Below are 1,025,314 nucleotides of genomic sequence, written 5' to 3' on the forward strand. Positions count from 1 at the left end.
TTATACATAATTATGCGAAGGATTTCAGGCAACGTCAAAATAAATCCAATTACATACGTTAATGCTAACTGCACTCGTTATGAGAGTGTGCACATGTTTATAGGGCCATAGATCACGATATAGACATTAAATGTAATTTAATCATAAGCAATCACACTCTATGCGCCACATACCACGGGGATAAATTTTTATATAATATGTAATTTGTGATTACATTCGTTTGCTTATAGTGTGCGTAACAGTAAACAAAATTTGATCATTATATTCAGTAAAAATCGAAGTAAAAGTTGAAATTATATGAAGTTACTCAGTGCAATGGCATTAGGTAATGAAAGATTCTTTTACGATTTCAATTGTTTCGAGTTTTATCTTTTGCCCAAAATTAACTTCTTCTCGCGGTCCACGCGTTAATTGCGTATTAATAACGAGAATAATTACTTTATTAATATATTTAAAACATAAGACAATGCGCACCGCTATAAATGCAGCGGTTTATAATATGACGAAGTTCTAGGTTGCAATTTATGCGATGTGCAAGGTGAATCGACGCATTTACCGAGAACAGGCTGGGAAAGAGCCGCGCTCTCAGGAATTAATGCGCTTCTCGATGTGATATATAATCGATGAAGCCAACCGGTAACGCGCACTCGACCTTTCATTGGGTACGATGAAAGAGATGCGAACTCGAATGCTCTAATTCCACGTGAATATCACGATTTCTGGTAACTGTTACTGAATACACAATTCTGTCATTCTCTATATTCAAGAAATTTGATACCAAGATATTTTTTAATAATAGTTATTAACTGTTATATGTGTAAGAATTCAAAACTTAATTCAAGATATTTTATTCAATTCTATAAAAATTATTCGTTCTCAATAATAATGTTATATACATTGTCATTATTACACAAAACTTTGATATTCAAACCTGCTCTTCGAGCTAGAACTATCCCTCGAGAACTATTCTACAAGTGATAATCAACTTTGATACGAATCTAAAATGCACGAATATATTTTCAAAGATCGTGTAAGAAGATGCATTGATAGCAAGTTGAAGAAAGTACTTTGAACGCGTTGCCAAATGAATAGAGACGCAAACACGTGCATCTAAAGAAATCGGAAATTCGACCTTTAAATATGATCTTTTCTGCTTAAATTACTTGTACGCGTCTGTAAATGTTTCACAAAGTGTTGCGCCTTCGTACAACTTTATCCGCTGCATCACGTTCTAAAATTCGTACCTACGACGAGTGATCGAAGGAGGTACCCCGGTTACCCCACTGCGATTGAGCGTGATCAATGCTAATGGTGAGACTGACATTTGCAGTCATTGTCTGTAGCGCAATACGGATGCAATGCACCGCGATGTTTATGGGGGCATGCAACCTACTCGCTGCTTTATGTGAAACCATGGGAAGTGTAAAACACTTGTGTTTTGCCAAAGTTCAATTTGTTTAAAAGAGGAAAGAAATTGATTATAATTAATTGTAAAAGTAATTGCAAAAGTCTCGCAACTGTATCTAAAGAGTATTCAAGAATATATCTGAGCTATATCTTCTGCAAAGCAAAAGTCTCCAAGAAAATCAATATCTCGTTAACTCATTAATTTATGTTTTGTTAATGTAATCCATATTCACGTAAAGCAAATATATGTATAAATATATGTATAAGAAATCTTCTCTGAGAGCGAGGCAACCTTGACCGTAAAAATGGAACAACCTCATATAATGCTTTGTAAAAAGATATTCTTCTGAGAAACGCGTGCAATAATCGCACACCCCCGAGAGTGAAAGGACCGCGCCTCTTCGTATCCGGCATTCTGCCATCTCCACTAATTATTCCTTGACGATCGTTACGAAAGACACGTTTTTCTATGACACAACTTATGACGCTTCGCAACAATATCATAATCCCGTTTGTATTTTCTTCCTCCTTTATACATCATATAAAATTATTTTTATATGATGTACAAAGGACGCGATCAGTACGGGTAAAACTGGAATTTTATGATTTATTTCCTGATTTATTCCTGAAAGCAATCTCTTAAACATGATCATTCATGTTCTTTTTCCTCATATTTGTTTTCATAAATATAAATTTTGCTTGGAAAAACCTCCATTATTTGCAATAGGACAATGTTATTTCTCATTTCTTTATGATATTTTGTCTTTTTGCTAATATTGTTGAGTAATATCCATTAATATCCATAAATTTAGAAAATTTTGCTTGGCTATATTCGAAAAGGTTGTCTCGAAAAGGTAAATATGACAAATGTTTAAAATGATGATATGTAAAGCAAGAGAGAACATTGCAAAGTATCACAATTTCTATTTTCGAGAATGCAGCGTCATAAATTTACTATTCCATCCAATTTCTGCATGCAAGTAACGTCGGTACCTATTTTGCGAATAATCCAATTTACAGATTTGTTAAAAATAGTTAAATCATGAAATAGAGATATGAGTAACTAAAAAAGTTATATTGTCAAAAATTATATTTGCGTTCGCGTTTAATTTTAATTCCTATTTGCCGCAACGATAAACTAGAAATTTCGGTGTACAGAGTTTTGTAAAAAATAAAAACTGACACCATTTAAATTTTACATTTTATTTTTGAATTTTACATCGAATGCACGGTTTGGAAAACCAAAGTGTTTCTATTCGAGAATAGTAGAAAATATGACGGGTTTGCGTGTGTGAGGCGAGATCGGGAATTGATGCTATTTTTGTCTCGTGGAAAAAAAGTGGAAAAAGATTGGAATATAAAAAAAAGAGTCATCTTACCGCATTCAAATTTCATGTTCTCTGCCACATCACCAGTCAGTGTTCCACTCGCTGAGGTTCTGCTCGATTCCACGGCTTAACACGCGCACTTACATCTTTCTATTTTATTTGTAGCTCGCTGAAGAAAAACGTAAAAGCGGTCGTATGTACTCAACGTAAAATCCGGGAAAAATTTACAAGTCTTTCGTAGACGTAAGAATTTGTGCGACAAATCTGATAAAATATCGCCATTTTACTTTCTAATAAGCATATAATATAATAGAATAATTGATGCAATTTATAATACATAAAAAATGGAAATTATTTTACATACATATGTATAGATAATTCGTTCACGATCCACGTTTCCAAATTATTAAGTTTATTTTGCAATTTCACAAGAAGATCGCTCTCTATGCTTGCACGAGAATTATCTTGGCTTCTAATGGGGAAAGCCAGCATTGCTCGACCACTTTGAGATTAATTCGGCTTAATTAGCATCGTTAGCGCTCGTTCATATCAAAGCTAATACCTAAACGGCATATCTCGATTAATCTTGAAATAACGAAGCTTATACAGAGATACATTCAGATATTAATTTATCCTTTAACTACGAATTTTATCCTGAACGTTCCGCGTAAAACGATAATAAGAGGAATATAGTAATAATGTGTAATTATAAATTTGCAGGTTTATCAATTTCATACATATATTTCATTCACGATGTTTCTCCGAATAATTGAGCATAATCAATTTAAATCAACTGACAATACTGCGATTGATCAACACGTTATATGTAACTAAGGCAAATTCTTTTTTGTGGTTCTACTACCTGTTAAGCGCATGATTTAAATACCATAGTGAAACTTTGAAATACGTTGTATCGGCTATTAACGCGGACATTAGCAAAACAAATTTCTTTATTAAAGCAGACTAACGCAACAGGCGGTCCATTTGCAATCTAATGTTTTATTAAAAGAAGGTTTTTGATCCTTCTAGTGTTTTCACTTTACAGAGTTAAGTTAACTTAATAGTAAATATATGACTAATAACTTTAATGTTCTTTATATAAATACATCGCGTCTTTAATGGCACAAATTTACATTTCATTAATATAATAAAGTGTAATTATTATTTTATATTTAACTCTTTTTCGTGGGATAAAAACAAAATTTGACAAGTTTTCAAACAAACTTGGTAATTCAACATTTCAAAAGATAAAACATAATTTAAATAGATACTAAATTTACAGTTTTACAGTTCTACAGTTTCAATTTTCTGTTCTTTATAATGAAGTTTTATAAATAAATGTTTTAATTATATGAAAATGAAGAAAATAAGAGAACCTTTGATTTAATTATAAAGAATAGAAAATTCGTAATTACAAAGTTTTAATATTTACAATATTTAAATAAATTATTTAAAAAGTGACTAACCTTCTTGAAATAATTCGTAAATTGAGAAAAAATATTATACATTTGTTTTATTTTATCTTTCCTACTTATTATTATTATTGTTTTGCTAAATTTTATGGTGTCGAAAAAAGAACACTATGGCAAAGGTAACAAATTGGTATTGCATATGTAACGCCGTTTTTAACAATTTATACCAGTATTCTCGTTAAATGTGCTGTTTATCATATCGGCTTCAATATTTTACTGAATATTAAATTTTAAATTTATTAATTATGTGCGCAAGTATATGGACAACTAAAACATTTAACCTCGTAAACTTATTATCGGCTGTAATATGTGTTCGCCAATGTCTCAATAAAAACGATCGGCATTAATTATAGATTTTCAATACAGGTAGTTATAAAATCTATACCCGCTAGAACGTTACGCCGCAGTAATCTGAAAAAAAATCAAATTTATTAATACGTAATTGAGTACTAACCATGATTATAATAATCAGTAACTATGATTGACATTACTTGAAATCATTACTCGCATCTTATTAAACATATATATATTTCTATTTGCATTAAGTATATATAAAAGCTTAAAACTTACAATTGCAAAACTCATGTGTGTGGTGATCTTTTACGAAAATTACGGTTGATATGAGACATACGAAAATATAGTACTAAAACAGAACAAAAAATGAATTGATAAGAGAAGAACTATCGTCGATAAATATATTGCCTTTTTCTTTTTTTTTTTCATATTTTTCATATATTATCATATTTCATATTTTTCATATATTATCTGTTAGCATTAAGTAAGACAATTTATTATTTTTTTGTTAGTCTGCATTATTCTTTCTCTCCTTGTCTAGCTTATTCATCGTCTTTTGCATTAATTCACATAATCGGCTTGTATGCTGGAATTCAATAATTCATATATGTTAGACAGATAATAGATCAATTAATTGGCTTGTACTGCTCGATAATCCACATATTATTATGTTAGCAGATAGATATTAGCTTTCATAGATCCAAGATAATGTATATAAATGTCTAAATATAAATACTATTGATACACGATACATTTTAAAAATAATCGTATACCTCAATACAATTAACAATTTCTACTGGATATTTCATACATGTTCTTCTACGTATGATGAGCATTCTTATTGCCATAATAATAATTATTCCTAAATGTTGACTATAAATGGAGTAATTAAATTATAACCGAATGATACTGAAAAGTCAATAAGAATTTGACGACTGAAAGCTAAAAGGACGAAGTAAAATGTACAGGGAAATTGACGATACGATCTATTAGGTACAGTGAAAGATACACGAATAGACAAGAATGAGTTTTAAATACTGATGCTTTATTTTATATAAAGTATTGTATAAATGTATAAACGCTATAAATATGTGGTATCTATCTATGGTGGTGGTGGGGTGCTAGTCGTGATCGCAAAGAAAGGGTATGACGAGGGCGGGCGGGGTCGAGGGCCGGCGACGGCGAGCCATCTATTTACATTCATTCACTCATGAGAAAGGCTGACCTACCATAATCTACCGGTCTCTCCTTTTCACTAACATATAACACGATTATATAATATATGTGTGTATATATACGAGTACACATATAGAAATATAGTGTATGTGTATGTGTGCGCGCGTGTGGCAATGTGTTCATATATACATATATATATGTATATATATATGCGCGGAAGTAATAGGTAATAATATGTATACATATATATAAGAAGAACATATGTGCGCATGGACGCGAGTAATAATAATATGTATGCTTGGGGTGCGGCGGTAAGTATAACAACATGCCGGGAACGCGAGCGACCCGTGGAAAAAGAGAGAAATAGATATGTGCGTGAAGAGCGGCGGCCTTACGGATGGTGGAAGACGTAAGAAAAAGAAGGTTTCCAGCCGGAGCAACGGTAGATGTTCAGAAAACAGAACAAATCCGGTTGATCCGACGACGAAGTGCCAAAGCTCGCCCACTCGCTAGGCTCATGACGGTGCAGCGTGATACGCGTGTGCGCACGGGGTGGCTTTGCGGCACACGGTCGCAACTCGGAAATGCGCGTCGCGTTTAAGTAGTGTTTGATAGTGTCCGAAAGACGACGTTCGCCAATTCGCGGGTGAAAGCTCGTCGAGGTACGGCGAGGTGTTCGTACGCCAAGACCGGTAAAACCGCGGCCCGCCGCCGAGCTTCCTTTATCGTTGGTCTCTCGATGAACGGTAATTGACTAAATTTTACCCGGTTGTATAGCGGGTCGAGAACGAGGAGCAAACGACGCGAGGCCGCGGATCACGTATGGCCGAAATCTCGGTGCCGTCCTCTCACGATCTTATCCGTCTGTCCTCCGGATCGCGCGCTTCATCGGCTCGCGGTGTACGTATGCACGACCGATTCGACCGTTCCGTGTGTGTTCCGAGTGTCTGACTGATCATATCACTAAAGCCGAGGGCTGCACCGGCTATGTTCCGAGACTGGACGAAGCTTTGGGAAGAAGACGTTGAGCGCGTTTGAGGATCGTTCGAGACCGGTAAGTGACTGTGGTGGGTTTGCCGCCGTCGCCGAGCCGAGATCGCTGGGGTCTTAAAACGTCTACCACTTGATGGGCGCGGGGATGACGGCTCCGTGAGCGCCGAGTCCGGCGTGGATGGCGCCAGATGGTCCGTTGATCACAGCAACTCCGGCATCACCACCACCAAGGGCACCATATCCACCACCGATTCCAGCACCACCTCCGATGACAGCAATGGCACCAGCACCACCAGCGCCAAGGCCGAGTCCAGCACCGCCAAGGCCGAGTCCAGCACCGCCAAGGCCGATTCCACCTTTTGAAGGAAATATCGTTGATAGAAGACTCAAATATTTGGTGGATGTAAAAAGGTAAATGAGGAAAGAATTGGACATTAGAAAATTTCTACTGTCTTTAACATGTAATTACTTTTATGTAATTTGTTTATCTGATTGAAAATGTGTATTACCGAGACCAGCACCAGGCGCGGCGTTAGCAGCAACACCAGAGCTTCCATCATCACCGTTGATGCCACCAGATCCGGCGTAGAAGGCAACACCTCCGTAGCTGGGTCCAACGAGGTTAGCGGTAGCCTGGGATGGTCCTACGAGGGTGGCGGTTCCCTGGGACGGTCCAACGAGGGTGGATGGGCCGGCAGCGGGTCCTACAAGACTGGCGGGGCCAGTACGGGGTCCACCAATGGACTTGGCTCCCTCCTGGGGTCCTACGAGATCAGATGGTCCGGTCTGGGGTCCAACGTTGGCCTTGGGTCCCTCAGCGGGTCCGATGTCAGACCTGCCACCATAGACTCCTGCGCGAGAAGAGCGAGCGATTGTTCAACATCGAGCGTATATCCTGCGTCGTTGTCCTAAGTAGTAATTTAGATTTTGGTACGTAGATACGCACCACCAGAGACGATCTGCTGAACTCCAGCAGCACCAGCCGCCGCCGCCGCACCAGCAGCATAGCTGGCACCAAGACCACCAGATCCCAAGCTGGAGGCACCACCCTGGAGGGAGGCAGCGGTTCCAGCACCAGCGGCGAGTCCACCAGTCAGACCGGCACCACCACGCAGGCCGTGTCCGGTGATGGCCAGACCGGCACCACCATAGCCACCATATCCGCCACCATATCCGCCACCATGGGCGATTCCAGCGCGGGCCGTCGCGACGGCTAAGCAGGCGAACACAATCTGGAAGAGACGCGGGGCGTCATTCGACTAACGAGTCAGCGAATCACGAAGATACGCGACGATACTCCGGTATTCGACCGAGACCGTTGAAAACTTTAAACGATAAGTATTGCGTAAGCTCGAGTTTCGATTTACGGAAACGGCTTGCGTGCGCGTCGTTGGGGGTATCATTGTTACGGATCTAGATTTCCATTGGCTTGGCGCCGATTACCGAGTCTGACTACCGCTAGATACGCGCAATATAATCGCGGCTTTCACTTTCGATTTCCGCGAACGTTGGTTCACGATCGCGAACTCTAAACCGAACGGAAACGGTTTCGCGCGCGCAAGAGAAGGTTTCCAGATCGCCGAGATGATTCGCGCATTTGCGCCGATTTATTGCGAGGGCGGCGGCGATTACGCGAACGAAAACGCAATGAGAAAGCGCCCGAGTGCATCGACGGGAAAATCGACGATATTAGATACCCGTAACTATATACGCGCCGTAACGTTTCGTAATCAACTTGATAGCGCCACGATTTCCCCCCTCCCCCTCCCCTTCGCGTCGGTTACTCTGGTCACCATTCCTGATGACCGTATTAGGAAAACTCTTCTAGGCCCGTTAATAGGCCGCTGCACGCGCAACGCGTCTTGTCGGACCGTAAGAAAAAGTAGTCGCGATTGCATAAAATCCGCGCGAAAACGACTCAACGCGAGATATCGCACGAAATTCGTAATTAATCGGTAACCGGTCATATCCGTTACGCGAATTCGCGTATCTAAGGTCGAGATTCGAATTAGCGGATTCGATTTTTTAAAATAATTAATCGAGAAACCTGTAATTAATTGGTTCTCAGAATTCTAAAAAATTTTTTAAGATATGTGAGATCAGAGAGACAAATCTTGGCGAGTTACGTCACGTATCTCAGATACCAGATACGTTTAAAGTCGTAACGCTCGCGGCTCGTAATACGGGAAGCGCGGCCTTTAGAAAGGAAGTGTTTCGCGCGACCGTAGAACCCGTCGGGTTGATTAGATATATCGGCGGTGTATATACGTAACCGATATTTCGCGATCGCGTGCGAGCGGTATTGGACGGGCGCGTGTGTCACGCCCGGTTTGAGACCGTTGCAAACTTAAATGGCACCGCGGCCTGGAATTATGCATATCTAACGACTAACGCGAAACTTTCACATCCCGTTTACGCGAAATGAACGACTATCTCGCGGCCGCGCGCGCGCTCGTGTGACGTGGCCGACCGAGCGTTCCCGCGACCTCGCGATCGGAAAAGGATCGATCGTGCCGATTTCAAAATCGCCTGCGCGATCGCGCGCGCCGAGTATATTTCCATCGGCCCTGAGGAAATTGCAAAGGCATTCCGAGATCTGACGCAACGATCGTTATCGACGATATTACTGATAATAATATTATTGATAAATAGCTAATTAGCGTTACGATTATTATGAAAATGGAAATTAACGCGCGTTACATTTGCAGGGCGGAACGAGGCGGAAACGTAATTCCGGCGATTATCCCGATTCAATGGACGCTGCGTACGTAAATCGACAGGGAAAATCAAGAGAGATGCAACCGTAGAGGACGGCAAGAGTGACAGCGAAGTATGTGCAATCAGTCGCAAGATTCGTGAATGAAGATGCGCCTATGCGGAATAGAAACCGGTCGCGGGTTAGTCCGCTTATTCAATGACGATGATGATACTGCTTACAACCGGTTTTCGCCGAGAGCGGTCGGCGCGCGATGCGGTAAGATTTCTTTGGTTTATGAATGAAAGTCGTCGGTTCGTCTGTTTGTGCGTCTGTCTGTCTGCGGAGAGAAAAACGACGAGAATATCCCAACCGTGACATTGAATTATCGTCGGTTATATCGCGGATGCAGTAAGAAACGCGAAGAAACGTAACGGTACAATGGTGACGTTAATAGACGTGCATTATTGACGCGAACAAAAGCTCTCGAGCTTGCGAGACAGTGTTTACTTTCCGTTTGCAGATACATCGCCATCTAAATACAATCTTGTATTAATCTAGTTTCTTGTTTGGTTTCAATTAAGAAGAACCCCAGAACGAAACATTATAGAGATAAGCGCGCTCTCGGAGATAAACTTTCGCAGCGACTACAAGAAAGGCAGAATTTTATGAGTAATTCCGTTAAGGATTCCAAGTAATTGAAGAATCGTTCAAAGTTTTGAGATGGACACTGTTTATTCACGGTAACAAAGACAAGTATCCGATCAAGAAACTACGATGATTTCGAAGAAACACGTAATTTTGAAGTAAATGAATAGCCAGAGCGACAAAGTTTGCGAGCAAAGATTGGATAAAAGTAGCGGAATTAAAATAAAATCTGAACGAAGGGCGCGAAACGGCAAAAAGTACCGAGAGGTACCGAGAGACTACGAGTTAGACACCTCGCGAACACCTCACCAACCCCCGTTGCGGAATACTCACAAAGGCCTTCATGTTTGGTGTGTGTATTGGGCTGGTAGTCCGGTGAATGACTGACTTGGGCCGGGCCGGCGGGCCTTATATACGCCTAACTCTACTCTGGACACGCTCCACAATCACCATCCTTTCGAAAGCAAGCAAGGCGCTCCACCACCCTCCCTCCAGAAAAACTATAATCCACGTACACCGCGTACCAAGCGGCCGTAGCCCGTAAGTCCGCGACGGCGGCGGCGGCGGCGGCGGCGGCGGTAGTCCCACCACCCGGTTCGGGGGCGAAGGGGGTCCCTCCTTTACGGCGGCGATGGATAGAAGTTGCCCGTTGTGGGTTGTATTCGTGGCTGTGTCCACGTCTAATGGTCGCAGCCTCCTATTCCTCCTGCCCCACCCGCGGCGGCGTTGGCCTACACGCTCGGGCTTCTACGCGACGGGCCACACCAAGTGCAACCGAGCACCACCCGGGTTACCTGGTCACCTACGGATACAACTCTCTTTCTCGCAGGCGTGGTGCACGGCATGCACGAGCGTTGCCACAGCTCGCATGCTAGCTAACGCTAACGGCGGAGTCCTTTCCGGTTACGATAGACGGCGCAGGTGCAGTGTCGATAGCAGCAGCATGGTAGCACGGAGTGTGATCATCATTTTAGTTAATTGGGCAAATGCTCGTCAGTGATAAATCGTTGTTCGATTGCGGGATGGACTCACGTAGGCTTTCAGATGATGGCGGCATACGTTCTCCGTCAACAAAGTTTCGGGGTGTTTCATAAGCTGTAGTGTTGAAGAAAAGAATCTCGATAAAAATTGAAGACTAGAGTAAATAACTTTAACTAACTTATCGTAATATATAAATATAATGAAACAATATGACAGAAAAATATTATTGAAGATGTTTAAAAAGATCGAAAACCACAATAAGTCCAAGTATCTTTCTTTTTGACAACTTTTGATCCAAGCAATTTTTTTTTAAGCAAAATGATGGTTAAGTATATATTACACATATTATATTTGTTAAGAGAACGAAGTAACTGATAAAAATTACGATAGCATCGTACGATTAATGGAATTTCAAGTTAAGCTATTATTATTTTGTTGCAACTTTTAATGCTGATGAAATCTGAAGAGGAGATTTGACGGAGAGTCACGACTGTTGAAAATGACGTCCTGACCTCGAGGTCACGACACGGATCCTCGGTTAATTGATGGTGTCGCATAATGCGCTTATTTCAACAGTGCTCACTTTAAGATAAGTCGATTTTGATTTTCTTATTCATTCATTTGAATGCAGAAGATTTTTTGCGAGAGAGAGAGGAAAAAGTAGAAACTGGCAATGTCCGAATAAATGAAAGTTATTATTATTCATGAAAACTACTATCTGCACAATGCCCGAGTAGAAATCACGGTAACTCCGAAGTTTACATTCGGACACGAGCGGCTGTCACACGAAAAGTTCGTCCCGCCTGAAAAAAAGGAGGGAAGGAGATTCAAGAATGGTGAAGCACGATCCTGATTACGGCCCGTTCGTTACGTTAGAAAACGAGGCATTCGCAAAAGGAATTTCACGTTTGGCGCAAATGCTAAATCGTTCCAAAGAGTTAGAATTACGGGTCGTTGAATGGCCGTAAGAAAAAAAAAAAAAAGAAACAGAAAGACCTGAATTCTTTTCTAGATAGATTGCCTGCCGCTGCCGACGCCGCCGCAGCCGTCCGCTCGTTACTTATTACCTCAACCTACTAATTCCAATTGCCACAGTGTATTATGCTGGACATAAAATCGCAAAACCCAAGAGACAGGCTTAAAGAGATGTCCGTTGTCGTTGAGCGATTTGAATTATAATCATATAGTTGGTCTAGAGTGATACTCGACAATCCACATGTTCGATCATTTTTAAATTACATTATCTATTACCTCAAGAAGTCTATAAGTGCCATTTAATGGCTATTACAGTCGATCTTATCTTTATTTAGCATTGGCGGCACACATAAAAGTATCATTCAAGGTATTATTTCTAGTAATCTACATAATCGGTTATATATTTTATAAAAATGTGGAAACGTGCAATTTAAAATGTTAAATAGGCAAGAGATGGGATAAAAATGTATGTACGCATTATGAGCACGCAAAAAATTGTTTACGTTTAAACGTAATCGAGTAGTCCGCCCGCGCGTATGTATATTAGATATCTTTATGGATTATTAGTGCATGCTCAACGCATATTTCCTGTATACTTTCTTTTTTTAGCATACGCTTTTCATAAATCGGTATGTACGTAACAGCAGCGATGAACAATTGCTAATCTCAACCTTAGAGGTGCTGAAGTGCAGCGCGCCGAAACGTAACGCGGCTAATTGAATCCGATTAATTATTTTTCGTTTTCGAGCGTGATGCCCCGCTTATTATACGAGCCGCGATTTCTGCGGCGCGCGAAGTGAAAGCCATTATATTATTTGGCGCCCGCGAAAAATGTCGATCTATCGCGAAAGTCGCCCGCGCGACGTAATCTTTTCTCGTTCGGCAGTTCTGACCGGTTTCGAATATATAAACCTAATCCGATATATGTGTACGGCAGTTGCGCGTTCGGTTCTTGTCGGTCTCACCCTCGAACGAGCCGACAAACATTTCGCGCGCGCATTAATTGTCTTATTAGCCGATTAATCGAGCACTTATCTAATCAGTGGCGAGACCTACAAATATCTCGCGCTGTGACCCGACGTACTTCATTCGTAGCGATCGAAAGAACGGATCCGTAATTATATCGCGCAGCTATCCGCGATGTAATTCGCGATATAATCCGCGGATCTGACTCGTAATTTCACTGAGGATCAATTATCCATCCGTTGTCTCGTTTTGAATGCGATATTCCTACAGCTTGATTCCTGGCAATCACGCCTCACGTTCGCGACTTTTACACGTTTTTGCTATCGGAGTCCAGAATCCAGTTCCGCGACCGTTCTGAATTATTGAACGATTTTCAGGGATCGATAGAGTATCGATTGGCTCGCGTGGTCAATATTCAGGAATACGCTTCTGTGATAAAGCGACTTTCTCGGCGACGTGCAGATCCGATATACCCGTGAATCGAATCGAAATGGAGGCGCCGAGATTTACTCCGTTTGAACGGGGACGAGCGATATAGGATTACCTCGATATTAAAATTATTTTATCGACGAAGTTTATTTATTCAAATAGTTTGAGACTTTTATAACATGCACATTCGAGATGAGTTAAAAAAAGTCAGAGTTTATTTGGCCGTTATGAGTTCTTGCAGATTTCTGAATTGTGACTGTTATTACATAATAATTATAATAATAATTCCCGAGTCATATTAAAACTTATGCATGTAACATTTTAATATCAAACTATTTATTTAAAAAATTTATTGGACGCGTCCATCAAACGTAACACTTTTCGTGTAACAATGGACTTTAAAATCAATGTATAGCATTTAATTTTTATATCTTTCTTTAATTTATCACTTGTCATTTTTTTTCTAATTTCTCTTCATTCTCTTTGTATCATCATTTTATTCTTCATTTCAACTCGACAGCATAAATGCGGGCTTGTGGACTATAAGTGGAGAATCCTAACTTAATTTGCTTTCTATTAATACCTCTTTTATCTGAATAATTCTACAAAGCTAAATATTCACGGTAGATTTCGTAATTACGCACACAGAAGCGCTCGTTTTCATCTATATTATATATTTATTTATTCAAATCAGGAATTGCAATATCACGAGCGGGGCGCATTTGCTGTGTGCGGGGTTTATGTATTCTATCTACACATCCCAACCCCGGCAGCTCAATTTTCGCGAAGAATACCCCCTCGCCTAAGGTGACGACCTGACGACTCGCGCGCACATCGCTCCTCGCACACGGCGTTGAGGCCTCCTGCAACATTGCATTTGCAAAGCGACGGCGACGCCGCGCCGCCGCGACTTCGCCGCACTATAACGATGCCGACGCCCAACGCCGACGCTGTCGCGGCGATGCGCGCCGTGCTTTTGCTCCAATTTTTACATAACACGAGGATGTGAAATTGGAGAAATTTTATTCATGAAACTGTGCGCGTGGCGCGCACGATACGAGATCCGAACGAGGAAACTTCCTCCTATGTAATCTGACGTGATGATGGCAGCGCTCGAGCGCGTTGTCTGGTAAACAGGACGGCTCATCGACAAACGCGCAAAAACAATTGCACGTACACATGTATATTCGCTTGGTTAGCGCATTAGGATTAGAAAATCGTTATAGCACCCTACCTGCATCTTGCGCAGAGTTCATGTAATGTTACGACCGCGTATCACGCGACTGCCAGTCGAATAAACTTGACTTTTATGCTCCTGTACACTTGGATGCGTTCTAAGAAATAAATAGAAGGTAAATTTCGTTCTTACACGTGTTATGTATTCGAATAAACAGTTTTTGCAGCAAATTGTATGAGTTTAGTAGAATTTATAGCTGCAGAGTTCGTGACAGTAATGCGTCAATTGCTTTCAGGCTGAATTGGCTAAGTGGATTTAACACACGAGTCTGGTCGCACTGATTGATTCATTAATTGATTCGAATTACTAACGTGCCGAGGATCAAGATTAACCTAATTTCGCCCTTAGATTTAAATCCGCGCGCTGAATTTCTATCCCCGATGTACGCAACATTAGAGTGATCCATTTGCTCGCCGTTATTACGCGTATTAACGAAACAGCGCTGCATACACGCGGTTACGCGTTCAGTACCGAGTGTGCCAGTAACGATCTAATTTGCAAAACGCTTTCGCAACGAGCTATGAAATAAGAAAAGAGCAGCGGTAAAACGGTGCATATTTAATTACGCTATTTATACTGCGTCATCCAGGTCAAGTGAGCCTGCACCGATTAAATGCATAAATAAGCTATTACGATTATATGATAATATATGATTATGGCTATGAGATTTATTAAGCAAACGTTATTGACATATTCGTTTTTTTAAATGTCTCGCATAATTAGAAGAGCAGATACTTGCTGCCGATAATGCTTATTTGACAAAATTTACAGTACAAATGCACGGTTTTAAAGTGCCGTATTATACTACAATTTGTTAAAAATTGGTTGGTTCCTAAAATTCTTGATCATCCAAAATAGATTATCTTCCTCTGTCAGTACTTCACTCGCTCGGATCCACATATCATTTTGTGTTGGCATAACGCGCAAGCGAATTTGCGAGGTACGAGTAATTGCAGTTTATGTCAATTCCTATAATATAACGCGTAATGAAACGGTTAACCGCGGTACTCCAACGCGCGACGCCCCTTTAACGTACTAACTTTAATTGATTCAAGACTAAGTTGGAAATTTCGATCGCTTTAATTTTGACGTGTTCACCCTCGTTCGTATTTCGCCCTTTGATAACCTCCTACCCCGCCTAAACCGAGTCTACGCATTAGAAAGTTAAAATCGGAATTAAAGTTATCGGATGGCAAACATCGCGTTAAGCAATCGCATGCTTCTTTCACGGTAAGTGAAATCCACCAACCAGTGATGTGTTTCCATTCTGAAAATTTAACCGCAATTCGAAGAGCGCGGTTGTGCCTCTTGCGGTTTTTGCCGCGTCCGAAAGTTGCTCTGGATACGACATTTTTCGTTATATTTTATCCGAGCCCAGCGCGTGCTTTTCGTTTAAAAGTAGCGACTTAAAATATAAGTGCAAATTAAATTTCATCCCAACCGACAACGATCGTTCGCGCGCTTTGACGTTAAGAGGTACTCCTATAAGCCGCGCTTAAGTTTTAAGTACGGGCATTACAGTACGGCTCTACTGAGCGCGGCATTGTTACACCTTCAGTCACGTATCGTAGGTATCATCAACGTCGCTACATCTTCGTGCAGGTATAAACTTCCAACGAAGTTGGCGTGCGGATGCACTCGATGCTGAAAATTAAGCGCGTTCCGCTGTGAACCTCTAATCGATTTACCGCCTGCGGTATAGACCACAATTCTCAAATGCGTTAAATAATTATACAATTTTAGTACATAATTATAATATACACAGTTATATAGGTTATTTCTGTTAAATTATTGTAAGTCAGGCGCTAATATTATTATATCAATAAAGATGACCATACTGTAGTATTTATTATCCACAAATGCGCATTTTTTAGAGTCAGCTTTATTAAAAAAAAAAATGAAGTAACTAGAAAATATTTTAATTGAAGAAATATTAGAGAATTCCGTTGAAAATGAATGGAAAGAAAAATGGTGGTCTCAAAAGGTACGGCGGATCGGCGCGAGCGACGCGACGCAAGCCTCCTTGCACTTTGCTACACACCGCCGACCAGGCTAGGAAAGTAGTCTTACGCAATAGGGGGGAGGAGGGGCGGAGCGGGATAGTGTTGGGCTATCGCCGTGTTTCTGCACAGAACTGCCCATCATTTCCGTGTTCTGCCAGCCGTTCTCGGTCGCGAGCGCATTGATTCGAATGCGCCGGGCTCGTACGCGAATATCCGTCGCATTGGATACACAGTGCATTCTGATCGTTGTGCATTTTTACGGACGATCGGAATGTGATCCATTATAGAGATCGACGCTCTATCGATTTAACGTTTTCCTTTGACACGAGAATGACGACACGTTCGAAGATATCGTCCGGATCGGATTAATTGCTCGCGTTCGGAATCTCGTTTACGTCGAGCAATAGTGGCGTGTGCAATCGTGAAATCGCGTTCTTATAAATAAGCGGATCAATTAAAAGAGATCTTAATTAAGATCTTTACGAGAAGAGTGCGCAAGGATGATTTGATACTATAAAAGAAACGTATAGTGATATAGTAAACAGCCGCAGTGATTTTAATTTCCACAGCTGTACTAAATAAAAACTCAAAAATATATTATGAATATGTGTCTTATTTTATGCAATGTAAATATTCTCGTAATATTAATTAAAATAAAGAAAGACGACAAAGAACCGTGACATGAAAACGTTATCAGACGTTATCAAAAAAGTTTATCAGACTTATTTCAAACTTAAGGAATTTTTTATCAATAACATTTACAGATTTACATTTAATACTCTTTACTGAATAATAAAGATGAGAAACATTATTTCGCGTACTTATCCGATTACTATTACTTACTATATCTGGACAAAGTCAGCCGTTAATTGGAATTAAGAACGCGCATGCTGCCAGAGAAATTAAAGGAGATTCCACTATCGCTCTTATAAAAGATAAAGATATATTAATTTCATAACGCTGTACGCAGTGGCACTAGGTTAAACCAAATGAAAATCCACATACGTTTCCTCTTTCCTTTATTTCATTGTGCGGCACACAAAATTGGGACGTAAATTCGGGAGACCTTTCCAGAGAAGCTGGAAACAAAAAGTTTACCGGTTATCATTTTTTTCGCTCGTTTTTTCTATCGTTTTCACGATAGAGCCGCGCGAGAGCTTAGTTGACCGATCAGAGCGTCGATCGAGAGTTCGTCGTTCGTGCAAAACCTGTGTAGTCGACGAAAGTGGTTTCGCGTTGCACGCGCTGGACAAATTCGCCGGAGAGAAAGAGAGAGCCATTTGAAGCGCCGATAATTTAATTTTTTAACGAATAGTATCGGGTGCGCTTTCCAATTGGAACAGACGAGACGACGAAACGATCCGAGGCCCGATAACATTTAGCACTTCCCATGTCGAATCGCGCTTACAATTCTCCCGACGATATAACGACGAGTCTGTCAACGTGTCAACTACATTTTTCTAGTCACTTGGGGAATAAATTGACGTATGAGCGCGAATGTTGCGACAGTCTGCGTACTCATTTTGCAAAGGGATGTAAAAAAAAAGAAACTAGCGTAGAAAGTGTAGTTGAAAAGAACGGACCTCAGCAGCGGCATGCAACACAGCCGGTGACCAGGCTATAATTTCCGTGTTCTACTAGCCGCACGGTCACGCATATTCACGCATATAGTTACATTAGACGCCGGTTTCGTCGTGGGACTCCCTGCTTCGTTCTCTTCTAGATTAAACGTTTCTCCCGAAGCAGCAACCACCGACAATTTGTACCTGACCCAACAGTCGTTATTCTCCCGGCCCAGTTGTGTTGTCCGACATCTTTAACATTATAAGATTAATGCTGCAGTTTATCTTTTTATACGATCTGTAAGTTTAGCTTTCTTGCAGTGGCGTAGATATATATATCCTGTTGCAAGAAGACAAAGATATTTATGTTCCTGAAGACACTGTCGATGGATCCTTGATTGGGATAATTGAGACACATTTTCACAAGATTGAGAAATATTAAATTGTACATATTATTGTGTATTACAAGTAATACACAATGTATGTATTATTTGCTCGCATCTCGTAATTTAATTCAATGTCATTTAAATCAACAATATTATACGACATAAAGCTCATCATTTTATATAATAGATTATAAAAATATCGACAAGTATTTGCAACGTTCTTACATTTCAGGTTTCTACTAGAATCAAGATTAAATTTACTGTTCAATATTTCGTTAGCACCAGCCCCTAAAGATTCCTATATACAAAATTCCCACGAAGGAGCTCCCCAATTAAGTTAGGAAAATTCCATTCGAATATAAATGGATATCTAAAAGTCTAATCGAATTGATCCTTTTTCGGAGATTCTCGACTTCCATACGGAGTCTTCGCAGCTATTCATTAACTGAATTCGTATATTTATTCGAACTAAAAACAATAAGGACGCAACAATCTTTCCAATCCATTTGTGTTTGATCGCACGAGGCACTTTCCAAAGATTAATTCATTACTAGTCAGAGGATTTAGTAGATGCATGTATAAATACTATTTCGTGACAATAGTTAACAATCGTGCCGATTATTTCTACGCAATACTTATTTGTTTCGCTCGAGCAAAGCAATGATGTAATTTTAATAAAGAAACACTGTATGACTAACAGAAAGGAATATTCAAGTAAAATATATTAGTGTTGTAACGCGTTTAAAAATAAGTTTTTTAGACCTATATATATTTTTATCTTGATAATAAATTTTTTTTAGAAACTTATAAAGTTTATCAGTAAATATTATATGTTTACTACATACTAATATTATATAAAACAGCCTTATTATTTTGTAATCTGGTCTCGGTTGTTTTCACAGATAATAAATCCACAAAGATTATATAAAGACGTAAATATCGTTATATATGTTTATGACATAATGGCATATTTTAATGATCACGCATAGAACTATGAAAGTATGTAAGAATACGTTGCAGCTGTACAGACTTCAAGACAGAAGGAAAAATATTCTATATAATACTAAGATAATATATTCGCATAAGAAATAATTATCCATTGCGTTTAATTAAACTGTTGTCCTCCTGTAATTTTTTTCTTAAATTAATTTCATTATTAATAGCTTAGGTGATCGATAGCGTGTATCTTTTTAAAAACTTTATATATGCATTTGCATTATCGATCTTTTGGCGTAGATCCTATAGGAAAAAATAAAGAGAGACTCGTTAATGCATTTTTATCTATACGACTGTCGCGAATTGGCGAACATCACGCGATCGTAAAGCGCAACGTGATTCAGTAGCTAATTACCAATTCATAGTCACGCTGCAGGAATGAACGTTGTAGCAACGTTCTCGGCGAGAAAGAGGTTTTCGGAGCGCATGCTTTCATTACTTAACTGTATTAGGAAATCCGCGTTTTGGCTCTCTCGTGGCTCGCTCGCTGTCAGCGCCGGATTAATTTGCGAGGAAATAGGAAATCGCGGCGGGTATAACGCGCAATTTTAACGCGGCGAATATCGGGCGCGCGAGTAAAATTGACAGATGATTGCTCTGTTCCGGTTATATCACTTGGGCGAACCAGTACGTGAAACGACGCGTTAATAAGTCTTTTCTTGATAATCGCATATATTTAAGGAAAGCTATGCTAAGAATGAGTTCTCCGCGATTATGATCTCCGCACAGTTTACATAAGCAGTGACAGAAATTGATAGCTGCTATATATTACGTAATTGTTAATCCGCAAGTATGATAATCGGCCGGTGATCGGTAAGTCACTGCGGCTATAATCAACGACTGGAAAATGATCTGTTACGCGATTTTTCGCTTGAAACATCCTGATTTGATCCTCCGTGTCCATACTGGCCTCCATTTACAGCGGACACGTTACGCGCGAAGGAAATACAATCGGGACGAGACCTGCAATCTCTATTCGCGGCGATACGCACACTCCGACATTCTCATCTCTAATCGTACTTAATGCTAACAGGGGATCGGGACCAGATGGATGCGTTTAGCACTTAATGCGCGGTATTGCGGCTGTTGTATCGAGTGCTAATAGGAGCAAAGGTTTATCGAGCGTGCGCTCAACAGAATATTATCCAAACTCTTCATTACTGATTCTTACTTCGCACTCTGACGCAATTACAAGCGCGGCACGTTTGTTCATCGAGGCGATACATATCCCTTATGTATCTAGCATTCATATCTCAATCTCTTCGAGCGATAAAAAAAAAGGATATATCTTATATATAGATATGTGATGACTTGTCAATGGCGTGACATTTATAGATGTGTAATTGCATTATGCGTCCCGAGGTTAGGCGGGTAAATAGCGTCCGTGATAGACTTTCTCGTGGATAAAGCACGTTATTCTGGTTTCCATCTGAGCGGCTAAAGCTCAGGAAAAAGAAGAACGAAGCGAACAGTTCGGAACGTCATCTCCTTCTACTCATTAAACGCTCGTGCGAAATAAATTCTCGAGCATTCAAGTACAGGCACGTGTAACGACCACGGTATGCCCGGAATGCCGGTTGTCTTCGTTAATTTTCCATTTATGACTATATAGCGGCTAAAAGTACGCTCCACAATATAGATATGGCGTTAAATAATGACCATCGCCGTGCGCTCCTCGTTAATATCTTTCACTTTCTCAAAAATTTCTTCATTAATGGCGCTACTATGTAGCACGCGCATACAGCGTTTGTTCTGTGTAATAAATTACGCGAATCACGCAAATTTTACAACGTAATACAGATTATCCTGAGCGTTACAATCACTCCTGATTACGATTGATTTCAAGCTTTTCACATCTACATTGAACGCTTTTGTCGCTTGCTATTTTCCATATAAGAAGGACTAGAAAGAGAACATTATTGAAACGTCGTACTTTCAATTCTGAAATTCTCCAGACCGCACAATTCAAGTGCAACCCGCATGTACGATTTTTCTCGCCTTGCTCGCTGTCCCGTTCCCGATTTTTATTTTTACAAATCAGTTAACAAATCGGCGTCGGGACTGTTCCGTGCACGCGCGCGCGCGCGCGCGCGCACGCTCGGATACGCTACAATTCTCTCACATGCCTGCTCGCATATTAATGACTCCGGCGGCGGGGCGACTTGGTTCGCGAGCAGGCGAGCGTAAACGTTGAATAATAACTGCATTCCGCACGCTGCACCGGCCGGCCGGTTGGTCGTCGTCGTCTACGTGCTAGTAGGCGCACGCTGCGTGTATATGCACGCATGACAGCAGCACGTAGCGTTGCATATATATACCGACACAGTATATATATTGCCGATGCAGGATAGCTGAGGAGGGTCTATTGGTTGCGCGCGCGGACCGCAACGACGATGGATTCGCGTTTTGCTCCTCATCATTTCCGGTCTGCACGCGGCGAGAACTGTCGATTATAGGGATCGTGTGTTAGAGTACACGAGAAATATCCCAGGATACTTCTTACTCACAAACTGCCCTCACGAGAATCAATTTGTCGCTGATTCTCGTCAATTGCGGAAATATTTCAAGTTGAGAAAGAGTCGCGAAAAAAAAATCTTTCAAATTAATTCTCCACATTTGACAAGCTAAGGCTATCATAGAAAAGCCGTAATCTTTTCTTGGAAATAGAAAATTCGATCGTTGGAATCCATTTTAACGATTGTCCTCGTGTATCAATAACGCGGCGATATTTTTCTAAGAGATAAACTCAACCCGTCCAATTTTTGTAATTGATGTGTCACAATATGAGGATATACTCTTTCTAAAAGTTCGATGTCAATAGTCTTCCAACTGCTCTTTAGTCCCACGTACACGTCATAAGAGCCGCTTTTTATAGAGCTACTTTCTCTTAACGAGAAGGGCACGGTACGTCGCCGATATCGGAGTGCAGGGTTAACGGCGACGTCCGAGTCTCATCCCTCGGACGTCTTCAGACATTTTTATCCGCTTCATGTCGAAGATAAGACTCGTATGGTGCGCGAAGTGGAAGCCGTTTGCCGAGGCGACACGGTGAAATACAGTGGAAACCGATAAATTTCGAGAGCACGCGGTGCACTTGCCGGCGAACACACACGCTCTCTTACATCGACCGCGCAATATCGAAATCATTTTGCAGCACGAATAAACCAACGTATTTCTTCTTAACGTATTTACGTCCAAGAATATCCAAGAGATCAAAATAGTCAAATTCCATAGCGATCAGTTTCTAAATCGCAGACTTTCTCATTAAAAGATAGAAAAATTTAAGATTAAACAGACGAGTTTTTGATGTAAATTAACGTGTGTAAAAAATTCGATTTTTAAAGAGAAAAGATAAAAAAAGGTGAATGTAGAGAGAGAATACTTTTACAGAGAAAATTTCCACAAACGCGACATTGCACAATGTTGAAAAAAAGAGGATTTTTACGAATATCCACGTATACATACGCATAGACAGGGAGCCGCGGGTACACCGCGGTGTACCGAGAATCGCGGGCTCCGCTGTCCACTCCACTCTCGCCTACCCGTTTACGATCGCACGAGATTCCACGTTCATATCTGATTTTCTCCGTAACGCCGCGTAAGGAAACGACCGCGGCCGGTAGTCAACTAATTTCGCAGTTTTACGGGTTAGGACGGCCGTTACTGCGTCATTAAAATCGCCTTTCCTGTGTAGCACAGCATCCGGCGCTAAGCAATGTATATTTCGGCTGACAGTAACATTACGTCAGTTATCCGCATCGCAATTTCACTGACTCACGTTCGCGTTCGCGTTCGTCGGCCTTCCCACGCGCTATATATATAAGAGATATTTGTAGTCATAATAAAAAGGACAACAAACCAGGGCAGGACTTTCTTGAAATTAACAGATCAATCGTGCAATCCTGCCCGACAAAGAAAGCTTTTTACGAGGATTTTAATTTACCACACAAATAGCAAGAAAAGTATGAAGCTGTATATGCCTGGACACTACTAAATAAATAAGATTCACTTAGAACCGGCAAACGTGGTAATGGGACAGTGCTGCTTTTGTACGTGTCAATATTAAAATAAATCCGCTTAGAAAAGAAACGCATGTAACGTTGAATGGAGTCGAGGACAGGATAAATAATTGCTTCATCCGCGAGAGAAGCCGAGAGAAACAAAAGAGGCAGGGATCCAGCAGGTAGACAGTGCAGAAGCACGCGAAACCTGAATTCCTCGCGTCGTTTAATAGCTATTCTAACTAGAGTCCTAACATCCGGACGATTACGAGCTATAAAATCCCAGACAAAAACGTCCTGCTGCATTGCGCTCTAAGCGCAAGTGGGAGATACGTTGAGGAACGTTTTGCTCGCTTCTACTGACGTAACCGCGCGACGCTTTAAAGTGCGCGCAAAACTTTCCCGGCATGCAGAAACTTTTGACTCGGTGCGTTCGAGTCGTTCCCAATTTGCTGGAACTACGAGAGCAGTTTGTCGTACAATATCATCGTTTTATGAAACTGCGCGGAACTTCCAAAATAGGAAATTACATAAAGGGAGCACCTTTTTATTCGTCATACCCCTTCGTACTTTTAATTTAGCATCATTTATGATATGCGATACGACAAAACGGTCAGGATTTATTTATAAATGACAGCGTAATAAGCGACCCGTAAATCCTAAAAAAAAAGAGCGGATTTCATAATTGCAAATAAACGTGAGCTTTTTTGCCTCTTAAAATCGCGCGAAGTATTCATATGGCACGCAAAATCATTCACTCGTAGCCGCCCGTAGCGTATTTCTCTTTTATTTCTCTTTCTCTTCGTAATAATACTTTCCAGCGTAATGCACGTTAGCCGATAATGCATGTATTTGTTCGCAAGAGTCGGCAGTTGCCGCCCTGCCAACGACGGCATCTTTCATTCTCCGCTCGCGCGTTGACAAAATCCCAGCGTTACTTCCCAGGGTGGGACGATCTTTTACGCCTTAACGATCCATAAAGACTGTCGGAAATTGTCCATTCCATCGTTTCGCCGCTGTATCCATCGCCGGGGGAGAAAAAAAGAGGAAAAAAGACGACACGCGGCGTCTCACGAACGGAGACTTTTTATCTCGTGGAGATGCAATCAGAATTTATCTCGTCGCCGCGAGTCGTTAAGACGGACGTCGTTTCGCAATATCGAACGAAGATACACCCGTCCACGGCTCAGATTTCCCGTGGATTTTCGCCCGCGAGCGTAAACGCGGCCGATTTCCCTTTCGACTGCAATCGCGCTGCAATCGCGCCGTTGCCGTTGCAGGCAGACAAAAGCGGCAAGTAACGAACGGTATATGTTCGATCGACCAATATCTCTTGTACCTTTGTCGCGATCGATAACGTCCGCAATTAGGCCGGATATTTATTATATGGCGGTTCGGATCTCGGTCGACGTAAAAAGCTTTTTACTCGTGCTATCTCAGAAATGAGACTCGTTACTTTTTTAATCAGCGAATCGAACTAGGAAATTCGGACTTGTCCAAAAATGCTGACTCTTCAAGTTTCTTTAGGAAATTAGTCCTTTAAAAATTTTTTGAAACAAACGAAAAATTCATTTAAAAAAGTCTGTTATCTTTTAAATTTGTTTGGTGTAGTATAAATTTATAGAAAGTCCATTTTACAAGGATAATTTATTAAGATTTTCACATATTATTACTTCCTCACGCTATGATTGAGATTATAAATTGATAGTATTGAAGAGAGAATAACTTCTGAGCTCTCCCGGAGAATTAGCTCTACGTTTTGGCCATATTACGATGGCTTCAAAAACATGTTATTTTTACTGAGTTCAGAGAGAATCTTTTAGCTTTTTTTCGATAAGATTATGTTACTTTTTCGGATTAACTTTATTTCGGATTAGCTTTGAAATTAGTGTACAGCTTTTCACCATTTTAATAGTCCGGAGATCGTTGTATATGCATGATGAGCTTAAAGAGGATTTCTCTTGAATGAATTTCCGGGATTTTGGACTTTATTCGTGGAAATTATGAAATATCACTCTACATTGTTTGCGATAAAAACTACAATAACAGCAAATATCACTCGAATAATATGTTTGTTAAGAAGATACAGCTAAGAAGATATAAATTGTTTTTGTTCTTATAATAAAACGTCGCAGCACCGTTTTGTATATATTTTTAAAAAATATTTAAAGAACAATGACCCTTATTTCAAATGAGCGACGCGTGATATATGAAATAATTTGATAAATCGTACAAGTATTATATTTTCATCGATTTCATCCATTGTACATTGATTTGTAACTTTATTCAGTCAGATGTATAGAAGTGAAAAAACTCACGTTTCAAAATTCTACAAAGTGATACTGAATAAAATTAAACTTTACGCTTTCACTTATCACTACTTTTACAAGAATTCATGCCTTCTAAAATATGCGATAATTTTATAACAACGTGACGTGATAAAATTATGTAGTCGAATTTGTTAGATAATCTCGTGAGATAAAAAAAATTAGAGATTACAAGCTAGGAGACATCCGGCGTATTTGATGAAGGATCCAACCCTGGCCTTGATACGCAACGCGTGATAGGAGCGTGCGTGCAGCAATCGAAACTAGGATTTTCGTCAGCCGTTTTCCTTTTCACGACGAAGTTGCAGCGCGGCTCTCGCTTACATTGCGACCGGGCAACGAGGCACCAGACCGATCGCGACCAATCCCCTCGATAATTCGATCGGCGGAATAGGCCGCCGGCCTGCCGCTTGGCTCGCTCGTTCGCTCGCTCACCGCGTACTTTTTGCCCGATCCGAAGGCATTGTGAGCCGCCGCTTGCGCAATGATAGCGCGCTTACCGCCTCGCTCCCGATAAGTTCATGCTCTAGAATCTAGGCTGAAGGCGTTACCACGTTTATAACTTGGTGATGCCTTCGGGAGTAGCGCGAGAATCGCCCTATTTACACACGACCGGAAGCTGCGGCTGGATGACTCGTTGTCAGTAATAGGTACTGTAAATATCACGACGCTACGTTTAGACTATGCAACATGAACAAACATAGCGAGAAATACCTACGAAAGCGTTTGCTTGCCATGAACCGTGGCACTGTGGCATATAACGTGCACGAGACCATGCATGAAAAGTACGTAAGACGTTGATACGAAATTTAACCCAAATCAGTCTGTTTACCGAGTTGTTATCAGATACTCTTAGAGAGAAAAGAGAGATATATAGGAGATTTTCCGTCTCCTCGGCTTTCCTCGATATGAATTTTAGATAAACAGACATTTTATACTACCGGAAAAAGCGTTGCGTCTATATGAAATGTGATGTAGATACAGTCACACTAAAAGAGCACAGAAATAAGTTATCTAAAAATAAAAAGAATTTTTAGATATCTGTTTAAAAGAGGTAGACACATTTTAAAGATTTTATGGTATCTATGCTTTTGAAACGTTTTTAAGCTTTTAAACATTTATTATACTCTATAGAAAAATCTCATCCTAAAATATTATCTACTTTTCTATTTCCAAAATCACAGATTTTTAAATACTCTCATTTCACTCTGATGCTCAGTTTTATTCTGGAGTATTTGTATTATTCATTTTCTGATACTCTCTAAGTCTTATTTTTGTAGCGCGGCTTTTCTTGATTTCTTGGAAATCCTCAAAAGCCGCAATTATTTGACTACAAATTAAACACTGTAGGTGTAGTACTTCGAGAAATGTAGAGTTAAATCCTTACTTACTTTGCACATGAATTATTTCGTTATTTATAGGCGGCGAAAGGCAGAGACAGTAGATATAGGAAAATACTATGCTAATAGAGTTGTTGATTATTCTGTTATCGATATACGATTAATAACTTATCAGAAATACAGCAGCTGCTCTTTGATTCCATTAGCTTCAATAATTCCCACAGAACTCTTTGAGTTAATTTTGAAACATGAACAGAGCAATCTGATAAAGTGTTGAATTATCAGACTTCTCTACAAAATGTAATATTACGAACGATATCTCGTTTAAAAACTGAATCTATGACGAAAATAAGTATCGATTTTATGATATATGAAATAATCAATTAATGCAATCAATTAGATTATCATTTTTTCCATTAATAATCAAATCAAAGTAATATAAAGTTCAATAAAATTGCTGAGTTTTTACAGCGATGCAATAGTACCGATACCAATTAAACTGTCGTTAATTAATGCGCACGATCGACTTTCGAACAAATGTTTCGCAAAATTATACTTTGACCGAGGAAGTTGTTAGCGTTGGAGTTCGGGAGCAATTTCACGGTTTCACCGGAACATATAATTTGCTCAATGCGGTGCATAATATGCGTTGTTGAAAGTTATCTTCTGGAAATAATGGTTACAAATTAAAAGAATTAGGAAGAAAGCAAACAAATGTTCACGATACTTTCATAATCAAGACAGAAATTTCTCAAATCAAAATAAATGCTTCTCAAGTACGATATTTTGTGTAATTCTATTATGTAAGAGTATCTCTATTTTTACAAAACGTTACAACTGTGGCATAAAAATATTTATTAATCATAGGTGTAAAAATACATGGGCTCTTTAGTACTCGGACGTCGTATTATATTTAAGATCAGATTGATAGTCGAAAGTCGCGCGGTTGCGAAACGTTACGTTTAAAAATCGAAAGTCTTATTAGGCATCGCACGTTTCCCGAAAGGCAAAAGCTTCATGCATGCATGCGCATTCTTTTTGCGCCACGAGACTGCGCTTTAAAAGTTCGCTTTCTCCAACGCGAGAAAACGATGATATATCGCTGATCGCGCGCGCGATTCTTCGAGGCACATCTAAAGGCAAAATCAAGCAGCCCAGATATCGCGAGTGCGCATCTTGACGTCGGGTTAATTGCCGCGTATTTTCGCCTTCTCCCTTGTTCGCGCACACGTGGATGCAGCCGGCTGACGTGTGTTCGTTCGTACGTGCGTACCGTGCGTGCGTGCGGTTAGGTGTGAAGAAGAATCCGTGGAACGCGCGCGCGTTACGGTATAAGAGTCATCGGTGAACGTGAAAACTGCGCTCGTAAATCCTTCCTGTATATGTATAAGGCGTAGCTCTTCGAGTGCAACCTCCGACACGAACCCATCCTATTTCGCGGATTAATTATACGCGCATATTTTTGTTATACCAATTCCTTGTTCTCCGCGCGGGATATTATGTAACATCGCGAGTTTTCGTTTTTGTTTTATACATCGTGGCTTTTGTAAGCAGTCAATGCACACAATAGATACTTTTAATCACGTAGAAAATTAATCCGGAATATTTTTAAGGAAATAATAATACGTGTTTGCCAGCCTCGTTCATCATAACAGCGTGTTAAAAAATCTGATAAAAAAATGCGCGTTAAATAATATAAACCACGAGTAATTATACTCGAAAGTTCAATAATTTGTCAGAAACCAAACTAATTTTGTACAAAGAGATGGGATTCGAATGTACGTCTTATCTCGCGACAGAGAAGATATCTAACGTGTTCTTCGAATGACTCTCGGAATTAACACCGGCGGTTTCCTACGAGATTACATCGAGGTGGCGACGATCCGTCTATTTCCTCCCTGGTGTGATCTAGTTGTTGGCATCGCTTCTACCTAATGAAAATGATCCTTGCCTAGTGTATGTATAACAACTACATTCCTCGCTAGTATTTCACTTCCGAAGACACTATACAGGAAAATATATACATAGATAGAGTTAAATAATGTACAGAATATCAATCGCAGTTTTAATTCTCAATGACTATAATTTAATTTATTTATCGTGAAAGATTAAAAATAGTTTGAGCAATCAAGATTTACATATTTAAAACTTGGATAGATCCGAAGTGCGAGTATTAATAAACTGTCGCAACAGATTGCTATCGATGAAAATAAACTATCATGATAAGTTTCATAAAAATGATGAACCGCAATAAAGGGAGAAAAAATCCAGACGCAAGTTCTTATGATCGAATCACGGCGCCACACCGAGTAACGTGATATCTATATGTGCAAAAAGTTTTACAAGTACGATCGAGATAATATATTGATTGGAAGAGGTCAAGAAAATTTTAAATTGTTTTCTGTAAAATAAGCTCGAGCGGTGCTTAATTCTTTTCCTTGTGATATCTCTCATATTAGGAATCTATTTTTTTTTAATTTTTATTGTGATTTAAGAAGTAAAACACTGATACACGAATCTTTTGTATTTTTATTTTTCATATATTATGTATTATTTTTAATCTTATAGCCTAAAAATATTTTTAGCATTACGAATAACAAAAGATAGAATTATATTTAAAGATACAGAAAGCGTTTTGAAGCATGAAAGTTAGCCTTTTACAATCATTGTGAAATCGAAAAAAACTTGTGCATAATTTAGTAATAATCATGTAGAAACAGCTCATTAAATTTAATCGTTAAAGATTTAATATTGAAAGCGTCAAGATTCTAGTCCGTATTTCTGATCAAATCGAATAACAGTCAATGATCCACGAATGTGTGCGTGTGTATGTGAGAAATAGCAAAACTTTATCTTTCAACGTTCCTTATAAAATGCTCGGTACGTGTAACGAGCGAGGTAAATTCGCTCGGCGGCGCATTGCACAAGTCGTGTTCCTATAAGTGGAAAACGGTGGCTGTGTTCCGTCCGTTCGGAATTCAAGATGATAACGTTAAGTGTCCTAATTACGTCCCACGCGGCTGTTACCCCGCCCGTCGTATTTTTTTTTCCTTTCCCAGCTGCTCTCTGGCGCAGAGGAGAGATCCGGTGAGATCTCTCCGGAGGGGATTCCTCCGAAACTGCAATTACGGAAGAAGTTGGCGACGATCATCCGTACCCCGACGTTTAATTAGAATTTTATTAACACGAGAAGAAGCAGGCGTTTATGTGTTCATTTCCCACAAGAGTTTCACGTTTCCGGATAGCTTTAGGCGTTGGGAGAGATTCGAGAGATTGTGCAGAAAAAGAATATGCAATTTTCTTGCAACTTGCAACGAATGGAATTTAAGCGTGCGATGCCCATAATTTTTTATGGTGTACGCAGTTTTAAACTAGATATCGAAAGTTCTGAGAATTTTATTTAATTGATCTTAATGAGGGTGTGGAGAATTTTCGCGACTATAAACCCAGTCTTGCGCGCTTATAACAAAGGTATCGGGAAATTCTCGGTGAGAATTACCACGAGCCTCAACGGCGTCATATCTTACGTTAGTGGGAATTGATATATGTTACGGGTCTATGGGTCCCACATGGCAGCTTTATATGATGCATAAAATGTGCTTACACAACCGTCGCGGACAGGGATGCGACTCTCTCGTAACTACTAAGCTTTCTCGCCTTCCCATCCGGAAATTGTTACGAGGCAATTAAATAAAATAAAGAACACCTAATCTAATTAAAATATTATCTCGTGAATAAGCAAAGGCAATGGTTGTGGTTATTCAAATTATTAGAAAATGATTACAGTCAAATTGCTTTAATCATTTAATTAACCTACATATAGCGCACTGCTATTTTGTTGTAACAAACGTTTAAATAAATAATTAATTGAACTCTGCGTTTTAAAATTCTATTTAAAAAGATAAAAATGTTTATATTATTAATCATTCATGCACATAGTCGATGAGGAATCAGATACGCGATTTATAATTCTGTATCTTTTTCTTCAATTTATAAGTATCGAGATATAACATGAAAGCAACTGAAAAGCAACAGCAAGTTGGTTATTATTTTGAAGAATTTTCTAGTATTTTTACAGAATTAAATTTTACTTATAATTTCAATCGTCTTACTCTTTCTTGATTTACAAGTATCTACTAACGCCGCCCTCTGCTGCGCCAATTTTCGCCGATTGACAATCTAGAGACTCGCGAGTAGCTTTCGCCCAGCGACAGCAATTATACAGCATTCGCTATTAATATATCGAAGGTCGATGGCTGTAATTTACATGTGTCATACACGGGCTTTCTACTTTCCATAGACTCGCGAGAATCGGCCCGTCCTTAGGAGGCTGATTGCGGGTGAATTTTTTTCTTTCTCGGTAGGTCGCTGCTGAAATCGCACGCATCTAGACACCGCACCAGGCTGACGTGTATCTCTATGTGCGGTGCACACGTACGTACGCGGGCTAGTTACTCGTTCGCTTTTGCGTTACGCAAGAACCACGCCTAAGTCCGGAGCTGGTCTCAACTGTCTTGCTTGCTACCGTGGCGGCAGCTGAACCGAGAGGTCGAACACGGCGTTCGAGAGAATTCGAGTTTTTAAAGAAAAACGCAAATGTCACGAGTACTCGCGAGTAAACGGTAGAAGGTAAATTGCACCGCAAAAATTCACCAATTGTGCGAGAAGTTTTTGTTTCTTCCTTTCTCACTTTTTCTCTTTCTCTCTCTTTCTCTCTCTTTCTCTCTCTAATTCCTTTAAATTACGGCGTAAGAATAATGGAGAAAGAATGGAAGGCTTGATTGTAATTGTTCGTGTCGAAGGCCACGAAAAAATTCCGATATGCCATAAGAAGCTTCGTTACGCGGCTTTCTTAGCTCTGAGCGTTTTTCGCAGCTTGATCTGTAACGAGACACGAACGGCGTTTTCACTGCGTTCACTCTTCAAGGAGATCACTTACCTTGACCATTACTACGATATTAATCATGAAATTGTTTTTTATTACATTTTTTAAATATATTCTCTCGTCAGATAACGATATGTCGAAGTATATATTTAAATGTAATAAAAATTTGATGCTAAAAATCAAATTTGCTTTATAAAAATTGTGCAAAATTTCTAATATTTTAGCGTTAATAACAAAATTAATTTCAAAAATATTGGAAAGCCAGAGAAAAATGTAATTAAATATAATAATGTTTTCAAAAGAAATAAGAAACAATTTAATAATTTTTATAAAATTGAAGTTTCTAAATAAAAAAAATATATTTATTAAACTTTCATCAATTCAATGTATATTTTATGAATAATATCAGCAAAATGGATCGTATATTTTAGTAGACTTTCTTATAATTTTAGAAACTTCCATTAAATCACAAGACGAGGAAATTAAATTCGATTACCGAGAGAACCTCTAATGAAGATCTATCAATGCAACTCAATTACTCATTGGTAATTGAGTTTGGTATTAGCCGTTCAGAATATATAAAAAAAAAAGAATTATCGTGCACTATTGCTAACGGTGCGAGAATTGGCTTTGCAAAACGTTCTCTGTCAAGACCGTTTTGAATTTTGCAGCGGACGAAATTCAATCGTGCTCACTATGCGCGAATCCGAGCTCGTATCACCGCAAATGTACACGTAAAAGGATTTCGCAGCGTTACGTGGCGGAACGTTTTGCGATTCGTATTTTGGAAACTCATTCAATTCTGACCGCTTAATTTTAGTATCTCTTTATTGTGAATATTTTTGAAAAAGCGGAAGTACGCGAACACACATTTTGTACAATACACACATAATATTTTAGCGATAAAGTATATGAGCACTAAGATACGGTTACGGAAATATTTGCAAATTAATGCTATTTTTCTCTGGAAATATTTACGCTTGAATTTAATTTACGTGATATTATCTAATCACAGCGGGGATAAATGAAACAAACTTAATTTGTCAATTGTTCATCAGCGATCGGCAAACACGTGTTATGAAATAATGAAATAACATACTTGATCGGTGATTCAACTATGATGTTCTCGGACAGAACATGTATTTCTCAAGCTGAACCTGTATAGACTTATTTCGTTTCAAGAACTAGTATAGAACATGCTCTCAAAGTTTTGCCACACCTCAGAAACTCTATCTATGTAACAGAAATATATATATGTGTACATTATTATGTAGAATATAATCACAACTTATAATTGCACCTCTATGAGGTTAGCACGTTCTCAGATTTTCGATGTAACCGATACTCGATTTTGACTTTTTCCCAAGAAGTTCTAGAGTTTCTATATTTAAAGAACAAAACTTTGATAATTAAATGAAAAAGATACAGATTCCAAAATCAATTTTATATTTCCTCTCATGTGGTATCTCTTTCTTATTATTTTACGTTTAAATAATTAATATCAAAATTAATGAATTATTTTACATCGAAATTAAATAACTATATATGTTTATACACAACAATATTAATTATGACAGAAATTGGTTTCCCAGAAACATTTTGATAGAGAAATAAAAATTGGACACAAATGGCCAAACAATCATGCGGCGTACAGAAAGTCGATGCCTCAGTGCAGTTACGTAGTTGCATGCACGCATGGTTTGTTACGAGAAAATCCTTCTAGTTACTTCACTTACAGTAACACCACGCGCAGCGGCGGAAGTCGTGCCGCGGAATTCGTGTGGTCGGTCGCACAACGCCGATCGAGGTCGGATGCATTTATACGAAAATAAAAGATACACACATGCGTACGTGAGATTTCACTAGTGTCCAGCCGGCTTGGTTTCCTGGCTTTCCCCGCGAAACATTCGCTCTCACGCAAAATCGGATGAGATTCTCAATCCGCTTTGTATTTCGAAAAGCTCTAATATCAATATAATAAATTGTTTTAACATTTCATATATATGTCTAAAATATGTGCTAAATCTTTTGGGATTCCTATATTTTAGGATCGCTTGAAATCTACGTGTGTTGTGTCTCGTTTCGAATATTTTACGTTTACGATATCGAAACTGTATTGTACGATGTCCAAACACAATATCGCAGTTACATGAATGTGAATAACTTTTAATCCTTATTTTAAATCGACCGCAATTTGTAGCTTTAAAATTGTGTACAAATTATTATATATAGAGATTGCTTTTATATATAATAAAACAATCTTGAAATCGCTGGGCAGAATCGGGCGAACTGCAAATAAAACATTTGCATTTATGCGGCGCACTCATAACGCGTATTACATAAAGGTTTCAGCGTGTGTCGACCACAAGTGAAATCGGACTGAATGCTAAAGCGGAAATTAAAGTTCAATAACTTCATTATATTAGCGAATGCGCGCGATTGCCAACGATCGAATTCCTCAACGCCACATGTGCAAATTGCAAGTAAACAGTAATTTCGCGTGTTATTTCAGTATTAATCAAAATATGCATTTTCGATTTCATTTTATTTTTTTTTTTTCAGAACAAAAGAACGAGTGACGCTTCTCGTCTTTTATCCGCATAAAACGCGTTTTATGTAAAACTCACGTTGCCATGTAAAACAAGCCGCGCTCGAGCGATAATCCGGTAAACAAAATTTTCAATGAACACAGTTTATCCCCATCACGTTTCCTATCGGGCCGATAATCTCCTTCGTCATACCCGCTATCTACTACCATGCAAATACATTCGCAATAAGCTTATCGGAGTCGTATTCGATTAACACTCCGGGCCCGTGTAGACTGATGTCGGATTTCGATGGAAATTCAGATTTATAGAAAATCGCATTTTTCTCGGGGGGATAAACATGGAGAACCATGTATTTCCGACTCGACGCTGCAACGGCGGCGGTTTCGGTGACGGAACGATGGCACGCTGCATGCCGTCGATCCTTTCATAGATTCAACAACCAGACTTCTCTCATCGCGGTATTTCATGATATTGTGATTGCGCCAACTCCGTCACGCGTCAAATGCAGACAACTTAATCGCGAGTTGCTCGTATTTTTTTCGTGGCTTTTCATATTCGCGGGAAAGTTAATCTGATTACAGCGCGCGGAATGATTTTCACAGTCCGGTCGTCACATTATTAGTTCAATCAGGTATGCTGTAAACATCAGGCATTTAATTACGCACACGTGGAGCGACTGCTTTCAATAAAAGCGTTCACGCGACCCGCGTGCTTTTAAGCGGTGTTTATCGAAGCTGAATTTGTCGACTTATTACAATTGATTAACTCATATTCATTCATATCGGTATGTCCAGAAAGAGAAAAAGAGAGAGTTATTAATTAAGTAAGTAAATAAAAAATTGTTACTTATAGATAAGAATTTCACATAAAGTTTTCTGCATATTAATGATATTATACATATTTTAAATTTAATTGCAAAATGTAAAAAATGTATTTAAAATATAGAAAAAAGTGCTCTATAATTCACAGAAAATAAAGATTTATGAATAAGTTTTTACAGAGTAGAGAAAATAATAATTTGTAAAAAGTATATAATAATTTGAAAAGAGCAATAAAAGCTAATTTTATTGCTCGTTAATAAAATATTAATTGACTTATATTAATGGTCAATTTGGTTAATATTTGTACGTACAATTATATACCAAAAAAAAATTACTATTTTATAAATGTATTGCCAAAATTGCACTAAATACTGTCTTTGTAAGTTTTAATATCGTTTACAAAGCATTTTTGCTTGCAAACGTACGGTCAAGCTTTTATGGTACCTAGATAACAAAACGATACCTATCGATAGCTTTACTATCCATTGCTGTTGCAGGAACGCTGCGTTCTGAAAAATTGAAAAACGCGGATCGGCATCGAAGACTGTATACGAAGAGAGCTATAGCTCTCAAAAATGCATTGGCAAATATGCGTTGAAAATTGAACTCTGAAATTCGCGATCCTTTGAATTCGAGAAATTTCCATTCTGCTGCAATTTCACATCACTTACTTACTGCGGCACGCAAGTATTGCAGAAAATATCAAGCACTTTATTGCATGGTTGTTGATTTTTCAATCGACTCTCGACAAACTCGTTTTTTACATATTCAAAAAAAAAAAAACGCGTTATCAGAGTTATTTACACTTTACATACCAGTGCAGTGTTTTAATATCATATCTCTTGATCGCTTTTCACGCTAACTATGTAATTGTATACATATGTAATTCTATCGTTTAGTAAGAGAATTGGTTTCGCATACTTTAGGATACAGTCATCGTCAGAATTGTCGAGATACTTTTAGTTTTTCGTCAATAACGCGACGTAAATAATGTCTACAAATTTATTCTTCTATGCACTAAAAATGATGATAGTAATAATTGTTAAGAATTGCGCTCAGTTAAGTTAATATTTGCAACCAAATTGACACTTTTGGCTGGAAAAGACTGCATCCGCATTCGTCTTTCCCCCTTTCTTGCATCATCATTATCGTGACAAGGCAGTCATTACCACTTTAATCGCCTGCAAAGGGTCCACGCCTTTTTCATCCGTCTCTTGTACCTTGGCTGGCCAGAGAAAAAAGACCCTTTCGGCTTTGCGGGTCGGCGGAAGAAACGTGTAACAAAAACACCGGATGAGTCTCGAGGGAGAGAGAGAAAGAGATAGAAACTGAAAGAGACAGAGAGAGAGAGAGAGAGCGAAGAGAGAGAGAGAGAGAGAGAGAGAGAGAGAGAGAGAGAGAGGGGGGGGAGGGAGGAGAGAGAGAGAGAGAGAGAGAGAGAGAGAGAGAGAGAGAGAGAGAGAGAGAGAGAGAGAGAGAGAGAGAGAGAGAGAGAGGAGAGAGAGAGAGAGAGAGAGAGAGAGAGAGAGAGAGAGAGAGAGAGAGAGAGAGAGAGAGAGAGAGAGAGAGAGAGAGAGAGAGAGAGAGAGAGAGAGAGAGAGAGAGAGAGAGAGAGGAGAGAGAGAGAGAGAGAGAGAGAGAGAGAGAGAGAGAGAGAGAGAAAGGAGGGAAGCCACAAGGCGTGAAAGAAAGAAAGGCGCGAGCTAGAGTCGCGCCGGCAGCCTTGCCATTGAATTAGAATTTCCGAGTCGTTAATTTCCGCCGGCTCCGTAGAGAGGAAAGGAAGAAAGGAATACGAAGCCTCAGGATTCTTCGAGGGAGAAAGATGGGTGAATAAAGGGACAGGATACGGGCGTCAAGTAGCAAACGGACGAAAGGGGATGGTAGGACGCCGCGGGTGGATTTTCAGAAGAAAGGGGCAGAAACACATGGAATGACGAGGAAGGAGGGTACAAGCTCTTCCGCAAGAAGCGGAGAGAGCTTTCCTCTTTTTTTCCTCCCTATCGTTTTCCGCGGCGACGCTGGGATAATTTCTTCTCCGGGCTACTTCATCCACGCTCGATTAACTCCTCTTCGAAAGAGTCCGGTCGCGGGACCTTGCGCAGTCAACGGTGCATGCGATCCGCGGTTGCATAATGCGATAGTTCCAGACGCGTGCAACAGTAGCGACTGCTGGGGATTGCGATTTTAATGCGCCGTCAGATTTTTCCTTCCTAAAGCCGTGTATTTCCTACTGTCTGGACAGACGGTTACTGAACCGTTGCGTTGCTTGTATTGGTCGACGTGGAAATGGCGATAGAGTTTAGAGAATATAGAGTTTAGAAAAGATGATTACGATATAAAGTAAAATAGAAATTTAAGACATCCAGCAGCTGACGCAAGAAACTGAATGATTTTCTTATCTTATTTTAAAAAAATATATAATAATTCTGAGTACGTATGCGTTTCTATATAATTCTTGCTTGTATTATCGGAATGCACATAAAACATCAGCTTGCGAGACCACGTCTGATCGACGAATGATAAATAATAATTAAAACCTGCGAGGCTCGGCAGTAACGGAACCGAAGAGACACATAATCCGCGGTAATGCCGTGCGCGCGCTGTTTCGCGAGAAATGGCGATTAATTTTTTTCTCACTCCCGCGTGCCGATGTGCCGCCATTTATGACAAATAACTTGATTAATAAAAATAACGTCAACCATACGCGCTTCACGCCCGAACGTCTGCTGTTCGTTCGGAATACTTCTCAGTTACCTACGGGGATATGGACATCGATCGACAATGGTTTACATAAGGCTATGGTTATTTTCCGGTGAGAAAAGAAGAGCGCGAACATCTCCTTGTTGAACTTTGGCGTGTTATAACATAATATACGTTCGAGAAATCGATTGCGTAACGAAAACCTTCGCGTACGCGCTTATTGTAAAATCGTATAATAAAAGAGAAGAATAACGCGTATATTTTGCGGGTTTCTAACGTTATTGTGCGATGCAGTGCAATTACAAAATGCAATTACAAAAACTGTGCCACAATGCCATCCAAATAGTCGATGGCTATAAAAGAATAAACTTCATTACGGTAAAAGGTATAATATGAAATGTTTATCGTGTTTCTAACGCACGAAATGAAACGTGTTCAGTCGAGAGAATTCTTGAATGTACATTTCAAAGTTTTTATCATAATGCAATTAAAACATTTAATCTTCTGCGTCACGCCTATTACATTTATGTTTCGAATTTGACGTATGTAGCGGCAATATATAGAAATAAGGTGCGTAGACCTAACCACTATACATTTAAATTTTTGATATTTTTCGGGACAGAGTAATTCAATTGGCACGTAGTACGCCCTTGAAAAAGGGAACGGTAATTGCTCTCTTGTGATGCCAAAGGTGACGTGCCTAGCGGAGTTAAGAGGCTAAAATTGCAGAGTGCGCGCCCACAGACGAGCGGGAGAACGTCAATTTAGCAAAGTAATTAAATAAAGTAATCAAAAGGATTAAATTAAGCAGTTTGAGGCACTAAATGAAACAACAAGAACCATAGAAAGCACTGTATTCCACGAGTGAGCGACGTTTTTGGTTACGCAGTATTTAATCTGAATCCAGTGGAGAAACGGGTAAATTCAATAACGTAATTTTTTTCCATATATTGTACGAACGCGAGTTCACTGTCGGTGAAAAACATGCGTTGGAATTTTTGCAGAATTCGCAGAAAGATAAGCAAGTATATGAACAAACACGTATTCGCGTGTTTTAAATCCGCGCGACGTATGTTATTTGACAAACATTTATAATTTACCAAACACATGTAAAAAAGCAGAAAACAGTTTTCTTTTTTACTCGCACACTTCCGCGTTACGCGTTAAAATTATCGAACATTTAAAAAAGATTGTCGAGAAGCTGAGACACTTTTTGGTTTCGTAAAATCAGCTATATACGTTATCTCATCCTTTTGTTCGTATTCGCCAAAGTGTTTCTTAGTAATAGTGAAAGCGTTTACTCTACACACTAGTCGTCCGGCGGGATATTGATTGAAAGGAAGTCAGATGTGACGTTATGAATTTCACTCTGTCTTGCGCGTGTACCTCGGCCGTTATTTCCGTCATTTCGATACGTATACGGTTTCAATTAGCCGGCCGTCGATGGACAGTTCGAGAGGGAAGATAATAAAAAGACGAGCGAGAGGGTGCGGATAGCAAGTTTCATTGACTTTTATGTGCTATGAGCGCGATGGCGAAACACGGAGAAACGCGATTGGCGCACCACGCAGGTGGGAATTCGTTGCGTAAGCACCACGGTGCATTACGTTATCAGCCTGGCGTGTTATTATGTTATTATTTTTCACGGAGCTGCGGGGAAAGCTGCCAATGGAGTAAATTTAATTATGTGCCTTAACGAGATGTATCGGGATCTCGCCGACGTCGGCGACGTCGCCAGAAGAAAAACAAAAAGGTACGAAATAAACGAACCGCGTTTTCTCGACGATCTTTATCGCTCGCGGCTGTATTGATTGGTAACACGTACCATCAGCAATATTCTTGCTTCATAAATGTAACGTTTGTGGATGATATCCTAAGAAAACATTTAAAACTTCTGGATTTCTGCATTACGACTTACCTCACCGAAATTATTGAACAAAATATTGTGTACACATCACTATTTTCCAATTACTTTGTCATAATTATCAGTCGAATGTGCATTATTTCTTATTGAGTTTACACTATTATCGCTATTAATTGAAAATTTTTAGATCTTATTTTAAATAATTGAAAATCTTTATATTTAATTTCAAATTCTTTTATCATAATATTATATTTTATATTTTATTTTATGTATCGCTTTTATTCATGTAACGTTAGAAATTCTTTGAACAATCTTGCGTTATCTCTGAAAAAAATGTGAGAACTTAACGCTATTCGTATCGGAAGAAGAGAAGTAAAGAGTGAACGAGTACGCGCATTCGGTTTGCTTCGAAATGTCTTTTTTACAGCTCGTTATGCTGCCAGTAAACTACGCGTGTTTACTGCCGCAAAGACCGAAGAATGAGAACATTTCCGAAAGGATTCTTCAACACTTCACGAGGCTTATTATTACCGACAATCGTCATTTCGTCTAAATCTTTTTCCAAGTGTGCGGTACTCCACATACACACAGCTGCTGGAAAATTCAACGTATTTTATTTCTTTTACATTAGAGGCATTAATAACAAAATGTATCTTTTTTTAAATACGCACAATGGCGATTTTCATTAAAATCCTGACGTAGTCTCCTTCGCTATGCAATAAATTAAATTAAATTAAATTGAATTTTAATCTATTTAATTGTTCTAATTCACTAAAAGAATCTGTAATGCACGAATTATACCATTTTAATTATGAAACAGGCTTGCATTATTTCTTCATTTTGCACTCGCCATTTATTATATGAATGTTCAACGTTAGGTAATTGTAGACCATTAATACGCAATAAAAATGCGTTGCACAGCCGTATTCATCTTTTATATGTAACCCAAAACTACTATATTCCCAGTCAGCGACATTCTTTGGCTCGCGAACATTCAGAGTATTCGAATATCCGCGGAAAATTCCGCGAATGCTTGGAGAATTTTCATAGTTGGCGGCTTCGCGCCACATTGGCGCCCGCGCCGCTTCGTTTCCGCATCTCTGAGATCATCGAACCTGACTGCTCGCCGACACGCTTGTTTCATTGATGTAAAAATGTTCAAGAGCACGAGTCCTTTTCACCGAATTGCGCGGCCCGACGACACCGGCAAGAAAAACGACATCGCGCTTTTCTTACTCTTCGGTGAGTGAAAGGTGATATTAAGCGGGACCGCGCATAACTCACTTCGGCGCTTATACAACTTTCGTGACGTGGCAAAATGAAATTTGGATGTTGCACGCGAGCACAATTTCATATTACACCGATTGTTCTTGTGCGACGCTATTATTTCTGCGAATGCGTCCGGATGATTACTGACAAATTGCTAAGAGAAGAATGTTATTTTATCATTATTGTGTGTATCGTTTTTAGATACTTAAAAACTTGAAACAGTCTAGCATGTTTTTAATATAAAATTTGATGCTTTTATCATGCAATTTATCATCAATATCGGATTTTGAATATACGTTAAATGTGTTAAACAATATTCAGTTAACTCAATCATTCCGACATTTCGTTATTAATTCGAATACTAAATTTAATTATTCATTTATGTTCTTATGTGCTTCATAATCAGATTTTTTCCTCTGTTGGACAAAGATTAAACAGACAAGTAGCTGAATATAAACTCTGGAACATTAGCGGGCAGCGCTTTTACAATGGGACTCGCTGCTAATGCGTATTAAAGTTAAGGACAAAGTTATGAAAAGGCAGAATAATGACCGAGATTTATGAAGAAGAAAAGTAGTTGAAATGTTCCAACGAAATACATGAATTTTCCTAATGTTTCGTCGAGAAGATTAGTGCTCGATTAATGAGTAAGTCGTAAAATAAACGATCGTGCAGCTCATCGGAAATTTACGGGCGGTTCCACCCATTAAGATCATATCTCGATCTCTGTGAATTGTTAGAAATTAATAATCGGTTTAAATACGTTGCATTCAAGTTTGAAGATGTGTCATAAAGTTCTGCTGAAGATTCGAGATTATTAAACTTTGCGTTCGGATTTTCGCGTGTGCAGCATTAATTTGAAGCCACTTTAACAGTCGAGAATCCTGAATCGCTCCCCTGAAGTTCAGTCAATTACGCGCTTCATTAATTTCCGGTGGCGCACATCCCCCTTGTCAATCGATGGAAATTGTTCCCGCGCAGGAATCACGCAAATTTCATGATATATTGCAGATCCGACATGAAAAGCGATTAATTCGTACACGCCACGTTACGCTTTCTATCGTCAGGTGGATGATAAATAAATTAATTGCCGGTAGTTATTACGCGTCAAGCGTGCAGTTGTCATAGACTTATGAGTATGCTTACACATTTCGTAATTTTGTTTCTTAACATGCAGCATTTATTTTATATTAACTCGACCTGAAGCAATTGCGACGTATTTGCAATTAATTTAACTTACTAATGTATGCGCATGTGTGCGTGCGCGTATGTGTATGTGTGTATATGTGCGCGCATAATATACGCATAGTTAAGTGCGGGGCCGTGGAATGCTATGCATTTTGCAATTATCGTGCATTAGCTGTGTGTATCGAGTACACCGATTTGAAAGGCCGATAAGGGCATATGGAATATAATTGTAAGTTCGAGAATAAGCGTGCGACGGAATAAAAGCTAATGTTGCGCCAACGTGATTTCACGCGTAATGTGCGCGGGCACAAGCAAATTCCAAAGAAATCTACAATAAGGCCGTTCGACAATTGGTTTTCAATCTTCGATGTCGAAGAATCTTTCGTAAATCTGTCAGAGAGAGGGAGAGGAAGAGAGAGAAGTAAATGTCGCAATAGAAGTCTTGAAATTTCATTGGAAAATTTTATCTCTTTAATAAAAAATATAAGAATAATTTAATTTATTTAAAATATATTATACGCAAAACACAGAAATTTTCTTAATTAGAAACGCGCAATTAAAAAATTTATTTATTTAAAATTCAGTGATTTAATAATAATTGTCGCGATATGTAATTTAATATAATCAAAATATGTTACTAATTATTTCACTAAATAAATTCGTAAAGCGGTAGCAATGTTTTTAATATTTAAGTTTTTAAAATAATATATTGTTGAGTGAAACAAATTAACATTTATCAATTTGTTATTATCATATTTATATTTGATATTAATAATATTTTATTAATATCAAAGATATAAGTATGAATTTGTTTTAATTACTGCAATATTATTTTAAATTACATTACGCAAAAAGACTTGCGTAATTAATCAAATCTAAATTTTCTGTCTGTAATTTCCTAATGAGAATTAACATTTATTTTTCTTTATGTCTTTTTGTCTTTATATAAATCTGCTACTGAAATATTGTATAATTCTTTTTCTAGTATGAGGTAAACCCTTTAATAAATCTCTCTTCACACACATCTTCTTTAATATATTAAAACTATTCACACAGCCTGAATGCTTTTATACAAAATTTATTTAAATGTTTATTAATCCATGGGATTTTATATATAGCGATAAAGTGGAAAATATACATTAACATCGCTTTCAGAATATGCTTCCTTTTCAAAGCAAGGTCATGAGCAGCGCGTTCCCTCTTTATGACATCTCTAATTTCGAAATCTGTCTCACGAAGTTTCGTATTGTTTAACTAAATTCCAGGCGCGCTCCGCTGAGGCACGCACGTACAAATCCGAGTATTTCGTTCCTGTGAATTACAATTTTACTTTGTACAATTTCATCGTCACGCCCAATTCCATTATTTACTTCGATATTTGCATATTTCTTAGTCACATCTCCGTGAAGGAGAGACGCGTCGTCGATCGACTTGACATAGTTTATACGATCACCGCGTTCGGCACGAAGGTAGACGAGATATTTTTTTAACGCCTTCGACAATTGCTAATAAAAATAACTTCGCGTGATGACGTAATGCGTACAAGAAACAATATATAAGCTTAAATAATTCAATAATTTTTTCGTAATTAAAATTACAATATTGGCGAAAATGAAATAAATTTGTTTTCTTGTTACTGGCGTTATCGTTCAGTGCCAACTTTTAAGGGAAAAGAACATCAAGGTTTCTGAACCAAATGAAGCCGCGGCGAAGTTAGAGATCATAAAATATTCAAAGAACTCGCAAGAGGAAACGGATATCGCGTCAAAGCGAACTCCGAATGCCGTGTAAAGCTCTCTCTCGCAGAGCTGAAGGAGCTAAAGACGTTTGGACCATGTTAGCAAAGTACTCGAGATAGATCGTATTGGTGATCCGTGAAATTTTCGTGCCCATTTACGGTAGTGCACGGCTTGCAACAGTGTAAACGGTGAGTTTCAACGTCAGTTTGCTTACAGTAACAACACTAAGACGTTCGTCAAGCGAAACCGTCCTTGCTCCTTCGGCAAACTGTGGCCATCATGCTTGATTCATGGACTCGGCGGTTCCGACGGATCTGCCCCTTTAGCTTTACTTAGTTGGCGAATTGTGAGAGAAGATAGTCACTGAAAAATTAAAGATATGAGATGTCTAAGACGACTAACTTCCCTAACTAAGTAAGTAAGTGATCACTCCATCCATGTTGCATGTGAGTTTCTTCGATTTCAAATCACTTAATAAATAAACGAGATTTGTAAATAACTTACAATAGTACTTTTACTGTATGTGTTTTACTCTCTTTCGGATCTTATTAATATACAATTAAGACGGAGAATATAATCGGAGATGGAAATTCTTCACCTCCATGTATAGATGGAGAATTTTATATTTAATTTCTTGAAAAAACCGATAAAAATATTAAAAATATCATGTTATAATAATTTCTATCTAATATATTTATGCAGAAGTTTGAGCATCTTCAATAAAGAGATAGTTTTAGATTTAGATAATAAAGATGAGTTGATTTCTGATCGTAAAGTGACCCGGGAATTTATATGCCCATAAAACGTACGATGCAAGTTGGAGTGATTATGGAAATTCTATTATGGAAAGGATAAAATAAAATTAAAAAATTTATAGAGAGAAGAGAGAAAGGAAGATCGTAAATAACAAAGAACTGTAAGTTTTAATTAAATGTAAGTTTAATTATTTGTATATGTCGTTAAGTTGGAATTATTAGACAAGATGCGGTGACTACATATGCTTTTGCGAATTTGACAAAACTGGAGCTTCAAAGAAAACCAATATATGTACGCTCTGTTTTATTAAAATGAGGGATAAAGATGTTTGGAAAGATAAAATATTTACGTTAAATTTCCCGCAGATAACGTATCAAAATGTTGATCGAAATTGCAACGTGCATTTTTATGATAAGGAATTTTGTTTGGCGATAGGCGTGGAGAGAATGCGCGAAGAAGATACATAAAGTTTTATGGTATTTCAATATCCAAGCGCATTATATCGCCATATATTACCATACAATCTTTGTGCGAGATATTTCTCTTCTATGCGTGTTGGAATCGAATAAAATGTCAGGTATTCTATATCATACATTTGTCTGCAATATAGTGCAATATGAGATTAATTTTGCAGTCGTATAACCTATCACATATCCAATAAGAGATTAAATTTAGAAATAATACGAAAAAAAACCAATAAAAAATTGTATTGTAAAAAATTAAGACAAGTAATTTTTATACTACCAATATTCTACATATATGTGCATGAGAAATCACAGCCATCGTATTGATTGAATTATAGTCGTTAACTATCGTATTGAGTAATTAAATATATAAAAATCTATGAACAAATGTAGATTCGAAGCCTTTTTCGATACATGCTATGCCTAATTGAATTAAATTTACCACGCAAAAATATGGCGATAAAAAATATATCTAGCTTCAATTTTTTTAATTTCTTTCCTCGTCTGTACCAAATTTCTGGAAAAGTCATTTTAGTGTTTTCGACGTCCAAATTAGTCATACAGCTAATCGCAGCAAATAAAACTACGAGATAATTGCGTTATTATAATATAATAGTATGATCGTCGCATGTTATATTGCGACGCGACACCGTAACGGCGGTGGTGACATAACAACAGTCGCACAGGTCAATTCTGACGCGTTGAGATTGCCCTCCTAGGCTGCAACGCGAGTCTATCGTGCGAACCGAAGGTTTCTAAGCCTTCCGTTCCCAGCTTTCGGTATTCGGAGCAGGCGAGATTCGAGTAAAAAGAGGAAGAAAGGATAAACCGCGCGAGTGACGGCATTCCCTGAATATGCAACGAAATAGTATATTGTCAGTCCAATATCCAATATATTTCCAGCTATAAGGTCCGACTCGAATTATCGCTTTCATTTTCTCCGTTATTTTTCACTCCCTTTTTAAGCCCCTTCGCAATTTTGACACGAAAACTAGTGAAGGCTTAGAGAATAAAGATAATATCCTAACACAACATTTAAATAGTAATTTATTTATTAAGAGATATTAAGTGGGATATAAGAAATGAAATAACTTTATGTCTATCTATCTCTCTGTTTTGGAAATTAGATACTGAATTAGAGTACCTACAATATTTTTGTCGCGTATATTACGTCGAGTTGATTCCGCAGGCAACAAAGAATTAATTCGAAACAAAAAAAACAGGATGTATAGATAGATTGTGTATGTGTGTTGTATATATGAGATTTTTTAATTATTAAAAAAATATTTATCGTAATAATTGGATTTCAAAATATATTTATTTTAAAATACTGATACAATAAGAGATCGATATTCATTCCGCGCAACTAAAATTACAAAATTAGTGAAATAAACCAAATAAATGTAAAATGAAAAAATTTCAATTCATATAGTTTTATCATCGATTTGATTGAAATTTTATTTATGCAAGATTGTTAATCAGTGTACGTTTTAACCTTTTAGATTAAAATTGTAACGATAGCAATACATCTATGTGTAGATTTTTAGTAAAGTCGACGTGTAAAGTCGATGAGGCTGACGTGCGGAAGAAGAAAGAAAAAGAAACGAATGAAAGAACATAAGAGAGGAACGTTCGTAAATCGCGACAATGCGAGAGAACTTGTAAGGTGATAAGAAATCTCAGTTGCCTTAAATAACAATTCCGTGATACGAACAAGAGGAAATAAGGAAGAAAACCGAGAGGATGAAGAAAAAAGAAAGAAGAAAACCAAGACGTAGGGTACGTCCAATACAAAGGATTCACGAATTCCTGAGACAAGAAAATCACAAAGGAAGGCCCGTCTAAATTGTTAAAATCCGATAGGCAATCTAGAAAGTAATCTGGAGTACTGAGCGAGTGAATTTCCTTAAAAAGAGTTCCTTATCATGTCTCTTTATGGCCGGCTGCATTTTTGGAAAGGAGACGGCGTCGCGTTTAAAATATCTTCGTCTTTATTCTCTTATCAGTCAAAGATTAAAACTTGTTTGATGAGGCAGTAGCGCGTGAAATCGTTTCTCGTAGTAATTTGTCATTTGATGTACGTAATAATGTGCCATTGTCACGGTTTTATCGCGAATTCGAGCAGAAGAAACACAAAAACATAAATCAAGCTTCCGCTTTTCACAAGAAAAATTTGTTAGAAAATTTTAATTTCGCACAACATTGTTAAGAGAATGCATTATTTAAACTTCTTTCTTTCAATGTAAGTCGCATTATTCAACTTTATATACATATCAATTTGACGAAAATTTAAACAGTCTTACTTGAAGAAGACAAGTGACAAATGAAAGGATGCGATTGCACTTTTCAAGATAAATTGAAATTTATATTCACGGAAAAAAAAGATTAGCTACTGTAGCAAATCTAGTTGTAAAATATGGATAACTAACATTTTTTGCAGCGAGAACAAAAGATTCTGCTACTATTGCTAAAATATAATTCTCGCTGGAAAAAAGTAGTTGCAACTAAATGTTAGTTATCAATATTTTACGACTAGATTAGCTAATTCTTTTTCCATGTTTAAAGAAAATTATTTTAGTTTTATTATGTAGACTATATATCTCTTCATTAATATGCAACATAATAATAGTTTTAAGTTTTAATGCACGCTTGATCCTTAGTCTCGTAGTCAAATTAGAAATTAGAAATTATAAGTCTAAATCGACAACTTTTATCTTACAAAATTGCTTATGTGAACTTAACACATGTTCTGCCACACATGTAATTTTTGATGTTCTATAATCATAAAATGGAATTATAATCACGCGGTGCAATATTATAATTGTGTTTTATCACAAATAGAGCATGGAATTCTACGATTTCTGCAAATATTCAGTTGCCCCCCAAAAACTGCATAATTTCTCTGCCGCGCATAATTATGGAGCATTTCTTGAGCAGTTCAAAGGGGCAGAGAATTCTTTGAATTATTTTCCGAATTCTATCGCTCGTTAGTCCACGCTTGTTCGCACTGCTCATGCATGCTTTAAGGTAAGTTTCACTCTACAACAAGTGCGACGTAACGAGTCAGCACCATGTGTGCGAGAATCAGCAATAAGCAACAGCTGGTCCATGTCGTATCTTCTGTCCGAATAATTCGCGCGTTACAAGCTCCCTCTTTCGCGCGTATTCTCCTCTTCCTTCTATCTTCGCTCAACACTTTTCATATCGCTAAACTAGGCCACTTAAATCCCTTTTCCAGTAATATACGTTTTAGCACGTTATAGGGGATAAAAGCACAACGTCGGGGGAATTGTAAAGAGAAATCTATGTAAATTATTCCTAAAGATAATTGTAGCGATCAACCGGTGCAACCAGTATTGTACGAAATAACTGCCAGCTGGTTAAAAATAATTTGTCAAATTACGATAATATTCGTTTATCGCACGTTAACGACACGCCAAATGCGCGACTGATCTGTGCTGCAAATTTCTATGCCGAATGGTAATCACGTGGCGTGTGCATGCGATCGTTACGTGCATCGCCGCACGTAAATGCACATGTGTGTGCCGTTCGCGTGTGTACACGCGTCCACCTCGTGCGTGCGCGTGTGTTGCGCTAAGTTCTCGTAATAAAACCGGACCTCGCGTCTACGCCTTTTCCCGTTCTGCAGTCTGCTCTCGTTTCGATCTTCGCAGGAAGCATTGCCGTGCCGCCGCGAATTGGATCAGTTCCACCAATGGAAACCGCGATGGACCGATCGAATTTCTAAATGGCCTAGAAATATAAGTCGCAAACGGTTGCTGGTTACCTAGAGCGAGCTTGATTGCGCAGCGCGGTGGAATTCGGGTTTGCAACTCGATGACACGTTGATTAAAAAATCTTTGAAAATTAGCAACAGCTACACGGATAAAAATGTTGATAAATTCAGATTTTTATTTTCGTTGTGTTTCGGTGCACAAAAAAGATCTCGACAAATCGCAATTCTCAATCGATTCTGTTCACAAGAGAATTTAATTATACTCACTTAATTATAGATATTACTGCAGGTATTACGAGTTCGGAATATCTGCAATAATACGAATAGTAGGTATAAGCGAGTTACAATTATAGATGTTATTATAGATATTATGAGAGAGTGCAGCATATATTCGTTACATAAATCATCATCTTTTTATTTCATATATCGATGAGAAGAACAGAGATCGTGACCGTTCGGTGGGGAGAAATGGCGTACGTCAATAGTTGGAACAAATCGGCATATGTTGAACTAGTGGAGGTATCCCGGTGCAGCTGCATTAGTGTGAGTGTCATTACTCTCGTCATGCTTCACAGGAACACTTTCACTGCCTTTTAGCTTAAAGTCCGTCTAACGCGATCGACTGCTTCACATACGTTGCAGGAAAATCCACGCAAGCGATGTACGGGATCGATATATCATCTTTTCGCAATTTCCAAACTGCATTTTAGATCTTGAAATAATATCTCAAAAAAAAAAATTATCTATAAGTTCTATTTATAAGTAATAGTAACGATATCAAGATGTAATTTTCGCATTGTGGAAGTTTAAAAATTAATTTAGTTGTAATTGATTCGCATATCTCTCACATAATCCATTTTGTTTAAAATATTTTTCCGAGAGTTGTGTGTTTTAAAATATAAAAATATATTTAAATAAATATAAACGTAATTTTAATATTATCAGAGAATGACAACCCAAGAAGAAATTTATTGGCCTGAATGCAGATATGAAAAGAAGATGAAAGTTACTGGCAAAGACGAGAAAAATTACACGGCAGTAATTTGAATTAAAATATGCCCTGCCCGCGGCTACGTTAGATCACAGTATAGTGACAGGAAACATGGCAAAGAGTTTAATGAACGATCTCGTAATCATGAACGTGCGTAGTAAATATTGTCAGACATGTCACACTGTTTTAAAATCCATGTTTGTTAATTAATCATAACGGAAGTTCATATTCTTCACATCAACGGTTTAATTAAACAATCTTATTATCTGAAAAATAACATTCCACATTCGTAATCAAAGGCGAAAGAAATGTGCCACTTAATAAAACGTAGCCACAGATAGTATAAAATGAGTAGTAATTTTTGTTGCTCAAAGGATATTCTATTTTTAATAATTATTTCTAAAAATTGATAAACAAAATCCTTCATGCAATTTATTGTTATAATTTTATACTAAGATATTATGACATTAAATAAAACTTGCTGTCGTTAGAATTATGTTGTTTCTTTTTTACAAAATAAGTACATATCCATAAAACATAATATAAAAAAATAATAAGTAAGATAGAAACTAGATTTTACACGTCTGGTGAGAGTTGTAATTTTAATATAGATGAAGATCAATTCAGACTTTATGGATTTTTAAAACTAACGTAGATGGTGTATCAAGAGAAAAACAAAAAAGTTACAAAAGATTTTCATCAAGATAACGTAGAATCAATTTTATGAGACGTTAAAACTCGGAATTACGAGTTTGAAACTAGCGAGTTTAAAATACTTTGGCACAGCTTTCAGTTACGAGTATTAATAAACTACAGAAAACCTATATTGGAAGTTCATTTCGAGTTGCTTCCGATTAGACAAGAAAATTGAGAATTCGTAAAGTGTTTCTTTCAATAATTTCGCCATAACCGCGACCACTATCAATTAGCAAATTAATGAAAGACAATAAAGAGGTTGCAAGAAAGCTTGTTGAAGTAACGAAAGGGCAATCGATTCACCTGCAAAGTACCAGTTTCCCCATCAAGACAATGGACTATCAAAGTGAAAATAGCATCGTTTTGCATCGATTTACCTACACAATAATTATTCCTAAATTGTATTCCGATTCTCTCGCAATATAGCATAACGCTAACGCAACACAATCGAATTATAATTTTTTTAATATTTGGTTTTGTCATTATTGCATTGATAATAATATTCGTGTACCGCCAGATTACTAAAAGCCAAATTTTGCGCTAAATATGTAATAAAAATATTGCCGATTTATACTTTGGATATTAATTGTAAATTAATTACATCAAAAAGACATTATTTAGAATGTATAAAAGTAGTGTTAGAGTGTTATTCAAAGTGCAAGAAATAGACTATGAAATTTAATGAGTCCAATGTACCGTAAAACATGTTGTAATAGTATCTCCTTTTTGTCAAGCGAAATGATATCGTTCAGAAATCAGTGTTTGGATAATACTTCATAAGGCGATACAATTTCCCGATACTAAAAATACATATACATTGCATAAAATTTGGCTCAAGTTCTAGAAAGTTGAACGCGTTAATTAATGTACTATTTCTTGCTCCGCTCGTACTTTTCATCGCGTCTCGGCCTTGCGTCTCTCGAAAATGGAACGAAACGTCTCGCCCGACTTGGTAACTGGACAAAATCCAACTCGCCTTTCGCCCGCGAAATTCAAGACCGGAGTGTTGCAGTTCGCGGTATATCGATTTCCACCTACGACGCTTTTCTATCGTGCGATTCCGGTTTGTTGCGGGTCATATATAACCTTGCAGTGAAGGCGTAGTCGCCCGACACGCCCGAGCAATTCCCACAGCATTGGAGAACTGAAGCGAATGGTCACCATTATGGTGCTCACCGGTGACATGTTACCGGTGTTTAAACAGTAAGCTCTATTTTTTGGACAATTCTGATCTGCCAGACGTGCCAGAGACTTACAGATTTTTTATATCATTAACTAAATTTGCAGATAAATAACAATATACATAGAAATCATACAACAAATATATAATATAATTAACGTCCGAAATATTGTAAATTGTTCTCTTCAACAGTCCTTAATATATTTTATTAATATATCTTATATATTTGATATTTTAAGCTCTTTGAAGATGAATTAGTAAGTAAAAAAGTGACCAAATTAAAAGTAAAAACTAAAGAACGGAAGACGTTAATTAGATGTGTTTGTTACATGCAAAATTACCAACATTTAGTAAAATCCGCAAAGCAGGTAGATAATGCTAAATTTGTATCTCCTTTAATTAAACTGGTACCCGACAAAATGGGTTAGAAGGTACAGAGAGCGAATAAGCTGGTAGCTTTTCTGATGAGCGGCAGTTTCGGACGGAACGGAGAAATAACAACAGCTACTACGATGGCATTAGCATGCAAAGCTCTTTAGAAAGAAACCTCTTTTTTTTATCAGCTTGTATTTGTAGACTTAAAAATTTGTAGACTTTACGAGGTTGAGATCAGTGTTATAATAAACTTGGCATTTGACTTAGACTCGCAAATTGACTCAGCTGTTCGATTACATTAATTTTTTCATTGTGCAATGGTAAGTATTAAAAAATTACGAGAAAATGATGATAACCGATTAAACATTTAATTAGACCATCATTAACTTTAAATTGGTTATTAATTTATAGGTTTCTAAATTTAAAGTAGCGCCAAGCAATTTGGAAGGTTGTATATTTACGTATACGTTTAGCAAAGCGAATATAAGATTTTGTTGTTTAATAGTATCATCTCTCGCCAAGTTTTCATTTGCGAGGAAACTTCTAGATGAAAGTAAAATCACCGGTGTGTGTTAAACTTTAATTACGAACGTTCATATTCCGGAATACTCCAGAGGAGTTGTATCCTCGAGCGGGTTTCGGCGTGTCAACCAATACGCTACCGACTACCTGGGGCTTCGGAAGAAGGATAAACTACGGAGCTGCATAAGCGCTGCTTAATTAATTTTGAACCGGCGTCTTAAGGATGGATCTGCTTTGCCTCGAAGATGCCGGCTCACGCTTAGCCCGTCCTTAAAAGAAAGCCTAGAGTGAATGATAGTCATCGTTAGTCACCTCGCGCTCCAATGCGTTTCCCCGAATTTATCTCCGGTCCGACCGTGCTGGATTTATTTTTGGCATGATAAGTGAACCTTTCTATCGTCAGGAAGCAGAGAAGGAAGATGAAGAGGAGCAGAGATACGCTGTAGAGCGTAGAGAATGAGGGAAAAGGGCCCTTCAGAAGAGAAAGAGGGAAAGAGTGAGGGACTATAGCCGTGATAGAGACGGTCATTGTGCTATATGAACTGGCTTTTTAACTTGTTCTCCATCTCTAATGTCTATTTTTTTTATCACTCTCGCTTTACCGAGCGCTGCCATCTTAATTAATGGTTTTGCTAATGGCAGGGTAAGATGCATGCTTTAAATATATCTATCATAAAACTTTGTTTTGCGCTGACTGATGAATCTTTGTCTATATCTGTAGAGAACTACGAAAGAGTTGAGTAGACTCGACCAGAAAACGTTACGTGGTGTAGAATATACGTACATAAATGGATTCTTTTCAGCTCCGTTTAATTAAATTCTTCTCAATACACGAATGAGTATAATATACATGAATAACATCCTGTACTTTCACTTCGCAGTTCCGCAATTCTCATACGGTTTTTTCGCAGTACTTTCTTCTATCTATCTTTTCTGTCATTTAAAATAAAATAATTATATATCCGGACATGCGACAGAAAAAAAGAAAAAAAACCGTAAAATAATACGATTAAAAAGAATAGATCTGGGGTGAATTCTCAATGCTCTGTTGGCGTTTTTTTTTTTAAGATGCACCAGTTAAAGATTCAAGTGTAGATTGTTCGTGAAGTTCTTATTGTTAGTGCGATCACGTCGCCAACGACCGATAGTGGTTGTTTTTCATTTCCGATTCGTAAGAGCTTGCAAACTTGTAATTATATTAACAAACACTCGTGGCCAAGTCGTGCTTTAGACATTTTCACTTTGATATCTAAACGAAACGACTTTGCAAAGAGTAATTGTACTGTGCAACAAAATTTTCTTTATTACTCAAGAGGAGACTTTTATTAAATTGTTTGCATCGTATATCAGATTTAACACTGCGCCGTCAACTTCTATTACCCTGAAGTTTGCATGTCAGAAACTTTCCGCCCCGTACTAAATGTTTATTGGCAATATGAAAATTGAATTTTATCACTTGTTGAGATTAATAGAAAATTTGTCGTATGGCATTTTGAAGTGAATGTTATTAAGATTGTATTATTACGCATGGCAATTAATGTGCAATTTTCATGTGTTTCCGAATAATTATTCGGAACATGTAATTGTTGGAAAAGACAAAAAAAATATATTTTTTGCCTCGTGCACGTGCACTCTCTTACTATGCACACTATATAGATGTAAAGTGTATGATAAAATTATATTTTACATCAAAATGAATATTCTGAAAGAATTTTATATATCTCTCTATAAAATTGTTTACAACTTATAAGGGACACAAAACTTTGTGCAACAATTCCATGAAAATTGCAAGAAATTTGTCGAAGTTAGTAGTAAAATATTAAACTGCCACATTATTGAAAAGTACAAAGGTTGTAACACAATGAATCTCGTGGATTAAAAGTAAATAAATTTAGCCGCATAGTTATGATGCGCGTATAGCTGAAAGACGATCGTGAAACTATGACAAAGCCAGTGGAGGAAGAGTCAAGGATGAAAGTCGTTGTCGTTGGCTGGCTCGTTGGGTACCAAACGATCTGGCGAGGATCCAAGGCCCCGGCAATCGATATATACGCGCTAGCTTATGAACAATAGACTCGAATATCGCCGCAAATAAACGGGGCCACACAATTTCGACTCAGCGACTCAAGCGAACTTAATATATATATGTATATATATATATATATATATATATATAACTCTCTTCCAGAGTGTTAGAGAACAAACATTTTGTAAGAAAGGATGCTTCCACAATAAGAATATTTTGTTTGCGCTTTGAACTTTCAAAAGAGAATGCCTCTTTTCAATATGCATTTTTAAAGTTTTAAATAACGAAAAGTGAGGAATATTACATGATAATGAAACAAAATAGATAGACAATTGAAATCATCATTTAAGTAAATTGAAATTTGTAATAAAAGTTTACTTAATATCTTTATATTACTAACTCTTCATTTAAAAAATTCACTTTAAAGTTTTACTAACAATTTAGGTCAAATCTCGCGTAGACTAATAAAAAAGTAATTATTCATGCATGCGTAGTACGGCCGTGCATTGAGTTACGAGAGAGACGATTTAATTTTGAGTTGGCTAAATTTCTAGCATAGCGACGCGTCCAACCATTATTAATCAAATTTTGCAAAAATAATTGTGTCGATTGTGTCGAATTATTTTCTCGAAAAAAATACATCTCTGAATACACAGCATGGTATTAGCATACTATAATCCTAAAATTTAAAATATTTGAAACGTTTGCATAAAATAGTTTCTATTATAATTTAATACTGCTACTTTATTCACAACATGATAAAATGTATTTAATAATACAAAAGATAATTAATACCTTCGCAATTAAAGCGATCTTTTTGTTTCATTATTTCTTGACTTATAAAATAAATAAGTTTTAAAAGTCTCATATAAAAAACGAAGTAGCTTTATTAATTCAGATAATTTATACAATACGGAAATGAATCACGTTTGATCACAGTCGCGTTTGATCATAATCGCGATCGCACAATCGGTTTCACTGCGTCAGCTAGATATGAGAAAGACAAAGCGTGTAATTAATTCCGCCCGTAGAAAGAAATCGAGGTGCAGCCGAGCGAGGCACTGGAGTCGAGAATACCAAAATTCCCGCGAAATACGATCGTTTGGGCGCAAAAGCCTGTTACAAAGCTCTCGGGCGTTGTAATCCGAACAGCTTGATTGAGGAAAAAATCAAGAGGAAAGGGACACAATGCTATACGGGATTACTGACCGATATTTGTCGCCCGCGACGGCAGGTTTCTATCACGCAAGAGGAACACCTTGAAAAAGTATGAAACAGAATGACGGCCGGGAAAAAAGAGCGTTTGCCGGGTCGCTTGATTTATCTATTGTGCGCGCATACAGACGTGACCGTATAGCTTTTCTGAAAAGAAAAAAGTAATTTCTGCGTGCTGCTCTATCCGCATGTGATGCACTCGCTGCACCAGTGAACAACTTACTTTAACCCTTTTGCGTTGAAATTCAACCCGCGGCTATTGCAGTACATTCGAATGAATTGCGGACATGTGGTGCACTTTGAAAATTGTTTTATGCAATTGCAGCAAAGGCATGATTTGTACAGAAAATATTCCGTACATATCGCTCAGTGTTCTAGTAAAAAAAATATTCAAGTTAAAATTCAGAAAAATCTAGATCATTTTAGAGTTGTGGAACATTCGTTTTGCTCAGATTAGCAATTGATAAAAAGTAATTTATTCAATTTTTACAAAAACTTAAAATATAAATTTAACGTCAAGCATCGATTAAAAAAAACTGTTCTCCAAATATTTCAAAAATTTTATCAGTACCCCTGTGTAATTTGTGCCTCCCGAAATTGCAATGTTGTTTGTGTTTAATTACTGTTATCAAATAAAAATTACAAATACATACTCAAATACGAAATTCGTAGAATTCACGCACAAAAGAGAACATATTTGTGATGCTCGCTGTTTGCTATTGTCCAAACCATTATCATATACGTCTTTACATTCACACGTATAACATCACGTACCGAGTTACAATTTAAAATAAAAAGAAAATTATTCGCTCGCGTATGGTAAATAGAAGAGATGGAATAATGTACGTTCGTTAATATTTCATTAGTTTATTGAAGAGAAAATTGTTACGCAAACACTTATTGAAATGCGTGACTAAATTTTACGTATTGCTCGATAAATATACGATGCTTTATTGTTCATCATATAAATTTTTAACAATAAAAATTAATCTACAGCTACGTCGTAGTCTTAACAAAATTTATTATATTATTTGCGTCATCATTATATAAATGTACTGCCACGGTCATCAGTAATAGGTAAGAAGTTCGCTTTTTATATTCCACGGTCATCACGCATATAGTAATAAGAAGTCTACTTTTTATATGTTGCTGTCACGGACAGTTTATTATCCCATTAAGAAAAGATATCACGAGGGCTGAGTTACATGCTTTCGCGAAAATTTTGTCAGCAGTTTTCTTGGTGTTCAGCCAGAGTGTCGCTATACGTTACTAAAAGAGACACCATGGAACAGCGAGATGCCGCGACACGATAGCGTTTGATGATAATTGAACGGACGATTTTTCTACTGAAGAATTATATGCTGAATGTGTATAGTACAATAACAAAGAAATATTAGATGGCACGACCGCTGTGACAGACATCTTAATTTAATCGTCTTGCCCGATAACACGTAGAAAATATATTGAAGAGATAGTCAGCAAGAATTCTCAACGGCGGAGAAACTCATTAAAAGTTTTTTTTTTTGTTCACTTCCGCGTTGATCGATAGATGAGCAAATGAAATAAACTGCTCATTAGCTTTTAGCGAACCGTGACATTTCGATTCAATTTAATTCGCGCGGAAAACAGAGTCCTTTTTTCTCGCGTTTTACCTTCTCTTCAGAGAGCTTAGTTAAATCGTGGTATTCAACGAGAAAGTACGGATCGATAAATCGAAAATTATAAAAGCGAATAAAATTTGTAATTGTCATGATGAAGCAAACATTTGTAACAATAATTATTGATAAACCTGTTAGTTATTATTTTGCGAGTGCTTTCTGCATCATTGAACTTATGTATATAAGTAACGAGGTAGTCGTTTAGCAAGCAATAATGAAAAATTACTTGGCAACGTACAAAAGAAATTAACTGCAATAAAAAAGATAAAGAAGATTCTTGTTAGTGGTAGTGACTTCTTGAAAAGCCATTGCTATTATAAAGATTTGAGACATAATATATCATCACTCTGTAATATAATTCTCATTACTAAAGTTGGAAGCACTATATGTATATCATAACAAGAGCCGTACTTCAAGCACAGCTTAAAATTTAAAATTTTACATTTTTCACATTTACATTGAATGCCATTCAAAAATGTTAGCTTTTGTACTTTTGCAGTGAAAGATAATCTAGAATGGAAATGTTAATAAGCTAAAATGTTAATAGAAAATGACTATTTGACAATGTTTAAAAAAGATAATCTATTAAATTAAAAAAAATTTATGAATTTTTATTACTGTTTTCATTTTGTTCTAAAAAGACTTAAAAATACTTAAAGATATACATATATTTACACTGACAAGAAACCCCACGGAACTATCCCCTTCCGATTTCGATGAGCTTTTAATATGTTGTATTCTAGACTAGATCAAAATAAGGAACACATGCACGTATTTTTTATACGTACCCAATGGTATGTTTCGAAGGTAAAACACACCTTTGAAAAAGCAGGTTTTTTTCGCACATATAAAAAAATACATGTTCCATTTTTATCTAGAATTAGCACCATGTTAAAAGTTCATCAAAATCAGAGGGGGTCACTTCCGTTTCTTACTTAAAATCAAAATTTATTATTGCCCTATTAAACAAGATTAAAATTTTTCTTTCCATACAAAATTATAAACATTATACTCCGTGTTAGTATCGTAGCAAATGTATAACTAGTGATTACAACGAATGTGTAAAATAAATAAATCTAACGAATATGTAATTACTATAAGTATGTAACGAATATATAACGACAATAGTTTTTAGTGGTTTAATAAGAATTATAAAAAAAATTATATTTGTGCGAATGAATCTTTGCTCGATGAAGTGACATTTAAAGATTTATAATCCTAGAGAGAAATAAATGGACACAATAAATGGGAATATTCGTTTCAAAAATCTGACAGTTTAAGAATGAATATTACGTCCGAATAACTGATGATGGCGAGAGACGTTTAGGAGGGCATCAAATCGTTGATGAATGCAAACTTTATCTCAATCCTCTTTGCATAGGAAGTGGTCAGGGTCGTTGTTCACTAATGCGGATAAGACGACTTCGCTTCACTTTGTAGTCTTCTATCTGTGCTCTTCCAGAAAGCGTAGAATCAACTTTAGATACTCCATTCTCCTTCCTTTTAAGCGCTCTCTCTCTTCCGGCATTTCTTTCCGTTCTTTCCGCCCTTTCCCCGGAACCGCAGCACGGAAAACTCTTCAAGCCCATTTTCCTAGTCGATATGCGTTGCTTCGCTTATCCAACTTATTTCTCCTTCTTAAACCTCTGTATCCCTCTTTCGCTATTTTCCGCTAAGTTTCATAGTTTTGGTTAACACTACTTCATATACTCACGTTATCTTTCCCCGACACACAGTGCGAAGGATGTAAATATTTAAAATTTTCATAGCTCTCACTTGTGATATAATTAGGAATTTATTTCGCGAGTGAGTGAGAGAGAGAGAGAGAGAGAGAGAGAGAGAGAGAGAGAGAGAGAGAGAGAGAGAGAGAGAGAGAGAGAGAGAGAGAGAGGCAGAGAGGGAGAATATTAACGATCCTTGTGCGCCTAGTAAGGTGATTCCTCGCGCGCGGAACCTCGCTCTCCCGCGTAAATCCCGCGAGATGAAGCTTTAATTCCTTCCCGCAAAACGTACGACGCGAACATTGTCAAATATACGAGCTTAATTTGGGAGCGTGGTCAGAGGGAGACGAGCACAGTAATCCAGGTGGGAAGCAATTTCGGTTCTTCATCAGACTGCCTTATGTACTTAAAACGAAAAGAGGATGTCCCGGGTACTATTCTCGCCCTGTTCTCCACCTACTTTCCACTATCTTTTCCGTCCGAAGGTGCTTCGCGCAGAAAAGCTCCGTAGGCAAGGCAATTTTTAAACCGTGTCACCGAAGCCTACGTAATAGCACGAGATTGGATTGGTCAAGTTGTGCGATCGTTCTGCGAGAGACTGCAAGAAGTGAATCTTGCGCTTCGGGCCAAAGTATGGTCAGTGTTGAGGAAACTCGGTAATCCAGATAAGATGCAACTCTGTTTCTTGCAGTGAGCCTTCGAGGAGACGACATCGTGAGACGCTCTTTCGATTCAATATCGCTCGTCGTGTATCGCAACTTCGTGTGTGTGTCTTAAGATTTTTACTTCAGAAAATAGATAATATTACACGTACATAAAATATACGAAATTAGAATTTTAGATCTTTCCTTAACGAAAAGCTATCCTTCCAGATTCCGAAGTATTAACAATTACAAATTACAAGCGAATGAAGATAGACTTTTCCTAATCTAAACTTGGGTAGTAACGGAGTCTCTTTCGAAACTTGACGTACACATTCATCGCAATGTAGAAATTCATCCGGATTTCCGATTTCGCACTCTCTAATGATCGCACGCTCGCGTCGTGAAACGACGGGATGGTCAGGGTCGCGCAAGTCCGTTAACCCAGATAGGCGGATGCAGGCTCGTTTTTTTGTGAAGTTGCGTCTTCGGCACATCGCGCAGGATGTCGAATGAGGATTCCGTGTGTTTCGTGCGCATCACCCTTTTCTCTTGCACGTCTCACATCTTTCTTTCTCCTTTCCGATGCTATTTTCTCTCTCAGGCCGCTATTATCTCTCTCGCTCTCCCTCCCCCCCTCTCTCTCTCTCTCTCTGTCACTCTACTAAGCACCCCTTTCGAGCTACCCCTCGAAGGCCACCCACTACCCCGCACTGCCTGTCCGCGCATTCGTCCGGGGGTGGCGGTAAGTTCTCGCGCAGCCAGTGCCCGCGCGTCTCTCGCGATCGTCGGACCGCGCGTACGTAAAACGGGGAGGTTCTCGTCGCCGTCGTCGTCGTCGTCGGATGTTTGCGTGCGGACCCCGGAAGCCGGTCGAGAAAAATCGCTTGATCTAATGCACCGAAAATAGGTTCGACGTTCTACCGCGAGTGGATACGGAGAGCTCGAGGGAATCACGACGCGTCGCGGGATGTTTTCCATCATTCGATCAGATCAGTCGGCTCTCGCAATCTCGAAATTCTTTGGGGAGTTAGACGGTGATCGGTGAACTTGAAGAGAGTTCGTTGCACTGAATGAGTAACATATATTTAGTGTTTCTAGCGGGGGAAGGTTTTAGCTTCGAAGAAGTTAAGAGTGTTCTGATTATGCGAATCGAAAAGGCAAGTTTCACGACTTCTTAAACGAAGAAATCAATCGATCGATTGTGAACTTAAGCATAGCAGAAGCGCATTCTTGAATCACTACCTCCTTTAAGCACTGACGCGGATAACGATGAAGTGACCAAGATAATGCGATTTTTATAGACGCGATAACAAAGAACATATGGGGGGCTTTAAAATCGGGAAGAACGATAAAGTTCGATCGTGTGAGGATGCAGAGGAGATCGCGATGACTCTATAAGAAAATTGTAAGGGTGGTAGAGCATATCAAGGATTAAAGGAGACGCATCGAAATGTTAAAAGCGTCGCGATTGTTCTGAACCGGGTCGAGTGAACGAAAAAAGAGTTTCGTCTTTTCTGAGGATCGTTGATATAGTCATGTTGTGTGGAACGAGTCTCGTGAGATGCATCGATATCTTCTACATCCCATAGACGAATGTAAGTGTTGTCTTGTATGAGTTATCAGTTATCAGTTATTGTTATTGAGTAATCGAATTGTCAAAAAAATTGAATGCTTGAAAAATATATATACACGGGCCGTTTTGATAGAAAATACAAATACCTTGTCAATAAGTTCAATGATTTTAAATAAAACGTGACATAAAAAATTTAGTTAAAATTAACAGGTCTCTCTCTGTCGTGTCTAATTCTATTTTTAAAAAGAAATAAACAATGAGTTCAAACAATTAATTTTAATGTTAATTTTTCTATTCGCCAGTTTAATTTCAAATATGTAGTTATTAATATGTAAATGTCAGTAATAAGTATTACATTTTATAAAATGTGTACTTTAGTATAGAATATTTAACTAACTAAGTGACAAAACTAATTATATGGGATTAACTATCTATTACTTTCTGACACAGAAATGGTCGTATCATGCTACGATATGGCATTTTTTACTTCTAAGCAGCTTTAGAATTTTTCGATAAAATATTTTCTCTTGAAATACCATACATACATATATGCACACAATGCAAAACTGGTGGTGCGATAAAAGAGACGAGCGCGATGAATAGTGTTAATACCGCATCAAAAAGGCCAATCTCCTTGCTGTCCGTCTCTCTGCATATCCTTGCTAACGAGTATCCAAGTATTTCAAAATAGCCCGGCAAAAACACGATTCGTAATATCTGCTTTCATAAATAGTTTCGAGTGTCATAGAAGTTTTGAGACTATATTCTCATGACATAGAGGATTTGCACGATTCGCAGAAGATTACAGTATTTCACAAGCGATCGTTAAACACGGCATATTGAATAGTCGATATATTATCTTTAAGGAAGTTTGCACTGTGATAATGTAGTTTATGATCTATTGCATTAATAGACAAATTTTTCACGTAATCACTATGGATCAAATACAGTTTATTAATTTATTAAATCTTTAATTAGTATAATTTATAACTTAAAAGACTTTATTTTAATATCCTTTTCATTACTTTTTGAATAAATTTGGCTAATATCAAAACGTAGAAAAATTCATTCAGATTTATAGAAATTAATTTCATTATCCGCTTAATTTTGCTCACCACATAAGATATCTGTAGCGGTGGAGAAAATATAATATATTATAGCAAATATATTGTAAAGAAATTATTAGTAAAGAAGTACATATACACTACATATTAAGAAACACTGACATTTTTGAATGAGTTTTGAACTAAATGTATCAAATTCCTGTTGACGTTTACAAACTGTTTGCTTGATATTGAAATCGTTGTTAATTCACATGGTTTAGAATAATCAACACAGTCATTAATCACAGTCATTATCATAATGTATCAGTAACACGATTAGGTATATTAACATCGGTTATTATACAATTCGACTTGAAACGCTATGATATCCGTAAATTCCACGTCCGAGCGTCACGTCCACATCCACGCCATTTCCGACCGAGCGATAATTAATGAATGTGTGATAACCCAAACATCTTCTATTACTATCCTCTTTCTCACTTTCACTTTCCTCTCACTCTATACTCTATATACAGTATGTTGTCAGTATACAAAGTTTGATTAATTCGTTAGACATTTTTTCATTAAGCATATTCGCTATTTTTTCTCTTATCTTAATTATCAATTTTTTTTTAAATGTATACACGTACATTATTTAATACGTTTATTTATTTAAATCTTTCGGGAAGTATTTGGATAAAAAAGTTAAATCATTTTTTATTTGATATATAGCGTATAATTTTGAGTATACAAAATTACTTCATAACTCTCTTTAGTTTTAATAGAGATTTGTAAAGAAATTTTCTAAGTACCTAAATACTATATCAACAAATTTTCAATTTTAATATTTAAAACTCATGCTAATAATTATATTGCAAACTAAAATAAAGCTGATAATTATATTAGAATGGGTAAGCTGATAATTATATTAGAGTGGATAATTATATTACAATCAAATTTCATATATTCACATCCATAGTTTAATTTATGAAGAATTTTGTACTTCAATTATTTATGAGTCCAAAAATGTTATTGTTAATTTTGTTAATGATATTGTTAAAGAATATAGAACACTCTTAATTAGTACGGATACTCGGTACGTGCATTAGGCTTCATCGCTAATTAATTCATTCATGACTACTTTTCGTTTCATACTACACCGGTAATATAATATAAGACCATATATTTGATTTTTTTAATTTAGTAATAATAGTTTTTGTAACGAAATTTTTACATCATTACTGTTAATTTATGTTTTTATCCTCTGCTATTAAATAAATTTTATCTTACGCAGCAATCAATATTTCATCTTTCTCTCGTTATTTATGCCCCTTATTGTAATTCATCCGCGAATGATTCATTATTAATGAGACTATTGGAATTATTGCGATTATTACAAACTGCTTTGTCTCAATCCACTAAAGAAAAAATACGTTGCGTCTTTATTAAAGTGATGTACAAATGCAAATGTAGTTACGCGTACTTTTGACATCGCGTTTCTAATTTTTATTTAAAAAATAGATACGCTGAGTGCAGTCTCTTTTTGCCGCTCGCCATACCTCCCGTTCGCAAAGAGAAGCTCCCCGAAGAGCGTCGTTGGGCTTCCACGTGAGTAAAGTGGGTTTCGCGAGTGTGGAAATCTGGCACGTTGCATTGTATAATACAATAACGACTTCTTTCTTCCCTTAAGCATCTTTCGCGTTTCCTCCGACTCCGAGTCATGCACCCCGTGTGCACGGTTAACGCTTCGTTTTGAAATAATCGAGACAAACAAGAGATGTGCTCGTCAAGTGTTTCCTTCCTTCCACCTCGCAATTTGACATTTCTGAAGCATACGTTTCCCGAAAGCGGCGCTACGTGTCAGACATTCATAATTTTCCAGTCTGCACTTGCTTCTTAACAGCATCATGTAGTTTCGATGTTTTCTATCTGTCTTTACTGCAATTTTGTAATTTCTTCATGATCTAAGAGTAAAATGTATGCATTTAGTTAAAGATGATATTATCATTTTGATTTTTATAAAGAACTAACTTAAAATAAATATGAATATTCTATTCCTATCTTACAAATATTGACTATTGATTGTTAAATATATCTCAATTTGTGCTTTTCTAATTTGTCATTTTTATTAATTTACTGGAAAATTTATATAAATATATCTACAAATAAGCTATTTGAGAAAGCTTCGTTTTTCGAGGAGAAAGCTGAAAATTGCTATGCCCGGAAAATTTGCCCAGAGTTAAAAGATGAAAGTTGCGAATTGAAATGTCATAAATAGGCTTAAATATCAATCAATATGCCATATGCTTTAACTAAACGATTAATTTCTTCGGCTCGTTCTCGTAGATCTATCTATCTATCTGTCTACATGTCGCAAACGTGTCTCACGCGACGTGGAATTATCGATTAACCATTTACCGTTTCTTTGTTAGATTACCGTTAAATCTCGCTCAACCGTGGCGCGTCAACTTTCTTCCTGAATCTCCTCGAGAATATGGAAGTTATGAAATTCTTGCTGACACCCACCGTCGCGTTATTAATCGCGCAACCGCCCACCGAATATTCATTCCTGGCGCAATGTATCGTTGACGCGACGAGCTTACACGCTTCCTTCGATTATAAGAGAGCTCCGATAATTTTTAGAAATTTACAGCCGCGCCGTTCGAAGCGAGAGAAAATGAAAGCCCGAGAAGGCCCGGAAGTTAAGATCCGTTCTCTTTTCACGGGAAATAACGTCTTGACTAACCGTTAAATCCTGATTGGTGATTCGTTACTTCGACAATACGCGTCGATTTTACCTTCCCTATACCACTTGCTTCGCAACTTCTTCAGATTGTGGTTGTGGTTGTGGTATCGCGCGGCATCAATCTGCTACGTCCCATCTATTCCTTCTCTTTACTCGCATTTCGTAATAAAACTTGTTTATTTAAGCCCTCGCATTGGAACTGCTTCTTATATATCAGAGATACCTAATAACAACGATTTGGATTTCACAATTAATTTATTATCAAATAATAATGTGTATTAAAACATTTTTTAGTATAATAAAATAGAGCAATTATCTAAAACTATGATAAATATTACACAGGCCCACAAAAAAAGAAAAGTTGTCTGAACAGAATACTCCACTAGGCTATCTTTATGTATTTTGACGCGCTGAACACGAATCCGTCGTCAGATTAATCCCAGCACGCATGAGTTTCGAGTAAATCGCGAAAAATGACTAAAAATCGTGACAAAGCCGATTAAGGGACATCAGCAATGAAGGAAAAAATTTATTTCCATCAAGATATGAAAGAAATTGAAAGAAGATACCAGGGCAGATGGGATGTTAACATGATGGCGGACTACTGTTGGTTGCTGAAAAGAGTAACTGAACGCGACAGTAGTTTGAAAAGAGTCAGAAACCCACTGCACAGGTCGTTCGAGAATAAAAGAGTACGTTACTGTTACAAACATAAACTATAGTAAACAGAACAATAGATTAAAGTATACATTTCTTCATTCGAGATAACGGAATTATTTCAACTGATCAGACTGGGGCTTGAATCATCTCCTGCGTTTTTTCAAAATACTCAAATTGGAGGGGGTCAGGCAGCTCAACCAATGCCAGATTCGTCTTCAGCGCGTCAAAATACGTGAGGATAAGGCTTGATCCGGTCCAAATAAATTTTTTCCTTCATTGCTGATGTCCCTTAATCGGCTTTTTCACGATTTTTAGTCATTTTTCGTGATTTACTCGAAACCCATGCGTGCTGGGATTAATCTGACGACGGATTCGTGTTCAGCGCGTCAAAATACATAAAGATAGCCTAGTGGAGTATTCTGTTCAGACAACTTTTCTTTTTTTGTAGGCCTGTGTTATTAATAACTTAATAGTTTATTTAATTATTTTTTAAATATTTAAGTTTTAAGTATTTAACTAACCAAAGTGACAAAGTTATTGACATCTCACAATCAGTCATATTGCAAAATTAGTATATCCTTACTTGTACTTTTTAGTTTCGGTTGAAAGACAGTATATCGTTAAGCATTATACAGAGATGGTTTTCAATACAGAACATGCAAACTTTATGCTAACAAATCGGATTAGTTTTAACAAGCGAAAGCTTAAAACTTAATCAACTTATTCTCTATGATGCTCTTTATCCTTTTAACGGAAATTAAAGTTGCAATACCGAGTAATTAGAAACGCGCCGCTCTATTCAAATTGAGATACACATGTAAAATCGTAGAAATGACTCTGAAGCAAAAAGAAGAAAAGATATAGCTTCTGTTCAGAATTATAGTTAGCGGTCTTTTACGATCTAGGGAGACATGGTCGTTGCTACTACGTTAATCCCTCCCGATCGTAAAAGCTATAAAGAGCAGATGTAATACCGTTTTTATCGGCGATAAAACGCACTGTAAATGTTCTACACCTTTGCAAAAAAGCCCCTGCGTTCTTTTTTTCTCTAACATACATTTAATTCCTTAAACTGTCTTCACAAATTATTAATTAATAATATTAATAAATAAGCGTCCGTCAGCAAAAAAATCATATTTACATTTATTTATATAACCGAAATTTTATAGTTAAAAATTTTGCTTTTTAAAATCGTACAACATCTCATGTTTTTTATATTTCGTTGAAACCATTTTACCATGCATATTTTATTGTAAAAAAATGTGCATAATCTTATTTATATTTCGTTGCGCATTTGATAAATTCTTAACAAGATGACGGTTTCATTAAGGGTAAAAGTTTGCCCCGAATTACTAGGACTAAGCGAGAGAAAGGAGGGCGAACGCCGTACGTAGTCGCCGCGCCGCGTCGCGCGCCGGGGCAAAAGACGGTAGAATGAAAAAAGACCGTTTGAAACGCAATGGACACACCTACGTAATCAAGCGGCGCGCTTAGGACCGCGCCGTTCGGCAAACAAACACGCAGCGAAAGGCAAAGTTACCCCCAGCTAAATTGGGTTAGTTGAAATCCGTTTACGCTAACTCTAATAGCGAAAGCGTGAGCCGCATGCATCGACACCGAACTTCCGTTGAGAGCTGGTCGTCCGCGAAAGGGGTGATTCGCCGAGTAATGCGCGCGAGGTCTTTCTCCCGGTTCCAGCTTTTTGATCGTCAAATATTGATGCCGAAGGCTTGCCAGTTCGCTTTTCGCTTCCATTTACTGTGCACGTCGTACATTAACAGTGTAAATTATTGCACAACACGGGAAGAATCTGGGACAGATCGGTGTTATGATGTAAAGAAGTTTTTAATCGACGATTCAAATGATATTAGATACGCTTGATTACGCTTCTTCATTTGTGCACATCTGTGTAATTTAAACCGCATAATCGAAACCTTGCATTTTGCGTCATTTGACATTTGCATGTTATAGCACGTGTAATGGCATGTTGTATCCTCTAGCGATAGATAATGTTGTAATTGAATTCATATCTGTGATTAATAACCACGAGACTAGCTTATGCTAGTGATAATCAATGAAATGTATTGAATCACGACAAAATTGATTATCGCGTGGGTAATAAATAATTCTACCTGCATTAAAATGCATTTAGCAATGTGGACAATGTTAGTAAATTGTTAATAAAATATTTAATTAGTTAATGCATGCAATAGTTGCAATACAGATTAACACAGATTAATTAGTTAATGCATGTAGTACAGATCACACCACAGATCAAGAAATTGCAAGTTGCGCGCGTCGATATATATCACACCAATAATTCTTGTTAGATACGCTCTGACACCAAGAGAAAAAAAAAACAATAAATACGTGAAATAAAATTTTCGAGCTCGCAAACTCGCAAACTTTACCGTTAGCCATTTCACGGAGGAAATTATAACGTTATTGTGTCTCTCGACGCTATTCTGCGGTATTTCTCGTAGTTTGCTCCACGGAATGTCGTTGAGATTGAGGGAGTTTGCTCGCCGGGGAAAGCGCTTGATTCAACTACATTTTTCTCGTAACGCAGTTTTAAGTACGAACTCTATCTGTCGCGTTAGCGCGATCGAAGTTACGGGGACGGGACTGTCGCGCAACACAATGCGGCACGTCGAGATAGAGTCGGGCGTGGGAGACATTATCGTGGCAAGACCAAAAACTCCAGAAATCGTTTCGGAAATAAAGAGAGCGACTCTCTCTCTTTCTCTTTTTCCCTTAGTATCTCCGGCACCAACGTAATGGTGGTCGTATCTACCAGAGAGGTCGAACTCCCTTTTTTCCATCTCTTCCTCCGGAAAATGCACCTCCGGGAGTGGAGACGCGGGCCCATGTGATTTCACTCCAGAGACCATAGCGCCCCTTTTCTCGCCCCATCTTCGAGGTCTAGCGCAAATAAAACTAAACCGTACCCTCGTTCCAACATTGTTGATACGCACACCACGGCGAGTGTGTTAAAAAGTACGGAGCAGTGCCTCCCTTCTTGGCCAAGCTTCTTCAAACTGCAATCTTTCTTAGAAGGTTGTTATCGCATGCAATATATACGTAACATTATTTTCAATATTTTTTTTCTTTTTTAATCAATTACTGTTTAAAATAAAATATTTTTTACATATTTAAAAAGTTTAAACTAAATTAGCAAATTACCTTTTAAGTTTAAAATTATTATACGTTAAAAACAGAATGAGTTTAAAATTACCTTCTAAATATTCTTTAGGTATTATACATATGTGAATTTGTTTTCTTTCAAAACGCAGAAAAGTAAAGAAGACTAGGAATAACAGATATTTAAATTCTTATTTGACTAATAAACTCCAGGCCAATCCTCACATTTCTAACGGTACGAGCTTACTTTTCATTTTAAATAAAAATCATAAATCGTAATCTACCGGTTGTTACTTTCAACAAATGATCCCGTACAAAACCGTGTGCTAGCCATTTAAGCAATTAATTTACCAGCGAAAAAGCATAGCCTCCAGCAGATTGCATTTTGCTGGTCCGTTCGGAACCTGATTTTATGAGGTCAGTTATTTTACGCCTGCATTGTTTCCCCAATAGATGTCCATTTGATCAAACAGCTATACCGATGAACAAATATGAGTAATGTTACGATGATGTGCAGGCATATATATAACGGCGAAATATTGCAAGAACTGTATTTATCTATATGCATTATATTTGACAAAATATAATGGCAAAACAAAATTTGACAAAACAAACAAGTACTTTATCATTATATGTATATTCGAAAATTTGTGGTAATATATTTTAAATGTTTCGTTACAAATTAATTTCATTTATTAAATTTGACATTACTATTACTTTTTTTTAACTTTTCTGTTTAATGCTTTCCGCTTTAATGTCGCATTGCAAGTATCTTCTTTTTATTTTTCAGGTCGAGCACGCACGGAAGATGACGGTCATTTAAGAATTCCCTCCGATGTGCGACGAGTCTCTGAAGATGTGCAGTTTGGTGTTAAAGTGTCGGTGAAATCGGAGCAACTTCGTGTACCTATGATTTCCTTCCCTTTCCTCCGTCGTACTTTGTCTTACGGAAAATCCGCACGAACGATGTCATAATCGTCCAAGTGCGAATTATATACCTTCACGTTGGACACGATGGCACTGTTGTTCGTCATAATCGTCATTTCGATCAGCACTGCCATGTCGCTGCCGCCGGTCATTAGAATCGGTGAGTAAATATCGATCCAATTTGTTAGCTTTCAGTTTACTTATGCACCAGGCACTATTACTACGATTAGCTCCGTCCATTTAATATGCCTTCTATATGCATAATAGGATACCTCAATTATTTAATGACCAATTAATTATTTGTTACGTACTAATAGCTGCTGTATTTTTCACAATATATATATCTGCAGCTTATACCAAACATTTTATATGAAATATTATAATTAAAAATGGGTTATTACTTCTTTTAATACGATAAGCGTTTTAAATGAAATTTGTATCTGTGAATCCATTATCTCTTTATTACATGTCAAATTTATAATTGAGAATCTGTTATCTCTGTATCTTTTTTTCCTTTTTGCACTGGAGATTTCAAATTCTGAAAATATTTTTTCGAACCAAATTATGTAATGCGCGATGCTCTCGTTTCAATCGAAATTTTCTTACAACTTGTGATTTTACACGCACGATAATCATAAAGCGTTCGTGCACAAATACTGCGACATGTAGTATGCTTAGTTTGTTTGTAAATTGTCAATTTCGATCCGTATATAGAACTTTTTGTCATACGCGTGCAAAAAAATGTTTACGATGATCAATTAGATAATGCGATTTACTTTGTACTCAATTTACGAATTTGACACAAATTCAAATAACATATAAGCAAATTGCGAAACGTTCTCTGCAAGGAAGAAAAGCAAATGTTAACGTAGAGCGAAATGAATTACGCTCTCGAATATTTGGAGAAGTTATACTTTTATCAGAAACTCACGAAGATATTATTTTCTCCAATTACACTACATGCGTTTTAAACGTACCCCGTCGAGCCATTTACAAGAATTAGCTGTTAAGTTTTATTTCGCGATTTCACATTTGAAGCAGTTTGGAGAACAATAATAATCCCGCATTCTCTTATGCATTACGTTCAACGAAGTTGCCAAGAATGGCAGCCACAAGTCGGTCCCAGGCCCCGATTCTCCGTTGCATAGAGGATCGTCTTTAGCTTTTTCCGCTACGCAGACCGTGGAACTTGCCGGAAACTTTCCGTCGGTTGATTACGCTTCGCTGCGGCAGGTAGACGCGCGCGCGGTCGGTTTGGAATTACAGAGTACGCCTCTAAGTACGGCGCGGAGATCGAATCTTCACTCGCGCGCCGGTATTTTCGTCGGTATAGTTCCATTATTATTCCGGTGGTGTTCGAGTGGGTGTAGAGCAGACGTGCCCATGCATAGGATGCCGAGCTTTGACTTGGGCTGTGCGTATCTCGCGACCCGTTCGGATACGCACGCACGCACGTATACACGCACGTGTCCGCGACGCGCCGCGCCGAGAGCAGAGCGCGGAACTCGAGGCCGTTTGCTCGCCGGTTAAGTCTGGCGGCAGGAAAGTTTTCCGTCGATCTAATTGGTTGAATTTCTCTATGGGGCGACCGCCTCGGGGGAAACTTGTCCGCAATTTCCTATGATGTTGGTGAGAATGAAGAGAGGGCGATAAGGCGAGCGAACTTGTCAGGATGGAGCGTGCGCGTCCGCGTACATAAGACGAATGGAGGACCGAAAGAAAGTAAGGCATCCCCAGAGGACGAGGACCCTCTGGCATCTCAAAGCGCGGTGACTCTCCGAAACCACGAAGAAGGGGGATATTGCGTATTCATGTCCGCTACTATAATCTTCCTCGTGTTCCGGATTCGTAATTGAATTATCAGTTATTTACACAGTGCGTTCAAAAATATGTAATATAAATGGGAATAGGAATGGCTATGATTAAATAAACGGTTATAAAAGAAATTAATTCATTTCTTTTTAAACATAAAGTTTTTCAACCAAAAAGTTTTCGAACCATAACAGTATATGGAGTACAATAATTCCTATGGAGACGAAAGTCGGCAACAAATTTTTTAAATAACACAAAAATATATACGGATTGTTATACAAAGCGAAAAAATCGCCATATTGCTGCGTTGTTCGGTAGTACAGAAATTGTTTTCAAAATAATTAAATTTTTCCATACCGACATTTTTTCCACATTTTTTTCGCGCGCGGTAACATCTAAAATTTCAACACACGAGGCCAAAGTTAATTGAAACAAGATGGAAGAGTTTCGGATTCTTCTCAAGATGCAAATTAAGAGATTTCTAGGACATACAGATAACTGAATAAAGTGGGATAATTTGCAACTTTCGTTGTATTCATTTTATAACGACTATGATGCAAATTAATAAATGATATTGAACTCCGTTTAATGTGATTAATTAAACATATTAATTAAAAATATTGTTCTGTAGAATCTAATCAGATATCTTAAGAATTATTAAAGTAAAATTAAATTTAAAAAAATATTGATTGTTAAACCTCAGATATAGATATAGATATAAATAACAATTTTATTTGTTTATTACTCGTTGCAGTTTTCATAAATTTGATACCTTTTCACGATTTGTTAATAAAATTGAATTAATATTGAAAGTGGAAAGTATTGGAAATAATTTGTAAATAAAATAGAACTAAAATAGAACTAAAATAGAACTAAAATACTTCTAATAAGATTTAAATATTTGTCAAAATCAAACAATTTTGTTTTATACAAAATCTATTAAATTTATTTTTATATTTATTATTTTAATAATTATTACAATTATTATCCATTAAATTTATCTACAATTTATACAATTATTAAATCATATTAAAACTTGGACATAGATACGGATAAAAATATTGCGATATATCAAGTTATCAAGTACATTTTTTAAATTTAAATTTGTATTTTACCCGTATTTGCGCATGCAATTTACGATAACTATCTCAATATTGTGGAACAACCGCAAGTCATCAATAAATCCGTTCGGAAAACGAGCATTTGCGCGAGCCAAAGGAAAAACCGACTATTACCTAGCGAAAATGAAGCTTGCTGAAAATTATTTCGCAATCAATACATACTACGTACGAGTTTTCTTTTTTTAATCAACGAGTATAAACAAAACATAAGCTTCAATTTTCGCTATTATGATCCTTCTTCTATCTATCTATCAAACCATCAAACGCATATGTAGATTTCTCGTTCTTATTCTTCTTATAAAATTAGATTGCATCGAGCATATCACTTTTCCTCTAGTATTGTTCGCATTATCGGTCACAAAAAGTGTATATATGGATGTAAATATGCAATTTGTACATAGATGAGTATTCGCAGTGTATTGAGCTTGAGTCCGTGGTTTCGCTAAGCCCAAATGACTGTGCGGCTCAGCCATCCCCTACGGGATACGCGCGAGTTTCTGTGGCGTTTGTATTACATACATCCTTCTCGTGCATCGTATTCGATCAAAATGCAAGTCACCTAATGTCGCGCTAAGAACCGGCCGTCAATGGCAGACGCGATCATAAATTTTATCACATATACGTCTGCATCTCGCGCGCGTATGATCTTCGACCCGGTCTGCAATCGTTACGCTGCATTTACGCGCTCGGCTCTTTGGGATCAGAACGAAAGAATATCCCGCCATCAGGTTATATGCAGTAAATAAAGGTATGAAGACGCATACACAGTAAGCTCACCCCATCCCACGATACGCTGACCGCTGGCCAGTATCGCAACGTCCGTACTTCCGCAAAGAGTTTCAATGATCGCAATTTTATGGACGGGGTGTGTGCGAAGCGAGCGGATTAACGTAATTCTCGGTGGCATCAGGATGGTGAGAGGAAAAGGTTATGAGAGCGAATACTCGATAACGATCAAGATATTTTCAGCAAACATCGCTAAGAAACGATGAGACCGTAAATGCCAGTCGCTTTCGTATTTCGAGAGGCAGTAACAGCGTGACATGTGATTTGCGTATGCAACGGTAACTCAACCGCTGTGAGAGATTTGCACTTTTCGAGAAGTGCTTTACTTGCGAATATAATAAATTTCGTAACACACAATGAATAATTCAGAATTCCGATAATTTACAATTTATTGTTTTCGGTAAGTAAAACAACCTTCCTATTTTAGTGTTTGCGTATTAATTTATGAAAATTAAACAACAAATTTTTCAAGCTCTGCGATACCGACACCGGTGGAGAGCATAATATCTTCGCGCTAAACGTAAACGATTTACGGTACGAAAAGCGCCTTGAGATTCCAAGTACTTTTTTTAAAATAAGAATTCTACAAAATAATGCGCGGTGGAAACGTGAGGTTGCAATTCCACTCTTTCCTCCATTGTTATCCGAGGCGTATATACAAAAGCGTGCATTTCCCGAATAGCAAGTCCATGAATCCGCGACGAAAGTTCCGCAACTATGCCGCGCGTCTCGCTGACGATAAATCGCTGTTACGCTAGTATATGAGAATATATAATCGATGTAGCTATTTGGCGGTGACATGTGATACTTCGGAAGTATTACCATCTTTGCTCTCTCGACACGCTCAAAAAATTTTAAATCAGAAAGAACTATGCAGAGAGCGGCGCGCGCTTGTAAGTTCACGGCGAAAAACTTCCGCTTGCAGATGCGAGTATAAGCGAGCTTAATAAACTTCGCGAAATCTCTAGCAGGGCGAGCGGAAGTAAATCGCCATCGCGTTGACAGCATTAAAGATTTATAACTTACCCGCGCGTGCAGGGAAGAATCATAATGTACTTGGAAGTTTGCAGTCAAATATGCTTGCTCACCATCGCTCGCAAAGCGTACATTCTGATAAATTTTCGATTACGATATTGTGGGAGCAGTTTCACAATTCCGCAGCACAGTCAGTAAAATTGGAAGAATATTTTATTGCGAAACACATTTCATAATTAAATTGATCCGAGCTAGCTTTATCACGAAAATAAAAACTTTAGACGTTAATACTGATTTACTGCTTTCCCAGATATATTCAAGTATAATGTGTGCTTATTATCGTGTATCACTGAAAATTTAAAAATTGGAGTGGAAGTCTGTCACTGAGAATTTATTCAGAGATTGCATGTCACGTCGATATTGAAATGTTGAAGAGATAATAGCGGACGTGGCAGATACAATTTTTTTCATCAAATTGCACAAAGTCCTGTCAATTTCTTTTAAACGAAATAGATCTATCGCAACGTACGTTGTTATAATATTAATTATATATTAATACTACATAATAATACTGATTGAGTATATTAATTAACACAACACAAGAAATGAGAATGCGAAAAAAGCCGCACGAAACAATACGTAATTTCTATCACGCACATTAAAGGAGACTGGCGATGCGTGGCAATGAAATCATCAGGTCTCGGCGAGCAGGTCGATAAGGCATCCTTATCTGCAGCCAGCACCGGTTTTTCCATTAAAGCCTGGCGAAAATTACTTGAAGCGACTCTACTAGATCCTATCGTTTGGCTAAGTAGTTTTCATAAAGAACTGGAATTCTTGCTCCCTCGTCCTGCGCGTTCCGGCACTTTTTCCCTTGATTTCTCCGTTCCCGATCCTCGAACGAACGCTCGCCAATAAACGAACTCGAGAATCGATGGGGAGGCAACCGGTGAATTTTCTCGTTTGAACTTCAACGGACGTAACTGTTTCCGGCTAGGGCTCAATTCGCGAACGGCCACGCTCGATTTCGCACTTATGAAGCGGAAGAACAATCGGCCAGAAAACTGTGAGACTAATTAGGATATCTGAAGGATCATTAGGATTATCTAACCGTCAAGTTTTCGCCAAGTGATAATACTTACGTTTTTTTCGACTATCATTTGTATCAAGGAATTTCTTATTTAATTAAGTAAGTTCGTGAATTTTTCAATATGCAATTTAAATTGCACATGAGTCATGGATGATCATATACCTCTTGTTATATTTTAATAGATAATAAAAATCCTTTTAAAAAAATGTGTAACTATGAATTGTGAAGAGAATAAAGGAAGATAATTAGCCGCGTAAATCAGAAGATGTTATTAATTATATATAAGTGTAAACTGGAATAATCGAGAGACGTAATTTATGGCGCTAATGCGCGCGTACCATGCAACGAGATACGTTTCGAGTTAATCCGCGTTATAAAGTGACGATAAGATCGCGCTATAATATCGTTCGCTCGCTGTGAAATCCGCTGCGTGCGCATTTCCAGAGCTGAAAATCTGCAATAATGCCTTTGCTCGGCCACGTACAGTTCGGAGAGGAATCAAATGAAATACATATGGGCGAAAATTTGACTAATTTCCTTCAATTTCCTTCTATTTTTATTTACTTTCAAAACTGAATAGATTGGCAAAAATATTGATAGATAATGTCGTTACACAGATAACGTAAAAACTCCATTATTATCTTTCAACAATTGCTATTTATAATTTTATTATAATGAATAACCAAAAGCTAAATGGATTAAATCTATCATTTCCATTAATTTCTGATTCTGACTAAATTCATGGCTTACATGCAATATTTTGTAAATTCTGTTTTTTTTCTGTATGTCGTGTAACGAGTTTTCTAACCGTATCCTATTTTCTCAGCGACCATCACATTCAATTTCCCTGGAGTACAATAACGGTTCGTGCTGCGACTATGCCTCGGCATAAAAACGTGCTATCAATAATTTCATCGCATTTAATTCTCTTCTCACTTACGCATCACCTTTGTGCCGTGGCAGCAAGCTAATTCGCATAAGGGCCCCTAAAAAGATAAATAATTAACGCGATCGCTTCAATAAAGCGATGAAAAAAGGTGAAAAGCGTCAAAGAAATCTCGTGTTTTATTGAGATAATGAGGTAACTCGACAGATAATCGAATATGCTTTATATTAATGAGATAAAAGTCACTTCATTTTTAAGCTTTATTTCGCACTTTAGATATTATGCATATATAATAACTAAGGCACCTATGCACTTTATGCATTTATCTGTTACTTTGATGTGTTAATATGCAATATACATGCGTAACGAGTCAAGTATGATGGAGAAATAACGATCCCATATACTGCGTATTTTAAGGCAAATATTTCTTCGATTTCGTCCACGGAAATATCGTAACTCTTTGAAGTCCATTTTCGCGTAATTCTTTGAAGACTAGTAAATAGTGGACTAACCAATTTCCTAACAGATTTTTCAGGGTGGCAGTTTTGATTCGTTCTCGTTTTTCATCATTTCTCTATCAAACGAAAAATTTTTAATTTCCAAAGACGCATTTTGCTTGTGTAATAAAACTCAAAAATATATAAAATATGTAAGCAAAATTAAATTCTATGTAATATATACATAATTTTCAAAAATACTAACCTGCCAAAAATTTATAAAAATAAGTAAAAAATAATTATAATCAAGAGACATAGTAGTGTCTCGCGCCAAGTGTACATACGCGAGAAGCAAGGCACGGACGCTATACTCAGGCCGCTCAACTAGTTAAGTGCAGACAAGATTTATCGTTCAGTTATAACGGCTGAACCGATAGGTTTCTAGATGGACTAAATTGATTTGTTGGATTAATATTATATAACAAAATTGTCTTTACTTTTGCTCTATGAGTTTTCTATGTTGAGATATTCCAAAGCTCAAGTTGCCAAATTTTACGATTACGATTAAGAAACGTCGTCCAAATTTCCATCTAAAATTTTTTCTGTTAGAAAATGCCACGAGAAGGTTTAGCCTGTCAACGCAGCAGCGTTGTTGCACAAAGCTCGGCCACCTGACATTCGTCATGCTTGCGAATTTGGTTACGTTTTACTACGTATAGGTGCATGAAAGCTCTAATACACAATGTATACACAAATACTTAAAAAAATTGGAGTACTATTGCAACAGCTACTGCTAGTGTATACTAAGTGTGTTATTATCTTACTATACATTATGTAAAAGTAATGTACAGTATTTAAATGCATTCGATATCTAAATTACTAGAAAATTATATGTATTATAAAATTATATCATCGCAATAGCCATCATTTTCGCAAAACTCGAACAATGTTCGTCTTAAGTGTACACTTTTCTGTGTGCGCACGTGTCTAAAGAGAAGTATATAATTTATGTAAAAAATTCAAGGTCTGTTTATTTTTTAAGAAATAGGTATCTTATTGAGCAAGCCAAAATAAATATTAGAATTTTTTTTATTGAAACATTATAAAGTTATTAAAAATTGTATAATTAAATTTTAAACGTATCATTAAATTTTAATAAATTCTCTTAGCTTCTTTATCAATTTTTATTTATTTCCAGAAATTTCTATTTAATGTATTTTAAGAAAATATTTTTAAGTTTTTATTTTAATATTTCTATTTCGTAATATAATAATGGCAAATCCGGATTTTCATGATACATCGTGATCTCGCTTTTGTATGACGAATTTCCATCACGCATTGTCGGCGATCTTTGACGGGGTTAAAAACTGTATCGTTACCTTTTCATTACCTTAATTGCGCGCGCGAATATGCAACACTGACAAGAGAACACTACGCGCTGCTCTTCATCAATTTTGATGAAACTTGCAGAAGTTGCAGGAGATATTATGTAGTGAATATCTGTAAAGCCGTTTTTCTGAATGGGCCCTAGGAGCCGAGTTATAAACAGTCATAGATGGATCTTTCCACTGCGTATCCATATATTATGTCTTCTTATCTTCTACCCTCGCGATTAAAATAAAACTTTAGGAAATTATTTGAGCATGTCTCAGGATCATTTAAAGCTAGTCAGATTTGCTGCAAAATTGCCAGGAACACCAGAATTCGGGATCATTGTTGGTAGCTTGGTGAGATCTTTCGTCTAAACTAATAATTACATTTGCATGTATTTCTATGGGTAATGTTTTTTAATGTTTCCACAAAATTGTCCCTGTTTGCAGCAACTAGCAACGGTTAAATGCAGTTTTGCTACTTTTCTACTTATTCATTATCTATATAAATTAATTTATTCCTAGTTTTACCTTATTACTGATTAGATAATAATTATAAATAACAAATTAATTTTTTCAAACAATTTATACACAGTTTATGTGCGATGTTTCAAGCAAACAATGCTTGAAACAATAGCATTTCTCATAGTTTGGACGTGAAATTGTTACATAAATTATACACTTATCCCCTATCACTCCTGCAAGTTTCATCATTATAATCGGCGGAAAGCAGCACGTAGTGTCCCCTTGTTAGTGTAAACTTTCTAATGTCATTATTTTTGTAGTAGAAACTACAAATAAAGTTCAGTTAATACGGAGCACGTACACTTTGGTGCTTATTTTTACTTTTTTTTTAAGTAAGTTTTTTACGATTATGTATTACTTGAAAAAATGCTACGCCATCACGAAATTCGATATTGAAACTTTTTCTGCTCTTGCTAGATAAAATATATGAACAAATTTCTACTTCTTTAAGAACAATTGAGAAACATAAATATTGAACTGTTTGTCTCGAAAAAATAAAAGTTCGTTATCGGAACTTTTATTAAATATTTTCGCGAATTTCTTTTGCTTTCAAAATTTCTGGCTTGTATCACCGCTTTGTCAAATCCCTGCAAAATAGTTCGAGTATCGATTTTACCGTTCGGTCCGAATGTTTGCTCCAAATGTGCTTGCAACAATAAGGTTTTCTACTCGTAACTCGGGACTGGTGAAACGAGATAACTTACTACACAGTAAGATCGACGGCGATTCATGCACATGCATTCGAGATGTCAGTGTATATACACGCATAGCGCTCTCCTGCACAACCATGACTACAATTTCTTGCAACGAGCAGTAATACAGGTTGCAATATAAATTTGAGGCACGATCGTAAGACGCCCGCGGAATGTCTGCTGGCCTACGTTCTACGGTGCTTATGTAAAACATCGCATCGTATAAGCGCAAGCTCACATGCGCGTTTTATTTATGTATTTATCATTGTCGCGAGATGAGCTGCGATAAAGACTAGTACGACGCAGAGAACGATAAACGAATACATCAAGAGAACCGAGAATTTTCACGGTCGTTTGCCGGTTATCTACCGTTTCTTAGTACGGTGCACTTTATGATCATTTACTGTATGCCACTTTAAACTTTTGCGATGCAACTAGTTTTTGCAGCTTTTAGAATAATTATTTGCTAACAGGATTTCATATATGTATACTACAAGATTCTCTATAAATAGACAATTCAGAAATTTTTTGCAATGAAATTATAATTCGTCAATTAAAAAAAAAATCCAGAGATTTAAAGATTAAAGAATTTAGAAATTCACAAAGATTAGAAGAAACAAAATTTATAATTATAAATGTTCAAAAATTCAAAGAATTAAAGAGAGAAAAAAGTAGTTGCTATTTTTAATATATCAAAAAAATTGTAATTTTTAAAGGAACTTGGGAACTACATTTGTATATTTCATACTTTCATTGTCTTCTATTTTCTTCATCGTAAATGGAAAATTCATTGACAACATTGTAAGTATTTTTTATTAATATAATAATAAAAAGTATTCTTATATAAATTATTGAGCGAAAAGAGACGTCGTACAAAATCTTATGGAAATTGAAATCAAAGTAAATAAAATTTCAATATATTATATTTCTTTTCATACTGATGAAAAATATTAACAGGCACAATTTGTGAAAATAAACAGTTTTCAAGTTACAATCATTCAAAATCTGAAAATTGGAAGTTTAAACTTACGTTTCAATTTCTGAATTTAAAAAAATAATTGCTCTACATTATTGTTATATGTTATTAAATTACTTACAAGTTTTTAATACTTTTATATAATACCTTCTAATTTGATAGAAATAAAATATACGAAAAAATCTCATTTTAACACTATTTTTGCAAAAAGACATAATATTATGAAAATAATTAATATATATGTACATATATATATATATATATATATATATATATATATATAATACATTCATATATGTATATATGACTCTATATTTTTTTTCTCCATTGTGTTTGTTTATATGCGAATTTTCATACTACTCAAGACGCGTTTCACTAATGGCGCATTAGATTTCTTTTAAGTAGATTGAAAGCTATAAACCGTCAGTTTTAGGACACTACACATATACATATTTATAAGGAGTCCTTTCCACACATATTAAAAGATGTAAAATGTTACTGTTTTACTACAATTCCGCAAAATTTCTGATAATGGACATTTGTTAGAGAAGTAGAAATTTTATTGAATTGATTTGGCGCTATGCCAGGCGAAAAATTAGTTTCGCAGAATATATAATCAGTCTATTCGAGTGCATGGTCATAAAAAGCTGACAAATTTTTAGGAAGGTACAGATTTCATGACCTAAAAATTTGCCTATAACCAATCTTTCTGAACGTTAAAACGAAGCTATTGAAATGAGTTTTTGAACTACATTGCAATCAAATTTCTGCGAATTTCCTCCACGATCTAGAATCTAGATATTTCGTAATAATACAATGCTTCTTGTTTCATATAAAAATCTACTAATTACTATTATATATAGCAGCATCAAACAAAATTTTTTCGTATATATATTCTATTTTTGTCAAATTGACATTAGAAAATATTATTTAAAAGTACTAAAAATTTATGAACCGTTTGCCACATAACAATAAAAATCATAGAGTTTAATAGTCATTTCTTTAAAAATTTAGAAACTAAAAAGTAAGTACAAATTCACAATGCAAGTGTTGCTATTAGATGACTGACAAATCGTACGATGCAGGCAATCGATTAGCTACAATAAGAAGTTCGATCGGTACTATACACAGCTATTAAATATCCAAATGGTACATTTGTTGATTGCGACCAAATCACTCGCACTCAAAGAGAATGTAAAACGAGAGATGCACTGATATCCGGATTTATTCTAGAAATATGAACATAATGGACATTATTCTGATGGACATCTTTTTTAACCCAATAGCAAAGATCGCTAACTAGAGAAGATGAAGAGAGAAGAGATCGATAGATCTTTGTATAATATGCTTATAAATAATACAATAGCTTATAATGCCATGTATTATAACGTACAATACATGGCACAATGTTAAAACAAGAATAAGAAGCGTATAAAAATATGTAATGCAATGCACATCTTAAGTAATATTTATAGCCGCAGAAGATATAAAATTTTTTTTGAATGCATGCATGACTAAATATTTCGACAGAGCAACATGATGCATAATTCAGTTTTCGACCCAGAAACCCGGTAATAATCAAACACACGATAGTTTTCATGCAAATGTCGTATCTTCTTGCAACGTTGTTATTTGCCGACGTCGTTCTTTTATCGAATCTCGTAGCGATTTGTATTTTGCTTTTTCTCGATAATATACAGATGTGTATATGAAAGTATATACGCTGCGAGTATGTAGGTAAACGCGGAAAAGGTGAAAGAATCGATACGACGGTGCAAAATGCTGAGTTGCAATATTGGAATGTCTGGCGAATAAGTATCGGCGTACCGAGCCTTGATCCATATCCAGCACGCGCTTGATTGCATCGCGCTGCAACGCTGTCGTCTGTAACGAGTGATATTCGCGTGGAGCTGATACTCAGAGCCACAGTTGTGTATATAAACTGCGCGAGCGAGTATTTTGCGACGACAAAAACTGACTTGTTTTCCAGCAACAAATATTTCGACCATTTTGGGCACAGAACACATATTTAGCAATTATTCGAATATATTTTTCTCTCAATTTAGACAGACAGAGAAGAGAGGATTATTTTATGTCATCTGACAAACAGTTATTTTTAAACATGTGTTTTATTTATAACAATTGAATGATCGTTTCTACTCTGTATAGTATTTAATTTTTAATATGTTTTCTCTGATTCCAAATACGATTGCGCGAAAGTATCTCGATTGTCCTTGCTAAGAGTTTAAAGCCGAACCTGTTGATCTTATAAAAGTTGAGATCTCATTGAGAGTTTTCTATTCGCGATGCAAGGAAAACATCTTTCATTTCGAATGGCAGTAATATTCAAACGCCAAGGATGTCTTTTGAAATGCGTATTACATAGCGCTTTGTTAATTATAATAAAGACAAGTTGTATGCAATAAGGAGATTACAGAATTGCAAAATAGATTGCGCGAGATACGTATTTAATTAAAATATTAATTAGATATAATAAATTGCGTGCATTTTAAAATCGAAGTAATAGAAGAGGATTGAAGATAACGCAAACAATTAATCAATGTCCATAGATTAATAATTTAATTAAACAGTGTCAATATATTATAATTTTTAATTTTATGAATTGAAGGTAGATATCCTTTATTACAATTTATTATTTTGGTGTAAAAGATAAATATATACTTTATTATGATAAATATATGAGAGGAAAAAGAGAAATCTTTCATATTATATGATTATCGCGGATTATGAACGTATAAGATTGAAATTTGACACAAACGCAAACAATTGATTATACACGCATTATACATAATGGGCATAATGGCTGTCGAGAATCTAAATTTCCGAAATTATCAAACAAAACAGAAAATTTTAAAATGATAAAACGTACGTTAGCGCATATAACACAAAAGCCTTAGCAACACACAAAATCATCTGTAACTTTGCTATTTTTTGATAATCATTTCAACAACCAAGAGTGAAATAAAAAAGTGGAACAGTAAACACATATTTTATGTGAACGCGTAGATTACACGTAAGATATTTCAGCGAAATGTTGCAACGTTTTCGTCAAATATCTCGACTTTCTCTTCGCGTAGGAAGAAAGCTTTTTCATCGATAACGACCTGCATTTGTTTTGTGTATTTCGTGCGATATTCAAAAATGTCTCCTTGCTGCAACATGTGTACTGCATAACATTGTATCTTGCGCCAATGCAGATACTTCGACTTCTACTTCGTAGCATTAAGGGTCACAGCGTCTAGGCCAAAATCTACGATGGCGCCAAGAGTTTCATCGCCAGCCATCGAGACGTTTGTCGTGATTTAAGCTCCTTTTGCTTATCGCGATAACGATGGCAATATTCAAGCAAATGGCTCGCGCTGATAAAATATGCGCAACAAAGTGCAAATTTTTCCGCTTAAAATTTAAAACACGATGAAAGCACCATTTTTACTTTAAAAAGTTACAATTTTTAATTTTAAAGTTTAAGTAGTGATTTTCATTCACACCATCTATCTCGTAATATGTTAATGTTAACGTTCTTATAAAATAAACTATTTTTACTTTAATTAAAAAATTAATTTTGTTAAAAGTTATCATTGTTTGGATAAATATTTTGTTGTTGTTTATTGTTTTGTCTTTCCAATGGTTGTATGTGTCGTTTCGCCGAGTTCTATCCGAGATAGAGACCATAAATCTTATATGTCAAAAATTTTTCCGCGACTTCTGTCTCGCGACAAATCCGATAAAACTGACTTTTACGCGGAAAAAAAACTCGCGATATGCTATAGGGCACGGATGCGTGTGCGTGATATACACGCATTCGTTGTCCATTTGTGTGGAGCGTGTGGAGAATCTATTTGACACATGTCTGTATACACGCAGTGAGCTTGATCAAACTGTGAAAGCTATTAGAACTTGAGAAATGGTGAAAATGACAGCGAGATAAAATATCGGCGAGAAAAAGAAGGATAATGCTATGAATCCAGCCTAACTTGATAACCAGATGCGGGCGGACGTAATCCTCCTCCTCGGGGTATCTTCTAGATTTGCAAATCCCTGCGCGAAATGCGCTCACGGATTTGCTACAATTGTACAAATCTTCATTGGCGTAATGTGAATAAAGGATCATTGAATCTGTCTCTCCGAATAAATAAGTCAATTGTCACGACAGATAAATAAATTTTACATTTTTCGCGTGATAAAGTCGTTTTTTTTCTATAAAATGTCCAGAAAATGTTATTTTACACTCGCTTTAAATGCTAAAAATTATTGCGTTATTTATAATGACTTTTGTAAAACTACGAAATTAAAGTATTATTATACTTTGCGCATATGCGATATTTTCTTCTACAAACAACATAAATTTTTTTATACGATATCTTTCTTGTATAAACAATATAAAAATAACGTTACTCATTTACGACGAAAAAACTGCGTCGTAAAAAAGTACCCGAGAATGCCAACTACTTTTCAAAACTATCCATTTTCTTTACCGCGGGTCTCTGGCTACGTGCCTGACCTAAGTGTCTTCAGCGTTACAAAGAAGAACAAACTCGCGTTTATAACATGTAGCAAGACGTGAAACCGTCGCACTCAACATGGCTGCAAATTTATTTCTTACTTCCATTTATTAAATTTTAAAATTTAAATATGTTGTTAAATTAATTCATCTTTTGCTAAAATTACATAAAATATTGCTCACTATTAGCTTTTACACAAATTTCTCTTATTTGTCACAAATATATATAAATTCTAAATCAATATCTTAATACAAATCATATAACAAAATTATTATTGCAGTCTGTATTTTTATTTTGATTTAGAGCTTTATTGAATCACTCATTCTGATTTTTATTTTGTCTAATAATATGTTTACGTAGCATTTCATATTGCAACGTGAGATGAGACTCAAAATATAATTAATGTTAAATACACCAAATATACAGAACTTTGACGAACTAATTTGCCAAAGAGGTCAGTTATTCGTGTAAAGCCCAAGTCATACAGTTCCGCGTTGTCCCTGAATTTCTAGTAATTATAACAGACTGTCGCATGCATCAAACTATAGTGCTCGACCGAAGAGGAAGTGCTCCAGATGACCAAGTTTCGCCCATTTTCCGAGTGGATCGTTTGTGCCTGGAAAGTGCTTTACCACCGCAAGGGACAAATGCGAATATCGATAGATTGAGCGTATGAATAAACCATATTACATCTCAAACGAACAACAACTGGATTATATTCCAAAGTAATGACTATTGTGATTCATCTAAAAGCGATGGAGGGACGAAAATTGCAGCTTCAAGACGAATAGACTATCGGAAATCGCGCACACGGACGCATCAAATTTGCCGAAAAATTGCGATGAAGTATTACCGACGAACGACGGCGAACCAATCTCATTTTTCCGCTAACTCCGTAAAAGTCGACGGTGCTTCTATAAATATCAACCTCACCATGTTCGGTTTCGGAGATATCGTTTGTCTCAACTCCCACACGCACGAGTATGAAAATATTGCGCCGCCTATTTCCCTTCTTGCTTTCCCATGAGAATTTATGTGAGAGTCAATATCCGGTGGCTGTGTAGTCAGATGCACAGAAATATTAGTACACACAACACTACTACCCTCTACTATATTACGTAAATACCGACGAGAGAATAAGGACACGTGCATCCTGAATCTGGAGGCTGAAATTTCATCAGAGTGGGCAGGGTTAGCAGGCTGATATTGTCGGGCGGGGTGTGGAAGAAGTAGTCATTTCGGCGATGAGATCAGCCTGTCGAACCCTGCGCCATATTTTATATGTCCGGATCGTCTGAGTGCAACGACAGACATTTCTTTACTTCGTTTAACAAGTTTATTAACCAACGACCAGCGACTGCCGAGAAACGCGCTTCGGGATGTTTACTATCGTGTAACAAAGAATGATAGGTGGAACAGCCCGCGGCTCTTACCGAAAAGAGTTTTACCCGAGTGAAATATATTTCTGCATTCTCATTCGTCGCATGATACATACTTGTACGTTTTTAATTGTATTTGGATATTAATTAAATGCATTCGATGTAAAAAATATATTTAAGAGAATGCTTCTTTTGTAATCTTTTCACAATAAATATCAATTTTATACATACTTATATAAATATTCAAATGGCTTATATTTATATTATATTTATATCATATTACTAAAATAGAAGTTCGTATATTTCTACGTTACAAATAATTTTCTCTACTCGGAATTCATTTTAAAATAAATAATCGATAACAGCAGAAGGACAAGGATAATATTATATTTCAATATTTTCTGTATCCTAGGCGTATTTTTTACCTTTGTAAGGTTTTTTCATGAGACATTATATTTCAATTTTTACTTTTATTATGCTTTCTTGTTATAGCTCCTCCTTCATTAGCCCAGTTACCGTGCAATTTAATAAAAATCTCGTACGCTTCTACAGAACGTGAATGCGAGCCTGAGAGCCTTTTAGACACTGGCGGAACGGCTATTAAGTTACATATTGCACAGCGTTTTTTTTCCAAGCTGATTGGCCGTATTATCGGAATATTATCCTGCTCGTGGATTTTTCCAGTCTTAAGAGATAAGAGACACAATCGAAGAAGCTGTTCGCTTTCGAGATTATTCACGGTGAACACCTGTTCCCCACATTGTCTTCCGTCTTCCGTATAATCCATAATTAGACGCTCGGCGCGACTATCACTTTGATCCACAGTTCAGAAAGTTAAATTACGCTTTACGTTTACGAAGGAACGTTTTAATTTTGACTTGGCGACTGAGTTTGCGATCTCCCCCCCCCCTCTCTCTCTCTCTCTCTTTCTAACATTCTATCGGATACTCGCATTTAAATTTCCGGCGACGTGCTGCATCGAAGATTTTCTTCCGTCGTGCTGTCATTATAGAATTCTTCAATAAATCTGCGATGTTCATTCCAAACTCTTTCATATTAAAATGAACGCGCGTTTTACCGCAGCCACATAAGAAATACTTTTACATTTTTACATGTTTAGTGACGATGGAAATAAGAGTGCAATGAGCAGTCGTCAGATTATAAAAATATATTACTGCAGAAAAGTTGAGATATATACATTGTGTATTTATAAATTTATTAAATAAATCCATATTGCGTTATATAATACTTAGTATGTCTATGTTAAAATAATTCTTCTAAAATGTATCTTCTTCTTATAATTCTGCGATCGCTTCTTGTCGATTTTTTTTAACGAAAAAAAGAAATAAAGCACTTTTTATTGATGGAGCGCGCAGAGTTTCTACCTACGTTCCAAGCGATTAACCTTGTTTTCTCTCAGATGCTTACACATCTGAGTTAGCGTTTCATGTTTCTCGGTGATTTTCTTCCGCACCTGCAAAATCGGCTAAACAGAGGGAAACTCTAGTAGTGATGCGCAGCAAATTCGTGTTATCTCAGCGCTATGTGTCTTGAGACTCAGCTTTGTTGCTTGAGCGATATCATTTATCTATGTGCCGAATCATATATATCAACACTCCACTGAATTAAAGGCTGATCTACGCTTATAATTTTGTAATTATGTATATTGTATTTAACAAACAAACAAAATTTACGTATTATCGGTTTTTCATACGTAATAAAAAGTTGTAAATTAGTTGTTATTGCAGTTTATTATTCTATATTATATTATTATATATGTATGTGTTTAACTAATAAGAAAATAGATAATAAATTTATTAATTAAATATATAATAAATTTATTAATTTCTTTCTATTTAATCATTGAAAAGATATGTATTTTATCAGACATCATTCAGGGGAAATATGTGAAGTAATGCCTTTTACGTATATAAAAATTACTGATAATTAATTTCTCCCTCATGAGTTAATATTACCGTACTGATATTCGCTATTGCATCTATTTGTTTCACGAGTCGTAGTTTTTTTCTGGAGTCCCTATCGGTAGCTCATCGGAGTTGCTTCCGATACTTTTTAATTACACACGCCGTCGCCAGTTAAGCTCCCAAAATTGATGTAGCGGTAGCTTTAGATGCAAACTAAAAGACCGGGGCAATAATGAAAGTGCGGAACTGCGACAATCGATTTATGCGTCTCGTATTTCCATCGCTATAATTAATTAGCTATGGCCGATTGGTAGTTTTCCAAGTGAGACTAAGGGACCGGCGTTAATTTATTACCTCGCGCTTTGAATTCGCGTATTCGTTGATGAGCTTCAAGATAATCTAATTAATCATTATTAAGGCGAACGGATGTACAATAAGCTTTTTATGGGATGAAAAGCATAAAAGCAAGGTTGCCAGGAAGTGACTCGATAAGTCGCAGCACATAGGTGTATTAAAATAATTTTGCGCACAATTTGCTTTTACGTTTTGATAAATAATTTCATATGACGTATTGCGGTTTTAAGTTAATGTAACGGTTTTAGATACGGTTGGACAAATACTAACGATACTGATAAAAGGATCGCGGAAACGTATCTCATATATACCGTAGGAACCAAATCGATAAATTTTGAATGTTCGTTACAACGTTATTCACAATGTTATCTACAAACCGGATGTGGAAAATTGGAAACTCGATTTTGATACGCAGTATTAATAAAGATACTCGATAGTATCGGCTGTGCTTGCAAATGCAGAGGTGTGTACAGATAGAACCGAATTAAATTTGTCCACGGTAACGCGCCGATCGATAAACATACATATTTATATTAAGTGAGATTGTTTAATAAAATGTACGTGCGCCTAGCAATCAATATGCTGCCATGGCGGAATCGTGATGCAGGATAAACTCCAATTTACGAACACGTATTGAAACATAAAATATACATTAAATGTTTTGACGTGAATCTTTTCTTATATTTCAGCATCGCGCCATTTCAACTATAATAATAATCATTAATCATAATTATTAATTAGCGGCATGTTCCATATGATTAATAAACCGTGAATATTATATTTCAAAATTTGTAACAAATAACTTTGTTCAATTAAACGCGTGACGTTCCACCAAATGGAAAACTCATTGATCCATAAGCAAATGACAACCTATGATCTATGTGTCGAAATATTTAGTTCTCTAAACCCGACAAAATAAAACAGAAAAAATAACATCTCTTAAAACAATTATTATATTGTAATAAAGAGGAATATTACATTTAGGAATAAGAATAGCATCTGATAATTTAATTTGCAAACCTTTGCTGTAAAATTGAATTTGTAAGGAATGTAGAGCTTTTGTTTGTTGTAAATAAAATAGATAGAACATATATTAATATCACATTTAATAAAATATTTTTCATAGAGAATTTTCTGTAATTTCATGAAATATCTCACTCGGTACTTTGTAATGAAAGGCAACAATAGTAAAAAGCGGCACAAAAATATGCAATTAAAAGCTAGCGCAAACATCAAAGAAATATTTTACTGAATAACTCACTCTTTTATACATTATTTAAATCAAATTAGATCCAATCTCAATTTATATAGAAATGACGTATAAAAATAACGTTTTAGTATAATGTGAAGAAATTTTGGTGGCTTAATAAGAATTTATAAATACTAATCTATAATGGTGCTTTCAATTGCAGATTAAAGATAACACGCAATTACTTTTCCTTAATTATGCTTTCAATCAAAGATTATGCGTGACTGCTGTGTTGATTATCCATTCAGTCAGAGATTGGAATAATCATTATTTCCCAATATTATAAATGTTATTTTACGTCACTATATGCTTATGCCGCAACATGAACGTTTCCCTTTTTCTTGGTTGCGACGAACGACGTCGGATGTGACGTTCGTACGGACGATTCAATCAGAGAAGTTTTATTCTCACAAATCGCCTTCGAGGCACAGAGTCCCTCCACGTTCGATTGGCAACCGAATTCTCGTGGGTACCGACAATTTCTCCACACGTTTTTCGACCATCGCCCAGATTCGTTCCTCTTCCGTTCCCCTTTTCCGTAATACGGTTCTTCTGGCCCCGGTATCGCCACGCTGCTGCTGGTCTGGCGGCGTTGCGACGCCGTCTCTCGTAAAACCTTGAACTTCTTCATCGTCATTCGACGACAATGAGAATATCGCTCCGGCTGGAAACGCGTACATGAAAAATTCCGCTCGATTTATCGCGTCGTTGCGAAAGACAATAACATGCATATATAAACGGCTATTTCTTCCATATTTTCAAAGTTTGAAAAATTATCAAGCGAATATATATGAATCGTGAACATTGAGAGAAAGAATACTACATTATTCTCTGGATGAGGAATTCTTTAATAAATTGAGATTGTTGATATGACCTGAATAACAGATTTTTATTAACTAAAAATAAATTTCTTTTTATCATAATTGTTAAAAAGAATTCCAAAGTTAAATTTACCAATAATAAAGCCGAAAACAAAAGATCTTTGACGTTCAATAAATTAAAAAAAATATTGCTTTTACATATTAATAAATATTCGACTGTCAAGAATAATTAAAGAAACTGAAATTAATTTTAATGGCACATTTTGGAGAGTTATATATTGGCATCTGTATCGAATTTGCAAATTGATGTTTCTCTATTGTTCGCAACGTACAAATAACGACTGAATAATTCTAGCGGAATACTAGCGAAGAGACATGAGGCAGACAACGAGCCATGTCATTGAATATTTCGAAGCGCGTGCATTGCGTAAAATGAATATATGCGTGCAGTTGTACGAAAAATAAACATCAAATGTTCCACATACGTTGCAGCCTTTTATCGTCCATATCGAATTTTATAAAAGTGCAATTTACTAAAGTATTTCCATGTATATACGCCAGCCAATTCACCGCGCAGCACGTCAATTCACAAATCGAATTAATATTGCAGAAAGGTTTAAATTTTGAAAAATCACAAAGCTTTGTCGTATATTTCGGACGGTAAATAAGATGCAAAGAAAAAGGCTTATGCAAATTAAGAACAAAAATATTATTCAAGAAAATTACTTGTAATTCTTACAAATTATGCACGCGGAAAATGATTTGTATTTCATATTTCATATTTGTAGTTCGCGCGCGTGAACAACATCATTTGTACAAGATACAATTTTTTAAACAAAATTTTAATTTTGGTTTTTCTTTAAAAAAATTTCAAGTTTTTCTTTATCTTTTTATTTTCTGTCTTCTTGTATAATAATATATACCGATTGAATTATTATAAATGTTATAACTAGATTGTATAGTCGTATCTACAATAAAAATCACAATATGTCTTTCTACATCACGAGTTGCGGTATGCTTCTAACGGGCTTGTTACAAGCAAACTTTTCAATTCGACGTAATGTGCATGATATTGACAGTGTGCGATGAGCTGTCATGTTATATTTTCATTTCTCGTTAGTATCGTTGGCTTGTCAACGTAATATAAAATTGACGTCTGAGTGACACGTCGTTACGTTGCCTGTTACCCTCGACTTAAGTCTGTCGACTTACAGAAAAGCTTTACTTTCAAACGTTTTACTATCGTACGAGCAAAAGAAACTAAAGCATGTATATTCTTTAAAAATAAAAAAATAAAGTGTGTATGAGTGTCTTACACAGAATTAATTTTACATTCGTATCACACTCGGTTCACAAAGTACAATTGAATTGAAATCAACAGGTTTTTTTTCTTAATAAACATTAATTTCTGTAACAGAGTAGTAATAAAGAAATGTAACTTTCGAATACTTTAAAAGAATGGAGATTATCCGGAAATCCATCTTTCTTCTTTTCTAGACTTGAGACTGCAACTCTGAACGAGTAATCTCACAAACATAAATATGTTTAGAAAGAAAACGTAACTTTTACGTGCAACAGTACCGATAAAAGTCATACTTCCGTATTTCTTCCGAATTATTCATTTTGCCTTCATGCTCGCAGTTTTTATTTCAATTTTTCGTCCAAATTACTTCTTATGTAGTTTTTAAAAGGTATAGATACACTTATGGAATGTATACATAGTCGCCGAAAATTTTCGTCCATTACCCAAAATTTGGTAAGAAAGTAATGTATACTCTAATGTTTTAAGAAGGACAATTATTTTCGCTAATAAAAACGATGTAGATATCGAGCCTCGTTCTTTCATTAGCTTTTGCACTCTAATTAGCGATTACGTAATCAAATGGTACTAATTAAAATTGCAGTTAAACACACAGTTAAACGTTAAAATAATAATGTAATACAGTTTTAAAAAATAATTTTTTATATATAAATTAATTAACACAGATAGCTTTATACATATAAGTAAAACAGAAATTTTCCCAAAACAAACGTTAAGCATTTTGGCACGGACAAAACGTACAAATATAAAGTTTAATTATTAAAAGATAATTATGAAATTAAATCCTGTATTTAAGTAGATACTTTGATAGTTTTAGTTGGAATCGACCATCTAGTGGAAAATAAAGTGCTTGAAGGAGGAAAAAATAAACTGAAAGCAACCTGAAGTAATCTCAAACCCAATAAAAGGTCCTGAGTTGGCAGTAACACCTTTCAGGAAGTAAAGTAAAAAGAAGGATCATGTTTTCCACACCAAACACATTTTACTGCTTCGTCAACTTTTATTTTGTCACAATAGAGAAAGCTTCGTGTTGCCATCATATCAAAAACAATTATCTCGAGTTATACTTCCATTGTCCACGGGATATCGTTCTATTACTGTAGTTCTCTATCATAATTCCAGATGCATGAAATAATGAGAACAATTTTATTTCAATAAACAATATTTTACAAAATAATATCTGGAGTCGATTATTGCAAGTATATTGATATCTAGAATAAATAAATTTATTAAAAATAAATTATTCTCGACAAATGTATTTGCTTCGCCTAGTACGCAGTACAGAATAAAAAGTTCTTCGATTGTCTTCAAGAAATTATAATTGTAGATAAAATTCGTTTGCATTTACGACATTATTTCTGTTGCGCGACGATAAATATTCACTCCTATTATACACTCTACACTGCATACATTCTCTCCGTTTTACCTACGTACATACATACATATATTCCTCGGCTTTAACGCACTCCTATATTCGAATGATAATTTTTTTACGCGCTCTGGTTACCGGTAAAACGATTCTGCTAGAAATTGCAGCAATAAGAAGAGAACAATAATTTCCTTTATCCCGTTAAAAAAACTCGATCTGATTCTTTTTTTTATTTTATTTTCAACCCGCAACGCCGCGAAAAGTTTCGTACTTAAAAACCGAGATCGGCCGCGAGATCTCCGAGTGCGCGATCAGTCTTCGTGGGAACGAAAGGAGTGCATTCTTCTTTGCCGGCTTAAGGATAAAAGAATCTCAACTCCCGACTACGTAATCGTCAGCAGAGATAGCGAGATTCGTGGACCGTGAATTTAGGAGTCCACCTTCCTTCCTACACACTGTGCTCGTTATAAATCCACAAAACGCGACCGAGTGCTTTCATTGGTTATTCTACCTGTTTTTTTCTACTCGCAATGCTTTTTCCAGTGTTTACATATGGGTGTAGTTCAGCAGAAAACTGCTTTTGATGTTGTATTGTATATATAATATTTTAAAATTTTTATTTCAAAAAATCATGAAAATTATATTAAAGTTAGATATTTTTGTGCATTAGTATGATCATGTACCCCTTTGTAACTTCAATACTTTAATTGATAAATTATAAAATATGTTTTAATTTTACATCGATAAAGTCGATATCGTAATTCAAAATACATATAAAATATGCTAAGATTTCAACCTAAGCAGGAGAAAGAATTTTCTTTAATTACATGTAATTATTAGCGATAGTAAAGCTAGATCGAATATAGCTAGTACCCCGAAATAATTTAGTCCATCGAATCTCGTTTGATTACAGATAGCAGTAGCCAAAGTCCATTTAGATAAAACTAGAGTTATATTAAATTCAAATTTTTTTTTAATTAAAAGATATAAATAAAAAATAAGCTTCAGCTTTCGCTGTTCCGTTTTATCTAAAAGGCTTATATATAGTTCCTGTTCTTATTGTCATTCTTCTTAATATTCTTAAATTAGATTGTATTTTGCTTTTATTTCTCCTCAAAAATTCATTGCATTATCAAAATGTGTAATATCTATAGACGTATATGATGCGTAATGCGTGTATATGATGTAAATGTCCACAGTGTATTGAGCTCGAGTCCGTGAGTTTGCTAAACCCAAATGACCGTGCGGATCAATCATTTCTGCGGGAATTAAATTTACGCTCTCGCCATTAACTCTTCTACGCATTCTATCAATCAAAGGTCATATTTCAAAGAAAAGATTAATGAGTCAATAGCTACAGCAACCCGAATGAGATTATGCGATGTTATTGATAGGGAAAGCAAACATGTGTCGTTTGCATTTCTGTTGTATTTTGATTCACATAACATAGGTTTGCATCAGCCACAAGCGATAAACAAAAAGAGCAAACAGCGAATAAATGCTTCAAATTATCGTTCGTGTGGCATAAACTGTTACGAAAATAATTCTATGACAGTTTAATACAATAATTGAGTTGATCAAATTGAATATAATAGTGGAAAATATTAATGAATAATTAGTTATTAATTAATATTAATTAATAATTAATCAACAAGGGCGTTTTATTATAAATAATATATAACGTTTGTCTGTATATTTTATCATAGAATTATTGTGTTTCTCCTTAATTTCTCCTTAAAGTAAAAAAACCGGTAGAATAAATGCACCTGCAGGATAACTGGATAAGGATCCAATGAGTACATTTGTTAAATGAGAAAAGAATAGAGTTATCCACTATGTAAAGTTCCACTTTCAGAATACTGTAATAGAAAGACAAAATCTCTCATACAAATAGGAGCCTTTGGGAAGTGACTACATTCTGAGTGGATTTATAATGGCCCAATAACAGAGGAAGCGGATACTCAAAAAGACTTCAGGAAGTTTGTCCTCGTCGAATGTTTGTTCTTCAACAAAGAGACTACGGTTTTCACACTAAACATCCGCTGAAAGTGAATTTTGATGTTGTTTAAAATGTCCAAGACATTTTGAAACAATGTCTTAATTGACACTCGGTGGATGCGATATATTATGTAAACAGGTAAAAACGCGAACAACAAAATATATACTTGTAGAAATTTTATCCTTATATTTCTAATATCCATTTATGGATAAAATATAAAATATCAATTAAAAATTATGATTATCGATTAAAATGGATTGAAAATTGATTCCTTTTATTCCTCAGAACCACATCATAAATTAAAGATGCGAAGATGGAAAAATATAGTAAAAAAAATTATCGACAATGAGTCATGTGATATTGTGTTTATTCGATATTACGGTTATTTCGTAACATTTTGCACGTTTTCATCGAAAGCAAAAACATTCAAACATTTATCATCGTCAGAGATAGGTTTCATAATTTATACTTTATCTCCGTTATCCGACGTATGCTCTTTCCGGACAGCGCGAACCCTCGTTGATTCATAAATTGTTTTATCGCACCCATGGGCGGCAAACGTGGAGCGGCAAGTACTATGTGTGCACATAAATAAATACATGATACAGAGGAATTACAGAAAAAGGAGAGCCGTCTCTCATTTTAACGTATCGACAAGTATCTGGTAGAAATGCACGATGTTAAATATTTTGTTACTGCTTATACGTAAAATCGTATTTTTTGTCTCCAAGATCCGATTAACCGTTAAGTGCGCAGCTTTGCATATATGCGAGCGACTTTTCGAGATGTTCCGGGTATTCTTCTTTATGAAGTTCAAACTAAAAACGTGGATAATCTACGAAGAGCCTTCTCTAATCCTTCTTCACTATCTATAAAGAGTTTAAATGAGTAAAAAAAAACTTTTTAAATATTTCTATACACTGTTAAATTCGTAGTGTCAAATTATACTCAATTCGAGTCATTTTTAACCATTTCTATAGGTCGCCACTGCTCCTACTCAATATGTCGTTAATTTAACTAAACCAATGGAGTTAAAATAATAGTTTTGTGTTAACATAATAAATTTCGATACACATGGTAGTTAAAAGTAACAAAATAATGTTTAACTCAATGTACTGGTTTCATTCTTTAATAATAAACAATGTAAAATTCCTTAAGCAATCTTTATTTATTTAAAAAATACGCAAAATGCTATAAAAAATTACGCATTTAAGGGTTAAGCTTGTGTATGACAACTATATCTAAACAAGCAACGTACGAAAACAGCTTTACAAAATGAAATACCAACAGTTTTACCGTATTTTCAGTTCGGAGTTGATTGTTCGCCGTCAATCGAGTAAGTATTACAAATGCATCGCATCGCAAATGGCGTAATAGAGTAAACGCCGACAGCATTAATCGCTACTCTGACATTTTTAATAATTATAAGGATTTATAATCTACACATCGGAAACGTTAACTAGAATAAAATAATATAACATAAGTATTTTAAGGAAAAATGTACATACATTACGCAACGTGACGCGAGATAAATGACATTGCGTAAATTGCGAAAAGAGGATAGAAATGTGGAAACAAATTGAGTTAACTTAAGTCGTGAATATCCGTCGTACGAAGTTTCATAACAATGAGAGTTTTATGAAACGGAAGAAGAATATCCGAAAAATTTTTCCATGTAACCGTAAAAAAAGACTTTTCTTTTCGGTGCAGTTGGCTCTCGAGTTGGCTTTCTCGTCGCGAGACTTTATTGGCGGCGGCGAAATTCAGAAACGGAAGATATCGCTCGCGTAGATCCATGCATTGACTTAAGGATTTATATAGATCGGTGAATGCGGCGACGCGGATAAAATGTAAAATGCACAAGCTGTGTCTGAGAGAAAATGGAACGCAACCGGAGGTAGAGAAATTGGAAACCTAAATAAACACTGGAGGAAATCATAAATCATTTCTCGGGACATTATAAAACCCTAGCGTCGCGCTAGAAGTGCGAGGGAAAAATTTTCACCTATCTATCTCAATCACGTGAGTTCTACAAAGTTGTCGCGAAATTGTAACTCCGTCGCGACTTGACTGAACAATATAATCGAGTACTTCGTCGTCTAATGATAAAAATGCCTGAAAAACGCATGACGAAATATCTTCATTATAATTTTCTAACATAATATTTCTCTCCTAGTCTCCTCTACATTGTACTTTAATGTAGTTTGCAAACAGTATAATATACATATATTAATAATATACGTATATAAATAGCTGGAAACGGGTGTAATCTTCAATATTTTGAAATACGTGATTGCAATAATCATTCAACAAATTAAACTAACATATTACATTATATAATTACATTATTTAATTAATGTTATGGGCACGTATAGATTATCCGCAAAAAACTTACATGTTTAAGAAAATCAGATGTTACTATAATTTATCATATTCACTTGGTGCAAACCTCTTAATATCATTATTTTTGTAGTAGAAAATACAAATGGAATACAGTTAATACGGAGCGCGTACTGACCCCACGCGGAAACGCATAAGTATAGTGTCTTTTTTCGCACTGCTTCTCGTGAGACACTACCATGTCTCTTGGTACATATCTTTCATTGAATTTCGAAATCAACATCCATCGTCCCCCAAATTCAGTAAATTACCAATGTAGGATATAACACGCGTGCAATAATGCGTTCTAAAATTTCATGAAATTAATGGAATTGATTGCAGTTGACCATTTAATACATTTTAATATGTAATTACGGAACATGTAATTATGGAACTTTCATGAGAAATAATTATATCTTTTGTTTACAGAATATACAGGTAATTGATAATTTGATTTTATTGTCCCTTTGTATTTATCAAAATTCAGAAGCACAACTGCAAATTATCCAGCACGTGCACCTACATAGATATAGTGAGCCAACATGTTGATAGATCTTTCGTAAACCCGGTGGATTCGTTCCAAGAGTAAATGCAGAAGTAAAATTATAGTGCTGTCTTCTGCACAAACTTGTTCGGGTCACGCTTGCACATCGTGTTCTTCGCGAGCAACACAATCGAGGCAAATGACACATACGAATTGTCCGAGATTCAAGACCGCTAAAGTTTTCGCAGCCCTCGAGTGAACTCTTCGTCGTCAGCATAGAGCGTAACGTTACGCCGGACCATCAGCATTTCACGGAGGTGCTGAATAATCGACTGAGATCACAAAGAAATATTCTCTCTCTTTTTCATGCACAGCGGGAAGAAAGAAAGCCCGAAATTTTGTATTCGGTACAGAAAGAGAGAGAAAGAGAGGGGGGAGGGAGAAAGAGAGAGATAAAGTATCTCTGTTCTTGGATGACGACGGAAATGAAAGAGCTGTAAAGAGACCATAAAAAGAGGCACAGCCGCGCAAAAAGTGACTGTGACGATGTATAGTCGCTCTCGCAACCCTCACGTCTTTTCCCTCCTCGTCGTTAGAGCGGAAGTTATTTACCCGGCTTGGCGCGGGTTTCGCTCCCGGTAAAGCTACAAGCCAGCTCCGATTAATTAGCAGCAAAAGTTTAATCGTTTCTCCCGATAGGAACGGATTTGGCTGTACACGCTGTACTGTCGGTCGATCGACTCGCCGCCGAGGGTCTTGCTTTAAATTTCCATGTGGGGTACACAATCGAGCGAATGAGTCGGATGAACGATAGAAATCGTTTCTTTTTCGTTTCAAATTTTTTTTTACCTGCACACAGGGTATTCCGAAGGAATGTAATTACGAACTTTCGTGCGTTAATGCGGATGGTTGCCGGCGCAGATGGTGCGCGCTCGTCCTTACAATGAGTCATTCCATTATGTTCCGTTAATTGAACATAAATATTTTATGAAACTAAAGGTTGGTGTGATCGAGACATGAAATAAATTTGAAGTAAAAGTGAGCAGCTATTACGGCTCGGAAATTCATATTTAATAAAACATCGGTCTGTGCAAATCGTCTGCTTCTATTGTTATAAATATTATAAATCGGAATTATTCTCTTTTCTAATTGAGTCTATTCAACGTATAATATAAATCACTTTTAGCCGTATGTAAAAATAATCGAGGGAGAGAAAAACCTCTAAAAATAGATAACAAATAAAATTGTGCCGTGAAATTGCTCGTTCACTCGTAAATTAACTCCTCTTTATCATCTTTTATTTTGGCAGAGAAAATAGAGTAAGAAGAAATCGTATCAAACGGCTTACAAATTCAGATTTCGATAAAAAGAAGAAGGAAAGGAAGGAATAGAAAGGAATGTAAAGATGAAGATAATGATTAGCTATTAGTTTAATGGTTAGCTAAATGAATCATTTATAAGTCATTAAATCGCGATAAAGATCTGAGAAAATTGTCGCCGTCGTCGTCCAAATAGCTATAGACCGACAGTGAACAAGTTTTTACAGAATCGATATCACGTATAGGAATAGACGTCATCGCAGAATGAATATCCTCTAGGAACATTTCGTCGATTTGATTCTTTATTAATCTTGACACCCGATGAAGATCGTACAAAGAACTAGTACTTGTCAATAATTCCAGATATTGTTCTCAAATTCTCAATCCGTTACAAGATTTATAAATTGATATTCGTTACTCGGTTATGGTACAGAAACTATTATTACCTCAATCTTAATAAAAAAAAATAACCTATTAATCAAAGAAACTGTTATTAAAATTGAAGTTGCATACTCTGCGTACATCCGTGATAGCGTAGTGCTTCCGCAAATTACCGGAATCAAAGCATAGCACAGATCGATCCTAATGATGTTTATGACCTTAAAAATGACGAGATCGGAGACAAGTGGTTACACTTTCACTTTCCTTATTATGTGCACGGCTGTTTATTGATGTACCTCAAAAAGTAGCTATTATAGAAGGACTATGCAGAGTATATCGTTCTATAAAAATTACTTTGTTATTATAAAATAACAAAAGCATAATTGCGAAAGTTAATAATAAAAATAAATCCATCCATGTGTGTACACAAGCTATAGATATGTATAAATGTCAAAAGCTTTGTTTGTATCGCATTCTCGCTTTATTTTCTATCTTGCTGCCTGTGTTGTGTCTCGCGTTATATTTCTTTCGCTCAAAACAGAAGCACTAGTATCAGCGATTTAATAATACGCGTATGTATGGAGCGAAAACGATGCGATGTAACTTACTGGGCAAGATATCCGTTTCCGCTGCGTTTCGCACCGTCTCTAGTGGCGTGAAAAGTTTAGAATTACACATCGCGCAAGTTTCGCAACGCATGAAAGGCTCTCTGTTGCTTACGAGCCGGTTCTCGTGCTTGCGCAGGAAGTCTAAATCCGGTTATGACTCGAGGGAACTAACTAAAGTAGATAATAACAAGTTATTTTGGTCAACTATAAAATTTATGCTTACTCGTTATATATGGCGAATGAGAAAAATCGAGAAATTGTCGCTGCAACTTACTTTGAGCAGGCGTAAACCTTTTGCAAGTTATAATTATAGAGACACACTTCTCCCGAAAACTTACATTCTCTTTTAACATATACAGAATGTCCTATTTTAAACGATTACTCTCCTAAAATTTCCATTCTTTTTAATTTTAGAAGAAAATGTTTCGGACAAAAGTTATACGGTCTGCAGGAGGGCAAATAATGATAAAATCTATTTTTCAAAATAACGTAGAAATCACCTTCAATTTTTTAAATAGAATACCCTATTTTTGATAACAGAATTTTGTAGCTGACGTTGTGACATTTCCAAAGACATATAACAGTTAACATTTTTGTTGAGAACTTGCGGAGATATGATATCGCCATTATTTGTCCCCTTCTAAACTATACAACTTTTTGTCTGAAACATTTTTTTCTAAAATTGAAGGAAATAAAAATTTTGAAGGGTGATCGTTTAAATTGGAACACTGTATAGTACGGATGTTATCATTTACGTCTTGGTACTTTAAGATTCTTGCTACTTTAAGATATTCAAACATCATATGCAAGTTGTTATCGAAAGTTAATTACTTTAATATATAAATTTATTTTTACGATATATGCTAGAATATTTCCAAGATTACGACATGTCCTTCTTTCATATATTCTTTCGCAATATATTCAAACTTGCAAGCTCACATATACATATACAGGCTGATATTCAGTGAATCGTGCATGCTCGACGAACGATAATGAATAACCATCGTTCAAAACGCGGATAATTAATGTAAATCGAGAGACAGTCGAAGGCTGGCCAGTAAATTCCGAGGAGGAAACTTCGAGGACAGATAACACAAATCGGATCACGGAAATCCTCGTCTTGCGGACAGTGATTTTGAATTAACGTCCCGCTTCTGCAGGAAATTATTGCCGATCGATGACCGGAACGATTCCGCGCCGCGGCAATTCGTCTAAACCCCATGAGATAATCGGGATACATCGAGAGAGAGAGAGAGAGAGAGAGAGAGAGAGAGAGAGAGAGAAATACTGCAATACTCATTATGCATTTGATATTAAATACAGCTAATTGATTTCAGGTTTTATTTATCTAATATTAAAATCACTTTCACGATAAATATAAAATAAAAATGAAAAATATTAGAGTTATATGTATAATAAACATAATAAGAATGTTATAAATAACTTCTACGAGTGTAGTTAATTTTATTTTTTGCGTGTTTTTGCATAAAAAGTTTAATTTTTTTAATTCTCTATTTAAAAAGAGAGAGAGAGTGTGTGTGTGTTTTGATTTATACTTTTATCCTAAAATACCGTAAATTTAAATTTGAATAGACGTTTCCCCATGGAATTCTTAAAAAATTCGTTAAATAATAATTAGATCCGCGTTTTCAAAAGGAATAACATTTCAAGATTAATCATGTTCTTTTTTCAAGAAGTTCTATCTGGTTTATTTTACACTTTTCAGAAAATTTTTCTACTTTGGTGTTACCGAAAGTAACGGACATCGGACAGATAGGTATTTTTCACAAAGTACGAGTCAGCAGTGAGAGGAAAGTGAGACAGAAAATCGAAGGCGGTCGAGCCGGTCTGAGAGAATTAATATTCCATGCGCGGCCAGGGTTCTTCGATACGCAGTATGAACCGTATGAACCACTGCTCTCCGATTGCATTCGCCCTTCCTAAATCAATCTCGATTAATCCCAATGGTGATACCGTCAGGTCATTGGACCGGTCCCAAAGATGGCCGCAATGTTAATCCCTATCGCTTGCCTCGCTCTTCTCCGGCTTCCTGCTGCTCCCGGTGCAGCGGTGCCCTCGCGTTCATCTCGTTACCGGTGGTTCCGCGGCAGGAAATTTCCTCGAGCTGGAACACAAGTCTCAGAACCGATATTTCATTTGCATAGCTCGTACAGACTGATATTAGCCCATTACGAGATTCAGGTTCACGGTTGCGCTAATCCTCCAATAGTCCGGCGAAGTTTGTCGGCCGTGTTAAGTAGTCGCGATGAAGCTTGGCCCGGCGGAAACGCGACTTCGCATGTGTAAACGCTTATTATTTCGGAAACTTCGCCGCAAGTGGCTCATTACTCAAAGCTTATTGTATTCCTCAGAGAATATCCCAATAACATACGGATTAGTCCTTTTACTTCCAGTGTTTCTGCTCATAGATATACCTCTCCTTAATTAATAATTAATGATTATCTGCGTTACAAAGTTAAACGCAATAGTTGTCGAATCCTATTTATCTATATATTATTTATATCTTATTTTAAAGATTCAAATATTTATCGACAAAAATGTTTTAATGTCTTATATTTGAAAAAATATCGTGTTAACTAATTATAAGGAGTTAGTATTATAAAAATTATTATTATTATTATTAAATTATATTTGTAATTTTATTTCGCCAAGTAATAGTACAGTAAAAACAGAGAGTATAGGTAATAGTTAATTTTACTGATAATACACGATACATAATGTAAAAAAGTTATCTTTAATATTAACGTTGCATTACGGCATTTTCGATCAATTTTATATATAAAAATATGTACTTAAAGGAAAGTCAGTATATAAAATCTGCTGCGTAATGTCTATAGAAAGCAAGTTGGAATTAATTATCGTTCACAGGATAATATACAAGCAGCGTAAAAGCGTATTGTCGTAAGAGAGGATCTGTGTCGCGATTCATATCGTAATTAAAACGAGGAACCCTTTCCAACTTCATGCAACGTCCATGACAGATATTAATTTACGACGGTACTTTGCGCATAAAAACAGTGCCGTAAGACAGTGATATCACAATGCCACTGGTTATCGTCAAAGCTGGTTATCGGATTTTCCGTAAAACGTATGAAGAGATATATGCTCCGCAGCTTCGTAAACAATTCGTTTGCCGAAATAAAAAATGTTCTGTGATTTAACCCAAGGTTTTATCGGACCTCTTGTCGCGAACACTTAGCTTACGGGGATTTATATATACTAAACCCGTGATGTAATTACGCGAAGTGTATGCTCAAAGAATTATTGTATTTTCCACCGGTATAGAATCCTCGTGTTCGATGTAAAGGTAGGTCAGCAGCGAATGTACATCGACTGATTTAGATTGGCCTGCGAGTTAGAACACGGGTAATGGTACTCTCGAGGTTCTTGTTTCTCCCTGCTTCGGTTACCTTTATCTGCCCGTTAATTAATCGACCAGGGTATGCTTTGCGAAATGATTAGTTGATTAGTCGGAGCAAACTGCATTCATAACTCGTTAAACTGTTGTCCCGAGTAACATGCCGCGATGTTCCTTCAATTTCTTATTAGCTACAACGTACAGATTCTCGTAACTGTCGCGTTATTCGGACAATTTTGGGAAGGGTTATCGTACGTTGCAATCAAGTTACTCAATAAATGGTTTTGGCTTTCTAATTTATCTTTACGTATGTCAAGAAAGTTTAAAAAAATGCAAAAAAATAGAGCTTGTATAAATATTAATTATTTATATAACAATTAATTATTAATAAAATTTTGTTTATAAATAGTTAAATAAGTAAAGTTTATTTAGAATATTTAATACGGAAAGGAAGAAGAGGGGAAGGAAAAAGAGAGAGAGAGAGAGAGAGAGAGAGAGAGAGAGAGAGAGAGAGAGAGAGAGAGAGAGGGAGAGAGAGAATTTAGAAATGTTATACTTAAAAGAGAAATTATTAGAGAAAAGGCATTGTGCATTTTTGCAGTAAAATATTCTGCACTGGATGTTGTAAACGGTTTAGTACTGAAAACCAATGGCCTTAGAAAAACAGAGATGAATACATCGGTTTATCTTTAACTACATTTTCTTTCGGAGAAGAATGCTGCTTGTTTAGCATCTTTTCACGACAGAAGACTCGGATAATATGTCATTTTTCTTTTACCGGTCCTTCATCTTACAGGCATATTTCGATGCATTACACGTCGAAAGCGCTCTGCAAGAAAGCGCGAAAGTGTTGATTGCTGGAGCAAAGTGGTCCATGTAATCGTCGTACTCCCCGAGGGCGGTAACTCAGGGATTGACCGAGGAAGAGCAACGCGCGGCGCGGCGGTAAGCTTCATTCGGAACTTCGAAATTGTCTCCAATCTCTCCCAATTGTCTCCTCTTTCGGTTCGCAAGCAGCGCCATAGTCTTCACGGACCTGGTCCGACAAATCCTACAATTTCCCGGGTGGTTGACGTGACTTTTTGACTCTGCTAGTTCCCCCTCTCTCACCACCATCTCGAGTTCTCGACGTTCTTCACGCTCGCCCGCTTGGACCTCGCGCTCTCGAATGCGCGACACGTTTCGGGATCCGAGCTTGCTCAGGAAGTGAGTTTCGTAACATCGATGACTTCTGTTATCTTCTCGCTCAATTGCGGAGAGCCGAATGCGCTTATCAAATCTTGCCCTTTGTTTATGTGCACATCTACGCGACAGGCAAATAACATGGGACGATACACAAGGAATGAACGCAGGACCGAAGAAGGAGAAGCAGGAGATGGAGGAGACGAAAACTGTGTCAGCGTCGCGTAAATCACGATTCTCGTTAGCGCGGTTTGAGCCGCTCGCCGCTCTCTGGAAGATTTAGTATCCGCGGCGCCATAATCTCCGGTAATGCATCCTCACGGACGAAGCTACCGCTGCCGCTTCTTGGTATACAATGCCAGAGTGTACCCAAGATTCAAGTTATCGCAATGCTGATTACTTATATACTCTAAAACAGTCCGCGGGAACGCGGACACGGGCGCAAGCGCAAACGCGAGACACGACGAGATATATAAATGGTTTAATAGCAGCGGTAATAGGAAAATTAATCCTATTCACGTCCGTGGAGTGGGCACAGCGGCGAACTCCTACGGTATAAGTGAAGCTAACGATCGGGAGGTAAATTTCAAAATTATCTGAACGTACCGGAGGATTACGAACTAACAGAATAACAGATTACGATAATCTGTTTTGATGCAAATGTCGGACTATTAAAAGTTATAACGTTCTCGTTTGTTATATGCATCCACAGTGCATATTGCAGCGAAGAAAGTTTTAGGAGATCCTACTTTGGTCCGTATTTTGTTGAGACGCCGCTCGTATTTCATGCGAAGGGCCCGAGGACTCGTATTCTTGGTCACCGATGCAACACCACAATTGTTCGCCACAATATAGCGAATACAAGTATATGCCGAGCTTGCATCCGACAGGACTCGGTCGCATTTATTATTTAAGTCGACCGAGGATACATCCTGCCCCGACGGCGACGGCGATGATGAAAAGCCGCATAAACTGGCATAAAATCAATACCATAAATCAAAAAATCGTGCAAAGTTTTCGCGATATTTAACATAAAATGTGTTTCGTTTCGTATAGTTCAAATTATACGAGTATAATATAATAACGAATCTTGCTTGATATAATTTAAAGTAATATACATTTAATATCAAATTCATGTTAAATACTTGGCTAAATTTGCGAAAAACTCCTCTAATCAGAAGACAACTATCGACATCCATCTCGAAACTTTCCATTACACCGCAGCCGTTTTCGGCGCGTCGAGACTCGACACTCGCGTAAACATATCGTCGCGGAAAGATTCGATTTTCCGAGTGCGGAGTTGGACGACCTCCCGCGAGCGCGTATTACGAGAAAGTAACTTTGCGACCGAAGTTGCCGGTTGTGCAACGCGCGAAACCAAGTTTCCGCGAAGCTGCGGACTATCCGCATAGTTTTGACGGATTTATGGCGTGCGTAATTTGATCAATTAGTACCCGCCTAAGTGAAATGTGTGGGATAAACCTGATATTTTCCTGACACCGATGTTCCAAGAGCACGGCGTCGGGCGTTTATCTCGCTAAAAGTTGTAATTCCGTGGGAGTGTTTGCTAAAATAGGTTTATCGCGAATTTATGTATATTTCGATTCATAGCTCGATAAATATATGATGTCAATAGGGACAAATTATAAGAATAACCGCAACTGAAAATAATACAAAAATTAATTAATGTTTTTGATATAATTAATGCTATTAATGTAGGAAATATGTGATATACGTGTAAGTAATGTAACACACTCTTTTCAGAATTAAAATTAATACGTATTTTCAATGGATTAAACCAGTTACGTATGTGCAATATTGCATGTTCATGAATATTAATTGCAGTCGAATTTCCGTAAATCATTGTCACGGACGACTAATGAGCGCCTTAGATTACTCTATTGCGCAGCGGTAGTCGTAAGAAACAGAGCTTTAGGAACACAACAGCTCGAATAATACATTGTCTTTACCGCGAATACCAAGTAAGAACACTTAACGAGAAGAATAATGAACGCATGGCATTTCTATTTGCCCCGAAACGCGTTTAGAAAGCGACCGTGATGAACGAAAAAGAGGAATGCAATTTTTCCGACATAACGAGCAGCTCCGAAAAAACGTATGCTTGTAGAAGCACACCTCGGCAGGTGTGACAAAAACTCTCGAAACGGAACTAGTGCCCGCATTGGCTGCCGCAATACATCACGGCAATAATTATAGGACAGCAAGAACAGGAACGACCGGACACCTATGGTCACCTACGATAATTTTAACCTGTGGTGGAGTTAGAAATTATAGCGTTAACGTTGTACATTCTGAATAAAGTTGAATTTTTCTAGTTGAGAGAGAACCTACAGACGTATCGAAATATCTGTAAATGTAGGAATATGTAAATTAGGGTCATATATATTTTCTGTGCCCTGTATTATACACTCATCCCTTCCCTCACATATACACTGTTAAAGATCGCAATGCATTACGTAACGATAATGTTCCACAAGCTTATTTTAAAAATTTTCAGAAAGAGAGAGAATGTCAATTTTTGCATATGCCGGATCACACATTATTCCTATTTTACATTTGTCTACATCAATGTTCTGTATCGCAATGCTACAACACATGCATAATATGTAATATAATTGACATACATTTATGTATATCAATTTGCGAGAGTGCTTATCTATTTGTGAATTAAACATGATCATACAGATCTACAGATCTTGATTCAAATGTAATTCGATTGAAAGACCTTTTATCCTCATTAGAAATGCATCACTTACTAGCGACACATGTACGGAAACACCGTGTTGAAGCGAGGTGTAAATCGTGATTTGAGACGCAACGTAGCTTTAATTAGGTCTCTGACTCTCTGCGGAATCACACATGGCTTCTACAGTTAGCCTAATGTACCGTGAATACTGCCGATCCGTTTGGTAAATCGATGAACGCTCCACTTGAGCCTTGATAAACAGCACGCGAACTACCCAAAGCTATTCACTTACTCCCAAAGGGTCATTGTAGTAGCCGGTCCAATTTAAGCCGCTTCGTTACACGCTGTGCAGTACGACTAGATTTCGAGGTGAGTTTTCAACAATTATAATTAAATTATATCTATATTGACTCATCCTTTTTCAGAATTAAAATAATCAGATAATAATGAAATAAAATATTTACGCATAATTGAGCAATTTCGCATATCAATACTTAATTTCTAAAAATTAACTGCATACAGAAATTATGCTTCAAGTATTCTTTGAAAAAAAAAATATTATTTTCTGAAACTCCTTAAGTACTCAATGAAACTTTCAATTTATCTCTATAATTCCATAAACTTTCCGTATAGATCGAGATCCTATCACAGACACAATATCTAATACATTGTTCATGTAGACCGCGAATAAGATGATAAATCAGCATTCGATACATCAAAGCTTTTCTCCATTCGTGCACAAATTTCATTAGCATCGCTAAAACCAATAAAGAGAATTTCGTAGAATATTGGAAGATATTGCAAAGAGGTATGCTAAGATTGCTTATGAAATCTCAAGGACTCTATGCCCTCCAGACTGAATATCAAACGACGCTTTATTTCCTGCAGGCACGATCCTTCGAATTCAAAGAATTTACGCTTTCGATCTTCTTCAGCATAAATTTGCATAAGACAGGAAAACCACTTGCATTTTGACTTTTTAATTACAATCCTTTTAATTACGTAGACATTAGATATTAAGTGTCGAATAGATTACACGAGAATATAAAAGATTAATTATATAATAGAAAAAAAGAATTTATTGTATATTTCTCGTCTATTCATTATTAACATGCAAATACATAAGTATATTTGTCTCGCATTATTACTTACAATAATGTAATGATTACATGTAAAATCTGAGACTAAATATATTATAGCTAATTTTTATCTCTCTTTAAATCAGAGTCTTGCTCATAATTTAAAACAAAAAAGGATTGTAATAAATAAAATTATAATTTTTGAAATGCTCGGAATTCTCATTCACATCATCTATCCCCTAATTATATCTTCGTAATACCGATTTTTGAAAACTTAAATATTTGCAATGTAATATAAAAATCTTGGACTTAAAATTATAGAATTATTCTTGGCATTTCAGTTGGTAACACCTTTCTCAGCTGATTATATTGTCTCGATACTTAAACGAGAATTTAGTTTAGTTTAGTTCAAGTTAGTTCACCGGTCAAAGCAACTAAAGAAGAATGTTTTAGGTCAAGCTGACACGAATTCCTTTTGTCATAAGGACCGAAAGTTCTCTTTTCTCGTAGAGTGACTTACTTTGACGCGGTACAAAAGAATGCGCCCTCATCTCGAGAGAGCTGTTATCTTGCGATGAAATATTTAGCAAGATAGAACGAGCGACCATGGTTTTACAGACATTCCATCGAGTTGTCGGTACAATTGATTCGATTAATTGTGCTTTGATGTAATGTTCTGTACCATCGTTTAAAGCCGCGTCCTATTTCACGCATGAAACTTTAAAGGATCGTTCCGTTTCGCGTTGATGAGCCGACAAACGCGATCATGTTCCCCAGTTATCTACATTTAGCTCACATATGTTAGCTATCTCGTGACATAGAGCAGTATATGTAACGTTAGAAATGTGGACAATATATTCTTATACGAGTTTTCTATGTCTCCTGCATAATAAAGAGCGGCGAAACACAGTTTCGTTTCTAAACAAAATCAAGATAAAAAAGACAAATCAAGATGATTATTATGTTTAATCTTAATATATTGCTGTCGTTTCATCTCATATCACGCACAAGCGGATAAAATGAATGACATTGAAGCGCTAACGCGACGTATGTAACGGAATAGTAAGAAAACAGAGAGCTACCGAACGTTAAGTAATTGAATGTAATCGAAAGGGTATCTCGGCTATTGTTCCCACTCACACACATTACCGCTCCGAATACGATTTCCGAAAATCAATTCAATCCCTTCCGCCGCCGCGCCCGGCGGCCATCGTGAAGCGAAGTAGATAAAGAAAAAGGGGGTCAGACTAGCGTGCTCCCTCTTCGCGCTCAACGAATTTTAAGGAGGCGGCGGCAAGATTCCCTATCCCTCGGCCTTTTCCCCGCCGGCGGCGGCGTTCATTCAGCGTTCGTACTCGCCGAGTAGTGTAAACCAATTCCCAACTCCTTATACATCTCCGTCTCGGAGATCGCGCCGAGGAGACAGCCCGACACGAATCCGTCCGACTGATTAAATCTCGTCGATTCTAAATCGGGAGGACCCGACTCTCTCGCCGTTTCCCCCGTTCCACCCGCTCGATGAAATAAGAGATCGTCGAAGGGGGATTTGTGAATTCAGGACGCGCGGAACCAACGCGAAATGTAACCCGCGCGCGACGCGAGGTAGCGGTGTCACGTTCCGGCTGAACTTCGTTAAATGAAACGAAAGCTGTCGCGGGAGCGACAGAATGTTGCAGCGAGCGAATGTTATTTTTCCGATTGCCCGCGGCTGCTGCAGGTGTGTTACAGAAACCGGTCGTCCGAGTATCGGGCTAATCAAAATCCGTCAAAGTGAAGTTGAAACTGCCAGTATTGGAAATAGATTTGATCAATGGGGATCGATGAAGAAATATCCTGTGGACGGCGCAGTGGCATATATTCTTGATTGTAAGAAATAAAAGAATTTGTATCATAATTTTTAAAATCTTTATTATAGCTTTTCCGTTTACGTTTAAAAGCTAAAATTGAGAAATGTGAGAATTTTTTGTAAAAGTTGTTCTAATGTTATACGTGTTTTAAATTAATAAAAAATGTTATCCTATTTATAGTCAAAAAGTGTCAGTAATTTAAGAATTATCTCGTTTTCACTGTTTAACTCAAATTGCAACATATAACAAATTGCAATATAACGAAACTAGACAATTCTCGTGATTAGGCGTGCCTGGAACACAATAATTCTCTAGATTACTCTACTAGGTAATATGTGTACTCGACCTCGTGTCCATCGTGTAACTGGAACCATCGTGTAATACACGCCATCAACTTCAAATCCTATCCATCAACGTCGCTATCAGAAATCCATTCTCTATGGCTGACTTGATTCATCGGCCTTTTTCAGGGGTGACATCATCCTATGTGAACCGTTAAAGAGTTCTAAATGCTTATCGCTTGTTGGGTCGCATCCTACAAGCAACAGCGTAGCAAGACGAGACACAGCAGTTCTCTGAGATGTTTTTGTCAAATCTTCAAACGCGAGTATTTTGTTATGGTGCTACCCAGCGAGAAATGACCCATCGAATCGACGTCTAATTGACATCGATCGACGTCAATTAGACGTCAATTCGATGGATCACTTCTCGCTGGGTATCTTACATAATCATAAAAACGATTTGAACAATCTACGATATTATGCCACGTCAAAGTGATCAAGCGTTATTCTCTAAAATGTATTATTTTCTATTACTGAATTATATTATTGTCCCGTCAAAAGATTCAAACAAAATTAGAACAAATTAAAAGAATAAATTTTAATAAAAATACTCAATTGTTATGTAATAATAATTCAAATAATAAGTCGATAAAGTAAATTAGAAGAAGACAGAGAAAAATTTCACCACAATCGCGGGCTATTCGAAGCCGTAATAATGTCAAACAACTGGAAACTACGCCACTGCACGCAAAACTGGCAATAAGTCGTACCAGGTTTGGCAGTTGTAAGGGAGAGTTAAGCGGCCCATAAAAGATCGCGAAGTATAGATCCGCCGCCGTCATGGATCGTCGGAGTAATGGGCCATTTTTTTTTCCTACAAACGATCGAGCTGCCCTTTACCCATTCGGCGCGGGCCGACAATTCCGCTTTATCGACGTTATCCCGACGAGCAGCGATCTCGCGGCTCACGACCCGTACGATCCATATATCGTGCACGATAAAACCACGAGACAAGTGTAGGTCATGCAAACCTGCCAAACGGCTGGCGCCGAATTTACACCGGAATCAACTGTGTTCAATTAATCGGACAGTTACTTCCAAACCGGACGATTTATTGCGTTCCTTACACTTTCGGTGCTCGCGCTCGTCGATGGCGAACAGCGAGAAATATGAATTCGCACTAGTTCGCAATTTCGTCATAGTGACATACCATAAATTAAAAACAGTCTGTATGCCAAAAAATAGAGGCAGATGAAATGATACGACATAATTAGGAGTTTCAGTAAATATGATATAAAAAAGGATCGCGCCGGAAGAAAATATAAAAAATACCATCGCATTCATTTCTGCAATAAAGAGACTTTAAAAATCCATTATTCAATTAGAATATAAAGCACTCGATTCCTTTATATAAAAGCTGTCTTATGCTGTAATAATGCTTATTTTAAAGTTGATATAGTGATTATTGTCCAGAAAATATAGTATGGAAATTCTTTGTTATATTAATTAAACCAATTTATTTTAAAATTTATATAATTTACGTGTTTTTCACGTTTCAGTTCTGCTTCATATGTTTAAACGAACATTGTACAAAGGTTGATTATAAAGTATATTTAAAAAAAAGGTGTATGTACATATCGAGAAATGTAAAAGCTTTTTAATAACGTAACATTTTCAGATTCTTTGATATAATTAATAAACATTATTGTGAAGTTGCTGTAATAACTTTTTTAAGCACTTGTGTGTGTGTACACCTTCTTGGAGCTTTTATATATATATATATATATATATATATATATATATACAAATATGTAAAAAAGTTGGGGTATTATTGCAACAGCATATTCTTGAGACCAAATCAAGTCAAAAAGTTCTTTATCACTTTTCCCAAACAAACAATTATCGAGATATCGTAAGCTAAATATTGAAAAAGTTACCAAGTTTTCCTTGAATATCTTAAAAAATATTAGGCAAATAAAAAAATGTTTCAGACAAAAGTTGTTCAAATTAATTAGTAGAAAAAGACGATACAATAAAAATAGTGGTTTCCATTTAAAAAAATTAAATTAACCTTAACCTAACTTTGGCAACGCCACTCATGGTCAAACTAATCCTGCTATTAAATGCGTCTTTTTAAACCTTACAACTTTCGTCTGAACCAATTTTTTCTAAAATCCGTTGTTTTCGAGATATTTTACCGACCTGATACTTTTTCCTCACCTTGAATGAGGGCAACAGAGAGGCTGATGAAGTAAATTAAACTGTAGGATACATTCTATCATCCTGCAATGTATTGCTATCTGTTACATGGAAAGCATGGATTATCTACCATGCAATATATTAATTCAACAATGATTTCACATGCCATATTCATTTTAACATATCAAACGCAGAATTAAAGTTAGGAAAAGCTTTACATTTCAATTATGTTATTTCCACGTAAAATTTTAATGCTAAAATAAATATAATTCAGCCATTTTTAATCGCGTCGAGTTTTTATAATTATTATAAATATGATTTTTCTCCTTGTATAATTGTATGAAGAAAATGGAAAATATGCGTTATTAATTTATTAGTTCAGATAGTTGAAATATATCATATATATATATATATATAAAGAAACAGGTTTACAACATGAGCTTATCTGGCAAGTCGTTCTTACATCATTCTTACAGCCCGTTTGCATAGCGTACCGTGGAGAGGATTTTAAGAAAACCTCCGGAGCCATCGTGTCGCACTGGTGAAACCGCAGTCGGGGTACAAGCCATCGCGCGAATTTATTGCCGTTCGCAGAAATATATGCGAATTGACTTTTGCGTCTACGCGATCGCAGCCATGAGTCATGTCTAACTGATGATCGGTCTGCTCCTAAGCACGGGATACGCGCTATTTAGTTGGTACAGGGCCAGTTTCGGTAAAATGTAAAAATAAAGGAAGCGAAGAACGGAATGCGAGATCACGAGGCGAAGGAATGTGCACAGTCATCGATAGACAAATGGCTGAAATTGTTTCAGCCTGCTGAAAGAAGCACGACATTCCTCTCTCTCTCTCTCTCTCTCTCTCTCTCTCTCTCTCTCTCTCTCTCTCTCTCTCTCTCTCTCTCTCTCTCTCTCTCTCTCTCTCTCATGGGCAATTGGCTCATATTCTCTCTCTTTCTGTTTTTAATGATTTTATTGATCTTTTAGACATTCCATTCCATACAAATGGGCCTTGTGGTTCGCTCTCTCAGAGTGAGATTAATTGTTCCTGCGGTGATCGTTTCTGTTGCGAGCAGAATTAATTGTTTGACCACTGCGGTCATTCGAGTTTCCATATATCTCAATAGTCGAGTACCTTAACATCCCGTCTAGATGTGCGCGATTAATTCGATAACGGTATAATTTGCGGGATCGCTGTCAATATATCGCTATGAATATTATATAATCAAGAATATTATACAATATTACGTCTTGACAATTAATCCGACCAAAACCAATGGTCGAATTGTCACGACACTGATAGCCAATCGTTGTCGATTATAAAATAAAGTCTTTCTCATTAATCAATTATTGGCGGAACAAACATATACTTTACTGTTATACAATATTTTTCTTACTCTCTTATTTTGTTTTCCGTATCACTCGCAGCGCCAAAAAAAATGAGTTTATTTGCAAATGCTTGAGATAAAGAAATTGATGTACAGAAACGATTTTCACGAAATAAACTGGCGGATTGAGAGAAGTACATTGGAGAACTATTCAAAAGAAACTATTATGTGAAACACTGTGACAGCGTTTACATCAGTCTACTTTTCTCGCATCTTGCTCTCATGTCTCTTGAGATATTTCGAGAGCTATTTCTAGCAACAATGCGCTTTGCCGAAATATTTTCGGATAAATGTTCCAACCCGAAATGTGAGAGTATACAATTTATCATTCTCTTTTTTAATTTTTCTAAATAATACTTTGAAAAACGTTAAAGAATCTCCCATCAATTATTTCGACCAAGTAGATATGTAAAATATTAGATACTGCATATAGTGTTTTATCGAGCATAAAAGATATTAATCAAATGCAATGTTCTTTTACATTTTTACAATTCAAAATAACTGCATTGCTTCGATAATGTTAACATTAATTTTGAAATATTTTACATATTTATTTCTTATCGAAATGACGGTTAATTAGTACACTCGGCTGAGATTATAATATTCCACGCTTACTTTAATTAATTCGTATCACCGTACGCTTTTCTCAGATCGATCTTTCGAGGCGTATGCAATCCAAATCGTGAATTAGCAGTTCCTTTGAGATGCCAAACGGACATATCGTTAATCGAGAATTTTCGCGGTATCATGAGAACTGGGGATCGTCGCAGATCTCACGTTTCTGCTAATCGTGACATCTCACGTACACGTAAATAGATTCACGACGTACTCCAAGGTACTCGATCAAGAGGCAGTAGCCTGGATAATTATATACAGATAAGTATAGACGGTTAGAGGCGGTGTGCGTTTCGCAAACACAGCCAACGCCACCGCGATTGCATTGATCAGCGTCACCAATGGGCTATGCACCGTTAGATAGGTGTGCACGGATCGTTGCATATGAATACCGAATATATTCGAGCCCGTGCCGTCGTCCGTGTTGCCGTTACTCGATATTAAGTAACCGTCTATTCGAGATCGCATGATACTTTCACGAATAAAATGATTATCGCGCGCGGCTCTCTTCTTCGCTACGCGAAATTTTGCGAAGAGGTGTCTATTAAAAAATTGCTGTTTTTTAAAAAATATTGTATACATACAGAAATTATACATGTAAAATTTTCTAAGAGACTTTTGGCGATGCCACGTTAGAAAATTGCGTTAAGTGTCGCCCGCAATGTCAACGGAGGCTCGCAAATTGTATCGATTTAACAACCCGTTAACAAAATATGTCAGAAGTTATCAAGTTACATTAAAGTTAAATGAGGTACAAAAGGTTAACGACATCGGTGTCGCTTGTCAAGTGCTATGTTAGCGTTTAAAGTGTTACACGACACTCTTTATACTATATATGCAACGTCAGCTACGGCTCGTGTCCAGCACAATGTGAGCAAGTGTGTTTCGTTTCGCGATCTGCAATAAAGTTCTTTTATGCCGTACGCAATGAAGACGCATGTCAAGTCTTAAATTTCTTGATATCTTCAAGATAAATTATAATTTTAAAACGATTTGTGTGTGTGTGTATTTTTATTTAGTTGAAACAGAATATTAATCACGTAAGGTGGAAAAGAAAGAATACGATTTTAGATTTTTTAATCTCTAGACTATATTTCTGAGTATACTTAGAAATAACGGTCTTTGTTCCAGTAAATATACTGGAACTAATGAAATATTTGAACTTCTGCGAAAATTTATTTAAAGCTGGAGTGATGTGCAAGCAATGTCGATGCAGTGGAGTCTGATACGTTTTATTCAAGCGAGGATCAATAATTTACATACGAGTGAGCGAAATAATTATTGCAACATGTATTACGTCATGTATTGTTATTCTAATCGTGCGGTTATAGCCGTATAATGTTTCAATTTGCGTGTTGTGGATAGGTTTGGATGACATTATTTTATCTTGCCATACGCTTTATAGTCAATTTATCGGCATTAGTTGTCAGTGCGAACCAACACGTGGTCAAACACATGTAGAATTAAATTACTCGCTGTGTACAGCGCCCATGTTTATTTCATTATTGAGCTCTCGGGACATTCGCGTGGCCGGCGGTAGGGCATCCGTAGACATGAAGAAAATGCAGATCACGTGCTTAATTGGCCGGACGTCCAAAACGGCAAACTACCAGAGCGGCTTAGCGTATTCGAACTCGAAATTAACTCCTCGCTGTAACAACGCCATTCCGTTAATTAAATTGTATCGATAGGTCCATCGTGCACAAACTTTCGCGAGTCATATCTCATCGTATTTCGATAGAAGTCACGATTGACGGAGCACGATAACGAAACATTTTCCGGAATTCAAGGGAAGACTCTTATTCCCGTGCGAAATGAGGGACATTTGCTTAGTTAATAAACGTCTGCTTTAGAGATAAAAAATGAGACCATTATAGAAATTTTTCATCATATATACATCGCGCGTAAGATCGTTACTTCGCTGTGTGTAAATGTGCAGAACCCTCATTATGCACACTTCTCCAGCAGTTACGTGAAAGAAGTCTTTTTACGAATAGATATCCGAATATCATTCGCGGGAGACACTGCTAAATAGTCCGGTATGAATAAGGCAAAAATTATTATGGCACGAAAGTATAAAATTGAGATTTTTAGAATGTCTTACAAAAGAAGTAGACATTACATTTTAAAGATACAGCGTATATTTCTTGTACACAATTTAGAAGCTAAAAATATATTAATTATACACAATTGATGTATGTAAGTGCATCTTCCTGAACATTTTGCAATAATTAGATGTAGTCCTACTACGATATTCATGACATTGTGTACAAGCCAAAGATATTGATCTACGGATTATTGTGTCCAACGAGGAATTAATCAATGTCTAACAGACTAGCAAATAACGCATATTCGAGAACATTATTACAGTGATATAATATGTGCATAAATATAAAGAATATAAAGAATGGCACCCAGAAATAAAAATATATGAGTGCTCAATATATCTTGTCTCTCTTTTTTATACCGCAAATTATAACACACTGTTATCTAAGCCCGACACAAGTAAATTATAAAAAATAATGTATATACATAAGATAAGTTAACAATTAATTCTTTTTTATATTTATATATTTTTTTGTTAACTATAAAAGTTAATAAAGTAAAATCTATATAATAAACGGTGTATTTTTTGTATTTTAAGAACATAAATTATGATATCTCCTTTATTCGAGTAAAATCAACATGTAATAAAAGCTCAAATTGTATTTGATCGCGTAACAGCTCAGAATTAGTACACTTTTTCTAGATTAAAGATTATTTTCGCGTGTTTTATTTGATTCTATTTCCGTGCATAAATTGCATAGCAGATAATGTAAAATTACACACAATTCTTCAAGGAATTTAAACTTTGCGTTTGCAAGTTGAATAATGTTTGCAAGTGAAATGCAAATAGCTTATTATAACCGAGAGGAAGCTGAGAGAAAAATAGACTATATTTGCAGTTTTTCCGAGTATTCAATTAACATCTAGAAATTAACATCTTCGTATTAGCAATTGATTTGCGGCATTTGCTAAAGCTCAGGAATCTCACCGACAAATATTGGAGCAACCACACAATCATCAAGTAATCAAATATGTACCTTTGAAATGGATAGGATTACTCATAAATACATATTCGTATAACAATATATAGTGTGAAACATTAAAAATAAAATGTATAAAAATTACTCTAATAACATAATAAAATGTTAACTGATTAAAATTTTATCACATGAACATGATACTGTAGCTATCATTAATTACTTTATACAACTATCTATCTGATTTTTTTTTAAATTAAATAACAAAATAGAAAATGACTTTAATTTTCACTATCTTATTTTATCTATATCTAATATGTATATAAATCTTATTCTTATTCTTATGTTTTATATTCTTAAATTAGGTTGTAATTTATTTTCATTTCTCCTCAACAATTTATTGTACATTGTCCATAAAAATGTTTACATATAAGCTCGGGTTTGCTAATCCCAATTGATTACGCGGATTAATTTTTCCTGCGGTGATAAACGTGAATCAACAGATGTAGAACAGAAATAAACTCTATCCATAAAGGATCAAATTTTTCATTTTCAAATAATAATAACCTAATTTTTTACTATGTAATGTAGATCATACTATTCTGCTTTTTTTATTAATTTTCATATCGCTAAAAATTCTTAGAGATTAAAAGAATTCAATATTATTCTACATATTATTATAATATATGCAGCAAGTCAAACTAATTAAAATTAAATTTTATATTTTATAAATTTTCTTTTTATTACTGAATGTAAAAAAATACTATATATTCGATACGCGTGTACCATTCGTAATAGCATATTCATTATGCGTTTATGTGCAATTAGTTATTACCTGATGCAGAATTAGTTGACGTTAAGTAAAAAAAAAAGCAATAACATATTCATTATCGACTTATCTTCTTCCTGTTTAATATGTTTTATACCAATAATTAAAATATTCCCAGCGTTTAAACATAATTGCTACGCGTACGAGCACCGATGTATTATAAACGTTCCTCCGGGTGCCTTCGAAGCTTCCGGCGGCGTGCTCTTGTAACACCCTGATTGCACCCAGTTTCCGGGAGAGATTCAGCGGCAGCTTCGAAAATCCCCCAAGGAAATCCCGGACGTATCACGGCGGTGGACACCTACTACCTAAGCTCTAAAAGGGATGGGATGATCGAGTTTCTCGGTGGAGGCGCGGTAAAAAGGCCTGTGAAACTGACGCAGTCCTATAAGACAACGGTTGCCGCGTTCTCGCGGCACATATATTACGCACGCTTACGCAGCTTTCCGGTGCGATCAAACTGCGGAAATGACCGCGGGTTTCGTCGAACTCGCCCGCAAGTAACGTCTTTCCCACTCGTCGTGTGCATTATTCAGCGCGGATCATGACTGATACTACCTACGTGGCATTCTCAGCCGCGATTTCGCTTTCGACTCACGGCTTACGGCGCGAGACACCCGTGCTTGATATCCAAGCGGTCAGCATTGACGGGATGTTACGGCAACTTCCGGCGCGTGCTATCGCGAACACAAACTCGCTAATTCCACTTCTCATATTTTCTTTCATCTCTTCGGTAACGCGATGGATGGTGACCATCTAATGACGACTGATACGAGATTGTAGCGAAAATGCAAAATTATCTGTGTAGCATTAGAACGTCTAGAACTGTGTAACTTTTTTATATTGTATCGAACATAGAATATTCTCTGCATAATAACACAGCGTGGTTAGAGGAAACATTCGCTCAGGCAATTACGCAAATTACGACTTCTATCGTTGTTTTTAGTCAAACAGCTAAACAGAGAGTTCGCAAAATAAAGCAATATGTGCTTATTATATTTCAAATGTACACATATGCAATATTGTGCAGCAGTAACTTATCATAGTATGACGGTAAATACGTAATCAGTAAGATTATAATTAATAATTACAACTTGTTTCAATTACTAACGTAAATTATAAATATTTCCATGAAAATACATCGTGTGATATCGGAAATATTATCAGTAAATGCATTCGTAATGCGAGCATATCATATTTATGATAAAATAAATAATAAATGCAATTTTTTAATATCTAAAATTGGTGCAGTAAAGGAACAATTTGTGCATGGGGAGCGAATGTTTTCCTTATTTAAATATGCGTTCATGAAATTTTATTTTAAATTTTCTCGACAATATCGCCATAATTTACATAAACGTCGTTTAACGTCACGAACAAAGAAGCATACAACGAAAACACGGGACATTGGGCCACGAAACGAGCTAGCTCGAAACCGCGGTGAAGCAAAATTGCATTAAAGCCTTCTCGAACCACGGAACGAGTACGACATCTCTGAAATAAGCTTTCAGGCATCGGCGGTGAAAGTACGACGCGATAATATAATTTCTCGTCGGGAGATTATCCGTCGTATGGAAAAGATCGTTTGTGTGTGTGTGCGTGTGTGTGTGCATACTGTGCATACGTATGTGTGAATGCGTATTTGGTTTACCGCTCAGGCCCTTTTGTTTGCATTTCGTATCTTTACAAAATAAAACCAATTCGTACAGTTACGTGAACCGTAATGGTAAATTCAATTGCGTTTACGCTTTTTGTGATTTACTAATAAATTGAGCAAGCATAGTCAAACGAAACAAACAAGTATATCTATGAAAATCGATAGAAACGATTTTTTTACAAGACTAGAATACTGTATACAAAGCGCGCGCTTCGTGCGCGCCATTTATTCTCGAGCATTATATATTTTTAATAACATGTATCAAATTTAATCTTCACATTTATTTAACATGACGCATTAAAATATCCAAAATCAATTACAATAACTTTTTTTTATTTGTCAAAACATGATTCCCGCGCCGACAGTTACAGCTCTTGCGTTACTCTCGCGTTACTAGCACGAAGCGAGCCAAGTGAGAGAATCAATCAACATCGCGGAAAAGGGCACAACAAATTCGATTCGATTTAATAGATACGACTTTTTCAAAAATGGATAATAATTAATAGATAAAAGGTTCACGCGTAATTTGTTTCGTTATACAATGAAAGTTTAGTTTAATAAAAGAATAATTATGTCCACCTATACATTTCATTATAATGAACTATACATATTTACAAATATTTGTATAAATTTGCTGGCACCCAATTAAACGTACTTGAAAAAATTAGATCGCAACAAAAGACGTTCATAAAAAAGTTAAACCTGATTGATTATTATAGACAGAAAGAACAAAATACTAGCGGCTGGGAATCGTTATCGTTGATAATAAACAAGATAGCCGTCCGACACAGTTGTCGTAAAAAAAGACAGGCAAATGGACAGTCTGGAATCAGTTTAGAGATATAGTTAAGACAGCGGCGCATAATCAATGTGGTCTGACTAGCACCGGCTGAGCTCTATTCTCCTATATCCATTTACGCGTCCAAGGGAGCTTGAATCCTAGCAACGTGATCCGACAAGGGTGCGTCCTCGAGAACGCAAATTGGCAAAGGGGCCGTTTGGGCGACCAGACCCTTCCACTCAGCGTCTTCGTAACTGCATCCGGAATTCGAATGCACTTCGAGCCTGTCCACTCTGCCGCCCACAACTGCAACTGACAGGTGCTCCTGTTGCAGGGAGCCCCTTGCCGTTTCTATCGGCTTAAATTCCTAAGACGCATACCAGGATCCCAGGATAGTTCGTATGTTACCTACATACGAAACCGACCGGACTTAGAGAGGGTACTCTTGAGAGTGCGGTCTCGTAATGCGAGTTACTCCAAGTAACTCCGCGCATCTTGTACGGCTTTGCGTACGAATGGACCGTGGTACATCTGCATGTGAGTACAAAGTCAGGTCGGTACGTAACCATTTAAAGATATCCCGACATTCGGAAAGCCTGGTTTTAGAGATTTTGAAGAAATCTTTATACAAAGTGCTCTATATTTTAACGAAAGAAGAACGGAAAACGCGAAGAACAAATTCTGTAATATAATTTGTAGATAGTATTTATAAAAAATATATATCTGTGATACATTATTATAGAATAAAATAAAAAGAAAACTTTTTACAATTTTCTTCTACAAAAAAGATTATAAATAAGCCACTCGAGAAAATAAATTTTGTAAAATAAAAAAAACGTTTTTTAATCGTTTCCGAATCCTCTACACATAATTTTATGTATTTTCAATTAGAGAAATCAAATTGCACAACTAGATAAAAGAGCAGAAAATAGCTTAAAGTTCATTTTTGGTCCAAGTTTTATAGTATAGAGATATTTTTAAATAAAGGATAACCAGACTAGAGAATGCCAGCGTTCGCTCGGTAACTGCCGGAGACAGGTGCTTGAATGTTTGCCGTGGAAAAACAGAAATATTTATTGTCGCTGACTATAGCTATTTCGAAACCACGACACTAAAGTTTGCACAAAATAAAATCGAATAAAAATATCGTGTCCAACAAATGCTGATTGCAAACAGCATTGACCAAATCTATCTTTCAACAATATTTCGTAAAATTGAAATATACATTATCGAAATACGTTGTGAAAACTTTTAAAAACTTTTATTTAAATTGTTTCTCTTGCATTTATGACAATAAAATCTTTGTGTGTTTGGCATAAAGTAAATTGTAAATAGAAACGAGCAGGTGGTAACACAATATAGCGCCCGCACATTCGCGTAAATGAACTGAAACATTTGATGAACTACTTGCTCACTTGTGCAAGTGTTCTTCCGTAACGCGTGTTCAGACTTCGATCGTTTGTTTCCGTCTCATGCATTATTCTACGTGCACGCGCTATTCGCCTGGTGAGGCGAATCTCTGGACACGATAACGACCTATCCTGTTTTTTTCCTCTTTCCGTTAGTCCTCGTTTTTAGCGGCGTGAATTTACATCGTTGCCAGAAAAAAAGCATATATGCAGAAAAGCTAATTAGTGTTATCGCGACGCACGAATTATTTATGGTACCTTTTATTTGCCAATTCAGATTAATTTAACTGCATATGATTAATACCGTAATTAAATATGATATATAATTCTGACGTTATTAATAAACATATTGGTTATATCAATTCCCCAATTTTCGACAAGGTCTCACGAGCGAGAAAGATACATCGCTGACAACTGTAACAGGATATTCGGTGTATCGTACAAGCGGTGCAATATTTCGTTGGGCAAAAATAACGAGTCACGTTTCATCGGACGGAAATTCGAGTCGTACCGCTGAAAAAACTTCGATTCTGCCGTGGAGCGCTTTATGTAGGTGGACGTCGACTTAACTAATCGCGCCGATGAAAGGCTTCCCTGGCTTCACTCGTGTCTGACCCTATCGGTAGTTCCCACTGCGCTAGGAGCTGCATGCAATTTCCGCGCGCGAGTATGTTATATTTATCAACGTTCGACTGCGATTTATCCAAGTCACCGGAGAGTGCTGTTAAATAAGAAATTATATGTGTATAATTAACACTTTTCTGTAAGGATTCTCGACATTTTGTTCGTACGGGTGAGTTTTCGTCGCGCGCGGCAAACATCGCAATTTCTTGTGCAATTATATGGATGGGAAGCTGCGATTCATGCGAATCTAATTCAGCATGAAATAGTGCAATACTCCACATGCATGTCAATATGTCGATTAGCATAAAGATGATTCGATTCGCTTTAATAATGACGATCGCACAGACATCACAGCATCAGGTTTTGGTTTTGACGCGACGAAAAATATACGTCCAGCAATAAAATATAATCATGCAGACACTATAGACATCATTTAATAAATATAATTATGCACACACAAAAGACATCATTCTTTATAACTTGGAAAAATAGAACATAGATTACGGTTAAAATCATTGAATGCCAATTCGATTATCGAGAACATAGGATTCGTACGCATTTTATTTCCGCAGACTTTATTATTTCATGCTGTGAATTTTTCATGCGAATTGTACGGCTTCCATCAAATGGATTGAATCGCATATCAACGCGTTTTTAGTCTGACATTGAAAATGTATAACGTAATCGAGTGACAAAACTGCAGGCGCACGTTGAATCGAACAAGCTATATTTTATTTAATGACCTCACGCGCTAATTATGTCACGTATTATTACAAAATTTAATTTCTGTTAGTGAATAATAATGAATTATGCTGGATTTATATGCTTTAGAATGAATGCCAAATGATGTTACAGGGATAAATAATGTTCTGATAAATGTTCTGATCTATTTATACCTAAATGACATAAACATACAAATATGTATATGTGATATGAATATAATATTCAGCATCAAGATTTTTTGGTGATCGTTGGTCGAGAAATCGGTCTCATTGTCAGGAGCCCAGAGCTCTCAAGAATAAAGATCACACGATCCCGTATACGACTCACGTAATACACATTGGCCAAAACATTAGGAAATCCTTCTGGAACGACCATGTCTTCTAGCACCTACGCGTTCAATCGCGCAAGCGAGTTGCGCGAGTCATACATGTCATCGCCGTCATCATCGTCGCCTTTGTAATTCTAAATTTCCGAAATGGAGACGCGGCGTACGCGTCAGCCAGACCGTAGCGAATCGTCGCACGTGCATGAGGTCGGCTCGTGGCGGAGAGAAAGAGAGGAAAGGAAAGAAATATCGCGCGAACACGGCGCTCCATTTTCACGATTATACTAAGCCCGGGGATCCCGGAGTCGCCCGTATTTCTCGTGTCCCTTAAAGCCGTGCGAGAACGGGGGTGAGAATAGGGCGAGCGTACGAAACGGGAACGATCCTTACATTCTCGTTTCGCTGGCGATTCGCCTGACGTGCGCTCCCGAGGCTACGCGAGTACTCGACTACCAAAGTGCGATGTTCCAACTTACTTTGTTTGAGAGTATTCCGGTCGTCACGTTGGGCAAGGAAGATTCGACGGATTCCTATTCCCTCTTCCTATGACGCTTGCACGTCGTTCATTTCCAATCGATACACCGATGTCGAAGTCGTGTAAAATGTCTGATAGTCGTAACTTAGTATCGACTTGGTTAATATTATTATATCTATATATAAACAAGCGGAAAATAAGTTTCTTATATCTTTATAGTTATGAAATTTTCTTGATTTATTTTTCTTCTTTTTTTTATTCGAAAATATGTTATAATAAAAATTAGATTCTAAATATATTTTATTCTAAATCCATTTTAAGCCATTCATATTTAACTCTGCTTAAAAATATTTTATTAATATTTAAATAGTCAATGTTTAAAAAATCCTGGATATTTTTAGCTGCTCTCTTTTATTACATAAATTTTATACTATGAACAAATCACGGATTTTTTTTTATTTAGATAGTTTTACTATGTTTTGCCACATACATCCATTTTGTGAGAGAAATTTTTCTCTATTTCCATTTTCACAGTAATAAAAAATATTTTCAATTGTTGCCAAATATCCGAGGAAAAGAAAGATATAATTTGACCGTTACAAAATAATGTTACACAATTTAACATTTTAAAGTACATAAAAAGTACCGTAAGTAAACGTACAATTCGCGAAATAATTGAAGTTTCTAAGATACTTTTTTTGCCAATAGAATGTATGTGCATCCGTTTCTTAAGGCAGTAATATATACAGCAATTTCACTTGGTTATCTCTAAAATGTACGCGAAATATTTGTACGCATCACTCATTCAGTTTTTGAATATACTTCGGCAAAAGAATTTTGAAAATACTTCACAGTAATCAATTTTTAAACTATTTTACAAAACTTAAATTTGCTTGCAAAGCTGCGTGTAGTTTTATGTTTTATTACTATTCGATGTAAAAGTACACGTTATGTTATTTCTAACAATTATTTTTTTAAAGTAATTATACAAATAGCAATGATAAGTGCATCAGTTCTAATAGTTTTCTTTGCCATATGTATATAACTAATTTGCTATGCGCATATTATATTCAACATCAGGTATAATATGTATAAAACTCATTCGTATACTTCTACAAGCAGATATTACCTAATGTATAAAAACAGTTTCTGACGATAGTCTGTTTGATCAAAAGCGAGAATTCCCATCACGAAACGAAATTTTGCCATGCAATGAAACTCATAATACGGCAGCGCGCAGGATTGTGTGTGGAAAATCGAACCGAACAACTTTAACAGAGAGATGCTACTTATTACGCGACTCGCTACATCATTATACAAATTGGCACGTGCCGTAATGACGCATAATTGCCTGAGTTCACATCAATAACGCTTATGTTATACCGAATGCTATTGAATTGTTCTCACTATTATCAGACACTGCGCAATTAATACTATACTTTGAGCGGCATAAATTATCATAAAATGATCGACTCTCTTGTTTTGCGTCAGCGAAAATATTACAATATACATCGCCCTGTTATACACACTTTTTCCCTTTTTATACGAATATTATTTTATATTTTTCAGATTTTTGTTAAGTAAAATAAATTCTTTATTTTCTTTTTTATTTATAATTTCTCTGTTTTTTTAATTTTCACGATTTAATTCTACAAAGTTATTTATTAACATATTAATAAGATTCATATTAATAAACAACATATTAATAAGAACCATGATTTATTTAACAAATCGTTCCTATCTTTTTCTCTTCATTTCTTATTCTTATTAAACATTCCAGATCTTCTCAATGTTGTTGACTGAGTTTGCTCATTAGTCCGAAAATGAAAGGTAACTTTGGGCGGGACCTTTTCCAAGCTCCGTAGCAATCAGTAAATTAGTAACCTCTTGTTTTCTCTATTTTATCTGTCCTTAATGACAAGTTGCAGATAGAAATGAAGTGAAAGCATTCAAAGGAACAGAAAATTGTAAGAAGTCATCTAAGAGAGAGTACGGGTCGAATCAAATGCACAAGATTACTTTTCTTCAAATAAGTTTCACAAAACGTAGAGAAATTTTGATTACATTTATCTATAAAAGTCATATTCGGGAGTAATTAAATTACGCATAGAAATAGTAAAGTGCTAATTATATATGTAGCAATTATATATCATTTTCCTCGTACATTTATTTTATAGTTCTACTTTTCTGCCAAACTGATTTCATACGATGAAAGAAGATTATCTTGATAGCTCAAAAATGTGCATACATGCTTTATAAAATAGACAAAACTGTTTCGAGGTAAAATGAACAGATGAGAATTTTCTGTTACACAATTCTTCGAAATAAATTTCGTCATTTACAAAAATAATGCTATTTCATTTTTCATATTTTGTCGCATATGGACATGCATTTGCAACATTGTTAAAAGTGCCTTATACATATTTTGCATTTCAAAATTCGCATTGTAATTTTTTTTGTGGGATCTTAGACTAGTACTGTAAAATTCGACGTTTTTATACAAAACTAGATAGAGAAAAAAGCCATGAAATATGTAATGTAAATAAACGTAAAAATATTCTTTTTTTTCCAAAATTTTACTCGTCTATGTTACAGTATTATTATTATCTTAGTAGATAAAACAAGTGGTGGTTGTTCAGTTGAATCACCGTTTTCTTAAATTTTGCGGGAATCTTAGTTTCTTTATATATAAATTTTTACGTTCTTTAAAACTTTAAATTTATCAAGTTTTTCTCTGTATTCTCGTTCTATATGATCCCTAGGAGTCTTAAATTCATGAGCTTTTGCAACATTTTACGAAATTCGGAAGTTTTCGAATTCGCGAGTTCTTGCTGGTTGAACTTTTGCAATAATCCTACGCCAAAAGTGGAAGGCGCGTTGAAAATACGTGCCCCTTCACCACGTGCCATGTGTCAGATATGAGAGGCACGCGCGTGGAGGCGCGAAAGGGATTCCTCAAACGCAAAGGATCCGAACCGTGGCAAGAGAAGGTAAACGGAAATTTGAGTTTCTTGGCGTTACGGATGCGGAAGGAAGGAAGGATCGAGGAAATCCGACGGGGTATGCAGGTATGAATTCCAAAAGAGCGCGGGGGGCGGGACGATGAAAGCCGATAAAATGGTATTTTATATATAGTATACAGTTTTGTGGCTCCGCTTTAGTCTTATTCCGTATTTGCATCGCGCCTCTGTGCGTATCGTATCCACGGATGTGCGCTCTTTGTCTCGCCTATCATTGTCTGATAACGTCTGACCCGCCAGTCGATCCGTATCATTGTGCGTGAATAGCAAAAGGTTTCTGACAAAAATGATTCTTTCGCCGCGAGCAAAGGAAAACGCGCGTTGTCTAATGTCAGATACATATGTGCAATATAATACCATAAGCTATCGCCATTGATGTTTTATGTACGTTATGTATTGCTCGCATTATATATATTGAAGGCAAGAAATTTATGTCATCTTATTGAAAAAAAATAAGGGGAATTCACCCGGAAGTTCTGACAGCGGTATCCCATTTGTCTTATAAATAGCCTCAACAAACTTCAAGATACCAAAAAAAGTATTCGCTAACACTTCTTGAGAAAATAGCTTATAACACTTTACGTCGACCATCCTGTATTTTATAGCTCGGAGTTATTCTCTCCGCCCTTCTAACTTTCGATAAAAGTATAATATTAAAATAAAAAGGAAATGGCTTGTCTTATCATACAGAAAGCAATTGATGATAACCTGGCAATATTAAAAAAGAGTAAGTAATAACACTGTAGCTGTATGTTAAAGAATTTCCTGAGTATTAATTCCCGATTATCGATGAATATAATACCTTTTTTATTTCTTTTTTATCGACTCTTTTATAACGTTACGCTGCGCGAAAAAGAAAAGGGTGAGTTCATCGACCTCATCGATTAACGGATATTTATAAAATGTCGTAGAGGAAATGTATAAAAATACGAAATTTTTATAATTTTTATATGATAGAGTAATAAACTGTATAGAGTATACAAATAGAATATACCACCGCACAAATTTAGCACCGAAAGATTAAATATTTTATCGAAATTAGAACATTATTTAAAAAATACTTATTTCTAGTAAAATAAAGAGATGATTATTCAAGTAGAGAAATGATCAAGAGATAAATCAAATTCAAATAAAAAGATCATCATTTCTCCGCTGACTTTCGACCAGAGAATTTACGTCTACGGAGAACGACGGCGAATTTTATTGACTCGGAAATTCCTCAGAATATTCTCGGTCGTAACATCGGTGGAAACACGAGAGAGAGCAAGTCGTGATTATGCACGAGATTATAATGATATTATGTTTCTTACAACGAGCAAAGGCAGCCGTCTTTTCGCGACAGACAGGCAGAAGAGAAAACGGAAAGGCATACGCTCGCTAGCTCTTGAAAGTCTTTAGCATACGTACGGGTGAGAATATCAACGCGACGGTGAGCCGAAACAACCAGTGCTCTTGTAATGGTGCATTTAGGTAGAAACGAGCGGTACAAACGTAGAGGCGAGGGACAGAATGTAACTAAAAGCGAATGATAGCACAAAGCTAGTGTACTTGGCGAGATAATGCGCCTGTGCAAATACCACTTTGCGGTCTGGAGATACGATACGAAATGGGCGAAGAATGACCATTATTATTATCGAGCCTCGTAATTGGACCGCCCTCGCTCTAAAATCACCGCGCGCCCGGTGCCAAAGCCTGCGCATGTACACGTTACAGCCTTTGTTCTTGATCGCAAGCACGGCGGTCAAATCGAACCCGATACGATGGAAAGTAGTCAATGCTCAAATTCATTCGTACGTACAATACGAGATTAACAATCGAGTAAACAATCGAGTTTGCACAGGTGATGAATTTGTTTTACACAACCGAGCATTCCGAGAGACTCCGAGTCCCGCGAGGTACTCATTGTCAGATCGCGTTAGTTGACGCGTTGTTTCTCGAATGAAATCGCGCGGCATAAGATAGGAACATACGATAAACGCGCGCGGGATAGAATGTGCGCATCGTGATAAAGATAAATATGACGTTGTAAAAGTTGCAACGGCATGTGATACATGTACTATTATCCGCGAAGCATCCTCGCGGAACCAAATTCACAATTTCGCGTATAAATCTCAACGGATGCGCCGCGCTGACCGCCCTTTCCGACGTAACCGCTGCGCCAATATTGCGGTGCTGGCACTTTCAGTGCATAGTACATGCTGGATTCGCATCCCCGTACGTGAAGCTGATACGTACGACTGCTTTAAGCGGCGCATACATCATCGGCGGTTCTTATTCGACACAAATGTCGGACGGAATGCTCGTAAGCTTCCAAATGGACATTTTTATCGGTCATCGCCCAGACGCGAATGCCAATGGAATGAATAAACGATAAACGCATCGTAGATCCTGGGATCTGTAATCTTTCAGATAAATATAAAATGGCTATTTTAGCCATTTATAACGCGATATATAGTGAATCAAAAAAGTATTTGCACGCCCAGTTTTCTTATAATAACTTTATTCGAAGGAATAATACATAGGTACAAATTGTGTCCATAAGTAATTTATTACATATGTAATAAGTTATGGATACAATTCGTAATTATGTGTTATTCATTCGAATAAAGTTATTATAAGAAACCTGGGTGTGCAAATACATTTTGATTGATTTGTAAAAAGTTTTTCTTACAATAAAAGTAACATCCCTTAGTGTGAAAATAAGTGTGAATATTGAATTGATTACGATGTAATTTTCGTTAACGAGCATACTCAGTGTCGAAATGCTACAATGTATGTCAAGAGGAAAGCATGTAATTTCGAACTAATTGAAAACCTGAAATAATTTCAAAAAGAGAAGTACCTCTAGCGCGACACTGAAGTTTTAATTGCAATCCTATGAAAACCGTTCCCCGCTATTTTAGCCGTAAGCGCAAGAGATTAACGAGATCCGTGAAGTGTAATATAACTTGGCTGGTGCGGTAACAACCAACGTAACGTCAACGACGTGACTCTGTGGACAAACAAATAATTATATCTCTATGAAGAGACGCGCTGTATTCTATTTCAAGAACACTTCGCTTCCGGCGCGCGCGAGTTAGACGCGCGTAAAAACACGGAAGGTAAGAGAAGGAGGGAACGTAATCAAGGAACAAGAAAGTTTCGCGGACGGAATCTCGCCTGCGGATCGTCGGAGGAGTCGAAGAAGCTGAGGAGAAAAGGCAGTCGAATTAAAGACAATGATAAGTTACGGTCGCAATTATTGAAGTTGCCTCTCTGAAGAGCTTCGCGTCGCACGTCTAGAACAAAGAGGACAGATAGTTCCCGGGGACTTTTTTTACTTCGATTCTGAGTAAGGCGCCATTGAAAACTTAAGGAAACGTATTAATTCGTCAGCGTCCGTAAGAGCGAGGACGCGGACCCGTCCCGCAAACTCGCGGGACGTTAATTGCAGCCGAAAATGGGGTTCTTATATTCACTAAGCGAATGCTAATCGCGCGGGCTAACCGCGTTACCTTCTTGTCGCGTAACGACTGAAGGATGGGATCTTATCGTCGCTTTGCACGTGTCGCTAATAAAGATCCCAGTTAATTCCAGATTAAATTTTTCCTAGACTCAGCCGCGTCGCGCACCTTCTTGTGAGCGAAACGTGGTCGGGCTTATCTCGCGTGATTTGATCGCGCACTCTGCGATTAACTAAATTAATCTTCCAAATTACGATGCATAATTACCAGTATTTTTAAGAAAAACTATTTTCAATGAACAAATATCTTTGATATACAGCATTAATCAAAATTATTAGGCACCCTATTAAAATAAAGTTCTTTCAAAATAACATTTATTTTAAAAAAACATATAAACGCGTCCATAATAATAAATACTATAGTAAATAACTTTTAAACAACAGAAGTCTTTCCTGGTATTAGATTCATACAGCATAATGATTTTGGCCAAGGTGGTATCTGATATTTATCTTGTATCTGATAAGTTACCTTGACGTATGTGCGCTTTTTTGTTCTTTTTCCTCGGGCTTAGAGTAAAAATCGCTTCCACTCAGCCAAAAGCCCGGAGATCGCGAGTTGACTAAGCCAACGAGACGTTATCATGCGGAAGCGTTAGTAAACCATCATAAATGTGAATAATTAACCTCGTAGGCGGTTTTGCCGCGGTACGATAATCCCGTGCAACGGGCGGGAATCGCGATTGCGCCGAGAAAACGGGGCTAACAAGTTTAACGCGGAGGAGAACTTCTTATCGCTATGCCGTTGCACTTCGTTCTGCCTTCTCCGGGGTTAGTTCCGCGCGCGATCATCTTGAGCTACTTAGTCGCTCATTAGTCATGCGAGACCTGACAATTTTCCGGCGCGCCTTGGAGTAATCGCACCGCGTTAATTAGCGCGTTTCCCGTGATTATCGCCACGTTGTCACAATTGAGTTTCGCTGCAATCGTTAGCTATTCGATGCCATTTAATGCTTTCTTCATTGAGATGTTTTTCAACTCTATGATAAAATTGCAAATTTCTACCTCGTATATAGTATATAATTGATTAAGAGGTTCATGTTTCGAATAACGTAACAATATAGAGAGTATATTTTGAAATTTATTCCCGAAATACACACAATACTGCACGCAGCTCTTGAACAAGTAATTCAATCTTAGATAACATGCATTGGCTAAATCAGGTTTAAATTACATTAACCGAGAGCAGATACTGATTTAGACGCTCGCATAGTATGTAATATGACGACGTAAGTTGTTAATTTATCGAACAATAACCCATCGATCCGCTGATAAATCCGCGTACGAGGACGGTTGGCCGATACGAAACGACATGGGTATCTGCCCGCGTTTATACCGGACGCGCATTATCGGTTCCGGTTGTGTCCCGTATTTCCCCTGGGCGCTACGTCGTGACTGCGATAATTCAGGTCCCGTTATACAAAGGTTTCTCCCAGAGAATTATTTCCATGGATACACCGCGGTCAATTTTCTATGCTCAAGGTATTGTTTCGTTAAATAGTATTAGTTATTTAACCGGGCCGTCCGTTTTTGTGCCGCACTAAATAATCCAGAACAAATTAATGCGATCTCGTTTAAAGCGGGAAATTGTAGATCTCGCGCGGTTATCTGATACTTTGCACTTAAAATATTTAAAATTATTGATTTCTTGAACTTTGTTCTATAAAATAAAAGATTCTCCGTTTTGAAGAACTTCCGATACAAAATATAAAAAATTGAGTATTTTTCCGGTTATGATTTAACTTCTTTATTTGAGACTATTTATTTACTTCATTTGTTGTTTAGGAAAGGATTTATTTACTAGAAAGAAGAATTGAGAGTTAAAGATTAAACTTACTTTCATAATACTGTAGCAGTCAAGTTAACGTCCTATTTGATCAGTAGCTTTTTCTATCAAGAATGGACATCAACGGTAAATCTTCGCGTTTCAGGACAAAGTCAATTGTGATCATATGTTCGAGCCGAAAGCATACGGCTGCCTGAACTTGGGGGAGGAAGTCTTCGCAGAGCTTCATCTCCGGCAACTGAACGTTGATAAATGCATCTTGAATTCGCTTCGAGCAGTGACGGATAATAGAAAATGTTTCATATACTTTTTAACTTGCAACGTTACGAATTAGTAATTGGGCAATCTCTTCGTGCTACATTTATTCTAAAGTAAAAAGGATTTTTCGATTAAATATTTAAAAACAAAAAATATATAAGTAAAATTCAGTTTTAAATTAAAAACATTTAAACAATCAGTCAATTAAACATGTTTTATATGACTTTTTGATAAAAATTTTTTTATTTCGCGAAATTTTATTACAACTTTCGTATTGATTTATTGACTGATATTTCACTGTTTCGCCACTCTTGCATAATTTAATGTTGATTTAAATTATTCGGAGCAAACATTTTATATATCAGCTTAATGAAGAAGCACGGTTTTCGTTAAAGCAATTTTATACCAGAAGCGATACTAGTACACCGAAAGATAATTAGGAAAATAAATAGAACTGACGAAGAGAAAACATTTTCTGACGATAAAAATAATTGCTTAAATCTTAAAAAAAAAGAGATAGTTATTTACAAATTTATAAGCACAGCAGTGTTTTTATAATTTCTATACATTAGCTTTAACAAAGAAATAAATATACAATACGAGACTTTGATAAAGAAGAACGTAATGTACTTTGAAGATAAAAGGATTGCTGAATTCTTTTAGCTGTTAATTAAGAGTTAAAAGATTATTTTTTATTTGTGCTCATACTTCAATAAAAGTTACTTTTTTGTAAAGAGATAAATCTGTAGACATTATTCGTTACATACGCTTCCGCGATTTCCCGCTGTCTCATGGAAAGTTACGAATGAAGAAAGGTTTGAGTTGAAGAGCTTTCGTGCTTATGCGCATAATACTCCAGAGTGGCATGAATAGCTTTAGTAAGCGGAGAAAACGGCAAAGTTGATAAATAACGTTTAAAATACGCGTACGTTTTATTACATTTCTTGTACAATTAATCGCATTACAGGAGAATTCAGATGTACCCTATATCTCACTACTTCTACAATTGCAAAGATGTCATAAGACTATTTTATACTTAGCAGAGAGCTTGAAAATATCTGCGAAATAACTAATGATAATACCACCATTCATCTCTTGTGTAACATAAAAGTAATAACTAAATCGAAATATCGCTTGTTTTTTATATATAAATACTAAGATATTTACATTTAATAATTTCATTAATATTGACATTAAACTATAAATAATTTTTATCACTCGAAATATCATTATATTCTTTCGTTTAATTTGTCTGAGCTTTCCATAAAGTTCGCGCACAATTTTCTGTGTATAAAATCCGTCAAAATAAATCAATAACATGCAAGTAATCAGATATACATTTATTGTTACCGCGAAATCAACATTGTCTGTTTTAATAGCCAGCTTTACGCGTTCCACCCACGAACGGAATGCACGCTAAGAGAAATGTTGAGCAAACAAATTTAATCAAGTGCTCGACTGCGTTACCGAGAGGCGCCATATCACCCTCACCAGCCAGAACTGACTCCGACCCGCCACCGGAAATGGGTGGAGAGACGAAGTCACCCCTCTGAATGCTAGCACTCTACCGATTTGCCTGATCGACGTGGGTGTAGACAGCTATCCGAAGTTTACTAAGTTCGCCGCACCGGATCAATGAGCAGCGATAACGAAAGATAATAGCTACACCATAGACGAAACTGCGGATGGGTGAGTCTGCATCATCAACTTCCAGAGAAGTCTCACCGGAAGAACGAAAATCTTAGCAACAATAATAATTGAGTGAAAAGGGAAATGAATTGGCGAGTGTGAGAAGATGTTTCCAACTTCTCCAAATTGAAAATTTAACTAACTTATTTATGATAATAATTAAGATAAATGATATATATAAAAGCCGTTTAAGAGAACATTAGAAATCACAACTTTCTATTGAGTAATAAATTATCCATTGCTTCTTCATTAAATTTTTTTAACTTATCTACGTACGTATGTACCTATAAGTTGAATTTCCAAAATAATCACTCATAAGTATGATACAATCAAAATTATAGTCCAACATTAGCATATATCTAAAAAATCAAAAATTCTATTATAAAAAAAATGCGCACATAAAGAGTAATACAACAATAAGTCAATGTAATACGTACTACACATTAAGGTTACCGAAGGAAAAAATGTTACGCCTACCCAAACAATTACAAAAGTGCCCCGTAAATTTAATACAGACACCATTACAATTATTTCCATTAGATGAAATAACATTAGCAAAATGGATTGCGTGTCGTAACGCTCATTGTATATGTATATTACGGAGTTGCTAATAGTCATGGACATTATACAGTAGAAAATTACGGCATGTTAATTATAACTCAATGTCTATAGAAATTTCCGGAATGTTCGTGACAACTTAATTACATAAGCATCAAGAGCTGCCAAAGTTTATCGAATACCTTACTATATCTATAACAACTTATTGTATTAGTTTTTTCTATTTGGTTATACTCGCATCAACTGTGAATAAAATAGATTTGGCAAGTTATAGTGTATCTTCTAATATCTGGCTTTATTTCGTTTACATTTGATTAAACAGAAAAATAAAAATGTTTTCGTGATCTAACCTTTGAACGGAGATCCGCCCTACTTAATAAAAAAAAGATTTATAAAAGAGAAAATAGATATTACCTGTTTGTTTAATCTGATACAAACATGCATATGTATGTTTGTCACAAATTTCAATAATTACGGATAAAAAATATCTTCCTTAATTATTAAAATTGTTTATTTTGTTTATAGAGTTAATACGTAATTAATAATGTACGTTAAACGTTCCATTAAAAGTATCGTTTATTATTACATGATTTTATCCGTCCTCCATTATTTTACAATTGTAAATTGTAATAATTGTAATATTAATAAACTAACAAGGGAACATTTGGAACTGTCCCTCACCAACTTTAATGGGCTTTGGATATATTGCACAGTAGCGAAAAATAACAGACACGTACTTTTTTTATACGCCTTCGAAGCATGTATAGAGATTAAAACAACCCCTCGAAAGAAATTCTGTGTATTTAAATTACGAGTGAATATTCTGAAACCGTGAAGGTATATAAAAAAATGTTTTAGACAAAAAGTTTACGGTATTAAGTGATCTCTGTAATCGTGTATTTAGATTTTTTTTATGTCATATATTTTTGCAAAAATAATGTTAAAGGACCGGGTGGGAGTATGTTAAAAAATATAACATTTAAAAAAATCTAAATACTGCACGATTATAGAGATCACTTATTACCGTAACCTTTTTTTATAATGCAATTAACCGAGTTATTCGTAATTATTATCGTTTTGTAGCTATTATATGATTAAACATGTAAAGTTTAATACCCATTATAATTTTTAAGACTTGATATTTATAAGACCTCATATTTATTCTGAGCTTTAACAAAACTGCGAGAAATGATTGCGTTATCGCCATATTCAAAGAGGGGGATAACTGACCCAACGATTTGACTACATCAAAGTCCCTCCGTCAAGTGATACGCCGGTTAATATCCGACTCAAAGAAGAACCATTTGCAAAACAGAGAGTGACTTTAACGTGTTTTACTTATATCGGTGAAATCGATCTACGAAGGGAAATTAAGCGACCCGTTGAACGTCAGAGACTCCGCTGCAGAAAGAAACGAATTCTGAATCTTCCAAACTGTTCCCGATAGCAATGATTTCAGCAGCGAGTCAACGACAGTTATCTTTTCTCAACTTTTTGCAAATAAATAATACATATATGTATTATGAAACTCCCTAATATTTTCGCGGTAATTATCGATATTTAATCATTATCCTTTAATGTACAATGGTAAAGCCCAATAAAATATTATGATTTGTGCATGTGTATTTTATATTACAAAATAGTTTAAATTACCTAAACTAATCTCAATGTCCAATAATGGTGGGGTGTCTAGTGTTTGAAAATGGTTTCTTAAGAGAAACAAAAATAAATAAATAAAATATACTTGTTCGTAACATTTCTTGTCAAATTAATTGTAAGTTAAATTTGTTTATTTTATTATTAAAATTTCTCTGTAAATAGTCGCTATATCTATATCTACTCTATTATCTTTTTATTATTAAGATAACATAAATCTCAAAATTAATATGAAAGAACATTTATAGAGAGGAAGAGAATATTCTCTCTCTTAGAATTTAATATTTAACTATCTTCATAATTCAACTTTAGAAATTGTATGGTGTTTGCCATTAACTTATTGCCAAAATCATATAGCTTCCGGGAATTGTCGAGAAAATCCAGGTTTACTCGTAATTCCAGTCAATGCAACAGGAATTCCCAGCTTTCAACAAGACACGAAAGTATGGCATCGCAGATAGGTTCTAAAGAAAACTACGAGAATAACTCTTCACGATAAAGATCATTGTTATTTCCCGGTATATGAACCACGCATTTGTTATAGTAGCGTCCATCTGATGCGAGGGGCAGCGATAAGATCTCTTTATTGAGACAGCGATTGCGTATAAAAACGTGAAAAGAACATAGTGGTATTTCGCAATGGCATTTAACAAATATTTATTACACAAAATATAATATAAAAAATATAATATCGTTTGTCAAGTGTTACATACAATGAAAGTCATAAATACGTTCAATTGAAAACGAAATAAAATAGTCCACTTTATGAATTCTGACATCTACAACTGGCAATCCCAAACATATCGAATTTCACAATAGATTCGTCAAATATTTTCATGGCTCAACAAATATGATTCTGTAATATATTTCGCGAGTGAGAAACCAATATCTGATCGTTGGTTTCGTATTCTTCACATTGTTATTTAATAAATCTTTTATTATATGTTAAAAGTTTGCGATATTTTTTCAAACATAAAATTTTGAATTAAGAATTGTATTAATAACGCTTTTCAGAATTAAAAATTAAAGCTATTTGAAGAATTCTAAGAAAAAATATTTATTAAACATATTGTATGTAGCAAATCTCGGCTTTCACAACATACGCGTTCTGCCGATTTCGTGCAAGATAAATTTAGATAAAAAAAATAAGTATCAATATTCGATTAATATCAATATCAAAAATGACATTTAATATATTCAAATATTTTAAATCTTGTTGCAAGAAACTTATAAAGTCAATTTATTTTTTTAAATAAAAAAGAAGTAATTATAAACATTGATAGCATTCATCCTACAGTTAGTATATTATATAATCTTAATGTAATATAATTAATATTACATTATTTTAACATGTTACATAAGATAAGATATATTATCTAGATTCAAGATAAGATATATTATATAATCCTTTTTACTATCTTTTCCGTTTTGAAAAGATAGTAGAAAGTTATGATCACCCACCCGAAATAACAGTTGCCCTACTTATCCAGAATATGATAGCATGTCTACCTAAATGATGATAACATCATCTATCTAGATGATGATAGTACGTCTATATATATCTATCCAAATTATAATGCCTATTTACTCACTTTACCTCGTTTCATTGATTATAATACAGATACGTTGTTTTGGCGATTACGTATACGTAATTTATAAGGAGTGCTACACTGAGAAAAAAATATTTAGATAAAAAAAGATATTTATTTAGATTGTTGCCAATAGCTCATTTACTTAATATAATACACATATTTATTTAGAATTAGATATTTTTACTTAATTTAAATAAAAATATTTAATTCTGAATAAATATGTGTATTATATTAAGTAAATAAGCTCTTGGCAACAATCTAAATAAATATTTTTTCGGATCTAAATATTTTTTTCTTTTTTCAGTGTAAGATTAGTTGATCCAGCAGGATTCATAATGACGCTCTCGCGATCATCCGAGGTATAAAGAACTTACGCAAATTAGGATATTAATTTGAGAATGATAGGTATTTAAATCGATGGCATTATATATATATAATATATATATCTTTAATTGCGTGCAATATTAATTCCGCTGTATGAAGATTCTTTAGGCCAGATCGAACCTACCTTTCGTTGATCCTGGCCACACATACTGACTGTTTTTCAGCCGAAGAGTGATATGAAAAGAAAAAACTTTTTCTATTGCCCCTTATCATTGCCGACTTATCATTGCCAGCTTATCATTGTCAATAGAAGAGCGTAAGCTCTATTGTTACTCACGCGCGTCGATATCATATCGCGATGCTTTATAACAAAAAGTAATTAATCAAATGAGAATACTAATTCAAAAAAATTGCTTTAATTTTCCAAAAATATTACGTTTACGAATTATACTTTAATGCAGAGAGAATATTAAAAAATTATGCGTTTCTTTGGGACACGAGTGATTTTCATTCAAATCATTTAAATGTTATACTTATGATAAAAAGAAAGAACAATATCAAGATGTATTTCGCGAATATCAAAAATTAAACTTTTCGAATATAAACGGATATATGTATAAACATTTAAAAAATAATGAAAATTGTAAAATGCGAATTAAAAAATTAAAAACTCATCTTTAACATCGTCACTATATCGACATTCAAATATGACTTCGTATAACGCTTGTAATCCATCGTTAATCAACGACGGTATCTCAGACGAGAAATGCGCCATGAATAATGTGAGATCCAAAAGGAAAAATAAATTTCTTTCACAATTAATATCGCTGTCGTTTTTTTTTCGTACAATATATATATTCACAAATTTAAATATTAATAAATATATCTCGTTTGTTCATATAGTCTTAAAAGTATTTTGATGTAATATATTAAAAATATATATTATTTTGAATTAAAATATTTTTTCGATTGATACAAAACTGATTTATCCTAAGATAATTTCTTAGATTATCTAAAAGATTCTTCTGTTCCGCGTCAAAATATTTATAAGATCTCACATCATGTATAATTTGGCGCTTTATCTAAACCCAATTTACCAATTAATATATATGGATAGGTAACAAACAAATTAAATTAAAATTGGCGCTTTGAATATCTTTTACAAAAATATAGCTTTATAAATATGCTATATATAAATATAGCTTTATAAAAATAAATATTAATAATTATCATTAAAACGTGTTTTTGATCAAATAAAGTAAATGCAATACGTATTGCATGAGTAAAATATTTTTGTTTTATATTTGCGTATATGTATATATTATACTTATATATATTATATATATCTATAATATATTGAAGGAATTTCTATGGACATACATATATTGCATTCGTACGCCAATTTATATAATATTTAATCTTGGAATAAAATATTTGGAAAAAAAGGAAAAAAAAACAGCAGTGTTAGCTATATTTCCACAACTTTTTCTCCATCTAAGATAATTATCTGTTATAATACATCTTTTTGTTTTTTACCTTCATTATTCCTGAGAAATAAGTGTTATTAATAAAACTTTATTGATTAAAATTGATCAAAACTTTTATATTTGAAAACTATCAATGTCTTATTTGGTATACTATTATTTTATCTTTTTCTATTTATTAATATTAATTTAAGCAATATTAGTCCTAGGAAAAAATTAAAAAATTTAATAATCTATCAAACATTATTAATTTAATATAAAATTTCTAATTGTAAAATAAGACACCAGAATAATGTACAATATAATAAGTAATACGCCGATATAGCTCGACGCGAATCAATAAATTCTACTTTGTAAACTCTATATATGTATGAGTACTTGCGAGTATATCCTCAAGCAAAGTACACAATAAATTGGCAAATAAAGAAAAATAATTCCAAGAGTAAATATTTATCTCAAATTAATTAACCCATCCATTTTAAGGCAATGGATCTATGAGATGTAATATTGATTTGTACTCATTATACTTTAATTTGAAATTTTACAGGTATTCAGATTTATGTATTTGATGTATATGTAAAGTGTCATAGATCCATGACCTCAATAAAAAAAATTATTTGTCACTCACCGACCGATGCGCAACGGGCGGAGTGATTCAGCCACGTAGCTACGATGATGCTATAACACAAATATAAGATTCAAATTAAAACAGCGTTCAAAATTATTCATATTTAATAAAATAATTCTTGCGCGCGTCAAGCTATTCATTCATCTTTCAATTAGATAATTACTAGTATAATTATATTACGTTATTTTTTATATTACATTATAGATTTTTCGAAAAAAATCTTTGCAAAAACAAATTTTTATAAAACTTTAAACTCTTTTTTTTTTTACAATAAAAAAACAATAAAAAAAACAATTTTAGGCAGGTAAGAAATTGTACTCACCCCAAGGTTGCTCCGCTGAAGCCCGATGCCTCTCCCAGACCTCCTCCTCCTCTCAGGCTAACCTCTCGGGTTAGGTCCGGGTTGCCAGCTCCCTCGATGCCCGACACAAATCCACCGACACCACACGTAAACCCGGATAACTATGATCGCGCGATATTTAATACACTCCCGAAAACGTAATGCCCGATTTTGTCCGTGGAAAAATCGCCCGCGATAACCGCGTTATCTCGACGCGTTCAGAGCCGGACAGCTGACTCGATTTGCCCGATTAAAGACTTAGCCCCGCGTGGTCGATATGAAGTGTTCGACAGAGAGAAGAGAGATCCTCGAAAAGTAGAAAGCGAGCTCTCTACAATGAGGATTATCTCCCCTCGCCACCGACACGTCTGATAGTTGCAACCCCTCCACGCACAGTTAGGTCAAATTATCTGGGCAGACTGCGATCCAGGCCGTCCCCGTTCAAGGAACACGCACGAGACAGCCGTCACGTCTGAGAACGTGGAAATTGACGAGTTATATGCTATTTGTTAAAATCGCGAGACGGTATTCCGGATAATCCGACGACTTCGAACGGCGTTCTCGAAAATGCGACGACTTCGAGCGGCACTCCCGTAAATGCGACGATTTTGATTGTTTTACCCGAAAATTCGACGACAGAACGGCACTCCCGAAAATACAACGGTTTTAATTGGCGTACCCGAAAATGCGACGACTTCGAACGGCACTTTCGTAAATGCGACGCGACGAACCATTTATACAATCGGCGACGATTGGGCTTCCGCGTTCTTCGGTAAGTACGAAATAGCCTGTAAAAGATAAGATACATTTTTCTAGCAATTATCGCCAAATAATCATCACATAAAATTAAATCATGTATTATTAAACATGCAAAAGCAGTTTTTTCCTTCTCTCTAAATCTGAATCAGTGAAAAGTCATTAGAATGACATACTTTAGACTGATATCAGTGAATAGTCACTGCGCCACTCCAGTAACTTTTCACTGATTCAGATTTAGAGAGTTCAGGAGTAAGGTATATATTTATCACATCCGCCTTTAGGTTGGTACACTAAGTTAAGACAGATAGGAATAAAAGTAGTAGAAATACGCGGGTATTGCATGTGCTATAGGGTAACTCCGGTATTTACGCCACGCAAGGATTTACGTTGCAGAAGTCAGAAAAAATAGAACGAATGAAGGTATTTGCTCGCAATCACTCTGTTATGTGCCTTTATTTCTGTATCTCAAAATTAAAGTTGTTTTTATAAATTTTAAGTGATTTATGTATATCTAAAATAAGTAATTTATTCTAGCGCTTAATAAAATTCTGTTACATGTAAAGGTTCAATAATGATCTAAGTGAACAATGATGTATCAATTTTAATTAACTCTATTTCACAGCTCCCTCTATTTTATGCAGCCTTGTATGCACATACAATAAATCGACGGATAATAATTATTTCAGAATTAAAAATTACTACTCTGTTCTGGTCTATCCACATTTCAAAAGGCAACAAAGAACCCCGCACAACTCTTATGGAAATTTGATTTCAGTGAATTCGGCTGAAACTTCGGAAATAAATAGTTTATCTAATGCTGATCAAAAGTCACAATGGGCAAGGTTCACAATAATGAACCGTTTAGGCGCTATCAGCGTTCAAAAGTAAAATAAAGTGTTATTTCAGTACTATTGTAGGACAGTCGATTACAATGTATTATTCGATATACAATGTAAAATATTAAATATTGTCCTTGCACTTGTATTTTTTGGAAGAAAACGCATTTTAATTTTCGCTCCAAGAACGCTTCAAACTTCAACTACATAGATTATTATCACACATTAAATTTAATATTTATTTTAAAAAAAAATCTGTCTTTTGTATATACGTATAGTAAAACATAAAATGTATATTTATGTAGTTATGATTTTATGCTAAATTTTCGCGAGAACAAGAAAATTAGATAACTACTAGGTTCAACTTTAATTACTCGTAAGAATCTTTCTTGTGTTCTTAATAAAAAGAACGGAATTTAATAATCGTTAGAAATGTGACGACTTCTTTTCTTTTCTGATTTATTAAAATCGAACAATTTTGATTGCTCAATCTGAAAATAATAGGCATTAATATTTAAATTAATAGACAAAATGATATTTAAATCAGCAACAACTTTTAAATGCAATGTAAGAAATATTTGAATTTAGGAATCACATTAATGGAATAATTATTATCTCTAAAAATACCATGAAACAATAATTAATCAATAATTCTCGTTTTCTTTTGTTTCAATATCGGAAAGAATAAATAATGCAAATATCTATTTAATAAAGCTATCATCTAGATACTTTTACGATATTATTAATCGAGAAAGTTGATCAGTCAATCGAGAGCTGATTGTTAATTGCTCATTGAGAATAATCACGTCTGACGTTATTTAATACTTGTCGCGATAGTGTATCGCGTAGTAATGAGACAAAATATGGAGCTTGTCACTACCTGTTGGCTCGAGACTCGTCGTGCGAATGACAGCGCAATGGCCTCGGGTCAACAAAGCGTGTTGTATGTCACAAAAATAATCGCCACAGCCAACGAATACGTTGCCGACCCGAAAGTATACAATAAGTACACGTAGAATATTTTTATCTTTCTAGTTAATTTCAACGGTCTATCACAGAAATAAAATATTTATATGAATATTATACGCTTTCAATATAATGCATATAATATATGATTTTATTTACTTCTAATTTTTTTTCTTTTTCCTCTTCCTTTTCCTTCTACTTTGAGATTAGGTTACCAAGTCCGACACACTCACTTAATACAAAAGGATGAAAATAAGGTACATTATGTTAATCGAACACAATATTCCCGAAATCAAATGTAGTTAAAACACGATAAATAAATTGCTTATTGTAATTATCGTGAGATATAATCGGGTTCCGAAAGATAATACGATAATATACGGAATTGGTTGACCTGCTACTTGCTTGTTCAAGTGTCGGTGTGTGAATGGTAATAGTGCGGCGATTTCTGAAATATTTAACGGATAATAAAATAGTTTCGAATGTTCCATTCCTCGTAGAGAAACAACGAATTTTTATTTCCATACGATATTACTCCGACTTTTATACTTTAAACGAAGAAATCACACAAAGTATCTTTCGACAAACCACCATCACTTCGATACGCTTACGAATCATTTATCGTGAGATCAATTATTCGCGAGGGATGATTGCGAGATAATAAAACAAAGCGCTTAATTGTTCATAGTGTTTAAAATTCACTATGCCACAGTTGATAACGATCGGCAAAAAATGAATCCAAAATGAATGACAGACTTTTCATGCAATAAAAACTATATTACTGTTAGTATGAATTTTATATGCTGTATATTCTCGCGATATATACACGTTTTTATATCAGCTTTTACATTGACATAAATATCTTATTATATTTCTATTATAAGCTACCTGATTTTTTTTTCAATAAATCAAGAGAATTACATATTTTATTAAGTATTTTAATATAATTGATATGTAATTAACTCTGGAATAATTTATATAAAAAAATTTTTCCATTTGATGATGAAATATTTAATCTCATGTCATTTTGCATTTTAAATAATAAAGTTATCATTAAATATGAATGAAGAGGCGATGAAAGATTAAAATAAAATTAATGTAAAGCATATAATTCTTATTAAATATATTAATTAAACGTATGTATTATGTGTGATTGTAAAATATGTTGTATTTTTCTTTATCTACACTTATATATTAAAAATTTTAAAGTAATCATACAAGAAGTATTGTAATCTTAATTGTTTTTTGCATTATTTTATATAATATTCATTTCTGGAAAAATATTTAGATATTCGAATTTTTTCGTTGCACATTTGTAAAAACACGATTAATTACGATTGCACGGCACTTCCGATAATAGTCGCATGCGATTTTGCAATGAAAGCAAAAAGTTGCGAACTATAATTCGCCACGAATTATGATTCTATTTACGCCCAAGGGATGAACCTCAAACGAACAGAAGATTAATGAATGACCGATGTACTTTATAATTGCGATCGATATCGAAATATATACTTTGAAAAATAAACATCACCTGGATACACTTATAAATAATTAGATGTAAAAGTTGATTAATCGCGAGGTGCTGCTAGTAACGTAATTGTTCATAGAGAATGTAGAGGTAATGCGAAGTACATGGAGCGGTTTGCGCTGCTGTCTGCTCGTTTTAGTGCTGCCGTACATATAATAGCGTGGCGACTTACAATTAGCGTAGACACCGCGTGTTGTAAGCCGCATAAACAGAGACGCCAAGATCACATGCCCTACAACCGAGTTATCATTTTCACGAAATATTTAACGGTCTATAAAATAAATGCCAAATATTCTTCTCTTTCCTTTTCAAAGAAATTTTGATAAATTAACTATCATCAAATGTTTCTTGGACTCGTTTCGTATATTACTTTATGCCTTTAATCTGAAATTAGTAGGTAAATTACACTTGATTTACAATTAAAACAAAATAAAAAATATAATTCAAATGCAAATATTGTTAGAGAAATAAATGTCGTCTTTAATTATCATATAATAGTAAATAGAATAACAATTTATTATTACTTTATCGCTCGAATTCCTGCTTACATAAGTAAATCGCGCGAAAGATTAATGCCTATGCTTTAACCATTAATCAAACAATTTAGGCCCAGTTCCACAAACGTTGGTTAACTTTTAACCTCACGTTAACTCACTCTTCGACTCTTTTTAACGTCCCCCTTAGAAAGAGACGAAGAGTGAGATAACCCGAGGTTAAAAGTTAACCGACGTTTGCGAAACTGGGCCTTAATATGCTTTGATAAATGCCTATTGCTTGAAACCATTTAATCGCGGGTGTTATTAAATAACGAATCGTTGATAATTGTAGAGAATAATCGCAATCGTGTTTCTAAATATTACTTTATAGTGTAAATTTATTGTGAATAAATTTGGTTTTTTAAGTTCTGAACTTCAATGTTCAGAGCATAAAGAACTAATTTCAAATAAATGCGTTATTAAAGAATATTGAATCAAACAACTATAAATTGTTGACTTATTAAAATCATGAAGTATGACGATTTTATGCACTGCAAAAGAAAAGTAAGCATATAACATTTTCAATGGAAATGTGTACATTTCCATTAAGAGAAAACTATATGTAAATTATATCCTTTTTGTATATACACTTGTATATCATAGCTATGTTCTTGCTTTTTATAAATCAAATCTACACGAGCAGCAATTGATACAAGATACGAAAGAAAAATGTCTTACTATAGGAAGAGACAAAACAATCTCCAAGAGAGCCATTCATGTTGATCGTACCTAACGGTAAAATCGTCGTCACCAAAATATGAAGGCTATTCGTGTATTCCGTGATCCCCGAGAGAATAATGCAGCTCTGTTGAGTCGAGTATGCACGATTGTTGTAATGCAGTTGAAGAGATGAGAGTCAGATATGACCAGGTTAACGTCCGCTGCATAACTATGCGCTAAGTACTATATAAACTTCTGCCAAATGTTACTAAAATATTATTAGCAATTGCGTAATTTAATACTTTATATAAAACAAAGATAAATTTATTAGATGATATAACTATTACGTATAATAGCATAATAATTATTATTATTATCTCTAAAAAATTTTACAGATTAATAAATTATAAGTATTATTAATGCAAGATTTAAGAATAAATATAAGAATTAATAAAAATTAGAATAATCAATTAAAATCGAAATATGTCACAGCAAGAATATATCCAAAGAATTCTTCTGACGTAATATTAAATGGATTGACGTTCTCTCTCTCTACATAATTCTATGAGTTATCTATAATCGATATCTAGACAGAGTAAATCTAAAAAAATTAAAAATATTCAAACTGAACACTTGCGTGAAATATCAATAGTACCTCCTAACAATGGTACCATTTAAAAACAATTAATTGGCTGCACATAATCGCTAATTTCCTTTCAAATGAGTAACGGAGATTTGATTTGACGCCGACAGAGTTTCATTTCTTAGACTTATTGTTAGATTATTCCATAAAGGTGACGAAGATAAATTTGCGTATCTATAAGTTATGATTGGATGCATATTTTTCATATTATCGATTTGTATTTTAAAAACTATATATAATATTACATTTTGCAAAACAATATTGTATACACTTTATTCTAAAGTTTGATGAAGTAAAAGAGATAGTTAGAAGGAATCTAATTTAACAAAAGGTAAACGCTTTTAATCGAGACAATTATTTTAAAATTACATCATTGCGTAATAATGTAAACTTCTAATAAATTTATTCAGCAAACTAATAATTAAACTTTAAAATGGATTATCAACTTTACATAACTTTAAGTGAGTAACACGCACATTGATTAAAGAGTTATTGACTTTACGCAAATTATTATAAACAACAGATATTATTTTTTAATAGATTCAAGACACGAATATAAATCCAAAATATCTTTAACTCAATATATTTAAAGATTTGGTTTTTTTCATAAAAAAAATACTTTGTCCCTTTCTGTAAAAGAAGAAATGATCTCTCGTGCAAAAACTCAAAAGTTGCAGTCAGTGGCCACGTGCTGCGAGATAGAACCAGAAAATTGCAGTTATTGGTAACAATGAGTGCTTTTAGAGATTAAAGGTTGGATTACTTCGAAATGGATTAGTTGTAATAAAGTTGATGTAAAAAATAGTATCATTTTGAAAAGCGTTTCTTTCGATGAATTCATGAAAAAAATAAAAAGGAGAATTTTAAAAGTAAAATCAATTATTGGGATCATGAAAACGGTGGCGATATAAAGAATGGTGAATCAATGTTCCGTGCATTTTTTAATTAAGCGATTTCCGAGTGGTAAAGTGCCTTCACTTAAGCTATTTTTAAAAGAGTGAAAATTTTAATTCCTAGAATTGTCTGTGAAATACGATACAAATTAGAAAGCAGCCAATTATGGCTCTACGTTGTTTTTTGTATTTTTTTACAAAAATGTTAGTTATCAGCGTAGGGGAATATTAAAAAGCATGGTACATATTTGTAAATTAGCAAAAGTAAAAAAAGCGTTTGATTATTCTATTCGCCGCCGAGCATGCAGATTGCTGTGATTTTCATCCCTATTTAAAAAAAAAATGAAAAACGAGCTTGACTTTTCTGACAAACTGCCCACCAGATATGCAATTAAAAATATTTTTTAATTGATTTTTTAATTGACTGACTCGCATTGTTAGCCAAAATGTATTTTCAAAATATATATTTTATGTTTATCTTATATATTTAAAAATATACCATATTTAAACTTTAAACAAATATAAGAAATGGCTTTAAAAAATTACCCCCTTCGATTTTGATAAAATCTTACAAGTATATAGTACTCATTAAATGTAATCGAAACTCACGGTGTTGAGTTGCAGAAATGTTTAGTTTCCGAGAAGAAAAATTTTTATCTATTTAGCCTAATTTAGGTTTTCCAAGATTTTGACATAAAAAAATAAAGTAGGGCTGTTTAGAGGACCCACCCCTTTAATGACTTTGACCTGAAGCGAGGTCCACCCTACTCCTTGCCTACAGGGCGAAACAAGATCTATCATTGTATCGTTCCACATTGGTTTACAACTTTTCACGCTAAGCGAGGTTCACCCCCACCCCTGTTGCAGAAGGAGGGGCGGTAGCTCCTCTTCCGCCTACATGTGTACTGTCTACACATAGCGAGGTACAGCCCCACATCACCCAAAGATTATAAAAAACGTTATTTTTGTTGAATAATTACATTTTTTTCTCGAAAACTAAGCATTTCCACAACTCAACATTGTGAATTTCGACTACATTTAGTGGGTACTATATACCTATAAAATTTCATCAAAATCGAAGGGAGGTAGTCTTCTAAAGTCTTACCTAAGAAACTTAAACAAGATATTTAATTTTGGATCAATTAAAAGTATTGCTAATTATCTAAGCTTTAATTTTCTTATTTCATACGATTTTTGTTGATTGTATCACAATCTTCAGTGTTGATTATTTTTGACGCAAAGTCCACGTTTTAGCTTACGAGAACGTTTCCGCCGAAGTACTTCCTGATACCGCGAGCGTGGTTTTGGCCGCGGTAATTATTCGAATTTAATTAAAACTCGCGTTCGAAGTGAACTGCGCCGTGGTGAAGTCATTAATTAAATTTAGGAGAGAATCGCGCGGTGCCTTACGATTGTATATGTATGTAGATATGTACGACAGATATGAAAGAGATCGTTATTGCAAGTTCACGAACTCGGTTATAACTTTCAATGAATTCAGTTTCTTTTAACGGCGCGAAAATTTTCTTTTCGGATACGTCTGCGTTACTAGTTCTTCCCTGCTTCTGGTACGGACGCATTTCCCACGGGAATTCCGCTCCCCCAATTCGAGTATATAACGTAATTCTGGAATAAAATTTCATATTTTCTTATCGCTGGCAAAATGACAAATAATTAATAATGTTCCGAGATTTGGTATTTGCAATCAAAAGTCGTGAGATAAAATATCCTTTTATAAGAGAATAACTAAATTGCGAGTAGAATCGCTTTGACTCAATTATGATTCTTTTTGAATATTTTTCTTGATATATAATATTAATTATAGAAAAATAATAAAATGTATAGTTAATTAATCACAAAAGTCTTACTTGCTTTTTATCAGAAATATCCATTTCAAATAAGTTTTATTCAATTTCTGTTTTCAATAAACACAAACAGTTCACGTATATATATTATATATCTTATATTTATATCTTTAAAATAAATGATTAGTTTACTAAAGACTCTCAATACTAGAATTTCAATTTCAATTTTAGTTTCAAATTCAATTGCCTAACTGACAAAGAGAAGTGAAATCCCAATGTTCATGCCTGGTTCGAATATTTTGTAGACTATAATATATAAGAATACCAGCAAAATTTTTGTGGTATGTTCTTCTAAAAATTATCTTTGTACATTCAATTCTGAAATACTCGCCTTATGTTCGTCGGAGCTTGAGATTATTTAATTTATCTATCACTACGTCGCTGAAGATGGTTCAACGTAGATCCGAAACATTCGATTAATAATTTGCATTAAATTATTAATTAAATGTTACATAACTCACGCATAACTAACCGCGTTTGACTCTCGGAGCCTACTTTTTCTTGTTATTCGTTAATTTGTATCTTTCTTCTTAAAAAGATTTGTTTCAATATTATATCTACCGTTATTAAGGCATTTTTTAAAGTAATATTAGCATTTAGGTACTTAACATCAATAATTCATGGCTACTGTAACACTTATAGTTTCGGATATAAGATAAAAATTTTAGCGTTTAAAGAAGATATTTATTTGAATTGTTGCAGGAGCGATCTTCACCGAGGATCAGAAGGATAGCCCGTCGGAGTTGGCATTTAAATATGCCATTTACAAAATCAACAAGGATAAGACTCTATTGGCGAATACAACACTGGTTTACGATATCCAATATGTGCCTAAAGATGATTCGTTTCGCACATCTAAAAAAGGTACGAAAATAGTCAACATATAACCCCGTATTAAAAGTATAAACGAATAGTATCCTGATATGATTAAATATTATTTGATTAGATAATCATCTGTTACTTGTTCCTCGAAAGTCATGTCTGTATCTCGGCAACTCAAGTATAATCTCCATATGAGAACATCACGATGCATCGCGATCAATATATATAGTGATAAGACACGAATCCGTTATCTAACAGAAAATGAGTACTCTCGAACGCTAATGTCTCAAGTAAATTCAATAAATGAGAAAATCCAATATTATATATATATATATATATATATATATTAATAATATACGCTTCAATACACCGTAATATCATTGTCGCTAATAAGGATTAAAAATTAATGTAAAACAATAAAAATAAAATCGTAGTCATTAAAGAGCAAGACAGTGACAATTAGGTATGAGTGACAGAAGTTAATTTGTTATAATGTTAAATTATTGTTCATAAGAGGTACTTACACGATACATGACAGCGGTAATTTATAAGGCGGTGACAATGACGGATAACGTGACCAACTTGCAATTAATAATTGTAGCGTTATTAATTTTAACTTAACAGATTTACAATATTACAGTTTTCTTATGCTTATTTTTTAATCAGATCGTTTTATCTCTTTGTAAATAAAATAATATAATGAAAAACACACTATAAATATAACAATATAACAATTTTATTATTGCAATTGCAATAAAAAAATTCGTCAATATTTTTTTGATAAGAAATATTTAAAAACTATATTTAGTGAAATATCAATTGCATTCAGAAGTATCGATATGTTGCATAATTTCATCGATTCGATCAAATATGTACATAATAAAGATTAATATTCAGATTTATGTTCAGACGTCACATTAAAATAATACATCTTAAGTAATCCAACTTGAAAATTTCCTGTCCAATTTTATTACTGGATATTCTTTTCGTCCACAATTTTTAGTTACTGAAGGAAACTAATCGTCAAAGGAAAGTATGACTGATCCGAGATGTCATGTACATATAAAACCCAATGATTGATATTCTGGCATGGATTCGAATGCGTCATATCCGCTCCAAAAAAAAATCTATGCTCCTTTTTAAATGATTGCTTTGCGTTGCTTATTCATCAAACTTGTACATTTAAAGGTAAATCGTTCAAAATAAAAAATCAGACTGACACTTAAAAATTAAAAACACACTACCACGAGATAAAAATTGCAAATACGAATAGACATCGAGGAATTAGATTTCGATTGATGCATGATGTTAGAAATATATACAGTAATTCTAATGAATTGCCACGTGAAAAATTTATTCTCTTTGTTACTTTATAAAATTTGCATGTGCTTTTAATTAACTTTGCGAGTGTTTATAACCAATATAATTATTCTATAATGTATAGAATGCAGAGCAACTTATTCGTTGACTTTCAAATGACATATTTACAAAAATACTTCAATTAATGTAGAATATGACCTGAATTCATGTTTCATATGTAGCACTAAGTGAGAGAGTACGAATGTATTTAGACCAAAATGTATTTAGTTCATGCAATTTACATGATGTAAAACATAAATCAACTTTGCCAGTGCGTGTCAGCTGGCGATTGTGAATAGTGACGTGATACCAGGTAAAACCAGCTAATTAATTAATTTAATCCCCATTTTAATATAATCAAAAGACTGGCGGTTAGAGCGTGACGTGAATCTCCTGTCAGTGGAGCGCTTTTGACACGCGAGCTTAAAAGTTGGCAGGAAGCCTAGCGAAAGCAATTCAGTTAGCGGCTGGCTATAGCGTGAATTACAGCGCGAGAACGTCGCACGCGACATGATGTAGCTTTAGATTTATGTAAAATAACACGAAACCGGATCGACTCCGAGAGCCGAAACCATAACAATGTCTCTCGCGCGATCGCGAGCGCGGCGGATAAATCTTAGCGCAACGAGCTCAACCAGTTATGAATTCGCCACGGAGCAATGTCTCTTCGAAATGTGTTTTCTTACAAAATTCTACACCGCGTATAGTAGAGATACCACTTGTTTGGTTTACCTCCAGCGATTCTCCAAGTTATGCTTCGTAAACTTACTATAAAGAAGCCGGTTTTCCGTTGTCCGAAAGAAATAAATACGATCGCGATTTAATAAGAGTTAGATGTTCCAGTACGATTGACGAGGATACATATTACAATCGGCGTTCAGTGAGGCAAAATTTCCTTTATGTAAAGAAGATTCTGTGTAAGCTGGAAAACCATGCAGAGAACCGCTCTTATATAACACACGAATTGTGCGAATATGGTATAACGATTAAACCCAAGCATTAAATCATATAACTATATCCAGGGAGAACATAAAATTTTCTTCTTGAAGCGCAGTAAAGATTCTTAACTCACTAAATGAGCGAGATAAAAAAGGTCACGACGAACCCGTGTTTATGCCGCGAATTCTAAGTTTACTATGAATCTCGAGAGCCCTTTCAGTCTCTTTTTTACAGAATAGAACAATGAATGGCTTTAACAAAGAATATCCAAGATAAACACGAAAATATATCTAATGAATAAAGATGTATAAATAGAATTTTCATAAAACTCTGCTAAGAAAATAATTCACGCGTCGTCTATGAATAGTCAAATATACATCGGAATAATATATAAATAAGAGGTTTTTAATTTATATTAGCTGCTCTTTTTGTCAAAGCACCGAGGAATCATATGGCCGTTTACACTCTCTTAGGCTTTCCCAAGGGGAAAGTATTGGGTCATAAACATGCCTATAGAATCCCATTATGCGTAATGAGAATCCATATATTTTTTCCTTCCAGGCACGCTTAAAATGATATCCATACTTGGAAAGATCACTCCGCTTCCCTTCCGGCCGTTCTCACCGCTGCGTTTCCTCTCTCGCGGACGGGGTTGAATCCGTGTCAAACGGCGCAACTCTTCCAACTTTTCTTTTATAAACTGGCTCACCCCGTGATAAATCTCCCGTGTATGCCGCCCAGGATAGATGCCCCCGTATACATTTTCTCATTTCTCGAATCTCCGCGCAAGTTTAATGTTGCGTACGCGCGAATTCGGTTGACTCGCGCCTAATATACCGTGATGCGCTTCGCCTAAAAGTAATCACGGCTGATGCTCGCGCCGTTTGCGTTATCTTCACCTAATGTGTCCACGGCCTGAATTTCTTCATGCGAAAATTTACAAATGCGGATTGAAACTCCACTCTGCCTTACCGCGAGATCGAATCTCTTACCGAGGCAGAATTGGATATTTATGCATCATGAGGTCCGAATGGAAGAATTAAAACGCCATTTTTCCTCGATATATTTGACGGCTAAAAAATATGTGTTTTCTTAGAGAAACGAACAATTCTGCTTTTTTTCAACCCTGCTCTTTTCATCCTGCGGAATATTAAAATCATAAAATAGAAAGTTCTTCTCGTGTAGTTGGTCTTATTGAACAAAGAGAGAGAGAGAGAGAGAGAGAGAGAGAGAGAGAGAGAGAGAGAGCTTTCATTAATAGAGAAGTTGCATTTTAGAGAGCCAACGCGAGTTTCTTCTGTTATTCTTTAGAAAATTGTTACGTAAGATTCTTTATTTTCCGCACTGTTATGTCGGGGCTCTCCGGGACGAGGAACGAGGAACAAAGCCTCGATGGGAAATTGGATTCGCGGTGAAACACTCAACTTGAGAAAATCCTCTATGAATTTCTGAGGGCATCTAATACGGATTACAAAGTATTGTAACATCTTACTATCAGAAGAATGAATCATATGCGGGTCGATTGTTAAGGCAATTACAGAAGAGCACAATATTGCTATTGTATCCCTCGAAACAACAAAGAGAATAAACTGTATTTTCTTTCTTTTTACAGCACGCAATCTAAAATACAATGCTTTCAACACAATTAAATAAGTATTTTCTATACAAACACATTATATATACAATAAATTTTATTATTACTTTTATTTCAAAGTATTTCTTATTTTAAATTAAAATAGATTTTATTCACTTTGTTTTTCAGGAAAGGTTTAATTGGAGAATCAATTATCAAATATTCAATGTTGAAAAAGTGCAGAAAAGTGTAAAAAGGCAGCATCTAATAAAATTCAATTTACTTTCATGTATAATTTTAAGTCGTTAAAAACATAAAGTTGACGCGTCATTAAAAACAATTAATAACAAGAAGTTTTCAAGTAAAAGTTTATGTAGCTTTCTCTGCTACATTGAGACGAGCTTTCCTCTCTCTAACATCACGGCACAAATTTCGTTCCATATTTTCGTATTATAAGGAAGAAAGTAAGTTGATCGACGACAAAAAGTATACAATTCTTTATTAATTTCTCGCTGTGTCAAAAAAAGTATTGTCAACTCTCAAACTCCCACAAAAATGAGACTTCACACAAATTCCCTTTCAAGTTTACGTCGTAGGTGTAATTTCACTCGGATCACCGCGAAAGTAGAAAACAAAGGGAGATAGAAATCGGAAGAGACTTAAACCAGGGAAATTGATTGGATAACTTTAAGGAGCAGCGACCCGGACTACCGAGGCGGAACACTTTAATGGGAGGTTCCGTTTACGAGAGCTACGGCCAGAAATGGCGTGCAGCTAACCAAATGACGAAGCGATTATTTCGCTGGATTTTATTTTTCAGTGCCTACGGAGAAACTCCGTTCGCACATTGCGCTCGTAATTCTAATAGACAACCTCGTCCCACCTGCCTGCCTCTCTCTCTTTCTCTCTTTCATTCCCCTAACGACTTCGCGATGGCTTTTTAAAGAGATTTACAGCTCGTCATTGTCAACCGACTTAATCCACTGATAACTTCAACTGTCATATCTCTATGTGAGAAAGTTTCGCGAGCATGCGAGTGCAGTTGCTTACGTAACTTTTAACGACGCAACTAACGAGATAGAACGTTTACCGGATCATCCTTCAACAGGGTTACAACGTTGATCGCAGGAAGTTTATCGCATTTACGTGGCGTTTGCATTAATTAGGTTTTTGTATTTCAAAAAGTCAAAAATGCGTTGAGAATTTCTAAAATCGGATTAAACTTTCTGCTAGCAAAAAAGAGCACGTCAAGGATTTAGTTTATGTAATAAAATTAAAAAATACAATTTTCTCCGTTCTATTAGTTATATACGTAAAAAAGAACCTAGCGTCAAAATATAACCAAATCTCTTTTTCAAATTTAGAAACATTTATATTCTTCATTCCAAGTAATTAATAAAATACGAAAATCTACCCTGTGTTCCATTAACTTCAAATGAGACTATTCGTTCAAAATGATTATTGATTTGATAAAACGTCTGTAGCAATTAAGGAAGAGCGCATATCTTTAAACCCACATATACCAGTATCATCATTTTAATTGCGATAATTCGCGAAATTGTGAGAGTCGATTCTATTGAGTTCATGAGGAAGCTCCGGCGCGATTCTTTGTGCGAAAACTGCCGCACTCATTACTACAAAACGGATAAGTGTCAGTTCATTAAACGAAACTGCGATATCGTAACGAGATGACAATTCTTATTTACTCTCATTCGACTTAATTAACGACGGAGTAGCTCGATGAGAAATTTCAGTGACAACAATAAAATGTGTATTCCATGAAATGGCACGTTTATATATTTACGCCTTTTTACAAATTAACCGGGCAATTTAATCAGATAAGTATGATCGATACAAAATATCATGTAAACTTGTAAACGAGAGTTTTAAAGCAAAATAACGGCAACCTAAAGTCAAACAAGCGTACGGCAAGTAATATTCTTTACTGAATAACCGCCTCAAACAAGCCCTGCATCAAAAGTAGACTAATAAGAAGCAAACAAGTAGATTGCAAAAATAAATTATATAAGACTATTATATCAATGTATTTCTGAACGATAATGCTATGGCAGATTTTTCCTACATAAGAGAACGATTGAGAATATTTAATCAAAATCGTTGGTATTCTATCTCAAAGTATTTCATTACAATTATTGGATCTATTCCTTTGAGCAAAGGTAACCGCGAATCTGTTTTATCTGGGAAATACGGTGATTGCTGCACAAGAATTATTTTACTCCATTGTTATTTTCTAGAACTTATCTTCTCCTTAATCAAGTTATTCTGACAGGTAACTAGATATTTTTAACAATAAATTACAATTACAAAACAGATTACAAGATATTGTGAGGTACTGTAATCATCAAGAATATCATCGAATAAATAATATAATAGACAAAAAGTTAATTTGGCGAGAACAAACATTAATACGATGCAACATGCGTGAAATTTAGTGCAGCAGCGGACCATAATTTTCATAATGGAAAAACAAAGAAACGCTTGTGAATAATTCAAAATATAGCGATAAAACTCAGCCGGTGAGAATCCTTAGAAATAATAGTAGTACCACCAAAATCGAACTTATCCATCCTTCGATCCAACTCTCCCTTACAAGCGTGCCAGGAATAATTTGCGATGTGGAGAAAAATAAAGCCGTACTCCGGAGGGCTTTTCCTTCAAGGATAATGGATAAGAAAACTGAGCCGTTAAAGGAATGTATCAATTCCCCGTCTGTTCAGAAAAATACGTATATCAAAAAGTCGTAAATTGTATATATACGTATTGCATTTATCTCCGATAAAGTTATCCAATAATACCGCATGTTAATCATTATATATTTCAAACATGTTATTCGATCTCGCTCCTGCATTCAGCTTTTATATACTAACTCCATTAATTCATTTTTCCGTTATGATATTGATATTTTAATTTTAAAATAAATAGACGCACGACATGTAAGTAATATAATGAGTTGTTATCGACTTTATTTATTAACACGTTGATTACGGGCATTGATTACCTGCCACATATTTTTTCCTCTCTTTACCTATGTATTGTATTTTTCTGTCTGTTTAAACTTCATTTAAAACTGTTTATTTATAGATTAGTAAGCTTAATAATTGTATTCATACGAAAGTAGAAAATCAATAGAACATGCAATCAATAAATGGGACAGGAAAAAGATTGTCATTTGGACAGTTATATTGTATTTAAATTTGTAAGAAAATTGAAACTTACTAAAAAAAATTATTCTAAATTGTCATAATTTTTATTTTTGTTATACTTTATAGTCTCTTATATGTATATTTAAACAAATAATTATGATTTTATTGCTTTTAGTAAATTGAATAAAAGAAATATCTCAAAGGCCTTTATTACCAAATTCTTTTAAAATATTCTAGATCTGTTATGAAACAGCAATATATTATGCAAGATTATGGGAGAACAGTAGCGAGAATCAAAAGAGTCTGTCATCAATTTACTGCAGCTTTCGCTGATACAGGTCTTCCAAGTGCGCTTCATCTAGAAATATGAAATTGATATGTCAGAGCCAGTCTCCGTTCTCCAATCTCCATTTTAGCACGCCCTCATGCCCCCATTGACATTTTCCTCGCTCATCTTATGGTACCATTGTCGTATTTATTTTTAATGTGCTATTGAGATACTTCTGCATCCATTGGCGAATTTTAAAATGTATAAATTTATAAGAAATATGTGCGTTTAATATTTGATAAGAAAATCGAAATGGCCTTTTGTATAAGTTTTAAACTCTGAATAAAACTTCACACATGCAACTAAACCTTTATAAGCCAAATTTATAAATATAAAATAATTTAATATAAAAAGTATTTATATGTTAATTATATTTGTAATACTAAATTACTCGTTTAATTTTTATTGCAGCCTGCAAGCAATTATCCAGATCGGTACAAGGCATCTTCGGACCGTCTGACCCACTTTTAGGAGCTCATATACAAAGCATATGTGAAGCATTGGACGTTCCTCATCTCGAAGCGCGGGTCGATTTCGAGCCCACTTTCAAAGAATTCAGCATTAACTTATACCCCGCACAAGATCATCTTAACAAAGCGTTCAAGGATCTTATTTCCTTTCTAAACTGGACTAGAGTGGCTATTATCTACGAAGAAGATTATGGTAAGTGGAGAACAATAACGTACGTTGGAAAAATTGTCCGTGTAATCCTTCGAATCCGCATAAACTCACATATATGTTCGACATTTTAGCAAGAATATTTTTGCAAGAGTATATTTTCGCATTAATATCTACAATTTTCAATTTTATTTTCAATGTAATGTTAAATTTGCGTTTATCGCGCAATTAACTTTGGATAATTCGGATGTTGCGGGATTATACCATTACATATTTCTCCGAGGACAGTAAAAATGGTTCTATTATAAAATGCAGTATATGCGATGAGCACAATGCTAACGCGACATCCAAGCTGAAAGATTTCTCGACCACACAGAACTCATTTTACCGCGACCAGTGGACGTCGCATATAACAGCAACAATGTGGAAACTACTGCGTGGATATATGCGGAAGAGGTGATCTCGTTAGCACCGTCGACGCGTTCATTACGCAGACGTATTCTATATTATTTTATTTTATTTTTGGTTTCTCCGCGCACAGCGTCGGTGATGCGTCTCTATGCAAATAGAACGTCGGAATCAGACACCGGAAGTGGAGTCCCGCCGCCGTCCAAAATGTCGGCCTGTCACTCGCACGCGGAAGTAACGCCGCGCGTTTACATACGACGACGTAAACTCGCGACGACCGTTCACGGGATTGCTCTCTGACGCTCTCCCGCCACTTTTTGCCGCCAACTTAATCCCCCTGGTCGCGGCCCCCCTGGTCATGGTGCCTCTTGGCGCCTATTTCCATTCCGCGACGGGCTGGCACCATCCGCGCGGCGACTCATCGAAATTCCGACGCGGCGTTGACGTATAATATCTACGCCAAAGTCATCCGCCATTTCCATTCTTTCCGAATCGCATTAGTATATTTTAACTATCGCCGTCCATACAGAGAAAATATAATATGAGTTTGCCCGCATCTCTTGCATCTATCTCACGAAAGGACGTATTTACATTTATTTACTTTGGTAGGAAAGAGTCGCGGTAATAAATTGTCGTAGTAATAAAATAATTATTTAAAATGTCAGGATTTGTATTATCAGAATCTGGAAATCAGAAATTAAATTTCTTACCATTTACACGGGCAATTTATTGGTTTATCCAAAGAGCCACTCTATTTGTTTTATTGCTATTGTTCAAGTAAATAAAACTTTCAAATTTTGTGCCGTCATCCAGAGAAACCGTGAGAAACAATGTAAAAAATGCCTGCACTATTTTGTATCTCATTTTTAATTTCTATTAAGGCTAAGGATTAATAAAATGAGTATCTACAATATACATTTGGGAAACGAGTCCTCTTCCTCATGGTTCTTGTGAGGGAAAAAGTGGGAAGTCTCCAACCTTATCTTCCCTAAATTGCCGCTCTTGATTGGACGGTGTAACGTGGCGTATAACAGGAGCACGAAGTAGAACGTTGCCGTTAGCGATAAAACGAGAGAAAACGGAAAGAGTACGCTTTTTTGCGCAAGCCCCCTCAATGTCTATAGCCCGCCATAAATCCACGACGGGGGGATCAGACAAGGCGTTTCAAAATTCCCCGTCGTAAAAGCGACGCGGCGCGTCGAAAGCGTCTTGACTTATAGCTCGCTTGTAGAAATGTAACATCTCCGCGGCCCGGTATCGCCTAAATATTCATCAGTCGAGAAAATCCGCGTCTCACGAGTTCGTTAAAACTTCAACATGCATGGATAGTCGCTCACTTAAACGCCATTAAATGTTAAGCAGCGTCGACGTCAATTGGGAATGACGCAATTTGCAGTTTAAGTGCATGCAGTGATTTGTAAATTTTCGAACGCTAATTATAAATGTAGTTTAATCAGTTTAATTAGCGAGCCTCGAATAAAATGAGGATCGCTGCGAGATTTTGCATACACCTCTTGAGCACTTCGCAAATTTGGCAAGCCCTCTGTTTCGCTCGTTGTCATTTAGTTATTCATAGCCGGAGAAACGCCTAGTTTCGCAGTTCGTTAAAACTTTACCGAGTGTGAAGTTTCGTTTTTCGGCGTGAAATAATAATGAATAGTTAACGTGGCGGTGCCAACGTGCGTGATTTCGAGACACAAATACACGCAATATTACGATATGTGGAACTATTAAAGTCACTTTTAATTTCGAATAATTAATTATCACTTCGGTCGAGCAAGCAACGGCCACAGCTGCACGCGTACTCATTTAGACTTGCACCCACTATTTCTTAATAAAAGTTTAACGTTTGTTGAATTAAATTGTTGAATTTAATATTAATTTAATTTAAAAAATATTAATATTAATATTAATTTAAAAAACTTAAATGTTTGCGATAATTTTTCAAAACTTTTCGAGAAGATTATACATTTTACGAATTTGTTAAATTGCTCATTAAAAGTTTCTATTCATTTTTTGAGCAATTTACAATAATTTATAGGTTTGAATCTTGTAATAATGGCAGCACATGTAATAAAATTATATTTTTTTACGGTAATATTTTAAAGATTTGCAAAAACAAGTATTCTGTATTATCTGCATTGTGTGTGTGTAGCGTTGTGTCTATAACTTCAACGAGGTTAAGAGATCTCGCACATAAACATTATCGTCAAAATGATAGGATGAGGGAACAAAAGTAGTATACATTTTTCCTGAATTCTTTCCCGCTTTTTCTCTCTGTATCGTGCGATGCCGTCATAAATTCCCAGATATAACACTGTGTGTAGCTACTGCTATCTACTAAGTTAATTTTGTAACCTAGACTACCCTGCACTATTTTCCTACTTTCCCTTTCACACCTCTCTTGGTCGGGCATGATGCTTGTGGCGCTTTTATACACTCTAGAAGAATCTCTCTCGACCTCCCCTTATAATCCTTTTATTATTTGAGATATTCCCGCTCTTTCGCTCTAAATTGTTTGCATAAATTTAATTCAATAAACTTAATTTAAGTACACGTAAATAATAATTTGTCGTTCAATTTTATTTGAAGAACTTTATAAAACTTGTTTTACTTTCAATCGCTCATAATAAGCAAGTTAATAATGTCAGAAAATTGTGAGAGGTTCTGGTTCAGCACCGGAGAACTCAACGCCAACACTTAATCAAAGAAACTGTCATTGAAATTAAGTTCTTGAGTCTAAGAGCATCTTGTATACAAGCGGAGAAGAAGTATGCAAGCGGCCGTAATTACTCGATTTGTTCCGAAAGTGAAGTTTACCATTTTTCATTTTTTACATTTCGCGCAAAGTGCCAGCTCTCCTACAGGCTATGCTCGTTAACGCGCCAGAAAATTTATCTTCTTCCGCTTCCCTTTCGTCGCTTCCCTTTAGCTGTTTATCGATCCCCTTCTTGCCGTCGCTCTATTCGTCACGATCATTACGGGGGAGTAATTAGCGAGCTCAAAGTTGGCCGCACCTATCTGAGTGTCCAAGAAGTCTCTTTCAGAAATACGGAAAAGTGAGATTGCACCGAGAATCTTACGACTTTATCAGATTTGTATCCCTGAATAAAGTCAGAAGAAGATTCGCCGCTGGGAAATTGAAAGCGTCTAATGTGCCGAATATATTAAGTCCCAGTGACAATAATATTTCTCGTTCGTTTTACGTCCATTTTTTGTATAAAACTATAAGTTATTATAATCAATCGTAGTACTTTACAAATTAAATTATTTAAACATTATATCCCTAATTTATTTTATTTCTTTTTTCTATAATTCGAACGAGAAGAAAAAGATAGGAATCAATCAAATTGCGATTAAAGTTAACCGATGTCGGTGAATTTGACGTGCGGGAATGAATACAACGGACGTAACCGCATACGTATGTAATGAATTCTGTGCACGCGACAGAAATCTCGACTTCTCGAGTCGGCAGTGCGATTTAAGAAGTAATCGAAGAACAATTGGATGGGAGCAAATTGTGAAAGTCGTGATGTCTTCTTAACCACATCCCCGCAAATCCCGTTAGTACTGTAAAAGTAGTTATGAAAAGTTCGCTACTACGCTTTTCATAGTTTAGTCACAAATCTCCCTATAAATCAAATTGACAACTCTCTCTCTTCCCACATCGTTCTTTCGCTATAGCCGACAAACGATGAGCCTGTTTTACTTGTCATACAAGCTTGTCATACAAGAAACCATTTGTTACTCTTACGCGTCTGAACCCATATGTATAAAAATAAGCTATATCATTTCCATAAGAACGTAGATGTTGGTCAGATTACAATATACGAGTGGAAGATTGTAGAGGGTTCCTCCATTCCAGGAAATCGGTTATTTTATTTATCACGCTTCGCGGAGAATATTTTCTCGAATATTTATATACCATTGTTTCGCATTACTCCATTCATTTCTCGTTAACAGTACATGAAAAATTTGAGAATAACAACCCATTACTTCTATCATTGTTAAAATGATTAATGGACAAAAAAATAATATTGATTTACGAATAAATAAAATGTTTCGTTATTCTAACTCATAAAAAAGTTTCTTCACGCTCATTTAATAAATGATATAAAAGCGACGCGAGATATAATAAGTTTATAATTTATATAAGTATTTGGGACAACCGATGGCAAGGTTAATTAACTCGAAATACCTTGTTGACACGACTTAACATTGGATGCTTTGTAAAGGAATCCATCCATCCATATCTAAAAAAGGCATGTAAAGTCGATACTCGAATCTATCGAAAATTATTATTGTTTTTCCGCGATGACGATTGGTTCTCTCGCTGCGCTTACTTTACGAGCAGCTTTCATCGTACATTTTGACAGTTGTGTGTATCAAGAAGTTAATAGTATATAATAGTAATAATATAATGTTAAAGCTAAATAGCGCGCGCGAAACGCGCGTCTGTGATGTCTTAGTAGATTTAAAAAAAACAAGCATGCAGTGATGAAGCTCGGTATCGCGCCGACGGCCAATTTGCCGCGAAAAAATATCTCTGTTCTGTTTCACAGGGCTGTTCAAACTGCAGGATCTCGTGAAATCCCCGCCATCCGTGAGAACTGAAATGTACATTCGTCAGGCAGGTCCTACATCCTACAGGCAGGTCCTGCGGGAGGTCAGACATAAAGAGATCTTCAAGCTTATTGTCGACACAGACCCGGCGCACATGCAGCAATTCTTTCGAGCGGTGAGTCCTAAACGATTCAGTATTTGATATCGTTTCACGAAGCGCATGTAAACATTGATATCTATTGTACAATTCCCACGATTACGCGTAACTAAAAATCGTAATTAGCTATTCTATCTATTTCAAAGATTTTTAAGTTATACTAGTCAATTCTCTCAATTAGTTCTGTCGATATTCAGTTACGCAAAGATAACTTTCACTTAAGGGGCACTAACCAAAATGTTAATTAGGATTACGATAACAAAATAATTTGATTACTATAACCATGGGCCCCAAAGTGGGTTAAAACCGTCTTTATTTTTCCCAGAGTACGACTCCCTTTTTTCCGTGTTGTATTTATAAATAGGTGTTCAGGTTTTGTAAGAAAAAAAGAAAGTAAAAAGGACTATAAAACAAATATGTACTTATAAAACAAGTTGAGACTGTAATAACAGTAACTTAGTAATAGCAGAAACTTTACATTTGTTAGTTGAAATTTGACAAGAATGAGAAATGATAAAATGAACAATAACTCCTATAAATTTTAATGATTCACATTTGCATGGTTTGTTGCTTTTTTACAATACTTCGTACTTTATTGGAAAAATATGTGATATCTATCTGAATAAAGCAACATTTGTTAGATTTATAAAGAAATATGATGGGATATATACATGCTGTTCGTATTCGAAATGTAGTTTTAACATGATCAAGAAGACGATTAATATAAGTATAAACCTAAAGTGGGTTATAACCGTTTTTATTTTTCCCAGAGTAAAATATGGACAACTAACATTTTTTTGCTGCGAGAGGTTTTGCTACTATTGCTAAAAATATAGCTCTCGCAGCAAAAAAATGTTAGTTGTCCATATTTTACGACTAGATTTGCTACGGTAGCTAATTTTTTTTCCGTGAAAAAGTATCAGAAAATAAAATAAATAGAACCATTTAAAATAAATAGAACCAATGTGTGCTAACAAAATGTTTTTTCGGATTTGTTTTACAAAAGGAAAAATATTAAAATTTCATCGGTAAGAAACTTTTCATTTTATTTTTCAAATTATTAACTTATTTGAAAAACCGGAGAAGAAATCCGTGCAGGAAACTGCCGATCGATGCGCCGGACATGAATAATGCAGTTTAAATGCACACATGGATTATGAATAATCTCTTTCTCTCTCGCGGGACATATTATCTTAACACCTACCCAAAAGAGCGTTAAGATAAACTATCTTATTCTCTTAGATATCCTTAGAATTATTAGAATTACATTGTGATTGCAAAATGATGCGCGTAGGAAAAGCAGCTCATGGTGGTCGTATAGACCAGTCGTATAGCTCGGAAAACATGTTATTTTCTGGAAGTAAAACGAAAAAAAGAGAGCAAGCAAATATCTGTACACGCACGGGGCGCATCGCAGCTCGTAAATAACTTTCTAGAGTCATGCAAAGGGACTCAGTGCTTGGAGATTAAAAGGACTTTTGCAATTAGGATTAATGGCGACTGCGCGTTTCAGTTTTTCCTTCTGAAGCAACAGCTTCTTGTTGCCTTCTAGCTCTCGATTCGGGAAATAGAAATGCTGAAAGAAGGGTAACAATGTCCAAGAAAATGTTCTTAAAGTGTATCTTAAAGCGCTTATCTTAATGCGCGCAGTTCGCCAAGCAAAGCAGATTTAAATTTTTTAAGTCTCTCACGCCTGAATTATTCGTTGGATTATCTAATAATAAATACAGCGACTTTCGGAAACTTGTTGAGCAATATTTAAATTATGTAAGAAATACCTCGCAATCACGACAATAATAATAATTAGCGATATCAAATATAAAATATCTAAAATCCCTAATGGACCACTAAAATATTTAATAAATTGTTTTAAATGCTTTGCAAGTAATAAATAAATAATGCACCAATTCGTTGCTAAGGCAAAAGTTTTATCACATTTTAAAATAATTTTAATAATTTACATATTTAATGTCTCTTTATATTGATATATTATATTGCATAACTTATTTATTATTTATGTGTATTATATTCAATATCGCGACAACTTTTTGAATTGTATAAAATAAACCATCATGTTTGTGGGTATTCACGATGACGACTTCGCAATATTTAACCACCTATTTGGGCGAACAGACGACGCAAATCAGCAAATCGTGAAATAAAATTGCACGAATTGTCTGTGGTAACGAAACAAACGGTGAAAATAACTCATGAAAATCACATGCTATTTTTGCGTTCGCTTGGAATAATAAAAGCAGTCGAGATGTTTTTCACAATTCCCGACACTTTTGGAAATGTTGTTGCGTACGCGGCCGGCAAATAGAAAAATTTGCATAATCGGGCGGGTGATCAACGTGCCGGAAATACACGCTTCGATTGTTCATCATTGAACACGCGTTATCGACTCGTTTCTCAGTTATGCAGATAATGTGGCTAAAAACGGTGAAATTTATTCGTTATGACTTAGGACATATCGATATCGTGAGAAAAATCGCGACTGTATAATTTATGTACATGAAGAGTACGGGATGATAACGCATAAATTATTCAGTGTTTAATTTACGGAATTAAATTGTGCAACATAAATACGAAATAAAATTACGACCACGTCCGGTTGGTTCTGCATAATATATGTAATGTAATTATATGCAATTCTCGTATAAGTATACTGTTGACGTACATAAATGTAAAAGGTACAAAATGTTACAACTTGCTGCGATAAATTAACCAGTCAATAATTAGCAAAGTATGTAAAGTATGAGAATAATTTTATATGTGTGTGATAAAAAATTACTGTAATAAACGAAGAGGCAATTGTTATCACAATGCCACAGTGCACTGTTAAATATTAAAAAATGAAATTTAAACCAATACCTCGAGTTAAATAATATTTTGTTATTTTTAACTACCATGTGCGTCGAAATTTATTATTTTAACACAAAACTGTATTATTTTAACTTCATTGATTTAGTTAAATCAACGACATATTGAGTACTGCAGCAGTGCTGAATTATAGGAATAGTTAAAAATGACTCAAATTGACCTATAACTTGACACTACAAAAATTTAACAATGTAGATAAATATATAAAACAAAAACTAAAACAATTGTACATTAGAAGTAGTCAGGTTCGGCGTGAAAAACTCGTTCGCGATTTAAAGATTAAGACTGTAAATACATTGGAAGCGAAAGAGATTAGATTTCGTTCGTTTCCCACCTTGTCAGCGGCACTCCGGGGAAGCAATCTTGCTTCAGGATGCGGTCGAAGCAAGTCCGTTATTTGCATGTTGCATCCCTTGAGAATTTCCAAGGATAACCCTCGACCGGTCGAGTAATCAAAAAACGTCCATGCTTTCATCCAACGGTTCTCGTATATCCTTTTAACCTCCCACGCCCGCTTCTCCTTTCCACGAGGAGGTTTTTCCAAGATCCGCGCAAGACCTCTTTTATCTGACTCACTTCCATCTCAGCTCGATCGATCTATACATGTGGCCGTGGCCTTACAGCGGAGAATGAAAAACGACGAATTATATCCGACTACAAAGGGTGCAATACCGCCAATACCAATATCCGTGGTAGTGAAATAACGATAGATGATATAATATTTGTCTTGCAAATGTTCATACTGCAATATATACGTAGGATAACGTGGAACGTACATAAAGCGTGTGTGCGAGTCTCTATAGGCGAGAGCCATCGTAAAACCATATTGTCAAAATATTGGTACATTGAATCAATATTCGGAGTAAAATATGGCAATAAAAAACTTACTTTAATAACATCGTCATCATATACATATATTAATTGTACGATTAAGCATAATTGATGTCAATTGAGAAACCCTTCAAATATAATTTTCTTTTTAATTTGTTACAGATATTGCAACTACAAATGAATGACCACAGATACCACTACATGTTCACAACCTTTGTAAGTACATCTAATTATTTAGCTTTAATCAAAGGCGAAAGGAATATATGTTTAGGAGAAAGAAAGAGAGATATGTTTAAGCTGTGCATATTAAAGCTCAATTCAGATTAAGCTTGTGTGTGCAATGTTCTTAGCTAATAAGTTAAATGTTTTAATAATAATAAAAAGAGCTCTCTTAAAATTATTCTATTTTTGTTCCGCAATATTATCATTTTCTCAATAAAATCCTAATTGTAATGGCAAAATACGGGATATATAAAAATGTTAGGAATGTTATTGGATTGCTACTTTTCCTTGATATAATCTCTTTATCAATATTCTCATATTAATATAATTGTGATCAGAATTACATTTCGGTTCGATATTCAATTCAATCTATGTTTCAATATTAAATTAATGTACTGCAATAGGTATAATTAATGAGCCTCGCACACATATCGAATGTAATGGAAGATTCGTTTAATTAAGCATATTACCATGATGAGAATCGTTAACAGCCCGTCGATCATAAGTGGATCATAATAACAAGTGTGGATGGAGGATTTATTTCATTCAACATTCATCGGGCATGCAATATCGCGTAATATCGTTTAAGAAATAAGAAGAAATGCCTCTTTCAGACGCGTATGGGAATGCTTGTAGACGAGACTCCTCTATTTGCAGTGTACCATTCATCATCTTCATAACTGGCATACCTCGCGCTCCTGCCGACCCCGCTTCTCTTTGTACACTGCGTGCAGCTTATTATGTGTATTACCTCATACTGGTCTTGGAGTACAGACGGTGATAGGAATTAGACCTCCACGGGTGAGCGAGGCGAAGAGCGTATCGGATATTCCCCTAAACGTAGTTACCGAAAGTTCGCTCGTGTCGCCACGCGTTTCTCTCTCTCTCTCTCCCTCTCTCTCTCTCACTTCTCATCCCGTACACTCTTCTTTGACATATCGTCATCCTCCCCGCCTTTTGAGCCGCACAACCCCAAATTCCAATCCGTCGTCCCATTCGACGGAAATTTCTATCTTAAATGGAGCTAACGGCGCGTACTCCGTGGCTAACGTAGCTGAAGTTATGACGTGCAAACGCAAGCTACAGACCGTGTGCTGAGAGACAGAGAGCTATACGTTCTTGCTAGATACATTTGCCCTCGCGCATATATACGCATGCTTTCCGTACATGCAGATATGCACGCGCGTGACATGTCCTCTGCAAATGTCTTTCTCGAATTTTGCGGCTCGTAACGACAGACCTCTGTACGTGGAACCGAATCGCTGTTTGATACCGGATTTTTTTTTCTACAAATATGTCCAGATTACTCGATAACAGTAACGCATCGGATTGTGCCATCTTATTGTCATCTTGAGATGATTTCTACAATATTCATTTAACAGACTTCTATTAATCCATTATCCAAAGTTGCAGGAAAGAGATAATTTGTAATACAAATATTACATGCATTCGGATGCACACAGAATTTTGCCGTTGATACAAACTGTTACATTCCAACATTTAGATAGTTTATTGTTCGAGATCAACATATATTATCGACAAGTTAATTATGGTACGGAAACTCGTATCATGAACGCGTTTATCGTTGATCAAATATCGATTGTACTATATTCCATTAGACAATAGCACAGGATCTATACATATGTGTTTGTGGAAAGATATATGTACATACGTATGTATCTACCTATGGAACAATATGGCACCCAGGAGCAGTAGAGTTATTTGCAGAGTTCATCTTGCGATCGGTTATTGATTAGCGATTGCTTTATACTATCGGAAACCTAAGTAGTCTATAATGGGAGTGATATATCTTTTATATAATGTTGATATCACATAGAATTAATTACTCTCAGAAAGTTATTCAATAAAAATTCGTGGTCAGCTTAAAGAAAATAATAGTCTATAAAAATACGATAGCAGTTCATAAACGAGTTAATCGGATCTATTATAATTACGGGATATTCAGCAAATATCCGGAATCGCACGCGATTCTCTCATAAAAAAAATTTTATGCACTCCTGGGATGCGAATCTCCCATTAGACTCGTGCAAGCTCGCGGAGTAGGTACATTCGCGTATTCCTAAATAAATCATTTTCAGAGGATATTACGTAACTTTCTTCCGGCGGTAAACGATCGAGGCGATATCGCGTTTCGAGAAGGTAAATCGGATACGCAGTAGAGCGACGGAGGGACGTTAAGGGAAAGAGCAGTAAGTGGTAACGAAAAGGGCAAAAGAAGATATACCGCTTAAGAACGGAAACGAAGCTTTATCTACCACGATCGACTTTGTTATGCAGCTGCGCAGTTGTCGGTGAATGACCCTGTGGAGAAGTCGCGTTATTTAACGATCTGCGCCGCGAACGATGCATCACCGTATAATTATAAATCATATTCCCTCGGGAGCTTCCCAAGCAAGACTGGTCGAGATTGGTTACGCTATAACGATTGCAATTACGACGATGACGGAAATCGCTGGGACCGTCTCATTTTTCTTCAATTTAATCGGCTTACCTCATAACTACGCCGCGAGCGGGAAAAAACTTACCCCAGTTACATTTTTTTAAATACTGTCCGAGGTGATCAAATTCCTTATCATTTGAAGATGAATAAATCGATAGTCCTATCTATTTGCAGAAGCTAAGTCGAGTTAAATTAAACAGGAAATTTCTTTTCTACAATATATTCAAAATGTGTTACTAATAACTGACATAGTTTTCATTACTTGAGATTGAAATTTGACAATAATCTTAATATTTAGTATATAATTAATCTTGTATCGAGTTTTGTTATATGTTAAGAACTTATTTAAAAAATATGTCAAATGTTTTGGTACATTTGTTTTTACAGGATATAGAAACATTTGATCTAGAAGATTTCAAATATAATAGCGTGAACATGACGGCCTTTCGCTTAGTGGATCTCGAAGAGCCCAAGGTTGCTGAAGTACTCAAGCAGATGGAACGTTTCCAACCAGCGATTGGACATGCTATTTTGAACAAAACGGGAGTTATTCAGGTTGGTGAAAATTTCAAATTCAATTCACTAAAGAATTAAATGCTTTTCTCTCATTCCAATGTTACAGTATACGTTATAAAGATTTTCATAAACTTTGAAAGTTCACTCTGAGTTGTGTGATTTATTTTGGACATCAGGTGACATCTTCCAAGCCTAATTACGTTTCAATTACAATTATCAAACATGTATGCGCAGTAGAAATTAGAGTAGTTCGTGTAAAAGAGCCATAATGCGGCATTCCCGTAAATTTCCTAATATTTTAGAAAATATACATTAAACATTTAAGTCAACTTATGATTTTGATAAATAAATTGTCTTCTTCAAAAATCTTATTATGCAATATTTTACTATGCAAATTGTGTCCATACTTTGATTTATTTTTCAATGAAAAAAAATTAAGGTCGATCAAAAAATTTGCTACTAAAGTTCTGATTATATAAAATAAAGTATATTTTAGATGATTTGTAATTTACGATAGAATTCAGGATAGAATTGTATATAAATTTATGTGCCATATAAAAATATTAAAAAATTCAGACTATACATATATATATGTATATATATAAATAAAATACTATCTACAAATCTGATATAAATTATGCATCGTCTAAAGCAGACTTAAGATTCAATGCCTTCTACAGAATATTAAGAATGTATAATATTTCTAAAATATAATATTTCTAAAGTATAAACAATAATAATTAATTACATGTAATTAAGAAATGGTGTCTAAATCACAGTACACGTTAGCTTCGAACAAATATAGACTAAAAGCAGAAGAGATTAAAAAGTTGAATGGACCAAACTGGTCAGCAGAGTCTGTCCAGTTCGAGCTTTATCAGCCCTTCAGTAATTAAGTGAGTTTCGCCCACGGCCAGTGCCGCAATGTCATTAATTTGGATCAATTGAGTGCACTAAGCATGGTTTTCTCTCAAAGACTTCGAAGATGGTCACCATCTGCTGAAATAGCTAAGTTTACTTTCCAGAATTTACTCCTCAGAATTCTCTCCTCAAAATATTAATGTGAGAAAATCGATATATTTAAATTCGTTTCCCTTCGTTAGTTTTTTCTCACTAATGCTACCTTTAAATCTTATCAAATTTTTAACTCAATAGAATATTTGATAACAAAGAAGAAGTACAATTTCAACAATTGTTAAATTGAAGATGTATCGACTTATAATTTTAAATTTCAAGAAGCAAATTTTCGTGTAATTGATTTTAAGTAAGATCAATGTTTCATAATAAGAATACATTTAATATTCTATCTTAAAGAACGAACTTTGACTTTTTGTAAAATGAAACAGAAACTCTTGGCTGCTAACAAGTATGAATAATAATCTTTCGGTCGATCATTAAGCGGCGAACAGGATTGAAAACGAGTCTCGTTAAAATTTAATCGTAACTTAGCTCGATCGATATTTGCATCAGTAATAGCAAAAATGTTGTCCATGTAACAGTTTTCCTAAAATTGAAGCTAAAACTTTTCGTGTGTTACGCAAAGCACGAACTCTCGTCAAAAAGAAACGTATGTTTCAGGCAGAACCAGCTTTGGTGTACGATAGCGTGCAAGTTTTCGCGCACGGTTTGGCAGCTCTGGACCGTAGTCACGATTTAAGACCAGCAAATCTGTCCTGCGAGAAAGAGGAACCGTGGGACGATGGTTTATCACTCTACAACTATATTAATGCCGTACGTACGTTTTGTGAATTTTCAAGCAAGTCGTTGGGCGAAATAATGGGACTACTAATGCTAGTGACGCGAGTTTCCATATGCAATTATTTCAGAATAATATCTTACTTTCTCTTCTTTAGAGAAGCATAAAAAACTGCAATAAAATAATTTAAAATATTACTGCAGATACAAAATATCTATTTGTATTTTTTTTAAATAATGGAAATTTGTGTTGTACTCCGCTTAACAAAATTGAAATATATTTCCTTTATAATATTGGTTGTAGTTAATACCATCAGTTTATAGAAAAATTGAGAGCAACATATTTTGTAATGTTATAAGAAGAATATAATTTAGCCTAATATTATCTGAAAATTTTATCATAAAAGAAAACATAGATTTTATAAAATCAAATTACCAATATTTATGATGTATCTATATCAAACGACGATGACATTTTTTAAATGTTGATTATATGTAGATTCTAATATTAGTAACTTGCGAATTAAACAAAGAGCAAATTAAACTCGATCATAATATGCAGTTGTATACAAATGTATGTATGCATCCGTATATGTAGTTTTTATATTTTATATATTTTATATTTTTGAAGCTAAATACTGAATAATCCCGAATAATTCCTCGCTATTTAATTTCCATCCGAAATATAAATAACAAATGTTTAATAAGACTTCGTCTTCTTTTATCAAAATGATTTATATAAATTCAAATTTTATATTATCAAAGAGAAAACGTATTTTTTTCAAAATTTTTACGTTAAGTCAATATAATATACAAATGTATTTCATGGCTAGAATAATTAAACGAAAACATACGTTACAGATCTAGAAGGCAGTTGTTTTACGCAAGAGAAATATTTACCCTTCTCAAAATGTAGAGAATAGTGAAATAAATCATTTAATAACTATTTTTATTAGCAACAAAGATATTAAATATAAATAAAAACAATAATTATATCTCAAAAGTAAAAAATTATTATATAATTAAACTTATTAATTATTAAATTGTGTTAACATTTAACAATTTAATTCATTGACTTTTTGTTAAATTTTATTGTTTCACAAATATATAATTAACAGTGTTAAAAGAACGAGTCTATAAGGTATATTGACATCTTTGTAATTCTTTCTTTAAAATATCTTTGTTAAGTATCTTTTCTGTCACAGATTGATTGACTAAACGTGACTTAACGCTCTAGAGTAATTTAAGTTCTACTTATATCTAGTGTTCATATATATATAAAGAACTTGCTGTTACTTATATCTCGTTTCCTCCTGCGGCCTCTTTAAGCTTCTAAAATTCGACGACGATTTTTTTGTTTGCAAATGATGAAAATTTATCATAATTCTTAAAAAATAAGATACAGAACAAAACCGAATATTTATGTACATAAATAAAAAAATAATCTCTTTCTCGTAAATTAGGGATAAAAAATTATCTCGACCATGAAAGGATTAAAACTGTAGGAAATAACTACCATCTTGACGATCGAGAGCCGCTCTTCGTTGTCTCGCAGAGATTGGTAGTCATCCGGCGATAAGCCGCAAACGTATAGAAAGCAGCGGAAGGAAAGCAACGTTGACACATGAATAATTGAACAACGTATTTAGCAAATAGCTACATCCCGGAAACCTCACCTCGGGGCTTTCTCATCCTTTAGCCACCACGGTCGCGCTTTCCATGCACGACGACCATCCCAAATGCACGACCGCGTCATACGAGAGACACGTACGTAAACTCGCGCGTACGTGCCACCCATGACTTAGATCTCGCATGTAGAGGACCAAGTTTTATTACTCGAGTGCAACCGACACAGGACTTCCCTATTAGATGTTAGATGCGACAATGACGAATTAAGCGGAGCTTAAACTTTCAGATCCAAATATTTTTTTATTAGCCGAGGAATCCTTGAGTTTTTCCGAATTTATTATCCGTAGATAATAAATATAAACATTATAATCCGCAGATGAACAGTCTGGGCAGAGAAATCTCTTTCATATCTGCAGAGATTTATTTGAAATTCGGAAATTGGGATATTGCAAGATACAGATCTTTTAAATCCTACCAAGGATCCTTGAACTTTTACGTTGGCGTGTTTGTTGAGGGAAAGCGGAAGTCGCGTTTTAATCCTAATGCGGGGAGCGGTTTAAGGTTACTCTTAGTTCTGCTAAAAGTAAATAAAGATTATTTGCCCAGTTAAACTAAAGCTGAATTAAAACGTTGATTTTGTTGTTATACGAAAAAGTTGTTATACCAAAGTCATACAAGTGTAAACATAATTTTTCCAATGTTGACGTGTAATGCGATTATTTTTTTTTCATATGGACTGAAATAAATTTTATATTTGTAACGTGAAAACTTTTCTGATTAAAAATATGTATAATATTATATATACATTCTCGACTATATGTGGCAACTCCAAAGAAAAAACCTCATATAAATATCTCATTAAAAAATTTTCTGACAAACAAAGGGTATAATTAATAATGCTGATATCTATCATGTTGGGAAATTGTTTCCAAAGAGACCAATACCTCTTGCACAGCTATTTGCTTATGCAATAATGCGTTTCACGTAAACAGCATTAACTCGAGTGCAGAGTATACACATCATATACCGTGACATTTTGATGAGAAGACGCAGTAAACTCCGGAAACATTTTCATTAGTATTACAATATTACCGAATATTAAATTTCATTAAGGAAAATAATTAAATTAACAGTTGTAAATAATTAAACTAATCACAATAATTTTAAATATTCTTTCACAAGGATTTTCAAATTTTCTTTTTTAATCTGGCATCTTTCGCAGTGTCTTAAAAACAATACTTTAAATTCGATATGTTAAACTCACAGTGTTGAGCTAAAAAAAAGTTTACGACATTGGAATGAAAACCATAACGTCGCACATCGTTTCGTATATATAGGAATTTATAAGTTTACATAATGATGGCTTCTTGCAAATTATTCCTGCAACGTTTTCTTCTCAGCGGTATTATAGAATTTTTCTTTTTCTACGACGGTAAAGGAAATTGGAAACTCGTAGGAAAGTTCAGATCCCCGGAATAATCGAAAACGTGCAAAAATGAAAGAAGGCGATGTCGATGAGTCGTGACAATTTTTCAAAATTTTCTCACAGCACGCTCATGGGTTTTTAGTCGTATATCATCGACAATTGTCGGAGAAGAAAATGTGATATATGGCGATACGTAAGCTGTTTCTTAAGCACCGTTTCGCCCTGCAAGACAATCTTTTTATTATCCGAATGCACCGGGTCTCGCTTAAATCGTACAACGTTATCAAGCAATAAAGAAATGTTCGTAGTTCTAAATAGAAGAAAAAGGAAAGGAAGAGAGAGGAAGAGAGAGAGAAAAAGAAAGAAAAAGAACTTCACCGTAGAAATTATGAAAGTTTCCGATAACTCTGCTTGCTCTATTCCTTTCACGTAGCATCCACTCGTTCGTAAATATCAACGCTCTCTCGTCTCATGGTTGTGGTACTTTTCGAAACGTCACTGCACCGTTATCGACGTTCCTTTCATGTTAAATCCGAAATAAATAGCGTGTCGCGAAGAGATAGCATACCGCGCGCGAGTATACTATCGCGGGTTGCGCTCCGCGTATGCATTTAAATCCTACGCGACAGGAAACTGGCAGCTTCCGACGTGACCATATCCTATTAACGGAATAATCGTGTCCGCCGTTTCTGCCGTTCTGTGAATAACTGTGTAAATAAATGAGCAATCCGCTAAATGATCAATGCTCACGTATTTCTAGGTAATGTTAGGCAGATAATGGTTAACTTAACATTTTAAGCCAGTATTACCATCATAGCATTTAAATTAAACAGGAAACCGCTTGGTAGTTCTATTACAAAAAAAATTAACTTGTCAATCTAAATTCTTCATCACTAAGCAATCTTCTTTCATGCAATAAACATTTTCGTTATATGACATAATTATAATACAATGTCATTTCTCATCATAAAATGTGCTAATGTATATATGATATTAATTGCTTTATAATTTTTACAAATTTTACACATATTTGTAGTTTATGCTTAGAAACCTCTACAAATCTGATACCGCTTAAGCAACCTGAGCTGGGCACTGAAAACTTGTTGCAAAAGCGACAAGATTAATGCACCCCGGAAAGTATAGGCGGTTTTTGCGGCTTAGTCTATCCAGGTACACTTCAGCACTCTAAAGTGTGGAAACATGTGTGTGAGGCACAAAAAGAACTCGGGCAAAGTAAATGCACGCGAATAAGAAACAACCAATTGATCCACAGTGTATAAAATAATAATTAACCAACCGTTATACAGTGACCATGGTAAAAATAAAAAGCCATCTCATCTATAAAACTGATTCGCTTTATAAAAATAAAAAAAATATGTTACAGATTTTTTATAACTAAAATTAAAAATTTATTTTTTAATTAAATGTTTTAAATTGAAAAGAAATCAATTTTTTATTTAATTCTGTATTTATTTCTAAAACATTATGTATTTAAGAGTAACAAAATAAAAAAGCAAGTTAAGATAATATAGTATTTTAATTTAAAAAAACGGCAATATTATTCTAATAATATGAGAGAAAGAGTTAATATGATTTCTTTTATATAGCTTCGATAAGTTTTTGAAGTCTTCTTGGTACATTTTCAATTAAATTTTGCAAATGTTGTCAACTCTATTACCCAAAATCGCCCACACATTTTCGATCGGGCTCAAATCTGGAGACTGCGGAGACCACTCGAGCTGTTTGATTCGACAGAAACGGAAAAAAGTTCGACTTTTCTTTGCTGTATGTTTTGGGTCGTTATCTTGAGGGAAAATAAAATTATCTTGTAGTCCGAGTTTCAACAAAGAACCCTCCAAATTTTCATTAATTATGTCAATATAGACATCTGCCGTCATAATCACATCAATTTTAACAAGATTTCCTATTCCTGCCCATGAGAAACATCCCCAGACAATATTTCCTCCATCTTGGTTTTTTGAGTATGATGATTTTGAAGCTTTTCTCCGTGTTTTCTTCAGACTCCAATCCACTTTTCTTTTGTCCAAATAACTTGAATTTGCTCTCATCTGTCCATAGATTTTTTCCCAGAAATTCAACAAAGTTTGACATATTCGTTCTTCCAAGCAAATTGCAAACGTTTTTTTCTTATTGGTATAGCGCTGATAAAAGATCGCGTGCAAACCGTGCGTCACGAACAATAAGTCTGCGACGTATAGTGCGGTCAGAAACATTAAGATAAATGTATTCCTGAATTTCTCTGACAGTAATCTTTGGGTTTTTCTTAACTTCTTAGACTATTTTTATATCCTTCCGCTTGGATATTGCTCGTTTTCGGTCACTTCCGATTCTATCTGCTATCGATCCAGTTGACTCGAACTTCCTTCTGATTTGTTCTATCGCTCACCTTCCTCTACTTACTTTGTAGTTTTTGTAAAACTTTAAAATAAATAATTATATATGCTTCTTGTTAAATAAAAACAACATTGTTTTAATATTTTTATTTTGTTTATAAAGCAAAATTAATGCTTTTTAAAAAAGTAATATATATATATATATATATAAAGCAAAACAGGATAACTCAGGAAGTGGCTTTCTATTTTGGCCGATCACGTAAAACATGTAAAATGTATTTACTAAAATATGTAATACAAAACTTTAAGTGGATAAAATGTATTTATTGAATATCGACAAGGTAAATATCGCTTTCAATACAATAAAATCATATTTCAACAAACAAAAAGTTTCGTTTATTTTTTGCCCTAAAATGTTATATTTAAAGAATTTTTTTTTTATTAATGTATTGCGTAATATCATCCCTCTTAAAACCAAAACTATGAATATGCTTATACCAGAACTATGAATGTGCTTTTATGACTAAAGAAGGAGGGAATAACCAAAAATTATTTTATATTATAGTTAAATTTAAGTCAGAAGTAAAAACTAATACCTGTAAGATTTAAAAAATTTTAATCTCCAAAAATTATCTGAAATTGTGCATTTATCAAATCGCACAGTTAATTGGCATATCTAAGAGAGACAATATGACATTATGGCGTGACTTTTATTCCGCTTATTCAGCTTTAATTGAAATTATCAACTTATGTATGTTATGAAATAATCCTTAAATTTTATTTAATAGCTGTCAAAAGCTCACAATTATAATTCGGTTTTGTGTATATATGTTTTGATTTAATTTCTATTAAAATTTATTTAATTTCCCGATTTAAAATGTGTATGAAAATGCTTAATCAATTATTGCAAATTATGTAAAATCTACTGTCTGGGCTATTTATTCTAGAGACATAATAATTTATTAAAATTCAACATTCTGACGATAAAATAAAATTATAATCAACAGTCGAGTTCGCTAGACGTTTACCTCAACGTAACAGCGATAATAATGATGCCTTATTTCTAATATGCCTTCGACATCAGTTAGATAAGCAGACGTGCAAACAACGCAACATTCTGTTACTGAACGCTAGCAAATGGATTTATGTTCGCTGCCGACGGGAATACAATTCACCATCATCGTGTACACAATGCGAGTAGGAGGGAAATGCTAGCTAGGAGTTTCCGTACATAAATACTATATGACATGAAAATACAGTGACCTTGGCGAAGTATAAGACAGATACCTATAGCGATAAAGAATTCTGATTTTCAAAATATTATATGTTTATAATCCTTTACGAAAAATTTCTCACATTCTCATCCGGTATAAGGTATTTAATTTTTTGGAAAAAGTTGCAAAAAGTTGCAAAAAACGTTTGTAGATTTAAGTTTGTATAACAGTATAAATTGTTAAATATATAAAATTAAAGAATTGATAATTAAGATTAAGAAAGTGATATTATGAAATGAAAAAAATACTGTTCCAACCAACGATTCTAATAGTCTCACAAAGGATTAATACGTTAAGATTAGAAAATTAGAAAATATACCAAGATTTTGTATAAATACATATACAAAATTTATACTCTTAAATAAAAAAAATTTAATTTAATAAATTTAATTTAATTAAATAAAAATTCTAAATATATATTCTTAAATATACGTAATATACACTCTTTACATATTATACTACTTCGGATTAAACTTAATTTTCTCCAAATTCGACTTCTGTAGATAAAGTTTCATATTTTTTTACTAAATTATTAAACAATATTGTATTAAACAATATTTGATAAAAACAAGACAAAAATAAAAATAATATATTTAACGATGAGCAATCCGGATATTCGACATCCGGATATTCGAATCCTTCATAAATGATTGTATCACATTTTTTTAAATCTTTTTTTAAGCTACATTCGTACATCGCGACATGCTTCCGCAAAATATCCTGAGCTGCGTATTCTGTTGTGTAAAATGCGCGCGTATGTAATGGTGTTACACGCGTGATGCACCGACGCATGCATAGTGCAATTAACGTGCGTATTCGTCGAGCGAGAGCACGTCGAGTACCGCGAAAATACATGCGGCACCGCGTGCACCGCCGTGCCGGTTACTTCCGGCGCGCTTACCATTTGTTTCGCGTGCATCGGCGTATTTTTGATTTTGCAAGCCGGCTCGTCGATGTTGCTGCTGACGAGATATCGTGGCAGAGATTTATCAATTCGCGTGCGATCCGCAGTACCGCTGTTGACAGCCCGAAAAAAATCCTGGTCATGGAATCACTGCTAAAATTCTCACGCCGACTGCCAGGTTGATGGAAGACGATTTCTCTTTTTCGAAATAATTTAACAATGCGAAAGGTTGTAAAATTGGAGTTAACTGCGCAAAGCGCAGACGAGCGAAAACCATCATACTTCTGTGCGTCGGCCTTTGCCAAATCGTGTTAACAAGTGCATCAATTAATCCATAAATTCATAAAACTTTGTAATCCGATTTAAATGCACTTTTCGTTACGGCTGAGATAATTCAAATAACGTAATAATTTTCTCACAGCTAAAGTGGTTTTTTTGAATTGTTAATAATATATTTTAAAAACATAGAAATATTTATTAAAATTTTTAAATAACAATCTTTAATCTGTAAGAGTTGGCTCATTATACATTCAATAATAGAGTATATTTTCAATAGTCTTTTATATATGTGTATGAGGTTTTTTTTTCAGAAAAATATAAAAACCTGTATGCAACAATAATTGAATTATTTTCCTATAGATTGGACTTTACTCCTATTGTGTGCAGTGAACTGAGCAATATACAAACGATAAATATTCGCATAAAAATCCGACCAAATTGAGTTGAATTTTCTCAATGTAGATGAGATATCGATTATTTTATCTTTTTTGCGTAATAAACTCACTCCGCACAGCTATCACCTCCGATTAAATTCAGATTACAAGTGGAATAAAACACGAGATACATCTAAAAAGTGATATGACCACGCATATATCAGCCCGGCCATAGTATTCAAAACATGTTTACAACGAGCAATGATATTTTGTTGAATAAAACCGTGAGCCATTGAGAACGTATGCTGTTAATAATCCGATCAACAGAATAATACAAATATTTAAATAAAAATTCAGAATCTTTAGACTTATCTTATTCTGGTAGGATCAGTGGTCGAGTTTGAAAAGAAGCATTTTGGATAAATATTCCATCAACCCCGCAAACGGACACACACTAAAAAAGAAGAGATGTAAATCAAATAAACTACGCGCAAACCGCCGGTAGACCGCAAACGGTAATTAATGCGAAAAATTTCGCCGGCTGTATGCATCCGGAAATGTAGGCCGTCAGCAATGAATCGTGTGTACGTGTGTGCGTGTCCGTGAGCTACTGGACACGAAGGAAAAATAAATTTAACGAGAATCAGACGCGCACATGATTTAACGACCGGTAAATCCGGCTGTGTCTGTTATTAAACAGTTATGAGTATAATGTTGCGTATAAAAATTTTATTATTTTTCGATCTTCGCGTTTTATCTACCGTCAGCTTGGGTGGCAATATCCAGTCTCGAAATATTAGATACAACTTGGAGATATTGTTATCTCTTCATGAGAGACCGCACTATTTACATAAAAACGCAATTTTTCTGACATTCCACCTATATTTAAATAGTAGAGATATAAAGCTTCGGAGAATTATACGGCTGGACTGCATACATTTTCATGAAAACAAAAAGTTTAACCGTGCTACACTCTTGCTGTACGAAAGCTTAAATTTTACTCATACAATATCAATAATCAAAAATATCAACAATAAAATACGTAAAGTGAGAGACATGTCTTCATTTATTTATTACTTATCGCGAAATTCTAATGGACAAATCTAATCGATTCGGATTTACACTTATACGAGTGTTTCTTGTTGCAGGCAGGCTTACACGGACTAACCGGACATATTGAGTTCAATGAAGGGAAGAGAAATAATTTCAAGCTGGACCTCTTAAAACTGAAAAAAGAGGAGCTCGTTAAAGTCGGCGAATGGAAATCTGGGTCTGGCATTAACATCACGGACTTAGACGCCTTTTACGAGACCACGACGACAAACATTACGCTCGTGGTAATGACGAGAGAGGTAATGATACCTTATATCTAATTTAGTCACGTTTGCGACCCTCGTAGCGTTAGAATTAATCATTAAGCAAGATACTGCACGAGTATGGATCACATACGGTGATATGAAAGCTGCGCTAAATGGAGTATGTTTATTATATGCCGCGAAGTGTCAACATTTAAGCTAGATAACAACTTCAACGTGTATTTATAAGTGTATTTATAAGCGATCTGTAAATTGTGAAAGTTTGTTAAATTATTTGATATATATATACATATTTTTTTATATAAAGTTGATCCCAAAGTAATCGCATATGATAAATAAGATATTAGAGGAATTTTGTTTGGTAACTTGATTAATTCTATCTTCACGATGTGTTAAAAATACAAAAAATTTGTAATTTGATTTAATGTTACTTTATTGTTATTTTCGCAAAAATAAAAAAATTCAGGGGCGATTTGCAGGATTTTCAAGCAAAGAAAACAGTAAAATCACGAATTGTCGTATCAAGGAAAAATCTTAGTTGGTCGAGAGAACGTTTTATCGGCGTTATTGTGTATTCTCAGAAAAATGAAAAATTCATGGTGGCGTCGGGAAAAGGAAATGTTTGAGGGACAAGCGATCAAAGTGCTATATATTCGTATTGAATGGCCGCTTCTTTCCCACCCTCTTCCTTTCATATGGCCATCTCATGTGGAAATAAGAACTTTTAAGGGTTTGCTTCTGCCCTACCCCTGTCACGATGAGAAAAATTCTACGATCTATCAGTGGGATCCAATCTTCCGCAGGAAAGACCCTACGTCATGGTAAAAGAAGACAAGAATTTGACTGGTAACGCGAGATTCGAGGGCTTCTGCATCGATTTGCTCAAGTGGATCGCCGGCCAAGTCGGTTTCCAATACGCAATCAAATTGGTGCCCGATCACATGTACGGCGTGTACGATCCCGACACGAAAGAGTGGAATGGAATCGTTCGCGAACTCATGGACAAGGTAAGACAGAATGTGCAAATCCTATTTCCCTTCCTTGCGATAACTTGCGATATGATTCAATATCATAACATAAGGAATAATATAAACGTATAACATGGCGATAACTGAGACATAAGTAATATGATATTAATATGCAGTGAGTTAATTAAAATTTACACACAAAAGTGTTGCGTTGTCAAATCGGAAAAAAATTTGAATATGGTGAGATGAAAATTAATCAGGGTGTACACGAGTAACTAAATGTCTGCGTTTATATACATATAAATATGAATAAAATAGCTTATTGTAATTCTTCATAAATTTTTTTAATCACTAGAAACAACGAATAATATAGCTGGTAAACTACATTTTCCAAATTGTTATAGAATATTCTGAATGGCAAAAATCGCGATAGTTGTGTTAGTGAAAATATAAAAATAATGGCGAATATTAATATTGTTTCCGTTACCGAAATTAATGTAGACCGCAATGTGTTAATAGTGTTGTTGAAATTACGGAAGCATGTTATATTAGGAGAAATATCGAGGTAGGAGAATAGGTACACGCGCGCGCGACCCAAGAGGCCGATTTTATATGCAAAGCAAAGTAAATTTTCACGAGCGTGTCGCAATAAATCCATCCCGCTAGGAATTTCATTACGCCTGTAGTCAGATACAAGAATTACCTAGATTAAGCATCTTTCTCATGACCGAACGACGATATTTGATATTTCGATTCATAGATCAGCTCGCAGATGTTGCTCCCTATCATTTGAATTGTAAAATTGTGCAGTTATTAAAATCAAAGTTTGATATATGCGCCTCCGAGCGTCTTCTGAATTTAATCTATGCCGCCGATCCATTATTGTCTGCATGATCGAGTAGGCGCGCACGCAATGTTCGCATATATATAATTTCTACAACAAATTAAAATTTAATTAATCGTTGCAATAACACAATTATTAAATTGGAACACGCGATGTGTGTGATCAAATTAACAATGCATCAATATTTCAATAGTTCAAGATAACAGAAATGTGTTACATCTATAATCAAATTTCATTCGATGTTTAGTCCCATTGGGACAATAAAGTAACGCCAGTGATGCAAGTTTGCAACTAAATTATCAGTATAAAGCTCACAAATATTTTTACTTATAAAATATTAACTTTACATTATTATTTAATAATGTCTGCGTGGAGAAAATTTACTATTATAATTTGCTATAATTTGTTGTAATTATAGAAATAAAATTAATAACCATAATTTCATTACTCTTATTTTCCTTTTTTAAACAAAAAATCTATTAACAATTGAAATAAAGAAGATTTAGAATAAATAATCCCGATGCTTTTTCAATATCAACACTTTCTTCGAATTTTGATTATAATTCTGACCTTTTTGCATTTGTATATCAATATATCCAGAGGAAAGTAAGTGTTCTCTTTTCGTTACCGAGGAGAAATAATTCTCTATTCGCACTGTTTCTTTGCGATTTAAGTAGCCAGTAGCAGGGAGAGAATACATGCTGATACACATACAAATCTTCAACGAAAAAATGGAGAACATTACCAGTAAACATAATGCGTCGGAAAGCGGAAATGTCTAAAAAGAGAGTCTTTATTAGATTTAAAGTTTTATCATCGGAACGAGATAAAAACGCAAGAGCGCGATATACAAAGAAATGGACGTACGCGAAAAAACGCATATTATTCGTGAAAAAATCGCGCGTACAAGCTATATGCAAAAGTATTATTAGCGTAAAAATAAATCGTCCGGATTTGGTTTTGTAGTTCTAAAAATATTGATTTTTTGACAATAGTACGATTCAAGCTTTGATACATAGACACACAATGTAATATTATACTAAAAAAAGAATCCATTAACAGCCAGATAAAAATTTAATATTTGCAATAACATTTTATTCGTGAACAAGATATGAATGGATGTAGTTAATAATACAAATATTCAGCCGTTTTCCGAAGCATATTACTGTTCGTGTGCAAGATTATTCGATACATATGTGCGATTGTTGCGAATATACGATTCGTTGAATATATTTTGTCATATATACATACATATAATACGCGCTTCTCTGTCCGAGATAATGCTTTGCTTTCATTCGACAAATAATTCAAGCATTTGTTGCTAATAATGTCAGTACATAACATTTACGGAATTGCTTTCGGACATTCTTATGACCAACTTTATTGGTTGTAATATAGACGTGATATCACTTAGCCTTTTTTTAACCATATCTATATATTTTGCTATTGCAAATTCCATTATGTAATTCTATTATGTAAAATATTGTAAAACATTGCACACAACAAGGAAAGAGCGACAGAGAAAGAAAGGAGAATAATTTAATATATAACTTTAGCTTTCTCGAAAAAAATATTTGTCGTGGAAAAATCACAATTGCTTGCTATTATTAAAAATTCGCGCAACTCGCGTTAATTTGAAACACAAGATGCAAAGAGACGAAATAAAACGTGCACCTCACAAAATTCGCAACTCTTCTTCCTAGCGTACTCTGAATAGCGAAGATCAGCGGTTTATAAAACATGCAAAGCAATCTACCTCTTGTGAAAAGGGATGACGCCTTAACCTGGAAACCTACGAAACCGTAGGTGGATATTTTAAAACGGAAGATGACACGAATGATGTTTCATAGTTCGCGGTGCTCGCACATAACTCACGCTCATAAAAAATTCATTCACTATTTCACAAGATAAATATGCAACGATGGTTTATCAGTAATTTAATGCTCTCATTCACAATGCACTTATGTATTAAAAAATACATTTGCTCGGTATAAAAGTTCGGTGATATGCCTTGATTATTTTTATCTGTCCAAGAGAAAGAAAGCATTCTACGAACAATTTAAATATCTTTCTTAATAAAAGCTTTTTGTGCGATATTAATTCCTACTGTTTCCCGCATTATAAGCATCTTTGTTTTTATATGGCTTCAACTTCAACTTTATCAAGGAAATTAAATTTCTTTAATTCTCTTGGATACTGTAATTCTTTCAGAGAGCGGATCTAGCGGTTGCCTCCATGACAATTAATTATGCCAGGGAAAGCGTAATAGACTTCACCAAGCCGTTTATGAATCTCGGAATTGGAATCTTGTTTAAGGTGAGTTAACACTGTGCATCAGCCGTAATTTTCTTTTTAATTACATATGCATGCGACACGATGATTACCATCTATTACCTTTTCATCAAAGTATACGTGTCTATGCCTCTAATGTTTAACTCTTGATTATATTTCAGTTTATGCATTGCATTAACATAAATTAACAAAAGTGATTTTCATACGAGCATGTCATTATAACCTACTGAATAACGAGGAACGTAAATAGATGCTTTAATTATTCTACGGTAATATACCATCAATACGCAAGATGCATTTGTATAATTCAACGTGATTTTAATTCGTTTATTTAAATGCGAGAAAGAAATTAATTCGTCAAATAATCTGCACCGCGCGAATTCTCTTTCTTCAACGAATACTCGCGAAGAGAGCCTTTGAATGCCCAGGATCACCGTGAAGGTTGACTCGTGTCGGCCCGCAGCGTCGTGCCGCTCTGTGCCGCGTCGCGTCGCGTCGCACCACGAAACGGGATCCGTTTTAATTAAAATCGTAGCGTGACGTAATTTAGGTGCCGTCCAGTCAGCCGACACGGCTTTTCTCCTTCATGAATCCGCTGGCGGTCGAGATCTGGCTCTACGTGCTCGCCGCCTACATGCTCGTGAGCTTCACCCTTTTCGTGATGGCGCGCTTCAGCCCGTACGAGTGGAACAATCCGCATCCGTGTCTGGCCGAGAGCGACGTGGTCGAAAACCAGTTTACCGTCAGCAACAGTTTCTGGTTCATCACCGGCACCTTCCTCAGGCAGGGCAGCGGGCTCAACCCTAAGGTACACTCAACGAGGTGCTCCACCATTGGACTACTTCTACCGTTTTCCTTCGCGTACTCATCGACTACACCGTTCACCGTCGGGACATCTCTCATCCGACATGCTCGCCAGTTTCTCTCACGTTTGCCACTCCCGAGCGTTATACGGAACTCCGTTCACGAGGCAGCGCGCACATAAATCCATCATCTCGCCGGAGTGCAAACAGTAGATGTCTGTTTGCAGGGTGCACGTCAATTCGTTTATATCTGTTTATGTTACGAATCATATATTTGCAATATTACAGGAATGCTCGCTAAAGCTGCGGGCAAAACGATCGAGCAAAATCTTGAAGCAATATTGTTACGATAATATTGTAAAATCTTTTATAAAGGATGTCGCGCTCTCTCTCCACTTCGCTTTCGGAACTAAAGAAGATCAGAACGCGTTAATCTTCTTCCTAAACAGATTAAAGACGTTTAAATTTTTTAAGTAGATTATTTAGAATCGGCTATTGTTTGTTTTCTTTATCGTGGTAGTGAATTGTTCGTCTTAAAATCCAATCTCAATTACCTTCCACGGCGTTAGCGATCTCTCGTTAAAAAATAAAGCAGCACGTACGGCGATTGCACTCAGAGTGCACCGCTATTGTGTTCCGCTCGACGCGCCAGAGAATAATACGTTCCCGTAATTCCGTCGAAATAAAGAATCGTCTTTCGAGCCATTTGAGAGACTGGATATTGTGCAAGAAAACGGCGCGAGAGTTGTAAGCGGCTCGCAACTTTGAATTATTTTTCAGCAAGGAACTATACATGACAATTGGACGTGAACGGGCACGTCATTGCATTTCACGAAATTACATCGTAATCTCGTCTTCGATATCGAATCAAGGTCGATCAAGTCAATTCTCGAAGATTAGTAATGATAAACGTCAATGCTTCAGGTGACCAAACGCACGCCACCGCGGCTCTTCTCGTTCATGACTCCCCTCGCCGTGGAGATCTGGTTGTCCTTGCTAGGCGCTTACGTGGTGGTTTCCTTAACGATATGGATAGTGGCAAGATTCTCACCCTACGAGTGGGTAGAGCCACCCCCCTGCCCAAGCTGCAAATGCCCTTTGCAGGTAGGCTCACGTCGAGTGGTGCGAAAAAAAATCAATCGATCGATTATATTTAAATTACAAAGCACAGAGGATTTTTTAAAATATTATCTGTACTTTAACTATAATTTAACTAGCTAAAATAACTAGCTAAAATACTTCTAAAATACATCCTTCAGTAATTGATTTAAAAAATCCATAATACTTCGTAATTTTTGTAACCGAACCTTATTCTTGCGACTTTGTAAGATATAAATATTAGACGAATAAAGAACGATTAATTAATATATGTGCAACAATGTATCTTTTAATTCTTAACATTCTTCTTCGCCAAGAGAGTAGATACACTTTATGCAAAGGAAAAATTTTGTTTTCTAAAAAAGGTGCTATTTACGTAAAAATTCAAAGTTATTTCGCATCTTTATTTTCAGTCTTTTATAACATGACCAACGTCTGCATACAATAGTATAGAACAATATATAAAAAGTATGTAATGTACAGAAAGCTGTAAGTTAAGTACAACTAGTGTAATTATTTTTAAAACTGCACCACTCGACGGGGGGGTCATCGCATTGTCATCAGGGCAGTCACATGAGCGCCTTGGATCCGGACAGCGACGACATTCCTCTACTGACAACAGTCAACGAGTTCAGCCTGGCCAACAGTTTTTGGTTTACGGTCGGCACACTAATGCAACAGGGCAGCGACCTCAACCCTAAGGTAAACGTGCCACCACAGAGAGTCAAACGCGTCCCAAGAAACAACATTCCTTTTTTTATCAATAAACATGTATGTAATTACCTTCCTCGGCAGTAGCCTACTTGTCGGACTTCCAGAAATTCGTATCGGGAAACGATTAACTTTTGCGGCACTAATTAAAGAGAACCACGTGATTTAAACACGAATAAGTTTTAAACGTTCTTCTGAAATTTTTTACGCCACCAAAACACTCGTTTAAGTAGGACTGGAGAGTGATAAATTATTTCACCACGATTCCCTCAGATCTCAATCAAAACATAAAGTAAAATAGGTCATTTCTGTACCGTAATCCTATTACATGTATGGAAATGTTGACCCAGAAACTTTTACGACACTTCACAGAAATTTTCTTTTTATGAAAATTTATAAAGATATGACATATTAAGAAGCTGTATTTGCTATAAATGTTTAACGGAGAAATGGATATAAAGTTTGTCAAGAGAGAGAGAGTGTATAGTTTATATAATAAAACTGCATAGTTTTTTGTATAATATTTAATATAAATCATATAATCATATTCTTTTTTTCTCTTTCTTGGATTAATTTCTGACAGCATTACCAGTCAAAGAAAAACCACTAGATTTAGTTACGAAATAATTACGACGCAGCAAATATATCCTTCTTTCGCGTTATCGGTCTGTTCCTTTTTTTACTTCTACATTTACGTCTAGAGAAAGCAGTTTTCTTTCCACGCTTGGAAATTACTCGCTATATTCAGTCACGTACTAACATGCCTCGAAAAGTAAGAGAAAACTATTAGATTTGGGAATATCTTGCGGAAAATAAAAAAAATATAAAAATCGATAAAACCAAGAGCAATTTGTCTTGGGATCTCTCAAGTAATCCAATTTAAACACGTATTTTCCACTTTCTTACAAGTGTATATAAATCTTTCTACGTTATGAAATTATCATTGATTCCAAATATATCTCTTTAATTTAGAAAATCATGTAAACAAAAGAATTGAAAATTGATCTATATTTTATAAAATATATGTGTGGGAAAGAGAATGTGTACATCTTGCTTTTAAAAAATTCTTGCTGTTGTTGAAATAAGTTTTTTAGACAAATTTAACGCAAATTTATGTCTGTTCCATAAACACACTATTATATTTTTACTAGTCGCATATAAAATGCCGCAAATCTCATTTAAACGTACCATTTTTAAGTGGTTTTACTTGTATGAATCGTGAAATTCAACGCGTATTTCAAGAAGAAAAGCAAATAAATGTCAAACGCACAAAGGCACTATATGAGTATATGCCATAACAGTGATGTTAAATAAATAGCATCGAATAAAACTAAAAGAAACTTTGAATACAAGAAATGCAAAATGCATACAATAATTGTAATTTTGCGCGATATTATTTATAAGCATAATAAGGAAACATATGCAACATAACTATAGCAAAGAAAAAATGATTATATTCCGTGCAATAATAAATACACGGATTACAGTTATTCCTGATATACAAGGTGCACCATTTACAGATTGTAACAGTACAATCGCTTATTCTGGATATTAATTATAGAGTAACTTATGCTGAATATTAATTATAAAGTAACTCTGAGATCATTTATATAAAACTTTTCTATTCAACGACGAAATAATTAATGCCTGCCATATTATCTCAAATGATATAAAGTCAAATTATCAATAAATATGAATAGATAGATTATAAGAATGTCGATAAAATTAACGCTTTACAAGAATTAAAGAATAAATAGCAATTAACTAATCATTAGCGCGTTTTTGTTTTATGACAAATATTTCTTGTCATTCTTTTATTTATGTTAATAATACATGCCTTTATTTAAAAAATTTTTTATAATATTTGTATAATATTTAATCTTGGATGATTTGAGAAAGAAATAGATAAGAAAATAAAGAAACAAGATTAATTAATCCATCAATTTTTCTTTATTGTTCATGAGAGATAAATATAAGAGAGAAAGAAAATGTAAATAAAAGAGTCATATTTTTAAAATATTGATACTTTGTATGTAGTATTATTATAACTTGTTTCTTTTTTAATATTTATCTAATCAACAATAAAAAATGACAAATAAATATACGTAGAAGTACAACTATGAGCCTAAACATATAAAATGCTACAATACCTTTAGCTAACTTTTATCATTTGTAACTCAAAAGCTATTATAATCTTGACAATTTTATCTTCTTGTCTCTTATTAATATCCAGAATACACATTATTCAAGTATCATAAAATGGAATATCTCTCACAAAGAAAATATAGTATTTTTCGTCTTTATAATTCTGCTTTGAAAAATTATTATTCTTTCGACATTTAATTTTTATTTATATGGATGCTGTGTATAATACGATGGGAATAAGATAAAAAATGTCAGCAATACAGAATAGTGCGCAATTGGCTTTCAGTTGTCGTATAATACGTGCAGTATTGTATAGAGTTCCGTCAATCGCGAGAAAAGTATCCGCGAGATATGAACTGGGACGGCACTGGCATTGCTATCATGGACAATGGAAGCATTCGGAGTGAAAGGAGCTGCGTCATTATTCGCGTTATACCTTTCTTTTTCGTGCTGTACTTACAAAGATTAAAAAAAGAAATGGAGCTTGCACACGTAAAGCTTTTCTCTTGAAATTTTATTTAATTTCATCTACGACCCAACGACCTTTAGTTGCATTATACGAATGTTTGAAAATTTGCTAAGCAATATAACTTATCAAGTTCTATAATAATCAAAAACTAATTTTTGTGTAAGATACATTGTTAATTCTAAAGATAATAACAAGTCGATAAACACAAACCATAATCATATGAATCATTAAATGAGTATCAATTCTAATCAAGCTTTATTTTCTTGTCACTGAGAATGAAACTTAAAGGACAAGCACACTAATTTACAGAATTATTATATAATCCATAACAACGAATATCAAGAAGTTAATCAGAAAACGAATATCAGCCCTGCATGCACATATAAGTCAAACACTTTTTAATTTCTTGTATCTATGTTATAGTAATTTTTTATTAGTTTTATAATTATACCTAAAATGTCGAATATCTCATTTTTATTACAATATTGTTAAATTAGTTTTTCATTTTATGACTACATATGCCATTGTTTTATATTACACAATATTATTTTGTATAATAGTTTATATATTTGCAATTAAGGCGTATAATATATGTGTATATTGACACGATATATACATTGAAATAATTTTCCTCCGTATTTTTAATACCAAGGTACATAACACTTTGTAAAAATAATCGATCAAATCCGTTGAGATTTCGGTTCCTCGAGCTAATGTCACAATGGATTAAGAAGCAATAATTTTTGTATGCAAGAAGCGTGATATAAAAGTAGCTTCTAGTAAATTCTCAATAAGTTCAACGTTCAATTCTTCACTTTTACGCGACTGACTTCTGCGGAAATTCTTCCTGCAGCATTCAACGGTGTTTTCCAAGTTTCTTGCTCCATATTTCACGTCACATAAAAGCAAGAAAGTGTTACTAAAAAACAGAACTAGTATAGAAAGAACATTTTGGATCTGTTGAAATTCTTTCTCTCTATTATTATATAAAGTATAATAAAACATTTAGAACAATAAGTTGCAAGAAAAATTCCTATTTGCTTGCAAATAGATTACGACTCATATTTTACTGATTATCTTGAAGGCATATAGATATCTATATATACTATATTATACAATGTGTTAATCATTGCAGTTGTTTTTTATGGTACTAGTTTCGTAAAAAAATAGATATTGCATTGAGATATTTATCTGCGCTAAATGCTAATTGCTGCTTTTAAAAATTTCCTGGAAATACAGCAGCATCTTACGTGATCATCTGTTGTAGAGCATGGAATTTCGCGTGGTTTCACGGTGAGATTCGAGCTGGTATTGTTTCCCTGACAATGCTAACAGCAGTATAGAAAGGAGGTTTTGTTTACACTAAGCGACGATGCCCGTGAAAACAATTACATGTCCTCAACGTATCTCGCCTGAGAATGTTCACCGTGATATCTCACGAATTTCCGCGTCCTCGCCGCGTCATCCGTTTCTATTACACTGACAAAAGTAATTACTAGAGTACAAGCTTATACACATTGTATATTGTATTTAATATACCTGTTGCGATATTACCCGACGTAAACTACTGAAAATTTAGATAAATAACTTGAAATGCACATTGAGATGTATTATTTAACCAAACAAACAATTAGTTTCCTGAATTATGTATTCCTGTATAAAAGTACCAAATATTTAAAATGACGTACATTACATAAATATATAAGAAAAATAGCTAAATGTGCGGCTTAATGACATTAACTTTGACATGAATAATAACTTCATTAGCAGGACATTATTTTGCAGCATATATACGTTCGTTTATCATTTCGTTATATCATCGCGACATAAAGTCAACTCATCTAAACTCACAAATCATGACATATGCACCATTATTTAATATGTACCAAACACGAAGTTTTTCGCTCACTTGCCACGACGTATAAATTTTAAGATATACTCCTGTTTTAAACAAAAAGCAAATAAAATAATGTCATTTTAAAGATGCGGAAATATATGTATAAAGCTAGATTTTCAGACCGAGCAAACGAGCACGGATAAGTACGAATGAACTTGCTTCGACGAGTGCAAACGGCATCGTGAGTATTGAATTATTCATGTTTGTTCGCGCTCGTTTGCTTCATCTGTAGATCCGGCTTAAAATAATGCTAAATAAGTGCGACTTAGATCTACTCTTGATAGATTTCCCGTTTCAATTTCCTACTGTATAATATAGTAACATTGTATAGTATTGTACAATATACTATACGCTTATTAGCAAATATTTAAATAAAGCTTAAGTCGTTATATGTATATAGTACGCTTATACACACATAAACTTTGTGAATATATTCATTCAACAAATATCACTAAATAAGAGAAAATCATAACTTTAAATGTGAAACAGCTAGGAGAGTAAAATCTCATGTGGAAACGTAAATATCTATGATACATCATGTGATGCCAATTGACTCTGGTGGCACGTATGTACATGCGGGGTTGTCGTTGCGACTGTCTCGAGTGTCGGCAAATTATGCTTCATATCAGCCAGATGCGCCGGATACCGGAGAATCGCGGTTGAGCATTCAGAGCGAGAGAGAATGTAATATTGCAAATAATAATATGTTTTACGCTTTAAATGTCTTCGCGTATGGGCATAGATATATGCGCGTAGACATGTGCGCGTAATATTATGCGCGCACGAGAAAATTTCTTCCATTGATATAGATAATAAGCGACTCGCTCGAATACATCGTTCCTAAAAGAGCTATTCCACACAAACACTTGCAAAAAAACAGACATTATATTCAACGTATAATTTAAACACATCCCGAATACGCGGGTTATACCGTGCAAACTTTTTCGCAGAATATTACCGCGCGGTAGAATTAAAACCGTTCTCTCAATTTCCGAGCGGCAGGCGCCGCGTAATACGGGAATGAGAGAATCATTCATGGGTGTTCTACATTCGACGATCGTTTCCGTGATCGTCGGCCTCGCCATTAATGGATCGAAATATCCCAGCAGCGAATTCTAAATGAGATCTCGTATTGCATTCTTCGACTGCTGCGAGGAATTTTTCGTCGGAATTGCACTTTAAATCGACCTTGTCACCCCGATATGTTCTGATGCGTTTTCGATCGATCTTCAATTCTCCTTACGGTCCTTCGTAACAGAGGCGAAAAGTATCTGCCCCGTAGTGCAAATATATCAAGTGATTTATACACTTTATACATTTGAGAGAGCCTACTAAAATTTTAAACGGATATTTCTTTCATGCATCTACAACAATTTGATTTCGGTATTATTAATACTTGATTGACACTTGAGCTAAACAATCTCCGTTGCCTGGAGAGCACAAGAAAATACATTATATCGATATCACCTGATTGTTCGAAAACGCATGAAATTGTATATTAATACTGTTACAGAAAATTTATTTCCCACGTCCCTACAGAAAGTTAAAGAGACTATTAAAATTAATCAATACTTTAATTTGGAAATAAATTCACACACGCATATATATTCGTGAGAATTTATGATTATATCTTTAAACTTCTCAATCGCGAATAACGAATTAACGTTTTAATGTAGAAAGGAATAATAAATATGGGCTAAATTAATAACATTTGCAAAGCAGAATTTAATTTGTTATTAATTGATTTCCGGATAATTCGATATCGTCGAATTAGAATGCCCATAAAGTTGTTAAATAAAAAATTTATTAAGATTATTCGAAATGAATACGGATTAAATCCTCGTTATCAGGCAACTAGTACGAGAATAGTAGGCGGCATTTGGTGGTTCTTCACGCTAATCATCATCTCCTCTTATACTGCAAACCTGGCCGCTTTCCTAACGGTGGAGAGAATGATAACGCCGATCGAGAATGTCGCTGATCTCGCGGAACAAACCGAGATATCTTACGGCACTTTGGAGGGAGGAAGTACGAAGACGTTCTTCAGAGTGAGTGCAAAAAGATCATAAAGAATAAATTGTTTTTACATTTTCTGTATAACAAATTTTAAATTATGAGCAATATACGCGGTTATTACATTTAATTACATATTAAAAGTTTTCTTCCAATGTGCTTTCTATCATATATATCACAGTTTTCATTTTACTTATTTATAATATACTGCATATAAATTATGCATTAAAAAGATGCATGATTTATATAAATAAAAATCTCAAAATATAATTTCTTGTTAGAATAATGATAAATCTCATAATGGACGATATGACACTGACTTTTTAAATTAGCAAAAATTTAATAAAATTTTATATAAAACGCAAATTATCAAATTACATTCACGCTGAAATAAAAAAATGTGTATATTCTAGTAAATCTGCTGACGTCATATGTACTAATAATAAATTTGATATATTTTTCGATTGATTTTTGGAAATATTGCATATTAAGCTATAATGTTTTATATGTTTCTTAAAAACATTATATTATAATTAAACGAAAATACTACTTTTGTAAATTTTATTCCATCTGTGCCATTTTTCGTTCAGGAAAATGAACGAATTAACAAAATAATGAGCAAAAAGTTTCTAAATTTAATACTGACAATGTCAAAACTCGACCATTTGCACAATAAAAATATCTGATTCGCAAGTAAGAAGATTGACTCTTTCAATACAATATTAACTTTTTCATTTTTCAATACATTTTCAAAATTAATTTTTATTTAAAACTTTTTTATCATAAACCGTGGAATATAAAAGACAAAATTAAATACAAGCCGTTACAGAATTATATAACTTACACTAAATAATTTAATCAGGACTCAAAAATTGGGATCTATCAGAAAATGTGGAGATTTATGGAATCGAAGAGTCCATCTGTGTTTGTTCAATCCTATGAAGAAGGAGTGAAAAGAGTTTTGGAAGGCGACTATGCATTTTTAATGGAGTCGACCATGCTCGATTACGCAGTTCAACGAGATTGCAATCTGACACAAATAGGGGGCTTGTTAGACAGCAAAGGATATGGAATTGCTACTCCGAAAGGTAAATGAGAATAAAAATAGCAATGAATAGAAGTTCGACTTAAAAAGTAATTACCAACGTATTTAATATTAAGAGCTAAGAAGTTTCTGAAATAGGTGGTGTCCAATTAAATTTCTAAAGAAAAATCGGTTTTATTAGCCGACGCACACCCTTACAGAAAAATACTGTAAGTGATTATTTGGCTAGTGATTAATTACTTATTGTGAGTATTAAAAGCATTAAAAACAGAGCTTTTAATACTCAAAATAAGTAATTAATCACTGGCCAAATAATCACTTACAGTATTAAATTTCTGTAAGGGGCATAGTCCAAAAGGGCGATGTCTTTGTTCATCAAGTAGTTTGTACAGTTAAATAATTGTATCAAAAAGATTACAATATATTTCAGTCTCGGAGAGGGAAAAAAACTTGAATAATTTTACAAAATTAAGCCGTGTATTTAAAATACGTATATTATTTAATAATATGTTGAACATATTCGACGTAAAATGCAAGGTTATGCCCGAGATTATGCTGCAAAAGCAGAAATTGCGAAACCCTTGGCCAGCCTAACGAATGCTTTTTATATGCAGGTTCGCCCTGGAGGGATAAAATATCTCTAGTTATTCTGGAGCTGCAGGAAAAAGGTGTAATACAGATCCTCTATGATAAATGGTGGAAGAACATGGGCGATGTATGCAACAGAGACGACAAGAATAAGGAGAGCAAAGCTAACGCCCTCGGAGTTGAAAATATTGGTATGTTTATCCATTCATATTTTTTTATCAATAGAAATTAGAGACAAAAACAATAAAAGAAAGAATAAGAAAATTTTTCCATTTCTTAAATCACATATAAAAATGTTTGTATCGTATTATATATGTTAAAGCGAGATGCTTATTTTTATTAATGGATTGCATAACACAATATATCAAAAGATTTCAGACTGATTAATTTTTCTTAAATTGAATACCGAAAATAATTGCATTGAACTTTCACGATGTTTAAATAACTGCTTAATACAAATTAAATATGTAAATTATATATAGATATTAAGGTGTACTTATATTTTCATTAATGGATAGCGTAACACAATATATCAAAGGATTTCGGACTGATTAATTTTCATTAAATTGAATGCCGAAGTGATTGCTTTGAATGGCCCTTTCACGATGTTTGAATAGCTGCTTAATTTATTAAGTTATCAAGTTTATCCAGGTTACCGATACGCGTCCATGAGTACATTCAATAGCATATTAGCAAATCGAGTTTGTGAAACTATATTTCAATCATAGCACAACAAATCTGGATAGTAATGCAGCCTATAAGTTGTATTTGCATACTATAAATGCACAGTTGCGGATATCTTATTGGCGACACATGTACGCAGCCAAAGGGATATGTTTAATAGTCAAAACTTCTGCGTGTTCCGCGTGTCAGTTTTAAGTTTCAGTCATTTCAACTATAAAGTATTCTGTTCTCTTTACGAATCTCACATGCAGCATGGCTAAAAAAAAGGCATAGAGAGACATCCAGTTATATAGCAGCATAAATCAGTATGCAAAAAAAAAAGATTAAATGCAAAGATATGAAAACTAAGTTATTTTACAGAAAAAATGATAAGAAATAAAGTATTTTACAGACAAGCTGAAGAGAAATAAATTAACGTAATTAATAAATTACATAAGTTACATTTTGCATTAAAAATGTTCACATAAAATATCGGAAAAAAACAATTATTTATCTAATCATCTTTGAACAATATCTGCAGTAAATTTATCAGATGTCAAAATAAATAAATATCGATAATATCTCTGTCTGGAAAGATTGCGCACAAATATTACAGTCGTCTTAATCAGCGCCAGGAAAGTTAATTTGTTACTGTACGAGAGGACAGCTAGATTTGGTCGAAGTGGACAAAGTCTGAATCGAAGAAAGAGGAGAAGGCTTTCAAGCGTGACGGAATCTCGCGTAAAGTTCGCGGACAAATTTTTCTTAGGACCCTTCGGAAACCGCTTCCGGATTTTTATGGAAGTCACAACAAGTTCCTTCTTTCTCTCCCCGCTTTGATTCACCTTTTCCTTTTTTTCCCTTCACTCGCGAAAACTCTCGGGCTATCTACCTACTTTGCCTCCCTTTCCTCGTCGCCGTTTCTCCGCCGCCTTGTAACTTGGATAAGTACCCATTTTGCCGACGGTGTAAATGTACTCGACAAGACAGAAAGAAGAACGAATTGTCTTAACGACGAGACGCAAAAATCTCGCGAAATTACAGTTGAATTGCTAATTTCCATTCATTTGATGTCTCTTGATTATTTGCCATGAAAAAAAAGTGATCGTTGAAGACTGACCTTTATCGTGCTATTTTATAAGAATAAGCAGACCACCATCTTCGAGAAAAGAAAGCTCTTTCAGCAGTGTTAAAGTAATTGAGACAGAAATGTGAAATATGAGATTGGCTTTTTCATTTTGTTGGAAGCTTTAAAAATGTCGTAAAAGAAATATTTTCATGAAGTATAGCTTGTTTGAGTAGCCTTACGATTATTTTACATTAATATTACATTTATGGTAAATATAATAAATGTCTAATATCCTTTTTAATAAAAATTAATAATTAAATATAATTAAAAGTAAACAATAATATTTATTGATAATTACACAATCTTTGGTATATTAGACAAATAATTTAATAAAAATTACTTCAATTATTAATAGATATTAATTATAATGATAAATAAAAATAAAGAAAGACAGAAACCAAAAACTATATACATGAAAATAATAGAACTACCACTAAGTTTAATTAACGTTAGTTGCTTCAACTTCAATTTATATTTTTCCTTTTTTGAACTAAAATTTAAAAAAATAACAAAAGAGAAGCAAAAAAACAAGTTAAAACTGCAGATTCTTTGTGATGGCTTTAAAGCATGATGAAAATAAACGAAAGATCAAGTAAAATACAATCAAAATTAGTCGATTTTAAACTATATAAAGAAAATTGTGCAATATTTAATAACATAATAATCTTGATATATCTAACACTACATTATATCTTTATACATTGTATTCATTGATCAAAGCAGAATTGATAAACGTATTCTACTTGTGTTAAGATAATAATGTCAGAAATTTACTCGAATCCACTTAGCGCGACCTTGCATTCTCTTCGCTCATTTGTCTTGGAACATCGCTAACTCCGCGAGTTTCCGAATTAGCGAGGGAATCTCTTCGAGAACGATGAGCTCCGGATAATTCCCGGTTCGTGCCCAAGTGTTTTGGCAAGAGTACGTCTTACGGAAAACTTAAGCATATATCCTGCTGTAACTTGGTGAACAGAACTTCTCACCGCGAAACTTGGATCGGCCTGTAGGCGTACAATGTCGCACGACCTCTCTCCGGACCCGGCTTTTGATATCGTTTCGCGAAATAGGCGCGAAGTCCCAGTGATATCTAGGCGCCCGTGCGAGAAACTTTCGTCCTTCCGGTGAGACATCCGGACTGTCATCATAAATCACGGCGGTGTAGTTATGCAAATCTACTTTGCATCCTCGAGATCCCAGTTCAGTTGTCTTGCCGTCAACGATAAGTGGACACTTTTTAGCCTGTTCAAAAGCGTCTCCATCCTACATACTTTGTTCCCCATTCTTTCTCTCGTCTTGAAATATATAGCTAAAAGTTTCACGAGTAAAAAATATTTGCCAGCTTAAGTGAATGTATTTTATAAAGTTCTCTCTGCCTTTTATTACTACGTTTAATTTTTATTTCATATAAATTACTATTATTGGGTCTTACGTGCGTATAATTAATTGAAAATAATCTAAATATAATTGTTTAAAAATAATATATCTTATACATTTAAATATATAAAAGAATGAGTTAGTGAAAATTTGGACAACAGCTGCGGAAAGTGATTAACTTCTAATGGCTTAGCTTCTCATCAATTTATACGAGAAAAATTGAGAAGTTCGCGAAAGGCGAATTCGCTGACTGCATAGAAACGGACTTTGCACCGTATTTTCGACCAATAAAGTGGAAACTCATCTCACGTACAGAGAAATATTGGCGAGGAAGTTGAAGTGTTTACCAAAGTGTTTGCCCAAATTTTATATAGCTAACCCAACATTCTATATCTCGCTATAATCATTAAATTTATTAGCTCCGAAATAAAATACAGCATAAATATTAAACATTTTTTTAACCCTTCATAAATTTTATCTCAATTATTATTCCAACTAATGATTACACAAAATATAGAATGTATTCCACACTTGAAGAAGTAAGGAAAGTGGAAGGCGCGTAGCAACTTATAAGCAACTAGCATATATCAATTCATGACTCGTGTCAGAAAGTTCCGGTTTTACAAATAATCTTGCGAAATCTTTGTGGAAACAGCCGTTAATTTCGAATGCAACGCTCTCTTGAACTTCCGCATACTTCCCATCCTTTCGCTTCTATCGGGGGTAAGCTAAACTTCGTATTGAACGTAAATATCCCTCCCGAGTTCACTGTTTTCGCACGACTCTCGCATCGCAATAAATACAAGCACCTCACCATTTATCAGTATATACGTTTCCACGCACGCCCTACTCACGATCGTTACCCACGAATACTCCATCGCGAAGTTTTCCCATGAAACAGACCAAAAAGTATAACGCGATCGATCTGAGAGTGCACGCTTCGCTTAGATATTGCGCGCACGATTTTCCGCGGCCGCCGCTGCGAGCCTTTTTTCTTTTACCGTACTTCTTTTCTACTTCTTTTTACTCCTCAACAAACTAGCGCCACAAAGGGTGGGCAGAGGGGGAGGGAGAGAGTGGAGGAATCACGAAGAGAGTTCGAGATGGGGTACAAACACGCCCCGTCGTACTTCGTGGCTGTCAACGACGTCTCGCTCGCAGTGAAATTAGAGAAGGACGAGCGATTCCGCCGACATTAAAATAATGCGCTTTTGGTTTTGTCATTTCAGGCGGTGTCTTCGTCGTACTGCTCTGCGGCTTGGCACTAGCGATTCTGGTAGCGATCCTCGAGTTTTGCTGGAACTCCAAGAAGAACACTCAATCGGACAGGGTAAGCTAAACGAGACGCCGACAGAACGGTATAGGATTTTATGTGAACGTGCTGCATGAGTTGTACTTTCTCTTGGAATAGGCGAGGTCGTTTGAATCTTGGTTCAAAATTCTGTCATTTTCTCGGATGACTATTTCCATGTTATGATTTCCTATATCCTTGACGCATTTATTGATATTACTCATACTGCATTGAGCGATAATAGGCAGAATGCATATCAAATTAATGAATAAAATTCAATTCTATTTCGTGGAATCAAAGAAGCACAATAATATAATGAAGTACAAAGAATCTGTGTCATGGCTGCAAAATTAATTTCGAATCTCCCTATCCTCTCGCGTATTTAATCAAGTGTCTGCCTTCTCATTTTCGGCGATGTTTGACCTTAACGTGTATTTGATTTATGTAAATGCATATAGACTGGATGTTAATGTGATAAGGCATATCCGCGGCAAGCCATGTTTGTTCGAAAGAACGAATGTCTTGATGAGCAAACGGCCTCATGCGTGACGGAGAAATCAGCCTTGCATGAGTTCGGGTCTCGTATGATCGTTTTGTGTATTATCTCTTGGTGTATGTTGTACCTGTCGTATCGGCGTCCACTGCATCGTCGACGATTACTTCTTGGATGGTGAACACGCACGTGCACCTCCTGCGCATCGACCATCATTTAACCGTTCGACAGTCTCTCTGCGCCGAGATGGCCTCGGAATTGCGATTCGCCGTCCGTTGCGGTTCCCGGCAGAGGCCCGCTGCGAAATCGCGCAATTCCGCGGCCTCCGGGCTGTGTGGCCGTTGCAGCCCGCGCTCCTCCAGGAGAAGAACGCGCCTCTGCTCCTCCGAACACGAGGAGACGACCTACATACCGAGCATCGAGATCCCGCGATTAAATGGTGTAAGTCTTGTCCCACATGACGGGCACGCGACCAAGTTTCGCAATCGGCGTCTTCGAGGATACTAGTCTTATTGCAAGCTGCGGTATTTCCCTATCTTCAATTCAATTTCAAGATAGTAACGACGACTTAAACAACTCGTACTGCGCGCGACGCAATTACGAATTCTGCTCAGACACTTGCAACGGACTTGAAAAAATTGTCATTGGCGTACATATTCGCGGAAAAAAAGTGGCGAAACAATCAGGAGAGATAGAAACGCGGCAACAGATTTACGGGAGTTTTCCGAGGAGAGCCGATTGTTGGTCGCGCGGAGCAGTACTCATGCCACGGTAATTCAATTTCACCGAACAGAGCCAATTACGCGAATCCTGGATTATTCTCGTCTTTGCGTTAGCGAGAAAGTATTCTTGAAAGCCAATATGCATGTGCTATCAGTCAAAGATCCGCGATTGATATTACCATGCTGAGAGTACAGCTTCCAGGAAGCCTCCAAATAATTTTTATATTATAGAAACGCAAAATCAGGGATATAATGGGTATTCGAGAAAGATTCCGCACATCATTTGACAAGGGAGTATTATGAACGCCAAGTTACCTCCCACGCGGATTTCGCACGGATTTATTGTATACACCTACGTCTATCTGTAAAGTGTTGTACAATGTGTACGTTTTTGGATAGCCGTTGTATTGATTTTAGATTGCGAGGCTCCTTAACGACGCGAGTGCACATTATAAAACGTGTATTCTATTACACGTTATAAGATATTTTCCGTTTTCGCACGATTTATGTTTCGCAGTTAACAAACTGCCTGCAATGCAGGATGATGTCATACACGCTTACAATTGCCAGTATTGTATGTTAGACATAATTGCATGCACAAACTTGTAACAACAACAGTGTGCGCTTTATTGCGCATTATACCTTCGAGCGCAATTTAGTAAAACTTCTATGGAGAATGGTTTAGTTTCATGATGCAAGTATTACGCGATAAGTAAAATCTAAATATCTAACATATTTATCTTTTTGTTAAAAGCCAGTCGTATTTTAAAAACTTCAGAGGAACGCATATATATTACATTTTTATAGAAAGTGATCTTTTGATGTAAATCTATCAGGAATATTTCATATCAAACAAGAATATACTCTACTAAATGTTAGATTCGTTTTCACGGAGAATATCTCATTCACTTTACGATTAATTACAATCGTACCGTCATAGAATTAAAGACTCAATTAAATTTCATTAACCAATCCGTTCAAAATTGAATATAATAACTATTATCTCTAATTCTAGCCACGTCCTCTTAAAAATATGTGATATATCTTACGAAATGCCACCTGCCAAATACTGCTACGATAATATAAAGTGATAGACTGCAGAATCGACCCCAAAACCATTCAAACTCTTCAATCATTGTCAGCACTCATTCTTCTCGAGATAAAGGGAATGATTACTTTAAAAAGTTATTTGGCACGCGGTGCACAATTTCACAAACACAAACGATAATCTGTGGTGTTCGGGAATTCAAATGTATTGTATCGTAACACGTAATGTGGTTCGACTATCTGTCAGCAATTACCTCATGTTAATGTACCATTTGTCGATGATACACGCTATAAATAACGACATCCGTATCATTGAGAAAATGCAATTGTATTTCAGCGAACACATCGCGTATTCTGAATTCCAATAAACCACACTGTGTGTGCGACCGCATTATTCTGTCTCCATCAGACTCGAGTGCTCTCTGTTCATTATCTGTCACGTTATCAAATCATAATTTTCGCGCTGATTCATAAGTGCAGCGTTAGATAGTGGTTTATTCAGACAACATCAAACGTACCTAACATTTTACATATTGTATAATAATATCCCGCACATAAATGCGATGACAAAGATAATAAATTGATATCGAATAAAATATCAAATGATGACAAATAACACTAAAATACACGCATTTGATATATTCATTTTAATCGTTTTATTAGAAGTATTCAATGTTAAATTGTATTAGTGCATATTAGTAAGTAATTATCTTTCGTAGCCTTTTTAATTATTTATATGAGATCGATCTGTCTAGACCACCAGATTATTCGCAAAGAAATTCGTTTTATTAACCGCAAGCTTCGCCTTCATAGCAGTCTTTTAACCAGCGATATATCTACGCGTACTTCGCACGTCCTTCTATTCTAAAAACGTGATCCGAAAGCCATATCGGTGTATTACTATATCCCGGAATTCCCGTAAAAAAGATCGTTTCGCGAAGCACGTGTCGGTCGTTTCAAACAGACAACTCTAAAGACATAGTTATCAACACTGGCGGAAGCCGAATGACGATCTTCCTGCCTATATACCTTTAAAAACTTTTAACAACTTCGTACAACTTTTAATAACTCGTCTGTACACTCGTGTCATCGCAGAACTCAGTTCTCCGCTAGTCGGCCCGATATAGCTAACACTCGCGTTTACTTATCTCTCAGCAGGAGGGTGGTGCGTTGTCGATGACGGAGATGAAGAAATCATTGAGCTTCGATCAGGTGTCCCATGGCGGGAACACCTAGCACAGGCCTCGTCCTCATCTTCGTCCTCAACAGCAGCAGCAGCAGCAGCAACAGCAACAATCGCAACAACAGCAACTGCCACCGTGCAAAGTCACCCCCACGCACACGCGTCACACGCACTGCCACTCACATTCACACCTTCACAGCCACCATTCGCACAAACACCAGGCACCTCCAACGAGGCAGAGACGGGGCTCTTCGGGCATCATCTTGGGTCAAGGTACGACTATCTATCGGCCACAAATATCGATTGTCCCATCCTATTATATTCGCTAAGTCAAGTGGCACGTTGATCGTTATGGTTAAGTTCGAATAAATTAGTTTGCAATCGTTGCATCGTTACAGCAAAATTAAAAGAATGTTAACAGATTTTATTTGTCCAAAAATATAAAATATGGAAAGAAATAATGTCACTTTGTTTTAAAATATCAAATTATTGTTACAATTTCCGTCATTTTTCGTGTTATGTTCTAAATGTCTTCCCTTATGTTTGCTACTCTATTTATTCCTTCAATAATAATTAATAGATATTAATTATAAATGTGCTCTCTAAAAGACATATGTATAGTAACTACCTATATACGTATATAGCATATATTAAATCCAAGATATACTTTAAGAATCTTTGATGCTTATGATTTAATTAAACAAGCGAGAAAGTATTTCTATAAATCCAAGCTATAATTTAATATTGTAATTATCTATATGTATTAAAATTAATTATATAAAAAACTAGAATTAATTGTGTGTGTAAAAGGTATTGTGTAAAAGGTATTGATATAAAATCAAAGGTATTTATGCTTTTTATATTTAATATCATGCCTCATGCCACTAAATTATCAACTATTGTACTATATTAGGAGGTGACCACCCTGAGAATATTCTCTGGAGATTCGACTGCGACCTGGCGGGTGAACCGGATGTAGTAATTTCCCCGCCGCCCCCGCCGCCACCGCCACCTTCGGCGACGGTCTCGAGGACCACGACCCTTTGACCAATACTCGAAGAAGTGCCGACAGGTGTACCTGTCCAAAAGGAACTGCCCACGCAGGCCTCGGTGGTCATCAACGTGATAGATCAGAAAGAGACGTGCTTATAGCACATATAGTCGCCGGGGCGGGTTGGTAAACCGCAACGAGGGCCATCCCGCGCCGACGACGATGTCAAATCATCGATCGAAAGCGTGCAAACGAGAATCTGAGACTGAGATCAATTGGAATGCCGTGACCGGAATTAGTGTTTTTTTTTTCGCGAGATACATTTTCTAAGATGACGTATTCTCGTATTGTTTCAACGAGACTGTGGTAAATGGGCATGTGATATAACTGGCTCGATACTCGGAGATTAAGCGAAATCGAGATTACACTCTGGCACGTATGATGCCGCGTGTATCCGTGAAGATATCGATGGAACCGACATTGATGCAAGGATGTGTGTTCTAATCGCGATAATGGATGGAAACTATGTAGTTGCTCACGTGCAACTGTTTGCACAGGCAGCATCAACGAACGAGTGAATCGCGGGAATTACCAGATTTGCCGGTCTATGAAGACAACGGAATGCTACTCGTAAACAACGCGTATCTCTCTGTCTGACCAACGAATCGAGGCCGGATCGGTATCAAATTGAAAAGTGCCAGTGCGTGAATGTCACGGATCAATCGGAATAATGGGAATCGTATGGAAAATGAAATGCCATGCGTAATACATTGTTGACCAGGAATTGCTGGTGTTTCGAACTCCCCGGGGCAACGGTAAAATCGAGTGGAAAGCCGGACATTTGTTCGAAGTATCCAATCGGACCAGAAACCGTCCGCGACACCACAACGGAATGCAGGCCGATATTATAGATGAATTTCAAGTAAAACATATCGAAGCGGATTTATAAAATCAATGAAGCTTGTTTAAATCGACTGGTTTTCACATTTAGAATTATATCCCACCCGTACCGCGATTCGTAGGCTAAAAACTATTCGCGGGAACCAATAATAAATCATGAAACATCAGATTATCCATTGCAAAATGTCTAAATAAATATTCACGATTATCTCTTAACCTATTGGCAGTAACATATAATTAATAACGAAGATCAAAATACGATCATAATTGTGATTTTGCGCAATTCTACGTATGTGTGAATGCGTGCGTCAATCGCAAGATCGTCGATATAGTCGCACGTTAATGCAATGCCAATGTCTATTGGAATGCAATTTCCAGTGACAATAATTTCGGACCGCAATTTTGCTGCAACCATAACATTTCACGAGACAAATATTTCACCTTTCGTAATCTCGATCAAAAATGCAAACCAGACAGAACCAATAGACAAGTAAATGATCGTAGGCTACGAATGGTTAAATAAAACTCGCATGCATATGTAACTCGCGACAGCACGATAAACACAGGGCAATAAAACATGGACGGTTGTATCGTATGACTCGGACCAAATTCAAATTAATAACCACTGCCAGATTTAGCCTAAACAAATGTCATGCGTCCAATAATTTTGAGCAAAAAAATGTGCAGGTACAAAACTTGAATTACAAAAAGTAAATGCAAGTACTACTTATTGTTACGACAAATTTGCAGCATCAATAATTAGAATGTTATTTTTAAACCTATCATGAAATATAATTAGTGAGAAATATAAGATTCAAAATTAATAAAAAATTTATTATGTATTGTTGCTTATGTCAAGAATTTGTTTCAATCATTTAATTAGAAGAATAAGAAACTTTAAAGTTCGAGTTACATATAACAAAATCACAATAAATATATTTAAATTTTTAATAATAAATAATAATATATGAGGTCTGGTCTCTCAAAAAGATTTCGAACTTTATAATTTTGTCTTTATAATGTTTGAGGGTTTGGCCACTAATAACTTGTCACTTCAATCTTGTCTTTTTTGAAATATATTCCTTCTCAGTTAATACACTACTCGTAATACCGTTTCCATTTCTGCATGGAAGCAGTCCTGGTATGCGTTTTTATTCGGGATCGCATTGTAAGTCCGTCTGCGAATTTTCTTCGATGTCTTCAAGTGTTGAACCCTTTCAACGTAGATTTTGTTTTGAAAAAAAAGTTCTCGAAAGCCAGGTCCAGAAAATATCAGAAAAAGACCTGAACTGTAGAAAGACAATTCATGGTTTCTTTACCGCGACGCGTGCTCGCGCAGGCATTACTGCTGATTCGTCACTTCTGTATCAAAACAAAGATGATTCCTCAATCTCCCCTCGCAAACTTTTTTCTTTTTTCAAAACTGAAGATTCGACACAATTGAAGACATCAAGAAAAATTCGCAGACGGACTTACGTGCAATCCCGAAAAACGCGTACCAGGACTGCTTCCAGAAGTTGAAGCGGCGTTGGGAGTGGTGTGTCAACCGTGAAAAAACATATTTCAAAGGAGACAAGACTGAATAAGTTGTAAGTAAATCTCCAAAAAATTATAAAGATAAAGTTCGGAATCTTTTGAACAGACCTCATTATATATGTTTGGTACTTATATAATATAGAAAATTTCTTTCACTACATTGAGAGTAGTAAATAAATAAGTTAATGTAAAATTAATCTTTTTTTAATAGAAGTATTGGCAGTTCTACAAAATTTGCATTTGCATTTGCATTTGCATTTGTACAAATCAGTCAGAAATGGAGTCGTAAGATACTTCGAATGATAGGTAAGGAAATACGATCACTGGCATCTAATCCTCCCCTACTGTATTATAAAAATAATACCCTAATTGTTGAGAAGTGATTTATAAATTTTTTGTATAAATGTACGTGTAATTTATAAATACACTTAATGTATATGTATAAATCTGTATATGTATGTATGTGTCGACGTGTGTACATATATACGTACATATTACGCGCTCGTGCGCTAAACGAGAAAATCTATGAAGCGTGCAAATGCGCCAAAAGACCTAGTCGTATTTTGACACAATTGAATAGTTTATTATCATACTGACGCGTGTACAGCGAATGTTTTTCACGAGAAGAAAAAGTAAAGTAGGTAACTCGATTAACTGTTTGACAATTTTTAGCTATACATTACGACGTTCCGTATTGTGAACATTATTACGTGCGTGTATCACTGTTTGTTGAAAAGATTACGTGGTTCAGCGAATTTATTGATATGTTATTAGCCGTTAAAAAAGAGAGAGTGAGAGCGATTCTACAAGTGTGTGTGTGTACGCGAATATTTAACGATAAACGTTGCGTTACAAAGAAAATAAAAAAAGAAAGAAAAATAAAAGTGAACAATCTATACTGCCACTTACAACAAACAATTTGCGATACACATTTTCCATTCAATACGTTTGTACGGCCACAATATGTATCTGCGTTACACGTAGCATACAGTTAAAAAGTGGAAGTTAAATTTATCTGAATCATTGAGATCGTTAATAACATTCGTCACGGAATTTATTAACGATCGCGGCGGCTCTATTATATGTATATTTGTGCGAATAATGTATAAATTTTCAGTGGAGCAAATCTATATCATAAGTGTATATTGCAACAAAGATCACGACATACTCTATTTCCATTTTTGCATAAGAAATATTTCTATACTCTCACTTTCATGAAAATTTTCTGAAATATCTAAAAGCAGTTGAATATTATTATAATATATTTACGGTTATAACTTTTTTCAACCAAAACTTTCGATCAAGCTTCATTTTTTTTGTTGCGTAAAACCGAAAAGAAACGTATGAGCAAGCCATAGAAACAGCTGACAATGATTTATCGACGAGTTAGTAATCAAAATCTATAGTCATAAAAGGGATGTTTAAAAATGTTTATCAACAGCGAGAACGCAACTGGATACTTTCTCTACATCGAAATAAAAGATTTGAACAAGATTGTACAGTTTTTAATAATACAGGAAATAAACTTTCTCGACGCTCGTAAAAATTCCAGTCTGTATATAAAATTATGGATATAAAACATGTTTCTATTACCTCAACGCTATTATTGTAGTAAAGTAAAATTTCCACCTGGTTATATAACGTTAAAGAGACAAACTCTTTTCTTAATGAAAAATTATTATTACAAAATTAATCATAAAAAAATGTAAAATTAAAAGCGTCATTAAAGAAAAATAAATTTGGACACATAAAATCTTGTAATTTTTAATATTATTTATGAAAGCATAATATCTCTGAGCAAAAAATCTTTTTATGATAAAATTAGAGGATTAAAAACTGAAAAATTACGAAATTAATATGTTCTATACTTTTTATTTCTCATTTTCTTAATGTATTTCACAATCGTTTATATTTTATTTCTTTTTAATCGTTTATACGTAATCCACTTTCTCAAATTCTTTTATCTACGCAGTCCAATTCATTTCGTTATCGCGATGTTACAGTTTTTGTCTTCTATACTCTTCTTTTCAATTCTCTCTAAAATTCTTTTATAAATGGCAGGTGAAGCTATCAATCTCTCGGAAGAATATTCCAAACATTTATGGCAAGTGCATATACATAACTCTACAGTTGCATTTCTTCTTCACAAATGATTCTATCAGTACCTATAATATTTCGTAGATCGATAAATCAATATAATGTTTTGTTAATCATAAGCAACGCCTAAAATATTTCAGAATATGCCTTTGATTGATTATCACAACTATCGCTATAATGCTTATGCTAATCAGAGATTGTACATTCGCAATTCTCGACAAATCTACTGGCAAGATATTGCGATAACGCATCCAATAACTCTCAACGATTCGCAGTAGAGAAAGCGCCTATATTCAACGGATTTCGAGGAAATTGTTACATCGCAAATCCATAATCGTATATAATCCGATATCCGTAGAACAAAGCAGATAAAGCAATCGGTGAAATATGCATGACTGGACAACTGCGCAACTCCCAGATTCTCTAATTGAGTCAAAGATTCAGTCTATCAAACAGAAAAATGCAATTCGAGCAGAAATAACGAACAGAACAAGCTCTAATATTAAATTCAAAAAGGCTTATACGTTAACAGTTATATGTTCCTAAGGTTTCTGATTTCAATTTCAATTGTCTGAGTTCCGTTTTATAAGATAAATATTAAATGAATTCTTAACAAAAAATTCAATCATTACCGAATCTATTGAATAAAAAATTAGTAATTATCATTAACATCCATCGTTTACTACTATCGTTGGTGACTGTAAATATTTTGGTTATTTAAAAATGCTATTTATAATTATAATTAATTATAATTAATTGTACATATCTTGCGATAGTTGCAATTATTCAGAATTTATAAAACCACATTAATCTGTTATTATCTTTGCAATTGTTTTTAAAGGCAGTAACAGATATCGTTAATGCAACACAGAGAGAAGAGAATACTATTATAAATACCAAATCTGATAAATTTTGTATCTTTAATTCTGCGTCTCTATCGCATTCATTTCGTACTATTAAAACAGCATTAAATTGTTGGAAAAAGACTAAATCATCATCGAAGTGAGCACGTTGCAGCTACGCCATATCGAAAATTACATTTGTTTAGCCGTGTCGCTTCAAAGGGAGTACGTTAAAATCCAGGTCATTCCCCGACATTTGAGACCAGGAGAAAAATGAGGGGATGATATATGGAATACAATCATCTCTAGGCATCTCAAAGCTTTGATAGCTTTCAGGAGCAGCTAACCATTAACACGAACAGAGAATTTTATAATCGACTTCTTGAAATATTTCTCACGGCAAATGTACTCCATGGAGACATAACTAGCAAATAAAAATACATTTTTTTTTTAATATTCAGTATATTAATACTCTTATTGTGTTTATCCATTTCCTAATTTTCCTAGTAATTTAATTTTCTTCAAATTTTTATTACTGTAACACAACAATGATGTTCGACGGATGTCTAAATTATATCTTTATATGTATTTTCGATGTCCATTGAAGTTACGTGCGAAATTTTAGATAAATTTATCGAGCGACGCGAGCGAGATTCGTAAACGAGAGAAAAATTTTCAATATTATTTAACGAGACCCTGGAACAAACGATCCTTTTGCTTCGTCGTCTTTCTCTCTTTCTTTTCTTTTTTATTTTTTTATCTCTCGAGGCGCTAAAACCAATGGAGAGATCCATTAATGCCTCAATGCTTTAAAGCAGATGTCGTCCTTGCTTTGTCTCGACACAATTACTTCCCTTTTTGCCGTTTAATCGGTTCGTTAACAAATCGCACGTTACAAGCGACAAAACGGGATTTATTGTCGGCCATTCATTAGCAATACTTAACAAATTGAGACAAGACAAGGTAAATTATTAGCAAAATAGAAATATAAAAGTAACACTGTTCATCTGGCTTAAGATATTACGAAGAATTATTAACAATTTCTCATCCGCGCTATAAACTATTTCTCACGTATAATTTAATTATATACTTCCAAAGTTTTCCGTTGCTAAAATTTGCACAAAAATTGTATTCCTATTAAAACTAAAATAATTGTCCAAATTTTTTAACCCATCACGTCCAACGGATTGTCTACTTACAGGAACTTGGATTTTTATCATTCACGCCGCGTTCAACTTCTTTTGATATATTACAATTTGTGCAAATTTCAGCATAATTTAAAAACTTTGGCAATTAGGATGGATTACTTAAAAAAATAATGCCCCACATATAACATAACTTTACTTGTTACCGCTAAAAGAAGTGTTTCGAAATATAAGCATATTCATTACTGTATGCATGCGTGTTACCATTGATTGTACACACATACAAAGGCAAGATTCCTCTATTAATTTCATTTTACGATAATGCGGGCGCTCGATAAAGTTCATTGTGTTTCTTTATTTTCAATAATTATGCCTCTAAGTGCAATCCGGATCGCTTGGTACTCATGAAATTTACGAGCGGAATACGCTAGAAATTTCCCGGGGGAGTGTCATCCCGTTTGGATATCGATTGACAAACAGGACCTCTTATTAACTGCCCCACTACGATATCTGATCGAAAAGCATCCGCTGACAGATCCGTCGGCGGAAGCCCATAGATAAATCTACGCGAGTCCTATCCCGTTGATTGATAGAGCTCGGAGCTATCACGACGTGGTTTGCGTTGATGATGATAGGAAATTCCATAATTTTCCTGACGCTACATACGCATATCATGTTACTTAATCAATTGCATATCACATGTATGTTATCAATATGCATAAATCTGGACGCACATAGTAATGAATCTGAATATTAGTAAATGAATATTAGTAATGAATATTATAGTAAAAACAAGACAATTCTTTTTATGTATTAACAGAAACCCTTGGTAGAAACATATTATGTTTTCGTTTATTATTTTTAATAACTTTTTATTAAACTTGCGATCGTTATTAATTTGGCGAAGAAGCAACGAAATAAGAAGAAATATCGATAGAAATACTATCGCTTCCGGAGCTATAAAATATTGCTTTCTACAGGTTTACATTTATGTTCAATTCTTACATTTCAAAATAACATAATCATATAAATAATAATGTTATCGCAATCACATATTATTATACTGTTTATAAAATCATCTAAATTATTTCTAAAACAATATTTTACTTTTATTTTACATTTAATAAATATAATAAAATATTTAATGAATAAATTTAAAATTAATTTAATCAAACCAGTAAAGACATACTTGGCAATAATTTATAAAATAGTGTAACAGGATAAAATTTTTAATAACATTAGTAATGAGAAAAGAAAGAGATTTATTTAAGAAAATGTAATATTAATTGCACTTTAATCTTTACATATTAGAACTTCATTTGCTGATACATAACTATTAACAGAATCATAAATCAATCCACTCTGTAATTACAAACCTAAATCACGGAGCAATGGCCTAGGGTTAATTGCAATTAAGATACTATTCTCTGCTCCCAACATTTTGTATAGGTATGCAAATTCATTCAACCAGGAAAACATTGGTATCGAAATATGTACCATACTAAGATAAAATCTATTTCATCGCCCGATATTTATCAACATTTTTTTAAGATATTATCTGTCATTTATCAATTTATCTTATTAAAATAACAGCAATTAGTAGACTAGAAGTTATTAATCAACAAAATCTACATTAAGCTAGTACACTTAAAAATAAACATCAAAATAATCAGCTATTATTGATAACAGTTATATTTGTACTTATCCGTTGCTTTCTAGACTGCATTCCAATATTCACTGCCAGTACTGAAAATTTATAGTGTACGTGACGTAAACTATAGATTTTCAGTACTTGCAGTGAATATCGAAACGCAGCCTTTACTGTTCAGCATTTACCTCTGTATTATCCACCTAAAAAAGACATTAAAAATGTAAAAAAAAACGCCAAGTATATTTTAGACAAAATAATTTTATAAATAATGAAAATATTTATTTAAAAAACACAAAAAAATAAATATAATGGCATGAAAAAGAAGTGAAATCAAAGTATTATTCCAAGTATATTTATTAGAGTAAGTAATATTTCGCAAAATATATATTTTGTGCGTGAAATTGAATTTAAAGGAATATAAGTACAATATTTTATAAACTATCTCTCAAAATTGCTGTAGACTTAATATAGGATGCATAAGACATTTAAAATGTATGAAATACAACGACATAATGAAAAAGATATTATGTTCCCGTATATTATTGTTTCTATGCATATATATTCGTATTAATTTGACGAAATATAATATTTAGTTTAGAAAATAAAGTTCGAAAGAATGCAATATAAATTACACACGATTATTTTATTTGTAAATTTAAATATGAAAGATTACATATTTTTATGGTTTCCATACGAAAATTACGTTACGTACGTTACGTATTTGTCTCTTTTCACAATATGTATAAATACAAAATCTACTTTTACGAGTTGATAAGTTTAATCATTTACAAGATGGAGAACGCAATCTCTATTGATTCCGCTTTCTTTTAAGGATGTATTTACACGTAGCAATCTCTTCGGCGAATACCTTTAAGTAACGATATCAATTGTAAATTTGAAAACGGAAGATAAAAGATTAAATAACTTTTGCAAATTATTTTTGTAATTATTATTAATTTTTGTAAATTAAGAATATCAAGCTAAACAGTCAGATATTTCCTCACCCGCTCAACACCACTTTATACCCTCTATGCCCAGATGTTTGCATAGCTTTATCAAGTAACTCGTATAATTTTGCCACTGATTCATCGGCCAAGACATGCACTAGATATATAGTACTACCGGTTAACGATCTAACTTTTAATCGAAGCTCATTCGATTTTCCAATAGCTTCATTAACCTGGCGCAATAATGGAGGCTGAAATAGTAAAATTTGGTTTTTTAAATACAAATTTTGAACGTATCTGACTTTTACATATCTTCTATTCAGTTTTCTGACTGTTAACTTGATATGTTTCTCACCGTACTCTTTCTTGCACAAGTAGCCGATCTCGAACCTCGAGGATGTTTCATCGCGAAATACTCAGAGGTGAGATTGGTAATCTTAAGCTCATTAATATTATTTATTTCCGCTGTGCTTAATGTTTTAGACCGTAATACTGATTGACTGATACCCAATCGCTCTCCCGACGAACTGGCAGATTTCGAACGTAATCGGAGGCGATTTTCAACAATCTGTGACCTACTAGGAAAATTTAACTTGAGTACATAAATAAATGTTGATTATTTTATTTATGGAAAAAAACCTTGATGATGATCTATCAGAAACGCTATGGTGTCTCGTTCTACTATTACTTGCAGATCTCAAGGTATCTCTTGATTTAGATGATTGCTCACTCATATCATACTCCATATTTTTTGTGGCTAATTCTCTCTTTTTCGGGGCAAAAATATATATAATATATATAATATTAATATATAATATTTATAATATTTCGATATTCAGACATTTTAGCAGATAACTAAAGATTTACTTTTTCTCGCCGACTGCTTCGTGCCAATTCGGCATTAATATGTGACTGAAGGTGGGAACTGGAGCAGATATTATTGTGTGAAGCTAAAATCTGCGATCTCAGGGAAAATAGATCGACAGAAGGCGATTCCGAGATTTTGGGATCCAATAAACTAATAGAGAGTATAAAAATGCGTTATAAATTTTTTAGCAATTTACGTAATAATAATCAGCTTATAATTTCTTTATAATTATAAGATAAATTTGCTTATTTTTAGTATTTCAGGATGTATATTGCGGTATAGAAAAATCAGGTATTTGGATATTTATTTGTTTAGAAGTAGTGATATTACCGGTCTGGAAGTGATAAAAGCGGAATGTTCTCGGAAGTGTTATCTTTCGCCGAAGGGATTGCACGAGTAGATCTTTGGTAAACGTTATTCGATCTCCGTAAATTTGTCGATAACAAGTTATCCACTGGAGATTGCTTTCCCAACCGATATCCTTGACCAGGAAAGCAAGCGGAATCATCTACATGCAATTCTGTTCTACGATCTTCGATCTACGAATGCAAGTACAAATTATAATTATGAAGAAGAATGGGCTAAATTTTATTAGTCCCGTATTGATCAAAGAATCCAGGGAAAAAGCGCGAATATATCTCATATGTATGTATATTCCAAAATTCTGTTTCACTATTCTACATTTACCATAAAGGGCACTCCATCAGGATATTCTTGTTGCAATTCAGATGGAAAATATCCATCCAGAATATCGCGGATAAACGAGATTGCAGATGGATCATCGTAAGATCGCAATGGTCCTCCATTGACCCACATACCGTTTTTATAAAATTTCAACGTCATGCAGGGAGGCGTCTTTAATTAAAATGTATAAAGAAAATGCTGATTGACAATATGTGTAAGTGTAATCACTAAATAATTAATAAACATACTAACTCTAACTAATCAATAATAAATATTCTTCTCCGACATTTACGAAATATATTTAAAAATGTATCACGTGCGTAATTTTGTAAGCGTAAATCTCGTAAATATTTAAATAATATAGAAGTACGCCGTACAAAACTAGAGCATTACTTTGAATGTCGCTCCTCCTCCTTTCTCATTATGATGAATGTGAACTTCACCCTTTCCCGCAGCTAGGTTCAACTGATCGATATTCGCAACTAACTGCTCATAGCAGGCGTTGATATAATTACTACAATGGAATTATAACTAATTGTTAGATCGGTTACTTCTACTTCTAGCCAGTAGCAAATTGTTTATTCTAATTACTTGCTACCATCTACGTTTGTCGTATTTTTGGGGTCACCCACCCATATTAACCCGTAATCAGCTAAGAATTTCTGCAATATCAAAATGACACAATTGCTAATTACTAATTATGTTTTAAATATACAGAACGGACATATTTAAAACATAAATTTAAACCTCCATCTCGCTGATCTTGTGTTCTAGCGTTAGACATCGTTGATAGAAATATTCGGAATTACTAGCTTGATTTCGTTGCTCTTTCTTTCGTAGCAACTCCTGACTCTTGTACTTAGTTTCCCATTCTTTAATCTACCAAAGTAACGTGATATATCATCCGGAAAAGAGGAGAGAAATTGTATCGAAAGACAGTTCATAAGAGTACGAAAAAATATAAGAACAGAATACGCAAAGAAATGAATTCGATGATATTTTATAACTAAATTTAATAAACACACAATACAAATACGGAAAGACCAGCTCTCTACTAAGCTGACTATGAATATTATGAAATAATACTACATTCTTAGATTATTGTAAATAAAGCGTACAGAGAACCTTCCGCTTTAAGCGTCCAATTTCCTGATCTTTAGTTCGCAAGCCTTCCTCAGCTTTCGTCAAAACGGATTGCATCTTTCGCATTTGTGACTCAGCTTGATGCAATTGTTTCGTCAACATACCAATAAGCTCACTTTCTAAAAATCAATACATTTCGCGATAGGGGATATACAACACCAAATAAAATTACAAGTGAAATGAATTACAAGTGCTCAATGCTTAATGTAAAACTCTCTTTAAAAACGCTAATAAATTTTGTTACGTATTTAAATTTAAATAGTAATTAACTTCTTTCCAACCCGTGCGTCTTGTATTATTATAAAATAGAAAGATTGTAAAATACAAAACCTTCTTCGATTACATCATTTACAGCAACGGAATTTCTAGTCATCTTGGATACATTGTTCCACAATTTTCTCGCGGAAAGATTCGCATTGGAAACCTAATACCCGAATGAATTAATATAATTTGACATAACATAATTTGACAACTTATATCCATAATATATATATATATATATCGCACAACTACCGTTTTATTAACTCGAGTTGAAGATTTGCCATAACTAAGCATGATTTTGCTATCTTTCGATAGATCTGTCTTCAGATCTCCCGTTGAGGTATCCGATATACATGTTGACGAAGGCAATGTCTTTAATCTAGAGAGCGAGATATTATTTCCTAATTATTATTTCTCAAAAAGCAATACGTGGAATAATTACTAAGAAAATGCATATTTTTCATCTTTACAATCATAACATCCTAATATAACCTACTTGCAATTGCTGTCGTGTGACAAGATTAAGGCATTTTTTGAAAGTCTTTTTCTCGACTGAACTGAAGAATTTCCTTGATTCATGTTATGTATAATGGCATTAATTAACGAATTTGACAACATTTACATGAATTTTCTTACGTCGCCAAAAAGTAGTTATTCGCCCGAAGTTGTGTTTACAATATGCGACGTAAGAAAAGTCGATTCAAGTAGATTCGATAAATTTGTTCGTGTTGCTTGAAATCCCCCAAAATCTTTGCACTTAGAGATATTAAAATACGTAATATAAGAAAAGTGGCGATGATTTTTACACAGCATAACAGCAGAAAGAATTTTTAATTCATATCTTTTCTTTTTAAGTTTAATGTCAGTATCTACTTTTGGTACCTACTGATTGAATCTCAGAAATTATATGATTTATACTTTCATTTAATTTATATATTTTAATGTTTAATTTCTCTTTCTATACCGATGTTTCTCTATTCGCGAATCAACTTAAGCACTGGTTAGAATATTATTCAATTTTAATAACAAATTTTTGCTATGTTTTATTATTACGATTTATTATAAATAGATTTTAAGAGCTCACACAAACTAATTAAATAAAAGATCTTAATATTACATCTTGAAATATGTAGTAAAAATAAATATAGGATATTCCAATATTGAAGACTATGATCAAAAAATTACAATATATAAAATAAATATTAGATTTTCTTAGTTTACTTACTTCCTTAATATAGTATCTCATAAAATACATTTTAGCAAAAATTAGACACAAATTGCTGCAGTTATTCATTTTTAACAAACTAATTTAATAGTGACGCATAAGGGCGTGATACATTACAGTCTCGTAGGTGAGTCATCGGGATTATATCTAGTTTGTTCACGCGCATTATGCTGCGTGCAGTAGTTGCTCTTGCAGAATTTTTACATTTTTAAAATTCTCGAAACATCTGTAAAACGATTCTCTAACAAATAGTGCCTAGTATTATGTCCCTAACATAATATCAGATTTTTGCTTCCTCATAGAGGAAGCTTTGTGATGGTAAATGTTATAGCAAAGGAGTGGCTGCGTCTATCATTTTATGTCAGTTTATTTAAGACTACTCGAAAATATGTCGAAGGTCAAACGAACGTCGAGTTTTTTATCTTTGCCAGCGTTATCGAACTAATTTCGACGTTTAAGCTAATTTCGACGTCGTTTCAACATTGTTTCGATCAGTCCGTGCATTGATGTTAACTCATAAGCATTGTTTCGTTACTGAAACCAGACTATAACAAGATTGATCGTCTGCAATAGTAAGTGAATTTTACATCTTCATGAAAAAACTTATACGAATTGCAGCTAATTTTGTAATCTCATTTTATTTAAAAGGCAGCAGTTAGTCACGTAATTTACCTTATGTTCAACTTTTTCTAACAACTACACCGCCGACCAGCTATTTTATTTTGCTATCTTGTACATAAAGATAAAAAGGGAAGTGTTTCCCTTATCAATAGCTGTGATAGAACTTATTCTTATCTAACAGATACCGTCTTTCTCAAATACTGACTCCATTTCAAAAAATCAAATCAATCATTACTTTTGATATTAGGACACTATTTGACTATGACTATAGCTGCGGTCCACTTGACGCTACAAATGCTTTGGAGCGTTCTTCTTCTCCTTCTTTCTTCATTGAAAGAAAAGAGAAGAGGAATGCTTCGAAGCATTTGTAGCGTCAAGTGGACCGCAGCCTATATCTTAGAAGAACTCTGTTACTCGATTGAGCCTGATTAAGCTGAGTCTCTTACGAGTTCTTGTCTGTAATGCAAAGCAAATGCAACTTCGACTCAATATACTACTATATTTTAACTTTGCTTGCCTATGTATTGTTGCAAAACAAAGTTGGTCAAAAGAATACTTTTTCTATCTTATCAACACTTTAAAACATTAAGGGCTATTTCGACCAAACTCCGATTAACTTAATCGTTGATTAGTCCATTGGAAATGACCAATCGTATTTGCTCATTAAGCAGATTGACAAATGCGATTGGTCATTTCCAGTGGACTAATTAACGATTAAATTAATCGGAGCTTGGTCGAAGTGACCCTAAGTACATTGCGTTTTGCACGTAACAGTTATCGCACATTCGCGTCGGCGCATTGAGCCTCCATCGATCGCTTGGACATTGCTTGCTCATGAGTCACGTGATCACGACGGTAGTATCGTCATCAAAGGAGCCGACGCAAGCCGACGTAATGGTTGCGTCGGCACTGTCGGCAGCGGTTGTGCACTTGTGCTGTGCATTTGGTGCGGCGTTCCACCGGTTTCCGCATTTCGGTTCGGTTCGCTTCATTCGCCTCTCCTCAGTCTCCTCGCCTCGCCTGGCCCTGCCAGTCCTGCCACGCCTGCCTTTGCCGCTTTGCCGCTTCCACTCTCACGAGTCTCACGGCTTATCGTGAAGCAACGCGCTTCTCTCGTCGACGTGAGTGAACACACGCCAATATTGTCGCGTGTGCCGCCGCGTGGATAAAAATGCCGCGCAAGAGAGCATCCACGTTACACGAGACGTCCGCTGGACGCAGAAACGCCACTACTAAAGTGAGTTCCGATCGGTTGCCCTTTGATTTGCACGATCTTTGTGACTCGCTGCTCTCGAAAGCAGACACGACGGACCACGTGTTTCTTAAAAGTTGAGGGAGTCGGCGTGTTTAACCTCAAATCAGCAATGGCCTTAATCTACAATGAAGTACTTTGTCGGGCGGTAGCTCTCAAACCTACATCAATCTAATTTCATGACTTTTCGCGATTTACCGTTCCTACCTAAGCACATTTGTTGTATTATCCAACGTCGTGTAATGATGACAACAGTTTTTTCTTCAGCGATGCATGGAAATAAGTTTTTATAATAGCATTTCCTATTTCTGTGTCTACCGTATGTGTAAAAACTGATGGAATTGTCTATTTTTTTTACTTTGGGTGGGACAAATTGAAACAAGGAGTTGAAGATGACTTAATGTATGAAATTAATGTGTAAAAAGAATTGCAATTTCTTCAATAATTGATTATCATAAATAACATGATTTACAAGAGTTACTCTTTCCACCTTGCTTTAAAATATTCATCATCGAAGAAGCCAATTGCAGTTTGAATCACCGTTGGAGATCGACTATCAGAGTCGTCATAAGTCAACTACATCAAGCGAATGGTAATCACAGTAAGACATCAATTGGGAGAGATTTTCTAGAAATCTAGGCACTAACTTGGCACAATTTAATGTGTAATATAGCATTCTATTTTTCTTATTAAGGACTGCAATTTCAATATTAACAAATAGCGAGACAAATAGACATATGAAATTGATACCACTATGCACTATCATAATTTACACGAATAGCAACAGTTGTATATATTATATAATAAAATTCTCAATGATAAAAAAGTCAACTTTCAAAAGCTACACATTACTAAACATATAAAGGAAACCATCCATGTCTCTTAGCCGCAGCTAATCAAAATCAAATAGAGACTTCTTAAGGTTTCCTTGTCAATAAAACAATTCTCACAGTAATTGACACGTTCTTTTAATCATGTTACGTAATCAGAAAATTGTAGAGCTAGAGAAAAGTCGTTTTGCCTTGTGTATGTATGTGTGTGTATGTGTGTGTGTGATACCTGTTGGACATAATTATAGCCATTTACTAAGTTTACGCGAGCGTTACTTCTGTAGTAACTTACGATAATTCCTTCGCGTAGACTGAATTTTCCTTCGCGTAAACGGGATTTTGTAGTAACTTACGATAATTTACTACAGTAAGTTACTACAGAAGTAACGCTTGCGTAAACGTAATAATTGTAAGATGTATTAAACCGCAAATTCACAAATTCACTGTCCATTTCAGCTACTATTCACAAACAAAATTCTTTTTTTTTTCTCAAAAAATATATTAAATTCATTGTTTATTATTTTCTTTGGCACATTATTGTCGTTTTCCTATCAACGTTTTTTTTTACCTTGTGCATACAAAGTAATACGTTTATCTAACAAATTGATAATAGATCACATTTTGTTAATATAGAAAACACGTTTTGTTTCTTACAATTAGAAGCGAAATTATATTTAACGAATACGTTACGTTGTTATGACGCACGTCACTTTTGTGTTTGCTTGGAATACAACTCTATTGGTCGAATTGCATGACCTGCCCCGCCTCGATTGAGTAATAAGGTTAACTATGAGATAATTAATCCCAATATTGTGGCGACGAAATTTAATTCTTCATTAAGACAATTGATAAGTTGAAGAAAATGTCAGCTCTTCATTATGAAGTCTTCGGCTCGATCGATTTGAACTATTACGCAAAATTATGTCATTATACATATTTTACTGACTCATATCATTATCGGAAGAATAATCCGTACGCTAAGAGACCATTGAAACTTGTAAGGTCAAATAAAAAATAAGCATTAAACGTTATCATTTGCTTCGTTATAATACAACACGAACTATCGATCAAAGAACGGTCTCTATTTCACTGCAGAATATACTCAGAATGTTCCAACAGTAAAATAATTTATGATAAGTATGTATGATAATGTACTTTGTATCGACAACTTTATACACCTACTACGTACTGGAAATACAATGGCAAATTCTTATGACTCACGTGAAAGAACTTGGTAATAAAAAAAAAATGTTTTTTCCTTGAACTGAGAGAGAGAGAAAGAGAGAGAAAGAATATCATTTTTGCCAATACATTTATTTCCGAATCAGTTTTAGTACTTTATCTATGATCATCATCTTATCAGGATCATGCACGAGTTAGATCTATTGTTAATGATACATTCAATTAATTTTATTATTGATGTAACGCATTTTTAAATTCTCGTATTCATTTAGCGTTCTTGTAAAATTCTTATATAAAATTATCATTTCAAAGTTATTCTCTTAAATGTGCACCAATTATTTCTCAATTATATCTCACTCCATCACGATAGAAATATGATAATCCTCAGTTACGTAATCAGCAATTACGTAATAATTACCTTTTTATCGTATATACTTATTTATCACATTATATCGAAATTATCGGAAAAATAATCAAGTGCAATTAATGCTTCCATAACAAGATATAGCTATAATAATTTTTTATTACAAAAACGAATATCGTTTCTTCATAACTATTTTTTTGGCTTTAGTTAATTACGCAGATATTGTTTTTATTTCCATTTTTTCAGCCTAACAATAAGTATAATTCACTCCTCATGTTTTTCCTTATATAAGGAACGTATTTGATAAGTCATTCATTTTAAACTTTGAATTTAGTACATGACCGTCAATAACCAACTGCTAAAAAACTTCATATTCGCATGACGTACTACCTGAGAGGAATAATACAATATTCCACATGATCGTCTCGCACTATACCAAGAACACGATCGAAAACCGGCGCAATGGTGGGGTCAATGAAGATAGTCAACGCCTCGTGGTCCGGTTGCCTTTCAGTGTCGACACTTCGTTCCGCCTACAATCATGTTGATCGTATCGCGATTTCTTCCATTCGCGCCACACGTTTCGAGTCGCGTCTGTTAAATTTCGTAAAGTTGTAATCGCGTCTATCTGCCCATTTCTAAACTTATCTTTGACGTAAGTGATATCTCGAGCGGACTCGAGAGCAATGTTGACGCGACAATTTTATATTTATCACAAACGCACTTAAAATTTGTTATAATTCGCTGTTATCAGTGTGACGCATCGGGGTTATTCTGCATTCAACATGACTTTCGGAAAACGAGTAAACGCTAATGTTGCGGATTTTTTTATTCGCCATTTGCTAACAAATCACATTCATCGAACTAAATTACCATCACTACCGTTTCAACATCGAAATCGCCTTCTTGACATGACTCTTTGATATTGAAGATAATGACGTATTGAATGGACTTTGAAAATCAAATTAATCATATCGATTGACTGGCTTACTATTGAAATTTTTTTCTTTTCGGCAAAAGACAGAAGATATAATAATAATTACAATATATATTTCTGAACATCGTATTGATAATATAAATCCTTCATTCAAAAGCTTAAGTGTGTTATATCAATTTTTAAATTTTATAAAACGTCTCACCATTTATATCTCGAGATCGTTCCATTTCTTAAGAAAAAAATGAAGATAGCGTTAATATAATATTTGCAAGAGGTTCTGTTGAATTTAACAAACGTAGAGTGGTATTCATAGTCGGATTTTATATTTAAAACCGTCTTAAGTACAATCTTAAGATGTTATGTGAACCAATCACAGAATCATCTTAAGACATTATTTGTACAATGAATTATAGTTAGTAGTATAATCATATATATAGATTTATAGCATCTTAAGACATCTTTTTTAGCACAGATTTTTTAGCATCAAGACATTATTTAAGACGGTCTTGAAATAAGAACGGACTATGAATACGGACCGTGGACAGTTTCCAACGATGCTTTTTTTTCAAATCAGAAAAATATAATGAATAGTTAGACATAATATTTTCAATTTTAGGCATATTCACATCATCATGTGTGGCTCTGAATGTAATATAGTGTTATTTATTTAGTGAATTATCTGATATTTTACCTTGAAACACTAGATGCAAATAAAGTGAAAGATAACCGTAACTGTACCTTAAGATCTAGTTTGAAATTTTTCTATTAATACGATTACACATTCAATCTGATCTTTAGAGAATTTACATAAAGTTATATAACGAAACATAGAATGAATTTTATCTGCATACATCGTAAAATTATTCTATATAGCTATGAATTTTTGCAATTGTTTTAATAATCACCCGCACGAATTTTTGTTGACAATAAATTTATGCTTATATACTTAATTCCTTTTTATCACTTTTATTTTTTGTTGCTTAAATAACATACTTGATATGATAAATTAAAAGAAAAATATTCTGTGTGCGTAAGTGTGTTGCAATATTTTTCTTTATTGCGTATTCTATAAAATTAATCTTGACATTATAATCATTTTACATTGTCTCGAAATAAAATAATTAATCTTGTATTTTGTGTTAATAAAAATTAAATTTATATATAGTTTTAATTTTAATGCACATTTCGTACGCTATCCATTTTTAAAGATTATTTTTTTATGTTTTACGTTTATAATTCGATAATATTATTTTTATTATTACGTAAAATTATTTTTGCATGATCATCATTTACCTTCAATGTCAAGCTTTGTCTTTAATCAATTCCGCATTTTTTGTGCATAAATGACAGTCTCGACAATTTTTTTGCGGAAGTATCATTGGTTTTGTACGATTATTCGTTTAACTTTAATTATTTCTTTATGTAAATCGCGAGAAAGAATAACTAAACATTGTATTTAAATATCGCAGATATTAGAATTGAAATCTACGATTATACTACTATAATTCCTTGTACAAAATTGAAAAATATATCGAATCATGATATTTTAAGTGGTTTTTTTATATTTAATCTAACTCGCTCATCGAAAATAATAGCACCTTTCTTTAGCCATTTTGAAGAATACGAAACTTATTTTGCAGAGAAAAAATGTGATAATTTATTATGTGACATATAAGAAAGAGACATATATAGTTGGAATTGTATTATATTGTAATTTAAAAAATAATTTAAATAAATGGTACAAAATTCTTCATATGTATATCTATTATTCTACAAAATACAAAAGATTCATTTACATAACAAGTATGCATGAAAAATATTTAAACAATAGGAGTTATACTATTGCTATATATATATTTTGTTAGTAAAATACAAAACCACAATTTGTAACTCGTTTATTAATTGAAAGAGAGATAAAGACTCATCATAAAAAAACTCTGTATATAAAAAATAATTATTTTCTATAATGAAATTGATCTTTTCCGTATTCTTAATGAAATAGCAGGATATTTATAAATAAATTCTTGCGGAGGCTTCCACACAAAGAACTTCAAGAATGTCGATATGAGTTTCGCGTTGGAATTTCATTCTGTTCTCATAAATCATGACCTTGATGCAATAGTTCGAGTACCTTACAAGTTAATTGACGCCATTTCATACTTGACAAAGTGAAAGTAACTGATAAAATTAAAACGACACGTCGCGTAAGAGTTAAAAAACTCACTTTTATAAAGTAATGATTATTAAATTAGATTATTTTTCTCTATTTCGCAGACTCCAAGGTGATCTTTGTGTTTTCACCGTGTACAACAGATTCGTTTTTGTACTCTGTTCGAATATCGAAAGCTCCACGCAAGAAATGGAAGAATCTCAAAGGTAAAGAACCCGTTTTAAATAAATATTCTTATTTTTGTTTATATACTCCCGGAAATTGCGTTATCGGCGTTTCCATTACGTAATATATTTTTTATTTTTATCATTTTAAATAAGTGATACCATTATGTATTTTAGGAAACTTGTAATTATTTTATTGCATTTTTAATTATCACCTTTTTTCATCTCACTTGCAGATATTAAAGTCTGAGTATAATTAAAGTCTAAAAATAATAATTAAAAATTCTATTTATTGTCACTAACTGTTTCCTCTTACTGCAACATTGCATATCATGCAGTAATTTTACCTTATTCTCCTTACAGATATGAGGAATCTAATATGTATAAGGAACAGCCACCTTGCAGCTTACGAAAATTGGGAGGTAATCGTTTTTGTAGCATAACTTAAAAGTTTTTACTTAAAAAAAAACAAAGAAGAAAAGAGTCAAAGTCACGGTAATCGCCAATAACCATTGCGCTTTCTAATGCAAGTCGATACGATCAATATTGCGCGATACTTAATAATCACTAATCAGATTGAATTGATTTTCTTATTGCAGACATGGTTCCAGCACGTGTCGTGCTGTATATGCTTTCATTTTCCGGATTTCTCGTGTCTTTCATGATGAGAACAGACATTAATATCGCCATGGTGGCCATGGCGAAGCTGCCGTTAACGTCGAACAATGAAACCGCCGCGGTAACGTCTCACTGTTACACAATATCGAATGCGTCACACGTGGAGAACACCACTGTAACCAGGCCGGAGGTACGCTTGGATATTACGATATTGCATAACGCATAATTTCTTTTTTATTCATGTATCATTCATTTCATACGAGTTTCAAAATAGTAAAGTTATTTTCTCGACGAAAAGAATCTTTTGACTTGCGTCAGAAAAAAATTATGTTTTCTCTTTTCACAAAGTCTTCTTTTACCAAGTTGCATTAAAATGCGTGCGTATGCAGAATATTTGTTAGTCACAATATCGGAATATATTTCATTGTAGTGACTAGCAGGATCAACAATTTATTTGAATACGAATGCAGTATAGATATTTTGACATTGTATAACATAAATATAATGCAAATGTATTCCACGTATCGTCAAGAGCAAAGAGTTTCTTTAAGGAATACTTAAAAAGTGTACATAAAAAGTTTAATAAATAAGAAAGTAAAGTTCTGAGAAGAAATTCAACAGAAAATTAGATATATTGTAGAAGCTAATAATATTATGAATTTCATCATCTATTCTATAAAATATTTCAAGCAAGTAAGATTAACTTTTAACGAGACTCTAAAAATTTTTATATATAATAATAAAAAAATAATCAGCAAATAACGGATATTTTTTTAGTAAACTAAAAATAACGCTCATTTATTCTTTCACAAAAACTGTAGATCCTTTTTTACTATTTCTTTTATGGCTATAATATTTTTAAGAAAACAATTAATAAGTGACAGTAAAAAGATTGAAAAAATTGAACCTATTAATACCTAAATAAATTTAACTATTTTTAACTTCAGGGAAAAGCTAATCTGCTCAATTCGAGCAAATTATAGAAGAATTTTTATGTATACGCTGCACTACAATATCGTGTCATTTTTTTGGACAGGACGCTGGCGAATTCGAGTGGAGCCCAGCTATTCAATCGGCCATTCTCAGTTCTTTCTATTGGTGTTATATACTTTCGCAAATGCTCGGCGGTGTTCTTACTCAGTACTTCGGCACTAAAACCATATTCGGCGGATCTCAAGCCGTCACTGCCGTTTGCAGTCTGCTTATGCCAACTGCCGCGGAGATTCATTATGGGGCCATGATAGCATTGCGTAGTATACAGGGTATTGCAAGTGTAAGTTATTAATCATCGGATAAAATGGCAAACTTTACTGTCATATTCAAACAAAATAAATATCTAAAGAATATCGTAAAGACAACTAAAAGACATTTTAAATCTTTAGGATAAAACAATCTTTTAAATATCGTTTAAATTTTTCTATTCTTTGGGATAGCAAAAACAGATTTTTGTGGCTAATCTTGATTTTTTCTTTTTTTGAAAACAGGGACTCACGTGGCCCGCGATGTATGCCGTAATCGGGCACTGGATTCCACCGGTGGAACGCTCACGCTTTATGTCTTCCTTCCAAGGTACGTTATAAGATGCCGGCCGCTAACAGAGATTTTCGTGTGTTACAGTGAAACTTCGTTACGTTCGATTAGGCGAAAACTATGCGCGTACGCTCATATTACAGTCGCAAGTATAACGCCGTAAAGTGAAAGTCGCATATTCTTTTCGATTGTGTTCACGTGAATACTAATGCACGCTTCTTTCAGAGTGGAATATGGAAGTTCGAATGAGAAACTACACATTATTCTTTCAGTCAAAATTCCGGATCAAGAAAATGATCTCTTGCTAAAATGAAAATAATTCTGTATAAATGTTGCGCATCGATCTGTGCAAAAATCGATCACTTGTTAATGATCCCGAATAGTTCATCTCCACGAGGTTGCATTCGCCGGACCGAGGGGTATACTCAACAGCAACCGCTCAACAGCATGAGAAAGGCCGAGTATACTTCCAGCTGGTAGAATCAGCCGGGCTCGTCGAACATGTATATTGTTTACACTTATCTTTCTTATATGTACAAATTCTATCTTTTGACCACATCCATTTGTCCGCAGTATGAATTAATAATAAATCTAATCATCTTTCTCACTCAAACTTTTCCAGAGTCGGACCACAAGATTCGTTTTATCTATTCGTTTTATTTACGATATTGCGCGTTTTTCTGTTTACTTATTGATCCAAATTATTAAATCGAAGTTATTAGACTTTCTTTCTGCTAGCACAAAATGTGTCTTCGAATGCTGTTTATATCCTTAAATCCGCTTTAAACGATCTATAATTCATTTCAGATTTCAGATAGAATTTTATGTTAATTTAATTAGATATATATTTTATATACACATATGTGTTCCTCAAATGTTTTTCGTATTTCGCACGATATATGAAATTATAAATGAAATTTTATCTTAAATTCTGACATAAACTATAGGTAGTCTAAAGTAGTGTATACTGACTCCCTATTAAATGAAGTTGGCCTTCGTAAAGATAATACTTCATGATACTAGAAATATCAACTACAAACGACTTTTATGTGGGTGCGTTTTATGTATATGTAACATAACAACAAAAGCAATGCTAATGTGAGAGAAAAGATCTATACTTTTTTCCTAACTTATACGCGTACACATAACTCAATTTCTTCATTACAATGCATTTTTTGTGATATCGATCTCTGCGTACGAAGAGTGACACTTATTTTGCAGGTAGAACGAGTTTAAACCTTTATTATTTACAGACATAGAAGTTTCATTGTCCCACTATTAACAGCTTCATCATGCCTCATCATCGTCCTTGCGTACTAAGTCTTTACTTGAATCGCTTTACAGGGTGAGATACGTACACCTCGACTGAAGAGCGATCATCACCACGCATGAGTCGTAACAAATCAAGACCAAGGCCATTCGACAAGCATCATGTTTCAGCTTGTTCCGGATCGTAGGGTGAGCTATTCCTAACATCTAGATTGTCTATATTCAGGGTTCAGCATCGGCATCGGATTGACCTATCCGTTGTGTGCGTTCATCATCGTCCATTTCGGATGGAGGGCTGTATTCTACACGACTGGTACTGTCGGTCTCGTCTGGTGTATCTTTTGGTATTTTTGCGCTTTCGACACTCCTGCCTCGCATCCCCGAATATCTAAGCCAGAACTCCGTTACATTCAGGAATGTGTTAGAAACCAAGTTATCGGAGCGAACGAGGTAAAGTGATTTGTATCTACTATGTATCTACTCTGATTTATTAAACAATAAATCTTTTTTAAGAAGAAACACACTAACATAACTGTATTTTTTTTTTTAAGGATTTGCCCGTTCCTTGGAAATCTATACTCACGTCTTGCCCGGCATGGGCTATCGGTATTACAACCTTCGGAAGAATATGGGTACATTATGTCTTTATCATTCCCGGCCCGATGTATATGAAGACAGTGTTAGGATTCAGTATACAAGCAGTATGTATTCAAGGAAAAATCTTATTGGAATTCTTTTCAATGTAACGATTAACAGAATAATCAAATTTTTAATTTGTTTAGAATGGTATCCTGTCAGGTGCACCATTTATCTGTAGCTACTTAAGCTCCGTTGTATTCTGTTACGTTGCGGATCTTCTAGTCACGCGGCAAATCATGACTTTAATCACTGTGCGCAAAATATTTACGGCACTTTGTAAGTCCAGTGGCAGTTTCCTTCAACTTATCTAATACTCGGAAAATGAATCTATTTTTTTCCTTATAGCTCAAGTGGTTCCCGGAATACTCGTGATTTTAATTGGATACTTAGGATGTGATATTATCTTAGTTTTAATCGTATGGTTCATAGCTGTTACTCTCATAACAGCCGGCTATGCAGGCGCAATGGCTAACATCGTTGACATCGCACCCAATTTCGCTGGTCAGTGCGCCCATTAATTTGTGAATATACTTATTTCTTAAGAATATCAATATTTAAAAATCAATATATTATTTTCAGGGCCAGTGCTAGCGTTCGCGCAGACGATTCACATGACCGCTAGTTTCCTATCTCCTATAGCAGCTGGTCTGCTCACACAAGAAAGTGTAAGCCTTATATTTTCTCCTTTTATTTTCCCCTATTATTAAATTAAAAAGCTAAAATAACATAATGTTCCCAACAGCAATCTCTCGATTCGTGGAGAAATGTATTTGCGGTTACTGCAGGTGTATCTTGCAGTACGTATATCGCCTATCAAATATTTGGTACGGCGGACATACAAGCATGGAACTATCCCAATCAAAAGTATCCTCAATCTGTTCAAGAAGACTCTCGCCCGTTAAATGATTCGTCGCGGAAATAGAGCAAGTTTGTTCCGAGCCGAAAAAATCCGTCAGAACAAACGTAATGTACCTTTATTTCGGTTTCTTATTTTTCTGCTATCGTCATTCCTTATGTTAAAACTTAGGTCTTTTAACGCGCAAAACGCAGTCGAATATATGTACGAATATATGAAAAATACCTATTTTCAATACCGTTCTATTATTGTAAATAGATCTGATTGTTGATATGGGAGAAATTATATAGTTATCAAGGTAATATGTATCATAGTGAAGAAGGATATTTTTATGAAATGATTGCCTCAGGTACATGATAGAATGTTTAAATTAGTTTTTGATATAGATCGTACGCAATATACAGATACTATATACACGAATTGTGCACAAATGTTTGAAGAAATAATTAATATTAAGTAGCGTGCGTTTGTAAGATGTCACACAATCCTAATTAGAAAACGCGCTGTTTTCTCGATATAACACTAATATTTCCAAATATTAAACGCGGACGACACGCAATTGTTTTTGCGTAATATTATTGTTCGAACTTAAATTATAAACCCCTTTCTTAATTTGTTATTAGCAATCTCAAGAGAGTAACATTTTTAATCACTCGAATGAAATAAATTCAATGTGAAATCTCACGAATTCCTGCATTCTAAAGACAAGTAATGTACTATATTCTTCAATTTTGCTTGTTACATACTTAAATTCTTTATTCTGAAGTTATTGTATAGTAATTTATTTGTAAGATAACTTACGATTTCTTAACACTTTGAGTGCCAAGTTTCGACATTGAACTTAATAAATCTAATATAATATTTTAATATTTATTGCTCTCTTTAATGTCTTAGTAAAATTTATATTTCATTAATGTCTTAAATATTTAGTAAAATTATTCTTAATCGAGTAAATAAGACCGTCACTCACAAATGGATGACGGGGTCTTTGCGGAAATTTACGCATCACCCAGATGACATGGCACTTAAAGTATTAAGAATGATTCATAAGATGTGGATTTCGTAATAATATGGAATAGTTACTTGTTTTTCTTTAATTATGTACGTACGCTTCAGAACAATGACAATTTTATATACATAAGAGTTTAAACATATATACAAGCATATGTATACATATATGTATGCTGGTATATAATTAAAACATCCGAGAATAATAGAGTACTTATTAAGTTTAGAGAGATACTTAAAATATACATCTACTAAACATAGCAACTTTATTTACACAGTTCTCGAAATAGAATATAATTTTAATCATCATGCATTAGAGAGAATTAAGTAAAATCATAGAATTTTGGAGTACTTTTATTGGTTCCTACTTTTTAAAATCAGTGCCTTATGGTACATATAGATTTTCAAGTTCATAAAATTCTAATAGAGCTCTCTTGATCTCTACGTCTAGTAGAGATTTTACAAATTAGTATAGATTTATACGTAACACATGTCAAAATTTCACGATTATAAATTAATATAAACTTGCCACTATATCGTGCTGAATGCGAGAGAATATTTATTGCAGCTGCATTTCGATATTCACTGCCAGTACTAAAAATCTATAGTTTACGTCACATACACTATAGATTTTCAGTACTGCAGTGAATATCGAAACGCAGCCTATGTAGTGTCATATAAATCGAATTATGATAATAAATTTTCAAGAGCCTATAATTCCGTATTTAGAGATTAAATATTAATAAATATATTTATTTTGTAAACGTCTTAAGAAATTGTTATGTTGCCAGACATTTTATTCCTTTATAAATTTTTATATTTATGAATATAATATTGCAATGATTCCGTCAGTAACCTAAGTTACATGCATATGCACATGTTTCTAATAAGTAATGCGAGAATGTCATTAATATTTAAATAATTTTTATTGAAATCAATTCGATTTGTTTTTCTAATTTTATCTCGTTATTCGTAAATAAAATATTTTATATGTCAGTAACACTTATACATATGTACTCGTATATTAGTACACAAGTACTTTTGTTAACACATAAGACTTATGCATTAATATGGTTGTGTCTTTATGTAATATCTCGACGCATACATGTTACGATATCTTTATCGTATGTAAAGTACATGTACTGAAATTGAACTTTACACATAGAAGAAAATGCACCTACTTTTATTAACGTTTGAGACGTGTAATGGAATAATTTTAAAAACTTATTTTTTACGTTATTTTACACTTGTTTCTTTTAACACAAAGATTGTCAAATAAATATGTATTATTTCAGAAAAACTATAGTATGATGTACGATAAATAAATAATCTTACAATTAGTATAGAATATAAAGAGAATTTATTCTTTTACTTTCTTTAATACGTTTAGTTCATTTCTTATTTCAGATGTCATATATACTCATCTAAAAATGTAATATCTTCTTATATAAAATATATTTTAAAAACCATGTTTATAGAAGCATTTTCAACTAGTGTGTAATAAAATAACGTCAATAATAATAGATATATTAATATATTATTATTGGCATTATATACATATATTAATTTTTTGTTCCTATTAATTTATCATTATTATTAGTATGTAGAATTCATAAAATTTTACCATTTTTCTATAAAGCCAAGGACCAGGAGCGTCAAGAAATATAATAAAGTAGCAATAGTATACTACTGTACATATTTTGTATAATGTATACTAGAAATATAGTACTGTATGCGATAAAATATGTTAAATATCGAGAGAATATGACAGACACTAAATAATGCAGATACGTGATTTAATTCAAAATATATGAACATATAGTTTTATTAATCGCAGCATTTTTATTACGTTCTTAGAACCATATCCGTCTCTTTCCTCTTTATTTTTCCCGTCTCTTCCTTTTATTTTTAAAATTTATGTATATGTACATTCAATTCTCTAAATTTACATAGATATAAATTCCTCTTAAATGATTCATGATATTCAATATTCCATGTAGCCTGAATTATCAATGAAATAATACGAAGATTATTTTATTAGGAAATGATTATAAATTCTATGTAAGTGATAAATGAGAGAAAAAATATCTGCTAATCGTGAATGGCAAATACAACAGATTCTTATTCAAGAGTGAGTTATATAATTATTTTAACTATTTCTTTAACTACTGTAAGCTTTTTTGTATTAAATACTACATCAAAATCAATTGAACGTTTCTTATGTCGTGTGAATTCCAGAATTTATCATTATTACTAGCTGATTAAAGCTAGAATCAATTCTAAATACTATTTATAGCTAACATATCAATTCGTGACGTGACATTTTTTGCATAAAAAACAGACGAACTAATAACAACATGACAAAAGATTTAGTTATTCCACAAATGAGCTCATAAACAAAAAAAAAGATTTGATAAGTTAATTTTTATTTGCATTCACAAGATTATTCTATAAATTTTAAACGACTAATATATCTTCTAATTATTTAATTTTTTCGTAGAAGATAGAAGTTTACGCGAGTAAGTAAATGATATTTCGAGCTCTATTTAATGATCTCATAATTGTGCATTTTCGTACGCACCCCATAAATCAACGAATAATCTCACATATTCCAAAGATAAATATTTTTCAATCCTAATCCTCTCAGTAGCCTATACATTTTGAAGCAATGGATAAAGTGCATATTTATTTATTTTCATATTTACTAATATTTATTTGCAACATCCTGATTCATCTATTTCTCCTGGTCCATCACTTTATATATCGAAATAATCGAAATAAAAACAACTTGACTCACCGATACGATGCGCAGCAGCGGAGATGTAACTGCGTTGTAACACTACGCCGATCTGTAAAATACAAATTTGTCCAAATTATTACAACGCCCAAAATAATATGATATTCTACAAGAATAACTTTTGCGCGAATTTAACGAAATAATTATAAACTTAGATTTAAGAGTAAAATAATGATTCGAATTATAAATTACCTCGTGGTTGCTCCGCCGTCGCCTGATGCCTCCCCCGGGCCTGCTCCTCCTCTCAGATCCTCTCGTTTCACGTCCATGATACTCACTATCACACACTCACGAACTCGAGCATTAATTAAAACAATACGATAATCGCACGGCGAGGTACTTCCGAATTGCCGATCACACACGACGCGACGCGTACTTCGGTGTATCACGACGGATAAATGACGCGAAAAATGTAGGATCGTACGAAGCTATCATCAGCTCGCGGCGTCTCTCAAATTAACGATTAACGGAATTACCGGAGTAGTGTCGGAGCTGTGTAGAATTTCAGCCTCCGAGTTCGCGCGGCACGAACGTCAAATTCATGCGTTATCGTAACGAGAAAATATCAAAATGTCGGATTGACCGCGGCTATAGTTAAACTACGTCGCGACACGTCGCGTCGCCCCTTTCGAAGCTCGCGAAGCCCGATCTATCCCGTTATTCCCGTTGCGTTCGCAACGTTTCGTGAACGGCCGACAAATTCAAAAGGGAAGGCAAGGCACCTGACATCGCGCATTGACGCGCGCGACACTACGCGAGTCAATTTCTTGCCCAGCTTATCTTTTCTCTTTCTCTCTCCAACGTGAAAAGAAAAAGAGGAAAGATGAACCGCGCGAGAAGTTTCAGCTAAAAGGAACAGGCCTAATTTAACGGACACGATCGCTCGATCGCGAATAAATAATCGAAATTCGTAATTCTACGTGCGTAACGCGAGACATATTCGAGTCTGCGTAACCTGGATCTCGCGAAGAGATGGTTATTGTTAATGCCCATAAATGTCGACGCGAAATGGCGATTCAACGTTCCCATAACTTTCGATTGACGAACCAAATCGCGCGAAACGCGTGCTGATCATTCGCCGTGGATGTCGATTCGACTTGAGAATTGCATATTTGTAGCGAACGATCGGAAATTGTTTGGTATTTCGAGGGATAATATACAATATATACATACGGAGCGACACGCGCACCGTTACCTGTCCGCTCGAGCCTCGCCGCGCAAGTGACGCCGGTACTTGGTAGAGTTGGTAGCGCCGCACCCCCACTTCTCACCCCACCGCGCCGCCGCGGCACGCCGTGCTCGGTGCGCGGCGAGAAAACAAACACCAAGGCCGCGCGCCAACGATTTATTTTCAAATCTTTACTCCGCATATACGAAATTAACTCACACCGAATATTCGATTCCTTTGTATCATTTTTCCCTTTTTACTTAATTTCAATGAACGGATTACATACTCGCGTATCTCGTATCGCAATTTTCGCGCTTCAATCTTTGTGAAACTTAGTTTCATCTAACAATTAAATTAATTCTTTGCTCAACGTGTACTTTTGCTACATCACGATGAAAAAATGACGCGAAAAATGTAGGATCGTATGAAGCTGTTTATCTCGCGGCGTCTCGCAAATTAGCGGAATTAATATGGGGAATATCGTGTCGAGTGTGCAGGATTCCAGCCTCCGAGTTACCGCGGCACGAACGTGAAATTCATGCTATGTGACGGGGAAATATCAAAGTGTCGGAATTCAAATTTATTCAAATTTATTTGTAAAATTTATTCAAATTTATTTGTAAAATATTAATTCCGATAAAACATTTTATGACGCGATGTAATTTTAAGACAGATATTTATTTAAATAGGAAAAGAAATACATTCTTTGGTAAGAACGGAAAGGAAAGAAAAGCGATTTAAGGATTATTATACTACTAAATTTACAGTGAATTTGGCATCAAGAAGATTTGAAAAATATATCAAGCGTACGCGCTCTTTATTTGAAATATTAATTCCAATAAAATAAGGCAACATTGTGCAACGCAATGTAATTTTAAGATTATAGATATTTAAAAAAGGGAAGAAATGCACTTTTTAGGAAAAAACAGAGAGGGAAAAAAAGCAATTTTAGGATTATTATACTACTAAATTTATAGTGAATTTGGCATTGAGAAGATTTAAAAAAAGTATATCAAAACGTATGTGCTTTTCTTAAGACAGTATTATAATTATCGCTCTTTATTTGAAATATTAATTCCAATAAAATAAAGCAATATTGTACGTACAACGTAATGTAATTTTAAGATTATAGATATTTAAAAAGGGAAAAGATATATATAGTTTTCGGTAGGAACAGAAAAAAAAGAAAAAATTTTAGGATCACTATATTATTATATTTATTTAACACTGAGAAGTAAACGGCGCATCAACGTACGTGGCTTTTCTTAAGAAAGTATTATAACTGTCGTTTAAATTTATCAGTATTAATCCAGTCATAGACGTCATAAGGTACTTTTTTTCAATTACAATTTAATCAAGGCTTCTCGAGAATAAACACGTAACGGTTGTTTATTACACACATACACCATTGTGTTGAGTGCTTATTAACGTCAGAACAGAAGGTATGTGCTGTCAGACGATTTTGCTGTTGATATTAGATTAGATATCCGTAGAGTAAGATATCCACCGTAATTCAAATATCTGAAATATAACTTTGGCTATGAAAGTTGACCGATGCGTGTAACAAGAAATATGGATACGTACGAGGAAATAGAGCTTATCATCTCAGTATCGCATTTGAAGCGCCCCCAGGTCATGTCTGCGATTGTGTGCGAATTCAACCAGGGCATAGTATTGACACTTGAACCTCGTACTCTGCGCATGCTGCGCGTTTAACGTGTGTTTAATTTGCCGTCCCTCTCGGAAGATTTGGCCCAGATAGCATTTGCGATATCGAATCCGCAAAAGCACTGACGTGAACGTACGAGATTCGTTGTATTTATCAAGATATCTTTGCTGACAACGTATGAGATATAAGGGGCAAGTAACTTCTGAGCAGAGATAGTGTTGCGCCAGATAGGCCCGATATAAGTGCGTGAAGAAAATCGAAGTGCGATCGTATAGAAATAATTATCACAATGAGGTAAGAGAAATATTTATTAAAACATTCGGAAATGAGACAGAGATTTAATTTTAAAAACTAACCCATGATAGACTTTATTCGTTTAAGATCGGTATTTAATCGAATCTTATATTATATTTAAGACCGTCTTGAGTACAATCTTAAGATGTTATAAATCAATCATAAGAGAGCCGTATCTTACGACATATAAATTTAGGACGAAATATTTAATTTTACTCATTTATGAGCAATAATTAGAAATAAGAAAAATTAACACTTTCTAATCTCTTACGTTTCAAAATCTCTTCTAGAAATTAGAAATAAAAAGATTAAATTCGATCTGTTTAGATTGTGGATATTATTGACTGCGCTTCTATTAGTTGCAATACTTGTTGCGGAAACTTCTGCAAAAAAATCGAGCAAAGATGTGGAATCAGGAGATGGTGGTGGAAAAGAAAAGAAGGCCGATGTAGAATACCGTACAAAGTAAGTAATGAAATTGATGAACAGAATATAATATGCTTAAAAAAATATTCATTCAAATTGTCGTCATATAACATAGCACTTTTATTTAATTTAATCTCTCTAACAAATTTAACTATCACTCTTAGATACAGTTTACAAATGCACGGATTTGGATCTAAATAAATGGATAAAAAAGTCACTATTTTTAAAACAGCTATATACTTTATTAATCAATGTATATTATTTATTTTAAATTTGCAATTTTTAAATGTTGACTTCTATATTAATTAAAGTACTCTTTAGGGACAAACAGTCAAAGAAAAAAGACAAATACGTAAAAGAGCAGAAAAAAAGAAAAAGTAGCTCATCAGAACAGAACGCCGAAGATCCTTCCGAAAACTATTCAGAAGTGAAAAAGTCAGAACAGAAATCGAAGAACAAGCGGAATAAACGTGAAAATGCTGAAGTGATAAATGAAGAAGGGAATATAAATACTGAAAAAAAATCGAAATACTCGAAAGATAAGATAAAGACGGAAAGTAAGAAAGATAAAAATGCCAAAAAACAATCGAAAGAATCAGAAGAACCTGTTGAAGGTTCTCAAAATTCCGAGACTCGCCAAAAATCGAAGAAAGGCTTGAAGGAAGAGAAAAATAAAAAGAAATCGAAAAATATTGACGAAGTAGAAAATGTAGAGAAAAATGCAAACGCTGATGTTAAAAGTAATAAGAAGAGGACAAAGCGCTCCAAATCGGAAAATTCTGAAAACGTTAAGGTTGATAAAAATGAAAAGAAAACTAAATACGACAAGAAAAAAAAGAAGGAAGAGGTATCCAAAAACACAAAGTCTAAAGAAATCGAGGAAGAAGTAATCGAAGCCGATGTAACAGATTCCGAGCAAGAAGAAACTGTGGACAAGACAAAGAACGAGAAACCTCAAGAAGCTTCAAAGAAAAGTAAGAAAAATAAGAAGAAGCGTGAAGTGCAAGAAGAAGAGCAAGCCGAGGAAGAGCAACAAAAAACAAATACTATCAAAGACGAAGAAGACGTAAATGAAATTGAAACAAGTGAGATCGAATCTGAAGAAAATTGCTCAGCTCAAGTAAATGATGAAGAGTGTTCTGCATCAGAGTAATAACGCGTTTCAATGTATTGATAATAAAAGAGTGAAAAACGATTAGAGATATATTTACGTTAATACATAATTACGAAGGTTTTATGATAATGCTATATTAGGCAAATTTATTTATTTCATCTATCTATAGTAAATTATACACATAAATTGTAGGATGTCTGGCTCTAAATTTTGTATTTAAAAACGTTACTTTTTGCAGTCTTGATGTCTCCTTTACCAGTTTTCCATTATGTCGATGGGATGCACTGAAAACATTATTTCATAATTATACCTTTCACCTCGCACCTGTGCGCAATTTGTGGTTCATAAAAGAATTTAAACATCCCATTATGCAAAGACGAATGCTTACCAGTCGATTGTGCCATAAATGCAATAACCCATCCTGTTCCAATATTGTTTACTGTCGAAGTATATTTAACAAGAACTCGATCGGTATCAGCCTCGAGTCTTGCTGGATCATCCTATGTAAAAATATCCTTAATTAAATACCTTTAATTATATGTTATATAATTTTATATCTACATTATGGAAAATATATTCAATTATATAATTTATAGAAATAAGATTTTTAAAAATATTTGAAATATATAATTTGAAGCAAAATTGAAAATAGTTTTACAGAATAAATTTTTGCCAAGAAAATTCTGTAGATAATCAGTTCTCCCAGTTGTAGAATCTATCGATGGTTTTCGAGAATATGTCATTTTACTAAACAACTTACTCCGCCGCAATAAGTGCTGTGTAAGAGTTCTCCGCTGGGTACAACGTCATAAATTTTGAGATTATTGCTGCTGCAGGTCTTCTTTGTGCCGATGTCGAAGACGAGAAACTGGAGAATGATCTTAAAACCTCGCGGTACGCTTACGTCCCAAGTGCACACAGTATTATTGCGATATATATTGGGATACAATGGCGAGGTGAATCTGCCTCCGTAATTGAATATACGTCCGCCGCAACCTCGACCTGCACAATTTTGATTTTGAGATATTTTACAAAACGACGGTGGTCGATCTGCGCGTACAGTTGTGATATAACTCGCGTGGTGCAGTTTGAAGCGATGCCGCGAGATCGCAATCGGATTTTCGCGTACGGTCCCCCGCGAAAATAAACCGCAGCATTTCACGTGGCGCGTATCTCGAGGCGTAAATCATCGTGTCCGCGCGTTAATAATTTCTCCGCATCTGGTGGCGTGCATTAATCGAATGCAACGAGGGGGGGGGGAGAGGGGATTTGTGCATGCTGCTACGAACGCGTCGTACCTGCATCCGTGGTCGTGTAAATGATGTCATAACTTTGATAAGAGCTGGCGATCTCGGTCCAGGAGTGCAAAGTGAGTTTGTTGCCGCTACTGAAAATCGGGCTTGGCATCATCGTGCTGCACAGTGTCGCTATAAGCGGTCCACTTGAATCACCCTCATGTACCTGCGAGACGCATAAATCTATTTAGCAATTTAGACTTACGACGCGTTTTACGTTACTCGAATTTTCGAAAGTAAATTGAACCAATTTCTGTGTTCTCTCAAACGCAATTTTTCTTTAGCAAATGTAAGGCAGATCACATACTTGTAGAGCGTTGCGCGTGCACTGCTCTGCATCGTAAATGCTGAAATGATTGAAGTACAAAGAAATGGTGTGGTTTGCCGGAACGGTGATCGTGATCCAGCAACTTGTAAATCCGTTATGGAAAATTCGTCCCTGCTCGCTCGTGTAATTTCGATCGCAACTCGCTGTGCTGTATTCGAGCTTAAAGCCTCTGTGATCATTGGACAACGATCTAAATGTCACTTTGACTTCGTTGTTGTAACTGTGAAAGAATATTTAATTTGGAATAATCCTACTTTTAAAAATATGTAATATTGTAACGATCTGATTAAGTCAAGTTCAAATACCTATAATATTCGTGTGGTAATGCGCTGCCGCAATATCTGTACGAGCCAAGAGGTAAACGGCTACCCTAAAAGATAAAATAAAATATCTCATATAAATATAAATATTAGATATCAGTAATAAAACGTATTGATTCTGCAGAAATCTTACCATTTCGACGCTAATCGGATGGTTTTTCAAACCACTGTAAATGAAGTTTGTTCCGAAGCCTTCATTTATGTATTTCTGGTTATTAGAAAGAAGATAATAGTTTAATTTTTTAATTATATGTAGAAAAAATTTATTCTTAATCATTGAGAATATAATTATATATATATACGTATATATTCTTTTTAAGAACAATATATTATTAATAAGGCATAGGATAAGTACATTTGAATGTTCATTATCTATCAAGTACTTACGTTTTGTTCAGAAATTTCTAAATATTCGTATTCACACTTGTTAGAGTCCATCAAATCAAAATCTATAAATCGTATTCGCAGTCTATCACTATATTCACCGGTAAATTTCAAGGTCCAGCGACATAATGTTCCAGCTAAATGCGTATTTGGATAATTCGGCGAAGTAAGTACATGATTTGTCTCGTTTACTACTCGAGTACCTAAGCCGCACAATGCTACAACAAAATCACATAAGAAAAATCACCCGTTTGTATAAAAAGAGGAACGCTAATGATGTAAAATGTCAATAAATATTCAAGAAATGTAAGAATTTTTATCTCTGTAATGTTTTAAAATCATTGAAAGTATTTAACAAAGACTCTAATAAAGAAAGAATGAATTTGTAGATATTAAAATAAAATTTTTCATAAAAGAAGAATTATGTATTCAGGTATATTTTGTTTTATATAATATAATAGCGATGTTATTGTACTGTGATGAAGTAAATATAAAATTTCTTACCATCATTAGTCTCCAAAGTGCCTGTTGCACCAGCACCTTGAGAAGTGCCGTCAGTATAAAATCTAATCCACAATTTGTTTGAGGTGGATACCAGAGGAGATGGCACTGAACTCCCACAAAATTGACCAATAAGTTCGGCATAAGGTCCACCACCATCTCGAACCTAGGAATAATGAAACGCATAATATAACATTAACATAAACATATTAATTTTATTAAACTGATGCTTATTTTTCGCATCTTCTTCTTTCTTGCAACCTTATATGCGTATTAGTGTACGATACAATCTTGTTATCAGCATTTCTAAAAATACTTATCAAACATTGGCGCAAACTTACCTCAAGATAATCACCGCTACATTTATCACGTCGAGTAATATTATTAATTGAGTTTTTGATATCTATGCTATTGATTGTAAACATTATAGTTTTGGTCGGCGATGTAACCACAGTCCAGTGGCATTCTTCAAATGGTTCATAAGTTGCCGCCTGTTGAGTTCTGAATGATTTAGATTGACTCGAAGTTAAATTGATTAATCCTCCGCAACCACTAGCTGGACTTGTCGTGAATAACACCTAAAATGACTTATTTTTATTATTTTATTATGATTTTTTAATTTGATTAAAAATATATCAGCAAAGTGAGAAACAGAAGAGACAATAGATAATTATTATACGAAAAAGTACCGTATTCATTACTATTAAATGACAGGTGTGAATTTCATATCAATTAATGTCATGAAATAGTATTTGTTAGTACAACAGACTTTGTACCTTGGCTGTAAAACCTTCGTAGTGCCTCGAGCTGTCGGCATTAAAGTTAACGACCATAGAATTGGACTCTGATTTAAATGTTGGTAAATTACCAGTCAAGTTTCCGCAAAACAGAGCATGTCGTTTATCCTCTTGAACGAACTCACCCTCGTAAACGGCGACGTTGTCGAAATAACAACTACAAATTGATAATAAAAAAGGTTAATAATATTTCTAATAAAAATCCGCTTGATATATATGGATTTATCAAGAGCTCACTTGGTGGAGTACTCTAGAATGAATTTCTCGAAGCGCACAAGTATACTCTTTCCTTGCGGCGCTTTAATGATCCAAGTGCAATTCATACGTCCAAAGTATTCCTCTCCATGCATCAAAGGCTTAAGTTCGCTGGGTCGTGTGATTATACCACCGCATCCTATTACAATGGTTTTATTATATTCTCTTCATTTTTTCTGTAATTGTCTTACTGCTTTTCTCAAAGTATCAAATGTTATATTTTTAACAAAACTATTTACATAATGTCTCTAACAATTATATATTATTGTTTATAAAATAATTTCTGTAATTGTCACCAATATGCAAGAAATTTGCAAGGGACTTACTATTGAGGAAATATTTAAACTGGAAGCCACCTCCCTTCACATATTTATCTGTCATGAAGATAATTCCTATCCGTGATAAGGATCTCAAAAGTGGTGGCTTGTTGTTGCCGCAATAACTTTCCACATCCTCTGTAAAGTACATACTTTCCGATATGACAGTGACGTTGTCAAAACGACAATCTCCTCCGCGACCTGTTAAAATTATTTCTTTTAACTTCGTAATTTTTATTGTTTCTTTATATACTTTAGTTTAGAGTTTAGAGATAATAAGATTTATCTATGTTGCAAACATTATCGTAGTTTCATAAAAAATCTGGCATTAGGCATTACGCTTGTATATAATGTACTGAAAATGTTCGCTTTCACGGGATCTGAAGAGGTAGCAGTGATTGTTGACATTGACGTTGACACTTACCGCGCTCGAGCTGGAAGTCAGTGAACTCGACGACAATATCGTCGTCTGGCGCGACGATAGTATAGTTACAGAAAATGCTGTTTGGATAGAGGTTTGGATACGACGGCGATTGGATGACGTTAACTTTCTCGGTCGCCTGAAATACACCTCCGCAATTCTCGCCCCAGACAGCATGGAAACCGTCCGCTTGTACTGCCTCGTTCGAATGGAAAATCACCTTCATGCGGTTCGTTGTCGAATTAAAAGGCGTAGGCGTATTCCTGCCGCAAACTTTTCCGAGACTCTTCCATTCGCCATTGTCATAATTTCCTTGTTCTCTGACCCAATCAAATACCTGTACAATGCGTTTTTTATTACCATTTGTTTAATTTATAATGTTCTTTCCGTTTCTTTATGCAACATGTCGTTTCGAGAATGTTATTTATTGTAACAGCAAATACAATAAATCGCAAAACAGCTGAGAAAATTAGAGCAATGTTAATAAATGTTAAATGTTTGTCGTATAATAATAATCAGACCTGCACATAATCTTTCTCGCAATTAGGACTGGTTTCCAGGCTAAACCGATCGACGAAGATTAAACCTATGTGATAGCCATTGTCACCTATTATTTCCCAAGTACACTCGCCGTTATTTGGATACTGTTTGGGATATCTGAAATTGCGGAAATATTATTAAATATTATTTCTTAAAAACTGCCAGAATCTCTGTTATCACAATCTCTGTTATCTTAAGAAAATAGCAATTACGCCGGAGATGCGATTTCGCGGCTGCGACCGTGTAAGGATCCACCGCAGCCTGCGGTGGCAATTACTACATCAAATTCGAAACTGCCGGAACCCTCAGACGCAAAATATTCTACCCATAGCTGATTCGATATACTGTTAATATTATATTTTTCAAGTTGACTTGTGGCATGGATGCAGTGCTTTGCGATCTGCGGTGCCGTTGGTCCGCCATTCCTGATTGTAAATATATGTAGATTAAATCAATTACATGATATATGTAGATTAAATCAAAGATTATTTGATAGATAATATGAAATAGCTTACCTGATAATGAGATAATTCCTGTCACAGTTACTTTCAAGTTCAAGTTTGGTAAAAGTGAGCTTGATCGTTTCTTCTTCAGGATAATCTACATGCCAAACACAGTTTATCGGATAGGAAATGTTTGTAGGTGATCTGATGGTGTGTCTTGGACCTCGTAATATACCACCACAAGCTTGCCATTGATATTGTAAAGTGAAATCCATACGTCTTCCATAAGTACCGTTCATTATCTTAAAGTTAAAACATTAAAATTGTTTTATTTCACACTTAATACTAGATGCAAATAATGTTAATTTACGTTTACGTAAAAATTCTTGAAACTATTATATGTATAAACGACAAGATGAGTATTAAAGATATATTACCGTTAATTCGTTGAGTAATTTCGGGCTTCTCAAATATTTCGGTTCTGTTATATTTCCACATAACATTCCAATATCTACGCAATATTTTACATTAATATCTTTACTCGTGATAAAATATTATTTGATTTTTATGCATTGCTTTTAATAGTTGCTATTAATAAGCGAGAATAAAAAATTACATTAGTGTTTATTATTTTACCCTGAACTTCAATATATTGAGGATAGATGCAATTTCTTCTAATGATACTGGCTCGCCACTCAGGTCCGCCCAAAAGACCAGTGACTTTCATTGTCATTGTCAAGCGGCTGTCCCCGACGGGAGAGATCATATTTTCGGGTGGTAGCAATTTCCAGTGGCAAGCATATGAAGATTGATTAAAAGGCGGAATTGTAGGACCTGTTATATTGCCTTGAACTTCTCTCAGAGTTCCACCACAAGCTATTATGAATCGACAGAAATTAGTAGATGGTTAAAGTTTCTTTTACGTTTTGCGTATGTTTAGTCATATACATTGAATATAATATAAAAATTTTTTTTTAATGTACTATTATAAAATACACGATGGATTCATTATTATCAATAGCAGTTTTCGAAACTTACGAGCCGGAGCCTCAGCCGTGTATCGAAGTTTGAAACCCCGATGTCCGGCAGAGGACCAATAGCCAATAATCATAGTATTACTGGAACTTCTTATCTCCTCCATTATACTAGCGCCTTGTCCTAAGACTTTGATTTTCGATTTAAAGCGGAAATCGTTATAGAACTGCAAAGAAGAACAATTTTAGCGTGTGTCCTTTCGCCAAAATAATATTTTTTATATCTCATTGAAGTTATATTACTCACCGAAAGTGCATACCCCACGTGAGTAGGTCCAGGCTCACTAACAACGTCTATATCCAAAATATTCACCACAACTTGATAACCCACCGGTAACTTGATTCGCCAATCGCAATATCTACGATATTTTAATATTTAGATGAAGATTACGCAAATAGCGCTCCAATTTTAAATGTATAAAAGATGTATGCACATTCACTTAAATAATTAGTCATATTTATAATTTTGTTATTCATCAAAAAGTTATTCATCACAATTAATAACTTTATATTAAATATATTATTATTATTTTTTTTTATTTAACACACACACAACATTCAACAAATAAAATATTCGACTAATTGCTTAAAAGATAAGAGTTTTGTTTTCTAACAAAAATGTACCTTGCTCTTGTCCGTGGATTAGGATATCCGGGTGATTTAATTATTCCATTCAGTGCGGTTAATGAACCACCGCACGCTACAAGCAAATAATATATGATGATGAATATTTGTATAAAATTTGAAATTGTACAAATAACATATAAAATAAAATTTATAATGTGCAATAAGACATATATTTAAATACGGTTTGTTTTACTAACTTTCTTGGCTAGCGGTGAAGTTTAGACTGAAGCCTCTGTAACTTAAATTATCTCTGTTGTCACTCTCGAAGTTCACATACGCTTTGTTTGTCGATGTCTCGATTACATCCGGTTTTTGAAGACCGCAATAAGTACCAATTATTGAAACTATTGAAAAATGTTTTTATTCATTATAAATTACGTTATGATAATAAAAAAGCTTAAATCAGAATTTATATAATGAGCCGTTACAGTGATTACTTACTAGTGTCATTTTCTATAAGTTTTTCTCCAATGTTAACGTGATCGGTTGAAAGGCATCGTCGAAAGCCAGGAAGATGTATGTCACGAAATTGTAATTTTAAGGTATGATCTGTCGGCGCTACTATTAACCACGAGCAGTTTTGGTTTTGAGGATATGAATGCGGATAATTCGGAGATTCAACGACGCCTGTGGTAGTGCGCAAAATTCCGCCACAAACCTCTATAAAAACATTATACAGTTATATAATTTTATCACTTTTTCTATTTTTAATATAACATATAGTAAACATCTTTATGTTGTTTAATTTAAAAGAGAATTATTTGTAACTGTTTTGATATTATAATAAAATACAATTAAACTTATAAAATACATTTATTTAATGCTTACCTCCTGAAGCAATTACAGCTTTGAAACCATTCTTAGGTTCTGGTATATCCGTATAGAAATGGATATATACCATGTTGCCAATAGTACTCATACTACTGGGTGCTACGTCTTTACAGAATTTGCCCATGAGTTGCGAGCTATCGGTTCCACCATCCCTTATTTCAACGTATTCTCTGTCGCAACTAAAAAGATATTGTTACGGTAGAAACATTATCTTCAGTAAATCAAAGTATTTAAAATATTTTCTAAAAATTTGCTTTATTTTTCTGCAATAATCATATCTCACTTCTCGGAATAACTCAAATCAAATCTATCCAAGAAATGGATAGTGAGCTTTTCACCAGCTGGAGCAGTAGCTTTCCAAATACATTCGGCATAAGTTGGAGGGATGTTTGGATAGTTGGGCGATGTTATCTCCCATTTCTTCTGCTTGCTTGTCAAGACAAATTCGCCACCACAATTCATACTTGTTTCTCTAAAATATGGAAAGATATGAGATTAATCGAAAATTGAAATAAACATTTCGGTAAAATAATGTTTTATTAACGTGAAAAGTATTATGCAAAGATCACCTGTAAGTGAGCTTAAAGCGAAAATGATTTCCGCTGCCAGTAGCTTTAACATAAAAACGATTTCCGGTGGTTTCTAGTTCCGCTGGTATTACTTCACCACAATACTTTCCGTTGCCTAACAGAGGCGAGAGCATTCCGTCTCCATTTTTTAACTAAAAGTTATATGTATGTAAATTATTTTCTTAAATATTAAATTCTTTTTCTCTCTTTCTTTCTCTTAGATTTTTCTTGTTTATAATTATATTAATTCTAAAGTCTAATAATATAATGTATTATACTAACCACCAAGTAATTGTCGCCGCATGTATGATCGGGCATTTCTTGTATCGACATATCGGTAATCTCAACTTTGATAGTTTTGCCGGGTCTCACTGTTACAGTCCACTCACATGTGAAATGCCATGTGCGAATCGCTTTCACATAAGAAGAGTTATCATATTCAATTACGCCGTTGGGATCAGTTAATTGACCTCCGCACTCTATGGATCAAAGTTAAATTCCCATTATTGAGTTTACGGATATTTTTATCAAAATTTGATTTTATTAATAAAAATAAAAATAAGGCATCTGCAACCTCGATATACGTATGCGTTGAAGCCGGTTTTATTAACGGACATATCCGTGTCGAATTTCACCGTCATCACATTGGTCCCGCTGACTAAGGACATACTGGCGTTTGCCAGGCATAATTTACTTTCCAGATGAGCATCGGCTGTCGATGTCAATGCGTATCCCGAATAAACGGAAACTGAATCCGCTACGCAATTATTAGTTTCTTCCAAATCCATGGTCATTATTCTCAATACTAAATGTGTTCCAGGTGGCGATGTGAAAACCCAATTGCAATGCAAATTGGTAGCATAGCCGGTCGGCCAACCAGGAGAACTGAAGGAATACGTGTTGTTGCGGTCACCCATTAAAGCTATTTCTTTGTTGCACTCTGACACTACAGACAAATAAAATAAATTGAAATTACTATAAGCACATATACATACATTTTATGTTGACTTGACTTACTTATGTGTTCACTATATTTGATATATGTTATCACACATTTATGTTATAGAGAAACATTGTTTAATTCGAAATAAGATATATTGGCATGGCGTCAAAATTAGCTCTTGTATTGACATAAAGTTAATCATTAAAAAATGCTTTATTTAAATGTACTTATTTGTAGTAACAACGAAATATTAAGTATATATAATAGAAATTTACATATGATTTCCTTGTTTTTCTGTTCAGTGTTTTTTGGTATTTGAAGCCATGTGAGATCAAACCAATTTCCCTGCCTGACAAAATCCGTTGACATCATGATGTAAATCACATTGCTGGATGACTCTACTGGATCTGGCAAAGAATAGCCGCATACTTCTAGTAGAGTTGCTGCTTCGTTATCATATCCATCATATATCTAATTAAAAATGGATAAAATTGCTTAATAGTTAAAATAATACACGAACGTTTTGACTTCGTTGATTGATTGCAAAGATATTAGGCATTAATATTAAATAATATTAATTACATATATGTTAAGTAAAATATATTTATGTTATTGAGTATAATATTATATTTATTTCTTTTAAAATGTGCTTGCTATTTACATCTCCAATAAAGATACTTACTTTGATATTAGAGAAACAATATTCGGCGATGTTTTCTATCTGCAAATCTGTGAATGTGATGCGTATGAGCGAATTCATTTCAACAGTAATGCGCCATGAGAACGAACCACTTCGCCTATACGGTAATGGATACAACGGCGAGGTAATGCGTCCTGTAAACCCATCGAGTTCGTTCCCTCCGAGGATATTATATTCAGCCTTAAAACCCTTGGCAGTACCGGAACCATCGCTCTTAAACTTGATCCACAGTTTGTTGGAGGACGCAATTTCCGCGGTATCTTTGCCGCAAGAAACACTAATGAGCTTTCCGATTCCGTTATCCTCCCGTATCTCAAGATAGTCCAGATCGCAGTTATCACTCGACTCGATATCGAACTCAGAGAATACGAGAGTAATCTTGTTACCGGGAGAAGTATTTAGTATCCAAACGCATTCTGCGTTCAGGGGATAACTATTCGGATAACTAGGCGAGGTGATTATTCCTTGTTCGGATGTATAATTTCCACCGCAAGCTGAAGAATATAGATAAAATTAAGAACTTCCTTTAATTATCTTCTACGATTAGGCATTTTTCATATAAATATATTGAAATTTAATGCACCTGTATTCAGTACGGAGTACGTAGCAACGAAGTGACCTATGAATTCGTAGTGTATGGCTAGATGCAGCGTGAGCGAACTTCCGGTACTCGTAATCGGCGGTGGCGCAACATTGTTGCACCATTTTCCTAAAAGTGGTCCATCTATGCTTTCACCCTCGAATACCTGGAGGGAGAGCCAAAAACAAGGACTTAACTCAGTAGACTCCCATCGGTTCGTAACATCAATTGGATCAATCTCCATATGCGTGAAAGTAATAGTTATATGGTCGGCTGGAATAAAGAATAGAAGGGTAAAGCGATTGTTGAAAATTTAAAAACAAATATGCAAATATGTGAGACAAAGTTGGATTACCTGGATCTTCAGCTATTAATATCCATGTACAATTAGTGTCCCCATGTGTGTCGGAATTGCCAACCGGGGGTGTAAGAAAACCGTGGTCCTTAACAATTATACGAGCACCGCAGGCTCTACTGTATTGAGCTTTGAAACCTTTGGCTGAAATTATACTATCGCTCTGCATAACTACTAGCATTTGATTACTACTCGAAAGATAGATCGGTGGTAATTGATTGCTGCAATGTATTCCCAATAACGGGTCATCTTTCGTTGGGCCATCAAAGATCTACGAAAATACAAAACAAGATTGTTAATATTTGTTATTAGAACTAATTTAAAAAATACCCAGAATTATATTTTTATGAATGGTTTGTTTAAAAAATTATAGCATACCTCAACGAAATCATCACTGCAATTCCCGCTGTTCTCAACATCAAAGTCCAAGAACGTAAGATTCACGAGGTGATTGCTGTCGACTTCTAGCAGCCATTCGCAATTCTGAAGGTGCGGATAATTCTGTGGATAATTAGCCGAGTGAATGATGCCCGAGATTGCTGTAAATTTACCACCGCATCCAATAGGAACGCTCCTATAGCTAGCATTAAATCCTCGACTAGGGTACGATGAGTCCGAGTGAAATTTGACGAACATTTTGTTTCCGGGACTAGTGTATGTCACTGGCTTCTCCGTGTAGCAAAGCACGGTCAATTTTGACGCATCGTCGACGTGGTCGCCCTCATAAATTTCGACTTTGTCGAAAATACAACCTTTGCGCTTCTCAGTGTTTACCTGAAAGACAACAGTTTCCATTTTTACATCACAATAGCGCAAGTTCCCGTTAGCATCGCTTTCATATTAACTTCCGTATAATTTTTGCGTATACTTTTTTAGATATACTCACGTCGTAAAATGTAAGCTCGACACTGTGCGTATAATCCACTTCGATCAGCCATTCGCAATCAACATTCATCGGATAAGCTGACGGATATCCAGGCGACGTGAAATTATCATACGGTTTAGTCAAATGCCCGCCACAACCATGCACCATCCATTCGAGCCGGAAACCATTGAAGGCAATAAAGGAGTCCGTAACAAACTTTATAAACACTTGATGTTGCATTGAATTAATTTTCTTTGGGAGATCGATACTCCCACAGAGTCGAGTCAGGTTGTTGTTGGGAATATCACCGTCGCCTTCCATGATTTGGAGATAATCATATGTGCACTGCTCTGTTGTTCCTAACTTTGACCCTAACCACATTGGCCCTTGACCTTCGAGGTCAAAGTGTGAGAAAGTCAGATTAATCGTGTTACCAATTGGTGCTTCGATGATCCAACTGCAGTTTGTTGAGTGCTCATATTTGTTAGGGAAATTCGGTGATTCTATCACGCCGTAGTAGCCATGTAATTTGTTTAATTCAGTTAAATAACACTCTGCATCATAAAAATATAAATTTTATAGTAAAATAATTTCACAATAAGTAATTAAATAAAAAATTAAAAAATAAACACTTATTCTCATAAAATATGACCGAAAAAATTTTTAATTTAAAAGAAAGAATATATATTAATAATTAATAAGGAAGAAATTTGAAAATATTCAAAACCAAAAAGATCTCTACTGACTCACATATAACGCATTTTTTAAAATAATTTTAATTTATAATTTTCTAAGATAATATTAATAAATTATAATTAAATAGTATTTTGAGTTAATAACACGTATACTTACGCGTTTCGTATTTCAAATGGAAACCGCGGCCGGAATTACTGAAGTCGCTGCGGAACCGAACGGTCATTTGATTGGATTTGGATTGAATAATCTTCGGATACGAGATACCGCAATAACGTCTTCCATTTGTGCGATGACTAATGCCTTCATATATTTCGATAAAGTCATATCGACATTTCTCATGTTGTTCAAGATCGAGATCCACTATTACAAGTTGCACTAAACTACCCGCCGCCACAGCGATCTTCCAATAGCAATCCGCGTTCGCTGAATAAGGTTCAGGATAATTTGGAGATATAATATCCCCAGTAACTGCGGTCAGTGTACTACCACATCCTGTAAAGTTAAATATACATATAAATATAGGTGAGAGTTGAAAGAAAAGGTAATAAAACAGAATCAGGATTTTCTGTATGTTTTTACCTTCCGTGGCGCTATCCCATTGTATTTCGAAACCTGGCCATGATCTCGAAAAATCCGAAACGAATCTAATATACATTTGATTGGCTTGACTCGGTATTTCAGTGGGTATGTTTTTGCCACAGAATTTGCCAATTAACGGCGAGGACTCGTATCCACCATTCCTGAAATATGAGAAATATAAAATAGCAAATTGAAAAAGTAATAAGATAAAATTCAAGTCCATTACCTAATTTCTAAGTAATCGAATACGCAAGATGCATGTCTTTCCAATTCAAAGTGATTAACCGTAAGAATTATTCTATGTCTGTTTTGTGCTTCGATAATCCAAACGCATTCCTTCTTGTTTGGATAATGATCAGGATAATTTGGCGATCTAATAATGCCATTTTCTTTCGAATAATGACCGCCGCAGACCTTCGACATATCCATGAAAATATATGTAGCAACGAATCCATCGCTTGTAACACTCGAGTCAGTGTGGAAGAGTATGGTTAGTGTACTATCCTGTGTCGTTAAGTCAGGTGGTTTATTTGTACCGCAATACCTAAAAAGTATAGTCATAATATATTTAAAAAAGAGCTGTTAAATAAAGAAAAGTTAAGTTGAAATAATTGCAGTACGAATTACAACAATAATATAATTAATGTCTTTTTGATAACTTGAATGTATTATCTTCTTATTTAAACCGTTCAAACTAAAAGAGATTAGTAACGTCATCATACGTGGCTATTATGTTTTTGTCGGACAAGGTATAGTTTTCGTAAATGTTGACGTAATCGTGGACACAATGAACATGATATTCCAAATTAAATGACATCCAAGTGAGTTGTATTACATATCCTGGCGGTGCTTGAATAGTCCAGATACATTCCTCGTTATCGACATAAAATCCGTTTTCAAGAGGAGGCTGAATTACCCCGGTTGGTTGCTTCAGCAATCCACCACATCCTTAATAAGAATAATAATATCAATGCTTTGTTATTCTCAAAGCTCTATTTTTACGCAAAAATTTAATTACTTTGTACGCAGACTAAATCTGTCGCATTCAAAACTATAATATCAAACCTTATATTTATATAATAAAGCGCAGCAAATTACTTACTACGATCGATCGTTGTGTAGTTTGCTTTGAAACCTCGACCATCGATGCTGTTATCGGTGGTAAACTTTATGTACATAAAATTATGCGTGGAATAGTAAGGAGTATCTGGCATGTTTTCTTCGTCGCCGCATAATTTGGCGAGATTCGTCGCATTTTCATTATCACCGTCGAAAATCTCGACGTAATCGTAGTAACAGTTCTGGTCTCTGCCTTCAATGTCCATATCTTCCATAGTTAATATGATTCCTTTGCCGGACGGTTGTATAATCTCATAAATACACGTTCTCGAATGATGATAAGGGTTCGGATAGAAGGGCGACTTGATAATTCCGGTATCCTCATGGAATTCGCCGCCGCATAAAGTTTCATACGACAATGTGAAACCTTCCGATTCGTAAGACCAATCGGATTTAAAAAGTACAACTAATTTGTTCGAATTTGACTTGATCGCTGGCGGCATATCCGAACCGCAGTATCTACCGAGTAATTGAGAATTCGTGTCAGGTCCATCATAAATCTGAAGAAGTACAAAGATTAAAATTTCCTTTCTTTCTATGAAACGTTAGAAGGATAAAAACAAAAAGATCACCTCGACAAAGTCAAACTGACAATTGGAGGAAGTTTCGATATTAAATTTCAGCCATGACGCTCGAATTCGTTCGCCTACTGGCAATTGTATCTTCCATTCACATTCCATATTTGGCAGATACGCCGTCGAGTGACCTGGTGAACTGATTAGTCCAGTGGCACTGGTATAAATTCCACCACAACCAGGTAAACCTAAATATTGTGAATTATTTAAACCATCCAAAATTATCCAAAATTATAAAATTATAAAATTATTTCTTCTAAATAAATATATAAATAATGTAACTACACTTAAATTGTATAGATTAGCTGTCTTAATAATACCTTCAATCGTCGAGTAATGGATTTGGAAGCCAGCATCTTGCTTAGAACTATCAGAATGAAAATGAACAGTTGCTTCAGAACTCGGTGTAATCAAAGGTGGTGGACGAGTGTGATTGCAAAAAAGTCCTAAACGTTTTTCTTCTATACCAGTAATCTACAATATAATGTCGAGTCAAAATTGATAACAAGTACTAAACAATAGGTGATTATTTCATGATTTAGAAAATTTAATAACTTTAATAACTTTAATAAATTTAATAAATTTAATATATTTTCTATAACAATGTATCTTTAAATTTTGTAACAAAAAAAATATATATAATATATAAATCCTTTATATAGCATTATAATTGACCCATGAAGTACTTACCTCCACATAGTCGTTTTGGCAATTTTGCTCGAGCATCAGCTGACCAAAATGGAATTGAATCCTTTTCGAGGCAGCGACAGTGATTCTCCAGAAACAATCTCTGTCTGGAGGATATTTTCCAGGCGAACCTGGAGACATGATGGTACCGAAATTATTTTCTAAAACACCTCCACAAACAGGATCGATGCTATTCCAATGAAAGGTAAATCCATCATGAGATATGCTGTTGTCCGAATGGAACCACAAGTAGAGAGTGTTATGGGATGAGATGATTGTCCCGTTTCCGTTAGGCAATTCATGACCACAGAATCGGTTAATCAATTGAGCGCCAGTGTTTTCACCATCATGGATCTAAAAGTATATATGTGCGTTATGAAGTATAATTTTTCTCATTTCTATTGTTTATATTAAAATTCTTTATATTCTAAGATTTAAGAATATAGAAATTTAAATAGCATTAAAAACTTCTACAAAGTCTTTAACATAAATCAAAGAGCATATAAGTTCTTAAAGCAAGAGATTAAGAGTCCAAGCATTCAATGCAGACAAATTTTAAAATAACTTACAGTTCTACTGCGAACATATAGTAACTTTAATAACAAAAAAAAACCAACGGTAAATATTTTTTTTTAATTTCCTGTTTTAATATGCAATATTAATCGCACCTGTAGAAAATCAAACTTGCAATCTGTAGAGTGCTCGATATTAAAAGCCGTAAAGGTAACGTTCAGAACTTTAGAGGAGTCCGTTTTTAACACCCAGGCGCAACTCAATCCATGCTGGTAAGTACTACCGCCTATGGGAAACTGAACTGTTCCCGTGGGATTCCGTAACATACCGCCGCACGCTTGCCGTGGCGTTTCGCACCTGTTTCCTGTGAAGCTAGTCGTACACTGACATGTTGTCCGTCCGCTTAAGACAATGCAAATACCGTTATTTCGGCAAGGATTTGGCGAGCACGGATCGGTCGGTATGTTGCATGTAGTTCCTAACAATTAATAAAAAGCATGTAGACGCAGTTATATAAATATATTAGACGCGTAATTCTTACTACCTTTAATTCTTAATAAATAAGTTAAGAATTCCATGGGAGTGTCACACAATCATTTTTTGTATAAATTTAAACTTCAGTTTTAACTTTATAATTTATATTATTGTGCATTCGTCAAGCACGAATTAATACCACATGTTATTATTCGTCACGCGTGAGAAGCAGAGCGTTATGATTTACACGAGTTGATTCATGTGAATCTATTTCCCCCTACCTCTCACTTTCATCCCTAACACATACCTGAGTATCCCGGGTTACATGTGCAAGTGAAGCCATTTGCACCGTTTGGCACGCATGTGCCATGAACGCAGGGGTTGCTAGAACACGCTGTATTAAGTGATACATCAGATAATTGGCAGCCGTTTGGTCCCATTCCATTACCGACGTAATCCGGTGGGCAACGGCACAGCACGTAAGAACTTGTAAGCGATGGATTCTCGGTACAGGTAGCTAATGGATGGCATCCGCCGTTGTTGATGGCGCAACCACCAACAAAAATGCAACTCACGCCATCGCCGCGGTACCCTGGGGGACAAGCTCCACACGTTCTAGAACCCTTAAAGAAGTCATTGCAATGAGATAAGTTACGGTTGCAGTGAATTGTAACAATTGTTGATCTATTCGGTTATTTCATCTATTCTATATTTATCTTAAAAATAGGCGTACTTTTTATGACGTAAATATAACAGACATCTTTTTAAAACCGTTTTGACGTTTTTTCAGACACAGTCGTAATTTTACTTCATGTCATTATGTAGTATATTTACCATTGTGTTCATGCATTGTACATAAGGGGAAGTACTGCAGCCGCCGTTGTTAATAAGACACTCGTCAATGTCGGTGCAATAATAACCATTTCCGCTATAGCCGTGCGGACAAGCACCGCAAGTAAATGAGCCGCGAGTATTGAGACATGGTACCGGTGGATTTACGGAGCAGGGTGGATGGGCCGCTGCACATTCATCTACATCCTTGGTGCAAGCTGGGCTTGTGCCATCGCTTTCCCATCCCTAAGAACGATAAAAGAAAAATCAGCGTTTCTGCAAGCAGCCAGTTTGTACTGTAAGTTGATTTAGCTTGATATAGCTTGATATAGTTTAGCCTTTATATAGTTTAAGATAAAAAAATTAAATAAATCAAAGAGCGTACTTGATCACAAATGCACGTATATCCAAGTGCAGAACCGCTTTTGGCGACGCATACACCGTGCTCGCCGCAAAGCGCTTCGGAATTCTCTGTATTGCAAATCGATGTTTTCTGCGTACAATGAAGACCAAACCATCCCGGCAAGCAGTCGCATCTAATATTTGAACCAATATTATTGTATACAGACATATTCCGCACAGTATATCCGAGAAATCACATAAAGGCCACTTATTGCGAAACTCAGTAAAATTATTGAAAATAATAGAATTTTAGAATATAATTTAAAGTTATTCCAATTATTTCTTTGAAAAATCTTTTATAGCTTCCTAAATTGAATTTTAAAATTGTGTGTTTTTTTTTCATTTTTCTTAAAAAGAAGGCTTTTAATTTCTGGGTCGACTGCAAATTCGTTAAAGGATCCGTAATCAAACGAAATGCCTGGTTTTGTTATTTGATATAATAGGAATTGTTAATATACCGGTAAGATCCAGGAGAATTACGACAAGTTGCTCCGTTTTGACATCCAAGATCCGTACCAAGAAATCTAGCGCACTCGTTAACGTCCGTCATACAATTCGGGCCCTAAAATTATCGTAATTATTTCCACGAAATACCACTCCTTTCAAATTACATCCGCATACCTCCCAATTTGATGGACAATGACATTGATAGGCACCATAGAGATCCTCACAAGTACCTCCATTTTGACAAGGGTTACTCTGACATTCGTTCTCTCGGAGTAGTGCTTGCATAGCTCTCACTGAGTCCTCTAATGCCTTAAGCTTAAAAATACATTTACATATTTTTAATTTCACCATACAGGCCATTATTCGTATAAGTATGCCATTCATTATATAGATTCGCGTATTATACATACTCGGGCGCTGATACGACGAATGGTGCTTCTGGTTATACCCGCTATTGGATTAAAAGTCTGAAAATATATTATTTAATGAATAAAGCTTCATACATTTAACTTCATATTTAATTAATTTTTTTCATTCTGACGCAACACGAGTCATATAACTTTCATCGCTGGTTAAAATGCTAAATTATAAACTGCGGTAAGAGATAAATTAATATTGAATGATTTAATATTGTAAAAATTATTAAAGCTATATATTTGCATTACTATTATACAATCTCTTTCTTATTTCCTTCTATATGAAATAATTGTTACGCTTTTTTTTATTGGCGTACTGGTATAATTTGATACGGGGATATAGAAAGATATGTCATCGCAAGCTGTGTTGATTCAATATTGCGCATTCTTACCGGTATACGTGATCTGTTTCCTGCGCGAATCGTACTGTTCATGTCGATACTTCTCTCAAGCAGGGAGACTCTTCTCTGTAAGCCTGTAGCGCCTGTCACTATAGTCGTTAGTTGGTAAAGAGAGTTCTCCATCTCGGCTAAATATCCCATCCGCCACCTGTCGATGACCCGCGTCGCATTTTGCGCCTAAAAAATATCGAGATCTAAGCGTTTGACTAATTGTGTCTAAATTATGCTGGACGTATAGATATTTATTCATTACCGCCGACGCTACGTGAAGCAGATTGATGTCATTAACGTTTATGTAACCGCCCCCCATTAGCTTCAGCGTAATGTTTCTGTCCTTCGCACTAGAGATTATGAGATGTCCATCTCGAGACTCCAAAACTGGTCTGAATTTTATACAAATTATTTATATATGAGTCTATCTACACAATTGTGGAAAATTTATGGAACGTTAAGAAAATTTAATATTAAATACTTTTATTCGATTATACTATTTTGAGTCATAATTTTTATGAATCATGCGTTTCTGTTAACTAATTATTCTCAAGACACTATCGATCATCGAGATATCATGCAAATGTATGACAGTTTTTTTCAATTTTGCTTGATATTAACTAACATTATATAAATGTAAATATGATATTGGACGCGGACAATGTTCATCATATTTTTATTAAGAAACATACCTCTCGTCCATCCATGCCGCGCATAAACCGAGGTATAATAACAGGAACCACATCGATGCAAAAGCCATGCCAACAACAACTTGAAATTCAGTAAACCAAATATTATTCTGTTATACCTTGTCGGATTCGCGCGGAACTTTCATCGAAAAGACAGGTCGTGACAGACTGATCCGTGAGATCGGCATTGCGGGCGTCTGCATCTCTGGATGGGCGTATTTGAGAGATTTATCGAAATCCACCCAGTATCGGTTTACAGCCGTTATAAATTACATATACCGAAAAGAGAGATACAATATAAAAAGTAAATTTGTGGCATTCAATGAACATTTATGATATATAAAATTATTTATTGCTTACCAAGTAACAGTATGTATTTGTCTAAATTTATTAGGATTTATTCTTTTTTATTAAATTTTTAGCATGCGTATTTTAATCACTCAAGTTGTTCATAATCATTCATATATTGTTTCAAAGATTGTAATATCTCAAAAGATGTTGATTAGACAATTTTACTAAATATTCCTGATGTATTAATAAAGTTTCCATTTGGTTTTATATTACAGCTGAAATAGAAACTTATTGCTTAAATACATTTATACAACCTATTGCTTTAATTAATACAATTAACATCATTAATTTAATAATATGCATGTCTCCATATTAAATATTATTATCTGAATAATATACTAATAAAATAATTTTTTATTTCACGATATTTATAATTAATTTATCTTTTAAGAGATTCAATAATATTTAAGAGATTATTAATAGTGCGCCGTTTATTTAGACTTTATAGAATAAAATTAAAATTTTTATTTAAATTTTCTCTTTCTTTTATTCTTGTTTTTCTACTATATCAGAAAATTATTCTAGCATACTTGCTTAACAAATAACAAATACGCATAAATTTATAAACTAATCTAATATACATATATGTCTCGAATAAAAACTTCTACAGTTAATTTTTATCTTTTTTGAAATTTAGATATTGACTTTAAACTTTTTTAATTATCCAATTACGTACGTTTTAACGTTATATATTAACAATTATTCTTTTGTTTAAAAGCATGGTTGTTTTCGTCTGAAGAGATATCAAAAGGGTGTATTCCGAACCGAGTTAACTCGGCTTATTTTTGTCTTTGAATGTTGACATTGTTGACAGCCACGTGTTCCGAACCTGTCATAACCTGCGAACATCGGCAGCTTGCAGCTGACAAGCAAAATTGTCTTTTGTTAAGAAATGTGCGTAACTTAATTATTGCGGTCTTTGATTTCTAAGTGTAGAATGTTCGACGTTTCTTCTATTTCACTTTTACAAACACTATATAATGATATAACACAGTATTTACAGGTTTTATGACGAGTTCGGAACACTTCTCGGTTTAGTTTTCAGTTAAATAACTGCCAATATCCAGAAACAAAAATAAGCCGAGCTAACTCGGTTCGAAATACACCCAGAAAGAAACACATTCGGGTCTTGGAACAAGATCGGAAATTAATTTCTATGTTTCTTCCAATTCACTCGACCATCATGTACTCCAAAATCTGGCGCCCTTTTAGTACGTGGGCGTAATCGAGTTCGGCGCGCCACTAACAGATGGCGACGGCCGAGCGAGAACCCGCCGTCGACGTCGAGGGCGTCGAGTATTATATTCGCGGCGTTTGGTCGGCCGCGGCAGTATGGCTTCGGCTGCCGGTACGTGTGCATTAGTGGTGTTCCCGTGGCCTCGCACCGCGTTCTCGTTCGCGGGTGTGCGTGCTCCGTTTCCTGAAAGAGAGGAGGACGAGTCTCGCGGTCTGCGGCCAGAAGACGCGCCATCGGGCATCGGCCGGGCGGCGGGGAAGCGTGGGACGCGAAATAAGTGCGAGCCGGGGGAGCAGTCATGCGGCGGAATGTCAAGATCGCCTTGCTCCTGTCATGCGCGTGGATGTTCGGCTTTGTTTACTATTACCACACGTCCAGGGACACCAAGGTAAGATATCGCTCGCTGTCAGCTGATCGCGGCTACGTGAAATTTCGGCTCGGCGATGACGATCGAACGATATGTCGTCAGTCGTCGGAGTAACCGACAACCGTCCGTCTCTGAAGCGGTGCACGAACGCCGCGCCGCGCCGCGCTTGCCGCTTCAGAGTGCGATCAGATCGCTTGCGTTTTGCGCGTCCAAGTGTCTGCTGCTTTACATTTTTATCTCCTAAAACGCACGTATAACAGAGAACAGCAGTTTTCTGTAAGAACGTCGCAATCAGAACGCGAAATTTTTTCATGTAGCGCGATATACTAAAACGCTGCTTCCCAATTACCTACGTCACGAGTCACGTGACGTAATATCCGAATTTGAATTTTTTTAACGACGCGGAGAGAGATCGGAGCTTTCCAGCAAGCGACGCAAGTCGACACAAACGTCGTTCTATCTTTCTTTGTTGGCAATGAGGAACGAAGACAAAACGACACTTGTGTCGACTTGGGTCGCTTGCTGGAAAGCTCCCATTATCTGTCCTTCGAATATGTGTTCCATTTAAAATTTTCCTTATACAATTTTTCAACTATACATGTATATTTTATAGACTCTTTTCGGCATATCTGAAATCTGTGTAATATTCTAATCGAATCTGGTAAAGAGACGAAAAAATATATGCTCATTTGCGAGATAAAACGTTAATTATGCATACGTCGTGATGTTAAAACATACGTATGTTGTATATTTTCGCTAAATTTCTCTTGCGGCTTGCATGTAATTTCTAAAAGCATTCTGTATTTACGCTTCTGGGATTTTCATCCCCCAGATTTTTAGCATGTGTTTAAACGTATCATGCGCTGAGCGAGCACGGTTACATAAACTTGTTACAGTTTTTGCATCGTACCTTCGTAAACAGAAATGATTTTTGCAACACTTATTCAGCTTTATCGTTTTACTTTTAACATGAAACAGTGTATATTTGAAAAGAAAAGTGAATAATTTATTATTGCGATATCTCTTTCAAAATAACAGACTGCACTCAACATTAATTATGCATTATTATATACATTACGCTTTCGCGTACTATTAACTGAATGAGTTTCTTTTTTTAAAAGAATATTCTCCCAACGCTCCTACATGTGTTCTTATTTACATGAAAATAAGCTTCGTTGTACTTTAAATCCCAAGCGACATATGTCGGCCGCATGCTCGCATTACGGTAGGTATCAGCTTCCACGCGGAACGCGTGGAATAATATCACGGAGTCTGTAGCGTAGGGAGAAAAAAATCGATTGTTTTCATCCCTCGATGTTCATCCCTTCGAATGCTTTTTATTTGTCGATACATTACATCGCGACCCATGAATCAATTTGAATTTTCTACCCTCTTTGACTTTTAGCTCCATTTTTGTAGTCATTATTATATTATTGATACTTTTTTCAATCTTGCATTGTTAAGTATATTGGATAAGAGCCTCCGCACACAAGCTCTCGCATGGTAACGTAACGTAGATCAACGTACAAAAAACGTATAACGCCGTAACGGCCGTAACCAATACGTTTCTTGTGCGTTGACTCACGTTAAGTTACGCTACGTGACCATACGAGAGTCTTGTGCGGTGGCTCTAAGGTATTTAGAATGAAGCTTTATCTTGAGATACTTACCTACAGACAGTAGTCCGATAGTCACATCTTGATGAAAGATTAACCGAGAATTTGTTCAGTTGATTGTGAAATGCAATATGATAATATACTCCCGTGAAATCTGACGCCGATTAAAGTACTATATGACTGTTTTGGAATACTTTGAGATTATAATGCGCGATGAGATAGTTTTTTTTATAGATTTTACATTATTAAATACTTTCTTTCGAGTGATATAAAGTTGAATTATCAATAAATAAGAATGAAGTTATTACGAAACACGCACACTGTATCTGAGTCTCAATCGCGATTGCAAACGAGATATAACAAGAGATAAGTATATAAGATATAAGCAAGATCGCAAAATCTATTTAATAAGCTATATTAGTTTCAAAACGGGTTTTAACTGAATTGTTCGGCAAAATTGACACGATCGTAATTACGGGTCTTAGAGAGATTGTGTGACATTATTATATTTATAAATAAAATAATATTTTAGATAATGCATTATACAGAAAACTGAAATTATTTAAAGTTGTTATAAATGACAATTTATTAGAAATAAATTAATACTTTATACAAACACTTATTAATTATCTAGCTATTATTAATGAAAAAGTTACAATCATTATTTTAAAGATCACGATTAATAGTTTAAGTATAATCTTTATGCTTTTTTCTTGATTTTTTCATAAACTGAACTAGATATATATATACAGTTATAATATGCAAACTGAATAAGGAATAAGCAAATTTGAGCAAAAAGATTGTATCAAAGCGGAAGATTTAATAACTACCTATCTAGAGTCATTTTATTTAATATAATGCGCAGCCGATTCTGGTATGCGATGTGATCAAGTGATGCATTCACATGTTACATCGAATCCGAGAAGCGAACGAACTTCGAGGTAATTGTAATGTTAAACATAATAAATGTTTAATGTAATGTGAATAATGATGGAGTGCGGCGGCCTCTGCCACGGTATCCGTTTCGTTTGGCTAACTCTCGCGTGATCGCGTGTGAGCAGTTGTACACGTTGTGCTACTGGTAAAAACGTGGACACTTCATCGGACAAACTCGGACTATCGCGAATTTTCAACCGCGATCTATCGCTCGTTAAATTTCAGCAGAAAGAGCAATATGTATTTTATATGAATTATAGGCTGATTAAATATCTGATTAAAATTCTACGCTAATTCTATGTAGTATCGTTCGTAACGAGGTAATTTTCTTTAAATCGTTATTATAATGTGGGTTAATAAATGGTATACCATTTATTATAATAGCGCGAAATATACTTTTCGTATCGCAACGTTAACACGCATATACACATAAATGTCTCTGCTTTACGCGATATCAGATATATATGTTAGATATGTATTTCGATTAGAGAATAAATCGTTGTTGCACAGATACAAAATTCGAGTCGCAATTTGTCAACTGGAACCATCGCGCGAATAATTAATATTGTGTCGCTCATATAATGAAATTTATACGCGCTAATTTACAAGCCGTTCTCCCGTCCACAACTCGAAATGGTGCGAGAGCGACTTAGATTAGATTAGAATAGATTAGAGCTACAATTAAGTATGCGAAGTTATGCCTCAATTTGCACCAGCGAGTTACGTAATTATGAGAAGTTGCTCTAAATTACTTAATCCATAAGAGAACACGTTGTCTCTCCAGACTTGCGTCCTTCTAAATTTCACGAACATGTATACGAAGCGATTACATTATTGACTTTATAAGCTCTTCTAGAATTCTAGAGGAGCTTATAAAGCCAATGTAATCGCTTCGTACATCTCGCATAATATCGCCCGTAAAATCGGGAAAAGACTAAAAAGTCTTGTCGTAAATAACTGTCAGAATGATAATAAGACGTATGCAAACATCTGTTACACGAATAGTTGAGAATCTCTATTTATTAATTTTATTAAGAGGATTATTTTGGGTGCCAAAATACGCTGAGTAAAATTTGGCAAGCGTTATCAGAGGTTCGGCTACTTCTGGACTGTGGTATTCTACTTGTACATCGGCCAAGACCGCGGTCGATCACCCCGAGAATCGAGATCCCTTTCGCAGTCGCGATGCCTGTTCGTGACAAAATCATATTAACATGCACAACCATTTATCCTGTGACTGGGACACGGTTCAGCGATTGACGTACACGTTCGTCATTGACTGAATGGACTTGAACGCCTACATGTGCGGCCTTCGATATGTCCCGCTGTGCTCGACTCCCGCAAGCACTAAATAAACCATAAAATCTCACGAGCGCTTATTTATCGTCATTGTCTCGGGCGTCACGTGCGGTCTAGCAGCCAGCTTTCCTAGATAGCGAACTTTCGGATACCTATCTTTCGGATACCTAAGAAAAGTTAACTTGACAAACCCCCTCCGGCGTATCTCCGAAATTATAAAGTTTAGAAACGCAAAAGGCAAATGCGACAATAAATTTATCTTTTTATATTTTTAAAATATAAAATTACTTGACCATAGAATTTAATCGACTACGCGAAAAATGAAGTAATTACAAGAGCGCGCGCGGTTGTTTCATTCATGACACGTGAAGACAGCCATACCGCATACAAGCATGCACGCAGTGCGGCAGCTGGCATAATGTCCAAGCTACTCGTGATGTGATACGCGTCGAGGTAAATGCATTTAATCGTAAACATCAAGCCATTCTGTTTCGTGAATGTTGCGACTTGCAACATAGGTATTTTCAGTTTATATGAAATAAATGTGTGATAGGTGAATAAATCCGAGACCGAGCTACATACAATTATTCACCTTTTTATTCATTCGCTTTCAATATGTATAATAAAAGTGAATCGATTTTGAAAAGAAATAATATTACGTGTTTACTTTTCGTCAAACAAACAATGTAAGGTTATTCGGGTTTCTGGTTGGTCACACAGATTTTAGCATAGCTATATCCATTTATCTTAGATGCGGAAAGCAGTAAGAAGGATAAAATGCGAATAACGCAGATAATATGAACGAATGGTGCAGAGCTGTTTTCCTAGGGCTGTTTGTTGTTAAAAGGCCACGCGGAAGATCGATCGAGGCATTGTAAGTTTTATTCGGATTTTCTGTTTTTCCTGAGAATTGCTCCGTTTCCTTCTATCTCGGAGCGTCTCGTTGAACAATACTATCACTCATTAAACAATATTATTGTTCACTGAATAATACTATTCCAGAATTGCCAGTTAGTTTAATTGTTCCTTTTTGATGAAATGATTTTTCTCTATTGTTCTTCTCCGCGGCTTCAGCACAATTGCGACTGTTACGAAAAACGCATTTCTTACATGATAACTTTTAGATAGGAAAAAATTTATAATTCGTTAAATTTTGAGAATTCCTATTTGCTAATATGAATTGAATTTGTTCTAATTTTTGCAATTTTATTTATATTTAATTGCTTTTTTTTAGAATAATTTATTTAATTGCAAATTTACGATAAAAAGTGTATATTGTATATGTACACACCTACACACATAAATATCATAATGTTACAAATATTCTAGATTGAAAATTATACTATACTCTTTATTTACAAATTTTATCGCGCAATGTTGGGAAATTTTTTATATTATCGTATTTCTTGATGGCTATCTCAAGTAAAAGAATGAAACTATATATTGCATTTTGGTAACTGGAGGTTATTCAGAAGGATGATCTTTATAATATATATATGTAAAAGACAAGATTATTGGAGATACCTTTCCTAAAACCAGGAGTTTTATATCTGCATTTTTATTAATTAATAATGTCAATTTAGATAGAAAATAAGCAAATGAGATTGTTTACCTCTTCTAACATACAATTAAATAATTATAGCAGCAATTAACGTTTAAATTAAATCGAAAAGCAAATTCGATCATGTATTCAAGCGGCAAACCTCGATGTTTGGTGAACTTGTTGACCTTTCCGCTAAGCGTTATCATTGGAGTCGTGTATCAATACGATATTACGTGGCATACATTTACGCATTGACCGTAGTCTGCAATCTAACGGACGCGTTTAGGCAAGTGCAACGTACGTGATGCCGCACCAGTGCGGCATCAGTGAAATCGTGATTTACTTCGCATGGCATTACACGATCGCGTACAGCATGTTAAGAAGTTTGGGAGACATTCGCCAACGAGCGGCCGATGTTACTATCAGTTTCACTTTACAACATGGCTTTACGTCACCGCGAGCATTTACATTTTCTGAATAACGGAGACCGCTTGTGCTTGTCCGCAAAACGTGATGCTTTCGACTCTGATATCCGTTAACCGCTGCTAATCACCCTGCAATGAAACGAATCGGGCATTCAATCCGTAGCGAAAGCGATCTTTCCGAGTACCGTTATTTTACAGGACGTACCGACATATCATCAGCTTTCATTTACAGGTTTGCCGATCTTTTTTTAAAATAAGCGATATTGTTGAAATCAAATTAAAACAGCTAAATATACTATCGCGTAAATAACAAGACTTCCCATTCGCCGAATACCAGCGCGATACCGCGGAATCGTCGAAATATCGCTTAAAGGGACTATTATAGAACGCTATAAATTTTGCCACCGCCATTTACCACGAAAATCGGGGGAATCTGTGTCTCCGCGCGCTTATCGCACAGGGTAGGGAAATTTGTTAGGCGAAATCGCTTCACGGCTGTCACCTCCTCTTGGCCGGGAACCGATTTTTCAGCCGAAATTTTAAAATCGAATGTCTTTTAGGAAGGACGTATTCAAGACTGTTTTCGGTGACTGGACCTGACTCGTCTCGTAATCCACGCCGACGCGACGTGGCGCTTAAACGCGAACGCGCTAATGGGGCGGACTAATCGCGTTAACCTGCAGGAAACGATTCGGTCGTTAAGCACGGCAGCCGCAATCGAAGCCGAGTGCTGCTTTCGTAGCGGAGTTGATTAAATCATCGTTGTTTCTAGTGTCACGCGTAGCTGCTCGTATGGCGAACGTTGCACTCAAGTGAGAGTGTCATTCCGAAACGTCCGTTTTACACATTGTCGCGAAACTGTGCTCTATTCCGCGAACGCAGCTGTGTTTCGGGCCAAATTACGACTCGATGCTTGTTGATTGTCTGATACAGAACGAGTTGGACCGGTCGTGCATCCTACGTACTTTTCCGACGCATAGCTCTTCAGGCATATCGATTTTCTATCAACTTTTTTATTTTATTCTAACGTTTATGAATAAATTGTTTATGAATTTTAGTTATACTACATTTTATATATCGCAATATATTTAAAAAAATATAGTTAAACTATTTAAGAAAAATGCATCTATTTCAATTTAACGCATATTTCAAGTTTCAATTTTGTTCTCGCTCGAAATGAAATTGACGCACTAAAGAAAGAGCTTCTAGCAGGTTGCAGGTTGGTTCTATAGTTGATATCGCTTTATATCTAAGGCGTGGCATAAAGGAGCGATCGAATCATCGACGCTTCGATGAAACGCATTGCGCTACTTGAACGAAATGGTGCATTTTCGAACAAGTTCGTCACGAAGGTCATAACGATGGTCCTTTTTTCTCTCCTCGATTATGTTGCACACACATGTAAATAGGTCCTTTTATTTTACTTCGCGAAAAGAATAAAAGTATAATGAAACATTCATCGTTTCTTCAGCTATATAATTTCTGAGCTATATAATTTCAGTATTATTGGTCGCGCGTCTCTGAAAATTTCTATCGAAAAGAAGACACTATATTATAAAAAGACCGTTACATTCGCTTTTATTAAGAAAACATGGTACATAAATGAGAGATACTCACGCTGACAAACAAATTGCATAACTAATGACATTACTGTCGCTTTTCTTCGTAGCTTGTAAGTCGAGAAGATATACTCGCACACGTTCTCACGCTTTGTTCGCGTTGCATGCTACATCCGCCATATTACATTACCGTCTCGACAAGAGACATTAATTATCACGACGAGTAAATGTAGAGCATACGAGTAATTTGATTCATATAATCATGCATCAACGTTACGTTTTGGCGAATTATATCTGATCTATCTAATATCTAACCTGAAATGTGCAGAAGGATGAAAAGGTTAAATTAAAATTAGTCTCATCAGTTTACAATTACATTATATTCTTATCTCCGTTAAAATGTTTGCTGAAATGAAAAGAATATTGTTATAGAATTTTTAGATTCGAAATTTTATTACACGAATGTTTGAATTCTATTGTTTCTTTAAATATAGTAAGTTAAGCTTCTTTATTGTATTATGTTGCATGATAGATTCATATTATCCAGCTATGAAATATATATGGAAGCACGTTGCATGTCAGATTAAACAGTAATTGACAAATTTTACCGCAGCTAATCAGGCGAGCTCATTTATCGGTTTTATCGGCGTTTTGTATAGATTTCAGTTAATTGGTATTTATTCATGCTATTTATTCGAGACATCGAGTAATAGTCTGGTTTTTTAGCCATATTATTTATTATGCAACAAATTGATATTCAATAATTGGCTTCCAATATAGCCAATATTGGAAATGAGCAGATTATACTTGTGTTTTGCTCCACTTATTTAATATCGAGAACAAGTAGATTGTTTCATCTTTTTATTAATAGGTTCATATAATTTAATCGATAATAATTTTTCATATATAAGTAAATAATTTTATTAAAATGTTGAAAATTATTGCGCAACATTTTTAGTCAGCACATTTATAATTAAATTCTTCAAATTGTTGAATTAATTTTTAGCCATTTAGAAATTGATTAATTTCTATCGAGATGCATTTAAATCCAAATAAGATTTTTAAATATTCTCGTAGAAAATATGTTAAATTGATTTAATAGTAATAGTAATTTGTATAAATAAAAATGACATTTTTAATCATTAATCGTAGAAACAGCAAAAAATTAGGAGAAGAATCACATGAGAAATATTGATGAAGGAAGTTGTGTTACGCATTGTACTATTCATCATAATAAATAGCAATGCGTACCGCATTCTGGTTAAACATATAACCAGAGCGATTATCAACAAAGCACACGCGGCGAACTGTACGTCATTTTCACGTATATACGTACAGATATCGGAGTTTGCAATGAGCAAAACACATTGGCGAAATGAAATGATAGTCTTATATTATACAGACGCGATTGAATATAATACGGGTATTGACATCACTCGGTGATTTCCAATACTCGACACATTATAAACGTTATCCAGGGGACAATGAAGTTTAAGATGAATATATTTTCACCAAAAAATCTGATTTTAATCTTTTGATCAGAAATATTTGAATAGTTTCTGAATTTCCTGCGAGTGTATACAGATTATGCATGATTCTTTGTAATAAATTAAAACTCTCTTAAAAGAGTAAGAAAGGAGAACGCAGCTGCTCGTGTGATATTCGGTAATGAACATTTAGGCCATGAACTCGTTCGACCGGCTACGTAAAATCGTACGGTCGATAATAATTGTAAATCCTCGCTCCGTGGGGCACAACAACGGTCGCCTCGGTCGCGTGCGTGTGGTTGTCCGTAAAATAGGGGTGATTTGCTCTTGAGGACCGGTTTGAAGTGAGTGCCATTCCGGTGACCCGATTCTCGCGCGAGCGGTGGTCGACACCGTCGCTGGTATGTGTGCACGTGTGTCTTACGACACGCACGTGCATCCGCGCCATTCGCATACCGTCACGATATCGGGCATGCCAGATATTCCGGTGGAATGATATCTATGGTTGGTTGTCAAAAGTGACAAAAAAATGATAATAATAAAACGAGCCGTGGCGGATGAAATCGTGAAATCCCGGGATTTTCTGGGAATTTTTTAAACCTTATCCGTATATAACGTTCTGTTCCAATCCAAAAGAGGAAAAGAGAGGCTTTTCCGGAATTACTCCGTTAAAAATGCGGACGACAGATTTCATATTGTTTTAATGAAAAGCGGAAAATGTATCTTTCATTATTATTTATCTAATTTCTTAATTTCTTAATTAGAGATTATAACGATATTCGCGATTATCATATACAATCACATTTTCGTCACATTTATAGTGAACAAGTACAGCGTCATATGATTAATAGCTCGAGTATATTACTCGAACATCACTTCGATTCTAAATCTACTGTCATTTATATGATTATATTTAGCCAATGACCAAACGATAGCACCTGGTCGGTTTAAATTTGCTTCCATGTTTAGTAGCTGTTCGATTGAACTGTCACGCCCGCGTCAACGATAGATAACAAGATTGCCGTTAATATAACCAGTGTTCGATGATACTTTAATGACCGAGTTATTTGATAGAGTTATCAATATGGCGTATTATTATAGAGGTTGATCTATTGATTTGATCATTACTTCAGTCATTTGTGTATACTGTATATATATATATATCGTTCATAAATTATCATAGATAAAATTATCTATAGAATTAGAAAGTACTAGAGATATAAAAAGATTAAGATTATCGATTTTTGCACATATTTAAATGATATAAACATGAATTATATGGAATACTGCGCATCACAATATTTTAGTAATGCGTATATATTTTATCATTTAATTTGAAAATAAATGATCGAAATTGATATCAATGATATCGCGTAAAGTTTATTCTCGAATATCGTTTAATAATTGCGCTGTAATATGTATCGATCTGTCATTTGCTATTGATTTTTACAGCCTAAAGGACTCATTACTCGATTAATTTCACATGAGTAAGTATTACATATATATTATTGCAATTAGCTGATATTGAGTTAATTGCTAATGACAAAGTTTAACTGTTATACATGTAAATTAATTCCTCTTTTAATGAAAATTTGAATGATTTATTAATCGCTTTATCCCGAAAGAATGATTAAATCTGATATATCATAACTAAATTGAAAGAACAAAGTTTATCTTTGCTTTGTTCAGAAAATAGAAATTACATTATTATTATTATTTGTTAATGTTCCACGCGGTTTTATACATTTGAGATAAGAATAAGAACGGCACGAATTAAAAACTATTGATTTGGATCGGACATTTACCAGCGATAATTTGCTTAATGATATTTAGGTTCGCAATGCAGACGCACTTCAAGCTTTCTTGCGTTTTGATTTTTCGACCGAAATGTCTATCATTTTCAAATTGAGAGCATGGAGGAATACGCGAATCGCCGGATACAAGTGGTGAAAGATTATGCGATATTATACAGGAGACGCGACTGTTTATTAAAATTTATTGGTTTTTGAAAAGCAAGATACAGATTATTTGGTATAAAATTATCTTATGATACGTTAAATATTTCGCGGACTTACGGACTAGGCTGTATACAATGTTTTCTTTTCTGCAAATTATCGCGCAGCGTTGTGTGAACACAAGGTCGCCGCGTATCATTACGCACAGTGAGATTGAGCAGACAAGAAGTGGCGCGTGTCTTTCCATGTATTTTCGCATTATCATACGAGACGTGATCGCGACTATTTCCAATGAACAATTAATTTATTAACTCGCATAATTAATTGACTTCTACGACTGACGTTCCATAAACGTGTCGAGCGATGGTTATTTATCGAAAGTTATTTCGCCCGATTTAATCAGTTAAAGTAGGAATTCCCATTGAGCGATAATGGATGGGAATTGTACATTAACGTCTCATGATATTCATGGACAATAATTTTAATGATGCTTGAATCGGAATATTTCGCATCGTACTTTGACTTCCGCGCCGGTTTGAGAGAATATAATTTGCCCAACATTTTCAGATGGAAAGTGGGATGATACGTGAATCGTCGGAAGTGGCGCGTGAAATTGACCACTCGATTTTCGAATTTTCTCCGCCGTCCGAGATACGTTCGTTAATTTGCAAGGTGTCGTATCATACAGATTGTAGTTTTCCACGATCGTACTTTTTTAATGTTATTCTTCGCGTCGTAATAAAGAGTGCATTGCAATTAATGTCGGAAGTACACAAAATATCAAAAAATTGTTTGAGATCTATTCTTTATATTTTTATAACTTTATATCATAATATATTTAAAAAATTATAAAAGAAAGAAATATAAAAATGCTATGAATAGTTAAAATATCTTATAGATCCAATATCTTAAAATGGATTAGCTAGAATAGATTAATAAATATTAATTTATAAAAATACATATAAAATCAATTGTGACACTTCTGAAAATTATTTTATACGTATTAGGGTTTTTAATTCTATCTTTACAGAATATATTAATGAAATATAGAGTATACATGCCGCCATTAAAAGGTTGAATAATCTTTTAAAAGAGAATTATAAAATAGCTGTCGCATATCTCTGTTTCCCTTTTTACAGTAATTGCAGCCTAGATTGCCGCAGTCGCGCAATCGCACGCGATTAGCATTTCATCCTTGAATTTCGAATCGAGTCTCTGCTTTTCCGGTCGGCTTGCCATCCTCTCAGTAGGTTCCTAGGTTCCCTTGCCGTCCATCTCGTTCTCTGTACATCTCGCGCGCACAGGCAATCTCCTTCCTCTCTCATCGCGTTAACGTACCATCGCCTGAGGTTAATCCCAGACGTTCTCGCGCACCGGTTCTCTGCCTGTGACCCGCGCAAATATTTAGTTAATGTCTATAACCGGCATGCGGGATTCTCCTACGGCCTTTGCACCGGTCCGGTCTGTCGGTCGGTCGGCGGTAACAAGGCGGTCCTCGAAGCGCCGCAAATCTGCATATGCATGCACCAGTCCGTACGAGCGCATCGTTCCCTCTCTCGCATCAAGCTGCTATAGTTCCAGCAGGTTTCCACGCCGTTCTATAAAGCGATGCAGAATGCGTATATACGTGAATTCGTCCATCCGCCCGCGTGATCCTTTTTCCACGGCGGCAGCGCTCCATCGCGAAAACACACGACCTGCAGGGTAAGTAACCGGAAATTGTACGATTTTATGCAAAATCGTGAACGTTGGAGAGTCGAGATATCCACATACAGAGCTTTAGTGGCGGAAGAAAACCTCGTTTATAAGAACTTACGAAATATAATTATATTAATTTATGAAATATTTTAATATTCTATAAATGATATATAATTATATGTATATGTGAAAATATTTAATATTTAATTGCATAACATCAATTAACATAACTTTGTTATTCTTTTGCAAATTACATTATTTTTCCAATCTGTATATATTTTATATTAATTCTTTTGAAAACACCACAGTATACTGCGTCCAGTTATAAATAATGGGCGGAATTGTTGTAACTATTAAAATAAATAACGAAATAGAGGTTTTTTTTTATTATACAAAACTATTACTATTTTTAAATATTGGATTACAATTTCGGATTTTCAACGCGGAGCTATATCACTTGCTAGGAGCAGAAGTGTTATTTTTACAGGAAAATGATTCGATTTCACACATTATTAATATCAATGTATATTATTATAATTGTACATATTGAAATTTTGGCGAAACATAATGCAAACGCTTAATAATACTACTCAGTCATATTATCGCGCACTTTTACCTTTTTTCTATTTATTATTCTAAATTACGAAATATAGTAGCGCTTTACTACGTTATGTTCGTGCTTATTGAGGAGGATAATAATAGGAACCGTGGCAGATTTAGTTTCCAAAAAATACATCTTACATGTGCAATGAAATATGAAAATTCCTGGCTGCCATAATCTGTATGCTCACTGAGATGCATTCGAGTTGAAATTGCATGCATATGCCTGCTTGTCAGGAATCGGTATCGTTGCAGAACTGAGTTCTGGGATCCTGGAACGTACGTATAATGTACGCGACACGGGGGTTAGGCGGAGGATTGCCCGGGGGTTCATTAAAGCGACCGATTCGATACCCTACGCGCAGCACAGGCTCGGTCCATAAATCCGGCTTTGTCAGCAACTAGAAATCGTTAATTTCCGAAATGTCACTCTGCACTTCATCCGTTTCAACGCCATCATCCTTCCCTATCGCGTTAGACTATAAAATAGGCTATATATCGCGATAAACCTCCAGAACGAAACTCTCATATTAAGTGCCGTACTAAATTATCTTCCGACACCTTTATTATTATAACAATAATGTCTGTAAGGACATATAATACTCTTTCGGAGTATTAGTTCGTGGACAAGTTACTTCTTTCCATAAAAAAGAAGCATTATTATACTTACGCTATAAATATTTTCTGAGTATATACTTAAAGTATAATTTTTTTCGAAGAATTGTTTGTTCAGTGTTGCACGTTTTTTAAATAACTAATTAGACTGATAGATAACGATTGTTTTATGTTTTTTAATTTTCCGAAATTATTTTAAAAATCAAAGTCGCAATTATTTGAGAGTTATCTTTGGTCCATCATTCAGCATGTCTGTAAATAATATTACTGAAATGAGGAAGGAAGAGGCCTCTATACACCCTTCAACTCTTCTTTTTCTCTAACAAGTAAGGGCGTTATAAAAGACGAGCAAAGCAAAAGAAAGCGTTGCGGAGTTTATTTGCTTTTCTCATCGAGTAGCTAACGAATGTTGGCGAACTTTATGACAGAAATTTTCCTCTCGGAAACGCAAACAATTTTATACAACACTTTTCACTTAGCATTCATTTTATGCTTGAATAATTTTTCGATAAATTTGGTTATATAACTGTCAGTTCTGTATTTCTAGAAAATTAATTTACTTTTATTTTTTGATGTTTATGTTAGGATATCTAAAAAGTTTAATCCATCGAGATCAGACAACCTTAATAAATAATATGTAAATAATATTTTATGCTTTGTAGAATTCGTGCCAATTTATTATTTTTATATGTTTCATTATTTGTTATAAATGTCATTGATGCACAGAGAAAATGGGATTAAAAAGATTTATAATCTTTTTTTATTGTATTTTTAGAAAACATTTAGACGTCCAAAATATTCCAAAAATATCTAAAAAGTCAGAGAGAATAGTCTAATATTCGTAATTGCATATAAAATGTCTGCAAGTATGTAATTAAAAGTGGTTATCATGATATTCGAATGGTAAAAATCATTATTATAGAATAATAGAAATTGAAATTAAAATTATTTAAAAAATGTTATATTATACTAAGTTTTGTACTATATTTAAAGATGTTTCTAAAAAATGAATGAATTTGGCATCAGTAAAATTATCAGTAAAAGAAGAATTATTTTTTATCGATGTTTGCTAACGTTCGTCTGATTTGTTTTTTTAATATTTAGCGGGAAATTATATATGTTATAAATTTATTTCGGATAAGTCTGTATCAAGTGCGAAAGCGTGAAGTAACGGTTGATTTTCTGGCAGGAGACATTTTCGGGGATAAACGTGCCGAGGACTTTATTAGGTCGCTCGACAAAGGGGTTGAAGCCGCTTTAGTATTCTTCGCGGGGCTAAGAGAAATCTGGACTAATTAAAGCAAAACGTGCGCGCCGACGAACGGTTTAATTGTACTTTTCTTCTTTCTGCCAGCTGCCGCATAACTGCCTGCCAACGCGAAGTCGGTCCCATATTAGCACAGATTCTTTGAGGAATACATATGAGTCGACAGTACTTCGATAATTTTGCTTTTTAACACGAGATGTTCTGACAAGTGCTGTGTCGTGAAGTTTCACAAAAAGCGTCATTTATCTTTCTCTATTTGATGAATTACAGCTAATCTGGTATTTTCTGTGAAAGTCGCTTGAACTTACTTTCCATTCAATAAAAACAAGTTTTGATTTGTCGTGTAATTGGCGAAAGAATTTGTCGCAGCATAAAATAATTATGTTTTATTATGCAACATAAAGTGAATTAATATTTGAGCATTTCTTATAATTTTAAATAAAGAAATTAAACTCGGTATAATATAGTAAAACATTACTTGTTTTTATACAAGTAGAATCACGCCATATTGTTTTAATTTGAATTGCAAAAAAGTTAATTAAGTTTTGCTTACATAATGATGTTCACTTATGATTGCACGAGTACGGATTGTGTTTTGAAATTTAAGTTTCTAGAAAGAAAATGCTACTCATGCAGCGCAAAAGTTGTCTCTGAATTAATTCTTTCTTTTTAAATATTTTTGTGACTCTCAAGAAGTTTTGAGCCTTCGTTAAGTAACTCATTTGCTTTGCGAACTGTTTCTTTGCTACTCCTCAGAATTCTCGCATCGAGTTCTCGCTCAGGCAAATATATTTTTTCTCAATTCTTTCGCTGCGCGGTACTCACTCAGCTCTCCTTCGCATAACTAAACTATTTTACTCGGTGCAAACGCCCTTCCTTCCGGCGTCTCTCCATTTATAACATAGCACGTGTTCTTAAAAGAGATTTTTATCTCGCGATCGAGTAATATGCTATGGTTAAAAATCAGTCCGTTACAAAAAGAAATTATAAGAACGACAAGAGGATAATCTTATTAATATTTACTTCAAGACGCGTGGATGTTTAAAATTAGAACTATTTTCCATCTATTAATGAAATTTTTCTATCTTCTATTTTTTATCCGCATTTCGTTTGCTTCATTTTTCTGTTTCGGTACGTAAAATAATTGTATACAACGTTTTTGCAGATATTATTATATAGCCGCTGTTCAGTTAAGCGGCTTATTATCTGTTGTGAAAAAAAATGTTATTTGCAAAGAACGAGACTTTTTCATTCGCGCAAATACCGATGGTTTTAGGATATATATTAATATTATTTCAAGCATAAACGTAAAGCCGATTTGTTGTGATTGCTACCAAAATGAAATTTTCAAGGGATTATGACTGATACGAGGAGGAGAAAATACTGTTCTAAACTTTCATCGGCTTTTGCCATATACATCCTTTTATCGTCAAAGTATCTTTTCCCACATTATTACGATGATCGGCTTAACACTGGCCACATCGTCCTGCGATGTAAAGACCCGTAATTAAATGGGAAACGTAAGAAAAAGTTCGGCACAGCGGAGCAATGAGCACCGGTGCGAATTAAATTATAAGCCAAGTTGAAAGTACAGTCATATATTAATATTTTCTTGGAGGAGAATAAAGTTAAGAGTTTAATATCTTCTTCTCATTCATCCGGCTTTAATAAAACGAATAATACAAAATATAATACGAAATATAATCAGCCGTCTTTATATAACTTGCATAGAATTTATTCTAATTAATATGCGCGATCATAAAATATACACTTTCAACATTTACAAAGTTTAATATAATAATGCGTAATTTATGCAATTTTTATACTAATCTCCCCTAATTACGGACAGAAAAATTACTATGATTTTTATTACATAACTCCGACGTATCTTCTCTTGTGTTATCATCTCATTCTAACGTGTATATATTTTATAATTATAAATTTGTAAATATTATTTTCGTGCAAGCAGAATTTGATGCGTATATCGCAGCTTCAAATGTATACCTATACTCAAACGTGGTTAAGTTCCGGGCTAGCTTCGAACGATCCCTGATCATTCGACGGTGAACAATTACACGGGCATTTGGTACAGCACGTTGCGCGCCCACGCGACAATAGCTTCCTAATGCTCTTAATACCTGCCATAATTCTCGGCATGATATTCGTGGGTGTACATTTCGTAGCGTAGCATTGTGGCAACGTTTTAGCGTAATTGGTCCGGCCACACGGATGAGATTTGCCCCACGGTGTTTTCTCGCTTTCCCGTGGGATTCACCGCTCGGCGATTATATTATAGTGTTAAAGCGTCAGTGCATACGCGTAAACATGCCGCGTAATGAGCCGGTTGCATTCGCAGACACGAACAGCATGGCTACCCGCATCATCTGCTTTTCCTCTTTTTCCGTACGATTCATATCGCGAAAGCGAGTTTGTCGCGTGATTTACGCACCAAATTGCAGTTGGTCACAATTTATATTTTATTGTCCCAAATATACCACGAAAAATGAAAAGAAAATATACAAACGGTAAATACAGTATATTTGATGCGCGACAGTAGAATAAATGTAAAGATAAGACTTATAAAAAGATATTTCTTTTATAATAATTTATTCTTAATTAATTACTAATTAAGTATTATTACAGTTCGATGAAAGTAAATAAAAGTTTTGGTGATTACGTTGGTTGGAGGAGAATTAACTTTGCAATCATAATAATAGAGATCATAAAATATGGAAATAGAAATATTTTATTAATTTTTATTTTATACGCAATCTCAGTTTTTATGGGATTATTCGCGCGATGTTTCACGGATTTGTTATTTTTAAGGGTATTACATGCTCGGATTTTTATGGCTTGCACGTATATATGCTTTTTGAAAGGAAGAAACCTCTCCTGTTTTCAACCCGTCAGTTTTCCATCGCGAAAAATATGTTTCACTCTTGTCATACGAATATCTAGTATACTTCTGCCATCAGATATAGCTGTAACGTGGAACCCGGATATGCAAAAGAAATTTCACTATGTTGTCCATTTGAATTTTTCATTTATTTAATGCTTTTATCGTGATTGCATATTAAAAGAATATGACAGTTGCGTCATATAGAATGTCCTAAAAAAATTTGACACTTGTAAATTGAATATTTGCAAGTACATATTTTTTAATAGATTAATGTTCATGAAATTGATTCACGATAAAAAAGAGGAAGTTATCGAGTTATAGTTTTAATAAAGAAAACAGTGACATATTAAGAAATAGAAAAGATGGAATATATTGTTATGTTTATATAATAATAACGCTAATTTATTAAATGTTTCTACATACCTATACGGTATTTTTCCTCTATTTAAAATCACTTGCATACCGCATTCTAACGAGTGCATTCTGAAACCACTGTATGACATATACAATGTGCGTGTTTTTTCTTTTTTAACCACACGAATGCGTAATAGCTTTCGCTGTTATCCCAACTCTACCATTCGGCACTCGTGCGAATTAACGCGATATTCCACGAAAAAAATATCTCGCCTGGTAAAATATTTGGCCGACATCTACGCAACCGCAACTGTACTTCTCTTGCGCATGTTTGCCGTGAGTTTTCTATCGTTGCGGATATATGGTTTCAGAGTACAAAGCAGGAGAGATAGTAGCGAGATCAAGACAGAAAATGTTGCACGGTAAAATGAGAAAGATAGCGCCAGATAAAACTCGAAAAGAGTTGAGAAAGGAGATTCCGCGCAATGTGTCTGTTCTGTATATTAGTATACGTTTATGCATGTGCAGCTACGCTCTGGAAACGTACCGTATTACTGCAGTGCGCAGTATTTATTCGTTTTAATTTTATTTCATCTCTCTCTCTCGCGTGCGTTAATCACGATTAAATCCCCTCTCCCTCTCTCATTCTCCCTGTCTCTGGCGGTGGTCGGGAAAAAATAATTCCAAATTTTATCAGCCGTTTCCGAGTAATCGTGAATCGAGGGACTTCCCCTCGTTAAAGAAAAGCTCGAGGAGCTTGGAGTGTTTCCGATCTAAAGAGGGGTCTCGAGATAGAATACTCCGTAGACGGCGCGACTCTGTGCCTCGCTCTGTGCGGTAGATTCTCGTTTATTATTTTTAACGCACAGCTTTTCACGGTGCTTGCACGGTGAAATAAAAAAAAAACGTCAAAAACCTAGTGATGTTGAGGATGGTAGTTTTGATATATGGCTCGCTTGTGTCTGAAAAGTGGTGAAGTGCAAGTTCAAAAGAGGCACAATATTTTTCGGCTAAATGGAAGTACAAGATATTTTAAAGTACATTTGAGAATCTTGGAACAATTTTTTAAACAAACTGACTCTTTTCTGTCTTACGAAAGACAGAAAAAGCAAGTTACAAACGTCTATGAAAAATTTGAAATGTGCATGCTTTTGCAAGATTACAGATTGCAGTTATAGCGATGTAATAAGAAATATATGAAAAATGTATTATTAGAGATATGTATATATAGAAAGACAATTACGGTATTATAAGATGAGTATTATTTGAAACGCACATCTGAATTTTTCGAATCGGAATCCGATTATTATTGCCATCCACTAGAAGAATTTTGAAAATTTCGCGACGGAACCTTCGCGCGTGTTCCGCGCGAATTTATGCACGATGCACGCCCCGTGCGCCCCGTAGTTTCCTTGCCGGGAAATTCCTTTCGGACAATAAACCGTAGATCATGACAAATAGCCGAGACGCGGTGGGCGGTACCGGGTAGCATCAAGCGGGTTAATTTTTAACTCCCCCTCGTAACCAAGAGATTTATCGCACCAGCCTTTGTTAAGCCAACGCTCTATATACATATATATATGTATATACGTGTGTGTCACTCTGTATGCGGCCACGCTTTATATATGCATTCGCGAATGTGCATCAGTGCAACGCGTGCGCGCGCGCTTTTGTAAAAAGAGAGAAAAAAAAGCTTTAGCCCGGACCAGGGCTTATGCGCAACGATATCCTCGAAAATTGGTTGATCGATGTTTTTGCCATCGTAGAATAATATCTCTCTCCGCTATATTGTCGTGGCTCAATTTCCCCTCTCGATCGTCTATTTTTTCCGCATCGGACACGGCGCGGCGCGGCGCGGCGGCGGCGGCGGCCGGCGGCGGCGGCGGTGTTCCTCTTGAGGTATTTCGGACGACAGTCCCAAACAAAATACAAAAGTTTGAATTAGCCACCGAATGCCTGTTAGCGGTCTGATTAAAATTCAACGTGATCGTTGCTAGTGCTTTTGCAAATGCATTTTCCCGTTCTACTTTAGCTACGGATCGTATTTTCCTTTAGAGGGTACATATTGACGCGGTTTGGGTCCATTTATCAGAGGAAGCTGGAGACATTCAAGATTCATAGAGGAGGATTAAAAAATAAAGCCGAAAGTATATATCATCACTGATACTCTCCCGTAGTTTGCTTAATTAAAGCGCAACAATGCCCCAAAGCCGAAAGTGCGGGACTTTTTCTTCTCTCCTGTCGGATTAATTTTATTTGCTTTGCAATTTGCTCCGTTTCACGAGTTAATGGTATCTGATTACGATATCTTTAAATATACGTTTATTGAATATCAACAGACTACTCGGATATTGCAGAAATATTATATTAATGTATTAGATGACATATCATACTTGAATAAATACGGTTACCTCGCTTACGAGAGAATTGAATCTGCGAATATTAAATCCATAAATCGTTATACATTATTTGGAAAGAGAGATAGAGTTAATGAAAAAGAATTATGCAATAATAAACGTAGTATTTTATTTATTGCATCTATATCTCTAATGAACAATTAAACTATCTTTTCAACGCATAATCTTATTTTGTCTTCAATGTCTCTTCTATTCAATATTTATAAAGATGATTATAGGCTATCTATACGCATAACATAGATTTAAAAAAATATTATAATTATCGCTCACCTATTTTTCATATCGCTACTCAGCCGTGGGCAATTATCTTTAATTAGCAGCATAGATCGAGAAGTAACGCGTCTTTATATAGCCGCGAACGCGAGCCGCACGCATTTATACCGGTCATTTATCAACACCCCTACCAACACTCTCCTCGCCGATTTTCGGTCGTTGACAGGCTACGCTCAAAATAGTATGCACCCTTCGTGCTGGAACAATTGCGCGGGGAGCTGTCGTTGTAAAAAAGACCGAACAATGGCCGCTTTACAAGCGTCATCCACGTCCTATAAATCATAGCGAGCGGCGGGACATCTTTTTATCCAAAGTCGTGCTAGAAACATTAGGTCACTGTTCTCTTGTAAATATGCAGAAAAATTGTGTCAAATCTGACACTTTCTTTGTTAAAATTAAGAAAATCAAACGCTCGTTACAAATCAAGTAATCAAGTTGAATATGTATAATTAGTACAATTTATTTATCCTTTACATGAAACAAATTTAGTGTATCTATGATAATTCTCTATTTCTGATTTAATTTCTACTTAAATTTCTGAATCGATTTGTCTTTGTAATGAAATCTTTCAATCGTAATGTAACAATAAGTTTCATGTATTATATGTTCGATTATTACAAGGATTTGGTTTTCATTGATAATTATTATTATCCAATTATGATAGTCTGCAGATATTTATCATGGTCGCAATTATTATCATTTTAATGCAGTTCTCTATTTGTGAGGTTCAACTCTTGCATTGAAAACTAATTACAATGAATCTTCTATCTCGCATTCGTATACGGTTCGCGGCTCGTTGTGTATAAATAACAACGAGGGCTCCTTCCTGTGCACTCTCGGGAGTAATTTCCCCTAATTAGAACAAAATTACTAATTACGTTCCGCGCAACATGCAATTAATTTTCGGTGGGATATCTGCGAGGAGAGGGAGATATATGTACAACTTCCCATTTCTTCTTCCCGAGTTAACGTTAGCGGCGCCGGAAAGGGAGGCGGAATCTCGCTACGAGCAAGATGTATGAGCTCCGAGTGCAAGCAGCCAATCTCTGTCAGATCTTGCTCTTTCTCTTTACCTACCATCACGTTTTTTTTCAAGCGATTTCTCCGGAAACTGGTGTGTCAGAAAGTACGCCGAGACGTATATTTTCGTAGAGGTCGTGGTTGCTCTCTTAATTATGCGCATCACTGCGTTTATTTAAGTTTTGGCTTTTATCGTAATCGTAACAAACATTTTACCCATCCGTCTTTTCTCCCACATTGAATTCTTGCTGTAATAAATATTATTTATTAATTACATTTAATAAACAATACTTGTCCATCATCCGAGAAGAATCGGTATGTTAACTTCTGGAATCGTTTTCATAAAGATGTGATTTAGTATAATTATTTAATTAATAACTGCTGATTTATGCAAGTTGATAACAATTAGAATAAAATAGCAATTCATTATTTTAACTCATTATTTTAATATAATTTTAATATGTTGTGTTTATCAATGAAAAAATTAATAACAAGGTACATTTGTAATTGGATATAAGATATAAAGCCTTTAATAACCTTTCCATTTTTGCTAATCGGGATGAAAATTTTGCTAATTAGAGGACAATCTGTTTACAAATTTTCCTTTGCGCTGTTTCAGTTGGTCTATATCTTACATTACTCCCATTGCAAGATCTCTTTTCTTATTCTTTATTCTACACTACTTGCCGGTATTCAGCGGCACTTTATTTACCGTGAAATTCGTCACAACGAAGCATAAGAGAGTCGCATAGTTTTACATTTTACGCGACGACGATTTGCTTTCTTACTGTCATTTTTGTGGCGTCCCAAGATCCTTCTCTCTTCCTAAGGTATAAAGAGGAGTTGCAATTTATCTTCCCTAACTTTTATAAATTTAACCGTAATATTATTTTAGCCGTTTAAAGAAGAAAATATTATAACTTGAAACTTATATTATGATATTTATAAATCTACATAAAAATATATATTAATAATTATATCGCATTTTGTTTAAGTGTACTTTCATAAAAAGATGCTGAGATTATAAAAATAAACTTTCATGTCTGGGTAGATATTTAGGACGTTAGTTTGTACCTTATATATTTATTTTTGGACGCTGGCAGAATTGCATTTTTTATTTGTTTATTTGTCCATTCTTTCTATAAACTTTTACGATTCCGTGCTGTAAAACTTGCACACGTAATCGTCTTACGATAGCAAAAATAGAATAGTTGAAACTAATTCCACGTAATCTTCTTTTAAAATAGAAGGAATAAAAATATGTATATAATATTAAAAAATGTTTATATATAGTCGTCACTTGATTTCGCGAAAGCCAGCCATTGAAATTCTTTATAAATAAATCCTTCTAGGGAAAACCAAGATTAATTATACGCAACTAGACAAAATGCGTTAATTATGCCGCTTTATTGGCCGCAGATTATTCAGGAAGGGCATGTCTCTCACGATTTCTAATTTTATATGAGTTTTGTGCGCTTTTATAAATCGCGTGGGTTTTGCCATGATCTAAAGAAGAAGCCTCGCATTTCACGCGACAACGATTTACTTTCCTTCGTAGCGCTTCGTGCGAGAATGATTCCACGAGCGTACGCTGCGGATAACGACGCGGATCATGTTATTTGCGGTTTCTACTCTTTCCCTAATGCATTTACGGTACTTTCTTCAATTTGGTACGCATATGGATTGATTGATGCAAAATTACTCAACTTTAAAGCTTCAGTCATCTCACTGTTATTGCTCGATTACTGATCGAAATGACAACCAACCTAGCGAGTTTCTATAGATGTCTTGGTTCTGTAAATTAAAAATTGTAAACTTGATTTAGTCATTGGATGCTAAGGCAGATATATTTTATGATGCTAAATAGAACGTAAATTATGCATAATATTAAAACTCTTCTCGTAAATTTATTGATTTATTTCAAATTTCAATATGCCGATTACACAGTTTCGTCATTAGAGATACAACTTCCGCAACAGCGACCTTAATATCCATTTATTATAACTGTAAACTCCTATTGGAATTTCTCTCTAACGTCATGAGTGGAGTCTTTAGAAAAAATTTGATTCTATTGATTTTCAAACTTTGACGTACACTTTATAACATCGGGCAGCCAAAACTATAGACGTCCTCTCGTGTTTTTTGTTTGATCAAGATCGTTTTGTGGATATAACCGTAGAGACCGTACAGCTAATGAAAATGTAAAAAAAAGAATACCGTTTTAATCAGTCTATTTCAGCATGGGGCTTTTTTCCGTGTTTTGGTCCGCTTTCTCTCTCTCTCTCTCTCTCTCTCTCTCTGTCTTTCCTGTATGGCTTGATAGCTCTAAATATTCTATCCGCGTGCTTTCGCGATTGTGATTGCGTAACTGCGACATTGCGGCGCGATAGCGATGCGGAGGCGTGAAACAGGCTTAAGACTCAAGTCGGCGCGACGGGGCATCACTTTCGTTCTCGGTTCCGGTTCAGGGTCGCGGACGACCCACTTCAGGGTCACGACAGTGCGCCCCGAGAAGCCCCCGGGTTCCGCACGCGCGTGTCACACACATATGCGCGCACAAGCATATGTGGTCGCGTACGTGAAACGAGAGATCTGGTCAGAAACGATGATATAGCAGTCACTTGAAATATTCGATTGGGAGCAATCGAGACGGAATGGGAACGAACGGTAACATTAAACTCATCGATGCTCTATCTGGGTGTTCTAAATAAGGATTGATAGAAAGTAAAGATTATTCGCTTGATTGTATTAACTTCTTCGCGAAAAAATAGCAAGCGATCAAATGATATTCACCATGGAATTCCATTAACGCCGCTATAATATTAAGAGAAATGAATGCGCAGGAAAGTCTTCGACCTTCTTTCTCTTTTCTTATAATGTCGGAAGTGAAGTATATGTACAAATCATATATTTACATCACGACAAACCGGATTTTATTTATTATAATGAGAGATTTCTCTAAAGAGATAAGTATAAAATAAAATTTTTCAGTACGTCGATGTAAATCTTTTGAAGTTGTATATGTATGTACGATAAAAAAAGTTATACAAAGCTTACAAGATTGGACCTTTTCATGCACTTGCTTATTCAAGACGTGGAGCTTAAATCCATCCTTGATGTTTCTTTTTGATCTGCGATAGATACGAGCGTACCTTTTGCTTGAATCTTTCTAAGAGGAAAGAGCTGACACTATTTCGATCTCTAACGCGATACGATGGTCTGATGCAACATCTGTGCTACCTTTATTTAGAATTTTCTACAGTTGCTACGTGTGCTCGCGTTTGTTGCGACAGATTCTTGAAATTCAAGAAATTGAAGACAGCTCGTTCCACTTGCCTAGTGAACCTGTAAGATTGCGCGGAATAAAAAGGAGTAAAAGGACGTCCGAGGAAATCTTTTGAATGCGCACATACAAAAGCGTAAGCATCGAGCTTCGATGGCTTTTCCGATTGAATAGTTTTTTACATAAAAAGTACGCTATTAGTAAGATTGTGCTAACGATTGTGTGAATAATTGTACGATATCGCTGTTCAATTATACGGAATCAATACATCAATGCAAGTACAAAAATTTTTGAAATAAACAGTCTTATTTGTAATCATGCTAATCAAATATACGTTTTGATGAATACGTATAAAAAATATTTCGAAAGCATTATTTTCAAAACGGGATGTAAACCGTGACACAATCGCGCTAAATTGCGACATAATCTGGATAAATTCGGCGTTATTCTATATTTTTTATTGTTTTATTTTATTATTTTGACATGCCGATGAATGTAATCACGATTGATTTGTAAAGCATTTATTATGTTACGCATGTGACAAACTATTACAATGAAAATCAGATGAAGATATATTAAACATAAAAAGAATTGCATTGATAAATTGTACGATAACTTTACTGAATCACTGCGCGCTTTATAAAAAAATATAATTAAAGCTAACAAACGTGTAATAATAAAGCAACAATAGAATATATCTTATAATCAAACTGGTAGAAATATGTGAATAGCGAATTATAATCACCTCGAGGTCAGTCTCGTTAATGAGTTCCGCATACATGTACTTCTTTCTCCGATGAGTAGCGAACAAACTGAAGTTAGTTTTATCGCGGTGTCTCTCGTTATAATATTATTAATCCATAGTTTGTCGTGCGACTTTAATGTTGTTGGGGAAAATGAAGACATCATGATGTGTATGGTTGTTTTAAGATACTGTCGCCAACTTTTAATGCGGCGAGATCAGTTTAGATATGATTTATTTTATTAACAAATTACTTTTTGTTATAATAAAATTATCATATTATAAAGTTATGAAGTGGATTTAAATTTATATGTACATTCATAATGTTATTGCAGATGTGACGCTCGCTAAAGAATAGATAAGAGAAATAAAGAGGAGAAGGGCGCAGAATTTCTTAGAATAATTTAATTTTTCGGAATAAATTTTTATTCTCAAGCACTTGCCACGTCACGTTACATTAAATATGGAAAGTAAAAGGAATTCTCTCGCAAGCTTGGCAATCCCACCTTCACGAATAAGTCGCCAAGTAATAGAATTTAAATTGAAAGCGAACGGCAGCCGCGCATTAAAAGGGAAAGATCGTTTTAATGAAGATGACGGGATTTCAACGCGAGACATTTCACGAAATCGCGCGAAACCTTCCGTATTTTTGCGAGAATTGCCTTGCAGATAAAGCGGAGAAGAAAAGAGCGATGGAAGTTAACCGCTTTTACGTGTAAGAGCTGTAATACGAAGGACGGTAAGCCGACCGTGTTCGTTTCTGATGGACATCATGAAGGGACGATATCTCACTCTCTTTTAAGCGTCGCCGGGATGCATTTCTTTCGCTCAAGATATATAGTTGAGATTACGCAGCTTCAAAATCTCATTTGTGAATTACTTTTTCTGTGCAATTAGATAATATCTTTCTTGTTTAACGAAAGAATAATCGTTTACGAAATAATAAATAAGTAACAATATATTAATTCCTATATTAGAACATATATACTTTATTAAAATGTATTATATACATGCTAAATAATGAGTAATTAAAGATTATTATTAAACAACCTGAGTAATTATATTGTTTGGATAGCAGAATAAATTTTTATTAATTTAATATGTTTATTCTTTTTCATATTTATAATATTTTATCGCGTTTACAAACATTTCGTGATGATTAGAGCCGTAATCCAGTTCGCAGATTTTATTTGCAACAATGCGACCTGTATCGTTCTAATAAGAGTTTTATCCGGGATCATATCTCCGCTTTTTCTGTCCCCACGAAGTCGCGCCGAACATCCGTAATTCACGGTGACTGTGGACGCGGGAGCTTTAATCGCGGTGCCGTGAGTCATTAATTACTCGATCGCGACATGCGATACAATCGATCTCGCGGCTTGTTTCATCGATCGATGGTCCCGGTCACCACCCATCTCCGTTAATTGATTTCGCTCGACGTGTCGCGCGAGCGCGAACGCGAGTGGTCGCCGCGATAATTATCGTGCGCTCGAGTTGCGGTGTCACGACCGTGAGAACCATGATGGAAAAAAGGCCAGAACGATTTTTGCCCCGTCGCGTTTTACTGCGTGATAAATTTCGATCGTAACGCCGTAGGGCAGCCAGGGTGTTGCTATCGATGTTGATAGTCATGGAGTACTAATCCTGTCAATATGTATATAGCTTTCATTTTATTAGTAAGTAATATTAACCCCACAGAAAACTTTTATTTGCTGATTTCAATACATCTGTTAATTGCAGAGTGAAAGACTATAGCTTTGATGTAAGTATTGTACGGCGTTTGAATATAGGTAACGAAATAATGCTCCCATTATGAATTGTCTGACTACATTTCAGCATTTTTCAATACACACAGTTTTAGTAAAAAAAATTTTACAATTTGTCATATCGTAACGACGAACAACGTTTTTAAAAATTAAAAATAGATTCACGAGTCGGATTTAACGTTTTTTCACAATCAGCTGATTCTTACAGTCTACTAAATAAAATTAATACAGTAACCATTGCGACTTCGTACATTCCCTTTCATTTTCCTCTCCACAGTATTCAACTTGCCGCGTATATTTCTGTCTGCGTATTTTGACTGTCGCTTCAATTACATAGTACGATCACGTTTCTTCGTATGAGATACGCGGATCGCTTCCATTTATCTCGCTGTTTGTTATTCTATGTCAAAGAGAAACATAGAAAAGTTTGTTCTATCGCTAACATTGAAGACACAGGACGAAGCGAACATATCACATTTAATTGTATAAAAACATTCTTAACTATATTGTGATTCTTCACTGTATATTACAATTACGTATATTATCAATATATCAATTTACTTAATAATATCTAGAATTTATATAGCATATGTACATCTTATATCTTTGATTTTATCTACATTAATTTTTTATATTAAACAATTTGAAAGTTTGTAAAGATTTATGACCTGTTTTAATTACGGCTGTCAAATTTGCTCCCTATGAATTAGCACGTTATCACTCGAAGCCCCTCAGATACGATATATCTTTTTTACCTTTCAAATATTAGAAATGCTGTCGCACTAATCGCGTTATAGGTAATCGACTGAGCTTTTGTTTGGGATGATAGAAATCTTATATTTAAAAAATTTTATCGGCAATAAAAGTTTTCCAACAAGCAATTATTGCTTTTATACATGTACAATTTAAACATTTTGGCCTGAATTTTTTTGAAATTATATCGTAAAGGAAACCGTTATTTGTTTCTTATGTTCGTGGCTAGACAAACACCGCTTGTTCTCCAAACGAGTTTCCGCATCTGGAAGCGCCGTTTTAACTCCGGGCAAGCTGACACAATTCCTCATGGTGCTCGCCATTGGCTGATCGCTGATGCTGAAATAAAGAGAAATGCCGGAAGCATCCGGCGACCATTTATTGTTACCTACGGTGTTGTATCTCTGCTATATGCTCTTGCATCAGTATGCCGCGCCACAACCGACCGATTTTTTATTACGCGTTACATATGTAATAAAAAATGATTGCATTTAATTTGAGAAGTGTAGGGTAAGTGTATCTAGTTAACGAGCTACTAATATTAATATTAATTTTATAACAAAAATTTGTGTTGCATAGAAATATTATTTTTATCGTACTTTAAAAGCGTCAATTAACAGTTTGAATTCTTGAATACTGTCAATTTAACGCGAGAGACGTGAGAGATCTGAAATTTCTTGCTTAAAAGAAGGACATTGCGACTGATGAAATCAAGTAGTTTCGAGATACACCGCCGTACATTCCCGAGAGCATCCCCTTCTTCAATGTCCCTCGTTTAGGACACAGCCGCTGCTACCGGGCGTCGAATGCATAGTGATAGCCTTATTTCGCCATGGCTATCCCATTTTTCGCCGTTCATTACCTCTCGTAACCCCACAACTTGCGCAAAAGCAAAAATAAAAGGAGAGCAGCTAGCAGAATTTCTGAAACTGTACGGTAGAAGCGCACGGGCATCGAGCGACGCCATATGGCGAAGGAAACGTTTGCGTTCTAATACGCGATTTTATGAAAATACATTCGCTTCAAGTGCTTCGGTGGGAACCGACTACAGTATTTACGTATGTAAGACATGTCTTTACTGTGTACCATCATTCTGTATCATTGGACACTGACACTGCAAGTAACATGTTACGTTCGATATTGATGCTCTTATTAATGCGGAGAGGCGTGTCTTAAACATTTTAGTACACCAAAGCAGTAGCTTCCATTAAATACACATGATACATATTTGATATTTGAGCGTCGGTATTTGAGAACTGTTTGTTGCATCAACTCTCGGGCATAAATATTTCGTGAAATTAATGTCCATGGTAGGTTTTTCATATAATATTAAAGAGAAAGAAAATCTAATTAATATAGATTGTTTCTCGCAAAAGATACGTATTTTCTTTGAATAAAAAGTACATATCAGAACAACCAACTGCACTTATTCCCATTTCAGAAAATAAATGCTCGCATTACTTTTCTTTTTTTTAAATTCCACGTAAAAGTAACGTAATGTGTATCAATAGTAGGAAACGAAATTGAAAATATAAAACCGTACGGATATTTGTGCGCGCCAAACGCAGTCGATATCTCAAACAAACACTTGGTGGGTGGCGCATAGTCGATATTTCAAATCTCCTGCTGCCGCTTTCTCAAGAACCGAAGATAACTTTTTCTCCCTTAACACAGTTTTCGCTCCGATGCGCATGCAGTGCAGCGGCGCACGCGTATGACGCACAATGAACCCTTTGTACGGCTCGCTTGGGCGTGCTGAAATTTCATTTTGACTTTTTTGCTTCTGTATTCTTGGCATCGGGGCTCGGTGAAGCGAAGTCACGGGAGCATGGGCGCGTAAAATATGACAAAGCGCGAGCGAGCGCGAGCTGCTCCTTCATTCATGGCCGACGAAGCAAGAGGAGTCGTGCCGCCGTTGCACGGGAAAATCAAATCGAATCGATTTCATTGACGAGACGCAATACTTCGCGTAGTAGTACCTACACGATATGAACACGGGATAGGAACGTTTTCTTCTTACCTCCACGGATGGAGCCTCGGATTATATCCTTACGCTCGTTTTTCTCAGTCCTTTTTTCTCTTGCCTTCGACAACGTAGATGAGTAATGGTTTCTCGATCGATAACCAAGAATAAGACGTACTTCTCTTGTAAGATAACAGCCGGGAGCCCCGTCTCAAGTACAGAGATCTGAACGTAATTCCAACTCTTAAGTGACTTTGTGCTATAACATGACGCTAAGACGACCTCGTTGAAAACTATCCGGCATCTCTGCGCGTTATTGGATGGAAGTAACGACTTTTTAACTCAGACACGTACGTTGTATATGATATCTACAGTTTACTTGTATTCCACAATTATTGTTACACGTTGAAATTGCAGTAAAGTGATATTGATTCACAAATATTTGCTCTCTTATTATCGATCTTTTCAAAGTCGATTAACACAAATACTTTTAAAATGTCTCCTTTTTAACGAAATGGCTGAAGCAACAAAATTGGAAACAAAGCAAGAAATTAATAGTGAAAAGGCACGAAATTTCTGTATATATTTCATTCGACTGTACCAATTTACTTACAATTAGACGCAAATGTCTTCGCAATATTCGTGACATTCGTGTATACATGATATTATATGCGTTCGTTGTGTATGAATAACAATATAGACATTTAATTATTTTAGTTTATCATAGCAATTATAAAATAACTACGTAGTTACATACGACTATCAGTAATTTGCCAATGGTTAACCACAAAACATCGCGCAGTATTCTCGACTCTGATTTTGCTCCCCTATTACTGCGCCGTTGTGTCGGGAAAGGGGCTTTTAAACTTTGTAAATGGATATGAGCTAACGTGCAAACGACGTGCGTATGCAGTCGGTTTACAACCGGTTGATTTTCCAATCCGTTTTATTTGATTCGCGCGATTTGCCGCAATGCATTGACAGATACGTATTTTTGATGTTTGCGCCGCGTTTTAAAATAACTTGAATTTTTCCTAGCATTCTATATTTATTTAAAAAATAAAACTATATAATTAACGTAATGAAATAATATTTTAGAGAAAAGTAGAATAAAACAGAAGCACAGAAGTATGGTTAAAAGATAGATTAATTATTATAGATTAATAAAATAAAATTCTTTTTGATAATTTATTGCAACGACATAGAAAGATTGACAATTTTTATCATATAATCTCTGATGAAGAGATTCCCGCATTGATCGAATATTTATGACAAATTTTATAGTATAGTGGTCATATACATGGAAACTCGAGTTTTGTCGCAGAAAAAACATTTCCGATAAAATCGTTTCCAGAAATATCGAGCTAGGGAACGGCGATGGCCTCTTCAATTCTCTTCTCAATTTCCCTCCACTATTGTTTGTGGTTTCCGCGTTATTTCCGTTACGCGTATGACTACGTAGTCGTCATCGTCGTTCGTTTCCGATGAAATAAAATCGTCCATCGTGCGACATCGAAGTCCCGTGGCTTTCGATGTTCGATGAGCCATTTCGCCGACAAAATAACCCAGTCAATTCACGGAAGACAGTGAAAAATCTTCCTGGACTCTAGGAAGAGTCATCAGGGATCGGAAGGCGTCCAAGATGCTCTTCGTGGTTTCGTTATGCGGCAGCGGGGTCTGAGGGTCGGAGGCGGTCGAATCTCTTTCGCGTGGCGTGGCTTATTGAATGCGATATTGGATTTTTGCTGGCATTACGACCCTCCAGCTGATACCCGACCGCGGAACGACGAGGGAAATTTAAAACTCGTCATGCCTTGACTACCTTACACTCGCTCCCCCTTTTATTCCGAATGGACCTAGAGTAGAAGGACCTTTTCGCTTGGTTCGCCTCTACTTTGGAATGCCGATTTAAATGAAGATCCTGCAGAAAACAATTCTCTCTCGATCTGTTTACATTGTTGATATTTTTGTAATACAAGAAAAATAATTGATTGCGGCATATATAAATCTCAAATTAGCTTCCATCATATTTAATTCAATCTCTGTCAAACAAGCAAATCATATTAATGCAATTACTTGTTCAAATTACCACGCAGGATTTATGTGTAAGTGACTTACCATATTACGTTAATTTATATATGATTATACGTTTGATATCTATCGTCGTACACGTGATAGACATGGAACATTGTCCAGCTGATTGCCGATGACGAGAGATCGAACGCACAATTGAGCGACAGCATCGGTAGATTACCGAGCCAGACGAGGGATCGACAAAAGCGAACGACGGTAAGAATGAAAGAGTGATGAGAAGCGTAAAGTCATGCAACGTGCGCGCGAGAGTGAAGCTCGTTCTACTGGGTGAAGGCAAAGAAAAAACACGAAAAATATCTGTTCGCTAACGGAGCATTCAACTATCAGTTAAAAATCAATGCCAAGTGCAGGGACCAACTGAATCGCGATGAAATTTGTGAAATGCAATTTTGCTTGTAGGCTTGTGTGAATATTTTTCTCCAATGTGGTCGGACACTGGTACGTGTCCGGCCACTGGGACGTTTACCTTACAATCTGAAATTTATGATAATGTAGGTATTATATATTCATTATGCATTAGACAATATTAATTGTATTATTGCATGACATGATGATAATTATCATGAATAATTCTCTCTCTCTCTCTCTCTCTCTCTCTCTCTCTTCCCCTTCTATCCAACGTAGACGGCAAGTTCGTTACGCCATCAGAAACCGCGAAATCCACGACTTGAAGTTATCTCTCGGGTTTCCTTGGTTCGCTAAGGAGATGGTGGGAGGCATAAGTTTTCCCGGTGATTTTTCATAAGGATTTCATCTCAACGGAACGGAGCAGCGCGGCGCGGAATTCTTCTGGGAGGGACGAATCGACGGGGTACGGGCGAGCGATGAGCACCGTCAAGGGGTGGAAATTGCGAGGTCGAAGTAGGAACACCGCCGCAATATTGTTCCTGGATCACGTTTTCCACTCGGTACGTGGGGGCGATTGATCATGTCGAGCATTGACGCCGGATCGGTATTACGTGAGCGCCTCATCTTTCTTCGCTCTCCTTATCTGTCTGTCTCGCTATCTTTGCGCTTTACGTCAACGAGAAGTTTGTGTCGGCCCTGTCAACGACGCGACCGTTTGTAACTGCAATCTCGAAAATAGAGGGAGGGACGATGGCAACTCCGAAATATGATGTGTATGTAACTTTTTACCATCGCTCAAAATCCAATAGTAATATTTTCCATGTAAATTTCGCGTACTGTACAAATTTATGCAAATTTTTATCAGAGAGATGGAACTAGATAAAAGTAGAAATAAACAGCAACATATATGGTACAGAGGATTTACAGCTTGCTGCTTGTGTTTTTCCAATTTTTCTATGCGTGCGATTTTTTTTTACAGCGTTTCGATATCATACGTTATAACAATATGGATCGATATTACGAGGTGTCGGTTCGATCAAGGCCGAACTATTTAGTATCGCTGCACATAAAGCGCTGCACGTTATGACAGTCATTTCGTTATCCACGTCTTGTGAAACTTTTTATGTCCTTTTTATGAGAGACATATTTTTATTACGCTTTATTGTACAAGCGGTTCGTCGCGCGACACGGAGAACTCTAACTGATAGAAATTCAGGACACGCAAACCACCTCTGATTTCAGCGCTTGTTAAAGTTTCGAAGATAACCTTCTGTCTTTATTATTACACTACCGCGCGAGGACGACTCATTTCCATGTTCCCGCGGACGTGAAAAATTTATCGTACTCGTTCGTCAGGCCGTTGGCAGGGAAAAACCGATACCGGTATTCGCTTGCGCGGGACGTTCGGGGCTGACTTCAAGTTTTAACGAGATCAGTGGTAAACGCCGCGTGACGGCGATCGGATCAGACAACAGGAAGGGAATACATCGAGCAGAATTAAGCATTCTCTTGTACGATCTCTTTTTCTTTTTATTTTGTAATTAATGAATCAGGAGAATAAAAATGAAGCAAGCGCGACAAGTATAAAGCAACTCGGCAAAAGCACTCGTACTATTTTACTTTACACATAATTTATTATCGGACAAATCTATCTGGCAATAGTTTACCAGCATTTAAAATTACAGCATTTTTTATTGGACTTATAATATGTGACTATTTTTTATTATAAATACATGTATTAAAATCTTAATCTTATGCCTTTTTTCTTTTAAATAAAAAAATAAGAAAAAAAGCAAAAATTTGTATGAAATAAAAATAATAAAATTTTGTATTTGATTTGTATTTCTGAAATTATCAATTTGATAAATAAAACGCAGAGGCATAATTTTACGTTTTATTACATTAACTTTTTATTATGTTGTATTCACGATGTTGTTATTACCCAATGCCGAAACCGAGCATGTAATATCGGTATTTCAAACTGGAGGGGGGACAATTCGCTGTGTAAACTAATTTGACGCATTCAACTGCTTACCTTAACTGAGTTGCCAACTCGCGGTTTCCCATTTCCCGCACGCGAGTTTGAGTCTTCGAAGCTGCAAATATTAGCAGGTGTTTCCGATTGTAAACGAATTAATGATCATTACAGCATCAGCATAATGCCAGGCTAGTTATAAAAGATGCAATTGACTAATTTGTCGTCGCGGCCGTTACCTTCTCGTTGAACGTTGATTGTGACAGGCGTAATAGTTTCTCTTGCGTTAGAGCTTTGTGTATGTGTGTACATACTACTGACATATTAATGATGCTTTCGAATATAACGTCAGTTACGAGTACCTAACTCGCGGGTATAGAACATGATCATTATTGCATGCTAAACCAGCGCGAATTGTTGTTCACACATTAATCAAATCTCTTTAAAGCAACATTTTATCGTAAAATAAAGCAAAAATAATTTGTAGAGTAATAAATCAGAAGTTTATTGCTTACATACTTAATTCAATGGTAAAATTTGTTTGTAAGATATATTATTTTAACGAAATTGTAAAAGTATTTTATTAAATTAAAGTTCAATATTTTTTTACTTCCAAAATTGTTTTTAAGCCGAATATTATCGCAAGGTAGTAATTTTCTATAAGATACTTTTCGATAAGATTATGATGTCGCGTGACTGCTACGTTATGTTTCTCTCTTTCTCTCTTAATTCTTCTCTCTTAACTGCACGTGAAATATCTGTCCATAAAGTAGTAACATGATAGCGTGACGAGCGAAGATGTTGACAGCGCGTGATCGTTAGAACAATTAACAAATACACTTGCATTACAAGTGGATGTAGATAACGCAATTGTCGAAGATTATACTATTAAATATGCGGTTTTAAAATTATGCCCCATATAATGTCTTTACTATTAATAACGAGCGAAGATGTTGTCAGTAATACGTGTGACCGTAAGAACAATTAACAAATACAGTTGCATTAAAATTACTCTCTAATGTCTTTGCTATTAATAACGAATTTGTTACTCTATTTCTTAAAATTAAGACAAGTATTATATATTTGGCAATAATAGAAAAACTCTTTTAGTGAGCTTCTAAGAGAAATTATAATTATAAAATTAACATTAACGCAACGTCATCAATTAAGTTACTAGCAATTGTAATGGGCAAAAGGAGCAAACTATAGCAGTGGTAAGGTTAGTAGTGGTAAGGAACGAGGGCAGCTTTACACTCTGTAGGATGAAAGACGTGTGTTCGGCTTTAAGCGCACTTTACAAGCTCGACTCTGTTAATCAGTTAAGTACACAACCTGGCTCGTGTTCTTCGTTAGAGGTCTGTGAAACGTGTTTACTTGCGCACGAGCTGAATCGCGCATGAAACAAACGAGTAAATAGTATTGAATGAGAATACTCATTAACAACATATAAAAGTTTCATTTGAAATATGTTAATTGGCAAATTCTCACTAATGAGAAAAAAATGCAGCAAAATACAAACTGTGCAGCAATTAAATATATTTCAAAGAATAATTAAAATAATTAGTTTAAAAAGTTTAAGAAATGTACAAATGTATAATAGTATATAACAATTTTAAAATAAATATCACATTATAAAGTTACAATATGTAGTTGCAGTAAGATCTAAAATTTAATTTAAATTTTTCTAATTATATTTGAACTTTATTATCAAACCGTAAATCTCGTGAATAAACGAAAGCTTTCAAAGTTCTTTTTACAAAATTTATTCAAAATTTAAACAATCTGTCATCAACAGGCAAACGGTATTTTTACTTGCGTTTGACCGTCGTCACATTTATCAAGAATTTATTTTTAAAGTATTTGACAGTAGGTTTGGGAGTTCTTGAGTATATTCACTCACGCTGGCAAATGCAGAAAAATGCTTTTTTAATTCGACAACGAATTTATCTTTGGCTGAATAGATATGAACTTTAATGAATCTCTAGACTTTTGAAATTTGATCTTGTTTCTTATATCACGATCGTAATTTTGCCGTTATCTACTGTCCATGCGCTACGCGCTTGATATGTCGAGCGATATATTTGCATGCATCTGCGCGTCTGTTCCATCTCTTCGCCATCGGGGAAGAACGCGCGAACTGCTGAATATATTTAGACACGACGCAGTCATACGAAACGCGACGAGTGCTTCCAATAGCCTCGTTTGTCACTCTCGTTATATAGCTTCGGGAGAGCGAGAAATGGACTGCTGGAACGCATACGATAGAGACGCGTCATTTACTAGTGCGCTTGAATGCTTCTGAGACTTGACATATCTCGCGCGAGAAATATGAAGATATTAACTATTACGACATATATAGAAGTATCGTGATTTTCTTTGGTTCTATTGGTACTGCATAAATTGGAGTAACAAGTTAATGCAGTTAGAAAAGATTTTATTAAGTTTATATGAATAGTTGATAAGATATTAAGAGAATATGTATAGTTAAAATATTAGAAATTTGGTTTATATATCGATTTCTTTTTATATTTATGACAAACGAACGATGATTTATCGTTTCTATAAGTATAAAATTATATCTGTAAACGGGTCTATTTGTATATCATTTAACGTGCTTAAACTACGCGCGGAATCTAAAGAGCTAAAACCACAGATTTACAGATTTAATGACCAGTAAACTCGTCGAGAATTGAAAAGCAAGCAAATAAACATTATTAAATGTAATTAGTAGTACTTGTAAGTTCCCGTCTCTTACGCTTGAAGTGTTATTCGGTTAGTTGGCGTAAGCTGAACAAAGGAAAGTTTTCTGAGGGAACTTTCAATAACAGCAGTAAAACCGAGACTTTCGATGAACTTACTTATAATTTAAGACTGGTATTTGGTAGATCTGGATTTGTATGCTGCACAGATCGGAAAGGCGGTTGCATTTACCTGTAAACCTTTTTCCTTCGTATTTCTAACATCACCACTTGAAAGTTTATCGATTTCAACCCAATTTCAAATACCAGATCAAGATTGCATTGATAACTAACGACTGCTATAGAGCAGGTCGCGTGACGCAGACTCGCATAACAATGGTCAAACTTCCGTGAACTAATTATCGGGTTCACCACTGCTTATCACACTACCGGTAGCTACGCTGGCACAGGTCCGACGTGGTTTCTTAGCGATCCGTCATGCCTGACGTTTCACCAGTCCGTGTAATTATTTGCTTTGCCTCGCGGGCTCAAGTCGGGCACGCGCCCGTGCCCGCGCCCGCGCTCAGGTGAGCTCCAAACTTGCACGTACCTTGGACGTAACGTGAAGACCTTTGAAGGCATCTTCGTGTTATTCGGGCACTTGGCGAAACTGCGCATGCAAATTATCAGAGTGTATCCTTCGCCGTGGGCGTTTATTTCCGTTATAAACGGAAGTCCCTCCAGTCTCGGGAAGCGTAGGACAATTGTCGCGTTCTTCTCTTGGCAACGAGCACTAGAGCATTCCCTTTATTTTAACCGAAACTGCCCGAATGTGAATTCTCGCAAGGCACATAAAGTCTTCCGAACGTGGTTTAATTTACGTTCCCTTATTAGGATCAGAATGCAATCGGGAACTGTGCTCGCAGCCACGGCATTGACTGCATCGAGATTCCGATCACGCGCGCGTTTCTTGGCTTATGAAATAGGTTCCGCGATCTCGTTAACTTCTTTCAACGCTAGGCTGTTAACGTTTGCTTGCTCGCAGAGATTTACACATTCATATTTCACGCGTCAATTAAATTTAGCTATCGCTCGAATCTGTTCGACTGCATACTCAATTGTTGGATGTTAATCTAAAATACCTAAGTTTATTTGTTAAGTTAATTTTTACGCAAATATACTTGGGAAATAACCTGTTGTTAATCACATTTAAAAAACTTACATATCGGTTTGTAACAGTCCCCCTCTTTACGTTTTTTTAGTTTATCTATTTGCTTCGACCTTTACTCGAAGCGTGTTCGCAGGATTGTACATTTAATCGCGCTTAATGCGATTCTAAAGAGGGTGATTAAATGAGATCGTTGTAGTTCGAAATTGTCGAGATCTCGGGGGTAGTGGATTTTCTCTCTTGGAAAACCGATAACTTGGTTGAAATCAATAGGTTTTAGACTCGTGGACTTTCGACAACATGTTTCTAATGGAGTTCACTCCTCGAATGCGAAAAACCAACTGCGCGTGTAAACTTTTAATTAAAGATTTGCAGAAATATATTTAGAGTTTTACACACTGTCGTGCAAGAAACTGATTTATTTCTTGAAAATCATCTTAGGAAATGTCTCGTAACTTTATTTAATGCGCATCGTTTGTGCATCGAAACTTATCTTTTTTATTTTTAAAGCACACTCTACGGTGTATGAGATTTTTCCAGTATATCTGAGTATACTACCAAATATATACCGAGAGCTTCCGAAGTTGTCCGGGGAAGAACTCATTTCAAATTCAAATATTCCGTGACACTTCGAATGTTTGAACTATCTACGTGCAAGGTGTACAGCAAAAAGCAAACAGCGCCTCGATAAACACAATTTTTCATCGTCTATGACAGAACCACTGTCTGAAGCAAGACACTTTCTTATAGACCGATATTATCTTTTCTCTTAAACGAGTTTTGAACGAGATATAGGTTATCAGTTAAATAAATTAGTCTATTAAATGCAATATTTATTAAGGAAAAAATCTATATCACATTATTCAAGACAATCTACATGATTAATTCTATAATACATATCATCTAATCACTTTAATGGCATAGGAACGACGAGCAGGAAAAGAGCCTCAAAGGCTCATCAGTAGCATAAAGAGTAAATCGCGTCATCTCACAGAATCGCTAATGGATATTTCAGAGAGCGAGAGAGAGAGGGGGGGGGAAAGGAGTGTTGGAAAGAAGGGATTAATAAAGACCGTACGAACAGTCGAATGCACCGGAGACGCGTTAACGGAATCTCGCGGAAATTACAGATCCTTTTTAAAGTTCGACGTCTGCGGAGGCGGGCGCGATAAAAATCTTTATTTCGCGCGTTTTGTACTGCCGCAGCACTTAAATCGTAGGACGCCCCGGTTAAGGGCTTTTCTCCCCTCCTGTTTCTTTTCTTCTCCCCGTTCCTTTTTTTTCTCGTCGCCCGCTCTTCATGCTCAGCTGCGTTCTCCTCATAATACCATAACGAGGTGGTGCGGGACGACCGACCGGGTGGACGGCAGACAGCGAACTCACCCCCCGAAGAGATCTTCGAAGTTTTCCGCCGCCCCGTTCTTTTAAAGGCCTTAACGAGAGACTCGAACCGAGCCCCTCGCGCCTTCTGGTAATGAGAAACCTCGAACCTTATTATTCCAGAGTGCAAATTATCCACGATCGCGATAATTAAATCTTGCGAGCGGGGATTAAATCTCTTCGGTAATCACCTGCGCGAAATAAAGAAACCTAAATCGATTGCCCGATGACGTGGCTCTGATGATTTCGTCCGATTCTCGTTATAGTTGCTCCTCTTCTAATTATACCAATCCACATAGATGAATTCGATTCAATTGATATAACAGTGTTTTTACAAATAGTGCTATATAAAAACTAATATTCTTATTTATTTAAGGACAGAATAGTGTAAAATTTATTTATTATAAATTAGTGTGATTACAATACACGTGTAGAAAACTGATATTAATTATAATTTATATGCAATTTGCGAAGGGATTCTAAATCAATTTTTTCCCAATGATATTTTGACGTTTGTTTTTTTGTGCTTTTATCCAATCTCTAATTGTATCCGGGTTTTTACTTGCCGGGGATGCAATTGCGATCGGTGCTTAATTCCCCGCCGAAGTTGCACGGTTGAGCGGGAGCACTTAACCGTATAGCTATAACGAATCTGTTTGTTTGCTGGCCACTTGCGTGTACGTGCACGCTGCCTATGTTTGTAACCTACATAACACAGTGTACATGTTCGTCACATACACGCGTGCATCTAAATCGCATTAAGGCTTATGTATCCGCCGATTCGAACAATCGGGGTTGCAGCTAATTGCACCTATCATCCCCAACATAATTGAACATGAGTAAAGAGACGAAGGGATATTCCAAAATGCTTCTGTACGTACGGAGTCCCGGAAGATTCGCCACGAATTATCGACGTGTGTTATATATGCGTGCACACGTGCGCACGTGTACGTCGGTTGTTCGTAGATGTCCGAATTCCGCGCAAGAAACAGCAAACTCCAAATGCAGTAATCCTGAAGGGATTTAACGATCGCGAGTGGAAATTCATTTTACGCTCCGGATACGAGCGATTGATTCGTGATAAACTACCACCGGCCGCAGCCACCCGCTCCCGCGAGATGTACAAGACATGTTCAGTTGCGAAGCGAGTGTGCACTGCGCTCCAGAATAAAATTGCGGCGCCCTCGATGAGGAATAAAAATCGCACGTTGAACGCGCCTGTGCTGGATTTAATCCTTTGTGCATAGTTTCCTTTTTCTCCTCGATCCTCCGTGCCGAGTATTTTAATATCGTGTTTTCTCTGCGGAGTTTTTAGTCTTCCTCTGCAGAATTTAGTAGGTTTTGCAGAGCAAGCACGGCTGCACAAAGCAATGCATGAAGTACTTATTCTTTTAGAATCATAATACCGCGAGTAATATTAAAGAATCATTTCTTTAATATTGGCGAAAAATATATACGCTCTCACTCAATTACATTATAAAAAGTTATAATACTGTGCGTGTGCGGATTACAAAGAGATATTTATTGAAAAGTATTTTTATAACGAATTTCTTTGAAACATTTGAAAGATTGCTGTCATTATTATGCAACAGCATTGTATCAAATTTAAAATATAAGGCAAATAAGAGGCAAAACGCCGATGTTTAAGCGAGAGATACAAAAATTTGTTCTCGAAAATGCTACCTCGATCACAAAGGTACAATAGGATTTTATCAAGGAGATTATATTCTCTCGGGGTGGATTGCAGGATCGTGAACTTTTCCGCGAGTAGAATCAGATTCGATCTAAATTCCATTCGCAGATGTATGTTGCTTAAACAGATCGAGTTACGAAGTACTACCTACCGTTATATACACATCTACATATTGGCGCCTCCGAAATCCAGGGATCTCGTCCTTCCGCTCGGTGCCGGTTGCGTATTCTGAATTCTCGCGGTAGGATAATTCCCGCGTTTATTCAAGGAGTAGTCGAATAGAAAACATCGCGCAGAAACTTCTAGCGAAAAATATCATACCACAGTAAATGGATAAGCAAAGTTTCGAACAGCAGTTTTGTGTATAACTAGACAAATGAGGAGCAAAGGATTCGAATTAATTAGTTACATGATCGTGATTGATTTACTTATTGTATTATTGTCACAATAATTGAACAGTTTTGACAGATATTTGATTTTGTGACTTTTTCAAATTAAAACGCTCACAATTCGCTTCGCTATGTGTCGCAGATTTTTCAAAAATTTACGGTAACCGCGATTTGCATTATCGTGACTAATTTAAGCGCGCACTATACATACATCGAGTGTAATGCTATAAAACAACTGTTCAGTACAACAGGGCACTCATGAATTATTCATGAAGTTACGAAAAAACCTAATTGCCGCAAGATCGTTAACGATTGTTATGCTGTAACGTAGAAAAACATAATTGCAACTACACAATCTCGCAGTAATTCTGTCAGAAAATATTGCATTAGTGACAATATCACTCAAGTAGACTGTTGAAACAGAATATTTATTTAAATGTGTATTAATACAAAATTATTAATATATATAAATATGATAATAATATTTTACAAATTAAAAATGAAAGAATGATTTTACAACTGTAATAAGAAAGTAACGTAAAAAATATATTTCTTTTTGTTTAAAAGTTAAGAACGCAAATGAAACTTTATATTTATTTCTTTAGAAGACATCGTGTTTAAGTACTGTAATTGATCAACCATTAGTTTCGCTCATAGCTAAAAGTTTCTCGCTCATCCTGGCGACTAGCTTAAGCTTCGGACAAGCCGGCGCTCGGAACGTGTAATACCATGATTTCTCTCGGCTTATGTTAAGAACCCCGTTCATCCCCGACACAACTCCCAAACGCCACATTGATCCTATCGCAGCAATACTGGACTCGTATCGGCGCAAAGTGCTAGCGCGCCGATATCAAATTTTGAAAGCCGATGGTAATTTAGACGCGCGTTATTAGAAACGAATGTGCTGTTGTATCACACAGGTTCTGCGCACCACGTAACCGATCCACCGGAGGCTCACGGTAAGCTGCAATATTGAGTGAGTTATACCCGGTAATGGGTCTTTATTATCCTGGCTCCGGTACTAGCTGGAGAACTGACATGTACTGTAGGAGGCAATTCTGTTATAGGAGAGAAATCCTAGGATCATAGTTACAATTTCAAGAAGTAGTATAGATCACGGATATTTTATTAGGAACATTGGGGCAAACATCGCAAAAAATTCTATAATACGAAAAAGCAGAACTTTTAACGAAGCTTTATTAAATATAACTGCATATGTAATCTGATTTAACATTAAAGGTACATTTATGTAACAGTACTATAGATACATTAAAATATAAAATATAATACATATATTACATATGTATATATGAAAAAGATAGATATTATATATTATAGATATATGTATATATGTTAAAATAATTCTTGCTATTATTATATTTAAAATGCCTAAGAGACTCTTTCCCTTCACTTTACCAATAATGCCGATAATCGATCTACGTTTTAAATGGATTATCTTATGCATCAGGCATTATAAGCGTTGATTAATTATGCATGATGGTGTGTCGTAATGAAGCTTTGTAAAGAGAAGTGCATCGTTATATTGCGGTTACGTGCAGAATGTCTGTATGGTATTCGACGAGTAATATCCGATCGAGGCTGAGTAGCCGTTCGATTTTCTGTTCTTCCCGTAGTTTATGGTAGCTACGAGATGCATTTCGCACTAGCTTACGTTGGGTGTTCTGACCGAACCGATGGAAGGAATTGAAATACGATTAGATCGAACTGCAAATGGACGGGATATATCACTGATACCGTATTGTATCGTTACAGCGTTAGATTGTGATCCGCGATGGAAGAGAACTTTTTACAAATGAAGGTAAACGTGATACAAGTTTCTAGATTTTCAAAATTATGAAACGTAGTATTATCTATTTTCAGACAATTATTATTATTTAATTTAAAATTAGAATTTGGATTGATTACATTGTATTGATATGCAAATTCGTGTATTAATAAAACAGAGAAAATTAATGAAATAATAATTTATATTTTATGGCAATATTTTTAGTATGATAAAGCGGAATATTAAATTTGTTCATAATTAGAAAAATTGTTTACACGTGATCATGCAATACGGTATCAATGAATAATGTTCTAGTAGATAAAATATCGCACATTTTATTGAATATTTGAAAATGCTTTTAGCGATAATTTATCATAATATATTTAATAACGTTCAAATAATCACATATTTATATTTATATATTTAATAACATCCAAATACTCACAAATACATTATGCGCAAGGAAAAATGCAAACAAATATTGCACAATTATCTATATAATGCCGATAATATGTTGCAAAATTATCAGATCAGACTTACAAATAACTGATTGAAAAACGTTTTGTCATATCCAACGATCTAGTTTTTTGCGAAAAGATAGACTTTACGTGATGTTTGTATTACAGTTATTGTGTGAGATCTGTCTTCGTTTCCACCGTTATTACTGAGGTAACCATTGAGTCCGGCCAGTATTCCTCTATAAGAAACATGAATGTCAGATATCAAATACAGTTGTTCCGTGCGGTACAATAATCATAACTATTATTTTGGCTCACGCTATGACCATTATTGTCCCACGATGTATACAATATAAATATAGACTATTTATTTAATTGCTTCGTTTAGTGAAAAGAGATGAGAAAAGTGGAAGGAAATCAAAAGTAACAAGTAAAATGATGAGCTTTGAAAGTGTAACGCAATTAACAGTGCGTTAATTACATCAAGCCGTTATATCAATCTTTAATTATTAATAATAAGATACATAATTATACATCAGACGTTTCGGTTCTGCGTTAAGCTACCTTCAGCAATGCGATAATAGTTAAAGTCAAAATCTCATGTTTCCAGGTCAATAGGTATATATACTTCCAGATTGAGTGGTCTAAATGCAGTGTAATTTTCCATGGGAAAATCCAAGTTTAACTAATGATCATAGTTTGTAATATAATCAAAACAGAAATGGCAGTTAGAACTTGGTCGACCGAAAGAGAAGTTACTCACCCAACTAGTTTAGAGAACATGAGAGAATAAACATTGAAGCCGTGGTAAAAAATATTGAAAAGTATACAATAATTAAACCGACGTCGATACAATTGAGAACAATGATACGATCAAAGGACAGTCCTGATATTAAAATGACAATTAACTCGTCCGGCTCTGATAAACGGTGATTGTGAAAAATATTAAAAAAAGATTTTATATTTCTTATTTAATATATTAAGCATTTGATTCTCTGTATTTTGGAAAAAAAAAATAAATTATTACAGAGAATACGTGATTAATTAAATGCTGTTAAAACAGCTTATAATAATTTATTATATTCTCATGTTATTTTAGTTGCAGCTTGCGAAAGATTCAGTATAATGTTCTCGATCGATAGAATAAACAAATTACAGAACATAAATATCCCAGACGAATTTGTAACATTTTAAAATACGGTATCGCATTCATCGAACCGTTATCGCGACAGAGAATTTATTGTGCCATTCATAACATTAACAAATCCCGTGGGATATTCTTCCGGGATCACAACGATAAACGTTCGTTTATCCCGACAACTTTGGTATATTTAACGTTAAATGCGCGATGTAAATTACGATAGCCGTAGTATACGTTATCTTCTCTCTTTTCTTCGTCAAGTCGTGTACTCTGCTTTCAACATATTTCAGGTTTACTTACAGATAACAAAGCACTTACGCTTAACGTTATATATAGCTTATATGCATAATAAGATAACTTCGTTGTTTCACGCGTACGCAGTGAAATATCCCGTTATTAAATAGAAGTTCTAGGAATCGAAACTGTATATGCTTCTATTCTCTTTAAATAGAGCATAGCGAGAGGCGGTTTATTGATAAATCGGTAGCGATAAACTCGGTCGAATGATTTGCGTAAATTTGCAAATCGTTATATGAATAACGATTTCGAAGGGAATTGCACACGCGGTAAATTATTTTATGAAATTATATCTCTATGATAGATTTGTGCATGAGATCATTATAACCGCATGTTAAATTTGTAAAAAAATTATTATCAGTGTGAAAAATTCTCAAACGTTGAATTTTCTTATTCTTATGTCATATAAAACTATATTACATTATGTGCAATAAGATTAATTACAAATTACGTTTTCTCTTAATCAAGAACGTTACTGGATATTTCTTTGCTTCTGGTAGAATTCTGCAGGATGTGTAGATTAGAGTTGTTAATTTGGCATGTTGTTTGGTCATTCTCGTCTGTCTGCCACAGTATTATAGTAATACCGCGCTTTCGTGCCGCGGTCAAGATCGCGGTTAACGCCGCGGAACTCATTTCCGAGCCACTCGAGTGTGGACAGGTTGTCCGAATTGTACATGTACTATGTATGTACTTCTCGGTTACCAACGCGAGTTTCGCATATGGATCTGTATGGAGTACGGAGCTGAAGTAACTTCGATATTTCCATGGTTCTTGTAGTTGACATGTACTTCCGACGCTGTCATTTAATCTTTTCGATCCGAGGGGAAAAATGTTAAAATAAGAGCGAAAACGTGGAAACTAAATTGCTGCTTGATAAAATTGGCCTTTGTTTCAAGACGATAATGTGAAAAGTACTATGATAATACAATCATTGATTTTTTTTCGCTCTGCTGCCGATTATTCTTTCTTCTTTTACGATATCGTTGATTTATATTATTTATTATTATTTTTATTACATATTACTTATATGGCGCTCAATTCATTGTCCGCTAACAAAACGTTATTTCCCATCGGATAGTAATTATATTGAGTTAACTGTATGAGAATTAGCTGTACGGGATTATCATGAATTACATCCTGGAATTAACTACGGTTAATAAGCAGCGAGACGCATTCAAAAGGCACTCGACATTCGCAAGCATGAATGCATCCGTTAACTAGATGCCTGTAGGTAAGAACACGTGTTACATACAAGTTCCTGGTTACCAGACCGGGATAAGTTCCGATGTCAGTTTGCAGTCGAAGTTGCTGAGAGATTTCAGTCTTCTGCACTTGACATACACTTCTAACATCAGAGCTGGAACGTAATTAATAAGGTCTTATACTGCATTCCACAAAACGATTTATCCTTCCTGTGCGAGAATTCTTTCTCCAAATAATTTATATTTGTCGTGAATAATTTTAATTATATTTTTCTTATAATAAAATAATAAATTATTAGCATATTTTTTATATTAAAATGGTCTTTTAAGTCAAATATTTTGATCACAGAGTTTTTTTGTATTTACTTGTCAATATCGTTTTTTATATTAAAATTTTTATGTAAAATTTCCACAGAATTGGTATATAAAAGCTATTGCGAATGTGATGCTTTAAATATTTTCAATTACGGTCAAAAGTATTAAAAATCAATCGCACGTCAAAGCGATTTTGATACCCAGCTCATTCACAAAGTAACTTATTTTAGTTGCTATTGCCTATCAGTCACTATGTCATTTGTTCATCTGACAATGAGTCAGGTTTCATTGCTGGGGGACAAGTGCATTTGTTGGCAAAACTGCGCGCAGACGACGCATGACGAATTTCGATCTCTACTTTGTATGCCAGTCTCGTCTCGTTTACAAGTACAGCCTTTGAAATGTTCCGCTTGTCGTTGTGTCGAATTGAAAATTAAAAAAGTTGATTACTTCAGTATCCCGTTCCTTCGCAATTTGCTGTTTGCTTCATTCTACGGACTGTCGCAAAACGTATCATGTAATTAAATTATTACGTAATTAAACTGTTTTGGTGGAAGACATGCATGCTCGAGATTATGGCAAAATGATTGTTCGATCATCTAATTGTCTAATCGAGCTATTTAGACATTGGCAACATGCTTCGAATGGCGCGAAGCGCACTACACGCATGCGGTAATTAACGTTAGAATTTCATGCGAAGTGTTTAGCTGGCGTGCGTGCCCGATATTACATATGCGTCACAAACTAACGAACAAAACCCTTTCAGCCACGAACCTAGCGAAACACTAACAAGATTTCCCGCGAAACGGTCGTTGAGCATATATTGCCATTAATGGTCACCGCTTTGACATGACGAAATATAATTTCAAACTGTTGTCATTTAATCGATCCGCGAGATCGCAATTGTCCACCGTGGCCCGTTTTTCATTATCGTCGAAGCTAATATTTTACATAACGCAATGGGACAAGCGTATTATTATATCATATGCTACCTGAGCGTTGCGTTGTGAATTATTAATTGAGCAACGCAATGCTTTTGATCATAACGTTAACGAAGCGCTGTGAGCTCCCGTAGCAAAATGACCCTCGAGTTTGTCGTAATTACTACGGGTCGCTTTGGCAGCGTGGAACGCACTTTAATTATTACAGAAGCCTTGCATGCCAAAGTACCACATCTCTTTGGCTACAGCTGATATTTTCGCATATCTATAGAAATATTCTCTACGGATATGCGAAATTTCTCTATTAAATCTGTCATCGGAATTATCCTCTTACGCGGATTACTACACTGGGAAAAAAAATTTGTTAATCCCAAAAAATATTTAGTCCGATACGTTCAACTAAATATTTTAGTTAGTTAACTAAACATTAGTTGAATTAATTAATTTTTGATTAAAAAAACTAAATAAATTGTTGAAACAATTAATGTTTAGTTAACTAACTAAAATGTTTAGTTGAACGTATCGGATTAAATATTTTTTGGGATTAACAATTTGTTTCTCAGTGTAATTATCATTAATATTGTCATTTATTAATCCTTCGTTATGCTCACCCGGCGCCGATCAAATTTCGTCAACTCGATATTATTATATAATACATAATGTGAAATTTCAAATATCTCGAGAGAGAATTACTACTTTTTCGTCTGCGGATTATTCGACTAATTCGATTTTTCTTTGCTAGGAATTGCATCGGTCGCCGTTTTCCTTTATATCTTGCAATACTGTAATTGAAAGCTAATCGTCGCAACGTTCGCAGGTGTAACTTGACGCTACGTTGCCCGGTTTAATCGTTGAGATTTAGCTCTCGTCTGGAGATTTCGATAGGAGATCACGTAGCCTGCAGTTGCACAGTTTCTGCGGCGGGTTAGTATCGTGCCTCTCCGGTTTATCGTGACTCTGCGGAAGATCCGCAATTGTTTCGGAAGTACAACACTGGCTGCGGCTAGAACAAGCGGAGACTGTCGGTGCCAGGTCTCTATTCCCCGGAAGGCTTTGCAGAGTTTCGACTTCCGGCAGCAATCACCGGATGTTACGCGAATCGTCAACGAACTTTCTGCCTCGACGGGTGATGTTTGCTAATTGCAAACATTCACGCCTGTTTGCATCTTGGCCCGCCATTTATCGCAGTATTTTCACGAGCGATGTTACGGCGAACGCATGTTACAGCACATCTCGTACGCTGTGTACTGATTTAATGTAGAAATTAGCACAAAAACATCCCCTGTTAAGTTCGCTTTGTTTGTTATATGGAAACATTTAAAAAGTAGCGTTATGCAGGAACTGTATTTTAGAACCACTCAAAAGCTATATCTTTGCCCAAATAGTATAAATAATCTTTCCTTGCATTTTGCGGAAAAAGAACGTTTTATCTAGTCGGCTGGAATTCCATATTTTTCGGAATGCTCATAAGACACTTTCACTTCTTTATTCTCTCTGAGTATTTGATTTCTCTAAAATTCCGCCCGCCCAATTCCTCGAGGTAAAGGAGAGGTTAAAATTTCCCCGAATTACTTTGCATACTTAGAGAGATAGCGGCATGTCGGAGGTTATCATCTTTATGCATAAGATACGCCAGGGTCGATTTAATACTCATGTGAAGCGCGCGGAAAGTTTCGCGTAAGAATTAATATTCATATCTAATACATTACGTAAGTTCTAGTGCAAGAGGCACGTAGATGTAGTTCGTGTCGCGCAACAATATGATTTTGGGCATAGTCGAATTTTTAAAGCATCACATTAAACGTGGACAATTAAAAGCTATGTACAGATATGCAAATGGAGAATGCAAAAATAATAAAGTCATAACGATTTATAATATCTTTATGAAGAGAGCTACCGGAAATACACGCAGGCTGCAGTCGGCGAAATGTTATAAAAGTGGATTCACCGTGGCGGGGCCCGAAGTTATACATCACTATGTAAATTGGGTTCAACCGGTTCCACTTGTACCGATAGAGGACCATTATTTCTCGTTATAGAAGTTAAAATTTGTTAGACCTCGCACGAACCTGAGAACAGACCAGAATGAATGACTTGCAATCGCCAACCGCGAGAGTCCACGGAAAGTTTCCGTCGTAAAAGGAGCTCGACACGAAAAGTTTCCTCGCTTCTTCGTCTCCGCGTCGTTCGTTTCGCCGTACCGAGCCTGTCGAACGAGGAGCCGATAATGATGTTTAAAGCTCGCTGAATGGGTCATCCTAACGAGCGGTTTCTGTTTCCTTTTGGGAGGATTCTGCGGAAATCTTTAAACTCATCTACGTTCTCCATCACGCTCGAAACTTAAAAGAAACTCAAAATATCGCGAAAGGTCGATCCTCTCGGCGCATGAAGGTCTATTTTCTTTTACGAGAACCTGATGAAGAAAAAACTTTGTAGAAGGTACACGCTAGAGGAAGTTTATCCAGAAGTGCTTTGAGCGTTTTAGAGCTATTTATGGATTAAATATTATGAAAGTGTTTCCCTATTGAATTTATTATAAAGAAAAAATCTTGGTAGCAAGACTTAATTAATTTTTTGAAACTTTGTTAATAAAGTAACTTGTATCTTTTGCTCGATCTTTTGTCTATTTATAAACATTATTAATATAATTTAATAATATAGAAATAATTATCATAATATTTTTTCTTAATTTGCCTTCTGTCAATTTTCTGAAACCTACTGGTATTTAAAGAAATGTATTATATATTGGTTCGGAAAATTAATGGATATTATCTAATAGGCATTTATATGATAATTATATGTGTTCCATTTTCTTTAATATTACGATTAATTAGTAGTATATTATTTAATAATAAAATTTTGTACAGTAATTTATTACTATTTGTATAGCATATGAATCTGTTTTACGATTGAAACTGTTCTCTCGTTCCGTTCGATCTGCAACGAGTTGTGCAACGGCGAAAGACATTTTGCCGGATATATCGCGCATTTACAATGGTTTTATCGTTGTAACCGACAACGCACTTTGCTTCGCTACGCAGAGTGACGCCAATACAGCTTCGCTCGGGTGCAACGACAAAATTTATTATCGCTGTCGGCAGCAATGGAGCAGCGAGTAACGACGATCGTTGAGATGTGTTTTATTGTCGACGTCAGTAGCGACGTCGTCGACCTCCCCAAAGAAACTGGGACCACGAATAAAAGAAGGAGCTTCGGATTGTGATGGAGGGCAGCAAAGTGTTCTCAGTAAATCGCGCGACTGTTCTTTCACGCCGTCTTCGAAATTTGTAATTCAATAGAGCCTCTCTGCCGTTTGCGCGAATAACAGTGCCTTTTTCCCCATACGTACGCGCCGAAACAGGAAATTCACAGACTTGATTTTGGCAAAGAACCGAAGGAAGGGATGCCGATTTCGCATAAAAATTATTACCCTCGATATAGACGCGTGCCATCGGTCTGACGCATGTTTCGCCATGGTTTCAACACGCGAGCGGTAAAAAGAAACTTTATTTTTAAGGAATAACGTGAAATAGAGAAGCGTTTCTGTTATAAATAAGTCACTATTTGCATAATTTGGCAATATACGAGTTGAATGCCGGAGAGAGGATTCAGGATACGCGGAGTCAATTCATAGCAGCCATAAAGGAACATTCATACGAATCGCATATACAGTTTCTGTTTCTTTGACTGTGCGCATCGTACCAGTCCATAAAAGCATTTCTGTCATCTTGAAACACCTTGAATTTTGTTCAGTGAATTAATGAGCTAATCTGACATTTCAATCATGTCTTCGTCATCAACTTTCTATCGAGTAACTTTAAGTAATATAGCATACATTTCGCCTTCCGCATCTTAATTAAAAGAATTGTATCGTTTATCAGTGTGCTATTTTAACAGCAAACGGTGCTATTTAAATAAATATAATATTGTTATACATAATATATAATGCGCTTCAATTGTAAATCAATTCTGGATTGTATTCCGCAAGGTTAATTGATTTACAAATTAATCTCAATTTTATTTTGTAACCAAATATTTTAGTAATTAGCACTGAATATATGAGAGAATATAATAATATATGTTCAATATTCAGTTAGGTAAATTTAAAGTGAATATAATTACAAAAATAAAAAATGTATATGCTACCAACAATTTCCAATTTAATATTGCTATATGATATTATTTTATAAGAAATAAAATATATTATTATTATGCAACAAAATTTGTTTATCCACTTGAGTAATGACTTTTATGATTTAATTTATAACTTTTATTATTATATAAAGACAAATTTTTGTCAAAAATATCAAGAACATTTTATTAAAGATAGCAACATTTTAAAAAGAAAAATTGCAATCAAAAATTTGAGTTCTAGTCTTAAGTCTATCCTAAAAGAATTTGTTACAAAGACATAGTGTAATATAGAAATCTAATGTTTTTTTCATAAGCCTGTTTTACATGATATAGAGTAGAAGTTAGTTCAGCTTTACGGCTCAATATCATATTCTTTTGAGCTCAGAAGATGTTTATTCAATTTGATTCCTTTTTTTTTCGTGAGCGTGATTTTTAAAATTCAGATTCTCAGTTAATATTCAATTTCTTTTGGCGAAGATACATTTTATTGGATTCGAATGATGAATGTGATCGATAGAAGCAATAAACACATGCGTATATATCGCTTTTCAATTTTACGCGTTGTCGCGTGCTGATGATTTATTTTTATTATTTGAAATGTACAGTGTGACGCACGTAAAACCGATTCCAAACAGTTTTTTCTAACTGTAGGTATTTTGCAACTGTATTTTGCGTTTAGGGTCGATTTTATGTGCGCCACCCTGTAGTTACTTCTGTGTTATACACGCTCAATTACATGCAAATATACGCAAAATTTTGCTGTAAAACTATAAAAGTATATTGATACCTATAGTTGTACTATATTGCTTACGCAAGATATTTGCGTGAGCCTTTCCTTACGTATTAGATAAAAAAGCTTAATTACTTAATTACTTAAGCCAAGTTACGATATAATTTTGTACTAGCATTTATAAAATAATATACATTATTATATAAATTATATTTGATCTACATAGATTGCAAGCGAAGAGATATAACCCAAAAGTCTACAAATAAATATGGATTATTGCTGTTAGATACGAACGTTAGATATTGTATATACGTGCACATAAAAGTGTATCTGCGATTCGCTTGATACGTTTTTCAATACGCGTCTGCAAGCGTGACGAGAGATGCGCGGATCGGAAATAAAATATTAATAATCAGTTTTACGAGCTGCCGACAGCCAGCGCGATAGTTATCGCCCTTCCCTATCACGTCGAGCTTTATTTTTTTCACGTCCGCGGCGTCGAATAAACGACAATATGACGCATCGATGTCGAGAGTAATTCATTTTTCGGACACGCTCGGTTACAGCATGCCGCGACAGCATGAATTCAATGGGAATTTCGAGCGTGTGTCTCGAACGAGTCGAAATTAATCAGTGGTAAATTTGGACCGCTAACCGCGCTCGCCAACCACGATATAGCAATCTTTCATTCAAATTCGCCAATCTCTGTCTAATATACGCGGTGATATAATAAAAATAAAAAAGATAGGATTTTATATTTATTGCAATAGGATTTATATTATATGCAATTATTATACTTTTAAATGTTAATAACAGTTTTAATGATAACATCTTAATTTACTTAATTTACTTTTACTATCTTTACGACACGGTTGTTAATTGTGTCAAGGATCATTTTTAAATAACACGTATTACGTATAGCCATTATACTTTTTCCCGCCTTGTTATTTCTCTCTAAATTATACGCTCTGTATCCAGTAATTTGAGACTCTGTAAAAAATCGTTTTTATTACTTTTCCCAAGCAAGAATTTTTATTACTAGCATTTATGATGATGTAACTTTCGTTATATTCTAGAACATATTTATAACGACATCTTTACTTGTCATAAATCGCTTTGTAAATTCCAACTTTCGAAAAACATTCTTCGGCGGCTTAAAGGTGATATCTTCGTTTTATGTAAATATTCATATCACGCGATGAATCCTCTGATTTAACAAATATTTGCCATAATTTGAGATAATATATTGCTTGATTAGAGAGCGAATTAATTGTGTAAGATTATATTGATCTTTCTCTTTTTCATAATTTAATATTAATATTTAAAAAATAAATTACACACACATACACACACACACACACACATATATTTATATAAAATAAATTAAAATAAAACATATTTTGCGGTGAAGAAATGAAGAACAAGCTAAGCTGGATAGTTTAAACGAACAATTAACTGATAGGAAAAATAGGAAAAAACATCACATTTTAAGATTTACACATTGTCTTCTAGTACACGGCAGTTGATGAATAATTAAACGCGAATTGCTAAATACTGCACGAGACTTTAGATTGATAAATCACTTACTACGTGTCTTCTGGCCAGTTGCCTCGACTTTCTCTCATCCACATTCGTTTGCGGACACGTCTCACGCAATACGATTCCTTTATGTGATCGTTATACGGCACGTGGGAAAACCGGAAGCATGGAAAGTGCAGCATGTAGCGCGTGTAAAGTATCTAGCAGCTTAATGAACTAATTAAGAAAATGAGGCGCTCATATACGATGGTAAAAGGATTTTAAAATCCGTTCGGACGCCTAGTTATGATAAATTATTTTCAAGCTAAATGATAAATTAGGTCTGTACAGAGACCTCGCAATTTTGATGAATTTGTAGGTAAATCATTTTCCACGAAAATATCATTAAAGGATAATATTGTGTTGCAGATTTTTCGTTTGCAACGCAAACCTAGGCTTGCAACTAATATTTATTCGATAAATGTACGGAAAGTATAAATCGCTGAAAGATCGTATTTGCCGTTCACTGAAAATTCAGATTGAATCCGCGTATCCTGTTCGTATGTTACGTATGCACGCGCACACACAGTCGCCCTTGCCTCGGAAGATGATCTCGCGTGTGGCATCTGTACGCCATTTCGATCAACTCGCGTTGAGTCGCGTCTCGCAGTTCCGCATTTCCTTTTTAGTTCGCCGTGTCATTCTCGTTTCCGCATCTTTCCTGCACGGGGCATCGCGCCTTTGAAAAGAAATTGGAATTCCCTATGAATTCGATATCAGAGTTTGCGCAAGATGTCGCGTAAAACTACACATCTGACGGTGGATTCCAGAATAATCTCGGGGACGCTCTCGAGATGCCCCGAAACTTTCCAAGAACCCAGAATCGTGACACGAGAGCGTGCGGAGGAACTGGATTTCACGCGATAACAGCTGGCGTCGCGAAATGCGCATGTGCGTACGTGCTAATGCGTCTAAATATCGTTATACCGTAATTCTGCTTTATTATTAATGCGATCGATAACGAAAGCATGCGCATCAATTTGTTATTGAAATATTACAAGTTACGCAATTTCAGGTATTTGAGGCGCGTAGATTTTGTTTTGCAAAAATGCAAGCGCCATTTTCCGCAAACGCTAAATTATCACGTTTACGCAGACCGTTTGTAAAATGTGTATTGCGATGACATGTTGGATCGCTGGGAATGCGCTACATTTTATTGCAACATGATACAAATTGTCGAAATTACAGATGGATATGTTATTCAAGAATTAATCTCAAAATCCTCGATCATAGCTGATTTCAGAATAGGAACAAAATATTAACTGTAAAGAGAAATGTCACTGCTTTTCTTAATGGATCATTTATGACATTATCAGACGGAAAAATCCACGGAATTATTTTCTCAAATTAATCGGTTCGTTAAAAAAACAAACGCGATTTCATGATCGCGATACATCTCGCTGCGGAGCTGCTTAGATACGGCATGTCGCGTACGTGCTTAGTACGTGTTGAATTGTACATTCGACATACGCGTCGCGCGAGACGGTTACGCGCGTGGTTCGTATTTCGTACGATCGTTACCGAAGCTTGGCCGTGATTTATCATCGCGTCTCGCCGATTCGCCCTCGGATCGATCTGCGAAAATTCCGTTCCGGGAATCCGGGAACGCAAACACGACGACGTGTCGTCGGAAACGTGACCCTCGGTATCGGTCCGCCGACGCCGAAAACGTCTAAACTTTCGGTCCCATGATGTCTTTTCGATCGTGACTCCGATGTAAACGTATTTCAGATAAGATTTCGAGCGATAAGCCGATTGGAATACAGAAAAGGAGCGCGCTGTCACGGTCGATTTGCCGAAATTTATAGACGATGTTTTCGCGATTGCGACGATTCTAACGGGGAATATAATTTCCGCGAATGCCCCACGTCTCTCGGAAACGGGATTCCGTCTTAAGAAGTCTAGTCGTAGAATTTGTACGTTTTTCCCGACAAAAAGAAACGAGTGCACATTCGTTGAGGATTTCCCTACAAACGATCAGGAATATTTTACGTAGGCGAAAGACAGAAGCTCGCAGAAAACGCCAGCGGTTGCTTTAAAAAATTCGTGGTCTGCTCGTGAGTGCCCGTCGTGAAACTGGAATTGGCATTAATAATTTCAAAAGCGCCACAAAACGAGACCGCATGGCTTCTCCGTTCCTGTTCTCTCTTTCCTCTCCACTTGTGTCTCGTGCGTGAAGTGGGATATTTAAACTTGCAGTATTGTCGGGACATTGTACGAGTGCCGTGACGTGTGCGCTCGTTGTCGAATGTCAGGGACGATAGTGCGCGAGAAGAAAGCGTGGGAGGATCCCGGGAGATTAAGCATGTACCGGAAGACAGACTTTAGACGAGTACTTTAGATGAAGATAAATTAATTTCCACGTTGTGTATCTTTGTTAGAGCTCCAGCTGAATGTCTTTGTACTTTTTTTCTCTGATAAATTTTCTAGATTTTAGACGTTCTCGTAGTTCTATATTCATATATTTAATTGGTTTTAATTGGTCTCTTTAGAATTCAATTATCTCTAAATATTTTTACAAATAACATATATGCGAAAAAAATATGGAGGACTGTGTTCCATAAATCTCTTGTTTTTTTTAAATATTATTTGGTTCAGAGAAAAATTTAGTTTTTAATTTAAAAAAAAGAGAGACATATTAAAAAATGAAAATTGACGGTCAACAAAAGAACGGAAAATAGGAGATATTGAAAGTTAAAAAAAACTGTATGACCAGTGACGGCTGCCAACAGTTAATCGAATAATTGATGCATGGCGAGTTTGTACAGTGATATATAACACGAAACTTTCCGTAACTAAATCACAGTTTCGTGTCCGGTCAGTGTTAACGTTTCATCGATCTTGTGACTTCGGTGCTATAGAACGGATGGCTACGGACGTACCCGATCATCGCACTCATAAAAGCGTGAAATCCTTTCAGGTAATGTCATTCTGCGGTTGCCGAAGTCACTGTGCGATGATGGCAGCTCTACCAGAGCATAAAAGTTTCCAAACGTTGAACTCGGCCATTCGTTTGGAGGCGAGCAAATGGATCGATGCGACTCTTTGTATCGAATGATGCGCCATTTCGATCGTTTTCCCGTCGCTTTTGATCATATAGCAATTACGATAGTGACATTTTCGAGGATTTCTGAGAAACTTTTGTTAGATACGGGGAATAGCACATAAATAACTTTTTAAAGAATTTTCAATTTTTATTGATTTTATTACTTAATTTAAGAAATTTAATGTGAGGAATTATTTTAGACAGAGATTTATCGCTAAATGCAATATATGATTTCGATATGTAACTATTAAAACTATATAGTTAACAGAATGTAAAAAGTGCACCAAACATCAAGTTCTCGTTGTTAAATACACCGAATGCCCTCTTGAAGTAGCTGATATTTTATTCAAAATAGTTTGTTGAAGTATCGGAGCAAAGTTTTCGCAATGCATTGATTCGTCGCATATCGACTTTTTCTCGTAATCAGCATCCCGATAAAACCGTGCGCCCGCACGAAAACGATCCTCCTAAGGCATTCTCGTTCGTAGAACCGCAGTTAGCATTTATCGCGGCGCTATTGCCACGAGAACGGTGCGAGTTAACGATAACGACGTGTTCCTCGTCAAAGAACGAGAACGACGCGTAGAATACCTCAGCGGGAATCTCGCTTTTCTCGACGATGACGGCGGTAACCCCGGGAAAAGAGGGACGTCAAGAAACGACGTCCTATCGCCGTTCGGCGGTCCGTCGAAGATGGTTACCCCTTATCGGCAACGCGCGGCCTCTTAATAGTCTCGAGGAAATTTTATCTTCTAACGTGACGATTTTAATACACTCACCGATAGCACGTCAATATCTACTGCCTATCCTAGTTAAGTTGATGGAAGGTTTTCAAGATTTTATGGCTGGCTAATGAGATTTAATGTGTTAAAATGGCTTTTTTTTTGCAATATTAGAAATTTTTTGTCAGACCTTTTTTACAAAAAAATTTCAAATATTGCAAAAAAACCATTTCTAACGTAAATCTTAATCAACCTTGTCTGTCACCAAAATAATAAGAAAAAAATTTGTTTGGTAAACTTGGTATGTGCCATTGTAGATTATGTAAGATATTATGTTCTATTTTGTCGATCGAAGCTTGCTATATATACAAAGATAGATCGTTCCCAATCAGTTATCTTTGGCTAAATTGTGCGAGAAATGTTAGTACGACAGACTTGTTATGTTATATTAATGATCGTTGGCCATGCCACGACAGAATCTGTCAATCAGACGAATTCTGTCAAAGCGTTTCTTCGGAGGTGCAGAGTGTCACGAGGAGAATCCGATTTACAATCACTGCTTCGAGTAGCTTCGAAGTTCCTGCAGGACCAAGGCGTTCGGGACAGTCAGAATGAGAATCCAATAATAGATCCTCGACACGAGTGAAGTTCGAGTGTCTGGAATCTTGTCGATGGTACATGAAGTTCCGCAGAATCTCTCGTCGATGGCCGAGAAAGGGAGAAGGTCCTCGACCCTTCTCAGTGTTTCGTCAGCGCAAAGAGATAGTTCTTTTGTGACTGATCAAGAATTTACAGCCCCCTCATCTTCGAACAATTGAAAAGTTAAAATGTTTTCAAACCAACAGCGTCTTTACGATTTCTCAAACTGACCGTTTATTCGATCAGTACATGACTGAAAAATGTCGTAACAAAAATTGAATATAAAGGAAAACGCGATAAGTTTCTATCGAATTTTTAATAAATATTTCACGAAATTTTGCGAACGTCATAATAGCAAATCTCTGTTGATTTATATTTTATCTGATCAAAATTCTAAAACTGTTTAAATTTTAAACTCTGCTTGTAATATAATTGTTTTCTGCCGAGACAGATATTTCACGAAACTAATAGATAAACAATTTATCTCTGCTCGGGAGTGTTTCGATAGCAATCTGTCACATTGTTCCAGAACATTATCCAGCGAATTCCTTCGAGAGTTAGCCAAATTTGATGGGAGAAGTTTCACCATTATCCCTCGTTTTAGCCATTGCGAGAATATCTCGTACGCGATAGAGTCTATCGCATTCGATTCCCCGTCGAATCTAGATAATCGCCGCGTAAGAATAAAATGTCTCAATAATTTGTTATTGTCTCATTGTTACAACGTACAATAGCTTTATCGAGAAATCGATGACGTCAACACTTTCATTTCGGCAATAAGAATGTCTCGTTTAAGCAATCACTAAACTATAAATAAAATATAATTTTACGTCATCTTCCCGTGACAGTTATATTCACGATGATCGAGATTATTTCGAATAACTCGTTACGCAAGTGATTGCATAATATCTATTACGCTTATTGATGTGTTTGGCGAGCAAAATTATATGTAATCTTATACCATCGTTTATTTTTTATAAGGATTAAGTGAGCAATATCATTTTATTTCAATTTTATCTTACTTTTATAAAAAAAAATTATTATATTTTATGATGCTAAAATGACATTTATGTTTAATTCGCGAATAAATTTTCGAAAACTTTATTCTTATTTTTTTCGTAAGTGCTGAAAGATAATATAATGATATTAACTTTCTAAAAAAAAACGTAATAAAATATTTTTCAGAAATCCTACTAAAATTAATAATCTGTTATTAATTTAGAAACAATTGTGAATTGTCTATATGGCAATCTATTAACTTCCGTGCAGTTGTACAAATGATTTTCATATAGTTTTAACACGCGACGATTTTCATGGATGTGTGAGGAATTTATATGAGCGCTCTGTAAAAGCAATAAAAAATTCTGTACATGGCGATGAAACAAGTTAATGGTGAAATTGCACACGTTCGAAAAAAGCCGTGCGCAATTATCGTATAAAAATTCCATTGACGGAGAGGCAATTTTCACGCGAAAATCAGTAAGGCTATATATACGCGGGATCTTAACGGCTTTGGTACATTGCTACGTTTATTAAAATTATTTCAAGCTCCTGCTGTGCCCAATTAATTTAGAAGAACGTAAGATGAAGTTATGAAGGTATAAATTATCTCTTAATAATGCACGTACAATATAATACATGCATGAACGTGAGATGTGATATTTAAATTAGAAATAAATAGCGTTAGTAATGATTATAATCATTATTATGAGCGATCTAGAAAGTCTAATGATAATGCGCTTACTTTTCCTTCGTACCAAAAGACAGCTCTGATTGTTGCACACATGCATTCTCACGTGAAAATGCGCAATGTTGTCGTTTCGATGCGCAATGTGCACGCGTATAAACGCGCGCACGATCACAAAGGATCGGCCCGCCGTTTCGTCGATGCTGATTGTTATTGCTTGTGCTCGTTTTATACTCGTAGACGCTGCCTGAAGAAACCTGATTGGTACTACCTACCGTATTCATTCGTGCCGCGAATCTTTGGCGAGCGATCAAGGAAAATCACGTCGGGGTAACGAGATTCAACGCGCCGCTTTCTCGATCGGAACCGGGTTTCCCTCGTATCTCCATCACGCTCGTATCTCCACCGCGCCGGTGAGGATGGCTGCCAACCGGTCTGATTGAAAATATACGCGGGAGCAAGTGCAAGTCGTGATCTCACCGCGCGGCCCGGTTACCTACCGAATTTCATCTATAATCCGAATGGCCGGAACGGCGCACGTCTATTCTCCGAGTTTCAAATTTGTTCGAGCGGAAAAAGCAATTCGATCGCGCGGACCGCAGAGATTATCTTATAATTTTTAAAGGACCGATATTATCTCGGATATTATACTTAGCGAAAGAGCTTATCGTACGCATTGCCCGAGGCGTTTATTGCGACAATATGCATTCATTATGAGATAACATCCCGTGATGCAATTCGCGGAGATACTTCGCGAACAGCGCAGGTGTATCCGCATCGCCGGCTTACGTCGTTCGCTCTAACGATAGCGGAGAGGATACGATGCCTGGCAACTGCAGGAGTACGTATCTTGCCGGTTCTTCTTATCTCCGGTTTCGAGAGTTCCCAGCCCCAGCCGTCTCGTCATAACTGCGGTAGTTATTGGACCGGAAACGGTCGCGCTCTCGTCCAATTACGGCGCCTGGCAATCTTCCGGCCAATGCCGTTAAAACCGGGGAGGGGGAGGGGGATTCCCCGCGGTACATAAGGCATTTACACCGCCGCCGCTATATTCCCGGTTTCTCCGCAAAAACGGCGGTCATCCTCGGAACTCGCCGGCCGGATGTCCGGCTCATAGGACGCTCGCCATCGCGCTTCACGGCATTTGCTCGATCCGACCAACGTCAAGTTTATCGATATGGGAAGCACACGCGATGCTCTCTTTACGGAAGGATCTGCCGACTGAGAAACGCGGAATTCGCTCGGTCGAGGAAAAAAATCGACACACAGCGAAAACAATATCTACAATTCGCTGTTTATTCTTAATAATTTTTCTACAATATTTCGATTTCTCAGCGCGATTTCACCACTCAGCGATTCCACTGCATAACGGGTATTGTTGGCGGCGCTCCGCGCACGAAATTACGTACGTGTATGATGGATGGATACAGGCAATTACGGTGAACGGTATCATCAAATGCGGCGCTTATGGACGAAAGCAAATGTTATGCACGCGAAAATTAGTAAGTAGCGCATTGCCCAACGGTAATCATCCAAATCGTAGTAATTTCGTACGGGTCAAAAAATGCATTCATAGTCCACAGTTATTTAAATACAAATTGAAGAAACACGATGTTTAAGGCTGCACGTTTCGATATTTATTGCCTAAATGTTATACATTAAATATTATACGCAAAGTTATAAATGATTTCTCTATGTTCCACATGCTTTAAATTAAATTGAAGAATCTATCGCAAGCAAAAGTTAGACAGTCTATATATTCGCTTTATTCGAAGAGAGATATAAGATTTGATAAAGTACGTGCAAAACAGTACACGTCTGAGTTGACTGCTCTAATACTGAGTGATTCTAATTGGCTCATCCATTCGCAAGAGATCGGGGCAAAGAATAGTTTCCGCTTAATCGGTATTCCATTTCCGCGATTTCAGATACTTATCCCCCGGTGAGCGATATCCGTTTTCTTTTATCCGTCTTAAGGTTGAGGATGAGTTTATTCTTAATCCTCCATCTGACAAATGCCGGGAAATTGTTTCCACGTGAACGAAAAAGGGGTCTGAACGTGATGTCCCTAAAAATCCATATTTCTTCTAAATTCTTTCTAAAATGTCCGTGGCTTGGCAAAAATCGCGAAATTACTATAAACAAAAGGATAATTGGAAAATCGGAGTCAGTTGAAGGGTACAGGGGAAAAACGATCAATATCCGGAGTAATTTCGAGAAAAATGCAATTTTAAATTTCAAGACATCAGATATCTTAGAAAGCTATTGAAAAAATTAGTACAAAATTTAGTGAATATCGGAACGTAACCTTAATGTTTACTTAATGTTTACATTGTATGTTGGATTCTGATGGTTCTTCCTCACAAGCGCGTGGATTATGATCGTTTTTCCCTCAGCACGGTACATCTTTCAGCCTTATTTCCAATAAAACGTAACTTTTTTTTATCAAATCAGATGTAGAAATTATAAAAATTCTTTGAAAATGCCATAAGATAGCATGATTAGACCAATCAGATCAATTTCGACAAAAAGTGGACTTTGATCATTTTTCCCCTGTACCCTTCAATTATTTTTCGAAATAGAATGTGATCTCTAAGCGGCTGATGAGAAAAGTTTGCTCCAATTTCTGTAATTACATCGAAATTGCTGGGCTGTAAATATTCTGGGCGGACGAGCACAATTAGCAATTTTTTGCGATAATGAAAGTTTACTAGATTAAGTCTATATTCGCGTAACAATGATTTAAAATTCGGCCATGGCCTTGTTACATTTTTTCTGTCTCCTTTCTGCAGATTCTATTGCTTTAACACTGAATAATGTTTTATTGTAATATGAAAACTTGTTTAGCTATAAAAGACATTGAATAATGTTTGACTCTACTTTTGACAATTTTTAAATATTATTCAAATATTTTAACAACTTTTGGATTATAATTAACTAAGAAACTTTATTACTACATTAAATTTTAAATATCCAAAGATCTTTTTTAATTGAATTTTTGAGGATAAGATAGTAAATTGAAGAATTCTGGAAAATCATAAATTACAGGAAAAAATGATATCAAATCTAATTTTGGATAAAAACTGTTTCTGAATTTAATTTTCAATTTTAACATTTTAAGCTGGTGGCTATGGCACAATCTGTTTTATGTCGTAAATTATTACACGGATTATATCTATTGCTGCATGACCACGTCTATCATAATTCGCACCTCCTGTGTTTGATCGTTGATTTCGTTTTCTCTTGTCCTATTCGTTCGCCCTTATAAGCACTCTGTCGCAGAGCCCGAGCTTGATATCGGCCAGAGAAGAAGTAACCGTGGTCCGCATTGCCCGTAAGTTACACGAAAGTAATCTAACTTTCGATAGGTATACCTAAGGGGAACTTTACACATTGGCCATTCCACGTAGCCGGCTACTCTTTAGAGTTTACTTCACGCGGATCGTACACCGCACACCTTGCGGTGTGTATCGATTTCTCTTTCACCGCGGAGCATCAGCAAACATGCTCGAAAGTGGGTGATCGCGTACGTATGCGACCTTAATAGTGCGCGTGATCTGCAGCGATGTGCAACTTTCTATCAAAAATTGCTCGGCACGGGCTCGTTGTCTTCTTCACGATATGCTAGGCGCGATAATAACGCGATAATAACGTGCGATGTTATGACCGATCACGTTTCATTAAGCGATGTGCGTTAATCGCCAGCTGCCAGAGTAATGCGTCTTTTTCTCCTCTTAATTGCGGAAATTGGAAAGTTCTTATGGTGTCTCATGCGTGACGAGCCGTTGGCCCGTGTTCTGTTTTAATACCGCGAGCATTACGCTTATGACTCTATAAAGTACACGATTATGACATTATTAAGGTAAGTCGGAGGAAGATGCCATAGAGTTAAGAAATATTATAGAAATATGAGCATATCAATAGTCACAACCACTTTGACATTTTTGCAAGATGATACTTAAGCTTTCACATAGCAGTGCTGAAAATAGCCACCATAAAAGTTATCGTTAAAATATTGAAATGTGATTATATGTTTATCCTTGCAAAACTAGCATCTTGTCCCAATGCCTGGGTAAGATGTCACCTGTAATGGGGAAAGATGCAAGTATTGTGAGAAACATAGCTGCACTCAATAAATAGAATGTACTATGTATACAAAAACATTGATTTGTTTTTAACAATAAACTATTAAACTAATAACAATTGGTGAACACAATTTTAGAAAAATTAATGTTTTTGTTTCAGATATTGAATATTGTAACAATAATATTTTAAAAAACTCAAATCTAATATAGGAATACAAAAATCATACGTCAGTAAAATAAAATAGTCGTGTAAATAAAATAGCCAAACTAATGGTGTTTTTCCTGAAGCGGCATCTTACATCACTGATGAAGAGAAGATGTCATCTCTGACAGTTCACACATCGATGTCATAGAAGAAATAGCTATTTGAGTCATGAGACAGCCATTTCACGTGGTTTCAAAGTATTAAATAAATTTACTTTCGATGAAAATATATTATGAAAGATCTTAACAAAGAGAAGAGTACGCAATATCTTAAGAAGCTTACTCATCACTTGGTTCGAACAGATCTTCTTAGATTCTTCTCCTTGTATGAACAATCTCACGTTGACGACTAGAAAACATTATCATCTATCGGATAATGAACGAAATATTAACAAAGTGGCATCTTCAACCTATTGGTTTCTTCCTTCGACTTACCTTATAATATTTTACTTGAGTTGTGACGGTTGTTCACGGATGAATACGCGAAATATTATTCATAGAAATAGAAGCGATAATATTATTTGACATGCAATATAATCAAAATATATTTATTATATAATAATTATATTAAGCGTATATGAGTATATCGCTTCTATTAGATAAGATGATATACTTATTAAGCTTGTCAGGTTTAAGGAACAGATTGCAGTTACGCGATGCAAGCTCTGAGATACCGTGCGTTAGACGGGAATAAATCCATAATGTAATCTCGTGAATCACGAGAGCGATACATGCGGATCTCATGCGGCATTGCGGTTTCGAGTGTACGCAATCAGAGCAATTTCCCTCCCGAAGAGGCTTAGGAGAGGCACCGCGACTGAACTGGATCACGTCGATTGTCGAATCGACCCAGTCGAATCCACCGCGGATGTCGGGCGGACGGTTGATGAGTACCGGAAGTTTCGCTCGCTCAGAATCGCAGTAAAACAACTTCCATCGTGACACCTCAAAGCCTCGCCTGTCGTCAAAGGAACACTCGTTCCCTATGGAGGATCGGGACGGGCAGTATGGCTTCTAAGTAGAGTGCTTTGTGCTCCTTGGATTTACGCGCGCTCCCGGAGGCTTTTGCTCTCACTTCCTCCTCTCCCTCTCTCTTTCTCTTTCTCTCTTTCGGCTCTGAACTCTACCACCAGTTACATATAGTTATCTCGTTAAAAGGTAAAGTTAAATTATGGCCGGTGGACCGTGTTCACTGTCGAAGCGTAACCCTTGAGATTTTGAGTCCTACGGAAAATAATGGCCCGCTGGGAAGACAGCGTTCCGTCAATCATTTTTTTACAGGACGTATAGTTGTAATCCGTGAAGGTTTAAAACAAACATGAACGAACCGAATATTCGTTTCAAAAGGTCTGGATCTCTTTTTTTAAATAAGATTTTGAAGATTCTGATTATATAAATATATACATATACATATAATGAAATATGCATTATATATAACGATTACATATGACACATAAGATATTGAATATTAAGTGACATCTTAAGTTTTAACGAAGTTTAAATAGCAGAGGATTACATTTTAGTTTTTATATGATTTTTAAGTGGAAAATTATTCAAGAATAAAAATTTAAGAAGGCCACATTCAAGGCCGAAACATATGTATTATTGTTTATTTTAATGTAATATAATATTTTAGCAAGAACACCCGGCTCATTCGCCAGCCCTTCTATCGAATATTGTTTTATACAAAGCGAACAGTTAATTATTGTTTAATAAAAATTTAAATTATATATAACAATTATTAAAATGTTTTTGACATTTAATATAACGATCGTTATTTTTACCAAACTCGAGTTGATAATACTTTTTCAAACAAGACTCGATAAAATTTTCAATAATAAATATTTCCTATTTTCGCATAGTTTATATTCCGAATAAAAGCACGATTAATTTCAATACTCGTCAAGTATTTGAATTTACATGGAGCACACACTTGCGCAACAGTGGTGCAAAATATCGCTTGAAAGCGGGGCAAAAAAGCTTGTTTGTGGAACGCCTATTTCATATTATCATCGGTGCGACAAGCCGATATACTGCCGTCGGGGAATTCGCGCGACCCAAAATACAGTGCCACTGCGAAAATTGCTTCGTCGCATGGTAATTGCAATCGCGTACTCATAGCTTGAATATTTATACTTGTCGCGGCGCTCGATCGCGTGTATTTGCCTCCGTAAAACACGAGCTCTCTTAGAATCCTCTTACAATGTTACGTCGCGCTGCGGGGTAGCTACTGACGACGGTTTCACTCATGGGGAGCGGATCTACCAGCAGAAACTAATTTCGCGGAACCGCTTGAAGTATTCATTAAAACGGCTTGTGCGACATTCCCGGCGTATACATGAGCGCAGAAAGGAGAGAAATATAACCGATTCATGAAAGACTACATCCGGTTCTATATACCGATCTCTTTGTCAGAGGGACACGGAAGGCGAGTCGCAAAAGGAACTCTTAAGGCACATATATACACATACAGTGCGTTTTTTTTGCAAACAATTTTATACGAACAAATCTCTGTGATTTGTCCATGTTAAAAGTATTAACTGCAGCATATATAGGTTTACTTGGATAGACTTACAGTACACTCGAGGAAAAAAAAACACGGTAACTATTCTTAGACGCCCTGTCGTGCACCCTCTTTTAAATAGAGCACACACATGAACCTTTGTGCTATTATGAAACGAGCTATGTAGAATCTGCTACATAGCGAATAATTAACGGACGTCCCGTGGAGAATACATTAGCATGCATCAGTCCAAAATAAACGTCATATATACGCTGGTGCGAAGCACCACCGTGTAACCACCGGTCTTTATCTCGATCTCACTGTTGATTGTTTTTCCGACACTTCTTTATAGTGCAATATCGATGAATAAAGGCCGACATGCAACGAGCAAATAAGACTCACAAATAAGATATAACCGTTTCTCATTTTTTTTTACTTTTTTACTCGTTTATTCTTCTGCCAATAGCTTGTGTATTTATTTCTCGCTCGTTACGATTTCTTATTATTCTTCGAATTTTTTATTCCACAAATATCTCTTGTTGGTATGTTAATATGTCAATTTATCGTTCACTTCGTTATACGTGGCCGATGGCAATAAGTTACGACGTTGTTGGAACTACACAACGAGCGAATACCTTTTTATTCTGATTATTTCACGAGTATTCTCGTACAATTTACAAAGCTTGCCCCCGGGAGAGCGACTCTGCGAGCAGAATGGTTAAATCTTTTTTCTTCGCTAGCCGAGTTTAAATTTTTTCCGTAGCCTGAAAAATTTCCCAGTGGAGATGCGAGTATTATTTACACGACTTTTTTGACGACGCAAATTATTAACAGCGTGATACTCGACGAAGTAAGTGTATTATAAATGTCGACAATGGGGTGACCAGTCATCTTACAATTAATAGATTAATTATCTTTTTGTTTTTACATGTTAATGAATCTCGAGTTTTGTTATGTAAAGCAAACGCGTCCTGAAGAAAGTTCATGATAATGTGAAACAACGAAGGAACATAATCCCGAAAGCGTTAGGCCGAAGGGGCTCGCCGGCAAAGTTCGCCGGAGATATTTGTACCGGAACTTTGTGAAGACTTTTCGTCTCGGTCGAGGAAGGTGAAAGAAGAATGAGCGCCCTTCGAAGGACGAAAGGGTCATGGGTGCGAGGGACGGGAGTTTCGAAGCCACCCGTGGCATCTCTTTCGGAGGGCGCACTCAATTTTCCGAGGCTTAACCGCTCTACGGCGGTGATGGTGGGTGTAGTGGTGCCTCTCTCTCTCTTTACTTCCGTCTGCACGCGTGAGACGCAAAGTCGCAAAGGCGCGCATTTCTTCCCTCGCGTCGTATATACGCGACGTCAATGGAGCCAAAGTTGCCGTTTCTAAAAGAATTCGAGTTTCTTCTGGATGGATTGCCGCGCCGTCTGTCTCTGTCGAAATTTATGTTTCGGAAATAATATCGTTCAGTTTTTCGGAGATCAAACGTTTTATTTCCGCCATATTCTATTGCGACGAGCGTAGCGAGACAAAATTTGATGATAGACTCTTTCACTGTACGAAGGCTTGCGAGTTCCAAACTTCTCGGCGGAATGCGTCGCAGTATTGCATAGTCAGTGTACTGGAAGCATCCCTTTTATTTTGTCACAAAGGTATATTTCTGACTAAAATTAAATTCTACGTGCGCTTTCGTTTATATATAGATATGGAAAGAACATCAAATGTGTTTAATAAAATTTTCATAAATCATTTTTAAGTATTCAAGGAATTATTTTTTCGAACATTCTAACTACAATCATTCACTAGCATTTTAGATGTTTTAGAACATGCTTCTATTTATTCCTATAGGTTACAACTTTCTACAGCTTTCTTTCTCATAAAAAATGATTAAATATGGATAGGTTGAAATACATTTGCTTATATTGCTATTAAATATCTGCAATATGCTTCACGTACATCGCTCCGTGAAGAGAACATGTTCGTTTTACGTTCTAAGTTTGTTTCACCCATCGGCTTGATCGATTAAATGACACCCCGGGGAAAACGGAATTGGATATGGTGGTGAAACTTCCTCCGTACAATTTCTCTTTCGTGAAAAGTTTCGGTTCCCCGATCGGGCCTCTGCATCAGTCTCTGCTACAGCGATATTACTAAATGTTCAGCAAATTTCGGCGCGTTAAGCCCGGGACCTAAAATGCTAAATTAAGCAGGAGTTCAGCCTTGTATAATCTTATTAAAGTTCCAAATTCCAAAAGTAGACGAAATTAGTTTGATCCGCCGGCGACCCTTAGTCTCAACCTTCTTAATTCAGTTCGAAGACAGGAATCCCATTTACCTTGTAACGGGATACGTCAGTCTCAGCTTTGAGGTCTATGTCCGTCAACTTGTCTTACTATGTTTCGCGCACGAAGATCCTATCATAAAGGAATTCACCAAAGGTGACATAAGTTTGTAGTCTCACTCCCCGCGGTGCCAAGTAAAGTGATTGTAAATTCGTGTGACTTTCAACATTGTAATTAGGAGAGAAATCTTATTTTTGCGGTTATTATTAATTTCATCATTTATTAAACTCTCTGAAATTTAATTCACGAAGATTCCTTTATTAAAAAAAATTTCTAATATGAAAATTTACGCTTCAATAATGTTTCTAGAGAAAATCAACTTTGGGTTTGACAAGAAACAGTGTTATATGACCGCTAATTATGGGACGCTCCTAAACTAGCGTCTAGAAATTGGCTCACACCTGAAGCGAAGTTTATAGGTAATGTAAGAACGCGTGCGCGGAATCGACGAGTGCGAACGAAAGCGAGTCTTGGGACTTGGAGCGGACTTGGTGCTAGCCGCGCACCATCCACGAGAAGGGTGGATTAGGTTGGTTTAACGAGGGATCCAAAAAGGGAGGAGACGTCTCAATCGCAGACGCATCAAGAGGGATTCACGTAGCACGTTGCTCCTGAAGGCCCGTTCACACGGAACCGACGATTAATCGCGAATGCCGATCAACCCTCCGTGTCAAGGGAACCGAATTCCCCCGCTCGATCCGACAAAGACTCATCTTATCGAATCTCTTATTTTTTCCGCTTGTCACCATTTGATTTGCCGGACCATACGTGCGGCTCGACGATAACTACGTATTATGACATTTAATTATTTCTCTAGATAGAAAAGCGATTGGACAAGCAATTTTGTTTCCGATATGAATGATTTTTTCATAATTCTGAGAAGAAAAGGTGTTTGAAATGGAAGCAAAAACATTATAGGATTAATATTTAAAATAATAATTATAACATGCAACAATTATAATAACTATTTTCTTGTATTTTTGCAGGTGAGTCGATGGCCTATATATAGCAGCTATAGTTTTACTTTCACCGATGTGATTCCGAAAAAAAAACCCGTAACTTGATATTGGTAAGTTATTTTTCGCTTCGCATTACATTTGAAAATTTCCTATAGGAGTGCGAATCCGCACAATAATCACATTCATCCTCTCAGTTGGTTCAATTTGCACATTGATTCAATTTCCCTGTCCAATGCGAACCCTGCGGACCCCGATAACAATCCGATTTACGGTATCCGCAAAGAAGCCGCCCGGGATTGCAAACAAACAAGCCCCATTCTACGGATGGCATGTCGATTTTCTAGCGTAATTACGTGGCACGCGGGAGCGCGGTGGTCCCGTGTCTTGTCACTGCAATATCGTGGACATATTCGTCGCCAAAGTTGGGAAATGCGCCAATTTTTTTGCTGCCAGCCTTGTTACGTGATGAAATTACGCGAGCGTTTCACGGTCTTTGTGTTACACGGGCCGGGCCCCCGCGCGACTTCTGCTCTGGCATAGAAAATATGTCATTTCTGTCGCGGACAGACATTAAATTACTGCGGAATTTTGTTTTCACCCTAACTCGCACGCTCTTTTAATCCGCGCTTTTTAATATGGAGAATAACTCCGCGAACAAATTGAAAAATAATTAACTTCGCGAGGCACATTGTCGCTGAGATAAGCCGCCACGTAGAAAGAAAATAAAAATAAAAAAAAATTTCATTTAAAAATGCGTTTGACTTTTTTCACGCGCTTTACCCTTTTATACAGATATTAAAAAGCGAAATCCTATGCAGCGCACGGTTGAAAACGCTAACTTGTCGTCGGTTAACAAAAAAGAATGGACGTATGCATAAACTCGTTCTCAAAGCGTTTGTATAAATCTCTTTGCAATTATGTATTCTAGATAGATAAAATACCGTACCATATTTATACACGATTGTTGCAATTAAGACCATTAATGTTTATTACCAGACATACATATAAAAAGATATGAGGAAGCAAAAATTGAAGAAAAGAAGAAAAAAATTATTTATTTTCAAAGTTTTACTGATATAGCTTCTTTTATATAGATATTAAAGTGAAAGAACACACTCTCGCAAATTTCATACTGAGAAATACTGATTTTTGCTACAGCGTAGCGAAGTAAGGTGACAATAGATTGCAGCCATATAGAGAAAATGCATGACATTGTGACTTGCGAACGCACTACTTTTTCAATTTCCCGCAGATTTTTCATCTACGCTGGGCTCTTATTCCGGGCGAACCGAGTATTCTGTTCGATATTATAACCCGTAGAAGATTGTGGGATAGAAAATATTTACCTTTAACGATTGAATAATTATGTAAGTTAAGCAAGACACCTCGTATAAATACGTAGCATATTCGAAAGTCCGCGGTTGCGTCTTCACACCACACATAAATCTAACGTTTCACGTCACCGTCTCGCAGATTGCGATCGCAGCATTTCGCTTTCGCGTTCATCGTCGCTGCGTGACCTGGGAATATTATTTCGGAGAAACTATCTGAGTGTGAGATACGAACATAAATTAGCTCGCGATGTTGATCTTTCGTTACCGATCGGAGAGTGATTAGCGCGCACAATCGATAGAATTCTATGTGTGTTAACAAAATGAGGGAAGCTATACATATCAGTAGATTAAGTCTCGCGTGATACACATTTGAAGGATCAGTTGAATCAATTCCGCAAATAAAGCAGAGAAAGTATGGCCAATCGTGGTTCGCGAACAAACTCTCGTCGAGTTCATGAACCAATAATTCTGCGAAAATCCCACGCTGCTTTCGCTTCGCGGAACTTACACTCGCGTTCTTAAGTAAAGAAACTGAACGGGCTTGGAAAAAGCAGTGGAGAAACATAAAAAGGGAACGAATGGAATGAGGAAAAGCAAATGAAAAAGAGAGTAAGGAAAAGAATTTAATGGAAAAGATGGAGCAAGATGCGAGTACCGAATTACCGCTCCAAAGATTTCTTTAGGAAATCGGCATGCATAGTTAATCAATTTTATTATCTTTAGGATTTAATGCGATTATCGAATTACAGCATGCATATACTATTTAGCGCGATGAGCAAACGCTTTTAATCCTTAGATGGTCCCAATAGATTTTAATACAAAGAAAGAGGATATCGAAGCAAGTGTGGGCGTGGATTTTTAATCTCGCAGCCATAATTTCCAACGACGAAATACATTCGCGTTATCATTATTCGCTTGACATATTTGATTATAATGTTTGGATGAAATTGCAAGGATTTCAAGAAAGATATCTACACGCGTTACTATACGGTATTAATTGCGATCCCCGATCTTGTCTAGCCGGGCCGAGCGTGATTTATGATGATGAATCGTAACGAAACTCGACAACAGTTACAACGCGGAGCGGGCGCAGCGTTGAATAGCGCTGAGATTCGCCAAATTTCACCGGATATATCCGAGATTAACGAGCTCGAGAGTATCTCGCGAGAAATCGCGGAAGCACGACGTATCGTTCCTCGAAAGTAATTTGGCGTCGCGGCTCGATCCCGAAGATTACATTAAAGTGCTCGCAATGCGTTGATTCAGGACGGAAGAGAAAGAGCTCCCTTATGTAATACGCGTGAAGAAAGAATATAGTTCGAGGTCTCATTGTTCTTTCGAAGTGAAAACGACACCGATCTTAAGCGCGTCTGACGTCTTTGTCGCGAGATAAAACGTTACAAGCGTCACATATGTAATTGGCATACAGTAGCTTTCGTAAGACTCGCGTCAAACCGCAAGAATGCATTTTGCGAATGAATTTGAGGGTATGACTTTTTCTCGACGGAAATAGAATTGGATAATATTGCAGTATTCAGCACTAAGTATCTTGGTAATTAAGCTCCAAATTAATATTTCATTAACATAAAATTTGTTTGCAATTAGCTGAGGAATAATTAGAGTTGGGTATACGCGTACTGAATTTATCTTGGAAGTCGCTTTCCTTTCGGAGATAAAATTTTCAAGAAAGATATTTTAATATTTGCAAATATTTGAATTATTTTTATAAGAAAAGCTAAATTTGCACACAGATTATAGCTCGTTTTAAGATAATTCTATGACTTATAAATAAATGGACAACGTTCCTTGAGATAATGTAGCAATCACCTTAATCGTATTCAATTCGCTTGGAAGATCGAATTAATTCGGCTGACTCGATTAATTAGGGCGGTACAGTTGATTTGGCTAGTCCAATACTCCAAACTGCATTAATGGAATTGGAGAAGCGTATGTAGGATGTCCATATACTAGTCAAGGCTGTCCCTTGTTTGATCGATCTCTCGGTAGTATTTGAGACAGATTCAAGTGTTTACTTGTTAAGATGATGACGTGTGTACAAATATTGACTTAATTATTCCTGTCAGTTTTCTTATCAAAAACGTATTTACAATCGTAATGCCTCATGCTTCTGTGTGTCAGAAAACCATTGCAATATTTTTGGAAAATAGACAAACAAAAAATAGATTGTTATTATAATTTTTATATAATCGTACAAATAACTCGTGCTGTGTTCAAAAATAAGGAAGAAGAATTAAACTCTATTTTTCCAGCTCTATATTTCATATATTTCATCTGATATCAATGTCCTATAAGCGAACAATACATTTTCGCGTTTTAACAACCACTTAATATACCATAAACCAATCACAGAATAATTTAGTCAATAGTAAATCGTATACCTATCGTAATTACCTTACTATCTATAACTAACATCGCTGATTAAACGTGCGCTATAAACTCGTTGCAGTCTCGCGCGGAGATTATCCCGCTTTACATTGCTCCCCGAGGACCACGTAACTTCGGCTGTCCTGTTTTATTCGGCAGACTAACAACACGTTAGTGCATATTGTGAAAGGAACATGCTCGCGCACGTGCTCGAAGTAATGTTATCAATTATCGCGGCAGACTTCATCTTTATACATATATCTTTCGCCTTCTCTGATTTACATTACTTCCTAAAAGTATATCTCGCCTTAAGCATAAATTCCGCTAATTATCAAGGAATAATGGATCCGCCTGCTAAGATATCCGATAAATTTTACAACGTATAATCTGCAAGGGAGAATTAAAATTTACTTATTAGAGAAATTAGAAAATGTGTCGCGTATCCTGAAAGCAATTATCTCGTTTCGCTAATTCTTCGATTTTTATCTCAATTATACTTCAGTTTATAAAGTATGATAAATCATTTAGGTATAGCATGGTAATATAAATAACAAATTCAGAAACTATACTGAACGTTAATTGTATTCTAGCTGAAAATATTCTGTGGTTACATATATAGCGTATATTTCTTATTATGTTCATGTTGGTCACCGGGAGGAAAAAATAGAGGAAGAATTTTATTTCTTTCCCATTGAAACTATTAGCAGGGCCGCGACTACGTGCAGTAATTACCATTACCAGTGCAATTATCACGTTTCCAATGTGGTACTTGCACTGCGTTGTAACGGGGTGTTACAAATGAACTGCGATAATTAGAAAGTGTAGCCACGGAGACTATATAGGCATTAGCATAAGCATATAATCCTAAGAAGTACAGATCTCATGGAAACGTTAGATGTTGCAATAAATGGAAGGGAAAAACGAGAAAAATGGCTGAACAGATAGAAACGTGTTATGAAAATATATATGATGCGGCCGTAGCTGCGCATATTGATACGAAATTACAGTGAACACGGAAAATTTAATTGCAAAGCGTTTGTTATTCCTGCCTCATAATTATTAACGAACGTTAATTGCGCAATTGAATTAAAACAAACGTGTAAACGGTTGGCTTAAAATAAAGATAATGTTCATACGTCCTTCATTTTCGCAATTGCTGATATAATTATGCAACTTTTATTGCGCGTTGCGGTGAATCTAATTAATACAGATATAGGCCATTGCGTTGCATGCGTGAAGTTTATTTTTAGCAGCTTGTGCGATGTGTATTATGCTAACAGATAAAAGTGAATCACTAGGCATAATTTAGAAACTTAATTAAGGTCGTTAAAATTTGTAGATAGCATTGTTTTATCTACAATCTTGATCGCGTTTCAACTATGATTTACATTGCATTTAAATGAACCGCATTTAAATGGACCGATTAAAAAGGCCGTCGCGTGCTCATTAAATTTTTTTAATAACGATTACAAGTTTATTTCGATCGATACATCGTCGGTGTGAACCGAAGAAGTAATGCGCAGGAAATTGTAGGAAATTGCCGTTTCCCACGCCACGTTTCCTTCGCAATCATAATTATAATTCCATTTTGTGCTTAAAAGTATCTTCGCGTTCGTGCTCGCGACAGGCACTGTCTCGCATTAGAGTCGGTTTAATCAAGCTTTAACAATAATGACGGCAATATCCGTACGAGTTTTCCCTCAATCCATTATTGCCTTTTTATTTCGTCCACGATTTCTGGACGAAGGCAATTAAATTCAGATTACTGGGAGATAAGAAGGGAAGGAAGCACGCGGAAGGGGGAAAAAAGTAAAGACCACAAGGCATGATTCGTCTAAGTTGTATCCCCCGTTTTCTTACGGCGATAATTGGAGGTCGACCTTTATCCGGCTGAAACTTACCTTCGTGATTCCTCCTCCGTGATTCCTCGAGTCTCTAACGAGGAAAACGGTCATGCATCACCGAAGATGGACCTGATAGGTCATTAATTTTCCCGTTGCTCGAAGCCACATTCATGCTTTGATACGATTATACTTCTGTACGTTACGTCCGTTACGAGTACGTTCATGAACCATTCTCAAACAGCTCCGACATGACAAATGGAAATGTAATTAATTGCCGTTTCTTCTATCGCCTGAGATTTTTTCATCGTGCAAGAAACTCCTGTCTTCTTCTTTCGCGTGGCGTGGTATTTAATAGATGAGGAATAGGAAAGACGAGGAAAAGAAGAAATATGTGTACTTTAATGGAAGGTTAATGAAAATTGGCATGTACAGAATGTTCTTATGTTTTCATTATGCATTTTCTTATGTTTTCATTATGCATTCTTTGAGGAATACGAAGATGTGATTTCTGCATTAATAAATAGGACGAGAATAAGATATATGGAGGGAGAACAAGTAAGGGAACGAAATGGAACATCTCTCGTTTGTCAGCGATGCTCATCGAAATCGATCTGCCTAAAGCAAACTTTTTAATTCGTGGAATGCTCTATATATTCCTGCTCCGTTTGTTTTCCCGCGAGAATCTCGTGCAGTTGTATCAAGAGAGAGAAATGCTCATTTACGGGAGAGAAAACAAACGCGAGAAGAGAAAGAGAAAGTAAGAGTAAGAAACCGCTGTCTATTCTCCCAGGTCGCATCCCGACAGTAATAATTAGAGCTCGACCATTCGTTCAGCTTAGGCGGAAGCCGTGTAAACCGTGTAATAGAAATAATCTGGTATTAACGTGGGGGAGCGAAATTCAAGGTGGTTAATGTTTAGAACGCTCTAAATAACTGTTTTAGCCATCGCTCTTTCGTGTTTGCTCTTCCCGCGAGTGAATACGGACACTTGTTTCGTTAACTGCTAATTGAGGACAAGCGTTTGTTAGGTGGAATTTTCTAACGGAATCAGCTTTTGATTCGAAACACGGCTGCACAAACGCGAGCTATTAGATATGTATATGTACCCCTAAAAACCATCAGAAACGTTTTATTTATATTTCATTTATATGAACATTTCAATGATTGACTTGAATAACTTCCAATCTTCAACGAGATACGATTTTGACGTACCAAAACCGGGTACGAGTTGACGCGAGTCAGTAAAAGACGCTCGGTACACTCCGGAACGACACCGGAAGAGTCAAATGAACGGAATTTGCTGATCGATCGGCGGCCGCAGGCGAAGCGGTGGTTCTGGCAACCAAGGCAGACCGGCCAATGCGGCAACCGCACTGCAGCGATTCGTCGGGTCGTCGTTAAAACCTTTGAAAAGGCACGCGCGCATACGTACATTATCGCTTATCGTAATTACATGCGGTCGCATTTGCGAGGGCCTCGTGTACGCAAGAATGTAAACGCGGAAATAATGGTACGACGCGGTAGGCAGCGCGAACGTTACCTACCTACCGTACTACACGGATGTTCGTGCAGTGCAACACACGCTTTTAGCATTCCGATTATTCGTGGCGGGGGGTAATCGCGCTTTTCGCTTCCGCCCGACATAAAAATTTGCATGTTGCACACCCCGGGACGCTCGCGTACCGTGCGCCTCTCCGCGAACACCGGCTTATCGCCGGTATAATTGCGCTACCACGCGCAGCGCATTCGCGACAGGGGCTGTTTAACGTCAACGGCAATATCAGAGAGTGATTTACAAAACATTTTTATTACTTCTTATTGCCAAGTAAAATACGTACGTACATTTCATTGCCCTAGAACTTTACGAAGCAATTCGCGGCGCGAACTTTACGAAGCGATTCGCGTGCGTACAATATATATGCGAAAATAGTAGTGAATTCTCAGATTTCCTTCTGTCTAAACTTTCCAAGATTTTTATTGGCAGCCGATTTTGCTCATTTTATGGTCTTCCATATAACGCCGACCGACTTTGTCCATTCGTATAATCAGAAACGCATATATTACGCATTGCACGTATATAGGTGCACGCACGTCTTTCTCCGAGCTCGTTGGCGCACAGTCGCCAATCTGAATAATTTACATATAATCGTCGAAATATGCCTAGATGCGGCTTTATAGATTACTTATCTGCGAGATATCTGCCAGACTTGAATAATTCCGTCATACCTTGATTATGCGCCGTTTTGTGCAAATACCCGTATACTTTGATTAATCGTCGCGCACATTGTTCGAGGCCTGAATACTCCAACGACCAGCAATTTCCCTTCGTCCCTGACCATCGCTAAGTCTGAGATTGGCCGTAATAAATAGCACACAACATGCAATAACCGTATTCAGGCGCTCGCTAATGCGATTTTAAATTATTCGGTAAAACTTACGTATGCAGTACTTTAACGAAAATGCATAAGTGCGGCGGTAGCAACTTGGATTGCACGGGCAATTTAAATCGATTACGCTTGGTCGAGCGCCTGGTTAACAATTTCTAGGTCGCAAATCTAGAAATATGCATATATGTTGTAGCGTCATATGCTATAAACATAAAGAAATTAATTAACTTTATTATTAACAATGACGGTGCAAGATTCATGAAAAGTTCGTACGTTTAATGATAAACTTTTGTCGTATTTTATTAAATATATCATAATGTATAACACATAAATATAACATGTAAAATGTAAAGACCCTTTCAACCAATATTAATATATGAAGAGGGAGATTTCTAAATGTATCTTGCATCTCATTTCACGATAGAACATGTAATAGCTTTGCAAATGCTTATATAGGGGGATCCCTCCAGGATCTCATCATGCAATCACACATACATAAGCGCACGCGCACGCACGCACGCACGCACACACGCATGCATGGGCCCGAACGGGTGTACGCGTGTAACTCCAGCTTTTACCCCCGGGCCACATATTTATGCGCATTACTCATGCAGCTTCGTGCATATCAGCACCGACGGGGGCGTGCGCCGCGCACTTTAAGCGCAAGATATTTTCTCGGCTTTTGATTAATGGTCTCGCGAGCACAGGCAGCCTGTACGCGCGGACCATTAGCGACCCTGAAACGTTGTAAAAACCTCCCTTAAACGCCGCATCAGTGCACCCTCTCTCTCTCTCTCTCTCGCCGATGAGATGCGCGCGTGCGGTATGCACGCGCGCTGCAACAGGCCATAATAATTATGCGGGGGCCGGGAGATACGTTGACGCCCTTCGGAAATACCGACGGGGACGCCGCGCCGTCGCGCGACCGGAGGGATTTACGATTGCAATTAGTCCGTCGAGTTAATTACTTAAGCTACCGTAATTAATAATTGTTAAGCTCAAAAGTATTTATGAAGCGGATGGCGCGATGGCCCGACTGGTGTCTGGATACGAAAGTTTTGGGACGATAATCGGCGGAGGTGTCATGAATAAATATATTCGTGGCACAGATGAGAAAACGGCGAGCGTGTCATTTAGAATGTAATGTGATCATTAAAAATGGAATTTTTATACGATCGTAATAATATTACGTAAAATACGAATGTTATTTTTCCTCATGCAGATTAATTAAGGAATGAGATTCTATATTTATTTTTATTACCCTATCTTTATCCTAAATCTGTTTTATGGTTGTCGATATTTTTAGTTATCTTTTTCTTTCTTCCCCCCCCCCCAAAAAAAACACTGTCTTTCAAATACATATAATGACCAAAATGCAAGTGCATTATAATATAAATTGATTTAAAATGAAATATTGCAGTGAAAGACAAATAAATGGATCATATCTACATCATTCAGCTTATTATGATCAGTTACAATACAAATCATTCCTAAATAAATAATCGTGAGAAAGTTTCAATAGAGATGCGATTATCCACTCAACCAACTTGAAATCGCGATGACAATCTAAGCATTCGACCGACAAGTGCGACGTACCGTTGCAATTATTATGTTACATCCATAATAACGATAGAGCCGTTAGCGATTATGCAACAGCATTTCCATCTCCGTGCCACCGCGCTATTGGATTCCGTCGCGTACAATACGGTGCGAGAGTAGTCAAGAACCCCGCCTATTAGGTGCACCGGGCGTGCAAGATCGCGCGCGTCAAGGACGACGAGTTCCAAACAAGGCCACGCGTGTTCCGTAATCTTACCGATTATTACCGCTCAACTGGGATACCTCGCATCCCACCGAAGCCCCGTATCCCACCGGACACCCACTAAATTCCTCGCGATTGAGAACAGAATGAGAGAGAGAGAGAGATAATGCGAGATTTATCTTTCCTCATCCGTAGTCCTTATAAAGCGATGCGGAATTCAATACTCCCGGCGTGATCTCCGCGACATTTGCCCAACTGCTCTGTGACAATGCCCGATAAAATCTGCTCGAAAACTATTATGTGGAATTAAGGACGCGTGCCACTTAACTCGCGTTGCTTGAAATCATTTCTCGAGAGAGCTGGAGAGCATTATAGAGATTTATTCCTTGACGGAGAAGTAGTTTCCTGGTTACACTAATTTACTTTCTACATGACTGTCTTGATTAAAATTGGACGATGTTCAAGCGAAAATGTCTTCAATGTTTTGAATCGGCAGGAAAATTTTAAAAGTACAGAAGGCAGACAGGTGGATACATAATTTTTTCCATTATTACAGAAAAATCTGTTTGTCGAATCTCTCCCGGATGAAGTATCGATTACAGTGAATGATAGACGGAGATTATTATTAATTCCAATCTCGTTTCCTTCATCGGTTTCGCATCACGTGCCGTACGGCTGCCGCGGAAATAGGTAGAAGCTCGTAAAGTATACGAGCGCCTCGCCGCCTCAGCTGTCCGATACAAATTGTAGCCAGACATAAGGAGAAAGCGGGATAGGAAGGAGATCCCCATCTTTTTTTGGCTACCGTGCAATCGGTTACAGTCGTAAGCTCGTGAAATTGGCGGTACTCTCGTAATTCAATAACCATACCTCTCATCGATTTCGCGTCATGCGGGATATTCCCTCTCGCGAAGGTAGGGGGATAGTGAAACGAGCGGGATATTCTTATAAATTTAACCCGCCCGGGGTAATCCGCAAGAAAGCACAGAAATTTTTCTTCAATCTGCGCAGATACGAAGAAACGAGCTGAGATGTTTGAAGTAGCGTTTTTTTACACGGACAGTTACGGAGAGTAAGTGTTGTGCCGGATAGGATGTCGTGATACTTCGGTATACTTTGTCACAAATGTTGGAAGTATTATAAAGTAAGTAAAGTTTCGCGACTTCCTCGCGATCTTATCATTTCTTATGAGATTAGATTGAACTGAGTCCTGACGCCAAGCTGTTTTAATTCATATTAATCAAGCTGGCTTTCAATTAACGGCAGAAACTCTCTCTCCCTCTCTCTCTCTCTCTCTCTCTCTCTCTCTCTCTCTCTCTCTCTCTCTCTCTCGCGTAGATTTAATTAAATTTCAATCGCGCGTGTGTCACACGCGTGACGTGAAGTATGCAGGTCACGCAGCTGCCACACGCGGAATCTGCGACCACGGTTATACGCGGAAATTGCGCGATTTCGTCGGCCGCGCTGAATCTCGTAATCGTTCACTGTATTCGCGCAACGCGCGCCAAACAGACAGATATTCTGTAATTCCATTTATATTCTATAATGGGTGCGTGCGCCAGTTACGATGATGATGTGCACTCTAATTGGAAATATCCGCCATTAACGGTCCGCAATCTGCACAATTAGATGGATTAGTATTCGATACTGTGCGATTTCATTGATTCCAGTATTATGATCCGGATTTCCGATGTCATCATGCGGGACTTCAACAGGAATTTGGGAAAAAGATTCCGAATTATACGCAATTATATAAGATATTTTTTCTTTTTGTTGAGAATAAAATATTTACAAAATAATAATAAATAAATAAAAATGCAATAAATGACAGAAATTTGATGTAAAAAATACGCGAAAAAGAGGAAGGTTAACGTTGATGAAATCTATAAAAGTAGCTCACTCACATGATTTATTTATAAAAGATAAACGTCCGCTGACACAAGATTATTAATATTATTTATCGCGGCAGCTTCTTCTTCAACTCCGTCACTTTTTTCCCCAAACGTTATCTTGTCGCGTATGCTTTTCGCCTCTTCTCTTTCCCCGGTTAGTGGCGAGAGAGCGAGCAAACCTGAATAAGTAGCGCCATCGATTGTCTGCCGTACAATAGCTCCTTCTATCTAGAAGGGTGCATCGTTGAATCTGAATATCCACCATGAGACCAGCTACGTTCTATCCACCATTTAGCAGCCGCTACGGTCGGGAGAATATTTATTTCTTCCTCGGTCTCTTCTCTCTCTTTTTTTCTTCCGATCTCTCCTCGGGAACGCGCAGGCTGATTCAACGAATGATTGCGCCGATCCTTTTTCCCTGCGTCAATGTAACTGGACCGCTTGCTATTCTGCTATGTCTCCCGCGATATACGATATATCGATCCGTTGTGCCGCACGAGATTGCGCGCTCGAGCGAGAATTAGCGAAAGCGTAAACTTCCGGTGAATTAATTGTCTGAAATCTTTGGAGAGGAATTTAAAAATAAAATGGCTCGTAATGCATCTGCCTTAGAAATCGATCTCTCAGAATTCCTTGTATAAAGATATTATAAACATTTATTCAAACATGACATTAGATTATTATTAAAGTACATAAGAAAGCGAAGACGCGCGAATAAATGATATAACAATTTTTGAATGATAAAGCTGATTTCTTCAATAATTGCACACGCGGATGGGGTATAGCAATTAAACGACTCCGGGGTATAGCAATCACGATGATCTACTCTCCTCGCGTCCGCAACATTCCTCGCGATTTCGCCGGCACGCCGCAACTCTGTCTTCGCGGCGAAAGAGCCCGAAGAGTTACGCGACAATAAATATCTTGATGGAAGTTCATCGTGTCGTCTCTACGCTGATCCAAGTCGGCGCGCAATTTTCCGATGCAATTTATAGCGCGCTCCGCACTCTTCGGACACTGGCCTCGTAGTCTCGTTTAAAAATCAATTTTGCAGCACCATCTGCATCGCGCGGGGGTGAGGAGAGAGACGGGGAAGAGGGACTCGCGTCCCTCCCTTTTCCGAGATTATTAAAGAAATACTTCGCTCTCCGCGCTTTCGCTATCCGTTTAATCGACGCGCGCACGGGACGAGTTTCTGCTCATCCTTTTTTCGCCCTTTTCCGTCGTTTCCCGTTCCCTTTTTCCTTCTCTTTCCTTTTTTTCTCATCGGACGGGACGATGCGACCGGCTTATGCGCGATTATATTACGGAATGGACTGCTCACTGCGGCACTAGCATAATTTAACACTCGATATCCTCCTCACGGCGACATTACGTTTTCAGTATGGCTCTAGGATGGGAAAAACGAGAGCTCCCTCGCCGTTGACGGGCCGCAAACGATTGTTTGCTACGTATTTAGCGGTTTAATCTCGTCGTGCCGAGGAATTCAGAGCGTCGCGGTATTGTACGAACGTGCCCTGCACTTGCGAAATTGTTTAAAGTAATTGATTACGAAATATGAGGACGCGGGTAAGAGATGAAGCAATCGATAACAACGGGTAAGAGATAAACAATCTTCTTGCGACAAAAATTATAGTTTCGAAATAGAATAATACTTTTCTAATGCTAAAATGTATTTTTGTATATCATAAAATAGCTAGTTTATCTAAAAATAATGATTATAAGTGACTTGTGAGAAAATATGGACAGAGAGACAATTATGAAATATTTATTCCCATGTATATTACATAGAATTAAAGATAATGATGAGCAGAGCACATTTAGATACATCAGAAGTAATCACACGTCTATTTCTATATATTATATATATACGAGAATTTTCGTCACTAAAAATACGAGGACGATTCGACTGCTTCGAATCGATTTGACCTTAGATAAAAAGGTAATACGGCCAATGGCTGTTTCGTTCACGGCTGTTAAAGCATAATCGTCCCCTAGTGAAAACAAATTTCGAAGTCCCATGATTTCAGCTCGGATCTCCTTTCACTGGGGACGTTCAAGTAGAATGTGATCAAGCTCCCGGCAAGCCGCACGTTTGCCGCGAAAGGACGATCCTTTCACTGTCGGACTTCTCACGATGCGTGGCGAAGCTGCACCCGATTACACGTTACACAATATAATACGGTATATTATTTGTTGTACCTATCTCACACGACGTTTCCGCCAGAAAACCTGTCTTTTACGCTCTCGCACATATTCTGACACCTGTGGATAACAGAGGCGGATGAAAATTAATACTGTCGATGAGATGATATTTTCTTGTAATTTCAGTTTATAACATGAGGTTTTAGTAAAATGGTTTGCGCAAAAGGTTGCGCATTATAACACGAATCCGTTGAGAAACGACGCGTTGAATTACACATCCCATTGATTCCAACTCGCGTCATCAAATTTCATTCCACCTTTCGACGAATGCCGGGAAAACCTTCTAACGCTGCAGGGAAACGTTCATAAAGCGCGTTTCTCTGTTGATACGTTGCTTTTAGCAGATTACGCGGCGACGATGGGTAAGCGTGACTACGCTTTTAGAACTCGACACTGATTTCTCACTAGTTCTGTGATACATCGTCCTGTGTGAGATTAAATCAAGTCGTAGCGGCAAGATGTTCTCCTCGTTCAGGCATGAATCGTGGCGTCATCTAAATTTATAGTTTCACACATACACGCACAGATAGAGAAAGAGAACGAGAACATTTTGGAAAATTTTGGAAACTAAACTTACATCATTTTCAATCGACTGTAGATTTATGTATATGTATAATAAACAGTATGTGATTCAATTTAAATATGTATCAATTTGAATAAGATTATTATTGATGCTTCTTTTATTTAGAAATTCTTATATTAATTTAATATACTTGTAATATAAATAAGTGACAGCAGTTCTGACACGTGCATGACAAGTTTAAATTACAATTTGGAAAAACGCAAATATAGCAAACTAAACGTACGAAACTCTAAAATATACCAAACTGAATTATTTAATAAGCTATGTTTTACTATGTATCTTTATGGTATATTCTCTTTTTCTCTCTTTCTTTGCTAGCTTTTAATTTGCTGGCTTCTAATAATGATGAAGTGTCAACTATAATGGAATCTTCCTCTCGCAAAACTAAATGATTCGTTTAAATATATGGAAAAGTTAAAAATATTTGAACGTGTGTAAAATCCAATATGCAATTTATATGTAATTATTAATTAGAACAAGATTTTTTCAAAACTTAAATTTACATGAAGCATAATGAGTGTTAATTAATTTACTTTAAATACTTTATTGCGTTTACGTGCATGTAGGTAACTTCTCTCCGCTACATGCACGATGCACGTAAAGGGAAACGATCCGTGAAAGGTGGACACTTGATTCAGTCCGCTCTCCATCCAGTAAGGTTATTCAACGAGTTAAAAGTTGCTCAATCGACATTTTTAATTGAGCCTCTCGACTTGCACGGTCCCCCGGATGCCACTAAGTTTATTACACTAAGTGTTGCGGTTTGCTGCTATCCGCAAGTGAAATATTTCATTGAAGTGCACACACTTTATAGCGTATACCCTCAATAACAGGAGAAATGTGAAAATGGAATCAGTGAGTGTATTCTCATTAAAATGATTTGATTTAACATTTGCTTGAAACTAAATGGAAATTAAGATTATTTTTATCTTATTATTATATTAATATATAGTTTATTATTTTATACGAAATAGTATCAACATTAATTTTCTGAAAAAATGAACAAGCAAGTATTTTGTATCCAGTATTTAAATGTAGGACGATATTTTATTAATTACGTGCCCTATCTGAACATAATCTTTACTCGGCATCCATTGTATTATGCGCAATTTTCAAGTAGATATTTTAAGCATAATTGCTGTTTTTCATGCTTGTACGAAATTATATGACATCTGCTACATCTTCTTGTTCTCAAGAAGTCGGGACTAATGGGAGCTGCTGCTGGTAACGATCGTATAAACGCCGGCGGTATAAAGTTAATAGCCGCGTGCGATATCGCGCGCCTTAAGTTCCCGTTTGATTGGTCCACTTCTTAAGATCGCGATGCAGTCGAGATACGCGCTCGTCGAGAAGCATCCAGGGCAACGGAACGCATTTCGCTCTGCTATTATTTTCTTTTTTACCGACTTCTGCCGTTACGTTGCAATTTAAATGGCACGGAAGCGAAATTGCTCTACTCACAAGGGAAACATAAGAAGCTATTAACAGCGTTAGTGGACTATACGCGATAATTATAAAACGCAATTTGTAATTTTTGTAACTTTCTGCAATATTTCAGTCATATCGATGTATAATACTTCAAATCTACTTTGCAATTCCAAATAGTCTCAATGATTCCCGGATTAGCTCTAAAAAAGTTTATTACGAGTGGTTCTCCTCTTCGTTCTTTCTAATGTTAAAAATCGCAAATAAAGTAAACTGACTATCTTTTCCTCTCCGCTTTTGCCCCGTCTTTGTCACCGGTATAATAGAATGTCGCTGAAAACCGTGAAAAGAAGACGCAGTTTTATGACGTGCTGTATTGCGGCGATGTGGTTGAATGAAATTTTCATGCGGCATAAAGAGCGCAAGAGGGGTCCTCTATTATGTGAAGGCTCTTCTTTTTATCTGCTCCGTCGTGTTTTTCTCACGAGCTACCAAATGCATATATCTCGAGTTTTGCTCGGAACACACCGAGCTTATGGGGTGTATTATTCCCTGGATTCTCAATGCAGCGCGCGGATCCTCTGTATTTTGATACTTTCATCTTGTCGCCGAACATTCATAGATTCTCCTCGCGCGCACGTCTGTTTTGCGCGCATATATTTAGCGAACGTACGACTCTCCGTATATACTGCGCGCGAGTAATACCGAGGATGAAGTTGAAACTGGAGGCCAGCTGTAGCAGCGAGGACATCGTCAAGACAAGTAAGCGTCATAAAAACGTTTAGTAATTCGATGCACCGCAATAAGGCACTATCGTAACGGCATGTTACCGATTTAACAAGCGTATCGAGATGGCTAAAATTAGATGTTCTACATTTCGCTATAATATGTCACATATACTTGAGAATAAAACTTGTCGGGCACAAATTTATTTTATCATGATATAATTGTGACTTTATTAGATAATAGATACGTTATAACTGACGTAGATTTTTGACAGAAACGAGAAAACCAATATCGTGTTCCTACTTGATGCTTAATGAAGATCGAAGGCAAAAATTAATCGATATTTTATTATTAGTGTATTATTACAGAAACAGAAATTCTAATCCAATCACATATTGTTGATTTACCTATGTTGTCTTAAATTCCATTAGTGTTCGTAAATTATTTATCTTTATCTATTTAAAATCCAGAGAAAACTGAGATTATAAAATACTATACAGATCATGCCATGCTGACTGAATGTGCCATGTGATTTTTTAAAAGAAAATTTGAGAAACGAAATCGCGCACTGTGACAATGCCGCCCTGTCTATCCGCGCGACTCGCAGTAGAAACAAACGACATCGGTACTGCAGGCGCGGCGCGGACCTGGCGATGGAATCGAACATACGGCGTAACATGCATTTACGCCATCGCCGTCGACAAATCAGTTGAAAAATCGTCACGAAAGTCACGGTGAGACACGCGCACATACATATGCAGGCAATATCTCGCACATGTTTTCCATATAAAAATATCTCTCAATCCCGAAGAGCATGATGGCACTTGCGAATCGAAAACCCAACCACGTTCTCATTCGAGTTCTCTCAGCAATTCGCACAGAATTTTCCTCATGCATTAGAAAATAATTGCCGCGGACAATTATACAATTCCATTTTTTTTATCTTTCTACGATGGTCTGCTGCTATTCACAATCTCTCTTTACTATTTATAAATCTGTACTGTATTTATAAAGCTTAGAGGTGAAGGATCGTATGTCCATTTTTGTACATTCAGAGAAAACAGGGTTTAAACTTTTAAATAGGGAAATGATATATTTTATTTAAGTAGATATAAAATAAAAGTAGTAACTTGATTTATTAAGTTTTTAATAAAGTAATTTAACTGACATATTTAATAGTGCAACTGCCAATAACATGCTGTACCTGATTTAAAAATTATGCACTGTAAAAATTTTCAATACGACTTTTTCTAAATTGCATCTTAGGAACTAGTAATAATAGACATAAGACCTAACGATAAGACGTTTTATCATCATACAATTTAAGCTTCTGTTATATTGAAAAATGTATTAACTCCAGTTTGACAAAAACTGGAGATACGGTTCTTTACCTCTAAGATACAGAAATATATATCGCTTTTCCTTTATCGATGCTAGATTCCTTTCTCCTGATGACAGAGACATTAATATTAAGAATACTGTTGTAAAGTTCTTGACATTTCACGTTAAACTCATGTTCTCGTGAATGCATAATAATAATATAATCTCCCAAAACAGGTATTATATATATATATATATATATATATATATATATATATATATATGTCGAATGTAAGAAATTTCGCTACAACTTTATTGTGATCGATTTTTTCTTACATAATTTTAAATTACTGTTTCTTTTAATTATGCAATTGCTCTCTGTGTTTTTACCATTTACGTGTTACTATATCAAATGGAATTAATTTTAATTAGAATTTTAAATTGTGCGAATGCTAATTGCTTCACGTTTCGGATGCGCGCTAAATTAGGTCAGTAAATCATGCCGACCAGCTAATATATTCTGATCCGTCCTCAGAAGACGAAATACCGACTTGGTGGCAGGATTTATGGGCAGATACCCGTTGGATAAGATCGACGTGTCGTTGATTTATTACAGAGGAATCGAGAGGCGACAGCCTTTCGTCAAAGCATATTGTGAAAGGGACGATCCGAAAAATATTACGTTATCTTAAAACCGGGAACTGGTCCATTCCGTGGTTGCGCAAGCTTGCTCTTCTGTCAGATGAGGTTAAACGCGAGTGAAAGGATGCTACAGGCCACTCAGGGCCGCAGCTGTCCTTCTCCTGAGTTTATCATCGAATTCATTTAAGCCACCACTTTCGCAACGACGCAACTGTTTGTCTGTCCCTCAACAACATGAATCTGTAGAATGGTGGTCTTAAATTTTTTTCTTGATATTACAGTGACATGTATGACAGCCGTATTATAAGTAATATTACTTAATTTACTTTTGAGAGTTACATACTGCCATTAATTAATTTGTCAAATTAATTTGTTAAAGAAAAAGTACACTTTTAAAATGCTCTTTATACATATGTATATTGTACATACACATGTGCAGGTTTTTGTAGAGATTAAAAATTATATAGCTTATGTTAATTTATGTTAATGCAAAAAACCATTACGCGTATTCACGTACGCACAACATCATGGATAATAGTTCGTGTATTTACGCGAAAGTCGTTATCAATTTTTGAATAACATTGCACTACATGATAGAAAAGTATCTGCAGAATTGCAAATTGTATATATGTACACGGAAATATGCATCCGGAAATTGCGGTTTGTTTAAAGTGTGATTGCCCAATTGAGCTTAGCCCGAGCTTGGAAAACGTCCCGTTCCTTCTTGGAAGCTGCGAAAGCTCCTATTCACGTTCGATTTCGCGCGCGGACTTATACAGAATATAAATTACGATGACTATCTCGACTGTGCGAGGTACATAAATCAGTCTCGACGCAACCAGTCGTCGACTCATTTAGAATTTCGCTAACGAATCTCGCTGCAGCTGGGAGCCGCTGCGACTACCGATGCTGCTAAATAACTGCTCTAAGAAATTTAATATTAAAAATAAGGAGTTTCCCTAAAGAAGAAACGCGCAATAAAATTTTCCCTGAGATAAATTAATTCTGTATAACTTTGCCGAAGAATATGTAATCGAGGAGAATTGCGCGACTTCTCCCCCTTCAATGTTCTGAAATATTTAATTAAAACTTTAATTTAACTTCAAAAGTGGCACGTGAGGGCTATGACTCTCTTAAGGTAGCCAAATGCCTCGTCATCTAATTAGTGACGCGCATGAATGGATTAACGAGATTCCCACTGTCCCTATCTACTATCTAGCGAAACCACTGCCAAGGGAACGGGCTTGGAAAATTTAGCGGGGAAAGAAGACCCTGTTGAGCTTGACTCTAGTCTGGCACTGTAAGGAGACATGAGAGGTGTAGCATAAGTATACATTTTCTTGTTCTAGTCATTTTAATGCGGTTGCTTCTGATTTGCGATACGTTTCCTTAATGGCAACGGAGATACGTGAACGAATAAGCAGTCAGGCTGTGCGCGCAAGCACCACACACGGCACGTGACACAATTTACGTTCACGAGAGTGTCATTTCACATACTTCCGTAGAAAGCAACATTTTATCATGCTCGCAATGTAGCTTCGTATAATAGAAATAGAGGTATACCACGAGTTATTTCTCCCAGATGTGTGGACTGTGTGGAGTATTCTTTGAAGAAAGTTAAATTCCCGTTACATCTCAAGATGGATATTGGATAACAACGACGATTAAAGTTCGAGGTAATCTAGATTCAAGCTGTGATAGTGAGAAACATTTTATATATTGCACGTATAATGCTACGTCATTTAATCCTGCATAATCCTAAATAATTATTAACCTTTTTAAATCCGGTCACGATTACGATTAATTACACAAAACGAGACAAGAAAGATACGTTGCTTTCTTTACGATTTATCTTTTCTAAATGATTAATTATATGAAGTTTCATTAGGCACAGTTCCGTGAGACACATATAGATCGGAAGTAGCCCAAGTATGTGCCATGTCCTGACGAAAGTAACAAAAAGTCTATTACGTTGCACGTTGTTTCGAAGTAACTTCCATTCACTTGATTTTCGACGACTGAAAACGCTAATGGCATATAACGAACGTATAACTGCTGCAAGTACTAAACTATTCGTCGAGGTGTGAGACTTGTCACCCCGGCAAACGCTCCAAACTATCCGAACAATGTTTCGAACCGATTCAGCTCCAACCTACTGTGAGAGTGTGATACGCCGTGCGTTTCGTGGTTGTCCAAATATATCGTACACACCGGAATGAGGAACGGTAAATACGGGATTGCTCATCAGCTATCGACAAACGGATGCTGCCGAAGTATGCATAATTATTATTTGCTAGCGTGATCGTTTGACATTATTAAATCATTGCCGGCTAATTGCACAATGAACATTTTTAAACTTATACCCGTTGAAAAATTACTAGCCTTATTTAAAACAAGTGTATTAATGAAAGGGGATTTTATTAACTCGCCAAGTTATATTATTGTTTTCCATTAATTTATTATGGACATAATTGGCAATAATATTGTAACAAAGCAAGATAATAGTATTCTATCTTATACATATATGTCATATATGTCTTATCTCGAATTTTATCATCTTATGTTTAGCTAGAATTCGGGAAAATTAACACCAATCCGCGTCACGTTGAAACTATGCATGACTCGTCTTTTGTTACGCTTGTAAAAGCGCTTTCAACTATTCCGACAATGTCGTATTCGTATTCGTGTTACATAGCAGTGTTTCACTTGAAACTTGATTGTACGGTTATAGTTGACTTTTCATGTGTCGCAAAACATATTGATGCGATGCCATCCAACGTTTAATAAATAAAACTAACAATAAAACCCTATTATTACATATATGAAAAATATATTGCGTCCGCATAAAACGGTCTTAAAATTTATTATTTCATATATTATTCGTATTTATTATTTCATTATTCATATCATTATTTGATATTATATCACAGTTAGTATACACTGAGAGAAATGTTGAAGAAAGTTTTGTTGAAACAACCAAAATTTTGTTACTGTAACAAAATTTTGGTTAATTTTGGTTGTTTCAACAAAACATTTTTGTTACTGTAACAAAATTTGGTAGTTTCAACAAAACATTTCTCTCAGTGTACTGAATGCTTATCCTTCTTTACGTTATTAAAGGTCTCTCTTTCATCATAATTTCTTCTATTATAATAACTTTTTATGAGTAGCGTTAGGAATTAAATAATATTCCAACGGAGGTGCCCGATCATTACGATCCATAATGATTGTCTGCAAGTCGTTAAGGGAAACGATGATCGATACGACGACATTGTCTCGACTCGTTGCTGATACGGCAAGTTTAGGGACAACCATCTCGCTTTCTCTCATGTGTTTTGGATCCCCACCAACTTCGGCCTCTGCCAATTAGGTGGAATGCAATTAACGAAGTTACCATCTGATCCCTCCCTCATCCTTCTACCCCAATACGTACTCAACCACGCGACGTAACTAATTGCAATTAACTCATTCGCCTTTTCACCGCGTTCGTCCGGTCACCGCGGTGATTAGATACAACCGATACATAAGGCTGTACTCGGTATAAGTGACGCAATCGATAGACGTATGAATCTTGCAATGCAAAGATCCGTCCTACACGTCATTTGTTTCAAAGGAATTAGTATCATCTTTCTAGGCTTGCATATTCAATGCAATTCGAAATAACGTCGATATGACGTCGTATTATAAGAATACGAAGATTTTTATTGGCTCTATCCATTCATTATGCATTCATTACGAGCTACAACAAAGGGATACTTTAGATGAATAGATCGTGAATGAAAGCATCGATGAATATTCGTTATTGAGGAGGTGTGGACAATGGCCGAACGAGGCCATTGTAGGCGGAGAAAAATCGCGGCTGCCGCCACGTTATTAATGCCGGGAAAAGCTGCTCGCGGATTAGTCCAACTTCATAAATTGCGGCCACGGTACAAACTGGCAGGGTTACAATGTCGATTGTTCCGGGTCACGTTTTTCGGCAGCCGAACGCGCCACGTTTTTCCATCCGGACTCGAAATAAAAACTCTAATTCGCGAAAGCTGATTTGTGCGCGTTAGTCATCAAAAACAGTTCAAAGTCAGCGGGAACTTCATCCCCGCGATTCGTTTCTTGCACCTTTTACAAAAGATATCTCGGCAATGTAATCAGAACGGCGTCACATTACCGGATTCCTGTGTACGCTCTTCTTGCGAGACTCCTCAATAAGACTCCTCCGTCTTAGCAAGCACCTCTTAAAATTTGATACTCGCTCGCGTAAACCCGCTTTTGTATCATGTCGTTTTCCTCAATCGGCGCCTCGCACAATGCTAAGCGTATAAAGATTTCACGCATGACTATGATTTTGTAGTCACTGAGCGAGAAAAGTGCTTGAAGTGTTTATTTGCACTATTATATAAAGATGTTGTTCTTTATTTGTGTGTTCCTTAATGTAAAATCTTTTTACGAAATTGCAATCAATACGTCTGCTCACTTAAAAGATGAACAGACAATATAATAATAAGTATATATTTTTAATAGTAATTATCATAAAACTATCTTGCGAAAACATTATTAATTTGCACAGCGAATATGCAGGTTGAATAAAGTTCGCTTTTCATAAGTCAAAACGGTTCGGATGCGCTCATCTTCAGAAGTCTACAGAAGAACAATGCTAAAAGACAAATATTACCAAGCAACGCTGTATCATTATTAAAAAACAGGAATTTCTATTACATTCACGTCTAGCTGTTACGATCTATTGCATTAGAATTTACGTCATTGGAATTTTATAACTTAACCGTGGACGAAGAATGTGTATTTTTGATGCATTTAAAATTTATTATTATGCTGACATAACGATTGATTGGTTGAATCGCCGCGACGAACGATCCATCGTTAAGAGAGCACGCCGAGAGTAAATTTTTAATTAAAAAGCCCCGTTCTATCTCTCTGTCATCGTGCGCATCGCGCAACCCACGTGGGAGGGAAGAGCTGCGATCAGTGGCGGTTCTAGCATAGCGAAAACAGCGAGTCACGGATGTAATTTGATTAAAGTTGGATCCGGCAGTTATCCGAGCGTCGAATGCGACCGCTCGCAACCGCGCCTAGGATCCGTCGGGCGTTCAATTAACAGAATTCCTGCCGAGCTCCACGGGCTGACACGTTCCCTGCGTCCCTATCTCCCTCCCTCGCTCCCTCATCCCGTCGATGACATTCCTAAATCCGGAAAATTCCTCGAAAACGCCACCGAATGCGAATTAATATTATGGCCAATATCACAATCGTGCAGTGGGAGAATAGGAAAGAAGAGAGATACAAGGAATGTTTAAAACAATTTTAATTTAAAGGAACTTTGGATTATGCAACTACTACATCTGTGGACGACAGAATGCGAAACGAAATTGTCGCGGAACGACACAGCTACTGTAATCAGATAATTAGATACAACAAAACGCTAAATTTATTTCGGAATATGTAGCACACTGCAAGGGTGGTTAAATGCATCCGATTCGTTGAGTCGCCCCACATACCACGCGAGAATATAATCTCGTCATTTAATATTTGTCGTGAAATTAACCGCCGCGCTTAACCGCGATGCAATATTTAGCTTACAATTTGTTCCAATTTTGTAATCCATTTCGCGAAGGTTGAATATCGTTTTGTTGAAATATTAAACGACAACGGAATGCAACACACATTTCACGTGCACACATTTCATTCTATTATTATTTAAGAAATACAAAACGTTTTCAAATTGCGGAAAGAAAAATATTTTTTTTATTTTTTTATTCCTTTCAGAGGAATGTGACGTTTGCTTTTGCCTACATTTTTATTTATTCTGGCACACAATTTGTGCAGTAACGTTACTTTTCTGATTGCAATACCAGCGTAATGTAAGAGACTAAATCTAAATGTTCCTCTGAGCGCGCATTCTGTTTATGTAAATCTAAACGTAATTAATTATACTTTGAATTTTTTTACCGGACGCTTGCAATGCATGATTATATACTATACAAAATAAAAAGTGTGCAGCTTGTGTATACAACAAGTTTCATTTAGTAACACACGAACCTTTTTCGAGAACTATATTTGGCTTTGCTCAAAGGAATTTACGTCTATCTGAAATTTGCTTCATTAATTTGTATAAGATTCGTAAAGATTATTTATACAACGAAAAAGCATATTTTATCCGGACTTTTACTTTATCCCACTGATTATCTTTCATAATTTTATAATTGAAATTATAATAATTTTTAAGCGTGTTATTTTAAACGTTTATATCATACCCGTTTATCATTCTTTTAATATTTTTCCCTCTTCTATGTTCCTTCCTCTTCAAATAATCCGCTTTACGCCACTAATCTAACAGCAAAATAAATCGATAGCGAGGGATTGCTCTAAATCCAGATGCGTTTTCTGTGTCTACTGTGCTTCCAACCCTTTTCGAAAATTCGCCCACGCTATAGATTTTGTGGCAAGAGTGGAGTGCATTAATATTAATAGTAAAATATTTTCACAACAGGTCTGGGGCATTTTTGATAAATGTACGTACCTAGAAAACTGGTCTCACTTTATCTTTTGCCTTGGACATTGATGGATTGTCGCGGTTCACCGATGCATCTCCAAAATGTTCCACGATGTTCGTCAGGTACATCGCAATCGTATGTTATCGATACGTGCTCGTTTTGAGCGAAAACTTGAATTAGTGTAGAAGTCCATATTTGATGATAAATTAGCTAAATGCTTATTAGATATAAGCTATCTTTGATATATCTGGGGAATAAAATAAAAGCGAAGACGTGTAAAGTTAACGTCTGTCTAATATGTCTGTAGTATTAATTTATTGGCATTTAATATTAAAAATTAAATGTCGAAATAAAATTTACACTGTCTTGAGTTTGTTTGCATTTAGTTAAAAATGTATTTATATTTTATATGTGTGATTATATTATAAAACTTCTTCGTAAAAGTAAGTAGCAGATCTGACACGCCAGCATTTATCTGTGTTCAGTTTTTAAATAAAACATAATCCTGATAAAAAATTTATTTAAGCTTACACATACGAAAAACTTTTTTAATTTTATCAGAAATTAAAAAAAATAGCGTAAATTCTGTTTGAGGAGTCAATCGGCGATTATCATTATATTAATAAAAAAATTAAATACTAAAGAAAAACACATTTTTTAAATTTACATTTAAATTATAAAATTCTTATAATGTAAATATTGTTGCAATATTTTTCAAGAGTTTTGCAATAAAAAGCTAACTTTTCGGTAGCAAGATGTAATTTGTGTTCATATTTTGAGGTGGACAATTGAAGAGAGCCACTTCGACAATTTCAGATAAGTCTCGGGACGAAGGTAACAACCGATAGACTGGTTTATTGTTTCGGATTTCATGAAGTTTGCACTTCGGTCAGCTTTGAAAGAGTCGCCACGCGGGCGTTAATAAAGGCGAGTGTCGGCTAGTGTTTTAACAAAGTTACTCTTCCTGTGAAACATTCCCGCGGGCCACCCTCGCACGCTGTGGCTTTTGCATCGTCGTCCTTCGTCTCTTGCCCACCCGGCCTTTATCCCGTTAACATAGCCCGCTCTTTTTGCCTTTCGTCCTCTTTCGTGCATTTCGCTGGCGTGCACTGCCCCGAACACACAATGGGTCGCATTCACGCCGCTCCGTTGCCGTTAAACCACCATCGCTGATTCCGGTCCGGGCAAAAAGGCACGTCGGCGCATTACTTTTCGGCAATCGCCGAAATTACTCACCGTGAAAATATGGACAATGGGAATTTAATCAGCCGATTGTGCTTGGTTAGCGCTCTACGCGTATAATCTTAATTTAAAGCTATTAAGACTCGCTTTAGACAATGTACCACCGTCGCATAATCAACTTTTAATATTCCGGTTTTTTAAACAAGTTTGTATTTATTTGAAAATGTAGTAGTATCTATTCTCATAATATATTTGCGAAATAAGAGTAATACACAAGTTTTAAAACTTGTGAGAAGTAATAATACCCGCCCGTCAAGGATTAATAATCCCAGACTCGTGACGATTTATCATTTTAGTTCGATGTTGTTGGAGTCACAGAATATATTTTCCAGCGATCATTAATATTCCGTTCTGCCTATTGCACTTGTAGAGAGCAAATGCGATTCAGTGAGTCATTTGTAGAAACTTTCGTTGAGTACCTCGTCGATATTATACGATCATTAATCTTATTTAAATATAGACGCAAGAGTAAACACAAATGTAAGTCAGATGATTGGTATGCACAAATTTATATAGAGAAAGAAAATTGATTTTAACTGCCTTTAAATACAATAATTTGACTTTCACAAAATTGATTTTATCATAGCGTGCTCAGAATTACCCTACCCTACATGGCGATAATGTAGGCTCTAGCAGTATATTACATCGACGGTGTGGCAACAGTCGGTTTTGACGAATGGTTGCGTCTCGTACCATTCGCGGTCACATCATCTTTGACAAATTGTAACGTCTTTCACCGCCTGCGGTCGTGGTCAGTTTTGACAGGTAGTAACGTCTCGGGTCAACCTGCGGTTACTGGCCAATTTTTACAGCTGTCCAACGTAGTCTGCGGTAGCAGTCGGTTTTAGTAGTCCACTCTCCCTCACTCTATGCGGTCACAGTTTGTTTTAATAGGTTTTCGTTACTCGTTCAACTACAAGTTCAACTTTGACAAATAGTAGTGTTAATGGTTAAGTTGCTCACGACCCGTGGTTGTGATGCGGATTGATTCTCACCGGCTTTACATCGAAAGCAGCTTTTTTTTTAAACATTTCTTCTGTTGTAGTCGGATTTACCTACTAAGTAGGTATATTTGAAGAAAATCGAGTAAATATATACTGTATTTAACAAAATTATGTGTTCCTTTTTACACTTTTTGTCTATTTTTAAATCAGTATTATGCTATAAGAGTGTTATTTGATTGACGTATATTAATGTTAATCATAGTCTGTCTGTATTCGGATCTGGCAGGTGAGAATCCCAGCGTACCGATTATGTTCATCGTCAATGTTGACGGATAGCGCTTCGATGATCCCCAATTTTCGGAGGTGAAGGTTTGCCTTATTGACAATCATCGCTATCAATTTCGGAGATAGGAAAACGTGTGTCATCAATGCAATATATAACTGTACCCATCGTTCTAGATGGACATTATCATCGATTCGGAATTACATACGATTATTCCAATTTCAGTCGCCAATTGAACGTATTCTATCCGCTTTGGCGCGATATTAGCGAGTTTCTATGCTTCGTAAATTTTCACTTTTTGCAAGCATTCTTTGTGTGCGAATTATTTTAAAACTCGATTCCACGATCCCTTGTTTGGGAAATCTTTCTAGTCGAGCTCAATTCTTTGTAACGTTATCAAATCAGAAGCAGTACGCGCTCGTTAACAATGCAGATAGGCAAAAAGGCAAGACTAATTAGGCTGCAATCGCTTTGATATTGCTTGATATTGCCACGATGAAGCAACGTTACCGCATTACCATGACGTTGCAGTAAGTACGTTCTATGAGATTTCCGCTTATTAGTACAGATTTCGATGTGCACATTATTGAATTGTGCTCGTTAAGTTCTGAATTGTGAAATTAGTAGGATTACACAGACTCAGTCTTTTGAAACTAACTTTCTACCGCACATAAGATTATTTTATAAGAAAAATTAGTTTGTTATTGACGAAAAATACAAAAACTTGGTACTTACAATTAGATAAAAGAAGTATTTTATTTGTCACATATTATATGTATTATTTATTTTAATATTATTATTTTCTGCATTTTGTTTGACACATTTTTTAAAAATGTTATTTGTGCACATTTATATATTTTGCATACGTAATAATACTTTTACTGTCATTTCCAAGGAATTTCATTCACGGTGTTAAAGCCGGATCAGTAAGCGATTTCACCTTCGTTGGCTTTTGCTCCGCAAATCTTTAAAGTGTCGAGTGCAAATTTCCGTACGTTGGACTACGCACATCACATGTTTGCCGGAGCCACTTGACGATGTCAATAGCACATAAGCAGATAAGTCGTTTACACTGCAAACACCCGGGTCCGTCGCGTAGCGACGTGTACCGTGCTGGGTGTCGTGTAGATACGGTGTGACAGTTTGACGAAGCAGCCCGGATCATTTTGAGTGATTGAGCGCAAAGAGACATGGAATCTCTCTTATCCCGACGTGTGTATGCGTGCATACGAGCGTCTGCTGTATGATAATGCGACGATGCATGGTGATTGCATAAGTGGTACCGAAGCATGCAACGTCCCAGCGGAGTAAGAACCGACATGCGAGAGGATATCCATATGATTATCGACAGTTGTCTGACTAAATAATAATCAGCTACGAGTGCTACGTAGCGCCTTGATGATGATGAACAATAGTGTACATTTACAATAAAGTAGAAACTATTGGATCTTTTTTAGAAGAAAGAGAGAGAAAAGATATGTGCCTGTGTATTTCTATATTTATGTGTGTGTGTGTGTGTGTCGCGCACTTTGTTTGAACATTTAATAAATTTACGTTAAAACAATTACGCTTGTAAATTAGAGTGCCTGTTTACAATCGTGTTATTATCAAAACGACTAGCTCGTTCGGTGGAAGGCCTCTCCGAGCCGCAACAACGTGTCGGGTATGGGCTAAAAATCCCAATCTTCCGGCTTTTCAAAACACGAGAGTAAAAAAAAAACAAAAGTAAAATAGGGGAGATGAACTGAAATCGGTTTTCTGGGCCAATGTGTCCATTGAAATTCCGTGATGTCTGCACCAAAGTCGGTCGATTGTCCCCTACATTCGCTAACTCATCCCAACACAACCCCTCTATCTCGACCGCACGTTCGTGCCTCATCCCAAGAGGGAGAACATGCGTATTCACAGAAAAACTTTCACCCCCGCCGCCGTTTTTTCCTACCCTTCCGCGCTTCGACTGGCACTGCGTGCATCCCGTGGATTATCCGGATATTGCAGCTTTTGCTATAGGACGATTCTGACGAATAAAGGGCACGTTATCACGTCCGGCACCCCAATCTCTTCTCTTCCACAGAATTTTTTGGTTTCTGTTGCTCGTTTGATTCTGCCCCTGCGTTGAAAAGCCTCCTCGCTTGTGTCTAACAGGCCTTTTAATGCCAAAATCCATAATTGTTTCATATTCGAAAAATTACAAACTATTACATGCATTAGATAGATATACACGTTACACTGAAGAAAATAGCTTATTAAAAATTTTAAATTGACACTAATTTTGTTTGAAAATAAAAGTTTATAATTTCTTTGTAATTGGATGAAAAATTATAAAATAATAAAATATAATATTTCAAGAGAGAAGTGCATATTGAAAGAATCGAGTAATTAAATTGATAATTTAATCTCATTATTTTAAGAGATAAATAAATAAAATAGGTTTATTTTTCGCAATGATTTCTTTACGAATAATCTTTATTGCCAGTCAGTGTCGAATATTATCTTCCTTGTAAAATAGGTTTAATCAAATCGAGTCAGGAAAAATATGATATTTATAATATATTAATGTTTACGTATTAAAATTGATAATTGCAATAATACGTATCTAAAAAATACATATATAATTGAATTACATTAATAATAAATAAAGAAAATAAATTATAATAAAAAATTTTACATAGAAAAGAAGCTCTAAATTTTCGCACACAAGCAATTTATTCATACTCTTTTTTTTATAATTCCTAGTCAAATTTTCGAAAATAGTGATATTCAGAATCTGCAAGCAGAAAATAATGGATTACTCTGCGCGTTGTATCGGACCGTTAACCAGTCAAGTTTTCCTGAAACTCCAGCGATTCCTGTTTTCACCACCTCCGCTAAATGACAAAGCTGTTCGCATCCCCGATCCGATTCTACTGGCGATCGTTAGCGCGCCATTTGCCGCACCCGTTTGGAAAAAGGTGTCCATTGACCGTGAAAAATTTCGACTCGTTTGCTACTGCTACCTCTATTCTGGGCAACGGGGTGCCCCACGGGAATCGTGCTATTCGGCAATGCGCATCGATCTATAACGCGAACGCGGGGATAAATCGATCACAAGGGAGAGCACGCTGGGTACAACCCTCACTTCACGTTATTAAATTATATCCCGATCCATTTAGATCAAATTTAGCGATCTAGAATATATTCCGCGAATCTTATACACTGTTGCTTGATGAATTTCGCTCTGCTTTTCCAACCATGAATATTATACCAAATATTTAGACTGCGTCAATATGTACTACCTATACTGGATTAATACTTATTACTTACAAGTACCGGGGCACTGGTTTCATCAAGATATATTTACATTTGCACAGTTTTATAGATATTAATTAAACTTGAAATTTGCTTAAACAAGTACTTAAACAAGCGACCATATCTGGCACAAGAACATCGCGGCGTTCAAGGAAGTGAGACATATTACAGCTCTGGCACGTAATAAAATTTTCCTCGAGATCCACCGCCCGTCTCGTTAATCCTCGGGACGACCCCTTCGCCTTCCGCATGATTCGTGGCTGAAATTTAAAAAGACGAACGTCCCGAAATTTTTCGAATTCTCCAAACCGGAGAGACTTACGATAATCACGTTCCTCCGATATTGCAAATATTTTATAAGAAAATTAATTACGCACACAAATTGAATGCCTGGAACAAAAATTCTTGCTTACAATAAGAAATTACCGGCGTTATTTCTTGTAAATATCGATATTGGACGCGATATAATATTCTATGAAATAAGATTCTCTAATTAATTCCCCTACGGCGAAAGATTTCTTAAGTATATACAAAATTGTGTAATTTGTAGAAATTTATTATTTTAATTTAAAAAAAATCCCTTGTTCTCTTTTAATTATAAATTTAGTTTGCCGCAATAAAAAGAAACTCGCAATACGTAACAATATTTTTATAGTGTTGCTCACACGTCGGATAAAAATTCCGCGCATAAAGTTTGCCCTTAAAGGACCAATAATCGTGTATGCGGCTGCGTGTACGTATATGTGAATGTGCATATTGTGCATGCTACTGCATTTCTGCAATTGTAGTACCGCGCACCGTATGGCGTTGTTTTTATAGCACGACTACCATGCATGATTAAACTCCACCGCAAGTATGCACCTGTGTGCCTGAAATTTTACCGTCGAAACACGTATTCCTCTAATCACGTATTACGCTTCCGCGGCATTAATTATACGTTCAAACTGTGCACAAAATTATGCGGTCATAGATCGCGTATACGTTAATCATTAATCGCGTATCAAAAATCGATTATTAATACCCACGCGCAAATAGGCGATAATCTGTGTGGTTGGCGATATGAGCATATACAGCGCATCACGAATTACCTAAACCGTAAAAAGGGGGATTATACCATATCACATGGTGTTGATTATTTTGACATTACAAATAAACGATATACATTGGATGAACGATCGAATACGATTCAAGAATTTTTTTCCTGTTACTATACATGGAAAGATAAATATATTCTGGTTTTGGTATATCTACATTGCAACTTGCATTTCAACTTGGCGCAATAAGGATATTACAATAAAAACGAGAAGGCCGCGGTATTGCCCCTTTCGAAACCACCCGAAGTGCGCAATTCTCTTTTTAGAATTCATCCGTTCATTCCTTTTTGTGTCCGCTATACTTTCTACACTCTTGCAAAACTTTGTGCAGTTCCGCCGCAGCTGTGGAAAAAGTTACTGTGCTTTACCCCTACAGGGGATAAATTTTTCGCGGGATCTTTTGCGTGAATGGCAGCCGACTTATCGCCGTGAAATTTGTGACGTAAAAACGTATGCGTATGTAAGCGTATTATTACAGATCCCCGACAAGGGAGTTACGCCGCGCCGCCCTAACGGTGCGCGTGTCATTTGCCGACAATAAACGCCCCACGAAGTATACCCCTGACTCCGTGCGACGGCGGAGATTAAAGAGGTAGCTTTATATCCGCGTTGCAACGAGCTCATGGAGGGATGCACCAGCCGCAAGAAGCGTAGACGCCCGGCCCCCCGCTTTTTCCATGCACTTTGAGTCTGTAAGCCGCGCGCATTCCAACAATTATCCGCAAGAGTAGGATGGGAGCCGAGGGAGCAAATTAACTCACGCTAAATCTCGCAATCCCCTAAAAAATTTTTTTACGCTAGCCTTGTGATCCTGATTCGCGTTACTGAATACGAATGGCGCTAATAAAATACTCATCATGCATTCGAGCTATAATAAATTTATCTTATTAATACATTTTCCAAGGTTTGTTGATATAAACCATTTTTCCTTGACATTATGTAATATTTAAAATAATTCGATAGAGAATTATTTGTTAGTTTTATGTACGTTTCGACATCAACGAAGTGGAAATTTTGAATTTTATCTACACGAACACTTAAATGCAATTTAAGATAGAAAGAATTAAAGTGTCCTATTAAAACAAAATCCTTACCGTTGGCAAAGATTACGTAACATCTAGAAAGATATCTTTTCTGAAGTTTTAATTCCAAGGGAGATGCTCGCTGCTGTCTCCGTTGATTGCGCTGCAGATAAACCGAATCCTTGCAGTAAAATAAAAAGTAATAGTAGACGACGTCCCTATATCTCAACTTTTCCTTCCTTTTGTTCGGTTTTAATAACAATATATTATCTTTATAAATTTTTATTTTCTGAATTGTTATTTATAAAATTAAATGCTTGTAAAATTATATATATATATTTTTATTTTTATTTTTATATAATGTTATATAGGACTTTTATGATAGATTACAGTAGAAGACAATTGAAAATTTTTAAAAATATCTTATGAGAAATAAATTGAGATTTTTATTAAAATTTAAATCTTAAAAACTTTAATTAAAATAGAATATTAACATTCTCGAGTAAAGTTATTTTTTTAATTTTGTAAGAAAAAGATATTAATATTTAGAAAAAATTGTATCAATCGTAAGACTCACAGCCAAGAAATTTTTCGTCATTTTACCTACCACTCTGATGCAAGAAAAACTTCGCGACGAAGTTTCTTTTAGCATGCTTACTAAGTGGAAGTTCTCTCTTGCCCAAGTTTGCCACCCGCAAGGCACTCTAAGCTCAGTTTGACTTCACTCGAGCAGCTGGCAATTTAAGATCAAACAGTGTCGGCCATCTATAGACAACATATGTTTTCTTATCTTAGTAGAGATGGTAAAAAAATTTAGATGGTTAAAAATTAATTTTTATGATAAATATATACTTTAACAAATTTAAAGTTGATTAATGTATTATTAAAAGGATATAAAATTTGACTCTAGCGTTTAGATGGTAGTAAAATTTTATCTGCTTTGCCATTCACACATACATAAAGTTGTTTCCTCTTTATCTATGAAATTTTTTATAGCATCATAACACTAATTTGATTATCTAAAGCCAGCACTTAAATAAAAACTGCGAATTTTTAACTTTCGACAAAGCATTGTTCTATGAAATTAATCTCGTTTATTTTAACTTTGTCTCAAGTCGTCACAACCATGCGTTTCGAATCTCAAAGAAGGCGAATAACAATGTAGAAAAAATGAATAGGAAAAAAATGGGCATTTTGAGATCGGATGAATAGAATCTTGCAGACTGTTGAATGCTAAAATCGAGAGGAGCTTACAAATGTCACGATATTTTCTTTGTGGCGTTTATATGGTCTGTGCGCTTGAAAACCACGTTGAAGTTGGAAATACTCATCAAACTATTTTCTGACTGAAAGTGGTTACTCGGGGCACTATAGGTGCATTTGGTTAGAGATCTTTCTATTTTCTTTATTCATTGAAAATGCGTGGGTTCTCGGCGACAAGCAAATACGTTATCGAAGTCTAGGAGGCACGATCAAAGGTCTCTCGAATGTTCGCCGCTCGTAAAATGGGAAGACGTTTCTCACGACTGACGTCGTATTTCTTTTCGAAACGGCCGTTTCCACGGGAACTGAACTATTACGTGAGAATAGCACGGAATCTTCTGTGGGAACGATTAAATTAACTTGAGCGAAGAAAATGAGCGAGAAGTGACGGCGACGCCTGCATTATATATAGTGATCTAGAAACATTGAAAAAGCATATCCTCGGAATTTTGGAGCGTAATGATTTTTATATGAAACAATACAATTGTGAACGCTGTTTGTACTCTGACAATGAAACAATCACACCGCGAATATTTTGTTATTTAAAAAGATAATTTTGCACAAAGCACGCGAGCTATTATGCATAACAGCAACTCTAGAACATTATTTCTCATTTATCAACATCTAATTTTATCAACAAAATTTCCTCATATGTGAAATTGTTTTAACTGACACACATTTAACAATATTCAGATGAAAATTTATTCAGAGAATGTCACCGGACTTTCCGCTAGGTCCACCACATGTTTAACATTATTTTTGCTGTCTGCAACAACAGCTTTAATTTACGTAATTAACACGCAAAAGTTACACTTTTGAATCCAGCTCGACGTAAATTACATAGATTTATATATAGAGAGAGGTCCGTTATATATAGAGAGAGGTTATATTTATTATATTACGTAAAGAGTGACTCGCGCTTGATTTCTATACGTTTTTCAGATCAGAACATCGATCTCGCAAATGGTGCACTACCGTTGCATCGAAGCAGTTTACGCGACCGATAGCGGAAACGTCGGGCGGACATCGTGACGATGATACACATCACGAAAGAGAAAACGCTTACGAACCTGTTCACTCCGTGAAGAAATCGTAGAAAGATGATCGCGCGCGCTTCGGTACTTTCTTGGCATATATCTCTCTCTCGCGAGGTGGATATGGATTTAAAAAGACCGGGGAGTGCATTTAACTCCGCACACCATCCGGTTACGTTCAAAGCCTTTATGTAGCTCGCCGTCCTCTCTCTCCCTCTCTTTTCTGCTAATTTTCTTTCTCTTCAAGCTGCTCAAAGGCAGATTAACTTGACATCGATGATTCGTAAAAATCTCACCGTTAAGACTTCAAAGCTACCCTCATCTGTCATTTTCAAACTAACACTCGCTCGCGAATACAGAAAGGACGTAAAGATTTCCTATTGATTGCGCTAGGCGGATATTATTTTTGCCATTTTTTTTTCTTATCCCCCGTGACAAGCTTTGCACTTTGATGTGGATTACCTGAGAAGGGCACAACGAGATTTCAGATTTTTTAATTAAAATCCAAGAGGGTGAAATTATAATATCTTAAATATCGTGAATATAATGATTAAGCAATTATTAATTGAAATTCACGGATGCGTAAGTATTTATGTGTAATGTATTTTAATGAATTTGTTGATATTAATTATTTACATATGTTATATATCTATGCTAATTAATTACATATTAATTTAAATATATTTTCAGTACCTATTTTATATAGAAATTCTTGTTGATATTAAAAGAATGTGCTAATTAGATTTTATATAATCGATTACATTCAGTTAACCATAAATAGAAAATATTTTATCGTAGAGTACCTGTAATATTTATTTTATTACCCATTTTATAGAGTCATAACATTATTATAGGAAATATCTTATCGCAAAATATGGAAGCAATATACGTGCCTTTTTAATATTCTTGAAGCAATTATTTTGCAGTAGCGGATTTTATAAGGAATCAAGCGACGAGCATTCGAGGGTTTATTAAACTCCAGAGGGGTTTACGTATATACCGCGCGGTGCCTTAAGTTCGAGCAGTCTTGTCCTACCATATCATCTTCTTGTTTATCTCTCCACTTTAACTTAATTTCTGTTTATTAACTTATAAATATTTTATATTGTTTCAGTTAATAGAGAATTTGTGACATCGCTATGGGATTGAAATTGAATCTGAAAAGACTGAATTGGTTGAAAAGCCATTATATGTAAATTATATACTTTACTATTAACTATTCATTCCATTTATGTCTATATATTTTGTTGCGTTGTAATTAATTCTGTACTCTCTAAATCTGAATCAGTGAATAGTCACTGATATCAGTGACTATTCACTGATTCAGCAGTACTATTCACTGATTCAGATTTAGAGAGTAAAGAGCAATTATTTTTTTAAATATAGATAGACAGCAATATTGGTAATAATAATATATTCGATTAATAAATAAATAAATGATGAAGTGAGAAATTGAAATCAGATGTTATTGTCACCAAAAACGCTTTATAAAAATTCTATAATACGCGTGCAATTCGAAAATGTATTTTGCCTATGATTGATAGGTAATAAAACATGTAGCAAATGGCGTAAGCTGCGAGTTGTACGAACTTGATTTCACGACAACTTTTACAGCGCAGTCACTTCACATGTCGAGCAAAATTGTTAAATCGAACATGGCACGTGACTGTTAGACATATGCTTTTTCAACAGTAACAACGGACATTTCTTCTACACACTTGGTATAGAAGCATATATACTATTGGTATACCTCAGCAAGAAAATTTTACACACAAAAATTTTATAAAATGTTTAACAATGATTGAAACATTGCGAGTAACTTATTGAACAATGTATCATATTAAACGTTTGCATTATTAAAAATAGCAATAAACATTTTACACCCTGCGTTTTTTAAATTTAACGAAGCACGTATTGAGATTACAATGTGCTTCTTTTCGCAAAAATATATTTTAGATCAATTTCCACTAACAAAAACTATCTCTTCTGTTTCAGGTAAGACACGTCATCGCGGAGACTCATAATTAGCCATCGCGATCGTCGCCGATCTTAAGTAGGTAATTAAAAGATTTCAATATATAACGGTGAGACGAACAAAGGCGAATTCCGTTTCTCTCATCGGTTCGCAGATAAGACGCCCTCGAAAACTTTCGATCTGTAATTGCCACCCCTAATGTAATCAGCCATTCTACGTTCAATCGGCCATTAAAGCCTATCTCGTGACGATGGATGAAGGGACCTCGTCCTTCGGGTTTCGAGAAATCGCGTCGAGAGACGCGACGTCATCGAAATTTCATAACTCTCCCGTGCATCTTCTGTCTACCTCCTCCTCGCTTCCCTCGTTTCTTAGTCTCGCGATTCGAAGTTAATTAAGCCCGAGAATGGCAAAAAGAAGATCGTATGATAGAACTCTCGTCGGCAGTCGGGGCGATAATCTAAGACGAGTCCCTTGTTTCATTCTCCGAAGTCCAAACTACGCCAAGAATAATTAATAATGCCATCGCCTCTTCCTTCTCAAGTTCGTCTTTGACCGTACGGAATTTCATCTCTCTTCCCATCTTTTCTCCATCCCACGGGGTCAACTTTTTCCACGTTGTTCAGCGTTCTGAAAAATTCTCTAAATTTTTTTTTATTTCCGTGAATATAGCACGGCACGCGACTTCGATTCCAAGTACATAATTGATTAAACAGCGTCCGATGATAGAGATGAAACGAAAATGAGAGGAAAAAGAAGATTGACAAACATTTTGAAGCAAATAATATTAAAATAAAGACGTTAAAAATTAATATAATTTTACAAAAATAATTCATAGTGGAGCTATCGTGTATAGAAAGTTAAAAAAATTATTACAAATGTGAACAAGTAGATATAAAAGCGTACGTTGAAATATAATAGAAATGTTTGGAAATAAACATGTTATTGACGTACGGAATTATTATAGACGAGGAGAGAAAAAGTTAGAGAAAACGCGAAAAACTTTCTGAAGGGCGAAATGTTGCTGCCGGCGTGGAGGCAAATATTGGGACGTGATTTACGGATACAAATATTGGCGCTCGTTAGAGCTTGGGAAACGGATTGTCGAATTCGTAGAAAACGGGAGTTTCGAAGGAGCGAGTGTTTTCTATTTTCTTTCTCTACCATCCCTCTCGCTTTTGCCACCTCCCCGCCCTCCGATCGCGTTCCGCGCGGTTTCCGACCGTAAGTCAAACTCGCGTTTTATTCGTCGTACGGAACTGATCTACATGTTTGCGCGTCGCGCAGAAAGTCTTTTTACGGGTTTTCTCTGGGAAAAAAAGTAATGTACGACGCGAAAAAGCACAGATGGTGATCGAATTCACATCGGTGCTACAGCACGCTTTCGCGTATAGTAATATCCACAGAAAGAGGTTTATATTAAAGGAATAGGAGTTACTAACAATGAGAATTATGTATGTTATTTGTTTTTGTACGAATTGTTGAAAGAATACACCGAAGCAGAGCATGAGGAGATAAAATGAGTTATTTAAAATAATTTTACGAGCGCGTCAGGGTCGAAATAAATAAAATGTTGCGAAAATTTTTATATTTCGCAAAATTCACATATCGCGAACGAAACGAACATTGGTGAACGTTAATAAGAATAAAATACTACAAAAACATCACATTTTGCGGAGTATTCAAATCAATTTACGATGGGATTATGTAATTTCCACGCGTTTCCATATAGTGCGCCGCAATGCATTTCCGTAGCGAGAACGCACGTATTTCGCTTGCAAAACCGCGCGCATCTAAATCACGGTAAGCCTTGTTTATGTAGCTGCAAATTATGTCATTACTTAACGGAGGCGCCGCGGCCGGTATCCGCGCGGCGGCCCACCGCCGCGCGTCGGCGATATTAATGATTAATTGAACACTTTCTGCCAGGCTACGTTAACAACCGGAGGCCTCATAAGTCTCGTTTTCAAAAACAACTTTTACTTATCTTTGCGCTACGCGCGTAATTTCTCGCGAGATTTTCCCCCGGCGAATAATGCCGCCGGGAATATTCCTTAAATATTGCAGCGATTTTTTTTAATACTTCGCAACTTACGATCCTCCTCCCATTCCCGTCTCGCGCATGAAAATAATAACTGAAATATCGCATCTACTTGGTACGAAGAGTTCAGGTTTTTACTATTTATTCATCTAATTCTTTAATTACGCATGTAGCAAAATGAGAAACAAGATTTAAAACCTAGTAATGTGAGCTGAGGGAAATTTGATGAAGCATTTATAAAATATGATACAAATTATTGCACGTGACAATATTTCTTAGCTAGATATTCATTGAAATTCATAAAACATCTCTGTTCGTAAAATATTGCTGATATTCGAAATTCTGCTTGATTATTTAATTAAAAAGCCCCCCACTAAATATTCAATAAATTTTCCGTATCGATAATGAATAATTGTGGATGCTGCGAAATGTACAGTTCATCGGATTTAGCGAAAAACGATTTAATTCGTTGATTAAATGAAATATTATATAATAATATCAATTTTTTTTTAAATCGATTTCACAGTTTTCTGTTAAAATAAAAATTCGGTAAGTCTGTTCTGTATTGTCACGCGCGAGTGCATACGCTTCGCAATTACAGTGTCGTGTATTATACGCTTCGCTAGACGAGGTTTCTAGACAGACTGCAAGACATAATGGAACTTCCTGACATTTGGACGGCGCGGCGCGGCGCGGCGTGCCCATCCTTTGTTCCAGACGTAAGAGAATGTCATCCCTTATTGCGACCACCCTTCGGCATTGGTCGACTCTCAGGGGGTAAAGGCCAGAGGACGGCGAGCAACGGTCCGTTCGATTGAACGACCACCTCTCGACCCCTGCCAACACATCGGCCAACACACTGGAATGCGAGAATTTATTCCAGAACATTCCGTGGGGCGGTAGCTGGACGTTTTCTATCCTCTGAATCCACCGCGCCACCCCCATCGACAATCGGAATATTTCCTTCCTTTTGCTCCTCGACATACGCGATTTTGCCTTTAAACTTCTCTCTTCGCTGGGAGTCAAAATCACTTTTGTGTCGTAGGCGTACCAAGGAATCCCCTCGCGGATATGTGTATAAAACGCCGCTTTGTGTGGCAGCTAGGCTGAATTTTTCACGCTGGAGCGATGCAACGCTAACCATGTGCAGAACACTTGCGACCTTTTCTTAATAAAGACTACTTAGCCGTAGATTTAGGCGTGATCTTTTTGAAACAAAGATTATATAATATATTTCATATATTTACCATCTCCAATTAATTAGAAAAAAATTATACAATATAAAATTTATACATTCTTAAAAATAATAAGATTATGAATAAAAAACGAAAGATCTCTGAAAATAATTTTAATCAATTTTTATTTCTTCATTTGATTACTTGGTAAAGGATATTAAATCCCACGAAATATGTAAATATCCCGATAATAATTTCGATAATATATTAAAATCCGTGATGATTCAATTTTCACACGTAACTAAACTGCTTCTAAAATCATCGAATTCAAAACACGGAGATTATACGTGATATTCGATGCGAAGCACGTAGTCGTCAGGGCATTTGTCGTTTACAATTTCGTCTTGTACCGTAGATTGATCCGTCGTAAATTAAACAGAGCTTTTACCAGCCATGAATAATTTACAACGGCGTTTAAACGACTGATTTTCAACCGCATTGTCTGACGAACGAACTATAAATATCGCTCGCTCACCCGTAAAGTTTTACCACTGGCATTCGACGTTTGGAACATTGCGCTGCACGACGCGAATGTACCCTTTGCCGGAGGAAAAACATCGATGTAAAGAAAAGTTAGAACGTCCCTAACACCTGACCCTGCACCTTCGTTGTTTGCGGTTCGTAGACATTTGTCAGTTGATCGCGCACCCTCCGCAGCCACCTCTCGTCGTTTTCACCCCGGCACCGTCGCCGCGCGCCATTTTCTACACCATGACATGAAACGGGGATCAATGGATCAGTAAAACGGCTTAAGGACCGATAGTTTTTTTACCTTTTTAGATTTTATTGCTTCAAAGTATCTGTTTGTATAAAAATACGAGAAGAAAATATATAGTTAAAAAACTCAGTCAGCAAACATATGTGCTTTTAATAAATATTTTGAAACAATAAATGTTTTATAAAGAAGAAATACGCGCAACGGATATAATTTTTGGGATATATCTTCCAGATTGTAACAGTATTATTAAAATAATTGTGTGTTAAAGTTAAATAATTGCATACTAGCATACTAAATGTTAACTCTATGAGAAAATATGCAAAGTGACGAACAACTGTCAACCAGCATTTTGAGTTTTAGATTTTACTTCTCCACACGACGTGTCGACTTTGCACGAAAACGTGTATACGACGAAAACGAGAAATAAACCTTGATGGACGCGCATGCAGCTTGAAAGCGTCACGTTTACCGGCTTTTAAAGCATTGCTCTTTATTTCATCCCTTATTCCCCTGCGTTTTTCCTCTACGAATGTTCCGTAGTAAATTGTTACTGTCAGGCACAGGATCGTTAAAGAAAAGGGTTACAGAACATAATCGTGTAATTTTCATTACATGCGAGTTGAATTCTGTAAAAAATATGAGGTATATTCTGTAAAAAATGATGGTATGTAATATTGACGAGCTTTTGTTGTTATTCCCCTCGGAGCGAAGCGAAATTAAACGTTATTCGAACGTTAAACGTAAATAATAGTTTGTTAAATTACTTAAATAATAATGCTTGCTAAATTAAGTTGGCAACAATCAGCAACCACTATGTGCCACACGCATAGGCAATAATATATAAGTAATTCTTCATTTAATTAATTATACGTTATGTAATCATTTTCGTAAAAATACTTGAAAATTTTATAATTTTTTATTCATAATTATATCTGCTTTATGTGTTATCGTTACTTTAAAATATTTATCGTGCAATAATCAAAATCAAATTAGATCAGTTATGAGTGTTGAAAGCGGTACGCGATACAGTTAAATTGCAGCAATTGTATCTCCGATGCCTTTACATTCGGAATGTAACGTCATAACGTTGAGACTCTATCGGAACCACGAAATCGCATAATCGCGCACCGGCAGTATGCGCGTAACTATGAGCAACGCAGTTTGCCTTGAAACAATTCAGACTAAGCAACATACTCGTTTCCGATAAACTGCGACTAGTACACAACTCTATAGTATCTTGCATAGTTTGCAAATCACGGAGATTTGTTCGTTAATCGTTTGTCGAACAGATTTTATTATTCTATTTCAGTTCTAAATATATTTTGTGATAAAATTCTATTTAAATTCAAAGTTTATCTAAAAATTAGTTTACTTTAATTATCAATATTTTTATTATTGTTGAACGAAAAGATAAAGAAGATAGGATTTTGTAAAATTTGAATTATTTTAACACTAAGCTGATTCAAATTTATAGCTCGTGCATATGGTGGTTTTTATACACTGTTAAAAGCAAAAAATAGCAAATAATTAGCCAATTAATTCCATATAAAATTTTTTGTGTTTTGATAATTTGGCTTAGATAGCTTAATATACCTAGATGTTATGAGTTTTGCCACAAGTTTTCAGATAATCCGGTAACAATGAACTTTTCAGATAAGTGGTATCTAAAAATAGCCCTTATGTACCTTGTCCTGTCTGCGAGACATTAAATGCCTCACGTTCCATTGAATACCGATAATCCGATGGGGGTAGGGTAAATTTGAACGGTAATGTCAGGCAGGGATCCGTTTGTTATAGGATTTAGACTGAGGCTTACCGCAAACGGAATTCGCGGGCGATTATCAAATGCGAAATGCGCCTATCAATTGACGCGCTGTGCGTCGCTGATAATCTTCCTATTTCGGCTTTGAGCGGTGATACTAATGTGCACCGTAATTGCTTCTAATTCAGCTGAAATGAGTCGCTGTCATCGCAAATTGTGCATACTGTAATGATATCCTGGGAAATTAATGCGCGACTATGCTGCTTCATCAAAATTATTTTCAATACAGATAAAAATCTGATGCACTGCATTAGAGATTTCATTTTAATGATATTTAAATATTATAGAAATAATGATGTTGAAATTTTCAAAGAGAACGCAAAACATCGATAAGTTTCAAATATTTTATTGGTCCTTCTGGTATATACAGAGAATGGGGCGTAATTACGAAAAGTTGTGGTTAATTAGGAAACTTCGATGTTTCGTGAGTTGCTACATGCATATATGCGAATACGTGCTTTATGCTAACATGTGAACGGAAAATAAACTCATTAAACTCGACTCATTCAACAATGCGTGTATGCCTTTAATATATTCAACTTTATTTTATGTTAACTCTTCGTAGAATATGTTAATTTGTAGAATATCCCCGCACATAACTTTAATAAAATTATTAGAGAAGTCAACAAAAAATTAATATTTAAAATGAATTTAGTTATAGAATTTATTAAATTAAATTAATATATATTTTTTCAAATTAAATATAGGATATTTTTTTGTTTCGATTTTGAAATTAACGTTAAACTTCTCGCGGGTGTAAGTGTGGGTGCACTCTTGAGCGATGCCATAGGTGTGTCAGTAACTACTGAAGCTAAACTTCAGTAGTACACGTCGAGTAATACGCCCACGTCGCACGCGAGAGCCTTATCGTTGCCATTCTAATGTACGGTGCCAAATGGTCGGCCATTAACTATCCGATGATAATGAGTCGGTTAAAATACGAGCACGTAGTACCGTGAGCCGCAAGGCGTGAGAAGTAATCGAACTGTCGTCACCAAAATATATCGTTGTTCTGTATTCGTTCACCGTTCACTTATTCCTCTCGCTACTCGGCAGATTGTCTTTTCCTCGGAGTTCCTTGGATTTTCTTACCGTACGTTTATTCTCAATAGCATTCGTGCACTTACAAGCCAAGAGCCATTTCGCATCGGCAGAGACATTTCGAATGTCGTCACTATCTCGGAACATATTAAGTGTTACTTCGTAATAGAAGACACGACATAATTTTATCTTCTCGCTCGAGAGTAAATACGAATTTTTCCAACCTTTGGTTGATTGTTTCACTAACACAGTTTTTACAGAATTTTTCCTTATTTTGTCTGAATATTACAACATGAATCGATAGTTCGTTCTTCCGTCGTATATACATATCGTGCATATTTCGACAGATATGAAAATCGGAGGCGTGAGCCGGAGGGGAACTTCTTGCTTGAAGAGGACGAGGCAAGAAATTGAAAATCGACGAATATAAGAGCATCGAAGTCGAGTACAACGTAGATTTACCGCTCGCGAGTTTCCGTTCGGTATACCCGGTACCACATTTACAATCGCTCCTATAGCGTGCCACCGTCTGTGGAGCCGCTAGGTCGAGTTTCAATTATTTTCCACGTCACAATACGTCACGCGTCGCCTGCTGTATTAAGAAAATACCAGGGCGTGCGGGCCATGAATCGAATCGGATCTTCGTTTCTTTCTTCTACATTTGTAGCGCTGGCGAGCGTGCAGAGGCCGCCCGCGCGTATACACGACTACTGAAACGCACGTGTGCCCCATGCACAGGCAGCTCTCGCGGCACCGAATTTATCTTTCCCGAGGAAATTAGAAAAGGCATCCTCCCGCGTGTCGGCTCCCGCGACCTTCTGTCCTCCTCTTTAACTGCCAACCCCCCCGTAATTCCCCGCGACTTTCCAGGAAAACGATATATCAGGAGCGCGGAATGGGAAACGGGGCGGAAATATATCCGGGAAAAGAAAGGCGGGCTTTAATATGGTATAGGCGAGTTAATAACCTTAGATCGAGCGAAAGGAGTACGTACGGGTAACGGGAATAAGCGTCCATCGTGCGCGCGAAGAGAAGAATCTCGTTGAAATATATCGCCCTGTCGTTGCGAGCAGGCCGCTCGAGGATCTCGCGGCTGGCTGTTTGTTTTGTGGCCGCTCGAGTGGGCGATCCGAATCACTGCTCGGAAATGGACGCGTTGCGGCGAAAATTATTTTTATGGAGCAATATTGGGGATCGTCGGGAGGAAAATGAAGTAATTCGCTGCAGATAAAGTACTTGCGCGGGACATAAAGTCAAGTCTAAAGAGTCTAAAATGATGCATTGCAATTAAAATGATAACTTAATAACTCTGCAGGTTCTTGTAGGAAGCATATTAAATTTCGCATTGCAATAAGAAAAGAAAATGAGAGTGCAAAATTCAGCGTGACGAGAGAGTTGAGTTTCATCGGGATTGAGAAAATCTGCAAACTTAATAAATGTTATTGTCCTCATTCGTAGCCGTGTTACGTCTACCTGGATCATAAACTGGATTTAAGGGAATTATAAAGAACTTTTCTCTTAGGCGCGCGCGCGCGTTTTCTCTCGCGCGTAGGCTTACCCAAGGGATCGAGAGAGGGAATAATCCGAGACCGTGATCTACGCGAAATAATATCGCGTCTGGTACACGATGGTGGAAAAAGAGAAGCAGAAAAAAAGTACATTTTAGTGTAATTTACGCGGTTCAATAACGCGGTTCAATAACGCGAAGTCAATGACATAAATGTAAATTTATAGAACAGCCATCTCGAAAGGTCGAAAATTGAGAAATGTTGCAGGTTACTTGACGCATATTGTTAAAAAGAATTGTCTAATTAAACATTTAATGATGAATAACAAATGAATAACGAGAAATGTTTAACGCTCGACAATTAGACACGCTAATTGATGAAAGCTCAGTGACAAAGCAAATGATACATCCAAAATATGTGACTGCCATAAACGTTTTGCTTTTGGATAAATCCAGATGCTTCACGACTGACGATATATATTCTCGTATGCAAATACGATGTCACAAACGCGACACTCAAGCTGCAAATATCCTCGACATACACCAATGTGCACGTCGGTACTTGCAACGATGCCTGAGAAGATATCTCTTGTTGCAGACGTTTGAAACTATATTGACTTTGACTTTTCGTTGCTTTACTGCATGTAATTTGATTACGAAAATGTTAACTTAATAAAAGATAATGTTTCTACTCGTAATTTCCGAATTATATTAATATGCATTTTATCTAATAAAATAAACTTTAGCATTAGAATAAAAAATTGGTAATTATTAATTTTTATATAATTTTCCTATTTCGACGAGTTATATTACCATACATATAAAACGATCGGATTACAAGTGCAATATATGTAATAGAAATATTAGAAACTATCTTTGATAGTTTATTTTTTTATTAACAGAAGCAGAATATTATTTTTAATACTTTAAATTTTCACAATACTTTAAATTTTTGCGACGTTGCAAACGCGCGAAGCATGCAAAGGATATCCGTTTCAAGTCGCGTTTAATTTCGCTGGGGAGATGTTACAAATGTCTTCTACGGATGTGCATCAAGTCTCAGAGAGTCAACTTCCTTTCGACTTCCTGTCACGCTTTGTACCTTCGTTACCGACAAAGCCTGGCTTTCAGGCCACTGACAGGGTGACTTGAGGTGTTACGAGGATCAAAGTGTGTTATAAATGAGAAGACTTAAGAGATCGTCAATTTGTAACGCTTCTTTGTGAGATGCAATCTATATCTGCATCCATATATACAACTTCTGAAAGCTTGTCGTAAATAATTCTCATTATCCTTCTCATACTTCAGAGAATTTGCTTTTATATCTTTTTCAAATCCATCGAAAACAATTTATTTTTCTTAGAAAAAATTAAACTATCTTGGATTTTTCTTTTCAAAAAATGAGCTATTTGTAAAATTACTTGTATGTAGATAATTAAAAACTGATAAATCTTTTTTTCTGATATTTTCTGCATATTAATTAACACAAAAATTGTAATGATTAAAAAATTATTATGATAGACATCTCGCACATGCACATTTGATAAAATATATTTGGTAACGAATCCTGAATGACGAAATTGTACTCCATATCAATGAATACGTGTCAATGCTATCTGCACCAGGCTTTTGTAATGTGCGGCTGTGCATGATGTGCGTTTGCATGCAAGCGATGTCTCGACATGCATTCGAAAAGAGTGCGACACATTGTAAATCGCGGTGGAGAACGAATTGCAAACGTTATTGTGCATTTACCAGAGACCGATCGCCCGTAGAATTTATCGCTCTCTTTCATAAAATGTTAAATGTTATTGATCTCTTCGTCAATACGATATGCAATGTTAATCACATTGAAGCCCTTACAATATTATTTTTATTGTATCGAATTCTTCAATCAATCTATATTCGGTTTTTCTTTAATAAAAATTCGTTTGGGTATTTTAATCTCTGATTTTCAAGATTAAATTTTGAGATTTTTTGTCAACGTTATTGGAAATTAACAGTATTGTATCGACATCCGGCTGTCAACATTTTGTCTATTTACTTCGTACACTAACACGTATAAATATTCGAGCAGTTTTAAAAATCACAAAAATGTGTTTTTTAAATGACTATTTGATTTTTCTACTAATTGTACTATCAAGCTCATAGTCGTAAATCGTTCAATTAATCAAAAGGAGTATAATGATAAGAACTAAGGTACTAAAACTCATTACTCTATAATAGTACTGAATATACAATTTTACATTTTACATCATCTTCGTATTATTTGCGAGAATAAAAAATGTACCAACTCGTCATAGCATTGTAAAATAAAGCGCTCAAACATAACAATCTCATTACGATATAGTTTATCGTATACTAGCCGGAAAGATAAAATATAGTCGAATTATCTTACGGATGTTTTATCGATCAATAACTCCATTCCTCAGTGTTGCTTTTATCGCGAATATATTGAACCATCGCTCAGACCGCACGATGACGTCGAAACGCTTAATTAATCTACTAATTCATGAATATTTCTGCTTTAGCCAGGCAATCGCCGATTTGTTCGTTTTCGAGAGAGCGAACGTCCCGATGATCGGATCATATTTCATCTGTTCTACCCTCTTCCGCAAAATTAATTTTGCCTGATTATTTAAAAAATCGAAGCACATTAAAATGAACAAAAGATTATTGAGTATGCATATATTTTTAATTGTCTCTGCAATTTTAATTCATTTAACATTAAATTAAATTTTTTTACAATGCGTACGATTTTTTAGTCCAATAAGATATAAATTATACATGAATGTCGTTGACGATATAATTATCTTTGCATATGTATAATTACATTTAAATATACCAGAAATTACAATAGCATTAACGTACTCTTAAGATTTACATAAATATACATATTACTCCTTCAGATTTAAATAATGATTAAGAGTATGATGAAATTTTTCCAATTAAACAGAAACTTAATGTGTAAAGCCCCAGACACAATGCGAGGCGATAGCGATAGCGATAGCGACAAAATTTTCAACCTATCGGAAGTGCCAGTGTATCAGTGCTATGCCTTTGTCGGCAATTTTGTGTCTGGGGCTTAAGAAAACTATTTTAAATATCTATATCATATTACTTTATGCTTATCATCCGAGTCAGATAAAGGGAAGAATATGTAAGTAAAATGTTCCTTGAAAGTTCGATAATAGATACGAATGACATAGCAGAGGCATGCATTCCCTATAATTCTCTATCAGTTTCTCTGCCACTTCTCATAGCTCTCTCATCTTAGTTGGCTGCTTCTGAGCATTCATTCATCATCAAGTGCCACTCAGTTCGTGCGTTTAAAACCGGAACCATACTATGGTTTATTCAATACAATCCTCGAAGTTAAATCGATGTACTCTGAAACTGATATCGAGTGCTTACGTTTAGCCGGACGTGCGGTCTGGACTTATTCGAAGCAATTTTTATCGCGGTATATGCTTCAAATAAATCGAACGAACTTTGAAATACGTAACCGACATTTTTATATAACTTTTTATATTTGAATATTTTTTTAAAAGACATGGAATGAATTAATATGGATTGTTAATAAAATAGCTAATAGCTAAAGAACTTTCGGATGTTAATCTCGTGCTCACAAGCTGGATAAATACACGGAAATAATTTCAAGTTGCCCGCATTACAAATGCGGAGATGACTTTAGCGAATTTAGCCATGCATTATAGTTAATTGAGCATCCGGCTATGGAAAGCGTATTTAGCGCGTCTTGTAACGCGACGGGATCGATAGAATAGGGAAGAGAACGGCCGTTAATTCTCGTTAAGCAGTAATGACGGTGCCTGCTCGCGAAACGGGAGAGAAGTACGAGAAATGGTAGACATTCGGGGAGCAATTCGGCGGCGAGGCGTGGGATTCGCGCTTCTCGGGAATGCCGAAGCTCTTGGCAACTTTCGTCTTCGACGCGCTACCCTCCCCCCCGCCGAACTCGCGAAAAACTAGTTGCAAAGTTCTGCACTTCCGCGCGCGCGCCCGCGCATCTTCGGTCGAGGGGCTTGTTGGCGTGTGCAACTTCCGAATTCTTTTACGTGGATGTTTAGAATTTATCGATGACGCGATAAAGTACTGCTGTTAAGAAGTTTAACGTCCCGCTGACTCTACGCGAGGTAATCGAAATGCCTCCACCTAAGCAGAATTGCGCGGGATATTTTATGGGGAGGATTACGAATTGAAGAAACAGACATTTAACCAGCTGCGTGAACGCTCTATAGCTGATTTTGTCCCCCCGGCCAAGTCCTACATTATAAATTTAAAGTTACGTGCAATACGGGAAATGTATCTTTAGCTCTTATTCGAAAGGACTTGATCCGGCAAATTTAAGTAATATTATATACATTATACAATATTAAAAATTATGAAAATGCAGGTAGATAATAAAAGTTTATACGTTTCAATTTAAGTAAATGTATTGTCTGACCGTGTATCTATTCAATTTTTATTCTATGCATGCCCCCCTTGTCTTGATAGTGACAAGATTTCTTTATTTATCAATTTATCCCGACCCGGTCCCGTCTATGTTCTTCGAATCAGAAAAATGCCTTTCTGTTACTTTCGCAAACGTGACAGCTGATCTTCTCATTGTGTCACATCAATCCTGTTGATAAAAACCTGAACTGATTTTCGAAGCTGCACGTCGCAGCGAATTCTTCTGTCGTTCGAGACACGCCGAAGAATTCGTAGCGACGACGATAATTCAATAAGGCACGTCTCGTAAATTTCTGTCATGAGATTCCTCCTTTGTAGCGTTAGTCGGCTTCCGCTTCAATTTATGTCGGATCGACATGACAGATTTAAAGTTTACCGCCGCGAGAAGAGGCGATATTGTAATTATGATTGTTTGGAATTTTGTCAGAATATAAAAATTTATTATTTGTTGATTAATATGTATTACGTACCAAACTATTAAAATTAATGATAAATAAAATTTGACAATTTTTATGTAACATGAATTCTATTTCCGGCATTATAAGCTTTAACTTTGGCTTAACGATATAGAGAGAATTTCATAATTGCACGATGTTGTATGTGTGTTGTGTGATTACTGTTTACGCGGATTTATTAAAATCGTCGGCCAAGCCGATTATTAGCGCCTTATCACCCGTTCGTGTCCTCAATTCTGCTCGATTAGCGATTCGGACAACGTGAGTGGATATGGTATGCACACATACATACGCACTCTTTGACTGAAACTCATACACACTCAGGCCAAGTGTCGACAACTCCGAATCTGATCGAAAGTTACGAATCTCGAGGTTCGTCTCTGTTCTTAACTACCTCGAAGGTAGTTAAGGCAGCTCACATTTCCAGTCTGCTTCCTACTCATCTCGCATCCTCGCTAGATCTCAACTAACCGATTGCAACTTCCAAAAGTGCACTAAAACGAAAGAGTGAGAGAGAGAGGACCACTCATATTTGTTTCTCTTGCTATTGCATAATTAGGGATTCCTTCAATTATTTAAGAAAAAAGAAAAAATGTATCACTTCGACTAGTATTTTCGAATTAACGCGACCGCATTCATAGTTTGCGGTGAATACAATATTAAATATTTCCAATAAATCAGCGGTTATTAAAATTATTTATTTTGGAATTAATTAATTTTTTAAATTAATTACAATTAAAATAACTGAAAATGTTATTGAATATTGTGAGAACGGAAATCTTGTGTATATATATATAATAATTTGAGATAAAAGAGATTCTCACGGGAATATTGATATTATATATTTATTTCTTTATTTATTTATTAATTTATAAATAAAAATATTTCTTTGATACATTACTTAAATATATACATCAGCAAACCACGCGAAAAATGTAAATTTGATAATTTCGTTTTGACTGAACAATTTAAAAAATTCTGCTATTATAGATATATGTCTTAAATACACGCCTTCATTAATAATATCAGATTTTATCAGTCCACAATTGGTGGAACGTTTGACGTATACTTTTCTCTCAGAGCACTCCAGATTTATCAATGCGTCTTTGTCTCACGTAGTGTCACCCCGTGCAATCTTGCGGAAAGCGTTTTATTCGCGAAAAATCCGCTGAACAATCCACCATGCTTATCTTACGGACACGGGACATCGGATAACCGACGTCGTGGAATAGTCTCGGACTTCCGCATTACGGTATCTCGGGACCTCGGGATATCGCGCTCTCGCATTGCTCACGATCTCGTGAGGTGTCGACAAGACCGGCCGCCGTAACATGAGGTATCACCTTGCGAATGACAGGGTACCCGCGCATCAAGGTAATGGCAGATTGCGAATGTATACGCGCCCGTATGTACGATCAATTCAACGATACACAGTCGGCTACACCTGGGATCTACCGACCGATTGCCTCTGTACCTCATGCTACGTACAGAGTGTCTCAATAGGAGGAGATCGAAGCCTTCTGAAGGACGGCGGCATCGGTTACTGCTGAGTGGTACAAAGGCTTCTCTATTAATTGTCTCCAGTGTTCTCCAATTCCAGACAGTGCAGTATTTGACGATTTTCACATGCGTGCATAAGACTTTGAGAGATTATATTACAAGTAACGTACGTATTTTTTCTTTTAAAGTTTTAAATTTCAAATTATTAATTTTAAGTGAGTTCTTCAAGTATCCCACGCTTGTCATTTCAATGCAGCTCGCTTGCGACACGTAAGTCTTGTAAGTGAGAGCTCTTTAAACGATACTCGATACTGTCACCTTATAGAGCGAAATAAAGATCGATCTTTCCTTACTCTCCGAACACTCTGTATATGTCGGTCAACTCCTTGCAATTGCAGCGCGCCGGATGCGCCGAAGCGATCGGTTGCCCAGTCCGGCGGGCTTATGTACATATAGGCGTGCGGCTTGCCAATCGGCAGATACCGGTATGCCTGTCTCAATTCCAAGTTTCGAGCAATCGGCGACCCGCTCGCTCTGTGCGCGCGGCCGTATACAAGGACGTTCGACGTTCTGTCTATTGATCACGATCGCGCAAGTCAATCCTAAGGCCAAACGTGAACCTCCGCTTGTGGATGTTCGTTTGAAAGCTGCAACTGGGAGATATCGTAACGCGCCGAGACTCGGATTGAAAGCCAATCAAGGCGAGTCTCAAAGGACCCCTGATACTCGGCGAATCGAGTCGATGCTGCTCGTCGATCCCGGTCGAATTACGAAACGCTTGACGTGTGTCTTCTTTACGATCTCGTCGTTGATCTCCTGTTAAAAGATCATTAGTATGGAATCTGCGGGCTGTCACAAATTGCATGTTATTTCTTAACAATAGTTCTCTTTCTCTCTTATACAAGTGTTATACGGTACAGCTTTTGTTAACTACTGGAAAGGTAGTCTTCTTTCATTATCGTCACGTGCCTTGAGTAAATACACATGGTTTTCCTTTCAGCGTATTCGTGAAGTACAGTCATTTCGTTGCAGTGGAACCATCGGAGTGTTTAGCCAGCGACGATTACTTTAATTAAGTTCATTTTCTGCAGGGAAAATCGTTTACGCCACGTTAAAACAGAGAGGAAACAAGCGATGATGTTTAATGAAATGAAAGAACGCGAAACTCATTAGCGAATATGTTTGATTATCCACGGAACATTTTTTTCTTCGCATTATTATTGCACAATGAAAGTAATTTCAAACTTTATACTCCGATAATTTACTTAACATTTATTTTACAGAAATATAAGAGATAACGATATAATAAAATAACTGTATGGTAAAGAATAATTATAATTATTTACGTTTGATGCTTTTTGCGACAGTTAAAATCATTCGAATTCTGACCGATTTCAATCTTGCGAGTCAGTTACTTGACGTTCGGAGAATTAAGTCGTCATTGGGCCGACTGAAATTAATGTCCATGCAAACTTTCGAAATGCGAGTACAATTTTCGCCCGTGACGCCTCTCGAAGCTCTTGCTCGTACTTTCGGCGGGAATACGAGTCTTTTGGGAATTAGCGCGAGCGATTCAATTTCACCGGAATTAATCGTCTTACACCCCCGCGCCTCCACGTGATCCTTGGTTAGTCCGGAAAGCGCACGTACGTACATCTACGTATGTGCAGGGCTTAAAGCTGACCTGCGCCAACAACAATCGGACACCACCGCGTTTGCCCGGGGGCGTAATGTCAGTTTAAATAAGTAAGTGTCCGTTTAACGTTGACAAATACTTCGGCGCACCTTGCCGCAACGCGGACACTTAATCGTTATCGGAAATTAATTAATCGGACCCGATCTAGCGCGCGACAGATGCGTTACGTATAAACTGACCCGGTTGCCCGGAACGCCCGATCCGGGATTATGTACACAGCACGTGTATAAATCAGATAATCTCCGTTGGCGGACGATATCAGTCTTCGTGGAAGTCTTTCCAAAAGATGGATTCAACTTAGCATGAATGATATTTAATAACGTAGTTCAAAATACTATTAATATAAGTCAATTTGATCCAAGATATTCTTTATCTGACGATCCTTTCCTACCTCTGAGTTCTTTTTTAGTGCCAAAAATTTCTTTCTCATATTTCTCACGGTAACATTATCAAATAAAATACAGTCTGAACCATAAAACGCCTGCTTGACACAGTTGAAGGATCGGATTCCCTTTAAAAATTCCCTCACGCTACGACGATCCTCAAGATACGACGCGACCGAGTCTTTGGTAACATCACCACGACTTTACGTAATATCCACGACGCATAATTTCCGTTATGAATTGATCGGAAATTGATCTTTAGGGAAATGGCGAGTCAATCGATGCGGTCCTTATGGTGAATCCAGGGTGTCATTTCGCGTCTAGACCGATCGAGCAATCTCGGCCAACCCAGAATGCTAATATCTCACGAAATCGCCTTGTTCCATACCATTATCGCCCTAATGACGGGCATTCCAGTGCATGAGCGATCGAATCATTCAGTGGCTACCGTACTGCTTTCCGTCACGCAGCTAACATTAGGGTTTTCCTTCGCTTTTTTATCATTTCGCCGAATCGCCTAATGTTTCGAACTAATTCTAAATCGTTAGAAATAAAATATTAACTTTTAATGAAAGAGAATCAATTACTTTTGCTGATTATTTCTTTTTAGTTCAATTTTTCTTCTTAACCGTCTTTTTACGAAGAGATGGAACTCTAGCGAATGCCACAAGCAAATAGAATAATATATTTTCTTTTCCAATTATAAGAGAGATTATTATTAATATATACGTTATATAACATTGCTACTAGCATGAAAATAACTTTTCTGACAGTGAAGATTTTTTTCACCGTGGTGCCCTATATTTTTACAACTTTTCATACAAATTACGTCGTACGATAACGCGACAACTGTGACAAGTTAAAATTAGATCAACGGTTCTACGGGCTTATAACGGCGTATCCTGTCATTAATTACTTGCCCGGCATTTCATACCGAAGTTGTTTATCGCGAAGGAAAAATCGTGCTGGTGGTCATAGCGGACGGTGGATAGTGTGGATATACGTCCCGCAGAATTTATGAACGTTTTACGCCGTCGTAAAACTGAGGGGGATGAAATTGTAAATTGGAAAAAAAAAGCGTTATGGTTGCTGGCACGCCAGCGGCGATACCTACATCCGATTCCCAAGCGTTGTGAGAATCATTTTTTCGCGGAATGTGCGCGGCGACTTTGCGCGTGTATTCCGTAAAAAAATTTTTCACGGAAAAAAATTGTTTCCGTCTTAAATTAAAAACGCGCCCATTATCCATTCCATCCGCGATATCGGCTCGACCTCATTCTAGATCTCGATTAAAAGCAACGAGGCTCTCTCATAATATTGGCAAGCAGTGCAAAAAGCGTTTCTACCGCAAAAATCATATTCCCGTATTAATTAATTACGTTATTTTATCGATTATATTTATTAATTGTTTTTATCGAATTTTTTTTACCGAGACGTAACGTTTTCTTCTCGGTTTCGCTCACAATCTAAAACAAAACAAAGCTTTTTTATATTTTTAATGTAAATTTTTTTATTTTTGTAATTTTCATGAAGGTAATTAGCCAAAATGCGCTGGATTATTTCTCATGTCATTTTTTTCCAAGCGAGTAAAAAACTGATTAAGGTGTAACTAGTAAACGTCTTTGTACTGTTAATTTTTAAAATACATTATATGTATAATAAACATTTTAATATTTTTGCTTCCGGTTCTGAATAATGCAGATCCGATTAAAGAATAGAAACCGCTTTAAAAATACTTTAGAAGGCTTACCGTTAATCTCCCTGTCGCGCATCAATAAATTGCATTGTTCCTCGTTCAGGAATCCTATTCACTTCCGCCAGAGACGCCGTCGTGGAAATCTTCTGTTGGTTCACGAATTCCGAATCGAGCCGATGCGACGTGGCCTTTACGAATCCCACGGCGACGTAGCTATTACTTCCGGCAATCCCACCGTTCGATTAATTCAATCTCGAGCTGGAATTAAAGGAACTCGACGTCGGGATGTAAAAATACTTCTGTGCCGAGTGGAAAATGAGGGAAAATCTCCTTAACCTCGCGCAAACTCACTTAAGGGATAAATTTAATCCCACCACCTATAGCAAATTGGTAAGGAGGTACATACATTGAGAAAAAGGAAATAAAAAATGAGAAATAAAGAGTTCTCACATTTTTTACATATAAACACACAATTTTATACCGAACACGTAACGCCGCAAATTTTTCGCGGAAGTAACAAATCAATGAATCAATATTTACAACTTCCCGCGCGTATATAATCTTTTTATATTTTATTACATTTTTATTATATTTCATTTTTTTTTTATTAAACATGCTACTATTTTAAACTGACAAAAAAATATGATGTGATTGAAAATGGCCCTCCAATATTTTATATAAATTTATATGATAAATTCTATTTGTATATTACTATAGTATAATATATCGATGATGATCCTTCATTAACATCATGAATGAAAACAAACTTGGAATAGACTTGTAAATACACTGCACTCCGTTATTCTCGCTGTGAATCTGCTGTCTATTCAAATAGGGTCGAGAGGGCTGTCCCTCTTCCTCAGCTGAACTCAAAGTCGTCGAGAGATATTATGTAAGCGAGACGCGCGACGAAACGTCTTTTCCGTCTGCAACCTCCTGCAACCTCTTCCGTTTCTTTCCCTCCCACTTTATTCCTCCCGTGGGTACTCTTAATCTTCGCCTCGTCGCATTTTCCTGCAACCATCGCTTCCGCCCATCCTTCTCATGCTTCCCAGGACGTGTGACTCGCGCGTGACTTTACGCGAGAATGCGCGAGATTCGTCGAAGTTCGCCTTATTCATGCAGATCGCGGTGGCTGTAAAAAAAAAAAGTTTGCAAACCTGCATACGTCGCAACCATGCGTAAATTGCAAGACCGACAGATATGGTTAAACGAGGGAAATTTCAGTGCCCCATTTCTGCCTTTGCAGCAGCAAAATGTTCCGAGAAATTTGTACGCGTCGCAACTTTAGGGTAAAATGGTGTATGAAATATATTTTTTGCCGAGTGTTACTGAAGAAATTCATCGATTCTAGCAATGTTATATTTTAAAATGTTTACTTTATTAATATTTATTATGCTTGCTATGTCATTTACATCAATCGGACATATTGTTAATCTGTAAAATAAAAAGATAATTCCTTAAATAAAATTTACATTTCGTGGTTTATGTTATTTTCAAAACAATTATTTAGTGCGCAAGAATCAAAAGAATTCAAAATATAAAATCTACGAAGATGCAATGTGTTAGAGAAATGGAGTAATATCAATAGTTCCAAACTTATATTCATTATATACATCATAGACTTGGTACAGCAACGTCGGCCGTCCTATAGAAAGTAATTTTCTCTATAACCATAATGTTTTTATAAAATCGTTTAAATTTTCTTTTTTTATCTCTTTTTCTTCCTTGAATTGGCAGACTATGGATTGTTATAACGATTACCGACGCATAACACGTTCGCCGTTATCGCGGTCATCGAGTATAACGTATGTCGATCGTTTGACGACTCTCTTCCATTCGTTGATAAATTACACCGTTATCGGTCCATGCGTGAACACGCGAGAAATAACGTGTCACGTCCGCCCAGCATAACAATCAATTTCCATCTGAATGCATCACTTTCACGCCATACGTAATCTGCGTCCAAATGTACTTAACAATTTTTTCAACTCGCGTGCGTTTAATTGAAAACGTTTATTAAGGTACCAATCTAATAGGTAGTTGGAAAAACTGTCGTCAATTCCGGCAGTTCAAGCAGATTTAAATTGTCTGTTTAATTAGAGCAATATTTCTTACAATTCCTCTATTCCTGGAAATAAAATAAATCATTGTTTAAATTTAGAAGAATTGAGCTATAAGAAACACAATTGTTATTCTAATAATTAGTGATTTTAGTTATTATTATTATTAAGATGCAAACATTTTTATATAGCTCGTGTTTATACATATATATAACCTTCTATTTATTTAATTAAACATATAAAAATCTACATATAATATGTAGATATTATCTAGATATTTATTTGTATGTATACCAAATATCGACGCTTGTCGCATAATAAGTTTGTACCCTATTTCTGTTCAATGTGTATACTTCTTACGACGAAAGCACGATTCTATCAGTAAAGTCACGATTCCGATGATAAGCGACGGCAGCCAGAGAAGAGGAACTCTCCTTCTCTTTCTTTTTCGTGGCTAAAAAATCAATAAGTATGTTCTGACAACCGTGACTGGGTCTCATCTTCGATCTCCTCGACTACATAGATATACGCTCATACTTCACGGCGACACGGCGCGCCGGGTTAAAAAGCGCGATTGGGCCGCCGCGCGATGCAAAAGTGCATTCCGCAGGAAAGAAACTGCTAAGAGTAACAGTAAATTTACATTAGAGAGGACTGCTGAAGACACGAGAAAGCTCTTCTGGTTTCAAGCTCCTCGCGCCTCTACGTCTGGTATCGACTATTGCCGTTTCTGGTTATAAGCTACCGATGCGTATTGTATTTCACATTTTCTACCAATTTTTCTAATACAATGCGTCGCTTCTTGTATCGATTTATGCGTAATAATTTTTACAATTATCGTACTTGAAAAAGGAGACTGACTTTGCAGTGAAGATCAGAAACAATAATAATATCTTTATTATACATTTAATAACAAATAAGCCTTAACTTGATCTATAAATAATTATTATCGAATTTAATATGCTTCATCTATAATGTAGTGACATTATTCATTATGTAAGATGATATGAGAATGACATTGATGCAAACATAGAATGTACGTTATGTCATCACATCTCGCGATAAGCGTGTCATAAAATTGTTATCTTGAAGCTAATTGGAGATAACGTAATTTATCATGACATAAGATCGTAAATATATCCTTCACGGCCGATGAGTAACTTGTTACATCGAGCATTCATGGATAATGAGATAGTCGTCGCGCCGCGAAATATTCCGGGCGCACTTCGCAAAACTGCACGGTAACAAAGATAAATGGAATTCCGCCGGAGATAAAGATGAAGAATCCGGGTTGACGGTTGCGCACGGTTTGAAACGGGGGTTGGCACGTGTAGCTCGTACGACGTGGCATTAATGTCTCCTATATCAGCGTGATGCATGTGGTTCTGTAGACGTGGGGCTTAGCATACAGGTCACGCTAGACGCAACGGCAACCACGTGGATTACACGAGTGGTACACTCTACCTGGAGCCACATATCTGGTATTACGAATAGAATCTATGCTGTGCGTGCGTGTTTCGCGAAATTTCAACTTTATGTAATCAGGTACGATATCGCATTTTAAGATCGTTAAATAAAAGACCAAGGAATACTTCTTGTATCTACATAACGACTGACTCTTGTCACAGTTTAATACGGTTAATAAGAATTAATTACAGCAAAATTTACTATAAAAATTGTATGAGACTATTTGTATTTTTAATTAAAAAGTGGCTTTGCGGCATACATTTATATCTACGAATCTCGAAAACAAAAAAGAATCTTATAAATAATACATCGCGGTGTATTTCAATTCTGATATTTTCTTTTATCATCAGCATTTTAAACGAGCTAACTCGAAACATCGGGAAATGTATTAAGAAAATCTTAATTATAAATATAACTTTATTAAAACGCGATGTTTGAGGCTCGAGCTTTTTATCTCCCATCATCGTTCACGGAAAAAATCCATTTTACCGTGGCAAGTGAAAAAATTGCCGAACTTTTGTGATGAGTTATCTCTCGCTGACCTGGTTTTGTCTGAAAAAAAATTCACCGTTTCTCAAGGGTTCCAGACCGCGAGTTAACAAACGTGATTCCACGATACCATTATGTGCAATTTTATGCGGTGTGGAAGAAAGGTGGATGGAGGGAGGAGGGAAGAGCGAGATTGCGAGAGGTCGAAAAATAGAGGGAAGCGACGAGGCAAGCTGTATCCTCGGCTTCTCTCCATCGCGGCGCATCGCGCAGGTACGGCGGTTCACATCCGAGCGAACAGGAAGATCGATAAGAAACGTCGTTTCCTTAAGTGTCGAGGTCGCTTCAGCCTTCTGGCGGTGGCCGATCGAGGCCGAGGGTGGAAATGACAGTCATTCCATTGGGTTCTTACTATTGTTCCCGTATCTATTGGGACTGGTTTACTCACCCTTTCGCTGCCAGTCGGTGTCGAGTATATCGGGGACACTAATGCCGTGCGGTACTCTCGCGCTGGATTCTTCGTCTTTGTCTCGCGTACAATGGGTTTTGTTTCGGGAGAATTTTCGCCCACAATCAGTTTACTTTGCACATAGCTGTCAACAGACGATAATGCATCTCCCGAATTTTTTTAGAATTTTAAAGGAGAGAAGTTAAATTAAAATAATGATTATTGGCATCACCGTTGTTATTATAAAATTTTCTGTAAGATGTCTATAAACTAGATTTGTAGCCTTTTTGAGATTTTTATAATTAAACTTCATTCCTCAATCGGTGTACTATGAAAAATCTTCCAAGTGAAAGAAAATTATATTTTTCGTCGATCACACAATCGTACACATAAAATTCTACTTATTTCTTCTAAAAAATTATAATTTTGTTACGTAGGCGCTGTCATAAAATCAACAGTGATATTATAGTTAACAATTTCTTCGTTCAATATCGTGCACGAAAAGAATAAGAGAAAGAGAGAAAAAGAAAAAGGGAGGATTTCTTTTATTTCACATAATACGGGAGATAATCGAAGTCCCTCCGCGAGCAAATAGTCTTCTGTACATGACATCGAATTTCACTGTCGGCGGTACATCCCGCAGGATGTCGGCTTTCCTTTCGTAGAAAGGATCGAAGAGGCAGCTGCTATTGTTGCCAGTTAATTAAGGGAATTGATGAAAGATTAAGCAATTCCTCCCGTCTTACCGAAGCTCCTTGCGTCTTACTTCCCCATCCCATTTTCGTGCTCCGTCCTCTCTCTTCATTCGTCGGGTACGATCGAGGACGTATTGTGTACCAGAATTGAGGCACTCTGTGTAGACTTACGCATCCTTCGAAGATGGAGAAAACTCGTGCGATTAGATTGTACACATGGGAAAATTTCTTCTCTCGCGGGGAATAAGAACTTTAATGCTTTATTGGTTTTTCTAGTAAACTTAATAATTTCGATATAATTTTCCAAATACACGAAGAATACTACATTTAAGGACAGAAGTAATTTCATTAAATACAGTAATAATAAAGCGAGCAAATAACTAAATTTATTTCAACGTCGCTGCAACATCAATTTTTCATTTTAACAAGTGATCAAGTTATATAAATTATTTGGTGAATAGATCTACGCTTGGCTGTACGTTTTATAAATAAACGTTTATTATTAGTTTGCTTACGGTCGATGGTCCTCAATTTTGAATTTTAACAGAGAATTCGATTACGGAATCCGTACAATATTCAGTTGGATGTATCGAAAATAAACGCGCATGGGAGAAGTGGGTGGACTGGTAATTATAAATAAATTTCTGTTACACGCGGCAATACGCGGCAAATAAATTTAATATTAACGAAGGATTATGTTACATACGCCATTGGACGATCTGTATGGTTTAAATGTCGTAACTTTTGTAATTCAGTATTTCACGATTTTCGCGATTTTATTGTTTAATCTACATTCATTCCTTCGTGCGAAACGGCACATTCACGCTGTTATGATTAGTTATTAGCAGAAAGGTAATATTTATTATTGGTATTATTTATGAATATACAGTCGTACAGTATAATAACTTACACTCGACGAAGTCCATGTATCAAAACTGAAGCATTGAGGATTATCTTAATCAAAGTGACGTGTGTAGCGTTTGTTAATGCAAAACTGTGTTAACACTGCACGATTATAATAATCTACCAAGAAATTCTGTACTTCAATTAATATCGATGCGGAATTGAATAAATGAAATAAATGTACATATAAATTGTGAAAAAAGAAAGACGAAGTACACACAAAAAGTCGAAAAGAATATATTTAATATATCTGTCTGCTTTCTTCAACGCGCGAATATTTTCTTTGCGGCAAAATATAGAAATGTGACGCAGGAATGAAGTAAATGTATGTATCTTAGATTTAGCATAAGTTAGACCCACGTTACGATGCTAAGTGGATTGCTGCGGAAACATTAAATTACCTGAAAGCCCGCGGTCCAGTCTGCAATCGTCCGAAACCGCCACAGGTGACATGGGACGAGCCGACCATTAACCGCAAGAGCCCAGTGTATACAGGATGGTCGTTCCATGAAGGACTGAAGCGAGCCATCGACTAACTGGATTTACCGGACCGAATTTCCTGCGAAATTAACCCTTTGTAACCATAACACGCATTAATACGCCCTTCTTAATTGTATGACGCGCGTGACGTTGACTGACTTCACTGAAAACCGAACGCACGTGTATTCGGCTCGCATTAAAAAACTAGCTGCTCGCGAAACGCATATTTGCATATCGTTATCTTGAGTTAAGTCTCACATTTCCGTATTTACGTTACCGCGCGGTAAAAATTGGCCGAGAGGAATATCAGTATTCAGTACATCTACTCTCTTTCGGCCAAATTTTTTGTCTGTCTTACCCGTTAGAATACTCCCCAGCCATATTAAACTTCAGTCTTACTTTAGCCACAGCTTTATCCAGCTGCCATGTACTTTGATTAAGACTGACAGATGTGAGAATGAATTATTTTGTCTCACCGCTCAATCTTCTTGCCGATTTCTTCGTTTACCCCGCAAACTTGACGAATCGTCGTCGCTCGAGACGAACCAGAAACAGACCTTTTTTTTCTCTGTGATCCTAACAATATTTAATCCTCAGATCGGATCGGCCAACGCCGCAAATTTAATACCGACGTCGCGTCGTGTCCAAATGTCATCCCTCCTACTTTGTCTGGTTTCGGGCAAATCCGTTTCCGCCGCCACGGACAGTTTCTATATGCAAATCTACTCATAACTCAACGAAAACATATCGGACGGGTCCGGTGTTCTCTGTGCCGTGTGTATTCCCGCGTTTCCCTTGCTGTCCTCCTTCTATCCTCCTGTCTCTCCTGTCCTACTCTTCGCACTCCGTCGATTCGAAATGCTTGCCGACGAGCGCTCCTCTCCGGAGATGGAAATCGCAGAAAACTCCACGCCCTCCCCCCCCCCCTCCGACAAAATTACGACAGGGTGTGTATTGAGAAAGAAACAGTCGCTGTCGAACTCCTACAGTCCATATTTTCACATGGACGACACGTAGACAGAATCTTCTTCTTTTTCCAGCCGTGTACTATTTGTTATCAGCTTTATCTTCCCTGCACGAAAATAGGTGAACGTGTTCAATCCATTGAGTAGTATAAAACGTTTTTTCTTATTTTAAAATTGTAATTATGTCGTAAGAGTTACGACTTTTACTTTTTTAATTAGAAACAATAGTTTATGTAATTATTGAACAACATAAATAGATTTAAATTTAATAGGTTTATTTATTTATAATAATATATATTAAGTTGTTTTCTATCCTTTAGTTTTAGCGTTCTATCTTGCGTAACATGTTACGTCCATAAAGATTTACATAAAAGAGAGATGGCATCCCCCCCCGGTTAAGATATTTTCTGAAATATTTTAATAATGAAGTACATCAAACAAGCGAATCGGACAAGCTGCTTGCGAATAACATACTCTTTTCTTATAAATAAAGTGACCATGAAAATGCATCTCAGAATATCTCTTGGCTTTCTCGTCTTAATCTTCAATAGATCGTAAAGAGACTGTATCTTGAGGTACTTTGACTTTTTGATATAAATATAAATAGCATGAAAAGCGGAGAGTATATAATATGTAATTACTTAACGCAAGATTAATAGAGATGGAAAAGATGCAATGTGGCACGTTGCAATTAAAGATGCAAGATGTATCTCGTCTGCGATTATAATGTACATCATTCACTTGCATATTATAATTATATTTTCTTCACTAGCATTAATTTGTCCCTTGTATCTATTTCTATTTATGTAAAAGTATCACTTTTTTTAACAAAACTATAATAAATATGTAAAAATTATGTCAAGACATATACGTTTCATTTAAATCTTCTTAAAGGTATGTCTTCATATACGCAAAATGGTATAACATATCTCTCATATATTTTGTGCGCAGTTCGTACTATTATATCGCAACTGAAACGATATATAATTATCGAAATGATATAATTATCTTCGTCGAAAAAGGATTTGAATTGGAATATAACATATCTAAATTGCAATTAATCAAACAGTCACAAATAAATAATAATTCTCTGTGACTTCGCGCTTTGCCTTCGTGGCTTATGCCTTCGTTATCATTCGCGATGTGATAAAGCTCTTTTCATCAATTTATGTGCTCATATCAAAACGGCCTAATAATAATATGTCAGTAACTGGCTTACATTACAGCGTACACATGCTCCACGGCAATAACCGCATTAATAATGCCACCCTCGTTGATAATAATCGTGAAATCACGTACCTTGGCAATATCGCGTCGATCGATTTCGGTTATTCGACGAGATAATACAGAACAATAACGGGGAATGACATATTCGCTATTTTCTCGCTCATCGTAAAACCGCATTAGCAGAGATTCTTTTCTTCGAATGTCGATAAAATTTTTGTGCCTACTTTATATTTAGATAAAAGAGACGGTTCGTAATTAGCAAGGTCAATGTATCGATAACGTTATCATATTTTATTTTCAGATAATGAGAGTAACGTGTATAAAATCTGAAGTGCTTGATTAGCTGAGAAATAAGATTAAGAAAAACCTCTGCATAGTTTATATTGAAAGCCTCAACGCGTAAATTGATCGATAACGACAAATTAATAAAAACGCGCGAAACTTAGCGTCATATTCTATCATTAACATTAATCTGACCTCGGGGTAATATAACTTTGGCGAACTGCATCTAAGTACGTCACGCGATCGAGAAAGTGTCGTGACAATGACAAATTAACGCGCGATGCGAATCACGGCATTCTTTGGCGAATGCATATTTAAAAGAAGTTAAAGCGCGCGCGTGCAAATCGACGTAAGTCGATCAACAACGGTCGCTACGAAGTTCCACGGCAATTACGCGCGTAAATGGCATTATCGGATGCTAACTGGCTAAAGTTTTAACTTGATTTCTTTAACGTAGGGGCGAGGAAGAAAGGCGTCTTCCTGTTGCTCCTCAAGCTGCTTCTTAAACTCTTCTTAATCTCCGGAGAGTTCCCCTCCGAATAAAATGAGAATGCTAAATGTACACTGCACGCAGTACATTTCCCGACGAGAGAGGAAGAAAGAATGAAGAAAACCGTTAAACTATATGCGACTCCGCGATGGCAAATAGCGCTGTCACATCGGTAAATGGCATAAATCAAGTTTAATCATTATTCGAAACCGCATGTCCGCAGCGGCCCGCGAATCCGCCTTCGATTCATCGACATGCCCTGTTTCCCGCTACTTCTTTTTATTACTCGTTTCTCTATATCATTTTTCATACTTCCACCGCAAGTTCGTTGCAACAAACGTGTGATCTCTGCGCGCGGCTATTGTCCGAATGCTATGTATGCATCAGAAGGCGCTTCCGGCTTCGCGTATCATTGCATTGGCGCATATAAAATGAATTTTATGGGAGTCACGTTCATCGTCTTTGTCCCGCAAAAAGAAATAGTATCTCCGCAGCGCTAACAGTTGTATTCGTAAAATTAACAAAAGAAAAACCTCTGAAAACATGTAGAAGAATAAAAAAACATTCTCGATGAGAGACTACAGTACATTTTTTTCTAAATTTGCGATACTGGTCGATTTAATTTACAATTAATATTTAACGGAGCACTATAATAAAATGTAAATAAAGTATAAGAGATGTGTGCAGAACACACACAATGCATACGTAATTGCAGCAATGTTAATATTTTCATTTCCCGAGAAACTCTGGAGGTGTTAGTTTTAACGATTTTGCTGTCAGTTAATTAAACAGTCTACGAATTCAGCAAATTAGCGAGTTAAAATTACTGCAAATTACTAAACGTAACTAATTTAAATATATATATATATATATACACACATATATATATATATATACATATATACACATTAAAATGTAATTACGTTATGGGAATTTATACGATTATACGCATCTTTTACGTTATACTAAAAAGGACACTTTACGCTGCGGTTTCTTCGATCACTGGATGAGAACTTCGAAACTGACATTAAACTCTGAGCCTTCTTAATGCGATGTCTTTGCAGTAATATTACATTACATCATATGCACAGTTAAACCTGCAGTACGACGTTATTAGATTGCCTTCACCGGAATTCGATGCGAGAAACCGGAAACCGATATTACTGGCAGTGCTAATAGTGCCAATACGTCGCTGGAATGAATTTGTCAATTGCGATGTGACGCGGTATAATTACGTAATTGTAATGGTATAAATGTAAGACGGGGTCACATGTTAATTTGAATTTAACGGTTGCAATCGCACGATTAGATAGATATATATTATGAAATCCTTTTTCTATACTTTTATAAATTCGCCTGTGCGCGATTGCGTAACGAAAGCTGAAGAAGGCGTGAGTTAAAATATTGATTCACGCCACTTTTGCGTTCAACCCATACGGTTGCCGATCGTACGAGGGCATTTCATGCGAGTTTTATGCGACAACGCGGATGTTCGGCGTCACGTGGAATACCGCCGCTGTGAAACCGCCGAAACCGGATGCAACAGCCTGCCGCAGACTGACCATCCGAGTGAGCTTCCGGTTGTAATTCGATCCGTGACCCGTGAATTAATATTTCATCACGTTGCATATATAGCCTCTCTACGTAAATCGCCGCACTATACGTTCCCTGCGCTCTTCCCCTTTCCCCCAGCGGCGGCGCCTTCCTCATCGGCTGTCGCGCCCAACATTTTATATACTTCTTCGCTTTATTCGCTTTTTTTTGTTGGACGTTTTCGCGCGTGAGATCGACGTCGTAAGGTTAACGATCCGTGCTCGCGGAAAATACCGCCATTCGGATTGTAGTCGGGGGGCACTTCCGACGGAGAAGAATCGCAGTGAAATTAACGGTTGCTCTCCCCGCTTCAGCGTACAATGCAATGCATTAATGGTTCTGGTGCAAAACGCACTTATCACGCTTACTCTCTATAGGTCTCAGGGCGTTTACCGTTTCTCCGGCTGCTGCGTCCATTCTGCCGCTCGACAATTGATCCGACAACCTCTGTTGTTTTGTTTGATCACGCAATTCGGTCTTTCAAACACTGCACAATGACGAGAAATGTTCAATGTGTCATTAAAATTGACAATAGAGTGTTTAAAAATTAATTAACATAGGCATATTCGAAAAAAACTCAGGTTGTTGAATAATACGAGCAAAGGTTTATCATCCATTCGAATATTCTACAAGCGTCCACTGTTAAGCCACGAGTGTCCGACTGAAAATAGTCCATGTACCGTGACAGCGTTGTCGATCGCTTACGTTTTACATTTCCTCCTGAAACGAGGGCGATTTTAAGTTCGTCCACGTAACCCCGCAACTTTTGTACGTGCCGGGGTCATGCCCATGAAAATGTCCGCTCTTATTTCCGAAATGTCGCGAGAAATCTCCGGTACCGCGGAGCGCGAGTCCTCGGAAACCTGATGAGCGAAGTTCGATGACCTATATATCGATGGTACAATACATCTACCGGCAAAGGCACAATGCAGCCGCGATACGAAGACCCTCCGTGACTCCGCAGCGACTCGAAATCAATACGGCGTATATCGATGATGTGTCAGTACGCAGACCAAACCGCGTCTTGCCTTACAATTGACTCCTGCGCCGAAGCCAAGTGGTCCAAGCGAGGAGTTGAGGCCGCGTTACAAAGGGCTGAGACTATCCCACCGATCTCGGAATTGCTCGGACGGCAGGATGTTCAACGTGAACAGATACAGCGTAACTGCATTATGTTGCGAGACATAGTTTGCGATATTTCGTTATTCGAACAATCTAATATGAAAGCTCTCATACAGTTTCCCAAATTAATAAAAAATCATTTAGAGAACGACAATAAACGTTCATCGACTCGATGGACAGCTGATCTGGTCAGCTGATGCGACAACTCCGAGTCTATTAAGAGATTATTGAAAGTTCTGAAACATTTGTTAAGCCGCTAACTTTTAATGGTTTATACACCTACAGTAATTTGAAAAGTGACAAGTTTTAATTGAAAATAATCTTTTTGTTAGCAGAACGAAAACAGAGCCTTACGGCTGAAAGAGCCCGCGTCCCTGGGGCTTTCCGCCAGCGGAAATTCCGGCGGGTACATGGATCCAGACGGCACGGCCATTGTAATGTCATCCGAGCTTCTGCCAGCGCCGACTCCGGATCCGAGAGTGACGTGGAATTACTTTGACGAACAGGGGTGAGTCTGGACAGACATCTTCCTTCGCCATTATAGCTTTGCAATATGCATCTCGAACATCATTCACTCGCGAGCGTATTTTCCGCGGTGTCGGTCCGCGAACACTCTTAGACACTCTAGAAAGCATTCGCGGATGTAATATCGATTCGGCGAGACTTCCGACTTCAGTTGGCACATCGACATTAATTATTTCGCGGGTTCGGCGCGAATTATCTTCGAGACTCCTTTTGCAACGATCCATTAACTTTCCGCCGATTAGAAACTGCGTGTCGCGCATTGCCGGGATATATCCGCGCGTTATTACTTGCTGTATTACGTTTGGAATGTTTCATTCTCCACGCCATTCGTCAGTACTGCTATCCGCAACGATTACAGCCGACGTGCCGTTATAATCGTTATGATAGACGTCGCGTTTTACGGCGCGACCGTTTCGACACACGTGATAAACACACGCAAACCCGAATTCCGAGTTTGACGCGGAGATTTCAAAAAGAAATAACGAGAAATTCAGTGGCAATAATTTTCTTTGTGCAACAGGTACGTTTCAAGAGGTGGTCTACGTGCAGGCGAGGACCCATACGCGAGGAATAAATTCAATCAGGAAGCTTCCGACGGTCTTCCGAGCAATCGTGACATCCCCGATACTCGTAGTGCCATGTAAGTAACTTATTACGTAACGTTTGGCGATGTATTGTGTTGTTTCTTTCCCCCCAATTAAACGCTATTAAAATATATCTTGCAAATGCATCTTTAGACACTATATTAAATTATTCTTAGATACATATTAAATTATTAAACATTTTAATATGTTACATTAAACACAATTAGACACATGATTAAATGTATGTACATAGATGATTACATATATAGCATATATACATGTATCATTTGACACATTTTGCATGCATGTAACATATATGTATGAATGACTTATTTTTAATATGCACAAAAATACCGTATAAAGTGAGCTTAATAATACTAGATAAAATAATAAAAGATGATCGTATTGTCGCTCGTCTCTCACAACCCACCGCAATATTCATTCGCTTCGCATCGTCCATTGACAAAAACGTCGAAGGCGCATCGAAGACGATTGCTCAGAGTTACAAAATTGTCTCGTGGAATAAATTCTCCGCGTCCGTAAAAGGCGACGGAACAAGTTTCCCCCGTTTTAAATAATGCATCGGCCCGTACAGTCGGTGAATACGATTTCCCGTCAGACAGTCTCCCGGCAAGACAAGCACTTCGGGATGAGCGAGAAGACGGCGAGAAGGAATAAGAGGACGCAGAAATTGGCCTGTCGGTCGATCAACCCGTTTATACACTACTATTGGCAGCTACGTGATTCTCTCGGCGGATATTATTCCTCGCAAATGATCGGCAAGATCGCGGCGCACCATTGGGAATCCATGCGGTATCATGACAAGCTGCCATACATTCAGACCGCCAAACAGCAGTTACTCCGCCGAAGAGGAGCGGCAAGATCTCGCAAATACTGACTAGTAATATATTTCTTCCCGTACAAGTACAATAAGATAGTCGTACATAGTCATTTGCAGAGAAGAACTTTCATCCAATTATCTTGAAAATTGCGATAACGAAAGGAAACAAATTATACGCAATTTCTCGTAGCGGATATTATATAAAAAAATATCTATTTTATATTACAAATTTTATTTTTTAAACGTACTGAAGAAAGAATATGTTTTTTACCGTTTTTTTTGTTTGTAGGGTACATAATATCAATAAAATAAAAGGAATCCATTTTCGCGTACGCAGCTGCGGATATCTCCGGTAGTTTCTTGCGAAGGGAATCCAGCATCAATCTGACATCCATTTCATCTATCAGATATCATAGTTTCATTTAAAAAAAGATAACAATGCGCAAATATATCGCGAAATATTGAACATACGAAAATTCGAAATTCCAAATTTTATCGTTGCATTGTAAATGTAATATATGTAAGTGTATACAAATACATAAAAGCGATAATAGCCAAGAATAGCCAAGAAATCTTTCGAACAGGCTCGAGTGTAAAACTAATTGGCAGTTCCTTTGCGATAGGATCGCAAAGTATATACTTGGTGCAATTCTTCCGATCCGTCTAGGCAATCTATCTTCTTTGTACGCTGTCTGACACAAGGCACACACATATACACGCGCGTGCATATAGGCGTCTTTTTATATCATGAAAAATTCAAAGGCGGCATGAAGTTCCAATACATTCAGACCGTAAAGGAGTTTGAGTTTGCTCCCAAGAAAAGCGATAAAGCCGTGATCATAAATTCCTACCGATACACATAGATCGTCGGTGCCGTTGTTACATGCCAAACGTGTCAGCCGCCCAAAACGCGTCCATACATGAAGTCTCGCGTGAAACTAGGCGTACATTTCCCATGTTTACGATCATTGTATAATGTTTGCAATGAATATAAATTATAGCCGTCGCGATATCTGCTGTTATACCTTGTCGCTGGAAATCATGCGAGGATCAACTGTTTGTCATAAAGATTAATCGGTTATCTCTAATGTACGTGCTATGTAGGCGTATAATTATCATGATGTTATTGGCAATAAATCGCGTTTCCATGTATACATTAATTTTCCCATTGCATGCGCTTTATTAAAATGTCATTAGTTAAGTGCAGTGGATATTTATGGCATGTGATTCACATATTTTTACATACAGGGTATTCCAGGTCAGGTCAATAAAACTTTATCTTATAGGAAATTTGAATTTGGAACAGAAAAAAGTTCCTATAAACAAGGTTCGGAAGCACTTCTTTAAAAAATTTACTTTTACTAAAACCTTTACTTGAAAAAAGGAATAATACAAAGATTACATTAATGAGACCGTTTAGAAGGAGAACAATTTTATTAAAAGTAAAAGAAAAATAATTTTCAACTAATTTATCAAATATATTCAAAACGATGTCCCTATTCATTAATACATTTTTAGCATCTACGCAATATTGACTCCACTGCATTGTCCTATAACTTTTTAACGAAGCGTTCCCGGACCTATATGTTTATAAAAACTTTTTTGTTCCAAATTCAATTTTCTGTAAGACCCTGAAATTTCATTGACCTGACCTGGAACACTCTGTATGTCGTATAAAAAATGTATAGTACTTATCTTATAAAATGCAAAACAAATATCGAAATACGTACACAATTTATTGAGATCTAGCACTGCTTTCTTATTTATAATCAATGATTTATAATCAATGATATAGTTTAATTATATTGACTACAAAGATTGTAGAACATAGAAAAGCTCTTTTTTATTGCAAATATTATATCGCTGATGTTCTTCGTTCATAAAGTTAGTTTTGTGTGTGTGGGTGTGTGTATTATTCTGAAAAACATGTTGAAAAATGTCTCTGCAAATAGATAGAGAAATATTGCGGATCTGTACATATCACGCTACGAGGTAAATCCCGTTTCAGGAAAATCGACGCAGGAACGTGCTTTGCAGCGCATTCTCTGTGCGAGATGAATTTTTGCGCCTCCTTGCTCGCGCAGACAGACGTGACCTCGCGAAAATGCCAGGAAGTCAAAGCCGGGCGAAGTTACGCGGTTTAGATGAAAAAGAGATGGTACTTTTTGCCTAAGACGAAGGTCATAGAAGGGTTCCGGACTCGATCCTAACGGTTAACCCGCAAGGAAGAAGCGGCGGGACGACGGGAATTGGAGAACTCAATAGAATTGAGTTTGCCAAGTTTTTTATAGGCGGTTCTCGTGCTTAATGGTATTGCGTGCTCTTGTTACCCTACGCCAATATACCGCTAATAAAAACGTAGGGCTGACCTGAGGTGCTCTCGTCGCTTTCATCGAGCGTATACGGAAGTACATTTTAGCTCGAAATTTCATCCCTGCACGGCTGACAATTACATAACGAAATTTGTCAGCAATCGTGTGGGATCAAGGAGAAGATTGACCGAGAAAGATAACTTTGGTTTTATCGTGAAAATACTTTTGTTAAAAATGAACTTTAGATTGATAGAATTTGCAATTGTTTGCGTACAATATAATCATATATCCAGAATAATTGCAATTTAGTATAATTATTTTGATGTCACGGAATGTTACACGGATGGACATCTCTTGACCAGAGAAACCGTACTATAATCCAATTCCACAACTAATTAATTCATTATCAATGCAACTGATATTGAATATATCACAGTACACTTTGCAACATGTAATATTCTGCTGTTACTAAACACGCGATTAACATTCTAATTCTCATTATATTAATTGTTAAAATATTTTAGACGTTAATCCCAATTTTGTGTTCATAGCTTATTTTTTATCTTTGTATATTATTGTCTTTAAATAACATGAAAATATTTGTTCTTATACCTATGATAAAGATTTCCTAAAAGAATGATATTTGCGATTTTGTAATGTGTGCTTTCTTTAGAAAAAAATTATTCTTATGCATGTTGGTTAGTTAATACGATATTGCAAAGTACTTAGATGTTTTTATTGTAGGCTTTGATATCAAACGATCAATAGCGTGTTTATATCAAAAGATCACGTGCTCGGCGAACTTAAAATGCGTTCGCGCTCTTTCTCAAACTATCTCGAAAGACATCCCGAAGAAGCTCTTTGTCTTTGTCGCCAAATCTAATTTTCTGCGTTTCTCCCGTCCGCGACCATGCGACTACGTCGTATTTCTTGCGAACGAACATAGTCAACGGTTCTACGAAGCCCCCCCAAACGCGAAGTCCTTTCAATGAATATGACTTAGTATCGATATATACGCTTATACCTCCCGGACTATGGACGATATTGCGCAAGATGCCATTAATTTCGCTTCAAAGCGAAAGGGGATTCGTATCAGTTTACGTCCGTTTGATTAATTCTGTATAACGCGCTGTCGGAACGGATTCGGATCCGCGTGAGTTATCGGATACGATCCGTGACGTAAACTTCGTTTTCTCCCTGGCGCACGCCGCACCGGTGCGCGCTGGGCAAGTAATCGCCCTGATTCCTGACGGAGCAACGCGGAGATTCTGTTAGTTGCGTTTCGTGCATGACCTCATGAATCACGAGAGAATCACCGAGAGAGAAGTCTCAGGTCTATATGAACGGTGACTGATGGGATTATACGGAATATCCGTCATGGATTTTATAAGTATTAGCTGCCTAGGATTGAAAGTAATCTGCGCCATGCAAAAAGAAACTTTACAAAATTTAGTAGCAAGAATAATATTTGCACTATGTGCATGCATGAATTATTTTTTGTTTTTTTAATTACGTGACGCAGGACAAAGGTGTGTACTTATCCGCTCAGATTCGTCGCTTTAGGCAGCAATCGAGAAATCCGATAGCCGATACCGGCAACAGTAAATGTTACATGATCTCCGTCGAATGAGATTACAACGTGATCGATTGTACTACATCGATTGTCGAGAAGCCGGCTTTGTCGGACTTGGTCGCTTTCCGCAAAAAAAGCCGTTCATTAAAACATTTAAAATTCTTGTCAGAAATGTATGTTTGACCGCGGAGAGATCCATTCGATCACGGCGCCTATTGCTACGTGATGCGCAATATTTGACTCCCCGACAATCCTTCAAACATTGAACTACCGCGCGCGCGTACGGATCAAACTTACAAAGTCACCATAGTGTTCCGCAAACACGATATTCGTTATCGATTGCCTTCCTCTTGTAATTTCCATTATATTTACCGAGGCTAGAAGATCTACGTTATTTGCATGTCGCATGCATCACGAAACTCGATATGCATTAAACATATCAATGCGAATATCGGGATCTCGGGAGAGGTTTACGCGTGATGTATATGTTTGTAAATCCACCATTGGGATCGAACTTAAAGGGTTTCTGAGGAGAAAATCTTGTAGGAATTGTCAATAAAATTTACGCGTCGAAAATCATTGTACGCGAGCACAAAGCGGCGTTAGCTGCTGTAAATCAAAATCAACAATTGGGGTTCATACGCAAAACTAAAATAGTACCTTGCACCAAAGACAGTTGCGAGTGTTATTTTTCGAAAAATAACACAATCATATTTTATAAGATTTTGGGATTTTTATTTCGACATGGGCTGCCGTCGTGCGAAGAATTATGGCCACGCCGAAAATACCAACCTCCATAGAACAAAATGTCAGGAGAAAAATTATAGGAGAAAAATAAACGTTACGGAGTTGCGTTACGGATGTGTTTCGGGGGGGGGGGGGTGAAGGAGGAGGAGGACGAGGGGGCGATGGAACTATCTATTTGCCTGTATCTTCTGGCTGACGTAACAAGATTTCGCTACTTGCACGCGGTCTGACCGTACTCGCAGCTACTACTTCCTAGCACAATAAACACGCGCGATCTATTTGACGTAGTAAAGAATCGAGCTATCGACAGTTTTAAAAGTTGTTGTCAAAAAATCAGTCTGCTATATAAAACAAAATCTAAAATCCTATATGTTTACTCTTTTGTATATTTATTATTTAAAAAAAAACTGATTTATATATAACTGAATTATAATCAATATGCTTTTATGCATATTTTGTTGAAGATAAACTTCAATAATAATTTTGCATTATACATATTGATATTAAGAATTTTATTTTGGACAATGATATTATAATCTCTCCGTATATCACAATAATTTCATAAAGCATTTACATAATTAACTCTACAAATGACCTGATTTATATATTAACTGTAATTTGTAAATAAATTCATTAATTTGTAAAATACGACAAGGTACATATTAATAAAAAAAGTAAGCCTATTTGAAATAATTATATAATAATGATATATCACATTTTGTTTATGAAAAATCAAATGTAAGCAGAAATCGATAGATATTTTCAATTATGTGTATCTATTATATCATTTATATTTGCATTTTACACAAATTACCCGATTAACTTAAATGGATTAAATGAAAAAAGCGTGTATTAAAGATATATGTACCTTAATATAACATACTAAATTAATTTTAATAGAAATTATATTTCCAACAGTTTACATGAATGGTAAATCCTTATTTGTTTTGCTCAGATTTGATAAATTATAAAGTGTGTTGCGTACACACAATGCAAGATAGATCGTGCGCGATATATAGCCCTGCAGAATCTAGCAGTGCGTCTTGTCGTCGTTTCGCCCCTATTCTTATGAAGTAATAATTCGGTCAGTCCCAGGATACCTCGGTACGCGGCCATGAATTATAACGAGGGGTAGCTTTGTACTCTATTATGAGATCTTCTAGGGCCAGATATGCGCTGTCGTTTGATGTATGGCCGACCTGCTGGTCCTCCGGTCCTCATTTTGCGCACCGGCTGTTTTATGTCTCCTGCATTATCGATCCGCATTGCCCGTCTCGGGGCCGTTGCAGGCATAGAAATATTTAATTTCTCTGTTTGCAATATTCCCAGACGCATTGCAGTGCGACGTGTGCATTATGTATAACAATTTCAGCGCTTCTTTTTCAAGAGACTCTATTCTATTGGCACGACAAAGTGGAGAAAAGTAGAGACACTTATTCGTCAAGCGTTACGCCTTTACACGATTAAAATTAATTCGGCTATAAATAAGACGGTTTATTTTATAGCGGCGCATTTGGAATTCCGAAAAAACTGCCGATGATGGAATCAAAAATTCTTTCGCAGAGAGAGGACCAGAGAGAGGCGAGTTGGTTACGCTACTGCGCGCGGATAAAGTCCATATACTCCAAGTTATTCAAGTAAATCCAGCGGTGTCTCCGGGAGCTTTACCCGAAAGAGGCGAGCGGGATCGAGTCACCGTGCCGCTGATATCGCCGATGGCACGACAAAGGACGTCATCTTGCCCAATCCATTCGAATTGCACAATAGCTGGCTATGCACGAGCGAACTATGCGATGAATCTGAACCTTCCGGCATATTCGGATCAATGAACTTGTTTTAACGACTCTGCAATTCAGATCATCACTTTGCTGACCTTTAATTTTATATAGGCTTGGACCCGTTAATATTTATGAAACTCGATCCGCCGGGAAATCAATTTCGATTGTTTCTTACCAAGAAAGATACGTGGACCGTTTGAAGAGTCGCTATCACTCTTTATACATTTTGTTCTCGTCCCTGAATGACGTAACACAGCAATGTAACACAATGACAAAAGATTTGACGTACGTTTGTCGATGAGACCGGTAGAGTCGACTTTAATATCTCCGTGACGCTCGCGCACTTTGCTAAAAGTATCCGGACAAATTGCGACTGGAGTGCGCCCATTTCTCGAAACGAAATTTCCCAGAGTCTCTCCAGACGCTGTGAGAGCTTCGCCTGGCGGAGAAAGTCGAATCACGTCAGCAGGCTATGAAGATTCTCAGAGCCGCGACAAAAGATGTCATCTTGTCCGATGCACTTGGCTGACACAATGAAGTTTCGTCCCTATCTAACCGTACGAACCGTTACCGCCTGCGTCAGCACTTCTTGCATAAGCGCATCGTCTGGCAAATGGACGACACAGAGAGTGCGGCAGGAGCGGTGCGAGAGACTCCCGTTCATCCCGAAATGAGTTCGAGCGTTCGTCGCCCCGCGAGAGAGTGTGTGCGAAAACACAACGTGCCCGCAGGAGCGGTCGGCGAAACGGATCCCCTCGTTCACCCTCCGTTCCTCGCCGATAAGACGGCGGCGTCGGCGTCGCGAGGAAACCGATTTCTCAGTTGAAAAACTCCCGCCGCCGCGCCGCTCCGTTCCGAGCTCGCGGGAAAGTGCTCGTTCCGCGATATCGACGCCGATAGAAACAATTTCGCCGGCGATTCCGACTTCTCGAGCAAACGCTCGAATGCGCCGGGATTCGCGGGCGTTGCGATTGCGGCCGTTTCATAAACTCCGACGTTATTTCCGAGCGCGTTTCCCCCGCGCTTAAAGTCGTCATATGACCCTTATCGTGTGTGCAAGATCGGTAAAAAAAACAGATAAGATCTTGCATCATTTTTTCTGTCGTTATTATATTTTAATATCTATCATATATCTATCATAGAAAAAAAGACTTTAGCGACATCTAGTTTTATACAAATAATAACTTTATGTATAATTTTGTATAAAAGATAAAACTATACATATCTGTATTACCTTATAGAAATGAAGAATATATTTACTTCATTTTGACAAAAACTGGAGATATGATTCTTTATCTCTAAGGTACAGATATATGTATGAGAATAAATAACTGTACATATGTATGTGATTAAAAATATAAAATGCCTATATAAATCGTAAATCTGCATAAAAATTTAAAGAATCTAATATGAATATCAAAATCAGAAATGCGAAAACGTGTATAAATTTTAGAAAAATATTTCCATAACACCTTTTTGATTCACAAGGTTTCGATTCTTTGTTTTACACAAATTCTTCTTTTACCAGAATATTAACGTAAAACAAAACGGTTTCATCGAAGCAAATCCACGCGCATACAGACATCTACGTGAAAGTGTTGCAAGTCGCTACCTTCTCCAAGTCCAACAGTTCGCGCGCTTTACGTCCAGAAGTCCATTGTAGGGAATATCGTCTTAAGGCGCCATTTTCAGATAAGGCGGGGTCCGGGATAAACGGATTTTTCAACTGAAAAATTCTATAACCACTTTGGTGTGCGGTGACGGTATTGGCGTGGCACGGAAACTCTCCAGCGCGCTGATTCGCCTTCACAATATAGAGCACGACGCACAACTTCCGCAACGACTGCTACAACTGTCCGATACAGTGACTGTCACGCTCAGACAGTAAATTCGATAGAGCTCTTTTTATCGGACGACCCGTCGTGGCACCCCCTTTAATCGGATGCCATTTATACTAATTTTATACAGTCGACGAAATATGTCAAAACGTTGTTTATTTCATTCCTCGCTCCTCGCCCTTTTACACGCAACATGAATTCTACAGAGCGTTGACTACGTCTCTCCGTACTTTTCTTCTCAAATAACTTGTGATTAAAAACTAGGAAACTTTGATAAAATGTTTTATTTCAACAATACATAATCATACGTTAAAATAATTTCTACCATATTGTAGCATATTTATCAATGTTTTGGCATATTTCAATAATTATATATTATAACAACAAGTTGATATTATAAGATGCTATAAATAATTTATGAGAGTGCCTAATAAATTGCAAAAAAAATTACTTTAACTCGATCTTGTTTCTGATTAATCGCACAAATCGAAAACACTGGAAAAGGCTTTAATAAAAATAATCCAGAGAAAAACTAAATTTCCAAGGGTTCGAACAATGGATCCACCAGCGTCCTCGTAAACTTTATTACCGGTAAAGACAGACCCCCCCCCCTCTCAGTACACTCAGAGAATAACCCTCTTTACGTCGCCCGTGTTAGCGGTTCTTTTTTATCGTTGCACCTGCTGACGCCCTTTACGTCCCTTCAGCGCACAAAAGAGTGCGCACTCTAACCATCTTATCTTAATACACTTTAAAAGTATCTTAAAAATGAGTATTTCCGCGATTCAATTTGGCCGCGGCAATAAACAGCCGACTCTCTCATTCTCTCCGAGTGAATCTTTTTACGAGCTCGCTGAAAATTATTTTGCGTACAATCAGGAACAAGCAGGTCGTTTTTGTTAGTGTACCGTCGCGGTAATACCGTGCCGCGATTATACGTCGTTGATTTTCATCACGATAAGTTTTCAGCGGACGCGTTAATAAAAATTATTTAAAATTCCTCCCGCGGAATCGAGCGCTTCAGCGCGATGGAATCGAGTGATAACAACTATCGGAGATCGGCGCCAATTTCGTTTCTACCGCGCTGAAAATTCGACGGAAGATATTAAAAATGCTTTCGTGGAAACTATCGAATAACCTGGATTCATTATTGAATTTCCACACATTTTTTTCCGTCTGCGCGAGAATCACTGTGATTTTTTCGAGCGATCATACGATTCCAACGTTACATTAATGCTGTTATCAAATGATATTTTTTGAATATTCGAGCTTCTAGATTTTCATTCAATTATCGTTTTTTCATGCTATGGTTTCTGGAGAAAAAATATTTTAACGCAATAAAAATTCTCATTTTCATCATTGTAAGCTTATATGTATGACCATTATACGTGTAGATTAATTGGACTATTTTTTTAAGCCAAAAATTGGCTTTAAAAATTAGAATTAACAAATTGATAAAGTTTTATTTATTTATTATTATTAAGCTTTTTCTACTTTATTCATTAGTAATTCTTATCTTACAAAATTCTTTATATATTTATGTAAAATAATTAATACTGCTTAAAGTAACAAAATTAATACGATTGATTGGTAAAAATTTGTTTTCCAATCCTTTACGCAGAGGTAAATCAAAAGCCAGATGCAATCTAGTTTATTTTTCAATTGAGAAGCATTGCTTTCAACAAGCGTGGGCTATCTTTTAATTCTCTTCGCCGTATTCTCCGACGTCGCAACAGTTAGTTCTGTCGTCATGCGAATCGGTCTCCAGGACTGGATGGAAATATCCCAAGGGATATCTATATCCTTTGCTTCCTGGCAATTTCCTGTATAAACGCTGGTAGCTACTTTTACAATAACCATGATCATACGGCTACGCGGAAGCTTTCTTATAATCGCTTGGGACTCGAGTCGGATTCCATTTTGTAACTTCACCGAGTTTAAGACATGCGCGTATCTATTCCATTGACCTCCGATGAATAATATCAGCTAGTACAATTCTGCAAATTCTCGTTTCCACGCGTACCTTTGCACAGTTCGTGATCCTCTAATGTATGTGACTTTTAATTAAATAACAGAACCAGAGTATTTATAGTTATCGTATCAAAGGTTTAATTGTATCATTAAAGCAGTTGAGGTTGCAATTAAATATTAATAAAGAATATAATTATTGCAATTAAGTATTAATAGAAAATGAGAATAGAAAAGAAGAATGGTGTAAATTAAACGTAAAAAAAATAATCCCTGAATATTTAATAATTTATACGGAATGAGTTAAATTGTTAAATCAATAAAGAAGAAATATTTAGTTAAATCAATATTATCTATTTGAAATTGCACATCTCCTTTCCGTTTAAACCGATGGTTTTCTTGACAAATTAATGCTCCATATCTTGGAAAATGTAAGTAACTTCTACGTAGATCTTTTGGGTACATCTTATCTGCGAAGTGAATTCAAGCGCAGATTCTTTGAAGAAAGGATGTCAGAAAGAATGAAAGAAATATTTCTTCTTTTCATATGAGCTTGGAAAGATGTAACCATCTTTTTCAGAGTCCGGAATACCTTCAAAATCTCATTTCATAATGTCTACGATTCTATGTGTAGCGTGATATTTTATATGAATAATGCGCAGCGATATCCTAGCATTCCTCTTTACGTCATATATCTTTGCGTTACACATAATATGGAAATTTCTACCTCCGAGGCATGTACATGTACGTATATATCCAGATACGTGATCTTTACTAAATCTTCTTATTCCGACGTTTCATTCAACGACACCTTACGAATAATGTTTATCGTGACATCTACTTCAGTATTTATTCAACACTTATCCTATCTTACGTGATGTTTAACTGTATATATAACAATGAAATATGTTTCTCATAACTTCATTTAACAAACGATATTTTCGACGTAGATTAATTTAATTGTGTTTTAACAATTAAATCAATATTTATTTAATAATATTAATAACATTGATTTAATTGTTTTTCAAAATATATACATTTTCCCTTTAAGCTAAATAGATATTTAATTAAATGTAATATCGAGTAACATATTTCATGTATTTTCCTTCTATAATTAATGATAAATGCAAATATTAAAGTAGTCAAAACGCAACTCGATTTTCCACGTTTAATGTCTCGCCCCAATGGAAAGCTTCCCGACACCCATTTCTTGCCACCACCTGCCATTGGGGTAAACCGGAAAACTCTGCCGTGGCACAGAGGAACCAGTCATTACGAGGGCCTCGCTGTTAACGTTGGGAACTGCGGGTAATTAGGAAGCCGCTCGTAAATAGCACGCTCCGGCGGCATGCCGGTCGGAAACTTACGAGTTAGAATGAGGCGAGGCACACCCGCCCGCGCTGAGAAAAGAAAGGAGGAAGAAAAGGAATTAGTGGTCCGCTTAACTCCGGAAATCTGTTATATTGATCTCGCGTTTCCTCGCCGGCGCGGCGCGGAAGTGGATAGAGCCTTCCTTCGGTTTCCGTCAAGAGGATCTCGTCGACGTGGCACCCACTTCAGTTCTCGAGACTGAAGCCGGATAAAGGAAAAGCTGGCGAGTTTTCCGCATATCCATCATTTTCTACCAGTTCTTGCCGTTATCCGCTTGGAGAGAATGTACACGGTGCAGTAGCTGAATTGTTACAAAATTGTATAAAATTTATTTTATTGAAACAATTCGACTTTCTCTCCACGAAATTTTGTATCTGCGAACAAATTACGTTTATTCTTCGTCGTTTCTCATTGTCTGGATTCCTCATGCGTCGTACGGTGACGTAAGAGCGCAGCTCTACTATCTCTATGACGCCGGTACAGATTTATCGCGGAATCTCGTAGGAAATTTCTCGACAGAAACAACAGCCTTATGCGCTCTCATCATGAGATATCCAATCAGACGCGTGTAACGTCGCGCTTCTCGTCTAGTTTCAACATTACGGCTCGCTTACTTAGTTTACACGCGCGAAAATAAATGTGCGCGCTACCGTACGCGCGAGTACGTCGGTTTGCACCTGGAAAACTAATCTCCGGTTACTGCTGCGGGATAATTGTGTTTGCCTTCCATTTAAGTTGTTTGCACATTTGTTTGCATCCTATAGCTCCTCTTTCAGACTAACTCGTCTTCAGATTCAGTTTGCCATCAGGCCGCCATTCTCCAGCGTACACCTTCCTTCTTCCTTCCTCCCTTCCTTTGCCATTTCTCCCTTGCTTTTCGCGACGTCGTATCTCGTACGATAGTCGGATGCTCTTAATTGTCTAATTAAATTGTATTTCTGTTGAGGTACATCAATTATTATTAATATTAAAGGCCCGAGATTATTTTAAGGAATATTACATATATTCTTTAAATTATTTTTACGTTATCAGTAACAGTGCATCAAAATGGTTACTTAAAGAGATAAAGAGGGTGTATCGTACACTTTACTAGTTTAAAGTAACAAATACCATCAGTTTTTTTTTTAATGTTTTACGCGAGTAATTTCAATACTAATGTCCTTGAAGGAATGTGCACGACGCGGAAACTATCGAGACGAGACTTTGATAGAAGGAAAATCGAATAAGAAAAGGACGAAGAAGAAAAGAAAAAATTAAATGAGATCGGAGTAAAGAAACGATAGATTCGCCTGTAAATTCCAAGGGAGTTTATAGCGATAGTTCTTTCTTGCGTCTGGAAATTTGAAAGAACAAAATTAAGCGTGCAAGTAGATATATTAACGGTAAACCTTATTTATTATAACAACATTTCTTTTAAAATAATATACATTAATATTATGCATATTATATGCATATTATATTATATTATATATTATATTGTATTATATTATATTATATTATATATATTTAATTATATATTAACATATTGTGTTAATATATTTTTCTATGTATATTTACATAGAACAAATCGACGTTTAAACGAGATGCATAGTTGTGTATGCATGCACGAGCATGCGGTATATGTAACAATGTATACGACGGGTTTGCAATACGAGTAACAATTATTCTAGTTGTACAGGCGTGAACCTTAACGAGCGCGTACGGCAATTAATGGCGCACACCATGCCGCAATCATGATCGATCGCTGCCACGATTCTGGACCGCGCGCGATCGATGTCCGCGCGTTTTCCCGCAAGGATGCGTTTTCCCACCGATCGTGATGTACCGGATACGGAACAGCGATAGATCGAGTCCTCTCGGGGAAAGTGCGCGATCGAACTTCTTAAGGCGCACAGGTGAAAGAAGCTCACTTGCGCGCCTCGACCATCGCTCGTGTTTCTCTCCCGTTTAGCTACCGTCTACGGGACACGAAGGAATGTCTCGACCCCGAGATCCCACGCGGGCCATTAAGGTGAAGTTTCACGATTTGATCTATGAGGGGCAGGTAATCTAAAATAGCGTGAGGACGGACTCGTTCGTCTTACTGATGCAAATAACGCGATCTTTCCCCGCCGTCGATTCGATGAAGCGGCTGTTTTGCGTGATAGGAATAGATTAGAATAAATTTTAGCTTCTGCACGGCTCGTGGCTGCTGTGAAATGTATAATATACATATATGTAGAATGTCTCAAAACGTTCTATTTTGGCAGCATTTAGATCCGACTTTTGATTAATTCAAGGCGACGTCTTTAAGCAAAAATATCAAGTAGAACTCGTTGTGAAATTAATGTCTATTAATTTTAGAGAAATGACATATATAAAACAGTAATTTCGAAAATACATATTAAAAATATTATACTTAGATACATTATGTTGGAACTTCCCAATTTAAGATAATTAAAAATCGATTCACGCATTCAGATTGACAGAAAGAAAAGAGATAGCGCTCAATTATACGCATGAAATAACTATCGCTACCTCTTAATACCATATCTATATATCTATGTACCGCAGCATTAACATTTACGGGAAATAACAGTTAATAATCACACCTATTACAGGATGGTTGTGGTACTTTCAGTACTCATGCATTAAACACTGTGATGAATCAAATCGATCCACCGAAAGAGCTCAGCGGACCACGTATTTAATGATTGAAATCCGTGGAATCACAGTAACATTCGTGACGGATATTTGCCGATACGCTTCTATGAACAACTTGATTCTATTTTGGATTTGTACAATCCCAAAGCATTATTCGATTCTATATTTCAATTATCATTCCAAGCACAGACGCTAAACCATTAAAACCTCGAATAAAGGAATTGACATTTCTTTAAAAATTCACTAATAAATCTTTGGCTTTTTAGACGAAGACGTTATTTAAAGAAACTTAAGGTAAAGGAATAAAAAGATCTTAGAAATGTTTACCAAATTCTTTAAAAGACATTATATAAAACGGCCTTTCGCCTACTCTCTCGCTGATGCTTGCAAGCAGAAGTTTTCCGATTTGTGTCATTACGTTTACAACTCGAAAAATTACGGCGCGGTCTTCGGGGTGAATCGGTAATTTACAACGAAATCACGGTCAGTGGAAGAACTTTAAATCGCACTTTCGCCACGATAATTATCGGACTCATAACGGCGCGGTCTTCTTTATTCAGGAGCCATCGATTGCGGGTGGGGCAGAAAAAGACCTCGACTTAAATTCGGCCGGTCAATTAGCGCTAATTAATCGTTTCTGCACGAGAGGACTTCCTAGGGTGCGGCGCTCTAATTTTTTTTTCCCCCTCCTCCGCCCACAAAATAGCCGTCTCCCGCCATCCCGGCCATCCTTTCTGAGTCCAAGCTGGATTGCTCGATGCTACAGTTCGGTTTCTGCTGAATAATACATAAACCGCTTTTAAAATCAAAAAGTTGCTCGTCGTTTTTCCGGCCCTTTTTTTCAGCAGCTATGCTCGCGCCGGTAGGGCCGGTCGTGTGAATACTTAAACGCGCGCAGCTGCCACTTCGTGTTATAACGACCGTTTTTTTCAAGCCTCGTCACCCTTTCCCTTCCGCATTTTCCACTTTTTTTTATCTCCGAAAGATAGAGAGAGAGCGAGAGAGGGAGAGAAGGATAGTCAGATGACACCAACCTTCCTTTCCATGTATACCGGCATTCTTCCATAACACGAGAGCACACGACACTAGAGTGAAAGCGATGAAAAACGATTATGCGGTCCAATTAATGCCCCTTTTCGTAATTATACAAGAGATTACTTTCTCGCCGATAATTCACGGTGGCCTTCATTTTTTTTTTGCGCGCGATATTAACCATTAACCCGCCGCTTTCGCAACTTGCAGATTCGATTTTACTGTTGTTTGTTTCTGCAGCTTGCGGAATTTTGATATCAGTTACACCAGATTTTTTAAAAATCGAATATCGATAAGCAAAAAATAAGAGATATATTCGATGATATCGAGTTTATTCGATATAAAAATCTGATTTGAGATGAAATCAGTAATCTTTTTTTAAAATAAAGTTAATTGAAAAGCGATAGTTTTTCTGACTTGAGAAATTTAATGCATTTGTTGTTTTAAAGAAGTTTTTTTTGTGTTTTTTAGTATATCTGTTTAAATCGTTAATATTAAAGCGCATTGTTTAATATCTGAATACATCACTGCACGCGCCCGAGTCATAATGTATTGAATACACCGCATATACACACACGTTACAAGTATATAAACTCTGCTCCCTCCGATGCAATTTACTTTTTCCTCGTTCTCCACCCTCTTCGCCATGCAACGACTTTAATTTTCTCGGGAGAGCCTGTCGCGCTATATCGCCGTCGTAAAAAACTTGCACGGAAGAAAAAAGGTTGCGCGGCTCAATTATTCCGTCGTCTTCCCGCACGGTAATCCTTAAGATCCGGTCGAGTCGCTTGCACGGAGGACGGACGATTTCTGGTTGCACGGGACGAGGTACTTTGTTTCGCATTAAGAACCGCTAAACGCGCTTTTTGCCGGCCGCTTTGAATAAATTTCGTGGCCCGCAGCTCGAAATGCCGATTCAACAACCGCGCCGGAACGCCGGAACGCCGGAAGCCGCGGGCGCGATTGCGCCGCGCCTTTATGACGACGAAGTTATAATTGAGAAAAGTTTTTGGCTTGCACAAGATGAATATAATTTAAGCGTAGTCGTAGCCGCCTTGCGGATTATCGACCGAAAATTTATACACGGGTCGCGATAAACCACTCTTCATTGTCGTCCATCGTGAGCATGGAGAATTATGATTCGTTATACACGTTGCTTGAACATATAGAGATATTCTAATTCATATAATACATATATTGCTCACTTTAGCCTTAATTAAATAGATCTTATAGAAATACACTGTATAAACGAAGTAGGTACCTGTATAATATTGCACAAGTATAAGTATTTTTATTGTCACAAGTATAAAAATTGCTGTTAAGTTTATTAACTTCGGCGATGTTTATTATTCCATTTTTCTATTAAGATTTAATTATTGTTTTAAACAAAATTTATCACGCATGAAAATTACTGATCAATACGCAATGAAAATTTGCTTTTGTAAAACTTAAATTATTATTTAATCTTGATGCACGTCCGACACGCAAGATCTTTTTGGTTGTTTAGTCACAATCAAGAAACACGATTTGTATACGTCAAGCCGGTTGCTAAATGCTAAGTCCGACATTTTCTTGGCGCAATTAGATAACGGCGTACCGTTTCTCTCTCGTCACTCCCGCACTCTTTAATTACAGAGGAAGATACCGAACTCGATGCACGATGCACGGTAAATCGCCCATAATTATTACACATCAAATTCAGGATCTTCCTCTCGCGCGCAATTAACCGAGAACACGCGCCGTTCTCCATTCCCACGATGGAAGCAAGATCGATGTGAATCTTTGCGGAAACCAATGCAAAAATAAAATAGTGATATCAAAATTACCTGATGTAAATTCTACAAAAATTATAACAAAATCGTTAATAGCGCTTAAGATCACAGTACAATTCTGCTTGTTTCCATGCATATAAAGATTCTGAAGATAAAATTGAAAATTGAGTATATCGTATCTAGATAAATTTTTTCCTAACAAGTTTAGACAGTTTAAGGAAACTTCGTTATTTAAAAATTTTGTTCGTTATACTATACGTTCTTCAACAGACGGGCCTATGCGCACCGATGCACTTCCCGCTGAACCGAGGGAAAGTTTCTCACGTGTGCACGTTATCTATGTACCGCGTGTCCTCTTAACGCGCCGATCTCTCGGCTGGCGATTCTCATTTATCTCGATCTCGCTTCGCGTCCTCAACGTGACTCAATCTTCCCTCACGTAAGGACCTCCACGTGAGATCCGGTAAGAGAGTCGTATCTCTTATTCCGCCGACTGCGCTCCGTCGTCCACCCCCGATCACGACTCTATCTCGTCGATTTCGAGGATCTTTTTGCTTCATCCTCTCGTTTTAGTGGGAATACGTGGCGTAAACTTCCGCCGGGCGAGACGAACTGCACGCGTTCCTCGTAAAATGCTTTCCCGTCTAGAAAGCGCTAGATATTTCGTTACGATATGTAGGAAACGTGTGGAGTAAATTTGACTGATGGCTCCGTAATCTCCGAGGTTATAATTCCACTGCAAATTTTACGGCGAGGGTAACTACGCGGGCATCAATCAATACGAGATGAACCTTTTTTCGTCGATTCTCAAATCGGTCCAACGAGAAGACGTCAAATATCACGTGATACATCATCATATATCACACTTACTCGCCGTTGGAGTATTAGAGTACCTATGCGAAGATTATCAACTCATTGCTAATGACACATATTACGTTTGAAGGGATCATTATATTCATTCATCATTATATATAATTATATGCCATGATGAGAGATTTATTCCATTTTGCGTCGCAATATCAGCATCAACGTGAAACTTTCATCGATGATTTTTGATTCTAAAACAGTAATGTGATCTGATGGATCACATGCACATCTAGTTGGGTACTGAAAGCGATCAATCGATTTAACGTGATTTTCTAGGGCAAAAGGGTGAAAGTATAAATAGATTCGCACATATACGCAATACGTTGCGTATACATTATGGAACAAATAAATGGGTTGATTTAAATGATGAGAAGCAATGGATAAGAAGTTGTTGGAAAAGAAATTCAGCGAAACGCATTACCATTCTCTACACAGAGCAGCTCGGTGATGTCTTCTTTCTCTTGGATGCGACGAGCATCGTCGCAACGATGCAATAAAAGTCACACTACGTATCCCCCGCAGTTCGTTCGTATAATTAATGTAATGTTCGCGGCGGTTCTTTATGTTTAAATCCAGACGATATCGCAGCGGCGGCGGCCGGGCGAACGAGGTGAAATACGTAAGGAGACAAGAATGAGGCGGCGAAATGGGAAAAACGAGCGCGGCCGGAAGGGCGCAATTGTAGCAGCTTCGCGGAAATTACGAGCTTAAAGGAGGACACCCGGGGAGATGAAACAACACCTCTCTCTCAAAACTTATACGAAATTAGATTTTCAATTTCTCCGCCTGGCCAGCGCAACGACCGCTCGTTGTTCTCTCCTTCTATCCTTTCTCTCTTTCTCTTTCATCCGCGCTACCCCGAAATTGCGGAGAAAATAGAAATGCCACTGCGACGAGCCATAAGCGGATGCAATCCTTTCGCTAGATTACAGGCGGGAAAGGGAAAGGAGTAGGGTGTGACGAGAGAAGAAAAAAGGCGCTCTGCACAACCGGCTTTATTTACATTTTCCTATGGGTCGGCGCCGCGCTATCTCGACGCCGCGAGCGTGAATTGAAAATTGAAATCGCGAAACTAAGTACTTAATCGCGGGAAAAAATAACTACTTGCCAACACTTCATCGTTGGCGACCTTGCAGATTTGCCACGTTATAAGAAATACGATACTTAAATATCAAAATTAAATAGCAGCCGCATGGATATTACTGAATCTCCACCGATTCGAATTTACTCGAGATACGTGCAAATAATGCTTCCAAAGATTAGACTTTATATTTTACAATCTTATAAAATTTTGTCTTATAAAATTTTATTTCTCTGTCGCGTGCGTTTCTACATTAGTGTACTGATTCGCTTATATTTGGAGAGAGCTATAAAGACTATAACTTTGATGACGAGAGTGTTAAAAGGCGTTAAAACCGTGCGAGAGTAATTTGACAATTGTGCCGTGTACCGATGCTGGCCAATAAATCCGGCTTAACGAGATTAAAGGACGGACAAATTCGGTAGCGCCGGCACCATCAAACGTGTATTCGAGCAAAAACGAAGTTTTCGAGTTTTGCACGGTTACGCGCCGGACGAGCATTGTCGACGTGCGGACACACCCGGTTACAGCCGATGACGGATAGGCAATATACGATGCGATGAGATGCACAGACCAGCGTACCAACTTGAAATCGCTTTTTCTTATTTGCATAATTTACCGCGTCGCGCTACTCTACCCGGAGAACGGAGTATCGGCATCATTTACATAAATGGTCTCTTGAAACTCGCATTTCTCTTTATTCATGGATTTCATATATATATATATTTACATTCAGAGAAAGAAGAAAGAATTCAGCAGATAATTTTTATTAGAAATTAGTTTTTAGCCATTTCCAATAGGGGCGCGAACGATGCAAGAGATTAAATTATTTCTCTCGTGCGGTTATAACAATACGAAATTCCCGCTAGGAGAAATCCGAACAATCCATATTGACGTGAAATTATCCCTATCGCATTGTCACGAACGTATGATGCAATTTTCCAACATATTCCGAATTGGTTGCATTTTGCAATATCACGAAGACCGCGCCGACTGCAGCTTTCATCAAATGATGAAATTTCCAAATAAAGCATATATAATGCCAAAAAGTGCGAAATTCATAAATTCTACATTTAAAAAAAACAGTAAATTTATCAAATAAATTTTGATAAATATATATTGTATTTTATTTCAATATAAAAATATACTGATCTTGATAATACCGTATTACAAATAATATCAATTATTAGAATTCTGGTTACGATTGCATAAAATACGACTATATTCTCATCGAAGCTTTCTATTTTGATACCATATTTATATATATTATATAAGCTCACTTTATGTGGAGCTTATATAATAATAATAAACCAATTAACTGATCATGAACAAAACATTAATTCCAAACAGATATTGTTTATTATAACAATATGTTCACGGGTGCACACTTAAATCACCCTAATGAAAAGCGGAAAACAAATAACAGTATATCATATATCATATATCTTTACTTCTTTTGCCGAGTGGATAACAATTTCACCCAAAGCAATTATCGAACATACTAATTGAATCTTTCAACGAGGTGTAAAGAACGATTTTATTCCATTTGGTTGCTAGTCGTTATTGTTTATCAGTCGATTATTGTTATATTTTGTTTAAATATTTGATCTGTAAAATTAACGTAAAATAATTCAGAAGCTTGCCATGTTATTGCTGTATCCAATGTAAAATAAAAATTTAACACGAAATTCACAGGGAATTAACTTTTGTTCATATAAATAACACTTGCGAGGAAACAATCAAAATCCCTTATTCTTGTTAAACAAAAGTTTCTGACCTGCCGCGGCAGCAACTCAATTCTGCCAAGTCAAATGTTGACCCGCTCCTATACAGCCATAACTAATGATCGTTCTCGATCTCTGCGAAGTACCGTTTTCGATCACAATGTGAGCCAACAACTCGAACTCGGCTGCTGAGAAGGCGGAATTCAATTCTTGAACTAATTAATCTTTAGATTAATAATTTCAGAGATAGACAAACATGTGGAATTATATAGCAATTTTTAGACAGTAGAGAGCTTAACATAGCATGATTCACCCGAACAGTTGGAATAAACGACAATATCGTCTAAATTTAGAATTGATAAAATTTGATTTACTGAAAATTATTCGCAAAAATCTCACAGCGTAGAGTAGTTCAAATTCCGCTGTAAATGTACGACCGTAGCTTAAAAATAAGCTTGTAAATATAAATTTGCAGCAAATTCGCGACACACAAATATCGTAATATATGAAATGTATCGTATAGTTACAAAAATCAGAGCACATTATAACATTATAATAGGAGACCCGAAATTACTCGTAGTATTAATACACCCATCTCGATGCATAGCTGAAGTCAAACAAATTTATGTCGACTGCAGCTGGCATTTTTATTACCTATTCCAGCGCCGCAAATGGGAGTATAAGTCACGTGTTACGCTGTATATCCGATATATAATCTGAATCTATTGTGGGATTGAACGAAGTATGATTGTACCAGGCATTCTAATGCTAGTCATCTGTAACAAATACGTCACGATTATGCTAATCGGAAAGCAGATAAGCCGATTATTTATATCAATCTTCTTAGGTATATAAAAATAGATTTTTAATTTCGTATTCACGATCTCACTTTCGCGGATTTTTAATTTCGTATTCACGATCTCACTTTCACGGATCGTATTTTAATTGGCAGCTTTCGGCAGCAATCTGACAAAGTGGCGTTAAATCAAGCAGTTTATACGACTCCGTCGAATTGCGCGGGTCAGTTGACTGTGTCCTCGATGTCATATTGACTTTGACAAAGTGGTCCCACGGCATTCCTGACAAGGTTGTTCACCAAAGACCAGTCAAATCATATTTCTGACGCTTAAAAATTCATGTCGTTCCTCGAAAATCTTGATCTCTCAGCCGACCGTTTTGCATTTTCTTTGTTCCATATGTTCATCAGTAGTACAAACATTTCAAACTAATATCCAAAAAATAGTCGAAAACAAGTAAAAATTGGCGGTAAGACTTTCTACACATCTAAACTACGTTTGACGTCACAAACCACTTATACTCGTGTATTTTTATACGCGATGTATAGCTAGAGAAAAGATTTAGCTAAGTGCCAAGATTAGCGTTAAATTAAACGACTGTGTCGTCGCTGCTAGAAAGTTTAACGATCTCGCAATCGGGTTACGCGCGTGAACGCGCGAAAAGGGACATATCAATTTAATAAATCTCGTCGTAAGCTTTTGACGCGAGACGGAGAAATCCGCGTTAAATCGCGGCGACGGAGGGGGCAAACAAACATGCGGAAACGATGAGCGACAACGAGGGGGTGAGCGAGAGGAAGCCTATTTCGCTCGTATCCAAGGCCACGTCATGAATGCGAAAACCAAGGAGGAGGACGTGTAACTTATAGCTGCATTACTTTCGCCACACCAGAATCCCATAGAGACACCCCTTCTTCTCTCGCGCGCGCGCGCTCTCTCTCTCTCTTCTTTCTTCTCGTTCGTATAGGCGCCCCCGACCTTCTTTCTTTAAGCATATATTTCCGGCACAGTGACGCCGGCGCGCGCTATTCTTTTGTTTATCGCGCTGTATGTACGTAACAACGAGAAACCGGAGCCTTCGGCCAATTTCCCCGCGCGTTTCCATAGCTTTACGCTCGGTGCTGCAGCGGAAAATATTCGTCACGAATAATGCTGTGAAAATTCTGGAAAAATAGCTCGCTATTTACTTGCTTTGAACGATAATTTTGACCATACTTCAAATAAATATCGTCGCAAAACATCTGCATATGCATGGTAAAATACCATTCATGAACAATAATGACCCTGCATTTAATTACACGATGATGGATCTATGAAAAGCTCCGCGAGTCGTGAAAAAAAAAACAGAGAAATTGCATATCAATGATTCCGGGAACGGAAACAATCGATCATGAGATGAATTTGAAATTACATGTATGCATTCAGCATACAATTAACGTCAATCCATGAGAAAAGATGATATACGTCGTGGGTCTTTGTCTCTCTTCCCTCTTTCTTATTACGGGCTATTCCAGAAATTTAAAGCCGCGAAAGCTTTCCCGGTTATTCCAGCAGTATTATACCGAAAAAATGTTAATAGGGTAGTTTCACGTTGCCATTTCTCCCAAGGGCATTCTCGGGCTGCGGAAGGCTGTTTGCAGCGCGGCGCTGTCACGCGAAAATAGAAGATCCAGGTATTTTCTAGCGGGATAAAGAATAATAAAGCGAAACCGGATATTTTCTACGGTGATCTCGAACTGTCGCTGAGAGGGATCGTCCGGGCGGAATTTTGTCGCTGGATGGAAATAATGTATGCAAGTATTTCAGATTCGGATCCTGAAAATACAGCTCGCTGCATTAGCGTATGAATATCAGCCTGCAATAACTCCATTATGCTCTTAATATCGTATCATTGCGTTCGCAAAATATTACGTATTTATTGTAGCCAAATCGTGTACTGGATTTCAAATGAATAGGTGAAAAGTATGATATTGATTAACTCTCCATTGAGCGCGTAGGATGTATTTTACATCCCTCTCACAACAGCTTGTAAAAAATGAGTGCTCTGAACTCGTTTTAATACAGAACCGATTATTGAAGATACGCGTGCAACGATCAACAATATTAAACAGAAAGCAAAAAATGTTAATTGGTTTAACATTTATAGCATAAATAATGTGAGGTGTAATTTACACGCACTCTTTTACGTTTCAAATTTTCACGCGTTTACTGAAGGGTTACCCCACATCCACATCTATTAACATTATATATACGTCTACTTACTAATTAATAAATAATGGCGATGTAATACATTCTGCAGCTATCTTGACTTGTGAACGAGAACATGAAAGTTACACAGAATAAAGGAGTTCGGGACGGTAAATGTGTATATAAGCGTGTGGATATACAAAGACGTATGTGGATACAGCGGGTGCGCTTGGGAATGGAAGACGGAAGCCTCTAACTTGGCGCCTGGGAGTTTGCCGGGAGGGTTCAGTAATTTGCATAACATCGCGAGTATATAGAGGATAATCTGCGATAACTTCTCCTATCCTGCTTATCGCTAAGTAATAATATAATAAAATAGTTACGTGTCCTTCTACACGTTACGTCGCAAGAAAACGACTCCTCGACCACGCGAAATGGTAGCTATTCGCCTTTTTGCGACACAAAATCCTGTATAAAAGTGTAGAAATAATTAACATTATACATACATTATCCTAAAATACCATTATTGTTGAAATATTCCGCCGAAATATTCGCGAATATACGCGAAGTTTCGAAAAATGTGAACGGGGTACCGTTGCGAAGATATACATGATCAAATCTTCGTACCATGTGAACCAGGTACCCTTTCCGAACTAATAACAAATTCAACAAAAGGAATACGACCGAGGCTCTCTGCGTATACATATTCGCTTATTTGTTTCTGCGAGATATTTACGCAGGAACAAGTCATACGACACTGTGTGTCAGGCTTAGTCGGCTAGCGCTCTCCTTGCGCGACAAGCGTATCCCTAATTCGATTTAGTAGCCGTCGGATGGAGCACTTACCGACCACGCAAGTTCCTGGACGTTGCTCGTACCGGGGGGCATTTACGGGGGTCCGCGGAAATCGATATTTGTGTGTGTTACTCATGTGGATTAAGGGTCGTCCAAGCCGTTCTACGTGCACACGAGCTGATCCGTGACTAAGAGAAAAGTTTGCCCCGACTGCTCTCTCTCTCGCACACTCGTTCGTTCACGTGAACCACCAAGTTTCGGTCGTGCAACGAACTGCAGGAAGCCGCGAAATCGCGCTAGGTAGTCGCGTACTCGCCGTAAGAACGAGCCGGAAGCTCGAATGCCGTAAGGACAGTTTGCTTCCGATAGCATCGGCCGCTGACAATTGCGGAAATGCGGAAGTGTTCAAACGTGCTGGAGTCAAGAAAACTTCGCCGCGAGATTGGCGAATTTATGTTCCCCAAGTAAGTAAACCTTCTAATATCCGATGAGATCACCGCGATTTCCGCGATAAGAGGGAGAGTTTCATTCGACCCTTCTACACGGAGAGAATTTTCTCTTAAAATTTACCCTGAAATCATGGTAGTTGTGGGACAACATGTACCACCAAGAATTTTATGCGAGCTATTCTGATTAATATCCACCATAATAAAAAATATTAATATCTATTACATTCAAATGTGAAATATGTTTGATTAATTTTACTAAAATATATCTAGGAAATTTTAATAATTTTTCAAAATTTACCAATCTGCTTGGTAATTTTTACCACGTTGTTTGTAAAATGTCTTTTGTATATTTTAAAAATTCCTTGGTTGCCAAGTTGTCCCAAGTTTGTAGTGAATTTAAGGGTAAAATATAACAAAAAATTATCTCCGCGTAGAAGTTATCAAGAAAACGTTTCGTAACCCAATGTCTTTCTCCCCTGCTAAAAACGCAAAGAGGTGCACACGCACATACACTCCCTCGCAGCCTCTCGCGTTTTTGGAGAACACTTAAAACGTTACCGCGAAAACGGCGTCGTAAATCGCGCGGTCGCACGAAAAGTTGGCGACCGCGCACTCGGACCGGCCGTAATTCCCGGCGCTCTCGGCCGGCAATTTATAATCCATCGAGAGCCATCGTCCGGAGCGGTGGAATACGGAGCTAGGCGCACAGAGCCCGTAGTTCCCGGCTCTTCTTTTATCTGCGTCGTGCGTTCTCGCCGCGGATATCCGTGAATAACAATGGACCACCGTCGCACACTCTTTCGAGCCCGGCCCGGTTATTTTGCCACTCGCGCGGAGAACGCGCGCTTTAACAACGGGGGCGGAGATAAATGTGTGCTCTGGCCGTGCGCGCGTGTCGCGGCTAGTTGGACGGGTGAATGATGGAAAGCCACGTTTTCCGATTCCCGAGATATGTTGTCCCGCGTGACTTGACGCCCGATAGCACAATGCTACACTATGTCAATCTTTTCAGTATAGAATTGTTATCCGTTAATTTGTTTGCGTTGATGGACATATTATTTTGCATGTCGATATTAATGAAGATCTGCTAATTATCCATTAAGAGTGTTAAACGTCAAAATTTCAACTCAGATCTTTTTTGTGTCTTTTTTCCCCCTTTTTTTTGTTCTTTAAAACTTTTACGGTACACGATTGTTACAAATGGAAGAAAAAGTTTTCGTAAATAACTATACTTAATGCAAACTGCGTGGAATAAGCAAAATGATTATCCTTCGCGTACTGCTCGAACACTGTAAGTGAAAAGGGTTCGAAAGGAGCTATTTTAATTGGAGATATATAATTGATGGGCCATCAATAACTCGATTCGTGACTCGGTTGCCCGTAATAGGCTACTATGCTCGCCGAGAGAGCTCATACGTCGTAATTAGAAAGAAGTAAGGACAGCATAGGACAGCAAGAGAGCAAGACAAAGAGAGACACGTGGAAGGAGATGGATAGCGCGAAAGGCAAGAGCGAAACTCTAAGGTTTCTAATGCACCGATCATCACCGCCTGGGGACCGACCTTAATCCATCGATTTGTCCGCTTGCTAATGTTGCGCCGCCTCTACCGCTTTCCTCCGTGTCCCGAAGGAGAAAATGCGATTTCCCCCCAAGCTTGCTAGAGAAAGGATGCACTTACCGGGAGAAAGAGAGCATTTGCGTATTGCTCAACGACGCTCCGGATGCTCAGCAGGTCGGCCCGTTATTCTTGACTCGACCAGTTTTGACGCGATCACACGCTCATTTCTCCGTGAGCCAGATGCTGATATACCTACACCACCGGAAGCGATAAAAAGCGATGAAAAGTGTAACGACAGATGTATAATTTGCCACTAGGTGTAACCTTAATAATTTGGTTAATCGACTACATCTTGATCGATAAGCGTCTTACTCTTTCAAGTGTAAAGCATGATTAGTCACTTTTTTTTATTAAGAGCGGAAAGCTTATTTTTGCGAGATGAATTATTCTTTCGAGGCGATAAAAACCTGAAATAAAAATAACATCTATCATTCTCCTGGATTTCAACTGGATCTTTTTATGATTTATTCGAAGATAAATTACTTCCGGCAATAAAAAACTTGGTCGTCCACTTATACTGCTAAATTGACTGATTTATAATCCACTCTCCTCAAAGGTAATGATTTATTTCTTATTACGTCCCATGATGTACAATTCTACAGACTTCTCTCTGCTGGTGTATAAAAGTATTTAATTTATCTTCTCGAAATAGAGCATGTTGTTTGACGTTAATCACACGCCGGCAATACGTTGCGTGATTTCTCTAATTGGGATAATCTTCTCACTCGAAGAGCTAGGCTTCTTCATACCGCACAAAACCGCAAGTAATTTGAAGATCAGAGCTGAAACATGAAAAAAAATTGCACAATTACTCACGAAATACGCTGCCCATACTCTCCCACTCCTCGTGTAATATACGCGGTACATTCCGCCCGCGCCGGTCGGAAAGTTAGATCGTGTTGATCCTTCGAGGATCGTCCGCCGGAACTCCCGTTACCTTAAGTAGCTAGTTCCACGACGACCAGAACGAGGGAAGTTTCGAGTTCCTTCGTGAAACCGCGGTAGTAGCTGGTCTAGAGGATCTAGAGGAGAGTAGTGACTCCGGAACCTAGTTGTGTCTCGCATCCACCTGCACCTTCCTCTTCTTCTCGCGGAGCCTTCCCGGGGAGCACCTACCCCGGGCAGGACTTGAATAATGATACCAGCGCGTTCGGATGGACAGGTTTAAGGACGGCTCGTATCGCTTTACCAGCCAATTCGGCGAACCGAGAGCAATGCGATGCTCCTCCGCAGCTTCATTAAGCGATTTCTCGGATCTGTCTCGTTCAATTCCGTCGTTAATTAATCATTTCCTGTGCAAATGCGAATGTGGAATACCCGATTTGATGATGTAATCGCTTATGCGAAAAAGGGCATCTTATTCTGCATTTGCTATTTAGTATTTTATACATGAAATTTGTTTAGTTACATAAAATTACCATTTTGTTATTTTATTATAATATTTTATTTTGTCGAAAACTTATTTTATTGACAATGTTATGAAAAATGCTTCGCAGTCACATTTTAAAAATTTCTTTTAGTAAAAAATTAAAATCTAATTATGTGAAAAAGAGTATGTAGATCAGAGTGTTGAACCCTATTGCATTTATATTTACGTTCGCCAGATCAATTTGGCTGCATCCGTGGAGCCGTGAGAAAGATCGATGTTCCGATGAATTCTTAATGAAAACTGAGTGGATTGGGTTTTTACGGTCATGTTATCGCAACCAGGGAAGACAGGAGTTACAAGCGATCGTAAATCACACATACTATAATCACGCAACAAATAAGATTACAATTTAATTTAACTGATTGATTACTTACTAATATTTTTACCCTTTTTTGTCGCCACATTATAAATCTAGATATTTTAATACTCTCTCTCTCTCTCTCTCTCTCTCTCTCTCTCTCTATATATATATATATATATATATATATATATATATATATATATAAAGGGAAAGAGATATAGAGAAACATTGGGTTTATACAAGAGAATGGAGGGAAAAAGATTTTTGCAAACAATTCAGGGCTTCTTTAAAGTCCTGAGCTGCCACAGGTCTAAATGTCTCGAATATCGCAGACAGATTAATGTGCTACTAAACTCACCGTGCCGATATATTCGCATATATGCATACGTTTGCGTTCGACGAGGTTTTATAGTGTCTCTAAATTTTCCTCGATAAAATCGGTGAAATTTATGACCCTCCGTCAGCTAAAATGTGCGCTCTAATCCTGCATTAGAGTGACTACGCACACAAGAGAAATGAAGGGTAAACTTGCCGCAAAATAAAAAGCTTAAATAACGATCGTGTATATAATTTGTTGAAGAACGGATTAACCGACGTGTATTGTAGACAAGTAATAAACAATAAAATAATAAAAATTCACAATAAGTGTCGAAGAGAATCTATATATGTTATACAAAATGTCGCGATATATAAATACGGTTTTGAAATACGATAACAACTTTCTGTATTAAGAGGCTTTTGTGAAATCCACTTTTTGACACAACAATTTGTATCGCAAAAATTGGAAAAACCATGTTACGGGAAATTTGATTACTTAAAAAACAATGACGAGTACAATCTGTTGCTACAAAATGTGCGGTTATACAGCGTGCGCAAACGTGACTCGTTGGTTTCGACGTGAATGGTTGGGCACGCGTTAATATATAAAGCAGAGTTACATAATGTTATTACGCGTCCGCTGGGATAATTATGATTCGTTGTACTCATATGTAAAGTTAATTGGCAACGAGACAATTCCGCATTTTTACGGTACAAAGCCGTTCTTTTAAATTGCGTAGTCATTTACGGATATCGAGGTGCATGCCCAAACCTTCGTATACGAAGGTTGTTATAATTACCAACGGAAATCGATTATTGTGGCACCTGACCGGCGAGGCATACACATTTACGCAGTGTGATTAAACATTCAATTACCACCAAAATGATTGCGCTTATACTCGTTTTGCGCGCGCGTTTCCAAGTCTCGACTCGTATAATCTGATACATGAATTTAAACGACTGGTCGGTTGCTGCAAATTAATCCCTTCCGCTCGTATTATTCCGATCGCGTTAACGACACTACTGTGAATTGACACGTATCGACGCTATCACGCTCAATTAAATGATATACGCTCGTTGCCGAATTCTGATTAAATACACAAATTCAATATTATATTGTTTTATTTTGCGTCACCGATTTATCTTTATGTCAGCTCGAATATGTCTCGTAAAATTGCAATATCGTTTCGCAAACAGCAAATTGAAAATTTCTGCTATTGTTTATCCAAAGCTAGATCACGCATTTGCTAGATTATTTTATAATTATCGCATTTTTTATCATTATCTCTAAGTCTGTACATCCGATTCGAAACGCGAAAGTTAAGCCGTGTTACATGTCCTCTGTAAAGTTTTTTAAAACAAAAAGAAAAAAAGACCATATTTTCTAAAAAATGTATAAAAGCGTTTAAAACATTTTTTTGTGTACGTCACACATGTTGGCGTCGAGTGTTTTTCCAACTCATAAAAGTTATATACAAATAAAATATGCATGTAAAAAAAAGAATACATGTCTCTTATTTTACTATCCAATGTTTCCAAAATTCGTCTGTTTTCACGTAAGTGCGTCTGCGTTTTAAAAAACAGGCCGCTGTACCGGGCCATTCATAGCGAACGAAAGAGAAAATCGATACTAACACTCGCGTGACCGGACCGCCAATGGGTTCGATAGCTCCGTAACTTCGTTAAAATAATATTTGCGTACCGGCGCAATCCGTGTCGTACAATACAGGAGTGGTCTCCCGTGACAGAGAACGACGACGAGCAGCTCGTTAGCTTCGGGCGTTTCGCACCCGCGGGAGTTACCGCCGCGCATTTCGAGCCCCGTCACCCGCAAATGGAAAAGCAATCAGCGTTGTCTTCAATACGTCAAAAGAATCGAGACATATGGAGCCCGGAAACCGTGGGGACCTATATTTGACGCTTTTAGAAATCATTGTCGCGCACTCGCGCGCACGAGGCAAAACAAACCGAGAAAACGCTAAAGACGTTAAAGAAATATCATTAATGGATTATTCCCTCTTCGACATGTTTCTTTTGCTTTCGTTTCATTTCTTCCTCTCTCAATATGACTCGCACTTCTTCGGGAACTCATTGTACAAAGTGTAATCAGAAAAAGGAGTACGTGTGTGTGTGTTTTCTTGCGAGTGCTGTATAAAATGTTTGTCATTTTACGCTGCCCGTAAGACGTGTGTAATCCATTAGGAGCGGCGTTAAAACTGTAGCCAACAACAATGTATCGTACGTCTGAAACTTTGTGCGGCGTACCACCACCACCGCCGCTACCTTCTCCTCTTTCTCCTGCATCTCCTCGTTTTTCGTGACACCAAACAGATCTGTAAACCAGGGCACGATGCACTCTGATTTCATAGGATGCAATCCCGGTGTCGGGAACGCGCGGGCAACGCACTCTCTCGCAGCTAGCACGGGAATGCTTTTTGCATTTTCCGAAATTAACGCCCGGCGCGCGGACAAAATACGATTCGAGAGCGCGCAATGTCCAGGAGTAACATGATTTTTGGCGCTAACGCGATTTGCGCATTCGCCAAGCCGCTCAGTGCAATGCGACACAAAATCACGCGTGATTAACGTGTCGTCCCTTTTGTCTAACGTATTAAAAAAAAGTCTGTAAATGTGACGCGTCAAATTTGCGATGGAATCAGCGGAGTTTGTAACGGACGATGAGAAAGGATGATGAAAAATTCCCTAGACTTGCGACGCTCATGTAAGATTGCAGCATTTCATATTCCATTATTTTTCATCTATGATTCGCGCGTATTTGCCTCAATCGCTGTAATCAGTCAGCATAACGTTTTCTATTTCGCCTGATATAATTTATCGTCCCAATAATAAATGCCGAATAACGTGCAATTCGATTGTGTTCGTACCAGACGGAAGTCATGAAATTTAATTTAACGATTTTGTTTAGAAATATTACAATTTCAGACGCTTGATTATACCAGCTGTGTTTTCATTGGTCTCCATAATTTATTCTGAGAGTAACTATTTTGATGTTACATTACAAGTAATAGTATTATACTTATACCGAGGGCTTTAAATACAATAATATGTATTATTTCCCAATATTTCGATATTTTTCTCTATATCTATAAGGATTAATATGCAACTGTTTCTCGAGAGAAAAGGATTACGATAAAAATAACTTACACTCAAAATAATCACTTGAATCGAATCGGAAGCAAAAACCCAATTGTCGTGTTTCCAGTGTTAATTTTCTTGCTCCGGAATATCCGTTCTCGCTCGGCTTCGGTGATGGATTAAAAATTTAATATCCTGTTTCGCAAGTTCGCGCGAGCCCACGAGGCGAGCAACGTACGGAGGCTTCTCGGGGGAAAAAGGTTATTTTCACAGAGCACCGAAATGTTACATCCTAATTCCGTTTTATGTCCTTTATGCACTTTTTTCATCCTCGAACGTCTCTTCTTTACGCCCTCGCCCAACAGGCATCCGTATAAGCACTCTAATAGATTCTCGAGTATAAAGATAAATCGTAGTGTAGTTATATTTTACAATTTTCGTAGTAAAAATTTATTAGATACGTATCTTGTTGTTGTAGAGCTAGTTTAGAATAAAGAATAACACAAATTTCTGTACTTATACTCAATAGATTCTAGTTTCCAACGAAAATAATCTCAACACGCTTTATTAAATAAGGTTAAATATGAAACATTTTGAAAAGTGATCATAAATTTATCTGGAAAATCCGATAATATTGGATACTCTAGTTTGATCATTTAATTTAGAGGATAATGAGGATATCGATTTATTTTAATTGCAACACTCTGTATACTGCTTTCACAGATGTATTTTATCCTCTTCCTTTCTCTCTCTCTCTCTCTCTTTCTCTCTATCTATCTCTCTTATCTCTGTATCTATCTCTCTATATCTGTCTCTATCTTGTAGGACACATTCTCTGGCAATGGTCAATCCGCGCAAGCATGTACATACATATGTGCTCGTGAAACATCGTATATGCGATCGAGCGTTCAATGGAATCGCACAGACTGGCCGCGCGTTATCCACTTTAGCGGATAGCGGCGCGGAGCGGATCCTAAATTGAAGTTTCGAATTAAACCGTCCGGATGATCCGTCTCATCTGCCGGAGTCGCTTTAAGGCTCGCGCGCGCAATTTTGTTGCCCTGCAAACATGTCGCCGCCGTGGAGACTAGCCGACTTTAATGTGAAATTATGGTCCCCCGGAATTAATTTGTCGATTCGGGTACCGCCTCGGGGAGCGAGGCGACGCGACGAAGCGGAGGTGTCGAAAAGAGGATAAACATGGTGATGAATATCTAAATTACTCATTACTGAACTTGTCCGTTACTCGAGTCGCTTGATTAAACATGAATAAAAGTATAACGATGAATCTCAAACCGGCTTGTAGTTCGGTAAAGTGATAACTGACAACAGACGGCGTGTTGCAATAATTAATTGTTAAACATGGTTACAATTAAATTACAGTGAAAATGATCTATATTGCGCTAATTAAGTTTGTTAAAACAATTCATATCTGAAAAAACATAGTCTTAATCTCATCCTATATTTGCGCACGTGAGAAATACGTGAAGATCATGTATTTTTACTCGCAATACGCAGAGTGTCACGTTGTTTAATCTCGAAAACCCCGTATCCGACTCGCTTCGGGGATGAATAAATCGCAGTCACATGTTCACCGGTCATCTTCCTATCCAGCGGCGATGTCTCGCACACGAGGCGGTATAGCTTCCGACACGGCGCGGCGCGGCGGCGGCGGCGACGGTGCGAAATTTTCGCGATCTCGTTTGACGCGCGACGGCGCGAAAAAGTGCATTCGCGCACCTATGCGCCGAGGTAACTGCATTCAACGCACGTCCCGCGAGTTTATCTCGGCAAAGAGGGGCTGACATATTGGGATCGTTCTGGTCGTCTGGCCGCGTTTATGTACCCTCTCTGCGTGCCAGCTCAGTGCCTCAAATGGGATCGTCCTTTTAGTTCTTTCTCTATCCTCTTTTTTTTTCTTCTGCTTAAGCGCAACTTCTGGCGGTTAGGCTACTTCTTAAATCCACGAATATTATCATTTCAATCTTTTTCATCTATCTTTATTGTTATATGATCACAACAGGAAAAGTAGCAATAAATTAAAGCAAATATAAAATTTCAGTATTTTTCAGGCATTGTATAGTATTTTCATACCTGCTTGAAATTACGATTAATAAAATGAAAATATATTTAAAAAATACTTTATATGTGTATTAGCCAATTATTTTAATATCGGGCATAAAAATAGTTTTTAAAGTAAATTTTATTAATTTGGCCTAAGTATTGTGCTTCCTAAATGAAAGAGATTTTTGTTGGCGAATGCAGTTAACGATCATCTGGTTGATTTAAGGGTTAAAATTGATCATCTAGGATTGTGTGCGTGAAACTATTGAATGCATGTGTAAACAGTGATAAGCAACCAATATTTACTGATAACTCATTGCATCGATCGAATGGCCAATATTGAAACTAATGCGACGTGTTATCTGTCGTTTTCCATATTGAATGACAATTTTTGTAGAACAAATCGATGAGCACGTTAGCACGCAAAAATATCGGTTTACTGAAGCAGTTTGAAACGAAATTGCTGAATCCAATATTGCATTGAAAAAATTATGTCTTGCAATAACGGGAATGCTAGTTTGGCCATTTGTTCGATTACAATATATTGTTAATCCAACGACCAAATTGCAGATTTTTATAAATTTTAATCTGGCAAACCTGTTTTTATTTTTACACGCGATCCATAATTGTCTGTGTTTATTATTATCTGTACTTAATAAATTTTTATTGCAAGATTAAAGAATAGCATTACATTAAGCTAACACAATACAGATACCGTTAGATATAGAGTCTTATTATCCATTCATTAATCTTAATTTACATCTAAACCATATCCATACGTTTATCTACGATATCTAGGCAACTATTATAATTATGCTGTTTTCTCGTTATACAGGTGTAGGATGAAACAATGGAGACAGGATTTGCCACCGACTTCCGTTATAATTACTTTCCACAATGAGGCACGGTCTACGCTACTCAGAACTGTCGTCAGGTAAATTAGAAATAGTTTGACTTTACATAACATGCAAAACAATTATGTTTAATATTTAAATCTATCATTTTTCGAGCTTTTTTTTAAGCATTTTATAAATAAATAGATTTATATATATAATATTATATATATAGAAAACTATTATATAAAGAATATATATATATATATAAATAATTTTGTATATATATTTTGTATATAAATAGACAAAGAGATTGTACATTTATTTCTTTTGTCTCAAATTATAAAAGTATAAAATAAAAAAAGAAATATGTACAAAAAAAAGGATTAGTAAATTCCGCAAAAGTATGTATTAAATATGCAGGTATTCGTGCGATCAAATTCTCAAACGCAAAGTAATTGCCAATGGGCAAATTCTCACGCGATCGTAGATAGTATATGTGCACCACGACGATCTTCAATTCTCGATGCATCAACGGGTTGCGAGAAGCGCGAGAGGATTCTCAATTCCAGCCGGAAGTGGGCGATAGCGATGGAAAGCATGCAATGGAATTTTCTAATCGTCGTTCCATCGTTTTATTCCTCGAACTTATTATGCGCTCGTACACACGGACGTGACGAACCGAAGAATTCGAGAATCGAGAAATATCTTCAATATATAAAAGATAATCAGATATGTGAAGAAAAATTAAATTGTTTTATTTTCTGAAATGAAGAATATAAAGAAATATCAAAATCTTTATTCTGATTGATAATGTAAAACGCTATCGGCGTAATAATGACTCAATTAATTTGATTTGAGTAATAGATTTTTGATCTGACAAAATTGTATGATTAAACGAACTTACCTGTATAAGTGAAGTTCTATCATAATTGTATGAAGCGCCTCTTCCGAAGAGATCAAATTGTAGATAGTAGAGGGTACTACAATTGATCTCTTCGGAAGAGGCGCGAAATACAATTGTATGATTAAACGAACTTACCTGTAAGTGAAGTTCTATCATAATTGTATGAAGCGCCTCTTCCGAAGAGATCAATTGTAGTACACTCTACTATCTACAATTTGATCTCGAGGAAGAGGCGCGAAATACAATTACACTATAAGACTTAATTTCAACTTGCATTTATAACGCATATTTTTTTTAAACGTCTCGCATTTTTTTACGTAATAATGAATAAGCGAAGTGCAAAAAGGAATAGCAAATTGTTCTAGAGGTCTATGGCTTTACTAGTTTTTACTCAGCTATGTGTGGATCTTCCAACTTTATCGCTTCTTTAATTTTGGCAATTAAAATGTTTCTTTTTTTTCATGCTATTAACTGATTCTGTCCATTTTACCGGTATCATTTATCGTCTATCCGGAGACATAAATCATTACATTTTCTCATAAAGCGTCCTCGTATTAATTAAAGCATTTTTTACTACGCGACGTCATGCCGAGGAAAGGAAAGTACGAGCCACATTACTCGCCGGAGGTAGCCTCCGTGCAAAAGTTGCTCGAAGTTCTCTCGTCGAACCGGAAGAAGGAAGCAGGCAAGAGTCGGAAAATTTATTTAACTCCGTAACATGGCGGCGCGGCGTCAGGAAAATATATCGGGCCGTATCACGTCGGGTCGATGAAATTAAAAGGAAGTCTTAATTACCACGACGAGACCGCACTTCACCACCATCTTGATGTGGAGCGTGAAATTCTTCGCGATTTTAAATCTCGTTTTTTTTCCCAAAAGTTAAGATGATATCTTAACAGTTAACGATATCTTAACCAACGGAGAAGAAATTTATAAAACAAAATATTTTATCGATACGATTATTGATAAAATAGTTGACATTCAGGATTAATTTAAGAAATGACCGTAAAGGTGAACTTTTTCCATCAATATGAGATAGTTTTAATTAGTGGAGAGAACCCTAATTATTTGCTATAATCCTTTTAAACTAAACTCACGAGAATAATGGAACGGGGCAATACGAGAACGTTCAAACAAGGGACAAGTGGTGCACAAAGTCCTTGAAACTTTGATAAAAGATTCAATAGGACAATCCCCGAAGCTTCTGTTCTTCTCTTAATCTCAGTTTATTCGACATTAATCGACTGGAAAAGTTTATATAGAAATGAATGATAGGATTCAGGCGTATTGAGCTTTTAAATTGAATAGAGAGAAAGAAAAGAAGTATTACATTAAAAAATGATCTTACGTCAATAGTAATATTTAAAATATTACCCTAATTAATAGTAAGATGCATGTAATAAATAATTAATGAAGTAGAAATAAAAAAATAAAAAATTAATACAGTATAATTCTATCTACGTATAATTGTTACCCTTTATTTAATTTATTATGTATAAAATTTCTGAAGTTATAAAATAATAAAAAAATATAGTAAATAGTAAAAGAATAGCAGTGTTATTAAATATGTGAGAAGATTAATATTTAACTTTAAATTAAAAGTTTTTGCTTTGCTTTTAGTGTTCTGAACAGAAGTCCCGAACATCTAATCAAGGAAATTATTTTGGTGGACGATTTTAGCGACCATCGTAAGTAGTTTCATGTACTGGTTTATGTATTAGTTCGAATTTTCGAAAAACGTAATATTACTTTCCTTCCAAGAAATTTAAAATTCTGGTTTTTAGTCAATTTATAATGCATAAAAAATATAATATAAAATAATCTGTAATAAAATCTGATATATCTATATTATAGAATTAGGAATGATGAATTACTCGCGGGGATCAAGCCGCTACGAGGAGAATACTGCATATAATATTTAATGGAATTTAGTGTAATTAAAATGCTAATTATATGTATATTCAATTACGGAAAATTGTGTTTAATGTTACATTTAATACTATTAAAAAGTGGATGACCCACGGCTAGTTCGTCATTTATGACGTTATTTACCGCTCAGAATGGCATTAAATTATAATCTTGAAATTTGAACTTATACGCTCAATCTGCAGTTTATATTTTCTTAACAAAAATTATTAGGGTGCCTTGATTGAATGAATATATAATATTGAAGATATAATAAATTACAAATACAATTTTCAAAGCAGTAAATGTAATGTCTCACAATGGAGTATTTAAAATAAAATAAGTTTAATCGACGTAAAATTAAAAATGTTGTGTGGCAAGGAAGATTGATTTGTTTGCAGCCGAGGACGGCGAGGAGTTATCGCGAATCCACAAAGTTCGTGTGATCAGAAACGAGAAGAGAGAGGGCCTAATGAGATCGCGTGTCCGCGGCGCGGATGCAGCTACCGCGGGTGTGCTAACGTTTTTAGATTCGCACTGCGAGTGCAACGCCGACTGGATCGAACCACTCTTGGAAAGGGTAGCCGAGGATCCGACGAGAGTGGTGTGTCCTGTGATCGATGTAATCAGTATGGATACTTTTCAATACATCGGTGAGTGTCAGTGACAAAAATCGATAATCTTTAAAATTGCACGTCTTTAATAAAAATCTATATTCTATCTTTTAGATGAATTTCTAGGCAAACCTTTATAACTAAAATAGTAAGATGTTTTGTAGAATAGCTACATTTTTACTTTTATGACTTAGATTACACTTGAAAAGGGAACAAAATGGTCGAAACGTTGTGAAGATTACGATTTAATAAATGTGGCCAGTTGGGTCGAACTAAACAATCATTTTTATTGGTTATTACTGACGAAGGGCAGGATTATTTCGGTCTATTATTCTATGTTGTAAATAATTTCAAATATATAAGCGACTCAAGACAATATTATCTCGTTTCTAGGAGCTTCCGCCGATCTCCGAGGTGGTTTCGATTGGAGTTTGGTCTTTAAATGGGAATATCTCAGCCAGGCGGAACGACAAGCGAGACAAAAGGATCCGACACAAGCTATTAGGACCCCTATGATTGCTGGCGGACTGTTTGTCATCAACAAAGCGTATTTCGAGAAACTCGGCAAATACGATACTCAGATGGATGTTTGGGGCGGCGAAAATCTCGGTAAATATTTACAGTTTTATGTACAAAGTACAAAATATTCAGAAAGTTCAAAGAGATAAACGCATATTCTTATAATTAAATTCTTTCGACCGCGTTTTTCTTCTACGGAATATGCAAAAATATTTTATTAGAATATTTTTACTGAGGCACTGTTTATATTGATATTTATTTTCTAGAGATAACGTTCGGAGCTATTTTATTTTAACGAATATGTAAATACGTTACGAAAGATATTGCACATGGTCGATGTACTTCGCTGCAAAAACTTTGTTGCGAGGCACGCGCAAACTCACGATGAGTATTTTGCAGCAGAGTAAACTTTTTATTGGATCAATATAGTCGAAAGTTATAATTTCTCAACAAGTTTTAATGAGCGCTTCCCATTAAATTTTATTAAAAAGCATCATACTGGCGTAAATATTAGCTCATTCATCACTATATCTGACGGCTCGGCTGCGTAAATAAATGCTTGAAAGCAACTCTCGAAAATTCGCAGAGAATTGCGATCGCTTACAATTTCTTTTCATTGCGCGTAATAAAAATTTTTTATTTTGTTTTTTTTTATCATAAAACAATCAATCAAAAGATGAATTTATTAATATTATTAATTGAACTTTAATTTAAACAAGGTTCGTGCTTAAATATGTTTAATTAAAAGCGTAATGCAAAATTAATGTCGCAGAACTCGTGACTTAAAGTTGTGAGAAAAGTGCCGTGTCTGTCATTACACTTTTCAAATACGAAGGAAACGAACTCTTTGACAGAAACTACCATCTCGTGTGCAGTTCGTAAGAACTTTGTGGAAAACACGGCAAGGCAAACCAATATATGTCGGAAGTGTGAAGTTAGAAATAACTGCGCCCCCTTTTCCCCCCCATTTCGGACAGAAGAGAAATTGTGGAGTTTCTTTGAAAAAGTCCTAACGCTATTTCAGTTTAGCATAACTTTGATGAAAGATTTGCATTAGAAGTAGTATTTTTCCAATAGCTAACAAAACTTTGCAAATAAAATGTATATATATATAAATCCCGTTCTCTTATATATAAATGATTGACAGAGATTCTTTCAACGTCCTTTTTAATTTGCAACATAAAATATCCCAAGAAAATAAAGAGTAATATGACACAATATGATAGAGAAGGAAGTCCATGCATCTCCTCTTTCTATAGCCCCCCTTGGCACCTTTTGCCTCACGTTTAACATTAGCACTTACCGCGTGCACTTGTAACTTTCTTTCAGAAATATCGTTTCGCGTGTGGCAATGCGGTGGCAGCTTGGAGATTATCCCGTGCTCACGTGTGGGCCATGTATTTCGCAAACGTCATCCTTACTCGTTCCCCGGAGGCAGCGGAAACGTGTTTGCTCGAAACACGAGGCGCGCCGCCGAAGTATGGATGGACGACTACAAACAGTTCTACTACAATGCCGTGCCGTTAGCACGAAACATCCCTTATGGAAAGTAAGCCTGGATGCGCGCTGACATCTCAATTAAACTTTAAGCAATACCCTGATTTCGCTATATTTCATCCTATTGTCTTAACACCGCATTAAAGTTTGTGATATATCGAACACTCTCAGGAATATCTATTACAAATTATTTTCTTTATATCAAGTTGCGGCTTCAGTGTATATTTTGATATTGTTAGGCATATAAATAGACAATTAGAGCGTTTGACAGGATTTGGAGGATACCCTGATAGCAAAACATGAGTGTGCAAAATCATGCAAACGTTGCTAAAAACAATTTTGCATATTGTTGCCACAAACATTGCGTAAACATGAATCTTAAATCGTCTAAGATTCATACTTATGGTGCTTTTACAGCAAAGATATGTAAATTGTTTCTATCAATAATATGTAAACTGTACACCAAAATGGAATCTCCGAGCGTAAACTGTTGCTGGAAAAATGTAACGAATATTGAATAAACCCCGTTGCTTGAAACAAATTCAATACTATTGCTGAGCATTTGCGAACGCAGCTTTACATGTTATTTGCGTAAATGCTCGTCTGACGAGTTTACTGATATATTTCGTAAATATGACAGACGTTTTGCTGTCTACAATTAAATCTCAGTTATATTAATTCTGCGAATAATTATCCGTTTCAGCATCCAAGATAGAATGGAGCTAAAACGGAGGTTGCATTGCAAGCCTTTCAGTTGGTATTTGAAGAACGTATACCCCGAATTAGTCATACCCACGAGCGAGGGTGGTCCAGGAGGATCTCTGAAGCAGGGCACCGCCTGCTTGGACAGCATGGGCCATCTTCTCGACGGAAACGTCGGTCTCTATCCTTGTCACGACACTGGTGGTAACCAGGTAAACGTTCTTAACCCTTAAAGTGTATACGTTTTTTCGGTACCTTCTAAGTATATACGTGGGTCTGTCACATTCAACGCTGTTTATCCCTACCTTAAAGTATTTTAAAAAATCTAAAAAAAAATTCATGAAACACCTGTCTACATTGTAGTTGACGATTTTATAGTCATTTTTGATAAACATCGTTTGTTCTTTGATAAACATCTTCTAACAGGCTTCCAAGTTTTATAGTTACGAACAGATATCACTTTATCTCGGACGCCGTAGACCCACGTATACACGTTAAGGGTTAAAGCAGAGTGAATGAGGAATTGCGTAATTGTCTCGGAATTTTACAAGACCACATACGTTTTGCAGGAATGGGGCCTCACGAAGGACGGCCTGATCAAGCATCACGATCTCTGCCTGACCCTGCCAGTATACGCCAAAGGTACTACGCTGCTGATGCAGATCTGCGACGGCAGCGAGAATCAGAAGTGGCGGCACTTGGAGGGTGGCCTGATACGGCACACCAGAATCCCCGTGTGCGTGGACTCGCGATATCACGCGCAGCGCGGCATCACGGCGGAGAAGTGCGACTCGAGTGCGGAGACGCAGAGGTGGCATCTCTACAACCACAATCACTAGCTGATATGGTTGCGGTGAACACGCCATTCACCCGCGGACTCTCTCTTATCGCTACGCGTCGCGACGTGATCATCGTATAACGAGGCCGATCGCGTCAGAGGTGCGTTACTTAATTAGGGACTGGCTGTCTACGACGCGCAACCGGATCGATCGATTCGAGCGTGGACCGACGTTATCTTCGTGACCGTGGCTCTTCACGATATCGATGAAGAACCTCATTTTGTACCACGCTGACTTGCGAGTTCGCGAGTTCCCGACGTAGCCTGTCTTATAAAGGATCGGATGATGATATATCTGGTTAAAAGAAATCTAATGAATTCCCTCTAATGATATTACGAAAAGTGGTACACGCATCTCACACTAAAACGGAATAATATCGCAAAAGAAAGTGAAAAATGTTTTAAGACTGCTTAGCGTTTGTGACTCTGAATCAAACAAACTTCAGTTTCTATATCCATGAGAATTCCATTACTTCCGATCGTTTTCTTAGGCACTAGATCATCCTACTTTTACAATGACAAAAGATTAACCTGATGGGTTGACATCTCGCAATCGATGTGATAAGTGTAAAATTATTTATAATAAAATAATATATAAAAATTATAGAAGCGTGTGTATGAGCCAGTGATGCAAGTGGAAGTTGTGTACTGATTTGGTACTGCGATCCGATTATGCACGCTGATTATATTTCAAAATACCGAATCCACAAATAGCGATACTTCATACAACTGATGATGCAATTGATTCAAACAAGTAAAAATCATATTGTTGAAAGCCATTCTTAACACTTAACATTTAATACTTAATTACTAGTTTTAGCTTCAAAGAAATCCATAGGGCACGAAAATCTCTAGTTTTCGAGGTTTATGATGTTATTAAAAAATTGAGGTTGTGTATTAACAAAGAAATAATTGCGATGAAATATCCATGTACTTTATAATTACCAGACTTATTTCTGCGAGAGATGTATTATTTAAAGAAGGATTTAAAGAAATTTTATAAAATATGTTGCGTGCGAGCGACTAACTCTTCAATTCACAATGTTATCTCAAAATTATACATACAAGATATAAGCATAAACACTTATACAGAATTTTTTTTTGAAACTTTCGTTAATAAAATTTATATAAAATTCAATTTATATGAATTTAAACTGACATTGGAAATTGAAGAGTCAGATTGAAACCAAATCTATGCGGTAATAATGCTTTTAATGGAACATAACTAATCAAACTTAATCATTGCTAACAGATCGATAAAGAAATAATACAAAGTTGAATTATTATTTTTTTCTTTTTTTTTGCAATTAAAAAGTTGACAAAACGAAGAAATAGATTAGAAGTCCGGGAATTAAAAATATAATTATGGCAGTTAATCGGTTTTACGGCGTAACCTTAGCTGACGATATGTTTATTTACGTATGTTTCTAGTAAATCCATAAAAAAATATTTAATGAAGGCGATATCGAGTTATTTTTTAGAACGGGTACGTGCTTGAGTGTCCAATTGCGACGGGCAACTCATCTTTTTTTATGTATTTATTTACGTGCGATTTTTTTAAATAAATACGCCAAAGCTTTTACACTTGGCACTATTTGTTTAAAGTAATCGATAGTTTTATCACAAATACCATTTTGAGATTACGCTTTTATGCAAACAACTGCGGAGAAGCTTTTCGCTGTTTATTCGAGATAAGAACGTACGCAGAATCTTTTATAATTATATTATGTTATCACAATGTACATCAAGTAATTTAAATATTCAATTTTCAATGAAGTATGTATAATTTCCACATCATTTTATGAAATTTGAAAGACGCTCTGCACTTTGTATACTGAAATATAGACGCAAGAAGCTTATCAGCGACTGAAATCGCTATTTTTACCGGGCCCAAAATCATGCTAGATTCGTACAATGCGTATTCTTTTTATCTGGTCTTATTGTTAGTGTATGCGGCGCATCCAGATCCGCGGACATCTTTCTCTCCAATCAAAGAACAAATCGCGAAGAACAATATGCGTTCCCTTCAAAAGCACGCGCTACGATTTGCAGAAAAGAAATTTATTTTTGTAACTAATTGTATACTTACTTGGTTGTGCGAATAAACGAAAAGCGCAGGGTGTATGAGCATACTTAACATATTGTAGCTTGGTAATAACATTCCAAAAAATTTGCATTTCTACTTTTCGAAAACAAGTATTACTTCTCAAGTCCTTCAATTTCTTTTTATCTTTTCCCGTTAGAACGTTGTAACGCTTATTTTAATAATGGCCATTAAGAAGTTCGATTTCCGTAAAAACTAAATTATATGAAAATAAGAATTCTCAAGAGCGTCAAACCGAATCGAAAATAAAACGGCAGCGCCGTGTGGATTCATTACTCGCCTACAACGTGTTAAGTGAAAATCAAGATAGCTAACGCAGCTAAATATAGCAATACATATTAGCAGACGCGATCTTTTGTACACTTATACTTTCCGATGATAATGTCTTACTGCCGTCTCTTCGCGCTGGGACTATAAATACCGCGAAGTGAGATGAATAATATACATATAATATAATATCGTAAAAACTTTTGTATGATACACACGGGCATCCATATTACATCCACGCCAGCTGCTGTAGTAATTATCCGTTAAGAAAAATTCTTTTGATATCGATATTGTATACGTAGAACGATAACAATTTAATGTAGATATAATATATACGCGACCGATGAAATTGGCCGTGCCCTAATTAAACGAATGCGATATTACGAATAATCTCGAATTGCTTCTGAAAATCAAAATATCAAGAAAATGTCAGAGTTTTATTATCGTCGCGAAAAGAGCGTTGTTTTTAGAGCGTTTTCCTTTAATCAGAGCACCGGCTGCCACAGCGATATATACGTAGATGGTAAATATGTACACGGGGTATCCCTACGCGTATCATTATCGCGCTTCCTTTCGGCTGCAGATTCTTTGAAGGATTCCGACTGAGTCAACTTTCCTTTAGCGCGAGAGATTGAAAAGGAGGTATAATTACGGAGTTAGTTAACATTGGAATTAAAGGATTTCGCCGCACCAAGGCTCAGCGGCGCACGTAGGAACTTTGTTTCCGGATAATTTTAAGGGCGAACTTCGCCCGGCGGAGAAATAATTTCAAGCTTAATTAACGGAATACTTAACTTTTAATATTAAATATCTTGACGATTAAATCTGATAATTAGGGGAGATTAAAGTTCTTTCGGCATTAACTGATAAACAAAATTGCGCTTCCAAACTCGTGACTGTTGATACAGCATCGTTTTTTTTTTGTTAAGAAACAAATTTAATTTAGGTTGGTTGACGAAACTTTAAATGAAATAACGGGATATCAAACTTGTACATCTACACGAAAATGCAGCCGCGCAGGGTCCCTTAATACCGAACTTATGTTTCACACGATCGCTGTTGTAAATAATTATGTATATTTCATTGATTATATCCTTCCCGTCCTAATTCTTCCGAATAGCTTCTTTCGCTATCAGCGTGAATACTTATATATCGCTTCCATGCATTTCCCGTTCAAAAAAAAAGGGGATTGCCACACACAATCGTACTACGTATCTGTAAATAAATATATATTCACGGCATATATACATAATATACATAATAATATAACTTAACGAACGTCGCGTACTTCCAAGATCAATAAAAAATGTAAGATACTAAAGCGACTCTCGACTTTTTAATCTTAAGTATATATAGCGGGTAACCAATCAATGTTAATATTCGTGTGTCCAGTAATATGAAAATTTATACTCGAGAAGCGAAATTGTGGTGCAGATAGGATAAGAGCGCGCTGTACATTGAACGAACATTTACATCCTTGTCATATATAAATACGATGCGTTAATGCGAATATTTTGTCTGACAAGAGCAATTTTGGATAACGAGAAATAATCCCCAGCGTCAGTTCGGCATCCGCTACTTTCAAATTACAATAATTTTGCCGTAAGATTTGAAATGGCGTTTGCGCCGAATCGCGCAAGGTGCATATTGAAGATGTTATATACTTGGAATAAAATATCCTGATAAAAAATAAGCAGAACTGAAAGTAGAAACTTAAAGAGAGATGAAGACACGGTCAATTTTTTAAACATTCTTTTAAAATCCTCCCTTTCATGTATTTCAAAATATCCGAAATATTCTGTGAAATATTTAGTATGGAAAAAATATTGAAAAATGCGTATTCTAGGTATATTTGTCTTCAAAATGTTAATCTGAAATTTCCTCTGCTCTATATTTTGCAAATGTAAAATAATTATATATATATATATGTTAAGAATGCGATAACAGTAATTATATAAAAATGAGTTTTTTTAATAAAAATAACGGGATATATCCGTCAATTTATATTTGTGTAACAAAACCTAACTTTTTACATCTCTTTACACATTATTGATTTAAAAATGTCCCGTATACATTATTCCGTTTTACGCTTTTTCAACCCTTGTTGAACTTTCCTTTTTATTACAGCAATGTCCACGTCAGTCTTCGTAGTCTCACTTTCAACAGGTTTCTCCTCGGGTGGTACGAATGCCTGCGCCCTACGCTCCTGCCTCTTCTTGGTTGCCTCCTCGTGTCTCGCTTCCTGTTCCCTCTTTCTCTTTGCCCTCTTTTGCTCCTCCTTCAGGAAGTATTCACCAGATGCCATTTCCTTGTCGAGCTTGCTCTCTTGCTGAGGTGGCGGGAACGGGGTGTACGGTTTCTTCTCCTTCTTCTTCTTCGGTTCTTTGCGCTTACTTATGTTCTTGCTGCTATACTTGGGAAGATACCGTTCCCAGTTCTCGTTCTTTAAATTTGGATTCTTGGCGAGTTCTCGTTTAAGCATCAAAGTCTTGAGGCTGTAAACTGGATGAATATTTTTCATGGTATCCTCTACCAGTTTTCTCACCTGTTGCACACCTCTGTAAGGTCCCAGCGCCGACACAGTTTGGCCCTGAACTACGACGTAACAGTTAGTGAGCAGCTCGATGGATTTCAAATTACACCCGTTTGGTCCAATGAGCCTCTGCCTCCGCTTGACAAACTTATCCTTGTTCCTGACAAAAGAGGATATCTTTATGACGTCCGCGGTAATGTCATCCTGGAGAACTCTCACCGCTTGCTCAAAGGGAACCGAACGAGCCATGAGCTTGATCATGTCGCGTGCTTTGATGATGATGTACGGGTCCCAAGTCTTTCTGGTAGTCTTCACCGTCATGCTTCCCTCCATGAGATCCATCTCGGCCTTGACGTGATGCTCGGCCAGCGCTTTCTGAACTAGCGGCCAATGTTCCTTCAAATAATGCTCGCGATACTTCGGGAACATAGTAGCAAACGAGCTCTCCTCGAGCAGGCGATGTGGATTATCTTCTTCTTTAAATTCTGGTATCTTCAATGACCACGCATTGTCGACCGGCCCGGTTTTCTGTGCCTTCGCGCTTTTCTTCGAGCCACCCATTCTCATGCGATTCAGAATGATGAGCCAATGTATAATAAACGTGTACGCGTTCGGCCTCGTAGCTCGTAGGTGAATATAGGTTATGTTGGAGGAATTTCAAACTTCCGGAAGGAGAATGATATTCAGCGCCAACGCTGATCTGAACCTGTATTCCGTTCCTACCTACCGACAACTGTCGGTTCGATAAGTGTCGTTGCGCAGCCTAGGTTTTTCATATCGTACCACATTCGTACCGACAGTACCGACACCGACGATTGTCGGTAAGCGGAACAGAATACGGCCCCTGATGCCCGTTCTAGACTGGGGGATGATCCTACTCGCGGCTCATCCTAGTGAGTAGTGTAAGGCCCAGTTTCACAGTGGCCAGTTAGCTTAACTAGTAGTTAATTCTCACTCTCCGTCTCTTTCTAACCTTTGAGGTTAGAAAGAGACAGAGAGTGAGAGTTAACTACTAGTTAAGCTAACTGGCCACTGTGAAACTGGGCCTTAGACGGATAAAAATCATTGATATAGTTCATGATTTTCACCCGTCTACACTACTCACTAGGATGAGCCGCGAGTAGGATCATCCTCCGACCTCCAGTCTAGAACGAACATGGGAGAGGCCATCCCGGTCTTTTTCGTGGGACCGTCGAAAGCCCCTGTACGCTACCGCCAGTATATCCATTGATCCATTTTCGAAATTGGTACTACGTAGCCACGTTCATTTTCCGACACTGCCGATAAAACATCATTTTGGTGCGCGTCCGTGCTACACCTGCAAATGTGTAGTGTTACATGTATAACACCAATACGTAATACCAAAATTTCGAAAATGGATGTATTCTCGGTAGTGTACAGGGGCTTTCGATCGGTCCCACGAAAAAGACCGGGATGACTTCTCATCAGGCTTCTCTCTACTGGAAGTGACGACAAATCACTACATATATATATCAACAAATGATAAAGTACCATCTATTGCCAAAGTAGATTTAACTTACTATCGATCAGTCAATGAAATGTTTTATTAACTTCTGTTCATCATTATATCATCAGTTGTCATGTTGACGACAATAATAATTAATACTGTGGTGGAAAAATGTCTCAGAATTGTTCATATTATTAATTAGAATTTCTATAAAAATTTTTAGACTTTTTTAGAATGCTCAGAATTTTTTCAGATTTTTAAATAAATTTATAACGAATTGAAACGTCTTTTTAGAAAAACTCAGACAAAATAATAATACTATTTCAGATTCTTCCAACATGACTTTATAGAAATCTGAATAAGTATAAGAAAATCTGTGCAACTTAATTGTCGGAAATTTTCATACATATACTGAAAATGTTCCGAAAATTCTCATTCAATTATTTTTGAAAGTATCCGAGAAACTTTATTTTTTTTAGAATTTTTTATAAGTCTCAATTCTTACAAAATTTCTGGAAAAAATATAAGAAATTTTTTCACTAAGGTAAATGATGGTATTTTTATCCACTTTTGTCGTTAAAACATAACTTATTTCATAAAAATCTTTATTTTAGAATACTCTTCATGTTTTGGATTAAGAGTGGCGCACGAAATATGGCCCCAAACAATTTTCGTAACTGTATTTTACGTTTAGGGTCGGTTTTACGTACGCCACTCTGTATTTCATAAAACAGCTTACTTTTATTTCGTCCACGCAACGTTATTACTTACCCTTAAACCAAATAACATATTTTCTTTAAGTGATTTTTGCTATAATTCATGAAACTAAAAAATCAAGTCAATAAAATATAATATGGGATTAAAAATATAGCCAATCTTTTCCACGCATTCAAGTCACATATAGAAGATATCGGAACAGCTAGGATTATCTATGACCCAGTTTATTATACAATTACAATATCCTTTACTAATCATACTGTGATAAATAATAATTGTAATAATCGTAGTATATCTAGATAACACGAACTATTTATGATTGATATGATTTTATTTATACACCATTCAACATTCTCACTTATTCACTTTCTCCCTCTCGTACGCTCTATCTTTCTCTCTTTCTCTTTCAATCCCACAAAAATCGCCCTGTCATCAAAAGATGCGAGGCGACAGCTGCAGACACACGCATTAGCAGGAAATTTGTCTAATTATTACAGTCCGCCGACGGAAAAAATTCGCGAATCGCGACACCGTCGTTCATGATCGCTCGATAATTCTTAGTACAAAATAGTTAAACGATTTATCGTTCTCGTTTGAACGGGGGTTTCCGATCGTCGCGACGTTTTAAGAACTGTCATACCGTGCTCTTCGCGTATTACCCTTACACGATTATGTTATGCGCCTCGTGATAACGTATTACACATCGAACGTTAATAAAACCTATGGTAATCCTATAATTTTCCACGAAGACGTCAAGAAATTGGGCACTCTAAATTAAAACGCAAGATGCCAAAAATTGAGACAATCCATGATTTTCTACTATCCAATTTAACAAACAAAATTTTTGATTAATCTTCGATCAAAGTGCAAACAATTTCGTATAATAAGTTAAATACCCCAGGTAACAAGCTGATGTTACTTGTCATCTTTTTGATGTTACTTTTTGTCAAAATAACAATAAATAACGTTAGCTTGTTTTCTGGGACTTTACACACAATATAGTTGATTGTATAATTATTAAAGAAAGATTAAATGTACTTTTTTTAAAATGTTTCTTAAGATTAATGTTTTAGTTCAAATTTTCGAAATTTGGCATTCAGTAGGGTCATAATTTAAAGTGTCCAATCGCGCGTCTTGCGTCGAAAGTATAAATTCTTCTACAAGTAGTCGACTAATTGGTATACCCAGAGCTTTGTAGCTTCGTTTTCTCCTAATTACTGAACATCTAGAATCACCTTAAGCCAATTATGACGCAGATGGAAATAAAAAGCAAGAGATCTCGTATCATTTTTGGTCTAAACTTAATGTGTGTACTTTATAAAAAATTACTCTGTATAGAGTTAATTTAGTTAGTTAGTTTAGTTATTATGTTGTTTGGATAATTCACAAACTAACGAAATAAATTCTACCCATTTACATATTTATAATTCTATGATTGTTGACATTGTCGAAAATGTTTGAATATTAATTTAGAATCAAGAATTTGCTTCATCACATGTCCTGTATTTTTAATCCTGCTTCTTATCCCGTCTGATCATAGATTGGCTCTAACGCACGTATATATGGTGAATCGAGTATTATTTATTCACTACTAGATTGTATATACAGTTATAATATATACACACACAGATGAAAATGACAGGACGGTAGGAGAAAAATACATTTCTCTAACGCGACATCACAATTGTAACAATAAAAAAAGGAACAATTCTCAAAACTGAGATATATAAATTTTCCATCGAACGTGTAATCCATAATATCTCCCAATATAATTTTCTTTCTACAAGAATACGAACTAAAATTGTAACTTGAAAGGAATGGGGGAGTGAGGAACTACAGAAAATCAAACAAAAAGAAAATGCCGCTGTAACTGAAAGCTCTCTAGCACTTTTATTCTCAAATAATAAAAGTTAAAATATAATGAAATAATAATAACTAATAATAATTATTGATGGATGTAACTAATACAATAAAATGTCTATCCATTTTGCGCATTATGCCTATCAAACGCATTACAACATATCGAACGAGTAATCAGCCGACGATGATGCCGTAGCGAGGAGAGGAGTGGGGGATCGTATTCTCTATGTCATTATCGTATTAATTGTCTATAAACTGTTGACGAAAACAAAAATCGATAACCTTCTCCCCGCCTTTATGATTCTCTTTTTGCTTAACTGTCTCCTCTCTCCAATTTCTTTCTGAGCTATCGTATTCTCTACCTCCCTGTCCTCTTTTCACTCATCGTCGTCCGCGCACCTGCCAACGGATGTGCGGCCTTAGGAACTCTTTTTTTTATTCGCGTTTCTCCTTTTATCTTAGTATAATTCGCCCCTCTGTCCGTGCACGTGTTTTTGTCGACAATGTGTTTTCGCTACAGCTTGGTCCACGACTCTGGGAGTTCAGGTTTAAGGATAGAAATGAGATGAAGTATGAAATGAGACGAAAGGAGGGCTGTCGGATGTTGCTCGTGCGTGATCTAACAGTTCGACTCAACTCAACGTTGTTAAGGAATTTTCTAACGCGTTTGTGTATTAACCTTCCGTGATCGAGCTTGTTGAAATAACAATTTAGAAGGAAACTATGTATTTTAAAGTTTGCCTTATCAAAATACCGTTGTTACGTTTCGAATTATTTTGTAGCGCAACGTAACAGTACGGTGGCACCGTGCAAAATGATGGAATCATGTGATGACAGCATACACGCGCTTCCCTCGTGTAATTACATACAGTTATAAAAAAGTAAAACACTGTCAGATACAAAGTCGCATGGTAATTTACACGACAAGCGACATTAACAACAGTAGCATGTGTATTGTGACTACATAGTGATCGCAATAATATGATAATAATGATGACATGGTGATAATGATGATGATAATAGTACACGTCGCTAAGTTCTTAATTATCCGCGATCTCCTATTAGATCCTACTATATACAACGTCCGTTTATACATTTATGTATATGTATATATGCATATGTATACGCAGATGCACGTAAAGATTTTGTATATACTATGATGCACAGTCGATAACTTACATGATATTACAATAAGATCACCGTATATATATATATTTATATGTATACATTTTTACGCAAGTTCTTCACGTGAATAATGGAATCTATACACACGCATGAGTTTTAGGAATAAGTAATGTGGTTGGTATATCACGTTTCCTGGCCTATAATCTAAAATCATAGCCCTTAATTAATCACCGAAAGTGTTCGCGGGAAACGGATCGATCGTAGCGAGCGCAAATCGAGAGTCACAGCGGAGTGCGAAAAGTACTACCTAATATACCGAAAGGGAGTATGTACAACAAAAAATATATATATATATATTAAAATATATTAAAGCACTCGCATTAAAAAATATGTGACGTATCCTGCTGTGTACTTCCACGAAAAAAATACAACATAAAATGTCGGAAACGTCCGAATCTCCACTGCGTCCATCTCGATGTACGAGAGTGCACGCACGCTTATATATAAACTCGCCACTTAGTGTATGTGATCATATATACATTACGTATTACCTAGGTACCGCGTTATCTACAGTATTACTAGCTACCGCTAATTAACCGCTCATGACTGTCGAAAATCTTTTCATCAAGGATGCAAGTACTCAACATTGCTACACGCGCGGAAGATCGGTACCGCACGCGAACATATCTTGCGTCGCATCCTCGGTAATATTCGGTGGCCTTAAATCGTATAATATATACAGCCCTGTGACACAGATATGTACGATACGATGACAGACACGCCTACGTATATATATTTATATATGTACAATTGTATTGTCGGATCTCGCTATTTTATCATTGAGACGCCACAACTCAGTTTGTCACGGGGAAGCAAAGGCGCCATCGAATAAATAAAAAATTATTAACAATAAGAAAAGAAAAAAACGAGTAATTTTTCTACATGATTTATTGCGCTCTGAATCGTTTAGACATCTATGTGAATGGATAGCTTTTAATGAAGTTACAGTAATCGATAACTCGTTCGTTGATAATAATTTTCGGTATCGATAATCAAATTGATTAATGAACCCGTTAAATTAATAAGTCATAAGCATTTTCTCGCGATGACTAATTTCCGTAAATTAATGCGAGCAAATATAGCAAAAAAAAGAACAGCCGATAATTGAAAGTCATCAATTTATCACCTTTTGAAACGTAATTGAAATATATCAGAAATAATCCTGTAAATATTATATAAAATTATACATTCGGTATTTATGAGAAAGAATGTTCATATAAATATGTTTATATAAATATTCATATAAATGTGTAAAACACAATTTGACATATTTTTATAAACACCAATCACGTTGCAATTAAGAATCGTCAAACTTTTCCTATTATTGGCAACGTATGATCTATAAGCATTAAAGTCAGTCCGTTCTGTTTGCGGATAAATGTAATTTTTGTTCATCATTGAATGGTTTCCAAATGAGAAAGAAAACCGATATATTTCAACATGTTTCATCTTATACGCTCTTTGAAGCATATAACATTACATAGCATTAAAACTAGTCCGTTTAAAAAAATTGTCCTAATATTAATAATAATCTCTCACAATTGCCTCATATACAGATAAAAGAATCTTATAACGAATTTGTGCGCAGTTGGATATATTAATTTGCACTATTACAAATTAAAAAGTACGTTATATATTATTTCGATGCGTAAGCGTAATAAACATAAACGCATTCAATTAATGAAATGTGCAGCATACGACATACTAAAAAATATGTAACAACTTATGCTGAACATTTAACCGTTTATGTATATACTATGCTTACGTCTTTAATTAATTTTTATACAACAGTCTTTAATATGCACTAGTGCACGCTAATGCATTCAACCGAATTAGTTATTAGTTCTCCGTATACTTAAAAGTGCACATTAATATTCATGCTATAATACGCAGCGTGTCTTCGTATACCCTTTAAATGTTTATAACAACTGCGGATGATTTAATGATCAACATGGATTTAGATTTGTCCAATTCATAATATATCATTTCATTTACACTCTCTCGTTCAATCACTTCTCAATTAGTTATCTATAAAATTGATTAGTCGCACTGTCTTCTTTTGGATTCTCTTTGTGATCTCTTCGTGAATTCTTTATTTCTTACACGCTACTATCGAATTCCATTTGATAGCATCATCAATGATGCTGGCTGCTAGATGCAAGAAGTTAACTTGTCTATTCTTGATTTTCTTTTCACAGTCGAAATATTAAAATATAAACTGGAAATTAAAGGGGAAATCAAGAATGGATAAATTAACTCAATGCTGATAAATGAAGAATACGAAAGTTCGTTTGTAGATCATCGAGATCCAATGTACTCCGAATGTTACCTTGGTTAATAGCGTCAAAAAAATCAAATCATCGGCTAATGATAGAATTCCGGTAGATTGCACAAGCGTCGTGCTTGTTGCTGATGATGGTGCTGCTGTTGTTGGTGCGATTGCTGATGATGCTGATGATAGAGAGTGTCCCCTTGATGGGTCACTTGCTGGTGTCACTCGTGGGACTTGTTGTTCAGTGGATGATAATTGCCTGACGAAGTTACTAAAGCGAGAGGTATGGACGCTGGATGAGGATGCGAGTGGCCCGCATTGGAGGAATGCGTCGTGAGCGCTAGAGGACTACCAGAAATGGAATTGGCGAGGGAAGCGAACACCGAAGGTGCAGGCGACGCCATGGTTGGACTGCCCATCGCAGCCGTTGGTGGATTGATCCTTTTTTCTTTTTGCCTCCTGAAACACAATTATATGTTGCTTAAAGAGAACAAAAATTTTGATACAAAATCCTCAATCTATCGTTATGATAAATAAAAAAAAGGGGAAAAAATATAATTTTTTCCCATAATTATATATATATCTTAACGTTTTAATATCTACCTGTTACAAAACCACACACGAACCACTTCTTTCTCCATCGCAAGGCTATCTGCCAGTAGGGTTATCTCCTCGGACGTGGGCTTTGGGTTTTGAATAAAAGCTTTTTCGAGGGCCACTCTCACGCTGGTCTCTATCGACGTTCTCTTCTTCCGCCGCCTGCCAATCGCTTCCGGTGTCGTAAGTGGATTCGACAGAGAGTTAGGATTGTTCAATGAATTATCAGCATCCTCGAGCCACTTTTGTAACAGTGGTTTCAGTTTGCACATGTTTTTGAAGGAAAGATTCAGTGCCTCGAACCTGGAATGCAGAATCATCGATTTTGTTTAACTTAAAGCCAGTAGCTGTTATTTGATTAAATTAGAAATAATGTAAATAAACTTTTTTTTGTCTTATCTCATTTTTATTATAGAAAAAAATTCGAGCAATGTATAAGCTTAAAAGTCCATAAAAGAAAATAAATAAAAAATTCAGAATAATATCAAGACGTCTTTTAAACATTTTTACAACGGTTGCGCTACCTGAGAATTATACTTACTTTATCACAATTCAAACAAAGAATATATTTACCTGGAAATCGTAGTTTGGGAAAAATCGTTGCCATAAAGTTTGCCCATAGCGAGTCCGACGTCGCCTTGAGTAAAACCAAGCTTGATCCGTCTTTGTTTGAACGTTTTGGCGAATTGTTCTAGCTCTTCGAGGTCCGTTGTTTCCTCCGGTGAAGGTTCTAATCTTGTCGGTTTTACTGCTGGTGGTGTGCTAGGTGGTGGTGATGATCTCTGCGCCAAACTTCGCCCAACTAAATTGCCGCTACTCTGAAGAGCCTGCTGTTTCTGTAGTAACTGCGCTGCCGCTTGGACCTAATAATTTTTAGTTTTTTTTTTAAATAAATTACAAATTGTTCGAAAACACACACACAGGATTAAGATAATTATATAAAATAATCACAATCGACCGCAGTAATAAAGATTCTTAAACATGCAAATTAAAGTTGTATCGAGACGTTTAGACATGTCTTGGATATAATATACTTTTATCACTTTGAAAGGAATTTTATCTGAAATTATTACAAAACAATTTTCATGCTTCCATTCGGAAATAAATTTCGCAATCGCTAATATCTGGATACAACTCTGTCCTAAATCGTACCTGCATGGACTGTGAGCGCGGATGACTCGGTCTTGTCGGGTAGCCACCGCTCTGCAACAGCCCCTGCAAGACGTTGACGACCATTGGTGAAAATCAACATAATGGTCATCTGCGCTTTATCTCTATTTGTAATAGAAATTCGTTTTTTGCGGTGTTTTTAAAACGCGTTTTCAAAACGAAACTCAGCTTTATAATTGATTTATCATTCCTCTACGATCTTACATGTAAAATCTTTAGAAACGAGCATTATATGATTCAAAAATACAATTTATGTACATTCACTTATATGTAATTTTGCACCCGTCAATCTCGAAGATAAATGTCTCGGTATTTTTAGGGAACGCGCGGCACGTGTCGAGCTCGTGCGCGTACAGGTACGAAAAATGTAATTCCAAGGGTTGAATCTGTCCGATCGATTATTTTCATCTATTCCTTAGCCACGATGCTCGATTATGAGGATGAAGGGTTCGCGTCACGGGCACGGTGTTCCCGGTCGGGAAAGGGTTCGGGGTTGGTCGCGTGTCGCCGGCATACGAGCAGCTAGTTTATGCGCTTTGTGGCCGCGAAGACACCCTACGGAAACGCCTCGAGTTGAGCCACGTGCGGGATCAACCGCGACAGGTTAACGTCTACAATTTAGAGACACTCTGTTTAACTTCAAGCAGAACTAATCTGGCATTTAAGAAACAGAACAACGATTTAAAAATATTTACAGAAATGCTTGATAACACAAACATTTTCCTGTATGAAAAAGTAGTAAGAAAGAAATAATTGATGAACAAATCAGTGCGTACATTAATTTGTAACATTTATGAAACTTAGTCAACAAATATAAACGTATAAAAGTATTTTGTGACTTGTATGTGTGTATCTATAGTGTAAATTTCATTTTTCCGATTGCACAATTTACTCGAAAGATTCCTTTAAAAATAGTGGTATTATTCCATATTAAAATTTTTCACTCTGTATTAAAATATTTCACAATTTTCATAGTGATTAAAATCAAGACGTAAAGGATTCACGAAGGGTGATCTCTGAATGAAGAAATTAAACCTCTGTTGCGGCAGATAAGCCACACAAAAGTCCTCACGTGGCGCACACGCGTAACCGCCCGCGAAGGGGTTGAAAGGGTCAGGTTGTACTCGGCAAAGCGATTTCCCGAGTGAAGAAGGTCGTGTGCCTGTCTTAATGCTCCGCGCGAAAAAAAAAAAGAAAGAAGAACAGATGAGGACGATCCTCCCTTAGAAGAAGAAGGAGCGCGTTGAAAAGAGGAAACATCCTGGCCACGTGTGAGGTAACAAAAGGCACCCCGGGGCAAGGTGCCGAAGGGCCCTATAAGCCCACCTTGTGGCATCGCGCGGTACCTTCCGATAGAGAGACGGGGAATATCTAGGGCCCTATAACGCGCAAATACACGCGTGTACGTGTGCATGCACAATAAATATATAATACACACGGCGGAGCACGGCTGCCCATTAAGCGTGCTAAAGCTCGAAGTCGTTTTGTTGATTTTTCCCGGAGACTATAGTTGCACGCGCACGTCGTGACGGATTCTATAGACGCAGTTTTTTTTTTTATTCGTAAATGCAAAGCCCGGTCCATTCAGATCGCTCGCGAGAAGGGCCGAAGGAGGGGGAGAGGGAGCGCATCCAGGAAGCGGGATCGTTTTTCAACGTATCCCCGGATATCGTGGATCGATTCCTCCACCTTCTGCCGATCCGAGAGAGATCCGACGAACAAATAGTGAGAAAATCGTGGAACGCTTCTTTCATCGGAGGAATGCGTGCTGCGAGAGACGACTGATAAATATGTCGCTTCTTTTTTCGGCGATCGTCAAGCGCGGGTTTTAAACCATGCTCGAAACGTGATATTTATCGAGGAAAATCAGGAAATCTCTTTGTACGCCTCTCCTTTTTCCGGGGATGTCTTCAATTATTATCCGTTTTATACGCGTTTTCTGTATTGCTATATTATTATGATTTAGTGATAACTTTTTTCATTTTTACGCAACCGAATTAACAACCAAGATTTTTTTAGCTACTATTTTTGCGATAAATTACATTGCATCTCACTTTTTCCCGTCATCGACGCGAAACAATATAAGAATGCACAATAAGACTAAAATAAACAGGCAACTTTCATCGGAGAATATTTTGTCGAGATCATTTCGATGACTACTTCTTTGAAAAGACTTTAATGCGACGTAATGGAGCGCGAAATTCAGCCGTGATGCGGTTGCAAGTTGGCGCTGTTCGCGCGCATTTTACGCGAAGAATAAGACGTTCGCTCTCGCCTGATCTGCGCCCTGATCAGATAGTACGGCCGAACATTGCGCGCTTCGATCGGCTTCGATCCCTCCGACGGAATCGCAACGGCACGGAATGCAATTTGTGATTTAAATAGATAAGTAATTCGGCAGATAGTTATCGACGGAACATGGAGCTCGTAAATATTATTTTTAATGGACCCCGATCTTAGCTCACAGTGAAACATTGTTGATTACCCGTGCACCCACCTGATTTTGTAGGAAGAACGGCGGGATCTGTCCCGCCGCCGGATTGGCCTGAAACATGGCGAATTGCTGTAGCTGCTGCTGTAGTGATTGCAGTTGATGTTGCTGCAGCGTCGAGGCGATCGCTTGGATATCCTGGGTCCCTAATGCACCGTGCATCAGCAATTGCTGGCTGAGCAACTGAGCGGTCGCCAGCGCGGCCTGCGAATTGCTATTGTTTTGTTGGCCGGACGTGTGTTGCTGCTGGTGGCTGCCCGTGAGCTGGCTGCTGATTCCGGAACTCGGCGAGGACGCGCTGCCGCTGGTGCCGCTGCTGCTGTTGCGTTGCGAGACATCCGTGACCTGAAGTAACGTTGAATTTACATTACATTTGATTTTTATTAACAAATCAAGCTTAAATTTAGTTAAAAATTGTGATAAATATATAATCGGCAGTATATATTTCAAGATTTATATTTATCTGCTCGAGAAGATGTCTTCTAATTATAATAGTCAATATCACGAGCCGTCACTACGGTCAGTAAAAGCGCTATAAAAACTTTTAGCGTTTCCTACGACTGAATAGTTTATCGTTTGATACTATCAAGTGACAATCTTTGATTCCCTCGAAATGCGGGCTACGACATTTCACGCTGTAACGTGGGACCGGGAACACGAAGAATCAGCCGGGCCGCGCGCGAGGCGGGCCACCCTCCCTAATATTACAGAGTAAATTCGCCCGTCGAACAAAGCCGTGTTTACACTCGGCCAGGTCAGGATATTGGTCACTACGGTCCATCCTGCGCTTTTGTGTTTTATAAAACCTACTCTCCCTACCGTCGTCCCTTCTTGTCGTCCATCTCGCTAGTGGCTTCCTTTATTTATTTGTCAAATATTGATCGCGAGCGCTTTTTACGCCCGTCAAGAGCGTCCTGTAGTACGAAAAAAATCGAAGACACGGTCGCGCCGCGTTCCTGAACGATTCCTCTCGAAAGAAAGCACGCTGGGATATTACGCTCGCAAATGGGATTGGTAACGTTGTTGATACATTTAAGCAACGCACACAGGCAACAGATGACAATGGATGACATGACAAAGCACGCTTTCGTCAAAATAAGTAGAGAAAATACCATTGAAGTTAAGTTATTGAAGAAAATCGTCTTTTGTAAACGTTATTGACGAGTTAAGTACGAAGACACATTTAATTATTAATAACAACGCAAACAAAAACAAGATTGATTAATTAAAAAAGATTCCCATAAAAACATTATATATAGGTACTGTTTCCAAGCACGATTAAAAATAAATAAAAAATTATTTAATTATTTATTTGATTTTTATGTATTTAACACAATATTTTTATTTATAAGAAAAATATTTAGTACAATCCTTTTATTTCTATATACAGATTATTTTATTTAAAAAAATATTATACCTGATAAACTTTGTATTTATAACGTTTTTATGTCAAATTAAATAACGAGCTGAAGAAGCAACACGTTGTTTCTATATTTTTCAATGGCGATAATAATAATCTATTGTTAAGACTGTAAAAATGTTTGCCTTTCGTTATTAATTTCGAGAACATTCTATTATATCGTCGATGTTAATAGAATCGTTGACACACGAAGACCAAGAAGAGCAACTAATTTCGCGCGTATTATACAACAAGCATCTGTAGCTTCGTGCACGCAAGATGCCGTGCAAATTATTTGAATTATACTCGTATATTTTGCTCGCGGCACTAATTGTAAAAGCCGCGCCTCTTTTCAGCACTCTCCATGCGCCTCCCGATAATTATTAACGCGTAGTGATACGCGACAAAGATTCGATCAATATCTATTTGTCTTCTAATCGCAAATTACAAATTTATAAAGTATTGAATAGTGTATATTATTTTACATAATTTATAAAATTAAATAAAATTACACAGGTATAAGAGAAATTCTCATAAGATTGTTAATAAAATGATTCAACTTCAATATCAATCAGAAAGAAGAATTATAATCGCGAATGTAGATGAAAGGAATAAGTCAAAACAGATACGAGATCAAAATTTATTTACCAGATTAAGAGCTTCCCTGTCCGAGTCCATGGAGTCATTATCAAGATGTGGCTCGGTGACATCTTGGATGTCACTTGCAATACTCCTGTCATCTCCGCTAAGTTCAGGACCATCAACGTCGCCGTGCAAATCTGCATCTGCAACAAAAAAAAACCTCGATTTAAATGTCTGTTCGATCTAAATTTTTTACGCTTGATAAATCTTTGAAGTCAAATCTATGACATCTTTGCGTTTATTACAAACTCAAGACGCAACGTAACATTGAAAGTTGTAAAACTCTCAGAGATATAAGCTTAAAATACATATTTTTAGACTTCGTATCAAACTTATTATCAAGTTTATCAGAAAAGAATCTCGCAGTTGCCGTACAATCGTTGTTATTCTGCGCTCTATACTTCTGATGATGATGGTATCGCGTGGGGGTGCTGGTCGGCGTGCTGGTGGCATGAAGACGCATGTCCGCGAAGATCATCCTGGATTCTTCCAGGAAGACCATCATAGCTTCGTCTGTTCCGTCCGTCGTCCCTACATTGGGACGCTTCTCGAGGGCCAGCACGGTGATCGATTTCTCACGCGAATGTAAAAAGGATCGCGCTCGGCGATCCCACGTCGATCTATCGATCGGCGCGATCCCATCGCGCTTCGCAAGACATGAGACGGAAAAACCTGTGCACTCCGAGAAAAAACGCGACGTTTCACCTTTCTGCGCGCGATATCAACTAGCGATCAAATGCGAAAATGCTAAACCGTTTAAGTTTAATTATCTCTCATTAACACCTCATGAATATTTATGCGAATAATTATCTCAATTAATCCCGCGAGTCCGAAGGCCTATCAAAACAGCGGTTCCGAAGAAGCGAGCTTGCCGGAGATAGTCCCGAGTCCTGCAGCGCCGGTCTTAGTCGACGAACTGATACAGAGCGAGTGTCAGAATGACGCAACGAAACTGTGCCCCTAAGGGCGCACGAACCTTCCCCACCACTACATGGCCCCGCTGGGCCCGAGGATTGGTCGGGCGCATCGGTTACGTCAGGCCGATTGGTCGAGGAGAACCCTTTTGCCCTTTCGGCGTGCCCTCTCTCTCCCTATACTACCCGATAGCAGCAACCCTTCGCGCGAGCATCCATCATCGTATCTTATGACTACTCTCTCCCTCGCCACCCCTTTACCGAGAGCCTCCTTCGTCTCGCTCGCGCCGGGGTCGTTGGATAATGGCACGGAACCGATTCGCTGATTCGGAGAACACGGACTTGCGCGCTGCGATTGGCTCGCGCGATTTTTAATAATTATTTCGATACGCCGATACACTATTTTGAAAGGGGATTTATAGCACTCAACGTATGTCGCACTCGGGGCCGCTGTCGCAGCAATAAGACTGCATGTACGTTATCGGGATCAACGAACCTTAAGATTTCGTCTTTCATACACACTTTTTGCACATAAATTGATCGCAACAAAATTGTGCAAGTTAAATACATTTGATGTAAATATATTTTAAATAAATTATGTGTAAACATATTGGAAAGGAAATCTTTATACACATTGTCGAATTATTACAAAAAAGTTAGAAATTTTTTATAGACATTTTTCAATTTATATAATGTCTAACAGGTTACGTAAACGCGTAGTTTGTCATTTATAGTATTTATATATATATTATATAAATAATGTATACGTTATTTTGTATCAAACATGAACATAAAAATTATATTTACGCTTGTACAATTTGTAAAATGTGCAATTATATTTATATTGATAAACTTGATTAATTTTATTTATCAATTATACTACGGATCTTAACATCTTCACCGTCGTTCTAACAATATTATCTACACGCTTCTTTGTAGACCTCTTAACTATCCTTCGCGCGCGTTTACGAGGTAAACGTAAAAACACGTAAACTAAAGCGAGCAATCAACCGCGACTAAAGACAAGGGAAAGAAGCTATTCTCTCGCATTCTTGTGGGAAAAGTCGAAAACCGCGGAAAGGTAATGTCGAGGGGGGAACGAGGGTCAGCGACGCCAAAAAGTAGAAGTCGCTTAGCCATTTGGAGCCGCTCCTCTCCGTGATGCTTTCCCATCGACTCCCGATTCCGGGATAAAAGCTGAGAAGAGAAACCGAAAATGGAGATAAACGCTCGCGAGAGCGTTTGTAAAAACGCTGTTCTGCCGCGGGCGCAGGTGGGGGAACGGAGATTCTCCGTCGAGGTGCTACCGGGGGCCCGGCCGGGAACGATCGTTATAGGAAGAAGAGCGAAGGAATTCAAAATCCTGTGAATATCCTGCGAGAGCGCGGCATCGCTTTTCGGGGGCCCACGACCCGATTTTCGCTCCTTCCATCTGCGTTACCTGACGGGAGGATTCCCCTGAAATCGTAAAAAAAAAGGGAGAAAAAAAGACGCAACAGGTCAGGTAGAATACCTCCAGGAAACTGGCGCGCACGCACGGCATTGGTGCGGATTCCCTATAAAATTTCGCTCCGCTCGGCACGCTCTACGCCCCACCCGGGTTTGTTATATCTCGGGGCCCTCTTCTTTCCTTCGTTCGCGCGATCCATTACTCCCCGCGCTCCTCATCCGTCCTTTCCGAACGCGCAAGATGTTGCGGCAGGTACATACGGCGATTCACACACGGCTTTCCTTTTTCATCCACAAATTTGCATCGTCCCTCCCTTTTTTCGTCGAAAATTACGCTTTTTTTCCGTGAGAATCTACGGGCCCCTCCGCGACTCTTCGCAAACGGGAAAAACGGCGCGCTGGGAGTGAGGGAGGGGGGGGGGGATAAAAGAAGGGGTCCAAGATTTTTGGGGCAATTTCTGCCGGTTTTGATTTTACCCTTGCTCTCCTTTGTACGTTACGGTGAACGACGCGTTAAAGATGTGACGGTCCGTATTATACACCAGGTGCGACGTCTTTGATAACAGAAGGAGAACGAGTGATTCGGCGGATGAAAACTACCGCCGATTGGTTTTATTTTTTTGTAACGGACACACGCGTGCGCAAAATCGCACACAAACGCACACGTACTCGGAGACAGAAGAAGACGAAAGGGGAGGTAAATGTGACAGGAAGCGACGGTTTTTTCCGGTTTTTTTCCAGCTAGTACACGAGTAACTGACGCCTCGCTCTCGGCGAATCACAGGCGATAGTTTAAAAAAAAAAGTCAACGGATAGTCGCGGATAGATTTTGTTAAGGGTGTAGAGACACGTCGCTCGTATCCACGAAAGAGAAAGAGGAAAAGCGAGACGTGGATGTGAACGCTAACGGATTTTTAACGTACTTTCGTAAAGTTGCGCCATCGGTTGCGCTAGAAAGAGATAGATCTTCAGGTACCAAAGATTATTCTGTATAAAAGGATTTTGAAAAACTATTGTACTTTCAAAAGGGAATTATATGAATGTCGAAAACAATGCTATTCTCACAATCAGTAAGAATTCGATCCTTCTCTATCTTTCCTGCAAATATCTTTCACGTCATTCCTCCCGCGACTAAGAGAAATAAAGTATAACGACTTCGCTATTAGTTCCAAACTACCAGTAAATTCACACCTGCGACCCTACAATCGGATAAAAGGAGCGGCCATTCTCGGAGCGTCGATCCACCCGCCGATCTAGAGCCGGCGCGGGCGCGTCGATTCGATATCGAGAGCCGTACGATAGAGAAAGAATGTGTCGCTCATCTGGAAGATCGTTATCTCCCGATGGATCCTCGACGTCTCTTTGTGCCGCATCTGCATACACACCGGCGCACGCACACTCGCCCGCTCATCGCGCGGCGATCCATTGTGCCGTCGACGCGGTCACAATGCAGTCGCCCATGCAATTTCGAGCCATTCAAGTCCGTTTAGCGCTTTGCACGAGTGACACGGTAACCGTCTATCCATCACCCACGCACACTCGCACGTACGCGAGTCGAAAAACACCGTCGTCGAGAGAGTCGCACGAACGCAAGCGAGCGATGATACACACACGGTCGAGCGGGCGTCGGTGGGGAGGTGCAGCTGTGGGATGCAGCCCTCGTGTTATATACGTTCCGCTCCTACGAGAGGTCGAGGATGCTAGGCCACGGGCGGCGCGGCGGCGACCTTCGCCTTCGTCCCTCAAGAGAGCGACTACTCCTCGGCGTGACCTACGGCGAAAACTACGTGGCCGACGACCCGAGCACGCGGCGAGCACCTCCAGGAGTGCTCGCCGCGTGCGAGTCACGTCCGTCAGGTGATAAAACGGCGCACAATAGCGCACCTGAAGGCTACCGAGGATTATGCGGTTTTTGGCAAGACTTACTGGCTGTCGAGGCTGACGAAAAGAGGGGCAAAGAAATTTAATCGTGGCGATCTCCTGCTTATCGAATCAGAAAGTCAAACCGAGAAATCAGAGTAGGGAATCTATTGGGATTGATTTATTATTAATTTAAATGTGACATTCGTACATGATTTTAGAAATGATAATTTATATAATATTTTGAAAATGTAAATAGTATGCAAGAATGAAAAATTTCTTAATTTTTAATCGGAGATTTAATTTTAAAAATGCAAACATCATTTATTCGCTAAATTAAACGTTGCGAATACACTCTAATGAAGATAATTTCTTCGAGAACAAGTCTTTCACACTGTTACGTGTGTTAACACAAACATTTCCTAGCTAATCTGAATTATAATTCAAGAAACACACAATACGAAGTAGCACAATGTAAGCAGTATTCTCTGATATCCATACAAACCCAACGTCTGAATTATATACCACCTCTCATGAATATTACATCCATCAGAACAAAAGTTTCCCAGAACTAATTCGTCAAAATCAAAGTCTGAATGAATGCGTAAAGTCGCTTAAATAATATTCGGTAAAATCAAAACCTTCATAAAATTCTAAATCCAAATAACTTTTAACATTGCTAATGTAATTATAATAGTAACATTTATTATTAATAATTGATTAAAAAAATCTTACTACTATAGCTTTCGCTGACACGTCTGAATCAAAACTTCACCTTTAGATTAATTTAATGAGATCAATTTTTCTTCCGAATTGTACGCACAGTGAATTCTTAATGCATATTTAATCAATCAACTCGCGAGACAGAATCGTTTATCACAAATCAGATATTAGAGTATAATAGGCAACATGGGTCGATTCCATCATCATGTTCCGATTTCACCGAACAGTAGCGTATACATTCCCATCTAAATTGGCGGACTTGGCCGATGAATAGCGACAGACGCTTTCTCCGCTCGCGAGCGAGGAATCGCTATGAAAAAGTTCCATTTTCTGGATGAATTCTGGCCACAGTACCGTGCAACCAGAATCCCTTCTCCTAAGCGGGCAGTCTCTCTTCCTCCGTTCAGCTTCCCTCCCAGACGTTCTCTTCGTCCCTTCTCTTCTCCTATTCCTTCACTCACGTTCTCTTCCGCTCGTTCTCCGAATTCAAGGTGTTTTTGTTCGCCGGGGCGAGAATAGCCACCGACGACGAGGGCGTGCTGCTCTTTCCACGCGATCTACATAAAATATCGATTCCTCGAGGCGCGTCCCGGGGAAAAATATCGGCGAGTCACGCGGGCCCGATGATGAATCCCTCCTACTGAAACCGGCCCTTCTCGCTTTAACGTACACGGAACGCGTCACAAAAGAGAAATCGTTATTTTCACGGCTCGGTCCGATTTCGCGGTTGCGTCCCGCATTCTCTCCCCGTTTAATCCCCCCTCGCTCTCTCTTATACCTTAGCGATCCACCCGCGAATTCGCGATCACCTCGCCTTCGTCGGCGATTTACTCGATTCCCTACCCCTTTGCTTCTTACTATTGTTTCTTCTTGCTCCTTGGTGGTCTTATAATCGATCAACTTTCTCACAACTTTTCGCGACTCTTTCGAGACTACTGATGCAATGAAATCGATTGATTTCTATTTTTTTCTAATTGTAAACGATTATCTTTATCAAATATTGTAAAAAAGAATATTCTTTCGTAGAAGTTTCTTGACCCTAAAAATCATCAACTTTTTCACAGCGTTGGGATTCATTGTTTTCACGAATCTAGGAACTCTCGCTAGGAACAATCGTATAACTGATTGTTTTAATGTTCGTGACGGCGAGTGATTATGCTTCTATTTCTCAAGAATTAATTTACGGCATATCGGAGTCACGATTCGTAGAATGCATTGCCGCCAGGGTCGAGCTAACGTGAACTTTTACGTCGAGTTTGTCGCACCATTGCACGTCATTTCTCTTCGACCGATGAAAAAAAGCCGAATTTACTTCCCGACTGGCAAATAAAATAAAATCGGTTAAAAATAGATCAGTGCCCAATATATTAATGAGCATATAAGCAAAATTTCAAATTTAATTAATACTAAATATTCTTATTATGACTTAGAGCGCTTTCTATATGCTTTAATATAATTTAAAATCCACCAACATTTTGATATTATTTAATATCGTACTAACTTTTTCTCGTCCGAATATGGGGCAAATGTCGCAATTAATTGCACATTTTTTCATTCAACGGGACGACGACGACAAGTAGACGTTTCTCATCGTTATAGAGTCCCTTTTCCCCCGATTTACTCGCGTCTCAGCAAGACGCGCACCCCTCTAAGATGGCAGATCGCATTAGAGCCGGGTTCCTCTCCTCCCAGCCGTTCTTCTTTCTCGGTCGTGTAGCAACGCGACCGAATGTCTAAGCAGCATCTGCCTTCCGCGTCGTTTCTTCGTCGCCATTCTTACGTAAGGCGACGACAATGCAGCCCGGCCCGGGTTACGGGGGAGGAATTCCCCGGGTATTATTCCCGAGGTATATGCACCGCCTGTCAACCGACTTACGATTTTATTAGGGCCTTACGTCATTCGATTATGCTTGGCCGGGCCTTGGTTTTCATTCAGAACGGGACCCCGAGACGTACCGCGAGGTAACGTCCGACAAAACAGATCGGATCCCGATCGGTCTTCGCATCGCTACCTCGAGCATTTTAACACTGCGAGACTTTACGACTGTTTCATGTAAAAATATGGCTAAAGGGGACGTAATATGATTTGGGGGTTCTTTATAAAGAACGGAACAGTGCCAAGTATATGACAAACCAATACCCTCCTGATTATATGAAATATTCTAAATCTCATAAATTGTCAAAAAGTAAGAGATGGTCGTAAAAGAGACTACGCAGTATCTTGCCCGAAAAATATTTTCTCGGACAAGTTTCATGTGTAAAAATCATGTAAGGATCTGCCGGGATTCCAAGCGGGAAGCTACACGAGTCGCATAAGTATTGTCCGGATGTTGACGCCGAAAATCGCGGCAGTTACCGCGACGAGAGTGTAGACGACGAGAGAAGCGTATCAAAGGGGAGGGCACCATAGGGGGATAGATACCAGAGCCAATAGAATAACAGTGTTTCGTCTGGCGTGTTTTGAACCGGCATTGCCCGGCGGCCCGGCAAGGGTGACGAGAGAAGGGGTGGACTGGTTTCCGAGCGCGGCGTGTGTGGGGTGAGTCTAAAACCGTTAGGTTGGTCGCGTGCTACCGGAGGCACGTGGCCATCCTCCTCTCTCCCTCCCCCTTTTCTCTCCCGTGTCTTTTTTACGCACGCGCACATATGCGTCCTGAACAAGGCGCGACAAGATGTACGGGTACCAGACAACTTGCATACTCGAGAGGATTCTTAAACGCGGGATAATCTTAAATATCATGCGATTATATTTCTTACGTGCGTATTGAAATTCTATTCTTATATTCTTATGTGTATATTTCTTCTTTCTTTGATTCTCGTCATAACTTTCATTTCATTTAGCGCTGAACGATTATATAGAACTTTCATTAAAAATAAAGCCAACAATTTTAAAACTGATTTTATCATTCCATCATGATAGAATAAGTAAGGCTGATCATAGCAGATCCATTTTTTATAATCAACCATACGATCTATGTGAGAAAATCGCCAACATCACGCGCGCGACGAATCTCTGAATGGGTATTACGGATTCCGTCCGGCGAATGGAACCTAATTTATTCCGTCTGTTTTTCGGTGAGCCACGGTGAGCGTGGGCCCGGAGCTATTGATCGACGAAATTCGATGATCATTGTTGCCCAGAGCTTGTATCGGCGAAACCCCAAATTAAGGGCCAGGTATAAGCAGCGAGAGAGAAGCTCGGACGCATGGCGCCATTAACCGCGGTTGCAGCGCGATGAAAACGAAATAGCCGATCGCGCGGCAGATGCGGGGATCGGTAAACAGTCGACCGGATAACAGTTAGGCCGCCGCCGTCATCGCTCGTCATCATCAACGCGGCCATACCGTTAGACGGAGGCAATGTGCGGACCCTTCGGCACGTGCTACCCGATCAAACGCAGCCGTTCCTTCGATGCAGATAGATAGAGTGTTTTGGGCATTGATTTAAATTTTAAATATTGAAAATTTTAAGAGTTTAAATAATTTAAGAATTTTAACCCTGAGCTTGCAGACAAAGACACTTGTACTTAAGAAAAAATAGATAATAAAAATAAGAATCAATGTTATATTTCAAAAACTTAAAAGAATTCGATAAAGTTTAACGAATAAAATTGCACCACAATTTTGATGGCAAGTAAAAACGAATGATTAGCAATCTCATAGAAATAGCGGTGCGACGTGGGCAAGAAATCGTTTTGCCTTCATTGTGCTCGCCGTAAATTTCCGATAAGGAAATGAAACTATGCATATAAAAGAGAGTTACCGGGGAGGGAAAGTTCCGCGACGATACCACGACACCATTTCGCACTGGCACCCTTTGCCGCTCGACTGGCAGTGATGTATGGTGCGGTAGACCTGCATGCTGACCACTCCCAGTCTCTTACGAGCAACTTTCCCGCGTATTGGGCGAAATTTGATTTCTAGATCTCGTTTCTGAAGGCAAAGAGCCGGACAATAGAATTTTAAATCGCTGAAGATTGGGGTGACATATTACTAAGCGCGCCGGAAATTGCAATTTTCTTTCCAGAATATGATTACAGTGTTTTATGCTACTTCACTTTCAATCTAATATTAATATAATTTTATTTCAGTTTAAGCGTTACACGATGATCGTGAAATCCTCGTCAATCGTTAGAACAGCTAGAACCTTCGCCAGTTTCTCGAGAGGAAAAAAGAGCGAGAAGGCAACGTCGAGATTATTTGAATATCCCATACTTAAGATTCGTCGTGCGTAGTCTGGGGCAGTGATTGTCGACTCGGCAGTCCGGTCACGTGGCCGGCACGTCATACACGTCAAACCAACCCCCTGTGGAAACCGCCCTATTGCGCCTAAGGCCGCCCCGCGGCCGATCGGCACAAGCGGGGAGGCCTGCGAGGCACTTTACATTCTATTTTCACGCTGTACTGACCCCGATGTATGCGACTTCCTTAACATATTCGCCAGATATTGCCTTTTGGCACGTGCTACCTACCGAATCGATATTCATCTTCCGTGAGAATGAAAATTTATCGACGTTCTTAAAGTGGCGGCGATCGCCAACGCTCCCCAGACAGTAAATTTACGTCATATTGGACGCATTATATTTTCACATCAAATTATGTACACGAAAAAATTACCTCAGCGACGTTAAGAAACAACTTTGTCTAATGTTTGATATGTAGGTATATATATGTATATATTTATAGATAGATATATGTATATATAATAATTATACATGTATGTGTGTTTACAGCGTTAACACCTGTGAATTCATCAAAATTAAGTATACAAATTTCACACAACCCCTGCCTAAATATAAACTGCGGTAAGCGAGTGACGGACGACGAGCAACTTTCAACGCGCGATCACTTACCACCTGACGTGCTATATAAGCGGAATAGCTGGCTATTTTATGCGTGTCACTGCCCCCGCGGTGTTTTCACGGGACGGCGAGCACCCCCGGATTTTTCCAGGGGTTCTCCGCTAAAGGCAGGCGGCCGTCCAGTCACAAGGGGAGACCATCTAACCGAGTTAAATAACGCTACATTAACGCCCCGTGCGATACAAGGTTTGTCCGAGTGTGAAATACCCCATGGCTTATCAAGCTCCCGCAGAAGTTTCTCTTTAATAATCTCATGCCGATCGTTGCTCGCGTCGACGTGATTGCGCACACTCTGCGTCTTTTCTAAAAACAATGTCGCTGAACGGAAAATAGTGTCGTTTTTCAGAATCACTCCCCAGTTGATCGAACTTGCAACTCTTCGTGAGATGAAAGCGGACATGAATTTTTGATAGACACAAATAGTGTTGATAATAATACACAAGGATTCAATCTCTTTTAACCCTTAAGAATAATTGCAGATCGCGAGAGCGATAGTACTACTTGTGGAGAACGTTTTATCATCATTGAATTAAGATTACATTTCTTGAAAAATCTATTTCAATCTGTTACACTCTGTTACTGAAGAATACCAAGTGTATCACGTGTAATTAGGCCCGTTGTTAAAACAGTTCCGCTCCGAAACGTTAGGAATAAAAATTAGAACGGAAAAAATTGCATCCTTCGTGAGATTAATACATCGCAAATCTATTAATGTTAACCTACATTCAGGTTTCCATTACATTCATACAAGAAGCGAGTAAATCCGCTTCTTGAGATAAATTGGCATATTAGAGGTACGTCGATATAGTTATAAAGACAATAAAGTTTCCTTAACTGAGAGAATATGTATACGTCTTTTCCCACGCGGACCCTCCTTCCCATCCTGAATATTTATAACAACCTCTCTTTTTACTGATTTTCTTTTTACTCATCGCTTCTTTGTTAGCGAAACTTGCTTGGCCGAGCGATTAAATTAATTATGAGTTTTGGCACTGCCTCTACGACGATCAGAATTAGGCGGCCGTAATGAGTTTAATTATTCCGGCGTCTCGCCACTTCGACGACGACGACGACGACGACGACAGCAAACTCCGACTGCTCTGGAGATGATCGTTTCGGTAAGGATATAACGGTGACGTTTACCTGCGCGCATCGTCTTCTGTTCTTTTGTTCCACAATTACCGGTGTCTAGACGCGACCACTGCTCCTCTACGAAAATGACAATTACACGGCAATAGAATCGTCTCATTGACCGTTTCTCTCGGTTAAACGGCCAACGTTGCAATCGTTGGACCGCCATAGCGTTTTTGCCGTAGCCTCATTTTTCCGTAATGCGCGTGTGACAAAGTTAAGGGATTCGTTTCCGATTCTACAGAGGTTATTTCCTTGTAAATTAATCTTATCGCGTCAATTTCAGCTAGATCGATTAATTATACGAACGTCAAAGTCTTGCGACATTGTAAATATTATGTTAATTTAGATTTTTATTTCTGACCATGAATTATAATAATTATTTTAAATATCAAATTTATACTCTTTTTACTATTATAATTGTAAATATATTTAAAACGCGAACAGGACGATTGCGGATTAATAATAGCGCAAAGATCGTTGAAGATAGATTCAAAAATCGCTCGATAATATCCGGGGAGAAAATCGCACCCATCTTTTAACGGTTACACGGCAATACCTGTGTCGACGTTAACGCACTCGCGTTATATTCTTATACCGAGATGACGATCGTGAGGTTCTGCTTAGAGAGCACACACAGAGGTGCGCCTTTTTCTCCCTTTTCCGGAGCCCCTCTGTACTTTACCACCCCCTTTCCTCCACGCACCGGCGAGGAGAGAACTTCTCTCTCTCTCTTTCTCTCTCTTTCCTCCCCGATTGTTACCGACTCTGTTCTCGCCCTTCGCCCTCCGTACCAACCTTTCACCGGGCACGACTCTGGCTTAATGGCTGACAGGGCTATCGGGTTTCTGCAGAAGCGTAAAAGATCTTCGAGGAAAGGCGCGGAAAGAGCGATAGGCGCTGCCTTCGTCACTCTTTCTTTCTCTCTTTCTCTTCTGCTCCCTTGTACGCACTCTTTCCTGTTTGCTGGTGCATACACCCTTACCGCGAGTAAACGAGACCTTACGAGCGACGAATCGTACATACCGTAAGTTGTAGACACTGGGTTCCCGTGTGTCAGCTGACTCATACAATTCCATGCTTAAGATAAACGCGCACGTCTCGTATTTCTCGCGCAATTTAATCCGCCCATCGTTGCGTTATCCTCGGGGGAGAAGGGAGAGGCTGGCCTTCCTTACAATATCACTCCCGATATCATTCCTCCATTGATAGAAACTACTCTAAGATCCCATGTGAATAGATTACAGAAATATCCGGGAGTACGAAATAATTTATGTGGTAATTGGTGATCCACTTTTTCCATATGACTTTAGGTATTCTACTTTCAAGTATAATCTAATATTATCTGGTATAAATGACATTACACTTACTGCAGAAGATTAAAGATTAGACAATTTATATTTTCATTCAAATAAGTGACGTAGATGAGGTTTAATACAATCTGAAGAAACATACACATTTAGGTACACGTAGCGTGTTCTGTACAAGCACGCTGACATATATCGCATTACAAGAAAAAGGAAGACAAGTAAAAAAAGGGATCCCAGAAAGATCTTGCTACTCATCAGCCTGTTGCAGGCCCACCCCCGCGAATGTACGGTGTATATAAAAAACTACGAGGGTTGCACCCCTCGACAACGAGTGTATACGTATCGACAATCTGTACAATCGCGTGCTGGTAGATAACGTGGCGCTAATTGATTATAATAAGTGGCGAGGAAGGAAAGGCGGAAGCAAAGGCTGGGGTTGAGAACCGTAGATTGTATCGAGGGGTTGAAACCACGTTTAAATGGTCATCCAGTAGTTAAATTGTTACTTCCGGTATTGTGCGGGGAGTCTCAATTCCATCGTATCTGTCTCTGTGACCTATTATTATTTCGTAAATTTAATGAAAATAATCTTTGCGAAAGGTGGAGAAACGGTGGAGATTGTTTAATGAATATTTTAATATTACAAAATTGTAACACCTAATACTTTGTATCTTGGATATGTAAACAAATAGATATTACGTTCAGATATAAGATAAATTTGTTCTTCTATTTCCAGAGCTTATAAATTCTTTAATTTCAAAAGATAGTGACACGCGATAATAATCATACTTATATTTTACAACAAAATTTGTGTTTTTTAAGGAAAAATTTTATTCTAACATCTGAAAGTAATTTAGAGAGGCAAGTAGAAAGGCTAGAAAGGCAAACGGGAGACACCGGGCGCTGACAGCGGGGGCGTTCGATAATTTATCGTCTTCATTTGCCCGCGTCCATATTTATTGCATCGTTATGAACAATACGGCGCCTATTAAACGGAATACGCCTGATCTCACCGCACCGGACGTACAATCGAATTAATGCCCGGGCGGCTCGCGCGATCATGTCCAATAATAAGCTTAATAAATATTGATTGTTTAATTAATGTATAATCGACCGCGTGGGATACAGCCCGCGCGCGCTATCGGCAGTCAATTTGTCCGCCCACTGGCGCAGCACGAATTTATTAACGGTTTATTTTCTGCTGTCACGTGCGGCTTTCGACTGTCTTAATTGTCCCTGCCGCTACAATAGACACATCTTTTTAAAGCGTACAAAATTCCTATGTTATACTTTCATCTAGGTCCGGTTTGGGTCTTTTTAAGTTTTAGCTTTTATTTTAAGAGTAATAACTCCACAAGTTATGGCAGTAGAAAGAATTAGCTTGCCGTTTAAAATAGCGCATGGCCATTTTTTAACCATAGTATGCACTTTCACTTGTAAGTTGTAAATTACGTTCCTTTTAGAAATAACATTTCCAAAAAAAAACTACAAATCCTTTCTAGCTATAAAGAAATTCAGAATTTCACTGTAAGAAACAAAAAGAATGTATCTTTTTTATTTTTCTATAGTAGAGAAATATATTGTGGGAAAAAAAACACGACGACGGCTTCTGTTAAAAAATGCGGCATTTTTTTTCGTAAAGATTGATGGTTTGCGAACAATTCTCAGTTTAACAGGTAGTTACATTTGTAGGACGTGTCACAATAAAGTACGGCTAACAATATCGTTTCAAGAGAAAGTGAAGCAATATACCTGCTTAAAAAAGTGCAAGAACCGACCTCACACATTGTACACCGTACGAAATCAAACGTGCGTCGAGCGGACACTATCGACGATCCCGCGAGGAGAGAGATTAATCGTTAATGCAATAATTATACGTAATTATCGTAATTACGTTCACGAAGCAATTGCGCAACTTCACGAGAGGGGAGCAGTGCCGCGCTAGAAAAACAGCAAAAAACGCACCGTCCTCTGTGGGAACGGCCATCCCATTAATGGAATCACCAATTGCACAGTTATTGGTTAAATTGCTAATTGCTAGCCTCTTTCTTTGGTTCCCTTTCTAGCGCCGCGTGTAACGACAATTGCGCCGACACCCACCCGTCGATCAACGCCATTTTCATAAATAACGTCTCGTCTCGTCTCGTACAATTTCTCACGGCTTCTTCTTCGCGGCGCTCCTTTAATTTTCGGAGCGTGGGCGAGCGAATTAATTCCTTCGCGATCGAATCGAGTCCGGTCGTTCGTTCTCTAGGAGGGAACAAGAACGGAGGACGGAAGTCGTCCTCGAGTCGTGAGAAATGCGCATCGACTGGGGAAGAAAATATCTCGCCGAGCCCGTTCGCTTCGCGAAAGGGGAATCGCGAATCCGTTGCTTAGTTCCACGTCCGCGGGTGCGCTCATCTTCGGCCCACGATCCCTCATTCTTAGAAAGGATCGCTGTACTTGTTTTCACTTCCACTTACGCGATTAGACTTCTCACGACGTATACACGTATCTCAACTGGCGCCTCGCACGAATGTGCCGCGTAGTTTTACGGAAGATACTTAAAAGATATTTTTGTGTAAGAGATATTGTTATGTATACCTTTCTGGATTTTGTTAAACAACGTATTAAAATTAATTGACATTGTGATTCATAACTCTAAGTATTAAATATAAACTTTGGAATAAAAAAATATCTAATGAAATTCGCGAAATGAATTCAAATCACAGTAAAATCACTATTTGGCTATTGCGTGCATGTTTGTGAACGTATGTCGACGAACAATGTGAGCAAGTAGAAGGAAGTCAACACCGCATTCCAGCATTCCAGCAGAATTAGCATACTCCGCTTGCGAGACATTCACCGGTGGATACCGACGATAAAAATCTGAAAATCCTCGAGAAATCCCATCGCGAAATTTGAATTTGCACTCCGTCTAGCTGCGATCGTGACGCATGAATCCCGAAAAGCTCGAAAGGAAGGGCTTCTCTATATTCAAAGGACCATCTCGTTTTACCCCTCCGATTCGAATAACAAAGTGAACTAGTTCGATCGAGATATATTTTAAAGATCGGCACAGCTTCTCAGCGTCAAGCACGATTTTCTTTAAACAGAGAAGTGTGAATTCTTATTTATAATTATCATTCCAATTCATCAAACATAGTCTCATTTTTTTATTAACAACAACTGGAAATATAGTCGCAAGCTTAAGAATGAAATTTTTCATAAGATAATTTTATTTAAGAAAAATAGAGAATACAATAAAAATATAAATTAATAAAATTAATGAAAATTATCACTTTTTCATCAATTAATTCGTAATTGTTAACCTTGTAAAATATTAATGAGTTTTTAAAAGTAAAACTTACATAAAAAGAAAAGAGAAAAATAAAAAAATGTTTTGAACAGCAAAAATCAGATTTTCGCAAGTTGATGCGTGACCGACGTGACGATGGAACATTCTTAGCCACAACGTGTGAAGAATAGGACTTCCTTTGGAGAAGCGGGAAAAGTGTTTTGACATTCAAAAGCGATTTTCCACGATCGTTTCGGCCCAAACGATTTGAATAACAAAGTCACCAAGAAGACGTACTATCGTCCGTGCTCGCATGAGTGGGCATTCTTCAAGCAAGTTTATCGCAAGAATCGTTTGCATGCCAAACGAAATCGATCCCTGTTCAGTCCTTCAGGATTTCCATCGACCTTCGGCGCGTGCTTTGATTCAAGACGCATAAAGGCAATTCTTCGAAACCGTTAAAGCTATATAGAGACGTTTCGATCGTTCTGAGTTACTCACAGGATATGAAAAAAATAATTGTAATGTTGGATTATTTGCAAAAAAAAACAATCATTTTAATATTTAACGCGTATTAGTGATTATTATTTATGTATATATATTAATTTTCATACAATTTATGATACAATCGAAAAAGAAACATTATAGCTTAAAAAAATATTTAGAAAATATAAAATCAAATCTTTTGACCCTTCTTTTATTATTAAACGACATCATTAGATGTTCATAAATAATAAACCGAATAAAATAAGTTTTGTGACGATTTGCTCTTTAAGCGTCATTAGCGATTTCTTTGATTTGTAGTTAATGGCAACTGACATCATTTCGTTATAAAAATAAAAAAACTCATACTAGCACATTAGAAAGTATGATGAGTAACGTGACCGCTCGAAAGATCTTGGAGAAGTCCGCGTTAAAAGAATCCCTGGTCTGGCCATATCGGTCGAACAGGTGTGCGGGTACGAAGCGGGAATAAACGATTAGAATCTCGATTAGCATCCGCGGATCATATTAATCGCGGCTGCATTACCAAGCGGTTGCATCCGCTCGAGTGTACGATTTCGTAATCGAACACGTATCAGCTTCGAGCACTACGTCTCGAATCGCTTGACAGCTTAATAAAGATAATTGCGTCTCTCGACTACATAGTAAAAGCATAATACATGAATAATCTAACATCGACAATCGAGCATGCACACAGTAAGCGACAAACAATTTTTTAGATGAATATTGATGTATCTTTCATTTCTGTTAAGGAATAAAGAATTTTTAATAGCGTAAGACTTTCCTGTAATTAAAATATTATCATACAATTTATAATTTATAATTACAGTCAGAATCAAATTATCTCGGGCTAGATTTGAAGAATCATACTAAATCGTACTAAAATCGCGTCCTGAATCCGTGTGACTTATTTTACATTCTTCCGCGACATCTCTCCGAAATTTGACTGACGTACGATTGTTCTCTTTTTCATGAGAACCATTGATTAATTATCGAAGAAGTCGAATGTCGAATACGCGAAATGACACGAATAATATGCTGCGGAGTGCACCGCGACGTTTCGTCGGCAGTTATATCGTTCTTGACATGATGATTCCGCAGGGAGGCGCAAAAAGGAAGACAAGGAGGAGCCGATGTGGTGGCCGCGGGGCGAACGCTCGCGAAATGCTCGGAAGACGCGGAGGAAGAGGAGAAAAATGGAGCGGGTGGCGGCGGCGGTGGTGATGGTGGCGCTAGGCGATCGGAAGTGTGTCAAATTACAGAGGTCCGCGATATTAATGACTCCTAATGACATGCCCCCCTCCTAACGGCAGCGATCGGTGCCTACCGACCGACACAAGGAGATCACGGTTTCTCCCCACTAAGGCCGTTCCGTCCGAGGGCCCGCTCGCGAACCACCAAGGTTGGGGCCTCCGCGCTGCGTCCGGCCGGTGGACGTCGAGCCGGTGGACCCGATTCACGGAATCGGCATTAAAAATGCAATTACTAATTGACGAAGGCTAATAGCAATAAGACAAACAACGGGCTAAATGCTATAAAGTAAAACACAGGTCGGCGAAGGCATCCTTCACCCCCATCCCGTTCGCTCTCACCGACCCGGGTCCTATCGGATCTCTCGTCGTCGTCCCCTCGCTTCTATTTACCGATCGTTTCTTTTTTTCTTTCTTCGTCCGACTTGTCCGCTCCTTGTGATACTTCTACGAGAAGCACCGTTCGCGAAGGGGCGCGAGGGGTCCTCCGTTTACGACCGGTTTGGCATTTCCGAGAGGCCGGTCCTAACCGCGGATTTTTTGTCAGCTAGCTCTACACTTTTGTTAGTTTCTGTCCATTCGCCCGTTTTATTTCACCTCGTGAGAATCGCAGTTTAGTGTTCCATCGACGAGTACGAGCTTTGCCTCGAACCATGTTTATTTCTCTAATGACAGTCGCGCACTTCGTTTCTCTCGTAGTTAAATAACACATTACTGATCGGAGACATATCAGCTCTTTTGTTGCTCGAACATTGACTGGTGACAAGTTCACTCATGTGTAAAAAACGTACAGTTTAAATTGTCGTGCGAAGTTATTAAAGTTTAAAATTTAAAGTTTTTATTGTAGAGGATTTGTAAGTAATTGTATTTATCCTTCACTTTTTATCATGGTTTATTTATTTCTAACCTTTTGTATATTATAAACAAAATTTTGTATTTTAATATCGGATCTGAATATGAGAAATAACTGGCCACAGACGTTAATTTCCGCATCAAACACCCAGTCAGCAATGTATTAATTAGTCTTAATGTACAGTATTAATTAGTCATAATGTACAATACCATATACAATATTGATGTTAAAAACAATACTAGGAATAAAATTTTTATCAACGTCATTTTTAAATATGATAGTAGATTGATATTGTTATAGCAATTAGCAGTAAAGAAGAATTGCATGGCCACCATGTATTGATAATAACAAGGAGACTCGGAGGATTACGTTATTACGCACAGCAAATGAGTTTCTTAGTTTTGCAGATGCAGCCGTTTGGCGGCATTCGTTACGTTCTGTCATCTCCCTCATTATCGCGCTTTCTGCGAACAACGATACACGCTATATGTCAGATCTCGTGACGCGTGGCACCCTTCGAGCATGCCCCGTCGTTCTCGAAACGCACGTTCATGGAACTAACAATTCTCCTTATTAGGTTTATTATACAAAAGTTTGTTTTGCCAAACACGCAAGAATCTAAACGACCGGTCATTTTTGCGAATTACAACAGTGCATTTGTCGCATTAATTGCAATCCTTTTATGCTCACATGAAATATGAGCTTTGCGATAAAATATATAATTTAATTTTTTTTTAAATTCGCTATAAATAATAAGTAGTCATGCATAAATTTTCGGTGCTGGAAGATACAAACAATTAAATTGCAGAATATATAATATGCCCTATTGGTTCCCTCTAATTTCTATTTGCTGACAATAGTCACACAGCTCTAACCGAAACTTTCACACGACATAATAATATAACGTTAGAAACTTGCACGCGCTCGATACCTTTCCTTTTGTTATATTTAGTGGGTGTTGCGTGAGACAAAAGTTACCATTTGCAATTTTAGCATTTCAAATTCTTCTAAATCGTTCCGCTTCGTAAGTACCGTAAAAGAATCCTGAAAAGGACTGAATTTTTCTGAAAATCGTCAATGATTCAGTCGGACAAACGAGGGTTTTTAGACATGTTTTACTGATCCTTTCAATGATCATGACGAAAAATCTCGCAGTGAATGCACACGGATAATTCCCCAAAGTTAAAAGTTACGCACCACGAAAGAATTCCTCGAGGCAATAAGTAATATGATAAACTGTTGCACAACCGGGTAGGCGGTGCTTGCCACACGTAATCCAATGAGAGAAGTTCTTTTTCGAAAACAAATTTTCCTCATTGGACCATCGGCTACGTTCCGACATCCGACTCCGACGTACGACTTATTGTAGAGCCAGCCTAATTGGTTTTATGACATATTTTACGTGGAAAAAAATTAGCCGACGTCTCCGGACCGTCTGAAGGACTGCAGAAGCAGAAACTCGAGATGCGCCAATAATATGCGCCTCATGATAAGATCCGTTTCGCCTTTTTGTTTGAAGATACGACTCTTTTATATTCAATTTTTGTACATATAAATGTTATTAACATTACAATCGAATAATATTTCTGTGTAACTTCAAGAGCCTATTTCTACGTATGTATATATCTAAAAGTTTTGGGTTTTATTGTACAAATTAAAATTATATGAACAAATCTAAATCAAGATCTCATAAAATTAAAATTCGATTAAGATTGACAGCTCAAATGACATTGTTGCGCATGATAGTATTTCAGATAAAAAAAAAACTGGTGGTGCGGGTTCATTATCATAACGCGGCATTTTTTTTTCGCTCGCATTATTCCGTCGCTGTATTATTTCTGCACGAAATTTATGTCCGTCGAAGATTAAGCGGCGTCGTTCGTTAATCGTATCAAGAAGATACGACAGCAAGCGATGAAACTCTGCAAACTCACCTTGTATGGATTCCGGCGAGGCTGGCTCCTTATCGATTCGGCCAAGCGCGTCGCTACCTGAAACAAAAAGCGCAATCGGGCCCTCGTTAGTGACGCCATACTATAAGCCGATCGGGAAAATCATTCGTTTCCCATAAGAGATACCGAACATGCGCGATACCAAGTACTTCTTGCGTCGATCAAGAGAATCGCGGCAAACATTATAGTTTTATCTTAATTACATTAAGGTTATTTATATTCTATACTCCTTTGCGAATAACGGTGCACATCAGTGAAGAAATAACAATGACGAAGACGTTGATTTATACCTTTGCAAGCTATCTTCATTTATTTTATTACAATTATAACGTATAAGACATATAAAAGAATATAGCGAGAAATATAAATAAGACGATACAACAATCGAATCATCGATACAGCCACTGAAGATAATTAGATAATATATATTTTAGCAAAATAATATATTTTTCTTCGTTTATGTTATCATTTTAATAAAATTAATAAGATTAAATTTCAAATCGAGTCAGTGCCTAAATTACGTAAACGTGAAATTTATTTTTGCTAACTGCTAAACATTGTCTCTCAATGTTCCTCAATGGTCCGACGGTCGTTATGTCACGCACAGTTCTGCTCGACGGAAACCCACATCTGTCCTGATTAAAACCGGGGGCTCAAGAGTTGGACGGTTGAGATAGCATCGGAGTACGTCGCATTTATCAATCAGGCTGCGGGCCGAATTATGCTAAAACGCGAACGATCATCGTGACGCATGGCGGGGAGTCGTGCTCCCGTACGCCAATCGCAATTTCCCGAAAATAGGGCGGCGCGCCGTTATCCCGCCGCAAATGCGATCGATCGATATTCAAATAATCTATTTGACGGACCCTTCTCCGTGGAGAGGATGAGAAAGGGAAGATGGTGGTAATTCGGCGCGAGGATGACCACCGTACGTCACACGGCGAAAGGGACGAGTTCGTGGGGGTCCGGCAGACCCCAGGGGCGACCACCTACTACCCCCTGGGGGGTCGCAACTCACCCCTGAAACGACTGTATTCAGATAATCCCACCTTTCCTTTTCTCCGTCTTATTTGCCCGAAACGACGACATTTCAATACATGCTCTCGCCGAATAACCCGCCACAAATATGGGCGGATATACGCGTCCACTATGTGGGAAATACTAGCGGGAGTAACGACTACACGGATAGCGCGTAGATATTACGTAAAAGTAATAGGGATGGGAAGGATTTCGCAGTCTGGACTTTCGCATTTGGATCGTCGTACATATTGGAAGCTCAGTGACACGTATAATAAATCTAGTATTAATCGATATGATATGTATTTAGTTTTTCCTTCATCCTTCACGATGCACGCATAATGACAATTAGAAAGTATTTCCTTCGCTTCATTTTAAATTATGTTTATACATATATTCCATCTATGCTCGATCGGCGAGCTACGTATTATTTAAGATATCCAGGTCGATACAAAGCTAAACAATGCGAATTCCTTAACGAGACCGTTTTCATTATCGAGCGAAGGACTAGTCTTAGAAACTAGAACGCGTTTACATTAAATATAAAGAGTGGCCTTATAAGCCGGAGCTCGAGCGTCTTCTTCTCTCGTGCACACGTGTAATAATGCTCGGGGCAATATTTCTTATAGTTTTGTAGAAAAAAAAAGAATCGTGAGGGAAGATGCGATGCATAATTCATCAGTAGCGGGATCGATCGACTGTTTGACCGATATTGAAGAACATCAAAAACAAGATTCTCTTTCTTGAGCGCATTTAATCCTATAGTCCTATATCAATCGTAATTGTACACATTAATTTCCATCGTAAACTTGGTTAGCGTATAAAAATGTAGAAAGATGTAAATTTTTCAAACAGATTTTAATATTTATCAAGTTTTTCCGCGTTCGGGGTAACTTCTTTTATACAGAAGCCTTGCAAAATTCTCGTTTAATGGCAGACATCAGCGGGCGCGACGATTTATCAAAATGAAATACCGGCTGTCGAAAGGACACCCACCCATTCCTTTAAATAGGAATGAACGCGGATAAATACGATGCACCTTCGTCGTTCGACGACTCTCCGGAGGGCCGTAAAGAAGTTACGGTTTTGCACATGCACTTTTTTGCCCCGTTGCACATATCACGCGAACGACTATGACCCTACTGCCGCTTTCTCTTTTCTTCCCTGTCTCGCCTACGAAGCCGTGAGATGAAAATTACGCGCAGTGTTTATGTATTAATCAGCGACAATTTTCCACTATGATTGTCAGTCTCAAGCAAAATCTTCAAGGAATATTGAGAATTCAATGGTAGCTGATAAATTCTTGCTTCAATGTAACACTCTTTCTCACACTACTTTTTCGGCACCAGAAATATGCAAAAATATGTATAATGAAGAGCGCGAAGCACTATTCTAATATTCTAGTTAATACTAATACCTAATTCTAGTTAATACTAATACCTAACACTAATATGTCATCTTTCGCATAATTATTAAGTTTTTAGTCACTTTGTATTGCATCCGTACATGTCCTCAGAAAATTCACTCCAGGATGCGAATAAAATACTTCTGTCTCTCTTCCTATCAGATTCTTCAGAGCAGTCAATTCCGTTCCACGCAACCAGCGTCGCCAGCCGAGATTTTCGCGGCTGGACATCACTTCTGAAGTACGTTACGACGTAGTCGGCCCTCACTTTTTCACTTATTAATTCGACACGTCCGCGCCAGCCGGAATCGCGTGTTTGCGGCTACCGTCCCGGCTATACTCCCTGCACCTCCCGGTATTCATAAAGGGCAGCCTTATATATACCTTGCCGTATGAAGCGCGTCGCTTTTCGTGAGCGCACGCCCATCAGCGCAGCCCCATTTATCGCTACGTATATATACACGTGACACCTGTGCCGATAACTTGAATACCGCGGACAGGTGCCCACTCGTCAGGCGCTCGACGTACGACCGCGAAGACGGAAGCGTGTCGAGACCGCTATTATCTCGCGATTACGATCTCGTTTCGCCAAAGGCCGGTTATCGATTGGATGGCTCGACCTCTTCCTTTTCCTTTAGCGCGATCAGTTAGACCGCGCGTGGATGTTAATGTATAATGAGCGATGATTCATGAAGTACAAGGATAAGCGCCAAGTTCCCCTATTAATAAAAATCTAAGCATACCTATTAAATTGAGATTTGGAAAAGTTGTATGTACCTCGATTGAAAATAATTTCGAAACCTTCAAATTATTTCGATTCGACTTCATAGAAGTTGAATAATCCGTCGATATAAAATTCCGAAGTATCTCTTCGGTTAATCGATTAATTCATAAAACTCGATCAATCCTGCGCGTTCTCGTAGGTATATTCTCGTGCCGTAGACGGAAACGAGATTTTAATATTTAAGCTCGATAGCACGATACAATAAGTATAATAAGCATAGAAGCGACCGCCAGCAGGCAGTTGCAAGAGACGGTTGCAATATTAATGCTGACATTTCGGTGCTTTGCGGTAGTTTAACCGCACTCCGGCCCCTCGCTTTAATGGATGCGGCTTTCCGACAGGGACGCTGTGCACGACTACGCCAATCTCATCACGTATGGCCATATATTGTAACCGATATATCGATCTTTAAAATAAAACCAACCAGAATATAAATCTATTTCAATTAAGCAACTGTGTATGTTTGATTAATAAATTATTTACTCATATTTCACAGTTCTTAGTATAATTTTATCAAAGTATTTAATACGTCAGCGTTCCATGCAATGCTTATCTAAAGTAATCGAAATTTTTTCGAACATTTCACAACCAAACATGGCATTTGTACATAATCTGTACGTAATATCCAAACCATATGAAGTAAGACTCGTATTAACTTATGAGTTATTCCTTATGTATATATCACACAGTAAACATTCATACCAAAATAGTAATGCATCTCAATCGAAATTTTCTATAATGATTCATAATATAATGTAGTTTGTTATGATCTGTAACACTAGCAGATTTTGATGTCGATAATGAGGGGGGTTTCGGCCAAATTAATTGGTTTGATATGTTTCTTTGTATCATGCTTAGCTTTTACTTCAGGATCAATGACAAGGACGATACTTCTAATCCCATTTTTACTTAAAAAAATTTTTTTGTATTTTTTCTTAGATTTTTTTAGACAAATCCAGGAAAACTAATTTTTTTTATTTGGAAGGGAGGTGTTTTAACACCAAAACATATCCTTTTAGGATCCACCAGTGATCTGTAATGTCCATATGAAACGAGAACAATTTATATCACCGTGAAATGAAAGTCATGTGTGTCTGTCTCGCAGCGTGTCGTGCATTCGAGTACGTAATATCATTAAAAATTCATCGAACGAAATGTATCTCTAAGTTCTACATTTAATCGGTTCGAATTCATCCGGTTAAATTCGATCGTGTAATACTCTTCAGTGTATTCTCGTGCCGCGTTGTTACATCGTGAAAAGCGCAGAAAAAGCGGCGAAGGATCGCAAGCAATTACCTTCGTGGCGAACAGAGTGCGACGTTGTTAGTGACTCGATTTTTTTTTCGCGACGCCCTTACGACGATCCGCCTGTGTTGCGATACTTGATTTTTCCATTTTTTTTTCCCTCCTCGGTTCGCTGGCACTGGCCCGCCTTCACTCCGCCACGCGAACCATCATGAATACGAGATGCGGCACCTGGATACATCTAGTTTTCGCGTGGCGGCGATCCAGCCCTCTCATCAATTTTTGAGAACCCGCGCTCGGACGATATGTATGCACCGCCACCCCGACGCCGATAACCGATATGGAAACCACGTTCCGGTCGACCGACCAAACACCACGATGCCCGTATTACCCGGCCACCACGGAAAATCATACGCCGTCCTGCAGCGCGCGTGAATAGTGATGAGAAATCGCGGCGAAACACTCGCACCAGAAGCTGATTGGGCGACCATATGGTCCCCCGCTTCTGATCTCAGAATCTTCAGTTCAGCATCGTTATTGGAGAAGAAGGTCGGACAACGAGTATTCTTAACACGGAAGTACGCATTGGTACGGAAATGCACTCTGATTGGAAAATATCGATTTTTTTAAAGATCGAATTTCGCGGAGACTGAAGTATTTGCAATGTTCGGAAGGAAGGAGAAAGATCTCTCTGAAATGCCTATCGCTCGAAAAGGCTTTGCGCAGCAGTTCGCAAAAACGAAATTACATAACTATCAACTTCCATAATACCCGACACACACATATATACACACACATTGAAAAGACCACGAGAACAGGTTTTACGCGCGTTCCGGAAAAATCCGCGGGTTAGGTGGGACTTTAAATTCGAAACTTTCCGGGCGGAAGAGAAAAGAAACCGGCTGAGAAACGTCGCGGAAAAAGGGGTAAGAGACAGAGAGAGAGAGAAAGAAAGAGGGGGGAGGGCAAAGAGGAAGGAAGTTCGTGTACGCGAGCCGAGACTTTTTCCAATTACAAACGGCGCCATTCGTGAGCTGGTCGGCGGCGATTATTTTTGAAACAAGAATATTCCTCTCCGCCCCGGGACATAATGAGGAAGCGAGAGGCACAGTCGGAGGGCGCGATAATGGCGGCCGTTATGAAGAAATCAACCCACCCCGGCACACAGCCACCCCCGTCGCACCCCGCCGACGTGCCACGCTGGTAACCCACTTGATCTTCCGTTTCCATGGCGACCGCCTTGTCCAACGAACCCCCGCCGACTGAGACCGGCGCGGCGGGGGTGGCGATGGTGGTGGTTGCGAACCTTCTCTCTTATTATGAGAGTTGCTCCACCCGGGCGGAAGGGTTGGAACATCGCTCTTCCTCTCTCTCTCTTTCCCTTTTACGTCTCCCTCGGCGACTGGACGCTTTCAGAACGCACATTTAATGATATCTCGGTAAGTCGAAAGCAGGAGGCTGTTAAAAACGAACATAGTTATGCGAGACATTTAAGTACTAATGTCTTATAAACGCGGTCGTAATACCTTAGAAGAATTTTCAAATACAAAAAGTTGTAATACGAAGAGTATAGTTCAAAATTCAAAGAGAATCAAAGAGTATTATCACAGAGATTCTTTTCTGATAATATATAAGAATTTTCTAAATTTTCGCTATTGTATACAGTAAATGTGCATATTGATATAAAATCCACTTTGATATTTGACGCAAAAATAAAAATTTTTCTTTCCTAATTAAATTAAATGTATACTAAATGTAAGAGCATTGTAAGTAACTACGGTGCTTACACATATGTTTACTGGACGCATTACCTCATGTACAATATAATAACTCAATATAATGTAATAATCATGTGAGTAAGCAATAAATAAATATCGTTAACACACCGGCAAATTACGATACAACCGGACCGTAAGAAAACGTGAACGCATTGGTCAATCACGCTTCCGCGAAGCGGACAACAGCACTTTCTTCTCCCCCTTTTTTCTTATTCCTCATCTGCTGTAACGCAGTCGAGCATTACCCACGAGCGTTTTGTGCATAACAACGATAATCTTCTGGCATAAAGTAACCGATTATTCTTTTTCCGGGAATTTGCGTCAATGATCCGTGAGGTCCGTCGTCTAATATTCGTGCGTTCTTGAATACCATGAAACACCAAGCGCACAATGCGGGCATTGCGTGCCGAGTGCACTTCTCCATTTCTTAGGACTAAATTAACGCAATATCTGTAATTATATAATCAAATTACGTAATTAAGCGTATTATTATTAATTATGTAATCATACGACACGATATTACGTAATATACGCTGCCATTATGTAATATATACATGCTATTACGTAATATAAATTTGTGCTTAAGATATAGCCACAGCAGATGTATGTCCGATCAATCATCGATCTATACCATAATCGTTCTTGAATTTAATCCCGCGGAGGAACTGATCGATTCCGAAATAATTGCCGTTCATCGGATTGTTAGTAACATGAAAAAGAGGGGGAGAGGTGGGGTTGGCAGGGGGCCAATAGGGCGGTATAGTCGCGCCCTCGACAGATGATGGACGGTGGTGCGTAACAGCTACGGGGTGTCGCGAGTAAACGAGACGCGAGAGGAAAAAGAGGAGGATGATTTCGCGCGGGAGAGAAATGATTTGAAATTGATGAGTCTATCGCGACTTAGAAGGGTTGGGGTGTCGCGTGCCGCACCTCGAATGCATAAAGGATTCCCGACCCCTTTTTGTTGCGCTTCATCCCCCGAGCCATTTCTCCAAGCGTGTCGTCTTCACGATCTCATGTCCCGACGTCATGCACTCACGAATCGGAAAAAATAGTACCGATCAATAACAGACCAAATAATATAGATAATTAAATTTCTGGCTTAATTCGGAATTTAAAGATTAATATCCCGCTGACCAATGCTGTTAAATTAAGCATTTCATAGGTTTCAGTCACTTCACATTGGCGCTGATAAGATTTTTCACGGAAAATTCTGGCGGCAATCGATTCGTACGGCGTACTACTTCACATGTATTACCGTCTTCTCGTTCGAATTACCGTGATAGTGCACAGACATGTCCACGCCGCGCCCGTTTCTTTGCACGTACGCTGGAGAACGAGGAGCCATTAACAGGGACGCATATACCAACATGTCGCTCGTGGGGGTGGTTTTCCATGGACTCGAGGGGGGAAAGCACGGACTGTATCCGCGCCAAAAGAAGGGGGAAGAAAAGTGCTTCACGCGGCGAAGTAATGGAGCCGACTTATTCCTCACAGAAACTCCTTGGCTGGGAGCAATCGAGGTGTTCAACGGCGAGGACGGCGAGGTATTCGAGGTATCGAGGACGGTGGTGAGAATCGTTCGAACGAAGGATCGATACCGAAGTTGATTCATTTAGAAATAGAAAATTTTGCTTTAATCGACGTTGTCGACTTCGCATACCTGCATGTCGTTTGAATATTTTTCATAATATTATTTTCAAAGATTCCAATATTACAGTTGCCAGACGTCTATAATTCTGATTATAGTACATTAATGGGTATATTTGAATAATTGGAAGAACGAGTATATTTGTCTTTAATGATGTGATAAAAACGCTAAGTCTCCTGAGATTATATACTACGTGGCTAATCCTCATCATGCAGACTCAAGGAAATTCGCCGCGTCGCGGTATTCTGATAGCAGCTGTAAATCGCTGTGAATTGTGACAGATTGTGATTAACGAGCTTTAAATTAGATCTCGTGGCATACGATGGTACGCTAATATTGCCCGATGCCGCATGCATTAAGATGTTGTGTCTCTATTCTGCCTTTTTCAGGAAGCGTGTTCACATTTATCTCATTCAAAAATTTTACTTTCTAATTAGATCAAAATGACAACACGAACACTTGTACTCAAGTCAAGTAACATTAGCACGATCGATATACTTTGCGATTCTGGAAATTAACAGCGTTTGTTAAATTGTGCAGTTAAATGCAAAGAGTTGATACGACATTGTGATGAATTCTGAAACGAATCAAAGCGCGAGACAAACGAAGCGATAAAACGACATTTCCGTCATCTCCGTCATCTTTATCATCGTCGTTGCCGCGTGCCGACGTCATCATTAAAATTATTATCGCCATCAAGTATTCCGCATTTCATCGGGATCCGCTGTACGGCGGTACTATGCATATCGCGGGCTCATCAAACCGATCCGTTCGGCTGATCGATTTTAATTAATAGCCGCTCGTACCGATTAAGCAGGGCTGTCTGCGCGAATGAAATATTCATCAAATGCAAAGGCGTGCGGGGCGCGCGTGTATGAACCATTAAAAAATAATAGCAACAGAAATTCGCCTTAATTGGCGCAATAGCCGAGCCGCGCCGGCACGGCGCGCGGCGCGAGGGATAACCCCCGTATAGTCCTGACAATTAAGCGCGACATGCGGGAGAGATCCTGTGTGCGTATACAAGCCTCTCTCGCGCACGCCGCTGCTCATAATTACGCGGTAATTAGAGAGGTTTGTCGGCAATTAACATCTTGAATATCGTCGCGTCGCCGCGCGGTATCGGCCAGTATCGCCGTTCTCCTTTGATCCGTCAGATACCAGCTCTGGCGCCGGTTCTCGAGGATAAAGAATTTTAACCCTTTGTCTCCTTTTGTGTATGAAAGTTTATTTGCACTTATTTTAACAACACAGTAAAAAATAATAAATTTTGAAAATAAAATAACTGATTCAGCTTTCGTTGATCGTCCTTAGTTGATTGTCATTATATAGAATTCAGTACTTATGTAAATACATTGAATGTCGTTGCGAGTAATTTTTGTTTATTATTCTCTACTCTGACTTGTATTAGAATAAGTGGATTATAGGTAATTTATTTTACTCTAATTTTAAAATGGTTTACACTCACAAAAAAGAAAAGTGATAAATTTCGCATAATTTTCAATCCAATTATGTATAAATGTGACAAATAGATAATTAGATATCTCGCACGAGAGATAGAGAGCCTTTCGTACGTCATTGATTTTCAAAACTAGTGCCCATAACTCGCTCGAGCACTTCTATCTCTCACATGAGGCACGTAAGTAGGCACCGAGATATCTCGAAGTTTCCGATCCAGAAGAGCCTTGTGTCTCGGCCGTTAATTGTTCCATCGACCGGAAGTCCACGCGCGCGGAAGCTCGCCATCCCGCCTCGTCTCGCGCGCAGGCAACAAAAGAAATCGAATATCCCGCCGTCGTTTCTCTCACCCGTCTTTCCTCCCCTCTACCCACGTTTCATCTATTCCTCGCCGCCACCATCCCCCATTCCCGGACTGGGATATAATTTCCCGGGGCAAGAAGTTTCTAATGACAGAAAATCTAATATATATCGCTTCGAGCCGGAGGTTCCGCCGGCGCTCTGCGAGGCAGCTTTTCTTGTAATTAAGTTATAACTAAGGGCGAACGTGGGCGTAGCACGATGGAGATGGTTTCTTCGGGGAGGGGGGGGGGGGTCGGGAACGCGGAGCAGGGTAGGTTGGGATAGCAGCGGAGAAGTGTTCGCTCTCCTCGCAAGAGTGGAAAACAATAAGAGAGCCTGCGCTCTCTAATCCGCACCATACATTATAGCCGCCGAGAGTGTTCCTGGCACCGGCCGGTAGTTGGTACATATAAGGTCTTAGCAACTTCGAAAAAACGGAATTCCGTGACGCGCATATTAAAAAATTATAATTCAGGAAAAGCCGCGCGTGACTTTTTACCGCAACGAATCGTGGTAAAAGTAACCTTAGACGTAGCACAATTTGCAACACCGGCGTGAAGCGAGAGACGGGTGCGTTCCGTAGAAAAGAAGACGAAGAAATGGTGGTCATCGTTAAATTTGCGACCATTGTGTACCCGCGACAGACGTATCCCGCACATCTAACGTGTGTTGATATCGCGCTTTTCCCAGGCTACAGTTAACGATCACCGAGGTGGTCGCACACACGACGCGGTGTGGTACCCGTGATATACATGTAACGAGGTGCACGTACGTGCGACATGCCTGTCGTTTGCCACGGCGCGGGCGCGGCGATGGGAAACGGGAGGGAGGATCAGTCATTAGGTAATGGGGACTGATTTTTCCGCCGGGACTTTTATTTAGACATCGTGTGCGGCAATTTTCTTGCCGCGTTCGCGCCGATTAGACGGTTCATTCGCCGCCACCCATGAACGGCGATTCAACTGAGATAACTTGTTAAACTGCTGTCCGTCAAGATCAGCGGCGATTACGACAATGCCGTTTTGTTACGTATTAAGTATTTATTTGCAAATTATGTACGTATTATAAGTTGAGACTTACGATAAGAGTACTTAATATTGAAAGATGACTGTTAGAGCTGCATGTTAACAAAATTTCTAACGCATTTTGTAGGTGTTTTAAATTATATAGATTATTTGTATACAGTAAGAAAATATTATTGTAAAATTCTCTAACATGTTTGCATGTAGTATTCTTCTAAAAAATTATTATCGCATTAATTTTCGCCGTGCGATAACAGCTCTCGATAATGTCGACGAAATATCGCCGAGGAGGAGGGGCTAGCGCTAGGGTTTTGCGAGAGTGAAAGAATAAGAAGAGGGATAGAGCCGCGAATGGAATTGGCCGATAATTATCGTAGCGTGCAAATATCGATAATAACCCGATGTGAAAGAGGAAAACGGGTGGAGAGCGAAGGTAAGACGGTGGGCCGGGCATCGCGCCTGGAAAGGAACAACTCAATTGCGCGAAATCGAGTTAGGTACCAGCGCGCCGGCGGGGATGTAATTAATTAATTCGAGAACGCCATTTTGCTACTGACGGCCGAACGGAGAAATATTAGTTTCAGGGTGCGGGGCACCGGGGTAGAAGAGAAGGCAGGAAATTAAGCGGCTTCAGTTCCCTCTTAATCTGTAACCTGCTTCGCAGAGAGAAAACTGTCCATTCGCTATTCCGTTCTTTTCGCAGCGATATTAATTAATATTAAATTCTGTGCATATTCCCCAATCTGCAAAACTACGTCAACGTAGTATTAAACTGCCTATATGTATGGCAACAAGTTGTTAACAAAACTTGTTTACCATCTTAGATACAGTGCGTCAAGTTTATTCGCGATGTACCACTAGCTTTATAACTAATTACCTATCCAAGGCATACAGAGAATATAGTCTTTCGTTAACGAGGAGTTCAACTCATAACGCTTAATTAAGGTGCTGTACAAAGTAAGAACGAGAGAAGCGCGAAAGGAGAGGATGGGGGCAATCGGGGCCCCTGATCGTGACTGGCCCAGGAGCAAGAACGCGGTCAGATCCCTTGATAACAATCTGATAAACCGCTCTACCAAGATCGCGAAGAGGCTACATGCACCGTACTTAAAGGAAAAGAGACGAACTTCGCATGTTGTTACGAATATATTCCGTGGCCAAATTAACTTCAACCTTATTAAAATTACTTTTACATAATCAAGATTTTTTTAGATAAATTTAAAAATATAAAATGCCATATAAATGCATGACGTTACGTATGCAAAGTTTAAATAAAATTTATTAATATACTAGAAGAATTTAAAATATAAGTTACGTGAAAGGTAAAAAAACAATAAGCCGAAATAAATAGAAAAGAATATCTCAACCAAATAATTTTCCTTAATTATACTATCCATATATTTATAATTTTTTATTCAATGAAGAACAGAACGTAGACGCAAATCTGCACGCTTGCTCTGCATAGAATTTCCTAGATTTTCTCAAACTACAAGACGCGCAATCCGATTTCCGCTTTATAATCTTCTTTCGTGTGAGAATCGATAGACGCATGAAATATCCACCGATAATGCAAAGCGTGACTGACATTCGGCTTATCGCGGTATAATCCTATCAAACTATACTTCCAAACCCACCCTGGAATCACCACAAGTGCTCCCCGTCTCTTCATTAACGTTTCATTAAAATTTATGAATTTTACGTTCGCATCCGGAGACAATTCATTTATTTCAAATCCTAGCGGGGTCGAATGCCAATTCAATTCACTGATAAAAGATTAAGTCTTTGTTTATTCTTCATCTTTCGCGCCAAGCTTAAAATTAAATCATCTACGTACCTAGGTACATAATACAGGACGACGAGATGAGGAATATTCGCAAAAAGAACTATCGCATGGGACAATCATCGATTGTCGAGAGGCGAGAGTGACGAGAATTCGAGTAATTCAAGTGCATCCAAAGCGAATAGGGTGACCGGAGTTTTGACGAAAACGTAGAGGGGACCGTACGTTTAAAATAGCGTGGTCATACCCCCACGAGCTAAAAGCAACCCCAATCGCCACACGCCGCTCTAATCACAGAAAGAGGGTTGGTTTTACATTTTAAATCCCGCCGGCGTAACTATTGACCATGACGCGATGGTCATACTGCAGAATTAATTATTTATTATCTCAGTTTAAAGTATCATATTAACATACCTGTCACGTATAGTTTTGAGCTGGATTGCATGCATGTCAATACTATCAAAAAGAACATTATTGCAAACATATTAGAATGTATACTACGTATATCAAGTGACAACATTTTATAGAGTCGTGGAACCAATGAGGACGCGACTTGCATAATATATGCTGGGGAGACTGATGTTGCAATGGTAAGATGGAAAAGCAAAGAGATGGCTGGGCGAATAGTTAGGCGGCCAGATGAACGCCATAAATGTGGGCATCGGGGTTGAATCGTAGAAATTTTTTATAGATACATTAGAATTTCGTGTGAAAAGGCATGGTGGCAATTTAAAACGACGCATGCGGGAGACAATTTTTGTCGTTAAAATTCGTCGAAACCGGCAAGACAGTTTGAATTATGCTGGTAGGATTGCTCAAGATGAGCAACGTCAAATAAATTGATGAATAAAAAACCAATAAAATTTTATACAAAGTTCAAATTTCAAAGATAATTATATAAAATATGTTATAAAATAAAAAGTTTACATAAATTTATATAAACTCGAGATAATTTAGATATGCAAAATGCTGGATTTAAATTAAAATTTTAATTAAATTATATTTTGATTAAACATAAAAACGTATACATAAATTACGTATCCCATAAAGTAATCAGAATCATTTTTCTACACAATTTCATTTAAATGTTTGTATTACTAAAATATATTCGTACTTATATTCATACTTATCCTCTGGAAGATTTTCCAGCTCTTTCCTTTGCTGCGCATATTCTTCCAGAATCCAAAAATGTAAAACCACAGGAAATACCATCAGAAAGCCTTTGAAGTTTCCCTTTTTAGAATTAGCAACAACACTTTATTGCCCGTCACTTATTCGTCAACAGCACTTTCTTTGCCCGTCCCCTCCCCCGCGTACAACTAATACCGAGAATTATTCAGTTTAACTAACTTGTAGAAATATAAGATCGCTCAATTAACGCCTCTATTTGATTTTCACGTTAAAAAAACTAAAAATACAATATTGCGGATAATTTTAACACCTTGTTCAACACATCAAGTTTAAATTGTTTCCACGAAAAAATCACGAAGAATTGTTTCAAGATTTGTTAATTCTACATATTATCTTAGAATCGTCGTGTACCTCAGTTAATTCTTGTTATAAGAGCAGGAGCAGATAACTGTTTACTTCGTTTTATTTTATTTTTATTTTTTTTAAATAAGGATGCTCCAAGTTAACTTGCCGGACGCAACGTTACTACTGGTGAGCCAAGGCTGTCCATTCGCAATGGTCAGCACTGCCTCTCTTCCCCCATCTGGAGTCCTCTCAGGAAGTACACCCCCGCAAACCCTCAATAGTACGAAAGAGAGAGAGAGAGAGAGAAAGAGAGAGAGAGAGAGAGAGAGAGCTGGAAAAAGAGAGAGAAAGAGAGATATAGATCCCCTACGTGCTTCCCGAACACCCGCCTTCCTATCGCACGGCCAAGGGTACATACATTATCCACCCCTGATCCCCGATCTCGCTCAACCAACGTTTCGATAGGTACCGCACTGAATTATAGAAACGTCTCTCCTATCTTTCGTCTTTGACGGTGCGTATCGACAGACGCGAGCTTTTAATTTCGCCAACTAGTAATTTACTAAGTTATTTCGGAAATACTTCTCTGAGCCCAGAACTATAGATGAATAATTTACACGCGTATTTCTCAATCGTACTAATTTTTTAATTATTTATTACACTTAATATTTTACATACAAATCATAATTAGTTTTATTTTCCCTCTTTCTTCTCTTCTTCTCTCTCTCTCTCTCTCTCTCTCTCTCTCTCTCTCTCTCTCTCTCTCTCTCTCTTTCTTTCTTTCTCTCTAATTTTCACTTATTAATTCATAATATTATATCAAATTTTGCAAAATTTTATATAATTTTTTGTGTTCTGCTAAAAACAATGTTAAAGAAACGTTTCTAAATTTATATATAATGTCTATTTAACAACATGAAATACTTTGTACACACGTGTCATTTCCTGTGTAGTTGTTAGAAAGCTTTTAACTTAAAAAAATAAAAAAAGGGTTATAAACGTGTTTCTTCTTCGACTACCTTTTGGCTTGATTGATTCAGGATTATAAAAGAAAAAAGAAAAAGATCATTGAAATACCTGTTGTTTAGGAAACATTGTAATTTTAAGTTATTATGCCATAAATTTTAATAAAGAGAGACTTTGTTTTAAAAACAAAAACTAAGTCTTCAAAAAACATTACATCTTGTTTTCACAACAAAAGGCAAAGGAATATTATAAATTATTTGTATTGCATTTATACAAATCTTTCAAATTCGATGTTAATTGACGGAAGAACATGTTTGAGACAATTGCTTCAGGGACAATAAAACATTCAAAAAATGCTTTTAAAAATATCCTTAAAAATATATTTTCTTAAAAATGTCCTTCCTTATTCTTATTCTTAAAAATACATTCTTTTTAAATATTACACAGATGGTTGTCTGATGTTTTAGGGCACGAAATTTTACTACCTCAATATTAAGTATGCTGCATAACTATATAACAAATTTACATCGCCACAATTGGCTCTTTTAAACACGAGACATCTAAAATATATTATCTCCAACTGCACCCATGCTGGTAATAATGATTGTAAATGTCAATTGAGTAATTGCTATGGAAATGGCCTTATCGTGGGTTACGATATAAATAAAACGTCTGCTTGCCCAAAAAGAACGATGAGTCGGCGCTCAATTACTTTTACACCCAGATCGATCCGCAGATTATCTAATTCGGTTAATTAATCAATTGCCTTAATTATTGCCGGTCGGACTCGATAACGAATACCTAGAGGCGCCTTCATCATTCTAAATGCGCCGTCTGAATGTAATCGAGTTATCGTTTTAATGGTTCCTTCTTTGGCTCCGACACCAATTGTTATTAATTTGTTATTATTTTAGTTATATTTGTTATTAGTTTTCCTAAAATATTATACAAACGGAAGATTTTCCAGGTTACATCGAATGATTTAAACATTAAAGAATTATGTAAAGTATGTAAATTTAAATATAAAATATTTAGTTAGAGTTTATAATATAATTAATGATCGTTTATCTGATCTTAAAGGGCTAAGACAATTAGTTAAATATATAAATACTAATACATTTATATTATAAAATTTGCTAAGTACGTTTTTTACTGTAACATTAATTGTTGTGACATATCAATTATTTTCCATTATTGTGTATCCGAGTTTTCTGAAATGAATTTTGGAACATGTGACAGTACATCATTGAGCAGTAACGAGAAAAGTAAGTCCAGCGAAAGAATGTATACATACATTCTGAAGAGGATGGGAGAAAGAGAAAGAGATGCAGAACGAGGGAGAATTGTATAAACAGGGAAACAGACGCAGCCAGCTGGGGTCCGTTACAATCTGTCCCAAACATGGTCCATTGGTGAATGATGGATCGTCTTTGTTGACGCGCAAAACTTGCAGATCCATGTTCAGTGCGGAAAAATTTAAGCATGTTAACGACGAGACGAAATTTCTTCATTGTGAATGACCATCACGCCGATATTTCGTGAGACATAAGTGATGTATTCGATTTTCCCTAAGGGAAAATAAAAATATATGAAAAAACGATCGAGGCGCTGCTGCCTCTCCCGGAATGATTGCGCATAGTGGCGCGTGAAAATAATTGATCCAAGAAAATGTATCTGCGTGCACACAAGTAAAAGATATCGCTCCGATACACGGTATATTATACGTTACGATGAGTATAATAATTAAACGCCCATCCCTCATTATTCATACGCTTGAGTGCGTGTAATGGCAGACTCGTGCATCAAGCCGAGAATGTATTCGTGCTATTCGTTTTAACGCATGTGCGGTAAATCTGCAAAAGAGTACACGAAAACAGTAATTACTCGGATGAGAAAGCTTATCACGTTTCTGGCGCGCAATGTGTATCAGTAGATATCGCGACGTGCGTTTCTATGTTTTATTCTCTATATCTATATCGTCTGATCAACATGTGACTAATGGATCTCGCATTAAGCACATTTTTTTTCAAGACATAAAGCATGCTCGCCAATAGTTATTAAATTATACGGTCGCAAAATTATGTGGTCGAGATTAAACTCGTATAAATATAATTAATTATAGATAATTATATACGCCTTCTCAAAGATTTGTTAAAAAAACATTTATGGGTCTATATTCACTTTCACAGAAACGTAATTGGTACATCATCTTTGAAATAACTTTAATTAATAACAATATCCATAATCGTCGCAAATCGCATGTATTAATTATACGTACGATTAATATTAAATTAATAATAAAAAAAACAATGATCTAGAAATATTACATCGAAATAATGCACGATTTTAACATCGAAAATCCGTCTGCCGCACGTTCTGATGTCGAGAGAAGCTCGGGAAAAGGCACTCACACGAAAACTGTCTCGTCTATTGAAAAGCGGGACGACCTCACCCACGCTTTTCCGAGGGGGTAGGGTCAGAGGTCGCTGAGCGCCCCTATTTTGCAACCACCCCTTCTCGCCGACAGCAGTGCATTTGACCAGAGCATTGTCGGGAGAAATGGGCCATTGTCGGATTGAATCATCGTAGCACAGGGTGGAATATTCAGGGATGGCCAATGGTCAGTGGCCATTATTGTTACCTACGCGTGTAGGGCCGCGATAGCTTCTCACCGTCGCCAGCCGTGATAGACGGTGGGTCCGGCCGGGAAAATGGACACACTCGAAAATGTGGAGCGCGCGGACACTTTGTCCTTTCATTCGATTTGACCCGTGCCAGATCGGTCCATGCGTCCCCGCCTTCCCCCCATCGCGCGGTGAATTATTGGCTTTAATTGTGCGCACGATAATGGGCAGGCTGGACAAATTTCCGGGCGGGAAACATTCGGGGATATTACGAACGAGCGGGGGGAATCCGACGTGACGCCGCCACGCGCCGTCCAGTCGCATCCGCCAATTAAAACCGATTGAATGTTTTCAGGAAAACGCCACATTCGAATGCTGGGAAAACCTATTTAAGAACGGAAATGTGACATATGTGCCTCGGTGATTTACAAAGAACTTTCGGCGATATAAATTGATTGTCGCAGTAAAATATATAAGCACGTTGACAATATCTCTAAATTATTATAAAAAATGCAATCTTCTTTATTTCTCCCTTTAAAGATGTTTACGTATTGAAAAATTTACAACATTCTTACAGCAACAACGCGTAATCCTAGCCACGCGCAATGTTGTTGGTATACGAGCATGTCTTCTAAGAGAGGAACCGCGCGCGTATTGTCCAGCGACAAAGCGAGAGATCGGGGGTCAAGCTAGATCGGTCTAGGGTGCAGTGGACTGCGTCATTGTACGTTGTATAATGATATTGCTCGTATGTTGCGTATGTCGTGACTGTCAAGGGTCAGCTAGGTCAAAGATCGCCTTTTCGATGATTCGTTTGGGGCAGTTTATACGCCTCATTATGATAAACTTAAAATAGAATTGCAGAAGGTAAAGAAAAGGATCGCAATGTGTACAAGTATAGCTGTATTTACTCGTAATGTCTTCGATCAGATTAATGTTTTGCATTAAATTGCGGAAAGTACATTTAAATATTAAAAATTCTATTTTTATGCTCTTAAATATCAGTAACAAAATCACAATATTATCCATCAATATTATTATCGTTAAAAATAAATTATCACTTTAAATTATATTTAATTACTTGATGGAGCTACCTGAAGAAAAGTCAAAAGCAATTCTCGTTTCCCATGGAATTACTATAACCGGATAGCCTGTTGTCAGTCTCCTTACCGTGAAACAGAATATCTCTTCCGACATGCTAATGCTAGACCGCTGCAAATCTGGAAAGGTTCTTAAGAGTCTTCTCAAATTCAGTCCCACGTTTCAGTCCACGATACGTGCCTCGACATTCCTGAACTTTTGAAGGTTTTACATCGATCACCCTATTGATAGAAAACGCATTTACATATCTATGCACTTTATGTTTCGTCGAAAAACGCGGCAAATACTTTTGTCGGTATCTTTATGTTTTTATTATACCACCGGCATGTTTCAAGAAAATTCCTGCAATATTGTATTCCTTGAAAGAGTTAACGATCAAAAGAATTTGAATAAAGAATGCAGAAATAAGTTCGATACCAAAGAGCTTGCAAACTTGTGTAAGATTTTTTTAAACAGAAGTAGTATGCATGTATTAAACATTTATAAAAGTTCAGATATATGTATTGTATAAATCTATTGTACTATTAGACATGTTCTCTATTAGTGCATACTTAATTTATATAATTTAAAGTATAACGTTTAAAAAATGTATTCATTTCTTTCTATACTTTTTTTTAGATCTTTAGATCTTGCGTGTACAAAAGTAATTCTTTCAACTGTGATTGTAATTGTTTGTCTTTACCTGTATGTAGACAAATCAGTTGAATATCTCTACTCAGAAAAAGATAATAAAGGAAAAATCTTTAAATTACTTTTTAAATTTGGTGTGAAATTATATACAGGAAACACTGAAGGTTCCTTACTGTGCTGTACAATGTTTCCTATAAATACAAACTTTTTTAGCATCACCGAGAAACTTTTGAAGAGAGTCAGGTATCTTCGAGTCATCATCGAAGATGAAATCGACGAAAATGCAACACGCGTTTCCGATTAATACCAAAACGAGTTTCACGTCGGCAGAAGCCGATAGGTCGAGCGCATAAACCGCATTCCATATGCCCAGGTCGACTTCGCGTTCACCGAAGGCGACTTCGGGTCCGCGACCCAGGAAGTAGGTAGTAATTTCGAAACGTAGGGCACGACGAAATTAGCAGGCAAAGAGCCGAGAGATGATTTTCCAAAATAACACGTCCCTTGTACAATGGGGAGGCAATTTCCCGGGGACCAGCTGCCGCCACCTATCTGATTTATCATCTCGCGTACCCGACGAAGGGCTCTCTTCCACCTCGACCGCCCCGCAGAAACACCCTGTGGCCGCCGTGCGTTTCTTTCCTTAAAGAAACTGGTCGAGAGACTTCTCGCTGGTAATTATCGTGCGCCAGGTCATCGTGGAGCCTCTTCTGACACTCGCCGCGCGCGAAACAAAAAGCAGGAAAAATACGATTTTCGTGGGCAGATTAAAGTATCAGTTAATTGAATCTCTTTGGTGAAGAGAAATTCGCCTACTCGGGTTTGCAAAAATCCAAGAGAGCTTCTACTCGCTTTTATTACATTTCGGCATTCTTCCTTCCCTTCTTGCACTCAAAAATCAAACATGGATAAGAATAATAACTAATTTTTAAGTTTAAGATTTTATTATTTTTAATTTAGAAAAAATGTCAATTTGATCAGGACTGGATTTTGGTAGCCTAATAATATCTATTATTCGCGTACAATTCTTCGCCTTAGCAAACCACGCGTCGTTACTTACGGTCTTAAAACGCAGTCTCAATTAAAGCTAGCACAGTACAATGACATAATTAAATTAATAGTCAATTTAATTACATTAACACAATCTTAAGAAAAATGGAAAATTTTACTTATTATTATTGTTTTATTATTTTTTAATTTTATTTCAAAAAATATCCTCAATGCTAATTGTTCATAATTGAGAATAACTTCAATAATATCTATATTGTAAGTAAAAATCCTCATTTTGGACAATTTTTCAAAATTAAAAAAAGTTTTATTCTCTTTGCATTGTACCAAACAATTGCGCGCAATTACGAATGACGATAAACTTCGTATCTGTACTGCGAAACGCGGAATTGGCTGGCTGTTAGTTCGCTGGAATTCGTTGGGGAAGGCAGATGGGGGTGGAGTAGGGTGGGGTGGGGTTTGTTCAATCGGTTATTGATTGGAAATGTAAGCCAGCGAGCGTGCAGGGCGGAACGCGAGTGAAGGAGAGGAGACGATGTTGAGACGAGGCAGGGAGAATAGGACATCAACACTGGTACGGACCGACAGATGGCCGCTGGTCAGCACGACCGCGTGGAGAAACTCGCCAATTGGGAAAACTGCTTTCCGTTTGAGCCACACCGAGACTGGCAACCTTATACTCAGGCCGTGTCCGCTGATTGCAGTCTTAACTTAACACCTGTCTAGGCTACCGATCACGTTCTATCACTCTTTATATCGCGAGTTATTCCTATGCGCAGTTCTGTGCTGCTTCAGAATTACGATTTAGATAAGTGTTAACGTCAAAAACTTTCGCGATATCGTAAGAAGCAAGATTTCGATGTTATTGTACAGAAGGAAACTTCAAATTTATGCAGCGTGCTCCGGAAGGTGTGAAAAAAACCTCTTTGATAAAAAAATATTTAATATATTCTTCCAAAAGAATTAATCTTAAATGAATCGCATCATTAAGAGGTCTACAACATTATTCAATTAATTCTTGTTTCACCTAAAGTTATTACGTGCACTCGAGAATAAAGTATCATCGCCAGATTATACACATTTTCATTGTAACGCACGATGATTTTCTCGAGGCGAGCGACAAGCAAGCCAGGCGAGAAAGTCCGATAGGAAGACGAAGGTAGCGATCTTCCTGCTAATCGCTATCAGAGGCGAAACGCGGAATCGAGGGTGAACATAGATGCGGGAGGGCGCGGTTCAAAGATCGTACGGCTGGATGCTTAACGCCGTTGTAGGCGTGATATTGGTGCCGATGATCGTTTATCTAAGTTGCGTCCCGCGCGAGATTACGTCGCTCGACACGCGCGCAACCGCGTATGTCCTATCGGCGCAAATGCGCGCAAGGTGCTACGACGACCTTCCTGGACTCCAACTCCGGTCACCTCCTCCGCCTCATTCTCCAAGCCCCGGTCACCATTACGGGCATCACCACCACCACCACCACCACCAGACACGACGACAAGCACCGTCCGGCTCCCTCGCATCCCTCGGGCAATCTTTTCAATTTAAAGTCAAGTATTATGGCTTAAATTGCATTATGGTTTCCTTCCCCAGGAGGTAGGGCCCGAGAGGAGCAACGAAGGGCGGCTCCTTGTAAGCAAGACTCAATCACGCCGCTTAACCTCTGACCCCGAACCCACGAGACGCGCATACACGGATACGCACGTGTGTGCGCGCGCGCTGCGCGTGCTCGTGCTCATGCTCGTGCTCGCGTCGCGACGTGCACGTTGCACGCATGCACACGCACGCAGCCGAAGGGCATCTATCTCCTCACGTGCCGCGGCGAAGAAACCGATCGTCACGTTCCCTCCGAAATTAGTCTCGAAAACGGAAATCAGTCGAGATACACCCGGGACGTGTGAACACTCAGCCGTTCTTTCAGCGAGAAGTCTCAGTTTAAGTCGCCTTAACGACTTCACCTAAGGACGCAGGATCTCAAGCACCTCGCTGTCAGTGTAACGACTGTAACGACATCATTACGCTCGGCCCCCCTACACGTCGCCGATGCGTCGCGATGCGACATCCACGGTTCATGCGACCCTTCGGTCCATATACGGAAACGAGATCTGTGTACACTCGTTTCTCCGCGAAGGGGAAGATTTGCGAACGCGAGTAATTTAAGATGACTGTATCAACAGCTACTTCTCCAAGAAGAGTATTTAACCTAACGAGTAGTTGCCGCTCGACAGAAATAGGAGCCCGTCCAGTCTCTGAATAGATACCTCGCTCGATACAATATCGCGAATTACTCTCGTATCCCTTAGACGCGCGCCCGCGGAGGGGAAGCGCGTCTCGCTATGCACACACTCGATCTAAAAGCAATCACGCATCTACGGCTCCGCAACTCATGTTCGAGAGATCGAGACGCCGGATTAAGACCTACACCTGCGTATGTACGTGGCGGAGTTGCGCGCGAGTTGCACGGCCGGGGCCCCGACTCCACACGCGTACTTTTCACACGAATGAATGAAACGACCCAGGCCCAACCCTGACCTTGAACTCGCTCGCCGAGGAAAAAAGGCGCGATTCCTCCCGTACCGCCTCCCGACTGTAATAACGCGTTCCGCGCTGTCCATAAGGCATGTAACAGATACCTCGGCGAGGTGGTACGCGCTCTCTTGCTTTTCCTTTTTCCCGTATTACGTTATCGGTTACTCCTCGCGGACTCGCGGTTCTCTCTCTCTCTCTCTCTCTTTCCTTCTTTCTCTCGCGCGAACGCGCGTTAGTGCGTGCATTTATCACGCGCGAGCAACCGCAGCGCGATAAGTATCGATAATTTTCATAGATCACCGATGCGCGCGGCGCTATGCGCCTCGTAAGAAAGAGCGCACGGGTAATTCCGTAATATTAATCTCGGAAACTGCTGACGCCGCTAACACGCTCGATACTATTTTATCCATAACAATTTTTCAGCCCTTGAATCAATTTATCTGTTCAACAGGCAGTTTTTCTAATTAAATGTATATTTCTTGCAATTCTTCGAAGTACTTGGAAGAGAATCAAATAATACGACCCATTAAAAGTCTGATTATGGCGAAACTTTTTGACAGATATACGATAAGTAACAAAACGTTGACGAAAATAAATAATCAGGAATGTAGTTAAGAAAGATTCATGCCGTTCGACAAAGTTAACCATGATCTACCTCGCTTTCATAATTCACTTGTAACGAACTATTCTAGAGTAATAAGCATGCTCTTAGAAATTACACGCTGGGCTTCTCGCCTGCCGCGCGAAAGTTAATAGGAACGCGCTCGAGCATCGTGATAATAATCCACGGCAAAAATACGATATCGTGATAAAGAAACCCAAAAGAATGTTCTTTTAATTAAAAGTCCATCTTTTTGAGAACCAAATGAAGATGAAGTGGCACGACACAGTGATTTGAATAAAAGTAATCGTGAGCAAAAATTTTCGTCTTTACGGTCGCGATAGCTCAACGCAGCGATTTCCACTCGATTACAACAAATATGTAAAAAAAAGTCTCTCGAAACAGACCCGACACAACGCGATCCCTTTATAATAAAAGCAATCGCTTCGCGCGAAGCTTCCATTATATACTCGTCCCGTAACGAACCATTCCAAAATAACACAGCTCTCGGAAAGAGAGAGCAAATTGCGGGGCGCATTTCCTCGCAACTTGGGCGCAGCGCGATGCGCGGCCGATTTCCTCAAAAATCGGCGCAATGAATCCCGATAATGTTCGACGCGTATCTATGTGTACGTAAGGCAGCGCCGAGATCGCGACTACGGAAAATAGTTGCGCGCCGGCTCGTTTTCTTACGGCCGCGCAGCGCTCCTTTAAGTAATATATTTCTCAGGGATAATTGCAGGCAGCGATTTCGTGCAGCTCGTTCAGATCCGGCAGATACCGGCGGACTGTACAGCGGAACGTGTATTGCACGTGCAGGTAGTGGCGGAGCCGGGCGGAGAGAGGAACAACGCGAGAGAGGAAGAAAGGGAGACGGCAATGAGGCGAGAGGGAAGGATGCGCCCGCCACGTATGTCGGTAGGTTACACACGTAGGTAGGCACTTACCTATCCACGTAGGTAGACACACTTATGTTTAAGGGAGGCTGCGCGCACCGAGGGAGAGACGCGAGGAACGAGGTAGTGTAAGAGTGCGCGATAAGAGGAGAAGGCGAGAGGGAGCGAGAGCGAGCACTGATAGAGCGTAACTGACTTCTTGGCCGGTGCATATTACCGGGCTGTTAGAGGGCGGAGCCGGCTGATGAGTTAGCAACGTATTGACTTTATAATAATCACGTTAGCTGGTCCACCGTGATCCCTTGGTATTACGCGATGCTTCGCGCGAATTCACATACCGGGTGATGCCGAGCATTTTCGTGTACGCCTTCGAACGCGGCGCGCGGCGGCGTGCGAGAATTGGTGTAAGAAAAATCGGAACACAATTCGGGATTTCATTAGTTCGCGTCTATTTCTCTCTCAATAAAGAGATTCAATTTTTGCTATATACTTGAATGTAAAGAAGAACTTCGACACATTATGTTAGCATTCATTTTTAAAAAAGATTCTGAAAAAGATTTTATGTGAAATCTACATATCTCTGCATTCATTCCAAATGTTGAACCTGTGCGCCGCATATTATGCGTTCTTCTTTCAAAGAATAATGTTACCTTCGTAATATCCCGAAAGTCATAAAGTCTGTTAATTTTCACCGTATATCCCGTGTGCCTGCCACATCAAAATCGCTCGCATTCCAATCTCGACCATAGGATGCGGCTACGCGGTCTTGTACCACTATACAGTGTAACAGTTCCGCGCTAATCGCAAATTATTTTTTCGTATGAGGTATTCATCCGCGGCGGTATTTATCGCGGCGCACAGATCTCTCCGATCTCTCGCTCGGTGAGATGCAAACCGACACGGACGACCGCGTATACGCGAGAGAGAGATGACGTCGGTTGACATTTGGCCGAGCGGGTTGGCTGACTGCGCGAAAAAGCTGTTACACGCTTGAGTGTATAAGATGCGTGGCCTAGAACACGGCGTAGAGCCGCTTACCTGGCCTCTCCCCCTTAATTAGCGGTTTGGTTTATCTTAATCGTTCCCTCGGCTCCTCTCTCGGAGGAGCGAACCTCTTGGAAGATGAGGAAGTATATGAGAGCGAGGCGCGCAAATCGTTACGTATTCACGTGCAGCAGGCGAGAGATAACGACGGTCTCTCTTTCTTTCTCTTTCGGCTAAAATAAGAGATCGAGGGAGATCGAGAGAGAGATCGAGGAAGAAGATCGCGAGAAGATACTGCTCGTCTGCGGCTCACTCCGCGTACCGTTTGCATTTGCGCGCTCGCTGGCTCGCGCTCGCGCGCGTTATTAATATTTCCCTGATCCTGGTGTCAATGACATTGATGGATGACGCGAACATTATCTCTCCGCTCCGTAGAAAATAACCGTGGCTCGTTTATTATCAAACGAGAAGAATTATCGACTGTCGAAGGAAACTAACCGTACCGAATATCCCGGGTACGTGCCTCTAATTAGAGGTGTTCGGTTAGGTGTGTTTCCTTCTAGACGATAGTGGGTTCTGAGTTTTGTAACACGGGGATACACGGCTACTTACATTGACGTTGGCGTTTTCACACGGAAAGCAAGATCGCATTTTCTCGTAATGATTTCCTAATGGGCTTTTCGTAATCACAATGGACAGTAATTACAAAATGACTGTTGGTTAAGTACATATAGTTAGTCTCAGAACTAGATATGGAGATCTACGTAATAGACCCTCGTTCCCATATTTCCCCATTGCAACTTTCACGCAATTGATCAAATACAATTTCTGGTAATATCGAACATGCAACAAGCTATTTAGCTACGTCAGAGGAAAATGATGTGATGATATATGAAGCTTTGAATTCGCTATTAGCTCTATTATTTATTCAATTGTGATTAAATTGAATAATTAACTATAAATAACAGATTTGGTAGCGAAATTTTTATATTAAAGAGATTGCGATACGCGACCTGTAAAACGCAACACGTGTCGCGCACAAAATCACAATTCCGGCTTTATCACTGTTGCTTTCTAGGATACGCTAGATTAGATCTAATCCAGCAGCTACCATCGGAAGAAATTTACCGTGTCTCGACAGTGGTAGTTTCCTGCAACAAGTCGACGATGCAGCTTTGCTGCTTGCGCGCGCACGCGCGCGTGTGTGTAATCGGCGAGATCCTCTTAATTCTCGTTTTCACGCATCGCCCTTCCTAGATTTAGATCGCGCATGGATAGTAACTAACTTGCAAATCGCTTCTGTACCGTCCCGGTACAACGTGAATAACGCGATGCGGTAACGGGCGGTTAGCAATCCTGACCTCCAATCTCACCTCAATTTGCCTACACGCCGCCATTTGCGTCAGCGAAGGACGGAGAGAACCGGCTTATCTAAAATTATAATCTGAAAAAGTGCACGACCGTTTATTTGTGCGCTTGTGTGTGTAATAATATGTATACACATGTGCGTGTGCGTTGCACGCGAGAGGTCGAGTGCGCGCGCGTAGTCGATTAATTATGGCAAATCGCGTATTATTATAAATTCGCAGCTAATTGGTACTTTTTTTAGCCACGCGAAGCATCCTTTTAATATAGTATATCTTCGATGTTTGACCCGCCGCTCATTACGTATCTTCGGAACGCGAAATTTATTCGTTGCGTTTCGGATCTTTCACACAAGAGCTATAATAAAGACTTCTAATAATTTGTAATAATAACTGAGTGAATAACTTTTCAAATATTTTGCACGCTAGTCTTACTTTTATGCTTGGGTACACCATTATGATTTAATAAATCTCTTTAGAGGTTGATGAGCCGCAACAATGTACATCGCAATGAATTTCGAAGAGCAAGAACACCTGAACGCGATGACAAATGAGTACTTCCGGTGCGAGGGCACTCAGCCACGAATGGATTTTGATCGGAGCGGTTGACTTTAACGTGAGTTAATTAACTCTTCAATTATTGCCGTCGGACCGTCGCGACGGAACGGTAAATCGTCCGTAAATAATGTGTTTACAGTCCGATGCTAATTTGTGGTACACCTGCTTTTCGGCAAATGCGAGGAAAGCGCAAATGTTCCCTACTTTGTAATCGTTGTAAGTCCTTCGCGCTGCTTAAACAGCATATTCGTTCGTTCTCAATAAATCATTAAACGTGCGCGCTTATCGTGGATGAGTAATTTCTCCAAATCGATTGCGTGAACAATAAGGTGTTTCATCGAAATAAAGTACATTAAAGAGGTACCTATATCTAAGAATTTGATAACACTTCTACACACTAAGTACATAAAGATTGTATGCTGTATTTAATTATAAATGGATATTTTAAGTCACACACACATAAGAAACTGAAAATTAAATTATAGAATTGACGTTTGCCAGTTTGGAAAAGTACGGTTGCTTTGTCACTGAAATTAGTCAGTGCGATCTCGATTAATATAAATCTAATCTTTTAATTGCATGTCTTTCTACGCGCGTCTCTCTCTCTTACGGTTGATCGAAAATGGTAAAAGTCACAATGTAAATCTACCTCGCATCGCTAAAAAGATCTCATGAATAAGAGAAAGAAGTTAAGCGGTATTAACGTGACATTTTATCTTATTGTTAAATGTACCGAGTGAAAGGGAAAAGTGATCAATGTCAATCCGGAGTAACTTCGAGAAAGACGCAATTTTAAGTTTCAAGACATTAAATATTTTAGCAAGCTATTAAAAAAAGTACTGACTATAAATATATGGATAGTGAATGGATAGTGTTTACGGAATGCATAGTGTTTACTCAGTGGTTTACAATGTATGCTAGAGTCTGATGATTATAACTCACAAGCACGTAGACTAGTCGTTTTTTCCCCCTACGGGTACATCTTTTAGCCTTATTTCCATTGTAATGAATTGTAACTGTGTAACTTGACAAAACAGTTAAAAATTATGAAAATTCGTTGGAAATTCCATAAGATAGCATGATCGTCAGATCAATTTCAACAAAAAGTGGATCTTGATCGTTTTTTCCCTGAAAAAAGTACTGACTATAAATATCGGAATGCATAGTGTTTACTTAGTCTACGTGCTTGTGAGTTATAATCATCAGATTCTGTCATACAATGTATAATCGTTTTTTCCCCCTACGGTACATCTTTTAGCCTTATTTCCAATGAATTGTAACCGTGTTACTTGACAAAACAGGTAAGAATTATGAAAATTCTTTGGAAATTCCATAAGATAGTATGATCGTCAGATCAATTTCAACAAAAAGTAGACCTTGATCGTTTTTCCCCTGTACCCTTCAAGTAGTAAGAAAATCGAAAACTTAACACGATGTGGCCAGTGTTAATTTTATAGAATAAAATTATTACTTCCATATATGCAGAAGAAAATATAACATTTTTAAATCTACTTTAAACAAAATATAAAGATAGCTAATTTTAAATAAGATAAAAGTATCTTTTGAGAAAATAATCGATTAAAAATGACATAACGCTTGGGAAATTTTTCAAAATGAGTTAGTAAAGTTCAAAACAACTGCGCAAATGCAAAGGTATCGATTGGGCGTAATAAAACGGCGCTCGGGCTGTCTCGTTGAACGTATTTACAGAGTTTATGCTGCATTTTACAATCGGTCGGCGTATTTATTCGCCGAGTGAGAAGGAACGATGCTCATACGACGCTATAGTACGCCCTGATCGATTTAACGCCAAATGTCGCCGTGTTTTACACGCGGCAATAATGGTTGAAATCTATGTAGCCAATATTTCAAGCCACCCTTTCTCGCCTGCGCGTCCCTAACCCCCCCATAACCCCCACATAGATGGCATTCGTATACCAACGACATGTAGCCTTGGTTATTGGTCCGCATATGGATATCGCTCGATATTTTATATTCTACAGAGAAATAAAAGTATAAATGCAATCATAGTCGACGCCTGACGTAAGAAATTTCAAGTATACTGGCGTGTCTCAACAATTCAAAATAAACATTGTGCCGTTTTTTTGTTAAACATTTATAAAAAGAACAGAGTAAAGAATTGTCTACCTCAGAAGAAATAAGAACATGATTCAACATCGGTAGTCAATACTTCAGCACAGTTTTATAAAATATTCTATAATTAATTATCTTATTTTTTTATTTTGAGTGTTTTGCGCTTTAAGTATTCCGAGGTGTGAAATAATTCGATAGAGTTAGTTCGAATAAACAGAATTTACATATTTTGGAGAAAAGAGGACGAACCGAAACACAGAGAAAGAGTGATAGTCCCGAGGGAGGAATACGATTCCCGAATGCCGACAAGAGAGAATCCTTTTGCAAACGACAAGTGTAACTTACGCAAGAATAGAGTGCGTCACGCAATGTGACGACTTCAAAGATTACTTTTTAACAGGTACTTGCTAGTTTTTCTTCACTCCCTTTTATCCAGCCGATTTCTTTTCGATATTCGCATGTATCCCTATATGATGCTACATTTAATTCAATTTCATAATTTTATATGTAATTGCAAATTTTTTAACGATTGTGTTAAATATCAAGATAGATTATAATTTCTCATAATTTTTAAATTTCCAACGCGTTAAAAATATCTGTAACAAATCTCCAAATTTCATTAAATTTTTCTTGAAGTTAATTAAAGAGAATAAAGTGTCTTAATCAAAGAATAATTACTGGCAACGTATTGTCAATTCAATGCAAAAGAATAATTTATGTTCATCTATATATCAACTGTTCTCTGATATACTGTATTAAATTTACTTAAGGATACCCGTTTTCGGGCGAAAGGACACGTCGTTGTAACACATGTGTCTTTACGAGAGTGTGTTCACGAGGCCGTAATATTTTAGGGAGCCCTCTCGGCCCTCGTTCTTTAAAAACTAGCCAGTGCATATGTCGACGTAGGCGACATAATGTTATCAAGCTGTCCAGAAAGAGCCGCCGCCGCGCCGATCGCCGCCACGTAAGGACGAAGACCTCGGGGGACCACGTCCTCGCTCTCGCCCACTTCGTCCTTATTGATATACCGAATAAACACACTTGGCAGCTAGGCCAGGACGGCTTTGCGAGGCAAATAGCTTCGGAAGAACCCTGCGTTCGGAGGGGGAAATATCTTTCTTTCCTTAAAGTCGACACCATGCTCGACGCTGATAACAGCGGTTGTGATAAATGTTACAGCGTTTCATTATACAGAAAAGGAAAAAGATAAATTGCCTTTTTTATAAACTATTTTCGTAGAAAATTGCAACCAAATTCCTATTGCTGACTTTTATCTCGTAAATAAATAACGTACGCAATCACATTTTATGATTTGTACTAGATTAGAGTTTAATTAGGCGTTGGTATATAGTATCTATTTGTAACAAAATTGCCTTTAGTTTAATTTCTAGTCGAGAAATTGTTCCTTTCTTAAAATAAATTATAATGAGACTGCTTCATTAAGTTTGTGGCAAAACTAGGTTTTACGATCATCTAATGTCTAAAGAAATTTTATATGAAAAATTATATTAAAAAAGTTGTACACAAATTTAAAATTACGGTGAAATAATCTTTTAGTTCTCTACTTCTAAATACATTTTAGAATAATAAAGAGAAGAAATGCTAATATCCTTCCACATTATAAAACGCACTTTATAAAGTCGGACACGCTGCCGAAACATCATTTACCTTGTAAAATGGAATCTTATTCAGTCTCCGGTTTCACCCCTGTGGCTTTTAAGTTTAAGCTTCGACCCTTATCGACCGCACCGTGGACTTTGCGCACCTCGTCGAGTGCAGCGGTTATCCAGTAAATAAAGATGAATAGTTTCCCCGTCATCGCTCTCTCGCACACACACAATCGCGAGCGTATGTGCGCGCGCAGCAACGAGACGGTTTTAAATTCCGCGAGTCAAAGCGATGTTTGACATGGAAATGTTGAGCAATGCATTAAACATGCCGCGCCGAGTGCTTCCCTCTCTCTCTCCCGCAAGATTGTAACTCCTCCCCCTCCCCCGTTTCTGCTAGAAAGACGAAAAGTGCTCTCATCGACCGTCTGGGGCCTGATCGTATAACCGATGAACTTAGGGCCCTACGATCACCCTCGCGTTGTTCGAGCTATATTTATTTAGGTAAATGAAAAGAACCACCATGGTTTCGCCAGTTCTCGGCCTTTATATTCATAAATGCTCGCGAAACAGTCTTTATACTCTGAATCTATGGACGATACGAAGAAAACGATGATTGCAATATTAAGTGCTCCCATTTACATTAAGAACGATAAAAATGTGCTTTTCGACCACGTTCTTTTCTGATCTTCTGTACTTTTCTTATAAATACTTGAAAAGTCTTTATAGCATGTACAAACAATTTCTTTAAAATATACAAACGCTTATTACTACTATATTATTTTCCATATTTCATTGTCACAAGAAAAAAATAATTATAATGTTGCTTTTTATCCTTCAAATGCAAACGGAATACAAATTCTGATAATTGAAATATCAACCAAAAAAATCAATAATATAGTGATACAGATGTCACTTCGAGCTATTTAATGTGCATATAAATAGTAACAATCTCTCAGAATTTTGTAAGTTATCACATAAAGATATACAGTGTTTAAATAGAACAGATTTAAGTTTATACAATATTTTATATTATAAAGTTGTTATGTCAGTGTGTAATTCTATGGTGCTGTATACAGCTCCAGATTGTTCGCAACTTTGTTGCTCGATGTAATATGTAAAGTTGTAAATCGCTCTCGGTATCATTATCGTCGGCGAATTGCGAGGAGCAGAGCACGACAAGCGTCGCGAATCTCCAAGTCGTGATTGGCGAAGCAGTTGTCGTGGGGCACCTGCGAGAGGCAATTTTACTGGACCTTCCCATAAAAGGAACTCCCCCCATTGTCCGGCAAAATGACATCAAGCTTATTGCATTATTTAAAGAGCCTCGCTTTAGGACTACTTTAAGCCACCGACCCACGATTGTCGGAGCACCGTCACTGGACGGAGCACAAACTAGGTTTCTCACGGACGGATCGTGAGGGTTACGTTTTACAAATTCAACTTTTTTTTTTCGAGACTTAAATTAATATGACGTTACGTATAAGGTGAAATAAAGGCAGAAAATATTGCGATGCTGCATGATCCTCTTAATTGAAAACGTTTTAGTTTTAGTATAACTTGCATTGCCCTCGCAGAACGATGTATTTTTCCATATTACGTAGAAATTCGTTTCACTCACCGGGTGAGATGCCAAGCTTCGCGTGCATGCTACTGGGGCTTCTGTGATCGGGGGTGGTAACAGGGGCAGCTACGGGTGGCGACAGGTGGGGATGTGTCAGTGGCCCACCGCTTGTCGTCGTCGTGGTAGTCGTTGTGGCACAGGGATTTAAGGGTGATGTCCTCTTGAAAGACTGGTCCGTTCGCCACGAGACATCATTGTCGCCTATCCAGATTTTAGCTGCACAAGTAAAACCAGGTAAAGTTAGATACAAAAATACAACAGTAGCCAAAAAGACACAAAATTTAAAATAATAATTATTATCTTTCCCTAAAAATATGCTATAAATATATATAAAATAAAACATATTGAGTATTTTCTTAATTCTTCTTGAAAAGAAGATTCTACTAAAGTGAATACTACACATATATTATCTTTCATAAACAAGAGAAAAGTATGCACCATCTCCCTCGGAGCAGACGCTACGGCAATATCAGATGGAAGATCAAATTGCAAAAGAGGTTCTCGAGATAAATTCTATGCCCCGCATGTGTATTAATATAACGCACACCGGCGCGACTATGCGTGTGCAGAAAATGGCTTCTCTCCCCCGGATAGAACCCGTCGTAATTAGCGACCCTCCGAATCCCCTATTCCTGCCAGTTTTCCCGGTTTTCCCCCGTTTCCCTTAATTTCTGGGAACAATGCCCGGCTCTGGATGTTGTTCCAGGCTGCAGTGTCTAATTACACGAGGGCATACCGAGCTCTTCCTCTTCTTCCCAAATTTGTAAGGGCGATATATAGGGTGCATCGAAGTGTTTATAGACGTGACACACGAATATCTGCCAGAGCTATCAAAAAGCAAAATTTAATGAGACTGTACATTAAGACATTTTTGCTTATCGATAAACTACATTTCATTTAACAACAACTAGCGCTTATATTTAGCAACTATCGAATATGAAAACGTACTAAAAACATTAATATGTAAATAATCAATGAAGTATCGTTAAAATTTCTTCAAGAAATTTATTAGATTTCCTTTTCGGACATAATCTATATCGACATCGTCCGTAAATAAATTTATTATTATGTCTCACGAGTGTTATGTCGCGTGCGAGGTCCCGAATATCCATGTCATGTCTTTTCGAGCACCCCGTAGCTGGCGCAGATCTCGGATTTATGGAACACGCGAATACCGTATCGCCCCCGCATGCGTGCGACGTGACTCAGACTCGGTATTATTTGCTTGACGAATGATTTAGCCCGAAATACTTAGCTCGCTTTTCCCCATCACTTCTCCCCTACTCTCTTCTGCCTTTTCTCACACCCCCCTCACCCCTAGCGGAATACTAACCTTCCTTCGTTTTATCTACCTCCTAACGATAACCAGAGAAACGCGTTGCTCCAAAGACAGAAATACAGTAACTAGAAGACGGTAGGAGAATAGGGAGTGACGGGTGGGTTCAGCAGGATGCAGGAGAGCGGCGAAGATAGAACGAGGGTGGTAACTGAAGCCTGTGGTTTCGCGAAAGAAAGAAAGGACGTTCTTCCTATCGAGAGGAAAAAGAGAAGCGGGAAAAGCGGTGGGGCTGAAGAAAGTGTAGCCGGCGCTAACTAAGGGCGTCGGCTAATCAATATCATCAGAGAATGGCCGCTGACCTCCATCTACCCCGCTAGAACGACCATTGTACGGTATTCCGCTTTTCCAACGAGCTTCATGCGCGAATACGAAATATTTTCGAGAAATAGTAAATTTCGAAAATATTTCATCCACAATGTAGCAACTTCGCGATATTACGATGTTATTGTAATTATTATTAATATAAAAAAACATTAAAATATTATTATTAATATGAAAGCATTATTATTTCAAAATCTTCTTCGATAATAATTGTAGCATTTTATAGCTAAGTTCAATCAACGTTCTGTGTCAAGATAATATTAAATTCTAATTAAATGGTTTATTAGTGATTCGCGTTGGAACTTTCAAAGAGATATTAAAAGTTGCCTCAGTGCCATTTCCACAAGGATGGCTTGCCCGAGGATACAATTCAAACGTGAACCGTAGTACAGAGCCTTCCTTTAATCTCGTGGTGTTTGCATGGGCCCCTGATCTTATTCAACCCCATGGAGACAATCGAAATCAATACACCCTAAAGAACTAGTGAGCTCGACATAAAATTGCGCGCGAGTTTGTGGAAAATTCAATTATGCAAGTCTACAAAAATTGTATCGAATAAAAGAATGGTCGATTATCTTATTGACCGGATTTTTCAATCGACATCGTCAATCTTTCCGCAAATTGAAGAAAAGAAGGGAAGTGCATTTGGATAATTTCTTGACAAAGAATAATTTGGAAATGAAAGAGAGACACGTCCAATCTCTCTCACCCGATTGTCGATTCTACGATGGCTCGTTCATCGGCCTCATCTACGCGTCCCCAGCACCCTTCCTTTCTTTCTCGCCCAATGAGGGTCGCGGCTAAGTCCGAACAGAAATCAGTCCGCATAAACAGGACCATCCATTCCGCGATTCGCCCCTTCCACCCTTCGTAAGCCTTGCAGAGAACCTTCCCCCTCTTCGTTCTTTGCATCTCTCCCTCGTCCATTCGTCCAACCCGGCGCGAACTCCATTCACGGGTTTATCACTGTCCAGATAACAACGATTTACCTACAGGCGAACTTCTACGGTTGGGTTTCGGGAGGGTAGGAGAGTGCGTCTGGTGGGGTTGCCGGGAGAAGAGGGACGAGGTGAGCCCCATGGCAGAACCGTCGAAGAAGGCGAGACGGGCAGCCACCTTGCATTCGGGAGTATTTCACTTTAACGGCCCTCCGGGGGATTGGCTGACCCCGACTGGAGACCCTTCACCGTTTCGGCATAATGGACCTCTACATTACTTATTCGTCCTAGCCAATGTCCTGCTAGCGGTTCCGTTCCCGACTGCGGCGCGGACGAAGCTGTTCGTTTTCCACGTCCTATCATTCCCGCGTGCGATTAATCGTCGCGAGAACAAGGCTATCGAGAATTGGGGACGCCGCAATAAAGAAAGTTATTCACATTAGATAGAAGATTAAACATAAATGCACGAATTAATTAAGCTCTAAATTTTACATTACATCAATAGCATAAATTAAAGGCCATAAAATATTCAAATTTATTCTTCCTAAAAAAAAATTGTATTTAGTTGTTTAAAATCTGTTTACCAATCATTACCCAATATATTTCTATTCTTTGTTTCCTTTTCTAACAAAAGACGATGGAGCCACCTCTGCTGATTCCAGCTTCCGGGTACCGGGGCAGTAGCACGGAAGAACAACACGCCCCAAGCAAACTGCTTTCCTCCCGCGGTACTCGAAAGAATTGAAAATTCCTGCTCGTCCAAGGGTTGAGGAGGTCGACGATGGAGAGGGCGGTGGCAAGGGGGACGAAGAAGCGGGGCGAGGAAGCGAACGCGGATAAAGCGTTCGATATAAGATTAATGCTAGAGGCCGCCGACCGGTCCCGCGCACGTCGAGGACCGTTCAGCCATACACGAAGGCAATGGTGATTCCTCTTTGAAGGTAGAACCGTGGGCAGTGGCCAAATTGAATCCTGCTTAGGACAGAAGAAGCGTCGAGAGAAACGGGAGGACGAGCGAGAGCCGGCCCCGGAGCCCTTTCTCCAATAAATAAATCGCCGGCCGTCCGTGAGTCTCCGATTTTCAGCTCGAACGTACGGATTAAAATCGACCGGCCGATTTGTAGCGACGAATGCCGAAAGTAATTGCACGATTATCTTATTTCTGTATTCCTTTGGTTCCGTCTATTTTGATAGATAGAAAGTAATAACATAGTAAAAAAGTGAATATTCACATCGATTATTTTTCTTATCGAAATTTTATATTATACGAACACATCTTCTTATATTAGAAAATAGTACAAAATAAAATATTAATTCTTGCGTTAAAGATACGATAACCTCATTTGTGTGCTAATCACATATTTTAATCACGCGTAATCTATATCACACTTTCGCATACACATATAGTACACATATAACTTCAAAGATATGGATTTAATGAAATATTTGTTCTACTTTATGCGCATCGTGGATTATATTGTAGAGAATAACATAAACATATTTATTTTGTCATCTCATATTCGGTCTATAACTGTTAAATATAAAAATTAATTAAAGATGATATCATTAAATAATTAAAGAAGATCAAACAAACACTAATTCACTCAAGTATGCTATGATAAGGTAATGTAAGAAAAAGGCAAAGGTCTAAAATGCTTCCCGATATTTATTGTCAAACAAAGCAGATGTGAACGACCTTTAATCAGTCACTATGATTATCAAAAGAAACTCCATAATGGTGGGTGGGATAGGATATCACCCATCAAAATGATCTTTCTCGATCGTCGCAGGTTAATGATCACCATCGCTGTTTCTTTCGTAATACTAATATGTATTATCTGTCGACACAACTGAATGAACAAATACACATCATGTGAATAAAGAGATAACATTATTTTCTTAAATGGCTATAGAATACAATAATGATAATACTTAATTGAACACTTGTATATTCAATACTAATAAAATATTTTATAAACTTTTTTTAAACTATTTAATTTTTTTCTCATTAATTTTTTCTACTTTTGTCTATGATAGTGTGGAAAATTTATCTAAAGCTAGCTAAAATGTCTTATCTATATATCAACAACTTGCTTATCGTATTCTTCAAATATATATACTATTACGCGTCTTCCTACGAATCATGAAAAATATAAGTGCTGGAAAAATATGGAATGTTATACATTATCAAATCATTATTATCATATATTATCATTGAGTCATGCATTCTTAAAGAATCATGTGTAAAATTTCTCACTTTAATCCTAAATCATAGTTGATAAAATTAGAATCGGAGTGAAGTCCATCCTAAGCTAATATCATTTATAATGACACGTTATAGTATATATTTGAGTATGTAGTATATACGCAACTACAACTTCTATAAATTCTTAAAGTTTCCGATAATTATCGTGGCAAAAAATACACGGTATAAAAAGATATTAATATCCCTCGGTATTCTTCAAAGCGCAATTATTTTTCTATCCTTTCCTTCACTACTAAGAAAACTATTCTTTTAATTCCTTGTTTTCTCAGACTTGGTGAAAATTCGTTGCTCATGAGGGAAAAAGACAAAGGAGCAACGTCGAGAGTTTCCCTGTTTCTTGCTGGTTGCCCTTGTCGGAACGACGATCGATAAAGCCGACCCCCTACCCCCCGTGCACTCTGGGTACCTTAACACTCGCATAAGAGTGTCCCAGAATTCGCACCCATGCTTAACACGCCAAGAGATTTATTTTGACTGATTTAACATTAACATTCCTTCTTAATAAAAACGTAGATATAATTGCTATCTTTCTTCAATTTTTAAAAAATAATTTAATATTAAAATTCCCGATGAATAAACAGATATTAAATTATAATTCTGCTTGTAAGTAAAATTCAATCAAAATTAATCGAGAAAAACAAGGTTTCATAATTCATATTTATTCCTCTCAGCGTACCGCCATTACGTTACGCGACCTAGCTGGCCTCGCCTCGTCCAATAAAAAACGTGAATAATAAAGAAGCCGCTGAAGCGGAAGGGGCTAAAGAAACGCGGCAAGGGTTGTAAGCGCAAGCGCGAAACCGCCCCGCGAACGAGGGATGTCGGATACCACCCTACGGCATAACTCCTTTCCACCGACACCCAGCCAATCTGCATGTAACTCGCGAGACGGGCCGCCATTTTGAGTGAAGTTTATAATCGAAGGGGTGGAACCGCGCAATTCTATACTTTGATATCTGGCAAATAAAGATGAAGGTATAGAAATTGGTGTGATGAGAGATGAGAGAAAACAAAGTAGACGTTATTAATTGCAACAAGAAGCTAATTATTGATTTAACTCGAAACTGTATTGTTACATAGAAAAGCAGGATTTTTTGCTATTCGACTTTCCGTAGAGCTCTATGAGCACAGCTGAATGTAGTAACTCGTAGATCGAAAACGATGCTGCGTGTCAAATATCTCCCTGCGCATCACGCCGCGCCGCCGATACCGTTCAAATAGGCTTACGAAAATGAAGTTTTTAAAAACGTGCTTCTACATCCCCTCAGCTAAATAAAAAACGTAGGAGTTTTTCTGTATGAATATTAGTAACGCAGCAGTTTTATTAAATATTTAATAATTAAAGAGATTTACGCAAATACATAAATATTTAAGAAACACCTATTTTCAAAAAGATTGAAAAATTCTCGTTCTGTTAAAAGTCATTTTACATGTTAAACTAAAGTTTAAATAAACAAACTGGACTGTATATCACAAGAAATGTCTCATAATAAGAAAAAGAATTCAACAAAAGGAATTTACCGATAAATAAAATATCAACGCAAACGCAGACTTGATCGGAGCAGACCCACTGTCAATGACGCGACCACTCGAAGGGGTGAAAACCTCGAAGCTCCGAGATATAGGTGGAGCTTTAACGAGGGATAGGGGCGGACGGTGGTCGGGGTAGCGATTTTAAAATCACAATGGCAGACACACGTCGTCAGCGTCTATCCATTCGTTCATCCCCACCCCTTCGGCCACCGGCTGGCATCGCTCCTGCCGTTGCATCTGCGTTTGCTGCGAACTCGAATCTTTGCCTGTGCAGGAGACACGAGCCCCCGGAGGCCCTCGAGCGCGTGCGTGAGTGCGTGAGAGCCCCACGCGCGCGCAAGCACACACACCTACGAACACACACGGATGGTGTGTACATGCGCGGCACGAACACAGCACGCGTTTCCAAAGAATCCGCAGGAACACAACCCCTGCCGATGGCACCTTTCGTAGAGTGCACGCGCGGTGAGGAGGGGCGATCGACCACCCCTTCCTCAAACATTTTAAACTTTTTCCGACCCCCCTCTGCACACGGCTGCGCTTTAACGACGCTTAGTGAGTTTGCAACGAAAAGGGCTACGACGCGGCGACCCGCTATGTTACTCTACCGTTACGATACTTTTTTCTTTTTTTTTTTCTAATGGGCTATGTCGGATGGCGCGGCAGAGCAGCTACCCCTCGTTGCGGGTGATTCCTAGGAGTATCGGGAAATGATTTGTGTTAGAGACTGTGTCTGTTTGACTTTCGATCGTTAGATAGCTCCGCGTCCCTTTTCGTAACCATTCTGAGAATTACAATTCAACGTCACACAAACGCGTATAGTCGTATTCATATCGTATCTGTATATTTATAACGTTACATGTCACTCATATTTCGAGACATTGCAAGTCTGCATCATAGAACTGCAAGAAATGTATTATAATATAAGATACATATTTAGTTTTCCAAACAAAACAGGAAACGCACCGCGTTTCTGGAAAGTCAAGAACATTTAACATTCATTAGTCTAATTGGTAAGTATGTATCCGGCAGCGCACACAACAGTGAAGATCAAAACAACTATTAACGAGTAATGAGAATTGCAATCATTACCGTCGAGTAATTAGCTATGATAATTTGATAGATATTTGGAATTTCAATCTTGATAATCGTGATGGAACTTCCTGCTGAGAAATTGGAACTTATTAACAGCGGGGATGACAGAAATATAATACATCGTAGATAGTTAACGGTCAGTTAGTGCAGTCATTACGTTACAAGGCAACATTATATTTTACTCCTGAAACGTTCTTCCTCATAATCGTTTCGATTGCTCTGCATAATATACGTACAACGTGCTACACATAAGAAATTTCAAGGTCTTTTATATTGATACCAGTTTTAAATTCTCTTCTGATTACTTTTCAAAATAATGCCTCGTTTTTCGAATTCGCGTATTTTCAAGCCACTTTTCTACGTTCCCGAGAAACGCAACGTCCTGAGCTAAGAATAAGCTAATTATCAAAGCAAATGTTATTCAAGGGCGTTGGAATTTTCACGCTTTTCCCTTCGGCGTAGCGTGTTCGTGGAAAATCACTATCGCTCAGCCCTCGCCACTCTAATTGGCAGTGGCGCGGCGCGGCGGCGCGCGGCATCGCGGCGCGCCTACTGCTTGCATACGGTGCACCGCGAAATGACCGTTTAATGAGTAACGCGAGTCCTGGTGATTAACTATGGTAATACCGCGGATATTCTGTTTCGGTCGAGACGCGCCGCGTGAGTTCTCCCGGGCGCCGGAGTTTCATTTACATCGCCACAGTCCGTATATAGATGCGTGAGCGTGCGCGCGCGCGCCCTCGAGATCAAATCGTGTTTGCGGGCAGGCGGGCGGCGCGGGCCCGCGCGTATTCGCGATGCATTTATTATGCATTCGCCGTGAATAATGCGAGTGCACGTGGGAACCGTCGATAGCGCGCTCGGAGATAGCCCCGTTCTGGGTGGGGACTTTATTAAATTCCTGCCGGCTCCGTTCGGCCAATCGCCGGCAATCATCTCGGGGCTCTCGGCTTCTCCCTTTTTCGTTCGGTGGCTAATTAATCTCTCGCCGCCGGTGCCTGTGTATCGTTCCGCGTGCGCTTTTCCTTTAGCCGGGCGGTACGGCGGCTCGCGATTGTACGGCATATTAATCAGTGGCACCAATGCATCCGCGCGCGCTTTCGATGGAATCGATGGCTCTCGATACCGCGAAAGGAAGATCGCACGAAGAACGCGCGAATGCAACGATAAATGCGATAAACATCCCCCATGTGCCGACACGGTGTCAAGGGCAAGTGAGCGCGTCTCGCTAATAATCGGGGATGATTTGTAAGTCAAATGCGCGATATTTTATGATACTTCCATGCGTCGGCTACGATCGGCCGCAAACATCACGCAAGATACATACGATTCGGCTACTGTGATACACGCAACGCGATAAGATGCACCGGCAATTTGTTAGCTATACGGTACGATATATATAATTCATAATATACGGTTTAAAAATTACGACGGCAAGAAAGGAAACACATAAGAGTCTGTTCCTTTCACTCTACAAGATCGTAAGTAAAATTTACGTTTCTAATATAAGTTGATTTGTCGTAGAGAATCGCGATATTTCCAGATAAATCTCCATAATATTTTTTAATCCCTTCGCCTGTTAACATTCCCTTCGGTACCTTCCGATCCGCTCGATCTCCGGCCGCGAGAGCAGCTGCGTCGCATGAGCCAGACGCCACGGGTCGCAGGTAAAGGAGATGACGGCGAAGAAGCAAGAGCGTACGGACTGACGGACGAGCATGAAGGGAAACCGAAGGACGAGAAGAAGAAGAAGAAAAGGAGGAGAGGGAACAAGAAGATGAAAAAAAGCCAACGCGGAGATCCTTAAAGCAAACTGCCCGCCTCGAAGAAGCTCGGCTTGGCGGCCGGGAGGGGTGAATTCGTCGCTCGATAACCCGATTGGTTGGCCGTGCCGCCAATGCAACTGCTCTCTCTCCACGAATGCATTCGCTGCACCGCGTCTACTACCGCGTCTCTCAAGCGCACCTATATGCGTGCGTACGTGCGTGCGTGCGCGTAAAAGCGCAAGAGAGAGCCGCGACTCGAGGCGCGTGATGCATCCCCGCGCAACGGCGGCGTGCATGCGTAATGCCTCGCGTGAAGGCGCGCGTCGATATGTAAGAGCATGCGTACACGCACATATAGAGACGTGCGTGCCGTGCTCGTGCACGAGGGCACCGCGGGATCGCGGCAAAAACTGGTAGCCGAGCGGGCGACCAGTCGCCCGCATTGCCATTGCAGGGCCGTTCTCTTCTCTCCCGATACGAGACGACTTCTCTCGATCGTCCTGTTGCACTTTTGCAACGGGGAGGGGGGGGGTGGGACCACGAGAAAGGGGGGAAGAGGGGGTGACGAGCGGCGACCCGACGTCGATCGAGGGAGGACGGACTTTTCTCACGGCGCGCGGCCGACAGAAAGAAGGAGGCGAAGAAACGACCGGATGGAAGAGGACGTTTCTGAGATGTCGAGCGAGTCCTCCTCCTAGTGATCCTGAAGACGGTACGAACACCGAACTAGAGGTCTCTCGTTTCTCGTACATTTCCGCAGCGTTAAGCCTTTTGGTTTCGCGATGGCAGATAAGATCGTCCTAGTGTACATGTATATGTATATTAGTTTATTGTTCCTGAAACGGATTATAATACTATATAACAATATATTTTTTTCTCTCAAAACTTTTAACTCTTTAATCAGTCTTTAAAGCAAGGCAGTATGGAAAGTCGGTATCCAACGAAACCTTTTGTGTGTGCCGACTACGAGTTGACTATTAGAGATTGAATTTAATAATAATGCATAGTATTCCGTGTAGAATTGATTAACCGCGAGATTCCCATTGCAGCGTGTAAATGATAAAACAGTGCGTAAGAAAAATAAGTATTTCCTGGCAAATTATTCGCTTTTCATGAAGCACTTTCTCCCTGTGCGTGAGACGCTAGAACGTTCTATTTATTTGCATGAGCGAAGCCGCGGAACATCCAATCTTTTTCCTTCAGAATTTCTCGTTCTCAAGATATATGTTTTATATACGTTTGAATTACTTATCGTCTAGAAATTCATTCCAGGTATTTGTCCTAATTCTGAATTCGATTTTAATGTATATACATACGATTAAAATATGTTGATTTCACAACGTTAATTATTGCATTCCAAAGTGGTTATTTCTTCCATATCTTCTAGACGTCCCTGTCTGTCGTCCAATTCGAGAGGTAATTGGCGTGACGTCGGCGTTATATCACGAAAGGATAAGAGATTTCTGAATCGCGCTTGTTATTTATTCATTTACGCACGCGAGATTTCGAATATGATAATTGAGCCACGCTCCAGACATTCGAACGCTTTACACATCAGCCAAGCACAAATATACATGAGACCTAGCACATACAAAAAATATTGAAATAGGAGAGATACATTATCACATATTATCATGCATGATTTCTCACGATTAGTCGTGTCATCATCACGTTGGTCGAAAGTTCGATGATGATTAAGGTATAGGTATAGGTACTCTTTGCAATGTATATACGCATCGTATATCGGTTTTACAATGAGTCATGATATGACGGCTTTCTGGTAAGATAAGGTACGATTTTACATGTTTAACAGTCAATAAGATTAACTCGGAAAAATCAACATACGCTGCACGAATAATCTCACACATATCGATAACTTTGAGGAAGAGAGAGAAATAGGGACACGAAGAAATCTCAATAAGAGATCTTACACCTTTCAGGATACTCTAATTTTTCTCAGTTGTATATAATTAGAAAATTATTATTACCTTAAGGTTAAGATAGCACTTTCTATTTGACTTGATATCTATAATCGAGCAAAAAATATATAATAAATTCTAATATTTCGCACATTTAAAATGCAACGACTTTCGATAATTCTACGTGATATTGATAATGATAAGCCTATACGAAGCCCAAGTAGATAAGCACATTATCATCCTATTTACCGTCAGTTCACACATAATCTTGTCTAGTCGACTCTTCGAGTGTAAAATATTGATCTCCGAAAACCTATTTTCGAAAATTTTATGTATTATTGATAATCTGTTAATCTCAATTTCAATATCATTCATCATTTTATCTTTATCTGCCGACCACTGTCATTAATCGAGTATACTTCTCGAGTTTCAATCAAATTGTTAGACGACGAAAACTGAATCACTGATATCAATCGATATCGAACAATTGTCTCAGTGCTTCCAAATTTTTCCCTACCCAAGTTTAGATAAATATCATTTTGCACAGTATCGTCTTTCTTTTGTATTACTGGTTGATATATCTAAGCGAAGGGTGAGTTAGGCCTTGTCCCACTGTGGCCGCACTGTAATCGCTAAATAAAACTTTTACTTTATTTAGCGATTACAGTGTGGCCACAGTGGGACAAGAAACAAAAATACATCTCAAGGGTATTTGGAATACGATCGCCCTAATCTTGCGTTATTGCGAATAATAGCTTTTATTCGATTAAAATCTCTCTCTCTCTCTCTCTCTCTCTCTCTCTCTCTCTCTCTCTCTCTCTCTCTCTCTCTCTCTCTCGTGTGATTTATAGTATTAATTTCAAATCGATTCGATAAAGAAGAAGAAATTGGATACTTCAATAATATTCGAGGAATTGTTACAAGGTACTATTCCTTCTGGCAAAATTTTAAAGACACTTTGCTTCTATCGAAACGATATCTAAGAGCTAGAAGAAGGAAGGAAACGCTAATACCAATTTATGAATAATTCAGAAGCTAAATAAAATTTTAGAAAGATGAGTCGGGTATGAGAATTTTCGTTACGCTAGAAATCCGCTATCTCGTAACATCGCAACGTTTTAAAAGGCGCGCAACCCCCTTTTTCATCGCTCGAACCCCCTGCCAAGCCAAACGCGCAAAAACTGTGTGAAAAAGCGTTATTTCGGGATGAAATCCGACTCTGCGCGGCTGTTTTTTTCTTCCCGCAAGCAGCAACCCCTATTTGAAAAAAGTAAAGAGAAGCTACGGGGCCGTCGCGAAAGTATAGCGGGGTGCAGGTAAATTTTCTCGTGATTTTGGAAGATCACCACTCGGTGATCGCACACACACATACGCACACATGGCACGAAGGGGCAAATTGAGAAGTGGGGATGATGCATATCCTGCATATTCACTGGATTTGTGTAAATCGCAGGGTACCGTGGAGAGAAAAAAAACCGGGAGAAGAAGCTATTCACCCTAAAAAAGTTCGAAAGGGGGAGGCTAAGGAGGGTCCGCAACGGGTAAAACCGCCTGTTTTTTGAACGCAAATCCGACGATCCTTTAGAATTCCCGATTTCTGGGTCATGGGAAGGTACCGCGATGAATGCATCGCGTTGCCCCGATCTTGGAAACTGATTTTTTTTCATCTTATACATCTTTGTCCCCTCTCTTTACCCCGTCGCTATTTTCAGAATCTTCTTCATCGTTGCGCGATCTGACCCTACCTATGCTCATTCGATCGATTAATGCGCGGCTCGTATCTCGAAAAGGGTTTCTTTCTCACAATCAGAAAATAAAAATGTCTAGAAGCGTCAGTGAATTCGTGACGATTGCAGGATATCGAATCTCTCTAAGAACGTTTGCGTAGTAACAAAACATTGCCTAAAGTATCCATAGTATAAAGATTTTTAATTTTGTCCTATATATTGCTTCATAAAGAAATTAAGCATTTTTATAATCATTACCAGCGAATTTTCCTTTTAGTGCATCACAAATTTCTCGTAATAAAAAATCTAAGTGCTATTTACATTGTGAGAAAGAGAAATCAAGCCAAGTACAGGTAGGAGAATTGTGGCTTTGAAATGTTTGATAAATCTCCGATCTTATAGAAAAAGGATTTAAAACAAATAGACGGAAACATTGTCTGAAGATTTCGTACGGTTGAATTGCAGAACAGCATTACGGTAAACAATTTTGCGAACCACTGACGTATGGATTCGCCGACTGTATAAACTACATATTCATATGTTCATTCGCGTGCAATCGCGGGCACGATAGCGATCGGCACATTGTGCGCGACGAGGAACTACGTATTGTGAATTCAAAATTGTCCCTGGCGCGGCGCTATATTATATACCTGTATTATAATTAGACATTTGGTGCAGTGTCAGTTAATTACGCCGTGAGATTATTACCATGATTACCATGACAGCAAATACGGAAACAACGCGAGCAAGCAAGATCGAGCCTAGGATAAGCCCACGGTAATTACCTCAAAGACACAATGCGGAGAGAAATTTGCAATTATTTTATAGAACCCCATAATTGCCACCCTCGATAATAATTGGCTGCCATCCGTGAAAATTTAGACAAGTCGAAAGACTTAAGTCTCGCGAATTCTATTTCAGGAGAGTTGACGTGTCAATCTCCAATAGCGATGCATGCAACGTATTGTCCTCTTGATTGTCCTCCATATAAATATATAATATATAATGATGTTACTAGATTAGAGAGGAGAAACAATTAGGCGTATATCGAGCACGAACGTTACGAGTATGAAAGGGATAGGAAGCCTAATCATGATCGCGCTTCCGGAGCGGGCGATCATACCGTCCGAAATCACGGAACATATCATAACGAATTTAAATATCGACCCCTCGATCGCTCTATCAAACCATGCCGACGTATAGGAATCTTTCCATGGATGGAGAAATTCGAGCCTTCCATAGGTTCCCGGTGCATTGAGAGTGCAACCTAGCGACCGCTCCCTCCCGATGTACATATTGAATCGTCATAAAGCATTCGCGTGCATCAGACCGGGCTCATTGTCCTGTCATTCACTCGTCATCCCCCGCCTTTTCTGTCCGCGGCTATGTATATGTGTGCATATATGTGCATATGCACGAGCGGCTCTTGGCTTGCCTCACAAAAAAAAATAAACCACCCCTAATTCACGTTTTCCTCCCCTGGTATATACGGTGCGCCGCGTCTAAGCCAGGATCGAGAACTCGAAGACGCCCCCCTCCTCTACCTCTCCACGTTCTTCTTTATACGAAACTGTTGCGTTTAAGACTCGTCGGGATTAAAGACGCGGGATTTGAGATCGAGGATCCCGTCGAGGATTTGTTCCGCGGGTCGCTTTCGATGCAACGCGATGCGTCATGTGCAACGGCTTGAACGAGTGTTCTGAGATTGGTTACAAACACACGCGAATTGCAAAGTTAGTTTTAACATAACAATCCATTTTTAGAGAATAGTCATAAAAAATATCAATTATATTTACAAATTATCGAAAATTATCAAATTCTTTTGATCAAACCCTTCGTAAATATTGAGAGATCTTTGTTAAAAGCATGCAAAGAAAAAAATATCAATGAATTTTATGAAAAGAATAGTACCAGCTCGGATAAAATGTTCTAAAGTTTTAATTAATCAAACTGGGACAGAATTGTAAATGAGGTAATATTAAAAGGAAGAGATAATGGGAATATTTTTATGATAAACGATGATAAACTCGGTCCCTTACCATGCCTAAAAAATCGACACAATCGACATAGCACGTGCTAGTGATCGGCAAACGTAAATGTGACTTTTCAAAATTCAGTTAGGGTGAATTCACGACGAACAATGGATGCGCTCCATGCAGCTGTTCCATCATTACCAGCCTCGTCACCATAACTCTTGCAAACTAGAAAAACTGTACACTATTATATATAGAGTAGTTTTCCCTGTAAAAGTATACATGCCACTTCTCGAAACATTTTTATAAAAACTAAACTGAACAATTAAGTTCATCCCTACTCGATTACTTCCAAAATTCGGCTTTTCTCGCTCCTTCCCAAAACGAGGAAACACCGAGCGATGTCGGTGAAATCAATTTCCAGCCAATTTACGGAGTCTTTGAGTGCAGGGTGGTGGCGCCTTAAAAGTGCGTAAATAAATAGATTCGGACGTGGGCGTAGCCCATGGATGAGGGCCGAGGGTAAGGCCCGTAGAAACGAGACAATAAGCCCGGAGGGTCGTCGTCGAGAACTCAAAGAGTGCCCATGCTGCGACACTCGTCCGATAATCTAATAAAGGGGTTGTCTCCACTTTTCGCACCCTCTCCCGACGTGCATTTCTTTTAGCTTCATTCTCCTTTCTTTTGGCATTTTCATTGCAGATGATTTGAAGGTAAATATTACCCTAAAAGATCTTGATGGCCAGCTGCAAATGGGCAATTTCTCGACCGCTCGTGTATTTTCGAAAAACTAAGGTTCATTCTTAGCAATAAAATGAAGATAAGAAGCGAGAGATTTTTTATCGATTTCTTACAAAACGTATAACCGTTTTTCTTTTTAAATCAAGACTAGTAATCAAATTCTAATTAATGTAAAAGGATTTTTAATCAAAATAAATTAAATATTGAAGATTAAAAAATTATTAAGGATAATTAAAAAAATGTTTCAATTGCAAAGATAATTATATTGATTAGATATATATTAGATATATCGTCTTAGAAGTTTCCCTTTATTAGAACATTTCTTCTTAATATGGACGTATTTTTTTCTAGAAAGAGAGACATTTCTTTCTGGCATCTGATTTTAATAGTCATTGACATCATTTCGAACATGTTACACGGGACTGACCTCGTCCGTTGCAGGAGTTGTCAGAAAACTGTAGAACCTTCTTTCTCGCTAGACTGCCACCAACCCCCTCGAGTGCGCCCACGACGTGTAATTGAATTGGGTTCTGGCTTATTTCAAGCAAATACACGGCGCGCCTTCTTTTCCTTCCTCTTGGATACAATCTTGGATACGCGCGGAAATTTTGTGCGACAAGATTGAGAGCAAAATATATTTATTAAAGAGAAATCTGATGACGATTAAAATCGTATGCGCGAACGTAAAGATATCGAAGTGTACTTAAACATGATTTTAAACATGATTATTTCTTAATTCGTATTTTTTAATCTAATGACAAAGGATTATGATATACATAAGCGTAGGCTTGAACATGTAATACTAAAGTGTGCTGAGATATTTGTTTCATATAAAAGCACTTTCTATACTTCGTAAATTTCATTGCTCTCATCGATATTATTTAGGATAGTAACAGATTGTATCGTTACATCAGAATTAGCGTAACTTACGGTAACAGCAGTTGCCGCCATGCGAAACGAATTTTCGCAAGATGGAAACAGACGCGACGTGTACGTGCGTACGAGATACAGCAGGAGGAAGGGAAGGCAAGAGGTCTTTCAGGAACGAGAGCTATTTGCGAGACTCAATGGAAGAGGGTCCTCGAAAGGGGGGCGGTAGGGCGGTTGGCCGCCCTCCCGCTATATCGACCGCCGGCTTCGCTCGGCCATTCCGCATTTTAAAGGGAAAATTTCCGTTTATTCGGGCCGGCTTCTCTCCCACGGAATTATTCGGAGGAGCTCGCCTCGCGGATAGCAGCTCAGATGGAAAATAACGTGACCTTTTGCTCGTGGCAGGTCTCCCGGGAGCCCGGCAGCAGAGCGTTCCTGTCCTTCGTTTCCTTCGCCTCTTTCATTTCCGCTGGAAATTTCGGCATGCCCTGGAAGCCGAGCGCACACAGCGGAATCGGATCGTCGGAATTCGCCGATCCTGAATTTGAGCGCGCGAAATACACGCCATATATGTGTCCATGTTATTCGACAGGATGTCCTACGTCTTTCGAATCTTTTTGCCCACACCTCAAGGATGCTTCCTACGAACATTAACTTGAAAATATGGAAGTTGCACTTACATGAAAAACGAATATTCAAAATTTGATATCAGATTTTGAAGAACAGAAATAAAAATGGACGTTCTCAGATTTTATATCTAGAATAATATGCAATATTGAGCGTTATATCGTTATATCGCGAATTAAAATATAACACGACGAATATCGCAGAAACGACACATGATCGAACGAGAGAAATAGCAAAAGGTAGGGGACTAAACAAACGAGACCTCTTCATCAGACAGCGAATTCCGAAATTGTTTGCTCGCGCTGAACTTTGTGTGCAGCGAGCGAGAGAGAAGAAAGATTGCGAGCTGATGCGAGAGCGAGCAAGGAAGAAAAAACGGTAAAGAAGAAAAAAGGAAAGACGATCAGAGAAAGCGACTACCAACAGTCCCGTACGTGATGTCCTTTCCGGCCTCGTCCTGCATCCTTTTCTTCCTTCCTTCGTTGATCCCACCTCGAGAGTGTCGGCTATTTATTTTAGTTATTTTATCACACGCCCGAGAAACAGGAATACCTTGCAAACTTCCGTCTATCTTTCCTGCCTTCGATTTAGCATTAGGTTTCGATAGAGTTAAAAAAAATTAATATATTTTCTACATTTATTGTATGATGTGAAGTAATAAATAATACGAAACAAAAACTAAACTCATACAAAATTAGATCAGGTATATTTAGCAAGTGGTCATAATTTCCGACTGCTAATTGACTAATATTGTTATAAACTGGAATATGAGAAAGTTAGTTATTACCCAAGATTCGGAAATCTGCTTATCACATGCTAATCTCGCCTCGTGTTTTGTAACGCGTCATAATGAAATCAATGGATATTATGCAAAGTACACTCATTATCAGGAAGTGTAACGCGTGTCGGCATCGGATAGACTTTTGATTAATTAATTATGCAAATCCGCTAATTAATTGAGAGAGCTTAGCGTGAAATATTACGTTTTGTGCATTTGCGAAACTTCCCCGACTTCCATCGGGGATTTCCCTCGTAAGTTTCTATATAATAACCGGTGCCCGTTCTAATTAGCATGCGGCATAAAAGTCGCCGTCGTAACGTAACAGTCGTTACGCAATGATTTTGTGCACCTCGCTCGCGCAAACGTCACGTAAAATCCACGAAGGTGTTAATTATCCACAGGCGATGTCTAACCGATGTGGCTTATAAGTCTGCTTTTTGCACAAGGAATTGCAGTATATCGCACAAGTCGTGAAACTTTGAACCCTTTCTCTTATACCCGCGGAGATGTTACTTATAATTAGCGTGAATACATTATGAATTTACATGCTGCTGGGTTTATGGTACAACACTAGTAAGATAATAATTACTACACGAGATGCTGAATAACGAACTTTGGGACATTGTGTAACAAGAATAATGAAGTTACTCATTTAGTAGTGGATTTAGAAATCGGTTATTGCGGCTTGATATTCTGTTGCAATTACACCTTGTAATACTCTATTTTAATTACGCTGCAGTTAGCAATAAACTGCGCAGTGTAATATCGGAAATACACATTACGTAATCAATATATTAATTTCTCAAATCGCTTGTTGTATATCGCGCAAATTAAGTTTCATAATTAAACGTCGTAACACGAAAAGGAAAGCTTAAATAAGAATTACCGAGACTACAGTATTGATCATTGACCTGCACGAATTAATATATAATTATAATACATGATCATCATTAAGATGATGACTCATCGTCAAGCTACTTGTTTCAAAAATGACATTTACCGTACGTACTAACGTGATGTAGCGATAAACGGAGAAACATAAACTACCACCTCGATCGAATATATATCGAGAAGTGATCGGTGATCACAGGAGTGACTATGACCACCCACGTAACACGATTTATCCCGCCGCACAAAAGGCAGATCCTCGAAGCCGTCACTCGTGTAACTATGCGAATATGAAAAACTGGGAAGACAATATAATAACCAGTTATCAATATGGTCGAACTTGTTCGCACTTTGCGGCAGTTCATCGTAAGCACTGCGAGCGCAGGACCGCATCTCCGGATATGCAGATGTATATGATTAAACCGCACGATCACGTGTTCAGATCGCGAGAATATCAAAGGAAGCCGGCAATTAATTAACGACCCCCAATGTTCTCTCTCGCTTGTCCACGTAATCTTCGTGAATATGAATATGATTTTAAAATTCATCAATTTAACAAAGTTCTACTAAACCTTTTATGTACGATACAAATGTATATGTGACCGATCGCAAACACAGACGATAGCGATATTCTCACGAGCGCGCGAACTTCTTTTCAGGCCTCGCCGATGTCCGCGGGAATGAATCGCGTGGAGCAAATCGCCGGGAGATCGACTCGCATTCGGATGGGGGAGGGGGAGGAGGCGAACGATAAAGGCTGATCGAGGACTCCCGCGAAGGTGGACGGATTATGCGATCGCGGGTGAAGACACGAAGAAGGATCCGTATGGGTGCTTCCCGTCCTGCTTTATGGCCGGCCAATCGCGGCCTCATATCTCCGACACCCGAGACCATCCATCAACCTCCGGGAGCGAACAACCTACGTTCCCGACCTCGTCTGTCCTCCTACGAGTGTCATAACCTTCGCGAGCGTCACGACCTTACGTCGATACCTCCGCAAGGGTACCTGCGCTCGTACGTTATACGCGCTCGAAATAGCCTCGTGGCGGCGGCCAACGGCGGCGGCGGCGGCCCCCTTCATCGATTCCCTGCCGATCTCATGATTTGTCGGAAATACGATTTGATCTCGAGGTCGTTGCCACCTCCGGAATTGTATGGCTACTTCGGTTATTATTTTTATCGGGGTCCGTGACGCTTTCGTGACACGTTCGAAGCAGCGCGTTTGGAATAGTCATCATACTAAATAACTTTTATGTCATTATATATGTTTTTTATACATATTGTCCACGATAGCGAACGAAACTTATTTGATTCTTCGCTCAAGAACAGCTATGCGAATACTAAATGAAAAGATTTAGATAATAATATATATTATATATAGTTAAATCAGATTTTCTAACTGTTGAAGCGTGTTTCGGTTCACGGCTAAATCGTTGTCAGTTAGTATTTTAAGGCTTTGATGTATTAGATAATTATATGTGGTCAATAATTATAAGATATCGATACTGTAGCTGCTGCGTGTAATAACATATGCAATGTGAGTGAGTTTTATTGTTTTCCGGTGTGCTGCGCGATAAACCGCGCGCGGGGTTCGACGACTCTTCGGACTTTGCATGCCAACTCCCATACCCGCCGTGTTTATTTGCCAAGGTAAGTTGATGATGCTGCTTTATTACCTGTTTATTCGTTTCCGCGAAACGAGTCAGCACCTTCTTAATTGGACTACGTCATGGTCGCGATAATGTCTTCGAACGCCGGTCACGCGACCTCATTTTCGTCAAATAAATCGCTCTCGCTTTTTAACAATGCACTTAAATCGCTGCCCTAACAGAGAATACGAGGCTTTTACGTAACGTTTTACGTTTATGTTGCACGCACCATTGCAAAGCGCCGAATACTCTCTCGGTATCGTAAAAGTCACCGCTACCTTAAATCCGTTTCCTTGCGGAAACAGAGATAATTGATCTCTGTGCCTCACACAAACGTCAAACACATTAATAATATTTAACAATCTACATTTAATATACGTGTAAAAATTTTTGTTATTTATTTATATATTATTGTATTATAAATATACTTTATCTTTTCCACACAGATTGATATTGCAAAAAATAATTCTTTCAAGGAATAATTATAGAACAAGAAAATAACTATTTACTTATTAATGTACATGTATAGGTATATAAGGTGTTTTTATATACAATCCGAGAAGCATACCCAAGCAATTTGTTGGGCTTGGCGATGGTTGCACTTGTAACCTGAAAAATTGCATTATTGCGGGGCAATAACAACCATTACCTGGATCTGATTCTTAATGCGCTTACTCTCATGCTTAACGAGACGCACGTTAATGACCTTTTATGCGCGGCATTATCAAAGATGGCGCGTAATGAGCAATTGGCCGGACTTTACCCTTAATCACGGTCGAAAAACGTGAACGAAGACTCGGAGTTCAAAGAAATCTATAGTTTTTGCGATAGTAATACAAATCTAAATTCACTGATTTATATATCAATTCTAGGTTTAAAAAAGTATAAATGCTAATAATAAATAGATAAAATATGAACATCAAAATACTTAGTGAAAATTCTGTCTGGACATAAACTGAACAAAAAATTGTAAGATTATTGAATGATTATTCTTGAGCTAAAAATGTAAATTTATTGCGTATAGAGATTTTTGCATAGATTTCGCAAAATTTTACGAATGTAAATGTTCTTGGAATGGTATTATTAAGCCAAGAATATCGCAGAGTAGAGCAAAAATCTCAATGTTCGAAGCGGATGCTTGATCGCGAAAGAGATTACACTGCCGTTGTTTCTTCCCTTCTGTCTCTCCTACACGCAGGAGGACGTCTCAATAATACAGGTACCGAAGCGCGAGTAGTACTCCAAGTGGTGCCAAGAGCCCACTTGTAATATATGGCCCTTAAATCATCAGGTAAGAGTGGATGTAGTGGCTTCACCGTCTAACCACTGCGTAGTAACCGCCCCGCAAACATATCAATCAGTATAGTATACGCTTCTAAAGAATACCGTGGCCGCCCTCGTTAATACAATATTCTTCATTTCAATGTTTGCGTAATCGCTTCCGAGTTTACGCCATCATTTTTTAAATTATAGATAAGACAAGAAAAACTGAAGCTATGAAATTTTCGCTCTTAATATGCTTGCTAGAGTAATAAGTAATATACAAAGCGTGCATATTAATATTACAATATTCCTTTTCTTGTGTTAAGACTAGCCTCACGCGTAACGTCTGCGTGACATATATATAACGATTCGGGCGAGAGAAAACATATATCGAACGAAAAACGAGAAAGAAAGTAATTGAAGAGGCAATCGCGGAAGACTCCGCGCGATTCAGTACAGCGATCGACTCGTTATAAGAAACGTTGGAGTTAAAAGGCATTTCGCTCGGCAGAGACACGAAGAAGCTGCCTTACGCGGTATCAGTTCTACGCTCGAATCCTTGTTAGGCCACTCGCGGAGTGGCGAAAAGTGCATGATGCGGTCCGAGAGCAAGCGACGAAGAAACGGTCGGCGAGCGAAGCGAGACGCACGCAACGCTGCGTCGGCGGTGGCGGTTCTGCAGCGTTGCAGCGTGGATTAAGTACGATACCGCGGTGCACTACGCCGATATCGCGTGCGTCCGGTTAATTTCCCGCGATTCACGTGCGGCGGGAAATAGAGGGAGGAAGACGTAAAAATCGCTCGCGATGTTCTTTAACATTTTTTCTTTTCGTTTCGCGAAGAAGTGTTAAACAATGTCGATGATACTGCCGAACGCAATTATGAGACGTCGGGAAATGGACGATTTCCTTCGCGAGACATGATTACGTGAATTAACATGAGACGTGAATTAAGGATAGTTTGCAGAAAGTCTTTGGTGTATATTTCCGAACATTCTTTTCGCTCGCTGTGATCACGAATAACACCGGTAAACAGTTAACAGGTAATCTAATTTACAAAATCGGTATGCAAGTAACCGCTCTCTCTCTCTCTCTCTTTTTCTCCGAAAGAGATACATGGAAATGTACGATCGTACAGAGCGCTCCTGGATAATTTCCACGGTTCAATTACCAACGAAATCGAAATTGCCAGCGAGAGCGTGCGTGTATCTTACGCTGTATGGCGCAGTAATGATTTCATATCCGCGGTCGAAAGCCGTTGCCGTTCCTGCAGATTATCACGGTAATCAGGCGGTACTGACAGGCGCTTGAGTGGTAGTAGCATTGACCGCATGGCGGAGAGATGAAGTCGTATCGCGAGGAGTGGTAACAATGAGCGCAATGATAATGCGTCCCGCGCCGTCGTGAATGGATGAAGAAGACAAGATAGAGAGGAAGAGATGTGGAAGGGAGAGAGGGGAGGGATGAAGATGCGCCGAGGATACGCCGAGGATGCCCCAGGAGATCATTAGTCCACCTGGCCACGGCCCCGGGTAACACTTAACTGCTTGACAAGCGTTGCGAGCCGTTATCGGTTTGCCTCTAATTATGCACACGTGACCACACATAATAAGTACCTATTCACCCTTCGTTCTCGTCCGACTTCCTTCGCGCCTCATTGTTGGGACGGACGTTTAGCGAAACTAGTCCAGGGACGTTACTAACGAAAGAATAGTATATTCAAACAGAAATAGAATGGAATGGAAAGTTTTTCAAAAAAACTTTCAAGAATATTCCTAAGGCTATCACACAACAACATATACCTAAAGACTTGCATATTTAGCAAGATTAAAGAAATTAGGCGTTGCACGGAAAAACGAGAAAGCGTAATGCGACCCACAAACGGTTTGGAGACTACGATTAAAACATCTACCATTGTCATCCTTTGAGAATCGTATGGCAATCCGGAATGCCGATCGATCCTTAGCTACGGAGGGAATGCGCGGCACTGCGTTTGATTTATACCGAGCGCGGGCTTCGTATGCATGCGTGCGTATACATGGAGAAGCAAAAAAAAACCCCGCTAGGAAAGAAGATATGAGAAGACAGAAGTATGGCAGCGCAAATCTTAAATATGTCAAGATAGAACGCGAGGGATCCGAATGAGTCCTAACAAGAAACATGACAAAAAGACAGAGAGACGGTTTCTAAAGCGTGTTTTCAATCTCAGAAATGATGTAGCTAATAATAATAATGTCAATAAAATTCTAATAATACGGAAAGTTTTTGTAATATTTCATGAACAGTTTTAGAATAAAAACTATAATAAAAATTTTGAGGATTTAAGATTTAAGCAGACTTTAAACGTGCTTGATAAAACGTGAACAGACTTTATCAACACTACCAGCTTGGAAAAGTAATGTATAAGCTATAACGTTAATACGTCATTTCATTATTTTTAATAAACTATTACTTATATGTATAATGATATATAAATTTTCACGCATATGTAATAAAGTATAATGATAATGCGTAGAAGAAAAGGGTAATGATCAACTTTGCGTGGGTGGAGAACAAGAAACTGCGCGGAGGAAGAAGGATGAAGGGAACCTCGCGAAACTGGATCCATGTAGCGTGTGGCGTGCACCAGGACGCCTCGGAATCGGCTTAATCGTGATTAATATCACGAGCTCATACTGCATGTCGGTAATTATCTACACGTGTTTTACCGAGTCAAACCGATCGTGCGCCCGGCCTCCACGTGTGGGAACACGATTCGGATTCATCCTCGCCCGCTACTATCCTCGCCTCTCCATTCTCTCCTTCCATCCTTTACTTCTGCAGATCGCTAATCGCCTCATCACACCGTTCGCCGTTTCGAATTTTCGTTTTTTGTTTTCTGACATCAACCGGCCGAAACGTATACATTTATAATAAACGAGAAAATGTTTCAATTCCTCTTACGCATCTATAATAAAAAGGGTACTGCTATTTCTTCCGAGTATTACGTGGGTGCTAGAAATCAGTACGGGCTTAATCGTGACCCGATACAATGGGAATGCACCCATTGTAGTCACAAATGTACAAACATACACAATCTAATATATGTATCTTATTCAGAATTGCAAAGTACACTTTACACATACAATCTGTGTTAAGACTTCAGAGACACTATTATAGTTTTACACCGACATTTTAAGAGCAATAAAATATCCATATTTTATTTTCAATATTAAATAATTTTGGAATTAGTTATTGATGTTCTGCGGTAAGTGTGTATCTTATTATATCCGTGCTGTTTCTCTCTAACTGTAGGCATTCTATTGTGGCTCTAACCGCGCTTTTACGTATCCAGGTCTTCGCTGATACAGCTGCTATAGAGTTATCGCGCTATCGGTAGTATAGAGCAAAGAAAAGATAGGGATTGTTCACGGAGGAGAAAGGTCGGGACAAACGATTCAGCAAAAATGAGTCAATGGTGGGAGGTAAGAACCCGGGCAACTATAGCGGAAAGCGTGTATTATCATATAGCAGCGTGACTCCGAGCGGCCGCACGGCTCATCTGAATAAATATCGTATTATAATTAAAGGAATCGTTCGATCCATAAATCAATGAAGTCGGTTTATATATCAGGCCTCACCTATATAATGTGTACCGGTGCAGGGCCCAGCGGGCCCTGCACTCGCCGTGGGGGGTCCCCCTATGCTAATGGCGTCCTCTCACGAAGACTAGAGGGAGGGAAAGAAAGAAAGAGAAAGAGACGGATAAAGACGCGCTATATCCGCGGTACGTTCGTTCGGCCCTGACCCGAACCTTCATGAAATACAACCCCCTTCGCCCCCTTTCTCTTACCGGCACACCGAGCCTCTGATCTTCGCCGACCGCAACTGCTTATCAATTTGTTACCGTGCGCTGTTTGTTAAATCAAATCAAGGGCTCGCACGCCGAGTCAATAAATAATCCTGCTTAATATGTGCAACTCGAAATCTGCAACTCTCGGTATCGTGTTAGCCTTCAGTATATAACCCAGGCCACAAACCTCGGTAATAGAGAATCAGATCGTAGTAATAAATAAATGTAGAAAAGCGTAAATTAAATTTCTAATATTATAGGTTTCTAATATTTTCTCTAATTGTTAAGCGGACGTGAATACAAATTTTATAAAAAAGGAATATTCATACGTAATACTTTAACAGTTTTGACGGCTTAACGATTGTCCGTCTGATAACCCTCTCTAGTTTGGATCCTTGCTCGATACCCTCCGGTAACATTATCCTTTCGGAACACGCCGTGCGTTCCGCTTCTTCGGAGAAAAAAAAACGATACGTGTCCCCTTTGTCCCCTTTACGTTTATTATGACGACTCCGGACAGAGCGTGGACGTACGGTAGTTTATTTGGGCGGTGATGGGGCCCCGGTTTTGCGGGCTCGAACGAATTAACGACGCGGCCGCGATTAACAAAGGGCGATACAAATTAGATTAAATCGCCGTAGGGGGCGGCATCGCGGTAGAGAAAGGCGAATGATGATACTGCTTGATAAATAGACGAACGTCATGCGATGCCTAAACGGAGACTTCGTTCGGCTCCGAAATGGAATGCCAACGCCGACAGGATGCGCCGGCTATCTCCCCCCGACAGAAGAATATTTTCCCTACCAACGAAGGCGAGCATAATTAACATTATTAACGTCGAAGATGCGTACGTTATAATTTACGCATTTTCCCTATATCTAATTAATAAAGGACAATCGTTGCGAAGGAAAAAAATATCCCGTATATCATTTGTCGGCGCTTTTCCCGCGTCCTTTAATTAGAGGACTAAACAATTTTCTATTCGGCAGAACGTCGGGAAATAAATCAATGAACGAAGTTTCGTGTCGGGATGCAGAAGTTCCCTCGAGAAACGAACGAACGTTTGGTCTACCTACCTACCGGTGGCTGCTGCAACCACCCACCTTCTTGCGTCCACATAAATTTCAGACACGCCATTCGGCACTATCATTATGTTTCCTCCGCTGACGAGAAGCGTCGCCGTAATTTTAACAAGTTCGTAGAAGTCTCGCAATTAAGGAAACGCGAGCATCACTTGCTTTCCGGCGCCAGAGCACGGTTTCCTTGTGTGAAGGCCATCTTTTATTTATATATTGCTGTGACTATCCGCGCACGAAACAGAAACCACAAATTATTCTCATAAAAGAAGAGCGGATGATCAGATATAATTGACATAGATGCATTATAACAATGTGCAATTCTCAGGATTTGATGTGCTGTCTTTAAGTGATACGTTACAATTAGATCTGCAATTAAAAATACTTATTTCTTGCGGAATAATTGTTAAAACTATGTCAAAGAAGATTGTTTGCAAATTTCTCTTCTGCACATGTACAGTAACTAACATAAACGCAATGATATTATTTTCTTTAGAATTTGAATGTTTGATGTCTGTTAAATGTAAGCAGAAATATACTTAGGTACTATAATTAAAACGTAATTTTTTATATTTTTTACGTGAAGAAAAGACACAGTGATTGATTGAAAAGATATTTTCATCATTACGTAAAAGAAGGCATCTCTCGATCTTTCTTACCCGAAATCTGACTTGCGTCGCGACGCAAGGTGCTTCTTTGTAGAGAAGAAAGAGTGAGGAATCAGGGTGCTGGGAGAGAGCGGAGCGAAGAAAGGAAGAAGCGGCGATCGAGCGAGGAGGCGAGGTGGGCAACAGGACGAAGAAGATGAGTACGAGTAAGGATCCGACGGAACACACCCCTCGAAACGTTCGGTCGGGCCGGTCAGGCGGCCGCGGCCAATATTTAATTACAGATAATTACCGGTTATAATGCGCGGCAGATCGGCGGCCTGCCGTTTAATTGATCGGCTTTACGGCCTGATTTGTGTATCTACCTTCGCGTTCGTGCGATCCGCCGTTAAAGCCGGGGCCCGATTTTTAATCCTGCCGGGTTCTGGTCCTGCATGCGTTTCGGCGTGGCGCACACGCCTGCCGAAGAGAATCGCATCCGATCATTATTTAAAACTGCATTACGCAATCCACCCACCTCGTTGCCGCGTAGCTTTATTGCGCGGTGCCTGGAGTACCGGTATTCGAATTAAGCGGAGAGTTAAGTTAAAAGGAATCGTCCGAGTGAACGCTACGAAGAAAAAACTGAAGCCCATACGCGCGCGCTCTGGCACCGTGAGAAACCGCCAACATGCGGAAAAGTTCGTTATACGTGGCGTGTTGTTCCGCATATAAGTGCGAGAGTAACCTACCGTTTCGTCATAGAGAATAAATCGAGTCTTCTCGGTAATATGAAATCGATAACATGAAATTACGTAACATAATTATCAAATCGCAATTTAATATAATAGCATATGACAATTAATTATAATTGTAAAATCGCCAGATTATTTTATAATTATAAAAGTGTAGATATAAAAAGACATGTATCATCTTGTAATTTTTACTATCCTTTCTATATGTTAAAATAAATACTTAAGATATGTTAAAAAAAAATTACAAGTTTGCGTTTTCCTTTTCGTTATAGGTATAAACTAGTGTTCTAAAATATAATTGTTACATAAATACAATCTATAAATAGATTGGTACAAAGAACAATGTCGCCTCGAGTATATTGAGAATCTCTGCCTCAATAAATAGCCGGCAGGTCGGTAAATGTTCCGCACCTCCGCGCGGAGGTGGAGCGATATCCTTTTGCGGAAGAAGAGAATGCCGGCAAGGAGGAAGACGAGGTGGTCCCGCGCACGGAAAGAGATGCCGCGGTATCTCGTCTCAATCCTCTATCGCGTTATTATCGCATTATATTGAGACGTGGGCCTCGAAATGTGTCGGGAGCCCTCCCTCTCCCCGCCACAATCGCTATTCCGCTCGGACACGCGGAACACGCGTAAAAATCTCGCCGGTAATGCACGGAAAGTTCGGGCACGGTCGGCACCCTTTGCCGAGATCGGAGCATGCAGATCCGACACGAAATATCATTAATAGTCGTTTGCCGGATGACCGAACCCGGTAATCGACCGTTCTGCGGTTCGGGATCGGATCGCCCGAAAACCGCAACACGCCGGCGATGCCGCGGCATCGTCGACTCCGATGCCGCGCCGACCAAGCACTTTAAAGTCCCGTTCGCGTCGTAATTTATGTTCATAAACTCCACCTCACTAAGTGCGAATAGTATAGCGCGGCGAGCATCACTCACACTGAGTATTGCTCGTCACGTTGGCGAAGCAACGCCTCCTCGAACTAATTTTTCAGCAGATCCACGCCGGGAATTAAATATATAGAATACATCCGGATATATCTTACGCATATTATGAAAGAAATCAATTAATTAGAACTTGTGAGTGAACTACTTGCGTTTAGTCGCAAGAAGACGCGTCGTTTGCTGTATCGTACGATTGTGGCACAAACACCGTAGTCGAGGAAAGAGCGAAGAAGACATCGAGCAGAAGAAACGTGCGAGAGGGATGCAAAGGGCGATAAGAAGCGGCGAGGAAGGAGGTCGCGTAGACGCTCGGCGGGGGAATCAGTTAAGGGCCCATTCTCGGCTCGGCTCGGCGCGGCGGTGGTGCGACGAACTTTTTGTCGTGGATTTAATAAGGCGTCGGGTGTGACGATCATGTAAAAAGAAGGAGATGCGAGCGGAGGGATGCGAGAGAGCGCGAACGAAGGACGGAGCGGAAAGGAGTAGATAGACGCGGAGAGGGACGAAAGAAGGGAAAGCGCATCCACGAGTGCGGGCCGAGTGCGGGCCTTACGAGTGTTCTCACGTGAGAGGGGAGGGTCCCGCCGCGCCGCCACCGAGCCGCGTTCGCTTTTTTACGGCACTTCCAGCAAGTCGTAAATACGGTCATCCGGCGCAATAACGCGGCAAAACACAGCAGGCGCGAACGCCGCAAGACTTTCCGATGCAAGTCCACTGGGTGCTTGCATTGAAGGGCCTGTAACGACCTTTGCGTCGCGGTCGGGGCGGCAGCAGCTCGTGTGAGCTCCCTTTTCGATTCCCTCCGTTTTTCGCGCCTCGACTCGGCACTCGGGTCCACCTGGCCCCACAAAGAGAGAGACTCAGACCGGAAGCTAATCCTACGCACAATGTCCACTGCGTTGCGACTCGGTGCGTGAAGTTGCCTTCCAGTCTCGGTGTCATTGTTCGCTTGATTGCTTCTGGGCAGCTCTACGACGGGCAAGCTTATGAAACTTTGCCTTTTATCGGGCCGCGATTAGACTCGCCGCGCATAAGAGCTATAGGCAGGAGTAATTCTCTTGTTACTCGCTTTCGACACACCTGCACTGTTCCCAAAAAACTGTAAAGTCGTATTAAAAAAGATTTCAGATGCAAATTTGCGAAACTCTTGAAATATAAAACGTATGATATAATAAAACATAAGACGAGATCGAAAATGTATGTTTCGAATATATCCCTGCAGGAGAGAAGTTTCTACATATGCTCGTGACTACGCAAATAACATAATGCATAAGTCGGAGCGTGTGTGTGAGTTCATATACAATCGACGTAGTTTCGAAGTACTCGACGCGCGAAGTCCCGTCGACACGGCGAACAATTTCAGCCGGCGCGCTAATAGAAGTCGAATTACGATAATAAAGTGTCCTAGCGAGGCAAAGTGGCGTCCATTAGTTACGTTGGGGGATCTTCGTGAAGAAACGAACCTGCTCCAGATCCACTGGGAATCAGAACGCTGCCGTCTTTGCAGCGTCATCGCTCGCGTCTCGCCACGATACAAAGAGACAACGCCGCCGCCGCAGCCGCTACGAGGGGCGACGACGACCCGAAAAAGTGGCTATGCTAAATAATAGTGCTTCCGTCGGGCCGTCGCGTCGTCCGCTCGCCACATAGTTCATTCATGAATCTGAATGCGGTATGTCTTCAGAGCGGGCGAGACGCCGCGCCGCGGTGCGGCCACATCGAACGCGATCGAATGAAGAATAATGGATCTGGATGAAGAATTCTTCAACATAGTCACGCACTAGATCGATTTGGGGCAAAAAAAGAAATTAAATTTATCCGGTAATCATTACTTTCTGACGCACCATCTTATTGGTGTGAGCGAGATTGTTAATAATAAACCGGAAAAAAATGACGAAGGCGATAAATTTAATAATCTGCGTTAAAAAAACGATTATTTAAATTAAATATTAGCGCTTTAGAGAGAGAGAGAGAGAGAAAGAGAGAGAGAGAGGTACATCGCGAGATTCAGTTGAAGCTCCAATTTTCTCGCACACTCAAGAAAGATATGTACGTAATGTCGTGCAATCCTGAATCGATCGAACGAACTAAAATTTTATCCTCACTCCCGAGCAGTCAATTTTGCGCGATAAAGCTTCTTCTATCGAACTGCACGCTAGTTCACGGATAAAACGGTGGTGCCGTTCTATCAACAATATTCGAAGGAAGAAAAGCGTCTTTCCTCTGTTCGTCTAGCTGTCCAGTCGCACTTTCTTTATCCTTTTCTCCCCCTCTTTTTCTGGCGAGAAGCGGGAAAATACCAAACATGGATACGTATATCTATGTTCTGTTAGGTCTGTTTCCAGGAAGTGCAGCAATCTAGGAATTTGCGTAGGACACGGGCAATTACTACGGTGGGAACTAATGCGGCAGTCGAATCAACTTTTTCTTGTCCTTTCTGCCTTTTTTTCAGAAGGGACGTGAGTAGCGTCTGGATTCTTTAATGGGGCCGGACGATTGCCTGAATGGCGCCACCGTTTTCGCGGCAAAGTGACGGCAGACCCAACATCGTCTGCAGGTGTCGGGATGCTGCCCACGAACTACGTCACAACGCGTTTTCTGACGTGAGGTGACGAAGGTGAATGGACATCGCTCGCCCTGGAGATGGGTCCAGATAACACGGACGACGCCGTTTCTCATATTCGCTCGTTAACAGATTCCGGAAACTCACGCATTCCTCCGCCGCTATCTGAGAGATACTGAATAACGCGCTACGTGCCTGATTGCGGTCGCGTATGCAAATTTGCACGCACAGATAAGGGGGGATAATTACGAGGAAATTATGAGCGAGGCCGTCTCGAAGCGTGTTACCGTGCAGTCTCCAACTTTACTCGGATCTCCGCGAATGTAAAACGCGATTCTGTAAGCAAAATTTTATTTCCTAACTCATATTCAGAATAAAATATACGTTCATTAACGTATAAAGTCATCTTCACCAGTTTCGCCAGTCATTGAGATCAGTAATTTGCGATGAATCTCGTCAATCCCTAAACGGGGCAGAGTCTTGACCGCACGTTACCTCCCCGGTCCGTTGAGCCTTCTTGACCATTTTAGAGAAGGCAAAAGGATGCGTGTGAGGAGTCTCTAAGGCGAGTGACATCAATATTTTCTTGCACACCCATCGAACGAGTTTGAGATAGGTCGGTGGCTGATGCGTTCGCGAGGGAAAGAAAGAATACTCGTAACGGGATAAACGAGCGATCGAGCATCATCGTAGTACCGTCACATTCCGATACGTAACGGCGAAAAGATCAGTACATCGCGTATTGGACAACCTGAGGGAACGAGTACTGTGAATAGGCAACGACGGTTGGTTATATAAAATTTCTCAGAAATGCGCTCGAGGATCGTGCGTACAGTTTTTGAGAAGATCGGAGCGGAGACGAGAGAGAGCGGCTCTACCAGTATTCTACGAGTGGAATTACTGTGTTCGCGGAAGAAATTTCTTTGATCGCGCTTGCGAGAACCGTAACAGATGCCCCTGCGCGGAGGGCCCGCTCGCTTCTCGCGCGCGCTCTTTGCAAATTAGATCAGGCTCGGATTGCAAGGCACTTCCATTCGATACCAGTTTTTAGATGCGTCGAAACATCGTGTGTGCCGTAGCATTAATCCTTACGCGGACACGTTCCTTCCAAGGATAATAGTGGGATCCACAGGTTGAGAATCCGCACGGAGCACCGAGTCCCCTGTTTGGATTCCAATTATTCAGCGGCGTGTCCCGAAACTCTCAATTCTTCGTGAATCCTGACCCCGGACCTTTCTCCTTCCTTCCCTTCTGTCCCGTTTGACCCGCGCTCTCTTCACCGGACTCTGCATAGATAATGAACCACGAAAAAGGAAGGCAACCGCACGGCTCGCTGTCGTCGCAGACGAATCAAAAAACTTCACCTTCTACCTCCACCGACGTTCACCAACGCCATTTCCTGTTCGTGGAGAGTACCTGCCCATAATCATTATTATTCGCAGCCAAATAGCTGGTGTCTCTCTTTCTCTCTCGCGCCATTGATTAATCTTCTTATCTCGGGAATATCGAGGCGCTCAATATCGCGGCTGCTCTGTTAAAAGTGTTGTATTTGTAAAACTATTTCGTGATAATAAATTTTTATGTTTATAACATGAAGATAAAATCAAGATAAATGATCGTATTATATAAGTGAAGCTATTAGGTGATTATCTAATATTCTATATGGTGCGATTGGCTAATCACTTATCTCTGTCATAAATTCTACGATTTCTAAAAGTTCTACAAGTAACAACCGGACGGCATCTTATACAGGCTCTATGTTTCTCCCGGAAATAATGGAATTAAATTTAGTATTATATAAAGAAACGATTGCAATTTACATTGTATTATTATTGTTAAGAAGAAATTAATATAAATATTTCAGTTTGTCATTTATGCAAGGTAAAACTAAGTAAAATAATTCAGTCCATAAGATACACGTAGATAAAACTTCCTCTAATTTCGAAGAGGAACGATAGAAGGTAAGGCGATGAAGATGAAAGCAATGTACACCGAATGTAAAGTACCGACGGGATCGCAATTCGTAAAACTGAGCTGCTGTTCCGTCACCTTCGCAGGTAGTTGGTAGACGAAAGCGTCGAGAGGAAAGGACTTGGATACCGCCGAGAGGAAAAGAGACGAGAGAATAGAGAGAAGGAAGAAGAGAGAAAGGCATACTCCGTCAGGTAGGAAGAACAGAGTAAAGAGACGTGGAAGTGGCAGGGCGAAGAAGAGGAGAGTAAAGGCCCCGGGCGAGGTCACCCACCGCCCCCGCCCCCCTCACCCCCCCATACACCCTGATTATCCGCCGCCGGGGGCGGGACGCTCTGTAATGAGCATCGAAGAGGTGCTCAACCTCTGACTGTTTCGTAAATTTTCTTTGACTAACGTCAAAGCAACTTAAAAATCTTTCGGCGATATCTTTCTCTTATCTTTCGGACGCGAAAAATCTAAGTTTCATCTTACATTCTTTTTGTTTAATAAATGTCAAAGTCTACACATATACATATGCGAATAAATGAAAACCAATGTAGATAAATGTATCTTTTAAAATTGTAAAAAATAAATAAGATATTTAAATTATAAAGTATTAAAAATATATTTATAATTTTGCTAGTGTCTCATAAATAAATTACGAGATAATTAATGGAACTCATTGTAAATAATATACGCTTTAATTTAAAATATTGATTTTAAATGACTAATTTTCTTTTATGTAATATAATCTCTTAACGAAAGATCTGTTATTATCGCACATGTATCATAAACATGTAAATAAACAGCTCGATTTAATCGAAGACAGGTTGATCGCAAAATAGAACACTCGCGGGCGAAGATTAGGGTAAAGCAGGAAGCAACGGAAGGTGACGGGATGGTAAACGTTTGAATGGCGAAGCACGACGTCGTCGGCTGTCTGCGAAGACACTCGGATGATCGAGCGATGTTATTTTAAGTTTTCCGTGGGGGCCCTCGGCTTCTCTCCCGTCTTGCCCTAATCGGCTGTCAGCCACCCCCGTAGCGTGGGGTCGGCAGACTACCCCCGCAACGTTTAATACATATGTGCGCGTAACACACGCGCGCAATTTCACCGATCGGGAGAGCAGTCGCCTGACACGACCCCCCACGGACAAGATTCGCCCTTTTTTTTCTCTCCTACATCGAGATTCGCGCCCAAGGATTCATGCCCCTCGAGGGGTCAGATTCAAAACGCTTTACACTCTCATAACCGGAACCTGTTGATTCGGCAACCCCCGAAAATCTCAACCACCTCGACTACCCGCTGAAACAAGAATTCTTCGGCGTCCGCTCGTCTAGAAATACTCTAGCTAGTATGAATAATTTTTAATTTTTAATAAAGATAAGATCCTTCCTATTTAAAAAAGAAGTTAGAATGAGAGAGAGAGAGAGAGAGAGAGAGAGAGAGAGAGAGAGAGAGAGAGAGAGAGAAAGTAGTATATAATAAATATAATATAGACAAGAGAAGAAGTCGTTTTGTTATCATGGGATATTTTGTACCTAAGATATGAACAACCCAATAGACCCTCAGGACATTCCGCCACCATCAGCGACGCAACACCTAGTCAACTACTGCGACTCTGTATTCTCAAACGTACGATAGACCGTGAAGATGGAGTCGCTTCAGGAAAGTTAGAATGCCCTCGCAAGGCTGCGCGGTTCGTTTGATGGCCTTCTCTTCCTCCGTCCTGGACCATCCACGTGTTTCCACTGGATGACCGTTTACACCATCAGGTTTGGTGGCACATATTATATACCGGAGGAAGAAAACAGAAGAAGAGAAGGCCGAGGGACGAAGACGAACGAAGCCAAAGGCAGAGACAGAGCGGGAAAGAGAGCAGGAGAACGAGAAAGAGAAAGAAAAAGAGAGAGAGAGAGAGAGATAGACCGTTGCTTTCTTGGGCTCCGGCGTGCTTATTGCGTGATATTAGCCACGGTGGCTGCCGCCACTGCTGGGATAATCATAATCTCGAAAGGGGGACAAAACACAGGCCCCGAATCGCATAACGCTGAATTTTACGACTTCTGGCATAGAGGAGACGCGACCGGATGCACAACGCGGCTTTTTATGCTCTCCTAACAGCCCCCGACTTGATATCACGCCCAGAGATAGACGGCTTTTCGAAACATCTCTCCGACCGTCGTTGGATTCGCTTGTCGGATTCATCGTCATTGAACTTGAATACGAAAGTGTCGACGGAGGAAGGTACTAAGAGAAGGAAGAACGAAGCCAATCTTGCAAAGTCGAAAATTAAGCTTGTGAAAAAAATACAAAAATCATAAAGAATTGAATTTTTAATCCGATATCGAATGACGTTATAAAAACTAGCTTATTTCTTATATTTTGTATGTAAATGTATGAGAAATTGGTCAAAATTATTTTACCAATTAGAAATTATTCTCACTATTTTTATGAAAATACGGACGTTACTTATTATAATTGAGAACAGTTGAGCCGCTTTTTGCCAGGTCTAGTGTGTCTGCAATATAAAACTAGTCGACCGCCGACACTTTCCGCTTGAGGTAATTATTCCGAGAATTCGATCTAATTTACGTGTTTGCATAGGCGCACGATCGAGCCGGTGCGCGCTGTAAAAAAGGCATAAAGAGAAAGAAAGAAAGAAAGAGAGAGAGAGAGAACGGGCACCCAGCGGCGTTACATCGTGTTTCGCAATGCCGTATGAAATCAACGGCGAATGAGGCACTGAATGGAAGCGAATTGCGCGAGTAGAAACGGCGAGTCAAGTCAACGCGTTTCGAAGCGCACAGACTGCGTAATAGGGAGGATATTTTTTTCACGGAAGATACTGAATAGAAGGTTCCGCGACGATTTTTACAGTGGCGTAAGTACGGTCTTGTAATCTCTGGGAAATTGAGATCGTGAGTCACTCACCGTAAGGTCGCTCCGCAACGGGTTCGCACGAATCTGCAACAGAAAAGCATTCGCATTCGATTAGCCATAGCTCCGCGACCGTAAGTGGGGCGATTAATTATTCGTATTTGGTTCGTACTAGCTGGCCTTTTGGACCACTGAAGGGCACCCGCTGCCCGCTGCGATCGAGATAGAACATCGCATAATATGTATTTCCATAGAGAGAGTCTCGCGATTATTAATTACATTTGATAAATGATAACGTAAGACAAGATAAGATCGAACAGATATAAAAAAAACTTCTTAAAATAAAATTCTAGAATTATTCAGACAGTGTCAGAGAAAAAATATTCATAATAACGTTACCTTATCTTACGGTAGTAATATTCATGATAAATGTAAACTCGATGATCTATTACACGCTGTGATATACGCGGAACTATCATCGTGATTTCCAATTGTCATATATAATTTCGAATAATTATCATTTACTGCCGGCAGAGTAATAACTCTATTCCTATCTCATTTCGAAAGGATTGTCCAGCCAACAAGGTTGAATGCATGCATATATCGGGAGTCCCGAGAGTGAATTCACATCGAAGGAAACAATATGTATTAAATTACACGCGTCACGTCGCATAGAGGAAGCCTCCGCGGATAATTTTGCAGTTGATTTTTAATTCTCATCCGCTCAATGACACAAGAAGTTAGCGCTACGCACATCGACAAGCTCGTTCATCCATGACGATTGCAATGCGATCGTGATTCATACTCGATATAATCGACGCAATCTCGGCGCAATCGCGACGGCGGATCTATTCAAGCGAGCCGGCTGCCTTTTTTCCTTCCCGCTCGTAATTTGCATACGTACATAGAAAATTCCCACCGATAATTTATCCAATCCGCGAGTCTCACCATGATCGCCGGTAAGCCGATCACCGTAAGTGATTTCTAAGCGGCCACGAGAGTCGCTTGTAATTCGCGCTGTAATGGGGAACTTACGTAACGACGATCCTCACGCACGTTGCCCGCTAATGCGCCAAGCCGGCTAATAGCGTCGTCGCGCGTCTTGGGCCCCGGGATCGGACCGGGCCCGGAGGCACGCGTCGCGCGTACAGCCAGTGCAGTGCGTAAAAGCGAGGAAGTTTTAAATGGTACCTCGGCGCGGTGGCCGGCCGGGCACCTGCTAAAGCCGAGGGATCGGCTCGGCGGGAGCCGGTAAATGTCTCACTCAAGGCGCTCGTACGCGGCTCTAATGGAAGCCGCTAGGTAGGTCATCGGCTGTCATAAACGCACGCCCGTCCAAGTTTCCTCGACGGCGCGGAGCGTGTTAATAGCCTCATTAGATATCACGTTGCAGTGGCGTACATACCGCGATCGATCGAGGATCACTAAAATCCCTCCCACTTGCGAGAACCCGCGGTTTCCATAATTATTCTGTAAACTCAACGGAGATCTAAATAACTCCTTTCCTCTAATTCCACTGTATAAACAATCTGTCTAGTTATCGTTATGAACAGATGATGTTTATCAGATGTGCTAATTGAATTGTCATTAAATATATTCGATTATAATCGTTAACATCGTAACTGCTAATTTCCGGCCGAAGCATCGGGTAAATGAATGATGCGTGAAATAATACGACGTATTTGCGTAATTATGTCATAACCGTTCTTCTAACGTCGTTCTTCATATAGGATATACCAGCATTATCTTTTTTCTCTCAATTATGACATCGACTTCTACAGTCATTAGCCTCGGCATTAGCGCCAATGGGACACGGTCTTCCCAGGCTGTCAACCATTCAAGCATTGACCGTATCAAATGTTGTTTAAGTTTGTTAATTAACTCCGCGACTCTCTACAAGCAAATTTAGTAACGTGCGACCATACTATCATTATTTTACGAAAATACGATTTCTTTCTACACACAATTTCGCATGTTATAAATATGGAAATTTTTATATTGTTAAATTCATTTTACAATTATATAAAAATTTTATTTGAAACAGTTTTCTCGTAATTTTCCAAGATATACTTTAATTAAAAGCAAAATTGCACTTGATTAAGTTAACAGGGGAATTAAAAAACATTTGCGACCTAGTAGACGAGGAACTTGGAAGTCGCCGTATTTTCACTAATAGACTAATAATAATTCTTGATAGTTATGACAATATTACATTTATCTGCGCACGCTTATTTGCTAAAATAAAATACACTCAATTTTTATTACATTTATTTGCATCGATCATGCGCGTTTGTCATCCACAGATAAGCGGCCAACAAAAATTCCAACCAACAAAACATATCTTGCGACAATCTTCCAAGAATCTCGTCGTCAATATTAGAGTCAGCTAAGCAATGCCACGGCATTGAACGCGCGCGCGCGCGCGCGCGCGCGCGTTCATTAGTACCGTGTACATATACGCATGCATTCAACAATGTACACATCTCCGACACCCGGTCGCGATCGAACGCGCAGATTACATTCGACGGGACGAAACGTTCTGCATCTGGAATTCCGTAGAACCTGTCAAGACCAGGCAACGTTGACAGTCGCAGAGGAAAAAAGAGAGAAAGAGAGGAGACACCCGCACCCGTCCGTTTTATCTGTCGTTAATCGGCGATCACGGCGTCGTATTCTAATATTTTCCGTGAAGCGTCGCGCGCCATCACGAATTCTGATTGAGCAGCAAACCGGGGTCGGGGCCGGGGCCGTGGCCGGTGCGCGTGTATCGGGCCCCAAAGGTGCCAACGGGGTCGGGAGCGATGGTCGATAAATATTAAACGACTTTCCACCTGTCGCGTCGTCATCGTCGCGGCGAAGGGGCAGGGGCAGCACTTCCGAGAGGGAGATGACTGAATGTTAATTAGCGAGGCGTGACAAGTGTTAAGTAATCCATCCATCTACCTATACGTCGGGAGGGAGGAGCCTGCCTAACGTTCAGCAATTAACGCGACACTTGGGGCTTGGCCACGCACCATCGGCGAAACGCAGCTCGTTCTTGCGAGCGGGCGCGCGCAATTAACCGGCAATTTAACAGCTAACCTCGAGCAGGTGGGAGGTAAATTGGATGCTAAAACGAACTCGTTGCGCTTTATGAAAATATGATTCAAATCAGAAATATTTTTCCAGTTTAACATCTTATAGAGTATTATCTATGACATTTATATGTATATATAAAAGCACAGTATCACAACATGATACAATCAAACGCGATAACTCGAAAATTAATTAGATTGTTCTGCGTTAGATTATTCTGACATATGTGTAAAACAATTTGGACATTTTGATAAATTAATAAGAAAATAGCAATGGGAGAAGGGTAAATAATTACGCAACAAACATACGTGAAAAAGAATTTGCTTACCAATGCATTCCAGCGATTGATCATTAATCGTTTCCTTCCATTTATCCGAAATTATTTAAAGACACGATAAAGACACACTGCTGACACAATGTTTTCAACAGCACTACTGCAGACACTAAACTTAACTGCCTGACGATGAGTTTTATTGATGGTATGTATATTATGTATGTATATATCGATATAAACATTGACCGACGTACACAATGACTTCTGTGTATCATAAGTTTCCGTCCAATGTTTTCATTTAATCAATATTATTCTCGTATAAGTAGGAATATTAATTCTGCCTACGTGTTAGTATTCACAAAGAAATTTCATGACATGTAACTTACTGATCCTTTTGCTTTTTCATAAGATAAAGAATGGATTATACTATTAATTGTGTAAAGATACGTTTATTAAATACTATAGAAAAATTTGATATTATTAAGTACATATAGTAATCATGTCTGTGAATATCAGACAAGCAATGAATTTTGAATCATTTTTATAAAAACATATAAGTTTCTGTGAAAATTTTGCATTCAAATCGTAAGAAACTTTTGATGATACAGAGAAATCGACAAATATAAATCGACGGTGTATTTATCATCAACTGAACTAATTAATAATAATGTCAATAATCTCAATGTAATCTCTGAGGTACTCATTTTCGCGCCTAAAGATAATATAATTCTTGTGAGCTAATTTAAGAAAAAATATTAGGTACGAATAAAGTTTTACGAACGGTATGACTAAATTTGCGCGCGTTGTATTAGTGCGAAGTATACATTCGCATATAAATGTCATAACGAGGACTGTCGGCTTCATATCTCGCGTCCGTAATGAAACCGGTCGCCGTAACGCGTCGACTTGTATTAATTAGAATGCCGGATTCGATGCCCGCCGCAGATAAACGAGCGGTGCAATGTTACAATGTTACCAAACAATGCCGCCGTTGGCCCGGTATCTCGACGTCGCGGTACAGCGACGCCGAGATATCTGCATTAAAGGAACATTTACATCTCGGAGAGAACCGGGTCGGAGGACCGGGTCCGCATCCGCGACCGGTCAAATCGCCGAATCATAGTCGAAGCCGATCCTCGCTTGTCGATTAGATGTATCAGTGTAATTAACAACAAACAATGGCCGCGAGAGAGACGCACGGGCTCGATATCGTGTATTAATCGATTACCCTCTCCGGTCAGGCCCGGGAGATATGCGCCGGGCCCGGCTGTTAATCATCACCGCGGGTGCGTTTGTACCACCGACGTCCGTCCTTTTTTTCCGTTCTCATCGTGAGAGAGAAAGACCAATAGGCCTGAGCGTACGTACGTAGCCCTGAGGACTCTTCCGTTAACTACCTCCGTAACACGTCATTCGCCTCCTCCCGCCCGCGCACGAAATAGCAGAAACGACGTAACAATCTCGTTTGCCCGACGCGAATTCCGCTTCTCATGGCGACGTATCGTGAGACCATCTATCGATTAACCGATTACTTGCACTATTCTATGAGTGGCGAGTTAAAACAAGACATGTCTCATACCTCGAAAACACGCGGGTCCACTGTACTACATGTATGAACACGCGTATGGTATTCAAAAGTGCTTTAATACTTATTTGATTTGTCTTGCTAAGTATCAGTATCTTTATGTTATTCATTGTATTCATATATTTTTTCCATTTTTAATATTAATAATAGAAAATCATTTATATCTCCATATGCACATAAAAAATTCGAAATATGCTTTACGCATAATAGAATTTAATTTACATTATATTATAGTAAATTATAAAAATTGTAACAAATAAATGTAATAATATAATTTAATAAAGATATTGTTCTTTTCATATTCTACATTATAATGAATTCATATATGCTCGTCACTAAACTAGGTCGTGAGAGACGTGAGAAGCTTAAATTCGGTACCGTTAAAGGAACAGAGAAATATCTATGTCCAATATTCGATACTTCTCGTGCGAAATATCGATCATTGCACACTTGCGTGTGCCTTGAAGATGTTCACGCGTACGATAGAGATAGACTATAGATAGAGAGTACCGAGAGGATTATTTCGCGGTGCCCCTCAGCAGTGCGCTAGAGATCGGAATCATTAGCGATTATCGATGACCATCAATGTGGAACAGTTTGCGAGCTATCATCAATTAGAGTTAAATAATAGTCCGCGGTGTCCATCCGTTAGCTCATTCGCCGCCAACTCTACTTCCGGGAGCATCGACTACTCTTTTCCGTGACTTATTGCTGTTACTTCGAGGCCAGCCTCCATTCTCTCACTCGATAATGGGAAAGTCTCGTTTCGGCGATCTTGTGTATGTATTTTCTTACAGTTAACAAATCTGTCGCGCAACTATTAACCTTTGGAAGACGTATCTTTCGGAGGACTATGGCCGGGTTATTGTTAATCCGTAGTACTCTATTGGACAATCAAGAGATCGCTCCGGATATAAAATATAGTGTATAAAATAGCAGTAAAAAAGCATCAGTTTTCGAGTTGTAGATTTTTTACCCTTTCGATGTAAAAGAAATGTACAAGTAATCTTCGAAAATTAACAAATATCCATTGAGTCTCGAGTGACCCAGCTATCGCCAACTAAGAAGCACTGCGGATAATTTGCGAATAATGCGGGTATTAAATTAGACGAAAACGCTTCAGAAAAATTGCAAATTTCGCATTAAAGGAAAATATGTGTTTTAGGTATATTAAATTCAGAAAATTTATAGGTCTAACTTTATACGTATAATAGATGTTAATTTACATATTGTACATATATATATATATAAATAATATTAATTAAAACAAAGAGATATTAACTTGGAGAAATCTGTTAACTATCGTTTCACGTATGACGGTAGCAGTGTACACGCAACACGTGTTCTTCTGTATCTCACCGTAGCGAATAGAGAATGTCCAACGCGCGGCGATCTTCACGATTCCGTTCACGGTATGCTTTACAGCACGAATCGACAAGACCACTTGATCGGTCACGTACGATTCTACGATTAACCAAACGAGAGACTTCGATCAGTTTGCCGAGCAATTGAACGCAAAAGCAACGCACTTTGCAATTTATATATAGTTTACAAGACATTAATTAGCAAAAAATATAATATTATAGCAGGTAGATTAAATATCCTACGTTTTTACATTTTTATATTACTCTACATTAAATTGTTTCTATTAAATATAATCACACAGATTGCTTCAATATTCTTAAATTATATATGCCAAGCGCTTGTTCATTTATGAATCGATTAACTTTGAAATTAATGCTCAATACTAAGCTAATTGCGGATAAAGCAAAATGTTCGGCCGGAAGACGAAATCATTGCTTTTCGTGCATTTATAGGTACACGAAACACGACATTCGCAACGAGTACGAGGCACTTCCGCTGCGGCTCTAAAGACAGAAGAGTGCCAACTATCAGACCCGCCCCCGGCTAACAATCCGTCACTGTACCCTTCTCCGTCTATCGGTGACTCCGGACGTCACGGAAGCTCAACGTGAGCGAGCGAGTGAATCACTATGCCGACGGAAGGAGCACGTGGGATAGAAGATGAGATTTAACGTATGCGTGCGTATGAGAGAAAGAGATGCGAGACTGCTGAGAAAGGTAATCAACGAGCGCGAGAGAGGAAGACGAGAGGAAAGAAGAGAGAAGGAGGATACGAGAGAAGGGAGGGGGAGAGAGAAAAGGAGAGAAAGAAGGAATCGAAAGGAAGACGAAGAAAGGACGGGACGAGCCGGCGAGGAGTGGAGATGAGGTCTCGGTAGTAAAGTCAACGGTTGCCGCCCCGACAAAAAACTCAAATTGATCAAAATGAGAGTTACGTGGGCAAAAAAGTAAGCGACCACGGTGGTAGGCACGCATTTCGTGCCGGGAGAGAGTTTAGGTAGCGAGGGCTTCGAGAGAGCGCCGAGAGAGAAGTTGGACAATGGGGCCCGCCCGCTTCGGTCGCGAACAAAAGCTTCAACGACGGCCGATCATGAGATACGACGAGATCCGCGAAACGGCGACTTCCTCTCGGCGGAGGGGGACACGCCGCGCGGAAGTAGTAATCATTATCGCGCCGGTTTATGCGCGCAATGGTAAACTTTACGACCGCGCTCGCCGCGACTCATAAACTGCCGCCGAACCGCCGAGCTGGGTCTTGCGCGCGCGCGCGCGGCATTCTTATCCCCGTCGAATCGGGCCCCCTTTTACGTGGGGGGCCCGTTTGCAGCGTCTCTGAACCTCTTACCGTCGTTTTTACTAATACACTGTCATCCTTGCTGAGATTGGAACGGCTTTCTCCGACATCATGCTGTCAAAGTTGCATGCCGATAGCGAAATCGTCGACCCGAAGTCAATCGTGAGTATAAGATGAAGGGGAACAACATTATACACGTGTTAACTAGCCTAATCGAATCACGGATATGAAAAAATGAATATCGCTCCGAAAGAACATATATTAACTCACGTTTCATGATGACAGGCGATATTGTAAATGTAAACTTCGATATAATCATCGCAATAATTAAATCCATCAAATAATATAGATCTATTATTACAATTTTATTATTCTAATTTCTTAATATATTGCTCTACATTATTATTTCTATATTATGTTATTTTATAAGTTTGTTAAAATTCACTTTACGATAAATTCAAGCATTTTCATCTATGGTGTAGGTAAAAGTTAATGAATGGACATTAACACACCAAAGTGACGCAAATTGCTTCACCCGAACCTCGCGCGTTTAGAACACGTCGTGGTCACTTGGGTGTTCACATCGGCAAAAAGTCGTGTTCTTAGGATTAATTTCCTCTCTGTTGCGCGAGAAGCCGCGGTAACTCTCGCAGCGCAATGGAAACGAACGCGAGCGAAAAAAGGATGTACGCGGTTTTCCTGCATCGCGTAAATCGGCGAGCGGTCCTAACCGCGCCTTAACGGGCGAGGGTTTATGATACTTCGCGGAAGTCGACGATCGATAAATCGATATTAAGATCCAGCAAAATCTCGTTGTTGACGATAGTTACAAGGTGGGTCGAGAAACGAGAGAAAAAAGAAAGAGAAATCAATCGAGAAGCGGCCGAGAGTCCGTTTGGCTATTACGACACCGGTTAGATTGGTCGGCGGAATCAATAATACAATGCGATTTTTAGAACTACGAAAAAAGAAATGCCTTTCTGCATTTCAGACTTGTACAATAGACATTTTTATAGAGGGATTTGCTATATAGTGCGACTGTAAAATTTAAGATGCCATGCTGAACGACGAAAGTAATAATTTTATTATCGATTAATGTCCCGTCGCGTGACCAACATTGATTTCCAATTAAGCTAATTAAGTTCAAATTAATTATACGATCATTTTCCATCCAATGACGCTTAAGTCATTTGTCCACTTTAATTCAATAATAAAACGGTGCACATAACGTCAAGTGCAATAATGTTACAGTACATTTAAAAGTTATAGTTCGTATTTAAACACAAAAATATTATCAGGCATATAATACCGCTCGCTAGATATAGAATTAATCAAAAAGTATCACTTTAATTTCTGCACAAAGTACAATAATATGAGAGTAGATTTATAAATAACAAAACATGTGAAGAATTAATGTAAGAATTACGAAAGCATCGCAAGCATCCTTCCGTTATTTTCCATTGTTCTGTGTGTTATTTCTTTTCGTGGAAATTTTGCATAATTGCCATTTCCCACTTCGGAGTACTCGGCTACCCTTTACTATTCTCACAATGTAGTTATGAATCACCCACATCGACAGAACAACTCATACCATCGAATGAACGGATGCCACACAATATATACTGTCATGAAACCTCCACGGAAGATTAAACGTGACTTACCCCTTCGAAAGGATTAAAGCCAAGACAAAAATATCATTAATCACATTACAAACGGTGTTGTTAATCGGATAGTTCAATCTCGCAAAAGATAAATAAGAAAATATTTATTTGTGGCATTGTTTCATCGATTTCCTATTCTTATTTAACGAAAGGAACTTTTGTTCAAATCGCAAAAGCGGTAAATTCTGAACGTGGCACAATTCGACCCTTGCCCTCATTGAGCTAACGACTACGAACTCGCACCCGGAGCGATTAAAAAGAAAAAAAGAAAGAGGGCGTCGGAATGAAATCACCGGCGTGATGAAGTCGTACGGACGATTAAGAAGTCACCGGAGAGACACGTGCAAGTGGACCTTAAAATATGGCTGCTTACGAAGCTGCAAGGGTTAATTACCTCTGTCTTTCTCTGTACGCGCCTGGTACAATAATATATTAACGCGTTTAGGCACGGCCAGTTAATCCCGCAAGGAACTGCTCAACGCGCCGTTAAGCACGCTTGACTCGTTAAGTCGCCTAATATGTACCACCACATGCGTGAGATATCCTTAAATGTGATCATCGCCCAAAGGAACGTCGTTTCGTGCGCTCGTCCCATTGTAATTACTAAGTCTGTTCTCTTCAAATATAATTAACATTCGATTTTCCGTGACAATTACATACCGCTGATCGTGATTGGAATGTTACTCGATCTCATCGCGTGTAAGCTTCATATTAGTGTATAAATCTCAGATACATTTAGCGCTCGTTCGTAAATACGTGTAAGCGGGAACGTGTGATTAGGCAGCTCTCGTATCGTGAGTGTGAAAAAGTATAAGCACTTGTTAACGGCTCGCGTTTTACTTATCCGCGATTAAAGTTATAATGTGACCGATTTTAGAACGCCGATCCGTATCATTTACGAGTAGATCGCTTATACATAAATGGTTGGCTCGAGATATCGTAGCAAAATGAGATAATTGTAGGAGATAATGCCACGCTTAAAGTAATGATTTAAACACATGACGTAATGCGAAAACGAGAAATTATTTTCAAGTTATTTTTAAAACCTTTACACGTTTTCCTTTCTATCATTTCCTTTTAATAAAACGTAATTTTATAAGAAAGATAATACAAAAAATAATACATTTAGGTCCTTCCTTTCCAGTCCATATTTTAAATAATTTTTATATGTAAAAATATTGTATGCATAGTAAATAAAGAAATCTATCCTTAGTCACGCGTAGTCGTTCTTATCACACATGAGATCGTTCCGGAAGCACAACTCAATTCGCCTTTTCGTTGGTATTTGCATGTACAGAAATAATTCCCATGATTCGCCGGAAACATATCAGATAAGGGACTCGTAGTTTTATCCTGGTCACATTAGCGGACTAATTAAAGCGCCGTAAACAATGGCCGACTCGGGAGGGCTTGCTCTTTCGTCTCGTCAGAAAATCCAGAACATGCACGAGTAGGTTTACATGCAAATATATGCATATATCGGGTGTTTTAGAATCAGAGAATATTTTCTATTAAATAAACAGGAAAAAAGAATGATTGTTTTTATATGCCAACACATTAATAATACATTGATTAGAAGATTAGAGATAAAGTAATTATAAGTAATTAAAGATATTAATGAAATCTTATCTATCAGTCCAGTCTTGGTGTTTCTCTCTCTTTTTCTCAAGTATATTTTATTCTACGATATTTTTAATTCGCAACTTATCACAATTTAAGTTACAATTGAAAGAAATGACGACGTTTATTCTTACAATTAATCTCGAGATCTAGACAAAGAATCTGTATCCGTATTGAGTATAGTAATTGATTTTATATATTACAAATATCACGTCTACTAACTACTGTATGTGTGTGTGTGTGTGTGTGTGCGTGTGTGTGTGTGTGTGGGATATTTTATATATTATAATATACAGATACTTGTAAACTTGGAATATATATTTACGTTAATTTAATACAGACAACGCGAACAGCCAGTCAATGAGCATCTAGAATCTAGATCATTAAAGAAGTTATATTTATACCTGGATTTACGTGATAATACAGTACCACCATTACACTAACATTATCCACGTACATGTACGACTGCCTTCGCAGAGATTGAAAGCTTAGTTAAAGATACGAAAAAATTGGGTCGTCATGCGTGACGCAGTCATATATCCCCAATTAATAAACGAATGTTTTGTCCGCTAATAAATTTGCATTCTCATCGTAATAACGGCTGACAAAGGTGTCGACATGCATGCGCTGCTATTATCACTAACCGATGACGATGGATAATATAAACGCATCCTTAGAGCGTTCGTTATATAGAATATAATGCATATTACATATAAATTATTGTACATTGTATATGGTAATTATTATATGTATATAGAAATATTTTGAAATATATTTTAGTCAAATACATACGTATTTATCCAATTCCGACTGTTTAAAATTTTCTTTAAAATATATTAAACTGTTGAAAACTTAATAGGAACAAAGATTTTAAGATTAATAGATTAAAAGATTAATAGTTAACCATCACCGCTTTCTGTTTACAACATCATGTAAAAAGAAAGTGACAGAGGTTTTTAAAGATACAAATTGCGTATGGCTCAAGAACGCGAGGGCTTGGATCGTGACTGCGATCGAGTGCATTGATCCATACACACAACGCGGTTAATTGATTACGTGATTATTTGTTAGATGAGCTAATTGTGCTTATACTGCAATTACCCTGACAAGAGGCCAGGAATGCTTGCATTATTATGATCGGTAAATCGTTAGGTCGTAAGATATTTACTAATAGCGATTGCCTCGTTTCAAACTGGAGCGCCATGCAGAATAGTATGATTAATTAATAGCGACGCGTCCAACTGAATGGCGAATTTGAGTCTCTATCTAGATAACGCTGACAAGGGTGTAAGATCGTTCTCGTGGCCGCGATCGTGCTCGCGACTCGCGTTCCATCAATCTTCGTATAGCGGCTGCGCGAGTTAACGCGACGATATCTCTGCTCGCAACTTTGCTGCAAATTTGTACGCATTGCATGACGACAGGCGATTTATTAACTACAACGAAAACAGTTTAAAAACCTTGAGCGCAGCGCCCATAAAAATTCATGACGACCCTTTCCGGAAGACCAAAATTAGCAATAAATTGAAATTAAGAATGATGAATCTGATGTATTTCAAGTGGCACGATAATAATTAAATATGCTCGTATATTGAAAAAAAAACTAATTATTATTAGAAGATATGTAAAAATTTTCTCTCGCGCGCTCCTCTATTTCTTAGATTATCAGATACGTCAGATTAGAGGAAGATAGCTTTTTACATCGCAATTTTTCAACACCTGCTTCTACAAGAACTTCGTGCATAATCATTAGATGTATTTTAATATAATTAAACACGGCGTATTTAATTGCAGTTGAAGCCGCGTTCGAGAGAACGGCAGAAATGCCATAACAACTTGTAAGGGAGACGTACGATCTGAATATCTAAGCGTTTGCATATTGTAGTCAGTGCGTACAAATGGAATAATGGGGAAAAAAGTAGGCGTGAAATCTCTTCTCTTTTCCCTTATTCCTTCTATAGAACTGAGAATTAATGATAAAATTATTGCAGGTGCGTCGAGAAAGAAATCGGTGTTAGAGCTGAAGCAAGTCTAATATATAAGTCACGCTATTATTAACAAAAAATCTAAAATCTTCCAAACTTAGTAATAGGAGATAAACAAAAAGGAGATAGAACAAAAATATTACGTAACTATTTTTTTCTTTTCAGAAATATTTATGACATTTAATTTTAAAAGTCTCAAAAATCGTAATTAACGGATATTTAATAAATTATCCACACTAATTCTAAAAGAGACATTATGCCTAACAAAGATTATTATGCTTAATAGCATTGTGAAGTGTAGTCAAGTTGTTAGTCAACGTGGCCAACAGGTCAGTGATTCTGATTATTCATTATTTGGGGAACGGTCGACGCAACTGCGCGCGACGGATTAGCATACGTTGCATAAACTACGAAATAACATGACATGCACGCACGCATGGATGCACGCACGCACGCACGCACGCACGCATCGCACGCAACGGCACGAGAGGTGAGACAAGCATAATTCATGCGACAAGGACAGGACGAAGTGTGCAGTTTTTCTCTATGGCGAGACATTAACATTGTTTTATCGAAGCCGCACATCGTCGGCACATCCGGATTCAAATTACGCCTGCCTTGCTTATGCTTATGTTTATTTATCTAGTTATTAAAATTACATTAAGCGTCTCCTAACTAATTATGTCTCGCTCGTGGAACGACATCGTCGAGACGTAGGTCCGGAAGAGGTTTATTAGGCTCAACGTGGAGAGAAAAAAAAACGAGACGGGACAAAGAAAGCAGATCCGAAGGAATCACGAAACGATCCCGAGGACAGATTAGTTTCTTCGCGCGGGGCAATGATCTCTTCCTCATGTCGTCATACGCTACGGCGTATAGCATTGATAATTGAATACATTAATCACGTTTATTTGGGATCGGTTCAGAACGCCAATGTTATCTTATCAAAAATTTCGCGATTAATTATCGCGACCGACGTTGACGCATCGATTATAATCGAAGAAATACGTAACTTTTCGCATAATTTCCAGAATGAATTATTAGCCGCGAATGCAGTGGCAGAACGCGGCAAATTATCGCGACGTCCGAAGAAGTGCATCGTCATGCGACACATGAAATCGTAGTGCTTTCCCGAGATCTGGCGGCAACGAACGAAGGCGTCCATGGTTCTCATTTACCATCATCATTACCATTATACAAGCTCCATGACGGTGTTACGTGGTTTAATTTGAATACATGAGGCAGGAAGCGGCGAGTAGCCGCGAGGACGTGTGTCGGCATTAGGCACGCATGTTCCTGTGTACACTGTCATTATCTTTACTTAAAACGACCCCTGGTCTCTGACTATGTTACCATCACCCTGTTGCTGACTCATATAACAGTGCAAAATTTGAAGCGACCTCCCGCGCGTCTTCTTTCAGTATAATTCACGGAAAAAAAGAATTAGCTACTATAATAGTTACAAAATAGGGACAGCTAACATTTTTTGCAGCGAGAGCAGAAGGTTTTGCTACTATTGCTAAATTACAGCTCTCGCTGCAAAAAATATAGCTCTCGCTGCAAAAAAAAAAGTTAGGTGTCCCTAAATTTGCTACAGTAGCTCATCTTTTTTTTATAGATATCATTGCTTTCCCAATGGAATCTTACTTTGAGTAAATAATACGGCAATCGTCAAAATTACAGTAATTATTCTAAGAAATCAAATATACTCATCATTTTGTTTTCAAATTTTACATTTTTTATATTTTACATTTTATGTATGTCTTCTATGATTAATATTAATATTTTAGTTTTACATTGTTAGACTTATATTAACATAAGTTACTTTGCTAAATCATTTAATGATAAAAAAAACAACAATAAAATTATAAAGAAATCGTAATAAAATATCTCGATAATAACAGTATAAAAGTCAGTAATGTAAATTATTCAGTAAAATGCAAATTATTCGCTAAACATGCATTTATAATAAAGTCACACACATGTGCGTGCAATAGATTGCAACGTCACAGATACAGTTATACTGTTGCATAAAAAATTCCTTTAATCCCGTTTAAATCGCAATTCGATGCGTTATGCGATAAATATGCACCGATAAATTGTCCGTTCATCTTGTTGCGCGTGAAATCTCACTTTGATTATTCAAATTATATACTAATCGCGCAAAAGCATCTCACGAGACAATGACGCAATTAAAATGCCGTCGATGCGTGCCGGATTCTTAGGCACCAATTAATTTACGCACGCGTTTTTATACAATGTTGTTAGCGAATTATGCAGATTTTGCTCGACGTGCAAAGAAAAGTCGGAAGATTTCCACGCAAAGAAGCGCGTTAAATTGAAAGGGTTCGCGGATACATAAGCGAGAATGAAAATTTTTATTCTTATTATTATTCGAACCTCGGATTGTAACTTATACTTGTCGAATAACATAACTGTAAGTAAATGTCATGTGAAATCTTTAATTGACTTCGACATGCTTTTCGCGTCTGATTCAGCCGATCCAATCGACGATATTATGATCGTCTGTGCCGAAACCTACTGAATAGAAAAGGGACAATTTGCATACGAACATATGGCATGCGAACCGTATGAAATTCTGAACGGCATGCAGGTCAAAATTGCAGCAGGATGCGGGAACCGCAATGACTGGCAAAGCAGTTTAAGCAAGCAGATGAATGTCAGGCTTAAACGGGCTTACCGGCATGATATTCCCGTATTTTTCAAAAGCGTGTTTGATCGATCCCTTTATGAACCTCAATTGTATAATATTCGGAAGAAACGGTCTTCGTGTGTAATCGCAATATTTCGAGAGGTAAATTATCCTGCTCGACTCAATCACAATGAGTTTAGGATAGACAGGTATTGTGAGTCATTTTCAATATAATAAGCAAATAAAAAGATGTAGCATAAAAAGGAATATCGCGTTTATCTCTCTCCTTCCCTCTTTCTCTTTCCCAATAATTTTATCTTTATTCCCGTAGACAGCTCTTGTAACTTTCACTGTCTTAACTTTATATAGTTAAGAAGTTCTAGAATACGTATAGACTGCATTCTCATGATTACAATGTAAGTTTCGCAAGTGAGAGAATCGATTAACCTCGGATTTTCGTAAGTCGCGAAGAATCCGTAATGACGTGGACTAAGTATACTTTCACAATCCTATCGGAATCCGGCAATCGACGTTCCGTCTCGCGTGTCGTCCTTACATTCCTTGCCGATGATCCAGAACGATCTGACTTCCCATGGGGTAAATCACTGCAGAAGCTGGCGCAATCTGCGTGCGTATTATTCTGATTCACGCATCTCTCAGCTACTGCACATCGTACGATACGCGCGACGTCGCGGTCGTGGAAATCACACGAGTCATATAATCGATAATCGTGAGAGAGAGAGAGACCATTTTTCCGTTCGATCCGGTGCATGTTGAGGTGAGCAACGTCGTTATTTCATTACTTTTGCCAGGATCGTCGCGACGAAGGACGCGCGCCGTCCCCTTTTGCGGACTCTCCTCTTACCGCGATTCTAAGTACGGCTCTCGCCGCTTCTCGTTAACATTTCTAACATTTCAAGACGGACATTTTGTCGCGCGTCTTCAGCCCGAGACGGCCGATTTTGTCGGAGAAATGAATTCACTCGAGAGAGAAGACGAGTCAACGAGATCGCGGCATTATGCAGCTTGTCCTTTTAGCTTGTATACGTGCCGCCGCTTCAACCTAGACTGCCAATCGTGTGCGACGGCGAATTAGCATACGTAACCGCCAAATACGGCATACGGCTCGGCAACGGTACGCCGACAAATGCAATGAATATGGTGATTTCCATCATTTATCCGGCTAGCTAGGTGCAAACGCATCTTGCCGCGATCCTTGGAGCGAGACGCAACGCGCGTATGCGTCACGATCTCGCGACGTTGAGAAATGTTATTGAAATTGATTCGTAAAGCAGAACTTATTCCCAGAATTCGGATAAAAAGCGATCTCGATAACGGCCTTTATCTAAATCTTATCGGCTTTTTTACTTTAGTTTTAATGAAGCCATTAACTAATCGGTCTAAAAATACGTATACAAAATATGATTACAAAATATTCATTTTGTGGATTACGATCTATTATTATAGGATTATTAAAAGCTTAATTTTACTATTTAGCTAGTACCTATAAACTTCAAGTTGCATTATAAAGAAATTATTTCGTAATTTTATTTCGTAATCAAATCTATATCAATTGCTAAATTAACATTTTCGTTCCCGGAAAAAAATCTTGAATTTGATCTAATAAGCAACATATGTTTTAGGCAGTCTATAACTAGGCAGTTTATAACTATGCGATAAACATCGCGCCTCCACAGTCTTCAGGTACAAACAGGCAATCTGCGAATACGAGTACGTGTGAACACGAAGTTTACATCCCACAGAGCGTGCGTGGTGTCTCTACGTGTCGGCACAGCCTGCTCGGCGCATTATCTCGCTATGCAGCGTACGTGCCATGATAGGTTTCATTATGAGAAGTACGTTTCCTTTTCCGAGAGACCCAAGGCGGCAAGGTCGTCCGTGCACCTCGACTTGAGCTCTCGACTTGAGCGGCCGTATCCGTCCGGTACATCCGTCATCGACGCGAGAGATCGTATCGATCGCCCCGCGGAACGTAGTAACGATGCGAGTCATAATTTGCATGTCGCGTCCAGCAATGCTACATTGTAACGAAGAGTTATGGCGCGGCATCGGTAAAACGCGAGACATGGATTAGTAGCGATTACGATCGCATCGAGTTGCGAGCGAGACGTATCGATCGACGCCACATTCGCATGTCTTTCATGATGCAACATTGTTATTTTTTAAGCAGCGTGAATATGCACGAGAAAATGTCGAGTTATTACAACTTTTTAATCTTTGGATTGGACCTTTCTTAATTCATTAAAATGCTATTTATGTATTGTATATTTTTTGATAATCTATTAATCTTCAATATATCATATCTTGAAAGTTACGATTTTATTTACTATAATATCACTTTGAATTAAAAATAAAGTTTATTTAAAAAATTTAGCTTTTTCTCCGATATCTTTGTTAAAGAAAGAGTTCATAAATGAAAGAAGAGTATCAAGGTTTAAAACATCTTACATAGAAAATACCTTACTATTCATAGGGCTAAAATAAGAATGGGAAAGTCAGGCGCGTGTCACGTCGCGATAGTGATTTGTCGTCGCGTGTACATGAACACCCGGCTGTCTCGCACACGTGCACGTGTCGCACCGCACGCGTGTCGCGCCAGGTCCGAAATGCATCTTCAGCAAGGGTTAGAAAGGCCTACAGGGTTTCTCGTATCCTAGAAAAGGAGCGTTAAACAAGAACGAGAGAGAAAAGGAGAAAACAGACACGAAGCGAAGAAAGAAAGAGGGAAGAGCAGAGCCACGTGACCCTTGCACGGTCCTCCACGACGAATCGTCCCGACCCAACCTGACCTATCCAAGGTGAGATTTATCCATCGGCTTTACCTGCCATGGGCTCTATAGGTATCTTCCTTACTACCTCTGCCTATCTACCACACAGGAATCCCCGCACCGCTATTTCCCATTCCCGCGAACTGACCTCCCTATGTCCATCCACCCACTCGTACGGGTCACGTATCTCAAGCTTTTTCGTGCGACCAGTCCGTGTCTCTCAAGGTAACAGGTAAGATTTTCTTAGCAACGAACGCGCGGTGCGTCCAAGGCAACGTTGTTAAAAATACAATAATTAAATCATCGCGATTTTAGTAAACTTTTTTTTTACTTTAAATTTAAATGATAATTTATTCAGATAGTTTATTACCGAGTTTGTTCACGCAAAATTTAATTTTAATTGAATTTTAAATGACCTTCTTCTTTCTCTTTTAAGATTCTTTTTCTCACTTTTTGCAGAAAAAAAAAACAAAAAAGAATCAATTAAACTAAAGTTCAAGTTAACGGATGTTGATGAAATTGGCTGTCGAATCCGTCACATTTATCGTAAGATACAAACGCAAGTAGCGTGAAGTCCGCATGTTAAAAACCGGCATTACTTTTCGAGTGGTCCGCTCAAGTGACGGGTTCTTCAGCGAGTCACGTGTCGACGATCGTCCTCGGAAGGCGCGCCGTGTACGTCCCAACGTAATAATCGGGATTCGGTGTGCTAGCCTGAAGCGTTTCGGGCAGGTTACAGCCAGGGCCTTAATTCGAGGGTCGTATAAGGTATAATCGGAAACCCGACGGACAATGCAAATAAGGAGGCATTATGCCATGCTGCCGGTGACGCAACGCAAGCGGTTCGGCCGCTTCCGGCTTCTTCTAGGAATAGCGGATTTTTCATTAAAATCGTATCATCACACATATTCGACCATGGCGGTCATGTGCACGCACATCGATGATTATTTCAGACAATCTTCACGAAAGAATGAGTATAAAACTCTGAAGAGTAATGACTACTTGTAATGAAGTTAATAAAATTAGCATTCTATTTTCAGAATTTCAATATAACTGAAAAAGCTCAGATTCTTCCATAAAGAATTCTAGAAATTCTAAAAATTGCAGTTGAGACAATTTTAACAAACTATGCAATAGAGGCATAGAATGGCTGCCATACTTGCACATTCTTTTCTTTGCAATTATTTAGAATCGATTACTGTAGCATATAACCTGCGCGTAGCAGAAAATGCAATTATAAATTAATTAAGTTCATCGCGTATAAATTCTCAAGAATATCTATTGCAACAAAAATCCTTTTGTTACATGCCTCAACGTACGTTTGAAGATTTTTTGGTATGATCAGTCATATCCGTCCTTACTTCACGTTTCCTAGAATCCCGGTTTACGATTAAACAGTACGATAAATGATAAAGCCGTGTAACTATTTACATATTCAAAGTAGTAGATAATTATGTCCATATAGCGTCACAAGATCTTATAATTACGTGTACAAAAAAACCTCACATAAGATATAATTAGCATAATTTCCCTAGAAATGCACAAAAATAATCACCAGTCTATTTATATTTAAAAAGTTATCTACTTGCGTTAATATACTTTACTAATATTAATTTGTTCCCTCGAGAAATCATAGTACTAATCATAGGAAAAATAAGAGGCTCAATTTTAAGTGTCTCTGTTAAGTACTAATTTTTTTTTATTATACACGCAGCTTTTTCCTTGACTGCGTTATCCGTTGAACAAATCCCATTTGATAACGCGTCTTTATGTATTCATAGTCATTGTACGTATTAGCCGTGCGAGGTACCGCGCGCTTCCGGCCGCCTCTTTAACGCGTCGGCTTTTTATCTTCGAGCCAAGCCTTCGTTTCTCGAGTGACGCGAGCGAGAGATCGCCGATCGATAAAGGCCGTTTCACTCGTACGGCCGTGGAGACTCGGGCAGTAAGATAAATATATTATTCGGTCGCGATTAATCTGGCGCGAGTCAATAAATGCGATTTTATCCGTCATTGACTGCCGACGTCGAGCGGATCTCGACGAAACGCTGGCCGATACAGCGCATTGCCGATGCATCGGTCGTATCGATATACATTTTTTATCGATGCGCGCCCCGATTTTATATGGCTAATCATAAGTTAATGACGCGCGCGGGCACCGGCATAAAACAGAATGAGGATAACGCGCGCACTCAATCGCGTGTTTTCTCATCGGACGCTGCGACTTAATGTATAATAGAATAATTAATTAGTATCTCGTTAGTCGATTGATTAATAATCCCGACCGCAACTGTCGCAGGCATACACTGAGAAAAAAATGTTCTGGATTTTAGTAAATATTAGTTTGCATACAACTGTGACTCCATTTATTAAAATAAAGAAAATTTTCCTTTTTATTAGTATATTTTTTTCTCAGTGAATACACATATACTAATAAAAAGGAAAATTTTCTTTATTTTAGTAAATGGAGTCACAGTTGTATGCAAACTAATATTTACTAAAATCCAGAACATTTTTTTCTTAGTGTATGCTCCAACGCGAATGATCAAATATCGTTTGTCGGTGTTTATATATGTATATCAGTATAACGATCAGCTGTTGCTACTCAGAATGCTGTAACGAATGAACATGATTGAAAAGTAAATTTAAAATTTTGCAGATTACTATTTTTTATAAACTTACTATTATTTAAATTTTTATAACCCTTGCAAGGCATTGTTTCGATAGATAAGTAAATCCAGGTATAAACAGAAGCTAAGAAACTTTCAAGCACCTCGAGAGGAAAATGCCTACCTAACTAACGATATCCTTCGGGGGTTTGAGTTTCGTTTTAGACGAGAATGGACTTCGCAGAATTTCCGTCGACACATTTAAAGCTCGAAGATCACTGATCACGAAGCGAGGAGCGCGAAAGGGATCGGCGTGTACCTCATGAGTACTCTCGGAAATCCGAAGGCCGTCTAATTTTCCGCACGCGAGTGATCCGACGGCACTCGAGTGCACCCGGACGAGTCACAGAAAACGCTAATGAAGGAAAAAACACAGCGGCTCTTAGGGATAGTTAGCGGAAACGATCATGATGAAAAAGATGAATCCAATAAGGATTCTAATCGGTAATCGCGAATTGTTATTAGTGTTTGCCGCTCTACATCAAAGAAATTCGTAGTAGCTTTAGTTAAATTAAGCGCAGATAAACGGAAATGGATGGTTAATCGTTAAAATGTGTCTGAAAGCATTTTAAAATGTTTAATAATAAAAAATATAATTGTTTTGAATATATTGATATGGTATTAAAAGCAAATTTGTTAATTCTGTTAAGAAAACGTGCGACAAGGTAACCGAAAATTATTTCAATCAGTATGTTTTAAAATTTGCATCTCATTGTTAGATATTTTAATTACACAAACCTAATATAAAATAATTTAATTATCTTTTCTTTAAAAATATATGTTTAAATAAATATGGCTTTCTTTCAAATACTTTTTATATTGTAAACATTTGATATATTTACGTGAGAAATCGTGTTACCTAGCCCTTACCGATCAATGGGCGGTAAAAAGGCGTGACAATCGAAATCAATGTAGAGGTGTTCGAGAAAATTATTATCATCGTGCGTATGCGTTCTGAAAGCATGATTTTCGCCGCGCCACAACTCATCGACGTGTGATAAAGATTACGTAGGTATAGAATCTAATTACGCCGATAAACATTGTTGCGCCGATACACCTGCTCGTAAATAACATAGAATCAAACGCGTATCAGGTTACATCGTAATACATCCGGGCTAGCAGGGGGAACAGGTCCTTGGGCCCTATGAAACGTGTACCTGGAACTGCCCATACTCGACGCGCACTTTCATCGAGATGCGGAATCATCATCGTTGATTATGAATACCATCAAATGGAAATAGATATAATCAAAACAATTTATAATTCTTAGAAACATTAGACATTAATTTTTCGAATAATCCCCTCTACCCCCGAATATGAATTCTTAAGTATCATCGAAGCAGAGTTATCCCAATTAATCAATTCTCTAATATTTCTTATACTGATAATTACAATCGTTATTTTATGGTGTAATAATAATTCTCAATACAAAATGAATATTTTGTCAACCGATTGGTGAAGATAAAAATATATTGATCAACTTATGCACACGACTTACTAAGCAAGATTTTTGCGTCACGATTTCAGCGTACGCCGAAAATAACCATGCAATCACACGACTACGTGGAATATTTATTCAAACAAGTATTAGAGCTAAGACGTTATCGACTGATACGATAACGGTCATTTTTCCTTTCCGTTCGTACGCAGCACCGCGTATTTACCATTGCATTTCTTTTTTTTAATATTAGTGCAACTATGTAGAGGAAGGACTTATCATGCGGATAACCTCGATATCAGGTGCTTGAATACGAGGAATACATAGACGTAATTGCCATAGATTAACAACACCGGGCCGACTAAAGCGTGATACGCATTTTTATCAATAGTATCAATTGGTTTGTAATTTTTCTGCCTATCCCTTCGATCTAGTGCTTATCGCAGCTAATCAACGTACATTAACAACATCTTCAACGTTATTAATTTTCTATTTATCGCGTCGCATATCGCAGTTAATAGAGACGGCCTGTGTAAAAATTATGATCTCTTAGCAGATCTAACACCGATCCACCTTAATCAATATTTTTTTTCTCTGTTATCGTGATTATCTTGTTCTAATAACGCAATTTCTAATGAATTTTACTGACAAGTGACCTTACTATAATGATAATACCGATATAAGAATGTAAGCAGTAATAATATAAATTGATGGTCCAGAACGTGTGTTTCTTGTCGACCCTTCTAGCTTCTTTGGCGAAAATTGAAGTCAATTTTTAGCAAAACCACTTTTATGGAACACAACGTTCTACTATTAACCGGTAACTATTCATTACATATATTATCACGCGATATCGGCGCGACTTAAGATTTTATCTATGTGTGTTGCGCGATTGTCGACGTACGAAAGAGATACGTTACAAACGACACGTGCAGCAGCCGTGAATCGCACGTTTATCAGGAACCGGTAATTCTGAATTGAAAGCAGAAACGTGCGGCGCGTGTGCCGCGGCTATTAATAAGCCCGCGTGCAACTTTGCACCTAATTAATAACGTCCAAAGACGGTGCGCAGACGGAGCATATATCATAAGCGAATAATTGACGCGAACAGCGTTGATTGAAATTACACGATCGATGTCTCGGCATGGAAATTACCATCAAAGCGATTGATGGTGACTCAGTTATCTGTTAATGCGCGTGATATCGATTCTTAAACTCGGTCTTAACATAGATAGCACTCGAACTAATTTTACAAATGCGCGAATGCGCGTTGACAAGATAGCGGATCGTTAACGAGTACCGATTAGTCATCGTCCCCGCCACGATGACGTTGAAAACGTCGTAACATCTTCATAGTAATCTGAACAATAACCTGGATATCTGATACGTTAATACACAAGATTATTGCATTATTTTCAAAAGTAATAATTAATATCAAATGGTCATGTGTCACTTTCATTGTGGAAAATAGTATCATAAACAACAGTTTACCCTCGTGCTAAATACAAGTGCATCGCGAGTCTCTCTCTCTCTCTCTCTCTCTCTCTCTCTCTCTCTCTCTCTCTCTCTCTCTCTCTCTCTCTCTCTCTCTCTCTCTCTCTCTCTCTCTCTCTCTCTCTCTCTCTGCATCGCGAGTCTCTCTCACTCTCTTCCTTTTAAAATAAATGTATCCTCTAAACGTAAATTTAGCCCCCTCTCCCTCCCCCCAGGTTCAATTGGCACGCGTTCCGCGCACAGAATAGCAAGAACGAGATGCATTAATGCAAAATCCGGTCATTTCAGATAAATCGTTTCTCGCGATTGGGGGGACCACATGACCCGATACAATACCACGCTGCACAATGCTTCCATGGCAACAATGAAGCGCGGGGGCGTCGAGAATGCAACGGCAGACTGCGCTGGCAGCTGACAAACATAACGTTTTCCACAAAATGCTTGATTCCCGTTGTTTACAGTGATATATAAACGTATTAATCTACATTTAATCAGATAATTTTAATTGTTTAACGCACGTCTGCGATTCAGTATCGATAATGACAAATTGTTTAACTGTCGCGCAATATTCTCTGTTAATTGAGCGAAGTAAGAAATTGCGATAAAGATAAATACTTGCTTTTATTCGCCTTCATATCATGTCGATTGCATTTAATAATGAAATAACTACTTGAGAGAAAGAGAGAGAGAGAGAGAGAGAGAGAGAGAGAGAGAGAGAGAGAGAGAGAGAGAGAGAGAGAGAGAGAGAGAGAGAGAAATGATAATAAATAAAACTTAATCTACGTTTACTTAACGGAATTAAAAATATTGCATCAGCTATTTAGCTTCGATTTATACAACGATTACGTTATGTTACAAAATTTTCAAAAATAATTAATTGAAAGAATTAATCATGTAAATATAATATAATTTTAACATTAATAAACACATTTCAAAAGAGAGAGAATTAACGGAGTAATTTCTTTCTTCCCTCCTTTCGCGCGCGCGTATTAAGCTTCATAATTACAAATTAAGGAATCATGATGACTCTGAATATATCCCAAACTCTAACGAAACGTGTGTAATTTGATTGACGCTCACCCGAGGCACCCCGAAGAGGTCCCGTAGGACTGCCGCCGGTAGAGACACCCTCGTCTTCGCTGCTGCTGGAACTAGCTTCACTGGGGCTATAGCTTCGCCTGCTGACGTCTCCTCTGATGATCTTTTGGCCGCTCGTTCCGTTGTTGTTATCATGCATCCTACCCTGAAGTCTCTCGTGCATAGTCCTCACGCGCGAATGCAGCTTCTGCTGCTGCAGGGAACCGACAGAGAAGTCGAGCGGCTGATCGATTTCCGATTGCACTTGCGGCTGATGCTTCTGCACCTGGCCACATACCGATCCGGCCACCAGACTTTGCGGTTGAGAAACCTGTGCGATCGACGGTACTTGTTGTTGCTGCTGCTGCTGCTGTTGCTGTTCCTGCTGAATACTACTGGGCGGACTCCACCACTGATGACCGCCTTGAATCGATCTCCAGGCTTCTATGGTGTTGTTATTTGTGGGACTCGTCTGTTTCTGTTTCTGTGTCGACTGCTGGGACTGTTGCTGTTGTTGCTGCTGGGCCATGGCAACTTCGACCAAGTTGTTGTTCTCCAGCAGACGCATACTGGGAGTCTGCGTCATCGATATTGGTAGAACGAAGGAAGAGAGTCCCACCGACGGTGGGCTGGGTTCCTGACGTTGCCTGTGCGTAGTATGATGATGGTGCTGATGCTGCTGCTGCTGCTGTGGTTGTCGATGATGTTGTTGCTGCTGCTGTTGCTGCTGGTGTTGCGGAGAACTTACAGGCACTACCACCGCATGCGGCAACTGCCGGACGGTTCGCGTGGCCTCCGCGACCCACCGGCGCACCGCCTCGCTGTCGAGACCCGCCAGCCCTGCGGACTTTGACTTCGACTGGCCTCCGGGCGATGATAAACCCTTGTCGGGTATCAAGCGGGGCAGCGCAAGGACCCCGGTGCCCGCCACCGCGACCCTGGGTCCCGAAACGCCCCCGTAGGCAGTCAACGCTGCGAGATCCAACGTGGTCACCTGCTGGTTTCTGCTCTCAACGAAGGATCGCGCCGTTCCACGCAGTGGGAGATCGTTTGCTGCTAACTTAACGGCTTGCGTCGACTATCATCGCTCGCAGAATGCTTTGAGGATGAAATACCGCCTAGAAGTGTTATACTTGGATTTGATTCAATCAATTTATCAAAAAATATCCACAGCTGTTTCTAATGGTCTTAGCACCTTGCGACATTCACTGCGTACTAGTTAACATGATTTCCCTCGCTTCCATATGAGATCCAATCAATGTCTTCGAGTTCTTGAAAACACAGTACTTTTAAGAATGCACTACACTCATTCAGGAGTCTCACAGTCACGTACACGTTCTTGCGGTAGCGATGTACTCCAGTTTAAGATGTAACTATCCAATGCACGATTTGTCCACCGCGTAAAATACCTGAGCTTTGACCGTCGTTGTTATTTGCAGAAACAATCTTTAGCTTCATCACAAACGTATCTTTATAATAAGTCTCTTGGTCGCACTGCTTCTGTCAGATGACTGTCAAAACATTAGTCGTGAAGCACGTGAAGTGCCGGCACTGCTATCACTGACTCAAACAGTCAATCATCATGACTAAAGTTTGATCCGAATTGTCTTTACCAACGACATGCACCTACTCCAAATACTCGGATCAACAAAAAGTCTTTGCGGCAGTATGTTTTACAAGTGTCATTGATGTGCCAGAGATAAGAGCACTCGCTCTGATGAACTCATCAACAAACACTATCTCGTCAACATCGTCAATGGTCACGATTTCGACTAGCTCAGCCAGGTCACTACACCAATTTACCACTTTTCGCCGTCGTATCTTATTTGTTAGATAAACACGTCATCCTAAATAACACGTGCGATGATTAGCGCCGATCTGTCACGAGGCAGCATGTCAAATCGGCCGATGATGACGTTAAAGAGCGCCAATAACAGTAGCTACCTGCGACCTGTCAACGGGATGAGTCAGGTCAACCTGTCGACGCGTCCTTCTCGTTCGGCGTGATCAAAGACACACTTGGACGAGAGTTTACGCGACGCGCTACGACGGCGGTAGCTACGGCTGCGGCTGCGGCTACGGCGGCGGCGGCGGCGGCTGGTGGTACAGCGGTCAGATGCTGTCGCGTGCATGTGTGCAGCTACACTAAAGGACTCACGTACGTTCGCTTGGCCGCCTACCGGCCACGGCGAACGCGGCCGCAGAGCGGAGTAACCCAAGGTGGGGGAGTTGTTAGTCGCTCCGAGAAGGAAGAGGAAAAATCGTTGGAGCAACAAAGAAAGAGCACCGGCGGCCTCGATCAAACAGGAGCGGGACAAGGAGAGCCGTGTGGAACGAAAAGCGTGGCCGTCCAACACAGTCTGCATGATTGCCGAGGTGGGGGCAGTGAACGCGTCGGTGGGGACGCCGCCTCCAATCGCAAGAAAACGCGGATTGCACGCGGCTCCGCCCGGCGAGCCAGAGGCGAGTTCTCCGGCCGCGGAACTCGCGCGAGCGCGAGCGCGCCTTTTTCATCTCGCGTGCATCGGGCTGCTGTCCGCAAAGCCGAAGAGGGAGAAAGAGAAAGAAACGAGAGAAAGGGAGAAAGAGAATGAGAGAGAGAAAGAGAAAAAGAGAGGGCAAGCAAACGAATTTGCATACGCATACGCTCACAACCAATCGCCGTGCTACCTGCCCTACCCGGTGGAGATGATGACGATTAGACCTTGATACTTAAAGACCCGTTCCGTGACCAATGCTTAAGAATTAAACTCGACTTGATTCCGGAGCTGGCCAATCCGGTCGCGAGTTGCACCGGACCGGTTCGATTCGCATGCTTCTTCGCGGTTTTCTCTAATGGGAACCAGACGAGGCTGAGGGTAACCAAATGCGCTGGACGTGAAAATGCACCGTATGCGGTGTATCCATTTTAATATCTTGGAAATATCACGTGGACACACACGACGTACAACCGCAGATACTGTAAGATAGTGTGGTCAGCGCGCACGTAACGAAGAGTCGGAGATGGAATTAGTTAGAGGCAGAATTCGCAAGAAGCCTCTCACGCTAGACCACCCACGCAAGTCCTTTCGACTACTGTGATTATTCGTCGGAAGTCAAGTGTTTCACAAAATATTTTGCATATATCAATTTACATATCGTAAAATAATCTCTCCTAAAATAATAATTAGTTTAATACTTCAGACTCTAAAAATCGATAAATGTTAAATTATTTCGCAAAGAGTTCTGTATATCTACATATTATTTTTAAAATTCAAAATAAGAAGTATCAATTACCTAATTATACTTAATATTTAGGAATACATTAAGAATGTGCATCAACTATGAGTTTGTGATAAACACATTGAGATTTCTTCTCCAGAGATCTTTCGGATTGATATACCTGGTGATTGAGAGCTTGTGGTATTACGGTTCGATTGACACCGATGAGATATGGCAGCAGGTGGGTATAGTTACAAGTTAAGATTACTCGAGAGGGCGATGTGCCAAACAATGTGATTATTGTGCTAGCCTACGGGATGTTCCTGCCAACACTGACATACAAGACCCGGCAAATAAATGCATACAAACTTTATGTTGTTATCTGAAGCCGGTATTACCTGGCAATTTTTTTAGATGTTTAAAAATAAATGAAGCTATAACAGACGAATGATACAATCTACTCTTTGAAATGATATAATTATATAATCTGTAATACATATATGTTTATCGTTACACATTTCAAAACAGACGTTTGTATATAAATGTTTGATATTTTACATATTTGTCACACATTTTTCCGTTAAGTCAATACAACATTACAAAAGCAATAATGAAAATGCATAGCGGAAATATTGACGAGAATGGTCAAACGAATAAACTTTTCTATCGGCCGCCATGTCTCGACCCGGGCGATACCTTTCACCTATCATATTTCCATACAAATCCATCCAGCCTCACCACTCCCAAGATTTGAATTCAGCATGCGCAGTGCCAGTGCAAAAAATAAGGCGCTTTAAACTGGCCCTTTTATTGGTCGCGAGAACCATAGCACTCTCCCTACCCACGCCTATCCCCTTCACGTTGCACACACATAGGCGTCATTGCCTTTCTTCTTTTTCTTATCGCGCTATCATATTTCCATACAGCCGACGTCCACCACCACCGCTATCGCCACTACTACCATCTCGTCTACCACTACCATTGTCGCTTCACTTCCACCCCTACCGCCACTCGATACCTAGCTCGCCCAGATTTGAATCCGGCATGCGCAGTTCCGTGCAAAAAGGGCGCTTTAAAGAGGTTCTTATTGGCCATGGGAACGCTATCCCCCCACTCCTTATCGCATGTACCACGTACCTCACATCACAAACGCAGCCTTCCTCTTATCGTGCCATCCTCCCCCTTGCTCCCCCAAAGTTTCGTCTTCCTCGTGCTTTTTCTCTCCCGCCGACTCTCTCGTTCCTTCGTCCTGGTCCCCACCAACGCCTCGTCCTTCGCCTCGCATGCCAGATACATAGGAAGGGGCAACCCCTACCTCGATTCCGCCACCCTCGCGTTTATGGTGCAACGAGGATAGTGATGATAAGCGAACAAGGACGACGATAGCGAGGGAAACGAAAGAGAAGGAAGCGGAGAGGAGAGAGCGAGCCGGTATTGATTTTAATGACGCCCCTACCGACACGAAGTCACGAGAGAGGCGCGAATAATATGTACGCGCTCTGATTCTAATAGCCAGTTATTATAAATGCGCGCAAACGAAATTCCTCAGTAAAGATTTACGGATATCTAGTTTAAAATGTTCTGTTATTACATATATAATTGGTAACGCTTGGCGAAGCATTGAAAATCGTCTATGTGCTCACGATACTCTCCTCTTTCCATTGATGTTAACCAAAGAAAATTGCGAAAGCTACTTCAAGAAGGAAGAGAAGAATTATTTTCGAAATATGTCTGTAATGTCGCAACAATGTCGTGCCGACGATATATCTATTCCTACGATATCGCTTGTCGATTGTCTTCTTCTATTGTTAATATGAATTATTAAAGTGGTATACCGTTCGTTCCGGAACGGAAGGATCGTTCCCTGGGTGGAGTTCCGTCTGGCGATGAAGGGTGAAAACACTTACAGTGTAAAATCAAGAGGATCAAGTGGCATTACGAAGGGTCGCATTCAAATGCCATAAGCGGGCCCCTAATCTGAATAAGGCGGCGAGAACCCTTTCCCTTTGCTACGAACCCTCTTTTTTATTCATCATGTGTAAGTATTTGCATGGCCCAGCTACCGGCAGCAGGTGCCAAGTTCCCCCTTTTTTATATTCAATACGAAAGTGAGTCTATATGGAAATAGATAGGTACCTGTCCGGTCATGTGCACTTTACAACGGGAAAGGGTTGATTCTTGCCACCGATTCATCGCCGACACAGGTGGATGATCCATCTAAACGCTAAGTTACAGGTGATTTTTAGAATAAAATCGCCAGTTTTATATGATTTCATGCGAATTGTTAAATTTTTATTTGAAAATTAATTCATCTTTATAACATATCTCTCTCTCCTCTTTAAAATGTATATACAATAAATATATATATATACATATTAAAAAGCGTATAAATTTATATACTTTGTAATTATTATATGCTATTATTATATATTAGATTTTAAATAATCTAGAAAATTATTTTCTATTTCTATTTCATTAATTTAATATTAATACGGACTAATAAAATAAAATTACATCTATCGCGTTTGTAGCTTTTATAATGTAATCTGGCAGGTACGTGCAAAAAGAAATACAATTTACTTGGATTGCAATATATAACCGAAATAACTTGAACTGTAATTATCATATTCTAAATCCATGTATATGCAGATACACACATGCATATACATTTTACATCTTGTACTATAAAATTGAATATTCTTTTAATAAATATTTCTCAATTTTTTTTAATTATTGATTTTAGAAATTATATTATTAATTTTAACATATCGCAACTCGACAGTTTCGAAGCATTCGTAGTTCGAGAGTTATCTACTATATGTATATTTCGTAAAGAATATCAAAATCGCTATTATGACATCTGTAATCTAAAAACGTTTTTCGTTATTTGGAGTGTAAATACGCGAAACGATGCGAAACAATTCAACAAAGCGAATGACACAGCATCTACCGGTTGAAATGCACCTCTCCGTTTATGCCGTTATAGCAGTTTCGACTCTTAAAAATCTCAAAAAAGAAAACAACCGACATTCGAGACTTATCTGAAGCTCGCCGCGTGAGACCCTTCTATAACTCCCTACGAGTTTCCTTAGACTCTCCTCGGCAAGGGTCCACCCTCCAATAGCAATAAAGACGAGCCATTACAACCAAAATTAGAGGGTTTGATCCCAGTCGAGTGTTCGCACACCAAAAAACGGAAAAATTCCTTTTTATCCACGAACATTTTAACCACTCCTTAGTGCGCACAGTGAGAGCCCCTTTCAAAGGGGCCAGGTGAGCCAAACAAATTTTTTTACCGAATTCACGATAGACGCGTAATAAACTGGGTTAGTTGTATCTCGGGTCAAGCCTTTTGCGATGCACGAGTTTGTCCCGACATTACTAAATCTATAGCGTCTAATACGTGAAAAGGAAAAACACTTCTCGGCATTACTATACATAGGATCGTGCTGCGTCGCAGCTTCGTTTTGTCGTCTCGAATTCAATGAATCCTCTCCATACGCGGACGAACTAATTTTATTTCTGTGTGTGCGCACAATGGTACTTTTTAAATTCTTCACGTACTCATGAAAACTCGTGACGAACTCAGGCGCGATTGTTCCTGGCACTTCTCGCGCGGAGAAGTTTTTGAGAGCCGGGCAGAACTTTACTGGCGTGCTATTTTCTCCGAATCAGAGGTTATTTTTTGTCTTTCTTCCTTCCTATCTCATTGGTGGATTCAAAGGTAAAAAGTCATAATTTAAAACAAAAGTTAATTACAATATACTAACAGAAAATAAAAACGTTCGAATGATGACTGGCAATGTTATCTCACGCTATTTATTTATTGTACAAATTTGGCACGCCGCTCTTTAGATTTGCGAAGAATTTCTCAGATTTTTGTGACCTAAAAGGACGATAAGTAAAATGGGTCGATTTTGGACTAAAAAGTGTAACGTAAGTTATACGTGTACTCTTATGTTTTTTGGGTCGCTGAATACGATGATAGCATTTTTATACATCTAAACCTGTGGAAAAGTGATCAAAATTCGCTTTAAAAGGGTCAAAATAAATCACTTTTAACAGTAATTTAGTTAGTAAGGATTTTGTTTCAATTTTTTAATTACTTGTATTATAATGTAGTTTTATTACTTTTTTTATTAAACAGTAAGGATATACTTCAGAAATGCTAAATTTAACATAGCAAAATCGATACGATGTAAAAATAAAAAAAAACAGTTAATTTCTTATTTAAAGAATCTTAAAAGTCTCATCAGATGAGCACTTGCATACATTGTGCAGTTTTAAGAATGTTGGACTAGCTTTCACCCATTTTTTTAAGGTAGTCTTTCGTCTGGAACTTTATTGTACTACTTTTCGTATTATACTATACTCTATAATGTTTCGTAAATCATTCGTTGTCATCAGAATCTGAAGAGAACATAAACTATATCATTTAGATTCACCAGGAACAAATATCGAATTACTATTAAAAGTGATTTATTTCAACCTTTTTAAGGCAAATTTTTCTCAAGTTTCCTAAAAATTTTGACCACTTTGGTTTAGACGGATAAAAATGCTACCGTATTCAATAACCATTCAACAACCGTATTCAAAAACCGAGAGTATATGTATAACTTACGTTACACTTTTTAAGCAAAAATTGGCCTTTTTTAACCATTGTCCTTTGGAGAAATTGCTAGGTTACGCTTTCTCTTTTCTAATTATCTTACAATGGGTTTACAATTCATATCGTATTCCGAGAAGGATACTGTCACAATTTAAAAAATTTCTATTTTGAGTTAAACCCATAAAAAGTAGCCCTAAATTGTTACCTAAGTGTTATAATAGTTTCACAAGTCCATATGCGAAAACCGCTGCACGGGGAAGAAGTGTCGTTATTCTTTTAAACCGGTTTCATTGCAGTTTCCTGGATAAATAGTGTCAGAAATGAATTGACAAGTGAATCACAACAGACCTATTCAAAAAACAGTATAAGTTTTATTATAACAAAAATGTCGTAATTGTAATTGCGTTAGTTATCTCACAATTCAAAAAATTGAATTAAATTTGTTTTTCCTCTCTCCTAAAAATTGTGAATTTTTTACTTGTGACAGTATTCTTCTCGGAATATTATTCTCGGACTATTATTTTTAGTCATGGTAGCTAATAAATTTAGAAGAACGTAACTTTATGAATAAAGAACAACCTTGGTTTTTCTACATGAAAAAGCTTTGAAACCTAAAAGGTAATATAATTCTCGCAACAATAAATAGATAATGAGAATTTGTATTTTGTGTTGTGTATTATAGTATTGAACATAAAATAAACAAAAAATAAAACAAAAATTCATCAAGGTTTAATAATATAGTTACATTTAATAATTTTAATTGCTTCCACATTTAATTTAATTCTATAATTAAAGATTATTATTATTAAGTTTTACAGATTTAGTATAGACACTCTTTGTATTAATTATATTTATTCCCAACCATAAAAATAAGTGTGTAATTGGCAGTTTCAACAATGCTCTGTATCACGGGTTTTTTTAATTATCATAAGAAAAGACTCATTCGTCTCTCCAGAAAGCCAGGGTGAGGGTGAGAAAATCAGGAATTTCGAGCATGATTTTGGAGAGTCACCGCGGAGAGAACGTTCGATCGCATTTTCCCTACTCGTGGAAAACTTTGTGGGCGTTATTTCGGAAAGCGATTAATCTGTACGGCGCCACGAGCGTGAAATCAAGAACCCCGCGGCCGGGATGTATCAGGTACGGATTTTCAACCCGCGGGGTAAATAATGAGATTTCAATTTCGAAATGCTAGTATACGTATAGGGAGATCAAAGGGAACCGACCCGTAGCCGCCCCGTCGTCTCTCGCAATTTTAAGGCCCCTTTCGGACACCTTCGACTTCTATTTTCCGGATGGTCCACCTCCCGTTCCACCAAAACACGGTCAGCCACCCTTCCACACGCTTGAAAATATCCCGAAACACTCTGCCCTTAACATACAGCACGGTTTACACGAAGGGACGATAAACGCGGTCGTTCCGTCAATTGCGGGGGTGGAGGTGCTTTCTTTATTTACTCTTAGTCGAACTCTTGATCTTCTTTTGATCTCGAGTAATGTTTCCGACTTGAATACAAGAGCGATTTGCAACAATTATTGGTATCACGACGGATGAATAGGATGAACAGGATGACTTAAAACCAAGAGAAACTTTTAAGCGTTTTGATAATTCCTAATTTTAAATACAATATAAAATATGAATTATGAATTATTACAGGTCCAGTATATTGTCAAAATCAGCTCAATACAAACTCTACACTGTTAAATTCATAGTGTCAAATTTAATATAATGCTCCTACTCAATATGTCGTTAATTTAACTAAATCCATGGAGTATTAAAATAATACTGTTTTGTGTTAAAATAATAAATTATACATACTCAAAGACTCTAGAATAAAATATGGACGAAAGTAGCAAATTGTTGAAAGAAGCGATTCAAATGTTTATTCGCTTTCCTAGCCACCTCAACACGAATTGCACGGTCCATCGTTCGCCACCGAACTGGTCCAGAGCAGCGGATTTATCCTCGGCTTTGCGGAAGTTTCGCATTAAAGGAAACGGAACTCTCAATTCTCGGCGCAGCCGGTCATGCACTCGCGCGATGCCGTGCGCGCGTGACGACGACACGAAGACTACGGAGAAGGAACGTGGAGCGCGCGGTAATTTTCCCGGCATTATTACGCATGTGCGAGAGAGCGCGATTACAAAATAAGCGGGTTCTTTTGTAGTAATTAGCGGATCAAGGCCGGCCTCGGAACGAATTCGGGAGAGTGACGTTATGGCTGCACCTCCGGGATAGCGCGCGCGTGCGGTGCGGTATTATACATCACACAAAGTGGACCGACCGGGGCAGTGGCGTAGTCGCCACCGTCGATGGCGGCACGAAAGCTCGGACACGCTCGTTTACCGTGCCGCGCGAACGTAAGACCCGCAACAATAAGAGGATCCCGCCCTTAGAGCTGCAACACCAACTACGAGCGTGGCACGCGATGATCTACTTACCATTTTATGATTACTGAAATTATCTCACTCTCGAGATATATGCTTCTCGCAGCGCGCACGACGGACGGCACGACCAACTGTAAGTCGACTTGTAAATTTATAATTAAATTTCTTAAATCAACGTGGTATCGAATGATTCCGTTTGGACTATAAATTCTGCATAAATCTTATATATGATTAATTGTTAGAACAAGACTGTGATATAGAAAAAAGAAAATTTTATTTGATATAATTTTTCTACCAGCTCGTAAGAAAAGAAATAGTAATTAAACTATCCTTGTCGTATCTTACGCTTAAAATGTAATAATTCGAAAGAACTTTTTAGCGAAATAGATTGTTGAGTTTTGTGTTATGCAGTTTTAGAATTTAGATAAACAGCGATGTGTAATGACTCCAGATATGATTCTCTCAGATATGTCTCGGCATATCCAGTGAAAAACAAGTTTTATCCCGAGGACTGCATAATGAGCAGAGGGACGCATTCCTGGTATAATGTTCCGCGGACGCGAGCGCATAGTGACCTCTCGATCTTGCCCGGTCTCGCGATTTGCCAATTGTCCAACGTTCGTTCCCTCTTACCCTTCAATCCTCCCGCAGTCCCCCTTTTGCGCATGCGGCCCTTTTATCTGTCGGAATATTCACTGGATTAAGGTAATTGTACGCGAGCCCGCGCGGCTGCGTGGGTGCACGCGCGTTTTACGCTTGGCACGCGTGTAAAGGCGTGAGAGCGATCGAACACGACACGCGGAACGCCGTTCTGACATAATCTCTCAATTTTGTCCCGAATTAACGGAGAGCGCGAATATAATGTCCTTATTAACTGGTATCTATAATAATGCGTTATATTACAATATAAAACGAGATCCATAACCAATTGAAAGATTGTAGCATAAATGCGCGACTATATTATCCGAATAAAAAAAATTATTCTGTCCGGAGCGATCCAGTTGTACAAACTATATATAACATAAGATATATACCGATCGTGAAATTAATATTTATAAATTATGCAGAAGAATTATATGTATATTTTCAGAAGAGTCGCTGTTAGAGTCGAGCATTTTAATAAGATATCAGCTGAAAAATATTTCAGTGCAACTTAGGATATATAGATATATCAATCATGAAATTAATATTTATACATTTATGCAGAATTATATATGCAAAAGAAGTATATTTACAGAAGAGTCGTTAGTAAGACATTTTAATAAGATATCAGCTGAAAAAAATTAAAATTCCAATAAAATTTAAAATATAACTTAGTGTAGTGTTAAAAAATTATGGTTGGCTAAGCAAACATAACATTTGCATAAAAAATAATGTAAACATTTTGGAATACGTTGCAGAAATAAATCAGAAACGATGTAGCGGATGAACGGAATACCGGTATTTAGCGATGGGATATATTATTTCGTTGGTGGTAACAGCCAAAGCGGTAGCAACAGCGACGACCTAAGGGGTCGAGGTCTGAGCCGGCGGTGTTGAGTTTCACAGCGATATCAAGCGTAATATAGCACGCGCCTCAATTCAATCCAGCTGCCAGCCACTGTCACAGTTAACGAGTTGCACTTTAATGGCCGGAAGGATTAATTTCAACGTCAAAGCGCGTTCCGCGATCGTTATCGAAAATCAGGTGCCAACGGAGAATATCGAATGTATATATATCTCAAGAATTCCAGGATTCTGTAGATCGTTGAAACTTATATAAATACAAAATAAATTTTTTTTCTCGCACCAGCAAGATTATAAGCGTGGATAAAGTATCTATTCAAGGCTTAAAGGAAGTTACGGAAAAATTAAATTTTAAATGGTCAGGAATAAAATAAAAATATCAAATATGATAACAACAGAAGCATTGTATAGAAATTATCATAATTCTATTGATAACGTTACAAAACACATAAAATTTGTAAAACGCGTTGGCAGCCGATGTATTTTTGTATGGTAACAATTAAAGGCAAGCGTGTACAACGGATGCGCGCTTCACGATCGACTACAAAGTGATGTTAATTAAACGACGGGGCGTTATTGAAGCAACCCCTCACCGGGCGCTCTCTTGCCGTTCTTGCCGGTCATGGTAACGAGGTTCGTGGAAAAAAATGGTAAGTGGCGTCGGAGGAATGGCACACGGTCGCGTGCGTGTATGACTTGTTCGTAGGAAGGGAAGAGAGGAAAGACTTCGTTGTATTACACGAGTTGTGCGATAATACTGGCCAGTGACGGATTCATTAAACTAAGCGGACTAGACGATCATTTGGTGCCCCGATCGCTAAATATAATCCATAATTCATCCTATTTATTTAAAACTCTTCATTTCATAAGAGTTTATAATTATTGTTAGATGTTAATTACAGCGACCTGTATATATTAATCCATCTAACGATTACGAAAATACTCGTATGCATCATTTCGTTTGGGGTCCCTAGTGTCCTACATCCATCACTGATACGCATAGTATGCGGCCGACGAAGGAATCATACGCGAAGTGTTACGCAGTTGCGTGGCACGAGAGTATACGCACCGCAGCGTGCGGTGAACATCAAAGAGGCGTCGTCTAGTTGAGCCACTTAAAGTCCTCGAGTTTCCACATTAGCGAGGCAAAAGCACGGTCGGAGGAGGAGAACCGAGCCGCATATCTTCGCAGAGGAACGAAGTTCAACGCGCAAGAGGCTCTCTCTCCTTCTCTCTCTCTCTCTCTCTTTCTTGCTCTTTCCCTCTCGGTATGATAATATAACGCGATCGATGTTCACCGAGCACCGTAAAGCGACCGATTTCTTATTTTAATTTCATTTTACGAGCCCGCCATGGACGAGAATCGCGTAAATGAAATAATCGTTTTCTGGTATGAGTCATTTTGCAGTTGGGGGCTTTATTGCAACGAGTTATCCATAAATTATAACGTATCGTAAAGGATATGGCACGGCTTAAGATATGGCAATAAACGTGATACACACGGCAGAGTTAAATTTAATTATCTCTTAAATACATGACCCTTTTAATGTTGTTTTAAGTTCAAAAAAGCGGGATTTTTTTTCCTAGCTCGCATGCTGCATAAAAAAAATATTAAAAAATATACAATGAATTGGTGATTCAATATTTTAGGAACAAGACAACAATCAGTAATCACATTCTGCGATTTAGGAGTGGAAAGAAAATATTACTGAATCCTTAAAAACAATTATAAATGTAAGACAAAATAATAGATTAGATAACTATATATCGATTTTTTTATCTTTGAGTAAGAGGATTACTAGTCACAAATCGTTTCGTGAAATGAGAGTCGGTACAAAACGAAACAAGCATATAAATGGTCCTTAAGGTTCGCGTGCTGTACTAGTATTAAGCGGGAGATATAAAGCGTGCTTGTCGAGATATGACCGATTCCCGGCGATCGCTAACGTTCTGAGTAAAATAATAATCAGATTTTTTTAAGCTCGCCACGAATGGCGCCAGCGAAGTTATATTAACGGTCGTCTGTTCGAAATAATCCGAGCACAAGTCATCGTGTTACCATCGTGTTAATTATTTTACACATTATGCCTCAAAACGTAGTAAGTAAGAAATGTGAGAAATGTGTGTATGTATCAATTTAAAATGAGATTAATTTACACATAAGTTTAAAAAATTATTAAATAAGTCTTACATACGTACAAATCTCAGGAATAACAATTGTTATATAATAAGAAAATTATATAATAAAAAATTATCAAATGTGCAATAAGTTATGTTCTATTAATGAATTATGCAACGCATTTTTAGCACAACAAATGTATCTTATTAATAAATCAGTAGGGATTAAATATGCCGTGACAATTGTGGTCGTTTCACACTCGCCTATGTCATCGTGCAAAAATCGTGGAACGCAAACGGAAGCTCACATCTATCGTCCCATCCATTTGTCACGGGTTCTCAGACCGGTCGTAATTTTATGCAAATATTGATTTTCCCGATAAAAGCTAAAAAAAGAACTAATGGGCTCTTTATTCGACGCATCTACATATCAAGCACAAAGCATAGCTGGTTGCCGGTCATTTTCTATAGGTTTTTTTTTGCTTTTCCTTCGTCCCCTAAACGCACTCCCTTTCTTTTACTATCTCTCTCACTCGCACGTCCGTTTCCCTGTTTTTTCTTTCCAACTTTACGAGCTGACAGTTGGCCGAGCACATTTGGCCTGTAATTTCCAAAATGTCGAATAAGATAATGCACCGGGCGCGCATTCGAGTCCCCCGATCTCACGAAATCAAAGTTGCGTAGGGCTGCACGCCTATTTCGCTCCACTTTTCTTATCGTCTTTTTTCCCTTATCACGATAACGCTACGCAGTAGTGATCCTGTTCTTTCATCCATTCGTTCCTCATCGATTTCGCTTGATTAAAACGTAAGGACGTGACAAATGTAATTACTCGGTGCCTTATCGAGACCATCCCGCCTCGGTTTTTCAACTTACAACGGAAACGCATCAGCTGACGGATACTTCATAGGGAAGTTCGGAATGTGATCTTTCTCTCTGGTACTTCTTGCGGGGACTACAAAATCGAGGAATAATTGCACAGAGAAAAACATTGTAATAACCAGTTTTTGTCCCTTAGCATGCGATGCTAGTTTTATCGAAGAGAAAATCAAAGGGATGATGAGCCACGCATGAAAAACACGTTTCGTTTATCCCACCATATTTAGATAAATCATGATGCAGTTGCATTTGTAACTATCAGTGAAATAATTTCGAATAAATTAAATTAGACTGTATTTCATATTATTTAATTAAAATTATATTTAAATATTTACTTCTTTACAAATATATAATGACTCCTACTTTACAAATATATAATGACCATTCAAAATAAATTTATATACGTATAAGTTTCCGTCGTACCAGTAATAGCAGCATACTTGAACGGTAAATGCGCATGCATATCATGAGTATAATGCACAGGCACGATCACATTCCTGCACTCCTATGAATGTCAAATGAGGGTACGCACCGCTGGCTTGCGCCCAGTGGTGTATCTAGGTAGCGAAGCGTGCGATACCCGGACTCTTCGACTATCTGAATACAATGCACCGCCCAGGTGTAATGCATTCCTTAATAGCATTGCGACTCCGCGACCTCTGTTCAACGAACCTCCCTCAACGCCGAATGGTATGCGCGCGAACGCGCGTACCGACAACGCCAGGCTAAATGTTGTTTTATTGGATGATTAGCTGAGGAGATGCGTGGGCGTGCGGCAATGTGAGACGCACGCTTCGCGTAAGACGCGCATAAGCTGCGCGTAATAGGAGAATAGTGTGAAGGATCGTCGATTGATGCGAGAATTACTCTCTCCGGCGCGTTCAAATTTTTTAAAGATTTTACCGCTCGAATCTATAACATTTTAATTACAGCTTGGATGAAGGGAAAATACCGTGCTTTTGAAACATTCGCTAATAATTGGAGTAATAAATGCGACTGATATAATTTAAATCTTCCGCAATTTTAATAACAAATGCAATCAATTAATTATATGCGATATGCAATTTAATTAATTATACCTTCCCCCTATGAAGCCAGTTATTTAAATTATTTTGGAAAAGTCGCATTGAGCCCTAGCTTTTGAGATAACTTTATGACCCTTGTCCCGTAGCATGATTAATATCCAAATTAAAAAAAAATAGCTAACCGCCCGTAGCATTTGCTGACTCCGACGATGATGCTAACGGTGGAGGTAAACTGTCGGCTGTGTCTAGAGGGGTTGTTGGCAAGGAGGGTGGCAAACTTTCGGCCATAAAGAGTCTCCTGTCAATTCATCTTTCCTATATATATTTCACGTCAAAATATTGCAATAAATCATCGTTGCAGCTACGAATAAGGAAAGAGAGACGACGGGAAAGAAGAGTTAGAAAACCGAGGGAGAGAGAGAGAAAGACAGAACGAACGGAAGTCTCGATCCACGTTAAGTTAAGAGACTGATGATTGCACGAGTGTCGACGTCTTTCATAAGGAGCAATATTAATCTTCGCGTTATTAACAAGATGAGAAATGACGGGATGTTTATGCAGGCAGATCTGTTGAGATATTTATGCCGCTCTGAAAAGAGTCGTCTCAAAAAAATGGAGATAAGTGAACGCTGTCTATTAGCCTAACGTCCTTTTTACTTACCGCTTTCCACTTTTCCCTGAATCACTGCGTTATGTTTCTATCAAGACGAAGAGGGATCATTTACTTCTATCGTTTTATTTTCTACATTATATTTCTAGACAATTTAAAACTTATCGCACTTTGACGTTAAAAGTAAAGATGATATTAAACAATATTTAACGTATTTAAGAAATATCCTATGAATTTTTGTGCACGATTTTTCCGTTAAAATCTCGATTTAACGGTTTTCATTCCTTTTGTGTAATCGGTATTGTCGCGAGAGCATTCGTTCGATTTCCACGAGACGTATAATTATCTCAGCAGCGAACCTCAGTCCCCTATATTTCGTGAATGATTACTGGAGTTTACTCGCGAGAATTGTGCTACGCGTAAAAGGCAAATATATATATATTGACCAAACAGAGCACGAGAAGAGCGAAGATGAGATGAACGTGAAGCTAGCGAAATAGCCACTTAACGGTCGGATCAGTGGTTAAAATTGATGTGTAATTAGCCCCTTCAATCGGTATCTAGCACAATCGATTTTCGCAAGAATGAAAAACTGAACAGAAGACAGAAAAAAAAGGAAATTTGTTGTATTCAGAGAAGAACTGTCATAGTTTTTAGAGAGAAAAAAAAGAATATATATGCAATAGCAATAAAATAAAATAAACAAAATTAGAAAATATATAATCAAATAAAATAAATTCACAGAAAAGAAATAAATGTAATTGGGCAGGAATGGGAGAAATCTCCATATATTTAACGACGTGAGGGCAAAGTACTAAATTTCGAACTTAAAACGGCAGAGGAGTACTTGCAGCATTGGAGAGAATCGGCATTGAGATGGGAGAATGGGAGGAAAAGACGCGGGAGAGGAGCAGGAGGACGAGGAGCAGGGGGCTATTAGCTGGCAGATTAGCAGTTAAAATTGAAATTTGCACGGACAGTTCGATGCGCGGCGGCGGCCGAGTCTGAAGAGGCCGAAGAGGGTGAGCCTGAAAGTGTTCGGGCCCGAAGATTGGAGAACCAAATCTGCCACGCATCGAGTTCGACGAGCAGTCGCTCCTCGTCTTCTCCGTTCGTCCTCGGAGTTCTTTCTCCCTCCCCCGTTTATCCTGCATCTTATCCTCGCTTTGTCTTGCCTTCTCTGTCCGTCTCTCTTTCTCTCCTTTTCTTACTCTATTTTTGCAGGCAGGTATAAAATGAGCTACAGTTACGAGGTCCATATAGCTCGCAGGGGAGAGACCAGAAGCGTATTTACGAAACCGAGCTTCGTGTGTTTGTCATATTATCCCTACTTGTTAATCACGCGTCATTTCGATATACATTTATAAGTAAAACAAAATAAAATAGTCTGTACTCTTCTTGTATTATTATTATTATTATGAAGACAAAAGTGCAACGCATCCTGCTAGTTTGTGTATTCATGAAAATAAATTATTATTATTTCGAACAAAATAGTATATTTCTTTATTCTTATTTTCTAAAAAATATCGTGGTCAGGAGGCTAAGAGAATTGCCGCGATCGTAAAAACGAACATAGCGCGTCTCTTCGCGTTTAATAACGACGAGAGCGAACGACCGTTTATCTTCGGCTAACACCACGAATTTGCAAGTTATGCACCGACGGGATTTTATTAGCCTGGCGGCACGCCGTCGCACTTTTCTCTCTACGGACCGTGACTAAAAGGGACTAACGCGATACTCGGTAGTCGATCGTGCAACGAGTTAGCCATCGTTCTTTATTACCCGCGATGCACCGGCTGTAATTGCGAGCGGAGCACCTCGAAAATCCATCCGGCGGATGCGCGTACGCGCTCGCTCGCGCACCCGGCCTTATGGTATCTCTGCCATCGGAGCGGCCGCGCTTTTTTGTTCGCGAGCGTGACGAAAGAAGCTAACGCGGATCGGGTATCGGTATTTGGAAGCCGATCGGGACCGGTGTGAAACGACTTCGCCACCGTTTCTCATTCCGGAATTAATTGCAGAGATACCTTGGAAATAATCCGATCTTACCAGAGATCGCCCGCGAAAATAGATTCTCTCGTCGTGAAAATGAACGCGCGGCACGAGAGAGATTAAAATGTAACCCTTTAAGTGTCATCTCTTCAGCTCGCGTACGTTCGAGAAGCCTATCCTATGCATACGCGAAGAACATCTTAAGCTCGCGTCTCACAGTAATGAATTAATACAGCTGAATTAATACAGCGGCGCGGTGGTGGCAGTGGCGGCGGTGACAATAAAGATAGGAAAAATTTTCGTGAAAAGCCGCCGACATGATTTATAATGATATGTCGGTATTGTTCTTCAAACACGTCGCTGCGCTTTTCGCGTTATTCATAGGCGGCATGAGACTCGTTTACGGCTTTATACGGGTAGCCGCGCGGGATTCAAGCGCCTTTGCATTACCATAATATGAACCATTACGATGAACCAGCTGGCCGGACGATGCGTTTCGCACGATGAGAGCGAGAGAACGACGGAGAGAGGGACATGTCGAGAAGAGGCGGAAAGGAAGGAGAGAGAGAGAGCGAAAGGGTGTTGCTACGATATTTTTTTCAACGGGTAATTAGGTGCGCTGCATAAGAAATGGTATTTTAATGAATCGTAAAGCCACCGGTTTTGTGACATTACCGCGCCGCGCCGCCAGTAATCTTTGCTACCTGTAGATTATACGGCCATTAAAAGTGCATCGAATGGCGGTTATAAATTTGACAATCAAAGCGCGCGCTTCTGAAATTCGCCGATGAAATCGTCGCGATCTCCTTCTTTGGACATTGATATTATTTTATACTTTATAAATACGGAACTGGTATAATCTACGATTTAATGAAGCTTTGTAGTTTCATTTTGCAGCATTCTACAATTTAATTAATTTGTTTCTTATCTCCAAACAGAGACACTTATTCTTTTATATTCGACATTTGGAGAAATAAAAATAAAGATTGTTAAATGAAAGATTTAACATTTCCAAAATTCTGGTGTCTTATTTTAAATATCAGCCACTTTCGTTCTCTCTCTCTCTCTCTCTCTCTCTCTCTCTCTCTCTCTCTCTCTCTCTCTCTCTCTCTCTCTCTCTCTCTCTCTCTCTCTCTCTCTCTCTCTCTCTCTCTCTCTCTCTCTCTCTCTCTCTCTCTCTCTCTCCCCCTCTCTCTCTCTCTCTCTCCCCCTCTCTCTCCCTCTCGATAACTTTGCACGTACTCCATACTCTATCTCATCCTCTCCGAGTCGGTACTACAAAGAGAAACGATCACGCGATTGACACTCGAGCGAATTTGTCGTAACACACGCGTTTCACGCGATTGGAGCGTCGTTAACTCTCCGGTCTTCGGTCTTCTCTCATCATTGTCCGATTGCGTCACGGTCGCGCACGTGCCCGGAGCAGTTCTTGGGGGCCCGGCGCGGCGGAGAGTCTATGGGAAATAAAAATGGTAACCCAACGCGATGTCGCCACGTTGAAGGCTGCTTTCATCCGACTCATTCGTCCGGATTACGAAGACCTGCGAAACGCATCCGCCATTCGTGCTATGCGGTATGCGCTATGCGTGACTATCAGTGACTATGCGGAGACACGTATGATGTATGGCTCGCGACAATCGTACGCATACATACGCGCCCCGCATTAACCAGTGTAATCGACATAAACTCTTACTGCGAAGTCTAGTTTACGATGTTAATTATATTTTCTCTATCGATAGTAACGAAGCATTTAATCCAAAGAACTATCATATATAAATCGCTACCATGGATAATAACTTGAATTTTTTACTGCGAGCCGCTACTTTGTATTCGCAAGATGAATGGACTTTAGCGGTGGATTGTTAAGCGATTCCCGGGAAGAACGGCAATGTTTTCGATCATGCCGCGGCGAGTGGAAACAGCGAGTGGAACGAATGCAGCCTCGAACTCTCCTCAAACCTATGGCGGATCGACTGAAGAAGCGGGTGTGTCGAAACGCGTTTACAGGGAATTCTACCACCAACGAAGATATTATTCGAATTAAGATAAAAGATAATTTAAGACTCACCGAAACGATGCGCAACAGCGGAACTGTAGAATATTACGTCCATCTGTAAAATATAAATATATACAAATTATTGCATGTATATAAAATAATTGATACTTAAAAAACTATTACATTTTCTATCCTAAACTGACTATTACGTGCTACAATCTGTGCTATATATGTCTCTTTCATGTAAATATTTAATAAAAGAATTACACGGTTTTCAAAAAGTACCCTTAAGTATAACTTTTTGGAAAATTAAATGAGTAAAAATTTAATTTCTCTAACGCTCTAAATAATTTAAGCAATTATACATTTCAAGCATTCTTAAATTATATACATACCCATCAATATTAAATGTTATAAATATTTTATTGAATATTTTTTCGCAATATAACGTAAAGATCGTAAAGTGTCTAGTAACCTAACCCAACCAACGATATTTTATGTAAATTATATTAATATAAAATTGGAATGCAATGAAATTGTTTCCGGAATAGACAATTAATCCCGTTAATCATAATTAAACTATAAATTACTTACGCTTTAATTGCTCCGCCGTTGCCCGATGCCTCCCGGGGCCTCGTCCTCCTCTCAGGTTTCTTGACGGCACACAACACAACGCGACGCGAGACGCAACAGTCGCAACACCCGCGGTAATACGGTTAATTACATCGCGCGCGTACTACTAATCATCGAAATACGATAGCCGCGCGGCACTTTGTACGGCACTCCCGACGTTAATCGCACGCGACGCGCATTTCGTCACATTGCACGAAACCGCGATCCGCTCGGCACTCGCGATGACTCACGACTCACGACTTGCGTTGGGGTATAATGGACGAATCTCGAACGTGGGGAATCTCGCCGCTCGAACGTGATTCCGATATTGCGGCAACTTCACGCGCTACGGCGAGGCTCGATTGATTAGGAATTAGGCCGTATCCGGAAATATTCTAGATCTACCGACCGCTCGCACGACCCATTTCGGTCGAATATGTCTCGCCGATTGCGGATTCTTGCAAATATCCGATTTACACATGCCGAATTTACGTTACGCGATTGAAAATATCGAGATACGGTGTTAATTGTAACTGTATTGAATATTTATACGCGTCGCCGAACGCTACTCGACTCGGAGGCGAGGCGATCCGTCCTGTACACACGATGCGCGACGCATCGTCACCAACCGAAAAATTTGAAAAGATCTTCGCAATTTTACTTGACTGATACAACGACGCGTCAACGAATCAATTGAATAGCTCATTAAAACGCGACGGACCGTTCGAAAAGACACAAAAACGCATCGATATTCGTCATTGTACGCGTAATGTTTCAAATGTGAAAATCCCGAAAATACTCGCGTTATTATCGATAAACGATTCGTCTGAGCTTTGCAAAAGTAATTACGGCTTCTAAATATCACGATAAAACGCATATTTCTGTACGCATATTCCCATCTCTTATCGCCTCGGGGTAATATTGTAAACGGATAAATCACGCGCGGTATTAATTTCAATAATTAAAAGCAGGAGGTAATTAAGCAGAGAGAGATATATACGCTAATTGTAATAATCGTAGAGAACGATCACGTTCAACGTTTCGTGATACCTGCTGCGATCGATTCTTTCTCCAATACTTAACGCGATACACGATACGATACACGTTCGCTGGATTCTCTATCTCCGTCTATCTGTTCGAGCGTCGCCGGTCCGCGGTCGCCGTGCGAATGATTATTGCGCGGGCGGGGTGGTGCGGGTGCGCGGGCAGTGACGTCACAGCTCGCGAGCGTCGCGCCCGGCGCGCGGCGGCTCGTCAACAACACGAGTGGTGGGGATAAAGTTGGGGGAAAGCTCGGACAGCTCGGCTCGGTGGGCTGACTAGGCGCTGCGCGGTGACTTTTTGTAAACACTCGTCGTAGGTCGTAGTTATATTTACGCAAAGAAAAAGCGTCGCGGGCTGTAAGAAATATGTAAAAGGCGTAGGTTTCTTTCGTACGATCGTCGGTCTCGATATTCGGCACGAAACGTTATCGTGTTTGTTAATAAACGTACAATAGAATCTGCTTCTTGCTTTTTAAATTAATTTATATGTATATATATATCGAGTCTCACTGCGCGATCGATAGTTAATTGATTACTATATTTTATGAAATACAAATAGTTATTTGAATGTACCGATGTCTGCTTTGTAATAAAATTAGTTATAGAAAACTTAACGACGAAATTACATATTTTGCCGAGTATTTTGCAAATGTTATTAGGTATACGTAATATTTGAAAAGTCATTGTTATTTCGTAATTTATGTACCTAATTGAAAAGCTTTTAAAAATTTTGTTTAGACCTCTTAGAATTAGTGTAAAGAGAATTTTTATTAAATGGAAAAAGGATCTTTGCTGCGGATAGATTGTCTCAATAATTCTATTATTTTAACCAGTGCTTTGTCATTATTTTAAAGCTCAAATCAGGCAAGAGAGAAATACATGTTATAACGCATGAGAGGATATTGCATTTACACCATTTTCTTCTCATTTATCGGTTTTCTTATATTTACTATTTCCATTATTATAATTATAAATTGAGTTTATTTGTTGAAAAGAAGATAACGTTCACAAACAGAGGAGAAAACGGTATATACATTTTCGAATTTGCATCGCTCGATGAGTGATCACTGTTGCAATAGCGTAAGGATACATAAAACATGCTCGCGCATCGATCAACATTTCCGAGAGAGCCGCTTTACTTCCCCCGGGTGAAATTCAATTGGAAATTGCAAATGAATCTGATCTCCGTTCGCTTCACGGCGGAGCATTAGTCACCCTCTTCCGTTCCTCCGTTTCTTCAGGAAGGAATAGCGTTACGGTGACTCTGACTATCCGCGTGCGCACGGCCGAACGTTCGCGGCCCAGGTGCGTACGAGGTCGGCGAGCGAGTGCACAGCGGCCGATCGTTTATGTACGGTGGCTTCTTTCCCGACGATAAAATTGCGGCAAGTGTCCGCTCTCGCGGCCTGTGTGGGCCGCGGCCGTATATTCATCGCGGCACACACGCCGACGTCGCCGACTGCCATTAAGCGCGCAGCCCGATACGCATTTATATGATGCGTCTGCATACACGCCGACGCAGGCACAATGCTGTCTAAGCGCATCTAAGCGATATATAAATTTGAGAAAAAGTTTACCTCCGGATATACGACAAATATGTTTAAATAACGTTATTTCATTTTGGCGGATACGGTACATGAATCACGAATATACGCGTGGACGCTACTACTTTGACGTAAAAACGCGAACGCGCGGCATGGCATTGTGCTGGTTCTTTGCCGATGATGAAATTGGGCGTGCGGAACTCTCGTGCAAAGGCAAAGAGACGCGATTTAACTCGACGTTCGAGGAAGCCACGATGATGGCCCTCGTTCCACATTCGGCGAACGTACCAACCCCAAATTACCCTATTCTGTCAGCAGCAGAGTCTGCCTACACTCTCTGATTCCGTAAGGCGTTTCCCTGTTGAGCGTCGTTTTGAAACGCGTGTGCGACAACTGGAAACGTGTTTTTCAATTTTGTAAGATTTTAGTGCGACGTGATGGATATAGTTCATTATATGACAATTCTTTTATAAAAGCAGCATATATACTGACAGAATTAGACATATTTTATATAGATAGTATCATTTATAGAAAATGCAGGAATTATTTATCCTATTTATTAATTGAGATCAGTGTTTAAGGAGATCTTTTAAACTCGGTTTCTCTTCGTTCCACTTTTACAAATTCCATTTATCTCGTATTCCTTTTATGTCTTTTATTAAAACGTGAGTGTTGAGTTCTTTTAATTTTGTCGAATTTAAGAATTAAAGGATAAGCTTGTGAAACGCGAGATGGCGATGATAATAGCCGATATCAGGGCGGAATCGTGGCGCGCGAGAAAAGTAGGCGACCGTTTGTAGCGTAAAGAGGAGCAGCGATAGGCTTGTAATTTCCCAGCGATTACCCGCGGCGTATGTGTCAGGTAACGACGCGGCCAGGTGAATACACTCCGCGCGTTATACCTTATACGCGCGTGCTTACCTGTCTCTCGTAGGAAGCTGCCAACTGATTTCGCCGGGCGATATATATGCATAGATTCACGACATCCGTACATATACGTACACGCATACGCGTATATACGCGTGCGAGCAAAGCGAGAATTTCTCAGAATGCTCGCTCGCATGCAAACGCACTCCGTCCCCTTCCTCTTGCGCTTTATACCGCGCTTAATCAGAAGAACTGACCTCACTACAGGAGCAGGGCGGGCGATATGGCGCGCATACAGAGTGTTTCGATGCGACGATTGTATTATGACACTTAGAAAGTCCAACTATCTCCTCCTTAATTTGCTATTTCCATTATCCATGTCGAACGTAAAATGACGCTCCCAATTTTAATTCAGAGAAAGGAAGAACCGTTTCGAGTAATTTTGAAAGCATAGATAATTAATAGTTGCAAAAATAAGCAATTGGCTGATTTTTTTGTAACATTATTGTAAGACAATAAGATATTTGTTTGTTAAAAAATTACTTGGAAATCGCGGGGTTTATACTTCCAGCGATAAGAAGCCACGACTCCTACCTGAACCTGAACCTCATTACTGTTTATACTACGAAGGATGTAAAATTCGCGCTTAATTATTTAAATAAATGTACGCCGGACGAGGGACGAAATGGTAACACGCAATTCCGAGCGAGTAACTCTTTGTGTACTCACCATACCGCGCAGCTTATTAACATCGCTCATGATCCTACCGATAGCAGGAATGTTTTCTTGGAAACCACTTCCCTCCTTTCGAATTTTCTCAATTATAACGCACGTACGTACGTATCCGTGCAGACGTGAAGTGAAGAAATTACTCGGGAGACTAGAAATTATTCTTATTAGGAGAAGCAGCATCGGGATATACTCGCTAAGTTCGCGGGTTCGCACGAATTACTGAAAATCAGACGCGAACTTTGATCGTGGCGTTCTTCGACACGAGCGATACTCTTTCGATCCCGAAAATCGAACGTTTACATCTTGAATTGTCAGATATTAATGTCCCATTACGTTTCGCGTTCACGTGAAAGTTTTCAGGAAACAACGGAATTCCACTTCATGTTCGCGACTTCATGTCAGACGCATCTTGACGCGTTAATGTTTTGATTGTTCTAGATGCCGGTCGGGGTGCATGTACCGCAGCACGCGAATACGTGCCCTGCACTCGCCGCATACGCCGATAAATGTCTCCCGGGGGCCGATCAATATGCGTAATAAGCCACGGGGCCGATACACAAATGCCACCCAGTATGCCTGCGATGCAAATAAAAGCTGAAAGCCGTTTCCTAATGCGTCCACGTGGCATTCTAAGCACGGACATATCGGACCGTGGCAATCGGTAGTGGTATTTATCCTAAGCAGGAACGAAGCTGGCGTACGACGCAACACATTGCGCATTAGGTTAATCGTGTCGTAATCGTGTTAATCCGATTGAAACTCTTGCACATTTATCAATCTTAGGGTCTCATGTTACATATGTCTTTTGTTACAAGTTTTAATGTAATTTTTTCCCAGAATGTTAACTGATAGGAGGGGCTATTTGAGTCAGTTAAAGATAAAATTGGATAAAAAATTGTCAAGAAAAACTAAAAAGCCAAAAAGTCTCAAAAAATCAAAAGGCTTCATAATTAAAGAAGCTTTCCCTATCTTGAAAATTGAAAGGTTCCTCCTTGTCTTGAAAATGTTTTATCTGATTTTTTTTCTTTAACTGACTCAAATAGCCCTTCCTTACCCTAATTAATTTTGGTTGCAGCTATGTATAATTTAAAATTTCGTTAAATTCTTCTCGTGCATAAAAGTCTAACAAGAATATAAAAGATATTTATTTAATAACTTAATATTCAATTCATCAATAAATAAAAAAAATATTAAATAACAATGAGGAAGAGAGTAGTTTCTGAGAAAAAATTAAATAGTAACGCTCACAAAAAAATCGTACAGTGATGCATGCACGTCGAAACTCTTTCAATTACAATTTAAATTATTGAAATATCTTAACTTTACAAATCAAGATATTAGTAGGAAAATATGAATTAATGTTCGACTTCCTTGAAGCATTAGATGTGAGTGTTACACGAAGAAAAGGCTCGTATCATTTAACGGAGCATTAAATTCATGAGATTGAGATGTTGATTTATACGCGAACGTATAAATCAACGTACAAGCGGAATCGGAAATAAACCATATAGGTATACACAATCATGCTAATTATAACAATTATAGCAATTACTTATTTTTTTCACACCGTCATTATCTGCATGAAAATCAGCCGGCATCCTTCCATGCGGAAACGCAATGTGAGTACATGAAACAACTAATGCAATTATTTGTTGTTAGATGAAATAGGTTGTGTGTCAGAGGAGATGCATATACTGAAAGAGAGTGCATGAGGTCGCTCTTAAAACACGCGTATCTTCATTCTAAAGCTGTAACTGTAATTAATCAACCAATCCGAGCGAAATTGTCTTCCTCATTTATTCCAAGAATAGAGAAAGAAAAGAGGGAGAAATTCTAAAATTGCTATAACAATTCAAAGTTACTACTCTCCGTTTTCAACTTTCTTCAACGTTTCTAGTTTTTAAATATAAAAAATAAAAATAGTAAGAGGGGAATACAAAATCAAAACAAGACGACGAGAGTGCAAATACGTGACATTACTAGCTTGTGATTTGCATTATGTCTTTACTCGCAACAATTATTAACGTGAAAATTACGTAGCACGGAAGAATTCTCCATGATTAGAAAATTCGTAAAGTTCGATTGAGTTACGATCATGCACATCAAAATGCGCATACATGCACCGTGTGTATAAAAAATATTAATTAATTAAGTCAATTGAATTATATTTATCTAAATTATTCTATCTAATTATTTAATTTTAGAAAATGCAATTGATTATATTTCAAACCCTGCACGTCATCTAAAGAAACGCCGAGTTTTCACACGTCAATAGCACACATAAATAAAGACCAATTTATTTATTTATTCCGGCTCACGTCTATGAATAGATTCACTGCGAAACGAGAGAAGAAACGACCTCGGTCGCGCGAAGCACTCTCGTTTTCTTCCTTTTTTTTCCGGGGCTTTCCCTGCTTGGGAAGATCTCACCGATTCTATTTTTTTCTTCTTATTCTAGACATATTTTATTTGATTTATATCTAATATATGCAGTTTTAACTCGTCATGCACATGCCATTAACAATATGGTCTGTTTAGTGGAATGTGCAACAATTACCGCAATTAAATATATGTGTTGAAATATATTCACGTGTAACATGATAATTAGTGGAATTCTCTTCTACGGAAAATAATAAGATAATGGCTGGCTGCTTTTCGATGTCGTTAACGCGTAACATGTCCGTTATTTAGAGCCTTGTTACGGTTAACGCTTTATTTTTTTTGCAACCTTAACTATTTCCTGAAGCAAAATGCAATCGTAGAATCGTAGAAATGAGATTTCTTTTCATCCACTCGAGGAAACTGTTACTTTCGCCACTTCCTGTCAATGTCCAAAAATATACTGCCGATTATCTTGGCGAGAGGTCGATCGCACCGGTCGTGCACGAATGCGTGAACGATCGCCTGGCCATCGATCGCGCCCAGCAGGTGATGATCGCCACGGCTTTCAACGAATTACGCCTTGAATGCATAATAATATATTCGCGCCCGGCACGCAGCGAGAGAGTTCATTTCCATTCAGGCATCGCGACGACATTTAAACGGATTTGCATGCACAACGTTCGGTTTCGACGATGACTGAAATAAACGCGCCTCATTCCTTCCCGTCGACGAACGAGTCGATAGCAACGTTCTCTGTCACTTCATCATACATTCGTAGCTAACGAATAATTTGTGACGAAATATTTTGTTACTATTTTTACAGATATTTTTATACATTTTTATACATTTTTATACATTTTTTTTCTAAAAAGAGAATTAATTGAAGTAAAATTTATGAACTTGTGGATGATACTGTTACGTCAATTATTTCTAATTGTGCAATTAGATTATAGTTCATGATAGTTCACGCGACTTTTTTACTGCACCGTTTAACTGCGTAAGACGAATGGCACAAACGTGTGATCTTTCTTATTCAGTCGCACCATGTGCGACGTGATAACGTCGTGAACTTTCACTGCCAATTTCATTGTCTGACAATATTTCCTATGGTGTTCCGCCTCGCAAAGTAAATAGGCGAAAGGTAGTAGGGAAACGGGCGCGCGCGCGCTTCACTGTCTTGCCTACAATTTGCATAACTATGCAAATGACGTGGCGGCAATTAGGCTACAAGGTTCGCCGGGCCTACTTTTTCTTTGTCCAAGGCCTTCCTCGAAATATCCTATGAAATATCGTGCAGAAAACGCAGCATTAAATCACCTCAGGTGATAAGTATTTTACAACGATACTTACATCACTGCGTATAAAATTACTTAGTAAATATACGAATTAAACAAAATTTTATGAAATTATAAGATAACACGACTTTACAGTATAATCCCTTATTGTAATTATCAAAAAGTGTAAACTACTGCATTTATATATTTCGCGTAATTTGTATCTCTGAATAGAAATACGAAGAGGCTAAAAAGACGTAGGTGTTAGGAACAGCCAAAGACGTTACGATACTATTGAAAGTCTTCACGAATAAAAAGAAATGCAATTTAAAATAAAAGTAAATACAATATTCTCTTACGCAATTATAATATATATACCTTTCTATCCTGATTTGAGCTTTAAAATAATAACAGCACTAGTTAATATTACGAAATTAATGAAACAATTGAGTCGCGACAAAGATCGTTTTCATTTAATTGAAATATATTCTTACACTAAATAAACGTTACAACAAAAATTATGATTTAAAATTCTAAGAAATTTGAACAAAATATTCAAAAGTAAATTATATTTTAATTATATAAATTACACAATTTTTAATTACATAAATTATATAATTTACTACTGACATAATTTACAGATTTCTTGTAATTTGAAATTTGTGTAATTTTTAATTACATAAATTACGAAATAACAATAAGGTTTTTTAAATATACTTTGGGAATCGCGTTGTCGTCGAGGGATGATGATGATCAATGGAAGGAAAGATATCCGCAGTCCGGATTTAAAATAGCTACTGATCGCACAGCGAGACTCAATATATATAATTAATTTGAAAAGCAAGAAGCAGATTCTATTTTACCAGGACGTTTATTAACAGTTGCGGTAATGTATCGCGCCGAATATATATCGAAATACAAACAGAATCCTATGAGAGAAATATTATACGTTTTACATTACATACGTATTTCTTTCGGCGCGTGACGCTTTTTCTTTGTAAAAACAACTACGGCGTACCGCGCGCTATGTTCGCAGAAGGTCACGCGCTATCATTCGCACGGCGAGATTCAGCTGGGCAGCAACGCGAGCGCGAGCTGCACTCCGTACTCCGTGTGTCGCTGGTCGCAGGTCGCATTAACCTTCGAGTCGCGATCGTAACAGGTACGAGACGCCGATTACTGCAATTAGCGTTTATGTGTATCTGTTCAATTGATTGTCTCCCGTGACGGCTATTTACCGAAAAAGGTACGCTGCGCGATTTATCCGTTTACAACAAAACTCAATTAGCTGTAGGGAATAAGAGTATAAAAGTTACTGTTTTATCGTGATATTTATAAGCCATAATTTCTTCTAATAAAGCTTAATCTAGTCGTTCATTAATAACGCGGCTATTTTACGGAATTTTTGCGTTTAAAGTATATTACACGTGCAATTATACATATGAATATCGATTATGTATTTTCGAACGGTCAATCTGTTGCGTTTTAATAAGCTATCGCGGTATCAAAGTGAAGTTGCATCGTTGCATCTCTCCAAGTTTCTCGGTTGGAACGTTGGAAGTAAAACGGTGCGCGGATCAACTCGAGTAGTGTTCGCGACAGGTATAAAAAGATTGAATACAATTATAATTCTTGTTGCATCTTGATATTTTCAATTCACGAAGCGTAAATCCAGCGTAAATACGTCGGTTATTTGCAAGAATCCATAATTGGCGAGAGATATTCGATCGAGATTGATCGTGCGAGCAAGCGGTAAACCTAACCTAACCATATTTCCAGATACGGAATCAATCGAGCCGGAGGCCGAAGCCGCACTCCGCAGCGAGTGAAGTTGGAATTCTTTCGGCCGTTCGAAATTCGTCATTGTACTAAATTACGAATCAACGCGAGTGTTATGTCGAGTAAGTAGATCGTTGCTTTGTGCGACTTGACCATATATTTCCGTCATAATATGACAAAATGAGCATCGCGTGCGATCAACGTCAGGAATGCCGTACGAAATGCCACTCGATTATCGTATTTCAATGATTAGTGCACGCGCGAAATAAATGATATAATTAACCGTATTACCGCAGGTGTTTTGTGTGTGTGTACCTGATACCTGATCAAGGAACCTGGGAGGAGGAGGAGGCCTAGGGAGGCGTCGGGCAACGGCGGAGCAACCAAGGTGTAAGTAATTATTTATCATTTATTTGTTGCTAGAGCGATATTAATCGTTTATCCCGGAGACAATTTTATAGTGCACTTTTACATTAATGCGTAATAAAATATTGTTGGTCATTTTCCTAGTTTTACGTTACTTTGCGAAAATAAAATATTTGTATAGTATTTATGGATCTATAAATAATTTTGTGATGCTTAACACGTTCGTAATTATTTAGAATTAAATCGTACATGTACAAATTAAATTGTTATTTATCTAATTTTTTTAAAATTATACCTAATTATAAGTTGGGAATTTTATTATACACGTTGCTCTAATTTGAATGTATTTGCATTTTACAGATCAACGTAGTGTCATGCAACTCCGCTGCTGCGCATCGTGTCGGTGAGTCTTAAATTATCTTTTATTTTAATTTAAATTATATATCTCCATTGGTGGTCTTCTTTGTAATGCGTTTCGATGCATCCGCTTCTTCAGCCAATTCGCCATAGATTTGTGGAGATTGCATTCGTTCCAATCTCTATTTCCATTCTCCGCTGCATGATCAAAACATTACCATTCTGTTTCCAAGAATTGCTAAATAATCCACCGCGAAAGTCATCTTCCAAATATAAAGTAATTTGTGATAAAGATTTTATTGATTTTATTAGTCGCATTTTAAATGATTTTTTTTTTTGACCAATTTGAAATAAAACTTCATTATTATACTTTATTATTATTTGAAATAAATACTTCATTATTCAAGATAAAAAATGTAATTAATAACAAGTTTTTACAATAAGTATTCGCCGCGTCTATTATATCAATTAATGCGATGCTTACTATTGCTGTAAGCCATATATTTTATATATCTTTATATAATCACACGTGGCATGAATGGTGGATGTATTTATGATTCTTGTCATATTCGGATAACTGAATCGGATAAAGGTAAGATCTTCATTGCAATGTGACGCCTTTTTTATTTCCTATTCCATCGAATCTCTAAAGTCTTGTGTCCACGAGGATAGAAATTACTCCGAGATCTCGGACGCAGAAAGAATTAATCAATTACATTGGTCAATTGGCCGAATTGTTTAAATGTGATTGGTCAGTTCTTTCTCCGTCCAAGATCTCGGAGCGATTTCTAGCATCGTGGACACAAGGCTTAAAATTCGAATGCAATCGCGTTGTATAATCGAATAACGAGAAAAGACTGGCGAATTAACAACACTTCAATGACATAAAATATTATGAATATGTTATGATAAATTTGCTCTAATGTCGCGCGACTGTTTTTCTTTGTATTGCCGATCCGGAGAGGTTGAAATAAAGTAGAGTGTAGACGTATAAAACTGTTGAGAAGGAAAAAGATAGAAAGAAGGTAGAGAAAGGCTAATATATTCTCCTAACACCCATAAACTTCCTAGATGAGAGCGCCCTTTCGCGGCGCCGAATCTCTATTATTAAATGCATATCAATCAGCTGTGTGAGAGGAGCGGGGAATAGAGGAGTCGACGCTTTGATGCGCTTTTAAATGCGCCCTGCTTGATTTATCGACCGCTTCCTCCGATTTCGAGCACTCGACCTTGGACATCGAAGTCGTTCCATTAATTCGCGGATAATGAAGATCAAACACTTTCGAAATAATGGGCGATGATGCGCGAGTTTGATCGAGTTCTCGAGTGGTGAATCGATGCTTTCGTGAGTTTTCGAAACGGTACTTTCATGTTCATATGTACGTTGCTTCGTAACGTAATAAATTATTATCGATTACGTTATTCGTGGGAAAATTAAATTGTTGCTGAATAATATTTTCAATTATTCAATTGGTTCCTTGTCATCGCAATGAACAATCTTGCACGTTGATCTTGTCACGAAAGTTGGCTGCGTCGTAATCGACGGTCGTCGTTTGCATGAGCAATGCGGTGATTAAGCGCAACCGTTTATTACGTTTTTCTCGGTGCTCACGTCATCGTTCGCTTACGGTATACTTCTTTTAAAGATGATTTTGGTGCCAGGATGTGCCGCTCATTAACAATTTATGAATACACGGATCTCTTACGCGTTTTCGCGATACGCTGATTTTCCATTGCGTATAATAACGAATAGCAAGTGCAATACATGATACGCGAATGCATACGGTGTAAAATAGACCACGCGAATCGATTTTCCGATTTCCCTTCCATATTACCTACATCTTCAACTGGATTCATACGGTGCTTACGGTGGAAAATTCAACACGGTACGAATACGTTATCGTGGAGATAATTATAGTCGGCATAGGTAGGATCGTGCGAACCGCGATTTAAAAATGCGCATAACTCGTCAAGTGTTACTAAGTATTGATGCAACAAACGCAACAGTTGCCGCGTTAAATGCCGCGAAGCGCAAATGTAACAATGTTATTAAGTTATAATGTATCAGATACAAACGATAAGTGGCGCATGTAGTATAGTTATTATTAACGTAAAATAACGTTACTGTGATAAAAGTTTTATCAGATAACGAATACTCGCATCAGCTATCACATATTACGAGGTGAATAAATAAAAGAAGGAGCAAATAAATAGAAAAATGCAAGAAGCAATAAATATCGTACATATTATCTCATATATTATCATTTTATGGTAGCGTTCTCTGGCAAGCTTACAAATAAAGCTTGAATTCCTTTTTCTTTCGAAATTATTGAAAGGCATATTTTGTCAAAGCTATTTAATATTTATTTTCATACAACAAACAACAACATTACAAAGTTTAGAAGAAACCTAATTAATTTTTCTTACAATATGCGATATATTTTAGTATCTTCTCCGAAAACTAAATTATTATAACTCCTTATTGGCGATATTAATAACTAAGCTCTCCGTAAACAGCCGGAAAAATGTTAACCCTAGCATTTTTGTAGACCGAAGAACCAGTAAAATACCGGAACACGCCGCTAGTGTTCCAGCAAGGACACAGAAAGGCGCGTCGTGTGGCAGGGATTCTTATCAGATTCGATCCAGCTTCCTGATAGTTAATTAACGAGTTCATTATGCACCCTTGCCCTCCGTGGGCCGAGACCCGCGTCTTTTCAGGACACCGTGCAAGCCCGTGGGGCCCGAAGTGAGGCATTACGGAGATCCTCGGTAGATAGCGACGGCCCGGTGGGTGGCGCTATTTTATTGCATCACGATTCCCGGCGGGACCGCGGCGACGACGGTGCATCGGGCCCGGCGCGTTGCACTTTCAGAACTTTCAGAAGCGCTCATGAATCTCGGGCAGGATGGGCGGGAGGGAGGGATTCTTAACCGAGCACATCGTTCATCACGAGCGACCTGAATATTATTCATGATGCACGATTTAACATTGTCGGTACCCCGCGACTCGGATAAACCGTTATCGTATCTGTGCTATGAACTTTGCTGATAACATCTTAGATGGGAAATACGGTTGGCACAAATGATTGAAGGACGCATAGAGAACATTTATTACTTTGCTTTCGAAAAATGTTCGACATTTTATTGCAAAAACATAAATTTCTTATATTTATTTAAAATATACGAGAGATAAATTAAACATCAAAAATTAGTACATGATAGGCGAAGCAGAAACTATAACAAGAACGGGTCTGTCGTTACTTTATATGCAGTCCGTCGATTGCCGTAAAGTCTGCCCGTGTTAAGATTTATTTCATACCCTACGGAGAAGCGTGTAACGGCACAATTAGCGCCCTATTTGCGCATACCTTAGCTAGCAACAATCACTTAACGCTAAGGACGCGCTAAAATGCACCCAGCTCAAATCTTTTAAGATCCCACAAACGCTTCGCTTGTTCCTTCTTCGGTCCGCGTCCGGCAGCCTCTGATCTTTCGGCCCTATTTAATTTCCTGGAAAACACCACGGCGGTTTCTGGGGGTAGCGGCATCAATCACCCTACCTGACATGGAAGCTGTAATTTGGCTAACCCAGTTCGAAGCCCTTCCTTCGCCCATTTTACCAACAGCCTTCGCACCCCACGCCTTTAAAACGGTGCGTTTGGCCGAATTATTACACGAAATCGGTTATAATCGGTTGCTCGAAAGTCTGCATAATTAACGGTAATCTATAATTGAGATAAGATATAAAGACAAAGATATCCAAGTGTTATATTATTCTTGGAAGATTGTAATCAAAGAGAGACCAAATCGGTAATAAATTTTAATTTAACGAAAACTTTTTATTAAAAAGAAGCTCAAATAACATATATAATATACCTCAAGTAGGCCAAGATTACTATTTGTCGAAGTAATTTAGAAAATGCTTGATCGCGCGCGAGTCATAAATATTGAAGCAACTTAAAGGAGGTCCAGCGTATACAAAAGCGATACCGAAAACTTTCGACGAGCAAGTCGGCGCAAATTTGTTGAGAGATTTCCAGTCGAGGAAGCGGCATAACCAAGACCGAGTGATTATAGGGGTGGCGCTAGAGATCTTCGGATGATTTACATCCCGGCGAGACTCGAGTCGGCCTAGACTAGTTCTAAATCTCTCAGCCTAAATATCTACGGCTGGGCGAGCGGCTAGACGCGAGCCGTCCCTCCTGGCAACATTCAAATATTTTCCGCCATTCATAAATTCGTCAGTATACGCACGCTAAATTACCCACTGGCCGAAAGAACTGCGTCTTCTCACGAATCCCTCCCAGGCTTCGCTCACCGAGACGAACGAGATTCTAAAAATGACCTTGGATCGCGGCATTACATGGGTGGTCTTGTAATATGGTAAATTACGTAAAAATTATGTATATAAGACCCAGACATTGTTACAAATCGTTTCTATAAATACGTAATATTACATTGCATATTTATGTATTATTCGCATTAAGATAGCGTGGAATATACTCTTATTTTAAACTTTCGAGATATTATATCTCAATATAATTTATGTAAAATTATATTGAAGCTGGTTTCTTGTGTTCTCCGAGTTTTCGTGCATAACGATTAGGATTTTTGAACGTATATAACTGCATTTTTAACTTAGACGACGGAGATATTTTATTGGGGATACGACAGAAATATTCCATGAATGACGCGAAATCGCACGTTGATCCCCCAGAAAAACGATAACGCCATGACTTACGTGGCTCGTAAAAGCTGCTGGTGGTTCCAGGAACACCTGGACGAGGTCAGGGATGTTTTTTAAGTCTCGTGCGAAGTGTAACTGCGCACAATGAAAACCGTTCCAGTCACGTAAACATCGTCCAGAACGACGCGGAATACAATGCCTCGGGTGCTAACGAGATTCAGGTGAAATTCGACCGCTAGAAAACAGCCGAGTATCGTGAAAATGATACCTGATTCACGATCGCGATTACATGTAAAGCTTTATTTAAATGAAGTGATTATTTCATCAATTTCACATAAAAGACGACCTGTCGAATATATAATACTTATGATTCATAATCTTTAATTTTACAACGCTGCAGGCTATAAGATAAATGTTTTACATAACTTTCTTTTACAACTTACATTTTACTTAGTTTTTTTATTTTTAATCTACATTTCAAACATAAATATTCAAGTGTTTCAAACGTCGCGTGTCTTTTTACTCTCTTCGAATGGAGTTGTTGATAATAATTAAAGAAATTGATGCATTTTATGATTTCGTGAGAATCTGCGATTCGGTTTCCAGCGAAGTTCTGCAACTCGCTCTATACGGGACGAGCCATTGTTTACGAAGTAAAGCGCGCGAGATGATCTCGGCTGCAATGATGACCGATCTTATTGCGTTCCCGTCCAGAGGAACCTGATACCGTGAATCTAGCATCCGTGCGAGCGCTAGCTATTATCGATCCGCGAGAGCTAGATAAAATCGCGCTCTCCGTGCCGAGATAACGTATCATCGATAATTTGGGGCATGATAGCAATTACATAATAAATATAAGTTATATGCATGGTCATGTAAGAAATCGACGGTCTAGAGATTAAAATTAATTTCATGATATGTTATTTATATTTTTGTTAAAATTGATTTTTTTTTTACTAAATCAAGAGACACGGTAGTGTCTCGCGCCAAGTATACGCGGAGCGAGACGACCGTGACTCTTTTAATTATTAACAAGAATATTTCCATTTTTGTGAATATGCCCCTCGCGCGATCTTCTAATTCGTTATATAATTTCTATCAAGCAATTTGTATAAATGCTACTCATATTCTCGTGGCGTGTATCAAAGCGTAACTCACACGATTAAAGAAATTTCAAGTACTGGAACAAAAGCGCAATGAATCCGTGGTCGGTCAGATTGCGCAATCTGCATTTAATAAAACTGGTGGTACTCACGCCATGTTAACAAGAAGATAGTAGGCAATTTGAAATTTACTGTATAGGCATACAAATTCTCCATTATTATCTTACTTGCTTAGATGAGGTTAATTCGCGAAGCTGAGAACAGGAGGAATAGGCGCAAATCATACACGTTTTCAGTTTGAAACATGCAATTCACACCTTGTCGCATTCTTACATGGAACTCATTTTATCGCGTAATAAACGTAGAACTTGCTTAGTCCGGCTATACATTCGTATTTAACGTACAGTATCATTTAGTATATGTGGTGTAGAATTAAAAAATAAAGATAATGGATCTTGATCCCAGAAATGAGATGGTAATAAAAAACCTCGGATAAAAGTAATATGCTATACCGCATAAAAAAAGAAAGGAGAAAAGAATGGATGGTTAGTAAGGTGAGACGTGTTTCGATTTGTTCGATCGCGCGTCATTCTATATCGTCATTAGCATAACGGAGAGAATGGATATCCACGGATACGAACGCGGCGAATCCCATCGATAGGATCGCGCGATCGCTCCTCCCGATCGTACTTAATGCTACACGAGAGAGCGAAAGAGAGAGAGTCCGGTTTTTCGTGGTGGCGCGCGGTCATCGTCCACCCGGTTGTGCTCACATCTCGTTGTAATACTCGGCCGCGCGTCGGCCCGACCGCGGAGTAATGCAATAATAGGCGTATACTAATGATACGGGGGGGCCACGCGGGGCGGCCTGGCGAAGAGGATTCAGTCACGTAGTTGCATTAAACTTAATATAAATAATAGCGGTTTGTGGAGCGTCCGAGTAAGCCCCGCGCGCGCGGACGGGGTATATACCCACCTATCTCCATCTGCCCATCCGCCGCCACTCTTTCGCCGGGACCATAATACACCGGGGCCTCTACGTCCCTGGACTCGCCTCCACTTAATAAGCAGGATCGTCTTGAATCACCACGGCAGCCGGGGCTCACCTCGCATCTCTCGGGGTCGTTACCGTTGCCGGTTGCCTCGCCTCGGTGAAATGCTCTCTCGGATCGAATTATTGGTTCTCGACGTACGAATATGTAATTCGCTAAATTCGCGGCGAGTCGCTATCGCGATGATGCCGACTGTACGATTGTAGAGACAAATTATGCATTTTTATTTGTTAGAAACAAAAATTACGCTCTTGCCGGAGCGGCAATACGTTGATATTTAAGTGAGGTAGGCGAAAAAGTGGAACTCTTCTAATGCAGTCTACTTGGAATTCACGTTTCTTTTGCGGCTCTTTAGAAATGTAGGCTCTAGTATTTGAAGTTGCTTATAAATATGTCTCACAGTCCCATTAAGAAGAAGAGCAAGAGCAGTCTATCATTGAGACTTGAAATATTACATCGCGAACGAATTACAATTCGATCTAAACATACTGGCACTGATAATAATGCAGAAACGACTCGTAACTCTCATGCAATAAATAAATCGAGGCTATCTCGATCCATCGATCGTGATCCCGTACTATAAATCCCGAGAGTCGGAAGAGGCACACGTTTTCAGAGTTGAAGAAATAATAAGCAATGACTATCATTGTTTCCCCTTAGCCGTTAACGTTATTAAATTATCATATTTGCAATTCAATGTACCACTGCTGCTTGCCGTGGTTGCATGTTCTTACTTTGTATTTGCTAGTTATAAAATTCCAACCAGCATTATTAAATTCCGTCTGTACCGCGGGTAATAGCATCTCGCAATGACGTGACTAGGAAACATAGAAGTCCATCAATTTTATACTTTTTACTTCTAAAGTACTACATCTTGTTACCAGTATTGCTAAAGAGTACTTTGAAAAGGGTTTAATTTGCTGTATTATTTAACATTACTTTTTATATAGCATGTTTTATACGAGAATGATGCATGAAAAAAGAGTTACGATTGGAATAATTTTCTTATTAATTCTCTATACAGTAAAAATACGAAGATCATTGCCTGAATCTAATATTTATAGATTTTATTAACCGTATTAACGTATGTTATAATAATGAAATATTTACATTTGCGTACTTTGAGAACAAATAATAAATGCTGCGGTCTTATCTTCTCGGTTGGCGTTAATTGCAATAGAGGGGAGTTCTCCTACAAGGGTAAAGAGAAAAGGTAAGCGAGGCTATGGATAGATGAGAAGAACAGCCCATCAAAGGGCAGCAACGACGAACGTATCGACGATCGTCGACTGGTGATCGTCAGCGGAAATTGGTCGTTCCGTTATTCGGCGAATTAGATGTACTTGGACTACGTTCATTTCTCTTCAGTATACGTGGCGTTTGTAGTTGCGAATCTGCAAGCACGTGCAACTTCGCATTTTAATTCGGTTTTTTTAAACTGATCGAGATTGACGGATCTGCAATTATTATACTATTGGAAATTACTTTCAAGTCTCTTTTAAATTTAAATTGGAAAAATATGACATTTGTTCAACGCATCAAGCTTCTCGATACTGATTGCGATTATGTAGAAGTGCGCTAAAAATTTTGATTTTTTAAATTTATATATAATTTTTATTCTCGTTGAACTTCTTCCTTATAGCGACAATACGTTTATGGAAGGTAAAATTGAATTCCGCGAAATTAATCCCGTTGCGCTAATCCGTGGCAATCAATTTGATGGTAGGTCGCGGCGCGCGGCGTAAGAATGCATAGTCTTGATGCCGTGTTCTAAGAATCGCATTGCCCCGCTTGTCGTAGTTGCCAATGCACGTCTTGGCTTAATAACCAGTTCTCCCCCACGCGTCTTTGAGGCCACTGGACTACCTCGGGGCGCTCTTTCTGCCGCCGAGGGGCCGCCGACTTTTATCGTTCCCTTGACGGCTGTCTTAAAAAATACAGGCCGAGAGAATGATTTGTATACGTCGCAAGAGCGTAGCGACTCGTGTCTATAAGTATAGACCGAGGTCGAGGAATGATTTGTACAGGATAGCTCCGCAGGCTGTGTTTCGCGGCCCAACAATTTCCCGAATATCTACGAGGATACGTATGTAGGATCTCTAGGATACCGGGATTAACGGGGGTATCGTCGGCCCATTTCTAGGGGCGACCCAGGCGCTGTCGGCTGGCTCGTCATAATTGCCGGACGCCGCGTTTAAGATAACACGATAATTATGACGAGATAACGACGTAGAAGTTAAACCTAATCGGGCCGGTTTACTCCTAGAAATTTGTTTGGGGAAACCATTTTTCACGGCTTGGACAGTAATAATAGCGGCGATCCCAATGGCGATCCGTGATTATATCGCCCCTGCACGGTTGCCCCCCCCCCCCCTCAGTGGCGGTATGTTAATTCATCCTGTGGAATCAATCCGCGCAGCTCTCGCTCCAATCGAATAATAACCCGTGACTTTTGTGAGAAAAATGGCGCTTTTATGTACACTTATTCCAATTATCATTTCCTTTGCTATTTCAAGTACAATTCGCGCCTTCTAAATTAAGTAAGAAAAAATGAAATGATAAACGGCTGATAGGTCCCAACTGCGCGTGTATCTGCACGTGCGCTTAGATCACGATAAAAAAATAAGTGAAACAAAAGGCGAACGATATGGCCGATGACAGCGAACGCGCTACATTCTGTCCCGTAGATAAGGATCGCATATATAAAACGTCGCTACTCGCCTCGCGTCCCTCGAGCCTCTCTCGTCGGTTCCTCTCACGAACGGTTAGATATCGACAATTTAAAGGCCGATCGTAAACTACTAGCCGTGATTTTTATCACAATGGTACAGGACGCTCGCCCGTATCCTCCTTTTCTTTACGCTCTACTGTTATAATTTTTTTTATGTCAAAATTATATCAATTGCAATGTTATGATATTTTTTAGCTGCGTTTCTTTCGGGAGGGGGGAGGAGAGAGAGAGAGAGAGAGAGAGAGAGAGAGAGAGAGAGAGAGAGAGAGAGAGAGAGAGAGAGAGAGAGAGAGAGAGAGAGCACGGTACATTAATTTTAATATAATGTTAAACAAAAATTATATATTAATTAAGCTAATAAGGTGGAAAACGTCATATCGGCTTTCCGTTTTTAATTTTAATTATTCGAAATTGCGTTTTACAAATGTAATTTTAAATCCTATTTCTCACATTACCACGGGGAATGAAAATTCATGTGTAATCACATGTCTGTTACTCGAGCAAACAAGAGATTTATGGGTTGAAACGGCGCGTATCGTTTCAACTGATAAGTTAAAGTAATAAGGTGGTGTGTGTGTGCGTGCAAAGCTATGCGTATGTTACGAACATCTGATACAGTTCACGATCACGTGCGATAAGGATTAATAGTTCTACAAGGCACGGTGTGCCCAAGTGAATACTTGTAACTAATGCGCCTATGATTAACGTGAGACGCGGTAAACTATTGCTGCGCGATGCTCGTTCCGCCGATTATTATCGTTTTTAATTGCAACGCAATGCGCGCGACTAATATTCTCACACTATAACGCGGCTCCTCGCGACGTTACGAATCGCGCGGCTGTATCTCCTCGCCGTCATTTTTTCCTTTATTCTTCTTCGCCTATATCGATAATTAAGTTACACATACCCCATCTCTTCGCGGCGGTTACTCGCTTCTTACTCTCGATTTTTCTCTCGCTCTTCGGGCGATAAGCTCACGTAGACAGTCGAAGTTAATGAATCGGAAGGAATAACGGCAATCAACGAAATATAAATGAGGAATGGCGGACCGATCTTTGGCTTGCATGTCACGCACGCAATGTGCCACGCCGAATCACGACGAGGGGTGAATAGATAGGCGAGAAACAGAGAAATAATTAAGAAAATCGCGGAGGAAAAATTAGGCGCGTTTACTGCTCTCTGCTATCTATTTCCTGTTTCTGTTTTTTTGAATAGTAAAAGAGAAGCGAGAAAATTTCTGTCTTTATATTATTTAATTATATTTTATCAGAAAATACGAATCATTAACTGCGATAGATGGGTCGACATTATACAATAACCTATTTATATCACACAAGAGGATAAATTGCATCTACACTTTATTTAAAACCGACTATAAAGTGTTTTGCCATTAAGTGCATTGTTGGATATAAGAGATTATTCGCACTCCTAATTATGTAACGTCAGGACGAGGGATGTTTCTAAGATGGTGCGAAGGGGAACAAGCTGTTCTTAGCCAGGCGAATGGTGCCGATTAATAAAAGCGGAAAAACTCGGTGTAGAACTACGAAGGATTTTCCAGTCACGTTCACTTTGGCCGGAGTTAATTTACGAAATAAATAATATCTTCTTCTCGCGCCGTTCGTCGTGGGGCGGAGGGTAGCGAAGGAACGGAGTCGGGAACGGGTAGAAGACGAAGGAGAGAATAGGGGGAGGGGTCGTGGAGAACGTCGGAGGAGATATGGCGAAGGTCGAGGGACCAGGGGAGAGACTCATAAAGCTGCCTACGTGTCGAGCGTAATGAGAACCGGTGATTTTTCTTTCCGCGCTCGCGAATGTAAAAGAAAAATGAAGGCGCGCTCTTTCTTCTCCGGGGGGGTTGTCGGTGTATGGGTGCCACCGCCGTGGTTGCCGCAGGTGGCGTCGCCACCACCGTGCCAGAATCTTCCTGATATCACGCGCCGGATCAGCGATCCTCCGGAAATCAACGCGATCTTGTACATAAAGCAAAATTGGATCACGAGTAATAGCTGGTATGGAATCATCAACAATGTGAAAAGTCGTTTATTTAGAAAATGCGAATTTTCATGTTTCTTCATATACGCCTTTGATGCGTGTATTTCCCACACATTTTACTATATGAGACTGTATAGTTGAATCTTATGCAAAGTAATGGGAAAATAGTTTAAACAAATCTTCTACTAAGAAATTGTTAACTCATATTATTCCTGTAGGTCAACTTTGACAAGATTAATCGTATTGTATTACTGCTCTACATCAGTCAGTGTCGTAAACTGGATTAATTAAGGAAAGATTTTAAAAAATGTTATGCGGAAAGGACGTATCGTGTATCGTATACCGCGTTGAACGAATCCCGAGAAGGCTTTATACTCGCGGCCTTTCCGGCTACCTAATACCCGGGGCATATACACGGGCATCATTTTTATAGCGGCAATTTCATTTGAGCCTCGACTCATGCAGTGGTTTCTGATGAGCGAACTAAAGCAACCCTCTTCCTCCGCCGCCGACCCTTCCTCTCGCTTCCTCCCCGGGCCGCCCTTCCTTTTTCCTCCCACCCTCGCCGAGACGCCATCTTTTCATTAAAACGGTTCATCTGTGAGCCATGCCGAGGCGCTGCCCTTCTCCTCTGGATCTTCCGATGGTGAAGAGGAGGTGATGAAGAGAGGAGGAGGAAAAGAGAGGAGAAGGCAGAAGAAACAGCGGAAGAAGAGAAAGCCAGTCCAAGGTAAAGACCGGATAGGGAGGGGAAGGTGGTTTCGCTAAGTTTTCCTTCGTTTCATATCTCAACTCGCTCTCCTTCTTCATCGGTCCTCTCCTCTTCCTCCTCCTCCTCTCTCTCGCTTTCTCTCTTTCTCTCTCTTATCGCTGGACTAGACCGGCTAGGCGTGCTCTGATTAATGCCCCCGCTAATAACGTCTTCTCCCCGGGGAAAACCAACCCCTGTCTTCGACCGGGCTGAGCAGACTTATGCGGAATTAAAAACACATCTCGCAAGCTATGGCGAGTTATTGCGGCGGGCATTGTCTCCGATCTTCCGCGTCGGTGAACTGTTTTTCGAAGGTGCCCATCGTCAACCCTCCGAGTCACGGTCGTCGTGAGATAAAAGGCATGTTGGTCGTTTAGAAGATTCATGGCTGCAATTTATGATTTTATTCAAGGACAACCGAGAATACAAATGTATCGAAATAATGTTGCGTTATATAAGTATATTAAAACATTGATAACTATCAATATATTAAAGCATTGATAACTTCTTTTTCTAAGTGTGCATTAAATTATTTTTTTTAATAGCATGTAAAACTTTTTCTAGTGTTCAGCTTACAATTTTGTCTGATCTATTAATTTTAATCATAATTTTAAGATTTGTAATCTTTATTTGAGGACGGAGCGTTTAATATATAAAAATGAAGTATTTGCGAATAATGTCAGTTTACGTTACGTTAGAAATTAAGCGACAGTATTGAATTTATTACCGTGCAGGTAAGAATTTTTCCGCGTCTGTTGAAAATCATTGCGACCATAATCGCAGCGCTTTTCACGCAGTGACGCGTCAAACGAAATCACTGTGTAAAAGCGCGGCAATTTGTAAATCTCGTTTTTCACCAGAGAGACCAATCTCTCGCGCCGAGGACGAGTACAGTTTCACCTTCGCGTTTTGTTCGTCTCGCGGCATCGCGTAGCCGTACAATGCCGGTTTCTCTTCCTATAGTGCAATTGCTACTCTTTTTCGTCTATCTTTTTTTTTTTTTTGGTCAAAGAATCCGCCTCTTTCTGCGAGAACACGTGGAATTCCCTGCGAAGCGCGGGCGCAAAGAGGCGTGCGCCGCGGGAGAGAACTGTCAGACTGTCGTCACCTCAGCGTCGGTCTGTCGTTGATTAATGACGGTAATATTCCGCCGTATACGGTGACCCAACCGCGGCCGGCACGAGACTTACACCGTCTGTTGTATATAAACGGTATTGCCGTTGTATCGCGACGTCGCGCAGCTTTCCTACCCGCTTTTACAGTATCAACCACAGCCGCCGACAAGAAACGCACCACCGCACCGCACCGTTGTAGAATTAGCGCTGATCTTCGGTTTCCGCGAAATTCCTCGCCGGGCGGGTCTATACAAACTGTAATCGTTATTTTAAGAGTAATTTGCGTCGATTTCACAAATTTCACAAATCTCTTGATTGCGGAATCGCAAGTTAAATCATTATGTTCATCTCTTTAATTCGAATAGTATTTATTGCGATGTCAAAAATTCAAAATTTTAATATTATTCAATATTTTAACCGAAGCTGCAGGAAAAATCTTCAATTATAATCTTGCATAATCTTGCTCTTTTGGTGTAACACTTGTATCACATTGATTATTTATTGGATAATTATTCTATCTAATATTCAGTATGAACGGAGATTTTAATTTCTGCTCCTGATGTACAATACTTTGTCTTCATGATCCTTTCCAAGGAACGACACTTTTACTGTACGCAAGAGCACCCCGACCCAATCAAGCCGAAGAGCGGATGAGAGAGTAAACTCGAGTAAAACCGTTGGTGGAATCTCGCGCCAATAAGCGCAATCATGTCACCTTGCTAGAACGAAGCGAAGGAAGGACGAAAAGGTTTCGCGGATTGCTCGACCGGCTGGTGGAAGGTGGTTCTCGGGTGTGTTCCCACGTCGTTAACTAACCTGGTCGTCCCACCTCCGCCTCTAAAGGATCTTTAGCAGCGAAGTCGACAAAGATGTTTTTGCATCGCGCTTAAGACCGTAGACGGCCGCGATTTTCTTGCAGCAGCTAAATGCGCAGGAGGTATCCGTTTCACACCGAAGAGTTGCGTGAATTTGAGCTTGTTTATTTCTTCAGCTCTTTCGTGATTTACATATTGATAATTTTATTCGATTTATATTAGTCGAAATTTATTAATTAACATTATATATTTTGGAAGCATGTATATTTATTGAAAAGTAACTTCTCCAAGAAGCTGTTTCTTATAGATTTTCACTTTGTTGCGAAACAAGGTACATATATTTATGTACAAATGTTATTATCAAGACATAATTTTAGTAAAGTAATGGCAAAAATATTATAATCTTTATGTGAAAAAGTATTTAGGACTTGTAAAAATTATATCTCATAAACAACTATATGTACTTAACAAATAGCGTGGTATATCAAAGAAGTAAGAAGGGCGTAAGGTGAAGGATCTCGTTCACGAGGAAGATAATGATTTCGAGAGAGCGTGTTCAGGCAGGCGTGACAGCTCGTTAACCATGATATTCGATTGGATCCCGATCTATTAGGTATCGGCATCAGTATCATACCCAGCACTTAGACATATATTCCCTATCTTTCTCTTTCTTTTTCACCGTTTCTCCCTTGAGAGGATAAGTGTAGTGGAACATCTGGATAATTTCGTATCTTTATCACAAAATAATGATAATAAGCTAGCTGAGAAACGAGCAGACTCGAGCGGAGAATTAAAGAAAAATAAAAGAAAGGGGGGGGGGAGAAAATCAACTCCTACAAGGAGATAAATAGTAACAAATATCGTTTAGAACTATTGAACAATTCTTATTAAATACACTTATAAAATTTGCGTTGATATTTAAAATTGCATTTTTTGATGATTCTAAAGTCGACTAAAAACAATTTACTTATAAAATATTAGATAGATGCAGATATTCGTGTTTATTTCCATCACGATATTTACAAAAATGTCTTGGAATAATATTCTTGTCATAATATTTCTTCAAGATATCTCGTTGAATACATTTCTCTGTGCTTAATAAGAAATTATAAGTATATTCGATAAAAGATTCTTGATAATAGTTAAGGATGATTCGTAAAATACGATCGACGAGAACGCATAATTGGAAGTCAATTAGCAATCATCGGTGTGGACAGGATAATTTCGTTACCGTTACCAATCGTCCGTAAATTCGATTTCGCATTAAAGCTCGTTACGCGATCGATTCGATTAGATTAATGGATAATTCACTGCTTAACGATCCAAGGGAAAGATGAGGAAGAAAGCGCAATATAGTTCGAATTCCATCAAATTGCAATCGGTACAACAGTCCGTCGTACTTGTATTATCCTTACCTCGCGCTAAACCGTTTAATACGGATGTTTGCGGGCGAGTAGTCAACAATATTGTCGGAAACATCATTATTGTCTATGTGATTCATCCTATCCAAGTAAATCATCGACCGCCGCGCCGATTCGATTAGCTCGGCGCAATTCGCTGATATCTTTGATAGATAAGAATTTGGAGTACAGAATATAATTTTAGCATGCCCAATAAATACTAATAGTTCTCGATACAATTTTTCTTTCTCATTTTTTAAATTTATAAATTTAAAAATCATCGCGTGAAACAAAATTGATATGACGGTCCTCGTAATTCTACCGCGCGTATTTCTATTGCGCGGTTTCAAACGTGAAAAGTCGATATTTACTACATGCACTCGGCAATATCATGTATAATTATTTTCACCCAGTATAACGGCTCGCTCACAAAGAGAATACCCATCTTGTAAGCCGCGAAGGAATCTTGAAGCAACGACGTCGACCTACCAGTTAACTCCATGGAATATTATATATGTAGACGGCCGGGGAGAGGTAGACTGACGCGATCTCTATTAACCCCGCGTCTCAGGCTATTTCGTTCGCGGCTCGTCCGCGGGGTTCCCTCGGCTGATAGGGTTCAATCCTAGCGTGTGGCTACCGGTCGCGCTACCGCCGAGGGACTCGACCGTCCGCGACAGCGGCGTCATTACGCGCACGTGTAATCCATTCGATCCTCGTTACTGCGACGTCTCCCGCTACGTTAACACCTGCGAGGATCAAGCGTTCTCGCCCGACGAGAAGCTGGTGGTCGAAAGGCTCGATGATTGCGAATAAATTCGCAATCGAATTCGACGCGTAGATGAGTTACGCCCGTCAAGCCTTCCGAGGAGAAAGGGCCCCGCTCGTGTGAGAAACGATAGTCGGCTCTCTTTGCTCCTTTGTCTTCTCGGACGTGGAATTTGTCGCTGAAATATCTCGACTATCGCAAGAAAAGCATATCGACTTGTATTCAGGAATTTATCTGGATAAATCTGGATTACTGGACAAATCTTTGCAATTCAAAAATACGTTATAGACATTTATTTATTGTAGAATGTAGATAATATAATATATTGAAAATTAATGTAGATGCGACGCGCTTTTTTTGTATTGTTCATACAGTTATTGAGCTGTCAATTAATAAGCTGAATTATGCCAAATGGCAATCAATACGCAAAAAAGAACTGCTATGATTCGACTCGGGGAAATCTATTATATATCATAACAAACTCGTTATCATAACAAACTCTTTTGTCAGCAGCTTCGTAGGCTTCCAACGAGATTATGACTTCCGAGGCAGGCGAGGCGTAATTCGGTATATAAAACAAGGAGCCCTAACATTGAGCTTTGCCCGCGGGAATGGGCTGTCAGTGCGGGCGCACTGGTGCACAGGTAGATAGATATAAATGCATGCATGCGCATATGCACACGCACAAATACACGTAGCCAACGCTTGACCGTAGCGAGAATTCTTTATCAGCTTCAGAGTATACAGAATTTTCATGACATGTTTCGACAACACATCGCAATATTAAACATTGTACAAAAAGAGTAAACTCAAATCAAATTTTAATTGAACTTTTAATTTAATACGATCAAACGTGTTAAATGACGTAATTTAACATTTAACACATAAAGAAACATGTAAAAAGAGCTTCAGTCTAATGTGTTATTTTTAGACGTTTATGCATGCGTATGGATTTTGCAGTGCAATATTTAATATTGACGTACCAACGGCGGCTGTGCTTAACAGAAGGAAAAGTACGCCTATGTAGGAAATATCAGCGCGTGATAAAACCGTGCAGCATGAATCGAGTCTCAGTGCATATTTGCGTGTTGCATTATCGGGCGCTCATCCGCCACGGCGCGCATATAAATAACACCTTGCGCGATATGCAGTCTCGCCGAGCCGAAGGAATAACGTGCATTACAATTGTAATACTATTGGTTCTCGTCCTGATGCCCGATAAGCAGTGGCAGCGGGCTTTGTAATCTCGTCAAGGATTATTAACCCTTAAACAGATACTCGCGGGTCGTACAGCCGCAGGAATGTAATGCCTATTAAAAAGTAATATCTATTAATCGAGCGCGCCGTATCATTTGCCCGTGCACAACTGCGTATCTCTTAGGTATATACGAGCTTCATTGTACAGGATAAGATAACTTTTTGCTAGATGTGAGTTTAATATAACTATGCGATTTTGCCAGTGCCAATTTGCTAATCGTTAGCGAAATATTAATGTCGTTGCTTTAGTCATAAACACGTTTCATCGACATTTAAAAGCTTGCGAATCACCAGGCAAATCGCTAGGCGCGCGCTTCTCTCGTTTTCCGTATAAACAGTACGCCACTTCTCGCAGAAGCAGGCAGAAGTCGTGCGAGATCGGAGAGAACGATAAATCGCTCTTACCAATAAAGTTCGTTACCTCAGGGAACACGCACGCCCCGTGTAACGAAGGAGAAACGTCAAATTAAGTGAATTACGCGCATAATTACGATGCGTGCGTTTATCGCTCATCGACAAACATTCGTAATATGGGGTTCCACAGGTACGGGACCAGTAACTTCGCGGTGGGACTCGCACGAACTCGCGGCATTTGCTCGCGTTACGGAATAGGCGAACAGAAAGATGCAGACTAATGCGGCTACGTGTGAAATTCCGCGGCACCGACTCGGCCCAATTCAATTCGCGTCCGAATCAAGCTTTAAAATTCCATTTGTAATCAAAACATCTTTGCGCTTCCACTTTCGACATTATAAAGTACATTATTTTGCTAATTATACTCTATTTAATTTTTTTTGTTTTACAACAGGATTCAACAATATCGGTGCACTAATTACAGATACACAATGAAAATTCTTGATGCAATATAAAATTAGTCTAGAACATTGAGAAGAAAATAAGAAAATTTTTAATCGTTGTTTGATTTTTATGTAAAGCAAGTTACGAGATTTGGTTTAAAACATGCTTTAAAAACTATGATAATGTTTTGATATGAAATGATAATCTTGTTTGACTGATATACTATTAAATTCATAGTGTCAAATTATACTCAATTTGAGTTATTTATAATCATTCCTATAGGTTGCCAGTGCTCCTACTTAATATATCTTTAATTTAACTAAAACAATGTTAATTTAACATTTTAACCAAACCAATGGAGTTAAAATAATAAATTTTGACACAAATGGTAGTTAAAAATAACAAAATATTATTTAACTTAATGTATTGGTTTAAATTCAATCCTTTAATATTTAACAGTGCAGAGCGTTGTATTATCTAGTAACAGGTGTTGCGTATAATCCCATTGGTCCCATTTTCACTTATAAATCCGCATATATTCTGATTTTCATCGCGCACGCCTGGTCGAATATTTACGGTGTATGCAAAGTATTTCGTGTTTGCCATAACAAGCATCTCATTGACCCATCGCACACGCGATACTGCTATTGTGTGTACCTGGCGTAGCGTAGAATCAGTTTATTCGCTGGGTGGTATTGGAATCCGAGGTAGTTACGACTCTCCTAGCATGAATATCTATTGGCCGATATCGAGACCGCGCCCTATTTCGCGGCGGAAAGTTTACTCTAGATAGGAGGCTTATGTTGGTTCGCATTATATACTCTGCTTTAATGCAACATCCAAGGCATTACATATAATTTTCTTTTAAAACAGCATTTTTTCTAAGAAAAATAAAAATTTCCCGCTTTATGAGTATACATCAAGATGCAGTTTTCCATATATTCATGATAAAATATTGAAAATGATTTTAATTCAAGATTTCAATATATATCATTTTTTCTCGATCGTTTCAAAGCTTGCTCTGAACCTGTGCCATACCGCGAGGATGCAAGTGCGCGTACCAGGTGCGGTCGTGCGATCGCATCAGCGTGTCCGTAGTCGCGGGTGCGAGGATCTCGATTCTGAGTTCCGATAGGATCTCTCCGGCCCCGGCCAATTACACCCGCTAGCTCGCAGAGAGATCTAGCTGGCCGGTCGGCCGGTCGATCGGTCGGGCCGGTCGGCTCGCTCGAGTTAACGTTGAACCTTTCCTGCATACGTTTCGCTATCGCCACGATATTCTTCTCACCACTCCTCGTTTCGAGGATCTTATCTACGCGTCACGTTACGTTGGCCTCTTACCGTGTGCGTCGTGCGTGTGCCGGAGCCGGACGACCGTTTATTCTCGCCGTGAAACGGCAAGCACCTCGTTGATTGTAATGGCGATTTTAGATCCGCTCGAGCATGTTCCTGGCATCGACTTTCCTATCGCAGCTGCCTAATTCACGCAACTTTGCTACAAAAATTGCAGACTCTGACTTTTAACTTTATTGAGCGAATTACTCATAAGCTATCGTTGTAATTAACGACGAATCTTCATAAAATGCTATAATTGCTTCTTCGTGATAATAATTTTCCTTCTTCAAAAAAAAAATTCTAGAAAATCTGCTTTGATGTAAAAGCAGATAACTTTAGTTAAAGACACCGACAAATAATTAATTTTTATTTATATTCCGAGCTTGCATATGCGTGCTCCGTTTTCAATTAGTCTGCCCGTTCACGGCTTTGCGAACGAATTAACGATACGAGACCTCTCCCTCATCTATGCGCAATAACAAAATTGTTTTCCTATGCAGCGAACTGATTCGCAAGCATCCACGTTCACAACTGTGACGTACTGTTCCGAGTGCGTTATAAATATTTATAATGCATCGTTACATAACAATTTTTCTTATTGATATAAAATAACTTTGCATATACGCACACGCTTATCGTACGTCCGTGTTTTGCATTTACTTTGCGTGTTTTCTTTTGCACCGACAATATTGCGGCGAGGAGAGATATGAAGATACAATTTGTATGCATCACTTAATGTATATTCGGTCGATTAAGATGCTCTCGCATAGCTTATATTTTACGTTATTAAAGCGAGCGGCGCTAGTACGGTTCGCGTGTGCCACGAAACTTGCGTTTCCTTCTGATGCTGATGATCTCACGGGATTGTGTACTTCCTTCCTTCGACAATATTTTTGCGGGATCTCGCTTCCTTCTCAGTAGATGAAAAGCGCGCATTTGTATAAAAAAAAATTTATAACGTTAGATGATTGAACGATATATGTAGAGCAAAATATCAGAATCTTATATATTTTTCGCGAAGATGCCTCATTCTTTCTTTAGTATATGATACATGAATAGAATCTAATATTATTAATATTTTTATAGCATATTTTAAGTATAAAAGATTATATATAATACATACCTATAATTATTACGTTTAAAACTGCTATGTATACAGTCTATAATTAATATAATATGATTCAAAGATAATTCTCGACGAATTAAACAGTTCTAGAGAGAAGTGGTTCAACGCTAATTATACACGATATAACATATGATGCATAAGCTTATAGAATAGACTCGCGTGCGCCACGAAAACTGTATAACATCCTGCTTATGCTAATGATCGCCCGGAACGCGTTTCCTTCATTCCCTCGGTGTTAACCTTTCCGTTCTGGGCCTCACCTCGGCTATATGCAGGCCCGTAGGTTGCGGCAACATATGCGGAGCATCGTCGGGTTAGCGTGCGCACTCGCAATGTATCATGAAAAGGGGGAGGTTGGACGCGCGGTCGGGATATCCGTGTGGCGTCTGGTTCGGTATAGGGCCCGGCACGACTTCCTATCGGATCCAGAATCGACTCGCGTAATTGGCCGCCTAAGAACGTACGAAATTGCACCATGCAAATGCGCACGTCCGCCAAACGGCGAGAGGAAAATAAAACACCGTGATATCGGTGGGGCTCGTGCATGGGACCCCGAGAACAACACACCGGTTACCGTATCAGCGAGCGAGGGAAAGAGGAAGACGCTCTGCTTCAAGGAGCTGTGAAATCGGTAAGAATTTATCGCACGACGGGCGCACCGTAGCGCGGAAATCGAAACGATAAGCGATTGAGAATGTTTAAATTTGATCACGCATGCTTGCTGTTCGTTCCATGAATTAAATTACAGTATAAAATCAATTTTATCACATATTTAGCGCTAAGTATGAACAAATTTATGAAGATAAAAGTTTTTAAATTTTCTCTAATATTTTAAATATTACTGGATTATTACATGCTAAAGTTAGATATATATATTATTTTAAAAAATAATAATGAATGCTTAATTAGTTTAAAGGGCGACACAAGGAATGTGAGACTTATATTATTTTTGCACATAACTGAGCTGTTTAATAGCTTAGTTTGTTTTACGAAAATAAGTGGGTTAACCGATTGTTACGTAACATTGTACGTTTCCGTCGTGCGTCGGGCATCCTCGCATAATCGCATCAGTCGCATTTCTCACAAACTAACGACCAGCTGCGCTAGGTGCGTAGCTCAGCATGAAGTCGTCATTTTTACGATCGCGAAATTTAACGAAGCTGAGCGTAGTACACGGCTCATTAGCGGCTCGTAACTGAAGCGACGACGCGACGGTCGCGGTGAAGAAAATAGGTGACGTTAATGCGCCGTGACAGAATAATTCGCGGTCTAAACGTCAGGCGGGGCCTCATTAAAAATCTCCGGAGAGAGCCGGGAGCTTGTGAACCGCGGTCCATCCCGATGTGTTCGCGCACACAGAGACACACACGCACTCGAGACGTACACGTTGACACCGCGAAGGACCGCTCCGCTCACGAGAGTTTCTCTTAATTGGTCGCTTTTTGTCTTGCTCGGCTACAAATTGTTCGCGTTGTAGGTATGCGGTTCACCCCATCGCGTCGTCGTTGTCTCTCGGGGTACAGCGGCTGAACGTGGAACGAGGAACGCCCATGATGAACGAGGGGAAATCGCGATCGGGCCCGCCAAGCCAGCTCGTATTTTTCCTCTCGCCCGTCGAAGTCGGCTAACTGTTGTTTCCGGGAAAAATTCTAAAAGCTTGCTGTAACTGGTACCGCGCTACTACGCGAGTGGTGACGACGCGAAAACGTGCGCGTATCGCGCGGAAACTCCGATCGAAGCTTTCTAGAGTCACTTTGATGGATCGTAAGAGATCGAATGTGCCGCGGGATAAATGCGGAGTACATCATGCGATCATAGTTATTTTAGCGCTAAAAGCAGTTAGCTGTTTGATTTGCGACTTGTGTCTATATGAGATGTAATCTAAGTAGCTATATATAGTATCTATCTTTGCGCTATTTCTGTTACACGGAAATGGACGATATCGAGAACAGATGGATTTCACGCCTACTCAAATTTGCGACGGTTATTAATAATAAATCTGTAAGATTCTGAGAAAGAACCCGAAAAACCGCAGCACATGACCGCAATCGCGAATTTGCCGTGGCTCCGGAATCGCATTATCGGTCCGTTCCTTGTTTGCCTTCTGATTCGCTCGCTGAGGTGACGATCTGTTTGAGAGAGAGAGAGAGAGAGAGAGAAAGAGAAAGAGACCTGAGAATCGTCCGAAAACCGACGGTTCGTGCGACAATTTCGCTGTCGTCGATCGCGCGGGGCCGCATTATTCGGCGCGCTTTTTCCGCGGTTGCGATTTACTAAAGCAAGATCGAATTCCGCGAATGGATTGGACTGCATTCCGTTCGCACTTGGGTTCCTGAGCTCGTTGCTTCTTCTGCGGAAGACACTGCCTGTATTCGCGGAGAGAACCTTTTCTTCCGCTCGCTCGGTCGCGCATGTACAACTAGGCGCTGTATTATGGATTCATGGAATCAGTCAATCTAAAGTTACAATTTGAATTGTTCCATAACTTTACAAGAAAAATATTGATGCTTTCGTGCAAAATTTGACAGAAATGTATAATAAAAAAGAACCATGCACGGTTTAATGACATACACAATTCTATTGCATTGAGATATTAAATTGATACAATTATGATCGTAATATTTTGTAGATAAAATATTCTTTTATTTAATATTTATTAAGTCTAAATTAAATTTAAAAAATTCAATACCAAATGAATTAATTATAATGTCGCAGAATTAACAAAATTAATATGTTGAAGAACGAAACCTTTCGATATTCGCAGACAACAAATGTATTTTGAATTACCCCTAACTACCATTAAAGGCAAAGTCTTAAAAAAGAAAAATAAAGTATGGGAACATTACATAGCGCGCATAAATATGTGAATGCAATTCAAGAAGGCAACGAAGCACTCAAAGACATCCACCGGCAAAGCAGCAGCTGCGTTCCCGCCAACTCGCCCCCAGTGGTTCGCATAATTGGCTCTACAGAGAGAGGAAAAACGCCTAAAGATTTATTTTTCCGTAATTCTGTTTTCTAAAATATCTAATTTTTACTCGAGATAAGATATTCACCGATCCTTAATTATTTCAATATGAGTGATCGTAAAAAGATTATTCTTCTTAACTTTCTTCAATCAGTTTTTATTATTACTTGATTAATAATATAAATCATAGAAGAGTTACTTGTTTTTAAGTAACGCGAGAGAGTTCTAAATCTACGCTACACAAATACACGAAAAAAATTTCTAATTATTTATTAACGCAATGCTGTTTAATCACAAATGAATAGTGTAGATTATTGTTAAAATTCGCATAGTGGACGATCTTAAATTTATCATCTGTCATTCGATTGCATTTTTCGCGGCGGAAAAAGGCGATTCGTCTCAGCAAATTCAAATGGCGAAGGCGGCAGTGAGCGTCACTGCCGAAGGACAGTTTCTTGCGCATTGGGCGCGCCCGTAAAAACAATCGTATCAACTCAACTCACTCATGGCTGGCCGGTCAGTCCAGGTTGATGCTGGCCGGCCGAGGCGAGGGAGCGCGGTCGCAACGAGCCTCTTGCATCCGCGAGACGCGACGAGGTGCAGCGGCGGTTATAAGCCCGCTCACGGTCGTCGACGGCTTCGTCGTCGTCGTCGTCGTCGTTTAGTCGTCGGATTCGTCGCTATGCTCGGTATTTTCCATTGGCGCTCCTGGATTCAGTCGCAGCAGAAATAGCCGTATCGGGACGCAACGCGTACGTTTTGCGATCCTCGCGGCCGTTACCTTTCCGCTCTATCAAGTCGGCGCACTGTCAAAGGCCTCCCCTTTCTCTCGCAGCTAAAACGTAGCTGATTTTCACCCGCCGCTGGCTGATTCCGCTCGTTGTCAACGATTCGTCGCGCGGGGACGATTAAGTGGTGCATGACGGAGGTCATTTGCGATTTGCCGCTCGTAACTGCAATCTGGACATCGTGACAGAGAAAATAGGAGCGATAAAGGGAATTATTAATGACAAAATCTTTGACGTTTAATAATTTTAAATTGCGATACAACTAAAGGAACTTTTACTAGCTTAAGAGAGTTAATAAGATTAAGTTTTCAGAATAGGTGCTGATCTCACAATATCTTATTCTGAACTTTTGAATTTTACTGAATTATTTATATTATTTGTAAGTATACAATTATTTTTATACCAAATTACGAAATCATCAGTTTCACCGTTTTAGAAATGATGTAGTTTGATGTCGATACGTATCGAGCAACTCGCTCAATCTTTGCAATTTTTCTTTACGATCGAATCCTCGACTTCTCGAACGGCATCAAGAGTATGAATACATATCAGGTGCACCTTGTTGCGCGGCGTTGCATGCTCGTACGTGAGCACGCACGGGCTGTGTTTTTGCCCCTCGAGAATGTCGGGGCGGCGGTGCGTTTGAATCGTCCTGTGGGTATCTCGATGGCAGCCCGTCCTCGCGATTGTTATCGACCGCCATCGACCTGAAACAGGCTGATTTCGTATGAGACGCGGCGCAACCAGTTGATCACCGCGGAATTTGTAGCTCAATTATAGTGGCCGCCATTGCGTCGCGGTCGGCTCGTCATGCCGAAGCCGCGACGGGACTCTTCTGCTTTGACGGATCGATGAAGACTGAAACGACAAAAAATTGCATAATTTTTGCTAATAAATTATTTTAAACTCGTAGTTATTTCATAGAAAATGTATAACGAATCATACTTCGCAATAAGGCGAGATACTTGCTGGAAACTTCAGAGGTCTGAAATTTATTTCTTAAAATAGGTAACGATTCAGTTTAATGTCATCCTATTTCACCCCGTGAATACCTAATATAATCGTCTTACCCGACATTACCGGCGATATTCGCGTACAGGCGAGGCGATGCGCTACCGAATTGTCGGTCATCCGAAATGCCCGCGGATTCTGCCAGGGTGGCGACTTGATTTATCCTTGCGGGGAATGCAGATACTTCATAAATTATATACATTGGACGTCGGACGTCGGACGTGCATGCGTTTCAAGCCGACGAGACGTCAGCAGGCACGCCAGGCACGAGGGCAACCGAATGCCACCCCCTCTTCGTTCGCTTTTGTCCCCTTTCTCTCTCTCTCTCTCTTTCTTTACTCGAGTATCTTGTTCGCTGGATGACAACGCTAGACATTCGAGTTGATATGCCAGTCCCCGAACGACAAGAATGACGTGCTGCAAAAATGACGCGTGTGTTCGAAAACTAAATTGGCTACGATGCTACTACGCGGTATTGTTAGATATTTAGACGTGGACATTTTGATACCATCTTCAATTTTAAATTGTTTATTTTTTTAGTCTTTTTTCCTTTCTTTCTTTATTTATATGATAGAAGACAATTAATTGCACAAGATGCATTTAAATATGGTATATCGCCGTTCTAGTCCAGCAAGAAATGCGGCGAGTATACGCGCGACGTACAGTCGCCATCTTTAATAATCCGCGGACGCGCGCGCCATACTGTTGGGTTCTTCCTCTTTTTATCATAAACAAGAGGCGACCACGAGGTTAAACGGGTTGTCAGGTGTCCCCTCTGTCCGCCGACATTGGCTGCTGCATAATTTTACGATCCGCTACCAAGGATCTCGCCCATCGTATCAGTCGCGCAGATATTGTGTCCGTATGCGATTGTGCATGCACATGTGCATATATACATTTTTCTATTCTTCAATCAATAATAACACACATGAACTCAATTTATGCCATGCTTGGAATTTTTATCGATTATTTGCAAATAATGCGTTGATTCAATCTATTTAATATTGTTTTGAGATTATACTTATAGATCTTTAAATAACAAATTTACAAATATCTGAAAAAGTTTGCTGTTAGTTTAATGTGCGTACGAATTCTCGGGTTATATAGCAAAATTTAAGAACGACACCGATCGTGCCGGCTCAGCCAAGTGTTGCGGTAGGAAGAGGCGCGTCTGATAGCCGGGCCATACGTCATCCTTGACGCAGAAGACTGCCGCGTCGTGATCCCCGTCGTCCTTCTTGCGCGAAGAAATCGGTCCTTCTTGCCCGCTATTCTCCCCGGACACGTCCTTTAACTTGTACGAGCGACACCGACGCGACGCTTCGATCGCTACTTAAACAGCGTTCGTCTTCTCATCGATATGTATGGACCGACACGCCGCTGGAATTTTAGTTGGTCTCTCACCTACCGATGGATCCCGTACACGACGGGCAAATAAATAGATCGATGTCGTGACGCGGAGCGGAAAAAGGGGAGAGACGCGCTCGCGCCAGGAGCACTTTGAATTTGTATGGTGTTCGATCTTGGGATCCTTTGTACCATCCGCGCATGGCCGGCAAGAAACCTTTTCCTTAGATTCTGCGAATATATCGGAAGGACGCGAATATCTTTCACTCGTGGAAATTTCCAATGAAAGAGATCACTGACAAAATAATGTATGCTTTAGTATTTCCGTAATATATTTGAATATAAAATAGTAATTGCTATAAAATTATAATGAACGATGCTTTATGGCTAATTTCTGGAGGAATAGAATACATTGTGAAGCAGGCTGTTAGATTAAACTCTTTTCTTCTTTATCAAAATGTTTCGTTAGGCTCAAAGCTTTTGCGATTGACCGCGATCGTGTTTTATTGCATCCTTTGGTCCTTCAGAAGCGAACATATTGCGTCAAATCCGACAGCAGTTACGCCATACCCGTGTTAACAAGACGGGAATGCATCTAACGAGCTACGCGCATCCTCCTGATTAGCGCGAGAATGTTCACATCGATGCGTCATCTTGTGAAGATTTAATATATTTGCAAAAGAGGGAGAAAGACGGGGAAGAAAACGACAAGTTGCTCTTTTTAACTATATGCCTCGTGCTTTATGATGGACTCAATAATTATCGCGCGCGATTAATTAGAAAAAAATCCGATTCTTTAATACAAATTACCAAATACGACGCTGCAAACCGCATCGTTCGAAACGGACTGATAGTGCGTGATAACGTAAAGGGCACCATAAGGCATCGCGACTTCATAATCGCGGATCGAACGATCTATCATTGTCAGGGGCGCTCCCGGGATGCATCCGCAAAAAGTTACGCTGTATCTCACTGTGTAAACGACTTGCCGACATGTATTATCGAGCCAGACAAAACAATTATAAATTATTTAATATGTCTCGTAGGCCGCGGAGAGGAGGCGACTGGGCTCGTGGATCTTCCTAATTGTAAAGCAAGGAACCCAGAGCCGAGCTCTTTTTTCGCTCAGCAGTTCCCCACCATCGCGTCAGGGGCTTGCCTGTGTTTCTTCTTCTATGCAATTCTATTCTCTTTTATCTTACATTCGTTATAGTCTTTCCTACTCTTTTTTATTACGTTTTTAGTTTTAATTTTAATAAATTACGATGTCCAAGAGAAGGAGTCATTGGCCCCTTTAAAATAATCTCGATCATGCGATATACTTGTATATTTAACTTCAACCGGATGTAAGATACTTATAGAGCAGAAAAGAATTGTAATAAAAATAAATATATGATTGAATTAATAGTATAAAATATTATAAAACTATTACAAGAAAGAATTAATGTAAGGATTATAATGTTATATAAAAATGATTTTCTGTTCAACTGTCAACATCCGTCAAAGCAACCAAATTACAAGAATAGTGGCGCCGGAGATGACTAGACTGAAACTTAGGGAATAAAGTGATTTACGATCTACTTAGACTCTCTTTTTGCTAGATTGCTAATAAAAAGTGTTTAAAAGTCACGCAATCACTTGAGTTGGTTAAGGCAATTGAGCTGAGTTAAGTAATCATCGAGGAGCCATACCAACATAGGAGTAATTAGCTGTCGATCGTTTCGACAAACGCTATTGCAAGTAGCTCCTCCAACTGTAATTGATAAATTAACATGATTTTAGCGGCATCCTATATCTTCATTGTCAATTTATGCGCCCGTTGAATTATTCTAATAGAGATATAACTCACGAATTTCATTTTATGATCATTTTCTCTCTCTCTCTCTCTCGTTCTTAATTTTATTAAAAATAGTAATAGTTTACATACAATATACAAAAAGTATTAATATTTTTTAAAATAGAAAGGACTTTAAATAGTTGTTACTTGGCTCTAGTAATATACCTTAATATTTCTCGGTTGCTCAGGTGCTATTTCTTAAAATAGCATTTGCGCGAGACGCGGCAAAATGCATTAATCCAAATTGCGTCGATCTGAAGAGGAAGAACTCCGGTGCGCGATATTTCGGGCGATTCGAGTCCATTTCGCTTGCTCAGATTGCGCTACGTAGTTGCACGCACGTAAGTCCGTGCACTTGTCCCGTGGAATGTAGAAGCTGCGACAGCGACGAGATCCAGAACCGTGGGAAACAAAAAGTAGCTTGAGAACCCGTACGAGCCACGATAGGTCGTTGTATATACAGGGCTATTCCGACTCTAAGGAGGTGTCGTTCTACCCCTACCTCGTGCCCGCCTCGACGGACTGGCCAGTTTATCATCGATTTCGTATTTATCCCGGTATCCCGCCTTCTTCTCTCGGTCGGCTCGTTTCGATGACATGTTATCTGCCGTCTCGCAGCGACGGTCACGAACACATCGCAATCTGAACATCTATCCGATGCACAACATATAAACGTTGACTTGATATCATATTGCATTTATCATCAGTTATCAATGTGTTTAAAACGTTCAGAAATTTTTTTTACATATAAGGAATATTTTAGAACGGAAAAATTATATACAACAAGCTTTTATAAAAATTCAAGAGCTTATTAATATATAAATTAATGATAATTACACGTGTAAGACATATTTATAATTTTCTTATTTATACATATGCACCATTAATATAAAAATACGCAAATGTTTATTCAACGTATTGAATAGATTTCTGCAAATATTCAATACGTCGAACAAAATCTGCGACAATTAAGACGCCATAGTCTTAATGCAAAGTATATAGTGATAATTGGTCGTTGTATGAAATGTATCGCGCGCGATCGGATCCAATCTATCGCTACTTGTGCGCCGCGAACGCGTTGGACCAAGACGCTGAACAAGATAAGCGGGAGAAGGGGCGAAGTAGTGGGAGAGAAAGATAGCGTGCTAGCAGCGGTAGGGAGATGCAGCGAGATGTTTCTGGACCAATGGAGAGGCTGCACCACCGTAACCGTATGCAAACTGCCGCCTCCACCTCGGATGTTCATTGAGTATGCAAAGTCTTTACTGCGTGCTCCGCCCATCGAGACGAGTAGTAGGACAGATTTCTACGTGCACTTGAACGCGTGTTAGTACACATACATATATACTCGTCCATGTAACTCGTCTTGCACACGTTCGATTACGAATATACTGTGTAGTCAACTTGGAAAAGTTGCTGAATGATCACTCGCGGAAGTTCTTTCAGGCACAAGCAAAGCTTTCCTCGAATTTCAATTTAATTTTTTGTATCGAAATTATACAAATTATGCGTAATACATTTAACAATAATTCAGATAACATTTGCTTAATATTGTTTTAATATACTTGAATGTTGCGAGAACAAAGCGTAGACAGTGTTAAACTAGTTTGTTACTAAGAAAAATCACTAATTAGATATTGCTTATTAAATTCTATATATAATTTAAATTGCAGCAATCTATAGACTAAATAAATTAAATGCTTCCTCTGCGAAAGAGAGAAAAAATTGTAAGAAGCATTCGTATACATAGAAACTATTATAATATACATACTTCATATATTTTATTTCTTCTTTTACAAATATTATACATTATTTCCTTTTGCAGCAATTTTTCAAACTGATATAAACAGAAGTACAGCGCATGTTATCTTGAAATTGTATTAGCCTTAGGGGGAGGGGGAGGGGAAGGATTAAGAACGCCGGATCCAATCGACAATGCCCAAGGTATGCGCGATCGATACTTGTTCATACTACATATATACCCGTCGCTACCACCCAGATTGCGCGTGTCGAGTCGGAGCGCGCATTTAGGGAAACTTAATGACAAAAAGCGGCATAACGATTTCAAATCGTACCGATTCGTGCGCACATTCGCCTGATCCCGTATGTATATATACAGCAGGTAGGCGCGGTGGTCATGTAAGGGTCTCGTAAAGGTAAGGACGGGTTGAAAATCCATTATTAACCCGCGGTGATCCGCTATAAGCCCAGAAGCGACGTTGTCCTTCGATCTTCGTGATGACGATTCGTCACGTCGCGTCGGATAGAAGTCGTCAGCTCGCAGCGGGAACGCCAATCCGCGATGTGTTTCATCGCTGGCGATCCACCAGTGGTGGTTGGTTGTAAAAACAATAGTTCTGTCTTAAAACCAGAGCGACAATCGCCGGCTACAAAATGGTGTTATATATCGTCGAAGTAATAATTGCTTTAACTACCATGTTAGTCTGCGTGCCACCGAATGGTGGATGCGCGAATGCCCGCTCCACTTTTAACCCACCCCCGTCGTGGCCGAGCTACGGCACGCTTATACGACATGTTGAGGATCGTAAAGTCCGGGGATGCTGGGAATTTTTTTTTCTCCGGGACGTAGGATTGCGCTATCGACGTGTGCAGGGCAGTCGTAAAGAAACCACGGCCTTGCGTAAACTAACGTTAATGGACGGAGCAAATTTCCCTCGCACACCAACGCGGTTGATAATAACGTTACAGCGACTTTTAGCTTCAAGCTTAGCTATTAGTGCGGCGTACAGTTTTATATCGTACGTAGTAGAGTATTACGTATTTTCAGTTTTCAAGCTGCTGTTAAAATTATTTAATATTAATGACACAAATTTTAAATATTACAGAAAAAGCACTTGTCTATAATTATCAGCAAATAATGGGCAAAATGATAAAAAACGCATATTTAGTAAATTGTAACTCAATTTTTTATCAATTTTTTTATTTTTATAGATCTTTTCCCTTTTTATATTTAAATTCTAAATATCCATTCCCGCAAACAAATGTAGATAAATAAATTGATAGCATAAAGAAGACGAGACGATCAATTTTGTAGAAAATTTTAGAATTAGATGGAAGGTACTTGCGTGAGGAAAGCAATGATATTTTTGAGCGCGAAAACCGAGGGTTTATAATAGTCGGTCGCCGTTATCGATGTTATATGGGCTTTGGGGGGAGGGTGGTCAGCCAGCTGTCTCGCAGATATTAACCACCCTCCGGATCTGCCCTTTTCTCTTTGCTTTTCCGTGCACACACATATCTGTGTGTATCGAGGAACGTGAGAGTGTACGCATTAAGTATTTGGAATTGTATATATGTGCAAAGATACGAGCGTTGCTTATGATCGAATAGAATTAGCAATTTACAGTTGACACGCTGTAGTTATAGAACACAAATTTAACACATAGTGTTATTAATATATTTAATTTAGCAATATAAATTAGAAAAAGTACATAGATTGGAATTAATAGACGAGACATCAAGTTAAATATATATATATATATTATATAAAATAGCTGAAAAATTATCAGAGAATCAAATCTTCATAGATTATATTTATTCTAGATCAATGTTACAGTAAGATATTTTTATTTAGTGCTACGCGTATCCAAGGAACGACATTCATTCGAAGTCGCTTTTCTATAGAGTAAGACTCGCTTTCGAAGTCGCTTTTCTATAAAGTTTGAACGACTCCTCGCAGGCAAAGGCTGGCATTATGCCCGCTAGTTAGAAGCTCGGAAGAGATCGGTGTCGTGATTCCGCCGATCGAGTAGATTAATGGTCATCGCTGTCACTTAAGCGCTGAAAATCAAGATTTATTTCGGCTACGAGAAATCTAATTGTTTAAACCAACTGCGCGATATAAACCGCGACGATCTATAACGATATATGAATACGCTTAAATCTACGATATTTTCACTTATAATTTTCCGTAAGTAATTTTCTTAAATAAACTTTAAGAATCTATATACTTCATTTGAACATTAAAGTTATAGCATTAAAGATATAATTTTAAATTTACAGCTGTTTATTATAAGTTTTCTATTCACGTAATACAAAGCAACGCGTATCTGACGATGCAAACGCTCACGGCGGTTAACGAGCAAGAAACGAAAGAAAATCTTATGATGCAACGTAAGGAGATTCTCTCGAAAAGGCATCGAAAGCATTTTCACTTCCTGATGTTTCTTCGTGCGATAGTCGATACGCGACGTGCCGTTTCCGATACAGGTGCGAACCGTCGACGCTTGTTGCATTGATGACCATTGATGATGCGCCACCGTATACGCACAGGTAAATGCATAATACCGGCAACTGTAGCTCGTGACATGCGTGCATGCATTCGTGCGTGCGCGGAGATGAACGGATAGACCGCCGGCGGACGATAAACCGAGACAGTAGCATTTCTACGACGACGACCGCCCGCGCGTGGCGGCGTCCTTTGATCCTCGCCGCCCGCCGTCCTGAAGACATACCCGCGGACGTGATCCTTAGTAGACGGAGAAGCACGAACACAGTTCCGGAATTTGCAAGACACTTCGTAATGTGAATTAATCGATATTTATTGTATCCGATCCGTTTATTACATTGAGTTTTCAATCCAGTAAACATTAGTTGAAACACATGAGATTTAACTAATTCTGTCTTTTTCTAGAAAAATTAAAAGATGCAATAAAGAATGACTGAAAAAAGAAAGATAATTTTTCATAATATAATTTAAGAGAAAATGACTTTACAATAAATAATATAGAGATTGCGATAAACATGTTGCATAACTGGCGAATTTATCGTATACACTTATTTTGAGTTTGAAGACTAACGAGGTAGTTTTAGTTTTTTTTTTTTTTTTTAAGATAATAATCATTGCGAGTTATAAGTAATATTGATGTTATCATAAATTATTAGGAACTTTTTGGAAAAAATGCTACATGAAAAAAGTTATATTTCAATATTTAAAGAGAAATCATAAGTCATCTCTTGCATTACACTTTGTGCGGAACATAAATAAGTACACTCGAATTTATTGGTCGTGCCACGCGTGCGTAACCACGTAAATAACTCTATTACATACAACAATGTCAGCTCGATAACTTCAATCCGATAAGATCGCGATATCTCATCCGGATGTTTATTTCAAAGGCGGAATTACGAGTCTGGAGCAACGCCAGGCGCCGTAAATTTCTCGAAGCGAGAAAAATGGCGTAAATTCCCTGCTCTCTCCACCCACCGCCTTCGTCCGTTTAACGTTTAGTTGACAAGCTGTCTGCCAAAAACTACAATAACGAAAGATACGTATGTCAATTTAGATGCGCAAATATATATCTATGAAATGAGATAAATTAGTAGAGCATTTCTATGTTCTTCTTGGTATAGAAAATACCTTATTTTGTATAAACTTATTTCGCAGTTGTATGTAGATGGTATTCTATTTAAAAAAAAATTCAAGCTTAAGTATGTACAAGAGCAAACTTATTTCTAATATTTGGCGAACGAGTACACTCTTAAGCATAATAAAAGAAACGCGGGGAATGATATTAGAACGTTATTGTACGTGTCAGCGCAAATTATATTTTATTGTTGCACTAATAGCCATGAAAAGCGAGTAAAATCCACTTTTTTGCCGTTAATCTCGCGATATCCGTTTTACGAAGCTATAACTAAGGCATAGCTCCGCATGGTTGACTTGCCTTTATACACGCCTCAGTGACTTTTCCTTTATCCTACAAAATGCGGAAGTCACTGGAATTCCTCTCCAGCGGCTAACAACGATTCTCCTCTGTCGTAAAGAGTAACAATTACAGGCGGGCGAGTGAAAAGTGACAAAGTCGCAAAAAGACCTCGCTCGCACCGTGTCGTGTCGATGCTTTCTCGTGCTGCAATATCGACTAAATCTTCAATAATGTGGGGTGTCTTCCGATTTTATGATATATATTGGAGATTTTCTTCTAAAAGAATTTCTCATTAACCTTTAGACCGCCGGAAAGCCTAAATATAGGCTCTACGTGTGATCGGAACTTTGTATATGTTATATATAAGATATAAGCACAACAATTTGAGGATTAAAGCTCATCAAATGCCGGCGGTCTAAAGGTTAAAATTATTAATTGGACCACAGATTTTCGCTTTTCATAATTGTTATTCAAAATTTATTTACATTTACAAATACGCTCTTTCTTATGTAGATTTTAAATGAAATAAATTTTTTCTTCTATCGAAAAGATTTATGTAAAAGAAACGGTTGTAATCAAATCACAATCTTTTCTCCTGGTAAAGGAGCATATAAGCGTACCTTGCAAGGCAACGTTGGAGAACGGCAAGGGATACGAGCGGCGGTCGAGGGGTTGTTCTCGAGGTGGGGTGTTGTACACCTCCGCGATCCATATTTTACAATATGGCCGGGGGGTGGCAGACAGGTTAGGGGTGGCCTATAGGCGGCACGCTGATGTACGCAGGTCTGCCAACGATTGGTCGATAGCAACGCGACGATTCTCTCCGAGAGAGCTTTTCGTCCCGTTTTCCCTTCCGTGACCCGCTCGTCTCACATACGGGCGCAATTTACGCGCGTTGCATGCGTGTGCGTGTGTATGTGCGCGAACGTATGCAGATCCTCGGCGAGCAACCCCACCAAACCCACCACCGTCGGTGGTTCATCCCTCTAGGAGAAACCCTTCTCCCTGTCGCAGCCTATCGTCCTTCGTCTTTGCTTACGCGGATCTTCGAGGGTGGATCTCTTTACATCACCTTCTGCACGTTTCAAAAAAATGGCGGATTGCTTTAAGACTTAGGAATGGGTGGGATAAAGATATCAGTATAAGCTATATATTTAAACATATGTAATAGTTTCTATATAAAATGTGTAATAGGTAATTTCGCTATTATTTTATTTATAATATTGTCCTTGCATTCTATTTAATTAAAAATACAGCAATGAGTAAATTGTACGCGAGTACACGTCTCAAAAATTAAAACTGATGGTATAAGATGTATGAAGTTTTATACGTTTTAATATGAACGATTTAACAATTTCTAGCTTGAAAGATAAATCATTGGATTCTGGACAGGCATTACTGTTAAATCAAGCGTTTCATTTGCAGTTGCTGATAGTTAATGAAATTATCGCGAATGTACTCTGAAGTATTTAGGCTAATTACTGTCGGAATTGTTTCTTTCTAATAATATACCGATTATTGCTATTTTATTTTCTTATTTATTATTCGATTATTTTATATAGTCTGTTGCCCATCTTTTGTTATTTTCCTTTTCGATTAGCCAATAAGAGAAATGTTATACTCAGTTCGTTCGAATTCGAGCTGTCGGAAGTAGCTGTAATAAAGCTTTATCTTAAATTTTTAACTATTCGCAAGCAACGCAGGCGATCGCGAATACATACGCGTTTCCGCGAGCGGAGGATGAGAGAACGGGCAGCGAAAAGTTTTCCGGTTAGATGTTTTTCCTCTCCCTCTGAGCATAGAGGCTGGAGAAAGGGAGGGGTAGTCGGCTACTCGCCTCGAGAAACAACGAGAACGGCAAACAAAGGACCTCGGGCTAGGTACATTATGTCCTCTCGAACTCATAAGAAAACGAGACTTCGAAATAGTAATGATATTATGTTTGCGCCGCTTTTCTCCCGGCGAAAAGGAGCCGCGGTGGATCCAGGAGTGAGAGAGAGCGCGAGAGAGAGGAGGATGTTGGAAGAGGAAAAGAGAGAATCGGCTATCGCGACAAGGAGAGAGCAAGGGAGGGGGAGTCGGTGGGATTGAAGGGAAAACGCGTAGACAGCCAGGACGGTCGCAGGACGAGGAGGGTGCGGAATCCTCCGACGTCACGGGAGGCTGAGGCGTAATATCCCGAGTAAAACTTTTCACTCAACGCGAGAATAGGAGGGGTGGGGTCGGGCGGAGACGCACGATGTACGGGGTGAGGTGAGGGAGGATCGAGGGGGTCGGACGACTAAGTACGAAGAATGTAATGTCCTCCTCTACCGCGCTAGTATCCGCTATACCTTTCACCGGTTTTCATTCGCAGACATTTCCGATAGAATAATGAGAATAAGGGAATTGGGAAGAAAGACCGCGAGATATGTCGCGGACTTTATGGATGCTAAAAATAGGCTTGCGTGAACGGGAGAATAAAAGCAACGTAGACAACGTTAATCGATTGAATCGATGGACATGCTCTATTACTTCTCGAAGATAAACTGTCGCATGCTGTCGCGTATAATTTTAATCGCATGTTAGCTGTTTTTGCTGAAATTTTCCAAGTTAAAGCATAAAAACTCGACGGATATTTACTTTTCTACGTGTGAAAGAATAAATTGTAATTTTCTTTTTTACCGTTTAACTCGGTTTAATAATTAAGCGTGTGAAGGCATGTATGCGTATATGTATGTTTATTCAATCCGAAATCAATGTCCTCGCGCGATTTCCTCGGTAACTGAAACGTTCGCCGCGATAGTGATTCTTTGCGACGATTACTCTTCGATGGCGGGGAAAACGCGGGGCCGGCAAAAAGCGAAAAGAAACCGAGTGATCTCGCGATGGTGGGAGTCCCGTGGTGACCGTTCTGTAAAGGATACCGTGAGAATTGGAACTGCCTATGTGCCGCGGCGACACCGGGTTGAGGATCGTACTCTCGGCTTAGGCTAACCATGACAAAAAACTCACCTTCATTATGCAACACAAGTATCGTAATATAATGGTTAAAATTGCCGTAAATGGCGGTGGCCTATACGCGCATTGCACACATAAGCCAATGCGAAAATGTCGTTGTTTCAAGAACTCGTACATAATTGAGATTGTTGAGCGATGATAACGTATGATTGCGCCAATCGAAATGGGGAAGTAAAATGATACTGGCGTATGCGAACGTAAAATCTGAATTTTCAGATTTATGTACGGTTTCACATGTCTCATTAGGTGAAGCTAGATATAGTTTCCAAAGAAATTTTGTGTTATATAGTTCGTTGTATTAGCAAATGGACGAAATTAGTATATAATAATATATGAAGTAATATATGAAATAATATATGAACAAAATGCAAACAGTGGATGTTCGACTGTCGTCAGTGTGGTGCATTTCGCAAATATAAAAACAACAGTCGTCGCTAAATGTCCACTAATGTGGGAGAACTATGTCAGCACCGTGACCAATTATGTCGGATTCGACACAAAATCACATTATCGGACCCGTGAGAATTACACCTCGGTATGTTACTTTATACCTGGGATGTATAATTGTTTCTTTATGAAATCTCGGTAGATATTTTGAAGTCCATTTATTTATGATGAGAGTGCATTTGATTTAACAAGAAAAAAATTAATAAAAAGCCCACAAAATTTCGAAAAATGTAATAAGCTATTATTTTCAGTAGATTATAATTAAGGTATGTGGCAGCTATAATTACAATTTTCTAAGTTTTAGTAATTTTGGAATTAATTGCACTTATTATTTTAAACGGATCTTGCGATATTTTTCATTTTCTAAATAGTTCCCGATAAATATTCGCTGCGCTTCCAACGTACCGATCCAATGACGATACTGCATAACAATGCAAGATTGCAGCGCACATATGCAAGTGCGCGCTGCTGCTTCTCTAATGATGAGCGTACGCGCTCGAGCGACCGCCGCGCGGCGAGTAATTGAGTAAGCCATTGCGAAGCGTGAAATGCTCAATCGTAAGTAAATTACAGGGCCTGGGTTATTGAATAACATGGTACATAAACGTAATGAATAATTACCAGGCAATTATGCCGATGTGTATAACACTATCCCGCTCACGATACACAAGTAAGCGTATCGGACGCGTGTGCGTACACATTGGCCGAACATTTTTCCGTCTTACCCGACAAAACACGACCTGACACCGGGCACTAATAGCCGGGAACAAGGAGTCTGCAATTGGCAAGGGAATTATGCTTCTTTACTCGAGTTCCGACTGTAAGGAGTTTCCTACGGCGTTACTCAACCCTGATGAGGCAAGTTTTCCTCGTTCGCGATCGTATCAATACAGCTATAATTATACTATATGCAAGTAATTATATGCGAGATTTTGAAATGAATATTATGAAAATATTTTTACTTTTTTTTATATATTATTAAATTTGTTCGTACTATAAAGTCATTAACTAGGTAAAATATTTTTTAAATAATAGTTATATTTTAGTCACTCTTTTTCGTTACAATTTTAATACATAAAAATAATTTCTTTCAATAAGTTTAACACAAACAATTTCCAAATTATATATATAAAATGTTTAATATCTATATCCTATTAGTTGAAAATACAATTATATTAAATAAAAAACATGCAATAAAAAAAGAGAAAATACAGGAATTATTTTATAGTTATTAATCTATGATGTTACTATAACAACATCGCGAATAATATTACTCGATGTAAGCATACGTCGCATTTGATTCTACTTTCGGTGTATTTAATTGCGGCGACGTGCCATCGCACAAGTATCGATCGCCGCAAAATCAGCGTTATATAAGCTCGTTTTGGGTACCATAATTATAATAATAATGAATGCACACGCACATATATGTTACGAAGCAGAAGACCGTGGTACCGTTAATAGGTGGAAACGAATCGGCACAGCTGCCGCGCGGGAGACGCACCGACGTAATGCATGCCGACTATGCCCTCTTCGATTTTAATTGCGACCGACCGGTGACCGTGAGGACGAGAACGTCCGTCTATCCATCTCCTTTCCGATGCGTTCCTCGCAACGGGATTCGACTTAGGAAACAGTTCGCCCGCCTTCTCTCTTCCTCGGCCACCTTGACAATTTCACCGTGGTTCTTTCTCCGCGGCATGAACCCGCGGCAATTGAAGTTAAATGGCGATTTTCTAGAAAGTGGCCGGTAATAAATTCGCTCTGCTAATTGTTAAGTACGCGGCGACTTCTTGCGCGTAGCCGCGAAGCCGGGAACTACGTCTTACGCAATCCCAGCTCTTGTATATCGCTGCGTTTGCAGACAGCATCACAACGCTATTCGATAAATATCGTTATTCTCTCTCAACGTATGTTGAGATGTTGGTCTATATAAAAACATTGTCTTAGTGGCGTAAAGAACTTTGTTCGCTAAAAATCTGTTGATTTATAAGATTGTACATGAGATAATGCAACAATCTTGAGTATTTGATATTCAGAATCAGTCTCTACACATTGATTTTTTTTTTAACATTCCGTACTCGAGCGGATCTTTTCAATAGCTGGTACGATTTGTCAAACAACTTCTGATGCCCACCTATATTGGTGATAGCAAGCGTCACGCCTCGTTGAGGAAATGACGTCAGACTATCGCAAAGAACGCATCGACAACGTTGGAATGCGCATTATAGATAGAATAGGCAAGATAACGACTAGGGAGATTGTCCTTAATAATTAATCGATGTTAAATATATAAAGATTTTATTTACCTACTTTAGTAACGTCTTTCTCTTAATGAATTCTCATTTGTGTATGCAATCAACATAAAGATCACATTAAGCAAGCATCATTAATATCGAATATAATAAGAGTAATAACGGTATCGCGAATATACATAGGAAATGCTTCCGTGTATTATATAAATGTTTAATATATACATACATTAATATTCATTAATATTATTCATTAATATTATACTGTAAGCATATGTAGTTCCTTGTTGCAAAGTTTTAAATGCATAAAATACAGAGCTGATTCTGCCATCTTGAGGAAGACAATTCAACTGCTTGAATTGGAGGATATAGTATCTAAAAATCAATGGACTCAACAGAATAATGTGCCATTCGTATGATTACAATTCTTTCTTTTTTCTCTTTTTCTACAAACTTTCAGGAACATTAATCTAACTAATTATAAAGATAAAATAGCAAAACACCTGTAGCTATAGAAAATATATATTAGTAATAAGAAGAGTACAATTAAAACATGCGATATGAAATCTTAAAATAAATAAATAAAGTCATATCTATATATATATTAACTTAATGAAGAAAATAATTCTTCTATTGACAGTTTGCGAAACAATCACAGAGCTGTTCACCGACAGGCGAAGATGATACTGACCCTGCAACTTCTTCGCGACACGCTCGCGACTACTACTACGTCGCGAAAGAAATTGCTCTGGCTAAGCGGCTGCATAAAGAATGCAATTAAGCGAATCATGTATTGTAATTAACAGCCATTCTCTTCTTTTAGCCGATGCGCTTCTCGTCAGGTGCGTGCAGACGCGCACACTCGAACAGACATAATCCGCTCTCTTCTTCTTCTTCTTCTTCTTCTTCTCCCGTTACACCGCTCGTCTATCCCTTCCACGAGTGATGCGAGTCAGCTGTTAGCGTAAGCATCGCGCGAATTAATAAGTTAGTTTAAAAATAAAAGCGCGAAAAAGAGAAAGAAAGAGAGAGAGAGAGAGAGACGAGAAGATATTATCATAGGTTAAAGATAAACGGATTTTGTCGATGTTTTGCTTTATTGCCACATAAAAAAAATGATACAATTTCTTATAATAATACTTATTTCAATAATATTTTAATAATGTATTAAATAATAATGTGCCTAAATTGATTTGACAATTATTACATCGCTTCAGACAATGATACAAAATAAGATATTATGTGCATTTTTTAAAGAATTCTTGCATTAACTTTTCTACTACTTCTACTGTCAACTGGAAAAGTTGGGAAAAACATTTAACACGAAAGTTAAATTCATCGAAATTATATCGTTTTCCGCGAGTTTCAATCTCCATTTGGGATGCAAGCGGGCATTATATATATTCACCGCGATGCTGCTGCATCATCGGTTATAATTCCAGCAACAACAACATAATCACAATAATCCATCAGCCGTTGTCGCCGTCAGACGGTGCGCGATCTTTCTACGTTCGATTCGCGGGACTCAAAATGCCAATTAAAACAAATAAGCCGGTCGTTATTCCTTTCGAGTTGAGTCGGATTGACAATGTCGATCCAAATTCCCCGCGAGGACAATCGCACACGTTTAAATGGCGAGTTTAAATATACCGAGAAAGGTGCGGTCACACATATTTTCTTAAACAGTGTTAGCTTTTTCGTTTTTCTTTTGTTTTATTTATTCGCAACAAAATCGGCGTATGTAGCTTTTTACATGATTCTTTGAAATGTTGAATGAGATAAAGACATGACAGCACTGGTAGTTAGATCACATTACAATCGTATAATGTATTTTTAAAGCTTTATCATAAGTCATTAATGAAGAAAGTATAATTGGAACTAGTAATGAGCGAGGATAAAACAATAGAAAGATCTCCAGCTTTGTATTCTCTTATGTGATATGAGCGTATTAAAGATAGATCGGAGGATAGGCCAAGTGACTAATTGACAGGGACGATCGCCAATCAGAACAGATCGAGGGAGCCGAAAGTTGACTCGCGTCGGTCGCAAATTCAATTAAAAGTTGCGGTTATTAGGTTGGACAATGAGTCCCCGGAGTCTGAGCGCTCGACGATAAAGGAGCTGGGATCCGCGCCGCGGAGAAAAAAGGACGAAACGTAAAACTGATGGGGTCCTTGCTGATTCCGCTCGGCTGCCACCTTGATTAAGCTCTTCGCGACGCTTCGAGAAAATATAATGACTTCTTTGCTCTGCAAACGCCGTCGAATGAATTCCCGTCCCCTTCAGCTCTTCCTCGCCCCCACCCAATAGAAGACACACATCCACCACCGGTAAATCAGCCGCACAGATGTGGCGGAAAGAAAGCGGCAGTTTTCTTGATTCTCTTTCTTTTGCGCGGCGTCATCCTGCCAGCCAGAAATCAGTTAATTGTCACGTGGTAATTGTCAATGCGCGTTTATTCTCTAACCACAGCATAGCACTAGTTTTTTTTTAATTTTAAACGTGATTCGATTAGTTTTGTGTATTTTTGAAAATACATGAATCTTTTCACATATTGTATACGTACGATATATCATGTTAAGAAGAATATGCCGAAGTGGGATTAAATTCTATATTTATAGTATAGTGTTAAAAGCTATTGTGCTTCTTATAAAAATGTTCAAAGAAATATTTAAAAAGCAAACGTTTAAAATTCGAGAATAACGTAAAGCATTAAAAGAATATGTCATATTATAAGTAGACAAAGTTTGTAATTTTTTATTTATTATTATAATTTCTTTTGAGTATGCAACATTATTTTCTTTAAAAAGAATATATCAAAATATTTTTTATTTCTTATTATGTTTTTTAGCTTGATAATAAAAGCTTTTCTGCTTGTTATAACGCGTCCTAATGAATATGTTGAAGAAACATAATTCTCGTGTTATTATCATTCTTAAACATTTAGGAGCTTGGCAGCTAATTGGTCTAATCGTTCGTTAATCGTTTTTTTATACAAACTAAAGAAATCTTGCCACCGATATCCTGCAAAAGTCTCACGGATGATTCGTATAATTTTCGCAGGATGCTAGAAAAAGTTGAAAACCGCGTTGGGGCAATCAATCATCTGGATCAAGAAAACGGACGAAGAAGCGCTTACGCGCCGCGCTTCTTATTATGATAATCGGCGGCTTAATTAAGACCTTACGGTATAACGCGCCCGGATAAGAGGCAGTCACGGGATAGGTCTAAACAGCGCTACGGGAATGGCCTCCCCGAATTGCTCGTGGTCGGCAATCTTGGTCGGAGTCTCGGGGCTGAGATTAAGGGAATAAATATCCAGGCCCGATAATTGTATTGGTAGTTTCAGTAACTAATGATCTAAAAGTCGTTAGCACAGCCGATCGTGAAGGGTGTTACGAGCCTTATACTTTGGCACCCGGGTAGCTACGTACGGGGTGCAGCAAAGGGTTTCCGGCGCTCCCGGCGAAAATGAAACCAAGACTTACGTACATTTATCGACGCACGACCAATTCGAGGTTTGCACGATGGTAATTCACGATTGGTCGATCGACAAGCGTGGTAAATTGGCCGAAAGAGATGTATCCATAGATGAAGATAGAAGATAAAGATTGGCACTCATAATACAGATAATGCGAAAGAACTATATTTCGGATTTACATATAGTTTGTCCAAGAAATGATTAAAGATTTTATTATAAATAATATACTGCAATCAATTAATTTGATAATACTGAATATACTTAGAAACATAGTAATATGAGTAGTAATTTAAACGTGATAATTTAAAGCTTTATAACTTGTAATAAACAATTTTCCTAAATTTATTTTTATAAAGATTCGATACAATAATCTATATTATCAAATTTAATTAATATCCAAATAGAATAACAGAAATGTTACGAGTTTACATGCAATTGCATTACGAGCTCGTAAGAACTACTCAACTGGAAATTCTATGCGTTTTATCTTGAAGACAATTGATCGCGTAGAAGTGTAATAGAAGCACCCATAATTTTCACGAGCATCGTATTGATTCAAATGTTTACGACAAAAATATCGACATTGTACGCGGTAAGAATCATCCAAGATCTTCCGACCTCGAAGAGGGAGAGCGACATAGGGTTGGGAACATAATTTCTACGCATCCCGCTCGAAAAGTGCGCATGCATCGGCAAGTCGAAGTGATAAATAATGCGAAAGTGAAGCCTCTGCATATACGTGAACGCGTTCTCAGTGCGAGAGTACAGCGCGACTTACGAGGATGCAACTTCTGCCGACGCGCTCGGTGCTAGATTCTGTGCTCAGCAGGACGTCCAACAGATATTTCCATGGCGGTGCAATTGTAATAGAGACGCGACTTGAACAATGTATTAAGTGAGCGCAATACTGTAACCACATTTAATCCGCTTTTAATTGAAAACTTACTATGCCTGAGCAGTTGCATCGCCCGACGGTAGAAAGTTAAAAAGACTCACATAGTGCAAATTCTGCTATCTAGTTTCTACAATCAGTTCCTTATTTCCCGTTATATCATATGAATCATGGTATGATAAATAAATATGATTCTTAAAAGTAAAAGTAAAAGTAATATGCGAACAGCAATTATACGTAAAAAAAAAATGTTTACGTGAGTCAGCAAGCGCGTACGTGTCAGCGATGCGTCGTTATCGCTGTTATCAGCCGTAGCGCGCGCGAAATGTTTCTATCTCATCAGAAAGTAAAGAAAACTGAGATGATAGGAAAAATAAACCGGATCGCGCAGATACGAGATGCACTTTTAATACGGACGATCCGCCAGCGCAGACAGATTTGATGCATCGGTGGATAAGTAGCCGCGAGTTCTCACTTCATTTATCAAGGAACTGGCCCACCTGTCGTCGCCTCGCTGCCTCCATTCACCGGCGCGGCGGCGGCCGAAGCGTTCGCCCGACAGACCGTGCATCTCGATGCATCTGGTCGGTGCGCGCAAGCACGTGCATTAGATACTCGCGGATTGTACAACGGTTACGGCGTGCGAAAGGTACGCGATACGATAAAATACGAGCGAGTGATTTAACGGATGATCTCAGCTCGCACCGTGTCTGATAAGATTCGCGATATTTTTCATCGGGCTTCGCCGCTTGTCGAGGAGAATCACCGGGAATTTATGACTCCGCATACGTCGTCCGTAATTATACGATCGTAATAAGTGCCTCGAACGAGGCATCTTTCGGGACATGCATAAAGGCAAGATGAGGCGTGACCGTCGATAGAGTAAATACAATCGCAAAAATTATTCAAATCCCGATAAGAAATACTCTCATTTAGATAACAGATCCGAGTATTACACGCGGAATGACGTCGATAGTGCAACGAATAACAAACACAGGATCTGAAGAAAGGAATAATACGACGCGGCGCGTCGCAAATTATCAGCGTATCGACGTCCGGCGTAACGATCGGCCCCGATATAACGAGGAGTCCTGACGGGCTTCGCCTTCCGGGACACTCGAGTTCAACATCGGTACGTACGGTCCGAAAAACCGATTCGTATCCGAAGGATACGCGGGAGAGACAGAGAGAAGAGGACGACGGTAGAAGGAGAGGAGGGGCGAGAGTGCAGTCGGCGGCTGCGTAAATTATCTCGGCGGTGTGTATTTACCCGGAGATTTACAAGCGGGCAGCGCGCATTTGATTTACACGCCCGTGCGCCCGTAGCCACGGCTGAAACGGCTAAAAGGGTTCTCGAGGTGAAATATGCAACAGGATGCGCCAGGACCCCTCGGACGTATCCACCGGGCTCGTCGTCGCGCTCGCTGCGTTCGTAGCTCGCGTGCGTCTGTGTACATCTGCACGCATGCTGTCAATGATGAGCCGTCCTTCGTTACCAAAGTAACGAATCTATCCCGCCGAGATCTAGAAGTACATTTGCGTAAAGGCCGTGGCACACAAAAGAACAGCAGTAAGACGTAAGCAGTAACGAAATCTATTTTTCAATTCACTATCGCTTACGTTATGTCTTAAGTTCTTGACCGTGATTGGCTGATTTGCTTACTGCTAATGCTTTACTGCTTAAGTTTTTTTTGTGTACCACGGCATTAAGAGGTGGCAGAAGGTATGTCGATGACACGATAAGATCGGAGAGTATGCTTGGAATAGAAAAATAATACGCTGAATACTATCTTTGCACGGGATTCTTGGAACTTTCTTTATCTGAATGTCTAATGAAATCTTTCTGATATATTTACATATCTTGTCATTTTAGAATCGTAAATATCCCTTATTTGCACGTATAAAATATTTTCGGATGTATACCAACTTTTTAGTCTAATATTTCTGAATTGCATAAGCAACTAGAAGTTAATTAATCATTCTAATAAATTAACAAATAATATAAATACACAAATAAATGTAGCACGCGGGTAAAAGTCGAAACAGCAGAAATACCGACCGTCTTTCGACTACAGTCCGCGTCGTTGATCCATAATCAATCCGCCGGAACCGCGGTGGGCGTTCTCACCGAAAGGATACTTTTCGCCGGTCCGAGCCAGCGAAAGAAAGGATCAACGCGTGGATGCCGGCTTCGAGATGCAGCGCGAGAAGACCGGTAAACGACGACCGTTCATACATCGGCCGGGCTATGAATCGTCGGAGCGTGAGATCGTAAAGTCGTCCTTATCATCGTCTGCATCTTAATGCAGGATACCCCGTACGTTACGTGTAACGTTGAGCGTACGTTACCGTGCGGTGTTACTTTGCGTGTGCTTCCACATAGACACGGTTGCCGAGCGGCGCGTCCGGCGGCGTACGTTATGGCGTTTCGCGGGATGAAGAAGAGGTAGGATCGCGCAAGGAAGAGAAATCTCGGAACGAGGAAGAGATGAAGGAAGAGGAAGGAGAAGCGGACCGTATGCAGAGCTGGGCAGGCCGGGGCACAGGTGTCCGACGCTTCAAACAACATCTTTATGCCCCGCTCTTAACCCTAACCAGCTCGCGCGCTCTCTCTTGTGATATAATATATTTCTTCGGTGTATATACGCGCATGCACATCGGCGTATCTGTTATTTAATGCGTTATTTGTATGTTTATGTGTCTAGAATTGTTGGATAGTTTCATAGAGTAGGTTGCTTCCGTCATTTGAATATTAGAAATCTGAACTGGATCGGAAGAAACGATAGCGGTTTGGAGACGGGTTTTTCCTTATTTACGTTGGATAAATTGTACAGTATTGATCATTAATTTGAAGATTTGCTATAAGAAACCATTGTTTGCTGAAACTTGAATTTTAGATAATTAGACATCGCGACAAATTTGTTTAATTAAAATTAAACGAGAAGCAAAGTTTGGAATATATTTTTTATGACTTGATTAGTTGTGGGATTATGTATGAAGTGACAGATACTCTATACAAATGCTCTCAACATAGATATTTAACACTATGATAGTCTATAATCTAATTTTTATTGTTTCCTTCTAGACACATTTTTCATTTTTATGATCCAATTACAACATGTAAATATCGTCATCCATTTTAATTTCTATTATGGTAACGAATATACTGTTTTCCGGTTTAACACGAAATAATATAATATGATAAGCTTACGATTCATAAATTAGAGAACACATTAGAACGGTGCTGCATGTTTAAAAACATACGGAAATAATTACCGAGAATATTTACTCACTTACAGTAGATGGCATACGTAGATAAAATGGTCATAGCGTAGCGCCGCGGCGCCGTGGCGCTAATAGCTCCATGTAATTATTCCGTAACACGAGGACGCGACGTTCGCTAAACAACCAGTCGACAACCTCGCAATTATCCCCGCTGATTTGAGATCCGATCATTGCCTCGAGCGCGTGCGACTATACATATAGGTAATAAATTCCTACCCTGCTCATATTAACGGGATATCAATAGTCTGGAGAGTTTTCTCTTCACAGAATATCGGTTATTAACAGTTTGGTGACGATTCTAACATTTATCCACGTAATTAATCTATTTATTTAACTATATATTAATTAATTGATAAATTAATAAATATAACACGCAATTTGTAGCGTTAGAAAAATATGCATCGACGTCAAAATTTTTTAAAATAATTTTTTTGATCCCCGGCTTTGCTATCCTACCGTCTCAGAATGACAATTCGCGGACGATTGACGTTGCCCGCGTTCCTCCTTAGTTCCCGTCTAGATTCCAGAAACAATTCCCATCATACGCCGCCTCGTCGTGCCGTCGCCGTCTCCGGGGATTCCAAAAAAGCGTGCTCGTCATCATCGCATATCCCGACGATAGCGCATTCAAATAAAGGCGAGGCCGGTTCGCTCTCCGAGTGAGCTGGTGACAAGGCCCTGACGCTACCCGCTTTTGATGTCGCCGCCGTTGTCGGCACATCTGATTAGCATCCTCCTTCTTCTTCCGCCGCCTGCTCTACCTCGCTTCACTTCCCCTTTCGTCACATGGAACACCGACGTGGAGCGGAAAGAACGGCGGCGCAGCGGATCGCGGTGAATATCAGGAGAGAGGGGAAACGAAGAAGGGAGTCCGCGATGTCACTCTGGACCGCGTTGACTGAGCCTCGTCCTTTTCCTCCGTCCGTCCATCTAACTCGTCTCTAGCCTTTCCTTCGATGGCAGAGAAGACGAGCGAGAAACGAGAGGGACGAGGGGAAAGCGCGCCGCTCTGAGTTATTCCTGCCAGTGACTCTCTCTCTTTCTTTCTTCCTGTCTCTTTCTCGACTTGAGCCGCGGCGACATCATTTAAATGTTCCTTTGCGAAGCGCGTCCGCGTGTTTTTAGTTCCCTCATCTCTAAGAAGCCAACGGCCCTGGACGACCAGGGGACGACGAGAGCAGTCTAGAGATTGAGCTGGTATGAAACGAGTGCGTGGAACAGGACTAGTTTTCTTCGACATTCTTAGAGATTTTCCAGGAAGGGAATTAAAGCAGTGTCGATCGCAGAAAACAACAATTATCTGTCTCTGTTTTTGGATCGGATAAATTACATATCACTGTCGGTGTATACCCTACCGATTCATATAATTACCGCAATAATATATACGTTCAAATGATATCATAGAAATATCTAAGAGAGACGTTCTTGTCTCTCAGATTTTCTCTACGCATTCTTTAAACCTTAGATTTCGCTCTATTGCGTGCAAGTCTCTGCCTGGTACAGTAACGCCGTCAGCAATGACATTGCATTCCGCGTGCTCTCGTATCGATGGCCGAGGGAGACGAGAGGGGATACGTTTATATATATAAGAGCGTCTTCGGTAATTGTCATTTCTGGCCAGCTTGACATACCTACCGCACCCCGCACACACAGCCCTCATTCTCCTCATAATAATATGCGATCGCGACAGAGCGGTGTCCTCTGTGTACCGTGACTTCGACGGAGTTCCTATCGAGGGCCCGGTACGCCTAATAAAACGATCGTCGTTTATCGTGCAATTATGCCGTCTCATTAATCCACCGGCAATTATGTTCCCTCCACCCTTTCCCGACCCTCTCTCTCTCTCTCTCTCTCTCTCTCTCTCTCTCTCTCTCTCTCTCTCTCTCTCTCTCTCTCTCTCTCTCACATACACACTCTGTCCCTTCAACCATCTCGCATTACCGCATATCCCTCTCTTCGCTCGGACTTCTGGCCCGACCTATCGCTCATCTTGCTCCTTCCTTCCGCGGCGCGGCTGAGAAACCTACGCGGGTGGGAGAGCAGCGGCAGAGTCTTATCCGCCAGTTTCATAACTTATGAACGTCGGCGTGCACATGCAGCAATGCTGGGACAAGCGCCGACGTCGTTCCTCTCATCGTCGGAAGCGGCAATTACACCCTACTTGGAACCAAAGGACTCGCCCGGCCGCTCTTTTTTTCCCCGATCGCCGCTACTCCGGGACCGGGAAGAAATCGAGGCAAAGATATGGTCGGCGACAAATCGTTGATGAATATTTTTCGAGGTGCGCGGTGAGAGAGACTCTCGACTCTCGTCAATACCGCGAGCGGTTTATGAAGTATTCCTTATTAAGAGGATTTAATCCATTTATAGTGCAACATTAATTTGTCTCTGCTACAATTTAAATTTAATTTACTACATGTTTTTTTTTAATCATACAAACTTAGCTTTTTCGGATTCAATTCTGGTTGTTAGATTATTTTAAACCAGATTCAATACTTATGTGCATCTCTAGTTGTGGTTCTGACAATTACTGTAAGAGAAATCAATCACAATGCAGAATTTCTCCGAATGAGGAAGAACGGCGGAAAGAACGGAACAGAAGAATAAGGATCAGTGAGAGAGCCTCAAAAGCGGTCTTTTATGATTGAAAAAAAATATCCATCAGGATGGCGATGACGCTTCGGCATCAGCGTTCCTTCTACCGCGGCAGCAACGGTCGATAGCAGAATAACGTCAGTCGGCGGCGCTTTTGCCACGATGTAGATTTGTTTGCATTTAAAAATCAAATTGACCGCACTCCCTTCACCTCGCTACCCTCGCCCTTTTCTCGGTAGGACGTGGTGCCGGAGGTTGGTATGCGTTAGCTCTACTGCGATGAAACACAGAAATACTCTCCGTTTCTCTCTGCTACTCTCTTTGCCAGACAATCTTTCCCTCTCATTCTCTCTTTCCGTGCTCTCAGTTGGGGACAATGCACGCCAGTTTTTGCGTCGTTTGCTTCCACGGAGACGGACGATGGATCTGCCGGCAGCTCCACCGCTTCCCCTCCTCCGTTTTCCTCCATCCGCCCGTCCGCGGTTCTCTTCTTCTCCTTCTTCTTCCTTTCTTCGTCCGCGACATCGATCCTTTCTCTCCTTCTTTCCGCGACGTCTTCCTCGCCCTACTCGCCTCGCGGCTTCTCTTTTTCCTACCTTGAATCCGGGAGAGGACTCCTCGGTTCGGGCTCAACCCCTCGCATACAATGAAACCGAAAATCTCCGCGGCACTCGGGGAATGCGGCACATGATTACCTACATCGAAACGAAGAACCGACCGGCAAGAAGAAGCGCCGCGCTTTCTCTCTTTCTCTCTCGTTCCTCTCCTCGTCTCTTCTTCGCCTTACGAAAAACACCGCGATACTTCCACCTCGCGAAGCGAACGGTCACAGCGCGAATCGGGTTCCACGATCAAACATTGTTTCAAAAAGATCTGTTCCCAAAGATTACTATGAGAATATTATAAAAAATTTGTTTGTATAATAACCATACTTATTACAAAAAAAGTACGTTCATGATATGGTAGGCATATAGTTCAATAAAGAATTCTTTTGTACTACTTAGCAAGCTTGAATTATCTCGCAATGAGCTTTGACGCAATGACGTTCCGGATATTAAAACCTAGCATTAAAGCCGCATGACCGGACTGGAACAGATGAAATAAATCGTCGAAAATCTATCGTCATTCACGTCAACGGTACAGATGTTGGGTGCGGCGATCAAACACGCGACATCTCTGCTGTCTCGTGACTATGAACCGTTACGATCGTAAAAGATCAATCGGGTTGATCTACAATCATCCGAGATCACGAATTGATTGAAACAACCTACTGCAGCTTAGAGAGAAAAATTTCGCAACGTAGAATATTAACGTCCTTTTATTTTTTATTATAACGTATTATTATAAATTTAATTCGTGCATTAATATTTTATCAATGCATAAATGACATTCAGTTACTTCATTTTTTAAAATGATTGCATTACACTTATTTATTGCACGCAGTGTACTTTTATGTCTAGATATTTTCAATTCGCTAGTACATTCTTAATATTCAACAGGTTCAATTTCTTCTACAAGAAATGTTACCTTGACTAAACATTTTTTTAATGACACACCAGTAAATCGATGAAGCTTCTCAGTGAAGGCCCGTGATGCTCGTCGCTCAAGGAGACTGTGCAGTAGCGCAATTATGCACTCAGCAGACTCTTACTCTGCAGAAAAAGATGACGGATGCATCAGCTTACGCGAAACAATCCGCTTAAGCAGGCAGGAGATATAAATTTCAAATTTCGCCGCACCGCGCACTGGGATTTTTGCCGGAATTTCGTTGACTTAATTTCATATCCAATTAGATTGTATCGGGTTACATCCGCGTGCAAAAAACCTCGTCCATCCGCCTTCAATTGTTCCTCTCTTCGAATATGCATTGAACAATTTATTATCACAAGATAATTTGCGTCTTATTTAAATTCAAAGTATTATCTATACTCTATACTCTATACTCTATAGTCTATACTAAACATAAATATCATATAACAAATATTAAACATATGATTATATTTTAAATGCAGAAGTATATTTAATTTCTGAACTTTGTGGTTGATATATGTGAGAAGAAGTTATCATCTCAAATCGAAGAAATATGATTACGATGACGTAGGTATACGGTTCGTTTAAAAACGATTTTATCGATTTTATAATTAGTGCATTATTTGATACATGTGATTATATGTTAATTATAATATTTCTCAGATGCACAGAGAAGGATATATAATCTTTTCGCGTTATACATTAAAAACATTTTCTTGGGAACAATCACGCTTTGTCGGTGCTTAAATCATAGATTGCATTCGCTGACGGATCTTATACATGAAAAGCCTAAAGAATATCGCTGGTCATGCTATCCGCATTGTTTCTCTCAGTATTGTGAATTAAATGCACATTAACCCTAGAATTGCATAGCGCGCGATTACGATCAGGTAGAATCGCGCTAATTAAAGGTGTACGAGACGCAGTCGTGCGTTAAACAATTCATATGTATATTTAAACAAATAAGCATCGTCTGCACAACATTTTGTTGCCGATTTCTCACGCCTACAATTTCCTCGAAGAAAGTATCTACGCAAACTATTTGTAAGACTAGTGATATACAATTAATCAAAATCGGAAACGCACACAGATTTTCTAATCATAAAAACAAATTAATCATGGCAAAAATATCATAAAAGAATCTTTTGTTTCAATCCAAACGGTCGATAAATTAGCCCGAGTCGGAGGTCGACTTTCGTCTCTTTGCGAGTTATCGATTAACCAGGCAAGGCGATGAAAGAGTTCGATGAAATAATGATGGTACCAGGTCGATAAATAGTATGCCTCCGCGCCCTTCTCTCAAGGGTGGAGGAGCGGGGGAGGGGGAGGGCTATGGGGCCCTTCGGGGCCCGCGTTAATGCCAGCCGAGAGAAGACAGCTATCAAAAGCCCGTATTTAAATATTATCAATGAAATTACAGTGCTCACTGCTTGCACAGCCAGCTCGGTCATTACCGACTGGCAATTCGGCCTCTTTAATCGCCGTTGTCAATACTAATCGACATCGTCGTTATTTAATATGCTCCGTCCCATTTTTCTTTTACGGATCCACCGAACCACCCGTTGCTGCTTTTGCTCTTTCCTACAACAGTTCCTTGGGAACAGTCCAACTTGAGCGGAACAGATAGATTGACCGGCAATTACGTAATCCTTCTTTACGTTCAATACCGTTATAGATAATTAAGATTAATATGATACTTAACAAATGTACGGTACCACGTATATTTCAGATGTAAGAAAATTTATTCTTTACGTAACGTTACTTTGCTATAACGCTCCGTAATTTACAATATTAATCTACTTCTAATTAATAAATTTACATTAAATAAGCATTTCGCGTATTGTGTCAGCTGACCGTATTATATAACAGAAATGCATAACGTAACGGGGATGATGTCTGCCGTCGTTACGTATTTTCCGAGTTTCCAAATCCATCGTTCGCTGGATGCGCGCATAATAATTGCGAGCTTGCAATTAGTAACCGGTACGGCAAATAATATCGGTGTTGCTATCTGCATTAAGTGCCATTACCATACCGGCGAACGGAGCAGCGATAGAAAGGAGTGGGAATAATTAAACCACTATGATCGCTATCTAAATAATTAGGACTTGGCGTGACTCTCTGCGTGCCGCTGTGTGTAACGTTCGTACGCGAACAGTCAGATCGTAGATTTCGCGAAGCGCGGGCATAATTAGGCGAGAGATATGAACGCGAAATCCGCGTATTTAAATCGCGCTGTTGCGAGGAAGCCTTGTGTCCGAGTCGCGCTCAAGCAGAACGAGTCTCGTCTGCTGACGATGAAGACATACCAAACTCTTACGCGATATATCGAGGATAGAATATGTTAATTGTCATTTATCTTAGAATAACCATTTTTTTTCTATATAGAAATAATTCATTAATCTTATATAAATCAATCGGGAATAAAAATGAGTATTTAGACATTTATGAATTTTACGAAGCACGAATGCAATTTTTAAAGCACAAGTATTGGCAATGCGATTTAATTGTTATCGCGAATTAAATTACTATTGGTAAATACTACTACTTAAAAACTATTTTGCCTTTCGGCACGACATCGACGTAAGTTTCATGAAATTTTTTTATCATTTATATATTATCCTTGACATTTTTCAGTAGTATTTCACACAATAGCATATATATGTCGGATTCGAAAGTAAATTTAAAATATATATATTTGTATTATTTCATTTTATATTTTTCTGCATTATTCTTTCGAAAAGTCTCCATCATTGAAAGTACGATTTAAATGGTGAAAATACTTTCTTTTTGCATGCTTCCTACCGCGTCGAAATAGAGAAACGGGGTCAGAAGGCAGATACGTGTCGGCATTGTCAAAGAGTTTAGCCGCAAGACACGCGAATCAGAGATGCGATCTGATAAGAAGCGGAGCATCTCGGTATACCGCGTACGAGCCCCTGCTGTGTCCACGCACCTTAAAGCACCATTCTCACGTGCGGCGACATAAGCAGGACTCACGTGCTCGAGATATTCTCGAGAGGCGGTCACTAAAGAAACACTATGTTAATATCCTAAATAATTGTATGGTATTATACTACATACACAGAAAATTATTGGCTTTTCTCTTAATAAATCGCCTATTTAAACAATTGCAAATAGTAAAGATAAAATTGCTACTTAACTTTGACTATTGTTGACTAAAGGTACTTAACTATTAAGAAAGTAGCAGAGATGAATATCGCAATATGATTTATTCTGCATGTCTGACAACGCAGGTTTTTTTTACGAGATTAAGACAGAGGCAATTAATTTTTAGATGCCGTCGATAAAAATCTATTTTCTTCATATAAGTTACGTAAACGATTATATCGGATATCTAAGTACGATGTAGACTATGCCGTTATAACGAAACGTGAGTGTATGCCCCTTCGAAGTAAATAATTATTACCAAAGGACTGCGTTACGTCTTGGAAAGTTGCATTAATTTCGCTGCACCGTTCGATGATCCCGGCGGTCACGTTCGAGCAATATCGAATAAAGACTGTGATTATATACGATAGTTGATGACGAACCTAAGCCGACCTATCCCGCGCGAGTCGGCAGCTCCGAGCTCGAAACCAATCCGTATCGGTCCAGGCTGTGGGATTAATCGGTGTTTTGTTCTGCGGCGAAGTGCTTATTAAGGCCATGCCTTATTAAGCTTCACGGGCATGCAAACGCGGATAGGATCCGTGATGGTAGATCTGATCGCGAATGAAATGGCGGCCAGCCATTGTATCAAGCCGAGGAACGAGTTTTATTACAAGCAATCGCGACCGACGATAATTAAATTAATCACGCGGACAGTATCTAGGCCTTTAAGTCGTACCGTGAAATTCACGATAGGTATGTATAAATTCTTCCGATTAAATTTTATAAATTCGACATTTGTGCTATTAGCTCAAGTTGTACAATATTCTTCAATGCTTTTTTTTTATTCATTATACAGTATCGTACGCTCAATAATGCGCCAGTCTTAACTTATTCTTATATTTTCTATTCAAACTTTTCAATAATTTCGATCAAAAGAATAAAATCTAAGCAGTTTTCAATTTCAACGGATTGCCATGTAATGCCGTGCATCTGTGCGCCTTCAACTGATATCTCTCACCATACTGACGTCCGCAGATATTACACTTGTAAGGTTTCTCGCCGGTGTGTGTGTAAATGTGATTCGCGAGCTTCGTCTTCACGCTGAAGCGCAGCTTGCAGAAATCGCACTCGAATCGCTTTATGCCGGTATGCCAATATCGGTGCACCTTCAAACCCCAAGATCTTCTGTAGCTCTTGCCGCAATCTTCACACTTGTAGGGCCTGATACCTACAAATCGAAGAAAGTTGTTAATCTTTTTGTATTTTGCAGAATTCGAAAAACACATGAGGTCTCTAAAGTATTTCAAATCTTATAATAAAGTTCAAGAATTTGATTGAAAAATTAGACTTATCCTAAATGGTTCATATATTTGGCGTCAAATACAGAAGAGTTTCATTTTCGGTTTTTTAATCGTTTTTAACGTCTTGCAAATTAGAAATCTTAACATTGTAGAAAGAAAATATTATATACATATATTCTTATGCAATATGAAATATATTCTTTGAGAGAGAAATTGCATACATATGAATACATATAAATTATCTGCTAACTAATAATTACTGAGATATCTGTATGCAAAGTATAAATCACAGAAGTGCGACATTAATAACCGTAATATCTTCGAAGCTGCGGAAGAATGGATTTTTTAAACAGGTTGATAAGTAGCAAGTTGATTCGCGGCGGCGAGGAGTTTGCTTCCATACGTTCACCTCGGTTAGACAGAGGTTAATTAAAAGTCCGGAATACATTTCCGCCGCGGAACGCCCAGGTCGCGCGCGAGAAGCGCCAAGATATGCGTACGTTAGGCAGGTTGAAAAATACGTTTATGCATGATCATTTGTACGCGTTGCGAACCAAGCTTCCGATTATCTCGAAAAATTCTTTTGTCCGCGGCGATCGTTTCGCAGAGTAAACGCTCCGCTGGATTTATATGAGAAGTTAATGGTCCTGCGGCTACGGCGCGCGATAAAGGAAAGGTGGAAAGGTAACAGAGATATAAATAGCGAGATCTCGTGCGGCAGAACGGTCTAATCAGGCGGCAGACACCTTCGGCTTCCTCTGCCGGGCGCAAAGAAGTTGTGAGAATATTCACAAGCTCACCGTAATGCGCCAGTATGTGATGTTTCAGTGCGCCTTTCAGGTGGAAACGATGCTTGCAGATGTCGCACTCGAATCTTCTCACGCCCGTGTGCGTCAGCTTGTGCGTCTTCAGCACCGATGATCTCTTGAACTTCGCCGGGCAGAGATCGCAGGCGAAGGGCAAGTCCGCGGTATGGACGATCATATGGGTCCGGAGACTGCTGGGCCTCAGGAAGCTTTTGCCACAGGTCGCGCATTCGTGGGGTCTCGCATTAACATGCATCAACTTATGATCGCGCAGCGATTGATAGCGTACCAATTTTTTCTTGCAGATGGAACACTTAAATCGTCTTCTGCCAAAATGTGCTTCAGATTCATGTTTCTTCAATGCATGTTGCGTCTGTAATAGTGATATCTAATTACTAATTGTTGGAATAAATAAACAGTTTGTAAGTGACACGCGAGAATTGTTTAGAGGATATTCGAAAGGTATCGTCTGATCGTCTTCACATCTTTTAAAGTCGTTAAATGTTTTTTAGACTCTTACGTTGATTAATTTTTTAATAGATTATTTGATAGATTATAGATAGATTGATTGCAATTTGTCATGCAACAGAGTACATCTCTCATTAAGCACTCATTAGTCTGAATATAAAGTAAGCGCGCCAGTTTGTGCAGCAAAGAGTTCGAAAAGATCTGATATTAAGATCATTACATCTACGAATGGTTATTAGCATTAACTACCTGAAATTGGAGCTCGCATTGTCTGCACGCGAAAGGCTTCGGAATAAAATGCATATGCAGGTGATTCTCTAAGGTTGACGATCTTGATGGAAATGATAATTGCATTATTAGTAACAAGTATTATATAGCGACGAAGGCCATTTCAAGCCAGTAAAGAAACAGTAATATTGGAGAATACGTTTCAAAATCGTAATAATATCTATATTTTGCGTTATAGAAAAAAGAATATTAAATGTTATATATATATATATCTTTCTCCAAATGTGTGTGAATTAGTAATGTTGATCGCGGATCTAATTCTAATTTAATTAAAATTAATTATGTGCAAAATATTTTATTAATATACAAAAACATAATTGTTCTTCCATAAACAATGCAAGGCTAAAATAAGAGTTCCTATTATTCGGATACCTTTCATACCTAGAGAATTGCTCCCAGCAAAATCCGCATTGGAAAAGTTTTCCATGGCTTTGTCCAATCATGTGAGTCTTGAACTCGACCTCGTTCGGAAATTCGATCCTGCCGACGTTGCACATTAAAAGCTTCCCTCTTGTCAATGCCACGATGTATTCCTTTAAGTCAGTGTACTCGTCCATTTTTCTCTGAGAAAGTGAAACGCTTGCATTTCTTTGACAGTCCGATTCTGGGGTCTGTTCAGAATTTTCATGGCGCGATACATCTTCCGATGGTTTGTGCTTGACGTACTGTTCGATATCTAGCTCGTCGTTGGGTGAAAAATTTTCGATTTCATCCAGGATCTCGGCCTTTATTTTAATCTATAAAACAGAAAACAATTATAATATTACACAATTTGCATATAAAATTGTAATATAAGAAGATTTTCTCTAAGCTGTTCTTTAACATTGTTTTTTAACATTCTGTATTAATGGAAATAGTAAAATATTTGTATTGTATAGCCATTGTAAAATCTTATTACACTATTGAATATTTGTACTGATGCAAATAACGCTTAAAAGCCGATAATCACATTTGGCATTAAATAAAACGTGAAATAAAAATAAGTAAACGAATTGTCATAATAACCTAAGCATAAATAGGTACGTACTGGGAGGCATACTTGGTGAGTTTTGCAAGGCTTACTGTAACCGATAAACTCCAGATCTTTCGTGTCAAACATAACTTGATTCTGTCGCGAATGATCGCTGTTAGCGAAACTCTTACCCTCCATGACTTTTACGGAGTATATGCGTCGCTAGGAAAACCGCAAAATGTCGAAGGAAAATGTTACGCGATAACACAAAACTGCCGAAACAATCGAGCAACGATTATGCATTTCTTTGGAGAGAGAGTCTGCATCTTGGAAACATTCTAAACAGACCAAAATAATATTTCCAAGACACTTCTAAAAAGTATTTCTACGAAACACGAAATATATCCGCTATAAAAGACAAAAGTGCTTCTTTATAGTTTTAGATATTTTAATAGTAAATTTTAATTATTTTTTTCGGTTATAGTTAGTGATATCTGTGAAAGCGGTACACTTAAACGTATACTGAAATTTATTTAATTTTGGTATGTTTCAATAATTTTATTTATCTTTCTACTTTATTCTAAAATAATGTTATTGAACCCAAAGCCTTGATAATTGCCTCCATGAGCATACAAATGCGTCAAAATGTTCGCAAGGTTGCTTGAGAAACGACAAGACGCGGAGAGGAAATACATACCGCGCGGCAAGTTTATCACTTTATCCTAATTGGCCGGTTTCGGCATTAATTTATTCGTATTATTAATCCAATTACGCGCAGGGATCCAATTATGAAATCAGTACGCCATTAAGTTATCTATTCCTTCTTTCCAGATGTAACCATGTTAAGACCTCACGCGGATTAATTGCAAAAGTTGTTAGAGAATCTGGCATGATATTTTATTACCTCGTGAATAATGAGTGTAATTGCAGCGAAGCGTAATTTATATTGCAGTCAAAGTAAATATGTATAAGCCGAATGAGGTAATCATGGGGGTATATCGTTACTTTTTGACTTAACGAATGGTCGGGAAGATGCGAAGAGATATATTCGTGTGCCGTGTACTCTATCCAAACATCGTAAGATTATCGACAGTCCGGAAAGTTATACGCAAGTATTTAATATCTGTAGAATGACAATGGCAAATCCCTAATTAAGATAGATAATGCAGCGGGAAGATAAGACGTACGGAATATTAAGATTCGTCACGATACGAAACATAGTAGAATATTCTTAATTGTATCCGTACTGAGAAATATATGAAGGCGAGGCAGCATCGACCATTCCGAGTTTTATTCAGCGTAATTAGCGGCTATTGCCGGTTGCTGTCCGTTTGCATAAAATAGTGCAATTGAATGAAATTAGAGGAAACGAGTTGCGCGTATTCCGTTTACTTGGAAAACCTGAGGAGGAAGTATCGCGCTCCGAATAATTCCTTGCAGGCATAGGAAGTAGCTTATTTATGATCCCTCCGCCCACGCTGCTTACTTATATGCGCGTTTTTTATCTGCCGCAACTAAACAATTAGATTTTCAATGAAGCTCTGATTATGGAATATTTTTATACGTAAATGGAGTGTGCAGTTCTAATCGTTTCAAATTAATCACGATCGTACATCATGATTAAGCGCTGTAAATTAACTAATTAATTCTAATTATAGTATTTTTATAGGAGACATTTAAAATCAAAAAATCAAATTCTTAAATTTTAATTCTATTGAAAATATTAAAAACAGGAAACATAAGGCAACGATAATGCAATGTATCAAGGGTACACATATTGATTGGAAATATCGTGATTCAATACTAAAATCGCCAACATGCCATTTTATTTTAACATGAAATCTACAGTTTTAAGCTTTTTTATATTTTTTCAAGATTTGACGAGAGAGAGAGAGAGAGAGAGAGAGAAAGTTGCATATTTTTTTACTTTGTATTAATATAGATTTATAATATTCATAACTTTTCAACTCTGTCAGATTAGAAATTTCAAAAAAGAAATGTAGCTTTTTGGGAATGTTTGGCGGTTCTAGTATTAAACAAAAATACCGTTTTACTTATTATTTTAAAATTATAATATACTATAAACTCTCTAGATAGAAGCCAATTGCTCCACGATCTGTACCGGGTGTCAAAACCGAAAGTAGATTCGTGCAGGCCGCTCACTTTCGTCGTCGGTTATTTTCCCTCTCGATCTCGCCATCGTTCTCGTTGTCGCGGTTGCGAGCGAGAAATTCAGTGGAAAATCCTCTCGAGCGGTCAGACGTGATCTCGCGCGCGCTATCGACGCCTGTAGAAGCTCAACATTATTAGTCTCGGGCGTGCGAAACGCATGCAACGTCATGAAATAGGCAATCAAGAACTGCATGATATATCACGTCGTAATGTATCAAATTTACGGGGAAATTTGTAGTCACAACAATTTTACGTAAGGTATGTTGAAACTGTCATTTCTCGTAAACTAAGTTATAAGAAAAATTGAGAGAAATGTCATTTCTGTCAACGCTGAGTTAACAGAGAGAATGTTTAACATTAATTGTACACGCATCATGTATGTGTATGTATAAAGAATGGCCAGCGAGTATAAGCAATGAGCGAAATGCAGTTATTGAATCCACAACAGCTCGTTCTATCACATTTTTCTGCGGAATAAATCGTTTTCTTCGTCGATAAACGGTTCCCGTCGTATCTTACAATCCGTTCCGCCATGGACATTTCTCCGGCTATATAGGCGCGCATTACGAATCGTTGCATTATTAAAGCGGCCTGCTTTTCCGCGGCTTTCCCACGGCGCGACGGCGGTTTCCTGCCGTTTAACTCCTCGACTCCGGCTTTGCATCTCCACGTGCCTCGCCTGACGATGACGATGACGTCGCGCACGCGTCGCAAAAAGCGCCGATACTCCTCCCGAGAACGGTCCCCGTCGATCGTGCAAATAAATCCGCGACGGCACATGATGTGCGCTCGCTCTGCACGGGCTGATGCATTATTTCATGGAACTGCGGTAAAGACCTGTGCGACTGAACTCGCCGCGACGGTGAGACGAGGAAAACGAGAGAAAGAGAGTGAGGAGAGAGACGGACGAGGCGCACGAGCGAGCGGGTGCGTGTGGGAAACTCGTCGGATGCATTATGTATTTATCGCTTTACTTACTTAGTTGGGAATTACTTTGCCATCGTAATGACTTTCAGCGTATAGCGCGCTATCTTAGGAATGCCATACTCCTGATTTATCGCCCGGACCCGTTTTTCTCGGACCATTTTGTCGCTAACGTGCTACCTGCTTCGGCGAGCGTCCGCGATCGTCATCGACAACGAGCAACTTTTGACTCACGTCGCGAGTCCGTTGACCTTCGTGGATCCCGAATTGCAGGGTAATCGGAGAGTAAGTTGAGAGGAAATGTTTCTTTACAGGAGAATTGTTGTCAACCAGACGAAATAAATTTTTAAAGTCTTATTTGAACGCATAAAGTACAGATGGGTGCCTTAAATACGCTGAATTAAAAAATGAGAATTTGTAGTGATAGATTGAAATCATTATTTGAAAAATATTGATGCATATCTGCACTGTTAAATTCGTAGTGTCAAATTATATTCAATTTGAGTCATTTTTAATTCTTATAGGTCGCCGCTGCTCCTACTCACTATATTTAATTTAACTAAAACAATGTTAATTTAATTAAAACAATATTAATTTAATTAAACCAATGGAGTTAAAATAATACTGTTTTTTTTGTTAATTTCGACATACATGGTAGTGAAAAATAACAAAATGTTATTTAACTTAAGGTATTGGTTTAAATTTCAGCCTTTATATATTTACCAGTGTGATTAAACAAAACGAAAATTTGTAGTATACAGAATATTACTGAAACAATTCAGTTTGTATCACATTCAGAAATTAGTATTGCTATTGCTTCAACACTTTTATAGTATACATGAATAATTTTTTGATCATAATGACGAAAAAGTCAAGAAATTTGGTATATTGAGTCACGCAAGCATCTTTATTTTGTCTTTTGAGAGTAATAAAAGATTCTGGATCGGTGGAATAGATAAATTATTTGATATAAATAATACATATCTATATATTGATCGAATATCAAATTGCTTGCCAGAGTTCAATCTCTTATTCACGATGGAATACGTCTGTGCATAGTAGCGCGCGCCGCGCTCGCGCTCGCGCGAGTTGCCATGTGGATAATATCGGGAAACTGAATACGCGGCACGTACCTAGCATTAATGAACTAATTATGGCGAGGCTATATCGAGGCGGTGTCTGAGAGCGGCGCCTTCAGCAAGACGCCGATATCGTCGACGCCAAAGAAATTGTATTTATTTTTTCATGCAATCATTTCGCTAATTGCCTCTCGCTATGCCCGCGTGCATGAGAGACGCAATAAATATTCGTGATTAATTAAGAAACCGAGATATGCGAGCGTTTCATAAGAGGGAGGGAGAAAGAAAAAAGAGAATGCGCTTATGGGTTCTCCTAATTGGACGCATCGTACCGCCGTTTTGCGCCTCGGACAATCATTCTTGACGTTTAAGGAATTTCGTTGCTGTACATCATATAATTGAAAAAATGCAACACGTCGCACATATTATTTTTTGTTTCAAGGCAATTGTGATTTGTTTATTTAATTCATCAATTTTCGCGAGTTGTTCTCTATAATTCTCATCCCAATATCCAATCTAAAAATGATATAATCATATTTTGCGTACACGATATGAAAAAACATGTTGTGTAATAAGAAAAATAAAAAATAAAAATATCAAATTCTTAATTTGTTACGCTCATATACCCAAATGAATTTGTGACTTGCACCATAATCGAAATATCCTTGGCATAATAAGACGACTATATCAAAAATTACATAAGAGCGGATGTTATATAAGAGCAATGTGATTAAGTAAGTAAGTGGAAAGGAACATTTAATTAGTTTTGCACATTGAAGTTCGTATTTCATCATTCACTTCAATACAAGTGACGATAAAATGAGATGATAGTCATAATCGACGAAGTGTTAGGAACGTATATTAAATATTGTAAAAAATATAAACACGAGATATTTACTTCATCGATATTCTTATCTGATATTATTCGTTACACATTTATAATGTGACTGATGATAGCACATTAAAAAAAGTCAAAAAGAAGGAAACGCTATCATTTCTCTTATCTATAATACTGAAATTGAAGAAATAGCATGAGCAACATGTTAAAATCGAATAAATTCTTACACATCTACATTATATATACATGGATATTTTCTTATCTCTCATGAGTTTATTGCATGACGATTTATTATCAGTATTATCGACAAATCTAGATAATTCTGTCAACAATTCATCAAAATTCCTTAATCTGCGCACATAGCTGCGATATAACGTATTTATTTATTAATCGCAGATGTATATATTTCATTTCAAAACAAATAGTGAATATTTTATGCCAAAAAATAAAAAAAATGCGATTGCTTATTTTTCAAATTGCAGATTATATAAATCCAATCTGAAATGCTAGAATATTTATAGGTATATATTAAATTAAAACGTCTTAAATTAATACAAACATCAGGTTTTAATGTTGTACTCTAATAAAAATTAATTTTTCTCTCTTTTTCTTTCTCTATTATTTATCTGATAAATCTGTAAGAAAGATTACAAATGTCCGTCATGTATAACGATGTGCACGAATCGTTATCGCGGTGAAAAGCACATAACGTATCTTCTGGGAAAGATAGTTTTCTCGAGTTTACGCAGATACGTAGAAAAGAAAAAAAGAACAGCCGGGGGGGGGGGCGGCAGAAGACCCGGACGCGGGATTCCCCCGATGGCATCAATAAATCAGTTCTCGCGCGATTCGTCGTTTAACGACACAATGAGAGCTGAGAAAACTGTTCCGCGCCATGACAGGGTATGTCATTACTGCATTACTTATAAAGCCCCTTCGCGGCCACGCCACGCATGCCGCATACGAATGAAACCGCATCGCGATCTCTCGCGGCGGCTATTACAAAACCTATGGAAAAAGCGACCTATCCGGCACGTCACGTATGCAAGGATACGATCGAGAGTCCGGCCATTGCGGCTCTTAATCGAGCATTAATATGCACGTTGAATATTGATCAGTCGATCCGTGGAAAATGTGTTTCTTTCGCGCCTGGAATCCGCCTGTGTTTTCATCATCGAGAACATTGCGGATGTTCTCGAGGGAAAACCATAATCTGCTCAAGAAGATCGTAGTCACATCGTTTCAATCAAAACTACTAATATATTCTCATAAACGACGAATCATGATTCAACTATGCTTGAAGCTGTTGAAGAAATTTAAAACGTGAAATCCAAGTCAATAAATATTTTCTATGTAATCTGGCAAAAGTTTTAACGAGATTTCGAAGTTTCACCAATCTCGAAATAAAAGAACATGCCTTTATCTCGCCGTTGGCACGGTAAGGACATAATACATGCTCGCTCAGGGCATGTATTATGGAACTTTTCGGAATGGATTCCAATCGGAATCTTATTGTTTAGTTATTTCCTAGATTTCTATTATGTTTTCTAGGGCAAACGGAATAATTCCGATCGGAATCCATTCCGAACAGTTTCATAATACGTGTCCAGGGATATGCTTTGCGTAAAAAGTGCGTCCGAGACTAGTCGAACAGTCGTCCTTCTGCGTATCCTTTCGAGCGACGTCTCGGGATGTGTCGAGAAATCCCAACGAAATGGCGATGTCATCGTCGCCCCGGCCGACACCTATCCCATAAATAATCTCGACATCGAAATTCGTTTGACGGATCCATCGATCGGCGATGAGTTTTTCCCCCACCTGCTTCTCTGTTCTCCCAGTCCGACGCGTCCAACGCGTCGACGATGATAGTGTGTCGATGTTGTACATGGCGAGTGTAGCTGTCGTCGCGGTAGTATCCCGTCGGACAGGTTATAGACGCCCTTCGACGCCCGGCAAACACGCCGTTTCTTCAAGCAAGTAGAAGACCGAGCCGCCGATCCTATCCGTAATGTTCACATGTCCGCGAACTCGACCAGCAGCGGGCACCCAACCGGCGTTGAAGCCCTCGCCAAGAGGAGGAAGCGAGTCGGCGTCCAGGGGGGGTCGAAGACGGGTTAAACGGACCATCATACCATTGTTTCCTCCGCCAAACACGTATAACATCCGGACCTACCAAAATCCTTCGACCACCCACTTTCCTCAACTCGAGGACACCGCCTCGAGAAACAAAACTGTCCGGAAAAATATGAGTCCTCGTGTACTGGCGAGCAATAACCACTTGGTAGATACATAGGATGCCATAGAAGTATCACTGAGAGATCGATAATCCAGCTTACGTCAAGACAATGATAATTTTTTAAATGTCTGATAACGAAAACGTTGCGACAGATTGATTTTTTGATAAGCAGATAGACAATAAAAGTATATTTTTAATCCTGAAACAAAGGCCTGCGATTATCAAGATATTTAATATTGATCAAAGATTACACGAGAAGAAATACAGTATACAATTAAAGAAGACAAAAAGATGCTAGTTCTGAAACACCTTTAGAATATATATAAAAATGATCTCAATAGATATTAATTCTCGCTGGAAGTTTTCCAACCGTATAGACGACTTTCTAGATCAATAAACTTTTTAATGATATCTCGAACTTCGGGATGTACACAGTGGAAATTACTTCTGCAACGTATTGAAGAAGAATAAAAATCAATGAAAGTCTCTAAAATTATCTAAATTTGAATAAAATGCAGCTTATTTTAAGTTGAGTTATATCACGTGCAATAGTCCTATTGCTCGATTTTGAGCGTCGTGATTCCTACTGCATATATCTGGATCAGATATACTACATAACGTAATAATTATAGCCACGATAGCCATCAATAATTATAGCCACGAGATTCACGCAATGCATACATAATTATGTTATAATCATTATTCCAAATGATATATTCTCTTTTTCTCTTAAAACTTGTTCTTATAACTAATAATAATTAAGAAAATAAATTCTATTATTGTTATTTATGATTATAATAGCAATTTTTATATACTTACAGCAAAGAATATTATAGAAAACTTCTCTTGCACAAAGAGATAAAAATTACAAATATAAACAAATAAATTTTGAAAAATGTTTAGATAAGAAATGCGCTTGTGCAATATTTGCGGCTTTTTATTAAGATTAATTTTATTATCTAATACAAATGCAATCTAATCATTCTAAGTAAAAAGTATTATTGATAAGAGTATTCATTACTTTAATTAATTTCGAAGTTTCACCAATCTCGAAATGAAAGAACATGTTTTTGTCTCGCTGTTATGTTTTCGTAATTAATTAAACTAAAGTTATAATTACGGATAGAGATAATTGTCAAAACAATATTGAGATTGCATTGTGACATTAGTTATTGTTGTGATAAGAACATGACAAAGCGAGCCATATAAGGCATTTTACAATAAAGAATATTTGAAGCTTCGTGATGCTTTTATAGAATGACTTAATTTCTTTGCTCTAAGTTTCTTTTTATGCTCCGAAGTTTTATAGTTTTGAAAACCAGTCTTTTTTACTTTACGCTTATGCTTCAATTAGAAAAGTAGGACTTGTACTTTTCACATTCTATCACAAAAGAAAGGGATCACGTAACTATAATTTTGTGATGCGTTTGTTAATTTAAATGCAAATACATCAAACGATATACGAAAAAATGGAGCAGACGCTCTCTCAAATCACTCTGGCATGCACTATCTTACATATTTATGGCAGATTTAATGAGCGCTGTTACTAAATGCATTCGAAGGAATCCGCGATCGAGCAAACTGTTCGATAACATGAAACTACTCTGCGTTCTCGCCACGAGAATTAAAAATTATGTCGCAATCATTCATGGAGGTCTCTGGCGGGATATTTCCTTATAGTACGTTTCGCCCGGTAGAAATATGTTATCCATTTTAAATAATGAGCAGTAATATTCATAACTTTATAATTCTGAGCATTTTATGAAGAGAAAGCATGTTTGATAATTAATATTAGAATGGAAAGAATGCTTGTATTTTTTTTATATCTAGTTTTCCTTGTTTAGTCGTTTGGAATTGCTTCATATTCATTGATTCAGTAATTACCGGCGTACAAATTGCGCCATAAGAGATATCAGATTTCTACAAATAAAAATTGCAGACTTTCCGCTTTTCCGTGCCGATTGCTTTCACGCGTGGGCAAATTTTTACTCGCCGCGGTAATGCAAATCTTAAAACTTACTCCTCTCTCGCGAGTTTGTTCCTCTTCCACGCTTTCTATTACTTTCTATATCGCGTTGAGGATCTTTCGCGCGCGTCGCGTCGCCGCCGCGCGCCGCAGCCGGACAGATATACCGGCGTTAAATAATTTCCGCGCGGGAACGGAAAGTACTTTAAGCCGGCGCTATCTGCGGGTTGCGCCAACAAAAGAACGAGGGGAATCGTTCGACAAGAAACCGATGAAGGGTTTATCTTAATCCACGGTTCACCGAGCAGACGAGCTCCGCGCCAATACCCCTGGGCCACCCCTTTCATCGTTTATGCCCGCCCTCTCGCACGTAACCGATCACACTTCGTTTGTTTTACTATAGATATTTTTTTGTTATCTGGACCACTTATAATCGCGGCCGCGTTTGTAACGAGCCGGATAGCACAGTCGCCGCGCCGTTCTACCAGCTTCTATATTTATCACAATGTTTTTATTTCAATCAATCATTTCTTTCTTTCGCCTACTTTCTGACGAATTGTAATATATTTCTATTGTATTCAATTTATATTTATCATACTTTAATGTTTCTCGAACTTGAACACATTATTCTTCGCCGTAGTTTAACAGAAGACATCGAGAAACATTTTAGGCAATTAAAGCGGCATTGCAGTCGCGATAATACTAATAACGGTGCTTCCGAGAGTTAGCATAAAAAAAATAAAGCCTGCTTAAATGTTCTGTATCAGACCACTTCCGGAGACCTCCGATTCTGCATTCTGGGTAAAAACATTTAACGAAGTTATTGGACGTCTTCGGGCCGGCGCGGCGCGGCCGCAGGATACCGTTAACAAAAACGCGAAACGTCGGCGAGCGACGAAGAAGCTCGAGCGATGGCGGCTTGAAATAGAACGAACAACCGGCCGGTCGATCGGTCGATAGTCTCGCGCGATCGGTTGACGTTTTCCTGGAACGTTACCATTTCACACTCGCGGGTGGTAGAGACAAAAATCCAGGAGAGGGAAAGTCTGACGAATCGATTCGAAAGGATGTCATCATAGTCGAGACTGTGGATGGGCGCAAACACCTGTAACACCGTGTTCACGGCGTCACGTGCCCGGGTGTTGCCGTGACGAAAGTCCCGATGATCGTGCAAAAACCGGCACGGGGATAAAAAGCCGATCGGGCTCGCGCTGTTCGGAAGCCTGGGGGTTCCCCGCCGGTGAGCGCGCCATGAGAAACGTTAAAGCGAGAATTTGTCATTAGATCGTGAGATTTGCGGTTAGATGATGCGCAATCCGATATAGTTCTTGCTTCGGTGATTCTTAGTCAATCGTTTATCGCTTTTCTCGTCGTTGTAGCGTAAGTAAGTCGATTACGGTTTGCTCGCTATTTTTCGTCTACGCGAAACAATATTATGCCAAGATATAAGAATTACCAGTAATATTTAATTCTCACGCAGGCCCGACCGACGACTTCATCTCGTGTAAGCGAATTGAAAAGTGTCCCATCGGCTTGTCGAGCGACCAGCGAACCTTCATGGTGTACACATTAAGTACTCCCAGATCGGACAAGCGTGCGCATACTCGATTCTCTTGATCAGATACATAGTCAGCATGACTCCGCGATCCGCACCCTCGACCACCGACGGTGTCCCGCTGACTATTTATCTTGTTACATCGAAGTGATCCGATTCTAACAGGAGATCAATGACGGCCGCCGACCACCGCCGGCTACCCGGCTTCTTGTTGCGTACGATTCCTTGCGGAAATGTAACGATGGTATACAAGAAGCTTTTCCGTATAAATTGAAAAGCAGCCGTACTATCTTGTATTTCCTGCAAGAGAAAGAACATGTTATTTGATTATAGAATTTAAATGTCACATAAAGCAAATATCAAACAAACCAGGATAAGTTACTACATGATATACATGACTTGGCTTTCTCATTGTATTCTGATTTGAGTATGCACGCTATAAAGCGAAGATGATTAAATTGGATATAATTAATCGCGGAACATTCAGAATGTATAAAAGTGTATCTTGTTCGATATCCTTTCGCTGGACAAGCAGTCGGATACAACGCAACCGACTGAATAATGCCGATGGCAATGAATCAATAATGCAGGAACAAACTTTCCTGCAATGGCCGTATAACGTGCTAGTGGACACTTAAGCGAGGCGACAGAGGCACGTCTTGGGCCATGTGTTACCTAATAATTGCGTTCTGTAGTCGCCCAACAAATATTTATTGCTACTTACCGGTCGGTGAATATAAACGGGTCGGACCACTCTAATGGAGAACACCTAATTTCGCCCACGCGGTTGCGATCGAGCCGCTTCGTGTCTGAGAAAATTAATTCGATTCGTGGGTCCATTCTCTGATAATAACGTCGCCGGAGATATTGTCGTGAGTCATCACCGGAGCCATTCTGAAATATATACGAAAGGTATATAATAGCGATCGCGCGTTATGCAATCAATTTTTTTCATACTCCGAGAAAGTTCTTTGCAGTAGGAAACGATAATTTTTAACGTAATAAATGTTTTGTATTAAATTTTCTCTGTATCTTATTATTAACAGCTGTTCGATTTATTTGCGATGCCGTGGGCGAAGCATGATATGTGCCGCATTGACTTCAATTATCGACGAACGAGACAATTTCCTTTGGACGCTAATCAACCAACAGCGTCAGGGAAAAGTACACGACGGGTCAGGATAATATGGATAAACGACGACGAAAATGCTAGGGCGGATAGTAGCAAGAACCGGAACGCATGTCAGCTCGTCATCATCGCCGAAACGTCAGTAGGTGTTTGGCCAGGTCGCTAATGTAATATTGTTTGCAGGAGTATCGGATGTAGACAGCGAGTAACTCGGGAAAAATCGTTAAGAAAGTCTCTAAAGCTTACGGTCAACGCTGTATTTCTAATCCTTAAAAGATAAAAATATACAGGACATTCTTACAGAATATATTTTTTACATATAATAGAAATTATATATTTACAGATATGATTTTATGTTTGTATAACATATCTATTTTCTATTGAAAATTTGGATGACAAAAATAAAAAATAACAACTAGATGAATGTCTGTAGCGATAAATATAACGATAATATTTTAATAATTATCGTGCGTGATACTTTGCGTCCACACTACCGAGCGCCATAAAATGCAACCTGGTGGAGTCGGCAAATTGCGTTTTCCGCGGACGTTGGCCGTATTCCCGCTGTGCTCATATCGTCCCATCTAATTTACACGGATACGATATGTTCCGATTAATCGCCGGTTACACCGGCGCGAATTAACTTATCGTTCGCGTTTGGCCCGAGCGCTGCATCACTCGCGCTGCAACCGGCCCGCGATGCAACCGTCTCGCGTCGCATCCCGTTCGTTGGAAGCATTGCGAATCCGGCATAATACGTGGAAATCATAAATATAATCGACCAAGTGGGAGCGTGCACCGGGCATAAATTGCTCCCGCATTAACGAGATCCGAACGCGCGTGCAACATTCCCTCGAGTATGCGTTTCCCCGATTCCAAAGAAAAGGAGCAACGGCTCGTTAGCCGTTATTGAGCGTGTGCTTGTGTCAAACCTGTTTTCTGTTCCTCCGCTAATCGCAGGGTTCATTAAACGAGTAAACTTTGTCTTGATATTAACAGTTGACACTTGCACGGTTGTGCACTTGAGCAGAAGTCAAGCGTACGATTACGTTACTCAAATATTACTCCATCGTCATATATAATTACGTTTATTATGAATAGAAAGTTGCCGCATTATTAAATAATAATTTATGTTTCAAAAATAAATTATGATAAAACGGATATGAGAAATCCGAGACAATGTCCGTTTGTAATTTATAAATGAGAAATATTTCTTTGTCAAACCTGCTGTGATGAAAGAGAGAGAATATTATAGATTAGAACTTTTTAATACTTTCTTACTGTTGTGTTGGATTGATAATGTATACAGTTGTATGTTGTATATATATATATATATTTATGGAGGCATAGAAGCGTATCACTCTCGAAGGAAAATCGCTTCCTTGCTTCCTTGCATATGTGTTGGTTTTAATTATGATACTGACGCGCATGACAGACATTTTACTTCTCTTGACCGGCAGCTATATTGCAGCACAACACGATATATATTTCCGTTTAAGATACTCAGATGATCTTGATAGTCGCTCGGAAACATGCTTCCGATGCGTCTAGCCGTATTGCGTGTTTCCGCGTGTTGATTTATACCGTGAAATTGTAATTATGCAAATGCCGACGGATATGATCGAGACGATCAAACTGTTTCGCGCTGCATGTGTATTCGCATCAGAGGTAGACTTGGGCCTGTTGTTTGGAGGCAGGACCAATTTGGTATATATATTTGCATAGATATATAACAACAAAGATACTTACTGGAGCACTTTCGCGACTCGAGCACCTCCCGTCGATCGCATTAAACCCGTGAACTGCAGCATTGATCAACATCAGCGACGGATTCTCGTCACGGCGCGATCGCGAGGTCGTTTCTTCTGTAACGCCGGCCAGTTAATGGCTCCGTTTCTTTCCTATGCCGATCCGTCATTGACTTCCGAACGTGTCCGCGGCCAACCGTTTCGCGACGCCGTAACTCGTGCCAATCGACAGCAGATTTGCGTGACCGTGACGCAAAATGCACCACGGTGCCTCCCACTTCGTTCGATTTTTGCGGCACGGCATTTTAATGTCTCCTCGCGGCGCACGGTGATCCAGCCATCGTTTCGTTCTCTGTAATTTGTCGTCTCGCCGACCAGTCGCGTCCTTCCACGCCGTCCGTCATTCTCATAGTTCGCACGCGTGCTGTGGATAAAACCAAATGATGCGTTAATCCATAAGGTAGCCTATAATTATATTGTATAAAAATTGTGAGAAATAGCTTATTGTTAATGTTTTTTTAAGTGTCTTTGATAAATATCATACGAAATGTAAAATAATTTCATTCGCGTTAATTTATTACAATTAAATAGATATTTAAAAATATCTAAAGGATTTTTTGTCATAAAATTTGTTAATATATAATGAGATCAGAAAAAGAATTATTGTAGGGATAAAACTAAACATTTACTAAATTTTATAGCATAATCGTTGTGTATAAAACAGATATTTAGTTATTTACAAGCATGATTGAACCGAATGTAAAAACCGAAATTACTTCTCGATCGAAGTCATTGACCGTTAAAAATTAAATTACCACGTATTTTATAATCATGTTTAGCGATTAATTACGATTTCGCAGATCAGGGACCGTTCACATAGTCGAATCAAATAAATACAAAGCAACAGTTACTTTCGAACCACTTTTATCAATTTGGGCTCTTTTTAATTTATGTGATAGTTATGCGTTGATAGAATTTGTAATATTTAGCATGCATATATGGTAGCGGAAATAATATTAAAATAACAGTTTTATTTCGTTTTAGATTATATCATATACTGTTTAAATTTCACATCAAAAGCAATTATATTATTAATAATATAGTATGTATCCTTTTTATAAATTAAAAGTTAAATAAGAGAGTTTCTGAGTTTAAGAAAGAAGTTAAAAATATATTAAAACATTTTTTAGATAATGTGTTAATATTTTCAGAAAATATGAATTAACATTAATTAACATATGCAATTCAAAATTAAAAGTAACCATATAAGTGAATCTAGCTTAACAAAAATTAATGGAACATTTTACATTTTTAGTATGTGAATGTATCATGAGCTTATCTTTGATTTAATTACTTCTCGCAGACACTTCTGACCGGACACACTTAATATGCGCGTTAGTCTTTTATCTTCCACTAATTTGTCTAGCAATTATTCAAATGATTGCGTGAATAATTACTCAGCACTCGCTCAGTTTACTATATGATAAATGGTCTATCCACGATAATTATCGTAGTTTGATTAACCGTTGATTATTCAATTACGGGAAAATATTTCGTTACGCTCAATTGAGCTCTCATGCAGGTAATAAAACGGCCATTAAGTAATAACCTGTTGACATAATTACATAAAAACAAGCTAATACATATATCAATTTATAATTAAATAGAAAGCATGGGTTTTATTGATATCATTGTCAAGTATGATATCTTAATTAAAAATTAAAAAATGAATATTTAGCTATTATATTTAACTCGTTGTTTAGGACAGATTATTAGAGAGCTACATAACTTTTGGACATTTGAATTATTTGCGTTATCCATGATCTTGAGGCCCAACCGAAGAGACACAGTTGTCCTCGAATAATTTCGATATCATAAATAACAATTTCACGGATTTCCGGGTGGACCTCCGTTCTCCGCAAGAAACCGCAGAGACCCGGGAGGAAAGATGATTGGCGACCGGGAGGGAGAAACGAGTTTATCCGGGTGGAGCCCCCCCGCGCCTCAACCCCCCGCTGTCGAACGCGCGATGGGAATAAAATGTGAAACTGTAAATTGTGCGTGGAAAGAATCGGTCCCTGGGCGGTCGTGGCGGTCGACCATGCTTTTCGTGGAGTAGCCAGGGGGGGGGGGTGGAATGGCGGATGGGGGTGGAAGGACTGGACGGATGGCGGGAAGCAGCACGAGAACGGATCGGTTCTCGCTCGAGCACCAGGCGAGGATCTTCGGAGGATTTAAATGCGCGTTCGGGCGAACGAGACGGAGGGTGTATCACTCGTAGATTCGGGGGTTGGAAATTTGTTAGGTTACGTCGGACTATCACTCCCTAGTGAATATGAAAAAAGAATTCCTCACGAAGCTTTCAAGGGTCGACTAGGGTTGGAGGTGGTGTGTCGATGTTCCTTGCCGACATCCCTTGCCCCCGTAAGAGGAGCGGCCCGGTTCGTGGGGATTGAGGTGATGGTTGTACGGAGGAGAGAAGCTGGTGGCCGGAGGGTAGGAGGGATGTAACATGGTGCCAGGAATATAAAGCGGGGGATAAAGGAGATGGCGGTCACATATGCGACTCGTAAAAGCTCTTCTGAAAAGCTGCATCCGTTCTGCCACCGTCCTGCCCCCTTTTTCCTCTTTTTTCGCGATTCCGTCGGAGGAAGAACCCGGCCTCCTCCATTCCAACGACGACGTGGCTTTCGCGCTTTTAACGTCGCGGTTGACCACAACAATTTGGCTCTGGGATATGATTTAACGTGAGACGGCATGAAAAATATTCGCGTATTAATTTGATAAATTGCTCTATTCCATTACATAAAGTTTATCTTTTTTTCTCTTATGATTACCGATGATGCTGTATATAAAAATACATATTAAATATCGGAATAATCAATATCATTTTATATTTCGAAAAGAGGAAGCGCAATATTTTTATAGGTATTTTAAAATATCACATTTCCTTTTTTTATGTTAAAAATAATTTTTACCAGCTCAGGTATAGAAAAAGCAGATTAGCGTCTTATGCAGCATATCGCTTATGTCGTGAACAAAGCGTGACCGCTTGCATAGCCACAGGTCACAGTCCCCGAGAGCATGGCGACATTGCGTTTCTATGGGAACGTGGCTTACCCCGGTTATCTCCCGATACCGGCGAATATTAAGAAATGCCGTTCTCGAACATTCGCGGACGGAAAATGAGCCATTCGTTTGCCGATCGGAATGAGGTACTGTCTATGCATGGCACGGACGCGCCACCATCCAACCGTCCCATAAATAATCGTCCTCCTCTTTTAGCTTAAACCTCTGTGCTCTCTTTTCGGTCTCAACCCTCCTTTTTCCTTTCATCGCCCTCTCGCTTACTTTCCCTCCCTGTGTCCCTCTCGATGCGTATGTATTCGAGGATATTGTGCGAGCTTCCTAGGATAAGAAAGATACATACCCAGAATATAATAGCAATGTAGGAAATATAATGGGAATAATGTATGGGAATATGCAATTGTATAAGACACATTGTGAAAGAAATTCGTTATAAAATTGCTAAAATTATTTCTTTTTATTGTTGAATCTCTTCTTCCTGGTAATTTTTATTTTTTAAAATATATACAAACAAAATATGTACATGCGATCTATAAAATTCAATTAACACTCTCGCCACTTGACATCAAAGAAGAACAAGGAAATTGTATTAGATAATTGTCAATATTGTCTTATTTAAAAATTGGTAAATGATTAGCAAATAAAATCTCTCTTTCTGAAACTTGTAAAAAAATTTTTACACGTATTTGCTGTAACAAAGAGAAGACGTCTATTTTGCGACATTTATTTCAAACAAACATCGCTCCCTTTCTCTCGCGCCGTTCTTTCAACTTCCCAGACATAAATGGCGAGTTACAAAAAACACCTCGTTTTGAATGCGACTGCTTTTTGCGGTAGTACTGACCAACGCTTCCAGACAATTCTTAGCGGGTTTGTCGATCGTTTAATCGTCCATTTCCACCTGTCAGCCCGAGTCGATGGAAGCACAAAGGCGATCTCTATCCTGAGGAGAAACTCTCGCAAGAAAGCGAAGGCAACATTCGGCTAGGAGGGTTGCGGGAATGGGCAGCGAGGGAAAGAGGATGTGCGGGCTGGGCAAGAAGAAGTCTGACATTCGAGGAGTCGACAAAGATTATGAAGCGCATACTGCGGCGAATAAAAATGGTTTCCGCGGCGGGGGAGAAGCGGAAAACAGAGACATTGTTCGTTACAGGGAGTTCCTGGAGGATGCTCCGTGGGAGAATAAGAGAAAGCGTAGTCGGGCTGACGATAAATGTCCTACGTTTAGCGCATAACGTACAATCTTATGTAATGTTTTGTCTTAACTTATTTTCGTTCTTTATGCAATAAGTTAAAATGTCTGATCATTGTTAATTTTATTTTTTATTTTTCTATTTACATTCTATTAAAATTCTATTATATATTTTACATAAAAATATGAAAAACATCAAGATTGTTTTCACTTTGTAATCGGAGATCTTCCAGAATAGATGTCACATGACTGTGCTAAGTTATCATAGCACCGTATCTAGTATCGACGCGTTATGAGCGTTACAGAATTAATCAATTATAATTGCAATCCAGCCCACGCACAGAGTGAATGAATGAATCAGGGTGTACGAAAGAACAACCTGCGAAATGCAAATGACATGCAAGATTTATGTAGATTGTGGAAAGCAGATAATGGATCCTGCGTCTGAGCGATGCTCGCGAAGTGGAAAACTTAAAAATAATTAATCGTACTTAACGGTAGTGACTCGACGAGATTTAAGCCAGCAAAACGCGTTCCGCTTCCTACGCGCCAGCGCGTCGGATTACGGCAAAAATAAATAATATTTTTTATGGTGCAGGAAATTGCACACCCCACTATAATAAGTAGGCATCAAAGACGATGATTGTTAATCAAGGAACCAAATTACCAGCGGGAATATCTTCACGATCTCACGCGTCCATGTCTGATGCTGTAATTGTAGAGTATTCTAATGCGCATTGCATAGTATATTAAACGTAGGATTCGGTATTTATGAGCGCTTGCACTCTAAAAAAAAAACTAAGAGATTTATTTATATTGATTTGATATATGTATATCAGAATGCATATTCTAACAATCGCAACCTGTAGAGCTAATAAATACGTTGAAATGACTCTAACTGATATTTCCAGCAAAATGAATCAGTGATCGATCCGTGGTCGGGGGTGGCGCAAAACTGCGATTACGGACAAGGGAGAAGAGGGAGAGAGATGCGGGCCTGAGAGCTCGAACGACGCCAAGACCCGACCCACGCAGGGTGAGTTTTCTTGCTCGATGGACACCTTTTTCTTGCGCCGATTGTGTGCTACGTGGTCGCCGCGACACAAATAGCGTATGATTGAGTGAACGCCGCGAGGGATTTTCCGGCGTAGGAATGGCGGAGTGAGTTTCGAAGTGTGCGGCGCGACGAGGGGTAGAATAATAGAAGGAACATAGACATTTAGCTGTACCGAGAGGGTAAGGCGTCTCGTGCAGCCTCGCGGGAGCGTAACGGCTCCTAAAACGATGTTGCCGAATATCGCGTCCCTTTCTTTTTCACGAAATTTTTGCACGCCAGGGTGTGCGTCCAATTCGCTTATCCTCAAATTTCTCGATTTCGGACTTTATGCTATAGAATAAAGAATAAAGAATATTTATTATTTCAAAACAACGGTTAGATAAATATTTAAATGATTAATAATTAATACTTTGCACATAAAGTTAATGTTAAAAAAAATGCATAGACGTTTAATATTTTTTCTATGGCGCAGATATATATTTATAGCGTGACCACGATTTAAAAAATATAATATAATAATTGAAAAAGCGAAAGATAAGAAAATTGAGATGAAATAATTAAATTAATCGAAGATAACCCATGTTTCGAAACTAAACCAAAATTGAACTGTGAGGTATATCATCATCGGAGCTTTATTCGCTCTTTTCCATTTCGAGCAAACGAAATCATCGACAGTCGGCGGAGTCGATCAAGTAGACGTAACCCCTGAACTCGTCTCGGCGGTCTCTTTCTCTCTCTGCCTCCTTCTTCTTTTTCCTTCGTTCTTTCCCGTCAGTAAAAACGGAAGCGGAGGGCTTGGCGGTTCCTAGTTTATCCGACCGGCGTTTCTGCTCGCGTATCGCGGTATCCTATCGTATCGATATGACTTCCCTGAGGGTCGCTCGAAGTAAAATCATTAGTAATGCCATTGTGTTGCCCTCCATCCTCAACCATTCTCGTTCCCCAGGACAACCGATGCTCGACATGCCCGCGGCCCTTTTTTGCAAAATTCAAGCGATGAAAGGCAAAAGGGATCGATTGTCCATTCATTTTTAACTTATCTCGTAATTGTAAGAGACTATTTTCTATGTCGCTATGTTCAAAATTAATATAAGTTATTAGTTAACAACATAAGTACCAATAGAAATATAGCGCGGAGCTCATAAATGTTATTTTATATCTTTATCCTAAATAGTTATTATTTGATACATTAAACTAATAAATTAACTAATAAATTTAAATTAATTCGAACGAGAGAACCAAACGACGTATTTATAAAATCTTAAAGCAATCTACATAAAGGCATAATATTGAAAATAAGCACAAAATAAATGTTTGTGTTACATTTTTATAGCCGTGAGAATATCAATAATAACACGTTAGAAGAGTACATTTGTATAAAGAACTAATAATTCTTTTATAATCCCTGTAATTTACTTCGGAAATTGACGAGGAATCTCGCGTGTCATAAAGTAGAATAATATCTCCCAAATGGGTCCGACGATATTTTATATCGATCAAAACTACCTTCATCGAGCACTCAGTATTGCACGCATGGCCTAAAACGTTTCGAGCGGAAATTTTTCACTTTGATTCCAGTATTTATCGGCACTTGTTACGATCATTGTAATCGACATGCAATTAGCCCGAGCAGATTAATACCGCTCGAATATTGGTAATGGGTACTTTGGCCGATATGTATGTAGGTGTGCATTTCGCGCACAAATACAAATGTATATCTATTATGAAAGAGATACACAGGGGCCGTCCGTTGCACAACAGGAAGAAGAAAACGAAAAATGAGCCATATATGTCTATCCAATATTTTAAGAAACGTATTATGTATAGAGCTGAGAATATATCAAATTTGAGAGTTATATCGCCAGTAGATGAAGAAATTCAGCTAAGGTGTCTTTTATTCGACCCAACTGGCCAACTTTATTTGACTAAACGCTACGTTTCGACCGTGGGTTTCGGTCCTTTTCAAGCGTCACGGATATAAAATTATTATTTAGTTAGGCATAATGCCTGCTACGCCACATTTAAAAACTAATCATTAAAATTACAACCTGTATCAAGAATAGTCTACCTTAATATAAAATAAGCGCTTACATAATTTGTCGGTTGAGGATTACAATTTTCAAATGGACGTTGAAACGGCATATTCAGCCGTCCTATCTGTTACTGCTAGTGTGCGGACACGGAGAATAACAAACCACGTTTGCTTACAGCAATTAAGAGGGGAGAAACAGAGTAAGGAGTGGGAATTATGTCTCATCTATAATTCTTTCGTAGAGAGCGTTGAGCTTCTCTGTGTCTCTTTGTAAATTTATATTGTCGTTGTATTTCTTTATAAAAAACATTTCTGCTATTTCCCTCTTCTTAGCCCATTTTTCCTTATGCCTCTCTGCGAAAGAATTATAGATGAGACATAATTGAGTCCTTGAAAATTGTAATCCTCAACCGACAAATTATGTAAGCGCTTATTTTATATTAAGGTAGACTATTCTTGATACAGGTTGTAATTTTAATGATTAGTTTTTAGATGTGGCGTAGCAGGCATTATGCCTAACTAAATAATAATTTTGTATCCGTGACGCTTGAAAAAGACCGAAACTCACGGTCGAAACGTAATGTTTAGTCAAATAAAGTTGGCCAGTTGGGTCGAATAAAAGACACCTTAGCTGAGAATATATATTCTGACTTTAATGCAATACGAATACAAAGTATAAATAAGTCGACTGTGTTCGTTGACGTGCAATTCTGATTTTGTTATAAAATAAAAAAATGATACAAATAGAATAAAATTATATAAATGTTTAAAGATCAGTAAGTATAAAAATATGATTCATAATTATCGTTTCTTATTGAATTTTTATTGTGCCAACATTGACAAGATTAAAAGACACGATTTTTGCATTTTGACACACAGTTGTTATCGTTTTACATCGCAAACTGCGAGTCGTCGTATAAAATCGGAACAATCGGAATTTCGTATGATGAATTTCGTAAATGATACTGTCGCGATCGGTAATCCGGCGCGTATTCTAGACATGCTATAGGACATCCTACAGCACAGCGTCTCCATTTGAGACGACGAGAAGATACGACGCCCATTCGATATTTCGCGAGATATAATATAGATACACGTGCGCGATATTCTGCCCGTATACGTACGACGTATCGATATAGAAACGGTAGTGGATAGGTAGAAAGAGGTACGGGGGGAATATGATGCGCTCCTATCCAGATATGTGAACGACGCAGATATAATACAGGTACGTACCTATATACGGGATGCCCAAGTCCGGGGGATTCTCTGCCGCGGACGTCTGCTTCACGATAAGATACGGCGCGCAGCTCCGGCCGAGATCTCTCGGTTTTGCAGAAAATTCGCGGACCCCCTTTATCGGGTTTCCTGATAGCGTTCCTTTTTTCCTTACGGGATGGCGGCGCGGGGCGGGGACGAGAATCGGAGGGGGAGGAAAAAAGGAAGTTGAAGTCCACGCCGGAGTGGATATCGACATTTGGTTCCGTATAAACGGTTCGAATCAGATTAGAAGCCCGATCGCTGGATGCCAGCAGCGACTTCGATATAATCAAAACGAATTTTCGACGATTCTCTTGATAGTTACGATGTAATAACTGTCGCTAGCATAAGTTGTCTCAAGCATCAGAACTTATAAGGCTGATGTTGAGAAAAATTGTGGAAATGTTGGAAGACTCTGTCGATGACGACGGAAATATTGCTGATGACGTAGACATATAATAAAAGATTAGTCACTGTGTGTGTTAATTTTATTATCAATCATAAAAGCTTTTTTTTACATTTTTTTATTATTACTAAATTGCAAACAATTGTGACATAATCGGAATGCGAAGATTGACCAATTCTTTCATAACGTACGGTAAAGAGAATCGTCAGCTTTACCTGTGAGATGGGCTGTGGCGAGGATCGGCGGAACTTAAACGTTATGTCGGAAAGATTTCGGATTAGATACCGCTTGCATCCTGCGGCGCGTCTATCGGCCCTTCGACAACGGACGTTGAACAAAACAGCAATCAATAAAGACGAAGTTAGTATCCGTACGGCGGATTCCTTCAATCAAATTAGGAACATCAAAGTACCCAGCAAGGCGAAGGAAAAGGACGAAAGGACGGAAAGGTGGACGAGAGATCTTGGGCAGGGTGGAGGTCGACATTCCTCGAAGGGTGGCTGCCAGGAATTAGCCTCTATCTTCAGAATCCGAACCCCCGAGACAAAGAGCCATCCTCCGTCTCCTCGTCTTTCCAACCCCCTGGTTCTCTTCGTCATCTTCTTCAACTCGTGTACCCGAGCATCCTTGTGCTTCCTGATATCAGCTCGCTTAAGGAATCGTCTTGGGCGTGGTCATCGAATCGAGTTCCAATAATTTGCCACCGAAATGCTAAACCATCTTACGAGATAAAACGTTACAACAATCTCTAAATTTTATCATTCGCGATAAAGAGTATTATATATTTATATTGTTGATTTTTAGGCAGAGAAGAAAAATATATGTCATATATATTAGTAGTTTCATATGTCATATATTCATATATGAATTATGATAAATATAAGATATAAAATTTGTATTAGAAAGTATTTAAAGAAATTGGAAATTATTTTTAATGATCGTCGAAAGAAAACTCGCATACACGTCATAATTTTCGCGCGATACGATTTCTCGCAAAAGAAAAACGCGCGCACGATATTATCTCGTAATTACGCGGCGTGCAATAATCAGAATGAAAAAATCCCGGTCTGTTTGATGTCTCGGCACACATGGTGCGTGGCCGGTTGATGAGCCGCGAGTCATGCGCACGTAAAAATCTGGCGAATCGCCGTTTTCCGTGCGGTATGTGGCGCGTGTCGTTATTATACATTTATTTATTATAATGCCGCGATTTCCCGCACGCCGTAGAGGCGAAGGAAAATTGCTGTGCAAGTATAATTGACGAACGTTATCTATAATGAAGTTTATTATGCTTTGGCTATGAGGTCACATTTAGTAAAAGTAGTTTAATAACAGTAATAGGTAGAGTAATAATTGCAGCTGCAATAATAGGAATAGTGGCAGTGGAAATAACAGCAGTTACAATTAATACGTCGGAAACATCATACGATGTTATGCGAATCTTACACGTTGCGAAAGATAACAGGAAAAAAAAGGAATGTGTGTTAATTTAATTTATTCAACTATAAACAAGTAACGCAATTATAAAATTGCACGCTTTCCAAGTGATTAAAAGGTAGATGTTATACGTTTGATCGTAATTGAAAAATACTACAACGTGTATTTAAACGCGACGTAATGACAGCAATAAAATGAACAAGCAATTTTCTGCTATCTCTTAGATAACGCGAAATGAAACATCTCAGAAAATCCCTCGTTCGAATAAACGCGAACACTTCGAAAGGGAGTCTTAACTCGCAAGCGGGCAAATCTCCCTCAATCGCTGTTCTCTCGCGCCCAACGAAAGCAGCAGTCTTCTCGAGCACATCGCCATCGTAGAATGCTGCTCTCGATCGCACGATCGGAAGTTCCAAAAATCGTGTAAACGACCGCTCCTCGCTACGATCTCGGGGTGGAATGTCGTTGCGCCGGGGGTGAAAAGATTTGACGCGTAGACAATGGCCGTTGCATCTTGGAGCGATACGACGGGAAGAGGAGGTAGCGAGGGGGTCCTGGTAGTTGCAAAGAAACGGGGTGACGGCAGGAAGGGGAGGGAAAGGGAGCTTGCGCAAGCGCCCCCAGGAAAGTGGCGGCATAAGCGGTCGCACGGGAGAAACCACCCCGGCTCGGCGGTGGTGCGGCTGGTGAGCTCGAGACGAACGTCTAAGAGAAAGAAAGAAGGAGAGCGGCGGAAGGGAGGCAGCGAAAGACGGGGGCGAGTAGGGGGATGTAAATGCCCCCGTGATGTATCGGATCGATGCGGCAGCATCCAGACATCCCCCGCCTTACTACGCGACCTAAAAACGTTCTCCGAGGCAGGAATGAGTTACGGCTATCCTTTTCCTTTCATCGTAATTTCGTGCCAGACAACTAGTCTTACTCGGCTGCGAGAAATTCAAGATCTTCGCTACATGCAGTGAGTCACTATAGAATAACGATCAGATCAAATACAAACCAATTTTTCTGAATGTTAATCTGAATATTTGAAGAATTTTAAAAATTAAAAAAGAAAAGTCAGTTTTGATTTGTATAAAATTGACAGAAATGATGTTAATGGTGTTAGCACCCATAAATTAATGTATATAAATTTTATTTCAAATCTTCTGCAATTATTTTCTGCTTCTCATTAAATATTATCAAGCGTATATATACCGAGCGATCGACCGGCGCAGTGCCGCGCACGAGACTTGTAATAACCGCGTTTAAGCCCGCGATGATACTGCCGAGTATCGTTAGAGAAAGTTCTCGTCGCAGTTTCGAGATTTCCTCGTTTGCCGAACTTTTTTGTACCGAATCTCGACAACCGCCGCCGCGCCGGTCCCATCTCGCCCGCGCCGGGCAGTACATAGCCCGGGCCACATACACGCGGTACAGAGCCCCTGGACTGTACGTCTCGAGGTAAGTTTACGGATAGATACATTTTCTGCGAGCCAGAAGCGCGGCGGCAAGCGAAGTTACTCCGGGAATTGCGGGCGAGGTGACGATGTTCGTGCTTTTACTTGCCGACAACTTTTCTGCTACCGGAGGGACGGTTCTCTCGCGCGCAAAAGCCCCCGGAACACCATCGACGGGAACCGACGTATGCTATTAATGAACATGTGTGAACCACCATCTTGCGCGCTGTGCAGTTTTCACGGCACTTCCTGGATGACTTTTAGGTTTACGATTTGCTCCTTAGCTTACAACATGCCGCTGTCGTAGATCTTTGAGAAACTATTATGTTCTAAAAGGTAGCTTTCTATATTATATCCTATTACTATATTGGAATTAAATCTTTTGCAAATATTTCATGAGATATCAAAAGGTAAAAAATTTTTTAAATTTATATTATCTTTGAGAAGACATTTATAATAATATTCAAGAATTTATAGCTAAAGATATGTATTATATGAGAAAATGTATTGTGATCAAATTAGAGAAATCTCAAGAAGTACGTATGATTTTACTCGTGAAACACACGACAACGTTACTCAGTCCGCACGAGCTTTCACATCGTGGATTTTATTGGAGTCGATTATTCGTTTCGTCGCACGTTATCAACGGGGAATTAAAAAGTACAATCGTGCCACGCGCGCGTCATGTTTCAGTGCTGGAAAACGCCGCAGCCATCGATCGCGCGTGCACTTACCGATTCTCGCGCGTACACAGATCTACATTTATTGATAACGCTGACGTTGAACGCAATAAAGCAGCGGTAATTGCTGAGTTAACTTATGGCTGCGTCTGCTCATTAACACCCGGCGATGCGGCTACTTTAATTAGCAAGCCGAAGGTGCCCCGCCGCGCCGCGCGCACGTTCCGTATAAAAGTCGGCCTTAATGGATGACCGCGATAGCGTTTAGCAGATGCATTTTCATACGGCCGCCGGCAATGACGTACTCACATCCGGATGTGCATCAGCAACGGAGTAGAAGATGCGTATGGTACACTTGGGCGCGAAGCGCGCGACGGGGAAAGAGAAGGCGATTTTATCGAATCTTGAAGCACGCATTAAGACCGTTTGTTCTTTGATAATTAGGGGAAAATCCGCGCTTACTGGGTATGGCAGCGTAAAATGGAAAATAATTACTGCGTTAAATATTAAAGACCCCTTTAAATACGCCATTCGTTGCGTTTACTACCACTGCGTCGTAATCGTATACGTATATTATGTAGAAATGCAGCATGAAGATTAATATCAACATTTAAAAGACAAATATCGTGTCTTTTAGATTCGATCAAATTTTTAGCAGCACGTTTCATAATGGAATAAATCTTCTAGGAACGGTATTTTAAAATGTATTCTAACGCTATCTTTCTCAAATCTTTGAATTAAATTATGGCTTATAAGTTATTCCTTTAAAAAAACTTATTTAAGGAGGTTTCGTCGCTACAAAAAAATGTAGCCAGTTTCATGAAATTTTAATATGTTGTTCTGGAATGCAAAATAGAATTATGTGAATTTTTTGGGAATTTTTCACCGTCCCGTTTTGAAAAAAATTACTCCAAAAATTGTACTGTTTAGCATAGATTCTTATTGCACACCTTCAGAATGAAATAAGTGCAAGAAAAAATGCAAATGATAAGGAAAAAAAAATATGCATGTAACTTAATAATTTACAAATAAATGAGTGAAAGAAAGGGGAAGGTTACCGCACATTTCGTAGAAAAATTAATTATTAAAGCATAAATTGCTTGATTTTTCGTCTGCTAGACTGCCACGGTCGTGAGCAGCAGCTCGCACTATACACGCGGGCCACGCGGCGACCAATCAGAGCAATCCCCTTCACTCCCACTACTTCAAACGCTAGTACGCTGTTGCCAGAACCCCCGCGTCCCACTACTCCCCCCGATGAAGCAACCGAACCTCCTTAATATTTTAACTGTTTAACAGATAATAATACGGATAATGAGACTCGTTGGGTCGTATTTGGGCTGTTAAATTTTAATCTATGTTCATGTTGTTTAATAATACTTAAGGATGAAAATGAATGGAAACATGTACACAAAATAATTAAAACATTACATAAAAAGGCAAAAAAATTTTGTAGCACACCGTAGTTTTGCCGATTTATTCGTGTTTTTTTTCTTCGACGATGGCGGTCACTTACGTGAGTTGCGAGTAGAGGTTGAGCATTCTCTAGCGGAAAATTAAAGAGGCGCGAGTGCTGATGAGCAGGGGCTTCTGCATATTAGCGACGAACAAGAAAAAAAGTGAAGTAAACTCACACCAACGCACATGTAATAATATGCATCCGCTGCTAATGCATTTTTATGCAGGTGTAACCGACACTCGCTCGTGCTCGAAGAAAATAATAACTTGATGGCGATAAGGACCAATATGCAAACGGTGAAAACAATAGTGTAGTAGAAATCTGCTCATGATTATTTATGATTAGACAAGATACGAGCAACCATCGGTGCAAGCGATAATTTTGTTGAAATTATTTGTTGCCTTATCAATGTGTGATCGAACCGCGATCTCTCATTCAGCGCGAAACGCGTTATGTAGAAACAGCGCACAATTGCGGAAAATTAAAGGGAAATACGGTAGATAGGCGATCTCGATTATACCAGCGTTAAATATAGAAGCAGACCGCGCCAAAGATGTTTAATTAATGTATATGCAATATTCTTCGCGGCGGTGCAAAAAAAATTTGCGTGCTTTCGCGAAGCAACGCCCATGAGATTCCCGCGTTTCCTCGCCGATGGCTGACGGTGTATCTGATAAATTCTCCTCACTTCGAGATACGATCTCAAAGGAAGGGAGAATTGATAAGTTCTCATTAAATGCGAATATTTAAATCTTCAATGCGGAAGTTTGTCTGTTGCAGGTGACACATGTCTTCTCTCAGTAATTTAGGGATGACATTATCAAATGTACTTTTATTATATATTCATTTAATCGTGAATTAAATAAACGAGCTTCTCTAAAAATAAAGAATTTGTATTGCATTATCTAGATTAGATTGGAATATTTTATTGACTAACCTATTATCTCTTCCTTAATTTTTTGTTTGAGTATTAAGGGAGAAAATGAGGAAATGGAAATAGATACGCCTATATTTGACTGATAAGAAGCACTTATAACACATTCGAGAATCTTAAGTGGCCAAAACCATCCCTGTTTCGCTCACGCGATCTTTCAGTTAGCATCAGCACCCCCGGTGTGCGCGGTGATTGGCAGAGTATCTGCTCCAAACACGCAAAGCAAACTATGAAATATATAGTAGAGTTAAATTTGTGTTGACTACAAGGTATGTAATACTAATAACATATATTAATGATATTAACTAAAGAGAATTATACTTAAGTAATATATATAAATTGCGTCTTTTCGTAGATATTTGTATCGTCATATATTTTTTATTTAAAAAAAACATTATAGAGTTTATTCTTAAATTTTCTATTTCTTTAGCGTTCAGATAAACGTTTTCGTATGAGGGAAGCGCACGTTATCGTTTCAATGCAAACCATCTAACGAACCATTGATTCATTCTGCTCCCAGAGCATTCATCCTAAACGGATTTGGCTTCATTAACCACCCGTGGACCCACCCCTATTGCAACCCCCACAATTTTCTCCGACGTAGCGAGCACGACGTCCTCTCGCATCGTAACTATGGCAACAATACGAAAGGCAACCGGAATTAGAACTGACGCGAGGAAAGGTCGCGCTCCTCAAAGCATGATCAAGCTTAATCAATAAACTGATAAGTTTTATTTTACAATTAGATAATTTTTTAAAAATAAATCATACACAGAAATATATATCAACAATAATAATGCTTTTTACAAGGATAATTTAATTCAATATTTTTACATCTTAAAGTAGAATTATCACATTAAACTGATTGATGTGTAAGGAGTGTACAGTGAATCACGCCTCATAGGGAATATCAACCAATCGAGTTTCTCGAAAGGAACTCCCTTTATAATTTAAATTACAAAAGGGAAGGGTGCGATTCACCCTTCAAAAGGGTCGCGCGTGCACATGCGCGAGACGTATGTAAAATAGAGGGTTTCTGTTGGCCAATAAGCTCGCTTGAGAACGTAAAGGATTGCGTACGCTGAGATGCGCAGAGTTTATATAAAGGGTGATTTTGAATAAGAATTTCAACAAGAAGTTTCTGTAATGATTTATATAACAATGATAATTTACTTTCTGTTTATACGAGTCTTTTATCATCGATTAATTCTGCATTAAAGAATTTACAGTAAATAAAATTGATTGAATATGCAAAATTACCAAATTTGCGGATAGAAAAACACCGTGCTTCAATATTAATTAATATAATAATTATATTTTTGTAAGAGATTATGATACGAAGTAACTAGATATCAATTATTGACATATAAAGCTTGCTCAAGTTTAATCGCATGCGCATCACCTGAACAGACGCGTCAGCCAACCAAGAAGCTAGAGATCGCTTTTTAATTCCTATCAAGGTAGGGCGAGGATCGCGACCCTTCCTTGCAAAGGGTTGCACACGCACATGCGCGGCACGCATGCAAAACGGGTAGGACGGGGTGAGGCAGCCAATGACGTGGCTTTAAAGTTAATTCCAGTCCGTCCCTCGTCGACCATCGCAACCACTCTGGAATAAGGCCGATCCGGAAGGCTCACCCTTATCGGGAGGGAGCAGGCAGTGGGACTTAAAAAATGATCCATCGCTACCACCAATCACGCGGCGGGTGGTAGCGAGTCCCTCTCTGATTGAGACGAGCTTGCAGCGCGTCTGGAAAACGATCTACCCGGTGCGGAACCGCGGGGAGAGAAAAGTGTTAGCCATAAAGCACGACCATATATCAGCCCGAGAAATATTATCGTGCGCACAGTCGATACTGCGTATACTCTACGCGTCTGCGAAAAAAGGAATCTTCGCCTACAGTTACTCGCCCGTCCATCACGCGACATGTTGAAATAATTTTGAATCTTACACATTTCTTAGAGTATTAGTCTTAGACATATATTTTAAACGGAGTTAATATTTTGACTGATAAATTGATGAGAACACTGTTTTAGTTTACTTTGTATGATTTAGGTGTTTTTAAAAATTATATTAAAAATTTAATTTATGATATTCAATATGCTTACACTTAGATAAATTGGTCGAATGTGAGAAGATAAACAATGTGGTTTCCTCGTACACGATCTGCCAAAGCAACCGATAAGCCGATATCCCATGGTCTCTAGAACCGAAGGGTCTAAGCACGAAAATCGAAACATTCTTTTATCTAGGAAGCTTAAAAGCTCTGTTCTAAAGTAAGGTGCAGGTTCCCCTCATAAGATCCTCTTAACGTCTTCGGAATATCAACGGCATTTGATTAACAGTAATCTGATAAAGCGGATATGAAGAATATAAATTTTAAAATATGTCTTTTTCACGCTTTTTATAATCATTGTATATATGTTGATGAAATGGAGATAAAATATTGAAAATAAAAATATTAAATAAGAAATATATTTCGCAATAAAAAATACGAAGTATGTGTGTTTTTAAATGACTATTTTTATTAATAGAAAACGAGGAAGCTCTACAATGATGCTTCCATAGTGTAAAATAAGAAGAAGAATTAGTTTCTATACAAAAGGATTACGGCATATCGATAGGATAAGAAATTCCCATTTTTAGGTGTATTATTCGATTATTCGTTAGAAATAAAAACGTCATTAACGTCCACGACGACGGGCACGACGCAAAGGCCCGCGCGATGCCAAGCGGAAGGCAAAGCGAGCAACAAAATAAAAGCTACTGCGGAGCCGGCTGGCGTTATAGACATGCTCGCGCCTCCGTCTCCTCGCCGCCTCCGCGTTTACTCGCTGCGGGGTAGTTGGCGTCCATTCCTTCTTTCTTTTAATCTTACTTTTCCCGCAAACGGGCAGCCAGGCGTTAATTCAACGGCATTGATTGCCACACGGCAATCCCCCACCGATTCTGTGCGAACGACCGAGAAAAAGAGAGAAAGAGAGAGAGAGAGAGGGGGGAAAAAGAGAATGAGAGGGTGAGATCACCCCTCCGCTCCTTGCTCCTCCAGGCACTGTGCCTGGTAAGGAACGACGCTTCTCCTCCCTTCTCCGCCCGTCTTCTTCGATCCCCAGCACTCGTTTCCTCGGCTACATTCTCTTACTCGGCTACCCGGCTACTCCTTCGAGTCACGATGGGAATGCTTATTTCCAGGCTCCGATCACGGATCTTAATATCGCGATAGGGATTCGGCGACAGTGCCGAATTTGCGTTTCTAACGCATCGAGATATTTTATCTACAAGCTAACTTATTTTCTACTTCTACCTTTTCCCAATTTCTTTGTATTAACCGTTTCATCTTTTTTGGATAAACGTATGTTTTACACAAACTGTCGACATTGATATAAAAATAAAAATATGTTTGTCGAGAACTATGATACGAAGGACAGACACTAAAACGCCGAAAATGAACGCGGTATAGACGCGGTCTACCAGGTGGTTTTAATATCACGCGTAATAAGGAGGTTGAGCGGCAACTTTATGACGATGGGCGAGCCCCGGCGCTCTCGTTCGATGCAAACGATCGAGATAAATGGTCCAAAGGGTGTGGACTCGAGATGGACGAGAGTGTCCCTGGGGTTGCCGGCAGGAACATCGGGGGAGACACAAAGAGAGGGAGAAGAGACGATGGGAGAAGGTAGGGGTCGAGTGCCCGGGGTCAATCTATAATAAAGCTGGCGTTATCTCGACCGGCTAGCGTGAACGAAGGCTAGAGGCTCGTAAAAAAAAGGGAGAACGCTGCTTAAGAACGGATTACGGGAATGAAATCGGAGAACCGATGTTCGCAGCCGGAGTATCCTGCAGCGTCAACTTTGAGGGATGCCTGCGCCGCGATTAAAAGTAAAGGCAAAGCGTATTACTAAACGAAGGAAAAATGGAAATATGAGACACCCCATTTTATATTTGATACGTAAAATTTATGCGTTTAATCTTATAGAGATATATATTGTTGCAATAAAATCCCTTTAATACGCGGAAAGAACGGTTTTGCTGAAGTATTTAAAAATTTAGCTAGATACAGATCTGAAAATAATTTTGTTGTCACTATCAAAATAATTATAGCAGGTCGTTGAAGCTTTGAGTGTTCTACATAATTATTTTGATGGTGCAACAAAATTATTTTCAGACCTGTATATCTAGCTAAATTTTTAGATACTTCAGCAAAACCGTTCTTCCCGTGTAATAATCCTTTTGATAATTATTTTACTGCTTAAATATACATATCTTTAACTTACCGAAGACTGCTTCAATTCGTTATGTAAGTCGAAGCGTAACTAAGTGGCTTTTACGTAGAACCACACACAATAACGAATGATTCTTGTATGACTTTTCCGTCAGGCTTGCCATAATCATCGTTATTCCGAACGATTAAGTGCAGTTGTTAGCAATAGGTAATCCAGTACAATCGTCGGACGTTGGAGATACCGAGGGGAAAAATCGGGAAAATCTCAAAACCGCAAAATGCACGCGCGAAACAGATCGTAACCAGTCGCCAACGTGAAGTTTTTTTTCGCAAGGCACTTCTAAATAAAATAGATTTCAATCTCACGGAGTAAAGTACTCGAGGGTAATTTCAGCAATTACGAATCAATAACTGTATGCAGTGCGCATATCTAATCATTGTAGCGAAACGGAAATTACGCATTCATATTTCGTAGGGTGCGCTTACAACCCTTCGCAGGGATAGGAACTTGCTCGGGTATATCAGATCCATTATTATTATACGTTACGCGGAAGAATCACCTGTCGGCCTACCTGTTACTCGAGCTAACGCGCGTGAAACTCATTATAATGCATAAGGGGCGCACCGACTAACCCTTTATGCTAATGCCGCCGAGGTAGATGTTACACTGGGGTGATTTTTATCGCGTATTTTAAGGCTCATTTACTTAATAAGCCGTACAATATGCGCGTTTAGGCTACCATTTGCGCTCGAAAATGATCGCCATAATATTGTGACACGCGATGACAATTCGCCCATTAGTAACTCCATCGCTATTATACACTAATTTCTCTCGTTTACACAAAATATTATATTACATTACCATACAATGCGTAATTATCGCACTAATAGCGTGTAACTAGCGTATATTTGACGTATTCTAATGTATCATACATTTAAATTATATATTCAATGTTCTCGTAAATTTATAAAAATAGTCTATTCAACTTTTATAGCTGATATTCTAAATGTATATTTTGAATTCATCCAAACTTAAAATCACGCTTTTACGTCGCATAATAAATTTAATGACAAACTTCAGTTCGAGTTCGACAGACGAACCGACACGAACGTGGAAATCTTCTTCCGTGATATTCGGTCGTAATTTCAGTTATTACAGTTATACTTCGGCACATACCGTCCTACGCTTCTTGCGGAATCCATAATAACCGACCCCCGCAGCAAACAATACAAAAATTATGTTCACGAGAGTTCCGCAGGAGTTTTGCAATCTTTCCCCGTAGTTTCATCTCGAAGCGTGCGAGAGCCCGCCGTTTATTCGAGACACATGACGAGCGCGGTTTTGCGCGGGTATATATTGGTAAGGTGTATACATACGTGTATCTGTGTATCTAACTAGCTGTGTGCGCACAGGACTGTAAAAATATATCTCGAACTTACGCCCGGTAACTTTCTCGATTTAGAAATGATTTGCGAGCATTGAGAAGAAGTAGCAATTTCTTCGTGCCGGGAGCAGGATGCCGACGTTCGTTGCTCGCTTATTAGCTCTTAATCTGTTGACGTTTTTGCATTTTATCGATAATTTCTTGGATAAACGCGAAACATTTTAGTTATTGCGTTTCTTCAATGCAAGCTTCGTCGACGTTAATTTATTCCAGCATGAACAGTGCTCGCGATAGAATGCAGTGACATGAATCGTGATACTTCTGCAATTTAGAGGATTAGTCTGTTTCTTCTACGTTTCTACGTATTTGTAATTACAAGTATTTCGATATATTAGACGAAATAATTTAATAATTTGTAAATGAAATAGTTAATTGATAAAAGTCATAAATATAAATAGACAATTTATAAGTAAAATATATAAATAAAAGTTTGATAGCTTATATTATAATTTATAAAAAAAATTTATAAATAAATAAAAGTTTAATAGCTCATAAAAAATCTCAAGGATCAGGATGATTTAAAACTGCGTTTGATCAAGGAAACAGGACACGCGAGAATTTTCTATTGCTTAATAATACGACGCTTTTAGGTCTATCTCACGGGCGCAGATGTATACAGGCTCTCGTCGATGGCGCAGCTACGTCATAAAGAGCGCTCACACCCCTATCGTAACCGGAGTTCCTGTGATCTCGCGCCCTCGAGGAGGTTTCTTTTAATTAAACTGCTCCCACCTTTCCGCCTAGTTATCCCGCCTTTTCCGGCAAAAACGGGGATTCTCGAGAGACATAACAACCGGCAGGAACGCGTTATCAGTGCTCACCAGCGATCCGAGCACTTCCCCCCAGCCAGTTTTCATCCCTTCTGACGCAGATCCGACTCTGGCTTTGTTAAAACTCACTCCCGGCCTGTTAACGATGACACATCCTATCGTCAGGATGTAATAACGTAATGTGTTCGAAAATAGAGACTGGAAGAGGATTAAGAGTTTTAAGGATTGTAATTTCTTGTGAAGTTCAGAGATTCGATCGATCGTGATAATTTATATTTTACAATTAATAAATTCCAAATATTTTTGTAACTGAAATCACATACGCGTATGTCGAAGTTTATAAAAGTCTCCAAATCTTCGTTTGTTTCTAAGAACGTAATATTTTGATGATAGTCGGATTGCATACTTGCATTAATTAACGTCCATCGATCCATTCTTATCTGTTACGCGAAGATATAAGCGAAGTCTCACGTGACTCACGTTTCTCGGCGGAAATAAAAGGGATCAAACGCGACGGTATAGATGAGGACAAAGTTACGAAGCTACGGGTGTCATGCTGCACGCTCATAATCCCGAGCAATGTTTCGCCGCACCTTCGTACCTTTGCTCTCGCTTTCTTCCTTTCCTCCTCCTAAGCGAAATTACTTATAATATCTGTCAGCGGACAGACACGGCCGATGGCGCCGTTACCATCGTGCTACAGCAATCCCTTGGAGAAATGCCCTCTTTATTATCTATCAGAAGCAATCTACTGAACACTTTCCTCTTTGCTCGTTTTTTTCCTTTCGTTTTCCGTTTGTCGTTTCCTCTATCTTCTCCCCCGTTTTCGCCTCGGGCTTAAAAATCCAAGGCTAATTCCAGAGCAAGCGTTGCTTACGTTCGTTACAATTCGCCGAAACTATGGCTATGGCTGGTAAACAATTTTTTCAAAGGTAGCTCTTTGTGAAGCAATTGATTTGTTATTGATTGATTTCTTTTGGTCAATTGATTGATATCTCTTCTACATCGAAATAAATACTACAGCTGATGTTACATAGTAAAATTGCAATGTTTCTAATTGTACATAAAAAAAAAAAAACAGGATTTTGTGTAAATATATTTATTTTTCATGTAATTATTGTTATATGATATATAATAATATAATTCTATTGTATTTTGTCACAAACATTTATTTTATTTAATAATTTATCTTCTAGTTAGCAAAGATTCGATATATTTGCACTGACGTTGTAAATGCAATTTAACACCGCGTCGGCATGCAGTCTTAAGCCAGTTTCACGATGAGTATGTAAAGATTGTGGCATTAAACGCGATTGGTTCCAACTGCAGCAAATCTTCCCGCGCTATAATACGACCGATCGACAAAGAAATCGGGCCATATCGGATCGCTCGGCGTGCGGCTCCGGAGTTGACGGCTTTTCAGGTTCACTAGGAATGCCTTGAACGTCCCGGCGTATAAACCGGCCGGCTAATTTAGACCGACTGTCCCGTGAAATTACCGGGGCTCGCGAGTAATGAGAGGGTGAATGGTGAGGGATAGGCCAACCCTTGGACAGTGGCCGGCTAATCACGGCCGCTCGTTAGCGAATTGAATGCGCCGCCAGTCGTATCGGCGGGTAGAAAGTCAAAGAGAGTTCTTTTCTGCTTTAAAAAGAACCTCGGCCATTGCCGTGGTAGTCTCTCAAAACTCGGCACGTTTCGCAATCGCCATCACGACAGCGAATCTCCCAGGAAACAGTCTGAAACAATTTTATTTCACGGGATTCTCGATTGACATCTGTAGCGCAAAAATAATGACGTCTTGTTATATCGCAGCGAACCATTTACGTATAAATCTTTTGAATGTCATTTCGACATATACAATTAATGGAAAAGTAGATGAATATGCGATTTAATGAACGTTTTGTTTGAAACTTTGAACTTTCTATAATTGAGATTATTAAATATAAAGATGTGTATAATAGAATAAATATTACATTATTCGAAAAATGGAGAGGAATATATTTAAATAATAATATTTCTTCTCGCCTAATGGCATATTGTTTCTCGCTAATCGAAAATTCGAACGAGTCCCACGGTAAATACCGTGGGATTTACAGAGGAATTGTACAATGCATCGATTGTCGCTAACTTAATGGACACCCTATATTTGCTCATTAACGAACCCTCTGTCGCGAATCCGGAGCGCTTCCACCAACACGAAGGCCAACGCTGACAGACGAGAAGGTTGCTGAGAAGAATAAGGAGAAGAAGGTGAATCCAGACGGTAGATGGAGATGGGAGGTAGAAAAGGAAGAAGAAGAAAGACGGGTCCCTCGTTACAACTTCTGCGAGGAGAGAAGCAATACGTCCAGCTTTCTAGCGACACAAATTACGTTTTCGAAACTAGCAAGCAGTCGTAAAATATCGCTCGCGGCGTTTTAAATCGCAATTCAATAAGAAAACGAGCTGCGGCTAATTAATCCGCGCGACTATCAATGATTTTAAATTTTTCTCTACAATCGGCGCAATCAATTGATAATTAAGTTTGTCACATTTAAAATTTCCTAGCTTCGTCGAATCTGTTGCTAATTTCTTGAGGATGGTAAATGTTCATTGTTGTATTATCGTCATTGTTCGGCAACAAAATTAAATTCTAGATTTTTGTTTGTCGCAGTAAGTTTCTTCGGCGATCTTGTAGACAAGTTTTCGACACCGCAAACATCATTCTTCTTGCTACCGTGATCACGACGAATCAGATGGCGGCGCTATTATAAAGAGAGAAAGAAAAATCGGATTCGCGATTTCTTATCAACAAAGTACTCTGTCGATTTTGTTGTTCATCTCATTCTTTCTTCTCCATTTTTTCTCCTTATCGACTGTTTCATGAATATTTATTATATCTTATGTAGAGCAATTCAAATGAAATGTAAGGAAGAGAGCGGGTGCAGGAATCACATCCGAATGAACGCATTCAGTTTGATCTCTCGTTGATCTTTTGTCTAATCCTACAAGTTTTTTCTTCCACAGTCGATTCACTGTAGTTCCCCTTCGGTAGCGTATAACGTTCGGTATTTAATTAACAACGAAGTTATCAATGGTGCTGCTCGAATTTCGCACAGTAATAATTGAGATAGAAAAAGAAGGACAAGGTATTTTAAATTCTTTGAGGAACTTGCTACGAAATATTCCAGATGCCCATATAAAAAAAAATATCTTTAATATGAATGTAAAATTATATGTAAATTGATTCAATCGTCTCATTCCTTGTCTGCAAAAGAAGCAAGCATGAGCTGTTAAAAAGAAAGAAAGAGAAAACCCATACGGAGCTCGATCTCGTTGCGACAGTTTGGAATTGATACAAAAGAGTTTCTAGCCAGCTCCTCCTCGCGTTTTTCTCGTTTTCCGCGTGTGGTGAAACAGTAACGTTTAAAGCGCCAGGCAGCCGCCGCCGCCGCCACCTCCGCCTCCTCCGCTGGGAGGAGGGTGGACGAGGACCTCGCCAAATATTTGGTTAGTCTTTGATGGGCTTCGGGAAAGGACAAGGAAGGTACCAGCAGCGTGGCGCGAGAGGAGGATCCGTGCAGAAGAAACGAAAAGGTAAGGAATGAAAAGGAGGGGAAGAAGATCCGAAAAGAGGGATGAGGGAAGAGGATATAGGAGGAGATGGAGGCGCGTGCTAAGGTCCACGAACGGAGCGGCGGATGAGCCGTAAGAGCCGGAGAATGCCGGGCATTTTTATTGGTTCCAGCTTTGGCTCTCCTTGAAACTCGGGAAGCCGATCAGCCGGACAGAAGGATCGTTGAATCTGATCTCATATGTGCCTATATCCCCCTTCTCCCTCGGACACGGTCTGCGCAAAGGTGAAGGAAGATTTTGGCATGTATATATCGCTTATCGACGATTGTCGCGTAGAATTTAGACACTTAAAATAATTGAATCAGAAAGTTTATCAGATATAAGTCCGTTCAATAAAACTTAATTATATAAAATGCATACTTTTTCTTATATTTTTACATATAATATTTTTATTATATTAATATACTTTTATTTTTAATGTATAAGTATATAAATTTTTAGAACTATGTTTAATATCGTAAGTCAAGTTTCGCACGGTTTCAAAACCGTAGGATGGATTGCGCTGGAACTTTTACAATCAAGTTCCGACTGGCCACTGGGGGTATGGGAAAACTTCATTCGCGATACACATTTTCGCGATGTTCATTCGCGATGGCGAAGCATCGTGGACGCGATTCTATAAAAATACACGGTTTTACCTCGGAGGTATATCACCCCGCTGCCTATATTCCCACCGCTCGCTATCCCCCGCTGTACAATAACATCCCGCTCTTTCCGCTTTTGTATTTTGTAAGTCAATTCGAAACATGAATCGTATAATAATTCAACGGAGCTAAAGAAAACACGACGGATATTATTCGTCCCACCTAGTCCACCCCTCGAACGGACTCCATATTTATGGGAACGCGGGGGTAGTTTGCGGAACGGTGAATCTTCGCATTTCGTGCGTACATTTTATCGCTTTTAAAACACGGTCGTGGTTATTTTCACTGTAAACGTACAAGTTTGGAGGGGGGGGGGGGAGTTCAAGATTTAGAAATAAGGATCAACCTACGCAATAAATGTTCAAAATGTACTAGGTCTGTAATGAAAACTTGAGCCCAACGTTTTAGTTGTAATTGAATGAAATAAAATGAATAAGCAAAATGGACAAATTACCTTTTAATTAATAAATTAACGTTTCAACTTAATTGACAGTTTCTAAAATCGTGTTTATCTTAAATAAACACGATGGCTTCAAAAAAATGTAAAACGAGGGAAAGCTGCTGGGTAAAAGATACTCTCTTGATCTTTTGCCTAAAATTTTACCGGGCATGGAATAATGTATGTAGTTCGCCATAGAAGCGAACTAGTTGCAATTCCAATGAGAAAACTGAGTGCTATGTGAGCTTCGTATCTCGACGGATTTCTGTCTTCTCGCCTCTCATACATATTGTGATTACTTCTCAGGGAAGAGAGGAGAAAGCGCGAAGAGAGGCAGCACATATATATACGCTCGCATTTACTGAAGGAACGGTATAACGAAGATGCATGTTTCTCTACAAACATGGCTATAAAGGTGTAAGGGAAAAGAATTTGTAATTTAGGTAATATATATCTTTGCGTAGAAAAATTGTGGCGCGAGAGATTTCTAAATGCCCGGGCAAACATATGTTGCGCCGTTTCTCTAATAAAATTGCTCGCGTATAATCTTTAATCTTTAGCAAAACGAAAGTTTTGAGAATGAATAGTCGTTTCACAACTGGAGCGAGATTAAAGTAGAGTCTAAAAACGGCGGGTTCGCGCCGTGATCGATCGGTGACGATAACGAATCGTTTCGTAGTACGTACAGCAACAACGATCTTATCGATGAAGTTTCCATTTCCGTTTACTCTGCCGTTTTCTCGCGGTGGTCCGGTCCGTCGGTTCGAGTTTTCCCTATTCGCGTTTTCTCTCGATCCTGTCCCTCTTTTCCTTCCCTCTCCGTCCGATTCCGGCTCGCTCCGGCATTCTCCTTTCTCCCTCGCTCGATATCCGGACCGATGCTAAATAGCAGAAACATAATTCCGTGAGTGCGAGGAAATTGCTTTATCGCGCGGAATAATGGTCCGTATTCACGTGTAGCCCTCATAAGTCTCTTCCCCGATACTTGCACTTTTCGGAGATTGCACGTGACCGGGCCGCTAGCCGAACCGCCCACGCATCCTCTTTGCATCGTTCGTCGCATGAATGCGCTGTTCCAAGTTGAACTATACTATGGCAATGCATCGGAAAGGAGGGTACGCTGAATAGTCACGAATCGTACGTGACAGCTCCGCCGCACGCGCTACATCCGTTCTGACAAATGTGGAAAATCAATACTTCGGCCGTAACATATTGCTCTATATGTGTAGTTGCGAATTTCGAATACTTGAAACTGCTTAAAATTAAACTATTATATTTAGTGGTTTAGGATTGTTACTGGAAAATTAACATTTCCGATTATATAAATTTTTCATAATTATAGAAGAAATATACTTAATTAGATAAAGTAATCTGATGACGAAACAATTATAGCAGAAATTGATATATATTTCCGCTCAATTGGAACTGTTATTTAATTAAACGAAAGAATTTCCAAATGGAAAGCTCAGAATTATATTAATGATACCATATTGGTGGCCAGTCTATCATATTTTAGGTTTTAATTAAAAACGAGCGATCAAAGAGGATGCCATCGCAAGTGTAAGAAAGTGACCGCCATAGAATATAAAAGCTTAATTATTTAATTATCAATTATCTATATAACAAATAACAAAGCGAAGATATAAAGTTATGAACACGTAAATTAGTTTAAAACAATTCAAATATTGTTATTTAATTTTCATTAAAAATATTCAGTCTTCTAAAGTTAATACCATTGCAGTAACAATACATTGGCTTAATACGCCATATAAGTCATATGACATATTTTATCCGGCTACTGCGCCGAAAGATACGTACCTGCAGACAATTTCTTTTGCGCTTGGGCCCGCGGGCGAGAAAAATTGTTAAGAGAAATTTTCCTGACTTTAAGTGACGTTGATGTACGAGTGTAACCAAGAGAACGCCTGCAAGAATGTCAGATTCCTTTATTTCCCGCGAAAAGCACAGAAACCAACACTCCAATAGCGGAGAGCGCGATTACGCGATTAAAACATATGAATTATTAAGTCATGCGTAATTTCGATATAAAGTTTAGCAAAAGGCTCAAACATATAAAGTTTTCGAAAAGTGGACATGAGAGAGAGAGAGAGAGAGGGGGGGCTGCTAGTATATAATTAAATGTCCGTAATTTTATAAGTTCTTAGTTTGTTCGTAATGATATATGAGATAAGGACAATGAAATATAAGTTGTAAGATAACTGTAACGGACATTCGGGCGAGTCAGTCGAATCTGGCAATTATTCCTTCCTTAATTGTGCACTAATTATCTCAACATCAATCGGAGTGCTCGTTTTATACGACGGGGACCACAGCCTGTAATTCGATTCTATACATCGAACCGCGGCGGATAATTAAAAGCATTGTCAGAGCGGAATACGCGGACAAAGGGACTAGACGCGCACAAAGGGAAAAGACACTCTCGTTTAAGTCCAATCGGTAATTACTAGTCGCTAGTGAAATTTTAATGAAACGCGGACTTATATTGAGGAATTGATCGCGATATGCAATTGGCATGACATAATTGTGAGAATTGAATTTATTGAGTAATTATTGAGCAATGATTAGCTATGACAAATTATATAATATAATATCTAATATATACAAATATGAAACATTGCTCTACAAATTCAATTTATTATTTTGCTATCTAATTTCTATTTAATAGAGATTCAACATCCAGTAGATCAAAAATGCTCTAAATTTACAATCTTGTTGCTTTCATGCGGCGATGATTTGCGGCGATTCCGTCGTCGAATGCGAGTCAGACTTACGTGAACGCGCGACTTTTTATTCGCAGGGGGATGAAAGTCGTGTGTCGTGCGCGGACGGCGAGTGTGCTTGTCGACGGTTCTCTCTGAAAAGAGCGTAGCGGGGGTGTTGGCAAATACGTAGGACGCATTCAGATCAGCGTCGGCCGGGAACGAACCGAGGGGATCCACCGAACGGGAACGACGACGGAAAAGTAGAAAAGGTTTTTCGGAGCGCGTCAGCAAGAGACATCAGAGGCAAGAGAGGCCGCGCCATTTCCTCCAGTCGAATACAAATCAAATACGTGCGAATGTATCGCGCGTTGTTGCTTTGTACCTCGGCAAGAATCAATGTGAGAGGGACGAAACTTTGTTTCGACAAAGCCAAAACCTCTTTACCGCTTCTACGTCCCGCGTAAATAACTAATGAATCCATTCAACTTCGAATAGTTATCTTTTCCCGATGTAATTTAATCTGTATGCAATATAGAATTGCGCATTTCTTATTTATAATTCAGTATAATTTTCGTAAACTACTACATAATAACATTTTTACTTTGACTATCGCATTCCTTGTTTATAATTTAATACAATTTTAGTCCCATTTAATCCAATTAATAACACTTTCTGACTATTTATTACACATCAAAGAAAGAGAAGTAACATTTTTCTCCGTTACCGTTTGCGTTTTAGATAATATTATATCTAAGTCTATAGGTATATACTTTTATGTTCTTGAAATACGAGGAGTCAAATGTTATAAATGTAACGACCTCGGGAGATTCTCGGAGAGCGGCTGGGAAAGCAGAATAAATATTGATACACGTCAAAGGGAACGTCGCGTGTAAATGACATTCCGGGAGGATCGCAAAATGCAGCACGGCGTAATACGCGAGACGGAAAATAGCGGCAATACTCTTGAGTGCCTCGGATGGTGGCCTGGGGGACCTAGGGACCGCGGGATAAGGATTTGCTTTCGAAAAGGGAGAGAAACACTCGTGCGAATGCTACATGCGAGAATGCATATGCAGGAAACATAGTCGATTTTAGGTACGTGTACACCGGGCGCCTGCCAGGGCACTCGATACATAATCGAGATAGAAAATTGGATACAACGGATAAAATAAAGAGAAATATCTTCTCGTTTCCTTTCTTTTTCTGCTTTTATAAAAGTTTAAAAAAATTTCACATTTTTCAATTTTATTCCATCTTTTTCAAATGAAAAACGTGGCTTATTGTGCATATTAATGCTGAAATTTGATATAAGACCCGTAAAGTTAAAGGAAGTGTAAAGATAAATATTGAACAATAAATGTGAAGGATTGCTAATTTCTGTAACGTAAAATATCAAAATATTTAAAATACTTGTTTCAAACTTATTTTAAAAATCATATACAGCTAGAAGACAAAATTATGTTAATGAGCTATGGTAAACTATACCTAACTAACTAAATATTAATGTCTTTTAAAATCTGACAATAATAAGTAAAAATAGAATTCATTAACATAATAACACTGAAAAGTAACTCTTAAGTTTAAATGCATATCATTGTAATATAAGACTCTTATGCTTAAACAATGGCATTTAAATTTCCAGAATTATATAAAATAGTGCAGTCTATTAGTATCGCAAAAGAAAAGAATTACTCCGCAGCTAAAGCGATCATGGTCGCTTATCGAACTTGAAATATCGTCAGGCCGAGGGTGCCGGGATCGCCTCGACACACTGCTGGTCTTCGAGGGTCCCATAGTCCATCCCCTTCTTAGATCAATAATACTATTCCCGTAGCAGCGCATGCGTCCCGCAGCATCTCCCGTTACAACCCCCATACGCGAGCTGGTTTCCACCCCCGTTGAGCCACGTTCAGAACGCCGCGTACCCCTCCATGCAACATTCATAGCACCATCAATATTATACGCGCGAAATAATAACCTGTGCATTTATTATGAGGGGGGTGGCGCCGTCCGAAGATCGATATAAAAAAAAAAGGATCGTGACAAATATGCGTGCAAACTGTTATGCAAATCGGTCAACGAATAATGAAGGGTCGTGAGAAAAGATGGATCGGTACGTGCAATTTGTCTAGTGATCAATCAGTGAAAAAATTAGCCGAGCGATATATGTATAAATGAAGAATATACTGATGCATTGTATTAAAAATTATATATTCTCTACTGTGAAACGCGTAACAATTGCTTTAAAAATATTTTATTATATATTTATCATTATTTGTGTTAAATTCAAAATGTATAGAAATATTGAAACTTTGTGCGCTTTTACCTAAAAACTTTTACCTAAAAACTAATGCGCTTTATTGATATATACGCAGATTCACAAATACATCAAATATTAAAATTATAAATACTGTACGTAAATACGTACAGTATTTATGCATATATTTAAATGTTTTAACGTGCAGTGGATACAATATCCATTATATATATGATAATTATTCTTCATTTACATTGCATAGGTAAATAGTACACGACTGATAAGCAGGCGACCTCGATACGCGGATCATTGGCTGTACTATGAAAAGATACGTTTGTTACGAAACCATATCTAGCGAGGCTCGTAAACAGCGTAAACAGTGACGCGAGAAATCTCGACTTGAAATTCCGGTTTTCTCACTATTCAGACGACAGTTAGCGTTCAGTAGTCATAGATCCGACTAAAGAGATCGCGCAACTATCGTGACAACTATCATAAAAGACGTGCAGTAATTTAAAAAATAACTTCAAACTAAAGTATGAAACGCGTTATACTCAGTCTCGGCAAATGATTTATAATCTCTCCTTGTTATCGTTTTGATAACGTCACTCTGTTTATCGTCAACGCTCGTCATAGCGCTTTGTAAGCATGTTAAAGTTTTAAAACCTAATTTGCTGAAAAAAATGTTAGTGGTGTGACAGTACTGACAGTGCAATTACATCAGTTCAAGCTCAAAGAGAAAATTGCGGCGCAAATCGACGCCCATTAGAAATTCTCGAGATGATAAGCGAAATCACGTTTCTGTGATAAATCGTGTAACGAGTCGCGGTAACAGAAGTTACAGAAATCAACTTATATATCCTGGTATTGGTTTTATCGTCGCTTGATCTCGACGCCTTTCAGGTGGAACTGTCAGTGTCGGAGCCGTTTAGGTTACATACAAGGCAAATACATAACCGATTTGCTGCACGTATAATCTTGTAGCGAACGTGATTAAAAATCTTGTTGATATCGTATTCCGACTTCTTTCGTCATGTCTAAGCGAATGACGAAACCTCTGCTAACTAAAGAAACCAGAGATTATTTTTTAAGGTAATGTTCATTTAACATACATAAGATGGATTGACTTATAAAATATTGTGCGTGCATAAAATAAAATAATTAAAATCGATATTTTCTCAATTTAAAACAAAACTACAATGTTCTTTTTGTAATGATTTCCAATATTATAAAAATCATTGATCGTGATACGTTGGTTCCTCTTTTGTAAGATAATTGTACTCGGCTCTCGCGTAAGAGTACAATTTATGGAAAAAACGAACTACTTTTTAAGCACACACTTCTGGGGTCCAGTATTCAACTGGATGATACCTATAGCGACCATATCCGACACGCGAAAGCATCCGAAAATCATTAGCGGCAAAATGACTTTAGGTGAGTTCGATATATAGCTTTACCGGTAGACCTTTCGAAGAATTCATTCACCGTCTCGTAATAATCGCGACAGAGCGAGTTGATGCGCGACTAACGGAGGGAGGGAGGGGGAACGAGGCTCGAGAGGGACCCATAAAATAATTGCTGCTCGAGCGCAGCAAATAACCGTTTATTTCTTAATGAGCGGCACGTTGCAAATGTCTGGGGTGCATACCGACCTAAAACGAGTCTGCAAATAAAATGTTACAGTAAAATGTTATAAGTTTAATCACGTTTAATCTCTCAAACGCGGCCGCTACGCCAAAGAGTTTCCCCTGAGTCTCGTAAATATGTCTCTGAGAGAACTGCGTATTCGCGTAACGAAGAAATCTAAAATCATTAGCTCTAAAATCTATTTCTCGATAATAATGAAATAATAAGATGGTAAATCATGTGTGGTAGTAAATTTATTATATTAATTTACATATTATTTACATACGCGTCAGTTTATTTGATTTAAGTTTCTTTCTGATTTGTTTATAGCCTTGACCCTGTATTCCCTGGTGTTCATGCGGTTCGCTTGGAAAGTACAACCGCGAAATTTGTTGCTGTTCGCATGCCACATCACAAATGCCGGGGCCCAACTCACGCAAGGTTACAGATTCCTCGATTATCACTACGGCCAGCAGAAAGAACTCGAACAGAGTAAGTGACGTGAAAAGTCAGTAACCGAGTAATGCAATTACAACGATACGCTTATCTACAAATACGTTATGTGCAAAACACTAATAAAATCTATTTCCTTATACTATTGACTTTTGCTATAAAATAATCGTAATAAAATAATAATAATATTATGTAGATGAGTGTTGCTTTCTATTCCGACGAAACATGATAAATTATACGCATATTAAATTTAATATGCGCATAAAATGTCGATAATAATTTGTTACCATCGTAAAAGAAATTTCTTCCAGTTTCCTCACTCTCATTACTGCGTATAAAAAAAAATATATGTGCAAATATAAAATATATACATATGTTCTTTCCATTATCGGAGCATGTTATCAACCGGTAACGCTCTGATACTCACGGCAAACTTCATCGTTGCTCAACAGATTTATTGCAACAATCTAAGATGCAAACAATAGTAGCGCGGCGTTAGATTTAACCGCGGCAATTATTATAAAAGCGTGCGCATGAGCGTGTAATATATTATAATAATTGCTAATATATTGGAAAGCCAGCTCTCGAGGGCCTGGCGCAATGTATCCTTGGCGCAACACTGTTAACATTGTTGCGTACGCCCAAACGATTCCGCTTATTAAGTTATTCCGTTACTATTCTTCTGGTAATTGCGGCTAACGCGCGGTATTTACGATTCAATGTTCGCGTGCTACAAGACCAACTTGCATGCTCCGAGATATGTAGCATCTTCGTTATCTTTCCTCAATCGCAACTGAAATGATAAGATTCCGCAGTTTTTCTAACATATATGAGGCACTTGATATTTACGACGGCTATTCAAACGATGCTATTCGTTGATATATCATTTATACTATTTGTTTCTTCTATTCATGATATTTTAACACGAAGGTTTGATTAAATATCATTTTTTTCTTATTTTCAAATGTGTAATTCTTTTTATTTCGTGATCATATAAGCTTGTTTCTTTTGAATAGACAATTTTACTGAATTTTCTCAGAACAAATAATCATCCTCTCCGTTCTCTTCCAGTCTTTTTCTACCTTACATGTCACTCTCTTTCTTCGTCCATCGTTACTTTTCCGTATCTAAAGGGCACAAGTTTATTCGACTCGGCCCCAATTCGGCAGTACGAACGAATGTATAAGGAGAGCAATAATTTTCTGGGGTAGCCTCTCGCGCGCGATACTACAGGGGCGCGGGCCACGGCATGGCGGGCACTCGATCGTGCTAGGGTCATTTTATGGGATCTGGCACGGATCAGACGCACGAATCTATCCTCAGTATTTTCCGAATGCTAAGCCGCGCGCCGTCCTTCTCTCCCCGACATTCTTCCCTTCGCCTCTCGTTTCTCTTTCCGTCCACCAGTCCTGTCCAAGGATATAAAATCCACCCCCGACTAGCTGAATAAATATATATGGCCTTATTAGCCCCCTGTGCTTGGCGTCGATCATGCGGCACGCCCCGGCCGGCGCTCCTTTGCCGCTCGCTGATGAAAATGTTTCAAATGACGTCACGTATAATAATGTTTCCGCAATGTTCTTGAAAAGTTACTTGAAAGTGAGTTTCCAAGAAATAAATTATTAATTTTTTTATTTTTAAACGAAGTCGCATGCGTTAAATATTTATTGTACGCACGTCGTACGTCGCACGAAACTGACGTAGTTGTAGAGACACCTAAATTTGTCCGTATTATCCGTTTCGCGCTAGTGACGAATCAGAATAATCGCTTTCTACACTCCCGTCGTCGATAAGACAAATCCGGCGTTTTCCATTCACGTCCTTCGGTCCTGCGGGTTTTGTCGTGGCCGGGCGCGGAGACAATCGGAGAATCGTACGAGGAGGGACGTGGAGAAGACGAGGAGCGACAGGGAGAGTCCTTCGGGACTGATTTCACAAACAAATGCCGCCGATTGAATCCTGGCATGTCGCAAGATGGATCGCTCTCTTTGAATCACAGATTACCGGCCGCCTCTCTGCCTTCCATCTCGCCTCGCGTCGTCGTATCGTTCCTTCGTACCGCCGCGCCGCGCGCCGCGACGTACATCGTCCTCTCCTTCGCTTCGCCCTCCCTGCTGGGTCCACTTCGTTCTTCGCGGAGGCGCTTCCACCTTCGTGAACGGCTCCAGCGGGCAGCCTGGCAATTTGCCACATGCCTACGCAGCTGCGACCCTCTCTCTTTCTCTTCCTCACCCTGTCGTTACTGGCATCTCGAATCTTATGTCAACGACGACCAAGTGGATCGGGACCGTAAAGTGTCGCGAAATTGACGGATTAATAAAGCACCTATGTTAATTGGATGTCGAATAAAAGCTTTGTTTAAAACAATTATATTTAATACGATTAAACGGATTGATACAATATGTTTGTATCGCGCGTATTGCATTAATTGTGTTATATGTCAAAGATATGTAAAATAAGCTGCAATTGAATTTAATAGTTTTGATAGATGCAAATGAGTGAATAATAATTAAAGGTATTGAATAGCGTTGCAAGTAACAGCGAGTACAGGCATATTGGGAAGAAAAGCAGAGCGTCACTATTACGATAGAAATCGCGACGCGGCGCGGCGCGGCGCCTCGGAAACGCCGCGCCGGGCGCAATGGAAGAACGTTTCCGTCGACGCGCTCGAAATAATTCGATGAAGAGGAAAAGGGCGCCGCCGCAAACGAAATGAACTGTAAAGCGGAATGCTCGGATTGTAAAGCCGCCCCCGCGGAGTTGCATGAACTGTGACCGGCGGAAAAAAAGAGGAAAAGAAGGAAAAAGAGAGAGAAAGAGAGAGACCGAGGGGAACGACCCTCGCTCCGAGACTTTTCGACGCTGGGACGATCTTTAAATTAAGTGCGTCAGCTTATGACGCCCGTGTAAAGTCTTGCAGGGTGGATTTTTTATTCGCGTGCACGAGTTGAGCGGGAAGACTCCTGAAATGCGTGGCGAATTGCGCGCCGCCAGCGGGGACCCCGAGGGTGAAATGAATCAAGCACACCCTCGCCACGCTGGACATACATTAGGCTGACACTGGACTTACCATTCGGAATGCTGACGATTTCTTATGTCAGGGATGAAAAGGACTAAGAGTGTTTCCCTGGAAAATCGAGGAAATATTTCGCGAAAACGAACAGGGTCTTGACGCTAGTCATAATCATCTTGAGATCCATACCCGCGATAGTTTTTATTATATATATGTAATAATATACATCGCAAATCTCTATATATATATTTTTTTAATCTAGGAAAAGAAATGGAGAGAATTTTCTCTAGAACTTTAGCTTTCTTTAAACTTAATAAATAATGCCACAATAAATGTTATTTAATATCTTGATTGAAGCTGAATTGGAAACTTCTTTCTGTGATTCTTCTTCTAAAAACACTCTGAATCGTTTAAGCGGGATATTATTGTAGTTAACAAATGTTAATAAAATATAAATGTTAGCCATTATCAAAACAACGAAAAATGGGAGAATTTCGAGATCTGTCGAACACGGGCAACAAAAAAGATTATCGGAAAACATCACGCAGAGTTTAACGCACCAACTGCGAGATGTATACTCCTGGTGGATTCATAAAAATCTACTTTAGCCACCCCTGTAAAATAACATGGGAGTCAGGGCGCGTGCGATCGTAAGCGCACCATAAGAACATAAAACGCGCCGCGTTAAAAAAATCATGAGTGTACTATCTTGCGCGTCATTTCTCCGGCGTTACATAAATATATAAATTCGCTAATTTTTTTTCCCCCCCGAAGAGTATCATAATTCGTCAAGAGATGCGAGTATATCCAAAGAGTATCGTCTTTGAAAATTACGTAACGCACATATACATAATCTACGGTAATTCGACGGAAAATGCAAGTGATTTCGAGAAGTAGAAATGAACGCTTGCCCATTTTCCTCGAATGAGTTTACGACAAATAAGAAACGAAGATTCACGAGAAATGACGAACGTAAGAGTGCGAAAGGTAATGGGGTTGGACTGACTGGTCGGCGCTACTACGACGGGATGTTTTCGTTCGAGGGGGTGGGACAACGTAGATGGCAACATAATCCCCGATCGAGGAGCCTGGCACATGGGAACATGGGGGACATCTTATCTTCATATTACACACCCGTCGTGGTTCTCAACCTAAATTGTCAGCAATGTGTCTCCATAAGTCATAATATCCTAAAATCGATAGGTACAAATTATCTCGATTAATAATAGTGATACAGATATTTTACATTTAATAATCCTTTTAAAAATATGCAGAAAAATTTAAAATATAGGTAAAAGTGACTTTTTACTGCCATTGACGAAATAAATTTATCGCTGAGTTTACCGAGGTCAATTTTCTTTCAGAAAATTCTACCTTATTTTTGCAGAAATTTCGCAAAGATATTCATCTTACGTTCTCATTTCAAATACTCTGCACTGTGTATTCCTCGCAATTTCTCCGCCAGTGTCAAATACATTCTATCACGCAAAATCGATATCTCATAAGATTAATAAATGTCACATCGACTCCACGATTGAATCGATCGATGCCGTATAACGCGCACTTGGATTACGTTACTTTAAAAGTTTCGCAGAAGGCAGTAAACAACTTCTGCTTCGTACTGCGCGAGAATCACACGTGGTACCGTACGGACACGGAAGTAGATGGACGCGCGTGTACGTACACCCGCATACACGTACGGACTCGCATATAGAACGATTTCAGCGACTGAGGATGGTTTATGACCCGTAACCTTTCTACCTCCCCTCTCTCCTCCTCTCCAACCCCTACCTTCGCAGATCTCCACCCGCTCTATCCCGCGCAACGTGACTCCATCCCCCTGTAAACTCGATCCAATATATTAGGGTTAGCTTCAGCGGGAAGAAGCTATCGACGCCGACCTACCGAATCGCCGTCTTTGCCATTTCTGCCCGTCGAACTTTCAGACTCGATAGTTTGGGTCCTGATAATCGATAGAAAAACTAACGGAGAAAGTAATCAGCTCCGAAGGAAACGTGCATATCGTAGAAGATTGCATCCTTTGGTTGATTTACTATATTTTATGATCTCTGAGAAAAAGATGTGTACATTGCTAAAGAGAAGTTTGAATATGATTCAACAAAAATTGAATTCCTTTGACACATGCAAACTGTTTAATATTTAATACAGCAGAAATTTTGTTAATGAAATAGAATAACAGTTAATAATTATTTTTAAGATAAATTCGTAAACGGAAAAAGTGAGAATTCTCACCAAAATTTGTTACTGATAATCGAAGTTACGATTTTATTGCGGCGAGAGCCGCGACAGCACACGACCTTTTTTCCCTTCGATTTCCATTTTCTCCGATATGCAGTGCTCCGCAATTCTACCCTCCTTACGATTGGCCGCTACAAGGGACTCCGGTACGTTCCGCCAGACGCTGGGGTTGGCAACTTTGAAGGATATTTTTTATTCATGTGACGTGTTTGAGGGCGCGGAAAAACACATTCTCCCGATCCAAGCTAGGATCGAACCAGGGGAATCGTACTTCCACCTACGTCTCTCGGCTAGAATCTTCAATTTTAAAATTCTCCCCGAGCCAGAGGTCTACAGTCTCGTCCTTTTCGATCAAGATAGACGAGTCAACGTAAAGCAATTCGGTGTACAAAAGCTGAACAGCTTTGATTCTGGCAAACTTTAATACGGAAGAAAAAGATTTTAAAATAACTTTTCCTTTCATCCAGTTATTACATTCCCGGCAAAAAATAAATTTATACAGCTTTACGTTATTTTTATCCGTTTAATAATTATGACAAATTATTACAGCTGAATATTATCTCAATGTGTTTTAAGCGAAAATAGCAATTTCGAAGGAACGATCGAGTAGTGTTCTTATTTGCTGAGATTTTTAGATCGTCGGATAAGCTTGGAAAATCTTGAAATAAAGATGAGAAAACTTGAGTCCCGATTTGAGGACACAATATCAATAGTACTCTTTCCCGTATGAGCGTACGGTAAAACGACGCTAAAAAAAGCTCTTTTGTTAATTGGTCGCTTAAAACCAAAAGATGGGGAGATTTCCAGGGAACTTGCGAGACGCAGCTCGTCCCGTGGGATATCAAGGAAATTCTACGGATCGGAAGTCTTTCAAATATTTAGCGGCAATATCCAATTTCTCCTCCTGTATCCCCACAATTCTTCATAGTTGATTTACCGAGGCCATCGTTCGACTAAAGGCCATTATCGATCGATCGCGAGTATATCTTTAATTAGAAAAGTCGTACATCTTTAATTAAAACGCTACAAAACTCTTGTATTGTATAATAAAACATTTCATAATGATAATAAAATTGTGTTGCAATTAATGGAAATCATTTTAATATTTTTCTCTTAAACTGATAACGTACTTGTAATTAAAGGTAACATTAGATAATCGTGTTTAGAACTTATACGAGCCAATGGATAACTTTTAAGAATTTCGGAGTCACATAATAGGTTTTCTCTTGCACCCTTATTTCAATCAGGATCTGTCAACACAGCCAAGAAAGTTAAGACGCGGTATACGCGCGCGCGAATAACTCTTTAGTAAGTTGTTGGTTTCGCCAGCAGATAATACCAGTGCACGAGAAAATTGCGGATATCAGCGACACATAGTGGCCTCGTCAATTTGGAAATGACAAGGCAGTCGGCTGCGCGGACACCGCCAAATGGAACTTCTAAATGGATAAGATATAAGAGTTAACACTCGAGCGAAAGGAGGAATTAGGTGTCTGATGTATGAGCCACCGTCATCTACCCGTTCGCTTCCGATGAAGCATGCGCTCCGTAAATGATGGCGACATTTTCTCCGGATCGTTCCTTTGAAAAATGTGATAAATCCAACGGGTCGCGGGAATAAAGAGCGTCATTATCAAAATATAGTTAATATGCTAAGAAAAACGAGATGGTATTTCGCGTATTATGGCGAATTATCAAATTGTATCCTCAACTTGTTTTAATCGCGTTTAATCCAAACGTAAAAGTTCCCGAAAATTGATATCACCGTATCGCGGGATCGATAAACCGCGAGGGCGACGCGAGGGGCATTCCCATCGCGCAAAGTTTGCAGATTCGATCTCCGCGACATCGACACGAGCAAACGCACAAGTCAGGGAAGTAGAAGTGGATGGCAGGGTGATGCATGTCCCGTGTACCAAGGGGTGAGGGGGATGGCACGGAAAACGTGATCCTGTGACTGATCCGTGAAAGCGTGAAAGGGTTTCCACTCCTTTTTCCACCCCTTTATCCACTCTACGAGAACACGGGGGTGTCGCGAGGCGACGATCAATCACTCCATGCCACAGCACCGACGCACACCTCCCTTTCCACCTAACTGACATCGTTTCCCCCCCCCCCCCCCAACAGCCACCCACTTCACCACCCCGCAGGGGTTAGGATATTCACATAAAGGATTTTCACTGATACAGAGTCGAAACGAACGACACTGCTTTTGAACCAAACGCGATATCTGTACATTATCTACATATTATTTATCGTTACCTAAATATTCTGATATCCGAAAAAAATAAGAAAAACCCACTATTATTATATCGGCAATAAAATATTTTGTATTAATGTGTCAAAATATTACACCAAAATCATATTTCCCCAAAAGACAATTTCTTGCTTACTCATTGTGAACAATATATTAATTTTTATCAAAATAAAATACACCTCGGAGAAAACCCTTGATGCTCGCTACAGATTTTTCTTCGGCAAAATATCGGCAAGTAGAAAGAAAAGGAAGAATGAAGGAAGGAAGGAAGGAGGAAGGAAGGAAGGAAGGAAGGAAGGAAGAACGGCTGGACTGCGAGAAAGAGAAAAAGGGCGGCGAGCGAGTGGCGATTAAGGATCATAGGGAAGCGAGCACGCACTGGAAATCGTAGGTCAAGATATCCAATGCTGCTTTTACGGGCCGTGTCCGTGTCGGGAGATACTAAAACTAATGTATTCATGAGATAATTATTTCTTGCATTCATTACGGGGCTGTAAAGTTTTTATTGGATCCTGGCCGGTCTGGTAAAGCGCGAGGCACCTTTACAAAGTTAGAGTACGACTCTCGCTCTCTCGGTCGCCTCTTTCTTCTATTTCACATGGGCCCGTTTACGGCACATTTAAGGACAGTTCTTAGCCCCGGATCGTGCCTCGGATAACCTCCGAAACTCAAACAAGCTAGCGATATCTGGAATGCTAAAAGCATTCTTCAGTAATGTTTAACGGCCCGAGCAATATTTCGACGACCGTATCCGCACTGTGCAGCGGGAGAAATGCAAAGTGCTATCCTTCGTCCATGCACTTTAAGCACATAGCTGATTAATTTTGAAAAATTAATCATGATAGTTGCAGAAATGCCATCTCACAATAGACATATAGAAAATTTACCTATTAGATTTAAACATTAAGAATATGTTTATCATTGGCCAGATTTCGAGAGCATTTGAAATAAAATGTTAAAAAAAAAATCAATACTGCCAGTTATTACATGAGTTTTATTAATAAGTGATCCTAATAATCTCATTTCATATATTACATAATCCTTATATCACGAGAATTTTTAGTATATTTATTTTTAACATTTAAAAAATTTTTTATTTTATACACTATCGTGCAGTAAGTTCATTATAGAAGTCTTCTTGTCCGCGCATCATTATTTTGGCTGTCCGTATAGTCTCTATTTTTATAGAGAGAACCGAACAGCCCGTATAATAAAACGTTTCTCCGCGCGGATAATACAACCGTTCCCTCTCTTAAAAACACGGGGATAGTATTAATGCCGCGCGAAAGAGTGATTAATTGGAAGCGCGGCGCCGCGCAGGAATATCGACGACAGCGCGGCTTCGTCGGAACGAAGAGCCTTATTCGCCTTTGTACATCCGCCAATTATATCTCTTTAATTAGAGTCACTTCCGCGCAACACCGTCTCAGACATTAAATAATAAAGAGATGCTCGTTAAAAACTTATTTCACCCGCGGCCCGTCGTTTTTTCTTTCCCGCTTTAAATATGCAAATCGCAGCTTAATGGCCAATCAAAGAGTTTGGTTGGAAATTACGCCGCGTCTACTTCATTAAGCATCTTTGCAGTTGAAATCCTTCTTTCTTCATCCCCCGCCTTCGTTATTATTAAAATAGACACCACGAAGATTCTTTTGTACAATTCCGTTTAAAATGCGGTAAGGGCAGTAGTGATATCTCATTGCATCATATTTCGATGAAATTATAAATATGTATTTAAATCTTAAATATCTGTACAATATAATATAAAATCTATATAAAATCTTAGATATATATATATATTTGTATTTTTGTGCGAATCTAAATTTTATCTTTAAGTCGTGTTTGTCCGTATTGAATGCAATTTTCTCAAGCATACTTGACAAAAAATCAGTAACACGTAAAAAGGGAGAAATATCTGACATTCTAACTTCGCAGACACCCATTAAATGTTCTTTGGACAACTTTTGAACTTTCGCTTGGAAATTTCCAAGGAAACTCGCTTGAAGATTTCGATCTGATTCAACTTGCGTCTTATTAGACTCCAACATCGCAATCGAGAATTTTTCTTGCACTGGTACTCTCTTCCAGTATTATAGAACTAAGCCAAAAAAAAAAAACAGTAAAAAAGGTAACATGGATGCTGGCAGACACTGTCCCAAAAGGACGTAGGCGCCGGTGGAATATTAACAACTTCGCCCTGGAGCCCTGAAGAAAGGACATTATTCCTTCCTGCACTTGCTTCCGCTGAATGAGAAAAATATATCAATTTCTCTGTCGTATAAAAATGTGCTTATGCGTTGCGCACAAGGAATGGAAAACATTCTATGGACTTTTCCATATCCCGGCACTGACACAACGAAGAAATATGCCAACGTCCGTGAAACAAAAGGAGAAGGGAAAAGAGATATGGAGATGGGGATGAAAATGATAGAATTTTCTTTTCGCTTTCTACATTTCTCTGATTACTATGAAGCTGTATTAATTTTTCCACCATGTATTATCTTTCTTCATCATACTACATCAATCTTAATGTTTTTTAAATCTTCTTTCTGCTGTACAAAAGTGAACGCGTGAAAGAACGATGTTTAGAGAGATTAGTTTTTTCCTGCGAGAAGTCGAACGATCCTGAAAGGATCAAGATTTGAGAATCGACATAAAGAGACGGAAATTTCCGATGTGCAAGGGAGGCGATAGTGCTAATGTACGGAGGCAGAACACGGAAGAATGGAGTTGACGGTGTGAAAATGATGAAGGCCGGAACCGGAAATGAAGCTCGTCGTTATACATTATCCTAACGTCAATGGAAAAAGTGGAAATATATGAACAATGCAGCTTACATGACGATTTCTCTCATAATAATTTATATATTTATCGTTTTACATAACGAAAATAACGAAGAAAGCGTTTTGTCTTAAACATTTATAAAGAATTAATTTTGTACAAAAGTACACGCATACATATATACTTGCATGCCCAATTAAGTTCGATATTTTAATAGATAATATAGAAATAGAATTTTTAGATAAATAAAATAGAGAGAAATGTTTTTGAATTTATTTAAATTCCTGATCTCTGTTTATATATATATATATATATATAACCAACAATTTTACCGCAAATCAGATGTATATCCTATACCATGCGCTTCTCTTGCAAGTCGTGTTACTTACCGAAGGGATGAGGTGAGGAGAAATCGGATTTTCCCGATGCGAGGAACGCTAAACTGAAGAACGATCGATGCCGTAGGCGCAAACGTCGAGACACGAGATTTTCGCACGTGTTCACAGGCCTGTCTATGCGATTCCCGTAATCCTGCGCCGCCCGCGCACGAGCTTTCGTCTCTCCCTGTAAAAAGGAGAGCTGAATTGAAATCGGCTTTCCGAAATTGCGCGCCGTTCCGTAAGCATCCCCAGGGAGGAAAATGCAAACACGCCTATGCTGTGTGGTCCATCAAAGAAGGAGGGAGATAACAAAAGTGCGAAGTTCGGGGGTTGAGAGAGACGCATGTGTCGTCACTCTCAGGATCGAGACCTTCGTATCTAAATCCAAGAGAAAAGCACTAGGAAGCATTAAGTTCAAATAAACCATTTGTGCACGATTGGTAAAATGTGGGGAAAAGATAGCTTCTTTGATCGGAAAGAATGAGCTATATATAAAATATGAAAACAAGATTTAGAATTTTCTATATAATAATTGGCTATATTTCAAATTAGATCTCTATTACGATTTTCATAATAAGGAATTAAATATAATATAAATAACAATAAAAATATAGAACGAATAAATAATAACTTATATTATAACGTATATGTTATTTTTTTACTAAAATGTTTCGTTATTTTTGAGAAATTTATAAGAAAAGATGTTACATATGCAATGAATATAAGATTAAAATTCTTATATTTTTCTTTTTGATCTGACAAAAGTATTAAAAAATCAAGTATATAAAATATGTAACAGCTTATAAAATATCAATTACTTGAAATTTGTTAAAATATTGTGTTGCAAATATTTTTAAATACAATGAATTAGCTGTATCCTAATTACTATAATTTACTGAATTATTGTTCGTTCAGAATATACAATTATTTTGGAAAAAATATTCCATATAGTCACTAGCCACGTCATCTGTTGCAATTATAAGGTACTATAATTAAGTATGCTGAAATAAATGTGTTGTAGGAAATCAATTGTAGCGCCATCGTACGAATATCATTTGAAACGTGTTGCCTCTTCATAAGTATAAATCGATTTTTTCAAAAATTTTATAAGAAATAAAGCGATGAAGATCATACTTATTTTTATTAAAAAATGTTCTTTAGCAGTAAAAACTTAAAAAAAAATTTACGACAAGACAATCTTTATAATAACTTATTAAGTAAGATATTTTAATGATAAGGCAATAATATACAAATATCATAAATATAAAAAGTTTAAAAAACAAACTGACATACCTTTTCCAGTCGTGATATACTTCAGAGTATGTACAATAAATAATATTATATGTATTCCGAAAATTAGAGTTTATATAATTTTTATTATAAAAAATAAAGTAGAATAATAAAAATTACATGTATATTAATATTGAAGTCCCACTAAAAATGTTACGAATATCGAAAAACATCTGTTTGAAAAACCAGTCACACTACACGTTCTTTCACCCTTGAACTCCACCATAAAACTGACTACCCTTTTTCCTGAGGCTTATATGGAAAGCAATAGGGAATGTAAGCTCCACCCATTTCTCACTCCCAAAGAAGATAAAAAGATGTAAATTTGAAAGAAAATACATAGACTATAGAAAGAAAATTATATCCCTTTAGTCCAAACTTATTACAAAAATACTCATATGTATACTAGAAAAGAAATATCATTCCATTATATTGCATATAAACTTATGTAGGTATTACCAATTTACCTCAGGTATTATTTCTTCAATAATTCTTATAAACAATTATTTATATAAAATTATTGCTTTACTTTAAGGCTAAGGCAATCTGTTTAACAATATTTCTCTTCGTACAGCATACAACGCTCTAGTACATATTTTTTGGGGTTGATCAGATGAAAGAAGTGAAAGGGGTGGGTATTTTTTCATTCAAGGGATAAAAAAGGGTGAAGAGTTGAAAGGATAGAGAGGGATACAATTTTTTTCTTACTGAGAATTTCATTGTGCTATTCCATCAGCACTTCAATAAATAGTAAGCAGTAATTTTATATAATATTGCAGTTTTAAAAAGTTTAGTTATAGATAATATGAAGGTAACTTCTAATATCTGCCTAAATAAACTCAAGATCATTCAAGATATATTAAAGAATATTTAAGAGAAATGTTTGCTGGAAAAATACAAATCATGTATGAATTCTTAGTTAACACATGTATTTATTTTTGTAGATTGATTGTATTTAAATATAACATTGTAGAATATTTTTGTCATCTACTTTTAAAAAACTGAAAGTAACTTCTAAAACAAAAAATCAACATAAGCATATCTCTATATATATATATATATCTATATAAATATATAAAAAAAATTTAAATGGACCCAAATATTATTCCTTCATTGAAACAATATTTTTCTTTCTCTCTGCAAGTTTTCAATAAATGGTTCTTGATATATAATATTGTACACTTATTACACACTTTCAAAGCTGCCACTTCACATAATCCTGACATCCTGGCAACTACTTGACAAACAGGCACACTGCGAAGCAGTTTTGACAACAGCTTGTGGCGAACTGAGCTACCCTTTCCATGCAGAGTAGTCTGCGGGGTAGATCCAATACGAGCCTGCCCAATCACAGGCAGCTCCCGGCCAACCCCCAGGAGTTTATCCTCCGTAAGGAACGTTGGAGAGGGACAGCGAGCAGCAGTCTCCGGGATACCGAGCATGCTCGGACGGAGCAGCCAAAATCCCATGTGTCGTATCCTATCAATTTTGGTAGAAAACAGGAGAAAAAATTGACCAATCCAATATTTGTACACTAAAAGTTGATAGATGTCTTATTAGTATCTAACTCATTTATGTTGTTGATGAATCTTAGCTTAACTTATATAAGAGCACTTATATACTATGTCTGTAACACTTACTTAAATGGAAAATATAAAAATCTTAATGTATACACTCACAAATCGCTGAAGAAGCATAGTCAATACTTCTGCTGCTGCAGCACCCTTTTTTAGCAGCTACCCCTTTTTATGGGGAAAGGGGTTGCTGTACCCCTTTCAAAGGGGTTAAAATATAAAAGAGGGGCCTACGTAATGTGGCGTCAAAAAAATCTTTTATCGAACGATCGAACGGTGAATTGAATAATGGTAGTCGGAAAGTACGCTATTTCCACATTGCCCTTTTTTTTTATAATCACGAACATTTGACACTTTTGTATTTTAATTTTCAAATTATTAAAACATGATCTTCGATTATACAAAATATAACTTACTTTGATACATATACGTCATAATGAAATATAAACAATATAAACGATGTTTTATATGATAGCTAATCGCAAAATCAATAAAAAATATATTTTCCATGTCACTTTCTTTATAACCTAACAGGTTCGATCATCTTTTGACTAATTTAATAAAAAATACGATATATGGCAAAACAATATTTTAGCTTCAATTTCGAAAAACGTGATTTATATATATATATATATTTTTTTTTTTTGGTTAAAATATTTTATACATTAAATAACAACGAGATTTTTACCAAAGCATGCTTACACAGCGTGGTTGGGTTAGGTTAGGTTGAAGTTCCAGGCAGAACCACTCTTTATCCACAGAGCACTGCTGAGAAATATGATCTACGAGTTTCGAGAGTTCACCACAGTTTGCGACACAAGATTTGTTCTTTATAAATGAACTTTTTGTACTTTCTCTATTTTTTCTCCTCTTCTCTCTGACGCCGAATTATATTTCTGTTTCATCGTAAGTGCAAGAAGTACAGCGCAGCTGCGAAGAACTATAGGAATAAAAGAGTAGAATGAGTAGATGTATAGTGACATGCCACGATGTCCGTAATTTCATTATGACTCGTTCATTTCTGTAATATCACAAAAATTGACTGAACATCGCTGAAAAATGACGCTATATCACTTCGGAAATTGTCTGGCATTGGTATACGTGCCATACTACTTAACTTACAAATATTCCGGCCTGTAAGTATTCAAGGAGCATTCTCGGTTCTAACCTCTGAGTTTTAAAGGGACGTGTAATTGAGGAAAAACGTTTTCAGGTCGGAGTACGGTGCATTTTGGAAATGTATTCAAGCCGGTGGTATTTACATATTCACGCAGCTCGTAAAAATGCTGGCGCTCGCAACATTTTTTCCAACTGCTGACAATGTGGGAGAAGAAAGTTTTGATGTCTTTGGAGTATGTATTGCCAGATCTCTTTTTCTAAGTTTTCTTTTCCTTTGCAATCAGGCAAGCATTAAAATTCTGTTACTTATTGCATCTACTTTATATTTTGTCTAAAAATAGATAGTGCCCCTATTTACCCCTGATTTTTTAATTTATTGTTTTATAAGCTTTTCTGCTTGAATTGTGAATTTGTAAGTCAGTCAGTAGATCAATTTATATATTATAACCCTAGCTAGCCGCACTTATTTTCGAGTCCTTAATTCGCCACACTCTGGTACGTGAGACCGCTCGACTTTGTCGCTTTGTCATTTTCATTCTAATTAATATTTATAAGCTTGTAATGTAAGAATTGGAAATACAGAGTCTATGAATAAGATGTTTATGATAATATTAGATAAAGAAAATGATTTGAATTTAAATTGAAGTAAAACGTGAGAAATGTGAAAACTGAAAAAACGTACAGCGGTTCTCTAGACCGGAATGTGGCGAGAGTTAATAATTTGAAGTGTTATAAAGCTCTACACCCTTTTAAAAATAGAAAAATAAATTTCAGGAATTTTTAAAGTCATCCATTGATCTGGCAGACCTGGTGGGAATTTTGTTGGTACTAAACAGTATACCTGGCAAAGGCCACGCCAAGGTATTAACCGCTGGTATAGGATGGGCAGGAGCTGAAGTGCTGCTTACAAGATTCTTGCTGCTCTGGGTTGGAGCACGTGGCGCCGAGTTCGATTGGAAATATATTCAAAAGAGTCTCGAGTCGAACATCAATTTGGTAAGAATTTATTATCTATATTTTATGATGAGAAATTGAGGCAGACGTGCGCAAGGAAACTTATGTGATTTGTTCCTAACAGGTGCAACACATAACAACCGCAACATTGGTTTGGTTATGGTCCAGACACGATTTAAAACGTGGTTTAGTTCCTATAGTAATTGGTATGCTTGTACTTACAGTGTACAGGCCGCTCATGCTAGACTTTCTTTCATTATTTTTATTAGCTGGCCCATGGTCGACACTTATTATTAAGGCGATTACTACCTTTTTCATCGGCGCAACAACGTTGCATATTTACGCGGGTCTCGCGCATTCAATTGGAATTTTCTAAACTTTAATTTATGTACATATTACGTGTGTGTGTGATGTACAGTCGTTTTTGATCAATTCATTGATTGATGTCTCCCATTTTCCAATAATACTATAATTGTATATTACGTAATAAATTCGTTGTTATTACATTTGTATTGTATTATTTTTATCTTCATAATTTTGTGTTATAAATTTCACAATTTGAAAGCATCTCACTTTATTAAATATACATCCAATAATCTTGCGAGCAATAACATGCTACAGTATATTATGTGCGAAAAGAGAAAAGTTTTTAAAGTTGATTATATTTTTCAAATAATACTTTTTTTAAAGATACAAATACCAAAGAGATATATTTTTCCAAATACAATAATATCACGAAAAAATGCTTTTGTATTAATATATGTAAAATTATATAAATTTCTGTTATATCTTCGGTTTCCTTGATTCTAAGTATATTGTATGGATAATGCATCTTTTACTCAATTTTTTAATAAAAAAATATAAACATATATAAAATATAAAGTTATTATTTTTAAATTATTAACTGTGTTAATGAAACATTTATAAATGTATATTCTTAGTCAGTCCTCTATTATATTAATTTGTATCCTCGTTTGAAGAATATTCTTTTGAGAACAATGGCCAAACGATTTCTGCTGTCTCACTTTATCCTTTGTTCTAGAGACTCCGTTCTATTGCGGTTAATGGACGTTAGTGACCGCAGGCCTGTATATATAATAAATATACGCGGTGACAATCATTTTAGAATAGAGCTCGCACATGACAGGCCTTGATTGTTTTGAATCTGAAGTTCAGCCAAAGCTAAAAGGGACAAACTATTTCCCCCTCCTTTGAGTATAAATATCTCTTCGAAAGAAATTAAACCTATTCTGTTAGCTATTCTTAATTAATTTTATGATAAATTTGCAACAATATCTTGCTAGTTTCAATATCTGGATGTTACACATTCAATTTGTGTTTAAAATATAGGTACTATACAATGACAATTAATCAAAATAACTATAGATGAAAAAATATATTTGTGATATTTTATATATAACTTAATTCAAAAATATGCTGGATTATAATCCTTTGAAAGATATAATAGTTTATTAATTTTGCTAATTCTCGAAAATGTATAAATCGCTGAAGAAGAGTATTTCCTTTATATTGTTGACGTTAGATTCATCTCAGAAAGAGTTACACAGTGGAATTTCCATTCCGATTACTAATTGTAAAATTCATTGTAGATGCGTTAGAAGTATATAAACTTTCCTTGTTTTAATAACGTGTCTAAATAACCTAAACCAATGATTCATAATGATTCATAATAAAACCAAGTCTTTTCTTCTTCTTCAAGTATATAATTAGTATTTCCTCAAATATATAATTTAAGAATCTGCTCAGGGACATGACAGATCTGTCTACAGACCTGCTAACCATCCCTCCAGTTAGTCCGGCATCGTTGACAATGCTGGAATTCAAATTGACCATTAACTAATAACGCACATTATATCAATAAATTCTCATAAAGGTTCACGAGAATCTGTATGTTTGTATGTACAAATAAAATTATTGTGACTTCTCCTGTGATGTCATTCCGTTTATAGAATTTTATTTCAACCAATGTATAGAACTTATATTGATCGCATTTTTATCACATTATTTCCTTTTTGCGGGAATAAAATGTAACGACAATTTTTTTTAAATTGTTTTTTAAATAAAGAATTGCATTTATGTGCATAGATTGAATTTTACAGATTTCTGCGATATGTTAATGAATAACAACGGAACATTCTGGAATAAGTTGACGCTTTGCAGTTTTATAAATTTATTTTGTGAACTTCACTAGATCATGTGTGACCTCTATCACGTAACTGAGATGCGTTTATCACGTGCAGATACACATTTGATGTACTTTCTCCTTATCACATGTAATAAATTATAATTACTATAAGAATGTGACGTTTACTTACGTAGGTGTAACGAGAAAAATTTGGTGTCTCTGGCGTCATTATTTACGCGAGTAGCTTATTGTAAACATTGTAAACAAGATATATCTATAGATATTCATTTATTTCCCGAAGTTTTTATATTTTACGAGAATATGTATTGACTTCTAGATTTTAGAAAAATTTAGGGGAAAAACGTACTGAAATATATAATATATCTAAAAAATATAATAAAATATGAAATATAACTGTATATATACATTTATAAATTGATAGTACTTAATAATTTTTATAATTGTTGTAATATTTTTTAACTAAATTTTTCTTAATGTTTTTGGTGCCCTTATTTATATAATTATTTAGCAAAGTACTTATAGCAGAAAATTATCCTCTATTTTATGCAATTTTTCGGCTAATTATTTTATGAGAATATTCACGAAAATGATATATCTTTTTAGAATTAGGTAAACACGTGCACACAGGTGCATTATTTATATATTTCCGTGTTAATATTAATCCACAGTACATACGTAAAGGATTTCTCAGTAAGAGCCATTTTTCTTCAGTTAGGTTGACGTTATTTCGACGCGTCACCAAAACAGGTTCCAAAGTTCACGTTTTGTCTATACGGAGAAGCTGCTCCATATATTGGCGTACACGTGATGTAACCCGGCAGGTCAGGACATTACTGATCCGGCATCTCTTCATTTAACTCAATGACGCCGAATACACGCGCCTGGATTGTCGTTTGCCAAACGATTACGTGAAAATAGGAAAAACAACCGTGGACTTTGGACGCGTGAGCCGCCAAGAAAAATGCGGAGCCGGTTTCATCAGGCGTAACGTATACAATTTATGATGCTAATCAAACATGTATTAGAGCAATCATCAATCGCGTGAGTTGTCGAGTTTACGGTGTGGTAACGCTGAACAAAAATTGATAAAGGAAATACCGCTTAAATCTCCGAAAACCGTATACTTCCGCCAGTTGGAAATTCGTATCGCACACGATAGCAGGACACTATCAGTAAAATAGTTGTAGGAGTAAGACGTCATCAATGACAAAAGGTCAACAGAACTAGCTTGACAGATAGGAGATAAGACTTTTTCCCATTTTTTATGATCTTGCGGAAAGCGTAAAATTTTCATTGTTCGCGTGATTTTTGCGATAAATATCCGCGATTGGGGAAAAACGGATATTCGCCCATCGCGCGCAAGTTTATCCGACATCGTGGGTAGAGGGGCCAGCCGTTTCTCCATTGGCCCGCACAACGTAGTTGTTCGCTCGTGGGTTCTGGTCGATGCTGCTAAAAGCCGCGTCGGAACGAGACCTACTAGTCGTCGGTCGTCGGAGAGCCGAGAGAAGTGCGTATCGACCGGTCGCATCCTGCGGAGAACCCGAGTCTATTCTCGTCCGCACGGGCATATTTGCATCGTTCCCGTGATTAGAGCGCGTTCCCCGAGGAGGAAGCCGAGAAACCGCGTAGCTGAAAAGAATCGACGAGTTCTACCGAGAAGTCGCGGTAAGCATCAGCTGAAATTTTTCTGGCGTCGGCTGCTTGAACGCCTACGTCGATAGCGCACGCCGATCGGAGTCTCCGCCGAAGAGGAGTAGGACCGCGCGGGAGAAAGAGAAATCGTGATAGAAAAGAGAGAAGGATATAAAGAGCGATCTGAGAAAAGCGAGGTTGGTGAAATCGGAGCGAGGTGGCCGCTATTACTATGTAAATTTTCAGCGGGCGTATTTGTTTGCGCGCGCGCGCGCACTGTCGCCAACGAGCAACGACATTAAGCAGCTACGGCAGCAGCAACATCGTCGTCGATAGTATCGGGAGGCACGGGCACGAGCGAAAGGGAATCGCGCGGCACGCCGCAAACTAGAGACCCGGTCTTTTCTCCGACAAATTCCAAGGAAGCCCGCAAACTGGCTCCGGAAGTGAGGATAAAGCAAATTGGAATGAGGGAGGATCTGCTGTCTATAATACGGCACACGAGCAGCGACCACTTCTCGGAAGAGCTTTAGCCGGGAGCTTGACCCAGGAAGTAGAGACGCGGAAGCCGAGCCAGGCTTGGAGGCGACAATTCGCGGGTGATCCGCGCGATAGAGTAGAGGCGGCTCTCGCTCTCGTTGGCGGGTTTCTTTTTATTTGGAGCGGCTGGCTCCACGTAAATCGGGCTTCCTATTTGCTCCGATGGTCCTCGGTATTATTTTCAAATCGATCATAATTTCGTTGTCCTCGTCGAAAGAAGAGGAAAGGGAGAGCCGAATACCCGGAAGACCGATTGTTCTACGTAATACGGGTTTCTCGGTTATGCCCTGGGTCGCCGCATGTTTCGATCTGCTGGTGGCTCCCTTACTGGGTTACTGTCTCACGATCAGGAAACTGGCCCTGCAAGCCGGCCTTCTGCAGGAGAAAAAAAGCGATCTCGCCGTGAGGCAGACGCCTAACGCGGAGATACCCTTGAACGCTGACACCACCACCACCACCACCACCACCACCACCATCATGGCTCCTAACGCGGAAGAGCGTCAAGGTAAAGTTCCGCGCGGGGTGAGTCGCTTGATGCTAAAGGGGTGTGAGATGTCTGCTTACGTAATATGTGTGTCTTCTTTTACATCACTATACTTTTGAACACTTGCTTTCATATTGCGGATCTTATCTGCTGAAAGGTGCTTATCTACACGCGATTAATGTAACTAAGGTGTCAAAGTGCTTTGTATGGCGAACATATATACACAAAATAGGATACATAATTTATCAGTCACTTTTTCCGTTTTCGTTGCATGGCAGCATCTAATTACGTAATCTCCGAAGAAAAGAATTTTGAATAAACCTGTAGACAAAATGCCAAGATGTTGTCATTGTATTATTTATCTTAAATTTACATTGTAAAAAGTCTAAAGTCTAGTGAAATATTTATTATAAAGAGTAAGCGTGCTCTTAAAATAATTATCAATTAGAACTTTTGTCTGTCCGTTTTATGTTACAATTGTCTTGTAGAAAGCTAGCATAATTTTCTTAAAAATAATAGTAATTTATAAATTTTCTGTTTAAATGAGTTGTGCAATGTAATTAATATGATTGTTTTAATATTTATTTTGTTAACTAGCGTAGGTTTGCATTTTTAATAACTTTTATTGTATCTTATGCATGTGCATTTATTACTCGCTGCTTACTATTACAATCAACATTAACTGACTCGTTTTAACAGCATTTCAAAAAAACGTACGCTCACCGCATGTCAAGATAGAAAAAGAGAAACTTCTAATTCATGTCTTTCATTCTTTCTCAATTTTCGTTTGTAAAAAAAAATAAACACGCTCACAACACGTATATCTTGTAAATAATATATTCTCTATAGAATCCTACGAATTATTCTGATATTGTGTTAGAAGCCGGTTTATAATAAAATTCAAAGGAAATGAAAAGTGAAAGGAAAACACCGACTCGAGTATTGAGGTCGCCGCGTCTTCGGTATATCGCAATGTCCGTCTTGCTCGTCTTATATTGCGTTTGTGCTTCTTTACTCGTTATTTTCGACGTAAAATTAACGGCAGCGAATATTTCATGTCTTTCAAATGTGGAAAATATATCCTTAAGATTATATATTGTACTGTGTACGAAAGAAGGTGGCTGGCTAAAATTATAAAGGGTATAAATAAACATATGAATGCGATCGATTTAATCGTCATCATTTTCATTACCTTACACGCAACAACTTGGACAGATCATCGATACATGAAAGAATACCTAATTAATATTTCGCTTTTTTTTTTCAAACACATTAATGCAAACTTGAGGATGTGCAAGCAGTTATTGTCCCATCAATGTGTGCTTGACTTTTATTACAACATCCGCACTTTTATTTGCGACATTGTTCTCACGTTACAAACGTCATTGTTATACGCAAGTATCGGATTCTTACGATTCCGTCTTGGAATATAATTCTGTGAAACAATCGGCATAACGTATCGAAGAGGAAATTGAATGCACTTAAAATATATTACAAAAGATATTTTTAATAAATAAATGCGAATGTGTGTGTAAGCATTGATTGATTGGTAATTCCTCCTTTTTATACGCGAACGTCACATCCTACTTCATGACATTCAATTTTTATATATGCAACAATATACTTATTAAAATTATCCATATTAAATAAAAAAATTAACGCGAGAATGTGTACTGTTACAAAAAATATAATAAACATAATATAAATATAAAATAATTTATAAAAGAATTTTTGATACAAATGATTTACTTTGTGCCGTATATTATATACATGTTTATGTTAATTAAATTTATGTTAATTAAAATTTTAATACATACGTAAACCAGATACGTAACAACGTTTTTGCAAGATACATAAAACACTGAGATTTACATATTAAATAATATATTTTTGCATTGAATTGCGTGAAAAAGATATGACATTGAGAAACTTTTATTCCTCTAAAAGCCAATTATTATGTATAAATATTATCTGAAACGATAAATACCTACATGTTAAAATGTGTCTTTAATTTATCATTCTGGCATTGAGGAATCGATAACTTATCACTATGTCGTCAGACACACCAAATCGTATTCGTGTCTTATCTCTTAAGTTTTGCAAGTACAGGGAATTTCCGAATTGTTACGATTTCTTACATTCAAAAATTCTTTTGCGAATATAAGAGAGACTAAGGAAACAAGTCGATGGAATTAAACGTCGTAAATTTTTAAACGAATAATATTAAATCTCATGGAACATACTAAAATTTTGAATAAAATTTCTGCTAAAATATAATTTCAAACCAAATTTGAAAATAAGATTTTTATTCATAAAATTATTTCTATTCTTTACATTTAAATAAATAATATTTTTTAAATGTTAAATATTGTAAGAGAAAAATTTCCGAAGTTTTTCAATATAAAGAAGATTGTTTCTTATATCAGTTAAAAATTAAACTTTTTAATATTAATATTAACTTAATATCAATTATTTTTAATTAATAATAAATGAATTTTAGTCACATTACACGAAATAAAAAAATATATAATAGAACGTTTTTCAACATGTACAAGAATAATAAATTATTGCACACACTACGCGTATAATAATCTGAAGTGGTACATTTTAATCTATTGATAGCATTGATTAGATAATATAATTCCGAATAGAAGGGATAGTCATTATGCATGTGCGTTATCATCTTGAATTCAGATATGAGAGATAAGCTTATCATATATGACCAGGTAATGCTTTTTATTTTTGGAACATAAAGGTTCTCAAGAATCTCAAGCTGTTATTTCCGTTTCGTGGAATCCACGAACCATAACAAAAATTAATAATATTTATAAAGCTATATCAAATGTATTATTTACATGTTTGTAGAGTTTAATTAATATGATTGATGTTTTTTAACATTTATATATGTATATATAAATTCAAAAAATACTTGATAGCGAATATTCACTACATATTCGCAAAATCTAAAGGAAGAGAAATAAATATTTTATTCTTGTCGAAAATAAAATGTAATTTTACTGCGTTTAAAGGGTAAATTATTGTTGGCTTCGGTAACGTGTGGAGAAGCCGAAACAAAGCCAGTGTACGCGCATTTAGAATCTAAATATAAAACCCGTGTTTCTAGTGGGGCATGAGGCATCATATATATTTGATTGCCCGCCCATCCGACGTCGTAGTATTTATTAAATATATGCAAAGTTTCTAGAACAATCAAATTTTAATTCTTTTCTCGAATATTGCTCTCGTCAATCTTTAATCCGTATATACTTCTGTAGACAAATATAAGCTAGATAAGATAATTTACACGTGCTTTTCATATACGTAAAAGAAGTGAATTAATTAAATATTGATATTACTCATCTGCTAATTTTAAAATTTGTTATAAAATTGATTAATTATGAAAAATATGGTGTGAAAGAAATGTTAAAAAATTTTAAGAATGCACTTTTAATATTTAACAATTAATTTTTAGAATATCTGTTTTCTATACATTTCAATTAATATAAGATTACAAATATTTTTGTAAACTAATTGTTTCTTGTTTTTTGATACGCAACAAATCTTTATGTGATCTGTTTACACACACATTAAATGCTTAGAAACTTGAATTGAGTTTTTATCGTGACTAATTGATTTAATTACCATACATTAAGTATTGGTAAAAAACTTGTGATTTCCTCGTGTGTTTATAAAAAATACTGCATGAATGTTTTAGTTCCCGATCATTGAATCAATTGTAGTCTTCTTTACAAACACGTGCAGTTTTTGTCAATGGGAAATGGACTGTCATAGTGCGAAATTGTTTCTCTGCATATTATGATTTGTATTTCATAACACACGGCATGCTTATGAAGTATACTTCACACAAATTATTGCTTTTGCAAATGTATAATGTAGTATAAAAATTCATGAATAATGCAATATTATTCTACGCTTTGCAGTTTGAATGTATTTTTATAACTCTCGTAGCATATCTGACTTAAACATTTTACGATTACTGATATTTTCAAGAGGATTTTAGTACTACGTTGCTGCAAGTCCAAAGTCACGTTGTCTGTATATACCATTCTCATGTTACTACTGCTCGTGCCTATAAGCATGACGCGTGTTCAGATATATTGCCAAAATATTCGCACTAGTATAACAAAATGTCTCATTCAAAGGAACTCTGACTAACAGCATTATATTTAGTTTTTTTCCTGTGATTTTCAAAAATTTTACTGACGACATTTTGAGGCAAACATTGTAGACGGGAAAACCCATTTTACAAATATGTGTATAATATTGTTTCGGGATAAATTTTTTATTCGGAAGAAAAGAAAATTTTTAAGAAAAGAAAATTTGACTTCTTTATCCATTTCATTTTATGCAATTTGCATAATGTTACAGAAATTTTAATATTACTAAAGCAAATACTAATATATATTTAATTCAATTTTGTTTTAATTATATTAAAGATCATAGATATATGATATACAATAGATCAGAATAATAATAAATGCTTACAATTGTGTACATTAATGAGAAAAATGTGTTTGAAAATTTACATTATAGTCGCCGTAAAATAATTTTCAGTCGTTAATGTATTAAATCCGAAAAATAGTGCTTGCATAAATTGCCTAAGCGCTAATAGAGTACTGAATGCTTTATTGTCTGCACTTAGATCCCGGCAAAGAGAAGGTCGCAGGGAGAATCTCAGGACTAGCGAAGTCATCGCGCAAATTTGCGGGTGTTGTCGTAGCCACTTGCGGTTTACCGGCTCGCGGAAAAAGCCAAATCGGGCAGAGCCTTGCTCGCAGACTCATTTGGAATGGTGTAACCACAAAAGGTAAGAATGTATACTTAATGACATATCTTAAGACAAGCATTTATTAAATCTATTATACGATGTAAAAAGAGATTTATTGCAGCCATATGCTTAATTTTTTATCTTGATTAAACGTACAAGAGATCAAATCAATATTCCTTAAATCTTGTTTCAGTATTCCGCGTGAGTGATTATCGTAGGAAACGATTCGAACCCCATATATCACACGAATATTTCCGGTCGGATAATGCGGCAAACAATGCATTAATAGCTCTCGCTCAGAGAGATGCCATGCAGGATTGCGCGGCATGGCTTACATCTGGAAATACCGTAGCGGTAAGTATCTAGAAGAATATTGGTAGTTTCTTCACGAGATTACGCTTGTAAACAGCAATATCTCGAATAATGCTACCTCTCTGTTAGCATTATTCGAGGATAATACTCCCGATTATTTTACTGCACTTATAAGTATCGCAGAAAATTGCATGCCAGTTAATTAAGTAAATCGTTATTTAGGTAGCTTCACAGATGACATTGTATATCACATCACAGTTATTCTCTCTCCCTGTATTAAGATCTTGGACGCTATGCTGATTACACGAGCGCAACGCACGGAGGTCTACGATTACTTCTCAGGCCAGCTCGGTTACCGCGTTCTCTTCATCGAATGTGTCTGCGACGACGCCGAAGTCCTCGAGTACAACCAACAAGAAATCGTGAGACATTGCGCTGACTACGCAGGAGTGGACGCCGCTCTGGCCGCGGAGGATCTGCGTTCAAAAATTGCTTTTTACGCTGGGTTATATGAACCTATGAACGACAGAACTTATCCCAGGATCAAGATCGACATCGCTACCATGGACATCGAGACCTATAAAGTGTCCGGTCATATTGAAACCAGCGTGCTTGGATACCTCGGAGACATTTCCCTCAAACCCCACACTCTTTACTTCTCGAGAGTAAGCAGTTGTAGCGTTTTTCTACATTGTGACAAATAAATTGCCGAAAAAGAAAAATAGAATATCCCATAATTATATTTTACCGTTGTTGGTTATTTCGTTTTCTATTTTTCTTCGCGTTCTATACATTCTTTTACTTTACATTTTTGTATTGTATATTGCAGCACGGCGAAAGCGAGTACAACGTGGTCGGTAAAATCGGCGGCGACGCGGTATTAAGCGCCAGAGGTGAACGTTACGCTCAAGCGTTATCAAACAAGTTCAATGCCATGCGTATTCCCGATCTTCGGGTTCTCACCAGCCGCCTCCGCAGAACGATCGCAACGGCGCGCGGTATCGAAGCCCCTCAGGAGCACGTAGCCGCTTTGAATGAACTTCACGCGGGGGTGTGCGAGGGCCTCTCTTACGAAGAGATGCAGGAGCAATATCCGCAGGTGATTGTCATCTTTAAGTAAACCTAATGGAGCAAAATATTGATTGCCAGTTAAAAATATTCCAGCTTCGAATCATAACGTTAAATTCGGGATTAAGTTTGAGCAATTTAATTTTTATCAACGATAGCCGTTGATCGTGGGAAACAACCGTGACATAATAACAACGCTGTCTCTTATGTCTTACGTTTACTTTTGTAACAGGAGTTCGCTTGGCGCGATCAGGACAAGCTGCGTTATCGTTATCCGTGGGGCGAGAGTTACATCGACGCAATGCAACGCGTCGAGCCGGTAATTGCCGAGCTGCAACGCTCCAACAACGTTCTCGTGGTGTCACATCAGGCGATATTGCGCTGCATCATCGGATTCTTCCTCGATAAGAAGCCCGAGGAGCTGCCCTACATGGAGGTGCCGCTGCACACGATAATCTGCATCACCAGCCAGGGTTACAATTACAAGCTCGAGTTCTTCAAGCTGCCGATCGAGTGCGTGAACACGACTCGCGTCAAGCCGAAGAACTGCAGCGGCGACCGTACCGCTGCCGACGCTCTGCTCACCGTTCCAGCGCACTTCGATATACCGGACCCCTGGAGAAACCCCGGCAACGGGCCTACTCTCGTGCAGCAGCACTAAGAGAACCGCGAGCGACCCGTTTCGAAAGTGGCGTAAATCAAATTTTGAAATACGACGCGAGTTTGAGCCCTGAAGAGAACAGTAGTACAAATCGATCGATATATGATTTTACGTGTGGTATCAGAGAATTTTACAATCGGTTGAAGGAAATAAAATAAATAAAAGGTAATATTATCAATTTATATAAATCTTATTTACAATATATTTTTTAAGATTAAGGATTAATAAGATTAATAAGATCTTCAAGAGTTGATTTATGTCACAATTGAAACAAAGCATTCTTCGCTTACTCCAATAATTAGCTGTATACTCGCGGCGCTATAAAAGATTATTTACTTGTTTGTAATTCTGGAATTTACTATTATTATGAAGGAAAATTAGATCACTGTCATCATTGGTGTTCGTAGTGGCAACTACATGAGACGATTTTGTTCATCTTCACGCGTAGTATCTCGCAAAGGCACGATGCGTTGACTTAATTTTACTTACATCAAAATGCGGATGCAAAAGTCTGTTCTGATTTCAAGAGTTCTTTTATGTAATAGAGAAACTCCCAGATTTTATGGCATAAATGTCTTTGATACTTAGTCGGCAATATTATGTGTACGCCCGGACCGACGTTGACAATAGGTCTATGATATCCCGGTAGGATAATATACCCCTTTTTGATAGCTAGCAATTGGAAGCCCATGACTCGAGCCCTCTACGTATCGCGGGACTCATAGTTTTGTCGATAGTTTATAGCATTATTCGGTCCATAATACGCTCATGGTAGCTCATAGATTGAGACATATTACCTGTTGTGCTAAACATACGCACAGATTTGTATATAGAACGAAATGGGGAGTTGATGTTGAAAACTGTTTGTGATAGAGAAATAGTAACGCGTAGATACTGTCACTATGATCGACGCGCATATAAATCACCGTATCCTTTCGTATCTCAGCATTTTTAAAATTTCTTTTTCTCAAAATATATTGCGAAACTTTTATTCTGTGCTGTGATCATTTTTATCGAATTGAACAATCTTTTTTATCGTCACGTTTTATCGCTTGAGCGTCATTGAATTAACGATTATATCGAAAGACGTAAAAAGTAATGGACACGTTCGGATATATGCGCATCGACAAATATAATTCGCATATGTCGATTGATTTTGAGCCTTAATTATCCGGCCTTTTACATGATACGATCAAAACAGTAAAAAATTTATCTGGGTACTCTAAGAACTTATATTTTTATAAACGATAGAGATATTAGATGTAATTATATTTACTTTCTTTATAGCGACTAATTCGTTTTGTATTTTGACCAGCAATGCAGTATGTTTATAATTATTCATAATTTCTAATAATCGATAAATATTCAATTATTAACCAATATATCATTTTACATATAAACAAATATATATATATTTAATTATAGAAGAACTCTTTGCAACGAAATGAATGATCGAAAAAGGATCTTAACACCGAAATCGCTTATCATCACTGTCGGGGACATAAACTAGTTTATTAGCTAGAACTGTTATGAATTATGGCTATCTTCAAACAATGAGAAAGAGAGCTTATTATTTTTTGCGAAACTTTATAAACTTTTTGCGAGATAAGTATTGCGATTATTGCGATTATTGTATACAATGATTCAAACGTGTTGATAGAGAATTTTATCCTTACTACTAAATCTTTTTATCGAAACGAATTCTTCTGTTGCATATACATTTGTAAATTACGTCTGTTTAAATTCGGTATATTATTTTACAGACTTGTTAAAATGACTTGTTATTTTTAGCATATATTTATAAATGCAATATAATATACGCAGGAAAGTGGACATTTAACAATACATGCATTTTGGATGATTTAAATCAAGGGTTGTATTAAATTCGTGAAGTAGAATTCAAAGTCCTGCATGAGTTTGCTATAATTTCCTACGTAACTAAAACGTTACTCCGGCTAAACAAGGGAAACTTCTCGAACTAACGTACACAAATTAATCCTTAAACGTCGTTGATCCACTGATATTTTATCGTTGTATTTTAGGATAGTTTATTGCATAAACATGCATAATATTTGTTTAGACGTGAACACGAAGTTCTTCAGGATTCAACGCGATGCTAAGCTACGAATCTGACATTCGCGCTTCCGAAGATTAGTTCGATAATTTGCTTGCTTTAGGGAAAACAATTTACGTGTGCTATGTATATCTTCCTTTTTTTGAATAACAAGTCGATCTAGTCGATTTTCCGATGTTTCGACTGCTACACATTTTGTGACTCTACACGCTCGAACGCTGCGAGAGGTAAATTATAATTTGTAATATGTATATGGTTAAGATGTATTTTATTCATAGTTTGAAAACTTTAGAATTTTTTATTTGTACACTCTGAATAAACTTTTTTTTACAAAGCTTGCCCTTTACATTTCTTGTTCCAATCATTTATCAAATATAAGTATTAGGAAAATATTTAATATCCTTAATATAAAATTTATAGCCATATTTATTATAATAAGGCAGTATAAGTTTCAAATCTGTTAAAATAGATTCTTAGAAATTGATATATAAATTTATATTTTGTATTTAAATAGGTAAATACAAAACAATGAAAATTTAAGTAGAAATTATAATTAATTATAATTTAAATGTTTGTTAAAAATTATTGATTTATTTAGATTTGTATAGTATTAAATTTAAATAAAATGGAAATTTCCAAGAATTAAAAAAACGCGATTCCGAGAATTCCATGAACTTTAAGTTTTAAATATTGCGAAAATCTAAGTCTTTGAAAATCGGCAAAGAATATAATTAGATATAATGTGAATCAAATCACAACTACAATTATTTCAATTCCAAAAGTCACATTTTTATTATTTCTTTCTTTTATTAATATCTATTATAAGCAAAGGAAACTACGATCGCACTCTCTCATAATTTTCTTATATTATTAAAGACCAACAGTACCGCTGGTATACATATAAGCATAAATATATAATTATATATAGATATAACTATATAAAATAATTAAATAACTTTGCAGAATAATCATGTAAGTTTATGACTAGCAAATTTCACACATATGACTAGATAGGTTTTCATCAATACTGCAAGAACTGAGATCAGCTATTTCCCTAAAATTAAAATATTGATTTCATTTAGAGATTTCGTATATAAATCTCGAAATAATTTAATAAATAAAAAAATATTAAAAATTAAAACAATTTTTAAAACAGAATTGAATAAATGCACATTTATAATTCTTATCCTATATTTAATTATCACGAATGAAGGAAATATTGATACCATTTTAATGAGTAAAGAGAGAGATATTGTATGAACATACACGCTGAATTTTCATTATATTAATAATGCCAATGACGCGGCATATATTGAAGAATATATTGAATTTGGAAATTTCCGCACTCAACAATCTACTTTTACTTGAAGGTGTCGTACGCAGTATTAAATAGCCGATCTCATTAATTTGGACGTATAGTCTCTTTGTTTAGCGGCCAAATGCAAATCCAAACTTCTCAACATTCTCGCTCGAATTTCTTGCGCGTTCGATTCCCGTTTATGAAAATCACTCGCTAGAATTTTACCTTCCGAATGCAACGGTTCGTTTCGTTGAAGATTGTCGAGTCCGATCGTATTTAACGAGGAGGATTTATTTCGTGATTCCTGCATGATGGTTTTCATGAATTCAAGGGCCATTCTCCGACAAGTATCGAAACCCAGTAATTGTATCCTTTTACTGTGAACGGCATCCATACGGTGATTTCTCCAGCGTGTTTCCCTGTCTATTATTTTAGCGAGAGAATTGGGTGTCCCGGGTAGATCTTGAAATACTTTACTAAGGATTTCCTTCGTTAAATCTTCATCACTGCCCGATGCGTCTAAAATAACAGAAATATTTTAATAAATTTGACGATTGCTAGTTTGTGATCATAAGGATTAAATATTAACTCATACATACACGGAAGCATAAAATGTCTTGCCAAAATATTTATTTGTATTACGGTTAATTGCATTTTAGATTTTAGATAGAAAGAATAAAAAAAAATAATAAAGGTATTTAACAATCAAAAATTAATTTGTAAATTTTTATCAAAAAATTTCTTCGCATATCTGTGAGATATTATAATTTGCCTTGTCTATAAGTCGCCAAAATTTTTTGGAAAATAAAACAAGTCACATTTTGTTCCATAGATCACGCGTACGACACGAAAGTGCCGTCATGTCGCATTGAGAGTCATGCGTGAATTTGACGAGATTGCTAAGATATCATACGAAAATGGTTTCCACCTAGTTGCACACGGATTGACGTCGTTCCATATGATTCTTATACTGCACGGAATTTAATTTCATGCAGAACCTTTCAAGATATCTGTGACAATTGATATAAGCCCTATGGATACTCCAATCTTTACTTGTTCCCATTATCAGCAATAGAGAAATAAATTTTGTTTTATAAAAATGTCATTTCATTATGACAACTAATTGTTCAAATAAATCATTTTGACATAAAAAGTTTGTCGTAATATATTGGGCAAAGGAAACGAGCTTTGTTCAAAACTTTGTAAGGAAGGTCTGGAATGTCATCTTATTCCATTGCAGAATGTTGCAAAAGTTCTTGCCGGTGATTTCGAGTGTACAAGTTACGCAATGCATGAAAGGATATAAAGTACGAGAAGAGTTTTGCATTACCTTGATCACCATTATCAGTTTCTGCGATGTATGCGCCTTCCCTGATCTCTCGTTGTAATTCTAGAACTCTGGCTAAAGCCAACTGGAGATATTCTCTTGTATTTGGATCCTGTAAAAAGATGAGATACATATACAGTCGAATACTATATAGGACACATTTCTAGCCACGTTAAATAAGTTTTTACAATATTATTTCATTTTATCTTTAAAACGTCAGATATCGATCTTTATCTACTATATAACTGATAATTTATACTTATTAAATAATTAGTTAACTGCCTATAATACTTTATTAATTAATAATTTAAAATATAAAGGAAAATAAACCTTTGCATTTTGTTAATAATCTAAAATATGCAAACATTTTTTCTAATTTACACATTCCGTGTGGAAATCTAACAAAAATATAGTGAGCGTATATATTGTTTTATATGTATACGCCGGCCTCTGTCACAATTGAAAAGCTTTTGTTACAGATAAATTAATTGGCCAGAACGATCTATATTATATTAAAAGATAAACTATCAAATGCAATTATATTGCAATTTGATATATATGACAAAATGAAAAAGATTTAAAATGTTTTACAAACTTTTTTAATTGATTAAGCTCAAAATATAATGAAATTCCATTATTTAAACTATTTAAAGCTTTATAAATTTCATAAAACTTCGAGTATTGGAGATGTAACATTTATATGTAAAATTGATATAGAAAAAATTTTACCTCATTAATCGCAAAAATGGCTTCGTGATCGACAGGCGTAAAGAGAAAGAGAGAAAGAGGAAAATTTGGATCATATTTGTCCCTGGTATAATAAATTGCTTTATGCCTTCATGATTTCGTAAGAAGATAAATATACAACTTGAAAATGAATACAATTTTTATTTCATATAATATAATCAAATAACTCTTCAAGATAAATGCGATTATACTGGTTATTAAATGTAATAATTGCAAACAAAGAAGAACACAAAGCATTGTCTAACTTTGTTAAGTGTCTCGATAAATGCTGACAAATAGCTTCTTTATTTATTTATTTATTTTTTTATTAAAACAATATTATCGATATCTATTCATATTTTTAATCAAGCTACAACTCGTACTTACAATTATATATTATTGATAATATATATATATCTAATCAAATAACTATAATAAGCTTAACTTACTGTGTATTCTTTAATTCCTTTTGTTCTTTTAACGTCATTGCCAACGTCCTCTAAACAAGGTGCCTGCGTTGAATAATGTATTAAAAAATTTTTCTTTATAACTTATAAATTTTTATAATTTTAAACATGCACATCGCTATTTCTGTCTTATTAGAAATGTTCTGCACATATATATGGTAATATTATTCTGTACGCATTCTGTATTATTTTACACAAAAGTATATATCATCTTTATTCTAAAAGTATCTTACCGATGAATATCTCTTCATTATGATCTGTGACTCAGCGGTTGTCCATCTGTAATTCAATAAATCTGAGAAACTAAGAAGCCTTAGAAATTGTGTTCGTGATTAATTGTAATAAATAAATGTCTGCTGAAAAACTTCGAAAATTTCATAAAGCCATAATAATGTTCAACGTTATTTTTAATTAAAATATCTGTTTTGTTTCATTTATATTAAAAATTGAACATCCGACCACATTCATTTTCCTCATAATTTTGTATGATACTATCAGTACTATAATACCAACGGAAATTTAGTACATGTAATAATAGCTACAGGTTGTGCATGTCGATAATGCATTGTAAACGCTATTTGAGAGATAATGTATCGCTCATATCCGTATAATATCCGTTATATTCGAACATAACTGATTTTATTTATTATAAGGTTGCATCAAATTAATCAGTTGTTCTCCGAGAGAGATTTCAATATCTATTACGCCAAATAATATTGAAAACAGTATATTATATTACTTAATATTACTTAAAATATTTTTTTTTAATGTGTGACTTTGTAGCAGCAAGCAACCTAGTTTCGTCAAACTTTTATGCATTCATAACAATATTGTACTCTTCATAAAAGAATTAACATGAAATGTGAACACATAGACTCGACTCGTAATAAAAGCTACAAAGTTGGTATCTGTTTGGATTATCGTCTTATTGTGTTATCGTCTGGAAGTAATGATACCTCGTGTTACTTACGCGCTTCTGCCTTCGAGTAGAAACGTGCGCTTCTACAAGTTTGTCCCTTAACTTCGTATCGGTTATCCGTCGTATCAGCTTCGTTATTTAGTGCTGTCGGAGGTGTCGAGAGGTTCTCTCGTGCTTGCAGGCCCACTAATTGTTCTTTTGTGCGGCGCTAAGTTTCTCCAGTAAACTCTTCTTCGTAAAAAAAAGAAACACCTTTTTCGCGTCCTTTTTGTCACGAGAAAACGGTACCTCCGTTATTAGTTATACGCTGCGCGCTACGGTTGACTGTCAATGGACACGACCGTTGACTAACGTCGATCCTCCCGTACTACCAACCCCCTTATTTTCACGACCGTTGTCGAAGAAGGGGGGGTCACGCGAGGGAGTCTGTTTATCACCAGCCCCCTTCGAAATCCGGCTGTTCAACCGTCGTATAAAGGTCCGAACGAACGGCAGATGCAAGACACCCCCTTTCTCCTCTCTCTACCCTGCGCGTGCCCCGTTAAAGGGAATGGACGACGAGTGGCACGTGCGAGTGGGTACGTTACACGCGCCGTGCCCAGGAGTCTCGCATCGATTTATTCTTATTCGACTTGGGAATGACCGAGTGATCTTTGCATGTGCACGTTCTCATAACATTTTTTCACGCAAAAGAAGAAACATAATTTGTTTTTTGTTGTTATATTAAATTATATATAGCGAGTTATCTTTATTGGTATACAGTTTAGCCACATGAAAAGAAAACATGTGAAAAACATACAAAATATCCTACAATTGGGTCCTTTTGCGAAATGTATGATACTTCTAAGCGAAATATTTATATATCTGAAAATATAATGGATCAGTTTTTTGAAATATTTTATATAATATACAATGTATATAACCATTTTAGACATTGATGAATGTTCTTGTTACTTAGATTATTTTGCAAAATACTTATGCATTAGCAACTAAGTGATGCGCATCATAAATCTAATTTAAATATAAGCAAAACGACAATAAAAAGCTTGTTACAGTACAGAATTTTACTGGTTTATAAGTTCACAGCATCGATTTGCATCTCTCTCTCTCTCTCATGTAGTCCCATCAATATATTATACTACAAACTTTCGAGCGTAGAAGAAAATATTTTTATTTAATGAGTGTACTTAGAAAATATTTATATTTATATTTATATACATGTATAAATATATAACTAATGCTGGATACTTATACACGTACAGTTTAATTGAGCTATCAAGATTTAAAATGAGTTTTGTTTCATGTCATCTGTTCCGTGTGTTTTTCACGCTGTTTTCACGCTTTTCTTCTCGTAAAATGTCTGCAGCGAGATCTAATTTAACTCGGCGAGCCAATTACCGCCACAAAAGAGATAATAAAACTGTGGTGGCCGCGCGCGCCCCTACCAGGATGGCAACACATTCGGCAACACGTTTTCTCGCGAGCGCTCGATCGCGCCGACTTAAATATATAAAACAAGTTCGGTAAAAATAATCATCGACACTCTTACCGACGATCTCATCAGACGACAAGAGTCAGGCGGGGCATATAGTGCGGAATGACAACACCATCGCGACTCTCTGCGAGAGTCCTTCACACAGACAGGTTGAATCAACCTATGTGTAGGCGGCACATCTGTTTTATCAGGAGCTTCAGCAAGATCGCTGTCAATACGCCATAGAGCCATTTTCGTATCTCTCGAGCCCGACACTAAAAATTCATTGTCCAGCCAGCACATGTCGAACACCCAGTCCTTGTGGCCGTTCTCGCCGACGCAAACTGGATCCAAAGTCGCTAATCTGTATATCGCTATTTCATTACTATTTCTCGCCCCGGTGGATAAAAGAGTTCTTGAGGGATTGATAACGGAATGAATGCCACATTGCTGCTCGGGCATAACGTTACCACCCGGACTGAGCTGTCGCTGTCTTCCATGAAGAGATGGAATCTGGTCAAATTTTTGCGTCGCTACGTCGTAAACCATAAGCTTATTGCACTTTGTACCGAATACCACTTGTCTATCACTCAACCACCGAGAACAGAATACTTTGTTCATGTTGCGACTCTCTGCGAGTCGCGATGGTGTCATTCCATTATATGCCCGCCTGACTCTTGTCGTCTGATGAGATCGTCGGTAAGAGTGTCGATCAGGGGCGATGATTATTGTTACCGAACTTGTTTTATATATTTAAGTCGGCGCGGTCGAGCGCTCGCGAGAAAACGTGTTGCCGAATGTGTTGCCATCCTGGTAGGGGCGCGCGCGGCCACCACAAAAACGAATAACTATCGGATCGTATCTCATTGTACTTTGTTTAATCACTTTTCTATGGCTCACTCATTTATCGCGTAAAAAACGAAAGTATTCTCATTGCTCATACGATTTTATTGAATTTATTAAATAATAATTTATTTATTAAAAATTAATGATTCTGCGAGACTAATCCTTAATCTCTCAATTTCACAGAAAGATAAAAAATTTTGTGATTCTATTAAATAAGAGAAACATATAAAGCTATCAACCCTGATAAGTTGCAGATTGAGCAAGAAATATGCACATACAGGTATATCTACAGTACTGCTTTATACACATTATGTTTTTTATGAAAAAGAATAAATTCATACATGCTAATATATTTGAAAAAATGAGTATTATTGGTTCTTTTATTCATTATTTTTTATAAATTAGGCCAAAGTAAAAAAAAGATTTTATTTTGCAAATATAAGAAATTATTTTGGCGTGTTACAGTCTTAACAAGTCATTACCTTTCTGTATTCTATTTGATCACATCACCAATCTTTAAAGAAAAGTTTGACGCTATAAAAAGTATACTAGTTGCTTGGCAGAACTCTTTCGACAAAAAGAATTGCAGTTTGAGTTCGCAAATCTTATTTAAAGAAGAGCTACGTTTCAAAGATGTGCAGTGTACAGTGTAAAGTGAAAAATTGCAACATACATGTATTCTCAAACCAATATTTTTGTAAGTAAAGAGATTACAAGCGGTCGTCCATAATCTTTGAAATGGTTATTATGGAAATATTGATTTGGATAAAAAAAAATCTCTGAGACCTGTCATTGCATTTCTTTTTATCCTCGTAATGAGAAACTTGTAGCATTAAGTATTACGGTGGATGCAACCATCCTAACATGAAGCTTTTGTCCATCGACTATGGTACTTGCAGTGCAATTTACATTGATATCCGCGTTCTGTTTATACTATGTACTTTATATTAATATTATATATTATGTATATCTATATCAAATGACTTACGAGAGCAACTCTCGATCGCCGACGGTGGGTTTATTGTTAGTCGTGTCTATGCTGGCCCTTTCAAATACCCCGGTTGAATTAAATTCTTGAGTACGTCTTCGGAAGGTGGAACCGAAACTGGTCTCGTAAAACATGCGCCGACTTCTTTGTGAAAAAGCACCGTGTTCGCGAATTATACTACTTTCCATTCGATTTCTACCGCAGATAGCGGAGCCACCCGGTAGGCAGAAGCATAAATAATTATTAAACCTATGGCAGAAAAATAGACGTGGAGTAGATTAAAAACACATTACCATGATATATTAAAAAATAAAATAGATTTCTCGATAGTGTGTTTATTTTTCCAAATTTATATATATATATATATATATATATATATATGTATATATATATTATTTATTTAAATAAGATACTTTTATATGTTAATATAAATAAAGAAGGGTACCTAATACTACATATATTTTATAAGCAGAAAAGAGTTATTTCCTGCTAGAGAAAAAGATAAAAAATATATATGTATACAATCTTCCTGCTGAAAAGTTCGCTAAGAATTTGTATTTTGACAAGTTTTTACGAAACATTACAATGACGAAAAATTAATGGTTCTTTTATTAACATAATAAGTTTAGTTAATGAGATTACTTCAGAATTGAAAATGGTAAGTTTTATGTAGTAAAATAAGTTTTGCGTAATACTACGCGACTTTGTTCCTCAACGTTTTCAATTGTTATATCAAATTTGAAAGAAGCTGATTTCTTAATAATGTAATTGTAATTATAATTAACATTTACTGATATTTGTTATTTTTAAGTCAAAAAACATTGTGCAAAAACATCATATACTTACCGTCGACGAAACGTGCGGCTAATTAAGTAGAGAGCTATAGGATTGATGCAGCTATTGCTGAAACTGAGGCAGAAACCAATTATCCTGAAGACATGCCAATAATCATCATAGTCGTCACGTGCCGTGGGACAAAAGTGGAACCACAGCATAAATATGTGATACGGTAGAAAACAAATCACGAAAACGATTATGAAACACACTACCATTTTGCCCACCTGTTAAATTGCAGGAATAAACGAAATCATCAGTACAATAGCAGTCCAATAAGGGGCAATTGAATTATAAAAACTGTTTAATGGTATATACGAAACATGAGTTTAACATTTTGAATTTTTATGAATTATATTTTCATGTATACATACCCTTCTGCGCGCCTTTATTTGTTCAATGTGAAGATTACCGCTGGGAAGTTCGCCTGGGATGTTTCTGGTTGATAATGCTAGATGCCACGCCATACCCAAATAAAAACCAGCTATCACGCATAACGGTATCACGTAATATGTCAAAAATTTGAACAGTACCATCCCCTTTTCATAGGCGTCCCCTGTAATATAAAAGCACATAACGCGGTGTCTATCTTTGCGTAACCACTTAGTGTTACAAAATTTATATTTTCTCAGATATTTAGTTTTAACATCGTTCAATGAATTAAGATAAAATATGATGTATATGTATATGCAATGATATGGCTCAGAATATTAGATAAAGGCTCCAAATCTATAGAGGGAGCTATATTCAACATAAAAATGACAAAAATGTGAAAGCTATTAATTAATATTTTGCCATTAATAATTTATATCTGAAAAAGTTTGATATTTTTTTTCTAGCAGATAAAATGACATTATCATATAGATCGTTCAAAGTTTCATTATAAATTTTACAATTTACATATGCACATACATATTTCTAATGATGGTTTCGTGACATTCGGAATTATGTCCAAAAGAATTGCGTTATGGCTTACCAAATTCTTCGGGGAAAGGGTTGCAGATTAAAATGCTGTGGTTTCCACTTAATGGTATAGATGATACGTAGGAGAAGAGCGCGGCGGGCATAGCTAAGACAATCGCTAAGACCCAAATAAGGGATGCCGTTAAAATGGTAAGTGGTTTTGCGCTTAAACCCGCCATGTGGCGACGAATAGGGTTCACGATGGCGCAATATCTATGAGAACGTGAGAAGATGCGGCAATGGATTATATCATAAGCGTCAGAAGCTCGTTCACTTTAATGATAAATTACTCAAGACACAAACAAAATAATTAATATATGTATAATAATAATTTGCATATCTTTGATCGTCGTGCCTTATCGATTTTACGTAAATTAAACTTTCATTTAACGTAGATGAAATTTTAATATTAGAAAAGAATGTCGTGAAGGTAATTGAAATTATTTTCATGAAACATATTTAACTTTATTAAAAATTTATGGTCGATCATTAACGGTAGAATATTCAACGGTATCTGCATCAATGTCCAACAGTAATGCTGCACGTCCATCGAAATGAGTTACACGGCATACGTTAATTAGCTTCAGGAGCAGACTTTACACTTGGACATATTATGAGCGAAGTTGCAGTTTAATCTTCTCTTGACTAAGAACTAAATTAAGCTACGGATATTCGTAGTGCCATCCAGCTAAGTAAAATTTTGTTTAATTTCTTGAGTTAATTTGCACGACACGATAAGGCTCTTAGTTCAGGTATTTACCTTTCGGCTGACAAAGCAGCTAAAGTAAATACCGACACGCCAATCGAAATATCTTTAGCACATTCAGATAGTTTGCAGATAGTTAAGCCCCATGGCCATGATTCGATCGTGTAAAGAATCGATGTGAAAGGTACGCTAGTCACAATCACCTGTAACAATGAATTATCCCTAAATTCGATTCAGATGATATTTTGCCATCAAATAATTTATCATAAAAGATATGATAAATTATCCAGGAAGGTCAGGATGATCATAAATATACTGAGAAGACATAATATATTTTCTCTCTTGTGAGTAAAGATTATTTGAGGACAGAAACTTTTGAACACATATAACAGCTATATAATTCTATTAAATATATTAAATATTAAAATATATTATAATAAATATATATATATATTTTTTTAATTGCTGATATTTTTTCTAGAAAAATGTATTCCTCGGAAAAGGTATGTCTTGCTTTTATCCTCAAAAGAAATATATATTTTTATTATTCTTTTATACAATTCTCTTATATTTAAGATAAAGAATTATTTATCTCAAACAATTTTTACTCTTCTTGAACCGGAGAGAATTTCGAGAACAAAGGAAGCGCAAGCGCAAAGCTGTGTGCTCACCAGCAGATCGCCCAGAGCTAAAGACAGCACGTACGTGTTCGGTACATTTCTCATACTGGTATGACATAGCAAAATGAGAACCAAGATACCGTTTCCTGTTACGCCCACGACCAGAATTAACGAAAATATTGCGGGTACGATGTAAGTTTCAGCTCTTTGAGAATATGGTACATAATCATCATATTCGTACTCCATTATGGAGCTTGCATTTATATTAAAAACGTCACCTGGTATCACCATCATCTGTAACGAAGGAAATATTCTTGTTGCTTCTGACATTGCTGATGCTCTTGATATAAAAAGAAGAAATCGGAGCGCGACTGCAGAATAACAAAAAAAGGAGCAATATTACGTTTAAATCATATATCGCATTCAAGTAAAAAGAAAACAGAATAATTATAAGAAATGATTTTTGCGTATTGGATTAGGAGATATAATCACATTATGTTACATGCAAACATATAAAATATTGTGATAAGAAAAATTAATGCACCATTTCATCTACGTGACTTGCCTTTCTTTCCTGCAATTAATCTTAAAAAAATATTTGTATGAATTAAAACACGAGACGACGCTATCAATAGCGTTTTATATAAATATAGGTATAGCTTATCTTCCGCACCATAAATGGCAACGGAAAATTTAGATTGCACGTAACGATACAATCAATCTGAAATACAACGTAATAAAATACATCTAGATTGAACCGACAATGATGAACACGATAAATGTTTTACAATCTCTTATCGGCTGCATGCAGTTTTTTTTTCTAAAAATACGACAAATGCATTTTTTGTTGCAATTTATACCTTGTCGTGATGTTTTTTATCCCAGATGTAATCGCATATGGTTATCGCAGATAGAATGATAGAATCGATTAAAGATAAGGTCTACGTCCGCATTAGATTATATTGCGTAAATCTGTAATAGAATATAAAGACCGTATATCGAGCCGTATATTTTCCTGATTTTATTTCATTAAATTAAGGAAAAGTTTTAAACTAAAAAATGTTTGTGCCTTTTTATAAATAATCTTTAGAAAAAAAGGAATAGAAAAATCTAACATAATGTTCACATATTAGTTCGTTTAAATATAAATGATAACATAATGTTCACATATTAGCTCGTTTAAATATAAATCAGTATGAGCACAAAATTAATCTAATTATCACTCTATTTTATTAGGCCCAGTTAGGCAGTCATTATATTGTTTATAAAAGGGATTAGTTTGTGGAACGGACTGGAGCTTTCCTGTGCATTTGTACCATGTATGTATATATACATATATTGTACGTGTTCATTTAGATAATGTTACATACGCTACAAAATCAACCAGCTAAATGCACATGGTGCAAGGGGCTTTGAGTTTGCTTATTCAGGTTGATTGCGAATATCGTGTAAGGAGATTCATTACTTTGAAAATATGATTAGAAGTTTTAATTGTATTAGATGATTTAATTATAGGAGTTGCGAATTTATACAATACGACGACATTCACAGTCCGTGAATCGCACCTCTTCCCGATTATAAATTTTCGTGTAAATAATATGAAATGAGCCTGTAATGTATTACATTACAAGAATGAAGAATACTTACAGAAAATATTGATCTTATTGTACATCGAGGATATAATCAACCGCACAAGAAAAATTTATTTTTCAATATAACTCGCAAAATTTATTTCCGATCAATGGCGGTCTTTTAATCTAAAGTTGATGTAAATTAAAATTTAATTCGCTTCTGTTGCCATCTCCGCGCAACACGTTCCCTTTCATTATTATATAAGTTTGTTACAAATAGTTACATCTTTAAGACACGATTATTTGATTCTCTACACCTTAGCGTCAGTGTGTGCATAGTAGAACATTCAAAATTATTCCACCTCGAATTTCAAAGTACTAAAGTTTTAAAGTGCGACATTTGCGAATCAATTTAAATGGAAAATTTCGACTGATGTATGGTAGAATAATTCGATGATTTTATTTATTACATATTCTAGTAGCGCGCTTACACATCTCTAATTGTAGGTACCGATCTTGTTAATATATGCATACATATAAATATAAATTCACATCACTGATCAAGTTAGTTAATAAAAATATACATAAATACAAGTATATTATTTATTCTCTTTTCGAAGGAAATTCCTTGAATGTATGTTTATGTATTTGTGTGTATATCATAATAATATAATCTCGTATACATTTTAATAGCTTTTAATATGCATTAAAAATCATGTTTACATCAATATGTAAAAATGTAAATAATCTTTTAAAACTCAAAATATGTTGTATATCATCGGATATATTAATAATGCTTCAATAGGCACTCAAACTCACGATCGGATGAAGTGTAATGAAACGCAACTTCGATTTTTACGAGCGAATGACTTATTCTCTAAATAAATTGACTAACGCTCGAGATACAGAGAGAAAAATATTTCGGAAAGTGTAATAACATCTCGTTGATAATAAAGGCTGTTGAACTATCATATCATTCTAAATTATTTGTATTTTCTAACGTAATACTGTCGAACACACGTGAAATATAAATTAGATAGCATTAAAAAGTGAAACGATTCTAGTGGAATAAATATAAAACAAACTTTTATTTTTAGATTTATATTGTTTAGTTTTTCTTAAAGGAATCTTAAAAAAATAACTCTTCTCTTCTTAAATTTGTTTAAGTAACTATAATTAAATGATAGCTATGTTAAAATAGTCATCTATAATACAAAAAAGATAAACTGCTTAATGTAATATGTGTAGAAAAATTGGATGGTGCGGGCTGAGTTAGAAAGCTTGTGAAAATAAATAAAACAGATCAAGGAATGAGATGACACAATGCCGTGACTCCTATAATCTTTATAGTACTAAGTATATATGTTTGCAAAAATGTTAAATATTTTTGTTTTAAGAATTGTTCAGCAGGAAAATAAATTATTGTGTTGTGTACAAACCTAACAAAAAAAATATTTTAAAAAATGACTTTGTGATTACAAGATAGTAAATTGTTTTTCCATTGTTGGCATTTTCATAGTGAGAAACTCACGTTTTCCACTATTTTAATCATGCTATTTTAATCATATTTTTGCCAATCTCAAAATCGACGAACTGTTACTTGTAATATTTTATCTTGCTATCTGAAAAAATTTACCCTATTTAATACAATAGTTACTTCTAAGTATCGTTAAAATCTATAAAAGGTATTAAATTGATTATATATTAGTATATTTACATATTTTACAAAATTTAAGTACTGTTGAAGAATGCAATAATAAAATATTAATTTGCGTCTATTTACTATAATGACGATAAATGTAAATTCTCATTAATCCTGATGTAGTAATATAATAACGATCGTATCAGAGTATACCTAAATATGTGCATGCATGTATATGTTCGTGTCTTATTTAAACGAGATACGCTGTTAATTAAAATATTTTTATCCCCAGCGATTAACCTTTGCCATTAAAAAGAATATTTTTTACACTTATTTATAACTCATGATTGATTGTATGTATGTCTCTTTAATTTTTTGTGAAACTAGCTTTCACGATGTCGTTATATTTTTTTACCTAACATCGCAGATGAAATTCCCTTAAGCTCGTATTATATAAGTTTGCGATATATCGAATAAGTTATATGTATTTTCGAAAGTTTCGAAAGTTCTAAAAGTAAACTTTATACGCGATGACAAGATCAAACCATTAAAATCGGCGTTGCGTTGTAGGTATAGGGGAGACCGGGGCTCGTTGGCACAAGATGCAAGTTGGTAATGCGTTCCGTTTATGTATTTATAGCGAAAAAACAATGGAAAAGTTATCACAAAATATCTCTTTTATGACATAGGTACTTTTCCCAAAGTTTTATTTAAATCAAACAAGTATTACAATAGAAAAAGAGAAAACTCTGATTCAAGAGGTGGCAAGAAAATTTTCGAACGTTTGAAAATATCATATTAATGTTCTTCAGCTTGAGAAGTAAATCAAAGTGACGTGTCATTAGTTAAAAGAAACGTTTCTGTTACTATATGACATGTTATTTTGAGGAACAACAGTAATTTATTGTAATAAAATGACTGAAATCAAACGTATATAGGGATGGGGTATGTTGGCTCATATCAAGGGGCACGCTTAGCTTGACTTGTTTTTGCCGCGCGCGTGAGAGAGGTGTAAGTATGTGATTTGCTACCTACAATGCTAATAGAAGCTAGATATATATTTATATTAATGTTTTTATGTTGAAGAAAGCTACATCTAAAATAGTTTACAATTGTTTTCCTGTAACAGCATTTTGCTATTCAATCATTACAAAATAACTTTAAAAGATACAATCTTTATCAAGAAGTACATATCTGTTACCCGTTTTGTGTTTCTATTACGTTTTCATTAATTTAACATGGACTTTTGTCGCATAGCCAACTTACCCTACTATCGGGGCAAGTTGGCTACAATGCAGCATGTTCGTATTTCACTTATTACAAAGCAACTGTACAGTATGCGTTCCTGGCATGAAAATGTATATTAGTACTGTTTAATCATGATAATTAGTTGTTTAAAAACTCATAATGCCGAAATTGTGAAAACAGTGCCAACGAGCCCCGGTCTCCCCTACATTGTTTAAAAATATCTAGAAAATGTGTTCCATTAGCATATTGTTTAACCAATGAAGTTTAAACTTCGGGCTTTTGAATTGGGCCAAAGAATAAGACAACTACGTACGACGTATTTGTCTCGTCATCTTTTATTCATTTCTTCCACTGAATTCTTCGCGCCGCAAGACCCAAGCTAATTTACTTTTAGAAGGAGATTCCCCCCGATCAATCCCCATATATGCGGCTATTAATAAACTTCCATTCTCGATGAAAACCGATGATTATTAAACAGTTGAACATATACTTTTATTATTTATGAACTACTTAAATTCTGTTTAATCCGGCTGGAGCTTAGCGAGAAATATTCAGTTCGCTTATACATATCTGGCAGGCAAATTGCATGAAAGCATCTGCCGATAATAAGACTTACGATCAATTTTATGATAACTTCCTCCTCTTTGCGCCGAAACTTTAACGCTTAACACACGTATGATTATAAATAGGAAACTCTATCAAAACGCGTGCTGGAGAACGTCAAACATCACTTTAGTCGGAAGCAAAGAGAGAGAACTCTGATGTTTAAAATCCTGAAAATTTAATATTAAAACTGCATCAGATTTAACGCTTTAAAATTTTTCTAGTATATTTGAAGAAGATTAATGAACATAATTTTTTAATTAGAAAAATGCATATGTATTATATAATTTTACAAAATTATTTCTGTAAACAATTTTTAAAATAAAATTTTTATTGATATTTATCTGTTAAGATTATTTTTCAACAAATTACGCCATGCTATGATAAAATACGTTATAATTATACAAATGTAGCTAACAATAAAATATAGCTATAAATAATATATTTTAAATATTTTGATTATAATTTGACATCAGTTAACTTTTATATCCAAATTGAGGATTACGTGCGAAGCTATACATTCTATTATTGCGTGCAACAAAGTAAATTAATTACATAATTAAATAGCTTCATTATAGAAACTAGTTTAAGCTGTCCGGCGTTGCTCGTCGAGGAATCCGCGTTAAAAACACATTTTACCCCTTTTCATCCCGTTGGGGGTTAAATTTCCCTTATTAGTGGGTGCATACGTCATGGAATATACTCCCCGAATTTCATGTTTCTAAGTTTAAGGGTTTGGGCTGGATGTTGATGAGTCAGTCAGTCAGTCAGTCAGTCAGGACTTTTGTTTATATATATATATATATTAATTGCGATTGCTGATTGGGATTGTGACGACAGTAGATCAGTGCTATGCAAAATTCATATTTAAAAAAAGTATACAAAATGTGTAATATTTAACATGCATGCAATTCATATATGGCGTGCAATATATTTCACCGGCACGATATATTGATTGATCAATATATTGTTATCTGCCAGAAGTAATTAATGGCGTAATGGAACGCGAAAATCAATTTTTGCTAGTTTGTTTGAATTACTGTTACGAGACTAAAGTCCGTGGCGAATTTGATTTCAATACATTCGCCGATGCGTTACGGTTATACGCGATAAATATAGTGGAATTATAGCGTGAGCTATTTCGTGTTTATTAATTCTAGCAGTAACTGCGTTGAACGTGCACATGATTGCGGTTTGCACTTACGTGGTAACACGCAGTACGTCAACCTGTACACTGTCAATTGCGGGATTTCCACACTCGTCTTTAATTAGGAAAATGATTTTAGATTTATATAATTAGTTTATTCTCTCTCCTAAAGATAATGCGTCAAATGGAGAAAGTGCATTCTATATACAGCGCAGCTTCCGTTGACATAATCTTCGGTTACTGCTTTTATCGTGCGGAAATATTTACACCTCACTTTGATTGACGTCGTCTTGCAAACATTAATTAATTAGAATAATGCATTACGCTACGTTGTTGGACTTTTCCCAGTTTGTTTACAGGCGAGAGCTTTGCAACCATCTGTCTCTTTTTTTTTTACTTCGTCGTAAGTACAGTAAACTTTAAGCAGGTTTGGATATTATATAAGGTTTCTTATAGGATAATTTTATAAAAGATATATATAAGATAGCACAATTATAAAAGCTACATCAATAGTAAATAATGTTATTACTTATTAACTAAATTATGCAAAATAATTAAATAATTAACAATTAATTCTAAACAATAAGAATAGATTATCCTATTTTTATTATTGTTAAAATTGTCATTTTTATGTAGGTATATATTTTAGACTATACTACTATTGCACTTCTATTCAGAAGAGCTTCTTATTAATATTTTATTACTTATTAATATTTGTAATTTATTTTATTTTTACATTTTAGTTTGTTTTATTAACAATTTTACATACGAGCTTTATTTTATGTCGCATATTTCTAGCTTATCACTCTCACGTAGGTTTTGTTTTGCCTAAAAATAATTGCGAATGCTGTACCAATCAAGCAGTGTAATATATAATGATTGTTTATAATATTTATCCGTGATTCAGATTCAATTGTAAGTGTGAACCCTTCGTAAAGCTACATCTTTCCACCAGAATTACAAAGCAATTGCAATTTCACATTAGTCGATATTGCGCCTCCACGTAAACGGTTCGGGTTGTTAAAGCGGATTACAGCTCTTTCTAGGTCCGTCTAATTACGTTTGTGTCAATTGACAGTGCCAATCGATAATGTATATGCTAATTAAACGTAGCAAAAGAGATTGAACTAACATACGTAAGCCGTACCTACTAAGAGCGAGTTCTGTATGCCTTTATCTACTTAGGGCCAGTTTCACCAACGTCGATTAACTGTTTCTAAGGGGGACAGTTAGAAAGAGACGAAGAGTTTAATCGAAAGTTACAGTTAATCGACGTTGGTGAAACTGGCCCTAAGTAGATAAAGGCATACAGATTTTAGTAATTACATAGAAATTGCAAAAATTCCAATATATAATATATACAATATTCATATTCCTCATAAGTATCTGCTCTCTTTCCTTTTTTCTCATTGAACCTGTACTTTATTTGATCGTCGTCGAAAGTTTTAACATCATTATGCCATGGCGAATGTAGGCAGCTACTTGAAACCTGAAAAATTTCATTTGACTTCGACAGAATGACAAAACTTTTCCGATTGACGGAAGACTTCGCAAAGAGGGAATTTCACGTTTATCTCTGTCCGACCTTGCTCAATTCATGCAGACGTCACTATATGAAAGGGAAATCGAACTTTGAAGAAACACATCCACATAACTAACATATTTTATTATCTATCTTCTGCTTGTGTAAATATATTTTTGCACTAAAAGAATTGTATATACAGGAATAAACACATCTAATAATAAAAATATGTTATTGTGTAAAATCAATGTTAATCTGTCATGAAATTTTTATAAGAAACTTATTATCTGCTATTAAGAGTTCTTCAATTACGGTTTTTTTTGCCATAAAATAATTGTAAATATGATCTCAGAATAATTATTATAAATAGGCTCGTTAGGAATTTAATTACAAGTGTGTTAAATATATTTGGTACTTATTATATTAAATTTCCCGTCTAAATTAGATTATTTTAATCGTTAGCTGAATTTATTAAATTACTTTAATAAAGAGTTACACGCACACACCCATACAATATAACATATAAAAAGTAACTTTAATCAATTAATTATACTTTTTCTTCAACACATTAAAGATATTCTTCATTGCTTTTCTGACAGCATTGAAGTTGTATATCTCTTTGAGTAAGTGAAGTCGAAAGTAATAACGAAGTATTTTCGTTTAGTTGACGAGGATAAACGCAATATCGCGAGGACGGCACGATTTAACGATTTGTCGCTTTTCGAAATTAATTCACTTCTCTTCCACAGCGCTCAATATTCTTGGCATAGGTATTCTCGACAACTTCAATTTCCACGGTAATTTCGTCGAATCAAACGCAATTCTCATCGATTTTGCCCCGGGAGGAATGTGTTTCGTTTACAAAGTTTAACGTAAATTCCGACGTGCCACCCGAATTCGCGTTACATCGATAGCACTGTTATCACGTGCTGCGGAAGAATCTAAAACGCGTATGAAACTATAATGTCGACATTGAAACTTGATACGCATAAAATATTTGTGAATTTATGCCACAAAGTTCATGTCATAGTTTATTAACATGTAACCTTTAAAGTAAACATCTATAAAGGGTATAAAGAATTTATTAAAGTGAATTATTCTGGAAACAAAACGATTATGAAGATGTATATACATATATATATATTTATCTCTGTGTCTGTTTTAATAAAACTATTTTTGCAGTCAACGAGTTTGTAAAGCTGACGTAAATTCGAGATATATTTGAACGTCAGTAAATATTGAATAATGATAAATTTAAGTCAAATCCAAATATAAACAAAAGGTCTGCACATATCCACTTTAGAAAAGAATTCAATATTTTATTTGTGCCATTTTCAAAGGAAATATCTCATTTATCCACATATGGAGATAGGTATGATAGTGGAGCAAATCAGAAATCGATCATGACAATATAGGCCACGTTAAAATCGAATTGTTTGTTACTTTCATGACGCAATCAGTGCTTGCAATTTGCTATCGGTATTAGCAAATGACAAAGGGCTACTTTAATTTATAGATAATTACGACACGATCGATATTCTAATTGCGTTAGCCACAAACTTGTATTAAACATGTTACAGTTATCGAAGTTTACAATTAAAAAGATTTTATACAAGTTGTGCAATTGTACATATCCCCTTTAAAATTATAGATCAACTTTCAAGAAAAGTAGAAAGAAATCTCTGGAATATATTATAGATAATTTTAATAACTAATCAGTTGCATAAAGAACTACAATTATTCAATCTAAACTAATAAAATAGAGTAAATTTTAAGTTAAAAAATAACGTAATAAGAATAAAACATTATACATATATGTATAAGTGATATAAGTAAATAATAATTTATGTTTTGTTGACTATATCTTTATGCGATGCAACGTACGTTACAAAATTTTTACACCCGGATGAATATATTATGTACAATTTTTCATCGTATTTATTGTAACGTATAAAATCTCTGCTTTACTCACATTGAATAACGATTACATCTGTTTCGAAAGGAATCACTTTAAAATTTCATTTTAAAATTAATATTTATTCTGAAATGTTTGCAAAAATAACATAAATTTCGCAGTGAAAGATACGCTTTTTGTAGTTTTTTTTTTTTTAAATAAGTTACGCAGATTTTTATTAATTTTTTATTTTATCTGCTACATATGGAGGGGTAAAAACCACAGTGGTGTAAGTCAAATATTTTTAAAAATTTGACTTACACCATTGTGGTTTTTACCCCTCTATATATACATATATATTCTGTTTCTATTCTTTACTCATTTCTATATTTTTTACTCATTTAAACTGAGAAATGTAACTCTAATTACTTGACTAATTACTTGATTTCACAGTTTTCATTTAAATTGTTTATATCAATGTTATAGTGTGCAATTGTGAAATGCATTCTTGAGTTTACCTTTTTATCGCACAGCAGAATAGCTGTAACTTTAAAATAGTCATTATTTTAATTATATTTTAAAAAACGTTCTGTATACCTTTTAAAGTTTATAATTACCGTATCTTTACACTTTAAAACGTATTTTCAAATAGACTTTGGATTTCCTTATTAGAAAAATGCAAGCGTATTGTGTGTGTACTACAAAATTTATATTTGTATGCAACTTTAGTTATATAATATACAGAAGCTCAATCTTTCATTCTTCTCGTGAAATTTCGTGCAAAATTTTTCTCACGAAGCATGACGCCATTTGTAGCAGTATAAAGCTCTTGCGGATTTATCATGAATGTTGCCTCTACAGAAAGATCTCGAGATGTTTCTTGATCCTTTTATAAGTTAACCACTTACTCACACAGTCTTTTTTATAAAAGTAAATGCAATTGAGCTAATTGCATTACGTATACTTGGCGACACTTGTAGTCATTTCAATCTTTGTTATTCCATGATGACGTTTCAATCAATATTATTCACTCGTAATTAATTGCTGTATCGTAATCTGGATTAGAAGGGTCATTAACTTGTCATTAACTTTGCCTGTATCGGCTGCCTCTTACACTTTCTATTCAACCAAGTGCACGGTGATCGATAGTATCCGTTTAAGAGAGTATAAAACTAGTTAATCAATCAAACTTTAATATCTTACGATAGTATATCTTTTTCGAGGGAATCAGTACCTTCAAAGATCTTTCAACTTGATAAAAAGGTAAAATCATGGTTAATGTCGTTCTATTTATTACAATTTTTTGTGAGTTTAATTGTCACCTGTCGACTTTATATTAATAAATCGTTCATAAGTTATAGATTATAATAAAACTATCATTTGACGATTCCAAGTGTCGACAAAGTATTAAACCGATAGTTACTATTTGCGTAACGATTATGAACTACGAAGTTTCGAGCGTATCTAGTTCAAATAATCACGCCTCGAAGATCAAGACTTTGACGTAAAGCGTATGACCTTTCAGAGTAGCGCACAGTAAATTGCTATACAACTATATAACAGTTCTCAGCAGCTAACATCTTTGTCACGCCGCTTTTCACCAAGACGCAATAGACGAATCAAGAATGAGCATTATGACAGTGCTGAGTATACTACCGAGCTAACTTACTATTTGTCATTGTATGCATCAATTTATGTGCTGTGAATATGTATAGAGACGAAAGGATGCCTTTGAGAATTGCAATGTATCGCTTTTAGCACGTATGACATAAGTTTCTTCTTTCTATGCAGGCTACTTCTTCGACGTGTGTTAGCGAGGAATTTCGCATAGCTCTGTGCGAAACTGCAACTCAAAAGGTACAACTTGCAATTTCGTTCCGCGTGCCTTAAGGAGTTGAAATGACATGGAAATCCGCATGACCTAGTCATATGATCGCACCCGGTGAATAAAGGAGCGAGTTTCGGCGGACAACGGGCTCGGGAATACGTGAGATATGTGAGTTGGTAGAGAGTTCAAAAATGATGACGCCATAGAAACGTGGATAAATGTTGAAGCAAAGGTGTGTGACAATATTGACGACGTTGCTTTTTGGATATTAGATTCGGTTCAATTGCCGATGAAATGTGTATGCTATTGATAAAAGCTACGCAACGGTTCTCTGGTTTTGACACGTATAAAAAAAAGCTAAAAGATTGTGTTTTGCATTCATCCCGTATATCCGCGATTATTTATTATTTATTCCACTATTTCCAGAATTGAGATTCCAAAAAATTTGGATTCTTAATTGTTATCGAATCGTAATCAATAAAGCTGACATTGGCATTGATGAATTGCACTGAATGCTTTCACGTTTAGAATTTAATCTTATTATTCATGCTAGATATAAACTGATAACATTTGAAAACCTATTTTTGTTTGTAACAGCGATTGTGCATGATAACGCGAAAAGTCAAAAGAATGACCGGGAGCTAACGTCAATCTCGAAATTTCGAAATATTCGGTGTAATATCCGTTTAATAACCCACACAAAATCTCAGTAACCTATGACCTATTTTTCATAGATAAAAATATCTCATTAACGCAAACATTTTATGACTTTTAATATGTGATGACGAGAGTATGACGTATGTTCATATAACACAAAGACTTCACTTCTAAAATATCATTTAATATATACAATAATCGATTTTACATATTTCTTTTCAAGTATATAAATAATATTTTTAATTAATTCTATTACTTAAACTTGTTAATAAAAATATCGATTAAGAAATAAGAATTAACAGCTAGTAGTTTATTTTAATTTATCAATTATAAACATACTGGTTATGGTACAGGATTTTACATATGTATTCATATATACATATATATGTATTATTTGTAGGAATAGTATTTGATTGTTTCCGTATACATTTTTGGCTGTTTATATATCAAGCGTTAAACATATACTTAAGGAAAGACAACGTTTCTCAGAGAATTGGTCTTACCGCCACTGGTGCTGACAGCTCTTTCATTATGATATTTTCGAATTGCTTCTTGCATGCAATGCAGAAAACTCGTTCGAAATATAAAGTTAGTAGAAATGGAAATTGTAATTTGTTTTAAAAGACGAACAACACGAGTGTGTCCGAATGACCGACATATTGCACGATCTCTAGCTACAATTTTATTCTGTTTATCGCAAGAAGTGCACGGATCCCCAATGACGTCACGTTCCATTAATCCGCAACTATATGAACACTTGTCGAAGTAATCCATGTGAAAAGGATCTCAAATTCCATATTCTATTATAAGCTTTCATTTATTGATTATAACGCGATTGGTTGTGCGATTTACAGAGATATTAAATTATACTTCGTATATTCCTCCTATGCACGATTTTTCGGAAGCCGCTCGAATTGCTGATTTAAACGTTCGGATTTTAATGTTTGAATCCGATAAATCGTAAAGATCATTTGTTTAAAAAATACAAAAATGCATTTGTCAAAATAATGGTTTTTTATTATATATTGTTATTGTCAGACTCGACTTCACTGTGTTAAACAATAAACTTCCGGTTTAGTAAAAGATCTTATATAAAGCCATAAAAAGAAGATTGATGTTTAGCGTGGATAAAGTAAATGTTCGAGCAAATGCTTCAGAAGCATACGCCTTTTTCCTGTAACAACTTGCAGAATGTGATGACTGTCACATCTTCGTTTTTCTCGAAATTCCCGTTCCCTATAAATCATTATTTTACAAGAAAGTAGAACAATAAAAACGTCAAAGGAGACACATAAGATATAGACATTAAAGCAGAAATATTCAAATGTAGCGAAAGAAACGGTTGTTGAATTCGATAAAAAGTATTATCGATAAATAGATCAGTTTACAAATTGCATATAATGTTACTTAATTTTAGTTATGGCGGATTAATTTTCCAGAAGCTGGAGCGCGATAAAAAATACGCGATACAGATAAAGTGGCTTCAAGAAGCGTGAACAAAATGAAAAAACAATTTATTTTCAAATAAGTCTAAAAGAGTAACAACGACTAAAGCAGAGCGGATTGCTGGAAACGAACGCACCGCTGGAAAGCTACGGTAGTGAATTATTAAGAGAAACGAATGAAAGCTACGTGCGTTCAACCGTGTTGTCGCTTTGATGAAAACGCTTGACAGAAAATCAACGTTCATTTCTTTATTATGGAACAACAGTCGTGAGACATCCATCGCCCACGTTGTCGTTATGTCAACTTAATATATATCGTCGACTATTAATTTTGTACATGGTGCATAGGGCACGCTCGACATACGAGTAATATACTCAAGAGAATGGGATGAAATACACGTTCTTGAGTACACACATCCGACACACACTATTATAACAGCGCATTGATATTTATTAGGTACAATACCTCGTGCAATTTGAACGTAGTAAAATATAGCAATGTTGCAGCCATTGTATATAATCCTCTACATTTAGACGAAAACACTCTCGTAATAATCTGAATAATCATGTTTTCGCATCGTCAACAGCTGGAAATCGCACGTATTTAGTAGAGTTTTTAATAACGGATCTTCTCCATGGGACGCCAGACGATGAAAGCTGAGAGTAGTGAAAGGTATTTTGCGCGTGAATCCTCCTATCTGGATTTTGTTTAATCGCTACGAGCGATATGTGTGACGCCCAGTTTAAGGCAACGGTCGAACTACTGTCCTCTTACTCTGGCAAGCCCTCTTACTCTGTTTTCGTTGAATTTCTCTCGAGAACACAGTTAAGCTACTGTTAATTCTGTCATTTGATATATTTCAAAGGAGGATATATCTTGTAAAGTGCGAGTTTAGTTATTTAAACTTAAACACGAATCAACGCATCTTAGATTTTTATATGAAGGTTCTTTGAAAATATTTAAAGTAATCGATAAAGTTGCTTTGACGAACGTAAACTTGCTCGCGGAAAGATTTTCTTTCGGATAGCAACTACGAGAAGCGGTTTCTCTCTAAAAGGCATGCTTTCTTACCAGACACGTTTTGAAGCAACTGTTTGTTCAGCAAAATATGATATACTTCTCATGCATTTTGAAGAATATTTAGGGATTAAAGGAAACACTCACAAATAACATAAAATTATTTATAATTTCTATCTTTTAAAATATTTTTATTTACTTGTTTATTCGGTTTTACTATCTTTAAAAGTTTTTAACTTTTAACAAGAGATAAAAATGGTCAAATAAGAATACTGTAATAAAATATGCATTTTTTAAATAGGTTGAGAATGTGTGACAGTATTTCTTCGATGTTCAAGAATAGCTGTAAGTATAGCTCGCGATCGATTGAAAGTGATTTGATTGTTCAAATCAGTTATTCTAAATATAGAACAAAATACAGAAGTATTGCACATCATTCAGTTATTTTGTAATACTAATAATCGTTCTTTAAAATTTAACTTTCCAAAATTACTTAATGACGAATTCTGTGCATGCAGGAATTATGTAACATGTACTTTCAGCATATGCAACGTACACACCTAGAACAAATTCAGTTAAAAATAATAAAAAAGTTTGGAAATGGTTAAATGTTTTCTTCTTATAATTACAAAAAATATACGTAGAGTTTTTATAACACTTATACTAGCACAGTTTTTCTAACGATTACATAGCTATTTTATTCTATTTGATACTCTGGGACTTCAATTTCCTGATAAATAGAACAAAGTTATCAGAAATTTTCAAATTTTGCATGCAAATTATAAATAGTAATCTATGATAAAATTTTATTACTTGTTTTTTCAAGTAAAAGTATTTTTAAGTAAAAGAATTATTTTTATTTCGGTTTTTAAGATAAACTGATAAAGACTTTAAATTATTTTAAGCTTATTTTTAATTTGTATTTCACCTCATTGTCAAACGTATTTTTCATGTATAACAACGCGCTCTGCGATTCTTGTTAATTAAAAATGAAAGGGAGTTTCCAAGTATTTTCGCGAGTATTTTATTATCATTTATTTATAACAATTATTTAATTTATTTAATTTACGCTATTTAATTTATCTTTCTGATTTAATTTTACAAAGAGCGTCAAAGTGAGATACGAAGCATCAAGAGAAAATGAAATGAATATTTTAATATCTCATGCATATTACATTAAATCATTACAGTACATAGTAGGTACATATTAAATGTGAAAAATGATGTTACGCACTTTGTACAATCTAATTATCTCTGTTCAATCTAGAAATCTATTAAATTTTCCTTCATTAAAAAATTGACGTCCGTAATAATAAGACAATGTTGCCTGACAAATAGTTAATGTAACCTAATTTCAAAAAATTAGCAAGCGAGTAGATACCTAAGCAAACGAGAATGTGAAAACGCTGTTTCAAATTTCTTCTTCCAAAATTCTATCTAAGATAAAATGACTTTGATGCATTCTTCACAGTATCTCTTTTCTGTTCTTTTTTCATGTCGTTGTCGCGTATTCTTTAGAACCCTTAGACAAGCATTAATGGCATTTCGTGGTCGTGCTATGATGTAACTGATTCCAGAGAAAAATGCTGAAAGATCAGTTGAGGATACTACACGCAAAGAGAGTGATAAATTAATGCTGACATAGTTTCGAAATTTATGTTCCGGTATAATAATCTCAAAACATGTAATCGCTATACATATATATTCTATAGCTTTTGAAGCTGTATATAATAGCTTCAGAAATCAGAAGCTGGAGACTATTAAGTCTGGACACAATACGTGGATACAACAAGTAGATACAATAATAGAATATTCAAACCGAAGAAAATCGATAGAAACGTGAGATCAATATATTGATTATACATGAGAAATACCATTACAGTGGAATCTCTTCACAAATTCTGTAGATCATTGAGTTCAGAGATGATACGCGTAAAGGACGCGTAAAATTACAATAAAAATGTCGAACATATATATTATGCGGAAAGAGAAAATGTATAAAAATGGTTAAATTAAAGATTATAAAAAATATTATCGCGCACTCGCTATTATTCATATATTTTATACTCTTGTTGCAGTTTATAATTTCACATCTCTCGCTTCATATTTCCAGAAAAATTTTACGTTAAACGTGACACTCAACTGTTTTTTACAAGCGCCTGCGATATAAATTTCTAGCCTTATACGAAAGGTTTGACGTACGTGCTCGAAAAAGGATATTAATCGCTCGCAAAGAGGCGAAGGTAAATATGGGATGCAAGTAATCCCTCGAGGAACATAATGTTTCGCGGAAATAGCACAACCTAAGGAACTTCCGATGTTCCTCGATCAAAGATATAGATCCGGATAACCGCTATCGTGCATCGTCGCCATATTTACCCCTTATCCTGTTACCAGCTGCCTATAATTTTCTCTTACGCTTCTCTCTGTTACTTGCTAACATCGAGCTAGCATCTTTTCGCAGACAGACATTCAAAATTAAAAGACACTGATTGACAAATTGTAAAAATAAAAAGATAAAAATAATCCGGTCACGGTCATTTTATCTTAACGAAAACCGCCTTCGACAATTAACACAATTTCGAGAAGTTTCAGCGAAAGACCTGAAAAAAATATTGATCCGTGTTTGTCCACGACGACAACGTGGCAAAGCACTTCCCACCTATAACGCTGCATATTGACAAATTACATTCGAGAGTCGCTTTCATTGTTGAAATTGGGATTAACTTTGTTTTGACACGATATATTATTTAGATTAATAATATTTATACTAATTATTCTCCCATATTTATTGAAGCCACATATTTCCCATAATAAAGTATGAAATATTTGATAAGCAAAGAATAATGTGTATAATAAAAAAATCAAATAACCAATTATCATCGCAATAAAATTAATATCTTTTATATATTCTTATATTTCAACGTTATTTGCAATATTTTGTAATCTAATACTACGAATATTATTGACCATCATTATTGTTTTTTATCGTTGTTTTTTATCGTCTGACTTTTCTAGAGTTGTAAAGTCTCTTGAGACTTTATCTTATCTAATAACCATTTAGAAAATGTTCTCAGCAGTGCTACTTGACGTTTCTAACTGAAAATCGATGCTTCCAAAGGAACCTTGAAAGTGTCTATTTTTCAGTAGGTCGCTCATACAGTTCCGTATAAAATTTTCTCATCTCTTAGAGACATTATATATGGTAAGCGTGCAATTCAATACCAATTGTTAGAAATGTTAGCAATCTGTTACCCTGCATATAATGTAATGTAAATTATAAATTAATCTGCTGAAATTCTTAAAATTTTATACGATAAACAATCTCTACATCATAATCGATATATGTATGTATTATAATTTGTACTATTTTAACTATAACACAGCTGTTTCTATATGGATAAATTTCATATGCATAAATTTTTATCTTGCTATATTGATATATTTATTTTTTTGGAGTTTTACAGTAGTTTTCACATTCATTTAATTTGTAACAACACAGCATAATGAGAATCATCTTCATTGATATCGACAGTGTGCACTGCTGAAGTAAACATCTAAAGCTTTTACCCCTTTATTCTACCCTACACCGCCAAATTGTCGCCGAATATTTGATCCAATTAGCATATTCATATGTTCATTGACCTACAATTTTAATCTAGGGGTACATTTAAAATTTGATTGTAATCAATTTTTAGAAGGGGGAAACTTCCAAATGGACATTTATTGGAAGAATAATTTGTTTGTACCATACCGAATTGCGAATGTTCAAGGAAGTATTCTGCTAATAGAGGAGTTGCTATTCAAAGAGTAAAAGCCGGAAATGTACTTTCAGCCACCGACGTGAGTTTAATATAACTTTTGAATTATTTACGAAACTTTGGCATATTCGTACATCGTTCACCAATTTCGCCTCTCATGGCTTTTATTATGTGCACCCGAGCTTTCATTAGCCAAAGCACCATCACATAAGTTACGGTCTATCAATAAGTTACATGCCAACTACTTGCGAACTACGAATCAATTTTAACTCTGAGAATAGCAGCGTAATTCGTCCAGAAACTTACTTTAAGCTTCTTATGGATGCATGAAGCTTTTCTATTTTTCTCTTTTTCGTACTTTAGTTGAACTTTCTTTTAACTACAACTACGTAAATCAAGTTAAATCGATAAATCACGTCTCATTGAATCTGCTAAAATAAAATAAGACATTTTATGGGTAATCGTACCGTACTTCGCACTATACATTAGATATTTTTGCAGTTGATTAAATGCAGATTAATATTTAAATACATCAATAATTTATAAGATTAAATGGCATAATTCTACAATATAAAAGTTTTCTGCGGAATGTTTATAACCGTGAAGGGTTTATTTTTCAGATCGAAACGTGTCTGAACACGCAAACTGTTACTTATTTAATCCGCAAAAGATTTACGGGATTATTGTCGGATAAAGAAGTGATTTAGTGATGTAGTAACTACTAGAATTTACATCGCTGCTGTAGATATGTAAAGCTGCATCGCTAAATTATCTTTCATGCTTACAGAAACTTAAGATAGATTCTTTTTAATTAAAGAAATCGCCAAAAATATAATAAAAAGTAAATTATAATAGTCTGTTTATTACAAGAATACTATACTAATAATGATAATTATTTAATTCAGTGCAATGTCATATTGCATTCATTTTAAAATATTTAAATTTATTTCCCACCTCCGGGTAAACAGAAATATTTTCACTCGTTTATATCACATCAAAGACAGCGATGCAATCTTTGTATCTTTTATCGCTGTGTGTCATCGACAGTTTAAAGATCACAGAGAATTTAAAGTCGCTCTATATTGTTATCGCTTCCGGCTTTTGTTAGACGTGATATTTTTAAAAGCTTTTCTTCTTTGTATTTTCTGAAACCATTGTTCGCCGAAAAATGAAGTATTAATTAATTATATTCAATTAATTAATTAATTATTTATTTATTAAAAATCTTTCTTGTAATCGAAACATTAGCAATGTGTCCATATTGGTTTTATTTTAACAATATACTTAATATTATTTTACAAACTGTGGTTGAGTTCAAACTGATGGAATTTTTTTGTTTAATATTTTCAGTCTAATGTTTTAAATATTGAATTACATATGAGATGACTGATCTGATTTAGACTGTGTTCCGATATTCATTGCCAGTACTGAAAATCTATAATAGTTTATGTAATGACGTACAATACAGATTTTCAGTACTGACAATATCGAAACGCAGTCTTATTAATCACGTTTGTTTTGTATGGCAAGTCATCCGAGATAATGAGGTCATGATCAATAAGTCTCTTTTTCTTCTTGTCTGGTTAGGCAAAAATAATATTGAAAGACTTGAGTCTGAAGATGAGTATTCTGTTGTTATTCGTTAAATAGCTTGTTTAGCAAAACTTATATCAAGAATCAGACTTCGCAAATTTAAATTACAAACAAATATTTGTAATCCCATAAAAAGAACTTACCAAAGCTGCGTTCAGAAACTTTGCTCGGGTGCACACCGCGTCGTTCTATCTTTGTTATTTACTCAAAATTGAACAAGGACAGAACGACGCTGGTGTGCACCCGAGTAAAGTTTCCGAACACAGCCCAGATACTATTAAGGAAAAAATTTACAATATATAGTAACAATTTTCTATTCTTTTATTTCTACGTGTTTATATTACCCGTTATAGTAATTTATGACAAGAATTAATATTATAATATTAATTCTTGTCATATTTCTGATTAATTAATTTAATCTGTGAAATGTTGGCATAGAGATATATTTTCTCACGGAGGAAATAATTATATATAAATACAATTTATTATCAGAATATATATTTCTTGGAAAATTATGTTAAATGTAATAACATTATTTCGCGTAGGCGTTATTGAAAGCAGTTAACTGAATTACACTGTTAAGTATTAAAGGATAAAATTCAAATCAATACATTGAGTTAAATTGAGTAAATAACATTTTGTTATTTTTAACTATCATATATGTCGAAATTTATTATTTTAACACGATACAGCATTATTTTAACTCCATTGGTTTAGTTAAATTAACATTGTTTTAGTATTGTTTTAGTTAAATTACTGACATATTGAGTAGGAGTAGTGACGACGTATAGCAATGATTAAAAATGACACAAATTGAGTATAATTTGACACTATGAATTTAAGTGTAGCCATCATGCGTGCCAATGTAGAAGAATAGATTTTTCACAAATATATATGATTAAGAAGAAAGAAATGTATCTGTCATTAGGAGATAAGGAAAACACAAAGATTTATTATTAAATTAATGCAATGTGACGCAATTATCATAAAAGAATTGTAAAACGTTGAAAGAAATTGTTAAAAATTACCATAGGACACTATAAACCGTTTTGCATCACAGAAAGAAAATATGAAATGTATATGTAAATGTAAGAAAAATTTAAATAGTAATAAATATACGTTAGTTTATTTGTCTCTTAATTTGCATTTTCAACATTTTCACATTTATATGCTCATTTAATAATTATATAATTATTCTCTTAATTGGATTGGAATCTCTAACATATTTGTAATTCTCTGCATTATTTATTTACAATATGGTATACGTATAAACATATCTTTGTATTTGTAATGCAAATTGCACAAACGGACCGGCAGCGATATCACCTCAGTCTAATTCAAAAGCAACCTGTTTATATGTTTGCTGTAAACAATGAGTTAAATATATGCATCGGTGAACCCCACATCGCTTTGTCAAAGGTTTGCAGGACACTGTGATTTAATGCTATTGTTCTAATTTGTGCACAACAATGGTAACTCAATACATATCAAGCCACTTTCTTGCTAGAATTACGGTTTATGTCTATCAAGACAGAATCGACGAGGAACCAATTCCAAACTGAGCTCAGTGGTTAACCAGCATAAACGTCAATACGAGCGTATCGTCTTTCAATGGCACGAAAACCGTGAGAATTCGAGCTCAATAGATAATGAAATTTTATTGGATAAAATGTATAAGTAAGAGGCGCAAAAAAGCATCGAGTATAGGTATTCAATTCTCTGCCGAGAAATCCATCGGTAATTATTATAATATTTGAAAGAAAGAGATATACGAATTTAAAGAGGAATCTTTCAGTAACTTTACAAACGGTAGTCTCCTTTTTTTCTGGAAAGATAAATTGAGAATGGTATTTCCAGTAAATAAGAATACACATCCCAGTCTGATCGAATCCCAGTTTTTTTTATATATATGAATTCTGTGACCAAATTGAAATAACTTTTTGCTTAATATAAACTCGGAGTCGATCCCCGATGTCTTTAATCTGTACTTTTACTTTATATTTTCATTTCCTTTGTAAAGTACTGTAATAGGAGATAAAGACGCGATGTTTTCGAATTTTTTTATTCAGTTTGCTGCGATATGAAGTGCAATCGAATCAAAGGTGACATTGCGTCCCAATGGTTTCGATCGAAGTGTATCGTGACGATGGCAATTCTGTTAAAACGCACTGATCAACATGGCAACGAGATGTTATTTCATATTGTTTGTCAATGCTGCATTGTCGCTTTTAATAACAGTAACATATATGAAGCTCATCTAGTATTCGCAGTCAAACAATACGTGAGCCAATTGCAATATGTCGTCATGTGTCAAACTTTTTGATGAAAAAGAAATGAAATACGTATATACATCTTATATATTATAGATAGAGTTTTCGTTCTCTTTTTAGATTTGTATATAAAATGTTCTATATAGTATCAAAAATGTTACTCACGATGCAAAAACCCCACGTGTGCGCAAAGATTACATTGAGAAAGAAATTTAGAAAATATTAACAAAAGATGACAAATAGAATTTCTGTATTTGAAAAAGTTGTGATAGAAATGAAAGAACAGCTTTCACACGTTGTGTTATATTGATTGTGCGCACAGAGATTGCGTAGGGACATATAAGGTCGCTCAGTTAAGAGAAATGTAATAGAGAACTGCTTACAGTAACGGTATAAGAGACCATTTTCAACGATATAACTTCTCTTTCTGTTGTAGTTTAGTTGGTTACACACCCTAGAGAACGCAATACAATATGGTATAATTTCTTACGGATTATATTTGTATACCACATATTTGTAAACACAAGATGTTGTAAATATGATATAAATTACTTTTTGTATGTGTTTTATTATATTATTGAAGATAGAAAATATAATAATATTATAATAGACTTTCTTTACATTTAATTAAATCATTTTCCCTCTTCTTGATTATGCGCTTCTGATAAAGAATAAAAATTTGATATGCAATGATATGCAATATGTGGTCTTTAAATAGCATTTTCCATTATCCATTAGTCACTTGGCAACTGGAGAATCTATCAAATTATTCAATTTGCATACTATTCGCGCTTTAGTGAAGGAGCTTTGTATACATTTTGCAAGAGTTGCTAAACATATGCACAACGAGACAATTTCCATTATCAAATTACAGCGTAGTTTATGTACTCATGCAAGTGGTGGTTGCATTTTAATCGTATTTTAAAATATAATTTTACATACGCAGACATTCGTTGCGTTATAAATGCAATGCGTTTAAAAAAAATGCAAATCGCGTCTTTTATAAAAGAAATAGCTAATTGCGTTCTCCATAATGTTTCATAGCAAGATATGCAAACATCAGGCAATATTATTAGCATCACTTCAAACAACAATTTAAAATTTACCGTGACATGTTTTTAAAATTTCTCTGACAGTTAAAATTTGTTACTCTGTACGACATATTTGCAGCAGGAAGAAAAATTGTGCAACAAAACGATATACAACATATTACGTAAAGCGTAAAAATATGTGGTACTATAATAAAGATAATAAGAAAAACTCTGTTATTTCAATAAGAAAACTGAACTCTATTTTAGTAAGAAACATTCTCAAACGAAGATTGAATCTGCAACGAGAGCTACAAATCAAAAGTTAGTGCCTCCGTAGTAAGATATATATATGAAAATAAAGCACATAGGATGTATACATGTGTATAAATAAATATATGCTCCCTAAGCTCATTTTCTATTATCAGAAACCATCTTATATGTTAGAGAACTCCGTTCTATTCTGAAGGAATTACGTACAATTATTTCTAGACTTTACAATCGAAATTATATGAAAACTAGTGATGCGAGCAGAAATCCAACGGTATTTTCATAATACAAAGTCGGATCAAACTTTCAACTGCGAACAATCAAAAACCGCGTAACCTCGATTCCGAGATTTCCATATGCCACTTGATGCATTTTCTTCATTCTTGTAGGTATACGCGCATATCAATACGCAAAACGTTTTACTTTCTCAAAATACATTTATATCATGCAATTAAGTACCAATTAAATAGTTTTATTATTGCCCGATTAAACATTCTTTTCCTAATATCCTTTTACTCACATTTGTTTAGATAATTAATTATCATATATAATTAAAAAAATATTTTAGCTATTTCCATTGAGCAATATCAAAATTTTAAAGCAAAGTGAAACCATTTCGTGTTAAAAAAATTTAATCTGCAAATAAAATTAAATTTTAAGTGTATTAAGAGATATTTCTTGTATATCTTATCACAGTTTTTTATGTAATTCAAATAACATTATTAAATCGCAGATAATTAGCATTGCTGGCTACATGTTATAATTAGGATGTATTAATTATTATTAAAGATCATATTTATCTAAAATGATAATATTTCATTGTAATGACCGCCGGTCGATAGTTTTACATTTAAGTATCGTTAGAAATTTGAGAGAAGATTAGATACACTCTCTAGGATGCAACAGAACACTTTGTCATTAATAACATTAATAACGTATTCTCTGTTAAGATAGCGAGCAGACTTTAATATGCTTCTATCGCATTTAATGTGTACTACCTACCAAAGTCTCAGAATATGAATTTGCTTTACACGTCACGTTCCTATGTAAACTAAATTCTCCTGGTATGAAGTCACTCGAGCAGTGTCCTAAGTCACTTATCATAATGCCATTCTCTTTTGTTTTACAACTTTCTCTGTTTTGCTACTATATCTACTATTTCTTTTTCAAATTCACTTTATAACACAAGACTGCCAAATGAATGTGTAACAATATTAAATATTTACGGTCTCAAAAATTCAACAAAGTGTTGAGAATGTCTTCGCAATTAACGCGCTTAATCCGCGGGCTGGAACTCGCGAGATTAATTCGTAGTCATAAATGCAAGCAAAAAATAATCATATTTTTGAGATTATTAAAATATTAAGTATTAAAAATTAGAAATTAAGTTAACAATGTTAAGAATATTTATTAGGTATCATATTATTTACTGTTAAAAAAATAACACATTTTATTTATATAATTAATGTCATTTGTTATCAAAAGATATAACTAATTTAATAAGTAATTAATTATTAGTTTATACTAAATCTTTTATTTATAGATACTAATCTTTCATTTATACTAAATCTTTTAAGATTTATACTAAATCTTTAAAAAACTGAATGTTTCTTCATAATTCATGTTATCTTTTCTTAATTTGTTTCCAAAAATCAATTGAGGAATTTAAGCGTGTGATATTTTGAGGATTTTTTAATAATAAAGAGCGTTAAAACCTTTGTTGTAAATTGCGTTTCAAAATGTGCTGAGACGTGCAAGAACGTGCTGCGGAATCTATAAAGAGATTGGTAGAACAGAGTAATAGAACAGTCGAAACTCTCGTGTAACAACGATCAAAAGAAAATTGCATGTATCAAACAGTGATAGCAACTATTCATTTAACTATGTTGTCTTGGGTCTATCGAAACTTTCTGTTTGACAGGCACCATATACCTAGTGATCGTTGCAACTGACTTGAAAGCATCACTAAAGTTGCTTAATATTGAACTAGTTACTGATATCGTACCTGTGGGTATTTATAATAGCAAATATTTATACCTTTCCCCATTCTATATGCACTAGCGCAGGAAAATATAGAGATAAATTAATATACTTATCTTTAATAGTCTTTAATTAACTAATTAATTAATTAAAGGTTTAATTTGAATACGATTTTATCATATTTCTGCATAATTTGATAAGTAATTAATCAGTAAATTAGTCAATAAATAATTATTTGATATAATAAATGACTAATTATTAAGTTACTAAATTTTTAAAAAACTAATGTTTTGTTTCTAAAAGTAATTAAGAAATTCAATATTTGAGGCAATATTTGTTGTACTGTTTTGAATGAGAAATTTCTCAAAAGCTGCGATTATATATAAAGATGTTCAATGTTGGAAAATTGGAAAAATCATGTGCGCGAGAAAGTGAAAAAGAATATTGATTTAAATTATTAGAACAATTTTCTTTCAATTTCTTATTTCAATTCCTTTTATATATATTATTATCTGATAGAAAAAGACAAAGACTTTATTTATTTATATCGTTATAACTTAAAACGACAATAAATTCGCTGCTGCATTAATTGTTTCATCCAGACGAGCATACTAGGCTATCAGCACGAATTGAATTGTAAAGAATAATAATAATGATACGTATTTTGAACAAATTCAAAACCATTATTTGTAATCTTTTTTTTCATTACGCATACACGCAGATATCCTATTAAACGAACACTTATTTCAAAAATCTCACGCGGGTATATAAAATCAGAGATAGAAACGATATCAAAACGATGTTAAAAAATATAAAAATGCGGATATTAAAAAACGTGCGGACACGTAACATAACTACGTGCTTTTAATATCCGCAACTGTAGCAGATTTTGATATAATCCTATCGCACACTTCGTTCTATCTTCGGTCTACCAACATAATGAAAATGATACATAAACTCGAAATGTTAATCGATACTTAATTTAGCTATTCATAATTAAGCAATGTTTATTTGTCTGTTAAAATCATAGCAATATTTTACTAGCAATTAAAAACTGGAAGCTAGAAATTGACACTGTATAGGTACATCATCAAATGCATTATATTATATTGTAACGGTTATCTGAAAATTTAACTCCAAATAATGACATTTCCTTGTTAATTATATTTTATTATAACTTACTTCAGACAGTAAATTAAAACAATTATACGTAACAGAGCAACAGCACTTATTAAAATGTAATATTGTTTCTTACGAATACAATAGAAAATTCAAATTCTTTTATAAGATATATTTCCACAAAAAGTATCATGATATTATAGATTGTACTTGTAAAAATACATACATGCATACGTACACAAATAGAAAATTAGAAGTTAGAAAAATTTGTTATGAATTTATAAAAATCATATAATCTGACGTAAGAAAAAAAAATAATCGATTTGAGCGCACTGTTCACACTACCGTTGATATTAAGCTTTTTTGCATTTGATACAAAGATGATTAAAATTTAAGTAAAATCAAAATTTCGTTTAAGGAGCATCTTGTTTGCGCGAGTATCTTATCAATGATTCAGATATTAAGAACAAAAAGTAATTTTTAAAATATATTTACTTTCTAAGTTTCTTCTTCAATCTTTCATTTTGTAAAACTGAAGCATTTTTTCGAAAGAAGACTAAATCAAGTTTTACCGGTTATTATTAAAACACGATTTTCTTGATTATGTTTCTGCAACAGTTATTCTATATATTCTTGTTTTTAATTATTTTATTTTTTGTCGTTGAGATCACAATTGCAAATACAATTAAGAAATTAGATTAACAAACTCAAAATTATATAGGAATTATCACTATTATAGTATAAATTATACATACTATAAATTATACACAAAATAGAGAACGTAATCACTGTGTTAAATTTTAATAAAATATTAGTTTATAATGTTTAGTAACATATACCTGAGCAATCGAAAGATTCTTTCAGAAGAAGTTCCGCACTGATACTTTAATTTCGATTTTGGAGATCGGGAATTTTGTATCTGTCTAAAAAGAAAGTATCTCTTCAGTAAATGTTAATCAAACACACGATAAAAGTTTCACACCACAGAGGAAAGTATAATATGAATTTGTAAAGTATAGCAACGGGGTATCAATTCGGGATATCAGATCGGGTGCGCAGCGTAAACTGAAGGGAATCTGGAGTTCACGGAGGATCCACGTCCATTCGACGCAGTCGCAAAATACGGTGCAACCAAGCTTCCATCTTTCTCTCTTCATCTCATCATACTCTACATATTTCCTGTTTTACCAGTCTTCAGGGCGTAGAAAATTCTGCTTTCTGGGAAAAGCAATTAACAGAAAGAATCTGACGTATGCAATATAATTACTAAACTGCATGTGTCATTAGGTAGTTGATTCGTGTAATTTTGGTTAAATTTATGTATCAGGATAAAACGATAAATCAAATTTACATAAGTAAGTAGCAAGCTTTACTAAAAAGGTCCTTTTTAATAGAATTGAGAAATCTTTCTCTGACTTAAGTCTGAGGAAAATTAACTTTTTCTAAAATATTTTTATTAAAATAGCAAAAAATTCTTTTAGTTTCATTAATTTTAAATGCAGACATTGTAGACATATTAAGTTTTGTATAATTTACAATGATATTGTATAAAATTTTATGAATTTTATAAGACTTCACAATTTTTATAATTAATTATAACATATTTTATTTCTACCCGTATAAAAGAGAGAAATAAAAATTATAACTTATATTTTATTTGTGTAGAAATATTATACTATAAAAGTATTAATCTAGAGAGTGCATGTATGAAAAAGGATATCATATACAAGAATTATAATTTAATTTTGAAATGTCAATCTGCAATTGCAATCTGATTAATACTTTTAGATAAAATTTGTAGATCCATTTTTGTAGTTTCTTACTGAACAATGGGCTATATTATTTTTTATGTACATCGATTATTTTGATTATCGTAGAGTGCACATTATAAACGTAGTTATTAAGTATTTTATTAATCGAAGTATTTTTATCCAGAATTGCTGTAAGTTTTTACGCAGATAATTTAAATATTGCGTTTTTCGGACGGAATCAGGATTAAGTTGCTAAAAAATAATTTTTTAAATTATCAATTAATATAATTTGCATCTTGTTTCAGATGAGAATAAGTTTCACCCCCGATAATGACATTTTTTCGTTGATCCCACTTGTTGAATAATTATCCGTATCGTCGATGACAAATTATTCATATTAAACTCTGTAATCGTAAAGTTTTCCCTTGACTCGACGGACGTCGGCGAAGATATTCAGAAACGCGATCAGCTGTCGCTAAACTACTGCTCTCGGCCGTTTGGCGTTTCATTTGCAAATCCACTTGGAATTCAATTAGAATTCCCATGGTAAGTGAAACAGCTAACGAATCAGTCGTACTTACATCGAGTCCTCATATGCACTTATACTTTCCCAGTATCGTCGCCAATTTTTTTTTCTTTCAGTCTCAATCTTCAAGTGTAGAATATCAAAGCACATAGTCTTCTTCGCTGCTTTATTTTGCAATCGTGTACATCAGTGTTCCATACTTGTTTTTTATCCTGGTTTTTCGAATGGTCTGGTTTTCAGATTTAGTTCGAGATTTCCTTGATTGCTCGTGATTGATTATTTACACGTTGAACCATTGGAAATAGACAAGAATAGAAGCGAGAGGACGTGAAGGCAAACCATGCGTAGGTACGTTTCGTTTTTTGCGAATTGGTCTTTTTCCATTGACTATATTTATTTTTCACGTCAGAGAGTATCCATGAGTTTTAATAAGTGAGATCGATCAATAATAGAGTTTGCGTAATTGATTGGCGTGGATTTCAATATCCATTTTCCGTGAAAAATTGAAAATAATAATTAAATGGAATATGCAGATTTAAAAATTAAAATAGTTGAGTTAAAATAGTTTTATTAAAATTAGACTTGGAATCGATTCAATTGGACTTGGAATCAATTTGCCAAGACACATGTTAAGCTCTAACACGTGTCTTGGTAAATTAAATTGATTCTTCTGCACAAGAATGGTCAATGTTGTTTAACAAGTTGACGTAGACTATCTGTGTACATTGTAGTGTACTTGTATCGGAATTTTATTTTAAATATATATTGCCTTTGGTGTGTATATATGTATTTTACAATTTGTATGTATATATTTATTAATTTGAACAAATATGATTATGTGTGCTCACACACAAGAGAATTGGTAGCTTCAGACTAGCATACATATTAAGCGCTTTATCATATTGTAAATTGACAATTATCACATTGTTGCAATTGTACAATTAATCAAACTTTTACATTTTGTCAAATGCACGTAGTTATATCATAAAAAAAGTAGAATTATTTTTATTATTTTTTTTATTACAATAACTTGTTTGAGAAACGACAACTAAAGAGAATGCAACAACTAAAGTGTATTAGTCTAGTTTGAGTAAAAAGTAAAAGGATTTCGGTGAGTTATTTGCGGATCGTTACGGCCGTTTGGTCGGATAGAAGCGGGCATAAAACAAACAAGGCATTTTAGCTGTGGCATGATGCCTGAGCGGCGTGTAATCGTAAGACGTTGTGTACCTATACTTTGTGATGTTCCAATAACGATATAGTCTATAAAAGTTAATAAGAACATGCTATTCGCACAATCATCATAATATCAATGAAATAAAAAGACAGTTAACGCGGAATGATGGTTTTCATTACGCCAACTTTTACGATATAAATAAAATTCTTTCTTAATAATTGTTGTGATAGAATATTTGCAAGAGACACACAAAGAGACGGACAAATATTATTTGAGAAAATAGTTTAATGCATGTTTATTTAAATTATTTGGATAGTTCGAAAGATTTTATATAATATCTTTAAAGCAAAATTTGAAGAGACTTTTTTTATACAATTCATTAACATTTAATTTCAAAAATATAATATACATTGCCCAGGAAACAAGTTATATTTTCTGAAAGAGATGTTATTTAGCAACGTTTGTGCATGCAAATGCTGGTTCGCTTAAATATGAAACAAACCATAATGTGCTATTTACCCAACTTGCGAGACCTTGCCATGAAAGTAAAACGTCGAGAAATTTTGAGAACGCAGTATATTAACGTGCATTAACGTACTGTCTCACCTCAGATTTATCACGTGTGAAAAGTCAAAGGGCAACAAGTTTGAACAAACTTTTCCATACTTTGAGTTATACGTTTACGATATATGCTCAAGTGAATAACGAGCGAATAACATCCGTTTTAAAATTAACTGAAGAATTAAATGTTATCATCGATTTACGTGTCTGCAGCACGTATAATTTGCTTTAATTCCGAATAAATCAATAATTAGAAGAGCTATTAAATTTTCGCTAATAAACGCATAACTTTAAATTCATAAAAGCCTCTGTAATTACAAAAAAACACAACAGCAACAGTAGCCTTTTTCTTCTATATCATCGTCTAAATTATTAATTAACGAGTATGGATCGTAAGATTAACGTTGATTAATGTCATAAAAGAATTGTTTTATATAATAAATAACCTCTCTAAATTCTTGTGTTTCAGGAAAAGATGCAAAATACAAATAAGCTTTCTACAAAACGTTTAAAACTTATTAAAGCTTAAATTTAAATTTATCGGCGGACATAATATATGATGATTTTTTTTATTACACCTAGAAAACAATATATGCGTCAATTATTCTTTAGAAATCATTTTGACGTAATATTGTTACTTATATACATGTATACATAGATTAGAGCTGGAAAATGAAGAAAAATGGAATTAGATTAAAAAGCCTTTCTTATTGGATTCGCACGCTATATAATTTATACTTTCAGCAGAGAACACTCCTATAAATTAATTACTTCTGTTAGTTGTTTTTATGTATATAAATATTTTGTAAACTCGAGGCGGGGGGCATTTCATCAGAAAGTTAAAGAAATTATGAAATATGGAATAAATCATGTATATTAAACTTCAAGCTGTAATAACAAACATTTTGTTCCCAGTATTTTCATTCTTTTTCCTTTTCATAGTATTTTCTCTTTTAAATTCTTTCCTAAGCTATTTTAACAAAGGGATTATACGGGATAAACCGTATTAAATGTGTTATTGCTTCCAATCATTTATAAAATCTGTTTTACGTAGGAAAACATGAGGTAAAATATTCACTATGTAGAAGCATGCTTCTTTATGCAACTGATCAATTTATAATTGAATTTTTAATTTATACCCTGCCCTGTTTCATATTTTCTGTAAACGATTGGTCTCGGAGATTCTCGTTCCACATTCTTTAAAAAATCATATTCTTTCATTTAAATTAAAAAACTTCTGTTAATTTTATAAATAAAGTTAAGATTGTAATATCTTACATTAAAATTTACAGAATACAAATTAATTTCTTAATTTAATTCACTATAATCTCATGATAATTAGGGATTAAATATATTTTCTTACATTTATTTTTTGTAGCAAATAGTTTTCTTTGCATGTTCTATTTTTATGCTTGTGTATAATGTTTTCCAGATCTGCATATTCTGCATTCTTCACACAATGATTAGTTTGTTTGATTACAATTATTGAAAGCAAAAAAGTTACAACAATAAAGATTTTACGCAGAGTTTTCTTTCTTGGAAAAACGTCCTGTTTACTTCAGCTTTTTTACGTCTCGAGACTATATGACCTAAACTAGGAAGAACTATATATGTCCATACATGTATATAGCGGTACTCTATTATTTGCTTTAACTATGAAAACTTACACTTTAGTTTCGCTCATAGTTTAAAGTGACAAAAAGTCGGACTATTAAAATATCAATTCGTATGTGTCAGATACTGTGCGCGGCGTATAATAGCACTTTATAAAGTTCATCTCGAAAATAAATCAGTATAAAATGTATCATTTGGATCTGACAATTAGATATTACGCATTAAACCAAACGTTCTTATTTGGATAGGTACTTAATTTAAAATCGATTGGGTTATTACCATGTGTAAAATTTTTACAGACGTAATATTATAGTCTCTAAATACGCGTTGACGATATCTTTTTCTATAAAAATTTAAAATAAAAACTAATTTCACACACTATTCGAATACTAAATATTGAAAATTTTGATTAAATAAAAAGATAATTAAATATCCTATTTATTAATTAAATTTTGCTGGTAAAGATTTTAAGAAATTTAATTGTACATTTTTATCAACAACAATTTAATGATTTTAGAATTAAAGACAAATAATCTGATCATATTTTCATTGAAAGAAAAGCCGGTAAAATTGCATATATCTAGGTACTTAAGACATTTTTTATTATTGCAGAGATTCTCAATAGAAGGATTTTTAAGTGAATCGTGAATTTAACATGATTCTCAATTTTCTTCATCGAAAATGTCACAAAAAATATCTTTCCAGAGTTAAATCCTGAAATAGTTCAACGGAAAAACTATATAATCATTCTAAAATATACATCTTGTAAATTATATCATTTTTTTTGTTACGAGCGCTTGAATAAAATAAGGAAATGTCATTATATCATTAAAATAAGTCTCTTGAAAACATTTTCTAAGTATAATTTTTATCATTGCCGAGGAGTACAAAATAATGATTAATGGTCTTATGATTATTTATTGAAATACAACGGTCATATAATTGACCTCTTAAAAGCAGCTAATATTATTTCTTAATAGAAAATGTTATATAAAAAATCAAAGAAAGATTTAACGTTGTCTTCTCGACAAAGGCACTTTTATAAATTTCTTGCACTTATTTTCACTGTAATTTTAATGGTGCTGATGTTATTAACTTTCCAAATAAAAATGGCAAACAATTTGCAAGACAAATTTACGAATCGAAATGTTTTACGATTTAAATTTACGAATGTACTGTGTTTCAATTGAAAGGCATTCAATATCGACAAAGTATTTAATTTATTGATGCAATTGTATTAACTAAATATTGAGCAATCAAACAGATGCAATCAAACAGATGCATATGTAAACCTGCGATAACAATAGCAAACAATACTTCAATTTCCAAAATTGTTATTCTTCAACAAAGAATTATTGTCTTCAGAAAAATTAGTACGAAAGATTTCTCACTTCTGATATCACAGTACCTTACAGTTAAGAAAGCAAAGTAAAAAACGAGGCTTACTAATGCAGCTTAATTTGCACTTTATTTTCATAGAACTTAAAAGTTAAGTTATGAAAGGCGCTAAATGCCTAATTGATCATCGATAAAGAGCGTGCTATGTTTTTAAATGTTTCTAGTTAAAGTCAGTTATGACTCGTGATGATGTGAATGATAAAAGTAAAGTAGTGTTGATATAATGTTGAGAAGTGAAAGATCGGATAAGATAATAAAAAATTTTTTAAACTATTTTTGAAAGAAATATTGTAAGGCTACTTAATGATTAACGATTTAAAATGTACGTTTTGTCTATATATATATATATATATATATATATATATATATATAGTTTTGTTGGTAAAAGATACATCTATTGCATAAAACGTACCGTGATGCAGAGAACGCAATCATTTTGCTATCCTAGTTTTCGCAGGCTTCAAAGCGTTATAATATACGACGAAAAAGAGGTGCGGAAGAGAATAAAATGGTCACGTATCCTCGGGCATATCGAGAACCTAGTTGGACGAAGGATCGCGAAAATGGTAAAGCGTTCATGTAAATAGATACCGTTTCAACGCGCTGCGTACAATTTTACACGGTACACGGTATACAATCAAAGGATCGCGCACTTAACCCGCGATATTCAATCGGCAACCTGCAGTTTCTTCGAGTTAGTAACGGTTGCTTAAATATTTCAGCGCTTTACAACTTAGAAAATTACAAATTAGTTTTCAATTATTTTCTAATTTTCTGCAATAGTATTAACGATGCTAAAAGAGTAAAATATTACAGTAAACAAATCAGATGAATATTTATTCAATATTGTCAAAAATATAAAAATTATAGTATAATCTAATTAATCTTCATCAATTATTTTTGTGGATTTTCTCCGTTATTCTTATTAAGATATTCTATTTTTTTGAGACTATTTAGCAAGTGTAGAGCACCATAATATATAAAGATATCTAGGCATTTCGCTTAAATCTGATGGAAATAAATTCGTTATAAAACACATTTTTATCCAGCCTCTTAACTCTAATTTATAACCAGGTGCCACAGATAGTTTATCGAGTTTTACGTAAATGCAGCCACAAGTTTACGTGCCATATATATTACTACGTATCACGTGCCCGAGTTTTGAAAAATTATCATTTATTGTCGTTGACAATAAAATCCAAGTTAATAAAAACACGTTACGTAATTTCTATGCCAGCATATAAAATTTATTGTGTGCGCTGGATTTTATAAAATAATACAAGAAAGTAAAAGTAAGAGAATAATAGAACGCAAGAAAATAATAAAACAATACAAAACAGTATATTTAAATAATGCAACATTTACAATGCCGAATGAAACTGAATTCACGTTAAAAACGTAGAATGTACAATGAATTGTATCTTGCATTGAGTAAAAACATTTTACGTAGAAAAATCTGTTCACCAGAGCTGCTCACAACTATAGTTCCAAAAGGCTCATATACATGAACATACGTACAGACGCACATCAACGAAATATATAACTACCGTGTCTCTTGATACTAATAACAAAACTAAATAATTAACTATTTTATACTCATGCAGCTAATTAGACATATTCTCACAAAAAATGAAACAAGAGGAAAGTTTTGTTAAAAAATGTGATATTTTAATTAACTAACGAAGGAAATTAATGCATTTTCAGGATATCAAACTTATTTAATGCATTCAATATAATACCTTAATTATTTATGATAATCTTTCTTTCTAAAAGCTAATTTTAAGTATTTAAAAGTTTTAAATACTTTTTTATAACTCTTGTGATATGGCTTTGCATTTTTTTATTGTAAAATAAAATATAGAAAAAACATCAAGTACATTAAATTTTTTTTATTCAATTAATTTTTAAAGCTAAGACATGTTATAAGAGTTTATCGAATTTAACAACAAGTAGATATTTTGATTTCCATGCTATCTGAAACGGATTCAGTCATTAGCTCTTTATTAGCTTATTATCTGCGGAAAGGAAAATTACGAAATAATATCGATAATTATTAAGTTCTTATATAAATACACAATAAATCTGATATCCTAAAACTGCACTGGTTTCCCTTGCATGCTAGTTAATTGAAATTAGATCTCTCGCGCTTAATATATATAACAAAAAAGTATTTTTTCCGTAAAAAATAATTTTTAAACTTGTGTATGGCTTCGCATTCTTTTATTGTAAAATAAAATATAAAGCTATTATATAAACACGAACAAAATACAACTGTTTTTATATTTATACAAAAATAAATTATACATATTTATACGAAATGTGAGGAGTATTACCCCAATTAAATCAATCTAATAAGATATTAGCATTTTCATCAAAAAAATTGTTTCATCAGAGTTCCAACTTAATAAAAAAACTACTTCACAATTAAGAAGAAAAAATTGTCTAATGATTTAATATTTTAATATGTGAAGAATCTTTGATCTTTTTTAATTAAGAAATATAAATTAAAAATTAGCTTTAACTTTTTCAATCTTGCTCCATCTATATTATACATGTATACGCCTGTAATTCTTATTCTTTTTATCATTCTTAAATTAGATTGTGTCTTGCTTTAACTTTTTCTGAAATTTTTACCACTTAAGAATATGTGTATGAAGGTGTATATGACTATTCGGATCAATCATTAATGCAGGAAATCTTAGGAATAGTTAATGTTGCCACCTGTAGGATGTATCTCTGACTAAGAAGGAAACTTGAAGAATATTTGCGCTTCTATAAATTATTATTAATGAAGTTAAGTGTAAATAACAAAAGAATAAATATTATTGCATTTCAACATAATAAAATATATACATAAACAAAATATATACATTAGTCAGATAATGAAATATTTTTCGAATTTTTTTGTTTACAGATATTGATATTTAATTAAACAATCAATAAAATGACATTATATCTATTAGTAATAATACGTTATTAATGTCGTTGTTAAAATACTAATGAGATATTGTTTTTAGTAACTCAAGTACTACTTTATCCGCTGTGAAAAATGCATTGCAGCTGTAACCGAATGGGAACGATCGATAATGGCGACGCAGCCGGCTTAGAAGAGCTTGTACAAAATGCCATTCGATAAATTCAAATGTTTCTTGCTCTACTTATGGTATATACAATCTAGATCCAAAATTTCCTAGACATCATTTTTTATTACTTTTTTACCACTAAATCTTTAAGTTAAATATATATTTACGCATTTTTTATTAAGATAGCTTTGCTAAGACATTTGTGTATGATACCGAATTGTAGGGAATACGTGAGTGGGGTGAGAAACAAACGCATTCTTTATATATATATATGCAGTTATAATAATAGCACAATATTAACGTAAGAGATAAAAGCGAATTCATTAAGATTAGGGAGTTTTTGCAATGCCGTCTTTCAGATACAATAACCGTATCTCAATTGTTCAGATACATAGTGAATGTATCTGAACAATTCAGACACGGTTATGGTATCTGAAAGACGGTATTGCAAAAACTCCCTATTATCTTCAACATAAAACTCTCGTTTGTTTTATTAATACTATATGTCTTAATAATACTTAAATTGTATTAAATTGAAACTAACAAGCATTGGTACAAATAAGATTAAAAACATAATTATTTAGTTTTATTATAATAATTATTTTAAAATTTAAATAAAATCGTTATTTAAAAATTAATTTTTCTAGCAACTTTTCTATCGATTTTTTGTCAAGCTGGCTTCTTCAACAAAATACATTTTATTTTAATTTAAGCATCCAACAAGTAAAATTATTTTGTAATTTATGAATAAATTTTTATTTTATCTTTACATATTACGTGCATTCGTTTATCCCGGAAATCTTTATGTGAGTTATGTCATATCTGTTTAAATTATATGATATAAATAGCTGCTTTTTAGCTTCAAAAAGCTTCAGGTATTTTTTCGATGTATAGACGTATATTAATTTCGAGTGCGAGTTCCGGCGTGTGTAGAACGATTAGCACGATGGCCTATGTGTAGCGAATCCACGTGTACATTTACTTTCAGATAAGAGCGGCCGGGGATAATGAGCGCAGTTTTATCGGAATACTTAACTGAACGTTGTATATAGTGCTTCTCCGTTTGTGCAGTATTACAGTGATTAAAGAGAGCATATTTTAAAAGTGAACGCATTACATATAAAATATTTTACGTAAACATGTTTGTGATACGGTAAAGGAAAGTCGAGACAAAATGAACGCAACGTTATGCGTATATAAAACTTAATTAGAACGCTAGGTAAGTTTTTTCACGATTCTTCTACCCTTAGTAAATTGAAGCTAAATATACGAGTGCGGATAAATAGCACGAAAAAGGAGCAAATGAAGATATACAAATGTCAAATTAAGGTTGAGAGACTTCCTTACTGTTTTGAAAAGAGAAAATATGTACGTAATATGAAATAAAAAATCTAGAAGAAATAAGTTCAGATTTCCTTTCAATAGCGCTGAATCAATATTCTTTCTCAATAAATGTTTTATTAGACGCTGTTTTCTTTCCTGCTTTAAAATTGTTATTAACTACCTCATTAAACATGCTATACATGGCAACCTCAGAGAATATAATTCAGCTTCCGATTACATATTTATATTAGCCAATAATATTAACACATTAAGGGCCGGTTGTTCCAACCTGTTGGTAAAGTAATAGTTAAATCATATATATGTCTTTGTTTATCCTTTACATTAAACAAAGATAGACATATGATTTAACTATTAGTTAGCTTATCAATAGGTTGGAACGATCGGCCCTAAATGTGCTTGTCACCAGGACCGGGGCTACCAAACTCAAAAAATGCATATCAAACTCGTAAAAAGTAACATTTGTGGTAGTTCTGTAAATATAATCAATATTAAAGTAATAGTCTAAAGTAATAAATACACTAAGCACGATAATTATGCATAATTTAATTACATAATATAATATCTTATCGAGATATGGATGTAATAGGGAAAATTTCACTCCGGCATCGCCGGAGGGACAAGCGAATTATGTAGGTCCGACATTCAACGTGTTAATTGGTTGAACTTATCCAGGCACGAGAATACCGTGAAGCAACTAGACCATAAAATCGCATTATCGAGTTATAAAGAATATCAACAAAATGTACGAAATATAGAAGTTGAGCAATTATCATCGCATAATTTTTACTAATTTTTCGTGTCTGCAATAATTTCAGAGATGAGAAATAGCCTGATATTTTCATGTTTTAAAACGTAATGCCAAATGGAAATGTCAACTTTATAGCTTAACTTCAAACAGTCGGTATTTCACTAGACTTTAATCTGTCACACACATTTTCTAGTATACATTTTCACATTTATCCTGCAAAATGAATGATTTGTTTTTTGCAATTCCTCTTTTACTTACTTAAAAATTCGAAAAAAATTGTATATTTATTTGAGCAAACTTTAAAATTTATTTAAATTATTCTTATGTACATATTATTAATTATTATGCTTTTAATGGTATAAAATATATTGTTTATCTTTTAACATCACATAATGCCCATATCACACTAGCAATTGGCGATTGCGTTTACGTTTGCGTCTACGTCTTTTGACCAATCAGAACGGAAATCGCGAATCGCAATCGCCAGCAACTACTTTCTGATTGGTCAAGAGACGACGTAAACGCAAACGTAGAAGCAATCGCCAATCGCTAGTGTGATACGGGCATAACTTGTTATTTCAAAGTGCCTCTTTTTATCCATCACTGTATTAGTACTTCATGTATTTAAAAGAGTTATATCTATTCTGTCGAAACTCGCGAGAGAAACGCAGGAGTAGAGGATAACGATTCGCGTTACGTGTTTCTCTTAGTAACCAATTCCGCTGAGATCTCTTTATAGTGGTAATATAAGAAAAGAATTAATTAATGTATAACTTTTTTATAATATAAAAACTTCTATCAATATGAAATTGCTTCTCAGAAATGATATATCCGACACGATTTTAAAATTAATTACCTCTTTTTATGAAAATATGTCATTTATGACTATTATTATACTTTATTTCAAATATTATTATGAAAGTTTTGAAAATCAGATTTTTATGAAGATAGAACCAAATTATATATATACAAAATCGTATTTATAATCATGTAAATCAACTTGATGTAATTTGTATCTTTAAAAAAGTATTGGATTTTTATATAATAAACAATAATCTCTTATATTTATATTACATAATATTACAGATATAAAATTAATTGTAAAAAAGTTAATATACAATATAATAAATTATGAAAAAGCTGAAAATAGGATTAATAAAATCTGTTTATGTAATATGTGACATATAAATTACAATTAAAAATAATTAACGATATCTGCTAATCAAACGGTAATTTTTCTTGCATTAAATTATATTAATTTGCACAAGTACAATAGGGAATCCACATAGAGAACGTTCCTTTATCTTTGCAATATTGACTTAAATTTTCGAGAATAAATTTCAACATCATCAAATATAATATCTCGAAGAGCAGTTTTAATTGTCTTCTATTAGAGAAGATAATATTAGTAATTAAATCTACTTTTCCTCAATGCAGTATAAACAGCTAAAAGATATTATACTTGAAAGGAAATGTCGCAGACGCATATGAAAAAATTAGATGAGGATTAATTAATCAGAGTAGAGGGATAAAAAAATATTATATTGTTATTAAAGACAAAAGAACGCTCTAGATAATAAAATATTTTTTTTATCTTTTGTTACTGTCGGACAATATGGTGCATGAAATTATTGTTATAACTCTTGCTGGTATATAAATAGCGCGAGAATTCATATTGCTTGTGTTATGCACGAACGTGTTGCATGTTTACTTAGTATACAACATTGTAATGTTGTAACCACATGCCAAATATAGGTACGAGAGAAGTAGCATATTATTATAATGAAATATTTGCAATGTAATAATCACTTTGCGTACGCACTTTGCTACGCGCGTACATACATTTTAGTTGCATTTTGTCTAACGTTATCGCAAAATTGTAACACACGTAAAAATACGTGGGTTAAAATTTTCAACTTTTTTAAACCGCGGAGGTAGGTACGTGTTTGGTGTAGTAAATATATACATTTCAAATAGGTGAAAAAACAATAAAATTTGCTTATTTAATTGTATTGTATGGCAAAATAAACTTTTCGTTTTCAAACATATTTTTTTGAATACGATCGACTTCACGTAACGACTCCAAATATTATCGCCAAGAATCAAGATAAAAATATATTACTTCACCTTGTATCATATTTATAATGGAAAAATGTCAAGACAAGATAGAAAAAACGTCAAGATAGAAAAATTTTCTAACAAGGACATGTTATTATAAAAAAAGTGATGCTACAGGAATATAAATCCATTCTTTCCAACTAATTACACACACAACAATATAATATTTATTTTTTCATGTATTAAAATGATAATTAAAATTCTGTCGCAAGAAATATATATTTTTTTAAAACATGATAATAAATTACAAAAACGAGAAAGACTATTTTTATATTCGACAACGTTTGGCTAATGTCGTGACAATTCGACCATTGGTTTTGGTCAGATTAATCGTCAAGACTTTTTCGATCATGGGTTTTGGTCTTTTTTTTTTTAAATTGACCAAAACCAATGGTCGAATTGTCACGACATTAGCCAAACGTTGTCGAATATAAAAATAGAGTCTTTCTCGTTTATTAATTATTGGCGAAACAAATACATATACTTTTCTGAAATTACAAAATTGCTAATTGAATCTCTCTCTCTCTCTCTCTCTCTTTCATTTTCTTTCTCAAAATTAAGTTATTGTAATAAAAGAAAATTATAAATAAATAACATTTAATGTAATATCTTTATATTATTTAACACTAATTTTATTTTCACAAGCTACTATTTATGTATTTTTATAAAGAAACTTGCAAAACTTTATTACAAGCGTACTGTGTTCTCTATCAGTGTATGAATATGTATGTTATTCATAGAACTACGTTATGAATGTATTAATTTTCAAGAAATTCCACTTAGGCGACTCAAGTTCTTAATAAACTTTCTATTAAATGTAATATTGAAACATGCTTCGTTAATTAATTTGTCATATTGATCGTAAATTAATGGAAAATGTAGAACAGAATATGAAGTTTCGTAAATATATAATCATATCGGATACAAAGATAAGTAATACGTTATTATAAATTATTAGTGTTAGGACAGTCGATAGGTACTATTAGAAATCTCATATTTTAACGATAAATGACAAAAAAAAGAATTAAACGGAATTTGAGATGATATAATGCGTAATATTTGTGCACTTTTATAATATGACTAAATGTGATTACTATGACTAAATATAATTACCAAGAAAACTATTAGAATATTGCAGTAATACAATTAATAACTATTAATAAATTACTATAATTATATAAGCTATGGAAGTCAACCTACATATTTGATTGTCTTAAAATTAATAATGAACCGAATACATTTATTGTCCTCTTCTCGACGATGTGTTCTTTTATTGATTTGACTCTGTTGTCAAGCATTATAATCTTTTTATTGAACACCCTAGATGCAATATGCATTATTTGACACTTTATTGATTTGCATAATAATGGCACTTTTTACTCAAAATATCATAATTGAAATGTTCACGCTTCAATCGTAGTATTAATTTGCTTTTTGCCTTGAGCTGATTAATGTAAACTTGTAATGACATCAAGCTGATTCTTTATACATATAATTGAAAAGTACAAACAAAAAAGATACAAACAAAATCAGTTAAGTCTACAAGCTTTTCAAGAAAGAAAAGCAGGCAACATTAAATGTTTAAAATCAAAGACCTCTAAAATAAAAATTTCTTTTGTATAATCTAAAACTTATTTACTCTAATATTTTATCACATTTATTTAATTTGTGAAAAAATATATATATATTTTTATTAATTGTCTTTTTATAATAAAAAACTCCATATAAAAGTTTAAATAAAAATCATAATTATTATTAATTATATTATTTGATTTGAAAAAATGTTATAATTATTCTATTATAATAAAATTATAATAGAAGTTATCTGCAAATTTCACGTTATGTATTATAAAATAAAATAGGTTTATATAGAATTCGAATTTCGTAAAATAAAGAAATCAGATAATTTCCATACTTTTTTAAATAACTTCCAATTATTTTGTAACAACGTTTGTTCTTTCTATATTAATTTTTATTTTAGCTTCGATATAGGTTCTTAAATAAAAAGACAATTATTTGCTAAAAATATATCTAAAAAGTAAGAAACTTGATATGGAAAATACAAAAGTGTATATTTCTCGATATCGTCCAATTCTTTAATATTGAAATCAGTGCGCGATCGTATAATAAGGTAGATATAAGCAAGTGAAAGAGCAGGCAAGTCTAGATTGATTGTTCTTACTTCTTAGCTTTTCAAATGAAATTCCAAGTTCTAAGTTCAAGTTGTTGCGATAATAAACGATCTTTAGTTTAGTGAACCAATATTGATTCCTGTGCCGGACGTCGCTTGATGCGCTTCAATGACTACAAAGTCGTAGTGAACAGGATATTGGTTCAGATAAAGGATTTCTCGATCTGTACTTTGCATAGAGCAAGAGAGAAAAAGAGAAAGAGGGGGGGGGAGAGAGAGAGAGAGAGTAAATCGTTGGGCAAGGGTTGATTCTGTGTCCCGGGGGTAAGTGGTGGTGGATCGCACAGGGCGGACGATGCGTTCGTTCTCGCGCGGATGAAGCCGCGGTCGCCAGTAGCGTCGCGGTGTCGAGTCGACGCGGTTGCTCTCTCCTGGTCTCATTGCTCTCTCCGTTTTTGTTCTATTTTCGACTCCGACCGCGAACATCAATCCGTAAGTACGCGCTAGATAATGGATTTTTGAAGGATCAAACGCGCATTAAAACCGATATATATTTACAGTGAATTCAATCTTCAAGATTTTGCAGAAAATCAGAGATTTTGCCGCAAGAATACTTTATGTGCATTGTCGCGTTTTGTTACGTGACAATATACAGATTGCTTTTACGTCAATAGTATCGACGTCTGAGTATCTATCCTGAATTCACTGAGACTACATCGACTTTCAACACAACTGATTTTAAAGAAATTTGTTTTCTTTTTTACACGGATCGAAATTTCTGTTCGCGCGCTATTGAACTTTACGACGGGATAAACTTGATTGTTTAAAGTTCATGGAGTAAACTTCGCGAAAAGTACGAAGAATGTGTGGTGCGATTAACAAATGTTATCCATTTCGTGTATTATAACGTGTTCATCAGCTTCAAACTTGGAACATCCATAAAGGTAAGATTAAAACAAGTGTAAAAGTTGCATGATGATGTAACACGTAGAGATGATACTCAAATACAAAAAAAAATTTAGCTTCCCGTTTTTAATCGTCAAATTAATGTTGTTACCGCTTATTTCTTTATTTATTTATACAAATTTTTTGTATAAAATAGAAAACAAAAACTTAATATAAATCAATATACATATTTTGTGGCTTCGCAATATGTGCTTGTCGTTTTCAAAATTTCCGTGGTAGAAATTTTAGCAATATGAACTTTTGCCATTAAAATGGATTTATGCATGATTTACTCACTATTCATGTAATGATTGTTTGTACTGTATCTCCGCTATCCGTTCAATCATGGATATAAAACGATTCAATATGTTTAAATAGTAGTCCTATATGCATACACATATATATGGGATAGTTTATATATGATTTCCAAACTTTTTTCTTTCACTTACAAATAGTTTAATAAAAGAATTGATTTTGTTAGCCAAAGTTTGATTAACCGTTGTTATGTTATACATATATGTTTAACATTAAATTAATTTAACATTAATGAATTTAATATCAAAGACACGTAATATTAAACATTTATGTAATTAATTTTCAAATATTACAATAAACCCTAAACTTGTCATTTATTTAAACTTGAATATAAAATAAAGATTATTTTCTAATTCTCCATTCTCTATTTTCTCTTCTCTCTGCGTCTCTCTCTCTCTCTCTCTCTCTCTCTCTCTCTCTCTCTCTCTCTCTCACTCACTCACTCACTCACTCACTCACTCACTCACTCACTCACTCACTCACACTCCTCCCTTTTTTCTATTCTAATATTGAGGTTTTTAACTCGCAACTTGTATTAAAGAAAATGCAACAACCAAATTTTTTAAAAATACAAAATTAAAGAAATAACTTCGAATAAGCCATGCAATGACACGTAAAATAAATATAAAAACTAAATTTGGTGATACAATTTCTCTTAATAATATAATACAACATACAACAGACCGGCAAAGTCATACGTACACATCCCTTATATACAAAGTACTCTCTTTGTTATCATCTCTTATGTAATCATATGTACAGATCCCTTTATAATGTGTTTAAGTTAATATGCGACAAATAATAGGCATAATTATAAAATTATTTTATGAAGCCAATAAATTATAATATAGGTACGTAGTAGATTAGTATGAAAATTCTAATACACAGGATTTATATGAATGAATATATATGTAATGAATATATATGTGTAATGAATATAATATATACATATATATCATAAAAAATTAAAAAAATATATATTATATTTTGTAATTTTTTATGAATATATATAACGTATATTCCTAACATAAAATAACATAAAATATTTAATTTTTGCATATTTAATTATAATTTTAAAATGTTTGTATTTGTAAAATAATGTGTATTTTAAAATTTAATTGATAATACATTAAGTATTTAAAATTGTTATTCAAATTCTTTACATTTGCATCACAGTAAAATGTGTCAATTTTCTGTTATATAAATATGTTATATAAATGTATAGTTATAAAATGTACAGCCATACGCCCTCAAAAAGTCGCATATGTCTGTGGCATTTAAATACTATCAATATGTTTGACATCGACACAAAAATATCAAATACGTTAAACAAAATTTACAATCGCCCGCTTTCGTAAACCATTTTATTAAATTCGTTCACAATATTTCGCAATATTTATTCATATAAATCCTGCGTATTAGAATTTTTATACTAATCTACTACGTATATTATAACTTATTGGCTTCATAAAATAATTTTATAATTATGCCAGCGCATATTAACTTAAACACATTATAAAAAGATCTGTACATATGATTACATAAGAGATGATAAAAAGAGTACTTTGTATATAAGGGATGTGTACGTATGATTTTGCCGATCTGTATTATATATTATTAAGAGAAATTAAATCATATATTCTTTAAATTAAATACAATATTATTTAAAAAATGTTTAATAAATTAAAAAATGGTGTTTGTTAATTGAGTGTTGATATACTTACGGTTATTATAAATAATTACACACCTATAACTATTGGCTCATATTAGTACTTATTTTACTAACATAATTTTTTCTAATAAATGACTTATGAATCATTAATGCATATAATTAATATAATATTATAAATAATATATATAATATAATAATAAAAATTAATACAAATACATATAATTAATATAATATATTATAAATAATCATATCATATATATAATGATGAAGACAATGTGCATCACATAGTTATGTTATAAACTTAAATATAATTAATAGATGACACATAACACGTATGATTTCCATAATATACACAAAGCATATCAATAATTTTCTAAATTAATATTATGATTAAGAAAAAAAGGTACATGTGCACTAAATTAAATTTCACAGCCACATAGTTATGAATCAAGCGAATCACATCGTATCAAAATCCAGCGTATTACATCGATTGATTCACTATTTGACTGTTTCTTCTGCAGTTTTCCATGCAAACATAATCCTAGCGTGTTATCGCTCAAAACGTTCATATACACTACTGAAAAATTGTTGAAAATAGTGATGTGTTATTCACGTACGTAGAGATCCAAGTTACGTGGAAAATGCTGTTTCTATTGTACTTCATCCTAAGGGTATGACAGTTTCGATATCGTGTTTATCTGCGCAGAGAAGAAACGTGAGCACGGTTCAACAAAATGTGAAATTGAATTGAAAATACGAATAGAATTGGATGAAAAAAAAAATTTCGCGTGAACGAAGACTGATGCTCCGGCAATTCATAACTTCTAGAAAGCATTCCGCGTAAGTTTTTAAATGACAGAGAGAGAAATGCGGTTATTTTCAAACCAGATATCTCACTGAGATTCTCTCAGTAATTATAAAAAATAGTATATAAATTAATATAAAAATATAAATTTATGAGGATAATTAAAAACAAAAGTAACATAATACATAACACATGTAACATAAATGTATTAAGAAAATGTTACTATACAATGTGTAACAACCGCCACTATTTCCGTCGGTAGCTTTGCTCAACTAAGTATTTGTTCACGTTATCCGCTTTGACAACATTGAAAAGATTGAAAATCTGTCGATAGAAATTTCTTGTTGAGGTAAGAGCCTCTCTTCCGTAATTTCATAACTGCCTCTTTTCACGATAAATACAGACGACCAGATTTCCTTGCAGCAAGCAGAGATATATACTGTACATAAGGAACCTTTTATTTACATAACTTACATTTTGTTTTAGGATGTGGGCGCTTTAAGTTTATGTTTGTTGAACTACATTTTCTATAATCAAATGTGCTTTAAGAATGTCAACGATTTCGTTATACAGAGACTTGCATCTAAATAATTAAACATCTCACAGATATAATACTACTGCAGCAGTATTTGTATCGTGCTTTAGCATCAAATTTTGATTTCCACAAATTTTCATTTCCACGATTGGCGAAAACAGATATTGCAATTTTATCACCAAACAGCGAGACTACATATTAATTCATTCGATTTGTTTGTCGTTAACCAAACAAAATTGTTAATTTAATTAAAACATCTGTACATATTACCAATTACAATAGTATGCATCATCGGTATCAAAATGGAGAAAGGAATTAGTAAAAAAATTAAATCTTTTAATTACAATTTTGAATATTATAATTTGCACGGGTAAAGTTTTTTAAAATTCAATAACTATAAATACATTATTTCTAAATATTTTTCCGATGAGATATCGGAGAGGATACAAAATCTGTTTTAAAGAATTATTAATAAAACTGTTTATACTAATTATAACATACTTATTCTTTTATTATATCAATGTATTTTTGTTATTTCTGTTATACGTAAACTAATATTTCACAGAGTTTATTAATTTTTATTAAATCTAATTTTTAAATGTTTTTATCGGTTTTAAATACGTTAAAACAATTTTTTAAAAAATTGCATACTGGACAAACGTTTAACACGATATTCTACCTATCCTGCAACTAAATCAAGGCCTCTGCTTAGCAATCTACGGTTAATTGAAGATTATAATGGAGATAAAGTAAGTTGATACATTTGCGCGGTAAAGACACTATTCTCATTATTTCAGTCAGTCTCGTGTTTCTACTCATTATCTATGTTCAACCAATTATCTTCATGCATAATTCATAAAAAAGAATATAACATTATCATAAAAAATTTAAAAACAAATTTTTAAACGCAATCTGTCTCTTGCGTGACAAAGATTTGCCAACTATCTCTGTTAAGTTCTTTTAGTTGAATTAGTTCTACCTTGTGCTTTTACAATACAATCAAAAAGATTTCGTATATGTTTATAATTATACAGGGTGAGTCATTTTAATTTACCACCCCCAAAAACTTTTTTATTTTTAATTTGAGAAAAAAATGATATTTTTCTTTAATTAAAAATAAAAAAGTTTTTGGGGGTGGTAAATTAAAATGACTCACCCTGTATAGATTTTATTATTACGACATTTCACTAATTAAATAACATGCTATAATAACATTAGTTCAGCTTCGCTGTAATAAAATCCAACTTGAAAACAGGGGTATGTAACAACATTAGCACGATTTTTGCTTTACTTTACACCTTCTTTTTTGCAAAAAAATGTATCGCAAAAAATGCATGCAATTATATTATACATTATATCCTTTCCATTATCCTTATTAGCCTTGCTAGGCAAAAATCATACTTTTTATTTTATTATATTCTATGGAATAATGAGAATAGTGTCTTTACCGCAAATGTATTAACTTACTTTATCCCCATTATAATCTTCAATTAACCGTAGATTGCTAAGCAGAGGCCTTGATTTAGTTGCAGGATAGGTAGAATATCGTGTTAAACGTTTGTCCAGTATGCAATTTTTTAAAAAATTATTTTATCATATTTAAAACGGATAAAAACATTTAAAAATTAGATTTAATAAAAATTAATAAACACTGTGAAATATTAGTTTACGTATCACGAATAATTGGGTAACTGAACGATTAGGGCCCTCTTATACAAAATAGCATAGTTTAATATGCATAGCTTAAGACTGTCTAGACTAATGAGCATCAAGTCTAGTCAAGACTTTTAGCTAGGTGCTCATTGGTCCAGACGGTTTTATGCTACGCATATGCGGTTACGTCATTTTGTGTGAGAGGGCTCTTACACTGAATATATATTCTCTGCAATATGCTTCAAACTTTCCTTTTAAATCGAGGCGGTTTAATTAAGATGGCAGTTATTAAAATACTATAGTTAGAGAGACAAGTTAATAACATAATGCTAAGTTCTCGCAAAAGCAAAATCAGCTCTAAATTGCAAGACTTCTATAAAGCATTCCGTGCATAGAGGACATTTTCTCGAGGTGTTTCCATAACAACAATCTCTTTTCGATGTTGTAACCGAGTTCTATTTCTTGTTGTGCAGTACTCAGGAGTGCGTTTAAGTTTCTATCTTTCGATGCACTTCATACCAATTACGGTATACTCAATCGAATATAACATTATATGTGCTTGTCATTCCCTTCATAATATATATTTAATATTTAAAAATAATATTCAACAATTTTTATAGATTATTCTAAACCATCTCGTTTTATAAAACTTAACGCCTTAAATCTATATAAATGCACAAGCATCGTGATATTTTCTCTTCGTTAACATCGTTAATCTGGCTCATTGTCACAATCCACTAAATGTCGACACGCGACGCAGTAAAAAATGTTTCGTTATTTTTAAGTTAATATAAAACCCGCAACAATAATAATGTATTTCTCCTTTTTTCGTTTAAATATCTTGTATCCGAATAAAACGTAACGGAAAATCATGTAATACGCGATTATGAAAACAGACTCACATATATAATAATCATATTACAGATCGTACTAATATGCTATATACATATGCATACGTTGATTAAATATTATGCAAGCTGGATTGATACACCCCCGCAATGAAGCAATTTAGAGTATTTATCGATGGATCGTAACATTAACGAAACGCGTTAAATACATGGAATATACGATTAATTAAAAAAGCCAAGTACACTTGGATCATGAATCGCTTGCGAGATGTGTGTTCATGTAACGGAACAATAAAGCTATCGTTTATTCGCGAAAATAATGCGGATGGTTAGGAAATGTACGAAATGTGGTGTGTGGAAATTAACGCGCTTCCCGCGTTCCCAACGAAAGCACATCGATTCAGCGTATTTTCAGCTGATATCCGATTAAGATCGAGTATTACGAACGACTTTCGTAAATCCAGAAACGATTCGAACACGCGCTACTTTGAGAATCTATTATCTTTCATTAATATTCTGATGTGAGAATAGTCGACGCGTAGCTCTCGAAAAACCTGGTAACGCGCGTTCGTGCTCCTCGAATATTTCAGGAAAATCACGCGCGTCGAACGAATTTGCACGCAAATCCCAAGAGAGTAGCGCCAATTTAACGCGAGAACTTTCGCCGACTCGTGTTCACATTCTAATCGGAAACTTGCAACCACCATTCGCACCTCCATCATCTTATCCACTGTTACGGAACTTCGTATCGCAATTTAGCAACATGTACCGCCAACGCATGATAAAACTTTAAACGTACCCTCTATTCATAGACATAACTATGGGGGATAATGGATTGATCCACCGGATAAAAAGTTCGAAGGTTAACGTTATGATGAGCTGTTATCAGTTACTATCCTATTGTCATAAATGCGTGATGCAACCAAATTGTTTCAAGCGAAAAAGCGAATCGATATTTAGCGGAAACAAGCGGTATGTTTGCCAAATGTTGAGATGTATGCCAAAATTTAGGAATAATGTATGATACGGTCAAGAGAAAACATAGATATACTGTAATAAAAAACAGTCGGTGTAAAAGATTTATTTGTCAAATAAAGTTAAAAATAGTATTTTAACAAAATTGAAACAAAATAGTCACCACGGACAACAATATAATGTTCTTTTTCATCTAGGGGACAATTTTTCGATCCCTTTTTCCCAAAAACTTCGATTTTCTAGCTTTATTTGATACAAAATTTAATAGAAAAATAATGAATCTTTTGTGTTAATCTAATATAATAACCACCGCTAACAAATATGTAATTTAATTCGCTTTTGTTCTAATATCTTAACAATATTTTCCGAATCTGGATCTACTTCTTATCGTAAATCGGTCAGCTTCTGACGTAAGACAATATGACATAGAACAAGTATTGCTCCATATAGCACGGAAAGTCACAAATCGTACAGGAAGGAAAACGACGTTGACGTTGTCGGGATTAATGACGACAATAACAGTAACGAGGATCATAACCGTGAAACCATAAGATATATTGACACAAAATCTAATGAGAGTAAATGGCATCGAGTTTCTCGTTGAGTTTGTGGTTTATTGTCGACATCAATCTCACGTGCAAAAGTTAAAGATCGAAACGCATTGAAAAATGAGAATAAATAATTTTAATTTTTCCCGCGTACAATCTACGGTGATTACGCATCAGTTTCAATTTAGTTTCTAATCGCCACAACGTCTATAACGTGAAGAGAGAACACTTTGTCTTAATTATGAATTTTAATATCTGTGCACATCCTCTTATGCGTAACTTTCCTCAACGTTATATAGTCTGTTGATCCGTCGGGAGCATAAAATGAACCTTGGAATGAACAAACGTCAAGGAAATTAACACTAACAAATTAACACTAACTTCCTGTCAAATTCACTAACTCTCGGATGCACACGACATTTTCCTGCAGTGCCAGATAAAACGCGCCGAACAAGATTCAAAACTTTTATCATAAAAGAAATAAAAGATTTCTGTTTCAATATTGTTCTGTGTAAATCAATATCGGAAATGCATCGTGTGTCAATAGCGTGCGAACAGCACTGAGAATGTTACTTTGTAACCACCAAAACCATAAAGGTACTGTCAGCAACTTAGAATTCATAACGGTTCATGCTATCATCAACTCTTTATTTACACAGAAATATCAGTGGTCTTTTAAATCAAATGTAAAAACGGTAGTATAATACGGTTCATAATCAATAACAGGGAGTGTGTATTATTGCAAATGTGTCTAAAGAAAAGCAAACTTTTACTGTCATTGATTTACAATAGAAATCCGTGCTATTTTCATTGGTTTTTTCTTTTGAAGGAAGAATTTGAACAAACATAAAATTGAGGTAACTTATACTGTTTACTGATATAGAATTTCAAATATCGGCCACAAATATTAACTGCAAATCGAACCGGAAGAAAAGCAAATATATTGCAGGCAACGATATGCGAATGTATTTTCATAATAAGAAAAATATCACAATTCTCTATTTATATGATATACCGAAAACATTACGAGTACAAAACACGTGCGTCATGTTCGATCAATTTTTCAAGAACGGAATTGCTGCACGAAAGAGACTATAAATAACGTTTGCAAGACGCTATTTACATTTGATTTAAAAGACCACTGATATTTTTGTGTAAATAAAGAGTTGATGATAGCATGAACCGTTATGAATTCTAAGTTGTTGACAATACCTGTATGGCAAGACAGTATAAGAAGAGTTACCGTTTCTAACTATATTGCGTGTTATTGCGGAAACAATGTTTTTGCTGATCGTTATTGATACAAAATCGACAATAATGTTTTTCACGCAATATTTATATCGCGTTTTAACTTCAATAATTTACTTTCTAATTGTAAAACTGACTTTAAATTAGTCTCTTTATCATTCGTCCCGCTTCGGATTGCATTCTACTTGTTTTTTTTTTAAGTAATATATTGGCTCAAACGTTGGTCATATATGAGTGCACATTATTCCAAATTCGCAAACGATAGTCCTCAATAAAAGTTCGGAATCTGTTCAGTTGGTAGCACATGCATGATATATTCCAATAAACTCTCTTAAATTCGCGGAATGGATTCTGCAGTCACATAGAATTCACGAAATCAATTTGAATATACAAGCATGCCTCGACAGATTTCTGGAATTTGAATTCTTTCTCTAGTCAATGAAAAGAGAGGTAAACGTATAAAAATATAATCAGTTTCAAAAATTTAAATATTATCTTGTATTTTTTACGGTTGTATCATCGTGTTATTAATGTAATTACTCAGATCTTTTATTTCGCCGGCTGATTTTATTTGCGTTTTTAATCTTCAAAATCCCTGCCATCCTTTTTAGTTAGTAATGCGAATTTTAGTATTATGGGATCTGATTTATGCATTAGATCCATCACAGCGCGAGGCACTGTTCTATCAAAATGTCCGTCACGTGATTTGCTCTTTAGAATAAATGTATGCAGATTCTGTTGCATTTTATAATAATAAAATATTTAACTGAAAAAGAAAAAAAATATATGAATAATTTACTTTTTTATGTACCTATATGTATTAATTACGCAAGTTTTTATTTTTATCTGTACTTTAATGTATTATATAGCACGTTTTGTGCCGACATCAAAGAAATAAAAAAATTTGTTTTTCTCATACGATTGTTGATTTACATATTATTTATTTAGAGCAATCCATTAACAGTGATGCGTGCCTAGATACGATTAAATATTTGATCAAAGCACTTATAACATATAGCATAGTTTATACATCTCACAATTTTACTGCATGTGTATTAAGTCAACAGTTTAGGAATTTAAACATTATTCTTTTAAAGAATTATAAAAAGTGATAGAATCACTTTGTGCAGTTAAACCGAAAATTTCTATTGCTCTACTTGTTTATAGTTATTGATATCTAGTGGTAGCATATGGTAAACGTCACAGCTCCTAGTTTGAAAATATAATTCTCAACAACTGGCTTTGCACATTCATAATTTTATGAAAAAATTTCCAATTATAAAGTTTCATGATAACGTTTACGCTTTAAATGAATGCTAACGCTAAATTAACATAAATATTTAGTTATTTGATGATGGTAATCTGTGTAAGATTACAGTAAAAAAGGATAAAAATTCTTATTATTAAAAAACAGGATTAAAATATATAAAAATATAGGAAGCAAATACACATAAACTTGAGATTTAAAAGCTTGATATTTTTACGGAAAAAAATATAGTTACGCAATACTAAACTTGACGTATGATAGATACATATGTTACGTTGTATAATAATAAAAAATAAAATTAATACGAGAATCATATTAAAACGGATCGATGCACATAAAAAGCACTTTTATTACACTCGTAAAAATGTATATTAAATATCGAATTAATATTTTGTGACTTTCCCACGGCGTATAAGTTTCAGATGGATCTCCGCTATTGTTATTTTCATCACGTATTATTTGAAAGAAAAAGATAGAAAACTGTAGAATCAAAATTTACACTGTACTAGAAAAAAAAACAATTTAAAGATTTGAGTTAAAGTACATGTGCTATATCTTATTTATTATTTACTCTAGAGTAGAATAGAATTGACTATTTAATATTATTAAATAGTCAATTCTATTCTATAAATTATATCTTAACTATTCATATAAATAATATTTTGCTCCTATTAAGTATTACATTAGAATTAGAAAAAAAAACACTTATTTAATAATGCTGCACAATATACGATATATTTTAATTGTTTGTAACATAGAATTTAAGTAACTTATTTACTGTCGTATACTTGACAGAATAAAAAATTGGAAAAAAAATTAATCACTCTAGACAATTAATCTTCCTCTACAAATAACAAATACCTAAGAGGATTAAACGAACACACAGTAGCATTGAGATACGGATAATGATGTCTTGCTGCATGGTTTTTTTTTACATGACATGTTTAAACGGCTTGTACTAAGCAAATGTAAACTAGCGTAATAAGATTACTAATTTTCTCTTGTTTGTAAAATATGCAATTTAAATAAATGCACATCAATTGTTTAAGCAATTAAAAGTTAATAAAGCATTATTTATTAAATCATTACACATCATGTAAAACACCATTTGCATTGAACTGTAATCCTTGTCTAAAGTTTTCATACTTTTATATAAGTGGAAAAGGTTTTTTAATCTACCACGTAGAAAGACAATAAATAAAGAATTAAAAGTTACTTTAAGTATATTTTATATTTAAACCGATTTTTTTAATAACAATATGTATGTATCTTATCCTTCTTTGTAATTTGATAATCTACTTTATTTATTATTAATATCTTATAATTAAGAAGTTAAAATTTAAGTAAAAGTTCAAGAGACTTGTTTAATAATAATATAAAATTTCGAAAGAATGAAATAATGATTTAAAATTATTCCTTGAGAAATCGCAATTTACTTATTTCTTGTTAATTATGTTAGATTAAAGAAATTTTATTTTAAAGCAACAATATTAATAAAACAGTTTTGACAATAAATTTCAAAATAATACTTTTTTATAATTTAATCTGTTCAATTATAATGTAATTTCAATGCATAATTATATTTTTATTCCTTTTCAGTTTGATCATTAATTTTTCATGTCATCATTAATTGTATTAATTTTAATATATATTAAAATCATAACATTAAAAATAAAAGAGAGAAAATATAAGTTCATAAGAATTAAAAATTCTGATAACGTATATTATATCTATATATATTTTTAAACAATATATTATAACGTAAAATATCAAGATCAAAACCTAATAGTACAAAACATACTTCGAACTTTCTTTACAAATATTAGTAACAAAAATTCAATAATGTATTGCCGGAACGAAGGATAAAGAAAGAAATATTTTCACAACGTAAAACTGTTTCTCTAATTGTAAGTTATTTTTCTTTCACTTGATACATATAAGTGTTGTTCATTGCATTTGTTTATGAAAAACATCAATATTAGAATTAATTTTTGCCTCTAAAATTTATGTAGATATAATATTATTATCTATATATATAAAATCTTCTATATGTATGAAATAGAATGTCTGTATGTCTGCATGTATGTTCTCTATACATTCCTAAATTGTTTGACCGATCTGGATCAACTTTGGCATAGTTACTCTCTAGACTTCTGCGCAAAATACAGGCTACCATGAAATCTAGGCATTCCACCCTGTGCCCTGATTTCATGTAATAATTTAGTTTAGTGCACCTTCTATTCTATCTATCTACTTACATGTTATATATACTTACAATTAGTACGGTAGAACAAAGAGAAATATTGTACTATATAAAGTTGAAATTATACATATATCATTATGAATTAATTTCAATATGTTATTGTTTAATTTTCGCATTACCATAAATACAGTTGTTCCAGATAAAAGGAGCCCGGGCAACGCCGAGTAGTTTAAGCTAGTAAATTATAAATGTTTAATTATAAGATATTATATACAGAATATTATACGAATATAATATGCAATAGAGATAATAGGCAAATATACATTATATAAAACAAAAACAATAAAATAATTGAACATTAGTATTAATTAAATTTTATTTTTTATTTTTTATTCACACAAGCTAGAGAATTTAATACTACTACTGTATCGATATCGCTATAGCGAATTATAATTATCATGAAATTAATATTAACATATTTATATCTATCATTCATTAAATGCAATTAAAATTATGATTAAAATTATTTTTTCTTTGATTGGACTGCAATATTTTAATTTGTCAGATTTACTGTAGTATAGATATTTAAAATATTATAAATTTTACATTATAATATTTATAAATAGGATAAAGCGATAACGCGAAACAATGAAATCTAGTGTAAAAGTTATGCGAAAGTTACTTTATTTATTATATAAAAGATAAATTACATCTAACTTTAATCGTGTAAGAGGATGTAAAATTCAGAGGTAAATAGAACATACAACGAAAAAGGCAGTAATAAATAAAGGCAAATTGACAGACTGGCAATTAAAAAAGCTCGTAAGCCATTAATACGTTTCAGTGCTCTCTCATGCAGTTTCTGGACTTAATCTTTAATTTTGCTGCGCATTTGATACATATGCAGATTTTGTTTCAAATGTTTGCGTTCAAAATAATCAAGTTAGATATACGTGTAAAAATTATTAAGTTATCAATTTGCAAGAAAATCTTATTTTATTACTTGAAAAAATTTTATAATAGTTATCTGAAAAGAAGGAACAATTATTTCTTCTCTCTAATGTGTTTTAAAAAACATTTAAAATACTTATGTTTGTGCCAAATTTTATTTCTTTAGAAATTAGTATAGATATTATTTCAAACAATAAAAAGACAGAAACATTTTTTATTTTTAAATTTATTTTTATTTTTAAAAATGCAATCTTATATATTTATGTTATTCAAAACTTTTTAATTTTAAATTTTAAAGCAATTTAAATTTGTTTGTAAGATTTAAAGTCATATATCGCTTATTTGCTACAACGACATAACTAAAAAAAATTGTCATTTTTTAATTGTTTGCTAAAGAATGAAAATTCAATACACTGAATAAATAATACATAGCTAGAGATACTTTCATTCTTTTACAATCAGTTATTATTACACAAAAATTACATTTAAAAACAATATTACAAAATTTTAATGATTTAAAACATTTAAACTCATTTTCTGACTTTGTTTTTCGAATCATGTCGTTGTTGTAGCAAATGAGCGATATAGTTATAAAATACTTTTAATACTAAAAAATTTTTAAATCAAATTTTCTTTTATATGTATATATATTTTATGGGTTTTGTCGTCACATGTTTAGGATTATACACGACACTCCTATAGTCTCCACAATAACTGTTTTGATCCCTAAATCTACAATAAAGTACATATGTGTCCCTTATTTTGAGCCACTAAAATGCTACGAGCTCGTCAAAACATCAGAAAACTTAGGTTATACATGTCTAGACATGGATGTCTTATTACAGAAATAATACTTTTAATCAGCTAACATAGCTTGAACACGTGCCGACGAGGCCGTGAAAACTTTTATCGCGAGATCATTCGCGACGTGATAATGCGAAGAGTGGGCAGATAGATGTTTTAAATGATATCTGAAGGATAACACAAGACATAACGGCAAATAAGAGCAGGTACTTTTTTACTTTTATAGTAGCCCCTATGCCCTATGACAGCAGACGCTAGCGAAAGGGGGGAGGAGAATTACGCTAGCTCCCTTGAGAGAGAAATTCACACTCAATGGTTTATATGCCTGATCTATGCTCTTGGTTACACTGTGCGAATAGATTAAAGTCGATGTGGCGGTTGCCGCTGGAGAGCAATTATTAAAACCACATTGTGCCAATGACAGGCACTATTTTCTATTGCTAGTTCTCATCCACGTGGTTTATGTCGATTTTCTTTACGTCGGACGCGAAACGCGTTTCGCTTCTAATTAAACCGTTCATTATATTCGTGGCAATGAGCCGGGCATCGCTTTTAATGGCAATACACAACCCTCGTATCTAACTTAATTACTTTAAGCATTTCGCATTATAGAAGTGTGAAAATAGACGTGCAAATGTTCGTAAAAGAGACTAAGAATTGTATAAAAATTATTATTTTTAAACAATGTGACAATTTCATCGTAAAGAGAAAGTTAGTTTTTGTGTATATATATATATATATATATATATATATATATATATATACTTATTTCACAATAAAATTATCACATTCTTTAAGTAATATGTATGTATGTGTGTGTACACAGATATACGTTGGTTTCATCTTTTATAGTTCGCACTTTTACATTTATATCATGCGTACTACATAATTAGATTCTTATATAGAAGAAAAGTATACGCGATACAAAAAATATACAAATAATACGTGATTATTTTCTCTGGTCTTTTCTCAAGCAAGAACTTCAAAAATTTATTTATATTTTATGTTTTATTATGTAATACTTATGGCAATATACAAAATATATACAGCTAATGCCAAAATTTTCTTTATAAAATTTCTACCGTTAGAACGTAATTTTTCAACAATTCTCTAATTTGTCGAGGTAAATGGTTTGATACTTCTACGTTTTAGTAATAATTCTTTTTCCTTATTAATATACTAGTAGACTTACTAGTAGACATATTACTAGTAGACAAGTAAGTTTTATATTTTATCAGTATAAATTTTTATACTTTTATATTTTTAAATAAATTTTTGATCGCGAGTTTTATCTCAAAATTTGTCACAAAATCTATGGATTTTTTTTTCTAAAATTCAATTTCCGGTCACAGCATAATATTCGTACGCTCCAATGTAAATACATAAATGTGCTCTTATAAAATTTTATTTTCTTCTTTCATATTGTGAGTAACCGGAAAAAATAACAGGAAAATATTTGAGACAAGGTTTTAAAAAGGAACGATGTCAAAGGACCTATGTCAGCATCGAACGTATTAAAACTTTACATAAATACCAAAACCCTTGTAATTATGCATACTTGTTGCACTTATGATCTTTTTGTAGTAAGATGCTGTGATATAAAAAACGTAATAAAGTTTTTAATTAATATAAGAGAGACACAATTAACATAGACCTTTTATATCTCAATCTTTAACTCTAATTATGCAAGTCCTTATTATGTAGCAGCTTCATGAATGCATGAACGTCGTTGTCTATCGCAGAAATATAAATCAATAAACGAGCAGCGACAATTCTGGTGAGCGGCTTGGAAAATTTGCCTTCGAAGAGATAACAAGAAAGCAGAATGAGAATGTAATCCGATTATGAGTACACTTCCTGTTTCTGTTAACATTAATTTATGTATAACATTACTATCATGCTTGTCACGTAATTTAAATGAGTAATATTTTATGAAAACTTCTCTGGAATTCTAGCTTCGCTTAATGACGCTTGTATCGCCTCTGGAACGAAACAAATTGCTAGCTTTATAACACCAATTTGAAAAATATAAAGTCTATGAAGATATTTATAATATGCAAAGACATAAAATTAACGATATCTCTAAAAGAAGAAATATAATTTTAGTTCTCTTTCTTTAGAACCGTATTTTTTTAGACATATTGAAAGGAATTGAGTAATATTAAAAGAATAACGTTTAAGAATATTTATTAGTACATAAAAGAGATATCGAATTTGATCGTATATCACGGGTGGATCAGCTTACCCTTCATGTTATAGTTTATTTAATTCCAACAAATAATTTAAAGGATCATAATAATTTCAAGAAATAATTTAAAGAACTCTCCTGAGATAGAAGATAATCCTATAGCCTCCTAAGAATGATAACGATTTAATATGTGAAACGCATAAATTCTCCGATCATACACATATTATAACGGATCGTTTTATTCTTTTAAATTATCGTTTCTCTTCAATTTTTTACCACCGAAAATAATCAAGTTTGTTTATAATAACTTCTACCTACAAGGAAAAATCATATTACTAATGCACTTTATTAAATGTTCCATTGCAAAGAAAAAATGCACTCTGACAGGAATATTTTCCAATAATATCTTTTTGCTTTATATAAAATTATTTCAGATAAGATAGTTTATGCAAATGCTTTTTATGTAGTGGTGTAAAATGTTGAATATTAAAGCAAGATAAACGTCAGGGATAAGGATGAATGACATAATCTTATTTTCTAGCTCGCTTCAAATGGATGTTTTAACAAGTATTTTAATTGACGCTCGCTTAATTAGCAATTATGACCTTCATAAAACATTCTGTAACTTTTGTTTACATTGATACTTTCAACATTAATTAGTCAAATTATGCAAGAGAAATCTATCATCGTACATAATACGGTATATTGTTTTTGGTATTATTGAAGTATTGAGAAACAATATTTGTCAGCGCTGGGAACACGGAGAACTGAAAAACCGTAACAGTTCCTGTATTTTTGCTCGCTCTCAACTTTTAGTCTCTCTTTCAGTAACTATTACGTACTGCTACAGTAAACATTTTTCCAGTAACCAGTACGGATTTCACAGTAACTATTACGGATTCTACAGTAATGAATACAGATCGACTGTTAAGGTTGATTTCCTAATCCAGTATTGGATCAGTATTGTATCGTTCCATAACCATTACGATAAAGACCAGTAATGATTCCGGTACAATATTATAACGAAAAAAAAAAACAATTTTTTCTTTTTATTTTTTAAATTGTTCTTATTTTTTTTTAAATATTTTTTAGTTTAATTTGTATTCGTGGTTCCGCATATATTCTATTTTATTAATTAATAATTACGCATTTGTTTTACAATTTTTGAGAACGCATCGACGGGATTTGAACCTAAGATGTCCGGGGTCGCAACCTAACACGCTAACGCTGAGCTAATCATACGCTTGTGGTATCTATCATTATAACAATCTATATATTTCTACTCTTTATCAGTATGACAGATTTGGCTGTTATGCCACACATTTTTTTCTAAAATTGCACGTAGAAATCTTTAGATTTTTTAACCCTTAAATGCCACCCGGGGTCCAGCGGACCCCAGACCCTTTAGAATGATATATTTTAAATGTTCCCGCCAAATATGAAGCTCATATTTATTTATTTATTATTTTTATTTTTTTGATTTTGGAGCCAACATTTTAACTGTTGGCGATCTTAATTTTTTATACTATGTTGAAATTGAAATTTTAACAATATAAGCATTTTATTCTCTTTTCTAAGCCTTGAACAACATTGAAAATAATTTTCATAACTAAATATCAAAAAATCAATAAGTAAGGAGACATTTTTCATGCTGGGGTCTTTTAGACCCCATGTGTCATTTACGAGATTCTTGAGAGGTGTGGCATTTAAGGGTTAAATGTCTATCTATAATTCTTTTACTTAGATTTTCTTAATATAATAAAGTTATTTTTAATAAAAAATTAACATTTGTTCCTTAAAGATTCGTCATTTCTATCACGGGAATAATACAATTTGTTGTATGCATTGTTTAATGTTTTGTCGTGCCGGTGCCGGTACGTGTCGTTGCCGGAACGTGACGGTCCGTGCCGTATAGTGTGAATCAACCTTAAATCTTACTTACGTTCTTATTTGCACTTTATACTTTTTTTGACAATCAATCTTAACCTTTACGCACAAGAATACGCACGACAATGAAGCTGTGATTTTCCTTTCTCAGCCAACTCGTCTGAACACGTCGCGCTACTGTCAATTGTCATCGCCAACGCTGCATTCTACAGTAACTATTCTGAATCACCTGAATCTCGATCTCTGAGGTCGCGCGATAGAACGAATACTGAGAGCCAACAGTAATGGTTACAGAATCGCACATGATTGAATAATGAAACTCCTCAGTAATTATTTATTTTTTCAGACAATATCGCTTACAATCTTAATCTTTAGATACTACTGTGTTTTTCAGCAGACATTACTTTTTTTTCAGTAAGCATCTGTGTATTGAGACTAAAAGTTGAAGAATGAGCGAAAATTCAGAGATTATTACTGTTTTTCAATTCTCCGTGTGGGAAAACCGATTGAGAGAACAGCATGTGCAATATGTCTATCTCAAGTTCATGGAATTTAATATTAGTATGTTAATTATAATGTAAGCATCGATCTCTCAAAGTTTTGAAAGCCCCCCCCACCTATATAAAATATTTCCGCAATTACTGTTACGACAAAAGCAATTATTCGCATGCACACGATGAAGTATGTAGGGGAGATTGGGGCTGTGGTAGGCCAGTTTTTCAGTTTTTTAATTTTTAATAAAATACATATATAAAAAGAATATCATTATCACGTTCACGTAGAATTAAATTCTAAAATAATCATCATAAAAAGTCATTTTAAAGTAAAATATAAAAATTCATTTTTCTAAAAACAAAATAACAATTCTGACAATTCTTCTACATTAAAAATAAAAACATTATACAGAAAAAGATTGTTTTTAAGTCACTCATTGTTTTCGTCCGATACATAATTTTTACATTCGTAAGGAAAGTAAATTAACCAAAGTCAATCTGCCCCAAACGGCCATTTTTATTTCAATCCTTTACCTAATCTTTAAATATTTATGGATCTAAACAAAACTGATTCCAATCACTTGTCCAACAAATTCTAAAATAGTGCTATGACATTTATTCTTTTGTAGCTACATAAAGTGTAAAAACAAAAAATTTTTGAGAAAAAAATTTACTTTTGTAGTCAACTTTTCAATAAACCTGTCATTCTGTAACAACATGTGACCGTGACGTCGCGTCTAGCGGAATTGAAGGGGGAGGAATGCTTGTTTCTACAATAAATTTCGGCGCGATCGGGAGCGCATTTATGTAAAGTTATTAACAACTGATTAAATATCAATCCAATCTCAATCCCAATCCGTAGTCTGATACGGACTTTATAGTCTATACCTGCCCCTATGGCCTACCAATCCCGGTCTCCCCTATATTCGACAATGTATTCGGAACGTGATAATGGCCTCAGTTCCTCTTTTCTCAAATATCTTGAGCTAACACTTCGCTCGCTACATATTTTATATAAAAGTAGCTGCACCAAAGTCTTATCGCTTCACGGGACTATGAATTCTGATTCGTAGTCTCTCTTTACCTCACAATGCCTATATCGCGATCATGTATGATGTATTTTCAATTGACTTTAATATTAACGTACCTACATTTCTTACCCGCTATGTGTGGTATCTATTGTTAGTGATCGAAACGATTTAATTTATGAACTGGCCGTAGCATTGATAAACTGGATTGCACGCGCCGTGTATACTCAATAAATACTGCTCAATTAGCATCACCGATTAATGTCGGCATAAATATTTCATGGCGGGATGTGTGCACGTTTACGCGCCGTGGTGTAGGGAAATAGCCATTGGTCATTCGGATGTTATACGCATCCGTGATAAGTCCGAAACGCATTTATTAGTCCACACCTACGAGACATATACATCGCGATGATGCGTACAAGCGAATATATGCATTCAGCAATATGTGCTGTGACATTTAGAACGCACGAATGAACTTCATGAATCCTCAGATCTAGTATGCGTGCGTGTTGGGGAGCACTCGAATATACGATCGCACGGATGTTCGACGCATACATTTGGTCACGATGTTTGGTATTCACACAGTGAGAACATATTTCCAGGTACTATCTTAAACATTTCCTGGTAAGTATTACATCCGAACAAATCCGACGAGAGAACTTCAATCCTTATCATGACTCTAAATTATGAATGACTGCATATATTGATCGAATGTATACATATAATCCAGATCACAATATTCTGTTAAATTCGAAAATAACGGTTCCAACATTTTTGCAAATAATTAACTGCTAATTATTTAAAATATTTGCGATATTTAAATATTATTTTATGCGCATATACAAATTGTTATTAATAACTTTAATAGGTGCTATTGAAATTTTGTTCTAATTTTGTCTAGTGTCTAGTTGATAATTGTGTAGTGTCTAGTTGAGAAAAAGATTTATACGATCTAAAAAATATCTGTCGATGGGGCCATCTGGCATACATTCACATCCATGGGATATAAAAAACATTTTAAAATATCCAGTTCCGTAAAAAAAAAAACATTGTAACTAAATCGACAAACTGAAACTTTATCTTGGAAAAAAAACAACGAAAGGCTTGAATTCCGGTAATTGCTACGATGTACGATATAATTTTTAAATTGCTTGTCAAAAAGCTCTTTAAACTGTAAATTTCCTCCTCTAGAGATATTAGCAATATAAATTCTTGTAATTTCTCATTTGACATACTCAACGCAGCATCGTTCACGGGCACTTTCGGATTGGTTAAACTCTAAATATATGCAATACCATTTAAAATTGTAATTGAATTTACAGATTAATTACTTGGTCTGTGTGTCACTTGTACACATGTGATGCCTAGGTAAAATACCGGGTTAGGCGCTTGTGTAGGGCGCTTGACATGATTTTCTGTCTTTTCATAAAGTCCATTAAAATAAGAATTTTTCTAGAAAACCACAATTATTTAACAATAAAGAACAATATCATAATGTTAAAAATCGATTTTTTTTCTTAATAATATAATTTTTCTGATAAAACAAATTGCTGACATTTTTTAAATCAATTGTCATAAGAATAATAAGAATTCGTACTGCTATATAGAAAAGAAAAATTTGACGTGTAAGACATTATACATTATCCCAGAATAAACAAGGTGTGAAAATACTTTTCTTACCCGTCGTACATCAAATAAATTCTTACTAACAATTTGTCGAAGAATATACTTCTATTAATATCTAAACAGAATTGCATGCTTTCTTAATGCTTTCTCTGTATATTTTTGTGCTGTTTGTTGTGCATATCTTTCTATCAATACTCGATTAAAACAAGTTCGATGCCCGAACAAAATTCTGTCTACATCATAAACACTCCTTAATTGCAGGGTTAATTAAACTTCAATGCATGAACTTTTTCACTTACAAAAGTTACGGAAACCGCCAATACGGCGTCGGCTTGCCACCTGCGACAGTATGGGTATACTTGAGTTATTACGAGGTCAGGTAGATCGTAAATGGAGGGAAATCACCCTCAGGGCTGACGAAAAGAAATTTCTTTTAGCCCTCGTATTGATCGAGAGCGAGTGCGAACAATACGGCGCGGCACACGGCAAATCTGTCTAATGTCTTCGCAGAAAAAACATTCGGTGCGGTTCAATATAACAATAATCTAATAACTCACTATTTTTTTAAACAATTATTTTACTCCTTTCTATGTTTTCTTAAAATAAGCATACGTTTATCGTAGAAATGGCAAATGGCTAACAAGAAATAAAACACAATATGGAATTGTAATAATCTATTTCGCAGAACCAATCATCAATATATCATCTTAAAAAAGAAAAAAAGATGTTTTCGAAGTATAGCCTTGGGCGAAAATCTGCATTATCGAATAAATGTCATAATGTGAGCAGAGTGCAGAAAGCAATTCAATATTAATTCAATATCGCGATGTGTTGACATCACAGTACATTTAGTATTGCGATAACATTTTTTTCTGCATTATAAATATGATAACAAAATGTAGACATTGTATTCGTGAGTTAGAGCGTAAACGGAAATGTAACTTCCAATAATGATTGATCGCTATAGGGTAAACGGCAATGAAGGCAGTCCAACCTACCGCAAATTCGTCAGGCCATGTGTCTGAATTTGATTATTTTCTCAACCCAATTAACAGCCATCATTTGGTCCATGATACTCTCCAAGAGGGAAACGGTTAAAATGAATCTCGTCATAGGCCGTTAAAATGTTTACGACACTAACCGAGATTTCGCGTTTTATACGTGAAAGTGTTCTTCGTTCTCGGAAAGAAATACGACAACGACAGATATTCCACGACTGTCGGGAAAAATTATTTTATCCGTGAGAAAATATAGTACTATAAATATAGTACTATAGAAATCTTATTTATGCGGTATGTTAATTTATTTGATATATTTTGTATTCAATTATACTGAATTATCTCTAAGGAGTTATTTACTATATGTAAGGAAATATATACTATTTTATTTGACGTTTTGAATAAAAAAATCTAAATAATTATTCAATTGCGAGCTATTGTACAACAAGAAGATTTCTAAAACTTTTTTTCATCTCAAATTTGAAGTCGTATTCGTAAGTCATGCAGTCGTCTGAAATGTGATTAGACCATGTCAAGATCCCCTGCATTACGTCTCTTCTAGAGCGGCTGTACAAATAAATATTCTTGCCCTACATTTCCTTTGAAATTGATGTATAAATTGATGTTAATATAAGGTATGCAAATATTTTTAGAATTATGATTACAATGAAAAATGCCAATGCAGAAAGTCACATTTACCACCAATTATTTTATTCTCAAGAGTGGAGTTGTCGGGAGAAGATAAATTAATGAGAAGCGAAGATTATAGAGAGACGGGTAACGGAAATAGAAAGTTTAATCAAACGCGCAAAAACAGAGAATATCGCTCCTTTGATGAAAACGCCTACACATACGTACAAACATTTTCCTATGCTCCAAATAAAAAGCGTGGAAGCCGTGGATCATTTATTGCAAGTACGGCATTAAAATTTAAGCAAAAACTTCGGCACTTCTAGAGCGGCGTTTTTAAAATTAATTTTTAATTAATTTTTTCGTAGGTCTCATATCTACACGTGAGCGCGGCATATTTTCTTCTAAAATCATTGTAAGTGTGCTCAGTCATTCATTTTTTACAAACGTCATAAAGTCGAGTAGCGCTTTTTTTCGATTACTAATTTTTCTCCAACGATTCGGTTGCAATCACGGATGACAGATGGAGAAAGTAATTTCTTTCAAACTGATATCTAGGAATAACTAAAGCTAAAAAGAAAAAGAAGTATATCGCGCGTTCAATACGCATGTAAACTGTGTCATTAGTCGTGAAAACATCATCATTAATATGTAATAATCATAGTTTGTATCCAAATGAGATGTAATATTATCAATAGGCCCATACACGATGCATTGCTTTTATGGATCTAGATTAGGTATGCAATGTGCTCGATGTAGGAATTAAAGAGCTAGTTTCTCTACTCGCGAGATTTTATCATGGCACGCATGCAGTTTGCTACTATCTGCTGCTCTTTCTTTCTCTAATCCATCCATAAGTTATACATGAGAATCAGCAATACAACTACTGGAATGTTGCCAAATCATATATGCTCCAATGGAATCGAATCCGTTGAGTTTGCCTCATCTTAATTTCTGCTACATTTTTTACGAATCAATGAAAAAATATGTGTATAAGTGAGGGTAAAGACTAAATTATTAAAGAATAATTTTTAATTTTTGGAGCGATAATGTTTTATTAATCTTGTACCTAAGGCTTCTTCAAGTTCTAGCTTCGAAGAAGATGTGGTTTTTCATATTTCCGATTGTATATTTTGCTTGTTATTTATAACGAATTCGGTTGGACGCACCAGTGCGCACTCAATGCACATTAAAGCTGTTGTACACTGATTTAATCTCTAATATTTAAAGTAAAATGCAAATATTTCGACTGATAAAATGCCTAATATATATTTTACCAAATAGTACAATAAAGAATATTGAGGATTTCGTGACTTAATCCATTTATAACAATGGAAATATTAATCGACTCTACTGGCCATTATAATCGCCAAGACAATACGACCACGATTTGGTTCGATTATCGTCAAGACGCTCTTTTAATCAATATAAATTGATGTAATCTTTGATACTTATGTATATAAGCATCTTATTTAAATAATTAAATTTATTGCGAAAAATATTACCTCAGCCAGGGTTTGAACCTGCATGGAACCTCTCTCATTCCGTGAAGAGTGTCGTACCAATTCAACCACTGAGGCATGTGGTAATATTTATCGCAATAAGCTGTATTAAACTAAACAGTATTATTCCAACCATAGTAACTGTGCGCCGACAAATCGTCAGACTTGAAACACAATTTTGGTTGGCGTAGTAAATTATTTTTAATAGACATAATATAAGATGGAAACACCGAAAATTTTTAAGTCAAAGGTGTATATTCAAACAGAATAAATCACTTTTACTTTGCCAGTCAAATAATAAACAACAATGGAAATATTAATCGACTCTACTGGCCATTATAATCGCCAAGACAATATAATGGCCAGTAGAGTCGATTAATATTTCCATTGTTGTTTATTATTTGACTGGCGAAGTAAAAGTAATTTATTCTGTTTTAATCCATTTATATATTAAGCATACACTTTAGGTTAATTGGTGTACGATGGCGTTAATGTGCACTGAGTGCGCACTGGTGCGGCCAACCAAATTCGCTATTAGTTACACACTAACGCTACACTGAGAGAAATAATTATTTTTTTCAAAAAAAATTTTGTTGATTTAATAAAACCGGAAGATTGTATGTTGCCAAGCAGATGATTTGATTGGCTTAACAAAATATTTGTACAAAATATTTTGTTCTTTTGACTATTTTGTTTGTTGACTATATTGATTTGATCTTTTTAACTAAATATTTTATACTATCAATTATACATAATATAACATTAACTAAATATTTCTTTGAATAAATTTACTATTTTTAAAAACGTTAATGTTCTTGGTTCAACAAAATTATTTTATTGAGTTAACAAAATTTATCATTAACTTAAAAAAAATGATTTTGTATGATACCATTTTCAGAATTCAATTATTTCATTTTGTTCAAATAATAGACGTGTACTTAATTCAATAAAATAAATAATTGAATCAATAAATTGAAAAATCAACAAAATTGTTTTGTTGATTCTACAATATTTTTCCCTCAGTGTACAGACGACGAAATATTTTGGCATCTCTCTTAAGCGGTACATTTGCCGGTACATAGATCCTAATCCTATTTTATCCTACTCTTCCCAGTCTTGTTTACAGCCTTTAAATTTAGATCGGATTTATGGCAGGCAAGTTATAAATCCCTTCATCCTACACTACACTGTCACTCATGAACGAAACAGTGTATATGTACAGCATCCGATGAGTAATGTTTAATGTCACATCGCTTTTGTGGAACAAGTTCGTGAAATGTCAACGTTAAATATAACTATACTTAATATTATATAAATATATATTCAAAGATTCACATGAATGCGGGGGAAACATTTCTGATTGATTTTCGATACAATGCCTTTTTGCTTTTGTTACGTTATTTTTTCGCGTAACTCGCCATCTTTACGTCATAGTTATCCTTCTAAAGCTAAAGCTCAGAGTTTACAATGGCATGGCAAAGACAGGTCGAAAATGGGGAATGATATAGTGAAGCAAAACACGGAGAATAGCGTGGCTTATGGCCAATTGAAGTTTTTGAAGCAAAACATATATATACCTATGATTTATCGATCCTAATCAATGATAATTCTACTCTACATCTCGTAATTTATTTGTAATAATTGATATTTCTTTGTAAGCATAATTATTATTTTAGCTTTTATTACAATTTATTGTAAATTTTGTTTCAGTCTTCCATCTTATTGTTAGACTTATCAACTTTCTTTTATCAAGAGAAACAGCCGTAATACATTGAAACACAACATTGTACAAAAGGTTCAGTTAGCAATTTGTCAATCCGTATCGGAGGATTAACCTTATCATTGCTTGACTGATATTCCTGCACAATAGCCAATGGCATATCTCCTATGTGAAATATTTGGTAATCGATTAAAGGTTAACGATATATATCCGTGAAAGATTACTCCTACGCGTTCTAACACGTTCTATGCAGCGGCAATGCTGTAACGGCACTCATTTAACATTTGAAACCATATCGAAAATTGCGACGATCTGTAAACTGCTTACAGGATCACAAATTTCGAAAGAGCACTACGAGTAATACGTTCACAAACAACTTTGTGAGCTCACTTTATGTAGTTCACTTTACTTCACAAGCGCGAAATACGATCTACCAATAAGGATTTAAAGGATGTAAAGCTGATTACAGGGACAAGTTGTCAAAAGTTGATTTAGATTTTGATTAGTTTCTAAAAACTTTTTAAGACGATAAAGCAAGAAGAATAAAGCAAATGAGAAATTCACGAGTTCATTTCTGACACGTGTCATCCAAACTGCATTCGTTTGCAAGCGATAATTACGGATACATATTGTTATAGTTGAACTTTTGATAATATAAATAAATTTAATAATATTAGTTTAGTTTAGTATTTAATATAAGTAATAATAAGTAATAATAAAAGTAAATTTTTACAGTCACGTAAACTGTCTTACATTATTCATATGTATAGAATTCTACGTACTTTATTACAATTGTAAAAACTGTATTTATTTAATTACACTTTAGCAAAATGTTCAAATTTTTATATTCTGGTTTAAATATGTGTTCCAAAGAAATCTAATTTTGATATTAGCACGGATAAGATTTTTTAAAAAATTAAATTTATATATAAAAAAACAACAACATGTAAAAAGATCTACATAAACTTACCAATTAAAAAAACTAGAAAAAATAAAGAAGAAATTAATATGGTATTAATTAATCAAAAGAACAAATTCAAAAACCACTTAATACCTGTAAGAATAAATATGATAATTAAGAAGGATTTTAATAAATATATTTATTAAAATGGATTAATAAATATGTTAATTTAAAAATGTAATTTAAAATGTAAATGTTAATTTAAAAATGTAAAATATGTTAATTTTGAAACATTGCTTTTTATGTGTGTATTTTTTCTTTTTTTGTCTTAATATATCTCATGTCATGTGCCATTCTACCCAGATGAGAGGATCAATTAATTCGTTAGATATTTTTCAAAAAAAATTTATATTTCTAATAAAATATTATCTTCTAATTTTTAAATAAATATTGCTTTTTATAGCTAACAAACTGTACTTTCAATATGCAAAAAGTACAAAATGTTGCAGAGAAAAAATTAAAAAGAATAAAACGTGAAAGATATATTATGCCATTTGGTCTCATATATGTAGGATGTTATGGATATGCGGGTAAATATAGAGCCGAGGCTAGATCTTTTAACATGCGATCGTTTAATCGATAGTCCGAAGTGATATACAATATACGGATATAATATAGTTCTCGGTAACTCGCGGACTGTGTCGCTCGCTACTTTCCTCGTCAAACGCTCACTCGCTTCTGTGTCTCGCCTCGCGCAGCGCACACTCGCACGCACGCGACTCGCGTGTTAGGCCGACACTGCGTGATCAATGCCTCACGCGCAACAACAAACCGCCGAATTTGACATCCCACATATATTATCTGTTAAGTTTTAGATATGTACATTATTTGTATGTGTATACTTGGAATATCTGATGTTTTATGCGTTCAACACCAAATACATTAAGTAGTAATAAATTGCAACATCACGTCAGATATTATAATCAATACCAGAGTTTATAATTTCAATTATAATATTATAAAGGATTATAATCACACAGTCAATTTAATAAATGTCCGATTCTGGAGTATTTAACGTTATTTATTCACGTTATTATCGATGATGTTATTTCGTGTTTTTAACACAATATTTTGAATATTGTCTATTTTATGTGCTTATATATATTGAAAATAAAGCTTTTTAGCGTTAGCAGAACATAAACCAATAATAAATAAATTAGTTTCAAGCTTTCTGTACATAAAAATCATTAATTTCTTTTTATTTTACAGCTAGTGCATGTAACTGTCATTGACGTTGGAGGCTCTATAATTTGGATAACGAAGAAGAAAGATCAAAATGTAAAGAGGATCATATTCTCATTAACGGCAAAGAAGCGCTAGAATTGGGACGGAATGGCTATGTCGTGGCCATACGCGACAAGTGCCTCGCCATCCTCCTCGATTACAATGTTCATGATAACAACAGGATTAACGCCATTGGCATTAATAACAAATTACACGGAAGCCAGTGACTTTGCCAATACCACGAAAGATATCAGCGATGAGGAAGAGAAATATACACCGTACAGCGACCGGCCAGAAACGTACATCGTACCAATCGTCTTTCTTTTGATCCTGCTAATCGGCCTCACTGGAAATGGCGTGCTTGCTCTTACGATCCTTCGACACACAAATATGAGAAACGTACCTAATACGTACGTCCTCTCGCTGGCGTTGGGGGATTTACTGGTACGTAACATTTATATGTATATATAAGTTAAAATCTCAAATCGAAATCTGATATTTGAGTAGTCCGTACCTACTGTGACAGAACAGACCGCATCCGTCGATACCAGATTTTCTCGTTAAAAAGCGGCAAATATCTGTTATTGTAAGTTCGTGTAAGCTCATCGCGACGCGTATCACATGTAACATTGACGAGTTCGTGTAAGCTACTTGTTTGGTGTGACAAAAAAAAAGGAGCATTTTAAACTCTGGGACGGCCAATCATCGAACAGGGAAGCTGTCATCTGAAATTCCAGGATTGCAGATATAAGAGCTGGTTAATATTTGAGGCTAAGAACCGCCTTCAGGTCGCGTTAACACTGTATTGTTTGGTATGCATGGCTGAGAGGCGTGAGTCGAACTATCCACATTACATAGGATTTGCCGTGAAGCGACGGTGCGAGAATCGACTCACGCTACTGTATGTATCTATACCGACGTCATACTGAAACCGATCGATTTTGCTCTTCTACCTGATGTAACCAAGTGCACTAAATCTGATAATAAACTAACACTTGCTGTCCATTGCAAATGCAAATGTTATACATATATATATATATATATATATATATATATACATATATATAACATATATATAGATATATAATATTTGTATGTATATATATATATATTTGCATTTGCAATGGACAGCAGGTGTTAGTTTATTATCAGATTTAGTGCACTTGGTTACATCATGCATACCAAACAATACAGTGTTAACGCGATCTGAAGGCGGTTCTTAGCCTCTAATATTAACCAGCTCTTATATCTGCAATCCTGGAATTTCAGACGACAGCTTCCCTGTTCGATGATTGGCCGTCCCAGAGTTTAAAATGCTTCTTTTTTTGTCACACACAAACAAGTAGCTTACACTATCTCGTCAATGTTACATGTGGTACGCGTCGCGATGAGCTTACACAAACTTACAATGACAGATATTTGCCGCTTTTTAACGAGAAAATCTGGTATCGACGAATGCGGTCTGTTTTGTCACAGTACTGACTACTCAAATATCAGATTTCGATTTGAGGTTTTAACTTAACAGATGATTGACGATATAAATTGTATAAAATCCAGATCGAGCTTTTAGTTGTAATCGAATCTAATTTCCCATTGCATTCTGTTATAGGTAATAGTGACATGCATACCGTTCACCTTTACGGTATACGTCTTGGACTCCTGGCCTTTCGGTTTAGCATTGTGTAAACTTTCCGAATGCGCTAAGGACATATCGATTGGAGTTTCGGTTTTTACATTAACTGCGCTGTCAGCGGACCGATTCTTCGCAATTGTAGATCCAATGAGAAAATTGCACGTGACAGGTATAAAACCATAGCGGTAACAGATATTTTTCTCGATACCAATTATTAATTAAAATAGAATATTTTTTATAAAGATAAATAAAGATAAGTTATAAAGATAAACTTGTATCCTTAAGAAATAAGAATAAGAAATAAAGTATTGCAATTAAATTATCTGATTATTTATTTCAGGTAGTGGAAGACGAGCAACACGCTTCACTGCGATTGTTGCGGGACTGATTTGGGTTTTGGCCATAATATGCGCGATTCCGGCTTCCTTTTCGTATATCAGAGTCTTCAAGGTCAATCCAAACATAAGCTTTTGCGTAAGTTGGATTATCTTGCTCGTAACTAATCCTGTTTTAGATCTAGCCTTTAAATTCGTCACTAACAGCTATATGTAAATTGTTCAAACGAACGATGTACTTCTCTATTTGTCTATTTTATAAGTTGTGTAGCAAAAACCTAATGATTTTGATATATACATATAGTACACACACACACACACACACACCATATATATGTCATATAATTGCAGGCCTGTTACCCGTTTCCTGAGGAATTTGGACCAAACTATCCAAAGGTGATACTGATATGTCGCTTCTTCATCTATTATGTTATACCTCTCAGCATCATCGCCGTTTTCTATATGTTGATGGCCAGACATCTTATGCTCAGTACGAGAAATATAGTCGGCGAAGTACAAGGCCAGGTAACTCGCATACATTTAATTACAATTTAATTATAACATGCGAAAATACTAAGACGTTTCATCAAAATTTAAATCCTCTTTTCCTATTTGTGATAGATATATATATATATCTATCTATTTCTATCTTTATTTCTAAATTCTGTCTTATCATCCGTGCGCAATATCAGTTCAAGATTTACTACATTGTTATAGTCTCGAGTTAGTTTATACAGTAAACATTGTGTATTTTTTGTGCGGATATTAATGTTCACTGTATTTTAGGTAAAGCAAATACAGGCCCGTAAAAAGGTGGCAAAGATGGTGATGGCTTTCGTCATTGTGTTTGCTGTTTGTTTTTTCCCACAACACGTTTTCATGCTGTGGTTTTATATCCATCCAACTGCGCAAAAGGATTACAATGCATTTTGGCACTACTTTCGTATCTTGGGTTTTTGCCTTGCTTTCACCAACAGCTGCATCAACCCCATCGCTCTCTACTGCGTGAGTGGTACTTTTAGAAAGTACTTTGACAGGTAAATTTAAAGTTGTAATATCTATCATAGCAGCGACAAGTCGATTAACTCTGTCAAACGTTGCGGATTACGAATAGCAACTTTTTGCAAAAATAACTTCAAGAAATTAATGAATTTTTTTCTCTAGTTATGTCTTTGTATTAAAAATGTAACACATCATAGCGCACTTAAATAATTCAAAATCTTCTTTTTCTTTTCTTAAACCGTAAGTGAAAATCTTTCAAAAGAGTGCTGCCAATTTTATATAGACTAGACACCACTGACGCGCGCTTTGCGCGCGCTATTTAGCTTTAACATTACATACAACTGTCAAAATATACGATGACAGCTGATGACAGCTGGTCATAAAGTAAGAGCAGCAAGAGAACCAATCGGCATCGCGGAAAAGCGACAACAATAAACTTCGATAGATTCGAGTATCGACTTTACATGTCTTTTTTAGATATAGATTTTTAGTCTGATTTTTCGTTAGTCGAAAATGCGAATTTTCTTTGCGGATTATAAAAGCTATAACACATAGATTTAGAATACGTAGCTTATAAACTACTTGAGCCTCTTATGGTTTTGGAGCAAAATAGCCTGAAAGAGTTCCAATTCCGATAAAAATAGCGCCACGTAAAAAATCTCCCCTCCTCCCCTCCCCTCCCTACATGAGGAAGGCAACGAGAGACCACTTCATAATTCATTTCCCATGAGAACTTGATGAGCAGTCACGATGTCTCCATCAGGAAGCTATAGAGACTAAGGGGGAAGAAACAAAAACGTGAGGTCATCTGAGGAAATTGAAACTCTTTTGGGTCATTTTGTTTCAAAATCACAAGAGGCTCAAGTTTATGGAGTTATATATTCTTAATCTACGTGTTATTAGCTTCAATAATCTGCAGAAAATTTGCATTTTTAGCTAACGAAAAATCAGGCTAAATTTAACCGCGCTCCTTCCATTTTGACCGAAACTAACAATAGCTTAATCGATACGCTCAGTTGACTGACCATATCTAAACAACTTTGTAACTTGCGTCAGATACTTGTTGTGCTGCGCCACGAAGAGGATGCGGAGACGACATCGACGATCGTCAGATCTAAGTTCGCGCGGACGAGGGCAGAGCTTTTCACTTGTCAGTTCAAAAAAGTACATCGGTGATTCTCGTCGCGAACGAAGTGTGATGCGCCTCTCTATCATGCCGGCTGATATACGATCTACGACTCCGATTAAAGAGCAAGAAACTACTATCACTCTATCAGCGTATCCAAATGGCATTGACGAGTCATTAAGGAATCAACGAATCTCGACAGAATCAACAGTACACGATCAATTACTTAACACAGTTACTTAAACACGATAACAACGTCATATTTTTCATTATTGTATATATTTAATATAAAATAATTATGTCATTTAATATCGATTAAGTAAATTTATATTTTAATAGCATTTTCTTACAATTCGAGATTCAGATTGAATCGCTGATATTGCTGATATATTTAATCGTGACATTCGATCAGAAAAAAGTAGTAAAATTTTTTATATTCCAGTTACGAATAATTAAAATCATTAATATTTGGATTATATTTATCATACTAAAGTGACACGCTTACTTGACACAATTTATGATAATGTCACGCGAGTAAATTTCTGTTTCGCGAATAAAATTCTATTTAAAAAAAACATTTGTATTTAATCATGCACAAAAAAAAGAATTATAATTTGAACATAAGACATTAATAATTAATAATAGTAAAGTTAGCCATAATTAACGATAAACGAAATCAAATAAACTGACTTCGTATGCTTTTATGAAGAATTTTAGTATAAGATATATCGTCCGACCAATAAATATTACATTCCGTCGAATAAATTAAAGTATTAAGAGTTATAGACGAATGTATATTGTTATTTGTATAGAAAATTATATGTGTAGAAGTCAAAATTATTGTCAAATAATTTAAATCATTATAAAGCGTAGTGGAGAAATAAAAAGAAATTACTTACAAGTTTATGAAGCGATACAATATTGATCTCGATTGTTACATGGGAAAAATAAAGAATTCTGCATCGGCAAATAAATTATATTTTTATGGTGTGTGTCTGTAATTAATTAGCGTATATCTATATTAATTTGTATTTGTAATGTATACAAAAATAAGGAATCTAAGAATTAAGAATCTAATGATTATTATTATAAATGTTAAAGTATGTGCAAATTAAATATGGAATATTATAAACTGGAACTGGATATTTGTACAAATATTTCGTATCGTGTTTTCTTGTGACACAAAGATCTTTTTGTTCGATCTTTTCTCGCTATGAGGGAAAGGTGCGGGCGCGCGGGCGGGGTTTACCGCGCGCCCGCAGTATAGACCACTCCTGCTGGAGGAGCGGCGGGTTTTGGGATGATGTCCCCCATCCCGCCGCAGCATCAATAGACAGTTCAACTGAGCGGAAAAGCGCGAAAGCGCCCAGACATGGGCCAAGCGCTGGGGGACCCCGGAAGAATCAACGTTTCCCGGGGTTCTCCTCCAACAGGCGCCGTGAGGGACATCCGCAGGAGTTTTAGCCGGTAGGCTATGCGGGCATTGTCGCGTGCGATATGCGCGCATAGAATCCGGCATTTCCCTCGCCTCTCCCCGGAGGTGGGGAGGTCTTCCCCTTTTGGGGCTACTGGGTAAACCGGGCAACCGGGATCTCAGTAGTGGAAGATTTCTCCTGCGATAAAAAAAAAAAAAAAGAAAGGTATTACTAATTATTATTTCCACGACACTTATAAGAATCTAATTTGTTATTTTATTCATTATGTTATCATAATCATTTTATTCATTAATAGAAAAAAAACTAAATATAAAATTATTACCTTATTAATTTATTCAATTTGTTTAAATGTCATTAAAAAGATGAAATAAATTCCGCATAAAATAAAATATACATATACATGTATGATACATCACCAATAAAAAAATTAATAGTAGGTATAAAAAATGTATTGCAATAATATTTTTTTCGATCAAGTTATGACACATCCCATTCGATATTAAATTTTTATTCCGGTTTAATAAAGTAATCCAGCAGCTGTTTTTTTAAACAACACTTTATCTATTCTTTGAACTTTTACCTTTATCGTATCAATTGCAATGCAAAAGAAGTAGGTAGGTAGGTAATATGTATGAGCATCAGGTTTACAATCAATATAAATTTCTTTTCAGTTTTGAATGTAAAATAAATTTTTATAATAAATTTTGTTTACAAAACACGATATTATAAGCAGCTAAAAAAATTAATTTTTTACGTCTATAAAATTATTAGCAACGTATTTGTGTAGAAAATTTCTCTACAATGCCGATGAAATTGCAGTCTATGAATATTCGTTATAAAATTGCTTCGTGTTCAAAACCAAAATTTACATATTTGTAAACAAATTGAGTTTATTACGCGATCTAACGGCTTTGTAAGAACAGCTGCAGTACATTATATTTCTATGCAAATTCCTATTTCCATATTCTTCTATCGTAACTAGAACATTAAATCGCTTTTCTCAAAGAAGAAAGAGATATTACTTTTCTTTTAAATCTGTGATATTACTATTTAAATTATAAATAACTAAATTATATTACACAATAATTTATACTGTGCAATACATGTATTACGTCGATAACGCAAAATATCAATAGTTTCAAATAGTAGTAAATGAGTAATCAATATTTCTTTCAGCAAAAACGAAACTAATGATTGAGAGAGATATAAATGATAAATTCATATATTTATTATATATTGATGGCAATTCTTAATTTAAAAGCAGCATATGTACTGCATGTTATCGTTTATTGAAAATTGAATGTCAATGTTTGATATTTTTCGTTATCGGTAACTTGATAGATATCGTAGGTAGATATATTGTACCATAAATATTAAAAAAGCTAAATTATTAACTGTTAGTGCATTACTGTTATTTAATAAATATCTGCATGTAACGTATACTTGTAGAATTAGATTGTTTAATTGTATTTCTCGATTTCTCTAAAAAATCCCTTTCTAAACAGTGCACGGTAAGCTTTTATTATTTATTCTGTAGGTAAAATATGTTTAAAATATTCAATGTGGATAGAGCTATATAAAGATTTTTCTTAGTAAATTCTATCACAGTAACTTTTTATATACAACATAAATTTTAATTTTAATTTTAATTATTTTAATCACTTACTTTGTCTATAAGAGAAAAAGAGAGGAAAAAATTATATGTATATATATTGTGTGATAAAATTTTTTTTTAATTTTTACATGCAGAAGTAAATTGAAATTACATTAACTAAAGATTATTATAGAATATAACATTTTATTAAAGTCCACCCGTTAAAATAAACACTCACAATATTGATTGTAAGTTATATCAGCAAATACGTAGAGCTTGCAATAGATGGCAACGCTGTGATGATTATCAATTGTATATTTTCACAAAAATTGAATTTTTTCAGGCAAAATTCGAAAAGAAGATAAAAGATATAATGATTTAGAAATAATTTAGAAATAATAAATAAATAAAATTATCATAGAATTTTTAATTTAATAATTTTATTATTTTATTCATAATTTCAAGTTTAAACAATTCTAAATTTTTGATTTTGAAACTCAAAATTCTTTAATTTTATTTTTAAAATTTCTTGAATTTGAACTTTTTTAAATTAAAAATAAGTTTAAGAATATAAAATTTATAATTTTTTAATTTAAAAAATTTTAGAAACTCATTTTAAAAGTTTTTAAACATTAAAATTATAAGTTTCTGAATTAAACATTTTAAATTTAATAACTTCTTTTAACTTTAAATAAAATTTAATCTTGGAGCTTATTAACATTTAAATAATAGATATTATTATTAATAAATTTGTGCACTAATTAATACACTCGACATATAAACTGTCAAAAGACGTGATAACAACGGCTCACGACACAAAGTAACATACGATATGTATGTATTTAGATAATTAACATCACAGAAAAAAGATAACAATTAGTATCTCTACTTTACATCCCTTTTTAAGGATGAGTAAGAATAATTGCGACCAAACTATAGTACGCATTATTTCATTACGGTAACAGAACATTGCGTGGCATCCAACAACATGGAAGATAAGTAATAGCCTTATGTGCGATATATGAAGAAAATTAGTTTATGAATCGCTGACCCCACTCGTCCGATTAATGATTAAAAATAATTAATCTCTCTCGCAAATTAAAGTCTAGCACGAAGATTTCAATTGCCAAAGAATTCAACCATACTTAAATGATATATGTGTATATATGTATACATATGTATTTTATTTATAGATTGCGCAATATAAACAATTTGATCGTAACTTGTCTGAATAAATCTTCAACTTGTTTGTATCGCGAGCGTCTTACATAATACCAGGATATAGTTCTTATAAGAGCTTACTCTACAAATGAATATCTCCACAAGTATTTTCTCGGTTGCCCGAATTCGATGGCAATCGCAGCTTCGAAATAGTTTCTACCTCACAGCGTTAGTAATCTGATTTTGGTGCAGCGAAGCTTTACTGGTATCTCTACCTAGTATCTCTATTCTAAAAGACTTAAATGCTAGTAGACGGTATCTATTATGTATGTAACGGTAAATAAAAATACTTTCTTTGTACATACTGTTTTCGTTTACACGTGCTTTTCATACAATGCTTGGGATTTTTTTGTAAAATAAATTGATGTTACACAAAAGTACAATTAAAAGAAAAATTTTTGTTTATTTCCTATATATAAAATATAGTTTTTCTTTAAAATGTATGCGTTGATAAAATGAATCTTCTTTAAACACGTATATAAAAGAATAATCAAAAATGTTATTACGTATAAATTTTAACTTTTAATTTATTTTAAAAATGTCTTTATCTTTTATGTTTATTAAATTTATCTTTTATATGAAAAAAGATATATAAAAATGATAAAAAAATATATAAATATATTAGAGCACAGTTAAAGATATATATTTTTTATCACTGATCATTTCTACTGCTCTTGACGTATTGGCAACATCAGATGTGCTACATTAAATGCACCATTATCGTCTTTTAAAAGATCTTCGAGTCCCAGTTATAACACTTAGTTTTGTTCATATTGTCGATAGACTCAAGGAATGTCAGTCGATGTTAAATTATGAGTCACAAACACGTTGGCAAAAATACATACATGCATATATTTTTATAGTCAATTGTTCTATGTGATATATACATGGAGTATGTACATAGAGACTACTGCAACAACACGAGAATCTATATAGCTCGTAAAATAAACTAGATTATTGAAGTCGTAAAAGTAATATGAAATAGATTATTTCGTATTATATTTACGAAATTGTAATATGATTATTTTGATTCAATTATTTTCCATTATATTTGGTCTACGTGTATATGCGAGTATATCTGCTTTGATATGTATTTCTGAATCTATTACTGTATGAAAAGATTATGTAAAGAAAAAACGCTTATAATGTTTGATATTAAAATTTAAAGTTAGTAAAACTCATTTATGTATATTCAACTATTAATCGTCTAATTCGATCATAATTCATATTAAAACTTCTTTCATCAAATTCATTAACGTTAAATCTGCGTGACGACTTGCATAAACGCTTTTCGACTTCCGTACATAACGAAAGTTATACATACACATATATAGTTGAATAATTCTTACATATAAAAAGTATTCACTTCGGCTTTAGCAAACTAGGACGCGTGATATTAAATTCCCCTACTATCGCAAGAACTCTGACGCGCCATCCTCCCGAAAAAGAAACTCTCTATGAGCATTCGGATCAAATAATGGCGTGACATGTTCCATTTGCATTTCGCATTTTTCATTCGTTACGGCGTAGCGGCAATTCCATGACCAGAGGCATGCCATTAATTTCAATAACATTCATAAGTTTTTTAACAAGGCGTTTTTGCGCATGAGCGATTTGCGTTACACAATTTAACATAAAAAGTTATTGGATCACCATTGCACAGTTTCAATAAAAATTCCAAACTTCCAAGAAAATGGAAAAATATGTGCCATACAAAAGCGTGCACCCGGCTGAGCCTGGAAAAAGCTGACGCCAAAGTTTTTTTCTCGCAACTTCATCGAATTGGTCGCGTGAATGGTTAAGAGGGTAGAGACTTGTTAGCTGACTGGTTCAGATGGACAAAAGCCGACAATTTCAGAGGTGGGCTCTTATAGGATCGAGATAACCAGATTGTTCAGTTCTCATTGATCGAATATTCTTCTATCAGTTTCCGTCATTGGGTCTCTTGGGTCTTTCCACTCAAGATAAAGGACCATTTTACGCATTTTACTCTTACCTTGCAGATTATTAGGATCAATACTATTATCCGCTTTTGGCTATCTTGAATAAATGAAATCTTGACTTAATTGAATGTATGCGGGGACAAATTGAACTGATCATATTGTAGGTGCAGATTACTTCACCTTTTTAAGGCAGACGGCATTTTCTTTTATTGGCATTATAATAAAAAATTTACATTTTTTCATAGCAAAATAAAGCAATAGTAGAGTAACTATAAAAATAAAATTATTCAAGCTCTTAATATCGCAGTAAATGTGAAACGCAAATAGTGAAACGGTACAAATCAATCTCTATATAGAAGTGATAGCGAGAAAATTTCCTTAAGCTTTTCCGAAGTGAATATTTTTTGCTAGAGATTACCACACGTTTAGAGTAAATTATTTGCATCCCTCTTCCGTGTAATATTTAATGGATTATGCGACAATGTCACGCAAACGTGCGGCCTAGGGTATGATAGCATTAGAGAGTAAGTCACGAAAGTGAAACACGCCATGCTATTATCGTCATTCAAACTGGAGGAAATCATTAAAAGACAATGTTAAGTGTTTTTATCAACGTTACTTATTCGATGTTATTACCATTATGTGCATTTACTTTAAAAAGCATTTACTAAAATTTCCATTCTTTTGTTACGGCATACATAAAGTTTCGGAATAAGATTTGGTTTAAATATTCACAAAGAAAATACTGTCTCTGAGAAATTCGACAGAGATTTCGTTAATTATTTACGTTTCTTGCCGAACGTACTATATATATTCCAGTTCTTGCCAATAATTATTTCTCCAAATACATAGGCGAGTTACGCGGATACTCGCAGCGAATAACGCCTAACAAATGCATGTAAATTACATGCGCAAACCGCATTATGCTGTTGGTAATTCAAATTATTCGGATGAACAGCTCGGAACTATTTATCAGCGGCCTTGATTGCTGGCGGTAAGATCGGAATATTGGAACATTTTCAGAAGAATTTCTTCTATGGCGACGACAATTACACCACTACCATTCCGGATTCCCTAAGGATCACCCTGATTCGAAAGATTACGGTCGACGTACTACAGTATTTCGATAGAATCGTTCTATCCGCGGTGAAAAACGGGAACCCCGATAAGATTGCATCCGACCGAAGGAAGGGAAGATGCCGTGATATATGTACTTTGTTCACTTGAAGTCACTTGATTAATTATTATGAGAGAATTATTGATAAAATTATCATTTCCAACGTTTTTTGGTTCGACAAGCACGATTATCTCGAAACAGACAGATGTCATAGGAATTTCCATTCACCATCGCGTTTCATATTGCAAAAGTCTCTTTAGCCGACAATAATGAAAAGATTCTTTCCGGGTCGCGATGAAGGAAGCGACATCATTTAAACTGAAACGCGATATCTGACGAATTTATTAAAATATCTACGTAATATTGATGTATCGACTGGTACTTGTCGAATATGTCACACATGTTACACGTATATATTTTCTATACGACTAAAGCGATATACACCGAAAATAAAATTCTTCTATTGTATGTTGCGAATAAAATGTTTCGCGCGAATTTTCTTTCTACAAATTTTATCACTCGACCGTGAATGTTGCCGTTTTTAACCGGAGGTGAATAGGAGGAAACGTACCAGACATTGCCAACAGACTGGGCCAAACTATTTTGGAAACGTCGTTTCGATGCTTTTTAGCTAGCTGTTTGAATAATGACATACGACAAGATAAAAAAGCAAGAGAAAACGCATCTTTCCAAATTCTACGTTTTAAAGAAATATTAGGGAAAGATAATAGCGTTTCATAAATATGTGCATGGTAATGCATAATAAATCACTAAACAACGATGATTTAAATGTAACTCATTAACGATTAATATAAAAGAGTATATGTTGCATATTCAAACTTGCTGGAATTTGTTTAGAAAGATTGAATATCAACACCCAACTAAAGGATTAAAAATTTGTCTACGAACTATCACAATTGCTATAGATATTGTATGTGTGTTCACACATAGAGTTATGGTGAAATAGTTTCAGCTTCCATTCACAATAAAAATGCAAGTAGCAACTACTATTGTATTGTACGTTCGAAGAACTTTATATAGAATAATGGAATCGAGAAAGACGTGGAAGATGAAATGATGAAAAGAAACTACAAAATGCGTTTGAAAGTCATCTTGCCATTTGTTCATCATGATTGATTTGATTCTTCTTATATCTATTTCCTGCGCCAAAAATATCTCGCGCTGCAATTTTTTTTAATTTTTTTTTTCAAGGTATCGATTGATATGACGATATCGAATTTTTATGCAAGAAAAGATTTAATTTTTAACTAACCCCCTCTTTCTCTATCTATCTATTTATCTGTCTTTCTTTCTTTTTTTAAGAGAGAAAATAGTTAATTTATAATATTAAATATTCTCTATAAAGATATATGTTGTCTTGAAATGATAGAATAATTTAATTGTTAATATTTTTATATTATCCTTATTTATAAATAAATACTAAATCGGATTAAAATAATAAAATAATAAAGATTGGAGATAAAACCCCTTCTATAAATTTTATCTATCTAATGTATTGTCTGTGTTTGGATCTGCACGAAATACAAATGTAAAATATAAAAGCGTAGGTAATAAATAAATTTCATGTAAAATATCGATTATATAGTTATATTAACAATTTTTACATTTCTACATTCAAGTCTCCTATATTCTTTTAATCTGGTATCTTGTCTTTATTCTGTTCTCAGTTAAATTTAATCATGACCTAGACAGATAATAATTTCAAAAATAAAACGAATGTCATACGTTATAACGGATAATCGATTTAATACTATTAATATAAAAGCAGGTAGATTTTATATAAAATAAAATTTTGTATTTCTATATATTGTGTATATTAAGCTTGTGGGCAGAATTGTCTCTTAAAAATATGCGTGAATTATTAAGAACTATTTTTTATAAAAATTATAAAAAGCTTTACGCTCATTTCTTACCAAGTGTGATACAGAAGCATCTTCATTTCGGACTTTCAACGCTTCCACAAATAATACCTCAACAGTTTATACACCTTCGTGAAAGCATTTGAAATACAGAGAACAGTTAGTGTCGCAAGAATGGAGACGCTTATTTGCGCAACAGTCGAGAAAGAGAGTATCCACGGCTGGATGCACTTTTATGTGTGGCTACTGCCTGATCTTCTTTTGCTTTAACAACATTTTTCAGTGTCACAAAGCGTGTCAGGCAAAGTGAGTACCATTTCATTCAAGCTGAGATACATCTTCAAAAAATAACTTTACACTTAAAACTGATGTGCTTGCTCGGGTAATATTTATATCAAATTTGTTTATATGTTTACTTTATTATTTTACTGACAAATATTCAACAATAAGATATAACTATCTATATTACCAAGAAAAATATTTTGACCTCTGCATCAGGCAAACTCATAAAAGGTATGATAACCTTGCGATAAGTAAAACTGATCGAAAATTTAGAATATCATGGTTAATGAGGCTCAATGAGAGACGGCGTAAAATCCAAAACGACGAGCTTCTCATATGATCAATATTAATGTCAATATGAATTTTTTATGAATTTCTCTCACAACATACATACGTCTTTATAAATTTTCATGTCGATATAAATATTCTATTGTTATATTACCAATAGGCAATATAATAATAGAATATTATATATAATATTAAAATTATTTTCAAATATAATACATCATAAAATTATTACAATATTAAATATTGTAATATATAACTGACAGATAATATAACTGACTGATCAATTCTAAAACAATCTGTATAAAAAGCTCTTTCATTTTACGACAAAATATTTATTCAATTCACGTCACTTTAAATCAAGCAATAAAAAATTAAAGTATCAAAATAAATATATGGATAGATAGACTGTGAAATATTAATCGGTATGTTATAAAAATTAATGTAACTAATAATCATTAACCCGTTTTTCTTTAAAAAAATTGGTTAAAACATACTATGTATAATTGTAAAATATTTCCTGTCTTTCTTTTATTTATGCTTACGTATATGCATATCAAAAAATTCTCTGATAATAATTGACAATTGCTTTCTTGTATCAGTTCGTATTTTAACGACTTTCACTTATTTCTATAAATGTCGATTTATTTTTTATTCTACAACATAAATAAACATAAAAAAACTATAAAGAAAATAAAACCTTTTTGTTTCAGAAATGTGTTTAGCATTTTTTTTATTTTATTCCTATATTTCTTCTTCATTATTTGTCATTATTTATCTATACATTAAATTCAAAAAAATTTTTAATTAATTATAATGCATTTAATACAGAGAAAAAAATAATATGTATCATATTCCTCCATGGTGTTCTCATTTTTTTGAAATTTTTTCTTTGAAAAAAACGTATAAAGAGTAAAATCAAGAGTAAAATATTTTTATTAGATAAAAGATAATTTTTTTTCTTGCAAAAATTATTCTAACTTTTTTCCAAGCATGTAATTGTAAAATATTTTTTATCTCTTTTTTTTTCATTTATACTGACGAATTTAAATTTTCTATAAATTTTAAACAATTTGTGTAATCTTTATTCTGTTGTTTAATATAGTATTAAAATGTGCTAGTAAATAACGAGATGGATCAATAATATGTCAGCTTTTTTCTAATTTTCTTAACTGTAAGCAATTTTATATGTGCGATGAATAAAAGATATATTTATTATAGGATTAAATATTTGCGCTAATTTGCGTTAGCCTATCATGTATTTCAAGACAATGGATTTGCGATCTGTACTATATATAATACAGATTCACACATTACTTCAGATTAAAATAAAAATTGATTGACACTCACCAATACGATGCGCAGCAGCGGAGTAATTATGCTGTTACTGTGTTGGTCTGCAAAATACAAAAAATAAAATCCAAATTTTATAATAACATTCAAAGTAATATATATTAAAAATAACATAATAATGCATCATTATAAAATAATATAATATAGTTAGTATAATTATTATTTATATAAAATAATAAAATAATATATGTTTATAAAGATAATTATTACGCAATTCGAATTTTTCTCTCTCATTTATTCATTTAACGATCGTCAATTTAACAAAATAGTTGTATAATTTCCGAAGAAATTATTATGTAGAAGCTTTTATAAAAATTTATAAGCCAAAATCTTTTTCTTATTCAAACAATTCAAATTTATTGAAATAAACGATTAATTTCGCAGGTGTGACAAATAATGTATAAGTAATAAATTACCTCACGGTTGCTCCGCCGTCGCCAGATACCTCCCAGGCCTCCTTCACCCCTCAGATCCCTTCGTTACATTCATATAACACTTATTCACGAAGACAAGGCATTTTATACGATAATCCCGACCCAGTAACTGCAATCACATGAAATAAACGAAATTATACTAATCGATATACGTCCCACGATTTTCCGTCAATTAGAATTAGATGATTCGAATCGATTCGTGTAATATTCCGCGCTTTCAGTTTGAAAGAGAACGACAATGTGCGTAAGTTACGCTTAAATCGACGAAAGATCTAACGCGAGACACATACACTTAATTCCGAGCGACGAGAAATATATATCGCAATGAAAGAAGACCGCCCCGGTATCGGGCACGAGAGAGAAGGCGTTTGATTCTCTCGCACGTTTGATTCTTTAACGCGCCACTTTAACGAGCCCACGAAACGAGGCGCGAAACGCAGAGCGATAACGATAATCCATCGTCGAGATTGATTCGCGGAACCAGCTGCTCGCCGGGCGTTTATTTCATAAGCGCGCAGTAAATACTTTGCGACGCGCGAAGAAACGGCTCGGCTGGCGCGCGGCGCGGCGCGGCGCGGCGGTGCTCGCTCACCCCCTCACCCAGCCCAGCGCGCGTTACGTACACAAGGTCGCCCGCGACCAACGACTCACTCGTTATAGGGCAACCGACGCGAACGGCTCTCCGCGCGTGTCGTCTCATTATCACTCGAGACGCGCTCGCGATAAGATACCTACCGGCGACCGCGAACGTTCTCGCGTTCACTCAAGCGTCACGTAATCAACACATTATCCACCCGCGCGCTCGCCTAATCCTCTCGCAAGCGTGTCGCGGCGACGATCGTTTCTCGAGACAGGTATATATCTCGCGCGATTCGTACACGAGGGTATATGTAATTATAGATTGCGATAATCGCGGACGACGACCGTTTCTTCAAACAGCGACGCTGTTATTCGGGTATAGATATATATGTATGTACATCCTACCTTGCTCCGTTGCTCGGTCTCGTCACTCTCGTCACTCGTGTCGACGATGTTCGGCCATCTTCGGATCGAAAGTACGAAGTGACGCGCAGAGCACCCGGCACCGAATCGAGCGATTCAAAAAAAAGGCTTTCTTTTTGAATCGCTCGATTCGGTGCTCTGCGCGTCACTTCATATACTTTCGATCCGAAGATGGCCGGACATCGTCGACAAGAAACTGACGAGACTACGTGAGACACGAAACGCAAGGTATGTACATATCTATATCCGAATAACAGCGTCGCTGTTTGAAGAGATAATATATGTATATATACAGATTGTAATTCTCACTTTCGGGAGTTATAAACGTTTCGCATCGCGCGATATCGAATTTCTATTATCCAGAGACGAAACATCGCGTTTTAATTAGTACGTACACTACTACGTACGTAGTCGCTGAATCGCGCGGCATCAACCGCGTGAACTGCCGCGGTAGTAGCTTACTCCATTTGGATTTTTTTCTAGCGACGGCTTAACGGAGAACGTGTCGCTGAGTGGGTGAGTGGGTCGGCACGTCGGCACTCGTTGGCACGCGATTAATTAGCAAATTACAGTCGCGATTAATCCCGTGTTGTAACATATCAACCGCGCGTAGCGGAAATTCGTAGCGCGTCTCGGATCGATACGCTCTGTGAGATTCATTCGTTTGTATATCCATCGCGCGCGAGCCCGCGAGCGGCCGACAAAGCTAACCTAACCGTGTTTTCGCGAGTGCGTGACGTATGGAGTGCCGAGCAAGCGACAACTCGCGGAGGAGCCTGAGAGGAGAAGGCGGCTTAGGAAGCATCGGGCGACAGCGGAGCATCCACGGGGTAAGCATTTGCTGCATTTGAATATTATTTCCCGGGTAAAAGGTATTTATATATAACTATTTTATAGTTATATTCGAAACTTGGATTACTTGTGTAAAAGCTAAAGAATTTTGCGTTTATAAATAAAGTTTCATGAAAATATACACTTGGAGAAAAGACTTTCTCGAAAATTGTGTATTGCTCTTAAGTTGAAAAATGAATAAAAGTTTCGATGCACGCGCGAGTAATAATTATTTCCTAAAATGTTAATTATTTTTGGCACTGCTGTAATTCGGATATATTATTTGCGTTTTACAGATCAACCAGGTTACAACGTAGTTACAACTCCGCTGCTGCGCATCGCATCGGTGAGTCAAATCATCTTTTATTTTAAGTCGAGATAAAATGAATCTGTAAAAGAATATCAAAGATAGGTTGTTATATAGATAGATATTATTCTACAGATCTATTATACAAGGTGAATCACTAAAAGTGTTAATATTTTTGAAACTGAACGAGATATGAAAATCTTATTTTCCAGCGACTGTTTGATATCGAAGCGGATATCGTATTATGAAGTTTATTTTTTCATCCGTTTTTTGATACCAAATAGTCGCTGGAAAATAAGAATTTCATATCTCGTCCAGTTTCAGAAATATTAGCATGTAACATCTTGAGTGATTCACCCTTCTTAAGATGAATTGGTTAGAACAAATTACAATTATTAGTAAACCGATATTTAATCCTGGAAACGTTCGAACATTTCGCCGATTTATTACGTGCGGCAGAAGCACAGTAATGAGCTCGTAAAATAGAGCTCACTGTATCGACGCATTATTTATTAGCACCGTTTGGTATCTTGCGGTACAACAGAATAATTACGAGATACACCAATTACGTGAGATCGATACGGAATTAAATACACGGGCATAAACAAAAAAATAGGAAAGGTCTCACAGATAGAATAAGATAAAGTTATATAAATAATAGTAATACTCACACAAAAAATAGTATTTCTTATCTTTTTTGCTAAGCGCTCTATATGCAGATAAAATTGTCAGAAAACGCAATTAAAAGAGATCATGAAGATATGACACATTAATGATGTTATTTGATCAATTTTTAACGTCAGATATATTAGAAATAATTAAATTTGCCAGTTTATTTATTGCTCACAAATAAATAGTTAAAAATAAAGAAAAAGAGATATAAAATAAAATTGTAACGAAGAAAATAATTATAATAAAAATAAATGCTTTATATTTTTAGAATATAAAGCTTTTATTTAAGTTTCTTCACAGTGTTCATATTCGTGGACAGAGAGAAAAAAAGATGCTTTATGTATTTATATAAAATAAAGTAAATTAATATTTATTCAAAATATGATAGGTAAAAATTGTTAATATTTAGATGTGTCTTATTTTCTCCTCGCTTATCTCCTCATTTTCCTCTCCTTCTCTTTCCCAAATATCTCTTTAATAATACTTGAGGTCTGTGTTAGCCTTCTTGTACATTTCCAGGATTAAATATTACATAAGCTGATGCAAGGAAACAATACAAAAGAAAAGATTTGTTCAATATGCATATGCTACATACGCAAATAAATAAAGAAAAATATTTTATAGCATATTCCAATTGATAATAAAAGCACGCTTTATTGATTATTGAATGTATTATTATTGAAATATACTAATTTTATTCTAATTTTTTCATCGCCATCCATATTTTTTGGTAATTTGATTTTATTTCTCTTGAAAAAAGGATTAAATAACTACAATAAAAATATTATCGCGGAACAGAGCTTTTTATTTGGAATTTGATATCTCATTTTATTATTTTAGTATTAATGAGTTATATACTTAATGGGGAATGTTATATTAAAAACAATCACAGGATCAAATATTGTCACAAATAAGTGAATACATAATATAATTTTAGAATAAATCTGATAAAAATGATTAAAAAACATTTATTAAATAAATGTTGTTTATCATTATTTAAAACATTATTTCTTGTCGTCATTTGTATTATATGAGTATGAAATTGATGAAAACAGTAATCATTATTGTATATATTCTTTTGTCATATTTTGTGAAATAATTGATTTTGATGGAAATTAATTTTAAATATTGGATATTCGTTATAATTAACAAGTAATTTTCTTCAATTTTAGTGATACAAAAATTTGATTCGGATAAAATAATAAAGCTGAAAAAAACACAATTTCAGAAAATGTTTATAAAATATGTTCAAAAAGTATTTTATTTTTTCTTAAAAATAATTTGAATATTTCGTAATTGGAATGTTTAGCTTCGCATTAGGCATATATTACGAGCATAAAGTAAAAACGTAACTAAACATCTCTTTTATTATAATTTTACATTATCGTAGTATTAATTAAGTCGATGATCGATTATCTTATTATCAAATTCCAATGAATCTTGATAAAAATAGAAGTACAGCAATGCTTCTTATTACTTACTAAAAACATGTCTCTCATTATTCGAATAATATCGAGAAATCTTCATGTTTGCAATAATTACTTGCAATACATGCAATAGCAATAATTATCTCTTGCAATATATTGCTTTTATCAATTAATGAAATATAAATTTCTATTATCAATTTTATGTAACTATATTTATAGATATTTTAAATATAGCAGTAAAATCACGTATATATAATAAATGCGAGATACAATACCTATGACTAAAAACATAATAGCAAACTGCATAACATTATAACACAGCAACTTATCCTTTTTTATTTAAATGCCTTTTATTATTAGATAGGCGCAAAATAATTATACAATTATTTTTCTGTTATAAACTTTAAATTTATGGAAAGAATATTTACAATTCAAAATATCTTTAGGAAAAGTAAATTTTGAATTGCAGACGATCTTTCAGAATTGTCATTCGGTGAATTTGTTGCAACTTTGCTAATACAATTTCGTTCGTCGCATCTTCTATTATGAGTAGATTTTTGTGCATTGCGAAGCAACGTATATTTAATTGAATATCATTAAAAAATACAGCTTGACACAAAGTGCGAAATTTTCTCCAGTACGCATTTCCGGCATTGGAAACATGTTTAAAGTTTCTTTTCAAGTACTAAATGATCTCGTAAAACCTAAAACTTTTTTGTTAGAGTATTTGGAATATTAAAATATTTAGGCTATAATTTAAAAGTTATTATATCTTTTTTCGAAAAGCTTGTTGCGTACATAATATTCAAATTATTAAATTCTCCGTGAACTTGTTCCATTGTTTTGAAATTCTCTGTGAACTTGTTCCATTGTTCTTCGCTTTTCAATATTAAAAATAAATCTCTTTCCTGTTATAAATAAAAATAATACGATCACGAATAAATTAAATATATTGCTATCTCGTCGATCTCTCAGCCCGCACATTCGTATCGCATTCCCGTACGAGTTAACGAAATCCCTATCCGCGCGAACGACCTACCCCACAGTCGGCTTGCGGCTTGAATCCGGCTTGACGTCAAGGGAGAAACAAGGGGGGAGAGAAAGGGAGAGACCAGACTCTGCGCACTCGAGTAGAACTGGATCGTATGGAAAATCTTAATTTGACATCCGCACACGAGCACCTTGAGTCTCCGCGGGTCTTTGCCCTGCTTCCGTCCCTTCTTTCCTCCTCGAGCGGCTTACTATGCCATGCCATACAACCGCCCCCATCGACCTTCCCTCGCACCACCTCGCGTCTCTCCCACCTGCCGCATCCACCCGCACCCCCATCAGGAACGGAGCAGCTCCTCTGGCAGTCGGTTGTCGGCTTCTCTCGGCTAGGGACATGCGCAGCGACCCGCGGAACGACAGGTGCGCGCCGCGCCGACGACCGCGAATCGCTTAGTTTCGGGTAAGCGCACGATTCGCCTCTGCCGCTCTGTCCTCGCTTCGAGACGAGCCGACCCGCCAGTCGCTCGCGACTCTGTCTCTGATTCGGTTGTTCGCTCCCGCTAATCTCGTCATCAACGTTTTTCTTCTGGCTCCCCTTACGAAATCATCGGTAACCGGAAGAGAGATCGTCCGTCGGTGTCGATCGCGGATCCTCTCACCGTGGAGAGGATCATCCGCTAGATCTCATCGGCTGTCAACGCCCTGGAACAGCGGAAGACCCATCAGTTTATCGAGCGCACGTGTTCTTCTCTTCGCTTTTCTTCCTATCAGTCTTCCTTTTTACGGAGAATCTCCCTCATCGACAGACAATTTCCCTGTCAGAAGTGGTGAACGTGTTTATCCAGTTTTTGCCTCTTTTTCGGACATTCGCTCCTTGTTTTCACTCCGATCGCCAATTTCGATAAGACGCGAGTTTCTTCTTACGATCGCCGAATCCCGGGGTGCCGGTAAGAGTATATCTCGCTGATCGTGCTGATGAAACAGTGAGTTCCCGCCGATTTCGCTGATTCGACGGTGATTGTGGATTACTGTGATTATCTTGGTGAACGCGCACGAGTGCTTTTGATGAATGTGATGCTCTAGGAAAGTTTTAGACACGTCGGCGTACCGACATCCCAGGTGGATCCCTCTCGATCATGCACCGACGACAGGATCTCTTCCGCATAAGTGTGGGAATGCGAGCGGCCGCGGCGGTCGTCTTCCTGTTTCTCGGCGGATTCGTCCTCCTACGCGGAGCCGAGGGTGAGTCAGCGACCTAAATTTCTCCCTCGAGATCGGTCTGCAAATAAATCCGGGATTATCGCTAAGAGTTCCATCTACACATGTGATGCATCATATGCGTCTGACAGGTGCTTGTCTAAACAATTTGAGCGAACGTGGTTTGAATACCGTGAGATATAAATTCAACGTGCAATCTAATGTACCGAGAATGAAGAGAACGTAAAAAAAAAACTCGAGGGAGAAACTTGTTCGATATTGAGTTCTCGCTTCACTTTTATTACTTTAAAATAAAGATTGTGCCCTTTAAAAATTGCGATAAAACAATTACTACCGCACTCGATGTGAAAAACGAGGCGTCTGCCACAATATAAAAATAAACTTTATCGTAAAATCTACTTAACTTGTTATCTTGAAGTTATTTTATCATCCATAAATAAACGGATGTAAATGGTTATGATGCTGTTCGCGGAGCAGAGTTTTCTTGGTAACGCTTAGTCACTTTTAGCGACACAGTTTCAACCACTGAAAGCTGCTATATGCATATATATACCTACACGAATTTTGACATGTATTTTGACATGTAATAATAAAGTAATAGCGCCGAAAAATAACAGGGAACGGAATCAAATTATATAACATTACGTGTAAATAATAAGATATTTCATATATAGATATCTTATATTTTATATAAAATTTTCGTTCGCGATGTAATTATAATTACCTTATTTTCGTAATAATTCTTTTTAATAGTGATTGCAATGAGACGATCGATCACAGAATCTTAACTTGTTTAAAAATATATTTTGTTATTACATGTCTTTGTATTACAAATCCTCAAATAAATATGTTTACGACTCCAGTATAGAAAGCAAAAATAGAAATAACAATTTATGTATGGCGCCAAAATTGTTCGCGAAAATGACCGCAGAAATATAAGAAAATGTACAGCAGCGTCAGACTTCTTTATGCTTGTCTGAAGAGTTGAAAAGCTCGGCGGAAGGAATCCGGCCGACGGGTTGGGAAAACAATAATGCTCAGCGACCAGAAATTCAGAGAAAAATGCTTTTATGTACGCGAGTATAATTTCCCCCGTGGAAAAGCAACGTCCGGCTGTCCCACCTGCGATTCAGCGAAACGAGATTTTAATGTTGCACGAACGTGGCGAACATTCGCGCGCGTCCCTGCTGCAACTCCTAAGCGTGATCCGTACGAGGACGGGGGCCTCGCGTGTTCAAGGCCGCGGAATAATAGCCGCCGCCCGTCGCGCACAGCCCCCGGATGTGTGCACGGCCATTGAAAATCAGATGAAAGGGAAAGAAACAGACGTGATATCTGCACATCTTGAGGGGCTGCGGGAAAAATTCAAGCCGCACGCATACATTGCGCTCACCGCGACCGCGATACATATGCACCCCCGTTATTCGATACATCATATGCACCACCGCGCTCGTAATCAAATTCCCGTATCGAATGAAAAAAGGTTGTCCCCGATCGCGCTTCACCAAATTTCGATATCACGAGAGGAAAGAATGGAAAATATTTTCGTACGCCGTATTTCTATACGTTCGAATCTGTAATGTATGTTGTTACACCTCACGCTGCGCGAAAATGCGGGCTGAGATTACAGATTTCGCGAATATCGAGCTACCCTTTACGAGCGAGATACCATCCCTCTTGAGATCTCACACGGAATCTATTATCTCTTTACATCGTACCTACGACGTCGAGTACTGTTGTTAACTATGCTGGGATAACTTATCTATTTATACTAAAAATCAATTGTTTTGTTTATAGTAAAGAAATGTTATCAGAATTTAAAAATAGCGATACGCAGCTAGTACATCAATATATTGCATGACGATGAGCGGGCTCTTTAAATATCCGTGGAGAATAAATTTACGCTGACCCTATCTACGCTATTATACACGATGCATACATAGATGTTATCTTGTGCGAAAAAATGTATAAATCGTCTCGAGCTGCTTTCGTCGCTGATGTGTATCTTTGCATATAAACGACATCCTGAAAATCACTTAACGCCGTTTTGCGGCGTTAGTGCCATAACTTTCGTTGCACGAAACAATTTGAAATTATATGCGCGCGATATATCATCGCGTGTCATTGATATGTTCAGAAAAAGATTACATGTATAGGATATTAAAACACAATTAAACTTGAAAGTGAAATAATCTACAAAATAATAATGTACCTATCAACTGTAAGAAAGTTTATAATGAAGAAATATTTTGACGAATATAATTATATTCGCGTATTTTTGTCATAATTTTTTAACGATATAAACACATAAGGTATTCTAAGTTTATCTAACAATTTTTCGATCACATTTCGATAAAATTAGTTTGCTACACGATGATGTTTTGAAGTAAAGTTTTAAATGCATGATTATATAACATCATGCCTATTGCGCTTGCACATCGTGCGCGCAATTACGTCGGAAATGCTTCAAATTCTAGTAATCTGAAAGCACGTCACGTGTTGGCCAAGTCCCAAGCAAGTTCTAAATCTGTGTGGCCGCTTGCTCGGATACTAACAAATATAATACGGTAGGCCGAGAACCGCGTTCGCATGTGCAGGCAAACGCAGAAGGGAGTAAGTGCAACAGAAGCTTTCTAAAAGCGGCGACGACCGTTTGGAACGCGATATGTCGCATCCGCATAGCAATAATACGCAAACGTGTGTTAATGAATAATGCAAATTACGAAAGTAACATTATTTCACAATGTACAAAATTAGGAGTCAAGATCCGACAAAAAATATATAAGGTAAATGTACCAATGCCGGGACACTTAAGACCTATGTCTGGACACCTTTATATCACATTAGTTTTTAAATAAATATAACGCAAATTTTAAAATCAAAGATAAAAATATAATACAAGAAAACTATTTTTATTTTTGATTCTTTGATTTTAATTCGCGTTGTAACTTAGGTATTTAAGGATTAAAATGATGAAAATGTCCAGATACATAGGTACGTGTCCAGACATCGGTACATTTACCTTTTATATATATAATTTGATATAATAATTCAATATATGCGAAAAAATATATAAAGCTTCTTTAAAAATTTATGTAATTGCAATCTAAAAAATAAACCGCTGCAGCTGGTTTTATGGAGTTTTACTTGAATAATATTTTATTTATTAACGCTTTAGTTTAAAACGTATTTGATTTAATCGTTTATAAAAATTATAATGGATATTTTGTACTTTACGCTATATAAATATTCCAATATTAAATTTGTTTGAATTAATTTAAATAAATCAGATTAAATAAATAAAAAATAATACAACAAATACATCAAAGAAAAATAACATATAACTGGATATATTTAATGCGCGTGTACTGCAGTTGCAACACATGTGATTTTTATAACGGCTACAGTCAATAAAAGTGTAGCGATACAATTTAATAAATATGAATTTATTATTTAAACGTAATCTTTGTATTTGTGGCTACTACGTATATTTTGCAACATTACATTATGCAATTAATGGAAAAAGTTTTGTCAGTTTCCAACAGTAAACCTTTTGATATTAATTGATTTTTTTTACAAAAAGATATTATTTAATATATTTATCTTATGTATTTATGATGTAAATTGTTATAAATTCCGGCATATGAAACTTAGTAAATAATTTTGACTTGAGAAACGAAACACAAAAGAAGTATCAAAGTGATGATACTGCATGTATAAACATACGTAATACGAATGTAATATGTATTCTATACTTTTTCACATTTTCTATGCATGGAAAGTTCCTGATATTTTCTGAACGATCGCACCAACATGCTACATCGTCACAGAAACTGGCAAGTTTAGCAAGAGCTACAGGTATACAATGAATATTTCTTTTGAAATATGTTTCAGTTTTCCGGTTTGATAACAAATATAGCAAAAATATAGAAAAATCTAGGAATTTGGGGACGTGATTCAGGGAAATTATTAAATGTTAATAGGAAACGTGAAACATTCAAATAGTTGTAAGACGCAATTAAATATTATATCAAACTCTTATGTGGGGTCTACAATGCGAGTCGCAAGTCGCGAGTCGCAAGAAATTGACCAATCACAGCCGATTAATCTCCTCAAATTCGAATGTGATTGGTCAATTTTCCACGACCCACGACTCGCATTGTAGACCCAGCATTATAAGAGAACCATAAATACAACAAATTATTGTCTAATGGTACGTTAATACGCGTGAGTTATTATATAAATTTCTAAAATAAAAATGTTTTCTTATATTTTTCCATTCTTATGTCAAATTAAAATTGATTCTTTACATTTCTATAAAGGGAATATTTCATTGTTGACTGCGAACGTGTCTCCGATTGTATAAATTCTGTCGCGTTAAAATTAACATTAAATTTATTATGCAATGCTTTGTAATAGAACTAAGTTTATGAACTACGAGAGAAATCACATATTTTCGCGACTACCATGATATCACTTCTCCTAAGTATCATGTCGCTTTTCGCGATGAAAGGGCACTATTATATACTGGGGCTTTTGTTACGGAAATAGTTTGTCACTAATTTCGTTTTGGACTTTGTTTCGCGGCAATCAGAACTTTCGTTAACTTTTGTAAAGTTTTATCAATTTACATTCAGAAGGATACTGTCGGGAGATATTAATAACAGTCACGCCGTGAATAGAAGTCTCTACCTCTAAATACTTACTTCTCACCGAAACTTTTGCATAAAGGTAAGCAGAAGTACGAATTCCCTCGATAATATCTCCCTGTATTTTTTTCGAACGTTACTTTAATTAGCTACTTGACTTAAGAGTGGACAGTATTTCCACTCTTAAGAAAATAGCGGCATAATTATTCGGAATAATTACGTGAATCAACGAGCCGTAAACGAGCTCTGGAAATACCTAAGTACTTTTCTATTACGGTGTTCGAAACGTATTGTTTTAGTCACAAATGCTTAGAATTAGTTTTCCTTTAGCAGAAATTTAGATAAGAGATTTAAATAAGAGATCGTACTTTGTCTAAATAATTTATAATTATTTTGATAATTGTATTTTAAATAAAATTGAGTCTCTCTGAAAATAAAATTGAACCGTAACCCTATACTGTTAATTCCAAATTTTCGAATTGCATGTTTAAACTTACGTATACAGGCATGAAAGAAAAAAAAATAGTTACACCTAAAGTGCATCTGTATTTATCAAATTGATCGTAAGAGCACTCGAATGAGGTAATTATAGTCGGTAATCTCGCAAGTTTCGTGCTACTCGCTCATATCCTTATACATAACAGTAGAAATGCACGAATACATCACGGCTACGTTTCACGCTTATCAATTCCGCTAGCTTGGGAAGTTTAAATGAAATAAGTTTTTGGATATAGGTGTGTAGTGTATATATGCCTTACATAACTTCAGCGTCATCCCCGGTGGCGCCGGCTCATTTCGCGGGAAGCGTGCTGCAGACGGAAATAATTACCCTCATCACAGGTTCACACGATAATAATATTTAGGCGCGTACTTTTCGCGCCCGATACTTTGCAGCACATCGCGAAATACATATACGTATCTCTACGCATTGGGTGTCGCGCGTAGGGCTATCGCAGGGCTATCGTAAAGTATAACTTTCGTTATTTCGCGCGAAAATCATTTGTCGCAAAAAGATATATGCGATTATATTGCTTCGTAAAATACGCGCAATCTCTGTTACCTGATGTTACCGGATTGCGAATCGTGCAATTTAATAGCAAATACGTTTATCTTCGCTTACTACAGTTGCGCAGCTCACGCGAACAGCTGCGGTCTTTTGGTTTCCCGTGTAAATTTACACTTAGGAGGATAATCCTTATCGAGACGTATCGAGCGATACCAATTCCGGTCGATGCAAATTTTAGGTAAAGCATCGATAGAGTGAGTTAGTTTGCGGATTCGATGAATAGTCTCGCGATACATGTCTGTTCTAGAATAAGAAGATTATATCGACATATGTGTACTCTCTCTGCCCGCACGTATGTACTATATACATATGTTACCGTAAAGTCCTACGAGTTTCCTATAGACTCAAGTACGCGTATATAAAAATTTTTCGAACTGTGTTTATGATTGCATTCAAGAAAAAACGTAAGGGGGAAATTAAATTTGAAGCACGCAAACATAAACACATATAAATAGCATAATTAATGATTGTTGTAAAAATTTGTTGTTTATTAATTGTTATAAAAATTTATTCTAATGTTACTTGATATATATTTTTTTAATAACTATAATCTGTAAATATCTATAATTCTGTAATTAAGAGTAACATGATGTATGAAATGCAATCATGAAGATCAGATTTGAACGAAATTACAATGATTTTTACGTACCTAAGCAATCTATATATAAATATAATAATTTACATAATATCAGTCGGTACTTTTAAATAAGCGTTGGTACCATTAAAAATCAGAATTATAGACAAATTTACACACAGCTTGAATTTATGGAATAGGTAGAATTATTTTTTTACGGGAAAGGAAAGGCAATGGTTCACGAAACATTGCTCCCAAATTTAGTATGACACCGAATTATACACTGGGCAACAAAATTATCACGACGCATAGATATATTTTCATGGAAAAAATTTTTGTTTCTCACCAAAGACTATGAATTGCGGAATTTTCATTGGATAATATATTATAACATATATGCTTTTATCAACAGTTAGGCAAAATTTCGAGCTACGTAAAAAATATGATTTTGCCTGTAATATTAAAAAACGATGAAATATTGTCTAGCAAACAAATCATCCGCGGTTAATATCAGCGAAAACTTAATTAGTAATATTAACGTGTTTAATCGTCGTCTTAGATGTAACAAATCTGAAGAATACATATATACAATATGTTAGATGTAGCACGCAGATTTGAATGTTTGAGATTAAAATTCGTGGTTTGTATTCTCTCATAACAGGCGATAAAGCTTCGACAGTAATTTTAATTAACGGTATATATAATAATTTTGTACAATTTATTATTTAATTTTTATCTTACAAAGCTACAATTCAATTTCGATCAGACACAATCGTATGTATATGCAAGATCATGTATGCGTGAACGTTGATGATGAAAAGTTTAAATATTTACAAACTTACTGATTTGTTCTAAAAGACTCTACATATTGTTACATGAGAGCTTCAGTTACACCTGAGAACGTTTGTTTCTCTGAAGTATGCAGAACAGACTGAACTCATTTACTTCACTCAGTTAAGTAACTCTTCGCATTACAAGCAACTTTCCACATTTTAACAACGTAAACCATTTCAGTACAACACCTGGTAGAATGTAAAAACAAAGTTAATTTATAGGGATACGAGATGAGTTAGTTAAATATTATAATTAACCATTAAAATATATCATGAAGTCGTTTCTAATTTACGGATCTATTTACATAAATAATAAATAATTTTAAAGTCGTAACGACTTATCGGTTGACGTCTTCTTGTGGATGACGGTAAAAGTTACAAGAAGGATGAGAACTCTTTAACGGAATAGCGTCTGCTTCATGACAGCTTATCGCTTACCGGAAAGTTTAATCGATAGATCAAATTCAAGTAGTCTATTTATATCAAATTTATTATGATATTGATTTACATATATATATTAATATTTTATATATATGTATATATATATATATACACACACATTAGTGTACATATATATATAGATATATATAATGTTTTATATATAAAAGCATTAAAGAAATTCATGTAGATTACAATCAAGTATTAAAGTATCAAAGTATTAAAGTATTAAAAAATAAAAAAATTTTTAATATTAAAGTGGCAAAATAACTGTGCTCTTTTTATGGTAGGAGAATAATAATGAGATTATGTTCTACATATGTTGTGTAAATTTCAATTTATTAAAGTACTCTAATACTGGAGCGACAATTGTCTATGTCGATTGAGAGAAATGTGAAAATACTTGATAGTGTTTTACAGAATCATCATATAAAGTGTAAACGGTATCTAATTACGTGACTAAATATTATTATTACATTATTAGTAAATTATACATAGAGATCAAAGTTGTTTGATAATGATTCCATATTAAACTGAACAAATACCAAACGTAGTTTACGTTCATGATCGTTGTAAATAGCGAAAGTTAGGCAGTTTATTTTAATTGTGATTATAGCAAGTTTTATATTTTTCTCATATTTTTAATATTATTACAAACTTGTAAATCAAACCGTTGTTTATTTGAAATACCTGTAAACGTTAATTATATTAGAGACATTTTTTAATTTCTCTGATTTGCAACATGCAATGATATATGTGTAAATAAGCAATGGAATTTTTGCACGTGTCATTTGAACAATACTTATTGAATATTAATCTGAAAGGAAGATCATGTATTTCTACATTCAGAGATTATTGTACATCGTGTTTGAATTTGATATTATATATCATAATGTTGTATTTATCAGTGCCGGCGCTGACGCATTATTATGAATTAGGTGTGTAGATTGCAATACGTGCATTATTATCATGTGCGAATACATATCGATTGTATTCTGATGAGGGTAGTAATTACAAGCGCGAATATACTCATCAACTTTGCATTGAATTCACTGCAGATATATTAATTGTCATGTGTTATCAGGATAAAGTATAACGGATAAAGTATAAAGTATAAAGTATTAAGCGCGCTGTAAATTATGATAACTAATAACTTGATTTTTCTCCGTGATTTGATTACGTATTATCACTCTGTGATAATACAAATTATAGTGTATATTTTCTTTTCATTATTTATTGATTATTTCTTTGAACAACATCATATATGTTTATAAAAACATTAATCTATCGATTATGTTGAAGAAAATTGTAAGATATTAATTTGTAGTTACTTATGCATGACAATATATTGTTATTAAATAATGTTTTTTAATATATTACATACATTTCTTTATAGATTTTTCTGTACACTGGTACATATATGATAATTTAATTCTATTTATATTTATCTAAATTTTTAGAACTAATTTTTTAAATTAGGCATTAAAAGATAATAGTAAATGATTGAAAAGTAAGAGCGCCGTTGATCAAAGCATGTCACGTCACGTTATATTGCGTGTTCCACCATCGTAATATCGAAGACAAATGATCATAAATGACATTTTATGTCACGTGTGAAAATATCTTAATGCTAGTGAAGAAACGGCTATAATGGATTACATACATAAAAGATGGAATTTTTGGCGGCACATTTAGATAAATTATAGCTAAAGATCAGAAAAAATTTTTATTGATTTGTTATGTATGACTTATTTTTATTAAATCTTATTACACTGAAATGTTCATTTCTGTTCTCCGAACCAGTTGAAACAATTATATTTTACAATTTATAATGATAACTGAAAAGTTTCTTTACGAGTAACAAACGTGCTAACGCGAACTAGTTTCGCATCAATTTTCATTGAAATACGTTGCGAAAAGTAAACATGAGAAAAAATTACATTTGCGTTTATTCGAATTAAAATTGTTGCGTCGCGTCGTCTCTCATTTGCTATAGTGTCGTAATCGCGCGAACGACGAATTTGCATATGGACGCAAAGAATATTATTTCTCTTTTCCGGCAACACTGTTAGAGATTAAAAATATGCATGCGAAGCTTCACGCATAATAGAAATATTTTTCGAAATTCTTTTTGCAGTATACATAAAAGAAGCAAAGAATATGAGCTCGGAAAAAGTATAGGTTGATTCACGCGAAGTAACAATACCGCCATTACTTCCAAGTGAGAAAATTGTTGAACAGAACTTTCTGTTCTTTATTGAAATAGAATTCGCTTTGTCAAGTCGAATCCGTATATTCAAAGTTGTCTTCGAGATTTGTCTGGTTGCACTATTTCTACTGACGGTGATGGAATGTACGATGGTGTATTTATTATTTAAAGTCTTTTATTTTTAAGAGGTTTCTTGTTTACTACAATAAATATGAGAAGAGACTGTTATAAAAATCAAAATGTCTATTTTTAGTTTCATAATATAAGAAATTGCATTGGAAAAATAGGTTGGATAGAAGACCTAATTCTATTATGATACTTCGTAGTGTTATATACATAAAACTGACTTTTAATTGAGTTACTAAATCTTATTACAAGTCAATATACGTAATTGTATTGATTTTTGTTTATCTTTTGCAAATATAATGAAATTAATAAAATGTTAGTGTTATTATTAATATATAAATTAATAAAGTGTTAAAACATTTTTCTATTTAGGTATTGCTAATGCTACACGGAGAGAATTTTTTCTTATATTTTACCCTTAAATTCACTACAAACTTGGGACAACTTGGCAACCAAGGAATTTTTAAAATATACAAAAGACATTTTACAAACAACGTGATAAAAATTACCAAGCAGATTGGTAAATTTTGAAAAATTATTGAAATTTCCTAGATATATTTTAATAAAATTAATCAAACATATTTTATATTTTAATGTAATAGATATTAATATTTTTTATTATGGTGGATATTAATCAGAATAGCTCGCATAAAATTCTTGGTGGTACATGTTGTCCCACAACTACCATGATTTCAGGGTAAATTTTAAAAGAAAATTCTCTCCGTGTATTAGCTTAATATTTTTAATAAGTCTAATTGCACGTTCATTATATCGCATATATATTTTTGTAAACACATTTTAATGTAAATTTTACAAAAAATTAATTAAACATAGTGTATTTCGCTGATTAATAAATTATTACAGTCTCTTTCCAAACTGTTAATCATTTATCTATGCTTTTTCAAGCAAATTAAGGTAAAGAGAAATTTTGTCTTTAATAATAATAAAAATGTATGTAAATGTGTAACTGCTTATAAAAAAGAAAATTTTAATAATAAAGTAAATATAATTTTTATATTTTTCAGAATCAAAATATATAATGTAGTTTTAATTTAAGTAAAAGAAAAACCATTACTAGTTTTAACTCTTTTTTCATTACTGAAAAGAAACTAAAACTATCAAAAAAATATTTTACATGATATCGAAAATGTTTGTTCATGTGTTTATCTTCCGCAAATCTTAAATTTGATTCTTGTGTTATTTATTCACATTACTGTCGCGTACACGAAGACCGTTTCAACCCAGGAAATTAAACTCTTTTCCATTATCAATGTCAAAAATCGATATTGATATCGAGAATGTCTATATGCGAACTATTCATATTCAATCGTACACGCCGTAACTCCTGAAACTCCCGAAACTATACGATTGTATAACCGCAGTGACGTATCCGATGAATATTGCTCTCGAGATGCTTATACCGTCGGTCGTGTATAATATGCCACTGTATTCTCTTGTGTGTCTTAAAATTTACAATATCCGTAACGACTGGATGTTATGCGTCGCTGAAAATTTTTGTATGTCACGTGCCCAGGCATGCGATCCCATTTTGCTTATACTCGGGCTGCATTTCTCGGCGCCCGGCTGACACGTTAATTTGTAAGCGTGTCAACCGCGGCCCCGTTTGTCTCGTGCATGCTGTTAATTGCGAGCTCGCAGCACTGTCAAGTGTGCTGAACAGCCTGCTTAATGATTATATTAATGGATCGGACATTCCCCGCGAAGTTGAACGTATTACGCGAAATTAATCATACAGTATGATCGAACTCATTTATTAGACGATCCCGCATCGAACGGTACGCCAATCGTGCACATCGTCATGTATAGATAAAAAAAATTGGCCTTTAAACTACGTACAATTTTCTTATTACACTATATACATTTATGATACAGAATTAAGTATCCATTAGCCTAGAAATAGAAGCATGTGCGTTTTTCTAGATATACATATATCTCTTTGCCACGCGTCTAACGCTAACGCATTAACCACGAACTCATGCGTAAATTTTTCACTTGATATACTACGCGATATTAGTTGACATATTTAACAAGTAGAGAAAAATACAAGACGTATTTTTCAAAGAATATCCCGGTATACTATCGCGCTCTTGAGTCTTAGAAAGATTTTTATTATCAAGAACTGAAGAGAGAGAAAGAGAGAGAGAGAGAGAGAGAGAGAGAGAGAGAGAGAGAGAGAGAGAGAGAGAGAGAGAGAGAGAGAGAGAGAGAGAGAGAGAGAGAGAGAGAGGAAGAGATATAAAAATCGAGAGAGTCTGAAAGTATAGTTTTAAATCCGATATCCCTTTTATGCACGTTGCGCAGACATGACAAGAAAACATTTTGCATGGATTTAAACAAGAAGTTTTATCGCATAACTGTCTTGTAGACGAAATTATAAGAGAAATAGAAAATAAATTTGCAAACGTTTTGTTTTTCTATTAATTTTGGATTATTTAGAAGGCACAGATCAATTAACAAGAATAAATTGATAAATATAAGAATTAAAAAACAATTAATAATAACAAATTAAAATTACAAATTCTTCGATATATAAATTAAATAATATTAGGTATATTGTGTGAAATGTATATTATATATATTATATATGATAAATTAAAAATATTTAAATAACATCAACAAATAGAAGCTTCACGTTTCAAAAATTTGTCGACAAATACAGAATTTTTCGACAAATATTTGATAGCGTTTATCAAAATTGTTTAAGTCCACGATATAGCGAAAATCAATGAATTTACACTTGCAGTTGAATTTCTACATATAATATAAAATATTATTAAATTATATATTTTTATCGCACTATTTAAAATCATATAAATGTCTCGCGAATATTTTATTAATAATAATTGTAAAATGCTTTATAAAATAATGCCACAAAAATAATGTGACAATATATACAATGTTTAAAAACATTATTATTTCCAATTTTCTAATATCTTTGGTCACAATATTTATTGCTTCTCTTTCTTTCTCAATTTCTTTCTCGAATGTCTCAAAATCAATGATTGAAAGCATTGTACAGAACGGTCTAATTAATATAATCTGCGCGTAGGACAGTAGGTTTGTTGAGACAACATGAAATGTTCCTGATGCGGTCCTTCGACAGTAAAGGAGAGAGAGAGAGAGAGAGAGAGAGACACTGAAGGCACATGTGGGTAGACATTCTCAATGTACGTGATATATGATTGTACGATTGCTAACAACGGCATTGCGGCTTTCGTGAGATTAGCACATCGATCAATATTCCTCTCATGATACGAATGTATTCGTTACTTACGTAGACGCGACATTTTGTACTACAGTGCTTATTATAAGCAGATAATATAACAAATAAAGTATAAATATAATTGATATTTCTTTTAAATTAAATAATTCTTGTTTAATTTGGAAATTTTAATTACAAATTAGAAAATTTACTATTGTCAGAATTATGTTAATTTCTTTTAATTTTTTTCTTTTTCTTCTACAAAAAGTGTTGTATCACACAAAATGTACAACCTATAAAATATGAAATAAAAAAATTGATTAAAAGCTTTGTGTTCTCGACAAAATATATTAATATTTTAATATGAAAAATACGATACACTATTTAATATTTTTTTGAAATAAATTTGTTCGTCCAATTATATCAGAAGTTATTTTGGGTATAAGTTGGGTATAACTGAGACGCAACTACCACGAAGTTGAACGCATAACCGAGTTTCCAATAAGTAGTGACCGATATGAGGTCACATAACTTACGGTAGTTTAGATTCAACCAAACTTCGTTACGCGAAGTTTGCTTAGGCTCGATGCAGAGAGATAGCGAAACGACAAGGAGCCGTTAGAGTACGAGAGAGAGAGAGAGAGAGAGAGAGAGAGAGAGAGAGAGAGAAAGAGAGAGAGAGAGATACAATCGTATCAATTCATAAGTACAAGAATGCAGTGCGTTCCGTGCACTAATCGCGTTTGTGCCTATCGTGATTTGGAATTTTGATCTTCATTTACTCACATTACGAGGACTACACATAAGGAGATTTAATCCAGTTATAATAACTTAATAATGTTAATGTTAATAATTTTATCAACATTAAATGTACAAAACATGATGCATATATCAAAGTAAGAACGCATTTTTTAAATTAAATTTTAACTAGAATACTTAACACATTAACAAATATTTTAATAAAGATCTTTCCATTTACTATTTTATTTATTCTTTTTCTTCAAAATTTACGTTAAATATGATATTGATACAAAAAATTTACGCCACATTGACAGCGCAGATAAGTAATGCCAAATTCTACATATACCTATAATTATTATTCCATTCAATGATGCATTCAACTGGTTACTTGCGCGCGCTAACTTTCGAGAGACAGACACAGGGACAATCAGACATTGAGAAAACGATGAATCTCGAATGGCGAATCTGTGTGTAATGGGAGCCCAGATTCCCAGTGCTACGGTTCGGTAACTTACACAAGAGATGCGGGACTTGCTAGTTAATCACTTTGCTACATATAATACTGTTGACTTGTCTTTGTGGGTAAATTTTCGGTATTAAGTGTATAGAACAAATAAAAATAGTCACTTTGACGTCATAATCTTGTTTCGGAAAGTAAGAATTATTATATATATTTTATATAATATACATTTTGTACATTTAAATAATAATAATTTTTGCAAGGATACGATAATAACTTTATTTTGATTGGGAAGGGGAAGAACTTAACATTTGTTAAAAAATTTAAAAATATTTTTAATTAATACTTAAGCAAAAATATATCTAGGAAAGGACTTTAAAGAATTTTTAACGCTGGGCACAAAAAACAATGCGCGTGTTGTTTTTACACGCATAGACGTCTAAAAATGACACATTTGATTGAATCTCTTTTTACATGTTTTTTGCGTGTTGAGATACGTCATTTAACACATTTAATAGTATTAAATTAGAAGTGAATACGTTAATCGTGACGTGATTAAAACGGCAAGAAATGCGTAAGAAGAACTTCAGCTAAAATAACACATCTGGATTTGTAGTGATATCATAAATATCGCAAAGATTTAACTGAAGATTATATCAAGATAGAAACTGTTTTAAATTGACTTAGTTGAAAACTTTAAAGTGTAACACTTTTTTTAAATTAAATTGTCTTTTGCGATAGTAGTGATTCTGTGACAGATTATTTTTGCACTATATAACATGCGTATCGGACATCGAAGCTCATATATCGAAAATTTGTCAGTGATTTATTCATCGTAACTACTATTATATCTCTCGGCGACGAAACGGAAAACATCGATTTTAACGACTAAATGTATGGTGTGAATAATCCATTACAGGTTTATGACGAAATCGAGTGTAATGTATACATTTATCTCGCGTATTTAGTCATGATATTAATGATTTTTATCGTTTTTGCAATACTCTTAAAATTTTATTTCACTTAAAAATATCATAAATATTCGATTTTACCTTGAATAAATTAAAATTTTTAAAGCATATAACTTACGGTACAATAAATAAAATGTTATTGAAGTAGGTATGAATTTTGCTTCTAGCGATAGAAAATTTCAAATTTGTTTATTCTAAAATTTTCATTATTTCCACGCATAAATTTCCTATAAAAAGCCAATTACTTGAATAATTTTTCCATCCTCAATAATGAAATCTTTTCTCATATAAGACACAAAATAAGAAAACTACTGTTATTTGAATAAAAATAAAGATGGTTATGTGTTTTCGAAATTAATTATATATCTAAAAAGGAAAACGCGTGCGCTCAAAAATATTTCTCTTTTAATGTAGCTGTATCTGCAACGATGTACAATTTCATAAGTACAATTTCAGTCATTTACCTACTGTAGCAATATTATTTGAACGGAAATACGTAAACACGATGCGGTTGAATATCCAACACAATCTCGACATGCTATCGTGCTATCGTGCGACACTTTAATGAAATCCAGGGTCTGTCCCTCTCTTGTTCAGTGCCATTTATTCCGCGACGCAGCATGGAGAATCCAGGATACCATTGAGACCTTAAATATTTGTTATTTACGCAAATGAATTAAAACGCAAAGCAAACTAACGATAAAATTACAGAAAGTAGGTGAACTATAATTCTACTGAAAGCGTATGTAACAAATATTAGAGAGAAATAATTAACGATATCTCGTCAAATTGTGCCGCTTAAAGCGGATAAATATTTCCTAAGTATTTTCATAATTATTCAAGGCAGTTTCTTATCTTTACAAGAAGCATAAAACAATATGTTCACGATACTGGAAATCCGAAAATAAGTTACGTTAAAGAACAATGACATGGCGAATACCTTAAGCTAAGCTGTCCGACATTATTGCGCTTCTCTATATATACCGCTATGTCGCTTCTTATTTTATAGAACACTTTTTAACAACAACGTAAGTATCGTTGGCGAGTATTTACCATAAGTGCACCCTTATTTACGACAATTTCAAGTTCAAGCAATAACGCACCATGGCGTATAATGAAATTCCGAGTGCTCATCTTGTCCGAACCAGACCGTTTACCTTTCAGTCAACTGCGCGATGATCCGACACGATAACGGAAATCTAAATATTTGGTAGACTATTGGTAGACTGCCGCATGGCGGATACGCGGTTATAACCCTCTTCGTAACCTACCACCCCGTAGCTATCGGCCGACAGCTAAATTCTCGGTCGGTTGAGACTCAAGACACGAACTCAATTCTGGATCGCTGCGAGCACTCCACCCATTTAGGAACAACGGCCGCACTCAATCGTGTCGACTTCACCGAACCTCATACAGAGTGTCTTAGAAATTTCTCGCTTTTTACTTAGGTATTCTTCAACGACTCTAGATTCAGTTTTTTAAAGAAAAATATTAGAATTTAGTATATATTCTAAATTATAAATAATTAAATTATTTATAATAGAAGGTAAAAAGGTTCACACACGCATACAGAACAAGTTATGCTTTATAATATGAAAAAATCTATTCAGATATATGAAATCTCTTTGTTTCTATAAGACTCCAATATTATAATAGTTTTACATAAAAGTTAAAAACCCATTGAAAGATTTGATGCCAAAAATATCTTTGTTAAAAGAAAATTAAGATATTTAAGAACATACATATATGGAACGTGATGCGAATTTTAGGACACCATGTATGTCGACTAAAACGGGGGCTTATCGCAGTTAGAATTAGGTTCGCGAAGAGTAGAAGAACGTTGTTACATCATTACGCTAGTTCGTCGGTCGCTACTCGGATCTATTTTCTTCTTCGTCGTTTTTTAACCTCACATAAACTCAGATAAATAGAATAGTCGATAATAACATGAAAAGTATCCGATATTGATTTTCAGTTTTGCATCTTTGAGACAGTGAGAGGACGATCTGTCCCATAAGGGAGGAAGCGTTGGATATTAAAAACATGTTGAGAATATGAAAACGCGATGTATGCTTTTTCAGATAACGTAGAAATATTAAGATATTTTTATTAAAGAGATACACAAAACGAATTTTGCGAAAAATTAAATTAAAAATAAAAAATTCAATTTTAGAATATAAAATAAACTTCAAAAATATATGTACACATTTCCGCGTTATATTAATTCAATATATTTGATTGAAAAACGGAAATACCGATATCTATAGACTTAATAATTATTTAATCTTGTATATGGGTAAAATATTTGTGACAATTATATCCGCATGTTTGATGAAAGAAAGATTTCGTTGTCTACAGCATAGCAAAAGCTAAATTTCTTAACATTTTAAACAATGTTTTTGAGAAATACTTTGTAAAAATAGCTCAATCTGTAAGAGTGAAAAGAAGAGAAAAACATTTACCATCAAATTATCGCTCCTCAGTCGCGATGCGTAACGTTTTATTCGGATTTCAGCGCAATCGATTCAACGGTTCGACTACAATTTAGGGTGTGCGCGTATAGATGCACGTGCATAACATCGCGAGGAATGATTGAATTACGTGCGCCGTATCGTCTGCTTGGACTTTAAATATGACGAATCAGTTTGCGTGTGCTCCTCGCACGTGATTAATTTTGTAAAAAACTTAACGCGTTTTGAAACACTTAAAGCGAAACTTCGTTTGCTATTGCACTGAATACTTTCAGTTATTCCAAATGCATTTCAAGGTATAGGATAATCAAGAATAGGCAGGATAATTAAAAAAGTAAAGAACGCGAGAAACACTAAGTGTATAAACATATGTCTTAGTTTGAAAATAAATTCAAATTATTTCTTAAAAAAAAATAAAATTTTACTTGTTTTTACTTTTCACTCTTTCGCTTCTTACCCCTTCAATTTATCGTCGGCAAATTGAACATTTTGTACAACAAAATAATTTTACCCTTCATCGAATTAGCCACTGAATTGAAAGAAAGAGAAGATAATAAACGTTACGCGTTTATACGTTATTGGAAACCGAATGTCGTAGTTTCGTGCAGCTTGTTCAGAAAATTTAGCCGTAACGAGCAAACGTTTGTCTTGACAAAAAACAAAGTTCTCACAATTAGAAAGTTTCGTCCACGAGAAAATGGAGACTTTACGCTTGATGGTAGCTTGAGTACATACTCCTGTCTTAACTCGCTATTCGCTAGATAGGCGAACGTTTATTCCAATACAAGTAAATTTTCTAATCGAAATCACATTCGATTAAAATGCTCCCTGTGGAATGTATAACTTCGCCGATCGTGTGGACGCAATACATCGATCGCAAATTTTTTACACGTTTTCTCACAATTTTCTTCTCACTCGATCTTGCATCGTATAAGTCGATTGATGAATGGATCGCCGTAAAAACAAAACGGAAACGATAATTCGTTTACGTCACGACTTTACCCGACTGTGCGCAAATATATATATAGATGTGTCTATCGTTATACTTAATTAAATTTTAAATCGTATTTATATAAGTTTTAAAACATATTTAACGCGAAAGAAAAGTCTACATATAATTCGCATATCTCTTGAACGTTTGCTTTGTCAAGCCACATTAATCAACTCATTCCCGAAAATTTAATTAGCTTAATAGAATTTCACATACAAATATTTGTAATATAATATCCAAAGCTTATGTATTTGATGTGAATCAAATCGTGTGCGTCAAAGTTACACAAGCGGTGCCCAAAATACTCTTGATTATCGATCAATTTTAATCCGTTCTCGACCTAGTTGAATAATTTTCATTGAGAAGAAATATCTTATTTTCCTTGAATATCTTACACTGTCAGAGTTCTCTAATGGAGTTCCATTAAGCTTTTTCCTCTCAGAAATTTTTTTCTAATTCTGCATTAAACTTTCTACTAATAACAAACTTCGGAATACTTTAATAAAATGAATATGAAAGGATTTATTACCTGCAGCTGCTTTTCTCTCTGAACTAAGTTAGCGAATTGAATATGTAGACAAGTGGTAAACGAGAAACAATAATTTAAAATAGATTCTCTCCATTACTAAAAACAATGAGGTTTGAAGTGTAATTCATGTATTCGGAATGTAAAGAAAGTTAGTTACGCGGGAAATGTATCGCTAAAAGATTTAAATCGCCCCAACAAATGAACAAGTCACTTCAGCATGAAAGAAGTTTCTCTAGCCATAAGTGGCAAATTCAAATATTTGATTTAGAACTTTTTGGTTTGCCATTCTACGCTGTTAGGTTCAAACATTTTTTTTTTCATTTCTTTTAAAAACGGTCTCTAATTGAGAGAATCCAATTTTTTAAAATAATATTACTCAAATGGCCACAAATAATCAGTGCAACTATTCCTGCGTCTACTTCATCCATTTTACGGAAAAACGTACGAAAAGTGACGTGATGTGTGAAAGCGAAATCCTATATTCCGCTGCGTACAGTCGAACCAGTTAGCGGAAATGCGTTTTGTTACAGCACTCCCAGCGCTGAAAATAGCGTTAGTTTTGTCGACATGTTGGTCGTTACGTGTACGGACGTAACCAAAGGTTCCTTCGTGCTTGATCCGTTGATTTTCACGAAATGTCCTTCTCTAGAAGGGACGCGGAATCAGCGTTCTTGAATATCAATCTGACGAATCGGAAATGTAATATCCGTTACGTATCTCACGGATGTCAGTAGATATCAGCGGGGAGTTATGACAATGACTCGCATATATTTTCTGCATGTTGAAGCAAATTCCTTTGTACGTGATAGCAGATTTGTTACCACAAAAAGTTGATATTAATTAATCACTGTAAGAATTAAAAATTATGGTATTATAGAATTTATCTCTATACGGGATAAAAAAAAGTTCATTTTTTTAACCAATTAATAATGAGAATGGGCATTGCATAATATTGCGGTAGGGTAAATAAATAAATTTTCATCACGCTTTGTTGCAAAAAAATGTCCAGAAATTACCGAAGCAATGTGTGTAATTTTGTCCATCTTCGTTACTTCCTCACATTCAAATGCAAAATATATTTATGTCCTGTGAATACTTTTCACGTTAAAAAACTTTATGTTAGAAAGTTATGTAAAATAACAGTAAACTGAAAAATATATATGAGAAGTTAAACCTGAATAATTACACGCAACAACATTAAATTAGCGCAAACATAAATAAAAAATTAATCAAACAACTATAATAAACTGCTAATTGCCGTACAGTTTTAATAATTTTGTCGTATAAAGTTACATATACCATTATTCTTGGCTAATATACGTATTATTTATATTATGTATTAATTGTTCCAATAACTCTTAAATATTTTATATGACACAAATGATAGCAAATTTGTTCAATCTACCACAATACATTATTTATCTATGTGTTATAAATGAAGAGCTTTACTGTATGAATCACAACGAACGAAATATTTAACGAATATCAACCACTTTATATATATCCGATTATTAAAAAATTATATTAAAACTGTATAGGTATAAAAAAGAAAAACCTATATATTTTTCTGTTAAAAAAATTTTTTTAATTGTTTAGTAACAAGTAAGTGTAAAGAATTGCATGTAAAAATAATTTTTCTGAATTTTTAATATTTCTAACATGCCATAAATAGCATTTTTTATGATCAACGATTATAAATACGTTATTAATTTACGAAATTTAAAGCAAATACTGTTCGATGGACAGCTAATAATTGTTTCTCTTTGACTAAACTTTATGTGATGATCTAATTTGTGCGTAAATATGATTTATACTATATTGGTTTATTAATATTAATAATATTGGACTCGCTACATTTACTTGAATAGATTATTATAAGTAATAACGATAGTCTGAAGATAAACTCGTGCAATACACTCATACAGAGTGTACTGCTAGCTTCTTGCGTTGCACTTAATGCCACTTAATTTCTCTTTATCAGTTTGCAAGAAGTATAAAATGCTTCGAAAGATATAAATGCTTCGCGCACTCACAGGAGAAGCGCTCTCATCTAAAAGAAATTAAAAATGTCGATAATTACCGGCATTTTTAATTCCGTTTCCTACATTATCGTTCTGCTCAGGACATAAACATATATTGAAAATACTTGTATACATTGGACACATCCTTTTCGAAGATATCATGACGTACATGTATATATGTATTGCACTGCACATGTAATGAAATAGCGACTTTTTGTCATCCTATAAAAAGATAGAATATATTCATATTCGTATATTGTCTAGCGCTAGTATATACTTGTAAGTTTAGCAGATGCAATGTGAGGGAATAATAATAGATCAACAATACGAGCTAAATAAAAAATATTATACTAATATCAAAATTTATTCACAAAATGTAAAAGATATAAAGTAAATGTTTCGACTTAACTTACAATTAGTCCTCTTCAGTACTAATAAACTAAAAAACTTACAATTAGTCCTCTTCAGTACTGTGCACTATGTAGTGCGATTTATTTTTTTGAGTCGATTTGACCAAAAATTAATAGTAAATAATATACAAACTTTCATTACATGTACTATTTATATATTTTTAATATAAATTAATAAATATATTTACATTTTCTATTTCAAGTGTAGTAAAACAATAATACTACAAAATCAAAATTATGTAATTTTGAATATTGAGAATATAGATTGAGTCCCTCTAACGCGCTTATTATCGTGAGGACGCAACCAACATATTTTTTTCTGTCTCTCCGATTTTAATTTATAAATGTATTTATAAATGTATTACAAATGTATATAACACATTACAAATGTATTATAATACATTTGTAATAGCTAGTATTGTCGGAGAATAGACGTTTCTAATTTTTATTATAATCAGAACCGTTCAAATAGACGCTTCTGGCATTTATTTTACCAGTTTCAGAATAGACACTTCTTATTTTTATTACAATTAATAGTCACTTGATTTCGCTTTTCTGGTCTGCAAGAAGTAGAAAATGCTCCGAGAGATAAAAATGCTTCGCGCACTCACAGGCTCATTAAACATCTTTTAGTCGACCTCACTTTACTCAACTTTTTCTATGATCTTCTTCGGCAAAACTTAAACACAATTTCATAAATGTCTAGCCGCATTTCAAGTTTCACGGATTCGTGCGTTTTTAAGTACAAACATTAATCGTAATTACAGTTTGAGATATATATATATCTATTTTATTCAGAGACAAACTTATGTGGCAAACGGAAAATAGTCTCTTCGCTAAGACTAAACTACCCATTTCCGTAAATAAAAGTATCTAGCATTGAAACATCTCTCATACTGGAGCATCTTTTCATCATTTTCAAGAAATTTTACGGTTTCTTTTGCGATGAAAATGTCACATGACCTTTCTCCCGAGATTTCCGACGGTAAAAGGTACGGAAACCGCATTTAACAAAGATAAACTTTGTCAGGTCATCTATAAATTTTCTTTTTATCTAATTCTCCGCGTCTTTTCACTCAACTTTTAAATTCCCAGTTATTCGCCAATCGTGAGTTGCTGGTCGCATTTTGAAACAATAACACTGTAACGTTTTACCGAAAAGCTCCTTTTGGTTGAAAAATTTGTTTGTCCGTTCGTTTGATTTAACGCAGTTAAAATTATAATAATTATATTTTCATAACATTGAGAATTTTAAAGTAATGTTTAAATACCTACATTTCTTTCTGCATTTTTAATTTATAAAACCCTATTTGTGTGTTTGCAATGCAAAATGCAGTTACTTAAATTTTAACATAAAAATTGTAAAAGAGAATTATCCACGCAGCATAATTATTACAAATGATTATATACCGCGCAATCATCACTTTCTAAGCTTGTCACATGCAGATATATATCCGCTAATTTTCAACTAATAAATTATCGATGAAATCAGTGCGCTGTACTCGACGCACATTGAACATAATTACTGAAATACATCATGCTATATTAATTTCTAGATAGATAACAGACGTACATACAACGTTTTATTAAAGAAATATCTGATAAAAATATTTATTTAAAAAATCTAATGATAATGATAGATAGTTTGAATAAATTAAAAGATACGTGTTTTAGATTAATAATATTTTATAAAAAATTTTCCCACTTTGCAATCTTAAAAATTGTTTTAAATTTAAAAGAAAGAGATTTTTATGTGCCAATTGCAAAAATCTAAGCTGGTACTTTCTAGCCTATAATTTTGTGATGTACTACATCACGCTAGTGAACGTTGTGTAGTTTATTTCTTTTTTTTTTTTTAATCAATTTACTACGAGCAACAGAACATGTGTTGAAAAAAACATCGCCCTTCGTGACGGCTCGGACAGATACGCCACACATATGTATGTACATTTTAACGGGCGGAGAGTGAGCGGAGACATATGTGCACCATTTCTATTTTTGAAAACAGCGATAAACACTGCGACAAGGAAAAACATGATTTTTTACACCTTTCTGCGTATATGTTTAAAACACATCTAATCTGCATTTCAGAGGAATTTCAATAAAGTAATATACACAGATATAAGCTTCTAATTATTCTATTTTTTGAAAATAGATTATTTATATATTTATCTTGTTGTTATAATACACAATAATTTTAAATAAAATATATTATATTAAATAGTACATTAAATAATTTAGTATTAAATTATTTAAACTTATCTGCATCTATTTCATATTATCGGAATATTAAATTTCATCTTTTGGCTACTTTGGTCGTTTGCCTCGTGTCATTCCGGAGTAAACATAAACCAACAGTCTATAAACGTAACGATAAAAATCTTATTTAGTACTGCAAAATATAGATGGAAGATTAGCTACAGCTTTGTAATTATGTCATTATAATTATGGAGATGATGTTTCGCTCCAGAAAACTTTCTAATGAAGCCGGATGAAGATGTTGAACTTTGATACTATAAAGACGTATATTCGCGATGAAGTCACACACCCGTGCATAATATCAAGTGACGGGCCACGCAGTAAGTGTAAGATAGGAAATAACGCGAAAATGCATAAACTTGAAAGCAAAAGTAATCATTAATAATAGGAACAAGCTACAAGTTACATTATCAAGCATTTTGAATAAAGGAAAATTTTCTCGTGATATTTAAAGACAGTCAATTAAAGTTTCTAACGTTACTTCTTTAATATCATTAAACAATCTCTATTAAACCAGAAGTTTACTGGCAAATCAAGTTCTCTAATCAACGTGAACTTGTTATAATTTCAATTCAGACTCATCACAACCGGTATGCAACTATTGCAATGCTTATTGCAACTTCTCACGACAATTCCGCTTGCATAGATTGCCAAAGGCCCGTATTCACATCCTGCGGTATTCATTATACGTATAACCGCGTAATCCTCACATCATAATGACATTGAATGTGTCATTTCAGACAATTAAAATTGAAAAACAAGCACGCAACAATAATTTAGGATATGAATATAGATTCAAATTAAAAATTGTACATGTATAATTAAATATGTACGCAGAATTGAATTTTGTTTAGGTATTTTATAAAATTATTCTCGAGTCATATTTTGCTTGAGTCAATCTTGCTAAAACTGCGGATAGTTGTTCGCGCCTTTGTAATCCGTGAACGGGGCGCAATGGGAAGAGCAAATTTCACAGTTCGCACGCGATGGAATTTTAACTGGCCACTCCCAGCCCTAGCTATCACGAAACATAATCGCATTTGCTCGACTGTCTGGGCGGTGATCGACAAAAGTGCTATTCGCTACCGCATCGGTACGCCCGGATCAATCTGCGTAACTTCGGGAAAAAATACGAAAGCGCTGTCACTCGAATGTAAACGGAACAAGTCCATTTATTCCTCTATATGTACAATTCAGTACAAGCACAAAAGTAATCGAGAAAGGTTTCCATATAGAAATCATTGTTAATTCTCGTCCTTTGTCTCACCTCCGTGAAATCTCGACAAAACGAAAATCAGCTTCATGTATAGATTTTTGATTATAAATTGAAAATAATCGCAAATAAAATTCCTTTTCTAAAATAAGATACGTTATGCTAATATTATTATTGTATTATGCTTTGCATTAAAACTGATAGTATTAATTCAGTTAAACTCGTTAATCCTTATTATACTTGTTTACTCTAAATTCCTCAATGCCGTGATACGCAACGATTATCCGCGATTTTATGAAAATGTTTAGAGTACGTCGAGCGTAGACGTATTATTTAATTTGCGCCCATCGATATGATGTAATTATGAAGACGATAGATCGTTATAAGCGTTATCGATTGTGATTATATGGTGTAACAGATTGGAAACTACTAACATAATATAGATATTGCCATACGGATATATTCTTCTTTGACGTGATACACATACACTGGTCTTTTTTTCTCGGCTCCTATCATACTTACCACATCACAGTTGACTTAATGGAGTGCATCGTCGTGTTCATTAGCAGGGGTGTAACGAACAAGTGCTCGCATACATTTCCCGCATAAGAACTCGATATAGGTGCAGGCATTTTTACGCGATGTGAAGCGATTCTCTCCGCTGTCTTATTATTTCGCTGCACAAAAAATACACATATCGCTCTCATTTCTATTAAAAGCGTGAAGAAAATAAGAATATATAAAAATTTTTTTTACATAAGTTTTTTAGTTTGTCACGTACTCTGAAAACTATATATTTGTATAAAAGTGGACTTTTCGACTCATAAAACTTTCTATTATAAAAAGATAAATGTTTATAAAGGATATTTTTAATTATTTTTAATTAATGTCAGATTTAAAGCTTAGTAAATTTTATCTTGTATTATTTCTTAGTCAGATAAAAGTAATTTAACAAATAAAACGTATTTTAATTTTCTTAATGAATTATTTGAAAAAGTGACCTTAAATTATAGTATTGGTAATAAAGCAAGCATGTTTGCAAGTTGTTTTCAAATGATTGATATTTAATTATTAGATACATATCAACATGTAAACATTTACGCACTTGTTACTTTTGATACAGCTAGATACGCTTTTCACGCCATGCTTTTCGCAATCCCGCTAGTTTTTTTGTGAAATTCATGTATCTGGAAGATTTATTTTCAAGCAAGTATTGCGAAAATATTTATTTATTTCACATTTATCAATTATAATATCAAAATTATATTAAGTTTCTTCTTTTTTAAAGAACTTCCTGAACTAGTGCACATTAGAGTCCCTCTAATCAGAGTCTGGCCAACTTGCAAATTCTGCGAGAGAGAAGCATATAAGAGAGAAAGAGAAAGCGATATACCAGAGGATATACATTCATATCGCTTTCTCTTTCTCTCTTATATCTCTTTCTCTTCCTGTTCTCTTGCTTTTGCCAAAAGAAATGGCGAACCAATCAAAAGTTGCTGCTCTGGCAGCAAAATGGCCAGACTCTGATTAGAGGGACTCTAGTGCACACTAGTGCAATAAGTTAGAGTGGGACAAGTATATTTTGTTTTACTCTAACTTATTGCACCAATGTGTACAAGTTCAGGAAGTTCTTAGAAAAGCAAACGGATTATAACGTTTTATTATAATATAATTCAAGGAACGAAAGAGATGTCCATCAAGGTTTAGGTTTATTTAATTTCATATCATCGCGCATATTCTTATTAAATTTCCTTCTGCAAGTTAACTCTGCAGGTATGGAAATAATTTTTAATATAAGAGCATTATACGCTGCATTATCATTTTACATACGTCCTTTGACGCAAAAGTTAACATCCTTCCCTAATGCTTTTCAAAAGTGATGCAAATTTTTTGAGTCCATGATCTCGTGCACTCATGCAAAGTGATTTAGTAAAAAATTCAACATACGAAAATGGAACGGCGCGTTATCAAGTTGATATGGCCGCTGAACACAGGAGTATTTCAACGAATGTGAAAGAGACGCGATGTTGTTATGAACTGTTTTTGATTTCTGCAAAATGACACATTGCTTATCTACGAATTATACATTTTCTGTCCGATGTATGGCGATGTATATTCGTGGATATTTAAAAAGGATATTGTTAAAACATTTATTCGTCAGTTTTCTTAATCGGAATCCTTTTTCACTCTTTCATTTACGCGATAGAGATCTTGCTCAAGCATACATTTTAAAATCTGACTAACATAAGTGGACAAAATTTGAAACTTTGCCAATGAACGGAATAAAAAGACATGCTTTAATACATTCGTTGTTATATTCATACGAAAGACTTTGCATCACAGTCTGAATATTCACAACATGTCGTTCCTTTCGACAAATTGCTTATATTAGGTTTTTTACATTTTTTTACAACTTATTAGCATTCAATTTATCTTTTTCAATATTCTTTATATTACATGTATATATAGGTATAGTTATTCTATATAAATAATTCTATAACATATAACATACACACGAGCGCGAATTCATTTTTCGAATATAAATTACGCTCACAATATTGCATATAGAACATGGACACTCAAATAATTTCGATTTCCATTTCGATTTCATTTGATTTACATGTATGCAATTTCGATTTTTTTATTCCTATTTCACATCAAACTTACATTTTATTATAGACTTCTAATATTTTTAGACTCTAATATTATTATAAATAGATGTTAAGTAAAATTAATAGCAGAATGTAACACGGTAACAAAACTTTAATTAAAACAATGGAGAGGTCTAAAATTTATTCACAACTCCGGCCGGTAAGTGTAACTTGCTTTTGTTACTTCCGCTAGGAAATGGTGGGAAATGGACTACAGTGTAGCTGATCCGGTTGAGAAATACATGCACGAGATATGTGCGTTTCTCCAGCATTACGATTTTCGTTCCGAGTAAAACATTACTTCTCAGTAGTACTATATAAGATTAATCCTGATTATCTTGAAATTATAAATGGAGCATAGATCCAGTAACGAAGAAAAACTTTACAATAATATTAACGGAACAGGGATATATTCTTATTACGATTTTGCATTCACGTTCTCATGTCATTTGAAGTGAGTTCTCTTGCTTTCGCTATTTACGATCAAAATGAAATTCGTAAATCGCAAAATGAATAGAGATTGCTTGTACGTATAGGGCAGTTATATACATGCAGGATTCATTTTCACTATGCAGGCTTTATTAAAACGCTGTGCCTAAATCATATCTGGTCATAATTCAAACGCCATAAGATTATTTCATTTCGAGAGATTGTCTTCGCGTGCCGTATTGTACTAGAAGAGATACGATGCGAACACTTCCAATTGCACGGTCGGGCAACATGTTATGCATGAGAGTGAACATACCATCGTTGTACAAAATAATTGCTCTCGCCGTTTATGGAGTTGATTTATTCGTAATTAAAATGACCCTCGAAAATAGTCCACGCAAAATACAAACGAATAGAAATGTCGTCGGAGTAGAGAAAAATGTGAAACTTTCGCCCAGTAGTGTTTTTAACAGGCGCAGAATTTTAATCGCTCACGTGATATTACATTTCTCTGATATTTATTCGACGAAGTTCTAAGCGAAAACTTCTGCTTACCATTCTGCCAAATCTCCTTTGGACATGAACGGCTCGCAGAAAATCTGTCGGCAGTGCGGCGAGATCCGGTTTAATTAAGGATCAACTCGACGCAATTTTTACCGGGTCAGGAATTGTGCCGCTGTAATTGCGGATATAATTGTTCCTCTAGATTTCCGTGTCGCATTGCGCGAAAAATTCACACGGCAAAATTCTAAGAAACGGATATATATATAGTAAAAAAGGATATATAATAAAATAAAAATTTGATATGGGATATAGAACAATAATTCGCAATATGGAACAGTAAATGACAAACTGGGAAAATCATTTCAAATGTTAAACAACGGCAAATGAAATTTCAATAAAACGTTATTTAATTCGAAGCCTGTTTATTATGAGAAAAGTTATATGTTGTGCTACGATATTACGTGTATAATGAATATATACTGTTTCATAAACAGTACATGTTTAGTAGACAACGTATTTCCGCGCACGAATCAAACAAATGGTCCAAAGCATTTCGCACAACTGCATATTTTTTACTGTCTCGTCGCTCTTTCAAGCGAGTGCATCCCATAGTTATTTTGGCGAGTGATATTTTTATCAAAGAATAACTTGCATTCTTTCTCTGGACCTTCCAAGATGTCTCACATTTTTCTCGAAATTCCTTTCGACACAAATGTACATACTTTCGCGTACGGAAGATAATAAGTGCAGGAAGATAATAAATCCTGGATATTTACCGCATATTTACTAATTTAAAAGCATCACTCTCCAAACATATTACAGATACAACGTTGCAAGAATCGAAAACAGATAGGAGCTATTCATTACCAACAACGATCGCGCTGTATAGACTACGCGCGCGCTCCGTGTTCGCCTTCGGTTTTAGTTTATTCAAAGACGATGATGCAGCTGCGTCAAAGTGCATTCGCGTGTATATCGAGCTTGTATCTTCGGTCGACTGTTCGAGAATCTAAAGTCTGCCGCAGCAGCAGTAAGGCGTATCCACACTCGGAGGAGCGCGAGCAATGTTCCTTCCTACCCACTTTTGTAAGCATTCAAGAAATCACTAACGAGGAAACTCCGTAAACGGCTTTCCGATTCCAACGGGAATAGCGAATTTGCGGAGCTTTACTGCATTTTGCACGCGACTAAAAAACACCTGACGTAGACAGTTCTCGCAAACGAGTTCGGATTTTGCCGGCTGGACACGTATAACGGCTATTGAAAAGCGAGATATCCCTTGCTGAATTACATCAATCACTCTCGTAGAAAATTTTATTTTAAAATTTATTACTGTTTAATGTGCTCCCGCAAAATAGAACATGGAAATAAGATGATCCTTGTTTGTCTTTCTGTAGAAGAATTAAATATTATACAAATTGCATTGAGAATAATAAAAGTTGAGCTAATAAATCTCGAGATTGCTAGGATTCAATTTTTGGCTAATACCAGGTGTTGACGTAACGTGTAAAAGCAGTTCCTACTCTTCGCTATACCGTGATGAGAATTCGCTTTTAGCCGACGCAACGTGACGCGATGCGTGGATATAGACGAGCATCGTAGTGGAAGAGGCGTATTGTTCACCGGACGCCAAGCCGCACCATTTATAAGTTCAGTGTTCCCTAATGTAGTGGCTTGTTACTTGCGATTTTACGTAATGCGTTATTTGCTACGAAATTTCTCCCTTTTTGGTTTCCAAGACACGCACCCATGCTAACACTTTTCTTTTTCTAGTATAGCTATTCTTATACCCGTCAGGAAAATTACTGTTTCGGTAATTTGTCAACGCAATACCGCGGAAAAAGATTCAGGACTCTACCGTTTCAGTCCACGCGAAACAATAACGTATAATTGTTTAGGTGCGATGAGAAACGTTGAGAAATATGGCGAATTCATGGCACCCGCAATACTAATGCATATTTAATAGGTCCAGTTATCTCAAAAGGAAGCAACGCGTTGAAATTCTGTGCGCACAAGCTCTTATTTTTCATGAAAATACGTTCTCTCGCGGTCATTTAAAGTATTGCTTTTTCTCTTCTACAATACATATAGAATATACCTTCCGGCTCCGCAGCTTTTTTCTTTCTTTTTTTACCAAATAACCCTCTAAGAAGTTTATAATCCTCTCAGACGCAGAGATTCTCTGGAGAGTTATGATCCGGATTCTTTTTGAATGCGAGTAACTGGCCACCGTGTGTAGCTATCAAGATCACGCGGAAACGTGCAAGACTACGGCGTACATACATGCATAAAATAAATTCTCACGTTCTACGATTCCTACGTAAAATATTCTCGCAGTCGCAAATCCTTTTCCATCCGGTTTATTATCAGTGCGCGTTTACGTTAATTTATAGTCGGAAACGCAAATCAAATCGAGTAACCTCGGCCCATTATGAGTTCTTTAAGGAGTTGAGGTAAATTTCGCTCCGTCAGTCTACAGTAAATTACCGTCTTTAACTGTCAACAGTTTGCCGAGTTTGTGAGAAACTCGTTAACATACGTTTTATTGACGCGAACTATTAACGCGCGTAACCAACGCCGCGTTACTCACGCACGTCTGACTAGAATGCGTCGTGGCGGTATGCAAATGTTCTAGCTATGAATTAGCGATTCGCACACAGCGTTAAGAGCTACGAGCGTATATATCCGCGCATGGTAAAATGTCGAAGTGCACATACAACGTCGAATTCAACTCGACACGCCACGTTTTCACGCACCCGTTTGCCACTGTCGGTCGTATTCCTTCCAGTGCACTCTAACGACCGCGTGTCATCGGAGTAAATAGTTAGCAGTGAAACAGTTCGATCGATAGATCAATCGTCGTTCGTTGTGGTTAACCTATGTTAATGTGATTATCGACGTACAAAGCTTCTGGATAGTCTCCGATTCAGCGATATATTTAATCGAACGAAGTAATTGGAGACATAAACTATAAACATTCTATTCTCTTAATGTGATATGTATATATATATATGATATGATTATGTTCATCGAACGCGAAATGGAAATACGAGGTAGGATATTTTTTGCATAGCAACGTTGTACGCGTCAATACGGCATATCAATTGCAAACAGATACCTATCAATGTTTTCCGATACCGCAAATCTAAATAAAATTGTATGTGATGCAAAATATCCCATCACGTGCATGCGTATCAACCAGTTTTTCGGTATTACGTAGCGCCAGTGGAAAAATCGCGATGGAATTAATTTCTCTTTTTCCCCCAAAATAAACTGCTCTTTTTCTTTTTTCGCGATCCAATCTGACATCGAGCGAAGAGAGCAGAAATACGCCAATCCGGATGAAACCTTTCTATCCAATTATCCCGAATAAGTTCAGACCGCGAATTAAAAAGAGAGTCGAATCGAAAAGAAGAAACAAAACTTCTTTTGATAGGGTGTTCTATATTGCGAACTTGTTATAATTTCGTAAGCAACTTTAATTGGTTGAGCTAGCCAAAATCCATCGAATCCGTTTAAATTTTCGGACTTTACCGCATTTATTGCTTCGTATACTTTCGCGGTAATTAATTTTTCGCATCAAAAAGTAGCTCCACAGTCTGTATGCTGAAATCGACGAATGCATTATTGATGATACCGGTATGTATGACTGTATAATCTTGCTTGGACGTGTCTATCTAATACGCGTTGGCGTGGATACAATGGCAAGTTAGTGGGCCGGCTAAGTCATAGACTGAAACCAGAAATCGGAAGATTAGCACGTTGATGTTGTCTAACGCGTTCGATTTAGAATTACGAGCATCCGGTGTCTCGAATGTACCTTGTCCAATTATGAGTAATGAACCTGACCTATGACCTGACGCTGCCGTATGCATCAAAATGAAATTTAGTAGCGTCGGTGCCGCAATCGAAGCGTGAAAGGCATGTCGAATTAAAATGCGAAATATTGAGAGCATGGATAAATCCCCTAAATCTGTATAAATAAGATATAGATTATACATTTTTGCGGCATTCAATAATATATCGCTAATCAATATTAAGTTTTTTGATTTCACGAGGCATCCTAAAATTAAATATTAAAATTGAAAAGAAAGCATACAAATAATTAATATTTGTCTAAATCTGTGTGCATTATTTGAATTAATGAAATAAAAATCATTATCTATGATAATTTTTAATAGATAAACGAAATAGCGAAATAAGGAATGCAAATAGCAGAAAAGAATATAAAAACTTCGAACGTAACTAGGTTAGTAAAATATGTATATATACATATACAAGGCCAGACATATCACTAAAATAATGCACAATGAACATGCAATTTTTATAATATTAAAATGCAATGCGAGTGTAATATAACATAACTTGCTCCGATTTACATGCGATTAAACTCATTACTTAACGTACTAATCTAATACGTGATCACGATGTTATCATAATGCACATTTAATACTATCTATATATATATATATATATAATATATTGATAAAAGTCTGCGGTAAAAATACATTTGGGGCAAGAACTAATCAGCTTTTACGATTCAACACCACTGGCCTAACAACCTAAAAGCAAAGCCAGCTTAATTATCTGACAAGTACGTAAAGGCTATTCCCGAAGGATGGGAAACTCTCGTGTATACTGGTAACTCAAAAGGTAGAGTCATCCGGCGAAGGGGTTGTTAAACACGATGTCTGGGACGGAAAACGTAAATGTATTCTTCTTAAATTCGCTACCGCTTTACAGCGGAATGAAGCTTTTAAAACGGTCAGCTCGATGCAACGTTTACTGGTGAAAGCATTTTGAGATTGCACATTTTAATAGAAAATATATATTTAAATTTGCATGCACGCGGATCAATCGCTTGTAATCGCTATAATTCAAAAGATATGATCGTAGAGAAACAAATTTGGAATCCAGCAATGATAAAATTATTATTAAATATTATTCAAACAAATTGCGTTTTCTAAAATGAGCTGGCGTACGGCCTTGATGTTTATTTTTGCGTACGACATACAGTGCATTATACATACGCAAAATCATCATGCCATGCTATCATTTACGCATCGAAAATAAAGCGAGCAAATAGTAGTACGAATCGCTGCGTTACTTATCGTCGAAACGCAATTATTTTCTGCAAATAATTACAAATTGACGATAAACGATTTGTATCAAGGCTACGACTATTTGTCGAAAGCTACTTCAACTTCACGAAAGATTTCTTTGTTTGAAATAAAAATCGGAGTAATACGGATAAAACTTAAAACATCGTTTTATTTAAAAAATAGATGGATAGTTTATTGTTCTCTTATGGAGTTACAAAAACGTTTGTTTTCAAATATATATTTCATCGTACGTTTTCAGATTTCTGCAACAACAGACATATGGAGGGATAAAAGCCATAGTGGCGTAAGTCAAATTTTTTAAAATATTGACTTGTGTGCACAGATGCAATCTATACAATATATAAATTGCATCTATGCACAAAAAATTTGACTTACACCACTATGGCTTTTACCCCTCCATATGTACACACATATTAAATTCTTATTGTTTAAAAGTTGAAATATTCGCATCTATTATTTCAAGGAAAACATATCGGCTGGTCTTGGCACTTATTTTGAGTTGTTTTGAATTATACTGCGCATTGTGTGCTCGCAAGGCTACCTTGATATCGTTTGAACGTCGACATTCGAACAGATAGGTAGAAGCGCGTGTTGCTTTTTATCATCACGTTATTACATCGAATTCATAGCGATTTAAGTAAAAATCGAAGAAATAGAGGATAAAAATTATAAGCTGTCGTTTTATTGCAATATCTATGGACAATAATTATCTTTTTAATAATTTTTAGTTTTAAGTAGGAACATTTACTTAGGTTTAGTTACATTTAGAAACGTTTAATTTCACATTATACTTTAAATTTAATTTAAAAACAGTTTATCGATTAATTATCGTTCCCAAATTAGAAAGTTTCACATAAACAGTCAGATTTTAAAAAACCTGGTTGTATTTTTTATTACCAACTTATATTTGTTTCACGTAATGACCCATTACAGTTAATGGTAAGGATGCCGTGCAAAGTGTCGCGCGATATTCTTATATAATTAGTCTATAATTAAATATGACTTCAAAACGCGCACCGTCGTAATTAACCGTACTTCCATGAGTGTTGTGTTGTGTGGTATGTGTACAACGAAAAAATATGAAAGGAAAAGAAGACCTATAATAATAGCCATCGAGCTATAGCAATAAGTAATTTATTATTTTTATGTATGTGTATTATTTACTACTTGTAGATTCAACCATCTTCTGTTAATATAACCGATTTAAGTAAGAATTAAAACAAAGGGACACTTTTATTTATAAAATTTTATTATAATTTTAAAAAATTTACATAATCGCGTACTTTTATTTAAAGGGACATTTCTCAAATTTTTAAATTATTTCATTAAATACATTGCATTGATGAGTATCAAACTATCTTTCTCTTATTTTAAATTAAAATATAATATACCTTTGACAGAATGTTAGAGATAAATGCAACATCTCATAAATTTATTACTTGAAAATGGATCGGCTATGATAGATTAATGTCAACATTTAATCATATATATGTGAAATCATCTATCAATTTATTATGCATGTAAACATTTGTATAATATGAGATCATAAAGAGCTCATTATATTAATACATCATCTACTGACATTGTCTATCACTGAGAGAAAAATCCAGGTTTAAATCGTTCGAAAATTAACAAATGGATATAATGCGATAACTTTTAATCGGAATTACAAAAAGCCTATCAAGGCCAAAATAATGTCCGATCTATGATATCCAATTATCAATGTCTGGATATCATTAATCGGACATTATTTTGGCCTTGATCGGCTTTTTATAATTCCGATTGAAAGTTATCGGATTACCCGTTTGTTAATTTTCAAACGATTTTATTTCTCTTAGTGTAACATTTCATTTTTAATCTTTTACGGTACAACAAAATAATTATAGAACTACCAATCGTGGAAAATATGTAACACAAAATTACAAGCATAAAAAAGTGACACAAAATATTTTACAAGTAGAGTAAGATCACAGGTCGATAAAATAAATCATATATGTACAGATAAAAAAATGGTGGAGCCAATATCAAAATTAAAAGTAAATGAAATTGAATGAACCATGGCAGATATTAAAAGTAAATGAAATTTTTACTTTTAATATCTGCCATATAGGTTTATTTCGGATTTATTAACTTTGACATCAGATTGGTTTTCAGTGACCCGAAAATCCCTTACATTTGAATAATATAATTAAAAAATATTTTATAGATCCTAATATTTACAACTTTGACGCAATAGATTCTATCAGTACAAAACTTATTTTTTTCAAAAATAGGTAAAAATAAGCGCTAAATGTGCGTACTCCATATCAACTATATTCCATTTGTATTATATTTTCTACTAAAAAAAAAAAAATAATATCAGATTTGCATCAAGTGAATATGATAAATTAGTCTGATTTTTTTAAACATGTTTCCTTATTATACTTGTTATATATATCTTCTTTTTTACATGTTATTTTTACATTGCTGCGTTTGTTGGGTATATGTTATTAAAAGTAATTTGTTACCGTTATTCATTATTTATTAACAAAAGTAACTCGGCACTGTCATTATTTTTATTTTATAATAAAACCGTGTTACTTCCCAATCTTGTATCCTATTCCAAACTACTATTACAAGCAAGAAATTTAGATAAAAAATAACATTATTAAGATTTACAAAAAACACTTGGCGTGCTCTTTCTATGTTACTCGTGTGACATACGAGTATGCTTCAAAAATATTTGTAAGAAACATTGTTAATATATTCCGGGCAAGCCAAGCGTTGTTTGCTTATAAATTTATAATTTTATTTTTTTTAAAGAAAAGCAAATGTTACTAATTTATTATATTCGCTTAGCGCAAACCTCTTAATATTATTGTTTTTGTAGTAGAAAATACAAATGGAATACAGTTAATACAGAGCACGTACACCTGGTGCTTATCTTATTGGAAAGGTAAGTTTTGTACGGATTAAATTTTCGAGAAAAGTTTATTGTTTAGAAAAATAGTATAAAATAAGGAAAAAGATGTAAAATGAAGCTTTTATTTAATTTTCGTGACGTTTATATCTCAAGGATAAAGATATAATGAGATAAAGTGAATAATTTGCACATATTTACGTGCAATAAAAGATATATTAATACCTATAGAATAGAGAAGATTGTTAAAATGTTCAAGTGAGTATTTTTTCTCCTCTTTCCTAAATATATTTGTAATGGAATTTAAAGTTTGCACATTTGTCCTCCTTTATATTTCCAGGATCAAGAGATACGGTAATGTCTCGCGCCAATAAGTATACGCGCAGCGAGACCGCACCGTGCTATCGACTTTACGCGAACCGTCGAGTTGCGAGCACTCGAGACTATTAGATCTCAATAACCACTCAATTAAATATTACACGACCTAATGCAAAAAAGCAATACTTGAAAATTTTTTTAACATGTATTTTTACAATTACAAGAAAAAGGACAAGATATATTTCGTCACACAGCATATTCCATCTAATTTGTCTAATTAAAAACGTGCACTAGTTACATTTATTCTTATATCAATTTTATTATATATTGTTAATAATTTTTTTAACCATCCATATTTATTGATAACTTGATGTTACATTGTTTAAAACAAAACAAAATACCATGGAAGGGAATAAATATTTCGTCACAATATCGCCAATATTCCTGGCTATCCATCGTTTACTTACATCTCACGATACAACCATATTCGCTCTATGAATACGAGTGTCATCCGCAGTTATTACTGCAACTCGTCGCGAATATCCATCTCCGATCGCGGTACCTATTACACTAAATGTAAATAGCGTCCGTATACACGCTACTAGCCGAGTTTCTCGACAGTTTACGTCGAGAATTCAAAGTTCCCTTCCTTTAAGTTGTATAAAACTAAATAGGATTAATCAAGATCACGTAGAAATTGCATTCATCGTCCGACTGTACACTCATGCTCGGTGCGGAACTCTTTAACGCAATTATAAACTATGCGCATTTTACTTCCGGGTATGTTAACCCTGCGTACCTGACGTGGTCGCAAATCGAATTTTTTGCTGCCAGTAGTTTTAATCCAATTTTAGTTTCATATCGAATGTGGCAGAAAGCGACGCCGCAGACACGGTGATGCAATTACACCTTTAAAATCAGGAGTGAATAAAGTTGAAATTGGATTTGGGAATAATCGTATTAATCTTCTATAAATCTGTATAATTCTATAGTGGTTTTCTCTTCTCAGTGCAACAATTGCAATAATTCAAATTGTCGGTTTCAATTATTTAAATTAAAGCCAGTGAACTATATACACTATACTGGAATGTGAACTCTACCCTAGAAGAAAACGGGACGAAAGAGGTGGAGAACTATAAACAGCTCGTCCTTTTCTATTGCCGTACTCTTCGAGAACAATAGAAAACCATTGACTAATTAAAATTTGCTAAACAGAGACAAAAATGATCCCTAATCGACCCGTCTTTTTCTTCTTACTGCCCGGGCGCTAACCATGGCAGTTCGTATTCCAGTATAGTATATAGTTCACTGATTAAAACATGTGACATGAAGGAGCGAGATTTTTATCATGACTGAATGTTTAAACAAAATAATTCTAGATTTCTATAAAACCTAGATACTTGAAATGAATTGATTGATTACTTTTTAAATATTATTGTGTAATTAGAGAGCAATCCTTCGGCTATATAAGTCGGTGGTACGAGTTTGCAGAGATTGAAGAAATGGGTCAATTATTGAGGTTAATATTCTGGGACGATTCGAGTGTGGAGGAATCTTGTTTGACATACTGATTTATTGCAATGCGGACCAAGAATCCTAAAAACGATTTAGTACCCTAAATATCACCCTGTCAGCGATAAATCTTTCTTTACCGAATGGGCGAAATTGCAGATTCCTTTAGATCAATGTTACTCCGGTGCAGCCATTGTTACAGTGCGCAAGGATCGTAGACGTTATTAAATTCTCTGTGTGTAAGCGAAAAGAACACAGTCTATCGTCCAATTTGTAAGATAAAAATAACAATTTCTATCAGATCTTTCCTATCAGTTCATACTAAAAACTACAGGCATCTCGCAAAATTCGTCCGTCACGCGCGTGATGAAGTGCCTAGAAATTGTAGATTTGTTAACAGAAAAGAGAGGAACAAACGATTTCTCTATTTGCGGCCAGTCGCTCTGTGCTATCGGAAACGCCTGGTCAATTGTGCGAGGTCAGTGTCTCGAGAGGAGGGAATTGTAACGGTGACATATCGTCTCACTGCAGTACATCCGCAGTGAACCGACGTACATCACAGTTGGGGATTCCAATCTTGGAATTTTCGTCGCATTATGTTGCATGCATGCGAATACATACAGATCAGTGATTGCTTTCTGATCTGACACATCGAAGTAGAGTAGCATTAAATCGAATTTTTTTGTCACTCACCGCGATCGAAAGAGTAGTTGTTCAAAATACAGAACGTGTTTCTCTCGTAGTACGCAAGGTTTATTCGATTTATTTGGATTTATTGTTACCTATTTTCTTTTTATTCGTATTTTTAAAGAATAAAGAATGAAACTAAATTTATAAAAAAATATTTATTCGTCTATTGTTTTATTTATTAATGCATTGCAATGTGGAAATATTAATTTACATTACAACAGTGCATAACAAAAAGACTGGGCAACATTTACATTAATTTAACAGAATTTAATTACGGTTAATAGACATTTAGACTTTGTTATGGTGTAATGAAACCTACAAACATATATGTTTTACAATCGCATTCCCGGCTGTTTAACGCATCCAATCAAATTTTTTTATTCAAGGTTTCATTTAATTTATTCGTAAGTTAAATTATGAATGAATCGCAACAAACGTTTAGTAGCAAAAATAATTATTTTATTAAGTTAAAAATACAAAACGGTTCACTCGTACATTGTGTCCAGTATAATTGTTATTTTGCTTTCAACAACATCATACCGTTATACAATTATAAAAATTAATATTAATTTTTATGAGAGTAAAAAGTAATACATGTACATTACACTGTTAATAATTATTTATAAGCTCATAAATTTATAAATAGAAGATTGTATTTACAACTGCTTACAAAAATTTATTTTTTTTTCTCCGAATAAAACATCGGTAAAACACTGTCAAGCCGAAACCTTGTACTAAAATACTGCTGATCAAATAGCTTTCTAAAATAATATTGGCACAACATATTACTCTTGCTACTCGAAAGAGATTAATATTCGTTTTCCTAGAATATGTCTAAAATTATGTTCATTCAGGTTCTCGCACTTCGAGCTTCCAAGATCACCCAAGTACAGGAGTTAATGTAATCTGAAAAGCAAATAATATTAACCACTTCATATGCACATCTCATATATGACTATGGATTTATGTTATACATATGAAATATTTCGTGCTCTTGATTATCGTCAGTTATTAATTTTGATTTCTGTTTTATACTATACTATTCTGTATTATATTATACTATTAATTAAAAAAGATATCGATAGCTTAGCTATATATTGATAGCTATATTTTGTCTAAAAAGTAAAAACTTTTTGCTTTAAAGGGTCAATATTACATTTGCGTTTCTCCATCATTATTCGTAATCTGCACGCCCGTTCATTCTCAAACAAATCGAGGTAATATCTCGCGCGATTAGCCGACGGTTTTCAGTAATTCAATTAGGTTCTTATGAGATTCAAGCCGGAGTCATTTGTTATTGCAGAGCAGAAAAGGCGGATCTCTCGGGATAGATTTCCTAAGTGCACAGCCGGTTTGGCGCCACTCTGTCTGGCAAAGTTTCAACCTCTTAAACGGGTTGAGAAAAAAACTTTCCTGCCATATTGCATTAAAGAAGTGACTCCGTGATGAATTCATTTTGCCCAGAAATTTATGATTATGAATACCAAAATAATAGGGGAATTTTGTTCGGAAATTGTCCGAGTTTTACCTGGAATGCCTCCCGTGCTATAAGAGAAAATTCAATTCAAATCGTACCTTACTATCGTGCGTGCATGTAACATGATCGAAAAATTAAAAGAATTTATTTGCTGAATAAAGATGCAAATAACGGTTAATAAAATTAAGTGATTAGAAGTGTATACCTACATACAATTTTTTCTCTCTTTTAACGTTACTATTCTCTAAACGTGTATACATATAATAAGTATTATATATTTATGCAACGCTAAATATTGTATACGTATTAAATTGCCTTAAGCATTATTCCATCAATTGCGTGTACACGTCAATAATGCATCACATAAATTTAGATAGTGATAGCTAACGCGCTTTCAAGTTGTACAGTTCAGAGTATTTCGCGCAATCGTTGTTCAAACCAGTCGGCTTGGTTATAATATATAGTAGTGTTGATGTGATTAGTTACGAAGCAAATCCGTGGTAGAGTATCCCGGTAACTTTAACCAATTGCCTTTACGTCGATGATACTAGACGATCGCGATACGTACAATCGCGGCGTGAATTCCTATCATGCACAGCGCTTTATCGGTCCGATACTTCTCGCTGACTCGTTTATTTATTTAAGCGCATCGCGCAACCGGGCCGCAATAACTTTGAGGGCGTTTTCATATTTACGCGCATAAATCCTCACTTCCCTTTCCATGGTACGTAACATTTTTGATGCCGTGGGCTTGCACCAGACGCGCTTTATGTACGAGCTCTACGTGACTGCTGCTACAAAGATTCTCTTCAAAATACAGGATTTCCCGACAGTGTCGGATGTCCTTTCAAGTATGGATAGTAAGACCAAAACTTAGAAAAGCTAGACATATTTCAATGTCCAGGCCACTAGCCTGGAGTAAACTTAATGTAACTTAATGTAACATTAAAAATTAAAAATTAAACAGTTTTAAAAATTAATCGATTATATGAGTGACTAATTTTTTATTGAAACGCGCACATTAATTTTACATACAAATGGTGCTCTTTATCACACTAGTGCTTTTCTGTGCGCCATATGTCGGCTGCTCTAAGTCCGAACCTCATTCAAGTTTTAGTATTAAAAGTAACGTTACACGAGCGACAACGGATAGATCCCAAAGTGGAGCAAAAGAATTGAAAGAAACTAAGGATGGATCTGCAAAGGGGGCGAAGAGGGTAAAAGCACACCTTGTGTGCTGCGTGGTTGTCGTGCTACTGTGATTTGTTGCAGTCCTCTGGAGGACGATTGTACTCCATCTTGATGAATAATTCATCAGTCAAGCACACACCGAAACCGTGCAAGTTCCGCGATTGGACTACCCAGTAACGTGTCCCAAAATGTTTCAATAAATCCTCCACTGCCGTCGTTGCCGGCATTACTGGCGTTGCTGCCATTGTTCTCTCTCCAAAACCGTCGGCTGCTCGCGTCTTTAAATCTCAAACAACATTTTATCTTCATTAATTACGGCTTCATGATACATACATATTGTATATGGTCGCTATGGCGCAAATCCGATAACTTGTCCAAACATTTCCAGTAACGAACGAATAAAGTGTAAATATTGAAATATAATAATCTTTGTTTTTCGATACACTGTACGGTAGATCATAGAACACGAATATGTTTCTTTAAAACTGTATGACTTTCATCTACTCTTTCTAAATCAAACTACCGTATATGCACTGAAAAAAGGTTTTGGTTATTATAACTAAAACCTTTTTTCAGTGTGCAGTTATACACGGCAAAAGCTCGGACAAGCTCTCGCGTAGTTGTCGTCAGGAAACGCTGACATCCTGTAAATCAATCTCTCCGTTTTCTTTTGCGTCTGTCTTCTGCCTCGCGGAAACTCGTTCCCCCACTGTTTGCGGAACTTCGTGCGGGAAAACACTCCGAGAGATCCTGTGCGCTTGCTGAGGGATACCCTCGCGGTTTCTGCCTCTGCCAGCCTCTCTCGGCACTCTCTTCACCACTTTCGAGAAGATTTGTATCCGCGAATGTGCAAGAGACTCCCATTCTCTGAATTCCGTGATACGTTTTACTTTATGTACGTTGTCCCTGATAAACCGTGTACCGTATAAACTAACTAACTAACGAGTCGATTCCGAGGGATAGATACGTACAAAGAGCGGAAATCTCACGCGATTAATCCACGGCATGCCGTTCTATATCGCGGTATCATCGAAAGTCATTGAAGTCGAAGTACCAGCAAGTACTTGTCGGAGTACCAGCAAGAAATAGCGCGAATACGTGAAATAACTCGCCGATCGCTTCTCGTTTCCATCCGCTTAGATCGTCGCTAATTACGTCACTTCGGCAAGTTTAGAGAGAAGTTTAAATCATGAATTTCGCGATACACAGGAATTCCAACGTATTTATCATTTATCCTCTTATACTGAATTGGCCGTAAGCAGTCTCACGAAATAATTTGAGTACTAAACTGATAAGATATAAAGTTACAAGCGCTGATATAATCAGTAACTGTAATGTTTATTTCATTATTTTATTTTATTTTACTTTATTTCATTTTTTTATTTATTTGAGATATTTTATAATACAGAATTTACGTTGTAAAGGATTTGCCATATAAAATTCAATTAATTATCGTGACTTAACTCACTTCAATGAAAGTACATCTTTCACATATGATGAAAATTTTAATTAAATAATGATTACAAAAGAAAGCATTTTATCGATATTTATGATAGAGAACATTCAGTGAAAAAGAAACTCGGTTAAATGTAAATTGTCAATGTATCAAAATAAATATTTTTTGGGTATATTATTACCACATACACAATTAAATTTATTCGGGAATTGCAGTAAACATAATTTCGCGTGCAAAAATATAATTTGGAAAGGTTTTTTGATATATTTTACATATCATCATGGTATTTCGAACGAAGATATATGTACGATATGTAATAATGTAATATGTTGATATAAAATTAATTTATTCAAGTGACAAGTTACGCTTTGTCAATCGATATAAATCTTGAACTCAGCATATATATGTCCATGAAACTTTGGGAGATCATCTCTCTTCGCGATATACGAATATATCCCAGCAGCGAGGTCTTGGGGCAGTAACACGCTAACCACGTGAGGGAAAGCCGTGCGAAACTCTTACTTTACTTTAATTTACGAGTTCAGAATAGTAGAAACGAACACGAAAGTTCCTGAGAAGAATACTACATCTCATTAACCCTAAATTACCAAGTCAATGTGAGAAATACGAACTAGACATTCGTTCCATGAGTTACGTCTTCCGAATTTCCTCTAAACCAGTATTTTCAAAAGAAACGAGTAAAATTTTCGCAAACTAGTGAATTTAATTAACCATAATAAGTATATGGTATCGAACCGGGTGATTTTGCTTTATATAATTTATAACACCCTGCAATTATTCGTCAATTAAATTTGTTTTACATTTTGGTCCTTCACACCTGAAACACACGTTTCAATCAAAATTAATCGTTCTATTTGTTAGTGATAAAAACAAACGATTTTTCGGTGCAAATGTACATTTTTGGAAAATTATACCGATAAGCTGGTAAACAATGTTCGGCGGGGTCGTATATTTGAAAAATGCAATTGCGTCAATATCAAATTAACGTTAGCTTTCGCAGTTATGCACCAAAGCACGCATGGTTTTATGAATTGCGCGCAATTTGTGTTCTGTTTAATCTGATGGATAGAAAGCATTTTATATTTTCACATTTCCTCATATTTCTCTCATGGACCAGAAAATTTCCTTTTGACGACTCGAGGGACGCGCGCGCTTAATGATCCAATAAATGCTTCATTATTCAGATAGCGCGGAAAAAGGCACTGCTTTCTTGCGAGTTTCTTCAACCTCTATCAATGTTAAAGAACGTTGATTTATAAGATAGTCATTGAATATTAAAGTTTCCATTCAAGATTCGTTACTTCTCGAGCGATCAATATTTTCTTGTCGTTGATGTCGAATAGAATCCACGTTCTTGGATTAATCTTCTGTATATGTATGTCGTATTTTCATCGTCACCTTCGTATCATTCATTATCGTTTTACATTCTTCGCGCGAGAAATGTGTAAAGATACAGTACCGGTTAATAGACGACATATAATGGTAAAAATATAAAAAAATACAAGCGATTTTATAGATCGACACGTCGCGGCTTAAGAAGTCTGATGTTTCGTACGGTCGGCTCGCTCCTTCAGTTTCGTTATCGGTGCGGTATGTGATACCATACGAAGCGATGGGAGCGGTAATTGTTCCGACGCAACGGACCTCCTTAAGCAAGAGGTGACGTGCGGTGCGCGAGGTTCCCACGTGCAGGCTTCCTGTGTATATTCGGGCGTGCAGTCAACGACACGTAAAGTCGCGCGTCTAGGGTCAGACCGACGTTCCCTCGAGCGTGGTTCCTTCGACTCGGTTCTCATCGACCGACTAGTATATCCTACGCCGCGCTACAACTCCGAGAAAACGACCTCTAACATCCGCGTTGAAACTTTAAACCAGGTTTTGGCGTTGCGACGCACACATAAGTTTCGATTGTGTATTGTACAATTGTACAAATGCAATTTGTGTAATTTGTCTTCGATTGCGTCTGGGAGATAGAAGGGAGATAGAAGAAAGAAAGTTAGAAGAAGTTAGACAGAAGAAATTTGATAAAAGAAATTTGTAGATATTTTTTGTTAACATATGCCCTCGAAATTTTTCGAAAAAAGATTGTAGAACGTAGCAATTATAGTAGCAATTATAAATATAGAAATAATAACAAATACTTAAAAATGCGCATATAATACAATAAAGTTAAAGTGACATTCTATAACTACATTATTGAAATTACAATAAAACTATCTGAAAGTAAGATAATTTGAAGGAAAAAAGAGAAAAAACAGAGACAAAAAAAGAAATAGTTATTCTGTTTAAATAATTAAAAAACTTTTTATTTAAGAACAATAAGAAACAAAAAATAAGTAAAGCAGGATTGAATAAGTAAAATACAAATGAATTAATAATGCAAAAAAATAATTTACAGAAGTAATGAAGAGAAAAATAATAATTACAATAAATTTATTTTTATTGTATTTAATTGTATTAAAAGTGTTTTTATTGTAATTGTATTAAATAAATTTCTTTCTTTCTTTCTTATACGTGCTAAAAAAAATAAATTTTCGATATCTTTTAAAAATGTGGAGAGACAGAGGCTTTGATCAATTTTGCTGAATCAGAATGTAAGGATAATGCTGTGGAAAACGACTATTATACGATTAGAAAAGATTGTCCCAATTGGCTCGAACTTTCTGCGTTCCGTTCCTATCTATTTTCTCCTATGTCACTAATAGCGTCGTTTCTTCGTTTCTTGTCCGTTTCGGGAATTAGATCACGCCGCATCGCCGAGGCGTGAAAAGGGTAAGAGCTAGAGAACGGATCTAAATTACTCGTGGGACATTCGTGGGAAATTTATACAGCCTTGATTACGTAAGAAATTTATGCAAATTGGAGATAGGAGTCTGATAAAAGCCGTGCTCCCTGTTAGAAAAAATAGTGTTATAGACACTAGCTAGAAGAACTTCATTTATTAAGTCATTTTTTGTATTGTCGATGGGAGCAATGACAAAATACTCGCTAAAATGGACTAGTCATAAATGAAGGAAATTTTTCGAGGAACAGAGGAATAGAGAATTTGCTAGGAACAATATATAATCTGTATAACTATTTTACAAGCACCAAGATTTTGTCATTTCATGAAAATGTAAACATAAGTCTGAGGAAAACAAACTTGCTAGAAACTTGTATGAATTGCGAGGCGCGCCGAATGTCTTATTAAAACCATGGAGGACTTTGATTAACACCGCTGCCGATATTCGTGTTGCAAAGCATAGTAATCACAGTTGCGTATACTTCGCGGTAATAAAACAATACGGGAATAATTTCTATTCGAGATGAATTTGCGTGACTAGTAAGGGACAAAGACAATTTTTATTGCAACGCGCACGAACGTATGCAAATGCACACATTGCGCCATCATAACGCGGTGGAAAGTTTTCTAATATGGGGGAAATTGAAGTCGTATCTTGGACAATAATAGCTTCGCCGTATAATTCCCGTATTTACATTTCGCAATATCATCACGACTTATATTTCGCAATATCATCACGACAAAATATATGATGTTTATTAGAATAATTTGAGTAGGATAATTAATATATTCTAAAAATAATGCATATATAAGCTAACATAATTTAAATATCTTATATTTTAAATGACATTTGCACATACATTGATATGAAACCGTTTTAAGAGTCAGATTTGTATAATAAAAATGCTGAACACATTTTTTTGCCAAGGCAGTGATTCATAATTATAACATTTATCCATTGCATTTAAGATTGAAAATATAGGCAAAATGGAAAATAGTTTCTCATTAATCATCGTGCCGAAGTTGGGTTGATTCGAGTTGAAAGACGTACTCAATGTTGATCTCGGAATGATTTCCGCAGGAGAAACAATGGCGCTGATTTTCTCACGATACCAGCACAACAGGATGTAGCTTTGAATTTAATTTAAATCGGGAACGTGTGAAGTGCAATCTGTTATTGTTGCGTGTACTCTCCGCCGTCCATCCTCCTTCCTCACCTCAATCGCGAGCAAAGTAACGGTCCATTTACTACTGTAATGCTGATAGATATAAACTTATGGATTATTGTAAGTTAACGAACGTAATAACATTTCAAATCGTGTAAGAAATTAATGTCAACGTCTTAGGATTATAAGGCTACTGCAAATAATAAGCAAATTAAAAGTAGTTTGCTTTACGTCTGGATACGCGAAAATTTTCAAATATTCTCTTGTCATGAATATATATTTTATGTCTGAAGAAAATGACTTTTGCCACCCGGTAATACTTCCGTGGTACTTTCTTAGGAAGTTTCTTGGGAAAGTTTCGCAACTACATCTCGCCCAATTCGCATCGTAATGAGGCTGTCAGACTGGCCATCGCACGGTTAAGTACCAGTCCACAATCACTTGTAAAAGATGTGCTACGTATATTTTACCACGTATATTTTAAATTAACCGAAAAATTAGAATTATAGTTATTTTTAATTCAAAAATAGAATTTTAATTAATTTTATTTAACTGCCATTTTTTTCTTAAATTTTGAAGCAAATTGTGATTTTATAAATTCTCGAATAATATATTATTCTATTGGAAAAGTAACAAACAATTTTAATTTCAATTTTAATGATGTTTAAAGAAGTCAAATTAGAAAGAACCGTCAAAGGAATAATTACGAAAAATAGTCGTATTATGATTCGTGTAAATAAAGGCGAATTCTCATAAAGTATATAAATTTTCGAGATTCAAGGCGTTGTATTATCTCGGGCATGCTCCAAGGCAGTGGAACCAATTAAATAGAAATGCCTTGTTAGAGAGCATGTTGATAGAAATATAGCCAGGGGATGAACAAATACATAAAATGCTTATGAATATTATGATTGTGTGTTAAAGAAAAGTGTTCCAGCTTTTATAAGCCACATGCAATATCTAAATAAACCAAATAACTTATCTTGACATACAGTACACAATTTTTCATGAATATAAAATAGAAATAATGCTCGGATACGTGATAACTTGTTTAATAAAAATTCTCTCAATTCAAGGAATAACATTCCAGAGAGTTCTTGTATTGATTTACAGAATTCAAGAACAAATCCCGATTAATTTTAAAACATCGATCGTAATAACAGTATAAAACTCTTGTTTGAAAATCAATTTTTGAAACTGCTTGAAATTTGATATAATTTAACGTGTATTGCTCCTGGCGTTGTTATTTGTACGTAAAGTTTAATGCATCAAATAACTTTTTATTTGTCAAATTACTATTATTTCTGTACGTTCTATTTTCTGTATTGTGCGGACTTCCATATTTCGTTAATCAAGTCCCGTATAATTGGGCTTAATTGAAAAACCGATAATAGGAATAGTTTCTCGTCACACAAAAGGCTCTTAGTACATCAACTATCGCCTAAGTATAGTAACAATGTGGTAATTTCGTTTTCAGCTTTGAGCATTAAGCGAATATATAGTGTTCGTCCTATGATCATACGCTTGGGAATTGCAATGTCAGTTTAAACTACACTTGTTATCGTTTTAATATCAAATTTGACAAATTTAAAACAAAAGAGAATTTACTATATTGTATTAAATGATTTAAAGCAGATATGATACAAATATTTCCGAAATATTCCAAATTCTTACTTTAACAATGCAATTTCCTTACGACACCAATTTACGACATTTTGATGATGTGCATTCGATGTATATGAAAAGATTCGCTTGTAAATGTCTCGCATAGAAAAATTTTTAAAACCATTCGGTAATCGTTTGCGTAAATGGCGACTCTTAGAAATTTCTTCCAATGGCGGAATAATCGGGGATAGAGGTAATGCTCACTTGCAGCATTGTCGATTTTAGCGATAATAGCTGGTCGCATAAAAAATTTATATTATTAAAATAAAACGTGCTCGCAAAGAGTAAATTTTTGATACGATAATTTTCTATTATTGGAGTTCGAATATCTTTCAATTATATAATAAGTGATATTTCAAAAAATGAATAATTGAATATATGAAATTAATCAAACGTATTTTAGAAAAATTATTTTCGTCTAAAATATGGTTATAAATTAATATTAATTATGCATTAATTGCACGAAATTGAAATACATTTAGTGCAAGATAAAATTCAACTTAAGTATTATCAAGTATGTCAAATCTTTTATTATTCGAGATAAATGTTTGAAAGAACTTCAACGTTATTGCGTTTTTAAAGAGCATAGAGATCATTATTTTCCCTATTGTCCGAGCAATTTTAGCAGAATTCTTTAATAATGCAACCAGTTGTGCATTTCAATAATTGGTTATACATGTAGCGAAATCTATAGGAAACTGTAGCGAGTATTATAAATATGTTTCTATTTTAGTATATCGAGAAACCATTTCGTCATAGCATGAATTCTCAGAGCAGCAGATATTTTATAAAACGAGGGCGAAGCTATATTTATCAGGATAAATTACCGGTTTACTTAAGAAAAAAAGAAATGTGCTCTGTGAAAAAGAGTATATAACTCCACTAAAAATATATTATCAAATCATCATGTAGTATAATACAAATAGATACATATGTTTATGTTAAAGCAAGTTTGATGCATATTTTGCTCAGACATGCATTCACGCCAAAGCAAATATATAACATGTATGTCATAATTATGTGTACAGTCTACTCTCGGTAAATAGAATTTTATTTACATATAATTGAATCACATAATTATAATTAAATGTAAGTGTAATTAACCGTTGTTGTTTTGCTACATATACTGAGAAACCAATTTTAGTTGAATCAACTAAATGGGTTTCTCAGTGTAGCCTTAAGATAAAATTACTATTATAAGTTTTGTGGATGTCCACCATAATATTAACAGTTTTCTCCTGAAGATTAAAAATTTCAAGTAATAGTATGGTCAAGAATATTCCGACATATTACAATGGAGTAGGATTTAATTAAGAATCAGTAAAATAATGTAACAATAATAAAATTGATTTAACTTTCATAAATAAACTTGAGTTGGAAACTTCAGATAAACACAGGTTTAATTCCAAGAGAATATTAGTTGCTTGAAATGAAAAATCAGTATGACATATTTACGTATACGCTTAATTGAAAAATATATATGATATATTGATAATCTTAATAATACAATATGTGCGATTAACAGAATTCTATTATTTTCTATTTATGTATATGTCAATCTGAGATACATTTCAGGTACAGCGTACAGCTAACAACTACAGATATACATACATATAATTAGCAAGACGTTTGAGCTTATATTTCATTTATAAATTTTCGATGTATTTAAATAAAACTAAACGTATTTGCATTAATTAATTGTTGAAATTAATTGTTTTAACGTATATATAGTATATGTTTCTCTCATTCGCTTTGTAACACATAAGATTTATCATTGATTGGACAACAATAAAAAGTTTTAAACGTCAGTAACAGTAGATGGATATGTGGCTTCACAACGTTTTATAACGGTACTGAAACTAACTGCCAATAAATTTGATCTCGTATAAAGTGCAGAGTCAAGCCCTCGACATGCCTGCTTTTTAATATGAATCCCCGATATCGATGCAGCAGTGATGTATTTCGTTTAGAAAATTTGCAATTGCTTTGATCGAAACGTGCGTATATTCCTAGCACTCCATTTATATGAAAAAACTTTCTGGAGAAAAAAAATTTGAAATTACATCCGAGATCAAGGAATAAACTTAACGGATCATACCGCGTTTTTAACGCGCGCGTTAAATATTTGTGTGTGTGTGTGTGTGTGTACACACACATTCAAATTAGTATTTAGTTGTCAAGAAGATTAAACAATTTTATCATCTTTGAAAAATGTTTTTATGATGAAATCATAATGGTTGGTGAATTAAGAAGTACTCTTAAAAAGTTGATTATTGATTGATACTTTCTTAAATTAGATTGTTTTCTTTTTGCAAGCAGATACTTTAGTAGCTTGACTCCTCCGATTTTTTTACTTAGTCATATTATTATATATTTTCTAATAATGCTATTGAATCGTTAAATATAAAACACCTAACATTTTTAAAGATAATATTGGAATATATTAATTACTAGCTTACATGTATTTGTTAAATATTATTGCAGCTGAATTTATTTAGAAATTTGATCAGTGAAACAGTTCAAAAATTTATATTTTATGTGTACTTTTATATCTCAAATATTAAATGTTGATATTTATTTTGTCCATTCTATATAATTCTTTCCAAAGAAATTTATTATACATGTATATCGAACGTTTTAATTAATAATATCATATTGATATCAGATTTTGAAATCATAAAATTATCTCTCAGCATTATTCATGTTTCATCACATTCGCTAAAATTTGAAAACATTCTTGACAAATATTTTCTGAATTATTTTAAAAAAGATTACAATTTTGTGGAGAAATTATCACTCCGATACGACATTTTTTATATATAGTAATATATATATGTATAATTGTAATAAATTAGTTATACATTTAATATAAAAAGATATATTAAACTGATAGTCTCCAGTGCTTCTGAAATTAAAATATTTCAGCATGAAGCATAGCCACGAGAGACATCTCAATTTTCAATCTATCTGAGATCATCCCGTCTATATGAAATATTCCATCGACACATCGCTGCATTTGCCGAGTAAAGGAATGGAAACGTAGGCAACGAGCGTACGCAAATTAGTGGAACATATCGATCGTTCATTTATGCGGTTTCACAGCGGTCTACTGGGCGACATTTCGAGGAATAAGAGACGTTCTTCCTCTGTTTGTCCTTTTCAAATACTATCCCTTCTCTCTCTCTCTCTCTCTCTCTCTCTCTCTCTCTCTCTCTCTCTCCTCTCTCTCTCTCTCTCTCTCTCTCTCTCTCTCTCTCTCTCTCTCTCTCTCTCTCTCTCTCTCTCTCTCTCTCTCTCTCTTTCTCTTTATCTATATCTATCTCTAGGTCCGCGACCTCCACCTATTTTCGTATAGCAAGAAATTGGCATGCCGCCATGGTCGCTGTGCCGCCCGATCATTCGACAAAACCACCGTGGCTGTCATCCACCGCCGATTACGTCGATTACATCATGTGTCTCTCATCCCGCCGTCATGAAAATACATTCTTGTCGCGCGCGATTTCGCGAGAGAATTTCGCGGAAGACCGTGAGCGTTTCTATTTGTACGATCGCGAAGCCTCGAGACCGACGACGTCGGATTTTCGCTCGCCACCGAATTCGCATAGATCGTAAACTACTTTTCCGTAAGAACGGTTTCGACTGCCGAGAATCGATACTCTCACCTGCCCATCTCTCCTGGTTCCAAGTCGGCAAACGCTGGAAATTCGAGGAGATTTACTTGGGCTCCACTCCGAAAAGTTCGCTTTATGCGCATGTTCTGAGCGACTGTGGTTCATGCTGGATAATTTCATGGATAATTTCATTGCAAGCTAAGTGCACATATTATGTCTAAACTATTATACAATATTAAACAATATCAAACACAGTATAATTGTTTAATTAATTATAATAATGTCAAACAACATCAAACAATATTAGACAGTTATTACGATTTTTATGCACAGATTATTTAGCCATGCTATAAAAATATTATTATTCTCATAATTATTATCTTTTTTAGTATTCTGAAATTATGGCGAATATTTTCTTGTTTTGAAATATATATTTGTAGTTTGTACAATATACAAATTATATTTGTAGAATAAAATTGCATAATTCTCTCATGTCGCAAAATTAGAATACAAACATTTCAGCTTTCTGATACAGAGATAGAAATCTGATAACCTATTACAAATAACAGATAATACCGTTTGAAAATTTATGTATATAATTTTGAGACATAAATATATATATGTTTCTGTTTTTTACAAATTTAATGATTGCTAATAGCAGCGGACAACGCATAAAGTGAACTACATATATTTAATTAATGCTTTATTTACATTAAAAGTAAACATAATGCACGCTTATTCCCGTAAAAAATTCGACTATATTTATCCCAATATTACTCACGTTCATAAACTTTCGATGTAACCCGCATAAATTTTAGCCTTATCCATATTGAAATATAGTTTATATTCGTGACAATGATAACCTTAATATTATCGTAACGATTGTGGAAAGTCTACACATTCAAAATTGAGTTTTCTAATTATTTCTAAAGCAATTATATTATCCCAAGGCAAGCTTTTAAAAAACATCTTCAACGCACATTTTATTCTCATAATTTTTCATAGATTTTACACATTATTGCGTCTGTTACATGAGAAAATTCCTTTTTACTCCAGTTATATGTCATCCGGATTAAATAAAATGTTTACACGCTTTTCATTTGCAAATGGAATTAATATTGAACGAGATAACCATTAACCATTACGTGGCATTTGCGGTAAACGAAAGCTTTCGTAAAACATGCACATATGTATATATATATACAATATTATATTAGCAATCTGCAAATGTAATTAGCAAACATGCGAAAAGAGAAGCTATACATCGATATTTTTGTAAAACAAAATGTAATCTCGAAAAAAACTGCAAGTGAAAGAAATTCTTGGAACATTTTGTGCATGTTCTTTACCGAATTAGTTTAATTTTTATTCACTTTTTCTAATAAATAAAAGTCATTACGACATACAAGATTTTTTCAATAAAGATGTTTTCAAATTTCCGTAAAAGGCAATAAAAAACCGTACGTATGCAACTATTTTTCCTACTAGGTTATTTTTCCTGAGCAAATTTCATTCGAAACAATTTCCGCTCTTGCAATCGCCGATGTTATCTGTGTCGATCATGTAAGTTTGCGCACGGCAGGTCTAATATGTAATTCATGTAGTACGAGTATTTCGACGAGACTGAGTTTCGAATTTCGATCTTTTTCTACGCTTTTTATAACATATAGTGTAGGTCAGCCACCGTATATTTAATGCTCATGTATTTCTTCAGTGTATTCATTAATGATTTTTTCATTGGCAGTAGAAGGCAGTGTTGCCCCGCTGTGCCACGATTTCAAACTCGTTGCCACGAATAGCGAAATCGCGTGAGGATTATCATAAGCTTAATTCGCGCGTGTAACGTTATCTATGTCGTCAATAATGTCCATAAGAGTTTTCATAAATGTAACGCATAGAAAATTGTTTGTTTTTTTCTCTATCACGAAAGTAGCAAGTTGCGATAGTCTATAAATAATTATCATAATACGTATTATATATTTTTATGTATAAATATAAATATATAAATAGTGCATTATTCTGGCCCAAATAAATAATATAATTAAATGAATATTCTGGATGTATCACATTTTGCCATAAAGTATTTGAATTTAAATTTATAATATCGAATTTTCTTTAACAAAAATTTAAAGTTTATAGTTTCTAAATACAGATTTATGCGATATTTTAAACATTTAAACTAAGAAAATTTTGTAATTAGTAAAACTATTTAAACGTAACAAATAAGAGAAATGGCAAAAAGAAATTAATTTTTTGCATTTTGTGGCTACTTAAAAGTGAATAAAATGAGTCTATACAGCTCATTCAAGCATATTCTCTATTTTCACTCGTTTTGCCTATCTTTGAGAAATATGATAGGCGGAATATTAAACTTGGAAAAAAGTATCCAAATTGTAAATACGCTTTACAGAAACCCAATTAAAGTGCAAAAATAGAGAGAAACTATGCTATCCTTATACAGCATATTCAATATAGACCATTGTTAGATGTTCTTTATGCTTTTAACTTTTAAATAACTCGTTGATTAGACAATTTTCTCTTTTAGTTGCAAATAATGTATTCCGAACCATAGTTTCTATCGTCATCTTTTACAGGCTAAATATTAATCTTTAAATGTTTTTAAATGTTTTAAACTACATTAAATTAAATACTATGTTACCTAACATATCAACCGTATGTAATATTCGCCAATATAAATAATTAATATCGGTAATTATGCATCACATTAAGTTTTATTTGTATTTTAACTGATGTTGGGACATAGATACTCTGTTTTTTTTTTTACTACACATGAGATCCTGTAATGTTAAAATATATATTTATTTTCCATATAAAATGTGATAGCCCTCACAATATTAATTATTTATGTGATGCATAAATGTATCAATTACATTATTGAAACGTTTATTGTCCTATGAAATATTCTACTCAATAGAACTTGTTTTGTCTCGCACGGCATAATTAATTTAATTAATTTATGCATAAGCTTACCATTAATAATATTAATTAGTTGTTAATATTATAATATTGAATATTATTAAACTTCAAAATTATTTTGATCTTCTAAGATATTGTGTAAACTGACATACATCACTCAGAGAAATGGACAGTTCGTTCAAAAATTAACAAATGGATAATCCGATATTTTTAGTCGAAATTATGAAAAGCCGATCAAGATTAGAATAATGTCCAATCAATGATAACTGGATATCATTGATAATTGATCGACTATTCATAATTCCGATTACAAATATCAGATTATCCATTTGTTAATTTTTGAACGAACTGTCTATTTCTCTGAGTGTACTTTTCCGTGTGAGTTTTGCACAACTTAATTGTTGTAAAAACTTTCAAAACTTTGGTATATCTAAATAATTAAAAGCTGTCAACTGCTTTACGAAAAATAATCTTTCAAATGACAATAAATATTTGATAATATTTAATGTGTAATTTGATATTCAAACCAATATGAAAGATATTAATAAAACAATTAATAGAAATATCTATATATTTTTTATACTAACAATAAATATTAATAAAGTAAATAATAATTGATAAAAAGATAATACTTATAATTAATGCAAAAAAATAAAACTTTTATTTTATATAATAAATATACATACAAATAAAAATCCCAATTAATTGTAATTAATTATTTTCAAAACAGACGATTTGTGCGCGGTAAAATATATGCGACAAATTATATAATATCCTCGTTGTTATATTTAAAGATCTTTTATAATTTAATTAACAAATTAAGTACACACACACACACCACACACACACACACACACATACACATTATATTAAGAGAAACAAGACCGTCATGATATGCAATCAATTTTAAAGAAAATACAATTTATGGTCCGAGCTGGATCTTGGTATAGCCTAATAATATTTCTGTGTATTAAATATTATACATTATTCTTTCTTATGACGATTCTTTATCAGTTTATCAGAGCTTAAGAGCATTTTCTTAAATCTCGATTAAGTTTATTATACCGCGAACGCAGGTGCTCGAGCGAATAATCATAGTTGCAGCAATCACGGACGTACGACTTCATCCGTTTTCCTTCTGCCGCTGACAGGATATAGATCTCCTTCCCCGCCCTGCCCAACTTCTCGAAGCAATGAGCACTCAGTATTCCAACTTCGCGAATGCACACGGACGATCGACCGACCGGCCGCGGCCAAGCGAATGATTTGGGCGCGGGCCAACCTGCGTGACGCCGCATCTGCATATCGTAAACACGAAAATAGGATAGCCCCGCTAATTTGTACCTATCTGCTTAGTGCTCGAAGCATCGCGATCCACGCAACGCTTTCCTAATCGGAAACGGAATGACATTTCCCGTGACATTTGTCGTAATTGAGGTTGAAATGAGTGATTTACAATATTCAGATTCAAAATGGACGAGTGAATAATTCTGACAAGATTTGAGAGAGGCATTGAGAACTTCTTGAAACTAAACTTTATATGTGAATCAGAAAGATTAGATATATATTTTTGTGTACATTTAAAATAAATTGTTCGTTAGAAAGTAACGTATCAAATGATCATCTATGATTTTAAAACACTAGTGCCAGGAAAATAACTCTTCGAATAGTTCTACTATTTTAAATTATGAAGGAATCTGTTCCATTTTGAACAGACATATATTTCCCGATACCTGATTTTTTAAAACTAGTCTGCAAATAAATCTTACTGCATAAACGAGCATTCACATGAACAATTTAAGAATAACGAATAATTGTTAGAGAAAAGTATTTATACATTTATTTATTAAGCTATAAATATGTTAATATTAACATTAATTATAACAATAAATATATTACTATTAATAATAATTAAGAAAGTTACTCATTAATGTAATGCTATCTCATACACAAAGCCCTAGAATTCCCTGCACATTTCGCACAATTACAAAAATATTCGGCCGTTATTTCTTTTGCAAACCTGAATATATAAATTCTCTTTGTTTGTGAATATATAAATTCTGTTGGTTTATAATTAATATAACAATTGCGTAGTATTCTTTCTGCACCTATAAAGTGTTTCTATAAAGTAGGTAATAGATCAAAAAGGAAGATATCCATTTTTGATATCGATTTTGAGATCGACGAAAGGACATCTCATTTTGCAGCATTTCGCTGTATGCACTAAGAATGAACGCCGTAGTAATATATATAATTCTCATAATACATTGCCCGACTTGGAGGAAAACGTTTTTCCTACAACATGACCACTGCTCATATATCTCGGTTTTATAGCTTTAACGTCACATTATAATATCGCACAGCGCATAATAGATTGTATGACGAAAAAGTCAGTTAAAGTCTGTATACCTTTTAAAATTAATTCACTATATACCGCGTTTACTGAATTATTCAAGTTATTTAATTACTCAAAATGCAATATGCTGATAACAAAGAGACGCAACTGGTTTAATAAAATATTTGCGGTTAGCCTTGGCATTCGAAATATCGATTGCGAAAGCAGAAACAATCCAGAGAAAAGTTGAACTATTTCGTTTAAATTATTATAAAATTCGTAGGTCCCAGTAATTGATCAAAGAAATCGTTTTAATACGTATTTTTAGAAATTAATTTAGTTTGAATCGAGGAAAAGAAAGCAGTTAACTCGATCTCACAAGATATATTAGAATGTAATATTGCGCTTTACGACAATATTTTGCAAATATTTTCTTAATTATTGATAAAAGGCTCGAAATGATTTAATGTCAGGCAAAGTAATTTATAACAATTACGTATTTTATTCTTTTAAAGATATTATTTATTTTATTTAGCAATTTGATTAATTAAGAACATTTATGTACTTTTTGATATAATTTTAATCAGGTCTCTCTCTCTCTCTCTCTCATCCAGTAAAAAATTAATTATTGCGCTACGATAATAAAACACAGGACGTATGTATTTGAATAATAGCCGCGAAATAGTCATATGAGAATAAATAGGTTACCAACAGAACAACGTACCAATTAAATTTCCAAGAAATTCATTAAAACGTTAACGATGGACAGATGTATATGTAAGCAAATTATTGCGCAAAAGACCACAGCGCGCTAACTTATTTAGGACTTAACGCAATACGCGCCTTCCAGTGCGCGCATATGTCATTTTCTCTGGATGTTCGCATGCAATGGAATTCACACCCTACAAATTGGTTTTGCATGTAGCATCTGACTATTGCGGCCGGATTTAACGTTTCAAAGCTTTTAGGCAAAAGTTTTGCCTTGTTGCTTTTAATAAAACTCACTTTCAATCGATCGCGTTATTTCGCAGCATATTTGACACTGCAGAAGCATCGACATATTGCACCTTCTAGAACTTTATTCGATCTATCTGAAATATTAATGCATCTCGCCATCCCAGTTTTCCGACTCCAAAAACTCTGCAGCCACCAACGAGTTGATATAATCCCGACTTGGCAACAACTTCTCGGATATCGCGGAACACCATTTGGAATCGGAAGAACTGCAACTGGATGGAAAGATATATAGCAATGACGAAACGTTGGCTTAGATTTCCAGGACATTAGATATGCATGAGTTAAACAGACCTAAGAAACTACCAAAGCATATTCCTCCGATCACTTTATACATTCAAAGGCAAAGTTTTCATATGAATCAGTGGGCCATATATGAAGGTATATTCTTTGTACATTTTTTTTCAACAGTATTTTCTTCCTTGTCTCACGTGTCTATACATGTCTGCAAAATACATAATGAATCACGCGCGAAGAAGCCCTTTAGTGACACCACAAGATTCGTGAGCATCATGCAAAAGTTTCGTAATATAATGTCGTGGATGAGGGAAGATCGAACGTCTATTCGAGTCACGTGTTCTACACGTGCATGATTTTCTCTGTAATATCCTATTCCGGTCAGTTCTAACAGTCTCTCCCTGTGAAACAACCGATAGAACTTGAGATTACTATATTCTTGGTATACCACATTCCAGGATTAGTCAAACTACATTCTCGTGATCGTCAAGACCCCGATAATAATTCTACGAAATTGGAAATCAATGTCATAAGGCAGAAATTAGTTGTAAGTCTAGAATCAAATGTTGTACGTATAACGGGATTTACAACGTGAGCAATTAGCAATCAATTGCTTAAAATGCGGCTTTAAATATTTTCAAGTTGATATACCTATTATATAAATTTTTAACACATTTAAACAATCTTCATGAATTCGAGAAATAATGTATTTGCTATTATTTCAGATATAAAAAGATTTATACTGTTTGAAACATATATATAGATTTGACATTTTTATTTCGAATTTCATTAATTTAAAGACTATCAAATATATTTTGAACAAATCCTCGTTACCAAAAAATATTTTACAATTTTGAAATGTGCAAAATTCGGAAAGGATATTCATCTTCGTGATAAATTCTCTAATATATAGAGAAGCAGCATATAGCACAGCTGAAATGTTGCATTAGTAAATTGCATTACGTATTAAAAAAATTTTTCGTAAAGCATATCTCATCCAATTTGTATTCGAAACACCTCTTTCACTATATCATTTTTATGAATACGATGATTGATGTATGGTTTTTGTCTTGCATGCTATTCCAAGACTGCGGCGTTACCGCGTATAATTTCCGGCGCGTATATCCTTTTACTCTGCGTCACAGCGACTGGATCTCGACAGAGTTGTTATAAGATCAAAGAGATTTTCAACATAAAATATATTTTTATTTGAAAGGCATCATATACTTTACGAGAGTAATTTATCCTACAGTAAATTTTTATAAGTATAAAAAATTACTGTAGGACAGTAAATTTTTTTATTATAATTATGAAAGTTATGTGCATATTTTATAAGTTTAAATTGTGTATAGCAACTATACGCTGCTTCTATATATATATTTGAATAATTAAGCAAGTTATTATCAATTTCAAGAAAATAGACACTTTAAATATATCTTAGAGAGCTTATACATTTACAATTTTTTAAAACACATTTGAATTATTTTCATGAATTCGTGAAGATTGAATTATTGCAATTATTTCAGATCACTTTTTATACCATGCATTTTAAATAAAATATGCATATATGTTATACATTATATATTTTTATCTTGAATTTCATTAATTTAAAGGTCGTCTGAACGGTAACCAGTTTTGCACTGAAAAAGAATTCAATTTATATATGTAGGTCATCTCGTCGTCTCTCTTGATATATGTATATTATTCCATCCCAAAATTCCCGTTCTCGAAAAAAGGCGATAATAGATGCAGATCTTTTAAACACTCACATAAACGTCACTAGATACATCTCCATATCAGTTTTATATCATTCCATAAAACAAATAGATGCTTGCCGAATACGAGACGGCAAACGTTGGGCGTGAAACTTAGTATGTAGGGATACTAAAACAAGGACACACTGGCCAGAGATTCGGAAGCCCGAATATCATTCTGCTCTTTAATGCCGGTTCATCGGCGGTAAGTGGTGAAGCAATATCTGCCGGTTGACTCTGAAATAAAGCGACGTTTCTGCCCCATTCCGGCAAATGGCATTTGGCTTCTGCTACCACGTTGTTCCCACGGGTAAACTAGTCGTCGCGTATCCACCCTTCCGCTTGTTCTCTCGCGTAGTATAACTTGTGCACCGTTACGGCTTCACGCATCATATGCGCAGCCGATCTGCGGAAGAAATTTGATATATATCGCGGCGGCGCGAGCTAACCGGGCTGCGGCGAGATGCGGGTCTGGCAGAACTCTCTTGTGCATCTTTTGTATCTTTTTCGACCGCCATCCTTTCTCCATCGCGAGGTATAACGTTACGCCGAGATGATGATTTTCCCCTTTCGCAGTGATGAATCTCTGGCCAGTGTGTCCTTGTTTTAGTATCCCTATATACTAAGTTTCACGCCCAACGTTTGCCGTCTCGTATATTCGGCAAGCATCTATTCGTTTTATGGAATGACATAAAACTGATATGGAGATGTATCTAGTGACGTTTATCTGAGCGTTTAAAAGATCTGCATCTATTATCGTCTTTTTCCGAGAACGGGAATTTTGGAATGGAATAATCTATCAAGAGAGACGACGAGATGACTGATCTGCACAGTCATTTGGGCTTAACGAACCCATGTGAACCCGATTTCAATAAACTAACACTCATATGCACATTTACACATCATATACACACATTTTTATGTGTGATAGTAACAACGATAAATATTCAAGAAAGCCAAGTGGAAGCAAAATACAACTTTAAGTACTTAAGAATAATGAGAAGAGTAAAGATGCATATCCGTATTCGATATAAATGGAGCATGAAAGTGAAGGCTAAAGCTCATTTTTTATTTATAATTTTTAGACAAATTTAAACAAATTTTTGTTTTAATTGTTTCACCAGTTTTAAGCGTTTGACATATTTGAGCCCTTAATTTTCATAGTTGTCTAATTTTGGGGTCGAACTCTTTTAACGAAAAGATTTTTGATAGATAATGCATTAATAAATAGCGCGAACAGTTCAGCTACTTTCAGAAAAAAAGAATCGAATAAATTTTTAAAATATCCTATATGTATACATATAAAATCTACGTATACCAAAGCAGATCAATAAAATAATTTTGGATTAAATTGGATTAAATGATAAATTATAAAAGAGACTGCAATTAATTAGAGAAAAGACCATTTACGGTCCAGGCTGGTTCTTGGTGGTCTAATAATATTTCTGTGAATTTTGTATACTTTTTTCCAAACTCAGTAAACTGCGCGCCGATATTTTGTCGGTTTTTAAAATACAGCTCTTTGTTTGAACAGTAAATTTACTTTAAATCGATAATCAATTTAACTTTTAATGCTAATAAGCATCCTTATTAAATCACCGTAAAGAATTTATTGCGAAGAATTTACCCCAGCCAGAGTTTGAACCTGGACCTCTCTACATTCTGTGACTGGCATTTTTACCAATTCGACCACTGAAACAAAAGAAAATGCGTTTTCAGAGCAAACTTTAATTTCGCACATTTTAAGATTGAATTAACAATTCTGATTGTACATTCGTCGTTTTATTTATGATACTTTTATGTTTATTTTGGATAATATTACAATCGAAATTAAATGGCTATTAACATGCAACATACATTATGTAGTTCTAAATAAAGTTTTACTGCATGAAGCACAACGGGATATATTTTGTCATTATGACTTTTGTAGATTCTTAATTCTTATTTTGTGCTGCACATTTCCTGTTTAGTTTAAATTCTAGAATAAAATTTGAAATGAAGCAATAATTTCGCAAAGTTAGCAGCTAATTATTTATTAAAGTTGGCAATTACTAACTAAAGTTAAGCCGCGAAAAACTTTAAGAGTTGCCTCGTATTAATATTAAATTGCGCAAATCGATTATTTATAAATTTCACGAAACTTATATGATTTAACGAAATCGACTCGGAAGGTTTAAGTAATAATTAACATTTGCAACTAACTTTTCACTTGCGATCTTCACTGCACTGTGTTGAAATTTCTTGGTCTGCACGCATTATCATACATTTCAATTTTATTCATTTTCAATCATAATACTCGTGTTAAATTGTATTTAATATCTCGAATTGTTTGGAAAAGTTTTCTTTAAAAAATTACGAGCAAACATTTTGCCATTCTATTCGTATAGTAAAGCGTAAAAAATATTTTTTTGAACGCATTAAAAGTGCCATTTATGCTGATGACAATTTTAGAAAATAAATTTTATGTGAAATATACTTATATATATATTGCGCAATATATTTGCAACAAAAATAGAAATAAAAATAATATGTGAAATTGTTTTTAAGCAAAATTTGATAAATTTGCCTACAAAACTATATTCATATATTGCACAGAAAAGCATATTTTACAAAAAACTTTCTTTTTAATTGTCATTAAATAATATTGTGAAATAAACCAATAATATCGTAAAATAAGTCAATTTAAAAGTCCATAAAGTTTATCATAAAAATATTAGTTAATATATTTATATTATATATTTCATAATAACATTTATATTTCATATAAATTCCTGAAAATAAACTTTATTAAATGGAAATAGCTGACTCCATAACTCTTTGTCGAATAATTTGTTTGTTATAAAACACTTTAATGTATCTTACAGATTATTTCAATTCGAAGGTAAACTTTTTAAGTTGTTTATTACACAATATAAGCATAAGAAATAAAACAAAGCAATATCTATTAGTCATTTCCTGCGTTGATAGCCGCATACAGTGCATACGCGAAAAAAAAACATTGCAGATATCCCTGCCACCGCGTTTTATATTGGCAACTGTGATTTATTATATATGGATCTAAGCGTGTACCTGTCAGCTCAATCTGACAACCCAACCGTTTTAATCTGAAATTTCGGCAAACAACTCGTGACGGTTTTCGCGCGTCGTATCGTATTTTTATTACATCATTATTAAACAACGGATTATATTATCTGACCCAGATGCTTTTAAGATAAGATGAAGTTGGAAGTCACGAGGGATCCTTATTCGCAAACAAATGCAACGACTTATCTTAATATTTTAACAGTAATACAGACAGCGCGAGACAGAAAATGCAAAGATAGTTCTGTGAATAAAAGAAAGAAGAAAAAGAACAGGATCAAAAAATATCAGCTTCCGCGACAGCCAAGTCTAAGAAAGTAGCATCACTGTGATAATGCGATACACAAATAAATACATAAAAATTGTAGATTTATAACTATAAGTAAAATTATTTAGAATAATAAGAAAAAACAAGAAGCGATAAATTATTTATATACAAGAAAATAATTTTTCATTACAATAAGTATAAAGAAACATCGTTTACGTTAATTGCGTGCAATGTTATTACGTAACATGTAGCTTATATGGAATGCAAGTAATATACTTACGCGTAGAAATAATATTGTTAAAATGTAATTAACGATGATTAGCATCGTGATATTTATTGAGAATACACAGCGTGGCGCTGCACAGTAATTCACTAATACATTAAATTTGCCTCGAGTTATGAACAATGAGAAAATAACAGCCGGAGGGGATCTCGCATCTCATCCCTTGTTACACCTTGAGCATAATGTAGAAGAGCAAGTCGTCAAGTTGTTTATGTGTCACGATGTAATACTGCAAACACCGTTCTAATATCACAGACGTATATTTCGCACAATCTTATAGATCGTATTACACGTTAAATAGTTCGTTTTACATTAGATTTACAATCAAAATATGATAACGGAACCAATACGTTAGATTAATGATTTCACGTAAGCCTACTCAAGCATCGCTTTTTTCTCCGCTTATTTCTTTAATTTATTTTTTAACGCTACTTTGCTACTATGTTTTGCAGTACCTACTGCATTTCCCGCGGGATTTCGCAGATCGTATCGCTAGGAAGCGTTACGAATTCGCGAGTTTGATCTTTTCCTGTTAATAGCATTTTTGATGAACACGGACGATGCACAGTCAAGAGAGCACTTCTATGAATATGAGAAACTCGATTGTACCGCATTATTCTTGCGGTATTTGTGCTCAATTGAAAATAGCTATATATAACATAGAAATTCCCTTTGTTGGCAATCATTTGGTTAAATTAGGGTAAACTCGGGTAAGATGGCCATACAGGAAAGATGGCCAACCTATGTTCTTTCAGTCTAGCTCGTCATGAAACATCGAATGAACATGGGTTGGCCATCTTTCCTGTATGGCCATCTTACCCGAGTTTACCCTATTCTTTTCTTTCTTTCCATTCTAATTTTTAAAAAAGTGAAAAGAATGGAAAAATATGAACGAAAAAGATTTTCCTTTTATTCGATTAGAAATATAATTTCGCTGCAAAATCTTGAAATATGTCGGATAAATACGGTTTTGGTGTCGAATATTTGAATCTAGAAATATACCATTATTTTTACTACTACTAGAATTCAAAAAGCCTCATCAATTTTGTAATTTGCGTATATTTTGAGATTTTTAACAAAAGGTATCTATATATTTTATATTATCTAAAAATGGATTTGACAATTATCATAACTTGAGATAAATGTTAATTAAAAGCCTTATTTTTAATTTCATTTCTAGAAACAATCGTATTTTTAATTTTATCTCTGAAAAGTGGATTTTTCTCACATATAATATGTGTAATAATTAAATATATCCTTACAAAGATAGTACAGGCCAGAGTGTCTTCTTGATAAAAGATAAGTGTCTGGGATTAAAAGAACGGATGGCAATTAGCGTGAGATAGTTTCTACATATTCAACGAGGATGCTCTCTTCACAATCTGCATTCTCACTTTTCTATTCTCTTTGCTATTCTCTAACGCCGCTGCATGCGGAGATGGAAGTATAAAAACCGTGCTACTTTTCTTCGTAACAATACAAGCAACAAACACGATCAATAATGATATTTAACTTATTTGATCGTAAACAAGTATAGTAGCTTAGAACGTGGTGACGCGTTCCATTTTAACATTTTAAATCATTGCATTGTATCATTGAATCATTGATGACAGGTAATTTTTGATATTCCTAAACAGCTATTGTTCCAAATGCCTTATTACAATATACGTCCAATTTACTATAATTCGATATAGTTCAGTTCCTTCAATAATAAGAGCAATTGATATTATTTAGTTCGCAATATCAACTTATCTCTCTGCGAGGCTTTATTTTCTCATAGGAGAATGGTCGTATTCAATTTTAATATATAATTTGCGAGATGCGAAACGGGACTGAATATCATTTATTATTCATTGAGTTTCTATATTACACGACCATTGTCTGGATTTTGTAATAAGGCAGTGGGAAAAATTTTTAATGGAATACGAGAACATTTTCAAGGAAGAATCTAGTTCTATATTATTCTATTCCCCGAGAAACTATCAATATTAGTTCCAAACTTTAACTATTTTCATGATTTATACCGACATGCACGTGAGAGCGAAAGTTATAGTCTATAGTCGAATATTTCGCCCGTTGCCAATCATGCAACGGCAAACTTGTGTATATATATATATATATATATATACATACACATACACACAATATTTTATAAATAACTGTGGTACCGAGGAACACGATGCGCAACCACAGAAAAAAACACTAAAACAATGATATATGTATACATTGGAATAACTACCGTACAATTGCAAATCTAGAAAAAAAATTTGGTTAGCAGCGCATACATTTTTCGGTGTAGAAACGTATCCGAGCTGTTGCGAAACGCGTAGGTCATGAAGCTTAATCAAATTTAATTGTCTACTTCCTATGCGGACATACGTTAACACTGACGAGGAATACACACGGTGCACTAAGCTCCCGTTATAAATCTGCCGCTTCTCATGAAAGGAGCCGACTTCAACATTGGAACAGTTGAAATGTTTAAATCACTGTACATAATCAGTGACAAAACTTTATTTTTTTTTTATTTAAATAACGCGTTTTGTGTGAAAGAAAATTTGTTTTAGCCTTTGTTCCCCTAAGATAAGCAATTTTGCTCTTTTAAATGCCGATTGTCGGCTTTTAAAATAGCTGTTTGCGCGCAAATTATTAATTAGGCAATTCAGACAAACTTTTCGAACAATGCCAAATTCGTTATTCATTATCGCAGAAAGATGCATCAATGCGCGGAAGTAATTAAACCGTAACGATTTTATGTGTAAATGCTATTATCTGTTGTACACTTTTTCCATTTTTATCAATGTGAAACGATAATAACCTGAAATTATTTTAATGTATAATGTTCTGTCTTATTCATGATTTTGCTAACCGTTAATCGTTCCGCAGAAAACAAACTATAAAACTAAAAAGTTATAACTCGAAAAAGTTACTTATCGAAAGAGCTTGAACGTTTTTTCATTATATCGCGCTATCGATCACAATTGCTATTCTCGCTGCGTTAAATCCTCTATTTATCTAATTATAAGTGAGTGAGAAACCCGTATTTACTAGCTTACTACTTCGGAAAAGCAAAAGCTTATGATATCTCGATGACGGTCTTCGTATTTGCTCGACGTCGTCGAGTGGCACTTAACCGACAAGTTAGAGTGGAAAAGTTCATCGCGTCGTGAACGTTCCTAGTTACCAGATCGAAGGGTTATTGCAGATTTTAGACCTAACGTCCTAACAACTCGCAACAAGACACGAATACGTCCTGTTACGTTGCCAATTCCTCTCGAGATGAATTCCTATTTCCCTCGTTCGAAAGTTACGAAAGCAGTGACTCGACGAGTTACAGTGCAGTGGCTTGTCGGGTTACAGAGGAACGGCGGGCTATTGACCAAACCTATTGGTTCTCGGTAACGCGAAGAGACATACTTGATGCAAACGCCGTTATTCAGCGATGATCGATGAGTACGGGCATTTTTCTCGGCTACCCGATAGACTTGTTCGAGGGCGAACTGGCGAGAGTGAGTCGAGTGTCTGTCGGTATCACGTCTCTGAGCGAATCGCTGATGTTTTTGCAATAAGTTTCAAGTTGATGCGATCGGGTCGACAGCGTCGAACATGGTTAAAATTAATGAAAGGTCACATTGTAACCAAAGTAAAATTCGATAAATTACAGATAGATAGATGAGGGGAAAACACTTAAGAGTGTGTTAAGGATAGATATATTGCGTGCGAATAGAACATGTCTCAATTTATATGTTAAGTTCTTCCGAATCTAAAAGACGCATATGAATTTTTTAAGGAAGAGCAAAAAATGACTAAATTCTAAAATCCCATTCTTTTACGAAAAAATTACAGTGGCTTCTATCATTTATTCGCGGTTCTTTTGCGCCCAGCTGTTGAAATTTTTATTTCCGTGATAATTCTGTGATGTGCGTTTGCTCGGGAACTTAACAGTTGACTGCGATACGAACAAATGTTGAAATAATACTGAACTTTACGAGAATAGATTAAACGGTGGCGTAAATGCTGTGGTGGAATTCGCCGCATAGTCGTCCGCACAGTTAGCCACAAACGGTTAGTAGCTAGTGTGTCGCATAGCAGAATAAATAAACGATCGTACGAAAAGAGAAATGTGCGTGAATTTCTTGGTTTCTCTTCAAATTACGACCCATATAGAGCGTCTAAAATAGGCTTAAATGAGCAAAATAATAATGAAAACGGCATCTATTTAATTGCGCTGTTCGTTGCGTTACTAATATAATCCACATTTTATACAAAAATCAATTTTATAAAAGACAATTAGCAATTTATGGAAATATGTAGAAATCATCATTACAAAACACTTTACAAAAGAACAGTTCGGTGATTGCTGAAGATATTATTTTCTTTTTAATTTATATTTATCATACGACTTGAATATTATACGACATCAGCTTTATAACAATAAATTTTCAAAACTTTTAAAACAAATTATCTTTTTTTTATTATAAAAATATGTTTCGTTCGGATTCTGGGAGCTTTCCAATCGACCGCAATAGCACAGGTTTTGGTGCATCGCGAGTTTCTTTGAAACAATAAACGTCCGCGATGATATGCAGTCGGCATACAACAAGAAAATGTATATTTTATTAAAAGCTTCGTTGCAGTTCTGAATCCGAAAAACATTATATAATTATAAAATAAATCCTCTGTGTGCAATGCATAACAAAATTACAATCCATGTTTTAATAATCTATTGTTTATAGTCCGTCATTAGTAAAAATTGCATCACACTGCGGCACACTGAGAATAATCAGATATATTTAATTATTGAACAAAGAATACAGAATTATTGACTTTATTATATCCGTTATTAGTCACTAAAAATATCTGATATACTAATGTGCACACGGTAATAATAATAATAATAATAATAATCCTGGTTTAAATATAATAGAGTTAATTTGCATGCTGTAGAAAAGGTAATATAAAAAATATGAAAGATATTTCTTTATTTTATATATTTTATATTATTTATTAAACTTACATATTTTTTTAATTTTAAAGTTTTTTTTAATTCTGTGTAAAATACCAAACAACTAAGAAAAATATATTTTTTCAAGATACCTTCGATGGCATTAATAAAAATGCCATTTGTACCGGAATATTAATAATTCACGCTATTAGCACAAAAAGCTCACTAGTACCGTTAATGGCGGATCTTTAAAGGAAAACGTTGGTAATGTTTGTAGAATAATGTCGAGTTCTCGAAGCGATCTGATTGATCAAACCGGTTCTATTTAAATGAGAAGTGATCGAAGTCGAACCACCGAAGCGTATATATATAGGAAGTAATTCAATGCGACATTGTAAGCAATGCTGCATCCACTATCGAGCAAACAGACTAAAGTAAATTGTAAGGCAGAGAATAATTATATTTCAACATCGATTCTGCATTGTTTGCAAATAAAGTATAAAAATGTGCGTTTCACAATCGATTAGTTTTAGTCATTTAGTTTCAATTATTTGTTTGAAAATAATTAAATGTATTTTATATAATCTTGTATTATAATTTTCACTTTGTCAAAGAATTTATATAAATATGTATATATATATTTTTTAGAAGTTGCATATTTTTTCTTTCAGAAAGCAAATTCTTTGACAAAGTAAAAATTATAATACAAAATACTGTTTTTAAAATGCCATTTCACGCTTTCCAATATTCTATCATAGTTTAGATATTTTGTTGGTAAAACGTACGTGTCTTTCTTACAAGCAAATATGACTATCTCATTCTTTTGTCGTACATATACAAGTGCTGCACGTTGATTTTCAAATATTTATTTTGAAGCGTGCGCTGCAAGAGAGCATTTACCCGTTTGGCCTGTTCCACGATGCATTTTGTTAAAAGCCCGAAATATATAGGTCGTCTTTGCTAAAACAAAAATATTTGGTAAATTATTCAAAATTTATTCGTCAAACTGAATAAAGGAAAGTCAAGATTGCCACCCTGAGATATGACACGATATCTGAAGAATAATCGTGCATCGACGTCAAGATCAAATGAGCACTGACAATGAGAGTGCAAGTATCCAAGTATTTATTTTATTCTCGACGACAGAGAACAGGCTCGATTTTTGTTCAAAATTTTTTCACGTTAATACTTGCTCCGAGCTACGCACCAACTGTGATGAAATAGCTCGTCGGAAAACGCTATCCCATGGGACCAATAGGATTTCCATCGCATCAATATTGATAACTTGTGTGATCGAGCTGTTATGTAGAATAGAATCGATATTTACTTTTAAATAATATACAACAATATTTATTCTGTCATTCGTATTAGATGATGCGTGTTGTATTTAGCTTTTTGCTACCCACCGTAACTCTCGAAATGTGATTTTTAATTTTTCGGATTACACTTTAAACATGATTAATTACGAAGACGATCATCTATTTTTTCGAAAAAAAAAAAAAATTACATGATCACAGTCATTATTATAATATACTCTTGGTTTAGTTCCAAAATCTCATATAATAATTGTGAAATTTATGTTTTTTATGCTAAATATTAATAATAGCAAAATATGAATAAGAAATATTTTTCCCCGTGCGTTAGCACATAAGTATTATACAATTGCTGCTGTCTGTACTGCAGAAAAGTAAAAAGGAAGGTGTTAAATGATTGTTCCAACGAAACGGTCGTTTGACGAAATGGAGATTCTTGCAGCAAAGATAAAGTGTACATCTTGTCTCCGTCTCATCGAGATTGCCAACGTAAGACGGTGTCGATGTCGCTCTCACGACAAATGTACAGCAAACATTGCACCAAGCGCCAAACGCAGGGCGCACTTATTCATTGTCAGTCTCATTGATCTCTCTCTTTCTCTCTTTTCTAGTTCGTATACGTACATATAGGTACATATAGATACGTATACGTGCTATACGGATATAACGATCTCCCACAGGGAGAGGACCGTATACGCGGTACGTTGTGCCAAAAGTGCATTGACCCAGCGGCGCGCGATGCCATTCCGCGCGCACTAATATTTTGCTACGACGCCGAATATCGCCCTATAAAGCGCCCGCAGAGGTTCATTCGCAGCAACATCGCGAAACGCTGACGTCGACGAAATAAAACGCCCAACAACGCATAACATATAACATCGGGTTTAACGAAACGCGTGTCCGGCACGTGCGGTATCTATAATCCGCGAGACGGGCGGATCCGAAAGCTTTCTCGCCGCTAGATCGAGTGCACGCTGCACTATCCCATACACTTGGATGCACCGACCGATGTGCATTACCGCTAATTCGAATTAATCGCATTTTATTTCGCGCACTTTACGGAGGACACAATGCTGTGATTTAGGAAAAGATTGTAAGATCGCTGATTGTGGATTAACTTAAATTGTTGATGCGTCTATGCACGTAATAATTTAGAGAAACGTACGTCATGATAATCATCTTGCAATAATCTAATTTTGTTTCTGAAATTTTCTAAAAACTGTTGCTAAAAGTTCTCAATGCAAGCAATACATATAATAAATTTGCTTCTGTTGGAATTCCCAACTTTTGCATGCGTTCTCAATATGTTCGATCGATTTCCGACATTCACCCGTTTTAAAGAAAATAATCCTACCTCTGTTTGCAATGAAGACCGCCGATAAAATAAATATTTTTCAGTTTTTACAAAATATTTGCGTCAAATTTTTTATATACTTAAATCGTGCTTTTTATACAAAGAAAATCTAAAACTGCTGCAGTGCAACATCAATTTTTCGCGATTAAACATTGCAAAATTGGAGAGTAAAGTAAGTGCGTTCGTTGTTGAAACGCGTTTAATTATGATTATATATATGTTCGCTATTTGATACCAAAGTAAAAATTTAACCAAAATTAATACCGTCAAAAAAACGAGAGAGAATTTTATCGAAATTTTATCGATGTTTGTAAGCGTTTTCCATTAAATAGCACGATTTAAATAATAAATATTGAAATCTATATTCAGCAACTACGTATAATTACTTCAATATAAACATGCATACGTTCACACATAGCTACGCAAAGTTAGTGATAACTATGTAACGATCGATGATTACCGTAGGGTATTAATTATCAAAACACCATCAAACTATTCTGTAAATTATGCAGGCAGAATGCAGCGTTTCGCGACGCTGCCGTTGAAAAAGAAATAAACGCAACGCTCCGCGTTGTATCGTATACACGCGACGTAATTCAAAGTTACTTCTACCCTCAACCGCTCAAAGTAGTAGACGTCAGACCATGCTTCTTCGCGATAATTACTTCCTCTTACAAGATTAATGGAATTATGTGTATAGACTGTGTGATTGTACTCCGTCTTTTACCACTAAGCAAGAAGATAATACGAAAATGATTGCGACTAAAGAACCGCAGGTATATTAAACTTTTCAACGTACCTGCCGATCTACAATCAGTGTGAAAGGGTGTGCTAAAAGAAATGCCTTTGTAATTATCTTGATATAAAAGGCGGTAAATTTGTCTTCGACCGTCACATTTAATACATATCAGTTACATATAACAAAATAGATATTCACCTTATGAAATACACATGATGAATAAGATTAATTAATATTCCGTACTTTTTTCTACAAATCTAAAATATCAAGTTGTAAATGCAGCGTGATATTGCAAAATTTATATAGTTAATCGAGATTAACGTTGACTGGGACTTTGCACGGAGCTAAAGTATAATATTATGATGAAGAAATAGAAAATTACTAAAGACTTGGGGCAACTTGTTTCAAAACACTTCGAAATTTAATTTCTACAAATTGAAGGTACGAGAACGCAGTCCTATTTCTCCGACTTGCTCGATTTCTTTGATTGTCTCGCGATGATTCTGTTAGAATTACTTTGTACCAGTTTCTGACGAAAACAAATAGTTCTTCTTGCATAGATATACAATATATACATAGATATTTAGACAGTACTCAATGCAACGCGATACAATCGTTTAATCGGATTATACTCGAATATGATGTATCAGATGTAATTTGGGTTCTGACTAAGCCCTCGCGATGCGATAACACGGAGATTTATTACAGGATAGTGATCTTATCTACTGTAGCGTGCATCGATTAATTGGCACCTCACTCATTGTCGTATTGGGGTTTGCTCGTGTTTCATGTACGGTTAATAACGTTATAGTTATTGACTCAGACAACCGCGCCATGTTTGCGAGAAACTTGTTGACCGATGCTCTTATTAAACGGTAATTTTACTTTGATGTGAAACACGTGTTCTTATTTTCAGATTATAAATGAGCACGTTAATTTGCTTGCTTTAATTATTGATCCAATAATAAATTACAGCGATCATAATAATATATGCACGCGAAAAGAGAGTTGAAAAAAGTTAATATATAATATCTAATGTAATTAAAATATTAAACTATGTAGACGACAAAACAAAATACTGAGTAGTTACGATGAATGGTCTTAAATGTGAATTTGGAAAAAACTGTAAAAAATACGATTTTATGTGCTTTATCATACTTTTGCAAAAAAGTAGGTATATATAAAGACAGTTTCAATTAATCGATAACAAAATATTTCGATAGGCTGGAAATATTTATTTCTCTCAATAATACTTTATTCTACATCGTGCAGCGTTTTTAAAACGTCGCTTTGCATCCCCGAAATCGATTCTTTGACATTTGGAGCAGCCGAGTTAATCGCATCGACATCTGCTGAGCGCGATTTGCATTTGTATAAAAGCGCGCTTTTTCCCCGGAATTTACAACGTTGGACTTATCAAGCACTGCCGTAAGAAGAACGATATATTGCCGGAGCTCTCGTATTCTAGCTGTTGTATTAGGTGACGGAAAAACACGACGCCGTAAGAGCGATGTGGGGACGCGATGGTAAAAGGAAATGAGCATGCTTTCTCGGAACAGAAAATTTCAACTCGATACAGCATTTACGTAGTTTCCCCATGTGAGATTCGCGATATCTTCCCGAATTCACATTCTTGCACTTTGGCACACCTTTCCGCAGGCGCTCGCGAATGAATCGTATATCGTACTATATCACCGGGAACACCCCTTTATTCGTTTTCATGGCTGCCACGATTGCGAGAATAATACGAAACGAAATTTCCCCGGACACAATTTTGTGCAATTCACTCGCGAATACCTCAGACAATTTTAGAGCGAGCAGTCGATAGAGAAAATATAATATACAAATTATGCTTTAAATGAGCTTTGCGCGCAAATTAAAATTAATAAGCGCGAATTATGTGCTTTTTGTTTTGACCGTCTTGAAGATAGTTAAAATAACATTCATAAAGATAGAGAATTTCATATACTCATCTCAGGATAATAGAAACATAAATTTTATTGACTACCGTAAAAAAGTCGTATAATCTTTTAGAACAAAGTCAATATTTTTCAAACGAATAGATATTTGAACGCATTTTTTTTTAGAGAAGATGCGGGATTTTTTAATCTTCAATAGTTCACAGCATTTAAGATATAGCTGTAAGTTATAAAGTATCCCACGAACGAAAACTCCTTATCTTGGAAACTATTTTATAGAGCACGCAGGTGCATATAACAGTCCTTTACCATTTTACTCTCGATGAATTTCACTCATTACACTCCGGGACGCGATATAATACGATACGGTCCGATCATATTGTAACAAGTGCATCGCGTTCTCATTTAATTTTAATTTCCAATCCACAGGAGAGTGCACAATTTTCGTACGAGCGTTCCATTCATTGAAATTATTTCAATTAGCACTTTCAATGACGTGCTTTCAGGTTTTTTCTTTATTTGTATGGCAAAGTATAATCTACGTGATAAAAGCTGCAGCCTGCAGCATTTGTTCTTAATTATACACTCGTTAAAAGAGTTAAAATTATATGAAAGTACATATAATAATTGCTATTTGTTCTCAAATCAAAAGTAAACGGGATGCCATCACATATTGCGATGAATGCACACAGCTCACGTGAACGTAATAAAATATTATTTTCTCGAATAGTAATATAAGGAAATACGTTCTTATTTCAGTTCTGCGAGAAGTTTGAAATTACTTCTCACGACTGTGAAAGACGACTTTCGCCATGAAGTGAAATAACTTTATTCTCTAAAGAAGCCGAGCACCAAGTCTTTTAAAGGAATAATCGTTATATTTCAGTTATATAGTTTTAGATACCTATCAAACGGCTTTATACAATTCTATTATAAATCTATTTTATGCAATTCATAATTGTGTGCCAATATATTTAAGGTAATTGATTTATTTTTCAAAAGACATTTTCTTTAATTTGTTGTTTCCTATATTCCTATATGAAAATAAATATGAAAATTAGTTTTTCTTTGTCGAAAGTTTAATCTATAGATTTAATATACGATAAGTTTAATAGCGGTAACAATCTTGTTACGAAGCCAGAAATGACGCATGCAACTTTAACATTTTTATATTGTAAAAAGTCGTACGTCGATGATCCGATTATCGAAAAAATCCATTTTAATATACACGCTACACACGATGAAGTAATATTCGATTAGTAATCTAATTCCATGCATAATTGCATGTAATTTTTAAACGTACATTTTATTATCACGGCGTCGTAATAAATAAATTAATGTAATTGCTAGTATAAATTAAATGCAATTTTATAATTGCATAAAACTCCATTTTTACGTGATAATTTTTGTTTGTCAAAAAAAAAACGCTACGTATATATGCACTTATTTAAGTTGAAAGCAACAGGCGGAAATAAAAGAGAAAGCGGGAAGATGAAAAGATCGACCACGAAACATATAGAAAATAATTTGAATCGTACTTTGTGATTTATGAGCAGCTGCACAGTCGCGAGAGAAGTAACGTCAGATTTACTATATAAAAGCGATATTTCTCGGAGATGCGCCTCGAAATCGAAGCAATGAATTTCCTCAGAAATAACGCTCGATATTCTGAAATATCGTCTTGGGCGACGCTATTTTCCTTCGAGCCTTCAAGTTCGCATGTAAACGAACTTTATGTTGGATATTGCCATTGTCAGTGCAATGCCGAGTAAGATTCTGCATTGAATCGAAGAATCTGAGTATCACTCGCATAAATAAAGCAGTAGGCAAAGAATAACTTTGTTACAATGCGCCAGAGGTTATTTACGACGTTAAATATGTACTTGTGTATTTTTAATGATAAATACAGCAGTTTTATGTCAAGATCTAATTAAACATTAATTTGCTCTTGATTGAATTACACGCGCATACGAAATTTTATACAGAATATTGTGATATTAAAAGAACGAGACGAACCGAGATTATTCTTTGCGATTCAGATTTTATTGATAAATTTGCGAATGTCTATAATCTATAATCTATAATCTAAACTGGTATTGTAGTAATCTAGGACGCGAAGATCGAGGTGCGGATTACATGGTGCTAGCAACCTTCCTCCAAGGAGAGAAAATTTATTACGACACGGCCGTGTTCCGTCCGCAATGCTAAGCCCGATCGAGGCTCAACGTGACGTTGAAAATTTAAAGCAGATCTGTTCCACTTGTCAGTTTTTACACTTAATCTTCCTAACACGGCGGCAATAGCTTTAGACTTTCGTGTCTTTGTAAATGTTTTATTGGCTCCCTTTATATCCCATCGTTCCGCGCAAAGTGTTCCTGATGTGTACGTTGTCGGGTTTATCAGGAGAAATACTAAGTAAAAGAATAATGCTCATCCGTTTGTTTGTCATGTCACTTTTTAAATGCGTTCTTTCCATCATCGACTTAGCCCGTTTTAATGAAGCAAGCAAATGTGGATAATTGCACATCCGCTGCTATTATCAGGCACGCCCGTCAAAATTGTCGCGAAAATTGCATCGCGATGTTTCGGTTCGGCGGCTAATCAAAACAAGATGGAAATTGCTCGTTTGATATGAGAAATTGCTTCAATCCCGCACCGTTCAAAAGATGGGAAATCGATTTGCACCTCCCGCAGCGTTCTTTTCTATGAGGGTCTTTGCGTGGAAGACGCGATGAGTTAGATAGATACTTAGTAAAAAGTCGCTATCAATCACGGAAGTACGTAGTCACGTAAAGAAGCATTAATAAAAACGTTTTTGAAATAACAATCTTTATGCGTGAATTGAGAATCCAGAGCAGTACGATTGAATCGATCTGCATAAGGTGCTATGCGTAAGTAAAATATATTATCCGTATTACAGAATTTTCTTGACAAAACAATTCAAATATTATGGAAATTTAGATGCAACCGAAAATATCGAACTTATCTAATGACTACACATAGGAACAAGAGATCACCTCTAAATAAATTTAATCAAATACTCGGCGTGTTAATTAATTGCATTCCGCGCCGTATAAGACAGGACTGAGCGCGTTTAATCTCTGTAATATTAATCAAAACGATTATTTTTCTATTTACTATTAATCTAGATATAAAAGTTCCGTTGTGTGATTTATGGGTGACTATTTTATTATCTGTCTTAACGGATGAGAAATATAAAATCATCAATATTCTCAGACTTGGCACTAACTCTTTCTTCAATACGCGATTAAAAATTTCAACCTTACTTAAAAGTTTACAAGGGGGATTAAGTTGATTTATCGCTTATGCAATGCGATCTCGTGAATATTTTAACTTTGAGATTAATTGAAGAAAAGAGATGCGCACGCGCGATATTCAGACCCGACATATTTTATCTAACGAACGTGGAATAGCATAAGAGAAGCGGGCGCGTACATTGACGCGGTGATTAATTTTCCATAGAATTGCTTGTCTTTGAAATTGGCCGTCATCATCCATTCCGCTCCTCTTTTCCCCGCAAATAACAGCCAGTCTCAAAGCCCTCAGAGGGCTTATTACCTGATCGCAGACCGGCGGAATGTCTGTGGTTTTGCCAGAAACCCGAACCATATCTTTTACGCCATCCTATTTCATACACCCAGATATATACATATACAATACAGGGTGAGTCATTTTAATTTACCCACCCCCAGAACGTTTTTATTTTTTATTGTAGAAAAAATGCTTCAAACAATAGTTTATTGTTTAGTTTGAAGGGGGACACATGATTCTTACGTGAGTCATGTCGATAGATGTCAAGAAATTTTCGTCGTTTTCAGAAAAGGCGACTAATTTCTTAAATAAAACTTGATTTTTCTCTTAAGATAAAAGTTCTAGTTCTCGTCGAGACTTTTTCAAAACACTGTAATAAAGTTCTCTTTCGTTAAAGATTTCCTAAGATATTTTAAACTTTGTCATATTTTTAACATAAAATATGAAATATCTCATAAAGTATTAATTCGCTTTTCGATGACTTTTCCTTGATACTAGCTCTTATAGGTACGATATAGGTAGAATAATGAAAGAAGTTGATTGTTGTAAAAAAAAATGGAAAAATTTATTTTAAAAAATTTGATTGCATTTTGTAAACGCATTCTATATATGTATATATACAGATTATGTGTGTCTACATAGCACAACATATCCACTATCCAATAATAAAGAGTTTAAATATACCAAAAACTTTTTTTTTGTTTCTCTTCGGCATTTATGTACACTTCATACAGAAATTAATTACAAAAGTGTTCCGCAAAAAGCTTACAGTCCGATAACAAACTTGTTAGTCTTCATACGACACTCCTGTTAAAGTATTATAAAATAGTTCCGCGCAAAAATTTATATCTTACAATGCTTCTTTTATGAAAGGTATAAAATGGAAGGGTATCAATTTGATTTAATATTCTTTTGATGTTTGAGTTAAAAGGCTGAAAGATTACATCGTAGGTTGCATGTGAAACTCGAAAAAGAGCTATAGAGTTTGAACGAACCGTTTAATTTTCCTCTTCTTAATCGATGATAAAACGAACTACATTAATTAAAGTGATTGACTTATCCAGGAGAAAATTGACGTTCCAGACGACAGACACGTTTATCGTTCGCCCTGCGGTGTAGTCGGTTTCCACGATATTGAGCCTTATCAATCGAATCGTGTCGTGGGTTTTGTTTTAGTTACAAACGTTTAGAACGCGCGCGGATGTGTAGGAATCTTTCATGTCCAGCCCTTTCGCTCGAGAGCGAAATTGGATTGTAGCGAACTCGAATACCACGTGGTTGGAAGCCTTTGAAAGGATTCCGTTCCGAACGATCGATGTGACTCCGTTCGCTTCTAGAACATATGGGCTATGGGCCACATATGAAAGAATCACTAGCAATCAGTACAGTTATATAAAGAGTCAAAAACGCGGGGTATCGTAGTACATGATAAAAGAAGAAACTATTTCCTTTCTACATGTTGGAAACGCATTTACGTTATGGTTTTCAACTGCAATCTTGCTATCGGAATTTGAATACTAATTACTACAGAATATTTCAGTGTATCGCATGAAGCATTTAAATAAAAAATATATAAAACGTTCAATTGGCAATTTTATCATAATACTATATAGAAATATGAAAAATGAATAGATATAGGATTTTCCTTCCAAATATTAATTTACTTAAAAACCAACTATTGACAGAATTAAATGGAGTAAATTTTATCTGTAAATCCTTCTTCCCGCTTACATAATGTTTTGTTAAATTTTGGTGCATTGCCTGGACAGATTTTCTCGAGTATTTTCTCGCATACTAAAATACAAGTCAATGATCATATCATTATATTGGCTTTTAAATACTATTCTAAAGAAATAATCAATATATATGCGTTTTGTTACATACATTTTTAGTATAATATAATAATTATAAAATTTAAAATATATATTTTAATTGTACTAATAAAAGAGAGATAGGCTGTAAAACAATTATTATTAAATTATTACTGCAGTTTTCAGTTTTCTATTTAATATTTTGAAAATTAAAATCTATAAATTTAATGTGAAATCTAGGTTTAATTTAATTATCCTTTTTTCTCTTATATTGTATTTAAAAAATATATAAATATAATACAATTCTGTGATACTGTTTCTTTCCGCTTCCATGAGCCGTAAATATCTAAAGCATGCTTTATATGAATTAAACAAAAAGCGATTTTCATGATTCACATATCATATAAAATTGTTCATTCCCCCATGAAGAAATTTTAATTATTGTTTATTGACGCATAAAAATTCAATGCGCAAGTCTAAAACAAAATTAACCAATCTTGAAATTTTTAACATTAAAATGGTAAAAGCGACTCTTGTCAGTATAAGATAGTATAACAGCGTCTGACACATGTTGACACGTTCCTTTAGCGTATAACAAAATAGTTTATGGTTCTAAGTAACGTTTTTGGGAAGAGTGTCTATTGAATATGCATGAAATCAGTACATTGCTATGACTGGAATCTGCTAGCAATGCCGACAATCTAGTAAATGGGTCACACACGTATCATTTATGACAGGTACAATATTCACTAGCAAATTGCACGGCATTTCTAACAATAAGTGATATAAATCTATATATACATATGTTGCATTAACTAATCTAGTTAAAATTTGTAAGTCCGAAATCTACCCCGCGTATCAGCTCTATAAATAAATAAAAAATTGAAAAAAATTAATTAATAGGCCAAATAGAAAGTCTCGCAGACACAAATTTCATTTTCGGAGATAAATTATATTGTTGCACGAATTGTCTGAACTCGAACAGATAAAACTTCACGTTTGGCATTAAAGAATAACGAACGTGTAATTGAGCTCTGATTCAACGTTTTACATTTGCCCGAACAATGGATATTGCAATTCGCTTTTATGGCAAGAAGATCGATATATCGCGTATTGCGCATACAATCATTATATGGACAGCATGTAACGCATCGTGGCTTATATATGGATTAAATTTCGCTCGCAAAACTGCGATAATTTACTAGCAAATAGCGTTGTAACGAACATAAACGACGTCGGTTAAGATGGCGCGAGATTCGAGAACTAACGACATATTATATCGCACTTTAATTCCCCTTCAACAGCCCCGCATAACGATGGTGGGTTCCATTAGAAGCTGCAATGCACCTTTGTTTTCTGAGATCCTTGCAGATTCCTGCAAGAACGCGATGTGTTTCAGAAAGGGAGAAGTGCCGCGCAAGTAGAGCTCTCGTGTTGAATAAGAAATTTCGCATTAATACCGACGATACGCGGTCGAGGGACAAAGGAACGAGGTGCGAAAGCTATATAAGGCGACATCTAAGACGACGAACTTAATATACTGTTCGCATAATTTTCCGGAACGTTCAAACACATATATATTTTACACGAAAATCACTCGCAGAACTGGCATGATCACTCACGAGAGTTTTGTGCACGACAAATTGTATGGCCTACGATCTCACCGCGAACTTACCGCTATAGCAAAACAGAACGAATAAACGGTAAATATTTAACGATAATTTCGAGAGAATGCATTTTTTGAGAACTATGAAAATTAAATCGAAGTGTAATTGACACTTGCTTGTGATGTGAATTTTGATAACTTAGGAGATCTTTTTTTAAATTTAAATATAGCCAAAAAGCTTTTTTTGTTTCTATATTAGACTTATTTTATAATTATGTATATATATCGATGTGTATAAATTAGATTGGCACAAACGACACAATTTGAAATTAAATTTCGGTGAAATATAACTCTGAGAGCTGTACGACATTGACAGACGCAAGTGTTTGATAAAGAGAAAAGCGTGCAGATAAAAATGTGAACGTTTCAAATATTCGTCGATTCCTGAAACGGAATTTTAAAACGAGAATGCAATTCGATCGCGCGACGTCAGTGTGGATTTGCTTCCTCGCGGCTATTTCGAGGATGGAACGTTGTCCCGTTAGCTTAGCGAAGGTGAGCACGAACGTGTATTTGAAAGTTGAAAATGTGTCAGGGAGAAAGTACAATGCAAAAGCCTTCGGCAGCTGCACCACTGTGCCTTCCAGCAACCATAATAGCGCGGAAAATAGTTTCTCCGAGGTGTGAAAATCGTAATATCAGGTACGGCGAAACAGCGAGAACGAATCGTTGAAATCGCGCTCTTAATAGAACGACATTTGCATAATTAATATGGCTCTGGTAGAGGCATGATCTAGCATAATCCGAATACTTTTCACCCGCATAAATGACTTTCAGCATAGAATCAGAATCGAGATCATAATCTACTTATTACAGTTCTCTCGATAATTCAAATAAACAGACATGACGATTTTTGCGCAAAAATTTACCATTTCCTTGTTGCTATTTCATTGTTTCCTCTTCATCTTTAGATCCATCTGCGCTGATGATGGATTCTTTTTTTGAATTCGCTTTTAGTTAGAATAAATTAAATACATCTTTGTTATTTGTCCAACGAAAGTATATTTAAGGTAATATAGTTTCTTCTTTCAAAATATTACTTTTTCGCAGTATGCATTCACACGTATATTGTAAAACCTGTATTCTATCATAAGTTAATCCGATCACACTCGAGTAAAGCCATTTTTCCCTCATGGCTCGACCACGAGAACGCGAAAGCCGCATAGATGGTTGGAAATTGTGACGCTACGAGAGGCGTCGCCTCGCAAGCCCGAAGGCGCTAAAATATCTGCCTGATATGCTCGTCAGGGATATCTCCATAAGTCACCACTATATATCTCGAGGCTGAATCCTCTAAGCCCGGATGCGAATGCAACTCACGCAACTTCCGCTAGTGCAGATGGCTCTTAAGAGAAAAAAAGTGAAATAGTAAGTAGAGAAGGTCAATATTATACCGACTGGATCACTGACTGCGGATATAATAACGATTATTGCGTAACATTTATTGTCTAAGCAATTTTTATTGAATTGAAAAAATTATACGTCCCCGTAAATTATTAAATATGACTTTTAATACATACATTTTATACAAACTTTTTTAACTTCTGTTGCATTCGTAGTTAAAAAATAGTAATTTGATATCTGCGATATCATACATAATATACCCAGTTGATTTTCAAAAGTAAAAAGTTGTACGTTTAACAAGATAATTTGTCAGGGGTAATATTATCTAAACTGTAATTTCGTTTGTTAAAACGCCAATTTTACATCTCCTTAAATAAAATTTTGACTTCTCTTTCCTCTTCTGCAAAATGTAATTCCGCGTTTAAAGTAATTTTGCGACCTTAATCCACCTCAGAGTGTCACGTAGATGCGCTGAGTCGAAAAAGAGGCAAACTTAAATGAGCATTTCACTGCAAGTAACGCTACATAAGTAGCAGTCATTAAACATACTTGTATATTCGCGGAATAAAAAATATATCTATTTTTTCATCTTCAGAGTTAAATTCAGTTTAAAATTCGAATAATTGAAGAATATTAAATAAAAAAATATTTTATTTTATTGCTTTCACAGAATTTAAACAAATCTCATTTTTTTTAAGTAATAACGATATAATTATTATATTATTAGTATCATATAATTAGATCTTGCGGGGCAAAGATTGTAAGAAAACAACATTAAGGTTTATTTTTATCTGGGGTACTGAAAAAAATAATCTTTCGATATTAACCGAACAGAACAAGTTAAAAATAAAGCTGTAATCTCTGTTCGAAGCAAAGGATACTATATTCCTTTTCCCGAGGAAAACTCATTGTTATCCCTCACATTATTAGTTTAAAAGTTACATCTCTGCCTTGAGAGTTTCTTTCGAAAATAATTCTTCAAACCATGTTCATAAACTTCCCCAAGTTAAGAGTCGAAGTCCTATATCTCGGCTATCTTCAAATCTTAATTAATTCCGAGGGCATATATTACACGGCCTGGGACTTACTGCCGGCAAAAGTTCCTTCGACTTCAGCACTACAAGCGGGTTGTTTACGCGCTTGTTCTTCAGGATGGTCCGTTTTCTTTGTAATATGCTCGTTCGTAAACTTTCCAAGACGCGTATATAGTTAGTAGAAAAATGGAATGAAGCTCTGTATTTTAAGGAACCATTGTTAGATTTTGAATTTAGCCTCCCGCTCTCCCGCCGTTCTTCCAAAAGTAAGGACGTGTTACGTCTCCAAAAAATTGCATACTTTGACACATTCTACGGAGTAGAATGAATTTTTTTCGTAACTATCATGGCAACCATCGTAAAATATGGACTTTTCCCTGCAAATTAAAAAAAAATTAAGTCTGTACGATTTTTTTTCGCCGAGTTATGGCTTATCAAAGTTACCTATGCATTTTTGTGCATTCAATCACCGCCAACATTAGTATTACCCGATGAACACTACGGGGACGTTATTGGTCGGATTTTGCCTATCGTGTGTGTGTGTGTGTGTGTGTGTGTGTGTGTGTGTGTGTGTTAGCAGAGATTTGGGCACACTGATTTTCATTCAAACGAGGAATTGTTACGATTTTGTCGTTTGTTTTCGAATTAACGATACAATACAGTGATTGCAATACTGTGAAGTTATACTTACAGAAGTAATGTACTGTGAAGTTACTTACTTCAGTATTACAAAACTTCACAGTATTGCAGTCACTGTATTGTATTGCTCATTCGGAACCAAAAGACAAAATCGTAACAATGCCTCGTTTGAATAAAAATTAGTTTGCGCAAATCTCTGCTAACACACACACACATACACGATAGGCAAAATCCGACCAATAACCTCCCCGAAGTGTTCATCGGGTAATACTAATGTTGGCGGTGATTAAATGCACAAAAATGCATAGGTAACTTTGATAAGCCATAACTCGGCGAAAAAAAATCGTACGGACTTAATTTTTTTTTTAATTTGCAGGGAAAAGTCCATATTTTACGATGGTTGCCATGATAGTTACGAAAAAAATTCATTCTACTCCGTAGAATGTGTCAAAGTATGCAATTTTTTGGAGACGTAACACGTCCTTACTTTTGGAAGAACGGCGGGAGGGCGGGAGGCTAAATTCAAAATCTAACAATGGTTCCTTAATAGTTAGTAGAAAAATGGAACGAAGCTCGTTTCCTTTAAGAGTACGCAACGTGTATTTTTTTTTAAAGATTTAGTAAAAATGTTGCTCGAATCAGAAAAATGTTCAAGTCTAGTTTCCTGAATGATGCAGAAGTTCTCACTCGATTATCATTGACATAAGTTTTCCGATATGCAAGATACCGTCAAGATTAAAGTTAGATATATGGCGTCGACAAATTGCTGGAATAGTGTTAATTGATTAATGGATGCTACTTCTGAAAGTGGTGTGCCATGTGTCGGTCATTCCAGTGATCGAAGAGATAAATAGAATCGAGGCGATATATAGGACTGATTTTAATAGCCGTACGTATTATCGATGGTTATATATATAAAATCCATGTAACGGTACATATGTATCGACGCGAATACCGCGCGTGTACCGCGCGTTCAAGCGAAGGTACTGTATCGTACACGCGCTACCGAAAACACGCGCCAATTCGCATCAGTGAAATATTTTGACGATCGCAATATTCCGTGGTATCTGGAAATGCTAATTGTAACTAAAATATAATACACTAAAATATAAATTAGCATAAATATTTCACATAACCTGCATTATCTTGATTCATGATAATTTGATTGATATTTCGATTATTCCACCGAATTCGAGTGAAATAACAATCGACACTTTTTCTAAAACAGTCAGTAAATAAATATTTAGACCGCATATAAATGTATTACATGAGCTTTCTTGCATAACTTAGGATATTATTAAGATATTATTATTTAAGCTAGCTAAGATTTTAAAAATGGATATCATAATAGGAAAATTTTTATCTAGATTATCTACCTCCCAGATTCCTGTTAAACATTTCAACTTTTTAGTGTCAGTTCGAAATAGTTATATCGCTCTTATAAAAATTGCAACAGAAAAGGATTACGAATTCACCAACTGACATATACCGAGGGAATCGATCGAGCTGCGAGGCATTACGACTTATAGTTCGAGCACGTTATGTGAGAAGGCTTCAAAGGATTGATATGGACATCGCAATATCATTGGGGAGAACACTAGCCGCAGGAATGCTCTACGGACCACAACTTTTGCTGTAAGGTGTACTATACCCGCGAGGGATGCAAATTAAACATAAAATGAACCGGCATTCGCGATTTAAAACTGGGTCATTGAATTTATAATTCATCGCTGTGTCACGTTCTGCAGGGACGATATTTACAGAAGGCACCATACGTACGGTACATTTAAAAAGAAATGTCGTATACTATTATCGTATACTATTGTCGGTACAGAATTTATTTTATACGCGTTTATTCAACATTATACTATATTTCGCAATATTATACTATATTTACGTTTAGTATGTAACACATATTAAATGTCATGTACTGGACATTTGTAAATAGTGCTCCTTGCATATTCTAGTTACCTGACGATGTACAATTTTCTTATACAATATTAAAATATGTAAGGATTATTTTAAGAACATATCGCGCTTGGGACGCTTATCTCCTTTGTCATATCTAACCCGTTCTGGTAAAGAAAAGAACACCGTCTAAGCCACTGATCGGGGTCTCTCTGAAAACCGGATTTTCCGCTGGAGCTTAAGTCCAAGCTTAAGGGACTTTCAGTTCGAGCGTACATGTATAGCGTGCCATTGTTTGAGACGCGTGGGCTGGTATGCGTTAAGCCTTTACTTTTAAAATGGCGGAGAATTGATGTCCTCACAAATCGATAATCGAACTTAGGCAACTTCTCGTAACACACGGCGGCGGCCTTTCGGGAATAATAATTCTGCGAGGATACGAGAAACAATGTAATAAAAGCTTTTACGCGGAAAAAAACAATACCGGAAATAAACGTGTTTTAAAAACTCGAATCACTAATAAAAAAAATTGAACAAAAATATAACGTGTGTTAAAAATACAGCTTTGAAATATAACTGTTTTATACTGCAGTTTTATGTTATAGTTGGCAGATAGCTAAGAAAACGCGTAAATGATTGCTAAAAATATAATAATTGGTATGAGACGTATTTATCTCGCTCGTGTGGGCGTGCGATAGCAATAGCCAGATTATCTCTTGCTTGCCGAGAAGTGACTGTAAAAAATAGGTTATTCGGTCAAACTATAATTGCGACACTTTGTTAAGTGGACTCAATTACAACGCGCGATAAACAGGAACTTCTAAACGTTTCCGTGTACACTTCCGCGTTTCTTGAGCAACTCTCGTCACGTCATCACCAACAGTTGTAAAGGGTGCGGTTACGGAATAATCAAACAATGTTGGACAACATACTGCACAAGTTGCCGTCAAAACTGTGAAATGTAACTTTATATAGTGTATTAAAATTATTTTTATTTTATACAGAAAAGGGAAGAGAAAAGAGAAACAGGAAAAGAGGGAAAGAAGAAAAAAAAATACTTTAAAATAAAACAATGTGAAGTTAAATACAAATATTTTAACATTTGATGTTAATACTTTAATAAACAATTCCGAAAGAGGCTAACGCTTATAACTATTAGCGTAAGTTAATACTACAATCTATGTAGTAATTATCATACGCATTATCAACCAGATTAATGTCCATATAAATGGGAAACGCTATTTAACAGCTGTCTCGCTTTATGATCGTAAATGCAATTAAATTGATCACGTCAGCAATTTTAATTCCATTACATACTATTGGGCATGTTAATTCCATCACAAGTGGACCAATCTACTCCAAAACCATAATGCATTATGATGACGAAACAAATCGGAACGTTCACGCGCCATCGAATTTCGTTAAATGCCCGGCTCGGATTTATCTCGAAACTGTTATTTTAAGAGCTTTGAGCCTAATGTTTTTCCAATAGAACAAAAATGTTTTATCTTAAGTCACTTACGTGTGAAAATTCAAAGAGTGAAAAAAAATACCGTTACACTAACAATGAAAATTTTATCGCGAAGTGTCATAAATGTATAACGTAAAATATAGCACGTATTTGGAAACCGTTCCAGAATTTATATTTGAAGAGAGATTAATTGATTGTGTAGACAGCATATAAATCTTTATTCGTTTTTTTTCCTTGAGTTTCTATCACGGGTTTCCCAATTTTGCCTCACCACCACATAGAAATATATATTAATAAAGCTTTCACGTTGCCGCCTTTCACAAAGCGAGTAAGCCAATTTATCCCAGAATAGACCATAATGCCACCCCTTTGAGCAGCAATTTTACTATTAATTTCCATTATGACACCAATAAACTCTTTTTGCAAAAGTATGCGCAGCCACTTAATTTCTGACGGCACTTCATCGGGTACGCATGTGTGACAGGTACTTAATATAACGCAATAATAGACTCTTATGTACCCTTACAAAAGTTCAATGATTAAAGACAAGGGGGGAAAAAGCCTATGTCGTCGCTATCAAAGGACGTCTCATTATCCTTTTTATGGAAAAAAAAAGTTATATTGAAAGGCGGTAGCACGTGCATGCGCGCGATATAAAGTTACTCTAAAGTTAAGTTACGTCCTTGACCATGCGTAAAATAATCAATAATTAAAAAAAACACTAAATGTAATATCGAACGTCTGGATATTAATAAACGAGTAAATAGTCGATCTTAAAAAAAATAATAAGTACAGAATCGAGATTTAATTACATTCGAAATATATTTAGATAGGTTCAGAGACTTTCGTCTCTGATGATAGCCTTATTAGAAATTGAATTTCTCACTCAGGCGTATATATCACGAGAAAGATTCACCTCCATCACGTTTCAAATCAAAACTTTTCGTGTTACCCTTCTAACTCATAGAACCCCGGAAGGTTTCTGAATGTTAATCCCAGTAATCCTCAGAACTATTACAATAGGACTTCGTACGTCAAGTGCTATTATACGTGCGTTTGCGGATTCCCACAACAAACTAAATAGACGTACGATTTTGTCCACTTTAAACACCTTTATCATAGTTTCTATAACTTTTCTCAGCTAAATGAAAACTCACGACTATATTTATGACCTCGAAAATGATTAAATAAAATTGTTTAAGCAGCTTCAGAAAATTATGATTGGTATAGTCGCAATTATCGCCTGACAGTGACATAGTTCAGAAATGCGTTATTTAAATCATTTTCTCGTGAAATTTAACAAATTCTTGTTAAAACTATTCGTCGATATTTGGCATATCATTAATTTAAATTCTAAAGTTAGAAATCAAGGCAATTTAATAACAGACTATTTTTTAATAATTTTAAACGCTTTAAATTGTTATTAATATCAATATCGAAAATTATAGGACGTATAGAAAATATTTTATAGATTCTGTACGATAATTTAGCATCATATATGTTGTCACGCTAACCATTGCTCTCTATCCTCATTTAATATTGCTATTTGACATATCTGTTGGCGCATTTCGCGCGTTTCGAAACAACGCGGACATAAAGAAACAGTCTCCTCTACAAACTGACGTGGAATGTGGAATATGAAAAAGAAGCGATGTACGGGAAAAGAGGTACCTAACCAAATGTAAGATGATATGAGGTAGTATTCCTAATTCACCATCAAATAAAATAAACATTTTTCTTTTTCTTGGCAGAATACTTATTGCGGAGTTAAGTATATTAGACATACACCAATTGGACTCCATGGCAGCGATTTAGTAGAATTATTGCGTTTAGGGGAACCTAATATCGCCTTTATTCCTAATTCCACACTCTACGATATTGAGACTATTAACGTGTTACATTCTGTCAGCGAGCAGCGGAAGATATTGAACAACGCTGCTTTAATTGGACGATCTTTTAAAATAAAGCAAAAGTTTTATTTTAGAACTGTGATATAAAAAGTATAGCGTGGTAGTTCATAGTTTCAACGAGGTTTCGAAATTTTGCAAGAGATGTCTTCCGTTATTAATACAGCAAAAAAGATACGTATCAAGAAACGAATTTCTGTCATAAAAACATGTGATATTGTGTCTAATTTCATTCCTAAATTAGAGATATTCGTTGCTAACCATTATTGTGATGCTTTAATCGGTTATATTTCTTCTTTGTGGTATTTCTAATTCCGTCCTCTATAGGAATGTGCATTATACCATTTTTCCTAACTGGTCTGCCTCTAGAATACCTCCAACGCTCCCCCAGCCTCCTGTCCAATGAGTAACAAGATCTTTTTCCGAGAGTAAATCGGCCAGGCGAGATGCTGACCACATCACCTCACCCTATAGTCCGCGAAACCCCATGGGCTTTCTTAAAAGAGGATATCTTTATCAACCTTATGTGCTCTATTTTGAGTCGTTTCTATTTCTAGCATATATTGTGTGTCATAGTTGTATTTTTAACAAAAATATGTAAGGGTGCGATATTAGGAACACTTTTTTTCGATGTCGTAAAATGCTACTTTTTTTGTTTTTCTTCAGAAAAGATAGTTAAAACAAATTTTGAACGCATTTATGCCATGGTGATCATATTACGATAATCCTAGAATAAAATGATGCGGTTTAGTTATATTCTTATAGGAGTTTTCAGTCAAAATTTTGGTTTCTAAAAATGGGGTACGATATTAGGCAGTTCTCCTATATGTTGGAAATTCACAGCAAGATCCGCGATTGTCTTATTTATGTCCATTTCTACTAATTGTAAGTGTATTACTACTGTAGATTAACTTTACTCTCGATTTTTTAACTTACTTTTTATCTTTTTCTAGTTCTAAGAATTAAATCGAGATTAAAGTTAATCTACATTTGTAGGAATGAACATTAGACACGGCCATTTTAACGTACATAATGTTGTATATATATTCTAATTGCGACATTAGTTCCACGTGTCATAAATTTCCCGTTTCCGATATTTACACGCGCATCGTTTGTTTGTCTCTGCGCTAAATCTCTCTCTCGGTTAATTCCCATCCGCCCGTCTCGGCCTACTCTGTCTCTCAGACCCATGCTAATGCAGGCTGCAATTTGTATAATTTCGAAATGGGTTAAGCACGCGTCGGAGCATCCGAGGTCGATAACTTTTTCTACCTCCGCGATAGAACGTCGTTATCTGCACGTGCTCTTCCGCAACGGCGCTCGTTCCAAAAGCATAGTGCTTACTTTACATTTTAATGTCTCCGGAGTCACGTCGACATCTCGAAGTGCTACTAATTTCATGGACTTTTAACTGTAAACTCGCCGATCACGCTTCCCAGTTATATGTCGAGTAAAATGCGCGGCCAAGCGCGCGTATACCTTTTATAGAAAAATTGTAGTAATCACAAACTTTATAGTATAGCCTTTGACATATAACCATAATTGCAAGGGGTAACTAAACGTCGAGATACAATAGCAATTCCAATTGAGTGATTTTGAATGGTTTTGAATGGTTGATAGCGTCAGTCATGAAGCATAACATTAACGGCATTAATCGTGATTGCTGGAGCGTTAAGACGCTGCGATAATCGATACTATATATAATCTGATTATAAGTAGGTATTGTACGTATCTCTCCTAATATATAAAAGAGAAAACGGATGATAACTTTAGAACACTTCTCATATGACATCAAACATGAGCTAATCGAACGAAATTTCTCTAGCGACTTAGCACTCTTAATAAAAATATGATATTTTCCATAAAAAGATACAACAAAAAATTGGAAATAAACTCTTCAATTTTTATTCGCTGTATCTCGTTGCAGAATATGGCAAAATTAATTCGGGAGAAAAATGTTGTCTTTTGGTTATCCATATCAATAGGTATATCATAACTACATTTACTACTAATATAATTTTTATCAATTTCCATGATTTTTGAAATTTTAACAGAGCTGCAAGAAAAAAAATATCTGCAAGACTTATACTTTATTTTATTTGACTGACATTAATTTTTAAAAATGTTTATTTGAACAAATTGAGAGATTGAACTCTGTTATTAATGCTGTCTTAGCAATTATATGGTTGTCGTATTGTTATATTAACGAGCTCGGAAGACGACAAAGTGCATATGTAGTATTTTGTGTTGCACTGTCGTACTTGCATGGTCTCCTTCATGCAAGAAGTTTCAGCCGATGAAAACCGACGGGGAGGTATAAGTGCCACCAAGTGTAATAATTATCATTGTTACAGTCCGTTTTTGCGCTCGTAAAAACTTTATGCATACGTAGCAAAATTTAACTCCAAGCGCTACTAATTAGCGGCGTTAAATGCAACGAATGCTTACAAACGCAAACAGCGTTTCCACCATAATACTTGAAGCAGCTGCCTTTTCATCATGATGCTCGTTGAATGTAATAAATGTTACCGTATTTCCGTAGAGATTTAAAAATATTTCAGTAGAGAAAAGTAAAATAGTTTCTGACAAATTAATTTCAATATTTAGTTACCGCTTAAATTTTAAGAGAAATCATTCTTTTATAGAAACGACGCTCAATTTACGGTGCGGTAGAATATTTAATATTAATTGAGTAAAGAATATTCCCTTATGAACTGTTTGACTTCGTCGAATTGTTAAGTTTTAATTTAAGTTTTCACTAGAGCTGCGCGTTAAGTTTTATTGCTTCATCTTTCTCCTAACCCAATATTTTTGTAATATCACGACGACAACTTCACGCACACGCAATCAATCTCTTTACGTAATATTCATAAATTTGCACAGTCACCTCGCGGATGCTGATGCAAAAAGTTTCGCGGGAATTGCTACGGTGAGATAATAACAGAATATAAACGACACGGTGGATTAGTCTGGCGCGAATTTCCGAGTCGATTTTTCGATGAATCTCGGCACCTGAACACATAAAACCGAAATCACTTAAACTATACTAAGGCCGTAGAAATACAATTGGCAGTGATGGACACCCATGTTCGGCGGATAAATCACTGTTTGTAGATATTCGTGCTAAAGCCCATAAATCGTAATCCTTCCATATTCGAATGTTCATGTGCCATATGTTCTCTCTATTTCGCAAGTGACAGTTGGTACGAAAAGCTATCATAAATGCATTTCTCATACTTTTCTTTTTACTTGTTATTTAAAGTTTTCCGCGTTAGATTCATTAATTAGTTTCATAAAAAATATTAGAATATGAATTACAAACAACAAGTACTGTTACGAAATACATTGCACAATATGTTAGCACGGTAACTCGATAACTCGCCTTATTAAGCCATTTTCACGTAATTTTATTCCTCTCACGGGACTTAAAAATTTGATAGAAAACAGTAATAATAAATTAATTAACTCCCGCGATTTGTGGATGAAGGCAACATTTGTTTGTCGAAACAATCTCGTGATTTATTCATATAAAGCAAAAATTGAGTGATAGAGAACGCAACAATAAATCTTTATTTCATTGCGCGATATTTATTTCCTTCACGATACTCGGATTCGGATGTATTTCTTATTACGTTTTACATTTTCCGATTGACGTGTAATTCACCAGCTAATTTCCGGATTGAAAGCGCGGAGTAATATCGCTAAATCGATCTTTTACGTAGCAAAGAGTTAAATATTTGATAGCTAATTTATCAAAGCTTCTTTGTTTCGAAAAGCAAAAGAACATTCGGTGATTAATTTACAGTACGTTAAATATCCCGTAGGAACTACAGTTCAACTTGTACGCGGCCCGGCCTTGGCGTTTGTTTAAGCATGTCGCTGCGTACGTAAGGTCGTCGCGCTATCATTTGCGCTATCATTTTCTTTCTCGAGACATAATATCATAAACGTTATCACACCTTACAATTACGATAAGTGATCATTTGCTCGTATAATCAATTTTTCAAGAATAAATGGCAAGGAATGAAGCTTATTTTTCTTTCATCTCATCGAGATTACTTTCTCACATCATAAAAGGTAATAATAATAGAGCCCGTAATTACAAAGAGCGTATAATATCACTAATGTAGAGATCTTTTCTTCTCCTTTGCAATGCTCTTAAAACTCAATTCAGTATCTCGACAATGTTAATCGTGATCGCTTGCGAGAAAGTCCTGAGTAGAACGTTGGGGATGAATTTCGCGAGAAAGAAAAGCAACCCATTCTTTATGATCTTTGCACAAAGTGCGGGACGTCGAGATGGATTTTTCTCTGCGAGGAAACATTTCGAAGCGGAGTAAGCGAATAAAGAGTCATCCCGTAATGTCCAAGCAAACTTTTCACACGTGCAAGAGATGGGAAGAGATCGTAATGCGATTCCCTATGGCAGATCTCCATTATTTCTCTTGAACGTAATATTTGCTGTGCCACACAATACGGCTTCAAAATCTAATCCTTCTTCGAGATGACTCGCGATGACAACTTTTCTCGTCTACGATATCAGTTATCATATTAATTGACATAATCTCTTTCCTGACAAAACTTTCAACAATAACGTGCATCGGATGAGAGAATAACAAGCATAAATAGCGATCACATATAACGAATGATACAAAATATTGCTGTAATAACTCATAGTTATGTCTCATTATTTGTAAAATCTTCATATTTACGGTGTACGGAGTCTAGGATTGCACAAGCTCTCTAACACGAGTGCGTATATCGGAAATCGCGCGATAAAACAATTTGCTCGCTGATTACGTTTTGTCAGGCGCAATCGATATTTAGAGTCTCAATTACGGACTCAATTTCACCGGACGAATCACCACCATAATGTATGTTTGTTTCAGGGAGCGGCGAGCCGTGGTTGAGAAGCGAGAAGCATGCCGAGTTCGGGACGGAGATTTTACTGCCCTGCGTCCTGAAATCACCGCAATGCGAGGGTCTGCACAGCATCAAGTGGTACCGTGGACCCACGAGGATTTTCATTTTCAGCGAGGACGCCGGGATTATACGCGGCAATAACGACATTGCTCTCAGGTAATTAAAGGATTATATTGAGACTTGAATGCATAATGCTAGTGGGTTCAACCCGTGCCTTGACTTAATTAGGCCGCCTCTATTGCAGTTTTTTTTCTTTTTAGAAACTAACCTAAATTTCATTATTCCTCAATATATTTCGCGGTTCCAATTAAAATCATAATATGAATTTACTAAAACTCGCGATAATAATCACCAATTTTGCGACGTAAACCGAAAATAATTAAACTTGGCCTTTTATGTTTTTGAAATATTATTTAAAGTATTAAATAATTTCTCAAAAAAAAAAAAGAAATCTGCGTTATTTCTATTATATTTCTACATTTCGAAACTCATGCACAATTTTTATTTTTCATTATGATACCTGTTTGAAGTATAAGTTTATAGACATCTATTTCTCTATTTTACAAATGTTTAAAATTTTTTTGGACTTATTATTCTCATTATCATTTTTCGAATTTCTATCTCTTGCCCGAAAAACGTTAAAAATATTGTAGGATATCTATTACATAACTAAACAAATAACATATTTTCTTGAATTGTTTTCGATTTTGGTTTTGATAATTAGCTGCTTCCACGATTTGTAACTATCGCGATTATGCTCATTTCGGGGTCATCACCCTGTAATTGCATTTTGTGGTTTGCGGTCTATATTTAGAGACCGTGTAGCTTCGAATACGTCAAATGCGTTAAATGCGCACGTGAATATGTACACGTGAACATTTAGAGCATGAAACTTCCAATTGGTAATTATCAAAGTCTCTGATTGTTTTAATAATATCCGGTTCACCATTATCCCTATAGTTAATCTGACACAGTTTACGTATTGTTATTTGCATATAAAACTCTTAACACGTACCTACATGTTCTACAAACTTTTAATTCTGTGGATACAGATATACAGTAACATGTAAATAGCAAGTTAGTGAATGAATTAACAAGTTTGTGAATGAATTTCCTTTAATTGCATTATGATAAGAGAATTAATAAACATAAAATAAACATTGTTAAATATAGAACTTTTATAATATTATTCTATATTATATAATATTAAAGAGAGAGGAGAAAAGTGCTATATAACATAGAAAGTATAATAAAAGTTGTCTTATTAATGACGAAAAAAATTTAATTAATTATTCGATTACAAAAAACTTGTAAATTTTAAGCTTGTAAACATTTAGCTGCAAATGAAGCAATCTCGTTATCTCCATTAAATCAAATCAATTGGCTACGTCTTTCGATTGTAATTCGCCACTGTAGCTATTTACTCCGAGCGTTATTGTTTGGGTACAAGCGCGGCAACTAGGCATACAAACTCGAATCTGAAACGTTCCTTAGAGATTTCATCCGATAACACCGTGATTCTCTACGTGCCAATTTGCATTAATTAAAATAAGCTCACCAATATCCTTGAATAATTAACAACGAAAAGTGATAAGCTTTATTGAATACTGATTAATTATTTTCACTCATTTACCTCCTCAATTTTTCAGACTAGTTAATATTATTATTAAAATTTAAATATAATTCTACTTTTCTATCGAATTAGGTGAAAATTTAATTCGACATTGAGACTTACACTTAATGAATTTTATTTCGTAACGTAAGAAAAGATACCACTGTCAATTTAATTGTAAAAGTTACAGCTGAAAAAAATGTAGAAATTATAGGATATTCGTTTACATATTTAAAATATAGTTTCCATACTTCTATCAAGCTAATACGAATTAAAGTAACACGATTTATATTAAAAAAGGACAGGCGTTACAGATTAGCTGTCAATAAAGTGATTCTTATTTAATTCCATTAGCACGCTTCAGTAGCCACTTATCGCTTTTCTTCTTCGCCTCGCATATTTAGTCTGACATGGCAACGATACGAGATGATTTTTATACGCGTGACTTTAGTCTTTTTTTCTGTTTTTGAAACGAAAGCATTAGCAGCAATAGTATTTTACGTTTTATTTGTTGCAATACGTCGACATAGATATCACTGTTGTATTTTATGCTTGAAAAAGATAAAAAATATCAACGAGAAAATGTTCGATCTGCACTGTGCATTTTATTTGTTTGAAATATTATGCTCTCGCTCGTCGAGAAATAACAAGATTACCTGTGATGACATGATAATAAAAGACAAATACATATATCACAGTTTGATGCATATAGACACATATGCACATGTATACAAAAGGCAATCTTGAGAAATCCATTTTCAAGACGATTTATAGTTCTCCGACGTTTTTCTTTTATCTAAAGAAGTTATATAAAGTTTAAAATATTTTATATAAAGATGCTTTTATAATATTTGCAGATGTGCTCAATTTCTTTTAGTAATAAAATTTTTTATTATAATAATGTCTTAGATCGAGCTTTCTATTCTACATCAGTATTATATTCGATCTGCTTTGGAGTAGTGTACAGTAATTTTATTTAAAAGCCTTACTTCTATATTTGCTACAAGACTCTTTGGTATACACTTCGCGGTAGAGATCTCCTAGAGATGATATCTTTTGATAAACTCTGAGCCCCTGTTATAATATATTTCCTAGATCTCTCCAAGTTTTAGTGAAATATTACAACGGTAGTGATATTGTCAAACACGATGTTTGAATCACAGCGAAGTGCATTTTGCGTAATTAAATGATACTTGATTAAAGTATCATCCTCTACGATTAAGTAAACTGTTTAGGCTTTATATACGCGTTAAAGAGATTGTAATATTATTTGATTATAATTTTATGCATTTATTTCGTTATTATATAAAACCAAACGTAATTTTCTGTATAAATTTTCTGCTAATAAGTACTATCAATATCGACAAAGGTCGATGATTATTACTGTTAAACAAAGCCAATATTATACTTTTTAATAACAGTTTTGTGCTTACTAAAGTGGAATATTCACTTTTCTTCATGAAATTTGTTTTTTCTACTATTTTTTACGTCGTGGATTAAAGGCAATTTGGAGTAACCTACTTTTATACGTTATTCATGCGTATATAGTACGATAGCAAAGCAATATTCGGTAATTATGTTGTAAATCATGTGCAATACATTTGCATTACATAGCTGTGGGAAATACGTCGGTTATATACGACGTATTTCCTACATTAACGTAATGCAAATTTTGAGCTCCTTTAATTGCATTTAATTACGAAATACATTCAGTCAAAACGTAAAATGTGCCTTTCATTAGTTCGATATTTTACATACTTATGTTCGCGAAAGATAAAATCACAAAAACATACCGTCGAAAAAAAATGATATTTTCGACATAAGAATGCAATATACTAATGCCGCGTATTATATTAAGTAAAACGCATAAAAGGTCGCTTTTATAATGCTAATGTAAAATATGTCCTCTATTTCTAAGGTTTTATAATACGACATGCTATTATCCGGATTAGTTGAAATCCGGATTTAGAACTCGGAAATATAAAGTAATGTTGTGTATGTTGTATTGTCGCTGTATGTAAGCTACTTTATTACTTTGCGGTGTTACAAAGAACGTGTCCCTTGGTAATGTTATTAGTTATTTTAAAAAATCTCGCATTTACTTTATTACTTTGGGGTGTTGCAAGAAACGTATTCCTTGTCTAAATGTCTAAATGTGAACGCGCATACTTATCGCAGTGTATAACATTGATGGTCTAATTACACGCGAATGCAAAAGATATATACATAGTTTCATGCGGGACGATGTCGCTGATTAGCGGTGCAGCACATCGTCGTATCAACAATTCGCTAATGACCCCGTAAACGGCTCGTCGATCAAACAGCACGCCGAAATGTCGGCTGACCGCGATCACCCGCGTTTCATACCAACGCAGAATTTGCGGCCTGCAAAAACAATGATTCGTCACACGCTATACGGGTTAACCGGGAAAACGGAGAATAAAAGCAATACGAACATTTCGGTTGAAAATTGTTCGTGTCAATATTTAATCCAGTTAATAAAAGCGGATTTTGGAATATCGTACAATCGTATATGCGTATAGCGTATAAACGCTGTGTATGTTGAACATTAGTGTTTTATTTTTATCAAAACGTGTGCCAAAATATCATTTTTACCATTGTTAAATAAGTACGCTTAAGCATTACAATTTTGTAGATTAAAAGGGGAAAAAAACATTGATTTGAATTTATTATTTCCATCGTTTTTTTTTTTTGCAATGCACTTTTGGGCACTTTTCTGTTATGATCCATCTTTAGATAACAAGTAATCAATTTGATGGGGATGTAAATTGTATCGAGTTACGGCCGCGTCCAATAGCGATGTGTACCGACTACTGTACTTATATGTCGATGCATATATACTCAGCATCATCTATTGACAGAATATCGAACGCGACCTATATATAGTATATATGCGCCCATTGACTGTGCGTTTGCTTGCCATTTACGGATATAAATGACGAGACCTTCGGACGTCTTGTTGCTTCACAGTTTATTGTCGTGAATTAATGGCCTTGTGAGAATGCACTTGAATTAATGGCCTTGTGATCCAATTTAATTACGAGCATTCGGAATTTTTGTGGCACTGCATTACTCTACACGTAAAAACATATTCGTCATACAATTTACTCCCGTTGTAAATTAATAATGCATACGATTGTATCGAGAGATCTTTCGATCCCGTTAATATTTCTGGAATACGTACTCATAGATGCATCGGATGTACGTAACATGCAATGTAAATAGAATTCGGTTCGTATAACACATATGATCGAATAGCACATATGACGATAATATCACCACCTTATCGTCATAAATGGATTATGCTACTCAGGCGGGATAACGAGCAGATTAATTTCATTGATTGTCCGATTCATTACCCGGTGTTAATCGCAATTCGAGATTGACATTACGTGAGGTCATTATACTTGTGTTGGCATGAACCACATAACGGCATAATACCGCGAGATCGTCATTAATAAAGTATAAACAATCAATGTATTTACGATTAATGAAACGCTGCGCGCGTTATAAACGTGAGTGACACCAATTATACGAAAATAAAACCGGCACGACGTGGCGAGCGAAATTTATTAGATTCTGAAGGAAATATATTCGTCATTGTTGTCATGTGAAATGCTGATTAAAAATTCATTAAACAAAAACGTTCCCTCCATTGTTACCGTCCAATTATAATTTCAATATTAGCAGATCTTTTTTACTACATATTATATTAAATTATACACGTCAAAATTTCAAACAATAAAAATTAATTTGGGAAATTATAAATTAAATCATGTTTTTGTTCTAATTTTCAAATCAATCTAGCAGTATGAATGTTTCACGTTATGAATGTTTCAGGACGAACATATTGCCTGAAGGCTGAAAATAAATCACGGTTTTTGTTGCAATTTTCAAATTAATCTAACAGTATGAATGTTTTACGTGAATGTTTCAGAGCGGACATAGAATATTCGTCGAATTCATCGAAAACATATTTGAAAATACCTGAGGTGCAGCTGGAGGACGAGGGTCTATACAAATGCGAGGCTACGTACATGGCAGTCAACCGCGAGTGCAACAACGTGCAGCACATTATTCTTAACGTCACAGGTGCGTTACATTACATTATGCGGCATTACCGGATTAACATTTTTCGGAATAAGATTAAAATTTTTTATCAAACTGGAGAGGGAAAGTGAGGGGATATTAAAAGTTTATGCTTTTCAAAATTCAATTTATTAGTAATATAATTTTGGCGCTTTGCACGAAGTATATAAAGATTTTTCGAATATTTTATAGAGAGAGATACCGAGAGATTTACGGAAACTATTTTAAAACTTTTCGCATAACTTCTCGCCATAAATTGCACGCGATATATTTTTAGCCGTATACGACCTCTGTTTGTTATGCAACCTCTCCTATGTACATTACGTCCATACGTCAAAAACGTGGTCGCAAGTAGCCTGCATTATTGAACAGGCAATACGGGATACGAAGTAATACGTTTCATTATTCATACTTTTGAAAATCTGTTTGCGCACGTTTGTTTTCCTCGCGACATATCTTTTTCTTATTACGTTATTACCGGGCAAATTTAACGTGATATTTCGCGAAAGTAATACGACAATACAATGTACTCTGGCATTTTATATGATACGTGAAAACATATTTACGATGTCCGTACTACAGTCGGAAAGGTGAAAATGGTATGCGCAAATCGGAACATATCGTAGGACTCACCATTCCATAAATCAGGCAATGTTTATTTCAAACTAACGGTTACACGTGATCGTTCTCGCCAATATTTCAATTTTGCGCGATACGTCCGAACGATAGACAACTCGTTACGGATGGCCCTTTTACGAGATTGGCAAGTAACGATGTGCTTCCTTTCGAAACACCTCTCGAAAATAGAAGTCTTATTTACATTTTACGGCCACTTGTGGCAAACGTAAAACATCAATAGTTCATACAATTCGCGTTTTTCCCCTTTATGTGTTGTGCAGCAATGTACTCAAAGTAGGAAGACAGCCACAAAGCAAAAAAATATATAAATAGTACATAAATAAAAAAAGATATAATAAATAATAAATGAATACTACAATATCAATCTAGATGTTAATAATGTTTCTACTTTGAGTAACGCCTATAATTTGATGAAAAAAAAATCAAAGGTAAATGAAACAGTCGTCACAGAGTCAATCGATAGCGATTTTGTGCTTCGAATTCTAACTATGATCTGTGACTTTTCTTTGGCTTGAATTTTCCTCCTATCTAGTTTCGAATGTTTATGTATGACTATCGTCACACGGTATCGTAACACACGGAATTGAGTGAGGGAATGTATGCATTCCGCTATGCATCAAGTATACTTAATTTTCGCGGAAGCTGGATAACCAGGGATAGTGATCTGGGTTAAACCCATGTCAAATTATACATCGATAACTCGAGTTATACCGGATGACTCCTAACTTTCCGAAGAGTTAATATCGACAAGTTGAGCTCAAGTTAGGCTCCCACTGATGTGATATCTCACGTACTCTGGATACGTGGAGTTATTTGATAATTCTTGATTTAACGTTTAGATTAATCTCATAAACGCATTATAGGGTCATTTAACGGCTAAATAGCTTCATTGCCACGCGATGTTATTTAATCAGGTTAATGCTTCATCATCACTACGCGGTATCGTGGTTTACTCGCGCTAACTTATCTCATATCAAATTTATACGGAATTATCCTTGCAAATTAAGGAGAAATCCCAAGAAAGTACGAGATGTCAAAAATTGTATGTATTACATAAAATACATATATTCTGCAATGTAACAAATATCAGTGTTGAATTTTTCATGACAGTTTTATTAATATCTAAAATCTTAGTTTGGAAGTAGGGGAGACCGGGGAAAAATAACAAGTTTTGCATATTTTTGCGTTAAAAAATAACAAATAGAAGAAACGGAAGAAAATTTTATTTATAATTAATGCATTTTTATTAAATCGCGTTTTGTATATTTTTGTATTAAATTGTAACAAATAATACATATATCAATAACAAAAGATGAAAAAGATTTTATTTATAATAAATATGCTGTACTATTGAATTAAATATAAAAAGGTTGAGTAATGCAAGAAAAATCAAATATTACTATAGCTTCTTCTTCCCTAGATGTCAGAAGCTACACATTAGAGTCGGAAGGAGCATTAGCGGTTTCTAATTATCCGGCACAGAATTACGGCTTAATTGCGTTATTAAGTAATTCCGTAATAGGGCCTGCACTTAAATTTCAGATATGAGAAGACCTCCAAATTCATCTTGACAGAAAAGATCTTCTTCCCTCTGCCAGCCGCAAGTTTCTTGCAAGGCACACCATTTAAATGTGTTATATCTACATTATCTTCGGAAGTTTATGAAGAATGAAATAATCCTCCTCTGGAGTGGTTATTCAGCGAACGTAGCGATTTTCCGCGAGTACATATACGCGAGTCGTCATCGCGACGGACGTGAATAGAATCACTGTGTACACGAAATTCTGGCTGCTGATCTGTCTTCCTCGCTGTCGTGCACCATGCCTCGTGACATCATAGCGAGTTAAACGAGTAGGGTGGAGTTTTCAAGTGTATAATCGCGACATAGTACCTACCTATAGGTACATAGTAACGCGTAAGCAGCATTCAGAAACTTTCATCTTTCATAATGGAGTATTGTATTCTTCTTAAAGTTCCAAAACTGAAGACCGCCTTGGAAATTAATTTCGGGGTCTAATTAAAAAGATAAGGTCAGTAATTATTCCCGAAAATTCTAAACAGCGTAAATTGGATGAAATAATTATTTATTAATTATTCATTAATTCTATTTATACTTGTCATTATTATTTATCATTATTGTTATCATTATGTGTAATATTTTAAAAGAAGTTATGTTAACTTTTTGAAAAGTGAAATAAGAGCTTTATCAATTTTTGAATTATGGCAGATTTCAAGTAGGATGCTCTTTTGTGCGGTTGTTTTAAATTTTTAAAAGATTCTCGAACTTTTATCGTTTTGATTGCAAAACCAATTGAAACACGAACGGAACACGAAAGAACTTGGAAAAAGTTGCTCTTGACGCATAACTGATTGTGACCTCAATTTTTCGAACTTCAAGTGCCTCGTGAATTTATGTATCGGGCTGCTTTCTTACGAACGTGTCTTGAATTTTGTTACAAAACGTAATATCACCGTGTATTTAACTGTTTTACAATATACATGATACCGTTGTTACACATAGGTATTCGGATATATCGCGCGCAGATTGTTGTGCATATTCCTTGAACAAATATTACAATAATTAGAAAGAATGGTTATTTTAAAGACAAATATCACTAATCTTTTTGTGAAAAAACCTTATAGAAAAATTCATTTTATTTTACTTAACAAGAAATTTAATTTAAAACTTTATTAGTGTTTAAGAATAAAGTAACAAAATAAAGAAACGAAAAATGACATTTAATTAAACGTTGTCGAAAAAGAAATAATCGCAAATTTGTTAGATTATTTAATTATAAAGATCGTTTAGTCAAGGTATTATAAATTTTATTTCTTTAAGTTGAATAATTTCAATTATGATAATAATCTTAAATCGACGGCTTTAAATTGATAAATAACTTTAATAAACGTTTCTTATCTTTCTCGCGTGCAGCTAATTGTCTTACAAGAATTCTAGTTGCTCAGTAGAAGGAGGAAATAAAAGAAATGTTAAAAGAAGATAAATACGTACCATTATTCTTCTCTCTATAATTTTATTTTTAATTTAGTATAGTTGCGTATATATTGTATGATTCTTATATAGGTATGTAATTAAAACAAAGCTGTATGGAAAGAGAAATTCCAACGACAGCAATAATAAATTTTTAATATCCATTAATTAGTTTTCATCAGCTTTGGGAGATGAACTAATTCATTTTTCCGATTTTTCGTAAATATTTCCCGAGTCAAAAAGAATCTATGAAACATACCAAAATTAAAAAATAAATTTATTGACAAAATGTTTAATATCAAAGCAATTTATTTCTATGTCAGAGAAATGCACAAAAAATTTATGTATCATAGCTGAAAAATAGATTTATATAAAAAATGGCGCGGCTAAATTCTTAATTTATCCTAATTCTCAGGATTAAATATTTACGAAAAAAATTTGTGACTAAGTAACGCCAATTTCGATAAAATACGGGATACACGTTGTATCCATTATACCACAGCGTGGTGAAGCGACAACGTAAGAGTAGCTTGCGAGCTCTCTTGCGACAGGCGTCGACATTAATCTACATAGAAGAGCACAGCACGAAGCTGTGCGCGAAACGGTATCACGTATCACACCCATATCTGTACTTACATATACAGCGCAGCGCTGCCGGATTATCCGAACACCTCATTCTAGCTAGGACATCCACGCTGCAGATTTATCGCCAAATAGATAATATTGTCAGGAAAGTAGGGCGCGCTCAAACAGGATCAGAACGACGGGGATTGGGAAAAGTAACAATTTTCAGATTCGATTATTTTTTAATGTCATAAAGATGAAGTTTGTGAAACTTAGTTCTATTTTAGTATACTTCTTTATGAGATTATAAATATAATAAAATTTCCTGTCTGTATATATATATATATATATATATACAATGTGTATATATATACCTATATACATTGTATATGCAGAGAAACACACAGGAAGATAAGAAAATTTATAACATGCAAAATAATATACACAGTAAAAAATTTTGTGTCAATGGAAGTCCACTCTCAATTTTGTGTTAAAATAACTCATTCATCGTGTTATTTTTGACATTTAGAAATGTTATAAATGTCGATATAACATTTCTAAATGTCAAAAATAACACGATGAATGAGTTATTTTAACACAAAATTGAGAGTGGACTTCCATTGACACAAAATTTTTTACTGTGTATGTATACGAATTATACTATAGTACTATAGTATAAATAAGTGCTATTATTAATTTTTACGTCGGATATCATAAAGGTTGCGCTTTGTATTATTCTCCCGGCTAATCGCTCATTCGCTAGATTGTGCCATTGCAAACTCACGTAAAGCTCTGCAAAATAGCTGTTGGCAAAACGCCGTATAGTTTTAACATGGTGGCGCCCGCGCCGCATGGATGCGCGCTTTTATACGAGATTAGATAGTGAGCTAAAGGTATACAGTACGCGAAACGTTGTTTCTTCTTTCATTTCGTACGTGTTCCGTTTTACGGAGCGTCTTCCTTTTTGCTGCGCAAAATTACAGACAATTGCGATACCTTGTCTCAAAGCGACGACGACGAAGCCGAGCGTCGCGTCGCTCGGATTCAACGTCGACAAAAATCTCCCAAAAGGTCCTATCAAAATCACTTTCGCGAATTCCACAAGACGTAAAACGTCCAAGCTACTTTCGTTCTACTCTTTAAGTCGCGCAATTTCTTCTCTAGCACGCGATTTTTCTTCCGGAGATTGGAATTATTTTCATTCGAAATTTGGATTTTTCCGGATCAGGAACTGCATTTATTTTGCGTGTCGCAATGTATTGTTGCCACTGATTTACAAAAAAGAGTATTATTGGAGAAAATCATTAGTTGATTTTTAAAAATTCCCTTTAATGCGCAAGAGTGATCGATATATTTTCTCATTGTATTAATTCGCAGTTATAATTTTCGCACAATGCGATTTCCCAGTTATTTAAGTTAAGACTTAGGTACAAGTCAGATCCGGTAAATTGTATGAATTTATGTAGAACTAAAGGATGAGACTCGGATCTGCAACGTGATAATGTCCAGCTATTATCCAGCAGAACAATAGAATATATCTGCACACACCCGTCCTTTTCCGATACACACGAAAGATCGCGGTAATCGGACAATGCATGTATCTGAGTTTATTGAGCGAAACTACTGTGCGAGGGATTGCTGCGCGTTCTGCATGCTGCATTAGCACTCGGCATTACAATATCAATGAATTCCGTCCTGCTATTCGATGAGCGCTGAAGAAAGGACAACTTTACGCTTTTACCGCTGACGACTAACTGAGGAAATATCATTTCGCCTCAACTGCCGGGGTGGAGACGAGCGCGAAAGATCGCGAAGTTCGTAACGCTTACTTCGTAAGTTAACGCCGATTCCCAAGTGGGAAATACGCGAGACGCGCCGGGGAAAAATCCAGAAACCGTCTTGTAAAAAATCACGAAAGCTACTTACGATCTAATGACACCGCCTCCCACTTTCGAAGTAATCTCTTTCTATAGTCGTACAAAGTTGCCGTCGTAGCTGCGGGTCGTTGAGGCGACTTTAAAAGTCGTTTTCAAGTATATTATTCATAAACTTTATCGCTGTTAGAGTGCGCCGTTGGAATGTTCACAAACCGGATCGCTTTCCATCGTAATTTTCTGGGAATGGCAGGGCATGACAATGACAAATCGGCTATGCACTGACGATATGCGGGAAAGGGGATTTTTTTGTTTGGTAGCATTTTTTCACAATTTTTTTTACAATTAAAGGGGATCAAATTCCGTTCCAGGTGCCAATTAAAAGCATGTTTCAATGCAAGCTGTCCGGTTCTTTCAATAAGCCACAACGAAATAATTATTCTCAATTAATGGACTTAACGCGGCGAATCGCGTCTGTTTTCCGTAACGCGAGAAGTGCGTCACGAACGCGTTTTCCAATATTATGGCAGGTCACCGCGGTACTGCTTCGAATCGTGCGAGAACAATCAACTGTACGACCACTCGAATTAATGGCCGTGTGAAAGGCGAAAATTAATGCTATATACATACATCGTGTGTGAGACTCTTCGTTTCGACTTACGACTAATAATAGCTCAATTATTTTCCCAGCGAGAGTCCTATTAACGAATCAATCGATATTACACAGCGTCTCGACGTGAAGATGACGCCAGCATTATTTTACCGTCTAGCTCTAAAATAAATCATCAAGTTTTAAAGCATAGAATAAAATGTTGCGTTGCGAGAGAAAAATTTCCCTTCAATTTCTTTATTTCTTTCGAATTCGATTCGTTCCGAGAGTATTTCGGCGATCGTGTTTATGTAAGGTACGGAAGCTTTTTTGTTTATACACACACTGTGCGCACTGTGCGCACCAGTTGCCGTCCAATCTTGTTTCTCGTATTGACCGGAATGGCAGTAGATTTTTAATCGACAATAGTAGTCGCAAGCCCTTTCTAGTATTAAAGGATTACACCAAACAATTCGGTTGACGGGTTCGAATTCGCGCCGTAGTAGATGGATCTACACAGCGCTGCTGGGCATGCTCTCTGTTTCGGTTAATTTCACAAAGGTGATTAATTTACCTCTTTCCGGTTCAACCCTTTGTACATGGAGATCCATATTTACCTTGTGTTCAGACTGATCAAATTTATAAAAGTATCGAATACTTTTCTTAGACTTGGCGATATTAAGTAAAGAAAGAAAATAATTATTAGAAAGAAAGAAATTTATTTTAGCTCTCTCTCTCAATATCTAATATTGTACATGACTTTATATTTGTATGTGATAATAATTCATCACAATTAGTAGTAGAAAAAAAGTGTATTTTATTATTTATAAAGAAATGTATGCTAGTCTTTTCATATTTCGTCTATCAATGTTTTTATGTTTCTATATTTATATATCATTATAACTACGAAAAAATATATAAAATATGACAAATTATTTAAAGATAATATATAGAGATTTTAAGAAAAAATGTATTGATTAAATAAGTAAGTTTGATAAATTATAGATATATTAATATTTTGGTACAAAAGTAAAATGCATGGATTTCATATTCTGTTGCGCTGTAAAAGCTTTTCACGCTTATTATGAAAAACGAACTCATATATGTATATTTCAAAATATACACATATGACGTACGTAAAGTTAAATGCATTATGTTACAGCACGAACTCGATATAATTAACTGTAGCAAAGTAAAGACACCCTATTAAAAGTGAAATAATATAAATCCGCCGTACAAATTTAAATTTTAACGTGTATGGCATTTAATAAAAACAATAATGTAGTCGAAAGAAATGATTTTGAGAGTGTGAGCAATTATTCTAAAAAAGAAATTATAGCTTACAAAATGTAGTGTAGGTTACAAAATTTGCCATTCTATGATATTAAACAATTGATTAGTTTTCTACTTTCAATAGTATCTTCTAACTATAATGTTAAAGAAACTTGAGGTAGTAAGTGTGCACCGGAAAAGATAGAGACTATTAATAATCAGATCTAAAATATAACAAATTTAATACCATCAATTATTACAATTATGTAAATCCTTGATTTATTACGGCATTAATTTCTTGCATAACCAGTGAACTATTTCCTCTAATTTAGCAGAATAATTTATTGAACAAAGGTGAAAGAGAGAGAGAGAGAATACTAGAGTTTTAACTAATTTAGATAACCTTCTTGATGTTATTCAAATTTTATAAAGGATCACTTGTTTCGTGACCGATCGATTGAATCTTCTTTACGTACATGTGCAAAATGTTCGAGAATATCGAGTATGAATTTATTTAACTGATTGATTTTACTTTTGAATAAGTATTCGTTATAATCTTTTAATTTAAACTTATCGTTATGATTTAATATCAATATGTGAATTAATGAAACATAATTTGATGCGTCTTATTAAAATGCACATCAAGAATCAATGTTGGAAGACGAATAAAGCGATAAATATAATAAAATAATGGAATTTTCGATTCCTAATCTATATTAAAAGGATTTAGAATTACCATCTCAAGCATTCTTCTTGTCTTCTTGTTAAAAATACTATGCGCAAAAACAATTCAATTGAATTTGTGACCAATCCTGTGAGTATAATGAAATATTGTTCTCTGGAAATAAAAGGTGTATAGAGAAACTCGTTAACGAATTGTTTAACGAACCACACGCGTCGCGTTTTGTCAAATATTGATCACACATCTCTCGTTAGTTAACTTTGTAACAGACTTCTGCTACTGTGTCTTATGAAGTATTAATCTATTGATACTACATTCTATTAAAAAGAATGCAAGTTTCATATAGTAAATAAGAAAGTTATGTAGAAATGCGGAGAGTCATAACTTTATTTCATTATGAATATTTCTCTCTATCTTACTGAATGGAATGTTAATGTAATTTTCTTGACTAGCGGAAAATTGCAAAGATGATTTAAAATTACACAATGCCTACTCGTACGATCATGAAAATTTACTATCTCGTCAGAAGCCCAAGAGCCCGCGAAATGAATTTCACTAAAAAGAATTATTTGATATTCACATATTTGAAAAAGAAATATGTCTACATAGGCTACTACGCGCGCATGCGCGCATGTTAGAAAAATTGCGAGATTATGTTTTGCGATGTTATACTAGCGATTTTACCGGCGAAAAAAAGAGTACTGCGACAATTTTCGCTCAATAATAGTCGCATATATTGAAGAATTCATTTGTATTCGATATTTCTCTCATTCGGTTCCAAATGTATACGCATAGAATAGACGAACAACTTCCGCGATTTTGCCTAGATTTTGAAATTTTAAGCACGAAATTTTAAAACTTATACAAAGTAGGAATTTAGATTATAAATTGTGACAGTAAAATCTGTGTTTTATGTCAAAATATGATAAATAAAATATATAGGTAGGTGCAGACTTTTATGCAACGATCATAAGAAATACAGATTGAAAATGTTTTATACTTCAACAGACTAGATGGCAGTTTAATTTATGATTGATTATGATGAACGTTTTTAAAATTACACAGCTAATGAAAATTGATAGTTTGATGTCTTTTAGCTAACAAAACATTGCAGAATATACATCACAATATTTTGATCATTCTTTTTCTCTAGTTTTGCCAAATCTCGTAATTTTATACAATTGTTGAAAATACATTTCAAACTTGCGATTTCAAAAAAAGAACAAATTCAATTCTTAAAATAATTTATTGGAAAAACATAATTGCGGTTTTCTATTTGACATTTAAACATTAATCGCTTTTACCATTTTTAGTAGCAAACTGATGATATGGAATGTCTCAGATAATATAACAACTCGACTCATTGTCAGTCAGAACCAAGAGATACACGGTTAAAAAAATTATGTTCTTATTTTCTCTGTCTATATCCGTGTTATAAAGATTTCAATTTAGCGTGAGATAAGCTGCAGATAAAATCTCAAAAATAATTGGCAAAACTATATATGCAAGCAATAAAAAGCGAGAAGATTTAAAAAACAATTGTCTTCTAAAAGAAACTAATTTTTTTCTTTACAAGTAAGATATAAGAAAACTTCAGATCTGGATTTATAACAAGCATATTGCGGTCAAATAAATATAATTTCCGATCGATCATAAGAAAATTATTACATCAGTTTCAATATAAATCTAGAATTATATTTGCTTTATCGATATCTTAGCTTTCCTGAAATGTACATTTAATATTTAAATATGATTTTTCTCAAACACGAATTGAATTTTAGCATGAATTTAACGCAAAAAACCATTGCTAATTGATTCTTCAGACAGGTCAGAGAGACTCTTCTTTAATCAAATTCCCATTTCCTACCATTTGTCAATGACATAATCTGATCGATCGCTACAAAAAAAACGGACGAGGACGATTTAAAATTAACATAAAATGGAAGTACTATCAAGTACAGATATGATTCAATATTTGAATCTAGCTGCTCAAATCTAGCTACAATTTTAATGAAAAGAATCTATAAGCTTTAATTAAATTAATAATTTTGTAGATCATAAACCGTATGTGTAATATCAATGTCTGATGATGTTAAATCCTCTTTTAGAAGCAAATTTATTTACACGATCGAATTTCAAACTAATTATGCAATTTAAAGATATGTTAGCAATATTATGTATCTACAAGTTTCCACACATCTTTTTGATAGGTAAATGAATAATTTTCAGCTGTGAATATCAAAATATGTGGTGAATATAGGGAAAGCTTATTCTACAGAAAAGCTATTTCCATGCACGTAAAATGCACGTAGTACTTTCCATCATTAGCAATTCTTTGAATCACTTTTGCCGTATGATTATCCTTAAAAACGGTATTTGCGCGTAAGCACCCCTAATGCCACACCGGGAGCATACGTGCATGCATGCAAATGTCTCGCGTATATACGCGCGATCGGTGCATTTGTATGCACATGCTTACATGTACACCGACAGCTAGCGTAATAGAACACTACGATCCGAGGGCATTCAGTCGGTGTTACCGGGGGATCTGATTTATATGTGTCCTAAGAACATGGCGCCTATTCGATAAGTGGAAGTCACTTTACTCTCGTAGGAATTGTAGAAAGTTACGGGACTCCTCACGCCAGAAAATCGATGTGACGATGGCTCAGAATTTCAGGGCATACGGTTTACTTCCATTGCGCAAAAGAAGACAACGCTTTATCAGATCGAACGTGCTCCAGATCGGAAAAGAATTGGATGTGATAACACTTTTAAACACCCCGATTAAATCGCTTGCCGCAAGAAAGTTATATCGGAGAACAGAAAAAGTTTCTCGAATCGACAGAATTGTCTTTAACTTAATATATTATATCAAAACGTAATTGTAACGTATGTGTATAAATATATATATATATATATATTACAACTTGTTAATATATTTTAATCAAAAAGAAAACAGAAAAATCTGGGAATTGTCTAACTCGTCGAATAACGTGTATATCGAAGTGATATCGACATGACAGGTATAAAATATATCTAATGGGATCTGTGTCTATTTTTTAAGCCAAAAAATATACAGAACAAATATAAATCGTCGAGGGTAAAATTTGCTTACGCTGAAACCTATAGAGCAATATATCGGATCTGTTCATCGATTTGCGTGAAGCGAAACGCTCGAAAATGTCGATACGCTCGAAATAACGTACGTCTGCAATCCCACTGTTCAGTATACCGTTATTTATAGCGTACAAACGCAAAACAACAGATTAACTTTTAAACGTTGACGTCCGTGATACCTCGTAAAACGATCGATTCGCATATAACTTTAAACGAAACCAACACTTTATTACCAAGATATCGCGGATGCATTTTTTTTTTTTTTTTTACGAAGCATTCTCGTTATTGCCTCGAACATCAAAGCAAAATGGATAGTTTCCTGCGGAACACTATCTTGGTACATAATAGTAAGTATACGACGTACATTCTTGTTAAGAAATTCCGTAATAAACGTCATTCCTTCAAAGAGCTTATATAAAGAATGCATTTATTCGAACGGGAAATAAGAGACGTAAAGGAACGCGCTATCTTGTCCTGCGGATATATATTAAAGGGGACGACAAAGACAAAATAATATCATATAATCTTATACGCTAACTTAATAAATATATATATATCGTAACGCAGATAAGAGCTACGGTAAAATTTCAAATATGCGATGCGTTCGAGGAAGTTAGTGGAAATAACAATTGTGAAGTGAAACACAATCTTCTACATAATTTTTGTATTATATATTTCAGTGCAACCAGCGTTTGTACGTGTCATCGATGAAAATTCGAAGAATACTTTGAGCACAGGCGCCACTTTAGGACCTATAAATGAGGGTTCGACAATATCACTGTACTGCGAGAGCGGAGAAGGCAAACCTGTACCTACGGTTGAGTGGTTTAAGGATGGGGTGGAAGAGCCACTCGAAGGTAAGATACAATATGCTTATATACGATACGTTGAAACCGATAGGACAATATCTCAGATTTGTTCATAAGTTCCTATGCACTTTTGAAAAAATTTGGAAGAAGAGACGCAAGATAGTTTTTTTTATTAATAATATATTTCCTCTATATATCTTTCTATTAAATAATTTAGCAATATGACAATATTTAATTCTGCTTGTATTAATAATTGATCACCTAATAAATATGTTTTGTAGTAATGAATTCACGATTCCGATCTGACATTTCAATATATAGCTATATTCTAGTTATGTGAAATGAATAATTAAACAAAACGTAATTTTATCTACATAATAAAAATTTAGTGAAATTTTATCTTATACATTTATCTTATAATAACGTAGTGATAAAATTAATAAACGCCATAAATATATAATTTTATTTCCACGCTTTAATGGAATTGCATGCGAATTAAAATGTAAAGAAAGCATTACCAGTGAACCATTATTCAAGCGCGGATATTGAAAGACAAAAGAAGCCTTAGCTTTCTTCATTAATCAATTATCTGATGGTACTATCAAAAATTTCTTTTATTTTATTACATTATTAATTTTATGCGTACTTTTGAAGAGATATTACGTGTACTTTTAAAGAGATATTAAGCGTTATTGCAATTCCTTACTCTACATATTTCAATATGTGCTTTATTCTAAATGGGTGTTTCTTGTTTAAATACATACCAAGAATAATCAAGAAATGTTCTATTACAGTAACGAGCTCGTCAACTATCACTGATACCGGAATTGGTACTGGCAGTAGTTTACTGGAAATGCAAATTACACGAGAAGAGTTAGGCGCCACATTCACGTGTAAAGTCAACAGTATCGCACTCGTAGAGCCGCTCACGGTTGATATTAAACCAGACATACACGGTGAGTACACACGTTCAAGAACAATAGTAGGATATTTGCAATCTGTCATCAAAAAAATATATCTGTGCGAATTATACGTGAGATAATTGAAGTATCTTTAATATCGTAAAAGGCTTTTACTCGCTGATTTTTAATAACTTACACATGTACAGAAAAAAAAACCTTTTTACGTGCTTCACTTTTAATTGCATTGGAAAACTATCAGCTGAGCTAACAATCTGACAATTTTTTTTTTCAACACTATAGTACGTCATTACGATGATAACAAAGCTCTCAGTATGATAGGCCCTCAATGCTGAAGTTTTCCAATGTACGTCAATTAAAAAGCATACATTGATCATCACGTGTGGCATTGGCTATACGCGAATCGATTATCGCGTATTTCATTCGATGGGGAAAATATGCCTTACATGCCAGGATCGCTTACAATTTCGATCGCGTGATATAATTTGCACACGATATAGTATGCAATTCGATAACCGGTCCGTACAAACTCAATGCGAGCATAGTAACAGAACGAATGTACTTGGATACTTTGACCTAAATTTGCAACAATTCCGCTGGGTATCGTTTATTCATTAAATCAAAACATGGGTAACATCGGGTAAACTCGCCGTTGGGGTATGAATATGAATGACACCACGACCAGGGCAGTATATCAACGCGGCTAAACGAGAAGAATTTTTGCACAGAGTGTATCAACTGCAGAATATGAACTAGCTTAACTTTCAATGTCAATTAGCATTTCCCAATAAGGTCGAAGGCAAGTTACGTAATAACTCAAAGATTAAAAAGTTTGAGCGGGTCGTGGTTCGAAAACGTTAACGGAGAACAAAATTTTCTTTCTCAATCTTAAAAGAATTTTGTTTTGGCTAAAATAGTAATATAAAGTTTATCTACTTAGACATTTACTATTAAAAAATAAGCAGTTAACATTATTAATTGCTTATAAAAGAATCTCTGAACGTTTTATCGTTTCGCATTCGATATCATGTTTGTAAAGTTATATCATTTCTTTTGATTATTTAAGAAAATGTCTGGCCGTTGCAATATTTATAATTTCAAGTCTAAATAATCTAAAAATACAGCAGCAGTAAATCTAGCATTTGCAATAAAACTGGGCGTTACTTAATCATTACGTAAATTAAATATTTAGTAATTGTTCTAATCCTTTTTACATATTCAACACGTACACGTACAGTACGCAGAATGCAGTTTGTTGACGATCGACGCTTCGTATTTTCTCCACCTTCGATAATCGTGTGTTACATTTGTAATAAACTGATTCAGCAATGTGTTATATCCGCACTAAGCTAACTCAATGTGCGTATTATGCTTACGTACTATATTATGCATTATAAAACAAGCGAATTATATTGTGTTCGCGGGCGTGCATGTACTGTTAAGTGTTCTCAGAACGTGGAATTTAGATATGTCAACCGGCCATTCCATTCGGCGCGATGCATTAACGTGGTTAAAGAGAAAGCTCTGTCCTAACGTTACTCATCCTAAATATTCAACACGAGATATCGGGCTGAAATTATTCCACAATTCCGCAGGCATTCGCTGGCATTCATCTCAGAGCGGGTTTAGCCGTAAGAAACAGCTGAGAGGGGAAAAAACCGACCCCATGCCGCGTGCCTCCATATTTTACCGCACAATAATGCAATTCGAACGATCTATGGACGCACAGTTCGGGAATTCGCTTTGAGAGACGGCTCCGCGCTTAAAATCCCTAAAATTCGCGCGAGGAGAGTATGTGAGGGTGCAGAGACATCGTGCGCTTTGAAAAGTCCTCCTGTAAAGCGAGAGTACACGAAATTCGATTTCGTACGTGGAAAAGTGGTTTGCATCTCGAATTTGGATTTCTGCACGGACAGAACCGCATGTGCAGTCATAAACCATTTCGCTGTCGAATTTTTAAAATGGAAAAAACTGGCGGAACATATTTTTAAACTTTGCTACAGAATTTTATATGGGATATAACTGGTACCTTTCATATCAGATAAAGCAAAGCAGCGCTTATTTTAACTTAAATATAAAATTTAAGGTAAAATTAAAGTAAAATTAAGGTAATCCTACTCCATACTTGTTATAACGATAAGAAAGATTCTTAATGCATTTTTCATTTTATCGGATGAATCGGATTAAAATAATGCGAAAGTGACGAAAAATCGATTAAACGCGATTTCTCAGGCTTTCAGCGGAAAGATAGTTTAATGAAGTGTATAAAATACTTGCATTTTTCTTAACGTCCAAAAATGAAATTTTATATTGAGATACTTTGTAAAGCGTCAAACTAACTGATATGTATAAATGAAATAAAATATATACTACGTGCGTTGTTAATTATTCAACGAGAAAACGCACTTAATATAATTGCACTTGATATAATATAAATTATACTGTATGTTACATCAAATCACCACAATACAGAGCTGTTGCTCCAGAATTCAGATCAGTATAACAGAGAAACCTTAATGGAATTCTCTCATTAACCGTATCCTACTCCACGCCAATACGTGATTTTAGTAGAAAATTATTCTGTTTCATCGGGTATACGGTTTTCATATAAATTTAAATTTCAAACGATTTTAATAAACTGCCTATTACCCACTTGCGTTTAAAATTGCTGCAAATTGCTCAATATTATTAAACAATAATGTAGGTGTCTATAGAACAGAATACTACAGTGATACTTCTGTTATTTAAGCAAAAATATACCGCCCAGATAAGCAAAACGTAATTTTCTCTATTTTTTTTTAATATCACGATCATAATACAGAGCTAAAATGTAATATTCAAAAATTTTTTTATTCGTTCAAGTATGCGTGCATCGCCCCTCCATGAATTCGCCGATTAAAGTACACGCCCGTCATTACGGCGGTACTTGTAATTACAGCGCGCCGTATCCGTTATTTGAACATTATTTAAGCGTGTAGCGCGCACGAATTTTGCATGTTGTAAGTAATTAAATGTCCATCACTTCGTGAGAGAAGGGATTTCCGTGCATCCGCGTGCGTGTAAAATCACTGATAAATTTATATAAAATTAATGTGTTATTATAGACCATTCTTGTGTTGCGATTAGAAATTTATTAACATTAACCGAATTTATTAGCATTAACCGAATTTCACACACCGCGTGTAATATCATTGCAGAAATAGACATGCGAATACGCGTAATTCTCGATAAACGCGTTGTTAAATACGAAATCGAGATTAATTTCCTTGCTCTCGCGCGTGGAAGTGCGTCGCGGTGAATAAGTAAAATTATTGCGCGTTGATCTCTCATTATTAAATTATTTATTTATTCGCATTTAAACAGTTATTACGATAAATATGACGCTGTGATATTGCCGGAGACGAAATTAATATCTTACTAAATATGCAGCTTTACTATATGCATTGTGCGTGTTAGAATTGTCGACATGTATGCTGTTTATAAACCAATCTCTCGCAATAATTATTATCGTCTCTCAACAATTATGACCAGATTTAGGTAACGTAATTGCTATAATGAGGACGAACCGAGGCTCTTCCGATAAATGAAGTGCGCTATAATTATATTAACTAATTGTTAAGCAACAATTTTTATTCGCATTAAATAATGAGATTTGCATAATGGGTTCTTTGGTGAGAGAAGAACGCACTAGCGCGGTAGGACGAAAAGTTATTACGCGCTAAAAAAAAAAAAACAATAAGCCGGGACCGCGTGTTGCGTGTTCTTTCTGATAACCGATAAAAATGCAATTAAAGAGATAAAAATGTAGTTAAAGAGGCTAATAATATATTATTTAGATAGAGATTGCGGAAAATGCATTGATATATTAGAATCCGTTTTATCGTGAAAAGCCTCGGTTTTGTCGATATTAAGCCCTGAATTATAGGTCAACTAATCATATGCTGCATATGATTATCTAATAAGAATAAGTTTTATTCTACTAACATTTTTTATTCCATTAAACTTTAAAAAACTTGGAGAGACAAATATTTACGAATAGTACAATACTAACTATGTGCATGTATTTTCTTTTGCAATTTGTATTATTAGCGATTCTTCTGCATTATACATATAAAATTATAGAGTACTATTAAAGTACTTTTCAATGCTTTTGCGTCGGCACTGTTCATTTCGATCCCGTATCGTGAAAAATTGTCTCTCAGCGCGATAAAAACTATTGAATAATTCTGAAGGAAGAAGAAAATAACTATCAAACGCGAGCTTCAAACGCGAAGCGCAGGTTGAAATTCTTCAACGTGGTCAGTTTGGTGCAGAAAATATAAATAAATTCTGAGAGTGAATCGTATCTAACGATCTGCGGTGAATTTAAAGAGGAAATGTCGCGAATACCCGCGGGATATATCTGCGAAAATCTCACGGCCCCCGCAGCTGCTCGTTGAAAGTCGTGGAAGCAAGGTTGCGGGAGTGACAAGAACTCGTGAGCAGGCACCTGACGAAGTTTTCAGGCGGAGCGCTTCTTATAGGCAAACAAAACCAGGAAATCGCATTGCCATTGGCTACAGACTTAAAAAGTCTCGTAGCCAGCTTATCGGGTTGCGAACTCTCAGAAATTTTCGGGCGAGCAGGAAATTGGCTGAACGGGTGAATTTCCACGAGAATGAAAGAGGGAATCCTATCCCCCGTGTCATGTTAGACGTATCTTGAAACTGACTGCGATTAGAGGAACATTCCTGAAGAATTTGAAGCTCTGAGAGAAGACTTGCAGTTAAAATTACTTTTCGCAAAAATGCGAAATGTATTTTCCTTATTGCTTTGTGCTTTTATAGAAAATCGATATTTAAATTAAGAGAAAATACTATGTATACCTGACGGATGCAATTTTTAAGCGAAAATTAGTTGTTAAAGATTGTTAAAAGCTTTCAAAAACCCAGGGAATTTTTATATCTTAAAATTTAACCTTCCGTTTAGCGTTTTATTGCAGATACGCAAGACATTCAGCAACTTAAATTAACTAATTCAGGATTAAGAATTCAATAAGACGATTTTATTTTAATAAGACTCTGAAAGCATGATTTCCTTGTAAACTTTCGTTGAAACATTATATCTTCACGCTGAACAAGGTATTCGCGTTAGTCATTTTAGTCACTTGAAAGTATAGGTGTGATAAAACACGTCCTATAATGCAATCCACTGCTATCCATATGAATTCAAAGTAAATGCTGGAGCGCCGATTTGTTCCAGGATCAAAAGCGTCAGCACGTTTTCCGACGAAAAAACTATTTACGCAAAGAAAGTGACTTTTTAATCCTTTTTGCCGCTTCTGTCACCATTCTCCCCCCTCTCTTTCTCTCTCTCTTTCTCTCTCGATCTTCGTTCATTTCTCTACATCCGCTATGCCGCGTCAGGCAGGGGGAGTGCAATTGAAGGCAAATGCAATTCCCGATATTAGATTCGCCATTCGTTCTCTATTCGGATCCTGCGCCTTTTCTTCTCGTATTCCTCTTGTATTGAATACCGTTCACCGAGAGTTTGGCCGGTGAATTATCGGTCGATGTTTTCTGCATGACTTTGCGAGAACCATCAACGACCAAACCCACTAATACCAAGCCACGTACAATAATCGCGCAAATTCATAATCGCTAGTTTCGCGTAAAAAAAACTATGGCGCATTAAAGTTTAAAAAAATGTAATTAAAATCTCTTTTTATTAAATACAATCAAAAGTTGCGATAACATATATCTAATTCTTCCGATAAAAATTTTACGAACTCGGATACTTACGAGAAAATTCGCAAAATACTCATTAAAAACAATATAACAGTTTAATTTATGCATATATATGCATATAATTAGTTTGACAGTACTTACAAGTTCTATTTAAATGTAAAGTAGTTTGCTACAAGGTATTTTGCGAAAGTTCTGGAAAATTTAATGCGCGCACAAAAATCCAAGTATGCGTAATAGCCTGAGGGAAACTCGTGGGGGTTTCACGGTGCGCACCGTGATGTACATGACGGCCCGTTTGCGAAATCTATCGGCGCTAATGGATATACCTACATGTACAGCGGGCGGATATGCATCGTCACCGATTAACACGGTTCTATAAGCCATTTTTATCGTAAGCCGTGTGTCCCTGTAGGAGCCTTCCGGATCGATTTAACGATATTGAAATGACAGTTTTCGAATATTCCATTAACCATGGATTTCCGGAGTAAGCGCGGTTATACCGGAGCAACCATTGAAAAGTTGTCCATCACGCTTGTCCATCGACATCCCTGTCGCTGGAACGATATACAAACATTTAGGCCAAATGTTAAATAAACAACAAGTAAACAGCTAAATAATTGCTTGGCTATGTGTCAAGTCAACAACAATTATCCAGATAACATTTCTATTAATTAAATAAACGACAATATATATTATTAGATTGCTGTTCTTGTCATGGCACAAAATATTTACACAATCAGTTAACACCAATATTTCTGTGAAACTTCTAAAGTTCTTAAAAATCTGGGTTACATAAGCTAATCGTATATTTCGGCCTGTATTACGAGCGATATTCAGGTGTTAATAAAGAATTTTACATTAACTTGTAATCCATTTTAATTCGTAGCCAACGTTTCGACCTACTTGGTCTTCTTCAGGGCAACTATTGTTACATTCAAATAAATAAATTAATGTCTGTAATACAGGCCGAAATATATACGACTAGCTTTTGCTTCAGACGAGCGAAGATACTTATATTTATATCTGAGTTACATATTTCTTGCTTTGAAATTTATAAAATATAATCTAATAGCTTTTTTTTTACCACTTCAGAAAAAGATTGTTCGCATAAAAATTGTGTATGTCGCTTCTTTCGTACCTTTATGTCAATTATATACGATTGCGAAGAACATAGTTCCAGCACACGTCGAAGGACATTGGGGACGATGTGAAATTGTCGAAATTGACGTTTCACACGTCTCACACGTATATCCACAATCACAATCATGTCGATCTACCCTCAATTACACGTGCCAACCCTAATGTCGCTTCAGTGCCACGCGAAGCCTAGATACCATGCGATCGTCATTACATGACGCCTATGCGGCCTATGGCTGACCGTTAGCGGCTGTTTCATGTGGCCAATACAGAAACGACGGTACGTTTAACATTAGACGGACAAGTATGAAATCGCCAAATGCGACGCGTGAGCTTGAAGGAGCTTCGTGGCTTTATTGCGACACAAAGGACTGCCGTAAATCCACAGATACAATCTTTAATGTTAAAAAATCACGAGTGTTTACGTCGTAAAAAGCCAGTTGCGGTTCGTTAACTACGCTACTAGACGACGTGAGAACGTCACAAAAAGATAGTAGCGAACGGTGGTGGACATAAATGAACTTTGTCCGTTCACGTGTTAGTTTTCCTTACTAAGAACAAGTTCGTATATGTCCTAACCAGCTTATAATATAGAAATAATATAGTCGTGATATATCGTAAAAGCCGATAATATATTAAATTTAAATGCATGATCGGTTTTACACGGTTAAAATTATCATGAATATTAAACAACAAATGTTAAATATGTGTCAATGAAGGATCTTCAAATTATTTTAAATTTATATATGTACAAGTCAAATCGAGTATTCTGGTTTTGGTTCTAGAAAGATGCATTCCTTAATAAGTTATATATTCTATATTGTATACAATTAATAGAATTAAAGACCTACGTTAATTCATTTAAAATCTCGATATAATAATATTCTTTCCTTCAATATTACTGCTTGCGAACAAGATAAAAATATGAAATAGTCCAATGTTAGTCGGAATGTAATTTCGACTTTTATCAGAAAAATTTCAGAATTTTGTACGAAAAGGCATTAATTTTAATACCGTGCCGTGGTTAGCTCGACTTAGCCGAGTAATATCCCGGTCTTTTCTACTCATTATTCCAACACTTGCCCATTCTCTTTACAGTACGTCCGCTGAAGATGGACTTGGACGGAGTGGTTGGTCACGTCGTGCAGGGAACGAAGATTTTATTGCAATGTACGGTACAAGCCGCACGACCCGCCGCCAATGTGACGTGGAAGAACGGAACGCACTACGTAAGCGAGAGCAATGAGAGATTCGAAATGTTCGAGACGAAAATACAGGAAAATGTGAGTAGACGCAACGATATTGTAATTCTAAGTTGTAAAGCGACTTCCGCTCTGATTCAGATAATTTCTCTATCGCCACTGAAAGAATCACGTTTCTTATAATTATCTATTTATAGTTTTTTTAAAGTAGGGCTACCATTAAATCAGAAAGTGTTATTGATCAATCAATTATAAAGTTACTTTGGCATTCTTACTTAAAATATAGCTATTAAAACTGTTAAAATCTGGCAAAATTGGTAATTTTTTTCTCTTTAATAGAAGAAGGACAGATTTTAATAAGAAAGGTCTTCCTATACGCCAAACGCATTCATTACTAGGTAACCTGCATAGAATTCCTGATGTACAATAGATTCTTAATAGGCTTGAATTTCGTTCACCAACCTCACCGCCATTTGCATCTAAATAAATGTACATGGGATAAGCATGTTTGGTTGTACGTGACAATGAATGAGAGAAGCGCTTCGCGAAAGTTTTGATTCAGTTACTTACTCGGCGAAAGCGTACGGACTCGCAAGTGCCACAGTAAACTTCACGAAACTACCTACCGGGAAATTCTAAATCGATCGCTACAGCATCTATCGTATATTTTAATTCCCATTTAACGTTTTTGCGGGGCAACAAATTTTCGAGTTCACTCACGGAAAAAGTGCTGCGAGTCGAAACGAATTTAGAATCCAGGAAGTTCCGGACAGTTTATCGATCGATGTACTTCTCGAGGCTTCTTTTCGACTTATATTCAATTTTTATCAGGTATACGATTTGGATTTGTTTAAAAGCGGAATTTTGCGCGCAAAAAAACCGCATCACTTGCGATTTATCTTTCTGCATTGTTTCGTCAAAATGAGAATGATCGAACGCGCACACAATTTCTTTTTACTCTACTTCGTAAAAACTGCTGGCGCTCGTACAATGGCAAGACGCTCGCAAAATTCTAAAGAGAATTAAATTCCGATGTCTCTCTATTAAGTAGAATACATTTTAAATTAATTTTTAGTTGTGTAACAGTTATACCCAACAAAACAAAACAGTTTAGAAATAAAGGTGTCAAGGAATCGTCATTAACTTTCGAGTCACGTAGCCCCGTTTTATTCTTGACTTGTAAAAAATCAATTTCATGCTCGAACGAGTAGCTGCACGGCAGTGGCGGCATCGAAAAATCATTAGACCCTTCTACATATCGTGTTGTTGCGCTATCACGTATACGTATATGCATGCAGAAGTCGTGGGTGTCACGCAGCTATCATAAATCCATTACGGAAGTATCTGAAGCTATAAAGCCGCGTGCACGCAAAATGACTGTGTATATGAGACCGCCTCGCGCCTATACGTGATGCAATTAGTGCAAAAAAAACGTCGTCACAGTTAAAAGTCGTAAAGTAGATAAAACGACGTTATGTCTCGATAAGCAGAGGGTTCTTTACGTGCGAAAAATGTTGTCTCGCGGAACAAAAACACCCACGTCTATCAACTTTATTATTCCGCTCTCTATGCGTCGGCATATATACGAATTGACTAACAATATTAAAATATCATTAAATATCATTAAATATCATTAAATCAAAAGTAAATCTGTTGAATACTAAATAAACACTGAAAATCGCCACTTCGGTATACAATAATTTGCATATCAGCGACAACCTTTTGTTATCTTGCGCAAACTTAACATTTACTTCACTATAATATCTTCACAAATAAAAAAATGTATTTCTTTGAATAATTTTAATATGAAGATAAACGCTCGATGAAATAACAATATAACGCATGCACGACGAATTTAATTCATTTTACGGTGTTAATTAACGATGTTTGAAGGAGGAACCATTATTTCGTTATGTCTCGACGCGTTGGCGACGTTAACGAATCGTTGTGTTAATTAAATCGCCAGTTCGCATAATTGCGATTATGTATTCCTAACATTTGCAATTCCATATGATTGGGATGTCATAATTAGCATTGTTTACTAAGTAGCCTGATTATGGAACGAGCGACGATATAGCTAAATCCATTCAGGATATTGCACGAGATAGCGAGCGGTATCTACGACGAGCAATTACATGCCACGAATTCCTGCCGATATGAGCGTCACGTCATGACAGAATTAAGAGGATCACATTTTTAAGCTCGAGTACACCCTTTTGCGCGAATGAGGATATTACAGGCTCAGCGGGAGATGGCTTTACAATAATTTCTCGACGAGCATTATCTCATGCTCTTCTATATACTTTTATGAATTTTCCTAACAAATCAATCGACGCCATATTTAAGGATAAACATAACTTTTGTTAGATTTTTAATTAATAAGTTGCTAAGAAGAAAGAAATTATCCGAAACAATATGAAAATGAAGAACACGAGCTTACAATAATTTATTCAAAATTTAATGCTACTGTGGTACATATCTTTGTTTAATTCTCATATAATTTTAATGATAATTTTTTTGTAATATTGATTGAATATTGCATAAAGTTTCACAAGAATAATCCGAACATCTTTTTTTAATAGCATAACAATCCATTAATTGAATTTAAGTAAATAATTTAAATTATATATTTTTTTAAGATTTGTGATTACATTACGTGATTACATTACATGTTTTGTTGTTAATTGAAAACATTTTTAAATATTAATTAAATATTAATTAAATATTAATTAAATATTTATTTTTAAAATAATGTTAGTTTGCTGGCAGAAAACAACAATCTCAATTTTTAATTTTACATAGAAGATCGAAGGAATGAAAATTATTCTAAAGAATAATTATATAAAAAATAATGCAAATCATTTTTTATTAATATAAATTTATTTCTTTTTACTGCAACATGGACATATCATGAAAATCATTTTAGGTTAATATAATCATCTCTATTGGCCGAATATAAATTTGGTTTTTGTGTAATCACTTATTGTTGTGTTACTTTAAATCAGCATACATGCAGTACGGATGAAACATACAATTACTCAAAAGAAAGCGATCAGTTTTATCGCGAATATCGCAAATAACAAGATATACATTCTCGTTACATGTGTCGGCTTGTTAGTGCATTTTCATCAGTTGCACCGTGCAATTACAGAAATAAAATTACGCGGAGCTTTAAACGCGCGCTTGCGGTATTACGTTATTTTTATTCTTCGCAAATTGGAGATTGACATAGAAATCCTGTATTTTTTTGATAAACCAGGAATATTCGAAAGCGGTCAAAACGTATCATAGAAATATGATAACGTGAATACTCTTAATATACGACGCGAGTTAATTAATATTGTAAAATCTATCAAACGGACAAAGTTTAATTGGATTGATTCTACTTATAGTGCTTTATTTTTTAGCTTAGAGATTTAAATTTTTTAGGACCTCAAAGATAATTGCATGAGATAGAGATATATTATTAAAAATAAAAATGACGATCTAAATATTCTAAATTGTCATGCTTATTTTTAAATACTGCTTCAGCATTAAAATTAAGCATCTGACCAAATTTTTACCGCTTAATAAATTTAGCAGTATAAATGTTCAAAGTTAGATATTTTTCTACTAATCGTTTAAAATCTTTCTGTTCGTAGGAGGACGGTACATTCGACACGATAAGTTATCTCGCGTTTACAGCTACGGTATACGATAATAGCAAAACATTTAAGTGCTACGCCGAGAATTCAGTTACTCGTACCGAAGATCTGAAGCCAATGAAGGAAGCAACAACAATCGAAGTATTATGTAAGTATTACAAGTCGAAATGAGTTAGTCATTACTGGCGCCAGCAATTCTTTTCCAGCAATATTTTGTAGCAGTATTTTGTAGTTTTATCAGTATGACAACTATATGATTTTAATCTTTTTATGATTATTCATTTTTTATTTACTTATCGCAAGTATTGTAAAACTCTAATTTTTTTTTAAGAAAAAGTATATATAATTATAATTACATACATATTACATATATATATATTTTTTTAAGTACAATCGCAAAGTTATTAGAATCAAAATTGTCATATGAAATCGAATGGAATTGGATTGGCTCACGGAAGACGAAATCCAATTTGCTCTAACAATAAGCAAATATCCAAGAATCTTACAAGTAAATTGAATCAGATAATAACTGATTCTATCTATTTCATAAGTAACAATAAAAGCACATAAATTATAATCCGTAATTTTTAATAGTTACAATTACGGTTAATAGCGTTAAAATAGCGACTGTTGCAACAAGATTGCATTATTACCCGAAATTCACACATTTCCGTGCCGCAGCGAGCATATTCTACATCTACGGGAAACTGCGCGAGCTACAAGAGCGGTTATTAACATTTGCATACACTTAGCCCTTATGAACTAAATCCTTTAAATAAATAACTCTACATGCACACACCCGTTCGCTATTCATCAGCATAATACTATGCAAATTAACGTTGGCAGCGCGAGCAATCAGTAGAATCTTAACTTGCTATTGAATTCAAAAACTCGTTTCTTGTTTTCGCAATAAAAACGTAAAATTTACATACAATCACGACAGGATATGCTGGACCCGAGATTTTAAGACGTAACCCATTCGTTTTACGTTTTAATTAAGAAATTGCGATAGAACATGGAGATTATTCTATTATCTCTTTGCAGAGACTTCCGGCCATCTATATTTTTATACTCAAAGTCGAGAACTTTCCGAAAATAGATCGTAATTTTAGCGAAACTTTAGAGAAATAAAAATAAAGATATAATTAAAAATCTTTCAGACTTCAATCTACGCAGACTTCAATTACTTCGATACGCTACAGAAGCCAAGGCAAACGTGTTCAAAAAGAACGAAAGATTAAAGATTTTGAAATGATAGAAGTTAAGAAGTTTCATAATTCAAGAATATTTTTCGTTTCACCGTCTGATAAACATTTATCTTTTGCCTTTTCGAGAGATTGGCTCGTACAAGTCGCGCAACGCTTATACGATTTTCCAGTTGCATGCTTCGGTAAATCAACATCAATACGCAATAGACGGATAACTTGTGCTGATATACCAGCGGATACTTTTACAATATTTTCTTGTGATGGAATAGCTTAATTTTCGAAAATGTAACGTAATTTTATTTCCGAACATTAAAAGATACGAAATCTCTTTGATATTACATGTTTAAAAATGTAAATATATTTACAATGTGATAATTCACAATATATTCACAAAGTCATAATCATATCAAGGACTGATGATTATTCAGAAAGAAATCACAATTTAAGAAATTAAAATAATTATTTTACATTAAATATAACTAATTAAAAAATTATTTCTTTCTAGCGCACATCCCACAATAACTCTATATACAGCTTATCTTTTTTTTAAATATTAGTTGTTACGGATTTATGACTCGTCCAACTCTAAAATCAGGAGTTACAACTTTTTTCTGCATTGAAAACGTGATGTCTTGATTACGCGAGCACGGAGCACGGGCAAAAAGAGACGGACGGTTGTGTATCTCCCTGATGTTTCCAGTTACAGTACGAAATGGCGAAGAAACTTTCGTTTTGCAGCCAGAACGAGGACTACCCATGGATTGGAAACGAGAAACTCTAGACATCGAGTTTGGCACGTTTCCAACTCTCCGGCTTGCATCGTGACAGCAACTCTCGCGTCTACGTATTTACGCGAGAATTTTGTTTTATATATCCCCTCCGTTTTCTAGGACCCGCGTTAAGTGCATAATATCGTGACCCCGAGTGCATCTAAATTTTACATTCAATTTAAGTTTTGCATTATCCATCTTGGACAAAAAGCAGTCGTGAAGATAAAAGGATCTTTACGGTTTTAGATATCGAGAGAAGAGGAGAAATTTTAATTCATAAAAAAGTAAAGCCGTTAAAAGCGCTTGATTCTTTAAATAAGACAAGATTTCAAGAAAGATTAAACTGATGTCATTTTGCAGTCTATTCCTATACTATTCCTATAATATTATAGCGAGATGTTAGTTTAATCTCTGTGCCTAAAATATTCAATTTTCAATATTAACTCGACAAATATCCATAGAATTAATATGCACCAATATATAAATTGTACTAAACTTATTAGCGTTCAAGAATAATACGGAGTTATTTGTTTTTAATTAAATAGATTTAGCTATCATCACATTTTCTTCTCCTTTATTGGAATTTTAACAAATGTTCTATCTTTGTGGCTAAGTCTAGATTTTCATCGTTTATAATATTCATTGTTTTATGTTTATAGATCCACCGATAATTAAAATAAAGCCAAACAACATAACTGTTAATGAGACAGACGACTTTTTTATATTCTGCGACTACGAGGCAAATCCGGCTACGCTAATAAAGGTGACGTGGTAAGTGTTGACCATTATTATATAAATATATATATATTAGCATGAATTAATCCTTTAGAATAGCGATTATTTTCCTGCGGGAATTAAAGATCGGTTCTGTTAGATAAATTAAAGTAGTAGAATTAAAGACATTTTTGTTTTATTGTAGCTGCTTTTACGTCTTAAAGAATATAAGTTAGCGCTATTTCTTCGTTTTATTTGTCTCTCTTAATGGGGTGATGCAGGTTGCGAGACGACGACGAATTAGTGTTAAACGAAGAACATTATGACGGTGGAATCTCGGAACAAACGGCACTCACGGTGAAAAACGCGACTCCTAGCGACATGGGTTCTTACAAATGCATCTTGGAAAACAGTGCCGGCTCAACCGTTTCCGAGGACACCGTACAGGTTTCGGTCTTTTGTACGTATAACAACAGTACAGATAACAACAGTCAATCGTGGAATGTAACATAAAGCAGTCGATAAAATCTAAAATCACTTACAATCTTACACGGATTATAAAGCTTCGGTTAGTAATAAATCTAAATCCGAAAGAATCCCATTGTACTTTCGGCGAAACCTTATCTTCTTATTTCTCGCGGCGGTAGCTTTCAGCGGAGCGTAGTTTATCCTTTTATTAGAAAACGACAGCTTCATTGAAAGCTATGCGATTACATCGGGAAATAAAGTTTGGAGAGGAGTTCGGCGCGCGACGTACTTTCGAACTCGCACACGAGATTTATATCATCCGGCGCGGATGTATATATCCCGTTTTATCATGTAGATAAGCCGGTGGTGGAGGTGATAATGGATCCGGATATACCTGTGAACGAGGCGGATCGTCAAAACGTATCGTTAACGTGCGAGGTCGACGCCGGTAATCCGGCGATACTGACAGCCGTCCGTTGGTATTTGGACGGAGATCTATTGAAAGAACTTCCGGACTGCTCGAGGAACAGCACTGCCATGACAAGCAGCTCCGAGGAATCGTCGGCGTTCTGTGACATCGACCCCAGCAAGCTGCTGCTGGAATCTGTCGGCCGCACTTTCCACGGCAACTACTCCTGCGAGGGGAAAAACGAGGCTGGCTGGGGACCGGTCTCTCCGAGCACGCCTGTCATAGTTTATTGTAAGTCCTCTGTCACGTGTCACTCACTCGTGTTACGCGCTGATGGAAGAGAAACTGGTGACACCTATTACATTTCCAGCTATAATATGTCCATTATACGCGTGTTTCGAATTTCGTATACGTTTTTTGCAGTGACAAACAGAAATTATATGAATATTGCCGTATATTCAATATTTTGATTTTACATAAATTATTAATAGACATTTATGAATAATATGATATTATAAGTAATACTCTCGGGCCTCGAATTTGTAACGTATTATCAAATAACACGTTGTAAAAGCGATTATTTATACTCGGCACTAATTACTGAAGCGGTAACGATAAATTATCGATTGCGAAACTTTATCTTGTACATGTATATGATATCTTATTACAGTAATTGGATTATATTTAGCACGTTTATACCAGTTTCTCCCTCGCACTCTCTGCATCTCCCTGAAACACATTTCCGCAGATAAGCCCGGCCCGGCGTCGATAACGTATGAACCGCGGCAAGTGGTGAAGAAACAAGCGTTATCCATCACTTGCTTCGTTTTGGATCCCGGCCGACCGAGGGTGTCGGGCTTCAAGTGGCTGCGCGGCTGGCACCGACTTCCAGACGAGAACGAAGCCAAGCTCTTCATCGAGTCAGTTAATTTGGAAACCGAGGCGAATTTCACGTGTCTGGCTTACAACAAAGCCGGTGACGGAGAGCCGGCCACAACGTTTATCGATGTATCTGGTGAGTGACATATGTCAATGCGTCTAAAACCGTATCCAGCAATTATTGAGTTTCATGGCGAGATATTTTAAAACCCGACAAACAATAACACATTTACGGATTCAAATAATTTAGTTTACTTTGCTTATACACTAAAAATGTCTATTTTAGTCAAAATTAAATTCAGGAGTTCTGGAAGAAACTCTGGATAATTTTATACATTACACAAGCTAGGTATTTCTTCATCTGTTAATTGAATTTTATTCAGACACTGCCTAATATAGCATATGTCCATTCTCTCAATCTGACGTAAACATTAACGTTTTATAATAAACGGTGCTCTTCTATTCCTGTACGCTACGTAACAGATCGTTCGACGTTTCTCATAATTATTGAATGACAAATCCCATTATGCTTTAACTGAGAGTTATCGTTTCTCATTAGCGGCCCCGACGTTCATTAAGACGCTACACTCGTATCGCGGCTACGTCTACAACTCGCCCAACGTGAGCATTATGTGTTGGGTCGAATGTGCCCCGATCTGCAATATTTCCTGGCTGAGGGATGACATTCCCATAGACTTCTCGAAAACGAATCGATACTACGTGTCGAACGTTTATCATCCGCCCGACCCAAGGACCAACGACTTCGAGAGCATCCAATCGACCCTCGTATGGAATCTGACGGTCTGGCCGAACGGTCAGCTCGACCGTACCGAGGACAACGTCAAATTCACCTGCAAGAGCAGCAGCAACGAGATCGGCGCGGGCGTGGAGAGTAGTACTCACTTTCACGTCGAGTGTACGTTTCATTCGAATCTTTCTTTTTTGCGCGGCGATATCTCTACTTGCTTATATTCGATTTTATAACGGTCCATTTGTTTAACGAGATTGCGAAAAGAACAAAAATCTCGTTCCACACGCCGTAAAAGAATTTTCTGTACATAAATTGTTATACAAGTATAAAGGACGTTTAACTTAATGTTACTTAATATTTAATATATTTATTGCAAATATAAAATGCGGACGAGTTTCTGTAAAGTTATTTCAAGCACATAAGAAACATTTTTGTAAATTAGGAGAAAAAAATATACAGTTAAATAAAAGTTTATTTTTTCGATTTAAAATTATATCGCGCAGACTTTTTGTATTTTTTTGTATTTATATATATAGATAATTAAATTTTTTATTCAAGTCCCTCCAGAGGATATCACAATATCGAGGAAGATAATCAATGTGACAGTGGACACGATACCGGAGACTGTTGAGTGCAACGCGACGGCGCGGCCGAAAGCGAACTTTCGATGGTTCCGCGAAGGATCCACTGATACCATTATGGAAGGCCACGTGTTTGACTTGAAAATGCCAGTACCACGGCGCAGTAACGGCACTTACTACTGCGAGGCGTCGAATCGTCATGGCTCCTTGAATATCTCCATGATCATGAATGTGCAATGTACGTTCCACTGCGTCTTTAGACTTTCAAACGAATAATCAAAAAAGCCTCGCACTTCTACATTCGTGCAGTTTATAAAAAGAGACGTATAAAAGAATATTTAATCTTGCTTTCTCATCTGTCTAAACCTAGACTATTTTTTTTAATGCAAAAGTTCAGATTTTTATGTTTTTCTTAAAATACCGTTATTAATCATACATCCTTCAAAAAAATAATCTCAAATTTTTCACTTCTCGCTTCCAACATGTAACGATGATGGCATATTTTCCATGCAGTTAAACCGGAATGCCACATAGAGAAAGAACGATTCGAGGGCAAGGATTACGTCGTTTGTTCAGCCGTTGCCAATCCGAAAGAGACGGATTTCACTTGGTCATTGAAGAACGAAAACGACACGCTGGAGCAGGTCGCGGAAAAGCGAAACGGAAGAAGTTACATGCCCCTCGATATCTCAGTCACTAACTTCCGGACATACGTGTGCGTGGCGAACAACACAATCGGTCACTCCGTAGCGTGTGAACGCGACATACCAGGTTGGTACAACGAACTTTTTCATTGATTTACTGATATCGCGCTTACATCTGCAAAAATAGCAGCAGAACTTTTCGAGATATTTTTGTTTAGATTATTAGAAAACATCGTCGCGTTCCGAAACAATTTTTCTATATCGATAAAAATGTGAAAAAATATACGGAAAAAAATAATCTCAATATAATACAAAAACTTTTTTGTAGCAATCGTGCACAGAAATTGTTTACGTATGATCGAAAAGTTGTTGAAACTACAAAAAACAAAATTACCCACTTTATGTTATAATAATGAATTTTATGCACATATACATATATACAATCAAATCAAATCAAATCTTTATAATAACGGAGTGCAATATGAATTTTAAAATATCTACAATAAAATTAATATATAATTAAACCGAATAAGTAACATTTACTTCGCCAGTCAATAATTAACCCAATTAAGAATTTAATCGACTGTACTGGCAATGATTATAATCGTGATCGACACCCGTCACGGAATGAGGAAGGTTCCAGGTTTGAACCCTGGCTGAGGTAATATTGTTCGCAATAAATTTAATTATTTAATTAAGATGCTTATATTATAACCATCTAAAATTACATCAATTTTAGAATAACCAGAATCCTTAGTCGAAACGCGGTGACGATTTGTCACGACGATTATAATCGTTGCCACGATTATAATCATTGCCAGTTCAGTCGATTAAATTCTTAATTGGGTTAATATAATTAATATAAGAAAAATAACTTCCTCCGCCAGTGATTAAAAAACAAAAATTATTCCTTTATTCTCGACAAACTGGCAAAAATATAAATAATGTGCACATTATTTATATTTTTGCCAGTTTGTCGAGAATAAAGGAATAATTTTTGTTTAATATAATTAATATAATCTCATATAGATATCTCATATAAATTAAAACTACAACTGTTTCGTAATATGAATATTTCTTCATTCATATTATATTCAATAACTATTTAATATTTTTGAGGATAAATTTGCAACACATTTACATAATTATTCGTTTAACTTGTAATAAAGGTAATAATTTTTTATCTGTCAATCACAAATATTTAGAAGAATTTATCGCTTTACAGCCCACCATGGAACTAAAAGTAAGTTGTGCCTATATTACTTCAAATTTTGTATATAAATATATTATATTTTATATGTAATTACTATCTGTGCGCGTGTATGTAATTATTATTTAGTATCCAATATATTGCGGCAATATACGATCTGTTTTTCTTATTTTTCTCATTTTTAACAAAAATTTAATTACAGTTTTAAACGTAATAAAAATAATTTAATTACGGTTTTAAACGTAATAAAATATATCGCGATAAACAAGTGCGCTACGCAAATAAATAAAATTATAATTAAAATGTTTTGTAAAATGTTCCATCTTATCATAACGCAAACAACAAATTCTTCTATAGATCAGCTATATGAATTTAAAATGCAATACATACCATCCTTTTCAAGTATCTTTTTAGTATCCTTTTATTTCAATGCACAATTTTAGACATTTTTTTGGAGCTTTAGCGATACTTGATATATTTATCTACAGCAAAAGTTGTCATACAAATAAATTAAATGTATTATTTTTCGTTGCTTATTGTATCGCTTTTAGTAGGTTTCGTATCTCGGTAGAAACAATGGAAATGACATTCATGCATCATTATCCTTGTACATATCATGTTTACATGTCATTATCGATTATTGTACATTACAACCTATCGCGTTACAGGTCATATACCTTGGTGGCATCAATTGGAGGGTAACCTGCTACTGATTATTATCGTAGTGACGGTGATCATGATACTAGTCCTAATACTAATCGGCGTGACCATTTACATCGTGTGCCGACGGAAACGCAGCGAAATGAAATGTAAGTTATCTCTAATATATTATGTCGTTATCTGCGATCGTTCGCTCATCGCAGCGATTTGCATGACATACATCGTAAAATGAGATTTCTTTGAGCTTTTTTCATGACGAATTAATAATTTATATAGTTATTTCGACGAGCGCGAGAATAGTGCAATTTTTAAATTTTGTCACATGAGATAACTTATTTTATTGCATTCTCGAGAAATTGAATATTTCAAATAAGATCCGAGTCTGTGTTATATTTGCATTCGAAATACATTTTTGATAAGACTTCGAAGAAATCCGATCCAACAGCCTATAACCGTTATAGTTACATTATGACAATCTAATAAGAGATATATATATATATATATATATATATATATATATACATCAGGTGTTTTACATCTGTATATACATATATCCAAAATGGCACATAACGAAACGTGGATATCAATATATCTTTATCTTAAAATATATTAGTCATCCTAAATCGATAATTACTACAATTAGACACAGAAAATAACATTTCAAACAATAATGATGTTTCTTCCGTACGCCCTGACGATATATCTTTTTATTCCCACCAGTAAAACGTATTGTAATATCATCTCTGTGTTCACATTCTTAGTATATTGTCTTTATTAATGTAAAAAGTATTTCCCCATGTAGTTAACACGCCAATTATCTTTTTTGAGTTTTTAAAGTTATTAACTGATTATTTGTGTTTGCCTTTTATATTTTTGTAACAATTTAATTCGATTTGATAAAGCTTCTTTAATAATGGTAACAAATAATGGCTCGAATCACGTGTAATCGTAAGTATATATCAAAATTATTTCAATCACATGATGCAAAACATAAAATTGACTTATTCATGTGATATTTACATATTCACAGAACGAGTATATTATTTTTAAAAAAAACGTTTTTTTCTTGACAAAGTTCTGTTAACCCATTCCGCGCAAACAAATGTAGATTACACATTGTATACAATATTATATTACCTTATATAGTTTATGCTAAATAGAATAAAAGCATGCTCACTATTTGATATTTCTGTATAAAGTAGTTAAACAACGTAAAATTTCCATTTAGATGGAAATATATATAAACAATTAAGAAGAAACACATGCTACGCTGCTATAACGTTGATGTTAATTTGAGTTTAATAATTTTCTTTTGTTATCAATGTAATTTAAAACATAAATTATAACAATACTACATTGCGGTATGTTGATATTAATTCTCATTAAAATAATTCAAAAATGTTTTAAACATAAGACCGCAAATTAAATTAATTGATATACAATAAAATTTTTTTATATATTGAATCTAATTTTGTAATAATTGACAAAGGAAATAAATAGAAACTATTTTAATATAAATTTAGTCTGTCTGGGAAATGAATCAAATTAAAGAACTTTTCCAAATCACAAGTTAAATTTATTTTAAATTAATACGTGATTACTGATGAATACTTATCGGTTTCCGAAGAGATCTTATATGATTTTACACGTATCATTTTAATAGAGAAGAGAATAATATATAACATCAATCACATCTATATATATAAGTACGCTAATCTAACAATAAGCAACAATGATTCTCTGTTATAAATGAAACCGTACCATAATAACACCAAATCGCTTTTGGTCTAGCAACACAAATTAGTCTGAACTCTTTAATATAACAAGATTTTAGTCATTATTGATTATTTCAAATATGTATTACCGCGTGTAAGAATAAGCATTAATTAACGACGATCGATATACGTGCAAAGTTCTTATACACTTATCAAGCAATATATTCTTGTGCGCTATAAATATTACTTCACGAATTAAATTTATGATACATATTAAAAAACAGTAAGATTAACGTCAATTAGAGAGAATAACGGAACCTATTTTCAGTGCCTTTCTCAGTACAGTTACCACTTAAAGTTAATCGTGCTATAATAATTGCAAAAGAGTATATTCGCATCCGCAGTACTAATTAATTGCTAGAGTTTTTTTCATCTCATTTCCAACTTTTCCGCGATTATTTTAATTAATTGCATGTAATTTTAATAATATAACTTTTGCAAACCAAACATTCAATGACCATGTAGAATTCAACAGAATTAGTATGTACGGGATAATAATATATTATTATAATGTTATTATATTAATTGCTACGCTGTTCCTCAGTGCTTGGACATTTATTTATTTCAAATGACATTTGGCTAATATTCTTAACACATACGCTTTAATTATTTAAAACATTTCCATCATAATGTAGAATATATAATATTAAATTTGCTTTGAAAATTATGCATCTTTAGTAATTTTATAATATGTAAATTTATATTTTAAAAAAATTATTTTACCTTACAAATTCTTTTCGAAAAAGTATTCACATAAGCTTTGTCCATAATTAATAACGGTTGTAACGTTATGGCAGCCAAGCATGCGTTTGTTCAGTAGTTTTCACTAACACGAAACTGATTCGTTTCTGCTCTACTTTTTAATTTGGACTTGCTAAACAAAACACAGACAGTACTCGGGTGGTCCATCTGGAGGAACGCGAACAGTAAGTACAAACCGCAGCACACTGCGTTTTCTATTTAAGTTGTTTTAGTTAAAAAATCGGTCTTAATTTACCGGCATTGGGCTTTATTAGATCTGCACGCATATAAACGCTATATAATGAAAAAAAGCTACTAATTTGCCAAGGATTGAATGCGTTTTTCGATTTATGAAACACATAGCTCTCTGTAATTGGGTAGAATGCATGTTATATTATTATGTTGTAAGTAGCTCTATAGAGATACATTGTTTGGAAATTACTGTTATTTGTGGGCATTCTTCAATAGAAATAGTTACATTCCATCGAATGACTATACAAAAAGCTTCCCAAAAATTTTAGGAAATAAGTTTCCTCAATCAATACGCTACAGAAAAGTTAATGATTCATAGTTTTTAATTGCATTACACAGCAGAAATAATTAGAAAAAGCAGAATGGAGAAGGAATTCTACATGGAGAGAATTTTCTCTTAAAATTTACCCTGAAATCATGGTAGTTGTGGGATAACATGTACCACCAAGAATTTTGTACGAGCTATTCTGATTAATATCCACCATAATAAAAAATATTAATATCTATTACATTAAAATATAAAATATGTTTGATTAATTTTACTAAAATATATCTAGAAAATTTCAATAATTTTTCAAAATTTACCAATCTGCTTGGTAATTTTTACCACGTTGTTTGTAAAAGGTCTTTTGCATATTTTAAAAATTTCTTGATTACCAAGTTGTCCCAAGTTTGTAGTGAATTTAAGGGTAAAATATAACAAAAAATTCTCTCCGTGTATACATCTGGAAATGAAAATTGTATCTTGCGTGTATATCACGAAATAAAATCATTACAGTTATTTCCATACAAAGTTTTATATGCAAATATATAATAAATTATAATAATAACACTTTTGGATAATATTTAATTTTGCAAATAGTAATTAATAAAATAAGTATATTAAAAGTTTTATTTAAAAAATTAAATATTTTTGTTTTCTTAATTAAATAAATATTAAATTTTATCATTAACAACATGGCTTATAAATTTACAAAGTGTTTGCAGGAATTTATTAATGGATCGGCACGATGCAAACACAAATACATTATACAAACGTTACACGCGTTTTAATAGATTTTGTGCACTCGTTGGAATGTAATCACCATCGAATTATATGTATTCGCTTTATCATTTTATTCGTTAGATTCATTTTGATATCGCCCCTTTGTATCATACACCAACTTTTCGCCATTAACTATTTCACGTTAAACAGCTGCGGTGATCAGTGAATGCGTAAAGGGTAAAGCTATAGAATAACTGGTTCCATTAACGCTCCATGTACACGATAGCATGCAAGTTTGTCTTCGATCTGAAATCTCGCTCGAAGTGATCCTCTCTCTCTGCACACCTGAATACATATCCTATTGCATAATTTAACGGCTACTTCCGGCTTACAATAGTGTACTGTCAACTTGGTACGAGTAAGGTAGGTAGTTAGTTGTTCACGAGAACGAACGGGATGTTCTACACGACGCTCTTTCACGTGACGCAGTTACCGTGTGCGGGGGATGTAACTTCTTGCATAATTCAGCGAAGAGAGCTTGTAATTGTTAATACGGCTTGTAATGACCATGCAACCATTGCTGGGGATATCGCCGAAGTTACAAGGTAGGTGGAGGGTTGCACGGATTAGGGTAAGCGTTTCCAGGGAATCTGTCGATCTTGAATGCCATTAGCTCGGCGTTTTAGCAATTTTGAAATTACATTAGATCGCGTTAGCAAAACGAAAGAGTTTGCGATAAAATTGCAATTTATAACTCGCTTTATGTACAAAAAGTGTAATTAAAGCCCGATCGTGTAAGAAATTTCCTTCGCGACTATTTATGAAGATTAACATTATCTTATTTTTCTACCTATCTATAGCCTATTATTCTAGGAGTATAACCTTTTATTGTTTGGAAAATTGCGCTGCAACTTTCTTGCAACGTAACGTTACGAGTTATACGTTGCTTACAAAGAAGCGCTTGGAAAATATTTTTAAACGCCGTCGCTCAAGGCCTCTTTACTACGATATTTTTAGAAAGAATGCATCCGCATTTTTGCCATATTTCTCTCTCTCCCTCTCTCTCTCTCTTTCTCTCTCTGTCTCGCTAGGTCTCTCATCGCATGCGCAACATTTTTGATACACAATAACGATATGGCGACGCGCCTTATCATGCAAGTCTACGAGCTGCTGCGCGCCGAGTTTACATTTAATTTAGTCCTTTCTCTTGTCGATGTTGGTTCCACTCCGAGATATTGTTGTGTTTCTGCGGAAGTTTACAAGGGGGCCGTTTGTAACGAATGCACACAACGGGCCGATCGTCCCGTGCGCTCAATAAACATGCGGTACCTTCCGGTCTCACGCCTTCCAGACGAGGCCAGCTTGATTTAAAAAAAATAACGTTTCAGCGTAGAATTGTTCGAATAAAACAAAACATACGTGTTTATTCTACCGTCGCGACCGGCCACGACGCGGACGCGTCGGTGATGTTTTATTGTTGAAGTACTGACGGAGAAACGTCGCGTGACTCACAATGACAAAAGGGACTGCACTGTACAAATTGTTTCCCCGGGTCTAAACGGGACGTAGAACGATGCACTCATTCCTGCATGGCATTTAAAGACGTAGGAGAGAAATCTGTTCGCAGTAAATAGAAATTGCACGAGCACAAGGTAGTACGCTATGCAGGGTAGATATATCTCCTTTGATAACAAGTATTAATATAATGAAAAACGATTGTCCGATATTAAATTTTGAAAAAGAAACACGTAATAAAAATTGTTGGAAAATAATTAAAATGTCGTCGAAAGAATTATCGTAAATAACAGAATATACTTGGATGATAAGGTATGCTTCTTGAAGATAAAAGATTTCACCGCAGTTTTTTTCTTAAATCATTACTAGATTTTTATTGGAAAATATATATGAAGATAAAAGAGAGAGAGAGAGAGAGAGAGAGAGAGAGAGAGAGATATTTCTTCACAATTTTTTTTCTTAAATCATTGCTACATTTTATTGGAAAATATATATGAAGATAAAAGAGAGAGAGAGAGAGAGAGAGAGAGAGAGAGAGAGATATTTCTTCGCAATTTTTTTCTTAAATCATTGCTAAATTTTTGTTGGAAAATATATATGAAGATAAAAGAGAGAGAGAGAGAGAGAGAGAGAGAGAGAGAGATTTCTCCGCAATTTTTTTCCTTAAATTGTTGCTAGATTTTTATTGGAAAATACATGTGAAGATAAAAGATTTCTCCGCAATTTTTGTCTTAAATTATTGCTACAATATCTATAAACTGATTGTATCTTGATATCTTGGTTCGGTCTGCATATGCCAAATTATGCGGTTGCGTAAACAGAGGAAACATTAAACCGCTGCACGCGTACTCTATTTCGTATAACGAGCGGGCGATAATTGTTCCATTTTCTGAATTAGCTCGATTTCACGGTTTAACGTGTGTACCCATTGGTGTATCGGCCGATCTCTGGAAATGCGCAATTTCGCAATCACATCGTAACTTCTTCCCTGTGCCACTCATTTGTCACAGCTCTGTGATAAATCGAACAAGAAATATGCTCACGTATGACATCGCGATAAGTCCCTTTTGATGGATTGCCGCCGCACTCATATCAGTGCATTTGATACACGTGCACCGAATCTCGAAAGGTATGTCGCCGCCGCATGCCCCGTTCGCATTCGACAAATTATTTTATTTCAGATAAGCTTAAAGGCCCCCCTAAGCCGGAGTCCGATTTAGCGGATACGAGTCATTAAATTAGTTCCAATACAAACACCGTGCACGCCCAGCACGCCGTTCACATCGATAATTGCCGTCCACCGAGAGAAGTTCGATCTACGAGCGATGTAACGCAGCGCAGCGACAAGCTTTAAACGGAGCGTGCAATAAAACTGTAAAGTGCTGGAAAAGCTTCAAAATGGGCGAGCGAAAAAGCAATGGCGCGGGCGTAACCAAAGATTCCGAAACGAAAAGGGGGGAATGAAATAAAAATAGGTAAAAGTAAAGAAGATAAAAAGGAAGGACGTAGAAGAGAAAAAGCGAAAAAGGAAAAATAAAAAATAGTAGATAAAATGACAGGAAAAATAAGGAACAGAAGAACTAAAAAGAGACGGAGAGAAGGACGGCGACAGAGATCGACGTTGTTTGAAATGATGGGTGAACTTCTTCTTTAAGTTCATCTACGGGAAGGCTTCGTAAACCTTGGCTACGTCACTGGCGGAAAATATACCGAATGGGAAACGTCGTACGACGAATCGTGCCAGAGCAATCGTAGTTTTCCGCGATGCAATCTTTTATACCTTACGCGCGCTTGACGGCGATACTCAACGACGCTTTCCCGACTCTCATATTCTCGACGACATTTTTCTGCCATTCCCTTGAGAACTTTGTTCCGCGTAGCTCCGAAATTTCGCGCGCCGAAGTTCACGTATATACAATTCCAATGGCAATCCGGACACGATTTTAAAACCAGTTTTATTTCTTTATCGATTTTACAATATATCGTATAACGATTATGAAAGCCAATTATAGTTCTTCGGAACAATATTCATGCTCTGTAGAGCTGCAATAATTTTCAATATCGCCTCTGCAGCTCTCCGAGTTTAATGCTAGTCAACTTTTTAACGGCACTCGTGAAATTTACCGCGGAGATTTGCTGCAAAGGTCATCCTAACTTATTCGAGAGAATTTATAATCGGATTAAATCGCGTATTGTTATATCGCGCTTCTTACAGTTCTACAATTAATATAATTAGCTTACTTAGTTACATGAATTATATTCCGGGCTCGTTACGCACGCAATGTCTGAAGCGCGTACAATGAAACAGAGGATACAATCCATTAAGCTCATATCTTTTATTTTCCAGATTTACGGAAATAAACTTTCGCTTGATCATCGTTGCGCATTTTAACGGGGATGAATTTATTCACGGGATTCAATATATCGATCAAACATCCGCTTTATCAGAATTTCCTTATCCGCGAGTGAAAAAGAAAGACAAACGTTCTTGTAGAACTACAACGGGGATTTCTCTAGCACCGAGATTTATTTCCGTCTTTAAGGTCCTCTGATCCCGCCGGAGACACGACATGCCACGCAATGTTCCCCATTTAGATAATGTAATTCGGGATGTATGATAGCTGAACGCAGCATTGTTTCTTAAAAATAAAACATCACCGAGACGCTTAGAGAAAATTTTATTTCGCGGACGGATTAGTTTGACACTGAAAATATACTCTCATTTATCAAAGCTTTATAGTATTTTTTTTAGAATATGGAACGGTATACTTGTTCAAAAAATTGTTAAAAAAGCATTATTCATTATCTTGCCAAATGCAATACGCTTGACCGCTCTCGGCAAATGATTTATCTTTCTATCCGCTTTCTCGCTTATTTGATCTTTCATCTCTCCCACTCTCTCTCGCACGGCAGTTAACTTCACTCGACAACTCTCGGGTCAAGTGGGATAATTGAGATCCTTGCATAAATGGGACAATGCAATGATTTTCTAATGATAAATTTAGTAGATGTCATTCCCCAAAGAGTTTTTAATGGCTATTAAATGAAAACTTAGCATCTCTAACCGATAAAAAATTTTGGAATGGAAAATAATTATGAATTTAACTTTCCTTAAAAAGATACAAAAATTTTTAACACATCCTGCATAATCTACGTTCGTATCAATGGAATATATGAAAAGATTTTGTGCGTCCAATTTGACGCGTCGCATCTACTTTAAAACCTTCTCGGGTCAACGCTATAATGGACATCTCATTTATCATTATAAGGTCGACTATAATGGATGCCCCTGGATCTTTCCTCTAATTTTATCACTGAGAACTCACCGGCGTCGTCCCATTTATATACCCGCTCAATTATCCCGTGTGACCTCAATCGTTATACAGTCCAGACGGTGGACCGCCCAGTCCGACGGTATCCTCGCACTCGGTGCAAAGCCCGGCGCAGCCGACGCCGGCGCCCGCGCCGCGATGGCCCTTGAAGCCGGGCGTGCTGGTGCACATCAATCGAACTCACAGCCTGCGATCCGGCCTGAGCGTTCGCGCGAACGAGGCTAATCTACGTAACGAGCTAGTGGGCAAACATAACGACGAGCCGCTCAGGCAGAGCTTCCTCGACGAGACGTCGTTGTCGTCGTCGTCGATCGGCCGTAATCCGGCGCGGGCGGTATTCCGCCGCGGTAGGAAAGATCAAACCGCCCAGAGGACAGCCAGCATGACCAGTCTGAACGAGGACGGTATGCTCGCCCGGGCTAACAAGATAAAAGCTATGTTTGGCGTACAGCTCAAAGAGCAGGCCACCCTGCCCGGTATATCCAGAGAAAAGACAGGTAAGAGCAGTAGGAAAGGAGTCGAGGCTATTTGCCCGCGACTTTGCGACGTGTCGTCCGACGTTAACTCGTTTGTATTTGCAACTACTTGCTTGCTTGCCTGGAAGCACAGTCAACACAAACAAGATTTTCGAATTGATCTATTTTGGTACCTTAGAGCTATCTAAATGTGACTTTTAATTGTACAAAAAATTATATGATACACGCTTATGACAATGTAAGCTAGATACATGGTCTCGTACCAACGGATGCAAATATTTGTGAATACAAATGGGTGGGACAAACGGCTCTTCCACATCAAAAGTCAACCAAATGTACCTCTGACCTGTTCCACGTTCACGATGTTATAGTATTATTCCAACTTTTCAGTAAGCTAATAACGATCGTTTCATTGAAAATAACATAAAAACCTGAAAATATTATTGACTATATTAACATTTTTGCGTTAATGGAAAGTACGTGAGCATATATTTTTGTATTAAATTTATTATCTGTATTAAATTAATTTTATCTGTATTAAATTAATTTTTCTATATAATGACGCTTTTAAGATCTGATGGCTGTGTTATCAACTATAATAACAAGTATCTATAATAGGATGTTTTATCGATATCTTTGTTATACAAAATATGAATAATATTTATTCAGTTATATCTCGCCAATACTTCAGAGTATTGATTTTACCGTGCATTAGTTGAACCTCGTTCCACGTTATTTTCCACAATTTTTTTTATGTTTAGCTGTGTCTCTCGTCATTACCCGTAACCCGTAACTTTTCTTTCTCGACTTTTTACATGCTTTTATGTTAACATTAACATTTCAGTTAATGAAAACATCGCCGTGTTACATGGAAAGTACGTGGTGCGTGTTTTCTACATACGTCGCAGACGACTTTGAAGCCTCATTAAGCACACAGCTGCGTATGTGGCATGTAATTAACCTTCTAACTTTTCCACGCTGGTACCGGCAGGAACTTCATGTTCCAAGGGATGTTCAACCTTACAATTAGTACATCTCGAACGATGCTCATTCAAAAGCTTTACTGTTATTAGCTAGTCTATAAATTAAAAATAAAAATGTTCAAAAACAAAATTTTAATACACAGTGCATACTAGGATTAAATCTACTGTGTTAACAAGTAGGTGTTTTAGTCAAAAAGTACACATTAAATATCATGTCATTCTAAATTTAATACAAAAATATATGCTCACGTACTTTCCATTAACGCAAAAATGTTAATATAGTCAATGATATTTTCAGGTTTTTATATTATTTTCTAATATTAAGTACCTTTTAGCACGGATTTTATTAAAATAATTTATCATTTTTGTATGCTCTAAAAAAGGCTGTTAAATGTTTTTCTCATGTCTCTTTATTTCTTTGTTAAATGTACAATCAGATTTTTTTTATTTATTTGTATTTAATGTGCAATATAATTTTCTAAAAGTAGAGAGAAATCATAAACTGAAGTCATAAAAACAAATGTCTCTATATTTCCTAGACACAGACGCACGCACAATTTAAAAATTTTACATATAAAGTGTTCCATTTTAAATTACAAGAGAAATATGAAACACATTAATTTTAAGAACATCATATAATCTAAGTCTCGTTTTAGCCTTTTCATGTGATTGCTTTTTGACAACCTTACAATTTGATATAAATATTCCATTTATTCTTTATGTATTCTTTAATATACGCGGTAACTTATGTTTGCTTAAGCTGTCGCATGAGAGGAGGCTTTATGTGTTTGATATCGCTTGTTGTTGATATGTTTCTTAGCTGTGACTTACAAGAGAATTGTACCGCGGCAGCGGATATTGCACGGCGTGGAACCATCCTACGAGCCAAATCGTGGCAACGTGTCTCGTAAGCGAAAGAAACCCGGAGCAGGTATGCATAAAAATAATATTTATACACAACGTGCATGCTTGCAACTTGATTTGCTCGCCTAATACTTTGACTTAAAATCCTTCCCAACCCTTTTCCTTTTTTGGCAAGATTTCTTCTTTTTTTTTTTTAATTATGTGGTACTTTATGGCTGTACACGTAAAAATACACATACATCACCGGACAGAAAAAAGGATATACGGAAAACAGAGATAACACAAACATACGCGCGAATGCCGCAGTTAGTGTACTGTACGCAATAGAAGGATATTTAGCTATAGGTGATAACACACGTCGCACGCAAGAATTCATAGTTCCGCATAAAGTACACACGGCAATCGGCCACATAAATTTCACTTATCACACAACAACTATTAATCACAGATGTTATCGATTTTCTGATTTATACCGTAGCCTATAATTCCGCGCGTTTCTTCTGCGGTAACGTTCATCGCGATATTGTTCTCGATCTTTTTCACATGATCAAAACTACATAAATTCTCTTATCATGCGCAACGTCAAAATCCTTTGTACAAGAGGATTTTGTTGATGAGTAGATATGTGATAATTATTTATCAACTACACACGCTACACGACATTATCATTCTGCTGCGTGTCGATATGTTTCCAGTGAACATCGTGATTATAGTAATAAGAAAAAATAGAAATATGAATTAAAAATTTAAGAATAAATTATAGAAAGTGCATTAATTACAATTGATTGCTCAGACTTTGTTAATCTCGTGTCTACATTGTGGAATCCAATCCGGAATTCCATTCCGTTTGGGGCTTTACGATTATCTCGTTACACTGTTCTATCTTTTATACTTTTTTTCTTACTAGTAGAAGCTCATCGTTTGATTGGATTAAGTCGGAATGTTTTGGTGGAACACAGTTTCTGTGGATCGTCGGGTTTACCATCGTCGTCGACAATCTACCTTGCGACAATTTATGCAACGTTACTGACGTTTCTTTTTTTTTGCAATTGCAGATCCCAATCAAGCCGCGAATAACAATCATGTGAACAGCGTGTCGGAAGTTCTTCCCGACTCCGGAACAAAGACGTTCTACGAAAATTTACCTTTCCACGGGATCCAAGCGCCACCTAACAAGGTTAGTATAATTTCATTATTTTATTTAAAAAAAAAAACAGACAGCACTTTATCAAACCGCATGAGCTATACTCGATTTGCAACTCGCATATTATCGTGATTATTGAAAAAATAACGATGGCAAACGTGTCAGTCGCAAAAAATCAATCTGCAATATTATCAGATATTAAAATTAGATATCAACATTCTTTGAATTAAAACGCAAGAAAAAAGAAACATTTTAATTCAAGAACACCATCTTCGATATTTAACTGATCCTTTGTCTGACTCTCGTCTTGAATTGTGCTGGAGGAACGGCACGATTCGAGAGAATCGCATTGAGCGAGCTCGATCTCGAGCGAGAGGACTGATACCCTCTCGATGCATTTCCACCAGTTAGCCAAGTTTCGTGAACAGTTCGTCGATTAACGGTATCCCTTTCTGACCAAATACATTCGAGAGGTGATAGCAAGTGAAATGCGGTGGAAGGCCAAGAGGGTAGATATTAGCGCGACCCTTCAACCGTGCAACCCCTTCGCCTATCGAAGACCCTCTCGGCACTTAGGAGTGCCTTACTGCTCCGACATACGGTACCTCCGTATTGCTCGTGCTTCACTTTGTAAGAGTTACCGAACTCAGCTACCGAAACCCCGTTCAATCCTTATAATGGCTATAATATTACTTCTCAGTATAACTTTCCGAATCATCATTTCGCAATTAAGAGGCCGTATAGCTAGTCCTCGAGCTCATGATATTCCGCTCGCCTTATCGAACTACCGCGCGAATGCATCCGTCATCCCCCTCCCTTTTCACGAGTCCGCCCACTTCGTTGCCGTCTGTTATCGCGGTTAATTGATTCGTCGAGCAGACGAAATTAAATAATTAATTTCACCATTTCACAACTGACTTCCTTTTCTGTTTGCGTTTGAATAATTCGAGTCGGAAGTCTTTTACGTACCAGAAGAGCCGTGAAATTTTCCGAGATAATGGACTTTACGACAAGTCATATGCACACGAAGCGATTATACAAAGAGATATCTCAATAGCTAGAACTTATTGTTACACGTGAAATTCCTGCATACGTATATAGAAAAAAATTGTATGTAAAACAACGAGAGCGAGAGCACTTTATTCTTTGTACTGGTATACTCTTAGCATTATGTGAGTTATTATTATCTAACGTAAGCCTCTTCTGCCTTACAAACGTATCGGATTACATTGTGTAGATTACAATGCAAATTTTAACCGTCTCAAGCAACCTCAATGCATCGCGTTCCTATTGAGCGCAAAATGTGTATCTTAAATCGTCAAGTCTTCTACAAAGGATATTCTACTTCTCGTAGCATCAATTCGGCTCAACGAGGATTATGAATTCTTTGTATCCGTATTCACCAAGATGACAATGCCAAATCGACGTCATATCCCGACGAAGAGAGAACGCAATTCTCTACAATATATAACTATATATTTTATGTGTTTATATATTTGAAAGGATTTCAATTTCTCTAACCGCATATTTATGCATTTCGAATTACATCGTAATATTCATATTGAGATAAATTAATGGGGAGTAATTAATGGTGGCGACTGACAATTTACCGTCATTATCTTGCAATAACAAATATACAATCGTTGCTCGTCAATCTAGTTGCAAATTTGAGGTTCGTAATCGCACCGCTTTTAGCAATAATCGTACAAAACCGATGTTGCTGAAATGCATGTGTTGAGTGAAACATTGATTCATTCGGTATATCATCAAAGCGTTTTATTCGTGTAAAACCTTATAACGATATTCTGCACGCAGGAAAATAACTGAGGATCAAAACCAAAATGTTTTCATTAAAATTAATACACACGCTTCTCTGAAATGTGTTTTATATCGACGCATTGATCAGTTTGTTTTTTTTTTTCTTTAGCCTTTAAGTACTTTTTATTAATTACTCAAATATTTTCGCACTTCGCACTGGCTGCCTTTACTTTACTGCTTGTTACGTAATTTCGTGCAATATATCCGTAAAATTGTGCAATAATCATTCTATCGATTGTCTTACAGATAATTGCAAAACGATAATTTAACAGTTTGATAAAATCGCGGGGATAATTTGCCAATGAGAAGTAAACGAAATTGTATTAATTCTTAGCAAGTAAGTGGCTATGCTATTAATTCTTTTGCGTTGCCTCGATACATTTTTTTGCGAATTCCCGGATACTTTTACTAGCTATTAGGAAGTCTCATAGCCCAATCGATATACCGGAAAAAAAGAGCACCGTTGTGGACAGGTAATTCAGTGCTGTGCGAGTGTAACAAGTATTGCTACTTTGGCAGAAATAAATTCACTCTGTGTACGCTTTTTTTCTTCTTATCTTTACTCGTGCTCACACTAACGTTTTCTAGGAAAAGCAATTGTTGCAATGAGTTTCCAATAAATTGTGTTTTACCATAAAACTACACGAATAACTGCGTGATTTTATTTTCATCGAAACCGACGGTTTTGTGTCGATTAACGTTCGAATTGGCTGTCAGCATTTAATGAAAAATAACGTTGACGCCACTTGCATTCCTCGTTCGAGAATGTAATCGTAATGAGATCGCAGCGTTTTGTCGCATATTCGATATTTGCTGTAAAAAGTAGCGGTAGATTATTTCAGTCTAATAAAGTGGAGTTAAAAAAGAGCGTTAAGAGTGCAACGCGGTTGTTGGTGCGTAAGTTGTCAGATTAATAGTATTTTATTTCAAATTTAACAATGCATAGTGATACGAACGTTTCGGCTCCGCTTTGGGCCATCTTCAGCATTGTAAAAAGAATTAATATAAACTTATAGTTATTTTCCATGCTCTCCGTTAAACCATAGATTAGTATTTCAAGATTGGAAAGTAAAAAGTCATATAGTGTATTACCATTTTAATATTTTTACCGTTATTATTTATTTATTTATTTATTTTACTGTTTTGACCTATCATAATAATGACTTTTTTTTACTCTACTATTTATTATTCAACCTCCTTCAGTTGCTGTTCGTTAGCCGTTTCCATAGTTTTTATCTTATATTTTTTACCGTCTTCGATAGTAATATTTTTATAATTTATAAATTGCTTTTTTATCACGTATGACCAAATGATGTAATCTTCTACCACATCTTTAATTTCACACTCACGTTCTGTGGTGAACTAACTTTGATTTCTTTAAATTCAATTTCTAGCCATTGATTGAGTTTGATCATATTACAGACATTTAATCATTTAATCTAATTATACGCTAACTTTCCAACATGAAATTATATGGCTTTTTGACTTTTCAATCTTGAAGCACTCATCTGTGGCTTAAAGAGAGTATGAGAAATACTTAACTCTATAAGTTTATATTAATTTTCTTTTGAGACATTGCTGAAGGTGGCTCAAAACGGAGCCAAAATGTCCATATCACTAAGCATTGTTAATCTTAAATAAAATACTATTAATCTGGTAATTTATGCACCAACAACTGGATACTCTCAATGCCCTTTTTAACTTTATTGGTTTATCGAGAGTTCTAAGTTAGTTCTCTCTTTTCATTTATTTCAATCTATTTCATTACTAAACAATAAAATTAATTTAATATCGCTGAAATCGACTATTCGTATAGATTGTCGTAAGAGTACTGAATTTATCTAAACCTATTAAAAATTCGGCTAAGATTGTGAATAAATAATTTTGTATTGAAAATTGTATTGAATTCAGTAAAAATAATAATTGTAGTTTATGTCCTCCAATCAATGAATTACATGAGATGAGCTAGAAATAAAATATCATAGATTCTGTAATTTCTGAGGCAGTAAATAATAGATGCTAGATATCTGCTGATACAGTTACGTGCATATTATAATTTTTAGCTCTCACAATCGCCTTTTGCGTAAATCTAGAGTTGAACTGTGAATTCTGACTTCTAACAGACCATTCTGTAACCTTCAATTATACCGGGCTAACTTTGTTTGACGGAAAATATCTCCTATTCGATATCACAAACATTCATAAACGCAAAGCTCATTTTGGCAAGCGCGCCGAGCGAAATTAGCCGAATCGGTTTACCTAATTCGCTAGTATTCACAATCCGCGCGCAATTCGAATCAATCAACGTATAATTCAATGAGAGGCAATAAGCACTGTTGCTGGCATGGGCCACTCGATAATCAAGGCCCGATGCCCGGTGGATGATTGTCCTAAACGTATCGACAATAGGGCTCGCCATTTTCCAAGTGTTGCCACGTTATATTTCAGTTAACTGTGATTACTTTAAACGGTATTGCTGGAAGAAATTTCAACCATTTGTTAATTTTTATCGACGTGACAAAATTTCGATTTGGAATTGCAGGAATTGTTATCAGGTAAAATTAGAAAAAAATATGAATATTACACTTTCTCTGTTCAGTCGTAAACTCGTCATAACTTAATAAATCGTATAATCTAATAACTTTTTTTGGCGTAACAGAAATGGGAGAAAATTGTGTTAGGAATAATCGATACATAACAATAATCTTATTCTAAAAAGTCCTCCAATAGTTCACGACTCAATGTCTATCAATCGCTATTTGTCGTCGCGGAACGTAATATTGTTACAATCGCGAACCTCGTCGAAATGTCGTTATCAAGTGCATAACGTTAGAATAACTTTCTCTTAATCACTACAAGGAAGCGACGTAACTGTATCAGTGGTACTCGTGCAAAATGCCAATAGCGACTCAGAAATTGACATAAATTGCCTCCTTATGTCCTACGGCGAGGAAACGCCGTATATTCCAGGCAATCTACTACTATGAAGCCGACTTCACCGTCGCTAATTAAATCATCGCGATCGCCGAAACGTCATTACCCGCGGGGATAAGGGGCCGTCGGTGCCGACGATGTGCGATAATCGAACGTTAATCAACACTAGAGCCAAAGCAAAACAAACTGAACCGAAGGCCAAAGGATTATGTGTGTATATGCGAGTGGTGGCCGCTGGCTGCGTTTTGTTTTAGTTGGTTACTCCTAAGTTTGCCCGAGTTTCGGCTTTGCATGGCACGTTGCATTCCATCACGACCTCGCCGTGTTCCTCGCGGCCACCCAGCAGAGCTGTCAGTCTCTGCGACGGCAGTTCCGGCTACGAGTCGACCATGAGCCACCTGGGGCCCCACTACAACGTCTACAACGTGCCCAGGAGCAATTCGCCGGTGCTTAAGTACAACACCCTGAAGCCGCGGCGGCGCAAGCAGAAGCACTCGCAGCAGTTTTACTCGTTGCGGCTCTGCCGCCGGCACGAGAACATCCGCAGGAAGTACGAGCTATACGCGATACCGATCTATAAGACGTGTCCGCACAGGAGCGACAGCACGGCGACAATCGCGACGATCGTCCGGTCGATGGAGGACGCGCCGTCCCTGACCCTGAGCCAGGCGTCGGCATCGATCAGCCTGACGAGCCGATCGGCGCCGGCGACGCCGATACCGCCGCCGTCACCGTCGGCGCCGCCGATACCAGCGCCGAGGACGCCGAAAAAAACCGATCCGTCCAAACACACCTACCAAAATGTCCCTCCCCCCGTTTTTCCGCCGAAAAACGCTTCGTTGCCTAAGCTTAAGGTTTGTCGACTACTGATGATCTATGATAAGATCCCCCCGCATCCGATGACGCTCGTGGACGTTGCCATGGGCGAGCTTTTCGCTGACCGTTTTTCGATCGATCCTATCGCCATTGGCTCGTATTGTCGAGTACTTCTTCACTGATCTTAATATTAATAATCGTGATTTTTATGCCATTATGCCAGTCAGATTTTTAAATACATTTCGCATCGATTTATAATTTTGTTAAATATTTCCTTCCATTTGCACTTCTGTGACCATAAATACTTGTTGTTAGTAAGAAACATGACGAATATAAGAGATAGAATTGAAGAGGAAAAATATATATATAGGAGTACAGAAAGGATGTGTTGAATTCAATATTTCTAGAAGCTTTGATGCAAGTTATTTTGATATACAAGGCTTTCTCAGCGGTGTATTTCATCAAGTATTGCGGCTGCAACACAATGCTCTTTATAGCCACGGTATAACGACCGTTACTTCAGAACTCGTGAAGAGAATGTATATAAAATGATGGGAAGGAATATATAAAGCATACTTATGTAAATGTATTTTGATCTGAAATACTAAGTGTGATGCAAAGAGACATTAAATTCGATTTAATTTATACTGATCTCTGTCACATAGTTTGACGGACACAACACAACAAATTTTATTAGTCAGAATTTTATTAGTCTAATTGTAAGAATCAACTTCTCGCTTCAAATATCATACAACATAATATAAACTTTATTATTTTCTTCTATGTTATTTAAATCGCTGTTAGTTTATTAGGTATTAATATCTAATTAATTAGAGATGAAGAAATTTTGAGCAATGAAACAAAACAGCTTGTTAAAATTAATAATAATTGTCATTTAATTATAAATGAAATACAAAATTCGTGATAAAAGACCATATCCAATTACGCAATACTAAAACCGCACAGGAACCATCTATCTATAGTCAGTTTATAATTAGCCTTCAAACCATATTATTTCATTTAGATTAACTTGTTTTCCGATAAAATTAGAAAACAAAATTGTTTTTACTGTTAGTATACTAATGATATTTATCATAATTTTAGCAACCTTTACGATTCACTCATTTAAAATCTAAGGATTTTATATTATTCATTTTATTTGTAGAAGCTTGTAGATTTCGCATACAATTGTCATATAATTGTTTGTTGTACTACCAATTTTAATTTGTCATAGTAGTCACGCTATATGTATAATATGTAGTCTGTGATAGAAAACATTCCTCCATCTAGCTGTTCCCTTATCATTGCATCTTTATTACAGCAATTTGATTATAATCTGATTTCCTTAAGGCTACGAACTATAATGAACTCGTAGCGACTTTACGAGCACCATTCACGGCATTTTACCGATTCTCACATCTCGGGAACGCGATTACTCTTGTAACTCTCTTAATCGAACTTTATAACTAATCGCTAAAGTTGCCATATGCGATCGGTGTAAAGCGGCAACGTCCAACGAGCGAGACATCAATCCATTCCCTCTTAAGCACCGAAGTAACATTAGCATCTCGCGCCTACTGCATGAGTACGATTTACGTGTCCGTAATAGATATAAAACAGCAGCTTCTCTCAAGCAAGTAGGAGGTAGAGTTGCTGGAAGCCGAGTTATAATCGGAAATCATATTTTCCCTGCTAAGCTGGATCCGGGCATCTATGTAGCGACCGCCCTTGTGCATGTTGGCCGCGCGTCAAGTAAGTTTCCACTGTCACACACGCTTAACCAATCACACGAGCTCTTTATTGTTTTTCGAACACCGATAAACCTGGGATATTACTTCGAGGTTTGCGATCATTTCATTGACGTGTCTGTCTTCTCTTGTTTTCACTTACAATATAAAAGATTCACAGCGCGACTCTGCAACGGAAATATCTCTCTTCACTTCTCGATCTGCAGCATGAACCTTGCACAATACCTTTATCACTGTATCAGATATATAGGTAAACCAATAAACACTGTCAACAAGAATTTTTCGAGCGTGCGATAAATATTCGAAAAGTCTATCATGCAGACAATAATTTATAAATCCTTTATGCCTTAAAGTATGAACACCAGAAGTTCTATTTTGTTTAAACGTGTTGTATTTGCACATCAAATTTTCTATGTAAAATCCCGTGCATCTATTGATAAAATATATGTGTGATAGAGATTTTAGATATACATATATTATATTACATACACATTAAACTCTATATATATGCTCCATATTTCACGCAACACGTTGTGATGTACAGATTTGTACAGAACTTTTTCCCCGATATTAAGAAACCGAGAAGTAATATCTCAGATTCCAACCGTCCGATTTTCTCATGCACACGTCTACGTCGCGTTAACCACTCGCGCGTCCCCCGAATTGCCTGGTTCCAATTACTAACCGTACCTGTTGCAGACCGACAGCCTATACAACTACAAAGAACACTACCAGCAGCAGCATCGGCAGGAGATGCAGCAGTACAGCTACCCCTTACCGAGCAACAGTTCGAACCAACTAACACTGCCACTAACGCGCAGCCTCTACCATTCCTCGATAGCTAGTCCCCTGCAGACCTCCCTCGTCCACACTAACAACAGCCGGCCGTCCACCCTGATGCACCACGAGGCCGCCACCATTGGCAATCACTTGCCTGCGGTGCATCGGGACGAGGAGCAGCAGCAGCAGCAGCAGCAACAGCAGCAGACAAATTACGGCAATCACGACGCGAGACAATCGTCGACGCGTCGGCACGCGACGAATCGGCGGAACGAGCGTAATCGGAAGTACCGGAAGCACGAGCGTACGTCGAGCGATCGGAGCAAGTCGAAGCAGAGCCGGCAAAGGGACAGAGACTCTTCTTCGCGGCGTAGCAACGCTTCCTTTGTCGACACCCCCGATTGCGAGACCAGCTTCCATCAGATCCCGGATCTGGGCGTGCCCGAAACGATGTACAAGATCTCGTATCCGCATTACTACGAGGACGACATCGCGGAGTGCTCCACCGACTATCACAAACCAAACTCGGCGCTGGCGCGTCGGCAACAGCAGCAGCAGCAGCCGCCGCCGCTCTGGGAACACCAGTCGAATCGCTGCACCAACAGCAATAACACGCCTCAATTCCCATCGGACGCGGGCGACGCGAAAAATCGCAGCAAAACGTCGAAGACGAGGCTCGGCGACACCCGCAGCATATCATCCGCGCCCACGATAATGCAGTATGCCGAGTTTCACTTCCGGGATGTCGGTCAGGAGATCGATGTCTAAAGGTTAGTCATCCCGAATCTCTGCTGATGCACAACGGCACGGATGTTCTTTCGAAGAACGCGGGCGATCACATTTTTTTCCCCCCAAGGAATGTCGTATAGCAATTTGTTTAAGGCCCCGAGGCTCGGTACACGCTATTACGTCTTAAAGGTAACGCACCCGCGCGTGTCAAACACAGATTTCTTTAAGATGTTCCTCTACGTACGTCGTATTCAAAGGTAGGGTAATAAATTAATATGCTTTCCTTTCATTTTCTCTTCTACACTATTTACTTTGCCAATTATCCTTTGCCACGTATCCTTCTACAATTCTAATATCTTGACTTTTTTTAATTTTGATCTGTAGCTGCCCCATTGCTTTTGCATCGATTTATTTGCATTTGTTTGTTTTTCAGGTACGGTTTTATGATATTTTCCTCTTCTTGCATCTGAATTAATATTAATTCGACAACGCACGGCATATCAACTCCTGTCTATGCTTTGATAAATACGGAAGATTAATTGATATATCGTGGAAAAGATTGTGTAATTTACATGTTGTATAATTTTATATTGTTATAATGTAATTTATAATTTATTATATAACATTACCTTATAATAACATCGGACACACCCTTTTCAATATACGAATTGTTTGACGATACGCACAGCGTGGTTCGAAATGTTTCGAGATAGAAACGATAATATTATATGTATATTTATATACACGTATATGTAATTCTATTAGAATTCATTTTCGAGTTGAATACTATTCCCGCAATTTCTTTTTAAATCCCCCGTGCGCTTTAAATCAATATAATACTATTAAACTTCATGCGTAAAACGATAATACTGAGCGACATAAAGCATTACTGCAAGCAGATAGATATTGTTTTCAATAATATTTAATTCAATCAAAGAAATATCCAATCCATAAAAAAAGCTATGTGTGTATTTCTACGAGTAATAAGAAACCGTTCAAATACGAAAGATTGAAATCGCGCATCAGTTTGAGCATCCCCATAAAACTTAAGTCCGACAATAGTACTACATCTGCGATCATACATATTATATTATATTGATTTGATTTATAAGAAGCAAATTATCCAATTTGATAAACGTAACCCAACGCAAAATATATAACAGCTAGGATATCCTAAATAGACTTGAGTAATAATATCAAGTTGGTGTTTTCTATCAAGTTTGAAACTATCGAACTTCAAGACATCCTAGATACGGATACACAATATATACTATACAGTATAGACTGCTGACGCAGTTTGCTTTGTTCTATTTCGTCGTGTGGTTACAGGCTCTACGCCGCAAACTTCTATAGGTAATGTCGAATTGTCGTAAATTTTATTTTTTTAAATAAAAAGCAGCAAGGAGCAGCACAATATTTACACATTATCTGAAATCTAAACAAGCTGATAGGAGGTTGTTGATAGAACGAATCGAGACGATTTGAAGGGAACATTTCATCTCGCGGTTGCTTTATTCTATCGTAAATATTATTTATACTCTTTTTTAATTCCCTCGTACAAACTGTCAATAATTTTATGTTGTTTACGAATTGAAAATAAATTAAATTGTCAAAACAGTTTTGGTCGCTGTACATCTTGCATGTCTCTGTATCTCTCCCGCGAACGTACTCTGCCCGTGAGGCAGCTTGACGTAAAAAGCGCAATGCGAGCGGCGAGGAAGGATCGTTGCATGCGTATACCATATCAATTGTATATCTCAATGTTTGTTCGTAGGAGGGTCCGCTGACAAAGAGCGATACGTACATTTACTAGGACAATTTGGCGTCCGACAAGCCCTGTAGGTACATTGTACGGAGTATGTCACGCTGCTTACACATATAACGTAATTCGAGATCACTACAAATACGGAATGTATTTGCGCCGCTCGCGCGAGGGATGCCGAACTCGAGCTCGTAGCTTTACTCGTAAAATCACAACAATCTCAATATCTTCGAATTAACATATTTGTTTACGTGCTATTCTCTTGCAAATTATTTTTAATTCCTGCTTACGTATATATATAGTCTCCTGTGCGTTACCGAAATTATTTCAATCCCGTTGAAAGCGTGTATACAATACGCCCAACGCATATTTTATTGCCTAGAAACAAATTTGCTTGATAGAAAAAGAAGTTGTTAGGACATCTGCTAAATAATTTGGAAGTAGTCGAGATTACGGTTTATTACGTCGCATGATATTGCACTACTCTACATTCATACTGCAGACGTAAGTTTTAGTCAATTGTAGATCATCACGGTTTACTATAATATAATCGTCGCTCTTGCTACGTACAACAATAAGAGCTTCGTACCAATTAGGCAGCATTCGAGTATAATAGTCCGAACAACAATCCTCTCAAATTCCGAACCACGCAATACCAGTTTAATACATGTATATGGGGCGAGACTAGCATGCAGCATGATAACACTTATCATGACTATACTTAATCTGAACAATTGGTGAGCTAAGAATAAGAGGATTATCTGCCAGATGGTTTAGCAATGAATAGCCCGTTTGTATGTGTAATTCTCTCTCAGCCCTTCAATAAGATCTCTCCTTGACTCGCGTACTCGCTTTAGGCGCGCCTTAGACGTTGTCTAATTGACTGACATCGATCACGAACGAGAAAGCTTAACACCCGAAATGGTACTAGTCATTTGTCGATCGCTTGCAGAGCGGGGTCTGTTACGAGACTTCACGAACAGTCCGCCATAAAACTTTCGTGTGTGCAATCGTCCGCGCAGCACGGTTAAAACCCAAACAATACAAAAATTTAAGGGACATTTATTTATTATCAAGATAAAATCTTGATAATAATCTTTTTGCAGAATTATCCAAGCAATAAAGATCTATTTTACTGATTAAACATACAAATAATAAACACAAGAATTAAGTTGATACGGCAACGAAAATTTATTCCAAATAAAATTCATTTAATTTTCTACGGAAGCGGAATTTCGCTGTGAAACTGAGAAATCGAAAACATCCTGAAAAGCACTTGAAAGACCAGGATTGTCCTTTATTCATTTGTATTGTTTGAGTGCATTTTCGTTTCGTGATATTCGTCACGCTTTTCTGTTTATGCAGCCCTTCAAGCCGGAATTCTCGGATCTCGATTATGCGGACGTGGACTACAAGTCGTATGGGCCGATTAACTATAAAGCCGCCAGTATCGCGCTCCTTCAGAAGCAGCAGCAGCAGCAACAACAACAACAACAACAGGCTCAACAACAGCAGCGACTTTTGGACAGGAGGCCGCAGATGTACGGTGCTTCGGACGATAACGAGGAACTGCTTTAACCCTTTTCCCATTCACTGTTCATTTAATAGCGATCCTATTTCAGCTTTCTCGGGGAGATGCAATGATAAGATACATTTAGCATTGAACGTGCTATATCTCGATAGGTAATTCGTTAAAACTCGCTAAATTCGATTTCTATGAGACCACACGTTGCCATAATAAATTTATAGGATTATGATTCTCATGTGGAGCGAATTTAACGAGTTACGACTCGGCGCCGCGTAATACGTTTGTTCGTACGGGCGTAATTTGGCAGGCGCATAAAAAAAAATTTTTCTCGCTAAAAATTAATTATCCGCAGAATGCTTCTGTTTTAAAAAAGTTTTAAAAAGTTTTAAATAAAACGCTTGTCTTGGTGTCGTCCAGCTACTACGATCGAAGATCTTGTCAGAAACATTGCACGAAGGAAAAATAATGCTTATATTTTATTTACCTCAAAATCTAATTTTTACCACTTATGGTCCCATCACGTATCTTTGCATAATTGAAATGAACGTAATAGGATTTTCTCGATATCCAAAAAGCTATAGATCCTTCGCATTACAGATAGCCGAAATACACAATCGCATATCTACAAATACATTTACGTAATGTTCGGTTGCTTTAAGGGAATATCCAGGACTGTCTGTTCAGATAAATATACGTTTAATATATTCTCTTTCTATATGTAATGCGATTATTTATGTTATTACGCTGCTTCCAATATTCCGTATCATTTCACATGCCATATTTCATATGCCACTATATTACAAAATTAGACCTTCTCAGATGGGATTAGAACTTTGGTTATACACAGTAAAATGTAAATGTTTGAGGGAAAAGGTCGGAAACTCGTTCTTATTCACTCGCACCGGACACACGACGATGTACGAACTTGGTAGGACACATGTGGCAAAATTTTAAAAAAATTTTTGGAGATCTGTAAATTTATAAATACCTTTATACGAGATTATTGATACAATTGTACATTTATATAAGCTATCGGCATGTGTTCCGGGATCAAATTATGGAGATAATGCGCGAACCGTGGCGATAGAAGAGGAGATCTTGTTAAATATTGAATTAAGAAAAGAAGAAAAACATATCGCAGCCAAAAATGTAATTCCCATCTCTCTGTTCCGTATTATTGTTATACAATTATTGATAAGCGGCGATAGAATATATAATTCTGTTGATGCATATTATTCTCGAATATCTTCGTACAATGTGTTTGTAAATTTGTAAGTTACAAGAATGATGAGTAGTTATTTGTACAGATCGACTATAAACCAAATATCACCGCTTAATCGCGGATCACACACAGTCCAGTATTTATGTCATCAAGGATCTTCTTGTAAATAACGTATCCTTATAATCGTTAATTAATATTATCGTCAATCATGAATAATTAGCTATGATAATACGTTTCACCGAGTATTGGTTTAAAAAACCAACTCTGCGATCGTTTGTAAAATTGTGTTCACTTACCTCTTACCGCGAGAGCATAAATTACGCGAAAAATATATGTTAGACGCATGTTCGATGTCGCTAAAATAAAATCGCAGTCTGACGACAGACTCGGTCGCGCCTACGATTTTAATGGTGATTTATACTGTTTACTACAACGTAAATGTTAAATACAACCAAATAGAACAAGGCTTCCGCCCTTCTGTGGTGATACGTCTTATCGTATCTTTTTATTCGTCAACATCCCTCCACGGTCCATTGCAAATCGCTTTTCTTTTACCGCACGCGTGTTCCGATCGATTCAATCGCGTCGCTTTGCGTTCAAATCACGATTCGCTCTATTCATCGATATACATGCCGGGTGCCATTGATTCCTCTGGAAATTTTAATACTTTCTTTCGTTTATGAATTCTTTGATCAATTTAAAGTCGATTTTACTGCGGCGGAAATTCAATTGATCATCAATCTCTTTTTCTATGTCTCTTTGATATTGAATATTAAATCTTTGCAAAGTTTCAAATTAGACTTCTATACAATTCGATTGGAATTAAGTTATATCAACAAAATTTTCGTATTTTTATCAAGATTTGTAACCATCTATATAGAGAGAATTGTGAAAAAGATTTATCGAATTTTTGCTGTAAAAAGATCGATTTCTTTATCAAAGAATCTATACGATAAAGCTCTCTTGAGTGATAAATCTCGGCGTTTCTATATATCACATATGTTTCTACAGAATGTACCATTTACAACTGAATAACTTCAAGCTTTTTGAACAAGATATATACAAAGTATAATTCTCCTCTTTAAAACCAGGTACGAAAATGTGTTCACAACGTGATATTTACCTTTTTTCTAGAGTAGAAAGGAGGTAAATAAGGGAAAAACTGCACTTTTACAGTTTCATTATTCTTGAAAGAGTTACATTTAAAAATGTAATTCAATCCTGAAAATGTGAAATATTTTGCAGCAATATGAGGAGAACGGGCGAAGCGTATCATCACTGGAGAAACATAGATTGACTTTTTGAAATTGGATAAAAATTAAATAAATGGAATGACGGGACATGAAAATCTCTTTTACATCAATATCCAATTATCATGTAATACATTCGCTCAGCATTCAAACGCAGATGTATTTACAAAGTTTTATTATTGTCATCGTGAATATACAATATAATATGCCACTGAAACGCACAGTTTATGAAAAATAAAATCTGATTTAATTTGGCCGATATTAATAGAATACTGCCAACATCGTTCTGCCAATCTTGTAAAAGGTTTTGCTCTCGTAATCACGGTATCGATTTAAACCTTTTCATTAATTAAAATATATTGCACGGCTCAATTTCGTGACTAACGTGACTATTTTAATTATTCAATATTTAAAATAATTTGTTAGTACTGTGGCCTAAATTATTAATTTAATAAATTAATATTTCCTATGCTTCCCTGAAACCGCGAGGCCCGAGAGGCATTCCTACATAAAATGTATAAAAATGCTTTTTTCTCTCTTTCTTTCCTTCTTTTTCTCTCTTTATATATAGATATATATACATATATGTACGTATATATGTGTATATATACATAATATAATACATATAAAGCGTAAGAAAATAATTTTGGAACTAATTTAAGCCTCGCGAAACGTCCGACCGACGACGATTATACACCTGTTCGAAACTAGCCACCTAACGTATGCATAAACTTGTATGAACGTATCTGTGTAATAACTTACACTATGAGTGTAAAGTGATTTTTCACCAATTTTTATATTTGAAACGTCGTCGCTCTGTGAACTGTTGCTCGGTGAATTGAATAGTTTGTAATGAACACTACTGTATACATACTTTAATACCTAATAGTACCGCGAATCGCGATCTCAAGCGTTTAAGAACTGTAAAACATTAAACCGTAATAAGAGTCGAATAATCTTTAGAGTATGTGTATAGATTTAACCGAACATTTATATTAAAAAAAACTCCAGACGATCGTTTCCTTAAATTATACACGATAATATAGCAATCGATCATTTGTAACATATTCACGCAGGTTCCCATCGAAAACAAATAATCGGAGAATGTGTGCAAAAAGTATAGATAACAATAAAATTTCTTTGAATAAAATGCATTAAGCTTGTGCGAGATACTCAGTTCTACACGGAAGCAATGAGCACGAATCACATATTTTTACAATGAAAATGCACGTTTTTATTATGATGTTTCTTTCAGATTCCAACCATTTCTTTGATACACATTGTTGTACACAAAGTACTAAAATAATAACAATGCATTTAAAAGAAATTTGAACGGATTGATGAAAGTTACATTAGAAGTGTTAATTTTGTAATAAACTTTAGACTTATGTAATATTAAAAGGATTACATTTGCCTTTATTGTTAACGTGTAACGTCCAATAAAATTCTGTTATATGCAAAGCATTATACATTTACTTCTCATCGTCCCATTATTCGATATTTCTTTTATAACAGTTGTAAAAAATAAATTGCACATAAATATCTTTTACAATAGCATAAAGAATATTTTTTATAACTATACAAAAATATTAAATTGTAATTTGATATGGATATTATATTTCTGAGGTTATTTTAAAATTGTAATTATAAGTTGTACCTATCTCAATAGTTTTGAGCTATTATTTTATTACCCGCTTCGTTTAAAGCAGATAGGCATTAATTAATTAAAATGTTAGTTGACTAAAATAATCTATTAATCAATAATCGAAATTAATCAATTGTCATATATGTAATCGTGACTAATTTAATCGATTAAAGATATTAATTTGATAAATCAGTTCTATTCGTGTATGGAGAACGCGTGAACTTTCTTTTACCTTTTTTTCTGTAAAATACTTATGAAGACAATAATATGTCCCGGCACCGCACCGGTGCGGCCGTTCGCCCAAGCTCTCGGCGGCAATGGCTCCTTTGACTGATGGCGAAACTTTGAACATTTTCTTTTTGCTCTCACAATCGAGAAATAACCGTAAAATGTTAATGTGATATGTGTGAACTTAGTTCTTAGCCTAGTTCTTAACAACATTGATTAATCAATGATTGAATTAGTGACTGACTACCAATTTTTACAATTAAATTAATCGATTTTTATTTCACTAAATTAATCGACTAGATTAATTACAATTTGATAAATCGTGATTATATACAACGATTAAGTATTAATTGATTAATTTGCTTCAATTCATTTCGCATTAATTATTAATAATTAATATCATTAAATCGACTAAATTAGATTACATATATAATTGATTAATTTCGATTATTGATTAATGGATTACTTCAGTCAACTAAAATTTTAATCAATTAATAGATAAAATTACACTTAAAGTAAATCGTATATAAAATCCAACTTATAAAATTATCAATTGTTCTTGCTTATAAATTCTATAATGATCAAGTATTTATTCCAAGGATGCAAGTCCCATATCAAATGCAAAAGACAAAAGAGACGTTGCGCGAAACATACGTAGATTTTATCTTCATCTATTAAACCGAGACTGTGAGCGACGTTCGCAGTTTCATATCCGAATCACCGCGCTGGAAGGATGTGCCGCGTATCGAGTATTTCAGTGTCACAGAATTCTGACGCATGGAAATTCTCACGTCGATGGAAAACGTATTGCGTGTTACTTGTACACCTTTTCTCACAGGAATCCACGGGGCAAAACCGATATCGCAATACCGAAATCCCCCGAGGTACAATGCATAAAGTTCAATTTAGTAGCTTAACTCGCGCGCGAAGTAAGACATATACTCTTGCTTATTCTAGAACGTGTGCTCTCCGACAAAAAGTGAGCATTGCAATATTCTCTCTCTCTCTCTCTCTCTCTCTCTCCCTTTTTCTCGCGATAGCAAATTCCCAAAACGAGATGCGTATTGTGCTACAATTAAGCGTGCAATGAGCCGTACTTCATGACGATTGTACGTAATTTTCTAGTTCTGATACTAATTAACTCTCTATGGAGCTATTTGCTAGTTGCATTGATATGATATCCATATGTACTTCGTATGTTAAATATGAAATATAGGTACTTTATGCAAATAACATTACGGTATATTTTGCATGGTACACTTTAGTATCGTCTAATGCGATATATGTTCAATTTACGTCATACGTTGTTAAATAATAATCAATAATAATTATTGATAACTAATGTAAAGTTTGACACTGCAAACAACGAACACAAAACATGTTGATTAAAGACATGTAACTCGAAATAATCTTACATAATAAAAAGGTTTATAAGGAAATGATACTTATCGAGATAAAAGATTTAGATGTAACGAGATAATAAAAATTGCAATTCTTTATTTTTAAATAGTCAAAAGGATGACGTTTTATTATAATTTTAACAAAAGTCACATTATGATCTGAAAATATTTACAAATTCTCGATTCAATATACAGATTACAGGCCCAATAATACATGTCAAAAGAACTTTTAAACTTTAAATCTTGATAATAGAATCGATAACCGGTCGTGAATCTCTCTCTCTTTCTCTCTCTTTTTAGTTGGTATAAAGCTTAATAAAATTACGCGAATATATGTACATCTTATCTCAGTCTAATATTCACTCATTAAAAAATATTACTGTCACATGTTACGTGTTAGACGTTTATCTCGTCCAAATAATCCTATTAGATCCAATGGATCTTCATATGATTTACATCAAACTTTTCTAGTTCTCAATGTTCTATAATGCTCGAACAAAAATACAATAATTCACATGTCGTAATGTAATGCATACTCGATACTAGAAGAATAAGCCGTAATGTGAGAACCGTAAATTGGTCGATGCTACAAGAATAACGCGTGTCATTGCATATTTGTTTTAAAGTTGTGCAACACTAAAATACAGCATCCGATTCTGACAAAAAAACGTGATAAGACATAAGACTATAACTGTAAGTGTATATAAATCTTCTTGAATCTTCGAGCCAATAATGCCATTCTATTTGTTCATACACAGATAAGGTAAACTTGTCACGTGATATCAGATGAGTCTGACTTTGCAAAAGAGATATTAACAGGCAGTTACATTTCATCTCAATTTCAATCAACATCAATCCATTTATTGGCATGCCATTTTGAAATCAATTCGCGAAATGTGCAGAGTTTTGAAACGTGAAAAATACAAATTCTAAATCGTGCCGCGTTAAGTGTATATAAAAAATTGAAGTTTCTTCAACTTCGAAACTTATTTTGCGAAAGAGTGAAAATGACGATAGTGGAAGATAAAAGTTTGAGCGAGAAACTCGCGATAAAGGATTCGACAAAAATAACGAAATCAGAACTGGACGACGTCCGACCGCTCAAATTAAAGGTGTATAAGAAAAGATGGCTAATGCTGGCCATCTACATGTTTTACGCTGGATCGAACTCTTCTCAATGGATAGAATACTCGATTATAACTAACATAGTCACTAGGTATCACATTTTCCTCAAAATACGAACAGTATTTTTCAACGTAAATACATCAATGCTTTTCTTGTATATTTTTTAGGTATTATGGAGTGTCTTCGTTAATGGTTGACTGGACCTCGATGTCGTTCATGGCATTTTACGCGGCGTTTATATTCCCAGCGTCGTATGTGACAGACAGATGCGGCCTGCGATGGACCACCATCATAGGCACCGGCTTAAATTGTCTGGGTGCCTGGATAAAAACCTTTTCCGTTCAACCTGACAGGTTTCACGTCGCTTTCGTCGGTCATTCGGTAGTCGCGCTCGCCCAGGTTACATACATCTCTTAATTTACTCCATTAATCTTCTTAAAAAAATCTTGACCGTTACGACTTAATTCTTTTCCTCTTCTTTTCTTTTTTTATATCCTTATCCCATTATCACTCTGTAATTCTCTGCCACGCACAGAGAATAGTAATTACTTTATTTCATATTAGACTATGGTCCTGCCGTTACCAGGACGCATAGCCGCGCAATGGTTTCCTTCCACTGAGCACTCGACCGCTACGTCTTTGGGTGTTTTCGGCAATCAATTGGGAGTATCGTTGGGTTTTCTCTTAGGGCCTGTAATAGTGAAAAACCACAAGAGCCTGAATGACATTGGCAAAGATTTGTCACGTTTATGCTGGATCGTTGCAGTCGTCGCCACGATTGCATTTGCTCTAGTCCTTATACGTGAGTTCGTAATCTATTACAAATACAGCAAGTATAATAGTGTATTTGCCTATCATATAAGTATTTAACTCTTATCAACTGTGATGTAAAACAGATCTGAGCGTGATGTAAAAAATATTTTTCTAGCTTCTTTATAATCTTCCACGTATAAAAGAATTCCATATTCTTTAACTTAATAAAATAATAAATAATCAAAATTAAATTCGTATTGCGTATATTAATATAAAATTTATATCTTTGTTTACGCGCTGTTGTGTTAACTTTGGCAAATAAGATTTGAGTGTCTCTTTTAAACGATCATTATTGATACCCGTTAAGCCGAAATAATCCTTTATAGATATTAATTGAAGGAAGCTATCCTTCAATATAGTTATCAAATTTTCAACGTAACTAAATTTTCCAATACAGCCGATAATCCACTTTAATCTCGGTCTCTTTATCCAGGTTTTATTTTTATTTATCTTACTCAACCGCAAGAGGATAAACCGTAATTAATTAAAGATCGCTCGCGTTCCAGAAAAGATTATCTCGTTTTAATCTTCTCAATGTGCTTCCGCGTCAGTATTTCAGGACGAACCGAAACTGCCGCCGAGCGAGACAAGGGCGCTGCAAAAAATTAATCGGACGAAGAAAAGAGAGGAATTCGTGGCGCCGATTAAAAGGCTCTGCAAAAATAAAAACTTTATCATGCTCTGTAATTCCTACGGTTTCAATGTCGGCGTGCTGAATGCCGTTTCTACATTACTCAATCAGATATTCCTCGCACACTTCGAGGTAAGCCAGTGAATCTCGATGCAATCAGATCAAACATAAAAAGAGAGAAATTCAAGCAAATATTTATGAATTTACGTCAACATCTAAAGATATTTTCGTACATATTTTGTACATATGTATCTAAATTCAAGACATACATATATACTGCGCATGTGTTTTAGAACGGAGAAGAAGATGCAGGCAGAATTGGCTTAACTATAATTTTGACCGGTATGGCCGGTTCTGTTAGTTTCGGTATGATCCTTGATAGGACACATAAGTTCAAGTAAGAAAGACATTTACAATTGTGTTAGAAGTCCAATTTAAAAAAAAATGTATCTTGCATTTATTATAAATCATAAGCTAGAAACGTTGACTAATAATATATATTTCCAGACAAACTGCCGTGACTGTATATTTTCTTACATTATGTGGTCAAATACTGTTCGCAGTGTCCATTTACGTTGGCATAAAATGGATGGTATATGTGTCGGCGATTTTCTTAGGGTAACGTATCGATCGACATTTATATTTATACGCGCATATTGGAAAGTTACAATAAAAAAATGATTGTTTAAAACGTGTAGATAACAAGTTTATCTTTGGACAATTCAGTGAAATGTACTTGCTGCTCTTATTATTTCATTATTTAAGATTCTGTTTTCAATGCACATTTTGCAAACAAATTTAGACTTTTATTATATTTTATTTATATCTTTTATATTATTCATTTTAAAGGTAAATTTCTACTACTATTTGTGTTCTTTTATACTATATTTTATTTAATGTTAGTTATTCGGTCTTATGTAATATAATTTGGAATAATATACCTATTATATCTGTGGTATCATTCGTTTCAGATTCTTCATGTCGGGATATCTAGCGTTGGGATATGACTTGTGCACCGAATTTACCTATCCAGAATCGGAGAATATACCCGCGGGACTTCTCAATATAACGACCAGCATGTACGGCATTGTGCTCATTATAATATTTGGATTGTTACTAAACGCGTACGGCGATATTCCGGTGCACATCGGTTTATGTTTGGTTTTACTGCTCGGTTTCATCTTGACCGCCGTAACGAAAGACGAGCAAAGACGACAAGATGCGAGGAAGAAGGCTCAGTATCAAGAACACGCGAGAATTGAGAAAAATGTCGACGGCGTTCCAGAAACTAATCAATTAACTTATAATATTAATCAGTAGACACAAATGATATCAGATCTTTCAATACTGATAAACTTTCAGTCATATGTAATTTTATTCATATATTTTAATTTTTTATCAATGTTAGTTTCATCTAAGTATATTTCAATTAATTTCAAAAAAGAATTAATCACATTGCGCACAGAAATGTAAATTACGCGTCGCTTTTTACGGGAACGCAGAACCATAAGTATATTAAAAATTTTTTTTACGAAAGAAACTCTTACCAATAAGTAATATGGCATACTTTGATATTGCCTCTACCACATAAAATGAAACGCGATTACTCCGACAAGATTAACTTTACAGTATAGCAGTAAAAAAGATTTAACACACACTACATAATACCGCTAAAGAAGTGAGCAATGAGAATCTTGCGTAAATTAAAATTAAAACTTGATAATTTTTCTTCTTGGAAATTATAAATGATCATCAATTTGTTTTACCTTCTGCTTGATTGTACTTAATATTCTAATATAATTTCGTTATACGCGTTAGATTACGCTTAATAAATTCAAAACAATAAACAATTGACAGAAGCCTATCGACTTCAATATTTTATGCGACAAGCTTCTTGTTTAATTTTTTTATGTAAGCATACATTTAAAAAAACAACATAAATCATACAGTGAAACATGAGAAATGAGAATAAAATGCAGATATAAATTAACAAACGGTGGCACACGGACATATTCCAATAGAATTTAAAATATATTTTTAAGCAATTTAAATATGAATAAATCCACATTTAAATATAGGTAAACATAAACGGTCATAAAATACTGTATAAATTTCTCATGTTTTTACGCAACGTTTTAAACATGTAATATAAAATTTGAAGCTTATCGATAATTGTTGCTCGCAAAAGAATAAATATTACATTTATTATATAATATTTTCCCGCTGCAAATATAATCGCGAAGCAATTTTTCCTCGAACTTTTCTCTGACAAAGTCTTCTCTTCCTTCCTCTCCCCCCCCCCCCCTCCCCCAAATGTCTCTATGTCTAACACAAATATCTAACGCAAATTTTAATTTCGCGGATACTAAAAATTTTTCATCTTCATGTGAGATTGCCTTCAAATATTCAACTCGTCGAAAAATAAATATAGGCACGCAAAAGTTTCGCCATATCGATTCCGTCACGCGCGCATCGATGAATCGGAAAAGCCACTTCGGTGTGCCTACGCGGAACCTTTATCGACGGGAAGCGGGACAACCTCAGCGTTGTTTTTAGATATAACACAAAGCCCCATGAAAATGAACGCCGCATAATACGCTGCATTTGACGCGTGACATGACGAACGCGTCTACCACTTGTTACTCGACCAGAATACTTGATATACTCAATCAGAGAACAAAAGTTCTCTCGACGCGCGGGCTATTATATCGCATGCTTTCGATCAACCCGACACTCGTGTCGTCTGTCTGCGACAGCGTTGTTATCGCGATTTCGCGAGTCTCGCACGATAGCGGCACCACCGCGCGCGCTCGTCTTTTCTATTTATCTTTCTTATCGCGCGAACATGTACATAAGTTGGACGTCAGAATTTTTCAGACAGAAATTATTTCTATTGTTTCCCTTTCTCTTATTTGTCAGTAAACATTTGCACGCGGACGTACGCTAGCAGAAACGTTATGCACGAACATTTATATACTCCTCAAGTTGCTATGTGGCTTCATGCTGTGTAAATTTTCGTATACTTTTACATTATTATTAGGCCAAGATCCAGTCTGGATCGTAAATAGCGTTTTTCTCTTTAAAAAAATGATCGATTCGAATTGCATATCGAAAAATTTATCTCTCATTGAAATTTAATTAAGATTATATCTGATTAAGATTATATTTAATTAAGATTATATCTTCTATATCAATTGTTTGGGATAAACGACATTTGTAAATGGAGAAAGATAGAGATTTAATATAAGACAAGTTCAACAAGATGAAAACTTTGACAAGTAGCAAGTGTCACGAGCAAATATCGTATTGCGAGGTCGTGATGCGCGATCGACGACACGCGACGCGACGGTCGGCAAGTTCTAAGCGCGGACAACTCGGAATCCTAATTAACGTCGTCACTCAACTTCACTGTCAATCGGACGATTAATTCACGCGCCACGTTTCTGGATCGCCCCCGGGCGAATTTATGTAGGCGAGCGAGCAACGTCCGCCGATCTTGCGAATTCATAAGGTATGCATTACAGTTGCGCGCGATCTTAAATTCCGGACACGTCCTTAATTCACGCAAGCCATTACAACACCCGCTACTACAATGGAGATGCGTTATTCTCGCTCTCGCTTAAAATTCACCCAATGATGAAAAACATCGATCCGGTTCATAAATACCAAGGGACACATATGCATACACGTTGTTGTTATTATTATTATTATTATTTTCATTAATTTTTATTCTTAAAATATAGCTTATTCATAAATCGATAAAAACTAATTTTCTAATATAATTAGCGCTCTTCCTAATTTTGGACCTACCTTGAACTCGAGAAGTATGTAGATGCGCGGGAGAGAAGTACGATAATTTATCCTGCATATATGTATAAACACGAATCTCCCGGAAAACTCACTGCTGCTGCTGCTGCTGCTGCTGCTGCTGCTGCTGCTGCTGCTGCTTCTACCGCGTGAATTCGAGCGCAACGTTTATCAGCATCCAAATCACTAATTTGCTACGCGGTGAGAAACGTATCCGCGTAGAATATATTCTATCACGATGGTAAAACGTTACGCCGTATTATCTGTTTACCAATGTTATACCGAGAGCGCTGCGGGGGAACTCAGATATGAAAATTGGACAGTTATGGAGAACACGAACGCGCCGAGGAACACGCTCGTTCATATTTGATTCGTCTTACGCCACAATTTTTATATTGTTCCGTTTTCCCCGAGCGGAAACGAAACGGTGTAACTGGACCGTGTGTTCGACGTAAAATTGACGTATATCCAGAATATAACGGCAGACATCACTTACGTCGCCGCGTGTACATACATTCTTAACACGTAATACGGGTAACATCGTATTACGAAACGGCAGCGAAACGAAAAAACGAAATCGTTTTCGTCTTCACCTTGTTTCGTATTCACGGAGCTTAGCTAGGCGCCCGCGATCTCGCGATACATCGGTGTTTTCGCATATAAAGACGGAATCGGCGACTCGGCGAAGGCTAGTCCGAAGTTTTCCGGTGCGCGTTTAGCAGCGGTATTAACGTCGGCAAAAATGAGGGAGACGGTAAAACAGCGTTCCATTTAACGCTTTCCGCGTTTTAAACGGCAAAATATTCACATGCATTTCATTTGAGGAAATTATCGGTCTCGTTAACAGCGGATCTGGCACGCCGAGGAACCTCGTGAACAATATGATCGCCGGATAATGATGATAATACAATACAATGGATAGTGCGCAAGTGCTTTTGCCAAAAGTTCTGATCTTCTGTCGGCGAAACGGCATCCGAGATAGATAATTGCTTTATGTCGTGAACAAAACGTTCAGAAACTGCAACGACGGGATATTATTATTGATCTGAGTATCTTAATGAGCAAACATTCATGATAAAATGTTGTACATTCTTAAGAGCTCCTAAATTTATATCAATTCCGTTAAAGCTGAAATGTTTTAAAATTTTATATGATTAAAAACATAATTATTTCAATGTTCTATTTTCGTTTATTTTAAAAAGCGCGGAGTGTAAGTATTCTAGCTAAATGAAAAGCGACAGGAGCAAAAAGTATATCTTTCGATATCCTCGAAATAACCACCGAACATCGGATCGCGTTACTCGGACCATTCGACCGCCTGTCGCGTCTATCGCTTTTATTTAAATCGATTCTGTATTTTTTTTTGCAGCTCATCCTCGTCCTCCTTTATATCGGACTGGCGGTGACGTCAGATTTATCGGGGTACAAGCCCAGGGGCTGGCGTCCTAATGGCCGGCGTTTTAATCCCAACAACAATCGATTGCACGCGTATTACGGTGCTCCTGGATTACAAAGCTACGAACCCCCGGATACCGCAACTACCTATCGCGACCCGTTATTCACCACGACTACGACAACGCGGCCACAAACTACCAGCACCGTAAGAACCACGACAACACCTCGCAGCAGGGAGCCCACGACGGCGCCGAACGAACAGCCCGAGGACGATTTCGAGACGAATCCGGCACTGGCGATCGCGAATTCTTTCGCGTTTAATCGACCTGTATACGTCTACAATACCTTCCCGTTTCTACCGGCTCAGTTTATCGCGTAGCAACGCGAAATAAAAAATATTTGCATCGCGATATTGGAATGAATAACGGAAGTGAGCGTTTAATTATTGAGGAAAGAAAACTTCGTATTTGTATAACTTCGGAGATCGAAACCTCAAATCTATTTTGTCTTTTAAACAACATTTTTATATCAAATATCTTACAAATGTCCAAAAGATGTTGTTATTTGTTATGGACAAATCCACAAAAATAAAAAATTATTTTTTACCCCCAACTCTAGAGAAATAATATCTATTTAAGGGTTAATATAAATTATTCGATGTTCTAAGATAATACTAACATCTTGATCGCTAATCAATCATCTTTATTTCTTGTTCCTAATGCTTATGCATTCCGTTCTCTTTTCCTTTATTTTATATAAATTTTGTAAAATAAATGCTTTTAAAAAGAACTATAAGTGAAAATAGCACGTAAGGAAGAAAAGATTACTACAATAAGAATCCCCCTCATGATAAGTTATAGCAATAAACAAAGTATATAAAGAAAGTTTTTCGTAGTAAAACGTATAATCCATGTAATTTATCTTTGATGATGGAAATCTTAGAAGTTATCATTAATAAGATTTCTATTAAAACGGGAAAGAAGGAAATAAATCAGTAAATATTATCAGTAAATTACATCAAGAAATTACATATTAAACGAGATTTCAGCAGAGATAACATAATCTGTAAAACACTGAAAATTTATTGGTAAAAGTATTATTAAAAAGCGGCAGCTCTGAGTACCTATAGCTTCAACAAAATTTTCTAGTAAAATAATTACAAATAGTGCTAATATACATTGATTGTTAAATCTCATATCGCTTGTACACATATTTATACACCATAATATTTTCGAAATCTCTCCAAGATTTTTTTTAATGGGCTCTCGCAACTTCTAAATCTTGATAAAGCCCGGACAATTAGAAAAGTATTATAAAAACAAGATGTATATAAAATAAATATAAAAAAGACTACTTTAGAAAATAAAAATGTTAACGATCGATGCAGTATAATATTATAATTATATACTTTATTGCCGAGTATCAATAAGTTAATACCTGCGAAGGGTGATGAAAAGTAATGTCAGTTTTTTTTCTAAAGAGAGACCAGATTTTTTTGTTTTAAAAATTGTTTACTATTTAATGAGTTAAAGATACCATTATACATATTTAATACAACTGTTCAATTCTGAACACAAGAATTCTCTGAAGCGAAAGTATCTTGCGTCATCGAAACCGCTGTTAAACATTTCCCGACGATTCTCGAAAACAGACGCAGAGCGTGTGAACTTACTCTGAAAAAGTAAGAAATTGCGAACTGCGGCGAACTGTTAATAGAAGTCCACCTTGTAAAATTTCACGATTTTTAAGTATCGGGATCCTTATATACTTGTGGTCTCGACGTGCCCAATATTCGCTGCGCACACAAATCGATCGGTGCAGGTTGAAGCGGTGAGATCCGACGCGATTGAATGCATAGGAGATTCACCCGGAGATTCACTTCCTTCACACTTTTTTCCAATTTTTTCACTCGCGTTCGCGGAACGAAACGTAACGTGCTAACGTATACGTTCTAAAACGCGCGCCGAAAACTGCGTAATGGTCGCGCGACTTGAACTACCGGTTGCGCAAACTTCCGACTCGTTCGAACAAATTTTAGGATGAGAAACGATATGAAACTGGAAGCGTAACGCAAGCAGAAAATAACGAAGAACATTTTAATCTACGATTTGTAATGTTTAATATTATTTAGAATATTTACATTTAAATTTCTCAAACGTTTATCATATTATGTACGATAAAATGCGTTAATTCACTGGATCATATAGTACTAGTCTAATTTGTTAATTTACCTTTTGGATCGATAATAATAATCAACGCGTACGTAGTATCAGAATATTATAATTTCTCTTTCATATTTTTCTTCTTGTTAACACGTCTTTATATTATTAATTATTATTTTAAAATATGTCTAAAAGTAGTCCCAAATAAGATATCTTAAAGAAGCCTTAAAACAATGTCCTATAAAGACATCATAAATCGAAATGTAAAACATATTAAGGCTTATTTTGTTCACTCACCACTACTATTTCAGATTTCTGACGTCAGAAGCGAAAAAATATACAATAAAAATTCTTGCTAAATATATTAAAATGGAAATATGTATGTTTTAATAAAACAACAATCAATAGTTCTGTTAATTAGTAAATATTCTGTTAATTAATTCTGTTAATTAATAAATATATCTGGAAATTAATTATGCATAAAAACGAAATAAGCTATGCTCACAACTAATGATAACTGTCAAATTAAAAATATATAGAAATAAATATGATTTAATTCCTCCTCAAAACAGAAAGATAATTTTTGGTATATTTTACAAATCGGTTCTATCGATCGTAAGTGTTGCGCTTTATTAAAACATATTTTCAATTTAATATATTTAGCAAGAATTTTTATTGTATACATATATTCTCGCTTCTGACAATCTGAGATAATAGTGGTGAGTCAATAGGAACCTTAAAAACATCTTATAGATGTCTTTCTGACAATTTTGTAAGACGGTTTAATATTCTCTGAGTAAAAAAAAGAGAGATATATATATATATATATATAAAAGAAAAAGAAATAATAAACAACCTGCAGTTCTCTCTTCGTATTTCACCTTGCATTTTTTTACCATTTAAGGTATACCATATACCAATAATATACCATATATATCTTACCACATATATGTTTTTAAACATTGAGTGTTAACTAATTAAAATTAATACTTAATCTAACTAGTAAGAAAGTGCAAGGCGAAAAGAAAAGAACTGAGCAGCGTTCAGAAATTCAACGTGGGTAACTCTAAGCTATAATTTACGTCACGTACTTACGTAATACGTAATGCTATAGTGTACTTTACACTATAGCATTAGAGTTACCTAGGTGTGCCTAGGCATAATTCCTGAACGCACCCCTTACTCATTATTTTTCTCGTCATACATTTTAATATTCCGATGAACCGCGCGCACATTGATTATTATTGACCCAGCAGGTATCCAAATCAGACTG

The 1,025,314-nt window shown here is 36.3% G+C and overlaps 19 protein-coding genes and 2 long non-coding RNA genes across 45 annotated transcripts; 11 read left to right on the top strand and 10 right to left on the bottom strand.

The window, feature by feature from the left end:
- Nucleotides 1-5,525: 5,525 nt before the first annotated feature.
- Apd-3 (apidermin 3) lies at nt 5,526-44,581 on the bottom strand. Its single transcript, XM_071713053.1, has 5 exons — nt 44,449-44,581; nt 10,347-11,108; nt 7,617-7,902; nt 7,180-7,521; nt 5,526-7,026 (listed from the first exon to the last, which is right to left on the bottom strand). Exons 2-5 carry the CDS (start codon nt 10,356-10,358, stop codon nt 6,794-6,796), a joined length of 873 nt encoding a protein of 290 aa, XP_071569154.1. The 5' UTR covers nt 10,359-11,108; nt 44,449-44,581; the 3' UTR covers nt 5,526-6,793.
- A 4,327-nt stretch (nt 44,582-48,908) lies between these two features.
- LOC139775287 (uncharacterized) lies at nt 48,909-50,663 on the top strand. Its single transcript, XR_011718791.1, has 3 exons — nt 48,909-49,516; nt 49,628-49,733; nt 50,136-50,663. It is a non-coding gene; the product is annotated as an uncharacterized lncRNA (long non-coding RNA).
- Nucleotides 50,664-60,992: 10,329 nt separating this feature from the next.
- Nucleotides 60,993-211,026, top strand: LOC139776399 (glutamate receptor ionotropic, kainate 2). 6 transcript variants are annotated; one of them, XM_071713009.1, is made up of 20 exons: nt 60,993-61,813; nt 64,356-64,442; nt 70,172-70,468; nt 151,837-151,998; nt 159,731-159,982; nt 164,908-165,083; nt 168,942-168,995; nt 171,850-172,017; nt 173,557-173,709; nt 183,062-183,265; nt 184,033-184,236; nt 187,253-187,357; nt 187,884-188,141; nt 196,307-196,504; nt 197,332-197,557; nt 198,129-198,293; nt 202,501-202,601; nt 203,287-203,494; nt 205,980-206,280; nt 206,921-211,026. In XM_071713009.1, the coding sequence occupies exons 3-20, from the start codon at nt 70,396-70,398 to the stop codon at nt 206,925-206,927; spliced, it is 3,015 nt and encodes a 1,004-aa protein (XP_071569110.1). In that variant the 5' UTR covers nt 60,993-61,813; nt 64,356-64,442; nt 70,172-70,395; the 3' UTR covers nt 206,928-211,026. The 6 variants fall into 6 exon arrangements, with proteins under 6 accessions (XP_071569110.1, XP_071569103.1, XP_071569121.1 ...); XM_071713002.1 differs by lacking the exon at nt 64,356-64,442; XM_071713020.1 differs by lacking the exon at nt 64,356-64,442 and having other exon boundaries at nt 205,983-206,280.
- Nucleotides 142,443-237,929, bottom strand: LOC139776430 (uncharacterized). The gene is made up of 4 exons (XM_071713064.1): nt 237,708-237,929; nt 236,727-236,811; nt 236,535-236,586; nt 142,443-143,233 (listed from the first exon to the last, which is right to left on the bottom strand). Exons 1-4 carry the CDS (start codon nt 237,902-237,904, stop codon nt 143,112-143,114), a joined length of 456 nt encoding a protein of 151 aa, XP_071569165.1. The 5' UTR covers nt 237,905-237,929; the 3' UTR covers nt 142,443-143,111.
- On the bottom strand, nt 214,727-218,922 carry LOC139776855 (uncharacterized). Its single transcript, XM_071713840.1, has 11 exons — nt 218,794-218,922; nt 218,416-218,547; nt 218,260-218,330; nt 218,062-218,182; nt 217,672-217,839; nt 217,315-217,523; nt 216,984-217,134; nt 216,756-216,883; nt 216,472-216,643; nt 216,174-216,367; nt 214,727-216,037 (listed from the first exon to the last, which is right to left on the bottom strand). Exons 1-11 carry the CDS (start codon nt 218,911-218,913, stop codon nt 215,947-215,949), a joined length of 1,557 nt encoding a protein of 518 aa, XP_071569941.1. The 5' UTR covers nt 218,914-218,922; the 3' UTR covers nt 214,727-215,946.
- On the top strand, nt 220,851-235,568 carry LOC139776383 (sialin). Of its 3 annotated transcripts, none has more exons than XM_071712991.1 (12): nt 220,851-220,869; nt 227,758-227,859; nt 228,181-228,239; nt 228,417-228,625; nt 229,472-229,708; nt 229,920-230,004; nt 231,461-231,684; nt 231,786-231,935; nt 232,017-232,149; nt 232,219-232,374; nt 232,453-232,538; nt 232,616-235,568. In XM_071712991.1, the coding sequence occupies exons 2-12, from the start codon at nt 227,843-227,845 to the stop codon at nt 232,793-232,795; spliced, it is 1,536 nt and encodes a 511-aa protein (XP_071569092.1). In that variant the 5' UTR covers nt 220,851-220,869; nt 227,758-227,842; the 3' UTR covers nt 232,796-235,568. The 3 variants fall into 3 exon arrangements, with proteins under 3 accessions (XP_071569092.1, XP_071569073.1, XP_071569083.1); XM_071712972.1 differs by lacking the exon at nt 220,851-220,869 and adding an exon at nt 221,772-222,155; XM_071712982.1 differs by lacking the exon at nt 220,851-220,869 and adding an exon at nt 225,052-225,201.
- A 962-nt stretch (nt 237,930-238,891) lies between the features above and the next one.
- Nucleotides 238,892-239,426, bottom strand: LOC139776459 (uncharacterized). The gene is made up of 2 exons (XR_011719083.1): nt 239,287-239,426; nt 238,892-239,223 (listed from the first exon to the last, which is right to left on the bottom strand). It is a non-coding gene; the product is annotated as an uncharacterized lncRNA (long non-coding RNA).
- On the top strand, nt 239,422-241,744 carry LOC139776451 (uncharacterized). The gene is made up of 3 exons (XM_071713096.1): nt 239,422-239,665; nt 239,993-240,130; nt 240,413-241,744. The coding sequence occupies exons 1-3, from the start codon at nt 239,661-239,663 to the stop codon at nt 241,242-241,244; spliced, it is 975 nt and encodes a 324-aa protein (XP_071569197.1). The 5' UTR covers nt 239,422-239,660; the 3' UTR covers nt 241,245-241,744.
- Cubn (Cubilin) lies at nt 241,326-261,285 on the bottom strand. 2 transcript variants are annotated; one of them, XM_071713083.1, is made up of 53 exons: nt 261,134-261,285; nt 260,704-260,833; nt 260,442-260,627; nt 260,044-260,100; nt 259,808-259,948; nt 259,645-259,748; nt 259,170-259,320; nt 258,788-259,030; nt 258,261-258,576; nt 257,635-257,957; nt 256,970-257,320; nt 256,600-256,753; nt 256,277-256,467; nt 255,688-256,204; nt 255,308-255,533; nt 254,812-255,129; nt 254,586-254,746; nt 254,163-254,498; nt 253,332-253,864; nt 252,824-253,219; nt 252,446-252,716; nt 252,094-252,363; nt 251,493-252,004; nt 251,086-251,281; nt 250,442-250,813; nt 250,150-250,346; nt 249,868-250,019; nt 249,582-249,770; nt 249,296-249,477; nt 248,909-249,127; nt 248,665-248,811; nt 248,465-248,540; nt 248,088-248,199; nt 247,845-248,007; nt 247,443-247,682; nt 247,244-247,317; nt 246,879-247,108; nt 246,576-246,788; nt 246,345-246,480; nt 245,827-246,160; nt 245,412-245,603; nt 245,068-245,224; nt 244,810-244,987; nt 244,375-244,611; nt 244,037-244,199; nt 243,536-243,750; nt 243,282-243,356; nt 243,134-243,198; nt 242,808-243,048; nt 242,504-242,666; nt 241,966-242,207; nt 241,594-241,705; nt 241,326-241,489 (listed from the first exon to the last, which is right to left on the bottom strand). In XM_071713083.1, exons 1-53 carry the CDS (start codon nt 261,199-261,201, stop codon nt 241,458-241,460), a joined length of 11,259 nt encoding a protein of 3,752 aa, XP_071569184.1. In that variant the 5' UTR covers nt 261,202-261,285; the 3' UTR covers nt 241,326-241,457. The 2 variants fall into 2 exon arrangements, with proteins under 2 accessions (XP_071569184.1, XP_071569176.1); XM_071713075.1 differs by having other exon boundaries at nt 241,326-241,705.
- A 1,519-nt stretch (nt 261,286-262,804) lies between these two features.
- Nucleotides 262,805-449,890, top strand: Pgant2 (polypeptide N-acetylgalactosaminyltransferase 2). Of its 5 annotated transcripts, XM_071713124.1 has the most exons (11): nt 369,292-369,307; nt 371,219-371,280; nt 402,322-402,497; nt 403,035-403,154; nt 438,536-438,634; nt 441,061-441,128; nt 441,747-441,998; nt 442,353-442,568; nt 443,808-444,027; nt 444,679-444,889; nt 445,247-449,890. In XM_071713124.1, exons 3-11 carry the CDS (start codon nt 402,400-402,402, stop codon nt 445,514-445,516), a joined length of 1,554 nt encoding a protein of 517 aa, XP_071569225.1. In that variant the 5' UTR covers nt 369,292-369,307; nt 371,219-371,280; nt 402,322-402,399; the 3' UTR covers nt 445,517-449,890. The 5 variants fall into 5 exon arrangements, with proteins under 5 accessions (XP_071569212.1, XP_071569220.1, XP_071569246.1 ...); XM_071713111.1 differs by lacking the exons at nt 369,292-369,307; nt 371,219-371,280 and adding an exon at nt 262,805-263,106; XM_071713119.1 differs by lacking the exons at nt 369,292-369,307; nt 371,219-371,280 and adding an exon at nt 262,805-263,106 and having other exon boundaries at nt 402,325-402,497.
- Dbe (KRR1 small subunit processome component homolog dbe) lies at nt 449,099-451,122 on the bottom strand. The gene has a single exon (XM_071713161.1). It carries the CDS (start codon nt 450,984-450,986, stop codon nt 449,961-449,963), a length of 1,026 nt encoding a protein of 341 aa, XP_071569262.1. The 5' UTR covers nt 450,987-451,122; the 3' UTR covers nt 449,099-449,960.
- Nucleotides 451,123-452,812: 1,690 nt separating this feature from the next.
- Nucleotides 452,813-579,201, bottom strand: LOC139776487 (uncharacterized). 2 transcript variants are annotated; one of them, XM_071713178.1, is made up of 10 exons: nt 578,127-579,201; nt 553,199-553,231; nt 516,853-517,071; nt 484,291-484,347; nt 464,227-464,363; nt 462,186-462,524; nt 459,671-459,733; nt 459,092-459,381; nt 458,525-458,821; nt 452,813-458,380 (listed from the first exon to the last, which is right to left on the bottom strand). In XM_071713178.1, the coding sequence occupies exons 1-10, from the start codon at nt 578,707-578,709 to the stop codon at nt 458,143-458,145; spliced, it is 2,256 nt and encodes a 751-aa protein (XP_071569279.1). In that variant the 5' UTR covers nt 578,710-579,201; the 3' UTR covers nt 452,813-458,142. The 2 variants fall into 2 exon arrangements, with proteins under 2 accessions (XP_071569279.1, XP_071569273.1); XM_071713172.1 differs by lacking the exon at nt 459,671-459,733 and having other exon boundaries at nt 578,127-578,839.
- Nucleotides 579,202-661,212: 82,011 nt separating this feature from the next.
- On the bottom strand, nt 661,213-682,169 carry LOC139776551 (uncharacterized). Its single transcript, XM_071713296.1, is given in 8 exon segments — nt 661,213-665,548; nt 665,550-665,784; nt 666,658-667,036; nt 667,381-667,462; nt 667,801-668,156; nt 675,203-679,441; nt 679,866-680,035; nt 682,020-682,169. Coding segments are annotated over 6 exon segments (1,152 nt in total). The 5' UTR covers nt 675,272-679,441; nt 679,866-680,035; nt 682,020-682,169; the 3' UTR covers nt 661,213-665,517.
- A 31,320-nt stretch (nt 682,170-713,489) lies between these two features.
- LOC139776581 (mitochondrial pyruvate carrier 1-like) lies at nt 713,490-715,388 on the top strand. 3 transcript variants are annotated; one of them, XM_071713348.1, is made up of 4 exons: nt 713,490-713,942; nt 714,018-714,206; nt 714,448-714,548; nt 715,071-715,388. In XM_071713348.1, the coding sequence occupies exons 2-4, from the start codon at nt 714,148-714,150 to the stop codon at nt 715,238-715,240; spliced, it is 330 nt and encodes a 109-aa protein (XP_071569449.1). In that variant the 5' UTR covers nt 713,490-713,942; nt 714,018-714,147; the 3' UTR covers nt 715,241-715,388. The 3 variants fall into 3 exon arrangements, with proteins under 3 accessions (XP_071569449.1, XP_071569459.1, XP_071569441.1); XM_071713358.1 differs by having other exon boundaries at nt 714,031-714,206; XM_071713340.1 differs by having other exon boundaries at nt 713,490-714,206.
- Nucleotides 715,389-729,676: 14,288 nt separating this feature from the next.
- LOC139776559 (BOS complex subunit TMEM147) lies at nt 729,677-731,326 on the top strand. Its single transcript, XM_071713309.1, has 4 exons — nt 729,677-729,883; nt 729,961-730,099; nt 730,641-730,862; nt 730,945-731,326. The coding sequence occupies exons 1-4, from the start codon at nt 729,807-729,809 to the stop codon at nt 731,194-731,196; spliced, it is 690 nt and encodes a 229-aa protein (XP_071569410.1). The 5' UTR covers nt 729,677-729,806; the 3' UTR covers nt 731,197-731,326.
- Nucleotides 731,327-734,403: 3,077 nt separating this feature from the next.
- On the top strand, nt 734,404-744,885 carry LOC139776516 (6-phosphofructo-2-kinase/fructose-2,6-bisphosphatase). The gene is made up of 6 exons (XM_071713215.1): nt 734,404-735,667; nt 740,310-740,474; nt 740,629-740,789; nt 741,029-741,412; nt 741,577-741,846; nt 742,048-744,885. The coding sequence occupies exons 1-6, from the start codon at nt 735,325-735,327 to the stop codon at nt 742,474-742,476; spliced, it is 1,752 nt and encodes a 583-aa protein (XP_071569316.1). The 5' UTR covers nt 734,404-735,324; the 3' UTR covers nt 742,477-744,885.
- A 429-nt stretch (nt 744,886-745,314) lies between these two features.
- On the bottom strand, nt 745,315-749,981 carry LOC139776566 (uncharacterized). Of its 2 annotated transcripts, XM_071713327.1 has the most exons (5): nt 749,341-749,981; nt 748,604-748,649; nt 748,353-748,415; nt 747,181-747,289; nt 745,315-746,369 (listed from the first exon to the last, which is right to left on the bottom strand). In XM_071713327.1, the coding sequence occupies exons 2-5, from the start codon at nt 748,619-748,621 to the stop codon at nt 745,936-745,938; spliced, it is 624 nt and encodes a 207-aa protein (XP_071569428.1). In that variant the 5' UTR covers nt 748,622-748,649; nt 749,341-749,981; the 3' UTR covers nt 745,315-745,935. The 2 variants fall into 2 exon arrangements, with proteins under 2 accessions (XP_071569428.1, XP_071569422.1); XM_071713321.1 differs by having other exon boundaries at nt 748,604-749,981.
- A 12-nt stretch (nt 749,982-749,993) lies between these two features.
- On the bottom strand, nt 749,994-844,001 carry LOC139776537 (neuropeptide CCHamide-1 receptor-like). 3 transcript variants are annotated; one of them, XM_071713268.1, is made up of 9 exons: nt 783,156-783,383; nt 756,581-756,692; nt 755,772-756,014; nt 755,155-755,303; nt 754,408-754,607; nt 753,806-753,987; nt 753,444-753,658; nt 752,598-752,846; nt 749,994-750,153 (listed from the first exon to the last, which is right to left on the bottom strand). In XM_071713268.1, exons 3-9 carry the CDS (start codon nt 756,012-756,014, stop codon nt 750,018-750,020), a joined length of 1,374 nt encoding a protein of 457 aa, XP_071569369.1. In that variant the 5' UTR covers nt 756,581-756,692; nt 783,156-783,383; the 3' UTR covers nt 749,994-750,017. The 3 variants fall into 3 exon arrangements, with proteins under 3 accessions (XP_071569369.1, XP_071569376.1, XP_071569383.1); XM_071713282.1 differs by lacking the exons at nt 749,994-750,153; nt 756,581-756,692; nt 783,156-783,383 and adding exons at nt 843,002-843,048; nt 843,421-843,547; nt 843,729-844,001 and having other exon boundaries at nt 751,958-752,846; XM_071713275.1 differs by lacking the exon at nt 756,581-756,692.
- On the top strand, nt 793,475-833,048 carry LOC139776525 (neuropeptide CCHamide-1 receptor-like). Of its 4 annotated transcripts, none has more exons than XM_071713234.1 (8): nt 799,179-799,259; nt 799,328-799,711; nt 827,783-828,241; nt 829,407-829,599; nt 829,771-829,904; nt 830,117-830,290; nt 830,552-830,802; nt 831,824-833,048. In XM_071713234.1, the coding sequence occupies exons 3-8, from the start codon at nt 827,906-827,908 to the stop codon at nt 832,134-832,136; spliced, it is 1,401 nt and encodes a 466-aa protein (XP_071569335.1). In that variant the 5' UTR covers nt 799,179-799,259; nt 799,328-799,711; nt 827,783-827,905; the 3' UTR covers nt 832,137-833,048. The 4 variants fall into 4 exon arrangements, with proteins under 4 accessions (XP_071569355.1, XP_071569328.1, XP_071569335.1 ...); XM_071713244.1 differs by having other exon boundaries at nt 799,597-799,711; XM_071713254.1 differs by lacking the exons at nt 799,179-799,259; nt 799,328-799,711 and adding an exon at nt 793,475-793,645.
- A 5,045-nt stretch (nt 844,002-849,046) lies between the features above and the next one.
- Nrm (neuromusculin) lies at nt 849,047-1,008,333 on the top strand. Of its 3 annotated transcripts, XM_071713190.1 has the most exons (23): nt 849,047-849,909; nt 944,965-945,154; nt 950,569-950,723; nt 963,130-963,306; nt 964,053-964,214; nt 972,140-972,324; nt 975,885-976,035; nt 978,525-978,636; nt 978,861-979,039; nt 979,403-979,747; nt 980,205-980,471; nt 980,895-981,251; nt 981,645-981,905; nt 982,181-982,438; nt 983,537-983,554; nt 984,190-984,330; nt 986,846-986,882; nt 992,836-993,278; nt 995,061-995,171; nt 996,160-996,281; nt 1,001,255-1,001,854; nt 1,004,264-1,005,114; nt 1,008,201-1,008,333. In XM_071713190.1, exons 1-22 carry the CDS (start codon nt 849,804-849,806, stop codon nt 1,005,110-1,005,112), a joined length of 5,226 nt encoding a protein of 1,741 aa, XP_071569291.1. In that variant the 5' UTR covers nt 849,047-849,803; the 3' UTR covers nt 1,005,113-1,005,114; nt 1,008,201-1,008,333. The 3 variants fall into 3 exon arrangements, with proteins under 3 accessions (XP_071569291.1, XP_071569298.1, XP_071569303.1); XM_071713197.1 differs by lacking the exons at nt 986,846-986,882; nt 992,836-993,278; nt 995,061-995,171; XM_071713202.1 differs by lacking the exons at nt 986,846-986,882; nt 992,836-993,278; nt 995,061-995,171; nt 1,001,255-1,001,854.
- Nucleotides 1,008,334-1,013,438: 5,105 nt separating this feature from the next.
- On the top strand, nt 1,013,439-1,018,892 carry LOC139776594 (choline/ethanolamine transporter flvcr2b). 2 transcript variants are annotated; one of them, XM_071713377.1, is made up of 7 exons: nt 1,013,439-1,013,592; nt 1,015,401-1,015,632; nt 1,015,798-1,016,035; nt 1,016,598-1,016,809; nt 1,016,971-1,017,074; nt 1,017,185-1,017,295; nt 1,017,649-1,018,892. In XM_071713377.1, the coding sequence occupies exons 1-7, from the start codon at nt 1,013,486-1,013,488 to the stop codon at nt 1,017,995-1,017,997; spliced, it is 1,353 nt and encodes a 450-aa protein (XP_071569478.1). In that variant the 5' UTR covers nt 1,013,439-1,013,485; the 3' UTR covers nt 1,017,998-1,018,892. The 2 variants fall into 2 exon arrangements, with proteins under 2 accessions (XP_071569478.1, XP_071569471.1); XM_071713370.1 differs by lacking the exon at nt 1,013,439-1,013,592 and adding an exon at nt 1,014,923-1,015,324.
- The last annotated feature ends 6,422 nt before the right edge of the window (nt 1,018,893-1,025,314 follow it).

Source organism: Temnothorax nylanderi, unplaced genomic scaffold (assembly GCF_030848795.1).
Source record: "Temnothorax nylanderi isolate EJ_2023f unplaced genomic scaffold, tnyl_v1.0 TNYL_tig0005_pilon, whole genome shotgun sequence".
Classification (NCBI taxonomy): Eukaryota; Metazoa; Arthropoda; class Insecta; order Hymenoptera; family Formicidae; genus Temnothorax; species Temnothorax nylanderi.

Bases quoted from the DNA above. Each gene is read 5' to 3' on its own strand.
- Apd-3 (XM_071713053.1), bottom strand. The intron at 7,522-7,616 runs GTGCGTATCTAC...CTTCTCGCGCAG, and splicing joins TCAGCAGATCGTCTCTGGTG to GAGTCTATGGTGGCAGGTCT. The intron at 7,027-7,179 runs GTAATACACATT...TTCCTTCAAAAG, and splicing joins CGCGCCTGGTGCTGGTCTCG to GTGGAATCGGCCTTGGCGGT.
- LOC139776399 (XM_071713009.1), top strand. From the start codon at position 70,396: ATGGCACTGTTGTTCGTCATAATCGTCATTTCGATCAGCACTGCCATG. The intron at 172,018-173,556 runs GTTGGTGAAAAT...CGTATGTTTCAG, and splicing joins ACAAAACGGGAGTTATTCAG to GCAGAACCAGCTTTGGTGTA. The intron at 173,710-183,061 runs GTACGTACGTTT...TTCTTGTTGCAG, and splicing joins TCTACAACTATATTAATGCC to GCAGGCTTACACGGACTAAC.
- LOC139776855 (XM_071713840.1), bottom strand. From the start codon at position 218,913: ATGTTGACGAAACAATTGCATCAAGCTGAGTCACAAATGCGAAAGATG. The intron at 218,183-218,259 runs GTAATTAGAATA...ATTCCATTGTAG, and splicing joins ACAAACGTAGATGGTAGCAA to TAATTATATCAACGCCTGCT. The intron at 217,840-218,061 runs GTAATGCTCTAG...TTTTAATTAAAG, and splicing joins GAGGAGGAGCGACATTCAAA to ACGCCTCCCTGCATGACGTT.
- LOC139776383 (XM_071712991.1), top strand. The intron at 230,005-231,460 runs GTACGTTATAAG...GTCTATATTCAG, and splicing joins CTTTATGTCTTCCTTCCAAG to GGTTCAGCATCGGCATCGGA. The intron at 232,375-232,452 runs GTCAGTGCGCCC...TATTATTTTCAG, and splicing joins CATCGCACCCAATTTCGCTG to GGCCAGTGCTAGCGTTCGCG.
- LOC139776430 (XM_071713064.1), bottom strand. From the start codon at position 237,904: ATGCGGAGTAAAGATTTGAAAATAAATCGTTGGCGCGCGGCCTTGGTG. The intron at 236,812-237,707 runs GTATGTATATAT...AGTGTGTGATAG, and splicing joins AACGGTGCGCGTGTCGCTCC to TGAGTATCATGGACGTGAAA. The intron at 236,587-236,726 runs GTAATTTATAAT...TGTATTTTACAG, and splicing joins GACGGCGGAGCAACCACGAG to ATCGGCGTAGTGTTACAACG.
- LOC139776451 (XM_071713096.1), top strand. The intron at 240,131-240,412 runs GTAAGTAATGAA...AGTACTCTTTAG, and splicing joins GATGTAGAATACCGTACAAA to GGACAAACAGTCAAAGAAAA.
- Cubn (XM_071713075.1), bottom strand. From the start codon at position 261,201: ATGGCTTTTGCATCGATGTGGTTCCTGTTATTATACCTCGGTTTATGC. The intron at 258,577-258,787 runs GTAAATATACTA...GACTTCTTTAAG, and splicing joins TACAATGCATGAACACAATG to GGTTCTAGAACGTGTGGAGC. The intron at 249,478-249,581 runs GTGAGATATGAT...ATATCTTTTTAG, and splicing joins GATTTGAGTTATTCCGAGAA to TTGCGACAGAGAATACGTTG.
- Pgant2 (XM_071713111.1), top strand. From the start codon at position 263,017: ATGCGGCGGAATGTCAAGATCGCCTTGCTCCTGTCATGCGCGTGGATG. The intron at 441,129-441,746 runs GTAAGTAGTTTC...ATTTGTTTGCAG, and splicing joins GGACGATTTTAGCGACCATC to CCGAGGACGGCGAGGAGTTA. The intron at 442,569-443,807 runs GTAAATATTTAC...ACTTTCTTTCAG, and splicing joins TTGGGGCGGCGAAAATCTCG to AAATATCGTTTCGCGTGTGG.
- Dbe (XM_071713161.1), bottom strand. From the start codon at position 450,986: ATGAGAATGGGTGGCTCGAAGAAAAGCGCGAAGGCACAGAAAACCGGG.
- LOC139776487 (XM_071713178.1), bottom strand. From the start codon at position 578,709: ATGACGCAGACTCCCAGTATGCGTCTGCTGGAGAACAACAACTTGGTC. The intron at 553,232-578,126 runs GTGAGCGTCAAT...TTTCTGTTGCAG, and splicing joins ACCTCTTCGGGGTGCCTCGG to ATTCGTGCGAACCCGTTGCG. The intron at 458,381-458,524 runs GTAGATATTAAA...ATTGTGTTTCAG, and splicing joins CGTGTGTGGTTTTGTAACAG to GAGGCAAAAAGAAAAAAGGA.
- LOC139776581 (XM_071713340.1), top strand. From the start codon at position 714,148: ATGTCTAAGCGAATGACGAAACCTCTGCTAACTAAAGAAACCAGAGAT. The intron at 714,207-714,447 runs GTAATGTTCATT...CTACTTTTTAAG, and splicing joins ACCAGAGATTATTTTTTAAG to CACACACTTCTGGGGTCCAG. The intron at 714,549-715,070 runs GTGAGTTCGATA...ATTTGTTTATAG, and splicing joins TAGCGGCAAAATGACTTTAG to CCTTGACCCTGTATTCCCTG.
- LOC139776559 (XM_071713309.1), top strand. From the start codon at position 729,807: ATGACGCTATATCACTTCGGAAATTGTCTGGCATTGGTATACGTGCCA. The intron at 730,100-730,640 runs GTATGTATTGCC...AATAAATTTCAG, and splicing joins AAAGTTTTGATGTCTTTGGA to GAATTTTTAAAGTCATCCAT. The intron at 730,863-730,944 runs GTAAGAATTTAT...TGTTCCTAACAG, and splicing joins TCGAGTCGAACATCAATTTG to GTGCAACACATAACAACCGC.
- LOC139776516 (XM_071713215.1), top strand. From the start codon at position 735,325: ATGGTCCTCGGTATTATTTTCAAATCGATCATAATTTCGTTGTCCTCG. The intron at 740,790-741,028 runs GTAAGTATCTAG...CCCTGTATTAAG, and splicing joins CATCTGGAAATACCGTAGCG to ATCTTGGACGCTATGCTGAT. The intron at 741,413-741,576 runs GTAAGCAGTTGT...TGTATATTGCAG, and splicing joins ACACTCTTTACTTCTCGAGA to CACGGCGAAAGCGAGTACAA.
- LOC139776566 (XM_071713327.1), bottom strand. The intron at 747,290-748,352 runs GTAAGTTAAGCT...ATCTTTTTACAG, and splicing joins AAGGAATTAAAGAATACACA to GATCCAAATACAAGAGAATA. The intron at 746,370-747,180 runs GTAATGCAAAAC...CTGTTATTTTAG, and splicing joins AACTGATAATGGTGATCAAG to ACGCATCGGGCAGTGATGAA.
- LOC139776537 (XM_071713275.1), bottom strand. From the start codon at position 756,014: ATGATGGTGATACCAGGTGACGTTTTTAATATAAATGCAAGCTCCATA. The intron at 754,608-755,154 runs GTAAATACCTGA...ACGTTCTCATAG, and splicing joins GCTGCTTTGTCAGCCGAAAG to ATATTGCGCCATCGTGAACC. The intron at 752,847-753,443 runs GTAAGTATATGA...TTTCTGCCATAG, and splicing joins AGCCGCACGTTTCGTCGACG to GTTTAATAATTATTTATGCT.
- LOC139776525 (XM_071713254.1), top strand. From the start codon at position 827,906: ATGGCTATGTCGTGGCCATACGCGACAAGTGCCTCGCCATCCTCCTCG. The intron at 829,905-830,116 runs GTAAGTTGGATT...ATATAATTGCAG, and splicing joins ATCCAAACATAAGCTTTTGC to GCCTGTTACCCGTTTCCTGA. The intron at 830,291-830,551 runs GTAACTCGCATA...ACTGTATTTTAG, and splicing joins TCGGCGAAGTACAAGGCCAG to GTAAAGCAAATACAGGCCCG.
- Nrm (XM_071713190.1), top strand. From the start codon at position 849,804: ATGCACCGACGACAGGATCTCTTCCGCATAAGTGTGGGAATGCGAGCG. The intron at 945,155-950,568 runs GTAATTAAAGGA...TGAATGTTTCAG, and splicing joins AATAACGACATTGCTCTCAG to AGCGGACATAGAATATTCGT. The intron at 976,036-978,524 runs GTAAGTATTACA...TTATGTTTATAG, and splicing joins AACAACAATCGAAGTATTAT to ATCCACCGATAATTAAAATA.
- LOC139776594 (XM_071713370.1), top strand. From the start codon at position 1,015,116: ATGACGATAGTGGAAGATAAAAGTTTGAGCGAGAAACTCGCGATAAAG. The intron at 1,015,325-1,015,400 runs GTATCACATTTT...TATATTTTTTAG, and splicing joins ATAACTAACATAGTCACTAG to GTATTATGGAGTGTCTTCGT. The intron at 1,015,633-1,015,797 runs GTTACATACATC...ATTTCATATTAG, and splicing joins CGGTAGTCGCGCTCGCCCAG to ACTATGGTCCTGCCGTTACC.